The sequence below is a fragment of the Falco punctatus genome, assembly GCF_963210335.1.
Source record: "Falco punctatus genome assembly, chromosome: 7".
NCBI lineage: Eukaryota > Metazoa > Chordata > Aves > Falconiformes > Falconidae > Falco > Falco punctatus.
In genome coordinates this window covers 1,374,552-2,382,515 of record NC_137587.1, presented here as the reverse complement: position 1 = coordinate 2,382,515, position 1,007,964 = coordinate 1,374,552, and the positions used below count along the sequence as shown (strand labels likewise).

The 1,007,964-nt window shown below is 47.7% G+C and overlaps 26 protein-coding genes and 2 long non-coding RNA genes across 66 annotated transcripts in view; 14 read left to right on the top strand and 14 right to left on the bottom strand.

Moving 5' to 3' along the window:
• Positions 1–5,649: 5,649 nt before the first annotated feature.
• On the bottom strand, positions 5,650–30,530 carry LARGE2 (LARGE xylosyl- and glucuronyltransferase 2). 9 transcript variants are annotated; one of them, XM_080395919.1, is made up of 18 exons: positions 30,435–30,494; positions 28,901–29,020; positions 24,634–24,800; positions 23,346–23,435; positions 12,273–12,446; positions 11,717–11,973; positions 11,226–11,308; positions 10,827–10,950; positions 10,155–10,326; positions 9,895–9,999; positions 9,520–9,632; positions 9,279–9,404; positions 8,974–9,129; positions 8,703–8,866; positions 8,158–8,436; positions 7,675–7,821; positions 7,321–7,516; positions 5,650–7,233 (listed from the first exon to the last, which is right to left on the bottom strand). In XM_080395919.1, exons 5-18 carry the CDS (start codon positions 12,370–12,372, stop codon positions 7,036–7,038), a joined length of 2,220 nt encoding a protein of 739 aa, XP_080252045.1. In that variant the 5' UTR covers positions 12,373–12,446; positions 23,346–23,435; positions 24,634–24,800; positions 28,901–29,020; positions 30,435–30,494; the 3' UTR covers positions 5,650–7,035. The 9 variants fall into 9 exon arrangements, with proteins under 9 accessions (XP_080252045.1, XP_080252044.1, XP_080252049.1 ...); XM_080395918.1 differs by lacking the exon at positions 23,346–23,435 and adding an exon at positions 21,287–21,387; XM_080395923.1 differs by lacking the exons at positions 11,226–11,308; positions 23,346–23,435 and adding an exon at positions 21,287–21,387.
• Positions 30,522–136,138, top strand: PEX16 (peroxisomal biogenesis factor 16). Of its 2 annotated transcripts, XM_080395953.1 has the most exons (11): positions 30,556–30,749; positions 30,891–30,926; positions 31,191–31,267; positions 32,539–32,672; positions 32,978–33,084; positions 33,574–33,654; positions 34,121–34,273; positions 34,587–34,659; positions 34,958–35,077; positions 35,288–35,352; positions 36,463–36,994. In XM_080395953.1, exons 1-11 carry the CDS (start codon positions 30,605–30,607, stop codon positions 36,519–36,521), a joined length of 1,050 nt encoding a protein of 349 aa, XP_080252079.1. In that variant the 5' UTR covers positions 30,556–30,604; the 3' UTR covers positions 36,522–36,994. The 2 variants fall into 2 exon arrangements, with proteins under 2 accessions (XP_080252080.1, XP_080252079.1); XM_080395954.1 differs by lacking the exons at positions 34,121–34,273; positions 34,587–34,659; positions 34,958–35,077; positions 35,288–35,352; positions 36,463–36,994 and adding an exon at positions 135,785–136,138 and having other exon boundaries at positions 30,522–30,749.
• On the top strand, positions 37,151–39,432 carry FREY1 (Frey regulator of sperm-oocyte fusion 1). The gene is made up of 4 exons (XM_080395964.1): positions 37,151–38,217; positions 38,429–38,502; positions 38,617–38,828; positions 38,951–39,432. Exons 1-3 carry the CDS (start codon positions 38,150–38,152, stop codon positions 38,751–38,753), a joined length of 279 nt encoding a protein of 92 aa, XP_080252090.1. The 5' UTR covers positions 37,151–38,149; the 3' UTR covers positions 38,754–38,828; positions 38,951–39,432.
• On the bottom strand, positions 39,077–63,851 carry MAPK8IP1 (mitogen-activated protein kinase 8 interacting protein 1). Of its 3 annotated transcripts, none has more exons than XM_080395914.1 (12): positions 63,148–63,851; positions 55,676–55,854; positions 48,994–49,232; positions 45,603–45,684; positions 44,503–45,378; positions 43,817–43,892; positions 42,616–42,788; positions 42,227–42,336; positions 41,971–42,090; positions 40,934–41,004; positions 40,494–40,592; positions 39,077–40,090 (listed from the first exon to the last, which is right to left on the bottom strand). In XM_080395914.1, exons 1-12 carry the CDS (start codon positions 63,834–63,836, stop codon positions 40,018–40,020), a joined length of 2,787 nt encoding a protein of 928 aa, XP_080252040.1. In that variant the 5' UTR covers positions 63,837–63,851; the 3' UTR covers positions 39,077–40,017. The 3 variants fall into 3 exon arrangements, with proteins under 3 accessions (XP_080252040.1, XP_080252038.1, XP_080252039.1); XM_080395912.1 differs by having other exon boundaries at positions 48,994–49,218; positions 55,749–55,854; XM_080395913.1 differs by lacking the exon at positions 63,148–63,851 and adding an exon at positions 57,795–60,739 and having other exon boundaries at positions 48,994–49,218; positions 55,749–55,854.
• CRY2 (cryptochrome circadian regulator 2) lies at positions 67,484–92,477 on the bottom strand. Of its 2 annotated transcripts, none has more exons than XM_080395940.1 (12): positions 92,455–92,477; positions 87,003–87,111; positions 83,369–83,511; positions 76,201–76,385; positions 74,797–74,885; positions 73,623–73,763; positions 72,814–73,125; positions 71,584–71,735; positions 71,231–71,433; positions 70,676–70,765; positions 70,019–70,160; positions 67,484–69,529 (listed from the first exon to the last, which is right to left on the bottom strand). In XM_080395940.1, the coding sequence occupies exons 1-11, from the start codon at positions 92,460–92,462 to the stop codon at positions 70,021–70,023; spliced, it is 1,572 nt and encodes a 523-aa protein (XP_080252066.1). In that variant the 5' UTR covers positions 92,463–92,477; the 3' UTR covers positions 67,484–69,529; positions 70,019–70,020. The 2 variants fall into 2 exon arrangements, with proteins under 2 accessions (XP_080252066.1, XP_080252065.1); XM_080395939.1 differs by lacking the exon at positions 92,455–92,477 and adding an exon at positions 89,920–90,166.
• Positions 91,687–126,356, bottom strand: SLC35C1 (solute carrier family 35 member C1). Its single transcript, XM_080395952.1, has 3 exons — positions 118,089–126,356; positions 94,286–105,132; positions 91,687–92,511 (listed from the first exon to the last, which is right to left on the bottom strand). Exons 2-3 carry the CDS (start codon positions 94,821–94,823, stop codon positions 91,952–91,954), a joined length of 1,098 nt encoding a protein of 365 aa, XP_080252078.1. The 5' UTR covers positions 94,824–105,132; positions 118,089–126,356; the 3' UTR covers positions 91,687–91,951.
• Positions 136,139–155,382: 19,244 nt separating the features above from the next.
• On the top strand, positions 155,383–164,815 carry CHST1 (carbohydrate sulfotransferase 1). 5 transcript variants are annotated; one of them, XM_080395947.1, is made up of 2 exons: positions 155,383–155,542; positions 162,797–164,815. In XM_080395947.1, exon 2 carries the CDS (start codon positions 162,841–162,843, stop codon positions 164,098–164,100), a length of 1,260 nt encoding a protein of 419 aa, XP_080252073.1. In that variant the 5' UTR covers positions 155,383–155,542; positions 162,797–162,840; the 3' UTR covers positions 164,101–164,815. The 5 variants fall into 5 exon arrangements, with proteins under 5 accessions (XP_080252073.1, XP_080252071.1, XP_080252074.1 ...); XM_080395945.1 differs by lacking the exon at positions 155,383–155,542 and adding an exon at positions 155,578–157,061; XM_080395948.1 differs by lacking the exon at positions 155,383–155,542 and adding an exon at positions 155,578–157,061 and having other exon boundaries at positions 162,652–164,815.
• A 2,384-nt stretch (positions 164,816–167,199) lies between these two features.
• LOC308067309 (transmembrane protein 263-like) lies at positions 167,200–371,423 on the bottom strand. 7 transcript variants are annotated; one of them, XM_080395959.1, is made up of 6 exons: positions 370,484–370,498; positions 356,379–356,469; positions 303,731–303,811; positions 293,202–293,335; positions 171,486–172,044; positions 167,200–171,192 (listed from the first exon to the last, which is right to left on the bottom strand). In XM_080395959.1, the coding sequence occupies exons 4-5, from the start codon at positions 293,314–293,316 to the stop codon at positions 171,758–171,760; spliced, it is 402 nt and encodes a 133-aa protein (XP_080252085.1). In that variant the 5' UTR covers positions 293,317–293,335; positions 303,731–303,811; positions 356,379–356,469; positions 370,484–370,498; the 3' UTR covers positions 167,200–171,192; positions 171,486–171,757. The 7 variants fall into 7 exon arrangements, with proteins under 7 accessions (XP_080252085.1, XP_080252088.1, XP_080252084.1 ...); XM_080395962.1 differs by lacking the exons at positions 293,202–293,335; positions 303,731–303,811 and adding an exon at positions 369,824–369,874 and having other exon boundaries at positions 370,484–370,619; XM_080395958.1 differs by lacking the exon at positions 303,731–303,811 and having other exon boundaries at positions 370,484–370,505.
• Positions 371,424–371,447: 24 nt separating this feature from the next.
• LOC308067302 (astacin-like metalloendopeptidase) lies at positions 371,448–406,524 on the top strand. Its single transcript, XM_080395942.1, has 11 exons — positions 371,448–390,173; positions 390,330–390,354; positions 391,283–391,420; positions 392,811–392,928; positions 393,477–393,655; positions 397,364–397,445; positions 398,324–398,451; positions 398,757–398,872; positions 399,311–399,536; positions 400,652–400,770; positions 401,342–406,524. The coding sequence occupies exons 1-11, from the start codon at positions 390,105–390,107 to the stop codon at positions 401,570–401,572; spliced, it is 1,431 nt and encodes a 476-aa protein (XP_080252068.1). The 5' UTR covers positions 371,448–390,104; the 3' UTR covers positions 401,573–406,524.
• Positions 406,525–406,759: 235 nt separating this feature from the next.
• Positions 406,760–418,811, top strand: ZFYVE19 (zinc finger FYVE-type containing 19). Its single transcript, XM_080395943.1, has 11 exons — positions 406,760–406,997; positions 407,517–407,638; positions 409,444–409,497; positions 410,049–410,209; positions 411,457–411,602; positions 412,469–412,583; positions 413,140–413,349; positions 413,854–413,933; positions 414,631–414,741; positions 416,740–416,882; positions 418,279–418,811. The coding sequence occupies exons 1-11, from the start codon at positions 406,944–406,946 to the stop codon at positions 418,343–418,345; spliced, it is 1,263 nt and encodes a 420-aa protein (XP_080252069.1). The 5' UTR covers positions 406,760–406,943; the 3' UTR covers positions 418,346–418,811.
• Positions 418,812–423,846: 5,035 nt separating this feature from the next.
• Positions 423,847–430,714, bottom strand: PPP1R14D (protein phosphatase 1 regulatory inhibitor subunit 14D; the record flags this gene model as incomplete). Its single annotated transcript, XM_080395965.1, has 4 exons — positions 423,847–423,961; positions 425,949–425,981; positions 426,194–426,289; positions 430,532–430,714. 4 exons carry the CDS (start codon positions 430,712–430,714, stop codon positions 423,893–423,895), a joined length of 381 nt encoding a protein of 126 aa, XP_080252091.1. The 3' UTR covers positions 423,847–423,892.
• A 1,189-nt stretch (positions 430,715–431,903) lies between these two features.
• On the top strand, positions 431,904–466,018 carry SPINT1 (serine peptidase inhibitor, Kunitz type 1). Its single transcript, XM_080395941.1, has 12 exons — positions 431,904–432,017; positions 440,217–440,349; positions 440,534–441,006; positions 449,559–449,710; positions 451,504–451,642; positions 452,736–452,906; positions 453,584–453,610; positions 454,528–454,653; positions 455,565–455,615; positions 456,412–456,582; positions 457,260–457,316; positions 460,752–466,018. Exons 3-12 carry the CDS (start codon positions 440,577–440,579, stop codon positions 460,946–460,948), a joined length of 1,521 nt encoding a protein of 506 aa, XP_080252067.1. The 5' UTR covers positions 431,904–432,017; positions 440,217–440,349; positions 440,534–440,576; the 3' UTR covers positions 460,949–466,018.
• Positions 466,019–480,194: 14,176 nt separating this feature from the next.
• RHOV (ras homolog family member V) lies at positions 480,195–494,816 on the bottom strand. Of its 2 annotated transcripts, XM_080395956.1 has the most exons (4): positions 494,723–494,816; positions 486,666–492,779; positions 483,345–483,403; positions 480,195–483,027 (listed from the first exon to the last, which is right to left on the bottom strand). In XM_080395956.1, the coding sequence occupies exons 2-4, from the start codon at positions 486,859–486,861 to the stop codon at positions 482,587–482,589; spliced, it is 696 nt and encodes a 231-aa protein (XP_080252082.1). In that variant the 5' UTR covers positions 486,862–492,779; positions 494,723–494,816; the 3' UTR covers positions 480,195–482,586. The 2 variants fall into 2 exon arrangements, with proteins under 2 accessions (XP_080252082.1, XP_080252081.1); XM_080395955.1 differs by lacking the exon at positions 494,723–494,816 and having other exon boundaries at positions 486,666–493,101.
• Positions 494,729–505,217, top strand: VPS18 (VPS18 core subunit of CORVET and HOPS complexes). Of its 2 annotated transcripts, XM_080395911.1 has the most exons (6): positions 494,920–495,003; positions 495,736–495,928; positions 500,091–500,232; positions 500,422–500,513; positions 501,241–503,111; positions 503,845–505,217. In XM_080395911.1, the coding sequence occupies exons 2-6, from the start codon at positions 495,922–495,924 to the stop codon at positions 504,571–504,573; spliced, it is 2,841 nt and encodes a 946-aa protein (XP_080252037.1). In that variant the 5' UTR covers positions 494,920–495,003; positions 495,736–495,921; the 3' UTR covers positions 504,574–505,217. The 2 variants fall into 2 exon arrangements, with proteins under 2 accessions (XP_080252036.1, XP_080252037.1); XM_080395910.1 differs by lacking the exon at positions 495,736–495,928 and having other exon boundaries at positions 494,729–495,003.
• Positions 505,218–509,455: 4,238 nt separating this feature from the next.
• Positions 509,456–574,877, bottom strand: LOC308067312. The gene is made up of 2 exons (XR_013929519.1): positions 566,019–574,877; positions 509,456–565,987 (listed from the first exon to the last, which is right to left on the bottom strand). It is a non-coding gene; the product is annotated as an uncharacterized lncRNA (long non-coding RNA).
• A 9-nt stretch (positions 574,878–574,886) lies between these two features.
• On the bottom strand, positions 574,887–626,019 carry LOC308067313. 5 transcript variants are annotated; one of them, XR_013929521.1, is made up of 5 exons: positions 590,526–626,019; positions 587,873–589,191; positions 585,775–586,346; positions 580,791–580,900; positions 574,887–576,061 (listed from the first exon to the last, which is right to left on the bottom strand). It is a non-coding gene; the product is annotated as an uncharacterized lncRNA (long non-coding RNA). The 5 variants fall into 5 exon arrangements; XR_013929520.1 differs by having other exon boundaries at positions 574,887–580,900; XR_013929523.1 differs by lacking the exons at positions 574,887–576,061; positions 580,791–580,900 and having other exon boundaries at positions 585,496–586,346; positions 587,873–588,035; positions 588,404–589,191.
• Positions 626,020–649,383: 23,364 nt separating this feature from the next.
• DLL4 (delta like canonical Notch ligand 4) lies at positions 649,384–661,663 on the top strand. The gene is made up of 12 exons (XM_080394824.1): positions 649,384–649,622; positions 649,759–650,297; positions 650,432–650,695; positions 651,207–651,264; positions 651,869–652,138; positions 653,162–653,222; positions 653,331–653,461; positions 654,882–655,051; positions 656,118–656,337; positions 656,812–657,520; positions 658,229–658,337; positions 659,775–661,663. The coding sequence occupies exons 2-12, from the start codon at positions 649,830–649,832 to the stop codon at positions 659,778–659,780; spliced, it is 2,466 nt and encodes an 821-aa protein (XP_080250950.1). The 5' UTR covers positions 649,384–649,622; positions 649,759–649,829; the 3' UTR covers positions 659,781–661,663.
• Positions 661,664–690,070: 28,407 nt separating this feature from the next.
• On the top strand, positions 690,071–692,391 carry CHAC1 (ChaC glutathione specific gamma-glutamylcyclotransferase 1). Its single transcript, XM_080394841.1, has 3 exons — positions 690,071–690,372; positions 690,457–690,492; positions 690,601–692,391. The coding sequence occupies exons 1-3, from the start codon at positions 690,124–690,126 to the stop codon at positions 691,036–691,038; spliced, it is 723 nt and encodes a 240-aa protein (XP_080250967.1). The 5' UTR covers positions 690,071–690,123; the 3' UTR covers positions 691,039–692,391.
• Positions 691,382–772,665, bottom strand: INO80 (INO80 complex ATPase subunit). Of its 4 annotated transcripts, none has more exons than XM_080394820.1 (36): positions 772,526–772,665; positions 764,332–764,517; positions 763,302–763,468; positions 763,143–763,210; positions 761,448–761,606; positions 759,524–759,644; positions 757,999–758,213; positions 756,899–756,952; positions 755,116–755,319; positions 753,627–753,822; positions 753,361–753,428; positions 752,830–753,039; positions 752,196–752,276; positions 750,895–750,990; positions 748,574–748,633; positions 747,808–747,950; positions 746,668–746,752; positions 746,037–746,154; positions 744,996–745,081; positions 743,808–743,975; positions 743,232–743,365; positions 742,365–742,432; positions 740,828–740,921; positions 739,510–739,687; positions 733,939–734,079; positions 728,821–729,046; positions 723,003–723,130; positions 718,249–718,343; positions 715,248–715,320; positions 713,444–713,602; positions 711,462–711,564; positions 710,819–710,907; positions 709,801–709,956; positions 708,588–708,747; positions 707,571–707,789; positions 691,382–706,961 (listed from the first exon to the last, which is right to left on the bottom strand). In XM_080394820.1, the coding sequence occupies exons 2-36, from the start codon at positions 764,472–764,474 to the stop codon at positions 706,744–706,746; spliced, it is 4,683 nt and encodes a 1,560-aa protein (XP_080250946.1). In that variant the 5' UTR covers positions 764,475–764,517; positions 772,526–772,665; the 3' UTR covers positions 691,382–706,743. The 4 variants fall into 4 exon arrangements, with proteins under 4 accessions (XP_080250946.1, XP_080250947.1, XP_080250948.1 ...); XM_080394821.1 differs by lacking the exon at positions 772,526–772,665 and adding an exon at positions 766,277–772,475; XM_080394822.1 differs by lacking the exon at positions 772,526–772,665 and adding an exon at positions 766,321–772,475.
• A 2,633-nt stretch (positions 772,666–775,298) lies between these two features.
• EXD1 (exonuclease 3'-5' domain containing 1) lies at positions 775,299–795,639 on the bottom strand. 3 transcript variants are annotated; one of them, XM_080394826.1, is made up of 10 exons: positions 795,029–795,639; positions 793,951–794,002; positions 792,413–792,543; positions 790,803–790,870; positions 789,469–789,555; positions 788,263–788,367; positions 788,057–788,137; positions 784,435–784,578; positions 781,432–781,627; positions 775,299–776,571 (listed from the first exon to the last, which is right to left on the bottom strand). In XM_080394826.1, the coding sequence occupies exons 1-10, from the start codon at positions 795,507–795,509 to the stop codon at positions 776,384–776,386; spliced, it is 1,533 nt and encodes a 510-aa protein (XP_080250952.1). In that variant the 5' UTR covers positions 795,510–795,639; the 3' UTR covers positions 775,299–776,383. The 3 variants fall into 3 exon arrangements, with proteins under 3 accessions (XP_080250952.1, XP_080250953.1, XP_080250954.1); XM_080394827.1 differs by having other exon boundaries at positions 781,436–781,627; XM_080394828.1 differs by having other exon boundaries at positions 788,263–788,313.
• Positions 795,640–795,812: 173 nt separating this feature from the next.
• CHP1 (calcineurin like EF-hand protein 1) lies at positions 795,813–815,027 on the top strand. The gene is made up of 7 exons (XM_080394845.1): positions 795,813–796,054; positions 801,127–801,199; positions 808,555–808,635; positions 809,951–810,078; positions 810,938–810,999; positions 812,081–812,203; positions 813,490–815,027. The coding sequence occupies exons 1-7, from the start codon at positions 795,988–795,990 to the stop codon at positions 813,541–813,543; spliced, it is 588 nt and encodes a 195-aa protein (XP_080250971.1). The 5' UTR covers positions 795,813–795,987; the 3' UTR covers positions 813,544–815,027.
• Positions 815,028–830,868: 15,841 nt separating this feature from the next.
• OIP5 (Opa interacting protein 5) lies at positions 830,869–841,279 on the bottom strand. Of its 5 annotated transcripts, XR_013929362.1 has the most exons (6): positions 840,814–841,279; positions 840,575–840,641; positions 839,702–839,824; positions 839,142–839,223; positions 838,732–838,861; positions 837,633–837,754 (listed from the first exon to the last, which is right to left on the bottom strand). XR_013929362.1 is itself a non-coding variant. In XM_080394842.1 (5 exons), exons 1-5 carry the CDS (start codon positions 841,151–841,153, stop codon positions 837,662–837,664), a joined length of 705 nt encoding a protein of 234 aa, XP_080250968.1. In that variant the 5' UTR covers positions 841,154–841,279; the 3' UTR covers positions 830,869–837,661. The 5 variants fall into 5 exon arrangements, 3 of the variants coding, with proteins under 3 accessions (XP_080250968.1, XP_080250970.1, XP_080250969.1); XM_080394842.1 differs by lacking the exon at positions 838,732–838,861 and having other exon boundaries at positions 830,869–837,754; XM_080394843.1 differs by having other exon boundaries at positions 837,630–838,861.
• A 137-nt stretch (positions 841,280–841,416) lies between these two features.
• NUSAP1 (nucleolar and spindle associated protein 1) lies at positions 841,417–853,293 on the top strand. Its single transcript, XM_080396340.1, has 12 exons — positions 841,417–841,556; positions 842,545–842,610; positions 843,646–844,077; positions 844,722–844,986; positions 846,731–846,823; positions 847,536–847,648; positions 848,419–848,484; positions 848,675–848,859; positions 850,411–850,583; positions 851,191–851,301; positions 851,867–851,978; positions 852,247–853,293. Exons 1-12 carry the CDS (start codon positions 841,464–841,466, stop codon positions 852,332–852,334), a joined length of 1,797 nt encoding a protein of 598 aa, XP_080252466.1. The 5' UTR covers positions 841,417–841,463; the 3' UTR covers positions 852,335–853,293.
• Positions 853,294–854,070: 777 nt separating this feature from the next.
• On the bottom strand, positions 854,071–862,895 carry NDUFAF1 (NADH:ubiquinone oxidoreductase complex assembly factor 1). The gene is made up of 5 exons (XM_080394840.1): positions 862,756–862,895; positions 859,962–860,585; positions 857,876–858,061; positions 856,712–856,786; positions 854,071–854,532 (listed from the first exon to the last, which is right to left on the bottom strand). The coding sequence occupies exons 2-5, from the start codon at positions 860,469–860,471 to the stop codon at positions 854,392–854,394; spliced, it is 912 nt and encodes a 303-aa protein (XP_080250966.1). The 5' UTR covers positions 860,472–860,585; positions 862,756–862,895; the 3' UTR covers positions 854,071–854,391.
• Positions 862,896–863,006: 111 nt separating this feature from the next.
• RTF1 (RTF1 homolog, Paf1/RNA polymerase II complex component) lies at positions 863,007–897,304 on the top strand. Its single transcript, XM_080394825.1, has 18 exons — positions 863,007–863,182; positions 865,735–865,845; positions 874,633–874,780; positions 876,282–876,486; positions 878,599–878,713; positions 880,321–880,432; positions 881,878–882,013; positions 882,586–882,763; positions 883,692–883,774; positions 884,973–885,060; positions 885,150–885,257; positions 885,846–885,923; positions 887,021–887,142; positions 887,509–887,566; positions 888,146–888,223; positions 889,440–889,535; positions 889,842–889,953; positions 891,755–897,304. Exons 1-18 carry the CDS (start codon positions 863,105–863,107, stop codon positions 891,859–891,861), a joined length of 2,013 nt encoding a protein of 670 aa, XP_080250951.1. The 5' UTR covers positions 863,007–863,104; the 3' UTR covers positions 891,862–897,304.
• A 25,896-nt stretch (positions 897,305–923,200) lies between these two features.
• Positions 923,201–955,586, top strand: LOC308066906 (carbohydrate sulfotransferase 9-like). Its single transcript, XM_080394839.1, has 2 exons — positions 923,201–945,800; positions 946,239–955,586. Exons 1-2 carry the CDS (start codon positions 945,707–945,709, stop codon positions 947,087–947,089), a joined length of 945 nt encoding a protein of 314 aa, XP_080250965.1. The 5' UTR covers positions 923,201–945,706; the 3' UTR covers positions 947,090–955,586.
• Positions 955,587–962,982: 7,396 nt separating this feature from the next.
• Positions 962,983–1,001,275, top strand: ITPKA (inositol-trisphosphate 3-kinase A). 2 transcript variants are annotated; one of them, XR_013929361.1, is made up of 8 exons: positions 962,983–963,720; positions 988,042–988,138; positions 990,304–990,517; positions 992,494–992,698; positions 997,283–997,384; positions 998,349–998,420; positions 999,277–999,862; positions 999,964–1,001,275. XR_013929361.1 is itself a non-coding variant. In XM_080394838.1 (7 exons), the coding sequence occupies exons 1-7, from the start codon at positions 963,217–963,219 to the stop codon at positions 999,478–999,480; spliced, it is 1,398 nt and encodes a 465-aa protein (XP_080250964.1). In that variant the 5' UTR covers positions 962,983–963,216; the 3' UTR covers positions 999,481–1,001,275. The 2 variants fall into 2 exon arrangements, 1 of the variants encoding a protein (XP_080250964.1); XM_080394838.1 differs by having other exon boundaries at positions 999,277–1,001,275.
• Positions 1,001,276–1,003,179: 1,904 nt separating this feature from the next.
• Positions 1,003,180–1,007,964, bottom strand: part of LTK (leukocyte receptor tyrosine kinase) — a 79,497-nt gene continuing 74,712 nt past the window's right edge. Inside the window, exon 24 of the mRNA XM_080396339.1 lies at positions 1,003,180–1,007,964. This exon is cut by the window's right edge and continues 1,387 nt beyond it. The gene's annotated coding sequence lies outside the window, so the exon portion shown is untranslated.

Sequence of the window (1,007,964 nt, the reverse complement as noted above, 5' to 3'; positions counted from 1 at the left end):
TCATCATCTTCCCCGTACTGTTGCAGAGCCAGCCCCAAAAAGCAGCACGATCAGCGTTCGGGGGGACCCGGGGTGAAATCTCCCCCTTAGCCCCGCCAGGCTGTGGCAGCCCACAGTACAGGGAGTAAACTCTGAAATTTCCTTCCCATGCGGATACAGTGGAAAATATTTGTGAATTTGCAGTGCACATGTTTCTCTTTCTTTTTTCCCCAGCTGGGTCGCACCCTGCCCTCTTTGCTTCTGAAGCACTAATGATGAATACATGTTTTTTAATGAAACACATTTTTAAAATAGCACATTCAGATGGCAAACCAAAATTCGCTGGTTTTCTCTGAGGGCCTCTCTGAGCGAGGTGCTCAGGTAACCACTGAAATACCGATACTGCACCTCCTTGTGGACCGTGCCCCTTTGGGTAGAATTTGTTGTGTCTTTCCAGAACTGTTTTGACCCTTCTTCACCTCCATTTGTCCTCCCTTGGGATTCTGAAGATCCAGGGCAGGCTCAGCGCTGCTGGGTTACCGCAGAGTGTTTTCTGATGAGTGTGTAGAAGAGTCAGGAACCTGGAGAAAGAGGAAGACGTTTTGTCGTGCAGCTAAATTCCTTTTGGCGCTTAGGCTCGCCTGGCCAACAAACTACCTCAGCAGAGGCCGTTCCCAAGCACTACGTGGATTCTGTAGTTTCTGGCATTCAGAAGGCAAAAGGTCTGCGACGAACCCTTTCAGCAGCCCGCCAGGTGCCGGCCCCGCGGGCGTGCGAGCGAGCCTCGCCGTGACACCCTGTTGGATCCTTGTTTTCAGACCTGGACCAGGGAATGCCCTAAAAATCAGGTGGGATCAGGAAGACACGAGAGCTGCAGGCATCTTGTCTCCAGGTTATTGCCATCTTACTCAGATCCTTCTTTAAGCCTCCGTCCTGTTTGTAACACCTACAGAATGGAATGTAATACTTGAAAAGTATGACTCTCTGTCCTTCACCTTTAGCTCCCACTTCCCCCGTGTTTATCTTTTATCTGGGACAAGAACTTTCTGCATCATTGTGTCTTGTATAGGCTGAGCACATAGTTGAAACTTGCCAATAAAGAAAACTATTTATACCATGCGCTGGTAAGCTTGGTAATTATAGACCCCTGAGGAGACAAGCGCCTCTCCTGGAGGTTCATTTAAGACATGGATTTGTTTTAGCAAACCAAGACCTTACCTGTGTGAGGGTCTCTCTGTATCCCCCGTCAGCGCTGCTAAACTACCTGAGTAGGGGATGGAGAACAGGCTTGCCGAGAGCATCAGTGCTGTGAAAATCAAGTCCCCGAAGTGCATCACGGGGGAAGAGCCAGGACAGGGCTTCTCCTCTCCCCAGGCCAGGGGTGGGTGCCGCAGGGACGAAGGAGAGGACAGCAGCTGCCGCTGGGAAGCAAGGGCAGTGAGAAGGGGCGCAGGGCTGAGGGGAGGGGAGGAGAGGAAGCACGAGGAGCAAAGGAAATGAAGATTACGTGGGGTGAGGCAGAGCAGAAAGAAATGGAGATAAGAAGGAGGGAAAGCGAGGGCAGGAAACGTCCAGGAGCGAAATAGGGCTCTGTTGTGAGGGGACAGGCATTCCTGCAGTTACAGGGCGTGAAAATTCAGTGGAGACTGGAACAAAAAGGCTTTTTATCCTACCTCGAAGTCTGGCTGGGGTTGATCTGTATTCCAAAGGGACAGAGTGTGGTGGGAGAAAAAGAGCTGCTCAGCCGCAGGCGGGGAGGGAAGGGGGCACCAAGGCACCCCTTGCCCTGCTGCTGCCGCCGAGGGGTCCCGTCCTGGCGGAGCCTTGCTTGGCTGCTGTGTGCAACACGGGGTGAGGCAGATCAAGCCGACCTTGGGGCAGCCAGAGCCTGCTCTAGTCTGGATCGCATTAATTAGAGGTTTTCTTGGCTAGAAATATTCCTGAGATGAGCTAACGGTTCAGCTCCGCCGGTGTGGTTGCACCTCCTTAGTTTGAGTGTTACGATCAGCCCATTTGAAACCAGTGTCAGCTTCCAGAGGTTGTAGGTCCTGAGTTGAGCGGAGAAGATGGTGCTGGGCAGGACTTGTGACTCGGTGACTTCTTGGCCACCTCTTGGAGTGTCTGCGGGATTGCTGCTCCCTGAGCCGTCACAGCTGGCGGTTCTGCGCCCAGCCCCCTCTGTGCAGCAATGCCTCCCTCTCTGCTTAGGATCGGTGCTTTTAGGGACACATGCAGTGGGATACTTCACCAGTGCAGCTGGACTGGGACACCTGGTAAGTTGAGTGTAACCCCCCGGGAGCTGAGGGGCTGCACCAAGGCTGCGGGGAGGGCGGCTGGCCCAGCTCTCCCGTGTTAGCCCCGAGTAAGCTCTGTGGTGTTGTTCTTCACTCTGTAGTATCCAAGCAGGTGCCAAATGCGTTTTTGCTTTTCCTCTGAAGACGGAGAATCTCAGCCCAGTCCCTGCCTAGGAAGGAGGACGTACTTAAGGGTGTGTTTACTGTCAGGGGTGCCTGGAGAACCCAAAAGCCGTGTGAGCTCGACTCTGTGCTGGGTGGAGAGGTGGCAGCGCGGCGGCGGTGAGCGCTGCCAGTCTGCTGGCGCTCAGCGAGTCCTCACCGCCTGGGGAATCTGCACCTTTTTTTCTTTTTTTTCCTAAATTGATGCTGGCAAAAGTAGACCTCGACCAGTTCCTACCCCTTTGTCACCTACCCTGTTTTGTCCATGTTGTTGCAAAAGAAATGAAGGATTGTTGCCTCTGAGTTCTGAGAAAGCCCTTTTCTTAGCAAGCGCCCAGAATGGCCTTGGGGTCAGCTCCGGGGGGGGCAGTGGGTGGGCACAGGGCAGCCCCAGCGCCGTGCCCAGTGGCCACCTTTGGCCTCGGGTCCCCTGCACAGAGGGCTGATCCTGCAGCAGAGCTGGGAAGATGCTGTGCACGTGTGAGCAAGGGCGGGGGTTCCTCTGCTCCTTACCCAGATCTTGGCCTCTCGGGTGGGGGCATGCCAAAATGGAGGGGGAGAGGGCACTTAATTAATTAATTAAGCAAGCCCTCCATGCCTGGCGTTGCCCTCCGTAAAGCGGGTGCTGGCAGTTCGGACGCGGAGCTGGTTTCCTGGGCTGTGGGCAGCGGGAGCAGGCGCTGTTGGAGGAGGCGGCACAGTTGCGCCCAGTGCCGGCTGCGGCAGGAGGCTGCGGGTTTCTGCTTGTTCTGGGCTAACGTGTAATTTCTAATCATAGTCTCATGTTTCTTTAATTATCACTGGCATCAAAACGGTGTTTGACTCTGGAGCCAGGAGCAGCATCTTACCCGTCAGTCAGCTCTCCCTTCCAGAAGGCACGTTGTCTCTGCGTCGTCCCTGATGCCACACGCAACAGGCGGCCGAGACCCTCCTTAAGGAGGATTTTTGCTGCCGCAGAAGCCGCCGTGGCTGGGGCAGGGTCCCGGCGGCCCCACGCAACCGCAGCCAGCAGGCAGTCGTGGCCCACCAGCCGCTTCGCTCCGGCTGCAGCTGCAGGGCCCCCCAGGACCCTCTTACACAGGCGGAGGTGTCTGGCCGCCTCTGTAGTCCCACAGAAGCGAAGCGCAGGTCGCAAAACTTCACTAAGTGAAGATGGAGCGAGGTCCCAGGGGCCGGAGGCTGCCAGCACCGCCTGCTCGGGCTGCTGCGGAGGAAGGAGCCCACTTTGCTGCGCCGGGAGTGCACTGAGCCGCTGCTTGCCTGGGTGCTCCGGCCCAGCAGCAGGGTGGCTTCCCATGCGGCGCTTTGTCTTTCGGGGCCGAGTGGCTCTAACCTGCAACCACCCACCACGTCGTCCACAGCCGAGGGCAGGTGGGTTTGTGAAGGTTTGTGAAGGCGGCTCTGCTTGTATAGAGAAAATACTCGGGCCCCGATCGTGGCTTCGCATTCCTGCGATCGCAGCGGCACCACCTCGGTAGGTGTGTTGGTACCACCGCCCCGCCGGTGCGCCCCGTCCCCCACCCCAGCATTTCACCCTAGACCAAGCCATACAGCAGGAGTCCTGCCGTGGGGATGACCAGGAGCTGATGCTGCGGGTGCCACGGCGGAGTGCGGTCCCTCCCCAGCCCGCCTGACGTCTCCAGGTGCTTTTGGTGACCAGCACCACGGGCCTGGCGCTGCGACGGGACGGAGGGTGGCAGCTTCTCCCCCAGCTGGGTTTCCCTGTGGTGAAGCACTGGGTCTGCTCTCCATGGGCCGGTGGCACCTGTGATGTCCCTCTCCCCCCCCGACCTCCATCCGTGCAGGCCCTGGTGTAAAATGCCCTTTGTGACTGGCGCTGCTCTGTTGTCACAGAATCACATCAAGAGAACACCGACTCACGAGCTGGTTTGGGGTTTTTAAATATCTATTCTTTTTAGCCTGATGCTCATAGTGATCTGCAGTCTCTTTGCTGCCTTCAAGTCTCTGGTGGTTTCAGTTTTGGTACAAATGTGTTTAGATTTTAGCCAGTTAACAGGGGCGGTGGGGTGGTACAGAGCATCTGATCAATTTGTATTTATTTATTTTAACATTTTACTAAATAAAACAGAATAAAACCTCACGTCTCCTTTAGCTGTATGTACCAGGCGGGGACAGCAGGTCCCGCGGGGGCTGGCAGGGTGCCCCCGGAAAGCCCCCAGCCCCAGGAGGGGTGGCTGTGCGTGATGGCTGTGGCACGCTCCGGCTCGAGGCTTTGCTTCTTTGGCAGGGAGAAGGGTGCTGCGTTAGTAGAAATGAATTTTAGCTCTAAAAGGGGTTGTGCTGGGTTAAAAGAAAAATTCCACAGGCTCTGGCTGCCTGGCTGCCTCCAGCTGACGCTGCCCGGCAGAGGGCACACGGAGACCAGCACCGAGCTGGGTTTACTCCAAGTACCCACAGCCCCTGTGGGCACATTTTGGGCTAAGGACTGTCTAGGTTGGGAAGAAGTACCCGAAAATGATGGCACGCGGTCCTCCTGCTATAGGCACAGCTGTACACCTTCCCAAAAAACCCAGAGCCAGCATTTTTGTAGCCACCTAGCCCTCCCACAAACATGCCGGCACTGCTCCAGTGCCGCACCTCTAGCAAAGACAGGCTAAATGACTGTCTGGATCAGATCTAAACCCATCATGTCGCGTGGCGTGGCAGCGGCGCGATAGGGATGAGCTTTGACTCTATTTATTAAACACGAGCTGCCTGCTGGGGACTGGCGGGGTGGAGCTGCGCCTGCTTCACGGCTATTAGCAATGTCTTCCCAGCCCTTTCCCAAATAAAGCCTCAACCACTTGCTCCTGGCATACCACTCGTCCTTCCCGCCCTGCAGAGCCCAGGCGGGCAGCCTGTCTGCCCTGAGCACCAGTTTTTATTCCCAACAGCCTTGTAAAGCCAAGGCTGTTCAGGCGGGAGCCCCGGTCAGCCCCGCTGCCGTGCCAGGAGCCGGCAGGCCTGCCACTTGGTGACACAGACAGTTCTTTTGCCTGCTGTTGCTCCCTGCTCCCCAACGCTCCCGCTGTGCCAGCCAGAAAGGGAAAAGGCTCCAAACGTGCCAGGCAGAGCAAGCCCAGTGATGCTTTTCCCCGGCTGAGGCTCAAGCTGCCCCTGCGTTGCTCTCCTCCCGCTGCCTTCCCTCCAGGGGACACGTGCAAGCTCACAGCAGAAAAAAAATATTAATAACCAGGCAGTTCTAACAAGGATGTGAAAAAGAATAAAAAATGCTTTAATTTAAAAATTAAATTAAAAAGAGAGAATAAGCAAGAGGCGCTTGTGCCCTTTCCATACCCCGCGCTTTGTATGGCTCCTCCTAGCCGCTCCCACCATGGACGGAAAATCCTCACACCTGCACAGAGCTGGCCCTTGCAGCCCGGAGTAACACGAAGGAGAGAACAGCGGAGACTGCAGCAGCAACTAGCCCGGAGACCCTCCAGGGCCACCAGCAAAATCATCCAGGAGCAAGAAAGGATTAAAAAAAAAACCCCAAAACAACAAAAAAACCCCAAACCCCGACACCCTAACCATTTAATTTTTATGAGAAAAGTATTAAATAATTTAAATAGCGTGAGGAAAGCGATGCATCCTCTGTGCTCCAGTGTGTGATAGCGGTGGAACAGTGCCCGGCCAAGCTGCTCTGGGCCCGGGGATCCCGCCACAGCGCTCAGCTACCGTCCTGTCCAGTGTCAACCACATCCCTGATTGTCGATGGCAATGTCTGCACTGCCAAGAGCTGGCAGGGAGCAGGGTGGTCCCCTGTCAGGAATTTCTCCAAGCACGTGCCCGTGGCAGCGGTTCGCAGCCCTGCCCCGCGGGGCAATGCCAGCCCCTGCCATGGCTGCTGCCAGCTGGGAGGCACCAGCCCGTTCCGGGAGCTCGCCGCTGGGGCCAGCAGCCAGCCTGTCCTGCTCCAGCGGCTCGTCCTGCTCTGGGGGACTCCCACAGCACCAGCACTGGGGCAGCTCCGCTGGCGGCTTTGCACCCATACAGATGGGGAGTAACAATACCTTGCCCTGTTAACCAGCCAGCCTCGGTCGGGGCTTCAGCCAGGTCTCCGCAGCTCCCAGTACTCCCTGGCCCCAACTCCCAGGGGCTTTCTCGGAGCCCACTCCACGCAGGACCCACAGGATGCTCTGCAGCCTCACCTCCCACTCCCCAAGGCGCCGGAGGGGTGTGGGGAGGACTGGGACCTGGGACCACCGAGCAGAGGCAGAGCAGGGCAAGGTACAGCTCCCAGAGCTCTCCAGCTGCCAGGCTCAGGGAGGTGAGCGAAGGAAGGCTGAGAATCCACATCTGCTAAAACAGGGGAGGGAGGAGACCCGGCCCCCGGCCCCGGGAGGTTCCCCTGTACCGCAGTTAGGCTGCTGTTCCAAAAAACCCTTGGCCATGCCACAGCAGCTGGCCTGCAGGCACTGGCTGCTCTCGCGGCTGGCGTCTTCCATCCTATCTACGGGCATCCCTTTGCCGGGCTGGAGAGGCTGCGCTGCCAGCTTGGATCCCCGGGGCCAGGCTGCGGCGGTGGGCCGGGGCAGGAGGGGCCCTGAGCCCCCTCTCCAGCGCACTGCTAGCACCCCGCACCCACTGCACCCAGGCGTCAGAGGCTCCTCTCGGCGGTGAGGTATTTGAGTGCGGCAGCCCCGTACCGCCGCGACAGGTCCTGGTGGAACTCCTCCCGCAGCGTCTGGAGGCAGCCCCGGTACCCTGCGCTCAGGCGGAACTTGGAGATGTCAAAGCTGGGGGCGTGGGGCATGTGGATCATGAAGGCGTTGGGCAGGACCAGCAGCTCATACTCCTGGGGGCAGAGCGGCAGCCCTCGCCGTCAGCACCGGCTCGGCGGTGCCCAGCACCTCCACGGGGCCCGGAGCAGCCCCTTACCCACCTGCGCATCCAGCTCCATGATGTGGGACACCTTGTTCCAGCCGAAGCCCACGAACCTCTGGTCATACCTGGGGCAGTCTCGCCTCACTACAACGTAAGGCTCGAAGTCCGGCTGCCACGCCACACGGTACGGCACGGTGGCCGTCCGCCACTTGGCGTAGTCAGTTGGGGCATGGCCTTTTGGCCACACGTGGTACCTGCGGGGAGAGACGGAAATGGGAGAGCCGGGACAGGCAGAGGATGCAGGGCGGTCCTCTGAGCCGGCTGCCCCGCAGCCCCGAGGCACAAGGGTACAAAACTGGCTCCTGCCGGGCGCGACGGCCCCGTTGGATGGTGGGGCAGCTCCAGTTCCTACCTGAAGGTGTAGAGGGATCCCATGTCCAGCATGGAGAGCAGCTCTGCTTTGGATTTGGGGAAGGTCAGGCGATAGTGCAGGGTCTCAAAAGCCGGCACGATGAGAGCTGCCTTCCTCTGGGGCAGCTCCAGCTGCTGGATGGAGTTCCTAGGGTGGTAAGAAGGGTGTGAGGTCCCCTCAGCTGTGAGCCACGGCCACAGCACCCCTTCCTCAGCCCTACCAGCCTGCCCACCGCTCTGGAAGGGCATTAATTGGTTTTGGACACTTTGGAGTGGTGCCATGCAGGGGCAGGAGGAACTGGGCACCCCTCACAGCTCCTTCCTCACCCGGTGGCATCTGACAAAAGCAAGGCCAGGATCCCAAGGCTGAACACAAAGGAAACAGCTTCCGCACGTTGAAAACTGCTGCCCCAAGGTGTTTCCTGCAAACCCTGGTGCTGGGCAGCCTGGCAGGCTGAGCGAGAGCGGCTGGAGAGAGCCTCACCTGAGGTAATCGTAGAGGCCGTACATAGGCAAGAAGTCAATGTCCGTCAGAAAGACGTACGGCGTCTGTGTGTTGGCCAAGGCCACGTTGCGCAGCAGGTTGATGGGGTAGAACTGCCCCTCCTTGTAGACGATGTGGTAGGCGACGTTGCGGCGGGCGCTCAGCACCTCGGAGGCCTGGGCGTAGCGCAGGAACTGCTGAGCCTCCGCATCCGACATGTACAGCGCCAGGCTGATGGGGCCTGCCCAGTGCTTGCAGATGGCCTCCAGCATCTGTAACCTGCAAGGCAGCAGGCACCGCGTGAGCGTGGCGCATCGGCCAAGCTCAGAACAGGGTGCCTGCCCGTGAGCTGCACACACCAGCCGAGCCCAGCGCAGGGGGCAGTGGGAGGAACGCTCCTAGCCTGGGGTCTTGCTCCCCACTGCAAAGTGCTGGTGTGGGGGTGAGGAACCCATATTTCAAGATCCCTGGTAGCTCCCGAGCTGCGGAGCCTCCCCAGGGGAGCGGAGGCAGGATCCGACCTCCCACCACCCCAGCAGCAATACCTGTCCATGGAGAGCTGGGCCACGAGGGTGACATCGGTGGGGCCAGGAAGGGCCAGGAACTCGTACTGCAGGAAGAAGAGGTGGATGCGGTGCTGCGTGAGGTGCTGCTGGCGGAAATCGTAGCAGGGATCGTCCTCGTCCAACTCCTCCAGTGCCTGCTGCAGCTGCAACGCCACGAAGGTGAGGGAGAGCAGGAGCCCCACGGGGCGGCTGCGTGGGGTCTCTGCCCACCACATGCTCTGGGGCTGGGGACAGTCACAGCCACCCTCACCTGGTCGCTGGGGGGGCTGGGGAGGCTGGCACAGCCAAAGAGCTCCCGGCGCAGCAGGTTCCCATCGTACTCCAGGAAGGTCAGGTAGAGGTTGCGGAAGAACTCCACGTGCTTGTTCTTCACGCGCAGCTTCTTGGGCGAGTTCCAGTGGATCACCTGAGGGCAGCGGCACGTCACCCCACGGAGGGGAAGTCAGCAGCACCCGACACTTCCCCCAAGCCCCCAGACCCCTTGCTGCCTCCTCCAGCGCACGTGCCGTCTGTCCGGCCCTCCCCAGGCCCAAAGGCAGCAAACCCAGCACCCACCTTGAGATCCGAGAGCTCGGTGTAGCACTGCTCCGAGCGGGTGTGATCGGAGAGCTGCACGTTCCAGAAGCAGGGGAGCCGGTACACCAGGGCCGGGTTCTGCTTGATCACCGCGTTAAAGATGTCCTAGGAGAGAGAAAGGCGAGTACAGAGGCAGATGAGGAGGACGGCACAGCCCTGCCACGCCAGCAGTGCGACGGGAACACAGCAGGGCTGACCGCCCTGGAGAAGGGACTGTTACCTGGTCGGCCAGCGAGGTGGAGAGCATGCTCATGAGCTCCCGCTCCGCCGTCAGCCGCCACATCTGCTCCCAGCCCAGGCGACGCAGGCGGTCCAGAAGGAGCAGGATCACCCCTGGGTGCCAGGCAGGAGGCCACTGGGTCACCGAGGGAGCACCCAGCCATTACAGAGCTAGAGCATAGCAGCCTGCATGCCTTCAGTCCCTGGGACACGCCACTCCCCTGCGCCCACCCATACAACCCCAGGACGCTGTAGCAGCCCCCTCGTGCTCACCAGACTCTCCTGCCTCACCTCAGCCATCCCCCGCCTCCCCGTGCCCAGCTGGATGCAGAGCCCTGAGCTGGATGCAGAGCCCACCCCGGCAGCCCACACTCACCCGTATTGAAGCCACGTCCCAGGGCCGGCCACGGTTTGTGGTTTTTCCACAGGTTGCCCAAATACCAGTCGCTTTGGTTCTCCACCAGCCCAATCACCTGCTTGTCTGTGGAAACAGATGGACAAGGACGCAGCCTGTCTTGCTGTGGGTTCAGAGGGCCCGAGCAAACCCGCCGCGTCGGTGCTGCGGCAGATGGGGACTGCCACCCTGAGCCCAGCACCCAGGGACTAGCCAGGGCCCCAGGGGCACCCTGTCCTCACCAGAAAACTTCCCAAAGACGGCCCAGAGCTCGGCGATGTCGGTGGCGAAGGTGATGTCGGTGTCCAAGACGATGACCTTGGAGAGGTTGGAGGGCAGTGCCTTGGTAAGCGTCAGCTTCATCAGCCCGTAGATGCCGGAGTAGTGCTTGTTGGGGATCCAGGACACCTCCGGCTGCAAGGCAACACGGATCAGGGCTGGGCACAGCCACGTGCCCCCTGCCCGCGCAGGACGGCCACGTGTGCCCAGTGCCCCATGCAGAGGAGCAGCACACCTGAGCTGTGCAGCCAGCCAAGGCTGGAGCATCACCCCCAGCTGTGTCACCAGCAGCCACACACCTTGCCCCGGGCCCTTCAGGTGCTCACTGGCTGCACCCACCTCCTTCTCCTTTGCTCTCACCCTGGCCTGGCTCTTCCTCAAGCCACCAGAACCTCTACCTGGACCCCAGTGTTTCAGTGGGGGACCCAGCTCGCTGCAGAGGCAGCACGACCCCAGGGGCCTCCCCATCCCTCCAGCACCGGCCCTGTGCCCCCTTCTCAGCCAGACCAGCAGCAAGTCCAGGGAAGGGAGCAGGGGAGTGAAGGACCTGCAGGAAAAGTTAATATCCCACCCCCACCCCCCTTGTCCCTCTGAGCACTGGGCTGGGACACAACAAAGAGGCTGCAAGTGCCTGCCTTCAAGTCATCGGCGTTGTAGAAGCTGACGTGGACGGAGGGCACCATCCAGGACTGGAAGAGCATCTGGAGGATTCGGTGGGCCACGGAGTCCGTGATGAAGTGGAAGTGGAGGGGGTTTTTCCTGCCAAGGGCAAGCGCAGCAGCACTCAGCACCACAGCGGAAGCAAGAGACAAGGGTCCTCATCCCTCCCAGCCCTGCCAGGGGCTAAGGGGGAGATGGAGAGAAATCAGCCATCTGGGGGAAACAAATCCCCCTCTGGCCCCCTAAGCAGTGGCACAGGGGCTAGATAGAGGCCCCAGAGCCCCCCTCCTGCATCACTGCCCCCCCTGCAGCATGTGGCAGCTCATCTGGGAACCCCAAACCAGTGGGCTTCTGGCACAGCACCTCCCTGTTACCTGTGGAAGAGGATGGATTTCACCAGGGTGACCACATCCCGGCTCGCGTTGTGCCCGGCGCACACAATCGCAATGTGCAGGAGCTGCCCAGAGACAAACGGCACCTTTTGGAGACTGGACACCCCCCTCCTTGCAGGTGCCTGTCAGCTCCTCCCTGGGGCCGTGCTACGGGAGGAGACTCCATAACCCAGCCCCTCCCCTGGGGAAGGAGCCCCACAAGGAGATAGGAATCCCTTGGCTTGCGAGGGAGGATAGGAGTCTGGCTGCCACTCCTCCTGCCTGGCTTCCCTCTCTAGAGAAGTCAGACGCCCTCACCCACCGACTGTGGCCCGTTGAGCACCATGGAGAGCCAGGATGAGGCCCCAGCACAGCCAGAGCATAGGGCGAGCCGTGCCAGGTGGATTGCACACACATCCACGCTCAGCCAGGGCCCCAGCCTCCCACCCGACATCCCCTATCCACCATGCCACCGTGCCGGTGCCACCACCCACCTCACACTTGTGCACCGTCCGCTGCTTGGGGCAGGCCGTGCGGTTGCTCCTCTCACCCCCGCGGGGGTCCCCATCCTCGGCAGAGGTCCCCCACTGCGGGCTGCCATCGCTGCCTTCCGCCTGCGCCTGGCCGAGCTGCAGACGGAGCTGCTCGTTCTCCTCCTCCACCCGGCGCACCCGCGAGGCCAGCGCCTCCCGCTCCACGTCCCGGGTCGGCTGCTCGCCCAGGCAGGGCGGCAGCAGGAGGAAGCGGCCATCTGCAGGAGACAGGGGCCATGCGGTGGGTATGGCAAGGCAAAGCCCGGCCGCGAGGGACAGGGTGTGGACGGCGGGGCAGACCCCGGCTGAGAGGTCCTGGTACATCCCACATGTGCCCAGCCAACGTCACAGCTCTGCTCCCCTGATCCCCAGGGATGCCCCTGGAAACGCAGAGCTCAGATACACCTGCAGCGACTGGCACGGCTAGAGAGCAACCACCCCAGGCCCCAGCCTCCCCCGCCCACCCTCTGCTGCAGACTGTTCCTTGATCTGAGGAGGAAGAGAAGGACCCACTCACATTCGAGGCTGCCCACGAAGAGGTAGAGCCAGGAGAGGAGGATGGCCAGGGTCACCGTGGCGAGCAGCAGCTTCAGCTTCATGCGCCAGGAGCGCAACATGGTGTGGTGGCGGGACACGGGCGGCGAGGATCAGGTGGGCAGCCCGAGCCCGGCTGGCCCCGGCATCCTAGAGCCTGCGAGGGGCAGAGGAGCAGAGAGAGGTGTTAGCAGCAGCCCTGCAGCTCCAAGGGCCTCAACAGCCCCCGGCTCCTGCTCCCTCCAGGACACTGTCTGGGCAAGCGCAGCAGCGAGACGGCCACCCCTCACCTCTCCAGCGCCCTTCACCTCTCCAGCGACAGCCTCTCCCAGCCAGCACCCTCCCAGTCCCCCTGTGCTGGGGCACCCGGACCTCCCCTGGGCTCGCCCTGCCACCCTGCCACGGCCACACAGCCCTCGGGGGGAGGACCTCAGAAACGGGAGGAGGGAAGGAGTCCCCCAGGTGATCTCACTCCAGCCCTGGTCCGTCCCACAGGTGAGGGGCAAGGGCAGGCGCCCAGGGGAGGGGAGGCTGTGCCGGCCAGGTGTGCCCCAGCTGGGTGCCGGTCGCGCGGTGGTTAATGAGCCTGCCCTTGGGAGGGAGCGCAGGTACCTGGGTCTGCAGACGCCTCCCCCTGCTGTGTGGCGAAGTTTGGTGGAAAAATCCCAAACGCTTGGGTGAAACTCACTTCCCGGCGCTGCTGACTCAACGGGGCATGCCGAGGGGCTCCCCCAGCCCCGCCAGCCCCGCGGGCTGTGCTGCTTCCATTCCTCCCCCAGCAGGCAGAGCACCCTGCTCCCCACCTCGCTCCTGCGCCCAGGCCCATCACGGGGACAGAAAGATGCCCGGGGCAGACAAAGACCCCACAAAGCAAAGGCACACCAACCTCCTCCCACCTCTCCGCACCTCCGCCTGCCTGCTGCAGCGAGACTGAGCCCCTGCCCTCAGTGCAACATCTGGAGGCTTAACAAAAGCTGCCGTAGAGATGAATGGGCCGGATTAGGGGCTGCTCACCCCTGCACACACCCTGCTGGAGCCCCCATTGATGTGCAGATGCCCATGGGGCCACCAGCGCCTGGGGGCTGGAACAGGCAGCCTGGGAGGACATCACCCCGAGCAGCCCCTGGGGCCGGGGTGCAAGTGCCGGCGGGTGGGTGGCAGGTTGGGCAGGAGCGAGGGGGAGGCAGCAGCAAGGGGCTGGGGCTCTGCACCCAGGGAGCACAGCCACGCTAACTCACTGGGGGATGCCAAGCCCCCGCGGCAGCGGGCACGGCCCCCCAGGGCTGCGCTCCCTTCTCCTGCCGGCACCTCGAGCAGGGCCCGGCCTGGCCTCGCTCTTCCACTCTGCAGAGCGGGCCAAGCGCCGGCGTGGCGGGGAGGAGGGAAGCTGATGCACGGAGCACAGCAGGCCCAGGCACCCCTTCTCCCAGCCACGGCCAGGAGCTGGGCTGGGCCTGGCGAAGTCTCTGCGCGCTGCTGCCAGCCTGTCTGCCACCCCACAAGCTGATCCCCACCCCTCCTGCCTGGGCACCCCCAAACTGTGTGCCGAGCTGGCAGCAGGAGAGGCAGGATGAGGGAGGTCAGCCGGCACGGAGCAGCCTGGCAAGTGGAGGGATGGGAAAGGGACTTTAGCACGCATGAAGGCAAGAGGCGGCGGTGGTGGCACACAGCAGCACCCCTCGTGCTCCTGCTTGCCCCCGTGGCCCCTCTGTGGGGGTCTCACTGCAGGAACGGCACTCTGTCCCCAGTCCGCACGTGAGCACGCTACTGGGGCGGCAATTTTGGGGGGACAGGATGGGACCAGCAGCAGCTCAGTTGCCAAAGAGCCTCCCGGAGGCACCCAAAGACTCCATCCATCCCCCCATAGCACCACCACCCCTCCTGCACTGCCTTCTCCCCGCCTTCACCTTCCTGCCCCCCAGAAGGTGGTTTCCTTACCTGCCTTTCCCCTTCTCCTCCTGCCCAGCCGCCGGCAGCCGCTGCTGCTGCTCCCTCCGGGGCTGCCTCACCCGTCCTCCCGTCACTCCTCCCTTTCAGATCTGACACTTCCCCCCTCTCCTCCCCGCTCTCAAACCCAAGCTCCCCCCCGCACCGGCCCCCCTTTCGCAGGAAGAAAGAACAAACAAAACAAGAGATTAAATTCGCTTTCTGCTCAAGAGCCCCCAGCGCCAGGGGCACGGAGTTGCCCAAAGTAAGTCGGGAGGAATCCGCCCGCCCTCGGCCCCCTTCCCACTCCCGGGCCTCAGATCCCCTCCTTTGCTGCGATGCGGGAAGCATCAGGATTATTTAGCCCCTACCCAGCACCTGCCTCCTGCCTTCTTGGGGCAGGTGCAAGAGGCTTTGCCTACACCGAGAGATACCCTGGGCGGGGAGGGGGCTTTGGATGGTAGCAGAGCCCACCCCATCTCCCCTCGGCTGGCAGAAAGGGGCTGCATGGCCAGCCCAGGATGCAGGCATGGCAAGGGGGCCGGGGGCAGTCCTTGCTACGCAGAGAGAAGAGGTATTGACTGCTGCCTGAACGCTTGGACAGGGTGCAAATGCCACCGTAGGTTTTAAAAAGAAAGAAAAGGTGCCCCCACCATCGCCCAGGCTTGCTCCGGACCCACCAGCCCAGGAAAGCGGGGCTCCCCAAAGGAGTGCGGCGTCCCCCAGACCTGTCCAGCACGCTGGGAGCCAGCAGGATGGCAGCGGGAGGAGTGGGAGGCCAGGGCCGGGAATGCTAACTATGCGGAGACAGCCTCTACCTGCAGCTCCCCCCATGCCTGGCCCCAGGGCGGGGGAAGGCAGCAGGCTCCTGCCCAGGGCCCCAGCGTGCCCTCCTGCCCGCTGCAGGATCCCTGGAGAAGGCAGGGTGTGCTGGGAGGAGACCACCACCGGCAACAGGCAAAGGGATTAGGATGCAAACTGCCTGCATAGCAATTTAGATGAAATGTAAATTGCCCCCCACCCCATAACCCAAGGGAGAGCTATGGCAGCAGGCCCTGGCCTGCCTGGAGAAGGCAGAGCAGCACCTGCAAAGGCAGCAGCCTCTGAGCCCCAGGGCAGGGGAGGCTGGGTCTCCACCCAGGCAGCACTGAAATCACTGCCCTGGGAGATGCATTTACCTCCCGCTCAGGCAGCTCTTGCTTGCCCTTGCAGAGCCCCGGTTACAACAGGCAATTGCTCCTCGGCAGCACTTTTCTGCCCAGCCCAGCCCCAGCAGGGAGAGGAAACTGGGGCTGCCCCACTGCTCCCTTGAGCCAGCAGCTCCCCAGAGCTGGAGCCCTTTGCTCCCCTGCCTGGCCCAGGAGCTCAGCCCCCAACACCGACCCATCCCTGCCCAGCAGTATCCATCACCTAACGAGTGGTCCAGCTCAGGCGTTGGCCACGCAGGGCTTACCCACGCTCCTGGGAGAAGCCCAGACCTGCCAACAGCACCGCTCCAGGGGAGGAAAACACCTCCTGCTCCGGCTGGCCACCGCCGCCTCTCCACGCGCTTTTCCTGGCTTTCCCAGTCTTGCTCGTTCCTGCAAGCGAGGGCCCAGCACCAGGCCCAGAGCGGTGAGACCCAGCCAAGCCCTCGCCGGCAGCGGCAGGAGCAGGCGGGCTGCTGGGGAGGCCAGGCCAGGCAGAGGCCCTTTAGGATGTTTATGGCAGCTGGGGAGGAGATGGCAAGCAGGAGGGTAGCCACACGGCCTCTCCTCCCCCATCACATGGTAAAGGCACAGCAAGCAGAGCGCAAGGCTGGAAGCGGCTTCCAGGCAAGAGGCGCGGCGGGTACCGGCAGCCGTGGCACCGAACACGGCCCTCCTGGCCCGCCCGCCATGGCTCAGCGCCGCCCGCACCCCTCGCCCGCGCCAGACAAGCGCAGCCGGCAGTAAGACGAGAGGTTTCCCAATAGCGCCGGCTTCCAACCTCAGCGCGAGGGTGTGGGGCAGAAGTGCTGTTCACAGCAAGTTATCCTCCCTCTCCCACGTCCTCCCCGGGAGCGGGGCAGCTCCCGCTTTGGTGGGGCGTGGGGATGTGGCAAACGGGACAGAAAAAGGCACCGGTGGCCCCCGTCTCACTGGGAGGGGCTGATGGCAGGTCCCAGGGAAAAGGCAGGCAGGACACTGGTCTCACCTCATGCCCGGACACCCCTGCCTCCAGGGCTGACCAGGCGACAGCCAGGGGAGCGGGAGAGTGGGGCCAGCCGCCAGGCAGCTGCACAAACGCCAGCTGGGTGCTCACACCAACCCCCGAGGCGTGGGCAGGAGCCCGAGGCTGGCTGCCCCCCCCCCCACCCCCGTGCACAAGCAGCCCTCGCTCCCAGGACGGGGCACCCACCTTGCTTGCCCCAGGGTGCCCCCCGAGAGCTGCCCATGTGCTGGCACTCTGCTCCTCCAAGATCCCTTCTTTTTTGTAGGAGCGTGGCTCAGCCCAACCGGCCTTCGCTCTCCCTGCCTCAGTGACTATCAGGGGAGCAGTTAATGTTTAAGGAGCGCCGAGTGCTGGCAGCGGGAGCTTTCCCACCGCAGCAGCGTGTCTCCTCCAGCCCTACAAGCGCAGAGGCGAGCAGCCCGTTTTCCCACAGCTGGCAGCAAGGCCCATGCATGGCAGGGTGGACATCTTAGCCTGTTGCTCCTCCTGGAGCTACTCTGCACCTGCAGAAGGGATGCAGAGGCACAGCAAGACTGTCCGTGGGTCACTGAACAGCAGCCCTGAGGGGCACAAGAACAGCCCTAGGCTTGCTGTCCCCTCTACTGTCACACACATCCACCCACCCACAGGCATTAACAAGCGAAGAGGTGGCCTAGCTGTTCCCAGGGCAGCCAAGAGAGGAGTCATTTTGCAAAGCCACACTGCCTTACCTCACCGTAGGCAACAGAAACCGCAAATCCTTCTCCCAGGTCCCAGTTTTGGAGCTGGGAGAGCAGCAACAGCTTAGCTGACCTGCTCAGACTGCCTCGGCAGGAGCACAACACAGCAGCTTCCCAGGCTCACAGGAGGTGAGAAAGGGCCCGACAGCCGCAGCAAGAGATGCGCAGCAAGACTGGCAACTGAGAAGAGGCACCATGCTTTGAAGAGAAGCAACTGGGGACAATCTCCTTTGGCTCTTACGAAGAGATGGGAGGGGGCAAGCTGGCCCCTCATTCAGCAGGTCACCTTTGCAGCATGTACCGCAGCACCCATCTGTCAAAGTGCCTTACAATTTGGGGTCACCTCCCCATCCCCCTCCCCATGGCTGAAATGCTGCTACTTGAGGGGGGCTGTGCCAGCCAGTGGATACCACACAGAGCGGGGCAGCTGCAGGAATTTACAGAGGCGGAATGGAATTTGGCCAGGAGAGCAGGATTAAAACCCCATGCTCCGGATTACCACGCTGTCCGTCCCTCCCTCCCCAGTCTTATGATAAGCAAAACTTAAGTGAGAATTTCACCTTCGTATCTCCCCGGAAAGAGCAACCCGTGGCAAAACGGCCACCATATTCTACAGATGGGATTGAGCAGTGGCCACAGAGTCGGACACCAACACATGAGCTGTAAAAGAATGCGTCCCCAGCTCCCCACTGCCTCCAACATCACCAAGCTGCAGATAAAGTCCCAGAAAGGTGAAGATCTTCCTGGGACAGCAGTCAGCTGTGCCTCAGTTACAGCTCATTCTCATCTGCATCAACCTTTCCCCAGGCCCGTAAGATTATCACCACACACAGTCCTGCTGCTCTAAGAGTTCAGCTTTTTTGTTCTGCAAAGGTCACACTGAAAAGCTATCTTCTCTGACAGAGGCACAGCACTTGGGGAAGAGGAGCTAACAGTCTCTGAAGGGTGTTAGCTGAAGCTCTGAGCTTGGCCGAAGCAGGGACTTTCATCACCAGACTCTCCTTGTCTCCAGACAAGCAAGTTCAGGCTGGGTCTGACACAGGAACACACTTCACTGCTTACCTCTCCATGTCTGAAACCCCAGGAATGCATCAGGGAGTAATTCCTCTTGGCAGGGACTCCAGTCACAAGGCCCTGCTAGACAGTCGGCTTTTGCAGAGCATCACGGCAGCCAGTCTCCCTGCCCGCCACCGGCCACTGGGTTCAGCTGCCCAGCAAAGCCCCAGCTGGAGAGAGGGCTGTGCAGGGCACCTGTGGGGAGCCGCTGCCACCGCAGAGCGCACAAGTGTTGCGTAGGAGGTTTAAGGCTACCAGACATCCTGCAACGCTTACCAGTTGGGCAGCTGCAGTTTGCCACAGCTCTCGGACAAGGCAAGAGGCCACCCACCCAACACCAGGGTCCCGAAGCGCTCGCAATCCTGTTCGGCCCAGGAAGAAGCTGCAAGGATCCAGCTGGCAACAGCCTTCAACCCTGTCTGTGGGGACAGCAGGGCAGCAGAAAGCTGTCTTGCACCCCTCTGCCTGTGCTACATTTGTCCCTCACTGCAGCACCAGACCAGCGGTATAGACCCTGAAAGCTTGTGTGTGAGCAGAGCTGCAGGACACCGGACACCCTGCCCAGGACACCCACCCAGACATGCCAACATCACCAGCTGAGTCTCACCCCAGGCTACAAGTAAGGATCACCTCTCGGGGACCAAATTGTAACTCTCAACCAAGTCAACCCCTGCTGGCAAGAAGCCCCTCACTCAAGGGCTGCCCAACCCTCGAGCACGGCGGCTCTGCAGCAGACCACCTTAGCCCAGCACTCAGCCAGCCCTGTGCCCGCAGCGCCAGGCTCGGGGCGAGGGAGCACCCTGCATGTCCATACCCACCGTGGTTTTCCTACCCAGCCCATTTCCCGCCCAGCCCAGTGGGATACACCAGCCCCACAGCCCGCAAACTGGCACCTGGAGGTGACCCCCAGAGCCTCCTCCTGCTGTGAGACCCTGCCAATGTGCTGCTGAGACCCTCAACAAGCTCACAGAGGAGATACCTGCTCAACACACTGCTCCCAGCTTTACCTCCCTGATCTGCAAGGTGCTTGATGCCAAGAGGATACTCGGCAGGTGAAACAGCAATGCCCATTGGCCTTCTTCTGGGTCTGATGGAGCACGCTGCTGGAGCGCATCCAGGGAAGGGCAATGAAGCTGGGGAAGGGGCTGGAGCACAAGTCTTATGAGGAGTAGCTGAGGGTTGTTTAGCCTGGAGATGAGGAAGCTTGGGGGGGGGGAAATCTTCTCACTCTCTACAACTACCTGAAAGGAGGTTGTAGGCACATGGGGGTTAGTCTCTTCTCGCAAACAAGAAGTGACAGAATGAGAGGAAATGGCTTCAAGTTGCACCAGGGGAGGTTTAGATTGTATATTAGGAACAATTTCTTCACAGAAAGGGTGGTCAGGCACTGGGACAGGCTGCCCAGGGATGTGGTGGCATCACCAGCCTTGGAAGCGTTCAAAAAATGCACAGCTGCAGTGCTTAGGGACATGGGTTAGTGGTGGTGCTGGGGTAATGGTTGGACTTCATGATTTTGAAGGTCTTTTCCAACCAAAATGATCCTGATGCTACATGCCTGACTCAGGACAGCTGCTTTGACACTAACACACAGGCTGCAGAGTCCTGCCTCAAATCTCTTCCACGTGCTCCCCTGGCCAGCACAGCGAGGCGCAGGAGGGGTCGAGCCTGGACACTGTGCAGGAGCACTACAAGGGGCAGAAGGACCCCATCTGCCTTCTGAAACAGAAGAGGAGCAGCAATTGGGCTGATCTCCAGCTCCCTTCCCTCTGCCGGTATTAGGTTTCTAATATCTGCATTTTTGCTGACGTCTGTGCTGCAGCTAATGGCTAGCTCCGAATCCATTACGTTCACCGTGTCCCGGTCTCCGGATATGCTCCAGGCATCAATACCTGTTCACCCCTGCCATCTCCTGACACTTCCACTGCCGCGGGCCTGCGGCAGACGGCAGTTCCTGGGATCACAGCCGAGCAGGGTCAGCAGCAAGTCCCCTGCCACCTCCAGCTTTGCAGCTGGAGCACCCAGCAGGCATCATGCCCCATACAGCAAAGGGCTGGGAATTCCACCCCGTGAACTACTGATGCCTTAAATTTCCAGCAAGCAGTGCCCACAGGTAGGACCGAGAGGGGATCCCCCCGCTCCTTTGAAATGCTCTTGAACAACCCTGCACCAGGAGCTGCTCCTCAGTGGGACAAGGGAGACCATATCCCAGCACATCTGACCAGACCTAACCGCTACGCATGTTGTGGAGTCTGCATCACCTCCTGCAAAATTAATTAGGTTAATTACACAGGGAAAAAAAAAAAAAAGATGCAAAGGGACTCCAACAACCCCAGACCGACATTCTGCCTGGAAAAGTCCACAAGAGGCTCGACACCATCCTCCCTGCCACCTCTGGGAAGTTGCCAGGGGCATGGCTGTGAGCCAGGCCCTCAGGTGCCTGCCATGCATTCTCACCGGCAGAGCCGGGTAAGTGTTTTCAGCTGAATAGTTATTGATTGAAAACTGCAGTTTCCAGACCACTCAGAGTTATTCGCTACTTCACAACAAGTTTTGGACAAGAACAAAATGCTTTGTTTTCCAAGCAAAAAGTCTCATTTTGCATTGTTTTGTTTGAAATTGAGCTGCATTGCGTTTAAAAGAAAAGATAAAGGGTCTCTCAAACTTGGCTGTGTTGGTTTTTTTCCCCTACAGCTTTTCATTTTGGGCACTAAATCAAGCAATTAATTATTTGTTCAGCTCTGCTCTCCAGACAAGCTGCGAGCATCACGAGCCAAAGGGCCAGAGCAGCTCTGCCCAAGCAGCAGTGCCGAGAGGATGCTGATGTTTTCTGTGCTGCAGGCTCCTTTCAGACCTCAGCTCGGGCTCCCTCGAGGCCTGCAAGCACTCCCCTGGGGGAAGGAGAGCAGGGCCCTGGACGAGGGATGAGGAACGCCAGGTGCCCCGCTGAAAAGGCATCCGCCTGTCCCAGTGGGCAGCAGTTCAGGACACACAAGAGGTCACAGCCAGTGCTTGAAGGGCATTGTAGGAGCAGGGCTTCCCACACAAACTGCCCTCCACGGTGCATGCACATCACACCAAGGTCCCTCGCTAATCCCACTGGTACCTGGCACTGCAGCAACTCTTCCAGACGCCATCTCTTGCAGTGCCGAACTCTGCTCCGGCAGCCTCGGCAGCACAGGGGAGCCAAGCACACACACGGGGCACCTGACAAGGAAAGGCAATCCTTTCACTTCCCCGGCGAGAAAAGCAGCTGTGCCACAGAGGAGGCTGACGCTCACCGAGAGCCAGAGCTCACAGGTGCAGCCCGGTGCCTCTTCCACCAGGAACCGGCCTGAACTGGGAGCCGTGCTCAAGCAGCCAACTCCCAAGTGCTCCTTGCCCAGAGCTATTCCTGGCACCAGTGCCCTCAGTGCCCAAGCAAGGCTGAAAGCAGAGCTCGTCCACACAGGAATGGAACAACCGCACTATAAATAGCGGACCAGGATGGCTCAGGACAGGCTCTAAAAAACCCAAGCAGCAACAGTGCTGTCCACTCAGGGTGCCCTGGGCAATACCCGAGCTATAGAGAGGCTTACACATTGCAAATAGGCTCTGACAACATTGTGAAGGAAGAGCTTCTGCTTAGGCCAAGAGATCACAAACTTATCTGCAAACAAAGCATTTGGGGCATTCCACAAACCGAAAATGAGGTAGCAACTGAAAGGGGCAAAAAAAAGGAGGGGAAGCGGATCCAAGAGGGGAGGCAGTTCCCAAAGCCAGACAATGGAAAGGAGAATGCTCCCAAACTCCTTACTGACCACTCCCAGCACTCCTCCCCTGCTGCTGCTTCTTGTGTTCCCATCCCTGGGGCTTCTCACACTGCTGAGCTAAACCCTGAACTTGCAAACACCAAGGACAAAGGCAGGGAAGAAACAGCATACCTCAACTCAAGCAAGCAGCAGATGAGTGGCTCAGGACAAAAGCCCATGTCTTCTGCAATCCACAGCAACCTCTGTGCAGCACCCAGCCTGCACCAGGAGTGGGACAGAGGCGTAAGAGCTCAGCCCATCCTCTGACCATCAGGGTCAAGTTTCCCTCCTACCTCCAGGAAGAGTCTTACCCTTCCCACCACACTGGCCCTCCCTACTCCCTCTTCCCTGCTGGTGCCTCCATCTGGAACAGCAAATACTCCGCCTTCCCCTTCACACTGACAGCATATGTCCTATAAAGGGATCTCAGCCTCCACAAATGAGGATACGACCGGCCTCACGCAGCACTGCCAGGCACCAGCCTCCAGCTCTCAGTGGGGAGCCCTGTGCTTTCAGCAAAGCTGCAGCACGGCTCACTTGGGCATAGGCTGGGAATAAAAGCGCAGGAGAGACAGTTGGGAACATGGGGAGAGGTGTGCGTGCACAGGGAAGGCACAAGACCTGAACTGAATCACCCAGCAAATAAACACGCACATACAGGGAAGCAGTTGCTTCCTCCAATGGAAAGTTTGGGTTTTTTTGCCAGAACAGGAAGAAAGCACTCAAAAAACCCCAAAACCAAAACATCAAACCCTTGCTTTACTGCTCCTGGAGCACCAAAACCAGCCAGGGCACATGAAGCAAAGACAGCCAATGCTGACTACAAACCCACCTTGAGAATTTTGGAAGCCCACAGCTCACTTCCCTCCTCCCCCCCAACTCTCCTGTCACCCCTCACCCTCCCTCCTCTGAGCAGCAATAAGAGGAGAGGTACAGGTCTCAAGTTTGGCTGAGTTTCCACTCTGGGGACAGAAGCTCGATAACAGACCGGGCAGGATGTGAGCACCCGTTAAGGAAGAGGATTAGTAACCCCCTAATCTGCACATTTTGGAGTCTAAGCACTTTACTCCACTCTCTAATTAAACCACAGAGCATAGAGATTGCCAGAAGGCAGAGAACAAGGAGAAAGAAGGAAAGGAAATAGAGGCTGTGGCTTAAAGGCTGTTCCTTGTGGCTTCAGCGAAAGGGGAGGGGGGTCACTGGTAGGGCTGTATTTCACCTCAAGTGCTTTATGCCAGGGCTGCTGAGCATCCTGCCGCCTCCCCGATCCAATCCGTAGCAGGGCCGAGGGCAGGATGAAAGGGAACATGCATGATGGCCTGGGGATGGCAGAGGAGGGAACAAAGGGCTCCATCAGACCGGACAAAGCTTTACCTGTGGCAGCTTCACCTGGCCGGCCAGGAGCGCCCCGCTTCCTGGGAACGGGAGTGCCAGGCCACGCTTGTCTTCGCTTCACAGACCTGTCTGCACAGAAGGGCCTTGTTCGAGCGCTTATCTGGCTCCAGGCTGGGGAGAGGCCGGTGCCTTGCTGCCCTGGCACACAGCTCTGCCCCGGGCTCACTCGGGACTGCCTGGCAGGGGAATTTTCCTGGCACAGGTAAAGAGGGAAACCTTCTACCGCAGCCCATGACAAACAAAGCAGTTCAAATAATGGCCCGTTTCCCTCGAGCTGCGTTCAGACCCACGTGCCTGTGTCGAGAGGAGGCAGCAAGCCTGAGCCTTCATCTCTTGCCGCTGGCACGCAGCGGCGACAGCCTCACCGGGGAAACTACCTAAGCAGTGGGGAGAGAGGCCTTCCAGGCTGCGACACCCCACGGACCCACAGCATGGAAAGCAAGAAGGCTGGTGGTGTAGCTGAGAACAGAAGTGCTGGGGAAGGGCTTCGCCTCCCGAAATGCTCTGCCCCACTAGACTGAGGCGGGGGGTGTCTGTGCGCAGGGGCAGCCTGTCACTCCAGCGTCTCCCTCTTCCCTCACTTCTATTCTTTGGAATTCCTCTCTTCTGTTTGCTTTGTTTCAGCCCTCAATGAACAGGAAGAAAAGGGAAGGAGCCTTGACAAATCCGATCAAGGAGCAGACACGCTGAGGCTCCCTCCTGCTGGCATGCCAAGCCCTGCACTAATGAGGGGTAGAGGAGAGAGAGGTGGCCACTGAGAACAGTGGCCCCACAGAAATGCTTGGTGTAAGGGACAGGGAGAAAAGAAGCTGCTATGGTAGAATAACACCAAGAGAAGCTCCCAGCCTCCAGGAGGGAGACTTCCCATTTCTCCTGGCCCAGTGAGCTTGTTCCAGCTCCCAGTCACCCGCTGCCCGCTACACCAGAAACAAGCAATAGACCATAGTAGCATTTGGAGAGAAGGATCCCGACATGCACACTAAAGGGAAATTCAGCTGAAACAGCCATGAAGATGCAACCACGCTTTGTTCCAAGGATTCTCGCAGGGAATCTGGTCTTTCCCTCCAGAAAACTGGGCCACGGGGGCTTACAAGTGCTCCAGAACCCACCCCCTAAATACCCACATGCCCAGTAGAGAAGAAACGCCCAGAGCCAAGACCTTCTGCCATGCAATTATCACCCGTTTACCAATTTGGGTACAGAAGCACTAAGACAGGAAGGGAGCGAGCACATGTAAACCACCCACTTAACAAGCAAGATAACTAACCTTTGGAGGCTGCCAATGTCACGGGGATACCTGGCAACAACTGGAGAAGCTGGCAGGACCTGGTGGTGGCTGCGAGGACCACCCTTAACCAGGGATTATCAGCTTGCAGGGCAGATAACACATCTCAGCTGTACTTGAGGGTTTTGGAGGTTGCTGTCACCTGAAACCTGAAAGACAAAACAGTCACGTGAAGATCTACCATGTAAGAGAGCTCTGGGGACAGGGCCCTGAACAGCCAGGAGTGTCACAGATCAGCAGCACCCAACACCTTGGTCCTGTCCGTTTCCTCCAGCCTGTTACAAGCACAGCTTGGTGTCACCCAAGGCTACCCGGACAGCCCACGGGAGAATATCTGCATGCTGCACGTTCCTAGTCCCAGGTCACTGCACTGCCCCGTAGCGCGTGCCCTACCCACACAAGGAGGACTGGACACGTGGACCCAGAAGTGCTGGCAGAGCCACAGCCACCATCCTCCATCACAACACATGTGAGTTCTCACACTCATTCTTCAGCAGGAGGAGCTGGGGGTGGGGCGCAAGCTCCCTGGCCCCCTCCCAAACACTATAGCAGCACCAAGTGTTTGGCTTGTGAGGCAATGAAGGGATCAACTATCATGTCCCATAACCCGAGTCCTGTAACATACCCTGGGCAGTCCCAGAAGGGATCTTTCCAGGGAGATGCACAGAAGGGAGAGAGAAGGAATAAAGGCAGAGGAGACAGAAGGCAGGCAAAAACTACCAGGCAGCTTACGATGCAGAGAGCAGAGCAGCCTGCACATGTCACTCATCCTTAGTGGAAGAGGGGATCATCCTCCTCCTCCTCTGTTGGGATCTTGCCAGTGCACCCCTTTCCTCTAACTCCCACAGAGCTGGGCGCCCGCACCCCACAACGGCAGGCTGGAATGGGTGAGCCCTTCTCCGGGGAGGCTACAGGGATTATTATCTCCTCACGAGGAGAAAGCTTAAACCAGAAGCACAGAGCCACACAAGTAAGTTGGGGCAACGGGATCAGAGAAGAAAAGGGAATTGTGATTTAAAGCCCCTCCATCTGTGAGGGCAGGAGGAACAGGACCTGCACCAAAGCAGGTAAGACCTACCAAAACCATCTTTCTGGTCTGTCCCACCTGTTTTAAAATCCCAAACAGAGAAATAAGTGTACAATGTGCTGGGCAACAGCCCTGTTGCACCCCTCTAGCCACAGCAAACCCCAGGTCAGCCTGGCACAGCACAGTATGAACCAAGGGAGGTGACATCAATCTCAACAAGGGCAGGAAATCAGAAATAATTTACAACAGCTGCTACCCAAACGGTGAGACCCAGCAGCTCCAACACACACACAGCACTGCAACTGATCGGCAAAACCCTCCTCCAGCAACAAAGCCTGACGCTACTTCTGCTTCGGGAATCTCTCAGAGTCTGGCTACAAGGTGGCAACCAGCGAGAGAGGACACGTATGGACACTACGGTACACGTCAGTGAACAGACATCTCTCCCCTTTGCCATCCCCACCCAGCTTGTCCTAACCCATCAGCTTCCACCCGAGACCAAAGGGGTCTAAGGGGGCAGCTTCAAAGACTGATACTTCTGGAGCAGGGGGCACAGGATATGAACCAGAGCACCAAGTCCACTTGGCACCCACCCCTTTTGCAGTCACAACCTTCCCTCTGGTGCTACTAGAGCCCTGCACTTCCAGGGAGCCGTTCAGCAAGTAAGAGCCAGGCCTCCAGCACCCACCTGGGATAGGAAGAAGCAGCTGCTGGCAACAAGACCGAGTAGGTTCAATAGCAAAGAACTGGAAAAGCAAAGGCACCTTCAGCGGAGCTAATACTGAGCGGGGAGAGGCGGGCACGTGCCTGCCACACACGGCAGTGCTGCTCAGTGGGGTCCGCCACAGCAGTCACCAGCGTCACCAGGAAAGCAGATGTCCCATGCGCACGTGGCAAGAGCTTCATCTCCAGGGTGGAGCCCACATCCAACAGCTGCAACCCAGCCACCTGCAGCTATTTACACAGCACATGGGACCTGCAAGACCTGCAGCGTGGTGGGACTGATCTCCACATCTGCCGCCTTCTCCAGGTGGGGTGAGGGGAGCTAGGGTGAGGCTGGAGGAAAGGCAGAGCAGAAACCACAACTAGTTGCCTCCCTCACCCAAAAGCAGTTGCAGCACCCTCTCCCTCAGGGCCCAGCTGCATCTCTCCCTTGGAGTGTTTCCATTAACTCCGGCCACCAGAGAACTGCATGTCCAGAAGTTTTTTCCAGCTGCATCACATGGCTATTAAAAGATACGGCCTCTCCCTCCCAGCCTTTAGCACAGGCAGATTTGGGGTATTACAGGAGAGACTGCACATTGCCAATGAATCAGGGAAGGGAGTTACCCAAGTAACAGCCTGGGGCTCTAAATGGCTTTCTGGAAAAAAGGCATCTGGAGGCAGTCGCTATCTCACAGCAGGGCTCTGAGCATATTGCCAGACGTGTTGTTCCTCCTGGGAAGCCAAAAAGACCCTCTCCTGAGATGCCAAGTCTCAGCTAAGCTGGGAAGGGGCAGGGGCACCCTGACAGAGAACAGCAACAAAATGCCTCCGAGTCAAAACACACATTAAAAGGCCCCTTAAGCTTGTTTGACCCGGGCTTCCCTTCCCCTCAGACTACCGCTTCAAGCAATAGACCTGTCAGCAACACTTCAGAAACTCAAGGACTACACCACCGACATCCCCTGCCAGCTGCTGCTTTTCCAGGTCCCAGGAGGCCTGTTGGAGATCAGAGGTGCAAGCTGCCACCACCAGCAATGCCGTGCTTGGAGCCTGGTGCGCTTCGTTGCCCTTGTCTCCTCATTTGGACAGAGATTTGGAGCTGTCCTGAAAGGTGCTGGCCACCAGCGAGAGATACCATGAGTGAATCAGGCCTTCCATTCTAGGCAGGGCTCATGTGTCAGGGACTAAAATACTCCCTGGACATGCCTCTATCTACAGGTTATTTGCAGCGAGTCACAATTTATCCCTAGCTATCCCAAAGTATTGGCTGAGCTCATCCAGAAGCACAGAAAACAGACGGCCACACCGCAGTGTGGGAGCTGAACAGGGCAGGAAGGGATGCCCCAAGGCGACAGGGCCAGAAATCTCATCCCGCACCAGGACTGCTCCCTTCCAGCCACAGCGGGAAAGAGCCGCATCCTTGACGTCACGCTCCTTCCCTTCTGGCAGTGGAAGGACAGCAGGACAACACGGTTGGGGAGAATATCCACTTGCCCACCAACTACCAACCTCCCAAGACAGAGCCAAGCATCGACACACTGAGTCTACTCCCCCACATCCTGCTGCCCAGCTCTAACGCTGTCAGGCGCTGTAAGAACACATCCTCACCTACCCCAGCACCCTGCACGGTACGTTTTAAGCCAGGCTTACTCAGAACGAGCTGCCTCACATCCACAGCAGCACTCTGCCTGGACTCAGGCTCCCCAGAAATAGCATGGTCTCGCAGATCTGAGCAAAGAAGGAGATGCTGGCAGCCAAGCAAGCTGGTCTTCAGCACTGTACCCACTGATGGGCTGGCAGACTGTCTGCTTTTTTTGGTTTGCTTCTTTTCCTACTATTAGCGCTGAGCCTGCACCCCTCACCATCACAGCATACGAACTACTTGGCCTCAGTTACAACCAGTGGATTTCCAGTAAGTACAAGCCCTCGGCACCCAGACTGACAGTTAAGTGCTAAGAAAGGAGCTGGGCAGAGACCTTTCCGGGTATGGCTGAGAGAGAAACCAACCCCTCAGTGCAGCCTTTCACCTCCTACCACCCCCAACCTGGGCACCATAAGCCAAGGCAATTTAAGTCTCACCCAGTCTCATGGGCTTGCCGCTGCTCCGAGAAGCCAGCCCTCCTACAGTGCTCCCTTGCAGCGTATTTACCATAAAAAGGCAGCACGGTGCTACTCAAACTGTCCTCCAAACTCGCTCACTGCAGGAGAGAGGTGAACAGAAAGGGGGAATGGGACAGACAGTGGCAGGGAGGGAGGCTGGGGATGAAGAAGAGTGTCTGCCAAAAAGCTTCTCACTCGGGGACAGAACTACACTATCTGGCTATGCTGTTCGGAGTAGCCCAAGGACTTTGTGCATCAAGCTTCACCTCTGGCTGAAGACAAGGTGTCTTTGAAAGTCTCCTAGGCAGCCGGGTCTCAGATTGCTGTCTGGCAGAGATAGAGCTTCTCCTTGAAGGAGAGCAGCTCCAGCAGTCTGCACTGGATATGCCCCTAGAGTCACCAGCAGCGCACACCTACCCTCAGCAAGCTGTGCTCCAGACCTCCGTCACAGGCTCCAGGTGTTCTCTCACCCACCTTGGTACTTGCACCAGCAGCTCAGCCACCGTAAAATTCAGAGGCTTTCACAGGTAGCGCTGCCTGTGAATGGAAAGCTGGGTCTAATCCACGTGATTCTGACTAAAAAGGTTTGTTTAGCACCAGACTGTTTGCCAGCAGTATCTCGTGCCCTTTTTGAACTCAGCCTGCTGGAAAACAAACCCTCAGGGGAAGGGGGGGAAGAAAAGAAAGAGATCAGAAAGGATAAAGTGCCTGCCCATGCAACTGTAATTCTTGCAGAGGAAGCTGCAGGCACACACTGTGTCCATTGTGCGGAGGTAACTGGACAGGAGGAAGGAGGGGCAGCTTGGCAGAGCTCTGTTTGCACTCCGGAGACCTGCCAAAGGCTGTGAAACGCCTTCCTCACCCATGCTGTGCGCCCTCAGAGGATCAGCAGGGAGGCAGGCAGCCGTGCCCATGTGCACCGCTGCCGATCTTTGCGCTGCAAGGTGTGCCAAAGGCCAGGCCCAGCTCCAGGGAGCGGGACACAGCACGGAGGGGACAGCGGGCAGGGTGGCAATGGCCAGGAGCCTCAGAGCGGCGATGCCCTCCAGAGCTGGAGCACAGTCCGTGCAGCCCAGCACCGCTCAGCATGGCAGGGGGGGCTGTGGGACCCAACGCAGGTTTGAGCCCCCTTCTGCAGCCAGCCCCCAGCCTGTAAACCCGGGGTTAGCGCAGTAACGAGTACAGCGCGAGTGTGGCTGTGCGAGGCCGGACGGGCTCCGGGAAGGAGCCGGGAAGCACCAGCAGCGCGGCCCTGACCACCTCCCTTGGCACCTGTGCCCCCCTCCCCCCACCGCCAAAGCCTCCCCCCAGCCCCGGCAGGGAGAGCTGCTGCCACGCTCGACAGGAGGCAAGCACAAGGGTGGCAGGCCCCCAGCCCCAAAGTCCCCTCCCCAGCCCCAAAGCCCCCTCCCCAGCCCCTGCCCGAGTGTGCAGCCCCTTGGCCCAGCACCTCCTCCGCTGGCCCGTTCCGCCTTAGGAAAAGCGGGGGGGGGGGGGGGGGGGGGCGCTGCCCCTGCCCGCCCGCCGGCACCTCCCGCTCCCCGCAGCGAAGCCCCCCGGCGCAGGGGGGTGACACAGGACGCTGCCCGCCGGCAGCCAGCCACACACGGGGCCCGGGGTGTGTGGGGGGAGGGAGGGAGGGCAGTAAATCCCCCGCCCCGGGGACGTGGCGGCGGCTGCTCCAAGCGCCCACGCTCCCTCCCGGGAGCTTTTAACCGGTGCCGCCATGAGAGCCACGACCCCCGCGCCGGGAACGGCATCGCCAGACCCACGCGTGGGCCGATCCCCGCCCCGCCGGAGGAACGGCTTACCTCCCGGAGCCCCCCCAGACTGACCCGTGCCGCAGCTCCTCGCCCTGCGGCTACCACAGCCCCGCCTGGCCCCCCGCCCACCCCGCCAGGGCTCCCCGCAGCCCCCCGGCCCGCCGCCGTGGCCCAAGCCCGCCCCGTACCTGGCCCGGCCGCCGCTCCCGCTCCTTTAAACCCCCGCCCCGCCGGCCATCGGCCGCTCGGCGCTCGGCCGCCGCGCCTGGCCCGCTCGGCTCCGCTGGGCTCGGCTAGGACGGGCTGGGCGCGCCGCGCAGGCGCGGTGGCGGCCCCGGAAGGCGCCGCCGCGGGAGCCATGGCGGCCCCGGCCCTTCCCCGCGGCGGCCCCGTGGCCCGGCTGCGCCTGCTGTGCCAGCGCTACCAGGAGTACGTGAGACGGCACCCGGCCGCCACGGCCCAGCTGGAGGGCACCGTGCGGGGCCTCTCCTACCTGCTGCCAGGTGCGGGAGGGGGGCGGCGGGCCCGCGACTCCCGCCGCGGCCGGGGCCTGGGCTCCGCTGCGGCACCTGCCCGAGGCGGCGGGGTCTCCCCCCGGGCCGGGCGCTAGCCGGTAGCCGCAAGCCGCTCTGCTCCTTTCGCAGGTCGCTTCTCGGACTCGCACGCGCTGTCGGAGCTGGGTAGGTGGGGGCGGGGAGCCGGGGGCGCCGGGCACCGCGGGGCGGGAGGGGGGGGGCCTGGCGCGGGGGGGCCCTTCCCCGGACCCCTCGTTTTCATCGCGCCTGGCTGCGTCCTCTGGCAGCTACGGGGGGATCTGCGTGACGTGCTGCTCTCCCTCCCTCCCTCCCTCCCTCCCGCATCCTCTCCCGGGGGAGGTGGCAGCGGGCCCGGTGTGCTTTGCTTTCTGTGCATCCTGTAACCGCGGTGTTCTCTTCCTTCTGTAGTGTATTCTGCCTCCAACCTCCTCGTGCTATTAAACGACTGGATTCTCCGAAAGGAGTTGCAGCGGAGCCTGCCTGTGGTAAGGCTGGAATGTGTGGGAGGAGGATTTGGGACACATGTTTTCTTCCCTGCAGCAGCTTTCAGGGAGTGTCTGTAGAAACTAACAGGTCTTTGCTGTGGCCTCTCTTTGCTGTCAGGTGTGTCGAGGCCAGAAGCAACCCCTGTGTGCAGGTAAACAGCAGCCCAGCCCTGTAGCTCGTGGTTTGGAGTAGTGGCCAGGGCGCTCCCAGGACCACAGAAATCAGGCTCTGTCTTGCACCAGGAGTTCCGCTGGGTTTTTGAGAGGCCCAGAACTAGAGCTAGGCAAAGGGGTTGCTCAGTAACCATCACTACATCCAGAGCAGTGATTCTGGAGCACCAAAGCTCTGATTCCGTCTCTTAGGCTCTTCCCTTGCACATGCTATTTAGCAAAAGAAACGTAAGCACCTTGTTTCTCCGTCTCTCTTGCAAGATCCCCAGACTGGCTCCCAGCACTTGTTGGACCCTTTGGGAAATGAGGAGAGTGGTTTTTTCCAGGCAGGCCTCTTCTGTTGCAATCCTGCCCACTGTGTGGGTTTGGGTGTAGGCAGCTTTCTGGCTGGAGTGTCAGGTGTGTTAACAAACAGGAACGCAGAAGACCGGCTTCCCTGGTTGTTAAAGGCCAGAGTGAATTTCAGCTGTATTGTCTTTTATTGATGCTTTTCAGCGGGTTAAGTCCTGTGGTTGACAGCACCAGCAAGGTCCCGCATGGGGAGCAGGGACCCAGGCTGGAAGAGCACGCGCTGTTTTGGGGTTTGTGCCTGGAATCTAGGCTGATGCTGTATTCAGCAGGCATTTGCTCTGGTGTGACTGTGGACTCTGGGTCCCCTTCCCTCTAATCCAAGTGTCCTCCCGCATCGACTCTAACTAGAGAGGAGGTTTGTTGTGTATCCCAGCTCCAAGACAAGGAGAAGGAGAGAGTTTTGCCATTGAGTCGGGCACTGTGTCACAACCCAGGAGACGGTCCTGCTGTGTCAGATGGGGTAGAAGGCAAGCTGAGATAGAGCTGTGGTGGTTTCCCTGTTTCTGGGGTAGCAGCTCTGTGTGATACTGTGATGTCTTGGTCTGCCCCTGCTTGGAGGTAGAAAAGTCGGCTTGTGCGTAGACTCTGGCTGCAGCAGAGGCACCACATTTTGTTTCTGGGGCTGTGACTTCCGAGGCCATCTGGTGCTTATTTCTGAGGATCCCATCAAACTGGGCTGTGTTTCTGCCCTGTTTAACTACCAAGCAGAGCCTGCATCCTGTCCCCCTCCTCCCCTCTGTGTTTTGCAGTCGCTGCCCCAGCAGAAGCTGCTGACCTGGCTGAGTGTGCTAGAATGCGTGGAGGTCTTTGCAGAGATGGGGACAGCCAGGGTGTGGGGGGAGATGGGCCGGTGGACCATCATTGTCCTCATCCAGCTGGCTAAGTAAGTCCCGTGGGCGGAGGGGAAGGGGCAGCTTGCGCTCGGAAAGGGGATCTGGAGGGGACTCAGGAGTACCCCAGGAAAAAGCCCACGCAGAGCTGAGCTGCCAGTTCCTGAGGCTGGGGGAATGTGGAGCCCCATGGCATGCTGGATACTGTGCTACAGAAGGGGACACTTACCCCGCTCGCCTTGCCGGCTACCCTGAGCAGACCTGAGTGTTTCCCACTTCTGTGGAAGCCACCTTTCCAGCACAATGGGAACCCAGCTCCCTAGCCTGATATTGAAGGTTTTCATGTGTCTGCTCACAGAGCCATCCTTCGTCTCCTGCTCCTGCTGTGGTACAAAGCTGGCATCCAGATGTCTCCTCCTATTGTGCCGTTGAACAGGGAGCAGCAGCAGCCTCTCCATCCCCAAGGTGAGCCCATGGCACTGTCGTCATCAGCTCGGCTCCTTGGTGGGCCACATGTCTTGTCCTGCTAGCAGTTACTCGTCAGAGCAGCAGCCTGGGCAGCACAGGGAACTGTAAGGCTTCAGTACACAAAGCTGAGCTGTGCTGAACTTTCTACCCTTGGCAGAGCACGAGTTAGCTTAGTGGCAGAGTTGTCCTGCAGTCTGGATGGAGGAGGTGGAGGAGTCTAAGCCTGGAACCACTGGCTGAACTGTGAGTCAAGCTGAGTGTCCTCAGGTCTGATGCTGAGGAAGAAGATCCTAGGCCTGGGCAATGTCAGGCAAATTTACCTTTTCACCTTCTGCGTCACGTTAGCCCCTTCAGGCTGGTCCGGTTTGTGCTAAATCAAACTTCCGGTCTGGTCTTCTTGATGGCAACGCAGGGAAGGATGCTGCCAGCTCTGGAGTGAGGCATGTTCCGTTGCAGCCTGACCCCTGTGGCTGTTTTCTCCTGCAGACATGGAAGACAGCTCCTCAGGGAAGGATCAGACCTATGTTGGTAGGCGTTCCAGCCGTGTTGTGCGCTCTCTCCAGAGCAGTGAGTAGCTGAGCCTGTTTCTGTCCTTGCCTGAGCTGTTTTGGCTCTGTGCCCTTTTACATATGACCTGGGTGTGGGCAGTAAAGAGCAGAACCTTTTATTGGGACATATATTGCCAGTCACTGGGCCGTGTTGTTTGGGGTATGTCAAAGCCACGGGGATTCAGACATGTGTGCAAGGCTAGCACTTAAATAGTATTTTCCCAAGCAAGCTGTGCGACCGAGACAACCCGTCAGTGTGGTTACGCTTTGAGAATCATGGACCTTTACAAGTACCCCTTCCCTGCTCTGTCCCCTCTGGAGACAAGCTGTGAGGGTGCTGGACAGCCACAGCAGTTCCTGTGCGCACAGCTTTTCAAGCTTGCCCATTTCACACCTTCACAGTGCAGAAAGCAGCGGGGTGGTGGTGTGGGAAAGCGCAGCAGGAAGGTTTTACTTGTGCTAATGTGCAGATCTGCTTGTTTCAGCCCCATCCTTGCAGTCCCGGCACTGGGGGTCCCCCCAGCAGAGGGAGGAGTCGCAGAGCCGAAGAGCAGAGGAGATGAACCAGCCTCCCACCCCTCTGGGTCTCCAAGAAACCATCGCAGAATCCCTCTACATAACCCGCCCTCTGCTCCACCGTATCCTGCCCTGGCTGCGTGCGTGCGGGTCTCGTCGTACCCGGGTGCCGGCAGAGGGTGGTGCGGGTGCGGGGCAGTGCCACGCCAGGCTTCTCCCTCCCTGCCCCTGCTCTGCTGAGGCAGGGACCTCGGGACTCCCCCCTTCTCTTAGCCTCAGCCGCTGGAACTGTGGGCACCAGCCCTCCAGCCCCTCCCCTGGGCCCCTGGCACTGCCTTAGTGTGTGTTCTGCTCTCGGCAGAGCTTCGCTGGCACCTGGGGGATTGCTTGTCTTCTTGCTTGGCACCTCTGGTTCTTCCTTGACTGCCTTCCTAGTATTAAGTTTAGGAGTGTGGGGCCAGAGATCGTGGAAACCCTGGCTCCTCTCAGCAGTCCTGGACATCTCGAGGTCAGTCTGAGGAAGAGTCTTTGTCGGTGCTTGAGGTTGGTGGTGGCTGAGCATCACACTTCCCCCTGTTCCTCAACCCTGGACAGGCCCTACTGAGAGAAATACGCACAGGGGCTGGTCTTTAGCTGGGAGATTGGCACATTTAGGTATCTTCTGCAACACTTACGGTGCTCTCTGTTCTGAGCTGGTGCAGCCTGCTCTGTGTGGAGCTGAGAACGGAGGGCATTTAGAAACCCACTTTCTTTTCCCCTGCTGGCTGCTGTTGCCGTGAGTTAGCTTTCTGCCCTTCTCCTTCCAGTCTGAGCTTGCTGAGTGATCTGAAAGACCTGAACAGGCGAGAGCGAGCGGAGCTGAGGCGACGAACCATCCTACTGCTGTACTACCTGCTGAGATCTCCTTTCTATGACCGATACTCAGAGTAAGGGGCCCCTGCTGGGCTTTTTCTGAAAATTTCCCTTTTAACAGAAATAGCGTCAGGGGACTGGGTGAGTAGATACGAAGAGGTGTGGGTGCCTGTGAGCAGGTTAATCTCGAGCCCTTGTGTAACAGCTGCCGTTGCTGTTTGTGCATTCAGCAGCTGGGGCAGGAGGTGTCCTGTTGGACTCGTACATACTCTCTCCCTTCTTAGGGGCAGGATCCTTCTCCTTCTGCGCTTGCTGGCTGATTATGTGCCTGGAGTTGGCTTTGTCACACGTAAGTGGCGTCCCGCTACTATACCCCCATTTATTTTGAGTGGAGAAAAGTCAGAGAAGTTGGACAGAACATTTGTCAATTGGTTTCCATCCGGGGGAAAGAATTGAAAAGTCCCTAGAATGGTTAGCACCAGTGCACCCTGTGTTGATGCTTGTGTTTTATTTTAAACTGGAACAGGAAAGGATTAATTGTTTCCTGGCTCGACCACAGTGGGTAAACCTCTGTGTGCCCTCCCAGGCTGCAGAGCTGTGTCTCTGCCACCTAGGCCTGTTCTCCTGCGCTCCCTTTCTGCGCCTCAGCTGGTGCACCAGAGCCCTGCTCTGCAGCCCTGTTTCTGAACTCTTTTCCCTGATCCCTAGTCTGCAGTGCAGACGTGAGGGGTAAACAGGTGCCTAGAGGTATTGACCCAGGCAGGAACCAGTTGTAAATCAAAGGGCCAAACCAGGTCTGTCTTCTAGTCCTTCACCAGAGGGATCCCTTTATTATGGGCCAGAATTCCACCTCCCCCTCTTCCCTGCTGATGTGAAGCCTTTCATGGAGTAATTCATGGCAGTGATGTGGCATTAGATCAGCCTGGCATTGTGGGATTGTCCTTTCTTTGGGGAGGTCACAAATCTGGCTAGCTCAGGAGCTGCTTCTTCCAGTTAGTGATTTCAGAGAGGCTTTGGAGCCTGCATTAAGCCATGTGCTACATAAGCATTTTCACTCTACAGCAGTTGCTTCTGTGTCTGCACCTGCTCGTTATTGCTGAGTCGTCTTCTCTCTTCCCTGTGCCACAGCAGTGTCCTGAATCACTGCGTGTGGGTTTTCCCCTTGCACGTTGTAGACCCCTGCTTCCCACTGGAGCTGGGACATGTCAGCTCTGAGGGAGTGGTGGTTTGCATCCCACTTGGTCCTGCTCTGATCTCTGGCACCACATCCCAGAGTTGTCTCCCATCTTGGCAAAAGTAACTGTTCTGTTCTTGGGCTCATCTGAGTTGTATAACTGGAGATTTGGGATTGTTGGGTATCACAATGAAAAGGGGGGGGGGGTGTAAGAGTACCCTGTGTACATACAGCTTCGAGTTCTTGCCTTTCTATGTGTGTGATCCCTCTGTTCTCTTGTTTCAGGGCCGCTGATGGATTACTTGCCTGCTTGGCAGAAAATCTATTTCTATAACTGGGGCTGATGCGAAGATGATGATTATTCTCTGCTAAGATCATGGCTGGACATTTCTAAGGAGGGCAAGTAGACTGGGGGAGGGATGTTGATGATCACGTCTAATTTTCAGTTAAACCATCAATGAGAAGCTCCTGTTCTGCAGGGTGGGGAGGGGTGTGTATGTAATTTTTTTCAACAGATCTAACTGTGAATGATGGACACTATATGCGTGGAGAGACCCTTCCGACCTCTTTCTCTGGACCATTCTGTGGCTGCAGCGATGGTGACGGGACAACCTCTTTTTTTTAAGCACTTGATTTTTCTCCTTTTGTACAGCAGCATTATAATGAAGCCAGGCAGCGCAGTGGTTTTCTGGAGAGCATTGTCTCCTACCTCATGGCACTGAGGTTGACCTGCAGCCTGCTTGTGTTGGCCGTGCCTGGCCTATCTGCTTGGACCTGGCTTGTCTGTCAAATAAACTGACTGAATGGAAAGAACCGAGCTGAAGGACCTCTCCCTTATTGCATGGGATCCCCTCGTAGCTGGTTGCCAGCAGGTCGGTGTCTTGTCTACCCTGGGATTGCGCTGTCCCTTAGAAGCCCTTTGCTCTGGGCTGTGTCGGGCAGGGTCCCGCGTGTGGCTCAGCCGATGATTGTCACCCCTGTAACTCCAGGGGCCTGGTTCAGTCCCCGGTTTCCTGGGATTCCCCTGGGGGGAGGAAGACCTACCTACAGGCTGCTTTTGCAGCACCTCATGTGGGCTAAAAGAGTTTGCGGAACGGCTGCCAGCCTGTGCTCGGGGGCTTGGCCGAGGGCAGAGGAGAAATGAAGAGATTAACTCGGCAAATACTGCTGTGCCACACTTAGTGAAGGGCCCAGGAGAGGCCTGGACAGCCTGGGCTGCCTTGTATCTCCTCTGCTGTCTTGGGGACAGTTGAGGCATCAGTTTTCCCTTGGCGGGGACAGAGCAGTAGCCAGCTGGTGGCACTGGGTTGCCCCCCAGTGCAGAGCTGGGGAGCTGGAAACCGCCTGGTGTGTTGGCCTCAAGTGGGCAACTTGAGGGACTCTGGGGCCGCAGGGGGCACAGCCTTCATCCTCAGCACCTGAAACAGGGGATGTAGTCCCCCACAGACACCCCTAATGGGCCACCACAGTCGGGGACCATGGGGCTTCGGCAGTGTGTGGGATCTGTGTTGCCACCTCAGCCGGCAGCAATGACCTGCAGTGCAAAGGGAAAAGCTGTGAGGGGGGGACTGCGCTCCCCTCGCTTGGGCTTTGAGCAGAGGAAGATGCTGAAGACTGCAAAGTGTTTGGCGGGTTTGCTGCTGGGGACAGGCAGGTACTGAGATGACATGAAGAAGGGGTTTGGTTTTGGAGGGGCCCAGAGGGAGGCACAGGGTCGTGGCGAGGGACCCGGGCAGGGAAGCAGCCCCGGAGCTGTGGCCGCACTGGTGCAGGGAAGGCTGCGAGCGGCTGGCGGGGCCTGGGCAGGGCCAGGCAGCCCAGGACCAGAACCGTGTGTAGCTGGAGGGGGTAGGCAGCAGTGCCAGGGTGGGGGCCTGCCCCCCCCATCCCCCCCACCTTCTTCTAACCTGGTGCTGGTGTTGGAGGGTGGCTCCTCTGTGACCTCACTGTGGAGCTGGTGTCGGGGTGCGCCATGCCGTGCTGGCTCCTGCTGCTTGCCCTGCTGCTGGGGCCTGCCCTCTCACGGCCCTTGCAACAGAGGTAATGGCATTTCCCTCACCCTCCTCCTCCTCCTCCCTGCCTCGGTACCTGCAGAGGTACCCAGGGCTGCTGGCGTGGGCTGGCACTCGTGGCACCAAGCCGAGAGCTGGCTGGGCTGGGTGGAGACAAGTGGTGCATGGCAGCTCTTGTGCCAGCATGGGTGAGCACCGTAGGGTCTCGGCTCATTCCTGCCCCTGGTTTTCCTCTGCAGGGCCAGCTACTCCATCCCCGAGGACTTCTCTGCTCCCCTCGAGCTTCCGCAGGAACACTTTGGCCTGGTGGATGGTACAGCAGTCTCCTCGCCCCTCTGAAACCCCTTTCCATGCACTCACCCCTGTGGTTGCCCTCAGCCCTGTGAGCAGCCCCGGGCTGAGCCCCGTCTCTGTGCTCCACCTGCAGATTACGGCATCAAACCCAAGCAGCCTCGCCTCAGGACGCATGTGGCCCAGAAGCAGCCGGCAGGGCTGCGCAGAGCTGGCAAAAGCAAGCGTGACGAGCTTGATCTGCTGGAGTACTACGACGATGCCCACCTGTGAGCCAGCGTGCCCCTGTGCCCACCGCAGCCCAGCGGAGGGGACACCCCTGCCTGCCCTCCGCTGCTGCAGGACAGTGTAGGTGTAGGAATGGCGAGGGGGTGGGGGTGTAAGGGTATGCCCCGGTTTGGGTGGGGACTGGAGCCGAGGACTTCCAGAGGTCCCCTTCTGACCATTGTACGATGATCTCTGGCTTCCAGGGATTGCAGCTGGGGCTCTCGGACCAAACCTGAGAAGCTCCAGTTCCCCTTGGGGGGTCCTACGGGAAAGAACGAGCCAGGGGCCAAACCCACGGCGGTGGGACGCAAACAGCACGGCAGCCCCGCTCCATGAACCATCATATTTAATAGTTGTTGCCATCACAGCAGATCCAGCTGAAGCACAGCGACCGCTGGCTGCAGGGTCGAGACGGGGAGAGCTCTTCTACCTCCCCGGTGCTTTGCACGGCTTCCCCGCAGGCTTTAGCCCTTCCCTGCCCCACCTGTGGCAGGCGCCCAGCTCTGCACAGGGGCTGAGCCCCACTGCCAAGGGGTGGCCCAGCCCTACCTCCACCTCTGCAGCTGGGGAAAGGGGGGAAAAGGGGCAAAGAGGCTGTAGTTACTGCAGGGAGGTACAGGGGGTATTTTTCTCTCTCCACAGAGCACGGATACAAGAGGGACAGGGGGGCAGAGGTAGGGGTGAGCTGTCACAGCTCAGCCTGGCTCTGGCAGAGGAGAATCCTGGGCCTCCCTTTGTCATCTCTGCCCAGCAGCCTCGTCCCCCAGGGCATGGCCTGCCCAGGGCAAGCCCATCTCCCAGGCAGGAGCCAGCGCGTGGTCTTGTTTGCTCTAGCTGCTGTGTCTTCATACTGCGCGAGTCCGACTCTGCCACTGCATTAAAAGTCACCCCAAAGGGATGTGACGGGAAGCTGGGCCATGGTCACAGGGAGGAGATGCTGTCACCCCAGCCTGCAGCAGGAAAGGGCGCGAGCACGCTGCTGCTCCCACCTCCACCGCTCACAGGCAGGGCACCCAGCGGGTGCTTTTTCAATAGAATAAACTAAGAGTATTTTGTACAATAAACACGATTTGTCCAGCCCTCCCCCCTCCCTTCCCCCCAGCCCCAGCCTGAGGAAGGGGAGTCACGAAAAGAGGTGGCGCTCCGTGCCCCGGGAGCCCTGCCCCGGGCCCACTCCTCCTCCAGGCTCAAAGCAGCTCTTGTCCATGCACGACACGGGGAAGGGGCACGACCGCAGCCCTGACTGTGCAGGAGGTGCCTGTGCCAGCCCCTACTCCAGGTAGATGTCCTCCGTGGGGCACGTGTACTCCACATACTCCTTGTAGAATTGCTGAAAAGCCCTCCTGCAACACAGCACCGGGCAAAGCTCAGCAGCGTCCTCCCCACTTCTATTCTCACCCTCACTCCCTCCTCTGCGGCCAGTGTGACCCCCAGCCCCCGTCCCTCCTGCGTTAGCACCCAGAGCTGCCACCAGAGCCACAGGGTCTCCATCCTTGCTTGGATCCCCTGCGCAGCGCATGACTTCCAGCCATCTGCCTGCGAAGCGCGGCGCTGGGACGTGTTCCAGCACTGTCAGGAATATGCTGCCCCTAGCCCTGTCAGCCCTGGCTCCCGCCCCAAGCCTCTCACATGAGGGAAGAGGCGCCAGCCTGGGGCCACGGCCAGGCCCCACACGTATGGGGAGGTGGCAGGACTCAGCCTGGCTGCCTCGTTCCTCCTGCCTGGCGGGAGCGCGTCAGGACTCACCCTACAGACTCCGCCAGTGGCTTTGTGGACTCCTCCGAAACAAAGACGTGGCAGGCAAATCTGTGGTCAGCAGGGTGCTTGGTGATGAATCCAAAATATCTGAGGGCAGAGAGAGGGGAGGTGACTAGAACAGCAGGCACAGGTACTGCAGCATCCCCTCCTTGAGCACAGGGGTTTGGGACCTGCACCCCCCACCAAAACCTCGTGGCCACCAGTTGCCACGACCCGTGCCCAGCACTGGGATGCAATTCTCAGCCAAGGCTGCTTTCGCATGAAGCTGCACCACTGGGCTCACAGGGGAATGGCAGCCTGCAGGACCGGGTCGCTGGGAAGCCTCCCCTTCCCTCCCCAGCCCAGTCGTGCTGCCCCCCAGGAAGGCAGCAACACCTCCGTGCTGAGCTGCAGCACCGAGAGCCACCCTGCACCTCCTCACTACTCACTTGTTGTTCTTTGGATGGTACCCACAAAAGGAAATGTTCTTCAGCTGGAAAAAATGGCTACACTTGTTTACCTGGTGGGGGGGAGAGAGAGAGAGAGAGAGACGGTCAGAACTTTCCTCCCCACCACGCCGGGGGCAGCTGGGCTCTGGCCCCTGGAAACCTGCACTGCGCCTCAGCAGTGGAGCCCGGTCCTGGGCTGGACCGGCAGCGGTTTTGGGATGGCCCCAGAGCACCTGCACGGAGGGTGCTCCTCCAGGCAGCCCCGCTGGCTCCCACCCCAGCTGCCCCCACGGGTCTTCCCTGCCGTGCTCAGGCTACAGGCAGCGCTGCTGCTCGGCCAGCACACGCGGCCCCTCTCCCGCACAAAAAGGCTCTCAGCAATACCAGCAGGTGGAAGGCGAATGGATAACTTAGAACTAAAGCCATTCAAGCCTGGACGTTCAAAAGGGTCCCAGCCGAAGACAAGAACTTCTTTATATGACTTTAAAGAGCAACTGAATTGATGGCAACCCCTAGATAGAGGCAAGACTTGCAGAAACCCCAGCCCAGCTCTCCGTCACGGCACTCAGAGCCAGGAACTACTCCTATCCCACAGCTGCAGGGCAGGTTTCCCTCTGCCCCGCGCCTCGCCGGGCACTGCTAGACTGCTTATGCAGAACGCTAATCAGCAGCCTGCTCTAGCCAGCTAAAGGGATTACAGGGCAGATCTGGAGGACACCACTCAAAATAGCAGCAGAAAGGTTTAGGAGCAGCTGACAGATTACCAGCACGGCTCAGCTAGCAGCATCCCAGCGCAGCGACGTGCTGGGCAGCTGCAAGGGCATCAGCTGGCAGTATGACCCAAAGCTGGGATCCTGTGAGGGATGGGGGACCAGGATGGTGGGCCCACAGCCCCGCTGATCACGTTCCTCACCCTCAGGTGTGGGGTTGAGACCCTCAGTTTTCATAGGCACACATGACCTGCAGCAGAGCGGGCAGGAGCCAGCTCACAGCAGCAGCCGGGGAAGGGCCAAGGCGAGCGGGGAGCGGAGCACTACCTTGCTGTGCTCCTTGGAGTCATCGGCTTTCACAGCAATCTTGACCCCACGCACGCTGATCTCCAGGACGCAGCTGGAGGGTGGGTTAAAGTGCACAGTGAGGCGGCGCGTGGTGGCAATCTGGGGGAGAAGACAGAGAGACAAAGCCCTGGGACTCATGAGCAGTGGGGGTGGCTCACCCCTTCCCCACGGAGGCTCTGCCCTGCTGCCAGGAGGAGCAGGCTCTCCTGCTCCCACAAATGGGGTGGGACGCTACCTTCTGCATGGCCGCACACAGCACGTCATTGCCCTTGTGATAGGGAACCTGCACCGAGCCAAGGAACTTCACCCGAAACTGGTCCACCCAGTCGCTGCTCTTGGCCAGAGCTGGAAGACAGAGCACGCAGCGGGGATCATCCCCAATGACCAGGCACGTGGGCTGAGCTCCACCTCCCCTTTCCATATTCCCACCCTGGCACATTTCCCTGCCCAGGGAAAGCTTCCTGCAACACCAGGTACCGGCTCCAGCATCACACCAGAAGCCGCCCATCGCTCCCTGCCAGGTGCCCAGCTTGGTCCTCCCTCCACCCCCAGGCTCAGCACCAGCCTCCACTCGGTGGAGAGGAGATGGGGGGACATCACAGGCTGCACGCAGAGGCTTGGTACCTGTTACATGGTCTGGGTCCTTGGTCACCTCGATAGCGTAGTAGGCAGGAAAAATGCCCCGGTCACCCGTCCGCATGTTGTAGGCTTCATACCAATAATCTTCTGCCTGCACCTCCACCAGCAAAGGATCGTCCACCTCCAGCTCCAGCTCATCCGCGTGGCGAGGCACAAACCTGGGAGGAGAGGCACTAGCACCTGGCCAGCCAGCACCGCTGCCCCTCTTGCCAGCACACTGCTGGGGCAGGGGGCATTGCAAACCCCACCGCCCGCCCAGGCTGGCAGTGCCCTGGGTTGTGTAATTAGCCACGGTGACCTGAGACGCTTTATCGGGGCAGGTTTAGGCTCAAAAGGTGGCAGCATCCTGGCCCCTAAGGCAAGGGTATCCCCTATCGCCCCACTGTCCTGGTTTTGCCTGGGATAGTTAGTTTTCTTCTCAGCGGCTGCTACTCTGCTGCATTTTGGGTGTCGTGTGGGAAGGATGCTGACAGCACCCTGATGGCTCAGCTGTTGCCAAGTAGCACTCACCCTAAACCAAGGGCTCTTCCGTGCTCCGTGCACCGCCAGCGCAGGGGCACAAGGAGCTGGGAGGGAGCAGAGCAGCACAGCCGACCCCAGCTGGCCAAAGGGATATTCCACAGCACAGAACGTCACACCCAGTATATAAACTGGGGCAGCTGGCCGGGGGCAGCTGATCCCTGCTGGGGGACTGGCTGGGCATCGGTCAGACGGGGGTGAGCAACTGCACTGAGCATCACTTAGGGGTTTTTCTGTCTTTTTTTTTCCCCTTGGATTTTTTTCCTCTCTCCCTCTCCTCTTCATTACAATTATTATTATTGCTGTTATTTTTACTTTATTTCAATTATTAAACATCTCTTATCTCAACCCACGGGTTTTACCTTTATTCCACTTCTCCCCATCCCACCTGGGGTAAAGGAGGGGGAGTGAGCGAGCCGCCACATGATGCTGAGCTGCCAGCTGGGGTTAAACCACAACAGCCACCCACGCTGCTCCCAGAGGTCCCGGCTGCCCTTGGAGGTTTTGCCCTCACAGCAGCCTGAGCAGGGCATGAGCTACGGGCAGTGGATTGGTCCCCAGGGCTTCCCACGCTGGAGAGGCTGGGCTTTGGGGTGGCTCCACCGCGGTGGGAGGGCAGCACCCGCTTTCAAGAGGCTGGGGACACCGCTTGCGCCCGCAAGCTCACCTGAAGACGGCACGGTGGGTCTGCTCCTGCTCCTCCCCATTGATCACGCAGGAGAACAAGCCAAAGGACTCCGCACCTGGGGACGAGGGCAGAGGGGGACGTGTCAGCCCCGCAGCCCAGGGAAGGACAGGCTGCTGAGGCTCCCGGGGGGCAGCTCGGCCGAGACGAAGCCACACGGTGCCACGGCAGAGGCAGGCACGGCTACAGCTGCCGTGTTGGTGCTCAGCGGTCCCCACTGGGACCACAGCCTCCCTGCGCCAACCCACGCAGCCATGGCAGCTGGTGGCACTGGCACTGTGGGACCAGCCACCCCATGGGAAGCCCTGCCTGCCGGGGCATGCCACCAGCCCTGATGCTCCTGTGGGCTTGGGGAGGACGGTGGCACTCCAGGAGGGATGCTGTCCCCCTGTGAGACCACCCAGCCTCCCCCTCAGCGTGGCCACACCTCGGGTTAGCCAGAAAAGCAGCCTGAAGCACCTCTGGCCACCCCCGCCTGCAGCTCATAAGGCTTTTCCAAGCCCCCCCAGCCACCAGGGACAAAGCCACGGGCCGCAGCAAGCAGAGCTGGGGCCAGTGTCCGCTGGTGGCTTGCCACCCGAGCGTGCCCTCAGCCTAATACCAGGGACGGGCAGGGCTGCCTCGGCAGGTGGCCACCAGCCCACCTTCCCCCGGTGCCCAGCACTCACTGGAGGAGCGCGCCCGGCCGCTCATGAAGACGTTGAGGAACTTCTTGGAGAAGTGGATGTCTGCCTCAGGGGTCGAGTCCTCGGAGAGGCAGACCGAGTCGCGCTTCAGTGCATCCTCCTCATACTCCTCACCAATGGCCGACTCGTAGGGCGAGGAGATGCAGTTGTCGTAGACAGTGGCCGAGTCACTCTCGTCGCTGTAGCCCGAGTAGCACTGCTTGAGGCTGACCAGCTCCAGCTGCACGTTCTCGTCCACCACCAGCGTGTATTTGACCGAGTCGTAGGAGAGGGCACTGGTGTCCGAACTCACCGAGGCTCTCTGAAGGTTGTGCCCTGGCCGGGAGCCACTGCTCCCACCACCGCAGGTGGCCCTGTGCAGGTTTGTCTTGTCAGGAGAGGACATGTAGTCCAGCACCTCATCCTCCTCGCTGATGGAGGGGTTGGTTTTCCCTGCCAGAGCCGAATAGCCAGAGCTGTCGATGTCGGAGCTGATGGACATGCGGTTCTCACTGGACTGCGAGAGGAACGGCTTGTCAGTCTCCAGGGGGTCCGAGTTCTTCTGCACGGGCGTCAGGTAGATCTCCTCCGTGGCCTCCAACCTCACGTCCGTCTGGTAGTGGATGCGGTCCCGGTGGGCCTCGGGGCCCCTTGCCGTCACCACCACCACGCTGGCACCATGTGGTGGGGGCCGGCTAGTGGCCTGGTGCTTCTCAGGTGGCCGGGACGAGGCAACGCAGGCAGGTGCCATCTGGGTGGCTGCTGTGCGCCGGCACGGGCTCTCTGTGGACGTGCCACGGTCTTTGGTGGAGGTTGTGCTGTTTTGGTGATTGACCTCATCACTCAGGCAAACGTGGTCGTGGGGAGGGGTCTGCTCACCTGGTGGGGGAGGAAAGCGGCATTGACAGCCCCCAGAGGGTGATGGTCCCTGCCAGGGAAGGTGGCCAGGGATGCCACACAGACTCAAGATGGACATGCAAGATGGAAAACATCCTTGTGGGATGTTCCCCCCAACCTTCCTCTCTGGTACCACTTACCCCAGGCTCTTGAGAGCCACGGAAGGGTGCAGGGAGCTGCCCCTGGCCAACAGCCCAAGGACTCACCCGTTTTCAGAGGGGATGACGACCGGGACACCCGCTCCTGCCAACTGTGCTTTTTCCCCAGAGAGTTGTTATTCAGAGTGTCCTGAGGAGAAGAACAAAGCCGCCTTGTAGCCCAAACAGTAAACAGCGCATGGCACGGCGGTGGCACCCATCCCTTCCCGAGTCCATAGTGCCCTGCTCAGCTCCCTCACCCCCTGGGCACATGGTGCTGCGGGGGACCCCCCTGCCAGCCCCACATCTCACCACGCCACTGCTGTGAGAGCTGGCGCGGTGGCCAAAGGGCCAGCCGGGAGGCAGACAGCTTGGTCTGGATGGTTGCACTCATCCACCCTGGGGAGACTTGGCTGCAGGAGCCCACGGATGGACAGTCCCGAGCCAAAAAAAAAAATAAATCAAGACCTGAGCCTGCCCGGAGCCCGCCCGTGCTGGGCGGCCGTGCCCAGGTCCCAGCCCCCTGGCCCTGCCTACCTCCCAGCCACCCAGTGTTATTAACTGGGGGAAGCCCCACGGGCCAGGGGCTGTGCTGCTGCCCAGCGGGGAGCCAGATACTGGACAGATCAGCGCCTGTTACTGGGGTCACCCCTGTTGAGTGTATATGGGGGTATACATATGCACACACGTATATTTGTACGGATACATACCTATACATGCACACAGACACGTATATGTAGTTCACCAGCAGACACCAATCCTGATCAGCTGGAGAGGAGAGGCAGGACCCGGCTGCCCACGCTCGGGCGATTGCTGCAGGTGCTGTGCCTGCCTGCCTGGCCCGGGGCAGCCGGCCGTGCACGGGGCGCGTGCACAGGGGAACGTGCACCGCAACACCCGGGACCAAAGGCCACCAGGTCCCCTCTAACAAGGGCTCTCCCGCAGACAGGGGACATGCCCTCCCCGCCTGCCTCAGCGGGGCACAACATCCCGCCTGCTGCAGCCCCAGCCCGGGTCCCCATCCTCTCCTCCACCCCAAAAAGCCCCCCCAGCCGCCCGCCCCCAGCCCCTCCTGCGGGGCACCGACTGGCTCTTCCCTGGCATTCTCCACACCGTCAGTTTTTGCTCAAGAACTAAGCCCCACTGGGACTCCCTGGTTTTTCGCACGGCCTTATCACCAGCCCGCAGCTGTCACCAGCGGGGCAGGAGCTGCCTCATCCTTACTCTGCTTCCGCACCTCTGCGTGCTGAGTGCCGTGGGGCCAGCACAGCAGCCAGCCAGGCTGCCTGCACCGCAATGCAGCCGGCAGAGCCCACCCATCCCACCCGTCCCGCAAGGCTGGGGCTTTGTAATGCCCAGCCGTAGGGCAGCAGCATTCCCAAGGTCTTAGAGGATGAACCTAGCCAGCCACAGCAGCTGCTTCTTCCCCTCTGGAAAGTTGGGGATGCTCCTCTTGCTGTTTCCAGGCCACCTGCCCAGGATGATGGTCACAGAGAGCCCAGTGGCAACTGAGACCTGACCAAGCTCATGAGGAGGGTCTGGAGGGGAGGGTGGGACGGTGCCCGGCAGGAGGAGGCTGGAGGCACGGCAGGGCTGCCCAGGTGGGCCTTCAAGAGGGGATGCACGGCCACAGTCACCTGCGGGAGGATGGAGCTGGGCAGGCCAGGAGGGCACAGGAGGCTCTGGCGCAGGCAGAGGCAGTTCTCAGGCTGATGCCCAAGGGATGCCCCGCACACCCTGTCCTCTCCTCGGGGCACTGCACGTGGGCAGGGAAAAACTGCCTTTGGCTAGAGGTAGCCATCCTGAAGGGGCACCCCAAGCACCTTTGAGCCAGCCTGTCCCTCACTAGATGCCACCGAGAGCATGGCCCTCCCTGGCCAGCTGTGCCCCGGCCCTGCTGGCCCCTGGCTCCTGCTGCCAGCTGTGGCGAAGCCCCCATCTCCCATTCCCTCAGCCCTGCCTGCGGCACCCAGTGCAGCCCCACAGCCCCCACCATGCCCCTGCGAGGGGACCGCCAGCTCCCCCTCCCCAGCCCACCACCTCTGCAACCCCCTCTGCCCCAAATGCCCCTCCAAAGGCCTGCTGCCACCCCTGGACATTGGTTGGGACCGGCAGCCTGGGAGGGGGGCCCTGCTGTCCCCCACCTCCCCAGCTGGATGTGGCTGCCACGTGCCACTTGCTTCTCGGGGTCCCTGCACAGGGTGGGACGAGGCTGTCACCGTCCCCTTGTCCATTATGCTCGGTGGGGCTCCCCCCGCCTCCCCAGCCCTGCTGTCTTTGTCCCCAGTGCCAGCTGCCCCCAGGCGCCCATCCTGGCTCCGTGCCTTCTTCTTCTTCCTCCTCCTCCTCCTCCTCCTGCCTGTGGCCTCAGGCAGAGAGCTGGCATCAGCTGCCAGTAGCTGGGTTGGTGACACCCAGCTCTGACTACTCCCCATCTGTCACCCACAGGGACACCTGCCCCACGCTTCATGCTCCTCAGCTCAACGTCACTGCACTGAAAATCCTCCTACTTGGCAGAAGGCACAGCTGAATGCAGGAGGGTGGCAAAAATAGCCCTGCGCATCGCGCACCTCGCGTGGCTCCGCGAAGTTTGCAGAGGAGATGGGGCAAAGGGACCCCAGCCCTGCTCGGAGGGTGCGGGGCACCCAGACACGCCTGCCCCGTGGATGGCAGCAGCCCCATGGCTGTGTGGGCAGGCAGTTTTGGGGAAAACCATCCAAAATCTCGTACAAATCTGAGCGTGAGTGAGACAACAGACCCCCCTCACCCTCCCAGCCACCATTTTGGGTGTTGCCGATCTGTCTTTCAAATTTTGCACGGGGCACTGACATTAATACCGCTTTTGCCTGCTGCTCAGGAGGGGAGGCCACTGTGTCCCCAGCGCCGGGCATGGGGTACCCGGTGTCACCATCCTGCCCGGGGCTGGCACTGTCCCACCCTGGGACAGCTGGAGCCCAGCCGGCTGTGGCCAGCGGTGCCAGCCCCGTGGTGCGGTGCCCCGTCCCGTCGCTCACTCTCCATCCCCACAGGGTCCCTGCCCCGCTCCCCCCTGCCCCACGGCTCTGCCGGGGGCACAGCTCGGTCCTGGCCCCTTCCCTCTCACCTCGACAGTGGCGATGGAAGGTCCCACCAGACCCCTAAGCCCCCCTATCCGCCCCTGTCAAACGCAGTGCCCAGGCAGGGGGGGCGGCCCGGCAGCGAGCGAGCACATCCCCGTGTGCCCCCGGTGCCCCCCCGGCCCGCTGACCGCTCCCCCGGCCCCGCAGCAGGGACCGGGCTGCGCCCGGTGGGGGGCAGGGACGGCGGGGGGGGGGGGGCGGCCGGGACACTGCCGGGCATCGCGGGGAGGGGCAGCGGAGCCTCTTCCCTCCGTCCCTCCAAGACAAAAGCTCCCGGCGCAGGGAGCATCCCCCCTCCCCCTCCCCTGCACGCACTCCCCCACCCCCCGGCCCAAGCTCACCTGGCTGCGAGGCACCTGCGGGAAGAGGTTCAGAGTTGTGGGTCGCTTCGGCCTGTAGACCTCGGTGGTCCCGGCCGGGGGCGGGGGCTCCTTCTGCAGCGGCTCGGGGGCCGTCTGCTCCTCGGCCGCCGCATCCCCCGCCGCGTCGATGAGATCGAGCTGGAGCATCTCGGCCTGCAGGCGGCTGGGCTCCCCGCGGGCCGCGCCCGGCCGGCTCACAGCGCCCTGCCGGGTCAGCGCTGCCGTCAGCCGCGGGGCGGGGGCCGCGGCCGGGGAGCGGGGGCGGCGCGGCCATCGCCCCCGGCGGCCTCTGCCCTTTAAAGGGGCAGGGATGCTATTCCCGGCGAAGGACGCCCCCCTGCCCCGGCAGCACCGGGCCGCCCCCCGGCGCGGGGGACACCCCCATCCCTCCCCCGGCGGTGCCCGTGGGTCCCGGCGCGCAGCCGCGCACGCCCGGGCTGGCTCTGAGCCGCCGAACGGCCGCCGCGGCAGGACGACCCCCCGGCCGGGCAGAGGCCCCCGCCGCCGGAGGCTCTCCGGGGGCCAGCGGGCTAGGCAAGACCCCCGGCTGCCCCTCCGCCGAACGCTGGGCCGGGGGAACGGCTGAGGGCCCTTCCAACCCGGGCTGCCCTAGAGACGGTGCTTGGGGACATGGGTTAGGGGCGGGCTGGGCAGTGCTGGGGTAACTGGTTGGGCTCGATGGTCTTAAAGCTCTTTTCCAACCTCAACGATTCCATGGTTCTATAATTCGATAATCCTTCCTCCCACGGCAGACCATGTCCTCGCCCCGCTCCTGCCCCGGCACCGGGGGCCCATACAAGCACACACCATCCTGCTGGGGTCTGGCCAAGCGCTGCCTGGGGAGGGTTGCTCAGACCCTGGCCCATCACACCCAAATATCCTCACGGACAGAGAACCCACCACCGGGCCGGATACCAGCACCCGCGCTGCACTACTACTACTTTTTCTCTCTCTGGGGTTGAAATTGTCGCTGCACACCAGGGAGAGGAGTCAGGCTCCTTCTTCCCTGCAGCCGTCAGGCAGCCAGGGACAGGAGTTACGTCCCCTCAGCCTCCCCATGCTGAACAGACCTTTTCTCACACACCCAGCATCTGCACTTCTCGGACCTGAAGCCATGCTGAAGGGATGCCCAATGAGCCGGCATCCCAGGGCTGGCTCTCCAGTCACCCCGTCGTGGTGGCTGTGCTCTGGCCACGGGCAGCCCCATGCTCCCCTTGAGCCCTTCACTCCTGAAGCAAGGTGGCCACCGTGGCCCTCGTGGCTGGTGAAGAGGCACTGATGTCCCCACGTGGCTGCAGGTGTTTAAAGGTCAACAGTTCCCTTCCCAAGCCATCTTCCTAGCCGTAACGGGAGCTTGCACATGCACAAGGTGCTGCAGCCAGCAATAACGGCTGTGGCTTGGCGTTAGCGAGTCGAATCCCATGGTTAGCAGCTGTTTGTGGGGACTGGAAAACTCCCGTCAGTGGGCAGAGGTGGAGAATGGCGTTTTTTTGCAGCCGGCGCTATCCATGTCTCTGGCTGCACGGAGGATGCCCCTTGAGCCGTAGGAGAAGCCCCTCCAAGAGCTCTCACTGCCACCAGCTCCTGACCTGCCGGACTGAAGGCAGCACAGGCATGGCTCTGACAGGCACAGCACGAACCTTCTCATGGGGGCTGTTTCACCCCAGTGTCCCTGCTGCAGTCCTGGCAGGTGCTGAGTGAGCCCCGGGAGGAGCGCTGCCATCAACACCCGTCCTCTTGAGGCTTTAAACATTTAACTCCCTTGGTTTAACACTGGCCTTCCCACAGTAAGTTCAGTGTTTCCGTGGCACCAGTTATCAGTGGCAAATCACATGGATTTTAACAAGGAAACCAAGGCACAGGAAAAGAACTGGGGGGAGATGCCAGTAAAGTGGTTTATATCGAGCCTGGGTAGGTGTATTCGAGTCAGCTGGTGACGTTCAACCTAGACTGCCAATGACACTGCCTCAGTGACCCTGTAGCTGTAGCCAGCACAAGGAAAACTCTCAGAGGAAGGTAAGTCCCAGAAGGATGCAGAAAAGCAAAACAGTACCGGTCTTGAAGACAAGCGCACCCTAGGAGGGATGTGCCATCCCAGGTTCAATAGCTAGGAGGGAACTACAGCCACTGCAGGTACTTGTTAGTGGCTGGTAGCAGGACAAAATGATTTTGAAACCACAGAGCGATAGCTGACCTTACCATCTGAGTGGGACCTGTGGTGACTTGCAAAGCGAGAGCAGGGACTCAGCCTTGGGAAGCCTTTCTGACTGGAAGGGCGCTGCCTTGGGAGCTCTCTAGGGACAAGTTAATGTCACCTAAGGCCAGCTTGAGAACACTCATGCCTCAGCACAGACACAATGTTGAGGTGACTTCCCAACGTCCTTTCAGCCTGTCGGAGAGACTAGGGCGTGTGGGAGAGCAGTACCAGTGCCCGAATCTTGCAGCAGGCTGTGCACAAGATGCACACCCGGACCCTGATGCAGTCACAGGGAGGCTCACACCTCCAGTACAGAGCCAGCCCTGGGATGGCCATGACACTGGCTTGCTCCTGCTGATGCTACCTCCAACCTGCACAGCACCATCCCAATGGCGAAGAATCCCAGTATCCAATGACTGGCCTCTGATGGTCCTGACGCTGTGGTCCGTGGGCCCTGGGGGGACCGGAGCAGCGCGAGCCTTGCTGCAATTGCAAGGTGCCGGGAGCACCCCTGGGAGCACCAGTCTAGTCGGGGGAACCGCCTGCATGGGGGCTGCCGCCGAGCCCAGCAAGGGACGGGTGCTGCTTGCTTCCCTAGGAACCAAAGGCTCCTGCAAGAGGAGCGGGTGATGTGCAAGGCGTTGCTTGAGTGACCCTGGTCCATACCCCATATGGTTGAGCAGGCAAAAGGCTCTTCCCTGCTCCCCAGCCCCTGCAGCCTTCCCTGCCAGAGGAGCGGCAAAACCTTCAGCTGGGAAAAGCGTTTTATGAGCATGGGCAAGCGAGGGGGACCTGCTGAGCAGGTGTCCCTGCTCCCTACCCCCCAGCCGTGACTGCTTTGCTGCCGGCTTCAAAGCTCCAGGAGCAGCCTCTCTGCCCCCAGCCTGGCACAGCCACAGCCGGCGATGGATCAGAGGCGGCTTCACAGAGCGGCCTTTGAAAAGTCAGCAGCCGCCTCGCTGCGGCATCCTGCGCTCCCAGCCCCCGGGGGGGCTCCCCCCCGCTCCCCACAGCAGCAGGTTGGCCGGCTCCTGGCAGCTGCTCCCCCCTTTGCAGCGGGTCCCGCCGACCTGCCCAGGGCAGCTGCTGCCAGCGGTCAGCGATGGTGAACGGCAAGAGGGAGCAGTCTTCTCATGCTGGAAAAACAAAGTAGGCTTTTTTTCTCCACGTATCTTCATGGTTGGTTCAGGCCTTTTCATGCAGGCTGTGAAGGCTCAGCACAGCCCTAAACCAGCTCCTTTCCTTCGGGCACTCATTTTTATGCTCTCAAGTATTTCCAAGAAGGGTATTTCTTACGTTTTGGGTTTGTGTGGGTTTTTTTTTTTTTTTTCTTCATTCCTGCATTAACCATTTTCTGGAGCTCCTAGAAAACAGATGAGGCACCGAGCCTATAATAACTGCAGCCTGGCTGTTTGCTGGGATCCATCTTGCTGAAAACAAGGTTCATCACACCGGGTTTCCAAGCCACCAAACCGAGGTCAAGTCCAAAGCAAAGGCCTCGTGCTTCTGTCACAGCTGTTCCTCTCAGTGCGCTGAAGTGGAGCACTTGCCCCCGCTCCCCCCAGCCAACCCCCTGCCCTGCTCTTCCAAGAGCCCTGAGGGCAGCTCTGCCTCTCCGCTGAGCCCTCCTCTCAGCCCACGCCTCGCTTCACTCCCAGTTTTCATTCACCTGCAACTTCTTGTTGAAATCACAGGTTTTTTCAGCCACGCTTGGAGTTATTCCTCATTCTGGGTACATGCTCTTCCTTCCCTGAGGTGCCTGGTCGGTGCACGGTTCCCTCCTGCACAAACATCAGCCTATACGTCCTCGCAGTTTCTCTGTGGCTTAGCCACTATTTTGGGAAAGCTGCTAAAATAGCCCACGATGAAATCATCTTTGTTTTTCCAAGACCAGAAAAAAGCCTCAACCCCCACCTCTGGGTGCTGACCTCTGCACCGGACGCCCATTCCTGCCACGGGGTTTTGCCACCCAGCATCTCTGCCAGACCCCCTGCAGCGCCAAGGTCACCGGCTGTCCCCATGCAGCAGCCACCTGCCCAGCCCTCCGGCAGGGTCTGTCCCCTCACTCCCTCCTGGTGCTTTCCTGCTCACCGCAGGGTTGCTGTGCCTGCCCACCTCTCCGGAGACCTGCCGCCGAGTCGGGAAGCTTGGATGCCCCCAGCCCCGCGGGTCACCGCGCTCCCCAGACCCTGCGTTCCCCCTTCCCTGGCGCTCTTCCCCCCGATGTGATCTGGCGAGCCTGCAGCTCTCTCTCACCCCGCATCCCTCACTCCATCGCCGGGCTTTCGCCAGGCACCTGGCACTGCAGGGGCAACCGGGGCCAACCTTCCATCCTACGTACCATGGGTGCTCTGCGGCACCGGGAGCTCACCATGGGCAGGGCACCAGCGCGGGGCCGGCGTCGGGCTGCCTCGCCAAGCCAGCCATCCCCACGTGATGCAATTAGCTGGCTGATGCCGGCTGCGGGTCATTACTGATTTGCTGGGCCCCGCACTGTGCAGACCCAGCCAAGCTGCTCCCTCTGGGCCTGGCTGATTCCATCAGGCAGATCCCACGAGCCCATCGCTCCGAGCTCGCTCCAGACGGCAGTTGGGTTGGAAAGCTCCCCAGGTCGCGCCTTCGATGCTTGGGATTGAAAGCCCCTCATCACCATTGCTGTCATCACTTTCGGTTCTGCTCCTCAGGCAATCCTCTGTGCCCCATATAAACCATTCAAACGTATTTTTAGTAGGCATTTAGTAGCCATCTGAGCGTGGCAAGCTTCTTCCTTTGCTGTGTTTATGAATAGCTCCTTGCTTCCCTGGGGGCAGTTTTGTACCCCCCTTCAGCCCCGGTGGACCCTCTGTGCACTCAGCCGTCTGTGCAAGGCAATCCTGAGCCCCAGGGACGGCGTGGGGCTCGCTGCTGGAGCCCGAGAAAATCCTCTGCCATGGGTCAGGTCTGCATCGCAGTTCAGGGGTGCAGAAACCCTCCAGTACACTGTTTTCAGTGGGTGAAGCAGTCCGTTTTCCCTCGACCGCAAGGAAGGGCCGCAGCAGCTGAGCTGCAAGTCCCCCCCTCCACCCTTATCCTCCCTGCCAAACCTCAGCCAAGGGCTGGCAGTCCGTAAAATAAAAACAAATCCTGTCCTAAGAGCCCGGGAGAACTGGGGCAGCTGATGGGAAGCATCCAGCAGCACACCCAAAGCCCCTGCCGGCCTCACCTACTGCAGGCAGGAGGATCTTCCCAATGCCCTGCCCTGGCTGCGGCTGTGCCCTCGTGGACCCCCAGCACTGGGTTGGCTTTTGGGTTTGCCTCCAGTGTTATCTCTCCTCCAGTGTCATCCCCCCTTCCTTCGGCGTACGCAGCCCACGAGCCCAGGCTCTTCCCATCCTAAGGTCCTGGCGCAGGAGGCAGCGGTGGCCGGAGCAGAGATGTGGAGCAGTAGCCTCATCTCCAGGAGCAGCTGAATTTCTGCTGGGAAGGTCCCGAATTAGACCAGGAGCACAGCAGGACGCACTCACCTCCCAGGGATGAGGTCTGCCTGTACCCTCCTGCCTGCAACGAGGGATTCCCAACATCACAAATTCACTTTCTAATTTTAAATCTGCGACAAATTCCTCTGCTTTTCCCCTCCTCGCTGGGTCGTTAGCAGTTTTGCAAAGGAAGTATTTCTCCTGAGGGATGAAAGGATTCTCAAACTGTCTGGTTGCTCCTCCAGCATTTGCATCCTTTTAGCATGAAACACACCGGCAAAATGCAGAATCCCTCATATTTCCAAATCCAGTGTAATTCTCAGTTTACCTCCACGTTTCTGTCCCCACGGCCTTCTTGGGCAGTTTGAATACTGGCGTGAACCCTGTTGGGGTCTCCACAACATGCCCTGAGGTACTTAAGGTGGATGGGAGACCCGCCTGCAGCATCTGCACAGGCTTCACAGCTCCTGGTTTTATTTCATCTGCTGCCTGCTGGGTTCAAAGCCACCTCCTCCAGCCCTGTTTCACCAGCCTTCAGGTCTCCTGCCTCCTAAAAGCCTGAGGACAGCTCTTGCTAAAGACAGCTAGCAAGTCAGAAGGAACACAGAGTGAGTAGAGGAGAGCTGCCAGCCCAGACACACCTCCAGACCCAGGGATGCACATCTTACTCAGGACCTTTGGTGCCACCTCACACACATCCTTGCTTCCCAAGGATGCTTATCGGGTGCCAGAGGCTCACTGGCCATCCCTCTCAAACGGGAGATGTGCCCCTGCTTGCGCTCAAAACCCTAGGCTCATCCCTGAGGAACAAACTCAAATCCCTCCAGCACAGTGGGAACCAAACAGCACCAGCTTTGAGGTGCTTTTCTGTCCCTTGGGTCTGGCTGGCTCAGGAAGGGTCTGTGCTGTGCCGTGGTGAGGCAAGGGCACTGCCGAGCAGAGGGGATTTGGGTTGTGGCAAAGGGCACCTTGAGGAAGCATCACTGGCCTGGGGACCTGGTGGTCCTACATGGGAGCTGATGGTCCTGCCAGCCCCACCAGCACTCTCTGCCCATCCCCATCCCTGTCCCCATCCCGCTTACCCGGGTGGCCAGGCTCTCCTTGCAGTGCAGGCTGATTCCACACTCATCGGTGATCTCAGAGAGGTCTTCATCCTCAAATTCCTCGAGGCTGATGTCGTGGGTGAGCCTGGAGGGAGTGGAGATGCTGTGATCACCCACTGCACAGGCAGGGAGCAGCACTGCCCACCCCAGGAGAGGGTCTCCCAGTCTTTACTGGGAAGAAAGACTGGGAATGGGGCTCCTTCCAGAAGGCATGGGTCTGTGCCCACCAGATGGCTGGGCTTGGCATGGTCTGTGGCTGTGGCGAGGCAGGAGGAGTGTGCCCCACACCAGCCTCTGCCCGACCGAAGACAGTAGGGATGTGCAGGTGGGAGAGCATGGGACAGCCAGCCCTGCCAAGGAGGTTCAGCTCCCACCATCCAAGGGAGGCTCCCGGGCTGTCCCAGCTGTGCACAGACACCCAGCGGGGTGAAGTCTGGGGTTACAGCGAGGGGACAGCTGGGGGTCCTGGCAGGGCACAACGGGAGGATGGACCTGCCGGGACAGGTGACCACACCAAGACCCACAGACCTCGCCAGCACTGCAGACCTGCTGGCCATGGCACCGCCAGACCCCGAGTCACAGCTGGGAGGGATGTCCCAGCCAGGTGCCTGCAGTAAGAGAGAGCAGTGAGTCCCTCCACCAAAAATCACCCCCTGGGATGACCACGGGCATTCCTGTGGCCACGTATCGGTGCTGCCTGCATGGCCTCAGGGGTCCCTCAGGGCTGGTGCCCCACAGGCTTATTACACCCCTTCAGAAAGTTTACAGAGATATCCTTCTAGTGGCTGGAAACGTGCTGATGAGCAGGCTCCTCGCGTGCTTGCTTGTGTCCCCGGGGGGGATGGCAAGGCGCTCCTGGCTCTAAACATTTCTCTGTGGTGGTACCGCAGTGCTCTCCACACTTATTCATTACCACAGGGGTAAGTAAAAGAGCCCAGCTCAACAGCCCTCTGCCAACGATACAACCCCACCACGTCCAGTCTGGAGCGACCACGGGCACAGCTCTCCATGCTGCCATTCCCGTTTGCTCCCAGCTCCTTGGGTTGGGAGATGCTTGGGGGAAAAGCGCCGCACTGAGCCCATCACCCTTCTCTGACTTGGCCTGCACCGTGGGGAAGGAAGGAAAAGGGGATTTTGCGACCTGCAAAGCTCCCACCCTCGCTTTAAGCATTGCTCACACACCCTGGGGCCCCATCCCAGCAGTGGCACCAAGCTGGTGCCACCGAGTGGTAACACCTCCTTTGTCCCAGCTCCCGGAGCAGGGAAGGAGCAGGAGAAGCCCACGGGGGAAGCAGCACCTCCCCTCCATGTTTCTGAGGACCCCCCCAGCGGTGGGCTCCCACGGTGGAGGTGGCCGGGAACAATCACGCCCATGGGGGCAGCACCCACAAGACACATGGGGAGGCAGGGACACAGCCTTCAGCACAAGGTGGGGTGTCCAGACCCCCCTTGCCCATCTGCTGCTGCCTGTGGGAGGGAGGGAATGCAGAGCAGGAGGCTCATGACGAGCCTTCAAAGCACAAATTGATTTCTTCTCTGGTTACGTGGGTCGCCAGGGTGGGACATCATCAGCCGCTAATGCTGGGGGCCTCGGCACGCCCGGGCGGCCGCGGGGTCCCAGCCGGAGGCACAGCCTTGCCGAGGGGCTGGCAGGGGCTCCCTGGCTCTGCAGGGCAGCTGGGAGGGGTGGCAGTGCCCCCTGCTTCGGGGAGGGGACAGGCAGCCCTGCCCGCGTTCTCGGGGACGGGGAGATGCTGTGTGGGTGCCCAGCACCAGCCCTGCCTGCAGATGCTGGTGCGCGACAGAATGCGGCCGGCCGCCTCTGCCGCTCCAGCGCCCGGCTGCCGCGAAGCTCCCTGCGCAAGCCGGGAGAACTTCGGGCTCGACTGGGTGCCAAGTTTGCTCCTGTCCTGCAACCATCGCTTGCAGAGAAGGGTGACATGCCCAGGGGCGAGGGGCTGCCCCTTGTCCCCCTGCACGCCCCTGGGACAGCCCCCCCTCCCCGAAGCCCGGCCGGTCCCCTACCATTTCTCCCACTGATCTTCCAGCCAGCTCTCCTCCTCGGTGCTCGACTCCATTTTCAAGGGCAGCTGCATTGAGGAGGACCCCCCTTCCCTGGGGTACACGCTCCCACCCCAAAAAAGACCCCCCAGGCCCGGGGCGAGGAGGAGGGAGGGGGATGACGACTGAGCCCCGGGTGCCCGCTGCCTCTCCGCCTGCCCCGTCGCAGTCTGTGGCTGCCGGCGCTGCTCTGTCTCCTCACTGCGCAACCTGGGGAAGCTCATTAAAAATAGATGGAATCAGCTGTCCTGGAGGGGAAAAAAAAAAAAATAACCTCCCCAGCTGAGCCAGTGCCAAGTCCCTGCACTCTGCCGGGGATGCTGACTGCCTCTGCCTGCCAGCCAGCCCGGCTCCTGGTCCTGCTCCAGCACCCACACCCCAGCACCCGCAGCGGGCACCCCGGCACGGACACCCGCACCACCCAGCCTCTGGTTCCACCTGCCCTTGCGGCACTGCTGGCCACGCTGGGGCTGGGGGCCGTGCCCCGCTGGCAGGTGCATCCATCCAGCTCCTGGCTGGGCAGAGCGGGGCTGCGCGACGATGCCAGAGCGTTTCCAGCACGGCAGGACTGCTGCTCTCCCGGCTGCGCTCCTCGAGCCGAGGGCAGCGAGGGCAGCTCCTGCACCCAGGGAAGCCCAGGCCCAGCTGGCACAAAGCAGTGCCAGGAGCGATGCCCCTTCCCCACCTGGCCCCCAGCCCCGCTCCCGCCTCAAGCAGGGCTGCCTGAGAGCTTCTGCAACCCCCAGCCCCCGTTAGGGCCAGATAGGCCCGTTAGGGTGAGCTGCTCTGCCAGCTCCCACCCCTCTTCTGCAGCTGAAGATCGGGATCTTTCCCAGGAGGGGCTGCTGGGTGTTGGCACAGTGGCCTCAGGTAATCCCCCACAACCCCTGGAGCCACTTGCCACTCGCCGTGACCCTCCATGGAGTTGTTCACCCCTCGCCCCGTTGGGATGGAGCCAAAGCAGCTCTGGGACAGAGGTGCCCGTGCCCATTTCAGGATGGGGGACAGGGCATCCCCCACCCCACCAGCTGCACATACACTGCTCCAGAACCCAGTGGGGTTGCACCCCGCTCCCCCCTACTGCAGGTTTGTCCTCCTGCCCCTCGCTGGCGCCCACCCCAGCAGCTCTCCCTGGCCCCCCAGCCCAGGGGCTGTGAGCGAGGGGTGCATCTCCCATCGGCCTGACCAGCACTGCCGGCTGCCTGGGACGCAGCTTGGCCCCTGGCCGGGCTAAGAGCCTTCCTTGTGTCTCCCTGGAGCACCAGCTGAGCTAACCTGTTGCTGGCTCTCCCTGTCAGTGCCTTGCCACCAGCCAATGTCACTCATGATACTGTGTTCGTTGTCTCTCAGCTCCTCGATAACTGTATCCGGGGCTCCATCTTCCCTATCAGCTCTGCCCTGAGGCACCTCGTCTGCTGGAAACCTCTTCGCTTAATGCGATGAATAAAGAAATCTCTATTGCTGTGTTACTCCTGCCTTTTTCTCACTCACATGGATGCTCCAGGACTTCCTAGGAGATACAAGGAAGGCTCTCTGCCACCCGCCCCACCCCCCGCCAGCTCCCTGTGATGGAAACACCCCTGCCTTTCTCTCTTGCTTCTCAAAGAGGATAAAAATACCAACAAAATGAAACAGAGAGCTCAGCTCAGCTCCACCATCAGCAGTAAAAGTCTGAGCAGGACCTACACGGGTATTGTAGCCAACCTCCCTCGCCAGCGGCAGCAGCGGAGGCATGGCTGTGTGCTGCTGCAGGTGGGCACCGTGGCACCGCAGGTAGGTGGGAGGTTGCCCCCGGCTGAGGGGGGTGAGCCCTGCCTCCGCAGAGGTTACAGGTGCGTGCTGAGCGGCACCTGAGGCTGGCAGCCCTGCCGAATGCATGAGAACGGATAAACTCGTGACACCCTGGAACTGCGAGCAAGGGAGCACACGTGGGTGCATGAGGGGGGGCAGCTGTTACCTGTCCGCAGCAGGAGCAGCCTGATCGCAGCCCCAGTAACAGCCTTGTAACCAAGCCTGGCTGCTCTGCCTCCCTCGGCTCCATCCCGCCAGGAAAATGGGGACTTACGGCATCTCCTCCCCAGCCCGCTGCCACTGCGCGGGACTCCCCATGCGGGGACCTGGCCAAGGCAACACGGCATGATGGAGCTGGGGGCTCCAAGGAGCCCGGCTGCCCGGGTCCTGCCCCGACACCGCTCCCAGGCAGTGCTGTGTGCCAGTCCTGCAACAAGCGGCAGCAGGAAAAACAGTGCTACCCTACACTTGGCTGGCCCTGGGGTTTGTCTTCCATCACCAGAGCCAGAAGGACTCTTTTATTTGACCCCTGGAGAAGGCACCTCTGTCTTTCCAGCAGAAGACGACATCCCTTTCATCTCCCCCCCCCCAAGAAAGCAGGAAGCCCCGCTCTGACACCCAGCTCATCGCCTCCAAACAGGCTCTTCTGGCAGCTCCAGGTGAGCACGGCAGGCACACAAAGCAGCCCATAGCGCCAGCATTGATTTTTGCCCTCAGCCTGAAGATCCTCCTTGGAACTTCCCAAGGAGATGGAGCGGGCTTCTCCCCCCATAGACCTCCTCCCCTCCCGAGCCCCCCCCAGTGGGACAGGAAAGGGCTGTGATTTCCCACAGGGCTCCCCAGGGAGTGGGGTAGCCCCCTATCTCTCCTGACCCACACCAATAACTCCCTAAGGATTTCCATCCCTAGGAGCCTGCCTGCCCCAGCAGCTAGGTGGATGCTCTCTGCCTTTATGAGGGAAACAGAAGGCGACAGAGATCGGTTGCGGGACCCCCACCTAGGTCCCAGCTACCTCAGAGCTGTGCTCCGGGGGGCAGCGGGGCAGGCAGTACTGCGAGCGCTGCAGGGCCCTGCACCCCAGTTGTGCCAGTCCTCCCTGCCCCTCTTATACTGGCCAGAGGGACCCCATGGCCTGAAGCACCAGCAGAGCTGCTTGGCAGGGCAAGGAGCTGCAGCACGGTGTCCCAGAGGGATGCCAAGCAGACCCGCGCAGCCCCGGTCACAAGGCTTTGGGAGGCTGAAGGACAGAAGAGAGGCTGGATGAGAACAACTTTTTTATTGCCGTCTCCTAAAATGCTGCTGTTCTTGTCATGGTGAGCAGCCATCTCTGGAGGTCCTCCTGGCTAAAGGAGGGCTCACCTCACCATGCTTCTCCTCCCACCTCTTCTCAGACAACACCAAGCCATCACCAGCAATGAGGACACGCCAGCCCACCAGCCCTAGCCTCTTCAAAGCTTCAGACCCCTGCCCATCGGGCTTGCTGGCCAGGACCAAGTCCTCTCTTGACTCAAGCCAACCGATCACCCAACGCTTGTGCCGGCGTGTTGCCTCTCTGGGAGCTGGAAGAACAGGTGAATGTACCAGAGGGCAAAAAGCTGCAAGACCTCATCCTGCAGGCAGCAGGCTGGGGCAGCGCTCACGCAGGACCTCACCACCAGCCGCGCACTGAGCCTTCACCCCAAGCCATGCTCATCACTGCTGGCTCCAGCTTGGCCACGGGGGATGCCCCCCCACTGAGCCCCCACGGCAGGGACGCAGGACCAGCACCCGAGATGTGCCATGTAACCCAGCCTGCAAATATTTCACAAGCAGGGCTCCCTCCTCACACGATGCTCCCCACACAACACCACCTCTGGGTTGCTAGACCGTGCCCCAGGCTCGGGAGCATCACCGGCATCTCCTTCCGCTCCAAGGCTCACACCATGAGCTCGGCGCGCAGGGAAGATCTCGCACCCGCCGCCTGGACTCGCCAGCTTTCCGCATGGCCTCCCCTGCCAAGGTGTGTTCTTCCCTGGGGCACAGGCTCCTTTTCCAAAGGTCTGAGGCATGGCAAGAAGCAGTACCTCGTTCGCTGCCCTCCCGGGACATCACTGTTTGCTGGGGAGCAGGAGGGTGCCCAGGGGACAGCCACTGCATCCAGGACGGCAGTGAGCCTGGCCCTTCCACGGGGCTGGAGCCGCTTGGCAGCTCAGCCTCTGGCTCCTGGTTCAGTGGCCAAGCTCCTTCTCCGTGGTGGACATTTCCAGAGGCAGCATTTCATGGCTTGATTTGCAGGGTTTACCCAGCCATGTTGCAACAGCTCCTAGCAGCTCTCGCAGGCAGCACTGCAATAGGAGGCAGCTGCCGAAGCCCTGGAACCACCCGGTAAAGGGGCTGATGGAGCGAAGCCCCTCAGGGGTAGATGGCCTGAACGCCACCACGGCTCGGCTGCACCTGCCGGCTGCCTAGCAGGGACCCACTGGTCCCCAAGGCCCCTGGCTGGTCCCCAAAGCCCCTGGCTGGTCCCCAAGCCCCCGGGTCCAGGGCCTGCCGGAGGCAGCCGTGAGCTTGGCTGCGGCCCCAGGAGCAGACCAGTTCCTCCTTTCCCTCCCCAAAAAATCTCACCGCCCAAAGCAGCCGGCACGGCCCCCCTCTGCCCAGGCAGCTGGCCCGCAGCACCCCTGGGTGCTAGCGGCAAGCAGGGAGCAATGGCTGATGCTGGCACAGCCGCCAGAAGCAGCGAGCGAACACCACCGGGCACCGCACCCGTGGGCAGCGGAAGAGCTCCCTTACCCAGCGCATCCCTGTCCTGGAGCCGCTGTCAGTCAGGGGGCTCCGGAGGGTCCAAAGCCCCCAGCCATCCCTGGCCTGGCCCAGGCCGTCGGACGGCCCGTGACCAGCCTCGCTGGGTTTCGGGGGAGACACAGCCCCCTGCATCCCAAATCGATGGGAGCGCTTGGTATTGCTGGGAATATCAATTCTGGCACTCTCCCACTGCCTCCCTCGGGGTTCCTGGTTCGCGGGGGGGGGGGGGGGGGGGGGGGGGAAGCGGGAACGCCTGGGATTTCTAGGAAAGGGCTAGAAAAAGGCTTTCCTGGGGGTGGGGAAGGAGATTAAGCTTTTTTTTTTTTTTTTTTTTTTTTTTTGTGTGTGTGATGATAAGGTGGTTGAAGAGGAGATAAGACAGGTAAGGGGGTGGGGGAGGGGGACATAGGGCCAAGCAGGGGGCTGGTGGGAGCTGCTGTGGTATATGGGGTGAGGGTCTCATGGCGGGGTGGGGGCTGGCTGAAGCAACATATGGGGTGGGCGGGCTGGGCAGCGATGGGGGGGGCTGGAGTGATGGATGCGGTGGGGGCTCAGCGGTGCCGGGGTGGGGGGCAGCAGGGATGCGGGGGGCAGCAGGGATGCGCAGGGAGGAGGCAGAAGCGCTGGAGGCGGCGGGGGCCCGGCCGTGCGATGCGGGGGCTGCAGGGATGGGGAGCGCTGCCTGGGGCGGGGGGCAGGGGCAGCCCCGCGGGGGTCCCGGGGGTCGGAGGGCGGCCGGTACCTGAAATTGGGGGGTGAGGCGAGGTGCAGCCCCAGGAAGGGGGAGGAGGCGGGCGGGGATGCAGCTCCTTTCTCTCGCTCCGCCATTCCGTGGCTCTCTCCATGCAGGCGGAGGGCGGGCGGGAGGGAGGGAGGCAGGGAAGGAGGGATGGAGGGAGGGGGATGCTGGCGGGGAGGGACATACCTGCACCGGGGCGGGGGTGGGGGGTGGGGGGGTGAGCAGGGGACGCGGCCCGGGGTCTCCTTGACGTGGACCCCGGCGGCAGCTGCAGGACAGATGTGACCGCAGCTGGAAACGACACCCCGCACCCTTGTCTCCTGGGAAACGTCGGTCCCGGCGGGGCAGATGTGCCCACAGCTGGAGGCAGAGCCCCCCTCTCGCCGGACAGATGTGGGGGGACTGGCCACACAGGGCCGCTTGCGGGGGTCCCCTCCGGGGACGTGCCTGGAGGCTGCAGGAGCAGCAGCTACAACGGGGCTGTGTCCCCCCCCCGCAGGTTTGCAGCCCCAGGCTGGCAACAGGTCTGGCAGCCCCAGCACAAACCCTCTCCCCACCGAAGAATTGAAGCAGCAGCTTATACATGCGCTCCACAGGCACAAGGTGGGGGAAAAAACCTGCGTCTGGAGGCTGCAGGTCTCTCCCCTGACAGGCAACCCCGCTCCTGCACCCAGCTGTGTCCCAGGGAGCATCGCACCTTTGGTGACCGCTCTCACTGCCACTTTCTGCAACCAGAGCTGCAGGTTTCTCTCCTCACCTCTCCTCGCCACACTTTGCAAGCTCTGAAAACTGTGCAGGTTGTGCTGTGCGCAGAAGCCGACACCATCACTATTTTTAGGTCCCAAGGCCACCCCTGTACCTGAAGGTACCTTTTTATACCCCCTGCATACTCACGGTGCTCCGCGTTACCGCCTTTGGGAGCCCTGGATGGGGAGGGGGCTTGCTTTAGCAGTTCAAACTTCAAAAATACAGCAGGTGCCATCAGTATTTCCCAAACCACGGAGCTGACTGTCATTGAGGCAGTGGTATTGGTTCTTGGCCAAGACCCAGGACGTCAGCTGCTCCTCCAGAGAAGAGCAAGCAGAGCCCTCCGAGGCACACAGCCCTGCTCACTCTCGGGAGCCTTGGTCTCCTGCCAGACAAACTCAAAAAAGATGTTACTCCTGGGCCAGCGTGGAAACAAGCGCACACCCACAGCGTCACCACGTGCAGGTACCCTGGGCCAGCCTCCTGAGGCGGGCACGGGTCCCCTCCGCGGTCTGCATGCACACGCTGAACTGTCCTAACACACAGGACGCAAGGGACTCATTCCCTCGGGGACTGGGACACAGCTCTGTCCCCAAGCACAACCCCAGCTACCAACACACAACTCCTCGGCAGCGTGGCTGTCATTTGGTCCCTGACCCAGGGCAGAAGGTAAAAAAGCTGCTGCCTGCTGCGGCCAGATCAGCACCAGCACATCTCACCTTCTGCTGGGACGCCAAGAGCCCCCCCCAGTCTGGCCACTGGGCCTTTCACCCCAGTCCTGGCTCGGGCCAGCCAGGCAGGAGACCCACCTGGGCCTTTCTGGCTGCGCTGCTGCTGGTCACGTCCGCCTCAAACGCAGCCGAGCACCCACTGCAGCGCACGCACACCTCCTGCGAACAGACCACGCTGCTGCCCCAGCCAGCATCCCGCCTCACAAGGCGTCTCCTCTCTTCTTTCTCTTTCAAGTTGTCCAGTTGACTGTCAGGTTCACTTCAGGGCAACCATTCTCAGCCTCAAGTTAAGCCGGAGGACAACTTAAGTGCCAAGAGAGTTTTTCCGGCTGCTCTCCCCCAGCTGAACCACCCGATCGCCCCCCCATGCTCTGCTCTCTATCAACCATCCTCCTCACTGCCCTGGTTTCCCCTCTGCCCCCACGGCCACAGCTCTGGCTCCCATCCCTTCGTACCCAGGTGGGTTTTCTGCACCCAAACACTTCAGCCAGCCCCTCCTGAAGCTGCTCCAGCTCCTTTCTGCAGATGGATGAGTCATGGGGGAAGGGAATTTCCCCAGCCACCAGCACATGGAGCAGACAATCACTCTCTGCTAGAAATCCAAGGTTAGCCAATTCCCATCCTTTGTCCCATGTCACCGTCATTCCTTTGACAGGGAGAACAGATGCCCTGGCCAGCACAGAGGAGGAGCCTCAAGCCCAACCTCTCCAGGTTTAATTGACATTATTACACTCTGGGTAGAGAAAGCTGGACTGTTTGCTGTCATCCTGGCTCTTCATTTTCTAAGGCACAGGCTGCTATTTTCAAAAGGTTTTTTTGTCATGTACAAGCCACTTCAAGCACTGACCCGTTACTTTCTCAAGCCCGAGAGGGTCCGGAGACAAGGGAACAGCTCATCAATAGCAGGAACCTCGGCTGCACCCCACACAGCTGGCCACCACCAGAAGTGCCACCCTCCCTGCAGACCAGGCGTGCCCTTTTATCTCCAGCACCTCTTTGAAATACCCCAATCTGCATCTTCAAAACCCGCCTTTTGCATCTCAAACTTGCCAAACAAATTAAGGCTCCCAATTTTAAATGCTTATACATGGAAAATAGTTTTTGTGTGTCTTGGCTTTGTTGGATTGCTTGCAATAATGACTTAGCTGGTGTTTGGACTGGTGCTACCTGAACACACCCAGCTGAGGCCAGGACTGTAGCCTAGCAGTTCTGGATCAGACCCACTGCCGAACCCGGACAAGAAGCTGCGTGGCTACTCACGCTCCCTAGTATCCTGCTGGTCACTGAGAAAGTGATGTACCTCACGTAATTCTCCAAAAATAAAGAAAAGGTTCCAGTAACTTGGTCTACACAGAGGCATGGAGGAGGATGGCATAATGCACAAGCAGAACGTTACTCCAGCTGTGTCCTAGGCTAGACTGCTAAATCATCATGGAATCCCAACCGGCACGGGCGGGCAGTGCCCCCCGAGCCCCCAGCCCCATCCCCCCCCGCAGGCTCTCCCCGCAGGCTGCACCATGGCCCCACAGCAGGAGCCTCCCCAGCCGCTCTGGGCAGCCCGGCCCAGCGCCCCGCCACCCGCCAGGGACACACGTTCTCCCTCCTGCTCAGAGGGAACCGGCCGTGTGGCGGTTTGTGCCCGGTGCCCCTCGTCCCGCCGCTGGGCACCGCTGGGAAGAGCCTGGCCCCGTCCCCTGGGCACCCGCCCGGGGATACCTGCAGCCATGGGTGACATCCCCTCTCAGCTGCTCCTCTCCAGGCTGAACAGCCCCCGCCCGCTCAGCCCTTCCTCCCCGGGGAGATGCTCCAGCCCCTCACCACCTTCGCAGCCCCCCCGGCCCCTCCCCAGCAGCTCCCCATCTCTCAAACTGGGGAACCCAGAAAATGGTGTATTTGGTGTCAGCTCACAACTCAGCTGAAGATCTGTAAAAGAAAAAGCTCTGTCCCCGACAGGAGACCCACGCTGGACAATGTTCACACTGTCCATGGCTGCGTAGCATTGCTCTGCCCCAGTGCTCACCCTCGCAGTTGAAAGGAGCCCCCACACCACCCTGAGGAACATCTCCAGAGCCTCTGCTCTCACGGCATCAAAAGCCAACTGCTCCCTCTCCCCAGGCAGAGCTCACACTACGCTTGCTTTGGGGGTGCCTGTTATCGGGTCAAATATTGCCACCTACCCCTCAGACACAGCAAACAGTCGTTACCCCACAAAATGGAAAGCCCCAAGCTGGCATCCATTTCCCGGTACTTCCTTTATCTCAGCCTCCAGCATCTTCTGCTCCTTGCTGAAACAATGATGGCATCTTCACTCATGGTTACTGATGGCTTCTTCTTTCCCCATGAACTGGTCAAGCCTTTTTGAATGCAAACCGTTAGCGCCCACAGCTAAGGAAGAGCTTGCCACCAAAACTAAGGCGAGCCTCGTTCAATCTGCCGTCTTGTAGTTTAATCAAGCATGTCCAATCTTAAATGCTACAGAAAACAGCGAACAATCATCCTCTACTTGTTTGTCACAGGGTTTTCCCCACCTTTATCATTTCAGTTTGGAAAAGATACCAGAGCAGATGAATCCCAGCCTACTTAAGTTTCTTGCAGGAAGTTTTCCCCTTGTCTTTGGCTGGCCTTGTGTTTCTGTGTGTCCTTCCCAGTTCTACTACCCAAACTGCAGCTCTTCCATGTGCCACCATCCACGTCTCAGGCGCTGACGGAAACCTTGCAGATGGGATTTCCTCCTCACCCACAAAGCCTTCCAAGAGATCACTTGGGAGTTTTTGCCTCCCCTCCCTTTGGCTCCTCACCCCCATGGATACAGCCGCCAAAATGCCACTTACCAAACAAAATAATTTGGATGACAGCAAAGATAGGGTTAAAGACATTTATATATAAAAAAAAGAAAAAAAGTCATATGTACAGACCATTGCCTAAGCATCAAACCCTCCAACTGGCAGAAGTCACTATTTCTGTAACCAAAGTGTACAAAGTGCATGTCTTGCCCTTCTTCTCTCTGTAGCAGGACACAGGGGAGGGGGAAAGGGTCTCTTTTTCTTTTTACTTTTCTACCCTCAAGACAATGAGAGTAAGGTCTGGGTCAGACTGAAGGAGACAAAACCTGTCGATTACTGGGTTATTCACTAGGCAGACTCTAGGAATAGTAGTTTAGAAGAAAGTAAGGGCAGGAAAAGTTTATTTACTTACTTACTTGGTCAGTCCACCCAATGGATTCCCTCAGGAAAAGGAATCTAAGGTCAATTCCCCAGGGAGATGAGTGGGAAGGAAAGCTTATTCAGCTATTCAATAATTTAACTCACAGACCCCATTCAACTACTTCAGGCTTCCCAGATTCATGAATCAGTTTCTATTTGCAGCCCCATTGCTTTGGGTTTAAACATGGACTCCAAAACTGAATCCAATTATCCCTGTGGATTATCAGAGTGGGAGACAACCTCTGTGTCCCCCAAGCTGTTAGTTGCATAAGCTCACATATAGCCCCACACCACTTGTGCCAGGTGGGGATGAAAGGGTTTGGACAGCAAATGAAAACAGCGCCAACAGCAGCTCGTTGCACCAGACCAGCTACTCGGTCTAATCCTTCTTGAAAATGGCTAAAAGAGGCTCTTCTGCAGTACTGCCCTCCCCTGCTCTCTCAGGTGGGAAGGCAAGCAGGGGTGCTCTGCCAGCACCGCACTGAAGCGACATGGAACAGGACGAGGCCAAGGAGTGTATGGTTGGTTATGAGCCAGGAAAGCGATGCCATCTCCCTGCTAGGCTACAAAGCACCAGCGTGAGTGCAAATGGCAAGGAGCAGTGTGCAGGGTACGAGGTACTGCAGTATACTGTGCAGAAACTTAAAACGGACGCCAATACAGGAAAGAGCACAAAGAATGGTCAATGGACTGAGCCCGAGGAAGACTCACTTCAAGGAGCTGATGTGTAACACATCCCCTATCAGTATGAGGCCCTCCACAGGCTACACACCAGACACCAGTCACTCTGCTTGAGAGCTCTCACTCGGGGAAGGAAATGCTATAGAGTGCAGGGCTCAGGTGTAGCTCCCTTATTATTTGGGCCAGCAAGCTTCCGGGAGACTGCTTTACTGCTATCAAGGCATGCATGGTCTTATTCTCTAAAGTATTCCTCCTTCTCTCAGAATCCCTCCCCTACAGGTGTCAAACTGCTCTGAAGCTGCCCATTCCAGGCTACAGCACCGTGGCTCACCTTGCAGCAGTGAGGTTCTTCTGCAGGGAAAGCAGTGCCTTTCTAATGGACAGTTTGTATCTCTTCGTTCTCATGCTACGATTTTCCTTCTCTTTGTTTCCATCCCACACAAATACCACCATGATTTACTCAAAAATCATTTACATCACTGTCAGTCTAGCCTAATGAAAGAGATACTGAGTTTTTTCCTGTTCTCTGTACCCTATTCTGTAGAGTATTCTATTTTTGACGTTTTATCAGCTTCCTTCTCAACCCCTACTATAATTTAAATTAATCAGCGTGCCTCACTGCCTAGTACTAGTGATGAGAAAGGATGTTCACTATTTCTGAGATGTGCAGGTGTTGCTGCCTACATCAATGCACCAACTCACACGCGCTGAGCCGTTGTCAGAAAAGCCAGACAGACACACCTGGGAGCAAACAAGTTGAGAGAAGGCTCTGGCACCCTTAAATGCGGGCAGATTTCGGGCACGGCTGCGGAGACGATTTGGCTCAGAGAGCAGGAAGCCAAATGTTCCCAAGCACAAGTAACGCAGCGCCCCGGTGTGGCACCTACTGGAATTACACATTTATATGACACCCCCGACTTCCCGGTGGGATCACGAGTTCCAGTCCCTCTGCGCAGCACTCCCTACTCCTCTGGTCACCTCTTCAGCACTCTCACTCTTCACTTACAAGGTGCTTGTCGCTGGCTGTAGGAGAAAGCAAGAGACAGAATTTGCCTTGACCTCCCCTCTCGTACTGAAAAGCTGGCAGAACATGCGACCAGCTCCTTTCCCTCCTGGGATCCGGAGCATTTCAGGCAGGTGACTGGACCTGCGTCCTCCCCTCCTCTAGCCCATACACTCACTGCACGGGTAAACCTGGCCGCAAACCCACTCTGTGGAAGAAGAACCAGCCTCACTACAGCAAACCCATGAACACCTGTGCTCTGTGATTGTTCTAGCAACAGGGTACTGCTCTCTGCCGGACAGCTGAGTTAACAGCTTGTCAAGCAAAAGCAAAACAACCAGAGGGCAGACCACTGCCAAATTACAGGGCTATGGAATTACCATTAGGAGCCACCTCTCCCCACAAGCAAGTCTATTTTGTTCATTAAAATGCAGGGAGCAAGTAAGATTGAGCCTTGCTAGCTGCCAGAACAAGGCAGTTTAAGCCAGATCACACTAGGGACTACTCACAATCACAAACTCTTGCCAGGGATCTCTGGAGCGGGGAGACCTGTCACTTTGGCTCGTTTGTACAGTTCTTCAGCGCACAGCTCTTCTGCTCCCTCGTGTTTGCGCTTTGGAGAAGCCTGGTCTGCTTGCGACAGCCTCATTGCTGTAGAGGAAGAAGAGTCATTGCAATGGCTCCCCACCTTTAGATCCCCTCACAAGTATACCCTAGCTCAACCTGCCACAGAGCTGGGAGAAAGAAGAATACGCAGTGCATGAGCCCCGAGACACGTTGCCAGAGCCTCCTTGAAAACTCTTCAAAAAACTTTGTTAAAAACAGAATAATTAAGTTCTCCAGAACAAACACAAAGGTATCCTCCTCTGGCAGAGGACAGCTTAATTATACCTGACTTGCCCTACAGTGATCTGTACTTCTCCTTTAAGTGGCTGCACATGGTCCCATACAGGGAATAAAAGATTCACTTTAATGAGCTCCTATTCTTCAGCCCTTTTAGAAATGAAGGCTCACTGGGGACTTCTGAAGGAAGCCTAAAGGAAGGTGAATATGATCTATGTTTTCCTAGCTAACTATTCTTCAAAGAAAAGGATCTCTCTCCCACGCCCACAGCCTTTAAGTCAACATGAAACTACCTCAGAAGCACACAAATAGCTTCAACTCACCTGTACTGGTGCTGCAGCCCTGCCCTGAAGCTGAGTCTGTGACTGGACCACTGAGATCTTCCACACACGAAGGGACTGATGCCAGTAAACCTGGAGAAAGGCATGAGGATCATGGTTAAGCAACAAAACACACCTGGGGGGAGAGAAGCCTTTCACACTGAAACACCTTAGTGATGACCGACCAGCCCACCCACATCCTAAAGCAGGATGGCTTCTGAGCTGCACCCGCTGAGCTGGCACAGACACACCACGATCCAGCAGCATGTTTCTTTACTTAGGATGCTCTACCTCGGTTTTTTTCCCCAAAGTGAAGAAGGGACCATTGGTGGCACGCAAATAGTGCTGTGCCATCACCACCTCTCAAAACTACTCTGACTCCACTCCTATGTGTCCAAGAGCTCAGTGGAGCATTCCCTGAAAACCAAGTGAGCAGCTTTGGCAGGGACTGCTTCCCCTTGCAAGAACTGGCCAGAGACACAAGTGCTATCACAACCTTTCCTCCTAGCATTTTATCTCCTACCAAAGACACAATCTTTTGCAACTGTTGGTACTTACAGAGCCCCCTGTAGCGTGACAGCTGCTGGTATATCTGCTTCATGCGTTCGATGTTCAGTCGGCTGGTCTCTGCGTGGTTCACCATGGGTTTGGGGTAGTCCACCCCGATGATGCACTTGGCTGCCTTCTGCACAGACTCAGGCGCATTCCACGGTTCGTAGATATATCGTGAAGGGAAACCCTTTAGCTTGGGCAGATACCTCCTGCAACGCAAGTAAAAAGATTCACAAACACCACTTGAAGCGCAGCAACGCAGCATTCACAACGCACAGAAAGCACCATGCACCTGTCAGCCACTGAACAACTTAGGCTCATAGATCGAGCTATAAAGAAGCCCCAGTGGTATCACTTACTTAACATAGTCACCACTGGGGTCTGTGCGACGTCCGAAACCCACAGGGCAGTAACAGTGGAAGAACTGCTGGAAGAATGCGCTGCATGAAAGCCACATCCAGCTGCCCGCATTTACGCTGAAATCTGCATCCAGCAACAGTTCATCAAATACCTGCAGCAATTTGAAGAAAAGGCAATGACAGCTTCCCCAGGCAGGGCTTCGTGGCAGGAGGACTCAAGATGCTATGTCAAATGGCAGGCACTGAGCTGCCAGAACAGCTCCTAGGAACCCAAACAGCAGCAAAGAGGCAATCTGCTGGCTGAAGCCAGCTGGCTGGTCAATATATCTCACTTCCTGACGCTTTCACATAGGGAGGTACTGTCTGCTCACACTGACAGAGCGCTGGCTTCTCTCTCTCATGCAGCTACAGACTAAATCACTACCTAGTGTTGCAGCAAGCCTTGGGTATCGATTCTAACCTGGGAGGCGTAACAAGTGCAAAGCACCAACTGTGGGAAGCAGGCAGATGCTGCACAGGAGAACAAGCACGAAAGCAAGAACCCCTCTGAAGGTCCAAGAGCATCCTGCCACTGAGAGGCAGACAAGTATCAGCAGTAACTCGCTCACATCCATGCACAGATGCTGTGCTTTTAGCATCTGACCCTATGGCACGCTTTCAGCTATGCTTTGCTTTGTCAGCTTTGTGACCAGATACCCCCACCTCCACTTCTTACCTAGGTCAGTACGTACACTGGGATGGGCCATCTGAAGGGACAGACAGCTCGAACCTAAGAGGAGGGTCTTTTACCTCTTTCCTTGAGAGACTCTAGGCTCAGATTTCACACTCATGGAGCACTCCCTGACTGGTGCAGTGATGGATTATACAATGAGGAAAAAGGTCCAGTTATAAAGCGATACTGAACTTGCCAAGAAAACAGATGGATTGAGAGAACTTTTACAACAAACAAAAAAAGAAGTCCCCAAACCCCCAGGTCCATACTTACTACTGGTTCCGCTAACATTAGTTATGGTTACCGGAAACTCTTGACACCATCAGAGCCTCACGGCAGAAGGCAGAAAGAAGTCAGGCTGTTGGCAGGCCAAGAGCCTGCTAGCAAGTCCTCTCTTCTATGCAACTTTTACATGCAAAGCAAAAGCCATACCTGTGCGCCCATCCTTGCAGCAAGTGCCAAGTAGACTTTTGTTTTCCTTATGGCCTCCTGCAAGTCTCTGGAAATGCCAGACTCACCCTGACTCCTGACTCCCAGCTGATCCAGAGGTCACCCCTGGTCAGGAAGCAGGCCACCGCGTGCCTGGCCAGATGGTGGATCCAGCCTTCCTGTCTCAGTTGGGTCATGATCGCATCAATCCAAGGGAAGCCTGTCTTGCCCTCTGCCCACTTTGCCAAGGCTTCAGGGTTCCTGTCCCAGGGGATTTGGATGCAGATGGGGTTCCCCTCCATGCGATCAAACTTTGGGTTGTTTGTGGCTGCTGTGTAGAAAAACTCCCGCCACAGAAGCTGTCCGTACAGAGAGAGGGGGGGCGTGCTGTTCCGCTTCACCTGTGGAGGAGGGAACAAGGGTATCCACAAGCAGGGGAGGACTAGCTTCATTAAGCTGAGCTGTAAGCCACCCATGCATTTACACACAATTCCCAAGTCAGTTACTGACAACTGCCATAAATGACCTTAACTCCAGATCATCCTTTACCAGAAACCCCAGGTGGTGAAATCAGAGCACTGCTTTTAGCTCACCTGGCACACTTACCAGCAACTCAAACAACACAAAACTAACAGTAAAAAGCTCTGCACAGCTTGTGACACTGAAGTCCAAACTGAAGAACAAGCACCAGTAGATTTAAGGTCTGCTCGACTACTAGAAAATTAACTCTGCCTCACCCAAGATTCTCTTCTGTAGTAACAACAAGCTTAGCCCAACCGTCAAACACAAGGGAGGCAGCAGTAACTTTTGCAGTTGTTCTGGCACACTGGCTGGGAACCAGCACCGTGCTATCTATGCACAAACCCAGCCTGCTCTCCAGAGGACCCTTTAGTCTTACCTTCTTATACAGCTCCCAGAGACGATAGTAAAACAAGCGGCAGGACAAGCAGCCAAAACGCAGGTAGGGACTGAGTCCTGTAGGGCTGGCCAGCAACGAATTGGCGTTCATCCTTGGTCTTTCGTAATTTGCAACCCAGGCCTAGACATATTCAGGAGAAATGAGCCAAAAAACCTACAAATTCACAGGACACTGCTAAAGGCCAGGCCTCTGCGTGGGTGGTGAGGATACTTGGGTCTGACAACAGAGTCTCTTCCACTCACCTCCAACCACTGCTGGGAAAGGTCTCAAGTGGGCAATCCCGATCCCCCACCCCATTCAGGAAATGCAAAACCTTTGCTCCAGGATTTAAATCAGTCATTTTGGCCAAGAAATGGACTAGATTTGCCTTGCATGCAGGAGCTGCTAACCCTGAGAGCTCCTAGGGACACAAGCTAATGCAACTGTTTATGTCCATGTAAGTTTATCTCATTTCACACCCTAAACAAGAAAAGTGCGGAGTTCAGAGCTTTTTGTAGAGCACTACACTGACAGTTTGTTTCCCCTTCAGCACAAGAATTTATGCTTTGACTTCTACAACTGCCACCAAGCCACCCAGCATTAAAAAGATATAAATTGGTTAAAACCGAGTGATGCCTCTGCACCTGGGACATCTTTCGGTACTTTGAAATTGTTTGCCTTGTGCACTATAATCAAGAACACATGCCCCATAGGAAAAATTTGAGTATTTCAGCCTGGGGCTCACGGAATGCCAGTGAGAGAACATATTAACAGGCTGACGTGCAAGGAGAAGGTGTCCTTTTATAAACACGTACTTGCACTAATACTTCAGCTAAAGACAAGATGAGATGGCCTGCAGCACGGAGCCTGAGCAACGTACATGAGATTTTCCAAGTTTGCACTCCTTTAAAGGAAACTGAGGGGTAGAAATAGGGAAAAGAACCTTGTGTGCTTCAAACAGTAGCATAATTAATATACAGCTCTACTTCTTTGGATCTGAGGAAGCCCAGGAGCTCCCTGCTCCACACACAACCCAAAATCACAGGAGTACTCTGATACTAAACACTCCTTCCAGAGGTGAATGCTGTGACCATTGCTAGGAAGAGCCAATGCTCAACATTTTTCACTTGGAGGCACAGCCTGCAGGAATCACAACTTAAATAACAGGGGTTACCTTTCTTTCCAAGTGTTTATCCAGCCGCGCTAAAGCTTCCGTCTCCCCTCCTTGCCAAACTGCAGGGGCAAGACCATCTGTAGGAAAGCCTGAGAGAAAGAACTTCGTAAGATTTGAAGCCATACTTAGACAACAGGTATAGATAAGATTAAGCATTAATAACAGCAATAGACTACATACTGCAGTTGCCTAACATGGCTTACTTGCTGCTCTAGTCCTTGTACAGCAGGCAAATCATGTGGAACACGGGGAGAGCCTGCTCATGACAGTGCACTACAAGGGCCTCTCCCTGCAATGCTTCAGGCAGCCCTCTGGGGACTTTTCCCACTGCTCACATGCCAGCACTCTCTGGTTCCTCGGCACTACCCACCCCACAGGGCTCTGCTCCAAAGGCCAGAGCAGCTGGCAAAGAAACATATGCTCCACAGCTCTGTCTTACAAAATACCTTGCCGTGGACACCAGCAGCTCACTAGATGGCCTGGCTACTCCTGGTGAGGCTCCTTATTCTGCTGAAAGCTGACGCTGGAAAAGGCACTGGATTAGTGCTGAAGAACCAATGCAAAAGGGGAAGCGGGTTCCCTGCACTGCTCCAGGCTGACAGAGGAGCCTCCCCCCGCAGCAAGCAGAGCAGTGTAAGGTTGCAGGCAGACTCACATCAGGCCAGACAAAGGAAGCTGATCCACCCAGAACTGCAGCCCTTAGGATACTCCTGTTGGGAAGGCCCCTGCTTTTATGTGACTGCTGAAACTATGCATTATTAAGGTACAAGGTGATATGGAGGTATGACTGGAGCCTCCAGTCACACACACGCAGACAGTATTCTGCATGAATCCTTTCTTCCCTTCCATTTAGCTTCACCTCCCTGATGTAGGCCTTGCATTCCTCATGCCTCAGCTCCCTATTCATCCCCTTTCTACAAGGAAAATACAGGACTGAAAGGCATAGCGGGATGAGTGAAAGTAGTTTCTGTAATAGCTTTTGTCTTGCTAAGCTCCCAAATTGCTGCTGCTCTGCAACAACTGAATGAAATGACCTAAGCCTGGAACACTGTTAGTTTACTTCTTCAGGTCAGTTACACAATGTGTCAGAGATGGCAGTAGGAGGAAAGCAGCTGGCAAGGACATGAGACATGTGGTTACATGCTCAGTATAGCAGAGAACATAAGGACAGATGCAGAGCATTTCAGAGCAATGCTAAAGGGGATGCTGTGCATCAACAGCAGTGCAAGGGACAGCATTCTGTTTTCAGAAGGTCTAGCACTCTCTGAAAACATCAGGCTACTTCTAGGGCTAGAGGCAGCCCAGGTCAGATGAGAACACTGGAGTTGTCTTGGGCGCATGCCAGCCATCACTAGATCCGCTTTCAGCTGGCAGTTAAGCCTTGCCTTCACTCTCAACACATACCCAGCTCTTCCAGGGATGGAACCCCATACACATCGTCATGGTTCTCCTGGATGTCCACTTTACATGCCTCCATCTGCTGGCTTATTACAGTGCTCACCGGCTTCTTTGGGAGCTCCATACGGCTAATGATGGCCTGGAAGCGCTTGTAGGTGAGGGGTGGCTTGTGGCCATTCAGCTCAATTATTCTGGAGACAAAATAAGCAAGGTGAAACCACACAGCCTCACTACCACAGAAGACATGTGGAAATGACAGCCAAACTGCATCCCACTATCTCTGCCCAGGACAGCCTTTCACTTTGGATACAGAAATCCTTACAAACCTAGCTTCCACCTGATGTATCCTTCAAAGGAGTATTAAAAATAATAATAAAAAAAAACAACCAGCCCCCAAATACCCCAGAAAACAGAACCCCAGATACTATTTCATCTCCATGGGAAAAAAACCAAAACTGCTTCAGCTGAACCGAGCTTAGCATTGCATCTCTCCCAGGGCTCCTCATCAGACCCCAGTATGAAATCTCAATCTGATTATTGCCTTTCTGTCTCCCCATGATGGCAAATCCCAGACCTGCATACATTCCCCCGACACACTGTGATATCCTAACATTATTCTGACCCGACTTCCTCCCTGTCTGACACAAAGTCCCAGTGTGGTAGTGACGCCTCCTCCACCTATCTCAGATGAGACAAATCCCAGTTTGCGTCATTCCTCTCTCCCCACGATTAGGGATCGCCATCCTCCCCCGTGCCGTGCGGTCACGAGCGGACCTGCCTCATGTTATTCTCCTGCGTCAGATCACGCTACGGAAAAAAAGACTGCCACGGTTCCCCATTCCTCCACTTCACTAAGCATCCACAGCCTGCCAGGGCCAGGCAGTCTGTTTTTTCCCGGGATGGAGGGCTTTAAGAAGCCCCCCGGCAAGATAAGCTTCCCCAGGGTGAGAGATGCCAGTTCTAACCCCCGCTCCTGCGGGGAGAGGAAGGAGTTAACAGCAAAGCAGCCAGCCCAGGGCTCGCCGGCATTACATAAAGCTGAGGCGGCCAGCCCCACCGCCGCACCGGGAGCGGCAGCGCAGCACAGCGCCGTCCCCGCCCCACAGCCCGCAGCTTACGCAAGGGCCGGGCTGACAGCCGGGACCGCGGGGCCGGCCGCCGCCATGTGCCTCCCCCCCGCGGCAGCACGTGTACGCGAGGCGGGGCGACACGCCGGTCCCCAGCGCCTCTCACGTGTGCTGCGGGGCCACCGGGGCACCCGCGGCCGGGGACAGGGCCCGCGCCGCCCCTCCCCCCGCTCCGCAGGCCGGTCCGTCCCCGCAGGACCGGGACAACTGACGAGTTGTGAACGCTGGGAGAAAAAGCCGCTACCGAACAAGCAGGGGCAATCCGGCCGCAGGGTGTGCGGAACACCGCACGTCGCCAGCGGGGGCTACGCAGGTGACTGCAGTGCGGGCACAGCACCGCCACACACGGCACGGCGGGCAGCCTCACAGGCAACACTCGGTCCTGCACCTCCATACCAGAAAGCACGTCCTCTGCTTTCGAACACACACACTTTTCCCACGGGCTGACCCTGTACCACCCCAGGGATGGCAAGAGACCACAAAGTCTCACAAACACTATACTGCCCACCACAATCTTCTCTGCAGCCTACGCTCATCACTGGGGTCCCCCCACAAAACCAGCCAGAGATCCCCAGAAAATCAGCGTTGCCACTGGAAGAGAAGTGAGGCACTTCCAGTTACTGCATTCTGGACAGGCTCACATGTTCCCAGAGAAGTTCAGAGCTTTGAAAAACGTGACAAAGCTGCACCATGTTTGCCCTGAGGTGCTGGGGATAGGCACAGGGAAGCCACTTCTTTAACACTGCCCCTTTTTTCAGTCCTCTTCCAAAGATCTGCTGAGGCTGCAGCTCAGTCTGAGATCTACACCATTATACCACATCCCAGATCCACAGCTAAAATTTTTGACAACAGCCAGCCACTTGGAGCAGATCGCTGTGACTTGCAGGTGGATACCAGTGTCTTGCATCCGACATCCTCAAGCACATGAATACGAGTGAAGTTACCTAGTACAGCTCCTAAATTCCTGAACAGACAGTTACTGGGTCTGGGACGCGAGTCTTTTAAGGGATAGGGCTAGGACAAGCTGCACATTTCACAGCACCTGACACTGGCATTACGTGTAACAAAATGTGAACCTTCCGCAATACTGCCATGAAAAGAAGTATCAAATATTGGGTATGATACAATACTGTCCTTCTAACCCAGGCAGTACAATCTCACAGGACTTTCCCCGATGACAGAAAAAGGGAGCCCCCCCTGGATTTAATACTCCCGTTTCATCCGTCTCCCCCAGTGCAATCCACAGACTACATGTGGCAGTTATTCTTCTAGTTTTCTTGAAGCGGAACAGAAGAGCAGTATCGCTGCACTTGTCACACAAACCCTAAGCTTTCTGGCGTTAGTGAGTACACACTAAAATGTCTGTGTACCAGACTGGCAATATATCTGCCCAGCACTATCTGCCAGCAGCAGCTCGATGCCAGAAGTTACAAGGGTCTTTCTGACTGTCAGTCATGCAGTCGCACTTTACCTCAAGAAAGCAGGCAACCAAAACCTGATCAAACACAGTTCTGGTGCTTCTAAGATTATACAGTATCCTACAGTCAGTCACCTGTGACTGAAGTGTCTGCAGACTTCAAACACACACCCTCACAGGTGTCAGCTTCTGATTCACAGCAGTGGCCCAGCGGGATGGCTACCAGGCGAGGGAAAGCTGCTTGCCTCAAAAAACCGACACCTCAGCTCGCTTGCTAATGACAGGGCCCAGTTCTGGCATGGTACTGAATGTGCTCCCCCCTGCTTCCTTCTGCAAGGAAAAGCTGGCTGCCAGCAGCACTCGGCAAGCAGGCTGCTCAACAACCCGCCCCACTACCAACTCACGCAGACTATTTAGTTAGCCTCGCCAGCTTATGCAATTGCTCTGATCTAAATCCTCACTCCGGAGAGCGCGTGTAGGGCTACGTGTAAGTAAGACAAAGGGTATTTCTACAGATTCAAAGAGGAGACAGAGATAACCAGCAGATATTCCACACAAGGCTGGACAAAGGACAAACAATTCAACTTCCACAGAATCACACACATGAGCAGATGAAAGATGAAGACCTGATGACAGACTAAGTACCAGCACAGGGGGAAAACACGTGACAGCACAGCATCATGCAAGACAGACACAGATAACAAGATCTGGCAGGCAGAAGTTTGACTTCACCTTTTTAGATGGAAATAAAGGACTTTTTTGGTGTAATTATGAACTGCAGAACCAGCAAGGTACTCTCCCTTCTGCAGGGCTTGGTTCCTTTAAGTTAGTATGTGCTCCTATTAAAATGCATTTTACTATCATTTCAGCCTTAGGCTAGAATATTTGAGGAAAAGCTGCTCCTGACGCACAAGCTCACAGTATTCTTTCCTGACCTAAACCACTCCCCCTGAATAACACAGGCCTGTCCAGGATTACAGAAACCACAATGCTGACCATCAGCAAGCAGACTACAGAGGATTTAGATGCTAAGGAGAAAACAGGCAGATCCAGAGAAGAGACAAAACCACCTGTCAGCTGGAAGCTGTCAGACAGAATAATCGTTGAGTAAAGGCTTCGAGCAGGCTAAGCTGATACCCAAGAGATTATTTTTTCTGTCTGACTTCTACAATCTGAACATCGCTAATCTTGACTGGGAATTCCTAGATTTTTAGGAGTATTTTCCAGCACTGATGCTGATTTTTTTATAGCCCTCTCCTTGTTTTGAGGGAGAGGACAAGAGGACAGAAAAGATGCTCTGCTAATCACAGAGCTACGCTGGCAGTGCCAACAAGGAGCATATTGTAATCTTCCTCCTGGGTAAAACCGGTCACATTTACAAAGAGCCTGTTCAGTTCACTTGTGAATGTTTACAAGGAGCTGGTGGAGGTGGTACTGGGAACACACTGCAGGGGACAAGGGAAGAACTGCTGGAATCATTTATGTAGAGGTGAAAGATTAGTCTAAATTGTTTAAAACCAGCCCTGACAACCTTGTCAGAATCTTGATTAAAGAAAGATGAGAAGTAGGATGCCACGTTACTAGTTACGCAAGAAAAACAGTAGGGTGAGCAGAGGGACAACACATACACAAGTCTTCTAACTCACGGTAGCATGACTGGAAAGTGAAATATTCTAAGGGGGGCTTCCAGGAGAAATACAGTATTAGAACTGTATTACCACCTACTGAGAAATCTCAGAGATGCCAAGAACCAGGAAATGTCAGAGTAACTGGAGACTTCAGCTGTCTCCACACAAACTGGGTAGCTGTCACATGCTGCTGCCTGCCAAAACCCCATTTTCTAGTTGCCATAAATGACTGCTCCATGGAACAATTAATCAAGAACCCACAAGGAAAGGCAATTCATTATTTGATCTTATGCAGTGCTAAGGTATAGCTGAAAATGTTAGTTATCACTTGCCTGCTCTAACTGTGACTTTGGCATGCACCAATTTAACATCCTTCCAGGAGCAACAATAGCATAATGCATAAAACCAAGGAAGTGTGCTAAGCAAAAAGAACAAGCTGAGATGCAGAACACTGACAGACAACACAGAGATGATTTGAAGATGATGTTGGGGAGAAAAAAAAAAATATAATTCAACAACTGCACACAGACCATCAAAAAAGATTTCAGAAGGATCACAGGAGTCAAAACAATTAAGGAATAGCATCAGCAAAGGTAACAGAAGGCAAAATCTTTCTGAAAAATGAAGGCCAAATGAAGATGGGAAACCTCCAAACTTTGGTAGGTTAAATCAAAAAACACAAAAGCAGCCTCCCTGCACCTCCCAACCCAAACAAAAGTTTACGAAACCTTTTAAAAAAAGCCTAAGTAGTAAAAAAATAAAGTAATAAAAAAAATCCATTACAAACACTTCAGTGTATTTGTAGGGCTGAGAGGTGATCAAATCAACAACAACAAAAAAAAGCAGAGACCATAACAGCACAGCGAAAATACCTGCATTTATTTTTGCAGGTGTATTCACTATGGAGGTATACAGGGAGGTTATGACTCCAAATCTTTTCCAGGGAATTTATCAGATGTCACAGACTGGGAGGTCAGGAAGAAGCGCCACAAAACAAAGCTACACTTAACAGCAACAGCTTGCCAGGACCAGCGAGCATTTATCGAGGAGTTATAATGGACATCAAGAAATACCCAAACTACATGTTACAAACACGCTGCGTGTAACACTTGCCGTAAACCTGTTCAGATACTAAGAGGAAAAAAAGGGAAATATGACTCCAGATTTAAAAAGCATTTCAAGGGCATCAGAGGGACAACAGAATAGAGTGTGATACATGCATTAGGCAGATGGGTAGAAAATACTAATGGAATCAGTGAATGCATGGGTATACGCAATATGCTGGAGGGTTAATGTGGCCTTTGCAAAGGGAAGTTGTGCCTCAAAATCTACTTGTGACATTTAAGCCTGTGGCAAGGGAGATTCAGTTGATACGCTTTACCTGAATTTTCAGTAGCCATTTGACTTGATCTCTCACTGGAAATTTTTAAAGAAGCCACAACAAATTGGGATAAAGGAAAAGGTCCCTGCAGACAGAAAATTCTTTGAGACACAGTACGGAGCAAGAACGAACATTTCCAACAGGAGGAGAAATCCTACACAGAGTTGAGCTAGGGTTTGTGCTGCTCAACATTATTCATAAAGTATCTGGGAAGGCACAAAAAAGAGCATGATGATAAAGTTCACTGACGCAATAAGCTATCTGGGATGGCTACAGATGAAAGGCAACTTGAAAATTCCCCTTATACACCACATGATCAGCTGACAAAAATGTCAGATGAAATGCAGCGTTGGTCTCGCTGTTTCTCCATATTCATAGCTATGCAATCTTCAACTTACTCATATAGTAGCAGCCTCTCAAATAGCTATGACCATTCTGGAGGAAAGCTCTAAGATATTAGTTAAGCAGCACTCGGAAAAAGCAAGAAGAATGCTAGTTACTATTAGGAGAAGACACAAAACATTATAGCACTATAAAAATCCATGTCACTCCTACATTTTGAATGCTAGCTAGAGATTTCACCACTGCTCTCCATCTCTAGAAACACCCAGAAGTATAAAGAAAGGTGACAAAACTTAAAAGAGATATGGAACTGATTCCACCTGAAAACTTAGGCAAACTAGGAAAGATGTGAGGGGCGTCGACATCGAAGGGGTGAGAATGTAATAAGCATTCATGGTCTCTCTCTTCTAATGCAAAAATTAGAAAGCAGCATCTGCTCATGAGACTGGTTCAAGAAGAATCCCTCTCACTCCAAAGACAAACATTTCCACACAGCACGTGCTAACTGCAGAGCTTCTTCCCATACGAAATTATGGATGCTGAAGATTTACAGGCAGAAATCTACATTCAACATTTCTGGCACAAGTCATCCAAAAAAAAAAAAAAAAAAAAAAAAAGCAAGCAACCTGTAAGAATAGTATTGAAACATGGCTAAGCATACCTAGAGTCTTAGCCGAAAGACTGTCTCCACTGTTCAAAGAGATCATATATATATATATGTAAATATATAAAACTCAACATAAAGGCAAGGCTCCCCCATACCAAATACAACACTACAAAAAACAACAAAGACAAAGCATTCAGGTTTTAGAATAAGGTAAGTTTGCCCCCATCTACCTTGTTCTACTTCTTCCAGCTGTCCTGGTACATCCATCAGTTAAAAGCTCTGCCTTCATAATCTGAGACAACAGCTCAACTACGTTTATTACAATGAAGAGGAAAAAAAAAAAAAAAAGCAGCCCATGCAGTGAGGACATGCTGAAGGAGAACAATCAATAGGACACAGCTGAGCAACTTAAATGGCTGCCAAGTACAGAGTTTAATAAGCTTGAGGCAACACCTTTCTGTACATTCACGTCACTGTCAGCACTTTGACGTGCTCTAATCAAAAGTGCAAGGGCGCAGAGTAATCCTGTTGACACCTTCCAGGCTCACACAGGATGACAGTGATCAACATACAGCGATCAGCGTAATGGAGGAGATGAAGTCTTCCCAGACGCGACAATCCCAGTCTAGCCCAGGCATCACCTCTACCCTTGCTCCCCCCCCCTCCCCGTACCTGTCCAGGTCATAGAGGGTGTGGGAGTTCTCTATCACCACCTCCACACCAGCCTCCTTGGCCAGTTTGACGATAGCTGCATCTCTCTCCTTACCAAATGGCTCCGAGTCATATTCGAAGGTGAGACGAGTGACTCCCCATTCCTGCAAGAAACACAATATGCACAGCTGTCACAGAAGACTCTTTTTAACCAGCACAATTACGAACCAGGATTTCAGAATTCCTGGACAGTGTTACATCCTGGAATCTTAGGGAAGGCTCCTGTGAGCAGTCTGGAGTCAAGATAACCAAAGAGTCAACAATTTTATCAGCTCCAGCAAGCACTGCATCTGCTATGCAAATTCCTAAATTTCAGGTTTAAAACACATGACAGGAGGTTTGAGTTCTTCTCTATTAATGTTCTTAGGTTTCAGCTCAGTCCCCAAGCCTAACAACAACTTGTTTTGTTGCACATGCTGCCCATGAGTAACCCTACCACCCTGTTCCAAAACGTGCAGAGAAACCATTTCAAAGAAATCTTTCAATAGAAGTTCCACTCAAAACCCTGTATTTTTATGTGGAGACTACCATTAAGTAAGACCAAAACACTCTAAATTTTTTCCAATGTCTCTTTGAAGTCATCACATCATAGAGGACCAGCAAAAAAAACAGGTAATGGGAAATGCAGGACAAAGGATGGCAACTGAGTGAACCTTTCTGGTCAGCAGAGTATGATACTGCAATTCAGATTTAAATTAAAGTCCTAACTTTGGGGTGTTATTTTACCCTAGTCAAGCCACGTACCTATTCTATATCTTCACACCTTTAAGAAATCCCTCACAAATTACATGGAATAGGCTTTATGAAATAGCATTCAGCCTCTTCCAGGCTTTTCCAGAGCACAGTTTGCTCTCAAAGACTATGGCCTAGTTTTCCTCAGAAAATGAATCCTATGAGAAGAGGTTTAATGGTTTCCACAGCGACTCTCCCGAGACATCCACCAAGCAGAGCAGCAGCCCACAGATTTGTTTAGCAAACACTTTAGTCAAACACAGCCAGAAATCTAGAAAGACACTTAAAAAAACCCTCACACAGCTAAGATACAAACCACATTCTCCAAGTGAGGCAGTCCAAGCCATCTCTGTATATAAAGTACAGTCTTTTGGAACCAGAAAAAAAGCACGAAGAACAGATGCAATTAATTCACTAAATGCCACTAAAAAATAATGCTGAAGATGGGGAAAGGAATTTAGAAGCAGAAAACAACTGTACAAGTCCCCTTCTTTTCTAAACTTTCAGATTCAATCCTAAAATTAGTATTAGGAAGGACAGAGAACCAAAACAGTTATGTACCATTGAACATGCATTTCAGAGATGTCCACCACTCCTTTTTCAAAATAAGAACATGACAGCATCTGTAACTCAGAGCAGGGGTCAGAGAGACATGATCCAGCCCCTGTCCTGCTCCTGTGTGATTTAACAGCTTCATTTTAAACTTTTCTTTCTTTTATAAGACAGACAGCATCAGCTGGAAGGCTTGGAAAAGATGACTTTGGTCTTGAACAGACATATATTATTGCCTTGAAACTAACAAATGGAATAAAAAACCATTTAAGGCTAAGAGAGATTTTAGGTAAGAATACAGAACTTCAAATTCAGGTATTTCCTAAAGTTTTGAGAAGCCCACCACACTGTGTGCTACGGTAGCACACAATAAGCAGAGCACAACCAAACAGAAAACAGTAAGCGGTATGACAATGAATTGCTGCAGATACACAAAAGAAAAGTCATGACTGACTTGTCTCTTAGTATCTAGCCTATAGCAAAGAAAAACCGCTGGGGGAAAAAAAAACCACACCAAAGGGACTGTGAGCAAACTTCAGTGAACAAACGACACACTTTTCTTTGATAGAAGAGGTAAAATTACAGATGTTTGTTCAGAGGAAATGAGACAAAAAACACCCCTGCAAAGGTTAACAGAGAGCTGACAGGTACACTTCTCCTCAGGGTACCCGTGCATAATAGTGCCTTCGCAGTGACTGTTACCAACACCATAGCTCAGCTACTGGCAGCAAGAACAGAAATTATATTAGGTCTAAGTGATGCATTACCATGTGACATAACTCTCCTCTCTACAACAGCTGACAGCAAGGCATGAGCCGCTGCTAATTCACTGTTCAGTGCAGCAGCTCTGGAGAGGCCTGAATCCCCAGCAAAGCCATACATTTACCATAAAACAGCATAACACACACCCCCTCCCCACAGACGTTCTTTTCAGCTCTGCTGCAGCACATCCAAGATACTCATCAACTCACCTGCACAGGCAAAACAGACTGCATCAAAAGGCAGGTCTGTCCGACTTGACAACCACCTCTCCCAAACCTCACACTGCCAACTATGTTTTCTTCTTTGATGAAAGCAAGCATTTTCCTCAAAGTTTCAATTATCCTGTGAATCCCTGAACTAAACTAAGCAGGGCATGAACTACTACTAGTGAGAACTTATTTACAGATCAAAAGATAAAAATAACCCAAGATTCTGAAAAGGCTAAAAACGGCACATAGTTTGTGTCACGTTAAGATGCGGAAGCCAAAATAAGTATCAGTGCCCTTTCTGACCTGCATAGTCAGATTCCCCTCCACAGTACTGCCCTCCTTGAAAAAATATGTATCAGAACCACTTACAGCAGGAGGGTATAGATGCAAATTTACCTTTCCTTCTCAGCAGCTGGTCTTTAGCAGGCTTTGGGGACACTGCTTCTGTCAACCATACGTAAGGTACAGTCCACATGATAAACCCAACTCCTAAGACTATTGTGAACCATGTTTTTTTCATTTAGCTTTGTCACTCTAACAAAGACACCATAAAAAAGCTTCAAAGACAATGGGAAATACAATCTCAGAGCAGGACAGAGAAAAATGATACTGCTTGATGAACCCTGATATTCAAGGAGACACTTCTGCCAGCCCTGTTTCTTGATCTGCAGCACTGACATATTGCTTCAGAAACGTATCCCACTAATTCATCATCGGCCACTGCGTATTCCAGCATCCTAAATGGTACATCAGCAGGAAGCTTGGACCCAAGCTTTATTCTGCTGCTGAGCTGACTGAACTGCAGTCTTGAATAGGAGGAGGAAAGGAAGGTCAGCTAACATAAAAGCTTCTGAATTTTCAGATTTTAACACAAAGCCCAATTGGCAATTCACATACAGATCAATATGCTTTTTCAGTCATCTGTAAAGGTGTATGGACATAGCAGTCTTCCTGAGTAAAAACTGCAAGAAAAAAAAACCTGCCAGCAGGAAAAAAGCTCTTAACACAGAGGAGTCAATGTGTTACAGTGCAACTCTGTGAGACCAGACTAGAGAAACTAGGACCACCATTCAAAAAGAGAAGCTCAAGCACCCTGGTACTACGTTACACCCTACTACTATATTTCTTTCCTAGTCTGAGTTCAAGAGTGTATCTGGCTCCGAAGCTGGCCTTTAGGGATAGTAGTTCGTTGCAGTTACAGAGAAGAGTTTGTTATAGTGAAGAATTAGGTATAGTTAGAGAAGCTGAGGGGATTGCCAACAATCATTCGTCAGTGACAACAAGGACAGGACCAGCACATCAATTTTTCTTCACTACGTTCCAGAAAATTGTTCTCTTACTTTAAAGAGCCTTGGGAAGACATCTGTTGGTTGCCCTCGCACAACAAACAAGCGAGAGCTGAGTTTCCTTAAACTGTTGTCCAGATCTTCCAGAGATTGGAGCAGAAATCTGCAGAGAAGAAACAACCGCAGTTAGTGTCAGTCAGTCCAGTTACAGCTAAAAGACAAATGAGGAGAATTTACATGGGACTCCAGCAAACCTGCAACACCAAATCAAACTAAAAGTTAGGACAAGAAACAGAAAACAAGAATTCACATTCATCCTTGGTCTGTCTGCCAACTGCTATGAGACTGCAGCACTAGCCAGCTCCCAGCCATTCACATGCACGTTCTGCTTGTCCAGCTGCAAGAGGTTTCCAGGATTTTCTTTTTCCTGCAACACCCTTCCCACGTTCTCTCTCAGAGCTGGCAACACCCCCCTGCCAGCTGCTCTCTTCACATTATGATACGGAGAAAAGCATAAACCATGTAATTCCCTAGTATATTCGTTCATGGGTTCTGGGGCAGGAGGGATTTTGCATACAAAGTAGAAAGATGTTTATACACTGCTCCAAGGAAAGTAATGAATTACTACAAGAGCCATGCAAGTTTCACAGTTCTGGCTACGAATACACAAGCAGCAGAGGAAAGTACATTCTTAGCCCATCAGTAGCACAGGACTGGGCACCAAGATCTCCCAAGGCAAGAATTACGTGTCCTTAGAACAGCTGCAAACAGAACTGCAATTTATCTTCCACATGAAGCTGCAGAGATGACAGCATGCCATACATTAATCTATTCCCTCCTACCCCAAAACTGTAAAAAAGTATTTAAGTGCTTTTTGCATTTAATGGTGTGTCTTACTAACCCCCCCCTACACTATAAACCACCAATTGTATAATCTTTGCTTTCACAGCCACACATCACCCCATCTATGTCGTAACTTCACTTCGTTTTGTCTAACTCTGAAAAAAAGACACCAGCTTTAAAACCAGTCCCTGCGACAGCACGTGGCACTGCTGGCAAACTCGCAACCCTTTGTAAGCGAGCCTGCCAGCCTCCACCTCTCCGTCATTCCTGCATGCCCGCTCTGCAGCGTGACCTGCAAGACATGAGTATCTGCATCAGCTCCCTTAAGACCACACACAGCTAAGGAAACATAAGCTACAACTGCCCTGCAAAGTGGGTAATTCCTCTCTCCTCAGCTGCACTGCCTATAATGGGAACTGCAAACTTTGAGCTAGAACAAGCTCCCTCTGCAAGTCCTGAGGGAGAAAGGGACTCGGGGTTCATGGAAAGAAGGGCCCAGTATCACAGTACAGAAGATCCAGAACCAGGTCTGGGTAACTTAAACCATTCCCCTACCCCCAGCCCACTTTCTGTCTATTAAACATGAATTATCAACTTTCTAAAAATTAATGTTCTAAAAATTAAACAAGGTTTAACCCTATATGGCTTACACATGCTGTGCAGTTAAATAACAAGGGATTTTCAACATGATACGTTTCTGAAACACAAGCATTTGCTTTTGGAGCATAGAACTCTGAATACAAGTAATCACATTAAAAAAATAGCAAAACAAAGCCAAGGCTCCCAATGGGAACTCTGCTAAATAAGTAACTCGCTACCACATTTTTGTCTAACAGGCAGCGGTGCTAATCTCTGACATCTGCAGTAGCCACATACCTCCAGAAAACATTATTTTTAAAAACTTCACCTGCTCATATATTCCACGAGTACAACATAAACAAGACCGCTACCCGTTTCCTCCTCTCCTCACAATGCTGGTTGAAAGCAACAAGGATTAAATGGATCAGGAATTAATCTTCTGGGGGCACTGCTTTGGTTCTTCCAAATAAGGACAGTTAGCATCAACAACAGCACGTGAACGGCATTTCAGTCTGCTGCTGCCTGTAAAGAGTCTATGGAAAGATCACTTCAGGCTCCTAGATCTTAAGCTGTAACAGAATCCACAACCTTCTATACTCGGAACAGCTATGTTGTGGTCATTTCTGCGCATTTACAGTTTTTAAGCCATCCTCTGATGCAGGTTCTAGAAACGCTTCGAAACCCCCCACGCTGTTTCATTCCTTAAGATGAAGCTGAGGTAGGTGCACAGCAGAAGCCATCAGTCACAACTACAGTCTCCCTTACGCACAGCCACGTGACATTTCAAAGAGCACTTAAAAGGATTTTTAGCCAGGTGGCTGCCCATCCGACAGGGCAGGGGGAGATCTGCTCTGCTTGTACAGAGAGGAGCCCTGCAGAGGAGAATCCCTACCTGGATTGGGTTGCCAAATGTTGAGACAGCCAAGACCCAGCACGACAGCATTATGTAATGTTACAGGAGGTCTGGCTCGCCACACATTTTCCTATTTGTAGAGAGGGGAAAACCCCAAAGCTTCATCTCTACCACCCTAGCAGCAACCAAAGCATATTTCTGTAAAAATCTGAGGGACAGGTGGAAGGCAGGTGTGTGCACATGCCTTCGCGCACTCGGAGGGCAGAGGGAAGGCATGGTGCAGTCTCGCAGCTCTAAGCATTCTTTGCGCTTGTCTCTAAACTCAGAGGAAAACATTTCCTAAAGGTAAACGTCCATCGGTCTGCTGCTCTCATACATTCGCCCAGCTCGTAAGGAAAAAGTCTAATGCCATTACATAAAGTTGGACGGCTCCATTCTACACGGTCAGGCAACAGAGCCGTGAAAACCGTGCCTAGGCCAGCCGGGCAAGGCGGCCTCTCCCCTGCACGGAGGGGCTTGGGGGGAGGAATAGGGGGGCCGGGGGGAGCAACAGCGGGGCCCGGCTGGCCAAAGGCATCGCGTGCTGAGCGGCACGGCTCACCCACCGCCCCCGAAAGCGCACCGACTGCCGCGGGAGCCCACACCACCGCCCCCCCTCGGGCCCACCCGCGGCCCGAGGGCCCGGCGCCTCCTCACCGCCAGCGGTTGATGCCCACGGCGGAGGAGGCGGCGAACCAAGGGTCCAGAATATAGATGCAACGGAGGGACGCGGCGTCTCGCAACGCTTCCTGCAACGCCGGGTTATCGTGGAGACGCAGCCCACGGCGGAACCAATGCACCGAGCAGCAAAGGGCCGGGCCCGCGGCCGGGCCCAGAGAGGCCGCCGCCATCGCCGCCGCCAACTGCCGCCGCGGCCCCTGCGCTCCGCCCGCTTCCGCCCCACCCCGCCGCACTGATTAGGTGCGACAGCAGCCAATCAGCGTGGCGGGGTGGGGCGGAAGCGGGCGGAGCGCGTGCCTGAAGGCGCTCTGCCGCCCCCCAGCGGCCGCGGGGGCGTGTGGCTGCCGCCCCTCCTCCAACAGCGATCCCTGCTGCCAGCGTCGCTCCCACCCCTCATCAGATCCAGAGAGCGACCCCCGGCTTTATTCAGCAAGTTTGGCCGTTACAAGCCACTACGCGAACATAAAAGAAAAATAAAATAATCGTCAGTTTCCGTTAAAAAAGAAAAATAATTTCAGGGACCCTCAAGTGGCAGCCTGCACTGAAAAGGAGCAAAGTGGTGCCTATGGTCATGAAACATGGAGCAGGACACCCCCCCCCAATTAGGCAGAAACACATTCTGGGCTGAAATGGGGTGTCCTTCCATAGGAGCAGCCAGACATCACACACAGGGCATGGTACATCACGTCGCATCCATGGCACAGGGTATGAAGCAGCCCCATCAACTGCTATCCAACAGGACTGCTGTCCAAATAACCCTTTAAATATAAAGGGGCCAGGGGTTTAGAAAGCTGGTGCAACGTCACAGCTCCCTCCAGGATGCTGCTGTTGATCCCTGGGATGAGAAATCACAGCACAGGGTAACCTCAGGGGGCACGTGCATGGGACCAGACGGCAGCAGAGATTTCAAGTAAAAGAACTGATGCAGCTGAGCAAAACCAGGATTTTTTTTGTTCTGACTTGAAGGATTCACTGAGCTGGCCATGGGGGTGGTGTTTAAAAGGAACAAGCTGAAAGACAAACTGCAAACGCCAGAGGAGATCCAGACTAGGTACGGAACAAGACCCCATGAAACTATCCTGATTAGTAACAACCCTGTTTTCAAACACAAACCTACCCCCTACACAAAGGGTAAAGAGGACAAGCATTGCTAATGCCATGTGCTGGAATCCCCACCCTACAGAAGCAGAGTAATTTTCCCCCTCCTGCTTGTCACAGAGCAGCAGAGGCCAAGCTTCCTCCTCTCCTGAGACAAGCTGCATGACAACGCATGCTCTCCGCCCCTCACGGGACACGGTGCAGCAGGAATGAGAAGTTTCACTCTTGATTCCAGGCATGATTTCCTGAACCATGAAACCAGGTGGAGAGAAATACAGAAGAGACTGCAGCAGGATGTGGTACTGACTCTTTGGAAAGGAGATTCAGAGGCACTGCTGCTGCTGCTTAGGCTTGTACAGAAGCCTAAGGGAACTTCCCAGCCTTTCCACTGAATGGGGCAACAGGAAGAACAGCTGCTGCCAATCCTTTTACAGCAGAACAGTTTACTGGAGTCTATCCCCCCGCCCCCCAGTCTGGCTACCTGACTCTTCCTTACATGGAGCTTCAGGATTTTATAACTTCAGACCGCATTCACTCAGTTAATTCTATACCCCCAGTTACAAAAAGCCCCCCTCCCAGACTTTGTCCACTGTGAGATGGCTCCCACCTCCCCCAGCCCCAGAGATGCAAATTGCCCAGATTAGGTCAATAGGAACATCCATTTTAAAAAACGATCACAAAAAAGAAATGATTGCTCTCTACAACACATGCGCCCCCCAACCCCAATACAGGGTGAGACCCCATGGATAAAACATGATCCAGTCAGGTCTTTGGCTCTGGTTCCTGACAGAGTTCCCCATACACTTTGCAGGTGAATTTTTTTCCTGCTCCTTGCTCTTCTTCTCCCCAGGAGGAATGGAGCACCAAAGGTTAACCCCCCCAGGCACAGAAACTGAGGTGCAGGAGCTGCCTATACACCAGTCTCATTTCTTTCGCTGCTTTTGACATTAGGATCCTCTTGCACTCTTCTCATCTCCAGCCCTTTCACCCATGTGTAGGCAAAGGAGCCCCCCAGAACCATCAAGTTACTCGTCCACCACAAGAAGCTCTTTGTCTCCTCAAAGTAGATAACAGCCAGCACTGTTTGGGCACAGGCCTTGGCTGTCCCAGACACATTGTGGGTGAGTGGGCTAGTGAATTTAATCTGAAGTCCAGTCACATACCCAATAGCAAAGCCAAACACTCCCCCCAGGGTCATCACGCCCCAAAAACTGGGGCTACCCAGCTTGTCAAAGTGGTAGAGGGTGCGGAACTCGCCCAGCAGCATCATGAGGGGGAAGAACAGGACACAGGCGTTGACATTGTTGTAGAAGGTCAGGCGCCAGATGCTACCATCCACCACAGGCAGCACCTTCTTGGTGTAGATGGCATTGAGCGAGACACACAGGCTTGCCAAGATCCCGAAGAATATACCTGTCCATGACAGAGTGCCCTCTGCTCCTTCCTGGTCCACACCCAGCCAGAAGCCACCTGCAACCAAACAAATCAGGCATCATCTGAACAACCGCTGAAGGACTCAAAACATACAGTCAGCAATTCATCATTTACCTTACACCCAACAACCACAACCACAAGCAGAGACAGGCTTAAGGGCTTCCCCTTTCTATTAAGCGAACCCACAAAAGTGTCATGACTAGTGTCCTGAGAGGATTTATTTTGGGAGCGAGGGTAATTTACTGTGCTATCATTCAGTCTCAGAGAACTGATTCCCACACTCAGCAGGCAGCATGAGTTTAGAAACTGTTATTCCAAAGAACCATAAACTAAAGTTAAAGCTACTCTTTGTGTATAGGTCACTTTCAGGAGACCATATGATATTTTTTTTTAATTGAAAAGCTACCTGTGTGTCAGTTTGCTACCAAGAAATATTCCTCAAGGGGTTTTTTGCCCCCCCATTGTTTTTTTGTTGTTGGGGTTTTTTTTTGTTGTTTTTTTTTTTTTTTTTTTTTTTTTTTTTTAAAAAAAGGTCTCACAGGCTTTGCTGTGCTGTTAACAGGAAAGGAAAGATAGGTCAGAAAAGAAGACGGAAAGAGAGTAAACACATGGATGTAATATTAAGAAGCTTGATCAAAAAAAGGTCACAAGGCAGACACTGAGGGCAGAACCTTCAACACTTCAAACTTTGATAGGTAAAGCACTCTTTAACCACCTCCAAAACAGGAGCTACAGGCTTTGCATCTCCCAGGCAGAGAAGGAGACCTCTTCCCATCCAGCTATTCATAAGCAAAACATAAAAGGGAAGATGAGCTACTGAAGGACTACTGCACCGCATCTCCATTACCTGCTTCATGTTGGAGGCCACTGGGAAGTTGCCTGCCAAGCTGCTAACGAGCTTTAAACGAAGCCCAAACACAAATGGGTTCAACGCAGAGAAAGGAATGGCTTTGCGTCAGGCTGCAGAGGATGCTCAGCTATACTGCTATAGGCATACAGGCAATGCTCTCACAGCAAAAGGAAACGGAGCCTGGGGGACAGGGTCTTACAGTAACCCTGTAAGGCTGGCAGACACCACAGTCCTGGGCAACACCTGAGCGGCAAGACTAGTTGAAGGCAATTGCTTGCATCACTTGTGTGGAAAAAAAACCCAGTAGTTCGGTTCCTGTTCACCTCTTCTATGGAGAGGAGATTCTCCTGTCTCATTTTCATGAGCCCATCTGCTTGTCTGAGCACCAAAGTGAACTGGCATCCACCTGGAACTGGACTGAAGTCAACACTTCACCATGACTGGCATCTAAATGGCCTTCTGGTAGAAGGTAGCTTTTGGCACTCCCGATGCCTTTGGAATGAAAGGCTTGCAAGCAATTCCCGTCAATGCCTTGTCCTGCATCCTAACCACACAGCCAGATCTTCTGGCGGTGTTTTACGCTTGGCTTGGTCAGCTAACCACTCATCATGCCATCTGAATCGGCGGGCTCCATCGTGTGGTCCCAACAGCGCCGACCATAAGCACTGTTACCCCAGTTAATAATCAACAAGCAGTTGAGAAGAGGGGAAATCCACCTGCTGTATCATGGGCAGGGGGGAAGAAAGGTAAGTTAAAGTTTGTTAGAGAGGAAAAAGGGAGCCATGGCCAAGTAAAGGTAACTGCCTTTCTTAATGAGTTTCCCACACACTCACTCTGGGCAGCGCCAGGCTGCTGGGGGCCCTGTGAGGCACCAGCCCCAGGGCACCCCACCTGTCAGCAGGAGCTGCCATGCCGGTGGGATGGCTTCCCAAGGGGGTGCGTGCCCGCCCACCCCCTCACCTATGATAACTCCGCAGGCCAGGAGGGCGTAGAGGGAGGTGGTCTGCTTGAGGAGCAGGTAGGAGAGCAGCACGTTGAAGACGGTGGTGAGGGATCGCCCCACATTGTAGAAGGCCACACCGACATGCTTGAGGCAGAGGTTGTTGGAGGTGACCATGCCGATGAAGACAACGGAGAGGGGCAGGACGCTGCGGGACACCTTGGGGTCCAGGCGGAGGGCGGGCAGGCCGGGGCAGGGGGGCCCGCAGGCCGCCCCCAGGCTGAGGCCCAGGCAGAGCGCGGCCGTCAGGGCACACTGGAAGAAGGTGACGAAGAGGGGGGCGTCGAGGCGCAGCGAGGGGCTGTCCAGCAGGTACTTGTTGAGGAAGACCATGGCGATGGAGGTGAACCAGTAGAGGCAGACCACTACGGCGATGCGCAGGGCCCGCAGCAGGAAGGGCGCCCGCCGCTCCCCGCCGCCCTCCGCCGCCGCCAGCGGGCCGCCGCCGCCCAGCGCCATCCGCAGGATCCCCGTCCGCGTCAGCTGCGCCCCGGTCATGGCGGGCCGGCAGCCCCGGCCCGGCCGCCCCCGCCCCCGCCGCCGGCCCCACTCACCCGCCGCGCCACGCCGCGGCCCCGCCCGCCGCCCTTTATTCACGCCCCGCGGGCGCCGCTCGGCGCCGCCATGTCAGGGGAGGGCCCGGCCCGGCCCGGCCCCACCGCCCCGCCCCGCCCCGCCCCGCGCCCGGCTGCGGCCGCCGGGGGCGAGTCACGATCGCAGCGATCCAGCGACTGGCGCGATGCCTGGGGCAGCGGCGTGCTGCGGGGGGAGCGCCGGGGCCACCCTGTCCCCCAGCCCTGTCCCCCAGCCCTGTCCCCCAGCCCTGTCATAGCTCTGCGCGGGGCAGCCAGGGCACCGCGGGCAGCTCGCAGGTGGCACCGGGCTGGGGGCAGCGGCTCTGCCGGGGGGCAGGGGGCTCGGGGGGGCTGGGCAGGCCGGGCCGGGGGGCCAAGGCCAAGCGTGCGAGGGGCGGCGCGGCTCAGCGCCGGGGGCCCGTGGGGCACAGCAGCCCCCGCAGCTGCGGCTGGGGCAGGGGGCTGGGGGGCTGCCCGGCGGGGGCTGCGCATGAGCCCCCCGCGTGCCCGGGTGGCCCAGGAGGCCAGCAGCGCCCTGGCTGGTGTCCCACACGGCGTGGCCAGCAGGGCCGGGGCAGTGCCCGTCCCCCTGCGCTCGGCACGGGTGAGGCCGCCCCGCGAGCCCTGGGCTCAGCTCTGGGCCCCTCACGGCCAGAGGGACACTGAGGGGCTGGAGCGTGTCCAGAGCCGGGCGGGGGCTGGGGGGGCTCAGCCTGGAGAGGAGGGGGCTGGGGGGGGCTGCTTGCTCCCTGCAGCTGCCTGACGGGGGCTGTGGGCAGGGGGAGTCGGTCTCTGCTCCCAGGGAACAAGCGACAGGACAAGGGGACACGGGCTCCAGCTGCCCCAGGGGAGGTTCAGGTGGGGTACCGGGAACAATTCCTTCATGGACAGGGTGCTCAGGCACTGACAGGCTGCCCAGGGACGCGGTGGCATCACCATCCCTGGAGGTGTTCAGAAACCACACAGCTGTGGCGCTTGGGGACACGGGTTAGGGGTGGGCTGGGCACGGCTGGGGTAACGGTTGGGCTCAATGATCTTACAGGTCTTTTCCAACCTCAATGATTCCATGATTCTTCAGTAGTTGATAGCAGCCGGCCAAAGTGACTAGCGCCGTGTTTGCCTGGCAGCACTGGGCAGCGAGCAGCAGGGCAGAGCGTGAAGGAGGTGCTGGGAACAGCACCCGCCCCGCTGGCTCATGTCGCTGTCCTTTAGGGGGCTGTGGAGCAAATGGGGTCTGGGTGTCGCACATCTGGTGATTTGCTAACACAGATTTTCCCCGCAGCCTGCTGCAGAATACAGGTCTGCGCTCTGCTGCCTAAGCCTTATTTACAGGAATAAAGTTCACATTTTTTGCAGCGGTAAATAAAACCTTCCCAATATGACCGGAATGGAGTAGACATGGTGGCACCTGCAAACAGCTCATAATGATAGTACAGGGAAGTGTCAGCCACCTTATTCCCCTTCCTGCAGCATTAACTTTGAAATCTAATCAGGACAATGTCAGTGCCAATGCCATTAACTACTCCCGTACTGATGTGAAGCTTGTGCTGCAACTTCACTGAAACCACTCATTTGTGACAACTCTGTTACATTGCAAGCAACACAGAAACTACTTACATGGTAACCTGGGTGCTGAGGTGGGCTGTACACGCTCCCCTGCTAAAGCAGTTATCCCACAGTCTGCAATCATCATTACAGGTATAGAAGACCCATCTGTCCATATTCACATGCCAGAAGGTCCCACCTTCTCTTAGTGGTGCCTTGTAACAAAGGAAACTCCAGTGCGTTGTGAATTCAAACTGCTGGACAGGACGAAATAAAATTAAATTAATACCAGATTCTATGTGGCAGGGGAGGCAGCCTTGAGCTCAGTGTCAAGCAGTGGTTGGTACAATCCCCTATTCCTTATTTCAGCTGAGACTGCTGCAAAATGCCTGGACTGCAATACCCTGGGGCCCAGCAATTTGCAGAGGGCACATATTAAGGGGATTTTGGGGGCAAGGCCAGCGGTGTTATTTGCCCTCAGAGCAGCTATGCTCTTGGCAGTTGTGAAGGACAGAAGCGTGGCAGGGGTTGTGGGGAGAGAAATTATTTATTTCATCAGAGCAGTTGATATGGCTGGAAAATGTTGCAGGCACAATGTGCTTTTCTCAAATCTCTGCCCTTGCACTTGTTTTTTTTACCCCCCCTGCTGCATCAGTTGGTCCAGTAAGATGCTACCTTTCCTTATAGCCCTTCTGTTGTGAACAGGACCTGGGTGCTGGTGGGAATCACATCCTCTCCGGAAAGTTGGTGCCTGGGTCTTTGCTGTGGACTGCCCAAGTGCCCCGCACAGTGATGGCAAGCTCTGAGCACGTGCTGAGCACCATCTCTTACCCCTGCACCTTGTGATGGGCTTGTGATGGCCTCTCCAGCCTGGTAGAGCCCTGACAACCCCAAGCCAGTTTTGCCTCCTCACCTCACTGACCTGCCAGGCAGCCAGGAGAGCTGCAGTGGTGCGTGGTGTTTGCCTGAGCATGCTGGGGCTACAAGCCTCCAGCTCCTGCCATGGAAACAGCGGAGTTCATGCCTCTGCAGAGGATCTGGCATCAAGGCACAGAAAGTTTCTATCAATATGCTGGCAATGACCAGCCAGTGTCCCCTCTAGCTCAGCCACGCTTTGATCCTGCTGCATGAAGTGCAGCCAGTGCTTACTGATCGCAAGCTTCTGATCCTGCGTCCCTTCCACCTCCTTCCAGCACCCGGCACAGTGCTTCTGTAAATGGCATCGGTCAGGTGGGGAAAAGAAAGCAAACAGCCTGGTTGTGGGGCGCTGGCTTGGTTCCCATGGCCTGTTATACACACCTGTGGCTTCAGCATCACACACTTGTCCTGATTTCAAGGAAATGACCTCTCCTACTTACTAATGTTGTAAGTATGACAGCACCTCTGACAGAATCAGAGCTAGGTACAGATCTTCCCCTTACCACCCCACCCCACCACTTACTAGTGTTGTTCAAAACGTCTTCTCTAAACTAAACACAGAAGTTAGAGATGGCAAAAAACCCAACCCTCAATTCCATCTTGCCTGCTCATTCAGCACATAGAAGATTGCTTTGTCCTGCACAAGTCTGAAATATCCTGATCAATAAAATGTTCATTGCTTCTCCTGGGGGATTATTCTCCAGCCTTATCACACATGTATGGCACGTCTGCATGGGAGACTCGACCAGAATAGCTCTCTCAGCTCTGCCAATATAACTCCCCAGTGCTGACAGTGTATTCCAAAATAAAAGTGATTTATTCTCGAATAACCAGGTAGTTCTGTGATAGTTGTGCTGGGCAACCTCCTTAGGTGGAGCTTGTCTACAGCACGGCAATGGTTCTGACAAGTGCTTGGAATAAAGGCTTGCCTGGGTGCAAAAGGCGGCTGGCAGTTACGCTGCCATAGCCATGCCTGCCTACCTGCCTCGCCTGGATGCGCTGCTCTGGTGACAGTGATGTAAAGTTGTAGGTGGTTTAGAAATTTCAGATTAAAGGTGGTAACAAAGAGGTTATAATGCTCATTGAAGCTGTTGTGACAATGTGGCCTGGCCTCCTGCGCAGCACCAGCCTTCAGCTTCCCTGAATTAATTCCTGCTTGCATTAAAGCTCATCTTCTAGGGGGGGAAAATTGATCTTGATTAAAAATACTTCCAAGGAGACTGAATTAAATAGGCCACTAGCAATATTATTCCGATGGCTGGTTACTTCACACTAAATAATGCACGCTCCTTTTCATGCTTGGAATTGCCTGGTTCAGGATTTCAACCTCCGGATCTTGTTACAGCTTTGCCTTTTTTTTTTTTTTACAAGCAAGTGCTTACAGGCAGATGAAGTTACCTTTTAACCTAGTATTTTGAGAAGATAAATACATTTAACTTCCTCACAGAACATGTTTATTATGCTACAGCAGCAGCAATTCACTTCCTGATGGTGACAAGCCCTAGATATTTTCCAGCCCTGCTGCCTGGTTATATTATTAACACGATAACATATATCAGGAAGAGTCAGCACAGGATTATTTCTTGTTTAGGACTGTGCTGCTTCATGTTCCTGAGGGTTTTAAAAAGAAACAATTATCCCTAGTGGAGGTCTGAGGCTGGAAAATAAGCAGCTTTGATGGGTTCCTCATGTTGGGAAATCAGGCTGCCTCGGTAGCATCCTTGTTCCCATGTCCTGCAAGGTGCCTGCACTGCTGCTGAGCACACATGCATGCACTCCTGCATCTTATTAAACCCTTTCCTATGTGAACAGAAGCCCTTTTAAAATATGACAGGCAGTGCTTCTCTGAGGGGAGAGCTCTCCCCTTCCCCCTTAAATTGCCTGACTTTCTGGAAAGCAAGCAAATCAGCCGATAACCAGCAGCAGCCGATAAAACAACAATAGACTTTGCGGTGTAGGTCAAAGCCAGTGATGAGGCAGCATGAATCACATTTCCTGGCCGTGCAAGAGACCTGGAGGTTCCGACCAGACTGTCAGTGTGGGAATAGGCCCTTTGTAAGTCATGTAGAATGGCAACTGAAGGAGCAGAAAACATTGCCAGGTTTGAGTGTTTCTGGGTCTTCAGGAAGATACCTTTGTGGTTAGAAATAGGGCTCGTTCCACTACCTGGAATGGAACATGGGTAAAAATCAGCTCAGCAGTGAGGTCGTTCCAGTGTATTTAAGGATTTATTGTTCTTTGTGCGTATGGGGATCTGATTTCCAGTTAATACAAGCATCCCCAATGCAGAAGTTTATAAAGTATGGGGCTTATGAGTCAAGACATCAATCTAGCTTTATATATGTATACACACACATACATACAAGCATGTATGTAAGTATGTCGAATCATAGAATCATTTAGGTTGGAAAAAACTTTTGAGATCATCAGGTCCAGCCATTAACCCAGCACTGCCAAGCCCACCACTACACTGTGTCCCCAGGGACCGCATCTATGTGTTTTTTGAACACACAGATGATTCCACTATGTCCCTGGGCAGCCTGTCCCAGTGCCTGACCACTCTTTCCATGAAGGAATTGTTTCTGATCTCCAATCTAAACATCCCCTGGCACAATTTGAGGCTGTACATGTGTATCTGTACAGGTGCATGTGTGTGTGTCTGCTCAGCCTACAGTCAGTGAGACCCCACAGTGGTGTCCAAGCAGGGACTGACAATGCAAGAGGGTTCACCTGTAACAGGAGTATTGCTTTACTGGACCTACTGGTGATTCCTCCGTTTGCTGTGTATCTCAGCAAAATGAGCTTGAGCCTTCAAGTTTTCCAGTCTGAACTGCAGGTATTGCCTGGTAACAACAGGTCTCAGCTGTCACACCATTATTTCATGTTTGCTGATAATTATACAGGATAAAGAGGCCAATGCAAAATCCAAAGCTGATTCATCAGATCAGAACAGGCAGATCAGGTCTGTCTCTGCTAGGCAGCAAACGTGAATCAAGGTGAGAAAACAAAGAAATCTCTTATTATCAGCCCCAAACAACACCCGTTTCTAATACTGGCACTTCCCGTTACAACACAGCATCTTTCCAGACTCTCCTTGTTTTGTAGGAGAAATGGCTGTGGCAAGGTAGTGCTGCCGTAGCTCTCTGTTGTGCAGGATAATAGATGTCTCTGCAGTCACATTCTGGAAAAACATGGAGCACCTGGGAGTCCAGTGCAGGGGCAGCCTGGTGTCACTGCAAAATGGGAACAGTTCTGGTCCAGATGGATTTATTAGCTGTGGTTCTCTGCCAGCTTTGTTGGTGGCCCAGGCAGCTGCTGCAAAGATGCTCCGGTGCCTGCCCCACGTGCTGTCCTCCAGCAGCTTGGTGGCACCAGCTGGAGAGTGCCTGGATCCAGCTGCACCCAGCTCAGACACCTTCCTGGACCCCAGAACATGGGGGACTCATCCAGCGTCTGCTGGAGCTTGGCCCAGAAGGGGTTAACTCCCAGCTGGATCCAAACCAGCTCTGTAACCGATCAAACCCAGCACTGCCAGGGCTCTTCAGCCCCTCTGCAGCCTGGTGCCAGGGCCCTGGAACAGGTGTGCTGGCTCAGCTCAGTGGGCTCCAGCAGGACTTCTGAGGGGGTTCTGTGCCACACCAAAGCAGCCCTGGGCTTTGCGGACTTGAGCTGCTCCTGGAAGCACTGCAGGTGCCGCAGCAGCTAACAAACCTGGCCGCACCTCAGGCTGCCTCGCCATCTGGGGCGTGCTTAACTCCCAGCCTGGATACCCTGGCTGCGCGTGAGTGGAAGAATAGTGCATAAGAAATAGCTAATGAAGATTTCTCCTAGCCGTTTTGCTCTTTCCAGGTTTCCTCGGGACTCCTGCCTTGACTGGGGAAATGTGGGGGACTGCTTTGACCGTGGGCAGGGAGAGGCGGTGAAGGCAGCAGCAGGTTCCTCCCACCCCCAGATTACACCAGCACCACCTGGCAGATCCATGAGCCCGGCTCCTGCCCCGGCCCCGCTGCCCCGCCGGGACACGAGGCTCTGCCGGAGCAGTCACAGCTTGGACCCCGCGGAGCACGGCCACCAGGGGTTTACACCGCGTTGTAGCCGCTGGTGTGGCAGCAGTGTCACTAGAGGGCAGGGCTGGCCCGCGGTTGGAGCCTTCCCAGGCAGGGCTGCCACCAGCCTGGCGCGGGCTGGCGCGGGCGGGTTTAGAGGTTTCGATTGGAGATGAAGAAACATTTCCTCACGGAACGGGTGGTCAGGCACTGACAGGCTGCCCAGGGGGGCATCGCCATCCCTGGAGGTGTTCAGAAACCGCGCAGCTGTGGCACCTGGGGACACGGGTTGGGGTGGGCTGGGCACGGCTGGGGTGACGGTTGGGCTCGATGGTCTCAAAGGGCTTTGCCAACCGGGACGATTCCATGGTGCCATGACTGGGGCACAGGCGGACAGGGCTGGGCTGAAGCTGGGGCAGGACTGGGGTGGGGGGAGCCCTGGCCTGGCCGTCCCATTTCGCCCAGCTGCGGCAGCGGTGGGAGGCAGGGTGGGTGCACGCCCCGCACAAAGGCTGCGAGCTCTGGCACTGCTTGCTGGGGCGCGTGGGGCACATCAGCTGCTCACGCTGGGCTTCTCTGCTAAGCACTTGGCCTCGGTCATCGTCCGAGAATGGTATGAAATCATACCCCCAGGGTCCCGGCATCAACTTAGAAGTCACAGCACGACGCCAAACATCGTGGATTTTATGCATCGCCTGGTTGCTGCGTGTTCCCTACACCCCCCCCACTCCCCACCTCCCCTGTGGGCTGCGGCAGCCTCTGCTCCCCACCGCACCAGGCAGGAGGAGCTGGCAGGGACCCGACCGCCCGCACAGCAGAAATGACTCAACAAGGCAGGGTGAGAACTGGCAGCCCGCGGCAGGGGAGCGAGCAGCTGGCTAGGCATGGGAAGGCTGCAGCTTTGTCCCTCTGGCTCTCAGAAAAGCAGATAACCTTGGGGGAAGGTGTCCCTGCACTCATCCCGGGGAGGCCCCCAGCTCGGAGGCGTGGTGGCCCTGTTTCGCCGTGGCTCGGGAGCAGCCTGGCCGCAGCAATGCTGAGCTCTCTGCTGGGGCTGGATACGGCCCCGCTGCCGTGGCCGGGTCAGGCGGGAGCAGCAGCCCAGCTCCCGGGAGCAGGGTGGGCAGGTAGCAGGCTGTGATTTATGAGGCAAGCCCTTGGAAACTCTCCGAACCCAGTGCTTAAGTGCTTCTGAATGGCAGCATTAATTACTATTAAAAACACACATTTATATCTCTCTCACCTGCTTTAAATCCTGTGAAATTAGATTCCCTACCCATCCCTTCCAGCCTCAGTGGCAGCTCAGGGTGTTTTATAGGCCTATAAAGCCCCGCAGTACCTGCTGTCTACATGGGCTCTTATTTACGAGGCCTTTAACGGGCTTACTGGCTGCACCATCTGAGCCCCCTGATCATTTCATTTCTGTGTCCCTCGGAGCGAGCGGTCCCCTCGGCCACCCCGCCGGCCGTGCCTCCCTGCAGGGAGCGGCTGACGCAGAGACCTGGCTGCCTGGGGTGGGAGTGATGCTGTGCCGGGGGTCCTCATTGAACTCATTTCCATCATTTGTCCCAGCCTCTCTGGTTTTATGTAGAAAAAGGATTCAGCCTCGTGGCAGGGTTGCAAATGTCCTTGTTTGCTTGTCCTTTACAGCAGAGTCGTGCCAGGCATCACCAAAAGTCACGTGGTGCTTCCCAGGGCTGGGAGGTGAGCAGCCCCGAGACCCCAGATTTACTGAGCACAGAGGCTGTAGTTCGTATATATGTAAAGTTATGTTTGTGTAGGTCCTTCATAGAAAGCAAATATTGTTTCCATGGTTTATCCTTTCTTTTTGGAGGGTGGAGGTGAGCTATGTAGATGCATCTTAAAATAGCCCACTTTTCCCTAATGGACTGCAGCGGTTTTGCAACTCATCCTCTATTGAATGCCTTGACGGTGTACTTAAAAGTATATTATGCCTTTGGACTGAGATGTGAACCTTACTTCGTTGGGGGCCCTCTTGTCCCCATGTCACAAAGAAGGGGGTGGGACGGAGATGGGAGCTCAGTTCTTCACCAGGGCCCTCCCTTATAATCTCCCTGCCAGTGGCTCTGCCCCTTCAGCACTTCTGGGTCCTCAGACCTGCTGGGAACTGGATTCTGCTCTGGGGAACTGGCCAGATTTGTGTGCTTGTGTCAGCTTACTGGGGAGGAATTGATAGAGAGCTCTGCCTCCTGATTCCCAGGCTGAGCATGTTAATTTATAGATTGGATCTGTCACTCCTGATAAACGATATCTTACTTCCCTAATGCTACCTTCAAACTGAGTTTTTAAGGCCAGGTCAGGTGGAGAAATCAAAGGGTGACTCCACTTTCGCTTTGCTCTGGCTTCGTTCTCTGGAGCTGGGCTGAAGTTGGCTTCTCAAGCAAGAGATGGATCTGGTACGACAGGGATTGTCCCCTGCCTTGGTGGCCAAGCAGGCAGAGAGTCTGCCCCAAACGGGGCTCTGAAGCCCCCTGCCTTGCTCCCTCAGGTACTTAGTTTGCTCTGATTTGTTTTTGGGGAGGGCCAGCTGGGGCACCTCTGCAGATGCCCATCAGCACCCTTCCTCCCTGCTGTGCCCTGCGAGCGCAGGAGCAGCTGGCTCCCCTGGGACAGCGCTGCTGCTACAGTGGGACCACCCCATCTCACAGCGTCCTGCCAGGCCATCCTGCCCTTTCTGCTTCTTCAGCCAAAACACACATTACTTATGGAGCAGCATCCAATTTTCTCTGCCAGAAGAACCATTTCCTACAGTCTGGCAAAGCCCAGGGCACGTCTGGGCTGCACTGGCGGGCTGCAAAGGGTCTCCAGTGCTGTCTTGCCTCCCTCCTGAAAATGAAAGATCCAAAGCCTCTGTAGGACCTGCCTTGTTCCCTCTGAGGAGCAGGGCCCCTTGGGGGGATAGTGGGAGGCAACTTGCCTGGGCTTGGAGAAGAGCAGAAGGGCTGTATTTCCCTCTTCCTCCCTGGTGATGTGAACAAAACAAAACAAAACAAAAACCTTCTCCCAAAGTACCTTGAGCAATGCCCAGGAACAGGGGAGGATGTTTGGAGCCATCCTGGGGCAGCTGGAGGTGCAAGTCCCAAGGGGGGGGTGTGTGTCCTGGCAGCCTGAGGCAGCAGGTCCCAGGCGCTTGTGGTGCGGTGGGGCTCAGCTCTTCAAATTTGGCTGGTGCGAGGTGCCAGGCAGCAGAGCTAGGAGCTGCCTAACGGGGATCGATGGCTTTGGGTTTCTTACAGCCAACAGTGTGCGAGTGCTGCTGCCAGGGGCCAGGGTAGCGTGGCGAGGCAGGGGTGGTGGAGTAGGGACAGTCTCTCCAGCAGGGAAGAGGCATTTCCCAAATGTTGAGCTGTAGGGTTGCAACGGGATGGTGATAAGACACCAAAAAAAGCTCTGATCAGGCAATTTGAGACCAGCCCTCCTCATCATCCTCCTTCATCCAGCTCTGTTCCTGGTCTCTTACAGTACTGCTGAGCTGCCTGCTCGGGCAGATGGTAGAGGTGGACCCAGGACCTTGCTAAGGAGGGTGCCCAGGAGCTTACCCAGGAGCACAAAGCAGTACCAGAAGGCTCCCAGCCTTGGCTCCTGCCCAGGTCTGAAGCCAACAGCATACCTGTTGCCACTCTGCAGGGAAAAGCGGCATTTCCCTTTCTCTGCATGCTTCACGTGGGGTCTTCTGAGCATTAATCCTTTCAGGGGATGTGCCTGAATGAACACAAGCAAAGCTTTGGTGAGGATCCTTCTCCAGCAGCAGACGACTGTTTTTTGGAGCACAGCCAATGGCTTAGAGCTGTACATACGTGAGCAGCTTTGTTCCTCCTCCAGGGAGCTGACTAACAAAGTTAAGAGCTGGCCAAACAGCCAGGATTAAGCATATCATTGCTCTAACCCTCCTGGGGTTACAGTGGGTAAAGACAGGTGCGTGAGACCTGGTTGGCTTGTCATTATCAAGCATTGGCTATTTTCTTGTTCCCCAAGAACAGAATTTTCTGAAGCCATCTCTTTATGCCCTTTATGCCCATGTGTCATGGCAATAACACAAAATAAATCAGCCCAGTGAATTCCTTCCACAGGTGATGAAAGAAGAAGCCAGAGATGCCTCACAGAGGAGGGAACCTTCCGCTCGGGGCTAGCTATGAAACCTAATAAACCATCATCCAAAGTGCACCACCGCCCTTGCCCATTTTCTAGCAACCACAGCAGTCAAAATTTCCCTGCGCAACAATCACAGCCGTTTGAGATCGCAAATCCTGCAGCACATTGGAAACTAAAAATGATGGCGCTGGGAACAATAAACGGAATTTGAACTTCCAATTAAAGAAATGCAGAGGAGATGGCTGTGATTTGATTCAGATTTAACTCGCTTCCCCCTCTGAAGGTTTTTTTTTTTCCCCCCAGCTGCTGCAGACTCTCCCATCCGCTGCAGTGCAAGCTGCAGAATAAACCTTGCCGAATTTAGGTCAAGCTTGCCAGGGAATACACAGGGCCTTGGCTGCTATTAAATGACTATGAAGACCATGTTACAAACACAAGAGTGGGTGCTTTAAAGCCAGAACCCAGCTCTGTTGCACCTGAAGGACCTGTGAGCGATGGAGGGGGACCGGGAGCTGGCACAGAGCACGGGGGAACAAAAGCGCTCGTGAGCCGTGTCTCCCAAAACTAGTAAGTTGAAACCCTCAGCGTCCCTGTGGGCTGGGATCTTCGTACTGAGGATGCATTACATCAGGCAAAGAGGAAAAATACCCGGTCAGAGGAAGCCAGGGCAGAGACGCTGATGGCAAAGCCCTCTCCAGCCACCTCCTCCCCTGCCATTCCAGCTGGCTGCGCAGGAGCAGTTTCGCCATAATTATATTTGTACTTTTTAACCTCTGGCTTCTGTTGGTGCAATGCTGAACACTCTCACACGTGGAATGTTAACAAGGGGATTGCAGGACCCATGGGAGCCAGCAGCCAGGAACGAGCTGGAGGAAATGGGACCAGGATCCAAGAGCTCCCAAAATGCTCGGAGCAGCGGGAAAGCAGGCAAGGGCTGTCCGCAGCTGGGAGCTGCTTCTGGACGTCCAGCCGTGAGCCTGGGACAGCAGAGGAGGAGAAGCGTGTGTGAGGCTGAGAAGCAGGCTGAGGCTGGGCATGGGGCCGGCAAGGCGGCTCGGTGCTCCTGCTGCAGCACAACCAAAGCAATCCCTTTTATCTTCCCGTGGTTATCAACAGCGCAACAAGCAGCGAGAGGGCTGCTGGCAGTACTTCAGTGCACGAAGCAAGTTGCACCTTGCGAATTATTCCGTGGGTTAAGGCAGAGAAGGGCCAGTTTACGCCTCACAGAGGAGCTGTTGGCTGCTGTAAGGTAACCCAGGAGCTGCAGGGCTCCTCTGAGCTGCCTGCATTAGGATGGCAGAGGCACATCTTGGGGCATCGCACCCCTGCTGCCCTGTTCTGTGTGGGTTAGCGCAAGGTCTGTATAGTCAGAGACAACTGTTCTTTTTTAATTTTTAAAACATATACATGTCCTTTCCGGTAAGGAAAACTCCCCCTCCTCAGCAGGCATCCCTTCCTTCCTTCCATTTATTCCTCACAGGTTATAAAGACCCTTTCCAACTGCTCACTGAACACAAGCACTCCCATAACTTCTGCCCCGAGCCCCCACCTTGGTTCCCTCTGTGCCCCAGGGCTGCCAGCTGGGGCAGACAGGCTGGAGAAAAGCAAGTACTGAAGGCTGGAGGGGAATCATCTCACGAGCGCAGCCAGTCCTGTAATAACGTGTCCCGCATTAACTGGTCCTGCTGCAGGTGCCTGGGGCTCAGGAGGGAGAGGAGCAAGGCAGGTCAGTGTGCACCTTATCCTCAGCTCAGTCCCTGCCTGTGCTGCCCAGTGCACCGGGAATGGCACCACCCCGATCCCCCCAGCATCGCCAGCCATACCCCTAGTTGCACACCCTGAGCCGAGCTCCGCATTTCCCAGCACATGGGTCCCCAGCGCTCGTTTTGTGCTAACAGGGCTGCTGTGACTCTAATTGCCTGATAAATGTAATTGGAGGCTATGGCTTACCCCGGTGTTACTACCTGGAGCTGTTAATGTTAGCTGAAGCACAGCTGCGCTGCCTCCTGCCCTGGCAGCAGCACACCGGCTGCCGGGCAGTTGGTGCTGTGCTCTGGGTCACTGCCGTGCTGCTGCCTCCCACCCAAGGGAAGTGCTGTGCTGCGCAGCCCTGCGGCATCCAGCCAGCTCGTACTGTCCTTTAACCTGCACCTCTCTGGCTGTGTAGAATCCTTCCCTTACTTGTAGTGGCTCTACGTCCCTCGCACTGAAGTGCCCTTTAATGCACTTCTGCCTTATTACTTGTCCTTTTCAATTTACCTCTAGCCAGTTACGCTGTGTGAGGCCAAACTCTCCTGCACCACTTGCCAACAATACTGTGTTGTTGCAGACAATTAGACAAAGAAGCCACTCAAAGGATTCTCTAGATGAGGTTACATCCCAAATTCCATTGGTAAAACAGGAGACCAGAGCACACGCAGGTTTACTACAGCAGGCATCAACAAGCAGGCTGAAGCCCCTTCTGTGATTGCAGAACCAGTGGGTCTGGGAAAATGCTTGTTCTCCGGCATCCCAAGAGGCTACCAGCAGATTAGGAGCATTGCTTTGCAGCAAGATCATTTGAGCATAGAGTTTGTTAGTCATCAAGCTGAGCAGAAGCCTTAAAATAAGGCGTGGAAGCCCAGGTCTCTGCAGAGAAGGGGCTGGGCTGGGGCAAGGGGAGCAGAGTCATCTGCTGATGCGGAGGCAGGCACTGTAGGGGCGTTGGTCACCTCCCAGGGTGGTCCATCACCTCTCAGGCAGTAGTCTGATAGAAAACCAGTGACAGTCACAGGGCCAGGGCTCTGGCAGCTAGTGTTGTCCCTCCTTTAAATTGCCAGCTCTTTTGTTGGAAGTGAAGAATGCCCACAGATGAAATTCAGCTACAACTGAATGCATCCCACACTGAAGATACCCAGGATGCATAGGCCTTCTAGAACAAGTCTTTTCATCTGTTTTATTGAATAACTAACAGATTTGGAGCCCCTGTGGTTTTCTACAGCCTCAGGAAGCTCCTCCAGCCCAGACTTGTTCAGCATCAGGGCACTTCTGCTACCCCCCACTCCCCTGCCCCTCCATCCCAAAGTAAAAAGCCAGTGCTCACCATTGCCGAGCGAGCAAAGGGAGGCTCTGCTCTCAGGGTGGGACAGCCACAGCAGTGCCTGGAGTCTCTGCGATGATGCTGTGGGGGCAGTGGTTATAGCTCTATACCGTGTAAGAGCAGAGAAAGGGACTGTAGCTCAGCACCCACTAATGAGCTTCATGTCTCTAAAGCCAGCCCCATGCGACACCCATTTCTGCTCGCAGCAGTGTGTGGGGTGTCTCAGCCCTGCCGGCCCCTGCTGCAGACCAGACACCATCCCTGGGGAACAAGGAAAGCGAGCTCAAGGCTTGTGATCGCACAGCAGAGAAAGCTGGGGCAAGTCTGCCTTCAGGGCGAGGGGGAAAAGAAGGCAAAGCAGGCTGAAGCCCCTTCTGAGAGCACTGTGGTGCCCAGTCCGGCCAGCCTACACCCCCAGCGCACGATGCAGCTGGGGCTGGTGCTGATACAGTCTTTGTCAGCAGCTTGTGCCCCTCCAGGAACATCTGATGCTTCTCTAGTCAAGGGGCACGTGCTAAGAAGGAGGAAATGGCCCTTTTGGACCATCCTTGTAGAGATCATGTAGCACCAGAGCACACGTGGCCCAGAGCAGGTTCAGCACTGTGCAGGACGGAGTTGGTGCCCGACCAGGCTGGCTCTGTCCCATCCCATCCCATCCCTGGGCAGAGCCGACTGTCCCTGCTGCTCCCATGGGCAGCTGGCCTTTTGCTGTCACTTCAGCTGTGGCCATGTTGCCACATCCCTGTCCCCAGCAGGCAGCCAGTATCCAGAGCTCATCACCTACAGCCTCCTGTCCCTGGGAGGTGCGGAGCTGGCAAGCCCTTGCAGTGGGCATGCTGTGGGGTTGTTCTCCCCTTCACAGGGAGAGCAAGGCTGGAAGAGCCAGGGCAAGAGCACAGGCGTTTCTTTGCCCCATGGCTTCCACCAGGCAATTTGTGCCCTGCTGTCATTGCTGCGCTTGGCCATCTTACGGAGCGAAGGCTCAGCTAGCAGAAAAAAAACCCAAAACCCCCATGGTGGAGGAAGGAGGCGAGATGCACCCCCTGGGCTTCAAAACTCTTCTCCACTGGCCCTTTCTGCCTTGTGGGGCTGGCCCCACACTCTCCCAGATGGGCTCAGGCTCTTTGTTTAACTCCCAAAGCTCCTGCGGCAGCTCAGCTTGCAGAAGTCCCCACCTCTATGGAAACCTCCTCTTTTTTTTTTATTTCATTTTTTTATGGAGGCCTTTGAAGATGCTTGTTGCCATGGAAACATGCTTTAAAGAGTGCGTTTTCCCTTCATCTTGAGAGCTTCTGTTGCCATAACAGCCGCATCCAACTCCTCCCTTCTCCCTGCTGGCTGCTCCGCTAGGGGATGCAGCAGGGTCCTGCCTTTGGGGTCCCCGAGCCCCCCACGGTCAGGGCCAGAGGAGATGTTCATACTGCCGCAGGTGGGTGTCCCTCCTCATGCCTGTATGTGCTGGCTGTGGAAGAGGCAGCCACTAGAAGAGCATCGCTGGGCCGCGCCGCTGCCTGCAAGCCCCTTGCTCACACACAGAGGGGCTGTGCCCTTGCGCCCCACGGTGATGACACCGGGTGCTTTTCTGCACCATTTATCCTAAAGCCCTTGACTGAATAATTCCCCTACAGCTCAGTGGGCAGCATTATGGCTGAGCCTAGAGGAACATCTGCGACTAGAGAATCGTAGAAGCACGGAATGGTTTGGGCTGGAAGGGACCTTAAAGGTCGCCTAGTTCCCACCCCCTGCCACAGGCAGGGACATCTTCCACCAGCCCAGGTTGCTCCCAGCCCTTTCCAACCTGACCTTGGACACTGCCAGGGATGGGGCACCCACAGCTGCTCCGGGCAACCTGTTCCAAGGCTGGGTGGCTTTGATCTCTGTGGCACTCAGTGTTGGGCATCCGGGGCTATTTTCTAGTCCCCACAGAGGACAGGGTCCCTCATCTTGGTGACAGCCTTCCTTGGGCAGTGGGGCAGGTTAGGTGGGACACACTTGCTCTGGGAGCACCCATCTCCAGGGCCCTGCAGCCTGCGACACCCAGCTGGGAGGATGGCACAGGTGGTCACTGGCTGCTGCTGCCCACCCTCTGGGCACCCTGCAACCGCCCTGCTCATCTCGCTGGCGCTGCAGGCAAACCACAGCAACTAACCTGTTTCTTTCCAATATATTTTGCAGGCAGCAGCTACCGTGGCTGCAGCTCCTTGTTCCTCCCCAGCAGCTGAGCAGCCCTGGGCTATGCTGTGAACCCTGCCCTGGCAGGCTCAGCCCTCTGGGCTGGCAAGTCCAAGCTTACCAGAGCTGGCTTGAGATGCTGAAGCGAGTCACAGTGTCCCTGCTGTAGGAGCTTGGCTGGGTCACTTGTCACAGTTTAACCCCAGCTGGCAGCTCAGCCCCACACAGCCACTCGCTCACTGCCCCCAACTGGGATGGAGGAGAGAATCAGAAGGGTAAAAGTGAGAAAACTCGTGGGTTGAGATAAACATCTCTGTCCTACCAACACTGTCACCAGCACGAATCCAAACCATAGCCCCATATTAGCTAATACAAAGAAAATTAACTCTATCCCAGCTAAAACCAGCAACTGGGGTCACAGCGAGGAGGCTGTGAGGTGACAGAAAGCAGGACCCAGACCACATCTAGCTGTGCTGTGCTCCTCCATCCCACTGCGCCTTCAGCCAGCCAGCCCTGCAGGCACCCCTCAGCTCCGAGGGGGCCAAACTTCTGCCTTGGCAGCCCTGGGCTCCTCACTCAGCTCCGCTAACGCCCCTCACTCCTGGCCTTCAGGGCCCCCTCTTCTCCCACTCTCACGTGTTGCCTGAGCAACATCTTCTCTTTGCATTGATGAGTCAATGGATGAGTCAATGGGTCGTTTGGGGACAGAGCGCTGCAAACCCCTCCAAGGCCGGTACCTCCAGGCATGATTCTAGCAGAGGTGGGAGGAGAGGGGGCAAAAAGGAGGGGGCTGCAGCTCCCTCCCCGCCTCCCTGCCCAGCATGCTCGTGCCTGCCGCAGATGGCTGCCTGCCTCCCACCCTGCGGCTGCGTCAGGCTCTTGCATCTCTTTGGCAGGATGGTCCACGGGGCAGGGATCCTCCAGCACACGTCAGCAAAGCCAGCTCCAGTGTTGGACATGGCACAGCCCACGCCAGCGTGGCGCAGAGCCACACTGAAAGGCAGATGTACAGTCAACGAGCGCTCAGAACACCCCGGGGGAAAGGCAGGTTTCCCTCCTGCTCCCTTGCAAGCCCTTGCGTGGAGCATCACTGTGGTGAAATGGACCCTCTCCCCTGTCCCCCTGGGGTTTCTACTTCCCCACCAGCAGCTGCAGAGCCAAGACTAACGAAGAGCACATTGCTGGCTGCTGTCATCTCAATTAATGCAGCCCTGCTTGCTTTAGCAATTACCTGCCAGTGGCTCGTAGCCCATTTCCAGCTGGAGATCTCCTGCCAGCATTTAGAGATGATGACCAGAAATGGGGAGCAGACATGGAGGGCACCTTCATCCAGCTTTGCCTGGATCTTGGATGCCCTGAGGGCTGGATGCTCCCTCTGCCAGAGACACCTGCGTACCCAGAACATGCACTGGGACTAGGATGGGGATCAGCTGGCCACCGGAGAGCTTGAGGTGAGTGCATTAGCCCCTGGCTAATGGCTCCTAGGAGCAAAGTTACCCTGGCCAGAGAAGGGTGGCAAGGCTCTCAGCACAGGCGTGGCTTCTATGGCTGTGTCCCAAGCTTATGGTGAAGCTCTCCATGAGGGGAGTATGTCAGTGAGAGCAGTGCTATGGTCCCCTGTAGCCACAAGTGCTGGCTTGCAGGTGACAGCACTAGCCAGCCACCGGGAGCAACTGAGCATCCTCAGGAAGAGGCACAGAGGCCACACTGGCTTCTTCTGCACAGGCATCACAACCTCAAATCTCCCAGAGGCACCAGCCTTAAAAGAAGAGGGGGAAAAAAAATATCTCCTGCATCAGGGCAAAAAGGGTTAGGAGATTGCTGGGGTTTTTTTCTTAAATGTGATTTTTTAAGTCAGAAGAGAAAGTGCTCTTTTTGTTTACTTGCTGCTTTCCAAGCTTTCAGGGTCTGCCAGGGTCAGGTTTTCAAAGTGTTCCTCCAAGCAGTGAGGGATAGGAGCTTATTTAAAAGCAAAGTGAGGTGGGAGAGCGAGAAAAGCAAGCCAAATCTCTCCTGCCATTGAGAGCAGGGTTTGCAGAAGCAACAGCAAGTCCTGACAAAGGCACAGAAATGGGGGTACCCCTGTAAGACCTTGGTTCTGGCCAGATCCACCCTTTGCAGCTCTCCAGCTTGCTGTAAGCCTCAAGACCTTGTCCCAAAATTCTCTTATTTTTCCAGACATCTCCTACTATCTTCCTTCCCCACCACGTCTTGCCCTGTGTGGGCTGCAGCGTGCCAAGCCCATCCCAAAAACCCTTCCTCACCTGAAGCTCAGGTCTCCTGTACCACTGCGTCAGCTGAAGTAGTCACGCAAAATAGAGTCACAGAGGCAAACGTTGTTCCAGAAGAGGGAGGAACATTGTCAGCCTTCTCCAGAGGGCAGTGGCAGTGGAGATTTAAATGGCCACAATGCAATTTCCTCAAGATGTTGAAAACTGTTACCAGGCTTTTCTTCTAAACTAATTAGAGCTCTTTACATAGTGTTAATATTTGCTTCGCACCACAGCAAGGTCTTGCCACACTTAACTCGATCAGCGCAGTTTCCTCTTTGGCTGTGCACGTGTGCGTACACATGCGTGTGCACCGAGCCAAACAAAACACCCCTGCTGCTAAAAGCAGAGCTCCTTATTGCTACCCAAGTCTTAGGATTTTGCTGCTGATCACCGTGTCCAGGAAACCTTAAATGAGAGGTTTAGAGTACCTTGCACCTGCCAGGATGCCCCCGTGCCATGGCATCGTACTGTCCCCGAGCCAGCCTGCAGGCTGGGAGCAGCTGAGAGCGGGCTGCTCATGTGCTGTCCTCCTCCCCCCGCCAGCCAGGGCACAGACTTGAAGAAACAGCTGTATTTTCACTGAAAGCCATCACAGGACTGTTAGGCAATGCTCTTTGAACAGCAATGCCCATCAACTCCCCTTGGCTTTATGGGGGTTGTGATCCTAGTGGCATGCATCTCCTTCAGGGTGGAGGACAGTGAGTGATGAGGCTGAGCGCAGTCATGCAAGCAGCCCTGTCCTGGTGAGCAGAGAAGCTCCACGCCTGACTCTGAGGGATGGGGGATCTCTGCAGGAGGCATGAACGCTGTAGCAAGCAGCCTCAGAGACAGTACCAGCAGCCTCCACCCTCGTGGTCAGCTCCAGCTCCCACCAACCCAGCTGTCCTGGCTGCCCATGACACAGGCACCAGTGCCAGCCCAGCACTTGGCCGTGCCCAGGGTACAGACTGTGAGGTTGCCTTTAACCTCCATGCGCTGGGAGTGGTGTGGTTATCGAGCGGCTGGTTCACCCCAAGCCAGAAAAAGGCTGGAGGCAGCACTGGATGTGGGATTCCAGGTGGCAGGTTGCATCGGGATAGGCAGCAGTGAGGGTCCTTTGGGACGGCAGCCCCCCATGTCCCCCCGTGGGGAGCTCCCAGCTGCTGCCAAGCAGTGGCAGCTGGAGAGATGCTGCGTGTTTGATGCGACACATGTGTATCAGGCACAGGTCAGAGGTGCAGCAGCTGGGCTTCCCGCAGCAGGGCTTGCTGACCAGTTTACACAAGTACCTGGGTGCTTTCCAACCAGCAGTTGTACTGTGTGCCTCATGCCTGCCTCTCACCGGCCCCAGAAGCTAGGCACAAAAGGGAAATGCCAGCTTTGGCCATCTCCGAGGGGTCACTGCCGGTGCTGTGTGAAGTAGTCCCATACATTCTGGGCACCAGGACTGCAGAAGGCCACATAGCAGGGGACCAGCTGCGAGGCATCACAGCTCACGCTGGGGCTCACATGCTGCAGAAAGGCAAGATAGCCAGCTGGACTGCCGAGCTGCGTGAAGCTGCAGGACCAACCATGCCAGAGCCAGCTGGGACTCCGAAAGAGGCTTGTCTCCTGCTCTGTTTTCCACATCTTTCCTGCCAAAGATTTTCTTGGCCGGGCAGTGGCTGGGTCTTGGTGCTGTTGCCCCAGGAAGGCTGCTGGGTGGCTGAAACAGCTACCTCAGGCGGGGAGGGGGGCCCGGTGGCGATGGATGTGCCTTGCCAGCCTTCCTGGGCCGGCTGCTGAGTGTGCGGTTGCGTCTGACAGGCCTGTGCTGGCACCAGATTGATGTCCTTTTTGTTCCTGATAAGGATCTGAAGTCTCCTCTGGGTTCCAGCAGCAATTCTTTTATCCTTCCTGATTGTGGCATCCGTGCTCCCGGAGTCCCCAGAGATGCATCAATCGCAGAGCTGCAGGCGCCGCGGCTGCTATCGGCAGAGATGATGGAAAAGCTACAGGAACAGCTGTCATTTCTCCCTGTTTGCGTTTTGTTCTCGGCCTATCAGTAGGACGTTTTCTGCCAGACACCTATCAATCTGCCGCGGCGGAGCCCAGCCCTGCCTGTTTGCCTGCCGCTGCCAAAGCCTGCCTGCAGCCTCCTGCCGGCAGCCAGCCCGCTGCCCTGCCAGCCCAGGGCTCCATCCTGACAGCGGACAAACCCAGCCCAGCCCCGGGACAAGGAGGAGCAGGGGGCACAGCGGCAGGCAGCAGGGGCAGTGCCAGGCAGGATGGCAGCCCCCCATGACAAGCTCTGCATGAGGATTATGCTGGGGCTGCCCCATCCACCCTCTGCTATGCTGGGCTCTCCCCAGAGCATCCCCGTGGCTACAGCCCAGCCCAGCTCCATAGCGTCAGGGCTGACAGCACTGGGGGAGAGGGGGCCACAGGGACATTAATGGCAGGGGACACCTCTTTTAGCTCCATGTAACGAGGTACAATACCTGAGGTTAAAAAAAGCTAGTTTGATCTGCCTCGTGCTTCCTCAAATTCTTTTGAATTTCCGATGGCTGCTGGCCGTACGTAAGAGGGCTCGTGATGCAGTTTTCAGTAAGCCTGGGTAATGAGACCCCCGAATACATTTCACTTCAGAGGGGAGCTGCCAGAGCACCGTGGAGCAGAGGGCTGTGGGGTCTGCGATGCCCTTGGCCCCTCCTGCACTCTGATGCGGGTGTTACCTGCCCCCAGGCCAGCAAAGTACACAGCTCCCAGGACTTCAGTGCTCAGCATCTAGCTCATCCCCCTCCGTGATGGGTAAAGACAAGATAAAGACAGGCACCAAGTCCCATTTAATGCCACTCTCTATCCATCACTGGGCTCACAGCCCTATCGTGCCTCATTGCTTAAAACCTTCCGGGCAAGATGACCCGCCTGCCTGCTCTTCTACAGGAGTCAGCACTGCAACTGAGCACTTGCAGAAACCCAGGTCCTCCCAGAAATCCAAGTCCTGGCCAGGTGGCCGGGGAAAGTCACTGTCCTCCTGCTGCTCTCTGCAAACATCCCACAGCCAGCAGGCATCCACCAGCCAGGACCAGCATCGCTGTCCCTTGCCCTGTGCCTTGTCCCATCAGTGCTTTCACATCCTCCTGTGCTGGGCTTTCCCCTCCGTATGGGACTGCCTCTGTCCTTCTCCCCAGCCTTGGCTGTGCCCCTCACCAGCTGCACCCAAGCCCAGGCATCTCCCTGCTCTGCCAGCAGTTCTGAGCAGATGCCCCGTTTCCTTCTGCAAGGCTGGAAACACTGATATGGTAAACATTTGCATGCAGACATCTGCGGGTTTTCTGATGGTATCCTCATGTCTGTCTGTTGTTGGTATGGCTGACAAGTGTGACTGCATAGCGGGGCTGTCAGTGCCACCGCAGAGCGGCTGGGCGCGTGTTGCAGCCCCTGCTGGATGACTCAGCCCCTTCAGATAGAGCTGCAGCCCCCCCGAAGGGTGTCCGGTGTTTGCTCCGAAGGGTGTCCCGGTGTTTGGGCTGGTGGGTGCCGGCTGGCACGTCAATGCCACACCACTTGCCCCTTTGCTCCTGCTCCCGGTGTGGTCAGGGTGTCTTCAGGCAGAGATGAAACGTCCCAGACACCAGCTGGGAGAGCAGACTATTCTTAAGACATGTTGTTTCTTTCTCTTTGGATTTGTTTGGGGCTTTTTGTAAGCCTCATTTAACTCAACTGAGTGACATATGCTGATTTTGGTGAAAAACCACTGTTTTCTGCCGTACTTGGGCTGGGATTGCAGATTGCTGCCATGGCCCCTAGCTTTTCTTCCTTGGGCTAAAGCATCTTCTGTCAAAGCCAAAAGCTGATTGCCCTGCAAGGTACCACATTGGAGAGGCTCTCCTGGCTGCTCATGCAGGAGCGATCAAGCTGTCCCAGCGTAGCGGGCTCTTCGGCTGCAGCCTGGTGTCCTGGGGTGCCCAGCTCTGCATTAACCTGACTCCCCCACGCAGCTTTTCCATCCTAGCCTGTGTTACAGTGGTGCTAATTAAACAAATACATCTCAATTCCGATGAAAATCTACATGTAAATCCTTGTGGTGCTTCACAGCAAGCTGCATTTTAGCAGTCAGCTCTGCAGTCTCTTATGCCTCCTCGGAGAGTGTTGGCTGCATGGTCAATGAACCTTCATGGGGGCCGAAGCCTTCCAAGCCCCCCTGCCTGGTGTCACCTCACCCTTGCCAGACGCAGCTCTCCATCCGTGTCCCCCCCGCACAGGACTGTGTGCCAGGGCAGGGACCGGTTTCTCCAGGAGTCTCACTGAGCCTTGCTTTCGCCTTGCGCAAGAGGAGGGCGACTGCCTCTTCAGCTGGGGTGGGAGCCCCAGGCAGGAGGTACAGGCTGAGCCGTGCCGGCCAGGCTCCATCTGCAGTGCCCGGGACCCCAGAACAGCATGCTGCTCTTGCACTACACCCAGTTCTTTCTTGCATCTTTCACTTATTTGCTTTCCTCCCTTCTCCGGCGAATGAGCAGAAAGGAGAGGGGGCTTTTTCCACCTGTTTATAGACTCACAGCAATTAGAAATAAAAAGGTCGCCTACCTTTTCTTGGTGAAGATAAACTTGAGCGACAGCCTTTGTGCATACTGAGCACTGCTACCAGGATGCACACTGCACATGAGCTATATCAAAGGCACTATAATGTGTCTGAGATGCTATAGGGGGTACTATTAACTATACCAATGACATTTTCATCCTGGGGGGGGGGGGGGGGGGGGGAAGACAGTGGAAAAAAAAGATATATCTGCTTAAAATTCCTGTCCAAGAAGATGAATTTGCAAATGGGCCTGATCACGGAGAGGAGCTCTTTGGGGCACTGCCACCTGAGGTTAACTCCCTTTTCATCCTACCGCAGCTCTTCCAGCATAGCCTGGGCACCAGTGGGTATCCTACTCCACCACCAGCTCAGGGCTCGTTAGCATTTAAACTCTCCCTGCAAATACAGAGCCTGGATGATGAAAGCTTAGCGGGGTGTGTGTGCTGCTGTTTGTCCCTGCTCAGGCCCCTGGAGAGGAGGACAATGGCTGGCTACTTACCTCCTGCCATGCCACTCTGAGCATTTCTGGTCCCTCCACCGAGGTTGCAGCGAAGTGGGGGTCGGTCTCTGCTCCTGGGGAACAAGCAACAGGACAAGCGGAAACAGCCTCAAGTTGTGCCAGGGAAGGTTCAGATTGGAGATCAGGAACAATTTTGTCACTGAACAGGTGGTTAGGCACTAGGACAAGCTACCCAGGGATGTGGTGGCATCACCATCCCTGGAAGTATTTAAAAAACAGGTAGATGCAGTGCTTAGGGACATGGTGTAGTGGTGGGTTTGGCAGTGCTGGGTTAATGGTTGGACTTAATGATCTTGAAGGTGTTTTCCAACCTAAACAATTCTATGGTTCTATGATTTCCAGCCTACTCCCACCCCACGGCAGCTAGGGAAGCTCTCTGCCACAAGCCGTTGTCAGCCACACGTGCTGGCTTGCAACCACGCGCTGACTGATAGCAGCTTTGGAGCAACCAGCTGTTATGTGGCCGGCAAAGGCTTTGCAGCCCGGCATGGCTTGAAACCACTGGTCCCCATGGCTGCGCCAGAGCACGACCCTGCTGAGGAGCAAGACCCCCAACATTATCACGGGAGAGGTTCACTCCTGCCTTGCCCTGCTGCCATGTTGCCCATTGTAGGGGCATGGAGTTGCCTCTGGCACGTTCTTTCCATCCACAGTCTAGAAGACAGAAGCAAACCAGAGCAGGAAAGTATCAGGGTTTGTGCCAGGATGGCATTTCCAGCAAACCAGGGTTTGTGCCAGGATGGCACCTCCCTGCTCAGCCAGCTGCTGTGCCACCCCTCCAGCCGCGAGTGGCTGGCATCCCGGGCAGCAGTTGTGGCGATGTGCCCTCACTGCTGCTCTGCACCATGCTCACGGCAATCTCAGGCTGTGATGAGACTTTGTGTTTAACCACACAGGAGCTGTGCTCTCCCCTTTCTTCCTCCTCCTCCCATCGCCACTTACTTCTCTCCCTCCTCATGCTGTAAGTAAGGAGCTTCATCTCTTGCCAAATCCCCCGTCTGTGTTGGGGGATTGGGGTGAGCCAGGCGTAAAATGAAAATAAATCACTAATTCCTCCTAATAATGCCTGATTTCCTGATTTGATATCCCACATTAATTCTAATTACTCACCCAGAGTCAGGGCATTAATCAACGCGTTAAAACTTCTCCTCGCTTAGCAACACTGACGTGCCAGGCATCTGGCACGGCCGGGGTGCCGGGGATTTGTCTGTCACACCAGCCCCATCTGCAGCAGCGCTGCGAGGCAGAGGTGAGGAGGGGTCCCTTTGCCAGCTGGGCACATGGGGGGCACAAGGGTCTCGCATGGCTCTGGGGCACGTGGGGCTGGTGGCAGCACCCAGCAACCTGCTTCCATCCTTACAAAGGCGAGTCCTTGGTGCCAGGGTATCGCCAGCGGCGCGGCTCTGCGGCGTGACCCAGCTGCTGTGGTTTCCTTCGTTATGTGGAAATGCCCTGCTAAATAATCTCTCCTCCGCAGAAGTACTGATGGATGATCTGCTCATCTCATTCTCCGTTTTTCTTTATTTTAAATATAGACAAGGTGAAACATCCCTCTATAGAGAGAGGTGAAGAGGGAATAAGGGGGAACCACACCTGCCACGATCCCTGGTCTGCCACCGTCATCATCTTCCTGAGCAAACCCCTTCCAGGCAGGAAGGATGGATTGATTTCAATTCAAGTTCATCTAAATCTGTAAACAGGAAGCCTTTAAATAATCCACTCTAATCTTGTTTCACATTTGAGCTACTTTGCTGTTTTCCTACAGCAAGCTGACTGGCGCTGGTCAGCAAAACCCAGCACTTGCTTTTTGCCAGCCTCCATTGTAGTTAAACCAGCTTATTAGAGCTATTATGTAATTAACATTTATTTGGATTTTTTCCCCCACTTTGTGTTGAAAGGCTTAATATTGCATTTATTCACTAGCTGATTTTTTTATTATTATTATTCATCAGTTGAATAAGCTTTAATTTGGATGGTAATTAACTGAAACACGTGCAAACTCAGAATCTACATTTGGTTTTATAAGCCTGCTTTACCTGTCCTAGATACAGGACAAAAAAGGTCTCTCAAAATAAGTTTTTTAAAATTTAAAAGCCATACAATTTATTAAAGGCAGCATTAGAGGTAGTTAATGAATTCAGCTTGGTTTCTGGCTCTGGGGTCCTTGAGGACTTTCAGCCATATAGATTTCAACCTTGCAGATGTCACTGCTAGGACAAGGGTGGAAAATGAGCCTTTCTGCCTTTTGGGGTTTTGCAGCCTCTCAAATGTGACCAAGCTTACCCTTGAGCTGAAGACAGTCCTTTTGCTGCACTTGCAGAGCCCGTTGCTGTTGCCAAGTTCTGGGCTTGTATTTCTTTCCAGTGTTTGGGTGCCTCCTGAGTTGTTGGCTTAGCATTAACTTCTGAGCATCAAATTCTGCATTTACACAGGGCTTCTTTAACCTACAGTAATTTTATGCCTCAGCTTAGAGTTTCAAATCAAGAGAGTTAATTTTTAGGAGAAATACAGACCTAAAATACTCTCAATTAGCAGTAATATTTAAATACATCCTGCTCCTAGGGCTCAGGCAACAGCAGCCATCTGAGCTCGAGGAAGAAGCGGAGTCCTCCCACGCTCAAACCTAAAACTGGGTTGTTGCCTGGCGGTGTCAAACCCCACTCACGCTGCGCCCCAGCGGTTGTCTTCCCAGCGGTGAGAGCCACCCGCCTGCCCACCAAGCTTCGGAAAGTCTCCTTTCAAGAGAAATCAAACGTTTGAGAAGACAAACTGAAAACCTGTAGACAACGTGCACGTGGAGCCCACCACCTGCCTCGCCTCATCCTGCACCAGAGACCGCTGCCTGCTCCCCCGTGGGATGCTCGTGGCATCACAGGGACCACACAGTCTGATGGTGCCGGGTCTACGTGGCAGGCAGTAGTTTTTAAACGAAAAAGCCTGCCCTGGCACCTTGGGTGTGCGTGGCTTTATCTGGGTGGAAATCACAGCGCTGCCCTCCGCTACAGGCTGCAGGTCGGTGGTTTACGGCCGGGGGTCAATGGATCCCCAGAGTGCTGTGAGCTATTTCTAAGCATAACTAAGAAAAGTGAGCCTCTCATCAGCAGCCTTACAGTTACTCTACAGCAATTTGTGGCTCCCTGGGAATATTTTTAGGGGGTATACAACTGGGAAGGCTTGCAAAGCTCAAACCAAGATGGATGCATTCACCCAGGAGAGTTTTACAGCCTCCACATTCAAACTCCCCTCTATCCCCTGGGCAGCGCACAGAATTAATTACACTCCAGCGATGCTGGCATTGCCCCATAGCGGCTGAATTGCCCTCATTTAACCCAGCTGGACACATTTGTACCCCACAGTCCCTCACCAGCTGCAGAAGGACCGACCATGCTCAGCCCCACCAGGCAAAGAGGAACCGGGGGCTTCAGCCGTGCCCCTGCCCAGGCGGCCGTGCATGAGTACTAACGGGGACTTCATTAACGTGCGTGGCCTCTCCCACTGTCTCCAGGTCTGCACATGCCACTAAATCATCTGGTTTGGAACAAATTCACTGGGAAGAACTATAGCAAGTCAGGCAGAGGTCTTGGGCATGGGGAACAACGGTCCATAAAGCAAACATGCAGCAGCGTGCTCAGCTGCTGGGGATGCTGCTGGCACATGTGCTCGGGAAGATTAATATGCACTGAGCAACCAGCAGTGGGGAGGGAAGCTCGTGAAGTTCCTCTCATTAGCTCATCGTTCCAGCTGAATTAATGACTCACAAGTTTCGCCCGGCTCTTGCTGGCTCTGCTATTAAATGGCACCATGGATTAGTGGAGGGTTGAGTGCATGTGTATGTGAAGGGGGGCTTAAAAGCCTCTTAGACCCTCTGTGGGGATGATGGAGACATCTACTCCCAGGATGCTGGGATCAAGTGCAGAGAGGCAGGAGGGGACGTGCTGTGCTCTGCCAGCATCCTTCATCGCTCCCTTACCTCTCACGCAGGGGTGAAGCAGGAGAGTCTGGGTGCCCCAAGCTGCAGGAAGAACTCATAGATGGGTTCAAAGTCAATGTGCTGAGGGCAGAAGAAAGGGATTTTGGAGGAGAGCTTGCATACAGAGCAGGGAAGAAGTATGGGCAGTATGGGAAATACAGGTAGGGACAGCCGACACGCTCCCTGCATGTACAGCAAGACTTTTGAGGACCTGTTATCGGTGGCACCATACCTGCAGCCAGCTCCAAGAGAAGACAAACTCCCTGCTGAGATGCCCCACTTGGACAGCAGCCCAGCTGAAGAGCCTGTGCCCCACCGGTGCCGAGGGACAGGCCAGGGGAGCAAACCTGCACGGACACAGGGTGCGCCTGGAGGGCTTCAGCAAGGCTCTGATTTCAGGGTGCTTTTATTGGGGCAGAGATTAAATCAAGACCAAGCTGAAGCAGGACAAAGCAGGCTCCTGCAGAAGGCTCTGGGATGTCCGGCAGGGCAGCAGCCCAGAGCCAAGCCAGGCAAGAGGGGAGGATTACTTCTGTGAGGGGTACCGTGTGCCGAGGGTATTTTTTACACTAATGATCACATGCCAAACGCAAAGAAGGAGCTTGATGGAGATTAGGGATAACACACTGGCCTTGTAACCCACAGCAGGATGGGGCCAGATCCTGCTCCAGGCTCAGCTGCTTGGCAGGTACTATCTGGGACCAATGCGGGTGTTCATCGAGATGACCTGGAGCATCCCCGTATCCAAACAGTTCGCTGTCCGTGGCAGTCTCCAATGGAGACAGCGCTCCAGGGCAGGAGCAGGGACTGGGACCTGGGGAGCACTGGCAGAGCTGGCGCCTGAGCCAAGGGGGCTGGGGGTCCTGGAGGGTGGGCTCGGCAGCAGGGCAGAGGGTGGGACCCCAGGTCAGGAACCTGCAGCCTGGTGGGATACCCTGCGGGTGGCTTCGCCTGGCGCTGCAGGTGCAGCAAGGGACCCCCTGGAGCTGGAGGGGGGAGCAGCCGGTACCTCACCTGTGCTGGTGGGAGGGGGAAATAAATCAGCTCGTGCTGCACCGGCTTACTGGCCCGAAGGTCGAGGCAGCTGGTCAGAGGCTTGGCAAAGCCAGCTGCCTCCTTCAGCCCTGTCCTGCTGTCTGTTGGTGCAAATGTCCCTGATGGGCTCCCTGGCATGTCCCAGCCCCTGGCAGCCCCCTGCCCCCTCTGTTCACCTCCTGTTCCTTATTGTGCACCTCCAGCCACTCAGCCTTTGCTTTCCAGCACTGAGCAACCGCCCTTTGGCTGCTTCCTCCTGTGGCTCAGAGAGGGCCAGCCCTACAGAAAAGCCGTGAGCAGATGTTCTCCCTTATCATCGTCTCTGATATTTCCTTCCTGCCTCCTCTCCCCCACCTTCTCCTCCGCCTTTATTCTTTGACTCGAGAGCTGAAATGAAAACACCTCCTTCTCCAACAGCCCCCAACAACAGCAGGAGGGAAGCCAGCTCCATTCTATTGATTTGGAAAAAAAGAAATACAGAGAAATGTCTTGATAGCATTGTATCAAAAAGCTGATGTTGTGTTGTGCTCAGATGTCTCAGGAGACTGGATCTCAGCTCCTCTGACTGTTTGAAGACTCAACTAAGTCTCCTGGGATCTCAACAGCTCCAAAGCTGCCACAGCAAAGTGAGAAAAATCAGACACATTCACTGCCGGCAAAGGCTTCCTCTGTAGAAATCAAAGGAGGCAGCCCAGAAATGGTGTGTATTCAGCATGGCCAAGGAGCAAGAAGACTGTGAAGGGAAGCAACGGGAGCTAAGGAGCTCAGAAGCAGGGCTAGGAGAAGGCATGCCTTCTCTCTGCTGCCCGCCAGGTATCATCCAAGTAACAACCCAGAGAAAGGAGGGAGGAGGTGAGGTCAGCTTTGGCTGATCAAAGGACTTGGATAACTGAGCTGGGAGCAAGAGGGAAAGCCAGGACATTAGAAACCTTGCCCACTGGAGGAAGGAGAGGGAGGCCAGTTACACACCTCAGAGGGACAAAACAGGGATGCTGAAGTACCCATGTGATGGATCAATCAGATTACTTTCTTGCTCCTCCTTTGCACGGCTCATTAAGAGAAGCCCTACTGGCTGCATTATTTTCACCCTGTATTTTCACATCATATTTCCTGGCCCTTGAGAAGACAGCGATTCAGGAATATCATTCCCCTGATCCACAGACTTACTGCAGCCTCTGGACAAATTCACACAAGGGTGCAAAACCACCCTGCAAAAAACCCCAGGGCAACAAACCCTGTCCTATGTCCTATTTCTCGTGCTCTCTGCACATTCTTCCTCTGTCCAAACTAATTGTTCATATTCAAAAGTTCTCCCTGAGATTTTCCTGCCAGAGAAGCAAGACTTTTTCAATCTTCCAGGTTCCTCGTGCTTCTGACCTCTCCTGGGCTTTGGGTTGACACCAAGAGGTATTAGATGTTTGAGCAGAGCCTTGTGCCCCACTCACCTTCAGCATCCCCGTGTCCCAGCAGCACACCTGGAGTGCTTACCAGCGTGGGGTTCCTCTCCCTGAGAGGAGCAGAGCAGGCAACGGGAGCACAGGAATTTCTGGGGAGGAGTTAACCACCTTGATCAAGGATTTTCCTCGTTCCCTCCCTGCAGTGAGCCCAAGCGTGCCAGGGACTAGGTGAACTCGGGGTTGCTGCTGGAGCACTCCTGCCTCCTGTGCTGCTAGTGTGCCATCACCCTCCTGCCCATGGTTCTGTCACGCCTGCTCTCCAGCCCATTCATCTCACCCTATTCCCACCAGAGAAGCACGAGGTCGCCCCAAGGTAGACATCTTGGGAAGTCAAACAAGCTATGCTCCAGAACTGCCAGGGTTTTTTACGCTGTCTATTTATGCAGACTAAAGAGTTGGTACAGATGTGAGGAAGCAGGACATCCCTGGTGTCTTCAGGAGGAATATGATGGGACCTATTTCCCACAAGCTGGGATAGGCATCCCAGGGCTGCTCATGGCATCAGAGAGGTGCTCTCCTCAGTGCCTCACTAGGGTCAAGGACAAGAGCAATGGGTTAACAGGCTGGATCTCCTCTCTGGAGTGGCTGCAGTGTCTCCTGTCCGCTGCTGCCCAGCATGGGCTGGAGCGTGGCCACACTCGCTGGGAGGGGGAGAAAGCCTCCCCCTCTCTGTCCTAAATAACCCCAGCAGACAACTTGGGATCAAGGCACAGAAGAAGAGGTGGAAGAAGGCAAAGATGAGATGGAGCTGGGGGTCAGGCCTTGCTTCCGATCCCAGGCAGGAGACTAGCGAGGGACCACATGGCCACAGGCAACACGAGATGCTCACTGTGGTCCCCTGCAAGGAATCAGCCGGTCGGGCAGGAGGGAAAGTTGCGCTGTTCTCCAGATGTTTCCTAGCAGGTGGGATGGGATGGGAAATCGGCTCATCAAAGCTCCCCATCACCTCCCTGGCATAGTCTCTCCTTTCTGAAACACACGTAGCAGCTGCAGAGGGGCACAGAGGCAGCACGACGCCTTCCCACCTGCCTGCCCTGTGCCGCTGTGCTCCATCGCCCGGCGGACCACAGACCACGTTGTGCCCACCAGACCCAGAAGCACAAAGACTTGATGGCTCTGCCATCTTTGGGAAGGATTAATGTTAGAGGTTTTCCAAAGTGATGCTATAGTAATCTACCATTGCACACATGCTGTTACTACATTTACAGGCAAGAGCATCAGGTAATCAGCCACGTTCATTAGGAGCTCATTAGCTTTACGGGAGCTTCCTCCTCACCGTGGACTCAGTTGTGGCTCCTTACAGACACGTTACAGTGTTTGCTCTGCAAACGGCTCCAGCAAAATCAATAAGAGCATTCCCATGGCAAGATGCTTTGTGGAATGAGGAAAGGTGTTACTGCCTGGCCAGATGGAAGCACAACACAGAGCTCTCAGCTGGCAGAAAAGCACCCCCTCGCATTCAAAAGCTCAGTCACCAACATCCTAAATTACTTGAATGACTAACTCAACTATTGCTACAAGAGCAATAAAATTTCACAAATAACACACGGAGCTCTTTGCTCTTCTTCATTGTGCCAGCTGCAAGGCTTGTGTCGCTGTTTTCTAAGAGATTCCATTACGTTTTCTTAAGATTCCCTCAAAAGCTGCTGTAAGACCTCAGTTTTAAACAAAACACAATTCTCTCTAGTGCTTTGATGCTCCCATCGCTCAGCTCTTTCCAAAGGGCTCAGGATGCTTCTCCCTTTGAAGCCATATGCTTCTAGATTTCACAGGTATGCCGCAGCAGCTTCCTCTGGACCAGCATCCTTCTACTGTGCCAGGGTCTCCGTTGCCCCCCTGGCTTCTGGAGCCTTAGAGAAGACCTGGCAGCCCCATAATGACAGAGCTGAGCTGCAAGGGATGATGCTCCCTGTGACTGGGAGCCCTGGCTCTCTCTGAAAACATTGCACGGTCTCTCCTGCTCCTACTGCAAAGGCTTTTTTTTTTGTGCCCAGAAAGGATCTAATGTTACACAAAAGGGAGCTGGGAGTAACCTTCATCCTTTGCTTAGCCCTGTAGGCACCAAATTTTGTACCGAGAGTGCTATACTGATGCTGAGAAAGGAGAATACGCTGGCTTATGCTGGGGTAAACCAGAGGGCACAACCATAGGGAAGTCTGGATGGCTCCTGGGGGAACCCTGCTGCAGGGACTTGCACAGGGAGCGAGGGATTGAGGGAGCTGCTGTACGCCCCAGTAAGCTGAAATCAAATCCTTTCCATTTTGACATATTTAGGACAGGGTACAAGAGGCACATTTTGTACGTGTTGAGAAATTCCCCACCTTTCTACTGGTGAGCATCGCAGAGGCTTGCGTATGCCCTGAGCTCCAGCACTACCAGCTCTCTCCCACAGTACCCCAGACCCCCTTCAAGGGCACCCCACAGATGGCAGCTCAGCATCCCACCACGTGCAAGCCGGGGTGCAGAGACAGACCAGTGACACTGAGCAGGAACAGCCTCAGCCCAGCCGTCACCAGGTAAGTCCAGGCTCAAGCTGGAAAGCCAAGCCAGAGGGTGATGGGCTGGCACAGGCAGGGCTGCGGCGCAGCTTGAGCAGGGACCGGGGGCTGAGCTGCTCCTGCGGGCACAGTGGGGGAGGCAGCAGGCTAAAGTGGGGGCGCACAGAGGGCTGCAAAGGGCTGGCCGTGCCTGGCATGGATGCAAAGGAGCCAGCTGCCCACAAAGCCACACGAGACACACCTTGTCAACATGCCTAGCCATATGTTTGCCCAGGATTAGTGAATGTGCTGCCAGACCCAAAGCATCATAATTTTGCTAGCAGAAAACCACTCAATATTCTCTCTCACACAATTCACTCAATGCTACTTTATTAGCATGATGAGCCAAGCCAGGGCTGCCAGCTCGCAGCCATTTGATGCTCTACGCTGGTGAACAGGGACAATGCAGGCTGTCCTGGCTGCCCCTCCTGCAGGGCAGTGCCGCAGGGAAGAGCTTCACGGGGCTGCAGGTGGGAAAGCCTTTCCCAGTCCCTGCTGATGGCTCCTGGACCAGGTGCCCTCCCTCTCCCCAGCACAGGGCTGGGGGCAGCCCCGAGCCAGTAGCCGTGGCCCCGCGCTGCTGCCAGCATGCCAGCATGCCACCTGCCCTGGACCCCCGCAGCAAAGCTGGGGCCATCCCGGCTGCCACTGCTCCTGTTGTAATTCTGTCTCCTGATTTCTCCAGTACCAACATCGCTTTCCCTGGTGTTGCCATAACGACTGGCGTTAAGAGCTTGTTGACATTGCCCTGTTGTACTAATTGCACAATTTCCTGTCACTGTTACATGCCAGTTATTTCTTTCGAAGGGCTGAAATTGCTTTCGGCCACCTTGTCTGCTCCCTCGCTGCCTCCCTGGGCCTAGTTAGGGAGCTTGAGCGAGGGAGCAAATGAACCTGAAATGCCCCAGGGAAGCATCGTTTAACCTCGTCCAGAGCAGCCATGGGCTCTGTAGCTGAAGCACAGGTAGTTTCCAATATTTTGCCTACACTGATGCTTCCACCATTGTGCTGGCTGAGCATGACCTCTGCAGCAGAAGCAGGAAAATTTAGGAATGGGTGGCTGCCACGTGCAAAGCCTGGGACAGAGTTTGGGTAACAGGCAATGGCCACCCCCTTCCCCTCCAGCATCGCTTCCCCAGGCTAGGGAACCCATCTCAGGGATGGGGGAAGAAGCGTGGAAGGGATGTGCCTTCATCAATGCCAGGGACAGCTATGCCATACTGCCCCATGCCCCTTCCCCTGGGAGCTCTGGCACACCCAGCAAGGAGCTGGAGGGGTCCCAGAGGTCCCCAGTCACCAGGAAGGGCTACCCTCTCCTGAATGGGGGTCCCTGGGCTCCTGGCTGGTCCCTGGGATGCTGTGGCATGAGGCTGATGGGCTGCCTCTGAGCTCAGGGGTTTTGCTCTGTGCTTTGACAAAGAGGAAATTATTAGGAGCATCGATTGCATTGATCCAGCCCAGTTTTCAAAGGATGCTTTGGTCACCTTGAGACACTCATCATCTCAGCCCACAGCAGCCAAGCCTCTCTCCAGGCCAGAGCTCTTCTCGGTTGATCTCTGGTCTCACCCGGACCCCTAATTTCCTCGCCCCTGGTGGGTGCTGCAGGTTCCTGGAGACCCCTTGCAATCCTAGCCTAGGGTCTCTCACAGCAGCTTCATGGCTTGCAGCAGAGAGGTCAGCCCTGCTCCGACCACTGTGGGTGGAGGGGAGAAAGCATCTCAGCCCTGAAGGCTGGCTGGGAAAAGTGGGGAGCCTCCTTCCCAGCCCTGTATTCCTATCAGCCCCACAAACCCGGCTGTCACCTAGGGATGCTGGGTGAAAGGTGTGGGCAGGCTGGATGCAAGGGGAACTCCCAGTCACCGCTGGGCACTCCTACACAAGCAGCAAGGCTGCCCTGTTGTGTTCCTTCGTAATTTATCACCAAGACACTCACTTTATAAATATTAAATGAAGGGCTCCATAAATTTTTAACACAGAAATAAAACGGCATTTGGTGGAGGAAAGAAAAAAACCCACCACTCCTCACCCCTTTCTGTTGTCCATCTTCCTTTCCCTGGCCTCGCCAATGGTGGAAAAAAAGCACTGCGCTCAGTCCCATGGCTGCTCACGCGAGGATGGAGCTGATATTTCTGCAGGGTGCTCAAAGGCAGCTCCATCTGTGCAAGAGCATGTCACTAGCACGCCTGCCCAAGTCGCCGGGCACCGAGCAGGTCACACTGCAGACCGTCGCACTCTTACATCATTAAATGTAATCATAAAATGCTGTGTCCTCAGCTAGTACCATCCAAAGTGACCTGGAGCCGCTGCCGTGTAACATCCATGCCCGACACTAGCATTCAGTACTTGCTCCAAGGCATCTGGTGTATTTTGGATTCAAATTCAGTTTTGTATAGGACTAACCAGTCCCATAGAGGTGGCTGAGGCACACGTGTGGTGCGCAGGCACGACAGCAAGTCTCCAGAATTCTCTGAGAAGACCTTGGCAAGGGCTGCAAGTGGTCCTTGTGTATTTGGGGCAGCCCCAAGTCCCTCTCCAAGGGTTCTGAGAAGTGCCAAGATCCCTCCTGCTCCCCTGGGTCACACATCTCGAACCCAGCGAGATCAGCAGCAAGCATCACTGTGGGTTCCACACCTCAGCAATGGCCACTGTCCTGGTGCCCCAAGACCCAAGCAGGGCCCAGCACACCCAACAGCAGTGACCCTGTGAGCCACCTGCACCATCAGCGGTGTCGGTAGCAGGGGACACGCCACCATTCCCTGGCACACAGGCCACCGTGTCACTGCCTGTGATCATTTGTGATTGCCCACTCAAGCTAGGGCTTGCTGCTGGTGTGCTCTTCCCCTCGTCGTGGCTTTCTACTGGGCCTCCCCATTCCTGGTGCTCTGGACATGGAGGAGGAGGAGGTGGCCGCCACTGGCCGCAGCCCTGGAGGCCAGGTGGCATTGATTTGGGGCTGGCTGGTGTATTGGGTTTGCGTGGCCAGGTCAAACCACCGCAGCCAGGCAGGCGCTTTGAACACATGGCTTTGCAGGGGCTGCTAACGAGGGGCACAGCGCTCCGAGCACAGCCGGCACACCCCTGGGAGCTGCAGAAACACACTCATCCCTCACTGTCAGCCTGCTGCAATGAAGAGCACGGATGAATCATTACGACAAGTGCTACTACAGCCCAAGTGCAAATCAGGGAAGATTGGACCTTTGGCAAATAATAGCTCTTTGCTCAAGTGTGCTACTCTTCTGTATTCGACTGTGGCTGCTTGTGCTAACCCCGTTGCAGGGGATGCAACTCCTTGGGGTCCCGCACACATGCCTCTGCAGTCCAGCTGCAACCCCCTCATCCCCGACGGACGGCAAAGGAGTGGCCAGTGGTCAAAGCGCCCCCGAAGATAGTTACATCCCATCAGGCGCTGCAGTATCTCAGCATCGCTATGCCGCTTACCTAGCAGAAAACAGAACGTGGCTAGAAAAGCCCGATGCCAGATTACACTGCGCCTATTGTTCTCCCCGCACCCTCCGTGGGACCCGCTTTCTCCCCTCACAGCTCTCTGTGAAGTGCAAATGCCAGCAAATCCCTGCTCCTGCAGTCATTAACGGCACAGAGGAGAAAAAAAAATGTCAGCAGCTTTCTGATCAGAGTGGCTCAGGTGGACATTGCCTGGACTCCCCTCAGCCAAATGGGGACAAAGAGGAATCCCACTGAGCTTTTTCTTTCCTGATGAGTGCCCCAAGAGTCATCTTGATTCTTACACTGCAGAGAGGCCCTAACTTTGCAGCCAGCATACTTGTAAGAGTGCATTGCTGCTTCGGTGAACTCCAGCTTTCTGGCAAGATTTTGTTGTTTCTCTGCACATGAGAAACAGAGTCAATGCCTACAATGCTGTGTGGATGCAATAGGTTTAATTGCCCCAGAGCCCCTGCTAAGCAAGGTTTGCCTGCTGCAGTCAAGATTCGGGGAAGCCTCTAAAGCAGGAACAATGCTGGACGGTGCCTGGACATCTTCACAGCTGAACTAGCACCCTGCATCTGCCAGCCTCCCTGGCCAAGCCTCCCCACATCACGGCTCCTTGGTTGCCCAGAGCATCATCCCCATGGCAGGGGCCAGCAGGGAGGACAAGGAAGCAGGTTATGCTGGGTGGTGATGTCTCCCAGCCCAGTAGGTTGAGGAAGGCTCCCAAGCTCCCAGCTGCCAATCCACAAAACAGAGCCAGGCATTAAACAAAACAAAAACTCATGAAAGTGATTTTAAAAATAATAATGGCGACACGAGTTATTACAATCTGCACTCAGCTGGGCGTGGGGCTTATTGAGTATTTTCCTGGCTTTTCATCAGACTGTGGGATTGCCCCAGACACCGGGGCAGGGTGTATGACAAGGAGAGACAACGATCAATTTTTAATATTGCATATTTAAGCAGGCTTGGGCTCCAATCCATCATATCCCCTGGCTTTCCCTAAAATTAATCTTCAATAGCTTATCGAGAACTTCAGAAAATTAATATCCTAGCATCTCACCTTAGGGGAACAGCACTTTCTCTGGCTGAATATGCAAGCAAGAGCAAAGAGTGAGAGATGAAGTGGCTCCCTGAAAAACTTCAGGTTCAAAAGATGGTTTCAGCAGAGCCACCCACCACCTCCGCAGGGTTCCAGCTCTGAGGACGCTGCCGGAGAGCTGCGGAGCAGCACTGCAGGAGAAGCTGGTGGGAGAGCGCGCCTGGGGAGCTGCACAGAGCCTGCGGCCCCGTCTCCTCTATGGCTCACTCCCACCAAGGATGGGACACAGGGTGATGGGCAGTGCAGAAAAGACACTGCCCTTCCCAGGCAGCTGGGGACACTTCATCTTGCAGCTTCCTACCCGAGCCCAGAGTGATTGAATCTGCCTTCAGCGTCAGCCCAGGGAAGCGTGAAGAGGAACAGGAACAGGTTGTTTCCCTGTTGTCTGGCTCCAAGGAGCTGAACATCTGCACTCTCACACCCAAAGGCTCCCACGGGGAACCTGCGGGGCACGGCAGCATCCAAGCCCTACCAGCCTGCTGCGGGGGGACGGTGGGAAGCCGACAAGGGAGCTCAGGCTGTCAGCCAGGCACAGCTCACATCCCCAGAAGACCACACTGCTTGACTGCGTGCCTCCCAGGAACTTGTTCACAAACGAATAGCTTTTCCAGCCACAAAGGAGGATCGGAGTCCTCTGCGGGCTGGCATCAGCCCAGCAAGCCATGGCAAGTCACCAGGACATGTGGCCAGCACCCCCTGGCCGAGCTAATGCAGATCCCTTGCAAAGGGATAACCCAGCCCTGAGCAAGGCTCTGAGTGGAGTCATCCTCCTGTACCTGCCCCCTCAGGGTCGACACTTCCAACACTGCTCCCCTGGAAAAACAAACGCGTGTGCGCAAGCACCAGCAGGAACGGCAAGGGCGGGCTGGAGGGATGGGTGTCTGCGGTTAAGCAGGGCAAGGAGGACACAGCCCAGGCGGCCGTGCTCCGCTCTTGCCCTAGGATGGGTGACCAGCTCGCTAGCGAGGACAGCGGCAGCGGGGCTGCAGCACAGCACAGCATGGATGCTTTCCTTTTGTCCTACAGGAAGGTAAAAACAAAAGATCGCTCCAACCAAAGGTCTATCTGAAAACTGGCTTTTATCACTTGCCCAGAAGAGCCCCGGCACACAGCAAGGGCTCAGCAACCGGCACCCCCTCTCCTCCACGTACACCCCACGTTGACCCTGGACACGGCTCGCAGCATCCACGAGGCGGAGAGGCTGAGCACAGCAAATCAACCTGCTGAGAGATTTTGTACCATAAACCCACTGTCCTTCCCATCAGATCTCGCAATTTGATAACCCAGATTTCCTCCCAGCCATCTCCCTCGCGCTGCTGTCGGGGTGCCTCCCCGCACGCCAGCCTCCTCCCCGAAAGCTGGGCCACCAGGGAGGCCGGCTCTGCTCTCCCCCTCCCCACCATGCCTATCACGGCCACCCCTTCCCCAAAGCAGAGCAAGGCTTGCAGAACTGGCCTCTAGCTCACACGGCCAGAAAATGTGGCTGGGGGCTGGACCCCCCTTCCCTGCCCACTCCTCGCGTCTGGGCAGCGGAGGGAGGGTCTGTCAGCCGGAGGGGAGGAAGGAGAGCTATGAAGAGGCCACACAGGGAGAAAGAGAATATTTCAGTGCCAGATCCATGTCAGGCAGGAATGGGGGAGGCAAGAGGGGCAGACAAAGAGCTGAGGGCCCCGGGGATGCCCCAAGCCGCTTCACAGGAGTCTTCACCAGATTCCCCATTAAACAGGCTCCGTGGCAATAGGATTAAGGGGTCAGGGAGCATGGGACCACATCTGAGACTGGATTATCTGGAAGAGAATTAAATGGAGATTATCTCCAGCCTAGCACGCACTGCCAGTGCCAGGTCACTGTGCTTGTTAAATCTCCCTCTCCAGCAGCCCCCCACAGCGCTGGCAGCCCAGGACCCCATCACCACAAGGGCTAGATTGAAAGATCCTCCATGTCTCTCAGCTTGGCCCCATATGGGGAACCCAAGGGGCTACAAGCTGCTCATTTGTGATTCCCTACGTCAGAGCAGGGCTGGAAGGATTCGTTATCAATAATTAAACACCCACAGAGCATAGGCAGAGGAGGGCTGCAGCATCCCGCGGGAGCCGGGGCATCCCAGGAGACCATGATGAAGCATGTCCTGGAAGATGCCAGTGCTGAGCACGTGGCCAGCGAGCCATGCCGTGGGGGGACATGGGGAGAGGCGCCTGGGGACAGGATGCCCCAAGGACACAGATGCAGGGCTGGGATGCAGAAAGGCTTTTCCAGGGCGGCAGGGGCATGGCCAAGTCCAGGGACGGCTGGGAGAGGAGTCTGCCAGGCTGGCACCTGGCTCCATGGGGAATGTGCCCTGGGTGGCAGAGCACAGTCCAGCCAGATGCAGATTCCTCCATCCTGCTGCATTTCTTGGCTTTGTTCTCCCATTTCCCAAGAGGAAACTGTGACTCAAGGAGACGCAGCTGACCGCCCCGCTCCCTGCAGAGCAAACTGCCTCCACCTCATGCCAGCAGCTCCCTGAAAGGAGTGATCACATATCTCTGTAAAGAGGGCACTTCTAATATGCTCATCTTTCCCAGAACCTCTTGACTGCACTCTACAAGCACTAATTAATTAAGCCATATACCTGGAGGTGCAGTGGGATTGGTGTCTGCCTGCTATGGCAGGGAAATCCTGATGGGGTTACAGCAGAAAGGGTTTGACCGCAGAGTAAATCACTGCCAGAGCCCAGAACAAGCTCCAGGCTCCTGCAGCTCGGTGGCAGCGCATGGGGGTACTCCCAAATGGGGAAATCAAAACTTCACCTGGCAACAAGAAATTACAGCAGGTAACAAGAAAGAAAGGAAAAAAAAAAAGCCAAAATGGATTTCTGGAGAGCAGATGGCTAAAGGTGTAAAAACAAAAAAACAACAAGAAGAAAACCTTCCCCTCGAAAAAACAAACAACAGATAGTTGGTAGCAAATGTTACACTGACAGTAAAAATGAAGCCTCCAGGGGTAATTTGGGGAATTACAGATCAGTAAATTGCACATCTGTGTGCACCAAATTGATTGGAATGATAATTAAAAACAGAACTTCTCATAATACAGCCCAGTGTGCGTGCCTTGGAGGAAGACCATGCCTCACTAATCTCCCAGATTCCCATGAATGTATCAGCCCAACAGCGGATGCAGAACAACGAAGTGGCTATTTATTTAGAGCTCCTCTGACAAGGATTGTCCAGACAGCTGCTAAAAAGGCTAATTAGCCAGGGGGCAAAGGCACCATCTTTTCCAGCATGGGAAACTGGCAAGGGGTCCCAAAGCAGAGAGGGTAAATACTTGGGGTTTATAATGGCAAAAGATTAGCGGTGAAGTCAGGACGCGTGCTAGGCTTCCTGCTGTGCCAGGGCTTACTGATGCTCTGGACAGAGGAGCAGAGGCAGGAGACAGGAGCAAGTGCAAACTTCTTCAGGTGATTCATGAGCACAGGAGGCAGCCAGGAGCTTCAGGGAGTCCTGAAGGTACTGTGTGGATAGGTACCATAGTGACAAATGGCACCGGTGCTGATAAATGCAAAGAAATGAGCTCTGCAGCATAAAACTTGCAGGTTTGGTAAGCCTGGGAAGGGTTTGTGTCCCATCCCCGCGGTGGGGGGGGCTGCCCTGGGACCCGCTCAGCCCACCCTGGCTGCTGAAGGTGCAGCAGCAGCTGGTGAGTCTTGGCGCAGCCAAGGCAGGTCGGGCGATGCACAGCGAGCAGCACGGTGACGGGCACAGCAGCACTGGGGGGGGCACCGAAAGGAGCAGGGAGCCTGAGGGATGAGGACCCCAACTGTCAGGGAGGGGAAGCATGAGGCAGACTTACAAACTAACAACTGGCAGAAAGATGACAGGAAAACCCAGTTTTCCCTGTTACCTAGCAGAAGAGCAGGAGGCTGGTCAGTGAAACACAGGGATGAGGCAGGAAAAATGTGACTTCACCTGACGTGAGACTAAACAAGGGTGGTTTTTCCCCAGGAGATAGTTGTCTGAGGCCAGAAACCCAGAGAGATTCAATGCTGAATTAGGTGTACACACGGCTATCAACAAACCCAGAGCATTGCTACTACAGGTGACATTCTGTGACGGGGATGGGAAGCCTCGTGCCTGGGGCTCCGGCTGCCCCATCCCTGCCAGGTCCCCAGGGGCCGGTCCCGCCATGGTCACACTGCCAGCCTCACACCTTACTCTGCACCAGGCGCTGCTGGGGGGGCTGCATCAACCCAGCGGCAATGAGGCAGCTCCTACCTGTCCAAACCTTGCTCGCAAGAGTTGATATTGCTCTGCTGAGTGGGATGGTGAATGTCCAGCAGGAGGGTGGCACAAGGAAAGCTCTCAGGAACACAAACTCTCCTCCCTGGCACCCTACACCTGCAAACTTTTGACAGTCTTAAGGCTTCTCAGCGCAGAGCATCCCATAACTGCCCTCAACCTGGCCCACCTGGAACATCCTCCATCTGCACCAGGAAGAAACCTCCCCACGTGAGAGGGCAGGCAGCTGGCCGCAGCCTCGTGCCCGCTGAAAAGGCCGGCAGCTTGGCCCAACGGGACAAAACCTTTGAGCGGAGACAAAATAGGAAGCGGAAAAGCCTTAAGGAAACGCTGATCCGGAGGCTCCTGGGGCTGCTCCAGCCCCAGCCAGCTCACACGCAGCCCTGACCGCTTGCTGTGCCGGTGCTCCCCAGCTGGCCCCTGCACCCCCCAGCCCGATCTGCTGCTCTCCTGGTTTTTCTCCCCCCTGCTGAGCCCCCCAGGAGGTGGTCTTGCTTGGGCACATGGGGGATTTTTGCTGCCAACAAACAGATTCTGTGTTAAGGGAGTGAACCCTGCCATCGCCCTGCGGGGGGTGAAAGCCAGGCTCAGAGAAGGGCTTGCAGGGGCCAGGGGTGAGTGCATTAGCCCTAGCCCTTGGCACCTTCCCCCTCTCCTTGAGAAAGGTTGAAAGGCTCCTGGCATTGCTTTTTGGCTCCTACCAGTCGCAAAGTTATTTCCCGTTGCAGCCAACAGGCTCAGCTTTCCTCTTTCCCCAAGCCTGGTGATGCCAACGCCATGGCTCACCTTGCCAGACACAGTACAGGACGCAGGTTACTACACTGGGAATACACTCCTCCAGCCTCCCAGTGTTCTTTTCACATTCACTTTTAATCAAAGGAAGAAAGGCTCCGCTTGTGCCCCAGAACCACGGCCCTTGCGCATCTGTCTCTGTATCTTTTAATAGAGAAGAAACTCTTCCCCTCCACTCCCTTCCCAACTTCTCTCTCCCAGATCCATCATCATTAGCAACTATAAACGTCAGAGCTGCAGCCATTAGGCTGCTATTCCTAGACAAATAATGCTTTTCATATTTAATTTACAAGTGGTTGCAGAGCCTCTTTGGGGTGCACGGGGTTAATTAAGAGCTGAATTAGATGGAAATGCTTCTCTCCCAAGGAAACTCAATTAAACTGTTCTGGCAAAAACTCAAGGATGGGTCAGGATTTCTCCTCAAACAGCAACACTGTGCCAGCCACCCTGACTGCTGCCTCCCCTCTGCCTGGGGAAGGAGCCCCTTCTCCCACCTAACACCACACACGTGTGCCAGCGCTGCCGGTGGGCACAGCTGCTGCCCCTGACCCCGCAGGAAGGGAAAGGGGCACCAGAGGCAAATAGGAGGCGGTGACGATGGACAGGACTAAGGAGCACCCAGCACCTGTGTGGAACGCGCTGCAACAGCTCCTCCTTTTGAGTTTGAATATTGAGAGTCCCTGGGTTTCGGTCAGACATGCCAGCGATGATGCTCATGGTTAATCCTTCCTCCTGCTGCACAAACAAATTGCCAAATGCTCCTCAGGAAAGCAATCTCTGAAACAGGAGGTGTACCAAGACCTCGCTAGGCAAGTGAAGGAAGATGCTGGCCGCCTCCTCCCAGACATCTGCTCACCAAAGTAACATGTGCTGTGAATCACAAACCACCAAGGCCCCATGCAAGCTATACATCCTTCCTGTGGTGGTGGATGGGCAGCAGCTCCTCCCCCCCCAAACAAGAAGAAAGCTATGGGCAGAGCAGCATCGCTGGAAGAAACAGGACAAAAAATAAAAAAAAAAAATTCTCTAGAGAAGGAAGTGAGACCTTTCAGGATGACAGGAAAGTTTGTTTACATGGACTTTTTGCTTTGATCCCAGCCAAATGAGGAAGGCAGTGCATCAGGGAGCACATGTCTGGCTCACTGGAGAGGATGAAAATGCTGTAATTGAAGTGCTCAATGTCCATACACAACATCTTATAGAGGCCTGTCTACCCAAGGAAGCATTTGGTAGCCCTAAGCAACAGCTCTTTAAACTCATTTAAACCAACTTTTACCCTTCTGCACATGTCCTTTCAACAGCCAAATCCGAGAGGCAAATGGTCTGGTGGCACCTCCGTACCACCCTGCCCTCAGTGGCTTCGGCTTCAAGGAGGCAGGGGTCTGGTACCAGAAGCTTCCCTTTTCATCAGGTGCGTGATCTTAGGGAGCTGCATGTCCTGCAGCTCCTTCTATGGCTCCATCCCCGTGAGATGCTGGTGGGAGCCCCACCTGAAAGCGATTCAGCTCTTCCTTCAACTCTCACAGCTTTAGGAAGATGAACACCACGTCATCCTTTCTAATATCAGCCTCAACGTTCAACATGATTACCTGCCGTGTTCACTCAGCACTTGAACATTCAGACCTATCAATGTAATCTTAATTGTGCCCTTAATTTGGGTTGTTCCACCTCTAACTGGCTCAGAGGAATCTGGTAGTAAATTTGTCCTGCAACATGCTCGACTTCAGCGTACGTTTGCTTGCTTGGCCTTTGTATAAGATTTGCGAGGCAGAGCACTGCAATCAGTTTATTCTGTTGACTGGCAGCATGGATAATGAACTCAGGCAGCAGAAGTCCCTTTGGTAACGTGCTCTGCTACCAAACCAGAGCTCCTGTGCTCCGTAAAGCCTGCCCCATCCTTCCCCTGCCATGGAGGGGCTCGGGCAGATGCCTGCTGGCAAGCCAGGCAGCGTTTCCTCAGCTGAGGGAGTGCGTGTAATTCTGTTCAGATACGGTTATTTCCACCAAAAGCATTTCCAAGTGTGGCTGGATGGGGAGGAAGAAAGCCAGGCATTAGCTACACCTCTACCGACTAATTTTCCCCCCTTGGTCTTTTGGCTTGTTTGCTGCTTAGCTGCACGCAGTCCCTCACAGTATGTCTCAGCACCTGACATGCCCGGTCTGACTGGGAGGATGACAAGGGAGAAAAATCAGGCTCTAGAAATTCTTTCAGCTCCTTCATCCAGAGGCTGCAAATCCTCATCTCCTTGAGGCCGCCTAGGCGAGGTTACCCACGCAAACGCAGCCTGTGCAGGAGCAGGAAGAGCTGACAGAAAGCCAGAGCAAAGCAGAAGAGATCCTGGGCATCACATTCCTCATCCCAGGACTCTGCAAAGCCCATACAACAGGGAAATGCCCTTTGGCTGTGGGCAAGCAGCCGGGCTAAACCCAGCACCCAAAACGAGCCTCTTGCTGACAAGGAGCCCCAGGAGCCTGGCAAGGACAGGCTCCCGGTAAGCATGCTGCAGCTGGACTTGTGGGGAGAGCCAAGGATGCCCTGGCATGCTGTCTCCCCCATTCCCTGCAAAATTATTATATTTAATTAGAAAAAAAATCAAGGGAAAAAAAAAAAAAAAGACGAGTGCATGTGTAGGAGTAAACCATTACCCAGGTAGCCGATTTCCTCCGTGCAGGAGACAGAAGCAAAGGAACATTTAATTCTGCTGGCTGAGCATGGCCAAATTGAGATCTACAGGGACTTCTCTGTGCAAATGCCGTACGACGACAAACAGCCTGGGTAACAGGATAAGCTTTATCTGAACAATCAGCCACTTCAGCGCAGCTTCCAGGGCCACCGGCACCGGCCAGAGCGGGGTCAGCTGGGGACAGCCCCTCCAGCCTGGCAGCAGTGTGGAGACAAGGAGCTGCTGCAGAGCAGCCTGGGACGTTGCTGGATTCGGGCAACTTAGCCAAACCCCCCTGGTGAGCTGCCCCTTCGCCCAGAAACCACCGTTACCCAACCCGCTTGGCAAAGCCCTCCTGAGGCCAGCCCAGGGCAGAAGGGGCAGCTGCCCGCTCCCTGCCCACCACCCAGCCACACGCCACCGCCGCACGGGTACCCCCCGCAGAGCACACAGGGCTTTCCGCCTCCACTGCCCGCAGCACCCCTGCCTGCACCCTGCCTGCCTTCCCAGAGCTCTGGTGAGCGCGGGGATATTAATGATGCTGCCTTTTGATATGCAAACGGAGTGCTCATTATGCCTCTCGCCCCACATCCTCTGAGCTGTTAATTAAAGAGTGTGCAGCAGGCAGAAAATTATCATCGTCGCCTGTAAAATAAACCAAGAGCGCTCGGCTGGCTGCACCCCACTCCCCCCAGCATACGCAGCCAGCCCCGGCAGTGGGGGGACGGAGGGACAGACAGACCCACGCAGCCAGGGCGGCCGAACCCCACGGCTCCCAGGACCAGCAGCGTGGGAAGCAGCGGCCAGGCCACGGTGCTGGCATTGGACCTGGTTGGGCCGAGGGCAGCTGTGGCACACGGGACACACGCAGCTCCCAGATGCACCGGCGGCACCTGCCAGCAGCACGCTGCCCTGAGCCCTGCCTCTCCCGGGCTGCAGGCGAGCAAGAGAGGTCCCTTTTCATCAGCCCAGGAACGGGTGGCTTCCCCCCTCCGCAGCCCACGCCTGGACACTCGCCACTGGAAGGGGAGTGGGTTATTTCAGTGCTGACCTTCACGGTGCCTCTGCTTCCCAGGGGATACCTGGATCCACCAGAGTGCTTCGCAGTGAGGATAGTGATGGCCAGGAGCCCTGGGGGGCAAACCCTGGGGAGCTGGGGCTGCAGCCCGGAGCCAAGGCTAGCAGGGATGGTGGGGGAAACAAGCTGGTGCTTTTGGCCTTGATAAGCCTTCTGGGGAGGGAGGGGCAAGCTGAACTGGAGCCAGGTGGGGAAGGATGCCCTGACTACTTGCAGAAGAGGGACTCCTCTCCCACCGCTGCCCCGCTGAGGGAAGGGGCTCCCCCCAGCCCCCCACCTCAAGCACCTCTCGCCCTGCTCCGGAATCTTGCCTTGCAAACAGCCAGCAGCTTTTGGGGCTCCGGATCCAGCCCTTGCAGAACGAAGCAGGTGCCTGCAGCAACCACCACAGATCAAAGGGAAGGGTGGGAGTCAGAGCCCACAATTTCTTTCTGCTCCAGCTAAATGAGGAACCAAATTAACCTGTTAGTGGGCTGAGCGGAGGCTGCCAACCCACTTTCCCTCTCAGGTGGGTTTGTGTTTAACCCCAGAGTGCACTGGCTCCCTGCTGCTGCCTCCTCCCAGTTTGCTGGACCAAAACCTCAGCAGTGGCTCTCTAGCAGAGGATGCTGCTCCCAACTCCAGGTCCTAGCACACAGCTTTCTTCCCTCCCCACCGAATAAGAGCAGTTTGCTCTCAAGTGGGTTTAGGTACATTTTGGATGTCCCCTGTCCCTCCATAGGTCCCCCACGGCTGAGACAGGAGCTGCCTGGAGACGCAGCACAGCCCTTAGCTAGAAGGGCACTTGGGTTTTTTCCCCCCTTGCCGTTTTTTGGGATGCAGCCTGCATTTGTCTCTGCTGTTGAGAAGTGGGAATTGCTAGAGAAATGAGACTCTCCCACTCACTCCTCTCACGGAGCCGGTTAGAAATGACAGGAGCTGCAGGTGCCCTGTGGACGGTAATGGACTCGCTGTCTCTCTTTGCACCCGACAGGCACGGCCTGATTTGTAACCCTGCGGAGAAGGGACGGCTGGCGAGCAGGAGGCAGCCTCAGGAGCTGCCTGGCACTTTGGAGAGAGACTGCGCCTTTGCACTTTTTGCCCATCAAAATTAAAGCAACCCCCAGCCGTGCTGTAAGCACCAGGCACAGGTGAAGGTGTGCTGCACGGGAGCAACAGCACCTCTCCCTGCCCCTCCGGGACAGGCTTGCATTGCTGCTTGCCTGAGAGGGTGCTTCAGGTCCCCACCGCTTCCCTCTTCCTCCTCCCTCTTGCCAAGCTGATGGTGTTTCTGTACCCCGGGGAGGAGGCTCCTCCGTGGCAGGGCTCTCTGCAGCTGGAAACGCGGATGATGGCACAGCCCAGCGTTGTGGGACAGCCCCTGACCGCCCCCATGTCTCCCACACCTCGGGCCAGAAGATGCTGGGAATGGGATCTTAAGCAGCCCCTCAGCTATTTCGACTGCTGCCAATCGTTGCTGTACCCAGGTGCCATCGTCCCCGCGGGGACTTCCTTCAGAGGTGCAGACTCCATGGGATCTGTGCAGAGAGGTGATGCTCTCCTCTGGGATTTCCTCCTGCCTCCGCTGGCAATGGTGCTTTGCCCTGCTGGGGTCCAGCATGGGGGGGCTGCCGGCTGAGCTCTCTCCATGGGGCGGGTGACAGCTGCTGCCTCCCACAACACCAGCGCTTCAGTTAACCTGGGAATGACAAATGTGGCAATGACTCACCCAGAGCTGGAAATCACAGCAGCCTATTCCTCTGGGGAGGCAGTGGGCACAGGACAGTGGCACTCCCTCCTCTCCCACCTCATCCCAGCCTCTCAGGACAGAGGTGAAAGATGCAAAAGCAACTTAACCCAAGCAACTCTGCTTCTCCATCTCCTCCCCACCCCACAGCCATGCCTTTCCCCCACACCTCCAGCCTCCCAGGACCTTGCTGCAATGCCAAGGGTCCGTAACCCCCACATCAGCAGTTCTGCATGGCTCCAGTGACCATGGGCTGTCCCTGTCCTTCAGCCTCCCTCCCGCTCCTCCCACAAGTGGTACCATCCATCTCCTCATCTCGGGACTCGCCCTGCCATCCATCACCGACCGCCTGAGCTTGCCCAGACAGCGGTCGAGGGAGGCAGCTAGGACAAAGCAGTTACTCTGCTTAATCCCAGACATGCTCACACCTTGGCCCTGCGGGGCTGAGCTGTGAGGCTGGAGCTTTTCTGGTTCAAACTCTCCAAAGACCAACACGGTCCACAGAGCTGCCTGGCATCATAGGCACCACCTGCAATCCTTGGGGGTGGACACTGTGACAGCCGGGACAGTCTGAACACCACTGCGCTGGACCACAGGCAGCTACACCCATCCTCATGGGCATCGCAGGCTGCAGCAGGGGTTACAGGAGGGAGCACAGTGCCCTGTTTCTGCCCACGCGCGCCCAGCAGCCCAGCACTGGGGGCACTGGCATGCGAGACAGGAGGGGGCTGGTTTTTGCCCAGTGCTTGAATGGTTTTGCCTGAGACCATGACGTTTCTGAGGCTGAAGCCTATTCCTTACTCTGGGATTTTTCCCAGATGCCGCTTCTCTTGCGTTCCTCTCCCACTCTTATTTTCCACCCGAGGCGGGGGCTTTCTCCTGCAGCACCCCTGCAGCTCCAGGGGCACCAGGGCTCAGCCCAGCACCGTTCTGCTATGTGGGTACAGTAAAGAAATACGTAAAACAGCATTTGCTTTGACTGATCCAGCTCAAAAATGACAGCAGGGAAATCCCAGTACTTCCACCTCTGAGATTTCCACAGTAACACCCCCCCGTGCCAGCGCCGTGGCAGGGGTGTGCCCGTGGGGAAGAGGTGGCATTGCTGTGTCAGAGCCCCTGAGGAGCTGAGCCATGCTGACCCGGTACCACAGGCATCTTAGCTAGGGGGAAAAAGATTCTGGAAGTCTAGGAAGAGTCACAGCTTCTCGTGGTATATTGCATACGTCAAAAAACAATTCTGATAAACGTGTGGTTTAATGTGAGTCAGTAATAACAGGTGCTACAAATTTAAATACCTCACCACACACTCAGTACATAACTATGCAAAAATATGAAGCACTTTGGATTAATATGCATTTAGTATAATGCACCAGTATTTAGTTTGTATTGAATTGCTGCATTTCTGTGTGCATGCCAATTAGTATTAAATGCGCACCTACACGTCGACCGTGTAGATATCAGCAGATATTCTGATGGCAGTGCTAATCTAAAGCTTTAAATGACCCTAAAGCAGTAGTTTTGGAGAAGCACCCGATGACCAGAAAGCTAAGTGTTGGCCAGGCTCTGCAGGGTCCTGTCTGTGGGACCTGCGGCTTTGGAGGAACAGGGAAGAATGGACAGCCTTGGCTCTCAGGTGATGCTTTTTGGGGTGACTTGATGGGGTCTGTCAGCCTGGAAGGGTATCACCTGCTCACCAGGGTTGGGCAGAACTGGGAGCGGAGCTCTGTAACCCTCCCAGCGCATCCCAAGGGACTGGCTCACACATGTCCCCTCTGAGCATCTCCCTCCCAGGGACAGACCTCAGCTCCTGCTGCTCAGCCAGCATGTCCTGGCCACCACTTAGCTCTGAGGTGCTGGTGAGTCACCAGCGTCACGTGAAGAGTGGAGTCCCCTAGAGATGTCACCCGGTCCTCGCTGCCACTCTGCTGACGGCAGCCTGGGGGGAGGCCACGCCACATGCCCCCCCTGCAGCACGCAGCTCCCCGGCGCTTGCTGGTGCTTGATTCCCCCCGGACTTTTGTCCTGGCTGACGTGAAACCTTTCCACTTCCTTCCCAGGGACCATTCTGCAGCCTCAGACCTGGGATTACCAGGCAGCATTCCCACCCGCTGTCACCCCTTTCCAGCTTCATCCCTCTTCTCCCTCCTCCCCTGGGTATTTGCACCCTGCTACCCTGTCTCCACCAAGCCAGACATGAGGCTCTTTCAGGCTCTCTTCACACACCAGCGTTCCAGCCTGTTCTCCTGGTTTTCTACAAACTGCCCCAGTCTGTTTCAGCCCCCAGCCACCACCCTAGGCTGGATGCAACACCCCGTGACGCTTGTGGGGCTCTCCGCTGGTTGCCCATTGATTGCCTCAGCCATGTCAAGGACGTGTCCAACTTCAAAACCTGCTCTCAACTCCAAGCTGCAGCTGTAGGCACCTGATGTCCTTCTACCCCTGCTCCTGAGCAAGCCACGAAGCATGGCCACCATGCCAAGCAGCTGTCCCTTCCTGTGCCTCACCCTGCCCTTCCCCTAGCAGGTGGTGGCCCAGTTTCCATGGGAAACAGTCCTGGGAACTGGGCCTGTGGCATCATTTGAGGAGAAATAGCTCATAGATGTTTTGGTATTCTCCATCCTCAGAGTTTTGCAAGATCCAACTGGATAAAGCCCCGAGCAGGCCAGTCTGACCCCATAGCTGACCCTGCTGTGAGCTGGAGGTTGGACTTGAGACCTCCTGAGGTCCCTCCTCCAGCCCGAGTTTTCTTGTGACCCCCTGCCCACCCCCCCACCCCACTTTAGGGGTGGCCCAAGACTTTTCCCAAGCTGCAGGAGGCTAAACGCTGACTCAGGTCGGTGGCAGCATCTTCTCTGAAGGTCTCTTGTCACAGCCAGAGGCAGCCACCTGCACCAGCCTCCCTCCTCCGCCTGCTATGGGGTGGGCACAGGGTCTCCCTCCCATGCATACCCCCCAACTTTCCCCCTTGCTTCCCCCCTGGGGGAGCCCCTCTCACCCCCCCAGCACCACGCACCGGCCAGGGTGCCGATGAGTCAGAGCTCGCCGAACGGGATGCACGCATCCTCTGCCCGGAGAGCTGAATAAAACGAGCAGAAAATGCACTAAAGCCTTTGCCACTTGTTCATGGCTGCCAAATTAGTTTTGAGTTAAGTTTTTAACATGCCTGGCTTGTCGGCTCTGCTGGGAATGCGGCTGGAGCAGGCAGTGCAGGGGGGAGAGTGGCGGGGGCAGCAGGGACAGGCGGCACAGTGCCCGAGCAGGTGGCACCTCTGTGTGTGGGATGTGACCTGCCGTCAGGCAGCGCAGGGGGAACACCATGAGCCTTCCGTCCTGCCACCCCAGGGCTTCGGGGGGTCCTGCTGCAGGGCTGGAGGAAGAGGGGACACGTCTCCAGCGGGCACATGTCTCCAGCGGGCACCAGGCCATCCGCATGCTCTCCCGCAGCACTGGCATCTCCAGCCAGCCGCCTGGTTCTGTTCCTTCCCTTGGGAGCCACAGCCACGATCCTCCGCGGAGCGGCACGGCTTCCCAGTTCCACCTCTTCTTCTGGCAAAGGTGGTGGCTACGGTTGGTCCCCAGTGGGTGCCGGATCCCTGCCCAGCTCTTCCCCACCTCCCCAGCGGCTGCCGGCGATCAGCAGAAGCCCTGGCTGCAGGCACCGTGGTGCTCTGCGATCCCAGCCCCAGGAGGTCGCAGCGGGAGGCTCCCAGTGCCGGCGTAGCCTGTGGGCTGGTGAAAGCCATAGCGAAATGAGATGGCAGCCAGTGCCCTCCTCGGGAATGGGCAGTTTCATCCAGCCTGGAACGTTCCCCTTCGACTCCCACCAGATTGCTGCCAGTTCTGGATGAGCTCTAGTGGGAAAGGAGCGGATTGTAGGCGAGGCACAGCCAGCGGAGGGGAGGCTGTTTAAACCACAGCAGACCCAGAGCTGCTGTAGTTTGTGCTGGGGATTACATCCAGGCCTTTCACCTATCCATACTCAGGGGTCTGGGGTGTCTTCTTGCCTGCAGGGGTTAGCAGGGCGAGCATTTTCCAAGGGAAGTGAAGGGATGGTGAACAGCACCATCCCTGGCTGGGAGCAAAGAGCAGCTTTTGTGGACCCATGCAAAAAGAGAAATCAATACAGCTTGAAAACAGGCACCCCAAAAGAACAAGTGGAAAAAGCAAGTATCCCACCAAAAATCAAACCAGTAGGTGCAAGCAGGGAGCTTGACAGCTGCCTGGGACAGCAGGAGAAGCCACTAAGAAAGAACAAAGAGTCACAGCCTGAAACACATAGGGCTACAAAAGGGCTCAAGACATAAAACTTCAAGTCCCCACAGTGTCCTGATGCGGAGTTCAAGCCCCTCCTCTCTACAGAGGCCTCCTGCAGCCTGTCTGGGGAGCCAGCAAGTCCCCCCCATGACCCAACTGGCTTCTTGTGCTGATGCCTCCTCCTCCATCCGTGCCCCTGTCTTCTTTCCAGCTCCGCTCCCTGACATCTCACCACGCTCCTCAGAGAAGGTCCCGAGACGTCTTGCTGTGAGAGCAGTGCACAACCACAAATCATTTGTACTGTCATTCACTTTTGCAGCCCATGAACCTTCTCCCGTGGCCATCGTCCTTGGCTGCTCCTGTCCCTGTGCTGGGTCAGCAGCCCGGGGATCAGCTCCAGCGCTATGCCTGGAGGAGAAGCTGGCTGACATGCAGCCTCAGCAGAAGAGGTGCCCCATGGGGACAAGAGCTGCTCCCCTGTCCCCCCTCTGGCAGAGCCACCAGAACAGCCAGCGCTGGAGGCTGAAAAGCTGCAGCCCAGAGCACGGGCAAGCCCCGAGCAGGGGAGACAGGAGGCAGCAGGAGGGCTGGGGGAGCTGGGTGACCTTGGACGGCACCTGGCTGAGTCTATATCATGAGCTAATCTGGGATTTTGACACTCAGACACCGACAGCAGCAGCCGCAGGTCCCCAAGCAGGAAGCCTGCAGCAAACACCCCAGTGCACCCAGCTGGCACACCTCGGCCCGTGCCACGGTGCTGTGGGCTCTTCGGCTGTCTAGTGCCCAGCCCCCAGCTCTCACATGGCCCCACGGAACCATCTGGGACTCGCTGTTGGCACCTCAGCCAAACCCTGACCCTCCACCCCCCTCCCCAGTCTGGTTTGCAGGGGAAGGCCATGAGTAACAAGTGACCTGCGTGCCCAGGGACGGAGGGAGCCGCAGCGCCGGAGCAGTGTGGCTGGGATGGGCAATGCTCCAGGGTTTGCAGGGGGTCCCTGTCTCCTGGCCCCCCGAGAGTGCTGCCGGCAGCCTGCTTACCCCCACTGCCTGTGCTGCAGGCAGGGCTGCACAGCCGGGCCGGCCCTGGCTCCCTGAAAGGGTTCATTGTGGTTGGTGGCGGAGCAGGGACACAGGCAGCATTGATGGCAGCGGGTGCCCCACGCTCCTGGCCGGGTGGCTGGCCTGCCCGGTGCCCGGCTGCTGGCAGCCCAGCCTCCCAGCCCACTGGGAAAAGGCTGGTTTGTAACGCTGCCCGCAGCCGGGCACTGCAGGAGGACCAGGCACTGACATGCACTTCTGGAGCTCCCAAAGGAGAGCGGCCGCGGCATTTACCCCTTCTCCACTGGCCCCACCACCCCGGCACGGCAGCACATCTCCTGGGGCTCCTCAGACCTGACTTGCTCCAGCAAGACCGTCCCCAGCCCCTTGGGGTGATGCTGCAGCTCCACTCAGCATTGCCACTGCCACCCCAGTGCCCCCCAGAGTGGTGCTGGGTGCTCCCCCTACACTCTGCTCCTCGGGCTGGAGCCGAGCGGGATCCATCCTGCCCGGGGAGAGAGCAGTGGCAGGACTCCAGCCCTGCCAGGCCCTCAGCAGCACCTGCAGCCACCAGTAAACACACATTAAGCTCCCACAGCCACCAGTACACATGTGGACCAGTGGAAGGAAAGCCGCCTTCCCGGGGAAGCTGGCCCCAAGGCATCCGGCACCTGAAGCCGTGGGGGGGCCAGGCTGGGCTGCACCCTGCAAGGGGTGGCAGGGTGCCAGAAGCAAAGCTCCCGGCCTCTTCCAGCCCATGGCACCCAAGAAATGCATAAAAGGAAAAATTCTTTCCACGATGACCTGTTTGTGTAACCTGTCGGGTAAACAAACAGTTTCTCTCCCGGCTGTGGAGCCAGGAGGCTTTTGCCAGTAACACGGGCACCATAGCGAGGTCAGGGCAGGGGGAGGTGGCAGCTCCCCACCTTTGCCAGCACAGACCCGGTGGGGAGCAGGCTCATCCCCTTCCCTCCCGGGGTGGCCCTGCACGCTGGCACGGAGGGGTGTGTGGCTCCAGTGGGGCAGCCCTTTCCAGCCTCGTGGATGCCACAGTGGTTTGGGGAGGGGGCACAGGGCTGGTACCCAACAGGGCTTGCTGCACAGGGCTTCAGTGCATGGCTTTTTGCCCCCTCCAAGCAGCAGCTGGAGGAGACAGGGTGACCTTGGGGGTGAACAGGGACCCATCTGTCCTTAGAGAGACAGACAGATGCTCAGGGCGCTTCCCGGGCTCGCCTGACACATGCTCACGTGCATCCCCAGTGCTTGTGGGCTCCCACGGAGGCTCTGTGAACTTCAGGCAGTTTAGGGTGAAATGAAAGACTCCACTGATGCTTCCTGCTGCTCCAGGGACTTAACGAGGGCTAATTCAAGGCTCTGCAGAAGCGTCACACCCACATCAAAAGGGCTGGGGAGGCAGAAGAGGTGCTGTGCGTGCCGGTGGCGTGGGTCATGCCTGGCTCTCCAGCAGAGGGATGGCTCCAGGGTGCTAGGGGCACCGCTGCCAGCGCCCTCCACAACACTCTTGCCTCTTTGGGTCAGGGCTGCCGACACAGCGGGTTCCATTGCCTTTTGCCACTGCATGGCAAGGCAGGCAGCCCCTTCCCACGCAAGACCCCCGCTCCCTCATGCCCCTTTGGCAGCTGTGCCCCTCACCACCTGCGATGCCCCGAGTTGGGGGGCACAACTGTCTCAGGGCAAAACCACGCCCCCCCAGCCAGGCTTTTCTCTAGTCTCAAGCACAGCAAACAGGATCCAGCAGCCTCCCCATCTTCCCTGGGGACCTGCCGGTTCCTCCCATGGTTCCTCTGCTCAGCAGGGATCCCTACCAGATGTGATGGCCATGGCCACACCAACCTCAGAGCAGCCTGAACCCACCCACACCCCCCCCCCCCCGGCCCCAAAGCAATGCAAATAATAAGAACAACAAACCACCCAAACTTTAACGTCTTGCATCCTTCTTTTTCCAAAATGGGAAACTAATCTGTCCCAAACCCCCAGGGCACTGGGACAGACCTGCTGGAAGGCCCAGCAGAGCCCACTCCACTGTGTCCAGCAGCCCAGCTGGGGTCACTTAGCAAGAGGGGGGTCCCAGTTCCCCTACACTCAGGACACCTGGCACCTCGCTAGCAGGTGGCAGGCGGTTCCCCTCCTAGCCCTTGCAGAGCCTTTTAACAGAAATATTAAGACTGGTAGGAATGCTGGATAAATGCAAGCTCATTAGTGTACACACCGGGGGAACAGCAGAACAAGGGTGAAAAGGACTGTATTCATAACCAGGGATGTGCTTCCAGCTAGGCAAGCTGAGCATCACCAAGCCCAGGTCTGATAAGTGCCAGCACGGATGCTGTCTTACTAGAAGACACCAGAGTGCTGCTATTTTCTGTTAACCCAGCAGGAGCATCGTTGCAAAAGATAACTCTGAACAGACAGGCAAGATCAGCCCAATAAACTAGTTCATCATTGCCCAGCAAGAGGAATGCAGGAACCACAGGGAGGACCCAGTGGCCAGCATCCCCTGTCCTCCAGGTCCCCAGGATCCTGAACATCCCTTGGGGACACACATCTTGGTGTTTGCACGTAGGGGAGCATGGAGGGGTAAAACCAACTTGCTTAGAGATTGTGTATAAAAAAATCACTTCCACAATTCACAATATGTGAATGATTTTTATTAAAAATACCAGAATCAGCGTTAAAGTTCCTGCTGTGCTTTGAACTCCCAAGAAAATGGGACTATGGAAGATAAAGGCCACGTAGAAGTGTTGACTTGGCTACTGTGCGATTCATGGGGCGTTTAACACCATGAAGCCTGACGTACGTTTTTAGAGAAGAGAACAAAAAACCCAACGACATGTGAAAGTCCAATACGGCTTTTGATACTGGCTTTGGCTCTCCAGCAGGTTTTCCCTTTGCCCTTACCTCGAGGGAGGGGGAAACAGGCTGTGGAGGGATGCCCGTGGCTGGGGGCTGATCCACGAGGCTGGGGGAGAACAGCACTGTGACCCCTTTACATGATTTTCTGTGCTGGGAGTAACGCAGAGCCCCGGAGCTCATCAGGTTTGACCTTTTCCTGGGAAGTTTCTCAGGAGTGAGGCAGCTGAGCGGGCTGTCAGCCCAGGGTCCCGGCGGTGTGGGCTCGCAGCAGGCTCAGGCGTGCTGAGCCACGGCAGGATCCTTAGCTGGGATGGGTGAGCACTGCTGCTCTCCCGGTCCGTGCTGGGATGCTCTCTGTGCTGGTGGGGTCCGTGTTTCCAAACAGACATCGGGTAGGCTGGAGAGTCCGGCAAGAATGCTGAAAAGCCCAGAAACCCCTGCTTTGTCATGAGAGATAAAGAAGTTTAGTCTATTTAACTTCTCAGAGAGAAGGTTAAGAGGTGCCTTGATCATGATCTATTAATACCTACACAGGAGAAACAGTTCAGATAGTAGATAGCTCTTTAATCTAATAGGCAAAGGCATAATGCAATCCTGTGGCTGGAAGCCAAAACTCGATGCCCTCTGACTAGAAATGAGGGGCATGTTCCACCGTCAGGCACATGGTGCTCTGGAGCAGCTCACCTGCGGCGGTGACGGCATCTCTGCCGAGGCGGAGGTGTGCCTGCGCCCCGCCGGGGACTCCAGAATGGGAATTCCTGGGTACCCGGAGGCAGCAAATATTTGGCCCTTAAAATGTGGGCTTTTACCAATGGATAGTTGGTCATGTTTGGTTTTGCACAGAGGAGGAGAATCTCCCTTCCCTTCCCCCAGCAATTTAAAACTGATCTGTAGTCAAGATGCTGTAAGTATATTAAAGTCAGAACGTGACACCGAGAGGGTTGCTTTGGTCCTCATTCATTTCCCTTACGTTATGCATTGTATCGACTTGTCGTGGCTCCTTGGAGGAAAAAGCAAAAAGGAAGGGGGAGTGAGAGGCTGGGGTAAATAAACACATCCTTGGCTACGTTACCAGCCCTGCACACACGGAGTGTATAAGCTCCTCAAGAGAAGGGATTATAGCATGAGCTCTTTATCACCGCTTCTGAACTGCAGAAGGACGTCAAGTCTAAAGTCTTTTGTTAAAGCTTCTACGTGCAAGCCAATAAGAAAGGACATTTTCTGAAAGTCAAATGTTCCCAAAACACTCCAGACTCGGTCCCTGAAGATCACGGTATCAAAAAAAAAAAAATAAAATCACTGTGAGAAATTTTAGTTGGCGCTCAGGAATGATTTCGGTAACCCCACCAGCCCCACACAGCACCGGGCTCCGGCAGGGTTTAGAGACTCGTGTTGGGAAGCTTTGCCCCCCACAAGCCTGCGAAGGGAGCCACGGGGCAGGGAGAGGGGGCAGCAGCCCCCACTGGGCACAGCCCTCCCGCTGCTCCCACCCTGCTGCATGCCCACGCCGTCGCCGAGCAGCTGCCAGCGAGCCAACAGCAACTCTTTCTCCGCGACATACCTCTCGATCCTCTGCGCATACTTGGCCCAAGGGGCAGCCGCAAAGTTTTTACCATCGTGGTGCTTCCTCGCAGCAGGGAGAGCCTTGGCCAGGCGGGGAGGGGACCTCCAGTGCTGCCCGCGCCAGCCGGAGCGGTACGCTGGCACTGCAGCCTGGGGAGTCCGGCAGAGCAACCCTAGCACACAGGTGGGCTTACAAACGCCACGGTACAGTCTGGCACAGGCTCTCAAAACGCCGTGCTTAAGCACACAAATAGTATTTTCTATTAGTCTGCCTTTAAATTTATGTGCCTTAATATATCGCTCTTTATGTTAACGACGTTTTGCAAGATGTACGGGGGAAGTAACGCGGCCAGATTACTGCGAGGATCATAACTTTGCTCCTGACTGCGTTTTGAGTGATTAGAACAGTAACCTTCACATCACCTTAACAGCCACATTGGTATTTTATTACATATATTCCCAAACAGATTATGTTGTTAAGGTAGATTTTTCGAACCGTAACTCAAGAGGAGAAAATACAAAGCCTTCGCAGAAATCTGTTGCCGGCGAGCAAGGAAATTGGATGCTTTCAAACTGCATTTGGGCTCAGGTAAAAATTGTAGAAGGTGAGCTTTTTTGACTCTCCAAGCCACCCACAGCCTCTCTGCCCTCCTGCCTAGAGCCGTGCAGGGGGAAGGCGATGCCTTTTCAACAGAAGCAAATTTTCTTGGTGAGGGTGAGGTACAGCCACAGCAGTCCTTCCCTCTGAAAGGCAAACTGACCGCAAGCACACCCCATGGAGCCTAGTTAATATTTTAGTACTCACCGGTCAGAGATACGGAGCTATAATATGTAAACTTTCAAACCAACTGCATCTCTCTAGATTAATGATTAAAATATCGGGGAACATCTGTGATCATGCCCAGCCAAAAACATCAGAAGCCTCCGTCTGTCCTTCAGCCCCTCTTGCATTCCTCATTTTTTGGCATTGACCTCTTACATTTCTTTCCTTTGTATGAGGCAGCCTCTACAGCCACGTTACCTTGGTTGCCCCGGGTTCACCGGCACCGTTCGAAGCCCGGGTGTCCGCAGACGCACAGCGCATCACTGGTGTTCGGAAGTTCTCCAGGTACCTGCACCAGCCCCGCAGGCAGGGGGACAGTCCCCAGCACCTGGAGACACGTGGCCAAGTCGCTCCGGGCTTGCTCTGAGTTGTGGGGCACCCTGGATCTCAGCAGGTGTCTCAGCACCCAGACTGTTTCTGGGCTGATGTGTAAGAGAGGAGCAAATCCTTACTCTTTGGACAGACTGGGGAGCATGCAGGTGCCCGTCTGGTCTCGTGTTCTTACTGTGAGCCTCTTGATTTCCTCCTGGAACTGGTCCCTGGCCCAGTTTATGCCCCGGTCGGCCAAACTCCTTGAAATCCTGCCATTCCTGCACTTCCAGCGCCTTGGCCCCCAGTGAGAGTGGAGCACAGCTGTGGCCGCAGGCCAGCTGGACACCCGCTCCGTGCTCCTCCCTGGCGCTCACCAGAGGTGCCGAGTAAGTGCAAGCATCTGAGGATGAGCTGCCGAGGGCCTGCATGCCGTGTGTGGGTGGCACTCAGGGCTGGTGTGGAGGTGCTACCTACGGGTCTGTAGGTACCAGGTCGGTGACCCCCCGGTGGGTGAATCAGCAGCTCGTGTCTGTGGAAAGGGGTGGCCTGAGCAGGAGCATCACCTGAGGACACCAGGACCACCCGCATCACCTCATGGCCACCAGCGTGTTTCCAGCAGCAGGCAGCAGTGCAGCTCTTCCCCAGCCCCAGGAAGAGAGTCAGGGCTGGCAGGAGCCTTGGTCCCCGTCCTTTGGAAGGCGTAGGAAAACCAGCACGAGAGCGAGCAGCTTCAGGGCTTTCTCACTCAAAACAGAGATACACCAATGCAATGGCACCGTATAACGAATGCTGTGATGGGGAGCTGTTGCTATGGTGAGGGAAATAATATTTAAGCACCAACAGTTTATAAATATAAAATCCTTACAAAGTTTTCTAAAATTAGATTAAAGGGGCTAGGGCTGTCAGGGTATCGTAAAAGGCTTAAGAAATACCGGTATTTTTGGACGTGCAATATCTGGGTCCTCCTCAAACAGCAAATGCAGGTCCAAAATGCTAAACACCGAACGCGATGATCTGCTGTTGTGCTTCCCGAGATGTACAAGCAACCTCATAGCCCTGAAACGGCTGTCGCAGCCTGGCAGGCCGCTGAGAGCGGAGGCGAGGCCAGCGTTCCCGGGGATTTGGTTTTCTCTCGACACAGTTGCGGCGCAGGGACCCGGGCTCTGCTGTTTTTCGTAGCCCACTCGCCGCTGAGTGAAGTTGCTCTGAGCTGCTGCTGGAGATGCTGGTACCGCATCCCTGTGGTGCCACTGGGCAAGTGCTGGAGTCGGAGGCGAGACGTGGCAATTCCTGAGCTGGGAGGCAGCTGCCGGGGGGCGCGGGGGCTCTCGGGGACCGGCTGCTGCTGCTGTGAGTGTAAGAAACCCACTGTGATTCTTGCACCGCCCCGGCAGCACCAAGCATGCTGACAGTAAAACAGGGATATAAAAACCCGAATATCCGTGGTAGCGTCGCTGGACTCACGAGCTGCCATTTCAGTGAACGTGCAGTTGAAGTGCTAAAAATGCAGCTGAGCTGGCAAATGCTGGACAAAAACCATTCAAAGTTGCCAAAAGTAAATGTCTGGCCCGTTTGGAGGGGTCAGACAGAAGCAGAAGCTGGGAGGAACGTGACCATCCCACCGCAGCCACCTCAGCGGTCCCTGTGGCCCCGTGTTCCCATTGCTCTGCCCACCCTGCCTTCCCAGCCCGATTCCCGCACCGCCAGGGTGGGTCTGGGCCCCGGCCGTGGCAGCGCAGGGGGGTCCCTGGGGCAGCGGAACCAGTCCCCGCCATAACAGCATCATTATTATTATTATTATTATTATTATTATCATTATCGTTATAATGATCATTATCATTATTAATGAGCAAAGACCACCGGAAAAATGAGTGACTGCGCACTGACACCCCTACCAAGCCCGGTGGGGGCCCGGCTGGGGGGGCTGCTTGCACCCCAGCCCGGGGCGTGGGGGGGTGGGATGCACCCACAGCCCCGCACCCAGCCCCGCCCTGCGGGGTGGCGATACCCGCTCCCCAGCCGCCCCCCCGTGCCCCAGGACACGTCTCCCGTGGGGACCCCCACGGCGGGGGGCTGGGGGGGGCAGAGGCGGGGAGCCCGGCGGGGCGGGGGCAGCGCGGGGCGGAGGCGCTGCCTGTGCGCTGCCGGGCGGTCCGGCGTGGGGAGGAGGGAGGGAGGGAGGGAGAGGAGAGCGGGGCCGCCCCCTCCCCTGCCCGCCCTCCCGGCTGCCGGCGCGGCGCGGAGGGGCGTGGAGAGGCGGCCCCGCGCTGCCCGCGCGGGCAGGGCAGGCAGGGCGGGCAGCGCGGGCAGGGCGGGCAGCGCAGGCAGGGCTGTGCGCGGCCGCCGGCAGCGATGAGCCCCCGCGGCGAGGCCCGCTGAGCCGCACCGCCAGCAGCTCCCCCCCAGCCGGGCTCGGCGCCCCCCCCCCAGGAGCCGCGGAGGGGCCCGCCGGGGATGCGGGGGGGACCCCGCCGCCGCGCTCCGCCAGGTAAGGGGCTTGGGGGCGGGGGGGTGGGGGTCTCCCTTAACCCTTTCCGTGCCACCAACTTTCCAGGGCGGCGGGACATCACCCGCAGCGGCGGGACGAGGCTTTGCCCGGCTGGTCCCCAGCGGCGGCACCCCCGTGTCCCCGCGGGACCCCCGTGTCCCGGGCTGCCAGCGCCCGCGGCTGCCCCCGGGGCTCGACTGCAGGCCTGGCCCCCCGAGCCGGGGAGGGGCGAGCTGCGGGGCAACTTGGGCTGTTGTTGGGCGAGGAGCTGCCGCCTGGAAGAAGCGGGTCCCCGACGGTGGGGATGCGGTGCGGCGCGGACAGATGCCCTAGAGATCGCTGCCAGCCCCAGAAGGGCTCCGATAAAGGTGCCAGCCCCAGAAGGGCTCCGATAAAGGTGCCAGCCCCTGAAGGGCTCTGATAAAGGTCCCAGCCCCAGAAGGGCTCCGATAAAGGTGCCAGCCCCAGAAGGGCTCCGATAAAGGTGCCAGCCCCTGAAGGGCTCTGATAAAGGTCCCAGCCCCTGAAGGGCTCTGATAAAGGTCCCAGCCCCAGAAGGGCTCCGATAAAGGTGCCAGCCCCTGAAGGGCTCCGATAACGCTGCTGTGAGGAGGCAGGCTGGCGAGTGGGGCTAGGGCACCCCTGGCACAAGCAGCCCTCCAGCAAAGCCGCACGCCTCAAGGTTGGGGCTCTTGCCGCAGCCCTTGGCCGGCAAAGGGGGTGTTGGGAGGTGGTGAATGAGCGCCTTCATCCCAACAGAGCCTTCCAGCTCCTGCCAGGGGAGCGCTCCAGGAGGGAGCGAGCCAGTGCGCAAACAGGCTGCTGGGTGGCTCAGGGGAAGGGGGAGAGCACAAAAAAATATTGTACCAGGTTTACCCGGGTGTTTGCATCCTCGGGAGGAGGCAGATGCAGTTCAGCAGATGAGGGATAAACAGGCACAGGTGGATGTTGCGATAAGCAAACTCTGGGACTGGCTGGGGTTGGCATTACTTGATAGCAATTAATTAACTCAAAATGTGTATGCTGACTGCCAGTAGGAAAAAAACGCAGATCCCCATAGAAAACTCTGTGATGATTTAAGCGCTGGTCAAAGCGGGCGGTAATCTGGTGGCAAAGGCTCTCTTGGTCCCTCTGAAATGGAGAGGGGATGGGCAAAGAGAGGGGAGCAGGGGGCATGCCAGGAGTGGCTTTGAGCTCTGGAGTCCTGTGTCTTGTTAGAAAAGTGCCCCGGGAGGCGATGCACATGCGAGCGGAGCAGGTCTGGGGGCACAAGGCACCTCCACTCGGTGGCATATGGGGCGGTGCTCGCCCAGGGAAGGCGGCGGGTCCCCGGCGAGTCCCTGGCTGGCTTGAAGCTGTGACCGCAGGGAAGCTCTAGTGCTGCACGGCTGGAGAGGAGGCAAGGCTGAAGGCTCGCTCCCACCCCATCAGGATCTCACGCTGGGGGGCCTTACTGGGGGAGAGGTGTGAGGATGGAGACCAGCCCTGCTCCTGCATCTGTTGCGGTACCCAAAATCAGGTAGCGCCTGTGGTGCGGGGAAAGGGGGGCTGCTCGGCGCTGCTTTGCTCAGCATCTCCCTTTCCCCGGGGGAGCGGGGGTGCAGCCTGCCTGCACCCAGGATGGGTGGGCCACAGGCTGTGTGTGCCTGGCTTTGCAGAGCCACAGCATGACTAAGCCACTGCAACTGAGTGGGATGCTCATGGTTAAACACCATCAGCAGCCCGTTTTCCCGTCACGCTGTTTTAAGAGATGAACTCTTTGCTCCGCGGGAGGACACGGGGAAGCAGCAGGGCCCGTGCCAGCAGGTCCCTGGCCGAGAGTTGTTTTGCAGCCCTGCGGCAAGCTGGGGGGAGTGGGGGGCGCGGGAGCCTGGCTGGCTGGGCAGCAAGGCACGGCAGGGCGCTGGCTGCAGTTCCCCCCTCCCTGACCAGCCCTCCAGCAACTGCTCTGCCCTGGGCAAGGCACCCAGGGGTGCTGCTTGCCGGGCAGGGGACGGGGGTGCATGGCTGTGCGGCTGCTGGAATTGATGCTGGGAACTCTGTGGGCGACTACGCACGTGTGGGTCTCCCTCCTGGCAGGGATGAAGGGCTGTCTGCGATGGGGCGCGTTTTGGGCGAGCATGCTGCAGCGATGCCTTCTTGTGTCAGGAGAGGGGTTTTGCCTCACAACTCCCCGCGTGGGCTTCACGTGGCGTGGGCTGTGCCCCTGTGCCCCTCCGTGCCGGCACCGGCGCGGCAGGCAGCTCTGCCGGCTCCCCGTGCCCAGCCACCCGTTCTGCTGGCACCGAGACCCTCGGCACCTCTCGGATGTTCGCTGCTCGCAGTTGTGTTTTCCAGCTGGTCCCAAAGTCCTGAGTCACTCTGCCGTTTCCATGGAAACAGCCTGGCTGGCGGGAGTGGGCTCTGGGGGGAGAGGGTGCTGGCTCGGGGGGAGAGGGTGCCGGCACCAGGGAAGGGCTCGAGGGGCACAGGCGCTGCTCCAGCACATCGCCCTGCTGCCGCTGCTTGTGCCAGGGCTGGAGCCGGCACCTGCGTTGCACGGACCCTTGCACCTTCTTCCACTCCTTTTCCCTTCCTCCCTGTCCTGGGGAAGTGCAGAGGGATTTCCCTGGCAGCGGCAAGGGAGCCCAGGATGAGCCCAGCCGGGCCGAGGGTACAACTTCTGGGGAGCTGTCGAGGGAGAGGGACAGGCTGGAGGCAGTGAGAGGAGCAGGGTGTTTCGAGTGCCCTGTGAGAGCCTTGGAAACAGCACTGTCAGTGTCGGTTACTGTGAGCTCTCCTGCCTAAAGCTGCCGGCACCCCCCAGTTGCCCAAACGCGGCCGCCTCTGGGAAGGGAACCTGCGAGGAAGACTTGGGGTGGGAGGCAGGGCAGCTTGCGGATGCTGTGGGCCCCCCCGCCCCGAGTAGGAGGGTGCCACAGTGCTCCCTACACGCTGCTCAGGTGTAACACCCTCCTGCTTGTGGAGGGAAGACGTGCGAGTGGCACTGAGCCCTGCAGCCGCCCTGCCGAGTCCCGCCTGCCTGGCAGCACCTGAGTTCAGCTGCCAGCGCAGCCTCCGGCACGGCAGCTCAACAAGCAGGTCATTCCCCTCCAACCTGGGAAGACCATCCCCGAAATGGGAGCCCACCACCCGGCATCTCCTCCTGGGCCTCCGCTGTGCTGCGGCTGGCGGCCGCGCTCCCTGCTCCCTGTGCTGGTGACTCACAGATGCCATTCGGCTTAATTCATCTCCTCCGATCTCCCGGCGCTCCTGGGCTGTCTTGCTGGCTTCTTGCCTGCTCATCCTCCCTGGAGCGCTGCTGAGAGTCAGGGGAAGTGGCGGAGGAAGAGGAAGAAGGCAGGTGATGATGGACCCACCGCTGTTTGTGGGGTGGGGGAGGCTGCACTGCCTGCGCCCACCCTCTCCCTTCCTCTGGGCTCAAGGCTGCAGGAAGCAGGGTGGGGGAGAGCAAAGGCTCAGCATCTTCTTCTTCCCATGGACAACGCTCCTGTCCCCGCACCAGGCACCAGTTGGCCTCCCGCAGCGCTTGGAGCCAGTTGCTGGATGCCACGCACCCCCCGGGGACAGCCTGGTCCCGGCGCAGCTGCAGGCAGCCGACAGGGATGCAGGCAAGGCAGTGCAGCGCAGTCTGCCTGCTGTGACCGGAGGGGTTTAGGGTCAGGGATGGGGCAGCAGTGACCCCAGCCCAGTGCAAAAAGAGCCCATGTGCCTTCTCGCAGGCCCCTCGCAGCACCAGCAGTGCTGGGGGGCTGGAAAGTAGACGTGACTTGCCCCCACCCCAAGTGTCCATCTCCGAGCCCCAGCTGTCTGGAGCAACCTGCCCGACCCGGCTCCCGCCTTGGGGCTGCATCTGCTCATTGTCTTCGGTGGAGCCGAGCTGGAGGCAGAGCAGAGGGGGATTCCAGCCGGCAGCACTTTATAGCAGAGAGGCATCTGTGAGGGCGGCATTTCGGGTAACTCCCGTGGTCGCAGCATCCCAGAGGCTAGGGCTGAGGAGGCAAAACAGCGCGTGCCTCACGCAGGACTCGGACGCAGCCCCACACGGCATAGCCCTCGCTCCGCGTGCTGCTCTGGTATCCTGAAGAGGAATGGGCCAGTTTAAGAACAAGGTCCCTCAGGGAGAGATGGGAGAGCAAGTGGCAAACCTGCTGCGCCTGTGTGCGGGAGACACCCTCCTGCAGTGCACTGGCTGCAGCCGCTGCTCCACCAGCCCGCTCCGAGCCCTGCGGAGCCATGTGCGGCTCCTCCTTGTCAGGTGTTTCACACCAGCCTGGACGGATGAGCAAGGTGGAGCGTGAGTAGAAGTCATCCCAAGCCATGCTGGCAGCTCCCAGGAGCCAGGCACTTGTGCTGCCCCAGAGCACTCAGCTGCCAGGCGCCGCTGCCTCCCCAGCCAGGGGCTGGGCTGAGTGGGAACCGCAGCCTCTCGGGGACAGGCAGCGATGGGAGGAGGTGGGAGAGTGGCGAGGGGCTGAGAGGAGGCTCCAGCTGGCTTTAAAGGCCACAGATGTGACATCAGGGAGGGAAGACTTCTCCCAGAACCTGCCTCTCCCTGGCACTGCCAACGTGAAAGGTGATGAGGGGCATCCGAGGCTGAAGCTGGGCTGTATCCTCACGCCTGCTCTGCCACGGAGGTGCCTTGAAATGCCCCGGTTCCTCCCCTCCGCAGCTCGGTGCATTGCAAAGGGGAGTGGGTCCAGGTGGATGGAGAACCTGAAAAGCTCGCGGCCAGTGATCCAGCAGGAATTGGGACCAAGGAGGCACGTGGGCTCTGGCTGCCTTTTGCAGGGGAGCCGGCAGTGGGTTTCTGCTGCATCCCAGGACAATCCGAGTTGCATCTGCTCCAGCATCCATCAGCAGCGCAGCCAGGGGTAGAAGCTGAGGCTGTGTGAAGGATGCAGTGTGGCTGGCCATCACTAGAGAGCAGGAAAGTGCTCCCACTGCAGCTCCCACCTAGGCAGCATACAGGAGCCCCCTGGGCCAGGAGATGCCAGCAGGGACCCTCCTGTCCTGCCCTGACTTAGCAGATCCAGAAAAAACACTTTCTCCAAGGGATAGAGTATCCCATGTGGATGATGGGGCCAGGTCTCCCCTCTACAGGGTGGGTAACCCCAAACCAGTAGCAGCAGTAGCCAAGCACCTGGACCAAGGACTTTGGTCTCCCGGCCACGTGCCACATCCCTGGCAGGCAGCAGCCCAGGAGAAAGCATCCCTCAAAGCATCGTTATGAGTCTAAAGCACGGCTCTCAGCGTGCAGACACGGTGACGGCTGGCGGAGGGGTCACCTGCAGCAGCTGTGCCGGAGCCCCTGTGCTGGGGCCCAGCTCTAAGCCACTGCTCGCAGCGAGAGGTCTCAGCTCCTGCAGCCTCCTGCCTGTCCTGAGCAGCTGGGGCAACTGGTAAATAATAAAAATAATAATTAAAAGAGAAAGGAAGGAGGATTTTGACTCGCCTGCAGGTCTGAGCAGCCCTGCTGGCATTGCTCGCTGGGCATCTTTGGGGATAGGGGCACGTTGAGGAGGTGGGGACGACACGCCATGCCAGCTGCCGTGGGCTCTGCAGGGGACGCACACCAGAAGCACTGCACCATCCCGAGCCCGTCGGAGATTTCAGCGTGTTCTGGGCTTGAACGGGCCTCGCGTGCTGAAATCTGCTGCTGGCCCATTGGCCTCTCTTGGAGACCTCAGCTGAGCAGCGGCTCCGACAGCCCCAGATGCCGTGGCTCGTGTGCTGGGGCTGAGCAGGGACCAGGTGTGCACCATCAGCTCGGGGCCGGCTCCATGCTCTCCTGGGAGACGTGCGGAGAGCGTGAGAGGGGTGGGGAAGAGGGAGCAATGGGGGTGATGATGCTGTTGGAGGGAAGGGGTCTGCTCAGCGGGAAGCAGACGTACTTGGGTTTGTCCCCTCTTTGCAGGTGGCTGCAGAGTAACACACTGCGGGGAGGGGAATGACATGGAAGGAGGGCGGGCGAGGGGGAGTGTGTGCAGGGGAGCTTCAAAGCCATTGCTAATACTGGGGTGTCTCTGCTGCACAGGGGTTTTAGCTTCTTTAGGGTTTCTGGGATGAGACGGCTATCTCCTGCCCCCCAGCCCCACTGGCCTTGGGGAGTGATAGCATGCGGATGCGAAGCCCTGTGCTTTGGAGAGCAGCAGGGCAGTCTGTGGGTGTAATCCGGTTAGTGAACGGGGCGAGATGTTGGAGCACCACCACCGGCACATCCCCTTCCCACAATGCCACAGCTCCCCAGGCATGGCAGGGATGCCCTCACCTAGCCATCCTGGAGCATCCCAGTTCAGCTCCCCCACCCCTTGCTCCGCCTCGGGCAGCAGCAAGGCAGGGGTCAGCACCACTAAAGCTGACCTGCGCCACTACAGCCCTGCCCTTCCCTGCACCCATCCCTGGTGCCGAGGCCACCCACGCTGCGCTGTTGCCAACGGAGGATGGAACGATGCCATTTCTCTTGCTTCCTCCTTTGTGGCATTGCTTTACCCTGCTCTGGCGCTCAGGACAGGAGGGGAGGCTGAATCCCAGAGCCGAGTAGGACCTGGCCAGAACAATGAGCTCAGTGCTGGGGGCACATCGGGCTGGCAGCAAGGACACAACTCTGGCTGCTGCTTGTCCCCAGAGGCTGACGGGCTGAGCCAGCCTGGCTGGTGAACCTCTAAGCAGAGAGGTTTGCAGCTCTAGGAGAGCCATCGCCCCGCTCCCAAGCAGGAGGCCGTTGGCCTGGATGGTCCATGCCTTGTCCTGCCAGCTGGACAGAAAGGATGGAGACGAGCCTCCCCAGGCAGCGCTCAGCACCAGCCCCTGCCCTTTCCCTGCTGTGGCTCCTGCACTGGGTGTCAAAGGCACTGGCTGATGGGGTGACAAGTGACTCACGAGGCACTTGGGGAGGAGGGTTGGCAGCAGCTGGGTGGAGGCACAGACAGCGCAGCCACCAAGCTCGAACATCCCCCTGCCTGGGCTGCAGGGCACGGGGTGAGCTGTGGGGCACAGATTTGTGTATGTTCCCAGCCTGGGAGGAAGCAGACCCTCGGGCTGAAGGCCTGGATGGAGGCATGTCTCCAGGCTTGCCAGCCTCTGCCTGCTCTTCCTTTCCAAAACAGGGCTCTGCAGTGCCTGGCGGGTCCACGGGGGTTGTGGCTGACGTACGGGCATCAGGAGGGCATCTGGTGGTACCCCCAGCAGCAGGATGCTTGAGTCCTCCTTAGCAGTCCTTGCTCAACCCGTGACTTCTCTGTTGGGTTGCAGACACTGAGACGACCTGTGAAGAAGCTCCATGAAGGTGACCAGCCATGCAATGTTCCTGGAAGGCTGTCCTCCTACTAGCCGTGGCATCCATTGCGATCCAGTACACGGCGATCCGGACCTTTACTGCCAAGTCCTTCCACAGCTGCCCCAACCCCAACCCCGTGAACTGCAGCCTGAGCCAGGACACCGACGTGGCCGACAGGCTGTGCGACGAGAGCCCCACTTTCTCATATAACCTCTCCAGGAAGACGCATGTCCTCATCCTCGCCACCACCCGCAGCGGCTCCTCGTTTGTCGGGCAGCTGTTTAACCAGCACTTCGATGTCTTCTATTTATTTGAGCCCCTCTACCATGTCCAGTACACTCTGATCCCAAAGCTGACCCAGAGCAAGAGTACGACGGACCGGCGGGTCATGCTGGGGGCCAGCCGAGACCTGCTGAGGAGCCTGTACGACTGCGACCTCTACTTCTTGGAGAACTACATCAAACCCCAGCCCGTCAACCACACCACCGACCGCCTCTTCCGCAGGGGAGCCAGCAAGGCCCTGTGCTCGCCGCCCGTCTGCGAGTCCCTGGGAGCCGTCGATCTCCACCTGGAGGAAGGAGACTGCGTGAAGAAGTGCGGGACCTTGAACCTGACACTGGCCACCGAGTCCTGCAGAGAGCACGGGCACGTGGCCATCAAAACCGTGCGGGTGCCCGAGGTCAACGACCTCCGGGCCCTGGTGGAGGACCCGCGGCTGAACTTGAAGGTCATCCAGCTGGTGAGGGACCCCCGGGGGATCCTGGCGTCTCGGAGCGAGACCTTCCGGGACACTTACCGGCTGTGGAGGATCTGGGATGGCACTGGAAGGAAGCCGTACAACCTGGATGTGACCCAGCTCACCACGGTGTGCGAGGACTTCTGGAACTCGGTGTCCACCGGCCTCAACCGGCCGCCGTGGCTCAAGGGCAAGTACATGCTGGTGCGGTACGAAGACCTGGCCAGGAATCCCATGAAAAAGACCGAGGAAATCTACGATTTCCTGGGCATCCACATGGACAGCAACGTCGAGCGCTGGATACAGAACAACACCCGAGGAGACAGGTCCTCCTCCAAACACAAGTACGGGACAGTGCGCAACTCGGCGGCGACGGCGGAGAAGTGGCGGTTCCGGCTCTCCTATGAGATCGTGGCGTTCACCCAGCACGCCTGCCAGCAGGTGCTGGCACAGCTCGGCTACAAAACCGCTGGCTCCGAGGAGGAGCTGAAGAACCTCTCCATCAGCCTGGTCGAGGAGAGAGACTTCCTGCCCTTCTCCTAAGGCAGCCCTGGGGTGGCCGGTTTTGATACGGACTGTTTCTAACTGTTGCCTTATTTTATTTTCTTTCGTTTTGTTTCTTCCCCCCTCTTTCTCTCTTTCTCTCTCTCGTCTTTTTCTCTCCAAAATTTGCACTAAACCTCGAGTGGGAATCTCAACAGCGGAGTCCAGGGGAGCGATGGCTGCCCCTTCAATACGTTTTGGACGCAAGAGGAGTCGGGTCTCTCCCAGCAAGAGCTAGAACTGTGGATGGGTTAACAATGTTTACAAATCACACAAAATGTATAAAGCAACCTTCAAGCTTTCCAAACCGAAGGGTACCTGAGGTACTGTACTTTTGCACTGTTTACTTTTACAATGTAAGAGGTAAATATAAATATAATTTATGAATGGTGTCATCCCCTCCAGAGTAACTCCCCTCGCCCCCTAATGAGCAGGTTAGACTGAAAGCTGAACGTGGAACAACCTCCTCGTTTTCAATCTTGGTGCGACACGTCCGTCTGTTTTAAGTCCTGTTGTTGGGCTGGGCGGCTGGGCAGCTGCTTGTACATGGTTGTTTGGTAACACCTGTGATATTTGTGCCAAAACCCCACAAAAGAAGAAAAAAAAGAAAAAAGGAAAAAAAAAGGGAAAAAAAAAGTGACTGGGTGGTTTGGTAAAAGCTTTATTTCTGTGTTTTCTGTAAATAAAAGTGCAATAAAACTGACCTGGGGGTGAACTTCAAGTGCAGGACCTCAGTGACTGAACTGGAGTGGATGCACCAGCAGGCAGAGAGCCATGTCTGCTGGTGCGCCCGGGCTGGGAGCAGGGTGGGGGGCAGCCACCACAGCCCCCCGGGCAGCAGGGGCTGCAGCCACCTCCCTGGGCACGTGTACGTCCGCATCCGAAGCGTGTCACAACGCGAGCAGTTACGCTCGGAGTGAGAACCTGTGGTTGTTCAGAGCTTGCTGGCCTGGCGGGGGGGCACGGGGCTTAAGAGAATCATTTTGGTTGGAAAAGAACTTGGTCAGATCGTCGGGTCCGACCGGTGACCCAGCAGTGCCTGAGCGCCCACCCTGCAGCGCTGACGGCACCAGCACCGTAAGCGTGGCCCCGCTGCGCTGCCCCTCATTGTCCCCCTGACCCCCTGCCGCCTCTGTGGCTGTTGATGCCAGCACTGGCGTGCCCTGCCCTGGGGGACCAGAGAGAAGTGCTCGAGGGAGGTCAGGTCATCAAACTGCCAGAATGAAAATGAGCAAACAAGATGACGGTCCTGGCAATGCCCAAGATTTTCTCCAGGAGCTGCTGGCTGCAGGGCCCTGGCTGGGTGAGGAGGCTGGGGCACGCAGGGCAGGAGCGATGCTGCACAGCAGCACGGCACTGCTGACCCCACACAAGATGCTGCTGGTCCATTCAACCCCTGCCTGCTGGAACCACCTCCGACCCGGCAGTGTCCGGGCAGCCCAGGAGTCACATCCCGCAGATCACGAGCGGCTGCAGATGGGAAGTCACCAAGGCCAGTCCCGGGGGGACAGAGGACAGCAACGCCCCAGCACCTTCCCAGCTCTGCTGCTCCTGCAGCCAGGCAGGACAGGCACCCAGCAGGAGATGTGACCATGGCTGGTCACATCTACCTACAGCTGCACGCTGCCAGCACTGGGCCCGCTCCTGGCACGGGGGGTGTTTGAGACACCCCCAGCCCACCTACCTGGGCAGGTCTTCGCTCTGCTGCTGCTCACCAGCCTCCAGCCCGAGCTCTTACTTGGGAGAGGGCGAGACTGGGTGCTGCAGTCGCGCGCAGGGAGCCGGCACCCGCTGCCCGGTTAAGGCAGGGGAAAGCTGTAACTGATGCTCCAACAGCCTTTTCCCTCTTCAAAGACCTCTGCAGGGGTGCCTTGTTACCGGTGATTTGCAGCCTGGTTTAATGTGGCAAACCTGCTGCAACTGGGCTGCAGAAGAGGTGAGCGGGGTGAGGTAGGTGCTGGCCTCCCCCCAGGGGTCACAGCTGGAGCACCTGTAACCCACCTGGCTGCTGCAAGGGGACACGGCTGGCTCCAGCCCTGCGAGGCGAGCGGGAATGGGGTGACAGCGTGTGTGCTGCGGGATGGGCACTTCCCCATCTGCCTGCCCACGGTGGGCATGAGGGCAGCGCCTGGGAGGGACCCCCCACCCCAGACGCCTTCACCAGCACCAATTCGGCTCCTGGCAGCGGCTCGGTGCCTCCCAAGCCACGCGGCCCCGGCTGTGTCTGCGAGGATGGAGGAGCGGGGCAGGGGCAGAGGTGGGCGCAGCCAGTGCCACCAGCGTGCTGCACGTCGCTCTTACCGAGCAGCTGGCAGCAAACTGTCAACCAAATAAAGGGCTTGATAGCCCCGTTATTGGCTACTAAATTAATCCTTTTGTCAGCAGTTAACAAACGCTGAGCAGTTGGCTCCTGGCTTTGACCCAGTTCTGGGGCACGATCCCTGCGGGGGTGCGGGCTGTGCGTTCCCCACAGCCCGGGGCGGCTCTGCCCTGGGCAAGCGCCCGTGGGGCAGGGGAGGCGGCCGGGGTGGCCAGCTGTGCCCCCCAGCACCCACACTGCCCGCCAGCCAAATGCAGAGGGCCCGGTTGCCCTGCAGCTCCGGGGAGCGATGGCACAGCACCTTCTCCTGCAGAAAGGGCAGGCTGCTGGGGCGGACGGGGATTTTCCTCACCTCCTCAGCTGGGAAAAGCGGCTATGCCAACCTGCATGAAGGAATGGCGTCTGTAGAGGCAAAATTTCCCATCTTCAGCTGCCGAGATCCCACTTTCAGGGCTAGGCCAGCTGTCCCTGGCCCAAAAGTCCTCTCAGGCACTGGTCTTTCTTTAAATCAACAAAAGAAATTGAGCTGAGAAGTCTTATCCAAACTGTTCCTACCATTCCAATCAGGAAATGCGCCCGCAGCAAAATGGCTTTTGAATCGCGGTTGAAAGCCATGGCCTAGTTTAAGCAGGGATGGGGGTTCAGCCTTGCCTGGTGCCTCGTGTAGAGCCCTTAGGGGAGACATCCAATTTCCCAAGGAATCTCTAACATCTTCCTTCAGTTGCGCTTCCTCCCCTCGTTCCCTCCCACTGGAAACAAGAGCCAGCATAACCAAGGGGTTTATCCTCAAATTTTACTGTAATTAAAATACAGAGATGCAGAATATTCCCAGAAACACACTGCAAAACAAACCAAGCAAACAAATTCAGTAGGAAACCAATTACAGACAACGGAATGATAAAGAACAAAAAGTGTTCTCCGGAGCCCAGCAGCGCGCACGGGACACGTGGCCGCAGCGCGTCCTGGGGCTGCCCAAGGGCACCTGGAGAAGCAGGGTCGGGCCCCAGCAGCCTGCAGCTCTCTCCAGCCACCTCCACGCTCCCACTCAACCCTGCCGTTTTCACAAGGACGATTTTGCAATGGAGATGCGGAAATGACCCACCCGCAGGGACATGAGCCAAGGAGGGAACCCAGAGGAAAAGAAGTGGGTTAAGGTTTTCCACACGCACCAAAACACGAAGGGGGTGGAAGACATGCACTTCTCTCCCAGCCAGAAGAGCTGTGGGGGCAGTCACCCTCTCTCCCCCTCCCCCAGCCAGTACGAGTGTGGATGCTTAACGAAGGGCTCAGCAGGAGCTTTGGAGAGCTCTACCCAGGGGCAAGACAGAAAGCTAAGGAAGGATAAGAAAGAAAGAGGATAGCGAGAAGAGCGAAGGGAGAAGGGAGGAGCGGATGCGCCTGTGGGCTCTCCCCTCAGCTGGGACATGTTCCCTGGGCACGGGGAATGTCCAGCTGTGGTGGGGCAGGGGCTGCGGGTAGGGCCGTGTCCCACCTCCACCATGGGAACATGCCCCCCCCCCAGGGAGATGATGACAACAGGCTGGGGGAGATCTGGGAAGAGGGGTGGTGAGGAGGGAGCTGAGCCAGTGCCCGGATCATCCATTGGGCATGTTGATCAATGGGGACCCCTGGCAATCGTCACTACTCTGGAAGCAGGGTGCCAGCCAGCGTGGACCACCACCACACCCCGAACCCCACATACACCCACATCCTTTGCTGCACTCTTCCCTAGGACAAACTCCCGTGTTCATCCTCCGATCCACAGCCTGTCCCAAGAAACAAATTCCCTCCACTCCGCCTTTTCTTGCTTCCCCGCTCCTTGCCTCCTCCTGTCATCAGTCCCTCCGCATCTTCTGTCACCTGAAAACTGCTGACGTTCCTTATACTAAACTCCCTTCAGTCCTTCCCCCCACCTCGAGTGCTGCCCCTCCCCAGTTTTGTACCAAGCCCCACCCCCCACCCCCCCATTAGCAATGGGATCTACGCACAATGTAATTCATGCCCTTCTCACCACGAAGAGGCGGTGGGCGAAGGAAAGACGGGGCATCCGTCAGGAGCCAGCAGCTTCCCCGGCCGATCCAGATTCCGCAACCCAAGCTGTCAGGAGGCATCTTTGCTCTTAGACTGGGAACACCGACCCTGCCTTCCTTCTGCCCTGGCACCAAGAGTGCACAGAAAAGCAGCCGGGGGCTGGGTCACCTGGCTGAACCGAGCAAGCCTAGCACGCTAACAGACATACCTTCCAGCGGCCTCCGAGTCCCGCACAGTTACGTATTCCTGCACGCCTGCTAAGCGGTGCGAAGCCCTGGTTTTGGAATAGATTTAATATTCTACCTCTGCCTGCTAACTTGATCTCTGTTGCTGTTTATGGTCCACATAACAGCGATTTAGGCTGGGAGATTGCCTCACACCCCGTCTCCCCTTCTCCAGGCCACCCTGCAAGGAAACGGCAGTTCCAGGCAAATGGAAAGCTTTACTCCATTTGCCGCAAGGACACACAGAAGAGCAGAAACAAGAAGATCGGGACCCCTCAGGACCCCTGTGGCCATCCCTAGAGCACGTCTGCCCTATTTCCTATGCCTGCTCTGCACACACGGTGCCTGCAGACAACAGCGTGGAAAGGATGCAAGAGCCAGCGTGGGATACTGGTCAGCCAAAAGTGTGACGAGCTTCCCATCACCTGCTCAGGGGTGGCCGGTGAAGTCAAGCCCCTTAGACACCACCGTCTCCTGTACGAGGCCTGGGAGGGGCGGTCAGGAGGAAGACCGCCTTCCATCCCAGCGGGTAAGAGATTCTCCTTCTACGAGGGCTGATGACAGCACGGCAAGTTGCGCACAAGCAGCTTTTAGCTTTGGGGTTAGGGCTTGCTCCAGGACCAGTCTGTGACCTGGAATAAAAAACGAGATATGCTCAGGGAGAGCAGCGAGCAGAGATCCGTGCAGCACAAACCGTCCTCCTGCTTCGCAGGGCATTTGAGACAAAGGAAGAACAGACAAGACTTCTGGCCTTGCCAGCTGCCACGAGCATCCCAGCGCAGAGCAGGCACACATCAAGGCCTGATCTTTCTGTGAAGCCGCTGCCTTCAGAGACAAACCCAACAAGTCTGGGTCAACTTGGCCTCCACCAGAACAAAAGAGACAAAGTGAGGAAATGCACACCCCCCCCGGAATGCCGTTTCCTCTTCAGAAACACAAGATGTCAGTTAAACCATCATCGCGGTATCAGGAGTAACACGCTGTGGGGATCAGCAACTCCTCAGCACTGCGAACGGCAGAGACTACCAGGCGAAGGTAACGGGGGCAGACGGGCACCAGCGTGACCAGCGCAGGGACACAGCCACTCACGTCAGGCCCAAAATGTGGATTTAATAATGGGCAGAATGAAAATGGCTTCACAAGCCCAAGAATGCTCAGCAAAGATGGGGGCGGGGCGCGGGGGGCTGTACTTAAATATTCCCTGATGTCTGAGTCCGAAGCACAAGAGAGCGGCCAGGACGCGCCGCGACCTCCAGCAGGAAATGAAGATCAGGCGAGTTGGCTTCAATGTCCAAAAGACAGGGCCGAAAGTAAACAAACCGCAAAGACGGGAGAAAGGGGATTTTTCACATTCCTTTGGCTTCAATAAACTATGCGCTGGCCAACAGGGGGGAAAACATCCTCTAAACCATGATTTTTATTTTAACCGGGACCCTATATAAAAACTATATGCTGGAAGTGCCAAAGATGACTATGCAAACTCCTCCGCGGCAGTGGCACGGTGCCGTCTCCCTGGCTGAAGACACGCCTGTGGACTGATACACGTTAACACAGGTGCATATTTATAAAATACAGCACAAGCACTGCTTCACTTGCCTACGCATCCAGCACCTAACGACCCAGGCTAATCACCTGCCAAAGCCAGGAGCAGCAGAGTTAACAGTGGAGCCTGCGGCTTTCCTCATCCCAAAAGTTACAGGGCATCTTGGAGGGAGAGTGCGTGTGCGCGCGCGCGTGTGTGTGTGTGCACGTATGTGTGGGATGCCACGTGGCCCCTCGAGTATGACGGGCCAGGCTGAGGATGGCTGTGACTCCCAGATGGGTGCAGGTGTCTGGGTTTCTGCGGCACTACAAGTGTGGGTGGGCTGTTTAGTGCAACATGGTCATTTAGAGGAGCTGGGCTGGAGCCCCAGGAGCAGCGAGTGGAGGAGGAGGAGTTGCTGGTGCCCCGTGCAGGCTGGTTGCCACGTGAGCACGCTCAGCCCCTCGGGGAAGCGTTCTCCACCGTGGCACAGCCCACTCACACCCAGGCCACCGCTCCCAGGGTGCTGAGTCACAGGGAGAGCAATGCTCTCAGCCTCCCCTCCCTCCCTCCCTCCCTGCAGCAGAGCTTGGGTGGCGTTTGGGAACACGCTTGCTCATGGTTTCTAGGGATGTCTGTGGAGTGAGAGTGCAGCCTGGAGTCAAAATGCCCCTCTTGCAGATGGGGATGCTGCGAGGACTTCAAGGGTCAAACCCAAAGTTTGTCTCTCCAGAGCATCGCTACCTGTGCTGCAATATCACAGAGGGGCCTGGCAGATGCCACTGTCAGCTCCTTCCCCAGATGGGAACACACAGCAGCTTGCATCCTCCTGCCTCTCACCAAGAAAATCTGTGCAGAAGTCGATGGCCCAGGACATATCACGCTCCTGTGTGGCATCATCCCTGGAGCTGCTCCGCTGAGCTTGAAGGTTCCTTCTCTGAAGGGTGCAATTCAGGCAGGGAGTAAGTAGTTGGAAGCAGCTTGTGGGATGGGCCCTGCAAAGAAAAGGTAAGAGGTGCGGGGCAGGAGGGAAGCTTCCCCCTCTTCATGGTCTCTCTCCCTTGTGCCAATGGGGACTTTCTTCTACGGTCCCCCACCAGGCAGAACCCCCAAACACGCCTCCCAGGGCCAAGGGAAGGGGTGTTTCAGAGGCTGTCTTCCCAGCTGAAGCGGAATTTGACTCCACAGCCCACACTTGAAGCCAGGCATAGTTCTCCCCTCTCCCCTGTTACTCCCCCCACCTCCAGGCAGATGGAGCCTGACACCCCCTCCAGCCCTCTGTGCTTACAAGAGCAAGAAGGGAGGAAGGAAACGGCAAGACAGAGACAACGGCGCCTTTAAAGCCCTCGGAGTAAAGATGGTTCCCAGTAGGTGATGGGAGTGAAAGGCATTGACAGCGGCTCTGTAAGCTGAGCCAGGCAGGCGGTGCTGAGCAGGCTGCAGCCGGCGTCTGCTCAGGTGCTTGACCCTCCCTGAAGCGGCTGGTTCCAACTCAAAGAGGTGCTGTGTAGGGGGAGAGTACGGGCGGGTTGATCTCTCGGAAGGGAGCTGCGACGGGGCTTAGTCAGCCTTGTCCTTCTTCTTTGTGGTGAAAGGGACTTTGCTGGCGACTGCACTGCCCACGGCTCCAACGCCGCCGGTCACTGCCGAGACGCTGCCCTTCACCAGTCCAACGCCAGCAGCGGGGACGCTGGTCACGGCTGTTTTGGTGAGCTCCAGGCTCTTGCTGCCCACCCAGGCAACTCCTCCCAGCGTGGCCCCCACGGCTCCCCGGGTGATGCTGAAGAGGCCACCCGTCACTCTCCAGATCACCCCTGCCTGCTGCTGCGGATGGTCCTTGCTGGCATCTGCAGGGAGAGAGGGAAAGGGAAAGTCAGAAACATCCACGCCGAAGCCCTTCTCCCTGGGACACTCTTCCAGCCCAGCAGGGCAGCCCACCCCGCGCACAGTGCCTTGCAGCCCCAGCCCTCTCGGTGCCTGAAGGAGGAACCAAGGCGACCCCAGGGCTACAGCACGGCAGGAGGGGACCTCGGCAGGGCAGGGAGTGGGAGCAGAACTGCCTGCGTGATGGAGAAGGGAGGAAGGCGGCTCAGTTGCAGCCCCGGACTTGCAAGCCTCGCTGCCGCAGCGCAAAGCAAACCCCAGTAACGAGAGGTGTCACTCCCCTCGCCTGCGGGCTGGCTAACGCCAGTAAATCACAAAGGCTAACGGTGGTGCAGGAGGCACGAGCTGCAGACAGCAGCAGCTGGCGTTCGCCTGGCCGGCCAGTCCTCGGAAGCATCTTCTGGGAGCCAGGTCTGCGCTCATGTCAGGCGTGGGACCCAGGCACGGCGCAGACCTGTCTGCGAGAACTGTAATTGAGCTAGCACAGATAGCGAGCGGCAGTAAAGATACAGTGACACAAACGTCACCTCGGGTTGTACAAGCCCTCCGGAGATCTCAGCTACGTATTTAATAGTGTTAAGACACTGCTAAAGTTGCTACGCTATGTCGCTGCTGTTTTACCTGTGCCAACTGGATCAAGGCCAGCACGATATACCCACCCAAGCTGCCATCACACCTGCCCACAACGCTGCAGACATAACGTTCACAGCTCGCCACTTCTTGGGAAAGGGTTGTCTCTGAACTGCTACTCACGGGATTCAAACCTGACGGCTCCCTTCCTGGCCTGCACACAATCCTCTCCCCTCGCATCAGCTAACAATGCTGTGTGCAGGCACCAAAGGAGGAGCTGCTCTTTTTGTGGGGCGAGATTATTTGGATACTCTTTAACTTCTGATTCACTGCCAGTTCTGTACATGAGATGAGTTGATAATAACTGCAAAAATACAATAAAGCAATCCTGGCACGAAAAAAAAGCAAGCGCCAGCTGGGAATACAGGATCCCTGGAGCAGCAGCAGCCCTTCTAAGCCATGACCTGCTCAGAAGAGAGGCTGCACAGTGCTGATGCAGCAGGAGGGCTTTAGCCCCCTGCTAAACGTGCACCCCATTCCCCGAGGAGCAGGGAAGTGACAGGGATGGGAACGGCTTGCTGACAGCCTGCATACAAACCCGGGGCAGTCGTGCCCAGAGCCCAGGACAGAGGCCGTGCCAGCACAGAGCAGAGTGCTGCAGAGGCTCTGCCGGCGCCCCGGGGAAGGAGCCAGCCTGCACCGCACAGCCCTGCGCGCACCCGTCCCCCCGGCGTGGGGACAAGCCTGGCACCTGTCCCCCGGGCCGTGGCATCCCAGCTCAGCCTGGGCTGCACCAACGGACGCACTGCTAACCCAAGCAGTGGGCAAGCTCAGCCCAGAAGGGCAGGTAGCTGAGAGCTGCCGGCCCGACGCACTTTGTCTCTGAAGATGCCAGCCCTTCCACCGCCTTCTTGACTCCCCCCACTCCCCTTCTCCAAAGCTCCCCGAGAAGAAAGCCCCTTGTATATCCATCCCAGCAGCAGATTCTTTCCTTGTTAATACCATTCCAGGCAGCAGAAAAGTCTACCTGAAAGCCCCGCCTGGATGGCCTCCACGCAGCTTGCTGCCAGGGCTGATGCAGGCAGCGGATTCCCTTCGCCAGGAAGCAGAGCCCGGGATGCGCCGCGAGGCTGGCCCAGCCGCTCATCAAGTGGTGGGGCCTTCACACGCTGCACGCCCCGCTTGATGGAGATGTCAGACCTAGTCAGTCTAAGCAAACACCTTCCTCTTGCTGTTACTAACTTGTCTCACGCCGTGCCTTCACCGCATCTGCTATTCGGCGTACTTCTGCCAAGCTATCCCGTGAATCCTTTGGAGCGGAGACTATCTTCCCGTGGTCCGCACGTCACACAACACAGTAGGGTCTCTTAAGCGCTGCTGGAAAACAAGCTTTTTTCCTTCCTTTTTTTTCTTTAACACACCAACTAGCAGTCTGACAGAAAACCCTCAGCAGCAGCAGGGCACGGATTTCGCCCTTGGAAGCACCAGCTGCCTCGGGGTGCTGGATGCACAGGGCTGCAGGGACGGGCAGCCCCTGCCGCACCAGAGCTCCGGCACGGGGGCAGGTGGGGGGCGGCCACCTGCACCGGGGACCCTCAGCTCACACCAGCTCGTCTGCGGGAAAGGCGCGTTTTCCAGGCCCTTTAGGAAACCAATTCAGATGCCTGCAGATTCAGATTGCTGACTTTCAGGCACCTAACACAGAAGTTTAAGTAAGGGGATTCGATGTCTCTGACCCCATCTCTAGCCAGGGAAGCGGAGGGGGCTTCAGAGCAGGCTGCGTAGCAACCTAACCCAGATGAGGCATGAGCCCGAACTAGCTGGTGTGATGGTCCTTCCCTGGGAAATTTTGTCCTGCGTTCTTCTAAAATTCTGCAGATTTTGGAGTCTTCCTGGAGCTGCACGTTTTCCCTTCAGCTTCTTCCAGGCTGTTCGGAGCTCTCCCTCGAGCAGGGCTCAGGACAGTGCCTGTGGGGATTCTGGTGTTCACCAGCTGTGAGGACTTGGAATAAGCCTCAGGCAACACATCTGCCTGATCGTCTGGGCAGCAAAATGGAGTTTGAGAGGGGCCAGTACAGAGTTTGGGCTGTAGCCTAAAGCAGCTACAGTCCTACCCAGTACACAACATACTGCTTGCCTTTTGCTCAACAGTTTTTCTAAGAATTTTTTTTTTCCTCCTCTCCCTCAATGCTACTGAGATCCCTTGGCTCCATTTCCAGCTCAGTCGCCGGTCCCCAGCTGCTGCACACTGCTTACCCAGTACAGTCATTTTTGTGTCCTGTCCTCAGAATTAAGGTGGGAAGAACACAGGGGTCCAGAAATCCATGCAACTGTAATGCAGGACTCCACCCCGTGAAAATCAGACTGGTCCTCCAAACAACACCATCTTCCAAGGATGGCAGGTCTTGTGTTCCCGCTCCCCTGTCCAGGGAAGCAGGATCCTTTGCATCCCAGAGGACTGCAGTGCCGAAGCTCCGGGCATTGCACACCTACTGGTGTGCTCAGCTGCAGAGCCAAGAGCTCCAGCAAAACAGCAGCGCCTGGCTCTCCCCAGGTTAACCTGTGTCTGAGGCTAACTGGAACGACTCTGAAGGAGGATTTCAGCCCCTGGAGCTGCCCAGCTACCTGAACAACGCTAGTGTGGAAATCTCTGAGGTGGTATGTGAATGCCTGCAGGTGGATAGCCCAGGGACCAGAGAGAAGGAGGCAACTGCAGACAAGATCGAAGGGGGATGTTACTCTGCCAGCAAAAAGCTAAAACATATTGGAGAAGGTGTCAGGAAATACTAATGAAGAAAGACAAGGACAAAGGTTTTTTCTGATTAAGCCAGGCAGATACAACAAAGCCGCAGCACACTGGAGCACCGGTGCTCACACGCTGCCCGCACCTGGTCTGCAGCTGCTTCACTGCCCTTAAAACTGCACAGGTAGTAGGGAGGAGGGATGGAGGACCTGGCCCTAGGAGGGTGGGAGGCTGCTCCAGAAGCATTCCAACAGCTCCAACACAGAACAGAGGCTGTGCCATCAAAAAAACCAAACCAAACCAAACCAAACCAAACCAAACCAAAAAACCCAGACTCGCTCAGGTTCAAACATCTGGAAAGAGAAAGAGAAAGAGAAATCCCCTGTGACCTCAACCACCATGGGCCACATCCTAACCTGGCAGAACACTGGAACAGGTCACATCTGTTCTCTACTCCTGATGATGTGTTGAAAGCTTTCTAGCCAGCCCGGGTTAGTTTGTCTTCAGGACTGCAATAAACCCCACAGTAAGCTGTCATGTAAGATAAGCATCAGATTTACAGTGCAAATTAGTCTCTCAGACAATGGAGTGAGCTAAGCATTTTGTTGGCACAGAGGAGCCCAGATTAAGGGTAAGACAGACAGCAGAGATGAAATACACAAAATAATCAGAGAGACAGACACACAGCCCGAGCAGGGGAATAATTCTGTTCCCTGGTGCCGGCTGCAGCCCACGCTGCTCATGAAAGCTCTTCACCATCTGCCAAGGCCTCTTTCCTTTCTGTCAATGACCTGGCCTTTTCAAGGGTCCCTTCAGCTTCACTTCACCCTGTGTCAGCTTCGAACAGAAGAAGAAGGAGGAGAAAAAGAGATGAATAAAAGGCACTCCTGCATGGATGCCAGCGCTCCGGGCTGGGGTCAGCACCCCACACTTCACTCCCCCCCCGCCCCAGCCCTGCGTGGTGCCCCCCGGCTGCTCTCCAGAGCGGGGGTCCTGCCTGCTGCGGCTCTGCACAAAGCCTTGTCTTCCCATCTCATCCCGACAGCATCTCTGACTCTGGGCAGAAGTGAGATCCGTTTGTCGGTTATATCAGACAGAACCTGCAAAGCTGCCACGGCAGCTCCTTAGGGCTTTGCATTGCATTTATTTGGCGAGACAAAACCATCACCGGCGCTGGTGCCCTGTACGAACGGTGCAGGGTTACTCTTCCCCTCGGCCCCTGCTCGCAGGTGATATGCCAGGCAGGGGGGAAACTTTTACTTTACAAAGGGCTTGTACAAGCTGCTCTTTCCCAACTTACAAAACCACCCCAAGCCAGGAAAGCCGCGTCAGGGAGCAGCACTGGGTTTGCATCTTTAGGACATTTCCAACCCTGCGGGGCCCCAGGCGAAGGAGCTGGGCTGGCGCAGAGACCAACATGTAAACAGGCAATGTCATCAGCCTGTCCTTCAGCAGACGGCAGAGGAAGGGATGAGGTCACTAGTTCAAGCCTGAATTACGCCTCTGGCAGCTATTAAGTGACCACTGGTGGATTTAGGCAGGTTCCCCCACCTAGAAAAATGTTTGGTCTGGAGAAACAAGCACGGGGTGGAGGGTCAGCTACTCACACAGTCTAGTTCCCCGCTTTGTCCAGCTGATTTTTAAGCAACACTGAGCAAATCGCTTTGACCTTTATTGCCTCTGCACCATGGTGATGGAGAACGTGTGATTTTCTAAAAGCCTTGGCTGTTGAGTGACAAAAAAAGCACGTATGGGAGAGAAGTTTCCAGTCCTGATGTTTCTTGGAGAAAAACCTGAAAGTTTGATTCAAGTGCACTCCTAAGACTCTGAGAACCCCAAATGGATTATTGTTATTTTTAACCTTGTGATTTTTCCAAGACTACCTCGATGTGAAACGCATGGGGCCGGCACTGCTGCTTCTCTTCCCCTTCTGTAAAGTGGAGCTGAAGTTAATGATCCCTATTTCCTTGTACTGCTGTGCTGTCACAGAGGTTAATTAGGTACAGTTGGTGCGGTGCTTTCAACGAGGAAAATGTGTTTGTATCATCATGACCGGCGCTGACAGATTCCTGTTGACATTCTCAGTAGAGACACCAGCGACAACTTCTGATTTATCTCTGGAGAGGTATCCAGTCTGCAGACACAAGGCCACAAAGGCGAGAGAATAGCAGCCCCCTTCCTGCGCACCCCAGCCTGCTACGGCCGAGCTGTGCCCGTTTGTCCTGCAGCAGAGACTTCCCAGCTGGGCGACACGCTCCTCTTACAGCACGAGGAGCTGAAGCAGGCTGAGACCACCCCGACCGCTGGGCACAAATGAAATCTGGCTGCGCACCACCTAGCAAGGCCCCTTCCCCAGGGGAACAACCAACACCGCCTTCTTCCCGGCCTCTGGCCGGTAGCTGGGGAAGGCTTAGCTGGTCCTTGCGGGGCACAGCTGTACACCCGAGGCGAAGGAATGGCCGTTTGCATCCCTTCTGTCATTTTAGGATTGAGGATCTAGATCCTGCAGCGTCACAGGCAAAGCGCTGAAGGCAGCACTACAAAGCGTGTGCTCTTTAAACACCCGTGCTTCACTCTCGCCATCAGCCCCACGCTGCAGCTTCGCTGGCTCGGCAGCTGCGCCCTGCCCAGCCCTGCTCGGCCCAGCTGCTGGATGCCGCGAACTAAGATGGTTGCCACCAGCAAAAAGCCTAGAAATGCCACATTTAGTTTAGCCTTTGAGTTTTAAACTTTAACTCTGCAATCAGCAAGACATACTCGTCTCTCTCTGCAACAGCACTGTTCGGGAAGCTGCTGCACGCAGCAAAACAGGGGCAGCTGTCTCTGCAGCCCAGCTCACCCCAGGGCTCTTCTCTGGCACAATGAGCTTTAATTGTTCCTTGCACATGCCCCAGGAGCAGCAGTAACTGCTGAAGCATCTACCTTGAGGCACTGAGAGGCAGGGTTCAGGAGGGTAAACGAACGGCGATATGGAGAGGCTTGTTTTCCTCGGCTGAGCCTTCGGGGAGAAGCAGCCAACGCTCTGACTCTGGAAGCGTGAGGCTCGGAGTTGGTTGAGTGTTTTTGGACTCTTTTTGTTGGCAAGTATCACGTCACCGAAACAGAAATTGTTTGTAAAGACACGGCGGTATTGTTGAAACCGCCACTGAAAAGATGATTCAGGGAGACGGGCCTCAGAGGAGCTAATAAGGCAGTGGTTAAAGCACCTAACCAGCCCTGAGGCAGGCCAAGGACCCCCCCCAGCCTCACCCCCACCCCGCCTTACGGCACAAGCACCACCTGAATGCCATTTTCACTCTTTTTGTTGAACTGTTTCATTTTGGAAGAGATATTAATTGGAGGAAGAATACAAACCTGTCCCCTCGTTCCTCAAGCACCTTCAATACCAGAGCCAAGATCTGCTCTGAGATGGCTTTCTTATTCTTGAAAAAAAAATTAGCTGTTCCTTGGCTTTGCCCTCCTCTGCAGAAGATGACTGTTTTCTGGATCCAGAACCATCTCTTTTATACAGCTGTAACGGCCTGTAAGGAACAGCCAGAGTCTCCTTCAACCAGGATACTCTGGGACCCTTTTGATTCTTATTACTTATTTCCCCTCTACGTTTACAAGACTCCTGCTACTCTGGCGGCACAGATGTGCTCTCTAATGATGCCGAAGAGCAGGATGGCCCACAGCCCAGAGGTAACGCTCCTTCTGCTCCAGCAAAGCACAAGCTGCAGGACGGACAGCATCCTCTGCTAGAAAGGACGTGGATCAGGTAGGAGCCTGGAGACCCAGCGTTATTGCCGACCTGCTGGGCAACAGCTACATCTCCTCTGCTTCCTCTCCACCTTGGTGGCCTGTTTGAGGCATGGGTGGTGTGACCGCCCAGGCAGCACGGCGGGGAAACTAACGAGCACCAACTGATTGGCCTCACGGTGCTTCTTAGAGACAACCTCCCAGCTCCCACTGGCATATTTAACCTCTCATCCTGGAGAGCAAGAAGGGCACACTGCGACAAAGTCCTTGGAAGTTTGTCATCCTCTGATATAGATCATAAATGCTTAAGAATGAGGACTCACCCTTTTTACAGGCATGTACCACAGCTGGTTTAAGGAGACCCTTGTCTCCTTTGAAGCAGATGCCATCTCCCACCATAGCTTATAGGTTGTAAGAAAGATGAGCCCACAGGAAAGTCCTAGAGCAAAGCTACAAGTGGTGTTGCCCATTCAGGAAGACAGAAACCTGGACATATCACTTCTATCTCCATCGCGACATCTCTTTTTCTCAATATGGAGTATATGCAGAAGGTCGGGCCTAATGGCCAGACAGGCCACTAAAGAACCTATAGGATGTCTCAAGGCCATGGACAGAGTGGAGACATCATCCCAAAAGGCTTGAGATTTCAGCTTGCCCCGAAGAACTCTGCATGGCGGCTGCCTCCTCCCCTCCCCTCGCCAGCCACCAGGTCCTGCGGAAGAAACCGCAGTGGTGCATTACTGCAAGGGACAGCTCTCAGCTGGGCTACACCTTCCTTCTCACTTCTGCTCAAAGCATCAAAAGTGGCCATCAGACTTAGTTTGTTTGAACTATATGCCCCTGTCTGCCTTCCATTTCCACTGCCTACTCCGCCTACAAGCTCTTGAATCAGTCAAGAGACTCGCTTAAAAGCCTGGCAAGGAAGAGCACATAAACCTGCACCAGCGGCTCTTCTTCCTATTGGAGTCTCATCACCGTGACACTGAGATTTTGGATCACAAGGACGGGAATCACATCTTTCTGCAAATAGGGGCTCTTGATCTCACTTGGAGATCTGTGGGTGGAACTGGAATAATCCAGTAGACTCAACAATTTTCAGCAGCCTCAAGCGTTAATGGTCTGAGGAGGAAAGCTTTCAGACATAAAATGTTGTTCCTTACCAACAACTCTTCCTTGCATTTATGCCCGGGCTGAAAAGACCATCTTTTCAGGCCTGCTCTTTGACCCATGCTAGCTCAGCTCTTGTCAGGACTCCTCTGTCAATTCTGTAACAGTTGTTGCACATTCTTTACCGAGCTGCTTTCAGCTGCTTGTGATAGCACCTGGCACAAAAAGAGCCCAAATGAATCAGAGGCTCTCTTGTTAAACAGCCTTGTTAATTCAGCTCTGATAAAGACACAGGAGAAAAAAAAATAAAATCAATATTTGTAAAGTGAAAAAGGAAAAAAATCCATAGAGAAATAAAGGTCATTTTCACGCTTCTATGAGGCCCTTACAAACAACGGAGACTAAATAACCTAATCCAAGTTTATGTAAGGAATGACTTCCCTTCCATGCTCTAGTGCTACTCAGCAGATCTACACAAAGGCAGGCTGAGCTGAGCCTCCCCTGCCCAGCGAGGCCAGCAGCCCTTCCCACAACGACATCGCGAACCCGCAGCTTATCAAAAAGCACCCGAAGTTTGGTCCCAGCAGCAATCTGGGAAGGGGCACGGGAGTGAAAGGCAGTCACGTCTCGCCGGCAGGAAGGTGCTCCAAGCTGCCAGCGTCAGACATCAAACGTCTGCTTTGCTCATCATTAGCTGCCGTGAATATTTTGTGTACTTTGCCATCTTGTTATTAAAGACTTAATCTCTCCACCTTATGGAAACACATGATTGTCACGCAAGCCTTTACAGCTGAGATATCCAAGAATTTGTCCAAAAATACTCCCAAGTAAAGCTGAGAACACATCCTGCCTTGCTAACAGGGGAGGACCCAGGTTCAGGCATTTCCTCTTCCCACTCCTGGAGCAGCTGAGCAATGGATGCTGATGTTTTCCAGCAGGAAGGCCGGCACCAGTGAGAAATGCAGAAATTCCCCGTTTATTCTGATTATGTGCTCCCCACCCATCTCCGAGGCACATGAAGGAACTGAAGAAAAAAAATGGACGGCAGCTCAAAAAGCAAAGCCACAAATTTTAACTGACCTAAGGTCTGAGTGAAGATTTTTTGACTCAAGAGAAATGACCCATTCATCCCAGAGGGTATCCAGGAGTCTTTCTGTCCGTCCAAGGGATAACAAGGCAGTTAAACTAAAAGCTGTGTGCTACAGAAGCAGCTGAGCTGGGGATTTACTGGGGAGGTAAGGAATATGCTTGCCTACTCGTGCTTCAGCATGCCAGCCACGGGCAGGATAGGACCTTTGTTATTCTGCTGGTGGTAGGTGTTTGGTGGCATGGTCTCAAAAACTCATTCCCCATCTCAGCTGTCAAGGGGAGAGCACTGCAGTCGTGAGTGGGCAGGTATGCTGCCTCTGCGCACAGGCAGCTGCATCCTTCATCCTGCATGCAGGCAGACGAACAGGCAGAGCATCCTTCCCCCCAGCCAGGCTGAATGGGGACGGACAAGACCCATCCGTGCCTCAGACGATCAGATCTATTCCTGTGCAAAAAATCACACCCCAGCTCTACGCCCAAACCTCTTGCGTCTCCCCTTGCCTCTGTCGCTTCAAAGTGAGCCAGCCGGTCCTACCCGCTGAGCACCCGGTGCGCCTGCCACCTGGCAGTGTCAGCCCTGAATGCATAAATTAGAGGTAGCACTAACACTGCCCAAGGAGGTATCAAACCTCCTCCTCCGTGCTGCACAGACAAAGAGCTGCTTCTCAGGAACACGAAGCCTCGAGTGTGACAGTTCCCTTCACTTCCTTCCATATTCATGTTCTTGCTCTTTCCAGGGCTGATTTCAATACGGCACAGCAGGGATCCCACGCACGCTCGGCTTCCCGGTGGTTACTGACGGGCTCTGCCTGGTGCTGCAGGTAAACTGGATTTCTTCTTCGACACTGCGGCAGGACTGCCACGGAGCCAGGCTCTAGCCCGCACTCTGCCTCTCCCGGGAGGTCTAGTCAAGCTGGCTTTCCCCCACAGCCAAGCAACGATGAACGGGCTCTGCTTTACCTGGCTTTCTCACGAGTTGGGCTTGACTCTAGCCTGGGGTATCCCCTGTCGCTGCCTGGAGAAGACTGGTTGACCATCAAGCACCAGAGAATCGTAGTGAGGCTGGGTGCCCCGTTCCCTCCCTGCTGTTTCTAGCTCTCCTGAGGAGTTCCGAGCCTGCAGTGCATCTCTGTGGCACCAGGAGGGGGGACGTCAAACAACCTCCCAGCAGTTTCAGCAGGACCTTCCTAACACCAAGACGTCTGGTGAACCTAGTTGCCAGCAGGGACTTCATGCAAGATCAGTACCAGAAATATTGCTAATACCTCTGCATTCCTGACTCTATCGGCTGCTGAAAATCCTCCCATCTGCCTGACTGGGGTAGCGATGTGCTTGGGGAAGGCTGCAGAACCTGAGACCCCTCCAGGATCACTGCCCTTCTCTGGTACCTACCTGGCTGGAATCAAAGTCAAACAAAGCCAGGCTTTGCTGTCAGAGCAAAGGGCTCAGTAGAAAAAATTCAGTTGCACACCTACAGCAACCTTTCAGGTCTCCGCGTTAAGACAACATTTACTGTCTTGATTCTGTAACGCAGCCCAGCCTGGCAACGCTGTCATGCTTCTGCTATCAGGAAATGAAGGGCAAACATCACACTCCTCCACAGATTCCCCTTAAATTTTCTTCTGCAGTTCTGTACACAAGGGAAGCAACAAGGCAGAACAATTGATTCCTTTAAAAATGAGGGGCCATCCAAGGATGCTTTCAACTCCCACGGTACAGAGCTGCGGGGCCTGTGTGTCAGGCACCTTCCCAGCTGCCACACGCGGGTGCCCAGCTCAGCTCGTGGTCCCCATGCATGCACATGCTACCCTCACTCTTGACAGGACTAAAACCTTTAGAAACTCCAGATCCCAACAAGCCACACTCTAGCTTGGCTAGTGCAATCATCACAGAAACTCATTTGCACCTTTAGTTTCCTCCCTTTGTTTCCAATCAGATGCATACAGGGAATGACTGGAGTGACATGAACCTAATCAGAGGCTGATGCCACATCAGAAATCCCATCAAGCTCTTTTCCAGTCCCAACAAGCTCTCCACTGAAAGAAAACATCTTGTCATGGCCTGGAGAACCCCTGCATACATTGTGTCCCCAGCAGGAATTATTAATGGGCTCAGTAGTCAGAAGCTGGGTTTTATTTTAGAAAGCACAAACAAAAATCCTTTCTCTTTAAATATGCTCCTAGCTCTTACTAGCACTTTCCTGGACTTTTTTTTCCTAGCAACAAACCAACTCTGAATTCCAGGTAGATAAATCTTAATTCTCCAGCAAGGGTACTGCAGAGCCCCAACGGCCCGGAGACCCTGCACACGCGTGCCGTGCCTGCTGTGCACAAGCGCCTCTGCTCTACCGAAAGCTGTGGCAGCAGGACACCTGGCACTCCTGCTCACCAGCCAGCCAGACCAACCTGGGGGGCCACCTCGATCCTCGGACGCCTTCAACTGGGAAAATCCAGCTGACGCCACCGACGCCAGCCCTGGCTGCAGAACGTGCCGCTCCGAAATGCTGAGTCCTGTTTCTGAAACGGGCTAAAAGACGCACGGCCTCGGACCTGCACCTTCCAGCTTTCGGCTTAAGAACTTTTATCGAGCCTGCTATAGCACCTTCCCAGCTCGGGGCCAGCCTAGGCGCAGAGAGATGCTGCCTGCAGAGCACTGAAGACCTCTCTCGCCCTACAGCAACAACTTGGCTGGCTGATGGCAGCCCCTGGACGCCGGCCAAAGGCTGTAAGGTTTTTGCAGCTGAATATGTTTAGTCCCTCTCCTAGGGCACAGTCTTCATTACACGGCTATTGTTTATGACCCCAATTATCTCCCAGTAACTGGTCCTCGCCTGCAGTTAATAACCAAGGCTAAGTGATCAACTGTTAGGACTCCAGCAAACTGGTTGTTAACTTCTCTGTTGACCAAGTTCAGAGTCTTTTACTGCTATTAGAAACTCAGATTAATGACGCATAACATAAATGAACTCTCCTGTGACACGGCCAGGTGAGGGGGGGAAAGAATCACTCTGTTTTCCTAGAGGTATCAGCTGAGCAGGGAGGAGATGAGCCCTCCTTTAACTCTCTTCTCAGCCTCCCCGAACGTTTGTGAGATGACGATACCTTATTTTGCAAAGTCCTTTAAAATTTTATTGGGATCTGGATCATGTGGGCAAATCCGTACGTAAAATGGGCTCACTCTCCAGAAGCTGCTTTTAGGGACTTCTTCCAAAGTGCCATTCCCACCCTAGTGTTTCAGATTTCCAGCAGTTAATAAGAGCAGGCTAATACTGCAAACCCCGGCACGGCGGGGAGACCTCACTTCGGGGAGGAAGGCTCTACAGCACCAGCGTGTGGCATGTAGAAACGAACCTCAGGTTTCAAGGGGACACCTACGGCCAGTAACAGACGTACCGCCAGCCTTTCCCAGCCCGCTCTTCACAGGCTGATTGTAAAGCAGCCCTGCAACAACTCATCAGAAAATAGTTGTTTCGATTCAGGAAAAGCCAATGCCAATTCCCTTTCGCAGCTCTTTGTCTTCTGAATGCTAATGGGAGACCATCATCCTCGCGCTCACAGGGGCCACCAGGTATCTTATAGGACATAATTTTCTCAATAGATTCACCAACTCCTACTCCATAAAGCATGGAAGGGCGACTTTGGGAATGACCACCATGGTCTTTGGCAGCCAGCTGGTCCCGATCCATACAGAGACACTCTGACAACGCCAGAAAAATCAACCCAGGCAGTGCAGTGGTGCAACCGTGGGGCTCTGGAACAAACGGACACTCACATGGGATGGGGAAGAGTGGCTAGAACAGGCCTTAGGATTCCCGGTGGGTTATACACAACATTCGGAGCTGGTGCCTACAAAGGACTTTGGGTGCAATGAGCTTACAGCCTGAATCTGGGGAGTTATGGCTGTCTCCTCCTGCTGCCCCAGGTATGCAAGGAACAGGAGAAGGTACAGGCACTGCTTGCTGAAAGCTCTTCTGCAGCCAACCCCTCCTGCTCTGATGCTGCCCATCCTGCTCCCTTCCGACATCTGAGAGGCCAGCACTGGCACAGCCACATTCAGGACCCCCTATCCTCAAAAGCTGCTGTCGCAAAATTCTCCTACCACTCCAGGCATCAGCTAGAAGGCAGCCAAGGAAAGAAACTATGGGGAACAAAGGAGGGCACCTTTCCCCACCTGATCAACTGTGAGATGACAGAAGACTCCAGATGTGCGTCACCCCAGGTGACAGTCAGGTGAGGATGGATGCCTCTGCGCTGTCAGCAGATGGTGAAGGAAGAGCCAGTGACTGTCAGAGGAAGTAACAGCTCTCCTGGTGGTGTGAAGAGGATGCAAGGATCATCCTGCACCGATGGAACAACACCTGAAGAGTGGCACATTTCCTGCAAAAGTCTGCTAGCACTTTTTCTGTCCCACCCTGTTCATTCCCAGCCACAACCCCCATAACCCTGTGACTGTGGTGACACCTCCGAACAAAAACAGAGCACAATTTATGGTGCGTGTGGCTGCCATCAACAGAGAGGCTCCGCCAGCAGACACCTCGGCACCCAGCTGCCCTGCAGAGGCACCTGAAGCGCAACTTCAACAAGCACAAACGCACGCCTGTGGTGTGAGGCCATGCCTGCAAGCCAGCGGCCACCAGCTAGTGACCACGAAACAACTCCGAGGGAGCTGGGGGGCCTCCGTGGTCCGCAGGGGAGCTGAGCAGCTGTTGGGTCCCCAGCTGCCATCCTCCACCAGGGCTTGGCACAAGCAGTGTGGCCACCACTCCCAGAGACTGCTCAGGCAGCTTTAAAAACACACTCTTTCATCCTTATGCATGGATTTACTTATTCATGTATTCTCAACAGAAGCACTAACAGCCATAATTGGATCCATTACTGGGTTATTAGAGCTCTCCGTCACTGCCTCTGCAGGCTCGCGCGGGGCTGGGGGAATGCGCAGGAAGAACAAACAGGGCAGAGGCAGGGCCAGTGGCAGGGGTTTTAAAAAAATTCATTAAGTTGTTGCTGTGGCAACTAAACCAAAATTTCTGGCAGGGACTGCGATGTGTGGGGAATTGTAAACTTCTCCATTTGCGGAAAACATTGGTCATGTCTCCAAAAGGGAGGTGGAGGAAAGGCAGAAAGAAGGGCTCTTTTCAGAGACTGCTACAGCAAGAGCCAAAAGCGGTCTGCTTGCAAATTTATCCTTACGGCAAGTCCTGATGATGGTCGGATTCTACATACCACAGCTTCCCAGGAGCCAGTGCACCGAGACAGGGCTGGCGTGGATGGAGAAGCACTTCTAGGTGTTCAGTCCAGCTGGTCCTGATGGCCAGGAAAGCCACCAAACTGCTGCACGGACACCGGCAGCGTGGGAGCCCCCTCACTTCTGCCCTCACCTGCCTCCTCTGCCCCCCCACCTACCCAGGGCCCCCATGGAAAACGAAGCTTGTCTGGGAATTAACTCCCATTGAGATGACAGATCCTGGAACACCAAACTTTCCATCCATAAACAGCGGGAAATGGAAAAGCAGTGGTTAGGTCTGGAAATACTAAAATTTGGCTAGAAAGGCTGAACCCAGTCTCAGGAGACACCGTAAGTTTTCAAGATGCTCAGTGCTCTCTGAGCAGTCAGGATGGCAGGAACCACCTGGGGGAAACACCACACGTCCTGATGAACTTTGCAAGGTGGCCACTACTTGAACATCTCAACACCACCTGCAAACTTTCAGGTTCAGCATCTTAAGTTCATGTTTAATTACAATGCAGGACCTGCAAAAGCAGAATCAGCGTTGATTTAATGTCAATTGATTTAACCCTGACTTAGGCTAAACAAGCTGTGTTGGGCCATCCATGTAATTTTCTGGGAGATCCCCCAGTTCATGTCTGAGCCTGCTTAGCCAGCAAAGTCCAAGAGCTCCTGCCCTCCACCCTTCCTGCTCAAGGATCACGACGGATCAGTTTGTTACTTACGAAGTAATTCATTTTGTTTGGAAACTCAGAACAGCACAGATGCCTGATGTTAGGCCCTGGATTCTCTCAAGTGTAGTGTCTAGGTTGGAGCTACCAAATGGGCACTTTGCAAAAAGATGTGAGACTGACAGCGGACGCTGCCAGCGGAAAATTTGCCTACTGAGAGATATCGTATAGGCACAGTGATTGCTGAGGATTTCAGTTTTTCTCTGGAGTCAGCAGCTTAGCTATGAAGACTTTATTGTAAGTTAGACTCGCTTGGTGGGATTGATTTCCACCACAAAAGGAGGAGCAGAGGGAAGGGGAGGACAAAGGTAGGGGACCAGTGCGGGGCCAGCGCGGGGCGCAGCAGCCAAGCAGCCCCATTGCTATGCCGCCGGTCGCCTCTCCTCCGTCCCCCGGTGCCACGGGGGCTCACGGCTTCCTGACCCTGGCCCTCGCGGCTCACACAGCTCCACTGAATTAATGACCTCAGTGAGAATTTTTAAAGCTGACTGACAGCAACCTGGAAAAAACAGCCACCCAGGAGCTGCGACATGGCACCACTGCCAAAGGGGAGCCTGCCGCCGGGCAGCGGCTGAGCGCAGGAGGTCTTCAGACAGACCCCTGGGTCTGCGCTGCGCTGCACTAAGGAGCGTGGCGGGTCTCTGAGGTCACGTACGAAAGGAGTACTTGCAAAGCTCTGCGAAGCCTGTGCTTACAATACAGCTCTAATTATCCTGTTAATCAAAGCAAAAATCCTTCAGTTTTGCATATCCAGCCAGCAAAAGGCTGCAGCAAATTGACAGCTCAGTCACTTACCCCCGACTGCCCTACATGCTAGAAAGCCAAGGAATAGGAAGTTTTGCAAGTCTTTGACATTTTACCCCACTCTGCTCCCTTACAACCATCCACCTTCATTCCAAGCCTACAGCACTTAGATAAGGACTTGTTAACAAGGAGGATTTTCAGGGGGAATGTAAGGCATTACCTGCCTGCAGCTGTTAAAATCTTAAATCTGTAGTAGATGAATGTTGTTTGTGTAGACAAAAACCTTTTGTTGGCATAAACATCACCTCAATCCACACTTCTGTCAGCCACTGAAGTGTATGGCATATATCAAAACCTTACATATTTTATTCTGCTTAATGGAGCTCATGGTGCAGTTACTTCTGGTGAACAACGGAATTTTCTTCCCTGCAAACTACTTCTTTTAAAGTAGCTTGCTGCTTTGAGACACACAGACTTTGGTTTAAATGCTACAGTACGGGAGAAAAAAAATCAAGTCTATCAGACATGAGAAAGGTAGACCTCACACAGATCACTTCTCAATTTCCAGAGTCACTGATGCAGTGAAGATATATGTTGCTTGAGAACAGGCTCGTCGCTGGGTTTGGGTGGTGAAACATCAGCAGCAGTTAAGGTTGGCTGGGAAATTTTCACTGTGCACACATGACAATTCTAGTCTTGACGTTAAAGCTGTTAACACCTGCATCTGAGCATTTCCAGACTTTTAAGCCGTCCGAGGCCTTGAGAAAACAGCCTGCTCTCATAAATTAGGACCCTGTCATAGCTGGTTAGGTAAATACAAGTTTTACTTGCAGTTCATAATTTTGAGGGGCTTGCCATTTACTTAGGAACCCTTTTTAATTATGACGAATTAAGCAGCAGAAATTATTGTGAAGCACACAGGCTACACACATGTCTCCAACTCTGGAAATATCAAATACGGAGTTTGCTTTTCCCAGGCTGATCTTCCCCCACAGATGAATAAAACCCCACAGGATAACCATACTCAGTCCTCCACTGCCCGGTAAGGTAGCGGAGGTGCCACAGCCTACCACACCTAAGCACGTTATTTAATTCTCATGTAAGCAACCAAATCCTGTCTTAGAAACGGTTGGGTTGTTTGCCCTAGTACTCTTACTTGGATATCTAAAATCTTACCGGACTTTTGCTTAGAAACTTCATTTGCAGGCTAAATTTATTCATGAGCCATTTATACCCATTTCCCCTTGTGCCAATGTTGTCTTATAGTTTAAATTGCTCTTCTCTCTCCCTGGTGTTTACTCCTCTGATGTATTCACCGAGCGCATTTGTACCTCCCCTCAGCCTCTGTTTTGCCAGATTAAACAAGCCACACGCTTCCAGTGCTCATGTGTACAAAGGGTCCCGCACTGCGCCCCTGCCCCAGAAGCCACCCTCTCCCCGTGTGCCGCTCTCCCCGCAGGGTTTTTGCACATGGGTGCCCGGCAGCGTGCAGAGACTTGACAAAGCCACGTATACCACCCTCTCCCCAAAGGGACAGCATGTGGCTTTCAGCGTATTCTGTATATTCAGTAATTTCCTTCACTAACATACCCCAACCCTCCTCTTCCCCCAGCCCCCTGATGAGCTCTCAGCTCATGCCAGACGTTCCTGTCATCAGTCCTTAGCTGTACAGTCTTTTTTCTTTTTTTTTTGTACTGTTAAAAATGGTTATTTTTCTGTCCTCTAGGTCACCACTTTGTGCTGGATGATACCCAGGCGCTGCCATCAGTAACAGCAACATGCTGACTGCTTTGCACGGTGCCTTTTCGTACCTTCGCACCCCACAGAAAATCTACGCCAGAACCCAGGGGCGGCCGAGGCCATCCCAGGCAAGCGCCCGCTCCCGAGGGAGGGCAGCGGCTCTCCTTCTGCTCAGCCCCCCCAACCCAGAACCCCCCTTTTCTCTTCCGCACGGCATCTCCTCCCCACGCGGGGCACACCTCACGTCCCGAGACGCCAACCCCCCTTGCAAGCACGCTGCACCCCGGCCGTGGGGCTGGCAGCCACGGGCAGAAGCCCATTGCCTGGGCGATGGTTCTGCCTTGGTCCCGGCTGCGAGGACAGAGGGGACCCTCCCGAGCCGCAGGGCTTGCCGCCCACCAGCCCACCCTCCCGCTCTAGCCCAGGTGGCCAGGAGAGGACCGCTCAAGGAAGATCAAGCACAGCTTTCTGTGTCCTCAGGGCACGTGCAGCTTTTAGTTTTGTGAGCCCGTCGAGGACTGGGCTTTCACAACCTCCTCCTTCCAACGCCTGGCTCGCTTTGGGACAGTGAGAAGAAAAGCACTCCTTTCTCCTCCGGCTCCCACAGCTGAGGCGCCGCAGCGCTCACGCAACAGAACCTGACTTTCCTCCCCTAATTACCTCTTGTTTCTCCACTTCTAATTTACTTGTTTTGTTGAGCCGAAATTCTCGGGGGCAGCGCGGTGTTGTGACTACAGCAGTCGCCGGAGAGCGTGGAACACAGCTATAAAGCACAGCACCGCCGGCAATGCCTCTCGGGTCGCTCGCTGCCTTGCCAGCGTGACAAAAAGCCGTCGGGAAATGCTTATCCATCGCAGCGGTGGCAGCGCGTGCTCGGGCCAGGTGAGTATCCTCTACTGCTCACGCAAGCTGCCCGTGAGCGAGAGCGCTGCCTGTGAGTGAGAGCGCTGCCCTAGCAGGACTCAACTTCTTTTAGATGACTTTGGGCTGAAAGCAAATTGGTTTAATTAACACCCCATCCATATGGGGCTGCAAGCTGGAGAGCAGAATGAAGCTCATGCAGGAGGGGAAGAGCACAGAACAGCGTGGTCCTGAGCGGGCTGTTTCCAAACCTGTTTGCTTAACTATTAGCGAGGGTGGCTTATCCTTAATTTATTTACATAGAATGTTTCTGTAACCATCTGCTCTTAAGCTAAACGAAAAATTATCATCTTTCTCCTGCCGCTGCGGAGACTCCCTTGGATGTTCTTAATAATACAAAAAAATCTATCATTTTAATGTAGACAGCTTGGCTAATAAAAATGATCTGTACCATTAGTAATTATGCCACAAATACAATGCAAACAAGCAGCCTCTCCCTGAAGAGGCCACGCGTAAAACACCTCCCTCACCAACCAGGGGCACGAGGTGACAGCACAGCAGTGGCACTTGGCTTCTCGCTTCTCTAGCACAGGGCAGAAAACGAAGACGAGGGCATTTCTCACTTCTTTGACAAGCCTTAGGTGCTTCAAACCTGCCCGGGCCCTGTTTTCCTGGGGACTTCTCCTCTAGACTACTAATACAAAGCCACGTTCCTGAAAAGGGCTACCTTGGGTTACCGGCTCCTACAGCCCTCACCATGTCAGAGCCCTTGAGAGCTGCGGTGTGTCCACCCTGGCTCGTTCAACTTACCTGTCAGTGACGGGGCCGGAGGGACTGAGCGCAGCCCCAGCGAGCTCAGTGATGATACAGGACGGGGGGAGCGGCCGGTAGCCCAGCGGCTGCGCTGCCGTTCGGCGGGACCCCGGGGCTGGGGGGCTGGGCAGGGGGGACCCCATGGAGCTCAGCCAGGGCCGGTGCCGGGCCCTGCCCTGGGGGGGGACAGCTCTGTGGGGGAGGGGCTGCCAGTGCTGGGGGGCAGCCGGTTGCCCACGGGCCAGCCGTGTGCCCGGGTGGCCAAGGGGCCAGTGGGACCCCGGGGGGCACGAGGAGGCGCGTGGCCAGCAGGTGGAGGGGGGGTCCTCCCCCTCTGCTCTGCCCTGGGGAGGCGCATCTGGAGCGCTGGGCCCAGTGCTGGGCTCCCCAGTTCCAGAGGGACAGGGAGCTGCTGGGGAGGGGCCGGGGGGGCTGCGAAGGTGGTGAGGGGCTGGAGCATCTCCCCGGGGAGGAAGGGCTGAGCGGGCGGGGGCTGTTCAGCCTGGAGAGGAGCAGCTGAGAGGGGATGTCACCCACGGCTGCAGGTATCCCCGGGCGGGTGCCCAGGGGACGGGGCCAGGCTCTTCCCAGCGGTGCCCAGCGGCGGGACGAGGGGCACCGGGCACAAACCGCCACACGGCCGGTTCCCTCTGAGCAGGAGGGAGAACGTGTGTCCCTGGCGGGTGGCGGGGCGCTGGGCCGGGCTGCCCAGAGCGGCTGGGGAGGCTCCTGCTGCGGGGCCATGGTGCAGCCTGCGGGGGGGGATGGGGATGGGGGCTCGGGGGGCACTGCCCGCCCGCGCCGGTCGCTCGGGGATTTGGTGACACCAGCTGATGCAGCTCGCCCCAGCTAACAGAGAGGAAACTGAGGCAGAAAGCAGCTAAAAGTAACAGCAAAGATGCTGGAAGAATGCACTGAAGCAAGAAAATTAATTCAAGCAATGAAACCACCACGGAGCAATTGAAAACATCACTTTAGGTAGGGCCTACTTGAAAAAAGCTCCCCCACGGGCAGTTTGCTAACAAAGGGAGGGACAGCACTACTGGCCCACATGTTGCCTGGTGCCATTGCAGCGTGGCCAGCACCGGACTAGCAGGTGTGATACCAACACGTCGTTTCGCATCAACTGCTGCTCCCTTCTGTGAATGGCAACAAAACACTTAACCTCCACGACTCGGTTTCCTCCCACAAAAAAAGCAACAAAATGCTTAGAGGTTCAGGGATGAATGAAAGGAAAACAAACCAAAGCAACACTGAAGGAAATGTTTTCTTCAAACAAGTGCTAAGGGAAAAGGAGTAAGAATACGCCTCAAATTGTATCAATAAAATATGAACGTACCTCTTTACTAAATAATTCAATTGATAAAGAAATGTGTGTAAAGAAAGATAATCAATGTCTTGGGGATTTCAAACACTTCTGTAGAGAGACGAGCATTGTAAGAAATGAAATGTGAACAAATTGGAAGGCCAGCACATGCCATGAATCACTGTAGCCCCGAGGGCTGGCAACTCGCATGTGCTGCATGAAGAAAGAGGAGCAGCGCCCGGGCGGCGGCGGCTGGGCAGGGGGGTGCTGGAGGGCCGCGCACCCTTACAGAAGCAGATTTACTCCCAGCTTGGCCAACCTGTTTGTTGGCATTGATTTCCTTTGCTTCTATTTCTCAGTCCATAAAATGAGGCTAAGGGCAGGTCTGCTGTGGGATGCTGGGGTGGTTCGTGTCTGCCTATCATTTCAAAAGCTAAAGATGCACAAAGGAGGGCAGTGCTTTGCTAGGCAGGTAAGAAAAACAAACTACAACGGGTGATAACAGGCAGGCGTGAATGGACTCCTCCGTGAAAGTGCTGCACGGAAGCACCAAAGCTGGTGCACCACGGGACAGACTGCAAAACACAACCAGTAATTCCCTGAGCTGCAGCAGAGGAAGCAATCCACAAGGAGGGAGCCGGAGCCGTGGCCGCGAGCCAGTCCCAGAACCACAGGGAACAGGAGCTTTACCAGCTGATGTTTTATGCTGAGGTTAGAGGTGCACCTAGATCACTGACACAGATGATATCTCACCCATGAAGGGGATTATTAAGGATAAGCCAAGCTACTATTAGAAACAACTCTTTGGATAGTTGGAGAGCTGATCTTGGCTTGCACCTGGGCAGGGCTGGTGCACAGGGATCAGGTACTCCAGTTGCACTCAAACCTACCCAGAGGCTGCGAGCTGCGGAGCTGAGACTGGCTCTGGGAAGCGATGAGATTCCTGAGCCCCATCCCCGAATGTGTCGGGGCTGTGAGTGCAGGCTGCAGGCGGACGGCGGGGGAAGCAAGGTGAAAGGGAGGCCGCTGCGCTACACCAGGCAGAGTTGCTTACCCCCCCGCCTCATCACCATTTTCGCCTTGCATTGTTTCATGGCCTATTAATATTCATAACAGCTTTTGTATCGTGTTTGCACTTTTCTATCATGCTTGCAGGCCTCATCCCTACTTGCCTTAATAGGATGCAAACCTCACGAAATCAGATCTTATTAGCAAAACTCCATCAGACACCCTCAGCAACGCAGCACCTCAGTCCCCACTCCCGCTACGGTGAAAGGGAAGCCTTTCACGCTGTTGACATCTGTAGAGCTCTTAATCTAATACGACATTTCAATCTTAAGAGCAGAAACAAACAGGAGTAAAACACAGAGCAGGGAATGCCATGGAATGCTGCTGAGTCAAGCCCCACAGCACCACAGCCAAGACCTTGAAAAAACGTTTCCCATCCTGGCTTGCAGTAAACCTGACCGAACAGAGGTGCTGGTTCATGAGCACCTTTCTCTCACTGACGGAAGGCTGCTGACTTACCCTCAAATCTCTGTGTCTTAAAGTACAAATCTCTTGGCTTTCTCCCACATGGCAGCGATGTCACCCTGGTGCACAACCGCACCCCTGGGGGCTTCACACAGACCGAACTGAAGGGAACGAGTGAGAAAAGGCAGCGCTGTGAAGCGGTGACCTTACCCACCCTCTCTGTCCCTCCTCACCTTCCAAACCACTGACTTGACCAAAACCCATGAATTTTCAACTCTTGTTCTCGCAGAGCCGGGAGAGGAGCGCGAGCCTGGGGCCTGGGGTGCCACACCAGCGAGGATGCTCTGCACTTCTAGAACACGTGCCTTGAGTCCAGCCTGATGCCTGCTCCATACATCATTGCTGGTGACAAAGATGCCATAGATTGATTTTTCCAGATCCCAGGTGAAGTCTGTGCCTCTGGCAGAAAGAAAAATTGTTGCTGGAGTTGGAAAGTGAAGAGATTTTAATCTTTAAGTCAGTTGGAAAAAATAGATACAAAATGCACAGTGTCACATTCCCACTCAGTCATTTTCCTAAGTAGCACAGTACATTAACACATTAATTTTAAAAGAATTTCCAGCTGCAATAGCTAACAAGGATGTTGATAGCAGGCTCTTACTGAGTAAGAGCTGCTCAAGTCTTGACCCTGAACTGCCCATATCCTTTCTGCTTAATTAATGAGCTTCATTCTGTATCAACAATAACTGATAGCAATTTGATGGAAAATTGCTGACCTAATATTCAGGACACTTTGCCAGTCAGGTCTGATACAGAATGGTTCTGTGGTGTGTATCTCCTGCTCTCAATACATGGGAGCACGAACTCTTGCCAAAGATCACATCTTATTCTTGGCAGATGGTTGAGAAAATGAGACCAGGCCCATATGGATCCAAATTGCTGAGAGGAGGGTGGGGATTCAGTCCCAGCCTTTCTCATCGTGGAGAGATGAAAAGCTCTCTCAAATCACCCGCATTACCAAAAGGTCCTGAGCGCAAGGACTCGGGAGTATCTTTAGTTATTTCTAATTACAGGGCTTCAAAGTTTCCTTTTTTATTTTTAACCTGTTGTGTGAACATCAAGGGAAAGTAGAACTCTGTGGCTGTTATTATCTATCCATACTTACAGCAAGGAAATTCAGCCGGATCATAAGACCATTATCTCTGACTACAAGGATTCTTCCAAGTGCATTTGATAGGATTAAGAGGAACTGGCACTGGGACCAAAGGATAGCTGCAAAGTTTGAAAACAATACTAAGACCCCTAGAGTTTCAAATTACTGTACAAGATGCATGCTGTTATTTATAACTGGTGGAAACTGCTAAAGTTAGCCAGACAGGAGTGGATTATTGTATTGACTAAGGCTTTATACCAGGGTAGCACCCCAATTCCGCATCCCAATTTAGAAGGGCAAGGAGGGACACTGAATTCTGACGTGCAAGAAGGCTTCAGGAACACTGTTCTTCTCTCGGCTTAATCGTCACTTTCCCTGAATCAAGCTATCTCTGATTGATTTGCAGACCTCACAAAAGGTTCCTCCAAAACACAGGTACAGGTTCTCCACGGGAATAGGTTCTTGGAGCAGAATTACAGGACCCTGCAGCAGCTGCTACCTCAAGGTTGTACACGCAGCACATTGAAATCATCATCCCAGCAGAGTATGATAAAGAATACCCTCTAGATCCCAAAGATCTTAAACAAATGCAAGCTTTCCCGAGCCTTTCAATCAGTGTCACAGATACATAAAACCACCCCTTGACACCATGTGGTGGTCATTACTTGTGGAGCGCCTGGAGAAAAAGAGGCATTGTGCTCTCCCTGCTGCAGTCAACTAACACTTGAAGAATCCTCGCTCCTCAAGCTATGCCAACACCATTTAGGTTGTTGGTGCACAAACAAGGAGGTAAACAACAACAACCACCCAAAAAAATCATGTTAATTTCAAGCTCCATTAGAAATGCAGAGTCTGGCAGCAAGAAAAATCAATGTTTGTCCAGCGGAAAAAAATAAACAACCTGCATTGATAGGGACAAAAGGGCTGTTTTCAGGTTTCTAAGAGGATGTAAAAATCGTGGTGCTCAATATCCGCTGAACTGTGGGAAAATTATTTTCTTATCACAGAGACTATTTCATTCTGAGACAGGGAGCATTTTGATGTGAATTACCCAGCCCGAGATACTGGCTGGCAATGCTTTCCTTTCTCGTACACCTGATCATCCTCCCTGGCCTCATTTAGGGAAGCAGCATTTTAATTCCTGAGAAATAGTGGGTCCCCATCAGACCCACTGTTTGTTCATCTTTAGGAAAAATCACAGCCGTTTGCTACCACGACTATGTTAATTTGTTTAAACGCGGACAACCCTCGAAAGCTCTGGGCCCTCCCAAAGCACCCGCGTGCATGCGGCTGAACCGCGCTCTGCCTCACCTGCACGTTCACCCAACAAATCCCGGGAGCCGCTGGCACACTGCGGGGCCACAAACTCGGGGGGCTCCTGGCCCTTTCTGGGGGCTCTGCGTGACCAGCAGCCTGCCCCACGGCAGAATTCCGCTCCATGGGGCTGCTCGGCACAGTGACTGATCCAACCTGCTGCAGCTGCTATCTTGAGCAATGATTTTTCCTTATAGAAGCACTAAAATATTATTCTGCCTGGGAAAAAAAAGAAAAAGAAAAAAAAAAAAACACAGGCAAGCCAGAAAGTCTAAACTACTCCCTTCAAAATAAAAAAAGGTATCATCATCATTTTTTGTCCCCTTTGCTGGATATTACCAGTCCCCTGCTGGAAAAGTCCAGCACGGACAAAGAGACAACTACGTATTAGGTGAGGAAGGGAAAATATAGGAGCTGAGACTAGAGCAGGTCTCTGACAATTAGCTGTGCTCTCCTGTCCACGGCTGGAAGCTAAAACCTCCTTGCCCGCAGGTATCCCTACGGGCACGCGGAGCCAGGAGTTCAGCAGAGATGCAGTCTCGCTGTTCCGCACAGCAGTCCCGAGCCACAGACAGACCTCCCTTCCAAAAAGCAACACGTAATTCCCCTTTGTTCCCAACAGATTAAGTCTGTTTTCACTGTCAAAAATAAAAAATATCCCAGAGAAGATCCAGTTAGCAGAGACTACACGTTAAAGGACTCATACCGGAGAGGGCTAACATCATCCTCTGGCAAGCGCTCCCTAATTTTCTATGACAAGTATCTCAAGGTAAAGTGGAACTTGGAAACCAGAGAGCCAAGATCAAAATGAAACGCACCAACACTTGGAGTTAAAGCCTGTCTCCAGGCGCTGGAGGCTTTCTCAGCTTGCATCTCCCCATGAAGGGAAGGAATGCTGGTGCTACCAAAAAGGCCAACACCTGACAGTGACAGGCGTAAGCCAAGTCAGAATGGCTCGCCTCCAGATTTAAGGTACAGCACTCGGATGTGGAAGCTTCCCCCCCACCCCCCCCACCCCCCCCGTGTACAAAGCTAGCGTGTTACATCGCAGCTTGCCTTCCCGCATGGTTTTAAACCAGCTATCGCAAAAGCGAAGATGCTCAGTCTCCAACGCAGCCAAATCCTGCCGGGATACGAAGGAGAAAGCACAGGCTCACACGTGCGAGCGAGCCCAGAAGTCTCAGATTATATCGATAAGCAAATGGACAAACAGCTTTGCCAGTCTGGCCAGCAGATAAGAACGAGGGACACTTCAGCAGCGGTGCAGCACCCATTCCACACCATCAATTAAAGACCAGGCAGTCCGGGGGTTTTGGTCAGCAGCCGCCAAAGTTCAGCAGCTCTTGCTTCAGAGAGCGAGCACAGCCGCTTGCCAATTCATTCACGAATTCAGACACACCAATTTAGGCTAAGTCTGTCTTTAATGTATAACTTCTTGCATTTTGACAGCCCTCTGGGACTGTTAATTCACTTGTTTCTTCCCTAGATTTCACAGCACCTGTAGAGTATGTACCGAGGGATGGAAAACCATCCCAACTATATCACCCAGGCAGCAAGGGGGGGAGAAGATACCTTCAGTAGGAAGTCTTTTTATTTTTTCCCCCCCAATGAAAAGATTTATTTTTCTTTAATCTACAATAGCTAGATGTAAGGTTCAAGGGTGGTTTTTCATTATAATGCTCTATTTCCAGGATCTAACAATTCCTCAAAATATTAACCTCTTATATTCAAATTCCACAGCCCTGCACTCCCTTCAAAGTCGCTCGTTTCCTGGGATGTTTGATCAAATTGCTTCTGACCTTTTCTGGTATGCTGAGAGGCAGCGAGGAAAGCGAGAGGGCTAAGGATGGCAGGGGAGGGGTATGGAAAGCAGGAAAAATTCTCATAGAAGAAGAATTCTTGTCAGCCTATTCTTGTACAGCTCCATGGGCAAGAAGGTTTTGAAGTCGAAATTGGCACAGGAATATTTCTGCCTGAAGGATTTCAAAGAATAAACCCGGAAGGGTTCCTTGGGCATGGCCTGACTCCAATGGGAATTAGTTTTCATTTGACCCAATTATACATGTTTAAAAAGCACATGCTGAGTATGCCTGTGGGGTTTTCTGGTAAACTCATTAAGAAGTTGATTTTGTCCTGCACCAAGTGCTCTACCTCAGTCCTGAAAAATGCTTCATAAAACCATGAGACTTGTAAAATTCCACGGGACACAGCAGATTCCTTAAAATTAAGCAGGTGTCTATGTGCTTTGCTGGATCCGACCTGAGCTGTGGTTTTCCGTGAATTCCATCTGTGGTCCCAGAATGGCTTTCTCACAGTGACCCTGCTCTCTCCGAAATTGTGCAGATTTAGTACAGCTGTCTCGCCCAGCTCTGCAGACCCATTCAGAGCCACCCGGAGCCTCCCAAGGGCTCTGCCATCACAGACGGGAAAGCACTGGGCCAGGACATGGAGCAGAACTGCTCCGAAGCTATGCAATCAAATCAATGACAACCCCCCCCCCCCCCCCAAGTGGGTTGAAATGGACATTTATGAAAAAATACTAAATGGAGATAAAGATCTGCTTCAAATCGAGTTCAATTTAAAATTCTTCAGCACAGAAAAGAGGCAACTGGAAACCACTGCTTTGCTCAACAGGAAACATTCTGGTTTATTCAGAATAAAACATGCCCTTTATAGTGCTTGTTCGAAGGAAAAAAAAAAGTTAGGGAAATGACTGGTTGGACTCACAAAACTTGCGGTGCATTTAGTTTTTATAGAACAGCTCAGAGGTGAGAGCATTCACCAAGGACAGAAGAAAACTAGGCTTAATGGCCCTAAAGATTCAAATTTTTATCTCCAAATTGCTTGTGGAGTACTATATACTTAGGTTATTCTGTATTTTGGGACGGACTTCTTTTAGTGTTTTCTTCTGTGCAAAAATAATTAACCATGCAGTGGAGCGAGAAGTGGAATTAAAGCACTCTCTCTGCCAGCTCAGCATTCTCACCATGCTGCTCAGGATTTCCATCAGTACCCTCACAGGACGGCAAGAAGCACGGCTAAGGGCACTGGCCTCAAAACACTCCCTAGCTTGTTGGAAAAGGATCTTTCTTAAGGGATGGAAAGCCTTCTGACCTGAAAGGATGGATTTGCATCCCTTTCTCCTGCTTTCTCCACGAGCGCTTAAGCTACAGTCTTAGGTAGGATATGATCAAGATGATAATTCCTTTTGATACCTGCTCCCCTGCCCCCCGCCGCTTCCTCGCTGGACACCACGAGACAATGCGGGTTTGTGTGAGCACATGCTGAAGTAATTCCCTCCCATCCCTCTCCGCAAACATACTGACGTTAAAGAAAAGGTTGCCAAGCTCGACTCTGCATGAGAAGTAACCGCAATTAAAGAACATAATTTAAATCTCAGTATAAGCAGACTGACCTTATCAGACCACAGATCGACTTTATTTCCCTGGGGAAAGAGGGAAAGCTGAATCGCACAGAGGGTTAATGCGAGACTGCAGATAATTTAGATCCCTATTTATTTACCTTCGTCCCTAAATTACAGTTAAGGAGTATTGCATTCAGCGAATGCACAAACGGTCAAATCAGGTTCATCGTTAGCTGTCTCTGCTCCGGGAAAGAACATTTCTAACAAGGTTACTTGCAAAATTATTGGTGTAAATGATTTACTGAGAACGTCTGTAAGCAGTCTAATTCGGACACATTGTGATAATGAAAACGAGGAAACCTAGAGCAAGAAAATTAAAATCCGACAAATGTTTCTAAACTTGCATGTAAATTATCATATTCCATTATGGTGTATTATTTGAGAACTATTATCATATTATTAAATATAATATTGTAATGCAAATGCAGCAAAAAGGAGAGATAGAATTTCTCTGCAAAAACCGATTATATGCATTTTCTTACTTTTGCACACTTTTCCTTGCATCCTTAATGTTCTCCCACAGGATGCCTTCTCTATGACTGTACACAGCCCTGTACTTTCTATCGATCCGTGGTAGGACACAGCCCATCAAGTTCACGTTCAATATAAACTGCTCACACCAGAAGCCTACAACTCTTTGAAAACACAGCAAATAAAGGAACTGCTGCTAGACCCCAGCCTGCCGCAGCACTAAGAGCTTCCAAACCATCACTTGAGATGGTTCCTAATGCATTTTCATCTCGGGGCGGGGAGGGGGAAGCCACGGCTAGACGAACGGAACAGCAATGCCCGCGCTCAAACTGCTCCTCTGCCGGCAACAACTGTCGCTACAGGAGAAGCTGGAGGAAGAGCAAACCCACTGGGTAAATTCACTTGCTGCAAGCACCAAACGGTCCAAATCTTCTGTGGACCATGAAGCAGACAAATGAATATTTGATAGAAATATAATTTGTGAAAATAAAAGCCCCGCTCAACTTAGCAATGAAATATACTGGTTATTCGACCTGTCAGAGGAATAAATCAGCAGCATGCACCAATTATATCCAGACTGTGATGTGAAAGAACTCCCAAACCAGCTCCTGAGGAAGCAATATAAACCTTTAACATGAAGAAATTTACTCTACATCAGGACACTGCATTTCAGGGGTCACTGTTGTTGTAGTTTAATTGCTTGCCCTGTAAGTACTGCCCAGACATTGTGTTACACTGATGTACTATTCTACTCCACGAGCTGAGGTCCTGCCAAGCTTAGAGCAATCTTTTAGAAGAAGCCAGCCATTAGATTTCGTCCTCAGGATGTCTTTGAAAGGAATGATGTAAGACCAAACACAAAAATTGGGCATTAAGGAGTGGGAGCGCGATGAAAAATGCACTACGCTATGAAGCAACTCAAAGAAGATTTTGTACAGACTTTGGTAAAAAATGGGATTTTGTCTGGTTATTTCTTTGTAAAGGAGTAGCAGAAAGGGCAAGAAACATGAAATGTAGAAGAAAAATGAAGGTCCTTTAATGACATTTGGAAATCAGCGAGCAGCAGGCAAACGGTTCTACCTCTCCCATCAGTTACACGGCCATCGAGGCCCGCGTGGTCCCACCTTGCTCCCTAGCCACGCGGCTTCAGGGAAGCGATGGAGACCTGGTAGGCGAGGGCTCGCCGAACAAACCCCCGTGCTGAAGACTTGCTAATGCCACTACTCCTCTCAGCTTTCTCCACGTTTAGTCTGAAGACTCTCTCTCTTTGCTCTACCTCCCGCTTCATTTCCTCTGCCCCCACTCCATGACAGCTCGCCATGAAGACCTGCTCCCGCGGGCACTGGGAGCAAATCCTGCCCAACACATCACCCCCTAAAGGGAGGCGAAGGGTGACCGCTCTAGCCAGTGCGACCATGCAAATCATCACCTTGCACAGCACTTCTCTTCCTCAGGACTTTTGAAAACTTTCTGGAGAAGAGATCTTCATTTATTTGTCATGTCCAATACCGAAAGAGAGAAAGAGAAGATCTAAAGAGGCGACTTCCATCTGGTTTTCTGACAGTCACAGAAATAATGAACACATTACTGTGTAAGCCCAGGTCTGAAGACAAGCATGCAGAACGGTGTGTGGAAAGCACAGGAGACTAAACCCGTTCACTGGTTTGAAACTCGTCCACAGCAGAATCATCTTGCTCTCAGAAGTTACTCAGGAGAAAGGAGCAGGGAAGAAACAAAAGAGAAACCACATGAAGAGAATTCAGAAGAGGGGAAAAATTTCCCCATAGACGTTTCCTCAGGATTCTCACAGCTGCCGTCTGGTTTGACATGGAGGGTTTAGTGCCGTAATTTGACAAGTACGACACGTTTTATAAATAGGAACAGGAAGGGAAGATAGTTTGTCATCACGGTAAGAACTGAGGCGAGTACGCTGTTAGTCTGTGAGCCAGACATGGAATTAACATCTCATGAGTGATTCACGCTGCACAGACTGACAATCTGACAAACCTAACCTGAGCCACACCACCACAGCAAGTCTTTAGGACTACCTAGTCCTTCACCTTAACCAGCACCTGTGCCGGGCACCTCTTCTCCCCCGATGCCATTCGGGCACGCGGTGGCGGTCCTGGGGCTCGCTCTGGCGAGCATGGGTGACAGTCATTTTGAAACAGGATGGGCAAAAAAATCTTGCGGCAGGGGCTGTCTGAACGCATTTGGTTGGTATCTGTGTCAGAGACGCTCGTGTGACATGTCAGTACAGACTTCCCAATGCGTCTGCATTAGGCCCCATATGTGTTCTGAAAGGAAAGATGTAAAGAAGCATGGGGAGACGGCAGAGAGAAACATCTGAATAAAAGACAGACAAGCAAAGTCCTTATGTTACCGTTTGTCCCCGAATTAAGCCGAGCCTGAGAAGAGGAGTCGTGTACTAGGGATTAGATCCACTAGAAGTAAGACCTGTTACCGTCTGTGCATTAAAGGGATCAGGCAGCACCTGTGACCAGAACTCCGAGCGTATCAATTCTGCATTTCCATGCTCGTGGCACCAGAGAAAAAACAACATCATGGCTACAACTGAATCACACTATTTTGATGATTCACTCACAACAACCTTAGGGCAGAATGAAAAGCTGTGGCTTCCACAGTCTGTTTTCTCTCGTAAGGGCTGAAATTTCAGCCAGCCACGACTCCCGAGCTCAGACGCATCACTAATGCATCGCTGGGGCATTGCTGTCAGCACGGGGTAGGGGAAGAGGAAGCCAGTTAAGTGCAGAGAGTCACGCATTTGGCCTTGCGAGGTGAAGAAGATGGAGATATTGTAACACGGGCACCGCAGAGTTACACTATATGACAGCACGTACAGGTCCCTGGGTCAAAATGCTTCCCCAAGCAGCTGGAAAAAGTGTTGCTCCAAGAACCTCAGCACAGATGAGGGCTCAGAGGGGAAGAGAAAGGATAGCATAAGCGCAGTATTCAAGGTGACAAAAAGTTCAGGTGTCTTTACACAGCCAGCCAGGTTTTCTTTCAGTGCCGCAAGCGACGTTATACCACGGGGGGCTGTGATCCCTGGCCAGGCATCCGGTCTCTGTACTGGGTGACGGCAAATCCTGAGCAAACCTAGGCACAGAACTTCCAGCCCATAATATGATACATCTGGTTCTCCTCCTTTTTCCTCCAAGCGCAAGTTCTCAGGAGGCTGGCTGCAAAAATCTCAATCTACTTTAAAGTAGTTGTGAATGCTTTCCACAGCCTGTTCTTGTCCTACATGCAAGCACCGTGCCAGCGCGGTGGGTTTCCAGCTGCATCCCTGCAGAGGGATGGGACATCTGCCTTATGACTGCGCATCTCCGGGGTCACTGGCAGCAGGAGGGGGATGCAGAGAAGAGAGGGGGCTGGTTTGGGCACAGAGACGGAGAAACGGAGCTGCCATGAAGAGGGCTGTGGGAGCAAGGCAGGCAGCACGGAGAAGAGAAAAAGGAACTTGTGGCTTCCAGGAGTGGCAGAACCAGACCATGGCTTTCTGCAAGAGCTCCAGGACAGGAGTCAATCATAATAATAATTGTCCAGGATACAGCACCTTGCCCTTGCCCTTTGGGGAGCTGTACGTTCCGTCTTCTGCTTTCACCTATCTGTTAGCTGGAGTTTTCTTGGACAGCTGCAACTGTGGAGTTCTTAAGCCGCCCCGGACACAGCCACCTCCTCCCACACACCTCTCTCCTGCTGTGCGTCTACAGCAGGTTCCCAGCGACGTCTTCTTGAGAAGACATTCCCCAAGATCACGTTTTCCCAAGACGAGAAGAGTGGCAGAAGTGATTATCAAAGAGATCTGCAGGACATGGAGTTTGGGGTGGGGGAGGAAGTGGCAGATGAAAGAAAAGGTTTTGGATGTGGATGCAATTTCCAGCATGAAAACAAGTAACATTCTGAACTTAGTGATTCAATACACAATTCAAAACTCATGTTCCTCGAACATTCAACTCAAACATTACCTTTCGTGGGTAGGAAGGCTGGCAAAGCCTGAGTGCTCTGAAACCCTCCAAATGTCAATGGGAATGACAAAATCACTTTTGAATTAGAATGTGCGATCATGCAATGCGGCTCGTGCCACAAAATAGCTCAGGAATACAATTTTTCTCATACTCCCCACTCTCCCAGCACATCTCAAAAAGGGAGGAAAGTGGTCTTCACTGAGGAGATAGGGGTTGCACTAAATTTGTATGATAAAGCAAATCCACAGGCACCCGGCCTTCTATCTTAGGGTGACTTGCTGTTATTAAGCAGTAACTCTTTGAAAACACAGCATCCTAAGTGAAAACAAACAGCTCAGAAATGCAAGGCATCCAGGAGTTAATTTCTCTAAGTAACAGAGAAGCAGAATCCACCCACATTTCTGACATCTTCCATTAGTAAGTTTTGCTAGATGAGCAATTCATGACACTGAAGAAACGAGAGCATTAGAATGCGAAATGAAGGGTGATGGATGGAGACCGTAGCAAAGAAAATGATAAATCATGATTTGAGCTCTAGATCTGCAGTTCTGGGGAACATGGCTTCTTCTGACTCCACCAGATTGCTTTCCAATGACATCCCTCCGTATTCTGCTGCTGCGCAATTAAACCAGGGATGGAGCTATCATGAAGGAACTATGATCAAGAAGGAATTAAGAAGTCCTAAATATGCTACTACATGCTAAATATGTAGAAATCAATGGAGAGTGCCTACCTAGAATTCTATGCACAATTAAGGTTCTTCCACCTTGAAAAGGATGCAACAGAGAAAATGACAATAATGTTGCATTGCTGTTGGGTGAGAGGTATAAAGCAGCTTCCAGATGAGAAAGAAAGAAATAGTTTAGACCTCTGCAGCTTGGAAAAGACATGTCTGAGGATGAATATGATAAAAAGTTTTAAAACCATGAACGGCACACAGAATTTGAATAGGGGATGATTATTCATTATTTTTATACCACACAAACCAGAAGGCAGCCAGTAAAATGATCAAGCAGCAGGTTTGAAACAAATGAAAGAAATGACTTTTCAGACAACACACACTCAAATTGTGGAATTAAAGTGCCACGGATTTCTGTGGAGGTCAAAAGTATAAATGGCTCCAAATGCGATTAGCTAAATTCACAGGGGACACGTCTATCAGCGGCTATCAAACATGATGGCTCAGATGGAGCCTTTGGCTCAGGAAATGCCTCAAACGCAGATTGCTAGAAGCAACCGGGGGGAAGAATCACCCCAAACCTCCTCTAGCAGTGGAGCGGGGAACACGCACTAACACCTCAAAGCCTCAAAAACGTCTCAGTGCAAGGGCAAGCCTGACCACCATCCCGGGCAGATTCCCCGGGGGCTGGGGAACGGCACGCCTGGCATCACAGAGCACCTTGAGAGTGCCAACTAAAAGAGATTTAAGGAGAAGATAAATCAATTTTACTGTATTACAGAACAAAGGCAATTATTTGGATTATACAACTGAGAAGAAAAACAGGTGCAGTATTTCTGAAGGAGCTCTGCTGTAGACTTTCATTGCCTTCTTGAATCTCGGGAGCGTCTGTTTTGTGTGACGACTCTCAGTCTTTTGGGGAAATGAAGAAAATAACAAAGTGAATTAGTATCTACGTGAAACTTAATTTCCAAGTTTCTGCTCTGGATTCCATCCAATGCTTCCTCTCACATTAAGGTGTAGAGGACAAGTCCAGTAACACTTCACTACTGAGTACTGTTTCGGAGAGCAAGGTCGGAGACACCTCCTAGGCAGCGGGGCAGAGGACTTGAATTCACAATGCGATACAGTGCCCCATGTATTCAAATCATGACTTCAAAGTACAGTCTCACTAAACACCTAGAATTGGTTTTCTCTCAGGGCAAGGAGACCTGATGATATCAAAGACATCTGGTATCGCCTTCCCCATCCCTCACCCACTTCTTAATACATGTTAATACACTATCCCACAGCCGGAGTTAAGTGACATACAGGAGGAAGGCAAAGGAAACAACCCTAAATTCCTCTGGGGACAAGTTCACCTTTGGTTGTCAGAGAGTTTTTAGATGCGGTGATTTCTTATGGCTTACCACCTGCTTGGATTATCATAGATTTGGTTGCTTCCCTAGACAACAAAATCCTCTTTTGGATTTCACAGTACCGTACAAGTCACATAGCATAAAACAGACACATCCTGTAATAATTTTCTGATAATCTTATGACCTCTAACAGAGTGCAAGATGCAACCAGATGCTACACATCACATTAATATTGCTGATGACTCACTTGACAACAGAGGATTTATACATAATCACCTTTTTCCTGCAATACAAGTGAAACATCCCACACTCAACTGCAGGTTTTTCTCAGCTGTTCAGAGCGTTTTGGGGTTGACTATGTTACACTGAAGTGTTTTGCCACTACTATCAACGATTCAGAGAAAGGTTCACATAACGTCTTATCACACTTCTGATTTTCAGCTCATCTCTGGCAGCACACAGAGACCGAATGCCATACACGGACAAGGTAAAACACAGCTGAAGCAATGGGGTGCCTGCCCCGTGCAGAACCCGCTCAAGCCCCACTTGTCCAGTGGTGGGGCATCTGTGCGAAGCACCGCAGTAACAGCTCACTTATTTGAGCAAAGCCAGGAGACTGTGTCTTACCTACTACATTTTCACTTAAGGTACAACCTGTGCATCATTCCCTGCTGCAACCTGCCATTAAGACAGCCTTACTCTGCTCATTTCACTTCCAACACTCAAAATGTCACCGGCCATCACTTCCCGATAGTCATGTCACACTGAAAAAGGCCAACGACTCCCAGACACTAATGTTTTTTCCAGCACATTAGGTATGTATAAAATCCTTCCAGGCCCCGTGTCTACAAAGACAATGTTGTTCAGGCCTCCATGGCTTCCCTGAAAGGCCCCGAGGACTGCACCCTGCCACGGCTCTCGGTCTCTGCAAGGCAGGCTCGCTGCCATCCAGACCCTCCTCTCCTTCAGGCCAGTGTCTCTTTCCCACCCTTCAGCCTTCTGCACTCTGACTTCTCAGGGTATCTGCAAATCCCGCATTTTCTGCCTACATGTCGAGCTCCAGAGGGACGGGACCCAGCACAGCCTCACCAGGAGGGCAGGCGGTTCAGCAGCCAGGGGCCCCAAGAGCCAGCGCCAGGAAGCCCTGGAATATTGACGGGGCTCAGAATTTATTTGGTGCTTTTGCCCACTACTTCACCCTAAACTGGGATGAACACCGAATAGGACGCCAACCTACAATCTTTGCTATCTCACCCACTACCCTTCTTACTGCATTCCCACCCAACAGGTTTCCCCTCTGCTTGGACTGCAAGCTCCACTGGGACAGAAATCACATCGCTCATATCCTGGGGATAATCTAACACATTCTTCCAACAACAATAGGTTTCGGTGAAAATCCTGCAGATAGCAAGAGCTACGCCATCAGGTACGGCCTTACACTATTTGGTGTAAGAGCTGCGGCATCTTTCAGAAAGATCTGGTCTGGGACAGTTAGTGGCAAAGCACAGAGACAGCCCTCTCACAGCCTGACCCCGCGGGCTCGCGTCTGCCTGGGCTCACGGCGTCCTGCAGGCAGCACCGAAATGTGGCGGCGCGTCAGGTGCTTCCACGCCGAGCGCTCCTGCTGGGGAATTCATCCCGCGGGCGGCACGGAGAACACTTGGTGTAAGGCAGGCAGGGACAGCGCTCGGGAGTGACGGGCTGCAGAGCCGCGGAAGGGGACACCAGCAGAGCAAACAGAAACCTGAAGCAAAGGGCCAAGCTCTCTGCCTTCCCCAACCGCTCGGCTTTGTGTTCCGCCAGTCCAGAAGCCAGGGTGCACGGACAAGCAAACAGCTACTGACTATGAAGCACTGCTACGTCTCAACCATGTTCATTTGCAAGCACCTCCCATGTGAACAATTTCTGCTACTTAAATTTTTCTTTTAAGCGCAATGAAAATAAAGACTGCTGAGCATTAAACCAAAAGAAGACGCCACGTTCTCTTATTATTTTCCTCATTGCTGTCCCTGGAGTACAAGCCTCACCATAAACAACTCTTTAGTCCTCCAGGTATGTCACAAACACAAATACCCGCAGACGAAACCACTTTCAGCTCCTTTTGGGGAGCGAACGTTCTTTGCACCCTGTAGTGCATTATCTCTAAAACGTCTTCCAAAGATCAAATCCATCCCAAGGTTCCTATAAAAGGTCACGTTTTGCAATGTAGCCTACAGAACAATGACATTTCAAGGATCAAAGAAAAGGTTAAAATATTCCTATAAATCTATTCTTGGGACTTTTAAGTATTTTCTACGCAGAGGGAAATGTCATTTTTTTTCAGGAGCAACTGAGGGCTCTGTGATGGGTAAATGGGTCTGTTAGGTTTTATATGGTGAAAGAAAGATGCACTTCACTCCCCAACTCATGCAAATGAAATCTAATTTAATTTTAAACCTCATTTATTTATTTAGATTTAATCTAAAACTCCCACATCAAAGCAAACAGAAAAACAACAAATACTATTGGGGCCTTAATAAAAAGAAATTGCGGCAAGCCAAAATAAAACTCGGAGGAGCAGCTTCTGCATAACGTTATAAATTATGGCCTTGTAGAGCACCCCAGCCCGTGAAATCCTTTACTCAGTCAGGCCGACGCCGAGTGAATGCTGAGGATTTAATTCAGTCGCTTAATGCTCCGTAAATCTGAGCTGGCGTTGAATTTTCAGATCTGGAGCTTGGTGAGTTACAGCAGTGGGGTGGAGAAGCTTTTGTGGCGAGAAAGCAGCCGGTACCCTCTCGGGGCTCCCAGGAGGCCATTTCCAGGTTCTAAATGAAATGAGCTTATGGCTCCCACTCACTTCTTAATTAGCACTAAATTACGCTCCCACAGACGGCAGATGCTGCGTGCAGGGAAGGGGCTGGGCAGAGCGGGCAGCAGTGCCGCCTGCTCCCCCGCCGCGACGGGGCACGGCCAGCTCAGCCCTGCAGCCCCGGCCGCAGGGTGCCCCGCGCCGCACAGCTCTAGCTCAACAGGTTCTGTTTTACACTGTGCATCCAGGGATCATCCAGGAAAACTGGCTGGCTCAGGAAAACGGGAGGAAGATTTAAAACGTCATGGCTTTAGCTGGAATTGGCTTTATTCAGACCAGCTCCTAGTTAGGCAAGACTCTGCAATAAAAACCCAAATAGCACGGATGCTAACTGGGCGCCTGGATCTTGGCAGTCTCACCAGACACACACGGAGGACGGAATGATCATCTCAGTCTTTGATTCCTGCACAACAAGGATAAAACCCACTGGCAGGAAAAGCACTCTGTGCGTTTTAGACTGGTTCGTTTGACGAACAATGCACTTGTGTTCACAGCTACAGAGCAGAACAGCTACAAAGCAGAACTGTTCAACTCCACAAAGCTGGCACGGAAGTCTTCAGGAGTAAGGTACTGAGGGCACGAACCTGATAACGGCCAGAACAGAAGCTTACCTCATACCCGACCGATGGGAATTCTTCAGAAAGGAAAAGAATGTTCCTCCGGTTTCCTTCAGGAGTCTGAGAACCCCACCTTTCATATTTGTGGCTACAGCTTGGGTAACTGGCCTCGGTCCCTTCTGCTGCTTCTTGTAAACTTCAGTGTTGGGCTGGCATCGGTGTCAATAGTGGCTTTGTGGGGCATCCTAGCAGTCGGGCTAAAACCAGGACACCAGGAACTACGTTTTACAACATTTGGATCACCCACAGCACTAGGCAAAGCTATCTGGAGGCATCCAGCACACAAGCCACACACACTCCTGCTCAGCCCAGACACAGCCTCCACCTCATTCTGCAGATGCTTTTGTGTTACACAGACTGTTTTTGTGAATTCCAGATGCTGCATAAAGCGAGACTCAGAATGGCCGAGACCTCTGCGACCACATCCTAACCTTAGCATACCCCATTTTCGAACTCTGTTTTCTCGTTACATCAGAGATTTCACTAAATCCTCATTCTAGATGGAGAATCCTCATCCCAGGCATCTGGGTCTGCCATCAAGCTCTTCTGCACAGCCATACAATTTTCCTAATTTATTGAATGTATTTACCGTTTGTTCGCTGTTATGCTTTTTTTATCATTATTATTATTTCCTTTCTTTCTCTGGATCTTACTTGTTTATTAATAATCACCAATCACTGAATCGTGCCAGAAGCCTTCCTAGACTGAACTGCCGAAAGGTTTATTTTTGTGCTGCTTACTCTCTTCTCGCGTTCGTTACCATACTAATTGGGTAAATTCTGGAGATCTTCAGTGTTGCACCAGGCTTCCTATTTGTGCCTTTTCCACATACTGAAGCATTCAGATTCTGCCCTGTGTTCTCCTTACACCAAGAGTTGACATCCACTTCAAAATACGCCCTCCATTCTTAAAACTCTTGGTCCTATCTCAGATCTTAGCAATCATATTCTACAAACAGGACTTAACTGAGCTGTGACTGGCAGCCAAATGATCTTTAACCCTAAAGGCTTCTTTGATGTACAGAGTAAGAGCTGTACAACAGATTATGTGCTTGTGCAAAAGAAATCACTGGACCTATAAAGACCTGTTACTTCAACGCTGACTTGTCTTTTGTGCTGTCTAGTGCTTACAGGACATGAGGACACCAACAAAAAGATTCCAACCCTCAGCACAGTCCTAATAAAGACTTCCAGCTATGACGAAGAAAAGAAAAAAGAAAGAAAAAAAAAAGAAGGTGAACTTGAAAACAACTGTTATTTCAGAATTGCCTTCATTACTTCTGCTAGATGACGTTGCTCTGTAACGCACCAACGTATTCTGTCCCACTTTCTCAAAATAAACAACTGGTCTGTGGCTTGTCAACAAAGCTCCGTTTCAATCACCCAGGGAGACTAGGCGAAGCACATCTTGCAGTGTCCTTATCGCTATAGGAAGGGTTTGGGGGCACTTCAAGCTGAGAATTTCCTCCGTGTGCCTTAAAGTGATTTGCTGCCTAAGATATGACAGATCTGCGTTGACAACTGGACCTAAGAGTTTAAGGAAATCCTAAAGCGGGAAGGGGATCTTTATTGACAAGCTTGCCTCTTGCTGTGGATCCAAAATTCTCTTCGTTCCAGACCACAGTGACCATTAAAACAATGAAAACTGAAGATGATAACACAGCGGCTGACAGGAGAGTGGAGGGTGTAAGGGCATTGCACAGCTTAGTTCAGAATACTACCTCCCTGTCACAGAAAGAGTGATGCTAGTTTGCTTTCAACAGGCCTTGTGGCATTTACTTTTCATATTGAGGCTTATATCTTCTACCTTCTGCAGAGTCAGGCTGAGCAGAGAAAAAAGCATCAAATAGAATTTCAGCAAAGAAAAAACTACCAGGGATGCAATAGGGGAAAAAAAAATAAATCAATCTTTCCCGTCTACTAACGAATAAACCATAATCCTACCTGTACATAATATAAAACATCTTTGAACCTTACAGTGCTGCCAGGATTAAAGGAGATTAGTTTTTAAGAAAGGGGAAAGATATTAAGATTCTTCAACATGTATAAGGCATCGGCAGCAGCTGAGCTATGTAGTTTGAGCTGAGAAGTAATTTGCATTATGCGCGTGAGGGAAGAAGGCGGTTGCTCACCTGGGCTGCCTCACGATCTTTATAATCAACAGACATACAAAAGATACACTGACGAGGGCAAAAATTTGCAGGGGAATTCAGGAGACAGGCTGCCCTGTCCCCTTCTTTTTGAAAAATCCAAGAATAAATCAAAAGAAGGGATGAAGAGAGAACAAGCGCAGCAAGCTGTCAGCGCACTGCAGGTTTTGGCTGTTCGGTTTCCACACCAGGGAATCAGAGATCGGTTTCATGTGCTGACCTGACCAAGGAAAATGACAGAGAAGGACAAGGACATGTAGGAGGGCTGCTAGCTGCAGAGTTAGTAGTAGCAAAGGTCTTGGAACTGGTCTGAATAAATCAGCACAATTAGACCCCAATTACAGCCTTTATGTGCTACCACAATATAAATATTTAATAAGAAGCATGGTGGCTCGATCATTATTAATCTGCAGTTAAGCAGCATTAGTGAAGCATAGCTTCTGGAGAAGATGAGCTGTTTCAAGAAGCGACACGGGGACACAAGATCCTAAATTTAGAACAAAGACACCCGGAAAATTTGGTCCTGGAACTGTACTTGCTTTGGGGGTGCCGATTCCAGCCAAGAGGCAGAAGAAGCCCAGACAACATGAAGAATAAGCCCCCAGCTGGGACCGTCTTCTCCTTTGTGCTCAAGACTGCCAAGAGCCGGGGGCTCGGGGAGCTCCGGGGGTACCCTGGCAGGAGGGGGGTGTCCACGTCTGCAGGTACAGGTGAAGGGGCCATGAACGTGCTCCCAAAGGAGACCTGTGGGGAACCTGGGAAGTTCATTCAAAGAGTTGTAGGGAAGGTGTAGACTCTAGCACAACCAGTATTTTTGGTTCCAGTGGCAAATACACGCCTTGTAAGAGCCAGCGTAAAGAAATACTAGGCTTTAAAAGATTTTTAAAAAGCTTTATGGAGTAAAGTAGAACCTAGCTAAAGCAATGTCCTTAAGGTGGCTAACAAAATTCTTTAAAATTATGAGACGTGAGATAAAAGACACAGGAGGATGGTGGAAACCAGAAGTTAAATTACAGACCTTCCTCAAAGCAGAGGGCATCAGAGGAAATCGCGCTCTGTAGTGCAAGGGATAAAGAGCACACAGAGACTAAAACAGAGGCTTAAAAAAGCGTTTTAAGTTCCAGTCAGTACGCTTTCAGCAAGGCGCACCCTTCTCATATCTTTACTGCAGGTTTTATATAAATAACATTCCTTATGGCCCACTAGAAAACACAGACTTACACGGTTAGTTTATCAGAAAAAGAGTTTACCAGAAACGCTGGGCGTTCAGCAGTGTAACCAGCGCGGCGAAGGGCCAGCCCCCACCCCAGATGGGGTGGCCATGGCTTCCACAGAGAGGTGACGTCCCAGCCCGACACGAGCCAGGACAGAAGCCACCTCGCGTGACGGGCCGGCAGCAGCTGAAGCAAGCCCGAGCCCAGCAGACAGCACGAGCTGCTGAAGGCAACCCTGGCGCTGCCTGCGGGGCGGGCTGCGGAGAGCCTGGGGGGGACGGGCCGCGCGGGCGGCGGCACAGGCGGTGCACGCACGGGCCGGTAAAGGGCTTGCAAGTACACGGGGAGATGTGAATGAAGGCACCCGGCGCTTTATTTACAGAACCAGGAGCGGGTTGTGGGTGGTGTGTGCTACCTTGGCTGGCAGTTAGCGCCTGCTTTTGTGGGACGGCACCGCAGCCTTGGGCTGGCGTAGGAGGTAGCTCAGGGTCCCACCTGAGCCAGGCTCACCGCCTGACATCCACCAGCTCCCCAAGGGGCACAGATTGTCAAGGAAGGGCACGGCTTGTCTGCAGATTAAAGACAAATTGTCATAAAGCCTTAAGGGAAAAAGTCTGGTTTATTTTCTCACTCACTTCCTCCTTCCCTCCAAATTTTGTTACCCTTTCCAGGGTGGCAAAGGCAACTTGTTAGTTAACGATTGCCTTTGTTCGGGACTGACTTCCCAGAAATACTTGCTGATGTATCTGATACAGGGCAGTCAGCCGTTGATCACCGGTATGTCACCTACCCTTCTAGCCCTGCTGGCTGCCACTAGCCAGCCCTCCAACTGCCACGTCCCACCAGACGTGACAACACTGTTCCTTAATTTCAGTCGCTGTGGAAGCGGCAGCGTGGAGCTGTAGGACATCAGCATGCCGACAGTGCCGCAGCCCCAGCTCCTCATGAACCTTCCCAACAGTCCTCGAGCACAATGAGCGATGAGGTGCTTGTGTATCTTCAGAAGAGATGCTTCAGGGCAAAGAAGCGATCGGCACAGCAACCCTTTGTGTGCAATTACAGAAGCAAAAATGGAGCTACTTGAGAGCAGCTGACCCAGCTAAGCTATGTCAGTACAAATTTTTTTTCACAGAATCACAGAATGGTTTGGGCTGGAAGGGACCTTAAAGACCACGTAGCTCCCACCCCCCGCCACGGGCAGGGACACCTCCCACCAGCCCAGGTTGCCCCCAGCCCCGTCCAGCCCGGCCTGGGACACTGCCAGGGATGGGGCACCCACAGCTGCTCTGGGCAACCGTGCCAGTGCCTCGCCGCCCTCACAGGAAGGAATTTCTTCCTAATAGCTAATGTAAATCTACCCTCTTCCAGTTTAAACCCATTCCCCCTTGTCCTGTCATTACAGGCCTTGTTAAAAGTCCCTCTTCAGCTTCTTGCCGGCCCCTTTAGGTACTGGAAGCGGCTGTAAGGTCTCCCCGGAGCCTTCCCGTCCCCAGGCTGAACAGCCCCACCTCTCTCAGCCCCCGATCATCTCTGTGACCTCCTCTGGACCTGCTCTGGCAGGTCCATGTCCTCCTTACGCTGGGGGCAATGCTGGGGGATGGGGTGGGTCTCACCAGAGCCGAGCAGAGGGGGAGAACCCCCTCCCTCGCCCTGCTGGCCATAGCCCAGGGTTCGGTGGCTTTCTGGGCTGCAGGTGCACGTTGTGGGTCATGTTGAGCTTCTTGTCACCCAGCACCCCCAAGTCCTTCTCCTCAGGGCAGCTCCCAATCCGTTCTCCACCCGGCCTGTGTTTGTGCTTGGGATTGCCCCGACCCATGCGCAGGACCCTGCACTTGGCCTTGTTGGACTCCATGAGGTTTGCACGGGCCCGCTTCTCCATCCTGCCCAGGTCCCGCTGGACGGCACCCCTTGGGTCCCGCTGGACGGCACCCCTTGGGTCCCGCTGGACGGCATCCCTTGGGTCCCGCTGGACGGCATCGCTTGGGTCCCGCTGGACGGCACCCCTTCCCTCCAGTGCTTGACCCACCGCCCAGCGGCTTTAAAGAAACGCAAACCCTCCTTGGGTCGGGCTGCTGGGGGGGCAGGCTGGGCTGTTTTGAGGTGCTCTGCCAAACATCTCATGTATGCCTCTAGACATACAGATGAACTAGAAAAGCCGTAACAGATTGAGTTTGAAAAGGAGATTATCTATGACTGGACCAGCAGAGCGCTCTCTGCGGTTCTATTACAGCGCTGGGGGGGGCACCAGGATGGGCTGTGGGACCCCTGCCCGAGCTGTGCAACCTGCCTCTATAGGTCCGGTTACACACGTGCAGGACTGGCTGTGAAGCAGAGACCCTATTAAAACCAGATGCCAAAGATGAACAGAACTTTTCCGAAGAAAGATGTTATACACCAAGATGAGAATTTGTTCCCTCGGTAAGCTTGTCCTGAAGCTAAAGCAGGGATGCCTGACCCGCTATAGGAAGTTAAGGGTCAATAACAGATTAATGGGATCAGCGAGCCCATTAATCTTCCCGTAATGAACACCAGCTCAAACAAACCCTTCTTCCCAAAATACTTGAAGACATTTTATATTGGCAACAAATTTACCTTATTGAACCCAAAATCATATAAAAGTGATTTACATGTACTGAACTCCAGACATTCCCTGAAATGCAGAACGTATTCTGAAACAGCACCACAGCAGAAGAGAGACCGATACCATAAATTCGCATAACCTTCAACCCCCCGAGAGCTAAGTGGGGTCACCAGGGTAATAAATTTTGGCATTGCCCACACAGCCTTTGGAGGGTATTTGCCCGTTGCAAAAGTTACACGCTATGGCAACACGCTGCAAAAGACATCATCTGCTCAGAAATAGCACGCAGCTGGAACAGATGGGGATATCACAAGCAAAGCTATTCTGAGTTCACAGCCTCGGAGAAAAGGATGGATAAATAGAAATAGAATATGAAGTTTACAACAATGGAGGACTAAGATGCACTGGCAGATGATGGGACACGACATGCCCATTTCCTGCTCTGACTTCCTTTTCTGGTTCTTAGTTACGATTCCAGCTTTTATCTGATCTGTTTTACACAAAAGTCTGTGCAAGCAGTAATGAAACCAGGCTTAGCTGTTAGTATTACCAAATTGAGATGGTGCTTTCATCCAGTCCAGAGAGCTAAAAAAGACTGGCTAGCACAAATTACCAGCTGCGTTCCTGCTCCTCCTGATTTCAGTGATTTCTGCAATAAGACATGGAATGAGATGTCTGAGCAGCAATCTTGGAAGCGTGTTCACCCTGCTCATCCAGCACAGACAGTGGAGCCAGATTTTCAAAATATTTTATTTCTGATGGAAGCACTGAAAAGAAACTGCCAGATTCTCAGTGGGAGCTGTATATTGCCCTCACATTAACAATTCTTGAAAAAAACACCAACAAACCCAACTTCAGACCAAATGAGATTCTTCTGGAAGTCAGGTTCCTGTCACGAAGAGGTGGATATTGTCCAGGTTGAAAAAATGTCCCAAGCACACTTAAGAGTGACGAGGATATATCCTCAGCTTCAGAAAGACTGATCTCTGTGAAGACCTAGGGCTTCCTACGTCTTGGTAAGAAAAGGAAGCATGAATTATAGCCAGATTGCTTAGGGACTGCTTTAAACTAAACCTATGTTCTCCAGAAATCAAGCACCGAAGCAATTAAATAATAAACCCAAGCAGTATTTTCTCACTTACTACCGATTTATCCCCTTGTGCTGCAGGTGAGGAAAGAAAAAGGAGGAAAGGAAGGAAAAGTAAGGAAGCTGGGTAAGCAAACGTTCCTCCACGGCTCGCTCCCATCTGTACCACGGACACCACCAGCAGCGCAGCACTTCGCCGCAGCTGGTCAAGGGGTTTTAGAACAAAAGGAGAGCACGCAGCTCACCTGGAAACTTGGGACCCCGTGAGCAAGGTCTCGCTGCACCGCTCAATCTCCTACCAGAGCACATTCCTCCAGTGGGAACTTACCAAACTGTATAGCAGAAGAGCCAATTTATTTCATCGCACACGTGCTCACAGATACACGACGGTCAGGGCTTGGAAAGGTTTTCCCCAGAGCGTGCTGGGGTTCTGCAAACATCCTGACCCAGGCAAAGCCACAGGAAGCAATGCAACTGGTCCCCCCCCCCCGCCTCCAAAACCCACACACTGACTGTGGTCCTCTTATGTTGGATTCCTGGAAAATAACAGATTTCAAACTGCCTACAACACAGCGCGGTGCCCATTAGCTCTGGCTAACAGCTTGAGCTCACCTGGCAGCCGGGTTTGCCTCAATGTTCTCAATTCTGTGTGCTTTACACTGTGAATTTACTTCCATTATTGAATCCAGAACTCAGGTGCTGAATGTAAAACTATAAAGCCGATGCTCTTCCACAAAGCAATTCAGAGGAGACGGTTGAAGGACGCTGCTACGGAAAGGGCGAGGACTGTACACAGACTCGTGTCCCACAGAGGACTATATGCTAACTCAGATGAGATTTTACAAGTTTTTACTGAGAATTTCCATTTTCGATTTAAACACATTGTGAACCTATGTGCTTTGCCAGCGAAATTGCTTAAAATAGCATGAAATTGAATGCCCCCCCCAAACAAATGCCACCTGACAAGACTGATAAAGCAAATGATGATATTGAGACTAGACAAGATTAAATTCTACTATTTAGAGTGTAACAGTTTGCAATTAGGGCTGCATTGGTCTTCGTTGGAAATGTAAAATGGTTTTGTACCAAATGCATTAGAAGGATCATCAAATTCTATCAGTACTTCACAGCTTCGAATAAAGATTTTATCATATACCAGGGAACTCTCCTTCATAAACACTTTACCTGATAAAATAAGCCTATTAATACCGAATAACTCCCTACTTCTCTGCAGATGCCATACAATAGCAAACCCGAGATGTCGAAAAGGACCAAACTACTCAATGAAAGCTTCTGCTCAAATGTAACCATTTGTTGCTAAGAAAATGCACTGGAGACACTGGACACCAGTGGAGCTCTTGAGTGGCCACCAGAGCTGCCGCCCGCGCTGGCTGCGCGCTGCACACAGCACACATTAAAGGACGCTACATTGCTCTCTGCTCTGTGGCTTGCCTTTCGTGGTGGCAACAGGGCAGGCCAAACAAAGCATTGCCCGAATAACAATTATTTACTCCCAGACAATTAAATCACTTTACTCCAGGTCATATTTATATACAGGGTGGGAAGAAATATACTGTAACTGTTCAAGAACACCAATCCTTACACAGTTATTTCTGCTTTATAATAAATCAGAAACCTCTTTAACTAATACCTGTTCGAGTAATTAACCTATTACAAAGAAAAAAATAAGTCAGTGCACCAAGGTTATGCATCTAAAAGAACTCTATTGTGTTTGTTTCATTTAGATTTCAAAGTCAATGTCAATGTCGTTTCATACCTACAAAGACAATTATTTCGTGCACTGTCAGGTTACTTGCAAATCATCGCCAATACACCAGAGTCTACCAGAATACCGATTTCAAAGGGCATTGATATTCCACAGTCTCCTCTCTCCGTAGTAACTGGATGGATTGGATTCCCTGGCCTAGCCTTCTGTTATTAAACTTTTCCCTCTTCCAGATGAAGAGAATGAACACACGATGCAGACATTTTATGTGCTCCTTGCCTTTTCAAGGCTTGATCTCTACAAACGCAGGCTGTGTCTAAACTGTGTTCCCCCTTTTCATATGGACTGACTTTCACAGTCTCAGAGCTTGCAATGAAGAGAGATGCTCCCACGCAGGACTGGCGTACTACGGTAATGCCTGGGGTCTTAAGAACAGCAAATTTTTTATGCACCCTTAGTGTCCTCCTCTTTTCATGCTGTGTTGCTTCAGGCCACTGTCAGGTAACAGAAGATCTGCGTTCCCAGGTTTATGTCAACCTTCACGGCAGTACGAACAATACTGCTTACAATTTTGACTTTTTCAAGTTGCATACTGAGTTTCAGTACGAGTTTGCTGTTCAGCTCCTGATCCTTTTGAAAATAGATGAGCCACAATACAAACCTGTGGGGTCCTCAAGAGATGTCATTTTGCGCTCAGGCTTCTAGAAATTGAAGTTGCTTCACAACTCCACTTCAAGAACAATATACATCTCACAAGGGTTAAAAACACTCTTGTGTTACGCAGTGTTGTTCCAGACAATACGATGACTTTCTGTTTTACACAAAGAAAGTGACAGAGGGTCTTTTTATTCAGAGTGAAGATTTTATCCTATCACAGTGAATTCTGAAACTGGATCCTTTGCTTAAACTGGATCCCCGTTAGATTACCCTGAACGGTTATCCCTCTTCCTGTTACTTCCAAGCTCTAAATACAGTTACAACATGTCTTAAAGATTTGCTTTGTGGCCAGGTTACACCTATTCAGCTTTTCAATGCCTATTCTCCTAAGTCACTCCCGCACCCTCTTCAGTCATCACTGCTGCTTCTCTGTGTGGGGTCTTCATGATGAACCTATACACAGATACAGATAGCAAAGTCATTTTGTGTTGTCTCACAACGTGCAGCAATCCAGCTCACTTACTGGGACCCAATACTGAAAAAGACGCATCAAGATTACTTACAAGATGTGTGACTGGACCACTACGGCCTGGATAGCTCTGGTATACAAGAATAAACACCTGATGCTGGTGAGCAGAATGGGAGCGCACTGCCAGCCGAGCTGTCAAAGAAGGCATTCCATGGAAACCATAAGCCCAAATGAGCATCACGGTTTTGGTAAAGAGTTATGATTCCGGCCATCCTTCTATTCCCCAGGCAACACTATGCACCTGCTGTCTTCAAAAAGCAATGCACTTGTTGCATAAGCAATTGCTGTATTTGTTCCCTACTCTCTTAGTGATCATCCTTACAGATAAGCTTTCCATCTCGGATACCACAGCGAGGCTACTGTTACGGGTGAGGGCTTGACGCACGCACATAAAACTTGCTGCAAAAGCCACGTCATACCTTCCTGAGCCAACAGCGCAGCACATGCCTCTTCCCTCTGATGCACGCCTGCTTCATTCCCAGATACCTCGCGGACCCAGTGACATTAAGAGAATGACTTTGACTTATGGTTGCTGCAGATCAGATCCTACCAGGCAACCCTTAGAAAAGTGAGCAAAAGAGAGCTCCCCCCGGAGCCCTGCATCCCATCCCACGTGCCAACAGCTGCCCCTTGCCGCAAGTGGATGGAGCGGGAGCTCCACACACCACAGAGTGAAATCCTGCTGACGAGACTTTCCCATGCAATCCTTCCCCCTTCCAGAAAGCCAGAAAAATGGTGTGGACAGCCCACACCGAGCCCCTCTGCAGTCTAAAGAGAGCCCTTCCTCCAGCACTGCCTCCTCTTAACAGGTGGACAACTCCCCAGATTCAACAGTAGGAAACACTTTACCTTTAACAAGCTCCAGCCACTCTAACCAGATTGTCAATAAACAGAGCATATTGCACAGATGGGCTAATAACGCAACCCTAATTCAATTGCCTACAACCATCTTCTGTGCACACTCTATTAAAAGCAGCCACTCGGCTTGCAGCAGCTCGGAAACGAGGACAGGGTCCCCTTCTGAAGGAGAGACGGGGAGAGCGCTGCCTCCCAGCAGCAGCAGCAGCTGCGGGCCAGCGCGCCCAGCAGCGCACTTGCAAGCTGCCTGCAACCTCACGCCTGTGCGTGGTGGCTTGCAGCCACCACGCTGGTGAAAGCAGCTTGCTCTTATCCTTGGCTAACCTTGCAGCCACGTGGCCTTCAAGTGACTTACCTACCCGGACCAGAAGTCTGATGGCCTCAGCCACCGTCCTGAATCAATATTTGTATCTGAAGAATTCAACAGCAAACACTCAAGCCCTGTTAACCTACGTTCTTCTCCTCGCCCTGGTGTCCAAGCAGCCCTGACAGAATGAGGGCTCCCGAAGGAGCAGGTGTCCTGGAACTACACTGGTGGGACTTGGTCTTTAGCTTACGCTCAACTTCTGCATTGATTTCCACACGCTTTCTTTCTCTCCACGCTAACTAGGCAGCAGCACGAGCAAGGTCTGGGTTTAGGAAAGAGGGACAGGAACCAAAACCCACTGGTATTATTTTCAAAGTTTGCTCTACCTCTTTTAAAGTCAGACTGCCAGAAGCCATGGGCTGACGCATAGCAAGGGATTATCTCTTGCAGGCGGTACCTTTGAAGTGCACAAGATTCAAATCAGTTGCAAATAGGGGACCTGAGGCCCATCAACAGCCCTGCTGCTCGGGGCCAGGAAAGTCCAGTGTGGGCTGGGTCGTGCCTCCATCTGCACTCCAGACCAAGGGGATGTAAAGCAGGCCGCGCAGAGCCTGGCTCGCCTTCCAAATGCCATTTCCCCGTCTGCCCTGGTTTCAAGGTCGGAGCTGCAGGGCCTCTGACACCAAGCACCGGGACCACAGCACCTGTGCGCAGTGAGGACTGATTAGAAAAAGAATTTTAGAAGAGCTCTGTCGTCACTTGCTGTTCACGTGTCCTGCTGGCCGTGAAAGCACCCCAGAGCCTCCGCGCTCCTTCACGGAGGAATGTATTTATGCAGAACTGTGAGGATTCCTACTTTTCCCTTAATCTCCTTTCACTAGCTGTCAAGTGGGCAGCCCCTGTGCCCCCTCTGAGCACCCTTTCCCCCCCTCCGCACTCCTGGATGGCATTAGCATGCCGGAGAGGACCTGTAGCTGCCGAGAACCCCCCTGAAGTTAATGTGACCAGACGGCCCATTGCAGCCAGCTGCCATCAATTCGCTTCCTGCTCGCGGCCAAAAGCTCTCTCTAGCCCATGGCCCGGTGGGATTCACTACCCCATTGCCACTTTCCCTACCTCATTTTTAATACAGAATTGCCTTTAGCATTACCCTGGGGCAAACCTTGCTGGATGCTGCCACGGATGTCACCCAGGGTAAGGGCCTGGATTTTTGCCACAGCTGTCTTCTCCTCTGATGGCTCGACAGGCTGCTGGACAGAACTACTTGCAGCAGTGTCTGCGCTTCCAAGAGCTCTTTTACAACAGCCACCCACGGGAGAAAAGGCCAGTGGATGAGTAACTAAGCAAGAAGAGATTTCTATGTTAATACAGCCGTGTCCATGTGCTTCTTAAGTGGTATGTTCAGAAAAAGAGGCTGTGCATTTATAACCGGCTCTTTTGAGAAAGCAGCTGCAATAGCAATGGAAAACTCAATGTAGTCAAAGAACACATTGTGATGAATAATAAAAAATTAGTTGAATCCAGTGCCTGTGATAGTGACGAGCTCAATAAGCCTAGCTAGAACTGAGCGTAACATACACCGAGAGGCTGCCTTAAGTCCTGCCAGTCCCTTCCGAAGGGGGGGGGGCGACGGAATACTAAACACCCTGTTTTATATGATCAGGGCTCTCTACGTACCGCCCTGCTGCTGACCTGACCATGACGGGTAGCATGGAAGGAGAAAGCATTTAGCATGTCCTAGGCAGAGTTTTCCCAACTTATTTCACCCGTGACCCATGTACAATCTGAGATCCAGTGCAGAAATTCACTGCAGTGCTTACGGACCTCAAACTGGTTAAAAATGAGCCAAGACAGAGATGTCTGACAGACAGGAATTTAGCTGACTGATCTTGCATGCAGATAATGAGGTAAGAAAAAAAAAAAATCTTGTTGCAAAAAAGAAAAATGTCTATCAAAGTCCAAGTGTGCTAATTATCAAGAATTTAATGGAAACACACTTCCTGACAAATTGCATGTTAAGAAATGAGACAGACAGCTGAATATTTTAATACCAGATCTCCCCGGGGGGTGGGGTGGATTTAAAAAAAAAGGAAAAGATTGTTTTCTTTATCAAAAAATAAAAGTCTCATTGGAAAAGTTATCTCCTGCTACATGAACTCTTGGGAAATCAGGCGATGTAGCTGTTCATCTTGAGAATGGGTGGTGATGCTTCTAACAGAGACCTGCAGCCAGGTCCATCCTCCTGTAATATCCTAATTAAAGAGTTGTCATCCACGAAAGAGAGGCAGAATGATCAAAGAGACACCACAGATAAGATCACAAGCTAGCTAGGCCAGCTGACAAGTACTCCGATGAGTCAAGCCTAAGTGAGAAGTGGAAGCCTGAACATGAGTGATTAGAGAGAGCTAACTTCTCCCTGCTCCGTGATGTGTGGTGACAGTGCTGGCTACTCTGACTGAACTGACTGCCAGGGAACATGCCGAGACCAGCTTTCCTTTTATTCATTTTTTCTGTTGCTACGCAAAGTGCTAAATAAAGGGCAGTCGGTTCTGTCCAGACAGTCCTGGATGCGTTCTGCGGAAAGCGTGACTGATCAGGCTTCGGCACTCAGAGCTACGGATCACCTTGGAGCTCTGCAAGAGGAGCAAGCAGCCAGATGAAAATCACATCGCTCAAGGAATTAACTGTCATCGTAATAGTATTTCTGAATACAGTAACAGTCAGCTAAGTCTGCAAAGCTTTTCAAGCTACGGTCAGAAAAGGCTCACTAAATTTTAAACAGAGATTAACTTAGAAAGAAAGCAATAAAAATTTAAAAATGACCTTAGGAAATGTGCCAAATTATCATTCGGTCATTGCAAAGTTTCAAGATTCACAAACATACAGTATTAGAGACTCACAAGGTACTGTGGTTTGGGCAGCTACTCAGTAACTATCGAGTTCTGCTTTGTGGGTGGTGGTTATCAGTGGGAAAAGTAAAATAAGGTAATACAAATCCAATAATCCTCTTTCACTGGAGAGTGAAATCGACTAAATTACCTCATGTTGCATAAGAATACACATTCAGAAGTTATTCCAGTTTGGTGGACACGGACGAGCTCGATCATGAATCAGAATTGCTCCCTGGACGCTAGCCTTCGCTCGCCTGTACCTGGCCTGCAGCTGTGGCAAGAAGCAGGAAAGATGCTCCGGTAGCAGGAAAAACCCCAGAATTTTCATCAAACGAAGAAACCCAAACACCAGTAGCTCTCCCCACCCTATCACTGGTCAAAGGTGTTCCTAAAAGCTCGACGAGTCTACTGAAGCAGGTGAATGGCAGATCCCAGAACAACAATTGCACTGGAAGCCCTGTGCAGAACAGCAAGCTTTACAAGAAGCATCAGACAATGCCTAGAAATTTTGGGCTAAAACTTTCATCCCAACCTGTTACCCGCCGCCCAAAATATGATTTGCTTGAAGGAATAGTAGTAACCTTCTAACAAACAGCGTTAAGTTTTTGTTCAGTCAGGCAGCTTCAAACTAGCTCTCAACTGGTCACTGCCATATGTAAAAAGATGAGACCACCCTGGGCTTTGTGATATTTAGACAACTAAATGGAGTTTTTGATCTGAGATCAAAGAGAGGGGTTAAACCAGAAGGCTGTGACCGTGGGGGATTAGAAAGTGCTAATGTCCTGGGATGTAAGGCACCAGAGAGGGAAAACACCAACAGCCACTAAGGGAGATGCATTAAGATGAGTACATCTAAAGTCTCAGTCACAAACATCTCCAGCTGGCTCCCAGAATTAAATGGAGGATTTAATTGGCACTATAGAAGCAATTGCATTAATTCTTATTTTCAAGGACAGTGATAAACCTTCAATTTCCCAAACAGCAAGGATATTAAACAGAATATTTCACTGTCTTGAAAGAGGAGCCAGGACTGTGACTGCAGAATAACTGAAGTCCTAAGGAAACAGGAAAAACTGTTTTAGAACTGCTTGTTCCTTCCTCCAAGCTCAGGCAGACTCCATTTTCTCACTGCTTATCAATTACCTTTAGCCTGTACTCACACAATCCTCTCCTGCTCCGGGCCGCTGCTGCCCGCCAGCCGTCCCGCAGGAGGTCGTGCCGGGCTGCCCCGGACCCCTCCTGGGTACCCACCGTCTGCACCGAGCCCAGCTGCCCGGACACCTATGGTAGGGTGGTACAGAACAGGGGTTGTCTGTCTCAATTCTTAAGGCTGCAGCAAATCTTTGGGACATCAATACCTTCTGTGAGTTACGCCAGCGTTACGGGAGTAACTAAGAAATTAGTATAACAGAAAAACAAAAAAACAACAACCCAAACCCTCAAATGTAATGGCCTTCCAAAGGCATTCAAATGGCAAAATCCGAACAGCGCTGAATGCAGTCAGGACTTGAGGGAAGAAAAAAAAAAAAAAAAAAAGGCAATTTATAAACCGTAAATTCCAGTGGTCTCTGATGTGCAAGGGAACAGACGTAACAGCATTACACAAACATTTAAGAAAGGAAGCACAGATGAGCGAATCCAGCTGAAACCGCAGAGCGATGTGTGCCGCCGGCCCCACGCGCTGACCCCAGCCCCAGCCCGGCCCTGCTCAGCGCTCGGCTCTGCCGAAACGCCACCCCAATGCCTGAGAGCACCTCAGCACCCAGCCAGGTTTAGGATGGTTGTTCAGATGGAGAGGCATGAGGAATCCCAAACGGTAACACTGGAGTTCCAGCAATATCCTTGAACCCGAAGCCACGGTCACATGCCCCGCTGCGTACCAAAGCTTGGTGGCAGACGTGCTGGGAAGCTAAACCTGTACCTACCTACAACCTGGTGCTGCGCGGCACTCACTAACGGTATTTCAGTCCCTTCCAGCACAGCCCAGCCCTCACGTATTTAAACATGGAGGGACACAAGTTTTCTAACACTTACTGAAAACGTAAACAAGGCAGAGAATTTTTTTTAAAAAAAGAGTGAGGGAGCATGGTCAGATTTGAAAGGTCACATTAGAGATTTTACGTCTTAACCATTTCTTCATCAACACAGCTCTTGTTCAGGGTGGTGACACGTGAGCAAACAAACACACAGCTCTCGTTTCGGATCAGAGGCGAAGGTAACGCCCCACTCAGAACCCGGCTAATCTGCAAAGTTCCCGAAAGAGCGCTACTTCAGGGGGCTGCAGTTTCCCTCGCAGTCCCCACCGTTACCCTCAAGAGCCTGCTGGTTCTTCCAGGGGCTGACACAAAAAGCTGGCGCCAGCCAGCTCCCACAGCCGCCCCCTCAAACCCCAGCGGTCCTGAAGCAATCTCTGCCTCGGACACGAGCCTCTGGGAGGACGGGCTGGCTCTCCGTGCCGCACGCCGTGCCAGCGCAGGGCCAGCCGCTCGCCTGTGCCTGCCTTCGGGACGGGCCTCAGCCCCGGGCAGGACGGGCTGGGGGCAGCGGAGATCTGCAGGAGGGCGAAACACAGCCCCCCGCGCCCGTGCCTGCAGCCGAGCGGGTGTGCTGCCCGGTGACACTGCCGCGCCGGGTCACAGCTGCGCCCGGGTGGCAGAGGGGAGGCCGGGGTAAACAAGACGGTAGGCGCTCCTCCAGTGAGGAGAAGCCCATGAGAAGGTGGACTGTGCTCTAGCTAGGGAAACAGATGGCTTCTCTCCACCCAAATATTCTCCTCTTCACTCCCAGTGTGATTTCTGTGTCTCCACAGGCAACGCACGTGTCAGAATGAACCTTCTGCCTTTTTAGGAGCCAAGAAAAATGGGTTTGCCTTCATCTTTCCACACAAATTCCAAAGGGAGACAGGCAAAAGAGAGGTGTGGGGAGAGACAACATTTTGACAGCATGCAATAATAAAAAAATGACAGAAGCCACAGACAGAGGAGCGAGGAGCCTCCCTGCTTCCCATGCACAATGATAGATGAAAGGGACCGGCTGAGGGATCAGGCGGCAGCAGGCTGCGTGCAGAGCAGACAGCGCACAGCCTCGCTCCGCTGGGACCGCCACGGTTTGGTGAGCACACACGCAGTTGCTCCATCAGTCCCGGGCTTTTCCTGAATTCTTAGCCGGCACAGATGAGGACCGTTGCACTTTTCCTGATGTGACGGTAAAGGGCAGCGATCTAGCTAATTGCCTGTGCTGTGACTGTTCCTTCATGTGGGCCAGCTGACCGACGTTCTGCGGAAAGCAGCCCCACTGCCTCCCCCGCAAAGTGGTCACCGATTAAGGATCTTCCAGACTGGACCTGGGATGGGGCAGAGTGGACAAGGGATTTTGCCGCACAGGCCACCCAACTGTCTCTTATCTGTAGCTGACATTTTCAGCAGAAAGGCCAAGGATGGAACTGGCTGACTCTCCCCGCCGCCCAAGGAAGCCCTCGGCTGTGCCGGAGGGCAGAGGAGCGCAGGGCTGGCGCCAGCGCTGTCGGCTGCACTGCTGCTACCGGAGCTGCACCACTACGCTCTCGGCAGGTCTGTTCCCTTCCTAGCAAAACACCTTTGGAAAGAGGAGATGGCAAGAAGCTTTCAGGACTTGCAAGGGATCACCTGAGCGTTAGTTGTCCTGCCAGGAATTGCCCATTCATTCTTAACCCAGTTAACTGGCTGCTCTTCGGAAGCACCTCTCAACCACCCCGACTCATCCTTCCTCCTCAGTGTGCTGTCCCTTCAGCCCTCCCCTTTGCCTGCCTCCCACCCGGCCTCTGTGAGCATCATCACTGTCCTCCTCTCCAGTGCCTGTGACCTTAAACTTCGCTAACTTTTCTCCTCCTCCTCCTCTTCCTCCACTCCATATTCATACCATTACCAGCCCTTTTCTTTTTCCTGATGGAAAGAGTGTCCCGGCCAGAGCCTCCTGTCACAATAAATGCTGTTTTCTGAAGCCCCGTGGGAAAGATGGGATCATTACATGCCAGGACACGTGCTCAGTCCATCATTATGCAAGTCAGTGCCGGAGCCATTTTGTTTCAATTTGCTTCTCTTCAGGGCCCAAGGATCTGCTCGCTCATTATACTAAATGAGGTGGTTTCCCAGCTTGAAAGTGCATTTTTTAAAACCTTACTCTGCTTAATGATTCTTTTTGTTAATTTTAAATAGATTTTTAGAATCGTTCTTTCTGCTGGTAAAGGACCCACAGCAGTGGAAACTGTGTTTTGAGCTTCTGCTCCACATAACGCATTCCTAATAACTCGAATATTTATCTGGAGGAACTTCTCTCTCTATAGGTGAGATATATTTCATGCTCCCGATTATCACAGAACTTCACTCAGCACAGGAACCGTCCAAACTTCCTTACAGGGAAGCAATGAATTAGAGGTGTTGTGTAGAGCACCAGAACGCTTGACATTCAAACTCATACCGACACAGCTTCGCAAGAGGTGACACAGGTGACAGGTCTGTGGCCGGTCACGTGCCAGCCCAGGTCCTTCCTTGGAGTGGCCTTCAGCAACAGCAGGGGTCGTCCCGCGCTGGTGGGGGGCTGTTTCAATAGACACTCCCCCCACCCCCCCCACTGTCCAGCCATCCCTGACGAAGGCCACAGGGCAGGGGGACACACTGGTACAACCACAGCCCAAACAGCCTCCAAGGAGCTGCTTCCTCGGACCGGCTTTTTTAGATGAAGCTAGGTTAAGATGGAAGCTAATACACTGCAGGAGCAACGGAGCTTCCTTCACGTTACCCTCCTCAGAGGAGCTTGTGCTGTACACGCCATCCCACAGGGACAACCACAGCCTGCAGGACACTAATTGCCGCGCATGCAGCAGGAGGCACTGGAGACACTCTCCTCTCTGCTAACAAGGTCACATGTTACTAATGGTTTACTTGTATAAAAAATGGACTTTGAACGGGCAAAAGATGCAGGAAGAAAATCCACATATTGAGGTGTTTGGCACGATGATCCTAATTTTTCTCCTCTGCTTCTTTGCTGCATTCACTCGATGCATCCCAGAACACAGACAAGCTCTCTGGACCAGAAACGGCGTCTTGCCACGAGTGTGCAAAGCACGCACCACAACAGGCTCCTGACTGTTTTGGAGCCTCCAGGTTCTGCCTGATACAAGCAACAAAATCACAAACATTGGACATATCTGAAATAGCATCATGCCCAGGCAGTACCTAGCATGCATCCAGAACAAAAAGACCTCAGCACCAAGATATTCCCCTTTTCCACCACAGTTAAACACGCACAGCCCCTCTGGGGGGAGGAGAAGTTGGGAGCTCCATCAGAATCGATACGTGACAAACGCTTAAGAGCCCAGGAAACGCTGATATCAATGTGAAGCGGCGAGTACGAGCGAGGGGACTATGGAGTGACACTCAACCTGCATGCTACAGACACAATATCCAATTAATACGCAATATTGTTTAAATAGTAGATTGAGTGCGCATTTGTCACCACTGAATAACCATATGCTCAAATGAAACAGCAAAAAATATTTGTGCTCCGTCAGATTTCAATGGGAGCTTTGTAGAGCGATAATTCTCTCTTGGCCAGCTAATGTAATCCTTGGACTAACAAGTGTTCAGCTCATTTTTCAAGGTCTGTATTTCCTACAAGCACTGCCTGTTTTTACATAAGAAACTGGAGTAACACTTCAAATTATTTACTCCTCCTTTCAAAGGGGAGTGCATTTTAAAAAGGGCTGAAGTGCAGGAGTGATTACGGAGCACTGCGACAAGCCATCTTGTTGAAATTGCACGGCTGACAGTATTCCTGGGCACTTCAGCACAGAACCTACAATCTGTAGCCCAAAACCATACCACAGAAGGCTGGATTTCCTACCGATTGCTTCTGATAGCAATGCTAAGCACAGGAGCTAAGCTGCTATAGCTGGTTAATTTTGTTAAGCCTGGGTACTCAGAAGCCCTGAAGACATCTAAAGTGGACTTCAATATTTTTGTTTAACAATTTGCATCCCTTACTGTCTCTCTTAATGTGTTTGTGCCTGTTTAATCTTCTGTAAACTCTTATCTCTGTCCTTCTGATGTATACAAAGTACACTTGAGGAGGGCAGCAAACTGAAACGGGACCTCTCTGTAAACAAAATTTGACACAGCCCTTGAAGGAAACATGCTTATTGCCCACGCTGTGCTGTGTCTGAAAGCAACAGACTCTCCTGTGCACGCGGGGTCCACGGGGCAGACACCAAGCCAGGCTACAGCAAGAGCCCCACACCGAAGCCTGCCTCAGGCAACCATTTCTTACTGCATGACGCACCTCTGAGCACGACTGATGCAAAAGATGTTATATCAGTTTTGCCACACGTTGGCTTTTTCAAAGTCAATTCCATTGTGTAAGCAAAACTGGGCACGTTTCTGGCTGTTGTCATGTGAATTTTCACTTCATAGAGTAAGGGGAAAGAAAATCATTTTGTTATTTTGATGAAGACGCCTCGCACGTTTTGACAAACTCAAGTCCCTCCAGGGTGCTTACTGGCCATGAAGCTCTTTCATATCTCATTCATTATCAGAGAGAGACAGGAAAATACTTCCTCATTTCTCTTGCGTACGAGTAAATTAGTGAAAACCACAGAGACGCAGTTTCATTAAAAGTGATGGAGTGAGACTGGCTGCAGCGGCTGCACAGTGGGGACCGGGCTGAGCTGACTCAGTGCCGTCTGCCCGGCAAACGCAGGAATAAAGATTAGCTGGAAATTTCTCTATTGAAGCAGTAACTGCTTACTGCAGCCAAATTCCAAGACAACTTGATATTGTAAAACCTGAACTCCGAGCCCTCAACTCAAAAGCTAGCTGAGCCCCTCAGCTCCATCACCGGGCAAATTTTAGATGTCCATATGCTAGACCTGCGCTTCAAGCCAAGGCCATTTACCATCACCAACCATGACAGTTTCTACTGAGTGACAGCCAACAGGCAGTCAGTCTTTCTGAAGAATCTTTTCTCACAAGGTTGCCAGGGGAAGAAAAAGCCCCTACACCCCAAAACCCCTGGGATTAACTTCAAGCCCAGTTGCCTCCTATTACAGAGCAAGGAAACGCTTGAGATGCAAGGGAAGTGGGAGAAGCCATCTGAACACCAGCTCAGCCAAACCTCTATCTCTCTGCTGAGACCGTGCCTGAAAATGGCTTTTCCTGAGATTTTCAGCATTGCTGTGCGGCCCCATGGTCAACGGCATGGCAAGAAACAAGAGCAAAGATGCTGCTGGCAGGGACGCTCCGCCTGCGTGCTGCCCGAGCCGCGCGGCCGCAGTGCCACCGCCTGCGCAGGCTTCGGGGAGGTTATGGTCCAACTGGTGACGCTCACAAGAGTGGGATAAAGCAGGTGGCTGGCACAAGATAAAACCTTACATTACAATTATACGTGAATGCCCTGAAATGAGAAGAATCAGAGTGAACCGTGGGTTACAGCAGCAGCCTTTAATTTCCAAAGTAGGGCAGTGAGCGAGGAGGAGTAATTGGAATCACTCTACTCTACACCATAATGTCTTCATACCAGCAGACAGCATGATGCATACCAGCCTCATCACAACATTCAGCCCTCAAGTCAGGCTCTAAGCTCTCTGTCAGCATCAAGAGAAGCTACATCTGGCAACAGAGGGACTGCTGTGGTCTGCAACTTAAACGCATCCTGATTTCTAAATGTGGCACGCTACCTACCTATGTTATGCCTGACTCAATCTCCTGCTCCAAGTCCCTCCATTTTATACTTTTTTCTTCCTAGCCCCTGTTGACCTCAAAGATGGCAAAAGAAACACCTTTAAGCAAAATCAAGCAATTGTAAAGTTAATATATTAAAGTGCAAGTCCTGATTCTCGTGACGAGTTAAAAAAATAATAAATCCACGTGGCTCAGCTTGTCAGAAGATCCCTAACCAGGTGGCCTAACCCTGTTTGGATGACTTAACACAACTGAGTTCTAGTTCTACTCAGCTCAAATTTCTAGAAAATCTGTGTTCCTGCTGAGCTTGGTAATACACTGCACATGCTCCTTTTCCAATGTTTTCTCTCAGAGCAAGGTCTCATGCTTTTGTAAGCTACTCCCTGGTGAACACTATGGCCTCGTAAAGCTCACTTCTCCCAGACTTGGGAGTCATGGGCATTTCACAAACTACCAGGTCAGAGATCTGAAAACATGAGATTTTGGGACAGCCAGCATACAACTCGCCCAGCCCTGTCACCCCGGCATCCCAGGTGTGACCTGGGTCATACCTATTATTCCGCCGGGCTCCCATCTGCGGGAAGCAGGGAATGACATGCACGCCGAGCCGTGTGCCAGTTCAGTCCCTAGAAGAGCACAAGGAATGGAAACGCAGTCAGAGAAGAACAACGCGGGCACGTGGTGATCGTCTTGTCTTTTTATACAACTCAGCAGATCAGCCAGCCAGCCTCTGAGGTAAGAAAGGTAAGTAAGGGTAAGAAAATATAACCTGAAAATAAATATATAATATATAAAATAGAACCTGAAGTGTCTTGTGGCTGCTGGACACTGCAAGGGAGACAGCAGGACCTTTTCCCATCTATGAGGGAATTATGAACTTTTTTTTTTCCCCCCACTGAAAACTGTAGCAGGCATAACGCTCCTGGTGAAAACAATTCACACCACCCCTTCTCCAAGCTGACTGATACGACAACAGCACGCTGCAGTTGACACGCAAGTGGGTTGGGATAGGATGGGGAAGGGAGAGCAGAACAGCTGCTCTCTGACAAGATGCCTGATGTAGGCTGCCAAAAAAACAACGCCAACTGCAGATAAGTCATCTCAAACTACTAGATTCTCAAAGCCACGAAGGCTAAAAAAGCTTTTTCGCAGGTGGGAAGACAGAGCATGATGTGGAAGGTACGATGCTGCCCACAATGGCTCCGTGAACATACCTTTGGTCCAGGCAACGCTGTGCAACTCCCAGAGGCGCTCCGTGTCCTGCTATGAAATACATTACTTTGAGCTGCACAACCCCAAAACCACCTTTATTTCACAGCCCATTGCCAATGTTCTTCAGTGCGGAAAGTAAGTCCATGTGAGTCACTCTCTCATCAGTACCCAGGAGATATATAGGCTGCACTTACATTTCACTTTGGGGAAGAAATACTAATACTACGCTGAAACGCAACCCTTCACCATTAGCAAAAAAATTCGTTTTCTCAAATAGTGTTGTCATAAACCAGCTGCTATGTTCCTCCTGAGAGGCAGCTATACTTCAGCAGTGGGAAACGTGGCTCCCACGTAGTCAGCAAGACTGTGGCCTTACCCCGGAGTGTGGTGGTCTCCTTCTGAGGCAGGACTGGACGGTATGGAGCTGTTCTGGTGACTCAGGGCAAAGTCCCCCAGGGAAGAAGCATCTCTTTCTGGCGGCAGTATGTGCAACGCCCTCCCCTTGCTGACAGAAAGGGGTGTGCGGCGCTGGGGCCGCAGGTCTCCCCTTGCCCAGGCAGCTCACCCCAGCAACCCCAGAGATACCCCAGTGGTTCCCGGGGGCAGCACTGGGTCTGACCGACCCGTCTCCCTGCAGATCAAACACGAAGCAGGCAGGGAGAGGGGGGAAAGAGGGGAAAAAGAGAGCAACGTCTGAAACTTTCAGGCAGTTCTCTGCATGAAGGAGCTGGTAAAAGATGGGCTTTCCTCCTTTTTGCTCCTGTTACAAAGCCAGCCCTGTTTTGAAGCAGCCGGATTCAGTGACTGTGCCCCACCTCCAGTGTAACCCACCAGGAGTACAGTGACGGCGCGGGGTCCTGATCCCCCGGGGAGCTACTCTGCAGCCCCCAACACTGACCCAGCTTTTCCTTCCCTTGCTTTTGCAGGCGGCCAATGCATGAGCAGCGTCGCTCTGCTTCACAAGCAAGGTCTGCACTTGAAGCTTCTGCTTTATTTACTTATTTGAAGTGCTTAGCCCCTGAGAAAGCCTTCGTACACCACACAGACCAAACATTTCATCTTTCTTTGTTATAGCAGGACATTTAACAGAGAAACATAGTGTGTGAAGGAGGAAATCTTGCGTTTGCCAATTCATACAATTGACCCATTCAATCTTGTATTTTTCCAACCCTCCAGCACTTAGGCTTATATACAATGTGCACAAACAAAAGATGATTCTAAATCCAACATTAAAAAAAAAAAACCAAAAACCAAACATATATATACACACACATACACTGTGGCCAATTTACTCAAGATGCACTTCTGAAGGATCCTCACAGACACGAACAATGTATCTTTTTAAATTCTCTGGTCAACAATGAAAACCAGGACTGTCAAGAAATAACCCAGACTTAACCCAAACTCAGTGACTTCATGTTAAACTTTTATAAAGAAAAAAGCCAAACAACAATTACAGGGAAATATCTGAGAACACCAGAACTAAATCTATGTATAATCTGTCCCTGGCTAGTTACCTTCTTTCAGAAAGGAAAAAAATACACCCCAATTAAAACTCCTTTCAGCTCACCACTGTAACCGTGGCACTGCTACCACAAGGCATCCACTTCCAGCAACCTTCCCAGCTGCTGGCTCCTTCTGCATCAACTGGGATGCAGGGATTTTCCCCTGTCACTTGTATTGGCTCAGATCCTGGCAGGGTCAGGGTTAAATCAAAAGATTTTTCTGATCCCAGCTATTTGTTTTCACCAGAACTTCAATACTTTCACCCTAAGAACTGAAAACGTAACTTCAGCTCCGGAGGAGCAGATGCCCAGAGCATCTGCAGCGCAGACTCGGGCAGACTGCAGCCGGGGGTAGGTGACCACAAAGGGACACGAAGTCTCCGATTCGACAAGCCAAGTCATTTCACTGTGAGCAGCGAAGGCACAACGAAGTGGCCACTGTATGGCCAAGACCATACAAGATTGCTTTATTCCCGCTTGCGTTGAGCTAGTCGCTTGTTTAAAACCACTACCTCAAATATTTCAAAGGCCCAGTGACCTCACCTCGCCAGTTTGGAGTCAGCCTCTGGAAAACTCACTCACATCTCTCCTGAGAGTCCTCCAGACACAAATCATGCTGGGGTGCAGAAAGGGAATGCTGATCTTTCCTCCCCTTTTTTCTGCACCTGATTCTGCTCCCCATTATTTCCTATCAATACCTTTTCAATCTCAGTCGCTCCTCCCCTGCAAGAATCATTGTGCTGATGCACAAAGCGTAACGAATGCCAAGTCAGAGGCACCGCGGAAAGCCACCGGCTTCCCATCAACAGGATCCAGACACCATCAGCTCCTGTCTACCTGTTTGTGCGCTGCCTTCCTTGAGCGGCTTATTTACAATCACTCCTCAAGTGCCAGCGAGCCAAAGAAAACGCCTTTAACGTATCTGTGCTGCAGCACTAGCCCTTTGCCCGCGGCTGACACAATCCTTATGACCAGTGACTGTCCTGTTACAGCCGAGATGAAGCACGGTGTTGTCATCAGAGCTCAAAGACCCACAAACTCGCCCTGAGAGTCTTTCACATGAGCCTCACCCAGTGTCTTGGGACCATAAACAAACTTGTGCTGAAGTGAAAGTTGTAAGAATTAAAACTGGTTATTTCTGTTCAAGCTCATACAGACATTTTCCAACCAAAACATCTAAAACCAACACGTACTTGTCGAGTGAAGCCTTACCTAATGTTTTTCCCAATAAAACTAAGGGTGAAAATCCCTCTCTAGACATCATTATTTCAGCATGAAAGTCATTTTTTATTTGATCCGAATTAAGTAAGTATTAAAACGTGCTTTCATAGATGAATAAAAAGAAAGAAAGCTGAGGGAGAAAGAATTGATCATGTGCAAGAAGCTGGGGAGAAGACGGATAGGGACAAAGAGTTTGGACAACACGGTCAGCACACGGATGGAAATAATACCTCCCATTGTTGTGCAGGTCAGTGTTCAAACGGCAGAAATAATTCACTTATTGTGAGGGGAAGGAAGGGGAGTGGTTTTGATGGGCATGTTACACTTGGCTTTATTAGAAACTCGTTGCAGTTGTTCAATCCTGTTTATTTTTCTGCTAAGTGATGGCCACAGATGCCAATCTTCCAATCCTCCGGAGAGTGGGTGCAGCTCGGGAAGAACAACATGTTACTTGACTTACCGGTGCACTCTGCGTGGGCCCTGGCAGCATCCGAGGCCAGGCTGGACGGGGCGGGGGGCAACCCGGGCTGGTGGAAGGTGTCCCTGCCCGTGGCGGGGGTTGGAGCTAGGGGATACTCAAGGTCCCTTCCGACCCAACCCATGCCGTGATTCTATGAAATAATGGGTAACTCTGAGTTTAGAAAAATTTAACAGGGAAGAACGTAACTGATTTGTCTTTTTTTTTTTTTTTTAAAGAGGGTGGTGGAGGGGGTGGTAATAGCTTTGGAAGACACACACGGTCTTCAGGGAAGCACGAAGACTCAGCTGTCAGCAGGCACGACTTCAGGGGGCAGCACGCAGAAAGTGGGTGCACCCACAGGGTTTGAGGGCGCACGAGCGGAGGCGGCTGACTCGGCAGCTGTGCGAGGATCTTCCACAGCTACAACAAAAATTCTCATTCTTGGAGTGAGACACGTTCTTCTGGTGCGGTAGCTTTCAGAAAACCCAATTACAGCGGCCCCTGGTCTGATCCACATTAGGTATGCCTCAGTGACGGGCCAGCTTGGCAATAACTCTATCTGCAAGAACTCTCATCGGAAGAGTGAACCCCCAGCAGCAAAAACAATCAAAAAGCAGGCAGGAGCAAGGCTAATCCATTTAAGCAAGACTAAAACAGACTTTATTATTAATAATAATAAAAAATAGGCTTAACTAGCGATGCTAGGAATTATCTGTGTCGGTCAAGCAAAGCACAGACCATGCAGCTACTGAGTGTAACCAGATCTGTGGGGAAGGGGGGAAGAAAAAAGGAGAAGGGGGGCTGAGGGGACCTGGAAAAAGGCAATATGCTATCAGCTCTCTGAGTCTCTCACAGCTTTTCATTGGCTTCACCCCATCAACTCAGAAATCAAAGAGCTTCGAGCATCAGACATTTGTGTCTGCTCCATCTTCATCACAGCCAGACACAGCCCCGCGATTAAAAGAATGGAGAAATAAGGAGCTTACAGATTCACTTTCCCCAGTTGATACGGTGACTCACTGCACCGAGGTATCGATCCACAGGTCTGGCCTCTGCCGATAACTACACGCCACAGGGGTTAATTTAACTCACCACCTGGCACTGCCTCAGACACTTTGCAGCGAACAGTTATAAATTATATAGCCCTCCAAAGGCGGAAAGCAGGAGAGCGTTTTTTCAGCACATTTCCTTTGTTACCCATCCTCCCTCAACCGGATCTGCTTTGCTGCTTCCAAGTCTCATTTGTTTTCTTCCTGAAATGATATTGCAGTCATCTGCTCGAGCACAAACAGCCCATAGGACACTGTAAATTAGAGTTACAGAAAGGAAAAGGGGTAAAAAAAAAAAAAAGTATCCTTCCAATGCAGCTGGTTATTTTATATAATACACGAGTGTGCAGACATGCATGCACGTGCAATGCATACACAGACCAGGGAAAGCAATTTCTGCAAGGAAGTTTTAAGCAAACACACAATGCAAGGAGGTTTTAAGCAAACACACAACTAATCTTCATCTTACAGAAAACGGTGGTGATTTTAGAAATAGCGGTACCTTAAAAAAGTGTAACAGTGCTGACTGGAAAGATACACACAGAGTTTTAGATAGTGATAGGTCCTTCACCTCAATATGGCAATGGTGTACAAGCAATGGGGCAGTTCGTGGGGGAAAAAAAACCCAAAACCAAAAATTCTCCTCATTTTAAAACTTTGTCTAGTCTCAACCTGTACTTGTTTTACCAATAACAAGCCCTTTAAGGTGTAAAAAACAGGGATGAAATTTAGTCCTGTTCAACCCTTGCAAGTTTGTTGACGGTATCAAATAGATGTCTGAATTCTGCAGGTGCTCACCACGTAACTTGCAGCAAAATTTCTATTATATATTTTTGAACTTCTGAATATAACCCCATGGGAGAAATGAATTGAAAATCTGACTACCTATTAAACTCTATGCTCCTGATCCTTCCTAAAATCCCGTCTCTTCCATTCAGCCTATGTACAAGCTACTGCACAAATCCCACCCATATCCCAGTACGTTTTTGAATCTATGTAAACATTTCTCCTGGATATTACCTAGTAGAGCAACTACTACCACCTCCTTCCCTTTGTGGCAAGGCATGAGCTGTCAAGTTGATACACGGACAAGGAAGCTTCCTCCTAGAGTGTGGGGGGCTGCCCAGCCCTGCGTTACCTCCCAGGGAAACAGAACTTTGTGTTTGGTTGTTTTTCTGTGGGTTTGTTTTTTTTTTTAAAACTCAGCCCTGGTAGTAATCACTAAATCCTTCGTGATCGATCCTGGTGATCAGCCCACCACAGAGGCTTAGCTCAGAGGATGGAAATTCCCACGTTCCCGAACTGGCGAGCGATCATCCAGCCTCCTACCTCTGACAGCAGGCAGTACCAGGAAGTTTAAATGAAGGTGCAAAGACGCACTGGAGCGGACTATTGCAGAATAATCTGCACACAGAATAAATGCTCCCTTGCCCCTTTAATTTCAAGCGCTGTGCAGTTTTCTTAAGGAGATGAAATTCTTTCTTCACCATCAGTGATGATTGTTTCATGAGCACAGGTAACTAACCATGCCTGCCTGAAAGGGAGAACAGGGCTTTTATCTGATAAAGAGTGACTACTGCTCTCCAGACTCTGCTGAGCTAATACGGCTTGTTTCACTTAGGGTATATCTGCAATTAAGGGAAGCTTACGCAAGCTAAGTCAAATTAAATACAGGTGCAAGTTTAAGGTGCACTAACTGCGAAACCCCCGTACAGATGTTTTCAGCCAGAAGTAAAAGGGATCTGAGCGGCTAATGAGAACTCACAGCAATTTATTCCTCGAGGAGAGTGTTGACGGGGTTTAGTGAGCTCTAATATATCTGAAATTCAGCTCTTTCATTAACTTGGTTTCACTTAGCCAAGTATTTCTGTGTAGAGAGGCCTGTAAAACCCATGTGCGACCGCCCTGACTGCACCGCAGCAAGTCACTCAGGCCCTCGTGATTTTCCCGGACGTGGCACGCAGACAAATGGAAGAAAAGCCTAATTCATCTTTGCATCTAATTTTGTCAGATCTTATGCAGGCACTTGCTTGTTCAGGGCTGAGTATTTGTCAGCAGCAGACACAAAGAGGAGATACATACCTCAGCTTGAGATTTTGGCAATCTTCTGCGCATAAGCATGTGTAAGATGCAGCATAACGGCCCCTTCATTTCATCTCATTCTTTTCTGTGATGCTTTTAGAAACCCAAGTAGGACATTTGTGCATTCCGTGATTATAATTTTATTGACAGAAGAAGATATAATAGTTACATCTAATGTATCCCTAAGGGTTGATAATTGGATGTAGATTGTATTCTGGGATGGGAGATCTGACATAAATGCATCTAAATCTCTGAAATAGACTGGAATGTGACGGGCCGGAAGGTAGAGGCGGGAGAATGATGCATCAGGTATGAATATAATATGCACTTTCATTTCATCATTTCCAGCAAAATTTAATGGTTACATTCATCGGCTGCCCCACTACAGTCTCCACTCAAAATTATACAGCAAACAAACAAAAAGAGGGAATGACGACTGCAAAAAACTACGAGGAGGGTTGGGGCTCTGTAATTTCTACCAGTCAACAAAAAGTACTGGCTTCCAAACTCGGTGTCATTCACAACCACCAGTTTCTGAGCCTGCACTCCAAACCAGAGCGTCACCCCTCCAGCTTGGAAGCATTTCCTTAGGCAACAGCAGCAACTGGAAGTATCCTGGGTCAGACACGCTGCTGCTTTTTCCTCGTCGGTGGAAAGCTGCAGAGCGTGTACATGCGCAAGGGCAAGGGAGATGAGTCCACCACCCGGTGGTTCGATTCACGGAATAACGCTACAGGGCTTCTGCATGAACACACTGAGCTCCCGGGAAAGCAAGTGCTTCTCTTTTTTTAATTGACTGCAGGATGAAGTTGGGATGTGCAACACTGGGGGTGAAAGGAGAACTATGAGAGGTGAAGGGATAGCGAAGCATCCCTTGAGGGGACTCAAGGAAAGACCCGGCCCCTTGGAATGGGAAGCATTACCCTCTCAGCTGTACAAGAATGGTTTGATTTAATTTCCCAGTACCCTAGCTGGCACTGTGCAAAGATGACAGCTAAACTAGCTTTAACCAGTTATCCTGCATATTAAAAGCTGCGCAGATGCATTTAACACCAAGGTCCATATGGGGAAATTCGCCCATGCACTGTGCAGAACAAGCATATGCTCACCTGCCAGAACACTGGAGGAAAGCCTACAGGAGTCAACGGACGTCCAGATGGCAACACGTGTCGTGTCTACAGGTGAGTGGTAATGGTTTATTCATCCCACGCCATCCTGGGATTTTATACGTTCTCCTGTTCCCTCTCTGCGTGAAACCAAGAGGCTTTTCAGACTTTGCTCCAGGAAAGCCTGAGCAAGAAGGCGCCTATCGAAGAGCTGCCAAGTCATCGGCCAGGACTCTCACCTAGTATGGGAAAAATGAAGTTCAAGCCCTGGTCTTAATTCAGGGAAAGGAAGAAGCTGAAGCCTGATCTCTTGCATCTCAAGCAACAGTACTGAACACGGGAGGAGGGAGCTTCCCAAATTTTACTTGAAATTGCTTCCTGGAAACAAGATACTCTTTCCACGGGAGGTGCCCTAGCACAAACCATTCTCTTTTGACAAACCATTTCCTAAGTATTTCACTTTCTCAAAATGCCTTCAGGTAGCTTCAGGTACAAGACTTTTGAGATGTCCTGCTGCGGTCTCTGTTTCACCGTCAGTGCCACACTGCTCAGGGAATCCTGCCCACCAGGCTGAGGAGCAGCCTACAGCAAGCTTATGAAACATCAGGTGCGAGAACAAGGGCAAAGTTTTGATCTAGCCAATAAAACTGGACGTTAATTTGGTTTTCAATTCAAGGGATTTGAGAGATGCGTGTTTCTTCTTGTTTCAGCAGAACATCTATCACCACATTTGCCACAACTCTGACAGACCTACGTATTACAGCACAGTTATGAGAAGTGCTTGTGCTTCGCTGTCCAAAATACTCCTATTTATAGCATTAATACTGACAGATGTAACGGTGATTCCTAGCGCACAGATTTGTTTTTCTTTACAGTATATTACTCCGTGTTTTCCAGCCTTTTGCAACTTACAGACCCCTGAAGGCATTTTCCAGGGAGGGTGCAGAACCTTATAAGCAAGCCTAAGTCCACAGACAATTCTTTTTTTTTTTTTTTGGCTTTTAACAGATGCCCCCTGACGTAGCATATGGGTCCCCAAGGGTCTGCCGATTGCAGCTCGGAGGCTGCTGCTCCGCCACAGCAAGGCAGTTCGGGGCACCATTACAGAGCACACAACACCGGTACGGCACCGGTGCAGGAAGCTATACATCCCTACAGAGTTCAAGAAAACCCGTGAACGCACAGCTGAGAAGGCAGCCAGAAATCAGGCCAAGCCAGAAATCTTAAACACTGTAGTGCTGGAAATAGGTACAGGTTACAACTTAATAAATATCAAGGAGTGTGACAATTAGGCACATCCTGTTCTGCAGATGGAAAAACTCTCAGAGTGGTAATGACCTGCCGAGCTAGCTAGGCTTTTCTCCTACAAAAGCTTAGGTCAAAAACGCTTCAGCTAAACAAGGAATAGGACCTGAGGCCTGAATGAAGCATCATCTCCGCTTTGGAGAAACTGAACAACACGCACACATCGTAACAGCATTAGAAAACTGCTGCCACCTATAGCTAACCATCGGCTTCATTCGCCCAGGTCCCTGCTACAAGCGGGAGGCAGCTGCTCATACAGCAAGTGCAGGTGAGCCAAAGCATTTTCCCAGTAACACACACCCGCTCCTTATTATCAAAGCAGCTTGTCAGCGTGCTGACAAAGTAATGTCCTGGAAGGAGAGCTGAGGTTAATCTGTAAGAGGTGTGTGACACCCCATGAAGACCCACAGTTGCTGCCGCTGCCAGCCGGTCCATAGAGAGCAGGTCACAGCTCCGCCGGGAGGACTGTGCTCAGCCTGGCTGAGAGGGAATGAAACAGGCTTCTGACACAAAATCACTGCAATCAACTCCGACTAAGGAAAAAGCAACTCTGGGGCTGCTCAGGCATTCAAGAGCAACAAGAACACATCAGGACAAGGGAAGAGCTGGAGCAGGCAGCACACAAAGTGTGCCTAGGGTCTCAGCTGGGAGTCTCCATCAACGCCTTCAAAGACAAAGTAATAAAAAAATAAAAGCCATCAAAAAGCCCAGTCACTTCAATTTACTCTTAATGGCTGCAATTGTCATAAAAAGGAAATCCAGGTGAAGTGCAGAAAGGACCAAACTTCAAGCCACTGTATTGTTTCGAGGGGCACTGGTGGGGAAACCCGCTGGAAGGGGCGGCTCGGCCGGGGTGCTGAGTGCTCCCAAGCAGCCTCTGGCAGAATGTCTACCCGGTCCCAGCCTCTGGCACTTGGTGTGAGACATCAAAGAAGAAAAGGCAATTCTTAACCATCAGACATACAGCAAGAGATTACTTTAAAAGAAGAAACGATGAAGAAGAGGGAAGGCAAGAGGTTCAGGAGAGCCCAGCGCTGCTGAGGAGCAGCCGCTTGCTCACCGGTGCCGCTTGCTCCCTCAGGGAGCCTCCCCGCAGCGTTTGCTGCCGGTCCCCGGCACAGCAGCTACAGGCAAAAGCAGAAGGGTGAGGAGCTGCATTCGAAGAGGAACCCCCAACAAGGAGGGCGGCCCGGCGCCTCCGGCCGCAGCAGGCTGGTGCTTCCCAGCACCAACCTGAACCCAGCGATTTCCAGGACCCAGGGAAGGAAGATCTAGTGATCTGCACGCATCGTTTGCCTGCTCGATTGTTACTGCTCATTCAAGCTCTGTCTTTCATACACTGCCCCATATTTCACCTGTCGGAATGGGGGAGGAATGCCATTAGCTTCTAGATGCAGTTTAGGCAGTAAGGGCACGGCAGACTGAATTTCTGGGCAGAGGAAGGCCACCTCGGGTACTCTGACAAGGTATTCGCTATCTGATAGCGTAGATTAAGGAGGAACCGGGCTCTTCAGCGTGGATGCAGCTCCCATTAGCATTAATGCAAGCTGCGTACAGGCACTGAGAGTCTGCCAAACAAGTGACAAACAGCAGTTTTTCATTCAGCATACATGAACAAAAAAGGGGCACAAGACACTCAGCCATCTATTGCAAGCACCTGACAACTATTTAAGTATTGAGTCAAATCCAGGAGTTTTATATAACAAAATGCCATAGAAAACATTCATAGAGAGAGCTACAGAATATGGTACACACTCTACAGCTTTGCAGCATGTTTCTGCATGGAGAGGACAGTTCCAGAAAGATGATAAATATGCATGATAATACACATAAATAATAAAAAACCCCAAACTATGGCTGCTTTTTTTTTTTTTTTTTTTTTTTTTTTTTTGTGCTATTGCCCAGGGCATAAATCCTCAGAAGCCTGAACAGACTTAAGCTAAGCCAAGTTCTCATGCAACTAATAAAAATGTTCCATTTCCTCCTCCAAAGAGAATATTCAATTTTTAGCCTATACATTAGGTATAAATTTAGCATAAAGCTTCAACCTCCGCCAAAAAAAAAAACCCACAACCAACCCCCCAAAAACAAAACAAAGATTACGGCATGACTCTCCATCTTTGACCCACCATTGAGTCACACATTTCAAAAGAAAACAAGAATTCTTCAGTCTCTAAGGTCAGGAAAAAGAACTACCGCAGTTCCAAGCGCAGCCCTTCATAGGAAATGCCACTCCCCTACTAGAAGGTTTGAGCACCCACAGCACAACCAGACATCAGGGGACATTTGCAGGGGCCGTCAGCCCGATGATCTGCGTCAAGCACTATCATCTAGAACCCCAATACCAGAAGCAGCCAAACCAAAACATGTCCATTTTGTGCCTTGCAGGTGCCTAGGCTATACTTAATGATCCCACGCTTAATTTCCACCCCTGTCCCCAAGCCTGGGAGAGAATGTCACCGATTAAAGGAGCAAAATCGCAGTGGTTCTACCCTGTCAAGAGACGTTACCGCTCATATCTGCAGGTTTACGCCGCACAGAAAAAGATTTCCTCAAATTATAATAATAGTAACAATAATACTAATACGATGCTGTGTAAGTTTATTGAAAACAATACATTCTACAAAGCTCCAGAGAGCTTGTTAAATATTTACCAAACAAGAATATTTAGTATTTAATAAGACACTGAAGGTTAATGGAAAGAAAAAGTAACAGGCATTTTTCTGATGCTTCCAAACATTAATTCCAGTCAAACGATGCCCTTCCATCCAAGAGACCTGAAATGCCACTCAGTACTGGGACATCCACGATGTTCAAAATCCTTGCAAGGCAAGCGCTGTTAATTTTTCAGCAATTCATGTGATTTTAACAGTGGCTAAAGTTAATTGAAACAAGTTCTTAATAAACAGTAATAGATTTACCTTCCCACCCTCAGGGGGTGTTGGGAGGATTAGTCGATATTTGCTCACAGCTTTCAAGTTGCAAATGCTGTATGAACGCAATTATAATATCCTTACAGAGCCATTCTTTAGCAGCTTACTCTTGTCTGTAATTAGATGCGGTGATCAGATTATATTTTACATTACACTGCCATTTTCCTTTATCAACATACAGGACGTGGCTCCAGAGGGCACCTACGGCCCTTTAATGACTTTACTGTTTTCCAGCTAACGACCATCAAATAGACTAATCATAGTCAAAAAGAAAACGAAGTAACCTGCAGGTATACACACAGCGAAAAGCACAATGCTTCCCTTCTTCCAATGACTGGGCTTTGAGAAATTAGCTAATGATAATGGTTTAATAACGAAACAGATGCTCAGCGTCGCTTAGCTGCTTCATGCACGCCGAGCCCCGCAGGAAACCTCCCAGCCTCACTCGCGCCGGGCGCAGGCACAAGCGGAGCTGGTGGCAGATTGCAGAGCAATTCCTCGCACTTCTCACCTCCTGAACGACAGGCTGCGTCTCACAACTTCTTGCCATACATTTTCTCTACAACGGTCCTCCCTCAAATGGAATCAGGAGGCTTATTTCTGATGGAGCCTGGCAAGCCCCTATCAGTACTGTAATAAAACGGGGAGGAAACAAATAGAAAAAAAAGACACTTGGGCTGGTCCTCACCGTGTACTGCAGGATACGGCGTCAGAAATCATATCCTCACTGCCTGTCCTATGTCCTTGACTGAAACAATCTAAGCAGGAGGGAAAAGGTTCAGGAGAAAGACATCAGCAGCAAAACTGCATGAGGTTTGTGCCTTTGGAGAAGATGGGTTCAGTGCTGATGGCTCATGTGGGATGGAGGCAGTATCGCGGCTCTTGTGTCAGCTGCTCAGGGTCATACGCTCCCAACTCCCCAACTGCTGCCCACAGATACGGCACGACACAGACTCTCCTGCTGTGGAGAGGCCAGCAAGAGTTTGAAATGGCATCCCATCACCAGCCTGAATGCGGCTGAACTACCCGTGCACAGCCTACATCGCTCAGCACCCAGCTGCATCTAGCCGTAGGGACTTTAACCAACATGCACAAAATATACCGGGGGAAGATAAAAAGGACACACCTCCCTTCTTTTTTTTTTCATCCCCTCCCCCCCCCTCCTCCCTCCCAGGCTCTGAAATACATACGCTCCCTGCATCACAAGATAAGAAGGCCGATCTGCGAAGTGTAAAAATGAGAAGGAGCTTCATATTCTTTTGTATACAAATCCCCGAAGATCATGTGGGTGGGATTCAAATAAAACCTCTCCGCTTGTGTCATCTTTAACAAAATCCAACTGCCAATGCTTTAACACAACAGCAAAAACTTAAACATTTCTGAGGCAGCTCAAATAATAGCCTTGCAAGCTGGATGTGATAGATCTTCAATTCTACACCTCTCCTCTCTCGGTCACACTAGGAATGCAAGAGGGAGGCTGCAGGGTATTCGTTTCCAGCCATCAATAAATAAGTGGAGTCTGCTTCAACTCCTCTAAAACAATCAGCTACGAAAGATTAAAAATAGTAACCATTTGATGCTAACGTGACAGGTCCAAGAGAAGAACTGAACACAGCTCAAATAAAGTATTTATCTTTCTGGAAGACTTTCACTGATGGGGGGAATCGACGCCACCAACACCTGCCAGCAGGACGGCCCAGGGCAGAGCTGGGTTTCAGCTGAGGCCGCAGAGCAGTCCGCACCAGCCATGCTTCTCTAGACTGAAGATTACAGACTCTCAGGAAAGCTGGCACTGCTGATTTCCAGGTTCCCTGCTAATCCACCAGCTAAGACTAGAAGAACATTCTGCACCATCACTGCTGCAGCCCAACGCATGGTTTGAAATGCGTCACTTTTGCCGACGCTTTTAGTCCCCAGGCCAAATGGTGTGGTCACAATTTACATTCACTCTCCCTAATGCAGAGCTCTAAATGGGGTTTCGCTAGCCCTAAATCAGTGTCAGCCCATTACTACGGCAGCGTATCGCAGTCAGAAAGTTAATGGATTTAAAGGGTGGAAGTATTGATGGCTGTGAAGTGGAAACTATTTATCCTGTAAATACTGTAACAGCTAAGACAGCTCATCTCATTACAATTTATTTGTTTCAAATGCTAGCGTAGGGAAGGGCTGGCAGCTGCAGGTTGTGTTACTGGAAGAGATGGGGGACAGAACTGCTGCAGGGGTCTGCTGCTGTCGGCACGGCTGTTGGGGGTGAGCTACAACCTGTGCCGGCACCTTCTGTCCCTGCTAACCAGCAGACCTTCTCCGAAGAACACACACACATAAATACATCTCCAGGTCTACCCTCCAAGCTGTGCCGCCTGGCTTTGCGCACCGTCACACACTCTGACAGACAGCCGCCTCGGAGGTGCCGTGTGGGCTGGGCTCGACCGCCGGATTCCCATCCCAGGACGGTGAGCAGACTGCCAGCAAGCCCCTGTTCACTTGGGAAGCACCACATGGAAGCGCATAGTATAAATCACAAGCCACCCTAGTGATTTTCAGCACACTCTGCCAGGCTGACATCTCAGAAAGCTGGGACACTTGCTTAGCCTCCTGCCCTTGCCAAACCTCCGAAAATGACCTTGAAGAAAAATAAAAAAAGTAGGAAAGATGGATTTTTCAGCCAATTAGCAGCACATCCAATAAATATCGAACTGCTCTGTCCAGATAGGAGCCTGTGAGCATCTTAAAGCCTCTAGCTTAGTGATTCCCAGTCTCCAAACCGTTCAGTTCTGTACAACCTCTCAACTGAATTATCTGAGAAAAAATTGGGAGATAATCCCAACGATTTCCACATAAATCCCTGCTAGGCCCTGGGAGCATTAGAAGACTGGAGTGAAAACGAACGGGAGGGAGGGAGGAAGGGAGACAGTAAATACTCCACACTTCATTTTCCTTCAAGGAGTACAGACTTTATAGTTCGTTTTTTAGGGTTTTTTTAAGACTTGTTTACTCTGCTTTGTTATCAACCCAACGAGGATGCAGACCTATCTCCTGCCTGCACAGAAAGATGTCCGCAGGCAAGCAGCAGCCCTGCTGTTTCCCCTTCCCTGCAAAGGATGCTGCAAGTCAGCATTCTCTATTAGATGCTCTTTCAGCAATAACTCCAGCACCGACTCTGCCTGCAGCTACAGTGGTACACTTTTTGACGACAAAACCACTTTGTTTTTACATATAACTGTTTAATAAGTATCTAGTGATCAATAGGTACAAGTTTAGGCAAATGCCTCACTTCTCAGGAAGAAAGGGATGCCGATTTCGAGCGCCCTACATGTGGCACCCAGGCCCTGTCCCCAGGGCGCACCCTGCCTCCTGGCCACCAGCGCTCCTGAAGCCACTGAGCAGCCGCTACGACTCTTTCTGATCACAAGACATGTGCAGCAGGTTAAACCCGAAAATCAAAGGCACGTGCAGCCATACTGTGATGCTTTGGCCAGTTTAAAGCAGTCCAAGAGAGGGCAGTGGGAATGTCCAAACCCCATCAACGCCAGCTCTCATCTCATTGCCAGCATACGTGAAGTTATACTAGAAGGAACCTCAGACAAAAAATACAGGGATGCTGTGAAACCGCTAAGAGAGGAACCAAGACTTCAATTCTCAGATGTTAAAAACAAAAAGAAGCTCTTTTACTTTCCTGCTCTTGGCTGTTAACTTTCATTTGTTTAGATGCCAGCACACTACACTTCATAAAAATTAACACTTTTTTTTTCTTTAAACACTTACAAGCTTATTTTCCTTTTGCCTGTACCAGCTGTTTATCTCCTGACTTGATGATTCTCTTCGGAAATGCGAGTTGACATCTGGGTATGAGCGGATGCTGTAAATTGCCAGCATTTCTGTCTACTTATGCAAGCAAAGATTAGTTTCTCCAACTACAGTAGCATCTCTCCAAAGAATGCTAACATTATGATACATAACAACCCTCTTCTTTCACTGCCACTACCCTTTTCTTTTCATTCAAGTACCCTTTTCTTTCGCTGAAGGCAAAGTAATGCTTTAAGGCACTAGGCAATACAAATAAATGTCATTTAAAGAGAAAGCTTCCCAGAAAGTTCACATTATCCTTTACAAAAGGCAGCGGGTGAGAATGAAGTACAGATCCTGGAACATGTCAGAGGACACAAAATGAAGTGAATCCATGGGCTTTGCCTAACTGAGCAGGCAAGGGAATCCGTCGTCTGGCTCCAATCCTTTCCTGGGACAGGGAAAATAGGAAAGGGAGAGGCAGCTGCACAAAGCACCAGGTACTTCAACACGACCCTGGCTTGTTCATTTGACCTGTCAGAGGAAAAGATTCCACACTTGTTTCCTTTCATCCTCAGTTTAATAGTTTTTTTCACAGTTTTCACGACTTTGCCTATCTCATGCTTGTGTCACATCAGACGTACACGTAACGCCTACCCCCGTGCATCCCTGCAGAGCTCCGCGGAGTAAGGGGCTTCTCCTTGCTCTACCCTCCCCAGCTGATGCTCTTTTGCCTTCCACACCCAACACACACAAGAGGAGCCATCGTTCCCCTTAAAGGATGACACATTCAGACACCGGCAAGACGACACATGAAAGGCATCACAGAAGCAAATGCCTCAAGCTATTCCTCCTAAAACCAGCTGGCTGTTAGCAGGGTGGGAAATCAACAGGCGCACCTGAGCTACAGCACACACCATGCATCCTATCTCAAGATTTAAAGGTTAAAGCCAACACCTTAAATTACATGAGGAATGCAAGGCAGGCATGGGACAGAAGTGTGGCATGCTCCCTTGAGAGAAATGTATCTCAGACAAGGAACAACACAGCCAGAAGTAGTTTCACACATAATCCTCGCAGACAGAAAATCAACATGGTTTGAGGTTTGTCCGATGGTTCTCGGGTTTGGCAGAATCAATGGGTAACACAGTGGTCTGCCAAATACAAAATAGGAACTGTTTTTTATAAACTGAGAGGGGCTTTTTTGTGCACTAAGTGAAAAGTGTCAAGACTTTTTTTAAAGCTTCCATGCCCAAAGCAGGGAAAACCCTGGCATTCTTTGCGCTTGGGAAAGATTTTTGCTTTCTGAGTTTAACTCCCAAGTAATAATCCTGAAAGAAAAACCCACCACGATGAGCAGAAAAGAAAGCACGAAGCAGCATGGAACAAGCTGGGCACCGATGGTTTCTGCTGAAGTTGTTATTTATCTGCCATTGGATATGCAGAACAGCAGGGAACAGAAATGAAGGGAAGGTGAAGGAGGAAAGCGAGCTGGGTTTCTGCCCAGAGGACGAGGACGCTGTTTGGTTGAACGAAGTCAGCTCCACAGAAATGCTGACGGACAGTGGTGTTATGAAGGGGGCACAATACCATACATGTATGGTATTTGTATACGACCATGCCCTTAGCCTCTACTTAAAGGCAGCCTGCCACCGTGGTGTTACCGCCTGGGAGGAAGGCACCTGGTGCAACTAGGCCTCCTGCCCACCGTGAGCGTTCACGGCCGTTTTGGTAACTTCAGAGCAGCAGTAGCTCTAGCTGACCCCTCTGCTACAGCAAGGACTGCTCCAAAGCTCGGGCCATCACAGTTCAGAGTCTCCTTGCTGCCTTGGTTCTTCACTTCTGGGGAGGAGCCACGTCCCACACAGACATAGGGAGACACTATGGGAAACAAAATTCACTACCACCTATGATTAAATGTATGAAGGTTACTTTACAACATAATAAAATAGTTTTGATGGGAGGAAAAGAAAAGCACTTGTTACTAAATTACACAAACGCTACTTTTGATTGTGCTGAGACTCCCCCCATCAACAGACCAACCTGCTCACTTACCCCTCCTGCTTCACACTGTTCCCCCACTCACTCTCTCCTCCAACACAGCCTCCCTTACTCATTTAGCTTTTTCAACCATAAGGGAAAATGTTCCTCAAAATAAAACAGTTCTAACATTATTCTGAGATCTTGAGTTCGTGCTTTCCCCACCAGCCCAAGCCACTGCTCCATCCGAAGGAGAATTCAAACATGCTCAGAAGCCTAGGCAGATTTGTTTGCATGATGGGTGGTTTGCAAGCACAGTCAATTTACTTGTGATCCCCAAAGCCCAGGAGACAGTAATCTAAGGAGGCACCAGAGACACAAGCTCTTCATGGATACGTTCAGATTTTACGCTTACCCACTGCAAGCTTACTGGTCATGTTAAAATTCTTCCATTTAGTTTTTGCAGTACCTAGCTAGAGATGAGGATGGCTCCAAGTAGAGGACCAAGAAAGCAAACAGGAAAAATGCTTCCAGGAACGTGCACAGAGTAGGAAAGACCCAGAGTTTTAGTGCTTTCCACTGCTTGTTCAGTGTCCTTCTCACCTGGCTGGTAGTTACACTTTCTGACAGCAGCAGTTTCCAGAAGCAGTGTGCCGTGGGGCTTGATGCAGCATAGACCTGGGATTTGCTAATGCACTGAACCACCTGGAGAAGCGAGTGGCAGAAATCCTTTCTGAGCACAGGCAGCTCTGGCTCCCTCCTCACAGATGACAGGCAAAATGAAGGACAGTGAAGGAGATCGGGCGAAAAGGAAAAAGATTCCAAGGAAACAAACAGCAAGACCACTGACAATCATCAGACCCATCTACTTATTCCAGCTGAAGAAAGATGGAAGAACATTCATGCTCCAAGAACTTTCCCAAGCATCGTAAGTTGCTAAAAAAGAGCAAGAGTCCACATACACCTGTGAAAAAAGTCCAGAAACTAATCGCCAAATAGAGAAGATATGCATCTTCCTGAAGAAAATAAATACATCCAAAACAGGTACTGCACACCTTTTGGTCACCACGTGGGAAGCACAAGTCACATTGAATATCTAGGAAAAGTTCAACGTGGTAAGCATTAAACTGGCCATTGTAGAAATCATTAAATGACTAATCTCGGAGACCTGAAATCCTGCAGCTGTACAGACATTGCTCGCACAGGAGGCAAAATATGCACTGCACACGAGGAGACGGGTGGCTGAACTACCCTTCTCATTTCTTTTTAGCCTTTCATGTGACACGCAGTACTTGCTATTCTCAGCAGAGAACAACTCCTTGCCCTCCCACAAACCACATACACAAACCAGATGAAAAAACTCCTTGCTGAACATGCAAGTTTCAACCTTTGCTTTTTCACTACAGGTGAAGGTGCCTCTGTGCCTGCGTAGCCCCCATCACAACAGGGTATCGATCCGAATTAGACCCGTGCCTGGGCTATTTGCTGACAAACCAGCTCATCAGAGCACCATCGGGGACAGCTTCAGGAGGGCGAACTGCCCGTCCATCCCATGGAGCTCGGCGGGATGCTGCCCTGCATGATGGCAGCGCCGCGCAGCCCGACACGCTGCCCGGCAAGCAAAATATCCCAGGGCGGGTGCCCAGGGGACGGGGCCAGGCTCTTCCCAGCGGTGCCCAGCGGCGGGACGAGGGGCACCGGGCACAAACCGCCACACGGCCGGTTCCCTCTGAGCAGGAGGGAGAACGTGTGTCCCTGGCGGGTGGCGGGGCGCTGGGCCGGGCTGCCCAGAGCGGCTGGGGAGGCTCCTGCTGCGGGGCCATGGTGCAGCCTGCGGGGGGGGATGGGGATGGGGGCTCGGGGGGCGCTGCCCACCCGCGCCGGTCGCTCGGGGGTTCCGTAACCACCAAACACACGGAGCTGCTCCTCTGCAGAAAAACACTCCCATTCCCTGCAAGACTGCAAAGCACTCGGTATGTCAGAGTACTAAAATAAAAACTATAAGCATCACTGCACCGTGTCCAGTGAGTATTTGGGTTGAGAGGCAACAAAGAAGTTCTCTGTTACTAATAAAAAAAAATAATTTTAAACCCTTGACAAGGTCTGACAGCTCACCAACACAGGGCAAAGCACCGCAGGAACAACTGTCCCCACGGGAACTGGCAAGTACCAAGCACGGGAAAATGAGAACTGTGTGAATTAACAGGGAACATTTGCTCTAAATAAAAGCTATTTTGAGGAATTAAAGCAAACAAATGTCAGCTCCATGCAGCGGCGTGTTGGGATGTGACGTGCTGTAATGTGTTGTGACACTTCATAAATTAAAGCTTTTTCTTCTCCCCTGGGGGAAGAGAATTCAAGTGCAGTCAAACACTTGAACTTGGAAGGTCTGCAGGCTTGACACTTACCAGTTGGCGACTCCACTGACCCCCTGAGTCAGGACACCTCCCCGCCTGCCCCGCAGGCTGCTCTGCCCTCCCAGGACACTGCCTGGGGCTCACCCGCGCACAGCCCTGCCATCGCCTCCCCTCGGCTGCCAAGCTCCAGGTAACCCTCACCCACCCACAAGATGAAACCATCTGATGTCACAGCCAAAACTCTCACTCTGAGCTGACACTTATTTTACATCCTACTTATCTGGCCAAACATGCAGAATTAATTAGAGCTGTTTACTGTATACGAAGCCAACAGCCCCACAAGACTATGGTATGCAAGGCCAACCCCCACCCGCTTACAACACCCTCCTGCTTTAGCATGGTTCAGAGATTAAATGAGAGCGTGGGCTCTAGTAAACATCGCTGATAATCCTCTGGCACTGGGAGTTGAACTGCACAATGGTAACCCTAGGCCTAAGCTGAAACAGCTCATCACAAGAGCTGAACGCTCCACGAGGAAAGAAGAGAATCCTTCTTGCCCAAGCCCAGTGCAGAGGGAGCACCCATGCTCACCAGGCTTCTCTGTCACACTCTACTCTTTGAGAAGACCTTAAAAAATAAAGGAAAGAAACAAAAGAATGAGGAAAAGATGTAAGAAGAAAGACAATCTATATGTCCTTGCTTGTAAAAGAACCTGAACACACTCAGGCGCTACCGCTTTCTTCAGATCATTTTATAGTCATTGTTTGGAAGGTGCCAATAATGAGCTCAGAGCTGTACAACCTGCAGAGATGCCAAGGGAGTTCATTAATTAGATGTGAAACCCAGAAAGCCAAAAGACACCATGAAATTACACAAGCAGACAACCGCAGCTCTTCCACCCCTTCTTATTTTTTGTATACAAATTCTGGAAGAAAACATCTTTAGAACTCATTTGATTATCAACTCAAACCTGGAGTGCAAGAAGGTGTTTGTGACTGGGACCTACAAGGCAAGGGGTACAGGCAACAGCAAGGTGTAGCAAAGCTGCGGAAAATGCAGTTACAAATTACTTTTTACAGATCCCTGATGTGCAGACGGCATTCCACGGCTGCAGAAGCTGAGGCATGCCGTCAGCTGCAGGCAGTGACATTACCGTATGCAACTACATCTCCTATCGATGTCCTGAACGTTCAAGGGGAAGTGTAACGTCATGTAGGGGCAAGCTAAGGAAGCCACGTCCAACGAACATGGCAATGACCTCTTCCGTTCCCTCCTTCCACTCATAAATGCCAGCCTGTGCAGTGCAGCGCCATACAGAACCACCAGCCCAAGCCCTGGCAGGAGCCCAGCCACGCCACCGAGGGACTGCGCCCTGCGTCTCACCCACACGATGCCACTGTAGTGCGACCGCTTCCAGTTCTGGAGAAAACCCACCCACAGCTACCTCGCAAGTTTTCATCCCTTAAGGTGTGGACGTGCCCTCTGAAATATTCAGGAGAGCCTTGCTCTACAGAGCAGCTGGGAGGCAAAGGAAAAGCCCAGATCTGCAGAGCTCCAGAACATCGCTGCTACTTCTGTAGTCAGGCCGTTGGCTGGTGAGAAAAACCGTTCTGCCAGAAGCCACCAGAGGTCTTTCTTATGCTAGTCAAGTGCTTTGCGAGCTTAGGACCCAGTGCTGCTTCCAGCGAACTCAGGAGCGGCACTCTGCCCGAGCCCAGCAGCAGCAAGAGCACCCTTTTCAGCTGGAACTCTGCAACCACCCGCGCAGACAGGCTCATCCAAGAGAGATAGCTGCTGAAACCTCAAGACTGATCTATTGTCTAAACTCTCGAGTAATAAGGGACACTTTGCTCCCACTTGTAAGCTCAGACCACTACGAGGCTCAGACAGATGCACTCTCAGAGTTCTCAAGGGAACATTTCAAGGTTTTAATGGCGGTGGCAGCTGCTCTTTATAAGCTGAAGGCAACGACACTTCATTTTTTAAATGGAGGCAGATACTGATTTATAAATATGAAAATTGAATGTATGCAAAAGCACAACCCTGCTTCTCTGTGCGCATACACAATTCAAACAACTGAGCTGATCAGTCACCAAACTGAGTTGAAAGTCATTATACCGAAGAAAAGACCTTGCTTGCCTAACCTCAATCCAGAATGAATCGAAACTTCTACTTTCCAGCCCTCTGAATATGAATAGGGACAGCATGAATACGCTGACAGGTCTTTTATTATAGCTAGAGGGTGTAGCAATAATTAAAAACCAAATCTTGCATGTATGCGGCTATGACACTTTCCTGAAGACACACTCATGACTTTTGTTTTTCTGCAAGATTAGGTTGTCAAAATGGTATTTTTAAAGTCAGTAAGAAAGCACAACACCTGGGATTTCCAAGTAAAGGAAGCTTAAAGAAACTGCAAAAGGGATAGAAGACTAGTGACGTTCTCCAGCCTCCTCTCTATCGGTCTGTGCCTGTAACTGTGTGCAAAACACAACGGCACCATGTCGCAGCCCAGGGGTAAGGACACACGAGAGAGCAGGGAATTTCCAATTCACGGTTTCTTCAGCAACAACTCACTCCTACAACCCAGCATCCAAGCTCGCTGCAGAAATCCGCAGCGATAAGCTTTGCACTGGCATTTTGGCCGGGCAGCTGTAGGAGCTCTAACACCTGTAGGTTCAGTGCTTCAATTAGCAGGTGAGACATAACCCTCCACCTACTTCGTTTTAACTAATTTCTCAGTTGATCTTTTGAGCTCTGCAAAGAGCAAATTTCTCACTGAGCACCACAGGTACCACAAGCAAGTCTGTGAAGTCAAAAGGGATATGAATTATTAAAAAGCCTGAACAATTGAGGTTGAAGGGTGAAAAAACAGAGGGAAGAAAAGATCTTTTTTAACTAAGGAATGACAACACGGTTATTTTAAAACCTTCAGAAAGGTCTTTTCAAGGTTGAAACAAATGGTGAAAGAGAAAGCCTACACAGCGAGAGGACTGGAGACTTCAGACACCGAGTAAAACCCCAAGGGCACACGGAGATCATAAGGGATCTTAGCACTGGGATGGGGCTCATCTGCTGTGGCCAGAGAAAGAAGCGTCTCCCATGAACTCTGCTGTCTGGTCACAAATCTGGAGGGAGAATGCAAAAATAAAGCTAACTTATGTCCTACTATTTCAGTTTCAAGCGTGAATGTTCAGCATGAGCCACACGGGCTCAGACGGCGCTTCAGACAAAGGTGGCTGTCTCCAAGGTCCATGCTGGGCAAACTTCATTTAAAATGAACTTAGACCCATCATGTGCGGGAGCTATTTTTGCGTATGACACCCTAGAAGACTTCACAGTTTCGTCTATTAACTGCTTTCACCACGTTTCTACCTGACAACAACTATTTCTGGCATAACAGCTTGCTGATCGATTTAGAAATGGCAGCATCGCAGCGCCCATGCTGGTGCTGCAGGTCTAGGCTGGATCTCCGGACCAGTCCTCGGACGCGATGCATGGATACCTGCATTCAGCCATTCTGCTCTGGCCTCGTAGGTCACAACTAGAGATCCACTGCATGGCTACAGATCCCATCGACTACATCTCGCTTTCAAACTACAACCTCCTATCTGCCCCTGAATGAGTTACTTTTTAAGATAATCACTGTTTATCCCATGTTAACATCCACCTCCCCCTTTTGTCAGGCTCCTGAGGGTTTCCAGGCAGCTGCTTAATGCTTTCCTTCTCCAGGGATTTATATTTTCCCATATGCTACTGAGCTGCAAGTTGAACTGTTGTGTAGTACGTCACATGCCTGGCAGAAGAAAGAAACGTGATAGAAAGTTGAATTATTGGCTCTCAGTCTTTAGGATATACGATAGGTTTTCCTCATTTTCAGAATTTTTTTCTCTCTCTTTTTTTTTTTCTTTCTTTTCTTTTACCTTTGTCCTGCTCATTCTCCTTGGAAGTCGGAACCACATAAAAATGCTGTTGCCCGAGTCAAAAGAAGGGAAGACAACCTGTATCAGGTCAAGCAAATTGCAGCAGTGGGCAGCCCGGCTGGGGTCCTCATCACGGAAGAGCAGCTGTGCGCTGCAGACAGCTTTGCCTGGGATTGCCGAGTGCCCCTGCTAGGCTCCTATCGAGGCACAGAGGACAAAAAAGTATCTCTAATAAGCTCCATTTTCCTGAATTGTTGAGGAGGAGGAGATAGAAAATCATTCCTGTAACACTTCTGGAAAACTTGAAGAGGTTATTGCTATGGAAACTGCTCCAGCAAAGCAGGTGTAGAGAAGGGGAGCAGCAGAGAGACCGTGGCGCATGGAACAGGAATTCTTAACACCCAAAATTAAACCCGCACACCTCTGGCAATGCAATCTATTTTGGATAACATCAACAATTTGCCCTTGGTTTTAAATCAACAAAACCACAGGTAAGGGACAATGAAATGAAAACCTGAGGCTGTGTGGGAGAGCGCTAGCTGCAGAACCATACTAAAACAAAACAACACACGCCAGTATATATGGCAGTGGAGAAAATCTGGTACAGAATAGGACGAGGTGTCTTTTCCTCCAACTGGACTAATGCTAACTTTACTGTCTAAAATAAGCAGGAAAGCAACACAGTTTCTTTTCAGCAGCGTTTGAGGGTAAAATAAATCCAGGCTGGAGGAACCTTCTAGCAGAAGAATGGCAGAGAGGAGCTCTGGTTGTACCACACCAACGGCTGTGCCGCGGAAAGAAAAAACCCCTCTTGAAACAGGGACTGAAAAAGGACTAGTTCAAGCGAAGAAAGAAAAAAACCAGTTAAACAATAAGGTGACAAACAAAAAGCTCTTTGAAAGAGACTTTACCCTCCAAATAAACAGTGAGCCAACATCAGTGGCTCCGGGTCAGTTTTAATACGAGACACGAAATCTCTTCCTTTGGGCCTACCTGCTTGTGTGCATACTTACCTATTTTTCTCCACACAAAGAGTGTGGCCCCAAGCATCACTTGTTGACACTTTGACAAGCGTTCGATCAGAATTAGCAGGGGTTCGGTACGTGTTTAAGCGTTCTGCTAAACTGAGACTTGTGCCTGTGCGAACACACCCGCAGGGAACCAAAGGTTTTACATGAAAAGATGGAGTTGGTTCTGGTGCAACTGGGGCACTTTGGTGAGCTAAAGATTTTCAGATGAGCACATTCCTAATGGAGGATAGAATACCAAAAGCAACGAACTATGACACTAAGAAGTCTTTTGAGGTCTTCCTATCTTCAGGAAAATAAAAGCCAGGCCTGTGGGATAGAATTTAATAATGTTCCTTTAAACTTGGCTTGTTTCCTTTTTGGCTGCATGAACATCTGCAATCCCCAAATTCCTGCCGCTATTCCCACCAGCTGGTCAAACTGAAATCAATCCAGCGGAGGAAGTCTGATCCCCGCCAGCATGATGGAAAATACACCACCACTGGGCATGACACAGCTCCACCACAATACGAAACAGTGCACGGCACTTGTAAATTTAAACAAATACGAATCATTTCAGAGAGACAACTGTAAGGCGCTGCCGAGACAAACTGCTTGCCTTCCCTAGCTGGAGAAATCCTGCAAAGATCACAGGAAGGGTCTCCCTAGGAAGGCACAGGTGATGAAAACTACTCTGGGCTGCTAAGGGTTAACCTCAGCACTGGCAGCATATTTTCATTCAAGTGTCTAAGCTTCTGCTGGAGGGGAATTTTACAAATAAACTTGCAGGCTTTGCAGATCAATTTTCTACTTGGTTTTATCACTCTTTTCTCTCCAACAGACCCACTGCGTCTCAGTTTTTCAGACACATTTTAAAGTTTTAGTGCCATTTTTGAAACAATACAGGCCCCTCCATTCCCCCTTTTCCCAGTACTTGAAGCCACATATGGAGCTTTGGTGGCATTTGTATTTCCATCAAGAGTATTTAGGAATAAACAGCTATGAAAAACATTACCCTAGGGCTCCAGCACTGCAGAGCATGCAGAACAGACCTCCACTGTCTGAATACTCAGCAAGCATTTAAATGATAATATTACATTAAAGTGGCCGACGTAGCCGTGTAAATAATTGTGCATTGTCCCTGCTCATTGATTTATTTTCATACGTGCGCAGATACGCGTCTGAAAAACCGTTTAAAAAAAAATTCAAAACCCAGACGGCGATAATCTAATAAACTCTAAAGTGAATCAATAGACTACTTAACAGCAGAGAGATAAACTGCATTTAATAAGAGTTAGAAGGGATGGAGAGAATGCTGTGCAAGATTCAGCCAGCAACGCCAGAAGCACAGAGGCTGCGAGCAAGACAGACCGGAGCCTGAAGTGGACAGAGAGGGAGGAGAGCAGGTAGCACAGGGAGCAGAGCACTTTTTTTAAAAAAAACAAACAACCAAAACCCAAAAAACAAACCAAAAAAAACCCCCAAAAACACAACAAAAAACTCTGGTTTTCAAACTGCTGGTTACAGAGCAATAGGAGTCAGGAGATTTCTTGACAGACATAAAATGTAACAGAAGTCGGTGAATATTTAGGACAGGATGACCTTCAAAGGAGCGCTCGGCAGCTGTAAAATTCAGTTGCTGCTAATGCAGGGACTCTCATACAGATGTGCAGCAGTCACATAAAAACTGGGTCGCATACAGCTGTGCCTCAGGAGGTTCCCTCCTGAGAAAGCAGTAAACATTTTATTTGGAAGTTGTTTCTAGGGTCTTGTGGCATTTTAAGATACTGAAACGGAGGCACAAAAATTAAGTGATGTGCCAAAGTTTACAAAGAATCAGTAGCAGAGCTGGAAATGGGATTAGTTCACTGGACTAGAAGTCCTGCGCTCCGCTCACTAGCCATGTTTTCTGGTTGCCTTGTGCCCCACAATCTTTAAGATAAAGAACTGACTGCAGGAGATTACAGGTTCTTGCATGCAAGGCATACAGTACAGTAAAAAGGGAAGGTAATGTATGGCAGGAGCACCCCTTCGGCACGGATCAGGATGCTGCAACATAACCTCGTCGTAGTGCGTCTTTGACTTCCAATTTATGAAGCTTCAGCAACATTTCACAACTACCCTCCTCTTAGCTGTGTCAGCAAGAAGATCAAAATTGGAACAGACGTGGGATCAAACTGTTCAACTCCCCCTTCCCAGGTCAAGCCTGAACTACCTCAAGCGAATATGGAAAAGTCTGGAAGATGCCAAAAAATTATCTCCTTGGTTTGTTTCTTCTTACAAATGGACACCTATGCACATCCAGTACAAAGACAGCACTACAGTATTTAAGGAATTCTGATACATTACATTTATTTTTTATTATTAACCAACCTCTTGCAAGGCATGTCATTCCAATTCTGTGTTACAAGCAGCTCTCCCTGATGGATTTTGCAAGCAGCGAGAGCCTGAGAGGAGCTTTAGAACGTTTAGAGAACAACTGAGTGGATCCACCTCCGAAACAGCTTCCTTCTCAGTCAGCAGAAGAAACAGATGAGGAGCCACCTGAACCACCCTGTTTCTCACCTGTAACACAATCCTCCAGAGCTAGCGCCTGGCACTCGTGCTCCAATTTTCCACTCAGCTGCACAGACAGTCTATAAAAACTATTACTAGAGAAACACAGTTCATAGATCTTACCGAGAACCTGGGGTTTGAGTCTCAGACTTTCTAGTTGCGCCCAGTGCCAGACTAATTCTCACTCTTGGTCTCACACATGTCAAGCTTCCCCGGCCCACACCGCTTTGCAGGGCACACTGTCAGGGTAATGCCCACCCGAGGCCCGCTCTCCGCGGGTGTAGTACCAGGGTGCTCTGGCCCTGCAGTGAAGGTATGCAGAACACACGGAAGCTTTAACAAAGCTTTCTGCAGACCCTTAAACAGATATAGCACAACGTACTTTAAAAACTTTCTGAATGCAGCACTCCTCATTGTAGCTCATCCTTTTCTTCCAAGTCTTAGCAGAAGGAAGGAGAAGGGGGAGATGTCTTATATGTATAAAGGGAAATGAGACTCTCCACTGCCGCAGCAGCCTACTGCAGGAGTTCCCATCATCACAGACTGGTGGAAGTTCAGTGAAGTGAAGTATCTTCTCGTGTCTTACAACCTTCTGGGCATTGCTTGGGAGTGAAAAGGAAGGATCACATGGTACCAACCCCACTGAAATGCTACATTGGCTCTTTTCAGTAAAGGAGTCTTCTTAAATTCTACTAAAAGTTTTAAATAATCTCCAGTACCTGGTGAAGGTCCTGTCTGACTAGATAGATAGTCATGGAATCATGGAGGTTGGCAAAGACCTCTAAGACCATCAAGCCCAACCGTTACCCGAGCGCTGCCCAGCCCACCCCAACCCGTGTCCCCAGGTGTCCCCAAGCGCCGCAGCTGTGCGATTTTTGAACACCTCCAGGGATGGCGATGCCACCACATCCCCGGGCAGCCTGTCAGTGCCTGACCACCCTTCCCATGAAGGAATTGTTCCCGCTACCCCACCTGAACCTCCCCTGGGACAGCTGGAGGCCGTTTCCCCTTACCCTGATACGCTGCTGTATTTCTACTGAATCACAAAGTTGTGGTCCTCTCCTTTACCTAGTCTGGTCATCAAAGAAGCAGATGAACATCACTGTCATTGACACAATATATGCTACTGAAACTGGACACACCTCATAGCAACACAGCAACGAGCTGGCGAGGAGAAGCGACCACCACGCCAGGCAGCACAGCCTCTCCGGTCTCACACAAAGCCTGCTCATCTATCTTCCAGTCACACTTCCTATTGCAATTGTATCTGGATAACGAGCAGATGCACCGAGACTCACATCCACGGATGGCCACAGACCATGCCGGCCTCCACCAGAGGCTGTTCTGCGCAGGCACCTTCCAAGCCCGGAGGAGACAGGCCAACAGCCAGCACCTCTCCCAGCGGACCTACCCCTCCTCCCAGGTAGCACTGGGCGGCCGCAGCTCATTTTATTACCACCACAGATGCTGACTTAATGAAAAACAGGTTTTGAAGGAAGATACAATGCTGGGTTAGAAGAATTATGAAGAGGAGAGCAGGGCAGACCATCGATCTGCTGAGGTTGTCAGTGTTGGGCTTTATTTTGCAAATCCTCGGGTTTCCTTCTTTCGATCCTGGTTGCAGGCATTGGGCACTAAAGTGGCATTTTGGAGGTGCAGCTAGCTACTGCAAGAGCGAGAAATAAACCGCTGCGGCATATGAAAAAAAGGCATATGGAAAAAAAAAAAGGAGGGAAGGAAGAAACAGAGTTTTAGGTTAGCTCCTCCGGTTTTATATCAATGAAAACAAATTGGAAGTAACTTTTGTTTTCATGCAGAGAGAATAAAACCCCACAAACAAAACAGCATGGATTGGCAACCACGCTCTTCCCAGCTGCCTCAACAGGCAATCCAAAGTCCCAGCTACTGCTTTTCTCGCTGGGTCTTAACTGCAGCACGCTGCCAAAATGTGCACGTAAAGATTCACCTGTCCTAGGGACTACCAGGTTAATATCTCCAAACCCAGCACTATCGTCAGACCCCTTCCTTAACAGAGTACGAAACCCAAGATGAACAGTATCACTTTATTGCTGGAAAGGCCTGTGGCTGCTGGAAAGGCCTGTGGCTGCTGGAAAGGCCTATGGCTTCCCTTCCCTTGCCTCCGCTCTCTTCTCCTTTCTTTTGAGGAAGAGCACGGTTGGTGGGAGAACCGAACAGTGTCTGTTACTAGATTCACAGCCTTGCTGCTCTTCAGGACCCTAAAACTTAAGAAACGTTGTGTATGCTGAACCGAAACTGAAAATCAGGATTACTTCAAAACAACGTAGGACCCAGCACCTTGTCTCAGGGAGTTGGTTGCACATACTTCAGTCCTGAGGAAGTAAACAAATAGGCTATCCTACCTGCCATACCATGGATGGAAAAAGAAAAAAAAAAAAAAATAGCAGGCCCGGGTACACAGCATTTTGGCACAGCAAAAAAACAACATCTGAGTGCAGGTATTCCGTTTAAAGAGCAGCTCAGCATTACGTAGGTAATTACAGCATCCAGGCACTGACATAACCCTATCGCACACTGCATCTCTTCTGCATCCCAACACACGCAGATAGGAGAAAAAAACCCATAAATCACAGACAGAGACACATTTTGGAGCATGTCAGTCAGCAAACCCACAGAAAGAGATAAAACTACTCATTAATACAAAGCGAAGTAAGGAGCTATGCTGACAAGTTAAGCAGATTCCTTCAGTCTGGTGATGATGACTGTATCAGGTGAGCATAGACATCCCTTCTAAAAGTTAGTACACAGTCCATCTGCAAGGAATAGTCACAGACTATTTAAAAAGGTGCTAGCCAAGGCTCTCTAAGCAACATGCATACTTATGACTCCAGTCAGCACAGGCTAATAATAAGCACACTTGAAAGAAAAGCAAAGGAACTGGTAAGCAAAGAAGAGGAGAGGCAGAGGATGCTCAGATGCTAGAAGAAATGCATGTGAGACGTCACACTGAAAAGAATTAGGGAAGGGGATTGAAAATGACAAGCAAGTAATGATAAGAAAAAGCACAGGGGACAAGCTAATGAGTTGCCACTGCAGCAAGCCCCATCCCCTCCCAAACTCAGCTAAAGCAGAGAAGTAAAAGGAAAGATAAGACAATGAAGTATTTTTCTTTTTTAGCTGCTGCTAAGAATTTTAAATGTACAGTCTAGAAAACAGTTACGTGAAAGCAAATTATTTCTGTTCTGTGCACTGAAACTAAAGAATACCTCAATTCCTGATGCTTAAAAAAAATCCAGTTCATTAGTTCCATGTATTTCCTCCACAGGACTGTCTTTGTTCCAACCGAAGTCATTCAATAAAGTTAATTACATTTATATTTGATTAATGAAAACATGCATTTTGTTAAAGCAATCATATAAGAAAAGCCTAGACCCAGACTGACCTCTAGCTGGTTACATTACTTCCCTTGAAAACGGGGAACGCATTCACAGTGAAGACGGATACGGGCAGGTCAGCACAGTCCCGGAGGCGGTCAGGGCCACATCTCCCTGGATTTTGCTCCAGGTTCCCCTGGTAGCACTGACATTCCAGACCAGTTTATTTCCTCACCTCAAACTAAGCTGATAGCGTGAAGAGCTGCTGCGAAGGCTCTGGTGGCCACCCATGGCTGCTACTTATTTCTGCTCCACTCACTGGTTTTGGTGGCCAGTTCCTGTCCGTACTGCCAGCTCCCACTGCACCAAGTCAATCCGGCTTTCTAGGGCCTTCCTCAGCTCCAAAGCAGGGAACAAGCAAACGCCCCATGCTACACTGGGGGCAGCAGCAGAGGGCAGCTGGCTCTGCTGGGGAGAAAGGGCAAAGAACAATGAAACGACCCACTTATTTCTGCTTAAAAACTTACCTTGTTTATCGGCCCTGAAGGTCACTGCTACTCTATAAGAAGGATCTGTTTTCCAGCTAATAGAGACTAAGATGAAGCAATGAAATGCAGGAGAGAAGCTTTTCTGTACAAGTGAGTTGTCGTATCAATTAGCTTAGTTGATAGGAAATACAAAAACATTTGATCATACATCATTCAAGGGGACTTTTTACTTAATAAAAATGCAAAGTATGTTTTTGGAAGGATTTACAGCTCCTTTCTGTTCGCTAATCAGCCATTTACTGGCCTTTACAAACCAGAAAGCTCCCTGATGTCCCAAGAGGGCACAACACACTTGAAAGAAGGCAAGACGGTCACTGCTCATTTCCAGCCCTGCTATGTTCCTTATCACTTGCTTCCAGCTGCAATCCAACATCTCCACCAGTAAAGCAGGAGTTCTCTCTCTGGCATCTTATGCGCATTTTATCCTCTTGAACGTAGTCATCATCTTTGTGCCAAGCATCGCCAGGACATGGTTCCGCCGTTCCTCCCAGACCGGTTACCTGACAGCTGACTAGCGAATCTGGAGACTCTCCTTGAGCAAACGGCTTGATGTTCTTCACCCCCTGACTGAATTATAGCTGTGTCATGCCCATGGACAACATGATTCAGAGCAGAACGGAGGAGCCTGAAACGAGCCAAGTCTATAATCTCTCGGTGTGGAAGCAGACTCTCACACGCACATCGAAGGCAAACGTGCGCAGGATGATTTTAAAGGTCACACATGCACTTCATCCATCCAGGGCATTATCAAGTGGAAACTGGTTCCTTGGATTTGGGTAAGTTTTCTCATCCAATACACGCCACATCGAGTCTCTACTGGTTTGCAAAACTTGGGTTTCAGGAAATGGCTGATGCTGCTTCTCCTGAAAACTCCCAGAGCCTCCAGCCACGGTATCACTAACAGGTAAAGCTGCCATAAGCTGACATCGCTGCCAAAAGCAGTCCTGCCCTCCCCATCCCTGCCTCCTCTTATCAACCCTGGGCTGCCCCGGCCAAAAAAACCCCGACACCAGCTCCCCAGTCTGGTTTACCACAAAGCTGCGCAAACGTTTACACTGACAAAAGAGATGCACAAGGGAACAAACGGCTGGGGGCAGAAACGACAAAAGCTGACTGCTGGCATTATCTTACCGGAGTCAAATCACAGCTAAAATACTCAGGAATCGCTTTATTTCAGAAAGCAGAAATTCTTGGGGCTCCTTCTGAAAGCAGCTGCATCAGCACACATCTCCTCGCATGAGTAGGGTCCCGGCTACACACAGCTACGCACATGTGTAAACGTAGACATACAACTACATACCTACCCAGGGTGGTTCTAGCATAGGCCACAGCTCAGCTTCACCTCCCCAAAACAGGGAATCTGCTGCACATCTGTCAGTGTATTTAACATAAAAGCCGAGAACAGACGGCAGTATAGCTGTCCTTAATAAGAAAACACTGTAAAGCCAGTTTGCCGTCTGCACAATGCGCTTACTTAAAACAAACAAAGCCACCAACAAAAATGCAAAAGCCCCAAACCCAGCAGCAGCAACAACAACAAATAAAACCTGCTCCATTTCACATAAACTAAATGATCTCCTGAGTTTGTGACAAGGTACCGCAGCATCCACTGATGGAACAGCAACCTTATGTAAATTGAGACAAGATTACACACGGTACTATGAATTTACTTTCAACCAAACGCGTTCTCAAGCCTTGGCTTCTTCTCCACATTATAATCTGTGCTTTTGAGAATGATTACATTCCACCACAACAAAGAAGCCTGACAATTTCAGTTATTTTCTTTCAAACAAACAAAAGCACCATCAAATTTGCGCAAGAGCATAGTAAGCATTGGCCTGTTACGACTGTAACTTGCAGACCCAGAAACAAGCATCGGAAAGGTTACGAAGTCTGGGGCGAAGGAGAATTTTTGCCTGAAAGACAAATGGATATTGTTTTGGAAATGGTCACTGCTCTGAAAAGTAAATTCATGCTAAGAAACAAAACACCTAGTGACTTATTTCATAAAGACAGAGTTTCCAAATTGCTCCAGCTGGTGCCCCCAGATAACAGAAGCGAGCAAGCGCTGCGGGCCAGGAGAGGCAAGGCTGGAGCTGGGGCCACGGCACCCTTCAGGCTGGAAGGGACCTCCAGAGGGTCACAGCTCAGCCCCCGCCTCAAAGTACAATCAATCAAAGTAGTAGAAGCCAGCTAGATACGTAAATGAGATGAACGATATTCTGTAGAATCTTAGGATTAGGGAAAAAATATATAGGTCTTATCAACGTAAGGACAGCCTAAACCAGCAAATCGGTCTAACTGTCTGTCCTGGTTGCGGCTGAGATAAGAGTTAATTTTCATCTTAGCCGGTGCGGTGCTGTGCTTTGGATTTGTCGTGAGAATAATGCTGCTGGCACACTGATGGTTTTGGTTGTTGCTGGGTGATGTTTATACTAAGTCAGGGACTTCTCACTTTCTCAGGCCCTGCCAGCGAGGGGCGGGGGGGCACAAGGACCTGGGAGGGGACATGGCCAGGACAGCTGGCCCAAGGGATATTCCATACCAGAGAACATCTTGCCCAGTATATAAACTGGAGAAAGAAGAAGGAAGGGAGGACACCTGGACTTATGGCATCTGTCTTCCCCAGTCCCCGCTAGGCATGCCGCCCCCCCGCTGCGCTGGGGATGGCTGAGCACCTCCTGCCATGGGGAGTGGGGAACGGATTCCTGGTTCGGCTTCGCTTGAGTGCACGGCTTTTGCTCTACTTGTTGTTTTTGCTTTACTTATTAAACGGTCTTTATCTCAACCCACATGTTTTCTCACTTTTACCCTTCTGATTCTCTCCTCCATCCCACTGGGGGCAAGCAAGTGAGTGGCTGCGTGGGGCTGAGCTGCTGGCTGGGGTTAAACCACACCACCACCCCCACCACCCCTCCGTGTCCCACCTTCTGCAGAGCCCAGACAGCATTCCCGAGAGCTCCGCACGGCCCCACAGGCAATCTTTATCCATCCACTTAATAAAAAATCTGCCTAATTTAGCAGTTCCTTTGTGGAAAGTGTTGTTTTGCCCCATCAGAAGTACCGCACCTCCTCCTGCGGTTTCCTGCAGGGAGCTGCTTGGCCCCATGCAGGTGGGCAGCACAAAAGGCCTGAGGCAAATGGGATACAAGCGAGTCAAACAGCTGCTGACACAGCAGCAAGATACATAGCTAGAACAGCTCTTCCATTTTCCTGCGAGCCCTGGGACAAGAAGGTGCCAAGGAAACTGGCCTTAAGTGGCCCTGTGAGCTGGGACCTTGGCATATGGGTCAGGTCACACAGGCAGGGGAAATTATGGCCATTCACAAATATAACTGATGCATGAAAAAGTGATGAGTGTTTTATCACCAACTATTTTCAGCTGTGACCCTACTTGCATCTGCTCGCACAGGGTGGTACATCGTACATAACAGCCTGAATTAATGCTGTTGCATCCTTCAGAAGGTTGAGAAGATCTCTTCAGCCCCCCGTGCCTGTCAGTACATGTGACCCTGCTACAGACGCACCATCACGGGAATCTCACTTTTCTATCATTATCTTTTTTTAACTAGCTTTTGTGCTGCTGATTGTGGCTGCTCATGTAAAGTCAGAATAGGCAACCTTTGATGGGAAGCAATAACCATTCCTAGTACTGAATTAAATCAGTTATTTGATTACTGGTCTTCTGAGGCTGACATTCTGCCCCCATGGTGGCAAGTGCAGAATACATGCATTTATTTGGTTCTCCTGCCTTCAGGAGGCATGCTGATGGGCAGCAGGGAACTGAACCACCGCTGCCGAAGGGATGGCATCAGCCAGAGCAGCTGGAGGTGCTCAGAAACCACGCAGCTGAGGTGCTTGGGGACACGGGTTAGGGGTGGGCTGGGCACTGCTGGGGTAACCGTTGGGCTTGATGGTCTTAAAAGTTTCTTTCCAACGTCAATGATTCTAGAATCTTCCCTGCACCCTTGAAAGTCAGGAGAATTACCTGTTATTGAGAAGCTCTCTTTGCCTTTGTTATTGTGTATTAAAAAAACCAAATCAAAGTTCACAAAAAATGCATTTACAAAATAGCTTCAAGTACCCTATAGTGATCTTGTGAAAAAGACAACAGGGTTTCATTCCTACGGTCCCCATATGGCAGCAAATTGTCGAAACTACTTCAAGATTTTTTTAGTACAACAAAGAGATTATACTCTTGTGAATGTCCGCGTGTAAGAGTAAGAGTATCAGCTGAAAGACCAGCAGGCATCACCAGACTCCACTGGCTGCTAAGAAGAGGGTGACGTTAACATCTTTTGTGAGCATTTGTTCAAGTTTGACAAGGACCTGGTCAGTAGGGCAGCATGCCATTAAATAATATAATAAAAAGGAGCTAGCCAGCTCAGCATATTAGCAATGGAAATTTTCATTTCTGGTTTACCAATCTGAATACAATTTAGTCTGGAATCCAGCCAACCGTTCATAGGTCTACACGCAGTCCAGGCTCTAGACCCACTTCCTAGACAGAACTGCTGAATTATCACCAAAGCTAGCCAACCTGACTGCGTTTTCAGGATTGAAAAGGCCATTATTAGTTTTCTTTTTCACCTGTATTAGATTCTGAAGGATCAAGCCAGGTGGTTTAGAAAGGGAAATTTCCCTCATTTTGGCCAAACCTTTATCTCTTCTGGGAATAATCATCCTTAGTCGGTTTTAAACTCCAAATCACTCACAAACTCCAAACATACTAAATCCCTTTATAAATCCACCTTGACCATTTAATCTACTAAGAGACCTGTCACCGCCACACAGAAAACTGCTCCTGGGATCTGTGCAGCTTATTAACATGAAAGCTGTAGGGGAAGGAGGGATGAATGCAAGAGCCTCTCACAAAAGGTTCCTCTTTCCATTTAGCCAGAAAGTGAAAACACCATGAGCACATTTCAGAAACTAAGAAGTAAGCCTCGTTAAGAAAACTCCTTAATAAAAAGAAAAAAGTGGCTCTTTTTATGGACTTCTTTCTTCTCCATAGTGTATTGGCAAGTGTTTAGTAGTGCTGGGTATTTATTTCCTTTATTTTCATTTCTTTCTTAAGCTCTGACGTCCAGGCACTTACCAGATATATGCTGAGGCTCCACATTGCAAACAGACCCCTTTGTTGAGCAGTATTTTATGGGCCTTGTTTCCAGAGACAGACAATGCTCTGACCCCTTGAATCACAGCTCCTTTAACAAGATGGATTTTCCCACCTATCAAGGACAACCTGATAATACCAGCAAGAACCCCTGAATTGGGCACTGAGAACCATAATGCTATTTATGAGCAAGCAAAATAAGGGAAAGATTAAAGAACACTTTGAACTTTGAAATTAACAATGAGCTTGCCATTTAACTGTGACAGAGCTCAGGGTTGTGCTAAATGATAAATACAACAGTGATGAAAAACTCCCTCCTGTGCTATTCTACATGCTGTTTGCTCTCAGTTCATTTTCATACACCTCCTTCAAAAAACCAGAACAACAAAAGATTACTTGAAAGCCACCACAGGTCTTGCAAATTCATTATGGTTATAATCTGAAGCAACTTAATCTTCTACCCATAACGCTGCCAATGTTTTGGATTTTGTCACAATGCTTGCAATATTAGCATTATGTGTAAAGCTTAAGCTCCCAGAGTTACATGGTGAGAGGAGAATCTCATCTGGAGTATAAACAAAAAACCAGTTTGAGCGTGTGATCATTAAGAACAAAACATAAATGATACGCATTCTTATTTTTTTAATATATATAAGATTTTCAATTGTATCATCTCGTTATTATGGCACCCTCAGAATTCGGGTGCAAAGGCTACGAACGGATTTCAATCCCACCCATGTCTGGGAGCATCTAGGTAATCAGTATTACTGGCAGGGCCAAGCAGCTGGGGTGTCACATCTCAGCTCTCCGATAAACGGCAGTTGTGCACCTCAAACACTGTCTAAATGCAAAGAAAGAGCAGGTACCTGAACTGCCTTTGGACTTGAAAAGATTAAAATCATATGGGTAGAATAAAAAGATTCTCAAAAGAAAAAAATATTTTCCAAATTTATAAGTTACAAAAGAATCAAATCACCCTTTAAAAATTCTGGAAGAAGAAAAAGATAATTAAAAATAACTGCATCCCATGGATCCGAATGTGTCAAAACATAAGCAAAGAGAAACTGCTAAATGTTTAAGAAATACAATATTGTACATAAAGTCTCTTACAAGCTGTGTTGTGAGTTTCTTGGCAGGTGAGCAGTGTTTCTCAATGAAGGGAAGGAAATTATTCAGGGAACTGCCGACTCGACGGCGGTTACTTTACTGGTGTTAGATCACCAGAAGCCACACGTAGAAAGAAACCAAAAGGTCAGAGCTCTTTTAATGACCATTTTACAGCTGGACAGGAGCAGGGTACTATCTGTGACAGGGGGTTTATCTCTCAGGTCACAACCAAGTTTTGGGCACTTTGCAAGATGGATGGTGCCAGCAAAGCCATCACACAGGCAGAGCAGGGAGACAGACATCTTCTCGTCCCTGTATTTTTCATTTAACTGCAAAATGCTATCTTTCAGCGTTCAGCCACAGAGTCAAGCAAGACAGTAGAATAATTTATCAGGCAACCCCTTTCAGCATCTCTCAGACATCAGTAAATACAAATGTCTCGGTGGAGCACAAACAATTTTAGGTCTCTACCTCCTTCCCAAATCTAAGTTCCCTCGGAGAAATATGTGCTCTATATTGGACACAGATGTTAAATGTCAAAGATCAGCTATCTTCTTAATAGGAAACAGGCTTGTCTGGAGGAAATTTGCAGACCTTTGCCACCTGCAAGGCAGTAAATAAATACTGGTATTTTTTTCTTTTTTTAGAATCCTGCAGAACAATATGGACCTTAGACCACTACTGACCCAAGCACAAACCTCCCGACAAATACAAAGAAGACTCAAGCACTTTCAGAATCCAAGTAATAATTGTCCATTTTATTTTAAAAAGGTATCTGAAAGATTTGGTCATTGAATTGCTGCTCCCACTGCTCATTCAGCATCAGTTTTCTCTGCTGTGCAGAGGCATCTCCCCTTGTGGCTCCTGCCATGTGCAGCATCTTTTCGAAGTATGTTCTCCATTAGGCTACAGAGAAAACATTTTCCCTCTGTTGTTTACCTCCATTGTCTTAACCTCTCACCTTCTGCATTTCATTACTCTGACCAAATAAAACAGAACTGTATTTTTTAACTGTGTTTGTAAGGGAAGGAAAAGGACCTGTACACTCCTTTGGTAAAGATGAAAGTTCTTTGCTCTCCTGGGTCACCAACAAGCAAAGATCCATCCACACAGGTTAAAGCAGACACTTAAAGAAAACTCTCGGCTGAAACAGTGGCAGAATGAAAGACGAAGCCTTTATCTCAGCTACTCTGTGGAGTTAATGCATTAACTCTCCTTTTCCTTCTGCCTCTTTTCTTTGAATTTCTAGGTCAAGCTATGAGGTTTCATTCTGCTAACCAAAAGCCAGGATTTGCTACAGCTTCCAAGCAATCGCGTGCTATCAATCAACCACAGCTTTTCCAACATCTACCACATAGAAAGGCACATCCAAAAGGTGGCTGCAAGGGAACGACAGGGAAGGCTGCACCCTGCAAAATGGTAAACTAAGTCATCCAGGAGCTTCAAGGCAGTGGAGGCCCGACGGGCAGGACCTCCCGGGAGGACACCAGCCCCAGCGCTGGCCAAGCTCTCAGCAGGCAGCAGGACGCAGTGTGGTGGTGCTGCAGACAGCCCCAACATCGCCGCCTGGGACACCGCTCACAGGTCCACCCCAGCAGCGCTGGGGAAGGTTTGCTGGGGGTAGATACAAGGCTTTCTGCAGCCTGTTTCTTTAAGATCTTTATTTAGACTATGCTTATTTGGGGCTACCTATCAGCCAGTTTACAGATGGCAAAACATGGCTTTACCGTATTTATATTTTTTTTGACAACATAGGGCAAAGCACAGGATGGGTGCAGCCGCAGCATTTGCTGGTAGCTCACTCTGCCAGCATTTTACAATCTTGCTGACCCTGTCTTCTGGCCACCACTAACTCTTCCCTTTCCTCTGTATTTTTTCCGCTCTTTACTTCAAAGTCTGTCAGCAGCCTAAAAGGTGGGAGCATTCTTATTACCATTCTAGACACAAAGCTGTCTTTTATGTCACCACCTAGACAATATTATCTTTATTTCAACACCTCTGAATACTCTCATTAGGCTCCTTCCTCTCAGGTCTGTGATCTGTTTTCTGCTGTAGCTAAATGTCATAAAAAGCCAGCATTACCAGGTAGACAGTCCTTGCCAGCCACCCCTGCAGTCGTCTTCGATGCAGCACGCTGGGCTTCTGTGAAATCCTCTGGGAAGAGATAGGCACCCAGCAGGCACACACCCCTCTGATGTATCCCTTTAAGAAAATCCCCATGCAAATTCCCACTTGGAATGACAATTAGGCTTCCCCTGTTATCTGCATGAAGTGCAAGGGCATGTGTACCAATAAGGTTATCAGTTATACTTTAAAATTTCTGCATTTTAATCCAATTTGTCACCCTTCACACCCGCTTATTTCAGTTAATGTACAAGCAGTCACGTTTGCTAATCTGATCCATTATATTAGACTAAAAGTCTGGGTCTTCAAGATTTGGGGGAAAAGTTGCCTTTGTATCTTTTTCTTTTCAGAATAACACGTGCAGTAAATATCAAGTTTTTCACAGGGACCCTATGTTCCTGAGATAACTGGTCTTACTGAGGTCGTGGCCCCTTTAGATTCATCTTCTCCGGCTGACTTGACATCCACACAACACTCGAGTGAAAGAGAACACAACCAGCCGCGTCCTTAGCGGTCTCACACATCCTTTTCTAACCTTACACCAGGCACTTCTGCTGCTGCACCTCTACCAGACCGACTGCCCCGGCAGAAGTGCCCTACGAGTCAAGTTCAACTATTCTGTTACACAAAAGCCTAGTGGCATGTCCTTTTCACATGCTCACACCTGAACCCCCGCAACTACTGGAAACCAGTTCAGTGCCTGAACTGTGAGATGCAAACCCAACCACTGGTGCTTTGCTAACAGAACAGCTGTAGCCTCCCACCTGCACACCCACCTACGTTTACTGATGCAGAAGAGTAACACAGAGTTTCCTGGCCAGCTCGACCTACCTCTCACTGCAACCCAGCCTAGCAGATGATGCCCACATGTCAGCTAAAAACTGCCACTTTCTACCTCCCCTACATTCTCTACTAAAGACAGGAAGGAAAAATCACATGAGGAAATGACAGGATTTTTAACTGATTGAAATTTAGGTCGTGCTTGGTGTTGGGATGGTTTTTCTTCACCTTCAATATTAAACATGATCTGAACTCTTTTTGCATGTCCCTTCTTCACAAACAAAACAGATGAGCTGATCGCCAGGGCTTAGCCTTCGCTGAAGGGACGGAGATGTTTTAGCAGCTGCGGTAGAGGTCAGCTAGGAACGCCTCTGAACAGCTGGCTGGTCTCCTCTCATGTCACACTACTCCAAAAGGGCACTGTGCCACCATCGCCTGCATTATCTCAATTCAAACATTACTTCTGTGTAACTAAAGTGAATAATCTGTAGACAATCTCTAAATGTAGGTATCTCACTAGGATGCAATGTCTCTGAAAGATTTTCCTCTACAGATTTTCCCGAGCCCTAACTGCCCAGATGCCAACTCCACCGCCATCCGTGAATGCAGGAAACATTCAAATAGGTGTGCAGAGAAGCCCTGGGTGTAATCACAGAATGGACTGGGTCGGAGGGGACCGTCAAAGATTATCTAGTCTACCCTACCTTTCCTGCCATGGGCAGGGACATCTTTCACTAGACCAGTTTGCTCCAAGCCCTTTGCAACTTGACGCTGAACGCTTCCAGGGATGGAGCATCCACAGCTTCTCTGGGCAACCTGTGCCAGTGTCTCACCACTCTCATCATAAAGAATTTCTTCCTTGTACCTAATCTAAACAAACCTAATCTTGTAGTTTAAAACAGTTACCCCTTCTCCATTAATTACAGGCCTTGGTAAAAAAAGTCTCTCTCCATCTCTCTTATAAGCCCCCTTTAATATATTGAAAGACCACAATAAGGTCTCCCCGGAGCCTTCCCGTCCCCAGGCTGAACAGCCCCACCTCTCTCAGCCCCCGATCATCTCTGTGACCTCCTCTGGACCTGCTCTGGCAGGTCCATGTCCTCCTTACGCTGGGGGCAATGCTGGGGGATGGGGTGGGTCTCACCAGAGCCTCGCCCTGCCGGCCACGCCACTTTTGATGCAGCCCAGGCTGTGGTTGGCCTGCTGGGCTGCGAGCACACATTGCCAGCTCATATTTAATTTTTCGTCTGAGAATATCCCCAAGTTCTTCTCCTCCGGGCTGCTGTCAATCCACTCATCACCCATAATCCCTCTCTACTACCCAGCGCTTGCATTCAGCCTGGAATTTCTAAAGGTTTTGAACCAAACTAATACAAGGTAGTGTGGTATGATGAAAAGACTTAAATAGGTGGCAAACAAATTATACTGGTCATCCTAAACAGAATAGAAATAAATTTTTTACACCATCCACCACGCTGATCTATTTTAGGGTATTTTAAAGAGTTCTGAGGTATTTTATTGGTAGTATTTTCCATATGGCCTATAAAACCAGGTCACCTTAATACTCTTAAGTCCAACTGTGCATGCCCTGGAAGCAAAGGGAAATTGTAACTGCTATATATTAAAACCTCTAACACCCTTAAAATAGTTCTTAAGCACATAAAAACAGTCTTACATTAAAATTCCAGATACGCTGGCACATTCCAGGATTAGAAGCAAACGTGCATAATCTGGCAACACTATTTTTCCAATAGAAGTGCCTTTTTGTAGCCATTGTAATTCTGGAGATTACCTAATGCAGGCAAGGTTATTATTTGAAACTAAGCGTACTACTTGTGCTTATGGTCTGTAGCCCCAGCCCTACACAGCACTAACCACCTGGGCAAATATTTGTGCCTCTGAAGAATCACATTCACTTCATTACTACTCTCCACGTCACCCTTTCTGCATATAATGAATTTGATGCCAAGATCAGAGTCACAGGGGAAAAAAAAAAATCCATGAAGATTCTAAACCATAACAATTGTGAAAGGAGCAGAAAATAGACAAGATTAAAGGAGTGTAAAAGGTACTATCCAAGGGATCTAAGGCTTGTACGAAAACGCACACATGTCTGAGAGGCACTATGCGACAAGGCATTTAGATTATAGTATACACATACACACATAAGGAAAAAGAAACAAGGCTGTGCATGCAGCCATAATGCTGTTATTGCCTAAATTTTGAGCATAAAAATATGTGGAGAACAGCATTCTCAGCTTTTTTTCACATTGCATGCTCAGACCGTAGCAAGAAGCACTAGAAATAAAACTCCATATATAACACCAAGGTCCAGGGGAGCCCTTTTTCTACTGAACTATAAAGACTACAAATCAAAAGTATTTGTCTTCCATGTTTTTTCAGTGCTGGACACCTTTTCTTGCAGAGGTCTTACAATAAATCAGGTAAAAGGTCTTCAGTGGTCACACGGTAAGCACCAAGCCAGTCTTCGTTGGAGGATGCAAAATCACTTCACGTCATGGAAGTACTTCCATGATAAATTTCAGCTTCTTCCTCGTGCAGTCCTACTGATACTACATTGCTCTGACAAACCCTACATACTGTCTTCAGATATTTTATTCGCCCCTCTTGTCCTCAAGAGAAGTCCCCTTGAGACTTCTCAGAAATATTTACCTTTGGCAGAGAGGAAGCCCAAGGATTTAATGCCGAGGCCGACAGTGTAAGCAAAAATAAGTGACTGAGAGCAGGTTATTAAACTGAGAACACTTGGGTAACGGCGGATCCTAAAGGAACTGGCACCACATATGTATGTCAAATACACACATGTAAAGATCCACGTAACAGGCACCCCCCCACTTCCCACAGGTAGGAATCTACTCCGCGCCATGCCTCGGAGATCCTCATCTGGTAAAGGATTCAGACACCGCTCAGCAGAGCGGGAGGTGGTTATGCATAGCACAAACGTTAAACATATACACAAGTACTGCAACAACATACCCAGCTGTGCATTTAAACATAAGACATTATAAAATGAACCTATTCTTGATTCATTACGCACTTCCTTTTCATTCTTTGAGAACAGAGCTTCAGCTTCATGGAGAAAGCCTGACACATGAAATTGCAGTGTGGGTTGGAAGCAAGAGGATGACTTCAGTATGATGGAAAAGTACTCATTTCGTTTTCTTGTGAAGCCTGAAATGAGACAGGCTAATTACACGTAGGGAATGTGTCCGATCGCAGAATACAATGGGTATTAAGGGGTTTGTCAAAAAGAGTATGTCAGAAACAGATTTTCCAACAGTTACATTGAAGTTGCACATGTAAAAACCACCATTTCAATCTAAAGCAACAACAAAAAGCCAATACCTGTCCAAAAATAATTGTCCATTAACAAATCACTCAAAGAGCCTGCAAACATGAAAGGGTATCACAAACCAGCCTCCTCCTACTCACCCAGCTTTACAGACGAGCCGAAAGCGTGCGGTTACTTCACGGAAAGAAACAGGAACACATGGCCCATTCCCAGAGTCTCTGAACACCTTTTGCTTGTGAAATCCCAAAGAAGATTCATGTGTTTGGTAGGGGAAACAGGAGATGGACAGTGCACTGGCATGTTTTTCTGAGTGCTTCAGGGACACACATTCCCAGTTCCAGCTGTCACATAACTCCTGCAACAGGTTGAAGGGGGCAGGCAGAGTTGCACTCCCATCGCTCCCCAGTTTTTGGAAATAACCAAGCCCCTTGAAAATTACTGGCTAAATACTCGTCTGTTGAAGTAGGGACGAACATCTTGCTGTAAGTTTCAGATCTTAACAACTGCCAAAGCTAGGCACCAAAAGACCAACTCCAAATTATGTGTTTGGACACCAAAAGTGACCTGTTCCTCATAAGCACAGAGCAGATCCCACCAAAACCAGTATGAGAAGCAGATGTCTCATGCTCCTGAAAACATCAAGTTAGGTATCTGTGGAGCAACAATAGCTTAAAGCCAACTAGAGGAGGAATCAGGCTACTGTGCTTTCTGTGGAAAATAATCAAAAAGGTACAGTGAAATCAGCACAGTTTTATGTGCAAAGTGCATGTTATAATTTAAAAATAGCATTACTGCTGCATAAGATGACTACCGCCAATAAAAGCCCCATTTTTCTGAATAGTGGCGTATTAGTCATCCTCTGATGCCTAACAAAGGGAAAACCGGACAAGCTGCAAGAAGGACCAATTGTGATGGATGCCGAAGAGATGTTAACAAAACTGTTGCAGTCTTTATACTTACTGTGTCAGTGCTTTAATTCCACCTGCTTTGAAAGACTCTTCTATCATTCGTCCTGCACACAATCACCATCTCTCAGACGGTGGGCACACTTCCTCAACCTTTCCTCACTCTTCTGGCTAGGGTTTATATGGGTCTGTCAACGGCCAAACAAAATGAGCTGCTACAAACCGCAGCTGTACTCAGAGTGACCAAAAAAAAACCCCAAAAAGCAGTAATTCAGGTTTCAGAGGTGTATAAGGACAAAATTTCTCTATCAATTTCAGGATTCCACAAATCACCTAAGTGGGGAATTTTAAAGGAAAATAGGAGTCAGGTACTCAAATACTCTCAAAAGTTAATGCAGGTGGGAGGCTAGCAACTTTAGTGTCTCCTGAAAATGTAAGCCTTGAGGGAACATCAAACTCTTGTTTTCCCTCAAGGCAGTGGATATCACTACCAGAGCCGATATACTGCTTCCCATTCGGTTCCACGCAATGCATCACACGGTATCTTGCAGGCCAAGATCATTAGGAACAGCGTTAACCAACATCAGCAAGCCTCTGCAGGAATGGCAGGCCTATTGCGCAATAATGGAGGTGAAGCCCTTTTTTAAACAACATGGTATTTACTTATCTTCATTAATAGTAAAATGCATTAATGATCAAGAGCTGGTGCAGCAGGGAACCTCTCTGAGGCTCTCAGGGGATCAATTAAGATAACCTTATTTGAAATAAAGCTGTTTAAAAGGACATATGCAATGTAATCCAGGGCAGGGGAAATTCCCTGTTTAAAGAAACGGTTGTTTCTCAAGCCAGCCATTCTTGATGAGCATTCTACACTTGTTTTAGAAGTAAATTCTAACTGTAATTCTAAAAGAAACAGAAGGCCTGAACTGCATTTTTTCCACTTGTTGCTTATTGCCACATATAATGAAGAAATAAATCAACCTGAGATGGTGACCTTGCATCATTCAGCGAAACATTAAGTTTCATGTGGGAAGTGGTGACAATCATTTTGTCATCCAGCGAGGGTTTGCCCAAAATCTGCCTCCCTCAAGGTCCACGTTTACCTTGGAACAGAGACCATCTCTGCTGAACACAAGTGTTACTGGATAAATGGTAGATGTTACCAGCAATAAAATCTGGAAACTGGGGTGAAGCGTGACAGGGTGAAAATGTATTGGCTTAGTCTAAATACTCATCTTGGAAAGGTTTACTTGAGGGGCATCCCCAAAGATCCTAAGTAAGATATGTTCTCCTGCCAACAAGTGTTGTGCAAACAGTCTAATTAGGAGATGTCTGCTGCTGCCAGAGACAGGCGGCTTCACAACTTGGTATTTCTGCCAAATCACTGTAAAGGAGATGTGTCCCAATCTTTGTTAAGATGACTGCTGCAGTTTCTCTTCTTGAAATGCTAGACATTCTTCTCCACAGACCCCTCTAGGTAGTATTTGAGTTAATCTAATTAATCCACTTGGCAATATCATTAATCAAAGGCAGATTCTGCCCTGCTTATTACAAGACCTCTTACACTTCCACTCCCCTCACTAGTTTTAATTAATGCTGTAGTTGGCTGAACCTCCTTCCTCTTCCATCCTACAAAGACTGATGTTACTTTCTCAGTGAACTATGCTTCAACCAACTAGGACATGTTTGCTGACATTTCACAAGATGACAGCTGAGGAAGTGAGAGCTAGAGGGAACTTGCACAAGTTAGTGCAGAAGCCAAGTTGGAAGATGACTGAAGAAAGATGCTCTTTGGTGGCACATAGCTGTCCTGTTTAAAATTTACAACTAGTTTCCCATAATGCCTCCTTTTTATAGCATCGTTATCACAGAATAATTTACAATCGGCCTCACCAGTTGCATTAACAGTCTTTTGCAGGTTTATAAAAAGAACATTGTAGCAAGAAATCTCAATTAAAAACACATTAAAACAGATGCACTGAGACTGCAGCGCTACAAGAGACAGCCCGGCTCCAGTCCCAGCCTGCAGGAGGCACAGAGGTGGCACATGCAGCCTCCACAACTTTTCCAGCACCCTTCAGGGCTTAGCAAAGAGAGATCCTAAAGAGAGCTTCCTTCTGGGCCGAAAGACAATCTCTATGATGCAAGGAGAACAGAGAAGGATCATTAAAAGAAAACAGTTAAATTGTCTCGAGGACAGAAAAAAGCAGGAGAAATCACTCTTAACTATTGGAAACTGCAAGAATCACACAAAACTCTTTGGTTAGATATAGTTACAACAGCTATGCTCATCCTCCAGATTATTGCAAATGCCAGCAACAAAAACATCCTTCAATACTATGCTAATTTGCACAAAATTAGTTTGTATGAATATAACCAAGGCAGGATTGGGACTGCGAGGCGGAGAGGTCCGGGTAACCTCCTCTCACTGTGCCTGAATAAAGCAGGGATCTGAAAAAAGCAAGAGAGGGGTAGCAAATTGTTTGTAGTAACAGTTAACCTCAAGTGTATTTTATTCTCGGACCAGGAAAGCACAAGGAGAGTGGAGAAAGGGCTTATGCTGACAGTGCTGACGGTCCATTAACTACAGCAGTTCTGCTGCCCGAATGATCAAACTCAGGTTTAACAGCAGTGCCGTCTTTTCACTCTACAAGGAAGGAACAGAAGGGGCTTGATCCAGCTTATAAATTTTGAGCTTCTAGCCTAAATGACAAGAAACAACTCATTAATAGAGACCTAAGATCTGAAAGAATTAGTAGTATTACTAACTTACGACATCACCCAAACATAACCTCCACGTTCCCTAATTGCTCTTGTGTTTCTCTTCACACCACTTGTGCAAGAGAATCAGGGATATTAAGACCACTTCCACACACTTGATGAAAAGAACACAAACCATGTAAGCTGAAAGCCCTCAAAGGCCCTGTAGGTTTATGGAAAAAAAAAAGTGAGGTCATTATGCGTTGGTATTATTCTCAGTTGCCCTCAGCGGGTATCAGTCATCATTACAGCACTCCGAATCATAATGGACTCCAACAGTTTAATAATGATTGCAACACCCTTCCTAATGAGGTTGGTGCTGCCCTCTGATGTGAATATTCATAAAACTGGGCTGGTAATGGGTTCTGTCTTGATTAGCAGGCTGTGGTTCTGTATCAAGTTTGAGAGACATCTTTTGATGCAAAAAAAAAAAAAAAATCAAATTAAATCCTTGTTTCAAGCAGAGTAAATGAATTTGACTTTAGGTGATCAAGAGGGGAAAAACTTCTAATTAGAGATGCAAGCAATCATCTTGTTCACTGTTCTTTCAAAGAAGGGCTATAGGGACACAGAATCCTAATAAACCTTCCCTCAATCACCTTTTAGATAAATGTTAAGGATTAAAATTAAATGTAATTAAACTTTCTTAATCTGATGTGGTTTCCACTGATACTCCATTTTTTTTTCTTTGCCCTGTCACCCTTTGCTTATTCCCAAGTCCTTCTCCCACCAGCACCGTCTCACCCGGCAGGGCAGGCGGGAAGGCAAGCTGCTGCTGGGGGTCCAGCAGAGCCCAGCCGGGCTTCCAGCGCTGGCGTGGCACTTGCTCAGGCCACGCTGCCCACGCTGCCCCCAGCAGCCACTACTGCAGCTGCTTTTGAACACGGGTCTTCTCACAGCTTCCATCGCCGCAGAATCGGAGGCACCTCCCAAGCAATTAAAACTCCAGCACCTTCCTCTCCTTTTTTATGAAGGGAGAGGTGGGCACCTCGCCTTGCCTTTGCAATTGTTGTCAGTTTCACCTCATCGCTCAGAAAGCAAGTGGAATCAGCCTCTAAATATGAGGATTTAAGCTTCTGTCCATTAAGTAAATAGAAAGACTCCCATTTCTTCCTAGGTCCAGAAGGAGACTGCTACACCCTCTGGGATGTCCCTGAAGCCCCCCGACCCACAGAGCTGGAATTCCTGGGACCACCCTTACAAGTAAGAAGCTTCCCGCCCAATACAAAATGCAGCTATCCTGCCGCCAATCTAGCCAGGCAGACAGAGACTGATTTGAACTAAGCTTCCACTCACTTCTGGAAAGAAAAGAAACCAAACATCCATCCCTTATCCCTGTCCACACAAGATGCTCGCTGCACGACAGGGAAATGGAAAAAAAAACCCAGCCCATTTGCTCACCAATAAGAATTGGACTAGATTAGGGCTTTAATAATGATGAATAGTAACAATAATAACGATGATGAAGCTTTTGCACTCCGGTGTCAGAGTCACAGCAGAAAGGAGCCTGCAATAAGAAAGGGATTCTGAGCCAAATGGTGGGGCGAGAGCAGAAACAAAAGGAAGAACTGGAAGTGACCCCAGGCGTAAGCAGGTCTCAGTCACAGCACGGGGCCTGATAAGATGCATAGTGCCTTTAAACCTCTAATAAGGCGTTAATTTGAGCTATCTATCCCCAACGCAAATACAGCTTCACATATTGCTGATCTGTATGAGGGGGACAAGACTGCCAAAACCACTGAACAACCAACACCTAAGAGGCAGGTTTTTCCCTGGCCTCCTCCATTTATAATGAGCCAGAATTACTTGGGCAGAACATGCCTTCCCTTCCCTGCTCGGATGCTCAGAAGCATGATGAAAACATGAATGCATTACCGAATTCAGCCCTCTCTGCCCTCCCACCCTGACTTTCCTTCATTAGCGCACGCTTCGGAGAGACAGAAAGCGCTGTTTACGGGAGCGCTGTTTGCTCCTCCTGGCCAGCGATATTTTAAAACCCCCAGCACGTAGGTGCTCAATCGCAAGAGCGCTCGGTATCTCGGCGAGCAGCTGCTGTGTCACTGCCAGGCTTCTCCTGCCGCAGACCTGTCACTGGCCTCGCCGCTCAGTGCCAAGCCCACAGACCACCGGGGGCCAGCAAGCAGATGGCTTATCTCAAAGTCTAATTATCAGCACTGACTGAAAAGCCTGCAGCCGAGACCAGCGTGGGGCAGGATTATGCTGGGTTACTGTTTAGGGGAAATGGTGGCAGAACAGGATGGGATAAGGATGGATGACTGAGATTCTCCTGCCAGGCTCCTAGTGCATCGCAAGGTGTCGGGGAAAGCCGGGCTGAGCTCCGGTCTGGGCTCTGCTGACATCTGGCTTGTGGCGAACACCACCCTGGCAAACACAAAATGTCTTTTACAAAGACAGAAACAAAAATCAAAATCCTCCTAGCATTCTCTTCAGGTCTCACAGAAAACTATGCAGCAAGAATTAACAATACTTCCTTCTCTTTTGTCTGCAGTAAACACTGCATGCTGCACTGAGCTGCACAGACCATACTCGATCTGAGCTGACAGCTCGCAACAGTTTCCAGCCATACCTGGGTTTTTTTCCTGAGCTTGCAATGAAAAGAACAATGTCAAATAAGTGAGCCAGTAACTCAATTTTAACCAGACCTGGTTTATTCACTTTCAGAAAAGAACAGCAACAAAGATAGCCATATGAAAATGAAAAACCAGCCGAACAGTTCCAGGTTTCCTTTTTATATCCAGGCAAATTTAGAGCTAATCTGACCTCAAAGAAAGAAGGTGGTAAGACTGACCCAAGGCAAATACAGGTCTGCACGCAACGCCCCTCTGTCCTGGCCAAACCACCACCTCAACATCCTGGGGCTGGCTTGGGCCATCCATGTGGCTCTGCAACGGTCCTTGTTTGCAACACCATCTGCCCTCCAGTAGCAGTGGGTACTCGGTGTTGTCCTGGCTGCCACTGATCTCCCATCTCCTCTGCCTGCAAAGACTCCAGGTTTCATCACCTAGCAGAGTGCCTGGTGTGGATCAGGCTGAGACTCAACAAACTGATTTAAGTTTTGAGAAAACAAACTCTCCTTTCCTCTTCCAGACAGATGATCAGTTCAATGCCATCTTACCAAAAAACTGCCATGAAAAGCATGTTTTCTTTCAATTGTGTCAGTTACCCCTCTGTATCTGAAAATACTAACAGCTGCATTATTCACAGTTAGTTACTATGACAATAAGAAATTCTCCCATGACAGAACAAGAGTCTCATTGTGGCAACTTCTACAAAGGCATGAAGAGTCGCAAAAGCAAGGAGAACTACATTATCAGGAATGGCCTTTAGTGAGACTGCCAGAAACTATTTAAATGAAGCAGTGAGGAAAGGAGGCCATGTCCGAAACTCAAGCAAAATATTCTCCAGCTCTGTAAATTAACTGTAGTACTAATCAAGATGACAAAAAGGGCCATGTGTTGTTACATGACAGTCACATGGCTAAGGGCATCCCAGCGCTTCTTTAAAGAGAGAGCATTCAATTCAACATCACAAATTAACGTTTGCCTTCTACAGCCTTGAAGCAACCAACATTTGCTCAGTAACTCAGTATGTCACCAGCTCTGCGTTCCTGCCACTAACTTGCCTTTTTGCACCCACGTGTGCTGAACAGTCCATGCCAGGTGCTTAGTCACTCCGTTCCCCGCAGCCGGACACTGGGGAATAGAGGAGAACTACAGCAGGAGGCTGCTCACCCCATCCTAACCAAGGTTAGGGAGATGCAAGTAACTGGAGGCAGCAAGGAAAGGCTGAAGAATCACCTCCAGCTGTGTTTCTGCTTGCCTACTGTTCTGTTAAAGGCTTTCACTGAATAAAGAGACCATAAAATGTTTGTACGAATTAACAAATAAGCTGTCTATCCTAAGCATGTCCCACAGTAACTGGACGCCACCTGGGGATGATGTAAACCCGCAGGCTGGCAGTGCTCTCCTGCAGGCTGCCCACCCGTCAGGGCGGTGGGAATGCGAGACAGAGGGGGCTGCGGGACGCGGCGCAGCCCTGCCCAGGCCCTCTGGGGGTGCACCCCTAGGCTGCCTGGTTTGTGTGGGGCGTCCCGAGCAGCCGCAGCCCGAGGTAGGCTGGAGTATGTTGTTGTTTGCTGCAGGTACAATACGCTGCTGCTGCTTTCAGGGCCACAATACAAATGTGCCAGTACATGCCCTCGGAGGTGTTCCTGTGCTTGGGTATATTCGGTACTTCATTTGTTTCTCCCGAGCAGTACTAATGGAGCAAACGTGGGGTGGGGATCTGAACTTCTGCAAGCAACATAAGGCGTTAAGTAACACTATGTAACATCTGTAGCTCTAGGTTTCAGTTTTACATCAAAGGTGTCAGTAAAGAAAAGAGGAATTTAAACACTGTCAGTGAAGTACTCATCACCATATTGGCAATGTCTCTAAGCTCCTGCACAGATTCAGAGTTCACAGTATCCTTTTAATAATTCCGTCATCTCCCACAACTGCACTGAACACTATGGAAGCATACTATATTTTAAAAAAGAAACTTACACTGGAATGCATAGGCACAGTGAGATACAGTGCTCTGGCTGAAACAGACAACAGGTGTGATTCAGCATGCCCGCTTCCCACAGCAATCCTTACCAAACGTGCGACGGGCAGATTCTGAAAAGCAGGTACAGGAATTAACTAGCCTAAAGGAAACATTAATTATGTCCTAAAGCAAGGACCTTGGATTTTATTTTCTTTTTAAAGTGAGAATGACTGAAAACTAGATGAGACCAAACCACCACCTTGCCCAGTATCTGTCTCTCTTGGTAACACCACCTGGACACACACGAAGGGATGCACAAGGCGAATTTATAGCGAATGATACTTCCTCCATGTGCTCTCCTAGTTTCTAGCTATTTACAGCTGAGGGGGTTGATCTCAGCTACACCTGGTAACCCTGTGTTTAATAGGTCCTGATGGATTTTTCTTCCACCCACGTAAACTTTTGCACTAAGATCCCAGTTTACAGATGCTGTGAAAAGACATGCTGCCTTTCGTTTGTTTTGAGCCTACCAGCTAACAAATTCATTAATGATCTCCAGTTCTCGTATGAGGAGAAACAGTGAACAACTATTCCCTGTTTTGATGCTCACGATTTAAGGAGCCTGCATCCCAGATTTCCTCCATGCGATTTCTCTTCCACAGTGTAGAGACTCAGTCAAGTCATTCCTCAACATGGAAATTGTTGTAAACCTTAAATTGTATTTGCCACCCTTCTCTGCATCTTTTGTAGTCCTTCTATCTTTTTTGGTGTTTATTTTTCCTGAGATGGAGGGAGTGATGATAGGGACAAAGGAACCTAAACCACACAAAAATTACAGAAGTGGATGCTCCCTGAATTTATTCAGTGCTATAGCGATGTTTTCAGTTTTATTCTCCGTTCTTCTCCTAACAGTCACTAACATTCCTACCACGAAGTTTGGTTTTTGACACCTATTTAGTGGTAATTTTGAATGCTCTTTATATTCATAAAAAATAGAAAGCCTTGTCTCCAATCTTATCACAATGCCTTGAGTCTCAGCAAACTTCTTTCTGCCCAGTTCTTCCTAAGGTCAATTTTAATGGCCGTTAAGTTCAGCTAGGATTTTATTCATTTCAACGGTGAGTCTAACTTACTACCTTTACATTCAAGGGTAATACCTGAGAGCAATTTGTTAGTATTTATCCTTTTTCTCCCCCCAGAAATGTTGTCCTAAAGTTCCCTGGGAGAGGAGAGGGGAACTCGGGTCAATCTGCCTGCCTTTATTCTCCGCAGAGCCTGACAGGTGTTCTAGGTGTCACCCTGGGTGTCAAATGATGGTAATTAGTCATTTGACAGAAGTAAGCGCTCCCACAAATTGCGCAGGCTACTGGTGGCCTCTGGAGACACATCCAAAAAGGAAGGGACATCTCTGCTCCGAAGCCACCCACAGTGGTTAGGTGCATACCCAGTCCTGCTTATGCACTAGCGCATGTTGCACAGCCAGGACACCTCAGGCTCACTCTGCTGACACTGTGGCGCTTCCTACCCCATGTCTTAACAAGAGGTCCTTAGCAGCAGAGCTAGTGGAGAGCTCAGCTCACGTGTCCAACGATCCCCGTTCCCACCCCTGTCAGCAGCAGGCCCTGGTTTACAGCTCTTCAGCTCACCTGACACTTCTTTGCTGTGGTCCCAGCGACCTAGCCAGCTTCGCATGGCTCCAAGGGAAGCGATACTGCGAAGTGTTTAATCTCATCTAATTTTTCCACCCCAGTACTTTCAGGCTGAGACTGTGTGCCAACATAACACCTGCCATTAAGCGTTCCTTGTTATTTCATCTAAGCACCTCACCTGCTTTTACTGCTGGAAGGAATAAGTGTTTCTCCTGTTGCGATGACTCACAGCACAGTGGAAAAGAATCATGCTCTGAACTCTCACCTTATTGATCCTTTGATTTCTACCTACGAAAAACTCAAATATTTGGAGATCCAGCCCATATAATTCTCCATTTGTTTCTAGTCTCTTTCACAGGTCTACTAGGCTTGCAGAGACAGATCCAAAATCTTGTGAAGGCAGACTCTTGTCACAAGATCAGCATTAACACTGCTGCAACAAAGCCAGCTTATTAAATTAAGGTACGCAAGACTTTGCTGTGGATGCACCTAAGCATAATTGGAGACTCTCTTGATTTAAAGTACAACGAAAAATCTTGACACAAAAACTTGGAAGAAAGACAAACACTCATCCCTCCTTCCCTCACCCTACTACTATTCTCTGCGGACTTAAAAGCAGCATCTCATGCAGCCAAATACTCCGAGTAACAACCCCGTACAACATGCTACACCCCAACACGCACCTGTGGTTAAAGCTGTCTAATAAAAATATTGCCTGGTACATTCTTGTCTCACACTTGGTCTTCTGTCTAACACAACAGACAGATGAAATTAATATTGCAGTATATAGTTCCAAGTCACTAAAGCAGAATATCCATATTCTATTTGCTTACATGAATATAAATATAACCAATAAATTAATATAAAATAAAACACATTTTTGCAGTAGCATCAGGCATGGACGTCTACAGCCTGTCCTTTCTCACCAAAAGATAATAAGATTTTAAAAAAATCCATTAGCAAAGTGAGAATATTAAATCTACAATTTTACTGTTAACAGAGGTCTTTATCCTAGCTTAGTCCTTCACGTCCTCTCACTTTTGGCTTCTCCTGCTAGTAGCCAGTAATTTCAAAAGAATCAGCAACTTTAATCACTGGATGGGCTGTTAGTCGGTCAATATAAATCTGTTACTCTCTTTTTGCAGCAGCAGAAAATGGTCTTACTCTAGGAGAGACTGACCTGCAGAGAAGAGAATGTGCAATCCTCAACCAAGAAGACAGCCCATACACATTGGATGTAGGTAATACAGGGCAAAATACCCTCGTATTTAAAATTTATTTGGAGAGAGATGCACTGACTTAGTTTGAATGCACCTGTTGCTTGGTGTATTGGCTAAACCCTACAATTCCCCAAGCCTGCTATCCATTACTAACCATTTCAAAGCATTTCAAGCAGATATGAAATACAACAGTGTATTTAGGCCGCTCTCTCTACATCCTTATCTTTCTTGCCATCAATAACACGATGGAAAACATACCTGTGCTAACTAAAACGTTTGTCTGTCACAGTAAGGTGGATGCCTTGTTCAGCAGCAGTTCCGGTGCACTCCTCCCAACAGCGATAAAGCACTCTTGTTTTGTCACTACTGAGTGCAGCCCAGAGATGTTCTAAGCTGTAGGGACAGTATCCCAGTTGTCAGACATGTGGGAACAAAACCTGGCGTTCATGAAAGCCAGGATCTTTGGGAACATTTTTAGGTTGTGGTAAACTGGAATCCAGTTGTTATTGACAGGTGCAGGAGCAGCTGGAACAAGGGTACAAGCATCAGTTCCTTCCCCAAAGTTTCAGAAACAAGAAAATTGCCTGAATGCTCACATAGCGTGTCAGCAATAGCCAATATTTGCAAGGCGATAAGCACACTTTTTTGGAAAGTAAGCAAAGGCTACAGTGCGGCCCTTCCTGCTGGGCCAGCACCCTGGGCGCTGTGTACTGGTGGTCTGGAGAGGTGAGACCCTGGGGAAAAAGAGTGGGGGTGTGGGTGTGTGTGTGTGTGTGTCTGGGTCCGAGTCTCTCAGTCAGAGCTAAGAATTTCAAAATTAAATTCCTTCTAATGAAGGAACTACCCTATGCAACTGGATTTGGATAAAATGTGCACGTTGAAATTAAACGGAATCATGTCTAACTTTTAAGAATTCAATACTTGCACTGCAGAGACAACGCATGTGGTGCCTGTATATGTAATGCACGCTTGCCACAGGAAACCAAGCACAATTGTTGCGAAGTTAATTAATTGCTTGGTGTTAACAGACTTTTCATATCTGAGCTGCGGTTTTCAAAATTCCCTGTGTTGTTGAGCCATTCGGAGAAAGCCAGCGAGACTAAAAGAGCAAAGTGTTATATCCAGTGATGGTTTCACTGATCACCACATCATTGTATCTGTTTTTCAGCTTTTATACACTGGACTTTTGGAGTATCAAGCTTCTGGGAGTTCTTCAGACAAAAGACTTAATCCTAACAAAACCACTGAAAAACTTGGTGTTCTATGACCCATGACCACTTCTATGCAAACCTAACACTCTGGGGGACTTCAGGCTGTAGGGTAGATACAGAAACTAAGAAATGAATCAAAAATTTAGTTAACTAAACTATTTTTCTTCCTAACCGTCTTCTCCAAGATGTTTCCCTAGGCAAGTGTCTTCATTTCTTTTTAGCACGGACTGAAAAATGTCAGCAGAGAAAACTATAAATCTGCCTTTTTTATTCTGTCTCAAGTTTTGAATAAAGCTATGGATCCTGTTCTTTACTGCAGATTTTCAAAGTTGTTCTGAGGATTTTGTTGGTTTTTTAAAAAAAAAAATTATGCTACCCAGCTGTGAAGGGAATAAAAGAGAAAAATCAAATCAAAGCTATGGGTAGGCAGTGTGCATAAGCCAAGCTGGTCCCCAACACAGTGAGAAAGAAAATCTGGTGGAGTCATCATCCTCAACTCACCTGGTTTATTAAACCCCAGAGACAACAGACTTCACTCGGTCAGGGACACGTAGGGGCAGGAGGGGACCCTGAATTGCAAAGCAGAATAGTTTTTGGTTTTGCTGGGACAGGCTGTTGGGAGAGGGTAGTCTAGGAGGGCTACCCAACCGCAGGATGATTCACAAGCTCACTGCTGCGGTTGTCTTGACGAAATCAGAGCGTGCAGCAAATTTACATGACTGATGAACAGGTAACACAGGAATATTCTACTCATCTGTCTTCTAAATAGAAAACTACAGGCCATAAACCAAGATAACTTATCTATTCTTTATATGTATCCCTTACATTAAAAAAATTCTGAAGGTTTCCATTTTTTAAATGTGTAATATGATGTATGACTATTAAAAACATATTTCAGTCAATGAGTTCCTCAAAAATATTCTAATAATCACTGCTGCTGAACTTCAACGTTGTGATTCATCACCTTAATTCCAGACTTTCTCTGTTCCCTGACTAGGATTCCCAACCACCCCACTGAAAACACACAAAAGGCTTTCTGCAACTGCTCCCTCCAGCTACACTTCAGCAAATGATGGAGATACTTCCCGTACTTCACCAGTCTTAAATAAATGACAAAATGCAGGACAGACTCTAAAACACAAACGTTTACTTTGCCAGCTGCTCAAGTGCTTTGATTTCCCTGGCTGTGAAGGGCTACGTTTTAACACCATTTTAAAGGAAAGTAAAACCTGGAGCAAAACTCAGCGAAGATTCATAATACAGGCAGCAGCAGCCCAGGAGGAGCTGCTGGCATTAAAGCCTACCCAAAGCCAGCTTGCTGTCCAGGCGTTTGCCACTACGCTCTACCGGCAGTAAAAACTGAAGTGAAGGGAAGATGACAAGGACAACAAAAATATTTTTTTACATTTTAAAAAGCAAATCCAAACATCTGATAAAAACAGTTGCCCTATAAAGCGTGACACAAAAAGCTAGGGGTCTTTGGATATTTCAGCAGCTCTGCTGTAACAACCTCCTGCTCAAGCAAGCAGAAGCGCCAGCGACCATCTCACCTTCGCGCTCCCCAGGGCCATGGGCTCTGCCTGAGGAAAGCTCCCGGTTGGAGAACGACCCAGGCCCACCCACAGCACCCCTCCACCTTAAAAGACTGACCACCGAATTCTTCCTCTCTTAAGATACAATTGAGGGAAAACAAGAATACTACAGCTCATAAAAGCGACTTTTAGTGGCAAGTAAATAGAATAAAAGGAGGAAGAAAGGGAAGAGAGGATAGGAGGTTCTCGGCAGTGGGAAAAGGAGCCTGCACAGGTGGCAGGGCAATCCCACTGGGAAAATGAAATGGAAAGGGAAGAAAGATGAGAAGCACAGGCAATGGGGGGGACAGCATAAAGCCGAACAAAGGCAGCATTTAGGTGAGAACAGAACTGTGTAGGTGATTTCTTTTTACGTGGCAGGGCACCAGATACCAGCGAGGTATATCACTAGTGTTTTTCTAACAAAGTGTCTTAGGTTTCTAACATCGCTCATTGCTTTCTCATTAACGTGGCCTTTCCTTTATTATTTTCCTTCACTGCAGCCAAGTAGTTCCATGCCTGTGAAGACTGTGCCTCTGACCTGAACACTGGAAGGGCACGAGGTCTGCTCACAGAGCATTCTATAATTACTACAGCGAATCCACTGCCCAGCGGCTGCCTACTGCCCACTACATCTATGCAAACTGCTATCAGATCCTCCAGAACACAGCAGCTCTTCGGACGCACGGATGTTTTCTATACAGGAAGAACAAGGCAGACTTCAGCGCAGTGCACAGATACTCGGCTACGTGACCAACACTGACGACGTCTTGGCAAAATCCTATCACCCAACGTGTTTTTATATTTGATTTATACAACAGACTACAGTTAACTAATGCATTTATCAGAAATGAACAAGCATAAATGCCATACAAACCACTTGTCCATAACATCTTTTTTGTTTTTGTCCCAAGCAGGCCAACAAGTCACCAATCTAGAGTATTTATTTACAAGTAAACAGCCATATGACCTGAACTTTAAATTAAACCCAGATGTTTGAGCCCATATATAGCAACATTTCTTCAAAAAGATAATCAGTCATTAATTCTGCACATTACACAACGCTAGTGGATCACATTACTGTATTCCCATACCTTACATTCATTTTTCTAAAGAAATATGAGTTCTGAAAGTCCTAATATGGTCTACAAATAAATCTTCTCTAGTCTGCTATACTGGATAATCTTCCTTGATTGGCATTTTGGAATATCTCTGAGCTATGCATCCATCCAATTGTTTTGCAGGTTCATTTTCATTTTGAAATAAGTTTTGCACACAAAAAACGTCCAAACAGGCTGATTTAAAGAAAGTGTTAGGTTTTGTTTCTTTGTATGTGTTAGCACATTTAGATGTCGAATGGTATGCATTATAAGATGACTGAAAACCTATTCCAGTAACAGTGCAGAAGTGCATAAGGGTTTGACATTTCTTCTTAATCTCTTACGTAGATTCCACTACAGGAACAAAAAGGATTAAATATTTAAAACCCCACAAAACTAATGAGTAGCTAATGCTGGGTGGTAACGCAGCACAGCAAAGAAATTCAAAATCTTGTACCTAGCATATCTAGATGCTTTTCATATATAAATACATATGGAATATACACATGCATATATCTTTTACAGATGCTACATCCCAAACATGAATAGATGATTTACAAGTAAATTCTTAAATTAGAAAAGCTCTTCTTTCAGGGGAAAAAGCAAACCATTAGATTAAGACACTTACAGTAGTTTTCACTGCTAAAATCAGATAAGGCTTTTGCTTCAGGGAACTAATGCACAGGATCTTCCCTGAAGTAAAACAGCAAACGCAGGCACAAGGTAAACTGGCAGGGTCAACCACAGAAATAAAGTGCTGACCTCACCTAAATTCCTTTCTGGCAAAATAGTTTATGTTCCTGGTTATGTACAGGTAGCTCAGTTTCATTACACTAAATTGGACTTTTCTTGTTCATATTTAAATATGACATTGACACCAACACCGCAGTGTTTTGTAATACCAGCTACACATCATCTACCTGTCCTGGAGCAAATTACCCTCCTCTTACTAGTCTCTCATGAAGTTTTGCAAGTTTCCCTACCTGCTTTCTGTCTGTGGCTCCTCAGGAGTTCCTTTTTCCTATCTCTTAACTAAGAAGAAACCTAAAAAACTCAGACACTGTCACTCATACCTTTTCTCCTACATTAAAATTTCCCATTATTTTCCCTTGTGATAACTCACTCCGATTCCTCTGCTATCCCTCTTCTAGTTCATCCAGGTAACAGCAGCTTCAACTCATTCCCCTCATTTCTAGTCGTCACCACACAATCTCCAGCTCCGACTCCTTCCCTGCCGCGTACAAAGCCGCCTCGCCATTCCCTTGCTTGCCCTCAGCTGGCCATCAGCTACTAGCTTCTATTTCTTCAACTCTACCTTTGCCTGGTGGCATTTAAGGGACATCCATTTCACCGAAAACCACATTAATACTTTGCTACAGCCCGTTCTGGGAGCCTAATGCTATATCCCCAGCTATTGGTTACATCAGTTAAGATGCACCTAAAAGAGCTAAGTTAAGGGATAATTGGTCTATAGTTTTCTTTAATTATGGTAGAATTGACGTGAACGTGTGCAGGTGAAAGAGAAAAGCAAGGCAATGCCAGATCATTACCGGCCAGAGGGGGCCTCGAGAGGCTTGGGAGGTGATAGGAAGCTAGAGTCCTAGGGACAACGGAGAATTACTTACGGGAAGCCACACTGCATTGATCAGCACCATATTTCATTCGGGAGATCTTTGTGCAGAAAATTTTAGCTTTGTGGATAGTCTCTGGGCCATATGGGCCTGGCTGGGCATATACCATCTGGGCAGATTAAGGGCATCTGAAAGCAAATGGGTAAATATGAATTCAAATAAAATCATAAGATGACATGCTAAAAGTAAGAGGTCTTTTGTTTGCCTGAGAATGGTAAATACTAAAAATGCTTGACCTAGTTGTGGATGGACATATTATGCCCTTGTAGGAAAAATCATCTAATTAATTTTAATTTTACTCAGACTACATACTCATGGTTTCTTCTAGTCCTGTGCAGCAACGGTAATTTCCTGTAAATTGCACAGAGAAGATATTGACTCCCTATTAGTGAGGATAACTCTTGAGAAGAGATGCATTAGAAAACACACACACTTTACAGGAGGCAGACATGCGGAGCTTGCTTCCCTATGAAAAGTATTATTTAAAACTGAAGGTCATAAAGTATGGCTATTTGTACAAGGCAAAGGAAACTCTGGATAGATTGTAGCTGCGCTCTTAATGATTGCTTCTCTTTCATTAGCTGTGGGTAGGAAGAGTAAGTAAAGGGCTGCAAACATGTATTCATGATTCTCATTAGCAAAAATGGCACTGTGCAAATCAATTTCCATGGATCCTGCTAGGATGGGCTTTCTAATTAGTCCATCATTAGACAGCTAACTTCTCACCACTTCTCAGACATCAAATAGTCCATCACCCCAACACATCACCCAAGCTAACAAGGAGAATTTTAATGAAAGCAAGTCAAACTGGCTGCTACCACAGAAGGCACACAATAGGCTTTGTTATTAATCTTTCCCTACCCTCATTTCTACTCAGGATTTTAGTTTCTGTTCTTATAAACCTTTTGGTTTGCACCAATAATTTTTTTTTAACCTCCTGCTACTAAAGAATAGACCAGCTGCAACATGGAGCTGGGGGGGGAGGGGAAGCTGGGATAAAACCCAACCAAGGTACAAGCTGAGATTGCTACCGGGTATTTCAGAGCTTTCCATCTTATGATGCTGAAGAGAAATGTCAGCTTGCTGCTTGTGGTTTTAAATGGAAGCAGCCCGTGAAAAGCATTTGGCTGATTGGCTCAGCAGCGTGATTTAAATGAGCTTCCAGCATGGCCATCCTGCTTTACACGGGACAGATGCTCCATTCCAAATGGTGGGGTCTGGGCTTGAAAAACCTATCAGCAGGCACAAAAAGGGAAACTCCCTTAAGATTAAAAGTGGCTTGACAAACACATACACAAAGGAATAAAGGAACACCGGACAAAGACGAAAAATCCCTCCCTGAACTGAGCAGTCATCTCAGTATTTGAGTAGCAACATCAGTATTTATTATTTTTTTTAATTGAGGGAAAAACATTTAAAAGAATAAATTCTACATGGACATGTCCCTAATTTAAAATAGCTGCTCCTGCCTGAAGGAAAATCTGCTGCCCTACTGTTCAGGCACAAGTCTGCTCATACCAATTTTCTGTTTCTCTGTGTTTTGCTTCCCTTTCTTCTTTATTACCAAGGACATTTACATGAAACAGCATTTTTGCTTTTAAGAGTTCATCTGTTCCCGCTGCTTATCCCCCCACCTGAAGTCATAATCCTCTGTTTGTGATGACATAATAATTTCCACTGCAACCAATTGTGATGCCACAAACAGAGGATTATGACTTTAGGTGGGGAATAAACAGCGGGAACAGATGAACACTTAAGAAACAAAGATCCTGTTTTCATGCAAATGTCTTTTGTCATCAAGAACAAGGTTAGAGAAATGCAGAAAATATACGATAAGAGCAAGCAAGCAGAATGGGTACTAAAGAGAAACTCTCAGCGTTTTCCAGGAGGCATTCAGCTGCTCTTTCAAATTAACTTCCTACGTAACTAGGAATTTTAAATGTTTCTGAAACATAGGTAACTTTGTATTTGATTGAAGTGCCGGTATAATGTGATCTGAATTATTGACGTCTTCCTACCAGCAGGGCTAGTGTGCTTTGCCATGGGGGTGCATGGGTGGATTAAAAAAAAAAAAAAAAAAGGAAAAAAATCACCAGAAATAGGACCAAGCAAGGTTTCTGAAGTCAAAGCTCAGCTAGGCTGTTTTTCTCCCCCTTCTTCAAAACCAAGAAATTCTCCAGTTTCAGAAGCATCACTAGCTGAATAAATATTCAGATGATCCAAAAGGTGGGAGCAGCAGCAGCAATATGGTTTTTAATTTAGTTTGGATCAATTTTGTGGCCGTTGCAGTTATAATTAGAGGGCTGCAACGAATGGTGAAGCTCCCTCTAAATTTAGTCCGAACACAGACTATAAGATGCTGTCCAAAGGGACACACCTAACAAAGCAGGGCAAATATATTTGCTGTGGTTAATGAGTGGATAGGAAAAAAAAAATGAATCGGTGAAGAAGAAAAACATCTGAAATTACCTTTCCTCCTGGAATAAAACCAAATCCTAAGCAAAACAGTTCAAAAAAAATTATCAGAATTTCTACCATGGACATTTTCCTTTAAAATGGCACACGTTCTAGAAATAAATATTCAAATCACAGGCTCAAAAACATTTTCTGTGTCAAATGAAACTGTTTAGGTTAATTGTATTTGTTTTCAGCTCAGTCACTGAATTTAATATGTGGACAGCCTTGTGTCTACATTAAGGAGTTCAGTGAACTTAACGGGGCTCACAGCAGAAGTTTTAGGGCTACTTGGTCTGGTCCAAACCACCTCTGCCAACACGGTGCAGAACTGACTGATGGGCACGTAATGCCCCCCCAGCGGTGACCAGAGCCGCTCTCCTGCCCCGCCAGTCGGGGAACGTTCTCCTCTCCCCAGTAAAAACTCCAGAACTACGGGGTGCAGGCGGTGCGGACAGTGTGTGCGTATGTATGTATTTACTCTACTGTAGTACAGCTTACTGTGAAAAGGCCCTTGCTGGCTTGTTGACCGCACAGACCGCTTTAGGTTCTCACACACAAGCCGGTGTGCCCGTCCGAGCCTGAGCACAGCCCGACGCACACCGAGGGCCAGAGGGATGGGCCGGGGTCCCAGCACACCCATAACTCACGTTAAAAGGTCATCTCACGTCCTGAAATGGATTTAACAGGCTGAAGCAGCTAACACTAATACGATTTCTCATTTGCTCTTTAATACTTCTCAAAGACGCAGAGACCTTGGCTCAGATCCATCCAGCCTGGTTCTAAGCAGCTGACCAAAGCCCTGAATGAAAGGCCCGATTTTTCTAATCTTCCTATACAAACAGGACCTCCAGAAGGTGATTCACCCCAAGTCCTGAATCACCCTCGTGAAGTGTCTCACTGCCTGTGGGAGAAACAGCGATGTCCATTTATATGAGCGTGATGTCTACACGTACACTCGGCTCTCTGGTTCCCTTTCTCTTCCCAGGCAGCCTAATTCCGTCCCACAAAACCTCTTGCTCATTCAGCCGTACAACAGGTGATCTGTGTGACCTTCCCCTGCTGGCAGCAAACTCCGCAGCCCAAGTCACAGCACCGTGTTCAGGCAACCAGTCAATGCAGTCACTGCCGAGAGCCCGGCAAAGAAAAAAAAGTGTTCTGCAATTACAGTGTCAAAATTCCTAACCACCTTAAGGTCTAATTTCTGAGACTATTTCAAATTAGTTTTAGACAAACTATACCTTTATCTTCTCTTCCTCACTGCATTACTTAAGCTGGTTTGCTTTTAAAGTAGTATTTTACTGACTTGACATTCAGAAAGAAAAGGATCCCAGAAATAAGGGGGGTGGGGGGGGTGGGGGGGGTGTGGAGAAAGTAAAAAAAACTACATGTAATTTTTAAAGCATGTCTTCTCAAAAATGAGTTTTCCTATACAACTGCTCCTTTAAGCCAGCAACAGTGCCAGATGAAGCATAGAAATCAACTCTCTAAAAACGGGTCTTTAATAATTAAGTTACATAAATTGAACATAATTAAGTTATACCAGCTGGGCATGTGCTATGTGTATTTGAATGATGAGGTCGGCAGTAAAAAGCAATACAGAATAGATGTTAAGGTAATTTCTATACGACTTTCCACTTACATCAAATGTGCCAAGATACTCAGATTGTAAAAGGGTCTTAAGTAAGTGCAAGAAGCTAGTTTATATTTAAAATTCATTTAATAGATCACATTAAAAAGTGAAATATGAAAAATTAAAACATCTCTCCACTATTGTCACTTTGATAAAATGGAAAGAAAGAGGAACAATGAAACCATTTCACTCTCAAATTTGCTTGCAGTTTTTGATGTGACCCCAAGTCATAATTCTCAAATCATCACAGAGGAAAATTACCCATTCTTGAGAGTGCTTAAAAGTTGCTATTTTTTAAAAGAGTATTTTTGCTACTAGATCTTGTGCAGAATTGTAGAGAGAAATTTGGAACCGCAGGATAATTTATACTAGTTTACATACTTGAAAAGGCATATATTGTTTACAAAATGTCTCATCCTTAAACGCACTTGAGACAGATCTGCAGTCCAACCTAAACTGCAGAAAGAAGAAAAAAAAAACCAAACAAAAACCCACAAAACCCAAACCCACCCCTCAATATCCCAGCCTATGCCACGACTGGAGTTCTTCCTGTTACAAGTCTTTTCCCAACTTGAATCTACCTTACTGGAGCAGTTCAAAGCTATTTACCACCTCTTCTGCCACTCTGTATGTAGAGTTCAGGCTCCTTTTCTTTCTTCAGCTGCCTTTTAAGTGTTTGAAGATTATTCTTAAGATCCACCCTCCCACCTTCTCTTTCTTAAGATTAACCAGCCCAGATCTTTCAGTTCTCCTTCAAACACCAAGTTATCCCGGGCCGATCACCCTCGCCCTGCTCCAGCTCCCGCCGGGGGCATGCCCACAGCCCAGCCCCACGCTCCGGCTGAGGTGTTGGGGATTACCTCCCGAGTCGCCGTGCATGCGCCCTCTGACACCCTTTTCTGCAAGTCTAACGCTTGGACTTAGGTGGATCACAGACTAAATGCTAACGTCAGGAGGTCTTTCTTCTACAAACCTACTCGCTAGCCAGTTATTCTCTACCCTGCGTTCATGCATTTTACGCACTTTCTTATTCTGAAGTCTTGGAAACTGCACCTTACATGGTGTCATTCCACCTTCCTCCCAAACCACTTCTCCAGCCTCCCAAAATTACACTCAATTTTCCCTGTGTCCTTCAACACCTTCACAGTCCCTCCCGACCGCATATCATTTGCAACTTGATTTAAATTTTTTAATCCAGATGAGAGCATGAAGCGCACTAATGAAAGCGCCGAGTATCGGTGGTCCAGAAGTGACCTGCGGGATGCCATCTGCCCCCGCCGCGGGGGACTCAGCGGCACGGCCAGCGCGCTGCTGCGGCACCCTCCACGCTGCAGGCTCCGCTCCTTGCCCCGTGTAAATACTGTGACAGGAATCCCCTACTTTATTTCCCAAAACAGATGTGTAACAGACACTCAAACTGCTCCCACAATAATACCTGGATACGATTAAATGTTTTATTGAAATTTATATTGGCAGAGACAAACGGAGCAACCTACCAGTTCCTCACTAGAGGACCTCTGTCTCAAGCTTTATGTGAAAATGTATGTTTATATATGAGCAGATGTACCTTCACATACAAGGCAGTTAAAATGAAAACGCTATTAACAAACGCAAGCATTGAAAAATTTGACAGGCACCAAAAAATTCAGTGCTTCAGTCTTTCTATAACCTGCAAAACCAGGGATTATGAATACAACTGCACTACGTTCACTGCACATTAACTTTTTTTATTTCTTGAGAAAGATGAGGACAGGCTTGGCTTTGGTTTCTCTACACCTCAAGTGAATCCAGACATTCGATTATGTCCATACAAATGAAGTATTTTGACAGCCTTCATCGCAGAGATGTCAAGTAAATATTATATATGCATCCATCATTACTACAGCTCTTGTTTTGATATTATCTGACTTCAGAGAAATTGAGAAAAAGGCATCACTTCTTCAGAAGTAGATGAAGTATATTAACTAATGACAGTGCTTTACTGAGACAATGCCCCGGTAAAGTCTGCTAAACTAGATGTCTGGTGACCACCTACAGCAGAACCAAACACAGAACTTGCCAACTGCTGTTTAAGACTTTAAATCACACTGTTATGAAGAAATAAAAAAGTAATTTTATTTGTCCTGGAATTCTAAAACTTATCTCTCTTCTTTTTTGCCTCCTTTTTTTTGGGTTTTTTTTTCCTAACTCAGGAATGCATCTTGCTCATTAGAATTGCTAACCCCATATATTTTTCAGTATGGTGACAGACAGGGAAAGAAAAGACATCTGCTAAAACAGAATGGCAATAAAAATGTTAGATGGACACCTATCTGTCTTCCCTAGAAACCAAATACACTATTGCCGTAATTCGCTCTCAATAACTGACCATCAATTAATCTTTTTACAAGAGAGGTTTATGGCCACAAGCTTCTATTGATTTTAAAGTTAAGAATAAAACTGGAAAATAGCCACATGCAGAACACCTTCCAAAAGTGTATCAAAAGGAAGACCTTTTCCTTGCCAGCTTAATCTCTGCAAATTTATGTACTGAGAAAGCTAAAAGGAAGTCCTGGCTAAATTCACGACAGTGTAAGCATTGCAGAAAACTGCAGTAACTGCAGCAAAAACTGGCCCTACCAACGCACTGGAAGCTCTTCGCCTTAAAGAGGATTTCACACATTCTAAGCTTCTTGAATCGAAGAGGAAATCAATGTTTACCACCCAGAGCAACATATGGAATTAGTTCCCATCCAACCTCTGAAAAGTCATTTATTTTCTATCCTTGAAAGAGCTTTACATCTCAAAAAGTTAGAATACACTCAGTAAGGTCTCCAAATAATCTTTAATCCTCCATCTCAAAACCTTCTGCCTGCCTCCACAAGCTACATTTGAGTGAATAATAACTTTTCTAAAGGTAAACTGTATATTGTAAAACCTGGTTTTTAACTGACTAATAAAATGGGAACCATTAAGGAAGGGGCCTTTGCTTCCAAGGGCCGATGCATTGGAAATACTACTTCCCTAGAAATTGACTGTTCCATCATTCATATTCAAAATACTTAATCAGATAAAAGCCACAAGCTACGTTGCCTGTCAACAAGAATCGAAAAATTGGGAAGAGATGCACCATAAGCTACCACAAACACAACAAAGAAGCTTACACGTTAATAAAGCTGACATTGCAAAATCCTTTTGCATTTAGGTCTCTACCCCACGTTATGTTGCTGTTGTCATTTGCGAACTTGTGGTGCATTACAAATTTACAACAAGCCAACTAAGCACGCCAGCTGCGTTGAGATACTAATGACCAAGGAGATCACAAACATCTACTGACCTTCCTGTCAGGGGGCAGGGTCTGGAGGAGGAAGAGGGATTATACCTTCCCATTTGAACTGCATGCCATAAAAGCAGAGATTAGAAAACTTTTAGTGTTTTCCCAACTAATAAAATACTCAAATTCTGGAAGACTCATTCCAGTACCACAGTTAAACGCTCCAGGGGTAATCACACATCAGGATCTCATAACCTGAGGAGTCACTGAAAGCTGTTTTCTCCCCATTCCCAACACATCCCTTGCTCCTCTGTTTACACGAAACACACGTGAAATACACATAGGAAGGACTGTGCTTCAGCATTGTCTAATTCTGAAGTCAATTCATCACAAGTGAAACAGTTACCAGCACTAACACACCATCTGACAAACCACACGCAAGCTCCCAGCCTGGCTGGCCGGCCAGGTTCAAGCCAGCCACCCCCCTGGCATCCTGCGGGACCCCCCCTCACCAGCCACCCACTACCACACGCCAGGCAAAGAACACGTGAGCCGGCAGCTTCAGAGCTACGGCTGCGCCCGGAGCTCAAAGCTTCAGTTCTTCAGCGTAATTTTCATGTAAAACCTTGACATAATTATTATTTCCATTTAAAATACCTTCTGCAGAATGTTCTCAAATTTTTAGCCCAATTCTTAAAATTCAGACAGGAATTCCACAGCTTGACAAGCTTTAACTTCTTCATCTCTTGAATGGATGGAAAGTAATGGATACAGAAACTCTTCTTGTCTAAATTAACGGACTAGACCACAGTTCCAGTGGAAACTACAGATGTTCAATTTAGCATGATCAGATTTATTTAAAAAAAATATAGAGATTTATGTTTTAATTTCCAAATCTTCTTTAGAGGGAACAATAGGATGGCAGCATTAGTGGGGAACGCTGCATTATTAAAACTATAAATCCCTCCAAAATGAAAGTAAGTTGTCTTGGTTTTTTCCCCAGCGTCGAAAAAAGTAAAAACAGCTTCCCAAAAGTTCAGCAGGCAATTTAATACCTTATTCAACAGAAGTAAGTGTTATGGTTTTAATATCTTATTCAAGTGAAGTGAAGTTAAGTGTTTGGTTGCCTTTGTTTCTTCTCTGAGGACTAACGGGTACTCTGAAGGCATACGACTTCGGAAAGCCCATACTCAACCCTTACTCAGCAGAGCAGTCAAACTCATGTCCTACAACCGACACGTGCCCAAGATGCCCCAACTCTGGATTCACAGGCTGCCCGAAGCACCCAGTTAGCAGGTCTGCTCTCCTACATCATCACTGAAGTGGCCCAACAACTAAAAGGTGCTTAATATACCACATCAGAAGATGAGATTGGAATTTAAGTAATGTTGCTAAATTGAGAATTAAATTATCCACAAGTTAACAAGCGTTAAGGGCATTTTTCTGTTTGGCATTTTGTTTTGTTACCAGCACTAAAAAAAAAGTCTTTCTACTACTAAGTTCATTTAGGGCAAAATTTTCAGAGACGTCCATCCACAGCACGTGCGTGCTGCTGCACTTAATTAGAAAAACAATCAACTGCTGCTCATGCTCAGAAAAGCTACAGCAAAAATCTTAAATTTAATTTCCAGCGGGGGGGGGGGGGGGGGGGGGGGGGTGGTGTGGAAAAAAAGTATATTATGACTGTCACTCCTCCACTCCCCTATTTCTTTCAAGGTATTCTTTCAGACTTCCCTTCCCCCAGCTGCACATGAAGATAACTCCTTCCTCTTTTTTGTTTGTTTTTTTTTTTTTTTTTACATATATATATATATAAGAAGACTTACTATATATATAGTTTTACATATATATGTATCTTGTGCCTGAGAACTTGAGCTGGGGAGCAGGTGAGAGCAAGCCTGCCCAGCTGCCGTTGGGACCCCGTGCCAGTCACCCCCTGGCACGCGGGGGCACAGCAAGCAGGTCACAGGCACCACGGCTTTATGGATGTCACCACAAGTGCTTCCGTCCCACCAAAGGGAAAAGAACGAAACATTTACAGGTCAACTCACCGTCTTGGAAGAGATTTATAGTACACACGCTATTTCTTCTATGCAGTAAATGGACACTCATTTGAAAACTGAACAGTTTAAGAAAATGCTTCAGTATGTGCCAAGGTTAAACTCATCTCTGTTGTGTGACCACCTCAACATGATTTGCAAGCTCGCCTATGCCTCCAGTGATAAGCTCCAAATACATCCTAACCCTCCTGCTAGCACTGCGTCGGGTTTGCACACTGCCTCGACTGCTGCTCCAGACCCCCACACCTAACCTCTGCTAGGCACCTTCTCCTTTTCCACATCTCCTTTCTCCTACTGCTGTTGCCATGCCCGCCCTTCCCCAGGTTTCCCACCACTGAGAGCTGCCCGCCCCTTTGTTTTCTCCTGATCTCCCTATCCTTCCGGCAGCGGAATGAGAAAGCAAAGAAATAGAAGCAATAACGTATCGTAATTTAGCAATGATGCAGCTGGTGTATAGGCTCAGGAGCCCTTATCTGCCACACTTCTAAGGCAAAAATGAAGAAAATATCTTTTCTTGTCATTTTCTCATCCAGTAGGTGAAAAATACCAATCCAGAAAAGGTCCACAAGCAAGGAGAAAACAAAGACCGATTTCAAAAGGCAGCAAATATCTGTAACTCTGTCCCAAGCACTGACATACGGGATTTCGCAGCAAGAGGAAGAAACAAACACACATCTGCTAACTTTGAGAATCTATGAAGCAGATTTGTTTCCATTTCATCTCCATATGATTCGGGTGCTCAGTAGGCATCCATGTGTGCTTCAGGACAGATTTGCAAATGAACAGTGTTTTGACCTTGGTAGCACCTATGCAGAACCCAAGCAAAAACTACTCCACGTTTACTTCAGCGTGTGAGAGGACTTGATTTGCTGTCATCACAAGCCTCCCACTCCAGGCTTTCATTCTCTCCTCACCAGAGACTACACGCTGATTGCTCAGGCGAGGAGATGGGAAGGTAAGACACCAGCCTGTTTGCAGGACAGATACGCAGTACAAAACCAGCAAAAAGTTGTAAGCAAATCCGTTCAGCAAGCTTCCTCAAATGGCTGCAGAGAGAGAGACCAGCTGGCGGTAAGTGCTCAGAAATGGTGGGAGCAGAGAGGACAGAGGACGCCAGTCTGACCTCGCTGAGCCTGTCAAACCCAGGGCTGAGGAGGGACCACTGCCAAACGCTGTTCCGAATCTCTTGGGTTTGAAAACAAACCTGTTGCAAAATAAAATTCTGTTTAATGCTCTGGCCTCCGCTTTCTCCTCCCGAGGGGCAGGAGCGCATGGAGAGCAGCAGTGCAGAAGGCAGACAAGGCTCCGTGATGCCAGGGAAAGTGGTCCTTACAGACTGGCCAGAGGGCCTGGGCAAGTGGTCCAGGGACACTGCTGGCTTCTCACCTTCCAGCTCTCAAAATGCCTTCCAAATTGCAGCCAAGCAGTTCTGAATATTTTTAGAGGCACCTGTAAAGCCTTATCTGAAATATTTTACTACCACTCTTGTCGTTTACATGCAAACAAGAGGAGCTTAAACCGGGAAAGCTGCAAGAAAGGTTACAAGAATTGGAGTAATGGAGTCTCTTTAAAAGAGAGAAATGACAATGACAAGAAATTACAATTACTCATTTCAAATATGGGAAGATGGGAAAGATGGGAAAAGCAAGCAGGAAGAAGAACTACAAACTATTTTGGTCAAGGGATGACGTTTCAACTGGGGACCAAGCAGTTGTGTTACATCCAAGTTCAGACTGGAAGTCAAAATGAATAAAGAATCTAGAATGGTTTTCCCATATTTAGGGGGTGGAGAGGGAGCAAGAAACACTTGTGGTGTTTGAAGACATCCTGAAAAGCTGATGACAAAACAGTGAGACTGGCTCTCAGAAGAAGACTTTAAACAGGACAAGATCAGTTTGTTTCCACCATTTTTATTTTCTATAAATAGCAGGTCCAGATATCCATGAGTCATTTAGAGGACTCAAAACGGAAATCTTCCTCCTCCCAGTCCACGCTTTCCTGTCTTCCAAAGCCCCAGGGAGAGCTCACAGTTGGGCAGAAAGTTGGGTAGGATGTGTCGCTGTTCTTACTGCAATTACATGGACAGCGGCCAAACTGATGTGACCTTCACATGTTTGATGTTAAATCATCTACAAAAATTTGGAGTGGAAGGAAACCCTATACGGCACCATCGCCTCACAGCCCAGTCAGAAGGCTAGGAGGGTTTTTTGCTTTGGTTATTGCCATCCTCTATAACGAGGCAGACAGTCTAATTCCTAAGTTAATCTGCAGATTTTATCTAATCAATACTACGCAAATGCATAGGCCTGAGACTAGCGATATCCTCCAACTCTTCTGTTCTGCTTTATGGCACATTACAGTGGCAACATTTGATCATTTATTACAGGTTATCAATTCATACTACATTGTTAGGAAGCACACCATCACCCATAATATGTGGAGTTCATATTCTGTGAATACTTCTAAGCTTAACACAGCTGTTACTGCTATGGAGGAACACACTCAATGACCGAGCCATCCCTCCTATCCATATACTCATAAGAATATACAATAACAGTGATAATGCTGTGCAACTTGAGAGTCCCTGGCTAACAGTTACTGTGAAGTCAGCTCTCCTTTTTTACAGCATGTGCTATGTGGATGTGTTAAAGCAAAGCAATTTAAGTGCCACTATACGTTTAATAAGATAAAAACAAGCAGTGAACATCACCACTCTAGATGCATCACTGGAGTTGAAAGGCTTTTCATTATCCAGCATATTTCACTTACTTTTACCTAGATAGTTTCAGAAATGCCTTTCAAATCACATCCTCCTCTATAAGAAATTTTCAGAAGCAATGCTTCCGATTTCTTTTAAAGGCTGTACAGCACTGAAACACATGGATGCAGTCAGCTTGGTGACGGGCACGACTCCCGAAAAGCAACACTCCCAGGGCACTTGCCAATTTTATTTCAAGTTCGCACTTGCAGTATCTGGCTGTTTAGTTGGATCTTCCAGCCGCATCTGTGTACACCGCAGGGAGGGCTGGTACTTCTGTTAGCAGATGGCAGCTGACCATTTCCTGGTGTTGTCCAAATGGGAACTGAATATCCTCAACAATGACTGAAATTGGAACGATTTTACAGGAAGCATAGCAGAATTAAGTTAAGAAATAGCTACAGAAATGACATTTCATTTCCTATTCACTTATTTTCCCAGCTTCCATTTAAATACAGTGCTTCCAAACAGCTTTTTATGACTTACACAATAGGGATGGCCTAGCTTTAACAGACCACGGGTCATTATGCTGCACAGCACGCCTTTGAAGAAGACTTCTGGATCATATCTCTTCTCTCCTTTTCTTCCAGCACTGCTTTACAGGAGCACTGCCTGAGAGGGTCTTACACTCGTCCTGCAGAACTGAGCTATGTGGTTTGTACAGCTCTCTGGGACCCCCCTCCAGGACCACTCCTTTCTGCAGGCAGCTAGAAGACATCGCCATCCTTCTGCAGGAACGGCAGGCAAAGTCTTTGGCTGAGATCAGCAACTCCGGAGAGAGCCTTGGTTCCTTTACAAAAAGCCAGTACTCACAGAAAGGATGCAAACACCTTTCTAGGACAGCAGCTGCACTGGCTGGTATTTCTTTTCAAGGGCTCAGAGAAACCTGACTCAATTAAACACTCAAAGCCAATCCGTTGTCAGGAAAAGGAAAGTGCATGCTGTGAAGTTACAAATAATAACAAATAGCACTTTTCAAGTTTATTGCATGTTACTAGCATTTATGAAGGCACAGGGAAACTGCAATATCCTGTGGGGAGGGGATTAGGCACCTAGGGTGGGGGGTTTTGTTCATCGTGGGGTTTTTGTTCGCTGTGGGTTTTTTGAAATTGAAAAAAAGGTGGAACAGCAGACATGAGGAATATACTTGGACATAACTTGTCCAAAACTTAAAGACATAGAGGGGCTTTGAGAACAAGTCCCCAGACCCTATTCTGGTGGTCAAATCACAACCATGCCAATAGAGACATGAGCATTTCCACACTCTGCTCGTGCTCCAGCACTCAATCCACCATCTCTACAATAGGCACGGTCTGTGCCATGAAGAGGAACAATGGGTCAATACCAGCTACTTGTATAGCAATGCTTAGTTAGCATGAAAATGTAAACAAAAAAAACCAAAAAAACCCACACACACTCAAAAAAACAAAAAAAAAAAAACCAAAAAACCAAAATTAAACCCACAGACTAACAAAATGTGTCTAAATTCCATCAGTCTACTCAAGGTATAAATGATACCCCTGAGACCTCACCAGGTGCAAATCAATTTACTTAGTCCGCTGGAGGGGGGCGAGAGGGATGAATCAGTGCTGCAGGCATACAGGCTCCCTGAATTGTTCCATTAATGCATTTGCTGGCTCAGTATGCAGTGGTCTAAACAACCTTTTCCCCAAAGTCATGGGACTTCAGATAAAAGGAAGCAAAATGAAAAGAGGAAGCCAAGAATAACATAAAAAACACATAGAAACAGACACATGAAGACAGAAAAATATTTACAGTTTTGATGCCAAGATAATAGCCTGCCAATACCTTCAAAGCATCTTTGGAGAAGCAGTGAAATATACTGTTAATGGTATGTGCTGGTTTTGGCTGGGGTAGAGTTGATTTCCTTCATGGTAGCTAGCGTGGGCTACGTTTGGGATTTGTGTTGGAACTGTTGATAACTCAGGGATGTTTTTGTTATTGCCGAGCAGCGCTCGCACAGAGTCAGGGCTTTTTTCTGCTCCTCACCCCACCCCAGCAGCGAGCAGCTGTAGGGCACCAGGAGCTGGGGAGGGACACAGCCAGGACAGCTCCCCAACTGACCCGAGGGATATTCCACACCACGTGATGTCAGGCTCGGAATATAAAGCTGGGGGAAGGAGGAGGAAGAGGGAACGTTCCGAGCGATGGCGTTGGTCTTCCCCAGTCCCCGCTAGGCATGCTGGAGCCCTGCTGTCCTGGGGATGGCTGAGCACCTCCTGCCATGGGGAGTGGGGAACGAATCCCTTGTTTTGCTTCGCTCACGTGTGTGGCTTTTGCTTTACTCACTAAACTGTCTTTATTCCAACCCACGAGTTTTCTCACTTTTACCCTTCTGATTCTCTCCCCCGTCCCACTGGGGGCGGGGAGCAAGCGAGCGGCTGTGGGGTGCTTAAGTTGCCGGCTGGGGTTAAACCATGACAAGATGTTAGTAAGAATGTAACTCTGGAAAGAACTGAGTCTTGCTACTATGAAAAGCTTCCAGAATTAGAAGAATGAGAATATGGCATGCTCTTCCAGGCAAGAGTGCAAGCATCTAGTCCTGGATAAATATTCAGAAATAAAATAGATACATAAATACTCAGTAAGGACAACCTCACATACCCAAGGACTCAGGAGAGAGTAGATGACCAGTCATGTCTTCACTACCATTTCCATTCGGCATTAAATGAGCCTGGAAAATCTAACCAGAGCTGAAGTAGGTACAACTATGGAATTATTGTAGCACCGATCAAAGGAAGCCTCCCTGGAACAGTAAGAGGTCATTTTAGCTGATCTGCAGACTGGCTGGCTCTAAAACTATGTGCTCTGCTTATCTATAGAAGAGATGCAACATGGACAGATGCTATCCAAACCTGAGGTAGCAAACAAAGAACAAGTACTTCAGGGCTAAAATTCAGCTTACTTTCTCCTAAAGCCCTGTTGCAGGTGGCACTGCTAACAAGACGGATGACTAATGCTGGGTGACTGGTAACTAGACCTGGGAAAGGATAGCTCAGAGGGTAAGTCACTCTCGGGAGCATGAAAACCTTTGATTTCAGAGTTTGCTCTCCACACGCTTCCCAAGAGACACTGAACAAACCACGTTATCAATTTAAACAGCAGTGTCCCAGATACTCAATTAATCTGATTATGAACTTTGTCCGCTTGTTTAATGTTTAGGTTACGACTGAGCTTTTCTTTTATCCTACCATCAAGAGCCTTTCACACCCTGCCTTTCATACTCATTTACACCCAACATCCTCCCTCCAAAGAGTCTGAGCATCGCTTTGGAAATTCTTATCCAGCATTAACTTTGTTGTATTTCTGGATCAAAACAGAAATTACAGCAGCGGCTGTCTGCAGCTAAAGTCTGTTCCTTGGTGGCACTGCCTTTCTTCTAGAGAAGATTATGTATGCTATGTATAAGGAGCTTTGAGTCCTAATGAAGCATAAGAAAAGTGAAAAGAAGAAAAAAGAGTTTCCCAGAGATCCACCTTAGCTTTGAGCTAGCAAAGGTGCATTTCATGAAGGATACCCAGAGGCTGCATGCACTGCTGAAGGCAGCATTGTAAACAAGCAGCTTCAGCTGGCACTGCTTTGTGCTGGGCAGCTTTACATCACTGTGGTTACTTAGGGCAAAAGGGCTCCTAATGCATTTTGCAATGTTACACACTGGTCGTGATCAGTTGACCTGAAGCTCTCTTATCAGGAGCATTCAGCAGCATAGATGGGACCGTTCCAACTCAATACTCTTCATGCCTGTTCTTGCCAATCTGGCTGGTTTTCCATGAGACCTTGATTCCTCAGTTCAAGCAAAACCCCAGCTACAAATCTAAAAGCCTGGCAAGTAAACTCACACAAGCTTCAGCACGCAAGAGCTGCAGATTTATAAACTAATTCTCTTGTTAAAAGCACACAAGATTGGCTCCATGCATTTAGGACACAGCCTTATGGAACACACTGTAAAGACAACACCACAACTCCCAGCTGACTTCACGTTCTTTCCTGGCTCCTGCTGAATGGGAAGCGAGGATTGTCCGCATCCCGTTTATTTATGCAGCCCTCATTTACTCTTGGACAGAGCACTTTGATGCCCATACTTCTTCTATGCTTGCCCCACCCCCATTTTTTTTATTGGTTTGTCTCATTAATTTTTAAAGTTATAATTATCTGTCAGCATCATGTGAGTACCCCTTTGATTAATTTTTTTTTTTTTATAATCTCAAGTGTTTGAATAAACTCCATTGGGAGCTAGTGACACCAGAAGGGTTAAACACAAAAAAAAGGTGATTTTTTTTTTTTTTTCAGACATATTATGAAATATCCATTTTATTTGGCAGAAAAGATATTCTAGCACATCAGAATATAAAATTTAACTCCTTCCAACAATTGTATCTAAGATGGAAAGACGAAAGACAAAGCTTTTCCATTACTTCATAGTGGAGTCACACCCTGCTGGTGCTGGGCAAAAGGGGTGTCCCCAGGGCTCCGTGCTGGGGCCAGCCCTCCCACCAGCCCTGTCACTGCTGGGCAGGGGGAGCGAGGGCACCGCGGGCAGTTCACAGGTGACACCAGGCTGGTGGCAGTGGCTCTGCCGGGGGGGCATGGGGCTCGGGGGGCCCTGGTCGCTCCCTGCAGCTGCCTGACAGGGGCTGTGGGCAGCGGGGGTTGGTCTCTGCTCCCAGGGAACAAGCGACTTGAAGAGAGGAAACAGCCTCCAGTTGTGCCAGGGGAGGTTTAGATTGGATGTTAGGAGTAATTCCTTCATGGACAGGGTGGTCAGGCACTGACAGGCTGCCCAGGGGGGCATCGCCATCCCTGGAGGTGTTCAGAAACCGCACAGATGTGGCACTTGGGGACACGGGTTGGGGTGGGCTGGGCACTGCTGGGGTGACGGTTGGGCTCGATGGCCTTACAGGTCTTTGCCAACCTCAATGGTTCTATGAAGAAAAAATTAACCCAAGGATAATGAAGAAAAAAATAATTTAACCCGAGGATAACTAAACTAAGCATTTCAGACTTCCCCATTACAATTGCTACTTTCTTTGTGCCACCAAAAATTGCAATGCAATAACTCCCCTGGGAGAAAAGGAACAAAACAAGAACAACCCTGGACTACTCATTACACACCATCCTGGTCAACAGAAGCAGAGAGGGGTTTGTCATTGCCTCCATACGGTCTGCCACAGAACATCCATTTTGTGAAGAAATGTTTGCTCCATACGTTCCCCTACAGCCTGAGCTGGGCCTCTGTTTTCTATAGGCACTGAGCTAGCCACAGCAGTGCCACTGCGGCAGAGACTCTGCACTGTTCCCTAACAGAAGCACACTCATACGAGAAAAAAGTAATTCCCACGCATTTACCAGAGGAGATGCTGAAAACGACTGCAATTTGGTTATCCAGTTGTTTTGTGTTGTGACCTACAAGAACTAAAAGGGTTTGAGTGGCAGGTGGAATTGGAAAATGAAGGTGAGAATGCTGCGCACAGAAACGTTTGGTGTGTTACCAATTAATTATCAAGGGCTGTCAACACAAGAGCGACTTTACACCGAGATACAATCAAAAGCCAACCACCACTTATTAACTTCTAAAGATATCAGTGAGCAGGAGGGAAAATATGTGACAACCACGTGAGGCTTGCAAACCCTGATTTTCCCACTCTAAGAAATCCAAACCACCGTGCGTTTGTTTGCTTACAAGTTTTTGAAAAAATCCATTCGCACATCTCATCGGGAAAGAAGATCACAGCCTCCAACTCCACCTGCCTCGGCCGCTTGGAGTAGAGCTCCTCGGAGCCGTAGCACTAGGTGAGGTCAAGGCACTGAGGCAGAAGCGGGCAGAGCTCTGCTCCCACCCCACCTTTCTGCCCACACCAGAAAGCGACGTGCTGTAACGCTGAACCCAAAGCACAACTGAATCAAAGACTCCGTTATGCTTCAGTTTCTGCAGGGATGAAAATGCTTCGTTTCAGCACCAAAATGCAGCTCTACTCATACTTGTCAAATGCTGGTATCACAGTAATATTACAGAACTGCTCATGAAAAGAAATTACTTCTGACCTTACCGTAAGATTTGCATTGTATGCAGTACTTAAAGATGTAGTCCCAGAAAGAATGAGGAAAAGCAAATGCACTAACGCAGATGTTCTGTGGGAAATTACAACAGTATGTGAACATGTTACTAAGCAGTACCACAGTACCGATGAACAGAGGAAGGGGCTAAAGGTTGTCTAAGCTAAAACGTTTTTGAGAACATGACTGCATCACTTCATGTTCTTTTAATGTAGTCTATATATATGCAGTATTTATAACCAGTATCAGTGGGCCAAAATAATACCCATCTTAGAATATAAAAATATTGGCTGGCATAGCTAAGTGCATGATAAGTTTTTTTCTTCAAGTACTGTAGGAAACAGAAAGAATGAGAAAAGGGAGAGAGGAGGAAGTTGAAAAGGTGGCACAGGTTCTACACAAACAAACCTCTCCACTCTTCATACAATGATTTTGGCAGAAATATATTTATAAAGTGAATATTTGAATAACTAGAGGATAAAACTGTGAGCAAAAAGCAGCACTGCATTCACAAATATTAAGTGTCAAAAAGCCTTGCCTACCTTCCTTCAGTAAAATTAGTGCACCGAGTGAAAGTGATCCAATACTTGCCATTTTCAACGGTTGCGGGTCAAATGCATGTAATACTCTCAATCAGTAACATCTGAAATACATCTTTTTGTCCCTTATCCTTAGCAGAGATTTCATTTTCCCTCGCCTACCTTGTGTCAGGACACAACTTTTCAGCAGTAATAAAGATTGGCACTGAGAAAAATGCATGAGAATATGGGTGCTGCACTCAACTGGCTGGCATTTAGACTTACAAGTATTTCTCCCCAGAGTCGTCTGTCTAATTTCTGTCCTACAGAAAACTGCTGTCTTTCACATAGAACCAATACTCTCAGAGGCAACACACAGCTGTTTCAATAGTCTTTAATTTACCTGAGAGATGAAGAGTATGAAAAATTTGAAACAAAGACATTGCCGGGACTGCAAAACATGATAGATGTAAAATAAATTCAAGGCTGTGCACTAGAAGTTTTTCTTCTTGTGAGATGGATTATTAGGAGTACAACGGGGCTGTCAGCAATTTATTCATTTTGTATGTGCCCTTTTTATACCTTTCTCTTCTCAGTGCTTTGCTCTTCACTGTGTCTTTACCCTCTCAAGGAAACAGTCAAGAGCTGACAAAGCTGACTTGCCATCTCCAAACACACACAGCAAAAAGAGCCTATATCCTTCTCACTTCTCCTGCGTAATCTATAGAAAGCCTTTACACACAGTATACAATTGATATTTTTATACAAGCATATTTTAGCACTCACGAAAGCAAGCTCACACAAGTCAAGCAGGAAGAAGGCAGATGCTGTTGAAACCTTCAGACAGAGCTCTGATGGCATACCTCAGCTCTGACCTGCAGCCCAGACAGCTCCTGCCGTTCTGTCCCCATGGGTGAAATTTATCCCCGTGCCAGTTTCTCTTATTCTTGGACTAGAAAAAGCTGTTGAAGGCCCATTCTAGTCCACTCCTCCACCACTTATTTGACACTGTACATCACACCTAATTTGCAAGCTCCCCAATCCTGTTATTCCTCTCCTGAGACTCATTTCAGCAGACTGATGTAGTGCTGAGCTATGTACTACCTAGCAACACAGAGTATGTTGTGAACCAAAAGCAATTAAGATCTCGTCTAGAATCACCAATCTCATTTCAGTTGCAAAAAAAAAAAAAAAGCATTCCATATTGGATACTGCACTTCCAACACATTACAAAGAAAATGGCTACAAGAAAGTCAAAATTTAAGGGTGGGGGTGGAAGCATGCGTCAATGGAAGCATGCATAAACTGAACCTAAATTCATAGTTTGGGTTTTGCATTTCTGCTGTTACTAGAGGAACACAGTTTCAGGATAACTGCAAAGAAATACCATAGGTGTGAACTCTTCAGACCCACACTATTGTTGTTGCCACTAAATTCATGGCCAACTGCACCAGCACTGCAGCTCAGCGTGAAAACTGTTGCCCTTCTTAGATGCAACAGATCCTGCAGAATTTGAATAAAGGATTCCTTCTGTATCACTAGATCATTTTCTGCCCCAGAGAAGCTGAAATAGGACAGTTAAATGCAATGAGCTATTCCTGCAGCTCTTCTGCAAGACCAAATGTTGGGGACAACGAAGACTGTATCACTGCTGGCTTCCACAGAACACCGATCTACCTAGTCTCACACTAGCACATCTTTCAACTATTTAAAGGTATTTTTTTATTATTATTATTATTTAAAACACTCACACACAAGAGGTTTTTTGCAAGCAAATTTCGAATTACCACCTAGTATCAGTGTGTCACTATCCACAGCTGTTACCCTTTAAGCTTGGATATAGCCACTGAAAGTTTATGGGTATTTTTAAATTATCATGAATAGTCATTAATGCAGAGACCCTTTTCTTCTGACAGACATTAGAAATTCAAATTCCAACAACTGCCAAGCTCACTGCAGTCTCATCTTAAGGGAAAGCAGAAAGAAAACTGACTGTCCCCAAAGAGTTATTCAGACAGCTCACCTTTAAAAGGTTGTGACACAAAAGTGACAGAGCCAGAATATTTTGTAATAAGAAAACAGAAGCTTGAAATCACAAAATATACTCAGTGTTTGGTGCAATCATTACCGAGGAAAAGGAAAACAATAGGATTTTGATTGTTGTATAAATCTGCTAGTCTTGGAAGAAAAAGAGAGGGAGTGTAGGCAAACAAAACATATGATGCTTTAATTTTCAGCACCTAAGCCAGGGACTGCATTCATCAAAAAGGGCCCGTCCTGAAGCCTGAAAAAAAAGTTGTGACTAATCTCTTCACAGTCTCAAGGATCCAAACTGCTGACATGGTCTACTGCCCTTCTAGACAAGGAGTTAAGATATTTTTAACTGCAAGAAGAGATACTTACTCCAAGGACCAATAACTTAACTAGCCTCAAGAGCCCCTCTCATCATTTTATATAGAAGGTTATATGGCCCTGCCTGATACAAACAAGGCACTGGACTTGCACATTATGACTCAGGCTGAAAATATGGGAAGAAAACTCATCTATATGCATTTTTAGGAAGAGCCAGAAGAAGCCAGGCTTCTTCTGAAAGCTGTTTCACAGGTTTCAGATTGTAAAAATATTAAGTCATTGATCAATTTTACGATTTTACAGTGGGAATATTACGGATGAGTTAAAACAAAGCATCTGTATCAAACACCAGAACTACTGAAGTGCATGTTCATAGTTATGGTAGGCCAGCATCATCGCTTTCAACAGTCTCCTTCCCATTGCTTCCCTAAAGCAGAGAGAAAATTAATCTGGAAGGTGAAAGTATAGATTTTCACCTTTCCAAGTTTAAAAAAAAAAAAATAATCACTTGAGCTCTGGACACCCATGGGTACTTACTTCTTTGTGCTTGGTCAGAATCCTACAGCCCTGCCAAACTCATCTACACACTCAGTCTTTGACAGTGCTTGTCAGTATTTAGTAGCTAGGAGGTTTCATGGCTGAACCTTTACCATCAGCTATTGAAAATACTAGACAGTGCCTAAGTTGTAATATTTAAGCTTCAGAAGCAAAAGCTAAAACTGTTTTTCATAAGTTTGGACTCTTGAAAAAGCTTTCCAGAGTCCTCAGAGTGTGGGCTCTTTACAAGGCAGTCCATTACCTACTTTTGACAGCTGAGGAGGCAATTTATGCAACTGAGGTGCAGAAACAAGCCGACAAAGTTGATTCTAAAGCAAAATAAATTAAAATGTAGCGACTTGAAGTCCTGATTGATACAGTGATTTGAAAACAGCAGCCAACTTAGCTGACTGTGCGAGACACTCTGCTTAACAAGTCATTTTAATGAAAATTTCAAGGCATCACCACCACCAGTGAGCAGCAGGAGCCCTGGAAGGGATATGGAATCTGTTAAAACTCTATTTATATCCTACCTGTAGAGTGACAATATAATCACATTCTTGCTTTGTATTGATGCTCGTTGGAGAGACAGCATTACGTGACCAAAGATCAGGTTGTCACCGAACACTTGCATGCAGCTGGAATCTCAGAAAAGGTAAAAAAAGATCTGTTTCCCTCAAAACCATTGCTTTTATTTTAAATTGGGTTATTTAATCACTGCTTCTGCAAGAGCCCAGATAAGACTTAATTTTGATAGGCATGTATTACCACTGTTTGTAAGGTTGATTATCAGATAAAGCACAACTTGAAGGAATTTAGAATCTGAGCACACATATAACTGAACATCAAGAGATCCTATGCAACAGAGACTCACAGAACAGGGAAAAGATGCACCCTGGAAAAGAAGATGGCAAAAAGCTCTCAGGAAACTTCAGTTTATACCGAAAGACTGAAACCTCAGAAGTGCTGATCATAGCCTCTGAGCAAAGGAAGACAATATCAAATCTACCTCTGATGTTATCAAGATCGTCACAAGTTAACCCTTAGTGAGACCATTCAGTTTAGAAGTAGTGTCATTATGAAACCAACACCCCATGAGGTTACCAAATCGAACGACTTCCATGAACTTTGCTTACAAATATGGGGACTGTTTGTAACGCTTAACTGCAGGTCATGGATCTGCAGCTGTGAAAAATCTCTATGTAGTCAACACAAGGAGATTAAGAGTATTCCAAGAGATAGTCCAGAACAGTTACATCAGGTTCTCACTTGGGAAAACTTTCCTCTTTCCTTTCACTGATTGTACAGAGTCAAGGGAAATAAGGCAGCACAAAGATGAGAAAACTGATTTGTTACTTAAGACGATAAACTCCTATCTTTAAATTTCTTCCTTGCCCAACACCAAAGCATCAGGATAGGCATACATTGGTAGCATTTAGAAGAGACACACACCTATGTAGCAACACAAACCCAAGAGGGCCGCAGCTTGAGGAGCTTGGCAAAACTAAGACAAAAGAATCCTTTTTTTTCCCCACCCTGGCTCAATTTGTTAGTTTTTACCTGCATCACAGGTGCTGAGAACACGTGGACTTTCCTTGGAGGATGATAACCCTGTATTTTGGCAGTCAGAGACACTGCTGTCATGACAAGTCCCCAGAGAACAGCATGGCACATGGGCACACACAGCAGCTGCCAAGAGTCAGCGACTACTTGATTGTCTTCTCAGGGTTCAGCGATTTGCTAGGTACAGGCAAGCTGTGACTTTCAGAATTAAAAGTTTATCATTGCATCTGATATTTCTCCTACGGGAGGAGCTTAGAGGACCTCTTGGGTAAAAGGTCTTTCATACCTGACTGCAAAGATACTATCCCTTTTTGCGGTTTGGCTGCCAGGAGCAATAACTTGAAACTGACTGGTGAACCAAAGCTCGGCATCATAATTGGTGGCTATTATTTTGGGGGCTAATTTAAAAATTAATGAGCAATTCTCTGCATAAAAAGTCAGAACCAATATAATCAACTGACTGATTATAATATGTCTTCCTTCTCCCTACTCACAGCTTTCCCAGCAGCATAGTACCACTTTACAATGGTAGCATGATGTCTTTCCATCCAGCTACTCCCCCGCAAAAAATCCAATGTTCACATGAGCACAGACGGTGGATAAGCAAAGGAGGATGCATTTCACGTTAGGATGCAAAGACAGAAGCAGAATTGTGAATGTTTGCTAATTCTTTTACCATCAGTATCAGTAAGGGAAACAAGAATAATATGTAAGCAAGGAACAAATTACATATTAAAAAAAAAAAAAAAAAGACCATGAACTTCTATTGCTGATGCAGTAAAGCAGATCTGCAAGCCTGTATGCAGTGCTACATATTGTGCTAGATATTGCTTCAACCCTCTTCAAGATAACTACAGGAAGTGTTGCTATAGGTACTCGCATGCAGATATTTTTTTTTCATGAAACAGAACTATCTCAAGATTTTTTTAATAGATGCCTGTCAGGTGGCTGCAGCCTTGCCCCTGCAGAGAGGTGGGGCACAGGAAGCTAATCTGCTCTAGTTTAGCTCACAGGAGGTTCTACGTCAAGGGAATTTCAAAAAGGGATGCAAATTAAAATTTATGTGTGCTCATCATTGAATCGTACATCTGCCCCAATACGTGCCAGAGACTCCAAGAGACCCAACAAGGCTGTTCACCAAAGGCATCAAAATCACATATTCTTGGCTTTGAGGAACTGTACTTACCAGTAAAAAGAAAAGAAAAAAGCTAAAGGGAAAAAAAAAAAAAAAACAAACCCAAAAAGCTTGTTCATGTTCAGTCTACTGACTAAAAAGCATCAGTGCGACAAATGCAGTCGGTTTGGCTGCAGCACGTGTCCCGTGGGACATCAGTATCACCCGAAGCTCTCAGTGCTTCATGGGCAAGCCAGAGCAACGCAATACGGTATCACCTGGGTACCACCTCTGCTTGTGGGTAAGCACTTCTGCAAACAGGTGTGAAGAGGAACGCTGCACCCAGTATATAGATTTTAGGTTTTTTACTGTGAGTTTCCACAGCTAGCAGCAACAACGATCCGGTTGCCACATGAATGCAGGTAATTCTACAAGAGAAAGAGAGCCACAAATCAGAGGAGAAAAAAGGATTGAAAACTTTCCTTTGAAAGCTCTCACTAATTTGCTTGTTCACGGAGTAAGAAAAATTAAAATGCAGCACACAAAGTCAAAATCCGACTGGTTACTTTTCCCAGGGCATTTTGCACTTGAAACAGTTGTTGTTGGGCAAATTGTTTCCTTTCTCCCTCTCTGTACTCTCCCCAGTCTTTCACAGTATCATCTCTGATTACACTGTCTCCTTTAACTTCTTCACTTCAGATCTCCTTCAGCTCTTGGTAATCTCCCTATTTAAGTCATAGCAACAAGCACGAGATGTAGGAGGCCATTATACAAATTGCTCAAGGGCAATCATCTGGCACTACACAGACATGGAAAATCACCCCTGGATCCCTTAGTCAATATACATAGTTGTGCCCTGAAGTAACTAGGTCTCAAGAGCAGATGCGTCCTGAGCGACGCTCAAGCATCAGAAGCCACAGGATCTCAGGTTAATGGAATCTCTATTTTCACACACGCTGTGTCTTTATCACTTTCCTCCTTCATCTTCCTATTAGCATGCAATAGCAAACAGAGACCTATTGGAATTCATAAAGTAAGTCAATCTTCAAATTCTTGATTCATTTGTGTAGACTTCATAGATTTCAACTGCTGTCTCTGCAGGGAACTAAAGACCTGCACTCAATTCTATATTATTAAACACAAATATATAAATGCTGCCATTTGGTCTTAAAGCAATGATAGCACAGAAACTCAGGAGTCTGTGTTGCTGCATAGCAAAGAGCTGTTTAACAGGTAGAGACGAGAGGCTGAGTCAAAGACTCTGCAGAAGTCCAAATTCACCATTTCCTTCTTTTATGCATTTAAACACTTTGGAAAATGGTTTGTTTCATGCTGCAATATATCTCCTTCTCCCAGATGAGAGATTTCAGGTTAGACAAGCAGGATGATTGCCTCAAGCATCTGCCAAGGCTTCTGTATACCCAAACCTCCCACCGTTCTCCAAATACCCATGCCAAACAGCTGACTTCACAGCTGCTAGTTTTTGACTAGGTCGTTAGCCTAGGAATTAGCTAGACAGACATACAGTGACCGATCGCTTACAGGAAGACATTTCTGGAAGAGCATTCAAACAAGGAAGAGGCCACCTACTGTCCAGAGGCAAGTGAGTAAGAACAACAGTCTGAAGAAATCACCTGGACTAAAATGTGTCAAGAGGACATACGCACTGAGAAGACAGAAGCAACTTACATGACACCCAACGATCAAATCAAAATCATATTTTTCCATTTTTGTATACGCCAGAATTAAAACAGAAGAATACGGAGAAAGGGGCAAAGGGCAGAAACTAAAGCAAAAAACTTACTCATCCAATTTACGCAGATCTCAAGTTTCGTTCTTTACTTATCTATTACTAAATATGTTCCAACAATCTTGCTGCACCCTACAAGTACAGGAGCATTGACAGCAAAGGCTTTTGTTTCCCTGACAGAATGTGGCGTAATTATGTCAAGTTCGAACGCAAGAGCCCCTTCTCAATGCGGTATGTTTCCTAGCATAAATACAAGGTGATGTTTATTTTTATTTTGCCCAACTGAAACATATAGCCACGTATGCAACCCAGTTAAAGAAGTTTTTGAAAGCTGGGAAGCTCTAAAGCCCTGTATTTCCTACTTACAGTGCTACACAATTAGGTCACTTGTTACAGAATCTTAATAAGATTTATTATTTTATTAAGGCTATTTTTAGAAACCTCAATTAAGAGGTTGGCTCTGTTAGTCCAAAGCCATTCAAGTACATTAAAAAAACCAAGAGTTACCACCACCACACGGGCAACAATAAGATGATCTCAGAAGGAAGAAACACGGAAACTAAGCAACTCATCAGCTGTTTTAAGGACTATCATTCTTAAAACGGGCTGGAATGTGTGACGCTTGACTCTTGTATTCCTAGCTCTGCAGTCATGACCTTCCGTACGCCACTCCACTCTTTGCTTCCGTTTTCATTATGTATAGAATTGATCTACTTATCCTTAGCATCAAGCCACTGATTTGACAGGAGTGCTGCAAGTATTAATTTAATGTTTGGAAAGTGTTTAAACACTTTCAGTTGGAAAGTGCTGAAGGCAGACAGAGGATTACATTACACTCTGCAGCTAACCTGCTTTTAAGGGAGTATTAGGGTGGGGATTGCTTCTAGGCAGAGAACTCACACTTTTAGTTTCAGCCTGAAAGCACTTCAAACATCTGAGCTAAAGGATAAGACACTCACAGGGGAGATCTATAACGGGAAAGGCTGAGCTGAAAGTACTACATAGCAGTCCTGGTGGTTGATACTACCATCTTCAGACAAAGTCTTCTATGAAGACTGCAAAGAGAAGACAAAGTAAGTTGCATTCAAGATCAACCTGTAATGATACAAGGCTCAGTTTTCTCACAAAAGCAACACCTGGGAAGAACAGCTTAGCTTGCAAGGATTATTACTGAAGTTCAGAGAAAAAGTACAATGCCCACAGTTAAGTCCCAAGAGAAATAGCACTTTCACCATTGCCAGAGAGTCATTTGAGAGCTTTAAATACACCGCATTAATTTGCCACTTAATAAAGAGTTCTCTGTCATTAGACAGAAGAGCTACTCCTGTGTCCTTGCAGGAACAGAAAAAACATTAGAGAGCCCATTCCACGAGAACAATCTCCAAAACAAAACCTATTTTCAGCAGTAAATCAGAGCTCCTGTTTATTCTGAACAACAGTGGGAAGGCGCAGTTAAGAATAGCTACAATAAACCTGAGAGTACAAATCCCACCACGACTGCCCTGTGCTCCTTTTAAAGTGCTGATTTACTCCACCACCCCAAGCCTTCTGCTTCAAACTTTCACTGTGCTCTAAAGCTGCTTTCAGCAGAAGGCAGAGCGGTGCCACTCACCTCGAGCACCCAACAGGACTCTGAGCCTGCACTGGAGGCACGACAGCACCCTGAGAAATAACCCAGGCCATTAACAAGGTGTTACATTATTGTAACATGTAAATATTATACACATTTAAATTACGCGTTATTTAATAGGGAGCTTGCTGCTTCATGCAAGAACAGAACGCATGCTTCTGGAACGTATCAGACCGCATCACTGTTTTAAGGTTATAAATGCTACTGTGGCCAGTGAGAGTAAGCTGTTAGAGTAAGGGAGGGGTAGAGTATTAGGGATTCCCTGCCTTCATCACTCTCTTGCCTGTGTAGTTTTGGACAACTCAGTAAGCTTCTTTTTATTCAGCCTCCTTACCCATGACGTAGTATTACTTGCATCTCCTTTCTCAAAAGTCATGGGAATCAATACTCAGTGAAGACTTGAAATGACGCTTTAGCAAAGCACACAGAGAAACAGCCGCATCTTTCACAAGACTCCTCCTCCGTCAGTTTGTGTGCTTTAGACTAAGGAGGAAGAAACGGCAGGTGGGACACCAGGGGCTGTGGAAGCCATACCCTGTGTAGCTCTGCTGCACATGGGAAGAAGCCAACACCTCAGCTTCTTTCCGTCTGAAGTGTCAGCTTTACTACACACAGAGCATTTCCAGAATTCTCCCTGGGAAGTTTATTACCAGGAGAGAAAATGAACTTTACTCTTAAGAGTTTGCAAATTGAGTTTATTAAAAACAAACAAGGCAACATACTTCCCAACCTGCTGCGGCCGGTAAGACATTCGACAGGGTACGTTGTCACTAACACAGGTCCATCTTTATACTGCCAACACTTCCTTTTTATCAGTCTTAGGATCTCCACACAGTCTGCTAAGTTCAGAGAGGATGCCAAAGGAAGGAAAATTAGACAATTAGACAAGAAGCAGTCAACTGACTTGTTCCTGTCTCCACTTTGCTTATGTCACTAGAGACCTTGCTGTTTTTAACAGTTTTAGCCAAAACAGGAGGGCTTCTCTGCCTACATGCACTATGTTATCGCCTACAGATTTCTATAGCTACATTCATTCTGGATATACGTCTGAATGTTATTTTAGAAAGAGTAATAAATGAATAATCCAATAAAACCTTGTAGTGACAATGACACGATCCATGGGAGTGACTGACACGCCAGAAATTAATTCTGCTTTGAAAAGGAAAGATGGCCTTTGAAGAGCATGCCCTTACTTAGCCAGCGTGTACTTGAAGAGATGAAGTTACTTGACACAAGGAAGAATCACAGGAATTTTATCTGAGGACAGGATTTTACAAGTTTCTCTCACAAAAGTTCATCCTCCACGTGAGTAATAGCAAGCAATAGCAAAATCTTTCACTGAGGAGGAAAGCATGTGACGAGGGAGAGAGGCAATAGAACAGAATAGCTACAAAAGAAAACAGTCTGATAATCCTGATAAACAATGCAGTGTTTTAATACAATTTAACACAATTATGTGAGATTGGCTGCCACTGTTCTGCCTCTGCCCATGCTGAAACACATAATAAACATGAAGATGAGGGTCTGAACTTATCCTACAATATCAGTGAGGAATGACACGCCCAGGGTTATGCAGATATTATGTCCAGCAAATGGGTAAAATTAATAAATTTCTAATTTCCCTTTTTTGTCAGAACAGGCATGCAGTTATTTCTTCTCATGGCACAACCTTACACACTTCCCACTGGTTTTGCTGCTCTGTCATTCTGGACTGAGTCGTCATTCTTAGTGTGAGCACGCATGTAAGATTTGCCCTAGAGCCTGACTACTTGGGAAATTAATTTCTACTATGTGTGGGTCTCAAGAACTGGAAACAAGAGTCAACTCACTCGCTAAAGCTGCTACAGCTGTGGTTTAGTTTAAGACTATGAGCTAGGACTGAGAAGGTAAGGTTAAAAAAAAAAAAAAAAAAAAAGAGTGAGAGAATTAATACACAAGACTTCTTTCAACTTCAGCTTCTACTTTCCAGACTATTTTAAGAAAGTCTTCCAAGGCCTTTATTTATTTTCTCCCAGTGGTAGAAGTCATTCAGTGTACAAATGCATAATCAGACTGTATGACAACTGGAAAGTAAAGCAAAAGAGAAAAGCCAGCTTGCCTTTGGGCAAGGAACTCTCCCATTTTATTTCTGATATTGGGAACACACACACACACAACATGAACATAAACACAGATTAATTTCAAGGATAAAAAAAAAATCCATCTGTGTATTCATCAACATTTATGATTCAAATGAATATGTTCATTCCACTTTGCAATGACGGGGTACCCACTGTAACACACTCCCATTTTTTCACTGAAAAGCCACGACTTAAGCGACTGTGCTGCCTACACGTACGGCTCAAGGCCCAGCAGCTCAAAGGAGATGGAACATTAGCACAACACAGTGAAGAAACCTGCTCTCTCATTTTGAGCTTTCTCCATCAATCTAATACCCTGTGTGAAGTAGTAAGTGAATTTATTAAAGACATAAAAGCAGGTTCATGGGATGATGACACTGCTTTAGTGCTACAACTCAATGACGAAGCCAACAATCGGCAAGCAGATTGCATTTTCCACACAACACTAATTAATAGGAGAAAGGTAGGAGGGAAAGAAAACCTACAAGCAAAATACAAACCTAAAAACATCCGAGACACTGCACCATCTCTGAAATCCTAATTCAGTCATGCATTACTCTAACAAGGTCTATACAGCAAAAACACAAGACAAAGGAGGTGTGGTGAAGAAGAAATTTCCCACGGAGCTCTCCCCAGATCCATTCCCGTTTGCGCAGGGTATCAACAAACAGGGAGGTTCTCAACAGGGAGGAAGCAACCTCTCTGCTATTTAGCAGACACATTTTTATTTCAGCTTTTCTTCCTGAAGCAGCACTCAAACCCCTCTAAAAGTCGACCAAAATAGACCATGCTTCCTATCTCAAGGAACACAGAAAACATTTATAGATATGATATAACAAAAAAAGCAATAAAGACCCAGACAGAATGACAACCAAGTGCAGCAACAACAATACTAGGATGAGTTTTCAGTGAAGTTTAATATACAGAGTGCCAGAGTTCTTTTTTTCTCCTTAAGCAATAAACTGAGTGAACAAACGCCAACGCCAAAATTAAGTGGCTGTGTTCTGCTCGCCATCCTGAAAGAGAATTGTGAATAGCTCTGCTTCCCCACTCCTCCATTCATATGGCTCCCCAAATCTACCATATCTGTCATAACAGATGCACTGCAATACCTGAACACAGCACACTGTGCGACAGGAAATGGCACAGATCAAATCACTTTGAACAAATCTGTAAATTCAAGGTTTCCTGTGAGAAAAGGCCTGGCCCCACAGAAAGTGCTCATCTATTTCTATGCATTAGGCAGCCTTGCGCAGCGACTGCACACTGCTTCGTCTCCCCCTTTTCCTCCCTCCCTAATATTTTACTGCACACAGAAATGCGTCAGTGTAATATTGCAGCCTATGGCTATGACAAACGTCTTTGGACTATTTTCGTTCTTTGATGCTATGAAGTATCATGAATGTATTTGATATCCACAACCAAAGCTGTAATTGAATTTGAGGGGGGAGGGAAAAGTCTATTTTCTTTGCCTGATGCAATGGTAGCTGAAACCAGCAACGATAATCTGCCAGCACAAAGCACAAGAATGACGATCGTATCTGACACCACTTTCCAAGCCAAGACGATGATAGGTGGATGAACAAATCAGTCCAGACAATCTCATGCTGCAGCATTAACAAATGCCACAAGGGTCTAGTACTTCATGACCCGAGCATCAAGTGAGGGATGAACAGTATGACTTCTAGGTCTTTTCCACCTTTAACCCTCTTTTATTAAAGTTACAGAATCAAACAGCGGCCTTGGACTCGCAAACTAACTCTGTGAGGTTACCAGTTGCATTAAATCTGTCTCCGAGATAAGTATTCCCTTACCATGGAGACAGTTTGCCTTACAAAGCATATACTCAAGACACAGAAAGAAACAGCCACAGAAAGAAGCAGTGTCATAGAGTGAGGTGGCAAGGAAAATATGTTGGTTATGCTTCATTGGTATATAACCAAATTTAAGAATTCCTTTCAAAAATTATCTTAGAACTTGCCTGAATCATACCACTGCATCCCTGGTACAAGTCTAAGTCAAATTTCAAGTCCTAAAATTCCTGAAGGGTCGCATCCACCCCACAAAATAAAGAATTTCTAACAAAGCAATATGGGAAACACACCATTCTGAGAACTGGTCCAACCAACAATATATTTATTGAAAACACACTGGAACTTTTTAATACTCAGAAGTCTGGAAGGTGTACAGTGAATTCGCACCGTGCAGCATGACATCCTGCGCTAGGGCCAGGACTTCACTCCATGCAAGACTGGAGTTGCACCATTTCAACTTTTTTCTTGACCAGAGATAGTCGACATTCATATTGCTACTCTGAACATACACACAACCAAATGATACCCAAAACATTAGCAATCAATACCAGTATGCTCTCACAAGATTCATCTTTTCTTACTTCTTTGCAGCCTGCTGGACTTGTACCTTGGCCTCTATGGAGCCTATCTACTCCAGCACCAGCTGATGCAGAGTTCTTCCTTGCCAAATGTGAGATCAAAGCAGTTACCTGTTGAGGTTTTTTTTTGGGGGGGGGGGGGGGGGGGATGTTCTGGTTTTTGTTTTGGTGGTTGGGCTGACAGCAGAGGGGAGCAAGGGAAGGGGTAGGTGGCAGTGTCTGTTGCTACTAAAAAGGCATGAGAGAATCACCGATGGACTGGGCTTCCCAGCCTTGAAAAGTTAAGAAGGAGGGAAAGGGTCCCAGCACCACTTTGGACTGCTGCTTCCAGCCTAGGGTGAAGTCTCCCAAAAGAGAGTTTCGGGTTCGCAGACAGATCGAAGTCTGTGGAGAGTAGAAAAATTAATGAAGGGGAAACAGAAAGAACTCCCTCCTCCCAGCAAAGCCTTCCTCAGCTGGTATTCTCCCAGAACTTGACCTTAAGACAACCTGAATGAAGAAGCGTACAACCACCCTCCGTTACTGACCGAGCTTTTCCTCTCCCAAGATTATTTGCAGTTTTTCTCATATTAAGTATCCCACTTTAAACGGGAGCTCAAAGTAATGTGTAAACTATGCTAATCTTAAATACTCTATCTGTACTACCAGAACATGCTCTAGTTTTCTTACATATGTCACTTATTGTGTGGTCAATACTATGCTTCTGCCAACACATGGGTAACTCGTAAGAAAAAGTAGAAAAATAACATAATTCCTAATTTCTCCATCCACAGCTGTATAGCTACCTACAAGTGAATGACTTAACTTCACAGACGTACTCTTTCTGTATATAAAGAATTTGCGGAAGTCCCAAAATATTCAATATTAGCATGAAACAGTTCAGATATGAATTGGCTCAATAAAAAAAAAAAAATAGGTAACTTTCTAAAATTATATGAGGCCTGTGGTATCTAACAACACAGACCACAGACTAGAGAGGAAAAAAGAAGAGCAGCAGAGACTACGGTTGTTTAGGGCTGTTGAATTCCAAGATACAGTATGTCCTACGATGCTCATACAGTTTCACTAGCATTACAAATGATCCCCGGAATGAAGACCCAAACACACCCACGCTTCTTGCTGTGATGAAAGCAATAGCAAAAGCTGCTCACCCTCTGGAGGCTTTCCATCTACAAGTTCATTTCACTGACCACAGCATACAGTACAGCATGCTCTGCCTTTGTGCATGGTAGGTTTACAGCGTACCCGTCTCAAAAGCATTAAAGATAACCAAGAAGTATGAAGAAAAACGCTGCTCTGACTCAGTATTTCTCAAAATTGGAAGGGGGATTGAAACTAGAGAAGGAAAAAGATTAGAATGTCAGCCCACAAAGCAGGGAGCACAGGTTCAGTACCCACACTGCTGAATCAGCAGGAGCTAGGATCAAGTACTCTTTATCAGAGCAAAGATTTCAGCTTGGCTGCCTCGTAATGCAGAAAAAGAGGCAAAGCCCCCGCTTTCACAGTGGGGCGAGATTTCATTATCCATAGGCTTCTGACGAAAAGCAATAGAGTACCGTGAAAAGAGGCACTAATTCAGCCTATATGAAGTCAAACAAAATGCAACAGAACAATTTCTTATAGTGTTAGATTCAATTTTGGAAAACTTTAGAATTGCAGATACTGCCAAGTGACAGACGTTAGGAAGAAAGTGGAAGACAGGAGCATCAGAGCTCTCACATTGCCTTATTGCAAGTATCTCTTCTTTGCACTGCTTGATTTTAAATGCAGGGTCAGCAGGCTGTATTTATTTTCATATTATTTGAAGTTAAAAAGTTAGTACAGCTGTCAAAGTAGCAAAGCCCTAGCAGGATAGCTGGCTGAGGACAAGCTACAAACAGAACTGAAACAAGGTAATCTGATGATATAAATGGTATAAAAAGCTATAAATTATAAGTTTGTTATCTTTCATCTTCAAGAAAGAAACCATATGGAGGAAGAGGGCACCAAACTACACTGTAACGTACAGCTGCATTGCTACACTGTAATGCTCTCGGGACTGTGAACAACAACATTCTTGACTTGTGCCAGGCATCTGACACAGTCCCACATGACATCCTTGCCTCTGTACCAGAGTAACACGGATCTGATGGATGGACTGCTCCCTGGGCAAGGAAGCGGCTGGATGGTGGCACTCAAAGAGCTGCGCTCAACAGCTCAACGTCCCAGTGCCGAGTGCCGTTCCACCGGGGTCAGTGCTGGGGCTGGTGCTGTTTAACATCTCCGTCAGCGACAGCAGGACCAAGCGCACCCACAGCGAGATGGCCAATGGTACCAAGCTGGGCAGTGTGGTTGAGCACTGGAGGGAAGCGATGCCGTCCAGCGGGACCCAAGGGGTGCCGTCCAGCGGGACCCAAGGGGTGCCGTCCAGCGGGACCTGGGCAGGATGGAGAAGCGGGCCCGTGCAAACCTCAGGGAGTCCAACAAGGCCAAGTGCAGGGTCCTGCGCGTGGGTCGGGGCAATCCCAAGCACAAACACAGGCCAGGTGGAGAATGAATGGGTGGAGAAAGCTGCCCTGAGGAGAAGGACTTGGGGGTGCTGGGTGACAAGAAGCTCAACACGACCCACAACGTGCACCTGCAGCCCAGAAAGCCACCGAACCCTGGGCTATGGCCAGCAGGGCGAGGGAGGGGGTTCTCCCCCTCTGCTCGGCTCTGGTGAGACCCACCCCATCCCCCAGCATTGCCCCCAGCGTAAGGAGGACATGGACCTGCCAGAGCAGGTCCAGAGGAGGTCACAGAGATGATCGGGGGCTGAGAGAGGTGGGGCTGTTCAGCCTGGGGACGGGAAGGCTCCGGGGAGACCTTACAGCCGCTTCCAGTACCTAAAGGGGCCGGCAAGAAGCTGAAGAGGGACTTTTAACAAGGCCTGTAATGACAGGACAAGGGGGAATGGGTTTAAACTGGAAGAGGGCAGGTTTAGATTAGCTATTAGGAAGAAATTCTTCCCTGTGAGGGCGGCGAGGCACTGGCACAGTTGCCCAGAGCAGTTGTGGGTGCCCCATCCCTGGCAGTGTCCGAGGCCGGGCTGGACGGGGCTGGGGGCAACCTGGGCTGGCGAAGGTGGGTTTTCAGAACAATCTACATACGCACACATCAGCTTACTGGGGCCAATCAGTGAATGAGTCTGCCTACGTACACGAATAGAAGACTTAACACTAAAAGAAGAACATCATCTGAATGCAGGTTTCAATATAGGTTTCAAATGTGTTAACAAAACAGTAGAGGAAAGCAAGGGGTTTGACATACCACATTCCTTCAGCTATGCATCTTTGAGAGTGTTATTTTGAGAACATACTGGTGTGCCAACATTCTCCTGTCTTTAGGCTACTAAAACCGACCCTTGCACTCCAGAACCCAACGCCACACTACAAATGACATGACTTATGAAAGCAATGCTGTACCTTCAAAAAAACCTGCAGAAAAAATAGATGTGGGAATGTTATCACTTTCAGAGGGCACAACCTCCATTACAGGGCCAAGCCAGTGTGTGTGTGCCTGTACCTCAATTCACAACCCAGCTCACACCCACCTTCTTTCAGCAGTTTAAGACAATAAAGTGGACCGGTCTGAAGCAGCAAAGCAAAGGATGCGCTTCCCGCTGCATCTCCTATAGGGATGGTCTCTTACAGCAAACAGATGGCTGTAGCAGGTAACACTAAGCTGTTTTTCCTAAATGTACCAGATCCTCACCTTAATTTTTAAGCATATTGCCCAAAATAGGCAGTTTAACAGCTGCCTATGTAAAAGGAGTTGCTCTATGTAAGCACCACTGGGAAGGCTGACTGGAAAGGAGGAAATCAAAGTTACATATTTAAACTATACTTTATACACACTAAAACAAAATAAAGATGATCATCAGAACACCACCATTAAAACACTCCCTGCCTCAGTTATCCTCCAACACATGTGAGTCACAGTGAAGTTTTACTTTTAATTTAAGAAAAGGTGCCTTCTAACATGTCCAAGGTACATATTAATGGTCTAACAATGCTTGACCTGTTGCAATAGCAGAGTGGTTTACTATTCTGAAATCAAAATGGTACATTAACACAAAACTGACATCGTGAGATGAATTCTCTTGCTATGTGGAGTGACTGAAGGAGCTATCTAGCAAGCTCTCAGGAAGGAAATTTAATTTAGCCAACAATACAAGTGGGGCAATATACCAACTTGGAACCGCATGGATTTGCTTTTGGTACCTGGCATCAACATTCACAGAGTTAATCATACAAAAGAATAATTTTTCTGGGTTGCTATTGTGTGAGAGAAGGAAAAGGGTTTCCCTTCTCCTTTTTGCCAGCCACTTAAAGCATAGTTTTATGCAATGAAATAGATCACACCCTCTTGCCTATGCAAAGTCATTAGTCAATTTTTGTGTACATTCAGTATAATCTACTGGCTTATGAGATCACTTTTCTCTTCAGGCTAACAAAGCATTTATGTCCACCACTCCAACTGTGCATTTTTATTTTTTTTAATATATGTATTTGTAGTTAGAAGTGCATACAGAGTGTTCTTGTACAAGGTCTACACGCTCATCCAGGACCAGTAAAGCAGAAAGGCAGTCCCCTGTAGAGAGATTTATTCACAAACTACATTTCTTTCTGCTACTCTTCAATGCCATCTTTCAGAAAAATTGAATTAATAAAACTCAAGAAGGGATGGATACCCAGCATAGTGAGAGCTCTCATAAGTTAGATACCTTTTTCTCCTAATTATCAGAGTCCTCCTGTCAGTGCCCAGCTTCAGCAGTTTGGAGACTGTCTTTCTGCTTGAAGAGACACGCATGCATTTGGTTTGGTCATGACCCAAAATTCCAGGTTTTTTGAACCGCTGGTTAGTATACTCTAAGCACTAAACACCTGCCAGACAGTACCAGAATTCAGCTCCAAGGCAACACTCACTACCTTCGCTGTGGCTAGCATTTTATTTGTCTTTGGCATTTTATTCACTTTGGAGTTTTTGCTCTGTTTTTCCCCTTCTACTGATTTTTGTAGATTTCAGCAAACAGGCACTTCAGCAGCCTGCACAGGATGAATTAGGAACCTGATAACCACTGACTGACAATTTGTCTTTAACTTCAGTATACACAGGTGCTGGAGCCAGGCAGGCAAACACACCTGATAAATATGGATAAACAAAAGAGTTCTTCACCATCTTCCCCCATAAAAAGGCAAGGGACAAGGAACACCAGCAGATTCAAATCATACAAACGTAGTATGGTTTTTCACAGGTGTGTGCTGTTGAAAGTTCCACTGCTTAAAATACCCCCTAGCTCCCAGTTTGTCCAAGCTCATTCTGACAAATTCAAAATCAAAATAGAAGTACCAATGTTCTGCATATTTACTTCTAGCAAGAGGACACTGATTGTCTAAAACAGCCAGAGAAACTCCGTGGCGCTCTCCAGGTATGTAAAAAATACCTAGAAGTTGGGAGTATTCTAACACTGTTTCTAAATACCACCAGCATTTTAAAAGAGCTAGAATAGCTGGAAGTGACAAGTAGATATCATCCCCTTTGCTACAACACAGAGACTGGGTATTTTTTTCCTCCAAAAAGCCCTTGGGAAGGCAAGGAGAAATGACAGACTTGGGCTCTGTGTTCTTGGATTTGCTACTCTTCATGCAGGGGAGGTAAAGGTGTTGAGTGATGAAGGGCTTCAGAAAAAAACCAAAATCCCTGTTCCATATCAAGGGAAAGCAGATGAGCCCCATGCCAGAAGAGCCAGATTGTAAGAGACAGAGCTGCACTCTGGGACCACTTGCAAACAAAGCTGGTAGCGACTGCGATTCACACTAGCACATATGCTTGTTTTGGTGTTGAAATCTCAGTCAAAGACTTTAAAATCCTAAAGAAGAAACTCTAAAAGAACAAGACAAACAATAGAAGTACCTTTTCCATGTGTAAAAACCTAAATACTGCATTTGTTAAAGGGGAGCTCATCTACCAGAACGGTGAGCCATCAAGCCAGAAACCTAACTTCAAGTACCTGGTGCATCAAACCTGTGTAAATACCTTAAAAGACCTGCCTTCCACATCCAGGCTGTTAGTTTCAAAGATTAAACCTTTACTCATGCTTTCAGAAAACAGTTTAAGAGATTTCTGAGCTACAGGATGAAGTTCTTCTGTAAGCATGATTTGTCAGATTCCTCATTGCAAAATAAATTAAGGTTTGTTAATTGAAAAATACACTAGGAAATTCTCTACAACCTATATTAAAAACAACAGGTCACGTGATTAAAAAAAAAAACACACAAGCAGAAAACAACTTTATCCACATGTTTCTGTTCTTGTGATCTGTAACATAACAGGGTGAATAAAGGACAAAGTAGCAGAATTCTTTTGTTTCACTCATGGGAAACATACCTTCAAAACATCATTTTAAATGCAGTTTTCAAATTTGTATTATTTAATGCAGAAGCAACACACTGCACCTTACAACAGTGCTGCTCTTATTAATGAACGTTGCAGCGCCTTAAGAAAAATGGGAAGAGAAGTACTTTCAGCAGAATCATTACACATTAAAAATTAAGGAATCAAAAAGGAAGCACAGCTCGGCACCCTTGCGATAAACATATTTCTCATTTAAACAGATCTGAAACAGCATCCTACCGTTAAAGCCGGTAACAGATTGCTACAGTGTGTGAACAGCATCACTTGTCGGTATTTAGTCACCTTCTCTTTTGTGCTCATGATGTTCAAAAAACAGGGGGGGCAGAAAGGAGGTAAGCGCTAGCAATTTATAGATCAGACACAACTGATTTAATCCAAATGGCTTTTGAACAAAGATGGCATTAGAAAATCCAAAATTTCAAATAAGTTATTAAAGAAAGCTTCTTCTTTCCCTTTCCTAACAAACTACTGTCATCTCTTTACCTCTCTCCAGCTGGACTGCAGACCTCATGAGGAGCCATAACAAATTAGTTCATGGCTGTGTAAGCTTCTGCTTCATTACACAGCATAATAATAATTCAGGAAAGAAACGCCAACCCTGCTCTCTTTACTTCCCCTCTAACTCTCTATAGGAAGCACTGTCTTCTGGTGATTTTGTTAACGGGTAGCAAGTTTATCTGATGTTCAGTCTTTCATTAAACCTTTTTAATTGCTTTTAATTTTTCAAATCAATTGAAAGAACGACTGATGGCTAAAAGGATAAAATAACAAAGTCAGAGGGAAAAGCCTATCCTGTTCCAAAGGCAACATACGCAATTAGAGATACTGCCTCAAAAAGATCCCAGTACACCTGCACGCATGCAGCCAGGATGCAGCCCTAACGGTGGTGACCTGAGCTCCTCACTTCTCAGTGCTGATAAGTAGCCTAGATACTGAAAAAAAACACAATGATTTTGTTGCAGAGTTAAGATTGCATACCCAGCTTATGCCTTAGCTATCTATTTCACTAGTCTTTAAGAAATACCATGAGTATATCACCCAGGCTCGTCTAAGTGCATGCGACTATCTTCCAGCACCAGTTGGTATCATTACCTGATAGGATGCAATTAAGTTTTGATCCAAAATTGCATTTTAAAAAGACTTCAAACCACTGCACCCTAAAATACAACAAGGTGCACGAGCCACCACCAAGCGATCAGTAGTCAGGGGGCTACTGATGCCTCAAATGTTGTCACCATCTTAGAAGCACCAGTTTGTAATGGCAAACTGCCTTCAGCAGGAGAGGCCAGCTAACGCGCATGTGTACTTACTCAGGGGGTTTGAATCAGTGATAAACACACATCACTCCCGTAGGAGTACTGCAAACGTATATAGCATATGGCACAACATCCAGAACTGAGATTTCAACTCTTCAGTTGAGGAATGTCAACTCAGCTATGAGATCCAACCGTCTCGTACAGCTTCATCCTTGTTCTCTAAGTAACATCACGAGTTCTTGGCTGTTGTGGCAGGGAGCTGTTTCCCAAGCTTTCCTTTTCAGTATCTCTACTGGGAAAAGAACTGTTCGAGAACTAGTATTTGTATCAGCTTCCTTATTTTTAAAGGACTGCAGCCATCACTCTGCAAGCCTTTTGAGACCGTAAGCAAGGCTGCCTTACTGTGCACACTTCAGACTTTTTAAGCTGCCTTGGCCTCAGTTTCTTTCTGAAGAAAGGGACCTGCAGGCAACACGAACGTCTCCAGGCTTCCTTGAAAATCTGCTACTGACCCAACATCTTCTAATGTCTTTTTACTTCCACATGCAGATAATTGTGTTTACAACTCTCAGTCCTACAAATAGGAAAACAATTTCAGTTGTTCATACACACAACAGAATTTGCTAAACACTGCACGTCTGACTTGAGTAAAACAAAAATCCCAGACCTCTCACAGATGTTTGACTAATCATGCCAGAAAATATTTTCTGATCTCTGAATCTGACCTGAAGCTTCCTTTTTGCAATCTTCGTATTCAACTGCTGAGGATGCCTCTTACTTGCATCCCTTTGAGAAATACATCAAGGTCGTCAACCTTTTTGTGACCTTCAGACCATGTGATGTTGCAACAAGCAGCAGCTTTAGAACAGGCACTGGTCTGGCCACTATGTTCACATGGTTATGCCCCCAACCACATCCTTCTGCAGTTTCTGCCAGGAAGGACAACAGGGATGAGAGTGGAAGTACAATGGTTAAGTGCCAGACACCTGACAGAAGTCTTTTGTCTAGTATTCTTTTAAAACCCTGAATTTAAATGATAAATAATTAATAAATTAAATTTATTAAAGCATTATTGACGTAATAATGAGCTTAAACCCTCTCCAGATCTTCGGTAGTACAACGAGCACAAGCACTTTACCTTATGAATTTCTGTGGCTAAACCTGCAACACAGGATCTTAAACTGCTCTGATAAAAGCAGAGGACATGATCAAACCAGTAATTCAGGAAAACCAAATCAAGAAAACCATCCTGTTTTCTTTGGTAAAAGAATGTTCAGAGGCCCTCCAAATTTTCTGACCCTTACTCATGCATAGAGACTTCATTCTTTCCCAGTAATTGCTCTTTGAGATTCCACAAAAAGTCCATGAAGCCAGAGAAAAAGTGATAGGACACCAGTAAATGAAGCATGAGTCATTATCATCTGCTATCACTCAGGCACACGAATATGAATGCTGGCACAAACCTGGATATTAAATGCACTGATGACACTGACTCATAGGGCGCAGAAGTTAACCATCAATGTAGTCATCATACTCTCTATACTTCAAGCTTCAAGTGCACTCTGTAATAAAGGGATTCTTCATGCTCTAGACAAATTCAGCAGTGGAAGGCCTGAGGCTTCACATCAATTCAGCCTGTGTCAATGGCTAAAAAAAAAAAATAAACCAAAAACCCAGACCTACCAAGCTTCAAATCCTTTCAGCAAGAACCTCAAAAAGCTTTAAGTTTATTGTACCTTTTACACTTCCAAACCACTAAGAAAGCAGACCCAAATAAAGCAAGGAGGGGTGTTAAAAACAGGCCCTTCTGCTCTGGAAAAAAAAAAAGCCACCACTAAAAGTCCCAAACAAACAAAAAAGCAAACCAACCTCCTCCTCTCCCTTCACATTATCTCATCCCAAAGTGAAACATAGGGGAGATTCAGTCCTAAAGCAGGTCAAGACAAAGAAAGTGAGGCTGTGGGAAACCAACATGGGTATATTGCTGCATGTATGTAATGCATGTACAGCGATCTCTTTCAAAAACACGCTTCTGCCCGATGCAATAGGTAAAGGGAGAGTAACGATTTTGTTAGATGGGAAAGAGGAAAGGGTAAAATTCTGATGCTTTTCAAGTCAGCAGAAACCCTGGTATCAACTTCAAATGGATTGACTATTTAACCTGAAGAGAAGCTAAAATGAATATTTAAACTCATCAGCATAATAAACAGTTGCAACTGTTTCTTTGGAAAACTGTGGTAAAAAATCCTGGCTCACTGAAGATTGCTACCATCTCCTCTATCACAACCCATTAAAGATCGAATTGTCTGTAATTGAACCATAAATCTCCTTTGTTCTTAGAGAGATTGACTGAATAAAACAAAACAGTTGATATTTACAGTAATATACTTAGCAGCAGCAAAACAAAATATTATTTCAGTCAAATTATCATGATCTTTCATTAAAATCCACATCAGGAAGAAAACAGAAAGAAAGCATGAAGAACATAAAGAGGAACAGCTCTAAATCTTGGAGTCCTTGGGTACTAGTCACAAGTTCTTAAGGATAACATTGATACAATTAATAATCAATGAATTAATAACCTTTGGGAAAGAGGGATTATAGTCTCTGCTTGGAAAGTACCCAAGACATTCTGAAGACTACTTTAATCTAAATTAACACAAGCTTCCTAAGAAACACTCTCAAGATCATCTTCTAATTTTGAGTCGCTGGGGTTACCTGGTGAAACAGAACGACGACGAGAAGACGGGCAGATGAGTTTTCTGTGACAATACACTGCTGTCACCGTCGGGGTAGGCCCTGGGAGACTCTCTCTAACTAATCATTTTTAAGAAATTGAGTGAAGTCCCTGGTAAATCTTTTAAAATAATAATATGGATTTTTTCATCTCCTTCTACACTTGTAAATCAAGTGCCTGACCTCTGGCTTTGCAAAAATAAGTGTAGGTTACTCTCTGCCTCCTGAATTTGCCCATTAACGAGCGGGAGGTTTCAAGGCAGTGGCACTGCACGCTCCAAACACAAGTTTGTTTATATTGGCATGCAAGTGTCCCCTCACCCACGCTGATGAGTAGTTGTGGGACCCACTTACTCTTAGCAGTGCCTGTCACTTAGGGGAGCAGCAACGTCAAACAGCAGCCAGAAGACAAGCCGTGCCACGACAAATGCAAATCATTATGCTCTTCTCAAGAGCATGCAAGTGGAGCACAGCAGGACACCAGCGCACAAGAGAACGGGGACTGTGCAAAACAACAATTCTTCTGAGGATCTGCAAATTATTATATTGCACACAATTATTATATAGGATTTATATCACCAAGCCACTGTCTGAGACCAAGAAACACCAACTACAATCCAGCATCACAGCACTGTTAAAGTTTGCTCTTCCTTGCAACACATAGGATGCACAATGAAAAAAACCTTTGCTGTCACTGATCACGAACTCCAACACAAAAAGGCTACAGAGGGTGGAAGCAAGGACAGGCAACCTGGGAGGAACAGAGAGACATTGTCCGAGCAGCCAGGGCTCAGGTTAGGAAGGCTAAAGCCCCGACAGAATTGAACCTGGCCAAGGGATGTCAGGGACAACAAGAAAAGCTTCTGTAGGTACATCGGTGATAAAAGGAGGACTAGGGAAAGTGTGGGCCCTCTCCGCAAGGGAACAGGAGACCTGGTTACCCAGCATATGGAGAAGGCTGAAGTACTTCTTGGCCTCCACCTTAACTGGCAAGCGCTCCAGCCAGACCACCCGAGCGGCAGAAGGCAAAGACAAGGACTGGGGGAATAAAGAACCGCCACTGGATGGGAAGATCAGGTTCCAGACCACCTAAGGAACGCAGAGGTGTGCAGTCCATGGGACCTGGTGAGAAGCATCCGTGGGTCCAGAGGGAACTGGCAGGTGAAGCGGCTGAGCCACTGTCCATCATATTTGAGAGGCTGTGGCAGCCTGGCAAAGCCCCCGCTGACTGGAAAAGGGGAAACATAACCCCGTTTTTGAAAAGGAAAAAAAAAAAAAGGGAAGACCCAGGGAAGGGGAACTACAGGCCAGTCAGCCTCACCGCAGTGCCCAGCAAGATCATGGAGCAGCTCCTCCTGGAAACTGCACTAAATTACATGGAAAACAAGGAGGTGACTGGTGACAGCACACTGCATCACTAGGGGAAATTGTGCCTGACAAACTTGGTGGCCACTTGTGCAAAGCATTTGATGCTGTCCCACATGACATCCTTGTCTCTGTACCAGAGTAACACGGATCTGATGGATGGACTGCTCCCTGGGCAAGGAAGCGGCTGGATGGTGGCACTCAAAGAGCTGCGCTCAACAGCTCAACGTCCCAGTGCCGAGTGCCGTTCCACCGGGGTCAGTGCTGGGGCTGGTGCTGTTTAACATCTCCGTCAGCGACAGCAGGACCAAGCGCACCCACAGCGAGATGGCCAATGGTACCAAGCTGGGCAGTGTGGTTGAGCACTGGAGGGAAGCGATGCCGTCCAGCGGGACCCAAGGGGTGCCGTCCAGCGGGACCCAAGGGGTGCCGTCCAGCGGGACCTGGGCAGGATGGAGAAGCGGGCCCGTGCAAACCTCAGGGAGTCCAACAAGGCCAAGTGCAGGGTCCTGTGCGTGGGTCGGGGCAATCCCAAGCACAAACACAGGCCGGGTGGAGAACGGATTGGGAGCTGCCCTGAGGAGAAGGACTTGGGGGTGCTGGGTGACAAGAAGCTCAACATGACCCACAACGTGCACCTGCAGCCCAGAAAGCCACCGAACCCTGGGCTGCATCAAAAGCACAAAGGGTTGCTGTGCCGATCGCTTCTTTGCCCTGAAGCATCTCTTCTGAAGATACACAAGCACCTCATCGCTCATTGTGCTCGAGGACTGTTGGGAAGGTTCATGAGGAGCTGGGGCTGCGGCACTGTCGGCATGCTGATGTCCTACAGCTCCGCGCTGCCGCTTCCACAGCGACCGAAATTAAGGAACAGTGTTGTCACGTCTGGTGGGACGTGGCAGTTGGAGGGCTGGCTAGTGGCAGCCAGCAGGGCTAGAAGGGTAGGTGACATACAGAGCAGTCAGCCGTTGATCACTGGTATCAGATACATCAGCAAGTATTTCTGGGAAGTCAGTCCTGAACAAAGGCAAACTTCAGCTAACAAAAAAAAACCACCCAGCTTCACCTTTTACACACGAGGTTCCTCCCTCCAAAAAAATTAGTTCTGTGCTTTAAGTTTCAATCTTCTGACATGCCAGACAAAGATTTCACTTTTTGTATCCAACGACTCCAGCAAGACACATACAGTGAAAGAAATTAAAGGTACAACTCCAGTAAGCTGGTACATGTCAATGGCCCCAAACTTTACTGTAGCATCTGTGATAAGTAAAGTATCGATTTCCTCCTGTCAGCATGGGTGGGCAAAGAGCCCTACACCACAGATATTCCCTATTATTTCTGTAAAGACTATCTTTGCTCTCCTTATACCGAGAGGGTCATAGCCTCCCCGTGGAGATGCCTTTATGGCCTGTGTAAAATTAAAACAGGGAGCCTAATGGGTCTTGTTAAAGATTTAACAGGCACACTGATACCTAGCTCAAATTGAACTTAACGCCTCAGTTTGCTCGTGTCAATTTTCTGAAACATGGTGAAAAAAGGTAATTGTCAATTAATGAGACCATTGACTTGGGGTTGGTGGAAATCAATAACATGAAACAATATGAAGCTATACAATCTTAATCAGTATTCTATAATGAAAAGGCTTTTAGATAGATACACAGAGTAATTGGCTGTTCCCTTGTGGCCCATTCTCTCAACTATAGAATAGTCCAATTAAAATATAACATCAGCAGCAACACAGTTGTTTGTTTTGTGGTTTGGGTTTTTTGGTGGTTTGGTTTGGGGGTTTTTATATGCACTAGGTTATATTTGCTAAATCAAAAGTTGCAGACACTGTGGAAGAGCATACACAGAACATTAAAACACAGATCAAATGCAAGGGATAAAATTCAGGTCATGCATTAGTCATGCACCTTAGGCTTCCAATAATTTTATGTACAAGCTTGACCATACAATTCCCATTTCTCGGGTTCCACCAGAAAAACAACTTGGCTCAAATAGAAATTTCCTCTTTCCAACATTGGTTGTAAAAGCCTCTGAGAACAATTTCACATCTTTTACAGGAAAAGTGAGACTGGTTTGAGATTAAAACTGCTTATTGCCACAGAGAATACGAATCCACGGTCTTCCAAAACCAAGAAGAAATACCAAGAGGTCTTCAAGAGGGTCAGAAAGGCTGGACAGGTATAGCACCAGAGAGCATATGCCCAGGAAAACTTTTTCACCCACTTACCCACACTCATAATTTATAATAAAATGAAAGGATTGTATCAACACAGTCTCATTAGGTTGCAAGTGCAAGAGAAGTTCATGAATGGAAGTTAAAGACCTCCCGCAGACAGCGTGCCCAGATGTATTTCAAGAAAGGTCCACATTTCCTTACCTAGACCTACCCTTTTGAGTTCATTATTGACTAATGCATTCTTAGACTAGTTTTGCTTACTAGAAAATTTTATAATACAGGGTAAGATAAAAAAATTATTACATATTTGCAATACATACTGGCTGCTAAACAACAGAGCAAATTATAGGGGGGTTGGTTGTTTTTTACATGATAAACCATCACATTGCTATCTCTATGAGTGGGCAGGCTGTCCACGTTAGAAATGTGATCTTCTACATCATAATCTACCCAAACTCACTCTGCTTTTAATCTTAACAGCTTGATGGGAACCAATGAGACATTTAAAACAACAATAAACCCCAGATTATTTCTTTGGCAAGTTAAAAACTAAACTAGATGATTCTTTTTTAGCATATGCCAGTTTGAGAATGTCAGGCCCAGTATCATAAGGTGGTGATCATTTGGACCCAGAGAGATAGCTTGGTACTGGAAGAATCAATGGCAGAACTGGAAATCAGACTGTCTGTCCAGTGATGCAAGCACACACACCAAAAACTGCAGCTGTGACCCAGCCCATTATATCCCAGTAAAAAATTCTGACTGATCAGCTGCAAGAAGGAAGCCTTCATTTCACTGAGGTTGCTCTTCGTCAATCTTATCAAACATTACACAACAAATTGTATTTTGCATTTCCTTAGATGTGGCAGGTAGGTTGGAAACTAATACTGTCCAGACAAGTAGTTCTTACAAGGCTAAATTCTTAGCCAGTGGGACAGAAGTGACCCACAAAACATTTAGGCCACAGAGACAGCAGATCAAGCACTGTCACTTTTAAGAGAGGAGAAAATAAATTAAAAAAAAAAATTTAGTTGTCTCTGGGAGTTGGATCCCCCATGTATGCTCAGGCAGTGCTGTGCCAGTACTTTGAGGTTTTTTTTGTTTTGGAGAAACAACACGAAGTTATTACTTTCAGGCATTTAAATGCCATGATCTCTGATGTGACAATGCCAAAGAAATACTGCAGGGTTAGTAGAACGAAGCAAACCAAAGAAAAACCACTGTGATTAGTAAGGATTACAATTCCCAAGGTGATTTCAAAAGATTATTTAAGCCCTCTGAGAAGGAAAAGCATGGAAGAGGTGTCAGCATTCCAATAACAATGCACTTGTTATCCACCATCAGCTGAAAATACTATAGCACTTGGCATCTTGTTAAAATCAGATTCACTCATTTGATTACAAATAGATTTTTGTCCTCCAAACTGAAGTGACTCTTAAGCTTTGGGAACATCACAGCGTATTGGACACAGTCACACAGGTCATTGCAATTTTAACGCACAAGCTCAGCACAGCATTGCTACGTTTCAGAGAGAGACTGGAAAGCTGCAATTGAATAGCAGTATGAAACTGTTTACTTAAGGACTTTTTTAAAAAGAATTATTCAACTTATTAAACTCATTGTCAGGCTTGAAATTAAATACGCAAATGCATTCAGCATTAAAAAAGTGCTACTTTGGTGTCTCACAGTACATCTCAGCTTTAGCATGAGTTCCATATAGACAGAAGTAAGGCAAAGGGATGGGGGAGAGCAATCAACACAAACCAGATTAACAGTTCTGGTCTGGAGACTAACACTGGTGGAAATGATTCAGTGTGCCAGCGTTGTAGCATATCAGCCATCACTTTACAGGGGGAAAGGAAATGAGACATACAAGTGGTATTACGGGAAAGTCTGCTAAAAAGGCAACGGCCCTTTAGGAAAGGGCATTTCCATAATGGCTATCCCTTTTGTCTCATTAGAACCATTGGGTTTGGGTTTTACACAATTAAAAAAGCATCACCGCTATTGGAACATTTACCAGCTCTATAGCTTCCTTACTTGTTAAGAAGTGTACAAACCCTACAATCTAGTGTAACATTCACAGGCCTTGTTAAAGGTCAGCAGCAAGCAGTCATGAAAGCAAAGAGGCAGTGGTAGATTACATTTTGAAAGGGAAAGAGGAAAGAATCACTGAAGATAGAAGGGAAAAAAAAAAGGCAGAATTCCAGTAGCAGCGAAGAAACTAAACCACCCTACTCTACCAAGCATCCTCGTTCTTCTCCCGAAAATACCAAAGCTTTTATCACGCAGCTGTCAAACACCAAGACACTGTTTATCATGGAATAGACAAGTGCAAAATCCAGTGTAGGATTTTCATATTCTGTAGTGGTATACCTACACAAATAAAGGGAGGGTTTCTTATAATTAAATACAAATTAAAAAAAAAAAAATCACACAAGAACTCCATTAATTTTGATTTAAAGTCCAGTATAACCAACATGTTACAATTTTTCACTACAGGTGCTCTCCTCCTCTTACGCATCATCAGAATTCTAAGGTTTTGTGCTTTGTTGTTTTGGGGTGGGTTTTTTTTTTAAGTCTCCGATGTTCACTGACATGAGATTTCATTGTGTTTGCGTATTTTGAAACACAATAAGCTGACTATGTTACTGTTATATTCTTTAGCATCAGTTCAACTATCTCCTTCTTCCTTTCCTATATTTCCCATTCTTGCTCCAAAGCCACTCATTAAGAAAAAGTAGTTGTGAAAACTGATCTGTCTGCATTATTTTGAAACAAAAGCTGAATACAACTGCCCCTTCTAAAGGGCTGGCCATTAACTACTTTCAAGGACATCCATGTGACAAGACAGTAGTACAAAATAAATTCAGCGTATAAGGATCATGACACCCGAAGAAGCTACAGACAGAAGGAACTTACCTGCAAACACAAGACCCACAAAATTGTGTTACAGGAGAAAGAGCATGAGTGGGAATGGGGGGGAGATGTTCTTCACTGTCTTAGTTTGATTTTTTGTGGGTTTTTTTCCGTCTTTGAATTCTTTCAAGCAAAGCCACAGTTAATCCTTTTCCTTGTGATCTGAGATTTCAGACGATAGAGGAAATTCGTGACAAGTTTCATACAATTCAGTAAATTCCCCCCATTCTGCTGTTACACATATGTCATGCATACATTAGAGTACAAGACTGAAAAGGAAGATATTTCTTCAGCTAACCCTGTGGCTGATGGCACTCTGCTCCTGTCAGCATGGCAAATGGAGTCTACCACAGCGTACTCGTCTGTATTGAGAGAGAAATTACTCCTGTCCATCAGTCACAGAATGGATGAAGTACAAGATCTGTTCCCATGATGAATAAATCAGACTTTAAAAAGGTCAGGATGTCTTCAGTGTCTACTGGGGACAAAGCTCATTTTAGGTTATTACATTCTTGTCAAAATCTTGACCAGAGTCAGTTTACCTACCTCTTTCTGTATTCCTCCCTCCTTTTCCTAAAGTCACTCAGCTTTGCACATATTTACTGCTTTACTTTTTGACATTACACTGTTCTCTCTAGCAAAGTAGGATATTTTGCCATGTTGCAATGAAGACAGAAGTTATAATACTGTCCATTCCAAACTTAGCACTGGAAATGGAAAAATACATGGGGTGAGGCTCACCCCTCAAACCCACCCTTTAACGAGTCTCAAACTCATAGCCGTCCAACATGAGGTAGGTTCCTGGATCTGAAGGACTGGAGGTCTGAAAGGAAAAAATCTGACCAAAAGTTTTAGGAACAAGAGCTAACTCTGAAGTTAAAAGTGCAGTTGTGAAATTCAAAGACTATCCTTCCCCCATTTATCAGCCATAGCGGCCCAAATATATCCTAGGTGCTCCAAGCAGGGTTTGAAGATTGTTTCCCTGTCAACTCATTACTCACAGACGCGTTTTCCAGTGTGGCAGAGAGAAGTAATTTAGCTCAAGTGACCATCTGAGAACAAGAGCTTGTTCAGGACAAACTTGAGGGCAGGGGATGGTTGGCTTCTCAGAACTAAAAGCTTTCTCATGATCTCAAATCAAACCTATGACTACTAATGGACTCCAGCTAGGCCCTTCTGAGAGGCTGTCAGAATATTTTTTTTCCAAGCTGTCCTCACAGGACCCTCCTTATCTCCATCTGAAGTCCTGAATTTTTTTGTGCTGCAGGAAGAAGAGAAGTCAGGTGAAAAAACACTCTGTTCTTTTAACTCTGAAAACACTTTTTAGCCAGAAGCTACTATAAATTCACAGGTCCTTTAAAAGAACTGCTGCTATGTCATGGAGACTCCAACTATTTGGAAACACTCTCACTTGTTCTGTACTTTTAAGTGTCTTTATAGATTCCTTTTTCAGGTTGTAATTCACGACAGCAGCAGGAAAATGCGTGTGTGTGTCCCCTCCCAGCTGCCGTGTTCCCTCTACTCTAGTGACAGTCCATGATCTGCAAGCATAAAATTTGTTCCTGTGAAGAAAAAGGGGGTGAAATCACTCCAAACAAAAGGACTAAAATCTCAACTTAAGAATTAGAAGGTACATTTAAAGTTTTTTTTTTTTTTTCCCCCTGCACTTGCCTCAAAGGAAAAGAAAGCAGATACTGGTGTTTAAGAAGAACAAGATCACTTTATGCTAGGCATGCTCACCCCTTCCCCCAAAATACTTTCTAGCAGACTCTCGTAGAGTCAATAATCAATTAAGAAACTACTCTGCCTCAGGAATAAATCAGCAGGCAAACTGGAAGAAAAGCATTCAGCTGTGGAGCTGACAAAGGGAGAACAGCCCTGCCACAGCCACAGCAGCCACGTGCTGAAGCAGCCACAGCTTGCCCTGCCGGGGGCTGGGCAGTGCCCACCTTCCCACACCTCTCCCAGTCACACTCCCTTCCAGGAGAAGCTCACAGGGGCCCTCCGAGGCCACCCACCTACAGGCCGGACCACGAGATGGAGATCAGCAGTTCCAGACCAGAGGATCTCTGTGTTTTTACAAGCATTGCACATCTGGCTGGGAACAGGTCAGAGGGCGCATTTTGCTTTAAGTGGAATTGAAAGTGCCCAGTGAATCAGCAGCAAGTTTCTTGTTATGCTGTGAAGCACACTTCAGGTCTGAAAATCATGCTAAGGGTTACCAAGACTTCAACAGCAATCACGCATGCTACAGTTTTCATTCCTTTGGATATTTAGCACTCATAAACCTAGCTCCCCATCTGGGTAACGCTTCCTTTAGAGATACCGTGCTGCTGACGGGAATGGTCTCCACACCAAGGACCCCAACGAGAAAGGGAAGGTTAAAAACCTTACAAAAAGAGAATGAGAAGGGAACTAGAAGGGAAAGGAGCTTTGCTATCTTCCAAGTTTTATTTGTGAAATTAATTGGTTAATTACAAAATAAGGAAGTCCAGCCACATTCTTGATGTCCTGCAATCTAAACGCATGGGAACAGCAAAGGTAAGGCTTGTGGCGTAATAAAAAAGTCGCTTTATTCCTCTAACCGTACCTGCCACTGCGGGCACAGGCCAGCCCTCGGCAGCCCGACGATGGCCCTGGGCGGCCCTCGGCCACCCGCTCTGCAACAGCCGCAGCCCCTGGGGAGCAGAAGATGCCCGCCCCGGCCGGCGGACCAGCGCGCTGCCCGGAGGTGCCCGTAACCGCTGGGGAAGAGCGGCTTGCACCACGGCCATCGCTGCAGGGCAGCCTGCCCGAACAACGCACCTTTGATTTCCCATTTGCTTTTCCCAGATTTTATCAGGGGTGGTTTATCAGCCCAAGACAGCTGAAGAAAATGTTTTAAAGTAAATAGTCATGGATACAGGGCTGAACTCAAAAGTTGCAGCGGCCAGATCCGTAGGAAAGTCGGTGAGGTCTATCCCGGCTGACCCCTCGGGGCAGGCTGCTCAGGCACCTCCCTGCAGAAGGGTCAGTCTTGGCAGTCGGCTTCGCCATTTAGTTTTAAGTGTTTGTTTTTAATCGCACATGTCAGCATGCCGGGTGGTTAACTTAAAATGTGTCACACAAAACAAGAACAAGCCTCCCAGTTAATCAAATACCAAGAAAACGTCTCATGTCATATTAATGATACTTGGATCGGAGCCAGGAGGAATAAATTTGAAAGCCAAGATCCCTCTGCTTTCCTCACTATCTTAATTACTGCGCTACACTGAAGTTGCTACAAACATGGATGTCAAAAGATGACCTCTCTATGCTATCACAGAAGAGGTTTTTAATGATGCCTGCAGCTGCACCTCCCTTCCTCGCTACAACAACGAGGAAGCCTGGACAGCCCCACAGCGCTCACTGGCCCCAAAGCACGTCCTGCGGCTCCACACAAGCTCACATGCGTGCTACAGGCTCCAACGCAGCTGGACAGTGCATCCTTCAGTCCACAGCCCACGGGAAAGATGGAAATGCCAACTTGCTCCAGTTCTGTCTCCAGAAAGCGGCACTGGCCCTCTTTGGGTGCTCTGCTGCTTTTCTGCTAGGAACCAAACGCACACGGCCGTGCAGTGGGGCAAAACCAGTAACAGGCAACCAGGGCTGATGTAGGAACATCTCTTTCAGTAGTTGTGCGGACACATGTTAGGCTTAAACGAATGACCAAACTGCATTTCAATTACAGCTGGGTTCAGCTAATCCCAACCTTTTAAACATCTGCAGATCTCACAGGAAACAGATTTCTTTACATAATGTAAAGGAGATTTTTTAGGCAAGAGTCAGACTTGGTAAATGTGTTTTTTCCTTTTTCAACGTAAAGGTGCAAGATCCATAGACTGGAAGCACTTAACCACTTCCTGATTTAATAAGTCAAATGTTTTGAACAAAAAACAGCCCTCAAGATGCTAGGAACAAAATACTGCAATAACAGTAACAATAACATTCTCAAGCTATAAAAACACTAAACCAAACTTGCAGCCTCAATTTGCATTTCCCACAGTGAGCCCTAACTTTAACATATTGTAATAACATTGTATTAAATCTTGGAGGTTTGTTCTTTGGCTTTTGGAGGGATGAGTGAAAGGTACTGGGCACTTTATAAAATCGCATTTTCCAGTACTGAATACATAGAAATGGCTGACTTAACCAAAGAGGATGACTTCACATAATTAGCTAGAATTATTCCAATTTTGTATTCAAGAGATCCAGGAACTTTCTAGGGGAAAACAAATAAAAACCAAAATCCACAGCACACATACAAATCTCTGGAGAAGTTGGGGAGCAGGGGGTGGCAGGAAGGAAACAAACAACAATCTTGGACTTTGAACTTCTGGATAGGGCAGAAACATTTTTTATTATTATTATTACACCTCTACAATAAAACTTAAGTTCCAGAAAGGTAAAAGCAGTAGAAGTCAACATCACCAGTTTCTTTCTTAAGAGTCTTACATGGATGAACAGGTATTTTGGTGGGTGGAACATTCACACAGCTACACTGTAAACTGTTCCATCTCCTGCCTACCTCTTGAACACCTCTCACTCACTCCAAAGATCAAGTCTCAGGTGCTAGAATGTAAGATTTGTTGTAGTTCAAGACTATAAATCTGTTCTTTCTCCTCCAAGAAGATTCCAAGACATTCTTTTAACAAGACCAGATCCTAAGGTCCTCTCACAATTCACAGAAATGTCACGGCCAAATTTCAAGCATGACTTGCAAACTGGATTTAGTCGTTTATATTAAGAATATTTATGTTATTTCCTTTTTTTTTTATGATCTAGAGAAGACATTAATTTTTCATAATACGAGACCCCAAAATATGATGCCACCTAAAAATTTTGCAGAAGGTATAGCCTACTGAATATTACACGCTTTTTGGCAAAAACTGGAAACAGTAGTATGTTAGCAGTACTGAGAGTGCATAACAAAGACAACGAGTTAAAATAAAACATAGCCTTAGCTAAACTCTTTCTGACCATGTGAGTGTCAGCCGGACAGAAATAGGACAGGTCCTTCATAATATGCCAAGGAAACTTACTACAATGGTTTGAGAATGCTCCACGTTGATAAGGAACACACATTTGCCTTCACTGTGATCAGAAAAAAAAAAAAAAAAAAAAAAAAAAAAAGAGGCAGAGAATTTCACACACACAAATACTAGGACAAGACTGTTTATAAGAATTACTGTAGAGTTCTACCCAATTTCATAGTAGATGAAGATTTTCTTTTTCTAGACAACTATCCCAGAGGGCAAAAAAATTGACACAAACCTCCTCAGTTTTACAGCTCATCCTTGAGCTCATACACAGCTTTGAAAAGAAACTTACTCTTCAGAATAAGATTGGTTTTGTGATCCAAAATGATCAGTCCACGAGAGGCCAGACTGGTGCAATCATACCGGTAATCGAAGTAGTGGCTCAAATTGTTCACAAACAGCTGAAATCAAGACAGGCAGCCAAGTTGAGACTACAGATGTTTATGAAACATTAACTGGGCATTTCACTCAGTTTTGAGGCAGAATTAACAGCCTCATGTACCAACCTTATGATTTAATTGCCTGCTATAATACTCTGACAGTTTAGCAGTTCAAGATATCACCATTGTTAACATGCTGATATACCGATTCAATTTCGCTCCTGACCTGGATTTACTGCACTGCTCATTCTTATTTAGTACTTCAGACCGTAGCTATAAGTGAGACTTGCTTGCCTCTTTTTTTAGTCCATTAGAAACAAATAAGAACTGCTTGCTTTTTCAGCTTTCAAGCAGGACTGATGATTGCAAGTTCAAAAGATTTATTTAAAAACAATTGGCTGCATCTCTAATGCACTTGCTGCCTCAAAATGAAAAATACGTTGTAAAAGAGTGTACATTCTTTTACACTCATAATTTCACATGTCTCTAATTAGTACAAAAGCAGTGACAAATGTCTACCACTTCAGTCAGGCATTGAGATTTGCTGCTTTCACTCACAACGCAGCATTCTGTTGCTCCTGCAGTTCAAAATCGTGTTCCTAGAATAAACCACATTCCCTAGTAACTGATAGAGATGTACCTTCTGACAGAGACTTCCCACTGGCCCTTCTCCCTGAAATGTCTTTACATGTGGATGATGCACATTACTTATTGTTACCGTGCCACGGCAAACAGTAAAACTATTGTTGCCCCATCCTATGCGCAAACACCCTCAGGGAAAACCAGATGGTTATTGACTCACTTCACAACACTATTGTATTAACAAGATCCACTGATAAGAGGTTTCCCACACTTAAGTTATGAGAACCTTTCTTCTGGAATTGGCCAGGCACTTGGAGGCTATTTATGCTGCCATTAACAGCATATGCTGTGCACACATACACCACTTAGTGACAGAATGATTTGCAGGGCATGGAGTAGGCTAGAGAAAAGGGATGTTGAGCTGTCAAAGTAACATCTCATTATATCATATGAAAATAGTGAAGAGGAAAGAAAAGGGCAGGAGGAAAAGTGGAATAAAAACAACTTAAATAGCTTTCATGCTGTTTCTAGGAGATCGTGTAACATATAGCTGCTGAACGGAAGATGCCCATTGTCAGCAGCAAGCACATGGCAGCAATAACACAGAAGGGCTAGGGGGGTGAACGGGGTACATACAGACAGCAGGTGAGTGTTACTCCCATTTCAGATTGCTGGTTTGCCCCAGAGAAAATTAAATAAAGCGTGAAGAAGCCAATATAGCCACTGGAGAATTTAAACAAAGAAGAATCTCCGCTTTTACTAAAACAATAATAATAAATTAAACAGAAACACATTAGAACTTGGATAGATGCGAAAGTGTTGTACAGCTCTACCAGAAAAACTAAGGCAGGCTTTGTGCACAAAACTGAGCTGATGCTCCAAGTCATTTCTTTTGCAGAAACAAGAGCTATTTTGGCCAACAGAAGAATATGGTTGCACAGAATCTGTGCCTTAAAGAGAGACAGATGATACTGAAATGTTGCTCTCCAGCCTCAGGCCATTTACAGAAGTAGCTCAGAAAATGTTTTTACAGATGAGAGGACATGCCAGGTACATAAAGTCCCAGCTCCAAGGAACAGAAAGCTTCACTGCTAACTTCTTCCTCTGCTTTTTAAGAAACCTGCCTTTCTATTTGAAGTTATCTGACAAGTCCAATCAACTTCTTGAGAACTACAAAGAAAAAAAAAATCCTGGGAAGTAATGTATCAGGCAAAGTTTTGTATTATTTACATGTTATGATCACATTTTCTGTTTCAATTTTGAAGTATCTTCTACCACTAAAAGCCTAAATTTGCTTTTTCACCATCCTCATTTATAAATAAGAACAGTCTTTTCTGCTTCATACACAAAGAATACTATGGTTCAAGGAGGGCCAAACTACTTGACTAGCGCCACAGAGTAAGGCTTCAGTCAAGCTGGGAACAGATTATTGCTGTCCCAGTTCCCAGTCTTAGTTAAAGACCACTGAACTGCAGAGGTGAACCCAGGCTGAGAACGTTGCCAACTGGCCATTAGACAAAAAAAAGCAGATCATTTAAAGAGCTCCTCTGTAGAAGGATTTGACTGTTGGATCTTCAGGAGGTAGCACGCTGAAGACAGCGATTTGACTCGAGAGAGCAGAAGAGGGCTTAGCAGATGCCATAGCTTTGCACTGCCAGTTTCACAGATCTTCAAGACACTAGTCTGATAGATGACGTACACGTGTACTTAAGTACGTAAGCAGTAGATGACACTAAATGCCATGGGCAACTTCATTATAATACCAGAAAAAGCAACAGTTTTTAGCACAGAGCTTAACACCACAAGGAAATGGAATTGCTATTAACTGCACCATTTTCAAGGGGGGTTGTTTGCGGTTATTTGGATATAGGCAGTCTGGAGACAAACATGCTGAACATTACTTGCAACACCAAAATGCAAAACAGCACAGCTCAAGTTTGCAGCATTTAAAAACTCGGCATGGCAATTACTGCAGCAAACATTTGGCCCAACAACAAAATTTTGTTTCTGATGGGAACTGTTCTCCATAAAGAATATTTTAAGCAAACATCTGGAAAAGTGCCACCCATTCATCAAAACTGGATCTGTTTCCAGGAATATACCTTTGCAAAGTTAGACACTCCTATCACGGACCTGAACTGAATGTCTCCTCTCTGATGAGACGTCTCAACAGTTCTTCCAGCATCTGCTGCCTTCAATAAATTGCCATGTTCTTGTAAGGTAAAACCAACATGAAGTTAGAAGTCCAATTTCAGAAATTTCAAATGCATGGTAGTACCCCAACTGAAATGGAACTGCATGTTGGGGGCTGGGTTTTTTTGAGTTAGTTCCATACAAGTAACACTTCTAGGTAAAATACTTGTATCCAAAATCAATCCTGAATGAGTAATCCACAAAACACCCAGATACTTCGGGTCAAAGATTCCCAAACTGTGGGCAAGGAGTCCTAAAGCTTGCTACAGAAGCATGCAATATACTTTTATCTTGCAGAAGACATAAAACAGCAGAAAAGGCTATATGCCTCCATGGAGACAGATTATAAGGCTCACACAAGATACTATGCTCTAAATTGGTGCAAATCATCTGATTTACAGTAACTATCCGTGAGTGCTCTTTACCCACAGCAAGTGTAAAACAATTTGAATTAGGAACACCACAGTTATTTGGAAAGTAAATTTCCCAAGATTTGTTATATACTGCAGAGCTTGTAAGACCCATTGCTTTTAATAAAGCTTTACTCCACAAGGCCTAATCTGTCTGCAACAAAGGAGGAACATCTCCACTAGGTCTGCAAACTGCAGAAGAGATAGCAGATGGTTCAGATACAAGATTCAGGCTTATTGCCAAATTGGTCATAGTAGGTTGGCTGATAAAAATCTTAATGCTTAATTTTTAAAAGACCACGGAAGAAAGAACTGGTTTGTGTACTCCCAAGAGGGACAACTGCTGTTAAGCAATGACACAGCTTTTCAACCAGACCGTACCATCTTGCACTAGGTTTTAGTATACTTTGTACTAGTTAGCAATGTAGGTCCAAAAGAAACCACAGCCATACCCCAGTGTCTACCAAGGATGCATTCCCCAAAATTTGTAACATTTAGCAGTTTGACAGACTAAAGCTACTCTTCCCATAAGAATTAGATAATAAATGAGAGGTATATGCAGGAACTTCAGAAAGAGACTTTAAATACGCAGAGATAGTACATATAAGGTAGAGAATTGGTCGAGGTTGGGAGATCTATGAGGATCATCTGATCCAACCCCCCTGCTCAAGCAGGGTCACTCAGAACAGGCTACCCAGGACCACATTCAGACTAGATAGAAGGAAATTTTTTTACAATGAGAATGGTGAAACACTGGAACAGGTTGCCCGAGAGGTGGTAGATGCCCCACCCCAGAAATATTCAAGGTCAGGTTGGATGGGGCTCTGAGCAACCTGATCTAGTTGGAAGACACCCACGTTCATTGCAGGGGGTTGGACTAGATGACCTCTAAAGGTCCCTTCCAACCCAAACTATTCTATGATTCTACAATTCTAAGTCCAGGTGGCTTCTGAATATCTCCAAGGTGGAAGACTCCACAGCCTCTCTGAGCAACCCATTCCACTCCTTGGTCACCCTCACAGAGGAAAAAAAGCGTTCCCTTACGTTTAATTGTGTTTCAGTTTGTATCCGCTGCCTCTTGTCCTGTCACTGGGCACCAACAAAAAGAGTCTGGTTACACCCTCCCGTCAGGTACTCATAAATATTGATTGAGATCCCCCAATTCTCTTCTCCAGGCTGCACAGTCGCAGCCCTCTCAGCCTTTCCTCATCGGAGGGATGCGCCACCTTCACGGCCCTTTGCTGGACTCCTTACAGCCCCGTCTCATACTGTGGAGCCCAGTACTGAACACGACACTTCCAAGAGCGGCCTCACCAGTGCTTAATAAAGGGGAAGGACCTCCTCCCTCGACCTGTTGGCAAGAGGAGGGAGAAGCAGGAGCAAGGTCAGGGATACCAATTCATCAAATACAAGCGATCAGGATCAGAGTCACCCAACAAAGGAGATGCTGGCATTTCATAACTGATCACGTTACAGCAGGTTTAATTACTATCAGGTTTCATTGCTATCACTTTCCTCGAGCAGTTCAATGGGAAAGGACAGAAAAGTGAGGCAACAATAACAATTAACAGCGCACTGCACGAAGTGATCAGCAACAGAACTCCAAAACAGTGGATAAAGAAGCAACAGACACAGCAAGGTGCTGCTGCACTTGGGTAGCTAAATCTGGTTCTCTCACTACCATCAGGCTGCCTGCCGTTCGGCAGCAAACCCTCGAGATCACACAGAATCCACCCAAAAGCAGCTCAGTGCTTGAACGTGGCAACACAGATCAGCCATGTCGAGCCTCTTGCAAAGAGCAAAGCGCCTCTCGGCATTCAAATCCAACTGCCTTCCAGAGCTGGCTGCCCTGCACTGCTTGGGGACGGTAAATCTGCTGTACATGCAGCCTTCTCTGTGGAGCGTTAAGCAGCCTAGTCCGAGCAGCACTCCACGTGCTAATTACTACTGCTGCCCCGCACTTGCCTTTTAACTGGGGGGGGGGGGGGGGGGGGGGGAGTATGTTAACAAGATTGAAGGGAAAGGAAAGATGAAAGGGAGTAAGAACATGAAAATGTGAACTAGGCAGCTGGATCATGAAGTCAAGAAGATTATTAGGGGATAACCAGCCCCCCCGAGGCAGGAGGGGTGGGAAGCCTCCCCCGTCACATCACAAAGCGGCCGACCGGGAAGGAGTCTATAGGTTTAAACCCCCTCGGCCCGGGGGTGCGCGCCGGGGACGGCAGCAAACGGGCGGCAGCGCGGCGGCATGGGCGGGCCCGCAGCGCCCCCGTGCGGCCCGCGGCCAGCGCACACCGCCCGCTGCGCCCCCGTGCGGCCAGCCCCGCACAGCGCCCGCTGCGCCCCCGCACCCCGCCAACGTGCGGCCAGCCCCGCACACCGCCCCCGGCCAGGCAGCGCCCCCCGCGCCGCAGCGAGAGGGGCACAGCACACCAGCGCCGCCCCCCATCACCCGTCTTCGCCAGACGCTAAAAAGCCCTTTTTGCTATCGAGTATCACTCACAGTGCCCGCGGAGGCCTTCGCCCATTTACTCTGTTGACGGAAACGGCCTCCAGCCGTCCCAGGGGAGGTTCAGGTGGGGTACCGGGAACAATTCCTTCATGGACAGGGCGGTCAGGCACTGACAGGCTGCCCAGGGACACGGTGGCATCACCATCCCTGGAGGTGTTCAGAAACCGCGCAGATGTGGTACTTGGGGACACGGGTTGGGGTGAGCTGGGCACTGCTGGGGTGACGGTTGGGCTCGATGGTCTCAAAGGGCTTTGCCAACTTCACTGATTCTATAAAAAAAACCTGACAGCAAATAAACTGAATGGATTCAGATTACACACAGACCTCAGCCTCTGCCTTGGCCACCTTTCAGGAATTTCCTTTTTAAAACCACAAAACTTTCTCTTGTCTCGAAGCCTGCCAGGCTGCCACACTACACCCAAAGCCAGAGCCTGCTATTCAGTACCACCTGTTACACACACACCCCTATTCAGTCTAGTGTTGTACATGATCGGCTTCTAAAACTGTCCCGTTATTGGTCGAAGGCCATACTGCAACACCGTTCAGAAATGTGATGACCCCTGAAGGATAAATGCCACTGTAAAAGACAAGGTTATGTAGCACAGCACTTCCAACTCCCCTCCTGAAAGGGGGGCATTAAATATGCAGTGCAAGCTAGTAAATGAAGTCACTGTGATGCAATCTCGTACAAAAAGGGATCGTGCTGGAAAGATACAGACTCTGGAGAGCTTTCCATCCCTTACGCAGTCATTACCAGAAGGCAAGAAGACAGCATGTCCAATCCATGGATCCCAGGGAACAAGACTGCAGTAGTCATGACACAGTTCATTTATTTATTGCAAAGCATTTGTTTTAACTGGGAAAGTGCTATCAGAAGAAATCACAAATTGTATAAGAGCAACAAGAAGAAGATAAGCACTGAATGGCATTTAATAGTAAAAGAACTTCAGAGATCTATTTCTTTCATGGGGTATCTGTAATCACTCCGGCAACTACACAATCTTTACAGCAATTTGGGTTGGTCTATGTTGGTAGACAGCAGCTTCCAAGGAAGACTCCTGCTGCTCAGCTCCACCAACACACAGAGCCAGCTGTAAATTCAGTGTAATCCTGATGGTTCTCTTTCATGAGCAATTTTTGCACCTCTTCTCCCAAGCAGCCTCTAGTTTCAGCTGTGCTCTCAATATCCCTCCTGTTTTGCTACCCCCTAATGCCACTGTAAATAAAAAGTACACACTGAGCTCAGACTTTAAAAGATTTCACAGTTTCTACTGAACCACTGCTTTAACAAATCTGCTTGGCTGTTACAGCTCTTCCTCCTCACACCAGCAAAGTGGGCATATCCAGAGCACATGCTTCTCCTAGATCTAACCCAACAAGTCCCAGAAATGGAATATTAATACTGACATTTTCATCATCATTCAAACCAGCAGGGTTGCAGGTAGAAGCAAACATTTCCGTTTACAAAAACTTGGTTGGCAAAAAGCCACACGAACAAAAACCACTTCTAATTACACAACTTCAAAGTCATAGTTCAAAATACAAGACTATCACTGATCAACTGATAAGAGAAGATGATCTCTTGCATTTTACATTCCAGGATATGGTCTCTAGGCTCATGTAATCATCAGCTCAGGCTAGTGACCAGAATTCTTACTTCAGCAATGCACTGCCATTAGATGCTGACTTGGCATTACTTACGAAGAAGAGGGTGTGAGGGAGAGGGGGGGAAAAAATTAAAAAAAAATCAAGATTATATCCTCTGTATATATATACAGTAATCATGTCATCTTCCACATTCGTTTCCTTTTGGCTTTATAGGAGTTGCAAAAAGAAACCTGCCTTTCACTTACCTCTGTATACCGTAATTGTCAACACAGAGTATATGAAATGGCAGAAGAAGAAATTACAACTTAATGAGAATACTGTAACAGAATGCTCAACAAGAAGGGATGGAGCAGCAAATTTCTAAAACCATCTACCTGGCTGATATTCCCTTTAAGAATGGCTGTCAGTATAAATGCTGTATCAGCATCTTACTCTCTTAAAGGGAAAATATAAAACCCACTTACGTTTCCTAGAGACATGTACTTTAACAGTAAAGTTGCTAATAAGAACCTCAGCACACTCTCAGTTGTTTAAGCCATCCACAATGATTATGAGTGATTGTGTTTTAAAAGTCACTGAACTGGAGACAAAGCTCCAAACGTACCATCAACTTGTGGCAATATTAGCAGCTCCTATTCAAAGGAAAGCAACACCTATTTTGTTGCATATATACGTCTGCAACATTTACACATGGGAAAAATCCGTTCCCTGTATAAATCCAGGGCATGTCACTACAAACAAGGTTTTTAATTAAAATTGGCATTTTTGAGCCTCCTACTGACTGACAGCGTCTCACTGCCTTCTCCTCAAGATGGCTAAACTGGCTTCCAAGAGAGCGAGCTGAAAGAAACAATATCACTAGAATGCCTAACTTTGACAAGTCTCTGCTGGGGGCAATTTCAATAGCAGGATGCTGCAGAGAGGTAAGGAGAGAATAGACTGCTTAGGAAGTCTTCCCTAATGAAGGCTCAAAACATGACAAACAAGACAGCAGAGGAGGCATTTTATTCCTAAGCCTACAGACAGAATGATCAAGCAGGACAATTTTAATCAGAAACCGTATTGTTAAAGAGAATGCAGAACAATGTCCGCACCTCAGCGGGTGTAACTTTCTTTGAATGCAAAAGCAGGCTTAGGGGCTTGCGAGACCTCTGGCTGGGGAGGCTGTTGGCACAGCTGTCAGCACCGAGAAAGCTTCATCCCTCTCAGAAAACAGGCAGACATAGGCTCTCAAGTCAGATAGATATATAAATAAGGAAGACTTCCTTGGCCAGAACACTTTCCCCAATTTAATGCAAAGTGTTTATACTGACTGCTAGTACTGTACCTTCGGGAGGCTCTTCCCGCAGATGAGGAGGCAATTCTTCACTTGTTGTCTCAGTTTCATCTTCCACCATCTGTGTTTCTAAGGTAGGTCCCTGCAGAACAGAACAGCAAGAGGAGGTAAATTGGAGAAAGTTCAGAAAGGAACTACAGAAATAATTACGGGATTAGATAATATGCCAGCCAGTAAGGACACAAGGACCTCACTTTGGCTGATGAGACACAAAGCTGCTGGGAAATTTGTTTGCAGTCAAGTTACTTGCATGAAGGGAGGAGGAAAAAAATGAATTTAAAAAAAGGACTCTTCAAGCTAGCAAACAAAGTTACAAGGGTCTGAGTAGACTAAAATCCAGGAACTGAATGGTAAAAGTTTCTAAATTACTATTTCTAAAACACACAATGCAACAATAAATTCAAATCTCCATTTACCAAGGGCAACAGCAGATTCAGCATCACTTGGAATTTCCAGGGGAAAAAAATCCAATCTTTGACTTGTGTTACCAAGACTAGATTCTGAAATGTCTGTGGCCTGTTCAGGAGATCAGTATGGGTTGTACTCATGTACAATCCCACACCTCATTTTTCAAAAGACAACAAACCAAACTGGTTTTACAATCTTCAAACCCACCCAGGTCCACTGACCATGCAGTTTTCCCCCTCCATGCCTCTACGTGTGCACTTCTGCTGCACGTGTAACACGCAAAACTAACCACCCATGAAAAACTACCAGACTGCCCTCCGAAGTTCTGCAGTTACACTTTCCAGCCTTCAGGATCTCAGGAAGAGCCTGCAATGCTGCTCTGGAAGGATGCAGGCAGAGTTGCCAGATTCATAGACTTTTTGTAGAGAGCATTCACTTATATTTAAGGCTGCTGAACTGACTTTGCACACACAGTACCTTCATGACTTGTGCAGCTATAAAGGTGTAGTAGTTGCTTTTTCAGCTGCAAACTACCAAAGTAAAAAAATCACACTGCCCCACTGTCTGCTGCTCCTCCTCCCCTCCTGCTCCGCCAACCCACACCCCCCCTCAGCTTTAAATAAAAAATAACAGCAGAGTAAACACCAGGCATAGCTGCAGAGCTCCTTTAGAAACAAAATCCAACTAACCAATTTTCTTTTGGAATGGCAGTACAGTAAAGAGTGAAATCAGAAACTTGGCAGTCATTAGGAAACCAGGCTTCTGTGCACCCTAAAATATTAATGGGTTTGCAGTCTGAACTATCTGAAGGTGTGTATTAACATATGCAGCTGGAAGGTTACAGAACCCAGCTAACTGGTACATCAGCAATTGTCAGATTTTATTTTATGAACTCAGGAAGAAAAAGCACTCACGGCATTGAAGTTGCAGTATTTATCTTCATATTATGACTGCAAGGTTACCCCCAACAGCATCACACACTTTCTCCGTTTCCTCATCTTTCACATCATGAAAATACTTTTTACTTTGCACAAGTAGCTTACATTTTCATCCATTCCCCATTTTTTTTTCAACGAAATGGACATAAAAACAAGAAGTATCACAAAAACTTTGTTTTCAAGAGTCTGACAGCAAGGAAAACAGATCACTCAGGTGAAGTATGTAAGTCTATTGTGATAGCGTCACCATCATAATCTTGATTTCTGCCATCCACAACTATGCAAACTTTACCTAAGCTGTTTACCTATTTCTCATTTAAAAACAGCTGGTATCAATACTGCCTGGCCTTGGTCAGCAAGCAGTTCAAACTTTAAGTCATGCATTGCAGGAGCTATCACGGAAAGGAGGAAAAAAAAAAAAATTACCATAGGGTACAGATGAGAAAGTAGCAAGTTGCCTGACTTATTCCAATTAAAAATCAAACCCAGAAATCAGTTATCAACACTGAGGTCTAACCATCTCCTCACTTCACCTAAATAATATGATCTAGATTTTAAGAATGAGTAAACAACTGTGGATGTTAGCAATGAATTGAATATGCAGTACTTATTTAAGTAAGTTTCTACATCAACCACAGGCAACATTTATAGATATTTCTTTCACAGCCATTAGTGCTACAGAGAGAGAAAGGAGAAGACAAGGCTACATTAGTATACTAAATCAGAACATTTGTTTTTGTACAGAAGGTGTAGGCATGTAGGACATGAGGTGCCAATATTTGCCTTGCAAACATTCCTGAACCACCACTATAAGAACTCGTAAACTAGAAGTGGTCTTGAATCCAAATCCTTTGCCTGTACTTTGTTGTTTGCAACACCAAAATAATTTTAATTCAAAAAAAAGTAACAGAACCCTCCACACAAGGTGAAGCTTAAGTCCTTACTAACTCTATGCTGCCCAAGGAGATAACCTATCTTCCAGGGACTAAGGAAAAGCCGCTAAGGAAAACATTATCTTTCCTTCTTCAAAATAGTCAGTAGTCTCACTTTGCTCCATGAGACAAACCTGCTCAGTGGCTTCTCCCATTAACAGTCCATGATAGTGACGATCCTTTGGGTTACATAAATGCATCATCTACATAAATGCAAAGAGGATGCAAAATGCAGTCAAAAGTGAGTGGTGGCGTTATGGTGCTTCTTTCCTCATGCATGAACTCAGTGTTCACTAGCAGTACAACTCTCCAGTATGGTGACAATTGACATTGACAATACTTACCCTGAAATTAAGGTTTATCTGAGTTGAAGGTCAACCTCAGCACTAAGCTAGTATTAAAAACTCCAGCTGCGAGGAAAACAGAGCCCACTATTGACACTATAAAGTCCACGGCTGAGATGCTATTTGCCATCACCTACGTCCCTCCAATTCAAAACTTTATCACTTGCTACTAGAATCCCACAGAACTAAAACACACAATGCAAGATTCCTACTTTTACAGAACATTCTTCGTATCTAACAGAAATGGCCAGAATTTTTGAAGATTTTTTTTTCACTACTCAAAAGCAACCAATCACAACATTTTTTGGAGAATCTTCCCAAAATACCAAAAAAAACCCTGCTTTTTTATTTATTTCAAAACTTAAAAATTGAAACACAGTCTAGATTCCCATGGCATATCAAGTAACCAGAAACTTAAGTTCTCCAAGAACTGTTTTGCAAGGAACCTTGAAATCTTGAGATTTCCCAGTTCCTAAAATAAAGTTAGAAATGTTTTCTATAGAAAACCCCAAGTTCTTATCTCATTGATATCTTATTACTATATATAATCACCTGTAACATAGGCAGCATAATATATAAACATTCTCAGTGTAATAATTTAGACCAGTGAGTAAGCATGCACAGTGTTGGTACGGAATTTCCCTAAGGAATGAAAACGTAAAACTTAACAGTAGATGAGATCCTAGGTTCTCTCATCTCTATCTAACAGTAATACTTAAGGCTCAAAGACTGACACGTTATTAACAAGATTACAAAGTCTCTTTACAACGGCTTTGCATCTTACATTAGCACATCCATTGCTTTTTCAGTTATATCTGCTGAGTTTAATTCACCAGGTCTGCCGCAAGCTTGGTAGCCAATACTTAAGCTGTCTGCAGTTCAGGCAGCACAGTGACCTACAGCAAACAAAAATTCCAAGAAATTGTCTTCTAAGAAGATTTATAACTACATTATAGTTTAAGTTGTTGGTCTCAACACTATTTTTTTTATATACAGTATTATTGTGAGAATGAGGCATCAGTTACATTTGGGTTTTTTCATTCTTAAGGATCCTTGCCAGACAAGGGGAATGGGATGCACACATCTGCTTAAGTTACTGGCTTTGCAGATAAACAGCCATGCAGTGTCCACCAGTTCCATAATAATCCTCTTAAGCTGCAGCCATGGTAGAAGTAATGCACGCAGATGTTGTCTGTGCTTCGATGCTCCCTCTAGGAGCATCCTGGATGCAGGAAGATGTGTCAACAGTTCAGAAACATCAGTGGATTATTAACTGCACTATATTCTTTCAATTATTTAGGGTTTGTATAGCCATTTTAATTGAGAATGTGGTTCCAGTCCTCACTAGAGCCATTGAAAAGGCACAGATTTAAACAGATATTATTACAGGAACAGTCAGGTTACGGTGCAGAGCCTAGGAACATATAACTAAGAAAAACCTCTTGGCTTTCCAGAGACAGTCCCTGCTCTCATAAGCAAGCGCATCGTACAATTCCTTTCAGCAATTGATGAGTTTCTGACTACGAGCACTATTAAGATTTAATGGCAATTTTTAAAAGTCGTATTTTCAAACAAGATCTAAGCTGACCAGAAACAAGTCAACTCAAGCAGAGGCAATAAAACTGAAGTTATGGATGTGCCAATTCCAAGGTAGCTCACACTGTCCCTCCCAGCAGTTTCAATGAACTACAAGGAAGCTGAAAGGCTTTGTATAAACACAGCAAATTATAAAAATAAAGAGAAAAACCTACAGGGATTCTCACAGAAACTGCCTGAGGAACATAACCTATGTTCTGATCATACTACATGACTACTGACCTTACAGCACAGATTAACTCAAATATTGCAGGCTGTTGTGACCCAGTAAATGAGCGTTTGTTTGTTGTCTTGTACTGTGTTTCATTGTATTTACGGATTGAGAGGACTGCCAGTACCAAACTAAGCAAGTGTGACAAATCACCTACAAGAATTTCAGACTACACCTCATGCTTTTCTGTGGGATACAATACTTTTGAGAATAATTCTGCCCAGAACTCCAGTGATATGGTCGTATTTTCAGTATATTTAAAGACTATATTTTACATATGCTGTGATAAATCCATGCATGGCAGAAAGAAGGTTCCTATCCAGTGAGGGTCAGTATTTCCCACAAGGTACCGAATTACATTTATGATGCTTACACAGAGAGCTGCATTTATCACCACATTTGTATTAACAAATGATTTCAGCATGGTCAATCATAAAAACAGCCTATACTATCTCAGCCTCAGCAGAGTATTAAGTACTCAAAAAACCCACATAGTTCAGCAGCAGCCCCAACAGCAGGCCCATTGTGCTCCTAAGTCAACAGTGACATGAGTCTGTCACTGCAGATGCCACAACAGGTTAAGGCAACACAGGAAATAACTAAGCTTTCCAAAAAGTCCCTACAGACCATCTTGAAACAATCAAAAAAACCCTACCCTGCACCACCACTGCTTTTAGACTGCCTCTTAGACTCTACTCTTCTACTTAGCATTACATTAATATACGGTATATAATCTTAAACCAAAGTAGAGTCTGTTCACTGAGCCAGGATTAGCTAATGAATAGCAAAAAATAAAACCCCAAAACAAAGGCCAAAAAGGGTGACGGGGTGGGGATCAAGATTAAAAAAAAAAATCAATGCTGTGAAAAATTATTACTGAAACTGAATGAGTTGGAGCCAAATAACTTCCAAGTTTTCTTCAGTTATGACTACTAGTAGACACTTTACTGCTGTTCTCAAACAAGGAGAGGCATGTATCTTACAGTTCTGTTCCTTCTTCCCTTTCCTACTCAACCCCAGAAACACAGCATTCTTTAAAAATCCCCCACGCAGGCAAAACCAAAAGAAAACCCAAAACATGAATACTCCTCTCCATATACTGAATTTTATTAGTAATCATTTGCGCCTTACAGAACTGAAGCTGGAGGAATATAAAACTCAGTCATGACTTCAGCATCTCAGTTCTGAGACTACACTTCAGAAATTATTTTAAAATCCACAGCTTTAGCTACTACTTTCCCTGTGCATTTTCAAGTGAAAATAGTATTTATTTCCTGACCTAGTTCTTCGTATTTCCATTCTTGCTCCTCAGCACTTTACTCTAGTTTTTCCTGACATTCATCTTCACATTCAGTCCCATTCTGGACTTGAGCCTAGACTCTCACTTCTTTCACTGTTCAAAACTGCCTCATTCCTCGTAGATCCTCTCCTTAAGAGCCCACAAGGTCAGACCTACTTCATTCTACACAAGCCTTCAACTGCCACCCTAAATCACACGTCCTCTGTTCTGCCTAACACTGACTTTCAGACCTGGTATTCTATGTAGGCACAATTCCAATAAAGCAATTTAGCACAGGAAAATTATCAGCAGCACAGGCTTCACCCCTCCACATCTGTGATTCCACTCATAAGCTTTCCCAGCACAGGTCCAACACCTTTTTTAAAAAACATCTTAACTGATAACTACAAAGGCTAGATGCACCCCTAAAGAATTACAAGACTCTGTGGGAAGAAACAAGCGAAGTAATCCCCAAGAACAGGCCAGTTTAAGTGCTTTGGGAAACTATTTTTAAAGCATCTTAGTAAAAGCATTGACTATTTTCGCATTATGTTTAAAGAATGCTTATTGCACACCCACAAGACTAAAAACCAGTTTCCTGCACATTTCCGTATCTTGCTCCCTCCTAAAACCACAAAAACCCCAGCTCTTCTCATCCCAGATTAAATTCCTCCACACAGATGAGAGATGATAACGTATTAGGACTGGGCTGAACGTATGCAGATGCCAAAGAGCTTGCCAGATGCAGTAACAATGAAGCTGACCTTCATCAGGACTTCCTACAATGCCATCACTACTGACAGTGTTCATTTGGGATCTCTATCCAATCACTGTTATGAAGTTTCTCAGAACTTATCTTTGATACTTCATGTTTAAACAAATTATTCCATTCCTCAGAATGTCCTTTCTGCTTCTACACAACTCCATAAAGCCTCAACTCCTACAGAGAACAAGGGGTTGTGGGGTTTTTGGTTTTGTTTTGTTTTTAAATTTTAACAAGCATACGCTGAGTAGGTAGATCAACATGACGACTCCCTTTCCTAGGGAGCTGAGGGCTACAGGTACTTTAACTTCAGCTGAAGCACATAACCATCTTCTTACCCACTACTGCTCAGATAACCCCACGCAGACAGTGGAAACAAGTTTAGGACTATCACTGTACCTTTGTTAGATAGGTATCTGTTGCAGCTGCAGCTTGTTCTTCAGCAATGAATTTTCAGCATATTAAGAAATTAAAAAAAAATAAGACTTTCATTTAAAATTTTCTAAATGTAATAGGCACATTCCAGTGAATCTGCCATTGCTATTGATTGCACACCCACACCTCAGGGGTTTCCAAAGCTGGCTGGATTTTTCCTGCAGAGGGAAGAAAATTGATCTGCAACCATAAACATTTTTTTTCCCCCCCGCTTTCCTGTAGTTTTAAGCAAGCCTCTTGATGGATGTTTTGCTTTTAATTTTGCAAAACAAGGTTAGCTCATAATGAGAGCTTCGGTGCCAGGTTTCAGCCCAAGGGGAATTTGAGTTGCAGTTATAAATTCCCTGGAACACTAAAGTAAAGTACAGAAATAGAATTGCTGAGGATGACAGTAGTGTAAAATTATAGCACTTTGTTCAAAGTACACTGTAAGAACTAGAAAAGTTGCTTAGATTATTTACTCATCTCTGCATTTGGACAAACACATTAGGGAGGCTACGATTTTTAACAACACTTTTTTTGTCTTGACAACAGGACTGGAGGAGAGAAGCAACGAGAGCAAGTTTTAATGTTGCAAATCCCAAATCAAGATTGAGTTCTATTGTTCTCAGCAGAAGAGTCAAATCCTCTTTCTACAGCAATAAAACAACTTTGTACTGTGAGTAATCCTAATTAGCGTTTACTTGGCATAAATAACTTTTCAACAGCACTAGTGACACCACAATCTCTTCTCCATTCACCAAGCTAGTAAACAATTTGGTTTACACTTTTTACACTCACATTTTATATGGGGCAGATAACAGCATTTATACAGCAAAAAAGCCAATACAGTCTACTCAGCAGTAGGTCAGACAGTTCTGGATTTTGAATTAATTATTGTATTGAATTTTGTCTTGATCGACCATTTATTTTCCATCTGAATTTTACCTATTATTCAATGTTATTCAATATTATTCAATGTTAGCTCAGAAAGAAAGTGTTTTTCAAAAATCAAACCAAACAAACTACGCTTCGTTTGATCATTTACTGACCTGGCCCAAATAGAATGCTCCTCACTTCAAGCAGGTTAACCAGTGTAATTATCAAAAGGACACCATGCAGCAGCGCATAGACTGAAAAGCTACCCCAAAAGAGGCTGCATAGTTTGCTGTCAATGCTAGTTTAAACTACTACCTCCACAAGGAAGGGTATGCCTTGCACAGAATACTGTTTACATTAAAAAAAACCTGACCATGCTGAATTGCATTTGTTTGGAAAAAAGAAGTTTCACAAAGGTAAAGTGTCACTGCACAGCATAACTGAAGCATTAGCAATTGTTAAAGTTGGAGCAGCCTATTACATGGGGAAAAACAGTCGTTACAGAAACACCCAGCAGACACTGAACTCTCCAGAAGAGCGCAATACAGAATGATGCAGGACGAAAACATGACCCTGCATCACAGCAAACCATTCTGAAAACAATTAAACAATTACCAATAATGATATCTAAAAAAATACAAATTAACTCATACTGGTAACTGACCATTCACTGATTTAGGTAGTTTCAGTGGGAAGAAGTCTTCCTACATCCTGGCAGTCATTCTCTGCCTGTCAACAAAAACTTCAGGGGGAAAAAAAAAATTCATTCAGACAGCTGAGCTGGTGGACTAAACCCAAGCAATAATAAGACTTAATGGCCTGCAGTTCTATTGCACATTCTACGTAACTACAATTAGCAAACGTAGTACAGATTTACTTTTCTCCAGCCTGGTCCTTGACAGGTTGATTTAATGATTAATGCCATTTTAACTCAGACTTAAAAGAAATAGTAACGCACTCCGCAGAAAGAATATTCTCCACTTTCCTTATAAGATGTGGAAGTACCAGTCTAGAAAGCTGCAGACAGCGTGAGACATTCATCCGAAATAAAAATGAGAAGTCCTTTACTTAATAATATAGGCCTATACAACAAGAGGTCATTAAGATCATCTTAACTATGCTAGAGATTTAGAAAGTCTCTTTCCATTATCTTCAGTCGGGCCACAATTTCAAAAAGAAAAAGAAAAAAACCCCAAACAAAAAAACCAAACCAAACCAACAAACCACCAACTGATGGAAGGATGTGATACATTAAGCAGTATTCCGTAACATGGCCTACTCAAATTACCCGACTCCCATGCATTTATTTCCTTAAGAGTCCACAACTACTGTTTTAGCTTTAATGAGTGGAAATCTAACTAGTTTTTTCAAGGGCTCTTACAGCTAGAACATAGTAATTTCTACAACAAAACTTGAATGCAAAGTACATCAGCGTGTACCCAGCTTGAAAAGCATGAGCACTCCCCCATAAAAGACAGTCACAAGAGGCATCACTGGAACAGTTTGAAACACAAAGCTGTCTTGCCAAAATCTTAATATCAATTTTTAAAATTGGGGGGGAAGCTGCAAATTTATTTGAAGTCAAACAGTTGCTCCAAAAGCACCAAAAGTAATTTTAAACACTAGAAATCGAGGTAAAATATAAAATATTTTACTCAATCCAGAACTTATTTCTGTCTCCTTGTTTCATTAAGAATGCATTTTCTGCAAAACATCAAACATTTCTGAATTAGCTGGAAGATTGTAATATGATATATTTAACACACAAATTTTAAATTGATTTTGTTGATGGGTTGGTAGTTAAGTATATCCTTCCATACAAATGAGTTATGAACTCCAGAGGTCTTTTTAGATCAGTGCTGCTTGTTGTTCTGTGCATTTAGTGGTTGTGTTTTGAAGGAGAAACATTTCAGATAAAGTATTTACTTTACAGAATGAACACTACATCTTCTCATACTACCAAGCTCTCCAGTTCCACACCTAGCCCGCATGCCTTAAACTTGACAGCCAGAAGCACTGCCAGCAATAATGCCCCCGTTATTTCAGGCTTCAGAGATCTCATATTTTCCCACACTAACGACGAGAAGCGTAACATGGATCACAACTTGCTGTATACAAGATTCCAACCGGAGTAACTTCACTCGGCAAAACTAAACAGCTATCAGATAGAGAAAGCACTTCATCATTACGAACACAAGTAACCCAAGTATAAAAAGTAAAAATTCATTCTGGCAGCAATAGTTTTTGGTAACTGCTCCATTCAAAATGCTTTTTTAGATTGAAAGGAACCCAAAAATTGCACTAGGCCTCAGGCATCTCTGCAGAAGTGCTAAGATTGTAACATTTGCTAACACAAGCAGAAACCACTTCTGTGACTTCCAGTAAGTTCAACCAGCAACAACATTTCTTTTGAAGAAACTGCTTGAGAACTCTACTACTGGCCTCACCAATGTAAGCGTGTACCTTTCCCAGGATTTTGACGGCATGTAACCTCTTCCCATCTCTCTGAAACTCAGCTGAAACACTGGGAAAAGAAAAACACCAGAAAGTCTGCAAGGTAGTTTACCAATAAAGAAAACCAGATGTGACCAATTGTCATCAACTATTCAAGCTAGAATTACCTGCAGAATATACAGCCTGTGTTCCCTTTTACTCGATCACTTACATTCATTCTCCTCCTGCTTCCTTTAACAAATTTAGAGCTACATACCATGAAAAAAAAAGAAAATTACTACATACTCCACAGAAAGTAATACTTTTTGTCTCTTGTCAGTTTTATAAGCTGTTCCTTCTCCAAGTACTTTTCATTTCAACTGTCAAGAGCCCTGCTGAACAGGATCAGCTATATTAAAAAAACCAAGTTACATATACATCAAGTTTTGACAGGACAATCCATGGCATCCTTCAGGAAAAGAGCTGTTTGTAAATACAAGCAAGAGAATTATTTATGTACGCTTTCCATAACTTTTGATGCCTCATCTTCAAAATACCTTGCCTTCACCTGATCTCTAGGACTCATCTGCCAACACCAAGTATCACAGGCAGTCAGAAAAACAGAACTATAGACAATAAGTTCACATTCGTTCTCGTAAATACAGCTGTAAGTTTCTCGAAGGAAAATGTCACATTTATGACACCTGTCTTATCCCAAAATACATAACTTAAATGTGAGCACATGCCGGAGTATCACAAGCTCTCTTTCTACTTTGGAGAATCACTTCAATAAAAAGGGGAGCAGCAACTTAATTGAAATCACATCTTGAGCTTACTTTCCCAAACAAGAACTTCAATACAACCTGACATGCTGAAATGCTCTTCATTCCTCTGATTTTGGATTTAAGTTAGCACAGTGCCGGGAGCAGTGTTAGAAGCATTCACTGCAGCAGCAGCCGTGCCATGTAGCCATGGGGGACTATCTCAATGCCCCCATTCCCTCACTGGCTGAAGATAAGAGGTTTTGTTAACAATTTCGCAAGCACATCCTCCAGTGCTGCTCGTGACCTGAGAAATCCAGTGTTTTGTCACAACAGAATAATACTGGAAACACACTGTATTGTGGGACAGTAATTGGTTGCTGACAACGTGATGGATGGGAGGCGGTTTGATCATCTCCCTACAGTTCTCCTTTCCCCTAATGAATGAAACTGCCCTCTCCATCTGACAGACCTATTACCCAGGCTCCTAATGCAGCCTGAAAAGTTGTATCTCCTTGCTATCAAGATGGATTTGCCCCTGAAGGAAAGCAAATGCTCTTGGTATATTCAAAACATATCGCTAATTTATTCCAGCATATGGGAACAGTCTACTTTCAAGCTGATTGCCTCTCACTCCTGTGCTATAGTGCAGGAAATAGGGGCTTTAACCAGTTTTATACCTTGCATAGCCTGAAAGGGCCCAGAGATGCTGCCTTTCAGGACTGCCACTGCTCGTTGCTTCAAAGAGATGGGAACAGAAGCAAAGTACATGTCGAGACTATCTTGAATCCCATCCAGCTTCCAACACCCCAAGCTTTAAAGCATGACTTTGCCACACTACTTTATCTTTTTAATAGACTGACTTTAAAATAAAATACATCAAGCTTTAGTTGCCTCAGCAACAATCATGTTCGTGACGGATCCTGAAAGGATCACATCCACAGCAGAAGTCCCCGATGGCACCACTTCTCTTCACCTGCTTCTTCCCTCCCGCAAGCAGGCAGACCAGCTTTACACATGCTAGCATTAATTTGGTTTACTTGGACAGCGCTGCCTTCTCAGCAACCTGCTAGCCAGCATCAATGAGAAAGGGTCAAAACTAATACTGCTAAAAATACCCAAACTCAAATTTCCCAAGACATAACAACAATTAAGGGAGAAACAGGCAAGACAACTTTTCAAAAAGCTTGGTTCTGATGTATTCCCTGCAATCATCAACAACTTAAACCTTGATTTGTTTTGAAGTCACACTGAAATACTTGTGAGCAGGTCCATAAAAGGGATTCAGACCCAGCTCCCACACCAGCACCCTTCCCTCCCGCTAGCTTCTCCCTTCCTCACCCTTTTAAGGAGTAAAAAAGCCTGTGCACATTTTGATGCGTTCCATTTGTCAATTAAATGTGTAATTATCCCTGCCCCTCGTTTAAGACTTTTAATCATGCATGTGCAATGATCTTATACAGCAAAAACTGAGGCAACTGCTACAGCAAAAGGTGGCACATATGCAAAGAAACGTACACTGAAAGAAAGTACCCTGGCAGAGAGAGCACCATGAACCATTTTATAATGAAAAGCTCTGCAGAGTGCTTATATCTAATGATTGGATAAAAAAAAAAAAACAAACAAAAAAAAAAACAAAAAACAAAACACCACTAAAAAACACTCAACCCCCAAACACACATTTTTTTTGCAATCAGAACATGACTCCACTCACATTTCACTGTATTTTAAGTGAGCCCATCTAAAAGAGCCATGAGCTTTCCCAACTCTAGTAGGGCAAAAGAGGTTCAGCAGAAGTAATGGGCTTAACAAGAATAATCAGTTGTTTACTCTGTATGCAATAAAACAGATGCTGAAGGAAATCTTCTCAGTTTTGGCCTCAAGCTGCATGTACTGTTCAACCAGCACTCTGAAGTTTTTGTTTTGCAGTATAAGTCAACAACTCACCCAGAGCCATGGCAATGTTTACCAAAAACCGCCTCATTTGTGTTTTTTGTTGTCCCACACTATTTGAACTAACATGCACCCAAAAAGAAAAAAATTTACTCTTTACTACAACGCTTGGAACAAATGCAGAACAAAAAAAAAATAACACTGCATAGGAGGAGTCATTCTTTTGAAATATATTTATTTAATGTACTCAGAAACCGTCCCTTTTCATCTGTCAGCTGTGCAGCCACTGATGGCTGAAAGCCCCCTGAGCAGAGATGATCATTAACCCATTAACCCAAGCGACCAACACACGTGCACTGCCCAGAACCCGACACTTGCACAAGCTGGGGAACTTCTAACACATACTTACTCCACTCAGAGGCTCGGAGGAAGGCCTGAGCCAAATGTCTCCATCAGGACAGGTACAGACCATAGCTACACATGCAGTTTCTGCCTCAAACAGCTTACCATCTAACTCATCAATAATTTTTATTTTTTTTTTTTAAGTGCTATACAAATTCAGGAGACAGGGAATGTCAAGTGTACCTCATCTTTTAGATTGATTAACAAGAGGGACCCGTTTCAAAAGCCATACACCTGCAAATTAAAGAGATAGAACATAACAGGAAGAAAAACAAAACCGTGGCACCACTGACTCCCGACCAACACAACCCAAGAGACAGCCTCTCAACCCAGAGCTGGTATATTAGCACTTTCATAGCCCGGCCCGCCTCCGCGCCGAAGTGCCAACGCTTTGGCACGTTTCTATCCTAATTATTTCCCAGAGGGAATGGGGGGGGGGGGGGCGAGGCGAGGGTCTCCCCGGCGCTCCCTGTGGGGGCAGCAGCCCACCCGCACGCACCCCGGCCGCCAGCAGGGCGAGCCCTGGGGGGGCAGGGCCCCTTCCCGCGGGCACCGGCCCGGGGGGCGCGGGCAGCCTCCCCCACCGCGGCAAGCGGCCCGGCTCGTGATGGAGTCGCAAAGGGAGGGCATCCCTCAGGGGAGACGGGTTCCCTGAAGCGGCACCATATCCCCCACGAAGTCAGAAGCTTCTGGAAGTTGTACGTCCGCTACGAGAGCGAGCGGCCGCCACCTCCCGCCGCGGGCCCAGTCCCGACCCCTCGCCCCCCACCCAGGAGCCGCCAGGCCCAGCCGAGCCCCGCCGTGGGGACCCCCTCCCCGCGCAGTGCCAGCCGCCGGCATCACCTTCATGCCGCGTCTCCCGGAGCGCCGCCCGGCGGGGATGTAGGGCGGGCAGGCGGCCGGCTGCGTCCCCGTGTCCCCGGGCGCTGGGGCTCCGGCTCGTCCTGCGCGATGTAAACACACGGCGGCGGGAGGGCGGAGGGTGGGCCGGGGGGGCAGCGCCATGGCAACCCGGCCGGAAGAGGAAGCGGGGGTCAGGGCCGCCATCTTGGCGGGCGGCGAGACCTCACCGCAGAGGGCTCAGGGCTCGCCGTGCCGGGGCGGGCGGCCGCGGCAGCTGCGCGGGGCTTCCGTGCCGTCACCGAGGTTGGCAAAGCCCTTTGAGACCATCGAGCCCAACCGTCACCCCAGCCGTGCCCAGCCCACCCCAACCCGTGTCCCCAGGTGCCACAGCTGCGCGGTTTCTGAACACCTCCAGGGATGGCGATGCCCCCCTGGGCAGCCTGTCAGTGCCTGAGCACCCGTTCCGTGAGGAGATTGTTCCTCATATCCAACCTAAACCAACCCTGGCACAACCAGAGGCAGTTTCCTCTGTCCTAAATTTCAGCAACACTCCAAGAGATTGGGAGCCCAGAAGTTCCAATGAAGCCAGGGCTAGGGGCAGCCTTTGCCGAGAAACCCTGCCGGCCACACTGCTGTAAAAAGCAATTCCTGAAGTCTGATGTGAAAATGCTTAACAAATTGTAACACGCCACCTCAAATTTCCCTCATATGCCTGATGGGAATGTCATAAAGGGAGATGAACTGACCCAGCCATGGTGAAACAAGGCAGCGGTGTTTGGCCAAGGTGAGGAGTGGGTTCTCTGGGCCATGCCGTCGCTGCACCGATCCCAGCAGAGAGCAGAGTTACTAGGAGGGCCTGGCGCGTTTCTAGCCCTCTTCTGACCTTATCCTCAGCCCGTGCAGCCTGCCTCCAGCCTGCAGGACGGAACTGTATCCACTGCTGCACCCACTGCTGCACCCACTGCTACACCCACTGCTGCTTCACGTCAGGGTAGACTGTTTGGTGGCAAAGAGAATCTGGAGGTAGTCCTGGGCATGAAAGGTTTTCTGTCCATGTATTACTTTAAAAGTGTCATTGCACCCGATTGCACGTGTGGATAGAAAGGTGTTCCTACTAACAAATTGTTTGATGCAATAAGTGAAGCCAGGTAAAGCAAAACAAAGAGAAGGGTGGTCTGACGTAATGGCTCCTGGAACCGGGAGATAAAACAACATTAAGCAAATGAGGGTGATGAGAGTTCAATTTTCTCTGAGGTAGTACTATTCCACAGGTGAATATTGAATTAATACATTACATAGAGAACACACCTACAACTCTACAAGTGCTTGAATCCTGAAGAAAGACTGCTTTCCCCCCCCCCCCCCCCCCTTATTTTTACCCCTTGACTGAGAAACATCATAGTTTCTTTTTAAAAAAATATGCCCTTGGCAGCCATGTGTGTCTTCTAAATCATTCTTCAGTACAGCGGCCCCCGTTTAGTCAGGAACCATAGAAGGAAAAATGTGCTAGCTTAAAGGCTAGAAATGCCTTCTCTCAGTGCACAGTGGAGGGAAAGCAGTTTTTTCTTTGTTTCATACTGTCTTTTCTAATCTGCAGAACCTCCTTGGAGAGCAGAGGTAGAGTGGTACCCTAAGACTAGTTTTCATTTTTCAGTTGAATAGGAAGCCTTGAAAGACACCAGAGTAACTCGCTCACCCTTCGTGGGCTGACAACTAGAAAGACACCTTTCCTTTGCTTCTTGGAACACAGCTGTACCTTACATCATTTTCTGGATCACTTCTCAGAGGATGTATCCGGCAACCCTTTCCTGGCACAGATTGTCATCACAGAATTTACAGTTTCTTCTGCACATAGACGCATTCTTCACTTCAAGTGTGTGAACCCTCTCAAAAGACACTACACTTCTCAGTAGTGGAAGCCAGGGAAGGTTTCACAGACCACGCTAATTTCTACAGACATGCACATATATAAGCACACCTACTATTGTGTGTGAGATATTACCCTATGTATTATACATAGAATTCTAACTGTAATAACCAAAACATAAATCCTGTCCTCAACACACTATACAACTGAATTTACATCAAATAATCTTATCAATATTATTAGTAGAATTAGGTTAATTGCACAGTAGAAATCCATATTTATGTTCTAGTCAGATGGTGAGTAGCAAGAAGTTCATATCCTGTTTGTGTTGAGTTTAGCATGTAAATTGTGGCTCAATTCCCAATAAAAGAGTATCACCTAAATGAAAAAAGGTTAAAGAGTAAACTATCTTTTGCCTCAAGGTAAAATGAGTAATTCCAGTGAAGTTCAACATAAAGCAACTTTCTACATTTAAAATTCAAAATTTCAATGAACATAACATGATTTATCAGGAAGTTCCTAAGACCCTAAAAATAAAATATGTGCAACCTTCTAAACATTAGGTTGTTATGTTTGTGATATCTGTAGAACTTTCAAAGACCGTTCCAGCTGAAAAATCAGAATATTCTGAATGATAGACAAATCTAGGGGAAAAGAAAAAAGAATGGGAAATAATAAGTTGTTTACTTTATGCTAGGCACAGAGAGTCCTTTGTTCCTGAAACTATTTCAGCAGCTACCAAACATATTCCCCAACAAAAAATTAACAACACAGGCTCCGTACCCACCAGCAGATAGTGCCACTTACAGGGTATGACTTTGTTCGGCAAAAGAGTTGGTGCTGAGGACACTAGGTCCTTATTATACATATTTCAGAGGGTAATTGCTTTGAACAAGCTTTAATACTTTAGACTGAATGTCCATTAATGACTGCAACAACTGTGCACCTGGAATAAATTTTTTCAATTCAGTTTCATTCAAAAGGATTTAATCCAGTTAACACACTCCAAGCCTGCTGTGGTGAGATTCACCTTAAAAGCATGTCTTTATTGAAACAAGAAGGCTAGTGTAGATGTTTCCATAGTTAAACTCTACTGTCTGTAAATTAAAAGTGATGTCTTTACAATGCAGAAATTCCCTTCCCAGCCTTCCTGAAAAACAGACTACTCTAGGAGATTTACCTACTCAGAACTTTCAGTGAAGGCTGAGGATTCTCAAACATCTTAAATGACTAAAGCAATTTTCTACAAGGTGTTGAAACCAGTGAAAATATATTTTACCTTCAGCTTTGGTCACAGTACATTCCTAAATAAAGAAAAAGAAATAAAGTTTCATAAAAACTATCATTTTTTGGGGGGCGAGTGTGTGAGAGTGATATTTGGGCATAACTTTTGCTGTGTAAACTAGAAAGCACACTCCTCAGGTACAGCCTAACTAATGGCATCTCCCTGTCACGTGCGCTGACTTCAGGTGATGAGATTTCAGCACTTTTTGCCTATGCTGGTGACCAGACACTGGCTCAAAGACAGAGTCTAATCAACAACTGAGATTCCAGCTCTCACCCCTGCAATGACAAGAGCTTTCCCTTAGATGTATTTTAGCATACTGAGATAATTAATGATCATTGTAAAGCATTTAGCTGGTCTGAAGCATTAATACAGAGATAACTGATACAAAATTAGACTGCTGCGAGGTTCTATTTCACCTTTCCACACTAACCACTGGAGTGCAGGTGACTGGCACCATGAAGCAGAATTGCCCCGTCTTGTCACCCATTTACCTTCATGCTTTTTTCATCCCTAGTTCCCTACTTCGCGTACTTGCCCTGTGTGACATTTGAACAGCCTTCACGTTGCCTGCTGTTAAAAAGGATAATGCAGCATAGAAGAAATGCAAGTACTATGCGATAGAAGACAGGAAAACAATAAACAGCAATAATTCATTGTAACATTATGTTACAATGTATTGTTATACAAAGTAGGTAGTCACAACACAGTTGTTGCCTCATGTGCTAAAGGGTCCTGGTAGAAAGGAAGGTACTCCAGAAAATGAAGCTGCTGATTAGTAATGACTGCAAATAATTCTCCCTTACCTAGAGAAAATAAATAGGCCACTGGCCTTATCAAGCATCCCAAGAACACTCAACAAACAAATAAGCCACAACTTTGCAAAAGCGTAAGCAGTAACCTTTCCTCATACTTCATCTTGCCGAGGGACTTGTGTATTGTGGTAACTACCTTGAATCTGTGTATTTCGTAGGCTTATATAGCTGTCAGTATGGAAGCATTTGATTGTCTCTTTCCTAACTTCACCCTTACAACATCCCTGGAAGTTAGGGAGGTACTTGCTGCATTGGGAGAACGCTCCAACTCCAACAGAGAACTGATGAAATTCTCTTTGAAAAAGAAGTTCAGGTTTCTGAAGGCATAAAGTTGACTAAACCAAGGAAAGTTACATACCCACAGCAGTCATTGCCTAAATACTACCAGACGTTGGAATCTGAATCAGGTATTGGATGCCACAGAAAAGATTTGTAGCAGAGCAAGGAGCACCACTTAAGTCTCCTACATCCTGGACCAGTAACAGCCTAACTCAGGAACTGACTCCTTTTAAATTACTTGTCCCTATTCATTTTAAAACATCTATAAATTCTAATGGTATAACAAGAAAAACACAGACAATCTTGTGATTCAGCTGCAGCTGGAGGCTGTGATTCATAGCTGTAGGAAGGACAGTTCAGAGGTCCACAGGTCTCTCTACCTGCCCTGTCCTGAGAGGAGCCCGTGGTACTCAAGCAGAAGAATCTGGAATGCCAAAAGCTCACGTGTGACAGGGATTTTTCTTCTGTGCAGATTTCAGCATTTCATGTGGCATTTTAGGGCTAGGTGCAAGGTGTACAGGTATGTTTAAAAGCAAAAGAATGGCTTGGTGTTGCGGTTGTGTGAAATAAAGATAAGCCATGGTTCCCCCCTGGGCAGCGGGCAGTCTTTTTTTGTCAGGAAAGAGGAGAGGTATCAAGAAGGGGAGTGGAATCAAGTGTAGCCAAGTGGTCAGCATATTCTTGAATGCCTGTTTAGGAGATGCTAACAATAGATTTATTAATAGTTTCTGAAATTAGTTATAGTTGGATTTGATATATTATTGCCTCGCTTCATGTGTATGACTTCTGGGTCTTGCAGGTGGAAAGGAAGATATTTTGATGTTTCTAAATGATCTATTATACTCCTCATGCTTAAAGCAGATTTGGTGACCACAGACTATTAAAAATGCACACTTACAACAGGACTGCTGCACAAATTAATGCAAGAAACAGCAAGATTTGAGAGTGTTTGAAATCTAAAAATAAGGAAATACTTTTCTACCAACTTCAATGTCTTTTCATTATCTATGCTATAGATCTGAAATACTTCATAATAAGGATAATGTTGTGCATTAAAATGCATGGCTGAACACTGATGATGCATCATTTGGTAATAATAGGGAGGATGGAGACTATACAGCCAAACGATGTCCCTGGTATATCTGCATGTCTTAAGCCTTCCTGACAACAGAACAAAAAGTTGGCAAGGGGAACACAGATTTAACTAGCTCTTTTCACCGTCTGAACTGAAAGGCAAAGTATAAAGACAGACACTGAGAAATGCTCATTAAAACAGTAAACTTCTTTCCACCTTCCAGATAACGACTCTTAAGAATAAACCTAACTTTCAAAGCTATTCCCTTCATAGATATTGCACACCGTTCAAGAGGTCTGTCCTTTTTAGTCTAGGGTTCATTGTTTCTCCAAGATTTTTGCTTACAGTCACACCTCACGCATGCATGAAGAGACAGTGCGGTAGTTCCACTGTGAAGCACCAAGAAAGTTTAAATGTATTTGCAGAACAGTGCAGTACACTGTGCCACTGGCAAGCCTTCAGAACTCGGTAGGCCTAGTTCTCCTGTTCTGCATCTCTGCTTCAGGTCACTGTAAGCTTCCCTATTGATGGGAGAGCAAAATAACAAAGCCATTGAGAGATTTGTCTCTTGCGACTCATTTTTACTATTGATGACTTGACTTTATTCTCCTTTCTCACCGTAAATATTAAAAATAAGCTAGAAAACTACTTGTGATTGACCTTTGCTTCCATAATTCCCCTTTCCCCCCTGCTCATTTGGTGGTGTTACATTACTAACAGGTTTGGGCATGTTATATAAAAGTATTATTCTTACAGTGGAGCCCTAAGCAAGACTATAAAGATGTGATTTATACAATACTGAAAAATGGCAGTAATAGAAAAATATATCAGCCCTCTTACTAAGCTGAAATCACCTAGCTATCAAGTAGATATATGAAAAGAACTCTGTACATATTGCTGCTTCAGATTACAAATGGTACCTCAGCCTTAGTCTGTTTTTTTCCCCTCTTACTAGGAAAGTTCTTACATAAAATCCATTTCAAATCTCTTTATTAAAGATCCTTCTACACAGGGATACAGTGCTTACCGATTACCTTCTAGAGCTGTACTGTAATCAGTCTGCCCACTTCTCTGAATGCAAGTGTTTTTTTGCTCAATTGTGTAAAATCCTGAGCTCCAAGTATCAGCTTGGCTTATTGTGTCATTATTTTTGGTTCTTTGTTGTGTTTCTTTATAGTTCTTTCAAAGAGCACTGTTAAATGTGGCTAGCCATTTAATGCCTGCAACAAAGCCTTCCACAAACCATTACATGACAAGAAAATAAGTGTATCAGAGGTGATATGAGGAGACACTGACCTATGACCATGGTCTGCTTGTTCTCAGAGAGCCTAAAAAGAATGAGTTTCTATTACTCTATGGCAGGCAGCATTTCATGATGCTCATATTAAACGGCCAAAGCCCTTCCCCCAACAGACAATGGCATCTTCTAGAGATTTTTTTACAAAATGGGTTGGCTGCATAAGAAAGGGCGTATTGTTGACAACGAAGGATTCTTAGAGCCTGATGTTTAACCTGTTGTTCATCTTGTATCATATACATCTCTGCAAACACAGCACACACTAGGGAGAACATGCTCCCACCTGGAAGGATGGTATAAATAATAAGAGTAAGAAAAGCCATTATAGAAGCATAACTATAGTAGTTGCACCTCCTGCTCATTAGATAATACTTAATAGGATCATTCAGGAAATAAAATCTTTTTATCACTGAAGCCAAACAAAATTTCCGCTAATTTCCATAGGGCTAGTCTTTTGCTTCAGTTTGATAGCAATATACCAGATACCCCACCTGCCTGAAGAATTTTGTTTTGATTGAAGTTCACATTTTCACTCTTTATTAGAATTTGTGTTCTTTGAGAATGAAGATACTAAAATTAGTTTTAAATTTAATAAAGGTAGTCAGTTTGTTCATATAGCATATGGTTAGCTTTGCATCACTGAGAAAAACTAACTAACAAGATTTGAAAGCACTTTATACCAAATAAACTGTGAAAGCATCTCTGCTTATGTTTCCAAAATCAGAACTCAGATGAGATTAATTGAAAAATCCAACCTTAAAAGCAGCTGGAAGCTGCATTTCATAAAAAGCCACATATCTGGCAATGAAAGCAGGTTCTGATAATTTTAATGAGGGGAAAAAAGTGAAAATAAGTGAGTTTGAACTTTTGGGTTCACTTAAACAAAGCTGCTGTATTTTATATGCCTTTAGTTATAGAGCAAGGCAATTTATTTTTTTATGTAGCCTTCAAAGTCTTGCAATAGAAAACTGTCTCGGCCAAAATGCCAGGATACGTAACTGGATTCACATATGGGCTTTCCAGACTTCAGAAATTTTCAGATTCATTTTTACTTTGAACTCTTGCCAAGGACTCTGAACTTCTGCTAGTAGATTTTGCTGACATTTGGAATCACCAGTGATTTGTTCTCAGGATGCCAGAACAAGGCTCTAGATAATATTTCACTCCTATCATGAACAATAGAATTCATATGGAGGCATCTCTCTTTTCAGAGTATTTTTTACATTTTTAAGTAATTTTTTTTCCACCTACACAGGCAGTAAATTCTTTTACAGGAAGGAGACATTGACATGATAATGCTTGCAGAGTTTGGTGTTTCCTTTAACCAGCGCCTGTGCTTCTGGCTAAAATCCCATCATGAATTTATCACCCATCTTGTGATCTTCCCTCCCTAGAGTAAAATTTCTTCTCAACATTGATAACAGGGAGGAGAAGTCAGCTACCAGCCTCCAAGCTCAGGATCTGGGCTCCAGAAAGAATAATAGTGGCACTGAACTGAGACTTTTATTCCAGCATAAATTGTACCTTACAGTGCTAAGGCTTAATTAAATATTGGCCTGGTTGGTTAACCTCCTGCTGAGTTTCTGAGCTGCTTTTGGAGTAGGTGCAATTTTCCCTTCCTCTGTTCTTCCTGTGAAACACTCTTCTTTCTCCCATCTTGCCACCACTGCACACACCCGCACATACGTGTATCTCTTTAAATTAAATTGTCCCACAGCTGCAGATGGGAGAAGGTGAGTAATCTGTCCCATGAGACAGAGGAAGGAAAGAGAAGAAAGCAAAAATCCTCTATTTCCAGTTGTTAAAACAGAGAGGGTAGGCACAGTAAAGGAGAACAAGGCCCTTCCATCCAGCCAGTGGTGGGTTAAATGTAGGTAAGATGGGAAGTATCCAGTATTTTACATCACTCATACCATACCACTGTGCATGTGTCTTATCAGGAACCTTTGGAGACCTCCTAAAGAAGACCTTCTCCCAGTTTATCTCCTGGCCATATACTGCAGTGGCAAATATGTAGAAAGGTGATTTTTCTCCTTCATTTTTTGGCCTTCTCTACAAATACTGTTCTTGACATTCACTCCAGGAGTTCATTGTGGCTGCTCTCAGATGTAACATTTGGACTCTGAACCATCCCTATGGTATAGCTTGAGCAGGCACTACTGCCCGGCCAGCATGCCTCCCTAAGAGGGCCACCTCTCTAGCCCTTAAGAAGTCAAGGATGATGCACTGATGTTCCTACGCTCTTGGGTGCCTTTCTACTGGTACAAGTTCCTCCTCCCAAATGCTGGATATCAGACCCCTGCTGTGCTCATTGTCTCAGTGTAGAGATGCCTATGCACAACTAAACAGCTGGACAGTACTGGACATTTATAAATTAACTGGAGTGCCATTCCTCTATTTGCTGTTAGCAGTGGAAACCAGTGAGAAATAACATCATAAGACACTGCAGCAGGCAGACTCAGGTTGTTAGCTCTGGCTTCCATATATTTTTGGTGGAGCTTTGCTGCTTCTGTGACCAGCTCCCTAGCTGCTTCTGCATCAAGGGTCTGTGCCCTGACATTCCAAAGATTTTGTCACAGAGCCCAGTTTTGCTAGGTTGAATTGCATCCCAATAGAGAGCCTGCCTGCAGAGGTGTCTACCACTGCATTTAAGATGCTTGTCAGCATTTGTAAATATGCATCTTGATTAAGTGCAGCCACATGGCTTTATGCAAATTGCATTGCAAAAGTAGACTGATGTCCTAAAGTACCAGCTACCAGGTACTTTACATTTGGTGTTCACAGTGCTCTCAGTGGATTCATCTCTCAGCTCATTAGGAAAAAGGCATTAGGCTTGGTGGGACCATCCCACAGTATGACACCTTGACTTGTATCTAGTTTTAGACTGCACAACAGTAAAGGGCTACATAACAATTTCCGCTAGTGACAGGTGCATTCCTGATCCCATCAGGATCAGGATCCCTGATCCTGATCAAAGAGAAATGATCCCATTACTCTTTGAATTAGTTGTGTTCAAGTTAGTACTCTTAGAGAGGAGAGATTAACAGTAGTGGCTTGCTTCTCTGCTGGGCACTGCATGAACTCTTTCTAAGCACTACAGGTGTACTTGGGATGCTAAACTAATTCCATATCTGCTTGTCCAGTGTCGCTTTAGCCACATGTCCCTGTCCTGAAATAGTGCCCTTTTACTGCCTCTCCCAAGTCATCTTCCCAGCCTGACCACTGATCCACAAAGCATCCCGTGCCCTGCATTAGACCCATATTAATGTTCCACCACACCCTCTGGATGGCAACAATGTTGTTGAACTGCCTAGTGAAACGCAGATGCCAACTACCCAGCAATCTACAGTGAAGAGAGAAATGTCATTGTCACTGTGTTGATACAGTAACTGGCAGAGATGCTTCACTTCTCACACAGGCATACTTTGTGTAGCTTTAAATACTACCTACATTTGATGGCTTTTGCTCAAAAAAAGTGTCCGCTGTGAGCAGCTGACAATCTATGTTAATACTGATGTAAAAGTCCAATCACTAGGCAAAAGTTTTCTCAAAAACAACCCAGGCAACATCCACCGAAGCAGGTCTGCATTCAGGCTGCCTGTTACGTTAGGCTAGGGCAGACGTCAGCACCTGGAATGGCGTCTAGTTCTAGAGAGCATTGAACACTTCAAACCAACTATTTGTAATCCCAGAGTGACTAGTACTAAACAAGAAACAGGGATACACGTTCCCTTATTTGGTGTAATATGCAAGCCACATGTAGCTTTTGCAGTTTATGGTCAGCACAGATACTGCTAACTGCCATAGGTGACTGACTCCCTATTTATAGATAAGGTTTAGAGCCAGCTCCAATCTTCGGTTGATAAATGAACTCTAGAGGACCTTCTTTCAATTTGTAGGTGCTGGTCTCACTTTCATAAGAACAGAGGTTCCCAGACAATGACTTGGAGCAAAAGCTGCAGCAAAGAGGGAATAATTTACCATGAATTAAACCATGTGCTGGGGATGCTTCATGAACAGGAATTACAGAGGCACACATATAAAAAAAAAAAAGTGTCTGGCAGCACATCAGTCAAAGGATGTGCCTTCTTATGTTTATAAATATTTAATTGAAGTTGCACACAAGGTGGGTGACAGCAATGCTTCAAAGCTCAAGATAGCATACATAACCACTGCTTTGACAGGAATCCAGTTCCATCTCACAGCAGCGGATTGGGGCAGTGGGTGAAGGAGATCCCTACCTTATCCTCACCACAAAGTAGTATTTTGCACAGACTGTTTAAATTCCTGTTATGGATCTTACACACTCTTAAAAATCCCTTGCAGAGCAAACAATTGTTAATGTTTTTATGCTTACGTGCTTACAGGAGACAGCACCCATATGCAAAGTTGTGCTTCTGCATTTATGCACGCACTTATGCTTTTATGCATGCATGTGGGGATTAGCATGTACAATTAGTCCTTTCTGTAATCCTAGTGAAATGTGGTAGGACCATTACTGCCAAGAAAGGGAACTTTAGTCTCCTTCGTACCCTTCCTATTACTCTCCACTAAGGGAGTGTGCCTGGGTAATCAAAGCTCTAGAAAGAGAAAAGCTGACCTGGGCTTACCTGCCGTAGAGCTACTGTGGAGATAGGATATTAGCTTTGCCCTAGACATAAAAGCACAAGCAAGTTACATGGATTCTAGTAACTGTTGAAAAAAAAATGTATGATCTATTTAAAAAGCAAAATGCTTAAGGTGTAAGGTTGCAGTTCTCCACTGCATCCAGGGAAAGTACTAACTCTGCATAGTAGAACTACAAAAGATGTCCCACAGCTGGCAGACAGTCCTCCCAGAGCACAGGTTCAGATACAACAGACTCCTGTTCACTAACCTTGTTTTTCTCTTCCTCCTTTCACTGCTTTAATTTTACCATTCACAAGATTGCCAGTTCTTCAGCTGATTGAGACAGTGATGTACCCTTATACAGCTGCTTCAGCCCTATTTCAGCCTCCAGGAGAAAGACAGCGACCAACTGAAATAATTCCCCCCAGCCCTGTAGAATGCTGGGATCTAAGATGCCTGACTTCAATATTAACCATCACTAAGATGCCACAGTAGATTCTCACACTTGTCTGTTTAATGATTTAGGGGGTTTTTTAACCTACTTCATCCATTCCACTGATAAAAAGAGCCTAGAAATAGGCTGCTGTTCATAAAACATCAGAGAGGCAAGGCAGAGGAAGTCTGGGCATGGACACAGTAGGGAGGGCGACGCCTCTCCAAGAATCCCACCAACCTATTAGGAGATAGAGTAGCAGTAGATGTGCAGGTTGAATCCAGTATGACTCCAGAATGCAGCTGGAGATTATTTTCTGTACCGGCACAGGCTGTAGGGCTGCTTGCGTGACATGGCCCCAGCATGGAAACTGCTCTTTAACGGCTCACCAACAACGTGCAGTCAAAAAGCCACAGTTCGGAGATTTCTGAGATAATGCAAATCTAGTCTTTGAATTGATGCTATTATCAAATCCCAGCAATGCAATAAACCAACCTCAAACTGCTACATGTCTAACTCCCAAGAGTCTGTAGGATTAAGGTTACAACACATATCACCCCTATACATGCTGTAAGCCCATCAGGTTTCAAAAGCAATCATAAACCTGGAAAATACCTGTGTAAAAACATTTTTCAGATAGTCAAGATACTAGAAGAAACTGTGCTGATTACTAAGTATATCACTTTTACCTCTGCACGTCATGACTAGCTGATACTCACAGGTTGCTGTTTGAAGGACGTTTGGCTAGAAACTCCACATTTCAGATAAGATATAGAATTAGAGTCTCATATTTATTTTCATGAAAACTCTGCTAGTAAGTGATGCCAGATCTTAAGCTCTTGAAAACACATATATCCCAAAACTGATGAAAGATAATGTGGTCATACTAGCTCCTAAATTTCTCTTTGCTTTTGCAAAGAATATTATAATTTTCCCAGGGGGCAAGTAAACTGTCTTCTGCCTCCATGTTGCCCCATTCTTCCAGCACATCTAGAAATACATATCCCTCTTGCAGAGCAAAAATCTCTTTGCTCTTTGACCATTTATACCTTTTCTTCTCTGTTTTGGGTACTTGAGCTCTATTTCAGCAGCCTAATTTTTCTGTGGGAGATGGAAGACAGGAATACTTAGAAACCACAAAACAGGCCTCACAACCTGATTTTTTCTAATTGAAAGTCAAAAAATTTTGCCTAAAAAACCCTAGACTGCTCTTTTCCACACTGCCCTTCACAGCTCAGTATCCTCAACATTTTTCTCGCTTCAGAAAAGAACACCCTAAAACTAGAGGATTGTAGAGTTGTATCCCCTCAGGTAAACCAGTGCTCTAAACATCAGCAATAGCAATCAGAATCCAGCTATTTTAGTAGTAAAGATATGCTATTCACCTAACCCCAAGCTGAGCTCCCTGTTACAATCCATCTTCATCACAAATCTTTACTTCAAAGGGTACTTTGAGTCATCAGCAATGTTTCCTTGGACTCCAGCTTCTCCTATGAACCCTAAGTAAACCATCATTAGTATCTGCATAATTCACAAAATCTACTTTCAGAACAGTATTCTAACAAGAGCACAGATGTGATGGGGAAAAGGAAGTGAATTTTAAGTTAAAAAAACCAGCTAACCTGTGACATTAATACCCAGACCAGCAGAAGTTGGACTAAACAGCGTCAAAGGGTCCTTGTAATCTTTCACGGTTGCACACTTATACTATCAAGCATCTACAGCACTTGTTTTGTGCTGACAGAGATCACTGCACATACTGTGTTCTAGAATCAGAATTTTCAGCACTAAACCAACTATTATTTAGTCACTCACAATAGCGGCACGATCCTCATGCATCACACAAGAAAATCCTGTGCAAAGGCCCCACTCCCTGCTTGTTAATTGCATGCTATATGGTACCACAACAACTACTACCTGCAGTCCTTGGTATTGGAGGCAAAGTACTTAATCAGTAAGCATAAAGGGATTAACCATAGAAACACTGACACAAAGTTTCCCTGTGTGAAGCTAGACAGCTCCTTCAAGGCTGCTTCTTCAAAGCCAGATACCTGAACTCTCTGAAAGCCACAGGTTTTAAGCACGTCTGAGAACCAGCACACCTGTTTCAAATCCTAAATGTGGCTGAAGGTGCTTCTCTTTAGCAATCAGCTTTGAAAACCTCGCCTTAATTTCTTGTCTAGAACAGAGGTAGTAGCACCCGGCTGCTTTGTAAGCACTTGCAAAAGAACACTTGAAGACTGGAAGCTCTTTTCCTTTGCCAAATATTACTTGTCAGGAAAGTGTAGGAATCCCCATAGAGAGGGATGACACGAGACTCTTGCCTTCTGGTTCTTATTCTGCTACTGCAAGATTCTGGCTTTGTTTCTTCATGAGTCAGCATCTGAATTTCTTTGTTCATAAAATGTGGCTAAACATCCCATTTTTCACTATAGAATGTCAATATATTTTCCAAATATTTTGAATGAGACTTGCTAAGAAAGTACTGCACATTATTACCTGCTTGTACATTTTTCATGTCATTTTTTAGCCTAGCAGTGTATATTCCCAAGACATGTGCTATCCTTACAAACACAGAGAGAAATTGAACCTATTCTATTTCTGAAGTTTCATCCTGACAGGTTTATGAAAGAAGTGTTTGTTCTTGCCCAATTGCCTGATGCTTATCTATTAAGAAATTTCATCTGAAAACAGTCTCTCATGTATGCAGCCAGTTTTGTTTCTTAGCAAGCTTTCAGGTTTCTTTCCCTGAAAGCCGCTGTGGAAATGCATATGTACGTGTATATATGTTTCCTCTATGTATAAATCCAAGTTCTGGTTGCACAGAAAGACCTGAAAAATGCACAGTTCTAACGTGGTGCTTTAAAAAGAGTAACTCCCTAAAAGCAAAGTTAGATAAAAGGAACAACTAAAAGGATAAAAACATGGAAATAGCAAGAAAATACCATTACCTGAGATAGAAGTAAAATGTGTGCTAGACATTGTAAGAAGACAAAAATGCTTAGACATGGAAAGCTGCAGAAACAGTGGAAGTCGTACCTGAATGGTGAAAATAAAGAACAGTATAAATTCTGACAAGTGGCAACATATAACATGGGTAAAGAGATATTTTTTTTTTTTAATTGGAAATCTATCAAAGCTGATGGAACTAGTAGATAAGCAAGACATAAAAGGAGAAGATAAAATTAGTGCAGAAAAGCTGTGCATCCCTTAGGTTGACATGTGCTCTAGAGCAGGACAGGGATGTTACTGGTCAGAACATTCCTTACAGGGATTGATTGAGGAAATCTCAGGTTCAGGACGTTGCTCAGAAGAAAGGGTTTTAGCACAGATCAGTGCAGTGAACAGTAACAACTTGCTAGGAGCAGATGATGCTCACCCAGGAGTTCAGAGGCAGCTCACGTATGAAACAGCTCAGCTGCCTGAGTGAGCTCGGTAAGTGCTGCTTAAATCACCACAGTGCCAGAGCTATGGGAAAGGGCAATCAAACTTTAAAAAGGATCCAGGATGAGTGAGTGTATTTCTTCCATACCCAGGGCTAGAAGAAATATGTAATAAAAACGGAAGTAGTGGGCTCAGGGATAAATATCATATATTGGGGCTGAGTCAACACAGCTTTCACAGGGCCTGAAATACAATCTTTTAGAGGTCTCTGACGAAGCTCGTGGTGAGCCAGTGGATATAGTTATCTAAGCTGCAGCTGCATTCACTGAACGTTCCATACTGGAGTATAGGGAGTAAGGGAGGCTGTTGTAACACGTTGCAGCTTTTCAGGGTGGAGGGTGCTAACAGACCTTAACAGCTCCTGACCAGCCTCACCTGGGGCCTCTGCCCATGGCCTCTGCCCATTGGCCCGGGCTCCATTTAAGCTCTGGCCTTAGGCTTTGCCCCTACTTTGGGCTGTGTTGGAGTGAGTATCCTCAGTCTGGTCTCTTTACTGCACCTTGGACCTGTGTTATGTTCTTGTTTTCAGTCTTGTCTCTGCCTTCAGCTTCTGGATGGGCTCTGGATGTGACTCCTCACCTTGTTAACAGGCTGTGCTGAGGTGCTGTAAGACTGTGCTGTAGCCCCTGCTCCCAGGGAGCCCCCTTTATGGGGCAGTCCTTTTCTTGTTGCTTCCCCTCTGTCCTATTGGTCTTGGTTCCCTTTCAATGGAATGGGCTGATGACTGATATTGTGAAGTTAAAGTGAAACTAGGGCAGAGCTGAAAGAGTACTTGAGTTTTGCAGTATAAGCTTTCCAAAAGCTTTTAGAAGGACTTGTTAATAAAATCTTTAGATTTAAAAATCATTTAGGGAGAATGGGGCGGGTAAATAGCTCATTTTCATAGTGGACCATCAGAACACCTCAAAAATCTCTTGTGGCATCTGTATTTATAATCTATAATTATCTTGAGAAGGTGAGCAGTGAACTAACAAGCTGCAGATGCTCAGTGTTTTGAGATGGTTCAGGCTGGAACTGATGCATTGCTTCCCACGGTGGATTACAGAACAGACTCTGCATGCTTGCAAGCATTTTCTGCAGGAAGCAGTTACTGGTCCATACTGTGCAAACAGGGATCAAAGGCGTGAACAGGCTGTGAGTGGTGACAGGGAGTTCCTGACTGTTTGTGTAAAGGTTTCCCACTTGCACAAATGGCAGACCACTAGAGAGCAGCAGCGTTAAATCGGGACTTCTATTATGTGCCTGAATAACTTGTGACTGAAACAAAGAATTAGGGTGATGTTTGCAGTTGGATGCTGGTTTCAGATCAGGTTTTATCAGAACCAGCGAATCTATAAACCAGCTGGTCCCATCTGGCTCAGCCCTTGGGTGCCTACATATCCAAATATTGAAAACAACCTTTGTAGCTTGTCTCCAGGAGCATAACCGTCCCCATGCATCAAGTTCAGAAACTATAGTAAAGCTCTCTTCAGCGTACAGCTACTGCAAGCCTAATAAAACTAAGCTGTAAGAGTTTCAGCCGATTCTTGTCTGTAGCCTTCATCCCAGGTTAAGGCTCACTGACACCTGTAGTTAGCTCCAGTGCAGTCTTTGGACTTGTGCCTCTCCTGCTAACATTATGGTATCATTCTGCTACTGGAAAGGTAAAAGATAAATGGTGGTAAAATAGCAGAGATCACACTGCTGCAGGAGTGGTTTAGGAGGAACAGAGCAAACATGCATCTGTTTCAAAATAATTTCAACATATCTCAGTATTTACACTGGAGAATTTTTACGGAATAAATCTTTCATTTAAATGTACCTAAAATGTGGAAATATGTCAATAAATACTATTCCATAGATACTCTAACCTACACTAAAATCAACTAGTTACGTTAAAACTAGCATGCAAATGTTTCTGTATCAAGAATATACCGTGCTCTCTGGAAGGTTTGCTTTTGCTGGCAAGTAACTGGGAAAAAGTAAGGACTAGGCACCAGGGACCAGATTTAAAAGATCTTATTTTTGTCATTTTGACCTGTTTTGCAAAAGCCAAAACTTTTTTTTTTGCACTTGATCAAGGTCAATGATTTCATTACTCTAAACTGATTAACTGACTTAGAACTGAAAAGCCGGAAAGCTCATTTTCTTCTCCCAATCAGTAAATAATAAGGCATGAATTGCATGCTTTCACTAATCCTAGCATCCTGAAGGACACAATCTGCAAACAGATAAGTGTTACACAACATCATTTTAAACACAAAGGAAGTTTTGCAGTGTTTCTATTACACTCTTTTCAGCCTGTTATAGTGTAGTATAATAGCTTCATTTAATGGCTACAAAGTTATTTTAAAACGCTCTTCTGCAGAATCTGATTTCTGTCCAAATGCAGGGTCACACAAAAGAAGGTTTAAAAAGAATTTTCAGGTAGTAAGTGCAATACTTTATATAGCGACTTAAAAAATTAGGACTCTCAATGTAGTAAAAAAAATTGGTCTGTTTAAACATGTAGAGAAAACTGTGAGTCCTCCTGATAAGGAGCTTTTCAGCTTACTTAAGGTGAACACGCAGCTGAGTTAAGCCAATTTCTTCTTCACTAGCTACACTAGGTCTGTGTAACCTTTTGTGCGAGTAGCTGAGAAACTGAGCATTGGAGTGATATCTGCTGGATCCCTACACAGCCACGTGGCCTTTCATCTCCTGAATTCGGTTTCCCTTGAGGTTCATACACTCTTAATCCTTCAGCAGGGGAAAAGTGCCCTCTGTACTTTCTTGTTATGGAAAAATCACTGGGCTTGCTATTCCTGTTGCTTCTGATGATACCTATTACTGATAGGGAACTAGGAAACAACCTGTACTTCAATGCCAACAGATGTTTGGCTTTTCTACTTTTGTCGTTTAATATTATGCCAAGAGGGACTTGGATTACATGGTGAAAATGCTCATTCTCTGCCGTGGAATGAAGGTGAAACTAAGTATGCATCACTAAGAATGTGATAAACATTGTATTGAAATTACTAACAAACAGCAGTGACAAAATATCTGGCAGATAAAGGACAGTGTGGCTATGAATATGAAATACGAAAAGACAGTGTAAGAAAAGATACATAGGAGAAAGAATGCAACTTACAGCTGTGTAATCAAATTATTTGGATAGATGATGAGCCCGAGACCTGAACATTATTCTGCTAGAATATCAAAGGAGATGATGTAGACAAGCAGCATCAAAAAAGAAATTTTCCCCCATGAGACAACTTCTGATAATGTGTTATCAGGTGATATGAGACTTTGGTCTATTAATCAGCCTTGAAAAATACCCAATTCTTTCTGGCAGTCAGGAAAATTAATTAAACCATGAGATAAATCTCCTGACTCAAGGGTTCCTCTGCTCTGTGGTCTGCAACCGGAGTCCATAAACTATGAAACAAATTATTAGTAGGGTCAAATGAAAACATTAGTAGCAAAGCTTTGCATAATATCAGCTAAAATTTTCCTAGCAAACTAGTCCTTAAAAACGAAGGACCAGCCCATACATCTGTCTGGAAAGGCACCCTCTGCCATCCTGACCTGCTATGAACCACATAGATTCCTCTGAATTTTGCCTTTGCAGGCAATTCCAGTTTCTTGCTTAAAGATCTGATGCAGGAAATCCTTAGAATTTTCTGTAGCACACAGCTATTTCTGCAGGGGCTGAAGCTGGGAGGAAAAAGCAACATCTGCCTGCCTATGGCGGTGTTCATGTGGCTTCAACATGAATATTCCCATTGTGTGGCTTACTCATACAGTGTGGGTTTTCTAGGATTCAGCCTGCCTTTCTATTCTTGTTTCTATTCATGGACATCAAAAGAAGAAGAGCTTCCCAGAAGGTGGGAAGCCAAAATTCTGTGAACTGGTGGTTTTATTTACCTGTAGACTCTAGCAAGACACACAAGCACTGCTAGTGATGATTATATTGCAAGACAATATGGTACTGGAAAAACAATTTCAACCAACAATCAGATTCATCTGTTCCCCAACAGATTTCCAGTGTTCCTGGCCAGCAATGCCTGGCTGAGACCTGTGCACAGAGGGGGAAGGCTGAAAGATAAGCTCTGAAGAGCCAGGTGGCTCCTGGCAGTTAGCTAAGGAGTTTCTAGGAAAGGTAGTCAGTGTGGATGGATCAAAGAATTCCTTGACCTTGAGTTTTGCTGTAAACAGACTGCTGCCAGATATCCTGTCCCTTGCTCAGCAGTGAGGGCACCTGCAGCAGCTCGTGGGTTCTTCTTAGAATTAAAGATGAGTCACTTTAAAGTTGCAGGATTTTCTTTCCTATTGCTCCACTTCCTCTGTTTTCTGAAGATAAATAAGAAATGAGAGCCTGGAAATTCTCTTGAGAGGTCCTGCAGCTTGTTTGTTTTGTGAAAATACTTCTTGTTATCTAATTTTGTTACACTTGTTAACAACAGCAGCAGCTTTCCCATAAAACTTGCCCCAAGTAAACTAACCACAGCTTTGAGAACTGAGCTGTGGAGCAGAGAAGATCATCTTGGAAATGTGAAGATGAAGGACTTTCTTCTGCTAAGTCATTTTGCATTTCTCTATAACTTTGCACTGAGTAAACCTGTCCAGGTGTGTCCCTGCTCCCAGATGTTGAGAATTTACATTGCTGCTGCTGAGTTGCTCTGACTATCTTAAAATTAGTTACAAAGTTTTACTGCTGTGATTCTACATGGTAGAAGCTTTCTGGTATGGAGATAAGCATGTAATTTTTATTTTTTTTTTCAGATAGCTAGAAGAAACAGTGACTTAGGTGAGTTTGATTGTAATTATTATATAAATAACTGTAGGTTTTGGTGGGACTGCTTTTCTATACCTCATTGTCATTATTTGGTATATTTTTCTCTTTGAAAATATTTTCTAGCATCAGTGGAAAACTATTCACAGAATTCAGTAGTGTTTTTAAGTCTCATTCAGTGTGATTATTTATGCTGTCATGATAAAGAAATTAAGAAGACTTATTGAGCAATTGCTACGTGGAATGTTCTTTTCCATATGTAGCCTCAGCAAATAAGAATACTTTTCACTTTGATTTGTTTCCTATGTGATATAAGGCACTCCCCTGTCTTCTGTACCCGAGAATATTGTACATTTTTGGCATAATAACCAACAGCTCTTGTCTGTGAGAAACATATTCCAAGTATTTTGGAGTCAGAACTGAGGAGCATGTCACAATGTCTTATGTCAAATTAACAGTTAACCTGGAAACTAATAGCTTGCATGCATTCAATATATATAATAAAAAACAGTCGTTTCTTTTGTATGATTCATCCCATTTTCAGAGAGGTCAGCTACTATTTTTCTTTAATTCCACAAGCTCTAATGAAGAGAATACTGACTTACAATACTTTGCCTTCCACTTTGAAGGCTCCCAAAGCTTCTTAAGCTAAAATATATTTCATATATATCACAACTTTGATTACAGCTGCACTATGACATCCACATTGATCTTTTTTATCCAGGAAGCCAGGCAGACCTAACCAGTCTTAGCATATTGTGAATCCTAGATTCACTCGGTCTTAATTTACTAATCCTTTTTCACATTACTGGGAAATGAACTTCAGTGAAAGAAATTTCCAAAGGTACAACAGCTTGGTTAGTGTGTACCTCTCATCTCCCTTTTGCATGTCTTATTTGCCTTCTCTGTGCCTTGTGTGCTCTTTATTTTCTTCACCTGCCAGGTAGCGAGATAGTTGTGTATGAAGGAGACATCCTCTTGAGAAGAGGACGACGCAGTGCAATTAACTGTGAGAGTTGTTTATGGCCCAAGTCACAAGATGGACTAGTCAAGGTTCCAATTACCATCTCTTCTGATTTCTGTGAGTGTATGCAAATGGATTCTGTAAAGTTAGCTTTGATCTTCCAATCCCTATACTCTCCATTATTTTACATTTCTGTGGCATGCACCAAAAGCAATCTTTGTCCAAATGAGAATTTATTGACATGTCTCTTTTGCTAGTCTGTTAGCCCTATGGTAGTTTGGCTAAGACTCCAAAAATTTCAGTTACAGGCACTAAAATATGTGGCTGCTAGGGCAGTAGTTGTTACATAAATACCAGCTAATTAATTTTAATCACAAATATCAGCTCATTCCTGCTAGCTACAATGCACTTTGATATTTAGCAAGTACAGAAGAAATATGATTTGTTCACATTGTGAATGTATTTTTGCCAAAATCACCATTAGGAGCACTTTTTTGAACACTATTATTTTCTTTCAATTCTCTCAAATATGCCTGCACTAGAAATCTTGTAGAGGCAAAAATGGAGGAAAAATCCTTGGAGATATTTTTTCCTTTATTGCAATTCAGTCAGTCAGTAGCTCTGTCCTGTGCAAAAGGCTGCAGGACTGATGCCTTAATGTAGAAGATTTTGTTCCAGAAGACTTCATATGGGCTCTGCAGGTCTATCTTGCCCCTGCTGAGGCTCCTCTGGACTAAGGTTTCCATGCAGACCCTTCTTAAAAGATGCTACCTTGAAAGAAAGTGGATGGAAGTGAAATACAGCCTGTGGCTGATTCCCATTCCTGGGGAATCTCTGTTACCATTTGAGCTGAGGGAAGTCCAGTCTCTGTGTTGCCTAGGCTGCTGCTCTGCCCATGATCTGCAGCATATACTCTTGCGGTTAGGTGAGGGTTATTCCATGTACCTCCCTCTCTCCAAAGCTCAAAGATGAGGAAACTGAGATACAAATCAGTCGTAGATGATTCATAACTGAGGAAGCCAAATTAGGCCAAAATGTTCAAAAGTAGATAAACACTCCAATCTTTATTTGGTACCTGAATAGAAACACTGTGCTGTTCAGAGCCTCTGAACGCTGTCTTAAGTGATTCCAAGGGGTGTGTGGCAAATATTTGTTATCTCTGATAAACAAAATGGAGTTTTGGTGCTTAGCTACGGTCAGATGGCTCATTTGGGATACAAACAGTTGGACTGAAGTATCTGAAACTGTTTCATTCTTCTTCTGTTCTTTTGCTTTCCATCAGCTGTCTCCTATAGAATATGCATAAGGGCCAGCTGTAATTCTTATATCTTCCCTTAAAATTCAAATCAACTTGAAGATCCCTGAAGGCTTTGTGTCCTTTTCTCTATTATGCTTGTATAACAAAAAGTTAAGGAATGCTGTGAAGTTTTAAAGGGATGCGCCCCATCGATGCACCTTGGTTTTGATTAACCAAGGAAGATTTCTCCTGGCCCCTTTCTCTTTCTAGCAATGACAGAGAGGTCTTGGATTGCTGATGCTCTGCAAGAGATCTCCACGCTGACCTGTGTGCAGTTTGTAAATCGCACCACAGAAACGGACTATGTGTATGTTGAACATGGGCAGAGGTAAGCTTCCTGTCTCCTGAGAGTGAAAGTACTCAGAAGGTCTTTCAGCTTCTTTTGTTTTGATCTGAATTTAAGTAATTACTCTTTTTTTTATCCTAGGAGTCAAGATTCAGACAGCAGGTGCAATTTTTCATTTTTCTTTAGATATACTGGTAGTTACATCAGTTAATAGGCCACAGGAATAAATGTGAGTGTGGACTTAAAGATAATGGGGTATAATTCAAAATGAGATATTTTTCTTAAATGGTGTAAAAAATTTAAAGTTGTATAATTGTTTCAGTTTCTTTGCTTAGCTATTTAAAATGCTTCATCTTAGTTTGATATAGCCATTTTACTGTTTCAAAATTTGCCATATTCATCACAAAGGCTTTATTTCTCCTCCGAGGTAGTTTGGCAGCTTTTGGAAGCCTAGATATCTCATGTCAGTGACTATTTGCATGTCTCCTTCTGTGGCTGCACATCTGGAGCCCTTGGTGGTAAAATCAGTACACCTATTTCTTTGTGTTTGCTGAATGTGATCATTTTGGTTATTGATTGCCTACTCTTAGCTGCTGGTCTTACTTTGGAAAAATTGGAGGACGTCAAGCAGTAGGCCTGGTGAAAAATGGCTGCATGGATAAAGGAGCGATTCAGCATGAAATGAACCACGCACTAGGTTTCATCCATGAACAGGCACGCAGTGATCGGGACAAGTTTGTCAAGATTATGTGGGAACACATTGTCGCAGGTATGCCCACTAAATCTTAAGAGAAAACATGTACTTTCAGATAAAGGAGAATGCTGTTCACAGGAGAAACAATGGAAATAAGAATCATGATTGATATTGGCTGAATTGCAGCAGCAGCACATTCAGTGTGATGGAATTCTTGTTCGGTGTCTGTACTAGGGGAATTTGTGGCCACACCTACATTGGTGTGGTCCTCCAAGGCAGATGCAGCCTGAAAGTAGCTCTGTGTTCTTATTTTGATATCCATCATAAGCCCATATTCACCTTATCCCAAATACCAAGAGCATCAGGATTGTAAAATGTAGCAAACTCTTTGCCAGGAGGCAGCACTACAGGAATTTTAGCTGAGGTAGGGTGAAACATAACATTTGGGGATCATAGCAGGGAACTGCACAGCAATTCTATCTTGGGGACAGACACGGAGATAGGGGAGGCAGCGGATAGGCATCTTGGCACTGGCAGGGGGTGAAATGCACATAGCTTAAAATGGAGATGAACTAGGGATTCAGTGTGGAGAGAATAGAAGCACGTGCAACCACCAGTATGTGCAAAATTCTGGGACCTGGCATGATGTGCAAGGAAGGACTGCAATTATTCCCTCCTTGAGGACAGAAGAATATACACTGCCATGAAATGAAGGAGCAATGGTAAACTTGTAGGGGGAAAACAAGTGAATGTTATTTAGGGAAAGGAATGCAGGATAAACGGTTTGGGCACATGCCCTTGATTTGTGTGTTTGGAACATGGGAGTGTATACAGAGGTCCAGGCTTTTTTTTTTTGGGGGGGGGGGGAGCAAAAATTGTAGGAGGTCCCAGGGAAAGCGAGAAAGTGGTACACAGAAGGAAAGCAGCGGAAGAAAGGATGCAAGGAATCACTTGTCTGACAGCTATGAGAGCTGGACAAACCACCACAATTGTGAAAAGATAATAGTGTACTTAGTTCATTATAGTAAATAGTAGTAAATTAGGCTGAACAATTGAATACGAAATTATAGTAAGTCTCGTCAACAAATAAGATCCAACTCTTCAGTGTCATACACAGCTGAAAATATCTTTTTTTTTTTCTCCAGATGGAACTTGATTGTTTTTATTGCAAATTCCTAACACACTGTTCTCAACTTTTTTCGGTTATTCCCATGATATTCTAAGTAAATTCCATTTGTGCTGTTCTTTATTGAGGTTTCAGCTCTAGTGTTACGGTATAATTTTGCTATGAATTGTTTGCTGTTGTACAGCAAGGGTGTGCCACGCTTGAAATGCTAGCAAAGGATATGCTAGGAAAGAGGAGTTGAAAAGATGAAGTTAAACCAAAAATACTAGACAAAAACATAGTTTTACACTAGTTTTGCAGGGGGAAGCCCACAGGTTTGGATGTCATCATTCCTAAAGGATACACATGTAACCAAGCCCTGTTTCAGGCATCGTATCACAAAAGGATAAAAGAAGGGGAAGAGGTGAAGACAGGACTATTTAAAAGGAGGTGGGGTATACCTAAAGTGTTTCAATAGTATTCACCAGGAGTGGAGGCTGAGAAGATTGGCATAACAAGGGAGTTAGAATGCAGCATGTATGCAGCACAAGCACTGTAGGGGAAAAACGTAAAGATATGCAGGGGAAAGGAAACGAAGAAACACAGCTATGTTCAGGAGGACTGTTAGTGTACGTCTCCTGTAAAAACATGCTGCTGTTAACAGTGCTGCTGGCAGAGCTCCCATGGACCTCAGTGGTGCAGAACCAGACCTCAAGACCTTTTGCAGCTTCCCAGCTCTCCCACACAACTTGTTTTTCTCTTGCCAGGGCTGCAGTACTGTGGATGTTTGCTGGGGGTTGTTTTTACCCAGCAATTCACCCTGGAAGCCATCCTACTTCTTTGTTTTGACAAAATGCAGCCTGATCAGTTGCTGTCCACTTAGCTACTTGAAACTCAGCTTGTTTTTCCCAAACTTTTTTGGAAAAAAAAAATATTCAGAGACTTCAGCCAAAGCTTCTTTTTCAGTTCTTCTGAGTCATTGCTCAGAATCTGGCTGAGGGAGATTATTTTTTAGAGTGGAAAAGATGGGATAAGTCCCCGCACGTGTGCAGGTCTAGACGGCCAAATCTCTCTGGCATGTGATGAGGCAGATAGTAGTTTGCTGGCAGTGCCTCTGTCCAGCCGGACTGCTGTTACTTCTTTTTTTAGCAAACCAATTCAGCAAAGAGCTTGTGTGCCAAACAGTAGCCATATGCTTAAATATTTCACTGCATTTGAACTGTGTTCTCTGTTCGTCACCTCAAAAGAAGTTGTGTGCTTGCTGATAATTCTTTCTGAAGTCAGTATAGCAGATAAGAGGAACTGAGATAAAAACTCAAGTCAGGAAAGTCAATGCTGTTGAGAACCAATCTGAGCCTTAACTGAGTTTTTGAGCTATGAAAAGCTGCAAAGTCATGTTTATCCCCAAACTTTTTATAATTCAGGATTTTGAAGCTTCTCTTTGTGTTTACTAGCCCTCATTGGGACCAGTGCTGAAGGACATTACTGGAAGAAACTGGCTCTGATTGCAAGCCTGCCAGCCAAGTTGTGCAGGCTCCAGAGATTTTTCTGACAAGCATCCAACCCTAAACTCTTGTCCAGATGGTTTGTCGTTTACAAACCGCTAGTTACAATAACGAAGGTACAGATGTTGAACTGGAAAGGAGTTCTCGGTGGCTAGGGCATTAGCCTTAAGGCCAGCCTGACTGCATTCAGCTCTCTGCTCTGACGTTGCTTGCTTGCCTGTGTTATCATGGACAGGAGACCCAGGGTGCAATTAGCACTGATGCTCTCCCATCAATGGAGAGCAATAGGTGCCTTCAGATGAAACTCCCTCCAACTGTGTCTTTTTCTCCCTCTCCTCTGACTATCCTGGGAGCCTTGATGAATAAATTCAGTGCCAAACTCAGAGAAATAATAAAGTTAGGTGACACGAATTCTAGTCTGTGTCTCTGGGGCCCAGTCCTGTATCAGTGTAATACTTTTTTACCTCATACAGGCTTTTTAAGGCTAAACAGATGAGAAGTGATTAGATGCTCAGCAGCTGTGATGAGAGGGGCTACATTCAGACAATGTTTCTAGCTGATCTTAGTGCCCTTGCTTCATGCGAGTCATATCACTTCACTGTAATCACTGCTGATGAGTTTGACCAGAGACAAAGCCAGAACATGGCTGATAACATGCCCTTGGGTGCAACTTACAGGCAAACTGTATTATAACCCTTAGATGGAAGGACTCAGCAAGACAGGCTGATCACTCACACATACCTCTGAGTTTTTGATCTAGGTGATAAGAGCGATTTCCCTTTCAAGGTACAGATGCAGGTTTGAGGACATCGGCTGGATGCTTATAATAGCCAAGATAATGCTCTGAAATATATTTGGAGATGCCCTCATGAAGATGGACAGATGAATACCTTTACTTGACGAGTGGAATGGATTCAATGATTATATTGAAACTCTGGCTTGATTCAGTTTATATTCTGAAAGCTGCTAGACTGGGTGAAAATGCGTTCCCCAGGGGCTTCAGAAGGCTTTGGTGGTTTTGATAGATCCAAGATCTCATGAGAACAAGTACTTGTATCCTAAGGATATCTCTTGGGATCTGAAGGACATCCTTTTAGGGTTATGCCAGCAAGTAGTGTATTATTAGAGCAACAGTAATTGTTCTGACTGAAATGTTGCTTTCCTACCTTACAGGGGAACAAGGAAACTTTGGAAAAGTGAATTCAAAAAATCTGGGCCTTCCCTATGACTACTCTTCAGTGATGCACTACGGCGCGTAAGTTATTTTCGGATACATCTTTTCAAAGGAGCAAACAGCTTTCAGATCTTCTGCTCGGATCTAGAAAGAAGGAATTACTCTGTGCAGGGAATGACTTCTGCTGTTCCCTTAGAATTGAGTGAATGCACATAATTAAGGGTGAGTATACTTCCTTTGTCAGCAGGATTCCTGGAAAACAGAGTTGATAGAAGAAAAAATTAGGACAACATTTTATTTCACTGTACTCTTGTCTCTTGCTAGAGGCCTTGGCGTGGCCATGGTCCAAAGTCTCACTCTGCTGAGTCACTATCTAAACCAGTTCTGAAGTCTGAATTATTTCATTAACACAGTAATAGCTGATCATAGGCAAGAATATTTAGGTACAGAGAGAAAGAAGTTTTTATATCATTAAGATATTGCGTGCTGCCTCATATCATCTGCAACACTGTCTAAGGTTGCATTTTAGTCTGTAACGTACAAGTTTGTATCATGCCTATTTCCACTAGCAAGTAACAACTTCTGAACAAAACTGTGAAATAAAACTTGTCTAGCAGGAGGCAGGAAATTGCAGAAAGCAAATAAAGGTAGTAACTAAGACAGAACTACTCCTGCTTTTCTGCCTCTGGAACGATGAAGGTGGGATTCAGTTCATTTTGCCAGGACATTGGTGAAGATTTCCTCACTCAGGACAGTGTGCAGCATTTTCTGGTTTCTTGCTTGATTTCAGCTGCTGCACACAAAATGGCTTGCATGCTAGTCCTCTTCAGGGAAGATTGGCTGGTCTCTGAGAAGCTTCTTGCCATTTTCCCTTGAAATTCTGGGCAACTGGTACATGAATATGATTATGCAGTTAGGAAACTCTACTGTTTAAGAGATGTGATTTCTTATTTCTACAGGTATGATTTCTCCAGCAGTCCAGGGAAACAGACTATTGTACCAGTTCCTGACCCCTCTATACCCATTGGACAGAGAGAGGGGCTGAGTAACTTGGATGTAGCTAAAATCAACAAGCTCTACAAGTGCAGTAAGTGCTGTAGATGGAAAGCATGTGACCCTTATACAGCTGATGTCTGTAGGCACTGTCAGACATCCCTCAGAGGAAAGCAGCCTGCAGTTCTTTTAATACATCTCTCTTGCCTACAAGAGGGTTGGTATGCTGGTGGAAACAGACTTGTCCCTGTGCCAAGCTGCTGCCTTCTTGAAAAAACAATTAACTTTCAATAATTCACAAGCCTGACTGATTAAAATTGTTGGGGATACTTTTCAGGCATTTCTAGAAGATTTTTGTGCACTTTTCACTATTCAACACTATTTGGTTCTTCCCTTCAGATCGCTGTAGTTCTGTGTTGCTTAAATCCAAAGGCTCGTTCTCCTCTGTCAATCACCCATCCCCATACCCAAACAACAGCAACTGCCTGTGGTTGATCCGCATCCGTCAAAGTAAGGTAATTTTTATTAGGAGAGGAAAGGTTTGAACCACAGTGTCAAGGCTACAAAGCATTATTTCATTATTATGACTACCCTCTGGGAGTCATTTTCATGGACTGAGACATTTATTTTGTTACGCAGTGAATGAAAAGACAGTCTCAACAATTTTCATAAGACTTATTAAGACTATCAGATGCATTATTTAACTTGATTTTTGTCCTGTTAAGATTGGATGGCTTTTCAAAGACAAGCAATAGTCAAACACCAATCACTGTGCTCAGTAACAGGGTAGTTAGGTGAAATTCTATGTTCTTTTTACACAGAAAGTAAAGCTTCAGTGATACATGGATAGTAAAATGAATATGAAGTCCTAGTTCGCTACATAACAATTAGATGGCTTGAATCTTTCCCTGTGTGTGGCATTAAGCCAAACATCTCTTTTCTTCTTTCTCAAGATTTTCCTGCAGTTTGAGGATTTTGATCTCCAACCCTCCTCAGACTGTTCTTCTGACTATATAAAAATTTACAACGGAAACAGCAAGAATTCCCCTGTATTGCTGGACAAATACTGTGGGAAGGGGCCGCTGCCCTCCTTAGTGGCATCTGGATCGACAATGCTGGTAGAGTTTGCAAGTGATGAGAGCATTACAGCCACAGGATTCAGAGCCTCCTACAACAGGGGTATGAACACGCCTTTACAGAGCTTGGAGAACAGCATTAATATGTTTGTATGGAAGAACTGAAATCTTTGAATATGTACTCCAGAGCAGGTTTTTCCTGTGTTATTCTTTGCACTTCCATAGCAAATGCTAATGCAGAAGGCTAGGCAATGATGGGGCTGAAGGTTAGCAGGAAACAGAAAATGGAATGTTGCATGGGTCTTATGTTAGTAATCCTGAGAACCCACTCATATTCTTCTGAGAGTGCCTGCTAGGCTTCTTCACATAATTAGAAAAATTTATTTTAAAAAAACCAATGCAACAACTGTAACTAATAGGAGCAGAGCAGCCAAAGGGCACAAAGACTGCAGAACTCAACAAGAAATCTTATCAATGAGATGTAAAGCCAGTATCTAGCCAATATGTTGTTCAAGGTTTTGTGGCATTTTATGCAATGGGAGAGATACTAACTTTGGGTAACTTGCACTTTCTGAATTAAAGGCTTTCATGTTACATGATCCACCATGCTTACTGTAGCCAGCTGAGGGGTGTCTGTTTTACAAAGATAGGAAATGCATTACAGACTGCTGGATAAAATTCTGTTGTGCTGCGACATGCTTTCAGTTAGAAGGCAGTAGCCCAAATAACTTGTTATTGCTTTGTTTCCGCTCAAAATACAAACCTTTCTAAAGCATGAATTGAAGTCTTAGAAATGTGTCATTTTTACTCTTTTTTTGCATTAGTCTTGATGGAGTCATTTCTAGATAGCATTAGATCTAGGTTGATAATGCAATCTGAATACTTGAGCTAATTCTTTCCTGAAAGTGCAGTAAGTTAAAACCATTAGAATGCTATGCTAATATGGTAACACTCAATTGTAAAGACAGATATAGCTTTAGATGCAGCTGTTTCCTGTCCTCCAAAGGTTATTTAGCAGCCATGTTTTTAGTTCCTTCAGTACAGCTGCTGGTACAAATATGGAGCAAAGAAATAAAATGTCAGCAGTAGATTTTCATGGTAGCACATTTTTTCTTGGCTTGAAGAGAGAATATAATAAAGTACAAGCAAACTCAATTCTACTGCCAGAATACTCTCGTTAATATGCCTTTTCTCTGTTTTTTCTCCTTTACTCCTCAGTGAATTGTGGAGATACTTTCACAGACTCAAATGGAGTTATCACCTCTCCAAACTACCCCAATAAATACCCCAAAAACCGAGCATGCTTCTGGGTCATCTGTTCTCCAGTAGGATACAAGGTAAGTCACAGATGAATTTATTTCTGGGTTTCATCAGTGGATGAAATGGAATCTCTTTTTGCCTTGGAGAATAACTGCCTGCTCAAAAAGTGACATTACAGCTTTCTCAGAGGAAAAATCTGAACACAAAAATCCAGTTTAAGAACTTATGCTGGATGTTGGTATCAGAGGTGTTCAGCAAGGGAAAACATCTACATGTGTGTGTGAACTCTTATGAATTTAGCTTGTACCAGTAGGCTTTGTTCAGAATAATCCCTAGGTAAGAGTTCCCACTAAAAAACTGAGACACATTGCGCAGGTGCTGGTTTTATATTTCTCTAGAGATGATAATTTAAAGTGCACAAGATCAATCTTGTCCCCTGCTTCTCTTTCCAATCCAAATGCTGATGAACTAAGCAAATAATTTGCTAGTAATTTGCATTACAATATGCGATCAGGATGTGGTGCAAATACAGTACAAAAACCAGTGCCTGCACATAAGGAATTTACACTTTGCATGTAACAAGCACAAATAGCCTAAGAGAAAAGGATATAACCTGGAAGCAAAGTGCTTTGGTTGTATTTTCTCCAGATATCTCTCAAAATGTTATCCTTTGAGCTGGAAGACAGTGACAGATGCATCTATGACTACCTGCTTATACATGATGGAAGCCGACCTACATCACCTGCAGTTGGCCCTTATTGTGGGACAGAGAAGGTCGCAGACTTTACTTCCACTGGGAACTTTGTGCTGGTTGAATTTCATAGTGATATATTTTGGGAGTTGCCCGGATTTGTGATGAGTTATACATTTGGTAGGTAGTACTATACAGATGGGAGTCAGAAAACACAAAGTAAGAAACCAGCCAGCCACAGGTATAACTCAAGATGCCACCAATTTCAGCAAAAAAAGCCTGAAGCTTGATCTCTTAGTCTTATGTCTACAGTGGTGTAATTTGCATGGTGGGTTATGGACAAAAATATTCCTGTCCATGGGATGCTTCTGCCTGAGACTTTTTGTTATAGCATTCACATTGCTGGTGTTGCATGGTGAAATACAATAGCAGAACTGAAACTACGTAAACGGATTTTCAAGAACTTCTAATGTGAGAAACCATGCCCGTGAAAATCTCAGAATATGGCTATGTAGCAACTTTAACCTGTATAGTGGCAAATGTTATTACCTGACCCTAATGTGCATTCGAGTATGCGTACAGAAAAAAACTTCTGACATGTTTGTTTATGCTTTGAAGCCAAGCTCACTTACACAGTTCATATAGTCACCTTAGCTTAGCCTGGAAATCACTACTTTACACTGAAGGTGCAAATGTACAGCATCTCAACTCAAAGAATTGCAATACTCCTCTGTGAGATGAATCAGGTCAGGGAACAGATTTAGCTAAAGAAATGATTAACAGTGGCAGGAACAAGCTGTGAGGGAGAGGGAACAGAGCGAAGCACCTATTTTTGCTGCTTTACTGTGGCCTGAGTCAGGTATTGAAATTGTCCATGGGGTATTATCAGAATATTTTTTTTAAATAAGGCCTGACAACCTAATGCAAAGTCCATCGAATGTAAATGGAGCCAGTAACTTTGGAGAACATATCAGGTGTGAAGTACCTTGGCTGCAGAGAGAAATCTTCCACTTCTGAGGAGATGTCTGAAGAGGAGAAAGAAATTACCACTGTAGACAGCTAACACTTTGCCTTGACTTGATGTATTCAGAACTAAATGCCAATGCCAAACTGGAGGATGCCAAAATATCATAATAAATAATAAAAGCTTTTGCTGCAGTTATGCCTTTGTAAAGAAGAGCACACAGAAAACGCCAATTTGCTTTCCTGGTGCTAGGAAGGCAGCCAAGAAAATTTTGAATTATGCTGACTTTTGGTTTTGTAGGGCTTTTTTTAAGGATCTGTAATATTTTCCTTTTAAAGCACTGGTTAATTTTCACCCTCAGAAGAATAACTGATAAGCTGCGGACATCAGGGTCTAGAGTTTGCTTGCATCATGGTGGGAAAGTGCATGCACAGCAGGCAATAAGTATGAGTAGTTCTTGCAGGCTTCTATCTTCTGGCTATAAACAGTACTCCTTCATATAATTTGGCTCACTATTTAGACAGCATCTTTTTGGAGGATGTAACAATTTCAGCAGCATGAGAGAATTAAACTCTATTTCTGTTTTTAACCTCAACTTCAGACGGTACAAAAGCTAATTCTCACTGAGTCTGAGAATGCAGATATCCATGACTTTCATGGAGGTGCAAAAGTAATAACCCTGTGACAACTGTTATTGCATACAAAGTTGAATGGATCCCTATTTAAATATACAGTGCTGAACAGCTTTGTAACTAGAGTATTACATTGGATTCCTTTCCCATGGCCTGATGTGGGGCTCTACATAGGTGTTTTAGAGGTTCACCCATATTTGGTAAAGGAACGTGAATGAAGTGTTGAAACAGCAATGTACCACATATAGAAATATTCTTGGAAATTGTCCCTGCAAATGAGGCTTTAAGTAGGAGTCTGAGTTGTGGCACTGGGACTTGATCAGGGTGCTTTCTTTGTAAGTAAGCCCTTTATGCTAGCAAGTTATAAGCTCTAAGGGTGCACAGCCTGGCTAAAGGCTCCAATGTCATTTGCTTTGAAAAATGTGAATTCATCAGTAATGATGTAGAAATGCATTCCTGAATGTACAGACAGGTGGAAATATAAGGCAATCGGTAAGTTCTTTCATAGGAAGGCTTTTCAGTCTGAAATCTAAAGGTTCTGCTTTTTATGAGTTCTATTAGGTCCTTGTTAACTGCTTTCCTTAAAGGAGATACGCACATTAGCTGGAGTTCCACACACGCCCTAAACCATCTCCTGACCCTCTGCAGATATCAAAACCTTCAGCTTTTCTCCTGTGCTAAAATCTCTGGTTTCTGCCACCAGTCTCCACTTCAGTTATATGTTATTCATATATAAATCTGTGGCCACTGAACAGGAAAATGCAAGATACAAAACATCCTGATGAACAGCATCCTTCTTATAGTGACCGCTGCTCATTTTCACCACAGTTAATTGCAAATCTTAAATGGAGAGTCTGTAGAAGTCAGAAACCCTGCTGAGAGATTGAGTGTACCCAGCTGCATGGTGTAAGGGGACTTGCATCTAACAGACAATAATCCTCCCACAATAGGCATTGCCCATATATAAAAATTATTTATAAGCTTGTTCACATTCCGAGATACATGAATTAAGAATGACCAGCCAGTAGACGCAATGGAAAGTATAGCCAAAACTTTACAATTCAGATACCTCCATAGGAGGATTTTGAGAGGTTCTAATGAAAGTTCAGCATTCACGTAACACAACTTTGAAATCCCACATATAAGGATTTAATCTTTAAAAAGAGGTATCTAGCAGTGATGAAAATATATGTATTCCTATGTATGTATGCACCAAATGACACAAACAGGTACTACCTTAATTGTGTACAAAAACACATCTATGCTAAGAGAGTTCCACTTCCACAAGCTTGTGTATGGAAGAGACACGAGGGTTTGCGTCCATGTATTCCACTCATAACTGCTTTGGAACTGTCCAGGTTCCTATCTGGGAGACCCTTGGGGTCATTGAGTGGTATGCTTTGTAATCTGTAAGAATGAGAACAGCTATCTGTCAATTACTGCTGCAGGAGAAAAACAGCCAGGAATAAAGTGCTACCGAAACACAAAAAATGCACTACTTAAAGGTCTCTTTTTGTGTTTAATTTAAACCACATTTCCCTTGCATAAGTAAATATGTTTTTATTTTAACCATTTTTGTGGTTGAGATGATGCTTGCTTATGTGACTACACAATACCTGACAGAAAATAAGGGCAGCTTTTGGCATGCTGATAGTTGGTTCCTCATCTAGAAAAAAATGAATTTACTGAAACAGCAAGGGACTACTGAAATGCAGTTTTCGATTTTGCTGTGGTGAAGATCTGCCCTTTTTATCACACTCAACTGCAAGGAGAAACATTACAGCCTGGGAGACTTAGTAGGCAGACAGCCACATTTTGAATTAATTTGAACTTTCTCCTTCCAAAAGTTTTACTTCTAGATGTGTTCCATTATAGTAGTCGGGCCCCAAGATTATCAAGGCCAAGTCTAATACGCTAGGGTGCAGTTTCACAGCAAGTTAGAGAAGAACACAGCATTTGCAGCTATAACTGTGTAGGACAGAGAATGTACAACTTACTGTGCAAAAACTGAGTTTGGCAAGGAGAAGACATATGAACGAAAGACCATTTAATCTCTCCTACACTCCACGCAGAAATTAAAAACCTTACAGGCTAAGTTGTCACATAGGATTTTAATAACTGGAGTTCCCTTTATCATGGGAAACATCTGCAGGCAAGTGAAGAAATAAAGAAAAGCTGCTGCTGTTCAGCTGCCAAATGGCCTTCTGGCGCAGGAGCTGGGAGAGTGGTGGGGGCCGGGCCCCCTCTGGCGGACACTACCCGGGGAACGGGCCTCGTTCCTCTTCTCCAGACCTGGCAGAGCGAGGTCTTCTTCCATCCGGTAAATTCAGCCAAGGCATTTCTAAACAGGCAAGTTCAATTCCTTTAAGTATCTTGCTCCCTCCCGTGTGCTTCTGTTGGTGGTGCTCGCTGGATAGGAAGGTTCTTCGGGTTGCTGCTTGGGTTTTGTATTAGGGAGTGGCGTACCAAATTACTACACAATCAGTAGGTTGCATGTAACATTAAGAGTGAAATTTCTGTTTCCTCTTTTCCCATTGACCAGCTCAATGGCAAAACCAAGATCAAATGAAGTATTTTTATTTTTTTTTTTTAGTAAATAATGCTTTGTATTTGTCTGGATTCCCTGCTTTATGCCTACAATACCTGAAATTTCCAGATGGTCTGTACTACAATTGCTGGACAGGTGCAAAGTTCAGCTTCTAAGCTTTATACAGTTGTCTTTCTGATGTTCTATTCTGTAGCATTGAAAAAAGCTTTAGAGGGGAACCCCCCTTTTTCCTTTAAATTAAGCTTTATTTAGATATTAATAGAGTCATACTTCCTTGAATGGATCGGTCTGTTTCCTAATTTGTGTAGGGTTTTACAGTGTGGATTTATCTATTAAACTGGAAAGAATGTAACTGCAAACCCACACAATTAACAAGATGACTCATGGGAATCAACAGTACCTAGAACTACACTCAGTAACTTCTCTTTTATAGGCACAGTAGGATATGCACTTCTGAAGGCACGCAAACAAAAACTGGCAGAGTAGTTGGCTGGAGGTAACTGGTTTTGCATGCTTTCATGCTCTCCTCAGCCAGGATCTCACAACAGGTTTAAACGACCAAAAATACCCAGGGTAACTCGAGTGTCACCCTGACAAGAGTGAGGTAACACATTTTTTTGTGTCATTGACACCTAACGACATCTAACGGGCAAAAATGCAACAGGGTACTGAGTCCACTGTAATGGGGGCACAGGCACGGCATAGCGGTGTCATACGGAAACTGCTGTAAGCAATCACTCAACTCTGTAACGAGAAACTAGTGAAGGACCCCGCCGGCGGCCTGCTCCCCCTTCAACAGCCACAGTACTTTTCGTTACGGTGGGAACGGCGACTACTCGAGATGGAGCGCTAGGCCGCGGGAGGCTGAGGCGTCTCCCACTCCTTGGCGTCGGGCCGGCCGCCTGGCGAGGAGGAGCGCAGGGGAGAGGCGCTGCCAAGCCGCCGCTCCTCCCCGACCCACCACAGGGGGTACGGGACCCCCTCACCCGCCGCCAACCGGCGCAGCTGCGGGTCCCCTCAGCGCCGCGGCGGGGCTCCGCGGCGCGCTGCCTGCTGGGAAAGAGAGTTTTCCCGCGCAGCCAGCGCCGCGCGCCTCGCCGGCGGCACCGGCCGGCAGGTACCACAATGCACCGCGCGGGGGGGGCCGGGCCCGGGCCCGGCGGGCGGGGGGGGCCCTGGGCAGCGCAGCTCGGGAGACTACACCTCCCGGTACTACACCTCCCGGCGGGCCCTGCGCCGCAGCGGGGCGTCGTGCGGCGCCGGCCCACTGTGTGAGGGGCGGGAAGGCGCCGTCTCGGCCTCCCGGTTACCGGCAGCCCCGGTTCGCTGCCGCCCTTTGGGTGTGCGGCAGTGACAGGCGCTGCGGGGACAACAGTCGGGCCTGGCGTAGTGGGGGGCGCGGCTCCGGTAGCAACATGGACAGGCGGTGCTATGGGTGTGCGTCCAAGTTCTCGGTCTTCAAGAAAGAGGCAAGTCCGGCTGAGGGGGGCAGGGCCGGCCGGGCCCGCGGCGCCGCGGCCTTAGGGAAGCCGGGGAGTCTTGAGCGGCCCCTGGCAGCGCCGCCGCGGTGTTGTCCCTGCTACTGAGCTCGGCGGGGCCTGGCTGCAGTACGTCTGCGAATATGGGTGATTACGGAAAAAAAAAGAAAAAAAGAAAAAAGAAAAAAAAAGCCGTTGAATGTCATCCCTCTAATCCAACATTCAGTCACTGTCTCAGAGAATTCCCTCCCACGCTTCATTATACTATGGGATGAAATGGTGTCTCGGCCCCCAGCAGGAGTGCTGGTGCTCGAAGGCTCTTGAGAGTCTCCATATCTTCAGCAGTAGCTAAATACAGTTTAAAAAAAAAAAAATCAGTGTAACCCCAGTGTTATTTTTAGTGCAGCTTGGCATAGGTGCTGTTCCTGCATATGGCTGGCCAGAGCAATGGGGTGTGGATGGTGACTGGGTGCTGAAGCCCTGTCCTGCCCCTCTCTTGTGTCTCCGCAGTGTGGATGCAAGAACTGCGGCCGGTCGTTCTGCTCGGGCTGCCTTAGCTTCAGTGCTGTTGTTCCCCGCTGTGGAAACACTCAGCAGAAGGTGTGCAAGCAGTGTCACGGAAAGCTAACTGGGTAAGACGGAGTGTTTTTTCACCCAAAGGCAGTATGCTGCTTTGTTTCTTCGTTTTGCATCCCAAAGTTGTGTTGCCGATCTCTCCATGAGAGCTGTGCCTTGCACTTGTGTGTGCATGCTGCCTGTACCCTGGAGTTTCAAGCCAGGTCGTTAACTGAACTGCTGTTACATGAGCTGTGCAGTCCAAAGATGGGTATCAGGATTTGCGAGGCTGTTCTCTAGGGTGACATAGTAGTCTGAAAGAACTAGGTTCAGATCTTCATGGGTGGACATCTAATGCCTGTGGATATCTTCGCTAGACAAGAACAGATTAAGCTGCACCATGTATTTGCCCAAAAATCTACACCCCTTTGAAAGCACTGGCAGACTTTTGAGATGCATAGTAGTTGAATGGTCTGACTAAGATGTTCAAAGTGTTACCTCTGTGGGCAAACAGTGACACAGATCCTTATTGTTAAGGGGTCTCTGCTATGTATAGCCTCAAGACTTAAAATTTTGTAGCCTAAAATTGGTTTTCTTTTAAAAGAAAAAAAAAAAAAAAGATTTGCAAACATAACCTGCCTGTTAAAAACAGAAACCCTTAATTCAGTAGGAGCATGGGTTATACACATGAACGAGTAATGCAAGAGCACAAGTGTACACCAGAACCCCTCACTCAGCCAGTTCTTCTGTGTCGTCTTTTGCATTTCTTTTACCTCTCTTCTAGCAAGGAATTTTCACCAGCGAGTAGGGAATTTTTTGGCTCTGCAGGTGTCTAAAGGAGAAGAGTCTGTCATTAGCAGAGGCCTTCATTTCAGAAGCACTGGCTCATGAAACCAGTGTGAGCTATTGATGCTGAAAGTACAGTATTCAGTCTTTCAGGTTTGAAATTTTCTGATTCCCTGTTACATCTCCAAAGCCATTAAGAAAACAGGGCAGCCTTTCTCCATGTTTCTTTTGAGGTTTTTTCCCTCATCTGTTTAGTATCAGCACTGTAGAGTTACAGCAGAAAAAAATTGTCCCTGACTGGATAGCAGGTAGCTAATACAGGTAGGCTGCAGCTCTGTAAGCTGTGTGTATTGTTCTTCATGCACGTAGCTTCCCGTTCTGAAGCCTTGGAACTGGAAAGCGGTCCAGTGATGTTGCATTCATTCATTGCTATACAGGCCTTAGCACAGCACAGATGTGTTTGTAGCTGTAACTTCTAAGAATGAATAAAATATGCTAACTACCCTACACAAGTGTGTAGTGTAGTAGCTCAACCTGAATACAGCAAAGTAGAAGATAGTTACACAAGATGTGTTTGTGGTGTGCAGTGTTCAAGTGTGCTAGAAGATGTTGTGATACTGGTTGTTACGTAATAACTTTTGTAACATTTTGTTTAGCTTGTGCATTATATAATTCTGTGTTTGTTGCATGCCACAGCTCCTTTCAGAGTATTCCGCTGTATGGAAGCTAATTACACTGTGAGTCTTACCTAACTACTCTCTATCTGCTCTCTGAACTGGGAGGTGCAGGCTGTGGGAGGCAAGGTTATTTCATCCCTGCCTCCTTTGGATTACTGGTGACCGTGTTAAATCATGTTTTGTCCAGATGCAAAACAACTGGACCAAAGGACTAGAAATTAAGTCCCCTGCTGTCGCAGACAGCTATATTATCTTAATTCCTTCCATAAGCTGATTGCTTTCCATATTAATGAGGTTATGAAAGGGACCGTACCAGGAGATTGAGAAACGTATGCTGATTCCTCTGGAGTTGAGAGACTAGATGACTGAAGCATTGATAGTATCTTGAGTTCAGAGAAATTGTTGGTTTTGTCTTCCAGAGAGGCATCTCAAAGCAGTTCAGCAAAATGGTCGCCACCAGAAAACTACAAAAGGTGAGTTGCACTTGCCAGCCAGATGGTTTGTCTGTGCTGCAGAGTAGCCTTTCAGGCCCTCGCTCCTCATTCCCTATAGAAACCAGCAAAAGTGGGGATTGTGATGTGGGTATTTGCTTGTTCAGATTTGGATAAAGGATGCAGGTTTTGTTTTGTTGTTTGAGTCTTTTTGTTTGTTTGGGGGGGTGGAGGTGGGAGGGTTGTCTATTCTTTTCAAATATACTCCTGAGGAGCCTCCTGCCTATGTTTATCTGTGACTGATTGGACTTGGCTTGGAAACAAGAACCTGGTGGTGAATTGTTCCTTGTCTCCTTGGAATTGGTGCCAGGTGTGCTTCTTCTGTGAGCTAAGGTTTTCCTTACCCTTGGGTGTTCCTCGTTGTGCTGATACAGGAAAACCTGGTACAGGAGGGAGTGGTTTCTGTTTTGTTCTACACTGACATCCCTCAAATAGCCTGTTGGGTTCACAGAGGATGTTTTTGTATCTTAGGGTTTAAACCTCTGTTCTCAATTGTCATGGTTTCTTTTTTTTTTTTTTCATTCTTGTCACAGGCGCGTAGCAGCTTTTGAGGCTAAGCAAAACCAGCTGAAAAAACAACAGAAGGCAGCTGGGGAGCCCCTACGTCCAGTAGGCTCCAGACACCCAGGGCTCTCAAAAGAGGACAGAGCTATTGCAGAGAGACTGGAGAGGCTCAGGCAGGAAAGGAAGCCAAGTGAGTTTTGGAAGATACCAGGGGTACCTTGGGTGGGAACATTGCCACTTGGGGAAACGTGGAACCTGGAGCGAGGAAGTAGTGCTGGGCTTTCAGAGCCTCCCTTTTTAGGGAATTGAAGGGTTAAAATAAGACAGAGCATCCATGTCCTGCTGCCACAATGGTCATATTCTACAGTGATTTTAGGTGGTTGTTCCAGTTTCTTTTTGCTTCTTGGGGTTTCCCTTGAAACTGCTTCTCTAGTTTTGGGACAGTGTCTTACCTGTAAAATCACTTTCTCATTTTCCATTGTTTGGGATAAAAGCCTGTGTCAAGCCCCTTAGGAGCAGAATGAAAAGAAGGTCTTTGGCCATACTGTTTTGCAGAAGTTTTCCTGTAGGTCATTGTCCTGGGCAACAGCAGTGCCAGTCTCTGTGGGATTATGTTCTGGCCAGCCTTGCCTCACAGAGCTGTGGACTGCGATGAGAATCCTTTTCTTCCTGTCAGATTCTGGGACAGCCTTGTGGAACTTGTGAGAGAATAAACTATTTTAAAAATTATGTGTGATCTCTAAAAGGGAAAGAACACCCTGATTATCATAGGATCATAGACTCTAGAATCATTTAGGTTGAAAAAGACCTTAAGATCATCAACTATAACCATAAACCTAGCACTGTCAGGTCCACCACTAAACCGTGTCCCCAAGTGCCACACCCACACATCTTTTAAATGCCTGCAAGGATGGTGACTCAGCCACCTCCCTCGGTAGCCTTTTCCAATGCTTGATAACCCTTTTGATGAAGAAATTTTTCCTAATATCCAATCTAGACCTCCCCTAGCACAACTTGAGGCAGTTTCCTTTCATCCTGTTATGTGGTGGGGGAGGGTTTCAATCCAATATGCCTAGGATTACATTAAGAGATGTGGTAGCAATGGACTGTGCTGCCTAAATAACACATTTCACTGCCTGTCCCTAGTGTCCTGAGTCAGCTGATTGACAAATGACATTATCCTAATACCTTATGGTTAGGAGATAAACTGTGAAGGAGGCAAGGACTCGGAAGAAAAGGATAGCAGTTACCATTTAGGGGAGCCTCCAAGTCACTGCAGTATGACTGCTTGTTCGTGTCAGTGTCTGAGGGAGGTTTTTGCTCAGGTGTTCAGAGTCTGATTCCAGAAAGAAATAAAATTTTGAGAAAAAAACCATGTGAAACCTTTTGTTTTCAATAACACAATAATCACTTCCCTTGGGTTATTCTGAATTGCAGAACCCATCCCTACTCAGGCTGAGATCGAAGCTAGGCTGGCTGCGCTGAAGGAGGACTGTCGAGGACCTGTTCCATCCACACAGGAAATGGAGGACCGGTTGGCTGTCCTGCAGGGGAGAGATCCTCCTTCCCAGGCTCCCAGACCTGTAAGCTCCTTCAGTTCTTTAGCCAGCAGTGTATTCTGAGCTGACACAGTAGCTGGTGTCCCAGCATGTTAACCGTTCTTCTTTCTTCAGCTTTTTTGTGTCCAAGTGGCACCCTTCAGAAATCCCCTCCTGTTTGTGTCATTGCTCCAGAAGCAAATGGCCAGCCTTTAACAGTTCACTGCTTCAATTTGAATGCAATATGTTTCTTTATGTCAAATGTAGTTCATGTGTTTATTTTTAGTTATGGATGCTAATATTTTTCCTCTCAACCTATTTGTATACCCAAGTGGTCTGATTATTTTTTTTCAGAGCTGTTTGTTTGTGTTTGGGGCTTATCAGCCCTGCCTTCTAATTGTATCCTGTAGCTGTTACTGCAGCCCAGCTGGGAAAAATCCTGTTAATTATTCCAGAAATGGTTAATCTGAGATTGCAGAGGAATGAGTTGTATATATGCCTTCAAAGCCTATATGAATGATCTTGTCCCCAAGATGCTCATGTTCATTTTTCAGCAGTGCTTCACACCCAGCAGTTACCATAGACCCCAGTGGGGCTCTGGCTGGCACTGCTGAGAACGGCACTCTTTTTACATTGGGGGTAGGGGTAGAGCTGGGGTGGGACCCAGCAGCGTGTACTCCTATATGTTCAGCACTACTGTGCCTTGTTTGGGTGACTGCTTTTCGAGTTGTGTGCACTCAGCACCTCAGAGAATGAAGCCCTAAAAGTCTTACACCAGATAACCATAAGTTGAGCAGTGGATGCATCTTTTTATGCTGTTTCCACCTAGGGTGATCTTGGTTACCAAACTTTTCATTTGCTTGAGTACACCACTTTCATTTGCCTTTTCCCATACCCTCCTTGTTTCTTAGGTACACCGACCTCCTGATACCAGAAGTCTGGTCCAGCAGACTGATGACCTGTTAACTCAGCTGTCAGAGGAAGTTACCATTGATGAGCATTACAGACCAAGAATCCAGCCTCAAGGTATCTACTTTGGCTTCCACTGACCTGTTTCTGTGTAATAATATATGTGTTGTAGTGAGAAGGGATTATGTGCCTCCCTGTCCAGCCCACATGTGAGCTGGGTGTCCAATTTGACCTAATCTTCCCCTTAATGGCTCCCAAATTGACCAAGAGCAGCCATCCGGATCTATACTGGGTCTCATTGTCTTTGCTTGGAGACGGTTTCTTCTTCTTAGGGCTGTATTATTCAGATTGCTCCTCTGTTTCTCTGTGACCCTTCCCTGGGGAGGAGCTCTTGCTACTCAACACACCTGTGCGCTGTTACAAAACATTGGAATCTGGGATACAATTATCTTCCTAGCTGTGGTGTTTTCTGTGTAATCTCACTGTAAAATACAGATTAGCTCACTTTCTTCTTTTCATGTACAATGCAGATCCTACTGTGGCATGCCTTCTCCTGTTACTTCCCAAATTAATGGAGGAGCAGCAAGCTACACTCATACCATTGCTTTAGTCTCGTTGTCTGCACCCAAGGAACATTGCTGCTGAGTCACCAGCGTGTTCGGTCTGTTTGCAGCTGTTAGTAGCCAGAATTTGAATGATCTCAATCGGGAAAGTGAAGATTGTGTTTGCCCTGCAAATCTGGACCCAAAACAGCTAGAGGAAGAGAAGAATAAACTTCTGGCAGAAGCTGCTGCTGAGCTGCGGGAAGAGAACACTAGACAGGAAAAGATCCTACAAGTTGCCAAGAGACTTGCAGCACTCAGAGGCGAGGACCCAGAGAAAGGTGAGTAGCAGACAAAAGCACAGTGCCAAGAGAGGAACCAAGTTCCTGTGACAGAGTAATTTCTTTTGAGAGGCATTTATCCTTGTAATTCCTCCATTCTGCAAGAAACAGACTGAGATTTCGTTCTGCCTGTAACATTGTACAGGTTGGTTCATCATGAAATTGGTATGAAAGATTTTAGTTGAGGGTAAAGGCTGGAGCTGTAATGTCAGACAACTTTGTCTTGCACCCTTCTTTGGGATAATTCTAGCATGCTCTGGTGAGGTTAACAAACCTTTTAAAAGCAAACCTCTGGTTTTGATGTTTTTTTTCCCCTTCCCTCTTCCAGTATTAAAAACAAACAGTAATGCCATTTTTGAGAGTCCTGACCTGAAAAGGGTCTGTCTGTGCCAGAGCCAGAATGCCAAAACCAGCTCACACCACAAAGGATTGTCTCTGGCACATAAGTGGGCTCGAGGTTTGAGGCAGGTGTGGGTTACAGTCTCCTATCTCTTACTCTTGCAGTTACACTGGAAACCTATAAACTCCCTGACAGTGATGAGGAAGTGACTGAGGAGGAAGCCATTCGCAGAGTGCTGAAACAGGTCAGAAGTGGCAGCTTCCTCTCAACTATTCCCAGTATATATGTTACCTGTGAGCATGCAAAGCATGTGTTTCTGTTCCTGGGCAGAATTTCATTCCTTTCTCTCCTAGTGCTTTTCCAACACCAGCTCCCCTGGGCCATCAGCTACAGGTGATTGGCAACATTACTTCTAGTCTGTCACATTGTCTTTCTCATTCATGCTTTGTGTCTCTTGTGGTGTCCTCTCCAACTCCACTTTGCAGGTACTTCCTTTACTTCTTGTTTAATCTTTTCTCCCACTCAGCTAGAACATGGATGATGAGGTGTGTGCTGTTTAGCACAGCTTATGCCTACATTTCTGTCTAAATGTCTATGAAGTGTCTGCCTGCAAGACAAGAGCTTTCTGTGCTTAAGTTTCTGCCTAATTACAGACAACACATGCATGATTAGCATGATGTTGAGGGTCTGCTGACAGCTGCACTGCGGAGTGTGTTTAACTGAAGGCCCCTGCTGCTACACTAACTGTTCACAACGTACACACAGTGTTGGGAGTGCAGACCAGAACAAGCTCACATCTGCCTAGATAACACCAGATGTATTCAGACTTGTTATCTCCTGTTACTGCATGAGAGCAAGGAGAAGGGCAGGAGTTTAGAGCCTAGAGTGAGGCTCCCAACTGTACTTGAAACAACAGGCTTCTTACTTTCTGTTGTTACCAGCTCGCAGAGGAAGCAGCTCTGGATGAAGCAAGTGGATTCAACATTCCTCCAGATCAGACCACCCAACCAACACCCTCACAACAGAACCTGCATAAGAAGGCAAAGCAAAAGGTCAGTGAGCTGGTTAGGATCTCTTGAAATGACATGTTCCAGGGCCTCAGGAGAGTACAGTTATACAGCAAAAGTTTGCTGTATCCTGAGCTTGATGCAAAGGAAAAAAAACCAACCAGCTTCTCCAGAGCAGGCAAGCTGAGTGGCTTCTGCAAGGCTGACCAGGCCTGAGCACAGCTGTGAGTCATCCTTGTTTTAAAAGGAATAGCTCCCTGGGACACAATTTCTTTCAGGGTGACTTTCTGCTGAATGGCATGGTGTCCTCTAAACCCAGAGAAGTTAGCACAGACCTCGCAAGATGGATATTAGAGAAGAGACTTTTAACTTGATTGATGTAATTAGACCAATTGGCCACAGTCTAGTACCATGTAGCCTGTACTAGGGTAAGTGGGAGGTTTGCCAGTGCTTTCAGCATGTACAGAATGGAACCTCTAGATAGTAATTGACTACATTCTCATATAACGTCAGAGGAAGGAATTAGTAATAAGATATCCTATGCTCAGAATGGAGTCCAGCCTATTATGGAAATATATACACCTTCTCTAATGTATATTACAAGAACTAAATGGACCTGTGACTCACAGACACCTGACAGGCCTGTCCCCACTGGAAGAAATTATTTAATTGTAAGCATTATTGAAAACATCCATCTTGTAGGTATGCCACCTTGCGCTTCTGGGTTTAGTGATATAAAAGATAGTGCCATCTTATTGCTGTTGTGTTTTGAAGCAGCCTTTGCCAGTGTCTGGGCACTGTGTCCCAATGTGTGTGTGGTTGTTCAGTTCCGCAAGAGTTGTCTGTAAAGCAGGCAGAGACAATAGATGGCCTTATGGATAAATTTTAGATTATGATTTCAGAAGATCTTTTTGGCCCAGCCTCAATACAAATCAATAGTAGGGGTCTTTAAGCAAATCACTTCCTTTGTCCCACAGTTTTCTTTCTATAGCAGGTAGAAAACACACTCCTTCACCACCACCTCCCCACTGCTTTCTGTTCCCTCATAAGTGCTTTCAGCAAAACCGCTTGATCACTTGGTTTTGCAGCAGGGATTGTCTGTCGGTTGTGTATTGGGTCTGGTTGAGATTGAGTCAATTCTCCCCGTAGCCTCCCTCATAGTGCTGAGCTCGGACTGGTAGCTAGAAAGGTGGTGATAACACACCAGTGTTGTGGCTACTGCCGAGCAGTGCTCCCACAGCGTCAAGGCTGTCTCCAACATTTCCCCCACCTTAACCAGTAGGCTGGGGATGGGCAAGGTCTTGGGAGGAGACATAGTTTGGGTCAGCTGTCCTGGCTGACCGAAGGGATATTCTGTACTGTGTGGTGTCTGCTCAGATACAAACCTTGGAGAAAGGAGGAGGAGGGCTGGGGTGGGTGGCATTTGTTATTGGTGATATTTACCTTCTGGAGCAACGACTATGCATACTGAAGCCTTCCTAGGAAGAGGCCAGACATCTGCTGATGGGAAGTAGAGACTAACGTCTTTTGTTTTCCTTTGCTTCCGTGTGCAACCTTTGGTTTTGCTTTATTAAACTGCCGTTATCTTGACCTATGAAGTTTTTCTCATCTTACTTTCTTCTCCTCTATCCTTCTGAGGAGGGGAGTGATCAAACGGCTTGGTGGGTGCCTGGCATCCAGCCAAGGTCACCCACCACAGCTTGGTATTGCTGTGGTGCCTGCCAGAAGATCTGGGCTTCATGCCCTTAACATGGACAATGTTGGTGTATATTGCTGTAGATGCTAAATGAGGATGAACACCCTCTGAGCAACATAGATTCATGAGGAAATTATAGGGAGTACCTTGGGTTTTTATTATATGATCTAGATACATACAGAGCCTGTCCTTGGGCTGTGGGCAAGTTCATCTCACAGAGTTAGGATCAACAGAGAGTGGACTGTGGACCATGTGACATGTCGTCGTGGCCATCATGCATTACAATGGAACTCCTGTATTGTCTATGCTGGGGTTTGAATGCTGTGTCTCTTCTCTTTGTGAATTAGAGCCAGACTCCAACTGCCACAGCTCTTGCCAGCACAGATGACAGTGATGAGGATGAGTTACCCTGGTGCTGTATCTGCAATGAAGATGCCACTTTGCGCTGTCATGGCTGCGATGGGGACCTCTACTGCCAACGCTGTTTTCGGTAAGTCTGTCAGTTCCTCCTGATCTGAGAGGCCAGTGACAGGTAAACTTGGCTGCTCTTGTTTGTTCTTCCCCTTGGGCAGAAACCCGGGCATTAGGAAGTAAGATCTGAGGAACCCAGATCTGAGCTGAGTGCTAGTTTTTATGGAAATAGTTTGTGCAGTCAGTAGTTATCCCAGGCTTCGAGGACTAAACTGGTCCTAGGCAGAAATGTCTGTCTGCTCCAGTGCATGTTTGGACACATTGTCTGAGTGTTCTCTGGAGCAGCTGATGTGCTGCGCTGCGTGGGATAGAATAAACAAGACCATTGTTCTGTGACTCCTGTGGCTTGTTATTGATGGATGATCTGGGCTGGATTGCCATAAGAGGAGAGATCAGATAGTATAAATTACTGAGGCTTTTCTTAGTTGAAACTCTGCAGTCTTAAACTATGTAAAAAAAAAAAAATCTTCTTTGATTTTGTAGGCAAACCTTTTTTTCCTCAGTCAGGCCTTGCAGCAGCTGTAGTCTTGGTCCTTAAACATCTGTAGCTTATTTTTGACAAAAAAAAGGTTGCACATCTCAGATGTGGAGGGTTAATTCTTATGAATACAAAGCTATTCCTCACAACTTGTGTGGTTTCTTTTTTTCATGTCTCAAAACTATTGGGTAGTTGGCTGGGTTCTTAGATTAGTGCTGGATGACATTTAGCAGGGTGCTAAGAATCTGGTTGGGATAGCGAGAGATGCTTTTGTGTATATTCTCTCATTTTCTGCAAATGTTTTTGTAGAGAGATGACAATTGAGTAGGGGAGAATATATGAAAATGGTGAGAAAACATAGGATTGTTAGATGTAAGATAATAAAAACTAAAGCAACAGTATCAGATGGCAAACATCATTAAAAGCAGAATCAGCAGTCTGACAGGTGAGTGAGTGTATTAGTTGCGTGCTGTAGATAAAGCTTGTGTCTTACTCCACAGTGCCCGCTTCTGAGCGTGGTTAAGACAGCTGCCTGTATTTTAGCCACAACAGTTATTTTTGAGTTGTGTGAGCAGACTCATTTTGACTGTTGTCGTCGGAGTTGCTAATGTGCCTGGGAATCACAAACACGGTGCTGGAAATGAGCCACCAGTTACGTGAATCTCCCAAAGAGGGAAAGAAACAGAGAGGCCTACTGTCACTTCCCATTCCAGCAGGCAAGGGTGAACAGACCTTTCCACAGAGCACCTCAGAGGTTTCTGTTACGAGCAAATATGTCCAAGTAGTCAGTCCACATGGCTGCCAGTCAGATCCTCACAGCTAACTCTTGGGATGGGTTTCTAGTTAAGGGCTTCTGGGAGACGTCTTGTGCAGTGGTTAGCGGTGAGTTCCCTGCCTGGGTATTTACTTCTGACTGCGCTTTGTGTTTGATTCTCAGGGAAGGCCATGATGAGTTTGACTTGAAGGACCACCACACCTCCTGCTATCATCTTCCGTGCAAGTAGAAGCGATCACAGTCTTCATGGGCAGAAAAGGAGATGGAGAACAGGAAGAGAGAGTAGTCGTCCAGATGGGAAGAGTCCAAGTGGATTTGCAGCCAAAACGGGTGATGTTTTGGACAGTTAAAGGATGTGCTGTAATCTGAGAGAGGCTTGGAGGGTGTGTGATGCTGTCCTCCCAAGTACAACCAGAGGAGTACAGGGTTTGCTGTGCGTGCTTGGGGATAAATGAGGACTTGGTATGAGGAGGTGGATACGAGTCTATAAATACAGATGGTAAGGCAACGCGGGTAGCAGTAAAGATGTGTGTTTAAGGCAGTACTGACTGGCTGATAAGTAACTTCCTGCTTTTGCTAACAGCTTACACACTGGTTCAACAGGCAGCAAAGCACTTTGCACTAAGAAAACTGTCTATGTCGTGATCACCTGTGTGATGAGAACTTCCAAAGCATAATAAAAACTATTGTATGGAGCCCTGTGGTTTAAGTCTCTCCTGGGAATGCCTGATAGCCCTTTACAAAGTGTTGCCATCTCATAATGGTACCTTAGTCCTAGCGTCAAGTGGCTTAGGGAGAGAAATGAAGGATCATGAAGTCATCAAAAACGTTGCATTGGCGTGGCTGGAAAAGTTGCAGGGGCTACTCTACCTTGATGGGCAGTATTGCTCACATACTTGAAGGATGATTTGTAAAAATCTGCTACTGATGCACAGCGTTGTGATCCACAGTGGCTGTGCCAAGGTTCCATGTGGTCTGTAAGGGTAGCATGTTAGTCTGGAAGAGTTGTGTGTTAGTCTGAAAGCAGGGTTTACCCCTGGTAGGGTAAAGGTGTTGCCTGTATAATGCTCTTTATCTGGCTGTGAGAGAAGCTCAGTTCAGTATGTTCATTTCCCTCCCTCGAGGGAGTCCAGATGCAAGTGGCACTTGCCAGTGACCAAAGCACCCAGAATTGCTTCAAATACCCAACTAAACTTGCCCTAAATTGGCTCTAATATCCCATCAGGATGAACTCAGGATGAACAGGGCTATGATGTGACTTTCAAGAGAGCTCTCTAAGACTGACAGATTCCAATGGCAAAAAAAAAATCAAGGGTTTGCCTTTGACAGTTTCCAACGAATCCTGTCTGTCTGGTTTGACACTGCCGCTCCCAGCTGTCTGCCCTGCCCTGTGCCTAAGGTCACTGCCTCTGTAGGTGAGTTGATGAAACAGTATTTGCCTGCACCTCGGCCACCCCTGGTCAGAGCACAGCAAATAAACTACTGCTGAAGATGGGTTTGTGCTAAACGTGCTGGACTGGGTCAGCCCCTTCAACAGAAACCTGTATCAGACAATGCAGAATTGTAATACTGCAGGTTAACAACTGCAGTGAAATAGCAAGTGTATCCAGCAGTGCCATCAAACCCCTTTGTTGGGAAGCGGTGGCGAAACCTCGCTCTAGTGGAGGATCTTCTTTCAGCCCTTGCTTCACCAGTGCCTGTCTCTTTGGGACGGGTAGATCGGGAAACTGCTTCAGTTGTTCTCATGTCAGAGCTCACAGTGAGCTCTCTGTTACACAAAATTTAGCTAGAGAGTTACTGCCCTGAGGAGCTTGCAGTCTTAAAAATGAAAACAAAATGCTGTTCTGGCTTTGTGTTATTGTAGGAACAACACTTTTTCACTGCTATTTGACCTGGATAGTAAGTCTGATAGCAAGACAACCCAATTCTGTCTTCGGTTAATTCCTTTGTGTTTTCATGTACAGGAGAAGATGCAAATACCTGTTTTTATGTCTCTTCTAAGACTGATTCACTTCCAAGCTGTTAGTAGACATTTTAATTCCTGCTTTACAGCTGCTTTATTTTATATTTTTTTTAAATATCTTAGGATGAGCTGGTGTGCCACTTGCAACATTTTGAATGCTTCATCATCCACAACCAAACTCTGAGCTCTTGTGCAGTTAGGCAGCCTGTGTCTTGTAAGCCCTGCCCTGTTCACGTCAGTAGTGAAGGAGCAGGTTACAGCCGGAAGCAGTTTATTTAGTTTCCCAGATTGGTTTCTGTAGGGCCATCCCAAAGAATCCAGAAATGCACCCAACCCAATACCTGAAATAGAACTTAGTCATGCATGGAAGAGTCTCTTCAGTCATACACGCACAAGCTGATGATGCTTTCTCTGTACCACTAATGGACATTTTTGTGGCTGCTGAGCTTTCTGCATGTAATTGGCCATTTCAGTGGCAGCCCAATCACTTTCCCCTGAAAAGCCATTCCCACTGTAGCTGTTGCCTCAGTGACCTGCGTGTAGAAGGGGTATCTAGATCAGCTGTCTGCAGGAAGCAAACCTAGCTGAATCTGTTGTGAAAGAGGAATGCTGCGTGACCTTTAAGTGGGCAGTGCACTTCTAGCTGTGTTGCCTACTCCCTGTCTTTGAAAAGATGCTGGTGATACTGGTAAACGATCAGTTCCTGGCAGGCCAGATCAGCTTCAGGCATAGCCATTGAAGGACTGAAGAGAGCTTGGTATCTTCAAGAGAGAGAATCATCTTTGCTTTTGTCTTTGTAGCATGCCGTGAGGCAGAGGAAGATTTTCTTTCCCTCTCAAAATGTTTTTCTGTGTAAACTATCAAATGTAGGCTCCACCCCAACAAGTATTCAAAATAATAACACAAGTTTGAACTGTGATTACCTTACAAAGAGAGGTCTCAGCTTAGTTAAAATGCATTAAGTTGCATTTGCTGTGGTTCATGAGCATGCACATTGTCTCAAGTGCTGTGACATGGTCATGTGTCCAAATGTAGCAGCCAGATTTATTTTTTAAGGCAATGTAAGTGTTGATCATAACTAAGGGAAGATTGCATTAAAGCTTATTTTACACACCTTCATAAACCTTCAATTAGAAAAGCACATGAACTTTCATACATTCTGAGTTACCTTGGTATGATTAAGATAGCAAAGTTCCTTTAAAGACACAGTCTTACATGGTGTCTGTGTACCAAACATTATAGCCTTATGCAGTGATGGTGCTGAGGAACAGCAAAGTTAACTGGAAGCTGTTTGTATTTAAAAAAAAAAATAATCAGTCTAGCTTTGTGGTCTAGGCTGAGAACAGCCAAAAAATAAACAGAAGTTATTATTTGCTACTTCTAAAAACTAAACAAAAAGAAGTTGCTCTGATTGTGTTAAGTTGCTTTTTCTTTTGTACCAGTGAGCCAAGAAATCAATCTAGCACTGGCTGCATCTTGCTTTGTTACCCATAATCACACCACTCATCTGAAGTGGTCTCGTGGTAGTGATGTCTGTATGTATCAGAACCAACTGCACATCACGGGGGCTGCAGCTTTCTCTTATTCTGCTACTTGCAGAATAAGCACAAAGACAACTTCTGTCAAGCAGAGTTTCAAGAACCTGCTTTTTCCTGGGTTCTAACAATGTCTGCACAGACAAAAATTCTCTTTGCATCGCTCCAGATTGAGGGAATACAGACCAATTCCCAGGGTGGAGAAAATCTGTCTCGGGCCAGAGGAGAGGCATTTCAGGTCTTTGTGCTGTCATAGCTCAGCAGAATAAAACAAAGACAAAGCCTCCTGGTAGGGTATGTAATTAATCTGGACTGCTGCACGCTACTGTGCTGCAGCTTATTACAGCTCTAGTTTAGGACACTCAGCTCATGGCCTGTCCGCCTACATCTTCCACCCGCACTTCTATTTGAACCTCGGCTGTGTTTTTAACAGTGCTCAGAGCTCTTTGTCAGTGTGCTGCTCTCCCTTCTCAAGGAATGTGATACAGGAGTGTTAGCAGGTACCAACCCATGAGCAATGCCAGATCTACAGCCAGTGCAGCTCTGGATTTAGTTCTGTTGTTGTTATTTTACTTACTTATAAATTGAGATTTCAGGAGGGCAGGTGTGTCCCGTTAGCCCCTTACTAAGCCAAAAATGGCATGTCCCTAGTGCTACCATAGATACATATGGACCTGATAAAGACCATTTCTCCAACCTAGTGGGTGAGGCTTAGAGCTTCTTGGAGCAGCCTTAGGACAAGGTATGAGCTGCGCGGCTTGCAAACTTCCAGGAGGCTGTCGCATACAGAAACAGCATGTGAAGGGAAGCAAGCCCTTGCATCACAGTTGTTACCACAGCTTGGATTTTGTCCTCTAGAGATGTGCACAGCCCACAGCTTGTTTACTGACATTTCTGCTGGAAAATAGGAGGGAAGCAAAAGGTAATAATTTTCACCCTGTTACTGATAAAGATGAAAAGACTAATGTATTTAAGGTATTACTGGTCCAGCTCAAGAATTCTTGTTTATTAGTTAACCTGCACATGTTCCTTTTGTTTCAGAGTTGGCCCCTTCTCTCCCTGTCTGACAAAACATGTACTCAAAAGCTAGCCTCGAACATACTGGTACATAGGAGCCCCTCTGGATGTGACTCAGCAACTCGTCTTTTGTGTTTTGAGTGGCAGGCATGAGAGCGTAGGGGCAGGACATAATGTGAGTCCACTCTGCCTAAGCAATCAGCCTCCATTTGCTGTCTTATTTCCTAGCTGCATGTGTCAAGTTACTGACTTGCTGAGAGACTGGATGTAGTTTCCTCTGTATTTTTCCAGCCACGTGTTAGTTGTTGCCAGAAGAGTTTTTGCAGCAAGACAACATGTCCTACTTCACATCTCATTTGTGAGACCTACCTGTCTGCAAGACTCGCTCTGAGATGCTCCCTGCAGGGAAATTGGGAGCAGGTATTTTTTCCCTTCAGTTTTTCTTTAGTGTCTAAAGAGAGAGAAAAAGCAGGCAGTGTACAACTGGTTTTCTCTGTTTCAATATATAAAATAAGCATTTTTCAAACATCTTTTTAAATGATGAGAAAAGTCATTCCCAGACCTTGCTCCTTTAGAAGATGCTTCTAAATCATTAAGTCCTAAGTTCCACAAAAAGGAAAAAATCTCTCTTCCATTAGCATTAGCATCTGTTTCACTAACTTCCCCTTAAGTAGACCAGGTGCACTTGAACATTTTCCTTCCATCCTACTGTATATTTTCTGTCCAACCTTCATGAATAACAGAGGCTTAATAGGACTTTCAAAGTATGTACAACGCTGTAGAGTCAGGTACAGCAGTAACAGGCAAGAGCTCACAGCTGGGTCCCAGCCAGACTGAAACAGGGTGCAGCTTAACAGTAACTGATTTTCCATGTTGATGAGTGAGTGATAACCAATGCCTTGTTTTCTTGTAGTGGACGGAAAGAAAGAAGTCTTGATGAGCTCCTGAAAACTGTATTCAGTGCTCTGCAGCCAGCATGGAAATTCCTAGAAGAAACTAAAGGAAGGGCATCTTGTCCCGTTACCAGTTAACATGCCCTTTTTAAGAATCAGGAAAATGTACAATCTAGCTCCCTGCTATGTGCATAGATCTGGAAGGAGTGGAGACTTCAAACCACTGGTACAAAGTTCACCAACTTGGTGATGTTTCTCAATAACAGTAAGTCCTAAATATATTCTGAAGTGATGTTGCTGATCCTGGTTTTTGTGGGGAAGGTGCATGTTTTCTTGTGACCAAAGCTGGGTGTTCCATGTGGACAAGGTCATTTCTTCTGAGGACTGGTAACTCTCCGGAGACCTTTCAATCGATTAAGCAATTCCGTAATGAAATCCTACAATGAGAATTGGTTGAAGAAGGATGTCATGTTAATTCCAGTGCTCACCAGCCCAAAGAGTTATTCCCACATTCGCCTCCATGTTGAGCAGAAACCAGAATTTTGACATATATTGAGCAAACCTGTCTTTTAGCTTAGGAAAGGAACCTTTTGATGGATGAGGAGAGTCTGAAAGCCCCTCTGCTTCCCTTCCCCTGTCTCCTTCTGGAGCAGCCATGTTTACTTTTTCCCCAGGAGCCAGCCTGCCCCTCTTCATCCCAGAAACCTGCTTTTTCCACCTTGAGATGGCCTCAGGATGCTGTTGTCCTGTTAGGTCCCACTGCTTCCTGTTGCCACCATAACCTCCTGCCCACTTCAACTGCCCTCCCAATCTAGGGCAAAGCAAGCTGTCCTGCTTGTTGAACCTGTAAAGCTCTGTGTTGTGGATTGCAAACCATCTCGGAGCTGTGCCAATTCTACAAGGAAGTGGCTGGCAGAGAAGAGTTGGAGCAAAACACAGGTAGGACTAATGATAACCTGGAGCAGGGGCTGAGGACAGGCAGAGCAGATAGATGAGCAGTTAATGGAGATAAACTCCAACTACTTTGCTGACACAGCCAAGGACTATGAACTAAACTGGACCATCTGGTTATTCCAAGCAGAAGTCAATGTGACTAGTGCAAACTTTACCCTCTGCATGACAAGTAACATCACCATAAAGGAGTGTGCAGCCTTTCTTCACCCAAAGACATAGCTGCATGTCCTTGTAATTAGGCAAGGTCACTGGAATTGTTGTAGCTTGTTACCATTTGTGCTGTGTGGAAGTCCAGCTTCCTCACTTGGATGGTCAGAGGTGGCCTGCCACAGCGTGCTGTGGAAGTAAATGCCAAGGATACATGCCTTTTCAGTCAGTCCCTTCAGAGCAAATCAGTTTGTTTCCTCTGTATGTTTTCTGAAAATAGGCTGCTGTGATCTTTCAGAGGGGCTGCATTCAAGATCACCAGGATGAAACTACATGCTTTGGCCAATGGGGAAGCAATATCTGTAGTTAGCAAGTTCCACGCTGTCTGTTGCCCATGAATCAGTAGAGCAAACTCTGTTCAGTTATCTCTTCGGGAATGTGGGGTTCTTGCCTAAGATCTGAAGTTCAGACACTCTGAAAACTTTTGCTATTGCCAGCCTTGTCTGCTGAACCCCTGCTAGGAGACTTATCTGTAATGATTGCTACAGCCAAGTTTAATTTCAATGATAGTTTTGCATCCACCTCATTTTCTGTATGTTCATCACTGTGCAGTTACGTAGGCTCAACAAGACGTGGCGACTGATGAATGATGTCCAAGCACAATGTTCACATGCAGTGCGTATGACTGAAGCACTGATGGGGGACCCCATTCTGCACAGGTATGCAGTGCTGTGTGGTGCATGCGCTACGCTGCAAAGTACAGGGCTCCACTTCTTTGGGCATTGCGACAGCTTGTGGGATTTCTCTAACTCCAAACCAGTACTTGTAAAGTTTTCATGGGGAAAAAAAATATATGTAAAACTAATTTATGTGGCCACTGCTCAACAACGATCCGCCCAATGCCATCTAGTTCCATCCTACGTTCTTGTCACTCATAACACGAGGGTGGTTTAAGCTAAGAATGCATTTAGTTAAGTGTGCCGAGATGGTCATGTGAGCTGTATCACTGTATGGCTTTTCTACACTGAGAACCAAACAGCAACTCAGGCTTCTCAGCTTAGGATGTCCAAAACAAGGAATCACATTTCTCTGGTTGTAAAGAGTAATTCCTTATTTGCTCCACTAGTCTATCTTCAGCTTACTCATGTAGACTTACATGTATTTTTCTAACACAGAAGAATAAAGTGGCAAATACTTCCCATTGGGATTTAAACAAATCTGCAGCATCATGTTAGGCACAGTAGTATCTTGGCTGTTCAGCCAAACATAAACAAAGACACACTTTTATAGCACAGTATAACACATTGATGTTGCTTCACTCACCTCTGTCGGGCTGGAGCACTCATGGAGGATTTCCTAAAAACCAAGAGGAGTCATTTTAGTGTTTTATGAGGTGACCTATTCTCTCCTCCCTACAAAAGGGGAATATAATCTTAATACATTTGGCAGGCAATGACACAGGGAAGCATCATGCAACACTGCTGACACATATTCTGTACCCCACACACCATTACTTCTCTTTGTGAAGGAAGTCACTAACTTAAAGTCACCAAGTCCCTCTATCTGACCTGTAGTTTTAATTTCTGTTCTTCATTCGGGACCTCCAGGAGATCTTCAAGATCAATTTGTGGTTCAGGAGCTGCTGCATCTGTTTCTTCTCTTAGCTAAAAAGAAAAAAAAAAAACAACCCAGGTAATAAACCTTCAAAGTTCTAAAAAATCTAGAGGCCATCTTTGAAGAACTGAGCAGCTGAGAAGAAAGTAGTTGCAATAATAACACTGTGCTGTGAAGTTGAGGTCAGGATAGAAATCATCTCAAAATAAGGAGGTTCTTATAAAGAGGGCATGGATTCCAGCCTTTCTGTGGTGTCTGCTGCAGCCACGCATGCCGATGTACACGTTCTTCATCTTTTTCTACCTCAACACTTCATCCCACTGCTCAGGGATTTCTGTCCATATGGGAAGACCCTTTAAAGAATCTCCAGCTGTGATTGTCAGCTGCAGTGCGGTGTAAGCCAGCATGGGACAACCCTCGTCTGCGAGGAGTGAACACAAGCGTTCACCCAACAGAAACCCAGTGGGCTTAATCTTAAGAGAGGCACAACTAATAAAAGGAGATTTGGGGCTTTTAGGCTAAATACATTCACATAGTTGGTATTTATAATAAGGATTTTTGCAGTAATGGAGAGGAAAAAAAATACCCTTTTGAAAGGCCTAACAATATTTTGCCAGCTTTCTCTAACAGACGCGAGAGGGATAAAATAGTCTCTAATGTAAGAGAGACCCCAAGCTTTAGTGGTTGGAGTTGTAATCCTGTAAGGCATGGGAGTGTTAGCTGGAAACATTTGTAAATGTTCACAGCCACATTTTAGCTCCATGTGTTTCTACAAGACTGTAAGGCAAGCAGGCTGTGGTTTCCAGTGTGTTTGCAAAGTGAATCTTTGACAGCACAACTCTAGTGATATTTTAAGATAGTAACCAGCAGATTAAGGATACTGCGTTAACAGCGCAGTACGTGATTGTTGGGTAGCATTTATGGATGTGTATGTAAAACATTAGATGATAAAGGCAATACTTACAGGGAAAAAATAAACTTGTTCTGAGCAGTCTGTGATACCAAGCTGGAGGGGAAGTAGAAGGCCTTTGTTCAGCTTAGTTATGCAGCTGACTTAGGGTTAAATGTACTGTACTGTGAGCCACACAGCATTTCCTCTTAAAAGTAGTAGTTTTTATGTGACTGTTTAGACAACAGGTGTTGGTCCAGCCTGGCTTTGTCTAAGAAGCTAAATAGGCAAGGAGGGTGAGACAGGGTGGGATCTGTCTGTGGCTTTCTGGTCCTAGTATTGGATGGTGTTCTGGCTTCCACGTGCAGACAATCATGTTGAAAATTCAAAATCGTCTGAGTCTTAGTTTTGTTGCAAAAAGCCTCATGATGGTAAATAGCATAGCACTGAGATTATCTGGATCAGGGGCTGATGTTTGAACTAGCCTTGCTGGCATTTGAAGCTGCAACGCTGTTTATTTGACTCTGTCACACAGGTTTCTGGAAGACACTGAGGAACATTGCACTGCCAAGGGCAGCTGGAGCAAAGGAAGAAGCTGACAAGGAGGCAATGTAATGGAGTTCTATGGATCCAAGGAAGCCCACACTAGCCGGGCTAGCTAAGTAGTCTTGCCACAACTCACAGAGCAGAGCAGGAGGACCTGCTGGACACCTGAGTGATTACAAGTAATTTACTGTGGCACATGTATTTATTTGAAAAGATCCTATGTAACCCCCTGTTGTACCCTACTAACAGCCTCTGACCTGGCACAGCATCATGTTATGTAGTTCCTGGTAGTAAATCTCTTAGGTTGGTCCAAATACACAAGGAAGTTGGGAAACCTGTTGTGCTGGAGACATGCTAGCAAAGGCAATCCACAGCCAACCTGTTCCTGTAAGGGCATGGCTAGATTTGTAACTAGTGCCTGCTGGGATTTTGTAGCAGGGAAAAAAATATCCCCTTTGGGCAGCTACTCTGATGACAGTAAACAGCTCCTAATTCTCAGAAAACCAGAAGCGATAATGTAACCTGACTTGGTTTTTCTGATACTTTCGCAAGTGTACATCTGTAGACTTGGGCAAGTAAGAGTAGCACACAGGGAGCCTCATCTTGGGTCATGTTACTGGTGGTACAAAGTGCTTCTTGTCTATCAAAAAAAAAACCAACCCACCAACCCAAACCTTCTCTTTAAAACGGCAAAAATTCGCCAAAGGGCAAGACGTTCTGTTACGCAAAGCAGCAGCCCATTCTCCTTGCTTACTTCTGGCAAATCTCAACAGTCAGGCTAAGGGCTCTCTGAACTGAGCCGCCAGCCCCAGGGACAGCCCTTAGAAGCCAATGCAAGCATGGCTGGCAAGTGACACTGTCACTGCTGCTGTTCTTTAGAACAGCATTCACTCCCCAGGACCACCACTCTAGCACTTCGCAGACACACTGAATTTTGCCTGGCTGACTAGGTCTACCGATAACATCTGCTCCTATGTACACTATATAATGTTTCATAATGCATTATCAGCTGAGAATTTATTACTGTCATTTTACGAACTATAGAAAACAATTGGAAATTCACAAGTCTTGAAGAGATTATGAGCTTTTATCCTTTGTCACTTTTACTAAACCTGCTATAAAATTGTTTGGGAAGTCTAAGAATGTTAATTAACACAACACGAGCAGTAGTATACTCATTTTCAGAGGAGCCATGCATTTGCAACAGAATGAAGGACTTTTTTCTCCGTGTTTGTTTTCTGCTGCATATTCTTTGCATATGGCATAAATTAAAACATAAACTATTTTTCCTTCCCAACATGGCATAAGAACCTGATATGTTCCCACAGATATCAGATAGGAATCAGTCACAGAGAAAATGACAATAATAGTAATTATAGTAATAATAATAAGTAACAACAGCATCCACAATCATAAAGATGGCCTCAGAGACTGCTCCTGAAGTTTGGCTCTTCAGCCGAGGAGCTGACGCTGTTCTACATCTCTCAGGCCCAGAAAATCAGCCTGGGCAGGCAAAAGCTTCCCTGTGCCATCACAGCATAGAGCACAGAAATCACCATTCCTGGGCTGTTCTAACATGTCCACTTCCACTGTCGATTGCCATTTGAAACTGCTGGTGCTCAGAGTGGAAGACTCAGAGTGATCATCAGCTCTTTTTTCCTTGGATCTCAAAAATGTGGTTAATGCTCTGCTGGGGTGCAACTACAGAAAATGGCAGAGAGAGCTCAACGGTTTATTTAGTCTGATCCCATCCAGAACATGAATAAGCTGTTTTACGTAATTTGTTAAACCCATCTATGTCTTCTGTTGAAGATATACGGGGTTGTGAGTTAAGAAAGTTGGGTTCTCTTACTGTATTAGCTATTGCCCCACAGATAAAAGAAAAACCCTTAGTCAAGCTATTTAAATGGGTTTAAGACTATGATGTACAACGTGGGAAATCCTTTCATCTTTTCCTGTACCGCACTCCAAAGGAATTATCTCAAACAGGGTAAAGCACTGTCCCTTCTGAAAACTCCCAGTGTTACATGCCATCCATCTAATCACAAAACATGAATAGAAGCAATACTACCCGGGCTAAAAATTCAGTGTACTCATCCAGTGCTGGAATTCATTTTAAATGTCACACCACCCTGAGGAAAAAATGTCGCATCAGCTCAAGTAAAGACTGGTACCATTCTGGAGCTGGACCTAGGCACTCCTGGATCTTTATTAGTGGGACAGCTCTTAGATAGGCAGGAAGAATTAAGGAGGGACTGTTTCTGGTGCAAAGGAAATCTCAGGCAAGGAAGACAGCTCTGGGGGTTTGTGAAGATGAAGGCATCAGATCTCTACATGTAAGGATGGTTTTGGTGGGTTTTTTTCTTTCTTCCCCTGCTGCCACTAGTGTGTCCAGCCTGCAGCTACAGGTACAGCATTGCCTGGAGTGTCTCACCCAAACAGCAGCTATAGCTACGCCCTTGTGACTGTAAGGAACAAGGATACACTGATGGCTCTAACCCAGCTAGCTTAGGCACTGCAGCAAAGCCACTCACCACATAGAGCTCAGCAACAAGAAGCATCCTGGGCCTGTACATGTCTCCAGGTTCTGCTGCTCATGCTGAGCAATAGCCACACAACCCCCAGCAGGTGCAAGACCAGGCAGTGTAAAGATAGTTGGAGTATATCGCTGCAAGCTTCTCTGCCTGCAGGCACACCAGTCAGAGTGCTGTACTAGGTGGCAATAAGATACCCGGTGAAGGCTGAAGATGAGAAGCTCTTCCCAGTCAGGCAGAACAAGCAAACTTCTGTCCCAGCACACAGGGCCACTAGTCCGTTCACCTGGCGACTGAAGCGCTGACTTGCCCCAGCTACTCACCCGGCATTGGTACAGCTCCTGCAGCTGGGCGTTGATCCATTCCTCCAGGTCTAGCCAGCGCTGCAGGTCCTTGCGGTTGTACTTTATGGTTAACTTGCCCAGTTTCCTGTGTGAGGATTCCTCCCCAGGTTTCTCTGGTGTCTGGAAAGTCACCCGGGGCAGTGCGCTGGAGTTGCTGGCCATGCTCACCACCCCTTTCCCTGACAGCAGGAACTCGTCTGCCCCTGGGCTCCCTCACCCCTGTTCTCTGTCCCCTTTCACCAACCGCCTCTCTGCAACTCACAGCAGTAGCTACTCACGGATGCCAGAGGCGGGCAGTGTAGGTGATCCCAGGGAGAGAAGTGGGGGGACCACATGCCAGGGCAGCAGCCAGGCTCTGCAGGCAGAGTTACAGCAGCAGATTCTTGGGTTTCACCATTGGCCGTGCTGACAGGAGCAGGGAGGCAGGCAGAGGAGTTGTTGTAATAACATCTGTTGTTAAAAGAAGCCAAGTGAACCAAGGAATTGATGAACCAAGTCTGTTAATATTTAACGCAAGTCATCTCCAAGAGGTGGGGAAGAAGGAGGTTTTAAATGACTGTTTTCCTACAGGCATAGCTTAAGTGCATGTGCAATTCCAGAGGGCTGAGCCATACATTATGCATTGAATCCTGCTGCATTCAAGCTCCAAGGGCCTCTGTAAACTACTTTGCCTGCAGCTACAGGGTTTAGTTCCCATTGAAATGGCATATTTAGCATTTTCCAGCTGAAGCACCGGATCCAGCACAGGTAAGGAGCGGTCTGGAGTCAGGTGGCTACATCCACTCTTTTACAAGAGTGGGAATACTACGTCAGTGACACTGCAAGCCAAACTTGGGCTCAGTAGTCCAATTTTGCATTATTCTACAATCTCAAATTTATTCCACCTTTCTCAAAAATATCTGTAGAATTCCCGCTGGCCTGAATTTGAGATCATTTGAGGAAGGTGCTTCTGAGATAAAATATCTGTGGTCCTTTTTTTAAAAAAAAAAAAATACAGTATTTGACATGATGACACTGCTGGGGAAGGCCTGTCAAGGGGTATAGAACTATCTTCTTCCCACAGAAAAGTATTTATGGTAAACAGGTTCAGGCTCAACTGCTGAAGTATCATAAACTACTATTGTACTATATAATATCAAATATCATTGCTTGGTTTACAATTTCTTACTGGAAGACAGGTTAAAGGTGTGCAGCGTTATTCCCCTGTGCCATTTTAGAAGAACATGTGTGAGCAGCGCTGTTCGGAGGAACAGAAATCAGGCTGGCTGTGTTTAAGGGGTGCCAGGGCATTGGGATACCTGTGTTCACTCCGGACGCTGTATCACACCTCTTTATTCATCTGTTCCCAAAGCTCTCCAGTGATCTGTCCAGGGAGCTGCCCTATCCAATGGACAAACCAGCTGAGACTCTCCATCATGAAGCAGATCCAGCAATGCCAGTGTCATGATTTATGTGGAAAAAGCAAGTAAGTCTCTCTGCTGCTCCTGGCAGCCAAAGTACTTCCAGTTTGGAGACCAAGAGCTAGAGAAACCAAAGGAAAAGCAACCAGCCCTTCTCCCATTGCAAGCTGCTGCCAGGCAGCATGGGGAAATCCTGCAGGGTGGCTGGTCTCCTTTGGAAGTCATTCCCACTGCCCCTGCCAAAGCCACATTCCTGTGCCCAGAGGGATGGCGGTACAGCTAGCCAGCAACATCTTGTACGTAGGGCGATGGAAAAATGGCCAGGGCCATGCCAGTCCATCTTTTCATCCTGAATATGAGCAAAAAAATAAAAGCCTTTTCTGACAGAAAGCTCCACAAAATGCTGATCCTGAAACTTACTTCCACATCAGTGAGGGATAAAGTATTAAAATATACCTGACACTGTTACCATCTTCTCTGCTTTTCAGACAGCCTAAAATTTCTATTCAGAAGACAGCTGTCAGCTATTTAAGCAGCTTTACCCTTTTTTCCTTGATGCTTGGCTGTATCCTCCCTCTAATCTCGCTCCTGAACCCATCTCATTTGACCAAAATTTCCCAGAAAAATCCGTGTTGTGAGAGGCTCAGAGCGTACTCAGTGAATGCAGATTCTTGAGAGATTCTTAACTATTAGAAACCTTGCAAAACCCACTGAACATCCTATAATGTGTTTACAACTCTTGACTTTTCAAAGGTTAATATGCAGGCCCAACACAGGCAGATGTTCAAGGTAGCTCTGGACCAAAGGGCACACACTGCCCGGTGTCAGGTTCTCGTCTCCAAATAGAAGTGTTCTATTTTGGTGTTCATGGACTGACCTTTTTTAATAGGGGAGAACAACCTTGGTCTCAAAGAACTGCAGACAGGCTGACGTTAAGATCTGAGAAAGAGGACCAGACTTACAAGAGAAGTTACATGGCATCCCTGAGCCAGTCTACAAATTTGCAGCGGCTGAAGGGCTGGCAGGGAAGTTGCCTCTGTCGTCCATTCCCTGTGCTGACCCTGGTGTGCTTTGTTGAGCAGTTCGATTCAACTCGACATGAAAGATGGGGTTTGCCCTGTTAATATTCTCCCAGAATAGTTGAATTTATGAAGCACGGGATCCACAGGTCACAGGACAGGTGTGAGGAAGAGGGAAAGGGGAATATAAGGTGCCCTCATGGCTCTTCAAACAGCTTGAGCTGCTGTTGATTTGTAACCTCACTTGATCATGAGCAATGCACTGAGATACCAGATCAGAAAAGGTCCATGGGCAGGCTCACCCCACCACCCGTACATTATTGACAAAGTACTAAGCAGACCCTGGTGCCCTAGTGCTGCTCTGTCAACGTCACCCTACAGTGGCATAAAGCGTTCAGAGGGTGATGTCTGAGGCCACCTCAGGAAAGCTGTAAACCAGAGTGAGCCAGATTGCAGGATGTTCATCATACTGCTTTGGCTTATATGAGCTTAGTCATGAATTGTTTGTAATGAGAAGGTGGCAATATAGAAATAAATGTTTACAGATAAAGTAGACCTCCCCCAGTAATAAACTATTTTGATCTATCATTGAAGCAAGAGGAAGAAGTGTGCCAGATCGCTCTGTGAGGGTGTGGTACATGTTCCTGCAGGGACAGGACTGGGTGCTTCGTACAGGGTAAGCTGTATCGATCCTTTGAACAAGGCAGCACCTCCCGCGGGTGCACCAGCCACCTGCCGTGCTGTAGGTGCCAGCTGCCACCAAGCAGGAAGCAGCTGCGTGACTTTGCACAGTGCTGCACCCCGTCCTGTCCTTTCCTTGGATCCGCGTAGCCAAAGGGACAGAAGGACATTCACCATTTTGTTTGGACACACACAGTGAGGGGCATCTCGGGGATCACGGGCATAGAGGGGAGAGGTGATCTGATTTTCAGACTCGTTATCTCTCCTTACAGCCTTGGGCATACAACCTGGACCAAAACCATCTCATCAGACAACATGTTTTTTCACTGCGCTGCGCACACGTAAGCTCCAATGGTTCTCCTGCAGCAGTTGCTGGTGATCACGTCCTCTGCAAATCTGCTTATCATTTATGTAGGGAATAAAGGGGGGTTAAATGTGGCCAACACATTTGAGCATTACACTAGAACACTGTGTCTCAGTTTCCATGTGTGTGACCAGGGGTTGCTGCTTCTCCAGGCCTGCCCCAAGGGTGAGGTTTTGCCTCTAAAAGGGGCGGGGGGGGGGCTTTGATATTGTGGAAATGGGCTTTTGTGACTGCCTGTGGCCCCAGAGAGGGCCACCAAACCAATCTGAGCATCTGTGTCACAGTGTCAAGCAGTTGTGATGCTGATCCAGGCAGCAGAGCAACCAAGTGCATGAGGCAGATCTGGTTACGCTCCTCTGTCCTTGGAGCTAATAATCTCCGTCCCACGCCTGTGACCCAGGCTGGTGCTTCCCTTTCTCTCTGAGCTGATGACTGCCGTGCATGCTCAATAATTCAGCAGGGCCCCAGCTCATCTTTCCAGAGAACCAGGTCGGCCCCTTTCCCTGGAGTCCCAGCCTAGAGAGGAAGAATGTTTCCCTTCAAGACAGACAGAAGCCACTCTCCACCTGTTTTAGAAAATAATCACTTTCCCTAGGGTTGCAAACATGATAGTTAACACAAATTAAAACAGGGAAGACACCAGATGTGACTGTATCAATATTACATTGATGCTGCGAGGTAAAGAGGTTCTGCACCCTCCTGTGAGCAGGAACAGTCACAGAAAAAAAAAGTTGTGGAGATCAGATGTAGCCAGGGCTGGAGATTTAAAAAATGTGAGCAACCCCAGTACACCCAGCATCTTGACGTCATCCACTTCCATCATTCCCCAGTGTCTCCACAGGAGTGTGGAAGCCAGAAAGGCTGCATTGTTGCCCCAGAGCTCTAGCAAGGAGAGGGGGAGCACATCAGCTCTCACCTTCGACTCCTGGAGACTGAAGGAAGCAGCCAGGGGTTTCCAGCTCACAGTTCCCAGCTCTCACTTGAGCAGTGCTGCTACCTTCCCACCAGCACGCGGAGGCGAGCCTGTACACTCTTCAGTCAGGCGATCGGTGATCAGTCTTGCTCCTCTCCCCCAGCAGTCTCACCTTTCATAAGGCAATGAAAGGGCAGTGAGAAGGAGGAATGCTGAGATAGAGGAAAACATTTCTCAACTTAGTATTTGACTTTTGACTAATCAACCCAAAATTGCACTATTTGGCACCACCTCAGAAAATAGAAAGGTCTCAGCGATAAAGATAAGAGGCCACATGAGCTAGCCTGCCTGCCTGCCTGCCTCCTGCCTCTGCTACTGGCAGCCCAGCGAAGGCATAAAGGCTCGTGGCTCAGCAGCAGCTGCGAAGGGTAGATGTGAAATAGTTCTACTTACTGCTTTGGCATACCGGAGGAGTAGCGCACCCTGGACTCTATCCTTATTTAGGCAATTAATTCTGCTGATCTGCATCCATCCACTGACACCCTGGAGGCAGTGACATGAGTAAGCATCTGCACTGAGGAGGAAGAGCCCCCCCACCTGCCCCTTGAATGCTTGGGTGAAGCTGGCAACGTGAATTAGATGCCATATGGATTATTTGGGGATCTTCGAAAACCTGTCCAGGTTGTTTTCTTGCCCTCCCTCCTGTGTTGCTTTGCTGTTTCCCTACAGAAAGAGGCCTGTGGCACTGAAAGCATTATCGGTGTTTCCATGTGGCGCGGAGGTTTCAGCAGTAGTTGAATGGTAGGGCTGGAGACGGGAGAGGCGCTGGCTGAATAGACAAAGGGGATCTTCCTGGTTTTCCAGCCTGCTTTTAACGTTTCAGGCTTGCAGAGGACACCTGTATAGTTCTTGCACCAAGGAGTTTATTGTGACCCAAACTCTCGGAATGGTGCAGTTACACTGGCAGGGACTCTGCTGCTCACACCTGCAGGGAAATTGCCATCTACAAACACCGGGGAGAGCAGCCTTCCACGGGAGGCACTGGCAGCTGGCCTGAGAGTGTTGGAAGTCAGAAGGTTCCCAGGGATGCAGTCACTGTAGGAAGTGATGGAGCAGGAGAGACCTTGGGGAATCCCACAGCTGATCCTGTTCCGCTCACGGGTGCTGTGAAGAACAGCTCAGGTTGCGTGCAGGGACTTCAATGGAAAATGCTGAGTTTATTCTAGTTCCTGCAAACTGAAGTTTGCTTCACATGTCCATACCTACCTCCCTGTAAAAGCCTAGTGCAGACAAGACAAAAATGCAGATACTTTCTCAGTGTAATTAGTCTCAACACTATTCTCCCTTTTTCCTTTTCCAGTGTTCCTGCCCTTAAGGGTTTACCTTGACCAGCAACATTAAAATAAAAGCCAGTGCCATGCAGGGCTGTAGACGACAACTTCCCCAAAGAAACAATATACCCTGATTGCAACTCCCTTCCCCAAAGCTACCCTCAGCACAATGGGAACGGCTCTCGGGAGGACTCAGCAGCCTGTCATCCTTTCCCTTGCTTCGCTCCACAGGACCAGTGGTTAGTCATGGCCCGATGAGGTCCCTCCCTGCCTCCTTCCTCTGCCACATCTTTGTGCTGTCACTTGCATCCTGGTCTCACCCCTAAACCACACCAGGAGGTTTAACCTGAGGCAAATACAACAAAACAAGCAAGCAAGCAAACCTGTCTCCCAAGCGTTAATTATACATGGAGCGGTCCCCAGGTGAAGCGCAGCAGAATGGAGCTGCCTGCAGCAGCCGGTGGCACAAGCTGCTGTCAGGAAGTCATTGCGGAGGGTGATGCCATGGAGCTGGGCTGCACAGCGGGGCAAAGGGGACCTGGCCCAAATCTTCCTCATTTTTCTGCCTGTCGGGGTCACTTCCTTCTGGAAGGTGGGCATCCACCTGCCTGATTGGATAGCAATCACAGGAAGGCAGCTGACGCAGTCTCTGGCACCAAGTTTCTTACTACAAGCCATGCGTGTCTAAAAGATCTTACAATCTTAGTCAAATATTAAACTATGCTGGGGTTCAGCCCCCAAGTCACCTCCTGAATAGTTATTGCTAGACAGAAGGCAGACACTTCTCAAAGACAGACAAATATTAACGATGACTCAATGTTTCAGGACCCCTTAAAAACACTCCCAAGTCATAAAATCACACACCCTACTTTCTCTTCATGCTGACATGAATAACGCACGGCTCAGCTGAAGTCATGGGAAATGATTCGTTCGGCAGCAGATGAGGGCTGCGATGGGATTTCTAGGTTAGGAGGGCAGAGAGTAAGTTACTGAGCTGGAAGGAACGCTGCTGCAACACAGAGGTTCCTAGTAGAAGTCCTTGATCTTGGGACTAATCTCAATTAAAATTTTAATTACTAAACCTCTCCAGAAGAAACTAAGCCTATTTAGAAACTGTGCTACTGGCACGGAGGTGGGATGCAGCCCTCCTATGCTGAAGGACCAAAACCGTGATTTTTAAAGGTCAAATAAACAAGACAGACCCATCTGCTAAGCAGAAAAAAAAAAAACAAAAATGGGTCAAATTTAAGAATACAGAGAATATAAAAAGTAATATCACATACTGAGGAAATTGTCACAAAAAAAATTTAGCTGGGGGCTGAGCAGGTGAAAATGGCAGAGGGAATGAGACTAAGATCCATAAAACATGTACTGTTCATAAGGTGGCTCTGCAGTGAGACTACGAATGATGCTAATATGCTCCCAACATGTATTCAGCGATGTATTTCCCACAGAGAGAGAGAATAAATACTCGGTAATGGTGATCCATTCTTTAGGCTGTGGCATAGAATTCTGCAGCACGTATTTAATAATAAAATCCCTGAAACCAGAAAATGTGCAGAAAAAGCCACTAGGATAACAGAGGGGAAATGGAGACTGTACCACAGAAGAAGTGATTGAAAGGTCATGGCTTGCTCGTGCTGGCAAACTGAAGAAGGATGTGATTTCACTAAAATACATACGGCTGAAGAAGGCAAAAGGAGAGAAGACTTTGAAGTGAAAGGACAATACTGAGCAGGAAAACAATATAAAGTGACTAAATACATTTAGGGTGAGCAGCAGCAAACCTTGCAGCAGGACTTTAGCACAGCCTTCTGCTGAGAGTAAAAGGTAGCAAAGCCCCCTAGTCTAAAGGCTAGGCTGGATGAGCGTATGAAGGGGCTCGTCCTTTCACAAACATTAAGAAAAAAAATAAATAAAAGGGAGGGGCTAGAGATGCCAATCAAGGAGCCCTCCCAGCTCTGTGTCTGTAGGAGTTGTGGTACCTGGCGCAAGCAGAATAGACTTCATGTCCTTCAGGTTTGCAGGAAGCCCTTGACAGAGATTTTGTAACACCACCACGGCCGAGACAGATGGGGTTGTTGCCAGTTAGACAAAAATACCAACCCAGACCGTGCAGGGGCAGTTCTGCTAGTGCAGGTACCCAAGTGTGGCCACTGGTTTGCAAGGAGGATGGGGCCACCTGCTCCCTGAGCTGCACGCTCCTGTGTCCGGGAACTGCACCGAGCCTCACCTGCCTCCAGACTGAAGGCTTTAAACGTTTTTCCAGGAAAAAGTCTCCTCCAGGTTAAATACAAGAGAGACTCCCAGCAGAGTCCCTCAGGCAGTGCAGAATAAAAGGAGACGACCTTGCTGTCTCTTCATTTCTCCTGCGTGTATTTAGAAGTGCGGGACAGCGAGGTGAGCTCTCCCTTCGCTGCTTGCACAGCCTGCAGCAGGTCCCAAAGGCGTACAGAGATGGGGTCTGGGTGGGGACTGGGAGACACCCATGCTGCTTCTGGCAAAGATCCATATAGCCAGCATGGAAACCAAGCATCGCTCCGCTCTGCAGACATGCGTGTTCCCCGCTGCCCTGCCATCTATTGTCATGCTTTAGGCTTTGCCTGGTTGGTTTTTTTTTTTATACCCTACCACAGGCAGATCAAAGCAACTCCCTTTCCCAAACAGAAGTCAGTACTGCACACAAATGTCAGCATCAGGCCATAGAATGTTATGAGAGGTATTGAAAAGCAGTGTTCCCACATTGCATTCCCATAGCGTTTGTCTGTGACAGCCAGGAGGGGGAAACGTGTCTCTAAGGACCATCAATAAATCCTGTGAGGGTAATGAGGCTGCGTCAGAGGTACAGAAAGAAGCAGCAAGAACTGAAACACTGGACACCAGCCTGGTCCCCAAAACTGCAAAGCCAGCTGCTGTTTGACATGTAGCTGCAGCTCACCATCTTTTTTCAAAGATCTGCCACTCAATAGCATCTCACACTTGCTGCTGTTGTTTTAAGTGACGCAATATTTCATTCCAAGTACTGTCCCAGCAAATTACAAGCCCTCCCTGTTTTCCTAAGGACTACAACAGCGGGATAAGGACAGTTTACCCAGGGGCTTTAGAACTGTTTACAGGCAGAGGGGGCGGATGACACAGGTGTACCTGTTGAACAGAGGAATTTGATCATGGATCTGCAAGTAGAAATGGGAAGGGAGAAAATACACTGACGTTTTGCCAGGCAGCCTCCGTGTTCCCATGGTCCCAGACAGCACTGTCCTGCGAGGCAAGGGCACTACAAACGGACCGCGACCGACCTACACGAGGATGAGGAGAGCGGCAAAATGGTGCTCATCAGTGGGGGGTGATAGCTAAAAGTTGTCACTGCGGTGGTGGTGGTGGCGGGGCTCCTGCCACGCTGGCAGCCTCCAGGCATGCTACCAGCTGCTTTCACCCAAAAGGAGCATTGTGTCCTGAGAGCAGGGATTTGATGATTTTGAGGTGCCTGCACTGAGCATGAAACCTCTCACAGCCACAATGGCGGTGGGCACTGTAGGTGCGGCTGCAAGGTCAGCTCAGTTGGGTTAGCGAGACCTGGGCTAATGGTGGTCCGTGCCACGCAGCTGGCCATGCCGAGACCCGGGCTAATGGTGGTCCGTGCCATGCAGCTGGCCACGCTGGAGCACGAGGGCTAGTGCTGGGGGTACACAGGCCACGTGCTTCCTAGCTTTCAGTTCCTTCGAAGCATTCTAAGCACAGGGATGCAGCAAGCACCTGGCTGGTGGGATGCTCATCTGGAGTGGGTGCCCTTGCAGCTGCGCGAGCGAGAGTAGGGCTCTGGGCTCCCACGGGGAAGGAGCCTTGCATCCCTCTGCCAGAGCGCTGGAAGATGGTATCAGCCCGGCTCTCCTCCCCTTCCTCTTACGCAAGGCAGCATGCAGGGGAGTGACTCGGTGGTTTTTTTTTTCCTCTCACAGGTACTTTTCACTTCCTGCACTCCCCTGCCTTTGTCTGCGCCGGAGGCAGCTGGAGGCGCACCTGGGGGTGAAGGTGCGGGAGGACGAGGGGGACACCCCGCTGCCAGCATCGGCTTCACCGGAGACCATCCAGGTCAGGGGCTGAGCGTGTGGCTGGGGATGGGGTCGCAGCGCTGGGGGGCACATTGCCCCCCTCCCCCGGGCACGCGGGGATCTGGAGCACAGGCTCAGCCGCAGTCCGGGTCCCCGCTCGCCCCAGGGTGGCATGCACCGGGCCCGGGCCCTCTTGGCTTCACCTGTTTTCTCCCTTATTTTAGGAGAGGATTAAGGTCTCGGGGCAGTGAGGATCAGGGTGCCAAGATGACCAAAGGGAGTCCGGGTCCGTGGTTTGTGCTCTGGGTCTGCGTGGTGCTGGCAGTGGACCTCGGCGAAGGGCAGGAGGAAAAACCCTTCGGTGAGAAGTGCCTGGATGACTTCACAGCAGGGGAGCCAGATCTGGTGCTGGATACAGACGCCTCCGTCCAGAACGGAGCCACCTTCTTGTCATCCCCCATGGTCCATCGGAGCAGGGACTGCATGAGAGCCTGCTGCAAGGACCCTGCTTGTAACCTGGCTCTCGTGGAGCAGGTCCCGGGCGCGGAGGAAGATCACATCCAGGGCTGCTTTCTCCTCAACTGCCTCTACGAGCAGGCTTTCGTCTGCAGGTTTGCCAGGAAGGTCGGCTTTCTCAACTTCTTGAGGAAGGACGTGTACGATTCCTACCGAGCAATGCAGGATCGCAGCTCTAGTGGTAAGGTGCCCGCAATGGGGCTGTGCAAACGGGGGCTGGAAGCGCAGCTCCTCCAGCTGTCCGATCTGCGGCTGTGCTGCCAAATGGTCGGGAGAAAGCCGTGTTAAAGATGGGGTTTCAGTATGTCCCTCTGCTGCAAAGGTTTTCCCCTAACTTTGGTAAACTCAATTCAGATCTGTGCCTCAGTTTACCTATTAGCAAATGGAGGGGGGATCGTTCTTTAACCTATTTGACGCACATGGAGTGAGTGTTTACGGAACGCAGGCTGAGTTTTTGATACTTGACAATTTAGAGAAAAAGGTATTGTTTTTCTTCTCCCTCCCTCCAGGCCTTTGAGGTTGGAAAGTGAAATCCTCTAAAAATCTACACATCACCACGATTTAAAGGGCCGCATTAATCTCTTAATTGCTCAGGGGCTGGAGGCAGGACGCAATCCACTTACCTTTCATTTTGCCACAGCCTGAATCTCGTGAGCAGCAGCCTGGACGGTGAGGTGTCTTGGTATCGCTCTGCTTATCGGGGCTGGTCCTTGCTGCTGGCAGAGGGAGAGGGAGCTGGGGGAGGCTGCTTAGAAAATTCCCCTTTTGGAGGTGGATTACCCTTCCCCAGCCTCTGGTTCCCTGCTCTGAAAGATTGCACCCAGATCCAGAAAACCAGGTGGAAAACAGACTACTCTGGAGCTGGCTGCCTGCCACACGCTTTACCGCCTCCAGAGATGTGCGGTGTGTTCAGAAACGCTGAAAACATGGCAGTTCCTCCTTGTGCCTCCTTCTTCCATGTTTTGGAGGAAGGCTCAGGAGGCTGGGGCTGGGTCTCTGGCAACCATAACCAGTTGATGGTATGTTGATGCCTGGGCAGGGCTGTTGGTTGAGGGGGTATCTGTAGGGGTAATCCTCCTCACACCCCCCACCAGCCCACCCATGGCAGGGAAGGATCTGTGGAGATGACATGTGCCCAGGTGGGTGCATGGGCTTGGGCTCGATGGCACAAACTGAATAGGTCTTTGATCTTCTGCTGGGATGTGCCAGCCTGTGAGCCTTGTAGGTACTGGAGGTGTGAAATGGCACCAGACCCCACACTGACCACTTCATCCATCCGGAGAAGTAGTGCGGGGGGGTTCAGAGCAGGGCACAGCTCCTTTGGACCAGCCTTTGGGTGTCGCTGGTTTGAAGAGCAGTGTGGCAGGAGCGGTTCTCCTGTCCTCTGTCCCTCCTAGTTCCTTCCCACTGCACTTTAGGGCCTTCTGGTAAATCTGTCTCACTGTGGCAGTAGTTGTCCTGTGTCTCCATTCCAGGCTCAAAATCCTTTCCACGGGAGCTGCAGTTAGCCAGGAACTGAAGCCCCACATCCGCAGGGCCGGAGGGGCGTGCTGGCAGCTGTCTGAACTCCTACATGCTTTGTAGGAGGAAAAGGGTATGCATCATCTCCAGTACATCCTGATTTCACAAGATTAGATTAAAATACAACGTACTGTTGAGCAATTCAGTCTCTCACCTCTGTGGACTAGCACCACATACAAGGAGACTGCAACCCCCTCCTCACTTGGCTGGTCCCAGGGCCTGGCATTGAACGTGTGTGGGTCTCTAGGAAGTGTCCCTGGGTCCCTGAGCTCTCTGTGCCACCAGCAGTGCTGTGTCTGCCAATCTATGGCACCTAGCTGGAGCATCCTACCCACCGACACGCAGGACCTGCCTTGCAAACCATCCCTAATGCTCCTTTTGCAGAAGCTGGGATGGCTGCAGTGGAGCAGGAAGACCCAGGAGGGCTTATCAGTGAGAAGTGAAAAACATGTCAGCAATGCTGTTAGGGATACTCTGCCTGCCGAGGCGGGCATGCCCCTCCTCGCTCACGTGGGCTTTGCACCACGCTGCAGGTGCACGAAGGGCTTGGTCCCTCCTGCACCCCATGGTTGAACCCTCAGAGGGTGCAGGGTACCAGGCAGGTCTCCAGCTGCAGTGACAGCCACTGGGAAGCTCGCCAGTTCGTGTTTGATCAGGCTGCAATGTTCATGCTGTGCTTCGGTGGGAAATGCCTTTCCCTCCTCTCCTAAATTCTTAGGCATTGTCTTTAACTGATCCCAAAAGCTTTCTGACTCACACTGAATGACGCCGGGGGGCTGGCAGGAAAAGATATGAAGGACTGCTACTATTTATTAATCCAGAGCTGAAAAGGGATTATCTTACTGGAGGAATAGCAAATAATAACAAGGGCTAGATCAGACCATACAAGCTGGACCCTCCTCCCCACAGTGGTGGTGATGAGATGAGACATTTAAGGATGCAGATCTCAATTTTGGTTCAGACCCCAGTAAAAAAATCCAAACCAAACCCCCTAGCCCCTCCAGCCATGATGCTGGAATGGAGCCGGCGCAGGAGGAAGGGCCCGTCCGGGCAGGAAGGCAGGTGCCTGGCTGTCACCGAGGGGAGCGGGGAAGGGCACCAAGGGGCAGGAAGCCAAAGGAAGGAGCCTCTGGGCACCGAGCCTGTCCCCTGGCAGCGTAAGGAAGCTCTACAGCATTTTTTTTTCCAGATCTTTGGGGATGCCTGAAGAGGCCAGGTGAAAATAGTGTTAAGGAAGCTTGTTTCCAGCATGTCAGGTTTTCCTCCCAAATGTTCATAGGCAAAAAATCTTGGTCCAGGTTTTGAACTGGAGACAAAACTGTCTTGTCTTCCTGCTGTTGTGCTTTATCGCTGTTAAAATGTGAAGCTCTGTGGCTGCTCTGGAGCCTAGGTTATTCTCAGCCCCCTGAGGCTGGTTCTAAAGGTCTGCAGGAAGCTTATATGCTGCTTTATCATCCATCCCTTTCCTTTATGTGCTGCTGTCAGGTGTCCTAGGAGCCTTTAGGGTATGTCCATGTGGCAATCTTCAGATGTCCTCTGCAATAATGAGGATTAAAAGCATGGTTTTTCTAGTGAATAGTGAAATATATCTTTAGTGGTCCCAGTGGGTGACATTAAACAAAAAACCCATGCGTTGCAAGACCCACACTACTACTACAGGGAGCAGACCTGTTGAATTAAGAGGTTTATGTATGTTTAGGAGACTAGATAACACTTGAAAGAGACAGCACAGCTGGGGGCTGCTGAATTGGCAAATTTAATCCTAGAGCGTTTCCAGAGCCTGATGGAAGTAGCTGGAAGCTGGGAGAGCCTTGTGCGGGAAGCACTGTGCATGCTCGCCCTGTTCTGGCTCTTGCTCGAGCATCCACAGTGAGACCGTGGGCAACTGCACGCAGGGAGGGAGGCACCCTTGCTGTAACCCACAGTGGCCACTCTTACGGTGTTATGACTTCAGAAAACCCTGTGGGTACAGGCAGCAATGAGTGCAGCTGAAAACTGGCTGCTGCACATCGTCCGAGTGTACTTCAGGTGTTTTGGAGAAAAAGAGCTTCTGAGCCCTTTATAAGCTGGTGACGACAGCTTGGCTCTGTCCCTTGCCTGTTCCAGCTAACGTACAGCCCAGAGCCTCCGATGTGTTTGTTAAAAGGCAGTATCCCCTTAAACGATTCCCCAGCCTGAACTTTGGTGCGAGTTTTGTGCCTGGCTCATTCGGGAGGGGCAGGCTCACCATGCACTTTATTGCTAATAATGGAGCTCAGTGTCTAAGTAACTACCCTGAGTTTATTCTGGTCTAGGCAAACCAGTTCTGGATGTGAAACTGGAAAATAACCTCCCTGAACCTTTGTCCGTTTCTTGAACTGAACCTTTTGTGGTGGTTGTGAAATGCTCAGTGACGCTTTCCTCCTCCTCCTCCTCCCGAACTCAGGGCTTGTGAGTGGGAGATGGGAACGCTGGGGAACCACAGGATTCGGGATGTGTCCGCTCCTGCCTCACTGTGGAGGGAGATTTGCAGGTTAAAACTCTGGTAGTGCAAAAAGGAGAGCTCCCCCAGTCTGAAGCTCATCTCGCTCTGAATGTCTGGTCCCGAGCTGGTTTCCATCCCGTTGGCCCAGCGCAGCTGAACGGAGCGGTGCTGGGATGCGGCTGGGCTCAGACAGGTCCGATCACTGCTCCCCAGGGCCGATGCCGTTCAGCCCAGCACCAGCTGCTCGTCCTCCCTGGCCCAGCTGCAGCCAGGGCAGGGGAGCTGCGCGCTCGGTACCCAGCCAGGGGTCAGGAGGGGCACCCGCAGGCCGGCCGGTCCAGCTCCCTGCTCAGAGCGGGTGATGAGCAGCTTCACCTCCACATGCCGTGAAATCACCGTTTGCCACACAGACTTTACTGGAAGCGCCGCATGGCCCGTGGCAGTCCTGGGTTTGGGCTCGATGATCTTAGAGGTCTTTTCCAACCAAAATGATTCCATGGTTCTGTCTTGTAGTGGCCTCGTGTCTTGTCTCTGGAGCTATTTAAGGAGACTGGAGGAACAAACCCATCTTTACGAACGTGGCACAAAGAGCCACGGGAAAGTCTTTCCCTCCACTTGCTAAAGCAAATCGGACCAGTTCCCCACACCCCGGAGAAGGGTGGAAGGAGCCTGGTGGCAGCAGCAGGTTGCATTATTCTGAAAATATAATCCATTCAGTCGTGCAGTGTTGTTTGCGAGAGGTTGAGTTGACCCGCTGCGTGCGCCTCCTACAAACCGTTATAGAAACCTCCAGAAATTAATGCTAAGAGCTGCTTGGCTCTGCGTGAGTTGTTGGAAAACTGTGTGGCTTTATCCTGACATTTGCTGCACAGCCAGGATGAATCCCGATGGATAGAGCCTGTATTTCTCCTTCTCCAGGCACCGTGTTGCACTGCCTCGTGCCCTTCTCCCTCTCCCCCTCCTCAGGCAGGTTAGACTGATAATCCTTCATTACCTTTGCCTGTCACAGCGGAGAGTTTTATAGTGTCGATGGGCCAGATTTCAGTGACCCCCCCGAAAGCTGCCTGCTTTTGAACGACTTCCCTGGAAGCAGTGCAAGAGCAGACCGAGCTTTAGCATTTTCAGGGAGAGCCGCACTGCTGCCCACCTCTGTGCCTGCTTTTGCGGCAGGCAGGCTCAGCTTGACATCACCGGGGTTGTGTGTCTCATGGAGACTGGAATTTGGGTGGCCTCATTTCTGCTCCTGTCTCTGCTACTGGTCTGCCCGGTGGCTTGGAGCAATGGCTTTTGTTCCCGGTGAGGTGCCTCAGTGTCCCCGGTGTGAGCCACACTCCTCTGTCTGTAAGCTGCCCCTGCAAGGGTGGGCAATGGTGGGCTGGCCTGGGCTGGCCACGTGAACCACGCGAGCGGCAACCTCCCATCACCCGCAGGGATTTTCAAGCGTTGCTTTGCAGTCTCAGGGTGTATCTGCATGAGCACTGGAATGGAGGAAATCTGGTTTTCTGTGAATTTGTGTCTCGAGGGTAAGAGCTGATACCTGAGCTCCAAAAGAGAAATCCCCAGACTGGGAGCTCTGCAGGTGCTTTCTGCTGCCAGGTCTTGCTGGTGCCTGCATGCCCATGTAGCGAGGTCCCCAGCAGGGTCTGCCCCCACCTAGATGCTCACTTTTGCAGTCCTTGTAGGAATTTAATATCTTTTCGATTCCTGTTGCCCCATCAATTTTGGTTCAAGTTTATTCATTGTTAGAGGTGAAACTGGACAAACTGCTGACTGCATAATCCATAAAACTAGATGAAATTTTTAAAAAACCAAAAATCAGGGACTGAGGCACGAATACGCTGTGAGCCATATAAATCTGGTTTTAAGCATTTTGGATTTACTCTATCAAGCTTTTCTCCAGGATCATTAAGGGAAGGTATTTCACCTTCCGATGTATTTTATAAATAGGAGCAGAAGTTGTCACTTGATGACATGACTCCAGGAGCGTCTGTTCCGCGGGAAAGAGCACAACACGGAACAGCATCATAAAGCTTTAATCTCCCTGTTAATTACAGAGTTTTACAGCGGAAACTTTCCATAGTCAAAAGAGCATTATAGCAAAGGGAACTTTCATTTTTCAAACAGACTTTCAGAGCAAAGCAAACGGAATGGAGGATGTCCCTTCCACGAGCAGTCTGTGGGTACCCTGGCTTGGTCGGCACTCGGTTCTGAAGCTCAGGTGGAGAACAAGCACGTTGCCACTGGGAGCTTCATATACCCAGTGGAGCAGAAATGCTCCAAACTCACCGAGCTTTCGGACATCCTGAGGAGAAAGGAGAGAGACTTGAAAACAACGTTCTTGATTTCTAGTGGGAGTCCCTCCTTGGCAGTCACCATACATAAGCAAATACCCTGGCTATTTTTCCAGAGGTGAGGAGGGTTGGGAGATTTGGCTGATCAGACTTGGGACCTGGAGAAGTTGCTGATGATAACCAAGCTTTTACCTCACCGTGCAATCCACAACCCAAAGTAACTAAATTGATCTGTGGAGAAATATTTGGCCTGCAATTTTTAATTTATTTTTTTTTTTGAGTGTACATGCTTAAAAGTCTCAAGGGAAAAAACGATTTGGAGTTGTGGGTTAATGATCAGCCTCTGTGTTGCTGAAGAACTGGTCTTTCCCTTGTGCAATTGCACCCTTTTGCAGGGCTCACCCTGGGAGGAGGATGGCAGGGAGCAAGCTGCATTTCTCCCTGGCAGGCTCATGGCATTTTCCTGGCAGGAACAGCAGGAACGTGCTCCTTTTCCAGACCTTGTAGTGCCGCGTACAAGGTGCTTGTGGGGCTGTTTGCCCCTGTTTGGTTTGGAAGGTGTTGCCAGCTCCAGTCATGGCTTTTGCCTATAGATGTTCTTATGGCAAGGCTACTGGAAAATAAAGCAAAACTCCATTTATTTGTTCTACTGCCACAAAACGAAGAGGTGCCAGGCTCTCTCAGCCCTGCCGGGTGTCTTTCACCACTCTGGCGTGCAGCTCTGAGGAAGGAGTGGTGGGGAGGTGTGCCTCACCCAAAGGTGGGAGGACACAAGGGTGGGATTCTCAGCTTGCGTCGTCTTCCCAGCCTCTTTCCAGCTGGGTCTCCTCTGCCTATTCTGGTGATCAGATCAAGCTCAATAACGTTACTAGGCTTGATCCCATATTGTTCCCACCCGATACTTACATGAAGAGATGGTGTCAAGGATAAAACTGGTGACAGGCACAGAGATGGCAGGGACCAGTGTGATAAATGCGACCAGAAGCCCTGCAGCTGCCCCCACTGGAAGTGGCTGCCCTGGTGCAGCAGAACTGCAGCCCTGCCAGCCCAGCGGTGAGGGGTGGGCTGCAGGGGCGGCTGCGGAGGGCTGGCGTGCAGAGACCCTCCCCGATCCTGCCCCACAACAGGCTGAGCACCAAATGTGTAAACAAGGGGAGGTTTGTTTCCCCTGTGCTTGCTGGTGGCGGCAGCATTCGTAAGACCAGAATAGAGTGAATATGTCTTCACTTGATGTAAGACACTAGAAAATAGAAGATTCTGCATGGATCTGTGGTAACTGGTCCGGAACACATTACAAAGCCCTCTATCCTACTGAATTTAGTGATGAGAGAACTAAAAAGTATCTTGTTTTGAATGTTGGGTTTGTTTGTATATATGCCTGATGCTAAAGGTCACTTCAGTAGGCTCTCACAAGGGGCAGCAGCTGGGACCCGAATCCAGAAAGACTCCAGAAACTTGAAACTAGGAGCGAGTCTACAACAGTGAAAATAATTAGCCGATGGAGAAGTTTTCCAAGGATTTTGAGCCCTAATCCTCTTCTTGAGTCACAGCCGATATAGCAGCGTAATGGTAGAGTGGTTTATATCTAGCTTATAAATGACGATCGATACCTTTATGAAAGACTCCGGCTGAACTTCAGCACTGAACGTTGAACTCGGTGCGGGCGCTGCCAGGTGGAGCTCTGCGGGCTGGGCGGCACGGGACGCCTGCGCTCCGAGGCGCTGGGGCCAAAAGGAGCCGTGAGTCCAGCCCGTGGTGCTGTGCTGCTCTTCTTGCCGGCACAGGCAGCCAGCAGCTTTCATCTCTTACACTTAAGAGTCTGGAAAAGTGTGTAATGGGTTGTGGAGGCTGCTAGTAAGCTATCCACGGAATGGCACAAACCCAAACATCTCATGAATGACATCTGTGTGCTTTTTTTTGTGTCGGAGAGCAGGGTGGAAGATGAGGCGGAGGAGGGATATTTCCCATCGAAGTCCCACGCTGCGTAGCTCTGGTTAAAGATACTAACAGAGGGCACAGAGATGGTGGTAGGAATGATGAGAGTCAGTTCCACATTCTTCAACACCCACATCAGGTCATCTCCCTGAGTGAAGGGTGGAGATCGCCGGGTGCTGCTCTGCGAGGATGTGGCCCGGCGGTCAGAAGCGCGGTGGCCATAGCCACAGGGACACCCTCTGGCAGCACCTGTGGCGGGCAGGGGTGGCCAGGGAGCCAGCCGGCTCAAAGGCACGGCCAGAGTGGATTGCGGGGTTACTAAACTAGCGAGGGCAGTAATAACGGTATTGATTGCCTGCTGCCTGCTCGGGCTGCAAGAAGTAGAGCTGTATGAAAGTGTTCTCCTTTCAGTCCGTATTGATTCAGCCTGGAAGAATCCCCCTGCCGTGTCTTCCTGTAACACAGACAAGGACCAGACCCTTCAGCCTCTTACCCTAGCCCTGTCCTGCATTTCTTCTGCAGATGACCATCCTCCAATAGCCCGCACTGGCATGGACATGAGGGTACAGCCCGGGGAGCCGGTGATGCTGAGAGGCACAGAGAGCACGGACGACCGAGGGATAGTCAGCTATGAATGGAAACAGGTCCTTGGTGACCCGTCTGTGGAGATGAAGGTAGGGAGCTGCAGGAAGGAAGCAGCTTGCTCAGTGTCACCTGTGGTCCGCACTGGGTTGGGCTCTCTCAGCCGGTGGCCGAGAGGTCACCTTGCCCTTCCCTTTTCGAGCCAGTCCACCCACAAACCTGCTCCCAAAAGCTATGGAGCACTCCTCGAGATTGCCCCCACCCTTGCACACTACTGGGAGGTGGCATTTTGTGTCCTCCTCAAGTCTCAGGATACCATCTCAGCCCTTCCTGAGCAACACCTGATCTGCCTGGGTGGGAGCACCCGGGAGGGCAGCAGCTTGGGAGCAAGCACTGCCTTCTGCCCCCAGCACCCTTGCCTTGCCCTGCTCCCCTTGGGTGCTGCTCCTCCTCTGGCTCTGAGTAACCCAGCCTCACTCAGGCTGTGACTTCTGTTTGCCTGGGGCTTTTCCTGGACTGGAGAGGAATTGGAGAGGATTGAAGCTGGTTAATTATCATTGATAACATACAGCTGTGGGCTGGCTGCAGGGGCGGTGGGTTGGCTGACGTGGATAAGGTGCAGCTGCGGCTGGTTCTGTTGAGTAGTTAAATAGCTCTGAGGACCCTCACCTTGAAGGGGTGAGGGAAGTAGAGAGGAGAGCCTTGGATGCAGGAGGGAAGGGCTGGCTGGAGGAGGAGTGGTGTGCTCTGGCCTCTAGAGGAAGGAGAAACAGCATAGACAGGGGATGAACCTTTGAAACCCTGTTGGGGATTGGTGGCCGTGCTGGGGCAAGGCATGGGAGCTACTTATTGAAGTTAACCTGGTATGGGATGGTAAAAGCCTTGTTGCAGCCGGCTGGTTTAGCTAGTGCTGTGACACTGGACTTTACCCCTTTTTAGAGCACGGGTTCCTCCTGCTGTTTTATCTGAGCTGGAGCAGAAGTCAGTTGTGTCTCCTGACTGGCCCCGAGATCTCTGGGGTGTGAACGCCGCCTATCTAATAGATGTTAAATGTGAATCCTGGCTTCGGAAGAGCAAACGATTACTGCTAAACTTCTGTAGAACTCTCTGGAAAGCCTTGGGGACCTTGTGGCACCTTTTGCAAGAATTAGTAAATGAGTGTATCGGACCCATATCTGATTGTGAACAGCAGCAATGACGAGCTCTAGGCTGCTGAGGGGACTGTGAGCACTGCCTTCCCATCAGGCTGTGTTACATACATTAAGATGTATGGCAGCACTGTGCTCGCTTGAAACCTAACCAAAAAGGCAGCGTGACAGCAGAGGCCTGATACTGTTAGCAAATGTAGGGGAAAAGTTTGTCTCGGTGATATCACAGTCTTCTGTTTGGGCAAAATAACTCGCACTTCTTTTAGAAACCTCTCAGCAGGCAATAAAACAGGCACTCATTTCCATCTCTAAAACAAAACATACTTATATTCCAAATGAAAGGGTATATATTTCTTAAATACACTCAGCTTATTCCCAGTCTACCAAGTAAATGATTCACAATAGGTTTTATTTTTTAAAAAGTAAAATAAAAACTATAGGTATTTCAGTGCTCTCCAAAGTTTTGTATTTTTCCCTCGTGCCTTCACAGTGCCCCAAAAGGGGAACCCTCTGATGAGCCCCTGTGGCACTCTCCCTGCTGTTCCAGCTGGGTACCAGCCCGTGGGTTTGCGGGGGTTGTGTAGCACTGAGACACTTTTCATGCCCGACACCTGCTCAGGGGGTTCCAGCCAAGCTCCTTTCTTCCTGACACAGGAACAGGGGCCTCGCACGGCTTCACTCCCCCTCCTTCGTTAGAGGCACCTTCTCCTGCGTAACCCTTTCTTTTGCCTTCTCAGAAGCACGAAGAAGATCAGGTAGAAATCTCCAACCTACGGGCGGGGACTTACGTCTTCCAGCTTACTGTCACGGACACCGCGCAGCAGCAGGACTTCACCAACATCACCATCATGGTGCTGGATTCTGAGCAGACGGAAGGTGAGCCCGAGCCCGCGGTGGCTGCCTGGAGTCCCCCGGCCTGGGTACTGCCCTGGCATCAGGAGGGTGCTCTTCTCGGAGGGCTGCGTGGGGGAAGAGCACAACCAAGAGACTGGACTCGCATGTTGACTTCTCCCAGTAAAAGCCTGCACCTGACCAGTAGTGGAAGGTCTCCATCTTCACAGTGATCTGTTTTAGGGTTTCCGCATCCTCCTGCAGACGAGGAGGTGGCCTGCAGTAACCCCATCCTCTCTGCATGTCATTGCCCTCTGCCGAGTGACACCAGGGTGGCTGAAGCCCAGGGTACAACTGAGGGTGTAAGACAGGAAAACCTGAAAGGTTTTGTTGACTCCGTGGTTTTGCTGTGAAGACCCTAACTCCCGTAATCCGCAGGATAGGTGAAGCTGTCTGCGTGACATCAAAATGTCCCTGGCTTTATTTATATGCTTTACTTTCATGGCCTTGTTTAATGACTAAGATGTTCAGCATTACAAGTGCATTAGGAGCAAGGAGTTCTTGCACAAATGGCTGGCTAGTAGCTAAGCAGGGAATTTCTCCTCCTACTGCAGGTACCATAAAAATGTAAGAACAGTCATGTCAAGTGACGCTAATGGCCTGTCCCAAACCGAGTACACAGTGTGCAGCAGTGCCCAGAGGCTGATGCTTTGGAAGGAGCACAAGAACACGGCATGCTACCAGCAAATCCCTACTATGCTTGGCTAGTCCCCAAGGAATTTGCAGCTGGGAGATTTTTTTTAAGCAGAAGATGGTGTCTTTGTGTTTAATAGCCATAGATGAATCTCCTTTTGACCTCACGTAATCTTTGCGTAGCAGCAACATCCTGAAGCACGGAGTTTCACAGCTTACCCACGTGCTGTGGAGAAGCAACTCCTTTTGCTTTATGGATGTGGCACCTTCTAATTTGATTTTGTGACCCTGCCTTTCATGTAAGAAAATATAAACCATGATTCCCTACTCACCTTCTCCAAGATTTTGTACACCTTCCAGACAAGTCCTTTGGAAGACTTTCTCCTTCTTATATGTGAAGGCAAAGCAAGCTAACCAGAGCCTTTTGTGGCCACTTTCTTGACAGAGCATTGTTTGACTCCTAAGAAGGTGGGTTGGTGTCGGGGATCTTTTCCACGTTGGTTTTACAACCCGAGCCTTCAGCAGTGTGAGGAATTCATTTTCGGTGGCTGCAAGCCCAACAAGAATAACTACTTACGGGAAGAGGAGTGTGAACTCGCCTGCAAGAATGTTAGAGGTGAGTCGTCTTTGAAAATCAGCCCCTTCTTTCTCACAGGATTGGGGTGACCCTGTGGGCAGGTACCGCGGGTTCTTGGCTGGCACTAGAACCCAGAGAGCTGCGGAGGCTGGGCCAGTCACGGCTGGGAGCCCGAGCCGTACGCCGCCAGCACATCTGGCCCCGCTCCTGGGGCGCTCTCCCCGGTCAGCGTCCCTGCTGTGTCTCCGGCCGCAGAAGGCCTGAACATCCTTGTGTCACAGCTGAAACCTCAGTTCGGAGGGCAGCATCGAGCTGTGGGCGAGCCACAAGTGCTGCGCTCCCAGGATGAAATTCCCCGTCCTTGGCACCCCTTAGCCAAGGCTGAGCGTGACCTCGCGCTGCCGCAGGCGAGCGGGCTGAGCCTCCGCAGGCACAGCTTAGGGAGGAGGCGGGAGCCTTGGAAAGGAAAGGAAAGGCCGTTTGGGAATGGTCTAGCTGGGGGTGGGAAGTTCCCTGTGCTCCTCCAGGCCTGCCGCACGTGGGTACGGCTCATCCGGGGTCTCCGGGTGGTGGGCACCCGTACCCGTATTTCCCCTCCCTAACCCCTGCAGGGCTTGCTTCCAGAAAATAGGCACTTCTTAGGCAAGGTATGAAGGTACTGTAAAGCTGATTTTGAGCTGACAACGTTTATTTTATTTTTCCCCTTGTTTCTTTAGGTTCTGTTGGTGGGCGACAACAGCCAGGTGAGCCTCCTGTTCCCGCTGCGCAATCCTCTGGGGCTTTCGGTTAACACTCAGTCAGTGTGCAAAGCGAGGCACTGGAGACTAATTTCTTTACTGAGCCTTTCACTTCCATGTCGTAGGATAATTCGGGTTGGGGATTACCTCTGGAGGTCGTCTGGTCCAACCTACTACTCAAAGCAGGGCCAGCCTGGAGTCACACGGGTTGCTCAGGACTGCATCCAGTCCGGTTTTGGGTACCTCTGACCAAGGAGATTTTACATGTTCTCTGGGAAAACTGTGCCAGTGTTTGATGACCCTCGTTATAATTTTCCCCCCCCTTGTAGTGAATCACTTTCCATTGTTGCAACATGATCTTGCAAAAAGATCTCATGTCTGATGCTGCCCACCCTATTACTTACTGTGCATCTCCAAAATGAGTCAGTCTCTGTCTTTTCCATAACCTCACACTGGGTTTTGTGCTCCAGCCACTTGCTGAGTTTCTGCTGCTTGACTCCGGTATGCCGGTGTCTTCCATCCACTGGGAGCTCAGAACTGGGCACAGCATTCGGCACTTGGGACCACCTCTGGAACAACGAGGGGTAGCCGCTATTCTCCGTTGGCACTTGAAGCCCACTGTATAGGTTTTGGTTTGGCGTTCCTAATTTAACCCCCCACGCTTGAGCAATGTCTCCATATGCTTCCCGAGTAGCTCATTCTTGCTCCCACCTTCTGTGTATTTCTTCTTCTTCGAGGCAGCATGGCAGTTCCCAGAGCAGTGTTTCATTTATAAAAATAATTTTTTTCTTTATTTTTGAGTCCAGTCTGCCTTGTTTCTTGTTTGCCAGCCTTATCAGAGCTTTTTAAGTCCTTCCTAAAGCATCTGTGTGGCAGGGAGAAACGACAAGCTTTAACGAGCTTCTGCACTGTTTCTGATGCAGTGTGCAATGGGAACTGTCAGTCCCCCTTCTTCAGATGCAAGGACGGCTGCTGCATTGATGCCTATCTGGAGTGTGATGAAACCCTCGACTGTGCCGATGGATCGGACGAGATGTATTGTGAACAATGTAAGTACTTCAAATTCTGGCTTAGACAACTTCGTATCTGCCCAGGGATGGGTGCAATGTAAGTTACAGGTGCTGACTGAGTGCTTTTTGGTGCCTTCTGTTCTTATCTCCTAACCCTGCCTTATCTCTTTCCACAGGATTCTATTTGCAGGTTCTGCCGTCCCCCCCCATCACTGCTGACCGCAAGCGGTGATCTTCCTTCTGGGATGTTTCCTGCCTCTTAAATACTCTTCGATTCTCTTCTCTGCACCTGTCTGTAAGACTTCAGAGCCTGTCCTCTCCTTCCCTTCCAATGTTTTTCTCACTGAATGACCTCACCTGCTCTCTTAGAGATGGGACATGGGAAATGAAACCGTGATTTCTCCCAGTCTGCCCAGTGCCAGTCTCCTTAATATCCGGACGTTATACTGATGTAAATGCGCAGTGGCAAGATGCCCAAGTCTGCAATCTCTCTCCCCACTCCCTCCCTCTTCCAACAGTGTCCCCATAATCTCTTTCCTATATGTATGTGTTTTGTTGCTTTTTAGGTTGCAAGCATACGATATATCTCTCTTGCACTCTCCTGTATCCTTTGCTAGTGCTCTTTCACAATTCTTGAAACCTGGAGTGATAGCAGCTTCCCCGTACTTCTTGATGGAAAAAAAAGTAATAAGAAAGCAGCCTTTGTTTTCTTTAGTCTCTGTATTTGTGAAACAGAAATTGGGAATAGTGTCTTGTTATTACATTTTATTTTTCCCATGTTCCTTTCATAGCTTTGAGATATTCGAGAACCTCAGAATAAGATCTCCCTTTCCCTGGTCATGATAGCAACGTGCAGGAAAGCCCCGTCTGCCCATGTCTGCATGGGCAGAGGCATTTCTTTCGCATTCAACTGGTGGGAGAAGTTTTAACACGAAATGTTTCTCTCGCAGATGCTCGTGAGTTCAATAGACTGCAGAAAATCAATGTCACCCACAAGCAAGGTACGTACTGTCCAGAGAGCCTGGGCTGACATCTGTCAGCTTTTAGTTCTCTTCTTCACTCTGTTGTGTCATGGTAAAACTGCTTCCCTGTATAATTTGAAAAATGAGCGTGGCATCTGGCTAGTCCCTGTACTAAAAATGAGCAAGAACCTTGCGGACAGCCGTTTATAGCCTGATTTTTTTTCCACCCAAGCAGGTCTCATGCATAGTGCCTGTAGGGCACAGCACCCAGCCCGTACAAAACCCTGCAGCACTTTTCTGGAAATCCTGCAAACCAAAGCAGTGTGGGAGACACAACAGTGTCATAATACGAGTAATCCTATGCCTGTGCCCCATCCCGTCCCTTTCCCTTGTTTGTACTAGTGGAGGCAGCGGCACGAGGACTGGGCTAAAAGGGTAGATCCTATCCCAAGTCAGCTTGGATGCAGCTTGCTTGTAGAGAGGACCCGAGCCCGACTGTGGTTTCTGTGTCCCCAGGCTCTTCATGTTCCCTTCTGCCTCCTGAGGAGGACAGGTCGTTCCTGTGGGGGGTTGAATCCGAGGTCTCACGTGACTGCATGCTCTGATGTTCCTTTCTCCTCCGTGCTACCGGGGTTTATGGGCAGGAGGCAGCTCACTTGGCAATGCCAATTGGAGCAGCTGGCAACTGGGCAGTGGGCACCCGAGAGCCACAGTTCTGGCCATGGATTTCCTCTGCTGTGGTGCTTGTGCTTTTTGCCTGGGAGCAGAAAATGTGGCTGCTCCTGCGGTGGGAACACACTGCTCGGGCTAGAGCACCTCTCCCTTGCTTTGTCAGGTCACTGCGTGGACTTGCCCAATACTGGACAGTGCACCGAGAGCATCCCCCGCTGGTACTATAACCCGTTCTCTGAGAAATGTGACCCCTTCACCTATGGGGGCTGTGGGGGCAACAACAACAACTTCGAAGAAGAGGAAGAATGCATGAAATCATGCTCGGGCATCACAAGTAAGTAGACACGGTGAGGGCTGGAGTTCCGCTGTTCAAACGATGAAAATCACTCCAGATTAGGCTCTGTGGTCCCGAAGAGGCAGTGACTTGGGGGCTTTCAGTCAAAGCAGCCCTGCTCTCAAACCCTGGCCATGCCTCACAGCGTTCTTCAGCGTAACCAGCGCCTTACAGGGAGCAGTGTGGGTCTACAGCACCTTGCTGCAATGCAGCCTGTCATTTCCCAGAGCTGGAAAACATTCTGGGTGCTGATGTTAGAAAAGGGACAGAGGAGGATGACAAAACTAACTAGAGGTACGGTATGGCCTCTCTAAAGGGAATCCAACTTTCTAGCTTGGCTCTAGTTGTCCGCAAGTGGGAGGGGAGAAATTAAGAAAATCCTCAATGAGACTTATTAGGCAGAAGTTTTAAATAAGCGAGAGGGAAAGGTTTACACTGTAGAGCTTTGTATGTGTTGCTGCGGAGGCCAACAGCTGGAACAGGAGGAATCCTGCCAGATGTGTCTGTTAGCAGGCAAACTGCTGCTGCACAGCCTGCCCCGAGAGCTCAGTCCTGTGGCTGTCGAGGGGGTGCTGTATGCGTTCGGTCACTGCAAATACACTCCTCAGAAACTCCTCTTACCCCCTGCTCCCACCCTTCTTTGTAAATTGTTTTTCCCCTCTCTATTCCCCATTCAGAAGCGGATGCCATTGGCCGGAGATGGGAATCATTTGAGTCCCAAAGTGCTATCTTAAGTGAGTAACAGCTTTTCCTACAGAACTTGCTCGTTGCTTTTACCCTGTCCTGGAAAACATTTTCCGTTTCCTTGCAAATAATAGCCTTCTTTCCCACCCCTGTTTCGAAGCTGAGGGAGCAATGTGGGGTTTGTGGGATGCTAGCTGTGGCAAGAGATGCTCCTGTGCATTGTGTACCCGTGTCCAGTGTCTCCTTTGTCTGAGACTCAGGAGCTCGTATCAGAGGCTCCTGATTTACCTTCCATCACCTTGCATGAACGCTCCGCTGTCTGACATCCAAAAATGGCGAGTAAATCTTCCTAAGGGCCAAGTTCCATAAGGGCCGCTAACTTCTGCAAGGAAAAAGGCCCGAGTGGGTATGTGAAGAATGTGGGGTGCTAAACGGTGGGGAAATCTGGTGACCTTATACACCCTCTCTACGACTGCAAAGAAAAGCAAAGCTATTGAATTCAAGTTCTTAAAACCATATCACATGTTAAGGTCAGTGTCCTTTCACCACAGAGCTGTAAGTCCTCTTTCTTCAGCAGAGAACTCTGAAACTATGCACTTTTGGTCTTCAACCCTAGAGACTGATTTAGTCTTCAGCTGCACACCAGCTCCCCGATGCATCGCGCTTGACTCTGCACTGGCGATGCTGGAGGCTGGCCGGCTGTAGGAGCCCAAGCGTGCTCAGCGCTGCTGCGAGCTCTTTCCTCCCAAACTCAGCCTAACCTCCTCCAAACTCAGCCTAACCTCCTCCAAACTCAGCCTAACCTCCTCCAAACTCAGCCTAACCTCCTTCCAAACTCAGCCTAACCTCCTCCCAAACTCAGCCTAACCTCCTCCAAACTCAGCCTAACCTCCTTCCAAACTCAGCCTAACCTCCTCCCAAACTCAGCCTAACCTCCTTCCAAACTCAGCCTAACCTCCTCCAAACTCAGCCTAACCTCCTTCCAAACTCAGCCTAACCTCCTCCCAAACTCAGCCTAACCTCCTTCCAAACTCAGCCTAACCTCCTCCAAACTCAGCCTAACCTCCTTCCAAACTCAGCCTAACCTCCTCCCAAACTCAGCCTAACCTCCTCCAAACTCAGCCTAACCTCCTCCAAACTCAGCCTAACCTCCTCCCAAACTCAGCCTAACCTCCTCCCAAACTCAGCCTAACCTCCTCCAAACTCAGCCTAACCTCCTCCCAAACTCAGCCTAACCTCCTCCAAACTCAGCCTAACCTCCTCCAAACTCAGCCTAACCTCCTCCCAAACTCAGCCTAACCTCCTCCAAACTCAGCCTAACCTCCTCCCAAACTCAGCCTAACCTCCTCCCAAACTCAGCCTAACCTCCTCCAAACTCAGCCTAACCTCCTCCAAACTCAGCCTAACCTCCTCCCAAACTCAGCCTAACCTCCTCCCAAACTCAGCCTAACCTCCTCCAAACTCAGCCTAACCTCCTCCAAACTCAGCCTAACCTCCTCCAAACTCAGCCTAACCTCCTCCAAACTCAGCCTAACCTCCTTCCAAACTCAGCCTAACCTCCTCCAAACTCAGCCTAACCTCCTCCCAAACTCAGCCTAACCTCCTCCCAAACTCAGCCTAACCTCCTCCAAACTCAGCCTAACCTCCTCCCAAACTCAGCCTAACCTCCTCCCAAACTCAGCCTAACCTCCTCCAAACTCAGCCTAACCTCCTCCAAACTCAGCCTAACCTCCTCCCAAACTCAGCCTAACCTCCTCCCAAACTCAGCCTAACCTCCTCCAAACTCAGCCTAACCTCCTCCAAACTCAGCCTAACCTCCTCCAAACTCAGCCTAACCTCCTCCAAACTCAGCCTAACCTCCTCCAAACTCAGCCTAACCTCCTCCCAAACTCAGCCTAACCTCCTCCAAACTCAGCCTAACCTCCTTCCAAACTCAGCCTAACCTCCTCCCAAACTCAGCCTAACCTCCTCCAAACTCAGCCTAACCTCCTCCCAAACTCAGCCTAACCTCCTCCCAAACTCAGCCTAACCTCCTCCCAAACTCAGCCTAACCTCCTCCAAACTCAGCCTAACCTCCTCCAAACTCAGCCTAACCTCCTTCCAAACTCAGCCTAACCTCCTCCCAAACTCAGCCTAACCTCCTCCAAACTCAGCCTAACCTCCTCCAAACTCAGCCTAACCTCCTTCCAAACTCAGCCTAACCTCCTCCCAAACTCAGCCTAACCTCCTCCAAACTCAGCCTAACCTCCTCCCAAACTCAGCCTAACCTCCTTCCAAACTCAGCCTAACCTCCTCCCAAACTCAGCCTAACCTCCTCCAAACTCAGCCTAACCTCCTCCCAAACTCAGCCTAACCTCCTCCAAACTCAGCCTAACCTCCTCCAAACTCAGCCTAACCTCCTCCAAACTCAGCCTAACCTCCTCCAAACTCAGCCTAACCTCCTCCCAAACTCAGCCTAACCTCCTTCCAAACTCAGCCTAACCTCCTCCCAAACTCAGCCTAACCTCCTCCAAACTCAGCCTAACCTCCTCCAAACTCAGCCTAACCTCCTCCAAACTCAGCCTAACCTCCTTCCAAACTCAGCCTAACCTCCTCCCAAACTCAGCCTAACCTCCTCCAAACTCAGCCTAACCTCCTCCAAACTCAGCCTAACCTCCTCCAAACTCAGCCTAACCTCCTTCCAAACTCAGCCTAACCTCCTCCCAAACTCAGCCTAACCTCCTCCAAACTCAGCCTAACCTCCTCCCAACTCAGCCTAACCTCCTCCAAACTCAGCCTAACCTCCTCCCAAACTCAGCCTAACCTCCTTCCAAACTCAGCCTAACCTCCTCCCAAACTCAGCCTAACCTCCTTCCAAACTCAGCCTAACCTCCTCCAAACTCAGCCTAACCTCCTCCCAAACTCAGCCTAACCTCCTCCCAAACTCAGCCTAACCTCCTTCCAAACTCAGCCTAACCTCCTCCCAAACTCAGCCTAACCTCCTCCAAACTCAGCCTAACCTCCTCCAAACTCAGCCTAACCACTGTCGCTTGCTCCAACACTGTTATCTGGACCAGGCGCTGGGTTCCGTGCCCCCCCTTGGTGCCTCCCTGCTGACGTGGAGCAAGCGCAGCATCGGCAGCAGGACCTGGTGCTACTCGCGGGGTGTCGGAGCTGCCGCAGTCGGGGAACAGCCTTTAGAGGGCGTGATGCATCTGGGAGATGATGGAGCTGGAATGTGGGAGACAGGCGGAATGTGGGAGACAGGCGGGATCTGGGAGACAGGTGGAATCTGGGAGACAGGCAGCCGTACCCCAGCCATGCCCTTGGCCATGCGGTTGTCTTCTTTCTTCTTTGCCCGCCGTGCAGCGCCCACCCCGCTGCCAGGCCAGCTGGTGCCCACCTCTCCCTTTGCCAGCAGCGGCTTTTGTGCCTGCACCTCCCTGCGCGCTCCTGCTGCGCCAGAGCTCACGGCGCAGCCCCTCTAGCCTGTCATGTGCCCGCAGGTGCCTTTGAGGTGGTGATCGCCGTGCTGCTGGGGATCTGCATCATGGTGGTCCTGGCAATCATCGGCTACTTCTTCCTGAAGAACAGGAAAAAGAACAGCCGCCGCCGGCAGCCAACCACCGCTACCAACTCGACCCTCTCCACCACAGAGGACACCGAGCATCTGTTCTACAGCAGTGCCACCAAACCCGTCTGACCCACAGCCCCCCTCTGCAGCCCAGCACCGGGGCACTCCCCAAAACTTCTGGAGTTCCTTTTTGAGACACGGGCTTGTGCCTGAAGGACTCTTTCTCTTTGAAGACATTTGTAGCATCAGGCCAAGATCTAGCCATGATTTGGCACCGTAAGTGTTTGTGATTGTCTTGGCTAAATGGCTGCTCTGGGAAGTGAGGATCTGGGAGCATGTTGATGGGCCCTGATGTCTGTCCCTTCCTAACCTCAAACAATCCAGTGAAAGTCTGAATTACATCTGCCTTCCTACTCAAACCCAGAGCACAGATCCGCTCGACTTGCTGAAGGACCCTGGGACTGGACCTGAGTAGCATCCACGCTGGCGAATGGTGCCAGCTCACCAGAGCCAGTGATCTTTTATTCGGAGTGCCACTTTCTTCCACCAAACCTCCCATTTTCCTCCCTTCCCACCAGTCCTCTGCAAAGTGGCCCGGCCTCCCAGCAGTCCTCCCACCTGTGGCGAGCCTCTCGGGGGCTATGAGATTTGTGAGTCACCGTCCAGACTTGTTCCAAGGGCTCTGTGACACTCTCCGGTGGCTCCTATTTAGGAAGGAAGCCGAAATACCTGCTTTAATCACTAGGCTTTGCTTTTTAACAGAAAAGCACACCTAGATTTTTTTTTTTCCTGCCTGGCTGTCGTGTTACAGCCTCCTATGTACAGTACACGTCTATCATTTTCTCTCGGTGAGTGGCCTTGGTTGCTTTTCCAGTGTTCAGTCTGAACCCACACCCACTGAGAAAATACCTATTTATTCTCAGATGAAAGGAAAGGAAATGTCCCTACTTCTCCTGCCGATGGGGGGGTGGAAGGACCCAGCTCGCTCGCAGCTGGACCTTTGCCGCAGCTTGGATTTTGCTGCGCTCCCCTCCGAGCACGCAGCCTGACCTGAGCCCTGGCGCCTCCCAGAGCACAGGGGTGAGCTGGAGGCCACCGGGCAATGTCCCTGTGCTCCCTGGCTCCTGCTGGCCTGCTGCAAGGTGAGCCCAGCCCTGGGAGGGCTAGAGCTCATCCCCGGCCCCACGGCAGCGTGTGACATCCCCGCTTCGGTGAGGTCCCGTGTGTTCCCCCATAAGGCTGTTTGCAGCAAGGTGCTCCCCAGATCCGTGCTGCTGCATCTCTTCTGTCCAGGCTTCTACCTCTGGGAGCTGAGGACTTGTGTCGGGGGCAGAAAAGCTATTTCTGAAGTGCCTGGTAGGCTTAGTCAGCTGTGGGGTCGGCGCCAGTCCCCAAACTCCCAGTGCCTGCTGCTCTTGGAAAACTGCTGTGAAAGGGGAGGCCGTTGGTGCCTGCGTGTTTGCGTGTGTGTGAGCGCACATGTGTAAGAAGCATAAATCTACGTACAGACTTTAGTCTGAATGCTTGGACCCTTTCAGGGCCGAGGGCAGAGCAGCTCTGGAAGGCTCTGGTGAAGCCATGCCCAGCTCAGGGCACGGCTCAGGTCCTCTCCAGTGCAGCTCATGGGGCTGATAACTGGGCTGGAAGGGAAGAAGCTGCTGCCCACAGCCTGCTGGCAATCTGACTGCACACTTCTGGTCAGGGGCATCTGCCCCGGTCTCCTTGGGGCTGGTCAGATTTCTCCATGGCTTTTCATGATCTGCCTGGTATCATTTCTCTCCATCTCTTTGTTTTTCCCACAGCCTATCATGGCCTACGCAACAAAGGTAACATCTTGATTTATTTTTTTGCGCGCTCGCTCTGATAATAAAAAGGATTTGTTTGTCTTATCTGACTTGGGAGTGGTGTCTGAGAAGCAGTGACCCGCAGAGGGGCAGGTCCCGCTCCCATGCCTGCTATCTCATGCCTTTCATCTGCCCAGCCTGCGGTGGGACACGGGGGAGCGCGGGGCTGCTGCTGCAGCAGCACCAGGGGTCCTGTGCCTTGGGGGTGGGGGCGATGCAAGATGCGTGGATACCTGGAGAGGTAACTGCCACGTAAGGTGTGCTGGGAAGTGAGATCATTACCCACTAAGTCACTCAGAGAGCAAGGCAGGGTGTAACCTGAAACTGGGTTCCAGCTGGTCAGACTGGTTTGGGGTTTGGGTCTGAAACCCAAAGCAGACACTGCTCTTCAAACTGGAGTTGCTCTAGCTGTGTCTCCAGGCTGGCCATGGCCCAGGCACTACAATGTAGAGTTAGCGAAATGCAAATTTGGCTGATGGGCAATGTATATGTATGGGAACCAGGCGAACCTGTCCCTGCCTCACTGACCTGGCGGTGCTGGGGCTCCAGGTGCTGCTCCACAGCAGAAGGCTCTGCCCTGCGCTCTGGTCTGCACTGGGGGGATTGCTCTGTTGCTACCACCCCTCTCGCCTGTCCTTCCATTTGCAGCTGTGTTATATTTACACATCCCATTTTGCCTACGTTATCCCCAGGTCCCTTGAGAAGCTGCCCCAGGAGCAGCTCTCTGCTGAGCCATGCTCCGCTCGGCCGACGGGGTCACTGAGCCCGGCACGGTGCGGGAATGCAGTCCGAAACCAAGGCTGCTTCTCTTGACGTCTCCAAAGAGAGAAGGCTGTGTGTTTTACTGTCTCTTTCCCTGAAAGCACATCTTTGTGTCTCCTGGTGTTAGCCACGGCCCCAGTGGAGCCTGCACACACACACACACACACCCCTTCAGCTGGCAGCTTGCAAAGGGCTCTCTCCTCCAGCCCAGAAGCCAGAGGGCCGTGATGTTACCCCAAATCTGGGTTCTTCACCTGTTGTGCAAGAGCAGATCCATGCACAGAGTCAAGATATTTGTTTATTGCATGCCTGCGCAGAGCTGGGTGCTTGGTGGTAAATCCACAAGCTAGCACGCTAGCTAACACGTGGTAGAACATTTTATATGCTTTGAGCAACTGTTATCAGTTCTTTTATCATCACATTCAGTCACCGTTATTGCTTCTTGTGAGCCTTGTCTCCATTGAAAGGTACATTGAGTCATCGAACCGCGGAATCATTGAGGTTGGAAAAGCCCTTTGAGACCATCAAGCCCAGCTGTTACCCCAGCACTCCCAGCCCACCCCAACCCGTGTCCCCAAGTGCCACATCTGCATGGAGGGGACTCTTTGTGGCTGCCGAGCTGGATGTGGGAGGTGTTAGCTCACAGATAAACACTGGGTGTCTCCAGCTTCCCTGTGGCCCTGCAAAAAAACACAGCAGCCACCCCAGCACAACAAGGGATGGCTCCACAGTGACAGGGCAGAATATTGTCCCCTGCATGAAAGCCACAGCGATGTGACAGTTTCTGATACGTGGCTTTAGCTCTCTGGCCGAATTTATTGCTGAAGGAGGAAATTATTTTGGTTTTGAGGTCAAAAAGTTTGTTCAGGTTGAAAAGAGAGCTCTAAAGCTGGCAGGGGGAAGGAACAGGGTTGTCTGCAAGCTCTGCATAATGTAAGAAATCCTGAGTGTCACTTTCCCCCCCCTCACGCAAGCATTAGAGATGACCAGACTTGTTCCTACAGCAGTGTGCTTGGAGCTCTTAAACAGAGCAGATGCAGATCTGAAGCGCCACGGCTAGTCCGGCGTGTGGTAAGCAAACACTGCTCACTGAGGTAGTGCCCGTGTGGGAAAAATAGCTTGGGAAAACTTTCCAGACACTCTTTCTTTTCTCCTTGAAGAAATGGAGAGAGAAATTGGAACTATTTCCCTTGGTCATCAAGCACAGAACTGCATGTTGCTGTGGTAGCTTCTAGACACCAAGAAAGAGTTGGCTACAGAAATTACGGAAGGTCCGATCTCTCCTGTGGCATGTGGAAGGGCACGGAGGAGCCTTTCTGCGAGGAAGCTTGGCTGGCCAGTGTCACGGGGAAATGAGACTTTCCTGGGCAAGGTGCCACCTGAGGCGTGACAGAGCTTCTATGACCCTTCGTCAACGGTTGCCTCCCCAAGATGTCCTCATTTCCAGCTGTGTCACAGGGTTTGAAGCTCACCATTGGTTCCTGTGACAGCTCTAGGAGAGTTTGCAGAGGCCAGACCCAACGTTTAATCGCTGCCTGTGCTGAGCTGGCCAGAGCCAGCCTACATGAGAGGGTACACCAAACGAGAGCGAGCAGCTGATGGGCGTTGCAGAGGCCAGGAGCCCCGCTGGAGCCAGCCAGCTGCTCCAGCAAGAAAAGGGGAATTTTCCCACCCGTCTTGGTGCAGACAAAGTGTCTGTGTCTTTGTTCTCTGCCCTGACACACCTGACCCACAAGCCGGCTGCTTCCCGATTGTTAAAACATATTTGTGACCGGTTGAAGCAAAGCATTGACTGGCCCAGGAATTTGAGCTGCTGAGACTCCCCCAGCCAGAAACTCTTCTTTAAATTGAACGGTAGTGTCCCTCTCATGTAGGCGTCATGGTGGGAGCCCTCCCTCCGGAGCTGCATCCCCCTGGACCACGCTCTGCTGCCTGCCTCCTGCCTGCCCCGCTGCCGGCTGCAGCTGCGCTGCTGCGTGTGTTGTCCATCACGGGGTGAGTGTCCAGCCAGGAGTGCCCCGTGTGCGGGGCCAGCTCCTCTGAGGTGTCCACAAGAAGGGGCAGCAACATCTTAACATCCCACCGGTGCTGCCTTGGACACTGTACTGACAAGCCCGCACGGACATGGGCGCGCTGCTGGAGTTCAGTGCTAAGATGTGGGGTGCTCTGGGCCGCTATGAGCTCCAGAAGACGTGAGCTGCTGTCCCTCCCATCCGTGGTAGTGCTGTGGTCCTTGTTACCCTACTGCCCCCGGCCTCGCAGGCTCGTAGCCTGCTGCAGGGCAGGGCAGAGCTGGTACAGCTTTCAGGGGAACAGAGAAGTGGCCTCAGGTCTCCCAAGCCTCCCATGTGCCCTCCGTGCCCGGGATCTGCTTCCCCCTGGGTTTGTATGTGTGGTACAGAGCCAGCCCCAGCTCCTGCACCAGTCCAGCAGCAAAAACTTGCCAGTAAGGCTGTAAAAAAAATGCATGTGAGTGCTTCTCCCTCTTGTTTTTTATCTGTTTGGGTCAGTTTCCCAGAATCTTTTTGCTGATTTCTACTCCCCCCGCCCCCAACACACACACTATGCTTTGAAAGAAAGAAGATATTCCCCCCCTCCCCCCCCCTCCCCCCCCCCCCCGTAATCAGAGGGCTTCAGGCAGTAGAGCCTTCATTAGAACCACAGCAGGCTGAAACAGTCCTTCTGTAGAGTGTCATCCAGTTCGGAAGCTGGTAGCCGTGTCTCCCAAGCCTCGCCACATAACCCTTTTCTCTTGCCTTGGGGGCGGCTGCGAATCTCTGTTAGAGGATGCAGGGGCATTTGTGACACGGGGGAGGCTTAGGGACAGGGGAGGGGCTGGGGGGGCTGTGGGGAGCTGCATGGACCATGTGGCTCCACAGCCGAGCGGTTGGGAGCTGCTGCTGAGGATGCAACGCTCTTATTCTAATGTCCTTGCTAGAGGTTTTTTGGTGCATGAAGTTTCTGTTAAACCAGTTTGAACTGGTTCTCTCTCATATTTAGAAACGATCCCTGCTTATGCTGTAGAATTACACCCTGTCAACAAATCTTCCTTTCCCTCTCATCCTAATGTTTTGGGAGAGGGGGACGTCTTTTGCCCTTTACCCCAAAGCCTGGGCTAATTTTTAAAATGGGAAACAGCTTTGCCCAGGAATTGCCTCTTGCCTGCCATGTCTTCTGGTGGTCCTTCCACCACCTCTCTGCTGCTCAGCCATGCAATTTCCAGTCCTTCTACTTATCTCCCCCTTCGGCTGCTAAGGGACTGGTCGGAGACGGAATCTGCTCAGAGCACAACCCCGTAGATAAAGGGAAGAGCTGGCACAATGTGTGTGTGTGCCCAGTATCATTCTTCCCATCACCTTGTATACACAATTCTCAGCCAGCAAGGCTTTACCTTCCTCCTTTCCTGTTGCATTCCCATTGCATTACTGTCTTAAGCACACAAGGCTGTAAAACCCATGGCAAATACCTGGCCATCATGAAAATGAGTAAGCTGAGAAGTTTCCATTCTGCTTGGAAATAGTGTAACCAGACCCTGCCATCTGAATGCTAAAAGCTTGTGTGCTGGGGAAACTCCACCGCTGGCCAGCCCTGGGGCAACTGGATGAGGTCCAGGAGGAAGCCAAAGTACCAAGAAAACAGCTACTTGTTTTCATCAGTATTTTTTTCACCACTGGGCTCCTCTTCCTCCACAAGGCTCTGGATGCAAGGAACTGATCTAAGACCTCGCATGCTTGTAACTCACAGCTGACGTTTCACAATCCACTGCAGCTTCTCACAGACTGCCGAGCGTGTTTGTCTCCATGCATTGGAGTTGAGCCGGGCTCCATCACCTGGGCGCTGGTCCTCTTGGTGCCATGTGCCTGGCAGGTCCACCTGGTGGGACAGGCTGGAAGGACATCCCGATTTTTGGCTGGCTGAGCTCTCCGCTGGGCTGTTCCTCTGTGTTGGTGGAAGCCGCTGGCCAAGGGCGCAAGCCAGGGCAGGACCCCTGGGTGAGCTGCAGCCCATAGCATTGACGGTGAGAACTGAGCCTGAAGGAGCAGCTCAGCATCACAACTTGGCCTGCCCTGCAGCTAGGGGTAATCCCACGCTCCAGCTGTTTTCTTCACATTAGCATTGTTCCCCCTGAAACATCCTGGCAGTGAGCTATGTGCTCTGCAGGGGGGTGTTTTCTGCTAGCGCAGTTCCTTGAACCACCTCCCCAGGGCATCAGCTGAGCACCGGCGCTGGCAGGAGAACCCAGAGGAGCATGTCTTGGAGAGCATCTCTGAGGGAAGCCACCCCAGAAACATCAAACCATGCCTAGCAGCCCTGACATCCCCTCTAGCCCCCTATGCCTTGGCTCTACAGCACTGGACTGAGGCTCTAGAAACACGTGTCCAGCTTCTGCTTGTTGCCCTGCAAGTCACATCCCTGCTTGGTGTATCTCTGCATCGGGAGTAAAGTTGCCACGACCTCCCAGCCCTCCCAGAGAGCTTTCAGAGAGCCTTCTCCTTCGTGTTTGACGTGGGGCTGGTGCCTGGGGCAGGGGGTCTCCTGCTGTCCTGCCTGGTGTGGGGTGAGCGCTGCCCCACTGCCCTCCTCCGCCCTTTCACATGGACCTCCCACCTCATGAAAGCCTCCTACTTCCCCATGCCTCCAGGCTCTCTGTAAATTGCCTCATCCAGCTGCTGGGAAGAGGGGGCTTTCCCAGCTTTCATTTTTTCCCCACCACGTTCAGGTTTATGTTAATTGTGCGCAATTAACCGGCTGTGGACTGGAAACTCTTCTGACAGCCCGTTCTGAGGAGACCGTGAGGAAAGAGCTGGGAAACGGCGGTGGCGAAACCCGCACGTAGAACTGCAGAAGCTTCTCTGCCGGGCTGGGATTTCAGCAGTGGGAGCAGTGGCTGCGGTGCCCGGGGAGCGCAGGCTCCAGCAGAACCTGTGTCTGAGGCAAACGCAGCCATTTATTTAGCGTAAGCCACCCGAAACACGAGGCCGAGGACTGCCTGGCAGGGTTGTGCACGTGGCCACCAGCAGGTCAGGAGAAAAGCCTCCCCCAGAGCCAGGAAGGGATGCCCTGAGCCCTGGTGTTCCATCCATGCCGTCATTGCACCATATGTAAAGCGGGTACAAAAGGCCACTCAGTCATCATTTCCCTCTGGGTGAAAAAAGTGGTGGTAGCATGGTTTTGGGGTTTGGTTGTGTTTTTTTTTTTCCTGTAGCTCTGAAGAGCTTGGCAGGTTTCTAGGCTGGAGGGGATGAAGCCCTGCATCCCTGCTCCGCTCCCTGCACCCCAGTGGAGCTCCTCCAGAAGGGTTTTGTGGCTGAGGTCCTTGCAGATCTTGGGCACCCTGCAGGCTGGGCACTGAAGCCCCCCTTTGCTTGCTCTCTTCAGCAGGGACAGCAGAAAGGTGCAGCCGTGGTCTCCAGACCTTGAGAAAATGAGGGTGGCAGGGAGCACAGGGTGCTTGTCCTGCCCTGGGAGACAACCGTCTTACCTGACCCCATCAGCTAACGCCCTTTCTGCTCCATAGTGCCTAATGACTTTTCCTCCGGGGATAGCCTCAGTGATGCGTAGCTAATGAAATCCAGAACAGTTTAATTGGCTTTGGAGAACGCTGCTTCTGTTCCAAAATGTAGACGGGCTCCTGTGCCCAGGTGTTTGTGTTTTAATTGAGTGTTGCCTCTTCTCACCAAGCTCAGAGCTTGGCCGGATCCTTATGCTCTATCGGGTAGGAAAAAGGCAGATGTTCTGGAGAGGGGAAGGCATTTCTTTTCTGTAAAAAGGGGATGACGCTAAGCCGCAACCATTTGTGAGTATACCTGGTGCTGTCACCAGGGCCTCCTCCACCGCCCTTTTCAGCAACCAGATGCAGCCTGGGGTGGGCTGCAGAGACCCCCGAGCCCTCCCCTGTCACTGTCCTGCAGCCAGCTGCTTCCCAAGCCCTGCAACGGAGACACACGCAGAAGTGGTTCCTCTCTGGAGCCACCTCGGGTGTCTTCAGCAAGGGCAGCCTGCCCCGCTACCTCCCCTCCACAGCCACACCGCCGGCAAACAAACCCCGCTCGCCTGCTGCCGCTCCGCGCCCCGGTTCCCACTGCAGTCACTGGGCAGACTGGGCTGTGGTCAGGCGGAAGGCAGGTAGAACCGGTACCTGAGGCATGTCCGCACTTGTTCAAAGTCTAACAACGTATTGCTCTTCTTTGCCCCCCTCCCCTTTACTTTCCCATAAACTCTACCTTTGTTTGACTCTCAGCACACCCTTCTTTCTTGCCCCCCCCCCCCCCCCCCGACTTCTGATATGCATTGCAAGATGTCTGGAACTGCCAGCCCACGTGGCACGATCCCACTATCACGGCATCAGGCAGGAGATAGAGATAGCATCTTTCTCCAGTTAGAGAAGCACCCGGCCTTTCTGCACGTTCCTGGGACCTTGTAAGCTTTCTGCACCAGCCACCATGGTGTTGGGAAAGGAGGTGGCAACAAATTTTCCCAGTTTGAACCACCGAGGAGATTTTTGGCACGGTGCAAAGCGCTCCAGTAGCAACCTGGGTGGGACACGTGCAAACCTTGCAGAAAGCACCATGGGAACCCTGACTGAAAATGTGCCTTGGCTGTAAAAAAGGTGCCTGTGATTCCAAGAAAGATGACTTCAGCTGAGTGTCCTACTGCAAAAATTCCAGATAAGGACGTGCTCACCCCAGTGTGTCCACCTGAGACCCACGTCCCAGCTCCTCTCTGTGGGGTATCTCCAGCAAGTGCGTGGAGGTAAAAGCGACCAGGCTGTCTTCTCACCCAGCTTAACGTTCAGCAAAGCTGACCCGAACCAGCCTCTCCAGGGTGCCTTTCATCGCCTCGGAGCAGAGGACAAGACAACTCCTCCTGGCTACGTTCAGAGCTTGACTAACCACCTCCTCCTGGCCAGACCGCTGCCTCCGCCACAGCGGTGCTGCCCTGCCACCCCGCTGGCCACGGTGGGTGTTGTGAGCCCGGACCGGCCGGGGGCTGATGAGGCCAGAGTCCTTGTCCCAGCCCAGGTGTAAGGAAACCAGTGCTCTGCCCAGCTGTCCCAGGACAAAAGCGATGGCCAGGAGGCCAGGCTCCCCGTGCACGGGTGCTTCTTAAAACAGGCCACCAAAAACAGCGAGACAAAACGTGTTTGGTTCCCCACCAAGTCTCTGCTTGTTTTCCTGCAATTAGAGTGGAGTAATACGTGTTGCAGATAGTATGGTCCAAATTTCTAGAGGGATGGGTGCTGTGGAGCTGGGCAAAGCTGGGGAGCCATCCCCAGCACGATCATAATTGTAAAGTATGGCAGTCCTCTGAAACTGCTTGTGAACACAGAGCTGGAAAGGGCCCCCTGACTCACGTCCACTTACTTACCTTCTGTTTTAGACCACTTTGTCACCTAGTAGTTTTCATAGAGAAGACATGCTCGGTGTTTAAGGGGAAGGATTTGTTCTCACACTGCTCCAGCTGAAACCCTCCCCAGAACCTCCAGGCTCTGTGGCCAAAAAAGCATCTTCTAACTTTCCAGCCTGTCTTGAATTTTGCCCAGTTTGCACCCATTTCATTTGTGTCAAAAACTGTTCTTTTGCTTAAAACGTTCCTTTTCTACCCCTCGCATGAGCAAGCTGAGACTCTCGTGAGGAGGCTAGCCAGTAGCTGTGTCTCAGCCCCTCCTGGCAGTTCATTCCAAACCGCAATAATTCACCTGCCTGACGGTTAGAGCACTGGATCTTCTAGCTCCGTAGAATTAGAAATGAATCTCACAAAGTAAGAGAGACTTCAGAAATCCTTAGGGTGTCCAATGAAGCTGAGACTTGCTGATTCACCCTTGGACGGATCAGAGGCACTGCCCTGCTGCCCAGGCATCCCTGTTCCTCCCAGGAAAGGCCAAACGTCAAAGGGGATCCCGCCGTAGCCGGTGATTTTTTTCTAGGTTATTGTTTGCCAGCAGTACTCAGCGGCAGCTCAGGCAGAGTGAGAGGAAAGCAAACCTTTGTGTTTTCATGACAAAATGTGTTTTAGCACAGCAAGGTCTGTTTGCTCATTTATATTAAAAGCCCCCCTGTTCTCAGCCTCCTGAGGCGGCCGGGAAGCACCCTGCACTTTTGCAAGTCTCGTCGGTCCCCAGGCTTTAAGGCCTTACAGGGTGGCACTGCTGAACGGAGCAGCTATCTGAATCAGGGATGGGGACTCCACTGATGCTGTCTGCTTCAGACACAAAAGGAAGAGATCATTCCAGCCCTGCGGAGTTTATTAGCTGATGCAAGCACGACCCCATGCCATCTAAACCTCCTGGAAGCAAGTCAGATTGATGCTCCACCGATAAACACAGCAGCAGCTGAGGAGCTGTGCGCGGTGCGGCTCCCATAATTACTGACTCCGGTTCAAAGGCTTTTATGCAAAGGAGCCCAGGGCACCAACACAGTGTTGCAGCCTGTTACGCACCGCAGTGTTTTGCTGTGGTGGAAAGGCTGGCCCCATCAGACAAGCCTGCTTTTCATGTCCCTGTCCTTGTCATAACACAGAGGTAACTCCTGCCAGTAAGGAGGCTGCTGCCCACCTTGTAAGAACAGGAGCCGGGGATGTACAAGCCAGCTAAGAAGACGAAAAAAAGGTTTTAGCAAAGAGGGAAGTGCCAATCAAAACAAGGGCTGTTTTCCCCACTGGAAATCTGTCCCTGTTATCAGAAGGGTTCCCTGTCGCCGGCAGGGCTGGGATGGCACTGACAGCTCATTAGTTTTGCCCTCGCTGCCAGCAGCGAGCACATCTGTGCATGTCGTTAAGGAGCAGGCAGAAGATATTTGCATTTCTGCCTCACGCCCGTTTTCCCTCTCTGCTCGCCAAGCTGCAGTTCAGCCTCTGAGAGCGAGCCGGCGTGCGGCAAGGTCTGGGAGCCCCGCTGGGCGCTCCCCCCGCTGCCCTCGCTGACCCCAGAACCACCTGCTGCTTGTGCAGCTTTGCAACCAGCCACGCACATCATGACCGGGCAGCTTCCCTGCGCCCAGGCTGGCATTTATTGTGCAGGGAAAAGCTTTGTGGAAAGCATCCATACCCTGCTCAGTCAGCAGCCATGAGGCAGGACTGTGTGGGCAGCACCCCACGGTGCGGGGGGAAGCCCCCCAGGAGCCTCCCAGCCCTTGCAAAGGGCACGTCCCTTTCCAGCTCCCCGGGTAGTCGAGGGCTCTGGCCCTTCTGCACAAAACTAGATTATCCCTCGGTGACTTTCATCTCTTCACGGAGACATGGTTTATTTGCAGTCAGTTGCTTCCCTTCTTGCTCATTTTTCCTTCCTGGCCCCAGAACACCAACCCAGTGTGCTTGCACAGCAGCACCCCAGAGCCGGCGTACAGACAGTGCATCCCAATGACTGCAGAACAGCAGAAATCCCTCCTAGCTGCTGGGCGACTTGGAGGAGAGGAGAAGAAAAAGAAAGGGAGTGATCCTCACGGAGTTATCCCAGCAGGCCCCCATCACTCGTACTTCTCCAGCCTCATTTCGTAGCGTGGCAGGTGTGATGTGAGATGCCCTGCTCCCTGACCAGCCAGAGGGGTTGTGCTGGAGTTTGTGCCCTTTTAAACCACTGCATTTCTTTTCCACTCCTGCCAACACTTGTTTGGAGCGCTGGAGGTACATGCAGGTCGGTGGGCCAGGGCCACCTTTGCAGGGTCGGGGTCTGCGGAGGCTGAGACGGGCTCCGGCGGGGAGGGTGCCTGCAGCCGGCTCTCACAGAGTCTGTATGGGCAGCCTGAGCGCCATAGCAAAAAGATTTATTAGTGAGTAATATTAATGGTAACAACCTACTTCATGTTGTGCGTAACATCAATAGATTTCACTTTCTTTCCAAGCACTATGGCTTGCTGAAACTCCATTTCTTCTCTGGGGCATATATTTCTAGTATTTTGGAATATTTCTGGCAAATATTCCAACGTAGATTTTTGTTACCACCCACAGTGAACCCTGGGTTTTCTGTAGGGCAGGAAGCTTTCCCTGTAGGAAAGAGTGACTCCTTTCTCTCCTAAATGGAAGCAGCAGCACAGTCTGTTTGCCTCTGAGGATCTCCCTTCCCACAGAGCCAAGGGATCTCCAAAGGGTTCCCCTTCCAGCCAGGGCTCTTAGGGCATTGTTGCTGCAAGGGCTGGAGGTGCGACTCGTTTCTGCTCAGCAGGAAGGTGGGAACCCTGGAGAGGTCCGACAGAGCAGGCAGTGTGGCTGGGTTTCTCCAGGGTTCATCCAGACCCGATGCCAAGAGCAGGTCTGTGGTCCAGCAGCCGTGGCTGCATTGCAGTGGGTGGTCACCAGGGCAGGACCTTTCCAGGCAGAAATCCATTGGGAAAAGCTAATCCATCCAAACGGGAAAATGTTGCTTAGCTGGTTCCTGGCCAGCACCAGCCTGTAACCCTTTATCAGTTCCATCAGGGAGGGTGAAAAGACGGGGATGTGGACCACAGGGGGCTGGGCAGAAGCTGGGGCTTGCTCCTTGCCAGGAGAGTTTCCCAGGCGTGGAATGACCAAAGGCAGCTGAGGCCTCCAGACAAAGGAGATGTCTGGAAGAACCTTGCAGGGGGAAGCGATCTTGGGATGAGTCACCCTAAGCTCAGGTCTGATATCCCTGCCTAAAGAGACAGAGGTAATTGCCTCTGATTAATGCTGGCAAACCTCTGTGAACTCCAGCGAGGATATGAAAGGACTGACATGCCTCTTTGAGATGGGGGTAAGATAGAGTACAGCCAAGTGTGGGAAGAAAATTAAGCTGAGATGTAGTTTTTAATTACCAATAAAGCCATGCTCTAGGATGGAGGGTTGGGAAAAGGACTCGGACTCTTCCTACTCTTTTATGGCCCTTGATGTGTAGCAAGGAGTTTGGGGAAGAGCAACCAGTGCTTGCTGTGGAGTTCCATCTGCAAGGTTTAAATGCGCGTGCTGCCCCCTCATCCTTCCTTGCTGGGAGGCTCGAATTATTTAGACCACAGACGAGGCCACAGATTTCCAGCGGGTACCAGTAAGGCACGGAAGGGCAGCATCAGTGAGGCCGGCATGGATATTTAGCGGAAGAAAAACTACTCCTTTACTGGGTGACTGTTTGTCTGGAGGGGCAGGGGGAAGGCTGGGCTCCGGAGCATGCCGTTCCCTCTTGGCGAGCCCCCGGGGTGCTCAGCGGCCCCGCTCCGGTCCCACCTTTGGAAGAGGGAGAGGGAAATGGTCAGGCATGCCAGGGCCCGGCAGCAGGCAGCAGCGGGAGGCCATCGGCCACCTACCCAGAGCTGGCTTCTGGGAAACGTGTGCTGCTCTTGGCTGGCTCGTCTCCACTGAACTGGGCAGAGGTGTCTCAACAGTTGGAACGCCTCTTGCTCCCGTCCCCATCCTACAAAATGATAGACTCAGGGTGGGACGCTGTTTCTTCACCCATCAGTAAGCTTTAAACGAACACTGAATTTCTCCCTGAATTGCCTGAACCCCAGAGCTGGAGCTACAATCGCAGAGTTTGGATTTCCAGATCTCTCTGGAAACTCACAGGAGGCAATAGTGGAGACGGATGTTCGGACACATCTCGGGGCTTTTGTCCCATTTTGAGGACCACGAGGAGAAGTGCTGTGATGTTCCTGGCAAAAACCCTTCCTCTCCTGCAACACCCTGTGTATACCAGTTAATAAACATATATCACAGCCCATGGAGGGGAGGGAGCTCCCTTTTTGCAAATGGAAAAGTCATTCACCCAAAACCACACAGGGAAATGATGTTAAAGCATGGGGTGGCACTTGCAGATTTCTGGTGACCTGAACTATATTTACTTACCCTCTCTCCCAGCACCTAGCGCGGTGCCTTTGCCATCTGAAAAGAGACGTTTGGAGAAAGGGAAGAAATGCACTGCATGGAGAGGTAGGATGCTGCTGTTACTGCACACGGAAGGCAGCCAGCCAGGGGCTGCAGGACGCCCTGGTCCTCCCAGTGTGCGGCGGTGGTGTATCGGTTAGCAAAGAGTCCCCCTAGTTCAGGCTTAGCATCCTTCCGCAGGAGTCTCGTACATGTAGGACTTTACTGTTAGACACTAATAACTCCTGTTAGCCTACAAATCTATCTGGCTTACAAGAAATAAACCCGATCATCCTACAGCAGATATCACAACATTAGACATCCTCTCCTACCCTCCCTGCAGATTATACGCTGCTGCCCACATAATATTCCAGGGTGGCTGACACCTTTCATCTCTTCCATGTTATTAAAACCCCTTAGCAAGAGGGATGAATATTCATCTGCGCTATATATAGCACCATTACTATCCACAGCTGGGAGTACAGCTTGGGCACCCACACTTGGATCTTTATGGTTTGGTTTTTGCAAGGTTTTTTGCTCCGCGGCTGCCGGGTCGCTGGCTGGCTGGGGGCGTTGGTGCTGTGCGAGAAGCCAGTGCTCTTCCTCCCTGGCAGAGGTTTCACAGGGTTTTCAAAGCCTCCCTCCAGTGCGGTTATTAAAGGCTTTTGTTTATCTTGTGAAATCTGCCCTGTGAATGCTGACACCGACTGAAGCGCTGGGAGAGTTTCCCTGACTCTTCCTCTCGTTGTCTCTCACGGGTCTATTCCCATGAAGATGATCTCAGGTGTGCTGTGCGTCAGCAGCGCGCCCCGGGCGCTGCCTGCCTTGCTGGCAGGGAAGATGAATGTGCAGTTTCTGAAGCTCTGCCCGTAGCCGGGCGCTCCTGCCTCTCAGCGCCGCAGAGCCATCCCGGCCATCCCGCGGGCCCCGGCAGCGGCGGGCACCAGCCATCCCCAGGCACACGCCGCTCCCCAGGCTCCAAAGGGCTTGCTGCAGGACAGCAGCTAGGGCTCTGCAATGCTGCCCGAAACCCATTCCCACTGCTTGGGCAGCATTTTCCCAGCCTTTCTCCTGTCTAGCCCTGCAGGGATGCAGCGTCTGCTGGGAGAACCGAATCCTCCCACGATGGGTCCCGCTGCAGCACGTGATGCTGACTTTCCCCTTTGGATGAGAAAGCACCTCAGTCTGCAGGGCTGGGGTGTCGACACTCACCGCCAGCACATCCCAGCTAGATCCCTGGCTTCTCCCTGCGTTCCTGTTGCCACTGAGCTACATAACCAGGTGCTCACCTGGAGGAGCAGAGGGCTAAGCTTGGTGGCAGGGCGAGACACGGGGATGGTGGAGGAAGGGCAGGCCCATGACTTGGATGCCCTGAGCCCCCCCTGAGTCTGGCAGCAGTGGTGGCACCACCAGCACAAGCGTGCACATGTGGGTGGCTGCTTGGAAACCACCAGCGCTGTCCCCACCAGCAAGCTCCAGCAGCCTGCTGTGGGAAGGGGCCTTTCTGTCCGTGCTTGACTTGCTAACCTGCGCTCCCCCATCCATCCTCCCCTCTGCAGGACCGTGGAGGTTCCTCCATGGGAGACTGAGCACTTCCCCCGTCGCTGCCAGCAGAGGCAGGGCCAGCGGGTGGGCTCCTGAGGCCAGCTGGGGCCGGGGGACAGTGGCCACCGTTCCCCTGGCCAGGTGGCCAGAGCTGGCTCCCTGCGCTGCGAGCCTGGGGAAGGTGTCAGCAGCACCTGGCTCGCTTTCTGAGAAAACAAGGAAAGAGAGATTTACCTTAAACCCTGGGAAGCCCGTGTATTTTCATTGTATTTTAATTTTAAGAGATTGTCTGCCCCGCCCAAGATTATCTCATGGGAAAGAAAAGCCTGGCTCAGTGACTCGTGGTGAAACTTGTCCCCGAGCCAGATTTCCCTGCACCTGATGTTCCTCCGTAGCAGCAGAAACCAGAGTATTTCAGTTCACAACACTGCCCCAGGGGCAGCACTGGGGATAAGGGGATGGAGGGGGGAGGATGGGACCCACATCTCCTCCTGCTCTTCCAGAACAAGTCCAGCGAGTTTGGATGCCGAGCAGCTCAGACCGGGAGCTGGAAAGGGCATGGTGTCACCCTGGGAACTGGGATCACGTGGGGCTGCAGCAGAGGGAACCTGTCTCAGGGATAAGTTGAAACATACCCTGCTCTCTTGTGCAATAGGTCTTTGCAAGTACAATGCTGCGTTTATACGGTGGGAACGGAGAGCCCAGGGCTGGAATCCGCAGAGGCATGAGTAAGCAGCTTCCAGGAGACCCAGGTGCCGGCTGGGCCAGGCCTTTGATTCCTCTTCTGAGAGCAGACACAGACTGGGAGCTGGGTCCTGACCAGCATCCTCCAGTACAGGGAGGAAGAACAGTCTTGGAGTCACACTGTAAAGTTCGAGTGGGTTTTTTTATAAATGCTTGATGTCCCGGGGCCACTACGGAGCGATTTATCTTGGCTCCAGGAGAGGCGACGATGTAAAGGAAAGCCAAGGCGTTCCAACAGCCCGCGTGGGCCCAGGACAGCCCCTGGGTGCAGAGGACCCTCGGCAGGCTGGCAGAACAGCAGTCCCATCAAAGCACGGGCTGCGGGGGGACCAGCACTGCTTGTGGTGCTAGTGCCTCTGCCCGCTCCTGCCCCTCTGGCATTCCCATGCCGCTCATGAGGCCAGAGAGGACCCCAGGGACCAGCCTAGCCCAAACTGGGAAGGAGAGGAGCAAAGCTGAAGCTGAGTAGTTACCTGCCACCACAGCTGAGGCAAGTCAAACCAGACCCTGCCGCCAAGCTGGAAATGGTTGCCTAATTGATAAGTCACATTAAACTTGGAGCAATCTAAAGAAAAAAGCCAGTTAGCACCTGAGGATTAAATTGGGGGGTGTTAAGGAAGTGCTAAGGTTGTTAAACCCAGCCATCCCCCTCTCAGGACACGGGAGGATGCCCTTCCCGGGTAACTGCATCTCAGTGTGGTTCCAGCAGAGCTGGGCTCCTGCTGCTGGGCTTGTATCAGCTCCTGCCCTGCTAATAATTCAGCCTGTCCCTTCAAAGTAGATAGCGTGTAACCTACAGGGCATAAAGATCTCCCAAAGGGACCTTTCAGCCTTGGCCCTCTGGTGCTGGAAGGAGGCCGTGTTGAGTCAGAAGCAACTTGGTGTTACTGTGGGGGTTAATTCCCAGTCAGGGTTCACTGGAAGCTCAGGAAAATGCTGCCAGCTGGGAACCTTCTTGGCCCAGCTGAGACCATTTAGGGTGTGCTACCTCCAGAGAAAGGAAACAAAAGGGTCCTTTCCACACGGTGCTCCTGCCCTTGCTGACCCCTGAGCTCAGCTCCTTCAGAGGTGGCAGCTGGGAGCAGTGGCAGCTAGCACACTGGCTTCGTGCAGTTACACAAGTGGTGTGTACATCTGCTGAAGTACTTGCAACGTTGCTTATGCTGATGGGAAAGCCCTGAAGAGTTACTCCCCTGGATGCAGGACTGTGCTGGAGTCTGCTGGTCAGGATCCAAGTCAGAGACCTGAGCAAGAAAGGAGGTACTGAAGGGTTTTGATTCTATAGGCACGTTGTTGGGGTATTGTTAGCATTTCATGCTGAGCTCTGCACTATGGAGCAAGTTGGATCAACTAATCACAAGGATCCTTTCTGGCATTAAAGTGGCACCCATGTGGAATTGTGCTGGCCTAGTCATGGGCTTGGCTAGCTTCACCCAGCCTGGTGGGGTGGTTTGTGTTAGCAACAGTCTCCCAGGAACTCTCCTGTGCTCTCAGCATCGTCTGCAAATACAGGTCGGTCAAGCAGCACTGCAAGGCAGAAACAAGCCCGAACTGTGCCAGCGCCGGGCAGTAGCACAGGTCCAGTACTGCACCGCAGAGAGGGCTACAGCAAGGCTTTGCAGATGCCTTTGGTAGGACACTGTTTAATGAGGTGGCTTCACCCCCAGGAGCTCAGCTTTGTTCCCAGGTTTCAGGGAGTTTTAGGGTGCTTATTGTGCACATGACAGGATATGGCTCAGTGGGATGACTCACTCCCAGTAAAGTTAATTCGCACTTTGCTGCTATTTCCACTCACAGGTTCTTCTGTAAGCTTTAATGTCAGGAAGCTGCAAAGCTGGGAACGTACGCAAAGCTCCAAGTAATCCCACAGGTCGCTTGACATCTAGCAAAAAGCAGGCTGCAGGAGGACTTCGTTTAAAAAAAAAAAAAAAAAAAAGAGAGAAACAATTTCCCAAATAATGTTTATCAGCAGCGATTTCCTATTCCCTTCTAGTTTCTGAATGACATTTGCTCATTACCTCTGCTGTAGTGTGGGGTTTGTCTGTTTTCCTTCCTACCTCTCTGCTGAACCCCCGGCAGCCTCACCTCCCAGCCCTCTGCCTCTGGAGCAGCTGTGGGGCCCCGGGGGCAGGGCCCAGACCTCCCTGGGATGCTGATAAGGCCAAAAGGGTGAGCCCTGTGAGCTATCTTGGATACAGCCTCTCTCTCCTATGTGGCATGGACAAAATTTTCAGTACTTAAGCAGTGTTCAACTACCAAGGCAAGTTAAAAAAAGCTGGTCACTAAATTACCCCCCAGCCTAATGACAGACCAGCACGCTGTCATTAAGGCTCCAAATACAAGCCCTACATGGGCTTGTCTCCATGAGTGCTGGGAGGGCCTCCTGCCTGGTCCCTGGATGGTGGCTTCTGGGGAGAGGCACAGAAACCTTGGATGTTTACCACTCCATCTCCCTGAGCAGCCACTCAGGGAGCAGAAAATTAACTGAGGCAACAGAAGGTCTTGCAAGGTTTCAGCTGTAAGAGGATCTTTACTGTTGCCAGTCGGGGTTAGGACATGGAAGGAGAAGTGGGGCAATTTCTCTTTTATGTTATTGTCAGTAAAAGGGAGTAATTCCTCCTCTTACCTTAAAACCCAGTTTATTTTGCACTGACAAAACTACACACACAAATTGCAGACATAAAAAAATTTTTATTTGAACAAATACTAGACACAATCACAGAGGAAGAAAGCAGCTCTCAGTACAGTTTCTTTTCCAGAATGAAATAATCCCTGTTTCATACCAAGCTACTGCAGGGCAACCCTTGCTCTCCCCTCAGCAGGAGGGAGCTTGGTGCTCTTTCTGCCCGTGGATTTGCTCCGTAGGGGTCCGGCGTGCTCCTCAGCAGGTCACACCGCAGCCCTCGGTCTCACAGGCTATAGAAATGCGTGAAGACCCAACAGAAACTGAACTAATGATACAGCAAAGGTGCCCGTACAGGTAGGAAATGCGTGCAGGGATGCGTTGCTGAGTGAGAGCTTTGGTGGGGAAGCGGTGTCCTGCCTAGAGCCATGGAGGACATGTCACCTCCAGCTACCGCCTCTGTACTCTCCATCTCTTAGGACTCCTCACTGGACCCGGACGCGCTGCAGTTGGGGGATCCTTTGCTCAGCTCGTTTTGCCACGCCATCCTTTCCAGGTCTCTAAGCCCTACCCTACGAGCAGCTCCCAGGCTGTGGGCCACATCCCTTAGCAAGACCTGCCCACCCTTTTCACGCTACGATACCGCCGGGGAAGGCAGCGTCCTTGGGGGCTACGTGAGCCGCGCCACAAAGAGATGGTGGTGAGAGATGTCGGCAGGCACCTGTTTGGATCCAGAGCCATACCGCATTACTCGCGTTTGAGTTTTTACAGGCCCAGTAGCTCAGGTAGGCTTGCTTTTGGTGCAGAGCAAGCAATCCACAGCTATGTCACCATCTGTCACATTACTCAGGAGCATCCCCCAAACGACGGGCCATGGCCTGATGCAGAGAACCCCCTTGAGTATCGAAAGCGTTGCCTGACAGGACCTGTCATGTGCTCTGCTACACAAACCATGAACGAAATGTCACTGTGAAAGAAGTTTTAGAAATCGATGCAAGTTCTGTAATAAAATGTGAATAGACTCACCAGGAAATTAGTCCCCTGAGAAACAGGTGAGGGGAGAACAGAGCAAACAGTGAATGTTTTTCTCTGGCAGGAGCTTCATGGATTTCCTTCGCTTTTGATTTCAGCAGATCAAGCATTGACTTTTAAGAAAGGGAAACACAACAGAAAGAAGCCCTGCGCCCTCCATTCCTGTTCTGCAGACTCAGGAGAAATAGTACACTGTAAACTCTGTTCTCCTGTGCAGATCTGAAACAGGAGTTTTACTGACCAAGAGGAACTTTCTCTCTCTCTTTCTCACTCGTTACACCTCTCTTCTTTTGATTCAGAACTTAATGTATGGACAATATTGCTTTGAAATTGAGATCACTAGCAAATTTTTCAAGTTTCTATAAGATTCCCTGAACATTAGCATCTCAGCCAAGTAGAATCACAACTTTCTTTTAACAATGTTCACTATTCTTTCCTTCTTCTCCCTTTCATCTCTCTTTTTTGACTTTTTATTCCCTTCCTTCTCTTCCTTCTCTCTTCTTTCATTACATGCATGGCTCTCCATTGACATTTCACCCCTTGGTAGTGTTATAAACCCTTTGCTGACACAGTTTCATCCCTGCTAAGACAGAGCCACTCATCACTGTTCCTCACCTGTTCTTTCTCTCAAAACACCCCCACCCCAAAAGGCCTTTCAAAATAGGTCCCCAAGTCCGTAACTACAGGACTACAGCACTGGCACCCACTGGCCTACAGAGTCCTCTTAGAGAATGTTTTGCTTAAAGGATCACTGTAGCTCCCTGTGCACTTTCTCTTCAGCCTGCTAATGGTCTTTATTTAGGAAAAACCTTCTCCAGGGTACTCACCATACAGGGCTTTTAAGAAAGAGTGCTGCTTTTTCACAGACAAGTGACTTCTACCTATTTTGGCAAGCAGAATCAGAGGGGGAGCCCAAGTCTCACATTCCAAACTCCACAGCCCACGTCTGACTACGTTGCAGTCTCCTGTAACTGCCCCTGCCCTACTTTCTGCCAAGCCTGTACATCAGCCAAAACACAGGTAGACTTTGAAAGTCCCTCATGTCTATTATGCTGTGTCAGAACTCTGAAAGCATGTTCGCTTCAGACAGAAAACTGGTCATTTTGAACAATGTAAGGAACCTGCCTACTCCAGCGTACTGAGTCTTGATGTATTAAAGGCTCCCATTAGCCTGGGACACTACAGACATGTTTGGCAGGTACTTAGGGCTGCCTGGACCATTCCACATCCTGGCACAATGGAAATCCAGTTCATGACTCCTAGGCATCTGATACCCAGTAACAGCCAGGTTTCCAAGCCCAGCAGCTTATCATACCCTCCTTGCTGGGGCCATAGGAGCAGTCACTCCGAGAAGGTGCAGAGCCAATGCTGGCATCGGGTGTTTCTTTTTTCCCCCTCCCCTCAAAGCAGCTTCAGACAAAGCAAAAGAACTTCTTCCAGCGGCACTTGGAGAGAGTTTTGATGCCTTTGGCGGTCATCTTCTTTTCCTGCCGTGCTTTGTGCTCAACACCGCTGACAATGGCCATGTCGAAAACTTCTTTGAGGTTCTTCTGGGTGAGTGCTGAGCATTCCAGGTAGGCTTCTGCCCGGATTTTGTCAGCTAGACCTTCTGCCTGAGGCCGGGCCACAGGCTTCACGTGGTAGCGATCCAGGCTGATGAGGACATTGACATCGTCCCGCAAGTCTGCCTGTGTCCCCACTAGCAGCACTGGCGCCCGGGGGTTGTGAGTTCGTATCTCAGGGATCCATTTCTCAGTAATGTTTTGGAAGGAGCTTGGGTTTACCACGCTGAAGCAGACAAGGAAGACGTCTGTGTCGGGGTAACAAAGCGAGCGCAAACAGTCAAAGTCCTCCTGCAGAAAATGGAGGGGGGGGAAAAAAGGTCTTCACTGGTCTGATCTCCTAACAGCATGATTCTGCAGTGGATTTTTCCACACATTAACTAGGACAGCAACACCCTCAGAAGCAGGGCATCGTGCTGACTTTGTGGCCATGCCACGGTTCAGATGGAAGTTTCAGAGCTGAGAGTCTGTCATTTACCTGTCTGTGACTGCCATACCAGTGAATGACTGATGCTGGACTAGTGCATTCCCTTCCTTCCCATATAAATACTGCCTTCCTCAAAACCCTGTCCCACAGGACCAGAGCTGACAGCTGCTCTGGAGCTTACCTGTCCAGCAGTGTCCCACAGCTGGATCCGGACAGGGGCTCCATCCACCAGGACCTGCACTGTAGCAGAAAGAGAACAAGGATGAGTTGTCCAGCATACACACATACACTCCTACAGGCTTTTCCCCAGAGCGCTCCGGTTTGTATCCCACTGAACAGCTTGCTGAAGTCACTCAAGCCTGTCCTCCTTGCTGAGAATCCTCCCAAACCTCACTAAAACAGCTGAAGCTTGTACTGGGAACATTAAGAGACCTGCAGTAGGCTTTCTGATTTGGTTAGCCCTCAGGTGTTACGGGCTCTTCTCCAGTATTTTGAAAGAACAGTTCCATGTTACGGGACAACTGCTTCTCTAGGGAAGAGAAGCCGTTAGCCAAAGAGTTCTTGCTCTTCCACAACCCAAGAAAGCAGACAAGGATAAAGACAAACAGAACTTCAGCAACTTACTCCTAGCTTCTGGGCCAAGGGTGGAAGTTCAAATCAGTCTCCATTCAACAAGCTATTGGAGATTTTCCCCACCCAGGCCAGAAATTTGGCTTTCAAAAAAAAAAAAAAAAAAAAAAAAGAAGTGTTTTTGTGAGTGTCCCAGCTAAGGAAATGCAATGAAGACCTAAACCCAGCTTTGAAATGAAGATGTTATTAAGGAAAGAGCGATGAGTGAAATCCCCTTCAGAGACTATCCGCACACTGGAAAACTGCTGAGTTACACATGTAAGATTGCTCCCATTTCACTCCCTAATCACAGCCAGCCTTCATGTGGTATCAGCTGACTCAGACTGAGGGCTGGCAAGACCTCTGATGGAAACCTGGAATGAAACTGTTAGATGGTTAAGTGCACAGACACCACAGAGACTGGCCAGGAGTGGAGGAAAAGGAGAAGGGGGATGGGGGAGCTGGAAATCCCTTGGAAGTCCTGGCAAGGTGGATGGGGCTGTGCTCTGGTGAACAGAGACAGACAACCTGGCTAGGGTGACAATGGCTGGCACTTGACACCAGCTAGCTAAACTCCCTTGCTGTGCCCAGGGAGGAAGCTTTATTGGTCTTTTTGTTAAGAAAAAACTGAACCAACCAACCAACAAAAGCACAAAAAGCAAACCAAAATAATCCCACACCAAAACAGAAGCAGGATCAATCTTTTGTGATTCTTGAAGTAATTAGCCAGGTGAGAAAAGCATCAGAAACAACCGACTAGGTGAGTTTCACACCAGCTCTTGGAGGAGAGCACTCCTCCCTGAAAGCAGTCTGGGCAGAACAACGGAGACACAGATAAAAGATGAACTGAAGTTTGGTGGGCACCTGATGCTGATGGAAAAATGAAGGGGTGGGCGCGTCCACCACAGTGCCACTCCTTGTGGCGTAGCTGAAAGTCATTGCTTCCTTGTGACTGGGAACCCATTGGGTTGTTACCATATCTCTGCCCCAGAGGAGGAAGAGAAACCTGTTCCTGATCAAAGAACCTGCTAGATCCTGACTTGATCTTCAAGGCACTGGGCATTTGCCTTTCTAGTATCTGGTTTCTTCTGTCTCACAAGTGCATTGAGAGAAGGAATTAGCATCTCTGAAATGTCTTAACATCTTCAGAAGGAAGGCACCACATATATCAGCTGCTGCCCCAGTGCTTGCAACAGAGTTTTGCCCTATCTGCTGCTAGCCTGAGCCACACCAGCAGCTCAGCGACAGCCCTCCAAATAACCGCCCTCGCAAGGTCACACCCTCGGCCGAGGCTGGGTTTGGTACAACAGCGAAGTGGCCGGCAGAACAGGATAGCCTGGTGGAGAAAGGTCACTGGGTACACATCTCACTCTGGCTGCCCTACCTGGCAGTGACACCCAGCAGGAGGTAGCACCCCAACAGATGTGGCTGGGTCACAGTCCAGGAGCCAGCCCCCCTGATAACACAAGACTTTCTCCTATCTTGTTCCTGCCATTACAGTCCCGTGACCAGGATTAAGGTTAAATTGCTCATTTCTGCTGGCAGTTGCAATTGCAGGTATTCCCCAAGAGGGGAGGGAATTGGGTTGAAATTTCTGAAGTGGATCTTGAACCGTAATTCCTGAATCCAGGGAAGGACTTTCTTCAAGTCTATCCAGGTTAAGAGTCAGCTTTGTAAAGGGAAACTTCTCTATTCTCCCAATAAGGAGACAGTGAACTTCAGAAGACCCATTTTTAATGTTTTTGATTTCTATCAGTTGCAAATCCTGTGCACCTCTGGAAGTCAAGCTTGGTACTCGGACATTCAGAGCAGGGCTAAGTCTGTGTGCAGCTAACTTGCTGCTTATCGGGGAGCCTGAACTCATACCACCTCCACCTTTCCGGATCATTTTATTATGGATTCGCTCTTTCAAAAAGTGTGGAGGCTAATAACTATGGTAATTTCAAGCCTCTCTTAGCCCAAACCATACACATCAACGTAAAAGGAGCAGAGAGCAGTAACTTTTCCCTTGGAGGACTCCTTAGTCTGTTCCCAAGGGCTGCTGGACCCTGAACAGTAACACGTTCCCAGCTCACTTCCTTCAAGTGACAGTGGAGGAGATTGGAGAGGGTCAAGGCAGATCAACAATTCCCAGTGTAAGAGCAAGCATCTGAGGGGACATTCAGAGGAACAAAACGCTCCCTCCTAGAATCCTGCTCCCTCCTAGAATCCTCGAGACTATGACACATCAGGCTGCTTGTTCCTGGTCTGACTCGAGCCCACCTCTGATCTACAGATCTATGCTGTCACATACTGTTGTGTTTCTTCGTATCAAAGCAGAAATCTTTCAGAGCTTTGCGATTTCCTGGGGTTTATATTAGAAATTGGAGCCCAAAGGAAAAGGAGTGGAGAAGAACAAAGATAGCATTTACAAAAGTGGAAACTACAGAAAGTTCATCAGCTGACAGGGAAGGCAACTCCAGCCAGACTCACACAGTTCGCCCACTTTTTGGCAGCCCCTGTTCAACGCTGACTTCAGTGGACACACGGGGAACAAGGCTGTTTTTGCTGACTGTCAGTTGAAGCGAGAAAGCCCCCCGTGCAATGCTGTGATATTTCTGAGGCTCAAGCCCACCACAGCGGCAAAAAACCGAAGCCCCCTTATCCAGTGGCAGTAACACCGCAGGAGCGGGAGGGTGCCCGGTTTGACAGAACCCGCGAACCACCTCGGCGTCCCACCGCGAAGGTGCCACCAGCTAAACCCGCCCGAGCTGCCCGGGCTTGGTGCCCCCGGGGCGCGCTCCCCCGCTCCGCAAAGCCCCCTCCCCGCCGGGACCCCCGCCCGCCCCCGGGGGGATCACCGCGCCGCGGGGGAGCCCTGCCCCTCCCCCGGCCGGGCGCGGCGGGTGCCTACCGGAGAAGGTGTCGAGGGCGGTGGGCTGGTACTCGTCGGGGTACCCGTTGGTGGTGTAGCTGACCACCAGGCTGGTCTTGCCCACGGCGCCGTCGCCCACCAGCACGCACTTGATGCCCAGCTCCGGGCCGCTGCCCCGCGGGGGGCTGTGTCTCCGCAGGGCGGGCGCGTAGTCCAGCAGCTCCTGGGGGGGCATGGCGCCGGGGGGGCTCAGCGCGGGCAGCGCCCGGCCATGCTCGCCCGCCGGGCTGCTGCGGGGGGGGCTGCGCGCTGCCGTGCGTGGCCGGGCTCTGCTGCCCCGCTCCGCATCGCTGCACCTGCCGCCCCGAGCCCAAAACCGGCCGCATTTCCCTAGGCCCGCCCCGGCCCGCCCCGGCCCGCCCCGGCCCCGGCGCCTCCTCCCCCCGCCCGCGGGCAGCAGCGCCGGCTGCCGGGGTGCGGGGGTGCCCCGCCGGGGTGCGGGGGTGCCCTCCGGCCCGGCCCCCTGTCCCCCCCGCTTCGCTTTTCAAGCGGAGCCGCGCTGAATCACGTATTTCCCTCGACCAGCCGCCCCACCTGGAGCATCCGTGCTCCCTGGCCCGGCTGGAATCCCACCGGCAGCGCTGGTCGGCGGCGTGGGGGACACCAGAGAACAAATGACAGCAAGGCATCCCGTCTGTTAACTCTCCGGCTGCCACCCCGGAGCTCCTCCGAGCCAGCCAAGCTGTTGCTACATGCTGGCAAAACCCGCAAAGCGTATTTTCCCAGCTGCACGGAGAAGTGCAGCAGCTCCCAGTCTACTACTGCCTTTTTCCATGTTCACCTCTGGTCGCTCACACACACTGGCGTGCGTGTCCCTGGCAGCTGGGAGATGCCTTCATCCCTGCCCTGAGGAGCTCAGTGTCTGAAGAAGTACAACTAAACAAACAGAAGAGTGGGAGCACACCACTTAAAAGGAGAGATGTGGCCACGCTATCGCCGCAACCATTGCACCCCAGCGTAGCACCACCAAGGGACCGAGAACACCGGAGGGAAAGTATTAACGCACACAATACCTAGTCTTGCAACATCAGCTTTGAAAATGAAGCTTCTTCCTAATGGAGGAGCCAAAGTCTGGCTGTCAATGAGAGCCACAGCTCTGCTACACGATGTCCTCCATTGTGCTGTCAGCAAGGGAGACCTGTCTGCACCAGGCAGGTTCGTGCTGCAAGGAGCCACTGATTCACAGCTCCTGAGCTTGTGTCTCACTGCACTTTGCATCTGCACTGAGAAGCTACCCAGGTGTTACACCTATGTTCATGCTAAACTTGAGAAGACATCTTTACATCAGGCACAGTCTGAAATGCTTTTCCCCATGATTGACAGAAGGTCACAAGTACTGCAACCCCTCAGGTTCAAGAGTCTTGGCTGGACAAAGCATGCCCACCCTTTGGAGACAGCCCACAGGTTTCCTGGAAACAGCAAGAAGGCTTTTTCTCTGCAGTTTTTTCTAGCACTTTGCTTTCATGAGCCTCATCTGTGTTTTTACTAGCGCAACCTTGAATTTCTACACCTATAGAAAAAGGGATGATATTATAAACTAGGCTGCTGCTAAAACGTGTGCCAGATAGTCTTGCTACAGCAAGTGGATGCTAACTCAAGTGACTGGTTTGCATAGACTGGCTTTTTCCAGTGCCACGCTCCCCAGTGGTAGTTCGAAGCCAGGTGACAGCTGAACTGCTGCAGAAGAGGCAGAAAGCGCCGGGGCAGGCGATACTCTACGATGCGCGAGGTGTGGCTATGCCTCTGATGGGACTGGCAAGGGCACGCTGCACCGCAGCCGGGGCAGGCAGCACAGCAAGCGAGGATCGTGCAGAGGTTTTGCAGTGCATTTCAGGCACAGGCTGACATTCTGTGAACTATGACATTTCCATTTAATCGGAAGAAATGAATGTAAATGAGGGATTATTCACCAAATTATTCACTGTTAGCAAGTGTCACCAGTAGCAGGGCAAGAGATGAAGCTGGCAGCCCTTGCTTCCTACATGCTCTTTACTTAGGAATGGATGTCCCTGAAGACAACACTGTTGCCCCACTCCAAGGATTTAATCCCTTTTTCTCTCACTCCTTTCCTAAAACCTCTTCCTTCTGTGACTATGTTCTTTTTTCCTTGCAGTTTCTGACAGCCATTGGTTGACATACACTTAACTTGTGGATGAGCTTAAGTGATTTTTAATCTCCATATAAACTAAGCGATTAAGCAAACAAACAGGACAGCTCCCACGGGTTCCTTTCTCAGGTTTTGCCTTGCTCCTGACAGCTTACAGAAGAGTTTCACAACACAGCAAGGAGTCAGACATTTTGGATTTGCAAGATTTTTGTAGTTTTGTTTTTGGCAGTGAAAGTCTGTCCCATTCCTAGAGCTGCAGAACCCACAGCCACAGAGAGCCCCAATGCTCGCTGCCTCCCTGCTGTGCTCCTCTGCCAAAATCAGCTCTCTGCCCAAGTGGGAAATACAGGCTGCAATGCTATGTTTGGCATCTCTCCCGGGAATTATAATTAGTACCAATTATGATGGTATTCCTCATGATGTGAATTCCCATCCATCGGGAGTTAAGTGCAGAAGATCAAACTCTTTTCAGGCAGACCAAATATAGATTTCAGGTACTGTTAGCATTCAGCCTTATTCAGCTGGGCTGCACTACCATATGTAGCTTCTTAAATTAAAGAGAAAAGCTGCTCCATTAGAGTACACAGTGATCTACAGTGGAAATTGATTTATATATTTAGGCAGTGTGTGACTGTCACCATCGAACAAACTTTATCCATCTGTACAAAGTCCTATTATTAAAAAAGCACAGTTATTTGGAGGAAAACACTTCCTTTTCTGCTCTTTTCTATTAATTATAGCCACCTTTCTCACTGAGCTGTGGCAGAAGAAGTCCACCTATGGACCAAGTTAAAAACAGTAACTAAGCCAATTTGGATGAGGAGGAAACTAGAGCTTGTCCCTTGTGGTGGGGTCAAAGCTATGGATCAGCTCAAACTATTCCATTTAACTTTCCCTCTGAAGTGCAGTGTTACAATATTGGGAAACTGCAATGCTGGGATTTTTTGCAGCCAGTGGTCCTGACTTTCACTGGCTCCTGAGCAATGTTGCACCTCTGACAACATCACGTTCTGCCTCTCTGGCTGATCTAATTTGTATTGTCACAATTATGTGTGGCCACGGACCAATCTGCATGAAGGTTGCAGAGTGGAAGCCACTTACACTGTCTTTTGCAAAGCCTACCGAACTACTCACGTGTCCTCAGAAAAAGCACTGTGTTGTGGGAGTTGGCAATCCTCAGTTTTAAAAGTAGCAGGGCTCCCTTCTTACCAAGGGGGAGAGAAAAAATTATAGGCCAGTCCTAACATGGTGGTGAGCAAACCTGGCCTTCAGCTTTACCTGCGTTTGTACAAGTGGGCTGCCTATGCCAGTAGACTCCCTTTGCAAATGATGCCCTCAGATTGCATTTCTCAGTCCTCTCACAGTGCTACCTGTGAGAAACACGAAGCAATGAGAAATGGGGGGATGCTGAGAACAGGCAACATTGCCACCACACACCGGGGCAGCTGAGTGGGGGTCTAGATTTGAGAGAGGGGCTAAACTGGAGTGCAGGTGCCAGAGCAAACTGGATCCCGTGATGCCAAGTGATACGCTAAAGAAATTGAGATACAGCCGCTGCCCAGCCTGAATAATCACAGGCATGAGACAACCAGTGCTGAGTCACCTGGCCTTTTGTCATGCACCTGAGTGTGCATCCTCCCTGGGAAAAATCAAGCATAATTACCACTTAAAAGAAGTGAGACAAAAGGGTGAAGACAAGAGCTGGAGTCTGGTTTTCCCTTGTGGTGTGCCTCGTCTAGTCGCGGCAACCTGCAGGAAATGATGTCAAATGCTTCTTGGTATCATTTTCTATCCACCTTGCAGAGGCAGAAATAGCCACAACGCACAAGTCAGTGGAAAATGAGGCTTCGGCTATTCACAGAAAAATTACTACAGCTGAAATTAAAGGAAGAAAGATCCTAGTATCTGCTTTCCCATATACAGCTCCTGATTGATACGAGCTCTGTAGTTTCAGAGTCCACAGCAATAAAAATACTTCATGATTCTGTAGCAGCTAATGGGTATTCCTGGTGTGTACTGGAGATGTGTGATTTTGAAATGCCTTTCAGGTAAACAAAAAAAGGAGAGAAACTATGCTCCTGCTGTCCTGGTCTCCGAACTACTTTATTGCTCCTTGGAAATAAAAGCAATGCCATGGGGGATGCACAGAGATGTTCTAGTTCATCTGTTCACTGCCACTCAAGTTAAACACAGAGGTAAAAAGCCACAATTTTATACTATATTTTAAGATTACAGAATAATGAGTTTAAATGAAATGATGGTGCCACTAGCTTAAAAAATGTTTTCTTAAACGTTGCAGAGAAAGGTACACACCTATATTCTCAGCCCCTTTCTCAAAGACAAATTCATCTATCTGACTTCTACAGGAACTCCTGTCTCTTGGATGTTCCATAAATAATTTAGAAGTATGTTGCCATCTGCTGGAGAGTTTAGATCTTTTAATAAATCACCTGATAAATGTAAAAAAGTGGGCAAGGTTTATGGCACTCAAAGCCCTTTCTTTAAATCTGAAAAAGAAACAGCAAACTTCAGAGTAAGGACAGGTTGGGAGAGAATACTCTGAGATTAACTTAATTATCAATTAGATGTCAATCAATTAGACACTTCATGGGAAGAGAGGAGTTAACACTTTACTGGAATGGGTGAGGGAATTAGCAAGAGGAAGGTGATAAGGTTCATATCCCCACGTGAAACGGGGAAAGACAGGCAGTTAACACCGAACAGCAAGGGGCTGGGCGGAAGAGGGATTGCTAGGAAAACCATAAAATGCTGTGACACCACTATCTCCGTCGAGGTACCGGTTTCAGTTCTCAGGCTTATCATTTATAGATCTTCCTTGAGGATCAAAACTGAGGGATTAGTCACAGGGTACTGGTGATGGGGAAAAGGTTGGGCATCTTTGTTGGGCATTTCATGGAGCCTGTTGCATTTGGGGAAATACACCTATTTGCCTATGGGTTTTATGCACACAGTGTAATTTTTATGTTGATCACAGTGAAGGAATATTCTACATAGAGTGGAGTGATGATCAGTACCATGTCTGTAGTGGAAAACTGTGAGGAAGTCCAGCATTTAATTCAAATTATAATTGGGTCACTAGGTTATCTCAGGGGCAGTTCAAGCCATTCAAATCTGAGCTGCCTTTGTTCTGCCCTTTCCTCTTCCCACAGCCCCATCTTCCTGCACCAACACTTGTACTTAGGTCGTGGATGACACAGTCATCTGCTGCGAGGCAATGAACTGGCTCACTTTGCAGTCATACACGCACTAATACTGGCACAATGTGTGGGCTGGGCAGGGGCAGCCAGAAATGACAGAGACAGTGTTGTAGAAGCCCACATTTAGACAGGCTTAATCTGGACACAGTGTATGTTTGTCTCTGCCATTATCCAGAATCTGTTCCTCAAGGCAGCTGAAGGGATTAGCATGTCATACAGCATCTAGATGTTGATTACTGTGTTCATACCTTGGAGAAAATATTAATTGTTTAAGCCAAAATTACTGTGTGTGACCACAGCCAGACAAAAACAAGAGCAGAATTTAGGTTTCCAATCCAAACGTATCACCAAAAATCACTCAATTCTTTCCCACAAGTCCCTCTTACAGACTTATACCACTACTATACACAAATGTAATCTTCTGATTCTTCACACATTCCTGGTGAATCAAAGACCTAACAAATATTTTGCCTGCAACCCTTGCTCTCCCCTTCTTTTCAGGATATTAAATCTGTGAATGCAGCACTGGGATATAATTATTGCATGACTTTACATTAAATAAATCACAGCAGATGATAGTGCAGGTGGATGGAGCAGGCCTGTGGGCCTGCATTAGCTTTAGGATGATGTTGTGTTTCCAAATAAAGTGAGGATCTGGCTTCCAATTTAACAACACTAAAATCAGACGCAGGTTTCTCACGAGGTATCAGCCCTAATTGGCAATAATGTCTGCCAGAATGAGAGGGAAAATCTCTTCCATTTCTGGACCTGACCAAGAAAAAAAAGATCATGAAGATATGTCCTGATCTAGGGTTTGAATGGAAACAGCCATTAGAGCTGGACACTGAGAAATTTGTGCACAAATATCAATTTAGCCTGATTTCCAGATGTATTTCAAGATAGTTTATTTCCCCCTTAAAACACCATCTTTCAGTCTTCTACTACTAAAAATGTGACTAAACAGAGAAGTATAAGGATCATTGTTGAAGGCAACAGAAGGAGACCTAATCTGAAACGAGGGGTCAAACTATGCTCACCCCTGTTACCTAAACATGAGCTGAACCTGCAACCAATGCAGAGAAGAGCTACAGGGATGCTCCAAGAAACTAACTGCCTCCTCTTTTTAAGGAGAAAGGCAAGAACTACCTGGCTAGGTAAATCCTTCAAGCCTAGCATGAAGGCTATGATTTGTGATGATTCTTGCAAAGGAAATCAATGCTCTAAAACGTCCTCTACGCTAAAGGACGGTGTTTGAACAAGAACAAAAGGATTCAGACTAGCCACATTTTACGCTAGACTGGAAATCAGAGCTTGAAGTCATGAGAATAATCAGCATTTGGAACAGGTATAAGCCGGAGCAGTTAAAGGAAAAAATACCTACGCTTTTAGATAGTGCTTGATAGGAATAGAGAAAGGACTATATGATGTGGTGTCTGCAAGAGTGGGAGAATGGATCTGATAGTCCAAGAAGTCCCTTCCTACCTCATTACCCTAAACCTAATGTAATTTCTGTGTACCTCTGGAGAAGCTGAAAGAAAACAGTTGCTGTTTATGATGATCAGGATGATTGGAGAGCAAAGGAATGTGGTTATGTTGTTTTGGCTCAGAGCTGCCACATAAAGAGGGTAAACAGCAGAAGCTGGGTCTCAGCTCCTGCTAGTGCTTGCAGGCAGGTTGCTGAGTCAGGAAGAGCCAGTTATGCATTCAGCAAAGCAGGCAGAGGTGACCCCGCAGAGGCACACCATGGCAGCCTCCAGGAGCCCAGCTAGTGCGGGGCCAGCATATCAGTATCAGCCTCAGCGCTGGGGAGAAGGCCTGAGGCCAAGCGATGCAGACCAGAGCTCTAGTTTATGGCCGTGAGGTGTCCAGTAAAAGGGCAGATGAAAAGGAGATGCAACTTTGTGCAGTGCCAGCCACATGCCACAGCTACTGGTGGGGCCCCACTGCCACAAGGTGCAAGCTAACCGTGGGAAGACCTCCTCTATCTTGTCATGGATCCCTCTGTGTTGCAAACTGTCCTGTACCCTGTGGGACAACATTTCTCTGTTCCTTCCAGAGACTGTTGTGAAGTTTACATCTAATGTACAGCATATGGTATACATATAGTATATGGTATACATAAGACTATACACAGGTACACCTGTATTCATTTTATATGTGATGAAACCCAAAAGTGTTGTATAAGAAATTCTTTTTGTTAACGCCATTGTTACAAATTCTGCTAGTTTAAGCTAGAGCGTAAAGCTGTACTAACTGCTGGCATATCAGAACAGAAGAAAACGCCAGGTTTTTAAGTACAATTTAGTGATAAAGAAGCCGAGTTCAACACACATGGTTTGGAAAGCTGGATAAAGTTGCAGAGGAAATCTAGCACAGTTCAAGGACAGGCTTACGCTGGATCGCCACATGCTGTGCCACAACCAACATTTTAGCAATAAAGCCAAGATTTTACCACTCAGCACAGGAGTTCTTATAGGTGTGCTTCAGAACAGCCAATGCCTGGCTGCAATCGGAATCACTAGAAAATACAGTGTTTCAGCACTGTCGCGACTAACGGATCGCGGCTGGTGCGCTCACCAGGTGATCTATCACCCCACGGCTGCACACCACAGGATGGCAGCGGGCACCACCGGGACGCGCGGAGCCTGCAAGCCTTGCTGTGCCTGCAGCACCCCGAGACCTGGAAGCAAGGCCACGGGCCGGTTACCCACCTCCGAGGCATTATTACGGACACGGTGATCGGGGCTGCGCCTAGAGGCCTGTGGCAGCCCGGCGAGGCGCCGCCATCTTGAGGCGGGAGGAGCGCGCGGCCGGCGGGGGGGGGGGCGCGCACAGATGCCGTGCGCCGCCGTGCGTCACGTGACGCAGGCCAGCCGCGCGCTGCGGCAGGCGCGGGCGGCCATGGCCTCCATCCTGGACGAGTACGAGGACTCGCTGTACCGCTCCGCCGCCGTGCAGCCCAGCCGCGGCAGCGTCGGCATCCCGCACTCCGGTAGGTGCGCGGCGGCCCCGGCCCCGGCCGGCCCCCGGGGCGGCGCTAGCGCTGTGCTCACGGCCAGGCCCCGGCGCGCCGCGTTCCCCTCAGCGCGGGCCGGGCCTGGTGTGTGGGCCGCAGCCCCTCGGCGGGGCCTGGCCCGGCCCCGCTGCCGCCCGCAGCCCCTCGGCGGGCCCGGGCCCGGCCCCGCTGGGGTCCCCCTGCGGAGGGCAGGCTGCACAGCGGTGGCTCCTTAGCTGGGGCGGAGCGGAGGGCGCAGGGCACGTCTGGCCGGGGCGGGTGCTTCCCGGAGAGGGTGTATCGCCCAGCAGCTGCCGTTTGTTTTTTCATCGTTTGCTGTGGGAATTGTTCTCACGCGGGGGACGCTTGATTCCCGGTGGAGCTCGGGGGTGGCGCAGGCCGCCGTAGCAAAGCTAAGGCGCTGGTTCTCTGTGGGAGGGCTGTGTAAGGCCGTAGCCCCTCTGCAGTGAAGTGGTGCGTGGTGGAGAGGTGTGTATGTGAAGTGGCGTGCCTTCGTAGTCACAAACTGTAACAACACCCCAGCACTACTCAGTTCAGAGCTATCGTAGCTGTCTGAGATCATCTCATCAGCTTGCTTCCCTTCCTCCCCCCCTCCTCTCTGAGGAGCCCAGCTGTTACGGCTGTATGCACAGCTCTGCCTGCTTGGGCTTAGTTTCCTACACGGGGGCTGTTTACCACAGACTTTATTTTTTACGGTGGTTCCTTTAGGCTGACTACATGATGGCAAGGTTACTGCTGAAGGAGGTTACCAAGAAGCCAGTCTGTACCACTATTAAACCTGCCTGTCAAGGTCTGGGAAACCTTAGTACGCTGTTCTGTTCAAGGAGGTGTACCATCAAAGAAGTGGTGTGATGGCCAGACAGTTGTTTCTTTCATGTGAGAGAAAGCAAACAAATGGCAGGTATATTCCATGATAAATTGAAGGTTTAGTAGGTTCAATAACTGTTCCCTATTAGATGTCACCTCACAACATTTTATTGAGTGTGGCAGGGCAATGTAGTTTATTTAAGTATTATGGTATTGTCATGGTAATACCAGCTGCTATGCAGATCTGGTGTTTTTGAGTTGAAAGTTTGGAAATGTATGGATACATTCTTTCAGATTTTTCCTGATACAGTATTGCACACTGTCAACCTTTGGGGAAACAGATTTTTATGTGGTAAGAATTGATGAATTCTGTCATACAGTGTACATTATTGAGTATAAATACACAGACAGAATATCCTGAGTTTAGGTACTGGAGTAGGTATGTTTCCCGTGTTTGTTTTAACGTGTATAGTTACTTTGTTGTGTAATCTTAGATAGAGAGTTAAGTGTCCTGAATAGGTATTGTGCAAAACAGTGTTGGGATGAACAGTGTTACTGAAAATAAATTTTCAAGGACTCAGCTTTTCTTCTTGAGTGCTGCAACACTGTCTCCAGTCATGGCTGTCTGATGGTTGAGAAATCTGCCAGCTTGCTGACAATTGATATTGGCAAAGGGAGTTTGGGAAACTGCTTAATTGCAAAAGCACAGCCTAATCGGGATTTTAATTATTCTTAAATCAGACCAGGCTGGTAATTTTGAACAAAACTTGGGCTGGTAGGAGTTGTGAGCAATCTGAGGTTGAAGCAACGTGATGTTGGAAAAAGATGCAGGTAAATAGTTAACGTCCTGAACAGTCCTTAAGGTTAGGTTGGAAAATTTGGAAGATGTTAAAACTTCCTCTGTTTCAGTTAGTTGTTGCCTATGCTTGTTGAACTGCAGGTACTGTTTCTCAGAGTTGTAGGTAACCATGCAGTGACTCTGTTGCCAACCTGAAGCACTGCTGCATTGTAAACTTAAAGTACTGCAGTTCCAGCATGAGAAGACCTACCTTGGCCCACTGGACTTGACTGGTGTTGGTGAGCTTAGGTCTTTAAACAGATTAAAAGCTCTAGGGAAAAATGCAGATTTGCCCAGAAGTCAGGGTGGGAAGTGCTGCAGTAGAATCTCCCTGAACAAAAGAGGGAAGTTGGAGTCAAGATGGAGGGGACTGTTTGAAAGGAAAAGAGACTTCTCCTTGTCTAGAGAACTGTAAGTTAAAGAAGTTCATCCTTCTCCTGTTATGGATGCTAATTAAAATCCTCATGTTAGTGGTGATGATTCTACAGTTTTTATAATTGTAATGGATACAGTCCTAAAGAGTTCAGAATGCTGGAATCCAATCCACTGGCTTGAGCTGTGACTGATTTAAAAAAAAACCCCGAAACACAAAACCCCTCACCCCTGACTCTAAGTACCTAGCTGTCTATAGGTGCTAGGTGTTCCCTTTCCTTCCTGTGTCTGGGTTCTCTTGCTATCTCAGTCAGCCTTGTTTTGGCTGGTGGCAATCTGAAAAAAATTCTATATTGCCTGAATGAATGTGACTTGGTGATCCATTGGTATGTGGGTTTTCCCCATTAGAGTAATCCTTCCTTTTTATATATAAAAATATGTATTTGTGGGTTAGCTGCGACATCGTGTGAATCTACAGTTTGGGAGCTTTTTCTGCATGCTTCAGTCTGCAGTTCATACCAGCAAATTTAAACTGTGGCGTTGCAGCTCCCTAATCTGAAATGAAGAGCATCTGTTTTGCTTAAGTGGGTAATGTTTTAAATGTGGATCAATGTGTGAGGAAAAAAACATATGTGCTGAGCAAAATGCTGCCTACTCAGATTGTGGTTGCTTTGTCTGTTCCTGCATGTGCATCTTTCCTCTAAAATAAGAATCCTTTAAAAATCCTGCGGCTGGTCTAGTGGTGAGGCAGAGGCAAGGAGGAGGCATTGGTGGAATAGGCAATTAAAGGATTCCTAGTGTTAGCAGGCTGCATTCCACTACTGCACTGGCTTTTTCAGCAGCAGCAGGGCTGAAATTAGAGTTTTTCAGGATCGTTTGGGGGACATTATAGGTATTGAACGTGATTCAAAGTGGTGCTGTCAGGCCCGGTCTAGAGAATGTCAGGCCCATGCTGTTTAGGATGGAAGCAGTCTGTTTCCTCTGAGATACAATCCCAGGTTTCTGTTTTCTTTAAGATTACATATTCCTAGTTAGCTACTTTTGCCATGAATGGCCTTAACTTGCTATAGCTCTTTTTGGTTTTAACCTTCCTGTCCAGGCTAATTGCTGCATGGATCTGCTTGCTTTAGAAATCCCTCACATGCACATGGAGCAAAGCAGATGGATTAACTTGGCAATGGGTCAATCTGTCTTGTTTTCTAGCTTGGGGTAGTATGGTCAGACTGAGGTTCTCTGCTGTTTTCTTTGTCAGAGAGTTATGTAAGACTATTTGCGTATGGGAAACTCCGTCACTGGGAAAACTTGTCTCATGGGAGGGATATGGATGAAACTTTGTGATAAGATCTGTTTGTGGATGCACATATGTTCCATGATTTTGCTAATGAGTATCATCACTTGGTTTTGGCTTGATATGAATGCCTTCTTATTTTGCACTTCATTGGCTTGTCTGAGCTCTTCTGTAGCTGTTTCCTTGTAGGAAGATCATAAAGAGTGCTGGCCTCATTTAAGAACAGAATGGCATGGTCTCTGCAAGTCCTGTGGTTTTGGGTGCAGAGGTCTACCCATCTTCAGTGAAAACTAAATCTCCCGTGCTGTTTCTCTGTGCTGCCACATGATGTCAGAGGTTCACCTGTCTTAAAAGTTGTTTGTTGACTGCTTGCCTGTGGCAGGGCTTTTGCCTTTGTTGTACCCAAAGGAATGAGTTTGAACTCCATCTTGTTCTTTGCCCATCTGCACTGAAGATCGTGAGAGGTTTTTAAAGCAATAGATTTCTAAGTTTTATTTATTTGTTAACATATTTCTCTAGGAGTATGTCGCTTTCCTCAAGTCAGACCTTACTTCTCCATTCTCTGCCTTTCCCACCTAGATATCTTTCATAAGTAATCCCTCAACATGCCTTCCTATGTATGCCATATTTCCCAAGCTGGTTGTGACTAAACTGACTAGCTGACTTAGCAAGTTAGCCCATGTAACTAATTGTGATTGTACACGGTCCCATTTTCAGTTTATGATTTGTCAGGTTTGCTTGGTTGGGCTTAAAATGCAACGTGTGTCCCATAAGGTGGCCGTGTCTTGTCATACTTCAACCCTTAACTCTAACCTTAACTTGCCTGAATCCTAACCAATGCCCAGTTAGGTTTTTTGAGGAGATCTGATGATGAGGTTAGTCTGGTTTTCTCTTGGGATTTGCCACGAAACAGTAAACCAGTCTGAATGGATTTTGGCTCAGGAAGCAATTTATGTCAAGATTGGAGCATTGCTTCAGCAATCACCAGGTCTTGGTTATTGTGTTGGCTCTAATAAGTAGTTTTCATGCCTTCCAGCAACAACTGGAAAGTTGCAATTAGGATAGTGTTATGGTTGGTAAAACAGCGTTATGGTAAAAGCAGCATTGTGACCTCCAGCTGTGTTCCCGGAGCAAATAATCCAGCAAGCCTCTCTCTCTGATGAAGTCTGCTATGTGGTTACAAAAATCCCAACATGGCTTTCAAAGTAGCTTTAGCTTGTGAGTGATGGATGTTAAGTATGGTAGCTCATTCAATTCCAACACGGAATAAGAGAGAAATGTGTTTCAATTAACATCACAGTGGTCTCTTGGGTAGCTTGTATGGGGAGTGTCTCGCTAGAGCCTTCTTTGTGTCTTGTGTAATACCAGCCAGTCTTTCCTGTCTTGAACAAATAAACTGTCACCCAGGGAAAACAAATTATTTTGTGCTTCTGCTATTTATTTTCAGCTGTTTATGTGACAGTTTTGTGGCTTCCCCTGGAATTCTGTATGCTTTCAAATCAATGAATTAATGCTTGTGATGTTTGCGGTTCTGTGACAAGATGGTAAAGCGTATTATGACTTTTCTTTCCTGTTATACACACCTACGTGAGTGCTGCTGTCTGTGTTCGTGCTCCATGGAGTGCACCCCTTTTTCAATAAAACTCGGAGCACGTGATGATCCCTCTAGTCTTTTAGGTTAGATTTTGATGTAGTGTGGGGTGGTTGTTGTCGGAGTTGGTCTTGTTTTGGTTTTAAGTGTTCGTGTTCTCTCTCCAGGATATGTAAATGCACGACTGGAGAAGGAAACGCCGATATTTAACAAGCAAAGGATTGATTTTGCTCCTCCAGAGAAAATTAACAGCTTAGTGGTCTCCTCTAACCAGCTCTGCATGAGCCTTGGCAAAGACACCCTTCTCAGGTAATGCTGCGCCAGACATGAAGTTACTCCTTGTTTTCCTCTGCTTCCCCGCCCCCCCCCCCCCCTTAAATTGTTAGAGAACTTATTACAAACCAGATAAGAGGCCATGGACCCAATACGGAAAACAGTAAGCAATTACGCCTACGTGAACTTTTCTTGGAAGCACGCTTTCATGGTTTTTCTTTGCAGGATTGATCTTGGGAAGCCTGATGAACCTAATCAGGTAGAGCTGGGACGCAAAGATGAAGCCAAAGTCTACAAGATGTTTTTGGACCACACAGGTGAGGCAACAGACTATGTATATTTATAGACGGTGGTTGGCAGCAGATGCAATTGAATGTGCCTAACTAGCAGTAGTGAAGGGGTTCTGTTTCTGTTCTGTAAACAAGGAGAACAGGTGGTTCTTCTGTGGGCAGGACTCCATTGCCCAGGGGCCCTGCCTACTGATTTGCCGAAAAACACTGGCTTGTTGTGTGTATGTTGTTGCTTTTGAACTCTCTAAAATGAACACAAGTAATTAGGCTGTTCTGAGCAAGGCTGCTAAAACCAACAAAAGGAAATCTTTGCAGTCACCCTGTGCTGTATGTGTTTATAAAAGACTTTTTAAAAAGGACTGTAAAACATCTGCAGCTCACTGTAGCCTTGATTAATTTTAAAAAAACAAAACAAGAGTTTGGAAAGAGATGCTTATATCTGTCACCAACTGCGAAGGACAGGAGAGAACTCTGGGAACTGTTTGTCCTTAGACTGCTTATTGAAATGGAAGAATACCTTTGCACTGAAGCATCCGAGACTAGTAATCTAAATTTGCAACATATGGACTACTGTTCTGATCCAGCATGGAGATCCCCTGCATTCCTATGAATGCTCGGGAAAGTCTTGCATTAAGTATGTTGATATTGGAGCTTATCAAACGTGAGAATTAAAAGCCTCAGGAATTTGGCTTGTGTAGGCACAGTCATAATTTGTTCTCTCCTTCTCCTTCCCATACCCCTCTCCTGTTGGCAGGCTCTCATCTCCTGATTGCCCTGAACACCAGTGAATGCCTTTACCTGAACAGAAGTGTTCAGAAAGTACGAGCGCTCTCCCGCTGGAAAGGTCACTTGATTGAAAGTGTGGGCTGGAATAAATTTCTTGGTTCGGAGACCAACACTGGGCCTATCCTGGTGGGGACAGCCCAGGGGCAGATCTATGAGGCTGAAATCTCTGTCAGCGAGGGAAGCCTCTTCAGCACTAATCCTGACCAGTACTTCCGACAGGTCTACACTCTGGAGGAGGAGTCAGGACCTGCCCCAGTCTGCTGCTTGGAGATTGAAAGAGGGATAGAAGGGAAATTTTTTATTATAGCCACCACTCGAAAGAGACTCTTCCAGTTTGTTGGCAAAGTGCCTGAAGGGACAGAACAGCAAGGCTTCAGCTCCATATTTGCTATGCATGCTGACCATTTGCCCAGCTTCCGGGAATTCCCAGCCAACTTAGGTTTCAGTGAGATAGCCTTTTACACCCCAAAACTGCGCTCCAACCCACGCTCCTTTGCCTGGATGATGGGAAATGGTGTTTTATATGGTACATTGGATTATAGCCGTCCTGATTCAATTTTGAGTGATGAACGGGTCTGGGTTTATCCTTCTGATATTGACATAACTGTGAACAAGCCAATATCCATTGTACTTACCCAGTTCCACTTCCTGTTGCTGCTACCCGATCGGGTGAAAGCTGTATGCACTCTGAACGGGCAGGTTGTTTTTCAAGATCTGTTCCTAGAGAAGTTTGGTTTGTTGACGCGCATGATCAAAGATCCCACAGTCCAGCAGATATGGATCCACACTGAGAAAGTAGTGTTCCGCTACCATGTCCAGCGGGAATCTAGAGACGTATGGAAGATGTATATGAATATGAACAAGTTTGATTTAGCCAAAGAGTATTGCAAAGACCGTCCGGAGTGCCTAGATATCGTGCTGGCAAAAGAGGCAGAGCACTGCTTCCAGAACAAGAGGTATATAGACAGTGCCAAATGTTACGCACTGACGCAGAACTACTTTGAGGAGATTGCCCTCAAGTTCATTGAAGCCAAGCAAGAAGAGGCCCTGATGGAGTTTCTGATTAAGAAGCTAAGTAACCTAAAGCCATCTGAGAAGACACAGACCACTCTGCTGACCACGTGGTTAACAGAGCTGTACCTGAACTGGCTAGGTATATTGGAAGGAGATCCCTCACAGCGAAATCTCTATTTGGATACTCGGGAGAAGTTTCGCACTTTCCTGAGCAGTCCTAAAAACAAGGACTGTCTATTTAATAACCGAGCATCTATTTATGAGCTGTTGGCTAGCCATGGGGACACCGAGCACATGGTCTACTTTGCAGTCATCATGCAGGACTATGAGCGTGTAGTAGCTCACCACTGCCAGCATGACGAGTATGATGAGGCCCTAAATGTGCTGTCCAGGCACAGAGACGAGAAGCTGTTCTACAAGTTCTCTCCAGTCCTCATCCAGCATATTCCCAAGAAGGTAGTTGATGCTTGGATTTCTATGGGCTCTAGACTGGATGCCCGGAACCTCATTCCAGCCCTTGTTAACTATAGCCAGAGTGCCAGCACCCAGCAGATCAATGAAGCCATTAGATACATGGAGTTCTGTGTCTATCAGTTGGAGGAAACCCAGCAAGCCATTCACAACTACTTGTTGTCTCTTTATGCTTTGTGTCGGCCGGACTCGCTGTTGTCATACCTGGAGCAAGCAGGAACCAACCCGAATAGGATCCACTATGACCTGAAGTATGCGTTGCGCCTGTGCGCAGAGCATGGGCACCACCACGCGTGTGTCCACATTTACAAAGTGATGGAATTATACGAGGAGGCTGTAGATCTTGCCTTACAGGTGTGTATGTGTCTGTGCATGCATGCTATGATATATAGGAATGTAGCTTGTTCAAGTTATCTTAAACAGCTGAGCACTGAGAGGAACTGGACAGACTCATCTGTGTAGGAGCTGTGCAGCTAAGTCTAGGAAGAAAAACCCGTCTCTATTAACGTACTCCTGTGCTTTCACAGTTGTTCTAAGTAGACAGCTGGCCCTGACAAGCCGTAATTGAGGTTAGGAGCATGGGAAGTATGAGGGGGAGTACTGTCTGTCTTAAGCTTAGTCTATAACATAAAATACCTTTAACGTATCTGCATTTGTGCAAGACTTCTGTAGCTATTGTTCAGGATTCTAATTACTTCCTATTCCTAGCTGTGATAATTATCACAGAAGAATGCCTTTGTCAGCTTTGTATGACCTTCAGGGAGATGTTGGATTTTTTTCTGTTGGCATTTTTGTGTCTTTGCTGAAATGTGTGGCCAGCAAAGATACTGTAACATGGCTTTGCCTTTATTGTAGTGTTGGGCTTTGTGTTCTCTGCTGGACAGCAAGCAGATCTTCAGGGATATACTGGTGGAGGGGTGTTAGACATGTAAACAAGGAATAGGCCAGTAGTGCAGCCCTAGGCAATAAGATAGCAATAGAAGTTTTCTATTAATACCTCTTATAATGGACAGCAAGCTTTGAAGTTGAATGGCGGATAAACGAAGAAAGACACTTACTTCTGTTTCCTTATCTGTCCAACTTCTAGGTGGATGTTGATCTTGCAAAGTCCTGTGCAGATCTCCCTGAGGATGATGAGGAACTCCGGAAGAAGCTCTGGTTGAAGATCGCTCGCCACGTTGTTCAGGAAGAGAAGGATGTCAAGAAGGCAATGGCCTGCCTTTCCAGCTGTGCCCTGCTGAAGATTGAAGATGTCCTGCCGTTCTTCCCAGACTTTGTCACTATTGACCATTTCAAGGAGGCAATCTGTAACTCCCTAGAGGACTACAACAAGCACATTGAGGAATTGAAAAGGGAGATGGAGGAAGCCACACAGAGTGCCAAAAGAATCAGAGAGGACATCCAGGAAATGAGAAATAAGTATGGCTCTGTGGAGCCTCAGGAAAAATGTGCTGCTTGTGACTTTCCACTTCTAAACCGCCCTTTTTACCTTTTCCTGTGTGGTCACATGTTTCACTATGACTGTCTCCTCCAGGCCGTTTTCCCAAACCTTCCTGCCTATAAGCAGGCAAAACTTGAAGATCTTCAGAAGAAGTTGGCAGCTACCAGTCAGCCTTCCAAGAGCCACCATCGTCCCAAGGATGCAGATACCATTAGCTTGGGGAAGGGGCAGCAGAGCCGGGAACAGATCAAAGCTGACATTGATGATATTGTGGCAGCCGAGTGTGTGTACTGTGGTGAGCTGATGATCCGGTCCATTGATAAGCCTTTTATTGATCCCCAAAAGTATGAAGAGGAGATGCAAAGCTGGCTGTAGGTTTCCAATCTGCAGCTGTCAATGCACCAGAGCATTTTTTTGTTCACAACTTGTAAAGCTTCTGTAGTGGCAATCTAATGCCCGGAAGCAAGAATACAGTGACTTCTGTGGAACTCTAAGGAAAGAGTAATGGGGTCTTGTTATCGGGATTACAGTGAACTAGTCTTGAAAAATGGGGAGGTATAGCTATGGCTGTCTAAGAACTTGAACAATAATAGTTAAGAGCTAACCTACTGGAATATATTTAGCAGATGTTTGCTGCGTGCGGTTCTTCTGAGGTTCTCAGTGTGAAGCTAATGGAGTGCCTTGTTGTCCAGAAGGAATTGGGAACAGCCTTGTGATTTGTCTTTCCTGTTGTGTGGTATTTGTTTTGGTGAAGACAAGCTTAAAGGGAAAGGTAGTGAAGAACGTTACTTAGTGTAGTCTTCGTTCATCACTTTCAGAGCTAGAATTGCCTGTTTCCTTTATGCTGAGAGTCTATAACCACATACATGGAAAGACTGTGGAAGGACAAATGCTCTTGCATATATATTTTGTAAACATCGTGTTACACAAATACATGTTTATACACAATGTAATATAAGAATGTGTACAAAATCTCAAGCAGGAGTGTCTCATAATACACTTCAGTCATTTGTCTGCAATTCAAGGTGTATAATTCTCTCTCCCATGAGCTTTGTGGACAAGACCGTACATTTGAATTTTCTCTAGGTACTGTTTCTAGCAATACTTCCTAGCCTGTTCGCCTCTTCCTCCCTCTCTCCATCCTATTTCTACTATGAGTGGCTTTGTATAGTGGGTCTTGGTTTTGTCTTCATCTCAAACCAGAATTGACATATACAGTAGTAAGGTTTCAAGTGATGCTCTGCAAGCAGGAGCACAGCCTCTGTATTGTCTTGCTGTGGTCCTCTTCAAGCTGCACTTGAGCACTTGCCTAGAGATCCAGTCATAGGTTTCCCTCAAGGGTGGGCTACAGAAAAGGTCTGTTGGTGTGAAATCTGGTTTGCCATTTGAAGTCAGTACCTTGTTGTGGGGCAGCTTTTTGCCTTCCTGGCAGTATTTGATAACTTTCTGGAGGTGGCTGCCAGTCAATGCTTCTGCCTATTTCTGACTTGAAAAAGTCTTCCCAGAAGGTAGCGATCACTACATTGTGGGTGAGAAGAAAAAAATTTTCTTCAGTGATTTAGCAAGGATTCCTTGTTTTATTTTTGATGGAACTGAAATTTTAATGAAGTTCTGCTCTGTAGGGCTGAATCACAAAGGTAGTAATTGGCAGAAGAATGGAATGATCTGAATGAAGAATGATGATTCTTGTATTTAAGGCAATAGAAAACACTGTCTTCTGGAAAGCCTCTTCAGTTCTTTCACATGAATGTTTCACATGTGCTTGTCTTGAATACCTCTCTCAATCTGCTAGTCACCCTCTTTGTAGGGTTGTAGAAATGGCTCTTCATGTCATTGAAAGGCAATATAAATTGGATTCCTCTAAGAGCTGACCTAAGAATTTTGGAAACTGTTTATTGCTCCAGAAGAACATCCATGCTTTTGTTTGGAGTTTCAGCCTGGAATGAACTTGACCTGTGTAAAGTGACATGAGTAATAAAAACCAGTGGACAGTAGGAAGGTCTGAGGTCTTGAAATCCTCTTTTCATAGTTGGAGCCATGGGATAGGCAGTCTCATTACCACCTGGTAGTGTTATTGGCTTATCAGAAGCCACAGTTTCAGTGGTTCGGAAACCCCACATGCAATAGTTTTCTGTGGTTCAGGATAGCCTTTTGCTTTAAATAAGTCAATGGGTCTGCCAGCAGAATTTGTGGTTGAAAACCAAATGTTATGTCTTTCGAACTTCAGCATTAAAGCTGTTATAACTGGCCACTCCTGGGTCATCATCTTTTCGTGTAAGCGGTGTGGTATTTAAGGTTGTATATGACATTATAAAGCAACAGTAGGCCCCTACCCAAACCAGTTTCCGGTCAAAGGCAAGTGGCTGTTTTTCTGTCCTTTAGCAGAAACATGAGCAGCAGCTCATTTTGATGCAGCGAGTAATTTGCAGGATGCTTTCCTGGTATATTAGAAATAATGTTTGTGCTACAGAACATTCACATTGCTAAATGTTTCAGTTGTGCTTGAGGATTAGCAATATTACATGCTTATGGAGATCTGCTCATCCATAATACTAGAAGCAGCATGTGTCTGTGGGAACTGAGGCATAGCCAGTAAATAAAACCCCTCAAGTCTTTGCCTGAGATGGAGTGATAGGAGGAGGCACCTCAGGAACCTACCGATTACAATCTTAGGTATTAATATGTCTCTGTTAACAAAACTAGAGCTAGTTTGTTGTTGTTTTTTTTAATTATTAGTATGCAGTATTCTCTGAGGGCTGTAGGCTTACATGCCAGGTACTTAACACCACGGATCTCAACACCACAGATCTCGTGCTTCCTAACTCATTGTTAGCTGAAAAATCTTTTAGGTCATTTGCTGTCAAGGCTGTGGTGAGTGTTAATGCCTGCAAAGACTCCAGCTGTGATTAAATGAAATGACTTGTGCTAGAAGTACAGGAAGCTATGTAAAGGTATCTTCTGAAGTTTGCTTATGGTGTCACATTCTTCATACATTTCAATAACAATTTTGCAATATCACTCAGTGAAAAAGGTGAGAGGGGTTTTTTTGAGGGTGGTAAAGGGAAGTGAACTGCTTACTGTTCTCCCATAAATCTAATCTGCAAGATCTTTTCCTCTTTGTTTTCAGAATAGCATTTTTATCTTTTTTCCTTGTAATTTCAGCACAGTTACATTTAGAAATCACAATCCTTCGCATGGTGTTCTATCTGTGAATGAACTGTACCAGCTGTTACAAATGGTGTGGCCTTGGGTCATGTCCTTGACTGTGTGAATAGCCCCTACCATTTAGTTTAATGCAGCTGGAGGACAGCATAACCAGAAGGGTGGGTGGGAACCCCAGCTCTACGTAACCAAACAAATATCTGTATCGAGATTTACACTGAAGAAATTCAGTTACACAGGCAAGGCCTAAAGCAAACTTGTGCCTACTACCTCACCTCTCCTAGGCTTCAGGCACAGGATTGGGGAAATGCTGTGAGCTGGGGGAGGCACCGGTGAATGTGTGTTACGGAAGAATTTGTAGAGAATTTCGGATGCACTTGCTGTTTTTCTGTGCAGTTGGAAGCAGCTAGCTGAAACATTGAAAGCTGAGTGTGTAGTTTCCTTTCTAAAAATAAATGACTGGCCTGGAAATTTAGGAAGGCAAGTTCTTAACATGCCACTAGATGTCATTGCAGTCCATTTAAATACTGAGGTTTGCTACAGGGAAGCTAAAGGTAGTGTGTAGCAGAACAGAGAATGGTACAAAACAGTGAGGAACTGAAGCAGGTTCTCGGTGCCTTTGGGGGTGATGGTGGGAAAGGTGGAGACCTGTAAGGTAGCTATCAGAGGCAAAGATGCGAAAAAAATTGTCTCTATCTAAAAGGCAAATTCAGTTTGCAGATCACTGTTTTTCAGGTTTTGTGTATCAAAAGCTGGATTTACTCTGTTAACAAATGAGTATCAGTCCTCTTTTGTTTAATTGCCTTCTAGTGTAAGTTTCTACAGACCTAGCTGATGTAGTAGACTGTAGGGGGATTGTTCCTGCGCTTGGATTTGCAATATCTGGTGGCCTTGGGTCTGGCCATTTTTGCTTGCTTCCTCTTCACCCTATCCTGGCAGCAGAGATGGTAAAGTGACTGTGAGCCAGCTCCTTAGCTGCCTTAGTTCACATTTAGTGTGTTTTGTTAAAAGCACAAATAAAGCTGGGTTTGTAATATGATAGTGGACACTGACCTGAACAGAGAAGTTAGTGTGTTTGCTTTTGCCTCTGAGCTGAAATTTGAGGTTTGAAATACACAAGACTTGTGGAATTTTAGAGGTTTTAATTATCGTTTTTATTCAGAGGGATTAAGTCTCTTTCTCCAGAATAGATGGTGTAACGTGACTCACTGTAGTATGTGTAGTGTTTATGGGAGAATATAATGGCATCTTCAAAGCAGAGAGAGGCTGGCTAGGATCTCCTGTCCTTTTTGTACCTGGAGGAAGAGATGCCTCAGAAAGCAGAGGGGATCTGGTTTCTGTAACATGATTTGGCTGCACTTCTTGTTTCTGACTTCTTCCAGTGGAACTGCGCTATTGGTGGATGTGTACTTTTCACACTGCGGTCCTGAAGAAGCAGCAGGTCATTTCCTTTGGAATAGGCATTTTGGTAAAATTGAAGAGCTTAAAGCTCTAGAGTGGAACATTACAGGAGTGCCTGAAATTTGCAGTGGGTTGTGTATGAGTTCAGCTCCTAAACTATCTGCTGTCTGTGATCGTCCCCAGTCCAGGCTTTACACCTTATGAGCCCTCTGGGAGTTGAGCTTATCCCTTAATCCCTTGCTGTGATTATGGAGACTACTGATATTTTCCCCTCAACTCAGTGTTTGTGTTTTTTCACTCCCAGATCTCATGGAAAGACATCAGACTCCTTATTTGAGGTACAAGCTTTAAAGCAGCCTGGCCTGCAGCTGTTTGCAGGTTGAAGGAGGGGGAGAAGATTAAACAAACTTGTTAGATCTACCTGTTGAAACTGGTTGGGATGGAGAGAAAAAGGGGCTTAGGCATTTCCTCTCTGTAACAACCAACTTGTTGGAGTAGGACTGTTTACTTAGGAACAAGGAAGCTACGGGAGTACTCTAAGGTTACAAGTGCAGCTACACAACTGATCCAACAGACTCTGTCATTGTGGGGCAGCTCAGCAGAGAACAGTTTCCAACTTGCAGCAAGTCAATATTTCTGGGTTCAGACTTGCTGTCATGCTTTCACAGCCCCTAGGATGATGGTTGTAGAGCTGTTTTAATTCAGCATTTGAGCTGCAGAGCTTGATTGGTATGGGAATAAGCACAGCTGATGTATCTGTACAACATCAGGCTGTCTCACTGCAGGAGATTTCCATCACATGCTTCCAAACATCACATAAATACCCTTGTTTTACGAAGGGGCATACGAGCTGTACCTGATATGGGTCAGGCAGTAGTTTTGGCATTTCCCTGCTTGCAGGGTTTCATATATTCTTGCTATGCTGCTGCATTGGCTGTAGGCTAGGTTGTCTTCAGGAGAGGATTTAAGCTATAGTTTGTTTGCTTCATGTGTAACAGAATACTACTGGTAGAGGTTTTTTCAGTAGAAGTGTTCAGGAGGAGATGAACCATAGCCTACTCCTCATTTCATGCTCCATATTGAATAGCTCATTGTAGGTGGTAGCCTGTATGAAAAGGATTGAACAACTGGTTTAGTATCCAAAAGCAAGTATTCTCCACTTTGTGCAATTAAAATTAAAGTGCTGGTCACTTGGCATGGGACATGATCTGTGGAACACAGCCTGAACTTGGAGGCTGCTGGACTCTGCTTAAGCAGACATTTGTGTTTCCCAATTAGTTATTCAACATTCCTTTTTTTTTTATCTCTTTGCGTGTACATACTGAATAGATTTTCTAAGAAATAAACGATTACTGTGGAACTGGGTTCATAAGAACGTTGTTCCTAATCTATAGATTCTCTTCTATTTTCCCACATCTATTAAAAACAAGGTGCATAGTGTGGTTTTCTCTCAAGAGTAGATCTGGCATTGCTTTGATCTTAATGTTTCAACTCTGTTCCTCTTTTCACACATGATGTTGTGTATATTGGGCCAGTGCCTTTGATGAATTAGGAATGTCACAGGCAAAGGCGAACACGAAAACTGCTTTATTATTTTTTTAGGACTTCTTCTTTACAGACTCTACGTCAATATTTTTAGCAACTACCCTGGCTGGTTTTGATGGCTGCTGCATGTCTTTCATCATGTGAACAAGATACTTAATCTCTGGTAAGAGCCTGTGAAGGTAAGGGGAGTAAAAAATTGTTAGTCTTTGGTTAATTAACATGGTTCTAGCACAATAACCGTTGTCCAATTTTTCTCATAGTAGCTACCAAGATAACATTGACATGGATAGCTGATCTAAATAAAATGATGTTCCTTGTGTAGCTGAACTGTATGTTGCCATTCTTGATAACAGGGCCATAAATTTAGATCAGCTCATGCTATTTGAAAGAACTGAGCAGAATGTTGCTGGGTGAAGAGGAGACTGAGTTGAGGCTTGCTCTTCTAGATGTCCCAGTCCTTTGTTTAATACTTGCCTGTGTGGCACAGCATGACTGTCTCAGAGTGACATCTGCATTTGTGTTACAGTGGTACATTCTGCTGAGCAGCCTTTTTGGGAGAAAAGCACTTCCTTATGTGCTGCAGTCTGTTTCAAACGCTTGCCTGCTTGCCCAGTTAATGGGATTGGAATAGCTAGGACCATAGCATCTTTCTGCTATGTTCTTCTGAAAGGTTGCCTATGGTAGTCCATAGTATGTGCTTCAAAAAACTGCAGTGGCAGGGCAAAAAGAAAAAAATATTTTAGTACAGGACACATCTAATGAAAGTGGAACATACGGAAACCTGTTCCATAATAAGCGAGAGTGTGGTTTTGTTCTGTTGAAAATTCTTAGTGAGAAAGTAAGTAAAAACTGTAAAGTAATGTTTTTAAACTTCTTTCGCTCAGACTGGTTCTCAAGGAACACATGGAGGACAGAAATGTCCTCTTCTCTGGGCTTGAGCAGGTGCAGATCAATTAGCGTGGACTTTTATAAGGAGCATCTTCTTAAATATGTTGTTGGCTCTTGATTGGGAAATGTCTCGAGATCCTCAGTCTACTTAATATTTGTACACACAGCCAGCTTTAGGAGACTGAGGTGGAACAATGTATAGCAGTGTTTGGCAGTCAGCAAGCCTAGACTCTGGCAGTAGTTTCTTTGCTAGTGTAGAATCAGAGTTGGCTCCCTGAAAGCTGTTTTTGCTCTGCAGCACAATTACAGAAGCAGTAGGGAGTTTTCAGAAGAATTTTGAGAGGCCCTTGTATGCTTAGGGAGAGGTACCTGAAAACTTCAGGGAATCGAGTGGTTCAGTGCTGCATTTCAGCACCTTTGAGTTACAGCAAATTGCTGGCTTGATGCCGTGGCACCTGAGCCAAAAGTAAAGGTGTGGATTATTTGCCTGCCAAGCATCTTGACCTGCCCTGAGTTATGCTCTGAAGAAAATCAACAACTTGGGAAGTTCAGGCTGAACTTAGGTTGAAATGAGGAAGTAGGAAGAATTTCTGCATGCAGCATGGGTATTACTGTCAGTGCTTCAGCACACCTGTGTAATGCCAGGCCAGAGCAAGCTTGCTGGATGATAAGTCAACCAAAATCTGTAGGTAGGGCCTTAGGCAGAAGTTCAAAGTACGCTGTTCATCAGAAGTCGGAACACTTCTGGGGCTGACTGCCTCCTTAGGAGACCCTGATTCATCAGTGATGGTGCAGCCATTTCTTTGTGATGCCTGATGTGTTGTCCTTTTTTATTCATTCTTCTGTTACTGGGGCAAGCACCAGCTCAGCAGCCACCTCTGTCGCCCACTCCTTTCACCTTCTCTGCTCACTGCTCTAGCAAAGAACTGTTTGATTCTGATATAAATACTAAATACAGGAAAAGTTAATAGGGAGTGAACGGTGAAAATCCCTGCCACTAAGCTTGAAAACTAATGAAGAAAGTAAGAGAATTATGTGGAGAAGGTAAGAGGCCCACTGGCTTCCAGGTTTCAGAAACATGGGAGACAGACCAAAGCTGTGCCAGGGTAGTGTGATGAATGTAGCTTACAGTCTTTATTCCAGTACAGCAGAATCAGTACAGGCTGTGAAAATACTTGCTTCTGGACAATCTCCCTTTCCTGAAGGGTGTACTGCTTTCCTTAGTCATAGACAGGAGCATCAAGAGAAGGTTGTGAGGGAAAGAGTGTCTCAGATTTTATCATTTGCGACAGACACAGGATGAGCTCCAAACCTGCGTTGGTGGAACAAGGAGGAGCTGGAGAGTAGGTCAGAGCATACTTTGGATTCAGGAGGGTTACTGATGTATAAACAGCTCTCCTAGATGCTGCTGAGTGTTGTACCTGGCTTTTAGGTGCTTTTATTTCCTAAACTACCCTGTCTTTATGTTACAGAGCCTTAAAATGCTTTCAGGTATTTAACGCAGCTGAGTCACTACTAAGGTGTCAGCAGGACAGTTAAGTGTGATGCCTTTGAATTAATGCTGCCTTTCACTTGTCTAGTGTAGCTGTTCAGAGCTGTCTAAGCAGCGAAATAATAGGATGTCTTGTTTTAACAAAGTTTGAGATTAAAATCTGAAAAGATTACCTGCAGTAGCGTGGTCATGTTGAAGAACTGTGTCTGGATTTTTTTGTTACTTTCCCACTCTTTTCTGGTGCAACAAATGACATCCAAAGAGGATTTGGCTTTTCACTGTGCCCTCTTACTTTCTGACTAATACCATTAATGAGATGGCTGGAGAAGTATCCTTTCCATGGACAAACAGCTATCTGATCTTGCACAGAAGAGACCAAGTTCTTCCCCCTTTCAAGATGGGGTAACACAATATCCCCAATTTCAAAACAAAAACAAGCCCCCAAAAAGCAGTGTGCCAAATCTCTATCACTCTCTGTTCCCTCTCTGAAAGTTTTAACATGTCTGTTTTGGGTCAGAAACTGTACGGAACCCTTGGGTTTTGGTAGTTGTCCAAGTTGTTAGCCTACAAAAAGTTACAGCCTGCTGTCTGTGGGGGTGTAAATGCAACTGAACCAGCATGTTGCATTTCCCTGAAATGCTGAATTAAAGAAAAAAAGTTGCTGGATTTGAATACACGGGGGTGTTGCTCTCTGACCTAGTGTAATCCAATACGTATCAGTCACCCCTTTAATAACAGGAAGGAAATAAGATCTGTATCTCGTGGGAACGTGTTCCTAAAACCAACTTTCGGTTGCATTCCTCCATCTCCTTTTAGTCCTTTTGATTAGTAAAGATTCACATTCTCACTTCTAGTCAGCAGCCTGGATATTTAGATCACTTGAGGATGTTGTTTTTCTGCCACAGTCTCATTAACATCTTAGCTTGGGTTTTGGTGCTCCTCTCCCATGTTCAGGTGCCTAATAAGGATTCTTATCGCCCCAAAACAGTTACTTTGGATCTCAGCCCAGCGTGCGTGGGCATTGGCAGCATTTGGATATTTATAGGGTTTTCTACTTCCTTCTTTTCTTTGGGCCACTTTCTTACTACAAGAATTCCTTGTTCCTTCCATGCTCCAATGAATTCGACACTCCCAGGGTGGTGCCTGGGCATTAGATGTTGTGTATGTACCTTCCCAGCTGCTGGAGCCAGTGCAAGCAGGTATAACAGCAGTGGCCTGCAAGACACATGAAAAAAAGGGGGGGGGAGGGGGGGGGGGGGGAAAAAGGCAAGCACTGCCTTTTTCCATCTTCCCATCTAGTTTGGGGAGATTATTTAGCCTTGTTGATTTATTGTGGCAGTGTTAAACTCTTGATATCTTGACATCTTGAGCATTGTTATGATGTGATCAGAGAGGGTCAGATGCCCTCTGGGGCATTTGAAATTGCCCTCTGGGTCTATACAGGGTGGCAGAAGGGCAGGCAGCACGGATTGCATCTTTAACACAGTACAGTACTGTTTTTGCTTTGATTCATTCTTTGAAAGGTGAATCAATAAAGTCTGATTCTTACAGAGGTCTTTGCCACTTAAACTTTCCTCTCTTACTCTCTAGGTACTCATGGTAGAGAAGGACAGCAGCACTAGTAGTTACTTGACAGCTCCGTGCGTGCAGAGTAGCTCGAAGCACTTGCTGGCTGACCAGCAGCTGACAACAGGAATGCAGAGCAGCAGATTCTGCTTTGCTTTCCCTTAGTGGAGGTGCTGCCTGGGTTTTTCTGTTCCACCCAGCTGCCCTTTCCCTCAAACTTGTAGGAATCTGGTGACTTTGAGACTCTGCCTCATTCTGAAATTCAGTTGGAATTGGTTAGTGTCTCTCTGTTGGGACCTCAGCACCAGTAAGTGTGATTTAAAAAACTTTGGTTTGTTCAGAAGCCAGAGCAGTAACGTGAATGTTGTAGCTGAGCTGCTGTATTCAAGACTTGGAAGGACTGTGGGGAACAGAATAACGTCTTGAATGCAAAGCTGGAGAAGGATAACCTGCAGGGGACATATTTGGAGCATTTCTTATCAAGAGGCACTAAGAGACTAGATGAGGACCCGTTACTTGAAAGAGTCCATAGCATCTTCTACCTCTTATTAACAGATGGTTCTAGGAGGCAACCGTGGAAATGCAAACTCATGCGTGTTTGTGCTTGCTCTGCCTGTGCCTGGTGCCTCCCCTGGCAGCACTTAACTGGCATAATCTGTTAGAAATTTAACCTTTTGCTTGAGGTATCATTACAGAGGCTGGTATAATTCATCCCATTGCCTGTGAAAAATATTTGTTTCCCACCCCCCACCCCGCCCAATGCTCTTCCCAAGAAGAAGGAATTCTGTCAGATTGGTAGGGAAGCACTGGGTGTAGGATCTCACACTTGTGACAGGCAAACTTTCTTCTGTTCTAAGTTTTTCTGTGCTTTCATTGCCGGGATTGTCCACACAATCCTCTACCCCAATTACCCATTGATTAGGGCTTCTCTGGTAATCTGCCAGATGCAGGTTTGTTACCAACAGATGGTAGAAAGCATTTGAGGTAATGAGAGAAAGGATAACGATTGCTGATCTGCATAATAATCAGCTTGTGAACAGGTTTCATGTTTTTTTCTGTTTCCACTGGCTCAAAGATTGCACTGTCGGACAACCAGGCACCTTCTCTTGAGTTAAAGAAATAGTAATGGAGGAACCCATTTCTTCCAGTTACTGTTAAGGTTTCTGAAGATACAGGTACTCTCCACCACTGACAGATTAAGGTTTTATCTAGAGAGTCAGAGATTGTGCCCAGAGTGCTGGGAATGAACATTCAATCTTGTGATCAAGACCTCTGAGCAGTGTGGTCAGAAATATTTTCCCTTCTCTTTTTTTCTGAGACAATTTTTCCCAGCTCTATCACAAGGCAGGGGGATCTTTGACCCCCTTGGGACCAGCATCACCTTTTCACTGTCCAATGCCTAGTGTGAAAAAATTCCACTTTCCAGTGCTACGTGTTTTGGAGTTCTTCAACTCATTTCTCCTGCTTTGCACAATGAGACAGCCACGCTGTTGCCATATGCAAGTCTACACCCAAACTGTTCCGGAGCCCTTGCAGGAAGAATCTTCTCTGACATACTCTAGAGCAGTGTTACTGCAGTTACATACCTCATAACTCACTGGTTTCCTATGCTATACAAGACTTGTAATATGGATTTTTACTGTTTGACATCTATATACATCTAGACTGTTCTTATCAGTAATTATCCCTATATGAAACGAGCCATGTAACACCCAAAAGTCAGCTTGGTGCCATTCACTGTGAATTTTGGTAAAGGATTTGGGTTGAAGAACTTTCTCAAAAAGTAGCCTTACACATATGCAGTAGGTGCTAATGCTGGGCTGTTCTCCATTTATTACCCCAGCGGGGCTGGTAGACACAGTGGACAGATTTCCATCGACCCCTTTTAGTTTGGAATCCCTCTCCTTGTTCGAAATCTAGGTGGAGTTTTTTGAAATCTGGACTTGATTCCACAGAATAGTAACTGCAGGTGACTTCCTTGAGGATCCTTTCTTTCTACCCTGGGTGCTGATAATGCAGCAGCCCCCTGCTAGTTCTCTGGAATGTTGTTTGTCACAATCTCATCTGTATCATACACAGCCATGCACTTGCAATTTTAGTGTCTGAATCTTACAAGGCAATCTTGTAAGACACTCTACCCCTGTCACTGTGTTGCAGCTGTATAACGTGAAGGAAAGGGAGGATTTCTATTTATTGAGCTTACACTCTCAAGCACAAGGCTTTGCTATTAAATCGTGATGCTCTGCTGCAGATACTGATGTTGGTTACAGGATTTTCCTGTCCTGGTTTCTAGGGAAACGACGCCTGGGTGTCTGAGCTCCTGCACATTTGTTATATCCTTTATTCCCCGGCCCTCCATATCAGTGTGTTCCCTCTACGATTTATGAATCTGTTTGCCAGGTGCAATTTTATTGGACACATACGTTGTAAAGTTGCTGGGTTCCTGCAAGTTCCCTGAAAACAGGTGATGGGGAGTGACTCTTATTTGTGGCTCCATAGACAACACCCATGGTTTGTGCTCCGAGTTTGAGGTACTAGAGAATCCATGTGAAAGAAAAATTGGGAGGCTGTGGCCAGAGGAAGAACTTCCTCTGAACTGGGATTTCCTAGACACATGCAAGTCCAAGTGCTAAATCATGCAACAGCCGCCTTCTCTAATTGACTTTTGCAACTGTGTGTGAGAATTAGTCACTGTAGTACTGCAGGGGAAGAAAACCCAGGTCTGTGTATTTTTTGGAGACTACCTGTGACTGTCCCAGTTTAATGCCACTACACTACAGGCTATCCTTGTAGGTGAGACACTTTATTAATACTTTCTGCTTATTTTCTGGGGAGGGAATGGCTGAACCATTTCCTGTGCTAGAGACCAATGTTTTTAAAGAGAGATGGGAGCTTTTAGCCGTTCTGCTGAACAGGTGACCCCTGATTTGGGTCTTGCCCAGAAGCCTTGCAGGGAGGGAGAAAAGCCTGAGGCAGAGATTTCATGTGCATCTGACCTGGTGTTCGTTTCTTTTGGCTTGTGGATAACACCAGCGGGCAATAAGACCCAACAAGGAATGTGTAGGGAGGGAAGAGGTGGGAAAAGAGAGAAGGACCGTCATCTCTTGGTGATGGTGAGCTCTTTAGTTTACTGTATCTCAGGCTGCTGAGAGTTTGGATATGTAAAGATAATGTGTATTCCTAAGGCAGGATCTCTCTGGATGGAAACAATAATCATGACAAATGGGAGTCGATTGCGAGACTGTGTGTATCCTGACAGCAGCATACTGGGTGAAAAACAGACTTCTTGGAACTGCTCAGTGTAAGTAAAAACAAGTGTGTGTGGTGGGGGTGGGTTTTTTTTTTTTTTTTATGTTTCTCCCAAAGAGCACTGTCTGTTAATACTACTTCTTTCTTTGCTGGTACCCAGAGACCTGCCTGGTGTTAACTGATTCCAGGGCGGTCAGCGGACTTCAAGGTGCAGCATTGCTGCAGGGTTTCCTGCCACGGGAAATGGGGGCACACTGGGGCAGGACAGCTTCTTTGAGTCTGCACAGGTCACCTGGAAGATGGTGGCAGCACAGGGTGCTGGTAAAGGGCAGAGCTCTTTGTCAGGCAGCAGGGACTGGGGCGAGGTGCCCCTGGTTCTCAGATGCAGCTTCTTTAGCTGGGTTAGGGGTCGGGGGGAAAGGGAGGCTTTCCAGGAGAAGAGCTGGAGTCTGGACGGTGTCAGTCTCCCCCCACCCCGTTAATCTTCCCAAAAGGCAGTTACATTTGTTAGCTGGTAGAGCTGAGTTACTTGACTGCTGGCTGAGGGTGATGCTGCTGAGCTTGGTGCCTCCTAAGGGAGGTTGAGCCTGCTCCTGCCATTGAATTCCCAGGGACCATGTGTGGGTTGCAGCTGTCACGCTAGTTACAATACTCCACAAGATGTACTGGAGCTTCTGCACCAACCTTTTAAATTAGGGAATGGAGAGTGTTTATTTAGGGGACAAATAGAAGTGCCCCTAGAGTACAAAAACAAAAGCAGAGGAGCTTTAATGTTTTTAAGAGCATCTCTCTTTGTAAGTTACCTTGAAAGTGTTCTCAAGGCTGCTCTGCAGTGTAATGTTGCTTCAAGCCCATACAAGACCAAAAATGCTGCTCTTTAGCAGGTAAAACAGATGCTCCAATGAATGAGGCTGCATTGCTTAAGGCAGCATGTTCAATGAAGCAGTATCCAGAACCTTTCCTGCTGGCAAAAGTGAAGCTAAGCTTAGAAGCCACTGAGCTGCTGTTAATAGCTTATCACGGATATTTTCTCTCTGCTGTTATCCTGGCTTTGGTCCACCTGGTAGTACTGTGCGGCTTTGGTCCACCTGGTAGTACTGTGCAGCTCCTGTGAACGATGTCCTGTGCAGTCTTTTTATTAGACAGCAGAGAGGTGCAGGGGGTTATGTTCAAAAGCAGTTGTTTTGTTATTGGTTACAGTACATCTAAATGTTTCTCTGACCTTAGTGCCTTGGAAATGACCGTAACCAAATGGAGAAAAAGGGATTAGAGAACAGGTAACTCATTTCTGTGTGTCTGTCTGATCCGTGTTTGCATGTGCTTACCCAGAGTGCTGCTGAGCACTTGGGTTTGCTGCTGCTGAAACTGGTGCTCAGCACTTTTCAGAGATAAATTGTAGGGGGTTTATTCTTTACCCAGTACACCTGCTCCCACTTTCTCCTTTTCCTCCTTCTATGGAAACCCTCAGCAACGCCAGTTCTAAGGCTTCAGAGAGTCAAACTACAGCAGAAGCATTGCCAGTGACTTCACAGAAAATAGTGGCTGGCACATGGCATCTCTTAATTCCTTGTAGTGCCTAACTAGTCTGAGAATGCTGAGCTATTCATTAGCACACATAAAAACAGTACTGTGTGGTACTTCAAAGAGGGAATTTAAACTCCAGCAGTCCTACTGAGGTATTTTATTGCCTTCGGCTTGAGGCCCTTTCTTCCTAGTGAAGATGTCTGGATTCAGAGGTGCAGGTTGCTTTATTTACCGATGGCACATTTTTAATTTATCTTTAAAAGGACTCTTTCATAGCAGCACCAGCTTTAGAGTGAATCTGAGTGTGTTTTGTGTGTGATGCAGTGGGTGATTATGAGATAGGACTGGATACTTGTAGAGGCTAATCTTTCTCTTTTAATAAGGGCTAGGAAGCAACCACAAATGGTTTTCCAAAAAAATGGAAAGTTTTTGCGTCCCCCACAAAGCATCCGCTCTGTACATGCCAAGTCCTGGACAGGCTGTGGTGAGGCAGGACATTCACAAGCCTCTCTGGCCTCGGAAGCTCTAGATGAGTGTTAAGAGTTGCAGGGTAGGGGTGATGCAACTAGTGTACAGGCAGCAGATGAAGCTGAGATAGCTGAACTGATTAGGAATCTCAGCTCTTCTGTCCCTCCCCAAAGCTGTTCCCTTGCAGTGGTGTTGGTCAGGGAGGACCTGAGTAGATGAGAGAAATCAATGCTTAAACTCTTAGAGAACAACTTTTAATCTCTTCTTGAGCCAGCCTGAACAGCTCTGGAGAGAGGATTTGGTGGTAAGGAGCATCTTGCCTCTTGGTACTTTACAAGACATACCGAAAAACACACCATGAAGTTAACTTTGATACATGATGGTGGTAGAGGAGCTGCTGTGCCTCTTTAACAGCTGATCCTGCAATGGGGATGCTGCTCCCCACTTGGAGACATGGTGGATGGTTGCAGGAGGGGGAGGGGGATTGCTTCCTAGCTATCACAGTTTAATCTGCTGGCACATACGAGAAATGACACAATTCTAGTTTCTGTCCAGCAGGGCTTTGTTTCCTGCTCTGTTACCGGGCTGACCGAAGGAAAGGTTGGGAGTCTGTTCTTAACTGAGTATTGATGGATTTTTCCCTCCCCTTCTGTTTTTAGTATAATACAGGTTGAAGGACTCTTCATGCAGTCAATACCTTTTTCTTAAAACTGATGCAAACCAGAACCCAATAAAATAGCCCATGGTAAGTTGTTGTTTGCTTAATGCTTTTGTTCTTTGAAGGTGTAAACAACTCAATACATCTTCCTGGTTCTGATACTTGCCTAATGTGTGGCCTTTGAGTCATGTGATGATAAGATAAAATGGGAAGAATGGTACCCGCAGCAGATGGCTGTGCGGCTATTTCAGACTCGTATAGGAAACAGGAATATAAGACGGGCTTATTTCTGAGTCAGGAAAAGCTCTGTCACCATGTCTATGAAGGGGGTGGGAAGGGGAAGGCTCCCAAAGAAAGTGTGTTGGAGGTTTTCTGTCCTCTGCCTGGATTTCTGCCAGAGCTGGTGATGGAGTGAGCGCTGTGACAGATTAAAATTACACTAATCCAGATCATCCAGAAATGTGAGACCCCCAATCACGCATGGGCAGGCCAGGAACTTGGACTGTTTCTGTTCTACAAAAGAAAATACTTTTCCCTAATGTTCCAGTGGGACTATCTTATTGCAGCCCAGTGACCTCACTGTGAGCACCTAGTACGTCCCTGGTGGTTTCTTGCTGCTCTTGCTTCACATCTTCATTCCTCAGGAACTGGGAAGTACTTTAAAGGCTGCGATCTAGGGGCAACTCACCTATTCAGTGTTTCATAGTTGAATGCTTCTGGTCCCTTAGATGTATGGCATGTTTGCACCTTGATCAAGATGTGCTTAAGTCTTTGAAAATTGTTATTTATAAAAGCAGCACCTGCAGTGATTGTCTGACTGCCCTAAGCCCAGGCTTGGGAGTTCAAGGTGGAGATATTTTGCTTGAGCGTTATCAGACAGTTCCTGTCGTACAGTCTCAGCAGGGCCTGGACCACACAGTGCTTCTGGGGAAGGCAGCGCTTCCATGGGCTGCTTTGGTTCATCATTCAGTGTGTTATGGTTGAAATAACATGTGTCTGTACTGCACCGACACAGCAGCTGAGCTTTCCTTGCCTGCCCAAAACACGAGCTTGTGGTCATTTTTTTCTGCTTTTCTTTTCAGTTTAGCTTGTGCTTATCCTCTTCTTGGGGTGTTTTCCTGTATTACATCAGGGCATCATCTTGTCTATTCTGAGACATCTCATGACTGCCTTTTTTTGTCGTTTTTTAATCTGTCTAGTAGAACTAATTCTCTCTGGCACATGGAATAGTTTGGGCTTCAGTCTGGCACTACAGGTGAAATGCGGTTGTAGTATGTCAAAATAGAGGGGAGAGGGTTTCTGCTCTGAGGACTGGGCGTGCTGGAACTGAACAACTTTGTGCACGTACAAGAACTAGCACTGAGTGCTTCACCTGCAGTCATGCCAGTTCCTTTGTCGGTCTGCTCCTGGTTTCCCTTGTTATAAAAAGCAGCAAATGCACTTTCACCAAACATCTATGCACAATTCTTTTACAATGACAGGGTATCACACAGCCCTTTCCCCGTTGACCTTTTTGACTCTTTGGGCACAAAGAACGTCATCATCACTGTGGGCATACCTTACAGATATTTTTTTTTCCCCCCCTGGGTTAAAAAGACAGCCTTCTTAGAGAGGTAGACTATGCATCTCTTGTCAGCTTTCATAAAATAGGAATAAGAGCAAAAACTGCAGGAAAGCAATGAAAGAACACGGTGTTCCTATGGTGTTCCTGCACGTGTTTAGATGTTGCATTTCAGTCGTGAAAGGCAAGGTGTTGAGACAGAAGGTGTCAAGGGCTTTCACACAGTCTTGCTACTCAGAGAGCAGGCCTCTGATGCCATGAGACCAAGAAGTCTTGATACTTCAAAAATTAGGTTCTTTTGCTGCTTTTTTGGGTCTCCAGCATTTGTTACACTTCCCTTTATAGCAGAGAAGGACAGAAGCTAACTTTGAAAATAAGTGTTTCATCATGATCTGTTTTCAGGGTTTGGGTTTAAAAAAAAAAAAGAAAAGGTGAAAAGAAAGATGTGAGGGATGGTGACAATGACTGTTCATCTTGCTTTATCAAGCTTTTCTGTACCAATGATCATGTGAGGAGACGCAGCTGTGATCTAAATGTGGAGCCATACTGCACAGCCACAACTTTGACGTGAGCTGTGACTGTATGTGCAACACGCGGTGATGCCACATGGGTCTCGGAGTCCCCCGGGCTTGCCTGGGGGGGCCCCCAGCCCCATAACTGCATGCCCGTTTCTGTGTAACTGATACCCTCGGCCTTGTGCAAGAAGAAAAGTTAATGCCATTCCTTGACTAAAGCGGTGCCATTTTTTCCCCCTAACGAGCCCCTGCCAAATGCTGTATCTGAAAAGAATCTTTATTGTGTGCAAATTTTCCTCTGCAGATTACAGGCTGATTGATCCCCCGTGGGTCAAGGGGAGAGTGCCAGGAAAGGGAAGAATTAGTTTCTGCCTTTTCAAGACTAATCCTGAAACGCAAGTGATCGCATGTTAGAAAGTGTTTCTGTACTTTTTTTGAGAATTATGAATATAATCCCATACAGCTGTTGTGCTAGCATGTTCCTTCTCTCTTCTGGTGCCAGATCGGGTCCCTGGATTTTGAAGGCCTGTATAGGAAAACTCTACACCTGGTTGTACAAAATGTTTCTGCTTGCAATGAAACTCAGCAAATCCCAATACCCTGCGTTAGCATTACTGCCTCTGTGCTACAGAGGGTCTTGTTAAAGCTTTGGCCATGTGTAGGGTGCTCAGGCTGGCTTCCCCTGAACCGCAGCAAAGTAGGAGGTATTTAGATAGAGGAGCTTCACCTTTGTTTTGTTGGGGGCACTGGAGCTCCCGAGTCCTCATCTGGCATCAGGATAGCACTAGAATCGAGTGGTGGTCTGTCTGCTGTAGACTTTGTCCTGAACGAGATTGATTTGCAAAAACCAATGAGGGTGGGGGAAGAGAGGGGAGGGAAAAGTAATCTGGTGCAAACACAAATAATCTGTGTGTGCTATTGCACCAAGATGTATTTGCCACATTTCTGTGGGAATTTATTTTTCCTTTCCTAAAAGAGAGGAAAGGGGAGAAATAGCCACCATTTTCCTTTAATTTAGGCATGTTTTTTAAATTGAGAGAGATCTGGAAATTTGAACTGCTTTTGCAACCCCCACTGTAACAATTCAGGCTGCTCACAAAGCTTACAGGCTCCTCTACCTCTCCAGCGCTGTTTTTCCAGTGATGGAGAAATCTATAGTTCTGGCCCTGTGGCATTTTTTAGAGGCGGTAGGGATGTTAATGCCAGAATCTTGGCGACTTTCCAACCAGAGTAATTACATTCTGCCGACCTGAAATTCTTCCTGCTTCTACACAAGGTCACTTTAGGCGCTGACAGAGCCAGGGCTACAACCCGATGCCCTGCTTTGCCCTCCCCTCCATCCCCTTGGTGTACCCTCCAGTCACCTTCCCCTCAAAGGAACAGAGGGCTCCTTGCTCGCTCTAAGGTACCCATTGCCCCGTAAAAATTGAGCTGAGGAAGCGGGTCTAAGCAAATCCCCTGAACTGCTGTCATTAGGTTTTGAAGTGTGACCCGATATCCCGCTTCCTTTGATAAGTCAGGGGCTGGTATTTTTAACAGACAGTGGCTCTTTTCTTGTTCTCCCTTCAGCTCTTTTTGGAGCCAGTGTGGCACAGCTAATTTGTGGAGGAAATTACATTTATTACTTTTCCTAGCAAATGCTCCCTCTCTGCAATGCCGTTTCGTGCAGTGTAAGGCAGATGCAAGTCAGCCGGCCCATTTTCCTAATTTCATTTGGAAGGATCAAGAGACACCATGCTGGTCTCGCAGGCTGGGGGCTCAGTCTAGAAAGAAAAGGCGCAGCAGGCTCCTGCATTGATGGAATCTATGGCATCGCCCCAAATGTTGGTTGTCCAAAAAAAAAAAAAATAAAAAAAAAAAAATCTCAAGGACAAAGTATATCCTTCCAAAAACAGAACAAACTGCCCCAACAAAACCAAACCAGCCTTTGTGGCAGCCCTGACTGAGAGAAAGGGATCTGGTGTAGGGGCAGTAACTCGGCCGTTGTTCCAGTGTAGATCTGCTTTTGCTGCCTTTGCCTTCCTGTTCTGCAAGGCAGAGCTGGCAAAACCCTTGACCAGGGAACTTTGATATTCAAGGCAAATCTTTTTGCATGCCATGTCTGCACTGTCTCCTCTGTGACTGTGTGCAGACCTAATTCTCCAGCCACTAATCCCACAGGTCTTTGTGTATTAATTCTTTACAGTGCCTCTGTGCTTGCTTTCCTCCTATGCCTTGCCTCTCTTTGATGTCCCATGCTTGCAGGTTTTTAAAATGACACAACCTAAGAAGATTTGGGAGGGGATAAAACATGTGGGAGAGACATGCGGGCCGGCTTGGGTACTGTTTTTGTTGTAAGAATGCTCTTACTTGGAATTGCAGAGTTATCCTCATCTACACTCTCTGTTTTCCTCTTACCTCCCTTTGCCTCTCACTTTTGTCCGATTGTTTCTCGTAGGGAGGAGGTGCTAGAAAGAGGCACGCTAATCCTACCTGCTATATTTATACAGGGGTGGTTTGGACAGGCAGATGTCGGGATAGTCTTTCAAGCTTTGTGAGTTCAGCAGTGCTGTTAAAGAAAATGTTACAGGACTTGGACTCAAATTTGTCATTCTTGTTAGAAAGTGGTAAAAAGTGAACAGCCATTCAGAACAAACACCCGCACCACCTCCACCCCAGACTGAATTTAACATTTGTGTGGGTTAAAAAAAGTTATGTGAAGAGTCAGGAAGAAGTAATTGCGTTTCTACTTTAATCAGACCTAAGTCAGTCCTCTGTGAAGGCTTAATTTGCAGTGGATGAGGCTAGATTTGATGCTGTCTTTTGAAACACCTAAGACAGAAGTGCTGGGACAAAGTCAGGGCTGCAAATAATGTGAAATCGCATGAATAGCATACAGCTAACTAGCAGAACTAAAGGTGTAAAAGACTCATCCAATAGGGAAAGCAGATGACAACCTAATATTAAAGCTGGTTTTGAAAATATATTAACCCAATTTTTAACCTTGCAGTCAGTTGCCTCAAAATACCACTGACTTTGGCTTAGAGCCAAAGCATTGCTATCCTACACGGAATTACAATAACCTATAAATAGACAAACTTAGAAAACAAAAGAAAAATAGAAATCAGCACATTTGACACCCTTGTTTTGTGATCTCTTGCATTTGTGTTCGTATCACCAGTATGCAGCGCAGTCTGCAAGCCGAGGCGCATGGTGTGTGCTGGGGGTGCATGGTTGTGGGGCCTTCAGGTGTGCCCAGTGGTGCCACTGGGGTGTCACTCGGAGGCGGGACGTGGACGGGCTTTGGCACGTCGTTATGTCTAGTCAATGCAACGTTTGGTCCTTCCAGGTCTTCTTCCCCTGCTGGCGCCAGGCTTCGGCAGAGAATCTGCTTGATTAAAAAGCACCCGTTTGGGAAGCGGTGGGGAGGCTGCAAGACTGACTAGGTGAAGAGAGGGCATGTTTGCTGGCAGGCAAGAACGCAAGGCAAGGGAAAGGGTGAAGTCTGCAGATGGGAGAATTAGTGCCTGCTGTTTGTGGGGCAAGGGCAGAAGGAGCTGCCTGCCAGAAATCTGGTGCTGGCAGAGGGACATGTACGCACATGCGTGCACACGGAAGGAAGTGTGTGCGTATTCATGGGTGCATATGGCTAAGCCCATGTGCTTAGACATGTGGCATGTTTATGCAGATTCTCTATATGTATAAACATATCCGGAAGAGGTCTGCCTTTTCGGGAGTGATTCACAGTTTGGGGTAAGCTAACACGTTGCTTCCATGCAGCTTGCTTTGTCAGGAAGGCTTGGGTTCCTTCTGCCCTGCAATTGAACCCTCTGAGGAGCAAACAGCAGTTACCTTGGAAAAACGTTTGGTCTGATGGCCCCGTGTATGGGAGCAGGGCGCGCAGGCAGCAGCCCGGCTCAGCGCGCGGGGGGAAGCCAGGTTCCTGAGACACGCGATGCTAACGCTGACACTGTCACTGCATCCACGCTGAATTTTAAGAGCAGCCTCAAGGCTGGGCCTGAGGCCAAATTTGCTGACTGTCCACACACGGGACCAGGTTGAGGGTGAACCAACGAGCGTATTCAGGGAAAGCGCCTTGAATGAGCTCTCTGTATTTACTTGCCGCACAGGCAGGTCCCTGTGTGCCGTGCCTGCCCCATCTGCTCTTGTGGCGATGGCACATGACTGACAAGCACACAAAATACCCCAGGCTCTGCCTCACTTGTCACCTGCCACCGGGCAGCTGGGATTATAGCTCCGCTGCAGCTCAGGACTAGGCCAGCTTCAGTCCGCTCCCTGCTCTGCTCCGCTCAGGTGCATGTTTTTGCAGCCGTGTCGTGTCAGGAAAGGCCTTTGCCCCTTTTGTAGTTCACTTGCCTCTCCTGAGCCACGTTCCTACTAACTGCCCGCCCCAGCCAGGACCACTGAGGTTCCCAGGTTGAGGACCCGCCTGGGACACAGCCTTGTGGCCGGTACCGTTGTACCGAGCTGTATCCAGACATGTGTGATGCAGTACTTGAAAGGCAGCATGCACTGTGCGTACAGAAAATCATTGTTCAGACATGGTATAAAGTTTTTCAGTGACCCAGCAGAAAAGTTTCTTGTATTGAACTAAGCATAGAAGCATAAATAAAAGATAATTTACCCATAAGATGCATGAACTGGAAAATCTGCATGTCAGCCAACTCTCCTCTGGCATAAGCTTGATGTACTGCATCAGCAAATTGTGAAATGAGGGGTTTTTCCTCTAAAATTCAGTTTACTTTGAAGAAATAGGCAACATACATCTGGCTACAATTACGTTATTAAGGAAGCAACAAAACAGAGACTTGGATTTTTTGTTTTAGCTTAGGCTCGGGCATGATTACTCATTTAGGTTCCCCACTTCCCCCCTCTAATCTTTGAAGCTCGAAATGCCGTGGAAGCAGCAGAACCCACGTGGCTGTCAGTGTTCGTATTAAACTGGCACAGCGCGGTGCTGCGCTGGACAAGGATCTATCCAGAAGCAGTTTACTGTACTGGGATTTATGGCCCCACTTCAACGCAAGCACTGGAAGTACTTTGGTGAACTGGGGCTGAGTTCAGTTTCAAGCCCTTGTCCTACAGATGTCTCCAGGCTTTTCTTGTTGACGGATTTGCCATGAGAAAGGGGAAACCTTGGAGCTAAACGCAGAACACTGGCAGTGAGGGCAGGTTAGAAACAGACCTGGGCAGCAGGGAGCTTCAAAGAACTACGCCGGTGGTTGAGCACCTGTAAGGCACTAGCGATAGGCAAGGGTGGTGTGAGAGTTCCTGAAGTGTCCCTTTCCAGCCCTGGGATCCACCCTCATCCTTTTCTCATGCCGAACCTGAAGTTTTGTGGCTTGTCAAGGAACCAAGGAATTTCTGCCGGCTGCAGACGGCTGTCCTGACCCAGCACCAGGACAGCGCGCAGCCTTCCTCTTGCTGCTGCGCAGACCTTCAGATCTGAGTGCTCATTTAAAACCACCGCCGCTGGAGTTGGTCGGCCCTGGGGTTTGTGAGCAGGGCTTGAGACCGCGGACTCTGCTTGCCTGTCGACGTGGAGAACACAGCAGCGTTGTCCTGGGGCTGAAGGGGTGCTGGATGAGCTGGGCAGCCCTGAGCTGCCTTAGCACACACGTTGGGTGGTTGCTGGCTGGGGATATCCCATTCCTAAAGAGTGACCCAACAGCCAGCTGACACTAGTGAAGGGCTTGTCAGCTAGTGAGTGTAGGATCTGGTACTGCCTGACACATGCAATGCAGAAGGATCATCCTTCGGCTTTTCCTCTGATGTACATTGCGTAAGCCTGTGCTCCCCAGCATCTGAGAAGACAGTGGCCCCATCTTCCTCTGAGAAGAAAAGCCACAGAGGGTCACAGGCTGGGGGAGCAGCACCAGGCTGTTCCTGTGGTGTTAGAAAGGCTCAAGGAATTCTGTCTGTCCTTGTTTCGGGGAGAACCTGCTTTGTTGCATGAGTCTTGGTTAGAAATTAATGCAGCTGGTTTTGGTATGAATGGGTTCAGCCACAGCAGGACTTGGCCATATTTGTTGTTCTGGGCACAGATTTTCTGAAGGACTGCAAATGAGGGGGTGCAACAGAAAGAATTAAAGGTGTTAGAATACATCCATCTCCTTTAACCCTATGTGAAGTCTATAGTGTCATTTGAAAATCTAGAATTAAGGCCCTTGTGTTTTCTGTGCCAAACCTCGGTTAAATTTACCAGCAAGACCCTCTGCTTTCTGAATCACTCTGGTGCAAAGGACTAGTGATGTTAAAGCAGCGTCAGAGTGATTTGCAGCATCATCTGGGTGATACAGCAGACTTGGAGGAAATTCTGCAGAATTGGGAACTGGAAATACTGTAGAAACTGAAGGGAATATACCACCCACCAGAGAGTGCATGGGGCGCGGTTGCTGTGTTCCTGGAACCTGGCAAACATGACAGATGCTCTTTGGACAAGCCAGGTCCTTCTCCAAACTTTTCTCAGGCTGCCTGCAGACTCCAGCAGAGAGCTCTGCAGACTCGGTGCGTTTCTTGGAAGGCCTGCTCCCCAGCAAAGAACAGGTTAGGTGATCAGGGGTCAGGAGGTGCACCAAACAGTGCCACTGCGGCTTGGGCACCTTCTTCCCTTGAATACAGCGGCATTAAAACCAGATCTGTGCTAAGAAGTGGGGAGGGTGGAAAGACAGGAGAAATCTTAGCAAACTGTTACAAAACAACTACCAGAAAAACATCTTGCCTGTATTTAAACAGGGAGAAGAGGCCAGACGCTAGCCTGGCAGAGGAAGATGCCACACGTGCGGGAAGCAGTGGGAGGCTCAGCAAACCGAAATGGCCGGTGGGCTGGAGACAGCGGCGAGCTGAGGGGCTGCTGCCAGCTTCCCCGGGGGAAAGGGGCTTTCAGAGGGCAGCACAGCCTCCCCTGCGAGGGGACCACAGGCTGAATTCAGGAGAGAGGGAGCAGAGTGGAACGTGGTGGCATTGTTCGATCCTGCCTTTGAGCATGTCAGAGGAAAGCCATCTGCATCAGTCCCCTGCTCACTGATCACAGGTCAGGGCTGCAGCAAGGTGCTTCAGCACCCACGGTGTGTGTCACATTCATTCTCCCATCAGTTCTCCCTCCTCTTTTGCTCGGCTCTTTCCAGCTGCTGCCACTTACTTCTAGTCCCCCTGTGCAAACCTGCTCCGGGCCCAGCAGGCACGCCGAGAGCAGCCGATGCGTTCGAGCGTGTGTGCTCGCCGGCAGTCCTGGCTTGAACTGGCCCCAGCGGAGGGTGGGATGCAGAGCTGAGAACTTCCACATCAGCAAAAAATTAGACGCTTCCATTCCGTGTAATTCACCTTATGCCAAACCACAGGAATGAAGGGAAATTTTAACACGTATGCCAAACACAGTAAATCCTGAAGTCCCTGCATGACACCCTCCCTCCTGCCACAACATACATGCGAACTGTTTCTAGATTGCAAATACAGCTGTGTCACTGTATTCATCATTTCTTTGGCCCAAGTAAAGAGTTAGGTGTCTGAACAGGGAGTTCAACAGAATTCAGGAAGCTGAGTTCGCGTTGCGAACCCAGAAATTCCCACTTTCCTCTCCCACTTAGCTGAAATCTACTGCCTTCCCCTGCCTTTAAAAAGAAGGCCGTGCCCAGAAAAAGCTGTTTGTTTGTGCTGAACAATTTAGTGCCTGCCTCACCCAGAGCTCACCTAACCCACTCCCAGGTAAAATCCTGGAGAAGAAACACAGGGTGCTGGGGGGTAGTTTTGATGGCTCCTGTTCACTGTGTGGGAAAGAACCCGGTACCCGCTGAGCCAGAAGATGAGCGCAGGAAGGATCTTGACTCCATGTCCCCTTGGGAACCAAGACCACCTGCTCTGCTGAGCTGCCTTCCTTGGTGGGAAGGGCACGCTCCCCCTCTCACCAGTCCGGGGGATCTCGTTTATGTCTGCAAGGTGGAGCAGCCTTGAGAGGAGACTCAGTGCCTCCCCAGCCCGTGGTCTGGGCTCCCTTCTGGATGCAGGTCATCAGGGCGTCGGGTGTGGTGGTGCTGCAGAGCCCCTTAGCCCCATTCACGCCTGGTGCTGAGTATACCCTGGTAGCATCTCAGCTCTGTTTTCAATAGCACACAGGTAATAATGCAGTCCAAATATTCCCTAGTCCATCTTTTCCTAAACTCCTGGTACACAGGACCCCTCACCTTTCTTTTGTCTTTGTCAGCTTTTCTGCTCCCTCTCTAATCAAACCCTTCTCCCCTTTGCAGCCCCTTGTAATGAGAGTTACTTGGCTCTCCCAAACTCTTTCCTCAGAGTCTTGCAAGAGTATTGGCAGTGTTTGTAGGTACTTTCTCATTTTGGGATGCCTCTTGCTGGAGCCACCAGGCCCCTCTCCTATCCCAAAGTAGTCTAGCCCTCAATGTTTCATCTCGTCTTAAATCAGGTATCCAACTCCATCAGATGAAATTGTACGTTATAAATGTAAGTTCGTGGCATTTGCCCATTGTGGAGCCAAGCAGGGGCAGCTCAGCCACTGGCCACGTCTGGAGCAGGCTGAACCTGCCCCAGAGCGCTGTGCTGCAAGGAGAGCCCAGGTCCAGCTTTTCACTTTCCCCAGAGGAATCTGCCTCATCTTGTCCCTCGTGTCCAGAGTCATTTTGCTGGAGCCTTGTTTTATGCTTACCTGGTCTATAGTGCGCCGGTGTGGGGCACAGCAGCATGGCTGTATGCACAGCTGGGGGGTCTGGGGCTGCCGCTGCGTTTGAGCGTGCAGACCAGCATTTCAGAGCAATGGGAGCTCATCAGGACCACTCTGGCTAAAGTGATGCAGGCTTCCAGAGACTGGTGCTGCTGGCTTTCATGGGAACCAGTGTGTTCAAATGCAGAAAAACACCGAGGAGAAAAATATATGTGATGATCCTAAGGCCAGAAGGATGTAGCTCAATCCAAGGTAAAACCTGGAGAAGGAAATACAGTACTGGTGGAATACGAGAAGTGATTTTAAATTCTTGCAAACAAAGGTACTTTTTGTGACCATGGCCCTTCCTTCTGCTATATCAGCACTTTGGCGGTAACAGCTTGGGAGTCTGAAATCAGTTTCTAAACCCTTGACCTCTTAGTGTGAAAAAGCAGCAGCAGGAGGAGGTGGATTTGCTGGGGATAAAGCTCTTATCCACAAACTGTTTATCATTTAATATCAATCTAGGGACAAAGATAGCCATAAATCCATGGGAAGCACCTACATTCTGTGTCCGTTCTAATACCAAATGGGATGTGTGCCAGGCAAGTGCACCGGGGAGTGGCTGCGCTCTTACTCCGTGAAAAGAAGTTTGCCAGAAAATTGGGTAAATTACAATTAGGCAAAAATTAGATTATTCAAGCAGGTGCTATTACATCTGTGTTTATCTGGATCAACACTGCTCCTTCCTAAATCTAAAATATTTCATTAGTTGTTTTAAATTATATTCTTTTGTCCAAAATTGGTACAGAAAAGCAGAGAAAGCATAAAGTTAAATTAAGTATTTCGATAGATGTGATTTTTCCTGCCTTTATTCCTACTTTCCTCCCTCTGTCTGAGATGTCCTATTTGCAGCTATGGTTAGGATAGACTTTCTGAGTTTGAAAGGACAGCGTCCAGAGCTGAATAATTGCTTGCTTAAGAGTTTCCCCTGGTCCATGTGGCATCCTAAGCGGTGTCCCAAGGCAGGCATCTGGCTCATTTTTCCTTATGGGCTGCCCACAGAAACTGTTCTGGGGGGTGCAAATCTTCTCAAAAAATCCTGATCCCCCCCTTTCTTGGAGATCAACAGCTGACTGCACAATATCCACCTCTACCCTTCAAAGGCTGTTCTTTCTCCTGGAAGACCTGTGTATCTCATGTTTCTGGTAGTTTTTCTAGCAGTATCAACTACTGCACAGTTCTGAGTCCTGTAACAAGGAAGCCTGGAGAAGCGGTCGGCCTCACGCCTGTGCTTGATGGGGAGAGAGCTGGGACTGCGCTCCTGGTGTGGAGGTGATGTGTTACGGCATTGCAGCATGAATGTACTGCTGCTCTGAGGCTCTGCTTTCCCTGAGGGACTTGGAGACTCAAAAGAAGGGGACTAAATGTTCTTAAATGTCAGTAGCTGACAGCTGACCATAGCCAGGGCTCCAGGAATCACCTTTGTCAGTGCACAATAGCAGCAAGTTCAGTGGCAGTCTCTAGCCTGTTCCACGTCCAAAGCTCTATGACAGTGATCACCCTGGGTTTGGTGGCAAGACGTGTGAGTCTCAGATGCGCCTTGAAGCCTGGTCTTGCCTTCCCCAGTCATCTTTTTTCCATTTCTTTCCCCCCTAGAGTATTTCAGTGCGTTACAGGGGAAATCTGCTGAGCAAAGTGGGTATCGGTGATCTTCCGTGCCAGGGCAGGGTCATTACTGCCTCATGACTTTGGTGCTGGGCGGAATGATGCCGTGGCAGCATAGATGTCTGCTCTGACCTAGTGTCTCCTGACACTTGTTCTGGGGCATTTCAGAGACAAAATGCTGCTCTTACAGTGCCCCGTCCCTGAAAAACTGCCCTGAATCATGGATAAGGACGAGTTGTCCATCTGAGGAGAGGCTGTGGCTTCCTCCTCCCGCTGCCTGCCACCTCGAGTGACAAAAGCCCCCCAACTCTTCCGTGACACTGCAGCAGCACCGTCACCTGCCAACTTGCCTGCGACCCATGCTGCAGTGCCCTGATGGCATTTCACCAGCCGTCTGTGGCCTGCTACCAAATGTGCCCCTTCGCCAAATACGCCACGAGAGCTGTGATCTGCCTAGGGCTGTGTGTACCTCGCTTTCCATGGGGCTTTTGTCTCGCTTTGGCTTCTCCAAGCAGCAGCAGGGGTTCTTCGATCTTGGATTGCCCCAGCTGTTGCTCTTTCTTGTCCCAGACTCACCCCTTCCCTCCAGGACTTCACATGCCCCCAAACATCTGGAGCGTCTGGCGTAGCCATGTCAGCAAGAGAGGACAGTCCTGGGCTCTCCAGGGTGGAGCGTGTTCCTGACTTCTTGCTGCTTAGGAAGCACGGGGCTGGGCTGCCGAGTGGCTCATCGTCTGCAATGCAGGCAGCATCTCCCCCTCCCCACCCTCAGACAGACCCAGATGCCAGGGTCGGCAAGCGAGGGCACCACGAGGGGACCTGCCAGCTCTGCCACTGCAGCTGCTCCCTCTGTTGCTGGCAGCTGGGCTTGAATATTCATGGCAACAAAAGATTAGCACTGTGTGTGCTTGGCACTGGAGACAGATAAACTTTCTTGAGGTGCCGGTGGCTCTGTTCTCATCCCATTCAAAGAGCTCGCTCCCTCTCCCCCGCTCCACTTGTCTGCTTCATCGACCAGCTGATTCTCTTGCTGCATAAATGGCCTCTGTTGGGAGAGGGAGGCCAGCAGCTTGATTAAGCATTCAGCAAAGTGGTTCGGAGTCCAGACAAACCAGCGTGGATCTTGCCAACACTTACACTGGGTTGGCACTGAGGAAAGCCAGGAAAAAAGCTCATTTATAAACGGATGAAATTTTGCGAGGCATCGGAGTGGACTTATGAGCTGCTATCCCTTGATCAAGTGATTTAGACATTTAAGACCATCGTTCTTTCTGACTTCTACTGAGATTTAGGGGTTTGAGTGTCTAAAGAACATTCAAGAATGAGACTTAGGCCTTTCAGTTACTTAGAAACTTTTCAGTTTCACCTCACATTGTCACTGATGGGTTTAAAATACTGTCTGCCACTTCTCCCTTTGCTCTGAACTGGCCTGGAAATGGAAAAAAAAAAAAAAAAAAAAAGAGAAAAGCAAAAAAATCCTATAAAGGTTTGTTATCAAATTATTGATGCTGGTCAGAAGTGAGAGAGGAGAACTCTGTTGCTCTCCTATTTTTGCCAGTAGGTTATTATTTGTGAAAGGAGCCCGCAGTTGTGGCAAGGCTGTAACGCTGGTGAAGGTGACGGTACAGGACAGCTGGCAGCTTTGAAAACTGCCACAGGTAAGGGGTGACCAACCTGGGCAGACAGAAAATGTGAGCTGCGAGTGCGATGTGAAGTGCTGCTGTGACAATCTAGGAGACGCCCTTACAACCTTGTATTTCTCAGCACAAATTTTTGGTCCTCCCTGGGCTGGCAGGGCTCTTCACATTTAGCCCAGAGCTGGTGAGTTGCTCGTGCTTGGAAGGGAAACCTGCAAGGGGAAACAGGCAAACAGTGGCTGGAGGTGGAAGAAGGATTGGGTACAAATGACCAAGGGAAGCCATCGGCACGATGGCGGTAGCTTTGCAAAAGCATTCAGCAGCAGGCAGAAGTGGCTGGGCTATTGGGCTGCCTTGCTCTCTCACCCGGTGCATCTTCCTTTTCCCACCCGGGCAGGGCTGGTCGGTGGCAGCTGGTGGCAGGGTGGGAATTGTGACCAGCTGAGCCACTTTGTTGCTTCAGTGGCCCTGCTCAGGCTCTGGTGCTGCAGCTTTCCCTTGGGAAGCATGTTGCTCTCTCCGTGTGCCGTGCCAGGGGTCAAGGTGCCCGACCCAGGCTTCTCAGCTTCCCCCAGGGCTCTGCATTAACTTTTAGACTTCATGGCCCCCAGATAAGTGCATCGTCAGGGTTAGTCCTTGGTAGACAGAGCAAACTTTACCCCCTCAAATTTAAAGAGATTTCTTTTCGGTCAGCGGAGAGAAAGCAAACCCGCTGAGCTGTGTCAGCTCTCTGCTTTAGGTTGAGGTGAACCATACCGTAGCAATGCCTGCATCTCTTCAGTTGTTAGAAGGGAGTCTAGACAACCAGATCAAATGTAGACACCTGTGCTGTAGGTAGATAAAGTGGCTGCACTGATCTCCCGAGAGCAGCCCAGGGATAGCAGCACCCCAGGGAACATCAGCATCTCCAAAACTGTCTGAAGCCAGAGGGATGAACCATGTTCATGCTTGGAAGAACCGCAAGAGTCATGGCCCTGCACCATGTAACGCAGTCTCGTGCTGACAGTGGAGAGAGGGAGAGGAGCTTTCTAGATCTTACCCAGGACGTCATATAATGAGGGTTTTGGGCGCCCAGCAGTCGGCAAATGCCACAAAAGGCGACATGATGGGTCTGCTCAGAGTAGCCAAATAATTATCCTGCCTTGGCAAACCACATGGGTCTTCAAGTCAGGATAATATTAATAGTTTATTATTTGCTGCTGTGTGGGAAATGGGAATAATTTTGAGTTTTCAATGATTTTCTAGGAAATTAACTTCTGATGCCAAAAGGCAGGCTGCTGCGTTGCTAACCATTCTCCAAGGATGACAGTGGGGGAAGAAAAGAGCTTGGGGGCATGGCTACCTACTCGTTCTCCATCTGACACTGCTGTAGTCACAGCCTGCCCAGATTCGGCTTGACAGGTCTCTTGTGAGGACAACTGAAACAACCTCATTAGAAAAGAAGAATAAAACTTCAGAAATGAAAGGTAAAATTTGCTTCTGCCGGTTTCATGAGTCTATTGGGAAACATGATCCTCGCTGTGTGTGAAGTCACGCTGTACGGCCAGTGCTGTCTAGGAGTCCACAAGCCTTTTCCAACATCCTTAGCTGGACAGGTCTTTTTGAAGCTAATGTTTTCCTCTCATGCTGTCACAAACGAATTCCCCGTAACGACGATCACCCCTTGGGCTGTTAGGTGGCTTCTCAGCAATGTACTGCTCTCTTGCTTTGAGGAGATGCAACACAACATTGTGCTGGTTCATTCCCAAGCAGCAGGAGGACTTTTCTTACCTCTTCAATATTATTCTTTTTTTTTTTTTTTTTTTTTTTTTCTCTCAAGCCACAGTTAGGATCTCAAGAGTTTTGCTTCAGCAGATTGTAATTTTCTTCTCCCTTCACTGATTTTCACAGAGCTCTCCATCCTCCGTTTGCAGCCAGGGAGCGTTTACCACCCGGTGCATTAGCTGGTGCCTTCCCTAGCCTGTGTTGCCACACAGTGCAGCATTTGTCACGGCCGTATTCTGGGCTGTGGAAATGCTGCTCACCTTCTCATCCGTGCTGTGTGTCACGGGCAGCCCTGACTCCTCCAGTCCCCTCACAGAGGGAAAGGAAAGCCATCACTCAGCACAATTTTTATCGGATCCAGCCACATGGAGACACAAGCTGGAATTAACACTTTCTCACACAAGCATGGAGCAGGCTGCCACTTCTTCAGGTCTTTCAGCCTCTCTTGAGCTGCCTGTCTCTTTGGGGCCATTGTAGTGACGCGTGTAGGCAACGCTGCTGCTGCTGATACCAAAGCCACGAGTGTGCCCAGGCTGTTCATTGCAGCGCCTCGGGTAATAAGCTGTCACATCTGGCCATGCACTGCAGCTTATTTGCTGCCAGTTTCACTGGGAGATAAGAAAGCACCTTCCCCGTGGGCACTGGGACGCTGCAGCCTCTCCGCAGCAAGCAGCCCCTGGGGCAGCCCCTACCCCATTCCTAGAGGTAACCACAACAGCAGGCGAGTGATTCATGTGCAGAGCAAAGCCATCTCGGCCAGACTCACCTTGCATGAAGAACTGGCTCCGGATATTAGGCCTTTGTATTTTAATGTTCTTATTTTATTCTTATTTTAAATATAAACCCAAGCAAATAGCAGAGAAATCCTTTCTTAATATAGACCAAGTGTCTGGGAGGGTCCTTAATTATTTGTCAGCACGAGGAGTGTCCATCCGTGCACCCAGGTGTAACCCCTCATCTTAAAGTGTGAAATCTGAAAGAAATATCTGATGGCCTCAGAGAAATGGGCAGAGGGCAGAGCGGAGATTCAGGACTCCCTGCTCTGAACTCCACTCCGGGATGCCCCTTCCTAAGAGGGTGCTCCAAGATACTGAAGCTTAATAGCTATTGCAATCAGTGGGACATCTTGGAGGCCCCAAACCTGGGTGTTCTTAGAGCTACTGCCAGCTTCTCTTTAAATTTAGCATTTGGATTTTGAGACAGGGAGCTCCTGCCGTTGCTCAGGGTGACTTTTCCTGGCTAAAAGTTGTACCGGCAGCTGCAGGCAGTGCTCTTACCCCATTGCTGGCAGCTGGCTGGGCTGCCACTGCAGAAGTACCAGCGTACCCTTGCGACATGAGGATGCTGGGACCTCAGGACAGACACAGCAGCTATCTTTATCCAGACCCAGAGCACAACTCAGTAAGAAGGGTGTATTGTACAACTGCATTTTTAAAAGCTTCTCTTTCATACAGCTTGTATGCAAAGATGCGCAACTGCAGAGGTAAGGAGACACTGGAAATTAAGGAGGCTTTGGGAAACAAGGCCTTTTTTTTACATTAACTTTGAATGTTGATGGACTTTAAGTGAAGCTGAGAAATGCAGTGTGGCTCTTGCAGCTGAGAAGAGCTACAAGAACATGAGGCTTTTATTTCCTGAAGCACGAGTGTGATTTAGAGGGCCAGAGATGAGAGCGGTGCTAGAAAATCAAAAGACAAAAGGAACCAAAGAATAGTGGAGAGACAGACTTGCCGATTCCTAGGCATCTCTCTGGGGGATTCTAAAGAACTTCTTAAAGGACTTTGAAACAAGGCAACCTGGCAGCATTCATTTTGTAGAAATTACAGAGGCAAATGTGAATTTGGAACCTGCAAACGAAACAAATTACTTAATGAATTTTCCGAGAAAGTGCACCACCTCAGTCAGCAACTGAAAGACTGCTTAGTCCATAGAAATGGCCGGGGTTGTAAAAAAACAAACAAACAAAAAATCCCCTTGCAGTTTGCATGAAGATTGCAGAGATAAGGCTCTCAGAGTACAACAGGAAGCTCGGAGCTGGCAGCAAACCTGCTCCTATAAGGAATCTTGGAAGAGGTTTAAAGAGGCAGAGTGTTGGGACAGGGAGGGGAAATGAGTAACAAACAGGAACCCTGCACAAAAACAACTGACTTCTGCAGCAGCCTGTGACGCTGGCCTTTCTCATGCGGCGCAGGGAGGCAGGGATGCTTCATTCTTAAACTTTCACCCTTGACAACAGCAGGCCAAGCAGCAGTGTTACGTAGCAAAGCGTTGCGTTTTACAGCACTTCTCTCCTGTTACCCTTCCTGTTGCTTTTCCATGAATCAATTATTATCAATGAATTGATCTTATTGGGAAAGAGCTGATGGTTTTACTAGTAGGTGTATGTGCACGTGTGTGCATGTACACACATATTTGCAGATTAGCTGACTCTGTTTTCTTTGGGGTAAGCACAGAGCTTTCCTGGTGACACTGGCAGGCACAAGTACTTATGTCCCCTGAGGACAGAGACCCCCAAGGAGCAGCTATTGGGTGTGCAGTGGCACTGTGACGTTGAGTTTAGATGTTGTCTTGACAATTGCAGTGTGATTGGTTGGGCTGCAGAAAAAATACCTGCTTACCTGGTGAGGGTAGTAAATTGCACGTATGAGCAGAGATGGGATACACTGCGTAGTCACATGGATCAGCACTGGTTAGCCACAGGTTTCTCATTTAATAACGGAATGCCTTGATTAAAAATGTAACCGTCTGTTGGAACGAGGCATTGTAGAGGGCTAGGGACATACACCAGGAGTTTTGTCCTGTGCTGCTTTTTGTAGACAACGCGATTTCCATTGCAAAGCACGTCCGTCCTTGTGAGCTGGCTGCCCGGCACTGGGCAAGCTGCTGTAGCAGCCTCTCTGGCACTGCTCAGGTTTCAGCCTGGAGGATGCAAGTTCTGCAGGACTGAGGAAATTAATTGGGTCCAAAAAATTACACTCTGTCTTTCACAATAATAACGGGAAAATGTCTTCCAGGCTGTCACCTTGATTGTATAGCTAGTTACTCACGTTCTGAGGGGAGAACTATAGTGAACAGCGGATAAGGTATGGATGGAAACCAAAGAATGAGCAGCTTCACCTGCCTGGTATCCTGCCATAAAGTGCTTTGCTACTGGCACTGCTCATGCTTTAGCAGAGAGGATAAACGACACCGTTCTGCACAGCTACCAACTGCTGATGCAAAGGTTTGACAGACACGCTTACAACCTGTAGCTGCCTGCCCTGCCCCTGTGCCAGCGGTGACCATCCCCACCCCGTCACGCGTACCCACTTCCCCAGCAGGGTACGTGGCACCTTAGCTTAACCCAGCCACCCGCAGCCTGGGGAGCTGGGGAGGGGTTGTGGTGCCACGTAAAGTACTGGGGTCTGCAGCAGAGGAACAGGGAGTGAGGACATGGACAGCTAAATCTTCCCTCGGCTGTAACTCCATGCCATGCACCAGGCCCAATGTTTATTCCTGAAGCTGAAGCTTAAGGAGAGGAAAATCCAGATGTAGCTAGTCTTTCCTGGCTTTCTAATGGCAACAGTAATGATTCAGCCTGAAAGAATGTCTAAACATATATAGAAGTAATGAGTTTACATGGTGCAGTTTAGTGCTGTGCTTGCTTCTGGATGAAAACTGGAAAAAAAACCCAGGTGTTGCTGTCTGTCTCATCCCTACCTGTTTTCAGCAGCTTGACTTGAAGGCTCTCAGGGATGGAGCCATGGAGCACAGGCAGCAGACCTTGCACAGGAAGACAGGGGGGTCCACTCAACAGAAGCTCCCTGTTTTTTCCAGGCTAACACTTTTAAAAAATACTTACACAAACCACCCAACTCTTCCCAGTGAAAGAAAACAACAGTTTTACCAGGCAGTTTCACTCATGGCCAGTATAAATCAGCATCTTTCACTGACCGCAGTGAGGGGCAATACTTTTCGGCAGCCAGTCACTTTGGTTCCCAGGGTTGTTGGTGTGGGGCCATGAATTGTCATCTTCTTAGCACTGATGGATGTTCTTAACAGGAGCATTTCCGAGTTAACTAAGTGACTAAAGACTGAATGAATGGAAACAGTTTGGGTCAAATGAATTCTTCATTCGTATCTCAGAGGAGAGCATGTCATTTTAGGACCTCAGAGGAGCAGAATGTGGGATGTATGTGTACACAGCTCAGCAAACTGTCAGCGCAGAACACTAACAAATTCATAAGAGCTGCCCTTAAATGCACTGTTAGGAGGCCAAGTGATTAATAGGTTGATCTGTCGAAACTGTTAGTTTCCTAAAAGCATAACCGAGTGTACTCATTGCTTACGGTACAAGGAGCTGTTATTAACATTCCAATAGCTGTTTTTCGTTAAAGACATCTGTGACTTAGAACTGTGAAAGCCTGTTTGGTTTTGCATTTGTGTGTTAAATAAACGAAACACTGCGTTTGTATACCCAGCACATGTTTCCTTTAAGGGGTTTGCTTTCAAAGCAGTCAAAGCAAAATACATTGCCTTGTGGCAGAGGCAGCTCATGGGGCAGCACTTTGCAGCTCGTGGGTTTTCATCTCATGTGAGGACAGTGTGACCTCGGAAGACTTGAGTTCCTTCATGCAATGTTTGTTTTCCATACCAAGATGCTCCTCTGCTCTTACACAACATGTGGACCCCAGGCATCTGGGAACTTGCTTTTTGGCAGCCGTATTTCTAACATACAAATATTGCAGAAGAATTTCTCCCTCCCCACCCGCAATGCCACATATGTGCCTCATGCCTGTACCTCTTTCTCCAGTTGCTGGAGAAGGCAAAGCAGAACTGTAATTGCCAGTAAATTCTGCCTCAACAACTGTCAGCAGCCTAGGAAAGATTATGAAATCACAGATGGGGCAAGGAGACAGGATATTAGGGACATGGTGTAAGGTGGGCTTGGGAGTCCTGGGTTAACGGTTGGATTTGATGATCTTAAAGGTCTTTTCCAGCCTAAGTGATTATATGATAGTGCAGTGGTTAAAGACCTGTTTACCCTGGGCAGCCCGAGTCTGGCAGGCTGGTGAGTGGTCACCTGGGCTTGGGTCCACAAAAGGACTTCCTCAAGGCTGAATCGTGTGCTACTGAAACCCTGCTGAGCCGATGTCATAGCCATGGCACTGATGTTCTGTGGGCAATGTGTGTTCTGATGGATTTGTAACATATGCACTTGTCATACAAGGAGCAGGAACTGCTCAAGTATCAGAGTCTGAAACCGTCCATCCCTCTTCCCACCCAAGAGCACTAACCTCTGGACTGCAGCCGAGGGTCCCTGTCGCCTGCTCTCTCTGGTGCTTAGTGATCTGGTCAGCAGGACCTCCGCCTCCTGAACCTGCACCTCCCAGGCAAACGCCTCACCTCCTGTACGATAGGGTCTGGAGAGAAAGGGCGCCCTTAAACTGTTAGTCTGAAGCTGTTCCTGTCACGGGACTGGCCAGGGATAGCGATGAATAGGAGCATCACACAATTATTTATGTCCTCCTTCTTCAGAGGAATGGGGCTGCTGAACCCTCTTCTCCCAGGAATCTGCAGTCTTAGCTGGAAACATACATGTGACAGAGCAAGAAACAACCCAGAACAGCAGCAACAGCACAACCTGGAACTCCACCAAAGGGGAAAGCCTCAGGGCTTCATGCTGTGGTCAGGAGAGCTGGGAGATCCTCACAGAGGTCTCTGGACGGGAGAGCTGCTCCTGCTCGGGCTGGGGGAGCAGAGCCCACTCAGCGTGCCAGTGGAGGAGTCCTCACAGCCTACTTCTGAGGGGGGAAGCAGGAGAGGTTTGGGGGGACTATTTGTGGTTGAGAAAGGACTGGCACTTTACAAGAAATCGAGTCACCCTCCCCTGTGTTCAGGGAAACTCTTGCTTAGGGTAGGAGGCTGGGACCCTCCAGGCTTTGTTGCATCAGGGGCTCTGTGGACACACTGAGCATACACAGGCTGCACAGAAGAAGGTTGATCCATCGCTCGGGTCAAAAGGGGAAGAGCAGCAGCAGCCTGAATAAATTTCTTGCAACGCTGGGGCAGGACATGGATGGGCAGCTGTTCTAGTATGGGAAGATGTTTTTACTGAAATAGATGAGACTGCCTTTAATTTTCGATTACCAGCAAACTGGATGATTTCCTCAGCAGATGGGATGTCTCACTTCGTACTCATTCTCGTTACATCAATATTCAGACTCCACTGCGTGCTCTTCTGGTGAATCATGTTTGTAAACTGTACGGTGCAGCTACTCAGGTATTGGGCAAGGTCCTGTCAGTTTCTGGATGCTGGAAGCCTGGAAGCTATTAAAACAATTGGAAATGTCCAAGAAGAGACAATTTTATAACCTGCCCTCATTCCTACTTCCTTGGGGCCAGTCTTAGATCGTGGACTAAGATGTTACCAGTGACCAGCACAGACTGGGAGGTAGTACATGTGCTAGCTAGAAGATGCTGCAGCATGTTTACATGCTGTTATTCTGAGTCAGGAGATGACTATGCAGCTCTCTCCAAACACACGTGAGCTGTATGCCTCCATGCTTTTGGCTGACTGAAAGTTGTGTAAATGTGACGAGCTGCTCAGCATCAGGGCTGCCTGAGAGGAGAGCCTTAGCTCGGGTTTGCAATCCTGTCCCACTCTCCTCACTGCACTGGCCAGATTCCCGCTCTCAACAAGCAATAAAGAGTCTGCGGCTGCTCACAAAGGACCAGATCATGATGCTCTCATCTGACATCCTTCCCATGGATCAGCTCTGGCCCAGAGGCTAGTGATGAAGCACACACTCCACAAACTAAGCAGCCACTGTTTAAAGTACAAGGGCCTGACTCTTTTCTTACTCGCAGCAGATGGAGAAGAAAACACACCAGTCAAGGACTCTGTAAATGGAGCTGGCAGTGCTTTCCTGAGTCAGCAGACAGCTTGAAACAATGGCTCAGAGAAGTGCGTCCTGCCTTCATTCATCGCACGAGGAGACTTGCCACCGAGTCCCACGGAAACAATGTGAACGGCCATATTCAGGGTTTCACTGCTGATTATTTTAGCAGACAGGATGGGGACAGGGTAGGAATGAGACCCATATGGGAAGTGGGAATTGCATGGTAGGAAGTGGGGAGACAACACAGAAAAAAATCAGGGAAGGGGGAAAGAAACAAAGACAGGAGGGGGTGAAAGAATGAACCCTCAAGGGCAGACATGATGGTGATAATAAGGTACTTGCTCTTTATCTCCGAGTGACACTGGACACAGCATGGCAGGAACAGAGCTAACAGGATGAAGATAACTGGGCCATTTCTTCCTCATTGCATGTTTCACTTGTCTGCTGTGTCCGTATCATTTGGGGAGAATTGTTCTCCAGCCGGAGGACGCAAGCCGCCCTTTCGGCATATCCCAGCCCATCAGCCGTGAGAAAGCATCTCCCTTCAGCCCGGCTGAGATTAGGCATGTGGCGTGGGCCAGGTCACCTGGGCTCTGCCAGAGGTCGGCACTGCCAGAGGGGGTTTATTGGTTGTCAGTGTCTTAGGACCAGAGGAACCATCTCCTGGAGGTGTCTGTCCTTCTCCACCCCTCTGCAAGGAGCCAGACTCTCAGCTGTTCTCCAGGGAGGTGAAACCCACGCCACGGGTGGGTAGGAAGGAGTGTGTGTGCCCCATGCTGGATGTGCCTGCACTCCTCTGTGGTGTGTCGGAGCCCCTGCTCTGCTAAATGCAATGGTGAGCCACCTGCCTTCCAGGTGTCAGATGCTTAGGACAGGGAACAAGTCTGTGTTTCTTTCTTCCAAGACGCAGCAAATTACTGCTCTGGAGAAGCCATACGGCACATCTGTACCAGTAAATTAAATGAACCCAGGGCTTTTCGCAGGCACCGAGGCCAGCTAGCATTGAACCACTCATGTTCATACTGGTTGAGCTAATTGCCGTAGCATGCCTGGAGCTGTGTGCTGGCCGGCTCAGGACAGAGCTGTGCAAGAGACACTTTTATTTGATAAGGGAGGCAATGTATCCAGTGCCTGGCAATATTCAATTTACTAGTATAGAGGAACCTATATCCTACATTACCCTGAAGACATCACTTTCTTACAGGAGCCTCATATAGAATCACAGAATTGTTTGCATACTGCTCTGTCCTGCCATTCCCAAAGCACCTCTGGCTGCTGCCCCAGCTACTGATCTTGGAGCAAAGCACAGAGTGGAAACGTCTCAGCACCACCCAAGGGGATTCAGCACCATTTCTTCACCCAGCCCTCACTGGGGTCTCATGAGCCCTGAAAGCAGAAGGAATTGCTAAGCTTTGCAGGGTGAGTAATTCTGGTTGTTCCTGCCGAAAGAAAGGAGAACTTCAGGTCTGTCAGAAGTGGTTGGGTTTGACAGCTGCCCGCTATCGCACAGTGGGGAAGCATCCTTGGCACCGTGAGCAGGCAGGATGTTTACTACCGGGGATTCAACAGAAACTACCAGAAAGGATTGTGATAAGTGGATCTGATACATTTTACAACCCTTGAGGGCCTTTTCCTAATTTGCCATGTGACTTATCAACCTGTTATTGTCCTCTAGTGCTTTCCACATATTGATGGCACTGCCCTTGAAAAGCCCATGGCCTAATATGTTGAATGATATTATTGTGTGTGGAAAGACAATAGAATTGTAGGTCACAGACTGGAGGGGGACATGTGAATGTGGAAACTGAGCAAGCTGGAGACTTATTTCCAAGTGCCAGTTTCTGCAGGCCAAGTTCTCAGAGGATTCATGAAGCAATACCCACACCCTGGCGCTGCCATCACCACAAGCCAAGAGAAGCAACTGATTCACCTTCTTTTCTGAGCCATGCAAGGCTGAGCTGCTGCTGCCAAATCCTGCAGCGCAATGCAAGCTGTGTCTAGTTAGGTCACACTGGGGTCTTGCAGAACATGGTATTAGTGGCCCTGTTTTACAGAGAGGGAAATGGGAAAGATGCTTAAAGCTCTGTAAGATTAAAGAGCATCCAATAGCAGAAGGAAACACACCAGTCCCCCAAGCCCCTGCTCTTGCCATTTTAGATGGGGTTCTCCAAACTGGGAGATTTGAGAGAGGGTCCCACTGTACCCAAGGCATTGCCCTGGGATCATCTCCCTCCTTATGGAGTCCCTCAATGGTTTTCATTATCACCATTGCCATAAACATTGACCCAGGAGGTCACTTCCCCTCCGACTCGCTGTCAATGCCACTGACACTATTTCTTTATACGGGAGAATTTGGCTTGAAAGTGTTTAATGCGCCAATCCAGCTGCAGCTGCTGGGTGAAATGCAAGCAAAGGTCAGGTCAGCAGGCAGCTCTCCATGTACTTCCAACAGGACATCCAGTTTACGTATCCTTCAAATTAAGGCTAAATATGGACTGGGTTTATCAAATCCAGAAGCTGCTAGGTAGAGAGAAATTTGCCCTGGGCTCCTGCAACTAGAAAAGTCCCCTTCAGGACTGGGTCAGCAACTGATTTATATTGCCTCGGCATGGGGGATGTTGAACCTGAGATTCCTAGCAGGTCAGGAATTAAAATAAGACTCAGCTCTGGTCTTTGCTCCAGACAAAGTGCAAAGCAAACCCTGCCCCAATCCCAGTTTCAGACAAGTCCAGTCCCAGCACAGCTGCACAGACCTGTTTTCTCCCTGTCATTACAGGGGCTCCAGGCTGACTGCGCCAGAGGGGCTCCGTGGCTGCGCTTCTGATCTGTTTTCAACCACAGAACAAGTGGCAGGGGAGAAGATGTCTTTTTCTTGCTCCTTGGTTCAAGGTCTGTTGGACAAGCAAACAGTAATGAGAGTCAAGAGGTGGTAAATGAGTGTTAGTGTGGAGACTGACCCGGGAACCAGCCTTGCACAGGGAGATGCATTCTCCGTGGTGGAAAGAGTAGCAGCAGCTCCAGCAGCACGGCTCCTGCGAGCCCCTCCTGACAGCCCGCAGTGGCCAAGGGGAAGGGGATGGATGGCGCTTCCCAGCCTGGAGACTTCAGAGGCTGGCCCGCACGGGAGGGCAGGTGAAACAAACAGGGCTGGGGCAGCCTCAGCACCAGGAGGCACCGGGAGAGCCAGCGGTTGTCCTGCTGGCAGGTGCTCCAGCACCCGAGGGGCTTTGCAGGGGGACAGTGCCTGCGGGGTGCTAGGGCGGGGGTGTGCGGCCATTGCCACGTGCTTTGGTGACAGCAGGGTCCTGGTGCGGCTGGGCAGGCCCCTGGCAGCCGAACACAGCCCTGGCCCGGCTGGGGGTCCCGCGGCAGGGACCTGAGGGTCCCCTCACCCCGGCAGCAGGGCAGGGCCGCGATGGGTGCAGGCCCCTGCAGGCCGGCGGCAGCGGAACCCTGCAGCAGTGCAGAGCCTGTGTGCTGAGCCCAGCCTGCCCCCGGGCTGGGTACTGCCCTGGGGGGCTGGGTACTGCCCCGGGCTCCTAGCCGGCGCCTCCCGAGGGGTTTGTCCCACCCCCGGCGGCTCGGTGCCCCGGCAGGGGCCCTGTGACAGGCGTCCCCCGCTGGGGCCGGGCCACCCCCTTCCACTTGTCGCCCTCAGCACAAGCCACTAGTGCCCGTCCTCCCGGGCCCCTGCGGCCCGCTGGGCGCTGCCGCGGCCCGCTGGGCGCTGCCTCAGCCCCCCGGGGCCCGGCGGGTGGCGGAGAGCGAGGCCCGGCCCCGGCGCGGCACCGAGGGCGGCCGGGCGGCCGCTAGGGGGGTGCCGAGGGCCGGGCGGGCCGCTGGGCCCTGCCGCGCTGCCGCTCCCAGAAAAGGCCGCGGCTGCGGCGCGCTGTGGGGGGTGAGGGCTTGCGCTGCGCCGCTGCTCCTCGGCTGCCGGCCTCCGTGGCCCTTGCGCAAGGCCCCGGCTGAGGAGCGGGGCCGTGGGGCGATGGAGCCCGTGGGCAGTGAGGGCCATGGAGCCCATGTGGCCGTGGGGCCTGCGAGGCAGTGAGGCCCATGGAGCGGTGAGGCCCATGGAGCGGTGAGGCCTGTGAGGCCGTGGGGGCCCGTGGAGCAGTGAGGCTGTGGGGCCCATGAGGTAGTGAGGTGGTGAGGCCCATGGGGCAGTGAGGCCGTGGGGCCCATGAGGTAGTGAGGTGGTGAGGCCCATGGGGCAGTGAGGCCGTGGGGCCCATGAGGCAGTCAGACCTGTGGGGTGGTGAGGCCTGTGGGGCAGTGAGGCCCGTGGGGTGGTGAGGCCATGGGGCAGTGAGGCTGTGGGGCCCACAGGTGTTTCTCGGGGCCCTGGTCGCAGCCAGAGGCATCAGGTGTCCTGGTGCTGAGGAAGTGGGACCAGGCAGGGCTGAGTGATGCCATCAGCCATCATTTCCTCAGGAAACGGTGGGAACCTGTGAGCAGCCCGCAGCCAAAGCCTTCTTAAGATTTAAGCCTTTCCCTAGGAAACAGAGCCTGGGATTCCCTGGTACCTCCTTAGGGAGTGTGCTTTTGGGACTAATTTGGGCAGCCGGTGGGTGGTGGTGCTTCTCCACGCCAGGCTGGCAGAGAGGCCTGGGAGTGGGGAAGCCGCTGAGGGCAGGTGCGAGGCCCTCAGACCCAGGGCAGGATTTGGCGTCTCGCTGCTTCTCCCCTTGCTTTTTGCACTGCTGTGAACTCAGCAGCTGCACAATGGTTCCCCTCAGGATGTGCAAAAGGGTGAAAACACCTGAGAAGAGCAGGTTTCTCTGGAAGTCCCCAGCAGCTGGAGCAGGAGTGCTCCTGTTCATTCCCTCCTTTAAAACAGTCCTCCAGGTACCTCTGACTGATGTTTGGGGAGCACAGAACAGAATCGCTCCTGTCATGAAGACATATGGGACGTCATCGGAAACCAGTGTGTAGTCAGTGCTTTCTTGCAAAACTTTAACCACTGAAATGCTCTCCCACCAAAGACATCAAAGCTGATAAATCAGGAAGTTTTCAGTTTGGCACAGTCAGCTTTGCTGAAGCCGTGTAGAACATGATACTCCAGATCTGCTCTGTGGCCAGCACATATGTTGTGCAGCATCCAGATGTACAAACTTGCTAGGGGTTGGCTTAAGGCAAGGGAACCAGAAGCCAGGCGGAATCCACATGCATACCTTTCTGAAAGGTTTAGTGCCAGCATGATGGCCCTGAGCTTTCTTTACATGGAGACATGCTAATCCCACCTCTGTTAGGGAGTCCACAAGATTCCAGAAATCAATCTGAAGTAGCAGTCCCTAAAGAAAAAGGTCTATTTTTACAGTGGTGATGTGTTGATGGTGATGCTGCTTTTTCTGGCAATGCTGGAGAAATTCCTCTTGCTGGCATTGTGCACCTGTGCACGACAATAATAGCTGGTGACTCAGGATGACGGGCTTTGCGACACTTCCATCTCTCTCACAGTTGAGTCACCAGCCGGGATGGGATGGGCCCAGCTGGGAAAGCAATGTGCAGGATGTGTCTCAAGTACACAGCCAAAGCAGACAGGTCCTTTTCATACGCCTGCCTGCAGGACTGTAGGCAAATAAGGATGGTTGGTGCAAGCCAGAGCAACTTCAAGGCCTAAGAGGGGCTGCGTTTTGTCCCTCCGTCCCCTGAACGCCTGGCTGTGGGGAGTTGCAGCAGCACTTTCTGGCTGCTTGGAGAGAAGGAGTGTAAACCAAGGCATGGGGCAGAGCTGCAGGGGACGGCGTCTCCCCATCCTCCAGCCATGTGCACAGAGGGCAGAGGTATGGCACCTGCTGCACAGGCAGTGGATGATGCACTCGGGAGCACATTTACTAGTGCGAGGAAGGGTGATCGTGTTTGCCAACACCTTCAGCATCCCACTGCCCTCCCCAGCTCTGGGAATAGCTGTAGTTAGAATAATTGGAGTGCTTGTGATTCATACTTACCTGAAACTCATTTTTCAGGGGAAGTCCTAGAGTAAACTTTTATTTTTTCACTTCTTCTGCAATCTTCTCTGTTCAGGCATTCTTTTGGGGCAGCATTAAGGGTGTATACGTGTCCTAAGGGTGCGTTTCTTTATCATAACGCATTTGGAGTTCTTTTATGTTTTGCGGGTTTTTAACTTCAAAATTTTGGGATTTCTACTGTGTTATGAGGGTATTTTCTGCGGTTCTTTCTTTTCATTCATTTCTCTTTGCTCTTCTATTGTGAAACTTCACACTAACCTTGCTTGTTCATCTAGAAATTACACAGTGGAAAAAATGCACTTCAGCATCATGTTACGCCGGTGTAACTGTTAATTCAAACATTCCCTCTGTGAAGAAAAACAAATTCTTCTAAGCATGTAGAAACTGAAGGCTCACGTCTGCTTTTACTTACCCTGACATCAGGCAGGAACAACACCAACAAGTTTCATTCGGGTGGAGTCAGTGGTGGAGAAGAAGTCCTGGATTTTCACATGCGTAAGTGTGCATTTTTCCAAGTATTGATCCTTCAGAATACATCCTCAGATAACGCAGGCTCTAGGATAACGCTCCCAAGGTCAGCAGTAGGGGCAATGAAGAGCTGGGAGAGGGAGGGTAGTGGAAGAAACTCCCCTGGTACTGTAACCCCATGGCGAGACAAGTATCTAGGAGTGGTTGCACACTGGAGCAACCCCGGTGGTGCCACCATGCGATGCAGACCTGCTGGCGGTGGTGGTGGGCTGGCTTGGTTGGTGGTAGAAGGCAAGTGGGAGCAACGTGGGCCTCAGCATGAGCTAAGCTCCCATGAGCTTTTCCAGCTTTTGAGCCGGCTCTTTCAGCCCACACCGAGCCTCACGCTGTTGCAGCATGCTTGCTCTGGATACCTACACTCTTACAACTAACCGAAGCCGAGCTGTTGCCCTCGTGGCTGCAGCCTTGTCACAGCCATACCTATAGGCAGCCTCATGCAAGCCAAAGCAGCCCCCAGCCCATATGCCAAATTATACTGACATGGGAAGGATATGACATCCTGGGAAGGATTTCGGCTAGGTAAAGCTTCTCCGACTGTTCCCTCACACTGAGGGACTTAAGGTTCGAATTAAGGCCCAGCAACAGGAAGAGATGTGACAGCTAAGCCAGGGGCAGCATGTATGAGTGGCCAGCATGAAGCCCCCTCTGTCTTGCTCTGCAGGGAGTAAAAACCATGTCAATTTTTTAGATACAGGAAATGATGGGGAACCTCTTATGGCTCCTCAAGCAAATACGTGATTTTTCTGACTTTTTTTGTCCTTTGTTTATGTGAATATACTTGTAACAAATGGTTTCTATTCTGGTTTAATTCACATTTTAGGCTGCATTTTGAGATTTTTTTTTATTATTTTATTTGGATCTGACACAAATCTCTGATTCCAAGTGCCCTTGGGGTTAACAACATCAGGCAGCTCTCATTTTATCTGAATGAATTGGGCTGAACTGAAATGTGAACTTTGGACAGGCCAGCTTACTTCCCAGATGTTTCTGTCCGTGGTTTTTCAGATGGTCCCACTTCCCAAAAGCAACTGGGGGATGGTCTCAGTGTGGCAATGTGGCCAGGAATTTTGATGTAATCTCTTGCATATGAAAAGGCAGGAGATGCCCTTCCAGCATTTTTTATTAACCATAACCCAGTCTCTGTGCAGTATCTATCCTAATTGCTCATAACTAGATACTGCAAGCGCGGATCAACTCTTTGGTTATAGGATCAATGTGTTTATCTTTCTGTTCATGGCTGTGGCAGGCAAAGCTGGCTGCCTACGCTACAACATTTCCGATCTCCACGCTGTCAAATAGCTGCCTGCACTTCTCAGATCAATCCAAGGAAAAAGCCCCTTTTATTTCAGTTTCTCCCAGAATTTTCCTTCACAAGAAAAATGACATATTTTGGGTTGTTCTCCTGGTAGAGCTGTGCTTCAGCAATGTGGGCTCCCAAGTAACAGTTAGAGGTAAGCTTTAAAATGTCTTTTCTAAAGCAAATTTCTTGTTTCTTTCCCACTGCTGTAGCTCCAGGTATGGGCAGTCTTGGAGATGCTTGTGCCCAGGGCCAGCTCAGCCCTCCACACTCCTTCCAGGAGCAAATTACAGCCCGCGTCTCTGTGAGTGGAGAGGGACTCACAGAACTAGCGAGCAGAATACAACCCACAACTATGAACAGAAGATGGGTTTAGGGAGGGAAGTTTTCCTGCCTCATTACTACAGACAGAATAAAGGTTACACCTTAGATGACAAGCTGAAAGTACTTCCAGGGACCTGTTTTGCTGGAGTCATCTCTGGCTGACAGAGGAGACCTGGCGCCAGGAGTGAGAGCCTGCTGAGAGCTTTTCACAGCTCCATCACCAACCTGTGATGGGGCTCTGGGCATGTCTCGTGGCCTTTTTGGTTTGTGTCTCCCAAAATAAAGAGCAAGGGAGATGACAATTCCCTTCTCCCCACCACTGTCTCTCTCATTTATTCACAGAGCAGAGAGACCAAAGGCTGTGGGTGTGGGATACCAGGGCCAGCAGGGCATGTGATGCCTCTGTAACACATTTTTACTGGGGGAGTCACAGAAGGCATTGGAAAACTGGGGCTTCTTTCCCAGAGCTAAGGAAATGTTTCTGTTACGGTGTAAGGAGCATTTTCCAGGCCCTAGGGATACTCCTCCTGCCCAACCTGTTGCCTGCTCCACCCAGCTCCACTGAGCCCACCACAGTACTGGTACAGCCCCTCCACAATATGTTGCACTTTCTTTCTGCTTGCTTCTCAGGGGGGTCCTCCTGGCTGGGGGCAGGGGGGTATAGAGGAGGGGATAACAAATGTTCATCTTTTATCAGCAGGGCAACTGAGAAACAATAGGAATGAGTGACTTGTGCAGGTCTAGAAGGTTGCCACCTGCGACCCTAAGCCCTGTGTCATGGTGGCCAGGATGGCTGTCCCTGCAGGATGCATCCCCAGGGCACCCTCCCACTGCAGCCTGGGAGCCACGAGGTCTCAGAGAGCTGGAGCCTGGAACTGGCTTGGCTGCAGGAGCTGGCAAGATCTCTGCAAGTCTCACTGCTCTCTGCATGACAAGGACAGGCTGCCTGGGCTACAATGGCAAATTGATCACCATGTTTCAGATGCAAGGTTGGGCTTAGTGCCAGCCCAGCCCTGTGATGTGTCCCCAGCAAAGGAGCTGGGAGTCACCACTCCTCAACCAGAGCGAGCTCAGGAGCTGCTGGCATACGTGTGTAGGTGAGGGTGGGGGCCGGTCAGGACACGAAGGGCAGGTTCGCACCCAAACCCCATCTATTTTGCGTTACTTGGGTGAGGACAAGCAGCTGTCAAACATTGGCACCGCTTCTGCAGCCACTTCACATCACAGGCAAGCCAGAGCTTAAGGCTTTGGCTGCAAAAGCAAAAGCGTTGCTATGAGGTGTGTTTTCATGCCTGAACCTTGCTTTCTCCAACTAAACAAAGCATGTCTTTACCTCAAACTTGGATTTTCTTATCTTTGAGCTTCAGTTTACCCACATCATTCAGTGTCCTGCTTGCTCTTTGAGCCAAAAAGTGGGAGCAGAATCATCTGAAGGGGAGCTACTTAAATATTTCCAGCCTGACGAGGAAGAAAGAAGTATCAGACATCTTGCAGAGAATTTGTGATATTACCAGGTTATTTTCAAATCAGTGTGGTTCAGAGAAGTTACCCTGAGCATTTCAAACAAACAGCAAGCAAACTTGGTGTCTTTCCTTGCGAAGCTGCAGTTTGGCTGGCCTCCAGGAAGGGCTGAGCAGGAGTCTGGGCAGGGTCAGGAAGATTCAGGTGTTGCAAGCAGAGACAAAGGTCACAAACCCAAAGCAAAGGTTGGGAGGGTTGTGCATCTTTGAAAGCTCAGCATAACATCAGTTGATTACATGATGTTGATCACAAAGGTCACCAGCCTGCGGGGCACCGCAAAATGTGCTACCTTATGGAGGATGACACAGCTCCTGCCCTTTCCCACTGACAATCATACCTGAGGCTAAAGTACAGTGGTGAGATGCAGGCAGCAGAGGTACAACCTCCATGGGCTGAACCTCCTTACAGGAAACGAGTGTTTTTCTTTCAGATGTTCAGGCCATTTGGTTTCCCTTCCTTTCTTACAGGAATGGTGTTAAAGTGCAGTTGTCCTCTGCAAAGTGCTTTTACATAAACAGGTCCTGCCCCACCTGATCCCCGTGTGCATTTGGTCAGATCTACTGACTTGAGTAGCCAAGACAGTCAAACTGTTTTCTTACTCCTCTGATCCGTGTACAAATAACCAAGTGAAGCGTGGGCTCTCTTTTTTCCCCCCAGGCATTGTCAACAGACTCGGGCATGACATGACCTTGATGGATGTCATCTAACACAAAAACTGGCCAGTCCCTGCCTTCCTCAAGCCAATTTGCTCAAGCTCTCTAAGCATAGTAATGGGCTGGACTCTGTCTGGATCCCAGCTCTGCCGGGGTGATGCTTGGCAAACCGATGGTGAGCACCCTTCAAATTGTCAGCTACTCAGACTGGGGAGCCAATTATTCAAAACTGGGGAGTGGGAAGAGAAGAGGAAAGGGGATATTTGTGCTGCCGGCCTCAGGCCATAATGCAGGTGCTGAATTTAGGGGCATGGTCTCCTGTACTTCTCCCCGGGCTCAGCCGTGGAGTGCGTACGTATAGCATGGGACCCAGAGGTGCTGCCCGTGTGGACAGGCATGTTTGTGTTTGTCACCTCCATGTCAGGATGAGCCGGAGGCATGCTCCGCTCTCCTCCCCCTCCGCTTGTATCCTGTTTTCCCTGCGAAGGAAATCTGGGCAAGCGGGGCGGAAAAGCACCGGGGGGTCCCGGCAGCCACGGCAGGGCTGGGGCAGCAGAGGCAGGGCATGCTGCTGCACACCTGCCCCATGAGGCAGGTGCCAGCCGGGGGGCTGCCCACTGCCCGCGCCCCTGCCACCACAGAGCAGGATCCCCAGCCAGGGTACATCTGCTGTCAGATGGCCCCATCCTGAGGGGAGCAGCATTCAGGGGACTGTGGGCACCCCAGTGAGGGCTGCAGGGCACGGGGGGTGACACAGGCAGAAAACCACCCAAAGAACCATAGTATCATTGAGGTTGGCAAAGACCTTTATCATCAAGTCCAACCACTAACCCAGCTGTGCCAAGCCCACTGCTAAACCATGTCCCTAAGCACCACAGCTGTGCAGTTTTTGAACACCTCCAGGGATGGTGATGCCACCACGTCCCTGGGCAGCCTGTCAGTGCCTGAGCACCCTGTCCATGAAGGAATTGTTCCCAGTACCCCACCTGAACCTCCCCTGGGGCAGCTGGAGGCCGTGTCCCCTTGTCCTGTCGCTTGTTCCGTGGGAGCAGAGACCGACCCCCCCTGCCCACAGCCCCTCTCAGGCAGCTGCAGGGAGCGGCCAGGCCCCCCCAGCCCCCTCCTCTCCAGGCTGAGCCCCCCCAGCCCCCGCCCGGCTCTGGACACGCTCCAGCCCCTCAGTGTCCCTCTGGCCGTGAGGGGCCCAGAGCTGAGCCCAGGGCTCGAGGGGCGGCCTCACCCGTGCCGAGCGCAGGGGAACGGGCACTGCCCCGGCCCCGCTGGCCACGCCGTGTGGGACACCAGCCAGGGCGCTGCTGGCCTCCTGGGCCACCCGGGCACACTGCTGGCTCAAAGCAGGCACTGCCCCAGCCAGGTGGACTTTCCTCAACCACAGTACCTTGCCTTCCAACTAGCTAATCTCTTCCCAACACTGCGTGGCCATAAAAGCGATAAATGCTGGTGCAGTGAGGTTGCCAGCTCCCTGTACAGCAACAAGAATTTGCAGAAAAGAACATTGATGTCAAGAGGGAAAAGGTAGCAGATTAATCATAGTGTCATCACTCAGGCTGGGAAGGTGACCTTGTGGTGTGCAAAGCAAGGGACAGAGGTGGCATTGCCTGCCAGAGGAGGGAGCAGAATTCCCAGAAGAAAGCAAATCAGCCTTCCAGTGATCCTTCCCAGTTCCTAGTGTCCCCAGCAGTCATGCTCACCTCTGATGTGGCTCCTCTCCAGCCCCAGTACTCACTTGTGCAGCATGATGTTGAGCTCCTTACAAGGTGCCCAGGGGCTGGGGCAGCACTGCTGCAGTTTCTTGCCACAGCACAAGGACTCAGAGTTTACAAACACTTTTTTACAGAAGTTCCCAGCTGAGAGACAAAAATACCCTGCATATGATACCTCTGGGTTTAGATGACTGCACTCTTTTAATCAGATACTATGGGGGACAAATTTTCTGGCTTGTCCATATATGTGGGGGATGTTCTGGGGTAATTTGCAAAACCATCCTTTTGTTTTGTTGGTTAGAAAGTTAGCAGAGACTGACACAAGAGAGAGATTTAAGGAAGTCAGGTGCTAGCACCCCCTCCTCCATGGATCCATCCTTTTGTGGAAGGACACAGCAGTTTCTTATGGCACGTGGCAATAATCCTGCACTTGACCAGGACTGTGATGGAAATGCCCAGAGAAGAAAGCAGTAGATAAGCACAGAATAGGTAATGTGAAATCTGCTGTGGGCAGATCAGGGGGAAGCATGATCTGAGTGATAAACATGAGGTGAGGTGGCAGAACATGTCAGCTGGGTGGTGACCTGGGGAAGACCTTATAGCAGCCTTAGAGTACCTAAAGGGGCCGGCAAGAAAGCCGGAGAGGGACTTTTTACAAGGCCTGTAATGGCAGGACAAGGGGGAATGGGTTTAAACTGAAAGAGGGTAGAATCAGGCTAGATATTAGGAAGAAATTCTTTCCTGTGAGGGTGGTGAGGCACTGGCACGGTTGCCCAGAGCAGCTGTGGGTGCCCCATCCCTGGCAGTGTCCCAGGCCAGGCTGGATGGGGCTGGGGGCAACCTGGGCTGGTGGGAGGTGTCCCTGCCCGTGGCGGGGGGTGGGAGCTAGGTGATGTTTGAGGTCCCTTCCAACCCAAACCATGCCGTGATTCTGTGACAGCAAATGCTTCCAACATGGAACAATGCAAGCAGGACCCATCCAAGAGGGAAAGCAAAGTGGAAGATGCAAGCCTGTGATAAGCTGTTACAGACACCGAGCTGCACAGGCATCAAAGGTCTTGGAAAGAGGCAAAACAGAGGTGATGAAACTATGGGGCAAAGGTGGCACAGGGGCTGGTCCCTTTCATAAGCCCGTTATTGAAGAAGGCTGATGATCCCTGAAGTCTGGCAGGGTCTGGGGATGCTGCTGGGAGTCAGGCAGAGTGAGGGATCTAGCCCTTTCACCGTCAAGTTCTTGATGTTTGTGAGAAGAGAGGCCACCTGAGGGGAGAGTGGATTAACCCATCCAGCCCTGAAGAAGTCGTCGGCCAGGTCCTTTCAGAAGGAGTTACAGGAAGACCCCTAGTGAGGGATATAAATAGAAACATCCAGCTCACCGCCTTGTGAGACCTGATTTTTTTTAAGGTTTATCAATTCATGTACACAGCTCAGGTCTTTAGTTGCTGTGAATGTGTCAGCCATGAGCCACAGTCAAATCCCAAGAGCCGGATACACTGTCTATAAGTTAGCTAAATAAGTCCACGGCAATGAGACACCGGCTCCGGAAATCCACAGATAGCTTTAGCCTTAAGCCAAAGAAATAAAGCCCTTGATTTCAAAAGGATGACATCTTGATCACAGTTTGAGGTTGCTCGGGGTTGTGTTTGATTTCTAGAGGTGGTACAACAAAAACATTAATTTATTTGGTACTTCACCCCAGTGAGATATCCGTAATAGCTGTACCCCCACCCCCAGCAGCACTGCCCGTGTCCACATAGGAACAGGTCCGGGATGCTGTACTCAGATGCGTGTGTGCAGGAAGAAGGCTCTTCCACACAGGAAGGGTATTTTTATAAACAGGAAGTGTATTCTCCTTCCAGATTTACTTCTGTGTCCAGTCCTGGTGTAGGTGGAACTGTCTGATCAAGAAGAAAACAAGAAGCTCATTCACAGGATGGCAGAGCAAGTTAGCACATGATAGAAAAACACACAGCAGCCTGTTGCTATTCTCAGTTTTGATTTGAGAGGGGGAGTCGTGCCACCGAGTTTAGTGAATTGACTTGAGCTGCATTTGGTAATAAAAAATCAGAAGGATGCTACATGGTACAGTTTTTAAAAGAAACAGAGTGATAGTAGTGGCAACATAGCACTTTGTTGACTTCCACTAGTCCATCCTAGGTGAGTGGTGCTATGTATCTGCATGAGTTTGCAGGATTGAGGCCAGAAGAGGTACCAACTGATGCATGAGTGTGTCCACCCCTGGCCATGATGCCACCTCCTCCTCTCCCACTCTCTTGTCCCCTTCTGCCTTACTGCATTGGTGGGCTGTAGCTTAACCTGATTTTTTTTTTCCACTTTTATTTTGGACAGTATGCTTTTTGGATGCAATGGGAGTAAGGATCTAAACGAGAGATAATTCAGCCTCTGATTTCTTGTGCAACGCATCACCCAGTTCCATACAAATGGCTCTAAAGTGGCACACAGTGGTGGCAGCAGCCGCAGTCGCAGGCTGTGCCCATGCAGGTAGTCTCCTCTGTTAAACTCGGGGTGCACACTCCCACAGCAGCCCTCCCTGCTGGCCAGCAGCCCTTGCTTCTGTGCAAAGTGTCAGCTCTCGTGATGGCCCTGCTGTGCTCCGTATGCACATGGCAAAGCCTGGCCAGCCCAAGACCCTGTAAGAGCAGGACCAAGGGAGCGGCACGGGGAGGAAGTAAGGTATGTGGGAGGAAGTGTGGGGGGCTGAGTTTATGAGGACGATGTGTGGAAAGATGGTGCAGGAACAGGGAAGATAGGGATGCTTTTTTGGAGACCTGGAGATGAGGCAAGGAGGGTTGGAGAGGACCAGAGGGCTGAGCCATCCATGAGAGCACAGCAGAGAAGTGTGCAGGGTGGAGTCCAGAGGAGTACACTTGCTGTTCTCCTGGGCTTTTATCGCTGTTTCAAAGCTTTGAGCTGTGTGAGAAGGGACAGGAGTTGCAGCCACACCGTCCTCAGCATGTCTGTAGCCTGGCACACAAGAGGGGCTCTGCTGCAGATGAAGCATCACTTTGTATGGCAAACAAGCCTTGCAAGGAGCCCTGCAGCGATTCTGAGGTGTGCCTGCATACACCCACCCTCTCCCACTGCATGGGCCAGATATAAAAGTGTGAAGTATCAACTCCAGGGACAATTTACTCAGGTGAAAAACTCAGGAGAAGATGCTACAGCTGTAAGTTGGTGGCCGCTGGGCATGGATAAACATCTCAGGACATGTCCACCCAGCTGGTGCTGCTTTAAACTGGCCTTCCCAGGTGCTGCCAGCAATGGGACAGGAGCTCGATCCAAATGTCCTCGAGCACGAAGGAAGCTCCTGGACCCTGATTTAAAATCACTCAAGCCTTTTCCTGTAAACTAGACCAAAACAGATGAGCAAACCTAAATCCTGCTCTTCCCTTTGGCTTCAGAGGTGACAAGGGGTCAATCTGGATTTGTCACTCTGTCCTCGTCTTTCAGCCTAACAAGCCTGATTTATATAATGATACAGGAATGTGCAGGAGGATAACACGTTTGTTGGCACATGTGTCCCTGTACGCACACAGGAATCGTAATGCACGGCTTTACTGCCTGGTGATGTCAGAAGTGCACCGTAAATATTTTTTTCTAAATAGAAATCCCTCGGAAAGGTTGGTCGTTTCGCCGCTTGCCTTTCCAGTGAAACAACAAGTGAAATCCAAATGTGACAGAGCTCTAACTCCTGCCATGATGGTGGTTTCCCCCTCGAGCTGCTTCTCGGGGCTGCTGCTGCCCTCTTGCTTGGCCTCTGTGCCCAGCCACCTCCGGCCCTGCCAGAAACACGCGTGCTCCGTGGCCACCGGCCCTGCCAGGGATGCTCAGGCTGCTCTTCCAAAACGGTTGCAAGTTCCAGCCTGCTTTGTCAGGCCATTTTCTTTTTATCTGTTTATGTCTAGACCAGTTTATGACTAGATGAGTTTAGTGGGAGGAACTACATATTTCTTACATAGTTCTGATTTCTCAGAATGTGAAGCTATTTTCCAGAGAGCTAAAGACGTTAGAAAGCAAAGCATATCTGCTCCATTCAGATTGAAACAGCAAATTATTTTCTTCAGCTTAGACACCCTGATTAAATCCTGGCTAGTTTGTCAGCGTGTTTCCAAGCCGTTAGAATTCCTTGTGTGGTCGGGCTGTGTCTTCAGGCGTCTCCAGATGAGCACGGTCCGTGGGGCCGTGCCGGGTTGCCCTTCCAGAGGCACAGGGGCTTTAACTCGCCTCAGTCAGCGGAGCTGCAGCAGTCTGAGACCTTGGGATTTGGGAATTTTGAAGAGCGACGAAATACCTCAAAAAACAAAGCAGAAAGATTACTCACTGAGATTTCATTCACATATTTACATGCTTATCTCCACCAAAGATTAAGAAAAAGCACATAAATTCATTCTGGGGTAGCTTCTGCCCTTATCAGTACCTGGCGGTCCAATGGCTGGCTGCTGAAGTGGACCATGCAACGGGTGCTGATCTGGGGCGCAGCAGAGTGCAGCGAGAGTTGTTCTGGTTTTATACCAATGCGACAGAGCTGAGCATGGCTCCTTAGGACTCCCGGTGCTGCTGGAGTAATACACACAACGCCTGAGGGAGCTCTCCGGAGGAACAGACAGTCCTAGGTGGGTTTAGGGAGGAGCACTCAGTGCAGCGCTGCCACTGCCTGCCTCCAACTCCAGGGTGTTCTGATTTAGCACATACGTGCTACGCGCGTGCCGTGCCGGACCAGACATTTGGGTACCAGCTCTCCTTACTACGGCCAAGGTGTCTTGCTTGTGCCAAACATCAAACCCAAGGTCCCAACATCAAAGGCAGATGATGCCACCCAGCACCATAACACAATTAAGAAATTGGGGGAGCAGCTGAGAACACTGTTTATCAAGGGTGGCCAGAGAGCTCTTTCTTCTTCAGTACGCAATGTGCGACCCTAGAACTGAAGGTGCTGAGAGCCAGGCTGACAGACAGAGGCCCAGAAGCTTGGGGAGCAACAGCCTGATGACATAGTCTACTCTGGCCAAGCCATGGTTTCCCCAAACCAGATGTTACAGAAAACAAACCAGCTCCCTCCAGCACTTGGACTTTCTCTGTTGCATATTTGTGTCATAACAGTGTTCAGTGGCTCCCAGCGCCGTGCCTGGGGCAGAAACCAGCAGCACCAGCTGTGTCTCCCTCTTCTTTCTCTTTCCCATTGCTAGCCGTGCCCACTCCTTCCCTTGCCATACCAGCACCAGTCTGCATGGAGCTTGATATCCCAGGCTCGCACAAGCAGACCTGGGGAGACATAACTGGAGGTGCACATGCCCAGGATACACCTCAGGTACCAGCTGTTTCGGTGAAGACAGATTAGGTTTAAAGGTACGATCCCTCTCCTCGTATGCAGCGTGCATAATGCATAGCTCAGCCCACATCAGCCGGCACCAGGGGGTGACACAGGGCACTTGCAGCTCTGCTGCTGCTGCAAAATGCTCTTCTGCAGGGGTGTTTCCCATGTCTGAGGCTTTTACCTCTCCAGTCCTTGAAACATAGCGGACTGCCGGTCTAAATGCTGAAATCTTATCTGTAAAAGTCGATGGTCATGGTAATCCAACCTCCTCTCATTTAGCTGGCATTTGTCATTAAATAAATAGTGTTCTTCCTCTTTCTCCCAATTAGATAGGTGCAATCAAGAGCAATTCCGGTTCAGTGTCAGCTTAAAACAGAAACCGAAGGCCTGGAATAATTTGTGTTTGTAAGAAGTTATTCATGGAGGCGCAAGTGCCAGATCAGCAGCCCAGGGGACCGCGAGGCTTACTGAGAAATGGCCTGATTCCCTGCAAAGTCCCTGTGCCTGGTGTTTCCTGTTGAATGGCCCTGCATCTCCCAAAGGCTCCCTGCCAGTAGGAAACGCTGATCTCCTGCGAGCAGGTAGGATTTCAGGCAGGAGCGGTGCTGCAAAGTGTTCCAGAGCAAGTGCACGGGGAGCTCAGCACTCGGGAAACCCACCGCCTTGACTAGGGGAGGGACCAGGGCACCCAAGCCCACCAGGTACCTGTGCTCCCCACCGGTGCCACAGCCACCCCTCCAACAGAGCCTGGACCAAAGTCACCCAGTACCTTCCACAACTCTCCCAGAAAAGGAACATGAAAAGAGAAAATAATAACAACAAAGGATGTAGCTGGTTCTCTGCGCTTATTATTAGCGGAGGAAGGGCTGGGATTAATCACTCCCGCAGAAGCAGCTGTGAAGGATGGAAGTAGTTGATCAAAGTGGACTTTGTTATTCCTGCTGTATCATTCTGCTGAGCAATGAGAACTAGTGTGAGGCGCAAGAGCTTCAAAAGGACTTTAATGACTCCAAGGCTTGAACCAAGGACACTGCTGGAACTAATCGAGAAGGAAATCCAGGGCAAGGTGGAAATGATGGAAATGAGTGCTTTGGTCCAAGGAATTTTTCCACATCTTTCATTTCCTAATTCCATACCTTTGAGGTAATAAAATTTACAGTGATGGAAAAAAAAATAGTGGGACAATGGGAAATGTTCCTCTGTGGGATGGGGCTACGTGTGGCCTGGCTACACCTGATTGCCGTACTGCTGTGTGAGGGGAACAGAGGGCACAAGGATCCACGCCATTGCACCCCCCGCAAGGTCCCTCAGCCTCCTCCTGTCCCAGAATAACCCCTCCTACTGCTGGGCAGTCGAAGAGCTCTGCTGAGACCCGGGCACGCTCCCTTTCCTCCTCGCTGGCCACACAGATGCACAACAAGCACCTTCTGCATCCTTGGAGTGTGTAGCCTTGGCATGGCCCCGCTCTTAGCTGTGGGGACAATGAGCCACCCTGTGCTGCTGCTGGGGACCGCGGCAGTGAGCCACGAGCGGGCACAGAGAAGCTCTGAAGAGCGGCTGGGGGTGAGCTGTGGGGAGCAGGGCTCGTCCACACTGAAACTGCGCTGACTTGGAGCTCTGCCGTGCGTGAGCGTAGCCCCGTCTGCAAGGCAGCTCTCCCCCTAAGGTGGAAAAACCCCACAGGCTGTAAGGGATGGCTTTGTTAATGAGACACCCACCGTGTCCCTCGCTTCTCTCTTTCCTTCCTTCCTCTCTTCCTTCCTTGTTTCTGTTTATAGACCAAATGGATCCAAAAGAGCATTTCCTACTGAGCAGTACTACCTTCTCTGAGCCAGTCAAGGACACATCGTCCACAAGCAGCCTTTTCTCCTGCTAACAAAGTACTGGTTTTCTCTTGAAAGAAAGTCCATGAGGACTTTCATGTCCACACAGACTCTGAGTCTTATCAGAGCTTGTCTCAGGGCCCTCACCGGGTAAAGGACTTGGTGCTTTCCATAAACCTCGACTGCCATGGAGACAGGATGGCATCTCTGGGCAGCTCAGATGCAAAGGTTCGCCTGTAGACACAAGCCCCTCTCAAAGCTCTGCACTGTCAGCCCTGCAGAGCTACTACCATTTGCTCCACCACTATTCGGGCATGATGTGGTCCATTTGCCTTCAAATGGCATATCGCTTTCCTGAGTAAGGAAAGAGTAAAACCTGTGTCAGACTTCTCATAAGCAGAGTGGTGGGTGTCACTGAATGTCACCTGGTGGGGTGGGTCCTTCTTCAGGCAAAGACCACAGCATGAGGCAGGCACCTCTCCCACCTCTTCGGGCATATACTGGGTATAGTGGAGAGCACCAGAGCAGTCGAGGTAGCACCCTTCTTGAGAGCGGCAGCAGGGATTGGAGACATCAGACCTGATGCTGAGCTCTCTCCTGTTGGCTTTCCACCAACTTGGTCTTGTAGTGAAAAGCTCAGCTCTTCCAAGGCGTGATGGTGGGCAGCCTGAGCAACAGCCAAGAAGATGGGTGAAAAGCGGGAGGCCTAAGGGTTCAGAATGCTTCGGCCCACTTCCAAGTCTCCTGCTGAGCCCAGCGTGTGGACGCAGCTGTACCCCCGTGCTCAGCTGAGAGGAGGTCAGCAGCACCTTCCCTGCCGGAGCCACCGCCTTCCCTCGCTGCTGCTACCAGAAAACACCAGAGAGGCACAAGCGTCAGGGAGTATCTTCTCTGCCGTTTTCTCCCCCTGCTCCCTGCAAAGACCTGTGGCTCTGTTTCTTGTCACTTTTGTCAGGAAGAATCCAGTGTGCATTTTGTGGTTAAAAGTCAAAACTGAAAGCAATTCCCTCCCTTCCCCTTCCCCAAATCCAGCAGCTGTTGTTGGCTGTTTTGCTTTCTCAGCCTAAACGTGCAGCAGCACATTCTGGTGAGGGGCAAAACAAACAAGCCTCTGGAGAAGGCTTGACAGGATGAGAAATGGAGAACCAGGACCACGTGCCTCCAGAGGGAATGCGACACCCCGCCTGCTGGACCGGGGGGTGAGCATCTTGGCTCTGTCGCAGCATGCTCAGCGCTGCGTGGACTCAGGGACGCGGTGGGCTTTGCTAAGTCACGTTGTGCTGGGTGTGTTACACGCAGGGCAGGAGCTGCTTGGCAGAGAGGAGTACGTGTATTTTTGGTGGAAGGAGAAGGACTTCTCGGAAATACTGCACTGGGCTCGATGCAGATGGGACCCCCTGAGCTACCGCCTCCGAAGTAGCTGGGCTTGCTTTCAGCTTTCCTGAAGGGATGGAGCCTTGTCCTGCTTGCGACCCAGAGCCCCCTGCAGCAGCAATGCACTGTGACTCGGTCGGTGTGTGCAGGCTCCCGCTTCCTCCCTCCCAGCCTGCTTTTGCACTCTACAATGGGCAAGGTGGACCTGGCCTGCCTGCAGCTGTCTGCGTCCCCAGGGACGTGACATTAGCTGGGGCAGGGAACTGCCACGGCTGCATCCCCTTCCTCCTGCTGTGGCGATACTCCCTGGGGGAGCATCAGGACATGCTGAGCTTCTCCTCTGCTCCTGTGTCCTGCAAAGGGCTAAGGAGGGCAGGTGCCTCCAGCCCCTGAGAGTGAAGAAACCTAGTGCCTCCTGCTCCCTTTTCCTGACAGCAGGAAGGCTGCGGGGACGGAGGGTCCCACTCAGTCCCACCCTAGGAGCCCTTCTCTTGCAGTCCCAGCCAGCAGGCTTTTTAGCAGCCCCCAGAATGCAGCCTTCCCCTGCAGGAGGGGCAGGGTGGCGGGGCGAGCTTCACGTTTGCCACCGGCAAGGTCTGGCAGAAAGCAGCCCGCGCCGGTGGGCAGCGCTTCCCTGCAAAGCCCCTTGGAATGCCCCATATCCCTTGTAGTCAGCGGGCAGAGGGGGAAAGCTGGGGCTCCAGGGATGGCTCGGAGGAAGCAGAGCCCCACAGCCTCAGCGAGCGCGGCTGAGTGGGTGGAGTGTGGCATGCTGAGAGGGAATTGCCTTTGTTATTTCAACACATATTAATTCAGAAATTCAGTTTCTGGTGATGTCCTGAACTCTGCCCCCAGTGTCACCAGCATCCCAACTCTGCCAAAACAAACACAGACGCTTGGACAAATAAACAAAACTGCAGCCCTCCCCAGCCCTTCCCCGACCTCCCCTGGCTCGTGCCCAGCTTCACACCAGCACCCTTCTCCTTCAGACCCTGCTGCCCAGGTACCTGGTCTGTTTGGCCAAGCAACTGGGGTGAACAGTTCCAGTGCAGAGCAGCCAGCCACCGCCATCACACACAGAGCCCCAGACCCCAGCTTTCCCCCCACCAGCAGCCCCTCAGAGGCCGGCAAAACCGGAGGCAATGCAGTGCAGACGGCATTGCCCGGCACTCAGCAAGGCTGGCATTCCTTCCCAAGCAAACCCCTGGACATTCAAAATATGCATCTTGCTTGGAAGCTGCATCAAGGGAGGCAGGAGCATCTCTCTCCCTCAGAGCTGGGGTGCTGAGGGGCATCCCGAGGGCAGCAGCTTTCACACAAGCCTAAGGATGCGCTGCCTGGACTCCTACACATTTGGAAGATGCGTAGAGCTGATAGGACTGATTTCTTCCCAAAATTACTCTATGAGCAGCGGAGCTGCATGACAAGAGACGTTTGCTTGGATTTTGGAAACATCTTCCTATGAGGTCTTATTTTCTCTTTCTTTCCCTTTTTTTTTTTTTTTATTCCCTTCACAGGTGTGAGGGCACAGCACAAGCCACATGAAAAAGCCAGTGGATCCCAGACAGAGGCTGGTGGGAAGGGGGGAATGTGCAGTGAAGTGGGTTTTATAGAGCAAATGTATTTGAGATATATATAGATATATATATGTAGGAAGGAAAAGCAAATATGGCCAAGTAAGTTAACACTGGTGACAAATGAAGGCAAGACCAGATGGATCAGCTTGGCTGTGTGTCCTAGGCTGACAGCAATGGGAAATACTAATCTCGGATCAGTCTGGCAAGGGCCAGGCCTTATGCAAGCCCCTCTGTACAGAGGAGACTGCGGCCCCTTCCCAGCCCCTTCCCAGTGCCTACTTGCAGCCTTGAACCCAGCTACAAGCTTTAAAACCATAGCTGGTCCACCCAGCAGGGCAGCATCCCCGGCACGCTGCTAGCGAGGCACAAAGGGCCCCTTCCCGGGAGAGCCCCCAGGCTCCCGGCACAGCGCAGGCACCCAGGACCGGGCAAAGCTTGGCTGGATTTGGCTGGGCTGAGGAGAGCCGCCCGGCGCTGCTTGGGAAGCCGTGGTGCAGCACGGTGAGCAGGGCTGCACAGCAGCCCCGAGCAGTGACAAGTCTGGGGGTCTGTGCTCCTGGCTGGGGGCTGGGGGCTCTCCTGTGCCTGCCCTATAGACACCCGGTGTCCATCCCGGCTGAGACCAGGCAGAGTCAATAGGGACAGCGTTAATTTTCTTCTTAGTAGCCGGTGCGGTGCTGTGCTTTGGATTTGCCGTGAGAATAATGCTGCCGGCACACTGATGGTTTTGGTTGTTGCTGGGTGATGTTTATACTAAGTCAGGGACTTCTCACTTTCTCAGGCCCTGCCAGCGAGGGGCGGGGGGGCACAAGGACCTGGGAGGGGACATGGCCAGGACAGCTGGCCCGGACTAGCCAAAGGGACATTCTATACCAGAGAATGTCATGCCCAGTATATAAACTGGCTGCTGCTCGGGGACCAGCTGGGCATCTCTCAGTGGGGGTGAGCAACTGTAGTGTGCATCACTTGGTTTTTTCCCTCCTTCCCTTTGGGTTTTATTCCTCTCCCCTTCTCTCTCATTACTGTTAACTATTACTATTGCTATTTCTATTATTACTACTATTGCTATTATTATTATTACTACTATTACTATTATTATTACTACTATTACTATTGTTATTTCAATTATTATACTGTTCTTATCTCAGCTCTTGAGTTTTACCTTTTCCCCGATTCCCCTCCCCATCCCTTGGGATGATGGATGGGAGCGAGCGGGTGGCTGCGTGGCACCAAGTCTCCAGCTGGGGTTAAACCACAAAAGCCCCCGCTGCCCTTTTTCAAGATGCAAACTGAGGAAGGGTGACGTGCATGATGGCAGAGAAGGAAAAATGGCTGCAGAGACAGCACGTGGGTGTTCCTCTCCCTCCCCAGAGAGGGATGCTCGGGGTGTGGGGCTCAGAGGGAGCACAGCTGCTTGGAGCGCAGCTGCAGATGAAGCCAGCGGGATGGGATCCAGGTGTGCCCTAGGGCTGGGTTTGCATCCACCTTTCCCACCAGCTGCCTCTCAGGGTTGCCAGGACAGGAGCAAGGGTCTGGACGTGGCCCCTTGGTGCCCGCAGTTGCACAAACGCCCGGCGAGCCATGGCACTGCACGCTCTCTTCTCTGGGCCAGCAGCACGGGGGCTCCTCCGAGGCCCCCAGCGCAGCCCACCACCTCCGAACTTGACCTTCGCTCTGGCCTGCCCCGAGCGGCCGGTGGGACTGGCCGATGCAGTGACCCTGCCGCCTCTCCAGCCGTACGCAGCGAGGTTAATATTCACCTCCCACGGGGCAGCTGCTGAGTGATTTCCACAATGTGCCGTGTGATGAAAGCCCAGGTCAGGGCAGCTCTGACCCTGCCACCGGCCACCCAGGGCTCAGCCGGCAAAGACCAAGTGTCCCATGACCGTGCTGGTGACAGACCCTGAGCCTCCTGCACTGGGGACCAAGATGCTGCAGCACCGTATGGGCACCTCCAAGACCTGTAAGACTGTGCCCATGCTGGCCCTTGAGCGGTCTCTTCTTTGCCCCAAGAGAACAAGACCAATGCCGCTGTCCGCCTAAACGCCACCTCAGCAGAGCAAAGGGGACTCGGGCTGTCAGCCCCCGTGTGAGCTCCCCCGGCCCAGGATGCTGGGGCACAGAGCCCCCCCGACCACCAGGCTGCTGCCGAAGGAGGCGTCCCAGAGGTGCCCGGGCACAACGCGGGGGCTCAGGGTGCTGCTGCTCAGCCGGGGGGGCACAGAGGGAGCCTGCTGCCGCAGCAGGCATGGCAGCGCGGCTGGGGCAGGGTCTTGCTGGAGAGAGGGAGAGGGAGAGGGTCACCTGCCAGATTGTATTTCAGCCTTGCACGCTGGTTTAGGCTCTTATCCCTCGCTTGGCGGCACACCCCCAGCACAAAGGATTTGACACCAGGTGATTATCTGAAACTGGAGACACACGATGTTGGTGCATCTCGCGTTACAGATATTATATCCGAGCCTTTGCTCTTACTGATCATCAGCGTGTTGCCCCACGGTTTGTTTTTTTGTTTGCTTACATAATTAATGCAGTGAAATGAAAATACTGTCCACATAACTGTGAGGATGTCTGATGCTCAAGCATAACTATTATTCCATTTTAAGGTGACAGTTGCATGAGGTAGTCTTCACTTTTAATTATTTATGTCTTAAACACGGCATAGTTGCACACATCTGCTCGGAGCTTCTCCGATTATCAGCTATTGCCCGTTTCTAGATCTCAGGCTTCCCTGAGGTCGGAGCAGAAATATTCACCCACTGCCTGAACTACACAGATGTTGCACATCTGTTTGACAGTGTTTACTATTCGCAAGGCTGTTTTAAATAAATAACACTTTCATTCTGAACGTTTGTCATCTTGGTCAAGATGGCTTCCCCGAGCTCTGCTCCCCAGGCAGGAGCAGAAGGGAAGAAGTGAAAAAGAAGAGAGGAGGAGAGAAGCAAGCAGGCGGGAAAGAAGAGGGATGGAGACGGGGAGCTAAACTGAGCTGCATGCTATCCTGCAGTTTATTAACATTTGATTAGCATTATGAATATTCAGCCCCATTATTATCTTCTTGTTCCTCTTGGCATAGTATGTTAAGTATGAAAAGTTTCTTCTGTGGGTTTTCTCATTGCAAATTTTGCCCCTGGAGAAATGATTTCTCCTTATCAAAAGAGTATAAGACCAGGGGGTGGGTGTGTGTGAGAGAGAAAAAAAGGGAGAAGGAAAATATGTTGCAAGACTGTTCCTTGCATGTCTCATAAAATCCAAAGCCAAACAATTTCCACCATACATCTGTAACTTACAGGGGACTGTTGACCACGGTACGGTTTTCAAATACGTGCGTGCTCTGTGTCTGTTGTTATCTTGGTATGGCAGTAGCGCTACATTTCAATGCGCCAGTATCTAACCCACTGGTTACATTTGTTTTGAAGATTATTTAAGAGGTGGCTGTCAAACTGAAACGGAGTCTTGGAGCCAGGCCAGCTTCTGCGGCTGAAATGCAGATGAGCAGAACACCTCCCAGCCTCAGGTTTGCCCCTGAGGCAGAGCTGGAAGGAGATGCAGGGAATTGCTCCTGAAAGCTGCTGGCTCCCGGGATGCTGGCAGGACACGGCAGGGCACCTGGGCACAGCTGGGTGGGCTCTCCCCCGGTGCTGCCCGGGGCAGGCCCCCGGCACGGGCACGGCGGCACCGCAAGCGTTGGTTTATCTTGTTAAAGTCCTGGCACTGCGGCTCAGGGTGGCCACGGCCCAGCAGTCTGGTCTGGGGAAGGCTGTGCCACGCTCCCATCGCCCAGCCGCCCACTGCTGCACGGGGGTCCTCGTGCAACTGCTCTTTCAGGGGGGCCAGGGACCCACGTCGCATGATGGTGGCCAAGCACGTGTGCAGCTTTACCATGGGATGGAGGAGGTGCATCTCACACCCCTCACCCCCGCTGCCCACTGTCATCCCAGGGCAGGGAAACGGGGGCTGAAGCTGGGCACTGGGAAGGTCCCTGGGCAGGTTTCTCTTCAGATCAATGGATGCACTCAGGAGGAAAAAAAAAAATTAAAAAAGGAGCAGCTGGGGGGGGCTGCGGGGGCCAGCCGCCAAGGCAAACAAGGAAGCCACCTGATGTGACTGGGGTCAGATAAGAGCCGTCACTGCAGGAGCAGGTGCTTCCTGCGCCGCGCACCCAGCCCGCTGCCCGCTGCCTGCCGCAGGCAGGCCCCCGTGTTCACCCCCACATCTCCCCCAGGGCCTGGGGGTCTCGCAGGGATGGATGGGATGGGATGGGATGGATGGGATGGGATGGGATGGGATGGGATGGGATGGATGGGATGGGATGGGATGGGATGGGATGGGGTGGGGTGGGGTGGGGTGGGGTGGGGTGGGGTGGGGTGGGGTGGGGTGGCATGGCTGCACACCACCCACATCTCTTCTAGTGGTGGGTGAAGGAGGGTCACTGTGGTGGGGGTGCTGGTCCTCCTGGCCTCACCCGGGATGGGGGGCATGAAAGGGGTTGCTGGAGGCACCCCAGAGAAAGAAATGGAGGGTTTGAAGGGTGTCTGGGGTGTGTCTCTACCCTAAACATAAAATTAACATTTCAAGATGCTTTGTAAGGGCTGGGAGAGCCTGGGGCTGGTTTTTGTGCCTGCAGGGTCCATATGAAACCAACCAAGGATTTGAAGAGCTGGTTTCCCTCTTTTATACAGCTGAAGCCCAGATGCCAGCGCAGGGGAGGACCTTGCCTGGAGAGACCCCGGTGGGTGCGGGGGGTCCGAGGGCACCCAGGGCCAGTCCCCCCAGCCTGGACCAGCCCGTGGCATCCCCTGCCCAAGGGCACGGCAGGGGTCTGGCTGCCAGGGTCCTGCAGCCGGCGGGAGGACCCGCAGTGGGTTACGTGTGTACCGGTTCCGGCAGCAGCCTCCTCCGTGTGCAGCTACATAGATCACATTAGTGAGGAAGGACGAGGTCAGCATTTCTTTTGGGGTCTGTGTGTCAGTAATTCTGCTCTTCGTTTACTGCCCTCTCTCTTTTTTTCCCTCCTGGTAAAGCCATATTTGCCGAAGAGCGAGTTTCCCCCATCCCTTTAAATGTACCGAGGTGTTTCCAGACCTGTCTGAAGATGAAAGGAAGGATTTAAATAGGAAACCCAGAGGGTCTTTTTCCCTTCCCCGTGCCCAGCCAAGCTGGGAACACCAGCGTACTGGTGTTCTGGAACACTGCCTAGGAAGCTGGGGCCAAGCCCGGCTGGGACGGTTGTGCAGCTGTGTGGTCACCCCGTGCCACAGGCTGTAGGAGACGCCACAGTGAGGACACAGCTGCTGGGGACTGCGGCCACCGCTCTCTCCGCCTGCCCCAGCACCAGGCCCTCACTCGCCCCTCGAGGGAATCCACATAGAAAAATACATGGGGAGAGAGGAATGTGTTTGGGATCGTACACAGCTCCCCCAGGATGTAGGTATGTGATTTCCTTGGAGATGTGGAAGAGAAGCAGGCCACATAGAACAGCAGGCAGCATCTGCTAATGAGTTGTTCTTCTTAACGGGGCACAAAGTGACTGATGACAGCCTTTTGTTTAACAAGTTAGCATTTTACCATGCCACTTTCTAGTAATAAGAGAGGACCCGTAGTCTCCTAGAAATGGGCAGGAGGGCCCTCAGGAGATAAACCTGGTCCTACCTACATGACTAAGGTGTGCTCCAGCCCGTCGAGGTTATGCTTGAGTTTGTACGAAAAGCTGAGAAAGCAGTTTCATGAAGAACGCTTGCCCATGGCTCCAGGAGAGCTCAAGGTTTGAGCACCACATCTCGTCCCCATCTCTGTCATGACATGCTTCGTAAATTTGGATGAATCAGCTTTGTGAAAAGAAGGGGGGCAAATTAATTGCTGCCTACCGTAACGTGGTGGTGCTCTGGCAGATAACACTGCGACTCGTTGTGAATGAGAAAGTTTTTCAGAGGTGAATGGGTTAACACTACAGAGCTCTCCCAGAGCCCTGGGTGATTAATTAGCAGGAGATAAGTAGCAGCACAGGGCAGAGCCAGAGGAGATTTGTACCTGAGGGCTCTCTGCTGGCTGATGAGCAAGCAGATCAGAAAGGCCAGATGTAACCATTACAAATACGATTGTGCTTAGAATGTCAGAAATTTCCAAAACAGGCAGAAAGGCCATTGTATTCCAAATAGTGCTCAAATGCCACGTCACTCGGGAAGCCCTGCATGTATCCCTCTGATCGCGCAGGCACATCAATGGCATCTCTGCTGGATCATGTTTCCTAAGGGGTCTACTTCAGCTCTAGAGCACGCTGTTTGCCTCGAGAGCCTTGGGGGGTCAGCAGTTTGCTCTATCAACCCATCAGCAATATGCACTGGATGCATCTCTTCCTCGGGGTGGGCTAGCTGGTGCCGCCCCGGAATGTACTTTTTGGTATCAAGTTCTGCTTGAAAGGCTTTCCCTCTAAAGGCGTGCAAGTTCGGTGTCCTCTCCGCAGCCAGCTTGAGGAGCGTGATGGCACACGCTGCACTGAAGAAACATCCGGGGGCTGCAGCGTGTAGCCTAGCACAGGGCAGCGGCACCTGAGCAAGCGCCAGGTACATAAACGTGGGCCAAAATGCGGCCCAAGGGAAAGAGCTTGGGGCTGGCTCTGGGCAAATGGACTGACCCAAGATGGAAGGCCCAGCTTGCTCGCCCTAGGTCTAAGGAGAGCCTCAGCCCTCTCCAGCCCAGCTTTCCATGCCTGCCCCTCGCTCTAAACCTCCGCTGCTTTGGTACCTGATATCCCTGGCTGTGCTATCTTCCCCTCACAGTCTCTCCTTTAAAGAGTTGCTCCTGTGTATTATCTGTGGTCGCTTCCTTTTTGCTCCGTTCCCAAACACCAGGTCTATTCTTGGAACGTCCGGCTAGAGCGCTTGTATTGACGTCAAAATTACTCAACAGTTATTGTCAGGAAGGACTTGATTTGCATTTGAATAGGGTGGTTTTTTAATGTCTCAGAAATAAGATGCTGTTGGGGACAATGTCTGGAAAGATTCCCCAAGGTAAATGTAAGGGGGCGAATTGCATGCATGTCTCTTCCTCTAAGGACTTCTCTGGTGGAGTAAGGATGGGGAAAAAAACCCCACCTGTGTGGAGTGGGAGAGCATGGCTGCTTTCTCCAGAAGCCGCCCTGCTGCCCTCCCCTCCTCCCCTGGCAGGGACCACAGCGCTGCTCCGCTTCCTGCGGGGGGACGTGGTGCTTACGGCCCCTCTTGGAAATACTGGGGCAAATGTGAACCCGTCGCTCATGGATGTTCCCGAGGAGAAGGGGAAATGGAGGTTTAATGGGAATTTTCCTGTTAAATAAGTGACCAGCGTTGTTCTCCCTGTTGCCGTGAAGAGCCTGGGTTTGGAGGTACCGCCGTCAGTCTGTCCCCCAGGATGGTCCCCCAGGCAAAGGGTGGGATGGGGACCTGGAGGGCTCGGCAATAGGATCACTGTATCGGCGCTCAGATCTCGGCCTGTCTTCACATCCATACAGTGATCCTGTCTCCTCAGCCTCCCACATGCCCAACGAGTCGGTGTTACGTCCCTTGCTGTTTGCTGTGTGGCTGACGCCTCAGATGAAACCTTAACACCACCATATTCCCTGTGCCTGAGTGTTAAGACAGTCAATTATCAACACGTTTGGTGAATCTAATGAATGCAAATCATCACTTAAAGCTTGCTAGCTAAAAGAAATCGCTGCAGGGAAAACACTAACTCAGCCCACAGGACAGGATTCTAAGCCGTCTCTGACACGGGGGTTATCACACTCATGCCTAGGTTTTACCTCATTCATACAGCTGGGTGTCCAGCGCTTCTGTCTGTGTGCATGACTGTAACTAGACAGTTTCTCACCAGCTGTAAACTGGAACACCCCTTCTCCACCCGCAGCAGGGAACTGGGTGCTGTTCCGCTGCCACCGGTTCCCTGTGATGCAGGTCGTCCTTTAATGCGGAGGCGCCCACAGGACTATGTGAATTAATACACCCTAACCACTGCCCTGGGCTTTAGTCTCCCTGGTATTAGAAGTCTCCCGTGTGCAGAGCTCAAATGGACGAGGCTGCTCTTCTGCAGGGGAAGGGACGCCCTGGGGCTCACCCAGACAGCTCTGGCCCGTGGTGTGCTCAGGTTTACGCAGCTGTGCCACTAAGGGTTGGGCCTTTGGCTCTTGCATGATCGCTTGACCTTGCTGTGCCTCACGCCCCCACCTGTGAGATGGGGACAACGTTTCTGCCTGACTTCAAGAGCAGAGAGGCATCTATGAGGATTCTTGGATGCAAGAGTAGTAAGTGCCTTGTGGGTGCCTATGCAAACAGAAAGCTGCTTCAGGTAGTACCTGTGTGCAGCCTGAGATGTTACAGGAGCTTTTTTCCAGAAAGCAAGCTGTGACCAGTGTGCTGAGCTGCTCTTCAGAGCTGTTCTCGGGCTCTGCAACCTCCCCACGTGCCCAGCTCCAGGGTGTCCCTTGCTAGGACTGCCCATATCACATTATCGGGGTAACCAGCCTTGAAAATCAAAGCTTAACTTTTCTGTTCCAGCTCTTCCCTGCTCCTCACCCAGCCCCCTTCAGCAATGTACTCAGGGCAACAAGCCAAGGCCTTATTTTCTATCACGCTGTTACCCAGAAGTACGTGAAGCTTCCCGAGCTGGGGCTGATTGCATGTTTGTGCTGAACGATGCCACTGTTTACGGATAAACAGCCGACGGCCCCATCCGTGTGCCGAGCGCGGAGTGGCGTGGGCTGGGCTGACCTCCTACTGCACCTCCCGGCTCTTCCGCTCGCCCTCCTTTCCACCGCTGGAGGTATCGCTACGTCTCTTTTCCCTTCCGAGGGTCCCCTGGGAGGTGAACTTTTAAATCCTACCTAAATTGTGCAGGACTTGCTGGCAGAGACACTGCCTTGGCCCACTGAGCCGCCAGACCTGCTGAGCCACGTCCCCAGTCAGCGCTGCCCGTGCAGACACTGGGAGCGTGTCCTTGGCAGGGGCAGGACTGGTGCACACACAGGCTTGTGGAACTTCCAACTGCAGGTGCCACGAGGGACGCCAGCATCAATGCCACCATTCAGTTAACAGGCAAGAGTCAACCAGCTGCTCCTCTGGAAGCCCCCCTGGGCTGGACAGTGGCAGGCAGCGCCTGCACCATCCAAGAAGGGACGCTGCCTCCGGTGCCAGGAGGCAGCTAATAGCTTGTACGTGACTGAGGCCACTGCTGTGCTCAGGGGTGGGGTGTCTCCGGCACACCGAGTCGCCCCAGTGCCTTTGCCAGCCTTCCCTGCCATCCCTAGTCAAGCAGCAGTCAACCTACTTGACTAGATGCCTTCAAGGCAGCTTGATGAAGAAAATCCCCCTGGTAGGCGATTAACAGCACGTTCCTGACTAAAAGCTCCGTGTGCAGCCCAGCTTGAAGGAGAAGGATCTCAAAGTGCTCATGGAGAACACGTCTGACTGGTGAGACTCGGCGCCTGCCTGCAGTATCCCTTGCACCATGCTGTGGAAAAGGCACACAGCTCGCTGACTGGTCCCATCCTTAGCGTCTGCTGCTGATCCGCGCTGTGTCAGCAGCTGCGGCACTGGGCAAGGAGACACGGCACAGCCTCGGGTATGCTGTGTAGCTGGGAAGCATTTACTGCTTGCTAAATCAGAGCCTCTTGTTTCATTGCAGGCCAGAGAGCTTCTCATCCCTAAGCTCTTCCTGTACTTTTCCTGGGTAGCTGTGCGTCATGCACCCCCAGCGCAGTGCTGTCAGGCTAACCGCGTGCGGCGTGTCAGGAGGAGGTTTCATTTCTATTTATCCTCTTCAACAGCAAGACATAGCTCTGGCTCGGTTTTAGATGTAGGAAGCGAGCGCACCCCGTACCAGAGGCCGAACAAGGCGCGCTGCGCCCCAGCGCCACGGTCGGTCAGCAGCAGCTGGGTGGTGTGAGCGCCCTGGCGATGGGAACCAAGCCTGAATGTGGTTTGGCTTACCCAGCGGGGCCCGGCACGGCTGGCGCGGCACTGCTGCCAGGAAGCTGGTGCCACCGGCGTCTGCGCAGGCTGGAGGGAAGGTCACATTTCTGGGTCCCCAGCAAGGTCCGGAGGAGCATTGCTGGGAGAAGTGCAGCCTGTGCTGACACCGGCACCGGCACCGGTGGGGAAGCCCAGGCAGCAAGTTCCCACTGCCATGGGCAGTGCCTGGTGTGCTGGGACAGCCGAGGGGCCCGATGGGGTGAAAGCCCGCAGGATGCTGCTGGAGCAGGGGAAGGCAGCAGAAGTGAGCATCCAAGGAGGACTGCGTGTGGGCAGGGGATGTTCACTAACATTTTAGATGCCTGGGGAGAAACCAGGAGATGCCCCAATTCTGCTGCAGCTGACGATGCCCTGTACATTTCCCAAACCTTCCCAACTGGTATTGCAAATATGAGTTTGGGGTTTCAAGGGTTTAATGTAACGTGCCAGAGCAAGCAAACTCAAATCCCAGAAAACAGTATGTTGTACCTTTTGCTTAGGAATGTGAAACTAGCACCCAGGGGAGAGTTCCAAACACTGCGAGAAATTTTTTGACTGTGATTTGAGAGCTCAGGTTGGCCAGATCACTTGCTTATCAAAAGCCTGAGGCTATTGGCAAGTCAGCAAAACTGTGTGTATTAATCCACCTAAGATCTTGCTCAGTGAAAGCCAGGATCTCAAAGCTTAGTTATTTTCTTACTGACTGCTACTATAAATCAGTTAGTCTGAGCTCACTTGAGTGGCATGGAGAACGACTGAATGAAAGACATGAAGGAGAAGAGGAGTCATCTACTGGCCATGCCGGTTTATACCAGCCGAACACCACACTCCTAACTCTGGAAATGAAGGATAAACACTCTGCGGAGCCATTAGTTTATGTAACTGTGGATAGTAGTTTGTAGACTTTCCAGTATCTTCTGGGCACGTCACCAAAAGCACTCCCTGAACACTGGACTCTTCAAATGTTGCCGAGGCCTGCGGCAGGCCCCAGGGGTCTCCCACCACTCAGTCCTGTCAAGCCCCAGGCCGTTGCTTTGCCTTCTCCAGCACCTCTTGGGGTGGGGATTCCCTCAGATGGTCCATCAGATGTCTCAGATGATGCTAGTATCTTAACTTCCCAAATCTGTGAAGAAGGATAGCAAACGATTTCTGAGGAGCAACAACAATGAGCGACTTCCTCTATCCTGTGCTCTCTGTGATGAATGGTTTTTAAAGGTGGCCTGGCAGGCCAGAATTCAGCCTGCTTTTCCTTTAACTTTGCCCCAATCACTCCTTTGCCACCCACAAGAAGCAAACTCTGCAAAACTCCTGAAGGCAGCTGGACGCGCGTCGCATTCAGCCTCTCTCGGTAGTGCTGACTCCAGCAGCATTCTCCTGGGGTTCCTGAGCTTTTCTCCAAGTGCACTGAAAGGCACTTTTAAACTTTTTTTTTTTTGGTGGATTTGCTGGCAAATCCACCGTCGTACACTTTTAAGCAGGCCTCCAACTCAGGCATTTAATTTTTTGACTTGCATCTCCCGCTTCCTTGCTTACAGTGCCAGCTATTTTGCATGCACTAGTCCTTTCACATTTGTACGCTTCGTGTTTCTTGTGCGTGCTCTCCCTACCTCTTTTTCTGACCTTATGGCATTATTAGCATCTCTCATTGTTCATTAGTAGTAAGGCACTGGAAACATTCCTGCTAGAACCAAAACCGGCTGGAAATAATCTGAAAAGGGTTCTTTTTCGTGTGTGTGCAAATAATGATTCATTAAAAATCCAGATCTGCAAGAGCTATTTGAGTTCCTGGACATTCTATAGGGTAGATTTCTCAAGTCTGATGAAAACTGGCTATAAACCCGACATCTCTTTTACCTAACTGGGAGGGGCTTTTCAAGTTCCTGGGTCCATGCAGCCCAGGTGCCCCGGACTGCGCCGCCCTGCTCCCCCTCCGTGCTCTGCTTTGGTGGGACAGAGGAGCCAGGCTGTGCCCAGCTCTGCTTCTGGTTGCTGCCTGCGGCTGTGGGATGAGGAGCCCAGGGCACGCTTTGACCCACTCGAGCCCGTCGGTCTTTCCAGTTGCATCTAGACTTTCCCCAGGTTAGTAACTGGGCTGTTGGTGGGGAGGGCGGTGCGCTCGCCGGACGTCACCTCATGCAGGGACACGAACCCAAGCCGCAGTCCCGCGTATGTAGCTGTTCCCATTTTTGTGATGAGGCGAGAGAAAAGAAAGAAGGAATTGGATTCTTTCTCATATGTTTTTCCAAAGGTCTCAGCTTTCTGCTGACACAGATAGGAAGAGCAGTATTTTTTGAAATCTCAAATATTTTCACAGGAATGTGGAAACCCCTGATTTCGACTGCCTTCAGTTGACTCCTTTCGGTGGGAAAATTGCGTTACTATCAGCTTCCTCAGCAGAGAATTGAATTTCTGTCATGGCATTATCTGTGAGGGTCTCTTGTCACCTCTCACACTGGCAATGCTTTACTCTCATCTTTGGACAGAGATTTTTCTACTTCTTGTTCCTGAGCGCTCCTCCTAGGGCTTGCTCTTTGATTTCTTTCCTCACTTTCACGGAGTCCCCTGTATTTCGAGTCATCTCTGCTTTACCTTTGCTTCTTGGGAAGCCACCTAGACTTTACCAAGCTGTCGCTGATACTGTCATGCAGGAGGGAGTGTGACACGTGTTGACTTCTTGAAGGGGCTTTAGGGGCTGAAAATTGTCATTCAGGCCGATTTGAAATCATTGCCCCAGCGGCCTGTCTACTAACCTCTTGCTGGCCGTTTTCCTGGAGATTCAAAGTGTCTCGTTCCACTGAAATTCCATCTCCAGTTTTACCACACATAAACTGCAGCCACTTCTGAGCCCACCTGACTGTGAGCTCTGATAACCTGGAGAGCTGATGAAGATCTACTTCAGTACACGAATGACCGATCTGGGTCCTGCCCGCTCCGGCTGGAGCACTCCAGCATAACCCCACCTTGGGGGTACACTGGGGGAAAACGGTGCCTGGCAAGTTGTGATGCTCCTCCCAGGCATGCCCGTTCCCCAAGCCCTGTGTGCCAGGTTGCCCTGAACATCCTCAGCTCTGTAAGCTGTGTCCCTGTTACCGAGCAGATGTCCTGCTTAGGAACGTGGTGCACCAGGTGGTAGGGTTAGCTGCTGAGCGTGTTCTCGGGGCAGAGAATGGCTGCCACTTGCCACCTTCAAAATGGCCATTTTTCCTGAAACCTTTAGGAAATCCAGCTCAGAGTAACCAGATACAAGTTAGCTCCCCATCCTTGGTCAGCTTGGTGCCTTAGAAGCCCAAGTGAATCCTGAGCCTTAGGCACTATCTTAACTCCCGATAAATGATATTCGTGTGGGTGTGTGTGTCCTTTTTTTTTATCACATTGGCATTAATTGTGTGATACCAAGATCTGATGCTTTCACTTCTGACTGCTGAATGACCAAGGTCTGAATGGGAATGGAGACACACACCTGCCTCAAGCCCCCTCCATCCCTAGAGGAGACTGTTGCAGGCGGGGGCTGAGCCCTGCACTGAGGGTCTCGTTCCCCAGGAGATAACACTGCCAGAGGTCCCGTGAGGGCACAGCATGCCCAAAAACCCTTGTGGGAAGAGACAGCCCGCTCGCGGTGCTGCAAGCGCCACGCTTTGGAGAATTCAGCACCTCACGCACAGTTCACAGCACAGCCCCCTGGTGCCTTCCAAGTATGGCTAATCACTTGCAACCCCCCCCAGCCCTTCTGCCACTGATGTGGCCATTCTCTTTATAGCTCCACTAGAGCGTGTTCAAGTTTCTGTCAGAACCAGAAACATGCCACACGCTGCTTTAATCTCTTTAGCAGTGCACAGACCCAAGCAGCTCTCCAATAAAAGGGTGAGTGCCACCCCTGAACTCCTCTAATTCGTCACAGTCAACAGGATTTCTCTCCCTCTCTTTCACGGCACAGCAGTAACTTAACAAGCCTTTGATGCACCGGCTGGTCCCTGTCGCATCTACAGGCTGGTGAAAGTGCTGAGGGCAGCAGCAGACAAGAGATGCTCAGCTACAGAGTATAAACACGCTTCCCTCTTAGCTGTCCCCATCATCCCGCAGCAGAGGAAGAAAAGGAGGGGTGAGGAGGACATCTTTCGCAACCCACTCAGAGCACCCCCCTGGGCTCCCCCTAAACGCAGGTGGGGTGCTCCTGTATCCCACAGGGCAAGAGGCCACCCGCTTCCCTCCATCTCCATCCTCTGGCAGCATGGTGGGGAGCGGACTGCCCTCGCTCTGGTCCTGTTGTCCTAGCAAAGCAGCAGGCCTGGGACTCCCCAGGTCATCCCTGTTTGGTTTACAATTTGTAAACGCTTAGACAGATGGGCCTGGCTAGTTCCACAGAAATGCCATACAGGATACAGCAGGGGCCCTGCTGAGCAACATATTTTTTCCTCTGCGCCTTGCAAATCGCAGCCAGCAGTGAGTATGAGCAGGTCTGGGGTTGGGTTTTTTTTTCTCTCCTGTGTTAAGGAAACCTCTCTGCCATGGCCAGTGAAGAAAGAAGAGCTGAGCATGCTCCGGCTGCCAGCGTGGAGGTGCGTGCTCTGCTGGGGGCTGCTTCTTGGGCCCAGGCAAGAACGTAGCTCACAAGCCCAGGCAGCGAGACCCTGGTGCCCAGGGAGGGCACACGCATCCCAAACAGTTCCTCGCAAGCAGAAGGGAGAGAAGGGGGCTGTGGGCTCACGCTGCCCAAAGCCTTGCAATAGGTCCCTGCACGCCTGTTTGTGGGAACACGTGCTCAGCTGGGGATGGGAGGCCAGGACCAGGTTTTCCGATGCCACACTTGAAGCCCCATCTGTGCTACTCGCACCAGTCTTGTTGACCCTCATCAGCCACCAGCCTTTGCCACCGCCTGTCTGTGTGGCAAACCCCTCAGGCTCATCTAACTCCCCTCACCTGCCTGGGAGCCTCGTGGCTTCAGGGAGATGATGGGAAGTGAAGCTCAGGAATTTCCCTGTGGATTAGGGGGAGCGAGCAGAAAGAGGGAGCAGAAACCTCCATGGATGAAGTTGCCTCTCGAGGTGCACACGGGTGCGTAAGCCCTGGGGTGCCAGCCAGGGGCCCATGGCACAGCTGGCTGGCAGCTGGCCCGGGAGGAGGGCAGCAGCCACAGGCTGCCCACTGCTAACCCAGGTCGTACAGGCATGAGCCTCTCGCTACCAGTATCTGGGCTGCAGAGGACATCAGCTTGTGTGTGTACAGCAACATGCACTCGCTTAGGTCTGTTTGGGGTTACTTGCCCAGGCGAGCATCTGAGCAGCGCTGCAGCGTGTCCCCGTGGGGTACCACTTCGGCACTCCTCTCCATCAGTCCAATACGCGCACACACATGTTCATTACTGCATCCAGGTGTGGCTGTGTTAGGTTTTAATCCACCCACGCCAGGTCTCAGCTTGCTGGGGGGTACCTCCAGGGGTATTTGGTGCTCCTTGCAAATTACAGTGGCAATGGGGGCGTCACACCTCACCCCACAAACGCCCTGGCCCTGCTTGTGCGTGTGGGCACAGGCACATCCCAGGGGCAGCCGTGAGCCCGCCAGGGTGCACACCGACACTGGTAGCACCCAGGAACCGTGGGCAAGGGTGGCTTAGAGGGCAGACACCAGCTTCTCAGAAACAGCAATGCAAGGTCCACTTTCAAGCCCTGTCAAGTCTGTTTTAAGGGCCTAGAAAGGGTTGTGCATGCACACGCTATGTTTATCAAATGCACACATGGTTTAACACCAGTCAGGATGGCTCTTTTCCTTTCAGGATGGTGACCCTGTCCTAGGGAAACTGATGAAACCCTACAGGAGGGAGATCTGAGTCATGAGAGCTTCTCATGGAAACTTACTTCCTGGCCTCCTCTTTGCTGCGCGCTGGGAACAGAAGACAAACGAAGGCACAGCGGAGGGCAGCTGCAATAGCGTGAGCTCTCCCAGGCACGATAAGCGGTGTTCATTCCTATAAAACATGAAGTCTTTCAGTATCTACAGCCTTTCCTGCTTCTTGGGCCTCCCCGCTGCCCTCCCCACTCCCAGCCCCGCTCAGGGAGCAGCCTGGGGGCTTTGGTCACACATCCATTCAGTAACTCGCGAGGTCCCATCATTTATAATTCTTAGACACACAAGCTGCCACTTTCACATACGGAAATTCCCAAAGGTCAGAGAAGGGAAATGGTTAATTCCTTTTATTCAATGCCTAACCTCCCCTCTCGTCCCCCACTTCCCACCCCCACCCTGTGTGAACAGGAAGCTTGAAAAGGAAAAGCTTTCTGAATCCAGCAGCTGGGAATGGAGGAATCCTGGAACTTTATGCTGCAGAAGCTCAGAGACAACAATAAAGGTTTCCCCTCCATCCAAAGAGCAAGTATATATATATAAAAGGAGTTATCTATTCAAACAAACACATGGGGAATGGGAGGGGTCACAATCCCAGCAGGCAAGTGCTGAATTGGCTAAAGCTCTAGCAAGCAGGGGGAGACCTGGCCCTACCACAAGCCCAGTAAACTGGAAAAGCTAGGGAGAAGCTAGCCAGGTGACACTCGCACAGGTGCGATTTGCATCTTGCTCATGTCCTGTTCACACTGCTGAGCAACTGAGAGTCCAAATGCCCTCTTCCCGATGCTAAGGAGCACAGAGTGGACCTGAAGGTAGTGTGCAACACCACCCCAGACACCTGCTTGCAGCCCTGTCAGGTGGGGGAACGGGAGTGACCGAAATCTGAGCTACCTTTGGATTTTTGCCAGCCTGAGTAGGAAGATGAGGACGAGGATTATTTGCTTAGAAAGTACCAGAGTGCCTGCCAGGACCGATGGGAAGCCAGACTCGTGCCCCAAGGAGTTTACTCGCTAATTGAAAGCAGGAGCTTGTTAAAACAACTTTACAAAAGCCTGACACTGCAGAGCACATGCCTGTGCTTTTGACACTGTGGTAGAGATTCTTAGAGATCCTTATGGAGAGTGTTAGGATGCCACAAAGTTTCAACGAGTAACGCGAACAAATAATCATCTGAGAGGCAAAGATAACAAGCTCAGTCACGTACTCTGCACTGAGGGTGAAAGAAGAGCAAAGCTGGCACAAAGAAGGATTTGGAAAACACCCTCCCACTTGCAGCCCATGTAGCCCCAGACCAAGGGTCTTTGAGCCCGATGGCCAAAAGGAGCTGATAAAGCTGCCGTGCCTTCTCTGTGAGCTCAGACGCAAGCCCGGGTGCACCTCCAGCAGGGTACGGCGCCAGCCCACGGCTTCACAGCAGCGCAGGTGCGATCCGTGGGGTTTCACCCGGCAGAGATGGAGCCAGCCAATGTGACTCAGACCTGCTGGAGCATGCAGCAACACTAGGCATCACAGCCCTTAAGCCATCTCAAACGTGATCACCTGTAGGTTTTATTTCCTAGACTAGACTGAGGCACTCCCAGATTCTGTAGCCTGCCACCAGAGTGATGCAAGCAGGAGAAACGTAGCCTGGCAGCTTTATCGAAATTAATTACTGCTTCAAAAGCTGGCTGTGGGCTAGCTTGGATGACCACTGGCAGTTACGTGGTAGCAGGAGAGGCAGGGACCTTGCGTTTCATTTCCCTGCTGATCCCTTGAACAAGCTGTGTTACCGCTCCATGGGGGGGTGAAGAGCTGAGGGGTCCCCAGAGGAGGTACCCGGACCGATGCTGTGCCCCAAACTGGAGGGCACAGCCCACCTGAGGGTAGCTCTGCTGCTCACAGCGCTTTGCCATTTTGCCTTTCAAGACCGCAGGGGAACGAGGGGTATGAGAGCTACCTTTTTTCAGCCTTCATGAAGTGCACAGTGGCACGTAGGCACATGCAAACATTGCCACCAGCAGCACTTCGACGCGGTGACCACTTCGTCCTGTGAATTGCAGAACCCTCCACTCGTCTGTCTACAAAGGGCTGCCACAACTGGAGGAAGCAATGGCAAATAAAAGAACGATCCAGTGGCTGGATTATATCACCCCTCTGTGTTTGTAACCCTGAATCTCCTTCTCCAAGACCCAAAGCCATGTTTGCACTTGGCTTGCAGTGAAATTCATCACAGACTTTAGATATTTCCCCTTTTGAACCTTGGGACATTCTCTCCTCTTTACAAATCAGGGGCTCACATTTGTGATAAAAGCTGCCACTGCCACGGTGAGATCAAACGACCGGGCTCTCAGACCTGCCACGTCCCAGCGGAGCGTCCCCTGGACCACGCCAGCCCACCCCGATGCCATCCCTCCTGCCGCTGACAGAGTGGGAAGGGGCATTGGCAGCTCCCACTGCCCTCCAGCATGCCCCAGCCGGCTGGCCCTGGGGACTGGGGACAGATGGCATAGCCTCGGGCGATCCCACCCCAGCCCCACGGCACTGCTGGCACCGCATCAGCCCGGGATCAGCCCGCAGCGAGCCCCTTGCTCGGCAAGAGCCGGCAGGCTGAGCACCGGGAGCCGGGGCCTCAGACTCCCGGTGCACAAACGTCTCTGCGCGTTGTCCCCATGGCAGCTGTAGCGCTGGTCACTGCTCCCCCGCGCAGCCAGCCCCGGCTCAGGGGGACGCGTGGCGGAGGGGGCTGTGCCCCTGCCACCCCCTTGCCCGGCGCTGGGCCCACGGCAGGGTTAGCATCCACAGACCTCCGCGGGCAGGCAGCGTCCTGCTGGGTTTAAAGGGGAAGTAGTAAATGCTGCCTGAGTCACTGTTGATGTAAATACCACATCATATTTGACAACTGCTCCAAGGCAAGGCTTCGTTAGTAGTATTTTGTGATCTGACTTCAGGGAGTGCTTTCTGAAGTTTTCCCTTCCCTCCCCCACCCCCCCCCCCACCCACCCCCACTCTCTTGTTTGTAACATCCCCTTTGAACTTGTGACAATAAAATTTCCTTCCCCACTGATTTAGTCCTTTTCCACTTGGCACGCATGAACGTTTTCCCTGCTGTTTCTATGGAACCAAAGTCCCCATGAGTCCCTTTTGTTTACTTCCTTGCAAGTAGCCGAGCATCGTCGGTGAGGTCAGAGGGAAGGTGCATGGCTCTGGGAATACCAGGAGTGATGCTGCCAGCACTGGTGGGCTGTAAAATTAACCTGCCTTGACACCTATCCCGTTTTCAGGCTCGCACTTTAAAGATGTTGGGGTTTATATGTTTCCACCCACCGCCACGCTTCCTGACTTCAGCTGGAACCCAAAATGAAAGCACCAAAATCCGATGAGAAAGTTGTAACATTTGTGCAGTAGCTAAGCAAGCGAAGATAAGGACGATAAAATGCCTCGCTTCAGGAACAAGTCTGATTACCTTTGGGCTACAGGAGTCCTGTTGTGCCCTCGCTGGCACAGCCTCGTGGCACTGGCTGGGTATTCTGGGTCAGCTCCTGCCTGTCCCACCACTGCGTCAAGGCTGGCCAAGCCCAGGGGAGCAGCTCGTACCACCTTCCTATCCAGCCAGGGATGCGGAGGAACTGACATGGAGATGTTGTCCTGAAGCATCACTGGCCACGTTGTTGGGGAGGGGGAACTGGATTTTCAGGGCAAGCGATTTGATCTTACGTTGCAGATATTCTACTTCTTAAAGGATCTTCCCTCGGCAGTCGGAAGGTGCGCAGCCAGTGCCACCCGTGTGACATGGGGAAGGAGTCCCAGGACCCAGCGCAGATCAGTGCTGCTGTTCCGTAAGCCCACCTCACATTGGACTCTGGGAAAGCAGTAAATGGTGAAGCCGGGCTTAGTAGAAGAGGCGAAGTGAAAGCCGCTGGCAGCAGCCTGCAGGGACAGCTGGTTTCTCTGCCACCGTACCAGGTGGCTCCACAATACCCCATGATTAGCACCCACCGACCCACCCTGTGCTGCTGCCGCCAGCTGTGAGGACAGGTGACCACGGTTAGCAGGGGACCCCTCACACCAGCTTGGCTCCTCTTACACAGCAATGTCTTTTTTGAAACTTTGGAGGGGGCTGTGAGTGGCAGTTCATAGTCTCCCTGTTTTGCGGTGCTGAACAACAGAGCGGTACCCAGTACGCAGCCTGCAAGCAGCAGGAGCTGCTGTACCTGGCTAGTTGTAACCACTGCTAGAATTTTTAGTGTTCTTTTAGCCCTGTTGCCCTCATCCTCCCCCTCACCACACCTCAGCCCACATCCCTGCCTGCCCTGAATGCACCCGAGATATAAGCCTATGCCCACGGGGGTCCATCCCCACACGTCTGGGACATCCTCCCCATCTCAAAGCAGCTTGGTTGAAATGAATGGCCCAGATATGGGGATGCTTTCAGGAAGACAGTGATCAACATGAAGGTCCCTGGGTCCTTGCCTAAGGAGGCAGCCTGGCACCGAGCAGGTTTGTTGCCACCAAGGACACCGCCTGGCCTTTTGAATTTGTGCTTCCACTTCCAATACATGTTTTGCAAAATGCAGTGAAGAAAGCTAAATAGAAAGTTTCCCTTTGAAAAACATTTCTTTTCACGTTCTTCCTCACCTCCAGCTCTGGCTCTCCTTTCCCTCCCTCCCTCCTCATTTTTTAAAATGAAGGGAAAGAGAAACAACTTGAGAGAAAGCAGAGCATCCTCCACCCTTCTGACTGCAATGCTGATAAACACTTTTCATTAAAAATCACCTTAGAAACAGACAGTTCTTTTGACAATTAAGAAAAAATCCTTATCGCCATGTGTTGTCCTGTGCCACTGAACTCTTGCTTTCCAGGGAAGAAACAGGCACATACAGAAACCTCAGTGTCTGCTCTTCAGCTCTGCTCCAGGGACTTTTTGGCTGCAGGGGGCCCATCCCAGAAAAACTCCCCTTCCCACCACCCATGGGAAGCTCCTGAAGGTGGGCAGGGGCTGGGGCTCCATCCAGGACTTACCAATGACTGCCATAGCAGTGGCATTTTGTTGATCACAGCCAGCATAAAGCAGGGCAGTTTGCAGGGAAATGCCCAGCCTATATCTGCAGGGAGGTCAAAGCAGAGGAGTATGTTGCACATAAGCTAATTTCAGTGCAGGAGCAGTTGTCCAGGGAACTCGAGGTGACTTCAGTCCTCCTGAACCCCAGCTTAGCAGATGCATAAGGGACAGAGCCTCACCCCACCACACACAGGGGCTGAGGGTTTCCCTTCTCCTGGATGAAGGCCCAACTGTACCACTGCCTCCAACGTGCCAAAAGCAAGGCAGGCTGGCAGGGCTCTTCCCCAGGCTGATCTCCTCTGCCCAGTGGGGCTCAGTGTTATGGAGAGGGATCCTGAGCCTCCCAAAAACATCTCTCCAAGTGGGCATGTGCAGTCCGGGTCATGAGGTGGCTCTGCTTCCAGAGAGCAGTGCACTCACCAAGGTTGCAAAATTCATTTTATTCATGCAGGGCTCGTCACAGGTGTCTGGGAAGCATCCTCCAGAGGGGCATTGATGGCAGGCACAGCACAGGGGCCTTTCCTCCCACAACCTGTGGGCATGAAGAATTAAATTAGTGCCCTTTGAGAGAAGAGAAAATGATGCTGGGCCGACAACCCCTGTTGCACACATCAAAGTGGTCCTAGAAGTGGGGTTAATTTACTCAGGAATAACAGTCTAGTGTTTTGGCCTTAACATTGTCAGTCTAGCCTAAAGCTGGGATGCTCAGGCATAACACACCACCAGGCTCCTCATCCCCCAGTCTTTCACAGCACTAGCTAAACCAGCCGGCTGCAACAAGGCTTTTACCATACCATACCAGGTTAACTTCAATAAGTAGCTCCCATGCCTTGCCCCCGCACGGCCACCAATCCCCAACAGGGTTTCAAAGGTTCATCCACTGTCCATACTGTTTCTTCATCCTCTTCAGGACAGTCCACCCTGCTACTTGCCTCTCCTACATGCAGAATACTCCCTCTGCTTCTTCTGGGTACTCCTCTTCTGTATCCCTCAGAGCTATTTAACTACTTAACAGAACCAGCCACAGCTGCACCTTATCCACGTCAGCCAACCCACCGCCCCTGCAGCCAGCCCACAGCTGTATATTATTAATTAACTCAACTTCATTCCTCTATAATTCCTCTACATTGGTTAAAACAAGAAGGAAAACGCAAGGAATAAAAGCTCTACCAAGAGATGCTGTGGCAGACAAAAAGATAAAAGAGCAAGGAGAGGAGGGAAAGTTATCACTGAAATCCAATTTCCACCAGATCTGCCATCCTACATCTGTGCACAGCGACTCACAGAACCATAGAAGCATTGAGGCTGGAAAAGACCTTTGAGACCATCAAACCCAACCGTTACCCCGGCACTGCCAAGCCTGCCCCTAACCCGTGTCCCCAAGCACCCCAGCTGTGTGGGTTTTAAACACTTCCAGGGACTGTAATTCCACCACCTCCCTGGGCAGCCTATTAGAGTTGGACTCAGCTGGACACAAACCATGAGGCGTCAGGTTTGTCCAAATTAACTTCAGAAAAACATAATGTTCAGTACCTTAAAGATTAAAGCAGTATGGTGATGGAAATAGGAAGCTGCTGAAGGGCCAACTAACCATGTTGCTTTGTATTAGCTCCTGCAAGAATATAGCAATGAAAGACTTTTCGCTTCCTGAGTTCCTCAATATACTTCCTCTTACCTACTTTCTTTGTTATGTGAATACAATTTCTGTTCCCATGAACGAGGAGGATGCTTCATTTTGGTTTTCAAACATTATTGGGAAGCTGGGTTTACAGTTTTGTCAGTAATTACATTCAGATCTGGCTGTTTTGAGATGGAGATTATTTTCATTTTTCTTATCATAGCCCTCAAATTCTTACCTGCAGGAAAGGAGGGCTGCCCAGTCAGTCAGGACAATGTTGGCATCGTCTGGGTGCCTTTGGAGTGCGAGGCTTATTTTTAGAAATGACATCACTATTTACAGACCTAAATCCAAGTGACTTTCTCAAATGACTAAGACTAGCTCCTTAAAGACAGTCAGACATTTCAGTTTGAGTGAAATCAGGGGGAATAAACACTTACACTTCTTTTAATGTGGTCGGACATCAATCCCTCTTGAAAATGAAGCACAAACTCTCAATCACATAGACACTTGCAAGCAGAACTCGAGAAGCCCGATGCCAATCTCTGTTGTATCGGCGTGAGGCTGGAGTAAGTGCAGCAAGGAGCCGGACCAGAGCTAAAGCTGAGGGGAGGAAATCCAACAGCTTGTTTGTGTTCTCCGGAAGGCAAGCATAACTCACTAAACAAATGTCAGGAGGGGTCACATCCCGCTCTCCTGGAAGCCAGAGGGGAATTAACCTGAGAAGAAACCCATGTAAGAGATGAAACACAGGAGGCTGAATTTTGAGAATACAAATGGACAACTAAGCGTGTAACAATGACAGAGGAAAACGTCCAGGGGCTGTTGCATTGGGGTTTACCCCGTGCAAACTGTGTCACTGAGTGTGCACACCTCTTCCTTGCAGAACATGCATGCGACCTCAGAGGGCTGCAGTTGCCTGTGCACCTTTGCAAATAAGCTTCCCCCACAGTGCTCCTTGGAAAACACACCATCCAAATCCCTGGAGCAACCAGCTGCTGGGATTACAGCGCTTGTCCCTGAACCATGCTGCCTTCTGCTCGGAGCCCCCTTCCACCTCTGTTGCTCTCCGCTGCCCATGCACCTGCCTTGCCGTTGCCCTTTCACAGCCCCCTCTGCACCTGCAGTGGCTTTCCCAGTTATTAGCCCTTCACGCCGCAGGACGCCTGGCCTCAGCCAGAGCAGGCTGGTAGCCCACTTCTACACCACGTCACAGGCAGGAGCGCAGCCCAGGGAGCCAGGGCACCGCTGTCACCTCCACGGCCACCCCACCCCCGCTCCCAGGGACCTGTGGGAGAGAGGATCAGAACTATTGCACCCATTGCTTTTTTTTCCCCGCCGCAGCTGAAGCAGAAGTAGCTTGTGGAAGTGCCCCAGGTTCCCTCCAGAGCGTTGTCCGGTTGGTGCTGGGCCCCGGGTGGAACTGCAGCTGGAGGAAGAGCGTGGGAAACACAGAGAAGGCAGCTGCCGTGGGCGGTGCGGGTGTGGGCTGAGACCCAGGCTCTGTCTCACCCTTCTCCCTGATACCGGCTACTCCACACGACTTGCTTTGCGCTGTTACATCGATGGTTTTGCACGTTGGAGAGCAGGGTGGTTCCCCAGAGGCTGTAGTGTAAAGGGTCGGTATAGAAGACAGATGCTCAGTTTTCTGGTTATCCTGAATCCAGTCAAACTCTAGGTTTAGCTGACCTGGTGATCTCCTGCCTCATACATTGCTGTGGCAGGGTGATTCGCTTTGGCTTGTTGATCCGGCAGGAAACTAATTTACCAAAAAAAGAAAAAAATTCTGTGGGTCCTTTCTGTAGCCTCCAGGATTGCAGCTTCCAGCGCAAGGGAGGTGTCAGGAACATATGCCTAGGAGCAGGCAGGAAGAGCAGGACCACCCTTTCACCAGCAGCCCACGGTCAGATCAGGTTAAGCTGATGGGAAACTGCACCCTGAGGGTCAGCAGATATTATTCCTGGTCACTGCGCAGCCCCAGTCCCCATTGTTCGTGTCCGTTTTGCATGGGTGTAACCCTACTGGTACTAACACAGTTATTTCTGTGTCACCTCTGCAGGTCTTGGGGAGAAGCAGAGGTTCACTGATGGTCCTTCCAGGGGCTGCACTTTAGCTCTGGGTTTTACAGACAGGCCATGAACAGGGGCACCATGATCTAGCTGAATTAAGCCAGCCAGAAGAAGCAAACGCTCTAAAAAGCACCTCCCAGTAAATAAAAGGCTAAGGAAAGCTTGTGAGCATTGATAAGGAAACGAGAGCTCCAGGGGTAAAATAATCAGGAATATCCTTCAGCAAATCACAGCACCTGTGCTTTATCTACAGATCTTACCCTCGGGGCGGTCCAGGTCAGGATGCACTGTCACTTCACTGTGTAAGAGCAAAAAAGTGAACTGTCGGGATGAACTGAGGAACCACCGTCTGTCCTCAGTTCTGGCTGACAGCACAGGTAATTATTCTCATGTCTGCACATTTCATCTCTGTCTGATCAAGATTCCTAACACTAAAAGAAGTTCAGCCATAAAGCAGCCGGGCAATGGGGTTGGGGTTAGGGTCCCCCCATGCTGACCGGTGCCAGGGTGTTTGCTGGTGGAAGGGAGGTGCCGATAACCTGGGCAGATATTCAGGCTTCCGTTTGTTTTGCTGCCCCACTTAAGCCTTGCAGTGGCTGAAGCCAGCAGTGTTTCAGCGAGATTAGTGAGCCAAACTAATACAAACCCGCAGGCTTCAGGCACACGCTCTCCTGTTTAACGCTGTGAGGTCCACTGCCAAGAACAGCAGAGTTCAGACACAGCTCATCATTAGGAAACCCCTTTTTTCCCCGCTTTCATTTTTTCTGCAGTGACAAAGTGCTGGTGGGACCTGAAGCCCTGGTGATAGGCACCTGCGTCTCCCCTTGGGTCGGGCAGGGAAGATGCTGAGCTCGGCCGGGTCTGTGCCTGCTGCTGCCAGCACGGACTGTGCTCACAGCCGGGGGGGGGGCTGGGAAAGGCACAGCAACTCAGCCGCCTTCGGGGAGCAACCACAGCATCCTCTTGGAGGTGAAGGTCTGCCGTTAGGTGAAAACATTTCATCAGGATTTTTATTTTGAAGTACCTGTCGCTGTTCACTCATGATGGTAAAAGATTTTCTCTGTGTTTATGGTATATTAAGGGGACCAAAGCTCCTCTTCCTGTGTTCCTTGGAAATTCTGCCCAGCTATTTTAGGAAATCCCAGCATTGAAGGCGCATGAAACAGAAAGATGAGCTGCAATTGAAAGAGGAAGGGATGTGAGTAAAGGCTGTGAGTAAACAAAAAGCCATTTTAAAGAGACTAAAAAAATTTCATCTCGAGGAAGAAAGGGGGAAAAGGGAAGAAAGGAAAGGAACTTCCCTCCTGTCAAGTGCACAACCCCAGCCTTGCACTCTCCGAAAAGTGTACCTTCTCACCAAACAAAATGAAAGGCTCATGGCTGAGCTAAAATGAAGATGTCCATTTCTGAGCTAGGACTGTGAAAAATGCCCATAGAGACAACTGCTCCTCAGGCCACCGGAGGGGAAGAGAGACTGCCTGCAGCACCAGTCAGCTACACAGGTGGAGGACACAGGAAAGGCAGCTCCCATAGCTGGAGAGGCACTGTCAACTGATGTTGATTATAAAAAGGATTACGGCAGCTTGGCAAGATCGCTATGACTGCAGAAAGTGGTTCTCCTGTTTGAAAGTGGCAGGGATGGGAGCACAATTCCTTTCTCCTGTAAATAGGTCGTTATCCCTGGCAAAGCACTGCCAGGTGCTCTGTTGTTGAAACCTTCTTGCCTAAAGCTAGGGAGCCAAATCCCAGAGAACAGAAAGCGGCTTCTGATGAGGCTGCAAAGGGGCCGGGGAGGCAGCCGGAGGGAAGGGAAGGGACACAGCCCAGGCTCCTCATAGACTAGGGGCAGGAAGACAGCAGCAGCAGCAGCCTAACCAGTGCTGCTGCGGAGCCCAGTTTAGACCATAACATCAGTTAAGACCGGGGCAGCTGCAGCTAGACATGGAGGTGTTGTGCTGCCCACAGCAGCTTGGTAGGAGCGGCCCGTGAGCTGCTGTGGTGGGACATTTCCATCTGCTCCCTCGTCAGGGCTGGTGCACACTCCCCCAGAGCTCATCCCTCCGGATCCGGATCCACCCTTACCTGCAGCTTGCAGGTTCCACATGCCCAGCCCTGAGGGAGTCACAGAAATGGGAAGCTGGGAAAACACTGAGGTGTGATCTTGCAGCACTGCTAGAGAAACTCCAGGAGCTTTGAAAAGAGCAAGAATGAAAAAAATCCTCTGAAATCTCCTGAGTTCTCTTCTCCCTCATAAATTCTTTGCTCGTAGGCTTCTAAAAAAACTGTGAAAATCTGTAAGACTGCCTTCTGCTAGTGTAGTGAGATGAAACTTGGGGGAATTTCCCCTGTCACGCTATAGCTCAGGGACCATTTAGTGTGTTATGATTTGGCAGATACGGCTGTAAGGAAAGAGTTCCTTCTCTTCACAGATGAGCATCAGCTCAGTGTGATTCCACTGCAGCCAGGAGTATCTGGGAAAATTGAAAGGGGAGTCAGGCCAAAATGTTCCTACAAATGGAGTGCCAGGATCATTGGACCAACTCTCTTATTTGCACTGGTGCAAGTCAAGATGTGTATTTATTGCAGATAGCGTGAGGAGCTAACATGGAGAAAGATCAGAGCCTGGATATAACTAACACCAGAAGCTGCATTTACGTCAGCCAGAAAAGGGTGTCATTGCCTGGATATTGTGTTCAGGGTGTTCTGTATCTCTGAGGTTTTATTTTCCTTTTCCTAACCATAAAAATTATAAAGCCAGATTAACATAAAGATAAGAGGCCAGTAAAGCAGCGCCCTGGCTGAGCCGAGGGGGTGGCACTGAACACCTGCCAGCTGTGACACTCCTTCCCCTTCCTCCTCCGCGGTGGAGGATCTCTAGGGCAGCAGTGCAAGGCAGTGCTGCAAGCCCTGTGCTACACCTGCCCCAGGGGCACCACAGGGAAAGGTCCTTTCCCAGAGACCCGGCTGCTTTATGAACCTTGGTTTGCTCTTGAACACACCATGATATCCGAAGCAACCCAGCCAAAGGCAGCTGAGCTGAACCCACAGCGGTTCGCTGGCAGCACGGGCCAATGCGCACCCCTCACCATCGCTGCGCACCCCTCACCATCGCTGCGCACCCCTCACCATCGCTGCGCACCCCTCACCATCGCTGCGCACCCCTCACCATCGCTGCGCACCCCTCACCATCGCTGCGCACCCCTCACCATCGCTGCATTTCAGCAGTGCCGGGGGCCGCACCTTCCACTTGGCTTTTGCTGACCGCAGCAGGAGGGCTCAGCGGGGCGGCAGCCCTGCTCCGGGCTGGCACGGGGGTGGGCACGGAACACCGTGTCCGTGGCTGCATCCAGCTCAGGACCCGTCAGAGCAGAGGCACAAGGTGAGCCGGGGAGGGCTCACCACGTCTGCTGGTGTAGGACCCCGTGGGCGCCCTGGCAGCCCAGAAGGCACCGCTGCCCCGGGGCATGGCACAGGACCCAGCTGATGACTCCCAGGGAGAGCACTGCAGAGCAGCACGCCCTAACCCCCCAAACCCAAGAAGTGATGACCGTGTTGAACTTCCACAGTAAAAAAACAGCTTTCAGCAAAGCAGAAGACCAAGAGAAGCAGCCACTTAAATGAGTTCATCTACTCACAAGAGTCTGACTCCTTCAGTTCCAGAGGAGACACAGCTGTGTTATTTTACTACCATAGCTAGGATATAATTTGTATGTGCAGAATACACTTTTTGACCCACATTTCAGGCATCTGTGTTTACTCTGCTGGAAGCAGGTCAAGCTAGGAAGTGTTCTAGTTCACGCAGGCACGTACAGAAAGCTGTTCCCTGCTTCTGCTGAGAGCCTCTGTAAAGAAAATATAGCAGTTTGTAAATAACTCTTGAAGTGACAACTCTGTCTTGTTTCTTCATGTTAGAGCATGGGAGGAGCACAGGGAAAGGTAAGTTGTATTGGCACGTAGAATTTGGACTGTCTGGAAATAAGCATAAGATAAGATAAATGGAGGCACCACATACAGGAATTGCAATGTGTCCTCCACAGAAATATTACAGCCTTTCTGCATGTTCAAGCAACTTCTCTCTTGCCTTTGTTCTTGGGGTCAGAAGCAGTGTGAAGAGCAAGTCCTCTTCAGTGAAACTTGGAGTATGCATGTCCACATCCTTCCCAGGACAGAAACCCCCTGAGTTTAAAAATCACCTCATGTGTGGGAGGCAGTTCCCTTCCACCTTCGGCACAAGTGAGGAAAAGACTGGTGGTGCCACAGCATCATCCTGCACAGTCCTGGGATGGAGACAACGTGAATGCACAACCAGAGCAGACCAGAATGGGAAACAAGAATGGAAAGATTGCAGGACTCAGCCAAAGCTTTGTGGGATGCTCGTACTAACATGGGCAATAAAACACATCTTTCTGTATCTCCATACCCTGAACTCCAAGGTGCCAAAGACAGCCATCGCTACATGCACATCAGTGTAGTTGTATCAGAGAATCATAGAATCGTAGAATCACTGAGGTTGGAAAGGATCTTTGAGATCATCGAGGCCAACCATTACCCCAGCACTGCCAAGCCCACCGCTAACCTGTGTCCCTGAGCACTACATCTGCGTGGTTTTTAAACACCTCCAGGGATGGACCGTGTCCCTGGGCAGCCTGTCCTAGTGCCTGACCACCCTTCCTGTGAAGGAATTGTTCCTAATATCCAGCCTAAACCTCCCCTCACGCAACTGGAGGCCCCTTCCTCAAGCCACCGCACGCCCTGTAGCTACAAGGCAAGGAGTCTTTCGGGCACCCCATGGTGTGGTCCTCCAGTGAACTTGAAAAAACCTGCACATTTCTGTGGAGTTCCCCCTCAGCAGCTCCCGTACTGCATGAGCTGGGGCTGGGCCCCTCTGCCGGGACCCCTGGGCAATGCTGGTCCTTGGCAAATAACGGGCGCACTCTTCCCAGGGGGCTTGGCATGCCGACTGCAGAGCTGGAGGTGGTCAGGACATGGTGCTGCAGAATCCTTCCTATGAAATCTTGTTTCTAGGCTACGTCTCCCTGAACTCCTTCCACTAAACTAATTAAATGCTGATTTACAGGAATGGTATTTGTTTACATGTTACTGTTGTCAGCAATGAGCTGGGATGACAAAAGATCTCTGCAGCAGCAGATTTCAGGGACCTGATGATAATGGCACCACAAAGAAGCGTTCCCATGGCTGGGGAGCCGGCATCAGCCGCTGAGAAATGACAGCAATGTATCCACCTCAGCAGGATTGCTATATGCCACGCCAGAGATAAGCGCTCTCACCAGCCTTTCACACGTCCACATATCTTGCATTTTGCTGTGGGTTTCCCTGGGGAAAAGAGCCATCAGGGATACTGCTCTTTGCCCCATGTAAACTCCCATGTTGTAGAGATTTCTGAGGTCCCCAGCAGAGATTAGGACTGGGGTTGCCCTGTGCTACCAATGACTCACATGCCTCTGTCCCCAGTGCTTCCCAGTAAAGATGTCGCTGCCAGGCTGGGAACCTGATGTGCATCCGTCTGTGCCGAGGACAATCACGAACCGCTGGGCAGTTAGCCTGGGACTGAAGTAACTAGGAACGCCTCGCTCACAGCACTCTTGCAGAACACCCCCTGAAGGGCCAACCCTGGGAAGCTGGTGCAGGGTAGCTTCTACCAACCACGTACCACCCCTTTCCTGCAGCTTCATGTGTGGTGTGGGTGCAGCTATACAAGCTGCCACCACTGTGACACCCGTGGACAAGCTTCTCGACAGAGCTGCCAGCTCCCTTCCACCAGGCTGGAGCTGCAAGAGGTGCTCCCTGGCCTCTTCCCTGGTTTTAACTTTTTAGGTTTGGGGTTCGTGGATGGCTTGCAACAACACTAAGCAAAGCAAATCTTGTTCAGAGACTGATTTGATCAGAGCACCAAGGAGAGAAAAGGGATCTTTCTTCATCAGTCAGAAGCAAACACGGTTGAGGTTATTGCATGGTAGCACTCTCATCTACAGCTAAATTAATCCCTTCACACACAACAAGAGAGGACAATGTTACCGTAACGTTATAACAGTATTTCTGAGTGATGCATGTGAGTTCAATACTGATCTATTTTACCTGGAGGCAAACAATACCGATCTCTTTTACGGAGCTCATTAAATCCACGTAGACCGAGAGTAAAGCGAGTGTATAGTGCCCACTGTAAATACTTCTCAGCTTTAAGATCAGTACTAAGGAGGCTGGGAATGCTGCCGCGCATCAGCTTCCCTTGTGCGGATGGTTGTGTGGGGAAGCTGCTGTGAGGGACACCAGCCGTTCCCCATCCTAATTCAGGCACTGCCTGTCCCTCTCCCACATTACAGCCCATCTCCTGGTCCGTTTCAACCATCAGCTCATCCACTTGCTTGGCAGGGGAAAACCAGTATCAGGCCAGCTGAAAATCTGACTCCAGCCCTGGAAACAGCAGCTCTGTTGCTGGTAACATCAGACAACTGCATTAATCCCCACGGGGCTCTCAAGGAAAATACAAAGGGTAGATGGATCATCTACTGATGTCCAATAAAGTTTGAAAGTCTACAGAGTGTGGCCATGCTTCGCTGGATCATGGATCCTGAGGCTGCCAGGCTCCACATTAAAGAAACAGTAGGGAAAAGCATTTCACAGGCTCCTCTGATACACACCAGCCTTCCCAGGGACAGCCTTTATCTACTGTGCTTTCCTCACGGGCTGCCTCTGCAAGAGGAGTTACTCTGCCAGGCGCCCGCTGCCCGCCCGCAGCCTGCGGTGGAGCGCTGCCGTCGGAGCTGGTACCCCACCGAGACCCGCCTCCCGCAGGCGCCGAGCTGGCAGCCTCCGCATGGAAGCCTCCCTCCAGGGGCTCTGAGGAAAGCGCTTTCCCAGGCTGCCAACCAGCATGCTCAGCAGCAGCAGCTGTCTGTATCTGGGAGTCTTTAAAATGTCTCAAAAAATCAAATTACATGCAGAAAACAACCTGGGGAACTGCTTGGGGGGAGCATCCTTTTCAGGGGCTGAATCATCATTTTCTCACCAGGTGCCTAGTTTCTTTCCCTGTGATCTTCATCAGCATTTCTAGAAAAAAAAAAAGTGCCTGTTCTCTATCCTCTGTTTGGAGAACTCTGAAGACACGAAGAGAGAACAGTACCAGGGAAGCTTTGGGTCATGTCTTCTCCAAACTCCTTGCTATATAGGGCTCTATTCTTCCTTAATAAATTGCATGTGCTTCCTCTCAGAGAAAGTAAAACTGCTAGAAAACACAGTCCTGACAACGTACCTGGTAACAACCATGTCTGTAAAATAACTGCGAGAAGCTGATAAAACTGTTGTAATTGAGGTTGTCCTAGCTGCCGAAGTCAGGATGGGTGCAACTCCAAGCAAGGCTGGAAACCAGGCTCAGCACTTCTAGATTACATGGACAGGAACCTCTACTAGTGCCCAGGGACAATGCTAGTAGTTAATTAGCACAATAGTAGTTGTGCTAATAGTAAATGACAGCACAACTCCCTTAGCTCTCCAGTAAACGCATGCCTCCATCTATTCAGCTGCATTACCTCATCCTGACAAGAGGCAACCCTACTTTCCCAGCTCGGTGTCTGCATCACTGAAGATCAGGCTTAAAATATTTAATCCCAAAAGATGTCAGCCCTATGTATAAACTTTGCAGAATGAAGAAGGACACCAGCAAGTCTTGAATCAATTTTAAGTGGTTATGGGTCAGACTGCAAATAGGTAATTCCACACGGTGTCAGATGCTCCTCTCCTTTGGATCTGGCTGGCCCATTAGCTCTGTAACATCCACCATGTGCGCAAGCACTTGCACTGCCCAAGTAAAATACCTCTGTCTCTTGGTCTGCCCATTTAAAAGCATCAGCCCTCTCTGCAGCACAATGCCCAGGATACAGGATAAAAAGAATTGTTCCCCTAAGCCGGCACAGTAACCAGCTCCAGCAGATAACCTTACTTTATACCTGAATGTCCTGACTTTGCCTGTCAATCCCAACCTTTTATTGCAAAAATCACAAGCAAGAACATACAAGACATGGAGCCAGTTAACTGCGTGGGAATACAATATCAAAATAAACAACAAACACTGAATTCCAGGTCAGAGAAAAACCTCTCCTTTGCCCCATCACCTAATTGAAAATGCTTTCCACAAACAATATGAAATGTTGGCTGCTGTGTAAACGTCAGCTACACTAAAGGGACTCCATTTCTCTGAGACTTTCTCCAGTGTCTTGTTCAAAGCCAGAAAGCTAAAATGTCTTAAGCCAAGTTCAAAAGGGTAACGGAGCTCCAGTGCGTAGCATGCTCCAAATCCCTCCTTACTTCCCCCCTAGAAACCCAACAGTTTTTTATAAAGACGATCCTGAAGAGCATCAATGGAAGCACCGTGGAGAGAGGACCTGTGACATTCTGGCAAGATGCTGCAGGGAGCCCCAGGAAGGTTCCCTTTGGTGACACAGCGGCAGCACCAGCTTCCTATCTCCCATAAGGGGCTCTGGAGAGCAGCGGCACCGCCTGGGGCCAGGGGACATGCAGGACAGCCATACCTGAGGAGGAGCTTGGCACTCACCTAAAACCTTGAGAAGCAAAGTACCGAGAGGGACCTGCTTTGGATGCAGGATGTTCCCAGACAATGCGCTGCGGTGATCTTTTCGCTGAGATCCCATAACTCTGCATTCACCATTCATTGCATCTCAGATACATGCTGGATGAGGTTATCCCTCCTGTTGCCAGAGGCCTTCCAAAATAGGCTGAGTCCAGCTTTCTTCTTCCGTACCACACTCCTCCTCCAGCTCTCACATCCATGTGATCTCCAGCCAGCAGTTGGCAACGAGGATTTCTTGAGATGCCTCTACAATGAGTTGATCTACAGACATACAAAATACCGGTATCGTATAATACATCTAATGAACTATGAACAAATGTCCAGAGACGGGAAACAGAAAGACTGCTGGGTTCTGATCACACTTCCTTGCCTGCCCTTGGGTTAAAATGCCCCAACTGTTCTTCCAAGCTTAATTTACCAGCACAGCACTAAGTAAAGAGCTAACTAGTGACTGTTTACAAGCCTCCGTATAACATTACTCTCCTGTGCTTGCAAACTTCAGTGGGAATCAACACACAGAAAAGTTTTCCAATTATCTACACTACCTGGCATCCAACCTTGGCATCAGCTTTCCATACAGCACGCTGACCTGACGACCAGCTCCCGTTCAGAACAAAGTGTAAGAACACCTTACCTCTTCTTCAGTGAAGACATCACTTTAGCCCTTGTCATTCCATACTGCTTGCAAATACCTTGCAGCAGCTCCTAACCTCTGGGGTTATTTCTTTTTTTAGCAGTCACTGCAGCTAAACAATTGCCATCTCCTGTAGAAAGCATTTGGCAGGCTGTCAGTAAGAGAGGAACAACTTCTACAGGAAGTTCTTCCTTTTGCTTTTGATACTAGGGACCAAAGATGGTGGCACAACTGTAACTCACATTCAGCTAAGAGAAGCCAGGTGATAACCCCCTTCCCAGCTGCAGCACAGAAGAGCAGCCCACACACTCTGCTCTGGCACTGCCAGACACCATGGTCTGGAACCACGGACCTCCAGGTCCCTTGAGCACACTCGGGCATCATGCCCAAAATATGGTCTTTGTCAATGCACCCTCTTCAAGACTGAATCCAGTCCTCTGTAAACTGCTCCTACCTAGATTCTGGTTTGGTGCCCCAGCAAATCTGCATTGCACATGTTGTCATCTGGCTTGTCCCTGTGAGGTACCCACATTTCTCCCATCCTCCTGTTTTCCACTCTTTTCCTGCATCGACTGGGGCACCTGTCCAGGTATCTGCCTCCACGTCTTGTGTTTCCCCTGGAAACATCTGGTTTGGATGAATTACTGGCCATTCTCCTTCCCACATGCCTGTTTGGGGTATGCTCAGTTCCTTCCCGTCTCACTTGAGGCAATGCCTTCTTGGGAATACCCCTGTCACTCAGGCAGCTCAAAGGCAGCTTCTTGGTCACTGTGACCCTGGCAGCTCCCTCAGCCGCTTTCCTCTTTCCAGGTTGAAGAGCTTCTCTGTTCTCCACTTCGCATCCTTCCCAACCACGCCATGTGTATAACTGCTTCTTGCAGCCTCACATCTCAGATTCCTGAACAATGATGAGCATCTGTAGATGTTCCTCCCCATTATTCTTTGCCCTGTCTTGTTTTGTTCTCAATCCAATAGTCTCCCCCATGCGCATGAATTTTATCCTGTGGTCTATCGCATCCCAAATTTTATTGCTTGTAATTCCTTGACATTGAGTCATTCCCGTTCCTGGATAAGGGATGAACAAGACTTGCCCTTACACGGAAGGGTGAAAATCTGATCTCGCTCAAAATGAGTCTTCTTCTAGCCCTTCAGCTGCTCAAAGTGATCTCCCCTTCTGATTCAGGGGGGCAGGAAATCCCTCCCAGAGGCAGCAGATGAAACCTTTCTCTGCACTGGCAGAGCATCATCTAGGAAAGTTACCGCTACTCATTTTATCAAAAAGCAGCATTTTTCATCTCAGGAGCTTTTGATTCTTTCCTGGACTCAGAATTGAGTTTGTGACTATTTATGATACCTGGGATAAACTTTAGAACCCAGTCAAAACACAAATTTTCCATAGAAGCCATGTTCCCATCCGCAGTACAATGGGAAAACCAGCAAAGAACATATGGTTAATTTTCGTGTGTGTGTGTGTATGTGTAATAAATTACAAGATTAACAGAGGGTTGAATTTAAAATTTGCTAATGCTATTATCCCAGTGCTGGACATTTTTTTGGTGACAGACAGGTCTGAGAGGAATTCAAACTCAAAAACTGTCAGTGAATTATTTCCTATATAAAAGGTGAATCATTGTTTTCAGTTACAGAGGAAAAAATCCTAAAAATTTCAGCAGGAGAGCCCCAGGTGCAAAATCTCGAGAAACACATTTGTTCATGGGAAGCAGTCTCTCTGGGACGGTCCCTTCCCCATTCCAGTTGGCCAGAACAAATGGGAGCAGGGCCGCCTGTCCAGACAGCCAGCTGGAGGATCAGAGTTTGATGTGCCTGTTCCAAGCAACATTTTGCACCTGGAAAGAGCACCTGAAAACTTGAGAACTGCAGCTTAAAAATTAAAAGGTAGATTTCAGAAAAAGACCCAGAAGATCATGCTGGAATCCCCGCGTAGGGCAAATCTGGATGCTTTTCTGTACCTTCACTCAGCCCAGCTGCGATACTTCATTTCCGTATTTACCAGTTTATATATGTGTATGGGTTGTTTTTTTCCCTTTTGCTTCCAGTACGTTGGATCCCAGTTCATGATGGTCCTGTGATGTTTGGCACATGTGTCACCAGAAACCTAGCAGATTGAAATTGTCATCTCTCAGCCTGATAACTTGACAGCTGGTTTCTGAAAGCAAAACTGGTACAGAGGTAAAGTATGAGTGGGCTTAGGCAGAGTTCAAATGACCATTCCTCCTTTCCACATGCAGTCCAGTTCATTTTCACAGAGAGACACGCTTTCTCTTAATAGCTACTTCTTCCCAAAAGTAAAGACATATGGTCAATGGAACAACTGCTTTACCGAATGCAAACAAATTCAGCTCTTGGTCTCCATCTAATCATTAATACAATGTTTATCCATCCCATGTTGCAAGAGCATAATGTGTTCCAAATGGGAGTTCTTGAGAAAAAAAGGCCTTCATTGCCAACCCTTCCCCCTCCTCATGGCGAATACTTTCGTTAAGAGCTTCAGGAACTGGAATTTCTCTAAGCAATAGCCTATCAACACAATCTAGCTTTCCCCCCACCCCCCACCCCGCACACACATTTTGATTAACGTTACAGAAATCGTGTGTTGCACAATGCAAAGACACTTGACTTCTCTCCTTTATAGTATGTGCGGAGGAAAGCCCCTCTCTTTCTTCCCCTCATTCCAGCTTGAGCCTTAGACATTCCAGTAAATAAATCCAGTGTTCGCACTGGATAGGGACATCAAACATCTTCAGATCGTCCACCCTTTTCTTAATGATTTTGTACCAAAAAGGTCAATGAACATTATTTTTTTTTCTTCTATGGCTTGAGGGGGTGTTTGTTATTTAATGTTTATTGAGTAATACCACATTTCCTATTCCTGGAATCTTACCATTCTTGCAATGCTTCTCTTAGCGAGAGGGTATGAGCCACATTTCCTCAAACCTCTATAAGGCAGCCAGGCAGGAGAGACACTGCAGGGTAAAAACTGGTGGGTGATAGTGAAAAATGAAATGTTAAGGTTGAAGCACTTAAGCAACACAGAAACAGGACGTAGGACCATAGTTTTCCTCCTTCAGGTGGAAGGCCTTATTTGGTCAGACAAAATTGACTTTTTGCCAACCTTTTCCATTGCCTCGAGACATGGTGCCAAGTATGTGCTCCAAGCAGAGGGAATGGGAGAGAGGAGATGCTGCCGGTCAGTTGCGCACAAAGCTTCCTCTTCACTAAAGCATGAAATGGCCTGAGAGGGAAAGAAATCCTTCACCGCTGAATCTGCAGGCTGCTGAAGGCTTCAGCCCAACACCTTTGTTCAAGAGGAGATGAAACAAAACACAGAGAAACACAAGAGACTTCTTGAGTCTCACAGCCTCACCCTCTGTAGTTGCAAGCACAGAATGATTTACATAAATCATCTGCTTTTGCTTGGAAGGGAGATAGGAATTACTACAGTGCTGGTCTTAAAAAAAAAAAGATTAATGATTCCTTTTCTGTCACAGAGAGGAATGTAATCTATGAATAACACTGCATTTCCCCAGATTGCTCAAATGAAGTGGCTTGTTATATGCTTACTCTTAAAAATGTAACCTTTATTCCAGCTTTAGATTCTTAAACCTTCAGCCAGCAGAGTATATTTGTCTTGTTGACTAAATGAAAGAAAAAAATTTTTAAAACCAATGGTATCAGATACTTTTTTTGATCTAAATTTTTATAGGCAAAGATAGAATCACTTCTCAACCTTCTTCAAGGAGTATAGTATTTGCCAAAGTGAAAAATGCATTTTTCATATTGCAGATTTTTTACTTTTCTACCTCCTATCTGACCCACGTGTAATTTGTCAGCCCACTTAACCCTCTCCAAGTGTGGCTAGCACAGCCAAACCCAATATCTCATCGTGGTTTCCACCACTGAAGTTCAGAGAAATGCATCCTCTCTGTGCTCTCTGATGCACCCTGATTTCCCCATTTGCTCACCACAAGGACGGTACGGGCCTTTTTTTGCCGAATTGTCACATTAGGTCATCATACCCAGAAGTAAATCTACATTTATTCCCCTATCTTTCCCAGATTACCATCCTTTAAGATGCCATTCCCGTGCAAGTGACGAGTCCAATAGGCAGTGAGGTGGCAGAAATGGACACCACACAGATAAATTTTATCTCGGTCACTGAAGGAATCCACTGGCTAAAGCAAAGAGTTACAGAGTGAACAAAGGAGATCCCAGATAAATCCCTGCTTCCCCCAACCTCGTCCAACAGCAGCAGTCAAGAATATGCTTGGAGTCCCAGTCGCAAATCTTAACCTCAGACTTGTCATGAAAAAAAAATAATAATAAAAAATACTGGATTTTTTTAATTCTGTCATGCAGAATTTAAAATTACTATGGTCTATCAGATGACCTTAAAGCTCATGCACTTCAGCTAGAGACTGGAGAAACAACATGGTTGAACCCAAAGGGTTCAGCAGCCAAGGGAGATGACAAATCAGTTGCAGAGCCTTCTTCTCCATAGGCTTAGAGGAAGAGGGGTATCGGATGGGACGTGGCTTGCCAAAAGGTGAACCACGAGTGCCAGTAGTGGAAAAGGAAAGGCTGTGTCTTCTCTGAGTGACACAAAATTGCCTCTTTGCCCAGAAATGGCGCAACTCCGCACAGTGGTGGTGTGCGGTGACCTGTTGTGCCAGCTGTACAAGGGACCAGGGACACTGTTCCAGCTGTGTAGACCTAAAGAGCCTCCCACTAAAGCACAATCTTTCTAGCAGATGATGAGGACTTAGGTTCACTCAACAGCCATTCCAGGGGAAGGATGAACTTCTTGGTGCTGGCAGCTATGTCTGACAGGCGGTGGTTGATGTTAATGGCCATCAAACTGCGGTGCCAAGAAGCAGGAAGACATTGCCAATTTAAAGCAGATCCAAGCCCAATGAAACGATCAGATTCACTGTAAACGCACCATCCCAGGAGGAGAGGTCTGGAAGGAGGACTCTAGCCCCCAGCCCACCAGGAGACACTCCAGCTCACTCCACACTCGGGGGGGGGGGAAATCACGGACTGCATGGGGCCAGTGCACCGTACCCTGTCCTGCTCCCACACCTCCTCTCCACCCCCTGCTGCAGCCCCAGCCCCAGCGAGCCTCTGCCCACAGGTTTCCATCCAGCCTGGCATCCTCCAGCACAACCCACCTGGGGACCCAGAGGAGCCAGGGTGATCCTGCCAGGGGTCCCGGGAAGGCCGGGGTGCCTGGCCCCACATCCCCACGCTGGCAGATCCTGCGGTAGTCTTCTCACTAGATGGAGCTAGCGGATGGATGCTGGCAAGTCCCTCCTGGAGATGCCCTGCAGCCAGCACCACATGGAGAGGGGATGGATCCCCTGCAGAGCCCCTGGCTCCTCAGGGCTCCTCCACGGAAAAGGCGAGCTTTTGTTAAGCGTGGAGGAGCGGAGGTTTCAATCGCTAACGTTTTGGCTCATGCAGATGCAGAAGACGTGGATGAAGTTTTCACAGAAGTTTGGGAGGCAATGGATTCAAGTAAAACTGGGAGGAAATAAACACTGCTGCAAAGCCGGCTGCCTCTGGTACAGGAGGAGCCAGACAGAGGAAGAACCAGGACCATGCTGGAAACGCTGCTGCCCACAAATATCCCAGCAGTGATGAGGTAAAGCTCTGGAGTAAATTTCCATTGTCTTCCAAAAGCAAAGTAAACATTTGGAGGATTGCTCAACACCAGCTCTGCACAGACAGGGAGAGAGCTGAGGTGCAGTACAGGGCTAAACAATTGCAACTGGGGCACCAGAGGTTGTGCCTAAGTCCAGTCACGTTCGAACCTGTTGCATATTACACACTAGAAGGTGGTGGAGGTGAGGGAACCGCAGGCCACCTCCATCCCTGGCTCACAACAGTGCCTGGTTAAACACCCTGGGGCCACCCGGCACACACATCCCTCACCTTCTGTGCCACATGTCCCGGCCAGCCCCGCTCAGCACCCCACAGCCAGATGTCCCTCCCCAGGGACCTGCTCCCTCCAACCCAACTCCCTGCTCCCACCGCTGGCCCAACGCCCTCTTCTCCGTGCTGGTGCTGCAGCTGCTGCTTCAAATCCCTCACCAGCTGGGGTCTTCCATTCTGCCATCCCCACCACTCTGGTAGATCCAAACCTCTGGGCCATGCTAAGGTTTCAGCCCTTCGGCTTTTGTAGCGCTTTGCCAAGTGCTAGACTTTTCAGACTTTTTCACAGCTTCTGTTCATCATCCCATGACCTCACCAATGCAGTCATGGGCTGCTTTGAAAATCTGTGCCTGATCTTTGTTAAAGTCTATTGGCAGAGGAACAAAATGGGTGTGAATAGATACATCTCAGCAGAGAGCCAGGTGAAAACCTACAGCATGATTCAGAGGATGAAACCAGTAATCAGCCCAGAGAAATCCCACTTCCTATCCAAGAAACCTGTTCTGAACGCTTTCTCATTTGTTACTGTGACCTCTGTATGTATTTTTTGGATGATTTATGAGAAAATTTGAAAATTGGTCGGGGGCATAAATTGGTGACTAGCAATAAACATAAAGCACCGACCCCCTGCTGAGCATGAAAGGCTGGCGGGTACTCCTGGGACTGTTCTTTCTCAGATATTCAGACACAATTGCGGCGTTTCTGGAACAAGTTGGCATTTTATCATGGACATATGATACATTGGGCGTTACCCAGACTTCAGTGAAATGCACATTCAGCTTTGGTTATTTTTTAACAGATCTTTTGTTCTGTGTGTGAGTATATGCCCCAGAAAGGCAAGTGGGTGAGTGGCTGTGGGCAGAGAGGTGCTGCTGACCCTGCTCAGCAACTGGAGTAGCAGCTGGGTTCTCGGGTTTGGCTTCCCTCTGTCCAGGGGCATCTTCACACTTTCTGCATGACAGGTGCACAGAGAAAACCAGGTCACCCTCTGACAGGTTACCCTGGAAGCAGCGGAGGCTGGGTCTGGGAGCCGGCCACTCTTATTCAGGTGCACCCTGCAGATGCCCAGCTCGATCACCACTGCCAGCAGGTCTCTGCCTCATCTGCAAAGCAAGCTCAGGTCTGGCAGCATCTGAAAGGGATGTTAACACAAGCTAGTGTGGCAGATAAGCTAGGGCTGCTAAACCCACACAGCCCTGCTGGCCTTCCCACCTCTGGTTTCCATCACAGGGGGATTCCCACACCGCTGAGCATTACGCAGTGCTGATGTGTCCCTAGAAAGCGTTTTCTTGTGGTTTGATTCTGGAGGGTTACATCCCCAGCCTGTCTGCTGCTTCTGCTCGTCCCTCTCCACCCCCATGGAGAGGAGACAATGGTACAGGGACAGCAGGTCAGGAAACATGGGGCGATGATGCTTCTACACGTCTCTCCCCCTTCCCAAGCCCCCCAAAATCTGTAATGTGAGAGCCAACACTTCCCGAGGCCTCGCCAGCAGCTGCAGGCAGGCCCAGCCCGGCAGCCCAGCATGCCCGTGGGCGCCCGCCCCAGCTCCAGCACTGCACCCCCAGCATCTCACTGGGACACAACAATAGCCGAGCCCCCGGTGCCCACCGAGGGAAGGCAGGGGCTGGAGCAGGTGACATGCTTCGCGCTCTGCTGCCAGACGCCGGAACCCATTCCAGGCCGTCCCTTTCCAAGTGTCCCCTCTCCTTTTCTTGCCCATGGGCCAGTGTTGTCCCCCGAGCCCCAGCCTGCCGCTATTAGTCCCCTGGCATATGGAACCTGCGACGTCCCCGGGCGCCACTGCCTGTGCGCGGGGCTTCCCTTCTGACACTCCTGCATTCAGCCCAGCCCGCGCCGCCGTCGCAGGGGGATTTGTACAAAGGGGAGAATGCTTCCTTTCAGCAGCCCGGGGTCAGCACAGGGCTGCTTGACTCACAGAGGTCAATCATTAGGATGCTCAGAGATGGCTGGGATGCTTGGGAAGGGCAGGGTACTCTCCACCCCCCTGCTTCTCCCAGCGCTGCGCATTGTCACGATGATAAATGAGAGAGTGAGGTGGGGAAGCTCTTGACTGCGCGTGGCCTGGGCCCCTGGGGCTTTGCAAACTACTGCAAAGCGGCAGCTGATAAAATGGTAACTAATTCAATTAGTGAAATTTAATTTAGGTGGGGAGCGGATGGTGGCTTTGCCAAGACCATATGGGAAACCAGTGGTGTTTCCATATAGAAGAACTTAATTTAAACAATGAACTCATGGGTCTTCATAACCCAGCGGCCAAAGAGCCCCCAGGAAGCCCTGGAAGGAGTTGTACTGATTAACCAGACAAAAGCCTGGCGAGTCCGGGCCAGGCGGGAGGAGGCAAGGGGGAGCGGGTAGCAAAAATGATCCAGGTTCAGGTCGCGAATGTGGCCGAGTTGAAAGAAATCCCTCCCACCGTCAGCAAACCGTGTTTACCTCCTCACACATCCCCTGCCTGCTTCCTCCAAGCAACGTGATCCACGACCGAAGCCCTGCAGCCCAGCGGGAGACGGCGGGGGGCTCGGACGTGCGAGGTGAGAAGGAAGAGCTGGATACGTGCTACTCATCAGTGGGGAAACCGCTCCAAGGAGAAATGCCAAACTTCTGCAAAGACTAATTAGAGTAAAAGGCTTCCTGTCCGCCAAGGCCCTGCAGCGCCACGCTCCCTCCCTGCGCGGAGGACACCTGCCTTCAGAGCGCTGACCTTTCCGGGCAGGACGGCTGGGTGGCAGGGTGGAGGGAAAAGGGGGAGCCTCCTGTCACAGGCATTTTTGGGAGGAGAAGGGAATGGCAGGGCCGGGAGGGAAGGACCAACAGTCGGGGAAGCTGGGGTGGGGAGAGACTCCCTGGCTGCTCTAGGGGAATCATGCTGCAAAGCCTGTAGGTCATAGCAAATCTCACTGAAAAAGGGTCCAAAAAAAAAGGGATTTGGGGTTGGTTTTGGCATGGAGCCCCTGCAGAGTTTGGAAAGAGCCCTCTGATTGTGTCCTGCTAGCAAGAGCCTTCCCAGCATTGAAACTGCAGGTGTAAACCTTCATGGAAACCCATTTCTAGGTTTGAAAACCTGGGAAGTCCTGCTCAAAAGGCTGGCTTGCTGCTCCAGCTAGGGAACAGAAACAACACCATGTGATGAAAGCAACTGAGCACCACAGAGAACTTAAGCGGCAAATATCAGACAATTTGAGAGAAAATACTTACAAAGAAACACACAAGTAGTTGCCCATGACGGTATCTCCAAGGCACCGATGTCTGTTGGGGGCTATTAGGGCTCAGCAGCAAGCTGGGAAAGTGCCGGGAGAAATTCCAGCCCGGTTCCTACTGCAGCTTATGTTCACAGGGAGAAAGGCTGTCCTGTTGCAATACCTGCACACCAAAGAGACCTGCTCCAGTGTATGGCTCAGACCCTGCAAGACACATCCAAAGCAAGGCAAGAGGAGCTGCACACCCCCCAGGCAGTGGCCAGCTGGCACTGAGCTGCCCCCTCGGACAGGGGGGGATCTGGGCACCCCGCAGCTTGAGCCTGGGAAGGAAGCTTTCCACAGCTGAAAAGAGGGATCCAGGATTTTGAACCTTTTTCATCCGATTTTGTCTGTGAAAAGTGAAGCAGCAAAGACATCTGGGGTTGCCTGGTTATCTGTGAGACAACGTAAGTGTGCTTGGGTAACAACCCAAAAGCATGCGTTCAGCACCGACCCCAGCCCTCTGTCCTCCCTCACTTCTAATGCCAAACTGTTCTTTTTGCGGGTTGCTGTTTTGGACACTGGTCAAAGGCAATTTTTTAAAAAAAACTTATCTACTGAAAAGGTTTACATAGGCAATTATTTTGGCAGAGTGGAGTTAGAAAACATAGAAATTTCTGCAAATCTTTAATGCTTTGTTATTTACTCCAGAAATAGCCGAAGTGAAAAGGTCTTCAGCAATGGTGTTATGCCGCAGAGCAGAGAAGGAACGAAGGGAACAAGAGAGCTGCTGGCCTCAGACATGACGTAGGGAAAGTTTAAGTGAGTCCACGAACTGAGGAGGAGGTGCTGTGTCCCACAGGAAGCTGGCAGACAGGAGAGGACAAGGCGTCCTTGGTGCTCAACGTAGGCTTGGCCTCCAGAGGCTCCGCCACGTGCAAATAATATCCCCCTTCTGCACTGTTGGAGCACTTCCCTCTGCCACCTGCCCACCCTGTGTGGCTTCGCAGGGAAGATTTGCTCCCACCTGGCTCTGAGTTGCAATGAGTCGGTGCCCAGAGGCAGCCGGTGGTGGCTGTGGCATGTCTCACACCACACATAGCCCAAGCAGTACAAGGAGTCCCGTAGTCCATGCTAAGATGTTCCTGCAGAGGATGGTGAGGGTCAGAAGAAAGGTGAAGAAAGAGGTCAACAAGAGGTACAACAGATGAAGAAAGGACTTCTTTGCCTTCAGATTCCCAACCTCGTCATTTGCAGAGAACTCAAGTCATTAAACACCAGTGGTGTTGAAAGCTGTGGCAAGGTCTGACCTCATAGGGAAGATGAGGTGGCAACAAAGGCACACTGGCCTCAGCCCCAGCATGGCCTCTCCCAGCACTTCCATCTCCACCTGTCCTGCACGCACAAATTTGTCGCTGTTGCGGCTCTTCCTGCTGCCATATTCCTTTGCCAGCCACATGCAACTGCATCAGCCCTCCCTGAGCTTCAGGCTGGGCTGTTCCAGCTGCTTCATCCATACTTAGGCTTGGGAGTCATTAGTGCCAAGCAGATTAAGCATGTAGCAAGCAAGGTCTTCATTCATCCCACCTAGCTTCACATATGCCGTGGAGAACCTTCTATGGGCCCCTTCTGCTAGGGGCACCACAGAAGAAGATGCACCGCAGGAAAGCTGAGACCTGAAGTTGTGGAGAAGGACCCGGACGTGCAAAGGAAGAAGCAGATGAGGCTAAAGCTGTGGCAGTAATGCCTAAAAGAAATTAGTGGCTGAATTACGTGAGCCCACAAATGAACAAGCACACAGCAGAACTGCAGGATTTGTGCTCTTCCACATTTTGGGCCATTTAGGTACCAGACTGGTCACTATTTGTGCTGGCCACTCATGCTCACAAGGGCTGATCTGGCTACTTGGAGTCATCGGGACACAAAGATGTGGAGAGGAAGCCTACACAGAGATTACCTCCCCAAAGGATCCCTTGCCAAGAGGAGTCTTCCTTCAAGTGAACTCGTCAGCACCAGAGATGTTTTGTGCAGGCAGAAAGATGCACTATACCTGCAAAGGCACAGGGTGGGGGGAAGGATAAGAGCTGTCCTTCAATATAAAAGCATTGAAGAGGCACTTCAGGAAACTGAATTGGGCCAAAATGTAACATGATCAACTCCTGCCATGTACAGATGATGAGAAAAAAAAGAAATATGTCACTGCGATGGAACCCCTGCCAAAGAAGTACAGTGACATTTGTCTTCAGCTACTCCCTCCTGGGCTTCAGCAACAGGAAGGCGGGCAGCTCTTCTTGGACACGTGACAGCACCTGTATGATAGCACTGGCACCACTAACAAAAAACTGACGGATTTAAGACTCACAAGACAGCAAGGGAAAATCCAGAGCGGGGCTTTCTGGCGTTTGTTTCTTTTATGCACCGCTGGAACCAGGAAATCTAACAAGATGGAAGTTTAGAAACGGTCTGAGATTTCGCAGAACTTGCATCAGAGTGGCCCAGTGCCTAATACGACGACGGTAACTCACAAAGGTCACACACTGAAGTGCTGGTTTCAGACAGTGGCTCTGGGAATTTCAGAGTTTAAAGGAACATTCCAAGGGTTGGCCAAGGTACTGATCAGGCTGTGCGGGAATCTCACTTCACCCCACAGATGAATAAAAATCAATTTTGTTGTTTGTGAACCGTCTGACAAGTGCAGAATTTTTGTCTGCGCTCATGACCTTTTTTACCAAAGCAAGCTATAAACTTACTTGGCCTATGTGGAGAGTCATAAACTTTTTGAGATGGCTGTTGACGGAAACATTTCAAGTTTTAACTGGATTCACCAAGAAGTGAGATACGGGAAAAGCGAGCTGTTCCTTTTCCAGTGTGCGACGTTGACCAGTCACCTGCATCCACACCAAGGGGTTCTCAGTGGTGATGCACCAAGGCAGCACCTGCACTCAGCTTTTCTGGAACGCTGTGTACCAGTGCAGGAAAAGCTGCAGTCGAGAGATCCCAGGCTGCCTGCATCAGACAGCTGCATTTTTATTGTATCATCACATCAAGCTTTGCTCGTAAGAGAGATGTCAGGGTGCTGAGCTGCTGGTGGGCAGCCTGCAGCAGTGCTGTGCCTCTGTTAGCAAAGGGAGCTTGCGCTGTGGAAGTACGAAGGCCAGTGCATTCAGAGACATGAATAAACCATGCTACAATAGGATTTGGCAACGAACACGAAGCATTGTTAGCTTGGCTGTTGTTGGAGGTGCGGAGGAAGGCACAGTTTCTCACAGAGAAATGACATTTCAGCTCAGTTCTCCGGTCCGGATGGAAAACCCAGCCAGAGACAAATAAGGCTGTACCTTAGCCTCCGGGTTCCTCCAGATTAGGTTGGCTTGGTTTTGATTTTAGCTGCATCAGAATTGTTTAACTTCATCATAATGTATTTATTTAAGCTGTAACTTGAAAGCAGTGGGCTCTGCCTGTCTTAGCCTTAAGATAATCTTCCCCAACACAGAAGACATGATCCCTGGCAGCCATGCTCATGGACTCAATGTTCACACCCTTGCCTTTACCAGTTTTAAAGAGCAAGGGTATTGCCAAGTCATTTTGTTGTTTTAATAGCCACAGATGACCGAAGGCAAGAATCAAACTCAGATGCATCTTAAGAAAACTTGTCTTGGTGGCGGCACGTTACTGAGACAATTGTTTCCTAGTGGACATGACCATGATCATCTATAGAGCACCAGCTGCCTGTGGTCTGTGCTTTCCAGGCAACCTCGTTTTCTTACCGCATGCTCCTGGGGAATGCATGGCCTCCATCTGCTCCTTGAAGGACTCTGCTCGCCCCTCCTGGTGAGGACACTTCAGTACTGCCCAGGTTTCACCAGCATTTCACGTGCCCTTGCTGGCTGAAGTTCCCAGATCTGGTCGCTCATCCCCAGGCAAAACAAACCTTGCACATGTTGCAAAACCTTTCTCTTGAAATGACCTCACCACACCAAACAGCAGCGGCTGCGGTACGATGTTCAGAGTATTTCCTGAAACAAAAGGACATTGTCATAGCCAGGGCCTTGTACAATGCACTCCACAAAAGGAGGGAAGGAAAGTAAATATAGAAAATTGAGGAGATATTCAGAGTTGTGAGAGACACAACGAAAGGAAAACTGCCAGGAAATGACTCTACAATGGGGCCACATCCAGACTTCTTGGTCCATAATACTTACTCGGGCAACCCTGTCCACTAGCAGCTGAACTGCAAGAGCACAGGCACCCCTGGAAACGGGGGCAACCCCAGCCGGGAGTCAGTGAGAACCTTTCCACTGAGTTCTAGAGCCAGGGTCTTATTTTAATACCTAAATAAAGCCTTTAAGTTGCTAGCTGTAGGCTTTCAGTTCTGACAGTCTAAGCCTGGCTGGGTGCGCTTAAAGCATCCTTCTCTGCAGAACTCGGCAGACATATTTTGTATTCATATATTCATATTAATTGCTCACAGAACCAGGAGATATCAATACAGCCCAAGCCCATATGCCACTTTGTTGGCTGGTCTAGGCTAGTCATCTTTCACTCTCTAAAGTCAATCAAGGGGGAGAGGCAGGCATTTCCAAAGGATAATTCATCCCATCCCAAGACAAATGGTGTCAGCAGGGGGAGGAGAGGTTAAACTGCTATTTGAAGATGCCTTCGTGGTCTACCAGGAAGCATAGACAACTGGCTTAAACTAAACACCTATCCACTAAATAAAAGAAGGCATGAATCCCACCATCACGGTCTAAACCAATAATACAATACAGATGTGTAGAGTGGTAAGTGACCAGATGGTGAATTTATCACACTACAATGTAGTTTCTTACGATATAAATACAGGCTGATGAAACAGTTGATTTGCTCAACAGACTGCCTCAGCTTCATTACAAGAGCTAGTCTGGAGCCATTACAATTTGTCACAGGGCCCTGTGTGTATTTTTAGAAAACATGATGGTCTGGAAATGAAAGATTATGTGCAAGCCATAATTTTTGGTCAATTAATCTAAGGTTCTCTGCACTGAAAAAGAAACCTAGCATCCATTTTTTTCCACACTATGTGGAGAAATCATATTTAATGCCAAATTACATCTAAATGAACAAAACCACTACAAGACTACAACACATTAAGACTACTAAAGATAGCCTCTCCCATCTATTCCCCCGTGCCTCAGAAGCAATGGTTTTCTTTTGAACAAGTAAAGCAGACTTTGCTTCAAGCCTCTTTGGGTCAGGGAGCTACCAAAATGCTTCAGTAAAACTATTTCTGGTACCATGGGGACTCTGAAAATAAAGAAGAGAATAAAAAATAAATTTAAAAAAAAAACAAACCACAAAAAAGGGGGGCCTACTTGAATCATTCTACCTGGTGGAAGCAGTTTCCTACAGTTTGAGCATGGGCAGCCCACAACCAGCATCTCCCAGGGCAGGACACCAGCCAGATCCAGACTCATGACTCACCACTTCTCCCTTGTTGCCCCAGGCAGAGTGATGGCAGATCCCACTGCCTCCCAGTCCTACAGCATGCATCCATCCCACGGCCCCAGCTGCCCCACAGCTCGGTGCAGGCATGGTGACCCCAAGACCTGCTTACCTCCCCATGATGCACAAGGAAGCACATGATGCTACCTTCCCCGTGCAGCTGCAGGACGGTGCACAGGGCCAAGCCTGCTGGAGAGCCAAGTCCTGGCGTGGATGATCCCAGGGGACCACACAGCTGCAGCGAGACCTTTTAGACAGGGGGGCAGGTTGCCTCCAAAGCACTAAAGGAGATGTCCTTCAAAGGAAGGCATGCCTTCAGTGGAAGGTCCTCTGTGAGCACAATGCCTGGCCACTTGTAAGCGGCTCTTGTTTTCAGCAAAGGCCAGCCCAGCCCAGCCCTGCCACACCATTTGCTGAGGACCTCTGGGCAAGCGCTGCTGAGCCAGGTCCCCCATAAACGCACCTTCCCCACGTCCAGCCTGCTTCTGGGAAAGGCTCTGAAGACATACACGCTCATATGGCGTCCACAGAGGATCTTTTTTGATACATACTGTCTGCCCAGGGACTTTTCCACTCAAGGAATTTTTTCCAGCTGTGTGGAAAACCAGTAAGAGCAGGCATTTATCCAGCGTTTTCAGAAGAAGTTGTGCCTGCGTTAGTAGCTGGCATTGCTTCATAAAAGAAACATCGTGTTGAAAATAATGTAAAAATTCTTTGGCCTATTAATCATTTAGTTTACATAACTCTGTTGCTTTTAAAAGTTATGTGCAATGCCAGAGCCCTGAAAAGTGACTTTTTGTGGGGAAATGCAAGTCAGTAATTCAGGTAGCTGCTGACTACATCTCCCAAGTCCTGCCTTTCCACTGCACCAGTGGCCTAGTGCTCTTGCTTTGGATCTGATCTGCTCATGTAATACTCTATCCATTCAAATTCGGCCATTCTTTCATCCCTTTCTGTCATCCTTGTTGTCCCCCCATGGAGCTTTTCTTCATAAACAGCCCAAAGGGGAAGAGACTAGAGGACTGTCATGGTGGTGAGAATGAAGATATGTTGGAGATTTCGAAGATAACATTTGAAAATCAGGGGACATCTGGGCTACATAACATGGCTGTCAAGACTAATGCCCTCCAAAAGCTATCCTAGTCCTGAGGGCAGCTCCCACTGCTACTTCTGTTCAGAGCATCTCCACTAGCACGGGTGTCCCACGCCAGACAGACCTGGGACTCAGAGGAGAGCTCCCTTGGGAAGTACTTCATGGACTTAGTTGCTGTGTGATGGCTGGTTTGGGGAAGCAATTTTCTTCAGGCCAGAAGATGCCTTGAAGGGTGAGATCTGATTGTCCTCTAGCCACAGGCATCACCAAAGCAACAAAGGACCTGGGTTTTGGTGGGGGGTGGGGGGGTGGGGGGTTGTATGTGTTTGTGTTTTATCCTGACCTGCAAGTTTCTGTGTGGCAGGAGGGCGGCCGAGGGATGCTCTAAGGGGTGGAATTTGGATGGTGGGAGGGGGAGAAATGGGAAGAGAAGGATGATGAAGAGCCAAAGTCTCCTGTTAAAAGCACAAAAGGGACATAAATGGCTGGTCTGAGTATTTTACTCCCAGTCCCTCCCCGATCTTTATCTGTCTCACGCACTTTTAAACAAATGTCTACTCTTCCAGTTACCTCCTGCTACCAAGAATTCTATAAGTTAGAGACAGAAAATATCTTGAGGCAAGGTGGTTTAGTCTCAACACAGCCACACTCCTTCAGACACTAGTTTTTAATATTTCCATCAGAGCAGTTCTAGATGACACCAACACCTTCCTCCTGCTGAAACTGTCCCATGCATTGCACGTCAGATGTTAGGAGGAACTGTTAACCCCCACCACCCATCCTGCAATCCTGCAAAGTGTCCAGTCTATACTCACACATCAGTTAGCCAAGCTAAGAGCAAAATACATTAGTACATTACATACATAAAGATTATAATTAATCATTGTAATTGTCTCTCTTGTGGCTTCACTTCCCTTTTGACTTCTGCTGGAATAAATCTGGGTAAATTTAAGTTGGTGGATGAAAGAGGAGAGCCAGGCAGTGTCTGTCCCTGCAGCTCCCTTATCACTTTTACTTCTTTTTCCTCTGTGTATTTTGCTTTTCTTCACACCCCTATTGGCAACAGCCAGTGTGCAGGGCCAGGCACGGGCCTGCAGAGGTTTAGACACACCACAGCAGAGGAACACTTCAGATGTGACTGTTTAACCTCATGCAACCTGCTGACACCCCGCCACTTCCTGCAGGGAATATGGGAAAAGGGAAATGACTCCTGTTCTGCTGGGCCAGTTTCACCAGACAGACAGCCGCTCCCTTGGCTCTCGCATCCCCACACCACAAGAGCATGCTCCCGAACGGCTCCCCTGTGCCGCGTGCCCAGGAGGAAGACAAGCAAGGGCTGACGACACGGTGGTGGTTTCTCCACCAGCAGCATCCCCTGAGAAGGGCCACGAGTGTCCCTGGGGCCCCCTTTTACTGATACGGAGAGGTTACTGAAAGGGTTAAAAACATATTTTGAGGGGGAAGAAGCATGTCCTGCTCCACTTCACTTACAGAGGCAGAGCCCAATGACACCGTAAGGGCAAAACCACCACAAGGCAAAGCCACCATTCCTCAGGGCTGTCCTCCCGGGCTTGCTGTGCCATTCCTGGGAAGAGAGACCCCCGAGCACAACAGCGCTGGGGGAGTCCAGCTCAAGGCTGCAGAGGAAACCTTCCTCTCCAGCCTACTCCCCCTCTGGTTTTGTTGACCCTTCCCAAACCCCCATGCATGGTCTGTGCATTTCCCTTTCAAGATGGATCGCATTTTTATTATTTTACAGTAAATCACTTCCCCATTTCCTTTGTTTACGCTAGGTGGATTCGGTGGTTTCCATCTTAGTGTGACACAGCACTTGGCACATGAGCACAACCCATATCATCACTTCATTCTATGCATTGCTGACACTCCAGCTTCAGAAAAGAAGGTAAAAGGGCTGGCTCCACGCTGCCATTTCCCTTCACCCTCCTGCACCAGTTCAAAAGGAAACTGCAGCCTTGCATCACTCGATCCCTTCCTCCTTCAAGCAGGATGGTCCCAAACACTGGTGCAGCACAGCTCAGACGTGTGCCTGCCAGACCAGCACTGCTGCTCCCCGAGCACAGCTGCTCCGTGCCTCGTCTCCTCCTAATGCCACGAAACTCACACTTCATCTGGGAGAACACGGCGGCTTGGAAGAGGAGTAGCCGCTAGCGTCCCTCCACTTCCCTCGGGGAAAGAGGGGGTGAATATCTGAACCAAGGACAATGGGTGCACCTGCAGCCTGCTGGCTGTGGGTAAGCTCGGGGTCGAGTCTGGTCTTCTCAACTGTGCAGACGCCCTCAGACACCCTGAGACCTTTCTCAAGAAAGCAGCCTGAGTCCTGGAGCAACCACAGCCCCTCTCCCCTTCGCAGAGCAGTCACGGAATCACAGAACGGTCAGGGTTGGAAGGGACATCTGGCAATCACCTAGTCCAAAAACGGACTGCAACGACTACAGGATGGTCGGACACAATAGTGATAGAGGATGAACCCAGACTGTGGCCGGGTGAAATGCACACCAGGGCACACATCCTCACTTTCCCCAGGGCCAGAAAGGGAGGGAGGGAAGGATGAGGTCATCATGGAATGGTTTGGGTAGGAAGGGACCATCTAGTTCCCACCCCTCACCACGGGCAGGGACACCTTCCACCAGCCCGGGTTGCTCCGAGCCCCGTCCAGCCTGGCCTGGAGCACTGCCAGGGATGGGGCACCCACAGCTGCACTGGAAAGGAACATCGGCTTCAGTGCCATAAATAAAGCAAAGCCATCGGAACTCACCACAGATATTAGTCCAGGCCTTCCCGCGGGGCCCAGGACAGGCAGAGAGCAGGCAGCGATCTTGCCCCTGTCCCCAAGGCAGAGGAACAGGTGCCGACTCCTCCTCAGGGTGAATCACAAAATTACCATCTAGTCCTTTACCCTCCAGCAAAGCCTCTTTCTCTGTTCTCACATCCCTCACACCCTCAGGTATTGCTCCAAAATAATAACAGCAAGTATAAATGCAGAGGATACTTTCTGCCGCCCACAGAGACAAGAAAAGCCCCCGCACTGTCAGCCCAGGCAAAGCAGCATCCTCTCCCTGCCCTCCCTCCCCTCTGCCCACTCCCCCTGCTCCCAGGGCTTTGGGCCCCTTGCTGAGACCAAACAGCAGCCTGCCTTTTTGAATTTCTTGGCTTTCTGCGGCTTGGGTCCCAATCTTAATGTCATTTCAATGCCATTTTTCTTGTGTGCTGAATAACAGGCTCGGAAAGCTTCACCTGGCTGCGGCATCCTGCTGTGCCAGTGCCAGGCGCTTTTCTTCCTAAGAACCTGGTCGGTGCCAGTCCCCGAGGGCACCCATTGCAGCAGGTTAAGTGCCTCCATGGAGATCTCCCCAGCTCGCTCTCTGCAGTCCCTCCCTCCTCTTACAGCTTTCTGTTTATTGTCAAGGGCATCCCCACCTCAGCTGGAGCTGGTGGCTCTCCACCTCACCCTGGTCACCTGCCACCTCACAGCCTGTTGCCTGGGAAAACAGCAGTGCCACCCTTTGAAAATAACCTGCACGTTACAGAGGGTATTTTAATTCCCGGGTTACTTTTCCCACCTATTCCACCGCCCCCCTATTATCGGATTTGCCTGGATCTTTCATGGCAGCTGCAGTGTCACACTGCCAGCGAGGACTGTGTTCATGCATGAGGGGAGTGTTCAGGGGGAGCTGGTAGAAGGGAGACTAGGGGGGCTGCACCCTCTAAATCCCGCTCCTTTCTCCAGCCACGTTGCCCCATCACAGGAAGGGCACCAGCAGGCACAAGGCTGGGCTACCTGGGTAGCTGCACAGCCCTTCCTCCCATGCACGTCCACAGCACGCCTTGATCCCAGCTGAGCAACCAGGAAAGAGGTCAGAAATTTCCCCAAGTCTCCAGGATTCATCTGCTTCTTTGGGCATATAGTCCAGAGGTCCCATCTCCCATCTGCCTTCCAATGCCCACCAGAGATGAGGGACCCCCATGGGGAACCCCACCTCGCCTTAGCGTGGTCATGAAGAGCACCCACAGCTGCGAAATGGTGTCCTCTCCCATGAGATTTTTAAAAAGAGATTTGGGCAAATACATGGAGGAGCAAAGGCACCCACAACGCAGACAGGTGGCATGTCCCCAGCACATCGCTACAGTTCCTCTGCTCCTGACACTATTTTGAGGCCATATCTTCACACCAACGAACCATTCTAAAACAACTTCTCCAATGTATTTGGCACGAACAGGCTTCCCTCTGGCATGCCTGTGCAACAGCACCCACTGCTTATTGCCAGGGTATTTTTTGTACTCAACCGCAAGGAAAGCTGCCTCCCCCTTTCTGCAGGAATGGCCCTGAGAAGCTCAGCTCCCTGCCCGCCCCGAGCAGGGGAGGAGCACCGGGGTGTGCTGCACAAGGCTGTGGGGGGCCATGCTGGGAAGCGTATGTACACCTAATGCTCAAGTTGCCACTGGTCTTCAGGTGGCCTTGAATCCATCACTTCATCACTCGGTTTCCCTCACTGGAGCATGGACATGACACTGGCCTCCTTTCAGAGGCATTTTGATGCCTTCAGCTAAACACAAGCTAGGTAAGCCTCTGTGAACGGATGAGAAGTTGCATCTGTAGTCCCTGTAACAGGCAAGACTGCAGATCCTTGGAGCTTGCCGCTGCCATAGCAGAAAGTCGAAATCTTCCTCAAATTGCCCTGGGACAGACTTTTGTCACCCAGCTCCTCTTAGAATAGCCCAAAACAGTAATGGCAAACATGACTTACCATCCTTCTGGGTTCACCCTGCTTTGCGTCATCCAGCCAGCTGCCAGAGGGGCCTTTACTGCTTCTGACCCCCAGGCACGTTCATCCGACCTGCACACGAGCCACAGAAGTGCAGATTCACAAAACACAGCTGCAGGGGACCTGAGCAAGCTTCAGTCCAGAAGCCAGCAGGAGGGGGACCCTTCCCAGCGCCTGGCACACACCACACGTCCCCTAGACACTGAGTGTCACAGGTGTGTAGGAAGTATTGCATGGAACATGGTTATGATTCCGTGACGGGGATGAAACCACCCTGGTTGTTTCTGAACTGGGGTTGCGCAGAAAGAGATGTTGACAGAGAGATGGAGGAAGGAGGTCCTGGTGGCAAAGAAAGTTCTTCCTATAAAACAATTTCAGAAGGACTGGAAGAGCCTATTCACCTTCAACAGCTGCCTCCAAGTCAAACAGAAACACTCCTGCTTACTTCATCTCTTTTGTGACCAAAAGGTTCAGGGGTAAGTTTATGTGCTTCAGAGCTGCAGAAGCCCAAGTACTGCAGGTCCCACCAGGGTGGAGGGTCTGGATCACAGTCTCCCAGGTCACCGTAACAGAGTTTCTTACACCACTGACAAACAACCTGGGGGTAGATCTGCCCTCCTGCAGCTTGAGCAGTCTTTGGGTACATATAAACAGCTCGGGCACTCACGTAGTGACTCCACACCCTTTGCCCCACCAACACGTATCCCACAGTCCCAGGACCGTTGCTGCCTGTCAGCTCCTCCATAACATCTGCCCTGCAAGAGCCACAGATGCTCCCGTTCAGCACAAAAAGGGCAACCGAAAAGACACATCACCTGCAACAAGTATTGTGGAGAAGCTCCTTGCGATCTCTGGGGGAAACCCAACACTGCTGTGCTGAGTGTCGAGAGCGATCTGTGAAGGTCTCTCTTCCATCCTCACATTCTCACTTCTACTGTTAAGGTTAGGAAGCATCTCCAGGGATGAGAGAAAATAATGACATCTTTCGGTTCCTTTCACCTCCAAGTGAAAAATCAGCTTCCCTACTTTTACTGCTCAAGGGAGATTTTTCCTGGCCGTTACCTGTACTCAGATCTATGACACACGGTCAACATGTTCAGTGAAAGCTACGTTTTACTCTTAACCAATGAAGGCTTTTAAAGGAGAGTGCTTGGGTATCAACAGCAAAGAAAGCAAGAACCAGAGTTTCATAGTGTCAGAAACTGACTTTCTTTGACATTAGCTATCCAAACATCTTTGTTGGCCTGGAGCAGTCCTTTTTTCTCCAGGGAAGTCCAAGTCCATAATGACAGTGCTCCAACAGCACTCTTAAGGCAGCTCGTCCAGCACCAGCTCTGCTCAGCAGCCAGCCACACAGACCTCAGTGAGCCTGCACGATGCAACCCTCCAAGTTCTGCAGGGCAGTCAGGACAGTCAGAAGCTTTTCCACGCTGGTGCACTGTGGCTTTTCCCATCACCTTCCCTCAGGAGGGCAGCACTCAGCAGAGGTGGTGAGAAGCAGGAGAGCTAGTGCTGTCAAGTACAAATACCGATGACTGGGCAAGTCAGGTCCTTCACCGACGTAAGCAGGTCCTCAGTCAGTCCCTGACATAATGAACATCCCTCCCAGCTGATGTTAATGGAGGGCCAGTCGTTCTGCCTAATGCACTAGCCTGGCTGAGCCAAACTGCACTGTTTCATGAATGTTTTGGGACAGGACAAGGGGAAACAGCCTCAAGTTGCACCATGGGAGGTTTAGGCTGGGTATTAGGAACAAATTCTTCACAGAAAGGGTGGTCAGGCACTGGGCCAGGCTGCCCAGGGATGCGGTGGCATCACCATCACTAGAGGTGTTCAAAAACCGCGCAGCTGCGGCACCTGGGGACATGGGTTAGGGGTGGGCTGGGCAGTGCTGCGGTAATGGTGAGGCTCGATGGTCTTACAGGTCTTTTCCAACCTGAACGATTCTATGAAGCAATTCCATCTGTTGTCCATGGAGAACTGTCACCTTCAGGCAGACAAAAAAATTAAAAGAATGGACATACAAGTGAAGCACAGGTACCAAAAATGGTGAAAATGTATGAGATCATCTTGTCCTTTCCCCACGCTTAGTCAATACAGGATTGTTCCCTGCCGGACTCCAGAACAATGCCACTTAACCTAGATGCAATCATGCTGCAGGAACTGCCAAACACAATGCAATGAAGAGCAGAGAATGAGCTCATATGAGTTAATGCGATTCCAGCAATAAAACAATCCAGGGCTCTGGTCTCCGTCCTGCAACATTCTCCCGAGCCAGCCCTTCTGTACATATGTGCTAACCTTCAAACAAAGGCTAGAGCCACTGGTGGGCTGCTGAAATAACCTGGAGCTGGGAAAATGCAGCACAACAATATCCATAAATATTCTTGCTACTAAAACCATTGCTTTTTTTAGATGGAATCCATAAACCTCGTTATTCACAAACACTCAGGGAGCAGAGCTTTATTTCCAAGAATGCTCATGGAAAGGAAATCCATTGTGTAGGCCAACATGAATAGACCTTCACATGTGCCATTTGTATGGGAAGCATCCAGGTGGCTAGTGAGAAAATAGCTTCTTCTCAAATAAGGTAATGCATTACAAGCAGCTACCTGTGATTCCCAAGCAGTTGGAAGGCATCCCCATCTGCAGGCATACGTCACCCAAACAGGACTCTGAGACAACGCTGCCTAGCAAGCGTGCTGCAGGAACGGCCAGCCCTCTCTGTGGCCCACAAAATCCACCGTCAACCAAAGCCTTCGCACTCACTATTTGCAAGACATGTCCCGAGCAGCAAAGCATACTTATAAGGTGAAAAGGAACATCCCAAACATCTGTTGGACTGGTATCTTACAGTGCCTTATATATGATAGACCTTAAAACAAAGGGTTAATGTTTCATCGTAGGGTCCACCAAAACACTTTCCTGGAGCTGGCCTGGGTAACAACCCCATCTCCTCTTCCTTCTTAAAATCACATAGCTGATAAAGAGCAGAAAGTCTTTCATTGCTATTCTATATGCATAATTGGGTTTAATTTGCAGAGCAATGAGTTCTTAGTTTGCAAGCGCTCACACACACACAGAGCTTGTTCATTTATGTGACTGATACCCAATAGTGAAGCAATTCCTCAGCCAGAGTTTGGGCAGCAAATACAAAAAATGCATTTTGACAATTTTGATACTGGAGTGCAACAGCATGCACAAAAATACGTCCACCAAGTGCAACATACTGTAAACAGGAGCATAAGTATAATAAACAAATACGTGTCATTTCATCTGGGTCACAAGTTGACTCAACATGACATTTCCTTTTGTAGTGAAGACCACTGGAGAAAAGAGAGCCTATTTATACACACTGGAATATCGTAGGGTAAGTTTTTCCCTAGCTCTATTGGCTATTTTTGCAGTTATCCTGTCTAAGAGTTTAGAGGCTTTTCCCCCTTTCAAGGTCAAGACTTTCTTTCTGCTTGATCTCACAGGATCACAAGTCATAGTCCCGCATCCTTAAGAATGACATACAGTGCCATACAGCTGGCATCAATAACCTCACCATGTGATTTTGCCCCAAAATCAAGTAAGAGACTAGGCTGAAAACAGTAGCTCTGAGTTCAATACCACCAGCTTTTTGAAAGCATCTGAGACAACCTCCATTTCTGCCACGCTCGCTTTCTCCTCCCGAATGATGCTTTGCAGCTGTGTCTCTTCCAGCAGCGAGGCAGCTGGGGCTCCCCGGGGAGCCCATTTACACTGTTGCTCTTGAATGGCTGAAGTAGGAACACGCGTCCTGGTGTCCTGAGACACACATGCTCACACCCACAGCTCTCTGAAACGCTGCGGGTGGTTTCCATGGAAGAGAAAATTTTGGCTAAAGCTTCTCTTGCTTTATTTTCCACAGTGCTGGTCTGGGACGTGTCCCTCATGCTCCCTGAGCTGGGCATGGTGCTGTGGTCAGGGCCGAATGGACCCGTGGGAGTTGCTCTGCTGGATATTACTACAGCAAAGCAGAAGGGGAACAGTGACAGCTGCTCAGCTCCTTGTGCATTTTCCCATCCGGAGCACTCAAAGCGCCATGCACAGGGAATAAGAATCACAGGGAGGGATAGAGAGTAAGAGAGATTGATCGAGTCATCCAACAAGCCAGCTGGCTGCAGGGTATGCGTTTTGAGCACCAGATCAGGCTAGAAGTGTCATGGCATCCTGCACAAAGTCACTCATTTACCATGAGCAGCAGAGTATGACGAGCACACAGAACATGTGAAAGCCTACTGAGAAAGCCGAGCCTTGCTCTGGGCTGGGCACCTCTCCATGGCCCTTTGGGAAGGTGGCAATGCAAAGCCACGGCTCACTGTGGAAGATCACGTGCATCTGTGCTGAGGGAGCTGGTGGAATCAGGGAGTAAGCTTTTCTTTTAACAAGGAGACAAGGGAACACCAGCCAAGGTGAGCAATCCCCAGAGCTCCCTGTCCACACAGAGATGCTGCAGCACTGAGCAAATGAGATTATAGTCAGCAGCAGCTCACCAGCCCTGTGAGAGGGGCAAGGGTAATTGCCTTTGCTTAACAAACAAGGGACCCAAGAAAGGTCAAGTGCAACTACACCACTGCCAGGAGCAGCAGGTCTCTTCCTGGGGTCTCCAGGGTTCACACCAGGCTGGACCGACAAGGTGGTCCATCAGCCTCGGTCCTCTGGGCAAAGCCACCCCCCTGAGCCAGTCAGCTACAGACACCGAGTAGAGAAGGACCTGGGAGAAGGACCTGCACTTCAGGGCCGTTGGCTGTGCGTTACCAACTCAGCTGCTGCCCACACGACTCCTCGCATCACCCCAGTGCTTCCTCTTGTGCCCCTGGCCAGGGGCTCCCCAGGCTCACAGCTCGCTGTGGCTGCAAGGTTGGCAGGAAAGGCTGACCTAACCCTGCACCAAGCGGGCCCTCAGGCCTATTGTCTTGAAATCAGGGTAATGATGGATGCCTAGGATGTTTCATCATTTCCCAGCACTGTTACAGGGCCCACATTTAAACCTCATAAAAAACTTTTTGGTTTCCTTTCTGATTTTTATGTGCCTGAAGTTCTGGCCATACCTCCCCCAACTTTTGTTCGCCTGTTATTAAACAAGAGGTCCACCTTTCTGAGGATGAGTACAGCTGTAGAACAAACCTCTTAATTAACCACTTGCGTTAGCAGTGAGACCCCAGTGAGGTGTTGGCCACATGGGACGTGTCCTTCACACCCTCTCTGTCCCTCTCCCTCGTCCGCCCACGCTCCACCACTCCCTTCTCAGCTTTTTCCCACACTTGCCACGGGGTCAAACAAGTGAAAGGCTGGATGAGTCAGCGGTAGAAAACAGTGCAATGAGCTTCGGAATGCATTTGACAGAAGAGTTAAGACAAGAAGGTTGAGAGGCTGAGGGTCCCGGGCTGAGCTTAAATAGAGCCCCTGGGCCCATGGGTGTGGGGCCATCACAGCCCTGTGGCACCCTCAGGACCTGGCACAGTCACCGGCTGGATCCTACACTTGGCTTCCCTTCCCAGAACAGCATCTCCTTCCGACAGCGCGGTGCATCCTCCCTGCAGAAGGGCAGCATGCATCTGCACACACAGACAGGCATGGCGTGATTTTGACATTTGCCCCTCTTCATTTTTCCGTAATTCCTTTCTGATAATGGTTTTCCCCACATTTGTGCAGAAATTAATACCCTGGGCTTCCAGCCTCGACTGGCACTTTTCCATCATGGCTGCAATAAGAGCGTATAAAAATAGCGGTAGCCATGGTGCCATCGTTTGGAAAAGAGATTGTGCGTAACAACTGGCATGTTTCAGTAGCTAATGCAACAACATGCAATTACAACCTTTCTTTGGGTCTGGTCCAGCTGTTGGTCCAGGAGGTCTCTAGGTGCAGCTGTCCTCACCACCAGACCCAGATCCTTTCAGTTACTGCTTACAGATTTTGTTTTTCTTCCTTGAAAGCACTTGTTCAAGGTGCGTAGCCAGTTTTGTTGTTAGATAGTCAGGAAAGGCAGAAGCTGAATTCTGCTTTCAGGCATTTCATGGAGTGAGGCGAGCTTTCATTTTGGAAGCCCCTCTTTTGTAAGCTCTGCAAAGAAGCTCATCTACATCTGCTCCTCAGACTGGCCTCACTTGGGCAAGTGTGAATTAACCTGCCTTATGCGTGCAGGCTGGCTTAAGAAAATGCAGATCACTGCAGCAGTGAGTACAATGTAAGTATCTACAGGAGCTTTGGCAAATAATTTGGATAAACCAGAGGTGGAGAGGATGTGCTTCTTCCCAGATGAGATTTTCTCATCTTCTCTGTGGCTTTTGACCCTTAGTACGAGTCCGAGTTATCATTTGCACAGGTTGCAAAAAACGCATGGAGTTAAAAACAGGTGGCTCCAGCAGGCATAGGAGCAGTGCGATTTGGGAAGAACACTGCTGGTTATTCAGCTGAAAACAACCCACGTGCATGCAATCCCCGTGCCATCACCGGCGTGCAGGAGCAGCCGGGCCTCCCCTTCTGAGCTGGAGGAAACGAGCCACGCTGCCGGAGGAGGCAGCTCGCTGGGGTCAGGCGGCACGTGCAAGCCCGTAACGCCGCCGGAGCTCCCAGCGCCAAGAAAAATATCTCGGCTGCGCTTCCTCCGTGCCGTCGGTGGGCAGGACAGCCCCAGCGGTTTCCTCCGGACCAGCGGGTAAGCGGACACGCAGGGATGTGTGCTGTGCTTGAAGCTGGCTGCCTGCACCGCTACAGCCACCGGGCGGCACGGAGCTCTGCGGCCGTCACGCTTGCCAGCGATGCCCGGGCTTACCCGGGGCTGGCGGACCCCCCTGCAGGGTCCGGGCTGCCCTCAGCCCTCGCAGCTAGTCTGGCCACAGCCCCTGAGGCTGGGAGAGGTGGCAGCTTCGTGCCTGGGAGGGACGGACGTCCCCGCAGGGCTCCTCTGGCACCTGCTCACCAGTGGTGCACAGCTCATCTTCTGGGCTTTATACCCCAAATATACAATTATGACTTCCCCTCTCGCCCCTCGCCCTTCACAATTTCGGCCTTTCTCCTTTAAAGCCCAGCAGCCTGATTTCCTCTTGCCTTGCTCACATGCACATAGGTGCAAAATAGACCCCCAGCCCAAAGGCACCAGGAGCGCCGCTGCCTTTGCAAAACGCTGAATAGCAACCTAAGCGCTGAAGGGGAAGGGGACAGGGTACCCGGGGTCCTCACTCCCGAAAACCAGCTTGGTCGGCTCTACCCTGTCTGCCCTTTTGCAGACCTGCACCTCACTCACCAAGCTCATTTCTTTCTTATTCCTTTTAAAAAAGAACGGAGGTAATCTAAAACAATCCTCCTAATATTGGAACTGGATGGACCTACCTTCTTAAAGCTAATTGCAAGGCACTTAGCTTCAAAACCACCAAATAAAGTCAGCCCTTTTCACAAATGTGGCTGTCATTGTCCAGCGGACATCGATGTGCTGTGAAGCAAACTCTGTCACGTGCCAGAACTTCAGAAAAGCATGAGAAAACACTCACAGCCTTCCCTTAGATAAGAAGCCACAAACAAACCAGCAACAACAAGCGAAAACTGAATTCAAGGTTTACTCCAGGATGGACGTCTTGCTACGATAAATTAAGGTGTTTTTCATTATTAAAAATAAACAAAGCAATGAAAGTGAACCATGTCACCATTCATATGCTTAAAAAACATCTTTAATCTGCTTGGGAAAATCTTTTTTTCCCCCTAACAGGAAAAAATATTAGTTGTCCAGATAACAAGCAAAACAAAATCAACCAAAGGGCATCAAGAGACTTCCTGAAATTGAAAAAACAATGTTTTGTATAACGAGTTTAAAAAAAAAACAAAACACAACCACCACACACAACACATGCAGCAAGCAGAATGATTCCTCCAGCTTCTTCAGGTCGTCCGTGATTTCAGGAACATGAGGAAGAACTACACAAGCAGTCGAATGTTTTATTTAACCTTGCAGCATTTTACAGCTGTCCTAAGCCTCTTCCCCTCTCCCTTCCCCCCCCCCCCCCCCCCCCCCCGGAAACCATTTGTCTTTCTAGTGCCTTATTTTTAACAGCTCAGCTCAGCCCCGAAGGGACATGTGTAAAAACAACGAAAGAACCTAATCCAGCAACTTTGGGGTTCCCAGGACTGAAATAGCAAGCCTGATGTAAATCAGGATTGAGGCTGCTTTGCAGGAGGGAGCAACGCCTCCTCCTCTCGCAGAAGAGAGGGCTGGAAGGAGGCAGAGCCCCGACAAGGGCAGCCAGGCTGCTCACCCACCCTGCAACTGGGTGAAGCGGGCGATGCTGGGCCAGGCAGGGAGGCTCAGGGACCCCATTCATCCTGCGGTAAATCAGCCCCTGGAGATGCATGGGGAAGTTTGCACAATGTCTGCCCTACCTCTGCCTGGATCTCCGCCAGCGCTGGGAAACTTTCATTCTCATGAGTTCACAAATTCCACCTACAAGACCATGATTAAAACAATATGGGAGGCAGGCGGCGTGGCGCTCCCCCCCGCACCCCTCTCTCAGCCACCGCGCTGTGAAACCACAGGAAATCATTAGCTGTGCCTGCTAAGAACTTCTGGATCCCAACAAATTATTCACATTTGATGCATTCGGAGCTTTTTCATTTGTTTAACCTTTTTTATCATTTCCACAGGTTTGTTTGTGATGCTGATTTATGAAGTTTCTAATGTTCACCCATGTAATCAAGCACAGCAACCTAAGGTTCAAAGGCCTCCCATCTTACAGTTTCCCTGATTTTAAGAAGCGCCATTGCTTGCAGTCAGGCAATTAAGCCATGGAATTATATCTGCTCCCTAATAAATACACACAGAGGCAGGTCCAGCCCTCACACGTTTGCAAACCAGTTTCAAATGTGGTCTCTGAGATGCCGAAAGACACTTCTGTGAATATTTACTGCAGAAGTCAGTCCCTTGAATGTTTGCAAGAAGTAATCCCTAGACAGGTGTAGTACCAGCCAAAGCAAAGTGATTTAGAAATGTCAACATATATTCACAGATTATTTGCCCAGCTCAAGCACTTATAGTAAATGTCAATAGATCTAGGAATAGGGTTCAACTTGCCGGTAAGAAAACCTCTAACCTGCAGCTAACGTGTACATCCCGACAGGGAAGAAATGCAAACCCGCTGACCAAAGGCAGCCCCCAAAGAGGGTGACAAGGGAGGAAAGCACCAGCCAAACACACGTCTACATTTTCTGGGGCTGCTCCACCAGGGGAAGGTTGGTAATCTGTGGTGCTTTCAGCATATCTGATCTTCCTTGCTGGCACAAGATCCCTTCATTCACCCGAGGTGGCCACCAGCTGAAAGGTGCACGTCTCCCATCTGGGCACCCACCGCATGGGCATCTGGGAGCGTTCCTAATGCTCACCTGCACCCACACCTTTCCTCCTCCGCTGGACACAGGACTCACCCACGCTCCACCAACAGGCTGATCCATCACACAAGTCTGCTGGCCAGGAGCAAGTAACTCTTGTAACAGATAAATTGCCAATACACAACAAGCCCACGCTGCGTACAGTGCTGATGCTGTGCTCCAAGGGCCTCCACGCATGCGAGCCGGAGGATTTGGCCCAACCACTTTTTACAAAGAAAACTGCCTGCAGGACAGAAAAGCAGCCCAGGGTTTGACTTCAAAAGCTGCCCGGCACAGAGCTCCCTCCCAAGGCAGGGCGCAGGCAGCCCGGGCAGCTCCGGCCTGGCCGTGAACCGCTCCATCCCTCCCTAACGCCAGCCTGTGCCAGGCAGGGAGCATCCCGAAGCAGGGAGCTCCTGTGTGGAAAAGGGCCACGCACCCACTCCTGGCAGCAGAGCGGCTCCCCTGCCCGCAGAGCCTCAGCCACGTCCCCTCCCAGCTGCTGGAAGCCTTTGCCCAAAAGAATCAGCCATGTAAGGAGTCATTAATAACAATCAATAGAATTTCTGGGTTTATTTGATGGCATTTGTAGACCCGAGGGGCACAGCCTCCCCACGGGCACCACTGCCAGAGCACAGAGCTGCCAGGGGCATGGCCGCGCTGATGCCGTCCGAACCTGTGGGGAGCGGGCTGGTGCCTGTCACCGCATAAACCCGAACACTCAGAGGGTCAGAACACAAAGACACTTCCCCTTTTGTCCACCTGAGCTTCATTCCAAGACAAGAAACGTGCCAGAGGCCACAAACGTCTGGGTCAGCTGCAGGCCCTCCCACGGTGCCGCTCCTGGCAAAGCCAGCCTGGTGCCAACCGCAGCTCTTCCCCAGCCCCATGGCTCAGCTCGGCCACGGGAAATCTGATTTTTAGTCTTACAAACACCCTGTTTACACCAAGGAACCTGCTTTGATTGCAGCTGGCTCTCAGCTTGCCTCACGCCATACCTAACCCCTCATTGCAGACACAAGCTTGGCCAGCAAGGAGGTAAATCACCCATCCCTGCCGTCTCCGCTCGCTCCACGTTCCCCATCCTTTATCCCACAGTCACCAGTCCCATCCTGAGCTGAAATGCACTCAGCTGCACCATATCCTGACAGGATGTCAGCAGTAAACAGTAGGTAAATACTCATGCTTTATCATCAGTTAGTATTTGTTGTTTTTAGAGACCTGGACTAAAATTCCCACTGAAAAAAAAAAATGCACATGACAAAAGTAACTTCTATTTTCTGCCCACGGGAGAGCTGTGTGGAGAAACCCATTTCCTTCATCGTTATCCCCCCCCCCAAAAAAAAAAAGTTTTGTTAGGTTTGTGTCAGCTTTTTTAGATCTTTTGCATACATCTGCTTAATTTTGGGGAAAAGGTTTAGATTTATTTACAAACTTATTTTACAGCTCAGCGAAGAGCTATCCCTGTTCCCCACAAGTGCTCACTTTTTGCGAGGCATGCCTTCTTCCCCCGGGTGGGTGAAATGCATCGGAAAGCCCCACGACCGTCACCCCTGGGCAGAGCAGGCACCCTCCCCGGCACTGCTAGTGCTCACACAATTCAAAAGGAGTTTTGGCAAACAACTGTGGGTGGCATTTGGGAGTGAGCTCTCTGCAAAAAGCACGCTGCTGCAGAACTGAGGGAGTCAGCGGGGACGGCAAGCAAAGCCTTACACTACCATGCCCAAAACACAAATGGGTATTTGCTGGAGATCCTTGACAGCATTTGCTCAGCAAAGGTTGTTGTTAGAAAACATAATTGATATTAATGTCCAGGGTTATCTCATCTGATTGTATCAGCAAAATATGTTATCGCTTGGTAATTACTTTTAACATGATTTTCATGGGAGAGCAGTCGATGCCTGAGAACAGAGTTTTCTTTTTAAACACAGCAAAATACTGCTTAATTATGAATTAAACTCCAGGCTGAGGTGAGCTAGCAGCCTCCACATTGAGTCTGAGCAAGCAGCACTTTCCCATTAAACTTCAGATGATTCTCATAATCATTTCTCCATGGAAGTAACACTTTTCTGAAAAAATAACGTTGTTAGCCTGCAGAACATTGAAATGATACAATAGCTGCCTGCTTGGAGCTCACTCGCCACCTGCTTTTCCTTGTTTTGTTTTCTAGCCTCTAATTACTGAGCAGAGTCAACTCCTAATGAGGCAGTTTGATTTCCTGTTTTTCATACTTCTTGAGCCACTTAAAGAGCCCGTCCAACATAAAAGGAACCCTTTTCTAAACAGATTTTAAATTAATTATAATAACCTTGTGGTGGTGGTTGTTGTTGCTCTGCATGTGTGCGTGTGTGTGTATGCGCGCATCTGAGTCTTCCATGGCTGTGTTTCTCATTTAGTATTTCCACATGAAACAACTTTATTTTGGGGGGGTGGGGGGTGGATTTTTTTTTTGCCTCCTGTCCACCCCCACCCCCCCCAACAATGCAAACTGGAAATTCTTGTCCAGGAAATTGTAGCCACAGAAACACTGTGTCTGGGGCTGAGGAGGAAAAGGTGGTGATGTCATGAATAATTGGGCTGTGAGAAAAGATGGAGCATGAATAAGGAGGGAAATATTCTGACGTCTGTCTTTAAAGTTGGAAGATAAACACTTGTTGTGAATGGTACATGCTGCCTTCCAAAAGGGCTGGTAGGAAGGAGAACAGTATTAAATGACCACTCAAATATATGAATGATGCTAACGAGGTCTCTCGGCCCTCTCCTAGCCCCACCAAACACATGTAACGCCTCTCAGCTCCTGCCTTGGTGCTTCCCCAACGGATACAAGTGGCACTAGACAGCTGCTGCCCTTCCTGGGTTTTACAGAGGTCTTAGACCTCCTCCTGCCTCTGCTCCCTCCCTCCCTGCCTGCCTGCTCCCTTAGGACCCTGTGGCACTGCGAGGGGCTACTGCAGGTATGAGACAGCCATGAGCTCTGACCTTGCCCCAGAGGTCCCCCCAGAAGTGTCCACACAGGGGTCTCCCAGATGAGGTGCCTCGGGGCAAGGGTGGTACGAAACCCTGCCAGGCAGAGCCTCCTGGCACAGCAGCACCCCTGCCACCATCCCCCTGCATTTCCCCAGCTCCTACCCAGCAGCAATCACTGAGGCCGCTCACAGACATTGCTGCAATGTCAGCTCCCCCATCACCTTGGTCCTTCCATTCTCCAGCTCAGAGCCTTTCCAAAGGCATTTCCCACAGGATGCTTTCTCTGGAGCAGAGCCCTCTGCCATCCCTCACCAACAGGCGCTGCAGCGTTGAGAAGGTGGTCAATGATTGCTGTGTGCTGGAGTGACAGCCGCTCAGAGGGGACCCAGCCCACCCCAGGACCATCGTGCAGCGCACAGACTGGCACTCCGTGTCCCAGACAGCCTGGAGAAGAAAGCAACGGGCTTGCACCAGTCAGCGCCTGGACCCGCTACATTCGCGAGTGCTGGAGCTTCACTGTGGAAACGCATATAAAGCTCATCAAAAAAAAAAAAAAAAAAAAAAAGCACAAAAGCACAACCTGCTGCTAGAAATGTAGAGAAAGCCAATCCATGCTATAGCACTAAAAAATTCAAGTGAGCCTTGGCTGGGGAGGGCTGCATTCCAACCCCACCCAAATCATAAAGCTGAGAAAACTTCAATGGGCTCTAGCTTCTGGATTAGTATTATTATTATTATTATGACAGGGTTTTCCTCTCAGGATTCAGACTCTCTCTAAATGGTGGGAAAAAGGGTTTTATACAACCTCCAGTCTCCACATGACAAAGTGACTGCCTATTCCTACAGTCATCTGAACAGAATAGACGGAATAAGCTATTGTCTGTGCTCAGAAGTCAGCGACTACACCGGTACTTGATTGGTCCAGGATGTAGAGGAACAAAAAGGTCATTGAATAAAAGAAGAACAATACTTTTCATGAAACAAATGAGCTTTTGCTAATTTATAACATGTTTGGTTTGGGTATCATATACATCAAAATGATGTAATTAGTAAATGTCATTTTCTGGAGAGAGATAGCTCAGCAAAGCCTTAACGATGGGAATTTCCTGCCCTGGACGGGAGTCTCTGGACTACCAGGACATCATAAAGATGCTGTATTTCACTAATAATTAGAATGGGCACAAAGTGGGACCTAGATGTGTGACAAGGGAAAAAGGAAAAAGTTCACCTACTAAAAAGGTGAACTGAAGGATTAATGAGAGAAATATAATGGGCTGAAGGTTGATTAAAATCTCCCGCCCATTTCACAGTCAGCGTTCAAAAGCTGGAATCTGAATTGGTCCTACCTCCAAATGTCAACACTGCCCAAACCCACCACCATTCGGCTCTGGCGTTGGCCACTCAGCTGATGCCCTTTCTGTAACAGGAGCAATTGTAAGTTGAGCTCCCCAAGCACCTCAGCTAGAAGAACGGCCAGACTAGGACAGGAGCGTTGCTGTTCATGCAACACTGCCAAACACATTGAAAATCCCCCTTGCAATTTAATAAGAGACCTCTGTACACTCAACGCAAACTTCAGCTTCAGCAGTCTCGAGGGTGTTGCTCCCCTGCACACACACAGGCACATTCACTGTGCAAGGCAGGCTCACCCCAGAGGTTACACTTCCCAGGTCTGAGGGGGAAAACCCGGTCTCATCGTGCTCTTTGCTCAGAAGGGAGTCGGGAGTCCTGGAGACCTCACATAGGAAACATTTCTCAAGCAGCATCATTCCAGGTTGCCTAAGGCCATCTCTCAAGACTCTGATGCTAGCAAAGCCAGACCCCCTGCAAGACACGAGGAACCTAGGAACGTACAGGACCTTCTTCTTAAGGAAAACAGCAAGTATTTTGCCCTTTCTTTGTAAATTACACTTGAAACTAAGCTGAGGGTAGGCTTGTCCAAGCCCACCAGCAAGAGCAGCTGTCTGCAGCAGTCAAAGCCAGAAGGTCTAAACCCCTTCTTCAGATGTGCGTCTGCCCTCTTCAAGTAAGTGGACCGGCTATGTCTGGGAGACGCCAAAAGAACCTCCTTGCATCTCTTCCTCCTGGTCCTGAAGCCAGTTCTGAGCTGAATGTTGTTATAATGACAGAAAAAAAAAAAAAAAAAAAGCAGGGGTTTCTGCTTGCATCCTAAGGGATGAAGAGGCACAGCAGGCACCTAGGGGTCTACCAGAATGAAAGAGTCCACCAAACAGACTGTGCCCTGACCTAGTTGCTCAGCCTGGGGATGACAGAGATCCACTGATCTGTTTTCCTTTCATATGTCATTGACCCTTTCCCTCCAGAAAGCTTTATCCTTTGGGACCCAAAGCTCCTGCTGTAGCATGAAGAACCTCAGGATGCCTCAAAGAGCAGCGCAGCGCACTCTGTTCCCCAGGGCCTGCTGGAGCTCAGCCGCTCTCAGGGTGGCACTGATGGGACAGGGCGCTGAACTGACTTGCCACCTAGAAAAAAATCTTTTCTCATGTGAAAAATCCAATAGGCAGGTTTATGAACAGAAATCTTCTCTGGCAACAGCCACAGCATTCTCTGAGCCGTGCGATAAATAAGTTACATTAGTCCACGTTTCCTTCTTCACAGGAATTACTGAGGCACATGCAAAACAATAACATGATTTGGAAAAACTTCCTTGATCATTCGTACTGCAACTTTGTTCTTCACGGCCAGTTAAATGTCTGTGGGAGCTAAACTGAAGGCCCAAAGGGCCAGCAAATACCGAGCACAAAGCCTCTTCTGCCAGTAATGGGCATGTCTGAGCTGGAAACGTTTAACTGTTAGGGATTTTCACCTCTCTATTAGCAAAGGAAGGACACCTCTAAATGTGACATTCTTCTCCCCAGGAAATACCCTTACATTCTCTGCGAGCTCAGAAAGGAAAACACTCTGCTGCAAATAATTTACTTCACACCCGCTTCTTTCCTTTACTTTAATTTGCTTTTTCAAAAATTCCTTCTGCTGCCAATTTCTCTATCTTTTGCAAAGATTATCCCAGCAATTCCCACATTTGTGAGCAGTCCCAACGGAAATCTGCTAAATGAATAATCTTGAGTCAACAAAACCATACTCCGATGGGCCCTGGCTGAGCCAGCTGCATTTCTTCAACTACAAAAAGAAAAGCATCAATTTTCTCCGTGGAGGTGATGCTAGAAAGCAGAAAAGGTTACCGTGCACCTATTGATCCCCTGTACAAGTGTCACCGTTTCTGTGCTCCCAGTAAAGCAGCATGACCCTCTTTGTGTGGCTGACGTGCAACAGCTCATCTCCCCCAAAAGCTGCGCTGCGGGCCAGGGCTGAGGGTGCAGCAGCACCCAGTTTTTCGGGCTGGTGGACACATACCTATCCCCAGAGACCAAAGCAAGCTGCACGCTGTGGCTTGCCTCTGGCCACGGGACGTGTTACAGGACATACGCTGTGCAGTCCTGCTTATGCACCCGGCTGTTCCCTCAGGTTTTCAGAAAAGCATCTCTAGGTCAACACTCCCGACCTGAGGCAAAGCAGGAAAGTCTGCAGCTCTGGGGCACCCGGACCCCGGGCAGGGTAGGGGCAGCGGTGCTGCCGAGCGCGGGTGGCCGGGAGGCACTGCCCCGGCTCCCGTAGCCCTGCCACGTACCGTCACACAGGCAAGGGTCACAGCCAAGCGAGGCACAGGCCTCAGCACCCCCAGCCTGCTGGCAGCTCTCAGCATAAGGGGACCACAGATGCAGCCCCTCCCCCACACAGGGCAGTATGCGTATGACACACCAGGACAGCAGGTAAAGGTGTTGACTCACAGGTGACCCACCTTTTTTTCAGCAAATTTCTCCTTTACCATAGAGGAGTGCCCACAGCCCACTTTCAGTTCCTCCAAGTCATGCTGCAAGTTAACTGCCTTGGGCTCACCAGAGAAGAACACATCCAGAATCTCAAGGTAACACTGGCTCTTTACAGCTATTCTCAAAATAGCTGTATCATGCCACAAGCAGGATGCGAAGAAATCCGCCTGGTGGGCTGAATGAGAGGGTTTGTAGGTGGGGAGTGAGAGGGAACTTGCTGTAAAGATGAATAGCCTATGACTGCATGTGGGTGTAGAGACATGTGGGTGGCAATGCACCAAGGAAATGGGCAGCTCTTGTTTATTCCAGTGGTTTCCTGCATTTTTTTATGTCTGGATGGACAGAAGCAACAAAGATACAACTCTGGTTAAACATCCATTTACTCCTTACTTGGAAAATACACCGCCGAACTAACCGAACAGTCCTGTCTCGTCGTATCAGTCCAAGGTCACATATATATCCAGTAACTGCATTGTTCAAGCCTTGTCTTTGGCAGAGCGTGTGTTCCCCCAGGTCCCTCACCCTGCTGCTGGTAGGTGAGCACAGAACCACCGCTCCCTGTCCTCAAACATTTTGTGGCCCTTTTCTATGGGTGGAAAGACCAGAGTCCCCTGTAGAGCTCCAGAGATGACAGCACTGCAGATACAAGTTGCAGGCAGCTGAGTTCCACCCCCAATCCCCATCCTAAGATCTCCAGCTATTCCACCTGCTCCTTCACAAGGGCAGGTGCAACAATGACAGCGCACATGAGAGGGACGGGTCTGTCGAAGGCGTCACACACCTAGCGGGTGACTTCTTGCACAGTGCGGAGCCATCGTCACCTGGGGTTCGGGGCCTGCCTGTGCATGGAGCCAGGGCAGGACTTTTATAACCCTGCAGCACCCAGCGGTGCCCCGGGAGAGGAGCGAGGCTGCAGTGCAGGTATGTACGGGCATCGATGCAGTGAGGGTCTCTGCACGCACTTGGAGTGAGAGGGCACCGAGAAGAGGCAGATGCTCAGGTGTTACCAGTAGGCTCACAACCAAACTCCACAGCAATCAGCACATATCTATAAACCTCTGACAAATTACTAAAGCAACTCTGTTGTTTGGGGAGAGAGAAAGCATACACTAATGATAGGTATAATCAAGAAATCTTATCTGAGTGCTAGCACGCATGCTCCCACACATCCACATGCCCAATTTCCAGGGAAACGGCCACAGCAAAGCAGTCACTGCTCCCAGATTTTCATACTTCATTTTTTGCTGGTTTGTGAGCTGCTTTCCTGACAAAGAGCTGGCACAAATGGTCAGCTGTTATCTCACCTCCACAGAAATTGCTTCCTTCACCAGACCAGCTTTCAGCACTTACTCACAGCCACAGGAGAGCTAGGTCCCTATGGAAAACTTCTTCCAAACCTCAAAAAAACAACCTCTGATCAATACAAAGCATCAATCACAATTTGCATATTCATATTCGGCTCACATCCTGCTTGGTGCTGCTCTGCTCCCTGTTGCTCTGCAGGTGTCCCCATAGCAGACAACGGCAGCCCAGCACCCCAAACACAGCAAGATCTCACCTAGATGGAGGAGAGGAGCGTAATAGGACATAAGAGGGCAAATTCCAATGGGAAACACCACCCTGAGCTCCACCAAGGCACATCTTCCCATTACTGTGGCACTGCACTAGGGCAGGATAGGGACAACGGCTCCAGAAAGGAGGAGAGTCAGGCACCCTCTGACTATCCCTACGCGACTCTGCATAGGTACGGATGCAAACTTTGCATTCCGCACTTCAAGGACTTCTAACACAGCAGTGACTTCCACAACTTACTAACCTTCAGGTAAAGGCAACATAAATTCCCTTTCACTGGTTAGCAACCGAGAGGTCTGCATCTCATCCAGCCCTGAGGCTTTCGGGAGTGCAGCCCCCAAGCCTAACCGCTGCTCGAAATCAGCAACTCACAGTCTCCGGCAAAGGGTCTGCTGGCTCAGGGAGCCCGCTGCGCCTTGTGGCTTCTCCCCAGGCCACCACGCAACAGGGTTAGAGGCCAAAAGTCACTGCCACCTATACGTACTACCCATCTTGCACACAGTGAATTGGACGGTTTCTGCATCACTACCAATGGCTATCGATCCACACGCAAAGCCTGCAAGCACCTTTTCTCATGGGCATAGTATGGAACCTTCTAACGCTACTGACTACCTTTCCACATTGGCATGGAGGAACATTAGATGAGCAGCACAGAATAGCTCATGCTGCTGCTTGTGCTGGAGCCATTTGTCAGAGAAAATACCAGCCTGTAAAGCCGCATGTCTGAAGTCACACAGCAGCAGAGAATTCAAGAAGAATGAGCTGGGGGTATCACAGGAACCTGGTCTGAACTGTGACCCACTGACACAGAATCTGGTGGCTGCTTTCGATGGTTTAACAGTATCTGATAGGATTACAGGCAGCACGCTTCCAGGCTAGCTAAGCTCCACACAAAGCACGGCAAAAAATACGGCAGTACCGAATCTGTTGTTAGAGGCGCTTTGGAGTCCGCAGCAATACAAGGCTTAGACTCTTCAGCAGATTTCTAAGCAGCAAAACTTACCGCTCTCTGTTACTTTAGGAACAAACTGAAACCACTTTAGTGTTAATACACCACAAACCTCAACCATACTGTGACCATTGCTACGTTTCACTAAGAAAGGCGTTCTTTAAGCGCTGTACTTGTACAGCCACTTTTGTTGGTATTTCCTCAGCCAGGCTGCAGTCACCCAGAGCGTGGCAATTTCTGAGAACCTTCTAATCACCCTTGCTGGCTGCCTCTGAACAACTGCTCGGTTAGAAGCAACATGAATAGCAATTTTAAGATCGAGCTTGATTTCACCTACTTGCCTACCTGGTAAATAAGAAGAGAAACAAGAGTCAGAGCTAAAAACCTGCCCCAAGAACTGATGCCAGCCAAGACACAGCAGAGCCATATGGCTGTTGGGTGTTTTCCCCCCCAAAACCATTGCCTTCAGAGGAGCAGATATGCCCATGTCTGAGTATCACAGGTCTGTGTACTAAAGCAGGCTTCCTGGGCACCGTTTTAAACCCAGCCCCCTGCCCTCTGTCCCACCTCCATCTCTGCACCATACAAAGAAAGTACCTCCATGCTTTTTCTCTTTTTCCTGTTTTTACATCCTTTTTCAGTTTTCCTTCATTCTTTATGCTGAAATCTTTACAGGCAACTATCCAGTGCTTATTCTTCCCTTGAACATCCAGCACATCCCACAGTCTCTGACCTCAGCTGCAAACTCCAAGAAAATAGTACCAGCAACAAGCCAAAGACAAACTCCTGCCTGATCACAGCTCATCTCCCCCCAGCCCACCACTCTCACCCTGCTGTGGTGCTGGCTAACAACAGAGCTCAGGTGGGTGCAGTGTTTTCCATCATGAGGAACACCTGCACCTGGGCTTGGGAAGAGCTTCCTGGCAGGGCTGCCTTGCCTCAGGTGAGCCTAGTGATGCCACCTTCATTAAAAGCCTCCTAAGAACTACAGAATTACATTAGCAGGTGGATGTATTTCCTGCCTTTAACCATTTCCCTGCTGTTTGCAGGATGAAGAGATACTTTGAAACAGGTCCATCAGGGAGGGTATTTTGTGGCATTAGATGGCTCCTGTGCCACTCTCCCTAAGTGTGTCAGTGAACTGGGTCCCATCCCCAGGCAAGAAGAGCAGGCAGGAGGGCGCAAGTAGAATTGACGCTAGCAGTCATATCCCTGCCAGAGTTTTATCTCCAGCATCTTCTCTCATTGCTTCCCTGCTACAGCTCCACTGCTGGAGAGCTAACGTAGGGCAAACTGTCCCTGGTGGTTTTGTGCCCTGTCATCTACACTTGGTCTGAGAAAAAGCAGATATCATGCTTAGAATTCAAGGCAACAAGACGTAGACGACCCTCCTGTTCCAACTCCTACTGCCATGTCTGATGGGAGGAGTGGGAAATGACCAGGAAAAAGGCTCATAAAGGGCTTGCCAAAAACCTCGAATAAAAAAAGCTATATCTAGGAATACTTTAAAGCTGGGATTAGTCCTTGCAAATGAATTCTCTCACTGTTTTCATCAATTTGAAAAGTTAGCAGAAATTAATCAGCTGTGAATTGTTTCTAAAAAGAGACAAGAAGCAGCACTCGGCTGCAGGGGGGGTGGCAGCAAGCATGAAATGAAACACAACAAGAAAATGTGGCCAAAAGTCTTAAACAGAAAAACAAGCAGGCACCAAAATAAGCTGTTGTACAACATATTGTGTAAAGTGCCTTCACTGGACAATCCATCATGGGCAGACCAGAACTTTTCCCAGTATATGAAATAAAGCATCCCAGTTTGGTGATATTCTCCATAGACTTGAGCTGCCTCTGTGTACATTTCAAGACTGAAGGATAAAGCCTCTGCTAGATCCTAGATAATAAACACACTGGACATCTAAATTGTTATATATCCTGGCATTTGACCAGCAAAATGTCCATGTAAAACCGTATGCCAGTAAATCTGCCTTCTGCTTTTAAGCTGATTATTTAAGGGTTAACTATGAGATCCCCTAATGAATTAATAAAACCCAGACATATTTTAAAAGCTATTGATTCATCACAGTATCTATTTCGGAGCATTCTGGATGTATAAACAGTAAGATGGGAATGCTTTGTAACCTACAGAGGGTTTGTGAGTTGTGGTGTCCATCCCTTCCTCTACCCTTACCGCAACACTTTGGATTTTGTGAGGAATGGGCCTAAATCAGAACCTTGTGTTAGACTCTGTTCCCCCGAAGTCAAAAGGGTGCATAAAATCTGATCCCCAGGGCACAACCTGATTTTACCAATTAATCCGTTGAGCATCATGCCTATGGTACAGATCCCTGGCTTAATCCATATATCCCAGCTTGCACCTTTTCTGGGTTGTAATGACGCCTTTTACTCAGGTGTCCTGCTGCGGCATAAGGAAGGATTCAATGGGAAGAGTGTCAAAATGCAAGCAGCCTATGAGGCTGTATTTCTTTATACCTTGTAGCTAGTTCTGCAGGTTTTGTCACAAGGGTTGTGCTCTTGCCGGAACTGGGACACACACACCCCCACACCCACACACCCCCACACCCCGATCCTATAATCCTAATCTCAGCCAGACATTCCAAGCACCGGCCAGCAGCTGATGCTCAATGCCACCCTTTGCTCCCAGCTCTGCCACAGGCTGCCCCACATCGGGGCAAACCATGTCATCCCTGCTGTACTCGGGGACTAAGGAAAGGATTAATCTCACCTCACTTTAGCTTTCTAAAAATTAGGGGTCTCACCTGATCTATTCACACAGGTTCCTCTGGAGTCAACAGAGAGAGAAGGGTTTCTGCAGATGATGATTCACCCTGCCTAGCACAGAGTCCCCTCCCAGAATGAGCCGTATGGTCCCATCCCTCAGCCTTGGCTAAAGAGGAATGGAGCTAAGTACCGAGGCCTATGTACCTATTACACAGCTAAAGCAAGGTGGAAACAAATCCCATCCTAAGCTCCGAGGAGGGTTTCCCACTCTGGGTTTGTGTATGTACATACAGCAAGAACCACACAGAATGGGCCCACACCTCACCCTGGGCTTTTAAACAAAACAGCCTTACCCAACCGCTCAACTGCTCCATCGTGACAGCTCCATCCCCTGCAGGACTGGGTGGACGCTGCTGCCTGCCCTCCCACAGGTGATCTGGTCAGCCAGGGAATCTTTAGGAGTTGCCCCCCTTAAGCAGCGCCTGACAAAGGGCACCTGGTGACAGAAGGCTTCTCGGCGTAGGCTGCGAAGGAGCGTCTCCATGGCCATCCAAGGGCACAGAGCGGAAGGAGCCAGTACCCGTGCCCTCGGTACAACATTGTTTCGCATCATTTAACACTCACGAAGGAAGCATTTATTGCCCATCCATTGGAGGCTCACTATGTGGTCAAGCACCAGCTTTCTTCAGTCTGCTAAATTACCTGATGAAACTTTTGATTTAAAGAATACAGCTGGGAGCCTGGGCAAGCGTGGCTCTCACCAGCCAACGAGGGCTGCTGTCACATGTGACTGACAAGATATTTATGCTGATGGGTCAACAGACATACAGACAGATTCATTAATTTTCTCCTCCCTTGTCCTATTATCTAAGCCCCTGTGCCATCCACAGCCACTGGAGTGAATGTTCATTTCTATTCCATTGTCATACTAACTACTGCTCTAGTTTAAGTATTCTTTTGAACCCCAAGAACAATGTGCACAAGGCACAAATCCATCCCGCTCCTCCATGGCTAAGTAGGGCCATTAGACAGGAGAAACAATAGAAACACAGCGGGTGCTCTGTGTTTGCTGCCTGCATGGCCGCACACAAAGACAAAAAGCGAGGAGGGCTGGATGGGCCAGGGATGGGTATTGGATACCCTGATGCACTCATTTTCCCAGCATCCCCAGATCACAAAGGAAAAGAGGTTTTGCATGGGCCTGCAGAAGCTACATCAGTCACTGGGCACAGGACCTCATTGTCTGGTTTGTTTTGTTTCCCTGAACAATATGTCACATATTTACTTTCCTCTTGGAGGGCTGATGCTAGCTAGCATAAAACCATCACCATGTTATGTCAAAATGTCAGCATGCCACATCACCACATCTCCACATGAGGTTGCCTCATGGGCCCCCACTAGGATTTCTGCACCCAATCATTTCCCATAAGCAGTGTTTGCAGGATGTGAGATCTTCTTAAAATAGGACAAACCCAGAAATCCTGGAGCCGGTGGCAGCCCTCGCTCATGTCTCTGTCTTGAGTGACTCCATCTGGACAATCTAGGATTGCTTTTGATGGGCTGTGGACGCAGCTGGTCCTGGTTAAAATCTTTTTTACTAGAAATAAATATAAATGCTACGGATAGGAAGTCAGGATGGTCTTTCTCCCTCTTCAGTTGTTAGCAAGTTTTACCTCCAGTGAAGGGATTTTAAAATTAATTTTCTTACTGAAGTGGCCAGCTGCATTTTAAATACCTTTAACTTTTACCAGCGTGCAGCTCTGAGAAGTGACAACCGCCCTGCTGCAGCTTATCCTGGTGCATGAGCAGGTGCAACTCCGCCAAGGCCCCCAGACCACCTCCTGCCAGCATCGGCCTCCACATCTCCCCAGCAATTCAGTCCTGGGCGTTCAGCATCTCCTGCCCAACGCCTGGCGGCCAGGAGAGTGAGGAAAAGCAGAGCTCAGCAAGAACCCGGTGCTGCCATCACCCCGGACGGCAGCACAGCCCCTGCTAGGCAGCACCAGCTCGGCACAGGTAGGTCACGCCAGGGTGATGGCATGTCACCGACCTCCACCGTGCACCGGGTGGGATGCCGTGCACCTCCAGCTGCTCCGGAGGTGCTTCCCAACACCACCGTGCCGCTCTCCTCCCGGTCCTGCCCCGCTGAGCCAGCCCGCACAGCGGCTGCGCTGAGGCCATACACATCGGACGCCAGGATTTGCTCTGCCAAATCTCACATGCCAGAGGTCTGAGGCATCTTCCTCCGAGTGTCTGAAGCAAACGCCACAATGCTGGGCCCCTACCAAACATCCCGTGGTCTCGGCATTGGGGACGGGAGAGGAGGGACTGGTCACACAGGCGGAGCGTGGATCCACGCCACTCCCCGGGGGAAGGGTTAAAACTGCCTTTTACTGTTTTTCTGTGACAGATCTCTTTACTCAGCGCTATATAATATAGCTCCAAACATATTCTAAGTAGCTGAGGGCTGCCCGGCCATCTGTTTGAAGACACAGACTTTGTGATGCAGGAGTTCCCAAAGCCTGGCCCCATGGGACGTTTGCTACGGAGCCTGCAAAGGGAATTTTCCCCCTTTAAGAAGCCAGCCTGTACTTGCTTTTCTGTGCTGCTTCAGGCCAGCGTCCCACCCATGAACGCTGACCCGTACATGCCTTGCATGTGAACAACAACGTGGGAACCTCTGCTCCAAGTGAGACACCTCCACCCTCTCCCCTGCCAATCACACCTGCAATGCTGAGGTTCAAGAAAAGAGAAAGATGTGGTCATCCCCCAGGTACCTACTCTTGGCTCCAGCCGTAGCTTCCAGGGGTGTGTTTTATGAGAAATCCCAATTTCACCCTGCTATCGCAGGTAAATGTGCCAGACGCCTGCACGCCTTTCTTGCTGACTTTCAAAGGAAATGAGGCTTTTACAGGCAGGTGCACTTGCAAATGGTATCCGTGGCCTGTACCGAATTAATTGAGGAAACAGACCCACGTAGCCAAAATATGTATATAGCTATAACTGCGTTTTTGTATTATACGTTTCATTTTATGCATTTATTAATTTATTCAGATTTAAAGCAATAAAGGTACCTTTCAAAGGCCTTGGGCACTCTCAGCACAATAAATGATCCAACAAACGCTGTTAAACAAAATCCCAGCAGTACCAAAACTGGCTCTGGAGGAGGAACTCGGCCAGCCTGGGGCTGCTCCCTTCCTCCATGGGAAACTGTCCTGTAACCTCCCCATGCTGTATTACGCCACTCTCTCACACCCCCGAGGATGCTGTTTTCCCTCCCCTGAGCCCTGTGGGGTGACATCTAGAGAGATCCACCTTTCCCCCACAGCTGAGCCTAGCGTGGAGCCCTCGTGGAGCAGCTGAAGGGAAAGCCAAGGTTCGCCCCAGCGTGGGGCAGAGCAGCTCACGGGAAGAACTCACCTTTCTTTGCTCTTGCTGTCGGGGACCGCAGCGTGCCCCCCCCCCCCCCCCCCAATTGGAAGGGTGGGGGGGCCCCTCATCACACAAGGTCCGTGTAAGGGAGACCCAAGGCAGCCGTGCTTTGCGCTGCGGGGTGGTAAACCCTGCGGGCAGAGCATCTTTGAGGCCTTCAAACGTGCAAAGTATCTGTAAATATACTTTGAGTATATAAATTAAAGTGAAATAAAAGGGAACCCAAAATGTGACAGTCTGCCCTGAGGCTTATGACCCACAGGAATCCCAGCGCCGTGGGCCACGGGGCAGCCGGGACGTCACTCCCAGGTGTTTGGGAACTGCAGCATTACAGAAGAAGATGAGATTGCTGCGGTCAGTTTTAATTTTTTTTTTCCAAAAAAAGTACTTTTTAATGTTTTCTTTACTTTCAGCCCCGCTCCACGCCCGGCGGAGGGTTGCTGCCGCCCCGGGCTAGGTGGCTGTGCCGCGGGGCGCCGGGCTGGGTGGAGGTTTGGAGCTGCTGTGGCATCTGGCACGAAGAAATGTCCCGGGAAGCTGTTACATTAAATGGCCAAATCGATTTATTGAATGGCAGGTGTTAGCTACAAACAGATGGAGAACAGAAAGGCGTAAGCAGGCATTTGTATGGAAAAGAAGCCATCGATTTGCGGCGGGAGGCGCGCTGCCGGCCGCGGTCGCGCTAACGGCCCGGGCGCGGCGCGGCGGGGCTGGGCGCGGGGCCGCACCCCGGGCTCCCACCGCGGGCTCCCACCGCGGGCTCCCCCCCGGGCTCCCCCCCCGCCCCCCCCCCCCGGCTCCCCCCCGGCTCCCCCCCGGGCTCCCCCCCGGGCGCCGCGGCGGGCGGTGCGTGGCGGGGCCGGTCCGCTGTCCCGCGGCGGGGCCGGCCCGTGCAGCGCCCGCGGCAGATGAGGCACGCGCCGGCCTCATTACAATGAGAATGGGCAGGCTGGAGGGGCCATGTGGCAGCAACAGTTTGCAAATCCCCCCTCCTTCTGTGCCAACCGGGAAACATTTCCAAACATTTGTACCCCAAATCGACCACATTAACACCCCTCGGAGCCGCGCTCCCCGGAGGGATGCGCCGCGCCATGGACATTTAGGCAGAAACAAAACAAGCAAGGGGGATTTCTTTCCTTTTCTCTTTTTTCCCCTTTCCTTTTCTTCTCTCTTTTTTCCCCTTTTCTTTTCGTTTCGTTTCTCTTTTCTTTCTTTTTTCCCTTTTCTCTCTTTTCCTTTTCTTTCCTCTTTTTTCTTTTATTCTCTATTTTCTTTTCTCTTTTTTCTTTTCCCCTTCTTTTCTTTTCCCCTTTTTCGGTTCTTTTTTCTTCTATTCTCTTTCGTTTCTTTCCTCTTTCCTATATTATTTCTTTTCTCTGTTTCTTTTCTCTGTTTCCTTTCCCCCTTTTTTCTTTTTCCTTTTTTGTTCTCTTTTTTGGTTTTTTTTTTTTTAAATTTTCTCTTTCTTATTTTTCCTTTTCTCTTTTTTCCTTTTTCTCCTTTTTCTTTTCCCTTTTTATTTTGTTTTTCTATTTTTTCTTTACTCTTTTTTTCTTTTTTCTTTACTTTTTCTTTTCTTTTTTTTTCTTTTTCTTTTCCTTTTCTCTTTTGTTTTTCTTTTGTTTTTTCTTAAAGGCGCTCGGCACGTGCCAGCGCTGAACCGACGCGCAACTTTCTAGCTAAGGCGTTTAAAAGCCATCGGGGAACCCGGCTCACAAAGTGGGGCTGTGCACACGGAGGGGCTGGCGCGCAGCGGATAAACGGGCGTGTGGCTAACTGAGGCACCAGAGAGGCGACCGGCGGAGCCAGCCCCGACGGCAGAGGCAGCAAAGGAGGAGCGCGCCCGCGCAAGGCGCGCCAGGGGCCGGGGATGCTGAGCCGCCCGGCGCGGGGGGGAGGGCGCGGGGCAGCCCCGGGGGTGCGGGGCACCAAAGTGCCGGGTGCTGCCCCTGCGGCCCCCAGCCGCGCCGGAGGGGTCCGCGCCGAGGGCGGGGGGGGCCGGGCACCCGCACCCTTCCCGGCACGGGGAAGGCTCTTCCTCCGGGGTAGGGGAAGCCGCGGGACCCTCCCCCGCCAAGCTTGACCCGGCCGGGCAGCAAAAGCGGCCAGGCTGCGGGCTGCCTTAGGGACACCGGGGGGGCGCCACCGGAGGGGGGCAGGGGCAGCCTCCCCCTCCCCAAGCCGCGTGGCACCGCGGCTGGCCGGAGCGCCGGGCCGGCCCTGGCGGCGGGCACAGGTGCTCTGCAGCGGCAGGACCTCCAGAGCAGCCCGGTGGCTGCGACACTGGCGGGAGCCCCCCACGCACGGGCCCACCCCCGCGGGGGCTTCCTCCCGTGGGGCGGGTGGGAAAACACCGGCTGTCACAGGGAACGGCGGGGCTGGTGGCGTAGGGGGGCGACGCAGGTGCCCCCGCTGGGTTTGTGCGGGCGATGCCGAGCCCTTCGCAGCACCCCGGGCTCTGCAGCCCGCGAGCACACGGGGGGTGCTCGGGCACATCCCGGGGTGGGGGGGAGCGCTGGACGTCGTCGTTCCGCCCCCCCGGGAACGGCGGAGGGCAGCCTGGCACGGGGGCTTCGGGGGGAGGGAAGGCTTGGGCAGGCTGGCAACTTTCACCCGCCCGGAATTAATTAACGTTGTCTCGTTAGCGAGATGCGTTTGGCCTGGCCACGCGTACGCCTGGAGATAAACCAGCAGCAAATGGGGCGCGAAGGAGGGGGGCACACACGGCGCTCTGACCTCCAGCAAGCGAGCGGCAGAGCCGGGCAGGGGGGCGACGGGCAGCACCCCGCTGTCGCCCCTCGGCAGAGCTCCGCGGGCCCCCGCCCCTCGGCCCGGCCCCCGCCCCGCGGCACCAGCCGAGGCTCCTGGGGGTCGCTGCGCTCTTGTTCGCCCGAGTGGCCCGGGGTGGCGCGTTGGACGCGGGGAGACTGGCAGGGGTTGCCCCTCTCATCTGCTCCCTGTCGACTTTCAGGCTCAGCTGCTTGATGCTATTAATGCAACTTTTTGGTTTTTTTGTTGTTGTTTTTTTTTTTTTTTGTTGTGATCTGAACTCCGTGTGCGTGTGTGTCAACATGCAGCAGGTGGTTTATTCCCCGGTTATTATTTTATTGCGGGCTCTTTTTATAGCTGCAATCAAAATAATGCCCCGGAGTTTCGAGGAGGATTTTATGTCTGTTTTGCACCACTCATTCGAGCTTCTAAATATAAGGGGGGGGGGGGGGGGGGGGGGCGGGGGCGGACGGGACGGGACGTGGGGAGCCGGAGCGACTTTTGCTTCTGCCTGGAACAAGAAAAACTCGGTGCGAAGTTGGGCCGGCAAAGAGCGGCCACCCAAGGGCGGGGGGCCCGCACCCCTCCGAGCAGGTTGGGGGGCGGGGGTGAAAGCGCCCCCCCCCCCCCCCCCCCCCGCCAAGGTGCACGCCGCCAGGATGGCAGAGAGCTTTGGCGGAGCTGTGAAAAGCGGCGGTCAGCTTGTCTTGCTTTAACCTACATTAGCTCCGGGTCCATATGGTAGATGCTGCCTGTGGATCCTCAGCACCAAAGCGAGCCCCTATTCTTGCACGCCGCCCTGCTTGTGCCAGATGGTGCCTGGACCAAGTGGCCATGCGTGGGGTGGCTCTGGTTAGCCTAATAAACGTCCAATACAAGTCAAAAATCAAAACACACACATACTAACATCTGCTAGAGCCTGCCGTACCCAGCTAGCCTTTCAATACTGAATTAAAGAGCCCCACAGCCCTTCTGTTCCCCTAGGTTAGACACTCATTACCATTTATCAAGCACTGATGTTATCTGGCCTCTCATTTTATTTAGTACCGAAGCTATTAGCATCAGATTTGATTTTGACAGTTGACGCTGCTGCTGGTAAAGCCGGGATCTGGCCGGGCGGATCGCTGCAAAATTCCGAGTTCATCAGCGGCGACACATTCCTCCTTCCCACTTGTTTACGAGGCCGAGACAAAAGAGCTCCTCTGCCCTGCGCTGCATCTCCATCACGGACACGGCTCCCGCCCGTGCCCACGCACACGCACGGACACGCAGCCCTGGGTGCGGGCCCCGACGCTGCCAGCGCTTGTGCCACACACACACACACACACACACCGGCTTTCCCCGGCGCAGCGGGCACCAGGAGGAGTTTTAATCCCCTTTTGGCCGCGACCCCGATTCCGGGCCTGGCCCCCTCTTCGGACCCGTCCGCAACCCACACGTGTCGGTGCGGTGGCACCGCTCACGGCGGCGGCTGTACCCGTGGCTCTCCCCCGCGCCAAGCTCCGCCGCCGCTCGGTGGGAGCCGAGCCGTGCCGTGCCCCCCCGGCCCCAGCCCGGGCGTTTGGCCGCAGGTGGCCCTGGGCGCATCCCGGACCCGAGCTGGCTTCCCGGAAAAGCGGCCGGATTGTTGGGAACGCGCGGGGAAGCGGGACGGCCGGAGAGGTTTAGCTGGGGTGCGCCGTCCCCACGCCACCTCGCCCCCCGACGAGCCAGGTCCCCCACTTTCCCCCTTTATTGCCCCCTCCCCGAGAGAGCTCGGACTGGGGAACCCACGCTGCCAGAGGGGACCCTCCGGGAGAGCTCCGGGGCCGCAGCGCTGCTCCCCAGGTGATCCACGCGGCAAAGTCCGCAGCCCTGCGAGCCGGGCGCTGGCATAAAGGTGGCAAGACCTCATTATCATACAGCTGAGGGTTTATCTCCCCCCCACCCCCCCCTCCGGCCTCCCATCCATTTAACAAGCTGAAATAAAAAGCCACATGAAAGGCCGCCTCTGTGCTTGGCTTTAATGAGGGACACGCGACCCAACAATGAGCGCCCGCTGCAATCAGGCCAAAGGCTTTGCTGGCACACGCCAGACCGCAGCCCGGCACCGGCCACTGCCAAGCAGCTTGACACGGCCCGCGGGCCCTGCTTGCCTGCCAGCGCCCCCTCCCCTCCCCCACCCCCCCACCCCCCACCCCCCCCGCCCCTTGCCCCTGTTTCTGGGGGCCGGGGCAGCAGCAGGAAAGCCGGGCTCCGTCCCCGGCCACCTCGCTTCCGCGCTCGTTTGCCACCGGCTTCAGAAGGGCGACCGTGCTCCCGCGGATGCCCGTCCCCCTGCCAACCATACATCACCTGCCCCCCCCCATCCTCCTCCGGCGTGTCCCGGAGCACGATTAGGGATAACGGCGGGGCCTGCCCCCCCCCCCCCTCCCCTCCGCAACCCCCCCCCGGGCAGGGCGCTGTGCCCCGGAGCGGCGGCGGGGCCGTCCCGGGTGCCCGCCCGTCGGGCCAGAGCCGTTTTACTTTTGCTTTCGGGCCAGGGCCAGGGCCAGCCCCCGGCGGGCAGGGCAGGTCCTGCCGCGGGCCCCGGAGAGCCGCACGGCCATCCCGGGGGGCGAGGGGCGAGCGAACGCACTAACAAGCGTGTTTTTGACACATTTCATCTTCTATTGTTCAGCCGCCGCGGAAAGCTGCTCTGCGGAGGGGCGTCTGATTTTCGAGGGAACTCTCCCAGTAAATATCTCAACAGATGCTGGGCTTGCTGGTAATCAGCTCGGCTCCTCGGCGGGCAGCGCGGCAGCGGCGGCAGCGGCAGGGTATTAATTCGGGATATGAGGGCTCTCCGCAACATTTGGTTCTTTTTTTCCAGAAAGGAAAGATGGAAAAGGGGAGGGCTCGCCCGGGAGGCTGACTGACAGTTTACATAATGAGCTGGTGAGGATGCGAGGCAACTATATAAACAGCTCGGAGCGGAGCAAGTTTCCCATTGACTGCGCGCCGCCAGCCCCGGCGAAAGGAGGAGCGGTCCCGCACAAGCACCCACCCCCCCCTCCCCCCGCTTCGCGCCCCTCGCCGAGCCCACCCGGCTCCGGAGTTTATAAAGGCGACGGCAGCGATCGGAGGTCGGCGGCCGGCTGCAGGATTAATTCCCAGAAGGGGGACGGATCGCCACCTGGATTTTACCTTCCGATTTCTGCTGGTGCCCGGGGAGTATTTGGAAGAGCAGGTTGCTCCAGGGGAGCCACCGCGACGCCTGTCTTTCGCCCTCGCACGCGAAGCGCTCGCTTGGACCATTTGAGGAATACAGAAGGAAAACTAAACGCACTAAGAACTGGAAGCTTGAATAACACAAGGATGACAGCCTGGCGCACCTTTGGCTTGACGTTTCTGTTAATGATTTTGCAGCAGGTAATGGCACATGGCAAAAAAAAAAAAAAAAAAAAGGGTTCGCGAAATGTAAAGTGGGTGATGGCAGCAAGTTTGCATGGCAAAGCCGGGGTAAGGTGTGATTGGGCTGTTTTGTGTGTCTCCCCTTTGTGCAGAGGGTGTCCGGCTCTGGCGTCTTCCAGCTGGAGCTGCACGAATTCGTGAACAGCCACGGGTCCCTGGCCAGCGGGAAGCCCTGCTCCCCCCACTGCAGGACCTTCTTTCGCGTGTGCTTGAAGCATTTTCAGGCAGTGGTCTCCCCGGGCTCCTGCACTTTCGGCAGCATCATCACCCCGGTTCTAGGAATAAACACCTTCAGCATCAAGGATACGGAGAGATTTGACAGCCCCATTAAGTTGCCCTTTAACTTCACGTGGCCGGTGAGATTCCGCTTTAAAGCCGCTGGCGGCGGAGGGGCGGGAGGGCGGCGGGGCAGGCGGGCGGCAGCGCGCTCTAGCCCCAGGGTAAACAAACTGCCTGCGCCTTCAGACTTACGGGCAGAACTTCCTTTAAATGGGGGGGGGGGGGGGGGGAGGCAAAAAAAGAGGGGGGAAGGTTATAAAGGGGGAGAAGGAAAAGAAGGGGGAGAAGGTAATGAGGGGGGTAAAGGCAAAAAAAGGGGGGGAAGGCAAAAAATGAGGAAAAAAGAAAAAAGGCAAAAAAAAAAAAAAAAAAAGGGGGAGGAAAAAAGCTAAAAAGGGAGGGGGAAGCGCGATGAAACAGCGCATCCAGCCCAGAAGCAGTCGGGACACTAAATGTTATTAAGAGAAATAAAAGCGAGGGCGGGGGTGGTGGGACCGGCAGCTTGCGGGAGGGAGCGAGGGAAGCGCGGAGCGGGCCGGGGGGTACCGGGGGGTGCCGGGCTGACGCTGGTTTCTCCCCGCTCCGCAGGGGACCTTCTCGCTAATCATCCAGGCCTGGCACGCGCCCGCTAACTACCTGCCGGAAGGTGACCGCGCGCGCCGGCAGGGGGCGCCCTCGCGACGGGACACCCCCCCCCTTCACCCCTCCCCCCCCAGCCGCGGCGGGGCGGGCTCGGCTGTTTACCCCACAGCTGCGGGGCCGCCTTCTGCCAGCGCCGGCAGCCGGGCCCCCAACGATATCCATCAGGGGCCGCTTTGATTCTGCCCCGGCCCAATCTCCCAACACAATTGCGTTTCCTCCGGGTTATTTTTGGCGTGGGAAAGCGAGGCGGGCTGCGGTGAGAACGCCGGGAGGCTGCCAGCGAGCCCGGCCGCCTTTTCCTGTATTTTACACCTTGCTCGAATTCCGCCCTTTGGAAAGGAATAATGGCTTTGGGATGTTTTTCTGAGCAGAGAGGAAAAGGATATTTCACGGCAGCCCTCGCTTTCAAAGGCCCCTCCGCTGAGCCCCCCTCGGCCCAGGCCAGCACCCCCGCCCCACTGGCCACCTCTGCGCGCGCCCTTGCACCCCCCGCAGACGCACCCTGTACGTGTGTGTGTCCGTACTGCCGGGTTTGGGGGCGGGTTTTGGGTCGGGGGGCGTGTGGGGCAGCGCCCGCTGGCCGCTGACGCGGGGCTGCTCTCCCGCAGGCTCCCGGCCGCCCTCCGAGGACTGGCTCATCAGCCAGATGTCGATCCAGCGGTCGCTGTCAGTGGGCGAGGACTGGTCGCAGGATGTGCAGAGCAGCCCCCAGACCCAGCTACGCTACTCCTACCGGGTGGTCTGCAGCGAGAACTACTATGGCGAAAGCTGCTCCCGCCTCTGCAAGCGCCGCGACGACCGCTTCGGGCACTATGTCTGCGAGGCGGACGGCAGCCTGGCCTGCCTGCCCGGCTGGACCGGCGAGTACTGCACCGAGCGTAAGTGGCCCGCTGGCAAGCGACGGTGGCCCCCCTGGCTCCCCGGGGCCGAACTGGGGCTGCCATGGGCACCAGGCATGCCTGCCAGGCTGACAAGATGCCCCAGCGCGTTGGGGAGAATCACCCGCTTTGGCTCCCTGCAGCCCACATCTGTGCTAACTGGTGTTAGCTCTAGCGTGGGGTAGGGACGGCGCCCGAGAGGCCTTTGAGGAAACACAACCCCCCCCGGGGAGTTGGATGAAGGGACACAGGACCCAAATGCTCATCCCTTGTCCAGTTCCATCAGCTGGCCCGAGCCCGGTTGTATCTGCCTTTGCCATCACTCCTTAAAACAATGCCACAACAAGGCGTTGTGACAGCGCCATAACAAGACGCTGTGCATGGCAGACACCTGGGGCCATGTTTTCCTGCCGACCTTTCTGCTCCCTGCTCTGGAGAGATAAAGTTGCATGCTGAGGACTTTGCCCCCTTTGGCTGCAGCTACTGACGCTGTGCTTCCCTTCTGCGAGCGTTAGCAGCAGAGAGCCAGCTAGCAGAGGAAGGGGTCTGGCCAACGTCCTCAGTCAGCGCTGTCTATGCCAAGTTAAAGCACAAGCAGCTCACCCACCTGAACGCCTCCACTGCTCCTGCCGCCAGAGGAGGGAGGCAGGTGTTGCGGCACAGTAGTGGGAATCCTTCACTGTGGGCTTGGGGTCCCGTTGGATTTTTTTCAGCCTTTCATTAGCACAGGCCAATGTTGCTTCCTCTTGCACCTTTTCTAGCAAGAGCTGCAAGAGTTTGCATTTGTTGTATAAACAGAAACACTAAAGGACGACTGGTCAAATGTTGGCTCTCCTTGTTCACTTCCTCCTGCTCCAGAACTCCTTGTCCCAAGAATGTTTAAAAGAAAGCAAGCTTTGAACGCGCAAAACTCTTTATTCAAAGTACTTTTTTAAAAGCTGACATTTGCCCTTTTAAAAGTGTGTTCTGTAGTGCCATGTGTATTTACCTAAACATTTCTGCTTTTTTATGTTCTCTTTACAGCCATCTGCCTGTCTGGATGTACCGAACAGAATGGATATTGCAACAAGCCTGGAGAGTGCATGTGAGTAGATGGCAATTGCAATCTGAACTTCAGTTAAAACGTCACCTTGTAATAGAAACTTAAGCTCTTTTCCATGTCATTAATGTTTTAATTTGACTTTTCTTTTAGCTGTCGTCCTGGTTGGCAAGGACGCTACTGCGATGAATGCATTCCCCATATAGGCTGCCGCCACGGGACTTGTAAAACACAATGGCAGTGCATATGTGATGAAGGGTGGGGTGGCCTCTTCTGTGATCAAGGTTAGTCCTGAAGGTTGTGCTTGTGGTTGGGACTGGCTAGTCCTCAGTACTGGACTAAGGAATTTGACCCACTGGATCTAGAATTAAATTTCTGCAAGGTACATGTTCATAGGCATCAGTTTGTACTGCTGCTGTCTTAGATACCAAATCTTGTATTTGTAGTAATTTTGTGTGAAAACAAGCAAACCTTTTTGGTAGCTGCAGTTTTTCTCTTGGGGGGAAAAAACCCCACCAAAACAACAACCTGGCTGAGTGTTGAACAGAGAAGTTTTCTGCCCACTCAAGCCAAGTTTAACTTATTCCCTGTACAACTATAACAATTTACTAAACCGTTTCCACAGAGGTAAACACCATAATTTAGGCCTTCCTTATTTTGCATACAAGGAAGTTAACTCATGTGATAAGTCTGGAGCATGAGAGAAAAATCATGTAAGCAAGAATGAAAAGTACAGGTTCCATTTTAAGGTACACCAGACCACTTCCACCTATTCAACCCATTGAATCACTGAACCGTAGCCAGCTGAGCAGTCATGTCCTCAAGGCCGTATATGCACTGCTGGCACTGAGATCATTAAGTGCTCAAAGCAAGCAAAGTGTTTTCAAGGCAGTTACAAGATTAAGATGGCAAAGTTGGAATTGCCCAGGAAAAGCAAAGTTGCAGGGTTTTTTCTGTTTGTGTTCACCTATTAACCAGTTGTATTCTGATTATTCTATGGTATTTATAGAGATAATAAAGATTTTCTACTTATGTCCTGTGAATTTGTGTGCTTAACCTCTATCTCAAATTTAAAGGAAAAAAAACCCAGGACCATCAGGCTTGGCAGAGCATTTAGATAGTTTAAACTACTAACATTCAGAACAAGAGAGCATGGTAAATGAACAATAAAAGATTTCTAGTGTCCGTTCAAATGTCTAAAGCCAAAACATGTTTCCTCCCTGCCTCCCCCGAACATGCCTCGGAGCACACCTTTTAAAGATGGGGCTCACCATTTTAGTACATGACGTGTTGTGCACAAAGCATCTATAGCGCTGTGATGTGTCTTTCAGAGAACGCATGCTTCTGAAGTATGTTCTCCAACTTGGCATCTAAATCCCATTGCAGCTAACGGGTTTAAGCACACAAAAAAGGAAGAGTACACCAAAGCACTAAGAAAGCTAAATTTTTACCAGGTCTTTCAAAATTCAGAGATCACCTATTACAGCTATGGGTATGGAGAAAATACCTAAAACCGATGGTAACCGGAAACATCAGATTATTACAGTTAATAACCTGGATAATCATCTCCAGTATTCCTAGTGACAGCAAAATGAAACGCTTCATTGAAAATTCTGTCTTTTTGTTGACTAAAAGATGGGTTTTGTATGAACGTCTCTTTGCAGCTCTCAAAGAGGTTTTCTTTAACTTGTGGTATCTTTGCAGATCTGAACTACTGCACTCACCACAGACCATGCAAAAACGGAGCGACTTGCATGAACACTGGCCAGGGCAGCTACACGTGTTCGTGCAAACCTGGCTTTACTGGCGTTGACTGCGAACATGAGATCAGCGAGTGTGACAGCAACCCCTGCAGGAATGGCGGCAGTTGCACGGTAAGGGCATTTTAAATGTAAAGGCTTTGTGTGAAGCAAGCCCTGGTATACCTTTTCAGAAATGGTTCTGTGACAACATAATGGGAATTTGATAGTACACAGGCTCATTACTGACGCTCACAACTATCATACTGAACCCTTCCCGAGAGGTGTCAGGGGAGGAAGTCTGTTACAGGAGGAGATGTATCATCTAGATTAGAACTAGTCAACTGATCCTTAGGTTTCTGTGGCAGCCATTATAAGAGCCTGGCAAGAGCCAAGGCTGGTGAGGGAGCAGATCTGTAAAGAATAAGCTTCTCAAACCAAAGTCTGTACAGAAGCATGCACCAAGCCTGTATTTTAATAGCAGGTAAAGAAAACTTCTGCTTTCTGCTATGGGAGTCTAGTGTCAGACAATATGTGGGCAATCAGCTGAAACACTTTCTGTGAAGCAGTGTTCTGCATTTTCAGTTTCCTGCAGTCTAGTGTTTCAGTGTGTTTTCGGATGCACTCAATGATTGATTCTACCTGTTGATAAAGACTGATCGATGTTAGATATCAAATGTAATCCTGATGCATGTTTAGATTAAAGTAATGGTGCAAGACCCTAGCTCCCTTCCTCCAAGGCCTTGGATGCAGAGTACTTGGAAAGAAGAAACAGTTTACTTGTGATCTAAGCGGTGGGACTTAACCATGGCAAAGAAACGTAAGCCCTTGTGAAGAAAAAAAGGGCTCGCAGGCTGAGGATAAATGGCCTGATCACAGCTTTGTAGGCTGACACATGCCAGTCTGCTCTGGAACGACCTCGGGGACCCCATTAGACAGTAATGTTTTTCTCTGGCTGCCTGTAGGCTCCCCATGTCTGCATCTGCTCTGCTTGTGTAGCTGCATGATGACTCCTATGCGCCCAGTCCGGCTGACTCACAGCTATCCCTCTCAGTCCAGCCCACAGTTCTTTACTCTCCCAATGTTGCTTTGCCACATCGGAGCGTGGATGAGAAGGGAGCGAACAGTGCTTGCTGCCAACAAGCCAGCAGCTATCGTTTGGTGCCATCAAGTAACGGTGGCCTAATGTTGTGTTTTGCAGGATATGGAGAATGCTTATCACTGCCTGTGCCCTCCTGGCTACTATGGCACTCACTGCGAGCACAGCGCTTTGACGTGTATAGATTCTCCATGCTTTAACGGCGGCACGTGCTTGGAAAAAGAACAGGGGGCCAGCTACACTTGTGTTTGCCCTTTCGGTTTCACAGGGTCAAACTGTGAAAAAAAAGTAGACAGGTGCACAAGCAACCCGTGTGCAAACGGTGAGTCTTTTTATAAAAAAGTATCTCGTGTCTCTGACTTGTTTGTGCTTTTCAGTGCAGAAGTGATAGAAATCCAATCTGACCTCTACTCTTCCTCTAATACATTAGTCCCTCTCCCCCACTGTATCCTACGTCTACCCTGATTTTAGTCTCTTGCTTGGGGAGAGGGGGGGCTTTCACCAGCATTTTCTATGCAACAGAACAATGTACAAGGTTTGTCGTGTGATGGGGAAGATGCCAAAATCAAGTAAATGAAATTAATTTGATTACACTCTTAGAAGGGGCATAATTTTAAGGCATGGAGGTACAACTAAGTAAACTAGAAGGAACTTTTAGACGTGCAGTTGTTTTGTAAAATAACCTCCCTCTTCTTGAGATAGTGTAAAACGCTAGCCAGGGAGAGGTTTAGGTTTCTGAGTGAAGCGCACTGCAGACTAATATTTTTTTTTTATTATTTTCCTTCTTTTTCCTCAGACGGTAATTGCTTTTACCTTGGTCAGATTCGTGTGTGTCGTTGTCGGGCTGGTTTCTCTGGTCAGAAATGTGAGATAAACATCAATGATTGTGCCAGAAACCCATGTTCCAATGGGGGAACTTGTCACGACCTGATCAATGATTACACCTGCACATGCTTGCCAGGCTACAGTGGCAGGAACTGTGACATCAAAACCCGAGATGAATGTGCTTCTGGGCCATGTGAGAATGGAGGCACATGCTACAGCGGACTTTACAGTGCCAACTTTGTCTGCTACTGTCCTTCTGGCTTCATGGGCAACCGTTGTGAATTGCCAGTTTATTCAGTGCCCGTTACGCTTCCGCCTAAACCAGTCCCCTGGATTGCTATATCCATGGGGGTGGGGCTGGTGGCTTTGCTCATACTGTTCTGCATGATAGCAATGGTCATCAGGCAGATGAGGATGCACCCAGAGCAGGACTTGGAGACAATGAACAACCTCTCTGACTTCCAGAAGGACAATCTCATTCCAGCTTCCCAGCTCAAAAACACCAACAAAAATAAAGACCTTGAAGTGGACTGTGGGCTGGAGAAATCAAACTACAAACCCAAGAATCATAAACTGGACTACAATCTGGTAAAAGACCTGACAAGCAGAGGGACGCAGGAGGATAAATACTACAAAAGTGAAAAGTGTTTAGGAGAAAAGTCTCCCCTCCGACTACACAGGTGAGAATGCGGTCTTCCTTTTTAGTCTTTCTTAAGACCCCTCATCTTCATACCTGTCTAAAAGCAGATGAGAAAATACAGGGCAAGAAAGAAGCCTCAAGCAGATAATATGCAAAACAAGACAGAGCAAAGCCAGGAATCTTCACACTGGAGTATTTGTGTCACAGCCAAGTAGTATCCTTAGCTAAGTCAATTAAACTGAGTGTTCGTGCAGGGTGCTGGTAGTATGGGTACTGTGAAGGGGAATGGGAGAGACTAGGTCTGCGGTGAAAGAAAGAAGTGTCTTTCCTTCCTCAACAGATCTTGGAGGACCAACAGTTAAGGCACATAGGAATTAAAATAACAAGTATTTCACTTGTTAAGAAGGCAAAATATTTTTCAAAAAAAGAAAAGGGCAGGTACTGCCTGGGCTGGTACATGTGCTGTAAGTCTTATCTGGGATCTGCTTGTGGCTGCTACACTGAGGGATCCAAGGAGGACGCTATTAGGTTGGACGTGGCAGAAGCATAGGAGGACAGTAGCTATTCCTTACTTCCACTTCTCTAGCGGGATGTCCTGCCATCATATAGTATGTGTGAAACTTCATCCTCTGCACTTCCCTCCCACACCTCCACGGCTATCTCATTCCATCCCTCCATATTCATGGTAGATTTTGAGTCAGGCTTGTTAGTAGTCAACTAATGTTCTTCTCTCTCTGCCCTGCTTTAGTGAAAAGCCAGAATGTAGGATATCAGCGATATGCTCTCCAAGGGATTCAATGTACCAGTCCGTCTTTGTGATAACAGAAGAAAGGAATGAGTGCATCATAGCCACAGAGGTAAGTACACAGGTGGACAGGCATAAATTCACAAAGTAAAGAGGTAGATTGTCCTTTAGAATTGCATCTGAGAAGGTTACTCTATTTCCAGGGATCCCAATGCTTCCCAGCATTCACTCCCCTCTTCTGTGGCCACACAGACCATAAAGCATGGAAGATAAAGCCATTAGAAGCTCTGATTTTATTAAGCCAAAGATTTTGAGCTTAGATGAGTCAGCAGGGGGTGAAAGCACAGAACATCAGCCCATAAAAATTCAGCACATTGTCGGTTTATTTTCCCTTAAATAGGCAGTCAGCAAAAATTGAAATAATAATCGTTCATAGACCCATTGATGTAAAGCCACAGTTTTTTCCCGTGACCACAATGGATAATCTGTGTTCTGTGGAAAGAGGCAAAGCTATACATTTCCAGCAGAAGATGGAAGGTAGCTGAATGTGTTAGTGCATAGGCATAACAGTATTTACGAAGTCTGTAGTAAGGTATTTTCCAGCCTCTTGGTGTTTAAGTTCCAGCTATATCTTCTCTAACAGAATTTAATGCTATTATTGGTAAACACATCTAGATTTTGATGTGACACTGAAAAGTCAGAAGACAGATATGTGAAAAAGGAAGGGCCTAGCACTGAACTTTGAAGGCTTTAAAAAGCAGCTGTTGAGGAACCAACCAGTTCCTGAAGAATTACTGACCCTTTGGAGCAGAATGGAAGTTAAAGGCAGTTTGATATTAGCCCATACCCACCTTCTTCAGGGTAGCCATCTCTGGGACTTGTTTCAGCCTCCAGGAAAGAGAAGCTTGCTGTGGCATATAGCAGCAATCTGTGAAGTCAGATCTGCACGGTTCTGTCTCCCTTGCCAGGGTGGATGTCAGATTTCCTCTTGAAGGCGAGCTGGAACACAAGCCAACCAGTAATATTAAAAGTTTAAGACTAAGCGAAAGGATTTTCAAATACACAAATGACAGCTAGATGCTTCATTCCCATTAACTGACCTAAATGCTGTGTCTTCCTTTGAAGATCTCTCTGATCAAAGCTAGACTCCCACACTTACATCGGTCATCTCCAGAAGCATTTTTATTTTCAGAATGACAGCCGTTGAAACATCTCACTGCATCATTCAAGCTTAATGCTTCTGACACAAGCTATTTACCTATACCATATGCTTTTTACAGAGACCTAATGTTAAGCACCCAGACTTGCAAGCATTCTTCCCCTCAGTCCAGGCAGAGGGGGCTGCTCATCATACAGATGACTCTTTTTGCTGGTGATCCTTTGTCTCTGGACCCAGTAAAAACACTGAGCATGATAGTTAAACTGCAGTAATGTCTGGCTTAAATTGCTTTGGTTTAAATTACATACCTGAATTACAATTTGTTAGTGCTGCAGTATTCTGTACACTGTCCTTCCTTCTCATTCCTGGTATTATTTTATATCCTGACAGGTATAAGACTGAAGATCAGCCCATTTGCACCTCAGATTTGGTAATGCCAGTAGATGGACGTTCCTGCTGCATTGTTTACAATTCAGAACTGGATTGGACTGTTTTTAATTACATGCAACTTGCTGCTCTCAGGCGGAGGATGGAACTGGGTGAACTGGACAGACTGTGAATTTACTGAAAGATGCAATACACCTTTTTGTTCTTACTGCCCTTGTTTGAAGTTTGATACCAGGAATCTCATTGGCTATAGAAGAGGGGAGGCAGAGGGAAGAGAGAGGGGGTTGAAGTGTTGTTGTTTTAATTTGTTTTTAAAAGATACTGAGGCCAGCTCCTCATGGACAGACCCCTGGCTTTCCAGAACTCTGGTTATGGGAGGTGCCAGTAGATGAGGAGGCACTTAACTATCACAGATGTTGCCACGGAAGGTGTGAAGACACATTGCTATGCAGATAATGGATACAGTATAAACGAGGTCTCCATTTTTTTCTGGGTTTAAAAGTGCCTAAAATGTGTCAAGAGAACCTAACAAGCCCAAACAGAGACTTGACTGCTCTTTTGCAGTTCCCTGAACAGTATTGGGTAGGGGTGGTGGATACTTCCTGCTACACATCTATTTGCGTCTCCTCTCTCCTGCTGCGTGTACTGGAGACTGTAAGGGGCGAGAGGAGGAAGGAAAGAGGAATATCAAATTTACCTGTCATCTCATTGGGTGATGCTTTGGAGAACTGATTGACCCAAGCCACAGTATGGGACAGGATTTTTGTGGATTTAAACATTTGAGAAGGAAAAGTTGTGATAAGGAATGTGTACTGCCTCTTTCCCATCAATAAGGATGAGGCGTGATCCCAGCTCTATTTAAAGCCTTAGAAATGCGTTTAAAATCAATCAGCTCCTAGAACCTCTTTATGTGCTGAGCTGTCTCAGCTGTTTTCATGCCCTTTGCACTACCAGTGATTGTGAATAGACGTTACTTTTTTCTTCTCCTTCCTCATTCTCTTCCCCCCTGCCTTATTTTGACACAAATTCGGGGGTTTATGTCATGTTTCTGAATTAGGTGCCACCTTCTACAGTGAATAGTCTCAAAATTGCAGCTGTTACATTCTGAAGGAGAAGCAGCAGTGTGACACACACCACCACCCCCCATTGCTCCAGCTGGTTGTGAAGCTCCAACTCCTGTCCTTCATCTTGGTTCCAGATGCCCAACAGTGAAGCACCCACTGACATGCCCTCTGCCAAGACAGGAGGAGGTTAGAGTTAGAAAGTTCTAGGCTCATCCTGTTTCACTCATACGCACCCACTGATACACGGAAAAGGGGAAGCCTGCCCCTGGAAACCAGAGGCGTGCAGAAGCTCTTTTCTTATATACATACAGCAACAACACCGGCCACTCCAGTGGAAAGTGCTGCAATAACTGATGAGATGAGACTGTAAGGTGGGGCAGAATGAGGAGGGAGGAAACAAGATCTCTTCCAAGAAACCTGGACTGTGCTCTCTCTCAGACAGCAATATTCCTGCCCTTGTAAATCCTGTTGTCGGACTAGCCCATCTACTGCCTTGAACTGTGCAGACAAGACCCCTTCGTAATGTCCACTACTGACCTTCTGCTCTGACCACATAGGACCATTTTGAAGATGACCTTCAGAAATCAATAATATGGGTTTTAGTTTGTCTGTTTGTAGTTTATTTTAAAGACTAGTATTTCAGTAATTTAAAAAAAATCAGAAGCACTGAACTTTCTACGTTTTATAACATTATTTTGTATATAATGTATATTTATAATCAAAACAGAAGTGTAAATATGTTTATTACTTCTCATGTAATGTTTTTAATGTGATGACAAAGTTTGAATTTTATTTTTTTTTTCAAGCAATGAAAATACTTTCCTGCTATTATGAAGTTTATTGTGGTTTGTCCTTTTACACTTCAGGTCCCATGATTCTGCGACAGCCAAGGTTACTTGAAGCCCCAGAAGTAAGCTCATCTGCCTGCTCCCTGCAGTCAGTCCTACATTTACATTTTGCACACCAACTGCTGTCCCCTGCTTTTTATAAGATGGTTATACCGTTGACTGATGTCAACAAAGATTTTCAGCTGAATGGCATTCATCTGACAGAAAAGTTATACATATTTATCTTGTGATACATTATATAACGTTTAAATTATTTATATATATATATACATACATACACACACATATTTTCTCTTGCTACGGAGTGGGACTGAACTGTCAGGAAAGTTTTTATTAATGCTTCACTCTTCCTTTTCCATGACAACTTGTGGCATGGAAGATAGAGGTTTAATACCATTTCAGAGTGGTTTAATAAATGTGCTGGCTTGGGGGTTCACTGACAGTACAAGATAAAATTACTATTTTTTTAATCCCATTGCTTTAAATACTTTCAGTAAGACCCAAATCTTGCCCACAGGTTACTCTTGTGCAGCATCTACACTTGCAGGACTGTATCCTGGTTTGTTTGATTGCAATGGGTGAGATTTGTCTTTCACTTGTGGGATTAAGGGGAGTTTCAGACTTTCTCCCCCCCGAGTTCCCTATGCTGCACCAGCAGCTGTGTCCTCCCAGGACATCACAAAGTCATTATCCTCCACAGCCCTTTTGGAGGACATTTCCGCAAAAAAGTGTAAAAAGCACACTTGTACAAAACACTCCCAGCAGGTTTAGTAGCCTTTGAAGCACGTACATTACAGACAATGAAATCTCTCGCTAGATCCGCTAGGTGTAATACAGCCAACATCTGAATGCACAAAAGCAAAACCTGTAAGAACAGGAAACCACTGCTGCTCTATTTTAAAACCAGACATTTTTGTTGTTGTTGTTGACAAATTGCCAAAAAAGCATCTTGGTGTTGGATGCCTTTCCCATCTTTCCCCAAAATAAAATCTAACCAAAATTTGCTAGTTTTTTTAAAAAAGACAAAACAAGCCCCCCCACCTTGCGGCATTAAAAAAGCACCATAACATATTACTTTCACTTTGTCATTAAAATACAGCAAATAATGGTTTATAAGGGTCCTTCTGAGCGTATTATTAAGGTTACATAAATAGTATTTACTTCGGATGGTTTTGTTTCTCCCTCTTCAGTTCTTTTCTTAGTGAAATTAACTTTCAAAGCCCAGCCAATTTCCCCAGCTACCATAAAAATAAATTTAAGATGAAACTCAGCAATAAAAAGCCACCTCCCCCTCCCCAAACATTCACCCTGTAGAGCAAATTATGAAAAACAAGCCATTGACAAAAAGCCGAGCAGATGCTCCCTGCTTGCAGTCCTTCCTCGGCAATGTGAAATAAACCCAACAGATGCCTCTCTTAATTGAGCACATGGATTACATACACACATGCACTCTGTCCTGCTTAAAACAAAACACACACAAAAATCAAACAGGAAAATAGCCAGAGAAGTCTTCCCAAAGCCTAGGCTAGCAGGAATGCTAAGACCAAAAAAGACTGGGCTCTTCCTGTTCGAAACAAGACAGGAAACTGTATCCATAGACAGAAGGGAGTTGAAATCCATTAAAACCCGTGGACCTGATTATGTAGATCCCACAGGGTAAAGCAGGTACAACACATGCCTTTGTGTATCCACACAGGAGAGAGGAAAGAAAAAAAAGCATCAGCTTACAAGGAAATCTGTGAATATTTACTGGAGGCAGTACTGCACTATGCAGCTACCAGAATAGATCATAGATCCTACACAGGAAAAACAGGAGCGGTGCCTGCTTCCACGCAGGAGGAGATGGAAAGCATATGTGAATCTGTGCACGTGTGCACATCCCCAAGTCCTTGCCAAAGAAACTACAAACAAATTAGCTGAACACATAATATAACCTGAATTTAACCCACACCTTTGGCAAAGATTTCCTTGCCAAGGGCTGCTGTGCCCTGACTGCTCACCAGCCAGCCCCCACCCAGGTGACTGCATCTCCGAGCCACTGTAGGAACTCACTAGGAGGAGCTCTGGGAGCCTTCGGGGCTGTAAAGACTCAACCTGAATTTCAAAGATTCCTCTAGAGGACTACAGATGATGCCAGGACTGTAAATGTACCAATAAATAATGCTTTTTCTCTCAAGAAGCTTACAGATTTCTCAGACCCGACTGTATGAACTAAATTCAGTGTAATTTGCACCAGCTATGGCAAGATTATGGGTTTGGCTCAAGGACTGCCCTGAGACTTGGCTTTCAGTTTCAAAAGACTGCACAATCTCACTTAAAAGCGGTGTTACAAAACAACAATTTTAAGAATGGACTCCCGACTCTGAGAAATAGTTTGGTGTTTGCTTGTATTAGCACCTGATAGAAACTATTTCACAGCCATGCAGAGCCCTTCAGTTTAAACAATTTCGGAGCTGGATTGAACAAGTGGGGTGCTGCTCTGTGCAGCGCTTCACGTGAGTTGTTCCATGTTCAGCTTTGGCTCCAGACTTTCATCATTTACCTCTTTAAACAGCCCGCTGATCAAGGGAAACAGATGCTGGGATATACCCGTAACTACAGCACCCACTGGTGCTGAGACAACATGCAGCAGGACTGTGCTGATGCGAACACGGCACAGGGCACGGAGTTCAGTGAAGTTAGTGTAGATGAGGCATGCTTGCAGAAATTTGAAATGGCATGCCTAAAATGGGATAAGAGGCAGAATGCATTTTATTATGCACGATCCTTGTCCAGCAACAGCTCTCAGCCTAGGAAATGCTGCTGAGAAAGCCTAAATTAGTTATTGTGCAGTTGCAACCATCTAGTCCGACAGATGAAACCATCTCTGTAAAAACGCATTTCATGTGTTTTCATTGATCCTCAGTCTTTTTTCAGTTCATGCTAAAACAAGAAAGGTGCAGCAGGTCACTAAAACCCCTGTACTATAGTGGCTTAAATGACAGTTCAGTTTCTGTGTTTGCCTGTCATTCCCTTATCTCACACACCAGATCCATAAATACATATTGATTTTACCCAGCAGATATGACACTCCCAGCACATTTTGCTCACAATCCAAACTCTGGTTGTGGAGAACCATAACTCAGTGGCCCTCTGCCATGCTTCACTATTTTCATAACTTAAATTTTACAGCCTCTCTGGAGAGTCTACATCAAGACTTCCCCCTTTCTACCCTCTCTCTGTTTAAGTTCTGCCAGCTTAGCTCCCAGAGCTCGCAGGTAGTGACCTTGCTGCCGGTGACACCCAAAGCAGCGAGATGTCTCCTTGATCACTCTTGCACCTGCTCTAACCCTGCCTACTCTGCTCTCAGATCTCCTCTGGGAAACAGCATGACTCAGCACCATAAAATTACCCTTTCTCTTTCTCCTCCCTCTGCTGGTCTTACCACCACCACCCTCCTCGCTCCTCTTCCCCTGGGAGGCTTTGGAGTGTACTTCTGCAGCACAGTGGTCTGTCACACTGCAGGGTTAGGACAGAACTCTGACTCACCAGATGACTGTCTGCACAGAGCAGTTTCAGGTGCTAGAGCAATTGTTCCATGCACAGCACTTGATCTGGGAGGCCTTTGTCCCTTCCCTTTTAAACCTTGGTGGCAGACTGTCACCTTTCCCAGAGGTGCTCCCTTCCCCACAGGTAGTAGAGCTGTTCAGTCCAAGGAGCTGCTCAGCTCCTGGTAGCTGCAAGGGGGAAAAGGCACAATGCTGATCTGCTCACAAGGCTCATCCAGCAGTCACTACCACCCAGAGGTCTTCACTGCCTTCCAGCAATCCTCCACACAGTCCCCAAGGGACTCAGTGGTGACAGGCTCCATGCAACTCTCCACACTGTGGGACTGCACCCCTAGGCAGGAAGAAGACCAGGTAAAGTTTAAAAGCGCAGGACTTGGAGTGGACTGGAAAATGACTTCTGTTCCCTGAGTCTCTGTCTCATTGTCCTCCCCTCTGATAGGGTCACTCAGGCTTCCAACTGGCATGTGTTGTGAGAGGGGAGACCTGACAGCTAAGTCAAATAGAGTACTCCACGCCTGGAGATAGCATAACCCTGGATGTTACATCACCTGCATAACACAGATGATCCCCCAATTACTTAATCTCTTCCTCAGAGTGTAGGACAGTGAAGGACTGGTCTCCCACACAGGTAGCAGTGTAGTATGTAACTACCAGAGAAGGGCTTAATCCTTCTTCATTCCCTCTACCAGCATCGTGTCTTTCCTCCTGCCAGCCAAGATGGAGAGAGTACTCAGAGTCCATCTATCCCTGCAGCCAACCCACCCTGCAGGCTGCTCTGTGCGGAGACCAGGTTGATCCCAGGAAGAGTCCCAAGGTACAAAACAGCACCTTGATCATAGTCATGTTTTGCAAATACACAGATAAATGAGAACATGCAGTTTGAGGAGAGGCTGTTTGGTGATAACGTCTTTTAATCTGTCTTTATGACTTGTTGAGCTGTGGCAGGCTTCACAATGGTTTTGTTGATTATATTTTTTCAGTAACTGCCTAGAAGGTCACAGAGGCACCATGTTTGTTTTTATAAATTTAATTAAACCAACTTATATTTAACATCCAAACTGATCGGCTGAGAGTTAGGTTTATAGCTGGAGAGGCCACCACCAGTCAGAACAGGATTTAACTGTTCCTAGCACCATCCAGGAGCTCTGACGATCCCTGTACTTGGGCAGACAGCTCCCATAACTGTTTGTGAGCAGGGTCGAAATTCCTGATGCAGATATGAACCACTGTGCATTTGCAATTACTTTTCTTTGAACACCGTTTAATATTGCCAAAGCATTTTTTGTTCCTGCCCATAAAGTCATTTGTTCTTTGGAAGATTGACAATCTGAACAAAATGTATTTTTTGGGGAAAAACCCACACAGGATAAAAGCGTGATTATTACAAAAGAAATGGCCCTGCTCTAATCCCCTCTTTCAATTCAGGCCACCAGGTCCTGGTGTTAGCTTCTTCATCAATAGCTTCTCCTCCTCTCATGTCTTTGAGCACAGAGGCTCATGTAAAGAGCACAGAGGCTCTTTTCTTCCTCTAGACCCCCTCCCTTCATGACAATTACACCCATTTTCACTTTATTAATGGTATTTACACTTGTCATAAGTTGTTTAGGAGGAGGTTTTTGAAGTTCTCCAAAACTCTAGATACAATGCATGGCCAGGTTTCTGGAGATAGAGTTCACTTACATCCCAGGAACAGGTAGAAATGTCCATGTGCTTGTAAGTATTAAAAGCTCCTTTTTCATGGAGACAGCATGGTTAAGAAGCCCTTACATCAGATTCACATATTTTCACATACGGGTTCTGGCCGTTGCTCTGCAATCTGCTCTCAGTCATCTCCAGCAGCTGCAGGTTCATCTCACCTCACCACAGCCATCCAAGCGTGAAGCGTCTAGTTTAAGCCAACCATGGGGCTTATCTAGGGTTCACGGAGAAAGGTAAACCCTTCCAGCATCCTCCCCTGGGGAGGCATCTGAAATAACTGGGAGCAAAGGCTGACTCTTGGAAGGGTCAACACCATTAACTGAAACCTGACAACTACTTTTAAGACAGTTCAGGCTGTGCAACAGGCATCCTTAGGCATGAATTTGAGGAGCAGGCAATGCTTCTCTGAAGGGAGCCAGATGTGGACGTTTAACACTTACATGTCCTTGAGAAAGCCTTTCAATGGCTGCCCATTTCCCTCTCCTGACACATGAGGTGTTAACGCTGTGAGGGCTCATTCATATCCTTCAGATTCCTCGCGGCTGTGGAAACCCAAATAAACCTTTACTGGTCTTGTCCTATTGTTTAAATGGCTGCTCAGTGTAACGAGCATCTGGGCAAACCAAGCAGCAGTACGTGGACTTGTGGAGGCAGCGATGCTCCCACCACATCCTTCACAGCAGAGGAACGCTTCCCTTGAGTTTAAGCCCAAGGCGGGTGCACTGCACTGCCATCATCCCTTCCTGTTTGTCACCTCATGACACCGTTTCCTGCCCCATTATGACAGTGCCAACTGTTTTTCCCAAGCCTGCACCAGCTTCCCAGCACCCCTCGTTTCAGCTCACACAGAAATATCACCATGCTGCTGGCTGGCGTGTGAAGCACAGCCCTCTCCCCGCACCGACACCTTGCCTCTCCCTGCCTGCTCAGGCACCCAGTCCCAGGCTAAAGCAGCAAGTCTCACACATCCCATAAAGTGGAACAAAAGAAATGAGGTGCTGGTCACTCCTGGGGTTTTACTGCAAGCAAGCGCAAGGCAGCAAGGTGCCCTGCAAGGTGTCTGAGTCAGCTGGATGCAGAAGGTGGCAATGCCTAGGGACTCGCCTCTTCAGACACCCTGAACAGGTGCTGAACAGGGCTTTCTGTTCACTCAGCAACCTGGCACCGAGATGACTAAAGCAAATGCTGCAGGAAAGCACATTAAGGCGTCAGAGTATGGGGATTAATGTGGTCCCTAGCAGGTAGTCACCCCCATGGTAGAAATACTTCCACTTCTGTAGCTGAATTTGCTTTCAGCATACCCCCACCTCTGGTTATGCCTTTCTCTGCTATATTTAGAGCACCTATAATCAAGTGATGTCCCCAGTCCTGATGTGGCACCTGAGGCATGAGTCCTTTCAGTCTCTCCCTGAGTGCCACAGCCTCTAACACTGAGGTGAGCCCCCTGGCTCAGACGGGAAGAACACCTTCCTGCTCCTGCTCTCTACACCCTTGTTTAAGCAGCCAAGGACCACATGGACCTCAGAAGGGGTCCTTTTCCCAAAGCCCCAGAGGAGTGATGTCTTCTCACCAGTCACCTGATGGTTTATCTGAGCCCTAACAGGATCCTGGAGATCTCTCAGAGCCAGGGAGGCTGCTGGCAGAAAGCAAACACTCTGCAGTTCTGATTTTTAAGGGTCTGGGGTGGTAGGGACACATGGTTAATACCAGTTAGTTAATACCAGTTCACACTAAAGGACATAGAAGCCTCCTAGGAGCTGTTATGTCACTCTTGTCTGTGCATTTGCCTGCTCTCCAGCAGTCACAGCAGCAATGACCTGTCACAACTACATTAACTGAATCCTCTTTAGCATCCAGTACCCAGTTCAGGGCCTGACCCAGCTAATATATATGGCCAGTTATTTACTATGTTGGGTCAACACCTTTCAAACATGAAGAAAAATAAATTGCTTTTGCAGACCTGCACTGGAGGCACATGCCCATTTAAGCCTAGCAAGGTGCCAGTCAAACCATAAGCTGGCACTTTTATTTCTTCACATCTTGCCTATAGTAGGCCCCCGACCCCCCCCCCAAAAAAAAAAAAAAAAAGCATCCCTGTTCCTTCAACTTCTGCCTGCCCTGCCTATTTAAACTGTAAACTATTTGAGGAAGGAACTGTCCTTTGCTGCAGATTTCACAGTATTCAGGTGCTTCTGAGATGTGGCACAGGAAAGACCCCGGACATCCTGAACTGCAGAATGAAGACATCAAAGTGGCAGTAACTGCTCCACAACACAAAACGAAAAGCTGGTTTCCCTATCTGACCCTCAATGATCAAATTAGTTTTCTTACTAAAACACACAGAAATAAGACTGCACCACTATGAGTGGTCCCGTTGCAGTGTAGAGCTTTGTGGCTATTCCATTGATCACTGCTGTCAGAAATCAGAGCAGGCAAAGGTATCAGGGCTTTTCCTGTATCTTACCTTCATTGTGGACCATGCCACCACAGGTAACTGTGAGGCATGCTGCTGGGAACAGGCTGGAGAGGAACAGATCATACCATGGGAATCCAAGCTGGCAGCACGTGGGAGTGGTGAGAGCTCTGGTGTTGAAGGAGCTCTTCACCACGTACCAGCTATCGCACTCACATTTGGTCTTTGGAAAGCTGAGTACGTTCATCTGTGCTGGAGGGCAGGGAGAGTAGCAGGAAAATGGAGCAAGTATTTGCACCATTTCCAAAAGCCTCACACGCATGCACAGGCAGTCTCACAGTCGCTCAGGAGCCAGAAATACAGCATCCCTGACCGGCACACTTTAGCCAGCAGAGGTCTGTAGAGTAGCCGCAGCCTGAGACTGCATCTCTGAGGCTGTGAAGGCTCCGAGTAGGTGGCAGATGAGGTCTGCCTGTCACGAGAGGCACCTTAACTGAGTAGAACTGTAGGGTCTTCTGCAACTGAAGACACAGCAGTGCTCTGTTGCTGTGCACTCTGGTTCAGAGCAATTAGAGTAGCAGGGCTAGCTACTCTAGCTGGCAAAATCCTAGAGAGCAAAGTCCTCTGTGCTGCACAGCCACAAGCAAGATTTGTGGCTGCAGGATTGGCTTATTAATATCAGGAGTACAGTGCATCATTGCATGGTCACAGATTGAAGATGCCTGGCCAAAGTGCTTTTTTTAACAGCATCAGAAGGTTTTGCACAGCTCTGGGACTGCAACAGCAAGATCACAAGTGACCCTGTAAATAAGAAGTCTGTATCACCATGGGAAGCGCACTGAGGCATTGCAAAAGGCTGTCTTCAAGGAAAGGTGCCAAGCTGGAGTCATGGGGAGAGGGTGTGCAGCACTGGAACACACACTGCAGTATGGACAAGGTATCAGAAGGGGTGCCTGCAGCCAGGGGGAGGCAACTCAGGCATTTTCAATGAGTCTGAAAGCTAATGCCCTCTCCCAAAGCTGTAAGAGGCCAAACAAACTCTTAACTTCTGAGAAACCCACAGGGGCTGGGGAATTTATACGCGGGCCGTCAGTGACTTACTGCCGTGTGGCAGCCGATGCAGCACAGAAGGTAACGCACATTAATTCAGCGCCAGCGTGCAGGGCCAGGAAGGGCATCTCTCCCCGTTGCTGCTCAGGTTTCAGTTTCAGACCGCAGGCCTGCACAAGGAGCATTACTGCAGAGCAGCAAGTGCGGGGAGAAAGCAAACAGCATCATTTCCCCTCAGCAGCACATTCCTGCCCCAGGACCCTCCCCCACTGTGCTCCCCGGGGCCACAAGCAGGATCCTAGGGCTACAGCTGTAGCACCAGGAGGAGTCCTTCAGCGACAGCAGACAAGCTAACAGAGGAAGAGGTTTGTGTGGGAGACAGCAAGCTGCATCTCTCCCCAGCCTGCTGTCACAAAACTGGCTGAAAATAGCTGAACTAAAGGCCACACTCTGGTTTATGCCTTGGGAAGGTGGGAAGCTTTCTGGTTGTCTCAGTTGTCCCTTTGCCTTAGGGAACACCTGTACACCTGGCTCAGCAGCAGCACTGGGGTCCCTGGTACTGCTGGGAGCCCTCAGGGACCAGCTCCAGCCCCCCAAAATGGCATCCTAGGCTGTGCAGCATTGTGTTTGTTGTCAGAAGCTCATTAACGTATCAATATTTAATCATTCTCACTAGGGCACAAAGGAAGAGGGGCTGAGGAGCACAGGCTGTTGTAAGGTTTGCAGGAGAGGAGCACACCTGTCAGCGGGACCGCAGGCTCCAAAGCCAGCCTCCCAAGGCAGCCCAGAAGCAGGTGGGGAGAGCATGCTTCTCTAGGTTTGGTTAAAAATGTCACCATGTCCCCTCAGGGACTGGTGCAGTTGGTCACTTCCTCAGCATTGATGTTTTGGAGTATGGTTGGTTGGCTTTTGATTTCTTTTTCTCAGGCTCACACACACACTGGACATTAAACCGGCAAAGAGGCAGTTAGAGTACTTTAAGGGGTATTTGTAAGCCTACAGCAAAAGGCATCAGCATGTCACGGCAAGTAGCTGCACTGTGCACGCTTACTTTGAAAAGGACTCCCCACAGTCTACCTCTGCTTTTCTTTCACTCCAGCTCATTTCATTTCTCCAGGCCCTGCCACCTCCTTCCTGAGAATAACTAACTGCAGCTCTCCAGCCTGAGTCATTTTCCAGAGAGCCAGCGGCATTCAAGGCACCATGGCACAATCACACAGGATACCGCAGAGAAGACCCCATCCCAGACCTGCAGAGATCAGCCATTTCCCAGAAGCGTTGATGCCATCCTTTATAGTTCACTTCCGTAAACACCACCTTCATCTTAAGGCTGTTAGTCCGGCCACCCTGCTGTGTCCTGTGGCAGGTAATGCTACAGGGTTGCAGTTGCCAAAGGAAAGGGAACGCCTCTCCATGCAGGCATGCTATTGCCTTGAGGGTGCTGAATAGCCCTGTCTGTAACTTTCTAGGGCTAGGTGACTAGGTCCAAAATACCGTCGCATTAACCTGTGCGGTGTTTGATGCACATGTCTTGTGCTCTCTTTTTTGCTACTTTTTTAAAAATATGTGTGTGTGTATATATATATATATATATATATATATAAAGCATTGCTGAGCAGTTGTGGCATGCAATTTCCTATAAGCTGGATGGAATGTGTTCTGGAGCGTGAAGAAAGCTCCAGAAGAAATAGTACAAGGAAAAACTGTTGAAGAGACATGGAGCTCATTTTTTTATTTCTCAGCCACCTTTCCTACTAACGTAGTTGCACTGACTCTAGTGGAGTTACATGGGCGTAAATCAGGATCACAGGAATTCAGAGTGAGGTATCTATTCCCTCTCTGCTCTCCCAGCTCCTACTGCTCTACAGGGTCTGCAGCTGCTCTCTGCAGCATTCACCCTCTTCCTCTGAGCCTCACATTCTCCGTCAGGTAGTTATCTCCACTGTAGGTTACTAAAGTGTTCATGGAGGCTGCGCTACCGTTAAAGACCAACGCCTCTCTTCAGTTCTGCCCTCCACCTTGCTGTCACTAACACTTTGCAGGACATGCCCAGGCAAACGGCACGGTTTCTACACTGGCACAAGCTGAAGGCAATCCTGGAGAGTCTCCTTTTGGCTGCAAAACTGGACTGCCAGGACTGACGGCTTGTCTGAAAAGAGGTGTTACCACACCACGGCGCTGTAGGTCCTGCAGGCACCCTAGTTCCCCTACTCTGAGCTGAAAAGCATTTATACTGAGGAGACAGAAGAATTAAGAGAAAATAAGAAGGGTTGGTCTTTAGTTGGTGTCCGCTGGGTTCAAAAGGTTTCAACGTGGGTTTGGTTTTTGCCCCTTCCTCCCCTCATCTCAACAAAAGGACTCAAGATCCTTTTTCACATGTAACACAGACATCTTCACAAAAAATAGAGAGACATGAGCTGTGTCATGGAGGACTGTTTTGGCACATAGCCGTTTGTGCCTGCTGGGCAGGTGAGATGCACACATTCCCCATTCACCACTACCTCCTTTAGGGAACAGTTAAGCTGTGCTTTCACCAACGTTTTCCTCTGGGGCCATGGGGACTGCTCAGAGGATGAGAGAACGTACACCTTAGTGCTGTTAAACAGCCACATGGGTCTTTCAATAAGCCTGTAAGGAATTCACCCTTCAGCTCATAATTAAGTGTATTATATCTTTATTACCAGTGTACCGTGGGGGTTCCAACGGGCTATTGTCACTGCCACAGGACTCACGCTCTCCAAATTATGAGTGCCATACAGAGACAGCAAGGTCTCCTGTACAGCTCCTGCTCGAATCCTCCAAGCACAAGTCACTGCTCAGTACATAATCAGCTCTCTACTTCTAACTGCCATAGAGGATGTTCCTAGAGTGAATGGAGACACCATCTTTCCCAGCTATGATTTACCAAAGACACAGTGCAACAAATAGGTACTTCCTGGAGTGCACTCCAAGGCTGGAGCAAAAAAAGTGGATGAAATGTGCAGCAGAAGGGGTTTTTTGTTTGTTTGTTTTCTTTTTAAAGAATACCTCACTACTTCCATGCTTTCTCTTCACATTCCAGGCCAGCAGCTGGTGGTGAAGTTTGAGAACAACCATGAAGGATGAACCTTTATGCTCTCTGCAGCACAGAGGAGCTCACTTTTGACCTCTTTAAACCTGCCCACTCGCACTTTCTTGCGGAGAAATTCCTACTAGCTCAGGATAAGATTCCTGCCAGACTCTGAATGTCATCATATGGAGATCTGCTCCCACACAGAAGGGTGCAGAAAAGATGATGTGCTAATGAGCTACCTTCTTATCCCTGCTGTCAGTTCAGTGACTCTCCCTCCTCCTCTTCCCTTCCCCTGAACTGCAAATGTAATTGCTTTCCAGCAGCACTGTGAAGAGCCCAGTCCATCTGCAACCCTGGAATCCCTCCAGAGGGCAAAGTCTTGGCTTTGTGCTTCAAATTATCTTGTCTTTTCTCTAGAGAAGAAGGAAGGAAATACCAACCAGGGCACTGATGCAGCCAGACTGAGCAGTTGAGCGTCCCTTTTGCCATCAGACTACCCAGGCTGTCCTGCCAGTGCAAGCCTGTTGCCACCATGTCACTAGTGCTGTTAATTCTGCTTGGCAGTGCAACTTGTGCCTCTGAGCCTGCTCCCTCACGCCTTTCTCAATACATCACCTAGCACCCAGCAAGCAATACAATATCTAACACAGAAGGGATGGCCCAATGCTTAACTATTCTCCTGTATTTCGTAAAGAACTTTACAATCTAGCATGCACAGGGCTCAGGTGCAGGCAGTGTACTCCTGCACTGCTCACCAGTTGCCACTGAAACCTGGACAAGCCACTTTCCCCCTCCCACTCTTCCTAGGTGTAAAGTGGGGCTAATGTTTACTCATCTGCCTCTGATAGGGATAGTTAGACTCAATTAGCTGGTGTAAGAGGAGTTCTGCGCATTACTAGAGGACACTGATGCAATGTCTGAGCCTGCTCAGGCAAGAAGTATGCTTAGGCTAGAGGCAATGAATACAGCAAGGTCAATGCTATGGTTCCATGGTACTTGTGGTCTACTGATGGCATAAAATTATTTCAGGTGTCATGATTATCAGCATCTATCTTTCGTATCATCTCTCCATATATAGATTAGAGTGTGCCGAGAGGCAAATGATTCTGCTTAGGGCCCTCAGAAATGTATGAGGAGAATGAGGGATCAGCAGACAAAAAAAAAAAAAACATGGTAAAGTGAGAACCCTGCACGGAAAGAGGAGCAATTTGCCTGCTCAGTTTTCTTAGAAGATCCATAGTACAATATTTGACAAATAACAGTATCTAAGTAGTTGCTTTAATTTCTCTCATACAGAGACAACATACCAGGAAAAAGATTTGTTAATAAAAATTTGATGAAGCCAACAATGCTTTCAAACTGTGTTGCTTCCCAGTTCCCTTGTTTATGAAATCTATGCCAGCCTTTTTTCAATTTAAATGCTCACATTGAGAGCCCAACACTGGTTTCTGCTCTGCCATTCTTCCCCATTTATAGCTGCTTTTTGTTACTAGCCTGGTCACAGAGTATTAAATTATTTGTTTTCAAACCCGGTGCACTAGGGTCTCAGCAAACAGCACAGAAAAACCAAGGGATTCAGCTTGTAACTATTTTGATCTGATGTCTTCCGGGAAAAGGCACACATAGCCACCAGCTTGCCTTTCTACATGGATTTCTGCCATTTCAGGGGTCTGCAGATGTTCTTTACTGCTAATGCTCAGCCATCTGATGCAACCATTGCTACACACATCACCAATACTGTAGCATGCCACAATGACCCTTCCGCTCAAGTACTGAGTCCTCTTGCCTCATGGTGCATTCCGGCATGAGCAATGTGGCAAACATGAAGCTATTGCACAACCATACCATGACGCCTTTCTTCCATTACCTCCAGCACGGCATCTTGCAATTTCTTTTTAATTGCCCTCATAATCTTCCTCTACCACGTATATATCTAAAGAACAGCCAAAAATAGCTCAAAGAGAACAGGCGAGTTCTGTCATGGGAAAGTAGCTGAAGTTTGACAGAAGGATTACTTCTCAGGCTGAAGGTTTCACAGAGGATGCTGGCTGAAGGTTTCACAGAGGATGCTGTAGAGTTAAGTTTTGATTCTTCTTTGGTGTGGAACTCATTATCATGACGGAACTAGAAGACCTCACATCTGCTGATGTTTGAAAGATGATGCAATATAGAACTATATTTATTTTCAACATACACCAAATCACCCTGGCCTGAAGAGAGAAAGAGAAGAGATGCAGTTCCTGGCTTAGATTTTGCCTCTCATATTTGTACTGCTTGACTGCAAGAAGCACGGTACATAGGCTTTGTATTAGATTAACAGATCCTTCTTCAGCTACATCCATCACCACTTTGGGCCACTACATCATCTTGCAGCAAAATTTAAGTGCAACAGCAGCAAGGATTTAACCTGCCTACCCATGTATCCACCCACAATTACTCATTCATAGCAAAGCCGTTGACATGCAACAGCTGTCTGCTCACCCATGGAAATCCAAGGGCTAAGATATCCCAGGGCTCTACTGTGCTGCTTTGCACTACGTGGCAGTGCATACTTGGAAAGCCAGTTTAATGAGGCAGCTAAAGGGAAGGAGGAATGCTTAGACGTGGCTGTGCACTCTAAACTGCTGTGCCATTAGATGTTAGCTTAACCTGTTGAATAGCAGTTTACTTGCCCTGCTCATTTAGTCTAAAATGTATACACACAACCCTGACCGCACGCCTAGAAGGGCAGCGAGAAAAACCTGGGACAGACAGAGAGTAGTGGAATTTCCCACTTGCCAGATGTGGAAAAGAACAGCCATCCACGGCCTTCAGTGAAGGAGATTTTGTATTACAGGCTCCCATTTCAGCACAGAAGGTAACGATGCGGGGGACAGGAGAGGAATAGGTGGCCAATGATTCAACTAGAGATGCAGTATTAAACAGTCCCTGGAGAACAGTTTGATCACTTCAGCCATCTGCAGGACTGGAGAGAAAAGGCACTGGCAGATTTAGAGGGATTCTTCATACCTCTGACTCTGAAGGCAACTGTTATGCATAGACTCGGAGTCAAATTAAAGGAATCACTAACTGCTTAATGATTAAGTTCAGCACCGAGTAATTTGAACACATTCTTAACAGTCTTCACCCAGGAACCTCTGATAATTGTAATTGAGTCTTGCTTTGGCAAGATCCTTATTTTCTTGTGTAAGCTTTAAAACTTAACAGGGTCTGATCATAACATTATACATGCAGATAGTCGGCCCATGAGTGGGCAGCACTGTGACTGTCCATTCCTGTTTGAAGCAGCAGAATACGGAATAAAGCTAAAGATTTCGGCATTAGCCTGCAGTGACAGCCTTTATGAATAAGCCTCTGCCAACCAAAATTCTAGAGAGCAGAACATTACTGTCCCCTCACCCTGCATACACCTCCGCATTAAGCCTCTCTCCCTCAGACAGAGCCCAGGTACTCCAGCTGACGTTGCAAACTACCTGCTGCTAAAGGCTGGGCTCTTGGCAGGTTGTAGCCAAGCTCTATGTGGCTGGAGGCTGTAAGACTAGAGGGTGATTTAAAAAAAACAAAACAAAACAATAATCCTAAAGAATCATTAGCCTCTTAAAGAGCCATAAGGCAGCTGCCTTATTTTAGCTGGCACAGATTTCCTAGAATGGACTTCTACTAGAGAAGACTAAAATATATAGGAAAACCCCCACTGTACTGCAACATGACATGTATGTGTACCCCACGAAGTTATGAACAGGCTGTGCATGTCCCAGCACTGCCAAGAGCAATTCCACATTCATCAGAATCTGGAATGCAAGCAGCTGTGCAACCACTTTGTTATAAATGTCTGGGGGCTTTGCCATAAGAGTTTGTGTATTTTCTTACGGGAAAGATGGACTCAAGGAATTGGTTTCTGTCCAATACACACAGATAATAGGACAGAGAGACTCTCCTCAACAGTGCAATCTGTACCAAGGTGGGGTTCACACATCTCTGAGGGTTTGAAATACAGGTCTTAGCTGAGAGTTGTGAAATCTCACACCAAGGGTACCATCGAGGGAATATCTGAAGGCTTTTCCTTGAAATGAGAGGAGGAAGATACCGATCAAAAAAAGCTGACATTGTCAGCTGTTGTCCTGGCACCAGCCTAGTGTTCCCACCTCAAAAAAATCTGGCTGTGCTCACCTTAGCCTGATGTAACCTCAGGCCATGTGTAACAGCAGAGTTAGTAAACAGGCGGTGACGATGCCTCTGCTTGTGTACAGCATTCCAGTCCAATCATTACATCATGTACCAATCACTCGGGTTATGACTTTGATATTCCACTGACACACCAGTCATCAGCCTCCAGCGGCCGTGCAACTAGAGTGCCTGCAGCTTTAGTCTGTCTGAGGAGAAGATTCTCCATAGTCAGCACTGTACAGCTCACTGCCAGATCTCACGCTGGCCATGAAAGAGGGTGGGTGCCCTGGTAAAATCTGCATCCAGCTTTATAACAACACAGGATGAAGGGAGATGTAGTTTGGATAACTGGCTGTGTGGCTCTGGGGGACGAGTGCTACAGATGAGGTACCCAGATACAGGTGGAATTCAGATTGGATTAATTTAAGTAAATTACTTGTAAAAAGCATGCAAGCCACACCAGCCTTGTTTCTCCGTCTTCTCCACCTCCCCTCAAAGAAGTTCCATTGTTTTTCAAGAGCCAAATAAGCTCAGATATCCATATCCCTGCACCCATGCTACACTTTACTCTGGCCAAGGGAGGTAAACTGCATTGACATTCTGATCTGGTGACATTGTCACTGTCACCATGCACAGACAGACATAACTAGGCAGGGCATTTGGCACTGGAAGATACCACAGCACCTCGATCTACCTAAGAGCTGCCATCAGAGGAAAAAGAGTGACAAGGGAAACTCTGGCTTTGGTATAAATAGATGAAGCTCCTGAATTCAGCATGGCTAAGTTTAGCTTCTGCTCTTAGGTCAGTTCCAAAAAGCTCAGCATGTAGCAGGGTCTGAGATAAGACAAGGTTAAGAACATGAGAAGAATTAGAGTCTGCAATGGAGAGATGTTATGGCAGAGCTGGGAAAGGTTAGTATCAGGTCAGGATCAACAGCAGAGCCAGAGCAGATGGAGAAAAACAATTTCATAGGGAATATTGATAGGTCAGAGTAAGCCAAGAGAGAAGCAACATCAGGATATGGTCAGCAAGTGCAAGAAAAAGTTCAGACTATGCCGCTGCAGCTACATGCACGGAGTTACCCAAGCAGACATGAGAACAGGTTAACAGTAAATACCTTGTTCTGTCAACACTGGATGCTGTTTTTGGCCACAGGAATTAAAATACTGGCAAAGTACAACAGCTCTTGATGAGGCAGAACTCTACTTGCTGGTGCCCACAGCAGGCTCTCATTGATAGCCAAGGAACTCCTAAGCGGACTTCAAATGCCTGCACTAGTGATCTTAACCAGTCAAGAGCTTGGTCACTGCCAGCCTATATCATTTTGCTGTCAATCTCACAGCTACGGTGTGACCCAGTGCCTGTTCCTCGACTCACCATGTTCCCTGCGCAGAAGGGGATGCAGTGTCACATAAGTCACTTTCCTGTTCCTCCCAATTAGGAGCATGGACCACAGAACTGCACTGTCAACACTTCCCACACACAGCTTACATAGTGCGGAGATGAAGTGGGAACATCTTCCCAGCACCTAAAAGAGCTGTTGACTTACCCTTCCTTACCATGCATTCAATCAAAAGGCTGGCAGCACCCTTCTCACATGTGCACTGGGAGCAGGGGAGCTGTAGCTGGTTAACAGACCAGCTGTTCAGGGCTGCAGGAGCCCTACTTGCTTAGGCATTCAGGCACAGCATGGCAACACAGCCACCATGTCACGCAAAATGCACCCCTGCCTTATGATGTCCAGGGAACAAAAGCAAAGGACACTGCCTCTGGGTAGTGACTTCTTGTTTCTGCCTGGAGAAGGGATGCGAAGTCAGAGCCTCCAGGTACAGGCACGTCTAGATGACACAAAGCTGGGGCAGGTTAAAGTAAGCCCAGCTGGTACAGCTGCGCAGTTCAAGGCTCTTCGCACTGACAATGCCATGAGTCACGAGCAGTAGAGGTGGAGCAGCCCAGTGGCTCCCAGCCTTTGTACGTGCCAGGAGTCAGCTTCCCCAAAACACACCCCCTTGCACAGTGCAGCCACAGGGAATTCACCCCAATTTATCTTAATGCTCTGAGTCACCCTGTTGATCAGTCTCTCTCTTTGCAGCCTCTACAACAGTAGTCTTGGCCGGGCAGTCAAGTACCTCAAGCCTGGTCACTGGTGCTCCTCCTACCTGCCTTCTGTTACCACCACAGCTTGTGACTTGGTGCAATATGCCTTCACGAGCCTTCTGTTTTCCAGCTTAGCACAGGACAGCACAATCATTCTGCCACATGGGCCAGCTTTTTCATACAGGGCAGAAAGGAAACTTTCCCGCCCCAAAAAGAGCACAGCAAGACACATGTATGACTGTTTTCAAAGCTAAACCCAGACTTCAGAAAGGCTGCAATGACAGGCATTGGCAGTCGGGTAACAGACCATAAAAATCATGACTTCTCCTAAAAACAGAATCCATTTTATTTCACTAGAAAAATTCTGTTCCCACATGGGCTAAAGCTGCACTGACCTATCATTCCAGAGGGCTTGGAAGCATCATATCTCCTAAACTGAACTGAAAGAGGTTTGATGCTGAATGATTAATGCTGAAATAATTTTCTCTTCGTCATCTGTAATAGTTTTTAAATATTTAGGAGTCATGATATCCCCGTACTGGAAGTGATAACACCAACCTTTCAAATGCTGCTGCGGTTAACTGCAACAAAGGTTATGAAGCATGGAATGCACCACAGTCACCTAGGACAAGTCACAGCCAATGCACAACACAGCTCTGTGCAGGCAAGTGCTTTTCCTGTTTTGATCTTGCATGTGTTTGAGTGTAGGAGGACAATGCCCTTTACCGGCCATACAGAAACTCCAACAGCTACTGATTACTTCCAAGTACTCCCAGCTGTCCACCCATGGAAGTTCTTGCTGTCCCCACATGCAAGAAGGCAGCAGGCACTTGAGTTCACACAGAGCAGCATGACTGGCACCCAGGTTACAGGCAGGAGCTGTGGAAAACGGAAAGGATGGTCTGGGCAGCACACGTTACTCACACATTTGTGCTCCAGGCTGAATGAGAGTGTGTCTGTGGAACCTGCATGTATTCACACAAGTCCTCCGTGCCTGTTATCCTGGCACTCAGCTTTGTCTTCTGGGGCAGAGAGACAGCCTGATCTGACACACAGATGCTCTCTCTGAATTAAAGAGCTGGCAGAACTTGCTTATCATATTTGCCAGGGCACCACAAGGAAGACAGGCAACGCTTAGCAGGTGTGCGAGTCATTTCTTGGCTTATTAAGTGTTTTTTCCATAACATTTTGTTCTAAATCAATAGCATTGTGCTTTAAGGAAGGTGGTGATCACTAACGCTTTCTGCTCCTCATCTTTGAGGAAAGCCAAGATCTGCTGGGCTAATCACAAAAACATTCAGCTAGGGAAACTGCAGACCTAGGTTACCAAACCAAAGGGAGACGAAAGCAGGGGTTTTTTTTGAGACAGCTAAGAACTAAGGGCCCCAAACCCGAGTGCACATGATTTAGGAAATCACAAAAGAAGTAGAGTTATTGTTGAGCCAGAATCTGTCCTATTAATACCACAAAGTGAAACATGTTAGCTCACATACTACACATCTACAGCTATTTCTCAAACAGTTCTCAAAATAGGTGCCAGAGGTACTAAAATATAAAGACAAATATTTTCAGGTGTTTATTATAGGAATTCTCCCCAGGACTGCAAATTCCCTTCATATGGAAACTTAATCTTAACATCAGAACACAAAATTGTGCCCAGTATGGCCATGTTTAAAGCAAAGCCTCTCAGTATTTGTCACCAACAATAACCCGCTTGGTATAAGCCACAATTTCAAGACCATTTAGGTGTTGGTTTTTTTTTTGTCACAGAAACCAGACTTCTAGTAATTCTAGAAATAAGCAAATCTCATTTTCTGATGCAATAGCATAAAACATTTTGTCTTCTGCCGCATTAAGCATCATGTTAGCTACCTCAGTTGTTTGCAGCAACACTCAAATATTCAAAAGAGTGAAATGCAATGTAAGTGAGGCATACTTACACATTAGAAGTTTCTAACGGAGAAAAAGGAGAAAGGACCTAGTGAAGGAGCAGCTTCTTATCAAGACAGTACTTATCTCTCTTTCTCCACACTGATCCATAAGTCCCACATGGCAAGTGGTCGCTTTATTGCTTTGATTGGACAGTCAACACACACATGTCTTCCTGCCCTGGAGCAATCAAGAGTCTAAACAGAAGCACCGTTACTACCCTCCTTTTTGCCTCAATGAGGATTTGGATGATTGGGTGGCAGGTGGGTTTCCTTTCTCTCTCAGATGAAGGCTGTTAGGGGCTGCTGCAGGTGAACCCATCCCTCTGGCCACATCCAGGATGGGGAGGGCTGCTGGGGGACTGGCTGCTTCCCTTACAGTAGGGCATGCTGGGCTTTACCAGCTGGCTGGGTAGAGGGAGGATTTCCTTCTACTTTGTACTGCTTAGTCTTGTTCCAGACTTCATCCTTACTCTCTTTTTATAGGCCTTTCTCACTTCTCTTTAGCTGTGTGGTTTATCGGCTTTGCTCCCAAGGACAAGCCTCCTGTGCCGTTATCACACTTGGGAACCTGCTGCTTCTTGTCTTCAGAAAACGTGCCAGCTAGTTCTAGTCCTTTCTTAAAGCTTGATGACAGACTTTGTAGCTCTCTGCTGGCAAGTAGAACATGAAAATTTCAACCTCCTTCCACTCTTCAAAATTCCAGATGATGCTGTAATGTCACCTTATTTGGGGCTTCTCAGTAGTCAGGCAATGGAATGGTGCTTCAGGGTTTGCATTTGTTCCGTAGCTCTTGCTTTGCTGTTAGTACATCAGTCAGATATTTCAGAACTCTCAGTTTGTGCTTGCTTGGGGCTTTGTGGCCATCCTCTAGCTAGCTCTGTCTTTAAGTTTAGTAGGAAATGAATTCATAACATCTAGGCCACAGAGAAGCAATGCTTGTTATGAAGATGACATGGGCAAGAACAGCTGAAAGCAAGTCAGGACAGAACCTTATCATTGCAAACTGATGAAGCCTTTCAAGCACCACAAATCTGTGGAAATTCTGGAGCTCCAGAATTGTGGCTCCAACTGACTGAGGCTATACTATGGCTATTTCCTGTGATGCTCCTGAAATGGAGACTTTCTGCTCTTCAAACAAGAGCATTAGATGGAAAGGCACTGTAAGCAATAGATGTAATGACATCACATGATCATTGTTGGAGTTAAACTGACATAAAGTAGTTATTTTGCTGTTATTTGTTCCTCATCTGGAGGAGTGAGGGGTGCAATTTTAAAAACTTGCTGCTTTGCAGGTCAGCATGTTCTTTTCAATCTTTGGTCTATGCCACTCATGTCCAGTTAATCATACGCTTTTGTGCCAATTGAATGAGAAATCTGAGCTTGAATAACAGCTCCCTTTTCTTTCCCCCAGTCACCAGGATAAAACCCCATGATGTAAACCAATCCTATTTCCCTGTTTACATATGGCCGGACCAAGCAAGTCCCACATCCTCTGGGCGGGAGAGCTCTTCATCCCCTCGATCAGCCTAATAGCTCTTCCCTGTTCTCTCCATGCTTTCATCTTTCTTCTGCACTGTAAACAGTCTTTCAGTGGCAGCTTCAGCAGGGTATTGTGCAACAGCATTAACTCTTGTTGATTTGGCAGGTGTTCCCCTCGTGCAGTCTGGAACCACACTGGCGTGTCTCAGATTAACAGTACCCAGTTAATACCCACCAATTTTCCTCTCTTATCCAGTGCAGTCATCTTCCCTTTAACAGTTCCTGTCTGCATCTCACCTCATAACTTGTCAGGCATTACCCTATTAAATACTTTGCTGAAGCCTGGACGAACTACATCTGCACAGTCTCTTCTCTGCAAAAGTCAATTATTGAAGACAGCTGTGAATTTAGTCCGCAGTGAAGTGTTTTGCTAAGCCCACTGTATATTTCAACTGTATTTGCATCCTGAGTTCTTCCTTCTGTCAAAGCAAATAATAGAAAGATTTGTGTGTTATTGAGGTCAGGCTAACATGTCTACATTGCATTTTATTTTTTATGTCTCAAATACAGGCACTGGTTGCTACTTTCTAGTTATGTGGCACCTGCCCCACTTAGATATATTTACATTCCTTGCTAATAAACTCCTGGTTTGTGTCTGTTCTTTCATATCCCTTGACACCAGCACCAGGAGTTCTTAGAACTGTGCTTTTGCTTCAGATGTGGTAATTTTTTAAAAAGCCTCATAACAGTCACCATCCTCTCTTTTATCAGTTTGCATCTAAGCTATCTCTAGTCTTGACAGTCATATTGCTGCTTGTTATCTCACTTCTTTCTTGATCCTCCTTTTGACTAGAAAGCTTCTTACTGAGTTTTAAACTCTCTGCAATGTGTAAATTAGCTCTAAATTCTGCAGCTCTTGCTTCATGCCATAGCAAAGTGCCACAACAGAGGTTTCTCTGTTGCATTATTCCTTGCCCATCCTGTATGAGCTCCCTATTATTTCTTAAACCCTTTTTGAAATCAGTTGGTTACTTTCCTAAATGTTTTCCTTCCCTGCTTAGGATGCAAGTTGTAGATTGCTTTCTACCTTTGACTTAAAATTCTGAGGGTCTTCTACATTTCTGTCTTTGGACTCTTCAGTCTACCAGCTTGTATCAAACAGTTCCTTCAGGTTTTTCTCAAATCCACTTCGTTAAAACTTTAGCTATAAACCTGTTCTTCTTCTTTTTATACAGGAAGTGAAATTAAATCATCTCCTGAAGTGAAACTAAATGACAACACTAAACCAGCCTGGAAAAGGCGCTGACATTTACAATCAAGGCCGAGGTTCCCAGCCCAAGCCATGTGAGCCCACGCCTCCTCCACCTGTGTCTCATCTTAAAGCTGCCAATGTGGACATCCACCTGACTCCTCAAAATGCCCTTCTAGCTGTCAGTGTAGTTCTGGGCAGCAGAGTAAGGCTGTGGGGAGTGAAGAGCAGGGCGTCAAACTGCACCAAAGGATGAGCCAGTCTCGTTCACAGCTCACAGCCTGGCACTCGGATATGCTCCCAGGCTTGGGATGCTATGTGCTCCAGCAAAAGGGGCTGCCGGCACGTCTACATGCAGCTTTTGTATTCCATAGTCAACTTGCTCATCCCTCAAGCTGTGCTAGTAGGAGGTGTTTCGGTTTCTTTCATACCTTAAAGGAAGAAAAGACAAAATTCCCCAAGCTCCTACTGCAACCCTCCACACTATCTCCTCAGCCTCTGCTCCCTATGTCTGCCTTTAACCAAGATAAAATCCAATCTGAAATAGGAGTCCTGATTCTTTATGGAGAAATTGTTTATTGACCAGTGCTGGGGGGACCTCAGTATCAGTCAGCAACATGGAATGTGACAGAGGGGTAGGGTGACCAGAGCAACTGAGGCCAGCTCCAGGCAGCATGCTCAAAACTACCCACCACCTTGAAGTGAGAACAGGAGAGGAGGTCGGCAAAAAGCATAGTGCAGCAGATCACTTCGGTGTATGAGACTCAAAAGCCGAAAAGATAATGCTGAGTTTTCTTCAGAGGACTTCTCAGTCAACTACCAGGCCACTGGGGACTGGTGGCATGTTAAATACTCTTTGGATCTATGTTTTGGTTGGGTTTTTTCCCCCCCTCACATAACTAATTCATGCCTCAATCAGGTTTGTCATTCCCATCCGTGGGCGTTCAGTAGGCTTTGGGATATGACCTGAGCACGCTGCAAAAACTACCAACACAGCTGACAACAGTCAGAGCTGTAGCAGCCATAAGGGTGAACAGACTGACCGTGGAGTGCGTCAGCATCAGCTTAAGCCCTGTCCTGCTGGAGAATCCCCCAAACTATGAATCCTATTACTAGTTTTGACATGTCACCACATTAGGTGCAGGCCACCTAAATGTGGAGACTGGCTTCCCTGCCTTGTTTGCTTTCCACCTGAATGGTGCTTTGTATGCAGTTTCCTTGTTGTCCCAGATAACACAGAGTTTTGTTTTTTGGTCTGGTGTCCTTACAGTACCCTATCCACTAGAGTTTAGGGTTGTTCTCTTTAAAGTACTGGTGTGTCCTTTGTCATTTTTTCTTCTCTTTGATCGGGACTGTATTTAACGCCATGAGTTAAAGCATTTAACAATGTAAACGCATTCCCGTTGGATGTAGCAAACAAATCCCAGTAGAACCCTGCCCACTATTCCACACATCATTCCTGATCCCCAAGCTTTAATATGGAAGCTTTGACAATGCCACTTCTGTATTTCCATGTTTGAAACAAGGGTGACTGCATTTTTACATTGTAAGTGTTTGCATCTGGAGGAGATTGGTAAATGCCGTAAGAACTGGATTCAAACACAGAAGTGCACATGGATATGGCATCATAAATATCAGGGGAACAGTACTGATTTACATAATTTTAAAATGTCTGTGGCATTGTTTGAACCTCACTTCCAGTTGCAGGGGCTGTAATCTTTACTGAAGCCTGAGGGGAAAAGGGCAGATTTATTTTTCAGATTCTCTCTTCTGCTCACTATATAGAGAGAAAAGCAATGCCAAGCTGTTGGAGGAAGATGTGGTGGTACTTGGAAATTAACTGGCAATCCTCCCACCCCTGATCAGTATTTTCCACATAGAACAACTTTTGGTAAACCTAGTGTGTGCCTTCAGCTTATTGAAGCAAATACAAGCCTGAAACACAAGACAAAGCTAATGACAGTTTCAATTCACTGCTACGTGTCATGCCAGCCCTGTTGTTGGTCCTTCTGGCTCCGAGGTGATTCACCACCATCCTGAAAAACAGGCAGCTCTGGCACTTAGTCACCCAGCACTAACATGGGAATGCTCGCTATGGGGAAGCAGAGCATATACTGCTAAAGAGAAACTAGCTCCCCCTTTTCCCGAAACCTGGAAAAACTAGTTTCAGGATGTAACAAATAAAGCTACAATTGTCTTTTTCTCCTTTCTTAACTGGTTCTCAGGCCAAAATAAAAAAATTTATTGCTGTTAAACTTTTTTTTTGGTAAAAAATATAATTAACAGAATATGACCATTATCTTCCATTCCTTTTTCCCCTAGTCACTTTTAAACTGTTGAAAGTCCTATGTTTTTTTCCCACCTCCTCTTGTAGCCCTGAATCTACATTGTGTTCCTTAACAGATAACTCCATTGCCCTCCACATCCTCCCTTGCACCTGTTTGTGCATTCCTGTGGTTCAGGTTGGCAAGCTGTTCTTACGAACACAAGCTCCAACAACACTGACAGACACTAAATCCTCTCCTTAGTATTCACCTGCTTTACCTGCATAGCCATGCCTATACCATCTGCAAGACAGCTCTTCTGCTCAGCTCTTCACCCCGATGATCCTCCTGCCCTTTGAGTTATTTAACCAAAGTACAATGAAGGTACAGTCAGTAACAAGAAATGGAATAATGAAAGCTTGAAACAAACAAAAAAATTCTTAACCTCTTCCTGTGTATGCCACAACTTCAACAACAGCCTGCCCCCGGGCTGCGCTTTTAATGATGGAGCAATATCCCAGTGTCTTTACACCAGAAAATCAGGGTGATTTGACTTCAAAAGGTGTTTCTAACCTCATACCTAATTGATCTGGGTGTAACAGCACTGAAGGGAGCAGAGATTTGTGGGGTTTAACTGGTGCAGGATCTGAAGCTGGTCCCCTAAGGCTTTTGCTTTAGGCATTGACTCTCCATTGCAAACCTGGCCTGGCTGTGTGGCACAGCCTTTTGGCCAAGAAATACAACTGAGACAGCTCTGCAACAGAAAGCAGCAATTTTTCTCCCCCATCAGCAAGCATACAGTCACTTCCCAGTAGCATATTTTTTTATTTCTTGATCCAATTTTCCTTTGCTTCTACTAGCAGTTAAACTAATCTTCATTTGCAAGATATGCATAATTAGCACGTTTCTTAAATGGTGAAACTTCTCATCCTGGGGAAAGCTGAAGAAAGAGGCTAGATCTTTTTTACTGGTATCACTAAGACCAGAACCTAGGAAGAGTTCCTTCAGCTCATCTTTTAGACACCAATTTGTCTGTCACTGTTTGTGACCTTGCTTGATAAAGATGATGCAGCTACAGCCAAACGTTTTACTGCTTTTATTAACTACATATTAGGGTTTTGCTCAAATTTCCTTGATTTTAGCAGGAAAAAACCTGAAGAACTAAACATGAAAAATACATGCTTGCTGCAATGGGACACAGAGGACTGGTTTAACTCCCACATAAAACTGGTTTCATTTGATCGAAAGGTCACATTATTTTAACATTGAAAAACTGTACAGCTAAGGCAGGAGTCTTGTATCTTAGGAGCCAGGATCTGCAAGACTGAAAATGTAAGACTAGAGATTGATTTCTTGCTTTGCCAAGCAGAGCTTTGATACAAACAGTTGTAAGAAGAACACTTTCTGGAGCACTTTCCTGTCTGCCACTGAGGCCCTCCAAGTATGGCAGCTGTACAAATGGGGGTTGAATTCACATTCTGCCTATGGAAAGGGACGGGTGGGGAAGGAGTAAGAGGCTGCAAGCCCGTAACAGCATGGGTGTGCGGCGTGAAGGGCTGGGAGAATGCAGTGCTGACCCCATGCCTTTGAGCCTGAGTAAGACAGAGAAGGTGACTGGGAAAAGCACAACTGGAGAGAAAAATTAAGAAGCTTTGGGCTATGTTAAAGCTGACCTTGTGAAGAGCCATCCAAGGTCGACAAGTAAAGAGTGAGCCAGTCATCGTGGCAGAAGAGAAGGGCATGCTGCATATGGCACGGCACGACAGGACAGATGTGAAAGCCATAGAAGCTGTTGATGTCACCCATGGTGAGTGTGCCAAGGTACCGGGAACAGCCACCACAGTCTGTGTGCCTTGTAGCTGCAACACCCTGTTATGTGGAATGGAAAAGTGGGTGCTGGATGGGACCCAACAGGAAACTAAAGAAAAGACTGTAAATAGACTGTTTGGAGTGATTAGATGCAGGGGACAAGAACAATAATGAGAAATACCTCTGTGAAAACACCTCAGTGGTTTTGCTTCTCATTCTTTCTGTTCCTTCTCTCTTCTGCTACTAAAATGAACAACCTGGCAATTTAAGCCCACGTCTTTAGCCCAGCTCTTGAGCCACCACAACCTGCTTAAAGGTGACTTACAGTTGGGTCTGCATCTCATACACAGACACTTCTCAGACTTGCCTATGTAACACATGGTACGTATCACAAGCCCACACTCCAGCTTGGATTCAGTACAAGGGAAAAGGCACTCAACTGGCCAGATTCAGCAGCATTTCCTTGCATTTGTGTGGATATTATTGCTCTGTTTCGCTTATATGACTTACGCCTCAGCACTGTTGACATCAGGAGCTGTCGCTTCAGCCAGTTTAATATTAACTTCTTGGTTTTCCAATGCACCTGCTTACATTCATGGATGAAGCCAAACTGGGGATAGCAGGGCAAGCTCCTGAGGAGGGCTTCCCTGCTTATTCCACCCCAGCGCCTCCCTTTGGGGCATGGCATGCTCTGCTCCATCCACCCCAAGATTGTGGCAGTGGCCAGGCAGCTCGCCAGGGGTGAGCAGCTATTCACCCCTGCGCACAGGGAGTCTGACAGTGGGTGATCCCCTGGGATCACCTGGCAGGAATCTTGCAGATGAGGCTGTTTCCCTGGCAGCTTTCACTGAGTGCTGACAGAGCAGGCCCCTCTCCCCTGCCCTGGTGAGGCACAGTGCAGTGCTGGGCCCAGTGCTGGGCTCCCCAGTTCCAGAGGGACAGGGAGCTGCTGGGGAGGGGCCGGGGGGCTGCGAAGGTGGTGAGGGGCTGGAGCATCTCCCCGGGGAGGAAGGGCTGAGCGGGCGGGGGCTGTTCAGCCTGGAGAGGAGCAGCTGAGAGGGGATGTCACCCATGGCTGCAGGTATCCCAGGGCGGGTGCCCAGGGGACGGGGCCAGGCTCTTCCCAGCGGCGCCCAGCGGCGGGACGAGGGGCACCGGGCACAAACCGCCACACGGCCGGTTCCCTCTGAGCAGGAGGGAGAACGTGTGTCCCTGGCGGGTGGCGGGGCGCTGGGCCGGGCTGCCCAGAGCGGCTGGGGAGGCTCCTGCTGTGGGGCCATGGTGCAGCCTGCGGGGAGGGATGGGGCTGGGGGCTCGGGGGGCACTGCCCGCCCGCGCCGGTCGCTCGGGGGTTCCCTCTGATTCTGCGTGACCCTGCGCTCCCTCAGCTCCCACCGGCCCCCGCCTCCCACTGCGGATACCTCCTGCCGTGCCGACCGGCCGGGCCGCGGTCCCCTCAGGGCGGCCCGGGGTCTCCTCAGGGCCGGCGGCCCCGCCCACGCGCGAGCCCCGGCTAACGGCCGCCCCCGCGCGCCTGACGCAACCCGCGCCCCGCTTTGCCCCACGCGCGGCGAAACCTCCCGCCCCCGTTGCATCACCCGGCGCCGGGGGCGGGGCGCGCGGCCCTTTAAAGCGCGGGCTGCGCGCGGGGGGCCCCACGAGCGCCGCGCCCCTCCGCCGCCATGAAGCGCGACCCGCAGCGCCCCGAGGAGCGGCCGAGCCGGGCCGAGCCGCAGCCGGCCCCGAGCACCCTCGAGCCGCCGGGGGAGGGGGAGGGCGCCGAGCCGCCGCCGCCGGTGTGGATCTTCGGGTACGGCTCGCTGGTGTGGAGGCCGGGCTTCGAGTTCACCTCGCGCAAGGTGGGCTTCATCCGCGGGTACAGCCGCCGCTTCTGGCAGGGGGACACGTTCCACCGCGGCAGCGAGAGGATGGTAAGGGCCGGGCCGGGCCGGGGGGCGGCGGGCCGGGGGCCGGGCCCGGCTGCTAACGGCTCTCCCCTTGCTCTCTCCACACAGCCCGGCCGGGTGGTGACGCTGCAGGAGGAGCGCGGGGTGAGTGCGGGGCGGGGGGCGGGGGGCTCCTCTCCCCGGTACCGGCCGGGCCGGGCTCCCCGGCCGCCTGAGGCGTTCGCGGCCCGTAACCCCGCTCTGCCCCTCCAGGCCTGCACGTGGGGGGTCGCCTACGAGGTGCGCGGGGAGCAGATCGCCGCGTCGCTGCAGTACCTCAACGTGCGGGAAGCGGTCCTGGGAGGCTACGACACCAAGCTGGTGACGTTCCACCCGCAGGAGAAGGACGCGGAGGAGCCCATCCTGGCTCTGGTTTACATTGCAACGCCCCAGAACCCCTCTTACCTCGGCCCGGCATCTGAAGAAGACATTGCGGCTCAGATCATCGTATCAAGCGGTTGTGCTGGTCATAACATTGAGTACTTGCTGAGGCTGGCAGACTTTATGCGCTACTTTTGTCCTCAAGCAGAGGATAAACATCTCTTCTCCATCGAAGAGGCTCTTGTTTCCATCCTTCCCTGTCTATACTACACAGAGGAGTCTCTAGAAGAAACTGCCAAGTGTCCCTTGGAAGTCCAAGGGCTGAAATAGGTTACTTTTTTTGAGGGGTCCCAACAGAACGAACATAAGGGAGAAAGCAACGGGGACAATCTTAACTCTGATAAAATATACTGGACTGAGTGAATAAAGGGAGAATTGGCAAGTGGTAGGGGAGGGGTGGAGTGGAGCAAAACACGCTTGCTATAAGACTTGCAATTAGTACCTGTTACACTCCCTACCTGTAGCACCATGACAGCCATCGCTGCTTTCTGTGTGGGGAGCAGGGATCTTTGCTGGAACTTTGCTCTGTAAGGCTTGCTTCAAACCTGAAGCATCACTTTCTTTAGAGAAGAAAGAGGCTCATCTATTCCGTGCACTTTTTTTTTTTTTCTCCTTTAAAGACTAGTTGAGCAGGACTTGACTGGGTTTAAGCAGTATGTATGTAATTCTACCTCAGGCTGGCAAAAAGCTGTTTGTGTGGTGGTGGAGAGTTGGGCAGATTCTGCTAAATAAGACTTTTTTTGGTTTTTGTTTGCCCCCCCTGCCATGTCCCACCTCCAGTACCATGACCTGACACTAGATTTCAGGACTACTGTGCAATATTAAGTGAACTGGCCTCTGTAGGCTCCTGTGGATCCTCCTTCCTTATGTTGTGAAGGATCATGGTAATGCACTTATTTTCTAAAATGTAATACTGTATTCATTATGTGTTGTATTTCCCCTTTGGAGGGGTATCTAAACTGCTCACATGCCACAGGGGTATGCAGCCCACATTCAACCTTGCATTTGTGCCTTCTAGTTTTAAATCAGTTTTCTGAGGAGCTAAGCCTGCTTTAACGACAGAAGCTTTTCTCCAAGCTTCTCTGACCTTGTGCTGCTACAGACTTAACAGACTCTTTAAGAAGTGGTCCTGCCTGCAGGAACGCTGCCCAGGTGCAGTAGCATTTTAACCAGCCCTGTGCTGGATGTAATCTCTGGTGCTTCAGGATGACGTGGGTTTCTGTAGAAGCATTTGAAGGTTCTAGTTCCATACCGGGGTGTCTGTCTGGTAGACTGTTACTTGACTGCAGAGGACCATGGCTGAGAGCAGCCTTGTAAGCCTCTGAGTACTGAGAAGCCTGCCTTGATAGTGTTAAGCAGAGGCGCTGCTGCAAGCTCGGACTTTTCAGCTCCATGTATTAACAGCATGATAACCCATAGTATTTTATAAAAAAAGCGCTACAACTGCAGCAAAATAGCTTGTGAGAGCTGGGACATTGGAATTCTCCCCAATGCCATGTGTTTTATTAATTATTAAAAAAAAAAAACCAAACCAACGATGGGGACTGTTTGTATTACTGTGGCTTGTATGTATATGAAGTGGTACTGTGCTGTGCCCAGTAATAAAACAAACTGACAAAGTTAGTCTTTTGTACTTTGGTGTTGTTTTTTTTTCATTACTGACTTAAAGTTCAAGCTGATTTTTCTTTTTAATTTTTTTCTGTTTTGTTGTTTGTTGTTGCTTTTTTTTTATTTTTAACAACCTGCTGCTGTAGTTCCTATGGGTTTGGTTTTGTGGTTTTTGTTGTTAAAAAAAACAGCCACCTTGCTGCTGAGCAGCTTGCCTTTGCTGGATTTACAGGAAGACAGCCATTGACTCTTCCCCTTTGAGAAAAGGGGATTCAGTAACTTTCTCTTTCCAGCTCTTGTTGACTCTGGAGTGTTAGTGCTGACACCACTAGCCAGCCCACCTGACTGTACAGGGCAGGCACAGAAATGTAATTCTCCCTTGGCAGGCAGCAGGATTGTTGTTCCAAGTGTAACTTGGCATTGCTGTTTCCAAGAAGTAATAGTGGAAGGACAAGAAACTGCTGCCGTAGCCAGATCTGCTGTCTGCAGCCAGTTATTTCTCTTCTGCAATGTGCTGTGTACAGGGGTAACGTGCAGCTGCCCTTCTGATTCTTCTAGTTACCAGCTGCCTCAGCAAATCACTGTACACTGTACCTACCAGTATTATCTGCCTCAAGATTTGAGTGATGGAGTGAAAACTAATGGAAACAACTGAATTTACCACTAATGAAAGGCAGGTGCATGTTTCAGGGATAACAGACTAAAGAAAACTATGTTTTCCCTATTCCTTGGAGGCTCTCACTTTGACTGAGCGGCAGTGTCTTCCCATGGGGGCTAGTTCCCCCAGCTGAAAATCAAAGGGTTAAAGAATCAACTTACCTACAGGGAAATGCTCCCTTACTAGTATGTACGTGACTGGGGTCAGATACCAAAACAGTTCCAGATAAAGCAAAATCATCTTCACCCCTTTCACATTTCTGAAGGCACAAAGATGCCACTGATGGGAATTAACAGTTGATGTGTAGTAAGCAACCTGCATGGACAGCCGCTGCCTTCATTCAGCCTGGGCTGGCCCCATGATCTTCCATCTCACTGGCAAAAGACAAGTGGCAAGTGCTTGCAAACAACCCATCAGCACTAGGAATGTTCCTTCAGTTGCTATTTCTTTTTCCCAATGAGTTCTTTGCAGCAGACTTCCAACAAAAAGAAAAAAAGGGCGAGAGAAAAAAAAAAAAAGAAGGACCCTGTTTCCTTTCTAGGAGTGGTGAACATTGCAGCTTGCTGCTGTCATCCCATCACCATGCCCTCCAGTCACTAAGGCAATGAGGTGTCACATTGGTTTGTTCTGCTGAGGCTTTTATTGTGCCCTGTGAGTTGGGGAACTGGCCACGTTTTGGTCAGTTGATGAGTTTAAAAGGTTAACCCCCCAGATAGAACTCTGGCCATGTGAGTGAGGGGAGGTGGCACCCTGCAACATTTGCTGTATGCCCAGGCTTGCATTTGTGCTGCACAGTGGCTTGCCTCTGGCGAACCAGATGTGAGGAATTACTGCTCGGATGTGGTCACACAACCATGGCACTTGGGAGTGCAAGGCCAGTGGTGACAGTGTCCAACCCCCTGCACGTTTCATTACAGACTTCCTCTCCCTACACCATGGCGTGCCAGCCCAGGCGAAGCAGCTGGCTGTGGGCACAGCTCCTGCTTCTGGTCACTCTACGGCTGGCCTGGGAAAGAGTGCTCACCTCATCAGAGGGTGGGACAGCCACCCTCATCTGCCAGACACCACTGGAGATGCTTCCCTGTCCAGTGGCTTCCTCTTGCACGTCTGTTTTCTCTTCTCTGACTTCCCTGCAACAAGCTCATGCCTATCAGGTCACCCCACATTAGAAACTGGCTGCAATAGAAACATGTTTACAAGCACTATCAATCACATACTCTCCGAGTCTAAAAGCAGCACAATTTACATTATTTCAGTCCCTTTTCCATTTTACTGCCCAGCAGTTCCCACGCAGCCCTGGGCTGCTGCTTCCTTGAGTACATCAGGGCTGGACCTGCCCAGCTGCTTTGCAGCGGCACAGACAGCTGAATACAGAGCTGGCAGCAGGTAACCCAGCCCTGCCCTCCACATGCGTGAAGTGCTCCCGAGGGCACGTGGTCCTTGATCAGGCAGGATAAAGATACTCAGCAATGTTAAAAGGATTCAGAGGAGACAAAACCAGACAAAAAAGTCTCTGGTTCTCAGGTGCTACGGTATCATCTCGGTTTCAAGGCAGAGAGAACTGAGGAGACTTCTCACAGGTAAATCTCCACCAAGGTGATTCCGTCTTTAGTAAAAACGTAGTTGAAATACAGCATCACCAATTTGTGAACTTACCTGTGCTTGCTGTGCTTTTCTAGAGGAGATGCTGGGTCAGAAAGCCAGTGAGACCAAGCTGGTACTTGTGGTTGCTGGTGATACAGGCACGCAGCTGAGGGAGGGAGCAGTGGCCGGGCAGAGGGGTAGGAACAGGCCATGTTCCCCAGCTGGCTGCGAAAGCAGCCAACGCCTCGCGTGAGCCCACCTCAGCAGAATGTACGTTGGAGCATCCAGAAAGCGGGGCCAGCGCAGGCGTTGAAGGCTATCGAGGTGGCATCTCAGCCCCCGGAGAAGCTGAAGGGGGAGGCGCAGCTCCCGTGCGTGCCCACAGCCTGGGGTCCTGGGGCTCTGCCACGTGCGGCTGGGAGAGGCTCACAGGCGGCGTGCAAGTGGCGGCTGGGACGGCACACCTGGGTGTAGCAGCTGTCACAGGAGCTGCAGCTGGTTGTACAGAGCACACGTGGTATTCCCTATGTGTCTGCTTGTCGCTCCAGAGACAGGCTGAAATGTGGATTTAATTACCTACAGATGTTTCACAGGCAGAGGAAAAGCAAAAGATAAAAAAAACCCCCAAAATACTTATCGCTGTTCCTGGACAGCCCTACACGGGCTGCCTGGCTGGTGCAAGCGAGAGCAGCTGGTGCTGCTCGGCTACGGAGCCTGCAAAGGCTGCGCTCTGGCAAGTGCTCCCCTCTGCAGCGAAGGGGATTGTGCGCACTGTGCAGAGAGGATGCGTCCAGAAACCACTTCTGGCTGGGTAGCAGCTCGTGTTCTGCTCCTGCTACCAGGAAGGACTGGATGGTGAAGCAGGGGAAGGACAGAGGGTCCACTGGGTGTACAGATGCACCAGGACAAGCAAGACTGACTGTGCAGAACCCACCCGGCACAACACACATGGCCGAGGGCACCTGCGCGCTTTGGTGCTTCTCCATATAACATGTTCCAGTTCAGTGCCAGAATGGTAGCACTGCCAGCGCACCACAAATCCTGGGAGTCAATCTGGGCCTGGAAGTCCTTCGTGAAACTCTAAATCAGGTATCACCTTCAGTGCAATAACCTCATCCCAAAGGCAGAGGGGAAAACAAACGAGCAGAATTCGGGTGGGAGATTTCCGCCCCCCACCCCCCACCCCGAGTCAGACTTCTGGCTTTGGTGCTGCCAGTTGTCACGACACGGCACATAAATCATCAGCACCAAGTCCAGAGAGTGTTTTGTTCAGAACTCAAGGGCAGATGCAACATAAAGAAGCGCAGTCCCAGCGCCGTGCCACCGGTGCGCAGCCCAGCCCAGCACGTTTCCCTGCACACGGGAGGAACAGGAAGGGATAAACCCCCAGATTTACAGTCAAGCTATGGAAAAACTACACCTGCAGCAAAACCAGCAGCTGCTCAGCAGACCTTGGGGTTTCCTGCTAACAAGTTGCCTTGGCTTAAGGGAAAACCTCCCTAATTTACACACTGTATTAGAGTTACGAGAGAAGCCCGTACGGCTTTGGAAGAGCCTCGGGCCAGGGAGGGCCGGGAGGGCGGAAGGAAGTGGGCATTCTGGGCAGGACTGGGGAAGCTCTACATGTTTTGTTTACAGACCCTGTACACTTTTTGTTTGGCTTTTGGATGTGTTTTATTCTTTCTCAGCTCCCTTTTCATCCCATCGTAGTGCCAGCCACACTGGTGAGTGTTTATGCTTGCGAATTCCTGAAGCACAGCCAGTACCTTGAACTCCAGAGAATGAGACTGAAATAACGTAAAGGTCAGGGAAGTTCAAAGACAGAGAGGTGCTTTTTTCCTAGCTGGGGACACCACGCTGTTCCCAGACCACGCCGGGCTGCTCTGGGGACGCGAGAACAAAGACCCTTCTTACGTCTGCCTGTTTATGCCGTTTTTTTGCCTCCCTCACCTCTCTGTTTTAACAGGACTAATTTTCATGAAGCTTCAATTAAAACCACCAGGGATCGGTTTGGTCTGAGCCCGACAACTGAAGAGGCAGCTGATAGCTGCCGGCACTTAAAACTCCTGTTGCCGAAGGAAAAGGGAAGTTTGTATCCCAGCCGCTCCAGCCCCGCAGGCTCACACCGTAGGAGCCCCAGCACGCTGCTTCCGTGAGCGCTTCACCCACAGGAAGGCAAGTCAGAGGATGACTTCTGGAGAGGACAGGGTTCCTTCAGCCCTGCTGGGTCACAGGCCTGCCCTTCAGAGAGGTGCGAATGCACGCCCAGGCTGCCTGGGCACGTGCCGGGTACGCGCAGCTCAGCTGTGCCATGCAGGTGGCTAGCACAGGTGGCTAGTGTGCAGAGCAGCGTCGGGCACACCACCCCGTGCTCTGCATGGAGCCGGTGATCACACTTCTAGCTGCAGATTTCCGCAGGCTGGGGGGTTCGTTAGCACGTGTGCATACACGACACACCTGTTTGCACCGCGGCGCTTGCCCCGCATGCCCTCATTCAGAGGATGGGGGGAGGCCAGGGAAGGGTCTGGGTTCACGTGAGCGCTGGGTTTCACTAGCTTACGGCCTCAGCTGTCTGCTTCACCTTGAACTGGAGCTGCGGGCCAAGCGCCACCGACCACACAGGCAGCAGGGACGTCGCTGCACAGCCTCGCATCCAACCCACATCCAGCAATTACAGCCTCACCGACAAACCAGCCGCCTCGGGGGCAACCGCAGCCAGCTTGCTGCTATTAAACTCCAACCACACAAAGCATATGTGACATTTGAAAACACTTAGAAAACAAACTAAGAAAGCAGCCTTTTATCCCTTTCACTGTCTAGGCAGTGCACCAGCCTTTCCAAACTCCAAGTCGGCACTGACGATGCACATGATGCTGCGGGAGGGAGGGAGCAGGCAAGGGAAGGCAGGGGCTGCCCGTGGATGTGTTTACGCCACCTCCGTTCACCCCGCCGTCCCCCCGCACCGGGGCAGTGCTAGCATGTGCCTTTGCACGTGTCACAACCAGTGCCAGCGCTGCGAGTGACCTCGCAGGACTGCGGCTGACATGCCGCTGATGGAGGTGCGCAGGGGCGGGAGATACAGTTACAGACAACTGGGGCAAGCTGCTCTGTTGGCACGATGCTTCTACAAACATCAGAGGCCGAGATCTCTCGCTTGTTCCTGTTTTCCAGTGAAGCACCCATTTCTTTAAGTAAAAAAATATATATGAGTATAAAAGTATAGTGTGAACAAGGACAGTTCAAAGAGGTAGTAGGTTTTTAGATTATACATACATTCACTCTTTTGGTCTGCTTTATAAGAATGTGTTTTTCTTCTCCCACACGTTACTCTCCATGAACACACAATCCCATTTTTAGAGCGGGAAAAGTGTGGGAATGCCCAGCTCCCCAGGGCTGTGATAGATGCTGCTTTTCATCTTCCCTTCGCCAGAGGCTGTTAGCAGGCTGGATTACCTCTGGACCCGTTAGGCAGGAGCTAGACAAAACCGTGTCTCTGGTTGCTGCACAGCACAGTCGATTCTGGCAGCATTTGTGTCTCTACATATATATTGAATCTATTCCTGGAAATACATCCTGCAATTTTGACAGCAGATGAGTTCAGGACTGAGGATATAAAGTAACTGTGGGACTGGCCTTACTCAGAATAAATACCCACTATTTTTTCCCAGAGGATTCCTGCCTAATTTCACTTGATGGGAGGATGCTAACAACGAGCAGCAGTTCACTCCCTTTCCCCCTGCGCGGCCCGGTGTGTTTATGCACATCCTACTCCAGATGCAGGGGGACCATGCCTCATTTTGACTTTCCTCTGCAAATCACTACAGCGACCTTTGCAAATCACTGCAGCGCCTTCACAAACGTTAATTCCTCTTCACAAGACCTTTGTGGAGAGGTATCCTTTCCATCACACGGATGGGGAGCTCAGACATCAAGAGCATGACTTCAAAAGCGCACAGTGACTTTGAATGCGTGGTGTGAGGCACGGAGGGATGATGGTATAATACGTGAGTTGTTCAGAGACACCATGCTGCAGAAGAGGTAACGCGTGCTCACGTAATCAGCGCTAGATCCTGACACAACCATGCGGGTGTCATCCAAAACTTCCATGGCCACCCCTACGGTTGCCACCGCCCAGCCAGGATCTGTGTGGTTGTAAGTTTAGTGATTCGCTCTCAGTGTTCTTAAACTTTCACATACCTAAGCGTGCGTAATGTTTATTTGCCAACTAAACATTAAGCTCAGCAGAAAAGCATTTTCGTACAGCTTGGGGTGCTTTTGTTTTACATACATCACTCAAATTGGTTGCAGTCCCTCAAGCTTTTTTAACTAACGGCTGCGGCTCACAGCTGCTGGCAGTTCCAAACTTCTCACACGTGTTTATCCCTGCAAAATCTCAGACATGAGGTCTGTTTTAAATTAAAGATTTAAACAGCATTACTTTTCTCATTTGCGATCAATTATATTGCTGCAAGGGAGAGCTGGGCTTCTCTAATCTGTCGGTGAACATTCTACCAAACCAGCTCTCATAACATTTAGTTAGTTGATTCTAGACAGACACAAGGATACACAGCCAAGGACAGCAAACCGCAGTGTAACCGAATTACATTAATTATACAATATATACCTCTGATTGCATACGCTAACAGCAAGTTATCCGAGCCAGGGATGCAAGCCTCCTGCAAAGCTCGTGATGGTGTGTTTCAAACACTTACAAATCACTTGGGGTTACAGCAGCCTGTAAAAGAAACCGTCATGACTTGCAGTCCTAGATCAACAGCGTGTTTAAAAAGCGACGTGTGCGTTACAGATCCAGCACCGTGATGTCAGTGCGTTTTCAACCAGGTGATGGGAACTGAGCTGACACATCACTGAAAAACTAGGTGGCAATTATTTTTTCATGCTAACCAGATTAGATGAAATATTATATATTAAATAATAGTATATGTTTATAATAGTATCCAATATATAATATTATATATCATATATATTATCTATATTAAAAATAAAGTAAAATTATGACTACAGGTTAGACACAGTAACTTCTTCTGAACGTGCCAGAGAATGATGAAGGATTGCAGCCACCTGGACAGCCAGACATCATGGAGCTGAACTAGTTTCAGGAGCACTTGAAATCCTGAGATTGAAATGCACCATTATGCATCTTTACAGCTATTTCAAGATGCATTTCAATGAAATACCATAGTACTACGGCAGTAAATGAGATTAAGTCAAAGAAAACTCTGGATTAGAGAAGCCTGTAGGAACGCAGAAGTTGTCCACAAAACTGTTCATGTGAGCTTAGTGGAAGGAGCACCAAGACGCAGCAGCACCCTCACATCCTCACCCACCAGATGCATGGAGCGAGCGAAAAAAACCACCAAAAACCCAACCACCAAACCAAAAAAAGGGTTTTTTGGAGGTGAGTTTTCAAGATTCTCTAAATATTCATATAGTCCGAGCATCTCTTCTGTTTCCTCTGCTTGCAAAGGAAAACCCTGGAGCCTTGTCACAGGCAATAAAGCATCATTCAAGGGCGTGCCCAGCTGCGTGCCATTGCATTTACTGGGCAGCGGCACGCTCCGCTCATCAGCACGTAGCTAATTACGGTCATGTGCCAAAAAGCTTAATGCAGTTTTAAAAAAACAACAAAAAGCAACATTCAGCCAACTGCGTGTGAAATTTGCTGACTCCTCCATTCTTCTAAAAAAACCACCAGCAACCTTCTACAGGCTGAAGCAGACAGGCGTGCTGCACCGGCTGCGGGGAGGGCGAGGAGCACCAAGGGTGGCTGCTTCCAAGTAGCTGGGGTTTAGGGTGACTTTCATACAAGCTTATGCTCACTCTGGGGGAAAGCGCCTTGAATTACAGAAGGGTGTGAGCTAGAGAACAGTTGCTCCCAGCGACTGCGGACATTCTTTCCCCACAAGAAGCTCACCTAGGAGGGGACGCGCGGGCACCGCTGCAGAGCCAGCGTCACACACCCGCCTGCCCACGCAGCAGCTGTGAATCCTGAAGGGCACTCACTAGCCCAGGGAGCAATGAGAATGTTTACATCTGAATGCTACATCAGGGGGAACTGGAACACCAGAATTTACAAAAACCAGACAGACACGTGAACGAGCGACACCTCACCGCAATCCGGAGAGGGCTCCCACCTGTGGTTTACTCCTTTCTAGAGGAAGACCCAGATGGGAAGTTCAGAGGTAGGGATACATCTGAGGAACTACAAGAATAGAAGCGAGATAAACAGGAATTGCTTCTCCTAGTAGGACAGCATTTGTTACATACATCTTGAGAAGAAAGCCGCTAGTTTCTTCTTACGAATAAGAAAAAATTTGAATACATTGAACAAATAGTCCCATCCCACAGATCGTTTTTGTGCAACAGTCCAAACAAGTGGTACGCTTCCAAACAGGCTCTAATCTCTGAGCGACACTAACAGTTTTTCTTGGGTTTGAAAAAAATGGTGAAGGTTTATTCAGGGTAACAGTGTGCACAAACTACACGTGTGCTTAGCTTTACCTTAATTCACGGTTCTCATTGAGACGCAAGGCTACGAGGGTTATGAGTTTAAAAATTAACAAAGTTATAAACAGAAACGTTTCTCCCGCCAACCAAAAGCCCTGAAGACAACACTTAGGTCTTCAGAAGGGTTGGGTAAGGTTATGCAGCAGGGAGGAAAAAACCAGGTGCTGGCAAACAAGTGTCACAGAGATGACAAGTGATGCTGTAATCACTTAAGAGTCGCTTAGGAGCTCACAGCGGCTCCGGTTAAGTGCAGCGGGTCTAACACAGCAGCAGCACCGTGCAAGAAGGAAGAGAGCCCACGGGGAAGCTCAGGAAGGCATGAAAGTGGCCTTTCAGTGTTTTCCTCCCCTACCTCATTCTATTTGTGATGCTCATCAGCTAAGGAAGGAAGGAGTCATCGTTTCATACCCTAGTACTGAAACACTTCCTCATGCCTGGGACACAAACGAATTCCCTCGTATGCCCCTAAGAAGAACATCACCTAAACATGTGGGTACAACATGCCTGGAAGAGCCATTAGCTTTGGAGTAACTTCACTTTCCTGAGGCAGGAGCTAAGAGGAAGGTGATGCTGGAGGAAAGCCAACTCATCTTACCATGTGTTTCCCCACTTCATAAGGCGTGTGTCGCAGGCTTTTCAGAGGAGCAAATGTTCATCTGAGAGCTGCACAGAAGACCTGTTTACAATACAGACCGACTGGCTGCATCTGAGAGCCAGGCCATCTGTATCCTCCTAGTAACGATGCTCCTGAGAGAAAGGGTGAATCGCCCCTTCCCCTCTCTCACCCACTGCTATGCACCTGGTGCAGGCTGCAAATCAAAACCCCTTCACAATTCAGCGAGCACTTACACCTAGGAGCACTAGATGCGATTGCCTTTATTTTGGTATATGTCTCACTTCTACTTTGCACGCAAGCAGCATCCCTTTGGGTAGTGAGCTACAAATCGTTTTTCCAGCCACTGGAGCAGAAATTTCCGAAGGACAAGCAGGGAGCGAGCGCATCACCACCCCTTCCCGCGCAGGAAGGGGACACTAGGCACGCCTGTAGGGCTCCCTGGGTTAGGACGTGTGTTTCAGACTGAACAGTCACTGGAACAGACAGAGGCAGCAGTGAGAAGCTGAGGCGGCTGCAGGTACGCCTGGGAGCAGCAGCAGCCCAGCCCAGCCCACCCCACAGTGAGCAGGAGATCCGGGCTGGCAGCAGGTGCGGGGTGGCATTTCCCCGGTGACATCGACGCACAACCTGCCCCAAGTGCTTCTATCAGTTGTGCTGCTCCTCCTCCCCGCTGCAACTCAGCCGTTCCTCAGCTGTGACCCAAGGAGCACAGATCCCTACTCCTCCTGCGTGGAGCTTCTCCCACTGAGCTCTGTGTGCCTCCCCCCTGGGAAACGCTGCTAAAGGAAGTACTTTGGGAATACGGGAACAAAGCAAGACTCAGCCCTAGGCAGACAGGCAGCTTTCTGCAAACGGAACACGAGACAGCCAAGAGCAGATACACTGTGGGGAAAGCACGCAACAGCAAGGGGAGATGGCTTGGGAATAACACCACACTAGGACAGTGCAGAATTAATAACCTAAAGTTAAGAATTAAGGTAGTTTGAGGTGAAAACCTTCCTGCAGGAACCTGTTTATCTCTCTGCAGAACAGGGAGATCTAGTGGCTGACTAAATGAGGTTGATGACAGACCTGACCCATGACAAAAACAGAAAATGGCTTGCAGACTAATTAATCTCCCCTTGATTTAGATTAAGTGGATTCCAATTGAACACAGAATAAATAAAAGCAGAAGTTAGAATTCTGAAGATGCCACAAAGCCAAGAAACCAAACCAAACCACTTAAAAAAGGAGCGGTAAGAGTTTGCGCGGAAGGGACCACGCAGTGACCGTACTGCTGAACGGGATTCCCAAGGACAGTGCAGTGGAGTCCCTGTCTACCTGATATATGTGATTTTGAAAAGGAGGTGAGAGGACACTGGAGTGCTCCGTTTTTATAACATAACAAACCTACACATTGGCTTTCACAGCCTGTGATGAGCAAGGGCAAGTTTTTCTCTCACTGCATCATCTGGCTTGGCCTTCTCCCCAGCTTTGTTGCTTGGTTTTGCCATCCCCTGGAGTGCCAACGATTAACCACATCCAGACAGAAGATGTAGGGTAAACTGCCCTGGGGCTCATCACGTTGTATTTTATCAGTGGTCTGTCTGGTACGTCCTGTCCACATGCTTAGGGGTTAAGTTCAGTACTAGAGGTCAGAAAGAAATCCCTTTCTCCTGCCTCAAACTACCCTGCAATAATTTTTGCGAGAAGGTAATGGTTGCAATCACTCATGCTTTCCTCCAAAGCAATATTGCAGTTCCAGTTTTTGGTCTTTAAGACTTAATTTTGTCAACTGCTTGGTGAGACTTCGTTGGCCACACGTGGCAGTGGGAAGAATGGGTGTTCTGGAGACCCTTCTGAGCCAGACACTCCCGGTAGGCCAAGCTACCAAAATGTGTGTGAGGGCGGGACACAACAGCACCTTTCAGCCCTAACTTCTCAGATTACCTAAGAAAATTATCACCTTTAAATGACTTCAACAGTAGTATTAAGCAGTGAACTGTATTTAACAGTTTTGTAGTAAGTGGCGAGTGAAACGCTATAATCAAATAGCATGAGGAATACACAGCATTCCAACATTCCCCAAAACACACGACATCGACTTCCCCATTCCAGCTTAAACCACAAACTTAGTTCATTCACTCTTCTGTTTCTGCCACTAGCAAATACTTTGATCCCTTGAAGGAGAGTGACTTTCTCTGCCATTAATTCGCAAGGAAGTGCACAACACGCAGTCAGAGCCAAAGCTGCTCAGGCTGACTTCAAAAGAAGCAAGCCTCTGCGTGCACGTCCATTTTACTCACCCCAACAGAAGCGTTCCCCATGCTGTTGATCACAAAACTACCTCTACCTCCTTAAAATAATTCCCAGTCTTTTATCTTTCCAGCACTAACTCCTTCCCAAACTGAGAAATTAGAACAGCCATTGATCAGTGTCACAGAACCTCAGCTCTTCTCCAGCGCGCAATACAAGGAACGCATCTGTAGCTTTTTACGGAACCCAAACTGGGGATGATCTAGCAGTTCATTTACTTCACAGCTACGTTAGATCTTGCTGACTCAGTTAGCCTGACGCAAGCGTTGCAAGCAGACAGGCTACCACTACTTTTGTCACAACTTGTGAACACATTTGGTATTTCTTTTGAAGATTAAATGACTTTAAATATATTTTTTATATTGTCAGTTTTCAAAGTATCGATTATTTTCCAAAAGTGTAGCATGCAACAGTACATATTACATCTTTGCAAGTTACAAATTATTTTTTTTTCTCTCCACTTTGGATTACAAATCGATGCAATTGTCTAGCAGGACAATCAAGACCACACACAAAAAAGTCCTTTCAACTCCCACTGAAAAATAAAGAGGAAAAAAAAGAAAGAACAGTAGAGAAAGACGTCCCAAAGCAATCACCTGTATCGAATTCAGCTGCCATAGTTCCATAGTTGCAATAGGTTGCAATTACACATATTGTACTTGCTTTTGTTTTCCTGTGATCTGCTGCATACCTGCTCCAAAATGAGTTACGAGGTCATCAGTAAGTACACACCTGTGACAAGGTACAGCTGTAACTGGCAAAGGTTACCAATGTGACACTCTGAAGACTGCAAACGCTCTAGAGCATTGCACTGAGCAGCACGTGTCTGTAGGTGCGTTTCCAGATGCGCATCCTCCACGCTCTCTTCCCTAATCCTCTCATTCATACAGCTACAGGCAGAAAAAACACAAAGGCACTGATTTACATAAAATTATCTCACTCCGTTTTATTTAAGATTTTCTTCTCCAGTTAGTAAAAGAAAGATGTGTCTCTCTTTATACATATGTACAGTTCAGTTATAAAAATAGACAGCACATTCAAAGAGAAAAAAAAGCTTGGCATTTGTCTGATTTCCTCTAAATATCATATATACATGTGAATAGAAGGGGAATGGGGAAGTCTTCATGAGTTAATTAAACAACACCTCCCCCTCAATTATCCCCTGCAAATCTGTTTAAAAATCAATCTAACTAAGCTCAGTTCTGCTATTTTCAGGTGTGCAAATTAGAGGCAGAGCCAACAGGAAGCACTCGCTCCACACTGTAGGACGCCAGGCAAAGGATTTGGGGTTGGAAAAAAAAATTATAATAATAAAAAAAAAAGTCATCTTCTGCTGTCAGAGCCCAGACCTGCAACCCGACTTGCTTCTCTCTCAAGGGATGAAAGTGCCCCGGCAGAACAGCCTTTTATAATTCAGTGTGTCAGGCAGAAGAGCTGCCCCACATCTAAATCTCAGTGCAATGCAGACAACGCTTACAGCAAAGCAAGGGGCTACGGCGGGGTTTGTGCATTGAGGACAGGGAAGGAGCAACCAGGGAATGAGGACACAGACGGGCACCGGCAGCGCTGCCTCCATCAGCCCCATGGGACGTGGCCACTGGTACCCACACACGGCAGTGAACTCAACCAAGCCAGTACGTGTGATGATCACAAAGATGAAGGGAAAGCACGCTGGAAGAACAGTCAGTGGATGGCTGGGATACGAGACAATTTTCTCCCCAGGGTTTGGCTGGAAGGGGGAATGGCACAGTTTCTCTCTCAGGACAGTTTTCTGTTGCTCCCCTCGCAGCACTGCAAGCTGCAGAGCCACGCTCTGCTATGGCACAGCGAGAGGAGCAGCCGCACACTCTTCCTCGGCACTTCCCCCTTCCCCCTTTTGCAGTTTGAACAAATGGAGCCTTATTTTGTTCCTAAGCTTTTAGGAGTTCTGCACACCTCAAAAGTGAGAGAACTGTGAAATGCAAAGTGAACCACTGGCTTGTGGTTCCTTCCACTGCGCGCAGCAGAGGCAGCGCGGCTGCTCTCCCCAGGCCTGCCGGCGCGCTCCGTGTTCTGCGGCTCCGAACCTCTTCCTTGACAAACACTGCTGGGAGTCCCTTCCCTGGAAACCGCCCGAGACACCCTCCTTTGCACTTCAAACCCAGAGGCCTGCGCTAGAAGAATCCAAGAACGTGGGGTTTTTTGATCACACATCACCTTCGGGTTAGCCCCGCACGTACATTGACCAGCTGCCAGTACGGAAATGTCTTGTGACTCTCCAGGACACTCCTGGGGTTTGGATACTGATTTCATAGGATAAAACAAATGCTGGGTTCCACCTCAGGCTACGAGAGAGAAAGTATACTGGTGTGACTTCAAGCACACCCAGCTCAAGGGTACTGCATGGAGCAGCTGGACGCTTTTGCAGGAATCTTTGCCAGATGCGTCAACAAAACACCAGCTGATACTCACTCTCCCAGTTAGCCCAGAGCCCCTTCCCTCCCTCTCGCAGCGTCTGCAATGATAGTTTTTTGGAATACACATAATCAAAGTGCTCACATAAACCACCCACTCCCATTGTGCTTTGATTTTCTTTTCACACACATGCTGGACAGCAACAAGGCATTCCTCTGCATGCCTTCAGCTGCCAGGGTGGTCTACTCTGAAAGCCAACACAGTTCCAACAAGCTTTGGGGGTTCAAAATTACTACCGACCACCAGAGGCGTGGGCACCTTTGCTTTGCTTCCGAATTGGAGCTTCTGATATGAGACTGCTGGTCAGGTTTAAGCTTTTGGGGGTCCCACAAACACTGTTTCCTTTGCTCAAAGGGGAGCTCAAGGGAGAAGAGGCGCTTGAAGGTCCAAAATCTGCAAGTCCAGAAGGCCGAATAATTGCTGTCTGTAGAGGGCTACTTGCAGACATGCCTAGCAATGGGAAAGAGAATCAAATTCCACATGAGCATATTATTCCACTTGTGGCTCTTCCACAACAAACAATGTACTAACAATCGGTCTTAAGACCACCCTGTATTCATGACTTATGAGAGTTTAACGAAAAGGGACATCCTTCAGATACAAAACACCTCGCAGTTATACCCTGGGCCACCTTCAGCTGGCGTGAAGCTGAAGCTCCATCACCACCAGTTTAGCAGGCTTTGGAACCTGATGCTGTAACTTCAACACGACAGCAATGCAGGACAGCCACAGCCATACCCCCGGGACAAACAATGCTACCCAATTTGCCTGGACACCAAAATAAAAAACAAGAGGAAAAATATTTGGTATGAGACAATTCAAAGGGCAGATGAAACTTCTGCAGGACCAGTCTCTCAAGGTCATCTGCGGTGAAACGGGCTGTCCTCTCACGTCACTACCGCATCACATTGTGTATTGCCTGGATCTCAGAATATCATGGACAAGCAATACCACCACCACCTTCAATCTACTGTTTGACAGGCTGGAACAGCCATCACCCCGCTCACGTGGCTGGTTCTGCTCTGGGCAGCCTGCTGCCTCCCCTCCCCCACAACATACCTTTCGAGACATTGTACCCGTAGGCTGCATATGCCGCCGCAGAGGCTGCCGCTGCTCCTGCTTTGGCACCTGCCATTGCCGCGGCGCTGCCCGCTATCGATTTCCTGCTTCGGCCTTTCCCAGTGCCGCCTTTGGATCCACTGCCCGAACCTTTAGGACGGCCCCGGCTTCGACCTGACTGGCCTCTCCCAGTGAGAGGTGTATCTTGCATTGAAACACCTGAACAAGAAAAGAACATTAAACCAGTAACTGCTGCAGCGTTTCAGGTGACCCCCAAATGAACGCGGCGTCAGAACTACCTACCACTTACATTAATACTGTTCCTATTAACCAATACTTTTCATTTACCTTAACTGGGTCATTAGTAGCAAGCAGCGATCCCATGAAAAGGAATTATGTATACGCAACTTCACTCTTTATTAACTATGTCTTATTAATTCCAACTACTTACTAATATTATGAATCCAATCCACAAACAGGTGGAGGATTTTGGGTTGTACTTCAGGATGAAGGACTTTCTTACTTGAAAATAGATATGAAGCTTCTTACATTTGCTATCTCTAAAGAAACTCGTCAAGAACTATGGCTCTACTTACTTCAGTATAGAAAACTATGGCAGTTAAACATTTGCCATTATTTAACATTACAGCTGCTCCAATCACCCACTGGAAACAGAGGACCCACCAGCACGTTCAAGGAAAACCTGAGAGATTTCATAGTTCTGTGGTGGTCTGTAAATTGGCCACGTGAGCATAATGGAAGGAAAGCCCCCTATAACAACCAACAAAGGACTAAACTTTTATGAGTAACTAACACAGAAGAGAGGAAAAAGTGAATGACAGCCTATAACTAGACCTCCCGTCGAATCTGCAGTAATTTCTGAATGAAAAGGCATTTCCCCCCCGAATCTTGCCAACCACGTGTACACATTTCCTGCATTTTAACTTGAGCATCACCTAGCCATACAAAGTTGAGGTTTAATAAATGTTAGTAGCAAGCCAAGGCAAGAGTACTGACCATTGATGGTATCCGAAACTGAGCCAGTAATGGAAGCGGGAGAGTTTGTCGCCCTTGACTGAGGTGCCGAAGAAGCCAGGTCATCCACAATCACAAGCATATCGCTACTGCTCTCGTCGGGAGGGATAGAGCCCATGTGTAACTCGCTGCTGATGGATATCTAAACACAACACAACAAAGCCGTTAGCGCCTCACGTTAGGAAAGGGAAGGGTACAAAAATAATAAGATCTTTAAAAAGACAATCACAAACAATTAACTGGTACTTGTTCTGTTCTCTCTCATTTTCACCATGAGAGACAGCATGACACAATCTGCCGAATCACACCACACACTATTTACATGCTGAGCAGCGGTAAAGGCCTCCAGGAGCTACTTAATTGCAATTCATGAAAATACACGTTAAATTAATCAGCAGGAGACTAAGAGCTCAGCAGAGATTTAAGAAAACTGCTGTCCAGCTGTTAACCTACTGCTACTACTACTAAAAGTCTTGGTCAATAAGGGAACAATACAATGTAGGCATCTTAACCGACATGCTACAGAACAAAACATACTTGCTGCCAAAACCAGTTTGCAATTGTTTACAAAAAAAGATGAAGGAAAGTAAGATGTGCACCACTGAAAATTAACTATTTAGATTCCCGAGGGAAAAAACCCACACTAATTCAGAACCAGAAGCAAGGAAGGAAGCAGAAAAGGAGGTGCAGATGAGACTAGTGAGGAGTGCTTGCAAAGAAACCGAATGCCAAAGAATAATGTTTGCTTCAGGAGCAGAAAGAGACCGTTCTTGCTATGGAAGGTATTGGTGTGGGAGAAGGCACTCTGTTATAAATGCGGGTGTGACACAGGCAGGAAAAAGGCAGAAGAAAGTAGGAAGAAACTAAGTGGGACTGCAGGCTGGAATGGAAATATTTCAGGGGCTGAAAGGGAGGAGAGTCAGGGCATGAACTTGCTGTGTGGCAAGGGAGGCAGAGAGCAAATGAAGAAGGGAATGATGGAATGTCCAATAACATGAGGAGCTGTAAGGCAGCTTATTAGCAGCTGTTACGTTTTTGTCAAGTTATTTTCAGTTCCACGGTTCACCTTTAAGACATCTCACTTTGCCACATACTCAAAGTTCTACGCTAGCTAAAATAACAAAAAGCAAGACTCCTACAGAATGTAAAGCTGCAACTGGAACAGCGTATAGTTTAAAGCAGCAGTGAGTCTCACCTCACTGAAAGGGCTGGGCATGGCAGAGTCCACACTGATGAAGGAGTCATCCCCATCAGCAGACAGGTTCGAGTTATCAGCTGAGGGAACAAACGGGATCACAAGGTTCATGCCCTCTTTCTTCCTCTTCCCGTCCAATTCATCTTCCTTCTTCTTCTGAAATAAATAAAACAACACCAGGAATGAAAAAGATGCTACAACAGAAGAAAGGGAATAAGCAACCCAAAATCTCAACATCTAATGCAGTCTTATAACTCAAGGAATGCCACGTCCGGAATTTCCCAAAACAGCTTTCTGAAGGACACAGTCACAGATCCCTTAATGGCTTTCTTTAGATTTAGAGCAGGGTTTGGTTGGTTGGTTTTTTTCCCCTTCCTTAAAAAGCCAGAATGATGGAGAATTACTCTTACAGAATTAAACTTTGATTTCCATTCCTTTTGGAGTGAGCTTAAAATTCTTTACCATTACACACAATTCCAACTAATTAATGCAACGCCTCCCTGTCTCAAAAATTCACAGTTTCCATAAACTAGTTTTAATGATCTTTTTTAAACAAACTGATCTTCCCTTGCTCCACAGAAGCCACATAGCTCTATGGGTTTTATCTGTGTTTGGTGCTTCATTTACATTCCCTTTCTGTCCTTGCGGAACAAAATCTCGATGAAGTCACCATTTTATATGCCACAGAACGATCAGTTGATCATCTTGTTTTTTCAAGCATGTGTCCTCAAATTATTGTCTGTAGACTACTGGCGATCAACAGCATTGTTTGGGTATGTGGTACTTCCTTATTTTTCAAGTTGCTAATGATTAAAATGCAGATAACTATTTATTACGTATTTTGTAATATCCCTCTTCTGTGTAAGGAAGTGCCACAGAGTGACGTTCCATGGTGAAGGGAAGAAGGCTTTACTCAGCGCGCTGCCTTTGCATAAAATGTTTCCCCACCACCTAACAGCGAGCTTGACACTCTTCTGGCTCCGTCACAGACACAGGCAACCTCTTCGCATCCAAGTACCTTTTCGGCGTATTTTTCCCTTTTACGTTTACGTTCCTTCACACGATTTGTTTCTTCTTGCTGTCGCTTCTCTTCTTGACGCTGACGCACTGTCAGACAAGAAAGACACAGTTGTCACCACTGGAAAGATACTTCTTATTCTTTTTGTGAAACTTACAAGAAATTCTAGTTCTAACAGAACTGTGAAGAAAAGTCAGCTGTATTAGAACTAACACACACTGAAAACACCACATCCAAACTAACTAAAAAGTCCCTCAGTGAAAGTCTTCTTCCACGCAACATAAAAGCGTATTCCTCTAATACAGCTTCAAAAGTATGATGAAATACAGCATTTTTACTAATATTTTTCTGGCCATGACCGACATAATTCTTGTGAAAGCTCTGTCATTCAGGAACAACATAATGATCCTGAACAAGTGCCAATAAAAACTTTACCACAACATCAGGTCTCTTGCACAACTTAATCTTTCAGCTCAGCAGTGGTATGAAACCAGCTTGTACTAACAAGAGTTGGCAATACAAAAAGAGTCAGGAAACAGAAGCTGTTATCAGCAATACATGTGTTTGTAGAGATAAAAACACAGATCTCATAAGCTAATGAAGTGGAAGAGAGCAAAAACGCTGCAACACAAATTTCACGTACATTTCTTTTCTAGTTCTTCATCATCCAGCAGAAGGCTGACCACCTCTTTTGGCTTCAAGGTGTCAGGTTTGAAATTGCCACCTGAAATCACCATTCGTTGGATCTAGAAGGAAAAAAAAATGACAGGAAAAAAAAGGAAAGATTACTCAAAGCAACCATGAACTGTTCTCACTACCCTTCATTGAAAGCCAGCCATAAAAAGATGCCAGCGCATCTGTGTAAGTCAGAACTGACTCAACTTCTCTATCATAGCAAACTTAGCAGCAAAATTTCAGGGAACATTTATTAAGAATATAATTAGGAGTACAAAATATGAGAAACTGAGCTAGAAAATTGCTGGTCCTTGTGCAAAGGTGCACTTCTTCTAAAACACTGTGTAATAAACAACAAATGATAATTTGTATTAATACAATGCTTAACAAAAATACAGCAATACTCCTGTCAGGTATAAATTACCAGTCCAATTTTTCAAGTAATCTGCACAGAGGATCATGCAGATGACATTCTTAAAGGTACAGCATTTTTGGTCTCCCTGACCGAAAACTAAATCTGCATGGAGAGTCAGTGTCTCAGTTAAAGCATTCGCTCAACCTCTACTACTGCAACTGTATTAAAAAAAACACCAAGGAAGAGTCAAAACTTAGCAAGAGAGCAAGCTTTAGCATAAGCCAATTTCGATGATTTGAATCACCAGCAAAAAGACTATACTTTATTTTCAGGTTGATATCAGGTGACTCTAATGCAGTATCCTAGAGAAAAAGGGTAAGTTTCAACAAGGGAAATGTAAATGCATTTGGCTGGAGATGCTTCAGTTGCTGCAGCACCACAATCAGCATCTAATTAAGACAAAAGCTAACAGAAATCCTGAGTACATAAAACATCACATAGAAGAAATTATATAATACAGGTATATTGTATATAGTATACTTACTGCTACCAAAGAAAGTGAATCTGCTTTACTTTTTCTTGCCAATAAATTGTCATGAGGTTTAAAGTTTCTAATACACTTACTGCTTGATGCTGCAGGACACTGAGCTCTTGTGGCAACCCTCACCTCAAAAAATTTTCTCTTGATTACCTCCCAAGTTTCTTTAAAATAAAAACTCAGCTGTAGGGTAACAGTATATAACATGTGAGGAATCAGTAGCCCCGACACGGTAAAGACAGAAGCTCTAGTCTTAAGGAAAGCCTGAGTAGTTTCATGGCATCAAGAGTTTTCATGAAATCATCTAAATGATTAGCTTCTTCCTTGTCCTGGTTTTGGCTGGGATAAAGTTAATTTTCTTCTTAGTAGCTGCTACGGTGCAGTGTTTTGGATTTGGTATGAGAACGATGTTGACAGCACATGGATGGTTTAGTTGTTGCTGAGTTGCTCTTACCCCAAGTCGAGGGCTCTTCTGTTCTGCCAGCGCAGGGGCACAAGGAGCTGGGAGGGAGCAGAGCAGCACAGCCGACCCCAGGTGGCCAAAGGGATATTCCACAGCACAGAACGTCACACCCAGTATATAAACTGGGGCAGCTGGCCAGGGGCAGCCGATCGCTGCTGGGGGACTGGCTGGGCATCGGTCAGACGGGGGTGAGCAACTGCACTAAGCATCACATGTTTTTCTTGGGTTTCGTTTCTTTTTCCTTATCATCATCATTTACTTTATTTCAGTTATTAAACTATTCTTATCTCAGTTCATGAGCTTTACCTTTTCCCAATCCTCCTCCCCATCCCACCAGGGCTGGGAGAAGCGAGCAAGCCATGTGGTACTTAGTTGCCAGCTGGGGTTAAACCACAACATTTCTAGCTCATATAATGCAGCTTGCAATGCCGCTGTGCAAGGGACACAGATTTGTTTACTTGAACAAAGACATCCCCTTTTGGCTTCTCTTCTGTCTCCCTGCAGATACTTTTTCTGCTCCTTTACTCATTTTGATACGTGTTTTCTGACACTGTTTCTATAACATCTTGTTCCAGATGATTTCTTTATTCCTACCTCACTCTTCTCCTTAGCCCTCTGTAAGATGCGCTCCTCAATGGTGCCTTTGCATATCAACCGGTACACGGTGACTTGCTTCGTCTGCCCCAGCCTGTGCGCGCGGTCCATTGCTTGCTGGTCCACTGTTGGGTTCCAATCACTGTCATAGAAGATTACCTGTGAAAGAACACCAGAACAGAAAGAATTAAATAAAACCATACATTTAGAGCACACGGTGATTAAACACACAAAAGTCCCACATACTGATAAAAAAAATACAGTTCTGCAACACAGCCCGCAGAATTACCACCCCACTGCAGGCTGTATAACCCAGCTCAGCCCAGTCCTATGCAGCCCTTCCCACTGCATTTCAGAGGAATTCAAACCGATTGTCACTGTGAATGTTTCAGCTTCCACAGAACGTCTTTAATATCTTCTTCAACAAACCTGCTTTGGAGGCACAAAATTCCTGTTTGTTACCACATTACATCACCATCATGTAATTAATTACAGGCTAACCACACTATGAACCCATTTTTTAGTGGGTTAAGAAGAAAAAGCCCATCAAGTTAAGAGTTTCACTTGAAGTTATATTCCAACTGGTTTTCTTTCAAACTTGGATGAAGTCTAGCCTACTCTAACACTTCTAGTGCTCTTACTGTAGAAAACTGACACGCCACGTTACATTCACACTGCCCTATCGTACCAACAGGACTTCATGCACGGTAGTCATACAAAACAAAAACATTTAAGAAAGTGTTAGAGAGCAAAGTATTCAAAAAGTTACAAAAGCACAGAATGAAAAAAGCTGGTGCAAGGGGCCCGCTGCAGCATGCCTGTGCTTCCATCTGTTTATTTCCTCTGTCAAAGCAACCTCAGTTTAGACAACGTTTCAAGCCTGAAAATGCTACAGATACTTCCTTTCTTCTGTTTTCTTGTAAAACACATCGAGATATTTTAAGAAAGAATGATGTAATATTTTTGATTTAAAGATATTTTTGGGTTGTACGGCTAAGGACTACAGTCTGTCCCAGGCTCAAATGTGCCTGCACACAAGGTACTGGTTCAGAAGCACAAAACCAGCTGTTATTGAAAAGATGAATGGTTCGTGCAGGTTAGCATCCCTTCCCTAGTATCAGTGGCAGCTGCTCCAGAGTGCAAATCCTTGCAGTTCACCTAAATCAGTATGTCTTTGCACCTTGGGGAAGCAGGGGGGAAGGTTACTGTTCCTGAGCAGCTGATATTCAGCTACAAACGACTTTGTACTTCTGGAGACATTGCTTCATTCTTTTGTGTACAGGAAAAAAGGTAACGGCTACCTGTTCTACTGATCCCTTTGCAGCTGAACCTTAAGAGCAAAAATACGTGGAACCCCACGCACTGTAGGGAAGCGTCAATTGCATCTGTTAGACCCCTTCAGCCATCCAGCTCCTTGCTAGACTCAGGTACTGAAGTATGTGGGGAGAAGGAAGGTATTTCCAACTGCAACCAAAAACTCTGTACCAAGTGTCCAATATTCTACTTTATCATCAAGATAATACTATACTTTGCTCATACTGTGCAACAATGTTATGCAATTTTGTGATGTGGATGGCAGTACTAGAAAGTATTGATCCGTGTGGCTAAGAGCATGCCAGCTTTCACACAGAAAGACCAATTTTCCTGCATAAACTGTGAGTCTGGGAGGCAGGAGATGAACAGCTTAGGAAAAATGGTGGTTGGAGGCATATGAAGCAGGAAAACCAAAGAAATATTTATACTGAAAACTAAGCATCAGTAAGCCAATTTTTTATTCTGTATTCATTTACCAAACTTCACCTACCGTATCTGCAGCTGTAAGATTAATGCCCAAGCCTCCAGCTCTTGTGCTTAACAGGAACACAAAAATATCATTCCTGTAGAGGAAAGAGATTAAAAATCCCCTTATTTTGTGCATGATGAACAAGAAATGACCACAGCAGTAATTTTTTTGACCCATATAAAACAATCAGGACTATTTCTATTACTTGAACACTTCAGAACATTTTGTGCTGTTCATTCATGGTCAAGAAAAAAACCCACATGAATGAGAGAACTTAATCCACAGATCAAGACTGTTGGAACACGCAAATATGCAATTTGCAATAGCAGCTTATTAATCTCTATCAAAACAAACCAGGGCTTGTTTATCTCACCCACACTGGAAGTTAAGATTTCATATGGACAAAGAACAATTTACAGTTTCACAGAACTGACTGAAGTTGAAAAAAGTCTTGCCTTAACAAAATCGATAAGGAAAGAAAAATAAACGTTGAAACTGTGTAGATCCAAGTTTTATTCTAAATTTGGTGCTTTGAACAGAACAAACAAGGAGACAGGTCTATGTGTAGGATGATGACCAAGTACCGACGGAAACTCAAGCGGTAACAGCAAAATCAGGATTTCTGCTAAGGCTGTGAACTTCCCCTAGGGAAGTGCCTCTGGGGTTCTGCAGTACCTAGAAGTGTTCAGCACCACGCGGGTCTGTGAGCAGGCTGACACAAAGCAAGCAGACAGGACTAGTAAGGACTCCAAAGAGGCTGTCACACTGTACTTCGACAGCGATAGGACAAGGCCCTCTGCTTAAGAGGGGACACACTGCAATGCCACATCCTTTCGGTACCACACCTTCCATACACTAGTGCACACAATATTAGTAAAGCACCAGAAACTCTTCCGGAATGAGCAGGATGGGACATTTCCTTCTTGACTGACTACGTGTAGGAAGTCCGTCCTCAAGTGTCCACTAATCAGATCTGAAGGGTCTCTCTTGCCGTTCTTGGAGGAAGCATGGGTATATTACAGGCTGTTATGCATATGCTAGTACAACTCAACAAATATAAAAACCTAAAGGTTTTCGAATCTGTAACGTTGAAGGTCAAGTAGAACTGACTATTTTCTCAGGACTCAAACTTCCAGACATACAGAAGTACGTGGCAAGGCTCTATCTCAAAAACAAGGCTCTCAAAGAACCCTTTCTGGTCCAAGGTAAGATTTACCCTGGTCCCCCTGAAGAAATTTCCAGTAGACAACAGAAATAATTATGAAAACTATGAATTAACACACACAAAAAGCACGCTAACAACTCTAAAATTAGAAATAGGTGGTTTATCACAGTCCGGAATCTCAGAGCACAAAAATCTACCCCGAGCTATGGACAGCTGGGAGGAACTGAAGCCCAGCCATCAATCTCTAGACTTTATCTTGCAGGTACAAAAAACCAAAGCGGTCAGCAACTGCCTGTTCTCAGTGTAGGTAATCCTCGGCCAGGAAATCTTTTCACTCTTCTAAATAGTAGAGCGTGCACACAGACAGTCACCTGAACATCCAGCTGTGAAATCCTTCTGGAAATGCCATGTGGGAAGGAAAGAAAGTGGACAGTGCCACAGACTACAGGAACAAATTATCATTCCATAGCTACATGTTTTCAGCACCCTGCTAGGATATCCTGGAGGATAGTTTAGTCTCAGTTAGGCTTTTTTTTCCTGGAAAATTTTCTCATAAGTAAACCATGCGTAAGAGGAACTCAACTAACATTTTAATAGGAATTCTTGTTTAGACTGGCTGACCTATATTTCAAAGGGATTTCCTGCTGAAAGGATTTATTTTCCTTCAGTTGTCCTGTTCATTAATAAAACCAAACTTTCATTAATAAAAACAAATTTCTTCACTGCTTTTGGTTAAAGGACCTTAGAGGAAGAAGAGTCAGGATTCCAGGAGGACACAATAACCTGCAAGGAACCTGTTTCTGACACCTGGAATCAGGCAGAAAGGTAACGTACTGCACGGTCCTCTCATTTCAGGTATTTGGCAGACTTTCTTTTCAAGTTTTATTGCTCTGAGGAGTTCACCAGAAGAGTCATCATGCAGCACAAGTCTTTAAGCCTCATGAACCAGTGGCCTGAAAGGCTGTACATGGCTTCCCCTCCTATCTTCAGCTACTACACCTTGGGATCGCTAATCTAATCTAGAATGTTGCTTTCACCCTGCAATAAACAACAATCTATGAACTGAACTCCTCCGAAAAAGAAAAGTGATCTTCCCATAAGCTCACATCAACAAAGGATAACCTTACTGCAAACTACCATACCAAAGTGACGTTGTATCAAGCCACGTCCCATGATTAAAAGGAAACTTAACAACCATGGACTTAGATAACAATCATAAATGATACACCCTAGTGGAGACAAAGTTATAATCTTATAATAAGTTAATACCATATAGTATCACATACTCTTCTTTCCTGATGTGCTCATAAAAATGGCAAGAATCCATTTTGGTTTACTAAACAAAAAGGGTTAACATATCTTACTATCTAATAAAATCCCCGTTTAATCACCTGTATATTAGTTTAAGATTTTTTAATAAAACACACTTAAATGGTTTGTTTTGCAGAAAACTAGGTCACTTTCAAAACCCGAGCATATACACGATGTTCAATCTCATCTTCAGTGTCAGCTGTCAGAGCACATCATAACCAACAAACATTTGCTGCCTTTCTAGTGAGCTTCTTTTTAAGCAATAGCATATTTTGAATGGCACGAAGCCACAACAGGCAGGTACTACACTAAAATTGCTTCCAATACTGTTTCACAGATGACAAATTCCTAAATACAGCTGGGTTCGATATCAACACCAGTGACTCCTAGTCAGTAAACTACGTAGAAACTGCTTCAGATAAATGATGTCCGTTTGATATCAGGAAAGATAATGTAGCTGCAAACTTCATTTACTTCCATTACAACTTGCGCCAACGCACTATGTACACACAGTTTAGCAAAGAAGCACCTTGTGAAACACATTACCTGTTCTGAAAATCTGCTACCATGTCCCTTCGTTCAGAAATCTTCGAAGAGCCATCCAGTCTCATGTAGGTATGTTTCCTATAAACCATATATTCCTGCAAAGAACAAACAGCACAAAAATATAGTTGCTTTTGAAACTGTTCAACCTTGATTCTTCTGGGGAAAAAAATAATAAGAGAATTGCTACTGACAGCCACCCACCCCCCAAAAAAACCCAAACCCCTAAATGTCATCAAGTGTGCTATAAGCAATCTTATGTAAGCAATACTTATAATAATAGAAATTCAGAAATTAAAGCTACTCAATCATATGTCAGTTTTTGCATTTCATCTAAGAGATAAACGACGATGTCAGTTCATAATCGGGGATGCATCTGCTGCGTTGCAGACAATGTTATGGTACATGCCTTTTTCTAAGAATAAGTAGGAAAATAAACCCACTAAAATAGGAAGTTTGTTTTCACATTCTTTTTTACTGAATCCTGAGCTTTCACTGTATAAGCAAACCTTTCCTAACAAACCCACTGTCTCTACTCTCTGTCAATTTAAAACCATTTGAGTAGTGGTTTTAAAAACCTGGTACCGTACACTAAGCCTGTGAATCCCTCTGTTCAAGAACACTTTGAACATTACATTGGTGAGTCAGCCCCACAGCTCATGCCAAGCAGCAGAACTGAAACCACTGCCTGGGACACAAATCAAACGGCACAGACCAGGAATGCTGTAGGCAAAGGCTTTTTTTTTTTTTTTTTCTTCAATGAGAGACATTTTCCATGCTCTCAAGTACTCAGCATTTTCTGATACCTGTGCAACTATCAATAAAATCTGAATTACATAGAAAGCTCTCCAGGCTATACAGATATCCACTGAGTTTCTCCAGAAAAATATCCTCTGATATTTTAGCAACGTGATCCCTGGCTGACAAGATGCAGTTCTACTGGTTACATTTGTTAGATTTAACCCTACTGATGCACATGTCTTCTTGAGATGCTGCGACTGCAAATGAAGATGGAAAGGAACAGACGGCACTTGAGCAGCAAGAACTACTGGGTTTGTCTTGCTCCAAGGTGCAGCGTTCAGCGGACACCGAGCCGATGTACTGTGAGAAGATGCGGCAGCGCCTGACTCTACTGAACCTTCTGACAGCACCATGCTCCGTTCTCCTTGTCACCTATCCTGCTCCTCTCCTGTTCTGCTTCACTACTGCACAGAAGGTGAAAGAGCTGCCATACCATAAGGAACCTGGGGAAAAGACTGCCATAGTGCAAAGAAGCTTCGATGTATGGCAGGTGAAAGGCAAAAATAGGTAAATAAAATTAACTATGGGGAAACGGCCAAAGTCACACTTGGTCTACCTCTACAAAACAGAGCTCATGGCCAGTACGGAAACTGGAGGGTAAGAGAAGTTTAAAGCACAGAACAGCTACTTGACCACACAGACACTCAAGCCCCAATTTACTACTTATTTATTCCATTTCTATGACAGGTTTCTGTCACCAACCAATACCAGAGCCACACTGCTGTCAGTTAGGCACTATGTGACCTTTTCTCCAGATTTGCTCAATCCTTTTTCTATTACCACAAGGGCCTTTTCCTTCCATTTCTTTGTTACTGGCTGTATCTGCCTTTATGAGGATTCAACCTTCCAACACCTTGATTTAAGCACAAACTACAGAGGAATAAGCTATTCTACGCCTGTAACACTGGCACGATGCATGGGTTGCTCCCCACCCCCGGCAAACCAGCTTAGCGCATTAGCCTTTAGCTGATCATTTAACAGGTTCTGCTCTGCCTCCATCCGCCTTCCCTTGACCAAGGATACGTCACAGTAGTTTGGCAGTGCTCATATGAAACACCATTTTTTGTGCACTGGTTTTATCCAGTGTTTTTCCAAATATCAACAGTACACTTTCAATTCAGAAAAAAAAAAAAAAAAAGAAAAAAGCAAACCAAAACATACTGCAACATATACTACACTTTCCTGTGAGTGATCAAAGCACTAAACTCCTGACATGGCACACTTTTAGCTAAAAAGCAAAACAAACGTAAAAAAAACCCAAACTCCCACCACCAAAAAAAGGAGATATCTGGTCTCTACTGTAATTGTGGAAGGCACTTGATGGGTGCTCATTTTTCTAGGTCCCACAAGGATTGATGGGGGTGGGGTGGGGACAAAGCCTCACGGGGAGCCTTTTCTCTCATACAGAGATCCTTATACTAGACCTCCTTGAAAAATCTACCTGCCAATCTTGACCAAGGGGTCACCGAGCCACCAGAAGTATCAATCTAGGAAAAATAACAAAAGTGGCCATAGTAACAGCATCCCGACAGGAGCCGAACACCACAGCGTGACTGGGCTAAGGCGAGAAGGCAGTGCTGGTGAAGGCAGTGCTCGCCTGGGCTTCCACACTGACACCGTCTCAAAAACTACAACGTACTTTCTCTTCATGTTATTTCATAGTCCAAATCGAGTACTCCTATGTTTTAACACAACTAATCAACTTTTTGTAGACTATAACTAAGACTTTTTGCTTCGTGCAGAATATAATTTGACCCCTCATCACATGAACGCAACGTGATTCCCACTGGAATCGTGGGCAATTTCTCTCCCATGTAGGAGGAAGCAATCACATTATGAAAAACAAACATGGCAGTCTTAAAAAGCATGAAATACACCTCTGCATGAAACAACAGTACTGAACTTCTACTTTGACCGCTTCTGTTGAAAGAAAATAATTTTCCTCTTTGTATTTATACCTGCTATTTTATAATGCCTGAATTCAGCAGCAGTTCTACAGCTGAGGATAAATCAAACAAACATGGTTTTATAACTTTGTAAACAACGTGTTTTGTGCTCTCTGCCCTGCATAGATCAGGTTAGTACATCACAGCAGTTATACCAACACAGTCAAAACAGTGTTAAAAGAAATAGGACATCCCATGTTCTTTCACGTTCGAGTAGGCACACCAGATGTATTTTGGTATTTCAGGTCAGGAAAAAAGTATCTACTGCCACACAACTTTTGCAAGGATTTTCTTACAAATTGAGTCCTTACTTGAGTTTTAGCTTGCTTAACTCCAGCTTCTGTTACATGGGTGGGGAGAAAGAAAAACAGAGGACTCAGTAGATGGCTTATCTGGGTAATAAAAACCAAGTAAAGCTGAGCATTTAGGAGTTGGAACAGCAAAATGGTTTGCTCCCAAGCCTTAACAAAAAACAAACAAAAAAAAAAGAAGCACTAAACACTCAGCTTTATCAGCTTCATGGTATAATGCAGGGTGTCAACAAACCTGCACCATGCCCAACGTTTGCCAAAAAAGGAGGCACACGAAGCAATCCTGGGCAAGGAGCCAAAATCCAGAACTGCAACCACGCAAGTTCCGTATTTTCCTCACAGCAGCAAAAACAAAATTCAGCTTGTGATTTGTTATTGAACTATTAACTGCTGACCTTAAAACGCAGTCCTGCTCATACAGGACTCATGATTTAGGCAGCTATTGATTCAGGCTTCTCAATTTTTCTCTTCACTTCGTTGTGGAGAAGGCAGGACCCCATGTCAAACGCTGCGGAGGGAGCCCACGTACACCCAGGGCTAACGGCCGAGGGGATCACAGGACCCTGATGTTTCAGCAGTACTGAAGGCTTACTGCCAAATGCAGGTATTTTCCCCACTTACTATGTATTCACAGTCAGAAAACTTTTTCAGGATTGCCTCTAATGTACATCAAGTCTTATTCTTCCTACTCAGAATTAGTCATGAAAATAATTACTACTAATCCTCCACAGACAAGGTCAGAAGCATTGTGACACAAGATACCACTCAGATCCAGCCGAAAACTCAAACTCTGCTGTCGTCAAGAGAAGCCCAGAGAAACAAAAGTATTTCTTCCTAAGCCTTGTAAGCATTACAAATAGGAAACCAAAACAATAGTTCTCCTACTAATGTCTCTTCAGACTAGCTCTTTGGTGGCACAGGTGCTAATCAAACACCGATTTTATTTTTTTTTCTTCTGCGGCATATTGACTGTATTCAAATAACAAGTAATGACTTAATTCCTAATTTCTTTTTTCTTTCCTATTGTATATGCCAGAGAACCTCTTACTATTGATGTCTACCAAACTTCTGCACAGAAATAAGATGATAGAGGGAAACAGCAAAAATCTGAAGTTACAAGCAATGTAAACAAATGTAAAATTAATTACTCTTCTCCCTCTTCCTTCCAATAAAAGGATACATGGGCATCACATGAAAACTGAAGGAAGCAGTTCAAAACCAGCAAAAGAGGATAATTAAGCCATGCAAACCCTTGCCATAGGGTAGACAAATGACAAAAACTTACAAAGACCCAAGATGTAATTGAACAATTTCATGGAAGAATAAAATCCATTTAGAATCACTGCATATGCAGAGGCGCATCCGGCTCAGAAAGCCCTTAAGCTGCAAACTGGTGGGCACCGAAAGACTAATTGTGAAGTATCACTGTTCTTGCACATTTTCCCCGTACCATCTGCTGTTGTACAGGGGTGGAAGCGTAACGCTAGGCTGGACCTTAACCCTAACTTTGTACAGCAGCTCCTATGTTCTCATATATGAGAGTCGTTACTGATGCATCACTAATGCATTTACTGGGTATCCTTCAGCACAGTAACTTCATGCTAGGTTTGCTGCATCCGAATTATGTATTTTCTCTAAAAAATTGTTGCTAAATCTGCACCTTCAGAATTTGTCTTCTGTAAGGCTACAGCTCTCCTACCTCCAGTAAGTCAATCATTCGTGTCATCTGGGAGTAGATGAGAACTCTGTGTCCTTGAGATTTCAGCCGCGTCAACAAAAGATCTAGGGCATGAAGTTTTCCACTGTCAGTGATCAGACTCTCTTTGTCTAAAAAGAAAGGGAAGAAAAGCAGGTAACTAATAAAGTCAAAACACCTCCATACAACAAGTTAATGTCTAAGTTCTCCGAGCACTTCGCTGCATTATCATCCCTAAAGTAATGAGTTGCGATGGAAGAAACTGCAGCATCCCTCCTGGCTGACACAATCACACCGCTAACAGTAACTGTCATTTGTTGGGACCGGAGTAGACGAATATACCCACTTGACAAAATTTCACCACAGACTGAGCTCCTCATGAGTACCCTCAAACAGCCATCTCCTTCACCTGTGGATTCATTCTGACCAGATCAACAACCAGAACATACCTTGCCAGCTGAAGAAAATTTTCTCCACTTGAGACGTTAAAATGCTGTCCTTTGGACATCTGCTGCTGAACTTTAGACCCTCCACACTTCTGGTTTCAAGATCAAACCCCTCACCGCCATGGAAAGTGAAGAACAGTGCTCTAGGTTGCTGTAAAATAACAGCCCTTTCATGGCACTGCCTCAATTTTCTTTCTCTTCCCTGCCCTCTGCTTTTTGGATTGCCTGTTTTTTTTTTTTTTTTTAAGAAACATTTCCAGATGGCAATCTTTTCAGTCACTTCAGATTTTATACTTCACGTCCCCTATTTCAGCACTGCTCATGGAGTATTTTTCAGGAAGGAGATCTTCCTGTTTGTACATTCTGTACATAAACTTCAGTAAACAATACATTACTGTCGAAAGAGGATGAAGAGACATTTTCTTCCAAAAAATTATCTGTTGGAAAGGCCGTTGATGATTCTTTATTCTTTGGGAAGTCTGAATTTACAGCCAAAACGGAAAGTTGACAACTGCAGATGGCACAGGCTAGTACACAACCCAAATATTTTCGACATGTCTAGCAGGTAACATTTTCTAATGTCTGGCAGGTAACCCTTCCACACGCTCCTTGTTGCACAGAATGAACTCACGCATGGGCTGAAGCAAGCCCAGCTTTCTGTAAAGCACTTAACTGTCTGACACAATATCCCGATTAAAAAATAAAAGGTATATACAAAAATCAATTAATTCATCTGAGCACCATGCATTTTAATACAGCTAAACCCAAGTTCATACTAGTGGAACAGAGGACCGAAGACCACACAACAGCTCTCCCAACAAGCGCAGCGGGGTTGCCCAGAGGCCTACTACATTTGATTTTTGCACGTACAACCAGTGGTTTGCTGACAAAAGCAGAAATGCAATTATTCTTCTACACTTATTTCAAAAGATCATTTTGAAATAACACACCCAGGTTTACTACGTCTTTCAGACAGGTTGTAAAAAACCACGAAGTGTTCAGGAAAAATCTCCAAGATTTCCGTGTGTTAAAAAATAGCTCCTGCAGCGAGGGAATTCAGAAACTTGATCCACTTCAATTTTTTAAAAAGTAGTTGGCACTGCTCAAGGTTCTTTTTTTGGACAAAGGTTTTTAACATCAGAAGAGATCTCTACAGTAGCAGAAAAAGGCACAGTATCCAGCGACTTGTTAAAACTGTAAAAACAAGGCATGCTTCCCGCTTATCCTTCCAATAATTAGAACAAACTAGTCAGCAACACTTTTATCCAGAAACATGGTAGATTCATCATCACTTTAGTATTTCAATCAAGGTATCTTTCAAAAATATTGCCTTTAGATTAAATATAAATAATGGACTTGATGCTGGAATAAGCAGGATCTACATTAGGACATCTGAGGATGCAGCCAACAGTCCTCCTTTCTGAATTTCAAAAAACTGCGAGTTGTCAATATCGCTTAAAATTATTAGCCATCCTGTTTGCACCATAAGCCAATGCTGCCAGTGCTCCCTCCTTAGGTAAGGTCGGAGCCACGCTCCCGCAATTCCCTAGCTGAGAATCCAAGACAAGAGCTCTGCTCTTGCTTTCCAGTCTGCCTATCTAGTCACTGCTTTTTGCCAGTCTCCTCTTCCTCCTCAGGGTGACTTTGTAGCTTTGCCAGGAGCAAGTGCCATATAATCACTTGAGTCGTTAGCAGCTACCTTAGGGAACCCGTCAGCCAGAGAGCCAAGCCAAGGAGACACTGTCAGGAGAACCAGGACCGCAGCTCAGCTGGCATTTGTTCCAAGTGCAACATACTGTATATAATGATGCACTCGCCTCCAGAGCAGAACTTGGTCTGCATCGCATACAAATAGTTAACAGTTTCACGCATTCTAAGGAACACCAAGGTTTGAACTCAGGCAATTAAGTAAAAATGGAAATTACTTATGGTTATGTGGTTTTAAAATACATCTATTTTAAATCTAAATCATCTAAAATACATCAGAGTCAAAAACTCTGCACAGTAGCAACGTTTACCCTTTCTAGAAAATGTCATTCTTTCCTTTAAATGCACACAGCCATAACATTCTGCATTTATTCTAGTTGGTCAGCTTGCTATTTCAGAATGAGTTCAACTGAGTGAAGCAACATGAAAAGTCTAGATATACATGACAAAATAATATGATTTTTACACCAAAAGCCATCTGACTGGAAGGAAACGGAGAGAACAAACAGGGTCTGTTCAAAAGACAGTCCCGACTAGCTCAGATTAACATATTAGCAAGTTCCCAAAAGCAAAATGCTACTGCTTTTCTCGCACAGGCATGAATAGGTAGAATCAAGTTTTGGTGACTGGAAGTGATGCGTGTCCTTTGCTGCTGGCTCCTTAGTCCTCCATTGTGTAAGTCAGTATTTTAAAATAGCAATAAAATGCAAATTACAAGTAAAGAACTTACTTGCAGATGGTCTTACAGTCTGAAAAGTTAGCATCTTGTTAACAGTTCATAATTTGTCCAATATCTCAGCATCAGAGCAGACTAGACTGCACTGGCGAGAAAGTCGGGTTGGATTTTTTTTTGTTTGTTGCGGCGGTGGGGAGGGTGTATTGTTGGCTTTTTCTGTTAGGAAAGCAAAACAGAACTAACAAAAGATTTCTTGTCTCTGGAAGCGAAAACCATTTGACTTTAACCTGGCAACTTTAAGCGTGCTATCTTGATGCCATTATGTTTTCCAAGATGAAACATTTTTGCATGCTTAAAGCCTGCCACCTAGTGCTTCAAAGGACAAATTCTGGAAAGCAGTAACAGAAAATGTACTTTGTTTACGCCACCTTCAGAAAACACTACAATTACTCAAAAGAAGGTAAAAGGAAAATAAAAAAAAGTATCTTCCATTTCTAGTTTCTCTCACTTCTATGTCTCCTATCCTTTTACCTTGGGGGAAAAAAAGGCTGTTTACTTAATTTTTAAATGGCATTAAATTTGCAATTCCAGATTTTCCATTTTTAATGACTGGCAAAAACATACAACGATATCATTGAATTTTTTTTTTTTTTTTTTTAAACTGCATCAAAGGAACTTTAAAAAAATTAACCCAGTCAGGAGACAGAGGACACAATTTTTTAGTCCTTCAGCACTGTATGAAATAAACAAGAAAACAGAACCTGACCAAAACCAAGCTAACAGCCAAATCGTATTGTATGGCTTTCAGTCCGAAGAAAAAAGCCCCTGCCTCCAGCCACACTGGGACAGGGACATAAATTATCCACAAGGGGATACAGTGGGATCCCATGGCCTGGGAAGAACAGTTACAAATTATTATGACTGAAAATAACCCTTGTCGGGAGCTCTGGCCGATGGCTGTAGCTGGGCTCACTGCTCTCTGGAGAACGACAAAAAGTGCCTCTGGACATGCAAAAAGCAGAGGAAAGAGAGATAAAGTCTGGTTCCAGTTGACACCCCTGGTTCCCCTCCCGACAGTCTGCACGGCACAATGGGGTCAGTGAGGAGCTAGCTGGCTCTCACAGTAAACAGCCAGTCAGGCCGGTGCTTTTTATCGATGCTAAAAGGACTCAGACACTTCCTGCCATTTAATCTAGGACCATTTTTCTTTCAAAGAACAGGAAAAGCCTCAAGAGATTCCCACAGTGATCGCAGCTGAGCCTGCTGCCAGAGCACTGGGAACATCAAGCCTGGGAGAGGCTAGAGCAGGGTTAGCAGAGAGGTATCTCCTTTTCTTCTTGTCACCTACTTACTGCAGATCATCACACCTAGCCCTCCACCTGACGCTTGCTAGGCTTCAGCCTTGTAGATGGCTCCTTCAGCACATCAGGCCCTTTCTGTAATGCACTGTGCCTGCTCCTTGCACGTATGAACATAGCTGCCCTGACATGGTTCATGCCCTCTCTGAGTACGTTTAGGTTTGAATGCTACTTTCCACCTAATTAAAAACACAGCTGTACAAACCTACTTTTTAAAAATCCCCCTTTTAGCTCCAACACCTCCTAAATTAAGCCAGCTTTACATGACATGCTCATCCCAACCAGATTCTCAACCAAATTTGTCGTTGTGCTCTGACAATTTGCCTAACCTTGCATGTGTTCATTCATTCACTTCTGTAAGCTTCTTGTATCCCATCTTTATTCCTCTACACATTTTTGCCAATGACAAAGTCATCAGCTTAAAATGAAAGCCTCTTCAAGAGAATGCAGCCCTCCCTCTATCCCACCTACAATGGCTACTTCTCTTCATTTCTCTGTCCATGCCTTCTACCTTAATTTATCCCTTTGCTGTTTCCCTCCTTCCTGCACAGCGATTCATTTTCTGTTTCCAAATAATTGATAAATAATTCAATGAACTCCTGAAGAAACTGTAAAATCACCAACTGTCATTGAACATTAATCTAGGTCAAGCTCATGAAAAATGGTTTCTCCATTACATAGGTATAAAGTGCTCCAAATGACTCCAAGTACTTGTGAGGTACCTTCTCAAACCGGACTGCAGCAAGCAAAAGGCCATTTTCCTTTTACCGTACTAACTTCCCCTGCCAAACATCCTTGACCCAAGAGGGTCTGGGAATAACTTAGCATCTGGCAGTGTAAGCTGTTTTTCCTCTTGGCTATCTCTCAGATCTCTAGTGCTTTCTGCACCGCTCTGCTCACTGCTCAGGACCATCTTCTGACAGCCAGAGCATATCCGGCCCAGGAAAGTCACCGCAGTACTGGCAATCAAATTCTAGGACATCTTGGATTACCTCAGTCTAATTCTAGGAAAAAATGAAGTGCATTTATTTTACAAGTACATTGGTATCTTTTTTGCCCACTTTACCAGGAAATATGAGTAAGTCTTTATTCTAGCTGAAACACAGTAATCTCTCATGCCTTGCTTTCCAGACCGATTTCCTCTGAACTTGGTCCCCAAACCTACCCTTCCCATGGTAGACTGCTACAAGTAATTTTTATCTTTTCACTACAAAGACCAACAAAAAAATCTCTTAGGTCAATACGAAGGCCTTCCAACACACTAGGAGGCAAGGTATGAGTTACTTTTCCTGCAATCTTCTACCTCCAACCTCAAAATAGTATTTGGTTGTGAGAGGAGACTGTGCTTTTAGCAAGCTAATCTCTTTAGTCATTTGAAGGGCTGACATGCTAAGAGGAGTTTGTAAGCAATAGAAAAGTTTGTATTAAAATTTCAGTACCCATCGACAGCTTTACTCCACACAAAGGATGTGAAATCACAGTGCATCTTAAGGTACCAGAGTTAACTTTACCTCAGGAGGAAAAACACACACACAGCCACCCCCTCAAAAAGCCCATAATCGAGCATAATTACCACCGAAGAGCAGATGTCCTTATTTATCTCATCCCTGTTCCGTGATGACCTCCAAGCTTACCTGGTATCCTGATGAAAGACCAGCCGTTCTGAGGCCTGATCCCCAGCAGCCCTCCTGGATACTCTGGGAAGAACCGGGAGCATTGCTTCAGCCAGTCCGCTGCTAGCTCAGGGGCTCCATGGAGCACACACTGCTTTGCTTCCAGACTCCCTCCTTCCTTCAGTGCCCTGCGCTCGTATTCTGCGCTTCGGTCATTGCAGTAGAACTCCAGCGGCACAGCTGTTACCTACAAGTAAAATAATAATGAATATTCTTGTTCAGATTCCCTCTCATCCCCAAATCTCCAGTTCAGGTACCTTCCCACAGGATAAAATTTAAAAAGTCAAATCCTTACTGACACATACAAATGGAAAACCATCTCCGGCTGGGCTTAACATAAGCCAAGATGCAACATCTCCTCCCCACATGACAGAGTCCTGTGAATGACCAGGCAAGGGCTACCCGTCTTTTGATAAACAATGCCTCGTGTGCCAACTGCTATACAACTGACATCAAAGCTGAGAGGAGTAAAAGAATAATATCCTTGCTGAATCTCTCATTTTGCCTGTTTTTTTTCTGTTTATTGGCTCTTCACATTCAAGTATTTACATAGCAGATACGAGATTTATGTATCATCCTTAATAGAAAAATTCACATGACAATTTAAAACTAGGAAGATACACAAACTAGAAAGGGAAAAAATGCGAACATGAAAACAGCTGTTTTGGAACAGCACATTTCTTGGGCTTGACAGCAGATTTGAACAGAAGCGGGCCACAGAAGTAGCAGAAGTGAGCACAGGATGATCTTTTTCTTCTGACCATCCTATGACTCCCTTACCCTATGACCTGCTTCAGCACACAGAGCCCAGCTGGACAGCCCCGCGCTGCCAACACGGAACCCCGACTGCACGTCGTGCGAGCCACCCTGGCAGGGCTCCACCACTGCCTCCCCCCGCTCTGCCCCAGCCACCCAGACCTGAGCCCAGAGTGGAAGGTCCAGATCAGCCAAACAGCTGCACGCCGATGGCCACGAGGTCCTCCAGTAAAGAGCCTGTCCCAGCCACAGGGCTGCCCCTTGTACAGCCTACAGCTTTCCCTTACCTCCCTCACCAGGGTAAGGGGCAGGAATAAAACCCCAGAGCGGACCCAAGCCATGGCACACACCAGGACAGCCCGCTCTGCTGGCTCCTTCTTCAGACACTTCACCCAGAATTAAAGTACGATCCAAAGCAAATACAACTACGGCACTTTCACACAAAAATTAACACACAAGAATTCACTGTTTGGCAAAACAATCTTTCCAATAAAATGCAGATCACCAACCTCTTTCCACCTTTTCTGATTAGAAGTCTATTTTGGGATAACATTCCGGGGCCAGTGTTTACAAAAGAAAGCTAATAGAAACTTTCACATACTATCTACCGACTTAAGGTGTTGTAAATTCACATAAAAATGAAACTAACATGTAATATTAGAAAATTAACCTCATAACAGAGAAAAGTTTTGCTGGCAATGCTTTGTAGATTTATTCTTCAAGAAGCAAATGTATCATTACTTTAGAAGTCATCACTGCTTTTATTTCAGAAGTACAATTAAGAAAAAAGTCAACCATGTAAATTAATGTAAGTTTAAAATATTGTCATGTATCCTAACGGTGTAAAAAATGACGTTACCTACAGGACTACGGAAAGCAATGTAACAAATCAAAATGGACACAGAGGAAATCAAACTTGTGAAAGTTTTCACATTTTAAAAAAGGAAGCAGAGCTGTGTAGGAAGAAACAGTACGGAGTCTGTAGGTTTTGGTGGGGAACAGTAAGCAGCGGAGTTCCTGCAGGATTCAGTAGGAGTGGGAATTAGTGTGATAATGCGACCACTGAAACATTAAATACAGTAAAAGAACTATCTTTGTGTTGCAGATGAAAAGCTTTTATGTATTTCAAGGGGGTTTAATTTTTTGTTCCAGCTTACTCTAACATGACACAATTAGCTGCTGCATACTAACATGATACCATACAAATGGAAATATTTTAATGGCGTAACTAAATGATCAGCAATAAAATCGTTTAAATACCACCAGTTTTAAATATTGTACTCTAGAATTCTAAGGTGAAGGGAGCAACCCATACCTCAGGGGAGACTGCCTGGTACCTTAGATGCTGGCTGCACCTCTGACTCAAAGTAAAAGGTATTAAGCAAGACCTTCTGGGTAGCAGCCTGTGGTCCAGTCCTGTTTTACAAGAGCTTTTCTTATAGAAACAAATTCATCTCACAGAGCCTTCTCTTTGCAAGGGCCCAACAACTGTTTAAAGGGATCCATGAGCACAATTACAGTACATCTTGAAATAAAACCAGAAAAGCATATAAAACCTTAGCAATAATAGCAAAGCCATTGTTTTGCAAGATGCCAAGAGCTATTTTTAAGTCAGACCAGCTTACAGGCCTATACACACAGCCACACAAAAACCTTGCAAAGTGAAAGGGACTGTATTAAGGCTTTGTGCACACTTCCACTAGGTAGAAGATGCTGTGAGAACTGATGTTATCTTGTACTGCCACCTGCAGTCAACGCACAAGACTAACTTGTGTGTGAGTGCAAAACCTCTCCTCTCAAAATGCAAGCAAGTCTGTCCCCTGAACACTGATCTGCATCACAAAGGACACGGTACAGGCTTAGGCTGCCTAAGGGACGCTATTAACCATTGCATTTCAGTTCGTATTTCTGCACTGGAGAGACTGGAACTAGTAACTCTTCCAAGCACAGATAACTTGTATTTCATTTCCAGGACATCTCTGGGACAGGCAACCACGACACACAAAACAGAGCAGACTAATTTCTGACATAGAAACAGGACTCATCTGCTGAAATCAATATGCAGATTTATACACTACGATTTTTTAAAAGAGAAACAAAGTCACACCATAAAACTGTAGAAGTATTTCAGTAATACCTCACCTAAAGGAAGAGCTAGTAGGAGACAATCTTGATGAACTCTGTGTGCCTCAGTGCAACTTCTGCACTAACAAGAACTAACCTTCCCGTGTAGCCTGTGTAACACTGACATCTGAGGACAAGGCTATCCTTACTGTCAGCTCCACGCTTTTTTAAATGCAGACACACACTTGCAGGGTAGAGCCCTGGGTCTGTTCTACGGCCTTACAAGAAAACACAACACATTTTTCTGAAAGACACCAAAAAAATCTTCCATCCAATCTTGTTCACGGTCCTCTCTCCTTTTTGCATTGGTGCACTTTTTAAAGGTTTTTTTTCCTCGGGTTTGTTTTTCTGGTTTATTCGTAACAAAAAGTAGGGCAGTCCTTAGTACTAAACATATTATTGTCAACGCTTAGTGTCCGTCCTTAGTACGTAACACATTATTGTTAAACTGATTGAATGTAACTGTCATAGTTCAGAGACACATCAAAAATACAGTTATAGGGATATATGAATGCATCGGCACCTTAAAAATGCAGTAACTTCATTTAGTTAGGGCAATTGTAAAACGCCTCCTGCATCTCTCTCCATGCAAATTCAACGTCATGACATGCCCAAACCCACTTCTCACCACACCACCTCTGACAACACTGGGATCTACTGAAACTAAACCTAACAATATTACTTGAAACTGAATTAATTGGCTTCTTAATGACAATACTAGATCCATCCTCCAAACTACTTTTTTTGTGATTGAGACCTAACTGTACTCAGGAAAACGGCCTGCACAGAAAGCAAGCTACGACACTGACCCCCCCACCAGCACCCCATAGCTGCTACATAAACACACGCTCTTATTTCTATCATTCGCTCCATTAACTTCCCAAAATTCACCACAGGTCAAACAACAACAGAAGGCTATCGTTTCTGAGAACATATGTGCTCTTTCTGCTGTTTCAGGTCTTCTACACTCCTGCCAAAAGTTTCTAGCAAGCGTAAAATTGAGTCTTTGTATTCCTAGAAACAAAAAGCCGTGCCTCCACTTAATCATTTTTATACGCCAGCCAAGCCAAAACAAGCAACTTTTATTCACAAGAATAAATGTCAGCTATGATCTCTCCTAGCCTTCCCCTTCCCCTCATATGTAGCCTCCTAAGCCCCTCTCCTCCCTTCCTGATGTAGGGCAAGTATTCCAACATATTCTTCATCCGTAACGCAAATTTAGGTACAAAGAGCAACCAGTCAAAGGAATCTGAAGGAGAAGCGGTTTTCACAATTTACTCTCAGAATAACTGCTTGGTTTTGAACCAGGCAGTGTGCGGTGACTGGAGGGTGATACGCGACCGAGATGTTCGGCTGGATCAGCTCGAGCAGCAGCGCGTAGGTAACAAGCACAGAGTCCTACTCGCCAGCCACCCTTTTCCAGATGTGAATGTTTAACTGCATGTGTGGCCCTATTTGATCAAGCCCACAGCAAAAACATCAACGGTGACTAAAGAACGTAACACCTGAATGGTGTAGTCATAAAAGTACATTTTGTCTAGCTTTGTCAAGGTCCAACAACATGGAGTACAACAGCCTGAGATGTATGAAGGTCTCTTCTGTCAGCCCTGGAAACTTCAGCTCGAGTAATTTCAGAATTCAATTAATAGATGATGGACAACCCCAAGCAGTACCACTGAATACCCAAAAGATTTGCAAAATGACAACTCAAGTAATCCTTGTATATCGCAACTTGGCATTTCCTTTTTGGAGCACAAACTGGCACAAGGAGAAACAATGAACATTGTTTTCAAAAAAGCATTGCTCCTCAGCCCCCCTCTGCCACCACAGTTGACCAAACAATCATCCCATGCTGTCCAAATCATACCTACATCTCCCCCTTAGATTACTGGGGAATAATCTCCATAATCTCTTCTATAATTTTACTGCTTTTGGTATTAGGAGAGAAAGTGAAATCTGTGTATCTCAGAATAACTCCTGTTGGGTGCATCTTACAACTTTCCTTTTCCCTTCAGTACACATTACAGACACTTCCTCTATGAAAAAACCCACTACTGAATACAGTAGCAAAAGGACATCCTCACAGCAGCTTTGCCCAACCAAAAGAAAGTCATAGATCATCCTGTTCCTAAGACACAATTCCAACAAGATTTAAAACACAATAGAAAATACATAATTTACAACTTAACTTGGACTTACCCGTGGACTGGCTATGCACAGGAAGGACGGCAGCTCAGTCACCTGGCAGCATCGTACACATGAGGTAGCTGATCTCCTTCGATGTATGACATGATCCGAATAGCCAGTAACTGCTTTACAGTGGCTGCTGAACACAAGGTTCTGAAAAGAAAATTAAAATTAAGTTACTACATCTATAAAGAAATACTCATATCTTGTAACCACCCATGAGAAATATTTCTCTGAAAAAGGAAACTCTAGACATCTTCTGCAGCAACAACGTATAGGATCTTTGCATAATTATCAGAACATTCAAATCCTGAAACAGTTGAAATTAGAATAGCTCGTATCAATGCTTGCCTTTACACTCAGTTGGAACCAGAAACAAGTTTTTCCTTCTTTGAGTCTTCTGACCTTACCTTTTATAACTAAGGAAGTACAGGAATATTCTAGTAGATCTGACCCTCAAGCTGTTCTCTAGCTACTCCTTTATCTATTCTGAAGCATGAGTAAAATGAAATTTGACACAGAAAAAAATTAAGACTCAATGAGACTGGATAGGTATCTTTGGACTTAGATCTCTTCCAACCTCTTCTTACTTTCCTGTGCAAAATGTCTCCAAATTTCATCCTGAAGACTTTCAAGGTGCTAGCACAGTCACTCAGCACGTGAACGCACCCATGTGTAAAACTTGGACTTTGCCACAAGATTGTTGATGTCCTTTTGATACAGAAAAACGGATCCACTCAAAAGTGGGGGCACCGAGGTGATGTGGCAGTTTAAAGGAGAGCTCTTCAAACTCAACAACAACAGAAAACAGAAAACAACAGAAAAATAACAGAAAACTGTATTTTCTGCGCTTGCATCATTTATTTCCTTTTTTATTGTAAATAACCTGCATCAAACAATGAAATAAACTGCTTATAGACTAAGCCATTTTATTCTGACGTTTTTGTTCTGACTCTTCTATATTCATAGTGACCAACTGTTACATATTGTTATATACAATTGTTTCCTATAGTATGCAGAGCATTATTCTGCACACTATAGGAAAGAAGCAATAATTTTAGAACCGTTAAGAGGTACGCCTCTCATTGCCACAGGATCATAGTATGTGCCCTCCTGGCAGTTCTAGCAGTTCTTTTAATTCACTTAAGTAAAATGTAAACAGTATCTAAAGCTTTGTCATTGTTCTGCCCCAGTTCCTAACGCACCAAAATTAATTGCATGCTTTTACTTTACAGAGCCTTGCAATTTTCTAAAATCCCAGCGTCTGAAGTTCTAAACATCAGGGTACATGACAGAAGCAGACACCCTCGTATCTTGTCATACACTGGATATACCCATTCCTACACATGCCAAAACACGCTAGAAAACATCCACAGCAGCAGCCCATTAGGGATGACACATCCTGGGCCCTTTCTCCAGACGTAGATTCACTGGGCGAGATGCAGGTGGCTAGCATGTATGATTTGGAACCTGCTGACAAGGGAGAAAAGTAGTCTTACTGTGCATACATGCTAGCACCACCTACAAAACACAACCAGTCCATCCCAGCATGTAAGGGCATCTTTCAGCTGCTACCAGTGTGACTTGTGGTCTGGAGCAGGCAAAAATACAGTTCATACTCTGTGACCAAGCATCTGCTCTTCTATATAGAAGGTGAGCGCAGAAAGAGCTGACAACAGCCTTCCATGGACACTCAGCAGGGCTAAACAGCACAGGTCAAAGCTTGGGCCACCCTGATAACGTGAAGTAATCCCAAAACCAGGCTCTTATTCAGCTGGCAATTCTTCACCACCAGTAACGCTGGCTTAAGCAACCACTGCTTCACATGTTCGCTCCTGTGCCCACAGAGCCCCTTCTTGTTGGCCTAGCTGTCTGTGCTCGTTAAGACGCTGATCAAGATGAAAGCAACCCCTTGCCCCACCATTCCAAGTCAGTTCTGTGATCCGTCTCACCACCTGGTAAAACAGGCCGTGTGCTGAACCAGCAGAGTGGGGAATGCAAGGCTGGACTCCGTGTCTGCCAACAACGGCTGGGAACGCGAGCTTACTCCTCAGGGGGGCCAGGCGTGGTGGCCACAACCCCCCCGTGCCGCCGCTAGAAAGGAGCTGTCCCGTCCCACGACCTGTGGCTGTGCCGCTGGTGCTAGTTCCACCACCCGTCCCTCCCCTCCAGAAGCCTGTTGAACCAAAGGGCAAAGTCAACGGCCATCAAAATGGGAAGTTCTGTGCAGCTGGCTCAGCCGGCAGTGACCGTGCAAGGCGGCAGCAGCAGAGGCAGGACGCAGCGCTGGGAGCAAAGGAGGGACAGCAGGAGCCAGAGCGACCCCCCTCCCAGCCAGAGCAGGAGGCCAAACTGACCCAGGGCTCAGCCTGAGCTCGGAGCCCCTCTCCTGCCCACCCCGGCCCACGCAGGCGCTGCGGCTGGTGTTACGGAGAGCAGTCGGCCCCGCACGCAGTCGCCAGGCTTTCCAGCGTGCCTTACGACAGCAGGCACTCGCTGGCTGCGGCCACGGCCATCAGAGGGTTTGGTAGCTTTATTTCCTGGAAAATGAGAATGCAAGAAATGGATAGAGAGGAAGCTAATAAACTGTAATTCCAAACCTATGCAAGATTGTTATTTAATTCTCTTTTGGAAAGCAGTATCGAAGAGCCATCAAAGATGGCCCAGTTAGAACCCAGGAAGAAACACAAAGGAAGCCTTCCAAGAAGATATCCAAAATAAGAGAAAAATATTATTTTTGTTACATGCAGTATTAGCAGCAGGTCTCGTACACAGGCATTAATCTGGTTTTCATGGCCATGCTTCCTGTGTACAAATTACAAGCAGGTCACAAACATCCCTCTCTGAATTCCCTGACATACGCAGCCATTAAGTATTGATGAACAGAGCAGACACCAGATATAACGGGGACAGCGGAAACCTGCTTCCCGTCAGCCACACACATGGAAAAGAGCAGGTAAAGTTACAGAACTGAACACAGCCACAGCTCTGAAACGGATCCATATACCTTAGTACAGCAAAGCCAGTAACTGAAGAGGGGGACTGTTAAAAAATAAGATTTTACATATTTACTACAACCACACAATCCAAAGTGTTGAAAGAGGCTTCCCTATATTGCAAACAGAGCTGCATATAAACATGGGTGATTGCCACCAGCATCTAAAGCTCATTAACACACCTGATTTTTTTTAGAAGAATGAAAATTAGGAAAGCAAAGAAGAGAAGGGTTCATTCTCAACAGATCAGATTTTATATTAATTTAAATCAATGTATACAAATTAATACGTTGTGGAGGTGCTGAGTAAGGGGAATGAAGAGACCTTGCGCTGCAAGGGATTTCTGTGTTCACATGAAGAAACTCACACCATCTTTAGACAGATGTTACCTCAATTTCAGAAAGATCCATTAAAAATAAATGTGTTTTTTTGTCTACTGACTTACTTTCATAGTTTGTCTCTTCTATCGGAAATGCTGATCTAAGCAGTTAAGAAAAGCCAGATTTATACCATTTCCTTTTTCCTCTGTTTCTCCCCCTCCTCGCTCCCTATGTGTCACTATCTTATGAAGCCCTGGGGGAAGCCTCAGGGAATTTTACATTGAAAAAGTTTCTCAAATTTGGGCGAGGATAAAAAAGTTAGTTCATTTTCACTCACGATGACCCATGCAGCTAGAAGACAGGCATGTAAAGGGCAGTTTGTTTTTCTACTCCCCCTTCGGTTTTGCACCTTTTTTAAAAGGCATTCTAGACAGGGAAGCTGTGCAAACAAAATTCTGCAAACAGCTTATTTTAAAGTCATTCAAGTGGTATTTTGTCTGACATGCAGGTTAGAAAACAGTTCTAAAGAGCCTGTCATAACTGTAGGGCTGAACTTCCTTTAGATTTACTGGGGTTATCACAAACGCACTGTATTGCACACACTGATGAACTCTGCTCCTCAGCTGGCTGTTTTCTGTGTAAAAGGCACTGTTACAGCTACACCAGTCACTAGCTATGCAGTCACAGCACCAGCACCCCTGAGACACAAGTAATGACTTCCTCAAAGAACAGAAATTATTTGGAGAAACTCAGTTACACATTTAAGTCTTGCCAGGCTGTGGTACAGGCGGGTCTGTAGCCTATCCAAATGCTCCACGTTTCACTGTTAATATTAAAATCTACATGTGCATATCTCACATCTTGTATTTAGTATCTATAATGTTAACTCATCTTCTGTTCTTCAAGAAAAGTTAATTACTTTCCTTTTAATATTTACATGCACTAACCCAAAGGCTATGTAAGGACCTAGATTGTCTTCGTAAAAATGTGTGCACTTACGGAAGGCACCATTCAACTTCTGACACCGCCTTCTATCCTTTACTGTTAGGCTGCAACATTTAGGTCACCACACAAGTTTTCTTTAACTATACCAGTGAGAGGACAGAGCTACAGTGTAATTTCAGAGACGAGCATTGCACCGTCACTAATCAAACAGCTGAATGTAATCTCAAAAAAAGTAACTGAAAGCAAATCCACGTAACAGACATTTTATCAAGCCAGGCACGGGAACATGGAATATTTAAACACCAGCACAGCCAGAGTTAACTGGCATACGCACTCAGTTGGCTTGCTCTTTGTTTGATAACTAGGAGGACTCGTTTTGTTGGCTTTGCTGTTAACGCTGCAAAACACGACACCAAGTCCAAGGTTGGTTTCCTACTGCTTATGCATCTTCAATTTCAACTTCCTCTACACGCTATTCAGTTGAATTCTGGCTATCTCCTTTCCCCTTCCAGACTCATGAGCAGAAGCAATATTCCCTAGAGAAAGTTGGCACGATCTCACTGTTTCAGAAAAGATTTTTTAACTGCGTATCTGCTAACTGCCCTAGATGCTTTCCTGACTCTATCTAGCACTTTTGTGAACTTACTTCCCAGTGAAACGAATCAATGGAGCTGTAATCTAACTCAGGAAATCAACAGCAATTTAGTCATAAAAAGACAAAACCTTCACACACATCCCAGGCAAAAGATTATAGAGAAAATGACCTTGCATTACATAGTAAGGGGAACACATCTGGAGTCTACCAGACAGCAGCAGAAGCAAATTTCAGAGTAGAAAGACACCATTAACAATGCTTGTCCACCAACTCTGAAATACTGCTAGGCTGAAGTCTCTGCTTTCCCCAGCTGCTGCAGTGATGTACTGAATTTGAGAAGAGTGTTAGAGACAGTCAGAAGACAAGCACCTTGCATCTAGAAAAACACTACTAAACTCTTAAGCTTACATGTAGAATCCACCCCTGACAAATCATCAATCCAGTTTTGCTCCTCCAGTATCTAGTTCTGTTGTCCTGGCAATACTTGTAAGGCTTCTAATTCAACCCATGTACTTTTTATAGCAAGTTTTGAAATGTATGGAAGACAGTAGCTAAACTAGTTTTCTGTTCAGCACTCTTGAGCTTTATTACCTATATCCAATAAAGCAGATAATAGCGATCCTAATAGAAGCTTTTCCCCTTCTGTTTTATAAGGATAGAAATGCTTTCATCGTTTCTGACTCACGAGGATTTGCAACTGTCTTCACATCACAGAAATTTTGCTTACCTGCAGCAAAGTGCAGCTGTGCAAGTTAGGGAAAGACAGCGGGAAATTTACATCAAGCAAGAAATCCCTGTTCCTCAGAAAACGTGACCCCTGCTGTTTCTCCCCTTCAGCCTCCATCCAGAAGCGCATGTGATGGAGCCTGTAGGATGCTTTCAGAGACAGGAAGAGCGCTAACCATCTGAAAGAGAACAGAGTAGACACATTTAGTTCACTGCTTTGTGAAAGAAAGGCTTGAATATATTTACAACGTAACTATTTGAAACAAACAGGGTTTTTCTCAGAGTTTCAGCCTTACAGTCTCCTGACAAAGGAAATAAGTATTGCTAGACATCTTCCAATTACATTATGCTTATTTTGATTTTTTCTAAGGTGGCTTAACTGAATCTAAGTGATTAAATTAGAATACACTTTGAAGCACTTCGTTTAAAAGGGTCAACCCTGAATTAGCCATTGCTACTTAAAATCGCACTCTGACTTCTCTGTAAATTGCTCCATATATAAATTATTCGTAACAAACTGTATAATGAATGCAGAATTTATCATAAAGATCAGACAGATCAAGAGAAATCTGTGTGATGTTACTGGAACACTGACAAGAAACAGAAGTCCAAAATAACCACAACAATAAAAGAATATTACACTTACAAAGCCCTAAGCAAAACACCTTTATTCTTGCTAATAAAGCCTTGCTTTTAATTGCAGATGTCTTATAGTGACTATCTAACTTCAGTCAGAGTACTGTCCACTGCAGAGTACACTAGAACTTAAACAGATCATCTCCCTTTCCAAGACAATACAGGTCACAATGCTAAAAATCCTTAATCCCAAGTCTACGCCTTGAAATTCCATTTCGTATTAAGAAGTAGGACATGTGGAAGTAGAAAGTATGGCTTGGAGCCGAAGAACAACTACCACAACACAAGTTTATTCTGCATGTGTTAAAACATGCCCAAGTGCAATTGGTAAGCACTGGAAGGCCACTTCACTGCAAAGTCTGGCTTTTGCGCTTGATAACGCCAGCAACCTACAGCGTCATCCTAAGCAAACTCTTCTGTTGCCCTTTGACCATCTTCTTTATTTACAATGCTAAATCTTTGTTACAGAGGGCTTCTCCTTTTGAGAGGCATAAAAATTGCCTTGCACAAATGCCCTATAGCTGGAGGAATACTCTAGAAGCTGCTATAATATTAGATAATGACAGATAAATAGAAGTATTAGGAGGCATGGAAAATGCAGGTTTATGGAGAGATGCCCCTAACATCACCTGTATGTTTCCTACAATTGCTAAAAAGTGAAAAAAACCCAAAGTTGTCCTCACCTGGCTAAATGTCCCTGATTCATGAGGTTTGCCATTTCCGCTGGAGAGACATCAATAAACCGGAGAAAAGAAAAACAGCTTTCTTCATTGATGCCTATGTCACAGAAATACTGAAGTTAAGCCAACACATTTCACAGACACAGCTGAAAACAATGAACTTTATTAATTGGAGACACATCCTCTGACATATGGCAAATCTAGGTGAAAAAAGAGGATTTATTTTACCTAATTTAACCTAGATCTTGTAGAAATACTGAAAATTTAGTCTGAATCACTGTTGCCTGACTCCAAGTTCCAGTTTCTTTTCCAGTCTTGGCAAAAGAAGGGCACTTATTGAGAAACACGTCCCAGGCCAGACACCACACAACCAGTAAGGACATTGATTTCACTTACTAAGAATCAACAGGCAGCGTGCATGCTCGCGACTCCCCACCCCTACCAGCCAGATGGCTGACCCAAACACGCTGCCTCTCACCCAGCTAGCCAAATGCCTTGGAAGGGGGTGGGGAAATGCAAGCATGGGGTAAGGATGCAACATATACAGTGAGGATGATGGATACACTGCGCTGAAGCATGGGGAGCGGGAGAGGTATGTCCCTCTGTTCATGAAGAAGGCCTTTCAGGCCCACCCATGTGCACCGCATATCCCCAGTACCATTCATCTCTCTATTTTTTAACTTCTACACAAAAATTGTATTCTCAAAATTATTTTCCTTCAACAGCACGCCAAAAAAGGTCCCCAAGAAAAAGCCCATAACGAATGCCAAAACAAACAGAAACCAGAATAATCAGCAAGACACAGGGAAGTTAGAGTTACAGACAAGTGCAGACTCCAGTAGCTGCACCTGGTTGTCCCCGCTTGAAAAGGGGTTTGGACAGCTGAATGCGTCCGTGCTAGCAGATTTCAGCACAGTAACACAGCCAGTACAGTACCTCTCTTGCTTTTTCTCCCGAACTTTTTCCCATCCCACCGGCTGAGCAATCCAATTAGCACTTTTTTTTTTTTTTTTTTTTTTGGGGGGGGGCAGATCTATAATAAATTTTATTTGTCAATATAAGCAGCTTTTGTGGGTTTTTTGCTCATAGATTAGATGTTGGGTCACTTGCATCTCATCCACTTCTTACTTGAAAGACAAGTTGGCAGTTCAACATATAATACAGAATGTACCGACACAAATCCAAGATTTCTCTGAATTGAATCCATGAAAAATTGACATTAGACTAAAAAGGCAGCATTAATCCCTTGAAGCAAGTTAAAACAAGACAGAAGGAATGGAAGAAGAGACTGCAGTAGCATTAAGTGGTAACTAACAAGTTGTCATAGTTTATTTTTCTTCCAGCTGCTTCCATCCTTTCCTCACTAAGCAAATGAAATATATGTAGAAGTACAAATGCTAACAAAATTCTGACAAGTTCCAATCAGATTATCTCAGAGGACCAATTGATCTGGCCTCTCAGTCCTTCCCCTGAATAAGACTTATTACAACATTACATGCAAGCGTGCAACCCAACCTGCCACACAGGACTGTAAACCTACCCTTCCTATGGAAGAGAGACTGCTGGATGTGGTCTGGTGCAAATGGCGAAAGTAAAACCCGTAACCACCTGAAAATGAAAGCAATAGAACCAAACAGTATCACTGAGAAGGTGTTAACACATACAATGTTCAATCACACAATCAGCAGAAGATGCAGAGTAATTTCCATGCTTCACTGCAAATATTTCAGCACTCTGAATATCTGGAATTGCACGGCAGTAAGAGAAAAGCATCACCAGTCCATGTGCACTACTGTTAATTTGACACCGAGCCATGCCATCGCTCTGGTGCATTTTACACTGTACAACAATTAGTCTCATCTTCAAACGTGGCTTCCTCATCTCTGCCACGAGCATTTCTCATAACTGAATGCAGACAAAACTGATCAAGAATTTCCACAGTCAGAGAAAACAGCAAACTGCACTCAAGCAGCTTCTGTTCATCCAAGGTAAGCATTACAAGCTGTCAAGGCACCAATACACCATGTCACAACAGACAGATACCGATAGCTTCCTTAAGCATGAAAACTCACTGAAGGGAAACCAGAGGTTTTTGGTTTTTTGGCCTTTTTTTTTTTTGGTAAGAATTCTTTTAAAGCATAATTTATTACACATCATCAGCAACAACTCTAAATTCTTTTTCCTGACTTTCTTATTCACACGGATATTTGATGATCAGGATTCCACCAAGAAAGAGCATCAGATATCAGATGCTTAACAGCCGAATGAACAAAAGTAAAGTAGGAATGCATCCCTTGGCCAATGTCATGTAAGTACATCAAGTAAGGGAGTTAATTAGCACTTACAAAGGTAAAGTAAGTCTAGCAATAATATTAAATATGTTAAGCCAGAGAGGAAATGGACTTGCCTGTCCCGTGAGTGGTTAAAGACCCTGATCTGTCCATGACAGTAGATGAACTTTGAAATCCGGTATGGCTTTAGGGAGATGTGAAATGGAGACCAAGTTTCTTGTCGCTCAAACAGCTCTGGGTGATTGCACACCTATAAGAAAGAGAGCATGTCAAACACTGGGAAGAATTAATCTAGTCCGACGCAGCACTTAACCCTCAAATTAACTACAACTATTGATCACTGAAACTTCAGTATTTATTAGTAGTGCACAGCTATTTTAGTGTATCTACTCAAATTGGAATACAGCATCAGATGTTTTCCTATTCACATAACCGCTGTTGCCTTTTCTTCCCAAGTGAAAGATTTCCTTCAATAACCAATCTGGAACCAAACCAGTTAGCAGATCCATGCACCACTTGGCTAAAGCTCCTCTATCCCAACATCACTGCATCAGAAACACAACAGGACTGCATGCAACTTTGCTTGCCTGTGTCAGAAATTTTTTTATATGGTGCTTTCTACAAGCTGTATTTTAGTTCTGTGCTAATGAATGAATACACTTTGAAAAAAATATTATTTAAAATAGCCTTACCTTCCTGAACTGCATGACTAGATTCATGAGACTACTAGTGGTGGTCTGTGCTTGCTGAGTAGTGCCCATTGAGGACTGCAGGAGGTCATCAATGGAGATTTTGTTTTTCAGAGCTTGGTACAACAGCTTCTGTCGACTTGTCTGCTGGCAGTACATTAGAATTTCAATCTGCAAAACAGCAAGGAAGATTTAGCCTTTTCTATCTCTGAAACGGAGGATGACCACACCAGTATACACAAAGCAGAGAAATGTATCTTAAGGAAAACTTAACTTTCTCACAAAAAAACCCCCAAACACCAAAACAACAACAACAAAAAAAGCAGTTGCATTCCTGTCTGTATTTCAGGATCCAATCCGGGAAGGACCTTAACAAATAGGTGTGTTTTGGAAGGCTTAGGTAATGCTATAGGACACAGACCTTTAAAAGTACATAAGCACAACTAAGTAAACAGATTCTTAAGAAGCTCTGAAAACATCCCATCTGCAGCTGATCAGCTTAAAATCTGACCTTAATTCTACTACCCTACTGGTAAAATCTTATCTACCCATTTAGAGCCATTTTAAACAGGTGTCAGGAGCCCATGATAAGGACAGGTACATCACACAACAGTGTCTGTGGGGAAGTTCCAGTTCTGAAATTAATAAGCACATCAGAATGAAATAAATATCTCTTCGCCAGTGGTCTCAAAACCTGGGGACATGCTGACAAGATCATCCAGTATTGCTAACATCCACATGAAATCAAGAGACAAGACTAACGAGAGAAGGGTACGATGCTGCCGCTATGCGTTCCTTGCTCTGTACAAGCAAGCAAGACGAATCTTAAATCCATGCCAAATCCCTCACCAAGGCAACTGGAGATGTTTATCACCCAATCATTGCTGTATCGATCTCCTTCACTTCAATTAGCGATATTTCTGTCAGCTTAATCAGGCTGAAAGATTTTTTATTTGTAACTGTTAACAAAATGTTTTCCTTAGGCAAGTTTATTAATTAGGGGTTCTTCAGTTACATTCACATCTAATGAGATTGCTGGGATATGGTGCCAGAAATTGAAGGTCCGTGAAAGGTTTACAATCAAATGTCAGGTATGCAGACTGACAAATGAGTTTGCAAAAACCAGATTAGAGGACAGAGCTCTGACAATAAAAGTTGAAATACTCATTCCAGATAAACACTTTTTCTCACCTTATCTGACAGCTCATTTTCCACATCCTTCTTGATTCTTCTCAACATGAAAGGCTTCAGGATCATGTGCAAGCGGGATAGCTGGTCTGAAATACAGGAAATGGGGAAGAAGGAACAATTATTTCACCAAAGAAGAAACTATAAAGTGTTCTTCTACAAATTAAGTCTCTTACTGCTCAGCCATTTCCCCTCACCACAGCTCTTGCAGCACAAAGTTGATATTTCTCCGTTCATTTTTCTTTTTTTTAAATGAGTGCAATGCTACACTGTTTAATTACAAATCTAAAGATCTGCTTTGAAGAATGAACTTCTAAGGCATTTTATGTGTTCTATACTCCCCTGGGCTGAACAGTACAGGCTTTAATTTATCACTCATTATTAGTGAAGAAGAAAGTTTCAGATGAGACACTGCTAATTCACTAAGACATCATAACAGTTTGAGGTCTTGCCCCCCCCGAATTATAGCATTACAAGAGCAGGACAACTGCATTCTTCATGATAACCTGTAAAAAATGAAGTTCTGGGTATCTGAGCTCTTAAGGCCTTTACTTTTGTGACTGTTTCCAACTGTGTGGTGTTCTACTGTGGTTACAAATCAGCCATTTTACCTAGCCAGGTTTTTCTCCATAACTATCCCTAAAATCTACCATGAAGATTATTTTTTAGAAGAAATTTTAAGCTTTCCTTCTGGAGTTCAAAAGGTGTTTAGCACTTTGTGTCATCATTTTTATGTCTACAGCTTGTAACACACTCAGGAGATCTTCAAGATGATGTGCTCTGTAGAAACTTATAAATATTTAAAATATTCCTGTGTTTGGGAAGGAGGACTTCAGACAAGTAGAAAATCAATGTTTTTACTACAAGTTTTTCTATTCATTACAGTCAGAAACACGTATTTTTACATGAACAATCCATAAGGTTCCAATCCCATTATGCACCCTCTGCTTTAGGTGACATTTCTCACACACATCCCCAAAAAAGAGAAACAGGGTAACAGATTTTTTTAATATAAAAACTACTGTAGTTACACACTGCACTCACTCTCATCAATGGCGGATTTGTTTTCTGCGTGGCTCTCTATGTCCTTGGAAAACCACTCATTGAACTCTTCATGGGAATCAAACAGTGTTGGCATGATGAAATGCAGCAGGGCCCACAGCTAAAAGGAGGAGAAAAGAGCAGATCAGCAGAAGTCACCCTACTATGGACAAGGTAATTGGGGATCCCATACCCTTGCAGCTCTTCATAAGCAAAATCACTTTACTAGATCACAAGACACAGCAAAATTAAACAAAAACACAGCTGCATCCTCTTCCCCCACTCCCCCTCAACAAATGCCAAATATACCAACATGACAGACACCATCAGAAGGCAGTGAGAAACACAACACAACAATTTTGGCCAACAGAAGGAAAAGCCACAAGAAGCGGATTTCATCCTGTAATCTAGGCATTACTAACCATCCGGTACCTTCAGTTTTATCTTTATTTGGACGTGTGGCACATTTCCAAATTTTCCCCTCCCAGAGCTTATCCCAAATCTGTTTGGCAGTGTTTTGCTACAATTATGATCCCACAAACACACAAATACAACAGGTTTCTCAACTGTTCGTATATATTCAGTATATGTCCTTGTTATAAAGAAAAGTCCATTTTTAAGAGCTCCCAGATACCTCAGCCATTGTGTTCTGGATTGGGGTCCCAGTCAACAACAATCTGTTCCGACACTGGAACTGTAGCAGAATCTTCCAACGAACACTGATGAATAAAATAAGGAAAAAAACAACATTAAAACTGCTTTTTGAAGAAGGATATAAGACAAAGTTGCTGGCCGGAGTTAAACCACAATATCTTAAGACCAATTGCTTCCAGTGACCTTCACAAATGATTTTTGGAGGTCACCGGGTAAAACTATCACAGCCACTCCCCAGCCTTTCACAAAGTACAAAGAAATGTGCGTAATTTATTTTTCTAAGTATCTTTTAACTCATTTTTAATACAAATGCATGGACACTAATAACATCTCATAATCAGAATAATTAAGTTCCCAAAAGAAACAGTGGTTACGAATCAGAATGTCACCTGCTTTTCAGCCTTTACACCACCAAGTGTGTGTGCTGCCGTGGCAGAGTGCTGAGGGACACAGCACAGTCTTCTTAGAGGGGCAGTTTCCAAAGAACGCAGAAGAGACAGACCTGGGTCGGAATGAGTCTGCATCTAAAGCAGTCTTCAGCTGACCGAGTACAGTGGCAACCCGGACAAAGGTTATGGGAAAGCAATTACAGAAGCAAAGACGGACGAATCCATTACTTGAAAACAAACAGAAAACCTTCTGGCACAGAGTCTTATGACAAAAAGTGGGCTTTGCTGCAGCCAGCAGTATTCACAGGGTTCTGCACAGTGCCACTGAAGGAGGAATCAAAATAATGCACTCAATGGAGCCAATATAAGCAATATATGGTGAAGACTACAGACTGTTCACTAGGCAGAATTCTGTGAGCAGTCAGGAAAGAAGGTGAAGAGCATTCCACACTGTTTTGTTTAACTGCCCTGTACTCCACCTGTGTTTCTGCTCCACAATTACTTTTTACTTACATTTTACATGCTTGGAGAAGGAAAATTTAAATGTAAAAAGCTAGCGGATCAATCCAGCATCAGAGTGTTATACAGATGCTTAACTAGGTTAGGCACTTAAAGGGTCTTCTGCATATCAATTTTAACTGCTATCCATTTTTGTAATCTTGATGTTTTCTCAATATTCCTTCAAGAAGCTGATACAGAGGGAAGATTTACGTTTCCAGTTAATGTATTACCTGGAGCTGCTCTTGAGCGCTTGCGCTTCATCCAGCACCATATACTGCCACTTCACTCGCTGGAAATACTTGACATCCTGTACTACTAGCTGGTAACTGGTAATCACCACGTGGAAAGGAGCATCCTGAGTATACAGTGTCTTCTATAACCACAAAACAAAGAAACAAATGTCCACATAATGTAAATACGTTGTGAAGAGTTCACCTGTGTATACTGTAATTTCAGACTTCCATTTCATAATCTTTTCTCATTATTACTGCATTTTTCCTCAGCTGACTTTTTAAATCAATTACAGCATGGTTAGTCAACTGGTGGATCTGGACTTCAGCCCATTAGTCCCTGAACAATTTCAGACGCTTCTTAATGTGCCAGACAACACCGAGGCATTGAACCCTACAAAATGCTGGTTTTAAATCAGGAACAACCTGACAGGCCTGCAGGGATGCTAGGTTTGGGCATCCTGAGTTAGGTTACTCAAATACAATTAACAGTCCTTGACGACACTGAAACTTCCTGCTTTATTTACAGAGCTCTAGTTTCTTCAGCTGAACTCCATACTGCCCTGAATTGCCCTGTCCTGTCTTGTCTCTCCAGCACAAGAGAAGGCTTCTACCTCATTATGCTAATGAAAATGCTACTACATGGATGAAGACACAGAACTCTGCATCCACACATCATTTAGCTTGGTGGCATGTAGCAGCAGTTTCTGGGTTGCTCTGCATAGACAGCAAAGACTGTCTAAGCACACGGGCATGCCAGTATTACCTGACTCCAGAACTTCCTGATCACCTTTCTGTCATGGGGATTTCCCCAGTAAGGTAGCACCTGTAACAGTACAAAAGTAGAAATACATTATTTTCAAATAAAGATACACCAGCTTTAGAATTTTATACTACATATTCTACATAAGGGGAGACAGACCTCCTTCTCCAAAACAAAAAGGGAAATTACCTTTCTTAACTCAGAGAAAAATCAGAAAGCATTTAAAAATGCTTAGAAACAGAGCATTCCAGGCAAAGGTATCAAGCAACTTATGACTTCTACGAAGACCAGACCAACCTATGCTGAGGATCTCAAAATGCCCAGTAGCGTGTTACACCTTCTAGACAGGTTCTTCTAAAAATAAAAAATGATACTTTGCTTTTGGCAGAAAGAGGCATGCCCTCAACTGCCACAGTTAACCCTACAGGACTAGTGGGCTCATTCTCCTGTTTAATATTCCCATTGTCTCCTTGGTTTTGTATTTCAGAACTGTACCCAGAAATCTGAGATGAGTTAAAACATCTGGTCTGGATATAGTTAACGTAAGAACTTTAAAAAGTAAGCACTACTGCCAGAGAAATCTGTTAATCCATTTATAGCTCAGAATTTCATGGGTCCTGTTACTGAGATCTTTGCATGCGCGGAGACCAGAGTTGCTGGTTAATGACGGCGCACTGCCATCTCCCGTCTGGCCGGCGGAAGGTTGGGAAAGGGCTCGGACATCTCCACCCTGCAGCTGACAAGCTCTGAATTTCAAAGTGCCCATAGCTGAATATTACTCCAACTGTTCCGAAAAAAGGATGTTAGTAAAAAACTAGACTACCAAGAAAGTACATTTTTGCACTGCGTTTTTGCAATGTTTTCTGTATTTCATTCACAAGGAGAAAATATGAACAATTGCTCACCTATTCTATGCAACAAACTGATTCAAGGAAATGAGAAAGTAAGTAGGTAGAATGGCCAACTGCTCTAATGTTTTCTACTCCAAGGTTTTTAATCAGGGTCCCTATTATTTTGGGCTATGCAAATATATAAGTGCATTATTTTTAGGGTTTTCTTTTAAAGTAGCTCCTCACTAACTTAAGCATTTATAATTTTTTCATCAGTTTTAAAGTCTCAGTAATCCCAATTTATCCCAAAATATAAGTCACACAAATCATCCAGTACTGAACCACATTCCAGCACTTCTCTTCTTACAAATACCTCAAACTATATACCACCGTAACCAACACATGGTCTCATCAGGGATCTGTGAACAAGCTATTTGCTAAAAGGTAAGCCTTTTAATACTGCCTACCCCAGATCAAGAAATCAAATATTACTTATATCAATATTTTAAGTCTTTTCCTCCACCTTATTAAGTAGCCAAGAAATTCAAACAATTAGACTGGATGTTACTGGTATACTGGTTACTTATAACTAAGTGTCTTTTACTGTTCTCTGTAAAGAAGAAAATCAGATACTAAAAAAAATTATCTAGACCTCTTCATGTCAAAGATTACTACATTAACTCCTCAAATATTTAATCCATTATTCTTTGCAGATGTAACTGCAAGCTTCTGACACTTTTGTCTATCTTTAATCTTAAAATTTCACCACTGTTCCAGCAGCATACGTTCTTTTCAAATCTTTCTTTGCAACACTCCCTGTTTTCCACTGGGGAATAGGCAAGCAGCTTGTTTTTCAGTAACAAATTGTTCCTTGCTTTCTATCTTACTATGTTTTCATGGTCACAACATACCTGAAGAACTTCATTTATTTTAATCTTTTGTGTTCTTATCTATTTGTGACTCACTTCCCTCCTCATAGGTTGTATGCCTATGGTTCTTCTTTTTTTCTGTAGTAACAACTGCATTCTGTCTCCCTCTAGCCTGTTTAGAGTTCAGTTTTGTTAAATTACCTTTATCTTACCCAAATTGATATGAATGTCTGAAAATACTGCTCTAACCCTAAATACAGTATATTGTACTGTATTTATACATATACATATACAAAATACTGAAATATTATTCTTGCATCTGCTGTCAGTCCCACACATTAGAACTGAACATCCACTCCCTGCTCTGCTTCAATTCCTCACTGAGGTGTCTTTAAGCTGATGCAAAAGTAAAACCATGTGGTTCAAGTAAGAACATTAAGCCCTAGATAACTGAATGCTCCAGAAAAAAACAGGATGATGGGGAAAAGAATATAAATCATGATCAAGCCCATTACAGTTTCAAATTCCAAGGTAATCAGGCACCCAGATGCAGTGAAGAACTCAGGAGAACAAAACAATTTGCTTTTGAGAAAACAGGAAGAACTTTCTTGCACATGCTTATTACCTTAAACTTAGGTACAAATCTGGCAAACTCCTGGTGCCAGTTGTTAAGAGTAGAGGCAGGTGAAATTATTAAAAAAGGTCCCCAGATGTTCTCTCTCTGGAATACACACATTAAAAAAAAACAAAAACAAAACCACAAAGACATCCACAAATTAATTGAGGGGAAAGGATACAGAGACAGTTGACATAACTTTACAACTACTAAAAGACAGTGGCTACATAAGAGAGGGAACTATACACAACATAGCAAAACTTCCTCCCAGCACAGCAGATGACACAGAATCAAACAGAGCAGGTCTGATGTTTCACTAAGACTTATTTCATAACTGCAAAGTTATTCCCAGAACAATCTCGTTTGTTTCTGGGAGTTGCCACCTTCACATTACTAACAGCCCGTCATTTTGGTGAGGAAAAGAACCTGAGGTGGCACTGGAAAGCTTTGCTCCATCATATCACATTGGAACACCCTCTGGTGAGGGAGAAAGTTGATCCTTTACTGCATTAGTAGTTACAAGCTGGCCTGCATAAGGGAGAGCCAGAAAAAGCCCTGTGCAGGCTTCCAAAAATCTGAAGTGGCAGTGCAGCAGGGAGAAAAGCCTGTCTGTTATCCCCTCCATACAGGTGAGCACACCAGCCTTTAGCTCTGCACACCCCTTCCAGTATTGTGGCTGACAGTGCCAGTGAACTGGTAGCGAGAAGAACATAAACAAAGGCAATCACTGTCATTTGGTCACTACTGCAGCTAATCCTGCTCTCAGTATCACTTGGTTGGTATCTCCTATTTAAGGCAAGTGACTGGATGCCAATCAGACTTTTTTTTTTTTTTTTTTCAGATAGATATTTATTTTTGCATGGAGAAGTAGGCTCCTGTTGCTTTTCCTGTTGTGTTTGTCTGCCCTGGCACAGAAGAATCACTATGGTTCTTAAAAAAAATAAAATAAAATGCACCACTGAAATCTGGAAATCCATGTTGATTGCCACGAAGCTCAGAATTTGGTCTTCATTTCTACATGTCTCTGAGTTGTAAAACTCAGTGAGCCATGAAGTGTACAACTTGTTGCCTCATCAGGCTTTCAAATTCAGTGGAAAAGACTGAATAAATGAAAATTCTATTTTTATTTATACACACACACACACACACCCTCACATGCATTTCAAAGGCTCTGCTTTAAAACAAAGGGTAAAATGCCTTTTAAGACATTCAAGCTTTATGATCCAGAATTAATTTCTAATGTGAAAAGTATGCATCTTCTACCAAGCATACTGACCAGGAATAAGCTTTAATTCCTGTATTTGACTTACCTCAGCCAGATGTGCAAGGAGAGCAATACTTTGTACTGTTTTACCCAGACCCATTTCATCTGCCAGGATTCCATTGATGCCCTGCAAAAGATCCATAAATGAACACCTTCACCTCACCACTTTTTAATCCATACAGGACTAGCAGAGCAGTTGCCACTGAATTTAGGGAGAGCAGCCCCACTGTGACACCTCTGAAACACCTCATTGTGTCTTACGTCTTCTACTAAGAGTTCAGTTACCTCAACTGCACTTTCATCCCTCAGTCTGTTTTTTCCCTCCACCTGTCTGCACTTTGCAATCCCCCTGTGACGGGGTACGCACACAAGGACAAGGCTGCCTGCCTGCAGTTTACCAGCTGACCCAAGCCTGAAACAGTGTGCAGCTCTCTCAGTGCATAATCTAAGTGATAAACAGTTGTATAAAAATTCACATAAAGAACCTTTAACTTAATGCCCCGTTGAAAGTTGTTAAATCATGAATACTGGTTATGTGGCTTACATAACATTTTCCTTTCTTGTACAGACATTACAGATTGAGTATAACCTGTCTATTTGTAAAACGGATTTTTTTGACCAAGTTTAGTGACTTGAACAACCCTAGAAGTTTTAAGAATTTCCAAGATGTACTAAGATACCTGCTCATATAGGTTGGCCAGCCAATTCATGCCTTTCAGTTGATAACCCTTCAGTTTTCCATTAAAAATGGTAGGCTGTGGAATATCTTCTCCCGCGCGGATAGATGGATTTGCTAAACTGTAGCTCTCTCCAAAGCCAGTACCAGACTTGTTAGCAGCCCGTAAAGCAGCTGCCCGACTCTCCTTTGCATCTTCATCAAATGATCGGGTCTAAACAGGAAGATGAAACTATGCGTAAGATGATGAACAACTTGACAAGAAACTCTACGGTAAAGGGCTTTACATTTCACATTAAGGTATAGGATTTCTGCCAGAGATTAAAAGAAAACAAGCCTGTTCCTGTAGTCCAAATCTTTATATCCTAGTTTTCTACCTGTTTAGCACAGGAAGTGCCAACAGAATTAAATCCAAATCTGGCACCCGGAATTAAACAAACCTATTTCACTGAACTGCTATGAAAGATACCGGTTCTGTGTCCTCTACTGATTACTCTGCTTTCTCAACTACTTCATGGTTCAAAAAAATACATACCCGGGCCTGATGAATCTGGTAAGCATCCTCAGCATTCTTCAGAGCTTGGGCCTTGTAATAGTTACTGTCTGAAAACAACATCTCCATGTTAGAGCTCCGCAGCAGTAACTACAGTAATTATAGCAGTGCTTCTTACACAGAAGGATTTTGTGCTTGAGACTGTAAGTTTGCACGATAATGTACGGAGTACAGTATATTTCAGAATATATAGAATATACAGAATATACAGAAGAGTGAATGGGAAGCACTGTCGATTAATCACTTACCATAATCTTCTTGGGTGATGTTGACCACTACTCCTCCGCCAATATCAATCTGCCTTTGGGTAGAGCTGTCTTCCAGTTTGCGTAGGATTTCCTCCTGTATTCCATCATGTCCAATATCTCGTTTACGACTCATAAAATGGGCATATAATTCAGTTTGCGTGATCAGGAAGTTAAGTTTTCGTTGCTGTCTCTTAGCCTAAGAGAAGAGCATTTACAAAGAACAGATGAAAGGGGAAAAAATACCGACAAAAGTTTAATGTTTGAAATATCATTAAACAGATTTTTTTTACTCTAACAATATATCAACAACTGATCTATCTGGATTATGTTATGCACGTCGCTGTGACATCAAAATGCTAGTATACTAGTTGACACAGTAACACTGACCACCACCACAAACATCTGTATTAAAATATAAAATTGTTGCAAATGAGACGTTCTTTTAAATGCAGTAATCATGGCAAAGAACACCATAATCTAATGAAAGAAAGTTTGAATTTTTCAGTGTAAACAAAACTTTTAAAGACTGACAAAAATAAACAGTATTTTAGTGGTATACAGCAATAGAACTGAACAGTTAAAAAAATGCTCCTGTGACAACCTAACTTCAACATTCTGTTATTGATTAATAAAAAGAATTATGGTAGAATATGTGAAATACATCATGAGGTAATACAGTTGAGATATTATCATTGTTCAGCGTTGAGCAAGACATTGCAGAAACTGTTCATTCCTAGGTTCTTGTTAAAAAATGCTATAAGCTAGAAGATGTCAATGAATCTAAGTCAGCTGAAACCTTCACAAAATGCTTATGAATTTGCAAGAATGAGAGGAACACAATAAATAAAAGTATACTTTAAGCACAAAACTAAACATCAGGTATTCTAAAGACTCAACCTTAGCTCATCACCGCACATGTAAGGTAACAACCACAAATCCACTACAGAGCTTTGGCAAGGAAGCTTTTTCTTACATTCAGCCCCTCTTGCTCCATAATGGAGTCCATGAAGCCGTCACTTGGCCAACAAAAGAGCAATCACAGAAAAAATTCTGTGCCCCATATAAAAATGACAGTATCAGTTTACAGCAGGGGAAAAAGAAGGAAGGAAAAAAAAAAAATATAGTTCAATGTGAATGAAAAGGTGGCTTGCCTTCTGGGCCCAGAGTGATATACAAACCATCACAAAAGGCTGGCCCTTACCTGCACTGAGATAGGTATGTCTGACACACACTCTGCTTCTCTAATCCCTTCACTCGCTTGTAAAGAATGCACGCAACTTGAAGGCTTTTTTTTTTTTTTAAATCACCTCTAGCTAACATTAGAAGAATCATATAAAGAATTTTAAGATAGCAGAAGAAATAGGTGGGATATTGCTGACACAGAACAAATAACTGAATTTCATGGCTTGGATTTAGAAACTCGAGTTATCTGGTCACTTCTGTGCTTCCTCAACAGGTTAGTTATCAGCAATCTGTGGTTCTGCTGTACCTCTCTCATCTCCTCATCCAGCTTGCGTTGCTCCAGAGCCTCTTTCTCAGCTCGTTTGCGATGTTCTTTTTCCACCTTTTCATACTTTTTCCAATAGAGAAGCATCTCCTTGGTAAGACGACGTGCCCGTGGTAGCGTTTCCTTACAGTTTTTCTGGGCCTGGAGAGCAGCTCGACGTACCTCCCTCATGCACTGATGGGCAAGCTAGAGAGAAGTAAGATTTTGGAAACAGTGGTAAAGGGGGCAGATTTAAAAAAAGCAAAACAAAACAGCAACGAACAACATCAAATTTAATTATAACCAAGTCTGATCCTTCAGAAGAGAAAAAACTGTGATACTTTACTCAGCAGTAATGCTTCTGAAATGGCATGAGAGAACATAAACTTCCAAAAACCTCCTAAGATGGTGAAGAAAAAACCTGAAGACAGTTCCAGCGTGGCACGGCACTGAAAGGACTGATCTGGTGGGTAGGCTCCTGAAAGGGACTCAGCAGATCCAAGTTCAAGGCCTGCCTGCAACTCCGACTCACCTATTCCAGGCCCTTTCCTGGGATTCTTTTCTCACTATTTTAATAAGGCTGCTGCAATAGCAGTCTTGGTGGAACACAGTCCCATTTACGTTAACACACTGAGAAGTGGGAGAGCATCCTACCGTTTTCCTACCATGTCATGAAGCAGCATAATACAACATATTTTTTCATTCTAGGATAAATAAATTAATGCCGTTGACATAATGATCAAAATTGTTGGGTTTGTTGGTTTTGACAGCGGTTTTTTCCTCTGCTAAAATCTGCACATCAACAATTCTAACACACAGGTTTCAAATGATCAGACGAAACAAAGAAAAAAAAAAAGTGGAATTTCAAACCCTGTAAGTCAGCTGCATCACTTACTTGCTAAAATGCAGTTTGTGATCCCTACAAGTACAGTAATCACAGGCCATCGGCCCAGACATCACAAAGCAATCCAGTCGGCTGGCTAAGGAGGACCATAGGAGAGAACCTACCTACAGCAAAGCTTCTTAGGCATATACGCATGCAGGTCCTGTTTTCTGCATCCCTTAAACAGAAAATGCTCCTTTTTCTTGAGAACATATACAGAATAGAAAATTTTCGATATCTTCTTGTCTCGGGTGATTCCCAGCCATATATTTGACTACCTTTTCACTAGCCATACAAATGAATTAGACACTTGAGCGTAACACTTGAAAAATGCTCAGAAAGCCATTACCAAGTGTTCTTAAATAACTCCTTCTAGGTGGAAACAATGACATTTCTCAGAGAAGACTCTGATACGTTCCTTTTGCAATCACTTAAGCAAAAAATTGTTCTATTTTTAATCTCAGCTCCTATATATTTATGTAAATTAACAGATTTAACATTCCAAGAGCCCCTTTGATTTAAACAAGAATGCTTAAACCATCAAGTTCTAGCTAGCAGACAGATAGGCAGTTCAAAAGCCAAAGTGTACTGAAGTCATTAATTTACTATCAAAGATCAGTAAATTAAAAATGTACCAACTAAATCTTAAAAAAAGCCAAAAAGATCTCATGGAAGAAATCCATGTTGTTCGTTTCATCCTTTGCTTACAAAATATGCCCAAAATGACACATCTAAAAAACCGAAAAGCCTTATACTAAATGACAAATTACTTCGATACAGTGCTTTCTCCTATACACCCTGCTAGTATAGTCCGTATTGTAAGAAATGGAAGAAACTTAAAGAGGTTACAGTTTGCTTATCACATCCAGTACAAGTACCAGTGTAAAGCTAAACAACACTTACCTTTTTGCTGTTGGTTAGGAAAAGGTTGCGGGCTGAGGCTTTTTGTTTGTATGCCTATAAAAGAATACCATCTTAAAATTAGTTAAAGGGTAATGGCTTCACAGTACTTTGAAAGATCACTATCCAGTCCTCAGCAGATAAACGTGCCAACTTCAGCCTTGTACACTACTGTGTAGCTGGGTACAGGTACTGTATGTGGTTTTTATTCTGACCAAAACAGCTTTTCATTCTTAATTACTGAAGGCATACATAAACGTGTTCCAACTCCTGAAGGAAGCATGTAAAAACTCCTCATTTTCCAGGATCATTTCTTTAATTACTACTATTGCAAAGCAGGGTTCTCCTACTTCACTGTTACCACTGAAGTAAACAACAAAAATTTCCACTGTTTCCCAAAGATGTTAAGAATAATGTGCAATTAATTCTTAAGAGTTAATGTTCTTCACATGATCAAAATCAGCCTTGAAAATATAAGGTCTATCACACTGCACATATTCTTTCCCTGGCTTGTAAGTTCACAGAGGATGATGCAGCCATCACTCATATTCAATTTCCTAGAATTCAAAGTCTGTTAACTGTGAACTCCAAAAAGCAGGTTGTAATGTCCACTCCAACCATATCTCAGAAAACCAGCAAGTGTAAATCCAGCTTTCTATTTCAAATGTGCCTGAAGCTTGTCCTGTAAACGATACACTCTTCCCTAGACTGTTTCTGAAATAAGCTTCAAAACCCATGCAAGCTACAACGATTGAAACATTCCTTTCCCAAACTTTATGTAAAAGCTAGATACTGGTTTGCTCTATCCTGTACATTAGCAGGAGTACCTGCTACAGCTTACTGTACTGTTAATAGAAAAAGGCTGGATAGCCAAACAAAAGCAGTGGCAAAGCACTGCATGATCACTTGGATATCACTGGTGATAAAAAATTCAAATACACGTCGCTTACGGATTACCGAATATCAGTTTGGTCATTAATGACCACCAGAAAAAGCAGGCCTTACTTCACTCCATTTTTCCAAGTGCCAGCTCCCTACTCAGTTAATTTTTTATCTGACTGCCTTGCTGTGTTCATCGACCTAGAGCCATTAGCCAAGCTCACCTTTGGCAACTCCTTTTTAACAATGCTGAGCCACACCTTCCGCCGACGTGCATTAAGTTGCTCGATAGTCAAATGCTTTTTCTTGGACCCAGGTGGTGGTGTATCATGAGAAAACTTGGCAAAAACTTTGGTCTGGTGATGATGGCGTCGTGGTGACTCCTCTGAAGAGAGTTCTTCATCCCGTCTCCTCTTTTTCTTTACTTTTTTCAACTTGCCTGCATGGCAACAATGATCATAAAAATAAATTAATTTTCCTGGTTTTGGAACACACTTAGTCAGGTATCTTTCCTTGAGTAAACTATCCTAGTCAATTTATGTGTGGAACCGACCAAAAAGCCAAACTTATCAGTGTTTGCCAATTCTGATACCATCCACTTATCATAAATTAGAAAACTTCTCATTACTTTATAGCGGAAAGATTTTCCTGTTTCATAAAAAGGGTGGCGAAATGCAATTTTTCCACCCAGGGAAACACACCTTAGGAATCAAAATGTCTGGGACTTGATGCACTATTTCTTGAATTGTGGTAAAGTTCTACTTAAAGACATATAAAAGTAAGACAAACAAAGGTAACAACATTAGCGTTTGGTAGGGTAAGTATCAAACAAAACTTCTCAGTAGCTGAGAGAGATTGGCACGTTACCATGTATTAGAGATACCAGCTTTCAGAAGAAATTGGTACCGGATCAGATGCAAATCACATTTTTGTGAGTATGCAAAATCATGGATACTTCAAGATTAGTGGAGAGAGACAAAAAAACCAAAACCACAGTCACAAGGAACTTGCAGAAAGATAGGAAGGAAGAAAGCCCAAAACAGGCCCCTATAAAAAACAGCTCAAAACTTAAGTACTTGCACTGGAGAGAATTCACCTTACTGTGACAGTTCATAGCCTTTTCTTCCTGCTTCCTTACAGATTTATGCTGCTACCAGCTCGATCAAGAAAGGAAACGGCACTTCCTGGCAAACATGCATCTGAGAAACTCCAGCTGAGAGGTTACAGAAGTAATTCTATTTTAACTCACACTGGGCATCAATTCTGAGTTACCTCTGTTTCCAGAAAACACTTTCAGTCCCTATCATTTCTTATTCACTAAAATTCCATATTCAGGAATAACTGCAGCAGGTACTGGAGAAGTTCTTGCATTTTTCAAGGAACCATCATGTTTCCAAAAAACTCTGAGTAAATGGACCATGATATACAATGGTATTTATGGATTTTGAAGCAATGAATAAAGCTCTAAGGTATTCACTGTGTTAACTCCTTCATTCTAGATTCAGAGGCCCACAAAGAAAATCTAAAGCCATGAACTCTCAGTTCACACTCCTTTTTTTTTCCACTCTAGCTTTCTAGAAGCCAGAAGATAAAGCACAGTATATCCTGAAGAATTTTTCATTGACAGAACTGGCTATTTCAATGCAAAACCCTAAAGTTTGAAACATCTATGTTTATTCAAAGGAAATGATGTAGGAAAAGAAGTTTAATCACAGCAACCATTTTAAAACACAAGGTTAGCAAATTTACCTTTTAATTTTTTCTCTTCTTTAAACTTCTTTTTCTTGGGCCCTAGCAGGTGGCGCTGCTGCTCGTAGTAAGGATCGTGCGTTGACAGCAGTCCTGCACTGTAGTATTGATATTGCTGCAACTGAAGTGGTTGTAAATGAGCACAGGAGTGCAGAACATATAGCAGGTAACAGAGATAGCAGGTAAAAAAGTTCAGATCTTGATCACAGACGAGAGATCAGAAAACATACACTTCTCCATACTTAGCATTGTTATCAAGGATCATACAGTGTCCAAAGTGAAACCACTGCTCCCAGAGGTGGCCTCCAAGTCCTGCACAGGGAGCCAAGCCCACCAGGTAAGGCAGGAAGAGCAGGCAGTGAAATTTACACTTCCAAGCACACTGCTCTATCTTTTCCGTATGGGTCCTGCCCAGCAAGGCAGCACATCACATGTAGTGATCCAATTATGGTCCTCTTACTGGTTTTGCTTGCACTCCCAAATGACATACATGTTCTACTTCATCATTCCAAGCGATGTAAAAGGATGGGTTTAGATAGGAGGCATTTAAAAGATTTCCACAAGGACAAACAATTTGAACATTCAGATGGTTAAGCAAAAATACAGCTGCCTCAGCTTCCCCCCACCCCAAATTATCAAAAAATTCAGTATATTCCCAGCATAATATTTCAGCTGAATAAAAGAACTATACACAGGTTACACATAAACAGGCAAATTAAAGACAGCACAGGTCAGAAATTAACAATTTAAAACCTAGGCATACTATTAAGTTAACGAAAGATTTTTGAAAGGGGAGAACATCAGCATATACATATTTTTTTGGACAGATGTGTTTCCCCCACTCATAACTGTGTACTGCTGATTCCCACTGGGTATTATTTCTTACTAGTCTGGAAATAAATACTTGTGTAAAACCTAACAAAAGTTATGACCTGTGTAAAAATTGGGTGTATGGCTATTTGTGTAGTTATGTAATATTTCAAGACACTAATACAATCTCAGTTTAGAACTTAACAAGTAAACAAAGGGAGGAAGTGGACAGAATCAAAGACCCGAGTGGGAAAACATTTCTTCACTCTTCTGGAGAAATTTCAAAAGAATATGCAACAAGAAGACAAATTTAATTTCAGAGACATCCTCTGATAGCAGAATAGGATGACTTCCTTCACCTGAGACTACTTTCTGGTGCGATTCAAAACAGCAACGAAAATAATTTCTGCAAAAGTTCTTATAAATTTGAAGAAATATATTATTATAAACAAAACGGTCATAGAATGTGGCCTAATAATAACAAAAATATAGAAATGTGGCAGACTATTTTCTTATAAGAAGGGAAAAAAGAGAATATGAGAAGAAAACCCAAAATAAAAAAGAAAAGCAAGAAAGAAAAATGTGAAGCAAACTCCCAAAGATCGACAGGAAACAGTAAGGAGAACTAGGAATTCCCTTTCAAGAATGTAAACACTGCCTTCCTACTCATCACTTCAACGATGATGCAAGTATACTGCTTTAGGTTTAAATATAAATTTTAGTCTTGAACAGCAGCTACTACACGTATTAGAATTTAACCCACAGCACCTCAGTTTTCATACATATGTTATCCAAATCTTGCATTCTAGCGCCCTATATTTGCTCTAGTCACTGGGACAGAGCATTGCGGAAGCTCTATATAACACCTGTGCCAGTACTAGCTACATAAATTATTGACAGATTCTCAGCATAAGGCATAAACAGCTTTTCGGTCTGTATGTAATTAAACAAGCCTTCTCTGCAACCAATGTTAAAACTGTTCTAGTCTACTTAACAGGATGTTTTCCAATCCACGAAACCTTATGTTTTTCGATAAAAATACAACAGCAGTTAAAATAATGCAGTTAAAGGAAAGAACAAAAATCAAGGAAATGTAAAAATTCTGGATTTTTACCTCTTTGTCTTTGCTGTATTTGCTTTGATGCAGTTTCTTATATTTGTGTAATCGCAGCATATTGTGAAGTTCCTCCCTTGAAAGGGAAAATTCTTCCTCCTCTCCATCCTCATCACTTGGTGAATCTGTGTCACTGGAGTCATCACTCAGAAGGATACTCTAACAATAATAAATGGGAATTACTTCAATAATTGCAAGTCCCTAAACGGAACTGTTTATTACGCAAAGCACTCTTGAGCTTTTATCGAATAAAGGGCTGTGGGTCTGGCCCAGCAACGATACTGAGTGTTTACAAAGCATCTTCCATCTGAAACGCCTCAAATGGAAAATCTTTTTCTGAGGTACAGTACTCTGTAGCAGTGAATCCAATACACACGTTCTGATCTGAGGGAGGTAGTTTTCTGCTAGTTTCATCATAGTTAAGTCATTTTAGAATCCACTTTCTGGTCTCAGACAAGCGGCAGCAAGAAAACCCGGGACATACCAGTAGGGGCACTTTGTTATGTATGGTTCCAAGTGCTTTCCTGCCCCATTTGTAGTTTATCCTGCTACTCTGCCCCTTCCACCAGCATTAGCTGTAGCAGGTTTGGCTCTTGTCAGACCTCTTGGCAACCTGTTGCTGCTAACTACACAAGGCCACAGTACAATAAAAACACAAAGGCGGCATAAAGCCACCATTCCACTCTCTCCTTCCATCCTTGTTTGGACCCTGTCCTGAGTTCATCATAGAAACAAATTTTCAAGGGAGTCCCAAACATCCATGTAATACAGTTCATAATAGATAATTTTTAAATTTTGACAGTGTACTAAAATTACTTCAAGTTTCTGAATGTATACTCACCGTGAAATTTAACTAAAATGCTGCTGCTAACCAAAATTGAAATGCTTACTGTCCATTTTGCTACACAATGAAAATGAAAGCCTCAAATCTACAAAGACTATAATTCTGTTTTGTTCTATCCAAAGTCTAATACAATATTCGTTATCAGCCATCAAATACTCTTCTTTCTTTCCATTTCCAAGATGAGAAGCCTCTGTAGAATGTACTTGTTGCTTTGGTAAGTGTTTTTTCTCAATGAAAAAAAAACACAACCCAACCAAAATATCCCAGCCAATCAACCCCCCCCAAAAAAAACACTTCTTTCCTCTTCGCAAGGGACCATAGCTCCAGTTACCTCGGAAAAAAAACCAAACCAAACCAAAAAAAAAACAAAACAAAAAACAAAGTGCAGCAAACAACCACCCAATACAGAACAAGACCAAAGAATTCATTTGGAGCCCTCTAGCCCTCTTTTCAGCAACACAAAATATTACCACAGCTTTCTATCACCTTATGCTACTTTTTTAGTGGGAGATTTTGCATCAACTAAATTGCATCACATGATTTAAAGCAGCTCTTAAAACACATTAGTCTAGCTTCCTGAACTCTCCGTAGCACGTGTAAAGTAAAACTAAATGGACTACGGAGAACAAGCTTACTGTAAACTTACTGTATTGGGAAAAAGTATTTGTGATAATTTGTGGCAATGCTTTGACCACTGCTCAACTTTCTTGCCGTCGTCTCCTTGCTTACGTTTCTACACCATGACCTACATCAGACAACACGATGGAATTGCTCACTGCTGTCTACAAGGTGCTGACTGAAACTCCAGTCACAGATGTCACAATAGCTGCATTTCTTTCCAACATTCTTACCTTCAGCCACTTTCTGCTTTTCTTCAGTTTGGAAAAGTTATACAAGCTCCCTTTTTCAGACTTTGGTTCTGTTTAGAGAAAAAAATAAAGTTCTTAAGAAATACTGCTTTTCCCAGCTTATCCCAAAGAAAGCAAAGATTCAACCTAGCGCCTGCCTACCTGGCTGCAGTACTCCATTCAGGGAATGTGTGTTCAGCATCCCGGAATTCCCTGCTCCAGAAGACTCCCCAAGCAAAGAGTTTGGAGGCTCTTCCTTAACTTGCATCAGGGGATCCCCAGACTGAGGCAGCAAAGGATTGTCATCCAATCCATCTTCACTTTCATCACTGCAAGGCAACATGTAATGTGGTGACAATGAAAGGAAAAATATTCAAAAGAGAAGACACCCACACGACTTTCTTACATGTGGCCATTTGTCTCAAGGTTTGAGAATTGAGACAGCTTCAGATATAATTTTACACATTAGAAATATTGCTGTTAATAATTTCCCATCAACCCCTCAGCAGTAGTTAATCATCAGACCGGCCTGGCTATGCCATCAACCTGCACCTTCAGCCTTTAACTAGGTATCTAATTTGAGAAGCATGAAATAAGCAAGAAACTAACATCAAGTCCTCAGCACTACTGACTACTGTATATGTGAGAACTATGAAACTATATTTTTTCTACTCCTTGAATGGGTCTTATTTCATGCTTGTAAATACACCTGTTTTCTGTTACCTATACAGTTATCAGTTCTGTAACTCTACAATTCCAAAACAACGATGAAATTAAATGTAAACTGGTCCAGGACAGAAACGTACCCTGATGACTCGCTTCTCATGGCTACAACTTACTTTACATAAAAACTCTGCATCTCACCAGAGTCTCTGCATTTTGCTTCTGGCCACAGGCCAAGTCCCTGAAAAATCAACTTTGCGTTTCTTCCTCCTACTTTTTGCAGGCAGTTTTGGGCACTCGGCTATGCAAGAAAGCTTTAAAACATTGTGCTCATTTGTACATGGGCTGGCAACATACTGAATTATCAGAGCCAGGTAGAAGAAGCACAGTCCAAAACCTTTAAAGGAGCGGAGTTTATAATGAACAAGTCACTACTAAATCCTTAATGTGGTGTGGCCTGGGAACGATATAATAAAAATGCTTCTCTTTCCTTGATGTCCCCAAGGAAAAACAGAAAAGGTTTTGGTACCTGGATATACTCCTGTTAAAAATGGCAGATGTCTGTCGTAAAAACTGATCCAGTTGCAGAGCTTTCTCCAGATACTGCAGATAAAGGGGTTTTGCCAGCTCCGAGCAGCTGCCATCCTCCCTGGCACCCAGCTCTGAGGCCATAGAACAAACTTCTCCTCATGCACAGGTGCCTCTGAACGCGCAGCTGTCAAGAAGGAACAACAGACATCATCACCACCACCTCTGAACGGAGGAACTCGGTGAGCAAGCACACCTCCTGCACCTGACACCAAATACTAGTGTCTCACAGAACACGTAACAGAGGTAGTCCTGGGCAAAAAGCTTAGGCTGCAGTTAACAGGTACAATAAACAATCAGAAATTCACACTAAACTTTCCATCACAATATTACAATAGCCAAAAATGCAATTCTTAAGGTTTCTGGTTTATGACGTGTGGGTGCCGTTTGAGAGGAACAAGCATGGCACTGACCAAGCATGACAATCCAAGTGCCAACAGGGAAATGCAAGCGCAATGCAGCCAGTCCTTGAACATCTAAAGTAAACTTGCATCACTATTAAAGATAACATGTTTAACTCCAAACAGAGGGCAGCTGCCTATCATGAAAGCTGAATGAAAGCAATTAAATTATTTTTCTTAACTTGAATCACATATATAAACTTACTCCAAAAAGGAAGAACTACTGAAAATATTGTCCTTCTGTTGTTTTTACCATTCAGTTCATAGCTGCAGTCTACAGGATACTCCTAAGACTTTTCCTTTACTTTAAAGCAATACGACTCTCAGAGCACCCAAAACGTAGCTGCCACCTGTTGACAAACAAGCTACAAATACCGCACCAAAAAAAAAAAAAATCTGTTCTAAAATTCATCTGTTATCTTTATTAAAGAAAAAGTAACACATAATTAGCAATGTGTTACATACTTCTTACGCTTACCAATTTAGAACATACACTAGCTTTATGTTTTTTCAACTAGTAAAACCAACCTGCCTGATTTTCACGTTTCATTTGTTCTAGGACTTTAGATTCTTAAAAAACCCACACACGCCCCCTGCAATATTTGCATTATACACACTTTAGAAACAAAACTATCACAATATTTTATTCCTCTGTCAACTGCAATTTTATTTTCCTTCAACTACAAAACATGTCGTTAACAATGGTTACCCTAATAGCTCTGTCAACTGGAATCTTGTTTTTCTTTGATTACAAAAGATGCCATCATTGTTATAACAATAGTAAGAAAGATAATTTCGAATTATTTCCAAAGTCACAGGTGTTACTGCATAAACAAAAGTGCTGTCAACACCCTAAATATGATAGTATTCACTAATAAATAAATGCTTTTAGCTTTTGCTTCTGGTGGAGGACAAAAATAAAACCAGTCAGCTCTTGAAAGGCTTTGATTAATTGTTCTTCTGAAAGATCATTCTGATTTCTAACACTTCTTAAAAATACTACAAAACCTGAAGCAAACTTCGTATTAACTTACTACAACACATTTTATATTTGTTCAATTATTGAACTGTTAATAACTTAATTGTTTTAACCTTATATACACAAAAACACAGATTGAGTATCTGGTCTTCAAATTGTTCTCTCTTTCAATATACAGTCTAAAAACTAGCACCTAACTTCTTCCAAGTCTTTTGTCCTCAAAAATTATGGAACAGATCGAGAACTTCTGAAGTTACAAAAAACTATGACAAGCAACTGCCACCTTGATACCGATGGCTGTGGCTGAACAACAGCAAATTTTATTACTTCATAATAAACACCTAGCCTTTATCCATACAGAATAAACAGCTGCCAGAAATTGTTAGGTGACAGCCCTCATTTAATTATTTTTTTTTTAGGCTGAATCTATCTAGATTCAGGTTTCTATATGCTATATGCTAGACCTTCACAGAGCAGACGGCAACAGAATGATTGACCTCTCTTACCAAATACCCACTTCCAGCAGAAGTTAACAGACAGAACAAAGCACCTGAAAGCTTTCCCTATGGTAAAGTGTATTAAGATTCATGTTTTCCATGAAACTTTCATCTGGATATGTCACATTGCTTAACAGCCATCTGGAAAAAAACAAACAACCCATCCTAAAATCAAAAACTGTCTGCCAAGAGACAGGGCTGTGAAGAAAGCAAAGAGGTTAGAAAACAAGAGAAAACATGAAACTTGTGTGTCTGGTTGAAGAAATCATTCAGAAAAGGACACCACGAAGGTGAAAGTGGTTTCCCTTCAGATCACCCTTAATAATGACAAACACGTATTACAGGAGCAAGATTCAATCCCTAGTACCATACCAGAAGACACACGGTGATCCCTTTTATCGCTCAATTTCAAAACGTATCTGTCAACGACAGAACGTGTTGTGTTAACATGGCATTATGTGACTTTCCCACCCAAACTGTCACGTGCAACCACTGTTGGATGATTTTACTCAGAACCACAAGGCATCTTTTACTTGTTTGCTCTTTGCAGAAAACCTCCCTCCCAAAACCCAACTCCTAGTGGCATGGCCTGTTCTGGAGGCATCGTGGGAAAGAAATGTGCCCCAACGGGCACAAAGCACACAGGATTTTACTGGGATTCACCCACTCCGCAGAAGCCAGCACGCCAAACACACTCTTTTGCCCCAGCGAGCCTTGCCCTCACAAAACTATACAAGCTTAACAGCAGAATAACAGGAAAGAATTAAGATAGATTTGAGGTCGAGTTTTTAATTGCAGGACAGCAAACAGGCTGGAGGCAAAACAAATACAATCATGTTCCTGATCTAAAATGAGTAACTGGATGCTTTCCTAGCTGCCCAGACGCACTTGCCCAAGTGCTGGTCCACATGGACCTGCCAGGCTGGATGAGTGCCTCTGCTCTGCTCAGGCAGCGGTGCTCATCTGGCTCCACGCTCACGTGGACTCGGAGAGAACCAGATTATTTCTTTGCTCGCAAGATATAAATGACCCTATGAAAAGAAGATGCTATCAGATGTGTTTAGTAAATAGAAAACTAAGCCATTTTCTCAGGAGTGGCTCACTGCTGCTGCACAGAGTTCCCAGACAAGTATGAAAAGCAAGTGCTAACACCCTCTGTCTGCAATGACTGCTGGTAACTGTAAAGAGTAGCTTTCATTCCATGTTTTAACATTAAATTTCCTTGTTGTGTACACTTAGCTGTGTTTTCACTTATAAAAGCTTAAAACAATTTAGAATGTGCACACACATGCTAAGTACCTGTATTGGCCATATTTTTTTCAGATACCTACGTTCCTAAATATTACTTCCCAGATCAGGAAGCCTTACATTTCAGCATTTAATAAAGACCTCCTTGTGCTGACATACTGTAAGTACCCTACATTTCAGCATTCAAAACAGACATTCTTTTTTTGCTTGTCTTCCTATTTTAATTGACCCACAAAGCTCCTGTACACACAAATTTAATTACTCTCATCCTAAGAAACAGTTACTCATCTGTATCCTGCCTACCAAATAAACAAACACAGAAGAGCTTAACAATATTCTTAAATGTACTAACACCACCCAAACCAAATTTAATAATTGTTACACAGGCAAACTGAATAAAAAATAGCTCAGCCATTGAATTCAGCCTTTCATTTATTTATATGCTAACATCACCCAGTGCTTCTCTGCTGATCAAAGTAATAATACAGGAAGCTCAGATGCTTCTTTATTCTCTGTTCTTTTGTTCCCACTCTAGGTTTTAAGAAACAAAGGTATCCAATGGTAAAAACTCCCTGAATACTGAAGCGAGAGAAGATGGGAACAAACAAGTGAGAGGCACACCACAGCCCGATCCACTACAGCAGGTAGCGGTGTTCAGGACATTGGTTCAATTGATTTACACCCTAATGACATTCACTGCCATTTTTTAAACAAATCTATCCTTTTGCCTACTCAGTTTAAATAAGATTGCAGAAATACGGATTTTCAAAATGTTTTCATTACTGACGATACCATTTAGGTAAATACCTTACACGTTACAGATGGTGAAATGACTGGACACTGCAGAGTAATCCTTCTGCCATCATGACTTTCTGGCTGATATGAGCCAATTTTATGTTAAGTGTCAGTACCAAATAGAGCAGTTACTTGCTTTCTCCCTTCATCTCTCAAGTTATAACAGTTCAGTAAAACTGGCATTTGGGAATAGCTGCTGTGCTCACGGCAGATACTTTGAATCCTCTAACATCCCTACTTAATCAGAAGCTCACGCTGAAACCACTGAATTGTATCATCTGGCCCTCCGAATTATTAAAAGCACAGGTAAAATATCATCGGCAGAATCTAGTTTAGTTACATATATACCAACTTCATACAAATAACTTTCACAATCCTTTAGTTTTTTAAAGGTCTAAGTTCAGTTCTGAAGCAGCCTTCCTCACCCTGTTTTAAATCACACTGCTTAGTTCCATGTTAATGTAGGTGTGGGGTTTCTTCACACTTTTTTCAAGTCTGCCCACTGTAACATCTAGGCAGTAAGTAAACACTCAGCATTGGAAAAGAATCCTTCAAGGATGTCCTCAGAGAGCAGTTATGTTTTATAACAAGGTTTCCAAGTTTTACACAGACCAACCTGCACCAACCAAACAGCAAAAACACTGCTGTCACGAAGCAGCTTACCTTTAAACGTGGATTCTCCCAGTTTTAAAGAAATGTCTACTGGCTATTTCTGAATGAAGCACAACAAAGTTTTCACTACAGGTAACAGTTTAAAGCAGGAGCCCTGTAAGTGGCAAGCACAGTCTGGCACTTGTGCCAAGCTGCGAGCTAGAAAGGATTTGCTTTACACAGCTGTTTGAAATAGTACTTTTTCCTCCAGCAGTCTCTCTGTTTCGGCATCTCTACACCTCAGTTAAGGCCCAAAGGATTACTTTTTCTTCTCTTTATGCCCAGCACTAACACATCAAACACCATAGTAACTAATGATAACAGCCACTGTCCTAGCTGAGGGCACAAACACACAAGCTGCCATGGAGGCAAAAGGTACAACACAGCCGCTAATCCACAGTACCCCTGCTTAGCCTGTGACAAATGCAAGGCAAATCAGGGAGGTAAACCCAACTCCCTCTCACCTGTCACACGCTAAATGCATGGAGATGAAGCATTACTAGCTGGCAGGTGAGCACGCTCACTTGTTCCAGTGTTTCAGCCCAGAAAAGCAGAGTTTCTTACCTCTCCTCCACCCAGCTGGGGTGAGCACGCTGGCAAAACTTTCCAGCAGAAAAAAAAACTGAAATCCCAGTTGACACACAGAAAGCATGTATTCCTCATATCTCTATTTACAGCACTGAACATTTTGTCCATAAAGCAGGATTAAGAACAGGGAGCAAGAATACAACCCGCTATCTTAGTTCCCTCACAATTTAGCAGTTTTCTGGTTTTGCACTCACACACGGTCTTTTCATGCTTTGCATTTTGACACCAACTTATTTAGAGAGATTTCCCAAACTGATACGAACACCTAGGACAATTCTCTTTCTTGAAGAAATTTACCATTGAGACATACAACTCTCATCAGAATAGCAGAATACCATAACCATTTCCTGTAGTAACATCTCCAGAATAACCCCTGACGCAAACGTACATATCCACATGTAAGGTTCAGTCAAGATCTGTACGGAAAACTTACATTAGTACAGTAATACTGGTGAGGCATATTTTTGTCAGATTTCTTTATAAGCATGTAATCGCTAATACAAACAATTGCAGTGGCATAAAAATCTTGAAGAGGTGTTTTGCCTGGAGGAGAATTACACACTTCTTTCTCCTCTCACATCTTAGCTTGCTTTGATAAATGTGTAGTGACACTGACAACCATTTCCAAAGCACACTATCTATCAGGTCTTAGAGTGAAACATAATCCCGCATCTAGTCTTTTCTTATGGAAGCGTCTTAAATATAACTTTAATGCACAAGAAATTATTGCTTTAAAAAAAGCAGATATGATATTCCATATGAACCTACAGTCCTCAGTCTCTGCTAAACTCGAGCTGAATGAATAAAAGACAGTAACAATTGAATTTAAAAAAATATCAATTTGAAATTAAAAAGAATCCATTTTAATTGCTTTTCTGAGTAATGAAATCTAGTTAAAACTAGATACTGTCCCATAAACAGTACTCTACTTCACTGTTTTGCTTTTGTGGTAAGGTTTTATATTGTTTTCCAAGGAATGAAACAGCACTTCATTGATCTCTGTTCCACCTTTTAATTGCTTTTATATACAGAGAAGACAAGCCAGTGAGGAACAGGTTCCGAATTTCCCAACTGCCCAAGTAACAGTCACAGAAAGGGCCTCATTTATTATTTAACAAAATTATTTATTTAACAAAAATTATTATTTAACAAAAAACCCCACAAACACTCAAAAAACCTATACTGCTCTGCAAAAAACTCATCAGAAACATGTAAGCAAACGACAGCATACCTTAAAAACATACCAAACACAAAAGTTGGCACGTCATTGCTCTGCCTCCATGTCTAAACTAACAGAAAAAACAAACCTAACTATTTAATTATTCAGTTAGAGTAGGTCTTGTCCCAGAAGGGCAGTTAATAGTGTTTATGGAGACCTCTTGACAATACATCCATACTCTGTTCTATGTAACAGCACCAGCTGCGACCCTCACGCATCGCCATTGCTTCGCTCCTCCTCTCCCCATGTACACAAAATACAAACTGCATGGATGGTTTCGGTTTTGTTTGGTTTTCACTCCCTCCACCCCAGACCATGAAAAGGGAACTACATCCAAGAAAGCTCTAAGCGGGCCGCTTTCTTCTTGCCATCTAAAACAATCCCTAGCATGTAATTTAGCCTGTCAAATAGCATGTTTATTACAGAGTTAGTTTACAGCTTAGTACATTATGCCCGAATGGCACAAAACTCGCTCATTTGAACAATCAAGAAACGCAAGGCAGTATTTTAGCTTTAATGACATATATGTGAGAGATGAACTGAAAGGGAATTACAGGGAATATCCTTAAACATCAGGAAAAGGTTTAAGCTACAGCCCTATTTCTTGTACTTTTTCCTTCACGATCTTACCAACCTCAGAATGTCACGACATACTCCTCTATGTGCATGTTAAAGGAACGACAGCGCGAATACAGCATTTCTGATGCAAGTAAGTTAAAGACAGACGAGTGTTGGTCACACACGGGTGTACCAGATGTGCGGTACGAATCCAGGCAGTAGGTTTGTTCATACGAGGAAACTAGAATTCTGGTAACGCGCACGAAGACATGTCACTATGCAAAGGGATGGACCCGCACCGTTTTCTTCACGCAGAGAAGAAAATGAAGGCATTTCTTATTTTCGGCTACGACAGCGTGGAGAGGGAGCTGGACCACGCGCGATCGGCAGGAGGGCACCGACAAGCACGCGCTGCCCGGTGACACCGGGCCGGGCCCCGCCGCACACACCGCCTCACGCCGCAGCGGCCGCGCGCCCGGCAGACGCCCATCACCGGCCCCGGGCCGCCTCCGAGCCCCGGCCCTGCGTGACGCGACCGGCGGGGCTGCCCGGGGTCCGCCTCCCCCCGGCGGCGGGCACGGCCGCAGGCCCGGAGCGGCGAGGGCGGGCCCTCGGGGCGGCCGGCACCCACAAACCTGAGCGGGGCCGCTCCCGCCCCGCACTCCGTGGGGCCGCCCCTCCCCGGCCGGTCCCCGCAGGGCGGCCCGGCAGCCCCGCTCCCGCTGAGGCGGCCCTTGCCAGCCCGGCTGCCCGTGCGGCGACCGCGCTCGCCGTGCGGCGGCTCGGCAGCCCCCCTCCCGGGCCCGCGGCCCCTCCCGGCCCCGCGGCCCCCGCCGCGCACGCGCCGCCTCCCCCCTGTTCCCCCCCGCGCCCCCCCCGCGGCGCACGTGCGCCCGCAGGTGCACGCAACCGCCTCCCCCTCCCCCCTCCCCGTCACCCCCCATAGCGGGGGCCCGGCGGCCACCCCGCTCCGGGCAGAGGGGGGGAGGCGCGGCTCCCGCCGCGGGTGTCTCGGGGCGCATCCGGCGGGCAGGGCGGGGAAGGGGCCTGTCCCTTTAAGAAGAGGCCCGGCTGCTGCGGCCGCCGCCGCTTAGCGGGGGGTGTGTGTGCGAAGCCGCGGCCTGCCCCGACGGGGCCCCGCTACCGCCTGTGGTAGCCCCGGCCCCACATGTCCTTGCCCGGTCGCCGCGGTGGCTCACCTGGGTAGCGGGTCCGGCGGCGGCGCGGCGGCGGCGGCGGCGGGGGGCTGGGGGTGTCTCCTGGGCTGGCTCCCCGCTCGCTCCACCCGGCCTCTCGCCCCGCGTTGCTGGGGCTGGCGCTGCCTGTCTCCTGCCGCGGGGCGCTCTCGACTCCTGCCTCGCCAAGATGGCGCCCGCGCTGCTGCTGAGGAGGAGGCGGCGGCTGCGGGCGCTGGGACGGCGGCGGCGGCCACTTTCGCTCACTGAGAGGAGAGGAGCAGGGACACGGGGAGCCATGGCGGGGGGGAGGAGAGGCGCCATGGCCAGGCCTGAACAATCGAGCCCCGCATGCCTCCCCGCTACCCCGGGCCCGCGCCCCGGGGCTGCCGTCCCGCTGGCGTCGCCGCAGCCGCCCCACGGTCTCTGGCCCCGCGCGGCGGGCGCCGTCCCCACACGCAGCCCGCGGGGGGCCCGCTCCCATCGATGCGCTCTCGCAGTCGATTGGTAGAGTCTGGCAGTGACGGAAATTGCCGAAGGGACTCGGCCGAAGCGGCCGGGTGAGCTCGCAAGTCTCGCGCGAGGTGGAGCGGGATCTCGCGATGCCAGCGCGGGGGAGGTGGCGGTGCACCGGAAATGACGCGCTCTCGCCCTTGAGCCGCCGGAAGGGCGGCGGGGCGCGGGGGGAGCGGGCGGTGTCGGGCCGCGGGCAGGGCCTCTCCCGGGCCGGGGCGGGCGCTGGGCCCCTGCAGTCCCGCACCTTAGGGCCGGGGCGCAGCGGGGTGGCCCCCTGGCACCGCGCAGGAGGCGGCGTGGGCCCGGCCCGGCCGCCCCCGCGGCTGGCGGGAGCGCTGTGCTGCGGGGGGCGCCGGGAGCGGGCCGCCGCCGTGGGTAGCAGCAGCGCGGCCGCAGCGGGGGTGCTCGGCGGAGCTACGTGCGCTCTGCCACGCTCCCTCAGTCGTGCGGGGGAGTTGCATCACAGAGCTCAGGATGGAGTAGGACTGAAAGTTAGTAGTGAGGAGCAGCTGTGTAACACGGTGGGGCCGGTAGCTGCGGAGTGCAGCCCTCACCCAGTGCCCATTAAGTGGTACGTTTTCAGTAAGTCATTACATGAATGATAAATCTAGATCACATACCGCCTAGAGAGAGAAATTTGTACCTCATGACCGAGCTCTGTGTCATCCTAGCACGTGGGAGCGACCATAATTTCTAGGAAGTAAAGACAGCTGCTACTGCCCCAGTAAAACTTCACTACAGAGTTGTCCTTAACTAGTCACAGAACTTGGATCCCTAACTACAACCAGCAATTAGATTAAGAAATGTGTGTGATTTTGTCACAGGTTACCACCAACCTTAGAAAAACAGTGCTAGCACTGAGCAGCCTGACACAGCCTTAGGGATCATTAATATTTTTTTCTCCTTTAAGAAAATGGTACTTTTTAACCTCATGCATCAACAAGTGACAGCTCTGTTCCAATCAATTTCTTTATATTGTTCCCAAAAGAGCAGGGGAGAGCTGCAGCCAGGTTTACTCAGGAAGGCTTAAAGCAATACAGCAGCACCAATGCAGTTTTGCTATCTGGAAATCCTCAGGCCGTTATAATACAGTTCCAGCCAGTGACTGACTGCTTGGAAGAGGCTCAGAACACAGCTCAGCCTCTTCCTGAGAAGGGTGCCTTTAGCAATTTGTTTGTGTCCGGCACAGAGACATTCTAGACCACTCTTCTACACCCCAGACCTGATGCCTTCACAGCTTACCACCTCTATCCTCCATCCTTCTGTTATCCGATATGTCACCATTTTCACTCCACTAATCGGATTGGGTAGACTCAGATGATTTTGGTTGCGGAAATAAAACTTAAGTGCTCTTGAGCTGTCTCTGGCTCAGAAAAGCCTGCATGTTCCACATCATACCCTTGCTGATCTGCTGATCATACCCATCGCTGCTTGGAAGAATCCTGATGAATGACATGGGCTCCAGTAGTGCTGGAGAGGGGCCCAGTCCACTGCCAGCATCTACCGGAGCAAATGAAACACAGACTCAATTTCCAAATAAAACACTGTAAGACAAACTTTTTTCAAACCTGGTTTATTTTTCTAAAGTGAACCAAGACAAAGGACATCTACAGTTTGATTAAAGAATACTGTTAAGGGTTAAAAAAAAAAAAAAGTAGAAAACATACTGACAAAGAAGAGACCTTGAAGGTTTTTCTGCAAGTTTTTCTGCCACTCGCAGAAGTGAGCAGGTCCTATCTACAGTTTCAATGGAGAGACCTATTTAAACACTGCTGGTCTAGTACTCTTGTTGGAGAGAGAAAAAAAAACAAACAAAACAAAACCCTCAAAACCCAACACACATTTCCTGTAATGATATATAGAGAGAATGGACACAGATACATGTAAGCAATCTAGTCACACACCGATTTACATCCAAAGAAAGCCAGCTTAAAACCTACTCGCATGCAGATGCCACGTCCCTTGCAACCTGGTGCCGTTACTATTAACACAGTCACAGCTTGTTGCCCAGCTTGTTCTCGGATTGCAGACTGGTGGGGACAGTGACCATCACCTCTTCCCCTCCCTATTTCATGTTTTCATCAAGTGTTCGCCAATACCCTAAGAACAAAACCTTCCTTACACTTGATTAAGGTGTTCCCCACCCTGTCTGAAGCATTTGAATGGCAAAACATGCAGCACTTTTTTATGCATTTAAATACATAACTGTGTATAAATTCAGAATTTCAAAAACAAAGAGTTTTCAACAGTCCTGTGCTTCCAAGTCAAATATAGTGATATGCCAAAAAAGTGTTCCAACACTCAGGCGTGGTCTACATTAATTTTGTCATGCATTAGGCTAGTACTATTGGTTGGAGGAGCTTTACTTTTAGTGAATACCAGCCAAAGCAACTATACTAGAAAAAAACTGGTTTTGCCTTGATACCTTATTTTGCTGGGGGATGGGGGGGGTGTTTATACTATACATTTTTTTAAACTAAATTAAGTGGGGTTTTCCCCCTTTGTACACTCTTGTCTATATATACACACCACATTACTGTTACAGCCTTACCTACATGAATCTGATACAGCAGTGCTGACAACAGTGGTGTGCAACTTTCCGCAGGAAGCATCTTTTCTCCGTTAGCCTAAAATAACTCTTGTCTTGGCAGAAAAGTCCTTTTTATTAGTGCACCTCTTTGCTGGTTTTGCCAGCATAGTGGTCCATTAGGGTGTGATCTTTTTCACTCTCCTACGAAAGACTGTTGTATAGCTATGCCAAGAGACTTACTGCACATAAACCAAGCCCACATGGGATGGCCAGAAGGTTTTTTTGATTTTTCCAAGCAAACCCTTTCTAACCTCACGGAACAGCCATCTTAATCTTGGTTCCCTTGTTTATGTATCTGGATTGAATGAGCGTTTTACATACCTGCAACAGGTTAACAAAAAAAACAATACAATTTAAGACACTGGCCTGGTAACAATGCAAGAAAAAGAAAAAGCACCATTTGAAAATAAAAAATAGTTCTTGAAAAAAAAATGCATCTCAAAAACAGACCTTAAGAACAGCCAGACACACGAGGAATTTCCTTCCAAAGACCGACCATCATTATTTCCATTCAACAATGGGTTTACCTGTCATTGTAAAGAAAGGAGCTTTTGTTTGACACTTCTGCATGGGGAATAATCCCTTTTCTCATTTGGATGTCTTCCAATACCCAGTCTAAGCTCACCCAAGCCACCTGTATCAGAAATTAGGATTCATATGGCCAGCTTGAGGTCAGTTTAAGGTTCTTCCACAGATTTGCCACTTGGTTTTGATTTTCAGGCTTTTCTTGACAAGGTACATTCTAATTGCAGAGGGATACATTTTGGGACACTGATTTATTTCTTCAGTCCCTGTGATCTCCATAGTTTCCATCCTGTGGATCGTTTCTCTCTTCTAATTCCATGGCTGGTCTGATTAAAAGCCCATCCCCATTCATTCTGTAGTCTTTTATTGCTTTCTCCCTTCGCAGCTTCTGGATCTCTGCCAGCTGACGCAGCTCCTCTGGCAGCTCTGTGCAAGTGGGCTGATAAGGGAAAATAAGACAAGAAACAGAAAAGAAAAAGTAATACATATGCATACACATACACGTGCTGTACTTTTGTCAGTACCCGGTAAGAGCTCCCCCTGTAATTAGCCAATGGAACACAACAATCGTCTCTCATTAGATCTGTGGGATGTATCAACTACCTGTTTACACACACAATGGGCCGGGGGTGGGGGGGAGAAAGTGAGTGTGTGTGTCTCCCACTTTCATTTTAGCCTACTCAATGGGGAAAACATTACACTTCCATTTATTGTTTACTCCTTTAAGATTAAGTTCTTCAAGATGTCAGTAACACTTCACATATGGGTTTTAGATGTCTCCTGGGAAACTTGCGCTATGAAGCTGTTGTACACCCCACTTCGTGTTTACTTGCAGCAGCCACTGCAAAGGCAGCTTTCCCAGCTTGTCATTTAAAACCATGGTATTCTATCTGACAGGTAAAAAAAGCCCCAACTTATGTGGAAAAAGCCAACATAGTTAACAAATCAACGAAACAGCTGCTCAGGAAGTACGTGAGAGGAGACACACTCCTTGACTTGGCCCTGAGCAGTGCATGGGACGCTGTTCAAAATATTACATTCATGGATCTGCTCCTTAACAAGGACTGCAATGCTCACCAGCTTTGTAGGAACAACACAGAAATCCACAGTTGTGATAAACTGTAGAAAGGGGAATTATGCAAATAAGGAAGCTTCGTTAAAAAGTAGTAATAAACTAGCAAGCAAATTCAATCCTAGCATGTAGCGTGTAGACAACTTCAAGACACCATACAAGCAGCACAGAGGAAACCTTACCTAAGAGCAAAAGATCACAGAACAGAATGAAAGGGAATTGGCAGGACTACGGGTTAGGGGAATGCCGACTATGAAGTAAGCATCCCTCAGGAAAGCTAAGCCACATCCGAGTGAAGAAAATAGTAAGGATGAAGTTACAGAAGAAAACCCACAAAGGGCAGGCCAGAATAATTTTATTAAAATTTAACAAAAAAATATAACAACTAATAAAAAGATTTCTGCACACATCAGAGAAGCACAAAATATCAACACGCTGCAGGGCCAAGCAATGATCAATACAAAAGCAGCATGGTAAAAAACACAACTTCTTTCTTATCTCCTACATTCAGCATGAAAAAACCCGTGGATGTTCCCATACCAAAAACATTCATTACGTACCTGGAATCTGTTTCAAATGGCCCCACAAATACTTAATTACCGGTAATTGAAATACAAACACCAAGGTGGATTTCACCTAAAATTCCTGAACAGTAGAAGACGAAAAAGCCGAATTAGTTAACTATAGTATCTCGCTTAAAACCTGACTTGATACCCGGGGACTGGAAGATGCTAAAGAAGGTCCCGGGAAAGATACAGGAAGCAACATGCTGGCAAGTCAAGTGTAAGTATATACATACTGGTAAAAACACTAAGAACAGAAGAGTGGATATACAGATGTGGTGCTTTTGTAAGGGAAGCTGTGCGTCGCAAAACCTGCATCTAGAAGTTTGCACAGATCCAGAGGAAGGCTAAATGATTCTGACAGGCTTACAGAAAAAAGCAGATAAAGCACTTACTGGAAAACACCCCACCTTCAGTTCTGTTTAACCAGAAGAACCTACATCCAGCTTCCTAACTGCTGCAGTATCCTACAGCAAGAGGTAATCCATGCCCTAAACTATTTAAACTAAATTGCATGAAAATTCAGGTTGTATGTTCATAAAGATTAATATGTATTTGGTGCAGTCCCAGCTCACCTGCCAATTAGGAAAACTACTGGCTGAGGCATTCAATTATATTTAGACAGAGAACAGAGTTCATGCCACCACGTGTCATGAACATGTTATCTGGTATCATATACCGCACTGCACCTGGTCTACTGCTGCTTTACCTTAAGCGCACTGGGAAATGAACTGCTGCACAGGGGTATGCAACTGCCCCGTGGTACCAGTGCATTGCTTGTGTACTGTCAGCACTTAGCCAAGAAAGCACTGCACTTCTAGGAGAACATGTACTTCTTTACACCGATGGGTTCCCAGGCTGTTTTCTTTGAACTTAAGTCCTAAACATCAGAATGCAGCTGCATTTCCAAATCCCTAACTACACAAAATATGAATCTACAAGGAAAGTCAAAAATTCAGCACGTACAGCTCCTTTACTACATCTTTTCTAGTGACTGAGGTGCAGCAGCACAAAAGCCCATTTTACTTGATGTCTGCAACCACAAGAAGCACAATTACTCCTGGCAGACAGTTATGCTGAAAATGCAGGAAACTGCAGAGACTTTCAGGGTGGGAAGTTTGTGTTGAGTTCTCCTCCTCAGCAGTGAGGAAGATTATCAGTTTCTGAAAGATGCTGAAAAGGGAAGCTGAGCGTTTTGATAATGAAGTGCTGGGGATCAGAGGTTACCGTTTTGCATCTGGTTTGTGGGTGAAAAGTCAGTTGCTTAGAAGGGAGTGTCCAGTATTCAGAAGACTCGACTACTGCTTGCAGGTGAAGACACAAGAACCACAGGAAGTGTCAACACACATTTCCAAAAGTGTCAGGATCAATGAGATGCCTTTCTTTTTCTTTCCTTCCCACCCTCTCCCTCCATGCCTGGAGAACACAGGCATCAAGCATAGGGACTCCAGTGTTGCTGTGGCTGGAGACCAGCTCCAAGACGAAGTCAAGCTCATTGCACCCCAGGCTGCTGTTCACCAAGGCGCCAAGGTGGAGCACAAGTGTAAATTGTGACTGGTCTGTGTAAGAAGTAAAATAGTCCAGTAAAAGCACCTTCTAGGTAACTTCCAACTGTAGCTCCACAAAGTGCACAGATGGCATAACACAGACCTTAGTGATGGATAAACTTTACTTCTAAATATCCATGAAAAAGCACTAGAATAAATGTGCGTGTGTCTCTTGATTATTATTTCATTCTGACAATCAGATCTGAAGAAAGGCTTTTTGATTCAGGGAATTAATATAGACCTAGCCAGAAAACCTAGAAGTTGCACAAAGTTCTTTTTTCTTTCTTTTTTTTCTTAAAACAGATTTAGCTGAACTCATCAACTTGCAAAGGATTCCCTTAAAATTGACTTTGTTTACTTACTCAGTGAAGAAACTGAAGTAATAAGCCAGTTTTAACTAAACCAAACTGCATATTTGGACTTCAAATATGTATTGCAAGCAGATTTTAAATAAAGTAGAAGAAACATCAAAAAATGATTCACAGTGAAATGGTGGTGAAAATGGCTACTTTTACTACCCATACTACAAGATTTCTAAAGCAGCTGCAGGAAGTATAATTATCAGATGTGATATTAAATAGATCTTCAAAATGCCATTTGAAATTCTCGGGACCAGATCAATTATTTGGGTAATCTTATGGAATAAATGGATTTACAAAAGGATTGGCTCCAGCAACCTGAGTACCACTTCAAAAAATTTTCTACAAATAGCCCAATGCAAAACTGACTTTGTACTCTTTTCACTCTAATAGACTCTTCTTTTCCCTTGTGTCATGCCTACTTTTGCATGCTACTTCATACTGGAAATTCAGATATCGAGCTAATTTTTTTCCATGAACTATGAACAACCTTCTTTTTTTGGCATCTCTCCCCTAAAAAATAAAAGCTTTTCAGAGTGACCTCTTCTCTTCCATCTGTGAAGCAACTATGACCTCTTGTGGTTATTTCAACTAATCCCTTCCTAAATCCTCAATAATGAGATTTTCTGCTCTGAGCCCTTAAGTAATTCCCAAAGAATTCAAGTCTGTGCTTCAGTGCTTTGTTAAACCAGGGCAAAGAAAAAGACAATTCCTTCCATGAAGACAGACCTGCAGTCTCTTTTCCCCATAAATATTTCAAGACATTTACAACTGCAGAAGTGAGGCAGTAACAGGATTTAATCATGTTAGTTCAGTCTTTTTGTGATGAATGAGGATGTTTGACTATTCACTTTTCATCCAAATGTAATACCAGCAATATCTTGCATAGCTGTTGCAAGCCCTCCTAAGATTACTTCATTGAAAAGACAGAAATAGACCACACCAATACCACTGCTTCTTTGGTTTGCATGGATGGGTTCTTTCTACTAGCACAGGAAGTCAAGCTCCTTAATCAAAAATCTAATTCCCCCTGCCCTGCTTTAAAAATTAACAAGCAATTACAGAAATGTCCACCATACAAGAACCACTCCAAGGTACCGGGGCATGCAATACTACTGGTTCTATGTAACCAAAGATGAAAAGTGTTACTTGACTTGGTTTTGTGCCTGCCCCACCCTGCTAATGAAGGTGAGAATAAATGAGGAAGACAAGATAATGCAGAGATGCTTTACAGAAATAAAAATCTTTGCCCAACAAGAGACACCACTATCCAGAAACAGCCAGTATATGAAAAACATCTCAGCAGTAAAGATGACAGAATAGGAGAAAAACAGAACAAGATTTTGGGACTCAGTTCTCTCACCAAAACAAAGGAACTCTGGCAGCTCCAGGTACCAACACAACTGCCTGCTCCTCTTCATGCTCTCACAAATATGCAACCCCTATCAAGCCCAGAGGTTCTCAGTCTCAGATGAGAGTGAAGAGAAGGCACATGTGCCTGTGCCCATGCCTTAACTGCTGCAGCTCACCATCCCCAGCACTAACTTGAGGTGGATTTGTGCTGATGGACTAACATGAAATGCAGCTAGGTAGATACAGACACCATCACTTCTGCTGCTCATCAAAGGAAACAAGGTACATAATGGCATAAAGTAGGGTGTACAGTTGCAGAAAAGGAAGCTGCTGTGGCTAAGTCCTCCTGAGTTACCCATCAGAGCCTCAGATCAAATCACTAACCAGAGACATAAGCAGACATACCTACCTTTGTGCTCCTAAGGTGATCTCCAGACCCAGACTGATAAGCATTTAAATAACCACGTACTACAGTTGTTAGGTCAGACATCAAGTTATCCATTAGAGATGCGTGGAGCAGCAGAAGGTACATAGCCTTCAGAGCAAGTGCTTTAAGCAGAAAAGCTGGAAAGGGTCTCAGGAACCATATGTCAGCATTCTCCTGTGTATCCCAATGCAAATGAAAGCAGTTATTTACACAGCAAAAATTATAACAAAGCTTTTCATCACATTAATCTGCAACTTGCAACATTATCTCCTGATGCCGATCTCTCTTTTCAGTGCTACTGAATGCTTGCAGCTTCTAAGGCCATCTGCTTGTGGATGTTTGAGAAGAGGGAGTTTGGGAGGATGAATTGCTTCTTTAAAGAAAAATGCCAAACAACCCAAAAACTAACAAATAATTTTTCCAGCATTTAATGTTAGGCTTTCTCTCACCCATCTCTGAAACTAGGTTGGATTCCTAAGAGCAGAGCTGAAGATCTAAAGGGAAAATAACCCTTCCATCAACAGAGCCAGGGAAGCATCTGGGGATAGTAACAACTTCAGTCATCACAACTAGAACCAGAAGCACATGAAAACAAGCCCCACTTAAGCAGCATGACTATGACACCCTGAGCAAAACTGTCACTACAGAGTGGCTTACATTGGTATCCTTACTACATACATATTACAGGAATTTTCCATCTTTTTTCTCTGGACCAATAGGAGGATTTGGTCTGGTAAACTAAGGCAGGCATGCTGCCATTTAGCTTAGATTTGCCATAAAGAATTCTCTAAATTGAAATTTTGAAAGACACTATTAGAATTCCAGAACTTACAGAAAAATAAAGCTGTGTTCAAATTAGAGGTTTCGCTGAGTAGCTATTATAGCAATATCAAGTAACATTTAATCCAGGCTTTTGAGAAAGATTTTAAGACTATGAACAGGCAGTGCAAACCCACTTAAATTTACTCAAGAAGTTACAAGACCAGTACGAAAGGCTACAAAATGCTCTGATAGGAAAGATATTGTTCCTATTCAGTAAAGAAATCCTGCCTATATGGTGAGGTCTCATTACATATCTAGTTCCCATATTTAGTAGCTTCTTCGGAAGTTTTCCTCTCTCAGCCCCAAAAAAGCAAGGTCAGGGGATTAAAAACCCAGCAAAAGCTGCCACACTGGCACTGGCATATTTATATACTGTTTAACTAATTTGATATCCTTCCATGATAAGGGCACCTGAGTAGTGGATGAAGGCAAGGCAGTGGATGTAGTTTTTCTGGATTGTAGTAAGGCTTTTGATACTGTCCCCCACAGCATCTTTCTGGACAAGCTGTCCAGCTGTGAAGTGAGTAGGTTCATGGTGCCCTGGATTAAAAACTGGCTGAAGGGCAGAGCTCAAAGGCTTGTAGTGAATAGAGCTAGATCTGGCTGGCAGCCGGTCACCAGCAGCGCTCCTCAGGGCTCAGTTCTAGGGCCGGTTCTGTTCAATATATTTTATCAACGGTCTGGACGCAGGAGTTGAATGCACCAGCAGCAAGTTTGCTGATGACACCAAACTGGGAGGTGCTGTTGACTCTCGAGTCAAGAAGAGGCCTTGCAGAGGGACCTAGACAGATTGGAGCATCGGGCTACAATTAACAGGATGAAATTTAACAAGTCAAAATGCCGGGTTCTGCACCTAGGATGGAATAACACCAGCCACAAGCACAGACTGGGAGAGGAGCGGCTGACAGCAGCCCTGCGGAGGGGACCTGGGGTGCTGGCTGGCAGCAGGCTCAGCATGAGTCTGCAGCGTGTCCTGGCACCCCGAGGGCAGCCTGCATCCTGGGCTGCATCAAACCCAGCATCGCCAGCCGGTCAGGAGAGGGATCGTCCCGCTGTATTCAGCGGCGGTGCGGCCTCACCTTGGCTCCGGTGACCTGTTCTGGGCCACCCAACTCAAGAAGGATGCAAAGGTCCTTGAATGCATCCAGAGGAGGGCAACGAAGCCGGTAAAAGGGCTGGAAGGCACGTCCTGTGAGGAGCGGCTGCGCACTCTGGGCTTGTCTGGTTTGGAGAGAAGGAGGCTGAGGGACGACCCCACTGCTCTCTGCAGCTTCCTGGGGAGGGGACGTGGAGAGGGAGGTGCTGAGCTCCTCTCCCTGGTACCCAGGGACAGGATGCCTGGGGAGGGATCAAAGCTGCGCCAGGGGAGGTTTAGACTGGCCATGAGGAAGCACTTCTTTACCGAGAGGGTGGTCAGGCCCTGGAACGGGCCTCCTGGAGAGGCGGACGATGCCCCAAGCCCGTCAGCGTTTAGGAGGCATTTGGACAATGCCCTTAATAACATGCTTCAACCTGGTCAGCCCTGAACCGGTCAGGCCCTTGGACTAGATGATCATTTTAGGTCCCTTCCAACTGAAATAGTTTATTCTATTTATCAAGCAAGTCTATTCTATTTATCTCCAAATCTTAGGAGCTCCTGGCCCATGAAGTTCTCCCTTTCTTGTCCCCATCTGAAAGATTAACAAAACCAAGGACAATAGAGAATAATGATTTGGAAAATGCTGCTGAACTGCACAAGCAAGAAAAAAAAATCGCTACTCTCATTTTTTCATTCTCATAAGTGCTGGAAATAAGTTTCCTCTTTCCCTACTTGACTCAGGATTCATTTTAACCAACTTGTTATGTTGGAACTAGGTTTCAGATTTAGTCAAATACATTAAGATATCCAGAACATTTTTAACCCAAGTTATATACATCCTCTATTGTACAAGCTCTGTGGTTTCTTCAAAACCTCAATTTCACATGAGCTATTAGGAAATAGCAGCATAAGCACTAATGCCAACTAAAGCTTACATCTGTCTCCCAAGTCTGTGTTACAAAATGACCTAAACTACAGTAATTTGACCACTGCTTTTTGAAAAACTGACAGAAACATCTCAAGATGGGCAAAGCATAGCTCACAATTGAGTCTTCAGAAGGTGCCCCACTGAATCACTCACCGAAGCCATCTGCTGCCTGCTCTTCATGATGGCATGCCATTTGGAAGGTATCTTCAAGTGCTGCATCAAACACTCCTGTAATGTGCAGACACGGTGTGGAAGGAAGCCACCTGTTGCCACTGAGAACTGCAGAGCATCAGCAACCTGTGATGGAAGGGAGCAATATGCCACAACCAGCGTCTGTTAACCCAAGGCAGGGAACGTGGAGGTTTGACAGTGGGGATGCGTATTAGAAATAAAGTACGCTGCAAACAAATTAATTCTCTTTTTGACTGCATACAGTTGCAAAGTAATCTGAGTCCTTAAAGCTGTTCAGTTACATAAAAGGCTAAATTAATTTTTAAAACTTAACATTATGTAAATTAGTCTAAGGCTCTTTCTAGCCCAGCACTCTTGTCTCTGGACAGCAGGCGGTTAGGAGCAGTTATCAGAAGAGAGTAAACATACAGTGATACTTCCCCAGGATATTTCCGGTTTGGTTTTTATCTAAAACTGAAATAGTGATGCAACATAAGGAAAGCATGATGAAAGAACATGCAAAGTTTTCAAAAATCTTTTGCCTAAAACCTGATTTTGCCAGTGAGCCTTACCGTTGACAGCATACAGAGCCAGAAGGCAAGCAAACAGCCTCCAGCAGCAACTACATGGCATGGTGTTTGCTTGTTTCTCATCCTGGTTTCGTCACTTTACAGAAAGAGTAGGAACAACCTTGACTCTTATCCCTAACCAGGGAACACAAAGATGAGTGGGATTATTGCAACAGGTGCCAAAAGAAGACAATGGAAAAGGGAAGCCTGGAAGAGAGTCCACTCACCAGGGGAACAGAGAGGAAAAAATAAAAAGCCTGCATCCACATTCAAAATCTGAGAGTGAACTATCTGTCATTGGAACAATCCACCCCGGGGGTGTGCCCCCTGCCCCACCCTTTTCTGCTTAAGCAATAGCCACCAGTGGTGGTCACAACGGCTGTGTCTGGCTTAAGCTGGAATTTGGGGAGACAGATAACAACACAATACTTAAGGGTCACAAATCTTGCTCAACAGTTGAGGGCTAGCTGAACACGTGCCAATCTAAAATACGGCCAATATGCAAACAAGACTACAAGTCAATGATCTTACTTCATAGATAATGGACAGCTCAGGGTCTGCTGAGCTCTTCTACATGGCAGCAAGCTGCACAACAGGATCTCCCTTTGAGTAGGGACACCTCTCAAGGTTACTCCTCGAGGCTGAGAGATTCCTTGCCACAACAGATTCTCAGTAAGCGATTAGTAGTAGCATGCTAAACTTTGAACTTTCCCTCTCAGTAGCTGTATGCAGATGAAGAGGAACCTCTAGAAAGACCTTCTCGAGCGGTTACTTTTACTCAAAGTCAAAACAAAGATGATGTTCAAATTTCTGGAAATATATTCCATTCTTCTAGATGGTTAGAGAGAGGGTTTCTAATAAAAAAAATAATCAATGCTTTCCAAATAAGGAGAGAAAAAGACTTAAATATTTAAACAAAAATGAAAGCATCCTTGTGCTTAATATTCATAAAAGGTTTAATCTGAATGAACAAGGTTATAGAATAAACTTGCCCACCACAAAAACATTATTTTAGCTTACACTGTGAAAATCTTTGTCCAAAGTCACTCCATGCTAATGGTTTGGATTCAAAGGCAGAAAAACTACAATATGGTAAAAAGTAGTGTTTCTGCATTGATCTGTGGAAGCAGACTGCAACAGGGACTTGTTCACTTGTACATTTTATGATTAAACCTTGCATGGACCTCTGTCTCACAGAAAGTCTCAAGCTGTCAAATTTTCTTTACTCTTGCAGCACACACCTCTAGGAAAAATGCTATTATTTCTTTTGGTAGTACACAGATATACAAGCAACAACATTTTACAATAGCCAGGGATTTCACAGAGTGAGAACGCCCTAGCCTCATGATGCAGCATAGAAGCGTCCCAGAAGGCAACGTTAGGGAGGTAAGCACTGACAACAGCCAGTTTGCCTGCTCACTATCCAGCTTTTTAGGCTGCTGTAGCCCAACAGGGCCACACACATACCCCCAAGGCAGCCAAATGTGAAGCAGCAATATTAGATTTCCACAAACAGTATCATTAAAAGTTACTTCAACAGGTGATGCTTAAGTGCTATAAGAACATCAATGGGGAAGACAGTGAACATCAGAAACCTTTCACTGCCATCCTCTGCATGTTGTGTTAATTATATTAGGTTACTTATTGCAAGGAATAAACAGTTGCAGCAGCTGACCAAAACTGGGGATAAATAACACTTTTCAAATTATGCAAGCAGGATCCCATCTAAACCAGAGTTCTTCATTCCATTGCTGTGCAAAGTCTCACTTGCACACACAGCCTGTTCCAATTTTAACAACACTGGGAAGCTGGCTCTAAGACGTGCTTCACAAAAAGCAACTATGAGAGTTTGGTCCGAGGTATCTCCCAACTATATTCTCCAGCAGTACAGAGTAAAAGAAAAGACAGCTTAATTCCATAGTATCAGGTACACTGCAGGGTAGCCAAAACCGGACTACTTCACTAGCTTGCTTACATCAGAAGTAGGATTCAGGCCAATGAATCAGAGTAATTGAATTTAAACCTTGAGATCTATCAGTGCAAGAAAAGCATGCACGTCAGCTCATACCAAGACAACAGAACAATGAGTGCAATCCTGCATGCCTCAGACCCTAGAGTGGATAGTTCTGGTTAGTTATTCCCCCTGTATCAGTTATGTGTTCTAGCCAGTACAGCTGGGAGCACTGGTGGGAATTTTCACCCCTATCTTTTTCATGCAGTCGAGACTTAACACTGACTGATATTTGACCTGTAATAGAATAAAATAATTTTTAGGGGCAAAAGGCCAAACTAAGGTCAGCGACAGAGAAACCTTTGCTGTATAAAGCTTACTATGTAGCCCAGACTTGGGCTTTGAAGAGTTAATATAAGCAGTCATATCTATGACATGAAAAGTCAGTATACAGGCAAGGACAAGCCACACATAACTATGCGTAACATATCCATTCCCATTATGAGAGATCATAGCCATTATGTCATTTTCTTCTCTCTTGAAAGGCTCTAATCCTCCTGTTAGTCACACATTAACTACCACAACTACCAGGGCCAGCACCAGCAAAAACAGATTTTGTGGTAACCTGGCCTGTTCTCTCACTTCCACAGCTGTTTTTATTAGCAGGTGCTTCCTAGTGCTGGATACTTGTAGCCTGAATCTGTTTCTACACTTGTGAAAGGGGCAGAAAGAATAACAAAATAAAAAGCATGAGCCGACCTGGCTCCTGTTTAAGCCACAGTAGCCTCAGGTTGTGCCAAGTTTGATCAAGACCAGTTAATATATCTTTAAAAAAAAACACATTAAACTTGCTGCTAATATTAAATATTAACTACCTTTGAAAATGGGTCTACACAAGACTCTAAATAACACTATCAGCCTTGCCTGCTGGTTCTTTCTAACTAGAACAAACCCATTACATTTACATGGTTCAACAACAGTCACATTCTAGTAATGTTAAACCTCCCCTGAGAGAATGCCCTGAACAAGGCTGAAGTTTCTCTTGTTGAAACTTTTGTTCCCGACCAGAACATTTGAAAGGTACCTGTGTGTCAAAGACATTGAAGAGAAGGACAGCATACTGGTGGAAGAGGCAGTCTGAGATCCCGCGGCAGTCATGCATGACCTGAAGCAAGAAAGAGCCGTCAGACAAACTGGTGTCCAGCTGCAACTTTTCTGGTGCAGCTTGATCATTATACGTGTATATGACCTCTGCCACCACAAATGCCCTCACACCCCCTGTACCCTTACCTTCAGGATGTTTTTGTCTTCCAGCACCATTTGTAATCCATTTTTGAAAGCCTGAGGTCCCAGAAGGAAGATATCAAACAGAAAAATATGGCTCTTTGTTCCTATCTACAACAAACTCATTTGCAAAGAAAATGAGTGAGGGACAGAAGAACAAAGGATTTGAAAGTAGGAGAGAGCGCCCTGTTGCCCACAAGCCATAAACTCCTATCTACAGGCTTATTCTGGGGAGAGTAGGTTTAGTTTCCTTAATGCTAATTCACTAAACAAGTCTTGTTTGTTCCAGAGATGCTTGGAGACTCACAGTAATTAGGAAGAACAACGCAGCAGTCTACTATACACAGTTAAATACAGCATTTTGAGACATATCAAGAGCAAACCCTATGCACAGTACTTAAAATAAATTCCTACACCAATCACGGTGACGTTTTCAAAGAACCACTTCCAACAAAACTCTTGTGCCCGTGACATTCCTTTCGTTGTCAAAGACCACTACCAAGGAAATAAAGGACATAATTTTCCATTCTAGCATTTCAAACAGGATATGAAATTTAGGTTTTGCCTATGTTCAAATTCATAATGGTTTAACAAAAGCTGTTATTTGAAAGCAATTTAGCCATAGCAAAGCAAGCATTTTGCAGACACTTACTTCTGCTGAAATGAGTTAAATTTGAAGCATGAACTCCCACACAAGTTTTTACTTTGGATAAACACACTTACTTTTAGATCCATTTAAAAATAAACTAAGATGGTTTTGAGCTAACAGATGAAGCTATTTTCCTTTCTGTCCCTTCCTTTTCAGATGTTGACAATATCACAGCTAATTAAGATACTGTATCATCTTTAGATGGATTTTACTCCTTCAGTTATATTTGTGTTGTGATTAGATTTGTAGTTTTTCAACAGGTAACAGCTGTACTAGTGTAATACCTCTACCTGTATACAAGTATATAAAGATGGCAAACCAAGTATGTTACATTGCTATATACAAACATATGTATTACATACAAGTTTAGTAATTATTATATTGCCTTATAATGGCATAATTCTTTCTGTAACAGGTCTTTTATTAAATATCTGATCTGTCTTGAAGAACATTATAACCCTTACCAAAGCAGTTACTTAAGTCTTAAACACTGGCTAATCCCTGAATGTTTCTCAGTTATGCCTCTATTTAGTGGCACATTTTGGGAAACATCTGCCTCTTACCTCAAGCCATGAGAGTTTTCCATGACGACACAAATTAACACCTTCTCCTGCTACACTGACAATGCACTGCTGTTTCAGGTGCAGCACCTAATGAAGAAAACAGGGGTAAAACAAATAATGCCAGAGAATAATAGGCAGAGGGCCAAATAGTAAACTGTGATTTTTCTGGTCATGTTCCATATTTAAAAAGGTAAATACAGATCAAACCCACAACGAATCTCAGATATATAGTGATCCACGAGAACCAGACAGAGCATCAGTCCAGATGCAGATAGACAGCTGGAAATAACACAACTAGAAACATGAATGATAGGTTTAGCAGAGATTATGGGTAACTAAAGAATATAGACTCCCATGATCTCCTCCCAAGAAATTCTCCTAAGTAGGTTTTAGGAACTTCCTTAAGGTCACATAAAGAAGGTATTCCTTTCAGATAAAAAGAAAACTCATTTCCTAAGGTATAAAAGAAAAACCTGCTACTCTCACAGGCACAAGAAGTTTTCAGACAATTAAGATAAAGCAACCTGTAGCGCACATGTAACAGAAGAGTAGAAGGCATAAACAAACAAAAAAGTCAGCTTCTTTTTAAAGCAACAGTTAGATTCCTGCGTAAACAGGGAAATCTCTTCCTGGGGAAGAGCTTTTTCCTCTGTATGCACAATAGATTTACCATACTATCTCAACTGATGTTATTGGAAGACAAAACGGCATGGAGGACCTACAGTATTACTTGTCTAATTCAGGATTTTAAAAATGCTACAAAATTTAATAATAAATCTGTCATTGGCTCTGAGTTCTGAAACAAAGACATTTTACCAAGTCCACTTACGCTATTATACATGATTTAAGAGAAAAAGGTACAGGCATGTCTGGAGTTCCAAATACCTACAAAAACAACACAATCAATTCCCTCTCCAAATGCCAACAGATTCTTGTGTTGTTCCCTTCTTAAACAAAATAATGGCACACTAGACAGTAATACTGACCCTTCACCTCCGTTACTGGTGATGCAGAGTCTGAAAATAGCAACCAACACACACTGATGCAGATTCACACCCACCCACTGCAAACTCATGTGCACTGCACTCTTTCCCTGCATATATGCACTATTTAAATATACTTTGATGCCACAGAGATACCATTTCTACTTGACTTAAAGAAGCCAGTTACTACCTATTACTCAAATTTCACTGCAGTCTGGAAAAGTGATTTCCAGTGTAAGATGTCATGAAGCCTGTGCTCACAATCTTCCCACCTAATGGATCTACTGACTATTAGAATGGAACAGGCTTAGAAGCCATACATGCTGCTTAAGAACATTAATTAGTACTTACTGCTGGCTCAAATTTCTGCTGGAAACAATCAACAACTGTGTACTCCACATTCTCTTCATCCTTCTTCTCTAAAAGGAAGGAAAACCCCCAAGCATTAGATGCTTCCTCCACTTAACTAAACTTTGCACAAGGGTATGTATTTTATTGTGTGATCACTCTACTTTTCTGGTTTAACTGTTCAGTTCTTCCCACTGTACTTCCTGAGCACACCCAAATGGATTAGTGAACTCTCTAATTCAGTACAAGATTCAGTCTAGAGCATGACCTGAAATTCTGGTTTTGGACAGAACAACTGGCTGTTTAAAAGTGAGTTGCAGCATTACTTGTTGTTATGATGCGTAAAGGAAATAAAGTTTTCAGTTTAAAAAATTACATGCATTAAAAAAAAAGCGCTCTAATTTCCAGGCCTGTACAGGGAGGGAAAAAGATTGTAACTAAGACAAAACTAACAGACAGTGGCACCACAGAACATGGATACCTAAGTGATCAAGGGGGCAAAGAGAATTTAAGTCAGATTTGCATATTTTTTAACACCTGCTTATCAATGTCTAATGAACAGGTAAAGAAGGGTTCTCTTAAAGATTCTCCCTTCTCTTTAGGTAACGTGCAAATATTAACAATATGCGTCCATGACAACACAAAGACAATCTTCTAAACTCTAAAACACTAGTCAATTGAAAGGCCGCAAGAAAAAAATGTTAAAGGCTCTCCCTGATGACATAAACACGTGCTCATTTTCTCCCCCGCTACTCAGATAAACACTGCTACTTTCCTTCTAGCCTATATGTGCCTTGCACTCCTGTCACGGTTCTATGAGAACAGAATGAGCTAATCACATTTTGGATCTGTACCTGTACATATGTATACAGCAGGAACCACAACCAAATCCATGCAAGCATGTGACAACCAGCACTGACCCAGAGAGCAAGAGTCTTACTGAACTTTGAAATGACATACATTTCAGGAACAAGTACAAAATTAAAACAACCACTGTAGGGGAATGCTCTCTGCTTGAAGCACTTTGATATACAAATATCCCAGGGGTGGGTGCCCAAAGGACGGGGCCAGGCTCTTCCCAGCGGTGCCCAGCGACGGGACAAGGGGCACCGGGCACAAACCGCCGGTTCCCTCTGAGCAGGAGGGAGAACGTGTGTCCCTGGCGGGTGGCGGGGCGCTGGGCCGGGCTGCCCAGAGCGGCTGGGGAGGCTCCTTCTGTGGGGCCATGGTGCAGCCTGTGGGGAGAGCCTGTGGGAGCAGGTGATTGGACTAGGTGATCTCCAGGGGTCTCTTCCCACCCCAACCAGTCTGGGATTCTGCGATTTCTCCAAAAGATCAGTTGTGCTGCTCAGCCAATTTTACAGTTGATGAGAGCTACAAGAAAAGAATTCTGGAAAGCAGATATATTTCCTTCTGATACTTGCAAATATATCTGTAGGCAAAGAGCATGTCCACCTGTGGGTGACGAGCTCTGTACCTATCTCTCTATAACCACTGTTCTTTCAGAATATATCCTGTTCTGATACCGGCAAACCAAGAGATCACAGCGTTTGGGAAAGATGCTGTCCGACAAAGACAATCTAACTACATTGCTTAAGTAATATCCACATTACCTGAGAGGGAGTATTTTAAGCTATCTGAGGCTCTGAGCTGGCTGCCTAGGGGAACATGAGAAGAACTCCATGGGCCACAATCTGCTAGTCCTGCATCTGCTTGTTTGTTCCCTTCAACAGCTGAAGTGCACCTGCACAAGCAAGGCAAACCATACATCGGCACAGAAGTCAAAACATTCCACATTCCACCAGCATGGATGTTTTAATAAAGAAAATTATTTCATCCAATGCCATCTACCTGTGTCCAAACAATGAACATGAAGCTTATTTTGCACAAAGGAGCCTTTATTTCAGATAAAATGTCACATTTATTCTGAAAGTAAAAGGTGAAAGCAGAACTTGAACAGATGTTCACTGCAAAGAACAAGAGTTTCAAGGAAAGAAAGAGTTCAAAAGTATGAAGAACACAGTACCTGACCTGAGCCCAAGAGCCACACAGTTTAGATACCTGTAAGTCTTTACACTGAATCAGTATTTGATCCATTAGTTACTGTGATTGGAGGGAAATTTTACAAGTTCACCAATATGTAAACCAGTTATATCTGTGGAATCTTTACTGTAATCACCTGGAAGCATCTCAGGACCAAAAAAACCAGTTAGTTAAAATTCACCTGACTGAAAGACGTCTCATATAAGATGCTTAATTTCTACGAGAGGACAGTCTGAGGTCAAGAATACTTCACTGGGAAATATGACTTATTAGTATAAATTTCCTTATATTGATATAAAATCATCCCAATAGGATTATAGAGCTTCAATCATGTATATCTCAACAGAATAAAACATAAAAACTCCTTTCTGATCAGCCTTTAGATGTAGCTAAGAACCTAAAATTGTATATTTAGCGGATTAACACAGGAATCTGCTACCAAGCTAAGCATATTCCAGTATGTGTGAGTGAGCTTAACAGGGAGAAAGAAAATGAAAGAGCAGCAAGACGACTGCTGCTAAACACCATTCTATGTGCTTTTTAACTTTTTAAGGACTATTCAATAGACAACATTTCATTCCTACTTCTCTTAAGAGGAAGAATAAACTATTCAAACGTGGTCTTGTAAGAAGACTCAAAGCAAACCCATCTAGGAGCATGGGTCTGCAGGAGTTTGAAACATATTTTTACCAGATTCCCAGTGTCACATTTATATATGTTTTGAGAGCATCTGTATAAACCTAACCTTCCCTGTGCAGCTGTCCTGGAACTGTTTCTCCACAGAAGAAATGCTCATGGGAAATCCTCCATGAAACCACAAGCCCACAAGGAAACAAACCAAACCAAACGCTTCTACCTAGGAACACTAGTGGGAAGAAAATAAAAAAGGAAAAAGCAAGAGAAATTGTAAGCGATAGCGTGGGAGAACCTTTTACACAGGGGAGGTCTTCCACTCGCCACCTTGTTCACCTCTTTAGAGCAGAGAAATACAGACGCAGCACAGTTGAGTCTGAACGTCAGTATTATACTAAACGTAAGCGGTGGCTCCCCTAGCGAGTGCATCCCACCCCTTATCCTACCGTGAAAGGAAGGAAACATTTCAACATACTTGTAGAGCATTACTGTTCCCTTCCCTGAATCTGGTTCATCCAGCAGTTCCACTGCAATAGAAACAAACAATTTAACCTCTAGTGCCAACAAGCAACTTTTTGACACTTGTTATCTGCTAAAAAAAGAACCATAACCAGTACTAACCACCATAGGACATGGCCATAAATGCAAAAAAAAAGAAACTGAACTCAAAGTATGGTTTAAATAATTTTAAATTCGCTCTGATGTACAAATCTACATAAATTAACTTACATTGGTAGCCTAGATAAGGTGTACTTCACAACTCTAGCACTTAAAGAAGACTAATGGCCAAGCACCCCACCAAAACCAAAGTCAGTATCAAACTACAACAGATTACTTTACAGACTATTACATACACAATCAAGCAGGTACAAGGAAAAAGGCAGAACAGAGTCAGTTAATCACTTGGCAGGTCTAATTACTGCCTTTAGCTATTTCTCCCTCAGCACTTTGCTCCTTGTCCCCAAAGCAAAGCAGATGCCAACAGAAACACACAGGACCTTTAAACACTAGGAAGACTTTTCTTAAATAATCCCATATTCTTATCACTAGTGAATCATGGAAAGAGGCTCAGATAAACAGCCCGCTTAATAGAGGCGCTTTTGCCCCTATGAGTAAAAGCAAACCAAAGTTAACTATCTGAGCAATTTAACTTCCCAGCAGAGTCCATTAGTGAAAGTCTTGCACGTACAGGAACACCACAATGAATGCAACTTGCCTTCAGGATGTGAACAGAGGGCACACTTTCCTCAGTGTATTACCTTTGGAATTACTTTCATTAGTTGCCTCACTGGACTTTATTCATTACTTAAATAATAAACTTTAATGCAGTACAGTCACAAGACCATCACAAAGTGTGGAATTATTATTTTTTCACTAATAGATACTTGGGGAACCCAAGTTGTGTGATTTATATGACATTCTATTTCCTACTGATTTTAAGTAGTAAGATGTGCAGCTGGAGAATTCAACAGTGACCAAAACATGGATTTAAAATGCTGAGTGAAGTGAAGGCACGACCCCTGTGCCCCAGAACGCAGTCAGGAAAGCCTCACCATTGACTATTTCATGGCCAAAAAACATCTTTACTCCTGGAGTGCTTCTGCCAGTTTCCACGTTCTTCACTGAAATGCGGGAGGGGAAAAAATACAGACATAGGTCAAGGTGCACGGTTGTGAGCAACAGCTTGTTACTCGCAGGCGCCGCCAGCCCGCAGGAGCGCGGTGGCGGCTGTCCCAAGGGAAGGGCCTTTCCAGGAGGTGGCTGCGCAGCCGCAGCCGAGGCCAGGCGGGTGCTGCTAACTCGTGCTTTTAAGGGCCACGTTACTCGCCCTACTGTCGGCTCCCGGGAAGCCCCCAGGGGCGCCCCGTGCCCACCTCGGCGTATCCGCCGCCGCCGCCCCCCCTCCCGGACACGGCGCCCCTCAGCCCGCCCGCTCCCCCTCACAGGCTGAGGCGCCGGCGGCCCCGACCTGTCCGCAGGAGGAGGCTCCGGTCGGGGTTCACACACTGCAGCACCCCCTGGAAGACGCCGCATTTTAAGGTGACTCTAAGGGGTCTCCCCAGCAGGGCACGCAGGCGCTCGCCGCTGAGGGACATGGCGCGGGGCGAGGGTCCCACCGCACACCGAAACCCCCCTCCACACCGCGGGGGGGAGGGACCACCGGCGCCCGCGGCCAATCACGGAGGGGAAGCGCCCGGCGGGGCGCGGCGGCCTGTAACGGCCGCTCGGGCGGGCGCCTGCGCTGTGGCGGGGAGCGGGGCGCGCAGGCGCGGCCGTCGGCGGCCTCCGGGCGGCTGAGGGGCGGGCTGAGGCAGCGGCCGGGGCCGGGCCGGGCCGGGCGATAAGAGTCGCTGCGGGCTCGCTTTCTGTCTTAGCGCAGCTGGGCGGCCGCGTCGGGCTCGTGTCGTGCTGGGGGGGGTGGCTGTGGCACAGCCATCGCTGTTCGGCTGCGTGACTCTCCTTGGCGCGGAGGAGCGCGGCCCGTCGCTCCCCCTCAGGCCCAGCGGCGGCGATGGGTTCCCGGGCGTCCACGCTGCTGCGGGATGAGGAGATCGAGGAGATCAAGAAGGAGACGGGCTGTGAGTACGGGGCCGTGGGGGGGGCGGACGCTTGTCCCCTCAGCGTGCCCAGCCGTGCCTAGCGCGGCCGGCCGCCACCGCTGCGCTCCCGGCGGGGCAGTGCCCGGCCCGGCCCCAGCCACCGCGGGCGGACGTGTCTCGTAGGCCTGCGGAAGCCGGGAAACGCCTCTTGGGCCGCCGGCGGCGGTGGGTGCGCAGGGGGGGCCCTGAGGGCACGGCAGAAACCCGCGGGCACCGCATACCCCTCGGTGCGCTCCGGGTCCCGCTCGCCCGCGGCTGGCGGCGGCCACCGGCTGTGACTGGGGCAGCTGGGCTGTGGGGGGGCTGCCGGGCGCCCGGCGCAGCGGGAAACAACGGCGGCCGCGGAGCCCGTGGCGTGTGCGCGGCCCCCGGGCTCCCTGCCGGGGCTGCGGAGCCGTCTCGCGTGGGGGCCGTTGCTGCGGCCTGAGGGGGCGAGGATCGGCCGCGGCCCGGCGGGACCCGGGTGGGACGGGCGGGCAGCAGCGCTCCTGGTGCCCGCGGCGTTACCCGCCGGCGGAGAGAGCTCGCTGGGTTCGGCAGAGCTGCCTGTGGCTCTGGGGCTGGAATTTCTCTCGGGCAGCTGTCTTTGGCCTGAAAGGGCTCTCATGGTGTAGCAATTTCCCCCCAAGTGTTACTTGTTTCATAGCCTATTGCTAAAGTTGCCTTAAGGTACTTCAGAACGAGTGCTGAGTGGCCTTTAAAATGTAAAGGAGATGAGCGAACGTGCGAGAGTTGGGTATACTTAAAAGAAAAAAAAAATTCCTGCACTAGTCACAACTGGCACAACATTGTTCACCCTAGACTGTACGTAGTATAAAGCTATGTTGCCCTGTAGTATTTGATTGAGTTGTTCTTCATAAACATAAGTACCTTAGAAAAACCTCAGTGGTGTCAATTTGGCTGATAGAATGGTTGCCTGTCTGAGAAATCTAGTAAATGCTGAATGACAGTAAGTGGGGGGTGCCCTCCTAAATAGTTGGAAACAGGGGTCATAACATCATAGAAGTCACTTTGCTGCTTGCTCTGTTCCGGCCACACCCCCCCCAGGTAAAAAAATCTTTCCAGATCATGTTTTTCTCCTGCGTATGCTTGCTGATCTGTTCTTGCTACATGGGAATACTTCCCATGTTTTCATTCCAATAGAAGTGGTTTCATATATCTGTTTCAGGTAATAGTTTATTTGTGTCAGGAAAATGAGTGGCTACAGACCTACAGGAGAGGAGTGGAAGAAAGCTAAGACAGTACTGGCTAGCGTAATGGACAGCTGAGTGAGGAGTTCACATAGTTTCCATGATCCTTTTTCCATCTGTCAAGGGAACCTTCTGCAGGAAGGCTATGATAAACAAGTAGTAATATTAAAGTCTGTGTGTACACCAAGAATTTACTGTTTAGGTTTTTTTCTTTTTAATCACAAAGATCATAAAGTAAAGGTAGCCTCACCTCATTTATAAAGATGCTTTAAAAACCAAAACTCAAATCTGGAATGTTCTTCCAAAAGCTTTTACTTTTTTCTTCATGCCAGTATTTGGTTTACTGTCAGTGGTGTTTTATTCCTAGAATTTTACTTGCATGATAGTTAAATAAATGGCTGTGTAGGCATTCTAAACAATAAAACTGCTTGGCTGTAGTTAGCCTCTAAGTATTTTTTCTTCAATCTTCAAAGTAGGGAGCTTAAGGTGATCAACAGGTTTAAGTTTGTGGGCTGACTTTAGTTTTTTCCTGTGTTTTTACTATTCAATTTTACAACTAATACCACTTTGTTAATTGACCACTGCCAATCTCTGACTCATGCTTACTTACAAGTCATCAAAGTGTCTCATTGACTTTATCAAATCTTTCCCACAAGCCTGTAGCCACAGTCTAGGATAGTGATTTTTCTTTGCCCTTTATAGTTCTCTAGGTAGGTGGAAAATTCCAAGCTCTTAGCACTGTTGTATACTTCATATATGTGCAAATATTTACATGAGGTACAAGGTGGGAGAAAAAAAACCCAGGATGCTGGTTATCAGGAGCGAAGTTCCCAGTGAGAATGCTAAGTTAGTATGACTGAATAGAATATCCTGTAGTTTGTTAGAAACTTGATGCTGATTATACTTTACCTACTAAAGAGTTTGAGAAAGAACTTGGTAGATGTGAGACAATCTGGCAGTACTGCATATCCCTCTGGAACTTGTGTTCTGGTAAGTACTCTGAAGGATTCTCTTTTTGGCCTCCTTAGTGTGAAACATGCCCTCTCCTGTTCATCTGGGATAAGTATGGAGCATTGAACAGAACGTGTCACCAATTTGATTGAGTTCAACTGTGGCATTATACAAGTTTTTCTTGTTCAATTTTATGTAGCACAAAACTGAATCGCTAATGACGCTAACGAGTGATAAACCCTGTTTTAATGGTCTTTAGGTGAACAGATTAAAAAGCTGCCTGAATATTTTTTTATATTGTGGTAAAAAACACTTGTTTAGAAACACCTGCAAAGGTAATGTTCCCTAGAAGTGGGAAGAAACATGTCTGTTAAAACCTCTGCTTAGTGACAGATAATCTTTAGGTTCTCAGTAACAGATTCTAAGCCTGAAGTTGACAGTCCTAAATCCTACATTATGTTGTACAGAAACTGTATGTTTTTCGTTTTGCATATGAACATTTTGAAATTTGAGTTTGAAAAAACCTTCAAGTAGTCCTAATTGCTTTTGTATTTCAGTAACAACTATAAGAAACAGATGAGAGGTCCAAGATGTTGCTTGTCTGCATTCTGTTACATTCCAATGGCTTTCCAAAAGCTTGCAACAGTATTCAAACTATTTGGTTCACACCCTTTGTACCTATGCTTTGAAGCAGTCTACTTGAGGATTAATAATAAACTAATGCTCCTCTCTGAGTTTGAGAAAAATGTTTTAGTTGATAACAGGTGACGGATTTTCTGATGGATATTTATGCATTTTCTAAGTATGTAAATGAGTTTATGCTAATGTTTTAGATGAGAGTTTCAGAGTGTCCAATTGCAAAAAACTTTCTAATTATTTAACAGAAGTAAAATAGAGGGTACAGTTCCTATTTTAGAGGTCTTGACTCGATTTTTTAGAAGGATGTTAGTGAGGCAACAGTATAGATAAAAATGTTTCAGCTAGCTTTAATCCTTAACTTCTGAGTTTTAAGAAGCAGTCATAAATGGCAGGTCTTGTTTCTGGTTCTTCTATAGTCACCAGGAAATGTAAAAATCTTTATTTTGCGTGAGAGGGCTCTGGAAAGTGTCTAGTGATGCAGCTTTCATGAGGGATGAGAGCCAAAAAGGAAATTGTGAAAGAGTACAGTGGTGGACCTGAGTCATCTTTCTTTCTTCTATAGCTATGATATGCTTTTTGTCTAGTACGATAACAAAAATGTCTCCTCCTGTATAGCTATGTACTATTAATCACATACTAGCTGTTATGGAGGTGTTCCAAAAATGGAGTTGCTGATATTAGTTTGGAAATGGTAGCAGAGTAGAATTCTCATCACCCTCTTTGTTGCCAGGGAAGAGCGGGAGTACAGGGCTTTTTATTGGAGATGTAACTCCAGGTTATTTTTTTCATCAGTTATTGCCTATCGTTTCTAAAACACTAAATCAAAATTGCAGGAGTCTTTAAAGAAAGAAGTCTTTAAAATACTGGTGTCTGCTTTCTGTGTGTGTGCTGCTTAACTTGAAGTTGAGTAGTTTGATAGTAGAGGAGTCGCCTTAGGTGGAACTGAGCAAATTGCCCAACCCTATGCAAAGAATGAAAGTTTCAGAGGAGACAAGGAAGAAAGAAAATCAACAGTTGCTGGCAGGTCATTCCAGAGGAGGGAACAGTTGAACCTAAACAAATAGCCTGGGGAAAGAAAAAACCTGAAAAAAAAGAATTCTGCCTCAGTTGTCAGAGATTAGACAACTGCTGTGCAACCTGTTCCCAAATAAGTTTTATCAAGCAACAAAAGCATTGTACATGTGCTGGTGAAGGCTTTTAAAACAATTGAATTTGAAAATGACACAAAGTCCTAGATAAGTGTTGTAGAACAGCACACCTTTACTGAGTAAACATTAAAATTAAATTCAGTCTTATTTCATGTATTTATTAACCTCATCTGAAGAGGTTCTAAAAGATCTTCTGTAGGGCATTCTTCCAGTGTTAAAAGAATTGCTATTCAAGATAGGTTTAACCCTCTCCTGTCATGGACTTTTGTAAAGATTTAGGTGTCTATTGTCTAGGGTTGTCTAGTATCTTGGCAATGTTGACACCATTATGCTAAGCTTAAGACTGGTTTTGGCATTTCTGTTTCAAATTGCAGATTTAAGGAATCTGCAGTAACTTTCTGCTTGCTTTGTGTCCCAACTCCTTCTCAAACTTCTTTAGAAACAGGCTTCTTAACTTTTAACTCTGTGTCCTAGAAGCCTAGAAATTAGTGAACCCCAAAATGAACAAATTATTTCAATGCAGGCGGTCCTGTGAAGGACTGAGACTGAACTGTGAAGGAGGAAAAGTGATCAGGTGTGAAGTTTCTGACCATTCTCCAGATGCAAAGAAACTGAGTACACGTTCCATCTTTAGATGGAAAAAGACAACAAGAGCAGAGATACGCAAAAGGGAAGGAAAGATTCTATAGCAGAGGTCTGCAGTGTCATGAATGAGGTCATCAGTGGAGGCTGTGTCCAGATTATGTTTAGTCATAAAGGAGTTAAGGGAAATACAGTGGAACTGTGATTCAGGTTTTTTCTTTTTAATTGCCATTTACTGAGTCGGATAACCAAAGAATGTTAGAGACCAAAAATATAAACAGCTAGAAGGCAGAATTAAAGAAATTTTTGAAGAATGGACTTACTGGTGGGTTCCTGAATGTGAAGATGCAGTTTACAGCTAGTGAAGTCCCTGAACTGCTGATTGCTCTGTGTTTCCAATGTAACTGGTTTTGTGTTATTTTTTTTTAACTTTTGAACACAGCTTCTAGCAGCAGAGTAGCTCTGTGTAACGAGGTCTGTTCCTAGGGGAAGTCATTGACATGATAATTTGTGTTTCTTCTTTGTTTTTTTTTTTCTTCAGTCTCGCACAGTCAAATCACCCGCTTGTACAGTCGCTTCACCAGCCTAGACAAAGGAGAAAATGGCACCCTTAGGTGGGTATCGTCACTAACTCAGCTGTTTGCCCTGACACATATCTGTAATGGTGGCTTGCTGTTGCAGGATGCCTGCGTCGTTTCCTCATATGGTGAATCAGTGAGGCTGTTACAATGGGGGTTTTCATATCTACTGTCTACTTAGACATTCAAGTTTGTTCCCTTTTATGAAGGGTCAGGAGAAATCTTATTGTCAAACTGAGGTGCTCTACTAGTTGTCTTTACTGTAGTACTGAAGGCTTGTAGCAGTTAAGACAAGAAAGGTCAGGTTTGGTATTCAAGGTCTTACTGCAAATGTTCAGAAATGTTAAACCGTATTTTTAGATTGTTTCTTACCTTTATTTGTGTGGCTTCTAATAATTATTACAAGAATAGTTCCACTATGTCGTCTTCACCCTGGCTTTCCTAACAAAAAGATAATTTATTTTTGGGAGCATGGGCTATTAAATGTTTCTGATACCTAGTGTTTTTTAATGCTACTTTGATCTTCAAGCCATTTACTATTCTTTGTACTTCTTCTTGAACCACCATGTCTGTTAGTATGCTCAAAAATAAAAAAGAGCGAGCTGGAACCAAGTCACTGTGACTAAATAAAAACACATTTTATTCTTTAAAGCAGTAGTGCAGGATATTCCAAGACCTTTAAAATGTTTGTCTTCTGTCTAGAATTTCAAAACTACAGAAGTGAACCAGTTTCTTACAGCTTAATCAATTAAAGATGAGGCTTAAACTGTATGTGCAAAACACTTTTCACTTTGGTGGGCTGAGTCTGCTGGGAAAGTATTCTCAACCTAAAGGTAAACTCCAGTGGGATGATTGCCTGTTAAAATGTATCTCTGCTTGCTGTTTTTGTTCTCTAGCTTTCCCCACTCCAGTTATGTATTGAGAGTTTGTATTGTTTTGCTCTTTATTTACTGAACTGATTATGAATTCTGACTGTATTAAAATGATTAGTCACCTCTTTTGACATTGCCTATGGATTATGTTAATATTATGGAAACATATGACAAATAAGAGCTGTCCATGACTGCACCAGGGGTGCAATTTTGTGACCAACCTAGTTGGTCCAAGACCATGTTGCCGCTGAAAGGCTGTTGCTTTTCTGTGTTGAAGCTGATATCAAGGCTCATCTTTGGAAACTAACCTACAGCTTTGAAAACTTGCCAGGTAGCACAACAAAAAAGGAAACTGATCAGTGTTCAGGTGGATTTGTTTCCCATTCACCATATAGCCACATATGCCAGAAATGGAGCACAGGGAAGCTGGAGAGAGTAGGAAGGGGGAAGGGACCTCATAGCATAGTATACAAAGTCTGACTGGGATGAAGTTAACTTCTTTCATAGCATTTCTATCCCAGTCAAACCTGGTAAACATAGATTTGGGGATCATCTGGGGTTTTGTATGTGATCTTGCAAAATGTGGTTGTGGGATGCCCTATAAACCAAAGTAACTATAAAGCTAGAATCGCTGATTAGAAGATAAAGGTGACAAGTTGTAAGGTACACTGTCTTTGGCAGTACTGCTGCTTACTGCAGTTTCCTTTCTTGAAAGAAATACACAGTTCCTTCTGGTGCCACAAATTACTGATTTCTCAGTTAACATTTAAGTAACTGGTTGTGGAGCTGTACTGTAAACAGGACTACTGAGTGATTCTTTTTGGTTAAAAATACTCTGCTTCCTCTTTTGGCTTGTGCAGGTATTTTTAAGCAGACTGACTCCAGTGATTTGGACTGTGGCTGTACTGTAAATACCTGGACTTGCATAGCTGAAGGGATGACAAAATAGACCGTGGGTGAGGAAACAATTGGTATGGGATGGGCAGGGACATCTTAAAACCACTCTGTCACCAAAGCTCATGTATCATATAAATTGTAGCATTGGCTAATTGGCAATTGTGACATACAGATCAGCTGAATGATATTGTAGGTAAGGGTAATACTGCTAATGTCTCAAAATGAAATGACTTGAAAAAGAACACTTAACAGTCTCTTCAAAACTTTGCATGTGGGTTTAGTCTTTACTGATGATTAAAGGTGATGGCTACCAGACTAGTCTAGCACAATTTGAACCTAGGACATGTTCTTCCTCAGCTCTTCCCTCCAACTTTAAATTTACCTATTGAGTCCGTAAAGCTTGTATAAATGTCAAAGTGATTGTACTCAGTTTACGTAAGAGGAGTAATTAATTAAACATGCTATGAATGTCTGTTGCACAATGCTTAGTTTCATAGTGTTATGTATCAGAAGCAGGTGTTTTTTTCATTGTCAATAATCATGTGGTACTTGAGAAAGGAAACTGGACTTGTTTGGGAAATCCCAACAGCTGTGCAAGTTGTGATCCCTTAACTTGCAGTCTTGGCCTCTTAAATGTAGCCTGCTCCCAATCATGGCTGGCTTGGCTTTCAAAACTTGAATGCCACTCTGTCCTGGCCCCCACAATATGTGGAAACCATTAAGTTAAGTAATAGAAAACTACTTCCTGTAAAAAAACAATGAAGGGAGAGTAAGAACTACAGCTCTGAAGGTCGTAAATGTTGTTTTCTGAAATACTGATCAAAGAGAACTTGCTACTTTGAGACAAACGAGGTGAAGTTATCACTTGCTTTCTAAACTGTTTGGCAGTAGTAAGCATGTCTTCTGTTTGTTTCCTGTGAGCAAGAATGATTGTTTCCCGCCTTTGACTTACAAATCAGACATGACAGAAATCACTCATGTGACTATGATCAGGAAAAGAAGTGTTAGGCTCTTCTTTATGGCATTAAATTAATCTTTAAATGTGTATCACCCTTCTGAACAAGGGGAAAAGCTGTGCTGTCGTTCTTATCTATGGGTTAAAAATGTGCAAGGTAAAGAGCACTTTGTACAGAGGATCTGGTAGATAATGATTAATCCTGGTGGCTAAAGAAGAGAGAGAGTTCATTCTGGAACTATAACCAAAAGCTGAAACCTTTCCTAGCCAGATGTTTCTATCCAGTGTACCTACGTACAGTTTCAAGGAACTTTCTTTTTAGAGTTCCATAAATAAGACTTAAGAGAAGGGTACTGATGGAGTCAAAACTTCATAGGCCTTCTTTTTGGCTTTTTCCTTCTCTCCTCCTTACCCTCTAAATGACTACAGCCTATGGTTAATGGATTAACTTTTATCAATTATTTAAAAGTGCTATTTTTTTCCTTAGCTTCACTTTTCCTAAAAAAAAAAAAAAACCCACAAAAAAACCCAAAAGAAAACGAGTAAGTGCAAGTATGAGGGAGCTATCTGAATGAAACCAGGTTGTAAAAGCCAGGACAAACCCATTCCTTTAAATTCCTTTGTCATCTTTGATTTCAATACTGTGACATGCTGAGTTGCCAAAATAAAAAGTTGATACCGTGGCTACGTCTAAATTGCGAAACCAGAAATATACTTGTTCTGCCTCCATCCTAACTATAGGTCAGGAGGGAACTAGTGTGCACATTTTCTTTACTTTCTGATTTCCAAGATGAGAAAATTTAAGTGTATGACCAGGATAAGTATGTTCTTGCTTCAGTGAGTCCCCTTGTTGGGCTGGTACCGGAGTGTACACCACACAAGAATACATCTGCTCCAAAACTTATCTACTGGTAAGTAGCTCTAGACAGACACATATAGAGCTATAAAAAGGAGATACTTGGCTAAACTGCTACTTTGGCATGTAGGTTTTGCATGAAGCCTCCCACTTACAGTAGTTTCTTCTGCCCGGGGAAATGACAGGTTAAGCACTTCAGAAGTATTTTTTTACTGTTCAGCAATTGGGATGGCCTGGTGAGTGTGGAAGAAGGAAGGGAGGGCAAGTCTTCTGAAAGCTGGTAACGTGAGAATGGACACGCTGAGCTGTTTATGCATATGTCATGATTATGAAAGCTGTTCACAAGATGGTGTCTCCTGGAGAACTTCAGAAAGCTTCTGGCCCCGAGAGGAGGGTAACAGGAGCTGGCAGGGCCATCTGTTAACTTTGTCAGTGAATTGAATCACCTGTCTGGAAAGTTGTCAGGCTTGTTCTTATTCGTTCAAGCTGATATGCCAAGATTTCAAAGTAAAACATAAAAGCTAGCACTCTGAACATGGAATTATTTACCTTTGCTTAAGAAAATGCAAAAGATTTTTAGCTTTCTGTAGAACAGACAAGGCAGGCAGGTTGGGATTACAAAATGGTAGGGTACTACAGTAACACATACTTCCCCCCTTAACCATGCTTTATTCGCACTGTTTCCCCCCTGCCTTGCTCGTCTAATTAGCCTGTACTTCTAGCATACTTCTTGGCCTAATGTTTGTAAATCAATCACTCCCCTGGTAGTTTAGCAACTCTTTTAAACCTGTGTAGAGCATGTGTGAAGATGAAGCTAGGTGAGATGAAGTTGTTTTTAACTGCTTGAAGTTGCTAATTCAACAGAAAGGTAGTTGGGAGCATGGAGAGGAAGAAGTGGGGAACTTTTTTTCAGGGATAGTGAGGTACATTAGACCACCAAAAGGTCTGATGGATGACAAAGCTAACCTTAGCAAGGGAAGGGAGCAATGAAACCCCTTCAGTAGTAACCTGTTAAATCTGTTTGACAATCTTGCATGATACACCTTAATACTTTTAATTATTTTCCCATTTCAAGTAATTTCTTGTTATCTATATCCTCTGGACATTTTTCCTTTCCTCTGCCACTTTTGTTTTTTCATATGGTTTGTTTTCTCTTCATTGTTTTACTTTCCCTCAGCTACATTTAGCCCTACTCTCCTCAACCCTGTTGAGGGAACAGTGCTCTGCTACTATCTAGAAGTAAAAGAAGGATGAACCACCAGAAATAATGGAAGAAAAAAGGGGTCTAATAGATTTCTTGTAGCCTTTAGGGTAAGATAGAGCCCTTTACACTAGGCATCTACTGTGTGCCTTGGAGGGTACACTCAGAGATATTTGTCTTGCTTAGAATCTACACGTTCCTTGCTGGAAAGTATGTGTAAGTGTGGATGCACTGGCACATACATTAAAATGGTTGGCCTGCATAATGATAACATGCAGTTAAAGATTGCTTTGCAGGTTACATTTAAGCAAGGGTTTAGTAGAAGCCAGGTTCCAGGAGAGATGTGTTGGAAGAGCCTTGTTGCTATGGCATGTGAACACAGAGGAAGTAGAGGGCATGACTTTTCCTGTAAGCTCCAGCCTCAGCCAGGTGCAGTTGGTCCCTAATGACTGCAGGAAGCCTTAGTTTATAAAGCGGAGAATAACTTACCTCATGCATTCATTTACTTTTATGGCTACTACAGTTATTTCAATTAAAAGAGCACATTACTGAGTGAGTGTTAATAAGCAAAAATGGTCTACTGCAATCCCAATAAAGACAGGACAAGTAGATATGAAACCTGGGGAGTTATTTGTGGTTAATTGTTAATCTCCTGTTAGAAAGCAGAATAACAGGAGGCTGAAATGCAGAGTGTAAACTGAGGCTGAGTACTGAAAAGTAGTGATATGCAAGTAAAAAATTCTGAAACATTAGGATTTTGCTGTAAATGGAAGAGAGGGCAGCTGCTGCTTTTAGCTTGTAAGTGTTGGCATTGACACAAGTCCTGTTGTTAAAATAGTGTTACTAGGACATGGGTTTTCCACATCACTGCATCTCCTGCCTAAAATCACTAATGCATACTTTGCCCTTCAGCTGTAGCTTAAAATGCAGCTGTCCTGAAGGGTCTGGTAACAAGTTGATCATATTATATAGATGTTAGCTTTGTCTATTAAAAATAATTCAGACCTGGTCAGAGCAGAAGTTTGCTGGGATAGCTTAAAAATATGGTCAGATCACTCTACTTAGAAGGTCAAACAGTTTAACCGTGTTGCAACAGGTACAATTGGGACTCTTTAACAGTGCTGTGGTGCCAAGGACTGTTTTAGAATGCATTTAAAACTAGAACGTCTTGCTTCTGTGCCTTTCCTAGGCTAGAGTAGTGATAAGGTTAACAAATTCATTTCCCCCCCCCTCCCGTATTTAAGATCACAGTATTTTAAAAGGCCAGTGTACTTAAATAAAATCTGTTTGTGTTTACTTTACTCTGCCGGGTTTTTTTGATGCAATTATGTCGTGAATCAAACCTTGTTGCTGATTCATTTAGTAAGCATAGTTTTCAAAAGTAGCAAACATTTAGTAACCAAGTTTGAGACTTTGACCCAAACTTCAAAAATGGCAGGACTGCATTTGACTTGAAGGAGATTGCCAATATTTCTAGAGATTGAGCAGGAAATGTCATTTTATTCATGCAGGCAGAATAGATTTATTTTTTTTCAGCCTTACCCCATTGCTGTTATCTTTGCAATTTAAAACCTAAATGATTGAGTACCTCTTGTATGAACTGATAAATTGCTGTGCTCTCTCATAGTGGAAAAAGCAAACAAACCCAAACCTGTTAACCAGAGTATTCTGTAAGACGTGCTTAGTGTCTGCCTTGGTCACACCAAGATTATCCCACTTTCCTGTCAGTGACATTCTATTAGGTTTAAAGAAAAGAAAAATTGTTCGTGCAACTCTAGTAAAATGAAATGTATGTTCATGTCATGACAATCTAAGATGTGCTTGCATCAGTATAGCTCATGATGTCTTCCAGATCAGAAAGAGCTGTAACAGTGTAAGCACTAGCTATGTTTATACTATGCTGTGTGTGTATAATCATGAGCAGAAAAGAGAATCTCTGGCAAGAGCAGTGAGTATTTGCAGTGTACTGATGAAGTTACATCTGGCCTGCAAGCCTCTGTCAAAGTCTAAATTTACCTCTTTAAAAGGAGTGCTGCTTGGATGAAGCTAAAATAATCTGAAATTTGTCATTTATAGTAAGATGTAAAGTTACTGCATAAACAACAAAAAAAAATTCTATTAGAATATGCAGATCACCTGTGGTATGTTAGGAATATGGTATTGTCCCAGAATCTGGAATGGGGTAGTCTGGAAAAATCATGCCAACTCAAATTATTAGGTACCAAAATAATTATAAAAAAAAATAATCATTTTTAAGCCATATTTTTCTTCAGAGTTATTTCAGACACTTTCCTTAAATTGCAGACTAGTTGGTGTCATACAGGAAGGTTTCTAGCACAAACAATGTTAGCATCTGAGAAGTGCTCTTAATGTGATAAATGAGCACTGCTAGTCTGTAATGTAATACAGGCTTGGCATTGTCTTTTGCTTTGCTTTGTGCCATTAGTCATAGAGAAAACATGCTTTAAAGAGTTGTATGTCAAAAACTGCCAAGTGTCTTGCTGCAGAAATAGAAGCCAATGGATGTTTTTACTGTGAATTCTTTTTAAGCAACTCTTTCTCTAGTGACTTCAACTTTATGCAGACTTCCTGTGTTCTTGCTTTACTTAGCCGTGAAGACTTCCAGCGGATTCCAGAGCTTGCCATCAATCCACTGGGAGACAGAATTATCAATGCCTTCTTTCCGGAAGGGTGAGTTCCGACAGATGTAATTTACAAGCAGGCTCAAGATTTGCAGTTCGTCAGAAGTTTTGCTAGTGAATTGTTGATAGTTAAAGCACACATAATTTGAATTTGCTAGTAATTGAACACTCAAACATCATGAAATGTATGTGGGGACACTGTTTCCTCAGCATGTTTTTATTCTGTAACGGGATATATTTAACAACTTTACAAGACTTGTATGCTTTATTTGTTGACAAAATTGGGCTTCATGTCACAGTTTTCTACTTCTTGCTATGCTGCTGAATACTTCTGAAGAAAGTCAAGGGCACATATGGACTTTGGTTCTTTAAGCAAACTTGTAGCAATACTATTTTATGCTAAGTAGTATTACAGTTTACTAATTCAGTCTTGGTTTTCATCTTTTAGCCTCTAACTATACCTTTGTTATTCGATCAGCTTTTTTGTTTGCTTGTTTTCAGTTTTTGATCTCGCTTAAGACATAACTTATAGTGCTGCTAACATATATCCAAACAGATGATCAAATTTGCAGTACTGTGTCTCTTCATTGTACCTTTTTAGATTGTTCTATGGAATCTGCTGTTCTTGAACACATTTGTCATTATTGATTGATGAAGGTCAGATTGTCTAATAAAATCATAATATGGGTTAATACCGGGCAGGGTTTCCTGAGTAGAAAGCAGGAGTCTTGGAAAGTACTTGCATAGCTGGTTCCCACAGAAACTAGAGAGGAGAGCTGTCTGTCAGAGAGCAGCAAGCAATGGCTACCCTGTGCGCAGGAGCCAAGGGTGACAGCAAATCTGGCAGGGGCAGTGCCCTTGCTCACCAAGGGTGCAGCACCTGAGCGACAAAAGCAGGGCTGGTCCAGTGAGTGTTGTCAGGTCAGCCAACAAGTCCAGTGGTTGCCAGACAAGTTGATGGTGGTGAAGCTAGTCTGGGGTCAGTCAAGGGTATCGGGGTCCAGATTAGCAAGGTACGTTTGCCAGACTTGGGGATAGCTGCAGGATAGCTCAGGCAAGGGCCAAGGGTGAGGACTAGAGCTTAAATGGAGCTTGCAGGCAGGAGGCGGCAAGCTTGTGACAAAACTTCTCTCACTTTCTTGTTTTACACATCATACTTCATAGCAGCATGATCCCAGGTTGCAACTGCACTGTCTCAGAGCTGGCTTTGAGCACAGGCAGCCAAACTCAAACTCTAGGGAGGTGGGAGTGGAAGAGTCTGTGTGGTCCTGATGCTGTAGACATTCATACTCCTGTTTCAGTAAAAAAAAAAAAAGAACCTGTATAAGCTGTGTTGAAACTGACCTGCTGAAATGCTTATGCAGAGAGGACCAGGTGAATTTCCGAGGATTCATGAGGACACTAGCCCACTTCCGGCCCATAGAGGATAATGAGAAGAGCAAAGACCAGAATGGACCAGAGCCACTGAACAGCCGAAGTAACAAGCTCCACTGTAAGAAATGTGAACTTTCTTATAGAAGCCTTTTTTTGTTGTTTTTCTGGGAAGGGAGTGAAGGGGCTTGGTGTCTTTGTACTGTTGTTCTGTAAGTGGAATGATGTCCTCTAATACCTGATTTATTTTTTTAAAATTTATGTGCAATTTTAGCTGTTCAGAATGTAAACAATTGACCCATTCTTGTATTGGAATTTGGAATTGGTTGAATTTTGAGTAATGGATATGCTTTTACAAACATCTCACAACAGGAGTGTTTTGAAATGGCTTGTATGCCATTTCAAGTTATTTCAGATTTAGAAGCCACATCCCATACATGAATGGGCTTTTCCCTTTCTTTCTCCAGTCTTCCATATAATGGAGTGCTTTTTCCTCATCTTCAGCTGGGTTCTTTTTTGAGTATTTGGACATCTGCCTACAGTATATGAGCAGAATGCTCTTGCTTGCTAATCAAAGCTGGCAACAGTCCTCAGCACTTGATATTTCTGTTGTATGTCATCAAGTATATAGTCAAAGAGAACAAATGTAAAAATGGTTGGCTCTGAAGTTAAAGGATTGAATGTATCTTGGTGGTAATTAGACTTCCATGACTTGAGGCTTTGAAGAAACATCTCTGCAAGCAGAATGCTTCGTACTTGTACTGAGTATTTAAGTAGGATTTTTCATTTCTTGAAAATAGCAATATTGCTGTATGTAGTAATAACACTTTATGGAACTCTCCATGGATTTTATGGTGAATTTAAAATTCAAAGCTAATTATCTTTAAATAATTTATGAATAATTAGGGTTTTTTAGATAATGTATTTATGAAAAAAAATGGCATTTGAACTAAACAGCCTGTTCCTTTTCTTCCCTGTAGTTGCTTTTCGGTTATATGATCTCGATAAAGATGACAAGATTTCCAGGGATGAGCTGCTTCAGGTAAATAGCTCAGGGCTGCTTTGAATGACTCCATGACCTTCTCTGTGACTTTACACCCATTTAGAATGAAGAGGGGACTTGCAACAGTCTTCTCAAAAGAACTTCTGAAGGAATCTGGTGGCTAATTGCTTATCTCTGGTTTAAGATAAGCAATTAAATAAGATTAGATACAGTATGAGACTTTAATCCTATTTGGTAGCCTAGGCTGTTTTATTAAACTGGGAATGCTAGATTCAGATTTAAACCCGAGTGTTAGGCTAAGCAGATGCTATTGGAAATGATACCTAGATACCCCAACAACTACACTAAGCCCCTTGAGAACTACCTTTTAAAACTTTCTGCGGTGCTTCTAACAGGACTTCACAGGGACAGTCCTTGAGATCGATTAGGTCGTTTGTCTGATCCTCTGTGCATCCTCTCAATAGAATAAAACTTCTTGGAATTGCAGCAAAGGTAATCAGAGTTCATCAGTGCTGCATATATGTGAAACTATGGTTGAGCTAGGGGTAATTACATACTGCTAATCCTGGGAAGTGGAGATGGCAATTTGTGGTTCCTGATGTAGGATGAGGATTTGCTTTTGACTGAAACTGCCATCTTCTATTGGCACAGAAAATGCTTTACTAACTGTAGAGAGTAATGGCAGTTACCATTTGACCATATACTTAAAAGATTCCTGTAGGCAGCTATCTCCAACAGCAGATACTCGAATGTTGGTACTTTTTGTGAGGAAAAAATAGAGAAAAGCATTGAAACAAAATGTACTTGTTCTGGGTTCCAAAAGCTTTCTCGTACTTCTTCCTCTTCCTGCTGCCTAGTGAAAAGGCAGGAGTATTTGTCAGACGTGGCTACAAGAGGAAGCTGTCTTTCCTGAAAGCTTTGACATACAAAGCACAAATAGAAGTCTTTCTAAAAGTTTCTTCTGTGGAAATCCTCCAGAGTTGTTCTTGTGTGGTGTTACTTTGACAGTATACATGAGAAAAACAGCAGTAAGAATATTTCTGTTCCTATGTTAATAATGGTTATTTTGTTTTCTTATTTAAAGAAAAAAATTTAATTTGGGGACTTCTGGATGTTACAGGTATTACGGATGATGGTTGGTGTAAATATTTCAGATGAGCAGCTGGGCAGCATCGCTGACAGGACAATCCAGGAAGCTGATCAAGATGGAGATAGTGCCATCTCCTTTGCAGAGTTTGTAAAGGTTGGTAAATGCTTTTTTTAACAACTAAATGAAACTGCTCAGTAATGGGCAAGCCATTCAGACTTCAATGGAAACAGGGAGGAAGTTGTTCCAATAATCCTGTTTGCATTTGGACAAAGCAAGCCTTCTGCTAGCTCTTTTTCTGCCTTTATTAGGAAACTTTTTATATATATACTGTTAGGGTACTAATTATTGATCTGCATGTTTTTTCATGCTCTTGCATAAGCTACAGCATTGCAATATACAGCAGAATTTTCACTTTTCTTTTGCAACCCGTTCTTTCTACACAGGTAGCCTGACTAGCACAGTTACAACACGGCAATTCTTCTGCTGTAATTGTGCTCATCAGTCTTCACTCGTAGATTTTATTTGTTAGTGACACAACTAACATCAGTATTCAAGTTCCTAGCTCCTAGTCCTTTGAATTGCATTGTAGGCAGAAGTGGGTAATAGTAAGGAGCCATTATATAGTTGGTAAAGAAAGTTGTTCTATAGCAGAAGTATTGAGGAACCAGACTTATCTTGGAGGTGGATAAGAGGCAACAGAAACAAGTTGCAACATGGGGAAGTTCTGGTTAGCTATAAGGAAAACTCTTTTACCAAGAGGATGATCATAGTTGCTGAAGATGTAGAACCTCATTCCCTGGAGATATTTAAAACTTAACCGGACAAGGCCCTGAACAACCTGATCTAGCTGGCTGTGCTAGATCAGGGGTTGAGGTAGGGATTTAAGTTAAGTAGGAGTTGAGAGAGTTTGACTAAAAGACCTCCAGAGGTCTCTTCAAACTTAAATTACTTTCATCCTGGAACACTGAGGTCCACTGTCTAAAACAGCCTGGAGCAGACTAATGTCTTCATACCTCAGTGAATGCAGTTGCCATCCTGGTTTTACAATTATCTGTGTTAGTGATGCTGTGACCTTGATTTTAGCCCTTCACTGACTGCTCATGCCTCTTCCTCTACTCCATTCTCCCTTCTGTTTGCTGGCTGTGCGTTCCCACGCAGTCTAATTTTAGGAATCCGAGCCTTTCTGGGCTGTTGGCAGACTAAAACTGCATTAGTTACATTTTGGTTGAGAGCCTTCTTTCAGCTTGAATGGCTGAAGCTTCTTTCTTCGGAAAGACCTTAGTCCAGAATGAAAAATACCGGTCTCTAGATGAGGGACTGGCATGCCAAACTGAAGACATCCCATGTTCCTGCCCATTTTGTCTGTAGTAGAGTAAGAAACCTTGTAGAAGATAAGTATGTACAATAATTTAAGTAGCTGTTTCTGAATTTTACTGCAGGTTTTGGAGAAGGTGGATGTAGAGCAGAAAATGAGCATTCGATTTCTTCACTGATGGATGGAGAACCTATTCCTTCCTACCCCTACTATACAAAGAATAGAACTTCATTTTCTCCTTAGCACCTTCCCCCAGAGCATTACTACTGGTGCATATACAATACATCTCCAACCCCTCCCTGATTTGTTCTACCAATGTGAACATTCCCTGTGCATCAGGAACAAAGGGAAATGGCTGCCATGCAACTTGGAAAGGAGCATTTTTTTTAAAAAAAAATCTTTTCCTTCCTTTTTTTTTTAAAAAATCTTTTCCTTCCTTTTTTTTTTTACCTTCTCCCTTGTCTCCTTCTGCACTGCTGTTTTGGCAAAAATGTCTCTCCTTATGTGCTGCTGTTTAGTCCACAAACTGATTCTTCTGAGCTCTGAGTCTGAGAATGGAAAAACTGGAACCCGCCACAGAAGCGCCCTATGAAGCACTTTGGAGACAAGCATCTTCTCAAATACTAGGTGTGGTGATAATGATTCACTTTTGCTTCCAGGAGCAACAACATATTACAGCTGCCTTTTTTCTTCTCCCCCTGCCCCTCCTTTCCCATTTCGCTCTTTACATGCAGATTTTTCTTCACTGCTTCCAAATCAGCCTTTTACTTGAGGACTTGTCAATTTCTATGGTTTTGTTGTACAACTAGCACTGAAGGCAAGAAGATAGCCTAGAGTACTTTAAAGTACTGTGAATAGATTGTATGCTTTGTGGGATGAATTCACAGGGACAATAGGAGAATCTGTGGTGTCCTCAAAAGGAATAGGAATTCTGCACTAAGTCACTTAAATTGTTCCAGTAGCAGATGCAGAAACTTGTTTCTTTTCTTTGAGTAGCTTGCAGGCTTGACAGCCAGTGGACCGTGAAGTGCCCTCTCCAGGTTGTTTCGCTCTAGGATCCCTCCTTAACAGGGTGGTTTTGGCTCTGAAAGTGTAAAGTTGTTTACCAGTGTACATAATGCAAGAAAACTAGTCATGCCAAAATCTAGACTTGCAGTTCTGTCACTGCCCCCTGGTAATAGTGACGTGAAACGTAGTACTGATTTATTATTTTTTTTTTAATCATAGTGACCTGGAGAATCAGTAATTACTTACATTTTCCAATATGGAAGTCCTGGTTTGTTAGATTTGTGTTGAGGGTGATAGCTGTATTTATGAAAGCTCTGGCATGAGAATATAATTTGTGGAAGTGCGTATTATGCCAAATATTTCAGAATATATTTCTACACAAATCTCTTTGCAAGTATAAGATGATTAATACCACTAATATAATACTGATAAAGTCAAGAGATCATAGTTAATGAAGGTTGAATAAAACATAATTTTCTGTGGCTAGATGGGCAGATAGTCTCATTTAGTTTAGCTGGAGCATCCTACAGTCCGGGAGGTCCTTCCAATAAAACCAAAAAACCCCGGGAGCTTCTTTATTGAAGAATCAGTGTTATAACTGCTTCTCTTATGTCATGTGTAAACATTTCTATAATACTTACCAGTCTCAAACTATTCTCAAATGTGCATTTCCTTTTTTTCTCAGTTCCTTTAATCATCACTTGTGTTAAAGAATAACATGCAAGTCTCTGAAGGGTTTTTGATTTATTTTAAATTAATCACAAAGTGAAATGTTGCACTTGATTATTTTGCAGAGTGCAACACAATTCCAGAAAGAAGTGCAAATTAAAACCATCTATTCTGTATGAGAAAGAAACACTATAGTTTTATGACCATGTCATGTATAAATAGGAATGTAATAATGTTAACAGATTGAAAAGTAAAAGTATTTGTAGGCTTTGTGATTTGCTTAGAAGTAGGTGTTGCTCTTTTCTGGCTATATAGTGTAACCTACAGTTGTGCCTTATTTGTCCCAGTGAGACTGGATACTGTATTTATCAATCCATAAATAAATCTTTCAGTGTATTAAAAAAAAAAAACAACAAAACAACCCAGCAATCAAACCCTGTCATGGTTTAACCCCAGCTGGCAACTAAACACTACAGAGCTGCTTGCTCACTCCTCCCACCCACAGCAGGATGGGGAGGAGAACTGGGGGGGGAGGAGGGAAGGCAACACTTTTGAGATAAGAACAATTTAATAATTGAAATAAAATACAATAATAACAATTGTAATGAAAAGTAGAGAGAGAGCGTGAGAAAGGAATAAAATTCAACAGGAAAGAACCCCAAGTGATACACAATACAATTGCTTGCTTCCCCCACTGACTGATGCCTAGCCAGTCCTTGAGCAGCAATCAGCTGCTCCTAGCTAGCTTTTCTGTTTATGTACTAGGTGTGACATTTTGTGGTATGGAATATCCTTTTGGCCAGTTTGGGTCAGCTGTGCTGGCTCTGCTCCCTCCTGGCTTTTTGTGCACCTCCAGCCTTCTTGCTGGCAGGGCCTGAGAAGTCTTGCCTTAGGGTAAGCAGTACTTAGCAACAGCTAGAAACATTGCTTTGCTACCCATATTATTCTCATACTGAATCCAAAACACAGCACTGTACCAGGTGACACAGAAGACAACTGTACCAGGTACAGTATTTCTGTTTGTAACCAGGGCAGACCCAAACCTACTCCTGTATGGTAATTGACTATTCTTTAATGACTAGAAAAATTAAACACCAGTAGAATGGTGCTAGCAGGCCTTACAAATCAATTCCTTACAACTAAGCTTGGTTTCAGAGCATTAACAATCCTTTGTTCTGCTGGCAGAATGGAAGAAACTAGTGCAAAACACGAGCTCCAGAAGAGGACACACTTATAATAACTGCCCTATGGATCCATAACACCATGAGCTTTACACCTCTCCATGGTTCCAATTTAGGCTTTTTTTTTTTTTTTCTCTTCTTTCCTTCCTACTAGTGGTGTTCCAAGTAAAGGGTAGATAATATTAATGCTTCTGGCATCTGTCTTTCTAAGCCCCTACCTTGAACATTAGGTATTTTTGCTAATGTGCTCTAAGGTGAACGCTGATATGGTAATAGTGCACAGCAAAAAAACCCCACAACCAAACCAAAGGCCAGCTAACCAGCCTGTAGTGAACAACACCCTCCTGTCTATCAGAACCTGACTTCACTGTTGGCTGTATAAATCATATGGAAGCCACCAAGTATCTTACTCTGTGTTCTGAAATCTAGATATTTAACATGTAACTTAGAAGGTGGTAGACAGCGAGAGAAGCTTTATGGAACTGAGATCTTAAATTTACATTAAATTTAAAATTCTTCAAAACTAAGCTGTCAAGATAAAAGCAGATTTCCACAAAAGTATTTTTAGCATACTTGATTGCTTGTAGACATTATCTTAAATCTTCTTGAGAACAAAGGTCATCTGTGAAGGCTGAAGTCTGGAAGAGGAATAAAATAGCGCAAAGGCAGAGCTGCTTCACATTACATCTCTCTTTTTTAAAAAAAAGTGCCTAAGGGATAGGTATTTAAATTAGACGAACCATTTGGCCGTCTACCGGCAAACAGCGAGTCAAGTCCGTTTGCCAGTCTGCAGCGCGTTCTGTCGGGAACCGCCGGCTGCGGAGGCCCGTGGCTGCCGCCAGGTTGAGCTGTTGGGGCGCGATGCAGCCTGCGGAGCAGCAGTGGGTGTGATAGCTGACCGGTCCTGGGGGGCGGCGAGCGGGCTGCCTGCAGCACCGGGCATCCGAACACCGCACTGGCGCATGAGGAGCAGGAGCGACGTAACTCTGCAATGGGAAATGGCTTTAAAAGTCCTTTGAGACCGCGGCTTCGGTTGTGAGTAACACATGGATGTAACATGAGGTTGGCTGAAGCGTTTCACCTGAGCCGGCAGTCTGCGGGAAGGCGCCCAACACGCGGGCCGAGGCCCCAGCGGCGGTGGGTGTCGGGTGGATCACGGTTACACGGGGGTGTTTCCCTGGAGCTTCTGAATGGGAGCGCGCCTCTCACCGCTCGCCGCGTTCACCCCTCAGGCTCCAGCGTAACATTACCGGCTGCTAACAACCCCACAAACAGTAACGAAACCCGGCCCGCAGCGGCGGAAGCCCGGCCGCAGGGCGAGGGACCAACGGCCCCGGGTGCCGGGCCACGGTGACGCGCAGGCCGGGGGAGCGGCGCTCACGCCTCGCCACAGCAGCCCCGGCCGGGCGGCCCCCGTGACAGGCCTGCTCCCCACGCCCCGGGTGCCGGCCCGCGGCGCAACCCCGGAGCTCCAGGCGGGTGCTGGTAGGGCTGCTAGAGCGGGGACACACACCCCACCCCCCGCGCCGAGCCGGAGCTGCCCCACCGCGTACCGCTCGGCGAGCGGCTCCTTTAAATTCCTCTGGAGGTCACCGGAGGCCTCGCCCCTGGCCGGCCCTGTTCGCGCGGCTTCAGCCAATCCCCTTCCAGGCGTGGGCCCTCCCCGGGGCCAATCGGAAAGGAAAGCCTTGGAGGCGGGAGGCCAGCCTCTGTGACGGACGGCTTCGCTGGCCAATCGTTGCCAAAACTGGACGTCTGGTGGCATAGGAGCGGCACCCAATAGGCCTGCGGTCGAGTGGGCGGGCCCGGCGTCGCCGGGCGCTGCGAGCCCCCCGCCGGCTGGCCGAGGTAAGGAGGGGAAGATGGCGGAGTGAGAGGAAGAGGCGGAGGGGCCGGGGCCGGCCGCAGCCCCGCGGCCGCGGCCGCGTTCAGGTGAGTGCGGCGGGGAACAACGGCGTCGGGCGTGGGGCCGCACCCAACCAGGACCCGGTGCTCGTGCCCTGATTGGGCTGGGCCCGGGAGCCCGCGCACCCGCCTCCCCGTCCTGCTCCGTGATTGGGCTGGGCCCGGGGACGTTCGTGCCCGCCGCTTCCTGAGGTGCACTCGGCCCTGCGCCGCCGCCCCGGGCCGGTGAGCCCGCCTCGCTCGGCCGCCACACTCGCCCGGTCGCCTCACCCGCCCGGTCGCCTCACCGGGCCGCCCCCCGCCTGCCTCACTCGGCCGCTTGGTCTCCGCGCTGGGGCGGCCCCGAGCGCCGGGGCGCGGGGCTGGGACCTGGGCCGCTTCCCTGTAACTTCAGGGCTGGGGCTGAGGGCGCGCCGCGACCCCGGCGGGAGCGGCAGCGGGCTGTAGCAGGTGGCTGGGGGAGAGCGAGCCGCCCCCCGCACCGCCGTGCCCTGCGGCCGGGGCCGCGCTGGGGCGAGCAGCGGCGGCTGGCCGCGGGCGGGGGGAAGCCGCCGGGCCTCATGTGGAATGAGGCTTTGCATCGCCGCCGCGGGTGCAACCCTGGCTGGTTGCGCTGGCTGATGGTAGTGAGTCGTCTGGTGGCATGGTTATTCGTGGGATCCGTGTGCTAGGTGGATTTTGCTACTCCACTAAGCAGTTGAATCCTTTTCTGATACCTTTATGTCTTAATGACACATGGCCGCACAAAGGGGATGGCTTCCGAGTCATTTGGCAAAACCAGGATGTACAAGTAATCTGCAGTGCAAAGTAACTTTCGTGGAGAGGATTGTAGCCTATGAATTCATGTGATTGTTGATAACCAGGTGACAAGGACTTTACAGGTGTGAAACTTAATAAAAACTCTCTCCTTTCCATGTTGGTAACATGCAGGTCAGGTAACCCCTGAATTTTTCAAAATTATTGGAGGTATTTTGTAATGTAGAATGGTACTTTGTTTAAATAAAAAAAAAGGGGGGGGAACACGTTTTGCTGAAAGCACAAGGATTACTGTCACTGGCATGAGATTCTTATGTTCTTCATCTGATAACAATTATTTAAATCTCAAATTTGTCATAGAATTTTAAGTGACCACACTTTCAGTGTTCATGTTAGCTAAAAGTAAAAAACTGAAGTGGTTAAATGAGAAGCACAGCTTTAGACCTTGTGGAGATACGGCATGTTGTCTTACATGATCTAATGAGGTAGTTGTATTTCTGTTCCTTCACCAAACAAGTGTGTTTGTCACAACTATTTCTGAAAGCAGTAGCTGCTTATGAGAAAAAAATCCTAAGGCACACTTTACCAGTTCCACGTGTTTTATTATTCATGTAGGAACAGTAATAGCAGCTTATGAGCAACATAACATTAAGGCACAGTGTGCTGCTATTGATGAATACTCTTACTTACACATGCCCATGCGCAATCTGTTACAGTATGCTGGAGATTTGCCTTTGGCATATTACATATAAAGATAATTCTGCTTTATGTTATCATTAAAAGAATAATAAGCAATCAGCTTTCTTTCAGTTGTACACTATTTTAGCAGTAAGTAAATTAATTTGGATTAATATTTATTCTTAATTGCTTTGAATGCACAAGAGTTGTGGCAAGTAGTATCTTAAAAAACAAACAAACAAAAAATTCAAGAGTATTTGGTTACCCCGGTTTATGTCAAATCAACTATATGCACTGCTTTACGATCTTGCCTACACAGTAAAGATTTGCGTGAACTGGCTATACATCTTACAATGGTGACCTGTGTGACACAAGCGTGTCAAAAATTGTGGGCCAGCTAAGTCTAAAAATTCTGACTGAGTCTGTGAAGAGTCTGGAGTATCTCTTGAACACCTCCCACGTTCATTCTTAGAAACTAGAAAAGGAAGAGTGTTTGAAACTAGTCCTGACATGCCGGAGGTTACGTGAATGGAAGATGCGAGGGCCTGTGCAGTCTTTGGAGGATTAAAAAAAAAAAAAAGAGGAGGAGGATTTATCTAAAATAGGGTGCAGAGGAAGGGATGTTTCTTTGCCTGAGTATACTCAAGGAGCATGTTACTGTGGTGTGTGTATCATGGAGTAGAAAGCTCACTGTACAACAGTCCTCCCTCCTTTCTCTGCTGCTGTAGGAGGTACTGTTACAAGATTGTAACGGCAATGTAGCAAATAGCCATTGGAAACCTCACCAGAGAGGAAGGTGGTTTTATTTAGAATACAAAGTGGAACAAAACACTCAGGCTGGCAATCTCTTAAAGTGGCAGAATACGTGCAGTGCCTAAGGTGTCTATCCAGCAGCCAGGCACTGTGGCAGGGGTGTTTAAGCTGTGTGTGCAGCAGTCTGGCGCTGTGTTGCTCATGTCCAGATGCTAAGTCCAGGATCCCTTGTAGAGCACAAGGGACATCAGCTGGCACATCCTTATGCTTGCTGGCCTCTTCCTAGGTTGGGAACCACTCTAGGTTTCAGATACGCCTTTGTGTACCCTTTTGGAGGTGACAGTGGTCTGTGTCTCTACCCTGTCCCATTCTGTGGATTATCAGTGTTCTTTGTCTCCAGATCTGTGTGTCTTCCGAAACCGCAGGGGCATGTGCTGGAGTCTGGCTGACCTGCTAACCTGGGTGCCATTAACACAAGCCCTTTTGAGAGGCCTGTTCCAGCTGTATGTTCTTTACCTTTCTCCAGTCATACCAGTACCTAGCCTTTCTATTTATTACACTGCCTCATAGATTGGGTCTAGATGCCTTTTTTAAAAGTTTACCTAGAAAGTGAAAGAAGCACAAAGGCAGCTATTTTTTTTTTGCAGGACTGTAAGCTACTTCTACTGTTTTGTGTTTATGATTTAAGCTTTTGTCATTATCAGCTTTCCAGGTTAAAATCGATGCTTTTTAAGACATAGGAAAGGTCTTAGTGAATTTATGATCTGTAGTGCTTAATTGTGCTTTCTGTATCTTCACACATCTCCACCACATTTTACTTTCCAGTTTTTGTGTCTTGGTCTTTCTACATAAACCTGTTTCTAGATCTTTCATTCCTCACTTATTTCTCGGGCTGTAGGGAAGAGAAGGCTAATAATCTTCTATGTCTGTTAATTCTGCTTGTCTCCTGGAGCATCTCTGTGTGAGTGAGAGGGAGAAAGGTAGTGTTTTGGAAAGCCAGATCTGACGGATCTGAATTTTTGCTGACCAGTGTAACTAAAACTAAAGGTACCTTAAAACAGGGTGCAAGGGGTGGGGTGAATCTTGGTAGTTTAGCTGTACACTATTCATTTTAGTATGATTTCCAATTCCAGTGTGCTGATTATGTCATGTCAGAACAGTGACTTCTCCCCCCCACCCCTGCATTGATGCTTTGGTAATAGGACATGTTTCTCTATATGAAAAGACAAATATTGCAGTTCTGCTGGTAAATTTATTTATGAGCTATTTCTTCATCTCTTTTTGGCTTTGAAATTCTTGAAGTTAGTTGCCTGTACCCAAGAAGCTGTCTATCTGAATATGAGATGTAAAGTTCGCGGAAACTAATCTTTAGTTACAGTACAGCAAAAAAACCCCAAATAGGTAAAAACTTTAATTAAAATAATATTTTCTGAATTCTTAACATAAAAGGATTAATATATATAATGTTCAGTTTTCAAAAATATTACTTGTTCCAGATCAATTGATTGTATGTTCAGTAAGGTATGAAACAAGAAAAGCAGTTGATATTGTCACCATCAGCTTCGGTGACTGCTAATTTTTAATAGCCTTGATTTATATCCAGTTGCATTTGCAAGCTCTGTTGGTACTAGTGTGAACTCTGTTCCCACACAATGTATGAAAATGGGATAGAAAGTATATCAAGCAGAGTAGTTAAAAATTGGGGCATCCAAAGTCAGTGAAGTTTGTTTTTTTTTTTTTTAAAAAAAAAGAAATTGGTTAAAGCCAACTGATTTTCAGTATTGGATGAATTATTCACTTGTATGAGTTGCTTTAAGTGTCACCTGCTGCTTTTTTATAATAAGACTTACTTTAGTATTTAGTTTAGTTAATTTGTAGCTTTAAAATAAGTGATACAAAACCCAGTTTTTCAAAGATTGGCATTGGGAATTGTTTCCATTATGATATATAAGTTTGGAAGAGTTTCTGATAACTGTTCCTTGTCAAATTAATTGTTCTCTGATTAATTTGCTGTTTGTTCCTTTATCTCTCAAAGTCACATAGTGCTTGACAGGTTCTTGAGGGAGGACTTGTGTAGCAAGGGTCAGAATTGACAACATGAGAATGGAGTAACTGCCCAGAAATACAGCGCTAGGGATTATCTGATGACTGCGGATTTTCTGAAGGTGCGGGTCCCTGGTGCTTGCAGAAATGCTGCATTGTGCGGGAGTGTGGAGGCTAGTAATACTTTGGTGAGGATACTGGAAGTTTTTAATAATTTAAGTTCTGTGTGATGAGATAGTTCTGCTTACAATCCATTATTCTTTCCGTTAGGTTGTCAGCTCAGCATCCTTGAGAACAGTCATTATGCTTCCTTGCTGTTGGAAGCGGTTTGTTATTAACAGGAGAGAGTTTCTTGCCCTACTGGGAACTGAAATTGTGTCCATCTCAGTTCCTGTGAAATGTGTCTGTTGATGGTAGCTTACCCTAACAAGGTCATTTATCTTCAAAACATGCACAATTAAAAATTGTTTCAGTAGCCGTGTGTACTTAATGCTCCAGGTAGAGTCAGTTGGGCATGGGCTGTAGGCTGTTCTCAGTTAAGTGGAAACCAACAGATTCCTGGACAAAAAGGAGTTCAGGACTGTGTAAACTACATTCTGTGGAATGATTGACATGCATGGTTTTACTCCAGGAAGCAGAATGCTTTCCGAACAGAAGTCTTTCAGGCATGTTTTTGGGTGTTTGCTTTTCCTCCCCAGCCTGTTCTTAGTTAAAGTTTTCCTGTGCTGGGTCTTCCATACTTGGGCCCAATTCACTTGACTATCCTTTCCCTTAAACAGTAGGCGGGTGGATACGATCATTTGAAAAGTGACGTCAACATGTTTTTTGTAGAATGTCTAAAAATGTTAACTGGTTTCTGGAAGCTACTGTTAATCTTGTGTATCTCATGCAGATAATCATGCATGATCTGAATTGCTTCCTATATGCAAATTTAATTTCATTTGTTCGTCACTTTCTCTCTAGGCTCTCTGAAGAGAATGTGGATTGATCAAAAATAATGGTGAGTAAAGCCATAAGGTTATTTAGATACTAAAAAGTTTGTTGGTTGATTTAGGTTTTTTCTTTTCTTTTTTTGTTTTCTGTCCAAAGAAATCAGTCATTGAGATTTTAATTTTTCATAGGATACTTTCAGAGAACTGGAATGTTGCCACAGTGTCAGCTTTCAGCTTAGATTTTGCTTGAAAGAAAGCTCAATTTAACTATGTATTCTAAGAAGAATAAATGCTTTTATAGTTGTAAAATTCCTGTCCCATGTTGTCTTTTTGCTCTGCTGAGAGACATGAATTGTGTAATTGTATTGGAATAGTTATCCTAAAAATTGTATTTGTTAAACAATGTGACTGGAAGAAAACATAAGTGCATGTCAATTATCAAACAGAAAAAAGTTCATTCAAAATTTCTAAGAATGGTAATCAACTTCTGGAGTTTTGGTTTTGGTTGTTTGGGGTTTTTTTTCCCAGTGAATGAAATAAAGAGATTCTGGTAGTTAAGGTATGTAACAGAGTGCTATATTGTGTTCTGAGCTCTGTCACAAACCTTTGGCATGTTTTGTTACAGCTTTCCAGGTCTGCTTTTCCCCATCTTCATAACAAGAATAAGACTTGCCCAACAGTGTGAGCATGGATGGTCAAGCTCATGATCAGCTGACATATTTGAGTGCCTCAGAGAGAAAATGATGATGACCCACACTCTTATTTCCATTTTCATGACCTACCTGCTGCTTCTAACATATGAGTTGAAAATCGTCACTGGAAGATTATTTCTGAACTTGATCAACTAAAGGGTTAAGGTAATCAGAATAAGATGATAAATACAGACAGAGAAAAGAGAGGAAGGGGTTAGAAAATAGGTCATATCCTCATGTTCTTGTATGTGAGAAAGAGAAACCAAAGAAAAAAAATTTCTTTCACATCTTTCACTGTAATACAGGAGAATGATAATAAACATTTCTGGCACTAGCTGTGCAGGAGTGCACTCACATTACCTTCCAACCCAGGCTGGCATCAAACTTAAAGCAAAAAAATCACGTCTTGACAGCTACTGTGACTAGTTGATACCAAGTGAGTGTCACTGATGAAAGGCCAGGAGATCAGTGACAAGATGAGGTATTGAAGTATGTCTACACTGTGGATAAGTGGCGAGAAATGAGTAAAAATAAGTACATCATCTGTGTGATCTTCCAACTGCCTAAGGGCTTTTTTCCTCTACAGCAATGACAGTTTTGTAGTTCAGGGTACATTCTGGTGCTACCTAACATTGTCATGCTCTGTGTTGGAGCCATAGCTAGTTAACACTGGTTTGGTTTTAGGTGCATTGCTTCCAAGTAAGTGTATAGTTCTGCATTTCTGTAGTGTTTCCTTAACCAGCTTGTGGACATGTACAGTTAAGATATAAAATCTTAAAGAGCAAGGGATTATTGTGGTTTGTGAAGCCAGCTGATTTTGTCCGTTAGAGTCAGGCTTTTAAAGTGATGAGCCAGTGGGCATTTTAATGTGAAATGTATTTTATTCTGATTCCTAAACTACCTCATCTGGTTTTTTTATTTTGGGATTCCAGATCCTCTCCTGACGTTCAAGAAAAAGGTGGTTCTGTTGCTTGCTCATAAGGTGCGGGATGTGGATGTTTCTCTTCTAGCAAGCAAAAACCTGCCCTTCACTTCCATGGAGCTGAACGAACAAAGATCTCTCCACTCCCAGTTTCAGCCATCTCACCCAACATTTGATTCACCACATGACTTCTCCCACAGAAGTGCTCCACCATTTTATCAAAACTCGAAAGCAGAGTAACAGAAATCAGCATTTGTTTCCCTGAAGAAATGTTTTGTGTGCCAGCTCTTCATCCAGCTTTCTGCATTCTGTTTTAAAATGAGAAATACTTTGCAATCAGATACAAGTGCAAGCTGGTGTTCTTCACTGGTATCTCCTTCTTCATTTTAGGAAGGTTAAGTACTTCACTGTGTCATATTGGAATTCCTAGCAGATAAAGTGTCTGCATGCCAAACTGTCTTGACCTGTATGAAAAGTTGCAGCAGGAAAACCAGAACATATTTTCTGCTCTGACATGAGGTATCAATCAACTGGGGACATCCCGTACAGGTATTTTCTGCTCCAGGACCCAGGCTTGCCTGTGTAGATAGATGTCTTGATGTCAACTTGCATAAAGCAGCTAATGCACAGGAACAAATGCAGAATCACCTTGTCTATAGTGTGTAAATGCATTGTCCCAGTCTGTGATCAATATGTATATTTGCATGTGTAAACCTATGTAAGTGCTGGATATGAAGAGCTTTCACCAGAAGGAGAAATTACTCTGCACCATTTCATTTTTAGCAAAGAAAAATGAAGCTTTAAAAGTCTCTGTGGTAACCCGATAACGATTAGGTTTATGTTAAATCATTCCCTCTCTGTGGCTTTTTATGAATCCTTAGCAGCAAAAGGAACAAAAATATTCTGCAGTAAAAGAGATGGGGCAGAACTTATTTCTTTATTGAAGAAATTAATTTTTGGTGGGATGGAAGAGACCAGAGGTGTAAACTTGCAGTTGATCCACTCAGCTTCCTTGGCACAGTTTCAGCTTTTCATACTGCTGATGGAATCAGCTTTTTGATTCTTCTGTGATTGAAAACTGAGATGACCTGTATGTTTCCATTATCTAGGTAGAAACAGGCCCAAGGGAATGGCCTGTTAGCCACGTAAGAGGGGTGAGTTGAGAGAGAGCAGGAATACTTAGGACAAGCCTTTTTCTGGTTCCTCTTATTTCTTCCCAAACTAAGGCGCAATCTGTTGTTCTTATGTTTACACAAGATTCTTTGTCTCCATCATTTGTGATTATATAGGGTGTTTTCTGTCATTCTCAGATGGGAGCGTATTGTTTATGTGCTCCCTGCTATGGTGTTGTATATGACAAGTAAGATTTCTTGGCAAAAAAACCCCAGAACTGGGATATGTATTCTGTTCCACTTCAAATCTGGAGCTTTTCTTAGTGCACCTTATTCCAAGCTTCTGATTTAGAAAATGTGGCTTAATAGCTTAAAATAATATTTTCAAACCTGGATCAAATAAAGGTATATAGGTTCTGTTAATAGGGTTTGGGAGATAATAGCATGGTTGTGGGGGGTGGTTGTTTTAGATTTCTTGTTTAGTTCTGGTTTTCCTTTTAGAAAACTGCTGCAGGGAGCCAGACAGCCTGCACGTGGCTGAAAAAGCCAACAATTGAAATCCTTCTTAAATCTTAATGATAGACTGCAAGGGCAGCATTCCGATATCTAAAATGTGGTGACGTATTATGGGACCAAGTTCCATAGCAGAGTAAGGACAAGAGGAGATGTTGATCCTAATCTTCGGAGTAGGGTTAGGTCTGTGTTTAGACTTGCATTGTAACGATAAGATTTAATGACAGCTTTACCTGGTTTTTGTTTTCATAATGAAAAGATCAGACACGTAAAGCTGAAGAGCAGTGGGCAAGACACTGCGTATCACAGTAATGCCAGCTGTAATGAGCAGAGAGGTACACTAAAATTGTGTGTAACATTGAGATGAGCTGTGTGGTAAGAGTTACATTGATCTTGACAAGGTGACCACCAGCTTGGCCTGACTCCTTTTAAGAACATAGGATTTCTTTGCTGAATATGGTCTGAATTTTCTGGCCTTGGAGGCAACTAAAAAAGCACACTTCCTTTTAGGGCCTCCTTGTGTTGAAACCAGTGGGATTTAATGTAGATGTCTGTAGAAGCAGGATCCATCTCTAAGTGATGGAAAATACTGTCAATATCATAGGATTGTAAGTGGTTGGGAGTTATCTGGTATAAAAAAACATCTGATTTTTAGGTCTGGGCATTTCCTTTTCTTCCTTCTGCCCATACTTACCCTTCTGACTTTAGAGCTAGCAGTTTTCTTGCACAGCTTGATGACAAAATATTTGGGGGACAGGAAGTTATTTTTGTTTCCTGTGGGCATGTACAAAAGACATTTGTCTGGCTAGAGAGTAGACAATTGCAGCGGTTTGATTTCTTTTTCCATAGGAATAATCTTCAATATTTTGTAACCCTGCATTGTAACAAAAAACCAGAATTGCTGATTTTCCCTGACTCCTATCCATGACAGCGTAATAACATTAGTTTTCAAGTTTAATTTCAGAACATAGTATTTTTGCAAGGCTAAGGATCTGTGGCTTTCACAGAAGTAATACTCCAATAGTGCATGCCCAGAAGACCCCATTGCCATACCTTTCTGGCCAGCACCTTTATAAAACTGCTGTGTTAGAAATGCTGCCTCAGCCTACTTACTTTTTCTTGCTCCACTTTTTCTCTGTGTTGGTTGGAAATCTTCCCATGTGAAAGATTACAAAAACAAGGGGCATGTGCAATAGATCATATATATATACATATATATATTTTAATACTTGTGGACAAAATGATGTTACAAGTTGTTTGAAAACAACAAAATCACCAATGTCTTCCATTTTGAGATGTGTATAGTTCCATAAGCATTAGTGCTTTGTAGCAAACTGTAGTGCCATGTTAGGATCAGTGCATGAGCCTAGTAGTATTTTTACAATTTCAGAGTGACAAATTTATTAATAAACAGTGATGATAATGTAATTAACACTGGAAGGGATACAATAGAAATGTCACAAATGTGGTCTAAACATGCAGTATCCTCCCTTTGACAATGGCAAAGCTATCTTTAGAAATGGAATGCGTTCACTTAACGGGCTTCATAGAATCATAGTTGACTTTGGTTTTAGTCTATTTGTCCAACTGCAATAGTAAGCTAGTGTGTGTAAATGTCTAGAATTCTCATCTCTTTCAGTGGGATTCTTTTCTTTTTAGTCTTTTTTGAAGGTGTTTTCTTCCACGTGCAGCACTTTTTATTATTACCCATCATGTGATATACTCAAAAAAGTATGAATACGCTAAGGAGTTCGTGTGCATTTTGTACGCATCTCTGCTACCTTAAGATCATTTACAAAATCTCTTAGGTATTTTTTTTTCAGATCTGATATATAATTGTTATAACTGGTTAAACATTATCCTTATTATATAATAAGTTAATGGTTGCAAAATGCTATCTGCCAGTTACGCATAGAAGGCTTTTATTCATTATCGCAGGAATGGGGAACCTTTTCTGGCTGAAGTCCTATTGAATCTTTTAACATCTTTGGTGGATCCTGCATTTACATACATCTTAATGTTAATAATAATGAGAGAGAATATGGTAAAGTCAAGAGCTGTTGAAGAACGACATTGCAGGCTCTATCTGTGCAGCAGGCTATCTCTAGCCTATGGATCAGAGATTCCCCACCCCTGTATGATTGAGAATTCACTATCCTGTATTTTAGGTAACTTCCAGTATTGCTTTCCAGCTCTAAGTTTGATTTTAATAATTTCTGCCTCTCCCTCTGCTTTTTTCAGAAGGAAAGTTTAGACCAGGGGAGGTCCAAATGATTTAGCACTCAATGGGCAGCTTGGACTGGTCAAATAAGAGACTGGTATGATTCCTGAGTTGTGCAATGCTCTGTGGATGGCATTCTCTGATTTCCTAGGAGAAAGTATTTCATTTGGTCCCAGTGTTGCTCTTCACTCATTTCTCTCTTTTGCAAGAACAAAATTCACTTTCAGTTTAGAGAGGATACTGCATCTTTTTTTCCTGAGATCTGCGTGTAAATGGCCATTAGGGGGAGGGAGGGAGGGAGGGAGGGAATGGGTAGCTTGGTTTTGTGATGTTGATACAATATATCTCTAAAGTGGTTAATCAAGAAGCACGTGCTTGGTGCAAAACCAGTAATCCATGAAGGGTTCATGTATGTAACATGGAAAAAAACCCAAACTCAAACCACAAAACAAACCCAAAAAACCAATCCTCTGTATCTAATACATTTCCAAGAAAATTGGACGGGTGGGCCATTTACAGCAGAGCTCTGGGGGACCTGTGCAGAGAGTTAGATTCAGTTCTGAATGGAAGTGGCTGTACCATTGAATAAAGTAGTTTAGTGCTTGGGAGAATCAATTGAAAAATACCTCTGAAACTGGAATGCAAAATAGCACAGTATGTAGGGGGAAGAATCCCTGATGCAAACAAAGCCATAAGATGATTTAATAAGAAAATAGAACTTTAGTAGCAATAACTGTTCTGCATGTGATAGTAAATAACTTGCATTAGCAAGACTGTACAGTAGAGTAAGTGGGTAATAACCAAAAAAGTTTGTGGCGCTCTGTGCTGCAGGGAGTTGCATGAAGAGTCTCTTCCTGAGAAGATGGGTGAATTCCTCTTATGTTCCTCTCATTGGAGGGAATTTGGCACTTGATTACTTAGTTAATGAACCTGATACAAGAAAACATATATCAGCTTTTCATGTCTGAAGCACTGTCAATGAGTGCTGGGGGAAGGGCAGACAATTCTTTTTGAAAGGATAGCTGAAGTTTCTCTATATTTATTCCTTTTTTGTAGTCTAGCACTTACTCTGTTTCTCTGAGAAGAAACTAAACCCTTCCAAATACTGGACTGTGAAGAGAACCTGACCCTGAAGTTAGAAGCTTTTATTGTGGGAAGTACTTTTTGTTTTCTTTGTTTAAAAAGACCGATCTGAGATGGTCTTTAAATCTAAAAAAATCAGAGAACACTTAACACTCAAGTCATTTGTACTTCTGAAGAACAATTGTAGAATTCTAAAAATGTTACTTCACAGCAAAAAATAATTTTAGCCTTGCTAAACGCTTTGTTTCAGACCATAATTGATTTCTGTTGATGCCTGAAGTTTTGCAGAGGACAGTCCTATGAAGGTTGTGGTAACACAGGGGGTTATTGATCTACAGCTGCAGCCTCTGCACCCAGCAAAGTATTCACTATCAAAAGTGTTACATGAAAGAGTTACAGGGGTTCTAAAATGTCCATAGTTGACACTGTTTTCAGTGCAGGTATGTAGTCTACTGAGACAATGCAGCCCAACAGATAATAATGTATTCTGAACAGAATTATTACATCAGAGGTTTAGCTCTGTCTGTCTGGATTTCTTCTAGAAAGCTGAAGTAATGTGGACTGCAACTTACAGCTGAACGGAGGCTTCTAATGTTTCAGAATTACGGAGGTGAAGCCCTTTGGCTCTCCATAAGTTGGTAATGGGTCTGTGAGGGCTGTGAGCATTTTTACAGTATAAAGTAATGGAGATAAGCGTGAGAATGCCTAAATTAAATGTTGTCTAATCTGTAATATGCATATGAAAAGCTAATTGATCTGGAAGGTTGTAATCCGCGTAAATTCCAGTTATTGAATTATTGATAAAATCAGAAGCTGGCCATAGGGAACCTTAATTTGATTGTTATCTCATTACATTAGAGAAATTAGAAATTTATTCTGGTCTGTGGTCAGCAAGTACATTTTACATAATTATGGAATAATAATGAAAACCACGGTCACGTTCATACTTCAGAAGTATCGCTGAACAGAATTCTTCAAGGGTTTATTCATTCAGAGAAAGAGGGGTAGGAAATCAGGACTGATGCAGCCTGGCAAGCTATCTGCATGTTCTTCCCAGTCCAGACTTCTTATAATGATCTGTATTCTGTGGGCTACTAGACTAGAAATTGCTATTGACAGCAACAAAAGGAAGCCCTTTGCCTTTCAGCTCTTGTACTATGGCATGGCTTCTGCTCCAGCCCCCTTGATTCCCTCTTTCTAAAACTTCAGTAGAAGTGCGAGATGCTACCACGTTTCAGCGTGGGCTATCAAAGGTGTAGTGACCAGTACTGTCATCCCTCCTTTAGCAGTACTAAACCCAGATGATACAAGCGTATGTTGTTTCCATATCCAGTAGTGCTGCTGCAGACAATCTAGCCAGTACTTGTGTTGGGAATTGCACCTTTAGGAATTGTACCTTCTGCAACTGAGGATAACTATCAAATCTAGGACAAAAACAAACGTCTTGCAAAGACTCCTTGACGGTGAGTGAGAAGAAATTGTACCGAGCATCAGGACACTGACACTTTACACAAGGATTACATTGTCAAGAGCTGGCAGTGTCTGGTTTTGGGCAGAGAAGGGAAAAATATGGAAGAGAACAGTTTTTGATGGATAACCAATCTTAGAAATTACTGCTTCCTGCATCCCTAGGAAACTGTCTGGTCTTCCCCCAAAACTAATAATCCTGCTTGCTGTTCAGGTACAGAGCTGCATAATGGCAGTTTAAGTTAGATTCCATTGGATTTCTTTTAATGAATGATCCAGCATTTTGCCCCTGTAGTGCTGCAACAGGCACGCAAAAGCTGGCAGTTGGACCAGGTTGTCTTGTTTAACAGTGCAGAATACTAACCATGGATTCTGATGTCTGTTCCCTTTCAGTCTGCTTTACACTTTCTCCTGAGTTGTAGAGAGTGTCAGTGTTCACGATGTCAGTGCGTGTTTCTGTCTCTGAGCCTATGTCCCAGGTTATAATATAGACAGATTCCCTAAGGCTTTACAACATCTAAGGTTAAGGAGAAAAGGTAACATACTGTTTAGTGTGTCCTACGTAAATCCTGTCTGCTTCTCTCCACTTCCCCTCCAAAGAAGTGTGTGTGCCATTCAAATGAAAGGCAGCTAGTTTGTAATGCCTTAGGCATGAAGAACTGCATGGAGAAACTGAAGGAAAGCGGCACAGGCCCACAAACCAAATCTTAGAGCTAGTATTCTAATTATGCATGATTCAAAATGTCTAGTGTAATGTAGTTATTACCAGTAAATTGAGATATGCATTTATACATAATGAAGCAATAGGAATTAATATACCAATAGCTTGAACTTCCTGCTTTGATTCTCAAATTCTGTTTTTTTAGAGAATGTGCTGCCTCTGTAGAGAAAGGGGCAGATTATATAGATAGGGACAGAAGCATGGCACCAAAACTGTAAATCAGGAACCAGGATCCGCAGAACTCGCCTTTATAACCTCTTGTCTGGTTCATATTAGTGCCCTGAGCATGTAAAAAGCAGGGCATGAACTAAGCATGTTTGGGGGCGAGATGAGGTTTCTCACCTGCTGCAGCTGTAGCAAGGAAAAGGGTGCAGAGTTTCTTACAAGATGCAGGGGGGAGCAACTGGTGGGGAAAAAAACCAACCAAACAAACACAAAACAACACAAAAAACCAAGTAAAGGAAACCACAGACTCAAATTGAGTGTAGTATTTGCCAGACAGTAGGTAATAAGTTTGGGTGTGGTGAGAGAAATTATTTGGAGAAGACTGAAATTAATAAGCACAGTACATATCTTTCAGGTGTCGAATAGCTTTTTAATAGACAGTATTTTCAGGTAACTCTCTAGCCTCATAGGCAGCTGTACTGAAGCATAACTGGTACCAGCCAGCAATAATGGCACCTGCAGGAATGAACCTGAAAATACTGGTAATCTTGTGTATTTTTTAAGTTCTTTGAAGAGATTTTTAAAAACAGAAAATGAGATTTGATCACTGAAGGTCTTTATCTTCTGCAACACAGGTTGCAATAAGTCTTTTTTTCTTTATTTCACTTATTCAATAAAAGGGAATTTGGGTGCCATCTTTCTGTAAACTTTTAGTGTGTTCTCTGTAATATTTCCCAAGTCTTTTAGTGGGTAATGCAGTGAATTTCTGCTGGCAGTTTGAAAATCACATAGAACGTGTGGCATAGCCTACGTCACTAATACTTTTCCAAGTTTAATCTTGTATTCAAACATGTAGAATACTAGCTTGTTACTGCAGAGTTCCATACTTCTATCTTAGCTTAATTTTGTAGGTGGGTTTAACTTGTGCAGAACATTTCTCCGTGTACAAAGGCTCAGTCCTGTTTCTTAGTTAGAAAGAGGAAGTGTCTTGGAGGAAGAAATTGTGTGTCAAGTTAACTCCTGTTCGTACTTCATAGCCAACCATCCATAAAGCACCGTGACTTGGGTTTAGAACGGGTTTTACATTTTTTCTCATGAATGCTCTTTCTAGATATACCAGAATTGCCAAGTGAAGACAGGAATATTAGAAGATAACTATTTTATGGTATCAGAAGTTAGACTAAATGAAATCCTTTGAGCCAGCTTCTTTGAGCAAAAAGGGAATTTGTAAAACCAGTTTAGCCCAGCGGTTAACCTTGGTCACCTAATTCTTACCAGGTATTCTTTAGAACACTTTGCATTGGTTTAAACCCTGTTAAATGTGTTTCTTTTGTGTGATAAGTAAGCAGTTGTATCCTTTGTTAATGCTTATTTCCTTTGATGTAAACTCTAAGGAATAAGCTACTTCAGGATGTCTGTGGAGATATCCCCCTTTTGAAAAGTATGATGTAACTGCAAAGGAGAAGTATTAGTTACAGATTCTTAAAAATTACCTTAGTACTTAAAAAACAGGCTAGAAAATACTTCTTATACTGAACTTCTGATGGCACGCTCACATGGGTTAGTGGAGGAAATTACTGGTGTCGCTAGAAACTATGTACTCCCATTGCACACATGTTTTATGTGGTAACAGTGAAAGAATGTCTCCCTGCAAATTCTGATGTTTTTCCAAAAGGCAGCTTGCTTTTATATCTATGCATCTTTGAGGATTTCAAAATAAGATTTTATTCTTTTGACACTGTAAAGAGGAACTGTTTAAAAATGAACTTGGAAACTCTGCACCTGTACACAAATTTTTTTAGCAATAAAGCAGCACAGGCTGAGAATGCACTAAAACTGGATGCGTCATTTGTTGAGAAGACATGAACCAGCTTCCCCTACGCTCCGCTCCTGAGATGTGTCAGTACTGGCGGTACCTTTGTCGAAACTTAACTGTTGGAGCTAAACTCCCATGTGCTGAGTATCTGCTTTGGGTCCAGCTGTTCCAGCAGACTTCAGGCACCAGAGCTCTGACTTCTTGGAAGGCAACTGAAGAAAAAATTGTTTCTCCACTCATACTAAGGTGGGCAGCTTGTCAGAGAAAAGCACCAAGGGTTGTTTCACATCATAGCAGAAAGCATCTGTTGCTTGTATAGTTTGCCTAAAAGTAATAAGCCCCTCAGAAGAACTTCATGTATATGGATTGTTTAGTTTTGGCAACTATGTTCCTGAAAAATTCCTTCTGCGGCTGGCATGTGAGAGCCTGCAGGGGGGCACAACTTCCTTGCAGTTGCTGAAAGCAGTTCGGGGAAGTGCTGTAGCGCCACAGCATGACACCACCTCATGACAGCGCTGAAGCAGAAGCTCCCGTCCCTGCTACGAGCTTTCCAAAACCTGTTCGGGATTGCTAACCCTTATGCCAGCTTAGAGAAGGGTACCAGCACGACTTCAGTAGCCTGTTCAACCACTTTAATACATTTCATTTTTTAGTTGCTTTTGTCTTCAGATTCCAGAGAAGACAGCAGCTGGTTAGCTGACCTATGGTGGCCTGACCTTGAGATTTGCTTTCTTTCTAAGTGGTTGGTATTCATTTAAATAAGAGAATCCATCCCTCCCCTGGCTGCAGTTAAAGCTAGAACACGTCTCTCAGGATGCCTCATTAGAGATCAGGTTCTACACTAGCATAAGAAAAGTGAGTATTTGTTGGTCAGTTATAGATTAAGAGGAATTTGAATCTGAGGCAGGCTGTGGGATCAAATGCTGAATCTTTCAGGAATAGAAGCTTATAATTATCACGTAAATTAAAATGCACCCATAGGTTTAAATTGGTCTCTCAGTAAACGTTAATCTCAAATTACTCAAGGTAATGCATTTATTTTATGTGGCTTGCTTCTTAAAACAGAACTTGGACAGAACACTGCACTGCTTTGAGCGTCAGCAGCTACACCAGGCACCAGCACCAAGAAAACATGTGATTTGGCAAATAGACACGAAGGACCACAGCTTAACAGAGCAGAGGTCCTCCATTCCAAAGATTCAAGAAATGTAATTTTAAAATTTGCCGTCTGTTATTTAGCACATACTCTTTATTTGTTTAAATTCATGCTAAGTAATATATTCGAGGAACCGCTAATTTAATGCTGCGTAATGAACAGGACCCAAGCACGAGAAACCGATGGGTCTTTTTCAGCAAAATCTAAAGAAAAGAAGTGGACTTAGGACTCGCATGATGCTATCAGCAATCTGCACAATACGCATTTCTGAATTTCAGCTTTTTACAAATTTGTTTAAAAAGTTTATTTACAACTGAAAAATAATATAAAAAAACTTCATAACTGACACAACTTTTAGGGGTGGACACATGGCTAAATGGAGTAAAACAATTTAGCACTATTATACATGGTATAGACGAAAAGTATATGTACAGCAAGAAACAGCCTCAGTGCAGAAACTAGAATGAAAGGGCAAAAGTGAGTAAGTGCCGTTATCAATCACGTTTCTTAGACTGATGTGACAACAAAAGAGCTCTAAAAGCAACACAAAGTGAATTTATACAGTGGAAAAAAATTCAGCAGAGAAGGGGAGATGTTTGCACAAAATGAACTTAAGTCACAAGACCCCAGTTAATGACCAACAGCCCCTTAAACATAATGCAAAAGTCACTGCACCACATCACCTTAAAAACTTCCTTCTTAATAATGAAATAATCAAATAACAGCAAGTCTGAACTTTACATGCATATACAGTGAAAACTGTTAAGAACAACCTTGCTGTTAAGGGTTTGGGATAGAGCTCAATTTAGAGGAAATAATATTTACCGTTACAGGCAATGAAACTGATCTTACAGGAATGTAACATTTACTTCAGGTAGTTACTTTTCATACCCTGAATTTAGCTGTCATGGGAAAACACTGTATTTTTGCACTTACACTCTTCAAACTCGTAAAACATTAATTCAGATAGCATATAGTATTAGAATTTGAGAGATCCCCTCCCTCTCCCTGCAGAATGGCTGCTGACACTCTATGTTACTGCTCCATCAGAACAGACAGGCAACCTGGAACTCTTGGATCAAGAGGCAGCATGGTGACCAGTCAGCAGTAGTACTGCAAGCACCAGCTGCGCACCTAAAGCCTCTGAGGTCCCTTGCTGTGAGTTTTGTCACCTCTACTCCAAGCCCGTTACAAGAGTTTTTTTACAAATAAAACAATTAAGACCATGAAATAGAGGGAGTACTGGCATCAGCAGCAATGGGGCGTGCAACCAGCCAATCCTATATGGAGGTAGAAGTAAGGGAATAGCAAATTGCCTCACTGGAATTAAGTTGATCAGGTAAATACAATCCCCCCCTAGACTACCACAGACAACTGCTAAACTTTATGGAAGGTTTAAAACAACCGTTCAGGCAGCAAAAAGGAGAGTAAAGGACCCTTAATTTCCCAGCTCACAAGAATTTGAGATACTTTGTCCCAAGAACAAGGGGTAAGTAATGTTCTTTCTTTTCCATCAAATTACTTCCTAGATGTTTGGAACCCGTTCAACACAGAGAAACGCCAGCGAGCACCCATTAGGTATTTTTTATGAAACATCTTGACTGGCCAAGTGAAGGCAGCAGGCAGATCATCACGACTTCAGCAGAGCAATGTTCCCATGACAGAGCAGAAGTGAAGAAGAAACGACTATTCCTTGGTTTCACAGCTTCAGCCCTAGCAAGGAAGGCTCGGATCTGTTAAAGGCAGTTGGTTCACAGCCTCAGCTTCATGGAGCTGCCAGAACATGGCTCGGTCCTGGGCAGCCATGGGGCTGCACTTCCAGAGGACTTGGCGGGCACATGTACGTTCAAGGGTTGCCCTTGAATTTGAAATCGAAACCCTTGTGCTCCAGCTCGCGTCGTGCCATCCAGATTCACGCACCACACACACTGTGCTAGCTTGCTCCGTTTGCAGGCCACACACACAAGCAAACCTAAAAGCAGCAATCAGGCAGCCATTCAGCAGTGCCTCACACACCAGGTGTGGCTAACGAGCCACTACCAACTGCTAGGTGCCATTAACAGTGTATCTGTATTGAAAGGTAGGACAAGAACTTCCCATTTATAATAGCTCCTCTCGAATATCATCATCTTGGTACGTTTTGTATAGTTCCAGAAGCTGGACTTCAGTATTTCAAAGGCTGTTTTCCCCCTGAAGTCATTAGAGAGAATCAAAGCCACGGTTATACTGTCTCAGAGAGCGATATGCTGCACGGGTGAGCTATTGATTTTTCCAAGCATAAGTTCAGTATGTCAGATTTTCAGGTGTTCCCCTTAGACTGAAGGGATGCAATTAAGCATCGGTTCTTTCCGTAAGTAGATAAAGTGACAGATCAACACTCAAACTTGTTCTGGTGCATTATTTCACCATAATGAACTCACTCAACAGCGATGCAGAAACAGCTCCGGCAGTTCTGGAAAATGGTATATCCTGGCAGTAGGTCAACTGCAACTGATGCAGAGCTTTACCCTTCTGCCACTTTATTTTGTTCTAGTTCCTTCAACTTCTTCATCAGCAATTCTAGGCGAATGTTGAGGTCTACAATCTTTCTTTTCAGCTAGAAGAGAAATTAAAACTAGAGAAAAATGTCCTAACACTGGATCTTTGAATGAGCTGCACCCCACTTCCAGTGGCTAAAGAGCAGCTGACTTTCAAGACGGAAAATTATCCTGGGCTTTAATCTCTATACTGCATGTCTAGTACAGCCCAAACCAGAGGCCTGCACTACAGAGAGAGAGAAGAACACGTGCCAGCATCACCCCTTTCAGAGACGCATGGAAATAGTCTACGTAAAGAAACAGGGTTACTGGAGCCTCACTATCATCAATCCAATCTTTCCTAATTAACTCGTTACAGGTTTTGACGCAGGCAGAGGCCTTTTTTGACAATATCTGGACAAACTGTTTCATTGTTAGCAAGGGAACAGATGTGGATGGTCCCTCAAAAATCCCATTTCCAGAGTCTGGGGTTGAGGTTAACACATCTAAATCACAAGAGTAAAATCCTGCTGGCATGTCTCAAAAAGCAGATTCTTGCACTTGTTCTAGTCAATAAGCAAACTCTCCACAATCACGTAATTTGTGTTTGCAATGAAGTACTACCATTATTTTACTTCAGAAAAAATGTGTCTCAGCTTTAGAAGACTTGCCTGGATAGAATTTTTGCATTTTTAGCCTCACTAGACTTATAAAAACACTCTGATTTTATGGTAAGACACTGGAAGATGACTTTGAAGAGGAAAAAACATGTCACAGGCCCATTTCCACACTTAAACCAGAAACTAAACAAGAAAGAAAGAAAGAAAAGGAGAAAAAAAAAAAAAAGAAAGAAAAAGAGCATGGAACAAGCAAGCACATAAATACTGGATACACTGGCTGCCTCCTACACACAGTAACTGAGCTATGGGATAGACAATTTACTCAGACAATGACTAACCAAATTACAGAAAAGAACATCCAATTTAAACACCAAAAAAGGAGGGAGGTTCTAGTGTTCTTTCTGAAACTAAATACTGCCATGCTGTTCTGAGCTTACATAGCCATATATACAACGGTGTTAGAATCCAATTCAAATTAACAAATTGCCTTTTTTTTTAAAAAAAATAATTCTTCAACATGAATCATCAGTTCTAGGGACAACACAAGTAGTAATACTTAGGTGAAGTCTGAAAAGAAAAAAACCAAGAACCATTTAAAGTGTAGAGATAAAAGGATAACACGCTTTTGCCAGAAAATTAGCTAGAACTCGGTATGTTTTGCTGATAAGTGGTTCTAGAGAATGTTCTGCATGTCTCACACATCAGTCAGTCACTGTGTTTATAAGTCAGTATTTTCTCCATCTTATGCACTTAAAAAAAAGTAATTGTATCGATATTTTTGGACTAATATCCAAAAATATCAGCATTTAAAAAATATTTTCCATAGAAATTAATGTAGAAACCTTACTTCCAACACTTGTTTCTTTAAGGTCACATCAGGAAAATACACCTTAGAAGCTTCTATTACCATTTGGTTTTTTAGGAGATAACTGGAAAACAAAAGGAGAAAGGGAAAAAATCCCAAGAAAACCAGTTAAAACCCCTGTAGTTGCATTCATTGTTTAGGCAGATATTTAAGATGATTTTAAAAGCAGATAGTGAGTTGTTGCCAAAAGTAGTCAATACACTGTGAAAATATTTAAAGCATAAAAAGTCAAGTCCTCAGTCTACCATGGAACTACTCTGATACCTTACATTAGCTAAGTGAGTCTGGAACTGATGATTTCAGTGTTACAAACAACTAAATTGAAACCTTGACATTACATGAGGACACTTACAAAGCGCAAGGCAAATCAAATTGAGTCATGACAACACAAACAATATAAACACAGAGGATATTAAAATCCCATACCAACACGCTCAGTGAAAAGTAAAGCCACTTTTGTTAGTTGTAGATTAGCTGTACGCCCTGTTGTAGTAAATTAAAACCCCCGTGAAATCATTGCTCGAAGAACACAGAACACTCACCAGAGGATGTTCTCCTTGAAGAAACAGAAGAAGCCTCGGAGATACACCAGGTCAGTGGAGGCAGAACAAAGAATAAAGCCCACGGACATGCCACACAACCGACAGGATAACGCGTTGTAAGCGCTAAAAGGAGAAGGGGGGAAAACGTTATTAAACGGACACTTTGAAACCAGACACTGCATGCCTGTCAGAGGACATCAAATCTTCAGTTCTGTTAGGATGGCAAAAGAAGACATAATAATGGTTTCTCCTTAAAGAAACTATAGATACAAAGAGAACGCACATGTAAATAGTTGGGCACGTTGTGCGAGAAATAATCTCTGCCATATGTGAAGCTGCAATTAAAGGAGGACACACATATCTTACTATCCCAGAGCTGTTGAGGCTACACAGCTCTAACAGAGGCGGAAAGGCACCGCCTGTGCCCCCGACATTTCCTCCAGCCCAAACAGGCTACTGCCTCAAGCAGAGGGGCAGGGGGTGGAAAGCAAAAAAACCCCCCAGACCCCCCCCCCAGCAAGTCTTATATTTTAAAAGTTCCCATCCCTTGTAGTTAGCAAAACGGCCTTTAAACATCATTTAAACAATCTGCGGGTTCCCTAGGCCCTCAGGTGACACCGAAAGGCCCTTCCCGCCCGACTAGCCCCAGGGTCACCCGGCCGGCTGCCCACTGCAGGCAGCAGCAGCTCCGCACGCACACGGACACCAACCAGCGCCCAACAGCGCTGCTCCTTCACAGGCAGGGCTGCCGGGGAGCGCCGGGGGCGGGCGGGTCCCGGCCGGGGCCGCCGTGCGAGGGGCGGGCAGGGGCACCGGGCCCCCGCGGCCGCCCCCCGCGCTACCGGGGCAAGGCGAGGGCTCCTCCATACGCACCATCCCAGCAGGGCTCCCTCCAGGCCGACCAGCAGCTCGTCCTCCCGCACCACATCGTTCGTGACTCCTGAGGGGAAACGGAGCCCCGCTGAGGGCCAGGGCCCCGGCCGGGCCTGCGCGACTCCGCGCCCCGGGGCTGGCAGCCGCTCCCCGGGGCCAGGGGGGAAGGGAGCGAGAAGGGGGGTCGGGACCGGAGCAGGGGAAAGGGGTCGGTAAGGGAGGAGGGGCCGGACACCGACTGAAGCAGACGAGAAGGCCGAGCCATCGCTCCTCCTGCGCGCAGAGCTGCAGCGAGTCCCCCAGCACCGCCCGGCAGCCGCGGCACTGGAACACGGCGCACTCCTTCGGAAGCGGTCTCCGCCGCCACGACAGCGCGGCGTCCCCAGTCGGCGGCAGGCGAGACTCAGGCTGGGACCGGGACGCGGGTAGCGGCCGCTCCACGGTGACCGAGTCGCGGAGCTGCACGTTCTGGAAGAGGTCCTGCAGGTACCGCCGCACCGCCATCTCCTCCCGCGCCACGGGGGCCCGCCCGCCCGGCGTCCCCATTGGCGCAGGCGCCTCACGCCTCCGCGTCTCCATTGGGCAGCGGCCGCATCAATCCTCACAGCGCGCGGCTATTGGGAAGGGGGCCGCACCGAGCCGTTCCGCCGCCCAATCCAGCGGGGGAGGGCGGGGCTTTCCGCGTCTATCGAATTTGAAAAGAAAGCCACACCTCGCTGGCTGCATCGCCATTGGTGGCTTCTGTAGCCCCGGCCACGCCCCTTTCCAGGGCCAGCCAATGGCGTGGCGCGGCGGGCCATTTCGAACTGCGGTGAGGGCGCCCGCTGTGTCAGTTAAGCAGCGGTCGGCGACTGCGGTGAGGCGGCGGCTGAGCCTGTAGCGAGCCGCCATGGCGCTCTCCTCGCTCCGGCACCTGGACTCCCTGAAATACGTGGAGCTGCAGCAGATCGCGAAGGCCGCCGGGCTGAAGGCCAACCTCCGGGTGAGGGGGTGCAGCGCCCCGGGCCCGAGCGGGGGGCGGCTGAGGGGGCCCCGGGTTCCCGCACGCTCCCTGAGGAGCGGCCCCGGCCCCGGGGCTGCCCCCGGCCCGGCTGGGAGCTGAGGGGAGCGGGTGTCGCGTAGGGGGTGCGCCCGCCTGGGGACGGCGCAGTCGCGGCCTCCAGTCGCCGTCCCTGCCTGGGGGCAGCGTCCCCTCATGCTGGGGGCTCCTGGGGTGCGGGAAGGCCGGCGGCACGGGCTCCGTCTCCCCGGCGTACGCCTCTGTTTGGGTTTTACCGGCGGGAGCTGGAAGGGCGGCGACGGGGAAGCGACTTCGGAGTCGAGGGCGGGCCGGGCCCCTGCCGCCGGGGGCCGCTGGGGCCTGCCGGGGCCGCGGGTCGCGGGGGGCGGCTGCCCTGGCGGGCCGCGGCCTGCCGGGCCCTCGGCTCGGGGTCTGGGTTACCTTGTGGCAAAACCTCTCGTTCAGGCCTGATTTTGGTGCTGCCCTTTTCAATTAGGTGTTTCAGAGCCTGAAATACCAACGATGTAACGTTATTGCTGCCGTGCTGTTGCCGTTGACTATAAGCAGGGGACGAGAACGCTGTGCCCGCAGTATGGGCGAGGCAGAAGTTACTTTAGAAACTTGATAGAACTTAATTTGTGTTCACCTACGCAGTGATACTAAAAACAGTCGTCGTCGTTCTTGAGCAATTAAACTTTCTGGACAATACACAGATGGGAAGAAACCCAGTCAGGAAAACTTGTTGTGCCTCTGTGGAGAATATGCCACATATTTATCTGTGGCCTTAAGCACTCTCTCTAGTTTGACTGACTTGGACGAAGCTCTAGGCATGCCTTAATCCCTTAGATGGCAGGAAATGTTCCCTTTGCTTGTTGGATCAGTTTATAGGACACTGGCTGGGTTTATACAGTTTTTTGTTTGATGACTTAATGCAATATTTGCTTCATATGTTGTTTTGATTTCTCTCCAGGCAGACAAATTGTTGCAAGCACTGAAGAAACACTTCCATGGAGCAAAAGCAGATAATGAAAATATGGTAATAGATGATAAATCGGCCATCCTTTTTCAGAAAGCCAGACCTAACTTAGTAACCAGTAGAGCAGGGCAGGTACTAAAGGTTGTTTTCCACCACGATGTGATCTGTAGTAAAAATACTTTATTCTTAATAGTGCCTTTAGTTTAATGCACTTGACTACTGACAGAAACTAATAGTAACTTTGAAGCTGCCTCCTGTACAACCCAAAGCTGATTTCATCTCGGATGCCAAAGTTAACATTGTTTTTCAGTATTCATACAAAATTATTCTCTGTGAACAGTAACACTTAATTTCTATTGAACAAATGTTTATTCTTGCCTGTTCAGCTCCAGATACAAATATTTTATTTGCTTTGTGTGCCTAGATGAAAGGGACTAGATACACATTGGAAACCATTTTGCATCTACTACAGTTTACTTAAGCTGACACTGTAGTAAAAATGATACAATTATGATGTTTGCTTTATTAATTTTTTTAAGGTATTGTTTTCTTAACTCTTTTAAGTTTTTAGTATGCTCATTATTTTGTCAGGTATGGCAATTATTTTTTACATTTTTGATGGAAAGTAAATCGATATTTACTTTCCCTAAAATATATCACCCTTTAAGCGTGTTTCCTTTAAAATCTTCTTTGAAGGTTTGAGGAACTGGTGTAATCCTTGTCAGCTTATTTTTAACAAGTGTGAAAAAGGCTCTGATTTTTTTGGTGAAGAGTATTCCCCAGAAATGTACAAATCTGAGAAGCTCACAGCATCGTGGAAGTTAGATTTCAAATACTAAGTATTAGGTTTTTATAATTTTATTAAAATGCCATACAATGAAACGACTCTAGGACTTCTCCTTAGCATCTTCAAACAATGAACTTTGGTGTTTAGGGAAATCTAGATACTGCCAATTTCTTTGTTACTGTGCTACTAAATGGTATGCTACTGGTTTTCCTCTGTGAAATACTTTTTCCATTAATAACATGGAAACTTTGGAGCATCTGAGTTCTGTTTGTCAGATGTGTTCCACATTATATATTTCTCTGCGGTAGGACTCTGAAATAAGTGCATCTACTACCACATCCGATGAACTGAGCAATCAGGAGGAAATGATGCCTGATTCAATGTGTTTCATTACAAAGAGATGTGATAAAGAAAAGAAAACAACCAGAAAAAAGCAGAACTCCAAGAAGAAAACTACCAGTGAAGAAAATACAAGTCTTTCTGATGAGAAAAAGGTGAATTGCATTGCTTGGTTGTGCGTGCTGGCTGCCCCCACTTCCCTCAAGCATAATTTGATGGGGTTTTCTACCACCATTTATCAGGTGGTATATATTTTATATGTGTGTGCATGCGTATATATAATAATTTTGTATGCAAACATTCTGGTACTGGTCTTCTGTACTACTGATTTTTTCTCAGTCTTGACTATGTGCCGTTCCATGATGAACAGAGGTTACTTGCTAGTCATTACTTCAAGAGAATAAATTGAATTCCTCTAAGAAATACATAATTCCAAATATTTTGTATGACTGTGATTGCTTTCATTAGTTCATCACAGTATTATCAATCTTAGACTACTTTCAGAATTTAAAATAAGGCTGTTCTCACAAATTGGATGATTGCCTAAACATCTCAAGTTTTTAATTCTCACTACTCAGAGGGTTCTTTCTTCATAGGTTATATTGACTGAGGGAGGGAAGTTTCAAGGTGAGATGGAGGTAGAATTATTTTTCTCTAGAATTACATGCAAGTAGTGGGCGAAATGAGACTTTAATTTAGAGGAGTAAAATGAGAAGATGAGCATCAGTGTGTACTAGCATTAGACAGAGAATTGTACAGTAACAAAAGCTACAATAGTAAAAAATAACATAGCCAGTGAATTTCTTTTTACTTGCAAATAATTAACCTTTGTCAATACATGTGATTTCATACCAAAATGTTAAGGGCTGTACAGGTAAAAGCTTTCTAATCTAGATCTGGCTGTGAAATAACAGGGTGAGTATTTCACAGGTTAATTTAGGCTGGACTTCAGGAAGTCTCTTCCTCCCTCTCCCCGGCAAAAGTGGGGTCAGTGCTTCGGGCTTTAGCTAATCTGATATTGGAAACCTCTAAGGATCGAGTCTAGCAGCCTCTCTGTTCCACTGGCTGGCTGTTCTCAGGACAGCAGCCTTTCTTTGGATTCAGTTGGAGCAAACTGTTTAAATTAAGTACGTTTAAACTGCAGGAAATGAAAGAAAACAAAGTGCCTCAGGGTGAGCATGAAAAGGGACAGAAGGCATTCCAGAATGAGGAACAAGGAACTAAAAAGAGTGCTGTTGGGAAGCCAGGGATGGGTACCAATCAGGAAGAACCATCAGAGAAGACTTCTACTAAAAATAATGGACATAAATGTAAGTAGAAAATTCCAAAGAAGTCCAGCAGTACTTCTTACTACTTAAAGTGCACCTCTTTGTTATTGTGTCTGCAAAGATTTTTGTGGCATATCTGGTGATCGGTACCATATTTGGGGATACCAGAAGAAAGTCTGTCTCGTTTTGAGTTTGCGTACTTGTTTGTTTAATGTGTTGTAACACATATCCACAAACTCTGTGATGTAGGAATTCTGCTGTTGCATACGTCAGACCTCTGAACCTGATGTTTTTAGTGACAGTGTTCTCAAAGGTCTGAGTGTATTTGACTCGTGCCTCATTTAGGATCAGTGCCTTCTGGAATACCCCTGAGGTGCCACTTGGCTCTGTTAAGAAGTGGCAGGGAAGGGAGAGCTTGCTTCCTATGCTGCTTTTTTCTTTGCCCACAGGTGAACAGGTTTTGTCATTTTCCTCCCAGGAGTAAAGTTAGAGAAGAGCATGCAGACAGAATTCTTAATAACTTGTTTCAACTGCCTAACAATATCCGAGTGTATTACCATGGATCATTTTTCTATCTGGTGGCTTTTTTTTTAAACCTTCAAACCATGATGCTGCTGAAAATATGAATTAATTTCTCCCCTATTCCTTTGTGCATGCAGCTGACATAAAGAAAGGAGTCTGTCGGTCCAATCTGATAATATATTGACATTGTGGGGCTGTCAAATAAGATATGTGCCATTATTTGCTCCTGTTAGACCAAGCGTACGTAGTCCTTGAGTGGTATTACAGATATTCTTGCTGTTCAGGATTTATGAAGGACATTGGAAGTCTTTTATAATTCTGAAACTAATTGAGAAACTGAGGATTTTTAATGAAGGCTCTTTTAAGAACAGAAGCAATAGAGCCTGCAGAGGATGCTTTTGTTGAGGCAGCTTTCATACTCACAGTTGGCACTGTACAAGTCTCTTCTATAACTGTAAGTATCTGTGCTGCTTTCTGGTTTTGTTTTGGTTTTCTTTTTTTTCAGTAACTTCAGACAGCAAGAGCTGTGCAACAGAAAAATACTATGTCTGCATTCAGTGTTGAAAAGTTGATTTTTTTTATTTTTTTTTTTCAACAACCCCCCACTCCTTGCTTCCAGTGAGGATTTCTTTCAATATATTGAAGTCATCCAAGTTTACTTTAAAGGGAATGTGAATTAACAGAAAAGCAAGTGTTTGCTTTTGATATGCAAATATTAAAGTAGATGTGAAGTCTTTACCTAATTTTTTTCTTAATAAATCACTAAAATGTGAACGTGAGCTTAATACTATACCTGAGAACAGAGATACTAAAAAGAACTTGGACTCCTTATATGTATATAAGGCAGTGGCAGAAAAACTGGCCAAAAAGTATTTCTTCTTTGTCATCAACCTTTTAAAAAAACACTAGCTTTGTAAACAGATCCAGACCTGTGAATTTAAAGTTGGTTTTGTTTGCCACACAGCATAGTTTCCTTGTTAACTTTCCCTGTAAAATACTTTACTCTGGAAAGACAATAGCCTAGTACACCTGTGAGATCCATTCTGAGCTTGTGGTCTGTCGAGGGATGCTGTGACAGAGCATTGAAAAGGCTTTTGAGAGACTTAAGATTTATTCCAGCTGATGTTTTTATTTCTCAAAACCTAAACCCACTTTGAGGCAATAAGGTGTGTTTTGGAACAAATACTTCTTAAAAAAGGTTGTGATGACATTAAAGTATTTTCCAGGAGTTTTAATGATTTTGTATAACCTTCCTGTGTGCCAGGTGATGCTCATCATGCAGGAGAGATGATCCCTTTATACGCAGGCCACCATGCATCTAGGTCTGGGAAAACGGGAATGAAAGCTACTACACCAAGTAAGATAACCTGCCATCTTTAGAAACAGATGTGTGTTGCCTGTGTGTAAAAGGAGATGTCTTAAAATCTCTTACAACCCAAATTTCTATTTGTTTGGAGAACATCCTCTCTTTAAAAAGCAAGCAAGCAAAGTTCCCAGCAGTGACATTTTAAGGTATATCTTCCAACTTGTAAACTTGTAGCAGTAAATGACTTGCATGTATATCATAAAACTGATACATCAAAAGCTTTCATGTCTTCTGGATATAATACTTGCCTTCAGGATTTTCAAAACCACAAAGAGCAGTAAGACACGCTGTTACTCCCGCTTGCCTAGTTTTCACTTCATAAATACTACAGTTGTGCTGTATTATTATGTATTGGTTCATTTCCATCGCTTTGTAAAAGATGCTTGTTTAAATTTGGAAGTGTTTCTTTTTAACTGCAGAATTTGGGGGTTGGACTAGATGATCTTTAAAGGTCCCTTTCAACTACCATACTATGATCCTGTAATTCTCCAGAGCACACATCAGCTAACTGCCTGTGCAGGTGGTGAAGTAGATTCTATTTCATGCTGTTTGGTTGCCTGTGTGTACACCGTTCTTAATTAGAGGGATATATGTTATTTTCTTTGAGGCCATAACGATAGATGTTGCAAGATTCTCCCGTTAAGTAGTAAAGTTCCTTGGGAGCGTATCTGATATGTGACTCTTCTTATTTTTTGAATTTTAGACTTTAAAAAGTTGCATGAGGCTCACTTCAAGAAAATGGAATCTATTGCTGACTACATTGAGAGGAAAAAAAAAATGATTGAAAACTGCAGCAGTTCTCTCAATGAAGTCAAGGTAAGTGATAACACAGACATGTATCCATTGTTCCCGTATTCATTTATTTCCAGAGCCTCCCTGTACAAGTCCTGTGGAGTCCCTTTAGATCAGTTAAGTAGCTGGTCACACGCACCTGCAGTGGAATGTTACAATCAGTGAAATTTAACTGCAGTCCTATGTAACTACTTATGTACAGTTATTCCTATATGACTTGCATAGTTCTGCAAGGTTTTGTATTCACAGCGCATGGTTATAGTTACAGGAGCTGACAAATAACTTGTCAGTTTTGAGTAAAAATAATTATATCAAAATTACTTTTGTGAAGAATCTCTTGGAGCTTTTGTTTACAAGCTTGAGTTCCTGCAGAACTTTAACCAAGAGGACAGGTTATTTTTCAAAGAGCAGGAATTAAGTTTCTCTTCTGTGCCTTAAAGCACCGTTGCTCAATAACTGTGTAAGACTCCTTTAAAATGTACACAGTGCCTCTTGTTCTCAGCTCCTGTGCCACGCTTGCATGGGTGGAAGCTGCTAAGGGGGCCTCCTTTAGAGTGCGGCAGACCATAGAGAAGTGACAGTAGTGAATCAATGAATATACAAATGAGTATGTTAATTGCTGTAGAGCCATTTAAGTTGGAAAAGACCTTTAAGGTCTTCGAATCCAACCCTTAACCTAGCAGCTCCACGTCGATATCTGAAGAGATGCACTGTAAATCCTGAGCGCTCCCCCTCTCTTGTATGGCACATGTTGCATCGGGGTATGCTGAAGCCATCTTAATTACTATTGGCAGGTACTGGCCAAAAAATCCAGTTGCTTAAGAGCATCAGAAAAAGGCACTCCACATAACAATTCTAAGGTATGTAATTTCAGATCAGTTTAATAGTAACAAAACTACTTATGTTCAAAATAGGCTTATAAAGAAAAAAAGGGGAAAAACTGAAGAGACTGTGTGCTTCTGATTCACAGTGTGTTTTCCCTTCCTCTATGCTGCCTTTCTGATAAAGGTTTTAGCAGAGTATACTAACTCATGATTTGCTTTTCCCTAGAAACAAGCCAGCGGCAAAACACTTTTATTCAGCCCAAATACAGAGAGGGTCAAATTCTCCGCCACCTGCACTCCCAGTAACAGCCGGCGCTCGCCACGCAGTTCTCTGAATGCTGCCAGTCAGAGTATTTTATCCAGCAAACCTTTTAATCCTTCTGCCCTTTCAACAACCAAAATGAATGTCAGGTAAAAACAACAAACCAAACTACCGGTGAGCAATTTGGTATGATACGCATGAAATAGTCAACACTGACTGTGATTGGACTGCATTATTTCTATTCCAAACATGAGAGTAATTCCAATTACTGACTTTCAGCCTAGCCTGAATGCTGGCTTAAGCCTTACTGTGCTGTTGCTATCTTGGTTCTTCATTTTGATGCCTGATGGTAAGGAGCTTTGCATCTCTTTCAGCTTTCATTTTGCTAAACCAGCCAAGTTACATTATTTTCCTCTTACTGTGTTAGGTTTTCTGTTTTGTCAGGCAGCCTAATAGTCTCTGTTATACTTTAATTTATCTTTGAGATTACTTCACCAGAACTGTAGGCAGTATTCCAGGCGGGTCTCACAATGGACTCCTCATTTGGCATTGCTTTGGGTACCCTCTTTCCCTCTTCTCCATGTGCCCTCTCTCCTGCCCCCCTGATGTCGCAGCAGGGGCTCATCTTGTGATTAAGTACTGTAAGCAGGTTGTTTCTATCAGATGGAAATCAAGTTTACACCAGAAAGTCATGAGGAAATGCTCAATGAGTTCTTGCCCAGTGCTATTAAATCTCATCTCCTTTTACACATCACATGCACATCCTTATTCCTACACAGTAATCTAATTTTCTATTATGTTAATGTTTCATGAGCTTTTGTTATTGGTGAACTTATTAGCATATTCCTAACTTTTCTAAATGCTTCAACAAAAAACTCTAAAGAAGGAACCAAAAGGGCTGTCCCTGTGCCGCTCCATTGATAAATGTCCTTTTGCCCAGTTTTTTTAGCCGAGGTCCTTCTCTCTACTCTTTGTCTGTTTCTACACCATTGCAACAATTCCAAATTAATTCAGTTTACTAAACCTTCCACAGTGACTGAAGCTTGGATATAGACATTCTGTAACTTACCCTTCTCCTCCTCCTCCTCCTGATAGCAATACGCAGTTAATCTTGGATGTCACTTTCTGATTTTCTGGTAACCTTTGCTTCACTACTTTTGCATGCCAAGATTATAGCTGCTGGGACTTTTTTGTCCCTGAGTAAAGTGTGTGGGGGGTGGTTATTTTCAGTACCTTTTTGATAAGGGAATTTAATTCATACAACTTTTTTGAATTTTCCTTCATGTATTTATATATATGTATACACACAGAGAGCATGTCTGTGTGTCTTGGTATGCAGGCAACTTGTGTTTTGACTGAAATTTCCAGCTTCTTTTGAGTAGAGTTCTGTTTTATTTCAGTTTTTCTTAATTTGAGTTTTCAAATTAACAGTAACTATATATATATTGTTTTACTAATAAATCCAAATCTAAAGTAAATCATGCTTGTTGGTGAAGAAATGTACTGGCTTGTTGCAGCCAAATAGATTTACTGTCCAGAATACCAAGAAAGGCAGCCTGTTGTAATACAGTTTATGTATAAGCTGTGAACATCTTCTACCTGTAAGAAAAAGCTGAAGGTGGAATCTTCTGTATTTTGTCACATTGCTTACGTTCTTTGTAGATGACTAACTTTGCCTTCAAATTTCTGGTAATTTTCAGGTTCTCAGAAGCCACAAAAGATAATGAGCATAAACGCTCTCTTATCAAGACTCCGTCTAGAATGTCTCCATGCTTGGAGGAGATCTGCACGCCTGATGGCCAGAAGAGCTGCAAACCAAGTCAGAAAAATGGCAAGGGAAGTGCAAGAAACAACGATGTGACTGCACCAAACGGTAAAGTGGATGGTATTGGCTCTTTCAGATCTGGACTCTTTGTCTTACTGAATTTTTTAATAACCTAATGTCTTGCAGAGCCAGCTTTTAATTTTGTTCTCTAATTTGTGACTGTTTTTTTAGAAACAGAAGTATTTTCTTTGGTTTCCAGTGTTTTACGGTTAGGTGCCAAGACTTAAACCTATGGTACCTAGCTACCTACAGAAAGGGACAGAGAATCTTCTAGAGCTTTAGGGACTACATAGCAGAAGACTCATACAACCAACACAGGGAGAGTGTGTCTGCGGTGAGGGGTGTTCCCAATGCCTTCTCAGGTGTCTTGTTTTCCTTGTGGGACTGGCATGCACCAGGCTTCCAGCTGTGGTGTAGGGCAACCTGTCATTATCAGCCTTGGCGACCCTGAATCCTTGCTGTCTCCAGACCTGAAAGCTGCCTGTTTCGGGTGAGCTGTAATTGTGCAATTCTGGCTTTAGAGGTAGCGGGCAATAGCATTTAATGGCTCTTTGCTCTTGGTAGTTGCAAAGTGGTCCTCACAGGCACTTTCCAGCTTGCTGTGTACAGCGATGTTCTTGCTACTGTAACTGTGATATCTTGATGTCTTTTGTAGTTCTCACCCCCTTCAAGTTTGCAGCTCACTCTGCAGAACCCACCAGTGCAAGGAAGACATTTGATCTCAAAGCCAGTCTCTCGAGGCCGCTCCGGTACAAGCCACATAAAGGTACTGTGATCCTGTGTGGTTTGTGCTGGTCACTGCACTCACACCCTGCATGCAGGGTAAGGCGTTGACACAAACCTGGACAGTGAAGTCTTCAGTCTCTTCTCCTGCCCCTTTCCCCTCCTCTCTGGGCTCCCACTGTCTGTGGACTGACGTTAAATTTCTTTGTAATATGTGCTTTAAGAGCTTCCTACTGAAGAGTAAGTCTTTATGACCAAAAGCCCATAAACATAACAAATATGTCTCTTCAGTGGAATGCGAAGATATGTAGAGATGAGAGATTCTTTACACAATAAGGCTTATTCGTATTTTATTTTTGTTTAAAAGTGCGCTGTTGTGTGGCGTTTGTGTGGTGAGTGTTACTTGCAAGTACAGTCACCTGTTACTACTGATAACTACCCATGGGGAACATGCTGGTGAAATTGGTAATACAGCTGAAGAGGCATTTCATTTTAAAGTCAACCAGCAAAAGACAGGCTAAGTCATGTAAAATTTGTGATAAGAAGTTAAGCAGACAATTACTGAACTAGTAATTTAATTTGTCTCTCTTTTTGCCCCTAAACTGTAGGACTACTAAAACCTTGGGGAGAATTGAAAGAGAACTCTGTCCTCAGTAAGTCTGTCGGTAGCAATGTCTCTTCACGTAAGAAAGACTACAAGCAGCCGCATCTCCAGACAAGGTTAGTACACCACTAGCTTTTTATGAATAGCGTTAAATGATAACGTGACTCACTCCTCCTTAGGATTTAAATATGCAGTTCAGGAAAGAATACTTTCATGTTAAAGCAATTTTTGCCTCCAGTAGTATGTCTACTATCAGGATAGCGGCTCTGAATCTGACTTATTTAGTGGAAGTTTACCTTTTGCCTTGGAAGAAGCTGTGAATGCTGACACACTTTAATACCTCCACCTTTAATAGAACATCTGTCTCTTCTTTTTCCCCTTCAGGGAAGAAAGGCGTGAGAAACATGTGCAAGAGAGAAAAAAGAAAAAGGCTCAGGTTCTTGAAAACCGCAGAGGACTGTCTGTGGGTTAGGAGGAACAAGAAATACCCAAGAAATCACTGTAAATACTGTTTGTCCTGTTAATGTTTGTGCTGTGTGTAGTTCAGGTTGCTATTAGCTAGTAGAATCCAGAGAGCATTGAATGGTATGTAATGCCTTGTAATGCATCTGAGTGTAATGCTTCTCCAACAAGATGAAAGCTCTAAACTTTTAAGAGCTTAGAACTCTAGCTACTTAATAATAATTTCCTTTAACTAAAAGATGTTAAAGGAGAAAAAATAAGTGGAAAAAAGACGCTCAAGGAGCAACCTTGCAGCTTAGGACTGACTTCTGCACCAGAAGGCCTTAGTTACCCACTACACTGCATGTTCAGACAGCAACTTCCAAATATTTGTTCTACTGGTACATTCCCACTGTTTGAGATGTCTGCCTTGCCTGTTCCCCAGTTCAGTCCTCAAATTCTGTAAGAAGTTACAGCCTTTCTGACTGCATGCCTGTGAAGTAGTAGGGAATTCCCAAGAGAAGAAAAAAAAAGGCAAGCTCTCTGGAAAAACTAAAAGCTTACAATATAACTTTGATGTAAAATACCATATTCTTAAAAAGTCGCAACTGAAAAGTGGCTCTCCAGGTTGCCAGCTGCATGCTTTGAACACTTGAGTCATTCTGTTCCTTTCTATGGGAAACAGGAGCTGTAAATTTTCTGCTTTTCAGCTTTATGATGCTTAACAGAGGTTACAGTAGTGTCAAGGCACATTCAATACCTTAGACTTAAAAGTTGTTGGGTTTAATTAAAAAAAAAAATACATAGAAAAGCTGCCTTGATTTCTTATAGATGGAACTGGAAAGGTAATTCAGCACTTGTAATGTCAGCTGGAATTTTGAGCAAATAATTGCTTCAGTAAACTTAGTGTCCTGTCATGTATGTGCTGAAGTGTCAAGAACAAGCCATTTTTTTTATAAACTTAACGGAGGCAAAATAAATATTTTCTCTATCTTGTTTATCCCTGGTTGTATCATCTAGTGTACTATGTGTGACTACCTCCTTAATGTAGCACCAGTTTTGTTCACACTTTTAATTACTAAGCCATGTCGATGAGTTCTTGTCACAGATTAGCCAACCTACTGCTTCATGAAAGTACGGCTGTTCTGGGATTGTTAGAAACAGTAACCACCACTGCTCCTGTGCTCTTAAACTATTTAATCCTGTGCAAGAGGAAAATGCTAGCACAGGACACTGTTTCAGCTTGCTTTATTGTAGCTTCTTTACAAATATTAACTGTTCCTCTATTTTATATTAAAGTACACTTAACCAAGGTCCCTGCAGGGGAGGTGAGTGCTTTCCTTAGGCTACGTCTGTGGTGGCCAAAACACAACTGTGCAGCATCTGGTCTATAGAGTGTTTCTCAAATTACCAAAACCCAGGCTTCCCAGCCCAAGGGAGGAAGCAGGCCTCCCTGCCACCAGCTGAGGCTGTGACTTCTGACGGCATAGCTGGGCAGAGCTGTTTCAGTCCTCCTGGCAGGGGCAGCTTTTTCTTTTTTTAGTTACTCAAGGGAGCCAAAGCTGAAGGTTGAAATGCTTCTGCCTTTTCCACTTCTGGTGCTGCTCTTTACAAATTTCAGCAGCTGAATCATACTTAAGCACCATTCCTAAGGGTATTAATTCTCATCATACTTTTTCCAGTTTAAAAATAGATGTATGTGTTTTACAGCTGTCTGCAAACCATATAATGTAGAAAATGGAACTTGTATAAAAAAGAACTACAATGAACTTGCAAAGTACTTTTATTTCTGTAAAGGTCAGGACCGAAACCAACACTCACCCAGTCAACAGTCAGTACTTTGTATGAGCGTGTCACAGCTCTTCTCAGACTGTGTTCCAGGCCATGTATGCCCAGTCTTCCCCAGGATTCTGTACCTGGCAGCTCGGAGATGCCAATGGTGTCATTCCAGTCTGACTACTTGCCATCAACGTGTCATGCACTTCTAATGTTTACATAGAATCTTCAAGTTGTAAGCCACATGTTAAGAAGTGTTCTGCAAAAGTGAGCCAGGCATCTGAAGAACATCCCAAAGGCCACCAGCCCAACTCAGACTTTAGGATTCTTTTCATATGTTTCATAGGCAAATTCTTCGGTGTGAGCTCTATCATTCAGTAGCCCAATAAAATCAATCTCCAGCTGGAATGGACCATCTACTTTATCTCCGATTGTGAATCCAAGGGTACTAATCTAATTAAAAGACACATAGGTTAGAACAGTGTCAATTATGTTACACTAACACAATTGTACCTACCACTTCCATATGTTACAAACAATTCATGGCCATCTACTATTTATTCAAAAAGCAACAGCATTTCTTAAGGCTCAAATGCTTCATGGCCATGTTTTTCTGTACAGACCCCAGTGGGAAACTACTTCACGTCTGCCCTTCCACCACTGTGTTGAACCCTTTATTACAAGTGGCCAGAGCCTAAAGCAACATGGCAAGTTTCATCCTTCAGGGTTTGTGCCTGGCCAGCTTCATCATGACTGGGTGTACAAACATGTTTTCACAAAGTCTGCCACAACTCTTGCGAGCAGGAAACACAAACAGAATGTAATTAAGGATGGAAGAAAACTTCCTTTCTAGACCTGCGGGCACTGTAAAACACACAGAGCTTTGTTACTGACTTATGCCACTGCTCCTCAATACAAATAATGTTCTTTTATTTAAGAACACTCCTCATTCCTTTCCCCTAATGTCCTCCCTCACCACTATTCCATTTAAAAAAACAAAAAACCAAAAACCCTGTAACTAATTTCATAAAAACTGCACAGCTCAGGCAGCTTCCTTGCGTGTCACCTCTCAGAGCCCCCGCTGCTGGCTGCTCTGGGGATGCCTTGGGTCACCAGTGGCCAGCCACCTTCAAATACCAGCTGCTCTGGAGCCCGGCTAGCAGCGCAGGTCGGAGCTGTACCTGTGATTTTCAGGGCTGCTGTACATACAGGAAAATAATGCCAAGGATGTGTCAGATAAAGTTGAGTAATTGTGGGCTGTGGCTAAATATCCATTGCAAATGTATGCTAAATAAGTAATAGCTAAGGAAATTAAGCGCACGGACATTCCTCTCTGGTTCCTGGGAAAACGGAGAGTAGTACCACGAGGGACTGCAATGTTTTATCAAGGTTTCTTTACCTGCCTTCACACTGCTTTGCCTATTTTTATTTTTCTTCAAAATACACTTGGAAAATTACACTTTGTATTATATGCAAGTGATCACTTTTACTGTGAAATAATAAGCATAAGGTAACAAGGAATGAAAACGAAGTTGAGGATGCTTAGATCAAATGCTCTTTTGTCCCTTCAACTCCTGGTAAATATTTTTCAATGCCCCATACACAACTTTGTTTTCATTTACCATTTTGCATGGCTGTATGTCCCAAATCCTGATAAATTCTGCAGTGTCTGTATTTAAATATAGGCCTTTTATAGCAATTTTCTTCCATAAAGCATATTTTTTCTTGCAGTTGATCCACCTTCTTCATAGCATTCATACTTGCTTTCTACAGTCTCAACTTCTGTTTTAAAACAGATTGTTTTCATGCTGCCAATGACTGAACTACCCTCAAATTTTTCCTGATTTTTTTCCCCGCCTCATTAAGGCAATTAGGAACCGAATGCAACATTCCAGGTGACTAACACTCAAGCGATGGGCCTTTAATTTTCTCCCCATATATATTTCTAACACTGTTTTCCTTTTGGTAGTCACTGGGCATTAAGCTGCCCTCAATTACATACACAAGGGTCACTGAAATTTAAAAAATAAAAAGATACAGAAACAATCTTTTCCCAACATGTCTCCTCTTGTGAATCAGTGAATTAGTCTACCTATTTGCAGAAATAAAAAAATACTTAACACATTTACTTAATATTTAGACTAGAAAGCCTGAAAAAAACTAAAAAAGAGCCTATAAATAAATCAGTTTACTGTGCACCATCAAGGTCACTGACACAGTACATCCTCAAATAAAACCTCACAGTACGACATCCCTCCCAATCTTCTGCCAGGAAGAAAGCTGACGATATGATACTCTTACTAGTTTTGGCAGTACTGTGCCAACCACCATTTTAGACTACTTAGTCACTTTGATCATTTCTAAAAAAGTAGGTTTTGTTTTGTTTTTTTTTTCTGAAAAGCCACATTGTGAGTAGTTTCTTGGTTATACAGGTCTCAAAAATATTTCTGGAGCTTCTCTGAAGTGAGCTGACACTTCTATCACAAAGCAGCATAATTTAAATGCAAAGGCAAGCACAGAAAAACAAGTACTTTATAACAAGAGGCCCTTCCATTTCAAATCCACAAACATTAAAGAATTTGTAAATTATCTATAGGACAATATGATCATACAAAGCCTACAGACAACTTGCCTTGTCTAACCAGATAGGGTGCTGGTCATCCTGGACTCTTCCCCGACTGGAGAGAAAGAATTTGGAGAATGGGATCTGACAGGAACGGAACAAAACAAACACAGACTTCAGTGTCAGCAGTACATAAAAAATTAAGGGGGGAAAAAAAAGCCTGTCTTAGTAAATGAAATGACACTCTGCTGCATCTGGTACCAGCACCAGTTTGGTAAGCAGAACTGGTGCAGAGAACGGGCCACATTAACCCCTTTGCTAACCACTCACAGCCAGCTCCAGGGCCACGTGCTGTGTGGCGGCAGTCTGTAGCTGTTGTGCAGGACTGTTACCCTGTTAGGACATGACAAAAGGCTACAGTACAGAAGGTGGCTCTTGACATCGAGACTACCTCCTTCCAATAACATGTCAACATAAAAGAGAAATTACTGAAAAGTCTAGCATGCATGTATATCAACAGCTCGCCTGTACCCAAGCCATGCATTTCATAGTGCAAGCTTCATACTGAGACATCAGTACTCTAGCAAAGCAGCTCAGAATCTTGTAAAATTAACTTTGAATGCAGTGGTAGCCAGAAAGAGGAGGGGCTGTCATAAGAAATAGGAAGCCGGAGGGTTGGCTAGCAGAGATGAGGGGAAAACATGCAAGTCAAGTTTCATCAGAAAAGAGCCCAAACTCCCACTTCTTACAAGTATTATTTTGTGTCACAGATTCAAAGGCCATAAATGACAAAGCACACCTCTGAGTCTCTGACTGACTCCAGCGAGTTGGCGGGTTAAGCAAATCCTGTCGCAGGGTACAAATCCCATGCCAGCCTATGTCTGTCTGCGTTACGGATAAAATGGTTACCGCAGAGAGTATTCCTAGCCACACCTGCTCAGCTTCCATCGCTGTCTGTGTTCTCCTTCGCCAGTAACAGCTAACAGCAGGCGTTCAGGCATAGCGGATCAAATCTTTAACACAATCGACAACAGCATGCCCTCCCACAACCCAGTGATTTAGTTTTGGGAACTCCCAAGCCCCAGGCACGTGCCTGTTGTGCAAGGATACTAACAGCCGAACGAACAGACAGCATCGGCAACAAACTGTGCCTGTCGGAAAAGTTCCCCTTCCACAGAGCTATGGCCAGGACCCCAAGGCAGTCTTGTTAGTCTGAAAGACTCATTAGCTCACCTTTATTTCCTCCCAGTATGGGCCTCCTCGGGTGAACATGAAGTAGTTGTAGAGGTCGTCCTTTTGATGAGAGAAGTAAGGGTCTGTATAGATGTTTACCATCCAAGGTCTACCATCACCACGGACCCGTAAATACAGACTATTGAAGTTTGACCAGTCATAATACTTCTTCCTAGCAAAAGATCCCTACAAAAATTAATAAATAGAATTACTCCTCCTTAATAAAGGGAAACGTCCATTACAAAGAACAGAGCACTACTGCTTTGATCTCTGCCCTCATTATTATGTCAAATAATATTCAATGTGACATAGTGAAAACTGGGTTGCTCTTTCACCATACTAGTTGCTGATCTCTCAAAATTTCCTTCAGCACTGTATTAGAACCCACAAACTGCAGTATTACCATTCTGAGGACTCACGCTTTAATTAGAAACCACATCTTGTAACTATCAGAAACCAGATTTCCTTCCTAGGACCAAATTCCCCGCCAGGCAAGTACACAAACACTATAGTGATGGATCAGTAGTTATGTAGTTCATTAAGTTTAATATTCTGTGGTCAGTACTGGATTATTCAGAGGTGATTACAAGAAGGTGAAGTGGAATAATTTATCCCGTGATAACTTCCCTTATTGAAGACTGACTTAAGAAGCAGAAGCATTTCATGTTTTCCAACACATTTTGCCATTAACTGTGCACAAGGATATATAGATTGCAAGTACGTCTGGTTCTCAACTGCATTTTCTTCCAAATATCTTAAAAGTCCCAGTGTTGTGATCTGCACACAGGCAGATCCCTGAGTCTTCAGAGAGTTACACTGAGATCACTCAGAGCAATGCAGGGCAAGGGTCAGGGCTATTCTTGGCCAGAACTGCTTAAACCAAATAAAAATTAGCACCAAAAATTAGGTGATTTCCCCTTTCTTTTACAGCACTACTATGGTTACCTGTCAACTGTCCCTCTACCAACTCGTCTCATAGGTAACAGGATGAGCAGATCATCAATACATTAATACAAGCCCTACACCTACTTGATTTTATGGTTTTGCCAGCTTTGAGCCTTTTTACTTACATAAAGAGGAGCTTTTATATTTATGTTTTTACTCTCTGATTTCAAGCTGCATGATAAAGGTAGAGTGATACACTCCACCACTTTAGAATTTGGTGGTGAAAGTCTGAGTCACATTTGCACAAGTTTGTAGCAGTCCTGGGAATTTAACTCAGGTGAGATTCAACTCGCTGTTCCATTGCTCTGACCTAGTGTCACCATTTTAATGTTCATCTGCTGCTCATCTGTCCATTGATTTTGCTCACTCCTCTCTCTGCTCCCTGAAGATTCTGGCCCAGAAGAGACTTTACGTGTGTACTTGTGCCAATTCACAAACAACAGAATGGACTAAGTTGTTAAGCATTGTATATGCTAAGTCAAAATGTTCCTTTGCTTTTAAAGGTGCTTAAAAATACGGAATGAAACAAGCAGCATCAATAATAAGCACATCCATTTCTGGCTCTATTTTGCTCAATTCTAAGCTATCCAAGATTTGTGTCTTGCTTTTCCTGATTTGCAGTAGGAGCCAGGCCCTTAAAAAGTACATTTCAAAGCATTATTTTCCATTCCTGTGAGAAAAAAGATGAGCTCATTCACCTAAACCAAATTTGATGAATAGGCCAAGTTAAAGCCCATAAAATTTGTCCTTATGACACATTTGATTAACTTAAAATCTAGGGACACGTCTATATTAATCATACCAGTTCTGGATATAATGGTTCATTACAGATCCTTCATTTCCAACAAGGCTGCAAACAGGGCTGTCTTAATGAGTGGATGCCCTACCACACATAAGTAAATGTTCAAACATTTATTATTTTTTTTCCAAGAAAGTAAAACAAAAAAACAAGAAAAAGTTGTAAGTTCCTTCCAAGTCAAAGGATAAAGCAGCAACTACATCCTTGAAGGAATATCTAACACTCCTGAAAGTGACCAGTTTCAACTGCAGTAAACAACAGTCCACTTGTTGTCACTGGGATTACACAATAATGCTCTCCGATGAAGTAACAGAAGCTATGCAAACATGAAGCTGTACTTACCACCAGCGGTTTAGCTCTCATACTACAATATCCACTGTATTTTGTCTCCCCATCGCGAGGTACTTCTGTATTGAGGTTTCCATACAGCAGAGCAGCCTGGTTGTTCCTACCCAGTTTGAGGTAAACTTCACTCTTCCCTCCAATCTCTACGTCAGAAGAAATAACCCATTTATTTAAATCTTCTTGGCACCGAAACTCCCACACCACCCTTGTCTGCTCCAGCAGGTACCGACTGAGCGAATGGCCTCCAGGCCCTGCTATGTGATCTTTGGTCTCCTTCTTCAGCATGCTAAGCTGCGTCTTTAAGACATCAATGCCCTTCTTAAAACTGAAATCAGTATTTTGCAAAGACGGTTTCTTCTCGGGCTGCGCCCCTGGCCTCCTGTAGCTGCTATACAATTTTGATGTAGAATTGCTGAGGAGAGGTCCAATTAAGGGATGCAAAACATTGTGCCTGCTGCATCGACCACGTAAGTAAGCACTGTTGAGCAATGTAACAGTAAGAGCCATGTTGGTAAATTTGAAGAATTCACTTCCAGTAAGGCAATTAACAGGTCTGTAAATTAATTTAACAAGACCAGTATCCAGAGCTATCTTACTTTAGTTACTGTAGTTTATCTTCACCTTTAATGAAAAAGAGAAAAATTTTAAAAAATTACATATAGGACGCTTGTAAAACTTTAATTTTTTAAACAGGTATTAACTGGAAATCTCAGCCATTGGAAAAAGGAATAAAAAATAACATCAACTATTACACTTCCCCAGAGGTCTAGTACACTTAATGATTTCCACCCTATGCATTCCCCCCTCCCTGTAACACGAAACACCCATGCGAGTCAGAAAAACTAAGTAAAATACTTCAAATAAAACTGAAAATAGAAAAAAGCAATTCCTGTTCATCCCTTTTACTATCAGTAAGTAACAGCAGCAAAAACAGCTTCAGGAAGGAGGTTTCTAAAAGGTGGCATCTATGCAACTACAAAGTACTATCACCTGCAAGAAAATCACAAAGTCACGACAGGTAGACTCTGCTGCCATACGCACTAGAATGACAGTCTCACCTGGCAATCATAGATGTCAAGACTTTTCAGATATGAAATCCTATAGCAGCCATACTGCATGCTTTTTCCGTAAGTCATCCAGCCCCTTGCCCCCTTAATGTATGTGGTTGAGGATTACAGAGGCCAAAGAATTTAACATGAAAAACTGCAATTTGATAGGTTTTTTTATAAAGCTCTTGAAAAATTCTGAAAATCTTCTTTGCTTCTCTCTGCATCACTGTTGGTAGGAACAGCTACGCTGCATTGCTATTCTCTAATCCATAAGGGAGAACCTTAATGCTCAGTGTTCTGTACAGAGGCTATTAGCACTGATGTATAACATTAGATAGACTAGTTGCCTGGGTTTGGTGGGGTTTTTTTATATTTTATTTGGCTACAGAATAAATTCTGAAACTATGTCAAATCAGTTCACCTTTTCTAGGCTTTTAAGAATAAAGCCAGTCACCCCACAAATGCTTTCTACATGCCACATAACTTTCTCCACTTGTGGCAAAATTCACTACTGTTATTTCCATACTCCAGTTAAGTTATGCATGGTGGACTAGAACTACACTGAAGGAATTCACATTATCACACACTCAGCAAGACAGGAAGCAGGTTCCTCAAAGAAACCCCATGTGCAAGGCTTCCATGCCCCGTGGGACTGAGTCGGGGCACACACCATGACAGCAACAAGACCCCGAGCAGTGACCCCGTCCACCTCTGGGCCCTGCTGCCAAACCTGCCTCAAACGGCAAGGGAAACTACTGAAAAGCTGCAGCCCACAGCCAAGCTGAACCCCACTCCGCACAGACTCCTCCTTGTTTCCTCTGAGTACCAAGAAGGAGATCACGGGAAACTGTAAAAAATTTTACTTTTGCCCGATTTTTTCCCTAAGATGCAAGATCAAACATTGAACAGGTCAAAGGATGAGGTCAAGAAAACCTTAAAAAGGGTATCTGTCAAAACACAATAGGAATTAGCTACCCATGAAGGTGAACTTAAAAGAACAGGCCCGCAGATGAGACCTGAGATTGATGAACCTAGTTATCAAACCATGAAGTTTGGCAAGAATTGTTAAAATACTTTGAACTTTCATTGACCCATCCTCATTATATGATTTTAACAGAAAAACACTCCTCCTTGAAAGCTACCCGCCTCCAGAGGAAGACCATCCACCCGAGGACGGGGCACGGTAAAAATGCATTGATGATACCTCTGGACTCAAGCGAGGAAGCTGTAACCAGCGCTGTCTAAGGGGAGCGGGTGTCAGGGGACTAACCCTGGAAATCTCAGCGTGCAAGCAGCAGCTCGCTGTGCGAGCGTGGCGAGTTATCGCTCCCAGTTACCGCCCCACTCTGCGCAGATCCGCAAATTAAAAAGCCTCCCCGGCTCTGTGCCCCCTCCCGGCCCTATGCGCCCCCCCCGCCCTCCCCGCCTCGGCTCTTTTCTTCCCCCCTCCCCGGGCCGGCGCACGGCGGCAGCGGCGCCGCCAGGGGCCGACACCCGACCGCGGGGGTACCAGCGCGCCGGGCTGCGGCCAGCGCTGCCCCGTCGCTCGGCGGCCACGAAGACCCGGCCTACGGCCGCGGCCAGGCGCCGGCCCCGGGCCCGCCCCCGCCCACCGCGGCGCGGGAGCCTGAGGCGGGGCCGGCACACGGCGGCGGCCTCTCGGCGAAACCGGCCGCCTCCTCACACCTCACGCACCCCCGGCCCCGCGGCCAACAGCCCCCGGTGCTGAGGTACCGCCTCACCTCCCCGCCGCCGCGCCGCTCCGGATCCGCCGCCGCCGGCGAGATCCCCTTCCTTGCTGCGAGAGGCCGCTGCACGGTGCCCCGGCGCCCTACCCCTGACGGCGTTCGCGCCCCGGCGGGCTGAGGGGCGGCCAGCCGGCGGCGGGGAACATGGCGGCGGGACGCCCCCGACGGCCGTTGAGGGGGCCGGCCCGCGCGCCGCAGCCCCGCCCAGCTCCGCCCCGCCCCCGCGCCGTGCGCATGCGCCGTGCCCTTTGTGTCGCGGGCGGGCGGGCGGCGCGGGGCAGGCCGGGCCGCTGAGAGCGCCGCGCCGCCGCCGGGGCGGGGAGCGGAGAGAGCCGGCTCCGCCATGGTGAAGAAGCGGAAAGGCCGTGTCCTTATCGACTCCGACACTGAGGACAGCGGTAGCGAGGAGAACCTAGATCAGGTGCGTGGGGAGGCCCGGCCTGAGCGCGGGGCCTGGGATCTCCGGCCCGCGCAGGGCTCGGCGCCGCCATCCCTCCCCTCGCTCCCTCGCTCCCGCCCGGGGTTACGCGCCACCGTCGCTCTCCTCAGCCCGATGGGGGTCCCCGTGGCCTCCGTGAGGGGAGCCCGCGCCCCCCCGACAGGGCCCCGGCCTGCCCGCCGCGGCGGCTCCCGGGGTCTCTTCGCGGCGGGCCCGGTGCTCGCGGGAGGGTGGCGCGATGCTCCGGGCGGCTCGGCCCTGCGGGGCGGGGAGCCAGGCCCGGCCGCCGGCAGCCCTGGGGCAGCGCGGCGAGCGGCCCCGAGGGCCGGGCAACTTTTCTGTGCTGCCCCGGCGCGCCGCGTCCCTGCTGCCGCCGAGCCCCTGGGGCGGGCGGGCTCCCTGGGCGGGCAGCACAGCCGGGGCCGGGAGCCGGTGGCGGTGCGGCGGGGAGCGGTTCGTTACCGCCGGGGTATCGTCCTGCGTGGGCAGCGCGGTGTCCGGGGGGCTTCAACCGGGCCGGGCTGCGGAGGGGCAGCCCCCGCCTCGGTGCTGGGGGTGGGGGAAAGGGCTGCGTTCGCTGTGGCGGTTGGCGGTGCCGTGGTTCGAACGGTAAAGCAAGACCTGGCAGGTACTGAGCGTTACGGCTGGTGTGGCAGTGCGTGCTCCGGGGGGACGTTTGGCTGGCTGGCTGTGCTGAAGCCTACATGTCTGATGTAATTTACATGCTGGACCTTCAGGGTTTTTAATATAGAAGCTGTTGCTATGTTGCAATAAAAAGCCTTCCCAAACACTCAAAAATGGTTTTGCGGCTTGGAGGTTCAGAAAAATGAAATCAGGTAGACAAATGTATTGGAGCAGAGTGTGCCCTGATGATTGCGTGTGCCCCTCGAGTTCTTCGAGCTGCCAGCATCTCACCACTAGTTCATTAGTTTGGTGGTTTCTCCGAAGCTTGAAAACAGAAGGGGCTGGACGAGCTCTGGCATAGATCAGTGACGGTGGTAGGAATCACCCCTTGGTTCTGCATCTGTTCCTTCGTTCGCTGGAAGCATGCCTCTGCAGCTGTACCTGAGCAGTAGGTGCTTCCCCCTCCACTGAGCTGCTTGTAGCAACTGTAACAGCAGGGATATGTATGTGTGAGGATGGAGGCTACGTAGTAAGGAAGAAATGTTTTTGTGGTGTGATTTAAGGATGAGAGTCTACTGAGTGAGGCCCCTGTAGGTTAAATGTTTGGCAGCTTTCCTCTGCACTCCAGGCTTGTTGAATCAAAAGACCAGGAGCCTTTTTAATACAGTGTCTTGCAAAAGAGAAGAAGGGTAGAGAGAAAGAAGGAAACTTGCTTGGAATAAAAGTAGTGGTGGATATGCCAAGACAGCATCCAGGGAGGTAATCTGGGTTGAATGACTGCTTAGAGACAGGTGCGTGAGAGAAATCCTAGAAAAGGTTGTAGAAAACATCAGGAGCTTCCTGAAGAGAACTGTTAATTGTATGAACCTGCTCTGTTGGTGTTGAGTGCCTTTTTCAGAGAAAGGTTTGTAAAATGCCTTTGCTAATGGAAAGGTTTTTTGTTAGTAAGTAGCCTAGGCCATCAGTTTCTGCAGCTTGTATGTTCTCATTTGGGGTACTAAATTTTAATCCGTTTGCTGTGGACATAATCTTCCAGTTATGAAACTAATGCAAACCGATCTAGTATCGACTTCCCAAGACTGCAGAAGTTGGCGTGACTGTGTTTCTACTTGCAGCTAAGGTTCATCGGCCCCAAAGCAGTGTTTTAAAGAATAAATTGTGTCATGGATTATAAAGACAGTAATGCAGCTTCAGAAATGTTTGTTGTGTGCTGCTGCTGCTGTCATCTGAACAAGCTATGAACAGCGGATGATGAGATTCAAAGGCAACACACACCAGCACAAAGAGCCAAGTAAAGTGCTTCATTTGGAGAACGGCTCTCCTTAGTTTCATAAACTTTGAGCCTTGATGCCTGCTCTGTGCCCATCCAAAGCTTTAAGTGCGTTCTGTGGTGTGTAGGGACAGTGAGAAGGAATTGAACAGCCTGACTAAATATTATCAGCCATGACATTGTGGTGATGTCCAAAGCATTTCCCTTTAAAAATGTATAATTGCAAACATCTCTTTTGTTTAGAAGAAGGAGCTGCTCTCTAGTAGTATTTGGCTTTTTGGGTTAATACAGTGTAGTTAGAGTGGTTTTGAATTCTTACCCCATCCAAATAAGAAACCTGGAGATGATTCTGAAAGTAATTTGTCTTATGGTGTTTGTGCCGAGAAAATAATGGCAGTAGTATTTACTTCTTATAACTTGTTATCCTCAAAATGCTTTTGTAGCATCCAGTTTTCTTAAAATTCTGTGTGTATATGTACATGTATTTATAAAACTTAAGTAGACTTCGTTCCTTAGTCTGTGGGGAGAATCATGTTACTGGGGTGTACTCTGCTATCACAGAGAAGGTGCATATACATTGACCTGGATTGATAAAACTAATTACGACATTTTAAAACGAATGTATGGTTTTTCACACCAGGAGCTCTTGTCATTGGCCAAACGGAAGCGCAGTGACTCTGAAGAGAAGGAGCCACCTGTAAGCAAGCCTACTGCATCTTCAGACTCTGAGACATCAGACAGTGATGATGAGGTGAGTTTGTCATGTTACCAGTGAAGTTACTGTGAATGATTTGTCCGATGGTACCTAAGCAGTGAAAGTGTATTTATTGTACGGTATGTTTAGCCTGCTGACTTCACGGAGTGGGACTGGCAGTCAGTGGACCTGATGGAGGCCCATTAAGCCCAGAGGATGTGTACTCAGAAATACTTCTTTTTTTCTTTTAATCAGTAGGATTTGAATTGTAACTGTATACAAAACAGTCTAAACGTCTGTGGAAAAGTTGACTGCCTTTTTGATCCCACGTTCATATGTTCTGAATGGTCTGGTGATCTGCCCGCTTAAAACTAGTGTTTTTCCTCTGTAGCGCCTGTGGTTGAAGTAGTAGTGCAGCTGCTAAAGCTGGACTCTTGAGTTGAGAGAGACCTTTTCAGCTTTAGAAGAGACCTTTCTTCCTCAGAGAGGGAAAGGATCAAGACAGGTGGTACTACTCTTTTACGGATGGTAACACTGTTCTGTGTAGCTACTTTGATTCCCCAAGAACTCTGCTGTGAATGAGCTTGTCTGGTCATTTGAAAATGCAAGAGTGTGTGTTTTATTGGTATTTTTGAAGAAAGTCAGGCAAGGAAGAATTTAGCATTGCTTTGTTCTAGCATTTTGTCAATTCTTTGTATTGTGTTTATCTGCTAGATCTGTTTTTGTTATTTGTTCTTGGTACTACCTTCTAGAGCTGGGTAAAAGTCTCTGCTTTCATCTATAAATGAAAACTGAAATAGACTTAATTAAAACGGAGGAACTGACAAACAGGTCATACAGGTATTTGAATAAAAAACACTTTCTTGAAGGCTTACATGTCTCTTGCAAGCTTTCCGCGCAATGTAGTGAGGTCATTTATTCCATCTATACTTAAAAATTTAACAGGGATCTGTTTGGGATGGATATTTTTTTCTGAAAATACAGGAAGCGCTATTCCTCGTGCGAGCTTGAAGACCAGTAGGGTAGGCCAATGATAACCTATTAAGCATTTGGTAGTGTTGCAGAGTTCTTACAATAAATGTAAAGAATGTGTAGCTTAATCCTCTTCTGAGGCATTTTTCAAATAAATATGCTTGGAACTCTGTTTCAATCAATTCCTTTCTTTCTTTTTTTTTAAAGTGACTCTAATATGTGCTTAAGGCATAAGGAGAGAGAGAATTGTGAATGGACTAGATATATTGGGTTTGTTATTGGGTTACCACTCAGTCTGTCACTGTGAGTGTTCAGATCTTCTGGCACACAGCTTATTTATTCTGAGCTATGTGGAGCCTAGCATGTCTGGAAAAGTAGACATAGGTGTGGAGAGCATGCCGAAGATAAATCCTTCTGCTTTGTGTTTATCTCTGAAAACTGACAGAAGAAATTACATTATTCAGATTATTATTTAGCTTGTATAATGACAAGAAAGTCTGTCTTTCTATTATACATAAATATGGCAATGAATCTCATCACAAATTTGCACAAACCTTGCAGATGCAGTAGTATCTCTGCTGCAGCATGTACGTTTGATACTTTTTGTAATCTGTGTATCATTTCTAATTGATACTCTGTTCTTTCTGACCTCCATGCAGCAAGAGGAAAAGCTTTAGAGAAGAGGTAATTAGGACACTTGCTTCTATTCCTGTGCCTGAAATATGCATTCTGAACTGCTGCTTGTCACAGCAGGGTGAGACAGGCTGGGTTATAACAGTTCTGCTTCTGCCAGTCATTCAGCTGTGTGCATCCCTAGGCTTGACTACACTACTCCTGCTGAACGATTTTGGTTTTAATCAGTGTTCTTGTGATGGGTTCGAAGTTGGCTCAACCTTGGGGTTTGGGAGAGGGGATCTAAAAGCTGAAATTGTCTTGCTGGACTTCCTGCAAGATGAGGACCTTGAGGGAAAAGCATGAAAATCATTGCCCTGGTCAAACATGCTTAATCATACCCATGTGCTTCCACGCAGGTTTTGTAGTGTGCACATTCTTTATGGTTCCTGCCAAGACCTAAAGGTTCCAGGACTGACGTTGCATGTACAGGAAAGGAGCCTAAACCTCTGCTTCAGTGGCAAATGCTGCATTCTGCATTTTTTTTAAAGGGAGAAAAGTTTGTGGGGCATAGGGGAGAGAAAGTGCATTTTGGAATTACAGCATAACAGCATGTACAAATCATGCCACATCTATACAGTGGTGCCCACAGGATTTCAGTAGATCTTTAATGTTTTATCATTGTATGTCTTGATGAGAATGTTCTTCTGTGAAAGCTCTTAGCCCCATCAGGTGTTATGGTGCAGATGCTGGGTTCTATAACGCTTTAAGGACCTCTGTGGTCTGAATCAAATTGTCTAGCCAAGGGAATGAAACTGAGTTGCAGGCAATGAAATAGGAGGGATGCTCTGAACAGTCTTCTGGTGGATCTGTGGAATATGCATGACTGAATTGACTATGGACTGTTGTTCAGAGAACTGATAAACAGCAATGACTGCAGGGCTCTGCAATAAGAAGTCCTACCGTTGCAGAGAGGTATACTAAGCCGGACACAGGTGTGGAGGCAGATATTTAATTTATCTGTGGAGGAATGTGTGGCCATGACTGCTCAAGAACTTGCTATCCCAAACTGTTAGCCTGCTGCACGTAACCAGTTTGGTGTTAGCCAGGTTACTCTTGGGGTGTACGTGTCCGCAAGGTACCCTCATTGCTTATTGAAGACACTCATGAAGACATGGCCTTCCTCAGTTGTAGTAGGTTAGTTCTGGGTTCCTGCTCTTCCTTTTATCCTGGTGTCATTGGTTGCAGTAAGAGAATTCTTTCTGTTGTGTGGTGAGGCCTGGATGACTTCTGCAACAACTTCACTAACATCAGCGCAGATTAGACAGAGCCACAATGCTGTAGGAGGTCCTGTTTGTTTCTCTCAAAAGGTTTGTTGTTAGCAATGCTGATGTGTGTCTGTGTCATCCTTCTGCGCTTGTTCTAATGTTGTGAGGGGTTTGGCTGTGCCTTTTAACAGCTCTAGGGTAATAGCAGAAAGATACTTCCAGAACAAGAAAAGTTTTATATTGTGAACGCTTGGCAGCAGCCTGGAGTTTAGTGAGGAATGTCTTTTTATGCCTTTATTTGCAAATGTACTGATTTAGTAGGACATGGTATAGCTGAAGATCTTGTCAAGAACTATGGGACAGAGGAGGAGGTGAGCAGTGGTCATGCAGCTAGTGAGGAAACTGGTCTCCAGTAACAGTTGGCGTAGCAGGCTTTTTATGCCTTTTTATGCTTTTTATGTTATCAGGAAAGGACTTGAAAGTTTGGATCTACTTACTGGACTTTGAGTTAAAGCAATCTAGAAAACCTTGGATTATCGGAAAACTGCATGTGTTCCTTCTGTTTTGGGGTGTCTTGTGGGTTTGTAGAGATTGTGATGCTAAGTGTTGTCTTCTCCTGTGTGCTTTTATTTTGTAATACTGCTTAATTAGACCTTCAAGAATGAGTGGGTTCTCCAGTCCTGTGAGGCCTTTGCCATACATTTTTTGTTTCAAGCTTAAGAAATTTGAAATGATCTGTGCTTTAATCTTCTTATACACAGTCTTATAGGCTGTGTGCTTTGTAACTGACTTTTCTTGGAGACAGTTTCCTTCAGCTGTTAACGGGTGCAATAGTAAAGCTTTCCTTAAGGAAGAGAGGTGCTGTTACTTTCCTGCCCCAAAGTGCAAGCGCAAATGTGAATAGCACAGGCTAATTGCGTGGAGGCTAGCATGTCCAAAGAAGTAATGTGAATCAGTTGTGTACAAAACTAGTATAAAATTTGGTCTGCAGGTGGCTTCTTTAAATTGCAAACTAGCATGGGGATAACTTCTGGGAACTTAATTTATGTGGTATGAGAGTCTGCAGGAGCTCTGAAGTAGAGCAGGTTGCTCCAGAAATAGACTCGTGGTGGTATAGGAATTGAGTGTGTGAATTTTACTTTTTTCTCTGAATGGACTTTCCCTTTGTACCCAAGGAGCAGTTTTTGCTGAGAACAATCCAGTCATAAGGCACTATCTAATATCTATCTAGAGAAGTCATTAAGTCTTTGTTGGTCCAGATGATGCTTGCTGGCTGGTGATGCTAGAGCCATGCAAGGCGCTTGTTGACTTAGTGTTTTATGGCTGTTGCCATCTCCAGCTGTTTGGCCCAGGCTTCCTAAATAAAACATTGCAGGTTTTTACAGCCAGTGGCATCCCGGAATTTGTTTTAGTTATGGAGAGTGCTGCTTCATTCGTATTTAGTATCTACTATCTCGATGTTTCCACTCAGCAGTTCTTGCTATTTTTCAATACGTGGACCGCTTAAAATACTTCTAGAGTATAGGTTGACTTGCAGCTTAAACTGAATTTGAACCTACTATAGGTAGATGGGTTTTTTTTCCAGTTACTTGTAGTTGTCTTTCTGTGAGCTCCTTTGAGCAGTACTTGGACAATGGGTGAGGGTGGATGAGGTGTCGGGTGATATTTTGGCCCATGAAGCCTTTCAGGCAGTTCCTGGCAAAGCCTGTTCTATGGCTTCAGGAGGTGTTTCCTTTATTTGCTTATCTCCTTTCCATGTTGGTGTTGACACCTTGAGTCTCCTCTTTGTGTTTAAAATGATCCCTTAAGTTTTCTAATTACTGAACTGGTGTCATTGGGAAGGTAGTTGGGTGGCTTGCCTGGAGGACTGCCTTTTGTTTTTCCTATATGAATAGAGGAGAATGGATGAAAGTTTTTAAGCTGGGCTAATGTATTGTAACTTGGTACAAAGTTATCTGGCCAGGGAAAGGAATGCCTTGGTAAGGGACCTGTTCTGCTTTGATGTTGTGGTTTGTCATTTGCCTTTTGCTTATAAAAGCCATATCCAGAAGGGAAGGATATTGTTGCAGGGACAGGCTGGTAACCTTTGCTGTGCATCTCTGTCTGATTTGATGTTAAAAAAAGAAATAAGAATACCTATTTGCAAAATAAAATATCAGTGGATAATGCATTTAGATGCTGTGTGAGTAGAAGAAAATTGCAACTATCCGAGCAGTGGGGGTAAAACAATTCTGCGTTCTGCACTATCAGAGCTTGCTTTTTTCTTCTTCTCAATCTCATTTCATCTCCCTAGTGGAAATATGTTCCAGGTTTGCTGAGCTATAAATTATTTTCTTCGATGATTTTGCGTAGTTGCTTTTGTAGAAGATGACTTATAAATCTGGCTAATTTCTAATGTGGGTTCTGGTTTTTTGGTGGTTTGGGGTTTTTTGGGATTTGCGTGTGTGTTTGGTTTTTTTGTTTGTTTGTTATGGGCAGTCCATTCTGGGTACCGGGGTTTAACCTGGACTACTTAGAATTGTGGAATCATTTAGGTTGGACAGGACCTTTAAGACTGAGTACAGCCATTTCTTGGGAAAATGTGCAAGCTATTGGCACTGTGAACCTTGGAAGCAAGAGGAAAAATTGAAATGTTCTTCTGGCTACTTCCTGTGAACGAACCATAAAGCTCTGTTGTATGATAGTACTAAACAGTAAGTAGAAAGCCATGTTGCAGCACACTTCTGCATGGGTTTATTAACTTGCTGTGTCTGGAACCATGGAGGGTTCCAGATGGTGGCTGAGGAGGCAGCAGTGAATAGAGGGACTGTTTAGAGGAGGCGTTATAATCATGGAAAATGTGTGAGAATTGTTCACTGGTTCTGCCTGGCTGGAACATGGAAGAGGGAACCTGGAGAAGCTGTAGCAGTAGACATGTTTTGGAAAATGTGGTGGTTGTTTGCTGTTTGGGATGTGTGGAGCTAAGGGAAACAGAGCAAACAAACACTTCTGACTAACTGTGTGCATTTTTGCTTCATGTTACATGCAAACATATTGTTGCCTTTTTGATCCTCCGCTGCCATACTAGAGCCTGAGGAAGGGGCTCGATACTCTGGTTTGGACTGCAGGTTGCCATGCAGCTCATGGCTTTCCAATATTGTCTTCACCCCCCTCCCAGACCTGCTAATCTCTGTTATGTCTTCCTCTGCTGCAAGAAGGAACTTGATGTTGGCTAGTCTCTCTCTGAACAATACAGAGTGGTCATTCAGTGTCCAGATGACAACTGATGGTTCCTGAGCCTGCAGAGCAATCTTTGAGCCTGAAAGAGCCTCGCACTAACTACATCCTGGTTATGATGCTTTGTTTGTCCTGAAGGCTTGCTTGAACCCTTGTTCTGTAGTGGTACCAGGAATGACCAGGCATTTATGAGAGATTGGGATATCTGAATAACCCCTGAAGCATCTGAGTTGAATGAGGAAGAATTTGGCATTGTGACAGCGCTGAAACTGGCAGGTGACAACCAGTTACTGTGACTTAAAAGATGTAGAGGTCACTTGCTTAAACAAAAGCAGGATGAAGTGTAATCTCCAGTGCGAAATAGAAACCCAAACAAAGTTTCCTAGATTAGTGCAGATTATTTTTTTATTACTTTTTTTGTTCAAGAGGTGGTTACACAGCTTTCTTTTCAGTTCTGTCTTCCTGGACCCAGGTTCTCTCCACAATTTCCCTTGTGAGTTAAATGCTGAGAACAGTGGTCTGTAATGCATGTATCTACAGCTATTAAACATTTTATTAACTGAAGTCCCGCTGTTTTAATCTGATCTTAACTTCTTTCATCTCAGCCTGACCTCTCAAGGTCTTGCTCTAACTATGGTGTATACTACGGCTTTCTGTGTGCTGCTTTCTTGCCAGACAGCATGCTGACGCAAGGTGTAATTCAGTGTTAGAACACTGAAAGAAGTGGCAGAGCTCTGGGAAGGAGGCACCTCTGCATCCCTGGTTCAGAGGGCTCTGCTCTTCCTTGCTAAATGCTCAGTTTCACTTTCTCGCTGTTGTGTTTTCACTAGTATGCTGGCAGTGGGTGAGCTCTTGAACAAATAGCAAAAACGCACTTTTCTGTCATATCTGGGGGCTGATTCCTTAACGTTGAGGTCTGAGCGGATTCAGGCAGAGTACGTGCTTGTTCTTAACTCATTTACATGGGCATAATCAACCAGGAATATTATTAGACAGCAGTATTGTAATACTGAACAAGTAAAACTTTAATGTGGAAGCCAATAGAGACTTGAGTGCCAGCTCAGGCTGATATCAAGTGAGACGCTTTCTGTGCAGTTTTTCACCTGTCCTGTGGATGATAACAGAGTGGGGTAGCTGCATAGGGCATGCATTGCAGTTGGTACACTGCTAGGTAGCTCTGTGTTTACCTCGGAAAAAAAAACTTCTGCCTGGCCTTTGACAGATGCTTTTGAATACACAAGCTTATGCTTAAAGATGATGATGAAGCAGCTGGTAATATGAAAGGTACAAGGCTGGGGGTGAGAATAATCAAAACGTAGGAAGTACTACAGATATTAGTAGATCAGGTTGTAGCTTCGAACTACTTGGCAGAGTTTCATTTAAGAGTATTTGAACCCCAGGGTTCTCTGAAGATGGTGCGTAATCGGGCAGAAGTAGTAATCAAATTTGATGGAATGATTACTGCTTGCAGAGATGGACTTGATTCATCTCCCAGGAAGAGGTGAATGGGTGAGAAGCCTGATGTTTGTGTGCACCTGAGGTCAAATCTAAAGAATATTTATTTTTTCCAGTGAGTTTTGAGCACAAGATCTCAGTTGTGCAAAAGAGTATTTGCTCATTTGAATTAGGAACGTATTTTTTTAGTAGACTGCGTGCTTGAACAGATGGTGATACGCATGAAGGATGAGAGTAATATGCAGGTGTGGAGAGGATAAACAGTATAAAAAAATAATAATATATGTATTTAAAAAGTATTTAGAAAGAAACTGTCTTACCCCTGAAGGTCTTGCTCCTGGAGAATTTCTAGGAGAGGCAGTAAAGTGCAAAATACTGTAAAGCCTTAAAATAATACACAGGCAATCCTAACTGATTCTGTTCCCTTCTGGCTTTACCCGGGTAGTTAGGACAATGCAAAAATTCTAATAAGTCACATGTAAGGTAAATACTAGTTCTTCTTCTGGGACTTTTGGGGTTTAAAGTTGCTACCCATGTATGTGTGGTGGTATAAGTGCTGCACTTGGAAACCACAGTTTAAGTTAATTGAAGATATTATATTAAAAGAAAATGAAAATTAAGGCTTGATGTTTGTGGGGTTTTTTTATTATTTTGTTTTCCTGATTTCTGTGATTCTGGTTTGATTCTGATTCCATCTTGGGTACGTAGATGCAGGTTGTGGCTGACATTACTGTCTATACACAAGTGAGCTCGTGGTTTGTTGCATAAAAATACAGATGCTGTGTACTCTTGGTAAAATTGAGATTTTGGAAAGACTCATATATAATTGGTGTGCCTTCATGAAATCTAAAATCTGCTCTCGAATAAACTAGTTTTGGAAACACATCTGTTGCTTCTATTTAATAGTAGTAAACTGAAGCGAATCCGTACAAATGCAGTTGGAGACTTGTTTAAAATTATTTTCCTAGAAACCTCTAGTACCTCTTTTCTCCTGACAGATATTGCAGACTCTGAAGTCTTCATTTTTTTTTAAAAGAAGCACTCTACCAACTGTTGGCTTGCACTGTTAACTGTTTGGGTTTTTTAAGAAAAAAACCCACCCAAAACCAAACAACTACACAAGACCCCACCTCCAAAACACAAACTTTTGAAATGCCTTCATTTGATAAATTTCCTATTGGCTTTTTTTTTCCTTGTATGATTGATTTTTTTGCTGTCAGGTATTGGGCTGTTTCTGTTGTTTTTACTCCAGTGTTTTGAGGGAGGAAGAAGAGAGTGATGTTTGTGTCTCACGATCCCTTTCTTGGTTCTTTCCTTGCAGTGGACTGTTGGAGGTTCTAAAAACAAAAAAAAGGGAAAAACGGGTAAGGCAGAGAAGAAAGGAGCCATGAAGAAACAGATGAACAGAGCTGCCTCTTCAGGCAGCTCAGATAAAGACAGCTCAGCTGAGAGCTCAGCACCTGAAGAGGGTAAGATAACACATGTGCATCTACTTGCAGTGTATTTCCAACAGAAGGTACCCCTTTCCACACAGTGAAGAGTGGTGTTAGATGGTGGTGTTAAAGACTGCCTTCAAGGAGTTTTGTTTGTGTTACCAGTGGTCTGGATGACAGTTAAGCTTGCCATGGCTTGAAGTGCAGATAATTCGGTATAGCATTGCTGTAAGCACCCCATTACAACCACAACACTAAATACTGTTTCAACTGAAGCATGTATGACATGTTTCATTACTTGACTTTCTCCTGGAAAATTCTTTTCTTCCTTCTAGCATGTCCCATCTGTAGCATGGGTAGCATTTCTTTTTATTCCCATTGATGTATTTTCCCTTCACAAACTTCTCTTGTGATGAAAAAGGGAGAGGTATATAGTGTTGAGCGTGATGCAAATAGGAACTTACCTTGCATGCGTTTGCACTCAGTTGGAATTTGTGAATATTTATACTGTCACAGAAGAAGAAAAATAGTTACTATAACTTCATCAGAATTTTTTTACATGAATCTTGAATCTGTTCTGATGCTGGGCAAACTTCCTGTGTTCTTTCATGTTTTCATCATGCTCAGGAAGATTGTCAGGTGGTTAGTTGTGATTTCAGCTGATACTAAAAAAACCAAAGTTAAGGAAGACTATGAAGGTGACTGCAGTTTTGAGTATGTTAAACACAGCGGGGACAGACCAAAGCATGAAGTGACTGATTATATCGTGCTGTATATATCGGTGCCTACAAATCAGCATTCCCCAGTGTAAGCTTGCAAAGCTGGAATATAACATACTGTTAGAAATAACATGAGACCAGAATGAAAGTGAAAGAAAGGATCTTAATGGCTGCTTTGGGTGTGATGTAGTTGATTAGGTGAGATAATCACAGCACTTGGACTTGGATCAGGTTTAATGGTGGCATTACCCAGTATTACTGGGGTGTCAGCTGTTCCCTAAGCCCGTGTACAACTGAGAGGGCTACAGTTACAGTAACAGAGCTAGCATCACAGACTTGCCAGTCCTCAGGGTAGTGTGTTCAACTTTTATCTTTTGATGTAGCAATTCATATGATGAATTTTGGTTCTTCAGGATGCTATAATGAGGTGGTGGTTAATGGTGGCATTTGAGGTGTGCACATGCACTTAACCAGGTTATGGATATATAAGCAACTTCTCAGGGACATAAGCATATAGGCGTAGAAATTTCACCTTAAGACCCCAATACCACTAACCAAAAGCTCTCCTAAAATTTGCTTGTTCTACTATTACCCAATCCGTGTTCACATGTAGTACTGCTCATATTGTCGTTTCTTAGCATGCATATCTTAAGATGATAAAGTATTTCCTCCTGGGTTTAGCTCTCATGATATTTATGCTTTTAGTATAGTGGAGGAGGAGTGTAAAATTAATTCTTGGTATCCTTTGCTAACATGCTACAATGAAGTGGTTGGGCTTTGCCCCAGCTGAATCTTGCTGCCTTGTATTTTTGTTTTAGGAGAAGTCTCTGACTCTGAAAGCAACAGCTCCTCATCTAGCTCAGATTCAGATTCCTCATCTGAAGATGAGGAATTCCATGATGGCTATGGAGAAGATCTTATGGGAGATGAAGAAGACCGTGCTCGACTGGAACAAATGACAGAAAAGGAGAGAGAGCAGGAACTGTTTAACCGGATAGAGAAGAGAGAAGTGCTAAAGAGAAGGTGAATTTTGTGTGTTGATACTTGGTAGCAAATCCATAGAGGGTGAATGGAGGATATGCTGACTCTGCTCTCACGTTTGAGGTCCAGGTGTTCAGCGCTATTAAGTGAATTAAGCATCATTGTGGATTTTTTGCGTAAACTGTCCTTGTTGCTAGTTGAGAAGCACACAGCAGGAATTCTGCGCGTTCTTGTGAAAGTCAGTTTCTGAAAGTTTCTCAGCTGTTGAATATACCTGGTTCTGTCAGCTACCGTTGCAGCCATATTACTGCTTTGCATGCTAGATACCAGACAGCCAGAAGGACTGCTTTCTCATCTGTCTTTTTTTTCTGTATTAGCTGTCACACGTTGATACTGTGATAAAAGGCTAACAAAGTGTAAGGTGTATGTGAGCTTCTGGAATTTTTCGGAAAACTATTGTGAAGCACAGAGCAGTGTTAGAGTTGCCTCTGTATGGGTGTAAAGCTGGTTGGGGCTCTAATAGAAGAGAAGGGTATTGAAATAACGAGGAGTGGTGTTGGAAATCTCATTTTTGATAGATTATTTATGGATTTCTGCCTTAGGTGTTGTGGTTTTATTTGTTACTGTAATACTGTCCTGTCAGGCAGCTTCCTTGTAGTAGAGGTATTTTTCTTCCCAAGTGTCTAACAGAAAAGATTTGGCACACGGGGCAAGTTTTTTGCAGTTTCTTACCTCTTCAGTGACATCTCTCTCTCTTTTTCTCACTTGCTGAGAAATTTCTCTAGAGGACTAACACCTGAGTAAATCATGTCAATACAAGCTGCTACTCAGACTGTCCATTTGTCCAAGCCATAGTTAGAGCACTGCCTGTGTGTGGTTTTAATACTATTTTCAATGTCTTCTCTAGTCTGCTGCTCTACTCAAGGGGATCAGAAAGAGTGAAAGATGGGATTTAGATCGGGTAGAAGGATGCCACATTTTTTAATTTCATTTGCTGTTCCATGGTAACTGGCTGTCTTTTAGAATGAATGCTGGAGAATACTTGATAGAAGCTAAACAATGTAAGCTTGAGTTACTGATTTAATCTTAAACGAGTTTGTCCTGTTCTATGTAAAGGGGTTGGCAGGTAGACCTGAGGGGGGTTAGTTATTTAACTTTATGGTAAGTTGGATCTTTCCAAATGCTGTCTAGCTCTTCGTATGTCTGTTGTGCTGTGAGTTCATTGGGATTACAGCAGGCATTGCGTGTGATACCGTGCCTGTGCCTTGTGTGTTCCACTTCATGGTAAGGGCATAAAGGGCAATGAGCTCATCTGGCATTTCAGTTTCTTACCTGCAAAATCCAGGTGTAAAGGACTGAAGACGAATGGACTGTGTAGCATGCATGTGGGTAACATATTTTGAATTTCAGTTGTTGGAAGATAATCTTTTTCTTGTGTTTGTCCATGTGCACACTTCACTAAAGCAGTGGCCAGTCCATGGTGCAGTGGAATCTGTCACAGGACAGTTCCAGCAAAATCAGTACTCTTCTGAAGACAGTGGCTGAAAATAAGATTTCAGGGTGACATATTTCATGAATGTAGAAATGGAAGTGACTAAATTGGACTGCAGAAACTGACTGAGTCTGATTTGGATTGTAACTGCTAAAGGAGAACTCGCTGTGACTTTTTTTGTGGTCATTCTTATACAGACTGGTGCCAGTAGAAAGGTGGAGTTTAAGCAGTGAAGAGGTAGCATGGTAATGGCTTTAAACAACCAAGTTTTTAGCTGTTGAGATTCAGATGATGTGAAATAGCCAATTGTTTTTAGAGTTGGAGGCAGCACACAATGGACACTGCACTGGCAAGGATGGAGTAAGGACAGATTTCTGGGGAGCAGCCATTACTATGTGGTCTCATCAGCCCTTTAGGTTAGCTGTCTGTCAGCCTGCACTTTTCTGTGCTCAGGTTTTCACCTTATTTTTCTTGTGGAGGGGAAGGATTGGGAATGGAGGACAGAATAGCATTGAAAGGTTATCCATCTGGGGCAAGCAGTGGAAGTGTTTCTTACAGCCTGCTAACAACTTAAGCTGTTGCAGCATCTGGGCAGTACTTTGCTCACTCAAGGAGAGAATGTTCTTTCATACCTTCTTTTTGTTTTCAATATCTGCTACTAGATTTGAAATCAAGAAGAAACTAAAAACAGCAAAAAAGAAAGAAAAGAAAGAGAAAAAGAAAAAGCAAGAGGAAGAGCAGGAGAAGAAAAAACTCACACAGATCCAGGAATCCCAGGTAGGAAATGAAACTGTCCTTAGTAACAAACCCTTTTCCCTTGGCGATAGGAGATAGGATGCTGTTTCTCTCTGCCCCTGATGTTTTCCCTTAGTGTCAAACAGTGTGGTAAGCAGGTCAGAATTTAGTTTGTTTATATGCTCAAGCTATCTTTTAGCCTTTCCAGCTTATTTGAAGAAATTAACATCTTTGGCCTGCTGAGGGGTACACTGATAGCTCCTTTTAATGAAAAATGCAAAGTTGCAGCTATATGTAGAGTTGTTGTGATACTCCTCCCATATGAGAACAGGAAAGCAACCTTTTGCAGTTCCTGTAGCCAAACTTCTGTCATTCAGTCTGAAATGTTACATATGCCATCTTTCTTGCAAGCGAAAGTTTGAGAGAGCAGGCCAAGAACTGCTCGGCTGTTGTCTTAATTATTTTGCATGCACATACAATGGAAAGAATGCTTAGTTTCTGCTAGTTGGAATGTCAAGGAAAAAGTCAATTGTAGGAGGAGCAGAAGTAGTTCCATAGTTTTCCCACCTCAAGTAGAAAGAGGATAATAGCTGGTTTTGGGGTGAGGCATCTGTAACTGAACTGTAGTTTCAAATGGCTGAATTGGCTGTAGTTTCAAATGGTTAAGATCCCATCCTTAACTACTTCTAGAGTCTGAGCAGATAGGCTCCCAGAGTGGGATGGGATTCATCTTGCCTAACTTCAGCCATCTAAGAACTAGTTGATTCCTTACGCTTGTTGTCACCTCTGTCTTTGTGCTGGAGGAGGGCATCTCCAGCTGGCAACTCACTCCATGTTACTTTCTAGTTGAAGTAGGTGTTTAACACAAATCAAATTAGGCGAGATGAGTTTTCCCTTAGGCACATGTTAAGTGGATTGAATCTCATCTCCCTGCTCTTCTCAACTCCATATATGTATGTGTGTGTATAAGCTTATACAGTCCAAATACATGATATGTCATGTGTAGGTGCATATATATATATATGCATATATAAAAGGATCTTATGCAGAGTTCTTCACAGTGTCTTCCAGAAATTACTTTGACTTACTTCAGATGACTTTTTATGCTTATTGTAGAAGCTCTTTCCATGCTACCTGGTATTCCAGACAGGCCTGTTAGAAATAGAAAATTTTAAAAGATGTATGACATCTAAAGTTTGAATCCATGTTGCCAAGTTTGCACACAACTTTGTTTTTACTTTAAGTATTTTTTAATGTAACTTTTCTTTTTGCTACTGAATGAATGCAAGTGCCTTGATTTGGCCTTGCAGAAAGAGAAGCAAATGAGAAGAGTATTTATCCAGCTTTTCCTCATTACTTGTTCATTGCAGAATTCTTTCCACTTTATTTCTCTGAACTTGGTGGCAGAAATGTTGAAGTGTAAATATGTTCATTCTTTTTGATACAAAGTAGAAAAAAGAAATATACTTCAGATTAATTTCCCTCTCCTGAGCCTCTGTAAAAATGAACTTGGAAAAAAATACTTTGAAATGGAGTTTGCTAGTAGTTTCTGTTTGAAGTTTTCAAAGTGTGCAAACAATCTTTGTTTTAATGCATTTCAGTGTATGGATTGCACTTGGTGTTGAGGGACTTTCTGTGCATGTTTTTAGGTCATGTCACATAACAAAGAGCGGCGATCAAAGCGGGATGAGAAGCTAGACAAGAAATCTCAGGCAATGGAGGAGCTAAAAGCAGAAAGAGAGAAAAGGAAGAACAGAACAGGTATGGAAGTCTGTTGCTATTGCTACAATTTTTGAGGCATTATTACAGGTTTCTGAAAGTGCTGCTTTTTGTTTCTAATAATTGCAACATTCTTACACCTTGGTGTGAATGAATTCTGTGTCCGAGTTTTCCTTGGTCTTTTGCCTGATTTGACTACCTAGGATATTGTTTGACTCCACTGATGCTGTCTGTATTCCTCCCCACCACCCCTCCCCAGAATGGTCTGAAAACAAAGCAAACTTTCATCACAGTCCATTAAATGGCACTTAGTAATGTTTGGATCATTATTTGAATTGGTCACTTAGATTCTGTTACTTAATCTCTGAACCTTCCAAACCATATTTATTGTACATGTGTGACCGTGTCTACATTTTTTTGTTTCTTTACTGGCACATCGTCTTGTCTGTCTTGCCACAGACTTTTAATGCAACTCTTTTTGTTATTCTGCTGGGTTTTATTGTCGTCCTCTCCAAACATGAGATTTATTTTTTTTATCCCCTTGCAAAGTAACAACGACTTGTCTAACTTAATAGTTCCATCTTGTCGTATGGGTCTGGCTGAGTCCCGTAGCTTCCCTCAGTGCTGAGCTCGGACTGGTAGCTAGAAAGGTGGTGATAACACACCAGTGTTGTGGCTACTGCCGAGCAGTGCTCCCACAGCGTCAAGGCTGTCTCCCAACATTTCCCCCACCTTAACCAGTAGGCTGGGGGTGGGCAAGGTCTTGGGAGGAGACAGTTTGGGTCAGCTGTCCTGGCTGACCGAAGGGATATTCCATACTGTGTGACGTCTGCTCAGATACAAAACTTGGAGAAAGGAGGAGGAAGCGTGGGGTGGGTGGCATTTGTTATTGGTGATATTTACCTTTTGGAGCAATGACTATGCATACTGAAGCCCTGCTTCCAGGGAGGTGGCCAGACTTCACCTGCTGATGGGAAGTAGGGAATAACATCTTTTGTTTTCTTTCACTTCCACCTGCACGACCTTTTGCTATTGCTTCATTGAACTGCCTTTATCTTGACCCACAAGTCGATTTTTTTTCCCCATCTTACTTTCTGCCCCCTTGCTCTGCTGAGGAGGGAAGTGATGGAGCAGCTTGGTGGGGCACCTGGTGTGCAGCCAAGGTCAACCCACCACAGTCGTTTATCCAGTTGTTATGTCTATCTTGCATTGCGATGCACAGTCAAGTTGGGAGACTGAACATAAGCGCAACCGAGATGTTAGATGCTTTTAAATACTTCGATTTCTCTCTTTGAATATATACAGTGGGATGCTTAGCTTACTAGTGGATTTGAACATGTGGCACTTGTAGCTGTTAATTTTACACTGGATACCTGCCTCTTTTTAAAAAACAAAACAAAAAAACCCCAGTAAGGTTTCAGGCCTAAAAGGAAGCTTTCATAAAAATTTCACAGCTTGCTTTTCCTTGTTCTCTCTCTTTCCCTCAGCTGAATTGCTTGCAAAAAAACAGCCATTAAAAACTAGCGAAGTGTACTCTGATGATGAAGAGGAGGAAGAGGATGATAAGTCTAGTGAGAAAAGTGATCGCTCATCCAGATCCTCATCCTCTGATGAAGAGGAAGAGTAAGTAGTAAACACTGGACTGTGATTACTTGCAAGTGTGTGTTCAAAACCAGAGATCTACTTTATGTAAATGTACTGTTTTAGAGAATTGTTTGGACATAACTTGCATCGCTTGGATTTGAGTCCTTGGCTTCTATATCATGGTGCGTGGGACTGATTTACCTTGGATGGGTCTGCAACTTCAGTTCTCTGCTGTTCCCTTTACTCCCATTTACGCTGCTGTTTACAGGTCTGTTTAGTCCTACAGTTTAGCAGCTGCAGAACCCTGGCGTATTAGCAGGGCAGAGGTGCATGGTGGCTTATCTTAGAGCAGCGGCTTATAAACTGCCTTGGTGTGTGAGTCTGCTTTGCAGTAGCAGGGGTAGTAACAAGTCTGGGACTTCACATTAAGCCTTTCTTATGAATGCTAAGTTCACATATCAACAGGTAACTAGTGTATGATGAATCGTTACTTTTACTGGTAATTTAACTAGTTGGCACGCATGCTGCACCTTGCTCAGGACCCCTTTTTTGGTGATTGTCTCTACTTTTTTTTTTTAATTTCTTTATTCCTTTTCACCTTTCCCAATCAGGAAAGAAGAAATTCCTCCCAAGTCCCAACCAGTGTCCTTGCCTGAAGAGCTGAACCGAGTACGGTTATCGCGACACAAGCTGGAACGTTGGTGTCATATGCCCTTCTTCGCCAAGACAGTCACTGGCTGCTTTGTCCGCATTGGCATTGGAAATCACAACAGCAAACCTGTTTATCGGGTGAGTTTAGCTCCAGCGGATTTAGTTCTTTTTATAGTGCTGTAATATAATATTTGCAGCTTAGCAGTTCCCAGGTACCTGTGAGTGATTAATATAAAAAGATTGCTTATAAGCAGAAAAGGTAATTGTTGCCAAAGAAGTGGAGGAGACTGGTTTAAAAATAAATGAATCTATGGGACCAGCTAGGTGAAGAGATACATTTAGCGAGAGAAAGGGAGCACTGACAAAGCCTGTTCTTCCAGCTTTGGTTCATGCTGTCTTGTCTCATCATTTGTATTGACCAAGTAAGGATGAGTAACATTCACTCCTTATTTCTGGGCATGTTCCCAAGTTATTGCATGGTCTCGGTTTTTGGTGTGTTGGTTTTCTTCGGAGTGTTTTGGTTTTTTTTTCCCCCGAAGTGTTTCTAGTACATTAGCGTGCCTCAGAAGAGAAAGTGATTGAGAGCATAGTTTTGTTTTTCTGTTTCATTGCTGTAACTGCACAATCATAGGATGCAATAATATTCTCTAAAATTGCATTAGAAAGGTCCCTGGGAGGGGCTGCGTTTAGTGTGTGAGCAGCACTAGTGTATTTCATTTGGGACATACATTAACCCAAACCAGTGTTAATTGAAAAAGAAATAGGAAAAGTAGGAAAGTGTCCACCACTTGGTCAGGAAGGCAGAACTGGGAAGATGGAAAAACTGTATCAAGCATTGAGGTGGTCTAATTTGTCAGCTCATAGGTGGTGCATGATGCAACTGATTCAGTACCTGATAATGTACACTGAAGAGTCTTGCTTTCCCTGATCTAATTAGACTTGTCAGTTAGTTAAGGCTTTTGATCTCTATGAAAAGGTTTGAATATGCTAGATTAGATTCCAGGAAAACACAAAAAAATCCAGCCCCTTGCATCCTTCCTCTTCTGTATTTTACTCTGTGATACAGGTTGCTGAAATAACTGGTGTGGTAGAGACTGCAAAGGTTTACCAGCTTGGTGGTACCCGGACAAACAAAGGACTGCAGCTGCGGTAAGATACCAAAGTCATCCTCATCGATTCATGAATCGGTGTCCTTTTCATAGCAAATAAAACGTTCTGTGTGTGGTTTGGAGATGAGAGCTAGGAAGCAGATTGGGTCTCACCCTGCCATTTAGTGGTGGAATGTTGGGATTGGATTTGTTTGTTTGGGTGTGTCTGTCCCCGTGTCCTGTCCCCCCCCCCTTTGGCGTAATGGAAGCTACAAAAAAAAACTCCGGCAGAGGCCTATGATGTGCTGACATCTGAGCCATTCATTTGCGTTAGTAATTGATGATTGCTTGTGTATGCCTCTTGAGCTCTTTTTTATCTTTTCTCCACTGTTGTTGTCATCAGGTGTTAGAGATGTGCATGATTTAAAGGCATACATGGTTGGGTCTGGCATGTGTGTTACAGCATGGTACTTTGGAGGGAAGAAGCTGAATATGTAGCATTGGATTTCTCAGTTGTTCTGATGGCCTTTATAAGGATCATGAGGTGAACGTTAAGAGTTATGATACAAAACATCCTGGTGAGATAGGATAAGATGATGTGAGCTATTTGGGAGAAACAGGAAGGTGTGTGGAGAACGCATGTGGATGCAGGTGTGGAGTAAAAACAAAAAGTCTTATCTAAATCCATTGGGACATTCAGTAACTTCTTAGGCTGCCTCAGGAGGGAGCTCCATGCTTGGAGTGAAACTTACACGATGGCAACTAATCTTACTATTGGCTAGTAGTAGTATAGTAGTTAGCTGGTAGTGCCAAAGGTAGTGTTTTGCAGAAAACGTTTAGGGATTTCTGGCTTTTGACTGGTCAATGAATAGAAAACTAGCTAGGGATTGCCTCCGGCATGCTATAATTCAGTACTGGTTGAAACATGAAATCATAAGCTTTGTGTTTCTAAAGATCATGCCATCTGTCACTGAATAGGGTAGGTAAGGCTTAGGTTTGAGAGGTCTGTTTCTGTTTCCTCCTGAGCAACAGTTTCCTGCAGACTCACGGTCTAGTATTCCTTTGCATTATTACTAATAGCTGATGTAGGGTCCTGAACTGTGGCTGACCTGACTGAAGTTAGGAGTAGGTAGCATGTGAGCCATGAGGTTTACCTTAAGGAGCCCAGAACCAGCCACTTGAATCAGTTTACGTCTACAGATCCAAGATAACAGCTCTGCACCATCAGAGAGGGATGCTGATACACTTTGTTGTTGCAGGCATGGCAGTGATTCACGGGTGTTCCGTTTGGAGTTTGTCTCAAATCAGGAATTTACTGAAAGTGAGTTCATGAAGTGGAAGGAAGCGGTAAGTTTTGTCAGACTTTTAGTTTCTTAGCAGCCTTTTGCCAAGGATACTTTTAAGTAGGAGGTAACCTCTTTGTCTCTTGTGTTTAGATGTTCTCTGCTGGGATGCAGCTGCCCACACTAGATGAGATAAACAAGAAGGAAGTGTCCATCAAAGAAGCCCTCAACTACAAATTTAATGACCAGGACATTGAGGAGGTAAACAGTGTGTTGTAGTGAGGCTGTGGCAATACTTTAAGGTGACAGGTACTCATGGAGTAGAGCACTGGCTGTTGCAGAGCAAGATGATCATGGTATTTGCTTCCTAAGCAAATAAGAAGCTCATAATGGAGTTGCCTAACTGGATAGAATAGCTTGGTGATCCAGCTGTTTGGGGCTCACTCCTGCTTTACTCTTCATCCTTTGTGCCCTGTTACCTGCTCTTGAACTTGTGTTGCAGAACCCTGAACTCCTAACTAGAGTAGGGCAACTTAGTTCTCAAGTTCTGAAAAGCTGACAGCATCATGATAGATGCATTTCTTAGTTTCTGCAGTTTAATACTTGCTTAATACTGACCAAATGTGATTAGCATCAGATTTTTTGTAGGTTTTAAGTGAGGGGAATGGAGCTGTAACTCATTACCAAGTCACAAATTTAAAAATGCAGCAGAGAGAAAAAGCATGAGTAAAATTCTGTGGCACTAAGTACGTTTCTTAGGTGATACCAGTCTGTTGCTTTTAGTGACCTAAGTATTGAAACAGATACCTCATGTTTGCATATTCTTGCTGTTTCTTCTGCATCTTACAGATTGTGAAAGAGAAGGAAAGGTTCAGAAAAGCACCTCCAAATTATGCTATGAAGAAAACTCAGCTGTTAAAGGAGAAGGTGAGAGATGAGATGATGCCTGCAAGCTTAATGCAGTCTTTGATTTTGAAGAACTGGAGCTCATCTGGATTTTGGCCGTAGTCAGCAGTAAGCTCGACTTTATACAGCTAAAAAGGTGGATCTCAAGGTTTATCGCTGGGTTCAGAACGCTTAGAACCCAGTTAAAGCTATTGCATTCTTTTTCTAAGGCAATTGCCAACAATTACAGGTGTCCCTTAAACAAGGCCTGAAGCTGTTCTGCTTTAGGAACTGATTTTCTTTTTTCTTTTTCTCCTCTTCTTCCAAAGTACTGCATAACAACATTTGAAAGTTGATTTCCTATAGTTCTTAAAATAGTAAAAATAAGTTGTGTTAAATTGTCTTTTACTCAGGCTTGACAGAATTGTCACTCTGTGACCAGTAATTGATATTGAAAAGAATACGCTGCCAAAAGATTTACTTGCCATTGAACTGTTTTACGTGTAGGCCTCTTGGAAGGAACAGGCCTAACAGTGGTGAGAAGCCAAAGTCACGAAACAGAGTCTTAAGTATCTCTGAAGATAAAGATAGACAGAACACATGTTGTTTGTTTTTAATTGTGCAGTCCTCTTGCAAGACATTCTTGCTTCAGTACTGCGCGCGATGAAGCCGCGCGGTTGGTTTTCCCTTGCAGAAGGGTGCAATTGCTCTTTAGTGCCACCAGGTGGCACAATAAGCTTCTGGTGGCTGGTAGGGGACTCCCGACCCCTTGGAGTAAGTGGCAGCTGGCAGTTGCAGAAATAATCGTTCTTTTCCTGAGCTGGTAAATAGAGATGTTACATTTTAATCAAGCCTGTAACTTAAAATCATCTGACTGACTTTTCCTCTTCATGCTGGGAGTACTGTTCCTACCTCTTCCTTAGTTTAAGGGGTTTCAAAGGTTTTCAGAATTCTTTGGTGTAAGAAGTCCCATTTTGCCTTAAGCTGTAAGGAGAGTTTAGCTCTTTGTATTCTTACAATGCGGGGCAGAACATTTGCAACTGGAATAGTGTTAGCTGGCTGATTCATGGGTCTGTCCATTGTTTCTCTGACTAGCTCTGTGGTAGAGTAGTGTCTAATGAGTTATTGTTTGGTTGAAGGCTATGGCTGAGGACTTGGGGGACCAAGATAAGGCCAAACAGATTCAAGATCAGCTTAATGAACTTGAAGAGAGAGCAGAGGCCCTGGATCGTCAACGAACAAAAAATATTTCTGCAATCAGGTAAGAAACAGATATTGGGAATGTTCTTTCTTAAATAGTATCAATCAAAATATACAGAGAAGAGAAACTAATGCAGTAATGAATCAACTGCAAGATTTTGTCTTTTCTTTTCGGTACGATATATTAATGAAATTTGTATTGTGATGGCTCTAGTAGTGTTTGCCTATCTTCACTTCCTTGTATCTGTCATTCAATTAAAACCGTCAAAAATGTAAATTCTCTTCCACGTACCCCAGGTAGCAGTTGTGTTGCGATAAAAATAATTTATGATCAGGATGAAGCTGTCAGGTGTTTTATTGTGCAGGGATTGATAAATGACAGTCACGTTATTTTTCTTTACCCTACCCTCCTTTTTTCTTTCTGCAGTTACATCAACCAGAGAAATAGAGAGTGGAATATCGTTGAGTCTGAGAAGGCTCTTGTGGTAAATAGTGCTGAATTAATACTTCTGTGCAAGTAGAGATGAAATGATGCAAAGGGGGGATAATTGCATAGTGAAGTTACTAAATTTTTTTAATGATCTGTGATATTTTTCATATAGACAAATGACATGACTTGAAAGCAGATCACTTTATCCTTTTGATAACTCTGTTATCAGCGAATTACTGACTGTAGTAGTCATGTAGTGCATTTTGTATGGGAAAGAAATCAGAAAGGAGACTTCAGAGAATAAAATAAAATATTAAAGGAAATATTCATTTCTGCATTGACGCTTCTGTTAAGGAAAAGTTAAGCTTGTTAACAAATGGTTAAGCCTTAACTGTCCCAGGAGTTAAGCACACCTATTTTCTGTGTTTTGCCCTGTGAACCATAGGGCTGTGGTTGTGTCACAGTCTTTCTAATCTGTAATGCTGTTGCTAGCTTTCCTCTGATCTTGATATGATATACAGCTGATGAGTGCCAGCTATAAATATAGTGCCCAGGCATGGGTGGGGTGCTGTGGGAGGATTTACAAGGGGACAGGTAGTGAACTCTGCAAAACCATGTGCTTTTTCTTCTTCAGGCTGAAAGTCACAGCATGAAAAACCAACAAATGGACCCCTTTACTAGGCGGCAGTGCAAGCCCACAATAGTGTCTAATGTGAGTGTAATACTTAAGTTCAATTGAGGCAATTTGCAGAGAAACATAAACCAGTGCAATGCAGCAAGTAGGAAGGAGAATGTTGTTTGTATTCATTCCCATCTGTGCCATATGCTATTAACGCTCCAGATGCTAGAGTGAGATAATAATTGAGTGAGATCCTGGTCTGACTATCCCAAAAGAAGGAAAAAGTGGAAAAAAAAATATACACACATTTTTTTAATGCGAAGTGTGAAGGACATAAGTGATGTGGGTATGTACATGGTGAAGCAACTGTGGTTTAGACTTCAGTAGTGAGTTTTTCTATGTAGAGTTACTCAGATTTAGTTAGCGCTGGGAAGACAGTTTGCTTTAAGTGTGATTTTTGCTTCTAATTAGTTGAAACTTTCCTGAAAGATCTGTGAAGTAGAGAGGAGCCCAAACTTTTGGGGCCTGTGATGGATAAAGTAGTTCAAACTTTAAACAGAAGTTTAAAGAAGTCACAAACTTCCCTGTGATACTATGCAAAACTGCAGTCTCTAGCTATATAAATGATGGATAGCAAGGTGATCAGCTCCAACATCTAAGTCATCTGGCTTTGTTGAGGCCTGTTGTGGAACAGGATAACATTCTGGTATCAGTACTTAAAAAAAAAAAAAAAAAAAAAAAAACAAAAAACAAAAAACAAAAAAACTGGTCAGGTTGGCTCTCATCAGTCTCCACAAACAGGCAAGGGAATAGAAAAGGACTTTTATTGCAGGGTTTGAATTAAATAATTATTTAAGAAATAATTATTTTATTAGGAAAAAACGATAACTGAGTAGCCTTATTATAATAGATAACTATTATGTAAAGAAAACAGTTTTCTAAAGATTTCTTCTCTCTAGTAGTGTTTCAGCCAGAACTGTAAGCTGAAAGCAAATACATTCAATGGTAGTGTGGACTAGTCATGGGAGCAAACAATATCAACAGCAAATGTGTTTCTCATTTTCTTAAAGAAAGACTTTCTGAAGGCTAACTTTGAGTTTGTTACCTGTGTGATGCATCTGACAGTATCAGGATGATTTCAGTTGTCTCTGAAATCCTGAAGGCTGGGCTAACTGATCTACAGCCTCCTATGGTTTTAGATTCATGGATATGAGTGCCGTTTTAACAAAATAACAGTATAGTTTTTGCCGATTTAAGTACAGTGACTTTTTCTTCCTTTCCTTCCCCCCCTGCCTCATTCCCTTTGCAGTCTAGAGATCCTGCTGTCCAAGCTGCCATTCTTGCCCAGCTAAATGCAAAATACGGGTCTGGTGTATTACCAGATGCTCCAAAGGACATGAGTAAGGCAAGTTTCCATTTCTGTCTCTGTTACGTTCCTCCTACTGTCACCATTTTGCTCTAGAAGCTTATGACTAATAGTAGATGTGCATGCTTCAGTTCTAGAAGTAGGTATCCTGTAGAGCATTATCATAGAAAAGAAACAGCTTTTTCTTTCTTGGGGAAAGAAAATAAAGTTTCTCTAGCAGTATGAAAGTAAACTAAGTATGTTTGGGACAGAAGTGGGGGAAAAAGCTGCTGCTTTTTTTTTTTTTTAATCTCTGTTTGTTTGGACAGATAAGGGTTGAAGACTTACCTGTAGTTTTTATTTCAGGGTCAAGGGAAGGATAAAGATGTGAACTCTAAATCAGCCAGTGACCTCTCAGAAGATCTTTTCAAAGTGCATGACTTTGATGTAAAGATTGATCTTCAGGTTCCCAGTTCAGGTGGGTGTTCTAGCTGAGTTTGGGGATGCGATTGTCCAGCTCATTATGGTAGAGCTCACTTCTTCCAGAATAATTCTTTCAAAATCATTGGTGGGCTTTGGAAAATGGAAGGAAGGACTCTGTGTTTGTCATCTTGGCAAGTATCTTGAACTGAGGAGGTGGGGATGTGTGCCAATGACATCCATTGAGAAAACGGGAACAACTGTATTGTGTTAGACTGAAGGCCTGTATGTCACCATATCCTTTCTCCAGATGCCTAGGGAGAAAAGGACGTAATGAGCATTTTCTGACCTACTCTTCCAATCTACAGTATCGATGACTTGCATAATCTTTGGGGAACAGATGGGAGCATTGCATTTAATAAGCCTTGATATCTGCCTGCCTTGATATTTACTTCATTAATTTGTCTAATCACTTTTGAGAACAGATACACTTTAGGTGCCTGTGATGTCCTGTTCCATAATCTGTGTACATGCTATGTGGATAAAGTATTTTTATTTGATTTTGAACCTGCTGCTTTACAAAGTTGTTGTTCCTGAACTGGTATTGCAGATTGTATTTTAGCAAAATTTTAGGGGAACCAAAACACTGGTCAGGAAGTGAAGGTATAGACACAAACTTGCTGACCTTCCTCTTTGTGATCTTGACTTTTTGAGAGCCTGAGATGTGCGGCAAGAACAGTTTAGTGTCACAGTCATTTAGGTTGGAAGACCCTTGAGTCCAACCGTTAACTTAACACTGCCAAGTCCACCACTAAACCGTGTCCCTAAGTGCCTTTTAAGTGCCTCCAGGGCTGGTGAATCAACCACTTCTCTGGGCAGCCTGTTCCAATGCTTGGCAGACCTTTTGGTGAAGAAATTTTTCCTACTCTCAGATCTAAACCTCCCCTGGCACAACTTGAGGCAGTTTCCTCTCGTCCTATCAAGCTGTTTTGCAGTGGAGGGGAAAGCGTGGGAATATACCAATGCAATTTGACTCACGAGCCTTCTTATTTTTTGCATTACTGGAAGAATATGAGCTGAAGTTCTTGGAGGTCAACAGCTTAGGAAGTGCCATCAGAACACACAAAGACTTAAAAGTTTGTCAAGAAGGGAAAGTAGGAGAGGTTGCCTTTCCAAACTAGGTTGAGGTGGGGACTCTGGATGTAGGAATACGGAATGAGTTAGGATGCCAAGAATAGACTTGCAGAGACAGATGGTTATGTACTTTAGAGAGTCAGCAAGCGGGTGGGGGTTAGGCACTGAAGGACACTGAAAACCAGGAAGGGTACTGAAAAAGAGAAGGATGAGACACACACAATATAGGCAGAAGTTTAAGTATGACTGGTTTGGGTTTTTTCCCTTAGATACCGTTTTGGCATCTTCGTTTGTGCAGTCCCCTTTCTTAGCAACGATCCTGGGGACTGACTAAAATGTTGTTGTAGGTGTGGATAGGAAGTTGACTTCTGTCCACTTATTATCTGTCCCCTTGTGCTTGCTATTCTCATGGGACAATGTTTTATCAAAGATCCTGGAACTGAGCCTGAAGGCTCTGTTTGTATTGTGATTTCAGTGTGCTATAGAGTAGTTTTCTTAAGAAGAAATGAAAGTTTGCTTATCAGCAGGAAGCTGAATTGACAAACAATCAAAAAGTGCACATGCTTTGTCTATGAAGATAAGCTGTATTATTAACTGACGGTCTAACCTGATTTATACTAGAGAAGCCAAACGCAATTTTGTGGTGAAGATGTCCACAAAAACAGTGAGTGGAAATCTGTAGTTTTCATGTATTTACGTCCTCACTCTTTTCTTATCCCCAACAGAATCTAAGGCACTGGCCATCACCTCCAAGGCTCCACCAGCAAAGGACGGTGCCCCTCGGCGGTCGTTGAACTTGGAAGACTACAAAAAGAGGCGGGGGCTTATTTGAGCACGCCCACTCTGCTGCTTCTGATCCTGCATGCTCCATGACGATGTCCTACCTTTTTCTTCCTCCCTTTTCAGTTCTCCCTTCTGGGTTGGAGCAGCAATGGAGCTGGGAAGAGACTCTTTAAAACTGCCAGTCATCTGTAACATAAACCATTCAACTATTTACTGTATAGACCTCCCTTCTTGCCCTTTCCTCCTGCCCCCCTCACAAATGTGGATCTGTGCTATTTGGGGTTTTCCCATTTCTTTTAGTTTGAGTTTTGTTTTTATTTTGTTGATGCAGCTCGTTGGTCCACTCTGTGTTCAGTATTAGCCTGAGGTCTGGATTTCCATAGGAGTCTCTTGGTGGTTGCAGAATCAGCACTTGGTGATCTCCCCTTACATACCACCACAGGCACGGTGAATAAACATTGGCGCAAGACCTTTGTGGCTGGAAGGTCGTCTGCACTTTCTTCCTCTTCTTCTTCCTCCTCCTTCATCCTAGCTTTGGAGAAGGGAATCTTCAAAAACTGGCTTAGGTTCAAAGTGTAAATTTTTTTGGGAGGGTTGTGTGACTTTTTTTCAGGTGTTTTTTATCATTTTTAAGCTGCAGTACTATTTGTATCCGTCTGTCACAGTTCTTTACGGCTGTTTTGAATTTCTACCAGCTGTACTTGAGCATCTGAAATTGCAAGAAACAAACTCATTAAATGTGATTCTTCTTACTAAAACGGCTTGGCTGATATAGCTGTTTAACTTCACGTTCCCTTTTTTACTTAAGCTTAACTGATGAAAGAGAGGTACACAGCTCTTGATGTGGGACTTGTCATCTGTAGCACACCTGGAGTCTCCAGCTATAACTGTATGGAGTAGATTTTTCTGGGATGGCGGTGGGGTGCTCGTTGGCTGGGCTTTAATTCCTTCTCCAAGCCTCCAGTGTTACGTATTTGTTCAGTCATCGTGTCTTCGCTGGGCTCCAGCTCACTTTGTTTTTTGCTTTGTGAATGATTTAAACGGGGCTTCTATAAACAAACAAAAAAAAATTTTAAAAAAAAATCACTTTGTGTGGAAGGGGAAGGATATAGTAAGGACACAGTAGAAAGGTCAGTGGGCAATGTATGAGAGGTAGCTGATGCACATTTTTCATATATAAACTAGTGCAAGTGGAGTGCAACACTAGCACAAGAATTGTATGGCTTTATGGAATATTTGACTGGACACAAGGTGACAGCTAAATTATCACTCAGGTGTAAAAAAAATAATAAAAAAAATATCAAAGTGTAAATATAAGTGACATTTAACAAAGAACTTTTCCAGACAAGATACAACTGAACATGTGGAGCTAAGAACTAAATTAAAAGAGAATTAGAAGTCTAAAAGATTAGAGGCCCTCGTTCAGGTAAGCGTGCAAGCACGTGTTTGTTCCTACTCAGGCCAGTACGTAAATAATAACTTAAGCACTGAACTGGATAGGAATGTTTCTGGGGGACCCTGAAGAGGGAAAATGCTGATGCTCTTCTTGTGTCAGAGCATTACTGTTTTTCTGAAATCATACACTGGTTACGTTTAAACCTGTGTTTGATACTTTCTTGTTGGATTCTTAATGAAACTTTAATCTAGTTCTTACTTAACTTTCTCTTCCTTTTTTTAACAGTAGCTTTAAAGAAACATCATGTAATTGTGTGCAGATTGATCCTATGAACTGTGTATAAAAAAAAAAAAAAAATCAACCTATGAAGCAGCTTGTATTACCGTGTAAACAAATAATTAGAAATCCTTCAATACTTATTTACTGAATATTCCATAGTTCTGGGACACGTGGATTATTCTGTAAATATGTAATCATAGACTGCTTTATTTGATGGCCTATTTTAGCAGCTTCTCTGGAGCTGTAGTAGGCTCTCGCATATACGTACTTTTTTAAGAGTGGATTTATAGAATCTACCATGATAACTTCATAGGAGACATCGTGATTCACTGTGTAGATATGCATTTGATATGATTTTGGTTTTTTCAACAGCTTCAATGATGCTACAGATTTGTAATAAAAAAATTCAAAACTTATTTTGCAATAGCCAGTTTTCAAAATAATCGCTCTCCAATGCTTTGCAGAAATACTTTGCCAAATCAAGCAATTCAGGAACTGATTTTTCCACAGAAATGCCTCAGAGCTCTGAGACACAATGACAAGCGGTCTCTAAACGTAAAGGTAATTCAGATCCAGTATTTTTAATAAGCTTGCCCTCGATGTGTTGGTTTTAGGTAACACAAGGATAATCTATACTACAGCCAAAATGTTGATGAGACCCTTACAGTGTTGCACATAACTTTTGATGGAGATAACCAAAACAGGAGACGCGGTGAGTTTAGAGTGCAGATCTGAATGCTGGACTATGACGTAGTTATCTGCACCTATGAAACTGCCACTTGCCCTCTCACAGTCTCTGGATTCTGCTGAAATACTGGGTTTGAGAGGCAACAGTCAGTAAATTATCATGCAAACCTCTTAACTTTGAGAACAATACATCAGGAAAGTTCTCTTGAATAGTTACAGAACTGTGTATGAAAGCTGTAATCTTTTTTTCTTTTAAGTGCATGTGAAGGTGAGTGACTACACCTCCCACTCGTTAGAGCGGGAGAGACTTGTTTGCTTTGTTTCATTGGTGTCCTAGCATAGTTCATCACAATTGTACAGACCTCTATAAATAAACTTGGTTTGTTGGTTTAATAAGGTTGATTGTTTATGCCTTGATCTGAGGTGCTAAGGGTTTCCTGTCTGGATGTTGTTTTTCTAGAAACTGACACTTCATTTATCAGTCTGGATGATTTTAGTGAAAATACTAATACTGTAAAATAACTAATGAAAAATAAGCCCCCTGTTTTGCAAGGGTGGCTGTTGACTCCTGGGTCGCGCTCTAACAATTGGAGTTGTTCCTTATCACTAGAATTAAGTGGAGCTGCTTGGAAGGTCAGTTTACTTGCACCTCTGCTGCATCTCATGAAAAAACGGACTTGGCTCATCTTGTAGAAATCCAGGCTGCTTTTGTAATCAAAGATGCTAAAGCGTGTAGCTGAACTTAGGGAAGCTGCAACACTCATCTCAGGGGGTGCTTGGAGGGAGGGTGAGACACAGCAGGCATGACTTGGAACAGGACAAGTTCTGCCAAGATGTAAGAGAAAAAAATTTCACCCTTGGGACTAGGTTGCCCAGAGAGATCGTTCTGTCTCTGTTTTGGAGGTTTTCAAGAGAAGGCTGGATTAACCCATGAGTAACATGATCCAACCTTGTAGCTTACCCAGCTTTGAGCAGGAGGGTGGACCGGAGACCTCGCTGAGCTCCCCTCTGACCTGTTACCCTGTGAGTCTGTAAGTAAGCTCATACTGCTTTTTCCAGTTCTGTCCGTCTGCCCTGCACGTGCTGCCCCGTCCCCCTCCCTACGTGCGTCGCACAGAATTTGCCTCAGCCGTGGCGGCTCACCAGGAGCAGGGCAGTGTTTCCCAGCACACGCATCCTTTCTGGGACCGCGCGTGTGTGCCTCTGTGGAGTTCATGCTTGGGCTGTCTGGGAAGCAGAATTGTCTCCGTAGGTGTATCACTGAACAGCCTGGGAGGCTCAGCCTGTTACTCTGTGAAGAGCTGTAACTGAGATTTGATTAACAAAGTGTTCCTTTGGTGTGCCTCAAACAAGAGGTTTCTACCTCCTTAGGAGCTTTTTTAAAAAGCATATGCTTTTAAGCTGCTGTGCAAGGTCACAGATTTTCAAGGAATCTTTAGGATAAAAGGTCTGGAGGATGGGTTGGCAGTCTTTACTGGCTTTGGGAAGGATAGTCAGCCAAAGGAAGAGTTGTGCCTCAAAGGAAAAGGAATGAACTAGTTGTGAAGAACTTGCTTCACAGTTGGTTCATTCCTAGCAGAAGGTGGAAGCAGAAAAGTTGAGAACTATAAATGAGAGTCTGCACAAATGCTGCACGGGTTATATATGCCAGGGAATGAAAAGGCACATAGCTGTCATCTCCAGTTTGGGATTTGGTGTCTTTGTTCCCCCCCATCTTAACTAGAAGATACTAGACCATGTTAAGCTTGGAATTTTGGGGGAAATAAGTGCTGTAAATTTGATACTTAAACTACTGATCCGTATGCAGTCTTGCTTCCTTCAGCAAAGTAACTCAGTTTTAGGGGGAGATGCTTAAGTAGCTGAATAAATGGGTGAATTTTCTTTTTTTTTCTTCTTTTAGCTGGAATGGTTAAGCACTCAGTGGTTCTACCTTACCACCGTCATCAGCTGCTTGAGGTTTTAGGCCCCCCCCCAAATGCTCAGTGGCAGAAGGAATATCATATGAACGATTTCTTCAGTTTTGTACTGTGTGGAGTTACCTGGGTCAAAAAAAAAAAAAAAAAAAAGCTTTATTTTTTGCTTCGTCAGTTGGACTGCAGGGGTAGCAAGCACGAAGGGAGTTGTGGTGGTAACATCTCAAACTCTTCTAGCTGTTTGGAAATCCACCTGTTAGATACTCCCTTGGGGTTTTTTATGCCTTGACACCTATCTAGATGTTGGCTCCTGTGGGCCAGCTGTGTCAGGGCATAACAGGCAGGTGTTCCTCGTGTGCCAGTCTTCAGACACTTGACTGTTTTTCTTTAGCATTCCTCTTTCTACTGAGAAGAAGCAGTATTCAGCTAAGCGTATGCATAGTTACAGAAAATAAATAAAGCAGGAGCTTCCCTGGAATAGCTAATACACTGCAATCACCTGTGAGGTGGGGAGGGTGAGTATCGATAGTACTTATGATGGTGTATCTGGCATTTCGTGTTAGACTGCGTGTAGAATGCTGCGTCCAGTTTGTGGGTTCCCCAGTTCAAGGAAGATTGCAACAGCTGGAGTGAGCTTAGTGGAGGGCCACCACGATGGCCAGGGCCTGGAGCTTGTTCGAGTGGAAGATGGTGGTGACGTGACACCGTAACACCGTCTCTGTTGTTAGCAGCAGGCCGCAAGCTAAGTACTGAGTCTGCACGGCCTCGGGGCTGCGGTTGGTCAGGCTTCCCTTTCTGGACTCTTCCTGACCTGCCTGTAGCTTTGCTTTACTAAGCTTTGCTGTAACAGCGATTTTTTTCTAACTGGTCAGGTGTCTATGGCTCATGTGTTTTACCTTTGTGTGGCATAACTGTAGTCTCATGTATGTGAGAGCAATAAGCAGCTAATTTATGTAGAATGAGATACTTATGACCAAAACGCTGGTGGTGGAGGAAAATGCAGGCATGGTATGATAGCAGAGAGCTTTAGAACAGAAGAACAAAGGATGTAGCATAGAGAACTACTGACGAATGTTGGGGCACACATGTGGGACTGGAGACAGGCTTAAAAACCTTCAAGTGGTTACTCACCAGTGCTTAAGTATGGGCTTGGTTGGTTGGAGTATTTTTTGTTGTTGGATTGGGGGACAGATGGGACGGATGATTTGTTTGTGTTTGTTTTTTTTGAAAAAAAAGAATCAGAACTGGACAGTACTGTGTTTAGGGAGTAACAGAACAAAGAAATGGTATCTAATATATGTGAAGGGCACCATATATGATAAATTCAGATGTAGCATGGAGCTGTAGACAAACGAGGAAAGAGAAAGGTGTGAAAGCACGTTAGCAAACATAAAAAGAACCCAAGTGGATCCTAGAGGGAGGAGGAAGACAGCGGCACCGTACCCCTCCCAACAAAGGACTCCAGGAGCTGGCAGCTATGCGTTATCCTTCTCACCAGCCTGGAGCTATTGACTCAGACTCAGAGGGGCAACAGGAGGATGAACATAGCCCCTAGAAAAGGGACAGAAACAGAGGAAGGTGTGTTGCAATTTTAACTCTATTACTGCAACTACTTCTGTATAGAAGTACTCTAACTGCATTATTACTCTTTATGTAATAGAGCTAGGCTAATAGCAATCCTTGATTTGGGTTAACATTTCCATATGCTAACAGTAAATTCTTAGCTTCATTTATATACATTATGCTTCCTCTTTGACCATAGACGAGATCTTCAGTGTAACAGAAGGGACAGCTTCAGGAGGAGCTAACAAAGCCTTGCCAGTAAATATGGAGAAGTTATCAGGGAAGTAATCTGCTTTTTAAAATTGTGTGTGGTGGGAGAGTGAAAAACAACAGCATAATTTGAAACTGGAGGTTCTGGTTAAAGGTAATGAAACCCCTCGTGAGGACAGTGAGTCAGTGAACAGGCTGCCCGAAGGGGTTGTGCAGGTTGTTATCCCTGGGAGGTTTTCAACTGGGTAAAGCCCTGAGCAACATGGCCTTGGGGCTGACCCTGCTGGGTGCAGGAGGTTAATCTTGGGAACCTCCTGAGGTCCCTTTCAAGCAAAGTTCTGCTATGAACGATCCTATTTACAGTAAATTCTAAGTGAAACCCAAGTTTACTTCACTATAACTTTCTGCTCCATAGTCAAGCTGCTGTTTTAAAACAACTGATTGGAGTTACCCAGGTTGCCAAACGCAGCATGTAGCTATTTGCAAATGAGGATGATAGGTTATTGATTTAGTTACAATCTGGCTTCTCTAAATACACAGTCCATGCAAAAGTTCTGTAATTTATACCTTTCAATTGAACGGAAAATGTAAAGAGCAGTTCTGCTACTGTAGCCCACTGCTGGGGGAGACAGCGACTCTCTTTTGGGAAGAACCTGGAATTTAACAGCTGGCTCTTCCTAAATTCTCAGCATCCTGCATTCCAGTAAGCTGTGGGTGATAAAGCGTGTTTTCTGTAGGGCAAGTAATTTGAGTGAGATTAGGTTGGGTAGAACACATTTGGGGTAGAATGTATTCTTTGCACTCAGTCTTCAGCATTGAAACGTGAGAGGAATTGTTTGAATTGGAAAAGTACTGTTTTCTCTTTACAATTGCTGGCACTTAGTGTTGAAGAGTGAGCCGAATGTTTTAATAGACTTACTACCCTTACGCAGTATGAAGGAAGGCAGTGTAATTCCATTTCCTGAAGAATAATAGTTAAGGAGGTGTTTTCTTTGTGATTTTCTTTTCTCAATATGAAGCTTAAAAAAAATAAAAATTAAAAGTTGATTGACTTGCCTTAGTATTTTGATCCTGGTAATAGCTGATGTCTTTCTAATTCCTGAAAGCTAGTTGCAGACTCTCTGCTCTACTAAAACTATTTGTATGACATTCTGAGCTTCTGTCTTTCCACACGTTTGTAATCCCCTGACAAGAGAAGAAACACTGAGCCCTAATTGGGTGGCAAAGTGTCATCAGAGTCTGGAAAATACTGACCCTCTGGTCCATGAACTATGCAAAGTTCAAGACATAATACGTGCTGCTTTTGGATAGCTACCCTCCCAGTGAACCACGTTATTTTCACCCATGTTGTAGAAAACCATCATGCAGTAGGTAATTTTCTGAAATTAGTTTTAAGGAGTGTTAAAGTTTTGAAATAGGTTAATTGGGAAATTGGTGGTTACTCATACAAATGCTTGCAAGCAGCATCCCTGACTTAATTGCATCTGCATAAAGTATCATGGATTCTGCACAAGTTTGTTTGGTTTTAGTAAAGAATTTAGTATAGAATTTTCCTATATGAAAGCTGTGGGGTTTTTTGAGTACTGTTCTGGAGAAATTGCAGTAGTTCAGTGCAGAAACCTGGGTTCACAACTCGTGAACCCATGAAAAATACTCGCTGGAAGTCTCAAGTTAATGTCCGTCCTAGATCTCATGTTAATTCTCAAGTAAAAATCCTGGTTTTCCTTAGGCTTGCTGGGGCAGGTTTTTTGTTTGTTAGTAAACCTCTGCTAGCTTGTTCTGCAGAAAATACAAGAGCGGATGGGGTAATAAATTACCCTGCAGATGAGTAACTTCGTCAAGTTGTTAAAGCCCATTTTAGACAAGAATCATAAATACAGCTCAGTGCTAAATAACATACATGGAAGCAAAGAACAGAGGTTATTTTCTGGCACAAGTTTATATACATACAATGACCAAAATACATCAAGTCTTCAGGGAGTTTGCATTTGTGATTCAGCGGGTTGGAGGAAGGCGCTGTACTGGTCAGAAGCTGGAATGATCTGCCTTCGTAAGCAGCATGAGCAAGATCACTATGCCTTGTTTCACTGTGCCTGCTTCAGGGAAGAAATTCAAACACTTAAGAGTGAGGAGGGGGAAATCTCGAGAGCTGTAAAATGAGCCACTAAACTGAACAGATAAAATTTCATCTGCAATCCATGATGATTGTGACTTTGTGCTTTATGAAAGCACCGTTCTCCAATCATTTGTTTGCTCTCCTTCACGGCTACAGACGAATGTGCAACTGCCAGCTACCCCACCTGGGGCACAGGAGTATTTGCTTTGAGTGCCACGGTGTGAATGGCATCTCCTTCGTTCCTTCTGTCGTTCTTCCTGGTGGCACCTCTGCCAACAGGTGACTTGCTTCCATTATTTTTCAAGGTGCAATTGCTCTGTAGAAGATCAGCTGCTAAAACCAGCTGTGTGGCTGTCAGGTTTTAGGCTGTTTACTGGAAGCAGTAGCAAGAGGTACGAGCTGATGTGAGGAAGCAGCCTGAATGCCAGCGGCTTGGCAGCTGGCGTGGGGACAGTTCTAGTGAAGCCTCTGCTGCTTACCTGTACCAGGTATTTCTCATCTTATTCAAGCAACAACTGACTTGTTTAAATGATTGATGGTATGGCAATTAGAACATTATTGCTTGTACCCCAAATGAGTTTTAGAAGATTACCACAGAAAATTACATCCTCTCCCAAGAGTGCCCCTATTTGCGGTGTTTTTTTTCTGGCTGCAGATAGCACAAGTACAAGCTCAACAGTTGGTTTAATATTGTAGGCTTCCTTGATTTGGAAAAAACCCTGATCTATGTGACTGGAGAAGCATATTGTATACAGCACAAACACTAAAAAGAAAAAAAAAAGACAAATTTTTGTTTCATACGTTGTTCTTGAAGGCTTACTAGTAATGAAAAACAGAGTAGCTGTTCTTTGTGTAATGAAGCTCTCCCTTTGGAAGCATTATAATGGACTATGGGGGCAAACTGTTTTTCTGCTATTAAAGTAAACTTGACTGTTTAAATAAATGCTGTCCTCATCTGAAAAAGAGTAGATGAATTTTACATACAAAGCAGTCATTTTGCATTTTGAATCGGGATTGGTTATTACTTGATTTTTATTTCCATTACAAACTTCCACAATACTTTCTCAAATGATCAAAGAGAGGAGACTGAAGATAGCAAGGTGTGATGGCACAAACTGAAATTAAAAGTAAGCCGAGAACAATTTTAGCATTCTGTAAAATTGGTTTTTAGCTCTGCTTCTAGTAAAGGATCTGCGGTGAAGCATTCTGCAGTTTGGCTTAGCAAACAAAGTCTGGGGGTGGGAATGAACTATTGTAACTGTGTGGGATATATGGGATATTAACAAAAACTTTCACCTTAAATTAAAATCCCTTTACTGCTTAGCACTGAGGAGTGTTTAATATTACAGCATTAATGTTACAGAATTTACTTCTGGGTTTCCTGTCACTGTTGCCTGGTTCAGCTAGCATGATCTGTTCACAGCAGTTCGTACCCTTCCAGAGGCAGATAAGAGTATGGGGTGGGGAAAATTATGTTTATAAATTGTATCTTGAAACACTTTAGGGATGACTGCCCAGAAGCCTGAAAACATACAGTCCGAGATACTATATCATGGTCTACTTAGCCTCTGTTGCAGCAGATGGGAAGACTCTGTGGGAGGCAGTGGGAATTGGGTAGAGTCCTCATGAGGAATATTTTCACTCACAGGTGACCTGAATTGAAAGTCACGGGGCAGGACTGTTCCCTTGGTGATTATTTTGTGTTATTTCCTGAAAGCTAAGACTGAGATCTTTGTAGACTGCCACACGCTGAAGTTCTGAGTGCTGGGCAGAGGCAGCCTGGCCTAATTCTTTGGTCTTGCTCTCTCAAAGAAGTGGTGCGTAATGGGATCCACTGTAATCTGCCATGGAGTGAGTCACCACTCGTGACAACTTTATTGATGCCTGGTTACTAAGCATAAGTTATGACTATAAAATTAGAGAGCGTTTAAATTCTAAAGGGTGCTTATTGCCCCTTTGTTTTTCTGTGTTCCTGGTCATTAACTTCCACCTTGAAATAAATTCTTCATTGCACCTTGCGTATTTATATGGTATGTTAATTCCCTTTGCTGCAGTCTCTTTTCAAAGGGAACAATGATGCTAACTTGGAAGTAGAAACAAGTCCCTTTCATTCATAAGAGATTTTAAGACAACCCATTTCTGGGACTGTCTTTACACATATTAAGTCTCAACTAAACACTGTTCTTCAAAGTACCTGGCTATTTTTGGCCTGACTTCTTGGGGATGGTAGCAGATGGCCATAGCAGAACAACAGATGTTTTTTCAGGTGTTAAAATAGCGCCGGGCTGAAGTGGGAGTTTGTCAGGAATGTAACTAGATATCAAATGTGATCTGGGCCTCAGCTTTGAAAGGAAAGGCAGGCTGAGTGGGCTGTCAGAGGACAGAGTGAGTGGTCCGTGCTACATGAAAGCATTTCTAGCTCTGGCTGAGTGGGCTTTTCAGACGTGGAAGGTGAAGTGTGGGGTTTAAGCCCGACCGCTCTGGTGCGCTTACTCACTTGGGCTCTGTGCTTGGGCAAGGTGGCAACAATAGAAACCAGGGAGGAGGCACAGCAGTGTTCCACAAACAGCCTTTCCCACTGTCCCCTCCTGCATTCTTCCTCTGCGATGGGGGGCTGTGGGGCTCGGGCAAAGCAAGGTCTGGGGTGCTGGGATGGAGTAAAGGGATCTAGTGTTGCTGAGGCTGCGGTGCCCGGGGGACAAGGAGAATGAGAGGCAGCGCCTCAGAGGCTGACCCATACAAACCTGGGAACTGTTCTTCTGAAGCAGGGCCTGGATCCACCTGCTCCACTGGTGATCCCTGGACTTGTTTTCCCAACCCCCTGAGCTCAGGAGAGCGAGGCAGCAATGTTGCTACTGAGCACGCTGAACAACTCCCCCAGCTCAGCGGCGTCTCGTAAGCACCCTTCTCCAAATGCCCTCACCGCCTTTTTGGCACAAGTTTGTAATAACACAGCTGTACTTAATTAGGTTCTGGAAAAAAGTGCCTGGAGTTCAGTATTGCCTTTGGTTTCTTTATAAAACAATATACACATATATGTATATTTCTACCCTTAACTTATTACTGTGGCTGAAAATTAACCCTGGGAAAAGGCCAACAGGGTATTGTAGAAAGTCATTCGGTATTAAAAAGAATCGATTTGTCAAGTTTGGGGAGTCAAAGCACCGTTCAGCCATGGCAGGGAGCTATGGTAACCATCCACTTGGGCAAGCACATTCAAAAGCATCACCTTGATGAGCACATGGGGGCTTTTTAATCTCTTTACCTTTTTTTCTTTAATAAATGGCTACAGCATGCACATCATCTGGGAAATCAACCACATCAGGAAACTGTAGGCTCCTCAGTAAAGCAATTCATGTAAAATTGATGAAAATATCATACCTGGTACTCGCCTCTCTTCAACGGAAGACAATTTGAAGGCTCAGCGTTTAGAAAATCTGGTGACTGTTCTAGAAGTCCTGTGGCTGAAATTAGACTGTTCAAAAAATCTTGAGACAAAGCTACTGAGTCTATTAGCGAGGAGAAACAGACACACACAACCAAGATCCAGTGAGGGGTATTTTTTTTTTAAAGTGCACTGAGCCACATGATTTGATCAGTCTCAGTGGATTAGCAGTTGGGCTATTTTTACAATACCAGGTGCTTTTTTAATTCTAGCATTGAGCAGGGGTAGCAAAAGGTGAGTTTCTTGAGGGGTTTCTCTTGGTGTGGGAGGACTAAGACCACAGTCTTTGGATGCAAGTGAGATGGAGTGGTCTGCTTGCCTGGCTGTGGAAGGAGCTGGTGGCTCACTTGCTGAATGGGTTGAGATGGTGTCCAGCTTACACCTGGTAAAATGTTTACATGTTCTTTTTGTCTTGTATGTCTTCATCCCAGACTTTTACCTTCAGGCATAAACAAAGCTAAGACAAAATGTAATTTAATCGAACAGATACTTCTTGAGTTATCAGGAAAAAAAGAGGAGGATGACTGACTTGTAATGGTAGAACGCCTAAGGTGAAATTTCTTGTTCTTGGTAATAGCAGACCATGAGGCTACAAGCTAACTCACATCAGATGTGAACACTACATTGAATTTCCACAAATTTAACACAGAGACTCCTGAAGCTGGTAATCGGGCTGGAGGGACAGGAGTTTTGCAGAATAATCTCTTTTTGGTCTTAAAATTGATTTGGGATTCATTTAAAACAGCAGAGAGCTTGCGAGAAAAGTTTCACAGTGAAATTGTGTGGTGAGGGAGAAATATAGTAGGTTTTCTAACAGCTTCCCAACAGGAGAGACTTATAAATCCTGCAGATCTGTCAGGTGGAGAAACAAAGATGCCAGGTGGGGAAGGGCTCCCACAAGGAGGCAGTTAGACTGCCAGAAGTTTTGCCAGAAAATACTCCATCACTTCTTTAGAGGGAAAAGCAACATTCCTCTTCTAGGCGGGGAAGGGCTGCCGACAGAGCTGCCCTGCTCGGTCTGATCAAACACCCTTTGGGCCTTTATCCCGCATGGGACAACAGCCAGCGTGGGATGGTTAGGGCAACAGGGTAAGAAACAGGGCACAAAGAAAGTGCTCTTTCCCCTTCATAGCTTCTCCCAGCTTCTCATCACCCACAGTTCAGGGGCATCCTGAGCCAGAGGTTGTTTCAAAGCTGTTGTACCTAGTGTAACCACCCGCAGACCCAGCCTCTTTGGGCTTGTTCACAGGCTCCTTTGAAACCCAGACAAGAGCAAAGTGGCAGAAGCCACAATGTTTTTCCCAAGCAACAGAAGCAAGAGAGACATGGAGAGGAGCAGTCTCTGAGATCCACTGGTAAGAGTCTATTGGAGGAGGAGCAAGGGTTGAGGAGAAAATGTGATGGTCTTCATCGCATCCAAAATTTGCAGAGCAATTGTGTAGCATGGGTGTGATTGTAGACTTTAAAGTAGCTGGTTTGTTGCTAAAGATCGTGATTTTTTTTTTTTTCTTTTGCCGAGCAATGAATAGGTGAAGAGGAACTAAGAGGAAAAAGTGGTCCTGGGGGAAACACATTAAGGTACTTTTCAGTTTGGGTAGTACAGGTACGTTTGTGGTGAGTGATGTCAGTGATGCTTTTCAAAGTGTCCACTTCTTATTTGGAAAAAGAGCACGAGCTGCAACATGAGCAGTGCAGCGGCAGAGCGCTTGCCCAGCTATCACCTCTCCGAGCTGGCTGGCTGCTGCATGTGCTCCTTGCTGAGGCATGAGCAGAGCTGAGACAGGGTTTTTTCCTGGTGTGGGACAGTGAGCATCATTCCCCTGACAGGTAGCTGTGCTCATAATCTCCTCTGCTGCCAGGGCTCAGCTGGCTGAGCTGTGCTGTCCTGAGAAAAGAGAGTGGAGAAATTGTTATAGAGCCTGTCAGGTGCTGTCCCCACAACATTGATGTCTGTCTTAGTTTAATTACAAGATAACTCCACTGGGGGACTTGTCCTAAAATCTTACTGTTTGCAGTTGGGTTGACAAACATGTATGATCTGCTCTTTCTTGTTATCCTTTTTTCTGGTATATATTTTGCTAATTACATCAAACGTTGGCTATATGCCTTCGTTTACAAGGTGCTGTGCTGTTTATTCCCACCCTACTAATTATCTTTCATCATTAATGAGATGCCATCTCCTGTCTCTAATCTCTATGGCCAACCTAAATGTTTTTCAGACAAGCTTCCTCATGCTTTTTACCATGCTGCTTCTCAGGTTTTGGAGCAGTTTCGTGCAAATGCTCTCAAGGGTCTCGAATGCTCCTTCTGTTTCCCCTGCAGCCCCCAGTCCGCTCTGCCACCTCCAGCCACCTCCTTCCTCTCCTGTTCGTGCTCAGCCTTCCCCAGCTCTGCCCCGGGCAGCGCACCTCAGTGATGGGGACTGCGGCCATCCAGAGGGAGCAAGCAGCAGAGGTTTTTCCATGATGATCTTGAGCTAGCACCGGCTCCTGCAGTCTTATTTTGGGCTGCGAGTCGCCAACAGAACAGTCAAGCAGGCTGTTAAAAGGGAAACCATGTTCCCAGCTGGGGCAGGGGTACAGACTCGCTGCTCTTTGGTTCTTCCATCCTGCCGGCTGGCGAACATTACTGCTCAGCTGCCGCTTCAGTTATACCTGGTGCAGCTTTTCCTTTCCTTTGTTTTACGTTTCTGTTTTGAGGCCAGGTCAGAAGAAATGATTAGTCATGGATTTGCTAGGTGTGAATTGCTCAAATGCAGAAGAGAAGGCAACGCAGAGCAAAAAGAGCACAGACCTGCCTTGAGGCACAGCCTATACATAAAGGTCTGAAGGCTGAAAAAAGCACATTTGCCAGCTCAAACGTTTGGCTGTTCATTAGAAACGCATGTCCCCATTCTGTGATCACTGTAGCACTTACTAGGACATCAGAGGCAAACATGGGGCCTTGGGATGTGACACCAAGCGTGCCGCAGGCGGGCTGTGTGCTTCGAGGGGGATGTCTTGAAGGAGAGAATAAGGGATTGCCGTTCCCCATCACGGAGCACCTTCAGCAGCTCGGTTCTGTGCAAACGCAGCAGGGTAAGAAAATGTTCGTGAGTGGTATTTTTTTATTTAACTATTCTCTTAATGTGTTTGAAAAGGAAACTAAAGTCTCAAGGCTGTTTAAGTATTCCAGATGAAAAGTTTATATCCGTATACTGGGTATTCAGAATATTTATTTTCTCACCTTCCAAAAAGAAGATAATTGTATTGCCTTCCACATATTTTCTCCTTCCATAAAACCTTTCTTCAAACCTGCCTGAGATTTTTGTAAGGTTGTTTGAAAAATTTAATTTTCTGATGAAAAATGGGAGGAATAAATCACAAATTTTTGTGGTTCTTAGTACTCTTGTCCTCTCTCCTTATCACTTTCTTTTTCTGCTTGAAAATTATATGCAGCACACATTCTCTTTTCATTTGATCTTACAAATAACTAAGTACAGAGATGAACTGATTGAAATGTTCTCCCCGCTCCCCCCCCCCAAAAAAAAAAAAAAAAAAAAAAAGGATGTTTTTCAAGGAGATAGAAGAAAAAATTAAAAGGTATAATTTCTGCATCTGCTTGGCTTAGGAACTTGTAGTATAAATCAGGTGAATTATTTTTTCAAATACCACTCAAATAAGTAATGAATGTGCAGGTTAATTTTGAAGATACTGATCTCTTGTCTGCTAGTGTCAATCCAGTTCGGAATAAACAAATATTTCCACCTCGCATCTTAGCAGCACAAACAAGCCCAGGAAGACACTCTTGTAAAAAAGTGTCAAATCAGTATCACAGAAAAGGCACAATGACTTGATCCCTTTATCAACACTTGATAAATACACCAGTAAAAATTCCTATCTGAATGAACAAAGCAAACATCTTATGTGAATGTATTTTATGTGAATCCAATCTTTGAGTAGTTTGATTGCTTGCTCTTACAAGTATTTATTCCAGTACTTCCTTGCATTAATCACAGGGCCTGAATGAAAACTTTTGTCTTAAAACATTGCTGCTTTTATGTTTGTGCCTGCTTCCAGCGTCCTGAATAGGCATCTTTGTGTGGACAGAGGACATTGTCCAATGCAGAAACTAAACCTAACTGTGGTATTTTGCAGCCTTGGAAAACAGTGCTGTCCATTCAAACTCCAGGTGCTATTTTTCAGTAGTGCTTTAATATTTCCATTAAAACTATGAAACAGTTAAAAAGTCATCATGCAGTTCTTATGATTAGGCTAAGAGATTGCTCCTGTAATGAAGAAAAGCAGTTCATTGCCTATTGTATGTCCTGACTTTACAGGATGGCAGGTTGGAAGGACTCCTAACAATGGCATTTGTAACTTAATTTTTGACTGGTTTATTGCACCAAAGCCAAGACTCCCCTTGGATTAGCCCAGAAATGCTCATCTTCAGTCAGCTGTTGAGTCTTGCTGTATAATCACAAAACCATAGAATGGTTGAGGCTGGAAGGGTCTTGTCCAACCCCCTGCTCAAGCAGTCAACTGCACCAGGTTGCCCAAGACCGTGTTCAGATGGCTTTTGAATATCTCCTGGGGTGGAAACTCGACAACCTCTTACGGTGCTTCGTCACCCTCGCAGTAAAAAAACATTTCCTGATGTTAACAGGGAACCTCCCGTGTTTCGGTTTGTGCCCATTCCCTCTTGTCCTGTCATGGAACATCATCATCCTTTCAAAGCAAAACATATTCATATGTGTTGATGAGATCCTCCCTGATCCTTCTCTTCTCTGGACTAAACAGTCCCACCCCGCAGCCTTTCCTCATATGGGAGATGCCCCACTCTTAATCATCTTAGTGGCCCTTTGTTGGACACCAAGGAGCCCTGAACTGGACACAGTACTCCAGCTGTGGCCTCACCGGTGCTGAGTAGAAAGGAAAGATTGCCTCCCTCAACCCACTGGCAACACTCCTCCAAAGGCAGCCCAGGACACTTACTTTTTACCACAAGGGCATGTTTCTGGCTCACGTTTGACTCGGTGTCCACCAGGACTCCCAGGTCCTTTTCCGCAAAGCTGCCAGTTGGCTCCCAGCATGTACTGGTAACTGCGGTGTTCGTCCCCAGGTGAAGGACTTTGCACTTCCTTTTGTTGAGTTGCATAAAGTTCCCATCAATCCATTTCTCCAGCCTGTAGAGGTTTCTTGGATAGCAAGATAACCATCTGGTGTATCAGCCATTCTTCCCAGTTTTGTGTCAAGGGTAGACTCTGCTCCATCATCCAGTTCATTAATGAAGATGTTGGTCAGTACTGGACCCCCTTTGGGCCTGACCGTTCTGTCCATTGCTTCACTCCTTCCTTTCAGCTTTCTGAGTTCCATCATTTCACAGTCACTGCAGCCAAGCCTGCCTTTGATGTTTACATCCCCAGTGAGCTCTTCCCTGTTTGTATGACGTCTAGCAGAGCACCCATCTTTGGCTATGCTGTCACTTTGCTCAGGAATTTGTCATTGATGTTCTCCAAGGACCTCCTGGATTGCTTATGCCCTGCTGTGTTGTTCCTCCAGCATTTATCAGGGTAGTTGAAGTCCCTCAAGGGACTGGGGATGTCAAGCTACTTCTAGCTGTCTGTAGAAGGCCTCATTGACTTCTCTTCCTGGTCAGGTGGCCTGTAGCAGACACTCACTACAATGTCATCCATGCTGGTCAGCTCTATAGTCCTTACCCATAGGCTCTCACTTAGTTCATCACCCATCCCTAGGCAAAGCTCTGTGCACTCAAGGTGTTCTGGCACAGAGAGGGCAACTCCTCGTTCTCATCTTCCCAGCCTGTCTTCCCTTCCTAAGAGCCTGCATCCCTCCGATGGAGCACTCCAGCCGTGCAGGCCATTCCACCATGTCTCCATGATCCCAAACCGATAGTAGCCCTGCAATTGCACACAGATCTCTAACTCCTCATGTTTATTCCCTGTGCTGCATGCATGAGCGTGCAGGTGCTTCACAGGAGCGCACTGATCTGCTGGTGGCTTTTCCCATAACGATGCCTTGCAGGCACTTTCTTGCTTACACACATCTGATGTAAGCAATTTGAGGCGACCTTGCTTAACCTTGGCTTGTTGGGTTTGTGTTCCTTTTCATTCACACTATCCTGGGCCCTTTGCTTGTTAACCCTGTCCGTCGCTCCCTCACAGGGCTGCTGGTAACTCTGTCCTCCCCAACACCTGTAACTTTCTGTTCCATCATCCAGAATAGTTGTTCTGCAGAATTGCTTGTGCCTCCTGGAAAAACAAAAGCAAACCAGGCTTATCTTAAGAATGTATGGTAGGGACAGAAAATTCTATTCTGTCCTCAAATATTTATGCTCAGTGGACTTGCTGTTTCTTTTCATGCTCTACAGGAAAGACTGCACAATGTGTGCATTGGGGCTAAGTAAAGGTAGCTAGGAGGAATTGTCATTCATCTTTGACACAAACAAATGTTACAAAAGTCTCTTCCAAAAACCTGAACCACACAATAAGCTTTCAGAGAAGAAAAATGGTTTGCTATGTTCACGTGTTTATTAATATTTCTCAATAAACCCAAGGGCCATACAGTTCTCAGGTGGTCAAACAATGATACACCACAATGGCTGTTTCATCATCTCCCTCTCTCCCTCCCCGCCCCAAGCCTGAGCATGCTTTCATCTTCACCCTGTGGTCTAAATAAAGACATTAAATGTGTTAGGACTGAATATTTCTGACATGCATGATGTGAATTTCACAAAAAAATGAGAAATAAGCTATGGCTGTCCTCTACAGAAAACTGTCCTTTGGGATTCATAAGTGTCGGTTGTCCAGGCTCACAATAATAGATTTAAACTGGTGAATAATTTGATCCAGAAAGAAGGAAAATGATGGTACAGAAAGAGAAGCTGAAATCCTGTTGTTAAAATGCTGCGATAACTAGATTTGTTAATGTTATGACGTGCAGTAGCTTAGCCTCTGTTTACTATGGGCAAACATGGTGCTGGTGAACGGTGCCTGTCCTGCAGGGGAAGGTCCTTTGTCTATTCAGGGAGCACGTACTGTGCTCCCATGGTTGCTTCATTGCCCTGCCCTGCTGAGAGGAAACTTCGGGGAAGGAGGCAGAGAGGCACGGGGGTGCCCTGCCAGGGGAGATGGTGGTTAATCCTAAGCCACCAACTCTGACTTCATTCTAGCTAGCATGGAAGAGTGCTCCCTGGTACTGGGAGCATCATCTTCATTAACAGCCAAGCACAAGCAATTGTGCCAGGAGCAGGGTAGGAGAAAGAGGGTGTCGAGAAGCTGCACAAGAGCCTGTGCATGAGGAGAGGGAACCAAAACGCCTGAGTGCCTGAAACTCTGCAGGAGTGTGGCAGGCAAACTGGAGATGCTGGGGTGCGAGTTGTGTCTCTCCCAGAGCATCATGTGAAAGGGAAGTAAAGCACCTGTTAAAAAGCTGCTGGATTAGAGGCTAGGTATCTGTCAAAAACACAAGGTAAGAAAAGTCAATCGGGTACCAAAGAATGCTGAATTTCCAGAAATAAAGAGAAGTGGTTTCAGTCCTTGCGATAAAACTGAGTAAAAAGATGTTGGGAAGAAGCTGTCTGATCCAAGGGCATCTTGCGAGAGGATGTTGACATCCAAACCCAAGGAAGATATAGATGGAATTTCCCAATTTTCCTACTTGGAAAACAAAAAACAACAACAGAATGCAAAATAAAAGCAAGAAGGCTCCCAAGTGTTGGAGGGGAAAAAGCCTGTGTTATCCCAGATGATATTAAATAAACACCAGGAACAGCAATGACGATGGGCAGAAGAGAATGGTAGTTAAAAGGTCCAAGGAGGAGGCTGCAGAGAGCAGCCAGCGCATGGGCAGGGAGCGGCGTGCAGGGCTGCACACGGGAAGAACAGAGGCTGAAGCAGCTCCCAGCATTTGCAAAGAGGCGGCACACCTGTCGGGAGCAGAACTTTTTCACAAAAGCCTAAAGACAAGGACTGAAAATGCTGACTGAGAAACCAAGTAAATGTATTTTGTACAACACCAAAGAATTATTTTGAAGACATTAAAGGGAGAGCTGTGTCAAGAGGGTGGAACATCTACTTGTTGGCTGAAATCTTAATATGCATTTGGCAGACAGTGAGGTAACGAGTTCATGTGCAGTAAGAAAAAAATAAGAAAAACATTCTTGTTAAACATGATTCAGAACGTACAGCACAGAAATAATTTTCCAGGCTTAAGTAATTTAGATACAAATATAAAATCTTGGAAATAAATAGCTTACAACTGTTTTAGAGAAGAAAGATTTATTCCATGCTTATAAACGTGCCAGGGCTTGTTAGGAGGATGTGTAAATTACGTAGACATGTACTCACAGACATGATGATCAATTTAGAAATATTTTAAAGGTGTGAGAAGGAAATTGCTGTAATATAAGATGTAGTTGTGCTGCCAAAAAAAACCCCAAAACCAACACAAAACTCAACAAATGTTTCTTTAGTGTTGCAGCAAAATTGTAGAGAGGAATTTGATAAATAAAACAGCAAAGAGAAGCCTCCTAAATGGCTTAATTCTGTAGTAATTATGGAAAATGAAGGTGTGAAAGTTTGTTTAGCTTTAGCTCCAGGGAATAATGCAATATAAAAATGGCTAAACTTCTATACTGTTAACCTCAAATGAAGGTAGGTGTAGAAGCATATCAAAGAATGTGAAACGTAAAAAAAAAAAATCAGAAATACCCAAGTAGTTTGTAGTGATAACCGCTTAAGATCTGCCTAGATTTGCTTGCATGTGCTTGAGAGAAATTCTGTGCTAGTTCGGGTGGTCTTCTCAATTCACAGAAATAGTACTGTTCAAGTACTAAATATGCAATCTCATTTTTAAACAAACTATAAATAATACCCGGTATGTTTGTGATGCCATGGTAAATGTGATAACTGCTTATATTACGGTTTGATTACTGTAAGTTCAAATGCTTTGCAAAAGGCTATGGCTGTACCCATTTTCCATCGACTATAGAGTATCCACAATCCAATATTCCTATGGAAAAAATACAGACATTTTAAAAGACTAGAGAGTTAAACCCAAACTCTTAATTGGCATAGCTAAAAATATTTGAAACTGGGAAGTTTTCAATAAAAAGCTGAGGACTGGACTTCCTTGTAATATAATGGGCAGTATTAAAAATGTGACTATTGTGATCTGTTACTTGCGCAAGGGAAAAATAAAACTGAAAATATTCTAGAAAAAAAGCAGACTTAACAGTGGCAAACAAGGTGGAAAAGACTTTTCTTTTTTTTTTTTTTTTTCAAAAAGGTGGAGGCTTTGAAATTTTTATCAGGTTCCTGCAAGATGATTATTGAACATGATCAGGTGTATAAAAGGGATAGCGCACATCTGAATTATTACACAAAAATAGAAAGAGGGGGAAAAAAGTCATAGTAGTTTCCAAGTTAAAATATAGGATTTTAGTAAAGTTAAAGTTACATTAAAATTAGGCTGGTAAAATTTGACAACTTTGAGGGGCAGGATTGAGCCAAACCTTGGAGAGAGTACATGCTAGGATCTGTTTTGGAGAGTCATGAAATGTTTGAAAATGCCTTGAGTAATCTTTTTTTTCTCAGGGAAGACAGAGTTGTAAATGTAACTATCCCTTTCAAAACTAGCACGATGGACCCAGATCAGCCACTGATGTAAGACAATGCAAGATGTACCTGGTTTCCGTCAAGACTTCGTTCTGCCCTAAGCTCCTTTTTTCTTTCCTACTAAATAGTCTCTTAACAATTTAAAAAATAAATTTGTACGGTTTTGATTCAGAGTTCAGAGGTTTTGATGTGTTAGGTTAGAGGGTGCAATCATTTATGCAGGCAATAAACCAAGAAAAATAAGAGTTTAAAATGAGACTGTTAGTCTAATTAGATTATCCATGAACTCACGGATTGATTGTAGCAGCTTGGTGCATGTGTTATTTCTGGCTTAGTTATTCATGCTCTTCTCTTTTCCAGTAGAATAGTGGGAGGGAGACACTGAACAAACAAGGCGAGGAACAAAAAAGATATAGTTTTTTTAAAACTTGACTTGGGAACTAATTTCAGAGGATTAAGTGAAGGTCTCTTGGAAGCTGAATGAAAGGAAAATGCACAGTTATGGCATGGCAGTATGGTTGTTTCCATTCACTGTTTATCTTACTTTCTCCAGCAAATGTGATTAAAACTACAACAGCAGATACGACGTTTTGCTCGGAAGGTTGCTTCTCAAAAGTGATGAGCTCCATGCGCACAAGAGAATAAGGGCTTGTGGGCATCGCGAAGCCCTGTAAGTCTCACCCACGCCACAGCTGCTGCGGGGAAGGCGGGAGTATGCGCCGAGCATGCCGCGAGGGCTGCTGCGGCCCCGGTGCTGACCGGGCGTGGGTGGGGGGAGCGGTTAGTCTCCAACACGTGTGCACGGACCTATGGAGAAAACAGCCCAGAGATGATTTTCAGCCGTAGATTTAAGGAAGCTGTGGCTCCCTGAGGCAAGTGGGACTCGGAGAACCAACCAGCCTCAGCAAAAGGATCCAGTTTAAGGAACTCCACTGAAAATGTTTTTTTGCAGAGTGCAGTGAACAAATTAAAAGAATGCAAAATGAGTGTTATGTAGAAGAAATACAGCAGTATCATAAGTGGAAAGAGAAGAAGCTTAACGCTGACATTTTTGAAGCTGCAGGCCTGTCAGGCTCATGCCTGCGGCTTGCTGTAGGCACCGATGGTGTCCTGAGGGTGCCTCAGCTGGAGGGCGCTGGGCCCGGACCTGCCATGGGGCCCTGGTGGCCTGGCCGGCCTCAGCTGCCCACCCCCTCGCCGGGGGCTCCTTTAGGCCCAGCCTGGGCCCTCAGCCTGGCTGGCTGGGCGCCGTCTCCAGCTGAGCTGTGCCTGTGCCGCTCCTTGCTCCAGGCCCTGCAGGCCGGGCAGGCCCTGGCCCCCGGCTGGCCCCAGCCCTCTGGCCGATTGCCCCAGCGCCATGAGCTTCACGCTGGGCTTCCCCCCACGGCCAGCCCCGCAGGAGTGGCCACCATCGCTCCCCGGCCCAGCGGAGCTCCCCGGCCTTCCCTTGGGGAGCGCTGCCCTGAGGAAAGGCCGTGCTCTCAGTGTCTCATCGTTACTGCCGCGCTATGGCAGCGGACTAAGCGGGTGAATAGTGTATTTAATTTAACTCTGTTTCTAAGCAAGTCAGTTTGGGCCATTGCCTGGTGGTTGGGCCTTGTGACCCCCAAAGGGACATCTCTGGCGGCCGGCCCTGCCTGTGGGACGGGGATCACCCAGCTGCCCCTCAGCTCCCTCCCTCCCCTTAGCTCTCCTTTGGCCTAGCTTAGGTTCAAAGCCTTGATTTATAAAATTCGTGCATATACTGTATTTTAAAGATGTAAATCTTTTTCTCTCCCACTGCTTCTTTTTTAAGCGATGGGGAGTGGTAGTTTCCCAGGACACTACAGACTGACTGCTTTACCTGAAATTCTTCTGTTCCTCTGAAGAAACTTGGTGTTTTCTTCCCCAAAAAGTATTCAAGAACCCCTAAATTAATAAGGGAACCTTCAAATCTCACAATTTATACTCTACAAAAAATCTCCATCCTTGGTCAAGTCTTCGTCCAGAAGATCTAGCTTGGGTTATTTATGGAAAACCTTGGTAAAATGACTGGTGTTAGTGATCAGCAGAAAGAAGACCTCATTGGTGTTTAACAACTGCTTCTCTAATTCACTCTCCTAAAAACGTAGCACAGAGATCTGCACGACCAGAAACACACTCAGGAATCACTGTTCCATTAGTCTGTTCTGACCCATCTTTGTCCACCAGGTTGAATTATTTATTTACAGTGCAAAACCTTTTAAAATGATGTATCGGTTTTCTTGGTCACATGTAATTTCAGATTTTATGGAATAGCTGGACCAGGAGAAACCCAGAAACTATAGCTTCTGAACACATACCAAATTCAGAAGAGCAAGATGCCTGAAATTCTCCCTTTTTTGCTCCAGGCAGATGCCAGAGTTAAGACTTGTGTAGGAGGAAGAAAAACTGGCAGAAGATCCAGATATGAAGATCTAGTTCTGTGAGTAAAGACATCAGTCTTGCATTCCTGAGTACAGGAAGACTCTTGGGAAACTTTCCTTTTCACAGCTAACGTCTTTTCAGTAAGCGCTTCCAGCATTTTACTACCTCAGGATTTTCCCTAGGGTATGGGGCCTATGTTTAGGGCAGACTTTCTCATCTCATCACTTCTGTATTTTTCATCTGCCTTCCCAAATCAATATTCAGCCAGATCCCTGCAGAGTCTGAAATCTCAATCAGACTCCCTGTCATTTTTTTCTGGTTGGAAACGTCTCAGGTGTCTGGTATCTATCTTAAGGAGAGGACGAGGATTACAATCAGCAATGTTTAGTCTGACTTACAATTATTGTCCCAGAGCTTCCCAAGTACATAGGCACTTAAATGTCTGATGATTGCTTAGGTCCTCTGCATTAAGTTGTTTCTATTGGCTATATTGCTTCAAATCAGGATAGTCTATAGAGACAGTGCTTAATATCAGATACCGCGATTTGTGTGTTATCTTTGGAGTCCCAACCTTCAGCTTCTAGTCTTGAAGCCAAAGTAAACATCTGTTTTTCCTCCTTTATGAGTACTTCTGGCACTAGTTATTCAATTTTGCTGGGATTTCTGGCAGGGAAACTAAGAGTACTTCCTGTAATGAAGACACACTAAGGCACCTTTACCAAGAGTACGTAATGGCAGTAGGAATATCTGTATATCCATGCATGCTTGCAGTAGTTGTGTCAAGGAGAAAAATGAGGCAAAATAGGATCTCTTCTTGCAAAGGCCACTTCTTTATAGTGGTACTTGATGTTGACAGCTACAAGGGCTGGTGAAACTCATACTTCGCTTCATACACCAAACAACAGCAGGCACCCTGAGTCCAGAATGCTTCTCAGCAGCATAGATGCAACCTTATTTTCCAGTCCTACTGCTTTTGTTGTGAGTATCGGAATAGAAATTATAGACTTCTAATGAACGAGTGAGTGTTGCTTTAGACTGGAGAATATTAGAGTTTTGGAAAGCCATCCTTGGATCTGTCGGTGTAACTGGGAGATGTGTCTAGAGGACTATTTTGTTACCTTCTTCTAGTATCGTGTTACTTTTACAAAAATGTAAGCAAAAAAAGGGTGCAGGAAGAAAGAACCAGCAGTTTTTGAAGACAAGTCTCTGCTCTTGTGAAAGAGAGGTGATATGAAGTCAAAATGACAGAAGTAGCACAGAGCTATAGTACTCTGCCTGCCAGCAAAAGACGGAATTTGGAGCGAACTAGTCAACTGTTTGAGGCACAAAATGAAAGCATGCAAACCCCTAATGCTAATGGTGCTGCCTTCATAAGCCTTAGGATCGTCATGCTGGGTCAGACCAAAGCTCATGTAGCTCTGTGCCATGTCATAAGAGGGCTAATAGCTGATCTTTAAAAAAAGACAAAAGAAAGAGAGCTCTTCAGAAGCTGCCTCTGCACCATAGCCACCTAGGTTTCAAAGAAATCAGGGGTTAGGAACTACTTAGGCTGAAGATGGTGCCACTTACTACTTCAGAAAAGGACTTTATTTTTTGCAACAAAGCAACAGCAGATGGAAGCCACGCTTAAAGCTTTCCTTCTATAGTGAAACTGATTATCTTCAAAAAGCTGAAGAAAATCAAATCACTGGAGATATTAGTTTTTTTCTTATTTGGATATCTGCAAGAATGTTATGCAGGCAGGAGCCTGTGACTCTGTCTGCAAAAAGAAAAATACCCCCTGGCCTGGTCATCTTAATTCAGTTTTTATTCTTTGAAACTTCCCCAAATGGCTCTTCCTTAGGATGTTCCTCAAACAGTGCTGAATAACAAAAGTGACATTAAAGATTAGAACAGTTAATACTTTCATGCACAGCATTCAGCGATTTATTTGACTCTAGTAGATGAATACAATTCCTGCAGTGCAGGACACTTCCACTCATTTGAGCTATGTCCCAGCCCCCCCTTCTGTATGTTACAGAACAACATATTAGAGTAAGTAATTTGATCTCTCTGTAGGCCCCAGTCTCCCATTTTATTTAAAAAGGTTTTTAAAGTTACTCAATGCTTTTCAAACACGTGAAGATGAAGTGATAAGCAGTAGTGATTATTGCTCCTAACAGTCACATACAGGTTAATTCTGTGGTTTAATGATCACTTCGACAAATCTTCAAGACTTCAAGCACATTCTTGCCAAATTGTGTGCAAAGGCCCAACCTATTCTGTGTTATTACGAGGTACCCAGTTGTTACAGTAAGATACCTTTAAACAAAATCATAAACTTTCTTCTCCCTCAGTTTCTCAGACAGTTGCTTATGTATTAGACTTCACAGTGCTTGCACACCTTCTCCACTCTTCTGCAGAGCCTGAAATCTTCTGTGTGACAGAAAAGCCTACTTTGTGAAACTCGTGGTGATAAGAAGAAATGTTCTCTGCACCCCTTTGAAGGGATTCTTCCAGTCCCTCCTCCCTAAAACATGCTGGCTTCCAGGGTAGCTCTGAGGTGATAGCCCAAAATATATTAGTCTGTCTTTTTCTTCTTCCCCTTGGAAAGCTCCCTCCTCACACCGTTGTCAGCTTTCATTGGGAGTATTGACTGTGGACCCAGCCTAGAGGTTGAGGAAATCCCTGCTTTCTTCCTACCCCAGAGTCTCAGGCTCTAGATTTTGCAATTTCCCCTCTCTAATGGGGTTGTGGCAGTGCCTGTAGCAAAACTGAACTCCTTGGAGGTCATCTTAATTAGCTTTGGCGGTCCAGCCCTTCAGGGGTGCAGCACACAGGCCAAAGCAGTCTCTCTGTTAGGCTGTAGCTTACTTAGATGGGCACGCTGTGGTGCAGTGGCTCGCTCCTTCCAGGAGCAGACAGAAGACTGATGAGGAAAAATTATGTCACCTTAACCACAAACATCAGCTGCAAAGTAGTCGAGGGACGCTCCCCAGACACGGCAGTGGTAGGCTCACTGTTGTAGCAGAGTGTAATGCAGGATGATCTGGGCTGCTTAGCATAAGCCAGCAGAAAGGGTTTATTTCTCTGGTGAGTACTGATGGGCCTGAGCTGTCACTGTACACTTACAGTGCTGTTTAAGCACTGTTTAAGGCTATAAAACCATATCACTCTTGGCAGGATGTAGTTAAGACAAGTAACTTCATACAAATCTCCTTCCAAGTTATCAAAAATGTGAGTTGTAAATGTATAGTGAAATCTGAGAATAGGCTGCACAATGGCTGTATCGTATGTGATTGTACTGAGATACCATCAGAAAGCTGGCTCTAAACTTACTCTTCCTACAAAGCAGAAGAAAGGAAACAAGACACACTGCATGAAAACCAGTCAGCATAGCTGACATTAAGTGCTAGCACTGCACAATGTAAATGCAATTTGATTTAACCCATCCGTTTGTTCTCAGCTGTACAGCAAGAAGCTGTGGAAAAGGTCCCAGCAGAGTCAGATATGCAGAGAGCCCCTTGCCTCTGAAATGGACATAATGACCATGCTGGCATTAAGGAAAGTACAGGGACTCTCTGAGGAGGTGTCCCTAGAAAAAAAAAAAAGTCTTCTCCTATGGGGACAGGTGGGGATGGTCAGGAGTAAAGGCCTGGACACCTGTTTCCAGAGATGGTATGGGTGCACTACATTCCCTGTGTATTAGGGTTATCAGAAAGACTTCATTAGATCTGGTTCTGAGCAACCTGTTGAAGATGTCTCTACTCATTGCAGGGGGCTTGAACTAGATGACATTTACAGTTCCCTTCCAACCCAAACTATTCTGTGATTCAGCAGGCACAATCCCTTCCTAAACTTGCCTGAATCTAGTGAGTGTGCACTGGTCCCTTCTCAATGGGAAAACTTATTCTGAGTGTCAGGGAAGACTTCCCATTAGCAGTTTCCAAACCGTCTAGATGACAGTCCTATCTTTGTTTTCACTTCCAACCCTGCTATCCTGTTTTCACGGCTAACACTTCTACTGGCAGTAAAATGTCATCTGTGACCCTTCATAAGGCCTTAACTCTTAGCTTGGAACAACCTTTTCAGTGAAAACTTTATATGAAACAGAGAAAAAGATAGCTATTGTTTAATATTGCTTATCTTAATACACCTTGTTGCTCAGATGTGTTGAACGTTCCACTTTGTTCCGGGATTTTTGTGAAAGTAGTGAAAAACATACAGCTAATACAAATAGTTATTCTGAATTGCAAAAAATGCAAAAGATAATCAACAAGATTATTTCCCTCAGCTATCTTCAAACACCCTTGTGTTGTGTTACAAAGACTAGAGAGTAGAAATAGTGTGGTCAGAACAGTGTCCAAAGTCTTTTGTTGTCTTACCATTAACACATCTCAGTGAATGTTCCTAGGGAATGAACACACTGTACAAGTGTAGTACAAGTACACTCCTACAGTACCTTCTAACTCACTGTGCTTCAGTTTTTCAAGACCTGACAAAGCTGTGGGTGATCTGATCCAGTGTTGATGATTGTCCCACTCTGAGTGGGGGGAAGCTCTTCATTTAGTTTTACCTTTGTGATTGTATAGTCTTTGACTTACTACCTCTCAGCACAATGGCAGCATGTGAACAGAGAATACAATATTCCGAGTAAAGCATACAGACTATCAGGAAACTTTGGTCTCTGTCTAGGCAAAAAAATGTGGATACAGTTGAGGCAGTGAGGAAACTTGATTTAAAAACCAAAGCAAAACAAAACAAAAACCAAAACAGAAAACCAACCAATTTTGTAGGTGGATAAAGAATTATGATCTGAAAGCTGGGATCCAAGTACTGTTCACCTATGCTATATTTATACTACGTAAGTAAAATGAGGGAATAAAAGATTACGCTAACTTCTGACAACCGCATTCTTGATTACTACATTTCTGTCACAGCTAGTAGAGCACTGTTAGAAGCTTTCTAAAATTGTTATACTGGTTGGTGCCAGCACTATTTTAATTATTGCAGTTGAGCCACAGCTGATTGAACTTTAAGAATTGAACTTCATCCATACCTTTCTGGAACAACTCTCCTCCCTTGGAAGTGAAGGTCAGGAGATTTCAGAGTGGTCTGATTTCTTAGCAACAAAAGAAACCAAATTATTTGTTATTTACTTCAGTACAGTGGACTCAGACTAAGCTTTCCGTGGAGTCTGAAGGGGTAGATGCAAAGCAGTTATAGAATATTCATCCCTTTTTCTGTGGCATTCCAACCTTGTATGCCCCAAATCTTCTGCCCAGTTGATAAATGCATTTTCTTCATGTGTTGCCTAACACACACCTGGTGGTATATTCACATCTGTAGAGGTATGTGACAAGATAATCATCTTAGTGTGCTCACAGGTGATTTTTGACATAATTATGACCCCTGACTTGATTGAGAAATGCTCACAAAGCTGAAAAAAGTAAAACTTTCTTTTCCTGAGACCTTAACGTGTGTACTTCAGGCTTTTGGAAGCACACTTCTAGCAGTTTTTTGCATCAAGGATATGAAAGTCATTGTTCTTCTGGCCACTGATGTGCACATTGTGTAATACTCACCATCAAGCATGAAAAAGCAGCAGCCCTGGTGTGTGTGTGTGCATAGACTTTCCGCAACCGAACAGAATTTTGGTCCCTGTTGTAGGTTACCAGGGCAGTACAAATGTCCTTTGTGTAGGGAAGTAATGACGGTTCCCCAGAGGCAGCTCTGCTGCTGCTGTACTGCAGCTACGTGGCTGCGTAGGCTGGGGTGAGAGCAGCACGCTCTGCAAAAAGAGCCCCCTTTCTCCCTCAGGAATGCGAAAACCAGAGCTGGCCCTCTGGTGCAGGGGGTCGGGTCTAGTTAGCTCTGGTCCTAGTGGAGGGGAAGCACTGAGAACCAAGAAAACCGTATCGTGAGAGTCACAGGCAAGCAGGGCAGGAAGGTCTGCAGATCCGCCACCGAGCCCCCAGCGGGCCAGGAGCCTGCAGCCTTCTCAGACTGTCTCTTGCTGGGGTTTACTAACGTTATCACTAGAAGTTTACTCCTAATATCTAACTGAAGTTCCTCGCTGTAGTACAGACACAGTATCTCTCATTCTTTCCAAAGACAAGAGATTATTTCCTTTTCTTTGCAAAAATACCTTTTACGTATTTGAAGACTGGTGTGTTTTATCTCAGTCTTCTTTAAGCCTAACAACTTCAGCTTTTACATTTCTTTATCAAAGGTCATAATATTTGGATGTCTAATCATTTCCACCGCTCTCCTGAGTCCTCTTTGGTCTGATGGTGTCTCTCCTGAAGTGCTGTGTTCCAAAACTGAACAAAACATATGAGAATCTCATTAAATCCTGTCTTTATTTTTGTTTGGAAAACAGCTTAAGATTCTTTTTCTCAGAACTTTTCCCAAATTTCAACTGCAACAAGGATCAACACCTTGTTGCTCTAAATGTTGTAGTCCAGGAGTATGATACTAGGTTCTCATTATTATAATGCAAACTCTTTGGTCTAATAATGTAACAATAGAATCACCTCTCAGTCCCTGTTTGTTTACGATGCCAAACTATTTTGCAACTGAACATGGCTCCCTTGGCCTATCTACACTGAAGAAATTAGGTCCAGAAAAAAACATAACACCCAGCAAATACACTCAGATGCAGTTATTATTAAATAAGGTTAATTTTTAATTAAATTTTAAAAAATTTAATTAGCAAGAACTGCTTGGAGTATGAAGTTTTAGAGAACTGACCGTTATTTCAGTAGCTCCTTCCTGTCTCCTTCCTTTTCCTATGGATGATGGCACACAATGATGCAGATGAACACCTGTATTATAAATTTCTGTGCACAGCAGAGAGAACAGTTGTGTTAATATTGCTACATGTCACCGATTCTTGTTCATGTGCCTCAATGTACACAAGCTTAAGCACATTTGCCCTTCTGAATTATGTTTTCTTTCCTTGTGTGAAGGTTTTTCCTATTATAGTGTTACAGCTAAGATTTTACATAACTAGAAGTCATGTATTATTTATGCTAATGAAGATTTCAGTTAGCATGCCCTGTCCTTGAATGTCCTTTGTCACAAAACTTGTGCTTTGTGTGCAATGTCAATTGAACCATACTGTAACGGCTTTTTTGTGACTGCTAAGAAATTGCCTTTTTTGCAACCTCAGATTTACATTTGAGAAAGTGTCCCAGGACTGCCCATTGTCAAAGGTGCTGTTGCAGAGCAAGAAGTGGCCTTACTATTCAGAGAAAGTATTATAAAATTTCTAGGTATTAGACTCAGTGTACAAAATACTTCTAAAATGATGGCCCACAGAGTGAACTCATCCAGGAAAAAAAATTAAGGAAAACTCTGCTTTCTGCTTCTTAGATTGACCATCTCTGAAATTGAATTGAACTTTATTGCTCTATCAGCCTTTTAGTAGAAATGTCTGGCTATGGCTGAATAATATGGATGGTTCAGCAGAACAGTGGCTTCTCCTGGGCATGCCGTCTGGCACTTGTGGTCAGGGGAAGTTGAGCAGAGCTGCCCGTGGGTGTGAATGTCTTCCAGGTAAGCTGGAAAGATCTGTGGAAGGAATAGGAAACTATTTGTGCCAGAGATGACTGACCCCAAATGGGAATAATAGACCATTGTGTGTTCTTTCACCGCTTCAATGAATAATCCTGAGAAACATGGTAAAGGAATCCACAGAGTGAAATACATTGATGTAAAATATGTCTCACTTTTCAACTAAGCCACTAAAATATTGCATTTTGAACAAAGGCAAAGTATTAGATTATTGCAAGACTACTCTGACAAACTTTAAAGGGTTTCTGCATATACTGCTAGGTGCTGGTGGAATTTAGTAAGTAATATGTGTGCTCTGACCAAAATCAGGAGTCAGCAGTCAGAAGGCTGTTGCCTGTGAAATTAATACAGGCACTCATTAATTGCCAGAGTGCTACTGGAGCTGAGCGCCTGTAGAGAAACACTTCTGTGTTGTGTTGCTTGTTCCCCAAGATAATTGTCTCTTGGATTTCTTATGTTTTATTTAGCTTATTTTTTCAGCGTAAATATACTGACTACTAAGTCTCAGAAATTAGACAGTAGAATAAAGATGGTAAAAACGTCTTGAAATTTTTCTGTAGAAAGTATTTTTTTTAATTAGTAAGATGTTCCTTGTGCCATGTCCCCATGAGAAAGAGTAAACAAATAAAGAATAGGAACAACTATTCGTTTAGAAATATCAAAGTATAACTGAACTGTACAAAAAAGAATTGGAGTGTATATATATGCATATAAATATGCATATATAGTTAAAAACTAACAGAAAAGCTACAGGGACAAATTTATTTCTCTCTAATTGCAAGTAAACATGAAAAATTCATAAACAAAGGTTTAGTTGAATGACCCCATGTGGAGGCTTCTTTTGATCGCAGTATGAGTAGAACATGGGTTTGATCAAGTTTGCTTAGCCTGTGAGGACTTAAAAAAGAACTTCTTGGAACTTTTCATTCTTGGCCTTTTCTCTGGAACAAACCCTAGCATAAGATTAAGCTTATCTGATACTTCCTGCTATATGTTTGGCACTGTTTCTTGCTCTACCTGTTTGTTGGCTACCCTAAAATGTATGACTTCTTTCAGGAATGAGGTTTTGGATACATACTTAAACTCTGAAACATTCCTCTAACACAATGGCATTAAGAATATCCTAGAGAAACCGTAAATATAATAGATGGTTATTTAACTAGAAACAGTGTATCAAATGGATGTTGGAAAGTATATATTAAGAAGCACAAGTAAATCAGAGTTGTAGCTGCATATATGATCATGATACAAACATCCAGAAATGCAGAAACAAAATTTAGATGCAAATTTCTGAAGGTTGAGGGAAGTTTTTATTCAGGATAGTAAGTTTGCCGTATCCAGGCTTGAATAAGATGCTGATACATCTATGTGCCAATTAATAAATACAGTTTATATATAGGTAAGCAAGCAAAACATTTCACAAATGTTCTTTTGAAAATCTGTGACATTCAGCTGCCTCCATTGATTGCTGATGCTGTTTTGGTCTCTGTCAGCACACAGCAAAGGAGAAAATAAGCCACAGAGACACAATTGCCTCCTATCCAGAAGGTTAATTCTTCCAGAGAAAGGAAAGACTAGTTAGAAGAGTTTTGCCTATACCTGCCAATGGTCTAAGATCCTCAGACCTACTCTGTCCTGCCTCTCTAAAGAAAAGGGGCTGTAAAGAAAAATGCCTTTTGTTCCTTTTTGATAACATATTCATATAGTCTTTATTATAGAAGTCTAAATTCAAAATTCATGTAAGGAAAAATATCCCTAACAGGTCTAGCACATATGCCAATTCCTTTAGTATGTGTAAACAGGGAATGGCAGAACTTTGGTTGTAGGGATATTACCCCTAAGATAATTCATCACTGAGTTAACCAACACACCAAGTTGTTTTGAAGATCTTCCTGTCATCAATAAAGCAAAACATCAGAAATGGAAGCCTGTGTGATTATACCAAATAGTTCCAATGAGAAGAAAGAATGCATTATTTTTTCTTTTCCAGCCAGCCAAAACACTTCAAGCATCTGAGTGTGAGCCTGGGGAATGCAGGCATTTTGCCCACAATGAAAATAAAGTTATAGTGAATTTTCTTCGAACAGCCATAGTACTGTCAAGGCTTTGGAGAATAATTTGACTTTTTTTTATTATTATTATTATTTTCTGAATGGAAACTGCTCACTTTGATCAAATGAGCCTTTGGAAAACTGCAGCTTGCTTATTAGCATGATTGTTAGATACCCAGATCCTAGCATGCAAAGTCTCTCAGTGCTTGTGGAGAATGGGTCATGCTCAACCCACTGCAGCTCTGGACTGCTTCAGACTGTGCATTTCCACAGGACCATCAGTTACTCTGCTAGCAGATATTGTACCCATATTAAAGAAGGACGAGGAGCGGCAGTAAAACTGATCCAAGCAACAATAGGGCCATTCGTCTGACTCAACAGTCTGCAAAGCTTTAGAACCAATTTTAAAGGACAGGAGTAATTAAGGCAGGACAATTAAATGGAACATACATTTTTCCAAAGGTAGATCATGCTGTACTGATCTGATATCTTTGATAAAAGAAATGGTCTAGTTAAGAGAAATGCTGTTGATTTAATTTGTCTGGACTTCAGGGGAACCTTTAATATAGTATCAGTTTCAAAATCTTGCAGCTGAGAGAGCTGCACTTCTGATGAACACAGTAAAGAAATACAGGGCCTTTAGAGCAAAGACAAGCAATTGATGTGTGATGCGATCAAAGTGTAGGATGCAAAGAAGATGTAGAGAATGGGTGGGACATGACAGACTGCGTTAGTGGTTATAGCAGGGTAAGACTGCGTTTATTAAGGCCTGAGAAGAGGCAATGCTAATAACTGATGTGTGAAGGGCAATGATCTGATTATGAGTTTTATTTTTTTTGAGCCATATTAACCAAGGGGCTGTGGAGGTTTCTTTGTATATTCTTTAGTGTTCTTCAGTAAATATTGCTTTTTCATTTGTAACAAGCATGTTACTTTCACTCCTTTCCCTTGTGAGGAAAGAAAGTGTATCTCTTCCAAACCCAGATCAACAGTTTTGTTCAGTGTTTTTGGGTTGGTTGGTTTGTTTATTTGTGGTTTTTAAGACTATTGAAGGAACTTGCTCATAAAATACCACAAAAAACCTTTATTTTGCATTAGTCATTCAAATAATCAAATTTAAATAGTTTTGAGTTATGGAAAAGCTGGGTCACAAATCAACCATCCAGAGATTTAACAGTATTTATGCAGAGAATGCAGCCTAATCACTAATCCTGCTATCTGCTTCCAGAGGTCTTGCTGGCCTTTTATTAGGTAACCCTGTCACTTCAACTATTTGCCTTGGCACTCAAACGTATCTGCAACATATATGGGTATTATTGTAATTTTACTTTTTACATGGCAAATCTTATCCCCAGATTAAGTGCTGAAGATCACCCTGTTTGACTGTGACCAAGATTCCTCCCTGCAAAATGTTTGTTTGAGACACACCTGCACTTAGAAATTTATCTTTAGGAGATTTAAATATGTATCACCCATTTTCATTAGTTTACTTGGGACAAATAATACAGCAGTTTGCGTGTTACTGATATTATTATTCTTCTGAACTACCATGCAAGTATATTTGTTAATGTTTATCCACGTATGGAGGTAAAGGGTGCCATATTACAGATACTCCTATGTTTAAAGTTGTACAACTTTTTTCCATTGTAAGACTTTATTACTTATCGTCGTTCCCAAATCTAGTTTTTCAGATTGAAAACGTGCAAGTTTGGTTTTTAGATTTCATTATTTGCAATTAAAACTAGAATTTATTTGGTATTTCTAAGGTCAGTGGGTTTTGTTGCAGGTGACTGTTTAAAAAGTGAAAGGATAAATTTAAAGGATAAAAAAGAGAGTAATAGCTAATGCCTGCTACAAGTCATCATATGGCAAGAGAGCATGAAGCCAGCCCTTTAGGCTCCTGTGTGTTACCTTTTTGGGAAACACTGCATTTCAAATACTGACTTAATGAAGCTGGATGTCTTCTCTGTGTTACTGATACGTGCTCTTTCCTGGCACCAGCTCCAGTACTTCTATTTGTACTTTATGGACAATACTGAAGATTAGGGAGGGTCATAAGAATAAGCAAAGTGCCTGAAATATGTTTATGATGAGTGCATTTCAAAGTCACCAGCTGCTCTTGGCTTGTTTTTATTCCTGTCTTTGTTCCACTTTGCAGACCAAAGCTTGATGGCAGAAGCATGTTCAAGCTGGCTGGAGAAATATTTAATGAGATTCTGGAGCTGGTGACTAAGGCAGCAAATTCAGGCTGGGAAAAAGGTGAAATTTTTCTTAGGAAAAACATGTCTGGTGGTGAGTTAAAATAGAAGAACTGAGGATGGATTCCTTATAATTAAAAACATTTTATTCAAGGTTGGGTGCTTTTTTGAAAAGTGTGTTTTAGCCCAAACCCACATATTTAGTTTCAAGCAGTAACTAAATCTGACGTGAGTGCTGCAGGAAACTAGCCTGGATAACCAGAGCCTCTTGGCCCATTAAATCTAGGAATGTTTTTCCCACACTGAAGCTCTCAGCCATTTCACTAAGAAGCTCTCGTACATCTGTGATGTGAACCAGGAAGCTAGCAATGTTGTTCCAGGAACAGGAATAGAACTTTGTGAAAATACATCCATCTTTGGATGCTTTACTCTAAATAAGTCAAGTCTTTTAAGTCATGGAAATTTTCAACTCTGTTTTTCAAGAATTGTATGTATGGCAAGCAGGACTTCCCAGGAGCTGTGGGATGCTGTAATACAGGGTACCGAAACTGAAAACTTGGGCACTTTTTTTCCTTTGCTATACCTTCTCCTTTTCCCACCACAGGCGGAAATGGAAGTGAATTTAAAAAAAAAAAAATCTTTACCAGAGAAAGCAGCTAAATGTTTTAAAAGACTGCAATTAAAAGATTTTCTTCATTATTCCATAATAATATCAGCATTTGCTGATCTCTCTCACATCTGCAAAGGTAAGATTATTAAAACACCTTTTTGTGATCTGTTTATGTCTTTTCTGTACCATATATTTCTCCAGGTTTTTAATAAAAAGTAAGATAAAGGAAGAAAAAAAACCCTTATTTCTCTAATACAAATGTCACTTATCCTGATATGTTGGAGGCTTCTGCTTAGGCTTCCTAATAATGAGCACGGTCCATCAGGATCAGTTAGTTTTATCCGCAGTACTCCTCTGTAATTCAGGCCTCCTGGGCGGGGTTTGTCTTTCTGTTATACATACAGATAAGAACAACCATCTTCTGATTCTTTTCTAGGTATTGCTGTCTTAAAAACAGTCATAACTGGTGGTTGTTGCCTGTAGGTCATACTTCTGTTGCAGTTGTTTGGGTTGGTAGTTTCACTTATAAAGGCATATAGATAATGTGTAACTGGTATGCTAGTGGTTTTAGCTGATAAGGTTTTGTTCTGCCTAACGGGATACAGTACAAAGATTATCTGGAGATTATTCAGTCTTAAAAGCTTATTAAATTAAGTTTGGCCAAAATAGTCAATAAATGTCTATCATCTGTCAGAGGATGAATAAGTCACAGATGACAAACACAGGTATTGGGGGGCAACTTCCAGTGAACTTCTGTGGCTTTTCTTGTTTTTCCTTTAAATGGAGAACAGTTCAGAGTGCTATTCCTGCAGAAAGCATAGAAACAGAAACTTTATCATAAAAGCCACTTTGCACTTTTGCATTTTTTTAATAGAAACCATACTGCTTTTAGGCTTTACAGGAATTGAACACATCAGGCTTGTGCTGTGAACTTGGTTCCTAGGGTATTGACCTTCTCTTTGGATAGCTAAGTGCCAGTGATACAAGTCTTTAGGCTGTCAGCGTGGTCTAATGATGCGGTCTGATTTCCATCTCCCAAACTAAACACCTAACTCTATTGCAGACTGCAGAGTTTCAGTTCTGAGATACAAATGAGGGTGTGAAATGAACTAAAAGGCAAGCCTAGGCAGAGCTGCTGATGCAGAACGACAGGGAGCTACTATATCCCGAAACAGACCTAAAGCTTTTGTGAGCTCAACTTGCTGTTAGTCTCAGCAGGTAATAAGTCAGGCTTAGAAAGTCTGTCTTACCTGGTAGAATCCCCTTCTTGTTCATGACAAAGGTGCTGTCACAGTTTATGGGGTCCTATGGGTAGGATAGGTCCATTTTTTATTTATATATATGTTGGAGTTGAACAACTTTTTTCATAATATCATCAGTGAGCTGCAAGACAATTAAGGACAGATAGTGGAAAAAGATTTCCACATGCATAGTATTAAAATACTGAATCCCTTTTTCTGCCTTCATAGATTCCTCTCTCCTTCTCTAAATGTGAATCTCAAGGTGATTCCAATGCACACAATTTCATCCACATCCCTTTGAATACTTCAGATATGAATGTTTGTCCACCCTTAGGTGACCAAACAGCTCTTGGCACCCAGGAAGGCTAGAAGTGAAATGGTTGCATACCACTCCAGAATAGGTAGAAATCAATGTGTTTGACATCAGTTCTGAAACATCTCAGACAGACTTCTGTGAGCTTTGAATCAGACCCTTTTTGAAGTAGAAATTGACAGGCTGCATAGCCTGGGGATAGTGTACGGATGAAGGAGAATGTTTAAGAGCAAAGAAAATGTTAAAAATGAAGGTAAAGGTCACTCAGCCTGAATATTTTCTTTCAATTTTTCCTAGGGTCTAATATTGCTGCAAAAAAAGTTCAAACTGTCTTGCTGAAGAAAGACAGTAATGGGTTGTGCTGTACGTATAGCATTCAAGGATACACCTTCTCTTTATTCGAGCTAAGGCATTAAGTAAACAGAAAACAAATTGGAGCCAGAGCTGTGCAAAGCTGGGTCCAGACAGGAAGCTCCAGAGGCAGAAAATGTTGTAGAGGTACTTTCTCTTCTTTTTTTTTCTGTTTCTCTTAGAATATGTATGATTTTTTTGGTTGTTGTTGTTCTAGGTGTTTTGCTAGCAAATCAAATGATTTGTATTTTCTATTTGTTTTAAAAGATACTGGGTTCTGACTTCAGGTTTACGGATGTCAAAAGCAATTGGCTTTTTAATGGATCTCTTCAGATGCAGAAATAATTTTGCAGTTGTTAATGTTTTGATATGCTTTGCTGTTTGGTTGTTTGGGTTGGGTTTTTTTTGTACATTGCCTTAATTGCAGTAAAAAGAAAATAATAAACACGCAAAATTTTAGCTAGATATCCAGTGATGAATTTACCTGAGAAATTTTGTGTATAATTGTCAGTGTAAGGGAGATGCACAAATCGGGTAAATTGCTAGATATTTTGTAGATGATAGATTTAAAGTAGTAATATGAAGAAGAAATGGTGATGTTATTTATAGACTATTTTAAACTTCATGGGGTATTACATTCTATGTTTTCTGTATTTTTTTTCACTTTTCTGTCTGCTTTTGTTAAAAGCCAGGACACAATCTTATTTAGCATCTCCAGTTTCTTCCTTGATATCTAAAACTTTTAGCTGCAAAACCCCAGAAAATCCTCTTAAGGCACAAGAATTTTTGCCCTTTGAAACTTCTGAATTTTTTTTAGCTACCAATGTGATGTCATAAACTTATTTTTATACTAGTGCAAGGACTCTCTTTCATGAAAACATACAGAGAATATAAAAGTGCACACAATTTTCTTGGTTTTCGCTCATTTAATTGCTGAGATTATTTCCAGAATACTCCTTTCTTTTGCATTCTTACGTGTCAAAGCCTGAAGCTGTTTTGATAATCTCTCTGCAATAACACTTCTAATCTTTTGAGCACTTTTACCTGTAGGGTGAGTTCTACTACACTATTTTGGAAGTAGTTAGCTGCCTTTGTTTTCCAGCTTTTGCAGCATTTGAATGGGGGTTGCCGAGGCTTACTGAGACTACAAATTAATTACTAGCTTCTATTTCATAGAAATTACCCTGCTTTAATATTTTTTAAATTTTAGCCTTTTGAAAGATACTAGTAGTTCTAAATTTGAAACAAATAAAATTGAAATGAAGGATCACCTTGGTTTTTTTCCCTTCAGGCTTCACATGCACTAGGAGTGCTTCACTAGTTAGAAATTCTTGTCGACTCCATTGGCAGATTTTCTGAGTCAGCACATAAATGTAAAACAGAGGCATGCTTTATACATTTAATCATCTCTGTGTTCTATGAGTGAAGCTAGAGATACCTCTAAAAGAGCCATGTAATTGTGACTGTACAAAATGCTTCTGCCATCTTCCTCTCTCATTCATACAGACTTCCCTCGTTCTGCTATGGTGAATGAGTCCTGGGCCATAGCTGGGCATATGTATGGTTAGTCACATTTGTACAACCCATATTATAGCTCTACAAAGTGATACCATGTCCTGTTTCTTAAGAAACTGAAAAAAGGTCCATTAAATGCAGTATTTTGTGCATTACTATATTCAGGCTGAATTAGGTTCTGTAGAACAATAACAACAACAAAGTCATTGAAGAGTCAATAAATCAAAAAAAAAAAGATCTTTCCAGAGGGTATCATTGCAGAGCTTCAAGCAGATGTACTTTTCCAAGGCTACATTAGTTATCCTAAATCCAGAAGATGCTGCTATTGCTTCTCTTCTTTTTGGAGGCGTAGAAGTTGTGGGAAAGCTGCGATTTATCTTCATTATTACTTAGGTTTAGATACTGTTGCTCCTAATTAACATGGCTTAAATTAACATCTCTCCTCTTTGCAGCCTTCTAAGAATACTGATATTATAATATGATTCCACAGTGTCACAAACATCTACCTCACATCTGAAAATACCATTGGCATCTTTTATCCTCAAAGGACTAGGACTTTTCCTTCATGATAGCTATGGAAGTTAAAGCTTCATGTCCTGGAACTTGGACCTTGGGACTTCTAAGTTTACCAATATTTTGTTACAACTTCCACCTAATTTTACTGGAAGATGGGCTCAGGAGTGCAGCTATTGGCATTTACCTGTAGGGCTCAGTCACAGGTATCTCAGGGTGGGTTTAGGTGGGTGTGGGTAGAGTTGAAAGGTTGTGTGCTCCAGCAGCAAGACAGACATTGCCTTTAGATGTTTTCACCAAGTTTTAAAACTCTGGTAGAATAAATGAATGTTTTACTTTATTTGTTCCTTTGATTAACTTTCTTCTCAGCCTTATTCAAGGTGAAATACATAGCCCTCACCAAAACTTTCCTTCAGCCAATCTGGAAAGTTTACCCACAGAAAAATCATAGGATAGTGAATTTGTGAACACAATATTTGTTGTATGACTCCTGTAGTATTCCACATTAGGAAAGCACGAAATTCATGCTATGTGTATTACTATAAGTTTAAAAAGCATGTCTTACAGAAACAGAATATTTTGTGTATTTTAGACAAATGCAGTGTTCAACAGAAATTCAGAAGGCCGGGAAGCAGTATCACATGGATTTTTCCTGGTTCAAATAGTTTCTGAAATGTGAAAAGTCTAAATTCTTTGCAAGGTTAAAACTACTTTAAGGCTTTTTTTCTATACAAAATCACCGGAACATGTCTACATAAGTGAATTACAGAGGCAATACAGGTAATGACCAACACTGGTATCTGCTGGCAATGGAGTCATGTGTCCTAGGAACTCATGTAATGCATTAGTACAACAAACACCCCTCTATGAGATTTTCTTTCAGCTGGTCATCCATATGATACGGTTCTTCTGCCAAGAATGTCTGTACATTGACAGAATTGGATTGTTGGTGGAAAGCAGGTGAAAGGAGTTTAATACTTTATTAAATTCACATGATCTTGAAGTTTGATTAATACAAAGAACAAGCACATGAAAAAATTCTGAGATGAAGCAACCTGATTCTGCAGCTCTCTAACAAAGTATGTCTCAATTTTCTGCCCGTGTCTCACTTCACTCAGTTTAATGCTCTTTCATCTCTCATCATAATAAATGCCCCCCTGAGGCAAATGAGCTTCTTGTCTTATCAGTGGTTTGTGGAGTAGCTCACCAGAAGGGCAGGCTTCATCAAATAAAAGTGCTTCTTAGATGACTCCATTAGGAATCCTTGGGAAAGAGACTGGCATATTGGAAAAGCAGTGCACAGCCATCAAATATCAGATACAGTAGTCTCTGGAAGATAGCAGTCCTTTTGCCACAACTCTTCACGTTTCTTATGAGAGCTAAAAGGACATACAGTAGAAAAAAAAGTGGCATTATGCCAATCTGGGCAGTGGTAAGTCCAGTAGCAGCTTCACTGGTTCCGAGTGACTATATTAAAATGACAATCAGGCTTTGTATAATTTAGCGTGGACACTTTGGTAAATGTAGCTTCTCTAGAGAGGAAAGGTGGAGCTTCTAAATTATACAACTGGTTGAACCACAGATTTACAGAAACAGAGACTGGAAAAGACCTCAAGACCTCATCTTGTGCATTCTGAAGCTCTAAGAGAGAATCAGCTGTACCTCAGAAATGAAAAAGTATTTTATTATCTTTATTGTTAATAAGATTTTCTTAATATAGAACATAAATGTCAGTCATAGCTTAAACCCATCACTTTGTCCACTACAGATTAAAAAAAATTAATGCCTCCTTAGCTCTTTACAGGTAACTTATGTAGATGATAATTCTCATGTGTTCAGCTGGCCTTCCCTTCTTTAGACTGAGCAACCCCAATTCTTTCAATCTTTCTTTTTTATTTTTTGGGTTTTTTGTGGTTTGTTTTTTTTTCCTAGACAATAGACCATTTTCTCTGCTCTTCTCTGGACTCTCTCCAGCTGGTCTGCCTTCTCTCTAAACAGTTTTGCTCTAACAGGACACAGTGCCACTGGTTGCTGTGCTAGCTAGAAATATAGTAGGAGGTATTTCTTAACGTGTCATACAAGCAAACCAGTTTATCTTCCTAATATGCAGTTTGCATTCTGGCACACAGGTGGTGTAACACTACTCATTCATGTATAGCTTGTGATTGACTGCTACCCCTCTTAATTGCTTTTTGGCAGAATGGCTGTCTAATTGGTCATGGCCAGTCCTACATCTTTACAAACTATTATCCCCCCTCAGAACTTCATACTTGCAAACACAAGCGCACTGCAATGCGTTTTCTCCTACAGATAATTTCTCTTATTTGGCAAGAGCATTCTGAATTTAACGTATCATGCAGTCTGTTTGCTGTTTACCTGGGCTCATTGTTATCTACACGGGTGAAGGATTGTTCCTTTATCCAAGTCATTAGTGACTCGTGCTGTTACCTGGCCCAGAACAGGCCTAGCTAGAATCTCACTGATTATATTTTTTGAGCATCATAGCGGATGATTAAAAACTAGAGTCTGTGGCTCTGTGTTTTTTCTCCAAGTAGTTTTGCACTCTCAGTGAAGTAATTTCACTTTATTTTTAAAAATGTTATGAGTTAATGCAATAACATTATTAAAATTAAAACATATTACATGATCTGCTGCTTCTCTGTTTAGCAGACTTGTTGCCCTGTTACAGATATTAATAGCCAATATGCCAAAACGATAAAGCAATATAGCTTTGTTTTAAACTGTCTTTAACCTTTTACGAATAATTTAATTTTTCATTTATTCTAGTATTTTTCCAAAACTGGTCTCTTCCTTGTTTCCTGGCTTTTAAATAGGAGCACTGTGTTCACCTCTTCACACATTTCTCACACAGCTTCTGAGAGTTTTCAGAGGAAGCCAACAGCTCTGAGCTTGCTTCACTCCATTCTTAAGGTATCTTCATGTGCACTTCCTCAGGCCCCACTGTCACTGTGGATAGGACTAATTTCACCTAACTTTAGCTGCCTGAAAAATAGCCATCTATATCTGTGCAGGGGTGTAGGTTCCTATCACGGTCAAGGGAGACTTAGTACAGTCAGTGACCAACAGAGAGCTCTTCTGGAGACATGCTGTAGGGCCATACATGAGGATGAGGTGAACTGCAGTATTTCCAAATTATTCTCAGACCTGTTCTTTTCCTATTTTACATGGGTTCTTATAACTCATGTAATTACAGATCACCCTTTTATGAAGAGTGCTGGAAAATGTACTTCAGCCTTCTGCAAGTGAGCTATCGCTATGTTTTTCTTTTCCTTACAGGTTTATTTTCTTGCTATCCTTTATGCCCATCGCTTTTTACAGTTAAATGTGTGCTTTATCCTTTCTGACTTTGTTTCAGCATCTCATGCAATTCTTTCATGTTTCTCCTTGGGAGTCTGACCTGGTTTTTACTTTCTGTACGTTTCCTTCTTGTGTTTCAGGTCACTGAAGACCGTGTTGCTTAGCCAAGTTGATCTCTGACCATACTTCCTATCCTCCTACTGTGTGGGATTGTTTGTGTTTGTACCCTCAACACCATTTCTTTAAGGAACTGCCAACTCTACTGAATTCCTTTTGCTTTAGCCACATTTCCCATGAGAACTTACCTTCCAGTTCCCAGAGTTTACTGGAGTCTCCTTCTATAGAGTCCATTGGGTTTGAACTGATCTTTCCTCTTGTTCCTCATCTAAAAATAATATATGTTATCACATCACAGTGGCTCTCAACCAAATTACCTTTACCCTCATATTCCCAAGCATCCTCCTTCTTGGTTGCTTAGCAGGCAGCCTCTTGGCAGGCTGCTGTCGAAGCACTTGGCAGGCCCTGACAGCTGCTGTAGACCATATGCAGGGAGTGGTTAAATGCTGCTCTTTGTACCCAGAGACAGACACAGCACATTGCTTTGTAATGTGCCACTGAAGATGCTAACCTAAACATTCACAGGGAAACACTTGCATCTTTTAGCCGGGCATTTGATCAAATCACAGACAAATACTATGTATATAAAGTGTTCCAGATGCTCTCCTGGGAAAGCGTCTGTGTGGATGCAGAAACACTTTGCCCAGCCTTTAAGTCCAGGAAAGGAGAAGACAAAAACCTCTCCCCTATTTCCTTTGCAGACCTAGGCATAAACTTAAAATAAGGTCTCTCTGGCCTGATCTTTCTTTACCTGAATCTTTATTTTCTATTTACCGTTACTCAAAGGAATGGGAAAACTCCACTGAGATTGTCTGATTGGCGAGTAAAATTGGATTGTTACTAGCTTTTATGTTACTGTGATTTTCATAGTGCAGTCAAATCTCCACAAAGAGAGATTTCTTTGTCACAGGATTGTTATTTTGGGGGTTTTGTTTGTTTTTTAAAAAATATATTTAGAAATTGCCATCAAATCTCTCAAGAAATAAACTGAGACAGTATTTAGCTTTTGAAATCACACCATGAAGAAGTGAATCTGCAGGGGATTTTTTTGGCAGTCTACTTTTCATTGCTATAGCTCTCCTCACTTAAGAACAGGGGAGTTCAACACAGAGCTAAAAGTTGATGCTACAAGGATTCTGGTGCCTGAAATGAAGAGACAGAGACTTTTGTTCACTTTCTGGATTTGCTAAGGTAATATGCATCTTGACTCTTCTCATTTCAATACAGTTTGCAGCTGCATAGGATTTTGTCAAATTTCAAGTGTTTAAGCAGAAATTTTCCATGCTAGATACCTGCCCCAGGATAATTTTTAAAAACCTTTGAGGAAAAATAGTTTATAGCTTTTTATAAAGGGTGGTTTGGAAGCGGTGCTCTTTTTTTCTTGTCTTAAATGGTTCCTGTAACCTTTCCTCTAAGGAGTTCAGGTACATTGCAGGCTTTGGAAGAAGCATTTGAAAAATGAGTTTAAGGGGATTCCTCTTGTATATTCTCAGTGAAACCTCTGCTGGACTGAGGTGGCACAGAGGGGTAAGCCATCTGTTTGAAATAACAAGGCAAGCATGAGCAAGATTTTGGGTGGGGGAAATGTTGGGGATCGCTGGCAAAATAGATTCAAAGAACAAAATCAGCAGGAATAAACTGTGTCTTGATGAGTGGTGCGAAAATGTTGTGGGAGGGAAAGGAAAACGTGTCAGTATCATTTGGGAGGTACTAAAATAGCTAGAGGAGCTGAAGTGCAGAGCCTGGAACTAGCTGAGTACAGAGCTGAGAGCGAGAAGCATTGGGGCTGCGTGGGAGGCTTGGAAGCAGGAGAGACAGAGCTGATGAGCTGGGCTCGGAAGCGTGGTTGGTGTGGGGGGCTGTGAGGCTGGCTGAGGGGACAGGGAGGAGTCTGGCAGCAGGACCAGCAGAGAGCTGGCTGGTGCATGGGGAAGGCTGAACAGCAGCGTCAGGGTGAGACTGATGGGCATTTGGGAAGCTGGAAAACAGGATTTGCTGAGCCAGCTGACTGGGGACGATACGAGGATGGCTTTTGGAGGTGAGGTGAGGATTTGCTGGACGCTGGGTTAAAATTTTGCCTGAGGAGTGGAAGCAGGGGCTGGGGAAGAAGGGGTCACACCTGGGGTGGAGGCCGAGGGAAAAGCACTGGTGCCTTGGCAGATACAGGTCCAGCAAGAGGGGAACTCAGTGCTGGAGAGCTGCTGGGGAGTGGGGTGCAGGGAGGTGGAACTGGGGGTAGTGAGAGTGGAAGACTCTGGGCAGGCCATGCTGATGGTGGGAGCAGGGGAAGCAGGGATAAGCTGTGCTAGGGAGCACTCTCCTCCAGTGCCAGGAATGGCACCCCGCATGCCTGAGTCTCACCGTTTTGTTGCTGCCAGCAGGTAAATCTGACAGGCTTGGGTCTCGTCGTCGTTGATGCTGGGTTTGTTCCGAAGATGGTGACCTGCTGCCACTGTCAGTTATTCCATTAGAGTGAGTACCATAAGATCAGTCAAGAGAGCTAAGTGAGTCACTACCGACAATGATTTTTGTACGTGTTGTTAGGATGCCACGTGAATACATTTTTCAGTAGTTTTTCAACACTCGGTTTTTAACGTGACAAAATATTCCACACAACTTGACACACTCCGTTTGCAGGGTGTAATCCTACTATTTGCTAACTTCTTAGTATGTCACAGACAGATACTGCTGTTTGGTGTGCAATGACAGGAATGAATGAATGAATCAAGTTTACACAGGGAGATGAGATGACAAACAGGAGCGGATAGTGAGGATCTAGAGTTGGGACAAGGTGGGTAGACCTGAACAACAAGGGCAACATTGTTACCGACAGTAGCTGGGAAGAGAAATATGGCAGGGAACTGTAAGACAAAGAAAAGCCAGAGACCTAGTTATCAACATAATGCGAAAAGCAGAAGGGTTTTGTGAGGCCCCATCTCCCGTGAAACAAGCCTGGAAGGCCATTCATTGCCACTGTGGTAAGTCTGCACCGTGTTCTAGGTTTTTCTTTTGTCCTCCCTTTTCTCCCTCATTTCCAAGTTTCTTACGCTCATCTTGACTCCCTAAAAGAAAGTGGTGAAGGTTGCTCTCCCGTGGCTGGTTTTGCAGTGGTTTAAATGGCCGTTGATACGTGCGTGGGGGTTTGGAGTAAGCGTATAGATAAGAAGCCCCACAGCCCATTACCAGGTAACGAAGCAGAGGGGGTGGACTTTGTTCTCACATTATCTGTCAGGCCCCAAAAGTCCTAACAGGGCACCAACTGTCCCTTCCCAGCCCCTGGGGCTTCCCCCAGCCTGCCCACAGGCCAGGACCCCAGGACCACCCATTCCTGCCCCAGCAGTGTTGCAGCAGGTCTGGTCTCCAGCTCCCCATGGCCCTGCCGAGCTGGACTCACCCACAAACCGATGTCACCATGGCTCTGCCTGATGATCTGGTCTCTTGGTTGAACCAAGCCACCATCTCCAGGTCTTTGCGCTGCAGGGTGATGATGGACCCGGGCTGGCGAAGCCCCTGCCGCGCTGGCCGTGTCGTTACTGCACTCGGCTCCCAGCTTTTTGCCTTGCAGGGAAGAGCTGCCCCTCGCTGCCCCCTGAAAATATAATGGGAAGTGGCCATGCTTACGAAATCAAAAGCCCCTGGCCTTCCTGGCTAGAACCACAGAAAGGAAAACAGACAATTTCCATCACTTTATAAGGGTTGGACTCCAGTGTGTGAGTGACTGCAGCGCATTTAATCTTGTTCTTCTTTAAATGTCTGTGGCAATTGATTGACAACTTTGCATATTCCTTTCTATACTTATTGCCTTGAATTTGGTGTTCTCGATCTTTACTTCACTGATTCGTACTTGGCGTCTTTTCCACTCCCCTTCTCACCCTCCCTTTCCCACAGCCCTGTTTGAGCAGGCTACACAGCCTTTCCATTTCCCATGGCCCCGGCTCTGCCACTTTTCCCCAGGTTGCTGCTCCCTGCCTCTCTGGGAATGTTTCTGTCAGACTCTCTGCTGCCTTTTCCCATCCACACTGTTTTTTGTTTTTTTTCCCCTCCTCACTTTGGTTCTTTTCATCCCCAAATTGGCTTTTCCTTTTGCTTGCTTTTTTGTGGGCTGGTTGGTAACAGTTTTAGCACACTGGCAGCCTAACTGGTGTTGGCATCCCTGAAAAGAAAGATTTTAAGGAGTGATTTTAGGTGAAAAATATAATAGCTCTGTAGGTGCTTCAGAAATTTCTTCCAAAAATGGGGGCAGCAGAGGAGAAAGCAGAAGCTGTTTGTTTGTTAGCACGGGCTAATGGTGGAAGGGGCTAGCGAGGTGACTGATCAGAAAGTAAAGTTGAGCTTTTAATACTGCATGAGAAATGACAGGTAAAGAAAAACCTTGGAAGGCAAGACACGTGGGAAGAAACAGAGAAGGAGAAACTGAAAGACAGGCATAAGAAGGTGGTGTAATGAGACTAACAAGCAGTTAGATGGTGGCGATGACGGAGGTAGCACCGCACTGCTGAGACCAGAAAGAAATCTGATGCAGTAACGGAGGGCTGAGATGACCACTGCAGGGAACAAGAGTTTTAGCTGGTGTCTGTGTTTGGAAATTGTGACTTTGTACCCACCTCAGTGCTGTGAAGTGAGCTATTCCGCAGGGCACCCCTGCCAGCCTCCTCCTCAACAGCCCCCAGTCTAACTCATATGCTGTCTCTCTGCCGAGCTTGTACCCGTTCCCATGTAACACCCTTCAGCCCTTGCTGCTGCGAGTGAGACGATGTCAGACCCTGGCCCTCGTTGGCAAAATGACCCAGGTTAGATGGTTCCTGCAGCCTGCTGGAGGCTCCTAATCGACTAATAATTTTTCCACTTTGTGGAGCAGGCCAGCCTGCTGGCTGAGACTCCAGTTTCTGGGATCTCCCTCCCTCCTGTCTATCCATAGCAAGTTCTTCAGGAACAAGGGGGCTGCAGATCTGGGTGAGGAAGGGTCTTGCTTCTGAAGGCGCAATTCACCCTGTTAGAACAGCGCTCTCAGAACTGCGTCCAGCAAAGCTTGTTTTTCCTGTTCATTTTTTATTCTGGTTGTTCCTGGAGGGTTTCTACATGTCACCACCACCACCACCCCCTCCCTCACCTTCTGTGTTCCCGTATCTATTTACATATCGGTATGTATGTATTTGCAGTTGTCTTTTTGAAGGGATTAACAGGGTTTAAGAACAGAATGGGGCTCAGTGACCAAGAATGTTATCTGTTCCCAGAGATTTTGCCTACCTTCCACTGAGCTGCCCTACTGGTACATTTTTTTTACTTCTGGCTTCAAATGTATCAGGAACACAAATAAGTATTGTTGTAATTTCATTCTTTTAATCTGAAAGGCCCACTTATCATCAAGTAGGGTGCAGGGGATCACCCCATATGCCCAGCTGTGATCAAGGTCTGCCTTGGCAAAAAATTAGCTTGAGACACACCTTTGTAAGTTTATCACCACGAGACTTTAAATTGTTATCAATCTACTTAGTTTACTTGGAGCAAATAATATGCCAATGTAACTGATGTTAATGTGTTTCTGAACTACACGCATGTGTGTGTATATATATATATTCAAATGCATATAGCTCAGAAATATATATATATATGTATATACACACACACACACACGAGTGTGTGTACTTGTCTTTCTGTAGTTGGGTAATAGGTGCCATACAGAAAGACTTAACATTATTCAACATTTCCAGTTACAGAGCTTTTAATTTTTTCTAAAAGTATCAAAATATTGGGTTTTTTCAGATTTTTTTTTTAAATATTTCTTTTAAAATGGCAGATTTTCCAATTGCAATGGTTCAGTTGTTTCAGAAGAAGGATTAAGGAATGCTGTATTATGAGCCATTGTTTTAGCAATTCAACGACATACCAATGTACCAGTGATACCCGTTTAAGGCAATGGAATCTACTCCTTCAGCACCTGTACTATGAATAAACCAGCACGGTGAGAGGGAGAATGTTAATCTGAATGTGATGTGCTAGGTCATGTACTCGCATAACTTTATCATTAAAACATCTTTGGACTGTCTAAATATTTCCTAATTGGAAAAGTACTAAAGATGTTATATTAGACCTTGTTTTGGTCAGGGGAAAAGGAACTCATTACAAACCCAAAGTTGATGGTTGGGTAAGTGTGAGTGCTTGTGTGTAGCTACATATGGCATGAGCAGTTGAAGTCCAGAGCGCTAACGGCCATATGGGGTGGTTGTGGAAAGTCTAGTATCACAAAGTAGAGAGCAAGTATGAGACAAATGAACCAAGAGAAAGCAATTTAACAGACAAAATTATCTGATAACTCAGGCATATGACAATTTTGTGAAAGCTCTGGAGAAATATGATCTCATCATTGAGATAGAGAGCTCTTCTGGGTCAAATGATCTAGCCTGACATACAGGGGATGTGCAAGTAGGTTGCCAGCCACTCCTCCATACCCAGTGTAGCATATGGAAAAGGAGGATGTTGAAAGTAATGAAAAGCAGAAAATTGTATAAATTTCTTGAAGAAAACAGTAGGATGGAAAGATCATTTTAAGGTCAGCAAACCTGAGAACAAAGATATGAACAACGTGACACAAATTTTTGGGGGTTTGTTATGACAAGTGTGTATATTGGGAAGAAAAGAATCTTGACAATAGATTGTCAGAGGGAGATGGTAGAATTATCTGTTGGGATTCAATAAATATTCCTCCTTTTATGAGGGCTTCAGGCCTTTTCCCCATCTTGTGTGCACATGAGATGGTTGGCATTGCTTTCTCCAATAATCTGTTCCCCATTTGCTGCCACTCTTGGCTTGAGCAATTGTTCTGGTTGCTCTCACAGAGAAACTTTGGATTATGTTATAGGAAATGGATCTCACCAAACTGACTTGCAGTTTTTTGTTTGGGTTTGGTTGATTAAGGTAGTAACACTGATATAGTGGATTAGAGTGGTATAAAGCATTTGAGTTGATACTGCACCATGTCTTGGCTAAGAAGCTAGTAAGCCATCAAATCGGTTGGACAGCAATGAAGGAGTTAAACACTAGCTAACTGACAGGCCTCAGCAAACCTCATCACCTGACGGAAATCCTTCAGAAAGGGTTCGGCAAGGAAGGGTCCTGTGCAGGTCATTCCTCTCACTGCCTGGTTTACTGCTTAGTAATGTCCAAGAGAGAGTCATAAAATGATTTCTCATGGAATCTGCAGAATTCAGTAAGACATGCAGAGTTGAAAATATGAAGCCATAGCTACATATAGTTGATCTATAATGAGGGGATCTGAAGAACAAGCGAAAAACAACAGTGCAGTGTAAGGCTGTTGTCTAGAAGATTTTATGCTTCATTAAAAATTAAAACCAAACCAAAACATAAAGAAACCACAAAACCCCCACAACTATGTGTTACAAGAACATAGCAGATTAATGCTCTATATTTTGTTCTTAGTATTTTCTCCCCTCTTTGGGATATGTTAGTTCCAAAGAGACATTTAGATCTCTGACTCCTTGCTGTGTTACTTTTCCCCTAGAAGCCATTTCTGCCCTTTCCTTGAGTCCTATTCTACTGTCTTTCCACCTTGCCTGTGGGAGCCCATTCTGCTACCCTCTGGTTACAGCAGAACTAAACTGTTTAGTATGGAGTGGTTATGTTAATAGACTAAACACACCTTGACTGAGGAATGCCTTGTAGTTACCCAGTCACATTAAATCATGTTTAATTGAAGGTAGGATGAGGTAAAATGCAAGTAGAAGCATTAATTCATTACATCTAAAATAGACAACACAATTACAAGTATCTGGAAAAGACATAAGTGGAGAAATAAAAGAAGTTCATCTGATCTACTGACACGGAATGTATTACAAAGGTGGGGTTTGTTTTGGATTTTTTTTCCAACCTTTTTTATTTCCGGGTGACTTGTCCCTCTTCTGACAAAATGGATTTCAGAATTTTCTTTCCTTCTATTCCTCAGGCTGCTTTTAGGTGATTTTCATCGTTGGAGACCTTGCATTACACAGAACTCTATATTGGGGTCCCCCGTCAGAAAACGTCTTCAGGAAAAGCCTTGGGACTTCACCTTCAGGTAGCCACTGTGAATCTTCCTGTTGACCTTGCTTGTGGGTGGGTGGGTTTAGCTCTTACAGCCAGTCTGCACTTTGAAGTTTTCTAAGGGGTCCAGATGGATTTCACCTGTCACCTTGGAGCTTATTCTATCCCTCTTTATGGTCTGACCATTCTCCTGCATTAAAATAAGGATTCTCATGCTTCCACAGATATGCAAATGTCTTAGAAACAGAGCTGTCTCCTAGTGTTTGACTAGCTCATAAACAGTTTTGTTCCCCCAAGGAGGCAAGTCTCTTCCGTATCCCTCTGGTGATTCATTGACATGTTTCAACATGAAATGTGTCTTTTGGCAGGCCTTATATTCTGTACTAGTAATTTAATTAAAAAATATACATGATAAGAGTATCTAAATAGGGTAAATTAGTCTATTTTCTGATTCCTGAGACAGGTATGATAATAACTACTCTGAGGCAACAACATTTAAGGTAAATGAAGCCCAACCTCCTCCTCCTAGGCATACTCTGACAAGGAGTCCCTGTACAGAATTATTTAGTGTCGTATTTATTTTAATTGCTATACAGTGTGAAATTGCATCTTCAAACCACTTTTGAGAAAGAATTAAAAGGGCTCACTCAGTCTCGGGCCCTGTGAGATCAATGGACAATCTGACTGACTTCAGCTGGCCTTGAGAGCAGCCTTTGGTGCATTAGAAGTCCATAGATGGTGCAGTGAGGGGAGAATTGATGTGCAGTGAAAAAAAGGTTGAAGGCCAAAGATCAACCCATATTTTCTCTTGTAGCCTTTATAATGGTCTTATGCAGCCAAGAAAATGCAAAAATACTGGCTACATGCCATCATGTATAACAATTCTGCATTCGTTTGAATGACTATTGTAACCGTTTAATGTTAACACAAGTAAATTGTTAATACATGTGATTGCAGATTTCTTCATAATGTTGTTTGCAGGTCAGAGATAGTGACCTCTCTCAGTCATCTCTCTCCATTTCTCAGGTCATGCCCATGCTAAGAGAGATTTAATAACTAGTAATGCTGTTAACCATGTGAGTTGGAGGATATTCTGGTAAAGATGTGTGATGTACCAACCATCAGCCCTGAAAGGAAGAAGCCTTGTGAGCAAGGACATTTTCAGCAGTTTAGCTAGTGCTGTCCCTGCTGCTGTCTGAGAACACACAGGACACCAGTTTCCATTATGGAGTTTCCAGCTGGAGTTCATGTACATCCACACTGCGGGGGGGTGGGGGTGGGAGCACCACAAATAACTTCCAGAGTAGTCCTGTTGTATCTTTATAAAAACAAAACAAAAGGTTGAAGTTGCATCCTCAAGAAATCCAGGCAGTGATGGTTTCATTGCCGGCAGGTTCAGGGTGAAAATTTGAAAAGTGAAAGAGAGGCAGTGTTGCTTGACTTCTTTGATGGTGCAGACTTTATGGGACAGAAATAGCACATTGTGTTTGCCAGTAGTTATGGCTTTGCACTTAATTTTGCTACTTCAAATAAAAAGTGACGAAGAGCTTTCTAATGGGGACAACACAGTAAAATGCACAGAGGACTTGAGAGCTCTCTCCAGGAAGAGCAAGAGGGCAGAACAAGTGAGCACAGGAGAGGAGGGAATATGCTGAGTGTCAGACTGCATTGGCCTTCTCTCCTTTTATCCATGAACACGGAACATCTCCTTTTCTGTTGTTTCCTTTGCTGCTTCTGTATGCTCCCTGCCACGGTGAACCACCCTGGGGCTCTTACACTGCAGCAGCAATGGCAGCAAACACACACATACACTGCGGTGTCTTTGGGAGAGAGAGACTGGGAGAATTCATCTGTTGTTAGTAGTTGGGATTCTTTGCTGGAATGTGGAAGAGTTTCCCCTCCAGCGAATACTGGTTTATTTGTACACAGTGGAAAGCTTCAGGGCAAAAGATGGGAAAAATCTCATCCTGAATGCATCATAGGTTTGTGGATAGGCCTGTTGCAAGTTGCAGAAAATTTTGCACCCCCACACTCCAACAAATAAAATTATTTTTAAAAAAACATACAACTGTAATCCTAAGTGAGGTTATTGTTACACATTGTGAAGGGATAGTTTGCTTGGCAAGAACAGCGGCTTTAAATGAGAAGGGAGGAGTATTTGTTCATAGTTCATTGTTCTGAGAAAGGGAGAATTTTGTAATATATTGACATGGTCATATTATTTGTCTGATTTAGCAGTATAATTGTGGTGAGTCTTTTTCATAGGAAAATTTCTACTTAATAGAAAAGCCTGTTTTATATGGTTTGAAAGGTCTTTCTGCTAGTGTAAATTATGTAAGAGAATACCATGTTATATCTGTTACATCAGTCATACAAAATCTAACTTGTATTACATTTCCTTGTTGACAGAAAGGCAGATTTCCACTTCAGAGATCTCATCATCCTCCTTCCTGTGAAAATAAAATGAATCAGAAGGTGTTAGTTTTCCTTCTCCCAAATTTTATTTTTGCGATATTTCTTTTTGGTTTTTTTTGTAAAAGACAAAAAAACCTAACAGGTGAGTAAAGAATTTGCTAACAAAGACTTAATGTTTTCTAGAACCAGGGACACCTTTCCCAAATGCGTTAGAAAGTAACTCTGGAGGCTACATGATAAACAATGCTATGAAAATAGGCAAGGCCCTGTCATCTTAGCAATGTATGAGAGGAAGAGCACGGCAAAAAACAGGTGACATAAGAAGTGTTATAATATCGATCTTGCTTAGAGTAATATTGCTAACATGTTGAAATTTTTCATTTTAACAAACTTTTCACTAAGCAGGATAGTTTATTGCATGTTTGCTGTAGTGGAGTCTGGTGACAGTAAACAAAGAAATTGTTTTAGTATCTTCATTAGCTTTTGTATGCAGGAAGATAGATTGAGTGCTATGATTGTCACAAAGATCTTATATAAGTCTACTTCACACTAACAGTTCAAATGTCTTCCTTGGTTGCAGGTGCTTTTCCTAATCCCACTGAAGATTGGCTGGCGATTCAAAATGATCGCAAAAGCACTCTGGCTTCCGTCTGCTTGAAGAACAACTTTCTAAAATCAAGAAGCAAACCGGATTCTCACATAGCAAATCAGCTCTTTGTGGAGCACAAACATAAATTTATCTACTGTGAGGTGCCCAAGGTAGGATGCTCCAACTGGAAGAGAACTATTTTTCTTCTCCAAGCAGATTTGAATGCAGAAGCTTCTGAAATTGAGCATGACCACATCCACCAAACCTCGCTGATCAAAAAGCTGGCGACTTACCCTCCTGCCACACAGAAGGTATTTCTGAGCAATTACACCAAAGTGATGTTCACCAGACATCCCTTGGAACGGTTGGTTTCAGCATACAGAGACAAACTTCTGCACTCGGAGCCGTTCTACAGTATCACTGTCGCTAACGAGATCAGGGCAATGTTCAGGAAAAACAAAAACTCTTCTGAAAAAGTGAGTTTCCAGGAGTTTGTCAACTTCATTATAGCAAAACCACCAAATGCTCTTGACATTCACTGGAAACCAATGTTTCTGCTCTGTGATCCTTGCAACATTCACTATGATATTTTGGGTAAGTATGAAACTCTTGCGTTAGACTCCGAGCACGTTCTGAAGGTCATTGGAGCACCAGAGAGCCTGCACTACCCCAGCTTGAAGAGGTATGGCTCAGAGAAACGAACTAATGGTGATATCACCTTGGAGTATCTCAGACAATTGAACTCAGAACAAATTGAGAAGGTAAAAAAATTGTATCAAATGGATTTTTTCTTGTTCAACTATACTATGAAATATAAGGATTATTTTTCCCTGCACAACTAACGTAGATTAAACAAAGAACAGTTTGCTGTGTACAAAATAGGCTGAACTTGTCCTCACAGATGTTTGACGGGTGGGTTGGTAACTGAATCCTGATGAGATTTTACTGGTGTTTGGAGACAGGGTTTATCATTCTAAGAACTCCTGTAACAAATCCCTGCCATAATCCGTTGTACTGTACAGTACTTACATGAAATTATTGTCTTTCTGTTGATCATTAATGGTATAAGTTTTTTTCATGAAGACTGTTTATAGATGATAGATTTTGGGTTGTTGGTAAGAGATAGGGGAAGGATGAAGAATATTGTTTTTCACAACTAATATTTTAGAACACCATTTTTTTCCCTATACATGATTTTAAATTTATTAGAAAACCCCACACGAAGTAATAAATAATCTGCTTTAGACTCAAACCACTCTTTGTCTGCAAAAGCCTCAATCATGGATCCTGTAGGAAAGAAGCAAATAACTTCAGATGCTTTAAGCTGCATTATTTGAACTGAATGCCCCATTATATTCCCCTCCAGCAGTGCTCTCACCACAGCCCACCGGCCTCCTCCCTCAAGCAGCGCAGTTGACAGCAACCCAGCCAGAGTTTCCCTTTTACCTCTTCAGAATCTTCTGATGACCAGGTCTGGTGTTCGTGGTGGATTTGCAAACTCGTTTCACCACCTTTGTGAGCATAATGGTCTAACTTAAGAGGGAAAGTCTGAACAGCGTATCTTTTTAAAAAAAATATCTGTTCTCCAAAAGCACTTACCACCCAGTCAACTGACTGGCCAGCCAGCGCAGAAGGACAATATCTGGGTGTTCCCCATTTGTGTCTGCTGGAGCCCGTGAGCCCTTGGGACTTACCTGAGCATGACTTAGGTGGGCCAGGGTAACCTCAGATAATACCTTTGTTCTACCTGTTGCTTTCTCACCTCACAGGAGATTGAGTGCAAGTAAATTCTAGGATTACGGTGAGGAGAGCAATGAAGCATGTGGGAGAAGCAATTCAAACCGTTATCCACATTTACACCCCAGGTGGCTTTGGTTTTGGATCACTGAAGGTTCTATAACTGCTACTATACTAAGTATGAGACTTGCCCCATTTTTTTATTTTTTTTTTTTAATCTACTGCCTAGTCACACTGAAAATTAGTTTGTGACCATTTTAATTGTAGCAAGTTTTAGAAACCAGTCATGAATATTAGCACCATCTTTAGGGGATGTCAGTCTCTCAGATGCACTTAGTTCCTCTCAGCTACATCTGCAAATGTACGAAGTCTTGCAGGCTAGTTTTGGATCCAAAGCTGGCTCGCAGCTTCTCATTACATAGAAGGGGACAGGGACAAAATAACTTAATCACACTGCAGCCACCAATCTGTACAGCCATCGCTGCCAGCAGCATGGCCAAGGGAGACGGAAAAGGAGACTGGCAAAAATGGATGCAATAGGACTGGAGTCGTGAGGGTTGTGAAGAGAGCTCCTAGTGCAGGGAGTGGGATATGGGGGTGGGCTACCCCAGAGGGAAGTTGCAGTGATGTATTGGATATCGGCATGGTGACAGGAGGAGGCAGAGGAAGAAGCTCTCTGCATCGCTCCTCGACAGCAGATGGTACACAAAGCCAGGGCTACCGTTGAGTACATCTGGCAGCTCTTGCGTGGCTGACTGTTCCATAAATAGGGCAGCTTTGGCACAGGGATAGATCCAAAGTAAGAAGAGCAAGCAAGAACAACAAAACATTTATTTTTTTTTTAAAATAGCTTGTGATTTGATGCAGAGTGATTCATGGTTCTGGATCTTACCCTCACCACCACCGTATCTGGTGTCCCAACAGTCCTACTGTCCCCTGGTACTGGGTTGCTCACGCTGCCCGGGCAACCCTGTAGTTCACGTGTTTTGGGTTTTTTTCACTTTTTAATTGTGCTGAGGCAGGGCAAGCTGGAAATTACCCCCATAAAATTTAAGGTTATGCAGAGGGATGCAGACTCTCTCTCTTTCCTGAATCAGAGCCATCTCCAGCTATGTGCTTCATCCTACTTTCTGTGCCAGATCATGCAGAGGAATAGAGGAGTAAGGTCTGCTTCATAACTGGCTTCTGTGTGACAGATCCCTCCAGGGCTATAAGCTTCAGCAAAGATACTTTAATTTTCTGTCACCATCAGCCAGCCTAGGACAACTCTGAAGAAATGACACTTGCAGAGTTTGCTAGCTGTCTTTTCTACCAGCACTCTAGAGTTAAAGCTCCCCTCCAGTTTCTTTCTGTCAGCTGTGAGTGGCTTTCTGTTCTTATTCCCTTTCACGCAGGATCACATACTCTTCCTGCAGTAGTGACAAAAACGGATGGCTAATTTGTTCATCACAAGCACTAGTCAGTAACGGAAGGCTACCTAACAATGCAGAAAAATCTCTGTAACTATTCACAATGGATTTCAGATTTGACATTTGCCTGTAGGAAACTCTAAGTAGCACATTGCCTGGACCTGCTGGCTGCTGTAATGCTGTTTGGCTGGTGTGGGTCTCTGCAGAGGATGTGGGTGTGCATGCCTGCACATGTAAAAGTTTTAGGAAGCAGTGCCATACAAGAACGGTAAAAGTTGTGCATTACCGATGCTAACAAAATGAGAATAATGGGTTGATGTCTGTTGGAAAAATAGAAAAAATGGGCATTACATTATAAAGGATCTTGTAACGTTCCCCTGCAGCCATCTTTTAATGCTCAGCCCCATTCACTGCATTGCCATTTCTGTGAGCTTTAGAATACTTCCTAACACCGCTCCCCCGGCACCAGCTCCCTCCGAGAGCTGCTGTGCAGTGGCGCAGGAGTATGTCAGAGCTCTGCAATGTGTTTCAGAGTTAGTGAAAACAATGGTGACTTGCTGCGTGTCCTAAAAGGCTTACACAGCTCGTGAAGATGGGCATAAGTCTGGGCTGAGCTCAAAAAACGAGTCTGCAGGAGAAAATTGCAAGGTCTTTAGTACTTGCATTGAGCTGACTGTGTTTTTTAGTGGTAGCTGTCAAGCAGCAGTGCTTGCAGAAAGCTCTGGGCTAGAATATTTCCTAGTGTGTGAGCGACTGCCCTTTGCCCAGAGCAGAGTGGGGACTAGCACCTTGTTTTCTCCCCAGGTGAACCCCAGGATTAATTCCACTAGACAGTATTGAAAGTTTGCTGATGAAAGGGCTCACTGTTATGTCATTCTTGATATTGTAATGTAATAAAAGTTGATGAGGGCTCTGGGCCTTGTCCTAGTCAGCTCACAAGCACTGCAAGGCACCTGTAAACTTTATGATGAAAATAAGACAACTGTCTCTTCATCGCCTGGGAAAGAGAATTCCTGTGCTGGCTTCCCTACAAGTGTACTGTCCGGAACAAAGGCTCTCAGCTGAGCCGGCCTCCCTCCTGCCTTTGCCTAGAGAGGAGCCCCTGGTGGAGCTTCTTCCCTTCGGGTGCCAACTCTGGGTGATGTTTTCCTGGCAGCAAGGTGGGTGCTTGCAGCTGGGAGCAGGAGTGGAGGCGGCATGGCAGGGCTTGGGCCCTGGGGTGGATTTTCAAATCTAGGGAAGGGAGTGCCAAAATTCACTTTCTGATTTATTGTTCTATGTCTGTGATATGTTCATTGCTCTGTTTTGGGTTTAATTACTGTAATAAACTGTAGTGAGTTAACACAATCTATTTGTTCATCCTTCTCTGTAACATCTGTTTTAAAAAAAGATAGTACTTGGCGCTGTTCCATCAAACTGTAACATGGACCACGTGCTATTAGACAGCAATAAATACAAAGCCATTTGGCTCTGCTTTGTTACATTAATATAAAGCTGTCTCGCGGGACTTCTAAAGAATTGAAAGAATTAACAAATGACTGTTCCAGTTTGGAGAAAAGATAGAGCTAAGTGGAGAAAGGAAGAGAAAAAAAAAATCTTGCGAAGTCAAGCTTGCAGCTTTCCTACCAATCTGTCTATCAGCAGTGAGGATATACGAGAGAATTTTCCCATGCTCATGGATACCCCCCTCCCCCCCCCCCCAGTCCTTTCAGGACAGGTATCCACAGATGTGACATCACACTTTCTTTGTGAAAGTATTACAGATGTGATACACCATGTCACCAGTTGTTCCCTGAAGCAGACATTTCCTCCACTTAAAGGGGATGATTCTTCCCGTAAGTCCTCATTTTTCTGAAAACACTGTTTTCAATGGGAGTCTTAACAGGTAAACTGTGACTAGTGGTTTCTTGTTCAGAGAACTTCCCAAAGCAGGACAGCTGTGAGTGGAATAAAACGCGTGAGCAATGAGACTTTGAGTGCTTGCTGCTGCAGAAGTGTCCTTTGACTGAGGGGAAGAAGAGGAAAGATGTTGCACATCGAACAAACTTCAGCCCTCGCAGCTGGAAGGTGATTCTATTTGTGCATTCAGACTGTTAGTACGTCAAAAGTTTTAGCTCCATGATCTCTGGTTTTCTTGGCTTGTCTGTCACAGAGGTAGAACAAGAAAAAGAAAAGGAAAAAGGAAACAGGAAAAGAAAAAGACGTTAATGTTTTGTGGCTGTGGTGTAGGCCTGGCATGATTTCTCCCTGTCACAGTACTTCTTACCTCCCTCCCTTCTAGAATTCTATGCTAGGTCATGCTTTAGTTAAAAGAAAATTTATCAAATTATATAACTTGCGTAAATTAATGTAAACCAAATAAAATCAGAACAGGAGGAGAATTTACCTGATGGAAGTGTCTGAAATTTCAGGAAGCCCTCTTCGCAGAAAGATTTGACCAGGTGTTGAACATGCAGTGACAACGCTGCTGCTGGTAAGAACTATTTTTATAGAAAAAGCTCAAGTGATCATAAACCTCAGTCAGTATGCTGAGATTAAAATTCCAGTGAAGCAGCAGGTCAAAAACCAGTGATCAGGTCTGTGAAAGGGAACCAGCATAACAGGGAAATAATCAAATTAATACAAATTATTTTCCTGAAGATTTTTAGCATCCAGTAACTGAATTGTACATTTTCTGGTCTTTGTTAGGTTCGTGTCTGGAAGGCTGAGGTTACGGGTTTGGCTTTTTTGGGGTCTTGCTGCACAGCAAATACTGCTGCACAGCAACTATTGCTACAGGTAGAGCCTCTTAGGTTTTGTACTTTTAAACACAGCGATGCTTTTCTTTGCAGTAATATTCTTTGTTGCTGTGCAGAGCCAGACGTGTCAGAAGCTGGATTTGTTCCCCAGGTTCCTGTTGCTGTGGTTTACACGCTGCGGGACTCTGGGGAGCACCCTGCCTCCCCGCTGGCAGTGGCTCTGTGCTGCACGTCATGCATTTGGCACAGCCTCTGCCAAGGCTTGTCATTCTGCTCAGGTTCTGGGGTTTTGTTTGGATCTGAAACAGATTTGGCCTCCACATTCTGCAGACTGAAGGCTTAGGAGTTGATGAGAATATTTAGTCTCCCTAAAATTGTAATAATGCACATTAAAAATAGCTCTGAATTAGCTGTTTTAACCATTTACTTCATATATGAACGGTTCTATAAATTCTTTATAGGAAATTAAGTCTTTCAGCCTTATAAAGACCCTGTATTGCAATTGCTGTTTGCTTTGCTTTACTTTTTTTTCCTGACCTGTGTTCTAATAAACCTTGCATTTTGTGAGTTTAGAATATTTTTCTGTTTTGCAGAACTTCTGTTCGTGTTGAATTCTCTCCAGTTCCAGGCGGTCTCCACCTCTCCTGAGCCGTGATGCCCGAAGCTGGGTGCAGTCCTGTGGCTTTACAAGTGCCACAGATTGGAAGTGCGAACTCAGGTACGCCACATATTACATTCCCATCTGTACTGTGAATTCCATGTCACCCTTGCACCAGTGCATCACCACTTGTGTTTTTAAGACTGAACCATAATCCAAACATCCCAGGACTTAAGACGTGGAGTCCAATCCAAGCTTTTGAACCTGGAGCTATTCAAACTCTCCAGCCTCATATGGCCAGACTTTTGGACATTTGGTTCCCCCTCCCCCGCCACTTTTGGCAGCTAGCACCCTTGGAAATGAGACGGATTGAAACTCCGTCTGTCTTTGGAGGAACCAATTATTCATCCCAGTTCATATGGGGCCACCTGGTGGTACCGGGCGGGCGAGGCAGAGAGGGCTACCCGGGAGGGGCCCGTGGATGGCTGATGTGTTTCACTCCTTTTTGACCTGACGTCTTCTATCTCAAGACTCTTACGCCTGTTCTTTCTCTTCCTCTGCTTTGCTCCCCTTCTCTCTCTGATTATCTCCCTTTCCCTGGAGCAAGAATTCAGTTGCGACTTACCCACTAGTGGCTTCTTTTCCCAGTGGTTTGTTCACCAGTTTGCCACAAGCCTTCCTCCCTACCTCGCTAAGACATGAGGACCGCTTACCTTCTGACACTGGAAAATTACCTTGTGCTGCTCCAGCAGAAACTTCTGGTTTCTGTTTTGCACTTAGCTCCTCCCATGGTGAAAGCTTACTCTCTCTTTTTTTAGTTTTTGGCCTGTGACTAGGCAGGAAAATATGGCCTTATGGATTTGATTTATTAGTGCCCTCGTTAAGCTCTAACTGAACTTTATGGTTCAATGTTATTTAAAAATGAATTATGAAGACAGTTAATTTTCAGGTGCCTGCCTTTGAAAAGGCATGTTTTTTGTGTGCTTTGATTCACCTCTGTCATTGTTTCAGGGAGACTTTCATCCATCCACTCTCTTTGAATCTCTCTTTATGAGTTTGACCTTCCTGCGACAAGCTGACGCACAGTGTACGGTATACGGTTCTGTACAAACATCCGACCTGCCATGAGGCATTGTCTGCATGAAGTGCAGCTCAGTACCTCTTTTATTAATCTCAGCTAGAATTCTGCTGATGTACTTACAGGATGAAATCTGCACGTAATGTTGTTTTTCAGGAATCCGTATGCATGTGTATCAAAGGGAAAATGTTTTCATGAAAGTGACCACAACCTGCCTGTGAGGAAAATGCAGTTCCAAGAATGAAAATGAAATTCAGTAAACAAACCCCCAGGCTCCTCATATCAGTGTCCCTGTATCCTATCAGCTCACCGTTTCCATTTCTGAGGGTGCTTATGTCCTCATGAGGCAATTTCTCAAACTCTTCAGCAAGAAATTTGATAACATTGTAGGAGAAATAGGATTCATTATTCCTCCAGCTGGTACACAGACACACGCACACAACATTAGGTTCTAGTTAATAAATTTCATAACTAGTTAATAGTCACCCTCGCCAACTTAAGAAAAAACCCAAACAAACACAAAAGAACCCCCAGGCTGAACCCAAAGACTGTTTCTTCACGTCCACAACAATCCTACTGGGGAAGCAAAGGTCTTCTCCTTGCAGTTTCAGAGAGGATGTGGTTTTCTTTGCTTCCCATCTCGTCACCATGTAGCCTGGCAAAATTGTACTTACCTGAGGCAATAATGTATCAGATGCACAAGTGAAGTACCCTTGACAATTTTTCTTTGGTTTTCTGTATTTTTTCCATGATGTTAAAGTCCATGATAATAGGGGTTTTATGCCAGTTAGTGTAGAGCATTTTTCCGCTAGTACTTTTGCAGGGTTGTTTTGTTTATCGCTGTTTATTAGGACGAATTGTGCAGCCAGTCCTATTGAAAGGATGGACCAGTGGAAAGCACCCTGAATTCAGGAGGTTGGAGGAACACTTGGCTGCGAAGCCACCTATTCTGTCAGAGGGATCAGAAGAATTTACTGAAAGATTGAGCACCCCTGGCTTATAAATGTAATAATGTAGTTCCTTATGAGGAAGAATGGATGGTTTAATCCTGTCTTCCTTTCAGTGTTTTTTTTTTCCTGCAATCTGCTGTCTTGGAAAGGGAAACAGAGATGGAAATCCAATGTAATGATCTGCAGTCTCAGTTTAGTCACCGAAGAGAACTCTTTGTGCTCCTAGCAATGGCAGAAGCACTAAAGGTAAGTGCCAGACATTAGCTCAGCACAGGGACGTGGCAGCATTAACTTTTGCAGGTGGGTCCTGGGTTATTTGTTCATGTACAGAACTGAAGAATCCCATCAGAACAATGGTGTAGGAAATGCCAGAGTTTATCCACTGGGCTGGAGGAGAAGACAGAGGAATTCATATTATGATTTGAAAAAAGATAACAAATGAAACAGACAGATGGGTGGCCTGAGGGAAAGTAGACCCTCTCACGGTTGCCATTATTGATTTCCTTAAGCAGAAACTGAGCGTTAATATTTCTTTAATGCAAAAATCAGATATTATTTTCCATTCAGCCTACAAGCGGCTTTACTTTCAAAATCGTATGAAAAAAAAGGTAATTAAAAATTCGTACCTGTTACCACCAAACAAGCTCGGAAGAGCCAGGCTTTAGGCGTACCTTTTACACGTTACTTTGCCGACTTTGTAGCTATTGCGGCTGCAGCACTCGGCGCGGCAGGTGTGCGGTGGCTCCCACTGCCGGGCTGGCCGGGCCCGCAGCCCCTTTGCGGGGGCGCTGCCGCCGGGGCCCTGGAGCGGGGCACGGGGTGCGGGGTGCGGGGCGCGGGGTGCGGGGAGCGGGGCCGCACTGCCAGGCGGCGCCACTGAGCCGCTCAGCGCAGGCACCGGCTTCACTCTGCTTCGGGCGCTGCCCCGGGACCGGCACCCCCCGGCGCGACCCGCGGAGCGACCCCGGCAGGGCGGGGCGGCGGCGGCCGGAGCTGTCCGCGGTGCTGAGCCGGCCCCGCCCGCCCGGCCGCAGGGCAGGGGCACCGCCCAGCCCCCCTCCCCCGCCAGGCACAGGGGCACTGCCCAGCCCCCACACCCCCAGTCACAGGGGCACTGCCCAGCCCCCCCCCCCCGGCAGGCACAGGGGCACTGCCCAGCCCCCCCCCCCCACCCCGCCAGGCACAGGGGCACCACCGCCCAGCCCCCTCCCTCCAGGCATCCAGGCACAGGGTCACCGCCCCAACCCCCCCCCCCCCCCCCCCCCCCGCCCCTTCCCCCCTGAGGACCAGGCAGGGACCGCCGGCGCGTGCCTCTGTTGGCACCGGGTTTATGCCCGCGGCTTCGAGTAAAGCAAGGGTGGGCAAGCACTTCTCATGGGCTAACACAAAAAAAGCGGGGAAATATTTAATTTTACACAATGACAACAAAAACACCAGAGAAATCCTTTCCTGAATATTTTTGCCAATTATTTTAATCGCAATTCCATCTTGTATTTCTATTTTTATTCTATATTCCAGTTGATTCCAGAGGACAAATAGTCAAGTCTTGCGAACAAAAGTCCTCGCCAAGTTCTTCATCATACTGGGATCCAGTCTATGGAGTTGGGACAATGCGGTGCCAACAGGGCGTGCCGGGAAGGTGCCAGGAAGGTGAGCAGTGTTCCAGACAGGCTGGCACCCATTTGCATCAGGTCCCGCCAGAGAGCGCCTATGCAGCCCAAACAGCCCTGAAGAACATTCTGAGTAATTTTGCACAAGCGCAAACTAGACCCTTCCATTAAAACACAGCTGCTTGCTCATGGCTTACTGATCCCTCCTGCTTACTCTCCTCGAAATGCCCTCATGCGGCATTGCTGGCAGCACTAGAGCGTGTCTGTCGCTTTCCGGGATGGATGTATGTTTGATTCTTAGTGCAGCGCTGTCAAATGAACTGGCAAAGCAAACTGTGTGAACAAAGAAAGCTTTAACTTACTAAAACTACCCACCCACCCCCTAGCTACTCAGTTGCTCAGTAAGACATTATAAGAGTGTTCCAGAAATTTCCTTCTCAAAAAGGGAGTTAAAAGTCTGCGACTGTTGGGATATGAATTTTTGACCGCATTTGTGCAGTAACATCTGTCATTAAAAAGACAATATCAATTCAGGTACCATGCCAGATTCAGCATTGTAATAAATACTACCAGTGATGGTTTCTGTGGAAAACATTAGATTCTGCTCTAATCTTTGTTAAAATCTAAACTAGTTATTTCAGACTTTCAGTTTTCTCCATAATTCAAGAGTGTTCTGATAATTTATACTTTTAAATGTTTTAAAAGTGGAATAGCCTCTTGCTGAGATGTCTGTGAATCTCTTCTGATAGGGAAGAACCACGATTGGTTCTTTAAGCACAGCCCTGGACTGCAGGGTGAGCAGGTAAAATTAAACTCCAGAAGCAGCCTGTTGTACACACAGTGAGGTACATCCTGCTCTTCTTTACACAATTCTACAACGGGAGTAAATCCACAGAATTTAATGTAATCATCACTGTAAGCACAGGCAAGTATGTTCTGGGGAGCTATAAATGGCTAGCCAAAGGTAACAACTGTGCTTACTTAAAACATAAAGCTAAGAAGTGGTTTCACTGGATTAATTATCTTTAACTCCAACCTTCGTGCTGAAGTTCTCAGTCAGCTCCCAGGGAGCTGGGGGAATGTGGCTGTTAGGGTTCAAGCGTTAACCTGTAATCATCCCAAACTCGCGACAGCAAAACTTCCTCTCATTTTGCTATGATATTTTTGTGCAGATTTCCTGCTAGGACAGCTGTGGAAGATGAATCTTTTATTGAAGCCAAGAACAGGCGAAACAAGCAGAACCCATGAGAGTATCTCAGATGCTCTTCCACGAAGCTGCAGGCCCCTTGAGGTGGGAGCACACAATTCACTCGTCAAACTAACAGCCTGCAGCCAGTGATGCTGCAACCTGCCTGCTGCCTTCGGCACATGCTTCCCATCGCGGAGCAGCACGCTCAGGGCCCTTCCTCCTGCCCCCTTCGGTTCTGTTCCCTAGGCCAGCAGTGACAGTGTGAGGGAGAAAAGTAGCGGTGACAGGCTCAGAGAGAAGTGGGAAGAAAATGCCTTACTCTTCCCCTTCCGTAGGGAAAGCAACCATCTGCAGCGTGAGATGGGGCAGATGTGGGAGAAAAGTGGGGTTTGTCCCACGTGTTTTCCCCTCCATTACGACCTTCCTGCTCTTTACCTTCTGCGTAGCTCTTGCTTCCCCACCCTGCCCTATGCTGTCACCCTGCACTCTACACACCATCAGGCCACTGCGAGTCATTTTGGTAGGAGAGTGCTGCGTTCGCTCCTGCCTTCCCCCTGGCCTTAGCCCTGTGTCTTTGCTCGCTGTCCCGGCTGTCACCTGAGGATCTCAAACACTTGCAACCCCTCTTGCCAGGGGACAGTGGCACCTGGCTGTGCTTGAGGTATGTTGTCCGTTGCCTCCCCCACTAACTCCCACTCTTGCATCTGAGCATGTGAGGCAGCTGAATTGTTCGAGGTACTTTTACTCAGGTGTGGAAATGCAATGTTCAGACTCGGAAACGTAATTTTAATTCCAGCCACGAGGGGACCTTCGTAGTTTATTGTCTCTTTCCTGCAGATCGGTCTGCTCCGTACACCAACATCTATGCGATCATGCTCACTTCCACCAATATACTACTTCTCCCTCCTAGCCGAGGATCTGCTTAAATCCCAGTATCCCCTGCTAAGTCAGCTGTCATACCCTTGGAATCTGCGTTCAACTTTATTCCGCTGCTTAAACCCAACAGCACCTTTCCTGTGTTTCCCCGGCAGCTCTGGATTCAGGTCATCAGCTCTCCGTAGCCTCTGGGTTGCTCGGGAGGAACACGATGGGGTGCAGCTGAGCTGGCAGCAGGGCCGGGGAGTGGGAAAAGTGATGTCTGCATGTGCTGACCCGCAGATTCTGGGCCAGAGATCCAGGGCAGGGGACAGCTGAAGCATTGTTTGTGCTACTGCACATCTTAATAATCCAGCCACAGTGTGATTTTTAAAATTGCTGCCTGAGTTACAGCTATGCTGCTGGTTAGGTAAAAGCAAATTCCTCAGTCTTTTTTTTCATATGATGTTCATTGAGCAACGGCCAGAGTTTATATCAAAAAGACTTCAAGTTTTGCACAGAGAAATATGGCGAATAGCCCACAAAACTCAATACAAAAAATAAAGAGCTCCCATTTATTGCAACAATTGCTTTCACATCATATAGCCCGTGCTCAGAGTCTCAGTCTCCTCTTGTACACAGCAGCTACATACTTGGATAATTTGATCTGCTTATGTTTGAGTGACAACCAGAGAATGTGACTGTAACATGCACTAACTCACTCGCTTGATCTCAAGCAAAGAGCGAGCAGCTGAAACAGCCAGCCAGGGTCCCCAGCCTGCCTGTGCCTGGTGGCTAGTGAACAAAGCCCACCGCATCCTGGGCTGCAGCCCAAGCAGTGTGGCCAGCAGGCTGAGGGAGGGGATTCTCCCACTCTAATCCGCTCTGCTGAGAGCCCCCCCGCAGCACTGCCTCCAGCTCGGGGGCCCCCAACATCAGCATGTCACAGACCTGTTGGAGCGGGTCCAGAGGAGGCCACAAAGATGATCCAAGGGCTGGAGCAGCTCTCCTGTGCGGACAGGCTGAGAGGGTTGGGGCTGTTCACCCCAGGGAAGGCTCCAGGGAGACCTTATCGTGGCCTTTCGGTACTTAAAGGGGCTTGTAAGAAATATGGGGACAAACGTTTTAGTAGGACTTGTAGCAATAGGACAAGGGGGAATGGGTTTAAACTGGAAGAGGGTAGATTTACATTAGCTATTAGGAAGAAATTCCTCACTGTGAGGGCGGCGAGGCACTGGCACGGTTGCCCAGAGCAGCTGTGGGTGCCCCGTCCCTGGCAGTGTCCCAGGCCGGGCTGGACGGGGCTGAGGGCAACCCGGGCTGGTGGGAGGTGTCCCTGCCCGTGGCAGGGGGTGGGAGCTAGGTGGTCTTTAAGGTCCCTTCCAGCCCAACCCATGCTGCTCTGTCAGCTGCACCAGGCTGGCCAGCTGGCCAGCCCAGAACCTGCTCGGCTCCCACCTTCTCCGAGCAGGGAGGCATCACCCTCCCGCAGGGCTGCTCCTGCCAGACACCACTCCTGAGGGGAAATCAGCCCACCCCCTGCTTTTCTTATTTTACTTTCCAGGTGGAGCTGTGATCTTAATTTCAGCCACTGGGAGGAACCTTAGCCCCAGTCATGAAAGGCCCGTGGGCGAGGGGGGATCTCCCCTTGGGTCCCACCAGCTTCCAGGACCACGTATCTTTCTTCAAGTCCTGAAAAAGGGTCTTCCTTTGCGAAAACGTACCCATCTGCTTTCCCCCCCCCAAGTTGTATCCTGAAGGAGATATTGTAACTACTTATAAGCATCATCTTGCTTGTATCTATTGCATCCCAAGAGAGACATGCGAATCACAACTCTCAATTACTTTTCAGGTCTTCTCATGCTCAGGTTGGAATTGAAGGGCATGGTGTTTCTCAGCTGTCATGCTCTAAGCCCTCTCAGAAGTCTCATGTGGGCAATGAAGTCTTTTGTACGTGCTAAGCAGGCCAAGTTAAACCAAGGCTCCACTCGAGATCATGTTTAAACTGTTGTCTATAAGAAATCTTCTAAATCTGTTAGAAGAGTCCATCGCACCTTTGCCTCTATTGTCAAGGCTTAGACACCCTATGGGAATGCAAACAAAAGGGAAGTAAAAATAAGCAATATGTTAACGATAACAATGTTTAGAAAGGGATTTCATGGGAATGAAATAGTCTTTTTTTTTTTTTTTTGGCCAATATAAATAAACGCAGAAAGTTCTTTCTGTAGCCGGAGTGTGTGAAATGTGAAACCCTGGCAGTGAGAAGCAGTACCGATATGAATCAGAGTGACTGCGATAAACAGAACCCTTTACCCTGGAGGTGGGAACGTGAGCTGGTGGTTACAGAGCAGAGAGCAAATCTGAAGCGCCTGTTTCTGCCCCTGACTCACTATGTCTGTAGTCAACTGTGAACTGTCTGTACATCAGCTTACCCTTCTGTAGAGCAGGTATCGGGGTCTCGTCAGAGATGCTGACAGCCCTTTGCTGTCAGGAATGCAGGATTTCATGAGTGGAAAGTACGAGTCATTACCACTTTGTCAGGACACAAGTACCACTCCTTTTGTTAGCACAGCTTACAAGCCAAGGTGGTGATACGCGGCTGACTGAGGAATCTCTTCATTCTCCTGGTAGCGCTGAAAGCCTTCGAGTTACTTCTCAGGCAAACTTCAGAGATCAGCAGCTCCTTAAAGCTGATATGCTACAAAACCAGTCAGTGAAACCTACCTAGTCTTATCCAAGCAATTGCCACTAATCAATATTATTAAAAGGATGCTTTTCTATTTTTAGACATGTATTAATCTATCAAAATCATTGCATGTATTTCGTTTCTATCTTCATTAGCTGAAAGTAAAACCTTTAGAACTGTATTTTGTAACTGAACTATAAACTAATCTTAGCCCTACACAGAGTGAGTTGGTGGTCTCAGAACCATCGCTGAGGTTAAGGTTTCCCAAATAAGGAAATCTTTTAAATAAGGTTTCTTAATCATAGAGCGCACGTAATCCTGCAACTGCAGAATCAGCAGACAGCAATGGCTGAAGGAGGCTGGGAACTGAAACCTCGTTCTGTGCGCAGCAGGACTCCCAGGGGCTCCCGCCTGCCCTGCGACAGCTCCCACTTACCCTCCCTCCCGCGAACAGACTGCCTGTCCTGCCTGCAGAGCGGAGCTGCCACCGCTCCCTCCATCCCTCAATGGGGCCAGCCGGCGTCTGTGATCTCAGGCACACACTTTGAACCGGCTTCCGTTTTCCTTAAATTTATTGCCACGAGTCTTCTTAGGAAACCATCAGTTATAAAATCATGCTTTTGAGTAAACCGTCACAATTTTAGGTACGCATTAAGCCAAATCGGTCTTCATCTTTTGAGGCCGCTCTTCTGCACTATAAAATTTGAAACTAACTCCAAAGTTAATGATACAAGTGGTGACTCTGTATCTTCATTCAGAAAGAACTTAAAGCCCTCACGGCCTCCCACGAAGGAGTCGCTCCCGCAGGCACTGTGGTTTGCTGCCTGTCGGCGAGGCGCCGCACTGCCAACCATTTTCCTCAGTGCTTTGGTGTTCTGGCACAACCCGGTGGTAGCCGCCAGCCTGCCTCGGCTGCTCCCGAGAGCTCCGGCCGCTGTGTCCCGGTGGGGACTAGGGCCAGCAGCGGCTGCTGGAGCCGCACATCCAGGCTGGCCAAACTCCCGGCCCGGCACTGCTTGATTCTAGGAAGCGTCTGAAGGCACCTGAGCTGGTCTCCGTGCGGGTCCCAGCTGCCAGCGCAGGTGCCTGGCAGGTGGCTCGCTGTCGAGCTGCCCGCTGGAACAGGCTTTTCCAGGGGCCTGGCACGGCCGGCTGCGACCCCAGCGAGGGCACGGGTGAGCAGGGACGGGTGGTGGCATAGGACCACGGTGTGTCACCCCTGCAGGAGCCGGCGGCCCAGGCGCGGGGGGGGGGGGGGCACAGGTGGCCAGAGCAGGTGGGAGAGCACAAGGAAATTGCGATAAACCAGGAGAGGCGAAACTGAGGCCTTGAGCACCGCCCTGGAAACGGCTGCCTTCACCGATCGCTCAGCTGGTGTCACCCCGGCGGGGCAGGCAAGGGGCCGTGCGGGCGGCAGCGGGGCAGGCAGGGCCCAGCCGGGGCTGCTCCCTCCGCCGGTCCCTCGGCCCGCGGGCGGAGGTATCCCAGCGGCCCGGCGCGGAGGCTCAGGCGCGTCGGCGGGGGACGGGGCGCCCCAGGTGAGAGCGGGACCCCGCGGGGTCCGGGGCGGGCCCGCCGGCCCGGGGCCCCTCAGCCGCGGGGGAACGATCCCGCTCCCGCCGTCGCGGCAGCCCCGGCCCCGCAGGGCCGCCCCGGGCCCCTGCCCTCAGCGGGGAGGGGGCGCGCGCCGCGCAGCCGCCGTGCCGGGCCTTGCCGGCCGTTAGCGGGCGGCGCGCGCAGCTGTGAGGCGGGAGAGCTCGCGCGGCACCCCAGTCCGCGCGCCGCCGCCTGAGGGAAAGCGAAACCAAAAGGGCGGCGGCGGGGAAGGGGCGGGCGCGGAAGGGGCGCGGCGCGGCGCGGCGCGGTTCTCCCCTCCCCTCCCCTCCCCTCCCCTCCCCTCAGCGCCGGGGCGGCGGCGGGCGGGCGCGGGGCGGCCCTGGCCCTGGCGCCGGGTCAGCGGGCACGGTATAGCCGCCTCCGGCTGCAGCCGCGGGTGAGTCAGAGCTGCCTGGGGAGGGCGGGCCGGCCATGAGCCGCGCCGCTGGGCTGCCAGCAGCGGCCGCCGGTTGAGCCGCCAAGAAGTTTCCCCGGCGGCGGCGGCGGTGGCGCGGCGGTCCCCATGCACGCTCCCGGCCGCCGGCCCTGGGGCGCTGCCCGGCAGGCGCCCGTCGCCCAGCCCGCCGCGGAGCCCGGCGCGGCGCTGCCCGGCAGCCCGGGGCTCGGCCGGGCCAAGCGGCTGAGCGTGGGGGAGCTCCGCTCCCTCTTCGAGGCGCGCTGCGCCGCCGCCGCCGCCGCCGCCGCCCGGCAGCTGCCCGACCCGGCCAAGAGGGGCGTCCGGCCCCCCAACGGCGTGCTGCCCCCCGTCATCCCGCGCCTCACCGTCACCGCTGAGGAGGGTGAGGAGGCGCCGGGCGGCGGCCCGGCACCGGCGGCGGCCCCGGGCAGCGGCTGGCTGCGCACGGACAGCTCGCTGCACCTGCAGTCCCGCCGGCTCTCCACCTCCTCGCTGTCCTCCACCGGCTCCTCGTCCCTGCTGGAGGACTCGGAGGACGATGTCCTGAGCGACACGGAGGGCAGGAGCCAGGGCATCGTGCACCTGGAGCGCGGCGAGGACACCAACCAGGTACGGGGGCCCGGGGGTCGCGGGGGTCCCGAGGCCCCGCTGGGCGCAGGCTGGGGCCGCCCCCCCCCCCGCCGGGCACCCGCCCCGCGGCCGGGCATGTCCCGCACCGCAGGCGGCGCGTCGGGGGCGGCTGAGTGGTCCGGGGGGGCTGGGATCTTCCTGTTTTGTGGGGTTTTGCTGGGCTTTTTTGTTGTTGGTTTTTCACAGTCTCCTTTCTCAGATCTTCAAAATAAATTTTTTCCAGGCATTTACCAGCAGGTATTTTTTTGTCTCTTCCAATCCTGGAGTCCCGTGGTTGTCAATTTTTGAGCTGCTTCTTGCTGTGAGCATGACAGGAGATGGGGAGGAGCTTGGAATGGGTAGAATGCGTGCTTTTGTCCATTCTGGCAGCAACGCATTCTTCTCAGTAAATCCCCTCTGTAATTTGGCAGCTTTCATCCGTGAAGTGCGCTGCTGAAGGCATAGAGTTAGTTGCTTTTTCATGAGCTTTAGTATATACTTGCCTGACTCCTTATACTGGGCTTCTTGGGGTTTTGTAATGTATGTTGCTCTCCCACCTTTATTAATAGAGACCACAGCCTGAATTGTTCTGCTGCCAGCTCAGAGGCACCGAACTGTTTTTGAGCAGAACATGTTTTGAAAGAAACGTATAAGCAAGAAGTAGCACAGCTTGTAGGTGATACCTCCAGCTGGACTTTTCTCATGGTAATTGTGGGTTTACTACTTTAGAGGACACATAGTACAGAGCTAAAATGCTGTGAGCGATACTGGTTTTGTTTGCATCAACCTGTGGCCTGCTTACAGAAGAGAAAAAGAAAAGGTTGAAAAGGTTTTGTGCTTTTTGTCATACTGCTTATGAGGAAAATTATAATAATACCAGTTGTACTCTTGTTTCTGAGATAAAATCTGGTGCGTAAAGGAAACGTTTACTATTGTTTTGCTTTCTTTTCTAAAATCATGCTACGCTGCTGGGGATTTTGTGAAAGCAGTGGAAGAATAGAAATTTAAGATGGAGAGGGGCTAGAGGGTCTCATTTGACGCCATATCCCTGCTGTTGCAGTGGGCTTATGCGTGGTTAATCCGGAATTTAGTTGTAGCACTTCAGCAGTATGGAGAACTCTGTGATGGCATTGTGGCGTCTGGTTAACTTCTCTTGAATACAGACTGAAGCAAAAGCGATTCTTCAGGTGAGAAGCCTGAAAAAACCCACACAAACCCTTTAAGATTTTGCTTCTGCATCTCTGAAGTCATTGGTAATTGTATGTGACACCGAGTCGTAAATCATTCCTTAGAACTTTATCCTTCCTTTGTAGTCTGACATGCGTGTATCTAAAATGTACAGCATACGTGCATGTGGGTGGTGTTACTTTCTTTTAAATTACACAGAATTTCTAGGCACTGTGAAATGGGAAAAGGTCTTAATCGCCTTTTAATTGCAAGAAAAGAAAATTTTACAAGTTAAGAAGTTGTTATTTAGCAATGCTTTATGGACAAACTAAAAATAGCTGTATTATAAATGTTTTAAGCTCTGAGACAATGTCCTACTCATTTAGGTGTGTGGGAAATCAAGAACTTTAATAGTATTATGGGAAATCAATTTCTGAAAAAGTTTTTGCATGTTTCCCAAGTTTAGCACAGCTGCAGGATTTTTTAAATGTCTCATTGGTAAAGTAAGTATTCACTCAGCTGGTAAAATACTTCATGTTTTTAAAGGCTGAGTTACTTTTCCATACCTGCAGCGTCGGGGAAGATAGGGCAAACTGCCTGCTGAGGGCCTGCGTTCTGACTGATGTTCTTGATCTCGTTCTTGCCTCTGTGGCAGGTTGGCAAGCCAGAGCTGGGGCTGGGACCTGGGACTCCAAACCAGCAGGGCTAAGTATCACCCACTTCATGACACTGTCTAATAAATTAAGTGGGTCATCTGCTTAATGCATACTCGTGTAGTTCCTTGCTGCGTTACCTACTGAGAGCTCAGATCCTGGGAATCTGCTGTTTTCCCTGGGGTCGGGCTCACTGCCCTTCAGCTTGGGTGGCTGTGCTGTGTGCTCGGGGATACCGGGAGGTGACCAGGACAGGCTTGTGCTGGTGTTTGATGTCTTTCTGTACCGGCCAGTGCTGTGATACCAGCGGTCCCTACACTCAGCTGTCCGGTCCCTATGGACACTGTTTTGTTAGCGGAGCAGTGAGTACTGAGCACGTAGCAAAGTAGGAGTCTGAGCTTTGAACCAGCGTGGGTTCAACTTTACAGCGTGTTCTCTTTACTGATTAATCTTGAGGCAGGATGAATAAGTCTGTGTTAGAACAGAAGGCTTTGGTTTCAAGGCAGGCATGTACAGGTGAAAATAACTAGAAATTTTAGGATAACCCAAGGAATGGCTTTGTGTTTTGAAGATTCTATTTAAAGGCAAATTGGCACATTTTTTTTCATGCTTATTGTTTCTATATAAAATACATAATTTTAATAGATGAAGGCTCCTTCTCAGAGTGGAACATAAAAGATAGAGACTTTTCTGAAGGGAAACGGAAATCAGAGGTGGGCCAAATTTGCAGTTTCCTAATTCATGGGAAATTGTGACATTTTTAAATTTCCCTCTGATTGGAATTTCCTTACACTTTTCTTTGGAAATGTTAGAAATCAATTTATCGCCTGGCAGCTTACGACTAAGCTCAGACCAGTGCCCGGTGGGTTGTGGACCGTCAGAGCCTACCAGGCTCCCCAGTGCCTAGCAGGGACCTTGGAAGCTTGCCCGAGTCTTCAACTGCGGGAGCAGAAGTTCTGATAAAGTTCCTGTTATCAGGGCTCCAAGGCTTCCATCTGCAGACCTGGGGACTTGAGACCTAAGCTGAGGAAGGCCCTCCCAGGCCTCTTGGTGGGAGGCCTCTGCTGTTGACCTGGAAAACAAGACCCATTTGGGTCTTTGAAATATTGTGGGCTCTCAAGCTCCCAGTGCAGGAGCACGAGCCGAGCGCCCTGGAGCCCGCCCTTGCTGCCCTGCGGATACCTGGCCTTAAATCCTGGGTGGGGGCTGTGGGGCGCTGTCCCCAGCCGTGCCCGGCTCCTCCTGGCAGCCCGCTGGGCAAGCGGGGCTCTCTGGGGGGGTGCCATTCAGCTGTGCCTTGCACAGTGTTCTGGGTCGGGTGGCATATGGTGACAACGTGAAATTTGTGTGTCTTACTGAAGCACGTTTGGTACTTCATTTTGCAGTCACTGGTGGTGGCTTTGGGAACTGGACTGTCCTGGCTTTCCTGGAGGAAGACCCCTCCGGCCATTAAAGGTTGGCAGTGTGGGAGAAGCCCAGTTGTGCTGCTCTCCTGTTAGCTGAACTCGTGGTTCTGTGACACCGACTGCACGTAGCTGTACTAATGTAGTTTGCCTAACACCATAGCTGGAGCTTCACAGATTTTGGCGGTTAACTGAATAAAAATCTATTGGTTATTTTTTAAATAGCCAATTGACTGGATAGGTTTTGCCTTATGACAACAGTTGGCATTCCTGCCTTCCCCTGCATTTAAATGGAAGCGTGCTTTTCTACCCTTGCCTCGCACCATCTGGGAGGTGTACATACACAGCTGAATCTTGCACCAGCGGTCCATTTATAGTAGTGGAGAAAGTGCAAGAGTTATATATTTTTGTCTCCATTCCGTGAGTGAGCCATTTTAAGAAATACGTAAGTCTGGTTAGCACCTTCTTTGTTGGGACAGAGACTTTAAAAAGTGTTTTTCATGGAGAATAAACACCATGGTAATGTACAGCAGCCTCTTGTCCTCTTTATAGGAGAATGTTGTTTACTGGATAGAAACATGCCAGATAAATCTGCTCATTCTCATAACTGTGACCTGTCATTCCAAATTCCTAGATCTGTAACCATGAGAACAGCTGACAGCTTGCTAGAGAAGCAGCAGTTCATTTCTTGCGTGCGACAATACCAGTCCAGAAACTTTGGGGGACAGCCGTTAGTCAAGCTTGTTTGGTTTCACTAGTCTTCTCACTGTTATTTGTCATAGTGCCAAGCACCTCAAAATGGACAAACATATAGAGAGGCGCACACACACTTCATAAATCCAGACTGAAAGTTTCAACTACTTTGGCTCAGGGGTGGGTTACATAAGCTAATGCGGTAGAATAGAATTGTTATTTTTAAATGAAGAATGGGAACGAAGGGATGACATAAGTAAGACTGTTAATGGGTTTTTAGCTTACTTTCCAAAGGAAAGAAAGCTTGTGTAATCACTCTATCAATTCCATTTTAACAGTTTCAGTAGATTTCAGCCCAATCTGACAGTGGCACAGACATCTCAAAGTTTCTTTGAGAGCTATTTAAAGTTCCGCAAAGATCAGCCTCTAGGTAGAAGAGAGGAAACTGAAATAAGTGCATACCTTTCCTTCTCGGGGGAGAAGGTGCAAGATGAGTCTTTTGTTTTGCTTGTTGACTAGCAAACTGGCATGTGCATGCTGGCGAGCTGGTCACTGCTGGTGCTTGGGCCAGCCGCAGCAGGCAGTGCCTCTTGCCCTGAGGGAAATCGGGAGGAAGCACCCAGGGCTGGGGACGGCACTAGCTGAGGAAGTTGGGGGTGGGGGGTGGGTGGGAATGTGGAAACGTGAGAGTGAGTGGAGGTGTTTTGGCACAAGCTGGTAAAGGACAGTGACAGGTGCAGTTATTCTGATTAGCAGGTATCAGGTAAGTAGGAACCAGGCTTCAGTAGCTTGCTGCTCACGGAACAACTACTTTTAATGGAATGCACTTTGTGGTTCTAAAAAAAATATGCTGATTTATGATGACAGTCCTGTATACTGAAATCTTTCTGTTGTATGCTGAACAAACATGAGGTGAACAGCAGCAGAGTACATTGTACATTGCGCATTTCTTCGTTGCGTGGTTACTGGGCCAAAGCTCTGAATCGGGAGCCTTCCCCCCGTCCAAGGGTGGTTTCTTCACCACTGTGTGCTCAAGTGGTGGGGTATGTTGAAACATCAGCAGTATCAGTTCTAGTGGTGACTGCTTGTTAGTAATGTGGATTCTTGTCTAGTAGGAAATGAGTTGGCTCTTACCAAATCAGTTGAAAGAGAGGCAATTAAATGTCATATCGCTGAAGAGTTCCTGATCCTGGATATATCTGAAATGGTGACCTAGATGTTACAAGATTCTTCTCTTTTGAATCAACTTCCCCCTGATAGTTTTCACTTTTTGTACATTAAAGGACATGTTGCTTGGGTGTACAGTTTAAAATTGAAAGAGATCTAGTATAATATTTTTTTTCTTATGGACCTGTTGGATTAGCTGTGTTCTAGAAGTGTCTCTATATGTGCGCTTCTACAGTTCAAGCCTCCTTATAATGCTTATTAGATCTGGAAAGAGGGGAAGAAAGTAACAGTGACTGCCCATCGCCGTGTGATGTGTTCGTATTTAAGGAGGTCATACCTAAACAGATTCTTCTCAAGCTGTTATTGACTCAGCAGAGCTGAAGGTTTATTTGTGAAAACCCACACCAGTCTCAAAAGGAAAGTATGGGTAGTGGCTGGAGCAATAGTTTGGAAATTTTGCATGTCTGTATGTTTCTGGGTTCTGACGTTCTTACCCTATTAGACTGATTTGATGAGGGGTGAACATGTTTTTAAATTAAATGTGTGGCAGCTAACACAGAGAAAAATAACCTCTGAACTCACATCTTGGGTTTATTATAAATGGAACATGTTAAAGTGAATCAATTTGATTCAATGCTCAAACGTGATGCAATTTAATACAGCTTATATTTCTGGAAGGTGAGAATGCACATTATATTTATGGGGTAGATAGATGTTTTGTTTAGCAGTGGCTGAGAGAAGAACTAAGGGTCATCATACAGCATTTTGTGGTGATTATAACATGTGGCAGAAAAGGTAATGGCATCCCCGTACCTCATGGAAGGAAAAAGGGATCCTGTCTTATGTACAGCACCAGTTGAATCACTGTCTCTCTTCCACCTTCTCTGTCAGTGCAGTTTTTGTGGAGGAAGGGGGCTGAGGCAGAACAAATTGGCTTGTCAGTCCGTATTAATCTGGATCTTGCGTAGCGTAGGTTTAGATTGTATTTTTTAGTGCAGTTCTCAACCCTCTCTACCAACAGGGCTTCCTCTGCAAGGCTCACCAGTTGGGCAAGAAGGCATTGCCTGACATAGCACAGCATACCTGGGGAGAAATAGCATTAAAAAAAAAAACCCAAAACACCCAAAAAAGGGAGGGGAGGGTAGATGTTGGTCCCCATGTATTTGGGTTTGGTGGCAAGGTGTTGGTAGTGGGGGGCTGCAGGGGCGGTTTCGGTGCAGCACTGCCCGAGGCTGCTGCTACCGCCTGGAGCCATGACTCACAGGCAGTCCCCCGCCGGGGCAGGGGACCAGCGTGAGGAGGGTCCCCCCGCGGGGAAGGGGTGGCGGGGGCAGCCTGGCAGGGACTGACGGCAGCCCCGGCCCTGCGCCCTGCGGGAGGAGAGACCGTGGGAGCGAAGCGGAGCCCGGGAAGAAGGTACGGGTGGGGAAAGGTGTTTTTAAAACTTGGCTTTATTTCTTATTATCCTACTCTGATTTGATTGGCAATGAACTAAACTAATTTCCCCAAGTCGAGTTGCTTCTGCCCGTGATGGTAACTGCTGAGTGGTCTTTCCCCATCCTTATCTCAACCCACCAGCCTTTCCTTACACCATCCCTCCCCGGCCCTGCTGCGGGCAGTGACAGCACTTGGTGGGCACCCGGCGCCCAGCCAGGGCCAACCCACCGCCCTCCATCAGCTCACGCTGAGCGGAAGCGTAGGGAAGGGGCAGCAGCTACATGTTCATCCCGTGTCAGACTGGTCTATAGACTGGTCTATTGTTTCCAGTGCTTAACTGGTCCATTCCTGTCAGTGATGGAGAAAGCTTTCTGGGGTAACCCAGCCAGCAGCATTGGGGTGGGTTTTTGTATCAGTAAATGCTGAGCTTCCCACAAGGGATGAAATTTTCCTTTACATTCCAAAACAGGGAAGTGTGAGACTGATGCTATAGAAACCTACCCTGAACCCATGAGGCCTGGCTATTATTGCCTGTTACCAGACCTTCTATTCCTTGGTGAGCTTGGGAAGATGTTAGCCAAAGACCAATTGGCAGCTCATTTGAAGCAGCAATATCATGGACCTGGCACAATCCAGATTTAGAGCTTGGGACAGAATCTCCGAGCCAGTTGGTGACTACAGCAAGCATGACACAGACACTGCTTTGTGGGAGCCTGGCATTAACTCAGAATCCAGGAACACTCCTCATCTACAGGCTGAAATAGCCAAGTAAGGTGGTGCAGCAAACGCAAACTCCTTAAACTGTTCACCCTAGCCCACCAGTTACCACCTTTACTTTACTCACATTCAACTTGAATCTGGTGTTCTTCATCAGCCTCTGACCTCATCCACACCCGAGCCTGATAAGAGGTGCGGTTACAGGTGATAAAGAATAAGTATGATACATGTTGTATCTGCATGTAATTGGCACTGAAAAGTGTGTGATTCATAGTCCACCGAGTGATTACCTGTTTAACAGGAGGCTGGAATGTTGTGGAACTGTGTGAGTAAGGAAGCTAATGGCGATGGCACAGCTCACTTCTGATGTATCAGAGGGAAGTGCAAACTCCTGTAGTTTTCACACAACTTTTATATGATAAGAGTAATATCTCCTGGTAAATTACATTGCACACTGCGTAGAAAGAGAGTGCCTTTGTTTTCCACTGGTGGTAGGAAATCATCTTTCATTGTCAGTGTAACCGATTCTGTCCCCTCATCTCTGCCACATCCTGACATAAACTGATCCAGTCCTAGCTATAGCTGCCTTCACTACTCTGAGCTGCTACAGAGAACACAGCAGTCTTTGTGCCTTAGCTTTTTTTTCCAGGCAGCTCTGTATAGTTGAGAACACAGCAGCAGTTCTTCTCAGTGATGTTCAGTGTGGACAGCGTGTCACTGCTGTCCTTGGCTTGCTTTGGTTCCTGAGGTGGAGTGCCGAGCCAAAGGTGGGTTTCTAGTGCTCCGGTGGGGCCGATGGAGCCCCACGGGCAGGTGTGTTCAGCCCCCTCACAGAGCCGGGCGAGCTGGAGGAGCCTCAGCTGTGCGCGGGCAGCCCTGACCTAGCTCTGCCCCATACCCCAGGCCCATCTCTCAGGGGAGCTGGAGGGCCCCCCAGCACAGTGCCCCTCCAAGTGCCCTCTGTAGCGGGGCCAGCCACTCTGCCTCGCCGCAGCGCGCCTGCGCAAGGGAGGGAGGGGGAAACCTCGTGGCCGTGTGTCAGCACTTGCTGCTGCTGGAACCTGCTCAGGTGCTCTGAAATCACCACCTCCACTGGAAATCTTCTAAGATCCCCTGAACTCGTGGGACAGGCCGTGGTCTTCTCTTGTACTTTCAAATGATGGTCTGGTGGGCAGACGCATTGGAGCAGGAAGCTGCCCGATTCCAATGCAAGCTAGTCAGAAGCAAAACTTTGGAGACGAGGGAAGTAAGAGGGTTGTGATAGGTACGGGATGTGTACAGGCAAGCAGGAGCAGGGTGATTGGGACTGGCTGGGCATGCCACTGGAAGTGCAAGGGGAAAGGCTTGTCAGAAGATCAAAACTTAACGGGCAAGAAGACTATTGCTTTAAAACCCAAGGAAAATACATTCTCAAAAAAAAAAACCACAACCAAACCCGCATCAGGACAACATGAGACAACTGTATTAAGAAATCATCATTCAGTCAAGCATTGAAAATATCTGAAATAAAAGAACTAAAATGACTTCAGTATGGGTGTATTAATATTCTACAGCCTTTAATTGCAAGCAGGTGTAGTTCTTGACACACAGAATGCATGACTCTCAGCTAATAAGCACGTGGTTTAGATTTCCAGTCAACACAGAGGACAAGTTACAGTTCCATGGTGACTGATGGCGTGTGTTGCAGGACCTCTGTTTCTTCATAGGTAGGTATGCAGCAAATCGGGCGGGTTGCATGAAGGGAAAGCCTGACTTCCCGATCAAATGCTGCTGAACGCTGCTGCGGAGAACGACTGGCCTTTCACAGTGCCCCTGGGAGAGAATAGGCAAGTTATTTATGCAGACCTTCACCATGGACATAATCATATTTTTCTCGCTCTCCTATTGACCAACTTGAGAGTACAGTTCTCACTAGCAGAAATGCCGAATGTTTGTACCTGCAACGGAAGTTAATGGGAGCTGTTCTACAGTATTGTATAACACTAGGTATTAGGGAAAGCAGAAATTGACATCTCAGATTGGACTTTCAAAATCAGTAAGTACTTTTCATTTTAACTTTTCTTCAGTATTTTCCCTGTGAGATATGACTATAACAGGTTGCAAAACCAAACTCATTAAAGTTTGAAAAGCTTGAAAAAACTCTGCTGCTGCAGTCATGGCTGTCTTCAAAATACTAGACACAACTCAGTAACTGTGTTTACAGTAATTTCCAGTAAGTGAAGTAAAAATGGTAAAGCCAATGAGGACAGAATAATCCCCCCCTGCTTTTTATAGAGTCAGGAATTGTTTGTTTACACTGAATGAATAGGAACTACAATATGTTATAATTAAAGACTGTATCGTAAGCTCTGCAGAAAAGGGTAGGTGTTGCCTTGAAGAGGATAACTTGTTTGCATCAAAAACTTGAGTTCTAAAAATTTCTTAACTTTTGAATACTTGGTTTTGCACTGAAGACATCGTTAAAGTTCCAGCATAAACGTAATTCTGTATCTGAGCAGGTTCCAGCAGCAGCAAGCGCTGACACACGCATGGCCACGAGGTTTCCCCCTCCCTCCCTTGCGCAGGCGCGCTGCGGCGAGGCAGAGTGGCTGGCCCCGCTACAGAGGGCACTTGGAGGGGCACTGTGCTGGGGGGCCCTCCAGCTCCCCTGAGAGATGGGCCTGGGGTATGGGGCAGAGCTAGGTCAGGGCTGCCCGCGCACAGCTGAGGCTCCTCCAGCTCGCCCGGCTCTGTGAGGGGGCTGAACACACCTGCCCGTGGGGCTCCATCGGTCCCACCTGTGTGCTGTGCCCCGCAGTCTCCACAGAAGAGACTGTCCGCACGCTAACGAGCGTCTCCTGCAGATGAGCTTCAGGTTCTTAGCATTTGCCAGGTTAATCAGGTTGACTTCTGCTCTTCCTATGGACTGCTCCTGCTTTGAAGACTCGACTCTTAGCAGATTTCAGGCTCCTTCAAAATTCAAGGTTAAAAAGCTTTTCAGAATATTCATCAGAAATCTCGTAATGGGATCAAGATGTACCTTTTTCTAGCTTCGGAAATAGCTGAAGTTTTGTTGGAGTTGCTCAGTCTGAAGCAAACAGGTTTTGCCCTTCTTTGGGGTGGGTAATTTATAACAATTCTCAGGAGACTGAGACAATGAAACAGAAAGATTTCTTGGGCATTGGTGCTTTAGTGGCTGTATAGGAAATCTGGGTTTTGAGACCCTCATCTTCTGAACGAGGCAGAACTAGAGCAAGTGTTGACGGGTAGCCTCTCCATCGCTGTATGCTTATGTGATGCAGTGATAGGAAGGATAAAAATCTGTGTGAACAATGTTCATGCATGCAGATTGGCTGTTTGTTATCTTTTGTGGGGTTTGAGGGGGTTGTTGGCTAAATGCACTTGCCCCAAATGTTCTAATCATGATAAGCTCCTCTTGCTGTGGGCTCCTCCTCAGCCGTTCCCACACGTGGACATTCTGTAGGAACAGTGGCACTGGTACCACCAAGGGTCAGCTTTGTTCACAGGAGAATGTAATCTGAAGAAACTAGGAAACTTCCTGCACTCCAGCTTTCACTTCTCATAGCGCAAAATGCTGAGTATCAGAATTTTGGGCTGATACTTGGGTACGGTTTGTATTGTCTTACCCTATGGAATTTAGATATGGAACTTTTTTGCCTTCTTTGTACTAACCCGGGAGGAGTAAGCAGTTAAATCCTGAGGTACTCATTTCAGGACAGATCCTGCTGTTCTGTTGAACAAGTGGAGATTCCTGACCACCAGGTCCATTTGCCCGTCACTTGCTCATGACGCCTCCATGGCTACCAAAGGCATTCAGTAGAAAAAGTAATGAAGCCATATTTTAAATGCATTAGGAAGAAGTGAGTCCCTGGAGTTCTCTCTGGCCTAATGATCTGCATGAATCTGGGCACTAATCGGGCCCCTGTAACAGTTTCATGGCTTATTTTCCCAAAGTTTATAACCAGACCAAAGAGAGTGTGTGACTGCCTGCCTTCAGCAATGCGACCAGGGAGGGAGGAGGTCCTGTGCTATCTAATAGCCCTGTGCTTGTTAATCACTATGCCAGCAGCCTCCAAGGGCTTTTCCAGCAGTACGACTGGCTCGTGTCCTGAGCGTGGTTTCCTATTCCAATATTAAAACTGGAGGGACAGAAAACTAGCTATCTTTTTCTTCCATCCCTGTTTATCCACTGGGATTTTCTGCATTATCTCTAGAAATATGTCCTCTCCCATTGACATAGTTGCATGTCTTGATCCCAGTCTTCCTTTTTAGTCCTCTGATGTATAGGCAGCAGTCCTGTCTGGGACAGGAGATGGCTATAGGATGAATGTAGCCTAGTCACAAATTTTCTTTTTACGTTGCATTCTTTGAGAAAAAGAACAGGGCAGCAAAATCAGTCTTGGCTTGTGAAGTAACTTCTCTGCATAGCTTGTTCCCCTGCATGCAGCATAAGCCATAAATCACCTGCAAATGACACCTTAAATATTGGTCTTGTCTTTGCTGAGCCCTGGTGTATTGGTCTTGGTCCTGCTACTGATGTCCAATTGTGTGTGGAAGCTGCTGCTTGCTCCATGTTTCAGGAGGCTGGTGTAGGTGGTTGTGCAAGATACGGGAGTGTGGCTTGCAGTTCTGTTGCTAGGAGCCAACAGTATGAGATTCTTTTTAAGTTTTAGGGTTTTTTTTTAGTCTCTCTTACTACAAGATTAAAGTTTTGTAGATAAATGGTCTATGTATAAACTACACTCTGTTTGTTTTATTTTATTTTTAGGTGGGTTTGCATCTTAATAATTGGCAATTGATGTTTGTGCTTCTGAGAAGGTGGGATCTCCAGCATCTTGATTGTAAACACATGCGTTTACCTTCAGGGCAGAGAAAACATACTCTGTACAACACACTGACTATTGTTCAAACACCCACAACTCTTCAGGAAGGCAGATGCCTTGTTTCAGTTTCAGTCTTTCATTGAGTCACTCCTGCTTATGTAAGATCTGAATTTGACTCTCTTTCTTAAGGCTACATTATGGAAATTAAAATCTTAAATAATCCCTTGTCTGCTGGGACTACCTGCTTCTGATACGGAGGAGGAATTCAGCTTGCCTTTCTTGTGCTGTCCTGTTAACAGAAATTCTCTTTTGATCCTGTGGTTTTGCTCAAGGGAGAAGTCATCTTTTCTCCAGATTCCTTACATAGTTCCTAGTGCTGACATGGGGCAGGAAGAGTTTCTCTAATCTTAGGTTTGCTCCAAAACCAAACAGTTACCTCTCAACCCAGAAGGCCCTCTTGCTCCTATGGGGAAAGGTGGAGGGTCCCCATTTCCATGTAACTCCAGGTTTCTCTCCAGTGTTGCCACGTTCCATTTATGGGCTCCATCCTGCCTGGGACACTAGCCTCGCTTGTTCTGTTCTGATGCTAACCCAAATAGGAGCGTGACGGGGGTGTGTTTGGCGGGTGTTGGGATTTTTTTCTTGTGTGTGTGTGTGTTTTTTTGGGTTTTCTCCTTTTTTAAAATCCTTTCAATGCAGTGGTTTGGAATAATCTCACAGTTACTGTGTTAAAGCTCTGAGTTTTAAAGTGGTTGCTGAAGGATGTGGCTTTGCCCTAGGTAAATACCACACCCCACTAAATAACAGTGCCTATGGCGTGTTGATACTTGCATTCCATGGCAAAGGGTGGGCTGTGTTTGAACAACGGCGTGCATGGTAGGTGAAGCCGTAACCGCTTATGCTTTGTTAGAGGAAAATGGAGGTGTGAGTTTGGAGGAGACGGAGAGTCAGAGTACTGGACTTTGACTTGTGATAGATTCGAAGAGCAGATGGTGAACTGTTACAGAGTATTTCTGATCTGTTTTTACATGACATATTTTTAGACTCTAATATTCCTTTTCACTTAACACTATGTTGCTGCATATTTGAGTACTTGAATGCCTTATTTAAGTGCCTCTAATTTAGTTTATAAGCATTAATTACTTAAATTGTTCAACAGTGTTCTGAAGTGGAGCTGTTACAGCCTGCAGTTGTGGGAACTGGGGCAGAGAAAGGGCACGTGTCTGGACCTAGATCCCATACTGAAACAGCGGAGTTTGCTCAGATCTTTTGCAAATGGTTGTCCAATATTTTAGGACGTTAGAAGCTGAATTATCATGGTAGAAAAGAAAAACGTTATGCGAGTAAACTTTCAACATAAATAGCTATCAGTAACATCTTATTATATGTATGTGCATCCATACATGCATGTGTATAGTAATTTCAGAAATCCTAATTTGCAGACAAGTGTTGGGGTGAGTGACTTCATTTTTTAAATGAATGTTTCAATACTTTTTAGGAAATGGAAATAAAGCACAAAAATCAGGATTATGTAACTTTCTTCACTGTCCTGCAGGACATAGGTATGTTTAGACTTGATGATAAACTACCTTGGTGCTTGTGACTAGAACTCCTTTCAGTTCCAGTCCCATGTCCCATGTCCCAGTGGACATGGAGAATAGCTTACTGCTCTTAAAGCTGTGAAAACTTCCTGTGTATTAGAAGACAGTTGCCATGCTTGGTCGTCTCAGGGTAAATAAACACAATTCTTTTGGCCTAAGTAGGATGTTTGATGTTTGTCAAAATTTTTGTGGAATACTGAGCACAACCATCACAGATAACTAGTAGGTTCTTACAGCAACCTTAACTCTACCCTTGTGCTTGCTATCCTTGCCTGCAGGAAGAAACGGGTTATAGCAGAGTAGTCCTCCACTGTGACGGTGTTCCGTTCCTTTCAGACAGAATTTCAAAGTTAGATGGCATATGGCTTCTGGGGCCATTACATGAGGATGTGCTGGAAACATGGTAGGCTTTCAGCATGTGTTCACTGCCCCAGGGTGCTAGAGATAGGAGGCGGCCACTCTCCGGCCAGTTAACAGAAACAATTTTGCAATTTCTGTCTGATGGTTTTTGGTGAATGAGGAAGTGTAATAAAGGATAAATATTAAAATGTCCTTCATTTCTCTTTATCTGTTCAGACTAGAGATTCCCTTGTGGCCACTGAATCACTGGGGTGTTAAACGGGTGCCGAGCCTAGCCCTGAACTGCTGGTCAGGCAGGACAGAGCTGCGTGTCTCGGTAGCAGCCTGCACCACCTTCGCAAATGAGATGAAGGATATGCTCAGCTTCCTTCCCAGGCACCGGAGCTCACCCGGGGAGGTGGGCTTACTGAGGTTCTGTCCTGGCATGTGGCCAGAACGTGGTGTCTCGACAGCTAGGCAGAAACTACACTGGTCTGAATGGATTGGCACTGGTCGTACGTTGGGACTTGAGGTCATACGCAGTTCATAGAGGACACATTTGTACCATAACAAATTGTGCGTATGTTTTAGGCTGAACTTAATTATTGGTCTACGTGTAGAGAAGTGTGGATGCGTTTGGGTTTTAAATACTTGCAAATATTCATCCTGTTTAGAACTGGTAATTCTGTGCCCTGCCTAATAGGATGTTACGCTCATTTTTTTCTTCTAAAGTGTTGTCTTTCTGGATGTCCATTTCTCATGACTGGTGATGTCAATCAGTGAGTTGTGGAGGTTAAATGGAGGATGGGCAGAGAATTCTCAAATAGCCAAACTGTGGCATAGAAGGTTTCTACAGACTTAAACTGCAGTTTTTTTGGAGGTTAAGAAAGATTTCTTTCCTTCTGCCACACTGTCTGCTAAAGTGATGTTTGATTTACCACAAAATTGTTCTGGGTGATGGACAGCCTGGATAAATCTCAAATGCCTGGGCTCTGAAAGTGAGTCAACTTTCCTACAGTGAGGAACTTTCCATTTACTTCTTGGGTAATAGCATTTCAGTTTCCAGCAAGACTGATGTTCTGGTGGAGCCCTGGTAGGGGCAGAACCTCTTTGGTTCGGTTTTCCTGTGTTCAGTAGGGACAGGTGGCAGAGCTCCATCCTATTAAAGAGCCAGTGTCTTCAGAGCAGAGTGCAAGCAGCGAAAGTAGAGGTGACGGCAGTGTTTAATGCCTGCTGTCAGAGGCAGGTATTTTCAGTATCCTTTAAAACAGAAAACGTGGTTTCTTATTAAAATAAAATCTGTCTTCCAGTCAACAGTATTGCCCTTTACAGCATCTCTGTGAGAAAAGTGAGGGAAACCCTGTGCCAGCTTAGTTTTAAAGCCATCTAATTCCTTGACTGTTCTGGCTTTTGGCCTGGCAATGACATAAAGGTTGTAGATATTTCACTTGGTGAAACAACATGCCAACATTGATTTCTGCAGAACAGTCAGCAGACTGTGCCCCTTGATGCTATTTGCAGGAAGGCAAGCAGTGCTTTTGCTTCTTCACACTTCATTTTTCTCTGATTTGGAGAGGGACTGCTCCTGGAATTACAAGTAGAATCCAACTGTGGAGTGGGACGTGGGACTTTGTGCTCCTAGTAATTCAGTCCAATACCGACCATCTGTTTCTCTTCCCTCCGCTTCTTCCTTTAGTCCAAACCTAGTGAATATCCAGCAAGCTTACCCAGTCTTCTGAAGGGTCGTGAAGCCAAACGGTGTACGCATCTCACTGCATGGCGAGTGACAGAGGAGAGGGCTCAGAAACCTGAGGCTTCTGTCTTGCAGCTTTGTTTCTGCTTATTGCGTTAAGCGCTTCTCATGACTCTGAAGACTCAGTGCAGCCCATGTCAAGCGTGGTGCAAACAGGAAACGAAACCCTGCAGTCGGAGGATACACCTGCCCTGTGCTGGCGGAGCAGCTGCGGCCCGCGCCCATGGCTGAGCGCACAGCCGGAAGCGTCGGGGGCTGAGTATGGGCTGAGCGCCGTTTCTTCTCAAAGGTTTGGAGCCTGGATGGTGAAAGAGAGGGAGGGAGAGACAAAGGTGTAGTCACAGTCTGCCTGGCAGTCTGATGAGAGGTGCTGATCAGGAAGTCGCTCGTGCCACATTCAAACCGCCGTGGTTTAGGAGCGTAGCATGCGTTTTCCCTTGCTGTGCTCACCAGCCTTACAGCTCCCGCTGGCGCTTGGACACCACAGGGAGATCAGCGGTGTGATGGAGCAGGGAGTGTTAGTTCGCTTGGGGACTGAAGCAGATTCAGGGTCTTGGTCAAGGCCCCCAAGGCACCTGGTGTGTGGAGGTTGCTCAGTGATTTCCTTGATTAGGAACACGGTTACGCTGTTTGTATTCCTTGTGCAACAGCTAAGAGCATTTGAAGTAACATGGCTGCTCTGGCAGAAATCCAGTTGCAGTGATTTGGCCAAATTATCAGTTGATGCTGGTTGGCACAGCACCTCTGACAGTCTGAAGAATGGTGCTGTTGCGTATTGGCTCAGGGCACAGACTTTTTAAAGCAGATGCTCAAACCTCCAGACTCAGGGCTGGGCTGTCCATTGATGTAAGTTACCATAAAGCAGCATTTTGATTCTGACCCTTAAATACCTTTTTGTGTAGGGATGAGCAGTTGCTGCTGTGCAGACTGGTGTTTGTGTGCATCAGGAACCCATTTACTGCCCAGGGAGAAGAGATGACGATGTGGTATGATGGGACTAAGGTGCTGCGGAGACTCACCCTGTCTTGGGAGCTGAATCAAGTGTGGCACTCAGAAACTTAGTTATGAAGGTTTGTGTGAGTGTTTGCACGCATGCTCCTGTTGGAGCTTGCTTGGGGAGCATTCTTCTTGTTGACTTGCTCTTTCACCTCCCACCCATTGAGATCTTTGTCTCTATTTGTGATTCATGTCTGATTCAGCCAAGTGGGTAGTAGACTTGGCAGCAAGAATCTCCTTAGTTTGAGGATTCCAGAAACCCTTAATAAGGGGCAAATGCACAGACACTGGCTGCTGAAAGTATAAAGTAAGTGCCTTATATGATAGATATTTTTTTTTTTAATTTGAGGCATTTTTGTTTTAGCTACAGGCAAATGTTGCACCTTGCTTCCCTACACAGAGCCTTTATGCATATGTAAGTTACATTTCTCTCAACAAATAAGGGAAAAATTACTAGTATACCTCATTTTCTCCATTGCAGTATGATGCCTTGTTACGTCTTTCGAGTTTCTTCAAGTACTGAATGATCTCAAGCCTAGGAGTTTGTTACAGTGTGGACAATGTAAATAAATTAAAAAAAAAAAAGTCATGGAATTTTGACTGACTGCAGGGAAAAGCTTTTACTAGCTGCTTTAGATATTTTTACAGTGTGCATGTGTGTGTATATGTAATATCTATTAGAAGCAGAAAAAACCAAGGATAATTATAATTTGCTTATATCAGGCATAAAGATGTCTACTGTTCCAGGATCTGGATCTGATCAAGTCAACTGCCTGCCTCTTTCAGATCTGCAAAGGCAGTTACATTAAGCCTCAAACTGAAAGGACTCAAAACCAGAATCCCTCAGTAGGCAAATTCTGTGACTAACTGGAACGATATCATGTTGCTCAGCAACTCTCACTATCTTCAAAATTACTATTTTTTTTTACATAACATCACTCAAATCCCCAGATCTCTCCATGAGATGAGACCGTATGGTTGGCTGTCCCAGAGCTGCACTGCCTTGAAAAAATGAAATCCCCAATTAACCCTTGAGGCTGGCTGCTGTGAAGCTGCACCCCTGGGAAACTCATTGGTTTGGGGGAAATGATGTTGATAACAGCTTGTCTTGGTAGAATATTGTGATTTTAACTGAGCAGTAGATTCTTTGTTAAAGTGTTTGTGCTTTTTTTTAATAGGTTGTACTTACAGTACCGTAGTTACTGATTACACACACACACAGAAGCATATATAATTACAGCATAGTTAAATTAGGCTAGTAATTGTCATGGTTGTGGTCTGCTCCAAATGATTTATTATGGAAGCTTTTATGGTAGCGGCAGGTAGTGGCTGCGTTGAGACAGATGAAAGCAAAGTTTGCTTCAGACTGGGCTTTCTTATCGATGGGTGAGTGCCCAGAGGATGGGGCCAGGCTCTTCCCAGCGGTGCCCAGCGGCGGGACGAGGGGCACCGGGCACAAACCGCCACACGGCCGGTTCCCTCTGAGCAGGAGGGAGAACGTGTGTCCCTGGCGGGTGGTGGGGCGCTGGGCCGGGCTGCCCAGAGCGGCTGGGGAGGCTCCTGCTGCGGGGCCATGGTGCAGCCTGCGGGGAGAGCCTGCGGGGGGGGATGGGGGCTCAGGGGGCACTGCCCGCCCGTGCCGGTTGGGATTCCATGACTTAGCTCATGAAAATAACACTGTTAGTAGCTTTGGACCTACATTTAAGTCCTTTGCATGTGCATGTCAGGTGAAAGTGACAATAAAGCAGCGTGCAGTACTGATAATGGAGAGCAAAACTGAATACATTAATTTCATTGTCTGAATTCAATTAAATGAGTAAAATGGCATAAAGAATGAAGAAAACAAACTAGCTTTCAAGGTGATGTATTTTGGTTTTAATAAACTAAGGTAAATAAAACAATCAAGGATGTTGTAGTTAAAAATAACTCATAGGTTTTTAAAGACATTTTATTGAGTTAAGTAAATGTCTATACTATAAAAAGTAAAACTGAGACAATAATACAACTGTAAAACATACAGAGAGTTCAGAAGGAGCAAATATTAATGGAGAGCTAATTGCAGCGCTCGGGCCTGCCAGCTGCTCCCGCTGGTAGCTGGGGCAGCTGTGTGGGTGCCCTGGGGGCCCGGCTGAGGCTGTCCTGTGCCAGCGGCAGGGTGCTGGCTGGGAGCCCCCGGGGAGCGGGGGACGGGGCGGGGGACAGGCACTCGCAGCAGGAGGGCGAGCCTGGAGCAAGGCTGGCGCCGTGCGTGGGGCGGCCGTAGCTGACACCCAGCCGGGTGCTGGCCTGGGGCCGCTTGGCGAGGGCAGCGCCGGTCCCTTCCCGGTCCCCAGCCGAGCCCTTCCCGGTCCCCAGCCGAGCCCTTCCCGCTGGCAGCTCGGGGTTGCTGCGGCCCAGGACGCCGGCGCCGCTCCCTCCGCCCGCCGCCTCCCTTGAGCTGCTGGGCCGCGCTGCCGTGCGAGCTGGTGGTCCGTGCTCTTGCGTTTTGGGCCTTGGGCTCTTACAGGATCCTTTTGAAACACACGTAGTAACTTCTTGATAATTACATTTTTTTGTGCTACTTGCGAGGCCCCGTGGCGGAGCCTTGCTCCCTCGGGGAGTGAGGGAGGCGGTGGCAACCAGCGTTACAGAGCAGATTTCAGCCCCCGGGTCCCCGAGTGGCAGAATTCAGCCTAAACGATGTAAAGACTTTAAGAGAACAGTAGATTATGATGGCTGACTATTAAGTACTCTTTCTTAAAGCCTTTTAGGGGGGAAAACAAAAAAAGATTACAAAGAAATTTCTCACTATCCTTTTGTTTCTTGCTGTCATAATAGCTCTCTGTAGGCTTGCGTAGGCTTTGTACTAGTGCACAAAAAAGACAACAGGATCTTGGATAAAGAAACTGCTGAAATTTTCCTGGAAAAACGATTCAAGGGACATTGTTTACTATAATTAGCAGAATTTCCATGAAAATTTACCAGCTCAGGCAAGAAACTACTCCTCCACTCTGCAGCTGATGGAAGAATGAAATTTTTTAGAGGGACCCTGTTGATTTATGTTACATTTCGGTGTACTTTTTGTTCTTTAACTCATCATAGTTTCATGTAACATGCTAGGATTAATAAAATTGGTGGATTTTTTTTCCCCCTGAAGAAAAGATTTTTCTTATTCCCCCCTCCCCCAATACTTACTAGTTTAGGTGTGATTGGTGGTTTTAATTACTGTAATTACTTCACTTAGGACTCAATTCTGTGAATTCCTGTGTATGTTATCTGTTTGTCAGTGTTCACCTAAGGGTAGTTACATGTGTTCAGGGTGTTCACAGAACTGAGATCTTTGTTTTCATTTTACCTTCACGTAAGGGAGAGATTTTTTTTCACAGAACAGAGGAAGGTTCAGGTCCCTATTCCCCATTGTCCTTAGGAGTCAGAGTAGCTCTCCTGTCCCTGAGGGATTCAGCATATGCTGAGAGAGAGATTTTGGTTGTTTTATATGTGTGTAAAACAACAACAGCAACCAAACACGCATGCACACACATATACACTCACCCCTCCCCACGGAATTCAGGGAGTCTGGACTGATCTGTTCAGTGAGCTAGGCTGTTAGGATAGCCCATGTCCTGAAATGGTGGGAGGGTTTTGGGAAAGCCTGGTGCTCCCTGGGGATTAATTCTTGAGGACAGTGAGGTCTGAGCCAAAGGATGAAGTTTCATGGGTTTTCCTCAGCCAAGTCCTACTGGTGTGTCTGGGCAGGATTGTCATGGCTGTGCTTCTGCCTGCTAGTAATGTATGCACTTCTGCTCCCATCATGAGGAAAGGCCCACAGAGAGCTGTGCTCTCAGAAACAGTGATTCTTGGCTGCTGCTCATTTTTGCTGTTTCTTAACGGATAGACATGATGGCAACAGCTACCTTCATCCAGGGTTGAACAGGCTGGGAATACCTGGTCTGGCAGGCATCCTGTCTGCATGTGCCGGTGCTAACCCGGAGCCGGTCTGCCACATCTGCTGCATGGATGCGTGCCGCTCTTCAGTGCTGTGCCTCACCTTCAGGAGAGTAATCCAGATAACACAGATAAATGTCAGATACCAAGCCACAATCCTTTGTGTGCCTTGTGGCTGCATGGCAGGAATTGGTTCTCCCTTTCTCTTCCCCTGAATTTTTATTCTTTTGCTACCAGGGACACCGTTCCCTTGGCACAGCCCCTCACACAGACTGACCTGTTGGCAGGAAACTAGCTTTTCTCCTCTAGCATCCCGCACCTTTTATTGCCTGGGGAGATAAAAAATATATATATATATATATATATATATAGTGTGTGTGTCAGTTACACTTTACATAGAGTAATTTATATACTCAATCTAAGAATATTAATAATTTCTCATGTTTGCCTCTTGGCCTTTTTGGACTGGTTTCCTTGTTCCTATGCACTGGCTGGGAATCTAGAAGAAAGGAGGGCTTGGAGAAACCCAGGCATAGCAAAAGATCAAGGAGGACTGAGCAGGAATCTAGAAGAAACAGAAAGGACTGGGGGAGATACAGACTGCAAATACGGATGGGCAGTGGTAGCAGTCCTCTTTGCCATTGCAACCTAAAGCAGTGATTTGAAAAGCACACAATACCATTGCTAACAAAGAGGAAAAGATCTTGCTTTAGAAATAGAAGTGAGAAAGATTCCTCCTACAGCAGGCACACAAAGTTTTCATCTTCCCACTCACACCACTGCTCCAACAGCACGCAGCCCTGTTTGCGTCCTGGCAGTTTGCATCCTGGGTTGAGTGAATCGGGAGGCTGGAAGCTGCAGGAGAGAAGTGCAGCTGCTGGGCCCCTGCTGATGGCTGCATGCCCCAGGGGACGGGTCTGGACACTGTCCTTTCCCTCCTGGCTTTGAGCCTCACGCTTTCCCTGTCTTGAGGGCAAAATGGTTTGGGAAGAGATTATTTAAAATAAAAGAAAAAAATAAAAATTGTCAGTGTCTGCTTATTGGTTAAGTAGCTTAGACGTACTCATCCAAGGCAGCTGTAACCCAAGCAGCCAAAGTCCACTTGAGCTGGGGCTGGATTTGGCATGTTGTCTCTCCTTCACACCCACAGTACAAATAAAAGCTGCAGCTTTTTGGGGCTGGGTGGGAGGTAGGAGGTGGAAAAGCCACTGGAGTGTGGTGTGGCATTGACAGTTGATGTGCATTCCTTGAAAACCTGTGCTTCTCATCACTTCTGGGTGTAGCAGTATGACATGTCATTGGGAGACAGGATGCAGTTTGTTAGGAGCGGGGACATTATGACAAGTATGGGATCTTTATGGGAGAGTAATGGGCTGATGGGTGACTTCTGGTTAAGGGATGGGGGAAAAGCAGTGTTATCCTGAAAACTGGGCTGGAATCTTCAGAAACTAAACCTTTGGTGGCACGAGTTACATTCAAAGGGGTCATTTAATTTGGAGTGGTGTTTACTTTCAACTGGTCTTTAAATAACTTAGGGCTGTGTCCTTCTGGAGTAGAAACAGCAGAGTAAACTGAAGGGCTTAGTTAACTCTGGCAAACAGACTACACAAGTAATTTACCTTTGCTACTTGGATAACAATATTTACATTGCACTTTCCTCCAGAAGGAGGCTGTGGACATTTGTGAGTGGTGTACAAGAGTCTCCCTCATCCTCACCAAACAGCAGCTAGCTCTGCATAAGAGATAAGGTGCTGTTTAGCACTGCAAGGCTGCAGTTTGGAACGGCTTAAGGCAAACAATACTGAATATGAAAGGGTCGTTTAAACCTGCAGAAGGTATTTATGGAACTGGAGTTTAGCTAGAGCTAGTAACATCTGTGGAGTTGTGGTTAGCGCAACTGAGCCTTCATGATTCTCAAACATCCAGGATTTTCTTTGGATGCTTCCGCTCATGGGTGCAGCATGTTTTTGAAAGTATTACTGCTGCATGGGACACTTATATCAGACCCAGAGTGATTTCTTTTCAGCTTGAACTCCATTCAGAACCAAAGTAAGTTAAGTAGGAAGAAGCAGTCTTATTTTGGAATAAGTATGCTCATATGGTGATTATATCGTTATGTCAGTTTAATTTGCAGCATTATGTAAAACTTTCTTATCAAGACAAATCCTTAAAACAAAGATTACCTGCTTCTATGAGTTCATGTATCCTTTTGATAAGTTCTAAGATAGCCCCAGGGTTCTTTCCTCGCACAGTCGCCAACATTGCTAGAGGATACTTTATAAAAAACGTGGTATAAGTGAACAAGTTTGGGGAAGGGTGACCAGGTCAGAGTATGATCTGGAGAGCTACATTTTGCCTGTGTATCCGTTGTCTGCAATTTGACTTTTTGTATTTTTCACTTCTGTAGAAGTGTAGTGTAGAAGACAATAAAAATCTGGTATGCTAAGCACCTAAATTGTCAGATCAATATCCCTGCTGCAGAAGACATGATTGTTTTAAAGGTGGGTTTTTCAGGTGCTGAGCAGTGACTTAAACTCATTTTCAATGAAATCAATGCCCCCCACTGATTTTGGTGAATCCCAGTTAGGCCGTTGATGAGCACTTCTGTAAGTGCAGCCCAGTCCCCAGCTGTACTTGATCTCAGCAAAAGCCCCTCATTCCTGAGCTGTTGCACACAGGTATGGAGCAGCTCCATTTTTTTTCGCCAGCCAGGGTATCATGTTCTAGTGACGGAAGATGTGAGCCTGCTGTCCTTGTTTGTGAAGCACTTTGGGATCCCTCAGAGTGTAACATGAACGCCAGCAGGCTGTGGTTCTCTCCCACGCAGGTTTCAGTTCCAGAGCACAGGACTTCCAGTTTTTACTCTTTTTTTTTTTTTCTTTTTTCCCTTTCTGCCTTTGCGACAGAGCACTCAGCTGATTTTTGTGAGCAGCTGGTCTGTTTCCCTGCCTGCCAGCAGCGGTACCCAGCCAGCTGCACTGTGTGGCAGCCAAAGGTGGTCAGAGCAATGCCCAGCTTTGTTAAAAAGTAACGAGATTGGCAAAGAGGGGAGGGAGCTGGAAAATCCGTGACCTGAAGTAGATTCTGCAGCACACTGGCAGTGGGTGCTGAGGGACCCGAGGCACCTGCAGTTGCTCGGTGTCCAACTAGAGATGCATTTTCTGTGCATCTGTTACAGTAAGACTCACCTGCTGACTCGGAGGAAGCTGTTAGTCATGAGGTGACGATGAAGTTCTCTGGGAAAGGAAGCATTGCTGACAGTGGCAAACAGCTTATGTTCATGTCTCATGGAAGCTTAAATGTGCCTAAGCACGTGTTCAGCATCTGCTGTCCGCATACTGCATGACTCAGATACAGAGGGTCAGGTGTGGCTAGGAACAGGCTTGTGTATGCAGTATGGCTTATTTATTTATTTATTTATTGCAGGCAGTTTTCTTGTGAATGATAGTGCATTATATTTAAGTATTGGTCCATTCTTGGGTTTATGTGTGTACTTTTCTGATGACAATCGTAGTGTCTGTTCTGTGGTTCCACCTTTGAACACTTAGTGAGGAACAATTCAGTGTGCATGAAGTTACATGGTAGGTTGGTGGCATGTCAGGATTTCAGCTTTTGCCCAACTTAATATTTCTTTTCTTTGTATTCCAGAAAAAGGCATGGCATACAATTAAAACCATGGTTAACTTACCAGTCATCAGTCCCTTCAAGAAACGCTACTCGTGGGTGCAGCTGGCTGGGCACACAGGTGAGATGGGTATCTTCAATTTGACTGTCTCTGGAGTGGGGATGGCAGCAGTAGGGAAAACAATATTTCAGCATTTCCCTATTTCCTTCCTTCATGTGAAAATGAAGCAGGCAACAGCACATAAATCTGTGAATTAGAACATCTTTCTTTTAGTTGTGGGGGGATAGGGAAGGGAGAGTGATACAGCTGGGTAATGACCCTAGGGAAGGCTCTGGCTCCTCATGTATCCTTGTAAGGCGATGTACGTAAAAAGTGTGTTAGAGGGAAACAGGAGAGACTGGGGAGTTGAAGCCTTGGTCTGCCTTTTGCTGTTGGCTGTGGTATGGGATTGTCTTCCTTGACTGAGTAGTCAGTATGTTAGTTCCCTAGTGGGAAGGATTAGTGTCCGTACCCTTGTGTACTTCAGCCCTGTCAAGGACAGTGCTCATAATACCAATGCCAAACCCCTCATCGGAATGTAAGCCCTTGGGTGGAAAACAAATCTGGTGAAAACTGCCTCGGGGATCAGGTGTTTGCACTGAGTGTTGTTGCTCACTGTGTGAGTGCAAGGAGCAGCTCAGTTGGCTAGTGCTAGCTTCATGTCTGTAGAAGTTGGTAAGTGTGCTCCTGATGTAGGCTTTGTTTCATTGCTGTGGCAGAAAAAAACCCAACAGAGAGAAGTCATCAGGTTTGCTTCTCTCTTGCTTCGTTTAATTCTTATGCAGCCCTTGTTCCTAAAGAGGTAGTGTGGGGTTTATTAGTACACATGTGGGCAGGCACCTACGCTGCATCGTGCTTTAATGCAGCACCTGAACCACCTCTTTATATGCTAATGCGCTAATACAGTGCACTTTAAAGCTGTGCAGAGAAATTTATTTAGTCCTAGAAAAGGAGTAGCTGCATTTTACACAGTGGTGTTGGTGGGGCTGACTCCTATCACTCAGGGTGCTGTGATGACCCAGTCTTATTGCAGTTTTTATCACAGCGTGTGTGGGGTTAGCTTGGTCTGTGTGGAGTGATGCACTGGTCATGTAATCATAACCCTGCTGGGGGCTTGTGTAGTAGTGTAGAAGAGGAGGGTTAAGGGGTTACTAGAAGCTGATGGAAGTGAGGCACTGCTCCAGTTTCCTTTAAATAGTTTTCTGTGGTGCTTTTAGTCCATCCTTTTTGCAGCTGTTCTTCTCTGATATGACCAGTTCTTTCTAAACTGAGACCTGGGCCATCACAACCATCACCCTTGTGCTGAGGCAGTGCCAGTTCTAGGATTTGTCAGAGAAGAACTGGTTCGCAGCAGCTGAAGGTTCCTGCCGTGATAATGTTGAGCATTATCCCCAGGATTAATGAGGCTCCTACTTTGACACCTATTTTATGTCATGTAGATTAAAGGGTACCTCTGAATGAAACACATACTTTCCTCGGACGTTATTGGCAGGGTGCAGGAAAGGGAGAGTGTCTGCACAGGAGACTCCAGACAGCTGCAATCTAATTACTTGCCAGTCTTGGCCTGTGCAGACTGTCATTTGTACTGGATACCATTCAGACATGGGGTTGTAAAAAAAACCAATTGCACTGCAGGCTGTACCTGCGAATTAGAAGGGCTCTGGAGAAGAGGCAGTACCTGGAGGTACATGCGAGCACAGTCACAGCGTGTGTGTGTGTGTGTGGAAAGGGCAGTGCTTGGCTTCTGGCCTGTTGGTGGCTGCTTAACGATCGCTGACTGGCCGTACTGCCTCGCTAGGTACACACTCCGCAGGTATACCCTGCGTGAGGATTAAGGACAAAGCCAAGACTGGCAGTGTTACGCAGCTTTAAAATAGCCTGTCAGAGGATTAATGAATTCTGGCTCGTGGCTTCCTCCTGTGCATTTTAGTAAGTATAGTAGTGTTTAATATCCTAACAAGGAGTTTAGCACGGGGAAAAAAAAAAAAAGATGGCCTGGAGCAGCTGCACTCCTTAAAGCTATAAATTCTGACATGGGAATGTATCCAAATGTACTTTCACTGCCAATGGCTGTGTTTGTCCTGGGTGTTTTGTTTTTTATGGAAAGCATGTTATCTTTTCTGTTCAGGGGAAATACCAGTTAGGTATCATGAGGCTGAGGTAGATGAAGCTGGAGTGGTGGGGGAAGGTGTTTTTCTTTTTGGCAGGTCAGTCTCATCAGCATGTGTTTGATTTTCTTTTTTTAGGGAGTTTCAAGGCAGCTGATAGTGGGAAGATCCTCAAACGCTTCTCAGAGAATGAAAAGGAGTGTTTTGAGCGACTGATGAAAGACCCACTACGCTCCTGTGTCCCTTGCTTCCATGGTGTGGTGGAGAGAGATGGCGAGAGCTACATTCAGCTGGATGACCTGCTTACTGATTTTGAAGGGCCTTGTGTGATGGACTGCAAGATGGGGATCAGGTAGGGTACATGAAAGTGCTTGCTAACCCAAATGCATTTGAAGGAAGTGGGGGTGGGGTGGGGTGGGGTGCGTGGGGATGTGGTCCTGTTCTGTCTGGAGGAGTTTGGAAACATTTTTGGAGCCCTGGGATTCACTCCAGACACCCTGTTATTGGTTTGGCAGTCACCTTGAACAACCTGGGGAGAGTAAGTCCCCCTGTTGCCTGATTGTATGTGGATTCTAGAAACTAACTGATCTATAGTCTCAAAAACTATCCACATGAAGAAATTTTCAGGGGTGATTCAAGACAGAGTTTCTTTGTGATGGCCTGATAATACATGGGGAAAAACCTCCATGATTCATTCCCTGCCAGTTCATTTAATCTTTGTGTATGCAGGGATTCAAAAAAACCCACAAAAAGTAAATTTCCCAAACGTCTGCAAATGTGAATGACTGAACAGCAGTGTGAAAGCCCATTTCCAACGCTTGAATGAGCCTTCACTGGTATTGATCTCTTCTGTAAAGAAAAAGAGTTAACCATCTGCTCAGGGCTGACCTGTGTTTTTCCCTATTGACATCTCCATGATGCTCCAGATTCACATTTTCTTCTTGTCTGTGATTAAGAGGAAAACCTCAAAAATGTTACCTAAGTGTAACGAGTAGATAAGGGGTCTGTTGAGAGCCTGGAGTAACAGTACAGGGTTGTATGAGCTGTCATAGTAATCTTTTGGATGCGAGCTCGGACGCTCAAGGATTACTGTCATAAACGAGTTGTTCAGCTTACAGGAGTGCAGACCAGCCTTTTCAAGTAGATGCTAAATCGTAAATGAATTGTCAGCTAAGTCAGAGTAGAAATGTGTAGCACTGATATGTCCAGAAGAAAGAGGAGAAGGATTTGCAGTAGTATGCATTTTATTCAAAGTACGTGACGTTCTGGTAATGATTGACAGCATCTCCTCAACACCAGCCTGGTTTATTACACTGTGATGAAAAAAGTACACTCCAGGCACCTGACAAAGTGCAAGCTTTAAGAGTCTGGTAGAGTCAGAGAACATGGATAGTGCCTTCAATGGTTACCAGATTAACTGGTTAAGTGATGACAGCAAAATGTGGGAGGTTTTCACCCTTCACCTTCCTGTTGTTGGTTACCTCTTCTGGTTTGGAACTGCCCAGGTAATCTCCTTTACTATATTTTTATTTACTGTATTTTTACTATAAGAAAAGTGATTCTCTCTTTCACCATGATGCATTAAGTAAAACCTTAATTGCTTTCTGAGGCCTAAAAAATCACACATGATGATGTTAGGTTTTTCTGAGGAGAGAGAAGGTGGTAAGACTTCGGCAGCCCTGTTTGCTTCTGACTTCACTGTAAGTGATCTCTCCTAACTGTCCTCTGAAAATACATTTCTGTTGCATGGCTCAGTACGAATTCAGCTTTCTCCCATTCTGTTAGCAGGACATAACAGTAACATGTAACAGTAAGTAAAGGTGTAGTTAGAACAAGAAGTGAATCCTAGAACCGTAGGATTGTTTAGGTTGGAAAAGACCTTTAAGGTCATTGAGTCCAACCATTAACTGAGGGCTGCCAAGCCCACCGACAAACCATGTCCCCAAGTGCCACATCTACATGCCTTTTAAATACCTCCAGGGGTGGCGACTCAACCACCTCCCTGGGCAGCCTGTTCCAATGCTTGACAACCCTTTCGGTGAAGAACTTGTTCCTAATATTCAGCCTAAACCTCTCCAGGCACAACTTGAGGCCATTTCCTCTTGTCCTGTTGCTTGTTACTTGGGAGAAGTGAATGGCACGATTGCCGGTTCCTGCAGCTGGTTCACTAAGTGTGCCTATGCAGTCATTAGTCTGTGTCCTTTAGTTTCACCATGCACAAAACTGGGGTAATGATAACATTTACTTTCCTGGTTGATATTTCTTGAGGCCAGTTTATAAGTTGTAAAAGGAAATGTATGGGGAGTCTTTACATTTTTGCTTTTGCAGGACATACCTGGAGGAAGAGTTGACTAAGGCCCGTGAGAAACCAAAGCTGCGTAAGGACATGTACAAGAAAATGATTGAAGTGGATCCTCTTGCTCCCACAGCTGAAGAAAATGCCCAGCATGCTGTCACCAAACCCCGATACATGCAGTGGAGGGAAACCATCAGCTCTAGTGCCAATCTGGGCTTCAGGATTGAAGGGATTAAGGTAATAGTTTCACTTCTGCCTGTTCTTGGAGACTGAACTTGTTTGATTTGTTGATTAATCAAAAAGCTAGTGCGCATCAGTAGCCAGTTTTTTTCCAAAGGATTAAGTGAAAATGCACTAACTGAAATTTAAAGCAGCCATTCTAATTATGACAGAGTAGTATTGATGAAGTTAAGCATCAAATGCACATCAGCCGTACTTGGTTCAACCACAGAGACACTGCAGGAAGGGCTCAAGCACATATACCGTGTAGACAGAATGAAAATGAGACTGTTTATAAGGAAGAATTCAGAACTGAAGAAATAACTGCCTCTCCCCGTGCAATTACTTTTTTTTATATCCAGGAGCTATACATATTTATTCAGAGTGAATCACAGTAAAGCGTTTTTGTTCCAGTTATGTTTATTTGCAAGGTATGTTAAAAGCATTAGCGTAGATTTTCTTGGGATCAAGGAGACCCCTTTTCCTTTTAAGTACATGACAATACCCAGTATAGATGGAGCTGGAATAAAGCCAAAACAACCAAAAATAACATTTCTCCGTCAACAAAGTCCATCTGCTGTTCTTGATGGATAAGTTTGTGCCCCTGTGTCATTCCTAGGATACTACCTTACAGCCACAGAAGAACCTTGGCCATTTTTTTCCCCTGCCCATTAATTCTTTATATTTGTTGTGCCCCATGGCAATGACAGATGCCTACCCAGAAGCCCATTAGGACCTGCTCTCAAAGTATCAGCCACCTGACTTGGTTACTTGAACATTAACGCTTATTGGAACCCAGAAGTGCGCTTGCTGCCTGCACAGCCTGTAACAGCTAGCCTTACACTAGTTTGCTTGGGTTTAGATAGTGTACCTGGAGCAGTGGCGAGGGCTGCCCAAACCCACCTGCACCCTGGGTGAGTACTTGTCACCTGAAGCTCGTGACGGGACAGCTATGAAGAAGTTAGCATGGGTTATCCTGTGTGATTTCAGGATGTTCCCAGAGCATATAGGTTCAATTTAGGTTTGTTAGGTCATTGTAAATTATAAGATGGATTAGTTTTTCTTCCATTTCCTAGTTTAAGCACATAGGAAGAAGAGATAAAAGAGGGTGACGCTGATGAGCAGAGGCTCTTTAAACACCCCTTTCTTCTCTGCTTCCCTGTGTTGTCTTCTCCCTTCCTCATTCACAGATTCTCCTGCTGTGATACAGGAACTAGGGCTTCCAGCTCATGCTGTGCTGGCCCCCTGTATGCTGTGCCACCCACTCCTGGCTGCTAGATACAGGCATCCTCATACAGGAACTGTCTGGGCGGTAGAGGATCTGGCTCCAGTCCAGCCAAGATGCTTCATGTCTTACCCTTTAGCCATCTAATGATGTTATCAAGATACCTATTTTATTCCTATACCCCACAGGTGTTTGGATGCTCTGTGTAATGGAGTCGGAAACCCAGATGATCTCAAGACCTTTTACATATGTTCTTGGAAAGCTAGGTGGTCTGTGTAGAAGATGCACAGATTTGTGTTGAGTCCTGGAGAGTGACTGAGCTAAGGGAGCACAGGGGATGCCAGTAAAACCTCCTGGCTTGTTCTTTGTGCTGTGGTTGGTTATCAGAGGTGGGTAGGAGCCGTATGGCACACAGACGGCATGATATTTCCCAGACAGTGCTGTAACTGAGCAAAACAGGACACAAATACTTTATCGTTGATTAAGCACAGGAAATGTGTGCTGTTATGAGGGATGTCGGTGTCATTCTCTTATTTCTTTACATGGAGAAATGGTGACAGAAAGCGAGTTGTTCAAGCAGTAACAGCTAGTCAGTACACCCTATGCTGTTTCACTGTAGCTGAACTGTACGTCCAGTTCTGCGTATTTGCAGAAAAGCAAAACCATGCTGCAGAGATCCCCATTTTTAGAGGAGAGCCTGTAAGGATTAGTGGTGCCAGCTAGTGGTTGATGGGAAAAAGAGGTGGTTCTCCCCAAGAGCACTTGATAACTCCTGGAGTTACCTGCGTAGGTATGTTGGGCTTGGTCATCCAGAAATATTCCTGCCCTGGAGTAAGAAGCAGAAGCAATGGAAGTGGTATGATAGAAGCCCTTCTGTGAAGTGGCTGCCAATAAATGGGATCTGATTCACCGTACGCACTGTTGCTTCATCAGCGGGATACCTTTTCTCTTTAGGTGATCCATCTCTTTTCCTTGCCTCGCTTCCATATCTCTGAAATCACGTCAGGTTCATTTATGGGATGCGTTGCTCTTCCACTTATCAAATATAGTTTGAACCATTGGGTTTCCTTGTGGTCGGAACCTGACACTGTCTCTTGTGGCTGCTAGATTCGGAATGCAGGTTTCCTCTCTGGAGGGGGCTGCTGAAGGCTAGGCATCACAAACATTGTCTCCACAGCACTAAGGTAATAGTTTTGCAGAGCACAGATGCATGGGGCTGAGAATCAGGAGTTCTGGCTTCCCATTGTCACTGAATCTCTGTGCAGTTTGGGAAGATACTTCTTCCTTTGGTGTACCATTCCTTTAGCCCTCAATCAGGGATAGCCATTTTCCCAGGAGGACACCAGATTTGATTCACAAATCTTTGTGCATCCATTTAGGTCACGACCTTAACCCAGAACCCTTTAGGGGAAGTCTGCAGAGGAATCAGAGCAAGACCATGCGGGTTAAGATAGGTAGCGCTATTTTCCAGAGCCACCAAACCTGCCCTCCCGCTAGCTATGTCATGGCCACATCTGATGAGCAGTGGTGCCCGTGGCCCACCAGCCACACCGTGCAACAGGCTGCCCTGCTGTGCAGGAGGGTACGTGGAGGCCTTGACAAAGGTACACCTTTGGAGCGAGGCGGGCAAGCGCCTCGTGAGGATCAGGTGCCTCCAGAGTTGTTGCAGGGACCTGGTCCAGAATACGAGGGATGGTGCCATTCAAAATCTGGATGTTGTTTACAGCAGGTAAAGGCAGGCAGCAGTTATTTTTCCTGCCAACCACTGCAAAAGATCAAAATCACAGAAGTGTTTCTAAACAACAGAGAAGCAAGAAACTAGTCTGTCCAGACAAAAAAGGATGAAAAGGGAACATACAGAAGCTATTCAAGACTTTGCTCTGGGATTTGGGGCACGGGGAGTCATTTTTAAAACGACCTTACTCCAGTGTAGAGGTACGAGGCGTCAGATTAAGTGCCAGCTTTCTGTGTGCTGTTGAGTATTATAACGCACCAGATCAGATGGCTCCTAACTTGCACTGCCTACCTGCTGAACTTTTTTTGCATAACTTACACATCTCATCAGGCTGACATGCCACACTTGTATCTGGCCCACAGCCTTGGAATAAAATTCTGTTTATTCTGCTGCTAGAAAATCTGGTAGGTGGGAGGCTGTTCTGCATGGCTTTGCCATTCAGTCAGTTCATTCTTTTGCATGATAAATCTGGAAATTTAGCATTATTGGGGTTTTTTTGTGTATATACTAGGAGCTGAGTTCTGCTATGGAGTAAATAGTGTTCACCTGCAGAGACCAGAGCTGAATTTACCCGGTTTTGGTGCAGTGACTTTTAACATGTAGGAGGGAACACACTTTGATGACCTGTTAAATTTACTTTTGTAATGGAAACGAGGGATTTGGTTGGACTGATACAATGGAGAAGAATATGGTTTGATAATCCTGCAGGCTTTTAGTGGATACAGGCTACCAGCTGCAAGAATTGCTGTATTTTACATGCGTGTGCTAACAGCTCATATTTGTGATTCTTGAAGCAACAGGGATATTCTTGGAGAAATGCATATTCGTGTAGTCTATGTTGACAGATATCTCCGATTCACGTACTGCTCTTGTTTACTTGTAGCTCCACGGGTACAAACTGGTCACTACCAGCACATAGACTTGTTTCTTCAGCAGCAGGATGCTTTTGTACTGAGCCTTACTGTTAGCACAAAACCACTCTGTATTTCTCCAGGATCTAGTTGGACACAAGCATGCCCACGCTGTCTTTTGCCAAAATTCACGTACCTGCTTTGTCACTGCTAGTATTGCAAATCCCAAGTTGTTCCTGCCTGCAGCTAGCTCTCCGTTCTGTGACTTCTGGGTCATGCTAATTTGCAAATGTATATTTGGGACTGAGTCTTAACCACAGTCTTTGATTTCCCCATTGAAAAACCAAACCAAACACAAACAAACAAAAAGGACTAGTAAAATCGGGTTTGAAAATGGCCCCTTACTGCCCCAGCCAGGGTTAGACTACACCAGGCTGGGCAAGAGGGCAGCCGAAGAGGTCGCTGTGGTTTGCCCCATTGAACTTTGCGCTGCTAGTACTCATGTGAGAAAACCCTCCTGCAAGCTGGTAATACTGTGAGTTGTTGTTTGTGTGGGTTTTTTTAACTGCACTTGACAGGAAATGAAGTGCCATTTAAAGGTATCCAGTCAGCTCTGGTATCTTGTCTCCTCCACTCCTTGCTTGGTTTATCTGCTCTCTTCCTGTTCAGTTGCTCACTTTCATCTGGTTAGCAAGAGCTGAGCTGCTGATGGTTCAAGAGGATTGACTGATGAGGGGAGTGATACGTGTGTGTAGTATAAATCATCTTTATCTTTGTGTGGTTTTGTGCAGAAGGCGGATGGAACATGTAACACAAACTTCAAAACTACAAAGACACAGGAGCAAGTTCTACAGGTTTTTGTGGAATTCATTGAGGGCAACACAACTATTCTGGTGAGTCTGAGCTCTTTGGGTTAACTATCTTTGACCCAATGAACTTGCTTCAGGGCCATGCTTCCTCTGGTGCAAGAAAAATGAATTAAACTACCAAGGAAGAAAATGGTTTTGACTTCCAGTCCCTCTCGGCAGATGGGAGTGGACACGGGGACTAGGTGGGCTGTGGGAAGCGGCCAGCTGAGCTCCTTATGCTAGCAAAACATCAGTCAAGCTAACTTACGGCTTGCCGTCAGCTTTGACCATGAATATTAGATGCATCAGAAGGGTGATGATGATGTCTGAGCAAGGATTGTGCTGGCAGGAAAACTTGTGATTTGGGAGTTCAGGCTGGAGGGGATAAAACCAGAGCGCAGGGGCAGGGGGTGAGCCCGGTGCTGGCTGTGCTCCTAGGCACGAGACTGGCCCCAAAGGGCCACTCCTGTGTGCTGCTCCGCGGGCATAACCGCTGCCGTGTGGCGGGTGGCATAACGTGTCTTGTCTTTGGAACTGCTCAGGGTGCCACAGTGTTTGGCTGCAGTGCCGAAGGCATTATGAAGGCAGATTAGCCCTCCAGGAGGAGCGCGCTTGGTAACACAGGGCAGCATTAAAAATGTGTGTAAAATTTCATTGTCTTTTCACTGTGGAGAAGTGAAAGATTTTTAATTGCTTGAGATTTTTTGTCTTTCTTAAAAAGAAGAGGAAAAAAAAAAAAAGGGATGCAGAAATTCTCAGTACATCCAAGCAGGACAGAAGTGTGCTTGGCCTGAGCCACGCAGCAGAGGAACTCCAGTCTGTTCATCTGCTATGAAAGCCTATTTAAGTGTATTTTCAGATTGACTTTCAAGTGATGAACCTGTTGTTTTGAAGCACCTCTAGCCTAAAATTAACATGATCTCTTCACTATATTAACTCTTGTAAACAAGAGTATCTCTATCCATTCTTTACTTAAATGTTTATGGGTTGTTTTTTTTCCTTCCTCCAGAAAAAATACCTCAAGCGTCTGCAGGAAATTCATGTCATCCTTGAATCCTCAGACTTCTTCAAGCGACATGAGGTGAGCAGTGAGTGTAATACTGTGAGGTGCGTTGCTGCTTGCTTTGGTCATTCAGATGTACTTTGGATTAGCCTGCTGTATTAGTAGAAGAAAACTATATGTATGTTACCAACACAGATACCCTAAAGCCTCCATCACAACAATACAGAAGATTAAAACAGTTGAGGAATAATAAAAATCCTTCTGTCTTTATAACATCCCAGCACCTACAGGTCTCACCGCTGCAGGGAATGGTTTATTACTACCAGTTTCCTGCAGTTTCTCTAATCTTGGGGTGTTCCACTGGGAGTCTTTACAGAGGAATGGTAGTGTGGAAGCTTGCATTTGGTACAGTAGCATTCAGTTGCAGTTTGACAACAAAGGCTTTATAATACTGGATTTACTGTATAATTCTGCTCTGTAAGTTCTCCTTTTATGCTTTGCTGTGGAGGAGGCATCCGTAGCATTGTAAGTTCTGCTTGTTACAGCTGAAGATTTTGAGACCAGGCATTTTATTTTACCCTGTTGATTTCCTCATGTCACTAGTGGCATTTTGGTTAATCATGAGTCATGGTCTTTCTTTGAAAGTAGTCACTGGCTTTGGCTGATTTGCTCAAATTGAGACCTGCTGCCAAGTGAGCTGGAGAACTGCTCTTCTTCCTTTTGGTCTTCTGGATCCCTTTCCCCCTCTACATGCCCATTTACACGTTACTGATTGATATAACTGTCAAATGGGGCATGTAAATTGTCTGTGTGTAAGTGCAGCCCAAAAGTCTGTTGGGTCACAGGTGAGAAGGTCATCTTATTGGGAAGTGTTAAGTGATAGAGGAGAGCTAAAGATGTGTATTTAACCACATCATCCCGATCTGTCTTCCAGGTCGTTGGAAGTTCACTACTTTTTGTACATGATGGCAGTGGGAACGCCAATGTGTGGCTGATCGATTTTGGAAAGACCACCCTTCTCCCCGATGGGCAGACACTGGATCACAGGATCCCCTGGCAAGAAGGCAACAGGGAGGATGGGTACTTGTTGGGGTTGGACAATTTGATTGGCATCTTGGAAAGCATCACTGAAAGATGAGTTGAGATCGGCACAAAACTTGCAGGGCTTCTCTGTAACTTTCTGCTCTACTGGGATTACTCAGTAAGAAGGAAACCTTTAACTCCCTTCCATACTCCTGAGGTCATTGGTGCAGAGGGAGCTGCATCCAGAACCCAGCAGTTAGTGATCAAAATGACTTTGCATTGGCCCTCTGTGAACCTAAATAACTCCAGACTGGTCTGTATTGCACCAGCCTAACTTCAGACTGGTCCTCAGAGAACAAAGAACTCCATACTCAGGAATCACACCAGCATGAGTCAAGAGGTCTGTATGGTAAACCAGAACAATTCTGATTTCTGGAAAACAGATGGGACTCCGGATTACCTCTCAGTGAACCAGAGCAAGTGCTTGGAGATTCAGGGTAGGAATAACCATTTTTCAGGGAACTGCATAGTTTTCAAACCAGCAAGAGTGTTTTTTACCCTCTAATTCAAAGTCCCGTCCCTCCTGTGTACACTATAGGTTGGACCAACAACTTCTGCTGCATTGCGTTGCAGTGTGCACAAGGTGGAAATGAGTGATGATCACAAGAAGCCTGGAGCAAAGGGAGGCAGGAGTTTGTGGTGGCTGGATGTGGTAACTGCTACTGACTATTCCTCCTCTTCCCTGCCCTAGCCTCGATTCACTTCTATCCAAGAACAGCCTTTGCTTTTTATGTAGCCTCTCAGGAGATTACAAATACTCTAGGGAGAGAATAGCAGCCTATTGTCTCCAAAAACATTTGACTTTCAGACTGCATGGGCTGTTAGGAAAGTGCCTGGCTTGCCTGGCAAATTTGGCCGCTGACAGCTGAACTGCAGTTCTGAGAATCGGTAATGGACTCTTTTGCACACAGACCAGGGAACTAGGGGGTTTTTCCAAGGCTTGTTTATTTTTAAAGGTGAAACCCCTGTACACATGCGCACACACACGCACGCACTAGTAGCCAGCAAACAGTGTGATCTCTTAAGATCACGGTTTGACTGTCTCCTAATGCACATGACTACTTGGCCATGTTCCTGCCCAGATACGATGCTGCCACTTACTTAAGCATAAAGAGTGACACAGCGGTCGGAAAGGTAATGTGTCTGCATTCACAGCATTACACTAATGATGAGATAATTCCCAGGCATCCTCCCACCGGGGTGTCAGCTGTTAACTCAGGGCGGTCTGGGGGAAGGAATGTCAATACAGCACATTGCCTAGTTGCTGTCTGGAATCACAGACCATCTGTGGTTCGTGCTTCCTTTGCTGTGACCCAGGCACAGCCACAGAAGATTCACAGTGTTTGGGTTAAAATCAAGAAAGACTGAAATGATTTCTTGTAATGGCTTCACATACTTTCTCTGTTGGCTGCCTCTAATCGCTTGAACAGTTCTTTAAATACTAGCCGTATAAATACTATCAGTAGTCACATGTTCACTCACATTCCAGGTTTTAACATCAATAATGTGATGATGCAATTTTCAAAATGAGGACAAGGCTTGTATTATTATTTGATTGTTAATGGCTTTTCCAACATTTAGAGCTAGTAGCACATGTTGGTCGGAAATTGCTGTCCTTTGCTGGTGTCCTGTGCTTGGGAGAGATTCTGAGAACTTTAGGATATATGAAGGTGACTCCATGCTTTGGAAAACTGTTATTTCAGTAATAATTGTGATCATGAGAAAAAAAAAAAAGACTGTAGAGTCCAGCTCTGGAATGAAATGTATCTATAACGTTTGTAATTAGAATTGAAGAGCCTGAAATCATTTCTAAAAGGAGTTACTTTCAATAACACACTACGGTACTAAGAGATCAGTCAGATTTAATGACTTTTTTCATCACCTCTAAACAAAACAGCACTATTAAAAATTCAAGCTCAGTTGTGACCTAAAAATTAGATGACATAGAGTGGGTATTCTGTAGGAAGTAATGATGTGTGGGAACATTTTGTCCTAAAACAGAAGTTGTTTGAAACTGGTAATTATTTTTTGCAGTTCACTGCAAATTCAGACTTCTTCTGTGGCCTCCCAGAGTCCCTTTCAGTTTTATTTTCATTATAGTACATGATTAATGAATTTTCCACTTGGGTGTTTCAGAGGGTTTATACTGTTTTTTCTTTTGAAATGACAGCAAGCCTTCAACAGAAAGCACAGATATTATCATTCCAGATGCCTCCTAATTTTTGAACTGCTATGAGATGATGAATTAATCTGCAGTGAATTTCATACAATTTAAAAAAAGCCCAACCAAACAAAACCCTCTCCCTCCTTTCCTGCAGCCATCAGGTAAGCCATCGGTTAGCAGTGCTTAAGGAGGATAGGAAGTCAGTAAGATCTCACGGGGGGGCTTTAATAACAATACCTTTTCTGTGAGACTGCAATTGCAAGCAGTCTCTACCATAATAAAAAATTAAATTAGAAAAGTTAGGAATGAGAATGTTAAGGTGATAGAATTCATTAGTGGTTTGCCTAATTAATCTTCAGAATTCAATTTCTTTCTTCTATTGCCACATATGTGAATCTTTTGCACCAGCGTAACATTGTTCTAGAAGAGAGATTTAGAGAGTAAAGGTTGATGATCAAACGTCAGTTGAGAGTTTGAGACAGACTTTTAGAATGTCTGGTGCACTCTAAAGGAGTGCTTGCAGCTTCAAAACCCCAGCTGCTGCTGGCACCTGCGTGGTTTGCAGTGTGTGGTCTTGGGGGAGAGCGTGGAGCATGAGCTATTCCTCTGCAGTAGCTGAAAAGGTCGGGGGGGAAGCAACCCCACTTCTGCCATAGCGGACCCTGGTTTGGAAATTCATTCTAGCTGATGAATAGTTCTAGCACGTCAGCTTTGAAAGGGCCTTCGGCTTGCTAAGGGACTGGGAAGGCAGCAGCCACGCTCTCCTGCCGCTGCTACGGGAAAGGAGAAGAGGCGGCGGCTCTCAGTTAGCAGCCTGCAGCCGTGCCCCGGGGCTGGGGGGCTGGGCTGGGGGCGCGGGCAGGCTGCCGCAGGGTCACTCCCAGACCTGACTCGCACCGCACGGCCTTGGGTGCCGACCTGCTGGTGTGAGGAAGCCGTGCCGCCTTCTCTTGCTGTGGCCCGAGCCACCTTGAATAAGCTTCTGCTTACCAGAGTGTCGATGACGCCTTTGCACAGGCGTGTGACACAGAGCTGATGCGTGCTCACCAAGGTACTTGTTCACCTACAAGTAAGGTACGCTTGGTAATGCCTCTGCTGACATACTGCCTCGCTCCAGAGACACTGAGGGCACGTGTTGCCACAGTGTGGTGAGATATGCTGGCCCAGAGGCGCTTGGTGCTGAACAGCTAACCTCGGACTTAGGCACCAAGGTCTTTAAACTCACTAGATGCAGCGATGCTTACTGCTGTAGCTGCTGCGTTTCTGTGTGAGTCTAGCAGTAGGACTCCTCTCCTTCAGCCTGTCAGTAACTTGGTTTTTTGGCCTTGACAGCTATCCTAGGCCTCAGTTTCATTCCCATTTTACAGACGGGAGTAGTACCTACTTACCTCACAGGAGCGATGTGAGGCCGTCCTTCATTACTGATTGCAAGATGCGGTGAGATTCTTTGGAGGAGGTGCACCATGCATAAAGAGATACATCAGCTAAGTTTAAAATGATGGGTTTGGGGGCCTCACAAGGATATAAATTCACATGACATTTAACCAAAGTGGTAAAAATTTTAGAAGGGGGGGGTTCACTTAACATCTGATCCAGTTCTTACAATAGGGAAAGATTTCAGTGGGAGTTGGACCAAACCCTTAAGTATCTCAGAGGGCTCTTGCTTCCTTTTTTTTTTTTTTTATTGCTATTGTTATTATTTGTTATTCTTAAGGTACTGAGATCAAATGGCCTGTATCATCCACTTGCATCCGTTCTGAACACTACAATGCAATGCTGACCATGGTCACTTTTGACATTGACTGTATTGGTTGAGTGTTTGTTACTCTGAAGTGTGTATGCTACTAAATAAATGAGACTGAAGGAAAAAAAAAAAAAAAAAGACATCCACCGTGATTTGGTCATAGGGCAGTAGCATCTTTTCTTCAGTAATTTCCTTAGGGAAGAGACAAAACCTATTTATTTGAGTGTTTCTTGTGTTTTTAGTCTTTAGTATCTAATTATTTCCTAAACCAAAACTAGTTCTAATGCATCTAGAAGCTAACGTTGGAACTTGGTTCCGAAACCTATTAGTACGTTTGCCTTAGAACCCAATCCACACAGAGCTTGACGGCTCCCTTTGAGGTAAACTCTGTCTCAAAAATTTCCATTCATAGCCTCATAGCCTACCATATATAAAAAAATGGTGCATCAGAAGGCATCTGGCAGAGCAGTGTGGTGCTGTGAGGCAGCGGGGAAGAAGCAGTCAAACTTCCAGGACTGACAGCACTTCTCCAGCAAGACATTGTCCTTTTACCTGTGTGCAAAGGGTACTTAGCAGAGAGGGAAACAAATTGGCACCATTAGCGTCTTTTTATTTTGTGTTGCAAATATAGAAGTATACACGTGTCCAGCTTTAAATTGCATAGAAGCAGGCGAGTCATCTACTGATGTACAGCAGTCACCCAGAAAGGTGAGTTGGCCAGAAGTGCTGCCATCGTCCAGGGTAATGCCAAATCAAAACCAATTCAGTTAAAAAGTGGTGTGGCGAGACGGGAAGATGTCAGTGACGTTACGCCTAAGCTCTCTGCCTTGGGTTGGAAAGGGCAGGCGGCCAGGAGGAGAGAGCACAGCCGTGCCTGCAGGAGAAGCTGCCTCGCCAAGCCCTGCAGCTGGGGGTCTGAGGAAGTGTGGTCCCTGGCTGGCACGGTGTGGGGTGCAAATACTCCCAGGAGCAGCGTCTTCTCTTTTGGGTAAGTAGGGGGAGGCACTGGAAGTGGAGTCAGTTACCTCCATTGCATTAGACTTGTGAAGCTTTCTTAGTGCGCACCTGCCTGCTGGCAAATCAGTGGAGAACTTACCTCAGGAAAAGGGTTGGTATGAGGGGGACACCTTAAATCTGAGCCGTTAAAAATTCTCTTTCTTTAAAGGGAAGGTAAAGATATAAAACACTTCAGTTGAGGAGAGAAAAAATAAGAGATCAGAAGCAAGAATATCAACAAATGTGAAAAGAAAGCAGAGAAAGCCAAATGGAAATTTGCATTATTTCATCTTTTGTTACTCAGCCCCCTCTTTAAGATGTAGGTATGAGGTTGTATGAAGCGACATATAGTGCCGATGCTGAGCCCAGAAGAAAAAAAGACCCAACTATATACACACAAATCTAAAACCAAGTTGGTCATGTGTGAAAAGACAAGACACCAGTCATGAAGGGCAATTAATAATAATCCCATAAATGGCTGATTCTCCAGTAGGGAAGCACTGGAAGATTTTTCACGTGGATTACAGAACTGAATTAATCCCAGATCTCCAGCTCATGTCATTTGTCTAGGAAACAAAATCGGATTTTGCCTTTCAGTTGCCAAAGTAATCTGATTTTGACTCTGTGGGTTCAACTTATTGATTATGCACTAAAAGCGTCTCCCTAAAAACAGTTTAAAGCCAGTTATATTTTTAAATGGTAGCAACTGAGCACTGTGAAACCTGTGGTTGTCTGAACAGTAAGTTTCAGTCTCAGCATTGTAGGACTGATGGTGGTAGTACATGTCGTTGCGATTGTTACTTTTCTTTTTAGATAATATAGCTTGGACAGCATGTAGCATTTCAGCATCACAACAGGAGGTACATTAGCATTTTATTACATTAGCTCCAGGATATTATTTTAAAATTCATTATTCGTGTGGGTTTTTGAAAAGCAGCTAAGACATCAGATGTGCACAGAAAAACTTGCAGCTCAAAGATTCACGGCAACTGTGCTGACAGAAGACGGTTTACCTTTAGTTCCATTTGAGGGAGTTAAGACCTTATATAAAACTTAGGTTGCTAATGCAGATTCTTTTAAAATTCCTGTCTCTTTCTTTTAGTGCCCCTTTGGTATATGTGCAGCTCCATGTTCTGTCTTGTTACAAGACACTGCATCTGGCTCAGTACATCCCTGAGCTATGTGCTGTTGTAAACCAGTGAAGTAGCTCTAGCAAATAAATAATCACTACTCCTACAGCTGCCCTTCAACACCCCACTGTTGGTCACCCTTAGGGGTTAGACAGGGGGAAGATGGAGTTTTATTCTGGCTCAGTGCAGCTTTGTCTATATTCTTCCTGTAAATACGTACCTTGACGCAGCTATGCCGTAAAACCAGGTATTTGTCCAAAGTGCTGGACTGAAGAACTGGCATTTTGTTTATAACGTGAAGGCATAGCTGCAGCCCAGGCTGCCTGTGGCGTTGGCAATAGAGCTGTGCTCTCCCGTCGCTTTTCAATGCCTTACCTAGTTTTATCATGAGTGGCCTTTCTAGGTTTGTGAATTACGCTGAGGCAGGTGCTGTGTACGGGGAAAACAGCAGCAGCTGAAGCTGGGTAGCCGTATGTACAGCAGGGATCCTGCCGGCTTCCCGCTGGAATCTGCGGGGAGGTACAGGCATTTCCACGAGAAGGACAGAACTCTTGTGCCTGCGACTGAATCTAAGAAGTCTGCAGGAAGGGAAGGTGGTGTAAGGTTCCACGGCTTCGGAACAAGTCAGTACTCACCCCTCTCTCTTACCACCCATTTCCCACCCGTGCCGCTGGCTAAGGAGAACTGAAAGCAGAGTCACATGCGAAAGCGTGGCCGTGAGCCCAGCGCTGTGCTCGGGACAGAGCCTGGAAAGGGGTCCGGCGCCTGCCCGCTGCAGCTGAACTGGGAGCTCTGCGTTCTGCTTGGCCTTACCCCGCGTGCAGGGAGGAGGGGGCTGAGCTGCTGCTGCCCGGTCCCAGCTGTTGGAGGGTTTGAAGCTCACCTTTGAAGCAAAACCTACTCATGCATAAACCGTAGGGCTAACATAATCTGAGAGGTAAGGATGTTGTTGATAAACTGATGTTATTCTAGATGGCTAAGAGTAGATGTACTTATTGACTAGCATGTTCCAGAGGTGGCCAGCCTGAAACATGACCAAAACTGTTAGAGGAAAGAATGAGGAAATTTCCTGCTAACTGGGCTTTCCTGCCTCATCCAGCTGAGCTGAGCTGTAGCAGCTCCTGGACATAAGATAGGACAGACATTGAGCTAAATATGAGAGAAGCCAGAGAGCTAAAGTGAAGGTGAAATGGAAAGAAGGGCGTGAGGGAAAGGCAACCATCTCCCTTGGCCACTAAGCCCTTCAGCCCCTGCGCCACTCCTGGAATTTGCCCATGCACAGCGGGACCCCCCTGTCCTGAGCATCTGTCATTGCACAACATGGATTTGGAATTATTCCCATACCATACGGGTCATTACTGAGGGGTGGCCATTGTCACCACTCAGGTCTGGACATGACGGTATATAAAACTATTCACTCTAGAGCCAAAGCCCTAAAACCGTCGGAAGCGTGCAACAGACACAAAGTCAGACCACCAGGCACAAACCCGCACTGAGGATGCATGTCACTCGAGATGGGTTCAGAGCCTTCACTCTGTACTTCCCTCACTGCATCGCAGCCATGTCCATCCCCGAGCGACGCTGGGGACAGGGAGCCTGCGTGGTCGGAGCAAACCCTCCTGCCAGCCCACACTCCGACTGGCCGTGCGGGTGATCAGCAGGGACTCTCCCCTCAGGCAGCCTGCCGGCACCCCGCCGTACCCCCTCTTACATGTCCGTTTGCCACTATAGGCTGGCAGGGCAACATTCAGGAGTGGGACAAGGACAGAATGTCTCTGAGGCCGTTCAGGCTTAATCCAAATTATTTGGATTTATCCAAATAAATATCCAATTTAATTTTTCAGTTTCCTATTTTTCAGGCTTTGACCAGTAAACATCAGTTTAGACCTTAAGCAACAGAACAAAGTCTTAGAAACGAGCTGCCTTCCAAAGACATGACAACTACCAGCAGGTCTGTACGCTTGCAAGGTGAGAAGAAATGCCGACCTGCTCGGGTGTGTGGAGCCAAGTCACGATTTCAGCCTTCTCAAATGGCTGAGCCGTTCTGCCTCCCTGTGCGAAGGGCTCCGTGCCGTACCAGGCTCCCCGTCCCTCTGCCCTCCCCTCCATTACCTGGTTTCTAGCGCAGAGGAGCAGGTGCTCAAGCCAAGAGCTCCAGCGCACCAAATGCTCAACAGTTACCAGAGAACCTCAGCTTAACGCTTACCAACATCGCACAGGGAAGTACTGCTGGATGTTGAAGTACTTACAAAAACGAAGTTCATCCCAAGTAAAGCCCATTAAAGAGAGAGACAGTCAGTTTCTCATCACGCCATGCAGCTCACCCTTTCTCGAAAAACCACCTGTCCCTTCCATGCCAGGAGCTGGGAGGAAAAAGACACCATGAGGCAGGGAGCACATTTCCTTCACTATTCAAAGGGATACTATTAGCTCCACCAAGGTGTTTTGGTTTTTTTAATAGTAAATATGTTTTCCTCTTCATTGCCTGTTTTCAAAGCACATGCT

Excerpts from the sequence above, each read along its gene's own strand:
- MAPK8IP1 (XM_080395914.1), bottom strand. The coding sequence starts at position 63,836 with ATGCTCCCTGGGACACAGCTGGGTGCAGGAGCGGGGTTGCCTGTCAGG. Across the intron at positions 55,855-63,147 it reads GCCTCACCCCCCAATTTCAG|GCTCACCCACGACATCAGCC; the intron begins GTACCGGCCGCC and ends CACTCCCTCCAG. Across the intron at positions 49,233-55,675 it reads GCAGGACCATCAGCTCCCAT|CGCTGACCCGGCAGGGCGCT; the intron begins GTAGGACCACCA and ends GGCTGACGGCAG.
- CHP1 (XM_080394845.1), top strand. The coding sequence starts at position 795,988 with ATGGGTTCCCGGGCGTCCACGCTGCTGCGGGATGAGGAGATCGAGGAG. Across the intron at positions 801,200-808,554 it reads GGAGAAAATGGCACCCTTAG|CCGTGAAGACTTCCAGCGGA; the intron begins GTGGGTATCGTC and ends TGCTTTACTTAG. Across the intron at positions 808,636-809,950 it reads AATGCCTTCTTTCCGGAAGG|AGAGGACCAGGTGAATTTCC; the intron begins GTGAGTTCCGAC and ends ATGCTTATGCAG.
- RHOV (XM_080395956.1), bottom strand. The coding sequence starts at position 486,861 with ATGCCCCCCCAGGAGCTGCTGGACTACGCGCCCGCCCTGCGGAGACAC. Across the intron at positions 483,404-486,665 it reads CGCCCTCGACACCTTCTCCG|TGCAGGTCCTGGTGGATGGA; the intron begins GTAGGCACCCGC and ends TTTCTGCTACAG. Across the intron at positions 483,028-483,344 it reads TGTGGGACACTGCTGGACAG|GAGGACTTTGACTGTTTGCG; the intron begins GTAAGCTCCAGA and ends CATTTTCTGCAG.
- NUSAP1 (XM_080396340.1), top strand. The coding sequence starts at position 841,464 with ATGGCGCTCTCCTCGCTCCGGCACCTGGACTCCCTGAAATACGTGGAG. Across the intron at positions 842,611-843,645 it reads AAGCAGATAATGAAAATATG|GACTCTGAAATAAGTGCATC; the intron begins GTAATAGATGAT and ends TCTCTGCGGTAG. Across the intron at positions 846,824-847,535 it reads AATGAAAGCTACTACACCAA|ACTTTAAAAAGTTGCATGAG; the intron begins GTAAGATAACCT and ends TTTGAATTTTAG.
- LARGE2 (XM_080395917.1), bottom strand. The coding sequence starts at position 12,372 with ATGTTGCGCTCCTGGCGCATGAAGCTGAAGCTGCTGCTCGCCACGGTG. Across the intron at positions 10,000-10,154 it reads CGTCTTTGGGAAGTTTTCTG|ACAAGCAGGTGATTGGGCTG; the intron begins GTGAGGACAGGG and ends CTGTTTCCACAG. Across the intron at positions 7,822-8,157 it reads GGCCTCTACGATTACCTCAG|GAACTCCATCCAGCAGCTGG; the intron begins GTGAGGCTCTCT and ends TTACCACCCTAG.
- VPS18 (XM_080395910.1), top strand. The coding sequence starts at position 494,847 with ATGCCGTGCGCCGCCGTGCGTCACGTGACGCAGGCCAGCCGCGCGCTG. Across the intron at positions 500,233-500,421 it reads GGCAAAGACACCCTTCTCAG|GATTGATCTTGGGAAGCCTG; the intron begins GTAATGCTGCGC and ends TTTTCTTTGCAG. Across the intron at positions 503,112-503,844 it reads CTGTAGATCTTGCCTTACAG|GTGGATGTTGATCTTGCAAA; the intron begins GTGTGTATGTGT and ends TCCAACTTCTAG.
- DLL4 (XM_080394824.1), top strand. The coding sequence starts at position 649,830 with ATGCGAGGCAACTATATAAACAGCTCGGAGCGGAGCAAGTTTCCCATT. Across the intron at positions 650,298-650,431 it reads TGTTAATGATTTTGCAGCAG|AGGGTGTCCGGCTCTGGCGT; the intron begins GTAATGGCACAT and ends CCCTTTGTGCAG. Across the intron at positions 651,265-651,868 it reads CGCTAACTACCTGCCGGAAG|GCTCCCGGCCGCCCTCCGAG; the intron begins GTGACCGCGCGC and ends GCTCTCCCGCAG.
- CRY2 (XM_080395939.1), bottom strand. The coding sequence starts at position 90,113 with ATGGCGGCGGCCTCTCTGGGCCCGGCCGCGGGCCCGGCCCTTTGCTGC. Across the intron at positions 73,764-74,796 it reads ATAAACACTTGGAAAGAAAG|GCCTGGGTTGCAAATTACGA; the intron begins GTAACCCCTGTT and ends GAATATGTCTAG. Across the intron at positions 71,434-71,583 it reads CCCAGTGGTGACTATGTTAA|GAGGTATCTGCCCAAGCTAA; the intron begins GTAAGTGATACC and ends CTTGCGTTGCAG.
- SPINT1 (XM_080395941.1), top strand. The coding sequence starts at position 440,577 with ATGACCAAAGGGAGTCCGGGTCCGTGGTTTGTGCTCTGGGTCTGCGTG. Across the intron at positions 449,711-451,503 it reads ACCCGTCTGTGGAGATGAAG|AAGCACGAAGAAGATCAGGT; the intron begins GTAGGGAGCTGC and ends TTGCCTTCTCAG. Across the intron at positions 457,317-460,751 it reads GTCCCAAAGTGCTATCTTAA|GTGCCTTTGAGGTGGTGATC; the intron begins GTGAGTAACAGC and ends ATGTGCCCGCAG.
- INO80 (XM_080394820.1), bottom strand. The coding sequence starts at position 764,474 with ATGGCCTCAGAGCTGGGTGCCAGGGAGGATGGCAGCTGCTCGGAGCTG. Across the intron at positions 761,607-763,142 it reads AAAGCAGAAAGTGGCTGAAG|AGTATCCTTCTGAGTGATGA; the intron begins GTAAGAATGTTG and ends TATTATTGTTAG. Across the intron at positions 740,922-742,364 it reads GTCTCTCTTCCATAGGAAGG|GCATCAATGAAGAAAGCTGT; the intron begins GTAGGTTTACAG and ends TCTGTGACATAG.
- CHST1 (XM_080395947.1), top strand. The coding sequence starts at position 162,841 with ATGCAATGTTCCTGGAAGGCTGTCCTCCTACTAGCCGTGGCATCCATT.
- RTF1 (XM_080394825.1), top strand. The coding sequence starts at position 863,105 with ATGGTGAAGAAGCGGAAAGGCCGTGTCCTTATCGACTCCGACACTGAG. Across the intron at positions 876,487-878,598 it reads AGAGAAGTGCTAAAGAGAAG|ATTTGAAATCAAGAAGAAAC; the intron begins GTGAATTTTGTG and ends ATCTGCTACTAG. Across the intron at positions 887,143-887,508 it reads AAAAATATTTCTGCAATCAG|TTACATCAACCAGAGAAATA; the intron begins GTAAGAAACAGA and ends TTCTTTCTGCAG.
- ITPKA (XM_080394838.1), top strand. The coding sequence starts at position 963,217 with ATGCACGCTCCCGGCCGCCGGCCCTGGGGCGCTGCCCGGCAGGCGCCC. Across the intron at positions 963,721-988,041 it reads GCGGCGAGGACACCAACCAG|AAAAAGGCATGGCATACAAT; the intron begins GTACGGGGGCCC and ends TTTGTATTCCAG. Across the intron at positions 997,385-998,348 it reads AGGGCAACACAACTATTCTG|AAAAAATACCTCAAGCGTCT; the intron begins GTGAGTCTGAGC and ends TCCTTCCTCCAG.
- FREY1 (XM_080395964.1), top strand. The coding sequence starts at position 38,150 with ATGCCGTGCTGGCTCCTGCTGCTTGCCCTGCTGCTGGGGCCTGCCCTC. Across the intron at positions 38,218-38,428 it reads TCACGGCCCTTGCAACAGAG|GGCCAGCTACTCCATCCCCG; the intron begins GTAATGGCATTT and ends TTTCCTCTGCAG. Across the intron at positions 38,503-38,616 it reads ACACTTTGGCCTGGTGGATG|ATTACGGCATCAAACCCAAG; the intron begins GTACAGCAGTCT and ends CTCCACCTGCAG.
- LOC308067309 (XM_080395957.1), bottom strand. The coding sequence starts at position 370,687 with ATGGCGGCCCTGACCCCCGCTTCCTCTTCCGGCCGGGTTGCCATGGCG. Across the intron at positions 356,470-370,483 it reads CCGGGAGACGCGGCATGAAG|GGACCTACCTTAGAAACACA; the intron begins GTGATGCCGGCG and ends TCTGTTCTGCAG. Across the intron at positions 172,045-356,378 it reads GCGGGAAGAGCCTCCCGAAG|ATGCCAGCAAGGACCATCCG; the intron begins GTACAGTACTAG and ends CTCTCCCTGCAG.
- CHAC1 (XM_080394841.1), top strand. The coding sequence starts at position 690,124 with ATGAAGCGCGACCCGCAGCGCCCCGAGGAGCGGCCGAGCCGGGCCGAG. Across the intron at positions 690,373-690,456 it reads ACCGCGGCAGCGAGAGGATG|CCCGGCCGGGTGGTGACGCT; the intron begins GTAAGGGCCGGG and ends CTCTCCACACAG. Across the intron at positions 690,493-690,600 it reads CGCTGCAGGAGGAGCGCGGG|GCCTGCACGTGGGGGGTCGC; the intron begins GTGAGTGCGGGG and ends CTGCCCCTCCAG.
- NDUFAF1 (XM_080394840.1), bottom strand. The coding sequence starts at position 860,471 with ATGGCTCTTACTGTTACATTGCTCAACAGTGCTTACTTACGTGGTCGA. Across the intron at positions 856,787-857,875 it reads CATACTGGGAGGAAATAAAG|ATCCCATTCTCCAAATTCTT; the intron begins GTGAGCTAATGA and ends CGTTCCTGTCAG. Across the intron at positions 854,533-856,711 it reads ACCCTATCTGGTTAGACAAG|ATTAGTACCCTTGGATTCAC; the intron begins GCAAGTTGTCTG and ends TCTTTTAATTAG.
- LOC308066906 (XM_080394839.1), top strand. The coding sequence starts at position 945,707 with ATGAATCAGAAGGTGTTAGTTTTCCTTCTCCCAAATTTTATTTTTGCG. Across the intron at positions 945,801-946,238 it reads AAGACAAAAAAACCTAACAG|GTGCTTTTCCTAATCCCACT; the intron begins GTGAGTAAAGAA and ends CCTTGGTTGCAG.
- PEX16 (XM_080395953.1), top strand. The coding sequence starts at position 30,605 with ATGGCGGCCCCGGCCCTTCCCCGCGGCGGCCCCGTGGCCCGGCTGCGC. Across the intron at positions 33,085-33,573 it reads GCAGCCTCTCCATCCCCAAG|ACATGGAAGACAGCTCCTCA; the intron begins GTGAGCCCATGG and ends TTTCTCCTGCAG. Across the intron at positions 34,274-34,586 it reads AACCCGCCCTCTGCTCCACC|TATTAAGTTTAGGAGTGTGG; the intron begins GTATCCTGCCCT and ends CTGCCTTCCTAG.
- ZFYVE19 (XM_080395943.1), top strand. The coding sequence starts at position 406,944 with ATGGACAGGCGGTGCTATGGGTGTGCGTCCAAGTTCTCGGTCTTCAAG. Across the intron at positions 407,639-409,443 it reads TGTCACGGAAAGCTAACTGG|AGAGGCATCTCAAAGCAGTT; the intron begins GTAAGACGGAGT and ends TTTGTCTTCCAG. Across the intron at positions 409,498-410,048 it reads CCACCAGAAAACTACAAAAG|GCGCGTAGCAGCTTTTGAGG; the intron begins GTGAGTTGCACT and ends TTCTTGTCACAG.
- EXD1 (XM_080394826.1), bottom strand. The coding sequence starts at position 795,509 with ATGCGGCGTCTTCCAGGGGGTGCTGCAGTGTGTGAACCCCGACCGGAG. Across the intron at positions 792,544-793,950 it reads GGAACAGTAATGCTCTACAA|GTGCACTTCAGCTGTTGAAG; the intron begins GTATGTTGAAAT and ends TTGCTTGTGCAG. Across the intron at positions 788,368-789,468 it reads GAAAACTCTCATGGCTTGAG|ATAGGAACAAAGAGCCATAT; the intron begins GTAAGAGGCAGA and ends AGTTTGTTGTAG.
- LOC308067302 (XM_080395942.1), top strand. The coding sequence starts at position 390,105 with ATGAAGGACTTTCTTCTGCTAAGTCATTTTGCATTTCTCTATAACTTT. Across the intron at positions 390,174-390,329 it reads CACTGAGTAAACCTGTCCAG|ATAGCTAGAAGAAACAGTGA; the intron begins GTGTGTCCCTGC and ends TTTTTTTTTCAG. Across the intron at positions 398,873-399,310 it reads TCCGCATCCGTCAAAGTAAG|ATTTTCCTGCAGTTTGAGGA; the intron begins GTAATTTTTATT and ends TTCTTTCTCAAG.
- SLC35C1 (XM_080395952.1), bottom strand. The coding sequence starts at position 94,823 with ATGACCGGGGCGCAGCTGACGCGGACGGGGATCCTGCGGATGGCGCTG. Across the intron at positions 92,512-94,285 it reads GGCCTGCGGAGTTATCATAG|GTGGCTTCTGGCTGGGTGTG; the intron begins GTGAGGGGGTGG and ends GTTTGGTTGCAG.
- OIP5 (XM_080394842.1), bottom strand. The coding sequence starts at position 841,153 with ATGGAGACGCGGAGGCGTGAGGCGCCTGCGCCAATGGGGACGCCGGGC. Across the intron at positions 839,825-840,574 it reads GAGGGAGCCCTGCTGGGATG|CGCTTACAACGCGTTATCCT; the intron begins GTGCGTATGGAG and ends TTCTCCTTTTAG. Across the intron at positions 839,224-839,701 it reads TTCAAGGAGAACATCCTCTG|TTATCTCCTAAAAAACCAAA; the intron begins GTGAGTGTTCTG and ends TTTGTTTTCCAG.